The sequence below is a fragment of the Pezoporus wallicus genome, unplaced genomic scaffold (genome assembly GCF_028554395.1).
Source record: "Pezoporus wallicus isolate ANWC-B61680 ecotype Strahan unplaced genomic scaffold, APGP_CSIRO_Pwel_v1 contig_2012, whole genome shotgun sequence".
Lineage (NCBI taxonomy): Eukaryota > Metazoa > Chordata > Aves > Psittaciformes > Psittacidae > Pezoporus > Pezoporus wallicus.
This window is the reverse complement of record NW_026639840.1, coordinates 1,554,863-2,708,295: the sequence shown is the minus strand read 5'-3', so window position 1 is coordinate 2,708,295 and position 1,153,433 is coordinate 1,554,863. Positions and strand designations below refer to the sequence as shown.

Genomic DNA, 1,153,433 nt, shown 5'->3' with positions numbered 1-1,153,433 from the left:
ATTTTTCTAAGCCTCCCATTCACCAAGTGTTGCCAAATCCACGAGCATTGTTCTGGCTACTGGAACCTTAACCCTGTGCCTCCCAGCAGCTTCACTGGTAAGGGAAAAAGGATTAAAGTTGCACTTCTTGTAATCTGTGAACTATGCTTTTAAATCTATTCGTTTGCCATCACTGTCACACCAAAATATCACCAAAGGCAGATAAGAGAATTCAACAGGCTGAATGTTACCGTTTACCTCTCTCCCTAACTAACATCATAGGAAGTCTAACTTGCTTTTATCAGGAGAAAAGCTAGGCCAGTAACAAGTGTTGACTGTAACCCACTCCATGGAAGGGAGGAAGAGCAAAGAGAAACCTCTGGTTATCAGCTTATGTCACAGAAGAGAGTGGGAAGACAGGGAGGTGATCCAGACTTTCAACTGGCTAGCTTTTCCCACTGCAGGCCACAGGGTTGAAAAGCTGCCACAAATCGAACTGTCTTACAGGAAGGTTTGAGGGCTCTTTTTCCTCCTTCAGCCTTTAAGATCATTAAAGGTATAAGAAAACTGCCACATATTAACCTCTCAGACAGACACTTTAGCAGCCCTGCCTAGCTAAAGGGCAGATCTATTGAACGATGCTGTGTACACTTGAAAGCCTACAGTGTTCAGTCATCTTTTATAGTCAGTCTGACATGACTTTTGACCAAATAATACTTTGTTCCCCAAACTCTTGTGGTATACTGCAAAAATCTGAGTCCAGTTTATTAAACAAAGGTAAAAGTGTTTTATTGATTATGTATATTTTGTATACAATTTTCATGAGGTGCCTTCAAACCAAGAAGTCAGGATCAGTTCTTATTTTATCCTGTGCCATACCTCCAGGAGCAGTTTCCTCTAGCAGATGATGATGATGATGATGATCTGCCAATCTGCAGTCACAGTTGGATTTTAAGACAACTGGTAAGCCTTATAACTTAGATTCCCTTCAGTCCTACACATGTAAACCCCAAATGACAAATAAGTATGGTAAATCCCTGTTGTTTCTAAGGGTTATCTGTCATAGAATCATAGAATAGTTAAGACTGGAAAGGACCTTAAGATTATCTGGTTCCAACCCCCCTGCCATGGGCAGGGACATCTCACCTCAGATCATGTTGCCCAAGGCTCTGTCCAGTCTGGCCTTGAACAATGCCAGGGACAGAGTATTTACCACTTACCTGGGCAACCTGTTCCAGTGCCTCACTTTGGACATTGAGCTGGTAGTCACAACTCTGCATGCAGCCATCCAGCCAATTCTTTATCCACTGGTAAAGCTAGTCTCAGTTCAGTCCCCACAGATTATTTTCCCTTTGGCAAATTCGTTTTAGTTTGAAGAAGGAAAACTAGATTGTTGACTGTAATAGGTAAACATTGTGAAGTAACAGAAGATACTCGTCACTTCACAAACATACAGGCAGCCATGAGGTGGGAGATGGCAAAAGCACAGGGTGTTTCTGGGTTTTCTGTTTTGTTGCCCTTTTTCTCCAGTGGTATGCTGCAACGGCTGTAATTGCTGTAAAAAGATGTTTGATGTCAATGGAACTATCACAATGCCTACTCCTGATGTAACTTCTCTTCACACTTCTCTTTTCCTAGCACTTCTGATTCCTTACTGCACTAATGCAGCATAGAGTCTAAGGAAAGGTCATACTAAGCTTTCACCAAAGCTGCTGCAAATAAGCAAGTTTTTTCCCTCTAATACTCTCTCTGCAAAAAGAAGCAAGTAGTCTTAGTGTCCTTACTATTTGCTAAGCAGGAATTAAAAAGGAAAGAACAATAGATATGATTAATTTTAGTAATTTTCAATGCAGAAAACATTCAGAGTGAACGAATGTGAATGAAAAGACATTATCTGAGGTGCAACTGAAACAACTGTAATATTAAATTGACAAATGCTAGACCACTATCACCTCTTGGAGTTCAGGCATTTGCCATTCAATTTTTTTGTAGGCTCAAAAATCTCAAGTGGCAAGAGACTTTAAGAGCAATCCAGGCATACCTACAGTTACAAACTAAGAGGAGATTTATGTCGAGTCATTTTCTTCTAACCACACTGAAGGTCAAATCCCGCATAGTATTATAAGTCTAGAAGATTTCTAAGTACAAAAATATAATTCATAAGAGAATGAAAAATTCATAAGAGTAGTGAAAAAAAAAATTGATTGTCACAGATCAAGTAATTTTATGGGCATGACACCAAATGAAAATAGGTCTAACTTATCTTCATTAAACATACCACTACTGTATACAAACCCCCAAACACACTGGGACAATTGACATCAGCTTGTTTTAACTGACAGCAGCATAACATTACATTCATGACTGTATATTATCTTTAGCTAGCTGCATCCTAAAAGCAATGGCTGAACAGTCAAAGGCAGGCTGTGCAGTACAGAGATACATAATTATATTTTGCAGTTCTAATATGTTCAGTGTTTTACCTGGGACATTATCAGCAACAGTCCCACTGCCTTTAACAGGACCAGCTAAAATCTCCTGGCTGTCACATTGGAAAATTGAGCAAAAATTTTCTTAGGTAAGTATTTTAGAATTACCTACACAAAAAGAGCAGGGCTAGATCCTTTATCCATGCGGATGGTACCATCAAGTTATGTTTAAGTAGTTAGCTGCATCTTTTGGCAGAGACCCAAATTTATCTGCTTTTTTTCGCACAGCAAGCACCACTTAATAGACACGTATGAAACACTTGACCTTCACAGATGCACAGGTCACTTTTCAGTGGTGAGTAAACGGTATTCCTGATATAGCTACAGGAACAGCTTCCATGGAAAGGAAATATTTTTCTTATAGCTTTTGGAAATAACGAGGACAAGCAGCAAAATACAGAGTAGGAATCCACAGTAAGACAAGAGCCACTCAGCAAAAGCCACCAAAGAATTAGACCAGAAGTAGTGAATAGTGGTCACAGATGGCCTTATTTCAGTTCTCAGCTCTCAAAAATTCTACTAACCATAAAAAAGGCAGACAACAGCTCTCCTTATGACATGATCGCTTACCCTTAGAGCAGGCTCTGCCAGCACAGTGATGATGGAGGTTTTGGAGAAACAGAGATTTTCCACCCTGGGAAAATAGATCTCCAAGAACTGACCACAGGAGCCACAACTGCAGACTAAAGTTCTTGATTCTGCACCTTTCCCCAGTTCCATACAGGTTACTTCTTCATATTATGTTCTAAAGAAATTCCAATAGCTACACAAAACACAGAAAGATTCATTGCTATTGGAAGGAAACACAATGGGTAAACAGCTGCCAGTGTCAAAGGCTTCTTTAAAACAGTAATAGCTGATGTGATTTTATTTCTTGTATTTGAGGGATTTTAAAAGAACAAGAAAAGTCTAAGGATACAAGAGAACTATCCAACTACAGAATTGTAACACTTTTTTCTGTTAAAGTTCTTACATGCGATAAAAATTGAAGACAGATACAGACCATACAAGCTGCTAAGAATGCAGAGACACTGATCATTGTTGTGTTTTATCCCACTGATGCCTCGATTGCTTCCAGCCCAGCACCACTCACTGGGAGTGAGTGAACAAGCTGTCTGGCTAGGGTTTAAACCACAACAGAATATCATTCTACAAATTTAGGACAATGGGCATATGTTGGAAGAAGGCAACTAGCAGCACTCATACTCAAGGTACTGAAATGTTTCCAGTATGAAACATGAACATGTTTTCAGGTATGAAACATCAGGTATGTTCATAAATACAGCAAATATTGATTGTATTAGACACATTCATCGTGCAAAACAATATTTTACTAGATGATCTTTAAGGTCCTTTCCAACCCAAAGCATTCTATGATTTTAGAAAATAAGACTGCATTAAACTTCTCTGTGTGGTGCAGTATGGTCTGGCGCTTATGGCCTCAGAACCAGGTTCATTCCTTTTAGTGACTGCCTAGTGACTAGCGGAGTGCCACTTTTCTTGCTGTGCTTTCCTGTCTGTAACTATGAAAGGGTCATATTTATGGTTTGTTTCTTTGTATTGTACCAAAACTGTAAGGATTGAATTGTGTCACTGACACACAAAATCAACCACCAAATAATAAAAAATAATCTTTAAAGGTCTGGTGCAAACCTTCTAAAAGTCACAGGGTTTTCTCTATTAATTTCAATCTGCTTTGAAACAGATTATAAATTACCCTGGAAGTTAGTATAAATTGCAGACATAGAGCTGAGATGACACTTTAGAACATGTGCCAAAAGTATTTTCGGAAACACAGAAACTTCAGAGTTACTGGGTGCAGTAAGAATAATGTGTCATGAAAGGAATGCAGCTCTTAACTTGAAATATAATTTAGAACCTATTTGCATGTCACCAAAAAAATGGCATATTGTTTTACTCAGAGAAAAAAAAAAAACGCATTCGTGTTTGCCTTATGTTTCTTTCAAAATATTTGCATTACAAACTTCTCAGATTTTCACATTTCCCTTCAAATTGCAACCAAGGTTTGCTTTGGTGAAGGAAGATTGGTCAGGGCACAAAACAATTACTTAATTATTTCTATTTGCTTGGCATCTATTTCTTTCCTCCTACCTTCTTTTCTGACTTTCCATGAGATAAAGCATGATTATATATTCACACTACAGCAACACTGCTGAAGCTAAAAGGATTGTAAGCATGATAATGCAGATGATCAGAGACTACAAATGAAAGAACTTTCTCATGTGGTTAGAAAAAAATTATCAAAGAAGTATTTACCCATGTAATTTGTTCCTCCTCTTTTTCTTTTTTCCATTCAAGCCTGTAGGATTGATTGGCACAGGAATTCATTATTACTCCCTTTCTCATAATAGATCCTGGAAAATGGCATCATGCTAAGTGATATAGTAGGCTTGGTTTATAGCAGATACAGAATTGATCTTTGACATTTGCAGTGCTGTCCTTACTGTCATGTGTGGACAGTCTAAAGAAACCACATACTTATTTTAAGTAATTTTGTGCTTTTGCTTTTTCATGTAAACTATTTAAAAATCTCCCATGGAAACTTAAACACAGAAATAGACTCAATTTAGTAATTTAAAACAAATATTTCACTATAAAAGCATTAAGGGAAAACAATAGTTACATAACTACATAATGATAAAATTTCTCTAACAGGTGCAAATATTTTATTGTATAGATCTTCTTCTTGGTATAAATCAGCACAACAGTTTTGACTGCAATACACTTAAAATAAACTACCCAATTAAGAGGAACAGCATGGGCATACTTGAAGCCTGAGATCCATTAAGTCCACCACTCAGTAGTGAATGTCCATGCAAAGTCCCCAAACCAGAATTTGACCTCCTCTGATTATCTTACTGCTTTCCTTAAGGTCAGTAACTCAGGGAATCTGTAAACGAGGTAATCCATCCAGACTTCTGTATTTAAGAGCTATGAACCTTTCTCACAAATTCTTTAGATATCGACATCATCCCATGCATGGAATTGCACAATTCTTACACACTATGGGGAAAAAAGCCCAATTGATTTTGGTCACTTTAAGCCTGGGTGCCTTTAGTTCTCATATTAAGAGAAATAGTGTATAATAATTCCCTAATCATCTCTTCAAGGTCTGACTAAGCTCTCATGTTGTCTCCACTCTGTCATTTCTTTTTAAGCTAAAGAATCTTTGTTTCTTCTTATAAGAAAACTGTTCTATTTTTCCCTCACCCTTTTTAACCCTTCCCTGTAAAGGGTACTATTTCTTCCTCTGCTTTATTCATTGTTTCATGGGATGATCAAAACTAAACAGAAATTCAGAAAGTACACACCCTATAACAATATAAAGTGATTTTTATTACTTCCCATAGCAGTTAACAAAATAACCTTAACATAGTAATCATTCTATTGGGCCTTTAACAACTTGAGGACAACAAGCACTTCCCAGCTCCAATGTGTTGGTGAGAATCCTCACCACATCTTGGCTACGTACATAAATGAGAACCAGGTACACGCCTTCGCCTCTCAAAACAAACGTGCTTAAACAGGAAAGCAGAGAAACTGTGCTCCAGTAAGTTCTTTAGTCTGCACTCTTGAAGATCCAGAGCCTATGCTCTACAATACAGAGCATAGGTGTCCCACAATTGCTATGAAAACAGGTCTCTGCCATCGCTTCCCTAGTGTGAATAGCTGGTGTAGCGTCATTGCTTTATATTCATATATATACATACATACACACACAGAGAAGGTGTTCTGTTCACCTGAATGTTTATTTGCACTTAGTGAAATGAATTTCGTCGTTCATTTTATGGCTCAGAGTATTATGATCCTTCATGTGCCTTATGCACATTTTCATGCTAATATACAGTATTGTTTGAGGTGTGAATTCCATCATTCTGGACACAAATTATACTCCCCTCGGAACTGTGAAGGAAAACCAAGGCAATGGTCCAGCAAACAGATCTGCAGAATTTAAGTTAATGAACTCTCTATGGACACAAAAATATGCTAATGCTGATGTAATATTGGGATATGGTATTGAGAACTGTCTCTTTGATAACACATTATATTGGTTCTTTTATATTAGATATTATTCATTTGATACCTTTACCTATTTTCATCTAGATGAGAGAATTAATCCACATTTTCAGATAGTTTTACTTGAGACTATTGATATTAGGTGAAATTAAAATCACTGTCAATTAGGGAACCTGAATAAATCAGCCAACAGAAATATGAGTTAAAGACACTTTTGGCAAAAGGCTCACAAATTTTCATTTCTTGGAGTGCTTTAGTGTACACAGGCCATAGTTTCTAATCTAGTCAACTCTACATCAAGCTCTGTGCTAAGTGTATCTACTAGAAACACATCCAATGTTGATTGAAAGACTGCAAGTGACAGACAACCCACTACAGCTGTAGGTACACTACACTACTGATGAATTGCTCTCACTTTAGAAGCTTACGCCTATTCTCAGACTTATTTGTCTTGCTTCAGTTTCTAGCCATTAGTATGCCTTTTTGTATTGGATAAAATAACAGCTTAGGAAGAGAAGAAAACACTGAGATAGATTCTAAGAGAGCTGTAAGGAAAAGCAAATAACTAGGCAAACTGTTTACTTCCATTTGCAGCTCTTCCTTCCAGGCTTGTTTTCAAATTATCATCCATTGCAAAGAACACTACCCACACTCAGCTACCTCCACAAAGGTTTCCTGTCTCAGTCCCAAAACTGACTTACAGAACTTTTACATTTATTTTCCTGCTGTATTTCTGCTCATGTCCAATACACTGCTTCTCAGTTCTTAAAAGAGGAATCGCAAAGAGAAGCGTAGCTAAATTGTTTCAGTAAGGCCGATGAAGGGATCTAATACAGACCAACGCCTGGTCCTGTATGTTGGCTACTGTGTGCTGTTGTCTTTCTGGTTTCCCTGAGAAGTCATTACTTGAAGAACAGCAAGCAATGTTCCCATCCAGACCAAGTACACTTATGTGCCAAGCTATGTCTCCACTGTGCTCTGAAAACCACAGAATTACAGAATCATTAGAATTGAAAGGAACCTCTGGAGATCAGCTAGTCCAACATCCCTGCCAAAGCAGGATCACTTAGAACAGGTTACACAGGAATGCATCCAGGCAGGTTTTGAATGTCTCCAGAGGGGGAGGCTTCACAGGCTCTCCTTGGGCAGCCTGTTCCAGTGCTGTGGCACCCTCAACATAAAGAAATTCTTCTGCGTGTCGAGGTGAAACTTCTTGTGTTTTAGTTTATGGCCATTGTTCCTCATCCTGTCACTGGGCACCACTGAAAAGAGTCCGGTACCATCCTGCTGGCACCTACCTTTGAGATATTGATATGCATTAATGAGATCCCCTCTCAGTCTTCTCTTCTCTAGATTAAACAGGCCCAGCTCCTGCAATCTCTCCTCATAAGAGAGATGTTCCAGACCCCTGATCATGCTTTTGGCCCTCTGCTGGACCCTCTCCAGTAGCTCCCTTTCTTTCTCATACTGATGGGCTCAGAACTGGAAGCAGTACTCCAGATGTGGCCTCATGAGGGTCAAGTAAAGGGGGAGGATCACTGCCCTCGACCTGCTGTGCATGAGAAAATAAAAGCAAACCTACGCAGTCGAGTTTCCTGCATTTGGGGAAGTAGCAGGGTTCAGCACACCTGGAGTGCAGGGGATGAGCCTTGTCCGGGTAAAACCACCTGCCTGATTGTGGTGTCTTCCCTGTCAGGTAAGTATTTCCCACAACTTGCCATTACACACAACCCGAACAATAATGACAAGTTACAGTTAAAGAAATATCGAAATTCTGAGGAAGAAAACCACAAATCTGCTAGCTTGTCAAAATAAAGTGTTACAGTGATAGTATAACATAGCCTGTGGCCATCTACAAATATGTCTTTTGCTATCTTTGGTGCATCAGAGATTCATGAATTACTAGGATCTTGCTTGCATTACTGAGTTTGATTTGTTCGCTGCCTGACAGGTTAGGAATAGCAGTTCACTGGTATGAACCAAGCCCTTTAGATCTGCACTAGGAAGTGAAATGACAAAGCACTAGCTATAGTATGCAAGGAGGTGACTGAAGGAGACTATCCCAGTGACAAATCAAGGTAGCAATTGTGAAAGAAGCGTGGCGAAGGCTGCAGCAGGTAACAGTTCACTTGTCACTTCTGTACTAAATGACATGACCTTTACAACCCCACATATGTTCTCTTCAGAAAACAGAGAGAGGTGAAACAGCTGAGGGTCTCTGCCAGGCTCTGCAGGCAGATTTCTGCCAGTTTTGGGTGCCAGAAGAAATGGGCATCTAAAAGGGATCTGGTATATGATGCATAACTTAGATCTGTGCAACTCTATGCAATATTCCAAGCTGATGATAAAAGAGAGAATTCAGGTGTCAGGATGTGTATTTATGCATGCTGTGGCTCAGCCAAATTAACTACACTTAACAGTGATGGAGTACTGCCCCCCCCCCCAAAAAAGCCATACTACTACTCCAGAGCAAAGTTGGGTATCTTGACATTGCATTCTTTTATAGCATAGCAATATGTCTATAGAGCTCACAGTTAAAAAAAAAAAAAAAAGAAAAAAGAAAAAAGAAATACTGTAATACTAACATATCATAAGAAAATTCCTTTAATTCCTTGGTGTGTTATACCATGAAGCTGAGAGGTAATTCTGCATGCACTGAACAGCACTGGACTCAGAAATAGCGCCTCAGTACATTTTGTGACAAGAATGAATCACAATACAGCATTCAACTGCAGTAACCAAGTGCACATTGTTTTTAAAATTCATTAAGAAATGTCTGAGGTATTAACAGTCTCCATGGCAGCTTCTGAACAGGTTGCAAATTAGATGCTCAGACTACTCGGCTCCTTACCACTTTGGATTCTTCACTGACTAGTTGAACCCTTAAGAGTCAGAGTTACGTCCCATCTTCATTTTATAATTATTCTAATATCTTCATCTGATCCCTTACTCCTCTGACATGAATGGAATAGTACTGTTATACCTATCATTCTCCAAACAACTGTGGAACCCATTTAAGTGTATAAACACATGCACTCTATCTCTATATACTTATACACTTAATGAATACACATACGTCTTAGTAGCATGTTACCTGGATCTCCCAGCAGCATTCAAAAGTTGACAGCATAGATACTGAGAGACTGCAGATATTTATAACTGAGTGAAAATTCAGGACAGGGGGCAGGGAGTGGGAAGCAGATGCACAGTAAAAGGCACACCCTGCACTATGTTTTTGCCCAGAGGAAATATAAAAATTTTCAAACAAGATCCACTAAGTGATTAACCTAGGAAAAAACACACACTAATTCTCAGAAATACCTGTGCTGCTTTGGAACATTACAAAAGGAATCTGGACAAAGCAGAGTCCCAAAACAGAAAGTGTGAGTCTAAACAGTTAATATTTGGTAAACCTGTAAGCAGCTGAAGACAAAAGCCTATAATGGAAGTGTCAGGCATCTTATTAGGCAGTAATATAAGCACCACCTATAATAAATGAGGGAGTGAAAAAGAGAATCTAAGCAAATTAACCATAGCCTCAAAACCTTGAACAAGTGTCTCAGTTTGCTGAAAATAAGATTTTTCTTACTAACAAGTACAGGATTTTTACATGACATATTAAGAAGTATATTTCTTTGCGATGCTGGTCTATCTCAGAGGTATCATAAGTATACAACCATGTAAAGTGGCTGTTACTATGGAAACTACTCCTTTTCTAAGGAAAATCAGAAAGTACAAGTCAAGTAAAATCCAAAATAATTTCTTGTGACATAGGCTGGACATGTTGTTAAACTGCACCCTTAACTTATCGCATCCCATTTCTGTCAATTCTCTTCTAGCTCTACATGTTTCACATAAAAAGCAGCAATACTAATTTTTCCCCACATTAATTAAAGGAATAAATCCGGGTAGGCAGTACAAATTTCTTCGCCTCAGCAGTAAATACAAAACAGACTAAAACGGGCTCTAAGAATACCTCTGCTAAAAGACATACCTCCTTCACACAAGAGCTTGTCTTCTCAGCTATGAACTGGTGACATTTTACATTGGCTCCTGAGGGCATAACTTTCCACCTTCCACACTGAGCAAAGAAATTAAAAAGGCCAAAATCAAAAGTATGTCAACTATAAGGCAATTTGCTTGGTTTCCATAAATAAAAATAATTCTATACAGACAGACAACTCATTGTGAGCAGTGCAAGAACACTCAGGAAAACAGAAGAGAAAGATTTAGAAAATTAATTACTAAGATTTGCTATTACAAATTAATCTCTCCCAAATGTTAGCTACCTGCTAATAATGCCCTTGACTCTAACTTTGACCCTCTTGAAGAACTAAGTCTCCTCCAATGTCCACAAAGTCACACAAAAAAACCCAACTGTGAACAAAGCTATTATGTTTAACCTCTGTTTCAGCACTACTCCCTGAGCCTAGTCTAGAAACTACCAAATATTCTTCCCTTATTCAGCTTGCCAAACAATTTTATCAACTCCCCATTTCCAAAACCAATTTTTTTTCACTAAGGTTGGCGTCGCTGCAGAGTCCTGTGCAGATCTGCCCCTTACTGCATATGTTCAGTTGTACAGCAGACTAGGGAGCATATCGTCACCCTTCCTGCAGACTTCTGGTTTTACAAATTCTCATAATTTTTTTTTCTTATTATCACTTAAGCACATAAAATGAACACCACATACAATGAAAGTTCAGGGTCAGATGATACACTGCTTGACACAGCAGAGCAAAATCAATTTGGGGAAAATAAAACCAAAACATGCTCTTCATGTAGTACCAATATGAAAGTAATTAAAAGCAGTAGGTAGGGGTCTGTCTCTGCCCCCCCCCCCCCCCCCCGTCTGTAAGCATGCAATTACTTTGTATGAATCTGACAGGAGAAATATAAATCTGAAATCTACCCACAGCCAATATAACTTATATTAGTCTTTTACTTAATAAGAATGACACCCCATACAATGTCTCTGTGACCCACAAAGAAAAAAGATTAAGGAATTATAGGGAATTTCAAACCCATTCCTGCCTCTATGAAAACCAAAGCATTGACTCTTTTCCAAGTACTTTTCCTCAGTGAAAATGTCAGGTCATGTTCAGCCAAACTCTCCCACATGCCTCTGGGGACCAGTTACAGTGTCAAGAATCTCTTACTATTTAGTACCTCGAAAGCTTGCTTTCAGTAAATCAGCATATTAAAAAAAAAAAAACAAAACACACACACAAAAAAAAAAAAAATCCCAAAACTCACAAAACAGAACACAAAAAAGAATCCCAAAGAAAACAGTTGATTCAATTTGAATAATACATAAGTTGAAAGAAATTGTCATCTGCTAGAAACTTTCCACACAAGCACAAAAAGAGGCTTCACTAATTCACCAAAGAATCTATTCACCATGAATTATTCACTAAGTTTTACTACCAAGCCTTCCATGTTCTTCAAGTCACGCAAATCTGATAGGGAGACACAAACCTGGGAATCAGGGTTGTGAAGGTCTTGCCTGCACTTACATTTTCTAACAGAGGAAATGAAGTTAGAATAATTATATTTTTCTATTTTTATCTTGGCTATTAATCTCTTGGCTGGATTACTGAGGGATGCAGTACCTCTGCTTTGCCCTTTCAATGGCCCATTTCCTCTAAAAGTCACCAAGGGGATTTCTTCATTTCAGCTGTATTTTTTTCCCCTTTGTGAATAGAGTCTCTAACAATCAGAAGAGTCTAGGAGTGAGTTAAAGTGCATGTGGATCAGAAGACTTGTTTTCAGGATGTACTCACATTCATGAAAGCAAGCAGTCCAAAGAGAAACAGCTTCAAGAGTAGTTTGATGATAATATAATAAAGAAGAGAGAAAAGTGATAAGAAAATAAGTGACAGCCACCTAAGGAACAGAATTAAATAGCAATTAAGATGCAAGTAACTTAAATGTAAAAACCCCTCTTCTTGAGTTATTTAAAAAGGAAAGGGACAGACGTTCCAAGATACATCAAGATCATAGAGAAAAGTTCAAAACATGTTATTCTGATAAAAGACACTGCAATATCTTCCCAAGTCTGCAGACAGTCAAATACCAAATATCTCTGAGAATAAAAAGTTCTTTCTTTTGTCCCTGAAGGTCTCCTTCCTGCAGGAGGCTGAAGTAGACAACCTGTTTCCATGAATGGAACTACAGGCACATACCATCTTTCATAACTGACAACAGCCTAGTAACAAACAGCCTTTGCTCAGTTTAGTGAAGGATCATCTCCTTTTGCTGGAGCTCTAGAAAGCAAGCTCATTGAAACACACTGTGGGTGTCAAAACACCCTCATGGTTTGAAAACAAACCAACCAACCAACCCACCCCCTAATACCTAAATGGATTCTCTCAACTTTGTCCTATAGATGTGCACTGCAAAGAAACCTCCAAAGAGGCCCAAAACCCAAATGGAAATGAATTCTGACCTAAGCAGCTTAGCACAAGTGAAGCATGTTGGTACTCAGGGATATCGGTGATGTTATGTCCGAATTGATTTTTCCATACTGTATTTTATTTACTGTTTTATAATACTACATGTTTTAGTATAACTTTCAGCTAATAAATATGTATGCAGAATTTTTGTTACTTAATAGTTGTAAGGCTAATAGTCATAGGTAATGCCTATATTTAATACATCAACGAGGCTGTAAAATGCCAAGTTGAATAGCTTTAACACATATTAGTTGTAAGTGTGAATCTTCAAAAAGAACCCTGCTAGAAAAATATTCAAACCAAGATCAGTATTGATTTTGGTCCCTGGAAAATGCACCGGACTGTGGTAGTTCAAAATTATAAACGTCGACAGAATACTTGCCAATACTAATGGAAAGACAGATAAATCTGGAATCATGATACAGCAACTTTGGCCTAAGAGCAAATATAACACTATCAGTATCTGTGATTAATTTCTTGGACACCTAAGCACTAATAAGCAAATGTATTTAATAACTTACCAAGAAATGCTGAATTCTGTGTACTATGCTTACATTTAATAGAAGAAAGAATGCTCGAATTAATTGAGCATGCACTAGGAGGTGAAACTAGTATTTACTTACTTTTATTTGTTGTACCACCTGTTCTACTGACATTGCTTTTCAGCTTCATGGTTCGCAGTTTATGCCGCTTTCTTTGGATACACGCACTTTTTATTGATACCAAAACTTTAGATGTAATAGTGCAAGTACCACTGTATTATTTTCTCTGGAGGTATCTACTTAAACTGGAAACAGGGAGGTAGGAAGGAGAGAGTGTAGCAGAGTCAGCTTTAGGCCCACTGTGGAAGAGGATCAGGCTCAAGATAATCTTAGGAATCTGAATGTACACAACTGTGGGTCCTGAAGGAGCTGGCAAATGAAGTTGCTAAGCCACTGTCCATCATATTTGAAAAATCATGGCAGTCAGATGAAGTTCCTGACAACTGGGAGGAATACCCAGGGAACTACAGACCAGTCAGTTTCACCTCTATGCCTGGGAGGATCATGGAGCACATTCTTCTGGAAGGCATGCTAAGGCAGATGAAAAACAACAAGGTGGCTGGTGACAGCCAGCATGGCTTCACTAAAGGCAAATCATGCCTCACCAATTTGGTGGCTTTCCATGGTGGGGCTAAAGAAATGACAGATAGTTAACATCATTTACCTGGACTTGTGCAAAGTGTTCAACACTGTCCTGCATGACATCTCTGTCTCTAAACTGGAGAGAAATAAATTTGATGGATCAGCTGGTGGATAAAGAACTGGCTGGATGGCCACATGCAAAGCCTTATCAACAGCTCAATGTCCAACTGGAGACCAGGAACAAGTGGTGTCTCTCCAGTCAGTGTTGCAACCAATCCTGTTCAACATCCTTGTTAGGAACGTGGTCAGAGGGACTGAGTGTTCCCTCAGCAGGTTTGCTGGTGACACTGAGCTACGTGGTTCAGGTGATAGGCTGGAGGGAAGGGATGCCATCCAGAGGGACCTTGACACACTTGCGAGGTGGGCCAATACCAACCTCATGAAGTTTAACCATGCCAAGTGCAAGGTCCTACACCTGGGTCAGAGCAATCCCAGGCACAGCTGTAGCTGTGAGATTCAGAGCAGCCCTGCAGAGAAGGACTTGGGGGTGTTGGTTGATAAGAAACTGAACCTGAGCTGGCTTCAGTGTGCACTCGCAGCCCTGACAGCCAAACATATCCTGGGCTGCATCAAAAGGAGCGTTACCAGCAGGTCAAAGGAAGTGATCCTGCCCCTCTACTCTGCTCTTGTGAGACCTCACCTGGAGTACTGTGTGCAGTTCTGATGTCCTCAACATAAAAATGACATGGAACTGTTGGAACAAGTCCAGAGGAGGGCCATGAGGATGATCAGGGGTCTGCAGTACCTCCCGTATGAAGACAGGCTGAGGAAGTTGTGGCTGTTCAGCCTGGAGAAGAGAAGGCTGCGTGGAGACCTCATAGCAGCCTTCCAGTATCTGAAGGGGGCCTATAGGGATGCTGGGGAGGGACTCTTCATTAGGGACTGTAGTGACAGGACATGGGGTGATGGGTTAAAACTTAAACAGGGGAAGTTTAGATTGGATATAAGGAGGAAATTCTTTACTGTGAGGGTGGTGAGGCACTGGAATGGGTTGCCCAATGAAGTTGCTCCATCCCTGGCAGTGTTCAAGGCCAGGTTGGACAGAGCCTTGGGTGATACGGTTTAGTGTGAGGCGTCCCTGCCCATGGCAGGGGAGTTGGAACTTGATAATTTTAACTTTCCAACCATAATTTTTCTATGATTCTGTGATGGACTGATTTAACACCATCACAGAAGTGGCTCATGTTTGAAAAGACAGAACGGTAGGGAATTAATGTAAATAACAGACATGGAAATTTGTTTCCATTTGTACTTGAGTTATTTTTCTAAAACCTCTCTCTTGATGGGTAGTCTAACCCCTGAAACAGTTTTTTCCTGCACTGCCTTTCCACTACCTGTGGAATAACTCTTCTCTAACAGGAAGAATGTCCTGTGTGTTTCAGGAGACATATATGCGCACCTGCACACACATTGTGTGTAGGTATGTGTGCACACATGCACGTTAAGTCCTGATTAGAGAAAGGTAACACATTAGCAAGTTATACATCTTTATTTACAATTACTAGACTTTTTATTTTTCCATTTTTGTTGTGTTTAGAGAATGGCAAATAATGTCTACCTTGCTTACTACACAGACAAACTGATACAAGAAGCTATTAAAATATATAAGAACATTTAAAATTATTTGAAGAGGATTATGTAATATTTTTAAGGTTTAATCGAAGTACATATATTAGCTACAAAAATTTTTCTTTAATTTTAGAAATATTCATCAAGGTTAAAAATGAATGGGCTGTTTCAGAACACTGAAACTCTGATTTTCAGTAAAATTTTATATGGTCCAAGATGCACACTGATGCAAATGTTCAAAACTCCTATACTCTGGCTTTCAAATAAGGCCTGTTAATATTCACAACTGTTAACACTCTTCCTTACCTACATATTTTTTGAAATCTCTCTCATGTCCTTCCAGATTTTTAGTCTACTATTATTTCTCATTCTGTCTTGCCCTCATATCTGCCAGAATATGTCACAGTGCCAAGTGAACTGGTGAAAATACATAAAATGTTTTCTAATACCTGCTAGCCAAACTAAAAACAGAAATGCTTAAAACTAAAAATATTCCTAGAAAGCAGACACCACAGTATTTATATGTTATCAGAAAATAACATTACAGAAGACTAGAAATGATATTTTTATATCAGGCTTCAAAAGAAAATCTTGACATCACTTGACTGACAAAAGACTCTGACCAACACTGTCTAACAGGATATTTAGAACTGGCTCAGATGGCCTGATGTCATCCAAAATGAAGGTTATGAACTGCTACTGTAATAGGATTATTTCTAAGACCTGTTGTTGTTTGTGCCAGTGCCTGGCATATTTGCAGCGCTTGTTTCAATGGGGGTGCCTGAAGATAGGAGGTTTTGCTGATTTTGACAGTCACTAGTGAAAATTACTATTCTAGAGCAAAGCTTCTGCTTCAAAGCATCATTATTCAGAAGATTTTTTTCTAGAAGTCTTACATTACTTATAAGAGTTAGAATAAAAACATACCACAGAGAAAAACCTAAAATACTATTTGCATGCAGCAACAGGCTGACAGCTACTTGGTCTTGAGGGTGGTGGTGCATGAAGGAGTACAGTTTTGCTTTATATTATAAAAAGACTTGTAGTAATGTCCTTTTCCATTTTCCTGACAGCCATTGTAAATAAACCTCATTCCCTGCCACAGTCTACCAGTTGGGAAACACTATTCTGCTTTTAGAAACAATGGCTGGCCACCAGATGGTAAGAACACACTGTTTTTTCTGTATCCACCCTGTGGAGCTCAGGTCTGCTGCTCAGTCTTGCCATGAAGGATAATGCCCATGGCAGAGGTTACTGTCACTGCTGTGACAATCAGAAATTGGTACATGGTTGGCATCATCAATCAATAATATAGCAAAGTGGCAGGTTATCTATATGACATAGGTGTGAGGTCACTGTTACTATTAGCTTTTTCAAAAGGAAAATATATTTTTTATTTATATAAAGTTTATTTATCCACAGAATTAAAAAACAAAACAAAACAAACACAAATGCTATGGGGGAGTTAGCAAGCTGCCATTCCCTCAGTGCCCTGCCATGCAGCCACGTCTGGTGTGTGGGGTTTAGGGAGGTTTGGCAGTGAATGGGCTTATGGTCCATCTGCTCACAGCAATATCAACAATGCGCCAGGTTTCTAAATGGATTCTTTAGCAATGCTGCAGTGTTTATTGTTCAAGTAGATTGTTTTCCTACTACTTAATGCTGATTTGTAAGCTCTTTTTTTAGCACCGTTTTCATGAAAATGAAAGGAACACAATAACTAACAGCATAGCCTTTCCTTCTCTGCAGCACAGTCTGGGGGAGGGCAGGGTAAAGCCCATTATTGCTGTCTACAGCTAATTCACTGAGTAAGGGAAGGTTCTGCATCTAGATTTGAATATGTAAATAATCCAGTTAGGAAAAGAAACGCATATCTCCCCACTATGTATTTAATTTCCACTTGCTGTGCTCTCCCCCATGCTGCTTTGCATCTCTATGAGTCTTCAATTATTATTGTTGAATCAGTCACATAGTGTACACCCTGCCACATGGATCTGCATCCGTCACACAAATAATCTCATGCCTATAGACTGTTTCTTTGGTTATGAAAGATATATTACTGCTTTTCCTTAATAATGTACCTTGCTCTTGATCACTCTCTGTGGACCAGTCCCTACATTCAACTCTTCGCAATAGGGTCTGCTGATGTGAACATGAAGACCTAATGCAGTCTTCCTTTTTTTTTTTTTCCTGAGCTGAAGACCACTGCAGGCTTAAAGAAACTGTACTATATAAGTCAATGGCTGCAAATAGCTAACAGACACTGATTCAAAGAACAACAGAATAATATGAGCCCTAAAATACTCTGTGCACAGGATTTTGTGAGATATTCTTGTTCTGATAAGTATGGTTCTAAGTCACAGAATCACCATCTGAATCTTCCCATTGATTTTGTTGCATTTTACATCACACTGGGCCACAATCGTACACCTAGAAGAGCAGTAGATGCCTTCTCTCAGACACATTGCATTTTATGCAAGCTGTACGTGCTTAAGCAAAATTATATATCTGTTTGGAGTGATGAAAACAATTTCTTTCTGATGTCCCAGAGGTTTATGCTGCTCCAAATTAGCTAGCCTCATTGTCTCATTGCTGGACCTGGCATGACTCATACATGCTATATCAAGTAATCAGCCAAACCCTTACATAATAGCCAAGCTCTGACAATTTCTCCATATGGTCATCCCAGCACACATCAGCATCCAATTCATTCCGCATGTCATTCAACACAATTATTTTACACCAGGAGTCATCAGCATCTCTTCATCATGACACAGTACATTTTAGAAGAAAACTTTTCTTTAAGAGAAAGACCAAAAGCTCAAGCAAAGAGGCACTTCCACACTATTTCACTTGCCATAACTCTCACTCAACAGTGTGGCGCAGTCACCTTCCTTTCTGACACACCAATGCACCAGCAAAACAGAGGACCCTATTTCTGATCTTCATCAGTGTACTTCTACCTCCAGCTTCCAAAGTGTTTTGGGAACAGGTGTTTAGTACCAACTGTTCATTGTTACCAAGAGATACAGCTCATTACAGCATCCATTCCTGTATTGAAAAGAACAGGAGTGTAAGTGAAAAGCATCCCCTCCCCTTTACTGTGCAAAATGGGCACTGAGGAGATCCAAGACTGTACACACAGATCAAAAAAACAGATGGACCTGACCCTATGTCTGCTGAAGTCTACATAGGGCCCTGAGAATTTTGTCTGCCTGTTAAGGTATACACAGTAGGGGAAGTTATTATACACATGCAATCATGAAGTGAACAGAATAAACATGAATATCATTCATCTGTGAGCAGTGCAAAACCTGTATGAACAGAGACAATGTTACTGGGAACAGATTATTTTAAAACACAGAAGAGATAGACTGGGTGTAAAAATGGAGGAGGGAAAAAAACGAGGGGAGGAGGTATCATGCGAAATGTGGTGGACAAAAGACCCAAAGTACTACAAAATTGTCCTGTAGAACAAACAGGGCATTAAGACTATTGCAATGACAGCAAGAAGTACTGAATAAGAGCACCCTGTAAGTCACTAAAAGTAAAGCATAAAGGAGGTATGGCTTACCTGTTAAAATAATAATACATAGTATCTTAAATTTCCCCTTTGTCCCAAACATATCGGACAGGACAATATAGCAGGGAAGGTACAGGCTGATGCCCAGGGTCTGCTTACCAATGCACAAAATAGCAAAGGGCAGGAGAAGAGGGACCATCACATTCAATTGAAAGGGTAAGAAGAATTTAGAAAGATGGAATGCAATTACTTAAACTGGAGTCTTGCCAGAATACTAGAGATATCAACCTTGCTGTAAAGACCTTTACGACGTAAAACACCAGGTACAAATGACTGGAAAGATTATATATTGAAGTTCTGAGAGCACAAAAAGAAAATACACTGCAGAGGAAGAAAGCAAAGCTACACAAGAGGTTAAACTAAATAACAAGAAATTTTCAAGTGAATTAAGAACATGAGGTCAGTGAAGGAGACAGTACGACAGTCCTCTAAGAGGTAGGAACTATAATTTATTCACAAGAGGGGGAGAAAGGCAGTAATTCAAAGTGTGCTGGAGCCAAGAATCCAAGTGTAAAGTTCAAAAATGACACATTCTGTCAAAGGAGTTTGAAAGAAACATACTACAGCGGGTCAAAACATTACAATGTAGGAAATTACTTGGAAAAAAAAACCATTAGATCATCATTGTTTTTAACCAGAACCTTAGTTAGGCAGATGTGAAGCAAGTGATGACAGCGATGAAACTGTAAATAAAGTAGTAAATTCCTAACAGTTCAAAAAAGAGAAAAATCCAAAAAAACAATGCACAAATTAAGCATTGCAATGGAGAACAGGGGTCAACAGAAAACATTCTCACTGCTAAAAGATTAAATATACTAAAAGAAGATAAAGTGCCAAATCTCCAGTGTTAAGAATGAGGTAAAATTAAGCTTTCCACCAACTATGCTATGTTGTATTAATAGTGAAGAGACATATGCAATGACATAACATTTAAAATAATAACAACCACAGAAAGTCAGGAATTGGAAGTGGCCTGAAAATCCAGTCATGCCATTCTTCCTGGTATACACAAAAACAAATCTGGAAGGGACCAAAAATCCTGTATGGAAATTTCCTACATAGGAGGCTTCAGACAATCTGGAAAAACATTAAAAAAAGTTCAATTCTTGGTGAGGGAGACACAGAGGAGGAACCAACCAGGATCATACTGATGTAGGCAACTGTTCCATCTGCAAAAATCCCTCATCCACCTTTCCTACATTTTTGAGAAATAAGACACATAAAGAAAACATGTATTTGTGCCTATGTATAGGAAACAATTCTAGAAGGGGCTCTTTTAGACAAAACAAGTGGTATAATGATTCTATGATCGCTTCTTCACGAAATAACCATTTTGCGCATCTTCTAAGGAAAACCCAAGTGTCTTTCAAGCAACAGAAGTCAAAATAATAACAAATAAAAATAGTTCCTTTTTTCCAGCTACCTGTATATTTACAGCTCAAAAAGATACTGTTATTGTAGACCTTAGAGTGTACATCCACAGAGACCCACCCACAGAGACTCACCCATACAGGAACCTATTATCTTCCTGATTTCCAAGCCAACTGATTTTGTATAGGGTAAAATAAATAAGGGCTTAGATATACCGATGGTGAATCATTTAATTAGTTTAAGCTTTGCATTGTGGCAGCTAAGGCAAATTCTGATCAATATAGTGAACATTCAGCTTTCTAAACATACAGCACATTTCATACAAAGCTGAACATTTTTCTCCTTGTCACACAGAATTATCTTAATTATTGTTTCAAGGAACAGCTTTACATAGAATCATCTAGTAGTCAAAAATGCTGCTCAGAAACTCATCACTGGAATAATTTATGATTTTTTTTTCTTCCTAACATCTTGGGCTTGTTTGATATGCTTGCCATTTCTCGCTGACAGGGAGGTCGATTAAATCACATTTATATTGTAAACGTATGCATTGCTTTTTACCCTAGGCGGTGGATGAAGAGATACAGAGCCCCATGGGAAAAGCAAGCCAATCCACTTTCATATTGCAAATTTCTGCTGTTCGGAAGAAATGAATGGTTGCCAGGGAGAGCTGGGAATTACTCGAGGATGCAAAATGTTATTTCAGAATCCTTTTGAGAGAGGTTTTTCTCTCCCCCACCTCACCATTTTCACATCTTCTGCTAATGCATCTCACATCAGTTTCTATGAAAACACTGAAGGAATGCACTTCACCAGCATTCTTCAGAGGATCTGTATAAATCAGGCTTTTACTCTGCCTGCATAAAGCAGGCCATTTCTTTACTTTCAAAGGGAGAGGGGAAAAGGGATTTGTAACATTTTCCAAAGCATTGTGTCTCCCAAAGATCACTGGAGATGAGGAAGGTCACCACATGGTTTTGAACTAAAAGAAAGTGTTAAAAACGGGGAGGGTAAAGGTCATCGCTCAGGGCCACGGAAAAATGAGGCTGCAGTATCATTAACCTAACAGAACTAATTAGGAAACATTCAGCTTTTATAAATTATGCAAAGCATCAATTTATACTTTTTCAGATTTCTACCATAACAGAGATAATTAGGAAACATTTACAGCAACAGTTTAACCTAATAAAGCAATCCTTTACTATCAGGGTACCTTCAAACTAATACCTTCATACCCACAATAGTGACAAACAAGTATTATTACCTGAAAAAGCTTTACGGAAACTGTTTCATCTGTGACCTAAGACCAACAAGATCATTTTGGTCTTTCCCCTTCATTTAACACATTAGCAAAGAGTCAGTCAGTCAGCTGACTATGTAAATAACTGACTGCACAACTCTGATGGCTTCTCACTACTTTAATTATGGCAGAAAAATTGTTTATCTGATTTAACCTTAAGAATATATACCTTTCCACTCAGGGACTGTGTAAACATGGGGTCAAATCCTGCAGTGGAGTCTGTTCCTACTTAGTACCCCTGAAAAAATTGAGAGTTTAGACATGTTAGTTTTAATTGTATCTGCATAAATGGTTCTGAAGTATCAGCTTGGTTCTCTGCTTAATTTTTAAAAGGCTTTCATCTAGAAAGTGTAAAAAAAGGATGTTCTAACAAAAAAAAAAATCATAACTCAGGAACACTCAGCAAAGGATCACATCCTTACAGCATACAAAATACCCAAGTTACTTAGCTCTACACACTCCATATCTGTTTTTGAAACATAGCTCGTAAAGCTAACAAGATCCTTTTCCTCCTCTCCTGAGAGAGGAAGAGAGAGAGAAAGAACAATATATAAAACATGGTGAAAAAGAATGGGGTCTGAAATCAAAGTGGGGGAGGGAGGGAGAATTAGGTAAGAGGAAAGGGGGAGGTAAGGATAAAAGTCTCATGAAAAACAAAAGGTATCAAAATTCAACTACCTCTAGTATTTCAAGGGGTTATAGAGATAAGCAAATATATTCCTGCCTTCAGATCTTCTATTTGTAATGCTTTAAAGAAAGAGTTACAGTGACATTCAAAGCCCACTGAAGTCAATGAAAAGATTCCCTCCACTGATTTTAGATGTTCTGTAGTTAATACATCCTGATTTGTCTACAAGATTTTTGATGTCAATGCAAAGGACTTCACATATAATCATGAAGATTCAGCTTGTGAGCTGTGTGAGATAAAGACCACGAATTACTTCTAGTACACTACAGCTTGCAGAAAAAGTGCAGAACGTAACTCAGGAAAGAAATTTTTTGTCATCCATCATTTTTCCTCCCAAGAATTGCACAGTTAAAAATACATAACACATGCCTAACAACAACAACAAAAAGCTGATCTATGCAAGTTCCTGATTTTTTCCCCTTCACCAAAAATAAAGGGTTCACTAAAATATTTGCAAAACTCTGCTACTGACATAACTCCAATACTTATTCAACTCTTAAAAAAAGTCACTCTTGTAACCTTTCCATGTTATCACTCTATCAAGATTCTGCCATGAATCAGAATAAAATATACATGATTTTTCTCCATCACCAACATTTACCTAGACATAACAAAAGTGTAACATTCCCCTGTTACAGTCTCTAAGCATAGGATTAGCCCCTAATCAGGTACATTGCATTCCCTGATGCATGAGGTAATTTGCTAAAGTGGTGTGTATAAAAACCAGCCAGCACTAAATGATATACAAGAAGTTTGCAACCTGAATACTAGCTTTTTCTTTACTAGAAGTATTAACTTCCTAATATTTGTTTTGTTATTGTCTTATATCTATTTATAACAAATGCTCTTGTTCACATAATTTATGTTTTTACATGCTTTAGTGTTACTTTTAACATCAATGGCAAGAAAGCAATTGATGTAATAATTACAAATTATTACAGAGAAACCATAAACAAAATCTTCAATAGTATAATTCATTGTAGTCAGACACTTTTAATGAAAGCACAGATAGCAGGAAACACCAGGAAATCATGGGACACATTATATTTCTGGTTCTGCTAGTCACCTGCTACATAACCATGGGAAAATTGTGATGGCTAATTATGTTTCAGCTTTTCTTCATTTCTTCTTAGGTGCATTAGGCAATGATTATGAATTTTGCTGGCAGTTAGTAGAAATTACTATAATCCAGATAACAAAATATAACATAGGGCCTTCAAAAACAGGGTCTTGAAAAAATAAGTTTCGTGACATTCTTTCTATACTTTTGTTTACCTGATTACTAGAATGGCAGGTGTGACCATCAGTTATTGCCTGGAAAGACACGAAAACATCGTACATTATGACAGATATAGTGGACATTAGGATTTATAGCAATTGAGTTCTGATACAAGTCACCCAAGTTTACTGCAACTATGGTTTAAAAGACAGTCAAGATAGTGAGACAAAACAGAGAACTAAGACTCAAAAGAAACCATGAGAAATATTTCATTACTTCCATTCTCCATTCACATCAAAGAAAAGACTCCTTCCACAGCTGGTCCTGAGAGTTAGTGGATGACAGAAAGAGATGTTGCTCCATTTCACAAACAGCTGCCGAGTTGCTGAATGAACTTTCAGAGCTTCATTACATGGCAGCTATCAAAAAAGCTGAATACACAGGCTTATCCATCTTTCAGGTGTACTTTTCCATAAACTGCAAGGAGACAAAAAACAAAATAATGTTGCAGCTTTACAGATATAACACCTTGAAAGCTCAGTTCCAATAGCCCTATGTGTAGCTGCAGCCACTCAGCAGGGACCTACCTATGGTTTTGTCATCTGCTCTAACCATCTCATATTGCCCAAGGGCTCTGCTGTGGCCAATAGCAAAAAGGCTTCATGTGAATTAATCTAATCTCTCACTACACCTGAATCCCATAAATGTTTTAGTTCTCACAGGATGACCACTGTCACTTTTGCTTGTTCTACTCTTGCATTTCATATTCCTTTAAGAGCAACAGGTTGATGTAGTTCTCCTTAAATAGGTACTTTTTTAATTCTAATAATCTACTATTGCCCCAGGCTGGCAGACACATAATCCAACCCTGCCATACCATAGACTTTCAGTAATAGAGCAATTCCCTCACCAGCTGTCCTATTTCAGTTGCTATAATTTCCTCCTTAGTAGCTGTTACAGTGCTATGCTTTGGCTTTAGTATAAGAACAATGTTTGCAACACACCAATGTTTTAGTTGCTAAATAGTGCTTACCCTAAGTCAATGACTCTTCAGTTTCCCATGATCTGCCAGTGAGGAGGGGGACAAGAAGCAAGGAGGAAGCACAGCCAGGACAGCCAAAGGGATATTCCATACCACAGCCTGTCATGCCCAGTATATAAACTAGGGGGAGCTGGCCGGGAGCTGCTTGTGTCTGGCTGGGTATCAGTCAGCGTGTGGTGAGTAATTGTACTGTGCATCACTTACGTTTCTTGAAGTTTAATCCACTCTCTTTATTTCCTATTATTATTCTTATTATTATCATGCTTTATTTCCATTATTAAACTGTTCTTATCTCAGTCTACAGGTTACCTTTTCCCAGTTGTCTTCCCCATCCTGCCAAGGGGAGAGGGAGTCAGCAAACAGCTGTGTGGTACTTTCTGCAGCTGAGGTTAAACCACAACAAACAGCTTCATAATATCTAGAAGAATTCTGAAGTTGTACAGATACCTTTCCCAACTCTTCCACCAACATCAGTGGTCTAGAAATTATCTTCACTTAATTCTATGTGAGTTCTGTGGCCAGGACCTGGGTTTTCTGAACCTAAACCTAATTATAGACATCCTGAGCAATTCTGTGGAGAAAAACAAAAAAACCAATGCAAATTCACTAAGGTTTTTTCAACCTTAGAAATGTTAAGGCTCAAAATAGTCTTAGATTAACCCCTCTCATTTAGAAGTCCATGTGGCAATCCTTTTTTTCTTGAAGAATTCCCAGTATAAGCACAATTATATGAACAAGAAATATTTGCTCACGTAAATAAAAACTTCTTTGCCTCGTCCCTCATTAGTGCAAATTTACCTGTCCTTTGTTTTTAGTTCCTGGGTGAAAGGAACAGATATAAATTGCATTCATTACAGTCCTCATTACGACTCTTGCTTCAAGAGCAAGATACCCTAAATTGTAAGACAGATGAGAAAGACAGCAGCATCCTGTAGTATTGTGACCTTTCTGATATTTCATATTTTGACTTGCTGACCATTCCATCTGCTTGTTGCACACTGCAGGGAATACCAGAATAGTCATGCATGACTAGCTAGAAGGAAAGTGAACCCATTACTGTAAACCCATGTAATCTCATTAAAAGTCTTTGTTAGGTCCCGTCTCAACTCCTGTAAACTGCCAGGGTTTGTACTGCTTTTACGTTACTAGTGGTGGTAAGTATTTTTATGAAGATAGTGGTATCTCTGAGATCTCATTAACAGATCAAGCTCTTTTGTGAAAAAGTAATGATGGATTACTATTCTAGACAACACTTTGCAACAAGTGACAAATCATGTTTAATTCCTTGGATATTCATTATCATTACACTAATCTGTCTGGCATTAAGGAAGGAATAATATGCAAGACTGTCTTCTTTCCTTTGCAGTTTTGTACAAATCTTGAATAGCTTTTGAGATCTTTTTACCAGAGATCTCTAGATACTTTCCTATCACATACAATACTATAAGATTATAATGTCATTAATGTCTCAGCACCGTTACAACTTGACTTGAAAACTATGGCATAAAGTCCAGAAGATAAGACCTGGGCATTCTGTGTCTTCCTACAGAACTGGCACATGGTAGCAACATTACTTCTCATTGGCTCTAGAAAGTGAGCCAAAATTCCTTGGTGAGCATAACTGTTTGCAAAACTAGAGAAAAGAAAATAAAAGGCAGAAGTAATTGACATTTCACACCAAGAAGGATGTGAAAGACAGACTGATGTAGTACTTAAGACACAAGTTACGGCAAGTATAGTTATAACAGTGACCAGAGATATACATTTAAAAGGTATATTCCTTTAAATAAAACCACAATTTTTTTAGAATTACAAAGTATTAGGAGAAAAAGTACTTCAGATCAAAGATCTATACACACACATCTGCCTCCCCTAAAGACTGACCAAATCATGGAAGCAACCTGAGAAGTGTAAATCCCCCAAGCCAAGCATGGCCATGGGCCAAGAACAGGAAGGAGGTGGGTAAAGAAATAGTAGGAACAGTCTTAAAGGGACAGTGCAGACTAGAATACAGGGAGGGAAAGCAGAGTATGGAAGAAATTAGGAGTCAGATATTTGAGAATCTAAAAAGCAACAGAGCTGAATCTTATGGAAAAACAAGCAGGCAGTCACTGGAGCGCTCAAGGAGTGAGCAGGAGATGGTTACAGCAACATAGAAGTCACTCCAAGGAACAGAAAGAGAAGCAGAGCTGCAGAAAAGCAACTGAATTTGAGATATTGGTGGTCCAAAAGGAAATATTCAATGTATAGTTTAAACACAAAACTGCTAAATTGTGACTGATGTGTCAAGGTGTATATAAAAGCAGAGAATATCAAAGTTACAATACTACCTTTGCAAGAATACAGTGCACAAGAATACAGTAACAATGCATATATCCACATGGGAAAACAGATGGAAATGTGCCCATCAAACCAAATAAGCCTTTACAAAAAAAAAACACCAAACCACCAACGGGCAACAACCTGCTATCTTGGCTTCTTAAAGTTTGAGAAAGCTGTATCTTTTTAATTGCTCTTTGCCTAACTGCTATTCAGTACGTAAATAGCTTCAGTCACAGGGAATTAATAATTCATAAGCACTGAAGTTAAAATTAATTCTCCCATGTCTGATTTTCTTCTTTAAAAAAAATACATAGTACACAGTAGAAATGAAAATGGCCCAAGCTGTTTTACACTAGTTAAATGTATTCATGTTTTCTATAGTGCTCTCTCTCTTTGTATGAGAACTAATTCTTATTAATATTCTTATTTAATAAGATTAGTAAAAATTAAACTCTGCCATTAAAAAACCCAGAAACATGTTTTCTTTTGTTTACAGGTAATTAGGTAATTTTAAAACAGCACACAGAGAAAGAAATTAATTAAATGAGGAGGTGGGGAGTATAGAGAGGAACTGATTGGTACTGCATGAGTAACTATTAAAATGCACATTGTGTTTCTTCATATATTTCTGTTAAATAGTATGTCAAGTACAGAGAATTCTAAACAAAACTCTGCATTACAGAGTTTTGTAATGCATTAACTAGCTTTCCTTTGAAGCAAACAATTTAAATCCTGTTCTACAAATGAGGAAATGGACAGATTGTAAGATTTTCCCAGAGACATTTCAGGTAAGTTTATAAAACACAATGTATTGAGTCAGTGCTACAAGCAAGGCTGGAATGCAGAAACTCCTGGTACTGAAGCAAGATGCAGCATAGCATCTGCAATTATCTATGGGGCAAGTTCTCACATGGCACATTTTGTTTCTCTAAAAAGCCTTTGATATGTGACCAGACTTGGAGTATGTGACTTACTGATGCCTACCATGTAACAAATTAAGCATATATGTAACCATTGAGGGCTTAATACTGGTTTTACCTAAATCACTGAAGTAGGATTCAGCATAAGACTTTGCTCTTTCCCACAGATTACAAAGGGAGCATCCAAATTAAATAAATCAGCTACTCCAACGCATTCTCAGGAATAACCCCATTGAGGACAGCAGGCCAAATTGAGAACAGCAACTGCATGCATAAGATACTTATGCAGTAAGGATTTCACCAAATACATGAAGCACATGGACAAATCACTGAGCTGAAAAAGTGAGTGAATAAAGCCCACTTTTATGCCATTCTGAAATAAAGGACTAAAATTATTCATTAGTAACAGACCAGCTACTTACATACTCATGAGCAGGCAGGATCAATTAAGATTTCATGAAGACTAGATTCCTTCAACTCTTAAAACTCCAATTCAGAAAAGTACTTAACCATAAGTGCACATCTTTGCCAATTTTTTTTCATGAAAAGATTACGTGTACATTTAAAGGTGATATAGGTTTGAATACGTTGGTATTCAAACAGGGTGAGCAGTTTGGCCCTGTTTTCTCTATTGCAGGTTGTTTTAACGCTGCAGCTGAAAGGGCAAGAGCCTGCTCCTTGCTGGGGTGGCTGTACAGTTCGGTCCAGATCCTTCCCATTTCTCACCTTTTTTGAGTCTTGCTAAACTGTGCCTGAATGCTCCCTAGATTAACGTGCTCTGTAGGTCAAAGTACAAAAATATTTTCTCAGTTGTCAATCACTGAAGTCCTTTAAGGACTTTCATTCACTGCAAGCTTCCTTGGGCTCTGAGGTAGAAGGACACATGCTTCACCTATCAAGAACGTGGGGCATGTTTGACTTACACACTGAGCAACCATACCGACTCCAGGTGTAATACTAGCAACTCCCCATCAGTTAAAAGCAACTCCTGAAGCTTGAATCATTACTGGAGCCTTCAGGGATGCTGGACAGGGACTCTTCATCAGGGACTGTAGGGATAGGACAAGGGATAACGGGTTTAAACAGGGGAAGTTCAGCTTCCATATAAGGAAGAAGTTCTTTACTGTGAGGGTGGTGAGGCACTGGAACAGGTTGCCCAAAGAAGTGGTAAATGTTTCATCTGGCAGTGTTCAAGGAGAGGTTAGACAGAGCCTTGAGTGACATGGTCTAGGATGAGGAATTCCTGCTCATGGCAGCAGGGTTAGAACTGTATGATCATAAGGGGGGAATAATCGCAGGAAAATTGAAAAATATCCTAACGTTTAAACATGGCAGTCTCTCAATATGTAAATGCAAACAGGCATTTATTAAGTAGCTCTGTCAATTGAGTATCTGCAGCCAACCAACATTAAGAGCTGGTACCAACAGGTTTGAACACCACTAGATACCAATACCATACTGAAAAACTGTGTTTAAAATTGCAGCGTGAGAGAATTATATGTGAAAGTGTCATGTCAAAAAGCGTTCACGAACTCACACATTATTAATTTCACACCCCTACAGAACACCCAAATGTGGTCAAATCAGAGATAAAACTAATGACAGTAACTTATTAGGCTATCAGAGAAAGTCTATGATAGTGATGGATAAGAATACAAAGCTACATGAGAGCCTAAATGATATGAAAGACATCAGGGTCCAGGGTAAAAACCATGTAACTCAATAATATTAAAAATTATAATTGTTTCAGTCTCAGCTTAGCGAGCTACAAATAGATGAAGCAAAAAAAAAAATATCTGAAGAAATTAATGCACATCATATCTTCATATTGCTTGTCATACAGTGCCTTTTATCTAACATTTTGCTATTTACCATTAAGATGCCATTTGTGCTGGATCATCCTCAGTCAAGACAGTAAATGTCAGGTTTTGCCTGAAAGACCTTTATATTCCTGCCATGAAATACCCATCAATTGGTCACACTGACTTAAAGAAACACAGGAATAGACACATTGTCTTGAAAATTCATTTTTAGTTTTTCTACCTCTGTTATCCCAATTCAGCTTTATTAATTACAGCATTGTTTCAGTAATAACTTTGCTATTACAGATTTAGAAATGTAATTTTCAAAATCAGTCAAACAGGGCAAGATTACAAACCCACCTTCAGCTACTGAACTGCAGGTTTGCAGCATTTTTTTAAAAAAGGCTTTTGCTCCACCAGCACCATGAACTTCACTCTTCCTGTTAGGAAAAAAAAAAAAAAAAAAATCAAGTCAGAAGCATCTACAATGACAATTTTTAAGACAGTGCTTGCTAAACTCCCTAATCTGAAAGTCTGGTTTTGAAATTCGGATATTTTAGGTTACTCATGATCATCTCCTCTATGACAACCACAAGTGTGCTTTCTTTACTTAACACCTTCAGTGCTGATCGCCTATCTCCTAACAGGGTAGCTCCCAAGAGAGACCACTTTCAAACGTATCAGTAACTGAGGATTCTTACCATGGCTATATTTCTTACGTGTACCTGGCAGAAGTCTATCACCATTAGAGAAGTTAATTAGTCAACTGAGAGCTGGAATCTCACCAGGCTAATTTTTGCTGTCAGGGATAATGATAGATTTTTCAAGCCTTAAACCAACAATTGGTGCAAAAGATCAACTCACTAATGATTGTCAATTAGTCGTGTGACTGTTGACTTCACTTTTCTGCCTTTGAAAAACATGTCATACTCATTCAACAACAGCCCACGTCACCTGTATTTTGCAGCTGTGAAAATACAGATATTCCAAATAAATCCTCAGACACACTAGAGCTAAATGTTTGCTTGGTAAATAGTAAATGCCTCATCACTGTAATGTTATTAACTGTGTTTATTTGTCTTGAAAAACAAAAAGCAGCATTCATAACTTCAGAATAAATCAAAATACTTCTGCCAGTAGGTTAAATTGTTCATTGTAGTAGCTCATAGCTATGTTCATACAATAACTAAAACCAAGATTTCAGTTAGGAAACTGAAGGGTACCTGTCAGAGCAGATACATATTACAAGTCACCTCCAATAAACATGAGTATATCAAACTTCAAAGTTTGTATGTTCACATACATACACCTATAATTATAGCAGTAGCAGAGGTGATGGGGAGGCTCTATAAAGAAGGGTACTTTTCAGAAAGCAAGAAACTAAACTCAGCTAAAAGAAATTTACCTTTATCTCAATGCAATGCAGCCTTTATTTTAGCAAATGTTCTCTTTCACAGGGAACAGCACACTTCAGTGGAAGAGTTCAAAGCATCACCTGACTATAAAAACTCAGCAACCACAACACAGGAAGTGATAGAAACCTCTGAAAGTCTTTGTAATAAATAAGCATATGTTCATCTAAGGTAAATATAAGCTTCCATTCCCACAACAAATTCTCAAAATGGTATCAAGTTTGCCTCACACTAATTTGAGGTGGGCCTCAAACTGAGTTGTTTGGGGGAGTAAAAGAGAAGCTCTGCCCCCACTCTATCCTTGCCACTCTCACCCTACTAGCAAAGGCAATTGTAACAACAATACCTTTGGCAAAGTCTCTGTTACCAGGCATCAAATGAAAATCAAATTGGATTTTTAACCTTCTCTCATGTTTAGTAGTGTAGGTTATTATCAGTTTAGACATTAAATAATACTGCAGCATAAGACTGGAAATGCTGAGCTCCGAGAACTGCTCATTTTGTGTGCCCAAGCACAAGCTCAGATCCATGTTCACACAGGGAACAGTACAAATATTTATTCATTCCTAATCCTTTCAGCAATTTTATAATCCTACTAGGCCTCTCAAAGAAAAGCCTCAACTCAGAGTAGCTTAGCACACTTGAAAAAGTTTCTTAGCCTTGCATGAGAAGGGCAGTCATTTCACTTGAGAAGGAATATGTTCTCTTCTATCTCTTTTGGTGTGTCCTAAATGCTCCCTCCACTGGCTTCTATGGCTCCAACCATTCTGCTTTAGCCCTTGATTACTTGGGAAAATAACATAAACTCAAACATAAGGATCTGAAGACACAGCACAAACCTGATGGATTCATTTCTGAGGTCCTTCAGCTAGGAACAACAGCTTTACAAATGACTGCAAGACTGGCCAAACAAAGCCCTAGTTGAACACATGGATGCAGACACTCAGAGCACTCAGGAAGCTCTGAAGATTGTTATATTGCAACAAGCCTTTCAGAAAAATTTAGAAAGACTATTATCCAGGCTCTACAGAGTTTCTGAAAGGCAACTAGCAATATATGTCCAGGGCTGTTGTACCTTCCCAAACTACCTAGAGAAAATTGCTTTTCTAAAGTACTTCATTATTTTGGGCAGAAGATAATTTTAGATATTCTGTTAAAATAAGTTCTTTATGATATCATCCGGAGAATGAAAACTGACATAAATTGTTACCACATTGCAGATGGAAAAACGGAGCCTTAAGGAAGCTGAGCAACTCGTTTAAGTTCCACTCATGCATGACTGGTACTGTAAGGAATTCAGCTGCAACACTACTTCATTTATCATTAAAGCCCAAGTAATTGATGTACACAAAAGAGAGTTTTAGGGCTTAGCTTTAATAAGAAAAGAAATTTCATCATCATTCAAATGTTAAGAATTTATTTTAAAAACATCAAAAACAATTATCCTAGCCAATAATATTAATAAAATGCCTTTTAGATGTCAAAAGAAAAGGGTACTTTTGAGCTGATTTTAAAATCTTGAAAGTGCCAGATTTATCAATGAAACTTCCCCCAAGACACTTAAAGTCACTACCTAAGTAATAAAAAGCCTTGCTTGACAACCCCACCAGTCCACTTCTGTGCTTATTTTCCTGAAGGGTTCCTCTCACGGCCATCACTTCATGCTGTCCATCCTACATCTCATATCACCCTTCCTCAATGCTTCTCTTTTCCCCATTATGTTCACCAGCTTTTTCATCGATTGGTCTTCAACAACAGGTTCCTTGTATTTTAAGACTCTGTTCCAAAGAACGCAAGTGCTGGAGATTCAGTGAATCAGAGTTAAGGACTGTTCTGACATCATTCTGAGTGAAAGTTAAAATTTAGATTTAAAAAGAGGAAAAAAGGTAATTATCTCGGTACAGATAATCTGGCATGAGAAAACCCACGCTGAAAAACTGCAGTCTGTGGATATTAAATGCAACATGTAGCACCACCTAGGTAAAAGATGAGGCAACCTTAAATAAAAGAGTAACAGTTTGTTCTACCTTAACTGAAAGCAACAGGGATGCATTCACTATGGGAACCTGGATGTGAAAAAAAAAATAAAGATGTTTCCTTTTCAAATTATAAGCTTTAGAGCCTGGGTATTCAATCAGCAGTTTCTAAGCCTGCCCAAATCACAAGTTTCCCATCAGAAAGTGTTAGGCTTATTTACTTGTTTAGTAACAGTAGCTCAATGGATGGGGCAATTTCCTGATGCTGGCAGCTGGCACATACAGAAAACCACCAAAACCCGAGACAGCCGTAATAAAAATCTCAAGAACTGATACTGCCCCTCTTGCAAGAAGCCTGTGAGGGCCAACCCTCCAAAGGTCATGAAAAGGCGCTGCTCAGTCAGAACAGGAGTTGTCACTAATTTGCAATTCCAAAAGGAAAAATACAAAATCCACCCAACTCCCATCATTATATCATGGTCTAGCAATTAATATACTGCAATTCAGCATGATATTTCACAAGGAAAGATGAAGTTAAAGCTAATTTTTAGTTATTATTTTCCCAATTTCCTATCTAGAAAAACAATTTTGGGTGATCTTACCATTAGCAGTAGTAATGCCCAGGCTGGACTGTAGCAATTCCTTATTCAGGTCCTGACTTGAGACCAATGAATAACAGTGGGAATCTTCTAAATGATACTTAATTCTATTTGTCAGACATCCTGTGCTAATTTTTTTCATTGACCATTTTGCTTTTTTTTAAAAAATTTACAAAGTACACTCCTGGAAGTAGAAATTGCATTTTGGCTTAAGTCTACATGGAAAAATATAATTCCATCCCAACCAGGGACTTCCATCCTAATCAGGGACCCAAATTAAGTAATCTTTATCTTATTTTTGTTTTTTAAAACAGGCAAATATAGTAATCTGATCAATAAATGTAGCAGTGCTGGTGGCATCCTTCAATTCATAATTTCCAGAAAATCATGCGTACATTTCAGCAACAGAGCATGCTGTAACAGTGGGTGGTTTTTAGTTTTTAATTCACATTAAACCTGAAGCTAAACTAGACAGCACATCACATGAGAAGGGGGAAAAGAAAACTTCATGTCACTGGAATTCTCTCTCAGTGGGAGCCGAGAGCTTGGATGTTCTTTGGTTATTGCTGTGCTGCGTGCTAAGATGGCTGTTAAATATTTTATCAGCCAAGACTAAAACCAAGAAATGCGCTGAAAACAAGGGTTGAATGATCTCTGTTTTGAGTCTCACATTGTGTAGATACACAAGTAGATTTTCTTTTCCTTCCTCCCTTTCTCCCAACCCACCCCCCACCCCCCTTGTCCTATTTATGTTTCTCTCAAATTTATCTCCCCAAAGCAGCTACTCTGAGGGTTTTCTCCTTCACAGCAGCGGCTGTGGCACAGTGCACTTTATAAGGGCTGACAGCTAACCGAAGTAAACATAAGGACACAGCAGCACTAGGGATGTCAGTCTGCAAATAGAATTTCGTTGTAATTCACTGTGTGAGGTCTCGGAGCAGCCAATGGCTGAATTAAGAACAGTGCTTTTGCAGATTTTATGGGGCTGACGCATGTGACTCCCCTCCCTCCCTCTGTCACACTAGAGGCTTGGATGATGGAAAAGTATGTGATTATCTGTGCACGTATGTGTGCATGCACAGCAAAATGTATCTCTTCTCAGGTCCTTGCTTTGCCTTTCTCCTGTCAGCTCTTCTCGCTGACTCCCTAACACCAAACACGCTGATTTACTTGAGTGGAAGAGCACAGGAGCTAAGCAATGCTCCTTTCCAATCTCCCAGCTCCCTTCTCCTCTCCCTCTCGTGCACGCACAAAGCCCCTCTTAAAATCCTTTTTCTTCTGTAAACACTAACTTCCAGCCATGAATTTATCTGCGCTTTCCACCCTGTGCTGTCATCTGCTAATAGCAGAGTTTTTACCACCATCTGCAGCACTGAGCTCTTCCTGCGGTTTCTCTCTGCCATTTCTAAGAATTTGACAAATAAATCACATTTGATCAGTGGATCAAACATGAAATATTCGGGCACCACACTCCAGCTTAGCCTTTGTTTCAGGGAGTTTAAATGACAGATGAGTTTCTCCTCACACATACCTGCCCATGAGAAAACAGCAAGGGCTTCGGTTCAGCTTTGAAAGCATTACAGGGAGATGATCGAAAGCAGGGGCTATCCTGAAACCAGAAAGGCTTGACTCTGACAAGCCCTGCCTGACAGGAGAAACAGAGCAGAGCCTGGACTGTGCCTGGAAAGGGTCCATCTTTGTTTCCTGGGGTGGAGCCATTTCGTTAAAAGTTGAACGGTTTAGATAAGCAAGAGGGGATACAGTAAAGTGCTGTGCTTCACTGTGTGGTCTTTTCTTTTATCAGAAGTCCTGGGCTGGGAAAATGTCTGCAGCCGGGGCCATGTTACACTTCCTCTGAAATCAGAGGCATCGATTTTCTCCAGCGATATTCTCCCCCGCTTCCTGCATCTTGCACGGTGGCAGCTGCAGCCCAAGGAACTGTGGGAATGGCTTTCACATCTGAGCCCATTAGTCACCAGATGTCACCTTCTGCTGCCAGTGTCTCAAACAGCCCGGCAGACAATGTCCCACGCATGCTGAACATCTGAACGCCGACTCATTCAATAACGGGGACAGCTCAATGGGTTACAATGACATCCCCGGCACCTGACCCCAAAGCCATGTTCACAGTGACACCTACAGCCGGCAAACTCCTGCTGCGGCGGCAGGAATCCGGAGTGCCTCAGATTGGTGCGGGGTTTGTGGGGGGGTCTCTTTCTTTTTTCCTTCTCTCTCTCTCCTGTTTTCTTCTTTGTTCTAAAGAAACACCTCTTCTGAAGATGTAATTGATTTTATTCACCGGAGGAAATACCAGCTTCTCTATCGATTTCTACATTTGCTGAATTTATTTTGTTTTCTCCTCGGTGTGATACCATAAAATGTTATTAAAAAGGTAGTGTAGATCAAACAGAAAATTATTTGTTTTCCCCCAGACAGGCTCCTTTTTTTTTTTAACCAACCATATTTTACACATTTCAGCTCAATTGCCGGGAAAGAAATTATTTAGCATCCATAGCCATTATCTGGTGCTCGTTAGCAAGTTGTTTATGAGGCTGCAGAATGCAGGGTGGAAAGCTGCTGCACAGCCCACGAGCACCCTCTTCTTTTCATTAACAATTTCTTTTATAGCTTCACCAAGTTCCCCCATCATTTCACTACGAAGGGCTGAGCAGTTATTAGAGTAAGATTTTCAGTGGCATGCTAAACAGTAAAGAAAATCCTATAGAGAAACACATATGAAAACTAACTGCTATAAAAAAATAACTGTAATAAAGCACTGCTGAGTCAAATCGGGGAGTATTTTAGTGGGTTGTGCAAGAGTGTTATACTCTACAAAGAGAAACTGTGCAAAAATCTACTCACAGTGCAATAGACAGTTGCATCACTGTGCTCGAGTAATTGTTCAAGTATTGCTACAGTGAAACCAACAACAAAAAAAACCCCAAAAAACAGACTTCAAAAGAAATTTGAGGTGCTTCCAACTACACAGAGCGCAAACAGTGCTGTGTTATCAAGAGTTATACCTAAGACAAAATTTAGAGGAGGCTTAAGATAAAATTTCAGAGAGCTGTGAGAATGACAGTCAAAGCAAAACAAAAAACATAAGTTAGGCACATGTTCTATATATAACTGAAATAACAATGCATAAATCTGAGATATTTTCAAAAAATCAGAAAAACATTTTTAATTTCTTAGAATGTACTCCCTGACACTGAAACTGACAGAATTTTTTAATGAATTTTTGGTAAGCTCATTTCCTCTGCTCTCCTTTCTTTACATTTTGGGATTGTGGTAGTGTTTTAATTTGGTAAAACATGCTCAATTATGATCCTACAGAAAATAAAAATAAAGCATATTTTGCTGTTGTAGTCAGTGGGCTAGGACTCCACTCCTAATATTTTAATAAAATATAGGGATTTAAGCAGTTTATTCTGCAATTTTTAAAAAAGGGGTATTTAAATAAATAACAAACAAGAGCTGTTACAATTAATGCTCTACAATTAATGTTATTTTCGCAAGATGCTGATTCTGGAGAATGCCTTTCTTGTATTTTGATTATATGTGTGCACATACTTAAGGTCCTTTCCAACCCTAACCATTCTATGATTCTAGTCTATATATACACACATGTATAAATTAAAAAAAAAAACAACAAAACAACAAACAAACAAAAAAAACCACACACCCCCCCCCAAAAAAAAACAAAACCACAATAATTCTTTATTTGTGTAACTTTTACAATGAGGTTTAAATAACAGTTTTTACACTTGGCATTCTGTGAGATCCCTGCTGCTGCTGCATGTATTGCTGCAGGTATGATCAGACACCTTGTGGCACTGGGACACAAAAGATGGAAGTTCCCTATTCAGATGCTCTACTTTAAAAATGGGACTGTTTTCTTAAAACCTTATGCTTGATCCAGTTTCCTTGTAAAGGATAATTTCCTTTAACTCACATACTTCATAATCACAAATAGCAGGGAGCTTAATTACAGAGCTTTTTTTAATAAGGAAATTTTGCACCCACAACATCACAGAAATGGAATTCTGCATTTAAGTTTATACATTACATACTCTAACACAGATGGGAGAGTATTCAGTCTAGGCAGTTCAGGAGGTTATCTATGTTGGTTTCCTGTACATGTCATCCTATATTAGAACAACACTGGGGCATCCCCACAGAAGGAAGAGGGGCCCAAGAAAGCTGGCTAATATTCAAGGATCACCTGCTCTAATCTCCCCATCTGCTCCATGACAGGGTGGGTTGGAACAAAATGATCTTTAAGGTCCCTTCCAATTCAAAACATTCTATGACACCTTTTGTCTGCTCAGTATCAGGCTGTATTTTATAAAATGGGAACAGTAATAATAATACTTCATTACAATGTACACTTCATTTTATCATCCAGCTCAAAAGAAGGTGTACATATGCAGGGTGTCAGAAAAATCAGGTGCCTGTGCTTTGCCCACAAAAACAGCCCAGGTTTTTACAGACACAGTTCCTTAACCAGGATGTACCCACCTATGAGTGCAGAACATGCACAAAATCAACATTAATTCTATGTTTAACTCAAACATTATTAAATTCAAATCATGTTCAAAGCATTTACAAAATACTTTCAAACCACAGAGAACCACCATTTGTAAGACTTTGGAATCTGGAAGTGCTCCATGTAAAAAGCTGTTATGCTTCTATTATCAACACACCTCAGGACTTAATAAACCAGGCGTTTCAAAACACAACATGCCAAAATTTGGCATTTTCATTTTGTGCTTACATGTTATTGAACAGCAGGCAATGTAAGGAAGAAAAAGAGAAAACTCTAGCAGGAAGGTCATTTTCAAAATTAAGAATCTGTATTGTTGATATTGCTGGTCAAAAGGTGCCCTAAAGCATATAAAATTGATTTTGTTTTTAAGCACTAATGATCAAAGTCTAGGTCATTGACTCTGAATTAATGATTTGTTGGGCGGAGCCGATTCCATTAACCTCAGGTGCTCATTAATCCCTAGGACTACCTTCCATCAAGGTCATTAGTGCTATTAAAAGCTTAATATTTATCACACAACTGTACTGTTTTGTGCGTTATGAAAGACTTTCAGCAGAACTGCTTCTATTTCAGCTGTCTAGGTGCACTTGTCTAGGTCCCAGTCATACTGCCTACAACTTGAAAGAACTTGCATCCAAAGTATCACCAAGCTTTCTTACCTTGTTGCGATTCAAAATAATTTTAAGGATATAGTCCTGATATATCCAAATGTAGACAAAATGTGCACTTATGGTCTGTAGTACCGAATGTTTATACTAACACGCATAGGAAGCAGAGCTGGCAAAGACTCACTCAAAGCCATTCTCAGCTGAGAGGCAGCACTTAAATCTCCTTCTAGCTGAGACTGGAGTGCAGTGAACAAGTCTTCTTTCATTGACTTTTATTTCAAGTAGGTGGCAGGCAGTGGTTTCAGGTTGTCATGAGCACCTTTCACTCCCCCCCTCCCAAGAACAGAGGTGAGCACTCACGTAGCTGGAGCTGCAGTCTTATTTGAAAAGCAGTTAACTATGTGGTGGTAACAAGGAATTTTCTGAATTCCTCAGTTGCTGCATCACTGCTCACACTGCCTATCATGGCTTTTTGCTAATATCAGAAAGGTCTGATGGCAGAGACCAAGGGCCTCTGTAGCCTCATTGGGTCACACCAGGTCAAAGCTTGAGCTCACACTGGGCAAATCTAGCAGTGACCCCTGAAGACCAGTATAAATGTTTATTACTTTAAGAACCCATCCTCCCCTGAACACTTATGCAGCCTCCATCACCAGATTGAGTGGCATAGTCTTTATACAGATAAGGTAACAGAATCAATATTTAAAATAGAAGCATGAACCAATTTTAATTGATGGCATAATAAAAAAATAAAAAAAAAAATTCACCCAATGCTTCTTTTCTGCAGCTTTCTTGTTTGTTCTCATAAACCAAAGTAGAACTGAATTATCCACTTGGGATAGTATAGTATTGATTTAGATGTAAGAGGACACAGGATGGCAATGAGATCATTAAATACTACTCTTATCCCTAAGACCAGTTTGCTCTCTCTATGGCATGTCTCAAACCCACTATATCACCCCTTATAAAAGTAATGTTAGAAAAGACTGGAGTAAAAAGAATGGCAAAGTATCATGCCTACTTTTAATATATCCCCTGAAAGATTAAATAATCCAAATAAATCCCCTTTTGATCCATACAGTTTGGAGATGCTTTCTACTCATTTCTCTTATTTATGTTGTGGCCACATTAAAACATACTGGTTTCATCTTTTCAATTTTTCTTAAAAAAAAAAGAAAAGACAAAAAAAACAAACCCAAACAAACAAAAAAAACTGTTCTTTTCTACGGAATCTAGCTATACCATGATGCCAATAGCTTCAGATTGACATACATGATTGGTTTTCTCAAGATACCTTTTGCAGTGTAATAAAGTATCGTGAGATAGCTTTGAGTAATGCCATGATTTTCACTTGCCTTTGAAAAGGAAACCAGCTTATATTAGCAGAAAAGACCACAGAGTGTGTAGGAAGTGAGCCTGAAACAGATCTCCTTATTCATCAATTCCAGCCCCCTGCTATCAGCAGCACCATATCATATAATCTTCTCAGTAATTTCTTGCCCCTGCTACTCTAATTAAAAGGCTATTCCAAAGTCTGACTCCTTCAATGGCAACAAAATTTCTTCTGATTTCCAAAATAAAATGCATTCATTACCAGCTTACACTCATTTGTGGTATATCTTGTGCCTGTCCTTTATCTTAATTTACCTTTAGAATAAGTAGCTCAACTCTTTTCCCTCCGTTTTGCCTACCTCCATGTTCTTTGATCTATTAATAGACAGCACTCTGATCTCACTCAGCTTCATTTTCCTAAGTTAATCGAGCAATCCCTTTTCAGTCTCTTCTCATAAAACAGCCTTTTCAGTAACCTCACAGCAATTCTGGGTACCTGTTTCAGTTCGAGTTCATCTTTCTTGAACATGGGTGAACAAACTCGTACCCTATGAAGTCTGACCATTATGTTGCACTACTGAACTAACATTATTCAGTGTCAAGTGGATACACTTCATTTGTCAAACTCTGGGACTGTGTGCTTACTCCCCACACACAGCTGGCTGTATGATTTGAAGTTATTGACTAACATGCAAGTCTTCCTTCGTCTGCCATTTCCAGCTTGTGGCCTCAGCAATAGATAGTAAAAACAGAATAGAATAAAGAGAATCGAGAGAATAAAATCTCTACAAAATCTCTCTGCTATTAGCCCTTCACTGTGTTCTCCTAGAAAACAATTAACAGACAAAAAAACCCGACAAAACAACAAAACCAAAAACATTAAAACCAAACCCAAAAAAGTAAAACTTAAACGGAAATATAATGTTAATACTCAAACCCTTTGTGCATTCATTGCCTAATATTGCATTCGTTGCTTAAGATTCACCATTCCACACAGAGTAAATGAATCCATATGTTCATATTTCCAGTATCAGAATGCAAAGAGCCTAAGGCTTAGAAGGTTTTACTTTCTAACCAACTTGGGTGCTTCAGTGTCTAAGACAGAAAAAAAGCAAACCAAATCAACAACAAGAAACAAACAAAACCACAAAACACAACCACAAACAAACAAAAGCCAAACTGACCTCTTGAGTCTGTAGGACACAACATTTTATTTTGTATTAAACTATCAAGTAAGTAATCAAAAGTCTTGTTCATTTCACTGTCTATAATGACACAACAGAGTCCATAAATCAGAGAACCTAATTTTCTGAAAATTTATTTCTGGTGATATTAAAGCTCTGAAAGAGAAGTAGTAAGTTTTCTGTGTATCTATTTCCATAATTTCCACCTGCCTAAACACAGCCACTAGGTTAGTAGCACTGCCACAGACATTTTATCCAGCAAAACAGCCCACTGGTCTTAGTGTTCCTCCCAGAGCATGTTTGTTTCCCAAACACTTTGGGGTATATTTGTCATTTGTAGTCTTCAGCTTGGCTACATGATCTGCAATCAATTCAAGCTTACTTTCTTTACACAGACTACTTGTATCACTAACAATGGGCAAGGAAACCACTACTAAATTGTCATACTTCTCCCTCTGAAAGCATATGGGGCATGGGTGTTTTTTTTGGGGGGGGAAATAGCAATTTGCTGGGTCCTTTGCAAACTAAATCAAGCACCATAACTGACAGACAGAGAGAAGCAATTTTATCCTAGCAGAACTGATGCAGGTTTCTTTCATCTTAGAGGAACGAATGAAACAAGCAGCAAATTGTACCCACAACTAGAATCTGTCAGTCACCATTGATTTCCTGTACTCCTTTGGTATCACACTGTGGCCAGCGTGAGATTGCATGGTAACAACCTGACCCCTTTATGTCAAATAGATAATTTAGCTGGTGGGCTTTTCTGAAGTTTGCATCCAAAAAAACTTCTCAATGCCTCCCACCACTCATTCCATCCATTTCTGGCTTACCTAGACATGAGGGTATGCAGCGGTGATTTTGACAAGGTAAAGCAATTTTTTAAAATTATAATAAAGACTATTCAAGCTGTCTGGATGCAAAGGGTGTTTGTTAAAAATACAGCTCTGAGAAAAAAAAAGAATCTTTCCTTTTCAGCGATGATTCACAGATATCTCAACAATAAAACCTGTGTGCTATTTAGCAGTGATGTAATTGGGAAGTAATTGTTAATATTTCACAGATGCTGCAGAACATTCAGTCCTGCTTTTTCATAAACAAATTAAGGATGAGCAAACTGACTAGAAACAGAAGTACCAAGATTCATTCTCATCAGGAATAGTAAATAAGGTCTGATCATGGATGTGGTGTCTTTGCTGTAGGAACTCAGTTCTGTCTAGAGAAAAGCTAGCACAGAAAATTTCCTCTCAACTTTCCTTGACAACTATTCAAGAGTAGATGATTTTATATATATAATGGTGGTATCAGAGAAAATACAGAAGTCAGCTAATACTGAGGGCAAAGTTGTTAAAAATCCTTCTAATAACAATTGTGTGTCACTGAAATATCAAAATGATTCTGTCACTATTCCACAACTGAAGTCACAAAAATGAAGGGGAAAAAAATTAATAAGAACAAGTTATTTAAATCAAACACACTCATCAATGGTCACTTCTATAGCTATATCCATTGCAAGTAAAAAATAGAATATGACCTTCTGGAAAATCCCATCATAATCAGTGAAAATAACCCCATAACCTCACTGATTTTTGACTGCCTGAAAAAGTCTTCCTCCGCTCCCAGTACATTTTTGGCAAGAGATAGCATGAGCTGTTTAGCATATGAGGTGGAATATAAGCCAGGATGAAGAAACATGCACAAACTGGCTTATTGAAGTGTAGTTCTACTAACACAGTAGCCACACCACAGTTTTTCACTCAATCACATATTATGGAAGTGTCATTAATTATACATCAGTTAACAGGTATTACTGAGGTCTTAATGTTATCTCTTTCTTCTCTTACAACAGCATGTATAGGACACAATTAGTTTATAGGAACCCACATGCATATATAAGAAGGCTCATGTCTTTAATAACTTACAATTTAACTGAGCTAGACAAGCAGGGGTCCAGAAAGAAATCTCTTCAACACAGTAAGGGTACAGAGATTTCCTGATTATCTGTACCAGAGCAAGTGGAATTTGGAACAAAATGCCTATTTAGCCAATATGAACACAAACAATGCGAACAAGAGTATTTGACAACACAAGCACAAGAATACCTTACTCTTTTTGCCATGACAGCATCTCTTCTTTGTGGGCTTTCTATTTCAATTTCAGCAGCTGCCCTTCCAGGGATCAACAAAGTCTAGCAGCTTTTAGGTGGAGCTACAACATGGGGGGCAGTCAGGAAACAGATTTTTACTTTAAATACCCTGCTCCCTGAGGCGCTCCTGAGAAGACAACTATATTATGATATTGTAGCCCTCCTTGAGGTAGCCAGTTACATTCTATTCTCAGTGGAAATTTAATCACTGATTTTATGAAGTACAGGATCAGCCAGAGCATCTCATCTCTACATAATCTAAAAAGTAATGCTTCTCAAACAACGAGCTTGTATGTCCTTGTCTGTTAGAGCCTCATCATTTCAGTAACAGCTGCCTTCATGCATCCCTCCTACAGCAGAGACTCCAGGCAATAGTGTGGTAGGGGCAGTTTCATTCATGTTTAGAAAAGGCTTAATATAATCAAATCACAGAATGGTTGAGGTTTTGAGGGGAGCTTTGAATAGTGTCAAATCCAAGCATGCTGTAGCTTTCTGAAGACTGTAAAGTGGCTTTGCAATGAAATCGGCCAACTTCCTCAGCAATTGTGGCTATATTCCATCAAGTCCCAGGGATTTACATATGTCCAGTTTATTCCATAGCATGATCCTCCTCCATCAAGGGAAAGTCTTCCTTGCTCCAGACTCTCTTGCTGTTTTCAGAGACCTGGGATTCCTGAATATTGGTCTTACTAGTAACGACTGGAACAAAGAAGGTATTGAGAACAGTAGACTTTTGCACACTTTTTTTGTATAACGCCTATACTGTGATCCAAGCTCTTAAGAAATTTTCTTCACAAGGACAGCTCACTCTAGAAAAAGCAGTCAAGCCATTCAGTAAGGCCGGGAGAATTTCATGCAGTACAGTACAAGTTGTGTCTTTACGTTTAAATGAAAGTCACTCCGGAGCACTTAGCTAATGCATCACTGTCCATTACAACACCTTTCTATAGTAAGGTTTTGGGTCTTTTCAGTTGCTTTGTCCTGTCCTCTCAGTGGAATAGTCTGTTGCTCATATCCTTGACTCGGTCTCTTGCTGATCCTCCTTAGCTTGCAGCATATTGTCAGTGACTTATGACTTTAGCAGTGCAATAAGGAAACAACAGGGAGGGGTAACATGATGAAAACACCAATCAGTCCTCCATCAGACAAGAGAGCAGCATTTGAAATGGTACAGCTCCTCTAATCCTTCTCCTACCAAAAAGCTGCACCTCTTTAGCATTACAGGCCCTATAATTTCTGCTGCTCTGAATCTTCCCAGCCACTTTCCCCTCTCACATTTTATGTGTGGACCTTCTTTCTTTTGTGAATTCAGTGCTAATGATCTGTGCCTGAGACTACAATCCCTTCTGGTTTAGTTTGGTTTTTGCATACATATGGAAAAAATATACATATATGTATATATGCATAAGCACACATATATATACAGTAATCATCAGAACCACATTTCTTCCAACCCATCTCATTAGTATGCTTACTAGGAGCACTTGTGGTGGCATGGGGTACTTTAGATTTTCTCACTGAACTGAATATTGCAGTTGAAATTTGTCAAAAATAATAAAAGCCTAACTGAATCCTTCAAGTTTTATTAAAGGGGACATTGTCAACTATAAATGGAGCCTCCATTCATAAAACCAAATGTTGTGAAATGCCTCTGCTTCCACCTGTCTGCACCATTTATTCAAGAAATGAAGAAAAATCAAATGGAAAGACAAATGGGCTACTGACACTCCTTAAGCCAATTATACAGTTAGGTGAATAGCTGGCTTTCTGGTTTTGTGGTCAAATTTAAAACAAACAAACAACAATTGGTAAGGTGTAAGAGAGCTAGGTCAGTTCAAGCCTTCAAATATTTATTTTGGATTGATCATAAATGCTTTAGTAACCACAAGTAGATGTCTGGTTTTATCTGCAGTTCTATCCTTTTATTTAACCTTTTCTTATAAAATCATAGTTAGGGTTGGAAAGGACCTTAAGATCATCTTAGTTTCAACCCCCTGCATGGGCAGGGACACATCCCACTAAACCATGTCACCCAAGGCTCTGTCTAACTAGGCCTTGAAAAGGCAGAGACAGAGCTCTTCTTCTCATCTAAATTATTTTCAAGGAAAAAAGCTTAAAGCATAAAATGAGAAGTCACAGTCACACTGAGCAACAGTCCCAAATTACAGCTACATGAACATTCTACACTGTGGCACCCCCAGTTTAGGCAGGTCTCTGATGAAACTGCATCAAAGCTGTTTCTTCTGCTTCTCATGCCCATTCGCTGATCCACTAAATTTGCACGGATTGTTTTTTATTCACTAACGCTGGATTTAAATTTCTCAGATTTGTCCATAGAAGCAATGCTTCAGCTCTGCCAAAACACAGCTTCCAGAGGGATGCACTGCTCTCTATATCCTGACCTCTGCATTTCTGATTTGCAATGAACATACCAGTTTTGCCTAGCATAGCATGCTGTAAGTTTTCAGACTGTCTCTTATCCTTTTCTACTTGTCATAATCTATGGGCTGAATATGATCTTTAGGAAAGATTTATTTTTTATTTCTTTTTCACAATTTATCTATATAGAAACTTTCCTAAGTCCGTGTTCCTCAAGTTAGGATTCCTTACAACACCTTTCTAAGAAATAACAAAATGCTATGTTCTTCCCAAAACATGAAGTTATAGGGACAGAAAAAAATGGTGTCTTTCTTTGGTCCCACAGATGTTATTTTTCCCAAATCATGCTAGAATTCTCCATCTCTTCTTCATGTGAAGTCTTCTGATACACTGACATTTTTTTTTTATATTTTTCCCCCAAGATTTTTCTTGAATAAATTCAGGATATAGAAGACTATCCAATTTAGCCCTTTTTTTTTCCAGCATTAGTATTAAAAAGGTCTCTATGGTAAGTAAGTCTCCTTAGTTAGTGTCACAGATGCAGGGATGGAGAGATGCAGATCATAAGTTTCATAGAAACCATCAGCACTTCCAAGGGTGCATCTTTGCGTATATATTAATTTTATTTTCTTAAATAACAGTTTTAATCAGAGTTTTGAAGCTATGCCTTAGTTTCCATCCCAAGGAATGACCACTAGACCCATAAATCATTTTACATGATGCAATCCCTTTTCCTCCATTTTAAACCAATTCTACTTTTGATATTTCAACTCCTAAGAATTTTATTAGTTAAGAAAAGGTGGCACAGAGGAGCTTGCTTATTTTCTGTGCTCCCACAAATCAGTCCCAATAAATAATATCCCCTTCTGGCACAGAAACTAGCCTAAATTTAATCAATTTCAAGAATCAGACTGATGTGCTTAATTGATCTTTTTCACTTCTAATATTTTCCCTGTCATCAACCTATACTTCTGCCCTTTCCTGTCATCTCATCCTAAAACAAGCTAGAAATATATGTTCTTTACAAGAAAAAGTTCTATTATAGCTCTGCATTTAAAACGGTTTCTAAGAAAAGGAGAAAGCAAACCTTGAATAAAGTGCATATTGACAGTGAAGTGCAGCTAAGCCATGTATTTCATGCTGCTAGTTTTTTTATAAGGCATCAGACATTAAAGCTTTTGCCTGGATCCTGTCTTTTGAGCTAACCTATTTCTGCTAGGAAACATGTTGGCAGTGGCAGGTGAGGGTCTTTATGGTCTAACTGAAATAACAATATCCCCAGCAAGGCTTTAGAGAAAAGCCAACTATTGACCAGAAGAAAAAGGAGAGAAATAGCAGACTGTAAGAGCTGACAGGAAACCCAATTTCCCTTACCACTTAGTTCTGTATATGAAAAGGTCAGAACTACACTGCAAAATTGTTCCAAGCCCTTCATACTAAATAAACAAGCTGCTCTGGTTTCAACTCCCTGCAAGCATTTCAGATCATTGTTGTAGGTAGCTGAAAAATTTACTTGCATTTTTACTAGGAGACTCTTTCCATTATACCTAAATAGACTTTGACAGGGCCACCCATTATGGGATACCCTTCTACAGCTGACAGCAAAAGGGGACACATATGAAGTAACTGGACCAAATCCTAATGTAACTTCCTTCCAAACAGATCCTTTGTTCTGGCTCATTTAAGCATCACTCAAGCCTATAACATGACAAGAGGCCCTTACTTTTCTACAGTGGTTTGGAGTGCCTTACTTATTTTAACTGAATCTTCAGCTAGGTAATGTTTTTCTGTGGCTCCAAAAATACATGTTATTATTCATTCATAATCATTAATGAAATTCCACCTATTAACTAGGAATTATTGGCTGCAGAACAATTTTCCACTCTAAATTATCTGTTTCACACCAAGCTCGAGTATCATCAATTAAGACAAATCTACTCATATAAATGGGGCAGACAGTACTCAACAGTGTCCAGTCTCTGTACGCAAAGGAACTACACACTTGTCAATAAGAGTTACGGGAAAGAGTAAAGAATTACCCCAAATTGCCTTATAAAACTAATAACATTTTTTTTTTTATATATTCTTCAAGCTGGATCTCCGCTCATTTTGTCTTCGGTTTGTTTCAGAGGGGGGGAAGGGTTGTGTTTGAAATGCAGTCCATCATCTCCCTTCTGATTTTTTACATACCAAATTAGCTTTTGTTTAAATGTGTAAATGTCAAGCTACTAATAAACAAATTAGATATGTATACATAAATTAGTTACAGCAGACATGCATTACACATATTTGTCTTTTTGTGTGGCAAAATTGCAGCTATTCGATTTGATGCATAATTTCTTTGTTTCACAATCCAGAGGGAGTGAAACAGCAGCAATCATCAGCCAGATTCAGAACAGCACATTTCAGTGCAAGCCCATTAGCTATCATTCTCTGACTGGGGAGTGTGTTTATCAGAGCCTCTGTGGTCCTCAAAATATTTCTCCAGGCTTTTCATAACCATTATTTAAAAGATATCTACTAGAAAAGCCAGGCAGAGCTTGCTGAAATTACAAGTAGCACTAAACAGTCCCCTGACAGACCTGGTTATTAGTTCCACAAGTTACATATACCTGTGGAAAAAAAATAATCTTTCACAACTGGGCTGCCTATCTTTGAAGAAATAATCTAATTACAAAAGTGTAGAAAGAATTGTTGCCATGAGGAAGAAAATAAGTTTACTGCAACATACATACTGTTTTGTTAGCTGATTTCATTCTATGGCTTCCACACAAGTTCTCACAGACACCATTTCATTCTTTTAAAGGTAGGGTTGCATGTGAGTGACCGAGGAAAAAAAAAGTGCCCTACATTAATAGTGTTAAATAGACTGTCTTTAGTGGATAAAAAGAAATGTAACTTAAGATTGGGATGCTCTCCTTATTCATGGTCTTCTATGTTGTAAAGAATGAATGAAATAAAACCTAACAATCTTTGTGTCTCTCAAATGTCTCTAATTAAAAAAAAAAAACAAAAAAAAAAAAAACAAAAAACCTCACTCACTTCAGACATAGTCAAACCTTTTTTGTTAGGCTAAGAGGGATTTGTTTGCATCTTTTAATTAAATTCAAAGTATTTCAAGAAATAGGGCCTGAAATTGCATTATACTTAAGAGTACATTTAGATCTCTATCTATAAAGATACAGATATTACTTCAAGTTTTCAGCTACTTGAAATTCATAAAACTTCACTAATTTAATTCAAGTGCTAAAACTGGTGGAGTAGGATCTAAATTTCAAGATCAATTTCTACTTCTCATCTGTTAAATTTCACACATGAAGCAGGTTTTCCACTGTGGGCATTGGGAATATAATTCAAGTAATTTACATAATTCATATGTAACAAGGGATAGCCATATAAAAACACACACGCTGCAGGAATGAAGTTTAAGGTCAGAGAGATTAGATTTTTAAATTTGGATCTTTCAAACAGCTGTGGTTTATATTTTTCCTAGACACTTCAACAAAAAAATAAACAAAACCAGAAAGAAGTACACAGAGCACAATTACTACCCTACCCAGAGGTTCTCTCCTACTGCTACAGAGTACTGCTAAAAGAAAGCCAAACGCACAGCACAACAGGCAGAATGATTATTTAAATCAGCTTTCGTCCTTTCACATACCTTCTTTGCAAAAATTACTCCTGGACAATTTCTTATTATGGGAGCTTGTTTTCAGCTAATCAAACACATGCAGGTTAGGGTACACCTGAACACGAAGTGCCTGTTCCAGTAACATCTCTGTTTGTGGGAGTCAAAGTCACAGTTAAAGGACAAGACCCTCTTCCTATTATATGACAATGGATATCAGCACACAGAAAAGGAAGTGGTATTAAATTGCCATTTTTGTTTTCTTCAACCTGCCAGGAAAGCATTTCTCAACATAAATATGACATACCTTGCCGACTAATGAGTTTCCTTGAGAAATCATCTTCACCTACCAGCTTGCTTCAAAACCATCCCTTCAGTCACACACCCCAAGCATTGATAAAATTTTTGCTTCCTCCTTTATCCTTTTTTTTTGACATACTTAAAACCTAAATTAGCCAACTAGAGTTTTTCTTCTTTATTCATTTTGGTTTTATGTTGTACGTTGCCCAAAACTACTTAAACAAACATTAATTCATCTTTCCCTCGCTGATTTGGAGAGAATGAAAATTCCCTTGCTGATTTGGAGAGAATGAAAATTGAGAGATTCCAGCGGAATCTCTCAATTACAACCTATTTGGGAATCCTTCCTCTCTTCACCCAATTTTGCAGAAATGTGTATGCCATTATGAAGTTAGTTAATCATAAATATTTGACTGTTGAAAATACTGCCCATTTTGCAGGCTTCCTACATGCATTAACACAGAGTGTTTGAGACTGTATCCTAGGGCTGCATGAATTATGCATTGCAACAGCTGCCATAGATCCAGTAGTGCCAGCTCTTTAGGATAGAGCTTTGCTATCTGAATCGTCAATACAGGAGCGACATCTTGACAGCACTGTGCCTCCAGTTCAAGCTGAGTACAGCCATTACTTTTGATTCCAGCACTGCTGCAGAACACTCTTAAATCTGGATTTAGTCATGTTAGCACTTCCCCAATAACAAGAGCTTTTCATTGCGTTTCATCCTAAATCTCATCAGAAAATTGTAATGTTCCAACTTGTACATCTAAGAATTTTCAGGGATGTTACTCAAAGACATTATTACAGGTGATGAAATCCCTGCCTTTGGAGCAGGGTACCCCTGTCGTGTTAGTCCAAGAGGAAAGTAGCAATCATACAGAAAAGCTTCATAATTAAACCGATTGCAAACAAGGCAAATATGAAAGAAAGGACAAGGAAAAGAACAAGAACAAGAGCAGGGTTGGCAGACCAACAGAATTGCTTAATAGAACGTTATGTAGATAGAAGACATGACTGACTCTAACAAAAGGGATAAATTCAAATAAGTTGAAGGAAACAGGTGACAAATGTTATATATACATTGCCTTGCAGGCAAAGCAGCTACTTTTAACAAATTACGTTTAAAATGTTTGAGGCAAAATACACTTCAAAAACAGTCCACTGTACATGTCATACTTTAATTCTCCTGCAAGGGTGCTGTGATCAACAGTGACAACAATCTAGGTAGAGACCCTTGTGCATACCGACCAGAAGGTTTCAGAATATTGAACTCTAAAAATAAATTTCCAGAGTTCCCAAACACTTGCTTTTTAGAGTCCACATTAAATTCTTCTGACATGGGCATAAAAAGAGGATAGGATTAGGAGGAAAAAGAGAAAAATGTCAAGAATAACACCTGTAAGAACACAACAGAAATCTCGAGTTTCTCAACTATCTGTAATCAACATAATATTTTGCTGTTAGCTACTACATACCTTCTTCTGCACTCTCTTTAATCAGAGTGGGATACTCACCCCTACCTCTGATAGCATCACACACACTGTACTGCTTTCAAGAAGCAGAGGGAGGGAAGTAGAGGGAAGGTGTTAATTTTTTATTGTATATTGCTGGGTTTTAGTTTCTAGAATAGCTAATCCTGAACAAGTTTAAAGTGTTTTCTTTCAGGAAATGGAAGTACTTAAAAGAAAGGCTTGCTGACTCAACTGCAACAGAGAGAAAGAAAATAAAGAAAAAAATAAAGGGGCTTAAAAGAGTTACTCTACAATACCTTGCCTTTACATAAACCTTATGTTCACATAGGTGGCCGGTATTTTTCTGTGAAGCAATGCAGCCTGTTCTTCCACCAGCTCGTGCCTCATGGACCTAAGTTATACCCAGCCTCCCAGCTCCTCATGTATTTCCTGACCTAAGTCATACATGCTTAGGCAAGTGGAAAGACCCAGCTTCACAAATAGCTGGAAGTAGTGACCTCCTCATTATTCACATACTCAGGCTGCAACATCTATTTTTATGAGCGAGGATATCCAAGAGCCAGGAGCTGAACAGCATTTTCTTTGAAAAGAAAAAGTATTTAGGCCCTAATCCAAAAAAGCACTTAAGGATATATTTATAACTTCTATTATGTCGACTTCAGTGGGTTACATGTAACTTTTGCTGGATTTGGTTATCCATAGACTAAATTAATATATAGCCAGTCCTTTGGAATTGATCTAATTACTCTGAGTTAATTACTACGACGGACATTTGAGCATTTGAATATCCAGGCTGATACTTGCCAGTACAATAATTTTTGCTGAACTGTTCCAAGAGAGACAATAATCCTGTAACAGATTTTTTGATAACAGATGAGCAAAAATCAGCTGACAACTGGTTATCATGCATTTAAAGTCTAAATACATAGACTTCTCTACAGAGAGCTTCTCCTGAGATGCTTAAAAAAAATAATGGCACTGATTTTGAAGGAATCTGTGCTTCCCTGACAGAGCATTCATGTAGGCTCTCTCATTCATACAGGCTCCCTCACTAAATTTACATTTTAAAGTTATCTACTAGCTAACAATAAACATTTCTAAAAAACACAATTTAGAAACCAGAGGATGCACCTAGCAAAAAAGCATCTTTTAAAATATTTATATTTCTTGCTTCTTAGAAGAGGTTGGCTTTTTTGGTTTCTTTTTTGTTTTTTTTTTTTTTGTGAAGGAAAGCAGGCTAATTAAAACTATGAATCAATTCCCACAGACAAAGGGATGGAGAAGAGAACAATAAACAGTCTTGTTCTTTGTATTTATGAGATGTCCAGATATTTACAGCAGATATAATTTTACAGAGGACCACAGAACAAGCAGATACATCCCTAAGAACTTCAGCTAAGCCACCTGAAACCTGGAAAGCACTCTAGAGTGACTGTGTGGTGTTGTTTCTGCCTCCTGTTTCAGATGGTCTGTACCAACAGCTATTGAAAACTCCCAGACTTTTCTTGAAATGCAGCACAGCTCTAAGAATACTCTAAGAATTGCTTCCATTCATATTATTTGATTGTTTCTTATGCTTCACTCGCTATCCCTCTTAGACTTGCACTCAGAAATTACTTATATTCTGCTCATTAATTTAAAGTGTGAATGAAATCCCAGAAAAGGTGCTGGAATACTTTTTCCTTCTCTCTAGAATTAGATAAAGTAATTTCATCCAAGAAAAGCTGGGTGCACAGAAGTCTGGTTAAGTAACTACTGCAAGTTTTGCATCAGTAATACACTGAAGTGCTCAGCAACAACTAGACTATATTCTGGTTCAAGAAAGTACACAATACCAGACATGTTAAATATTAAAATAATTGAAGACATGCTAAGGACACTTTTTACTATTAAAACATTCACACAGAGAAATGTTAACTGGCTGTACAACAACTATCATGCCCCTTGCCTGTGTAAGAATGTTAAATTAGCTCTTTTACAACAGTTAAGCCAGCACTATACTTTCTGTCCACTATCATACGAGAATTCAGCAATCTGTTGCTATTGTGATTTTTAGTACAGCAATACAAAGTGCTAAGAATACTATTGCATCCCCATCCCTGGGACTGAGCCTGCGTGTCCCAGCTGCTATGCCTACTTCATCACATGCTGATCTCTCTTCCTGCCAGTTCTACAGAAAAGCAATAATTGCTGGCTAAATGAGTTTTGGATGCACAAAATTTCACAGTGTTTTTAGATTTGTGGCTGATTCGTTACTGTGCATATTATGACAATTGTTGTAATAACAGAAAACTTAGTACATGTCCACTTAAAATGCTTCCAACCATAACAATGGTTGGAAATACAGCAGGCACCCCTTTGACTGGAGGTAAGCACAGATATACTCACACTGACTTCATACAAGTTAGTCTGAGGACTAGCAGCTTTACAAAATTCTCAGTGTAATGACACCACTGTGGACATAGCAAGTGATTTAGATTTCCGAATCTACTTTCAGGAAGGGCATTTGCACTACAAAGCTGGTGTCCTGCAGGTACAAAGTTTCACTTTTGAAAGCTACTCAGGCACTACTACTCTGGGTTGTACCTCATTTAAACTTTTTAACCTTTGTTTTTAGAAAAATAGAACCTAGTAATAACAAACTCAATAACCTCATCTCAACCTAAAGCAAAACATGAGATACTCAGTTTCAGATATTACTGAAACATACCCCACAGATCACATTGTATTCAACATGGAAATCCAACTTGGTAAATTTTACAAACTTTCACACTAATGGAGACTTTTCCTTTCTGAAAGGTGCAAGCACTGCCATGCCCCTGTTGCCACACCTGGCTCATTTGAACCATGGTGATTTCTTGATGGCACCTTGGTAATTCCCTCAAACTCACCCTTTATTAAAAGTCCTATGACCCCCATTTAAACACAATTACCCAGTAACTGAACTTCCACTGTATCAGTCTCTTACATAAGGAATGAGGAAAGTTATACACATGGAGAAAGCAACACACCTTGCATTCCTGTCTGTTATACGGGGAGAGAGAGACTTGGGCTGAAAGCCTGGGCTAGAGATTTTGGGTGCAATTTCCTTGTGGATGAGACAATTACAAGGTCATGCTAACAAGTAGAATGTTACATTTGTTGATTTTACATTGCCAGGAGGGAGTGTTATCTCACTTTAATATTCTAGCTTTCCGTTTTTGTTTGGGTTTTTGTTTTTGTTTGGGTTTTGTTTTGGGGATTTTGGCTTGTCAGTGTTGGGGTTTTTTTTTTTGGGGGGGAATGGGGGACACATCAGGTTTTTTGCTTGGTTTTAGAGATGTCACAATGAATTAATACAGCACAAACAGTTGTGGTGAACAGTACTGCTGAAAACGGGTGTTAGCAGGAAGAGCTGGTCATATCATGAGAATTCTCTTCTCCTGAACAGTTATGTAATAGCTCCTGCAGGGAAACTACTTTTGGAATGAAGATGACCAAGAGCGTAGTTTTTCCTCTTACCCAGCCAAAGCTTCTACAGTTAGAGTAAGCCCTCTATACTACTACTAACATCTCCTTCCTTAGGAACATTGTCTATTGGCTACTACTAATGCAAGAATGTTGGAGCAAGGGTCAGTAGTCTGGTGTAACAATTGTTTAAATATCACTTGAAGCCATTGTTGATGTAACATTAAATTCACAAACCTACCATTCCACAAGTAGTTACAAGTAATGAAACAAATGGTGTTCCTAGAACCAGCATCCATTCAGCTTCCTCGTTTATCCACTGTGCCTTCTAGTGTGTATTTCACAATAGAAATAGTTGTGTATCATATTAAATCAGATTAAAAAAAAACAAAACAAAACAGGAAATGCTGTATATTTTATGAAAACCTGGGCCTGTTTTTTTTTAATCATGAGTCTATATAGAATCATAGAATAGTTAGGAAGAGACCTTAAGATCATCAAGTTCCAACCCTCCTGCCATGGGCAGAGATGCCTCACACTAAACCATATCACCCAAGGCCTTGTCCAACATGGTCTTGAACACTGCCAGGGATGGAGCATTCACAACCTCCCTGGGTAACCTATTCCAGTGCCTCACCACCCTAACAGGAAAGAATTTCTTCCTTATATCCAATCTAAACTTCCCCTGTTTAAGTTTTAACCCATTACCCCTTGTCCTATCACTACGGTCCCTAATGAAGAGTCCCTCCCCAGCATCCCTATAGGCCCCCTTCAGATACTGGAAGGCTGCTATGAGGTCTCCACACAGCCTTCTCTTCTCCAGGCTGAACAGCCCAACTTCCTCAGCCTATCTTCATACGGGAGGTACCGCAGACCCCTGATCATCCTCGTGGCCCTCCTCTGGATGTGTTCCAACAGTTCCATGTCCTTTTTATGTTGAGGACACCAGAATTGCACACAATACTCCAGATTAGGTCTCAGGAGAGCAGAGTAAAGGGGCAGGATCACCTCCTTTGACCTGCTGGTCACGCTCCTTTTGATGCAGCCCAGGATAGTATTTACTTTCAACTTGGTATTAACAAGGATTAATCGGTTGCTTACTTGCATTAACCTTCCATGGATTTTCACAGACAACTACTTCAACAGCTCTTTAAAAGAAGAGAGATCCACAGCTTTTGCTGACTGGCCTAAACTCTGTGTGTTTGATCTGAGGACTTCCTTCACATGGCACTCTTAACCTATGGGGCAAATATCACTTCATTAATTGATCCAGACAGTTTCACTCTGCCTCTGACTCTCCAGAAGCAGTGTGTAAGCACACCTACACACAATGCAGAACTATCACCTCAAGCTCAAACCCTGCAAAACATATAGTTAATCTGCTATTAGTATTCTCTGCTGATACACAGTGTTTGTTACAGGTCATATTAATGTATACAATCTGGCTTTACATTAATTAGGTCATGTAAAGCCAACGGTAGTGAAAACACTGTAAAAATGGAATATGAGATACCCAAAGTTCATGAAAATGGAAGGAAGCCAGTTAAATTGTGTCTGGAAGACATAATATTACAAACCCTTCTGCACACTAAACTGACACTGTTACCAACTCATCACAGTCAATTTCAATAGGGAAATAGAAGCAAAATATTTAATTTCTAATTATGAGCTTTCTAAGCCATCAGTGTCATACACACGTCTTTCTATAACGTATCTTGTAGAGATTAACCGGCACTATGATCAGAATGGTCTTGATCTCATTTAAATGCATCCTAAAGTACTTAAAATGTCCCGCTTCATCACTGATATTTTTACAAGGTTGTCAAAGAGAAATAAAATTTTTCATCCTGCTTTATTTCACTTTACTTCAAGATATAGTAATTAACAAGAGCCTTTAGATGCTGGCAAAACTATCTCTTTTGAAGTTTTTACATAGCCGTCACCCTGGAGATAAAGGCAGATTATTCAATCTTGACATTATAATGGTGAATACAAGATAAAAGACTGGATTAGCAACTTCATAACTTCATGTGTAGAAAAAAAAAAAATGAAGAAAAGATATCACCATGAGGTAATTTTACTTCAGGTTTAGAGAGTTCCTTAAGGATGGAGAGAAGGAGAGTATCAGGTCTTGAAAGGGTATGGAATGAGTTACACATCCTTTTGAGCATTCCAGTAAACAATTTAAATTATCTTGTTTTTATAAAATCATACAGGAATATTAAAGTAACCATGTGACAGGTAAATCATTCCTATCTAAGTGCTGGTTACTTTTACGCATTGCAGCTACATCTCTTCTCATGTAATTTCTTTTTCCTTTTTCTGTACAGAAATAACAGGAACCATGGAACACGTCAGAGGACTGGTTGTAGCAACCTTCCTCGTCTCAGACACTGCAAGCAGAAAACAAGAGACCAAAGGCAGCTGCAGCCTATGACAATTAGGTTATTTGTATGGTGGGATCCATAGTGTCTCATAGAAAGCACAGTTAAACGAAAATTTGTGGAAGAGAATCTGAGCAGGAGAAGTTAATTTCTAACAGTCTCCCAGACATTTTTCTAGTACTTTGGTGCACACTAATGAAACAGCACAGGGTGAAATTTCTTTGCCCTTAGAACACTGTTGATCCATTTTGTGGAAAACAGGAAAATACAGGACAGAATTTAGAGACAAAAATTGAATATATCAAGCAATGTTTCATGGACCTGCTAGTTAGAGGTCCCATAAAAGTTGCAACCTCACATTACAGCAGACTGACACGCTAAGTGTGATTCAAAATTCTAATGATGAAAAGTCTCACCAGCAGCAACCCTGAACGGCAAAATGAAACCAGCATAGCTAACCAGGATAAGGAATCCTCTTTGAAGTATTTGAACTCAGAAAGTTGAAGCTGTAATCAACTGAAAAAATCCACACTGGATTGAAAAAATTCATGAAACTAAACCAAAGGTATACCAAAAAACAAATTAAAGGAAAAGTTATCAGGAGAACTCAGAGCTTCTCATAGATCTTTCTTCAAACACATAAGGAACATAAATACTATTAGATAAACTGTAAGAACACAAATACTATCAGATGATCCGCTTGCCAGCTGACAATCAGAATGCAAGCAAAGCTCTCAAAGATGCAATGGAAAACCAAAATTTTTTGTGTCAGGGCTGATCATGGAAACTAGAGAGATTCCCATACTGTGGCCCTTATTTTTGGAGGAACCTGAAGGACCTCTCTGAAATTAAAGCACTTCCAAGGAGTATAAGGAAAAAATGGACAAATTATCAAATTTCCAGGGCTAAATTCTACTCAGTCAAGAATTCCAAAGGAACTCAGAATGGAACAGTTTGATAATTGGCAACAGCATCTACCATTTTTGCTTAAAACTGTTACAGTGTCCAAAGACTAGTCAGTAGCAGTAGACTCCTAGATAAAGAGAAGACTGCTCAAGGGAAAACTGCACTAATTCAGAAGGAAATAATCAACAAAATTTATTGATACAAAATGAACACACAAACAACAGCATCTGAACCAGCTGTGTGATCAGAAAGTATATGGGAAGTTTCACATCTACTTGTCTTTTACTTCCTTATGGCACCCACTTTTGGCCACTGTCAGGGATGAGTTAGAGTGGCTAAATACCCTGTGAGTCAAAACCAGTATGAGGTTCTAAAGTTGATCTAAGTAGAATGAAATCTTCCTATCCAGGAATTTTATAAAGTATGTGTAACAGAGACCAGACCATATACACCAATAGCTATGCTGATGTATAACTGACTAGATTCACTGAACAAAAACCAGAGTATTTAATAACCTGTGTATACATAGCTCTTGAACCTTTATGTGATATTTATGCTGAAGGAGTAAGACTGGGAGTAAAAGTGATCACCTCCATCCCTGTTTGTACAACACACTCATGCAGCTTCAGCGTCTCAAAGTCCCACAGACTTATCATCTGGTCAGAACAGGTGGCATTTCATTCTTAGCTTATTTCAGTAGATGCCTCAGAAATGAAAACCCCAGATAGTGAACGCAGAGAAACCATCTCCTGGGGGTCTTTAACCATTTGTGTCAGAGGAAACATTATATATCTCCTCCTCATGTTCGGCAATGCTGGGATACCGGAGTGTTTTTTTCCCAATGACATGAGGGGTAGTCCCAGCTTACTGCTACTACTTAGATTTAAAGAATTTAGACAGGACTAAAGACAAAGGTAGAAAGAGCAGGACCTGAGTGGCATCACGTAGTAAGTCTCATTTACATATCTCAAAGATATCTTAGTTTGTAACCTTATAAAATCAGTTCAGAGGCTTCATTGTAAAAAATATTTAATTTGATCAAAATCATTTAAGTGTTCCATAAACATTGCCTTGTTTAGAACAAAATTAGGAAAGTTCAACTTAAAAGTTGAAAAAAAAGTTTCTCACAAGAAACAAAAAGCTCGCTACCAAAATCACTGCTTTTGGAACAGATGAGACCACTCTAAGGGAAAAGTATTTACACCGTGACATCATCTGAGATAGGTAATTCCTCACATGTACAATCTTTACAATCTGCACCCATACTTGCATTTCAAATTCTACATATTCATGTGTCCAGAGTCATTCAGCAAGCAGTAGGCTGTTAACTCTTCTGCTGTTTCTTTTGCTTTTGAGGAGAGTAAAAACAATAAAAAAATTAAAACAATCACTTTCTTCAACCTCCCCCTCACCCATCTACTTAGCAAACATATATTTTATTAACAGAAGGATCTAATTAAAATATGTAATAACACATCAGAGAGTGGCAATCAAGCACGAGAAGTTCTGCCCACCTAATAAATAGCATCATACATGGAAAACTTAAAAAAAAGACAACATTCTTTTATTATTCAGCATTTTTAAGTCAAGACACAGAGTATTTATAAGGCACATATTTTTGTATTGTTCTAGAATGAAGGTCTGTAGTGTTTTAGTTGGGACAGGAAACAGAAGTGCTTTCTAGCACTAGACTATGTCACTGCTGAATGCACCAGGTTCTGCTTCATATTTGTCATTGCACAATTTGACTGTATCCTTCCTTAGCAATCTCACTGATGTATTACATTGCTTCTTAATGTAATTGCATATGAAAACACAAACAAGGTACTGGAAGAATTCTGGAAGACAAGATTTGGCTGTCATGACAAACATCTTCATTGCTGATGGTCTCTACTCAGTCACTTCAATAAAGATGGTTTTGTTTTATGGTGGTTTTGCTTTTTACCTTTCTCCAATGAGATATGTTAACATTCTAGCCTAGTGTGTATAATGATAATAAGGTAATGGTAAAATAGTTGTAAGACAAGCCACAGGCAGTAGACACAAGGAAGGCAGCTAAACCAAATATTTATCAGATTATACCAAATTTTTGCAAAAAAGTTTCCATTTTGTGGCTCTGACCATCAGTCCTTAAAGTGATAATGAATATGGTCCTTTCAGAGAACAGCACTACAAATCACCATGCTAATTAAATAGGTATGATGTACAGTACTTAGGTACAGCAACAACAGCAACCAAAAAAATCAGTCACTCATCACCTGCTGTTCATTGCCATCAATCATCAGCTCTACACGCTGAACATGGAGAACTAAGACATTTTAAATCCTTCATATCTGTATCACAATGTAACAACACATGAAGCACTGAAGCTGACAGCAGAACTCAGTTGATTCCAGAACAATGTGCATTAGATGTTTGATTACACAGGCTTATTCTGTTTAAGTAAATTTTATCTGCTAAACTTATTTCTCAAGTTCAATATAACATACCTGATAATTCTTAAACCTCAATGAACTCTTATGTAATGTGTAACATATACTACTGTACCATTACTTAGCGACAAGGAAACAGCCACATGATTTATGACTACTTTAGATCACAAAGATTGAAGACCTCTGTAGGCTGCTGGTCTGGGACTTTTGACTGAAGCGAGCATCAGCCACACTGCATACAAACACTGTCAAATCTGCCGTAAGATTGTGGTTTTGTGCTGTCAGCTTCAACAAGAAGCCATAAATCTGAACCAAGGGTGGAGGCTCAGCTACCTCCTTTTCCTCAGCAGGTCAGACAGAGGCTTATTTGCCAGGGTTATTTTCCAGGAACTCTGTAGTTCTGACACCTGGTTTCTCAATGCCATTACTTAGATACATTTCTGTGAATCTTACACATTGGTTTAGTACCAATTTCCCTTCTAAAATCCTGAAAAGGAAGTTCACACTTGTGGCAAGGAAGTCAGTAACATTATAACTTACAGTACCTTTAAAAGGAGAAGGAAGTAAAGAATACCAGAAACAATGTACTGTTATAAAGTGTGCCTTAATCTTTGACTTGAAATGTTAATGAAATTAATGGCAGGCAGTAGCGTACGTTACTATCACATGATAGCATGCAACAGAAATGAATGAGACTGCTTAACTCTGTTTTTAAATATTTTAAATATTTTCTTAAGAAGCAGGTGTTAAATTATAAAATCAATCAGAAAAATTGTGTTTTCCCTGAAGATTTATTAATATAAAAGCAAACACGAAAATGAAATATGGTATCTGGAGCTTTTTTAAAAAAATTAAGATATTGTAGAAACTAAAAGATGAGTGCTTCCAAATATGGAAGTACTTCGCATTTTAAAGTGCTATACAGCATGTGAAGAACCTCTCATCTCTAAGTGCATCATTCTTACCCACTAGGTTAACTCAAGCTGCTGCTATACTGGCAGAGATTACAAAGACCAGAGGAAGTACTACTTCTTCAGTTAAGAATCTATGCTTGGGCTGTTGTTGATAGTTCTGATTAAAGATGCTTTTTTTATTTGTTTGGTTTTGTATTTAATATCTGGGAAGTGTATTTGCAACCTCTAGATCTAAATATTTAAGTACTGAACAGATTGAGAAGACACTTTTGCTGTGAAAGTTCACCCGTGAAAGCAAAGTTTCCAATGAATACAGGGATGTCAAGAGCTCATTCTTAGTCTTAACCTTAGTCTTGAAATGCATTTAAAAAAAAAAACAGAAACAAAACCCACAAAAAATGTAATATTCTGGAAAGCACTGCAGTTTATCTGACTTCCCCTCTAAATAAGGTTAAAGATGTGGGAGCAAGAGATGAGTGAAAAGGACTCAGCAACATAACAATAGCATATATAAATATAGTTCCTTTCGACATTTAATTTCTACAACAAGCTGACAGCCAAAGAAACCAGTTCAGTCCTTATCTAATGCTCATGGAATTTAATGCCCAAGGAAACACCCTTACTAAAACACTCTCATCAAAACGACCAACATGCAGTTTGAAGCAAGTCTGAAGCTCCTGACAGATGAAGGCTCTCTACAAGATGCGTAAGATAATGGGTCAGGAGATGCAAGAGCAGGCAGTTATGAAGGTAAGGCCACCAGCCCCACTCCCAGCAAAGAAATTGCACGTCACTCTTGTACCTGGCTCAGGCAGCTGTTGTGTAGCTGGAAATGAGGGGCTGTGGTTTCATGTGGCAGGATGCATGCTCAGAAACACAAAAAAATGAGGACAGCCACCTACTTTCTCCTCACCATTCATAAATCCTATTATGCTGAGGTTTTTGCTCCACTGCCACAATTTGTTTCTGATTACAGAAGTTTTAAACAGCTTCTGCAGTTCCCCATAAAAACTGAAATAATTGTCAAAGCCCATTCCCTTTAGCCAGAAGGGGTTTTGGAGCACATTTAGAAGGGGGGAGGAAGGGGATTTTCCCCATAATATCATAATATTTTTCAGTTAGCAACAACCTTCTATTATCAGTTGCAGAATCTGCCTTCCAATGCTTCTTGAAACAGTAGTGCTCTTCACTCTCCATCTCCTTCCTTCTGCAGTTTATGGGATGACACGACTCATCCTCCTTGTTGTGGCCTCCAGCAGCCCCTCTTCCAGCCAAGAAACAGCAGCAAGCTGTCACTTCCTACAACACCCACATATGCCTACACACTACAGAGGCTTATCTAGAAAGAGATTACTCTAGAAGTTATATGGGGCAGATTCTGCCTGAGGAATTGCCATCAGTGGGGAATCAGGATGCTATTTCTGTGTTCTATCGCGCCAATGTATGTTTTAATGAACTATCCCAACACAGCACGAGGCTATCCTAAGCAAAGTACTAGAAATGCCTCTCAGGAACTCCAAGGAGTTATCTGTTAAAATTCTGGCACCACATAAAATGGATTTGCAGATTTGTTAATGACTGTTGGCAAGGTCCTGAGAAGGTATTGGGAATGGTTTCCCTACTTCTCATGCAGCTTGGACATCTTCATGATACTGCTAAGAAGCATCCCTTCTGAAGATCAGTTACTTCTGAGGCTCATAAAATTATATCCAAGAAATGGTTTTCAGGAGGTGGGGGGCTGCTCTGAAGAAAAACTGCTTCCAAATACATTGTGAGTAAAGATATTTCCTCCAAGGTGAAGGAGTCCTCCTCATCTGCCAACTGGTAATTACATAAATTCAAAACTATGCTGTACTGTTAATATACCAAATATATTTCTCAACAACAAAACACAAATAAATCACTCTGAGAATGTCCTGTGCATGAAGTGCCTGTAGGTTGCTACTGTTGTATTGAAAGAGCTAAAGGAACAGAAAATCCACTTTGGTTCACCATTGAAATAAATCATAGAATCATAGAATAGTTAGGGTTGGAAAGGACCTTAAGATTGGAAAAGACCGTTACGAACATCAAGTCCAACCTTTGATGACTAGATACTTCTATTTCACCCATCCTACCTGTAGGCATATTCTTTCAAATGTGTTTTTTTGAAGTTCAAGAGAGAAATCTCTGGTAGTTTGTTAATGTTAGTGGCATAAACACAAAATGATAATTCCTCAGTTTTCAAGTACTTTTTGTGCTACTGGGTGAGTTCAAACATTGGATCACCTCTGGGTTGTTTGATTGGGTTTCTTTTTGGTTAGTTGGTTTTGGGCAGTGTGTTTTTTGTGGGGTTTGGGAGGGTTGGTGGTTTTTTTGGTGTTTTGGGGTTGGTGTTTTTTGTGTAGACATGTCCATGTAGACTGGGTATGTGAATACTGCATCTACCTGGAAAGAATGTCAGTTTTCCTCCAGCAGATGCATCAAACTCCAGTATATTTTTATTCTATTGTTCTTAAATACTATAAAATATAAAGTATAGGAAACTTCTAATGTAACAGAACTATTTGGAGGAAGAACTCTACCAACTTAGTACCTGCATACCATCAGCAAAGAACTATGCAACAGTATACATTCATATATGTTTGAAGATTAAATCCAACATGGCCAGACAGATATGGAAGTGAATATGCAAAAACAGTTTGAGGACTGACCCAATAATTTTATCCAGTACATTAAAATAAGATGCCATTAGAAAGAGTAACCTTATAAGAGGCTAAAATTAATCTTTGAGTCAGCCCAACAGTGTGTGACTTGTCCTACACAGCTGCTCAAGGGAGAGAGGGAGCAGGAAGGCTTCCTCTTTCAACTCTCCCCAACAGAGAACTAATCAAAACTTCTCACAACTTCACAGGGTGACTTGCATCAGAGCTTGTACAAAGGAGCATGACAGAGACATGCACTAAAAAAACCCTCTTAGCTCCTGGTATTAATACTGGAATTTATTAGAATAACATGCTCAAGAAACAGACACAAAATGTACCACTACCCGTGGGAAGCAGGGGCTAAATTAACGAAGGTAAGAAAATGGTTCTGCTCCACAGAACAAAAATAATGAATTAGGGAAAGCAGGCGCTAACTTTCAAATGGATTACACCATGCATGCCCAGCCTGACATACCCTGAACAACTCATGAAGAAGCAATTCTCTTTCCCCATACTCTTATGAGACATCATATTGTCCACATACTGAGGCTTAATGAAAACTGCTGTCCAAAGACTGCTTGAGGCTAGAACTTGTAATGATGCAATTTCACCAAGCACAGAGCAGGCCACACCACTCTTCCTGCTGCAGGCACAGCTACAGCCCAAAAGGCTGCTCTAAATTACCCCTCATGGAGCACCTACTCAAGTACTGGGTGTCTCCTGAGCCTGCTATTCTGAGGATATTCAGCTCCAGCTCCAGTCTAGCCCACCACAGATATGCTAATGTTGCTAAACCTAAGTGCTCCCAAATGAAACTTTTCCACTCACAAGTGTATTCTGTACTTAAATGCCATGAAAAAATATAAATTGTTCTCCTCAAACCCCAGCAGGTTCCTTAATGACTAAGCTCCACTAATTAGTAACAGCTGTTAATGAAGTAAGCAGGTACAAATCTAACCTCTTCAATTAATGCATGAGATTCTTAGACTGAGCTAACATTCAAAGGGAAGCTGTTAAGTAAAAATAAAAAAACCCCTGACATTCAGAGGTCAATATTTTGTTGCCAAGATCATATTATTTCTTCCAATCCCAGAGATAGGCTCCATAAAATGTAGAACATATTTATACTAAAACCTTACAATTTTTATTCAGGCTATGCAAACTTAAAGCCCGCCATTACTTTCAGAAAACAAATGCATCCTTTCTTAACAAATGAACAAGGCAAGATGTCGAATATATACAATATTCCAAATATGAAACAACACTGTTAATGGTTGATTGACTGTATAATTACACATTTGGAAAAAATATAGTTTAACATAGGTTGTTTAGAAAGCTTGATTTCAAATAGAAAACCTCCTGCGCAACAGAAAACCATGGTAAAATCAGAGCATTGCCACCATTTCCATCGCATTCAACTCAGCTGCTTTGCTGTTAAATTGTACTTTGATTTGCTTCAACACTGTTGTAGCCTCAATTTGTAATTACAGAAACTTTCTACATCTTTCACATGTTGGCTGACAATTTAAGTCCACAGCCAAAACAGAAGGAAGGTCATAATCACTCCTTACAGGGACTGAAAAACTGAAGGGTTCTTTTTGCACTTAAATCTGATCTGACAGTATTCCAAATACTGCAGTCACCTCAACACACCTGTTATCATTTTCTATCACGGTCGTGAAAAACCTAAAGTTTCATGATTATTTACACTACAGAGAATTACTGCACAAGCAGATATATAGCTATCTTGAAATGCCCTTCCAAGGCTGAAATTTAGCAATTCTTTCCACTCTTCTACTAGTCAGGCAGTGTTACAAAGTCTTGGTTCTCAGATTCCCAGTGGTGAAAGAAAATTAAACCATAGACTACCACTAATGTAATCATAAGTAGTAGATTTTTCCATCCAAAGTGCTAAATTGCCAATCAAAAGAAAAATATTCAAATGAACACTCAATACAAACAGTTTCCCTTCTAACTATATTGTAACACATATTCTGATCCACAGAAATAGAGCACAAAATGCTCTTTAATACAAAATGTTATGGAAATCACCCTCTTACTACAGAAGACATAAAAGAAGGGGTAAAGAGAATGAGAGAAGGGGAATGTATTCACTATGTAACTTCTGAAACGTTTACATAACCCTAATTATAATCCTTCATACTGTAGGTAGAGCTGTGCAGATACCCAGTTAGAACTCTTAGAGAACTTTTTAGGCTTCTCAGTGATGGAGTGGCAGGTAAGGAGATACGTCTAGGGACTAAGAGTTATATATTTACATACTGGCCTTAAGGATCCCCATTTTGAAATTCTTTATCCCACAAAGTATTAGATTTAAGTTTATAATCACTTATTTTAGGTAATTAAAACTATAAAATAGTTTAGATAACTGTATAAGAACAAAAAAATCTAAGATTTCCCAGTAGAGGTATTTTTGCTTTTACATGGTATGCCCTAGAAATCTTGAAATATAGAAGAAATACAAAGGAACAGAATCATCTATATGTAACAATTTATAACACTGACACAACTTTGGTGAAAATGTGCAAGTCCAAAGAGCATTACACTCAAAAACAAACAAACAAAAACAAAAAACCCAAGCAGATGGCCTGCTTCATCTTCCTTTGGAAATAAGCTTTTTATGTTTGGTCTTTGCAATTTTTCTGCGTATGTACACCCACAGACTTGCACATTCTCAAGCCAAAACCTGCACAAGCCAACGGAAAAACCCTATTCAGATGAGTGACTTTTAGATCATTCCACTGAGATCCGAATTCATAACCGTAGTCTGGACATTGTTCCTGCACCAATATCACTACTTTAATTATTTCACTTCTTCAAGACATCATCCCCAGTGTAGCTGCAGTATGCCAGTAAAATCTTGCTTTATACCAGGATATCTTATACCTCTTTCATTACAGAATACATTCCTCCTCCCAAGTATTTTCTTTATCAAATAATCTGTAGGCAGAATCGGGGGTGTTTTGCTCTTTTAACTGATAAAAATTTCATGTGCAAATAAACCTCAGACTAACTATTGAGCATTGCAGACATAAGTCCCATACAGTCATGTAAGATTGCAAAGAACTACTCTGATTTCAGATGATGTGTTGTGAAGGAGCTAGGTACTGGCAGATAGTAGATTTGATGGGATTTCTGGTTGCCAGCCCTACAAACCAAGCAGTTGTGAAACTTATGCTGTATAGACCTTAAAGAAAGTGGGTGGAAGCAGGTCCTGCATCTACTGCAACAGCTAAACAAAGAGATCTAAAAATAAAAAATAAATAAAAAATAGAAGTTGCTTCAGAAAGTGGCAGCTCATTTCTACATTGTTTGGTATAAACGTGAACTCCTCTGTTTCAAATGAAAGATAGCAACAAGACTATTTTGAAATAAAAGTTGTCATAATTTTCTCTTCATTTTTAATCTTTCCTTATTCCACATAAATTTCCTTCTAATTGATCTCTTCAGTGTTCAAAGACAGTCCTGAAAGCACAAATTCCAAATATAAAAAGAACATTGAAATACATTAAAAAAATCACATTTAAAGAAAATTATTTTCCTTCAATATGTTGTTGGTCAGCAAGAAATTCTGACTAGAAAAGGATTTTATTTTTTCCAGAGCTCAACTTTCCCTGAAAATAACAAACAACTCCCTGAAAACAGCAGAAAACCACTTCCTGCAATTTGCCAAGAGCTGATTTCCTGCTCGACAGAAGTACTTCTGAACATTTCACTGACATGGTGTCTGTTGTAGTAAGACCTGTAATCCCATGTCTCTTATGGTGTTCAGGATAAATCATAGGAATTTGAGGCTCTGAAAGACATCTGCCAGCAAACCTACCTGAAATGGTTTCACACTACCACCCTGAAATATTTTCCCTATCCCCTTGCAAGAGGCTAGTGACCCCAGAGAGATTTCCCATGTAATACAACCATGAGCCAAGTTGGCCTCCTTCACTTTCAAAGACGGTATAATATGGTGGTTCTTTAGCTAAAAAACTGATAGAACATACTATTTTGAGGATGGGAAATTCAGTATAAAAAGATAATAAGTTTTTTTTTACTTTTACTCTAGTGTTTTTAACAGTGCAAAAATTCACACGGCTTCCCTATTTCTAAGTTACTCCACTCAGAGAACAGCAAAAACCACAGGCAGTATCAGTTATCAGAGATATCAGATAGACTGCCAGGATGAGTATCTGGACTTTGGTTTGCTTATTCAACCATAACATGATGTGCAACTGATCGGAAGCACTGCCATTGCTAATTAACACAGTTGGAGAGGAGTAATGCTTGAGATATCCTGATGCCTTTAGAGAAAGCAGGAGAAAAAGAAAAAATAAACCACATGGTACACCTGCAAGCCATGCCAGGGAAACAAAAACAAAAACAAAAAAACCCCACACCCATAAAGAAAAACAGAGTGAAATTTGTAAGTAAAAACTAAGTACTCGGGAATAACACAAAGGAAAAATTCGTATTCTTTTTCACAGTGTTGCATCAAAACAACCAAATCCAGCTTTCATTGTTAAGTAAAAAGTACATGAGTATATATTTAATTTGCGTGGAACTTGGGCATAAGGACACAAAGAAAGTCTAGGGAGTTATTGCTTCACTGCAGGAAACTGATGCTTCTTAATTTGTGCTGCACCTGGACTTTAAATCAGCCTTCACACATTACTAATTAATGCTGGGGCACAGTAGCACTTGGTAACAAAACTGACAGCTAGAACAAAGCATTTCCAATACAGACATCACACACTGACATTGAGGTTTGCTTAAGGGGACCTGCTCGTTACAAATTATTACCTTCAGGTTACAAGTACGTACAAATCGAACTCTAGATATTACACTAAAAGTCAAAAAACAATTAATGCAACAAAACAATAGCTCTGGAGACACCACTGAAATAGTCTTTCCACATAACACACATTTTTTCTTTCTGTGTGCATGGTAGACCTCAAGACAGCAAGCCCTTCTGGAAAACCCACTAAGTAAATGACATTTCTATCAGAAATAAGGTTGAGATATGTGATGGAAGAAAAAATTTATATCCACTTCTGGGCTCATTTTGCCAGCATACTAAACAGTAGCAAAAGGACAAAAAAAGTTCTTTGCTTATTCAATTACCTCAATTAGGTTTAATTATGATACATGTTGATAATTAACAAGTTTACAGCAGAGTTATACTCAGAAAAATATAATACTTTTTAATATAATTTGTCTTCTCTGTTTAATCATGTTCTTTGAAGAACAAGCTCTTGAATGATTCGATCAAGAAAGTTGAGTATGGAAATCAGTGGTAAAAAGTATGAAGCTCTCTAATATTAAATGAAGCCGTGTAATGTAATATATGACTATGTGTATATGCATGTATATTACATATTACACAACCACTCAAATAACTGGAACAACCTAGAGCACACCAAGGGATACATCATTATGCACTCCAAGCAGTTTTCTCCAAGAGGAAACTCAGACATATTGGCAAGGTAATTTTCTGCATGATCCCTGTATCTCCAATAGGGATGTAGAAGATCAGTGTGCCAAGTTTGTCTCCCCCTGAACAGGACAGTCAAACTAACATGGATACCATGTGTCACAGTACAAACAAAAACAGTCAAAAGATCAAGTTAAAAAGCATGAAATATGGGTTAAAGAAAAGGTGCATCTCTCTGTACAGAACAGTGAGTTTAATGAGCCCATTCACCATAGAAGAAAGAGGGAATTGCATAAGAAATTATGAGAAGAAAGTCTGAAGTGTGCAAAGGCATGGAGGCAATCATATATAGTGAGAAAAGGAAAAAATAAAGTCGAACTATGAAAAAGATACTAACCCAAGTAGTATTAGAACTATGAAAAAAAAAAAAAGTGTCTTCATATGCAAAACCAAGAATAGAAAAATATAGGTAAAAAAAAGGTTTAAATCCTTTTTCATGTTATGTTGATAGGAACTGTGAGGTCAATTTTTATTTCATTTAACTCATATAACTAAACTAGGCAATGTATTCAAGTGCTAACAAGAGATGATGGTGCACATGAATACACCTGCCTTTACCTATGGGCTTGCAAGTGCCAGTTGCACTTCCACAGCATAAGACAAAGTGGACAATCTTTCAGAGACTTCTGGAAAGTACAACATATGCTGGCCCACTGATTTATTGTGGAACTGTGCAAAAATAAGCCTGAAGTAATTGAAAGTTTCTACAGTTTTAAGATACTGCAGCATTAATTTAGAAAAGCCGGTCTGTATCTGGTGGGCCTATGAAGACAAAAGGGTTCATTTGCACTGTCTCTATTAAGCAAGCTGTTTACCTGAAAACATAAGCTAGTAAAAATTGTATTTGCAGAGTTTCTACATAGAGAGAGTGCCAAAGAAATCATAGAGAAGTATGATCCAGTAAAAACATTTCCATTTGTTTCCATGTTCTTTGGGTTCAGTTCAAAATTTTGAAGTGTAAGAATGGCACATGCTGAGAATGACATCTAAAAATGAGCATAGGTAGGATTTTTAAAATGCCCAGTTTTAAACTCCAACTACTACAGACAAACTTAGTTGTTTTTCACTCACGGCGTACACAAAAAATCTTCCAAAATCACTGTTAAATCAGTATCTTTTCCTCTCTATCACCAGATAAGCCAAATTTTATTTTAGGCTTTATGGTAAAAGTCAAAGATAGAAATAAAGAATGTATCTATTTTCAGGGAGCTTTAAAAAGTTAAAAGCAGTAAAACTATCAAGTGTGATAAAAACGAGGGTGAATTTTATCCAAGATATATTTAAAATATCTGCATAAATATGTTAACATAATCTATTTCATTTATTTATCTGAACTTTGAGGACATGCCAAATAGGAAGACAGCTTGCAGTGGCTTCAAGATTTTCTTCCATCCAGCGCAAAACACTTTACTCAAGAAGAAATACTCATGTGCTAGCTGATTTTAGGTATATCAGGGTTTTTCATTATGTAAAGCTAACTTAAAGATTAGAAGGACAACCTCCAAAAGCTTCATGAGCCTGGTTATGCTACACCTGTAGAAACTGGAGTTTCTCAACTTCACAAAATATTGTACTGTTATTTAAAATGAGGCTTACAATACACCTATCTATGCCATAATTTTTAGTCTGTCCATTCCCCACCTCTCCCTTTTTTTTAGTTAACCTGTACGTTAGCTCTGCTGCCAAGAGCTTTGGAGATGATGAACAAATTGGCTAAACTACTCATTTCACCATGCAAGCTACAGAGGAACGAATCTTAAACAGGTCCTCTAAAGTCACTGCAGCACTGCAAATGCTTCTGTTAAGAATATTTCTGTTTGATACCAATAGCTCAAGTGATCCAGTCCCAAGCGAGTCCAGTAGGTTGGACAGTTAGTAGAATTTAGCACCAAAATACATGAGCCTTAAGGAAGATAAAGATGGCAAAACCTCCTTAGGTTTCTTTTTGTCAGCCCGTGCTGCATACATACATAAACACAATCCATTCATATATATGCTTGTGTGTATGTATAATCCATAAAACATAGCACATATGCATCTGAAATCAAATATTGACACTGACTTGTTCACTTTGTAAATTTACTTCTGCGCTGAGATTGAAGATATAACAAGATTCAGTCACATTGAGAACTCCAGCATGAAAGAATCCCAAAAGATTAATTTACATATTTCTTGACTGAGAGCATTTAATGAGTCTTCTAGATGTTAAGAGGTTTTATATGCTTAAAATAAATAAATAAATAATAATTTCCCAAATGCAATGCCATGATATTGCCTCTGAGAGCTGAGAGATAAAGTGACACACATATGCTGAACACATGGATATGAAGGAAGTGGTTACCTTGGCAACAACCACCGTGTAAAGGCTTCCTTCTGCTAAATTAGAATAGTGAATATTGGAGAAAATATGTTTTTTTCCACAATCAGATTCTGAAAATAAGTTATTATATTTCATTTGTAGATTTTTGGAGGTTTACACTTTCTGCAGTTAAACTACACTTGTTTTATCTCTTGCACCTCCAAGTTCTAATACATAGCACTTTTGTAGTAGTTGGTTTCAACTGATTTTCAAATTCAGAAATTTTTTTCCTGACCCACATAAACCTGCACACATATTTGAATAGACTGAGTTTGCCACAATGGTCTGCAGAATATCTGTAGATAATGTATATACAAAAAAACGTAACTAAAACACACAATATTTTGAAATATTTTACCAAATAGCTCTCAAAAGTATATGTAAGAACCTGTTATTGGGAAAAATGTATTTGCAGCCATTATGAATAACATTTTCAAAGAGCACCTAATGAATCAAGGAACGCAGTTTCAACTGAAGGATTTCCATGCACGCAAATCACTTTGCCGTTTCTGAAAATCCTGCATTACAGATAACTAAAAAATGTATATTCTCTGGGAGCATTCCCCCAGGACATTCTTTGCCACAAGCAAAAATGCCATGTTCTGCTTAGAAGAGTATGAAGAAGACTGTTTTCACATGTGCTACAAGCCACAAAATACTTTCAAAAGCTGACAAGTTTATGATCTGTAGCAGAAGACCAAGTCACAGCTCAGTGTGACAGCAGGAGAGAAGAAAACCTCAAGGACATTGTTGATACTTGACCAGTCATCACTGAAGAATATAGCACTCATTTTTTGCACCACGCATATAGGCAAAGACAATAAATTCCTATTCATACAGTCATGCCTTCCTGGAACCATGGTTTCTTACTGCCTAGAGCAGGTTCGGAGTTTACAAATAATCTTTTCAATGCAAAGTGTACCTATCAATTTATACTAATGCTTCTGTCTTTTAACCATGTAAATTACTTATGATGATCTTGCTTCTATCCAGTATGGTCATCCACTATGATAATCTCACATTATTTAGTTATCACTCAGATACATTATACAGTATATTGGCACATACATTACGGCCAGCTTGACTACTTGGCAGACAAAGGGATACAAAGGTTATGCAGTTTAGTTTGTCTAATTTACATTTTTACCTTGTTTATTGTACTATAATTTGTGTTCATCACATTCTACAGCTCTACAGGTGCCTAAGAAATACTTTCTGAATACTATTCTAATATGCTAATTTTTACCAATTGTTACTCACTTCAGTTACAACTATAGTTATGAAATCATGAAAGAGACAAACCTCCAGTATGTGACTTTCCAGATATCCTATCATAATTAAATAATGAGAAGGTTATAATGTCCCATATTTACAGTTATGGATTCCCTCCAGAGTCACACCAGATAACGGAACCAGGGTAGCGAAGACAACTGGCAACTGCAAATAAAAATTTCTGCCTATTCCACCTTCACCTCCATACACAGCTGCAACACAGGAGCATCAACAGATAGGATTAGAAATCTTTCTTTAGTTTACAGAGATACTTGGCCATTGTTTGGACCAAAAAGTACAGCATCCATAACTGCAAGAAACATGCTTGAGTTGTGCTGCTCCCTTCCATGAGAGAAACCCACTGCAGATTTTACCAATGGACAGAAGTCACATATATCAGACTGATATGTACAGAGCCAGCACCATCTATTACCTACCTCACAATTTCAATAATAAGAGGTGCTGCAGACCTGGGTGAGGACTGTTTCCTCTGGAAAAAGCTATCATAGCAACAGTGCTAACAGTATGACATCAGTCTAATCAGTGTCAGTGTCACTCCTACTGATTTCTCATCAGTAAGATTAGAAACACTTAAACAACAACTAAGTGCCTAAATTCTTCTGATAATCTGAGCCTTAGTGCTTCACTAAAGCTCTCCTCCTTGTGATAAGACAAATCCATTTTAACACAGCGTACAAAAAAGTCCCATCTCCTGCAAATGCTTTCAGCATATGTATTTAGAGAAAACCCTGAATTCAGATTATGCCCATTCTGTCACTTCAGTAAGCTTGAAACTTGCCTCCCCTATGTCAAATCATTACTATTGCTCACTGATGAAGCCCTGCGAGCAGTGCATGACACAGTCAGATTGTTGCTAAGACAACATATATGCTAATTTATGACTTGCTTACTTCCATTTCCTGGTCATTTGAAAACTATTTCTAAATCTTGTTATGCTGATATAATTTATTTGAAGATACATGTCATTGTGACATCATTTAGCCCTAACACCTCTCCCACAGTGTTAACTGTTTGTGACCACACTAGTCAATTATTGTAATTCCTTTCCAGCAGAGATCTGCTGCTGCTTATAGCCTGCACAAAACACAGAAGCTTTTCTCATTAGGTACACAGGCCCAAGGAAAGATACACTAAAGAGGATACAAAGACCACATGCCAATGAATGAAAGACATACTAGGTATCCAAATCAGGAAGAGACAGCTCAAATTAAGATTTCAATTGCCTCAAAAGGTTAAAATAAAATTCTGCATAGTGTTACAGATGTTTCCTAAAATAATGCAACCAGACTAGAACAGAGTTTCACACCACAGTACCATAATTAGCTTCAGGCTCCTGGTACAATCATAAAAGCAACAGCTGCTAAACTACACTCTGAGACCTTCAAAGAAGGTCTTAAGTTCTAACTCTGATTAAAAATTGAATGTGTTCAGGCTTTTCAGCCTCCAATACACTGCAAAACTTTTTTGTAAACTATAAACATTCACGTCTCATCATACAGCATTCATGTGGCTGTTGGTTTGTATCTATCTTGCTCTGAGATAAGGAAATAGTTGCAAAAGACTGAAGCTAAGTAAAGAGAGGTTAGGTACTTAATACTCTGATCCAGAGTCAACTTAGAAAATATTGGACCACCCCATTTCATACTGTAAGTGCTCTTATAACTGGTAATTATTGGACTAAGAGCTATTCCCTTTCACATGACTTTAAAGCAAATGTTAGAGAAATGCACATCCAAGAGCTTTGTTCAAATTAAGGATTAAGAAAAAAGTGTAAGCTTTACCTCAAAGCTATATAGTTTAGAAATTACCATTTATTCCATGTAGTTGTGTGATCATTTCACTCTCCAGATGATGGTCTACTTCAATAGTATTTCATAGGACAAAATCTTTTATGCTGCTTTTCTCCAAATCAAGAAAGATATGTCATTCAACATGTAAACCTTTGATTAAGTCAATTTTCTGGTGTAAATCAGTTCCAATAAACTTTGGTGGAAGAGTTTTCTAATAGAAAATTCCATTCGTCTAAATTACAGTTTCACAATACTACACAAAATCTGATAACACTTTGATTCCTAACACTTCTAACTTTATAAGAACCAGTATTATATATTGTTGCATATGTTGGTTCAACAGTACATAAGGGATGTGCTGCTTTTTACATGTAATTATTATATAGGAGCCTATACTGAAGGATTTTACATTACTGAAACGGTACACCTATTGAAATAAAACATTTCTAATGTTGCTATAGATCTAAGACTGGTAGAAGAGCAGAGCATACATACTTGATAACACTACTACAGCTATTAATTTAAAAAGTTTTGATGGCATGTATTTCTGGGGCATGATCTTTGAGCAGAAAGGTCATGCTCACAAGTCAGCGGGTAGCAGGACTCACATCTTTTAACATGAGATTATGAGAGCTGCCATACTAGACTGAAATAAAGATCTACCTTATCCAGTACAACCAGAGTACCACTTTGTAGAAGAATAATACAGGAAACAGTGCAAATACATGATAATCTTTTGGATAGAGCTACCAACATTCCAACAAGCTAAAGTGAAGAAATTGAGAAAGGTAGACACTGAAAGTAGTTTCCCAACAAGCAGCCTCACCATGCTAATGATGTAGTTCAGAATATGACTGAAATATATGAGTTCAAAATTTCATCCTAGGAGATATTAATTCTTGTTTACAAATTAAAGAATTTTAAAAATATATATATTTAATATGTAGATTCAAATATAACTTACTGATTCCAAAAAAAATTTTTACTAGGAAACCTAATTTTCAATTATTACAGAAGTAGTTTACGCCCAACAAGAGCCTAGACCCATCAAGTGAACATAAGCAGAACTATTCTTCCCTTTTTATTCTAACCCCAGTCCAGAGAGTCTAAATTGACCAGCTAGGCAACAGTAGTAGAGAAAATAAAGGGTGCAGAGAGGTGAACTGATTTGCCTCCTGCCACTTCCCAGATGGTTGTCACAGGATGTGGACAGAACTAAGGCCCTCTGAAATCCAAATCAGACCCCTAGGCTGGGATTTATACCCCATGTTTTGCCTCCAAACACCTGTCTTGGTGAAACTATATAGGCCATTTAGAGATTGCTAGGCCTACTATAACTGCTAGGGTTATTATTTTTACATAAGGGACCTACAAGACAAAGCACTAAATAAAGCAACTTAGGTGCAGCAAACAACATGGAGGTTGCATTTTATACCAAATAAAATAGATGTTGAAATTAATATGCTGCAGGAAATGGAAAAAGAAGAGGTATGAAAGTCCTTTATATCACACTTAACTGCATGTAGCTCCTTGCTACCAGAGATCTGCTTTCCAAAAGCAAATAATAAAATTACACTTTTTGTGCTGTTAATTATATGCAAATTAAAATTGTGTGCACATTAATGCAAAGAGTTGAATATCCATTTAATCAGATCCTCCCTGCAGGGTCCAATGATAAAAATGACAGATGACTCGCATTGCTAATTCTGAACTTCTCCCATCTTGTACATACTTACCCTGTAAACGAACTGCTACTGTGACACCTGCCTGCTGGGCTGAAGGTTTATGTTGATTAGGTCTATAGGAGCTACTGGTAATCCTCCTGAAGGGAAAGTTCAGTTCCCTGAGCTAGGAAACCTAAAGAGCAAATCCCTGTAGTAAGTGGAATCATTTAGCTACTGAAATATTTAGCTGCTGTAATTAACAACAAGCCTCTAACATTCAAGATCATTTGATAAGGATTTAGGCTGTAGTCTATTCTAACATGCTCCATGGTGAGGCCACAGATCTATTGTTTAGATCTAGTTTCCCTCTCTTATATCAGCAGGGAAAAGACGTGTCTCTAAACTATCTGATTACATATATAATCTCCCTTGAGTTTCCTTTCCTGAAAAGGAGCTGCTGAATATTCTACCCTTTTCTCAGTCTCCAGTTTAATTCTTTTTCAGCTTTCATCTTCACTTCTAATTCTAGCACTGAAATTTCCCAAGGAATAGCAGGGCAAAAGCGTCCTTGATGTAGATTTTCTGTATTAATAACAGTGACAAGAGGGCCCTTAACCCTGTTTAATAGCTAAAAAGACAAGTGACAGGGGACAAAAACAGAAATTTATACGAATGAGACCACATTCTATTATGCTGCCTCACATGGTGACAGCATAGACTCATGAATTTTCATCTGACATGACAGTCAAGATCATTCCTAGGGTCTTACTGCAGAGAATGCAGATTTGCCTTTCTCCCTGCATCACAGGGCTTTTCAAATCAGCACCAGCTGGACCAGCTTCTCTTTAAGCTATTCTTGCAGGGAAGGAAGAGAACATTATTTTCCCCTAGTGCATTGCTAAAAAGGAATGTTTTTAGAAATGCACTCAATTGCTAAAAAGGTTAGGGAAAAAGGTAAAGTTCCCATTGGACCTGTAAATCCCACCAACCTGAAGAGAGATTCCTTGTTGAGCTGCACAGTGCTGCTCAAAAATCCCAAGCACTGCTGTTCAGTAGATAAGACTGAGTTAGAGAGAGGTCATTTGACAAGTGTATCAGGAGTGGTACTTTAAGGGATGGATGTGTGTCATGGAAACACTTCCTTTCAACCAACAAAAACTGCAGAGAAATGAGCTGATCATAAATTGAAAGAGGTAGACATTATTGATGATGGCAGTTAGCCCTGCTGCAAACCTGCCCTCCCAGAGTTAATCACTACAGAGAAAACATACAGCTCCTGTAAACTTAGTGTCATCTCAGACGAGGCCTTGCTAGGACCCTAGTGCATCTCCATGTCTAGAAAGCATTCAATTATAGCTGCTATCAAGCCAACCTCAATAAGAAATTATTTCTTCTGATGACATCTAGAAAGCTTAGAAGGAAGCATTTCACCACAGACTTCACAGCTCAGCCTACCTAATGCAGCACACATCTGCCCGTAACACACATTCTCTCATTATTTTTGTTTCAAAGGTATGAGCTAGATTAAAACAGTTTTAAAATCTAACTCATTTCCTTGGCTTTAGTCGTTGCTAAGATAACATTGACTATAAAATGAACGTAGGGTATTTTATTTTAAAAATTGCTACAGTATGTAACACATTTTGAAATTCCTTATTTCAGATGTGATAAATAATTAGAAACTTCAGGGTGTATTCTTTATTCATCAAACCATGACCACAATATTTTCTGCAAACCATTTTTAAAATTTTTAACCACACTGTTGATGACTTGATAGACACAACTGTGTCACTTGCAAATAGGCGCCTTTATTTCATAGGTCATTGGTTTAATATGTTGCAATGGCTCCCTAGAAGCTTTTTTAGTATGTCCATTTCACCATTGCTATAAGGAACAGAGCTGCAGATGAGCTGCTTCCTAGAAGGAAGCTTTGCATTTCTTTGCTTTGGCATTCTGAAAATCTTTTTCTTGGTGTCCCAGATTTTTCTCTTGTGGAAAGTTGACTGACTTGAACCTTCCTTATCAGTCATATGTAGGCCACATTTTTACTTAAACCAGTATTTATTCTTAACATTTGAATCTACTCAAAACAACATTAATATTTTCTTCACTGGGTTAAATTCATTATTGAGAAGTTCAACTATAAGTTGAAAATGGAGAAATGGTATTCTCTCCTGTGTATATAAAAGATGCAGAAGACCACAAAATCCACAAACTAAAATTCTCAAAGACATAGGGAAAGACATTCAAAGGTGTTTGGGCATCTCAAGATGGATTTTGGTGCTCAATTCCATTTCTAAAGTGAGTAGACAATGCTTAACTGAAATTGTGTCATTTAGGTGTCTAAACAGTTTTGAGTGTTAAATGTGTGCTGAGCTTGGGAAATTTACTACAGCTAATAATTCTTCTGTTCAGCGACTGTTGAAAATACAAGTCAAACTTTTTAAGAATGTACTTTTCAAGATTACGTATCAATCTCATTAAAAGGTTTTTTTCCCTAAGTAATTTAATAAATCATTTAATTTTCATTTCAGGAAGCAAGGTGTGCTCCTTGAAAAAATCCTGGGTAACAAAGTATCCCCAAAACAGACAATAAACATCATTCATCACTCTAATGTCATAAAATTCAAACATTAATATGAATAAATGTATGCTAAGTAATATAATTACTTATATATATGTTTTTAATATACGCTCTCTGTTAGCAAAAAAATATTACCGATTATTGCCATAAGATTATTTCTAGTTGCAGATCAGTGTGTATTAATTGTTTATACCCACCAACAGGACTGAAACTTTCTTTAGGAAAATAATTAAATACAGATTAAAATTAATTATTTAAATAGAGGTTTCCTGCCTGCTGACTTAAATCATGATTAAAATTGGTGATTAAATCAAGCCACCCTACTGTGACCTACCAAAAAAAGTTTTCTGAATTGTAATCAAATAATATGCAATATTCCATATTAATTGGAGTGTTTTATGGTTAGGCTTGGTTTCTGGAATGAGACATGCAAGTACTTCCATGTGACTGAATTCTTAATTTCTCATTTCTCCTTTCATTACATATGCCACTTACAGAGTTTTATTACTTAACATGTACAGACTTATTTGAAAGGAAGACTGCATGAGATTGTAGTGCATTTAATGCCACTGTAAGTAACAGCATTTCTAAAAGAACTGAGATATATCAAATGACTTATGGGCTGACAGAGATGCAGTCATGGTCTATCTGTATCATCAAAATATCTAAAACAGTGCCTATAAAAATTCTTTGGTCTAATTTGTTCAGATCATTAATCTATGACCTATTATTATACCTCATATTCCATTCATTTCCGATAGCTAAGAAAAATCTTCTGACAATATCTATGCATGTCTTTTACAAAAGACAAATGCAGTTCCTATAAATGTCTCTGTATTTATCATCAAAAATTAATACATTGTCTCCCATACACTGTAAATATCCAGTTTCTTGGAGCTCTAAATATATGTTGTCCCATATTGTCTTTATGTAACAGTAAGAAGTCTTTCTAAATTCCAATGCTGCCCACTAGCAACTCCGCTTTGGATATCAGAAAAGCAAATCTTTCTCACAGTCTGTGCATATTTAACTTTCAACCTCATAATTTTTACGTGAGCTTACACTTGGGTATTTATTCATTGGCATACAGAAATTTAAGACAGAAAAGGAAGCTATTAGAAAAAATAAGATGCAACCATAACATCTCAAAGAGCACACTGCGACAGTCTCCATCAAGAAAATGTCTTCTCACTCCCTAAAATTCCTCAACTATCTTTATCAAAATGTCGATAATTTCTTTTCACATTCCAGATATTTCTTCATTAGTAAATAGTTTGGTAATCTACTGCTAGGGTCAGATGATATATTTCGATCTCTCATTACAAAAAAGAAGGTAGGAAAAATAGTATATCAAGAAATGACATTAAGAAGATGAGGTTTATATAAATGATGACACAATTTATAGTTTTCATAAAAAGAGAAATGTTGCATTGACCTTTGAATCTTTAGTACTGTGCAGGAAACGGACATAAAGAGATGTTTGTTCAATGTCAGTCAAGTTTTAGCATAAGGAAAAAAAAAAAAGAAACAGAATTAAGCAAAGAAAACCAGACCACATCATTCTATATCTTATGCTATTTCAAACTCCCAAAGTCCTGGGGGAAAAGGATTTGGTTACAATTCTGCCACATCTCCACAATCTTCTGTTCAGCACAACAGTGAACAACAGACAAAAAATATTTTGACATCCCATATCTCTCTCCATTTAAAGGTATAACAGATACCCTAATCTAAGAAATTAACATATGCTTCATGTTCTTGAATGACATTTTTTAACCTTCATCTCTAATTACTTTGCCACTGCTCTAGATTAAAAAAAAAAAAAAAGAAAAAAAGAAAAGAAGATACCTACAGTAAAGCTATTCAATTTCATTCACAATCACAGTGTCTGCTGGAGGCCAACTGACAAGCTAATGTGTTAGTCAGTGGTGTCTCTTTGAAGTTAATCAAGCCAATACCTACACCCCAGAAATCGTGGGCTGGACTTCAAAAGACTGCAGAAAAAAAAAAACAGGAGGTCCTGAGGGGAAAAGTATGATGGATGACAACGAGTTGCCCATTTAGATAATTATGTAAATGGTCACAAAACTGTGTCTGTAAAACTCCAAGACACTAAGGGGAGAGGCATTCATAGGAATGAACTAACTTGATCTGAAATGAGAGAAATCATAAAATTTGCACAAAGATCGTATCTTTAGTAATTTAATCAAAAGCTTCCTTTCCCAACATAACAGTTTTTAAAACTTTGCTGGAACATCCAAGTTAGAGTCACCATTAGTTCTTACCATTTCACCTCTGCTTGCATAGTAGATGAATACAGTTAGTTTTAACATGAAAAAAATCTTGATGCTCGAGATATAACTGGGCATCTGCCATAAAGCTCACTAGATTAAAAAAAAAAATCTCCCTCAGTGAATAAGCAAATAAGAGTAACAAAAGAGGAAGAAAGCTGTCATGTGCTTAATCTTCTCCCTTGGTTTTCCAGAGTAGGAAAACCACATAATTCTCCAGAGATATGTTTTCAAGCCTGTACAGTTTACAACACAGCCCCATATTCATTCGCACTCACTGTTAGCCAAGATAGACTTGATGTTAAGAGATACACAATGCTCCTCTACATCCTCATCTCTACTTCCCATGAAAGATGGCAATAGAAAGAGACTACTATTGTTTCAGATTTCATTTTACAACTTCCAAGGTAACAAGGTGTTAATTTTATTCTTACTACTCACTACTCTTCAGGCAACAAGCATTCTCTAACTACTGCTATTACACTAGCCATTACCATGTGTTATCTCACATTTTTCTTCTAGCTCTTGCACTCACCTCTGGCCTCAATGTGTAATCAGATGCCAGAGTTAATCTTTTATTAAACATGTACACTACCTAGCACACAACAGGGCTAAAGTGCTTGAACAGAAGTTCTAAGTTGTTACAATGCAAATAAAAATTGTAGTTAATATTATCAGTGTTTTCAGGACTGAATGCTTCCAATGCACAGCTTGCTCCACAGCTAATGCCTCACAAAAAGCATGACAAAAACTGAAAAAAAGTATAGTAGAAAGTATAACTAGTAGAAAATAGGGGAGAAATATTTTCAGGAAGCAGAATGCAAGTAAGGCACTGGAGTCATCACTTCCAGAGACTGAAAGAGCAGAAGAGGAAAGGTGACCAATAATGAAAAGCAAGAGCAAAATACACAAATCCTGGAAGGCTGAAACTCCAGGTGATTCCAAAAACTATAGAAGAGCACTCTAGCAAGTTTAGGGCTTGAGAAAAAACAGCTACTGAATGAACAAATCACAGACATCATAACGGAAGCAGCTACTCATGACCATATGGTCTTCTACCATTTTTCTTTTCAACTCAAGCAAGACTAATACACAGGTTTTGGTAGCTGGGTAATCTGAATCTCATTCTGCAGCTTCGGAAGTAAACTGAAAGGGCAAACAGTTTTATTTCAAAAGAATTTATTTTCATCATTTTGTCTTGTCCTGCTGATAAACACAGATTATTACCCTTGCTGGGATGGTGAATGTATAATGCTTAACAGATTTGCTGTACTACTAAGGCTATCATAATAACACAACTCGCCCCCAGAATCAAAGACTTAATTCAGGCCACAAGCAATAGCACAACCTGCTTCCTTCGCACATTTGACAGAATCAGCGAAGAATAGGTTTTTAGCTGCTTTTAAGTTTCTACAGCATACAAAATGTGCTTGAAACTGTTCTGGTTCATGGAATATAAAACTAACTGTCACCACTGCCAGTGAAGTCAGAACGTAACATGAGACATCTCTAACCAGCTTCATAAGTCATCAGATGCTAAATGCCAGGCACAAAATATCCATTTGGAAAGCTATCAGGAAGCAAAGTGACAGCATGCAAATTTACCTTAGCAAGATTTGCAGAGATGAATTAAGGAAAAATTTAAAGGAAAAAGGTACCACCAATAGAAAAGACTTGGAAAGTCCTACTGGAGTGGAATGAGAATTGGGTATCAAAATTCCTTACGCTCCTTTTAAAATCTTCAGCCAAACTATATTTATAGAAACTCATTCAGATCTTCTGGCTTCATTTTATTAATTTGATAGGGTGATGAATTAAGAGTCAGTGTGGCAATAATATGATAATGAACTGAACTATCTCCTAGCATGATTGTTTTTTAGGAAAAAAAAAAAGTCTTGTCCAGTGTTTCTCTTGTCCCTAAGTACTTTCATTACAGCATTCTGAAAACCCTGTGGCATCTGTTCATAGTTATGTTGTCAAATATCCCAAACATTGTGGCTTTAATTGATTTAGATGAAAAATAGAACATGTTTACACGTAACTATAATTCTGACCCAACTTGAAAACTACTAAGCAGCTCACTGCTTTCAATTAACAGTGACTGTAGAGTCATTCAGACAATAAAATAGTGTCTTTGCAGTCTAAAAGTAGGATTTTTACTTTTGAAGTATTTCACTAGCTTTTGGAGGGAGGAAAGGGGAACTGAATTGCTTCACCATCCTGTATAATGCTGGACCACCTAGCTGTGTGTCAGAACAACTACACTTTTGGAGTATCTAGTCTGGCTAAGGTCAATTTTAAATGCTAGCTAAATTAAAGATGCCAGATGAATCAAGAACTTAGAAAGAGAGAGGCCCTCACTGGCCTCTGAAGTGTTAATAGAATAAAACATTCAGAAAAAGCCAGCATGGCCTTGAGCTTAGTCCCTCAAGCTACCACTTAAAAGTGTGTACACCCACAAAGACACAGAACTTAAATAAGTTAGGAAGGAAGAAAGGAAGGCTTCAGTTCAGTGAATATTTTATATCATCTCCCTGGTTGATTTTTTCAGCACACTTAATTCCTTTCTCAGATACTTTGCTTACGCTTGGCATGCAAAAGTGACACAGGGTTACTGCTAACAAAGCAGGAAGAGCTTCTCTGAAGATTTGAGTAAATGCTCTGACACAGAACTGTGCTGATTGCCAGGCGATGGCTTGACATCTGCTCCACCATGTAAAAATGAGACTTTACAAAGCCCAACTTGAATTCATTTTAAAGCCTCGTTTGAAGATCCTATTTTAAACCCTCTTGCTGCAGATTTCACTTTCCAACTGCTTAACATGCACATTGGAGCCTCCAACACTGAGCCATATAGATTTGTCTTTGTCTTTTGTGTTAATTATTAGCTGCTGCAGAGCTGTCTCTGTGGGTGAACGCACACAGAAACAAAGGCGGCAAGGTTGTAAAACCTTTTATCTCTATCAGGGCACATTATTTGATAAGGTGCTAAGCTAATAGCAACGCATGTCAAATTGTGTTTAGACAGATCAGTGTGCTGGGAATTGGAGGTTATATTTGTCTCTGGAAACAAGCACCTGGAGAAGCAAAGAGAAATTCATACCAATATTCACAACACTGTGTAAACTGTAAACCACCTCAAAGCAGTAACTTTACAAATGGCTCTAAAGATAATGAACCTTTCATTTCATTTGCCCTATGAATATCCTTTTGAATTTTAAATCATTGATTTTCTCATAAAAACAGTAAAAACTGGAAACAAAATTTAGGACAGGGAGCAATGAAATATTGTGTCAACTTTACACAGCCTCCACTTTTAAAAGCATCTCTGATCACCCAGTGGAAGACAATAACTTTGCAGTAAGACCTAAACATCTGTCCCTGAGAAACAGGTAAAGGCATGCATCAAGGCACCTGAAGCTGATAAAATACTTTTTTCTTTGGGGGGGAACAGGACACATACAATCAACACCACATTCTGCATAATAAAACAAGATGTATGGTGTGAAATTAAAAAAAAATGACAAAAAAAAAAAAACAACCAAAAAAACCCCAACCCACTAACTTAATTTATAACTTCCAAAGTATGGCTTTTGCTTTTGAGGATTTTCCCCCATCTTGCAGGTATTTCTCTTCTGGTTTGCAGCTGTCTAACTGCACTAATGCAAGACAGCACCTGGATAGGACTACTTAATGGGAAAACTACTTAATGGGAAAACAACAACAACTTCCCCATGAATGTGAGCAACTGATAACAGTACCTAGTCATCCTGGAAAACACACCATAGTCCATCCTTTCAGAGACCCTAACCTTTCAACTTGTAAGCTTGAAACCAGAGTCTTGCTAATCAGTGCTATGTGTGCTCATTGTCATAGTTTTTTCAGCACCTTAAATACTTTTCTATGATGATAGAGCTATCACAAGGTATTCTCTCAAATGCTAAGTGTCCAATTTGCATGAAGCTTACAACCTTATTTATCCCAGTCACTGGGACCAATGAACATATTTAGATAATCAGGATTTTGGGGACTCAAGGATGGTTTCAGCACAGTTAATAGATGGATGTTTTGTAAACAGTTTGAAATAATTACAGTTCAAGTAATCAGTTATTTTGTACTCAAAAAAACATAGTTCAGATTATTTTTACTTCCTTTTTAAGGACAAGAACTATTTATGAAACATCCTCATTGTGAGTAGCAGTTTCTGACAGTCCCAAAAAACAATCAGACTTCTTTCTTAGTCTTAGTTCCAAAGATGATACTTTCAGAACAAAAGCAATGGAATCACCCTGCTTAGCTTGTGGTGCAGCTGATGAACAACCAAACATGCACACAACAGAGCATGTTTTTATCTTAGCTGAGGAATCTGGTGCCTAGATTATATTCGATATGAACCAACGGATTACAGATACGTGGCATACCTTACATTTTCTACATGTCTTCTTATTCTAGTTTGAGCTCCATCACAGCTAAAAACCAAAATAACAACAGGCTTGCTTGGTGAATTGTGGTGTGAGTTTTGGTGCTTATTTTAATTGTTAAATAAATCTTTGGTAACCTACACTCACCATCAGGACAAAAAGACAGCCTGAGCAAACACTTCGACCAGATAAGCTTTTTTTGCATATATGCATGTATGTGTATGCATCTGTGTGGTTCAGGTTTTTTTAAAAAGCATTATGGTAAACCATCTATATTCCTGAACAAGGAAATCAAAGCTCAGCATCACCTTCCTGTTTGTGAACTCTCAAGGGAAAAAAAGAGAAATTGGCTTTTGGTAAAGTTCATAAAAGTCCCTTCACCTTGATAGCTGATATTAAGAGGACACCATATTTTGTTGTTAAGAAGATACCCTAAGTATTATACATTGATTCTCTTTGCAGTAAACAGACTGCCACTCTTCTCCTCTTCCCCCTAGAAAAATTGAAAAATGGACTCTTAAGAGCATTATGTTCTCTGCAATGATTGCATACAAGATATCTAACGGTGATGTGACAAGATTGAAACACTTAATAGCTTACTATTGTGGTCAATTATACTAAGGTTACTGAGCTCAACCATCTTTTGTTTTAGAACTGGTTGAAGGAAAAAAAAAACAAAAAAAAAAAACAAATAGAACTGAAGTAGTCATAGCGACTGTAAACTCCGATAAAGAAAGATAAGATTGACACTGTCTCACCTGAGCAAGGAATCAATTTTTTACCCATCAAGCTGGCAGGCAGGCAAGCTGACTGGGGTGTAGATCACTAACTTGGAGAAGGGCAAGGGGCTGCATTTGTCAGGAAGAAAGAAGTTCTCCCTTTTTAACCAAAAGACAATAGGAGCTATATATTCCCATATATATGAAAAATTTTCCTCTCAACTTCCTCCTCTATGTGACTGGGGAGGTCTCCGTACTCTCCAGTCTTCTGAATACTAGTAAAAATGTAGTCCTCAGAGAAACTACTTCCTTCTGCATTAAGCTACCCAATCACCAATTAATCAGCATCATCCAAGCTCTCAATTTTGAACACATTGAAAATTAAAAAAAAAAAAAACAAAACACCAAAACAAACAGGGTGTAGCATCCTTCAATTTGAATAAGCAGACCAGCAGACAGGCAGATGGCAGAAGCAAAACATGGGAGAATTAATAAGCCATTACACAATGCTTTTCATCCAAAGTGGTTAAACAAAGAGTTCATAATCACGATTCTCATTTTAAAGGTTAAGGCAAGCAAGAAATGTCAAAATTAAAACAGTCGTCCCAAGAGGCCAATGGCAGAACTGAGAATAGAGGCAGCAAGAAAATTCCAATCTCAAGTCCCCCCTTCCCTGTTCTGTTCAGAAATATGCCGTTCATCCTTAGAAATAAACATGAAGTCCTTGATTCTTTCCTGCTCCTACAAAATATGAAGTTATTTTAAGACAATGTTAAAAGCATCCTTCTCACTCTAAACCTGTTATTAGTCTAAGGCTGATAAATAGGAAGTACAAATATTGAGTCAAAACATCAGGAATTATTTCTTCCTAGAATTGATTATAACATCACTAGCTTATGTTATAGTGTTTAAATATATTTTCCAGTCATGTAGAGATATGCTTGGATAGGGTTTCTAAGCCACAAAACACATCTGTAATTCACAGTAGCATAGCACTCAGCAAGAGGGTGCAAATGAGACCAGAGCAACCTTGATAGAGAAACTTCATCCACCCACAAAGACAGGTTATGCATGTCACATTTTCCAGCCTATTTCTCTTAAACATGTTTTGCACTTTCTACTGCTAAAAATAACTATTAGGAAAAGAGCAGAGGGAGAAACCAGTGCTCACTGGCTAAATGCTTTCTTTATCACCACCACTTTTTTTTTCTTTTTTTCTCTTTAATCTTTTTAGAGGGAAAATTTATCTGTAACATTTCAGAGATGTTTAGGTTAACTACAGCTGTTAAGCTGCCATGCTAATTATGAGGTAACCCAAGAACAGTATTTATATTTTTCTTTTCTATGTCTAATCAGCTCAATTCTCATTCTACTGACACCTATGTTAGTTAAGTAGCTCAAAGAAATCTTCCCACTACAAAACTAGGGTAAGAGTAGACTGTGACTTAAGAAATTAATACATATGTGTGTGCACCCGGGCACATTTATTCATCAGTATGTTTAATGGAACACGCAGTATTGTGTAAGTTACTATGCAGGAAAAGCAATGCAACAAATCTTCTTTCCATCATAAACAGAGGTATCATCTAAGCAAAACCAGCTTTTGCTTTGCCTCTCATCACATGATGACAAAAGCAAAGAGGACATTAAAATAAAGGTGCATGTTACACAAGAAAGACTTGTAGAGACAAATAATTTTCAAGGATCTAGAGAACTTAAACACTTTCTCCTCCTAAATTCTTTACAGTAAACTATTATACTTAGTCCGAGCATCTTTCAAAAAATTATTAAGATAGGTCTCTTTCATATTAATGCCACAACACAGAACAGCCTTTGGCACATTTCATCTGCTTCAAAAAAGTACACTAGGGCTGTTACTATTCATTATGAGAAAGGACACATGCATGTACCTCTTCAGACTATGTACCTTATTTTGTGTTTCCATAAAAAGCCAATAAAAAAAATGATCACATAAACATATTCATGCATATTGAAATAAACACCGTTTTAAGGAAAAGTCACCAAATAGTGCCACCTGCTGTAAACTATCCAACATTGTCAGGCAGCCACCAGTCCCTGTTCTCCAGTACCTGAAATTCACAGAATAAAATATTAGACAGCCAAACCCCTCCATTCAAATGAGAGACTAAAGAGCTATAAAGAGAAGAAAGGAACAAAGAAACAAACATCTTTTAACAGAGCTCTGCTGGAATCAGAGGGATATAAATAGTCTACTGTTATAGTGCCTATCTGCTTTCGTAGTGCCGCCTGGATCACTGAATAGGCAGCAACCTGCGTCAGAAAATCCTCATGCAAACACTGATACATACGCTTACATGTAAATACCTTTAGGAGTGTAATTTATGAACAGCTCTTTAATAAGGGTGATATGTTATCACTGAGATTCTAACAAGAACCTTTTACAGGTTCCATATTAAAGGTTTTGCAGTTGAAGAAAGAACAAATTGCACAGCCACAACCCATGTTGTCACAGAAATCAACAGCAAAACTCCCAAGAAGCTTCTACAGGACTTAGAAACTACTAAGGTAAATCCCCACCATAAACTCTAAAACGTGGAGGGTGGTAGGGAGCCTTAATTTGCATGTTCGCATTTTCTGGTGGTGAGAATAAGCCAAATAATTAGCTGAATCATTTCAAAATATCTGCAGAACATACCTACTGCCCCAAAGATAATACAATCTATTTTTAAATAGCCATAGCTGAGACGAGAGATAGCAGGATATTTTCAAAGCAATTGCTTTGCAAGAGTCCTCCTCATTTTTTCATAGGAACCTCAGCAACAGACATAACAGTCCGTTCACCTAAACATGAACCAGTGTAGCTTGAATCGCACACTAAGTCAAAGACAAGGTAGGCTTCTCTGTGCTGATACAATCCATTTCATTCACCATGATATAACTGAAATGAGAAAATATATTAAAACTACATTTTCGTTCTGCATCTGGACAGAAGCAGCTTTCTACTCTTTCATAAATTACAGACTCTCTGAGTTGACCAAATAGATCAGACTGAGATCCCATCTAATCACAACAGAGGAAGCTTCTATTGTGATTAGAGCACTTCCTTTCACCATTTGAATCCTTTACCTGGGGCCAAATGTTTCATCTCCGTGAAGCTTTGCAATGTGCTGCATACCATTTGATCACCCCCTGTATCTCAGAGATGACTGAAGTTCTTCAGTACAAGCATGTCAGCTTGGTAGCTGACAAAACGTCTTGAGAATGAAACAAGTGAAAAATGAATAAAAAATGCTATATAAATGTAAAGTATTGTTTTAACAGAACTGTAGATATTTCTGTGCTACTTCCATTGCTAATTTTTCCCTCACATTTCTACATGACTTTTAATTTTGCAAAAATAGATTAAGCGCAGACTGATTTTTATTTTCTAAATCATGATGAAATTATAAAGTGCCATGTCACAGGTAAAACTGTTAAAAGCTACAGCAGCAATGACAGTAATGACAAATATCCATATTAATTACGCAAACATTTATCATGTAGCTCCCCCCCCTTCTTTTTTTTTTTTTGTAATAAAGACACTGCTTTTCTGCATTGTGAACTGACTTCACTCAAAAAGATAGATCAACTGAAAGCACTGGAGGGCCAGATTCTCATATATCCCCAAGGAACACTTCATGCTGCCTAGCTGTGCAAAGGAACTTTAAATCAGGTAGATACTGAACTGAAGGCTGTTACAATATCCCCTGCACAGTTATTCATATTCATATTCTGAACAACTAAGCTGTAAGCTCTTGCATCTTTTCACTAGATGAGATCTAAGCCTTCAGGCATTCCATGTATTTGAACTCTTTCAAGCCCTACTCCTGTGACCGAGCATAAAACTTCATGCTGTCACAACACAAAAGTTGGTGTTTGCACAGAAATTAGCCATTCCACTAACATTCAAAAATCCCAACGTGCTGTAATTCCAGGTAAACTATTTCCTTGGAAGCTAATGTGATGATAAGGCTGCGTTGCTCATACCTGGAGTTCAGTACTAGACAGTTGTAGAGTACTCATGCTTCCTTACACTTAGCACAGCTTTGATCCCTGCACTTAAGATCAGAAAAGTATTTTGCAGACATTAATGAATTAAAACTGTCAACATCCTTGTGAAATCACAATGTTTTAATATCTTATTACAGATGGATAAACTGAGGCACAGAGACTTTAATGGTGACACCCTTAACCTTGCTTGAATAACAAAGTGTATAAATCCAAATTTATGTATTTGGGGAAAGAGCTGCCCTTAAAGAGGGACTGATCACATGGCTTTGCAATTCAGGAACTGATTAAAGCTCCTAAATCCAGTGCTTTTAGGGAATCCCCAATTTAAAAAAATAACGTTTGAACATCCTGCATGAACTAATCAATGAAATGAAAGAAATCATAGAAACAGACAAACAAAACAGAGCTCCATGAGTAGCTTTCAGGTTATCCTGAAAATGTCAACATTAACTTCTGGGTTTATTTTGGACTGCACCAGTGACCTGTGAGTCACACACTGCTGTAGCCAGAGGCCTCACTTCACAATCATCACAGCATGTCACATTCTGAGGAGTGCTAAAGGGTAATAAGGCAGTTAAGAAAAAATTCCAAGATAGACCACTAGTTGTACATGATAAATTGTACCCATATACATGTGTGGGTACACAAACCCTGCAGAAAACCAACTCTGTACTCCTCCCACTCCAGGTGTGCACCAACAGGACTGAAATGGATATGGTTGCCTAAATGCTGCCTTAGCCCTACTTTATAGAACAAATACACAATTGTGCCTCTTGAAACTTTTGCTCAGTTTCTCACCCCGGGATAAAAATTTATCAGTACCTTCATTGTCACACTGCAGTCATCCATCTAAAAAACAACAGTAGCAAAAAACTGAAAGTGCTTACAAAAAAGGTTGCTTTCTACAATATGTATAAGGGAGATAAATTGTATGGGTGTGTAGAAAACAGTGCAACTTAGAAGGAAAAAGCGAAGTAGATAAAATCTGCAAGTTGTACTGAGGGTAAGTGAATTCTTACTATGCGAGGAAACTGAATTTTAGGAAAGCAGCTCCAGATTACAATGTTTTGCTACCTCCACTCAAAAAAAAAAAAAAAAAAAAATTAAAAAAAAAAACCAACCCAAAACTGTTGGCAAAAGTAAATCAGCAGGGGTCTCTCCTGACATGTCCCAAAGCTGAAAATAAAACTGACATATTGACCCATTTGTATAAAAGCCTGCCAGATACATCCAAGATGAAGAACAAGAAAAATCTCTGCTAAATTTTCTGAATTTTCACTAAATTACCATCCATAGCATAAACCATACTCTTAAGTCCTTCACTTGTACAGAGAACAGAGGCCTAAAAACTATACAGATGCGTGTATCCATATTTCCACAATCTCTGCACCACTTCCAAGAATATCCATTCATATTCAGCAATTAAATAAACAGTGTATTAGATGCTACCTAAGAAAGACTTTAAAAGTCAGTCCTACCTCATATATTTATTTTCAGCCCAGGAATAAAGTTGGCTCTGAGATATGCAGGTTGATACTCTGACTTCAGGATTTATCAAATTTTACAAACCTTTGGTAAGGTATCACTTAAAATACCATAGATGGTTGTCATCACTTGTATGCAAGAAAAATAATTTAAATGGGAACAAATTCAAAGCAGACCTATTAAAGGCATTAAAAAAAATGGAGTGTCACCAAAAGGAGTATTAAGAGGACAGCTTTATTTTGCTAGCAAAGTAAATGATGAAGAATATTTGACTTCAGAAGTATGTATAAAAATTAATATCAAGGAGGGATAAATAGAGCTGAAGACAGATTAAGGATCTGTCCTAGGTTCAGCTGTAGCACTCATTTTTCTCCTTCTTAGTAGCTGGTACAGTGCTGTGTTTCTGGCTTTAGTCTGAGAACAATGCTGATAACGCATTGATGTTTTCATATAAGTTATCCATGAATATTATTACAACTTAGTTCTGCAAGAGGATACTTCCAGAGTAGCTAGGACAAGAAACCTAACACTGCTTTTAAGTTGGATATTTATAAATTTATAAAAGAGACCAAATGATAGTGTAGGAAAATTTCATACACACAAACTTGACCTTGGCATTTGAATTCACATTACCTGATGTGGCATCTTCCAGAGACTGCCTAAATAGAAACTACATCACTTTTAAGTCTAAGTGCGCTTATGAATCCTGTACATTAGGACATTACTAGCTACCTACAGAAGCTAGCAGAGGATATGCTTTTCCCAGTCAATGCATAGTTTCAATTGAGCGTAAAAGAAGAAAAACAGTAAGAAAATATCTTCCTCTGAACAAATGTAAATTGTATGCAGCTAAAGAAAGAATGTGGGTACCAGTACTTTTAATGACAGCAACATGCTGCAGATCTATATTCTTCTTATGGCTACAATTAACTTATCACCAGGTTTCTAAAACAGTCTTCATGCAGATTAGATTCGCACAGACTGCTGCAGAGCTTGCTTTGTTTGTTGGGTTTTTGGTATTGGTGGGTTTTTTAGGTTGGCTGGTGGAGGTATTTTTGTTCTTACTTTCATAGTGCTATAATCCAGAGAATCATTTAAGTTAATTAGCACATCCATTGTCACTAAAGGGTCACTGATTAATCCCATTGGGGTTTTGTGTCTTATATAGACATATACATATTTAAAGCTTTTATAAAATGTTTAATAATGTTGTGCCATATGGAAATTGTATATTTTATGTACATATGTATATACACATGCAGAAGATGCTCTGTGGGTTTCTCTCTACTGTCTACCATAGAGGTGCTTGAAATCACTAGGCAGCTAGTTAGTAGAGCAATCAGAAAATCCTTCCCAATACTGTGTTGTTACTTACTCAATAGTCTTCTTATAAGAAAAAAACTTAAGGAGCAGGCTCCTTTTCTGAGCACTCACTGCTACAAGATGTCCATCATAATCTAGTATAGAAATCATTTTACAGCAAAGGCAACTAACAGGGTGAAATAATTTAAGCCTTCAATTAGTGAGCTGCTTCCAGACTTCTTCATGGCAGAAAATACAGTCTTTTCCCAAGATCTACCCTTTTGATTTGTTTATAGCTGAGCAGCAAACGTGCACCATCAGCTGCAGCAAATTAACCATTTAAGCCATAAATCACATTTATTATTTGTACTGTAATTGTTAAAAATGTTCATCTTAACAGTAAATAGTACTTAAAGAAATCAATATCATAATGACAAACTGTTTCCAGCTAGAAATAGAGTGCTAGAATAGTTGATTTTAATCACAAACTCATATTCAGTTGCCACAGATTAATACCTCAGAGTATGATCTTAAACCCACAAATTAACAGCTTATTTTAACTTTTCTGTTACAACAGCGACACTTACTGAACACTGATGAACGCTTTTATGTGTGTCAAAGGAGCTCATTTTAAATAACTGAATAACTAGTGAAATTCATGACTCTACAAAACAGCTTGAGAAGACTACTCAAACAGCTGCTTTTCTGAAAGGCAAGAGAAAAAAAAAAAAGAATGAAGCATAAAAACAGTTTTCTTAAAAAAAAAAAATAGAAATCTTTCACAACTGTGAGATTTATGTATACTTCGAACAGCTCTGTGCTTCTCCACTACAGTTGGAAAACAGCTAATGACTTAGAAGATTCTGAAATGGAAAAATAACTCTCCACCAAATGTGTGTTTTAAAGCCTGTTCTGCTTAGTATGTTTTAGGGCTATTAGTACGCAAGTTGTTTGAAGCTGCACATAGGAGATCAGTCACTGTATCAGAGAAAGAGAAGGCTCAGTGGTTTAAATACTGCACGCAAATTAACACCACTACACTGCTGCCCTGTCCTCTGTCCCGGGCTGTCAACAGTAGCACTGACCACAAAAATGATATTTTGGTCTTTGAGATGTTCACCCTCTACCATATGTTTCTTCCTCTAATCCTTTTTGCCTCTTTGGTACTCTTACCTCCATTTTCCCTGTTCTTCCTATTTCCATTTATATTCTCATCCTTCATCTTTCCTTATACCAAGCTTTCTCGCATAACACCTTTATCTCAAACGTTATTGCAGTTTTCGTCCTCCCAACCATAATTCCTTTTTCTTCATATTTTCTTCACGTTTTCCATGCAACAAGGTTTGTGTAACCTCAAAGTAGCGATATACATAGAGATCACACCTTTCCACTCAGTGGAATGTCCCAGGAAATACATAGGGATGTCATAAGGCTCAAATCCAGTACGTTAGCAAATGGGTAGAGCTCCTCACAATCACATTATCCATGGACACATACAAAAAACACTCTTTGAAAAACTGTTAGCACACCTTCAAGCCAAAAGTGAACAGATACACATATTAACAGTTACAACTGTAATACATCTACATCAGCTATGAATTACTATGTTGCTTGGTATTCTTCCTCTCTGATCAATAGTTAGCTACAAGGAAAATTATGTTAATCTTGTGCTCAATATAGAATAGGAAAATGTGAAAATGAGCATAGGATTTTCTATTTTGGATAGAGGTTTATTCAGACATATAATGAAATCTAGGACCTCGTTGTTTTAATAAAAACCCAAAAATACTTTACTACAAATAGCAGAAATTCAGCTATCAGCAGCTAGTATTAGAGACAGCCAGAGAGATGGTAAGCTGAAATTTTCCTGCTGGCATAAAGCTATATAGTGGCACAGTGGCAATTTTTAGTTTTACCACTGTACCCCAGAAAATACTAACAACTGAAGCTATTATCAGGAAAAACACCCCATATAAATATGCAGAAACCAGCAAAAGAAGGCAGAACATGTTGGGGGCTTTTTTGGCTGGCTGTTTTTTGAAGTGCAATGACATCTGAAGTCATGTCCAAGGACCTTTTAGAAGAAGACTCTTTCCAACACACTCCAGAGAGATGATTTTTTTTTTTTTCTTTAAAAGGGCATAATTCTTTCAGAAAGTATGGACATACCTGTGGATGCTATGCAAGTTTCCAGGCAGTCTGAAAGGATGCAGGCAGTGGATTTGGGGTATTAAAAATTTCGCTGCCATTTCCTGGCTTTACTCTGCCTGCCTGCCTATTTTGTGACTGGGCCAGCCAAGTGGATAATGCTAATGGCAAATAAAATACACAGAGAAATAAAAAGCTCCAGACTTCAGCTGTGTCTTAGAAGGAAATTCAGTACCTGTTAAAAAGAAAATTATATATTGTATAAATTATAGTTTAAAACATAACTGTTATGGGACTTGCACTAGATGTTGCAAGACTTGAAACATGGACATATCCACCCTTTTTCAGTCAGGCAGAGAAGGAATTCCAAGGTGCTTGATGAGAGCACTGCACCTGCCCAATCCCCTCTTATGCACTAAGGAAAATCTGGCAACAGTGGCAATGCACCACATAGGAGGAGAAGTCATCCACCAGCTAGGCTACTTTAGACGCATTTACAGTCTACGTTACTGTGCACATGAAATGAAATCCCATTAGACTAGAGTAACCAAATTCATAACCAAACTCCCCATAAGGTTTAACCCCTTGTTTACAAGGGAAAAACTTTCACAACATTGAGAATGTTTTGATTGTGAATTCTTTACTTCCCATTTCATGAGTCGAGTAGTTTCTAAAGAACATTCTCATTAGAACCTCTGCAGTTTTGGGGGTAATGAGATGTAAAAAATAAAAATAAAGAAAGGGACAAAAATCAAACCCAAGTAATAATAGCATACCAAGTAGTATAGCTTTATCTCCCAGAGCATCAATTCAGATTTCATATTTGTCAATTGTACTTTGCTTTAAAGAAATCAAAATATACAGTGTATATACAGTATTACAATTGCTATTACAGTATTTGGCTTTTTTATTTATGCAAAGCATAATGCACAGGTGAACAAGATGGTCTCACAGCTAAACTCCAACTCACTACTTGAGTGTTTTCAGTTTATACTTACACAAACACAAATTAGTAAGCACCAACAGAAAGGACTTTTCTTACCACACAGCTCTGGTACACCAGTTTGCAACTTGTTTACACTTAGCTCCTCCACAGCTACTCTGAAGTTCAAATTTAAAAGCCCAGGCACATGTAAATGATGTCAGCTTTTTAGGAAAAGCTGGTAACATCCTGTAACAACAATGGGAAGACCAGACCAGAATGTCTACATGTTAAAATCTCACTATAGGCCTGATGTAAAGCCCCTTTAAGCTGGAGAAAAATACTCTGGTTATAACTTTATTGGTTGGGGTGTTGCTTTGCTTTGGGATTTCGTTTTGGGGTTTTTGTTGTTGTTGTATTTTGGAGAGGAGGGGGCTGGTTTGGGTTTTTTTGGGGGGGAGGTGGCTTGTTCACAGGTTTGGGAGGTTGGGTTTTTTGGTGGGGTTTTAGGGGTTATACTTGTTTTGTTCTACTAACAAAATCAATGTTTTTTAGTCACATTGTTTCAAAAGATGAGAAAGACAACTGATTCTGGCTGTAGACATAATTTTGCCTTCCCTATGAGAGAACAGATCCATTTTTCTCTAGTTCTCTGGTTGGAACAGGAGAGTCAAAGTATTTATCTGAGTAATAGGAAAGGATTACACATGTAGATGGGCTTATGAAATGTCAATCCCAGCAGGCTTCTGAAATTAAAAGAGCCTAGTGCATGGGGAGTGATATACTTTACAATAAGGGAAATGTCAAGCTGTGGAAAAACTATTCCAGAATGTAGCTGCAAGTTAAGTAGAGAGTTCACTTCTCTTGTCACTTGATCCTCTCCTTAGAATTAAGGACTGAACTTACCATTTTGAAACATGTAGAGTAGCAGCTATAAAAATCCACCACAAGAACGTTCATATTAGGAGATTTTTCTGCTTTTACACAAGTTTAAGGGATCGTCAGAGGTCAGAGAGAATTGAACATCCCTGCTGAGTCACTTCTATGAGAGACCTGCTGTGGAATGGGGTAGGTGTACTAACTCTTCACTCTTCATGGCTATTGAGTATTGAGACAGGACCAAAAGGGAGTCAGGCAGGAAGAAAAAAAAAAAAAAAACGACTACACACACAAACCCAAAACAAAACAAAACAAAAAGTACAAAATACACCACACACTTGCTCAGTATTTACTCCTGTTAGGGTAAATAAATACCAATACCAATTTTAAAACAGATAACAGATAAACAAGGATTTGCTGCTTAAGAAACAAACACTATTCAAAGATCTTCCAATAATATTCACACAATGCATTACAATTCATTATGTCATTTAGGACAAGGCAGGCGTGGCAGATTGTTCACCATTAGCTTAACCTTGTTTTACAGAAGAGAGCAAGATTTTTTCTGATTTTGTGAAACCAAAAATAGACTCACTTGCAAATACCCTTTAATGAAAAACAGAACTACTTCTTGGCAGACACAGAATGACACATACCCCAACTTGCCCCTCCCTGGCTATCTATTATTGCCTCTCTATCTCCATAGGCTAGAGCTTCTTCCCCCGGAAGCAGCCAATACACTGTTATTTCCTGGCAGGGGGCAAACTAATGAATCAGAATAGGAGCACAGCTCCCATTTAAATGCAAGGTTGGACTGAATACCTTCCCAAGCTACTAGAAATCCAGTGTTTTTGTTTAGGAGACTACCAGAACTTATTCTATACCAGCTTTTAAAAAAAGAAATCTCTGTTAATACATGCAAAATTATCTTACATTTGGAATACATAAAGGGAAGACCTATCAGTACAACAAAAAACCCTACCCTCTTACCTCCCTGCAGTGCATTTGTGTAAGGGGTTGGTGATAGAAGTAAAGGAATTATTGAATTACATTCAGATACATTTCCCTACTGCCGTTTCCCACACTGAAGAGACAGCTGCCTTATTTAACAGAAAAGGTTTATATGCCACCATTAAAATTACATTCACTGTGACATACCACTCCCTTTGGATGTTTAGAAAGCAAGACTGCATGAGTAAATTAATCTCTGTTCAGAAAGCAGGTTAAGCACATACAAGCTAATTCTCCAAGTTACCTAATCCTCACAGCTCCTTATCACAATTGATGCAGTTCAGTTACATATTGCCAATGAATTTTCTGCTATGATTTTTACTTTCAGTACTTATCAGTCATAAAACTTTGGACTAAATATTCCACTTTAAAACAGAGTTCACAATGAACTATAAATACAGCTGCACATAAAATTTAGTGCACACAGTCTTTGGTACAGGACTGCAAGAAAAATCATATAATGTTTTTCTGTAGATATTTTTAGAACAAAAACAGCTTTTGTAAGTGTTAATTAAAAGCCTAATCAGAAGTAAATCAGGTAAATAATAAATACTTTCCCATGGTATTCTATTTGTGCTTACAACAAATTAACACAATGTTGCTTCACAACATTATCATGAAGAGAAAACTCATGGAAATTCAGCAGATTATTGCGTCTCCCTGATTTCATATGAGAGTCCAAGCAAAGTGGCTCATTGAGTATCAGGTCAAAGCATAGGCAGACCCTTGAAAAGTCCAAAATCCTGATGCCCTTAAACTGGAGGGTCTATCAAACAAACACTCAACTGAATTGCAAAGAAGAAGCAACAGAAGCAGATTCATAGCCTCATTAACATTATTGCTGGCACAGGGAAGGATGCAAGAAACCTGCCTCTGGAGTAAAGAGGGCAACTGCCCCTTTCAGCCCAGGCTAACCAAGTCTTTCCATACAGTTGTGAGGCCACTGCCCGTGTCACCCAACAACATGCATTTTTGCACATCCAATCATATTAGAGTATCTGAAGCAGCACTGTTGTCCTACGGTTGTGTCCTAACCCCTTCACCCCGAGTAGACCAGTTTAGGAACACTGCAAAACAAAAAAACAAAAAAACCCCAAAACCAAACAAAAAAAAAAAAAAGGGGGGGGGGGGTGTTTATGGGTCTGGTAGACAAAGATGATGCAGAAGGGTCTTCCCCAAAACCAAAGCAAAGTAGCAAAGATTTTAACATACCTGAATTAAAACAGTGTAAGGGTAAAGCAGAAATGGGATGAATGAGAGTTCTAGTAGTGAAAATTCAGCTTTATTAGCAATATCTAAGGTGCTAGTAGGCCCCAAGACTGACTGCTTTCAGACAGCAGAAATTATACTTGCCTTTAATAGCAAATTATGCGTATATTTGGGTTTGGTTTTGTTTTGGGGTCGGTTTTTTTGTGTTTTTTTGGGGGGGGGGGGAGCGGTTTGTTTGGTTTGGGTTTTTTTTTATGATATAGAATAATGATACGCTGCAAAGCCTGGGTGAATCCTTTAAGATAACTGATCTGTAGAAAACTATTCCTAATATAAACTAATAATCAACGTCCATGCCTTCAGGAGGAAATCAGCCTATGAGAGTATATTCCGACATTATGTTTCTTCTAAGTGACTGCTGGAGCATGCCATTTCTGTACTCTTAGTGCAGAGGTCTGGGACTAGAGTTCACTCTGAGGTTACAGGTTTTTTCAGCCTGGCTAGAGATAGGTAATTACATGGGCTGAAGCACATGCATGCTATGACAATGGGTCACAATTCTTTTTTCTACTACTGCTCTGCACAACCATTATATGGGCAGAATTTAGACTATACACTATCAAGATGCAAGTACACAGGACACTGCATCTAAAAATAAATTAGTTTGTTGGTTTTTAGGTTTTGGGGGGTGTTGTTTTTGTTTGGCTTTTTCTTTTTTTTTTATAACCAAGCTTATTATGAGGGAAAATGACAAACCACATTGCATTCTGCTCTGAATGTTCCCACAATAGCAACACAAGCTGCATGCAGGTTATTGGATGTTTAAAGTCAGAGCTATAATTAAATAACTGCTGCCTGGTGGAGCTGTAAGTTAAAAAAATATCCAGACCCAAGATCCACACTACAGCTTGAAGTGCTTCTAGTAATACTACCTTTGAGCAATCGTTTAAAATTAAAACTAAATGAATTTACAACATGTCATTATTCTTAGATCTTATGAAGTGTATACTGCCTACAGAGGCAGTTGCAAATCATACTCAACATTAAGCTGAATTACTGTCCCAAAGTGCCTGTTCCCCTCCTCCTTTTAGAAGGTCTCTGTTTAGACACAAGGTCAAAAATGGAGATGAGCTGCATGCTGCTTGCAAGTCCCTCATCTGCTTATTAAGGGGGGATCTTGAGTTTTATGGCTGCAAGGCTTATGTCAGCCAACCATTATTAATTTAATTTATTAGGGGGAACAGTGAATGACATGATAGAAATCATGTACAGCCAAGCTACTCTGACAATGCCCTATCTGCTTATTATAGGCAAAGCTGTTCTAGTCAGTACCTTGATACTGGGAGCCAATCTTTCCCTCTGGGATCACTTAAGATGTGGTTATCGTTTGTATTTCCTATCTTTCCTGTGATCAAAACTTGCCATTCTTTTCTCCTAGCAAATCTCCTTCTGCATTCTGTTCCAAGGTGTCTCCCCTCAACCCTTCTTTTTCTTTTCCTGTCTGCATCCTTGGGGAAATTCTGTACTCTTCTAGCCTTTAGAATTTCTGTTCACTTGCTTGCATGAGATCAAGGAGAAAGTTAAGAACTTTAAAAAGAGAAAGAATGTGACCCTATTGCAAGACTTCTAAGTAGACTTTGTGTCCTCCCAACACTGGGGACTATAGTATAATAACAACTGCTTTTCTATCTCAATCATAGAATCATAGAATAGTTAGGGTTGGAAAGGACCTCAAGATCATTTAGTTCCAACCCCCCTGCCATGGGCACGGACACCTCACACTAAACCATATCACCCAAGGCCTCGTCCAACATGGTCTTGAACACTGCCAGGGATGAAGCATTCACAGCCTCCCTGGGCAACCCATTCCAGTGCCTCACCACCCCCACAGGAAAGAATTTTCTCCTTATATCCAATCTAAACTTCCCCTGTTTAAGTTTTAACCCGTTACCCCTTGTCCTGTCACTACAGTCCTTAATGAAGAGTCCCTCCCCACCATCCCTATAGGCCCCCTTCAGATACTGAAAGGCTGCTATGAAGTCTTCACACAGCCTTCTCCAGGCTGAACAGCCCCAACTTTCTCAGCCTATCTTCATACGGGAGGTGCTCCAGTCCCCTGACCATCCTCATGGCCCTCCTCTGGACTTGTTCCAACAGTTCCATGTCATTTTTATGTTGAGGACACCAGAACTGCACACACTTATTGAACATACAGGAGTAGGAAAGAAGTCTTAAATTTAGGAATACACATGAACTACTATCACTATCACTTAAATACAGTGTATTTCATCACTTAGTTAAAACTTACCAGCTGCAGGCTGGTGTTTAATCATCATACTCAGCTAATTCAAACAGTTCAGGATTTTAGACACCCTCTTTAGAAGGCACCAGAATGAGAGATTGTTTAGTCATTACTTTCTGATCTAGATCCTGCTCTGACATCTGAAATCATTTATTACCACATTGCAACTATTCCCAAAAACAGAGATTTCATACAGAATGACAATCACTGCACATAGATACCATCTACATACTCACCGTTTTGACTATTTTCCAGAGCACAGGTGTCATCACCTCAAGAAGACAATTGCTGAATTAGACCTGTTAGTTATTTCAGACATAACCTCAACATGATTTTCTAATATGATGGACATTTAAAGAGGCTTAGTTTCACTCTGAATAAAAGCTCTCAATAATTTGAGGCAAACTTCCACCATTCTGCTGATAAACAGCTAGCAAACAGAAGTACATTTTCTGAAATATGAGTATTACATCCAGGCACCTAGAGCAAAGAATTAATCAAGAATTCTTCAGTTTGCACAAGCTTTCAAAAATCCTCAAATAAATGGTTTGAAAGTGCATGAACAACAAAGAAGATGTCTTAATCTTCTCTAGATGTTCTGTGTTAAGAAGCAGCTGAGATTCTTCTATACTAATTAGATTATTGTTAGCTGCATTAATAACAAATTCCCCTGTGGGCAGAACTTATAAAAAGCATCCTTTACTATAGCTCACATGAAACCACACATGCTCAATCTGACATTTTGTAGAAAAACTTCCTGAGGCTTTAGTGCTACAACTGCAGAGTTCATAAAGCAATATCTATTAGTTAAGATAATTCCAGAGCCATGATGACACTAGGAGATATATCTAAGAAACATAGAACATAGAAATATGTTTTTAAAAAAGAGTGCAGACAGCTTATAGGTTTGCTTCTGATGCTGATCCCAGCATCAGGAGAGCTATAGATGAGCTACTGCAACAGTGACAGACTGAATTAAAATTTTCAACATGATCCAGACGTCCAGACTACAAGGTAAGAATGTTACTAATACATACAGGGGCATAAAAGGAACCATATATTCAATCAGACATTAGCAAAGCAAGTTACTTCCCTTCTACTGTCCACTCATGTTTTGGTAGATGACACAGAATCTTCATCTCTTGTGTTAATCAAATCAGGAAATATTCACCAGACTATATGTAGCAATCTGGTATTGGAATAGTTTGTTAAATGTTTCTTAATCACTAGGTACTCCCTCTTCCCTCTGAGGATCATTTGACACCTTCATTTCTAAGACCTGGTTGTATATTTCTAAATTGTCAACACACAAATGCTTAGGGATAGAATTAATTCTATCTATAATTCTATCAGCTGAATTCCTAAAAAGAGCCCAGGAGCACAGATCTACAGTTAAACCCTGAATACGTATTTTTTAATTATGAGATGACCGTAATGCCATTTCTATCCATATGTCATTAAAGATTATTCTCATCTCTATCCAGTTTTTATTCTTGTAAATAAATTGTAGAACTAAAAAAAAAAAAAAAAACAAACAAAACAAAACCACTTTAATAATTTAATTTTTACACTACACTCTGCTTTTCAAACCTAGAGAGCATTATTGTAAATAAATGAGAGCTAAAAAAAACAACACCCTTTTCTTCACCCATTACTAGTTTGCTAAGACTGCCATCAAAAAGTTTGATTTAATCACCCCCAGAAAACGTGACATTTCACCCTCTTGTCAGTATCTCCCAAGGGCTGGGGAACTAGGATGTCAGTCATTGCCTACAAATGTGGTTAGATCAGCCAGACGTAACCCTGACTTAATCTCTTCTAGGTACCCTTTGCCTGCTGGGCCCCTGGCATTTATTTTTAAGCAGCAACAGCACTATTATCTGAATTTGAGAGAACGGGATTTTCATTTTTGAACACAGATGTGTTAAGTATGCTTTAATGTCAAGACTGACACACTAGCAAATTTCATAATTGTTCAATACAAACTGAATTGAGAAGATACAGGAAAATGAACAAACATGAAAAACAATACATAATATATAGCTAAGAAATTAGAAGATTGAGAATCAGCAGTAACACAGTAATGTTACTTTTGCAACTGTATTTCTACATTAGCAACACACTGAATCTTCTGACACCTAACTCTCCAAACTCAGCCTTCAACAAGCAAGAAACAGCTACATATCAAATCATGTGTGTCCCTGGGTATTTAACAGTGATTTGCAACTTGAAAATAGAACATCATAGTTCTACTGCTTAAAATAGTAGAGACTACAGTTTTCATTCATACACCCTTACTTTAAGTTTGCTTTGCTCTTTCCACCACTAAATCATGATAATTCCTCACAGTGTTCTAGTGTAGAGTCCCATCATTCACATGAAAAACCCACTGAAGAAGTGAGCAGCTGGGTCAGTAACATACAGAGTAGAAAAGCTTTTCCTAAGAGACCCTTCTTCCAATTAAGCATTTATTCCAAAAGTCTTGTGTTAACAGAAAGACTGTTGCTCGTGCAAGCAGATTTCCAAAGAACTAGTGCATCATAAGCAAAGCTTATTTACTCATCTCTGCTACAGTCCAAAGTTAAGAAAGCTCACAATCAACAAAATCCACCCAAACTGGTGAGAAAATATGAGGCACAGGTGTTGAGGACTGGCTTTGGTTACAGGACAATGGAGGCACAATGTCAGGGCTTGGCTGCTACACTTTATGCAGAAACTACTCTGTGGATGAACAGAGAATTTTATTTCGCCATTTCTCAGCTTCCGATGCCTTGAATTCAGTATCAAGAAACAGCATTACTATTTTAATGTTAAAGTCTTGCCTACACTGAAGACTTGCCCTGGTTTAAGTCATCTGAGCACTTAAAATAGACAGGCATTGGGGCATAGCACAAACTTCAAGCAGGGGCAAAACTCCACTGATACAAAGCATGAGAGGCAACAGATTTAACTGTTTGCACTTATAAACATCATACTAGCACAAATTCACAGGGAGACCAAAATGTCAGTGTAGACAACACCTAAAGGAATTCCTGTGGATTTCTTCCCCATTTGGATTTTAATCCAAATTACACTTCCATGTCTAGCAAATCCTTGAGTCCTTATATTTTATTTCATAATACATATCAGCAAATTATTTAAAGGCATAAAAGAAGCCTTTAAATGAGGCTGTGGCAAATCTATTAGGCTATAGCACACAAATTAAGAAAACTGAGGGAGGAAAGAATCAGCTTTGTTGGCAAATTGCCTTGGATATTTATTTTGAGAATTAACACACATCATTCAACCTAAACGCTGCACCATTATCAGTGGCACATCAAAACACATGTATTATGCACCACTCTCGGCTTTACCTCTTAGTACTCTTAGCCTAAAAAGCAAACACTGCTTTTAAAACCACTTTTTTGATGGTGTGCCATGACAGCTGATTAATAACTGCAGTTGCATGAGCTGAAAGCTTAGTAACCAGAGCTAGAAAATCCAATCTTATTCCTATACAGAGGGGGAAAACTGGGCAACAGCAACAGACGCATTAATAAAACCCATTGAAATAGCTCCCTTACCATAACAAGATTCCTTGCACATTCTAATTCTTCCATGGTCAATCTTTCCAAAAAGAATTTTCAAATATGAAGGCATTTTATAAGGTAGCTGTGAGTCTCCAGCTGATAGTGACAGAAGATGTTAATGCGCTCCTCATAAGTGAAAAATTAAAACAAACGTTAACTCCAAAGTAAACACATAGGGTGTTTTTCAAAGGTACTAGAAATTAATAAAATAAGGGTGACTTACATGTTTATTATGTTGCTGAAAATCTTAATTTTTTTTCATGAAAGCATATTTAGGAGAGAGCAATACTTCTCCATAAGCAAAGGAAATATCAAAAGAAGACAGTCAAAAGAACTAAAACCTGTGACCCAGATTTCATGAGAAAATAGCAGTTACTGCTAAGAAGAGTCACAGATAAATTTCCAATTCCAGAGTAAATGTTTCTCAATTTTATCCATCAATTTACCTTGCATTTATCTATGTCCCTTACCACTTTCTTGTACATTTTGTAGTGTATACCACTTGTTCCATTCCTCTGATGTAATCTTTTCATAGAGATCATTTTTGAGTAAATCAGTCCTTGTTAAAGCTGATGACTAATCACTTGTAAGTGGCCAGCAAATATGTTCATTAAAAAAAGCCCTCCAATCAGAATTCTTGTGACTGGCCTACACTGTATGTATGTATAAGAAAAACAAAATCAGTTTATATTCCTGGTCATAGGAAGTAACAAGACAATTCAATTGCTGAGGTGAGTAGCTCGAGAGAGGACGCCTTCAACACCGGCGCTGAGGGGGGAGATCAGCGTCCAGGAGCCTCAACTCAGAGCGGGAAGAGCCACCGAGGGAGCCTCAAGTCCTCGACAGGACCTGCCCGGGAGCCGGCAGCTCAGCTGACGAGAGCGAGCAGCTGACTCACACGGGGCGGAGCCTGAAGCAGCGGCACCAGCCATGAGTGGGTAAAAACCTGCCCCAGGGAGCGCGGGCGAGCAGGAGTGGGTCGGCGAGCACTCGTTGTATGAGCAGGGCCCGGCCCGGGAGCTCTGCTCTGGCTGCCCCGGCGGTGGCAGCGTAGGCACCCAGACAGAGCCGGTGAGAGGTAAGGCTGCAGTGCAGAGCTCGGGGTGTAGAGAGGAGAGTGCCTGCACTGGTCTGGTGAGGGGGGGTGCACAATGGGCAGGGCTGCACTCGGTGCTCCCTGGTGGAGGTACTCCTGCAGCAGGGGCTGAGCTGCGGGATACTGTTAATAGGCTGCGAGATGTCAGCGAAGCTGAGAGGAAGCAGGACTGCTTGCTCCTGGCCCAGACGGCGCAGGGGCCTCGAGCTTCCCCTCTAGCTCATGAAGGAAAGAAGGAGGCCGTTAACCCGGGAAACTGGGAATTAGTGACAAAAAAAAAAAAAAAAAAAAAAACAACAAAAAAGGAAAAGGACAACCAAACACAAGGGGCTTCCCCCTAAATCCCCTGTCCCCACGCAGAACCGCTTTGCTGTCCTGCAGGGGGCTAATGAGGAAACGCACTTGAGCCAGAAACAGCCGGCTGATGCGCTGGTAAAGAAGATCTCTACTGGTGCTGCCAGGAAGAAGCAGTGGGTCCTAGTAGTAGGGGACTCTACACTGAAAGGGACAGAAGCACTTGTCTGCCAGCCAGACCCCGTCTCAATGGAGGTGTGTTGCCTACCAGGGGCACAGATCAGGGATGTTGCAGAGAGGCTGCCTGCTCTAGTAAGTCCCACGGGCTATTACCCACTCCTGGTGATGCATGTGGGTGCTAGGGATATAGATAGTAGTAGCCTGGGGAACATAAAGAAGGACTACAGAGCCCTGGGGGAGGTGGTTAGGGGCTCTGAAGCTCAGATAGTCTTTTCATCAATTCTCCAGGGTACAGGGGAGGACCTAAAAAAAGCTAGGAGGATTGGCCAGGTTAATAACTGGTTAAAAGGGTGCTGTCATAGTCAGGGGTTTGAGTGTCTTGAACATGGGACCCAAGTTTGTAGGCCAGGCCTACTGGGGGCAGGTGGAGCTGAAGCGGTTTTGGTAGGAGGCTTGCCAGACTGGTCAAGGAGGCTTTAAACTAGATGTGTTGGGGGAGGGGGCCATCATTCCATCCCAACACACCCAGTTGCCAGCACCTATAATAAATGCTTGGAGCAATGCAGAGATATCCCAGCCGCTCCAGCCAATGAGCCAGTTTCATTTGGAGCTCAGCTCAGATGCCTTTATACAAATGCCCGTAGCATGGGGAACAAATAAGAGGAATTAGAGATGTGTGCACTTCTATGGGAGTATGATATAATAGGTATCACAGAAACATGGTGGGATGGCTCCTATGACTGGAGTGTTGGAATGGAAGGTTACAGGCTCTTCAGAAAAGACAGGCCCAGCAGGCGGAGAGGGGGAGTTGCCCTTTATGTTAGGGGTAGGCTGAAGAGTATAGAACTCTGTCTGGGGACAGGTGATCAGTTAACAGAGAGCTTGTAGGTCAGGGTTAAACGGAATATAGCTGTGGGAGACATTACTGTGGGGATCTGCTACAGACCGCCTGATCAAGAAGAACCTGTGGATGAAGCACTCCATAGAGAGATAGGAACAGCCTCACGCTCACAGGCCCTTGTTCTCATGGGGGACTTCAACCACCCTGACATCTGTTGGAAGGACAGTACGGCCCGGCACAAGCAATCCAGGAGGTTCCTCGATTATGTAGAAGACAACTTCCTTCTGCAAGTAATAGAGGAGCCGACAAGGAGAGGTGCTGTGCTTGACCTTGTGCTCACCAACAGGGAAGGACTTGTTGGAAATGTGACGCTCCAGGGCAGCCTTGGATGCAGTGATCATAAGATGCTCGAATTTGAGATCCTCAGGACAGTGAGAAGAGTGTGTAGCAAGCTTACTGCCCTGGACTTCAAAAGAGCAGACTTTGGCCTCTTCAGGAACCTCTTCAGGAACCTCAGGAAGGTTCCATGGGATACAGCCATAGAGGGCAGGGGGGGGGAAGACTCTTGTTTGATATTTAAGTATCACCTACTACATGCTCAGGAGTGTTGCATCACAACTAGAAGGAAGTGCAGCACGAGGGCCAGGAGACCTCCTTGGGTGGATAAGGAGCTGCTGAGGAAAATTCAAATGAAAAAAGAGGCTTATAAAAAGTGGAAGCAAGGACAGGCGGCCTGGGAAGAGTACAGGGATGTTGTCCAGGAAGCTAGGGACCAGGGTAGGAAAGCCAAGGCCCAGTTAGAATTAAACTTGGCTAGGGATGTTAAGGATAAGAGGAAGGGATTCTACAGGTATGTAGCAAATAAAAAACAGACTAGGGAGAATGTAGGCCCCCTCAGGAAGCTCTCGGGAGAACTGGCTACACATGATTTGGAGAAGGCTGAGGTTCTGAATGACTTCTTTGCTTCGGTCTTCACTGCCAAAGGCTCTGACCACACCACCCAAGTCTTGGAAGGCAGATGCAGGGACTGTGAGAATGAAGACCTTGGGCCCACTGTAGGAGAGGATCTAGTTCGAGACCATCTTAAACACCTGAACATACACAAGTCCATGGGACCTGATGAAATCCATCTGCAGGTCCTGAAGGAGCTGGCAAATGAAGTTGCTAAGCCACTGTCCATCATATTTGAAAAATCATGGCAGTCAGGTGAAGTTCCTGATGACTGGAAAAAGGGAAATATAACCCCCATTTTCAAAGGGGAAAATGGATGACACGGGGAATTACAGACCAGTCAGTCTCACCTCTGTGCCTGGCAAAATCTTGGAGCAGATTCTCCTGGAAGGCATGCTAAGGCACATGAAAAACAACAAGGTGCTTGGTGACAGCCAGCATGGCTTCACTAAGGGGAAATCCTGCCTGATCAATCTGGTAGCCTTCTATGATGGGGCTACAGAACTGATGGACAGGGGTAGAGCTGCTGATGTCATCTACCTGGACTTGTGTAAAGCATTCGACACTGTCCCACACGACATCCTTGTCTCTAAATTGGAGAGACATCAATTTGATGGATAGCCCACTCAATGCATAAAGAACTGGCTGGATGGCCAAACACAAAGAGTTGTGGTCAATGACTCAATGTCCAGCTGGAGACCAGTAACGAGTGGTGTCCCTCAGGGATCGGTGTTGGGACCAGTCTTGTTTAACATCCTCGTTGCTGACATGGACAGTGGGATTGAGTGCGCCCTCAGCAAGTTTGCTGATGACACCAAGCTGTGTGGTTCGGTTGATACCCTGGAGGGAAGGAATGCCATCCAGAGGAACCTCAACACACTTGTGAGGTGGGCTGATGCCAACCTCATGAAGTTTAACCATGCCAAGTGCAAGGTCCTACACCTGGGTCAGAGCAATCCCAGGCACAGCTACAGCTTGGGCAGAGAAGAGATTCAGAGCAGCCCTGCAGAGAAGGACTTGGGGGTGCTGGTTGATGAGAAAATGAACATGAGCAGGCAGTGTGCACTTGCAGCCCAGAAAGCCAACTGCATCCTGGGCTGCATCAAAAGGAGCATGACCAGCAGGTCAAAGGAGGTGATCCTGCCCCTCTGCTCTGGTCTTGTGAGACCTCACTTGGAGTATTGTGTGCAGTTTTGGTGTCCTCAACATAAAAATGACATGGAACTGTTGGAACAAGTCCAGAGAAGGGCCACAAAGGATGATCAGGGGACTGGAGCACCTCCCGTATGAAGATAGGCTGAGAAAGTTGGGGCTGTTCAGCCTGGAGAAGGCTGTGTGAAGACTTCATAGCAGCCTTTCAGTATCTGAAGGGGGCCTATAGGGATGGTGGGGAGGGACTCTTCATTAGGGACTGTAGTGACAGGACAAGGGGTAACGGGTTAAAACTTAAACAGGGGAAGTTTAGATTGGATATAAGGAGGAAATTCTTTCCTGTGAGGGTGGTGAGGCACTGGAATGGGTTGCCCAGGGAGGCTGTGAATGCTCCATCCCTGGCAGTGTTCAAGGCCAGGCTGGATGAAGCCTTGGGTGGCATGGTTTAGTGTGAGGTGTCCCTGCCCATGGCAGGGGGGTTGGAACTAAATGATCTTGAGGTCCTTTCCAACCCTAACGATTCTATGATTCTGTGAAAAAAACTTATTTACTGAAAATCTTTGAGGGTGTATCTGTCAGAGACACAGCAATTGCAATTAATAAGCAAGGCAGCAGATAATGACCAGATCTAGAATATATTAAGGTATTTAAATTTTATCTAGGTTAGATTTCAGTTTTGGGGTTTCTGGCAGTTCTGGGGTATTTTTGGTTTGGAGTATTTTTGGTTTGGGGTTCCTCCCCCCCAAAGAATTGCAACATAATACGCTTGTTCTGTTGAGTCTACACCTAAAAGTATTCTTTCTTAGTCAATACAAAAAAAAAACACAGGTGTGTGTACATACCTATATATAAAGTATTTATATATATATGTCCGCAAGTGTGAATAACACACAGAACAAATATATTAATTTCTGAATGTTAAGAATGCACAATATTTGCTCATATGAATACAACAGACCTTCACATTGCAACTGGGACTGCAGCTACCCAGCAATTTGCCAGTGATTCTGGTACTTCTATGTTACACTGACCAGTCTGTTAGTCTCATAATCCAGAGGAATGCATAAACCACCATAATGTTGCCCAGAAGCTGCTCAACACCTACAGTGATTTTCCAGGTGAAAGTTGATAAGAGGCACTTTGGAAAACAATCATACAGAGCAAAAAAGGAAGTGGACTTCTTTTACAGGCATATGACAGTGAGGGTCCCCCCATGTAACCCCAGATCTTTAGCAAAGTTTGCAACAGACCTCTGGCACAGCTGCAGCCACACATCAGTTGGCCATACCATGGAAGGGAATCCTGGGCACAATCTAAATATACAGATTTCATTTACTTAGAACATTTGCACCATTTGAAAGGCTATTATCCTGTTGGTGATAGTCTTGATTTTGTAAGTACTTGACTTGATTGGATTCAATTTAAATGGGACAAGAAACAGCAGTGTAAATAAATTCCTTCACATTTTTCTCCAAGTCAGAGCTCACAACTCAATCCAGCTTCAGTTTTGAAGAGGCTCTCCCACATTCAGTGCAATTTTATGCTGAGCACAAGCTTCTGGAAAAAATCTCCAGGTAAGGAATAGCCTGTGTCTGGTATAAACTAGTTTGTGTTAATGGGCAACAAATAAAGTAAGAAAAAGGAAAAAAAAAAACCAAGAAAAAGTGAAGTCTGTTCTGCTGGGGGCAGTCAGGACAGACAATCCACCAAAAAGCTGAGAAAGGAAGACAAAAGGTAAAACTCCCCAGGAACAGCAGTGCATATGAGTAAAAGTTTCTAACAGTTTATTTTCACGTCAATCAGCACAAGTCAAGAGTAATTTAACTATAATCAGTAGAAACATAGCCCAGGGAAATCTAGATCTAGTTGAAAGTATTTATGTCACAAAATCAGCATGCGTGCTGCAAAGTTGGTGCCAGAAACCAAAAGGAAACTTCAATTCAGCAGTAATTTTACACATGCGCTTGTCTGCCTACCTTCCTTTAAACAGGTACTTTCCTACACTGTCTGCCATCTAGAAAAAGCTTTTTTTAAAAAAAGTCTCTGCTATAGTGATTTACCGTTTATGTTCCAAATGTCATCTGGAAATGGATTGTCCCCTCTTTCCTTAGAAGTCTAACTTCTGCCTCCTTGCTGCCATTTAACTTTATATCAATATTATCTAGCCACGTAAAGCCTTTGAGATATTGTTTCCACAAAAGATGCTATAAAAATGAAGTGATAAGACACTATATCATACTTCATCACTGTCAGAGCTCTTATCTGAAGTTCACTCTATTCACAGTGAACTATTTGTTCTGAAGATAAACAATAAAACAACTCTGAAGTATTCTTTGTTTCCAGTTCAGCCTGGTGTGCACATGTCAGAAAAATCCCAGGTTATGGCCTCACTGTTTCATGTACACCATACAAGATGAATTTTGTGATCTTGTGGTGAAGGCTCTGGACTGACACCCAACAAAAGCAGTGTTTGCTCTCATCCTCTATATTCTATTGAGGATTATTTACTTCTGCTTCAAGGTATGTCTACCACCTAATGTAAGGTGCCCAGGTCTCAGACAAATTTTCTATCCATCATTAAGACATAAAAGATAACCTTTTCTCCTCAAAAAAGAACACAAATATCATCTCTATTGCACTGTTAGAAGGAAAGCCTGAATAAGACAATTGCTGGAGAGATGTGGTGGAACTTTCTTTGAATGTACCACACAGTTTAGGCAATACTTCTTAATACAAGCTCAAGCTATATTACCCCATATGACTTCCTTACTGCTTCTTAAGTTCTTCTCCCACTGTGTTGACTATTGTTTTTTATGCATTTACAATTCTGCATCTACCATACTACTTTAGCTTGTATCTCTTGGATACATTACATCTACCTTCATTAAAAAAGGAACTCAGTACAGCAGAGTAGAACTGGACAACAATTCATGACATTAAGGGTTTTTATCTATAGAATAATTAGAAAGCTTCAGGGTTTGGGGTTTTTTCCATTGTGTATGCACTTTATTTTGCACCATCAAGAAGCTGTAAGCATTATCTAGAGATACCTTTTCATACCCCTTGAAAGGGTCCAAGTGCATATTAGCTCACTGTCTAAAACCAACTCCAATGATCCAAGACTTTTCAAAACAGAGTACTACAATAATTTTTGTGCTAATTGGCCAGCTACTAAATGGAATTAGATCTAGATATCCCTTTGTAAGTTGAACAGAATGTATTGTTGATTGAGGATCTACTCACACCTCAAGAAATCTCAGTTACAGCATAAAGCACAGGGTTTGAGCCTGGTTCACAAGTGCCAGTAGGCCTTAATAGGTCACTCCTGTAAACAACAATTCAAGTTTTCCCTTAGCACAGTAAGGGAAGTGGATGCACAAAACTTTTTGAGTAGCAATCCGTATAATGAAATATCCTAGGTTAATATACTGGGATACTGATGGTAATATCTTTAATTCATAATTTGATCATTCTTATTGATAAAAAAAAGAAAAAAGTAAAATTTTATCTCTCAGTCTAAAGCCAGCTGCAGAAAGCTTTAGTATTTTTGTTCAGTGAAAATGACCTCAGCAGTCAGACTCCAATGTTCCAAGACAGCAACCTGCTGCTCTTTTCTAAGCAAAGCCATTTGTAAAAAGCAATCACTTACAAATAGATAAAGTACAAGATTGTCTAGCATCCAGTGTCACTGAAACAGAAGTATGAAATGGGAAACAGAAAAGGCAAATACAGAGTTCCTGTTAAGCATATGAGAATAGTTGAAAAACCTGCCTGTTCTTGCAACTTGGCTGAAGAACCTAACACTGGCTTCATTATAGTTCATTGTATGACACAAAGAGAAATTAAAATGCATGGTTCAAGGAAAGGCTAGCAGCTGCAGCCAAAGCATCCAAAACAACAATACAGAAAAAGAGAAATAGAATTTAGAAGATATTATTGTATGCTGGCTCTCTCTAGTTATGCTACACAAATAGCCATGTTATTCCTATTGAGAGCTAAGAAGAGAAATTTCAAGAATTTCAATTGCAATTGTGCCAAAATAAGAACGCTTAGTTATTTCAAAATGTTTATCTTGTAGTAATAAAGGAGTAGGCACTTAAAAAAATCTAAACCACAGATAGGTTTTTCAGTTGACCCAATAACATTTTTTTCTGCCCAAAAGAAATTAAAATATTTTAGATCTGGTACAGTGGAATTTAACAGACTTAGAATCATAGAATAGTTAGGGTTGGAACGGACCTTAAGATCATCTAGTTCCAACCCCCCTGGCATGGGCAGGGACACCTCACACTAAATCATATCACCCAAGGCTTCGTCCAACCTGGCCTCGAACACTGCCAGGGACGGAGAATTCACAACCTCTCTGGGCAACCCATTCCACTGCTTCATCGCCCTAGCAGGAAAGAACTTCCTCCTTATATCCAACCTAACCTTCCCCTGTTTAAGTCTGAGCCCATTACCCCTTGTCCTGTCACTACAGTCCCTAATGAAAAGTTCCTCCCCAGCATCCTTGTAGGCCCCCTTCAGATACTGGAAGGCTGCTATGAGGTCTCCATATAGCCTTGCCTTCTCCAGGCTGAACAGCCCCAACTTTCTCAGCCTATCTTCATACGGGAGGTGCTCCAGTCCCCTGATCATCCTAGTGGCGCTCCTCTGGACTTGTTCCAATTTGCTAGAGGCGAGTAATGTCTAAAAGCCCAAAGCAGGCATGAATGCTACACATGTACAGAAAGACAGAATGCTTTCTCCAAAATTATCTACTACAGAAATAAGGTCTGCAAAAAACACTGAATAGTCTAACTATAGTACACTATCCAAAACCAAGTGATATGAAGCAATTACTTAAACAGCCTTTTTTGCAGAAATTTGAACCTGTTTTTTCAAACAAAGCACACACATTTGCAAAACCAACTCTCACCCAAAGAAATTATAAAGTGCTGAACTGCTGAACTACCCTTGTTTACTGCCTTGTTAGGAGCGCCATGAAGGCACTGGAGAAATGTCTACAGATTAGCAAAACTGCAGCTGTTTAAAGAGTATTTGTGGTGTGGTGGCAGACAGAAATGTGCTGGAATTCCTGTAAGAAGCCAGCTCCACTGGCCTTCAGTTGCTTGTTTTATGGCAAATTTGCTTGGCTTGTATCAAAGAGAATCCCAAAATAATGCAGATTTTAGGACAAGTATTGAGGGAACTTCTTTACCCTTTGCTTTCCCAATACAAACAGACCACATAGTCTTAATTCTTTAAGCATACAAAATGATTATTCCTCTTCCTAATTCTAAAGTAAAGGGATTCATTTTTAACAGCACAAAAAGAAAAATACATCACTGTCTTCATTTGCTTTCCATTTCATCCTTGGTTGTATTCTTCGTACTTGCACTTCCTCACTTTGATTGGAAAAGATCTGGTTTGGTTTCACAAACATCTCATGTCAGCCAACATTAGGAATACAAAGATCTGTGTTTCACCTGTTTTTGCTTCCTCCTGTTCCTAGCAAACATAATGTAGTCATTGAACATGACTTTGCAACTGTAAATGTTTTAGTTACTGTGTGAATTCCATCTCTTTGCCTATTAGCCAGAGTAATGAGGTACAGGAACATATTTTTACCATGCTAGATAAATAGGAATTACCTAGTCATTAATTTCAGTAACTACTTGGAGGCTTTTAAACATTGGAAGGTAACATACAAATATATGCACAATTCAAAATTGTGCAAATAACAGTACCACATTGCAGCATTAGGAGCATCACTGCTCAAGATGTCTGTCCAATGCTGATCAAGCACAGCATAGTTTCCTTAAAGGTCAGAATTTTACTCTTACCAGCATTACACATGATTAGACCACTACACTCTCTTACGCTAACCTCCACTTCCCATGATTTCCTGAAGTCATTCCTGCCTCATGTATATTAAAAGGGATTGTCTCTTTTATAAAGGTATACTATTTTGATTTATATACCTACTCCAAGTAATATAAAGTTTACTATGACCACAAAAGTCTGCTCTAATAATTTATACCCTATGGTTAAAAATTTATGTCTAGTTCAAGGTTTGAACTTCATGGGCTTCCAGTGCCTTATTACAAACTAGTTATGTGTTTTACTGCAAGTTCAGCATCCCATCTTTTCTTGCTATGTAGACAGTTACAGAACGTCAGCAAGTTGTTAGTAAACCTTCCTCCTACTAAGCTGTTTAGAAGTCCTATAATTTCTTGCTTTTAGAGGAGTTTTCTGTACATCAAGTTATTTCTCCTACTCCCCCTCTAACACATCTCAGTATCTTCAGCACTCTGTTTCTAGACAAACAAGTATTTATATATTTGCATTATTACAAGACTAGAAGTACAAACACTGTCAGATGCTTTAATGTAATTTAGTATTCTTTACTGTTGAATTACAGTGACCAATTTTGTCTCTCTTAGCCCCTGATTACTGGTTTAATTTAGATCCAAGCTTGGGATCATCCCTTTCGGAAACTTCACTTGGCCTGGTTATATTTTCATCCAACTTGAAGACAGAATGTTTGGTTTTTTTTTAAGCACTGTCTTAGGAGCCTAGAGGGAAGCATTGAGTGACACCACAGACAGTGCATCAGGTAAAAACAGAAAGTAAAGAGAAAGAATTAGGAAGTTTTGAGTGTCTGAATGTCCAAGCCTACTTTTGAGACAGATATTCTGCTAAATTACCTTCCCCATCTTCAGAAACTAGATGATTTTTTACAGATACAACAATAACATAGAAATTAAAAAGTTCTTCCATCTGAATGTGATTTTCTCCTTCACATCCCTAATGCTTACACATTTCACCCTTCCCTTCCAGAATACAAATTAGCATTTTATTATGAAAGCTTCACTTTGTTTTATCCTGCCCTTTATTACTGTGGATGTGGCAGCAGAAGTCCTGGAGTTTCCAATGTGTCATCTAAGGGGGATACTGAAACAAAGATATAAATAATTCAGGAAAGAATCAGAAAGCAGCTAACAAAGGATAGTTCACAGAATGGATGATACTAGGAGCTCACTGCGGTACAGTATACTTTTATCAGCGGGAAAGGTACCATAGTTCTGCTTCTGTTCAAAAGAATATAACTTTATTTTCTCTAAACTATTCAAAATACAGCACAAATATAACTGTAAGAGCTCAAAAACAGCCATCATGATCTCGCAGAACCTGCACTCAAAACAGATTTAAAAATGAGATCAGACAAATTTAAGTAAGATTTTTTTCATGCTCAAGTCTTCAGCCTATGCAATTCAGCAAAAACATACTACAAGTCTCAGAGAAAAGCTTCTTCTCTAAAGCCTTTGGATAGGCTCACTTCTGCTTCAGCTCTTAAATAAAGTAAAAAATCTATTTGAGACAGGAAAAAAAAATACAGTGTTAAATACATAACTTCAAAGGGATCTGCAAACTTTGTATTGCAGATCAAACCACAATCAGATATTGTGACAGACTGCTTTGACCTGACAAACAATGCCAGAAACAACTCCACATCACTTTCTCGTTTTCCTGCTGTAATGCAAGCCAAACACTGCCATGTTCATCAAGTGGCAACTATTAAGCCTTCATAAACACTTTCATCGCTGTTTTTCACCTTAATACCTAGGCTATAACTGAATCTCTGTTATTACCACGTTATTTGCGGCACATTGTCTGTTGGACAACTGCCTACCTACTTCCAAAACAAACTATCCATGCTCTATGTTGAGTAGTCTCCTTATGAGCAATTGTATTTCTCCCTGTTATTTTCAGGCTAGCAAGTGAGACACTGCTCTTGGGCAGTCATCCAGACAGTACTTAAAAGCTTAATTTAAAAAAAGCCCAACAAGTATAAGAGGATAAAATTTTCTACCTTCTCTGTCATACTCAAAGAACAATCAATACAAACTGCCTTAGATAACATCGTTATAAAAGTTACATTTCAATAATTTGCAGAAGTCTAAGACAGTAAAATAAAATGTAAAAAAAGTTAATTTCCTTCTACCAGACAATTATTTCACACACTGAATATCTAATATGAAAAATACAAGGGTTATTTTGCAATGCAAAGTGAACAGCTTACAAAGCTTTCAAGTGGTTTGCAAATTCAAGTTTTTTGGGTTGTCTTCCCTCTGGTCAGGGAGCTATTTCTTGTTTAGGTGATTGAGAGGCTGGTTTAGAAGTCAGAAGTATCCTTGAATGGCTGGCTCTCCAGTACCAATAAAGTACAGCACTCTAATACAGTGAAAATCTCTGTTCTCATGAGTTTGAGTCATTCCTCTGTTGCTTTGCTGTACATACTTGAAAAAGCTTCTCATCATCTTCATATTCAGAGCAGAATAGTTTTTTCTGCCTCTTTTGCATGTTGTTAGTTTCTCTTTGTTACCAAGTTGCTTTCATTTCCAAAAAAAAAGTAGCAAGAAAAAGACCTTATGTCAGGCTTTTACCTCTACCAAGCCTTCACAGAAATAAATGTAAATAAATAGATAATTAAGGTGTTTTAGTGATCAGATTCAGTTTGTAAAGGCATATTTTGAATATCGCATTTTACAATCTGCAACCAGTACAGGTCAGGAATTCCTCCAGTGAAGACAGAAAGACCATGGAGATTTGGGATCGATAAACAGTAAAGACACTGTATTTGAACCATTTATCATAGCATATAAAGAGTCATAAGCATTGTCCTGGATTCAGCTGTAACAGTTATTTTTCTCCTTCTTAGTAGCTGTTTCGGCTTAGTAGTGTTTCGGCTTTAGTGTGAGAACAATGCTGATAACATACCAATGTTTTAGTTGCTGCTAAGTAGCGCTTACCCTGGCCAAGGACTTCTCAGTCTCTCATGCTCCACCAATGAAGAGGGGCACAAGAAGCTGGGAGGAAGCAGAGGCAGGAAACCTAACCCAAACTAGCCAAAGGGGTACTCCATACCACAGCACATCGTGCCCAGTATATAAATTGGGTGGAGTCACCAGCAGGGACCAGATTGCTGCTTGGGTCAGGCTGGGTATCATTTGGCAGGTGGTAAGCAACTGTATTGTGCATCAGTTGTGTTTGTTGGTTTTTTTTTTTCCCTTCCTTTTTAGTTGTACCTTCTCTTCCCTTATTATTTCCCTTATCATTAGTAGTAGTAGCAGGTTTGTATTATGCTTTAGTTATTGGACTGTTATTATCTCAACCTATGGGGTTTACATTCTTTCAGTTCTCCTCCCTATCCTGCCCAGAGTCAGGGGGAAGAAGGGGAGGAGTGAGTGAGCATGGTTCTGAATTACCAGCTGGGCTTAAAATGAGCATGGTCCCAAAATTTTATTAAGTGACACAATTACATTAACAGAAAATTAAAGAAAAAGTTTTGAAAAGGAAAATCATGATATACCATGTTGGAGTAAAACTCTTTGACTAGTTTAGTCTTGGAACCATAAAGATTGGTCTCAAATTCCAAATTTATTCTGTCACCAGAAAAAAATTGCAATTTCAAAACTGAAGCTCTGTACCTTCTTGGTTCTACACAGTCTAAACATGTTTGTCAAAGCATCTTCTGGCCAAGCTGGCAGTATGTCAAAAAGGACAAAACCACAGTGATGATCAGAATGTGCAAAACAATTTTATTGCGTCCTGAAAGAACTTTCCTGCAGGACTGAGTGGGCTTCTGTCCTCATCACAGATTACAATCACACAGTAGCAGCAGCACCACTCGTATTGATACGCTAGTCACATCCAACCTTCCATCCATCCAGAGACTGCAATCAGGTACCTGATAATAATGCAAGTCACATCAGCTGGACTGCTGCTGCAGTGAACTGATTCATGCTGGTGCCTCGATGCAAATAACAAGGACACCAGGGCCAGGAGACATAAGATCTTGTCTTTATAATACAGACACTGGTTTTGAGAGGGAACATTCCAGTCTCTCTTTTCTCTTGCAGGTATGCAGTGTACCTACATTCCGTCTCTTAGCCTCTGGCTGAGCAATGGCATTGTGCAACACATTAAGAAAAAAAAGAATGAGGTGAAGAGGGTACTGGGGAAACAAACACAATTTAAATGCTCAGCTGCTACGGTCTTTTCAGTGCTCTGGCACTATTTCTTACTGCAAGTGATGTGCTTTCCCATCATTTTAGCTACCGGGTAAAACTTGTCCAATAGCCTTGAAGCACTGAATATAGAGAACAGGTTAGTCAGATGCACTAAAACCAATTACTGAGCAAAGAAATAACTCTATTACATTAAGCAGGCATTTCTGTGGTTTTTCCCTCTTTAGTTGTCTCACTACAAATTCTATGGAGATTTTATAGGCAAGTATGCGTAACTTGAAAGTGAAACAACAAACAGTTAAACCATGACAATACTAATTCCTAAGTTTGCATATGATATTTTTTTATTTATTTTTTGTCCTGGCAGTCCAAGAAAGTGTTAGTGCCAGATCACCCCATAGAACAATCCTGATGTACACCTTCAGTACACTCAGTAGAATAAATAATAAACTGAAGCAACAGTAACCTAAGGTATTGTCAAGCTGCACCTAACTGCAAATACTGAGCAGGAGAATACAATGACTTAATTTCCTCCATTCCATCTTATTTTGCCCATATTTTGCACATGCAATTTGGGATTAAACATATTTACTGGTACTTTACCAAAAAAACAAGCAAGTTTTTTGTTTTTTTTTTTTGCCCCTGAAAAATAACTCCTTTCTGTATTTTATCTTCATTCCTTTACCTTAATTCAGTAAAAATGACGTTTGAAAGAAATACGAATAAGCTTTAAGAAGAAATTACTTAAGTAATCTCAAGTAATTAACATTTTAGTATTCATCTTAATCTACACTACATTCTTCACAGCTAGTGAGATGTAGCCACTATGCCTACACATAACCACATAGATTTGAAGGTATGAAGAGAACACACGTTTCCAAAGCAGCCGCAACAACATCGACACAAGCACTGACACTACTGCTGCTATCCAGTACATTAGATTCACAAATCTTCTAACAGGAACCACCCAGCACAGCAGCTGCATAGGATCAAAATATTTACATTTCATAAAGGTAAGGATGGACAGGAATAAACAACAACTGGGTTGTTTTTTTTCCTTACTTAAAGTTTCAAGTGGCAAGATGCTAATCACAAATAAAGACTTTAACTGAAATTATAAAATCTTCAACGAAAAAGCATATCAGAGTCATGGCAGAACACCCACCACAGACACTGGAAAACAAACACTAACACTGATGGATACATCACATCATTCCTCCTGGCCAAGTCACTAGCCCTCTGACTACTGTGCAATAAACAGGACTGGTGACTATAAGAGGGATGGTGTTCTTCTGACAACAAAAGCAGCCTCAGTGTAGCATATTAAAAGAGGACATATTAGATATTTATATACATAATTAGATTATTTATATACATATTTCATATGTATTTTCTCCCATGACCAGCCTTCTATAGAAAATACATATGAAATTATTTCTTTTCATAACTCTGTAGAAGCCTGTGGACAAAATGCTTCTTGTCAAAGGGAAAAGCTTTCTTTTCAGGAAAAGTATGGTTTTTTTTTCAAGCTGGCAACAGGGGCCACTGATTACAGCAGTCTTCTACCATTCTAGTAAACAGAGAAAGAAACTCGTGAAACATCTGAGATGCCACATAGACTGCAGAGCACCAAGATCAACAGGCACACACAATAGGCTCCGACAATGGCATAATGATCTTTCAAGTCCTAAAGTCAAAGTTTTATCCACACAAAACCAGAAAAAAGAAGTCAAACTCTTATTTTCAGACTTTAGCCTGTCTTAATACACAGTAGGACCAGATTTCTTTTTCCAGATCTACGTGTCTGAGGACTTTGACATAGTGACAGACTTCAGCCAAAAGCCACTATTCAGTTTCCCAGTTTGGCATCTGGGAGTCAGTTCTGTGGATGTGTGGGCTTGCATGGCAAGGTTTTGTTAGCTGGCGGGGGTGGGGGGAGGATGTTGGTAATTTGTTTACAATATGTCACATGGAAAAGACAAGGGGTAATGGGTACAAGTTACTCCCAGGAAGATTCTAGTTGGACACAAGAAAACTTTTCAGATGAGAACATTTAGCTGTTGGAATAATCTCCCAAGGGAAGTGGTGCATTTTCCATCACTGGACAATTAAGATTCAGCTGGACAGGGTGCTTTTATGAGAAAGGTTGGACTAGATGATCCTTGAGGTCCCTTCCAACCTGGTATTCTCTATACCTCTATGAAACAGAGAACACATCTCATGTACATCTTCCTGGTAACATCACATTACTAGTACTTGCAAAGCAGTTTACTTAATGAAGCCTCTGCTATCAGCAAGCAATTGAGAGCCTGCATTCAGCCATCACAGATTTACTTGATGTTCTCAAGGATCAGGTGGAAATAAAAGCAGTTGAGAAAAAACTGCATGAGCAAAAAAAAAAAAAAAAAAAAAAAAAAGTCACCAAAACTACATTTATATCTGTGATAGTAAATCCATTCTCAGTACACTAAAGCTTTCTCAGCCCTCATTCAAAAGCACGTGTACCAATGAAACATTCTTTTCTCTATACAAAGCGTGAAAAAAAAATCTGTAAGAGGTACACAACAAGGAGTCTATAACCACTTTAATATTATCCAAATTTATTTCCCAAATTTTGATAATATCAAACATACCTAACTCCATATATACTGCAGAGTGATTAGAGAGTAGAAGTGAAGTTACAGATTCCTTCCTGAAGGATTCAATGAGGTGAGGCCACTACGAATACAACTTTGAATGAGTTTAGAAACTTCAGATTACTTTGAGAAGCAGAAACTGCTGAACTAGTACAAAACAGTGAACAAACAGGTAACAATTTTTATTAACATTTCTCTCAAAGTTGAAATTTACTCCTGTTGACTTGTAACTCAATTAAGTTGTTAAATTACTGTTTAAAAACTACATACAAGACTCTAGCTCACATCACACTTTTGAAACGGATATCCAGCTCAGCTTGTCCAACTGTAAAATTAATTATATAGTTTTGGATTCCTATGCAACATTAATTTTTAAGGAATTTATTAAAGTAATAGTAGACTATGCAGCAATATTTTAAAGCACAGGTGGTGATGCGTTGGAAAGGTGAGGTGGTGGTGGTTTGCTTGTTTCATTTAATTTACTCACATTGACTGACCTGCATGTTATACACAGAACACTAAGGAATTACACTAAGGAATCACACACATATAATGCTAAGAACACTGCCAAATTAGAATAAAGCTCAGAAGTTGCCCTGATTAGATACACAGAAACATCTCGGAACCTGTAATGCAGAGAATGACTTCAGCTTCCTAGTTCTACCTCCTGGAGTCAGCTCCCACCTTTCTATGCTCAACAAAAGGACTTCTTGAGACAGATTAAAGACTGTGTTTCACACTTCCTTAAATCAAATAAGCTATCAAAATAGCTCTGTGATACCAGAACCTTTGTGTCTAGGTTCTTCAGCCATGAGCACACTGCCCACTCTGCTCCACCCTATCACCACTGTTATGCCAAAACACTTGATTTTCATGCCCTCAAGATTCCTAGAGCTTGTGCTTACAACAGGCGACCAGCTGGAGTCATCTTAAAACAGGAAAACCCACTGATCTGAGTTCTTTACAGCTGAACTGACAATGACTGCAACAGTAACTTCTGCCTCAGCCCTCCGAGTCTCCAGCTACAAGTACAGCCCCCTTTATTGCAATGCTGGCTTTAGCAGCCAGCAAGAACATATGAGGAGGTCCTGCTTTAGGGAACCCTGGGGGATTGCCGTAGCAGCAACAATTCTAAGCAAGAAAACCTGCTCTCCTGTTTACAAGGCCACTTCGTATACTGGCTCAAATATGACTCTCTGCCAGCCAACAGAACAATCCAATAATTTCAAAGTGGGTGGCTTGACTGTGCTGCAGCCAGGAATGTTGTTTAAAGATATAGGGCCCACAGACAAGATCAAATTCTGCCTGTTGAAATACACAAGGTATTCCCTCACTGACCAAAGGAAGCTTTGGAACATTTACTAGTTACCACATTAACATTTTGTTACGTGTTGTGTATAGGCAGAAGACTTAGTCCTTCTCATGACTTCAGCAGCAGCTTAAAGTTATCATGTATCAGTAGGTATTTGGATTAAAATATTTCTTCAGGGACAATAACTAAAGTTACATACACATGTCTTGAACCGCCTTGAATGTGAAAAGGCTGAATGCAAACTATGGATCAGACACAGAGGGAACAACGTGACAAAAAGTGGTGGTAAATGACATCACATCTAGTCAGCAGCCAGTCACTAGTGGTGTCCCTAGGGTTCAGTGTTAGGGCCACTGTTGTTTAACATCTTCGTTGATGATCTGGATGAGGGCATTGAGTGCACCCTCAGTAAATTTGCAGACAACACAAAGTTTTAGGCAGATAGATGAGTTACAGAAAAAGAAAGATCATGATATTAAGCTTTATGAAGATCATTATATTTAACTGCCAACAATTTAGATATACTACAGTCAAAGTACAGGGAAAAATAGATTTGAGTCTTCATCAAAATTAGCTCCTGAAAGAGCTTGCCTTCTTGTAATTTGTTACTGGTTTGATTCAATTTTCCCCATACAGTAAAACTGAAGTTCCTACACCACACATCAAATGAAAACACAAAATCATAAAGTATTTTCACAAACATTTCAAGCTCAAGGAAAAAATAATTACTATCAGATGCAAGTATTTGGTATCGTGGAAAGCATTCTTCAACTGGAACAACACAATAAGCTACAACTACTACTGAACAGGTGACTGAACAATTGAAAATGAGTCACCAGAATATTTTTAGACTGCATAGAACCTTTTAGCTCAAAGCATGATGAACAGACAATAACAGTGTGATTTGATTCACCAGTTTGGATATCATCTTCAAATAGAAGAAAAACCCATATGCTCTTTTGCTCACAGTGAAAAATCCTACAGAAGAAAGCTTCTAATGCTAAGTTAATATTTAATTTAGTAATGTAATCACCAAATTTTCTGTCTGGTCTGTGATCTTGAGTTTTCTCAGAAATCACCATCTGTAAATGCCTATGCAATTACTCTGGAGTTTTTCTGTATACGAAGAGCACCTGCAAGCAGGTACACACACAGACCATAAATCAGAGTCCTATTTTTCCAAGTCTAGACCACAAGTACATTTTGCCCAAACTTTAAGGTCCCAGAAACAATGTTTCCCCCACTCCAAAAGGAAAATCTGTATTGTGAAGTTATCCACCCTAGCAGGGGCTATGTTCAATATGTTCATCTGGCTCATATCGACAAAGTAGCATCAGAGACCAGCTAATCCAGCAGACCTGGGATTGCTGCACTGGTTCCTTCCAAGTAAACCTTGGTAAGATTATATACTTCCGCTCAGCAAAAATTAGTAGATCTGCAAATAAATCTTAAGGTCATGTTCAACACAGTTCTCATACAACAGCTCAATTCAGCCCTAGAATGCTTTAATTGCACAAAATCAAGATCCTAGGTAACAGAGAGAACCAAGATGAAATGATGCCTAAGGTCCCTCATTGTGCATTACTACACTCAAAACTTCATGCACAGCCTCTGACAGACTGTTTTTCATGACCCTTCAGTTGCATCTCATTCTAACCTGCAATACACTGAATGCTTAATATTCTGTATGATTTTTTTTTTTTTAACAAGAGGACATGCTACTGTGGCTTTCCCTCAGAACTTTTACAAAGCTTTTTCAAATACTTCATGTGAATTGCTGCTGCTAATGCATTATCACAAAACCAGTGTCCTGCCAAACTACTATACTATGCAAGTACTAGCTCTTCATGAATATCACTGAGGTGCAGTATCAGTAAGTGAAATTTATTATTTGCCTAAAGAGAACATTAAATGTGAATAATTTCACCTACCTTGATTTTATTTAGCATGAAGAAAACAGTTCCCTTGCTGTCACCTTACAATAATATAGGTTACAGAAAGCAGACACACTATGTTTGAAACAGTCATTCAGAAATTCAGAGCCAAGTTCTACAAAAGAGCCGTTTTAATTGAATAGTTTATAATTTTCAATTACAAATTTACTAACAAAATTAAATTCAAATAAAAAAACAGTATAGAGACTAAGTGCAATTAAAGCCAGAGCTGAAAACGAATTTCCAGATACGTATTTCAAAGCTCAAACGCGCGCATATTAATGTTATTTGGTCAGGCAGGAGGTACCAAGAACATTAACTACTGGTATCAGATTGTTTGGGGTTTTTTTGAAGAGACAGTTTTTTACTTCTTATGAACAAATGCCATTGTTGACCTTTCGAATAGGGACTATTCTTGGAGCAGCAATGGGAAAGCTTCTGAAAGAAGCACTGGCAAAGAATGAATCATGTATGTAAGCAGAAGTAGTTTACTCATGATATGCCTCCATAAGGTCAAAGTCAATAAAACCCTCTAAGGCCAGCATAGTGAAACATTTTACAAAACTCTACACAAATCTGAGGACTTGAGGAAGGAGTCTTTCATATTGAGCAAATGTTATCTGTCAGTTGCATGATGATAGGATCTAAGAAGCTCCCAGCACTCCAGCAAGACAGCATGAACAGAGTTCATCAGCACGTGAAGATTTCTGCTAGGACCAGTTCTCTTCATAAAAGGATACTTGGGCTGCCAGGTTCCCAGCTGCCATACAATTGTCTGCGTTGCTGTGGATTTCAGATTATTTTTCTCTTACAACAGGGAGAGGAAATCACAGAGGAAATGCAATTTATTCACCAGAACACAGAGAAAAGTCTGAGTGGCTGACAGACTCCTGGTTTATTTTATAAACATCCCTTGAGAATATTCTGCTCACAGATGTGTTTCAAAAGAACAGCAGTAGGTGGTAAACAAACACCATACACCTTTCTCTAAGGAGCTTCACTCCTCTCTTCCTGATCTTGAGCTATCAGATATGCAACAATCCACTGCTACAACATAGCTTCTTGAAATGCATTTTCAAGATAAAATAAGCATGTGTGCATGCACAGGAAACTTCCTATTGACAGTACCTTTCCATGAAATAGGAGTGTCTTTGCATTTATTAAAAAAAAAAAAATCAGTTTTTCTTTAGCAACAAAAAGCTAAGAACCAAGAAAAATGTTTTTATTCTGCAGATCAAACTCTGATGAAATGTAATTTTTCAGTGACAGAAAAATGTTCTGTTCTTTTTTCCCCTCAACTGATCAGACACATTAAAACCAAAGAATGTCATTACAGAGTAATATAATTTCCCGCTTGAGACAGCACTTAAAATTTTAACCAATTACCTATGTGTTTAAGACAGAAACTTGTTTGATCAAGTTATATTTTCTAGTCTTAACCTGCAGGAATTAAGGGAAACAGACTCAACAATTCTGTGGAAAATTTGATCCAACTAGGCTGGATGGATATAGCTTGGTGGGTAATACAACATGAGCCCCTACTGCAATGCTATTCTAACTGCTTTAGAATACTATTTTACTTGTCAGTGCTGACAGGCTGTTATATGCAACATATAGCCTTCTGTTCTGCTAATCAGAATTTAAATTCACCTAGCAAAAAACTTGTGTTTCACAATTAATTTGCATTTTCATGGGTTCAGCTTTCAGGCATCTGTGCTTATTATGTTTTTCCTCTTAGATAAAAAAGAGCATTTATTACTCTAGAATTTCCTTCAAGTGAAAGTACCATAACATAGCCACCGACATACTCCTTAATCCTCCTGACCACCCAAACATACCCGACTCCTAAAATCCATCACTGATGATCAGACTTCAAATATATCACTGCTCTTTTTCTGCACCTCCTCCCATGCTCCCACCCCCCACAGCATCCTATTGAAAATGTGGATCAAGCACAGAGTATTCCAGTACTGCCTGGAACACTGTACTAAGTGCACAAAGACAAAATAGTGCACAGAAATATAGCATAATCCCTAATTGCTGATCTCCTCTATTAGCCTGCTCAAGGTTCATGCTAAACATCTTGCCACTGCAGTACACTTAGAGCTCATATCAACTCACTAACCCATTACAGAGAATAGGATACAGCTCCCAGTTAACCATAGTCAACCATAGGATTATCTATGGATTAGTTAACCCTAGATGCCTGACCTTGCCAGCAGTGTTAAAACCACAGTTTTTGAACAGACATGGGTCAGCACATGATGCCAACTGCTCTCAAGTGCTGTCCTTTCTATTTTCACTGTTTATCATGCTGCTTGGCCCTCATGTAGATATGTACTTCAGCATGTGCTGGAGGATTATCCTAAACTACCAACCGCCCTAGAGTGAGGAAAACACATGAGCTTGCATTTGAGAAATATATTCCAGTTTAGTACTACAAACAAAGTTGCTCTCAGCAGGTCAGATGATACACTGTGCTGCTGTGCCCCAGTTGCTTCTAACTACCTGGGCTCTCTCATTCAAAGCTAGCAGGTTACCTCTGCTCTCCTCTACAGCCAGTGGCAATCGAATATAATGAGACTTGAAGTGCTTTCCTGCATGAGGGGCACTACTCCAATCTTTGTTTTAAGGAGTCCATCTGAGGATTATATTCAGGAATATAACCCTCCTCCCTAATCCCATCATCTTCCATCTACCTATGGGGAAATCCTGTTCACTTTTCCCTGCGTTTCTATACCTCTTACAGCCATTACATGTGTCGCCTCAACTCCCTTTTATTTATTACCATACACTTCCCCCTGAGTTCTGTAGCAATATGGGAACACATGAGAATGCCTGGTGTAAAAATCTCCCTTGTAAGGGGGGAAAAGAAATCTCTATCTTAAAGTACAAAACAAACCTGCATAATCAAGGAGCAACTCAGTGAGCCAGGGATCCACTTGAACAGATGGCTGAATGCAACTTCTGGGTTACTCAATTTTGTGTCCTCACTTACTTACTGAACAAGGTCAGAGAGACACCCTCAAAGTTGGGTGTATGGAGACAGCTGAAAATTCAGGAAAAGGTGAAAATATGCTGGAGATCATCTGGCACTGACATTGTTAACCCAAAGCAACTGAAGAAACTTGTATACTTGTACTTAAAGTGCTGCCATTAGCAGAACACAAGGCTGTGTCTTTCATGCCTGCCTGTATTGACAAATAAAACAGTAGCCCTACTAACCCAGTTAGAACAGAGTTGCAATAGGAGCTGATGTGGTATTAGCCACCAAGCTATACCCACCACCCTACAGGCTACTGTTACCTAGGGTACAAATTTATCTACTGCTACACCTCTTCTCCAAGTAGTGTGCAAGACCTCAACGTCTTTGTAAAGTTATTTCCAAATCTAGCCTAAAGAGGAAAAAAAAACAACCAAAACCCACAAGCCCCAAACCATCCAGCTCCTTTACAGCTTACCAACTCTATCACTTCCAGATCAACAGTATCATCATAATGGTAACTATGTCTACTCATCAGTCTGGAGCTCTCAAAGCACTTTGAAAACATTAGTCATAGCTTCACAATAGTTAAAGCACTGAAGCATCAAGACATGTCCATAACTTCAGTACCTTTTAGTAAATCTACAGAAACGGTGAAACTACCAAAACTGTGAGACATATATATCTCAGTATGATCAGTGAAGCAGTTCAAGGTGTTTGTGACAAGTCTCCTCCAGCCACTTTCCACATTCATGAGATTACTTTGCAAAACAGCAGTGCACCAGCACCATCTAAAGAAACAGGCTACACTCCTGTAAAAGTTCAGTGAACATGCTCAAAAAAGCCCTCTGTGAAGTACAAGATAGCACAAGAATAAACCCATGAATTGATGCACATAAAGGAGTCCATGGCAGAAGCAGAGGAAGAACTCAGGCATGACCTTTAACACAAACCCTGCTTTCTTCCTTGATACCAAAGGATCTCAGTAAGTTGCCTTGAACGGTAAGGAAAGAAAAAATAACCAATCCACAAAAACCACAGTGTACTTTCAGTAGATGCTCAGCATCTGTAAGAAGAACTTGATAGGACTTTCAGAGTTCCTGCACGAGAAAGCTTTACACTATGCTCCCACACACCGTGCTATTGCTCCTTTTCCAAAGTTGGAACGCAGTAAATTTAAACTGTCAACTGTGCCTCAAAAATATTAGTAGAATGGGGGGGGGGGGTCTGCATTCAGACATCTGGGTTCTCATGTTAATTGGCCCAAATTTACTTCAAAATTTGAAAATTATAGGAAGAGTGGAATTTTGAGCTCATGGCAATACATAATGTCAAGAAAAATTCCTGGAAATAGAGGATTACCCACAGCCTAAAAACCTTCCTCTTACAAGAACACGTTCTGAGTAACATGCATTAAGTAGTACTGCTGTGTGAGGTGTTGATTTGAAAAAAAAAAGAAAAAGTCTCACCTTTTCCCTTCTTGGCTCTAAACTAAACTAGTTCCTAGGATCTAGCATAGAGCCCACAGTAGATGGAGCACAGGGTGGATTTTATCTCCTATAAAACTCTTTCCTGCTCCCAAGAACACCTTCTTGCATTCCTACGACCAAGCTGTGACGACAGTACTAGACTTTATTGTGCCAGCTAATAAATCCCTTTCCAAGAGAAATGAAGTGTACAGTACGAGGGACTGAATTATTTAGTAATGCACTTGGCACTGGAGATGTGGAACTGCCGCTTTTCATTAGCGTCATCAACCTTGTCTGGTGACACAGTTTCTATATTCACACATTTCTTGCCATGCAGCACAGAGGTGCTAATCATACGGACCAGTGGGTCACATGTGCCATCCTTATTCCCTCGTATTGGCAACTCCCATCTTTTTAGGTCATCCCGGCAATCCGAACAACCCAAGATGAACTCTAGCCCAACAGCAGCTACCTATATTAAATCAAGTCCTAGCCTAGATAACTCTGCCCACCCCAACTCTATCACTGGACCAGAATGCCCCCACAAAAAAAAACCAAACAACAAAAAAATAAAAAATAAAAAAAAAAAAAAAAAAAAAAAAAAAAAACAAGACTTGAGACTAAACCAAGGACCTTATGGTTCTCAGCAATAACCAGAAAAGTTTTTAAGGCTTCTCATCCCTAGATCTGTGCCTGAGGAACCATTTGAAAGCCAAATTTAATCTAAATATTATTTTCCCTATAAGACTTCTTAAATGTCTATTTAAATGAAAAATGTCATTTGACACAAACTGGAAAAAAAGTCATGCATACCACAGACTTGCTAATTGGCCCTCTGCCGTTCAAGATTCACCCAATTTGCACAGTGCCTTGAACAGAGAAATGCAGAACCACCAGGCCATAGAGGGAACATATGCACACACACAAAATAAGGGAATAAACATACACACACGTTAGCAGTTAGCACTGCTTGTGTTTTGCAGAGAAAGCTGTGGCATCCTGCTCTTGGGTTTACCTACTAACCTTTTTTGTTCTCTTTTGGTAACACAAAGCTATAATTGATTTAGTCCCAATATGGCAGTCTGAGGCTAACTGAAAGAACAGTTTATGTACCAGGTGAGGTAGAAGAGAAACTGTGCAGCTTTATTGTCATCAATCTACTTGAAAACACACACTTGATTTTACAGACCAGAGCATTTTCAAGACTATATTTCTTGTAATCTAAACATAACTATACTAGACTTATTCTAGAAACCAGGCAAGCAGTGTATCTTTCTTGACATCAGATATTTCTCTTCACATTTCACATTGATAGAGCAGCTGAACTTATAACACTATCATGACCTAAATTCTCTTATGGCCTATAAGTAAAGCTCCTGCACCTACACAATACTTTGCAAAAATTGTTTTTACTTGGGTGGGAAAAAGAGTGAAAAAAGTTTTCATTTGATTCCAGAAGAAAAACAAACAAAACAAAACAAACCCAAAACAACCCACCAAGCAACTCTGGCAAGATGTTTGAGATGTTCTAAACTTTCCTTTCTTGAGGGAGATGATGGGTAGATCCTGAACAGTTAAGGATTTGGTAAATCTATTCTTTTTAGTGCCTTCCACTAACTGTAGTACTATCACAGCCTACTCAGCTGCACTGACCAAATTTATCTGGTTAACTCACCCTGACAGCCCAGCTGGAACAGAGGAACTTTGGAAGGGAAAATTGCACCATCTGTGGTACATCCCATTGAGGTGAGCAGTTGGCAGGGTAGGGCACAATCTTTCTCCAGACACTCAGCTACTGAGTGTGTACAGAACAAGCACAGGCAACACAATTACACAAAACCACAATGAAAGAGTGAGATTTGCAGTGCAGAGATGACAAAGCAACTAATCCACAGAACACTAGTGTTCAGAAGCAAGGAGAAAGAATTCCACAGTATCCATCACCAATGGCATACAAAAGAAATATATTTAAAAATTTCTCTTAGTCATAGAGCCGAAAAAGAAAAAGCAGCTTCAGCATATATTGGGCAGTCTTATTCACCAAAAACCCCACCACCACTCTCTTCCAGACCCTAATCTCTCCCACTCCTCCCCTGCTGTTTCATATCCCCAATTGCCAATGAACCTCATTAGCCTTCCTGCATGATGCACCTGCTAACCCACCCATCCTTGTTAGCACATTGAATAGCATCTGGTAGTCTAGAAAGAGGAAGTTAAAGCCTTTAACTCTATCCCTGCCAGATCCATTCACCACCATGCATTCAGGTTATAAACATTATCAGTTGAAGTGAACTTTTCAGAATATACCATCTCAAGTACCATCTCAAAATCATACATACAAATGAACACAATGTTTGGTGGTACCTGTACAGCAAGAAGAGCAGTCCATAACCAACACCTTAACAACTCTCCCCTAAGATCCTCAAGAGACAGAAATAATGGCACTATGGAGGTGGAAAATGCAAATGAAGAGTAACTGCTTTTCCTACACCCGAACATTTGGTTTTCCCAATTTGAGTTCTGTGAACAGACCAAGTTGTTCACGCTTCGTACAACCTAGTCATATACTCCTATGGTCTGCTAGCTGCAGCACTTGGAGAAAGTAGACAGAATTACACGTTTCAGTTTATCTAAAGAGCTCGACTAAACACAATCAACTCCTTGCAACAAGACACCACTGTGGCGAATACAAGTTTTGGTTTTTTTCTTTAAATTGTGGTATACAAAGCTGAGGGGGAAAAAAACAACATATGGGAAGAAAACCAACATATGTTTTTAAGAGGCTTTATAAAAACAGATGGGTGAATAAAGTGATTTCATTACACGATTTTAAGTTATTTTACATCATTTCATACAAGGTGCAGGTGGAATGAAAGATCCAGTGAATTATGGAAATAATGACTACCCAAGAAGCTGCAATCTCCAGCAGACAAAATGGGTAACAGAAGAAGTATAGTCATATTTTCATCACTAGAGAATTGAGAAGTTTATACTGAGCTACTCTCTCAAGGACATGCAAGTTTAATGGTGCAGTTGAGAAGTAAAAAAAGATGACAAGCCCCAGTCTGGAGATTTTATTACAAAGTTGAACCATGAACATAAAATGATTTGATAAAATCATTTTATCAAGACAGTTTGACAAGAATTTGATACTTTGTTGGCTCAGGCTTGATTTACTGCAAAAAACTTGTGCAAGTTATCTACAGCATTTTGTAGAGATTTTTAGAATTTACCGGTTGTCATGGATTTTCTAATTCAAATTTTCTACTGGCTTCTGCATAACCTTGTGACAGCACACTAGGCAACATACAGTTAGTTCAAAGCAATTTCAACCACTTGTTACAAAAAAGGAGGTATTTTATTCCTGTGGTAAATAGGTTTGCTCCTAGAGCATTCAGTAACTGACTGCAGTTACATCTTATTTTCAGTGCCTCTTATTACTGTTTGACCAGCCTTTCCCACAAGCAAGACCTTGCATCCTAGCGACTTCAATATCCACCCACTTGCTTGACTCTAGCTTTCCAGACAACAGCTTCTATGACCTGAGGATCTGAGGCAGTCTATGGGTGAGAAGACAGACTAGGGTATGTTTTCCTGTGAGCTGGTATTCCTTCATCAACCTGGCAAAGTGACCTTGGTACAGTGCAGTCTCATTCATCCAACCTGCAGCATTTCAATGCAAACATTCAAACATTCTTGAAAGACTGACTAGGTAGAGGTGTAGTCAGCTAATGGCAAAGCTGAGCACAACTAAATCCGCCTTCTACAGTTCATTCTAGATTGTTCCCACCTCTTCCCAGTACATACCTGTCTTGGTTGATACTGTGTGTAGAAGTTTCTCTTCTTATTTGAATTACGTTAAGGAACTCGGATCTGCTTAAGGACTGTTGTAAGTAAATATACATAGCCGCTATCTAAATTATTTGTATTATAATTATATTTGCATGTGCTTCCAAATATAACCTTCAACCTGGTCTTACCTTTTGCACCCTATAATAGATCAAGATGCAAAAGCTACCAACCCTAGGGAAAATCCCTGTTGCCTCTCACTTGTGTCACACAAGACTTGACAGCAGAGCTTTAACACAGCAAGATGAAAGCTCATCTTAAGATAATTTTATCTACAAATAATTTTTGTCCAGAAATTATTTCAGAGCCTTCAATATATCCAAAAAGTCCCCATACTGAACCAGCAATGGTTTTGTCAAACACAGACAAACTTTCCTGCCATATATACAACAGCTTTCCTTTACGTTACAACCATTAGAGTTCATTCTGCTGTATGGAAGTATTCCCTCTCTGCCTTTTGGAGGGCTTCTCATTCCTTTGAAACATCTGCCATTAACTAAAAAGTTCCAAGTTACTGATTCCAGCTGGACCAAACACATATGGCAGATAAAAAAAGAAGGGGCACCACCCAGATAAAGTCAGACCAAACCTGAAGAGTGGAGAAGCTCCCCTGCACAAAGCATACTATGTTGTAAAAAGACATGCTGAGTCATGAGCAAGTTTCAAATTTTTGAGGATGACTTCTACATAGGGCATGTAAGCAGAAAATAAAGTAAACCAATAATTGATGTAGACTCTTGGAGGATACCACATGAGTTCGGAAAGTTTGTAAATGGTCACATAAGAATGAAAACATTCTTGTTGAAATATCAAGCTTTTAAACAGTTCTTTCAAGACCTTTTCCAATGCTTTTATAGGCAAGCACTGCCAATTCTAGTGGTTTCAAATCAAAAATGTTTACTTCTGATATATACTTGACTTGTAACAATTACACGCAATAAAGTGTAACAGAGCCGAAATCTCCGCACAAATATATACAATACTTGGTAGCCCCTCCGTGATGCTCAAAAGCATCAGTCTGACTATTAGTCACATTTATAACATTTTTTAAATTTGGTTAAAGCTATGTGCAGAACCAGAAGCAGGGTTAAAAGAAGAATTACTGAGAAAATCCAGCACATATCAGCATTGCTAGGATAAGTTATAATTTAATAAATGGACAGACAAGGCTTTAACTATGTTATTTTGTATTCTCAACCAAGTTATCTGTTTTCAGAGTTCAAAAATCTTGACTGACATAGCAAAATGCATCTTACCACTTGATCATGCTTCTGTGTATCTAAAAATGAAGTCCAAAAGCTTTTGCTGATAGATCATATTGGCTTTCATCACAATGATCACGACAGAAAGCCAGACGCTTTCTCTTAGTAACATTCAAAGGTCTACTGAACTCAACATTATAGTAGTAATTTTCATTTACCAAACATCTATACATGGAGTACACATCTCATAGCTTTATAATAGAACTTGATTACACAGTTCATCTAGCAAAATTCACTTGAGAATCAGCCAGCCATATGAAAGATTCTAACCCAATTTACATACATTTTCAGACATACTTAAATAGCCACTGCACTAGCATGAAATTCACTCCTAAATTCAAGCAAGCTGACCACTACTCAGTTACCAATTCACATCTTATCTCCTTCTCTTCTGCCATGTAGGAAAACAAGTGGTGGCCTGTTGAGGGCAAACCAGCCATTCAAGAGAAGTAAACTACATCATATTAAAAGCTTCCAATAAGATGCAGGTATAGTGTTTTAGATTCAGTTACTCATACAGCTTTCTCAGAAAGATTTCCAGACCTAGATGATGGGTTTTAAAAGGAGACAGGTGATAGGAGTCAGGATCCACAGGCTCCTGACAGGATACAGAGCCTCACTGCTGTTCTTTGGTAAAAGAATCAAAGTTTTTACTGTAGAATTTTATTACAAACTTTTTCTCAGTATTCTTTTCAAATTAAAGCAACCAAGAAAAATCACTGCCTCAGCACACACAATCTCAGAATGAAATGTATACCATACAAGACTACCACATCCACATGTGTGTGGATACCAAACATGCATTGTCGGCATGGTGTGCGCAAGTTCACCAGTGTGATTCCTTTATTTCAGACAAAATCCCTCTGGGGCCTAACAACAGACTAGTCTAGATGTGTGGTTTACTCCTCATCATTGCTTCTACAACAGGATACACTGCAGTTTCTGCATACAGACACACGCCACATATACACTTTGAAATACATCTTTTTAAATCTATTTAGAAAGATTGTTTCTCAAGGTGGAGTAATAATACACTGTGGCACAGATCTTGTGGAACATTTCTCAAGCTAGAAGTTTTCACTAAAGTTGAGGTAGACGAGCTGATCTTTATAAGAAACCTCCTTTAGACTTCACAAAGATAGTAAATCAAGACCTCTCCTCGTGTTGTATTTACATACGTTTTATATATATATGCATATATGTTCTAAGTGCTTAATGACGTCTTCAGACTAACACTGTCACCAAGATTAAAACACAATTTTATAGATGCTGTTACAACTTGGTATTAAATGAAGATAAACTCTTGTAGCAGAGTGTAAATTTAGTGCAGCTGCACCCTATCTATACTTCTTGTTTCCATGGCCAAAGGAAAATTTCAAGTTAAAATCAAGACCAGCAATAAAAATTAAATGCCATATTGTTGTGTTGCATCTTCTCTGTAGTTGCCAGTGAAAACCAGGGAGGCCAGTCTTCAACTAGTTTTTTCTGCTTTCATAACCCATTGCATCCATGCACTTTTTTATCCAGGAGCGCCATCCCAGTTCTCTCATTTTATACTAGTAAGCCCAGGAAACACCTGCTCAGTGGCCACGAGACCCTATTTTATTGCCCTTCTCTTGATTTAAAAGTATGACGCCTTCCTAGCTATGTAATTCACCTACCAAAGGTTGTATGCAAATCTCAGGACTGCAGACTGCCTGTAACAGAGAAATAATGCATCCTTCACATATTTCAGCAATTCTATCACTTGGCACATCATTATGAAGGGAAAAATGTCTCCATGGAAACATTCTAACCAGAGGAAAAAGGTTCAATGAGCTAAAAAGCAAGAAGTTATGAACATCAAGTTTTCCATTCAAAAGACTGTCTCACATTCATTTCAGTTTTCATTAAAAAAAAAAACCAAAAAAAAAAACCTCAAAACCAAGACCCAAACACCCACCCACAACCCCACACAAGAAAACAACCAACTTATTCCATGTAAAATATCCTGAATATGGTAGGTTTGTGTGTTACTTAAATCTATCATCAACTGCACAACAAAAAAATTAAGTCCAAGCATTACAATTTTCACATCCCATATTTTCCTTACACGTTTCATGGTTTCATAGTCTGCTGGAGTCAGATATAGGCAGACCTAAAGAAAAAGTGAAGCCAAACCCATGGTGTCACCGAGTACTGTTCTTAACGATTATGAACTTCATCAGTAGTATGGAACAATCCACAAGTATCTCAAGTCCCACTGGACACAAAGCATCACTTGAGCATTTTTATAGCAAAAGTCTGTAGTATAACAGGAAAAGAACAAAAGCAGAGGAGACTGCAAAATGCTTTGTATCCCTAAAAGTGAAGGAAATAGTTTCAAACAGCTTAAAGTTTCAAACACACTCAGCACAATAAATAAATCCTCAATGGTGGTTTGTCTTCCAAATAAGTCCGTCCTGATACAATCTGGACAGATGGTTCATCTAAATACATAAACTAGGCAGAGCAGCCAGGTAACTCAGATAACTAAATGCTGCTAGAATTACCAGCTTACATCATGCCTCCGTAGTTGTGCTTCACGAACAGGAGCAAAACCACTGGAAGCCAAATTGCGCATCACAGAAGAAACAATACTTTTCCAAACTACAAAGGCAATATTCATAGAAAGCAAATATAATTAAGCAACAATCAACCCAAGTCTTCAAAACCTGCTTATAAAGCAAGACCCCAAGGGACAAAGGAATACAATGGCTTTACGGAGCCGTTGTCAATCTTCCAGGATCAACCTATGCTCTGCTCTCATGAGACCCCACTTGGAGTATTGTTTGCAGTTCTGGTGTCCTCAACATAAAAAGGACATGGAACTGTTGGAACAAGCCCTGAGGAGGGTCACAAGGACAATCAGGGGACTGGAGCTCCTCCCGTATGAAGACAGGCTGAGAAAGTTGGGGCTGTTCAGCCTGGAGAAGAGAAGGCTGCGTGGAGACCTCATAGCAGCCTTCCAGTATCTGAAGGGGACCTAGAGGGATGCTGGGGAGGGACTATTCATTAGGGAGTGTAGTAACAGGACAAGGGGTAACAGATTCAAACTTAAACAGGAGAAGTTTAGATTGGATACAAGGAGGAAGTTCTTTACTGTGAGGATGGTGAGGGACTGGAATGGATTGCCCAAGGAAGTTGTGAATGCTCCATCCCTGGTGGTGTTTAAGGTCAGATTGGACAGAGCCTTGGGTGACACGGTTTAGTGTGTGTTGTCCCTACCATTTCTTGGCCATACACAGTATTTGAAATATACCTGATTGAGGACTTTAATGCTAAGTTTTAGGTAAAAGAACTTATCTGTAAAGATAAAACCAATTCTTTTCAAGAAAAAGCAATATTTAAAGATATAAAAATATGTCAAAATGTAATTATTTTATTCTGCTCTATTTATTTTCAACTGAAACAGACATTTATTTTGCCTACACAGTATTTAGTTTGCTGGGGGGAAAAAAAAAAAAAAAAAAAAATCAGTATTTTTCCAAAATGAACCATGTTTACTTGCATTGGCAGCAGGAAGAGGTTTTTTCTGAGTCACATCCATGCCCTGCCACCTGTGGTAAGAATCTTGTTTTGCAACAAAACTGTGCTAAATTGTGGATGAGCCCTGGAAAATTTAATTAAAACTCACTTCAAAACCAACACATCCTGTAAGTATCTCAGAAAATCTATAGGCTCATCATTAAATTCATTAGCAAGTTTATAAAATCCAAAAACAAAAAATCTGCTCATATATGCATGAACACACACACAAAAAGCAACCATCCCCAGTAATGCAAATTCTCTTGGACCTCATGCATTGTGGCAAGGCCCCCGGAGTAAGGCAAGCACGAACAACCATCTGTTATTTTTGTCTGCAAAGCAGCGACTTCCCCCCTGATGAATCTCTGATAGCAGCCAAGCAATGGCAGCAACTGCTGTGGCAGAAACTGACAGCCAGCAGCCTCAGCCTCTATTTCTCTTTTCACTCATCCTGCATGTTAAATGGCTGCTTCAAACCCAGGAGTAGCTCTTTACTTATTAAAACCAAATATGCCTTTTCTGTGCTTTCATTTAAATTACAGCAAATGAAGGGAAGTGTCAGGGAGCAAGTGAAGGGAAAAAAGAAAGAGAAAGAGACGGAGAATGAAGAACCCCTCAGGGAGCATTCACAGTGCCAAAGAGATACTCATTTTCTAGCACCATCTGTCAAGAGCTACTTGGAGCTTTTCCTTTCTTTCTCTATCTTAATACCCTCCCCCATGTTTTACCATCTCACTTGCTATACTAAGAGAAAAAAACCTCTAGAGTTCATAGAAAAAAAAAAAACAAAACAGAACAACAAATCACTTGGCCTTTGATCATTTCAGTGGCAAAAATGTTATTTTGGGACAGACTGGCCTCTAGTGAAAGTCAACATTAGGCTTCAATTAGGTGTGGCTTAGATGCAGAAGACAATTTGTCTGCAATTGACTGGTAGCTTCTTTTAGCATTGCTATTGTAAAAGTTTCAAGTCAACAAAGAAATCTGAGATTTGCCCCAAAAGCATACATTTGAGCCCACAGCTCAACTATTGTCCATCCCATCCAACTGCTGGGCAGTAGCACTGAGCCAACCACTGTGGTAGCAAAATATAAGAAATCAAGTTAGCTTGTCTGCATTATTGCAACATTTGGACACCTTTTCTCTTTTTATTTAAATCTATACTTTATCTGACTTCTCACTCGCAGCAATTTAGCAGCTGAGACAGGAGGGTGTTTCATAACTTCAAGGCAAGCAATACTACCTTCACAGTAGAAGTTTGTGTAGACACTTTACAGTGTAATGCAAATATTCCGATTATTGACTTATATTTATATGCCATACCTAAATAATTTCTGAGAACTCTGTGGAGATTGAAATAACCCTAAGAAATAACATTTAATCAGCAGTGATGGGGACAGCAAGGCCCAGCATGGTTCTAACCCAGGAAATCCAATATTGCCAGAAGGGCTAGCTGTGAAAACAGAAAGTGTGTTTTGCCAAAAATTCTGGGCATTTCTTCAGTCTCCAGTAAACTCCAGGACATTCCGAAATGGTTACACAAGCAGAACAGAAAAAAAGACCTCCGTAACTATCTGTGAATACCAGAAGACAAGAAACTAAGGAGTTTTCCATCAAGATGGAGTACATACACCAATTGTGGAGTCAAATTCCCATTCTTCCTATATGCCAGGCAATATCTTAGCCACAGGACTACAGCCTGTAAGCTTTTCTTTGACAAAACTCATTGAACTTTTAACACAATTTGTGTAGACAAAAAAGATGCTTCCTCAGGCTGCCAAAAATTCGAGTGAAACAGAGCAGAGGTTGAACCTCCAACCCAGAGAAGTGCCCTAAATAGGTATGTAGATGGAGAGGGAGATGAGTTATTCTCAGTTACTTTCTCATTCGGATTCTACTGGGAAACATTGCCAACAGTGCATTAGAACTAGCACATTTCACTGAAAAATTTCTTATTTCATAAGGGAGCCACAGGTGCATAAAAAGTTTTCCTTGTCAGGCTAAACTGAAACATTCCCACAGTTCTAAGCCATAGAATCCAGATCAAAATAAAAATTCTCCAAGGCTGATTTTTAAAAATACTGTGACTCAATTTGTCACCTTACATTTCAGCTTTTAAGATGCACATTTTTTCTTTCACTTTTATTATGATATATTAAAATCAGAAAGCTTATATTTACCTGAAAACTTTGGCCTTTCAACTTAATCAAGTCTGAAGAAAACTATCCAAGCATAGATTTGGTCATAAAATAAAGCCAGAACATTAAGGGCTCACATATATTTCCAAAGCGCTGCTAGATTAATAAACTTTCTTACAGAGCCAATCAGTAAAAGTCGAGAGCATTATTGTTTGTAAAGTAAATGTTTCTAAGCAATTCTGAAAGTAAAAACATAGTAAACTCTTATAACTAGCAGCAGTCTACTTGCCTAGTCAGGAGCTTGATGCATCATGGGAAATAGTCAAACCATTTAAGACTAATGTCAAATTTAAGCAAAAACAACAATATGAAAAGCTATTTGGGGAATCAAAAACAGCACTCACCACTTGTATTTCCCTTCTTCACATCAATAAATAAATTTGTATTTTGAATAAAAAAAAAATAATTCAAAAGCTTTTATTTTATTATTATTTTCACAGACTCCACTGTCCTTCCTAGATAGGTTTTCTTACAGCAAGCTTTCCTCAATTTTTCTGCTTCACCAGTTTTCTTATCCTTTGATAGATACAATTGCCCTACACTTTCTATTTTCTTTCTCTTGGGCTGTCTTCTTGTTATTGTTGATTATGTTTATTCTCACCCCATCCCATTTCCTCATGTTAACAAGTTAGCTTTACCTCACTCTACATAAAACCTCACCCAACCTTAATCTTGGTTTGCTTTAGCTTGACAGCATATTCTTACCCTACAAGGCTTGTGACTGAAGCTTTAACATTGCCATCTCTGTTCTGCAGTCTCTCAACTGCTTCTTAAATTAAAAAAACAAACAAACAAACAAACAAAAACAACAAACCACACAACCAAACCTCAGTGTTACCCGACAGAAAGAAGCAACCCAGATCAGTGGGATTATTGTTAGAGTAGAAACAGATGAAGAACAAACACTAGGGATCTAAGTTCTTCTTCCACCCAAACACTGTTTTCACTAAACCGTATTTCATTTCAAAACCTTCAGAATTATTCCTGATATACTCTAGTTTAAAATTATACCATTTACTCAAATATATTCCCACCCACCAAAGGCATAGCCAAGAAATCTAAATTGCAGTTCGTGTTCTGGAAGAGAAAAAAAAACCAGCCTGGAGAAGCTATATAATACAGGAATTCATGAAAAGATTATTTAAATCATTATGAATCATTTCACCTCCAATATTTCCCAATCCTGACTCTGTCCTGGGTAAAACGTTAGCCAAACCTACTACTTATACAGCCTGTTTATAATTTAATTTTAAAAGTATTAAGTTTCACTAACAGCTCAAATGAATATAAATATATATTTGGAAATTGTGTGCCTATGTAAATTTGAATAATACACATCATAGATAAATCTTTCATACAGAACAGGCAGTTAGGCAAAAATACCATTCAATCACATATACTTAATATCTCTAAAGCACTTGGAATCACTAAATTACTATGAGATACAGTGACTACTCCCTTATATTACGTCTTTCCCAGATACACTACTAAGTTTCTCCTTGCTCCTTTTTAAAAACATAGGTAGGGTAAAAGATTTCATAGAATCATAGAATGGTTAAGGTTGGAAAGGACCTTAAGAGCATCAAGTTCCAACCCCCTGCCATGGGCAGGGATGCCTCACACCAGGCCATGTTGCCCAAGGCTCTGTCCAACCTGGCCTTGAACACTTCTAGGATTGGAGCATTCACCACATCTTTGGGCAACCTGTTCCACTGCCTTAACACCCTCGCAGTAAAGAACTTCTTCCTTATATCTAACCTAAACTTCCCCTGTTTAACTTTAAGCACAGTCCCCTTTGTCCTATCGCTACACTCCCTAATTAAGAGTCCCTCTCCAGCATCCCTGTAGCCCCCTTCAGATACTGGAAGGCTACTGTGAGCTTTCCATGCAGCCTCATCACCACCACCATCAGACACTGGAGCCCCAGTTTTGGGGGTTTAATAAAGACTGCACCCAATCTGTGCCTGGTTTTGGATCTGTACAAGAAAATCAATCTTGAAAGAGAATTTGGAATCTATTAGGTTAAGGACTAAGAAGCACATCAGAACCAGATTAATACTACCTCTAATCACTACAGCAGGTTTTATTTCCACATATTCATTCTTCCACTAAGCACAGAAAGCCCCAAATTTTAGGTGATATTAATTTGGTGCCATACTAAAATACATCTTACATAAGTTCTATTTACAGTGAGTTAAGGTTCAGCACCCTGGAGATTTCATCTCAATGCTGGGATCCGGAATTAGAGGCATGTCATGCTGTGAGTCTGCACCCACACTTAGTTATTCTATCTGCTTCTATCCATCTTGTCCCATCTTAGCAAATTCACTATTGTATTTGTATAGCCAGTAGCCCAGGTACAGTTGGTTGGAAACTCAAATACTACTTATTAGTTGAAAAACAATTACCAAAAGTTCAGCTGGTAGCAAATTTCTCAAGTATAATAATAATCAATAATAATAAAGAAGATAATAAAGTGATCATAAATAATCATAACACAATTACCTAACCTTAAAATTGGCTAAACCCTTGCAAGGAGTTCCAGAGTCATCCATATAATGCCCATACTGGTACAATCGCTTCATTTCATTCATCCAGCAAGTTACAGGATAAGAGGAAATGGCCTCAAGTTGCTGCAGGAGAGTTTTAGAAAGAATATTAGGAAAAAATTCTTGATCAAAAGGGTTATTAAACATTGGAACCAGCTGCCAAGGGCAGTGGTTGAGTCACCATCCCTGGACGTATTTAAAAGATATGCAGATGTGGCACTTAAGGATATGGTTTAGTGGTGGACTTGGTAGTGCTATAGTAAGAGTTGGACTCAATGATCTTAAAGGTCTTTTCCAACCTAATTGATTCCATGATTTACACATCATTTACAACAGCTCATAATTCAGAGGAATTATGGACACATTTTTATACATGTCTTATATAAGGTTTCACAAGCATTCAAAAAAAATTCAAAAGCATTCAAAAAAATCAAAAAGATCTCAAAGCAGTATGTATTACTTACCTCCATAGCTTACCATGTCAACCAGGAAACCTTGCCATTTGTGTAGTTTTGCAAACTGTAAATGTTCATACATCATGAAACTCCATAAATGAAAGCAGTTGTTAAAAACAGCAATACAGTTTGATGTGCTTTACCTCTTCACTCCTATTTAAATATTTTTTTCTCCAAAGGTATACATGCTGTAGCATAAGGAGCAAACTGTTGACAGATGGCATTAAAACACAATGGTCCCATAACTGAGGCTTACATTCAAACAGCCCTGCCAGTTTGGAACCTAATTGCCAATAAAACAATACTGTGATATTGCCACATCCAATACTATAATATTTTGCTGAAGTAACACTTGAATCCACTAGTAAATTATGTTCTCCCAGAGCAAAACATTTTCTTCATTCCAGTCGGACGCAGCACTATAAATCCACATAGAGTAGTTCAGTTTTGAATGAGAACTTGCCTCTTATCCCCAAGTGCTCTCACAGTTATTGACAGCGTGAAAATGCTCAAGATGCATGTATTACATTGCAGCACTTGTGTTTTAGCCATCCTTTATTAAAATGCAAAATGGTATAACTGACATAGTAAGCATGATGTTTATGAAAAGATCCAAGTGAACCAGGAGTAAAATATGCCAGCTTTGTTTTGCCAATTCTGACTTCAACAGTGAAGGCATCTACTTTTTATCAGACAATAATCATCATAAACTAAAGCGAAGGACATGAGATGCTAATTCTTATTCTATCTATGGCTGCTTTAACTGGAGATGCACATATATGAAATTTAAGACCAACCTTGTTTCAGAGATAATGGATACAATAGCCAACTGTTGCAGTTATTACTACAAGCTGCACTGACTTTGCCTTGTTCAACAGTCATCCCTTGAGGTCATTGAGCATTTCCTGGAAAAGCATGGACTGATGCCAGAAGCCTTGATACAAAAACTTGGGTTTTACTACCATAAGGGTTTGCTCACATTAACTTCACTGATAAACTGAAGTATATGTAAGCACTTCTGGGACTAGGTTTTAAGTGAGTGTGTCCAAGCATGCATATATTTATGTTTATTACCCAAACGTGTATGTAGACTGACATTATAGAATCATAGAATAGTTAGGGTTGGAAAGGACCTTAAGATCATCTAGTTCCAACCCCCCTGCCGTGGGCAGGGACACCTTACACTAAACCATCTCACCCAAGGCCTCATCAAACCTGGCCTTGAACACTGCCAGGGATGGAGCATTCACAACCTCCCTGGGCAACCTATTCCAGTGCCTCACCACCCTTGAGACATAGAAACTCACTGCAAATATTCAGTATGTTTACCTCCACAGATATGTGTACCTAAAATCATTTTTTACCTGCTGCTCAGACGTAGTCATCTCACAGCTGGGCTGCAGTAATTAAATTTTAAGGTAGAGAGACAATACCATGGCTTAAATCATTTGGGTCAGAGAACAGAGGAACAACAATGAACAATTGCCAGAGAAACCTTACAGGCTGCAACAGAAGTGCTAAAGTAATTGAGGATAGTTGTCCAACAAATTTACATACATTTTTGTTTGCCATTCTGTTCAAAGGTCTCCTAATAAAAACAATTTCCTGAATAGTTTAAGCCTGCATCAATAAGCTTGACCACCACAGCTTTTCTGGAATGGATCAATTATGATTCCCTGAACAATACTTTTATTTGGGGCTCTCAACTGAATGGTTTGAAAAGGAAAATGCTTTCTCTCTGGCTCTGTCATGGTGAAAGCAATAGATTTTAGCTGGTCACTTAAAGACTGGTATGAAATAGGTCTGAAAGGTATAAAGCATGAAGCCAGTTCCAATTTTATGCATTATTTTATAAGATAGAAAACAAGAACATGCGGACAAATACATAGAAATAGATTAAGCAACAGCCAAACTTCCATCACAAGATGAGTTCAAATCATACTGCTCAACTCATGGCACTACCTCACAGCCCATAAGCTAGACATTTCAAAAGGCAGACTCACTTGCCCTGGGCTTGCATTCTGATTTCTGCTGTAACAGAAGCTTCCCTCAAAAGCCCATGGGATAGGCCCTTACTTGATGTATTGGTGAGCTCTCAGATCCAGAGATGAGCAAAGCATGTCTGTGAGGAGCTACACAGGCTGATGCAACTGATAGGCAGAGCACACTAAGCTAACAGCCCTTCTGAGGCTAATGCAAACCAGGACAGCCAAAACCTGGTAACTAGTTATTCAGTGAAGTCCAATCCTGACAATGGTAATTAGAAAGCTCACAGAAGACAGAAACTAAAATCCAGGATGACCAAAGGCCTTATATTTGAATGATAATGAAGGTAGTGACAGACATGCCTTGAAAGCCTGACACATTCACTCAGGAGACATACTGTTGGATTCAGTTATTTCCCAAAGGGAAGGTCAGAGAGAAATTACAGGAAAGACTAATGACACTTTGAAGGAGGGATGAAGGGTCACGATGTCAGATGGAAGTAACAGAGCAGGCCATCAACAGCAGCATCAAAGACAACAGGGCTTAGTCAAGTCCAGAAAAATTGAAGAATAAAATCCCTGGGAATATCTGAATTTCTCCTGCTCCCTTTTCAATGCATGGCAAAAGGCTTATGTAGGAAGCATGCATAGAAGTGGATTAGGAAGATCACATTGCTAAAATAAGAAAAAAAAAAAGGGGGGGGGGGGGGGGGGGGGTTGGGGAGAGATATGGGAAGAACCAGGAAAGCTTTAATTTTTAAACCTAAAGATGGTACCATTCTGGCCAGTACAGGGTTTCCACATCCCATCCATACCAAAACCAAACATTTTAGGTATGCTTAAGATGTACCTCAATAGGATGCCACGTTCTCAGGTTCCACGTAACAGTGGACCATGACCTTGCAAGGTAAGCGCTGCTAATTCACCCTTGTGCCAGAGCTGCCAAGTTTTAACTTTATGAAGATAATAAAGCAAGTAAAAGTGTCTGACACGTCAGACAGAAGGAAGCTGGAGTATCTTGCCTAAGACTTGGGTGTTTTAATAATTCTAAACAATACAAAGGTTAATAACAGGGCAAGATATGTCTAAACAGTATCTAATACATGGGGGTTCAGTTTTGAGCACTTCACACAGATCAGTTTAGCTAAACAACCCTTCCCAGATTTTGAGATTAAAACTGCAGTTTGCCCTATTCATGAAAAAAGTAAGAAACCTCATTTATTTTCTCTGTCAAGATATTTTAGCAACAGAAACTGCTCAGATTTTAACAGCACACCACAAAATATGAATAGTGACAAGAGCATTTTATTTCACTTGGTTTCTGTAGGCAGTACTTTAACACAGCCAAGGGCAGAGGGAGATATTCCAAGTCGTACAACTGCCTTGGAAAACTTAGTTCTTACCATCTGTATAGGTACTGACCTATAATTAAACCCCAATCACCATAGAAAGGGCTTTGATCAACTGTTTCAATAAACCACTTGAATAAAGGGAGCTGTTAAGAGATTCTCCTTCCTCCTGTACAGCCTTTGACTGTGTTCACGCATAATTTGAAGGTAAATTCCATGTAACATCTTACTGTGAGCATATCTGCAACAATTCAACATATGTTATCTTGCTTCAACACAAGATACTTGCTTCAACACAAAAAGATACTTGTCTTTCCATTCCAAATTCCTTCTCAACCAGCAAGAGAAATATTATTTCAAAAGGTTATATCACTATTCTGTTAAATATAAGACAGTCTGGTGATTTTTGTGGTGATTTTAATGACAATGACAATGAAAATGTCTTGAAAGCCCTCAAAATTATTATAACACATCTTGATTATATCAAAAATTAAGTACTTGCCTTTTTTGTCTGAAATCTTTATATATCCCTTATTTATAGTTGCAAAAGTAATTTCTACTATGACATGCCCATAGATTAGACAGAGTGTTTGAGCAAAACTCTAACCTTACTGCATAACAACTGATCTCTCCATCCCCAGCAATCTGGGATCCTTTTTAAAAATGCACATCTTGACATAAACCAGCCTTAAGGAATCATTTCCGATTAAATTTGTGGCTTCTCTGTGAAGGGATGCTGCTTTCCCTGGCAGCATTCTCACTTGAATAGTCAAAACTAGTGAATCAAGTGAAGCATAATTTTGAGCAGGGCCATCATTGCACAGTCCTAATATCATGTGATTTCAATAAAATACATTTTCAAAGCAGGAAATCCCCATAAGCAATGCATGTGTAAAACAAAGTGTATACTAAGGTGAAGTCCTAAATGTTAGTATTTGTGTGACCAATGACCTCAAATATGAAAGGCCAATCAAGTCTGCGCTGCTTTTCTATTTACTAAAAGGAGGTTTTGATGTTCCCATCAATTCCTTTTCCATATGTTGTCTTCTATGAGACTTTTTCATTAGATACCTGGTAGTCAATAGCCTGAAAAAAACCAAACAGATTTCAGGTGACCAACATTCCATTATTTTTTTCTCCTTTTAAGGTTAGTGGCAAAATTTCAGTTGATGTCAGTGAAGAAGTAGTAGGTACCAGCTATTCTGAACTTACTTGCAATGGAGTTTACCACAATCCTGCCTTTTACTGCAAGAAGCATTAATAAGTCTGTATGTGATTTAGTGTGTAGTTAATGCTGCACTTCATTTCATAGTTCGGCTTTCATTGTCACCATGCACTTGAATATCACAACCAGAAGCATTTAGACATGGGTATAACCATTTCACCATAAATGGGAAGATTTAGAATGATTTCATTGTCAAGAAGGTTCAATCTTTGTTAACAAGTGTTTTCTTATTAAGCGAACGGCTGCAACAACAAACAGCCAGGTTACTATCAGTGGGTGTCACTGAAGACTGTGGCAGCAAGAAATTAAAGCAAATGAAGAGATGAGCAAAAATTAAGAGAATAAGGTAGTCTTGCAGCCACCACACGAGCTCCTACAGCTCTATCTTAGTATTAATTGTCATTCAATTCCCCATAGCATTCTAAAACCTAGATGATCAGATAATAAGAGGTTGAATGGTATGCATAACATCAAGCTGATTAAATTTGTTTACTGATAATTCTTTCAGGTTTCCATGAATACCATGTAATTTTCAAGGTTTATTTCAAACAGATTTTATGTAATGTATTATTGACAACATCCTCATGGACCATTTCTACAATGTCATTCAGGATAATTATTTCACAACAGATTTTCCAGAGTCCCTGATTCCTGTTGGGATTTGCTTTTGCATAAATTACAGAGCAGAATATTTAATCAGTGTCCCCATTAGAACCCTATGGCTTATTTTTAGGAATAAGGAATTAAAGAAAAGAGAGATTTCAGGAGAGGCAAGGGGAAAGAAAGCAATACTGGTATGATTGCAGCATTAATATTTTCCTCAGTAAGTTTTCTAAAGTACAGAAAAGCTAAATGCTGTCCTGCAGCATCTTTGCCTTTTTTAGAAATAAACACTAGCATTAATCTTTTGACTACATTAAATATTAATGTTAACAAATCATATAATGTGGAGTTAAAAAAAAAAGTACCATTTAAACAATATTATCCTTAAGGTTGCTCCAAAAATGAGTTAGCTCCTCTAAGAATTCCAAACCAACAGAAAACCCAAGAATTATAACTATAGGAATTTTACATATATTTAATATATATATCCACACAGAAATAAAGACTGGACAATCACTTATCTCCTCATTATGACAAACTTTTATGCTTCAAAAATATTTTTCTTTTCTTACGTAACATGCTCTAGCCTGAGCATCAGAACAGCATATTGTGCTTACTGTTTACAAAAGTCAATTAGGCAGACAAATACGGTCCTGTGATTTGGCAGCATCTCAAGAACAAAAAAAAAAATACAATCCATTTTTCTACTAGATTGCAAGTTGCACACTAATGCCTGCTCACAACAGAGAGTTTAAAAGAGTTAAATCAAAACCTAAACCTTTCTGACTGATGGGAATCTGGGTTTCCCTGAATAAAGACCAAATGAAGTATTTACCATCCAGAAGTGCACATGCAGTTACTTTGTTAGAGCAGCAAAGTGTTTCAGGACATCAGAACACACTGAGTATTGAGGGAAAGAAGCAGCATCTTCATTCTTATATATTAAGTCTCTGTCAGAGGAGAGAAGTGTGTTGCTGCCAGAGGTGAAGGGGCCCAAGTACAACATGAGCCTAAAATAAAAGAAACGTCCTGAGGAGCAGATTTGGTTGCAATTCTATCCACACAAGATATAATAAACCATTACTAGCACTGGGAGACACAAAAGGCAGCACAGGAAAGGTTGTATCTCACCTTTTAAACACCAACTCCACCCACCTTTCTCCAATAACTACAATGCACAGGGAACAGCAGTTTTGACAGGTGGGGCTTAAACTTGCAGTGCTTGTCAATCACAGCTGAATGGCCTGCTTTCAACTGATAGTTCAGATGCAAGGACTCCAAATGGTACAGTACTCCTATGTTGCATACGTGACTGCTTGAGGGTCCCATGTAGTAACCAATGAATGAGATTCAGTTTTATCCATTACCCAGACTTATTGCTATTAGTGGAGAGCATGTCAAGAGCGTAAGGCCCATAGTGGTATGAAACTCTACATCCTTCATACCTTTCCCCACAGTATGCATATCCATAATACCAGTACTGTTCAGAGAAGACCAAGACCTGATCATGATAGTTCATATATGTAAATAGTCATGCAAATATAAAAGCTGGCACGGCTAAGGCTTGCCATAGCATGCAACCTACAGCACAAAGAAAAATGATGTGCCAGCAGCCCACTGCAATTGAGAGTTAACAGCTGGTGGCAATCAGGGTTTGGTCAGCAGCAGCCTGGACAAGGATCTACCTCTGTGCCTGGTTTTCCATGGAAAAATATTTAATCACTTTTTCCATTACAAAAGTCAAAAGTAAATTCATTATTTCTCCCTCAGACATATACTCAATCAAATGCACTTATACATTGTTAGAATTAGAATCTTCTACCTCCTAGGGCAACAGAAGACATAGGAACAACAGAATCATGGTAAGAATTTACTGCAGCAGCTCCAGGCATGGGTATGTTCTGCCTCCATTACTTCAAACCAGCCTGGCAGGCATTAGCCAGCTGGGATGAGGCCTGGGGCAAGGTGAAGGGGCCCCACATTGCCTGTAGTATCTCCCTTGTAAAAAAAAAAAAAAAAAAAATATATATGAAATTTATAACTTATGCCCTTTCTTCTGTAACCCAGCCAGGGCTTTTCTGCCTGGGATAATGGCTTCCACAGACCAACAGCTATAGGCATGCTCCTGTGTCTCAGTGTTTTCCTTTCAGAGTAAGCACGTGGCTCATACTATTGGCACTAGCTGTGTCACCTCCCTCAGCACAGTCACACAAACACCCATAGGCTGACAACCACACAAAATGCCTCCTTATGTGAATTTAAGCACACAGTTAGTGCTGGTGCACAAACACCTTGAAAAACCCAAACAAACCAAAAAAAAAAAAAAAAAAAATCAAACAAAACCCCACAAAACCCCTACTACCTGACAAGTCAGCTCTCTGGCATGCAAGTGACAACACAAGGGACTGCTAACATGTGATGAAGCTCTTGAGGAACACAGGTCTAGAACAAAATAAATGGGAAGTAAACATCAGTAGACAAAAAGCAGTATCTATCTTCATCACTTCTTTCCTAAGAGGTGAGGCTTGGTAAATCAGGGTCTTCTAACAACTGAGGCTGGCTGGCCTGCATGTTTCATATGTATTATTAACAAAGATTAAAGCTCATTATTCCATGTGTTCCCCACCCTGGTGGCTAGGGCAATGCTTGCCAAGAACAATGCCAGCCAGCTCATCCTGCTCTTTAACCAGCAGAGAATAGCTTTTCCAGCTGTAACTTAGACAGAGAGAAAGATCAAATCAGAGACCTACGAAAGACAGACACTGCAGAAGTTCAGCAAGGTGCAGCTGGAGATCAATGAACTCTATACTTTCTCCATGAAACAGTAGGGCTGTGGGATGTAAAATGGTACAGTTGCAGAGACAGTCAAACATCAGTCACATTGGGGTAGACGAGAAAGAGTGCTGCTTCACAGTGGTCTCAAAGATAATTTATAAGAATGAGTAGTTCAACTATATTACAGGAAGTTAAATGAAACAGTTTTATATTAATGTGTACGGGTCACTTAAGAATTAAAAAAAAAACAACAAAAAACCAAAACCGTGCAATTTTGCGACCACATCTCAAAAAGGACCACAGCACAAGGTTAAGAAAAAAAACCCTAGTAATTCCACCATTCTAACTGATCTGCTTAAAAAGCCCCATCTGTCTGAAATCTTATCACTCATCTTGGTATAGATCCAGATCTGAAATAAATCAGAAAATGCTTTATCCTCCCAGTGCTTTGAACAAGTTTTAAATCTGTCCTCCCAGCTGAGTACATGCACCATTATAGCTATTCTTTGTATCAGACTGGAGCACAGCCAACATGTCACACATTTCACAGTCAATACTATTAGCTCCTTTGCTATAGCAGTTTGCACCACTAAGTATCTAGGCAAATAGGGTCAAGGCTTCAGTTTGTGTGTGCTTGAAAAAAAGAAAGCACAACTCTCTGAAGTGCTGATCCAAAGCCTAATAAAGCCAGTGGAGTTCTTGCCATTCAGTTAAGAGCTGCTTATTGTTTTATTCACCCTAATTACAACTACCAAACCACAGTCGCATTTTTACCAGGCTTACATTGTCGGGCACAGCACAGCTGGGCATGGCCCTGCACAGACAGGGCACGGCCTGTTGCACCAGACAGGGAATAGAGCAGCCCCAGGCATCTCCCTAGAGCAGGGACAGACTGCTGCCAGCAAGGTACAGGCTAGACAGCATGGCTACAGCTGTAACTGCACCTTTCAGCCCCTTTAAATGGCTTTAAGGCCAGTCAATGCTTTCAAAATGATACTCCCACTATCCAGAACTGTGAGAACAAGTGTCAAGCATTAGTGTTTATGATGGGGACCTTAATGGAAGATGACTCTTATCAGACTTCCAACCCCACCACGTCCTCCCCACCTCCTGAAACAAACAAAAAAAAGCCATGCAAGAAAACAATACTAATCAAGTCTGCCTCTTTAATGCCACTGTTTGAATAGAAGCAGGCATCTAAAATACTACAACCAAAAAAATCACTGGTTTCCCCCACATATCCATTAAAGGGTTTTTAAATGCATGGTATGAATGAATCTCTACCAACTTCTGTTATTCTCTGTAGTAATACATCAGAGAAGATAATTAGAAAACAGTGCACACAAAAATAGAACACATGCAAACTTAGATAATTGGAAAGAGAAGGTGGAAGAATTAGTGTAAACTATTTAGAAATTAACACTTAGTGTGAATTAGTATGAAAGAAGGTGGCACTCCCACGTGAATTAAAGTGTACCACAAGTTTTTGTTTCCTTCTGAATATATACCTGTGCATGTGTATTGGGTGCGCATAGCCATGTTTTGGTAGCAATGGGGCTACAGGGCTGTTTCTTGTAAGAAGCTGCTAGAAGCTTCTCCTATGTCTGATAGGGCCAATGCCAGCCAGCTGCAAGACAAAACAACATATTTGGGTGGGGGGAGAGTGGGCAAGTGGTCGACTGCAGCTGGCACAGCAGTGAGAATAAGTGAGAGCAACAGCTCTGCAGGCACCAAAGTGAGAGAAGAATGGGGAGGAGGGGGACCAAGTGAAGGAGCAGAGATTCCCCTGCAGCCCATGGCACAGATCACGGTGAGGCAGGCTGTGCCCCTGCAGCCCATGGAAGTTAACAGTGGAGCAGCTCTCCACCTGCAGCCCGTGGAGGACTTCACATCAGAGCAGGGGATGTGAGCAAAGGAGGCTGTGACCCCGTGGGAAGCCCATGCTGAAGCAGGCTCTTGGCAGAACCTGTGGCCCCATGGAGAGGAGGCCACACTGGAGCAGATTTGCTACAGGAACTGTTACTGGGAGACTCATGCTGGAGCAGTCTGTTCCTGAAGGACTGCACCCATAGAATGGACCCACACTGGAACGGGAAGACTGCGAGGAGTCTAGCCCTGAGGAGGAAGAAGTGGCAGAGACATGCGAACTGACTGCAGTCCCCATTCCCCCTCCCCTTTTGCTGCTGGGGCTGGAGAGAAGGAGGTAGAGAAAATCAGGAATAAAGTTAAGTCCAGAAAGAAGGGAAGCATAGGAGGAAGGTGTTTCAAGATTTGATTTTATTTTCTCATTACCCTGTTCTAATTGCCAATAAATTGAATTCATTTTCCCCCAAGTCAAGTCTGTTTTGCCCATGGCAGTAAATGGCGAGTGATCTCTCCTTGTCCTTATCTTACCTGAGCTTTTCACTGTATTTTCTCTCACCTATGCAGCTGAGAAGGGGGGTGATAGTGCAGCTTTGGTGGGCAACCCCAGCATGCCAGGGTCAACCCACCGCAGCATAAAGTATCATTTAAATCCAAGTAATACACATTTGAATTTAAGACAGAATTTACTTACTGTATCAGATGACACCTGAAGTGTAATTTCTGCTCCTAACAGACTCTTTAGTATACCTTTTCAAGGTTGTTTTTTTATTTTTCCATTTCCCAAAATAGCACCTATGTTATATATGACCCTATTCTCATAACCTTTTGAGATTTTTAAGAGTTGGACAGCCTTAATAAGGGTCTTCTAGCTTAATTGCATAACTGAGTGCACACTGGCATGATTTCCACTTAAAAACTTGAAATCCTACACCTTTATTTTGGGCTTTGTTCCAATGTTGGTCCTATGAAAAGGTCAAAAACAAGCCAGTTGCTCCCCACTTCTTTGAAATACAAAGCTACCAGGACTTCCACACACAGCCTAGCATAACAAGCAACTGGCAATCAGTGACTTGGCAAACCCAGTTGCCATACCATATTTCTACCCATTTCTCACTGCCACATGGCAGACTGCAAGGTTGTAACCTGCTTTGGAATTTGTCCAAAGTTGTCCAAGACACAGACCATTTCCCAAGGACCTGAAGTTTGGGTGCTGGGAAGGATGTGGAAGAACGTGGAAGAACACACAACTAAAGAGACAAAGCAGGGCTCACCAAAGAGAACTTGTGTTCTGCTCCCAAATGGCATGGAATTACTGGCAAAAAGCCATTTTCCCTTCTTTCTTCACCTGTATTTCTGCTCCACATCAATTGAAAAACACAAAAGTTAGAAAATAGTAGGTTGGACAGGGATAATTCACACGTCATCCAGATAAAGGCAATTCAGCAGGTTTTGGCCTTTCAGTATCATCCTTTGTCAGAGGAAATATGACAGATAAATCCAATAACATGAGATAACACAGATGTTGGCTTTTCAACCCACAGCAGTGAAAAAAAAAAATCAAGGCTGAATACCAGGCTTAGCCTCTTTCATGAGGGGAATTCTTACTGCAACTCTTGATCCCAAGACCTCAGTTTTCCCAAGAAAAAAGTTTCTACAGCATATTTATCTATTCATTTGCATGTCCTGACAGGGCTTTTTTTTTCCCAGAGAAAGCCCTGAATATAATTTATCTTTCCAGGCTGACACCTGGAGACCTCCAGTTTTTTGTTGATTTTTTTGAGCTTTATTTACTTTTTATATATATATATATATATATATTTTTAACACATGTGAATTCTAGTGGGTTTACCATAGCAAGCTCACAGTTAATAACTTCAGAAGAAGGTAGAAGTTGATGAAAGGAACCACATCTTGAAGCAGAGAGAACAGAACCTAAATTAAAACACTGGATCAGGCACCAGCTTTTCCTCTGGCCCTTCATGAGCCACAATCTCTTTCTGTCCCTGCTCCCTATCAGGAAGGTCATTAGCTGAATAAATGATAGCTAAAAACCCATTAACTAAAGTCAGATTTACTAGGCTTGATCAATTAGATTTTCAAGTGTAAAAAGATCCTAACTTACAAGTCTTAAGGAGGAAGCTCCTTCTGCCAAATGTATTAACTTCTGATCACTGCCTCCCTTTTCAAATCCCTTCTCAATTTTTTCTTCAAATTGAGAGGTTTGGGGGAGGTAGAGGGAATAGATTATACTTTCTGACATTCACTGCAAGACTTGTCCTTCTGTTTTCAATTTTAATTATTAATTTCACTTTTACTTTCCTGATCTCGAACCCTGAGCAGGGAAGGAAAAGCAAGATGGATCCTGCTAGATATAAACGACTGGATTTCATATTGCTGATTTGGTTCTTTTTCCCAGGGTTCATACCAAGGCTACAGTGATACTGCTGGCTGTAACCATTCAAGCTCAACAGCCCAGTGGGACCAATTACTGCATTTACAGTAAAACATGCAAGGAAATGTATCTCCCTATCTCCATATAGCCAAGTTTACTGAAGGATAACCTACTACATTACACAGATTAATACTCCAGTGACTAAATTAATCCTTAGAATTTCACTCACTACTTGAGGCTTATAAATTTTAATTGGTTCTAAACCACCACATGAATTTATGTGAATGTATATTGATGAAGAAGGGTTCAGAAATTATTAACACTCAGAGCTCAGAGATAACAGTATATGTTGGGACCAATTTATAAACATATATAAATGTTTGCAAAGCAGGATTCAAACTTGTTTTAGAGGTGCATTATCATAGTTTACATACAACTCCACTGAGGAGGAAAGCTGCAGCATTAGATGAGAATGAAAGGCAGCTTCAAAAAGTGAAATGATCCTATTTTGCTAATAGATAGATCCAAAGCTGAAGGGTAAGCAATGCTTGTGCTATTTTTGATTGTACCATTATTGATGACAGTCAATCAATACTAGCAGTACAGCAATCGGAACAGCTTTCTGATATACTGACACCTTGTTACACCATGCAAGTGGTTAGTTCTGTAACAATGAAATACACCACCAGGTTTCTAAAGGGATTAGAAGTGTTTAATGATACCAACTGACATCTTTGGGAAATCATACAGCTTCAGAAAGTTTTGTCATCGGGACAAAACTTTGCCTCTGGTATGCGGTTGTTCACCAAGATTTACTAGTTCACTGGTTGAACCTTTCAACAGTGAATCAAAGCAGAATTGGCTCCTTAAAATGCTATAAGAACAGTCTAAAGTGTTCTTCTTAAAAAAAAAAAAAAAAACAACCATTTACCATATTATGGTTTGTTAATCCTGAAACATAGAGATGATTATTTGAGTTACAGTAATACAAACTGTTCTACTACTGCCCATGACAGCAGGGGCATCCACTACATGTTATCCATCTTTGTGAAATACAGCAGCAGTTAACAACACAGAGAATCAGAGAACCAACCTACTCTAAAATAATTAATGTCAAGACTTCTTGAAACCAGTAATACGAAAGGTCAAGTCTATCTCCTTTCTCCTGCCCAAATGTAAATAGCTTACTGAAAGCCAGGAAGCAAAACTGCTACCCAAGGACAACTTCCCATCCTTGCATGACAGTTATGCCCATTTTCAGTTTACACATGTGACACACAAAAGTAATTCTGATACCACACTAATCAATTTCATATACTAGGAATGTAAATAATATATGAAATAGTACGAGGCTGCTTTTTTCATACTTCTTTCCACATCAACACAAGATTTCCACAAACATTTCCACAATGTATATGGAAAATCAAACATCTTAGAGCAGAATTTTTTGTCACAAGTTCCTTTAACTTCCAGTAGTTAATTATTTGGGATGTCTCATTCAGCATCATTAGGAGTGAAGCTGCTGTACAGAGGAAAAAGGCCCTAAGGCTAAAATGGCCCATGGAGTCTTTTCCATCTTCACAGAGCATCACTGCAAATATTTAAAGGGGAAAATATCTGGTGCATCCCATGCTCAGACTGCCTTTCAGACCACAATTTCAAGCTTGTGAACAGATTCCTGTATTAATTACAGCATCTAAGGCTAATAACTTTAGCCCCTAAGACAATGGTAATTATATCAATAATATTAAAGAAAGGATCCAATGTCCATCTTCAGAAGCCTTTGGCATCTGTTATCATTTGATTAAACTGTGACTAGAAAGCAGTATAGGCTACCATTAAGGCTAACTCCTTACAACCAGAAGTACAGATATCTTGCAGTAAACGCTGGGAATGTCTTGGAACACTGACAAATACTGCTGAAAAGGGGATGCAACCAGTAACTTTATAGTCACATAGGCACCAAGCTGTATAGCCCTATACGTCTTCATTTTATGCCCTATATCTGTGTATGGTGTTACCAAGCTAAAGCACAACTTAAAAAACCAAACCTATACAGCCTCCAACGTGTGGGAGATGCCATGCAGAATAAACAGAGATTGATTAAATGTGAAAAATTTTGCTTTCATAGTAAAATTTTAGTTTCTAGGCTAGCTTAAAATACTTCTTGAACTAGATAACATCTTTATATAAAGCCATTTCTTGGGTCAAAGACTAAGGAGTTAATAAGTGAAAATAATTACAGAAAAGCTTTATTTCGAGATATTTCTTTCTAATATATTTATTCACTTAATAGCATACTATTTTTAGCTTCCTATATTCTCTTTTGTTTGTATTTGACACAGTAAAGGACAACTTCAAGTTCAGAGGCAAATTAAGCTGCCTTTTTTTTTTTCCTAAGAAAAGTTATACTATTCCACTCATGCATTTAACTTTTTGCTCTTTTAAGCATTTCCAATTGCTGAATAAAAGCAGTGCAGCTGCAGCAGCCTTAAACAAAGATCCCAGAATTTTCTTACCTTTACCTGAGTTTAAGACTTCTTAAGACTGCTCTTCTTGAATTTCTAGCTAAGCTGGTAATCACCAAAGCATTCAGACACATCCCAACCAAGCAATTGGCTCTTCCAATCTTATATAGAGAAAATGAACCTGTGAACATTCAGACATCCACTCCTAATTTTTCTTTCTCTGGGCTTTCAGGCTCAAAGCAACCATCAAAGTAAAAAGTGTAGGCTCCACAACTGGCAGCAGAAAAAGCCCTCTGCCTCACCTGGCTCTGATAAAAAGCAGCTGTTTTACACCACTGACCTGCTTGCTATACAGAAAACAAGCATCAGCTGGGCCTATTACAGAATCAGTACCTACAGCTGGGTTGAGCTACAAATGTTCACATCAGGGTTAAGGCTGATCAACCTGTAAGGCTCTTACCACTTGCTAGAAGGAGTCTTTTGATAAACAACCTGTCTTTTTTCATAGAATAAATAGGGAGGAAAAAAAAGGTATAATTGAATTTGTTCTTCTATTTTTCAAGAAACAGCCTGAGCTACCTTAGTTATATATAACATTGTTCTAATTGTTTCTATTCTTAGTGTATCTGTGTGTTTTTATACAAGCTCTTCTGGTTGAGATCTCAGCACTTCAAGCAACTTAGTAATACAATTAACATCAGTTATGCATTTGTTTCCTTTGATAAGAGAAGACCATGTAATAGAGCATTTTATGATCCTTGGCATATATTCCACTGTGTTGCCTTCCATTTCTGTTGGTGCATGCTATGTGTCAGCTGAAAATCAAAAGATGGCCCTTTATTTTACTTTCTCTCTCAGGTACTATCCAATCCATCCAAAAAGAAGGCTTCAGAGTTCTCTGGTTAGGAGTTTAGTAGGGAAAGAGCATCACCTTTTCCAGGATTCTTTATTGCTTTGGCAATCATTGAAAAAGGATACAAAAATTAGCCCATTCTTTCTCTTCCAACAAGTGGTGAGCCAAAATATCAAAAAAATAGAGCACAAAGTTTTTCAGACCAGTCTTGGCTAGACACATTACACAGACCTAGTATATTACATCTAGGCCAATACACTAATTAGATAGTAAATATTAGAAGACCTGCTCATTCATTTGACTAAATGAGCTAATGCTGTCCAGACATTAAAATACAAGGAATGAAAGCTATATGCAAACAAAACAGCTGTAATGAATTTCTGATAAATACTTTCAGGCTGAATATGGCTAGAGGATATTACTCTAGGGTAGCAAAAAGATTTCCTTTGCACAGCAGCAATAATCTATATATCCACAGAGAATTTAAATACATGATTGAGATCTGCAGCATACTATTTTCACTGCAGATGTAGAGACAATGTTGCAGCTAAGCTTCTATTAGAAACCAGCATCCCTGAATTCACATCTGGTCTTCAGGAAGACATTCTGTAATAAATTTTTTGTAGAAATAGACAAAAAGTGCTTAAAGGGTTGGCAAGAATGAGAGAAAGAAGGAGCCATTTGAATTCAGTCTAATTCATCTGCTACTTTTCAACAAAATATAATACAAAGAGAGAAAATTGAGCTTCAAGATGTTATATACCTAGTAGATCAATGTAATCCTTTTTTTTTAAAGTTAAGTTTTTCTAAATTGTTTATTCAAGACCAAATATTTCTAATTTTGAATTCTTTTTTTCTGTGAAAAAATAAAGCACTAGAGCTTCATTCACCCTGTCACAAAGTCCCATTGCTGACAGCAAATCTTTACTGTAGCTGTGACCAGTTTTTGAGAACAGTCTTTTTCTCTAATTCTGATTCTGTTCTCTGGTTTGTAACAGTAGTTTAGCAGGTTGCAGAAAAGGATGGGAATGCCTACTTTATATCCCTTTTTTTCTGATGTATCAGTGGGAGCTTAGGAATTGTCTGACCTGTTTGCCACTCAAACAGCAGGAAAATAGGCATGCACTTGTATACGTCTCTACGTGTATGCATATGTTACCATACAATGAACACACAAATAATAGCAAGGTGTCGGAAGAATCAAGGTTTTTCCCACATCACCTCCTTTTTTGATAAAGCAATGTGGCAAATTACTATAGTTACCTTGACTCGGTACATGTACTTCTCAAAGACAGGCATGTGAGAAGTAAACACCATCCCACCTAGGCGCTTCAACAGATTCGTGCTAGTGACATGCCTTTTCTTCACTACTTCCTACATGGCATGAACTGGAGGGATAGCATGACAAAAGCCTTAGGAAAGAATGAAGTGAAACTGTTTCATTACCCCTATTTAGGTAATGAAAGGACTTTAGCTAATCAAAAGACTGTAGTTTCCAAGTTTACAGAGTCTTGCTGGTATCCTGGTCCTGTATTTGGAGAATGTGTGACTGCTGTGTTAATATTTTGCTCAGCTCCCCCAAATTAATATTAAGAATTCACATTCTACCTGCAATAACTCAAATGGAATCCCTATATTACTGTGTTTATTTCTTATTCATTTTATCTCTAGTTAGAGAAAACATTTGTATCAACATCTTCAGACATCTCAATGACCATTTCATTTTCAAGGAGCTGTTCCAAAAATGTGGATTTCTTATGGTGCTGGATGCTTGTACTCTTCCACATGCATCCAAGTGATAGAAATCACATCATTTACCTTTACCTATGAGATATCCCCTAATTTGATACAGAAGTATAAAAATGTTGTGAGAAATAGATCTCAGCAGAATTTACTGCAGATGCCCTACAAGCCTCTTCCAGTGGAATCATTTATCAAATACGTGAGAACATGTCAGAATGAGGATTTCTGAGCCTTGCCCTAAATTGCATTTTATATTTGGATTAATGAATGAAGTAATAAATCCAGAAAGACTGCTGTACTCCAATTACTCGCAGTTCCTCACATACAACTTCTTTTAATGTCTTATCTACAAGGTAATGGAAAGAAGCAAGGAAGAGAGACAGCACAGAAAAAGGTATGACTGGAGAGAATCAACTTTTCTTTTTGTAGTGATTATACAATCAGTAAAGAGTAAGCAGCACAAGGTATCTGCACCGTTACCTAAAAGGTGGGTGCAAAACAGAATTCTCCCCCCCCCACAGACACCCATGTAAGCTCTGGGAACGTGTTTTTCAGATATTGCATAATTACTGGACATTTTCTAGACAGAAAATATAGGTTTTAAGCCCTACTGGTTCTTTGTCTACAGCAAAGCATGGAAATACATCCCGCAAACCTAGGCATTATAATAGGTCTTATTCCCTCCAAGTAGTCAACTGCCTCTTTACTACTGTCACTAATTAGATATAGTGCTAAAGGTCTTAGCTACAACAGAAAACAGCATCGATTTAACTGTCTAATCAAGCTAAGATAACTTGGTACAAGATGAACTGAAACCAAGTGAGAACATCTACATGAAGGGGTTATGCCTCTTACACAATTTATCTTTTTTAAATTATGTGAATTTACCATACATACAAACCCAAAATGTCATGGAAATAAATTAATTTTCATAGTCTACACGCAGATAGCTCCTAGCAGGTAGTAGGTAAGTAGAATCCAAGTCTTTTCTAAAACTTTAATAAAGCAAATCTTCCTTCTATACCTTTATTTTTTTTTTCAGACATCATAATGTCTTTGGGAAGGAGTGTAAATGAGGTAGAGACATTTCTGGCTCCCAACAGTGGAGGACTATACAACTTGTAATCACAAGTGATCTGACAATGTTTGCTATTCTGTCGCTGGAAAACCCCCATGCCCATCCCAAAGCTTTTTTTTTTATTCCTATCCCTCATTTGCATTCTCTCTTTCATCCAAACAACAACACAAGTTCAGCATTTCGACAGGTTGTCATCAGTACCATTCCTATCCTGAGGGCTAGATCCATGATGTACAATTGTTCTTCACAGCCTCTTTCATCTCTCCTATGTAGCATAAAGGGGGATGCAAAAATATTTCAATGTTTCTATATCCACACTACTATAGAAACAGGGGATAACATATCTTAGCATTCAAAAGGGTGGATGCCAGATTAATAACAAACCTGGAAGAAACAGAATAGATAGCCAGGAAGAGATGACATACGGTGCAGGAGAATGGGTTGTGAATTGGTGCTGAAACAAGCCATGTTAGCACTGATGTCATGAAGTCATAGAGTGTTTGCATACCACAGCAAGTGTTTGTTTTCTCCTTAGGGACAGTTTGTGTTTGTTATAGCTGACAAGAAGTAAGGTGAGGAAGAAAGAGCTGGTGTGTTTTAAAGTATGAGGGGAAAAGAGAAAAAAAAGTGTCTTTTATATTGTTGCTTGGAAAATAGTTTACTCACTGCAGTTTAAACAGATTGTAACTGTTGAAGGGTGAAAGTCCTTCAAAAGGAAGGATGTAGGGAAACATAATAGGAATTGTGGGCTAAATTCTGAATGCTGAACTGGCCAGGATTCTTTCTGGCAGAAGGCTCTGGAAACTTGAAGTCAAACACATACTGGAGACTTGGGTAGCCATGTGCCAGTAATTTCAAGCCAACTCTACTTTAAGTCATTCTATCAACACAGCATAAAATTGCTCAGGCAGTGTTTATCCTATAGCTAAAAGGAGCAAATTATCTGCAAATTCAGCACACACATACTCACTTGCGGTGCAGTTTGAATCCAAAAATATTCCAACATTTTGGGTTTTTTGTTACCCCTGTGCACACAGAGGGTTTAGAAAACAGCAGGTGATGGCAAGCACTGAATAGTCCCAGGTCATTTCCCTTTGTCATCTGAGTTGCCTCCATAGAAATAATTAATGCTAAAATCAGAAAGAATTGTTCATTACACTGAGTAGATGTACTCACTGAATATAAACAGAGGATTGGATAAGAAATGAGTTTAACAGAGCTATGTGTTAAAAATAATTATCCTACCAACTCTCTCAACCATATCGTTTTTACAAGGAAAAAACATTTTACTAAGTATTGCAAGTGTTAGGAGCTCAGAATTATGATGTTAAAATCAATATTTCAGGGTAGGACTGTCTCTCACTGCATACTGCAGAGTAGCCACAACAGTGTAACTTCCTGTTGAAGTAGAAGAAGAAATTAAAGTGTGGTTCATGCCCGAAGTTCACATTGCAGACAACTGATGCTATTGTTAACCTGATTTTTTTTATCTATGTAGAGGTTTCTCTTCCTAATTGGAAATCCCTAACAAGTACTCTAAAAGAAACAGATAACGGTGAATTTGTATGTACACAGACATGCCCAGAACAGGTTAATACTCTTCAGGTGGTGCCTCTTGGGCAGGCAATTTCTTGTTCTGTTCCTGCACTAATGGATGCTTAACAACCCAGCACGGTAGAGACAGTGGAATTAGTTCAGCTGGGGAAGCTCTAGCAAACAACAGAATTTTAAAGGATTTGAGGGTTTGTACATTTGTTTTTCTCATGTAGTTGTTTTGGCCTTCATTCAGATTTACAGCATTAGGGAATGTTTTTAAGTATTTTATCCATGTATCAATTATTCTCTGAAGAGGGCTTCACTGTATATCTACAATATTGCACTTGTGCAGTAAAAACAAGCATCTGAAGAACCCTCATGAAAATACGTAAAAGCAAATTACTGTGATTTGTGTTTACATTCCAGCTGTCTTCTAAGGAGGTTTTTTCCCATGCCATTAAAAAAAAAAGAGAAGCTAGTGCTGTCAATTTCTGGACTCTGAGATAAGTTCGTGAAAACATTTAGGTACATATTTCAGGTTTTGTCTTGTCAAGAGATTTTCTTCATAAAAGATACACACGTTTAAATATATGCATGAGTGCCTTCATAAGTTAAAAGCTTAATAGATGCAAGTTAATGCACAATGAGACTGAATTCAACTACCTATTTGCAGCCATGGGTTCCTTTCCAACTCAGATAACCTCTCAGAGTACAGTTACTGACCTTGGATGAAGAATGCCCAATGTTTATCAGGTCTGAACAGTCTAGACCATTCAACAGGGAGGCCAATAGAACAGATCCAACCTCCAGAGGATTTCTTCCAGCCTACTAATATTTCTACTTGACTTTCACCTTCAGACAGATGATAAAACAACATAAAACCTTGTTACCAGCCGTATGCAAATCCCAGCTTTTATGGAACGCCTCTGGTCAACCTGCCCACACCCAGGTATGAAGATCTAGAAGCTGGCTATAGTCTCATGCAGATACAAATGTTTCTAGAAAGCAGTCTGCCGAAGCATCCCAGGACAGGCATCTGGCCCACACATACTGAAAAAGACAAATTAACTGCTAGAGGAAATGTGGGGTGAATATGCCACTATAATATACTCAAGCTGCAGCTGCTGCAATAGCACTGTGAACCTTCTTGTTTCTTAAAGGGTGTCATGCATATCAAACCTTTCTCAGTCTCAATTACAAAATAAAAAATAGTATGATCCTCTTACTGTATGTCTTTATTTACCCTCTCATCTGCTCTGGCATTTTAATATCCAGGTTTTGAGTTGGAAACAGATGCCTCAGCTTTAGCACCCTCTTGTAATGGCTTAATACTTTAGGTAATCTCAAAGACAGAGGAAAAAGATGCTACACTAAGCACAACTTTTGAGCAAATGGGCTTGAATATTCATTAAACAACATTTAATTTAAACACCCAAACTCTAAAAGCAGCAACATATGGGCCTGTTTTATTTTACATAAACTGAATAGGAGGTTGTGCCATTAGTTTCTGCAGACATAATGTTCATTACAAATGAAGTATGTTTTCCTTTAGGGAATGCATTGCCATTTCTGTAGTGTTGTCATTCCCCCAAAAGGTTCAGTATACTTGCCATATGAAGTACTCTTCTTGGCAATGTGCTTCCAAATGTAAACAAAATTCCCATAGATCTTCACTGACAAGGGGAACCTGGGGCAAATTAAATTCTTTAATGAGAAACAAAGAAAAGAGCCATCCCTTTTCAGTATTTTACCATGTTTAAGAGACTGTCTTACCTACATAGTTTGGTACATGGATTTCCCTTTACCCTCTGTGATTCAACAGTTTTGCATCAGTAACTCTGTGTTACATGGTTCTACAGTCCTCTGCTGGCTAAAAGATTGCTTTGCACAATCTCTCTGAGAATCTATGCTGGTTTTCTTGTATCTACCTTCACTGAAAAGCAAGATACTTGCTCTTGACATGTGTGGATTGAAAATGGCTAGAAAAAAAAATTACTATTCAGCAAGCTCCAAGTAAAGTATTTTACACATGCTCCTGCATTTCACATCCCAAGACTGCTATTTAAGAGGTAAACCCAAAAATATAAGTGGTGGAAAAAAAAAGGCTGGGAGTGATAAGTACTTAAGTACTTGGAGAACTAAGTTGAAAAGCAAAAGAGAAGCACCACCACATCTGAGGCTGGAGAATCTTTTCTCACTGCAGTGTTCCAATAACTTTTACTAAAGTTACTGAGAAGTAGCTATTGAGGAATGGACCTCAGAAGTACCTCGTATATAGTGTTAACTTGGTAGGTGTCTACCGTAGTATCCTTCTATTTCGATTTTGTAATTCTAATGTTTTGTTGGTTTTGGGGGGGGTGTTTGTTTCCTTTCTTTAATTGAAAAAAGATTATTTTGTATCTTTACTAAACAAAGAGTGTTAATGTAAGACTGAAGAAGTCTGGCATCTCTATATACCTTGGAAGCGTATTTTCTTTCATCCACAGAACAGCAATAATACAAAATGAAATATAATCTTTCCTCAAATCTGGAGACAGCAACCTGACATACCTCCATTTTTTTATTTATATTTTTTCTGGCACTTGCACCCACAAAGGTTACCAGTGGAGCACTGGTCAACCACTAGGAAGAGAAATTGCTTTATACAAGCTATGATTATTGTTCATTCCTTCACAGTCTATGGGAAAGTAAAGCTAGAAAAAGCATCCTCAAGCAGAACACACTAAGAAACAAAGAGACGCTATTGAGATGGAATGGGAGAGGCTGCAAAGTAGAAACACATGAAGACATATCACCAAGGATATATGCCTTGAGATACTGTCATGGTTTAAGCCCAGCCAGCAACCCAGAACCACGCAGCCGCTCGCTCGCTCACTCCCCTCCCTTTTCTCCCCCACTCCCTGAGGAATGAGGAGGAGAATTGAAAGCATGTAACTCCCATGACTAGAGATAAGAACAGTCCAGTAACTAAGGTATAACACAAAACCACTACTGCTACCACCAATAATAATAAGGGAAATAACAAGGGAAGAGAATACAACCCCTCACCACCCACCGACCGATAGCCAGCCTGAGCCGAGCAGTGATCTAGCACTTCCAGGTAACTGCCCCAGTTTATATACTGGGCATGACATGCTGTGGTATGGAATAGCTCTTTGGCTAGTTTGGGTCAGGTGTCCTGTCTCTGCTTCCTCCTGGCTTCCCCTCCTCCCTGGCAGAGCATGAGACTCAGAAAGTCCTTGGTCAGAGTAAACATTACTGAGCAGCAACTAAAAACATTGGTGTTATCAGCACTGTTCCCAGGCTGAAAGTCAAAAACACAGCACTGCACCAGCTACTAAGAGGGAGAAAAATGACTGCCACTGCTGAACCCAGGACAGATACATATCAATGAAAGTTTGTGGAAAGTGAAAGACTGTATCAGTGAAAGAAATGAAAAATTTGTGAAAATGACTAAACACAGGTTTCACAAAAAAAGCACAGTCCATATGCAACAGGCAGCTTGAACGAAGACAAGGTATCCTCTTGTTTACACAGAGATTTGTGGGTTAAACAAATCTCCAGGCTTCTTTGAGGGGACACCAAATGTTGCAAGATTGAACTACCTTCCCCAACTTTTAGGATGTTAAAATCAGCAGTGATTGCAGAATATTTCCTTTAAAGTACAAGTTGTTTTGGTTATGGAGTAATAAACTTTACTAATGAATGGAAGGACATACCATGTGAATGGCACAGCTGAGTTGTGATATTAAAATGGTACCAAATTATGTTAATCTGTCATCACTGACAAAAGTGAAAGTTAATCCTCATATGAGCCATTAGAAACGTATTTTTGAGACGCAGTTATCTGTTTTCAAGGCATCTCATGAACAGGATGTGTTCTTCTGTAGCAGAAATTACTAAAATACTGCCAACTAGCCTCATCACCTCTGAAGAGAGCTTTTAAAAGAAGAGAATTCATCTCATGGACTATTTGAACCCAGCAGAAAGAACTACCTGCTCCTATATAGGGGCATTGCATCAGCCAAATCTTACCAAACATGGACTGGTTGCTGCACTAAAGTTTAAGGGTTGCACAGCTATTAAGCCAAGGACTGACTGACAGAAACCCATTAAGGCACAGCAGAGTTGGTTGAGGCTTGGTTGCATTCAGTGCTTCGTGTGCCTTGAGCCCTCACTGAGGCAATTTCCACAGAAGGAAGTCCCTTTGCTGAAAAGAAAGCTGGTCCAGCAGTTAGCAGGAGTGTTAGCTTGATACTGAGGTTCAATTCCTCAGCTCAACATTTGCTTGTTTTCTGACCTGGGGAAAAGCTGCTATTGCAGGAGCTATTTTTATACTAATAGGAAGTTCAAAGCTGCATCAAGGGAGGTTTAGACTGGATGTTAGGAAGCATTTCTTTACCAAGGGGGTGGTCGAACACTGGACCAGGCTTTCTACTGGTGGCCAATGCCTAAGTCTGTCAGTATCTACAAGGCATTTGGACATGCCCTTAATAACATACTTTGTCAGCACTGAATTGCTCAGGCACTCGGACTAGATGATCATTCAAAATCCCTTCCAACTGAAATAAGTATTCTATTTATTTGTACAGAAGTACATTTGTACTTTTAAAACACTCAGGTACTTAAATATCTTTGTACTTTACCTTTCTGTGCTTCGTCTGTGAAGGGGGAATACAGTAGCATTCCAGCCTCACAGGGATTTGTAACACTGTCTGATAACATCCTGCTGGGACCATATGAGTGACTGCACTTGTGTTCAATACCAGCGCAGGTTTTTCCCAGGAGACCCTCCAAGATTTGGTCCGTCCAGCACTGCATTAGAGCTTCTGTAAGCTTCATGTAGAGCTTCCTACAGTGAGACTTTCACCGAAGTCACCAGATATGCCATGCTAACTAAGTATTGCTATGAACCAAGAGATTATTGTTAAACTAAAGAAAGTGTTTTAAAGCAATCATTTACTACACTGAAAGCTTGGGTTTTTTTAAAGCATAAGTCACAAGTAAGTACAAAATTAATAAGACAAAATTTTGATACATATTGTACTTACTCTCTGTTTAATGCCAGATGTCTGCTTTTCAGGTTTTTTTTTGAGTCTGGACAATCCAATTTTACCATGTGTTGTCTGGTTTATGAGTATGTACAGTGCTTCAGAGTATGTTTAAACAAACACTGTGGAGTTAAATGCTAGGCAAAACATACTGTAATTTTCATTAACTCCTCAAAAACATAAAAGTTTAATACTTGTGTGTGAATATGAAAAAAATTCAATCCTAGGTCTTTATATTAGTCTTTACTTTTGTACCGCCCTGAAGTAGGGTCTAGATCAATCTAACTTTCTTCAATAACCAGAACTGATCAATTAAAATAAATACTTAAAACATGAATTCTGACAGCGCTTACATTTTATAATGCACCTCTACTTGCTTTACAAAAAAACAAACAAAAAAGGGCCTAATTTAAATTCTGTTCTGTAGTACGATCTATCAAACTATAAAGAAAAAGTGAAACAAGCAATGCAAGAACTATTAGCCAACATTTTTAAATTCAGCTTTTCCTCCTTTTAATTTAAAAATATAAAGCCACTCCTATTGTGGTTTTTACGTTGTCTATTAAACCAGACAGAAAATACTGAAAAAGGAAAGTGACAGTCCCAATTTTCTACTTGCAGCCAACACTGTGCAGTAGATATGGATCTGGGGTCATCTGTCGCAGAAAAGTTTTATTATCAGTGATTGAAACCTGTTATCGAATCAACCCAAATGATGCCTGGCTTAACAAACAGGCTAGCAAAAATTGACAGAAAATGATAGCAGGGTAGCAGCTCCACTAGAATCAAATCAGATCATCATGAAAGGCAGTGAAGCATGTTTCTCCTAATGCGGGTCAGTTTGCAGTCTGGCCAGCTTCATTAGATAACAAGCTGTATTTTAACCCAATGAACACAAGTACAGACTTATCATCTGCCCCAGTGAAGCATCACAGTCACAGTTTTTGCTGGCTGTATAACATCTACTCTGTTAAGAGAAGACACAGATGCTCTGAATGTCCTTCTGCCTCAGCACTCTACTTGACCTTATTTAGGATCTCCATGGATGAACAGCAGTTAACTGGAAGAGAAGATGGAGCTTTATTAGTAGCACTGGCTGATGATGGCCAGCTCTTTGAAAAAAAAACACAATTATCTTCTAGCTCACAGGATGCCTTTTAGCCATTTCTGAAGCTGTTTTATTAGCCACAGCCTTTGCAGAGAGCAAAGATTAAAATTAGGAGGAAATTTATGAATTCCAGATGAGGATAAAAATCCACAGGGGATTTTATTTTTTAACACGTAACTATCATTCACAAATATTAGCAAACAAAAGACTAAATTTCCACTTAATCCCTTTAAAGCAAAGGAGTCCAAAGCATTAATGTTCCAGGAATGCACTTACTCCTGACATTGACTTGTCAAAGCTTACTTAAACCTTTCCATTTTATGTCTTAGAGGCATTGTTACAAATGTGTTCATAGAAGTAACTTAGTCTTTTTGCTGTTGTGTTAGGAACATGATTAACAAAAGAAGTATTTGCCACTGATACTGAAAAGTTCTGCTTATATGAAACTGCCAGCATTCAGAGCAAAAACATAAACTACTTTCATCTGGTCTCTTAGCACCACCAAAATATCCATCTAAAGAAAGGCTGTCTGTATCTATTTTCACTCAAATAGAAGCACATGAGCAGGAAGCATTCACAACTAGAATTTGAAACTTGCTATACAAATCTAGTATCAACAGCTGCTACAGGACAATGTTCTATTTCCTCTGTGTAGGAAACTAACAACATTAAAATCAGTTTTGTACAGGAACTGACCAGAATATTACAGTCAAGTTAATTTCTTTTGACTGCTGCAAATAGATTTGCTAGTGACCCACATACTTTATTCCTAACATGGCTCATTTTCTATGAGCAATGAGAAGCTACACCAATCTTTTATCCTTCTGCCTATGAGTGCAGCAGTCTTTTCATGGTATACTATGCCTCACTTATTTCAAGCCACTGACAGTATTAGCGTAATTTCTTTCCCTAAACAGTTGTTCTTAAGCCTGTTAGAAGCTGCTCCCTAGACAAAACCACCGCATTGCCCAGGTGATGCCAAATTTTAGCATCTTTCATCTGTATCACAGTTGTAATTTTCTATGACACCAAGACACTAATCTCTGCTCCTCCAATCAGACTCTGCTTCCCTGGTAAATCTTTCTTTTCTGTAGTTTATTTTGCCTTATAGACTACAACCACCTTCAGACAGAAGCCACCAATACCTGGCTGTGCCTTATATATTGACCTGAATACAGAGGTGGAACCTCAGGAAGGTGGACTGCTTGATCCAGGTAAGTCAAGCCTTAAGGCTTCTGCACAGCTTTTTAAGTATTTCAAGGGAAAACTATACTAGTCTAGCTACACAAGTTTCAGTCCTTCCTATAGGGGAAAAAAAAACCCAACCAACCCAACATCTTCCATAGTAATTATAACCTCCATAAAAATCCCATACCATTCAATTTCTAGCTATTAAAAGTAAATAGAAGTCTTTCCATATATATCAATTTGAGATTACTCACTGATTTAGTTTAGAAGTTCCTGCTCCAAAAAGCCTTCACAGTCTAATTTGGGCTCCAAACTTGTCATCAAATAGATAAAATACCTGGGATATTGAAATAAGAGGGCCAGGCCAAAGTCTAAAAGCAGACAACAGTAACAAAAACTATTACCTACAGATGATGGAATGTGCCAAGATCAGCAGGAAATAAAAGGATACCTTCAATACACAGTAGGGGAAAAAAAGTGAAGATTCCTGTTCATCAATGCTTTCCACTTGATTGGTTTAGCTCCCACAGTAAAGAGGATTAACCTAGAGTCTTCACAGTATGACATGTGCATTAAACTTGTGAATTACAGAACACCTGCTACACATTGCTTGTATCTGTAGTGTATGAAGGCAAAATGTTGACAGAACAGAAACTCACACACAGAGCTGTTTATGTCTTCAGACTGTTGAAGCACCAAGATTTCAGATGACAACTACTCAATTGCTTGGCATTTTCCAGGTGGAATTATAGGACAAAATAGACACATAAATATATAATACTGCAGAATAGTGGGGGAAAAAAATCAGTATTAGGTCATCCGATTTGATCAGTTAATTCTAGATCACTTAATGTCATTTTGCCCCCCTCCCTGTTTTTTGTATTTAATGCCTCATACTGCACGACAAGAGTATGGCTTATAGATACGTGGTTATAGCTGAACCCTGCATCAAGGAACAAGTCAATTGTTCTGTGGATTCACTAGGTATTTTTTGCTGTCAATCTTATCACCAAAACAGGGCATCAAATACCAGATCACAGCACCAAGCAGTAAGACAGCCTATTTCATTCCATCTGCTTCAAAAAGTTCCTGTACCTCAAATGGGCCTGTAATGAACAGCATGCAAGACATTACAGAATTGAAGAAAGCAACCTTTATTGCTGCAACTCCAGAACTAAATTCTGTTTGAAGAGGTACATGCTCCCTTATAACAGTAGCTTTTACTATGTAAAGTCGAAACATCAAGACTATGCAAGGCCTATACCTTTATGCAAGCACTTATTTATAAATCCCTTGCTGACTGCTTAAAACTAAGGTAAGGAGGCTTCTGAAAAGAGCAACTAGAATTTGTGCCAGCACTCTAAAGCTTTAAAGTAGCAAACATTTGGAAAACACTAACTGTACAGTCTTCACTGAAACAGATGGTTTCCATTAAATTCAAAAAAACCCCATAAAAATAAAAATATCATTTAAAGCCTCAGATCCTAAACACAACTATTTTTGATGCGTATTTTCAAAGGAGTTGACCTCTTTGGCAGAGGACAATTTGGCTTTCTTTCAGCCTATTTTATGAAAACATGTTATCCAAGTCCCACTTGTATTGCTGTGTTCACATCACCCTCTAGTGATTGTTCAATTACATTTAATAGCATGACTCCTCTCTTTTAATGTTGAACATTATGTACAGAAAGGATTTACTGAAGGTATTATCTTTAAAGCAGATCCAGTTTCTAACTCTATGCCTTACATGCATTACATTTGTTCCACATCCCTTACTATCTTCTCAGTTTCCAGAAATTTAGTCACCTACTCCGAACACATCTTTAGACTCAAGAGTTCAGTGCACATCCTGTACCTAAGCACACAAATCCCACTTTTAATACCCCTCTAGCAATTAATTCTTCAGAATTTAATATACTTAGAAGCTTTGGGAAGAAGATCCAAGAGGTACCTATCTTCGAAGGTCTGCCAAGTAAAAAAGCCTTTAACATCCACAGGACTTCAGAATCTGTTATTTCAGAAGAAATTACTGCTTTTCACCATCCTAGTCTAACACCACTAGTTCACATATGCTTAAGAAGAAACTGAAGCACCTACCCTTTCACAAGGGCTACTGCTTATTGATTCCAGTTACTAACTTCAGTGAAGGCAGAAACACCACAGCATAAGGTACTGAAAATTTACTGTACAGATAAAAGTGTGATGCTGCTGAATGCAGAATACAGCAACCTCACTAGTCCAAGACTCAGGCTGTAGTCCCCTTCCAAACACTTTAACTTCTCAGGGTTTCTTGGTTTTACCAAAAACACTAGAAATGCCCTGTGTTAAAATATGCTACCTTAGTACAAAGGCAAATACTGTACTTAGATAATAATCAAGTCAGAGCCTTCATCAGTTCAGCTGCTAGAGCCACACAGTCTGTTTCAAGTATAAAACTTCTATTTTGCTTGCTACTCAAAACACCTGCACCAGAATGCCCATACTTCTAGCATAGAGCATGCCTCACGCAGCCACTATTCCAATCTTAATGACTTCTTTAACACTACCAGATGAAAACTAAATGTATATTGCAGTTTGCAGACCAGAGGCAGACCCTAGAGCCTGTCCTCACAACACACGAACAAGGGACGTGACTGACTGACCCCCTCGTTAGCAAAAATCTTCACTGTGGAAGTATGCAGCTCTGAGTGTCTGTCTACATGTTTTGCCCTCCCTTCAGCTCCTTCTACAGGTCTACATAATACAGGTAATGAAACACGCAGAACTTAAAGGACCTTCCAAACCACAGTTTGAACACCAGGTGACTAAAGCATAACTATCTCCATGAACTTACACTGCCTACTTAGAATTAGGTTATACTACTACCTGCAGAAAGCTCTGATTCACTTAAAATTGATACTCAAAACAGGAGTCATTTAATTATGAAAAGATTTTAATATAGTGCCAGCAATGCACCAATCTTGAATTTCTCAACCTTTACAAAATGGTAGCTTCCAAATCAAAATTAAAGGGCAAACCAGCATTATATTGACAGTTTATTTGATGTTAATCCCAGATGAACATATTCTTTCCAGAGCAGTTCTTCATAGAATAATGTAGTCTGTAAAGAGAAAGATATATCAATGCCACATAATTAAAACAATTGTTACAGTCATACCTTTACAAAACCTGGCTCCCAAACAAGTGAACCACACTGTCTTTCTTGAAAGAACACGGGGTTCAAAATTTCACTGTTGTGAAAACAAGCGAGAGCCTGTATTACAGCATTTCTGCAGAAGAGCTCAACAAGCTCAAACTGCTTTGACAACTTCATGTTTGAGACATTATACTCAATCTATCAGCTCCGAGTTTAATTTTATTGAAACTGAGTCATTCAGACCATTTGTAGTAAACCCAGAGTTTTGTCTGTGACAATTACTGCCCTCAACATGTCCAACTCACTTATGATTCTGCAGAAAAGACATAAAAATATAGTCTAAGACTTGTCTACAAGTGTGATTTATTAAATAGGAAATTTACTTGAAGTATCTATGAGAAATTTGTGCTCAAAATAGAAATCATACTACTTCAAACTATTTGAGATAATAAAAACCAGGGTTCACTATCCTTTCCTTAGCATACCTACATCAGTGTTGGAAAAATGTAAGCCTTGTTTACAATAAAACTAAATAATCAACAGTTTTAGCAACAATATATCTAAACTGCCCAATTTATTATTTCAGTCTTTATACTAATCAGTTATTTCATGTAAGTGGAAGCCACATAAAGTATCAACTCTGTAGCAAGCACAGTGAGTACTTACTGTGCTTACTGTACTTATTGCAGTAAGTGATTTGTAAATACTTAAGTCTTCCTTAGTCTTAAACTCTTACACTGGTCTCTGTATCAGCACAAATACCATGGTCTTTGCAGACATGAATTAGACCTGTGTCATTGTAATGACTACAGACTACTCAATGTCTACCCTTACAAAGCATTTTAAAGTCATACCTGTTGTCCATTTTCCATTTGAAGGATGTTCATTTACTGAAAAAGAAATGACATTAATTAGAGAATAGTTTAATCTAAATCCTACTACTGCAGAAGATGGAGCTTTGAGGCCTTTTATGGACACTAACAATATGATTTTTTCAATTATTACAGTGAAATGTCACAGGAAAACCTCACAGTTTTGACACTGTAGAGAGGCTGAATACTTCGATTTCACACACTCCCTCAAACTCAAGATAGGACCTAGCAATAGTGTTTAGAGCTTAAATAATGCTCAGAATGCAACTGCATGTTCAGTTATACCTACAGGCTACAATGGCTTAAAATGCCTATCTATCCACACTTCTGTTTGATCAAGCTGGGTTTTTTTAAAAAACATTTCTGACTGGGAGGCTCCCATGTCAAAGACAGTCATAACTACAGTAGTGACATTAAAAGGTAGGGAAGGGTTTGGGTTTTTTGCATTTCAATATTCCAGAGTATATGGGTCACTGCTCTGAATACAAACGCTACATTCACATCTACTTGCTGCAAACTTGCGCGAGTGTTCTGCAAACCCTAGAGCTACGTAACATTTTAGGTAACACAAACTACTTTAAAATACTGTTCTTGAAACTACAGGAGGATGGGAATTCTGAAGTAGTAAGTGGAAGGAGACACCAAAGAAAAACTTTAACTTAAAACTTCAAGAAAAACTATTAAAATACAATTCACCATTTCAACAGTTTTCATGTCTATGTGGTAGTTAACTCTTACAAGAACATAGTCTTGCCTGAAGACATCTCATAAACAAGTGCCTACACATTTCCAAGATAAACAGTTTTCAGACTGTACAGATGGAGTCCAAAACACACTCCTGGACTCCTATTAAAAAATCCTCCACATGGCTATGATAAAGGAGGTCACACCATTTTGTTTAAACACGCATTTTTCAAAGACAAAGCTTTAACATGCAAGTGGATTGCACAAGCTTTTTTCTGGGATACAGCACACAACTTCTCACAATCACGCTTTCCAGAATGCACATAAATTATCTTTAATGTGAGGACAGAAAGACTTATCAAAAATTGCAAACAAGATCTAAGCCATGCATGATTATCAACTAAAAGATCATTTTCAAAGACATTAAAAAAGCCTCTAATCAAAGCACAACTCACTACTGAGACTGCATGCTAGTTTCAGAAGCACCTGATACAGAAGCCGTATCTGCTCTATAATTATTGCAATGCTGATCTTAAATTTCTGAAGTCTTTATATGGTTTAAGATAATTTCGATGAACTGGACTGGCTTCAGTAATTCAAGGACAGTCATTTGACCATTCTGCATTAACGCTCAAGAACAGCTACCTTCAAATGCAAAAGTTCAAAGTGCGGAAGTTCCTCCATACTACCAGTATCAGTGCAAGATTAAAGGACTCCCTTGACATTGACAAGAGGGTGTGTATTAGTGTTACTACTATACTAAGTGCTAATTTCTGCTGTTATACTGTAAGCACTTGCATAACTTTAAAACCATACTAAAGTAGAAAGGAAAAAGTCTCCAAATCTTATGTAGCATAGAAGTTCTCTCATCTAGCAGTTTGCACTGGTTTATTTCCATCCAGTGATGGCAAGAATTTCACTTAGACCTTAAGAATACAATTTCAGAGACTTCCAATTTCACTGTAATTTGTCTTAACTTGGAATACTGCAGGGCAATAGTTAAACAAATTTAATGCTGACAATTGTCTTGTTTCCAGTCATCATCTCAAATGCACTAAACTGTGATGTGAGTTAGTTCTCATAACGATGCACATCTACTTTCACACAAAAGGTCAAGTTACACATGCAACGGCACTGTACTACTTTGAATCAGAACCTGGGGCATTCTAAACCAATGCCTCAAATCAGTAACTTTGAGTTTCCTGGATTTCTCCTCACCGAGAATTCCTTATTTTAATGTTGTTTCACTACTTTCAGAAAGTCTTGTTCACTACAAGCCAAATCTTATTTCTAGGTTGCACAGGATAAAGCTCATATGTGGTTATGTGAACCCTTACAGGACAGAAGCAAGTTTAAAGCAAACATGCACGTATGCAAGGCAGTACAGTGCTTTGATCAAAAGGATGAACACACATTTCACTGATGTACAATTCAGTCACCACATCCATGCTCTTTTTCAGTACCTGCTAGATACTTCATTTCTGATGGAGAATTCCAAGAAAGTAGAGAAAAAGCAAAGGTGAGGATTATGAAAATTCAAGATATCAAGGCATTTAAGCAGCTACAGAAATAAGGATCAAAACACATCACTCTCTCTCCTCATTAAAACACTTTTAAAAACCTACTTAGCTGCACAGCTTACTCAGTATTTTTCAGACAACAAAAGGTGCTAAGAAAATTACTGTCTTTACATTCAGGCTACTTTGGGTGGGCTTTTTGTTTAATGATTGAGGAACTCTGCTTCCCTCCAAGCTACTTGTATCAAGTTCCAGCCACAGCACAGGAAGCTCTCACCAGAAGGTAACTCCACTTAAACCCAGGATAAAGGTGGCATTCTACCTTTTTTTAATCTATATACAGTCCTCACTGCCTACATCACCACATTATTCTTAACAAAATCTTCTCTATAAGTAACACCAGAAATAGCAGTGGTGGAATAAGCACGAGAGTAACTTGCAGTGGAGTAACTTGGTGGAATAAGCATTATATATCTAGGTAGTCTGAGTAACTAGTGTTAAGATTATCTAATGTGTATATTGTAAGACTAAGTTATGTGATTAGAGCAATACTGTTAGATTTATGAAAGTTTAACTTTAGCTCAAGTGACACATAAAAATCACATAAGAAGCACTGTTTTGTGTTATATCAACTAAGCTTGTAGCAGTGAGGAGCAAAACTAAGCTACTGAGCTGATTAACTATATGACACCACACAGATTACCTTCTGTTATCCAGTAGAACAGGTAAAAGAAATGGAAGAAAAATAATATTAATGTGTTGAAGAATTTCTGATCAACATTTCACAGGCAACACACCCACTCTAGCTTAAAGATATTCTCATCCTACCTTCTTGCCAGCACCAACATTTGCCTTGGCTGTTCCCCTCACTTTCTTCATTCTGTTCTTACGCTCCTTTCGCTGCTTCCTGGAAGTCTTCTTCTTTTCATACAAGCCATGCTATTAAAAAACAGTTAAAAGTTGCATTTAACATTGCTTCACTGATACCAACTGAATTTAAGTTCCACTTCTCGACTCTTCAAATACTTTTCCAATTTAAAATTTCAATTAAATAGTGAGACAAATTCACTACCTTAATGAGCTACTCGACACAGAATAGAAGCACTGAAGTAGCACATGGATCAGCCTCATCTCTCATCCTTCTTCAAGACCCTTAATAGGGGTCAGTTATTTATTACTACTAAACAACACTAGTAACATCAGGTTTGCCTTCCCAATTCCCCTATAGTACACAATAAAGAAAAATTAGCCTTTACTGCAAGCAGAAACTAACCTATGCTACTTTAAGAACTCCTATATAACTCCAAATGCACCAACAGTACTTTCACAAAGCTTCAGCTTTTACATCTGCACATCATGAATGACTAAAAACTTCAAATCCATCCTGACTGTTCTCAAGTTACTGGAAAAGAACCTACCCTGGCAAGCCTGTGCTTTGGTTCATTTTTCTTTGCATAGTCCAGGGAATCATAGATCATGCCAAAGCCGGTTGTCTTGCCACCACCAAAGTGAGTTCTGAAGCCAAAGACGAAAATTACATCAGGGGTTGTCTTGTACATTTTTGCCAGCTTTTCCCTGATTTCTGTTTTGGGGACTGTGGCCTTCCCAGGATGAAGAACATCAATCACCTAAGAAGAAATGTTTACAAGTTCCATAAAAGGTTACTCTCCAGTACAACAGCCACATGCTACAGCCCCACCACAAGCTTAACACTTAAACTACTTTACCTTAGGCGTATTATTAGTTTGATACAAAAACATTCTTAAGATTCCTGCTTCACAGGATAACTGGAAGAGGCCTTTAAGAACATCTAACCAATCACTGCCAAGTCCACCACTAAACCATGTCATTAAGTGCCATATCTACATGTATTTTAAATACCTCCATGGATGGTTGACACCACCATTTCCCTGGGTAGCCAGTTCCAATTCTTGACAACCCCATCAGTCAAGAAACTTTTCCTAATATCCAGTTTACACCTTCCCTGGCACAACTTCAAATGACAATACAGATCTCTAGATCATCAAGACTTACTCTCACTATATATCACCATATTTAAACCTATAAACTCTAACAAGAATTCTGGAGGTTTTAAGGGCCCCTTATTTACAATGGCTAAAAACCCACCTGCAGCCCAAAATCAACAGACATATAATGAAAGACAAATTTCTGTATTATTTTACCATCTGCTTGCGCTGAAGAAGCCTGTTTGTCATGAACTTCCTGGTTCTGATGGTCACTGTGTCATTCTGCAAAAAGACGATAAAGTAAAACAAAGCAACAGTTACACATGCAATCCAAGCTTAGTAAAGAGGTACAGCAACAGCCAGTAGCCTTACAGAATAGATACTGACAGTAAACTAACAACCAAAGATGGACTGATCCTGGGCTACCAAAAACACCTATACACTGAAAACCTGGCAAACTCACCTCCACTTTCCAGGCCATACAGCAACATACCTCTACCATGCTGAAAATCTGCAGCAGCTTTTAATGAAGCACAGAGATTACAAGCCCAAGCAACACAGCACTATACATAAGTTTCCTTAACCAACCTATGTGGTACTACTTCCTTAATGCAGGAATTTCCTAAAAAAAAACTTTGTAAGTTATTGTTTCAGTAATGCTTTCAAACAATAGGCATAAAATTAAGTCGAGTATGATAGGTACATAAAAATACACAAGTGCTTTTAACACTGAAAGAGAAGCACGTTACTCTCCTGTCAAAGCCTAGGACTGCTCTTACAAGTCAGGAGCATGAACACGCAGCAGACCAATCATGCGTCCCGCCCCACACCCCGCAGCTCGCCACTGTGGACGAGCCCCAGCACACCTCAGCCAGGCCGCAGGAGTCCTGGCTCAAAGCGGTGGATCAAGCCCCCACTGAGTTTTACGCATACCCCCCCAACCCGCTACGGGGAGAGCAGCGTGGCAGTGCCCAGCACCTGGGGAGCCCCTTGGGGACAGGATGGCAGCAGTACAGGGCGGATTCCCCCAGATCCCCGTCAGATACTCACCATCTTGACAGCAGCCGCTCCGCCAGCGAGCAAGAAAAAGGGCGGACTTAGTCACGGCCAATCATAACGCAGTGAGGGGTCCTTCGACTTGGGGCGGAGTTTTGTATGGGGGTGTCTGTCTCAAAGCCAGACCCAGAAGAAAATGGTGATGGTGGTGGGTGTAATTCTGACGGGTACTGAGGTATCAGGCGGTTGTCTCTAGGCTGGTTCCACACTGTGTAGCGAGGCGAGCTTCCCCGCTGCGTGCTGCTGAGGGCTTGGTTTTGCTGTCTTCTCCCGCCTGCTGTTAGCTGAAGCCAGGGACAGGACTGCGATAGAGGAACCCCACTGTAGAGCTCTGAAGTGAACCAAGCGGCAGCAGCAGCGCTGGGGGAGTGGTGGTGGCCGGACTGTATCAGTACCATGGTGCGCAGCGAAGTGCTCGCCGGCTCTGCTGTAGGTCAGTGTGTGAGCCAGCCTTGAGGGACGGCCTGGCGCAGGCGGCGCTGCTGGCAGCGGGGAGGCTCTGCCTGCCTCCCTCAGGGAAGGAACCGGGCGGACCCTAGTCTTGTCCCAGCAGGCGGCGCTGCAGGTAGAGACAGCTCTGGCCCCCTGACGCTCTGTGCTGGCGGGCGGGCGGGCCCCCTTTGCGCCGCCGCGTGTCGCCCCGCCGGAGGGTGAGAGTCCGTGTTCGCGGTCGCGCAGCTCCTGTGCATCGCCACCATGGTGAAGGAGCAGTTCCGGGAGACCGATGTGGCCAAGAAGATGTGAGTGGGGTTGTTCGTGGGGCATTCTGCGCGGTAGGAGCCTTGTGGGCGGCGGCCGCTCCGCTGCCGGCTGGCAACACAGGGGACTGTACAGCTCCAGGGGAGCGGGTGTTGTCGTGGGTTGACCCGGGCGGCTGTGATGCTGAACCCCAGCCGCTCCAGAAAGTCCTGGAAAGAAGTTTAGTGTGCCGGGGAGCGGAGCCTGAGTGGTGTTATGGCTTGTGGTGTTACAAGCACTGCTTGTTGGGCTTGGTTCGAGCTGCTGGCCAGGGTCGGAGGGAAGGGGTGAAGTGGGCAGAGGATGCACGGGCACAACCGTAGGGCTGCCGAAAATATCCCAGATAAGAACTGGCTGCAAACAGCACCATTTTTAAAGTAATTGCGGAAGAACCTGCTTCGGCAATATTGTGAATCAGCCACCTTTGCGTTGCTTTTAAATATATATGTGTATGTATGTCCGCAGTTAAAAGTGTATCTGCATATATATGTGCACTTGTGAAATTTCCCGTTCTAGAAGCCACATCTGTTTTGGCATGAAATCTCCAGAAGAGATGCGTCAGCAAGCTCACATACAAGTGGTTAGCAAAAACCTGTATAGTCAGGACAACCACCACTCTCCACTGCAGTATGGAGTACTTGACCATCGCATGGTGAGAAATGTTTTGAGTTTTCTTCATACTCTCTTTGTAGAATTATTTTAAATTATTATAAATAAATTGGGATGGCTGAAATTTACTGCTCATCCAGCATAGGTGTAAATGTGTTTTTGCTTCATTTGCACAGTGTTAGTTGCAGTGGCAGCTGCTTTCTTCATGCTTTTGGAGAGTTCAGGAAAGCATCCTTTTGATGCAGGTGATAAGTTCTTCCTGTCAGGTTATTGGGAGGGTCAGGGACATCCATCTACAAAATGCCATAGTATAGACTAGTGGGCTGTAGATCGGTTGCAAGAGCTGTACAACTTCTCTGACATCAGTAAGGGCTGTGTGTGGAAGACATCCTTGCATTGGAATGAGTGTAATGCTACTGTCAAGGGGTAATGGGTTCAAACTTAAACAGGGGAAGTTTAGATTAGATATAAGGAAGAAATTCTTTACTGTGAGGGTGGTGAGGCACTGAAATGCGTTGCCCGAAAAAGTGGTGAATGCTTCATCCCTGGCAGTGTTCAAGGCAAGGTTGAATGGAGCCTTGGGGTGACATGGTTTTAGTGTGGTGTCCCTGCCCATGGCAGGGGGGTTGGAACTACATGATCGTAAGGTCCTTTCTAGCCCTAACTATTCTATGATTCTGATGCTAGGGAAAAAGGAGTGAGTCTGCTGTGAGGACATTTGACTAGCTTAAAAACTCTTGTATTTTTTATGTGTTCAGTTGGTTACCGCTAATGTGTTTTGGTTTTGTTTTTCTGTGTGTGCATTCCTCTTCTCACAAAGGGAACCAGTGAAAAAGACCGTCCCTGTGAAACCTGTGGAAAAAATCTAGCTGATTGTTTAGGTCATTATGGATACATTGACTTGGAGCTGCCATGTTTTCATGTTGGATACTTCAAAGCTGTGATAGGGATCTTACAGGTAAGCGTGAATTATAATTTGTTGTCAGTTTCTAGCCTAGAAAAAGGAAATTATCAGGAAAGATGGTGCTTCAAAGGGAAATCGAGGAGACCAAATTAAAGTTGTATTATAAACTTTGTATTTACATACCTTGTATTTTATAAAATAGATGTTTTAAAATACCAGAGTTAGTGAAGTAACTACCTCCATTTTTTTAATGCAATCTCAGACTGGTTAATCTGTTCTTTTTCGTTAGGACTTTGAATTCAATGTATGCAGTATAACTTGCCTTTTAGGACATTCCAGTCAAGCAAAGCTGTTTTCTTTATATGGATTTTTAAGATCATGCAGAAGTTAAATAAGGATTTGTCTCATAGACTGTATTTTTCTTTTTCCCATGTACTTTTCTGTGTGTTAAAGTATATGAATTGGTCTTTCATCCATACAATATTATTTCACTTTAAAAAGCTGCACTCTTCTGAAGAACTTAAGTTACAGTAGAAGAGGTGAATGTGTCTGTTAAACAACTGTGTTTGTGTGTGTTTACATTTAAGATGATTTGCAAAACCTGTTGCCGTATCATGCTGTCAGTGGAAGAAAAGAAACAGTTTTTGGATTACCTCAAGCGACCCGGCCTTACATATCTTCAGAAGAGAGGACTAAAAAAGAAAGTGTCTGAAAAGTGCCGGAAGAAGAACACTTGTCCTTACTGTGGTGCCTTTAATGGTGAGTGCTGACATTAGCGGTTAGTGAAGTTGTCTACTGTGACAGTCTTTACCTTGGCAGCATCAAAATTATGTGCTTAATAGATGTGCTTGAATGTGCTTATTCATTCCACAGCTCATGGATATTTTCTCTGGCCTTCATTAAGAAACAGGTAAGGGCATTCTTAATGCCAGGTTATGTTTGTTTGCATCTAATTTATGTGGCTATAGACATTGTCCTATTTACTTGTTTTGTTTCATGGTAGTAGCCAGTATTTGAAATCTGAATAATGGCAAAAATACCCATTTTACATGTTTTTAAACATCTTGGGAGCTATTGTCAGTGATCAGTGCCTTAACATAGAAGTATTCATAGACTTTCTAATTTTGAGTGAACTTAATTTTTCATCATTGTATAAAGTTACCTTTCATAACATTAGCTGTGCTTGTCATCCTCTAGGAAGGTATGTTCTGCAGTTTGGCATTTTTTGATCTGTGATAATCTTGGATTATGCTGGAATTTGTTCTTCAGGGCAGAGTAACTTAATAAAAAAATCACCTTTGTTTTTCCAAATATTTTAATTTTGTTCACTCGTGTACACTGATCAAGTTATTCTGCTGTTAAAGGACTTACAGTGTTGCAGTTTCATAGTAGATAGTTAATTAATAATTTAAAACTTTAGGTTTAACTCATGAAAATTTGGTGTTGTTTGTGATGATCAACAGCCTGAATAGAGAACAAGCTGCTTCGTTCTAAGTGCAACTGCTACATGTAGGAGACACAAACAATAGGCATTTACAAAATTATGTGGTAGGTTAACATACTGCAGTAAAAATAGAGGTTGGAAAGCACTTGTACTAGTCTGTGATAGTTCTATGAATAAAGTCACCTGCATGACATGAAAGTATTTCTCAGATTTTTCTGACAATTCACTTTCAAAATTACTTCAGAAGGCAGTGGGATGATGTAAAATGGCACATCTTAGTCTTGGGTTTAGTGTGGGAACTCCTACTTTAAAAAAAACAACCTGCTGTAATTGAGATAAAGCTGAATTAGTGTAGGCAAAACTACCTGTATTCGGCTTCAGAAGCCACATTACAATCTAGGCACACCAAGCCAGTTATGCAAGGAAACATGACCTGATTGTCCTCTTCTTTTCTGAATTTCGGAAACTGGTTAATATAGCTGATGAAGTTTTATTTTGTTCTGTTTGTTGAAGGTTTAACTAGTTTTGGAACTGTAGCTTATTTGTTTTAAGTTCTGGGGGTTTCATTTTTGTTTGTTTTTTTTTGTTTTGCTTTGAGTTGTTAAAAAAATCTAAACAACCTACCAAGCAAACAACAAAACAACCCATTTTTATTTGCTTTCAGGAACTGTGAAGAAGTGTGGTTTGTTGAAAATAATACATGAAAAGTACAAGACCAATAAGAAAGTTGTAGATCCAGTCCTATCTACTTTTCTACAGTCCTTTGAAACTGCCATAGAACATAACAAAGAAGTAGAACCCTTATTGGGAAGAGCTCAGGTGAATTTTATTATGACCTAATTTATCTGATGGTTTTTGTGTGTGAAATAAAACTCCTCAGAGGTTTTCCATGTAGCATCTTAAGCTTGTGGTGCTCCAGGATTTTCATATACCGAAAGACACTTGAAGAATATTTGCATTTATTGCAGTAATGTTATATCTTGCTAAAATGAAAATTTCAGTTTTAGCATGAAACGATACATATCTTTATGGCATAAACAAAGGGGTGCTCATGTGTTATGCTTCAGAACTAGGTAAGCATGTACATATAGGTTTACTGTCACTTCAAGATGGTTATAATACATGTTACGTTTGTGTTTTTTTTCCTTCAGAAGTACTTGATGTTGAAAAGGAGAGGCAAGATTTAATTATCTAACCTTTTTGTCTCATTTAACTTTGCAATGTGTAGTTTATTTCCTTCTGCTCTTTTCAGGCTGGGAAAATCTCAGGATATGTATTTAACAGAAAAAGTAGTGAATATCTGTAATTTCTTATATAGCAGTAGCAGCTGTACTAATCGAGAAACTAAGTTTTGAAAAATAGTCTAGAAAGTACTGTAATGAGTGTGAGTTTGGACAAATAAAATTATTACAATATACTGTAAGTTTGTTGTAAGAAGTTTTGAGATGCTTTGTCAAATAAGTATGAAATACTCTCTTTAGAGATAGTAGCATGATGAGAAGTAAACACTGATGTATAAGCAAAAGAAGGAAGGAAACAGTAAAGCAAGCTGTTATCTGAGACACTAAAAGTACTGATTTGGAATAAATAGACCAAAACTGTGTTTTGTTTGCATGAATAGTTTTACTGATTTGTCTTTTTAAGATATTTTATTTCTGGGCAAACAGTAAATGAGAGGAGGAGGGAAGCACTGGAACTGTTACGTGATGGCTTGTTCTCCCCTTTCTCCAATTGATTTTACAGGAAAACTTGAACCCTTTAGTAGTGTTGAACCTCTTTAAAAGAATCCCAACAGAAGACATCCCTCTGCTTCTAATGAACCCAGAAGCTGGTAAACCTTCAGATTTGATCCTCACAAGACTCCTAGTGCCTCCACTGTGTATCAGACCCTCTGTTGTGAGTGACTTGAAGTCTGGCACCAATGAAGATGACTTGACAATGAAACTGACAGAGATAATTTTTCTCAATGATGTAATAAAAAAGGTGAGCCATTCTTCAAGCTCTCAGAGACTGTTGCCTTAGAATTGAATATAGCAAGAGGTTTTACTTCTCTTACTGCTTACAATCAAGCAAGTGGACTGTTGCCTTAGAATTGAATATAGCAAGAGGTTTTACTTCTCTTACTGCTTACAATCAAGCAAGTGGTCTGTACTCTACTATGTCATTTGGTATTTTGCTGAAGGGAGCTACCTTCAAATGGAGCTGGCTGACTGGCTAGAGATCTGTTGGTGGATTATGGGAAATGTTCTTTTGTATGAGTTCTGATCTGTAAACTTATCTCTTGGTTTGTTTCTTCTTTGGTTGGTTGGCTTGGGGGGGGATGGGGTTCCTTTGGTGGGTTTTGTTTGTTTATTTGTTTGTTTTCTTTTTTCTCTATTACTATCTCTTTTCTTTTTTCCCTTCCATGACAATGGCACTTAGGTCACTTATATGAAGACGTTATACCTATTTGCTTTTGTTTGGGGTTTTGTTTTTTTTTTTTCATGTAGACCTTCCTCCTCTTTTACTGATCTGTAAATTCTTTTTCTTTCTTTATTTCACCATCTGTTCCTAAGAAATCAGGTTTCCGTTAGCATGGTTATCAAATTGAGACTAGAAGTAAATTTGACAATTTATCACTTGTTCAGAAGAGCACTTCTGCCAGACTCTTTTTAGGCTTTTCAAAAACTGGTCTTTTGTCAGGCAAACAAAATCAAGAGAGTACCAAGTCTTCCATGACTGAAAAATCTGCTAGCGATTTTCCTGGCTGTGAAGTTATATTAGCTTAACTTCAGTGGTTTGGGAAAAATACAATTTAAACAAACATGCAGTTTTGTGAGCATTTGTCTCAAGTCCATGCTAGTCAAAAGAATTTTTTTTGTTGGGTTCTCTTGTGAATGGCCTTATGCTGTAGCATATGCATTGTGTTACCAAGTTCTTGCCTTGTTCATTCCAATGTATGAAGGTTTCTTTAATGTTATTTTCAAAATAAGAGTTGTATCAGAAAAATTCTTTACTAGTTTAATATGTGTTGTAATGTTTGCTTTCTAACTGTATGACTACTTTGTTTAGCATAGGATATCAGGAGCCAAAACACAGATGATTATGGAAGACTGGGATTTTCTTCAACTACAGTGTGCCCTGTACATTAATAGTGAGCTCTCAGGAATTCCTCTTAACATGGCACCTAAAAAATGGACCAGAGGTTTTGTTCAGAGACTTAAGGGAAAGCAAGGTGTGTCCAGAAAGTTGTTTTTAATGTAATAAAGCCACATATAGGCAAAGCGTCTCTCCACTACTACTGTATTGCGCTTAAGTGATGTACCTTGAAAGATATTTTAATGTGCTATCTTAACAGATAACATTTTGAAACCAATTTTTAACCAAGATTTTTCACTTGCTTATTTTGTTAGGTCGGTTTAGAGGCAATCTGTCTGGAAAGCGAGTGGATTTCTCTGGCAGAACAGTCATTTCACCTGATCCTAACTTAAGAATAGATGAAGTAGCCGTGCCTATTCATGTTGCTAAAATACTAACCTTTCCTGAAAAGGTAAGTAGTATAGAACCAAAACTTTTTCTATGCCCCCTTTTTTTAATTTTAGCCAGACTTCAGTGCTGGCCTGCTTTATAGCCTTGCTATGAAAAGGAATTAATGTAATGGGAATGAATGTTTTGCTTTATGTTCAGAATGTCACTCAGTGACACTTAGCCGGTTCAGCAGCTGCTGCTAAATGAATATATGTGGGTGCTGTGAAGGCATATAGTGTAATGTAAAGAAAAGAATTTTGCTTGTTGCTTTTTGAACTTACACATAGCTTCCCTGTTTGTTGATGTACCTGTCTGAGGAGTAGTTGGATATATTTATTTTGGAACTTACTTCCAAGATTTTTAATATAATTTCACACTGATGTTCAACTCTATGATTGGCTTAAATTTTCTTCCTGTATTCCCTCCTGCTTGTTCCCTTCAGCAGCTGGAGGCTGTGAGGGGAATTGTCAGTTGAGCCTAAAATTTGGAAATGCAAAAGCCACCAGCAAAAACAGGAGGTCCTGAGCCATGTTTCATTTGTTTCTGATTAAAATCTTTATGCAACAGGTGAACAAAGCAAATATTAATTTTATGAGGAAACTTGTCTGTAATGGTCCTGATGTTCATCCCGGAGCCAACTTTATACAGCAAAGGCACACACAGATGAAAAGGTATCATGTTTATCTGCAATGATTTGCTTTTTATTTCTCCTCATCAACTTGTTCTTACTGCTGTGTGAAAGTTATGTCTGCAAGGATTAAAATTTATGTTTAGAATCTTTGATAAAGAATAGGAACAAAAAAAATTACATCTGGTTTAGTATACTGTTTATTTTTAGGTAATATTTGGACTTAAGTGTACATAGTATTGATAATGAACTGCAATTAGATCGTTTGGTTTTTTTTTTTATGACGGAGGGTGTAGTATAGACATAAAAGAAAATGGGTAGTTAGGGGCACATTATACTATGTGTATTCATAGGGGAGCTAATCTGTAGTCAGTTAGTGTATGATTTAAATTTCCTATACTCCCTGATACAATTGAAGTAAGTTCTTTGGTTGTATAAATAGACTTTTTCCTTACTTGTACTTATAACTGTAGCTTTGTTAACTAATGTCATAAATACGTTCATTATTTAAAATAGCAGCAGGGCTGATGTTTAATGATGCAATCCACACCAGTTTTGTCTTCTAGTTATTGCAATATAAATACTCCAATATCTAATGAAAGCTCTTGCACTACAAGCATAGAATTTCTTTTCAGTTGTCTTTGTCTTTCTAACATTATTTCTTCCAACTCCATTATTATGTGTTACTACATAAGATTTTTGAAATATGGAAATCGAGGAAAGATGGCCCAGGAACTGAAGTTCGGTGATATTGTGGAGCGACATCTTATAGATGGTGACATAGTTCTGTTCAACCGGCAGCCTTCTCTTCATAAGCTGAGCATCATGGCTCACATTGTAAGTGCACACACATACAGGTAGTTCTTCCCTGAATGTGAGGTGGATTCCATTTGCTATTGTTTCTCTTAAATGCATGAAAGTAAACAGCATTTTCTGCAACATTTTGTGGCAATGAGCATGAGTATGGTGCTATTGTGCTTTTGCCTGAGAATTGATGCTTAACTGGGTGGTGTGTCTGGGCAGTTCTGTTTATAAGCTGTTTGTGTGTGTTCTTGCATAAACATTTCATTTTTATATAGTTGATGTGATGTCCAGAAAGCGTGTTTTGTTCTACGCTTTGTATAAATTCTTCATGTTCAAAGTTATTGGCTACATTTGTATAACGGAACCTGAGTACCATTTCTGTCAGTTCTTGGTTGAGTTAAAATCTATAATAGGAAATTTTGAGTCATGTCTGTAACAAAAAGAAAGGATAAAGCCTACAAGGAAGCACTTGGGTATGGCTTTTTGTCTTTTAGCACGCTTGGCTGCTTGTGCATCACATTTTTTGGTCTTTTTTTCAGGCTAGGGTAAAACCTCACAGGACATTCAGATTTAATGAATGCGTCTGTACACCATATAATGCAGACTTTGATGGAGATGAGATGAACCTTCATCTTCCTCAGACAGAAGAAGCAAAAGCAGAAGCACTTGTTTTAATGGGGGTAAGGTAGATAATGTTGGGGTTGAGATTTTGCTAGTGACAGATGGGCTGAGCCCTATATTTCTGAACTTGCATGTGAAATATGAAACATTATCAAGATAACTGGGTATGGCTTGTGTGGCTGTGAAGCTGCTTAAAAGCTTTGCAAAGGGGAATTTGTACTAAATTAGGACTGTTACATAAAGTCAGTCTAATAGACATAGCATCTGTGGAAAAAACAGCAGTTTTAAATAAGTAATGTCACTAGTATGTTTGTGCTTGTCTGTCCTTAGTGATTGCTACCACATGGCTTTGTTACCAAACAGATACATACTCTGCTTTCTGGTCTGACAGCCCAGCAATTGCAGGTGGTCAGACCAACTGGAAATGAGACAGCAATAGCGTGCTTGTACCAGAAAAAAACAGTTTGCCAGAGAAAGTAGGAATCGGTAGATTTTTAAAGCAGGGGAAAATGGGAGAAGGGAGGGTAAATAAAGAGGGATCTGTACTATGAAAGTAAGGCCGGTAGCATCAATATGAGGATTTTCCAGTACATTGCTCCTTTAGGGAGACTGAATGCCACTGCTACTTCATACATACCAGCACAGCTATTGGCAGCAGCATGTATTGGCTTGCTGACCTGATTTGCAAGCTTAAAAAGAATCCATCCCCACTCCACCCCCTACCCCCAACTGTGTGATTTGGGTTTGTGCAAGCCTGTGAACAGTTCAGGAAATCTGTGCTGCGTAGGTGAGGTTGATTAATTGGAGCAGTATGAGAAAAATGTAAGAAAATGGGGCTGGTAGAAGAAGCTAGCTTAATTATTTTGCATCAGTAGGGACCACACAACATGCAATATTTCAGTGGCTCCCATGAGTGAGTGTAACCTCTTTTGTTGCTTCTCAGGTTCTCAGAGCTAGCTTCTTTTCCTTTCACTGTCATGTTTGAGAGGTAACTTCCCAAACACGTGAAGTTGATTGCAACTTCTGCTTTGGAAGTAGAACATGTAATATCCAGTAACTATTCTGAAATTACTCCTTAACTGTCAATACATTTTTATGGACTGTAGTGAACTGAAACTTCTAGTTTACTTTTCCTGTCTTTTTGAAGACAGCTCTACTTTGATTTCAAATAAGCTAGGACCGTTCTTGCTAAAATATCTATCTTAAATGGTAAGCTTCCTGCTGAAATGGAATATCAGTGTCTTCAAATGTGTATTTTGTTTGTTTCCTGTATAACATAGACTAAAGCAAACTTGGTAACACCCAGAAATGGAGAACCTCTTATCGCTGCTATTCAAGATTTCCTCACAGGTGTGTATATAAGTTTATTTTAGAACTGTGTGATTTAAAAGTTGTTCCTTCAAAATTGCTTCCCTCTTTTCCAGAATTTTTCTACATTAATTAAAAAGCTTTATTCACAAGTCAAAATGACATTATGAAAGTAAGGCCGTTGTTAGTCTAAAATATGATGTCCTTAGAATCTCTCCTGATACTGTTTACCGTGGTAGCTGCAATTATTATTACCTTTGTGTATGTTTTACGATGTTTCTGTGGCAGAAAATGGATGCTTGGGAATACAAGGAAGAAAGTGTACAGAAATTAATGCCAAAGCCTTATTTTTAACTATGGGATAGAGTCTGAGAGAGACAATAGGTTGTAGAAATGCACTTGTTTCAGGTTTTAGAAATTTGTGTGGACCAATAAGAAAAAAAAGGCAACTCTGGTAAGGATTTGCAACTGAAGCTGTCTAAACTATTATCTTTTTGCATAGTAAGTAGGTAACTAGTGTTAGAATTAAATTGATCCTGAATATGCAATAGCTTTGAAATTTAGTCTTATTTTAGTCTGTCACATTAATAATTTTTTACATTCTAGGTGCCTATCTTCTTACATTAAAAGATACCTTTTTTGATCGAGCCAAAGCCTGCCAAATTATTGCTTCTATTCTGGTTGGCAAGGATGAAAAGATTAAAGTTCGTCTTCCACCTCCAGCAATTCTGAAGGTGTGTCAAACTATATTTTCTTATGTTAGTAAGACCTTCTCTCTTGTGTGCTCTTGACCCATGGTGATGTTCTGAGCAGAGACAGTTCTTGTGTTCTCTGACATTAGTTTTGTGTGAGATCTTTGTAAAGTGCAAGGATCAGAATTCAGGGTGAAATCTATGCGGAAGGCTTTTGATGGTTCATGTTGCTGAACAAAGCCAAACCTGCATGGGTGTAGTCCAGGTGCACAGTTCCTTCAGGGTTCAAACATAGCCTTGCCACTATCTAGGTGCAGTGACTTAGACCACTTAGCTTTTAGCAGTCAGAAGAAGATACATTGTTCTTAGTAACTTCACTGTTACTGGCTGCTCAAAATAATGGGGGTTTGTGCAGACTCATACTGGAGAAACTACCTTCTACCTTGGGTGCCTGTAATGTCCTGACATACTCAACAGTACCAGGCTTCAATGTCCCAGATTTTGGAGATATTAAACCTGTGAAATAATATGCTTTAGTTGTTAATCTGGCAATGTGTTAAAGAGGATGAGTGTTATGTGATGTGATTTTTTTTATTTTTTTTTTTTTTAATTTTTCTTTTCTGTTTGGTTTTGGGGTTTTTTTGTTTGCTTGTTTGTTACATCATGTAGACAAAATATGTATTTTGAATGGCAGAATATTTGTGTATTTGTCACAAACTTTGAAGAGAGCTGTAGTATCACTTAATCAATTAGGGTCTGTTAAACATTAATTCACATATATTTTAGGGTGTCTGGATTTGATTTATTTTGTATTTGAGGCAAACAGTATTGTTTGGAAAGAGTTTGGGACATTTTTAAATGTATTAAATACTTCATACTGGTATATGCATTTTTATATGTTTTATTTAATTTCAAAATAACAAGTATAATAGGGAAATTCAGAAAGTCAAATTGAAATACTAGGGAATAATATTAATTTAAAACAAGGTCAAAGCATTTATGGGCGGTATCTAATGTGAATTTTATAAGCTGATATGAAATTTTGCTAATAGCCAAGAGCAGTGATTCTTTGCTGCTGTCACTGCAAATGAATAATTCTAGCACAAGCTGTGACAGTTACTTACATTTAAATACAGTTGAGGGGAGTACATAATTATATGAATTTAATCTCCTCAAAAAATCAAACCAAAGGCACTCCTTTTTTTTTTTTTTTAATTTCTAATCAGGGAAGCATGGCAGTAAGAGGGAGCAATAGACCATGTTTCTCTAAGTATATGCACATACCCTTATGTAAAGGATAACCACACAGCAGTCAGTGGTTTTCTGTGTATAGAAGTGCATAATATTTTCCTATTCCAAGGAATGTTACTATGCACTTCTACAAGTATACTTCAGTACAGAAAGTTTCTGTTATAGAAAACAATTTTACAATTCTTGCTTGCTGTTTTACTGTAGTTGCAGTATAACCACTGTAATCCTAATTCTTGTCTTTTTGTTTTTCTAAGCCTGTAACACTCTGGACAGGAAAACAGGTGTTCAGCCTCATTCTCAAGCCCAGTGATGATTGTCCTGTAAAAGCCAACCTACGAACCAAGGGCAAACAGTATTGTGGCAGAGGGGAAGACCTGTGTTACAACGATTCTTGTGAGTGACATTTCTAAAGCTGTGTTTTGGAAGTCTTCAGAGAAATGTAGCTATTGTTTTGTTGAGTTTGTTCCCATTGAGCTCAATGTAGAAATTAAAGCACTGCTTCACATAAGTATTCTTGAAATGAGAAATTAAATTATGCAGGGTTTTTTTCTCAGAAGTTGAAGTCATGATGCACGCTAAAGACATGTCTTGGGTGTGTTCTTGTAATAAAATCTCTTTTGAGTGATGCTAGGCTTGTCATGATATGTAGTATTTCAAGGTGGGAGAGAGATCAAAGCTTATGAAGTGGCTGCGCAGAGGACAAATGAAAAAATTTAATAACTTAAAGGGGGTAGTATTACTGTTAGTTTCAAGTCAAACACTGAAAAGAGTTATAGGTTATACAGATTATATATGGAAGATGGTAATACCTAAAATATCAAACCACCTGTATCCTTCCAGTTAGGGAAGTCAGAGTGGCAGATGGAATGCAAAGCGTCAGGTTTGAAGAGGCTATAGGAGATGAGCAAGGCTTTGCTTGTTGTTGGTTTAACATCCATGTGGTAACAGCTCGAAAAGAACTTCAGCAGGCAGGGTCAGCTTGGTTCCTTGTTGCTCAGAGGTGAGAGTTAGGGAGGAGCCATTGATACATAGTAATTTTGTCATGCAATGTTGATGTCATAAAGAATTTAACAAATAGGACTCAAATCCACTGTGCCAGTGGAAACTGTGCCATTTCTTTAGATTATAGCACAGCTCTGTGATTGTGAATTTAGTTATAAACATGGGGGCACAAGTAATGTGGAGTGAAAGGCAGCAAAGCAATCCTGTTCACGCTTGTGTGAACATAGGCCATCTTCTTTAGTCTTTTCATCTTAGCAAGTATGGGAAGAATTTCTACATTTTGAGTTTGATGTGGAAAACTTCTGGATTTCATTGATGGCTCTGTTCTGTTCTGAAAAGCACCCGTAATTTCTGAAGCAACACTTACTCTCTTCAGAAAGTTCTCTATGAATTCTCCAAAGTTTTAAGAAGTCCTGGTGTTCCATTTTGATTGTATTTAATAAGTGGAAGAACAATGACTTCTGGTTCAAGATGATGATTACTTAAATTCACATTGAAAATACTGAGCATAGAGTACACTGTGCAGACATCTACAGCGTTCTGCATAAAATTACTTAAATTGGATCCATCTACATATGCCAGTTCTTCAAAAGGTGCATAATGAAGTTCAGGATGAGCATATATTGTACTACTCTCATAGGAAAAATATGTATGAAGTTCAAGTCTAGAAGACATTTTTTAATTAGTTAAAGGCTAAAGCTTATAAGGAAGATTCAGTGCCTGAAATGGAAGGCTACTGATGAATCAAAAGGGAGTCATCTAAAAGAGGCAGTGAGTACAGGCCCACAGGCAAGGTGGATGTCTTTATTATATGCCTGTTATTCAAGAAACATTTGAGTCCAGCATGTCTTCTAAATTCGCACTGTGCCTCCAGAGGTGATAGAGTTGAACTAAATGTCAGAATTTCTGAATAAGAGAACTGTAACTTCACTTCTGAAATTTTGTTGTGCTACTTCATTTATATATGAATAATCATAGAATCATAGAATCTTTAGGGTTGGAAGGGACCTTAAGATCATCTAGTTCCAACCCCCCTGCCATGGGCAGGGACACCTTACGCTAAATCGTATCACCCAAGGCCTCTGGTTTACTTATAAATAAGTAACATCGGTTTATTATGTATGGCTGAGGACACCATTTCTGGACAGATAAGACTGATTGAAGACTTTATTCTGATTAATGAAGCCAAGGTTTGTTTGTTTTTCTTTGTTTGGGGGGGGTGGGTTTTGTTTTTTGTTGTTTTTTATTTCTTTTTACAAGAAGGATTATTCACAATGTTTCTTACAAGTCTTAAATTGGATACAGTTGCTTTTCTAAGGAGGCAGGGAAAAAAATTTTGAGTTCATAAGGTCAGGTTGTAGGCTGTTCCCCTTACAAATTTACTCATGCGTTTCTACAGATACATTAAATGTGTGTTCTTCTAATGGAAAGAGCTTTTATTTAAAAACCTGCTTCATACGAAATTACTAGAGCTTAGGTAATGTTTCAGAAAAGCAATGAATTTTTGTTGCCTTTTATTTCTAGATGTCACAATTCAAAACAGTGAGTTAATGAGTGGTAGTATGGACAAAGGAACCTTGGGTTCAGGATCCAAGAACAACATCTTCTACATCTTGCTGAGAGACTGGGGGCAGGTAGAAGCTGCAGATGCCATGTCACGACTAGCCAGGCTTGCTCCCGTCTATCTTTGTAAGTACATTTCCTGGAAAAATAGTATCTTAAATCAGAAACGGAACAATTGAACAACAATTTAGCTTCGAATATGATGTACAGTGTTAAACAAAAACAAAAAAAAACACAAAAAAACAAAACAAAAACCCTCACACTAGTTGTGAAACTGATAGTGAAACATTCTATTGTGCTTATGATGGGAGGAAAAATAAAGTTCCCAATGATAGTATTTCCTGGGTTTAATCTGTTTTCTGTATATGAGATTAAGCTATTAATATAATCATTGATATAATTTTTTTTTTTTTTTTTAATAATAGCTAATCGTGGCTTTTCAATTGGAATTGGTGATGTAACCCCTGGGCAGGGCCTGCTAAAAGCTAAGTATGAGCTCCTGAATGCTGGTTATAAGAAATGTGATGAGTACATTGAAGCTCTGAACACTGGCAAGCTACAGCAGCAGCCTGGTTGTACTGCAGAAGAGACACTAGAGGTAAAATTTATATATTTAGACTAGAGACTTCATGAGTACATTCATGGAAACCGTGAAAGTCAAAGTTGTCTTTCAAAACCTAAACATACATGCAAATAGATATGCAGCTTTAGGCTAGTCTGTCTTTTCTTAACGTTTAGATGCTTGTATGCTTCTAAAAATGTTGGCTAAATACTTTACAACTGAGATCCTCCCTTTATCCTGGCTGGATGTATTGAGAGAATAAAGTCACATAGGTAGCTGGAATAGGATTAATTACATTTATCAATGGTCAAAGGTTAGGTGGAATTTGGTTATGCTGAGCTTTTTTAATTCTTTCTATAGAAATTTTGATGAAGAGCAGTTGCCATGCTTGCAGGACTTAATGAATTCAGCTGAAGAACACCTTTCATAGTCTTTAATGGTTTTATACATTGATCATCTTGGCTAGTTTGATATGTTGATCATCTGATGTCTAGTTCTTACTGTTAAAAAAAAAAAACAAGCAACCAAAACAAAACAAAACCCCCAAAACAAACAGAAAAAACACCACCACCAACAAATGACCAGAAGACCCCACCCTGTGACGAAGTACTGTCACAGCTGTTCAGTTTGAAATGGTACTCTGGTTGAAAGAAGTGTTTTAGACTTTTCCATTCTTCCTCTTTTTGGACATCTGTGTATATCCTAGAATGTTTTTTTGATACAGTTGTTAAGTTCTTAACAATTGGATGTAACAATTTTTGGAGGTAATCTCTTGTACAGCAAGACGTAGGGCTTACGTAAGTGTTTAGTTTAGCTTAAGTTGGTGCTGCTGATGAAAGAGATTGTGATGTTCCTGGCTACCCTTGTCTTGTTGCAGCAGATTGGAAAATTAAGCAAGTTAAAAGTTAAACTTGTTTTTCCCAAAGCAACATCTAGTTTTCTTCTTTTATTATATTTTGAATTCCCTTTGACTACTGAAGGTGTTGCTGGTAGTGGTAGCGTACTGTTTCTGTATGGTATTTTTAACAAAAGCTGAATCTCTGAAATCTTGGATTTCAGGCCTTAATCCTCAAAGAACTGTCTGTTATCAGAGATCATGCTGGCAGTGCCTGTCTCAGAGAACTGGACAAGAGCAACAGTCCCCTTATCATGGCACTGTGTGGTTCTAAAGGTAGGGGTAGCTAAACTTTGGAAGTGGGATTGCTTGCTTCATCACTGTTCTCACAATTACATACTCTGTCTTTATAGGTTGTTTCATACAGTCAGCATTAAATGCATGCATAGATTTCAAGTGACCCTTTTCAGTAACTACGTGTTGTGTACAGGTAGTTAAAAGTTAATTCAAATAAGTTAAAGAAACTGTGAAGCGAAATATAAATCCTTAATACAAGACAGGATAGCATAAGGACTGTAGTTAAATGGTGGTATGAATGTCTATGACCCAAAGAAATATTATTTAGAAGGAGTTATTAGCTATATCGTGACTTAGTTGTCAGTATCTGTGAAAATGCAGAAATGCACAGAACAAGTAACAGAAAAGCTTCTTTAACTGTTGCAATTCTAAGTGCATTTTTGACAAATTATGAAGCTAAATAACAGATCTTCGTAGAAGTGAAGACAGCTTACAAAAGGAGCAGCGATATTCCTCCATTGTGAGTGAGGTGTTTCTTGTTTTCAGGCTCTTTCATTAATATATCCCAGATGATCGCTTGTGTAGGTCAGCAGGCTATCAGTGGGTCCCGAGTTCCTGATGGATTTGAGAACAGATCCTTGCCTCACTTTGAGAAGCATTCCAAGGTAATTCTGTATGTTTACAACACACTGTAAAGAAAAGAGAAAGAAGTTGACTTAAACCATTTTAAGGAGGATGGACAATAGTATGTGTTGTTATAGAATAGTTAGGGTTGGAAAGGACCTTAAGGTCATCAAGTTCCAGCCCCCCCCGCCATGGGCAGGGACACCTCCCACTAAACCGTGTCACCCAAGGCTCTGTCCAGCCTGGCGTTGAACACTGCCAGGGATGGAGCATTCATAGCTTCCTTGGGCAAACCATTCCAGTGCTTCACCACCCTCACAGTAAAGAACTTCTTCCTTATATCCAAACTTCCCCTGTGTAAGTTTGAACCTCTGTTACCCCTTGTCCTATCACTACAGTCCCTAATGAAGAGTCCCTCCCCAGACATGGGGGACATGGTGAAGGAAAAGGATCACGTATGGTGATTTCGGAATTAACAGTAGTGTTATGAATTGGCATAGGATGTCTAGATAGCTTGAATTTTTACAGCTAAGCCTTCCTTAGACCTTTCTAATTTAATAAAAGTAACTCAGATGATACATTTTTTATTGTCTTGAGAGTTCTGAAGATAATTTGTTGGAGATTTTCTTTTGTTATGTTTCACTGCACTAAGACTTTTCAGGAAAATTTTTTGATGTGTGTTGGTATCTTTAGACAGGTGAAACATGCCAGGTAAACCATTGTCATGGGCTCAGCAGTAGCAGCCATCTTTCTCCTTCTTAGTAGCTGGTGCAGTGCTGTGTTTTTGACTTTCAGCTTGGGGACAACGCTGATAACACCGATGTTTTTAGTTGTTGCTAAGTAATGTTTACTCTGACCAAGGACTTTCTGAGTCTCATGCTCTGTCAGGGAGGAGGGGAAGCCGGGAGGAAGCAGAGACAGGACACTTGACCCAAACTAGCCAAAGGGGTATTCCATACCACAGTATGTCATGCCCAGTATATAAATTGGGGGAGTTATCTGGAAGGCCCAGGTCATTGCTCAGGTTGGGCTGGGTATCAGTCGGCAGGTGGTGAGTGGTTGTATTCTCTTCCCTTGTTATTTCCCTTATCATTATTATTATTGGTGGTAGCAGTAGTGGTTTTGTTATACCTTAGTTACTGGACTGTTCTTATCTCAACCTGTGGGGGTTACATTCTTTTGATTCTCCTCCCCATCCCTCCGGGAGTTGAGGGGGGAGAAGTGGGGGGAGAGAGTGAGTGGCTGCATGGTTCTGAGTTACTGGCTGGGCTTAAACCACAACAACCATTCTGGAGGCTGCTGCTTTTTCTTTCTTTTTCCACTAAGACTGGTATCATGGGCTACTTTGAACATTCATATTTGAGGTTTGTTATACATGAAGCAATAAGGAGTCTTATGCACTTGTTAACATAATTAGTGAGATTCCTTTTCCATCGATCTTGTGTTGGTCAGATAACTCAAGTGTTGGGTGATGTCCATGACACTTGGGTTTGTCACTAAACATCCAAATTTCAACTTCTGTAATGTGAAATATCTTCTTTTCTGAATAAATTAAAGAAGAAATAATACTTCATGGATTAAATGAGAAGGTAAAAGTTAAATTTAACTCTAGATTTTTTACTGATTTAGAAAGCACTCACAACAAAAAGTGATTTAAGATGAACCTCTGTAGCTTATATGTTGATTTATGTGATCATGGAGACAGGTTGGCGTTACTTGACTTGAAGGGAGGACTGCATAAAGTTCATTTGGCAAGAACTCTTCTCAGAGATGAGAATAAACCATAAAAAAAGAATTAGTTACTTATATATCTCTAGTCTGTAGTCTTCAGCACTGCAGATACCTTTGCTGTACTATTGCGAAGTGACCATTTTTATTGCCTTTCCGATTTTTGCGATTTTTAAGGGAGGCCAAAATGATGGAAGCTGGTGTAGTGTTTGCAAGGAATGGCTAGAAGCATGACAAGGCCTGTAGTGGAGGAAGAAAGTCTGTTACATTGGTTTGGAAGAAATAGGCAAGGGTTTTGAAGCCTTTATTTGGATCAGTATATAAAAGTTGAATTTCAAAACTAAATGCACCTGAGATGACTTCTCTTTGTTTGTGTATGCACTGAAGGAATTTAGATTATATACATGTTTTTCTGTAACATGAATATGCAAAATGTTCATTTCAACCTTTTTCTCCCCACTCTTCTCTGTAGCTTCCAGCAGCAAAAGGCTTTGTTGCTAATAGCTTCTATTCTGGGTTGACTCCCACTGAATTTTTTTTTCATACAATGGCTGGTCGAGAAGGTCTGGTTGACACAGCTGTAAAAACAGCCGAAACTGGATATATGCAGGTAACTGTCAGTGAAGTAGGGGATTTGTCAGCCTTGCAAAAGGAGGGTATTTCTTATGTGTATGTTGAGGTGAAGGGTGGGAGAGAAGTGCATACACTGGGTATGTGTGTGTGTTTAATGTAACAGCATAATTTATACTGTGATTTTGCTCTGTTCTCCAGTAGGCATGAGGTTTGTAAACCGGACCTCAGGCAGCGGTACAATAACATGCTTCTATTAAACTGATTCCTCTTGAATAAGGGTGATAAGCCCTTGTTCTATGGAGTTATTGAGGACTACTATGCTATTGTAGCATGTGTTCCTAAAACCCAGGTGAATGATGGAAGTTTGTCCATACATGTAACATAGATTTGAGTTGTGAGTGCTTTTCAGATACAGTATTTCAACAATGAGAAGCAGAAAACACAAATCCTTTTGTGTTTGGGTTATTTAAAAAAAGACTGGATGACATAAATACAGCTAAAGCTCCCTTTTAGTATCTGACTTGGCATATAGACTTAAAGTTCTGTAAGACGTTAGTGTCTTTGGCTGTTTCTTTTGTGGATATAAATGTCCCTCCAACAAAGCTTTTTGTATTATGAGCAGTCCTAAGACTTCAGTAAAGATATTTAAGTAGTATTTTAAGTATAGTCCTCTTCCCAGTGTAACAGGCAGTGGAAAAGCCAAGATAATTTGGGACTGGGCACACAGTCAGAGATAGACAAGTAAATCTGCAAAGACTGAAATAAATTCTTTTTGGGGTGGGTGACTAATTAGACCATTTGTTTCTCAAGCTAACAGAATAATGTTTGCATATGTGTAAGTATATAAAAGAATATATATAATAAGCAGTCTTCAAAACTTCTTTCCTTATCAACTTTCAACCTACATGAATAAATTGTAGCACTTGGACTTTGGAATTTCAAAACAAACAAAACAAAATGACATTTATTGTATTTTACCATTTTTCTCCTCAGTAAAAATAAGAATAAATTACCAATTTCTATTCTTTGCTGAGCTGTTTTACTGTTATGGAGCAATGAAGTACATGCTTAAAGTAAAACTGTTTTTACCACTATTGCTTCAAAGCATGCCTTCTTTTTTGGAGGCAGAGGAGGGAAGATCCTAATAAACAGATTTCCCAATACAAGGAATTAATGTAAGAGAAGTAGCTAACACTGGTAAGAAATAGTACCTACGGGCTTTGACAGAAGAGCTCTTTGCTTTCCTTCAGTGAAAATAACCGTTGACTTTTTTTGCTTCTATATGAAAAAGGTATTGTAACCCTTGAGAAGTAAACCTCATTGGAAGAATGCAGATATTCTGTCAAATTCTCCCCTGCCACCCCCCCACCCCCCCCCCCCCCCCCCCCCCCCCCCCCCCCCGCAAATTCTTTGGACTGTAGTAGGTTCTTGCAGTTTAGCGTTAGCTTTCCTATATGTTCTAATTTCTAAATGTGGAGAATTGTGTTGTTGCATGTGAATTTTGTTATAGTTAGCTTTCATGCTCTGGGGAATGTACAGTAAGTCCCTAAAGATAATGTATGACTTAAAGTAGGTTTTCATGCCTGCTTGCTTCCTGATCAGTGTATAAAATTTATTTCCTGAGTTCAGTTTCTATACTTTTGTAATCCAAATCAATAGCTATTTCTGAAAAGTTCCAGTATACTTTCCTTGTAATTTTTTTTTTCCTTCCTTTTTCCTTCAGAGGCGGCTGGTAAAATCCCTTGAAGATCTTTGCTCACAGTATGATTTGACAGTCAGAAGTTCTACTGGTGACATTATACAGTTTATTTATGGAGGAGATGGCTTGGATCCTGCAGCCATGGAAGGGAAGGATGAACCACTAGAATTCAAACGAGTTCTAGACAATATCAGGGTAAGGCTTACTGAAATCTGTTGGAAGTTTGAAAAGAGTATTAAGCATATAGATGAAGTAGTAAGTTATGGGGAGAATTGTTTCAAGTGAAGCATTTATTTTTAAATTGCCCGGTCAGTCATTCAAGCATGTATATAATAGGACTGAACTGTTTATAAGCTTTGAAAACAGAATTTTCTTCTGTGCTTAGACATAGTTCTATGACCTAATATCTAACTCACTAGATAACTTACTACTTAGTTGACTACTAGATTGGACTGATATTACACCAAGTAATTCCTTATTAAATGAAGACATTCATGTTCTTTGAGCTGTTTCTTAAGTTGGAGGCTTGATGTAAGTAATTCCAGATGTGATGTTTAAAGGACAGTATTTGGTTTTGTAGTTGGTTTTGTTGCTAAATACCTTTTGCTGAAAGAAGTATTCAGATTTCTGTACTATGAGTGTAATAAATTGATAGAATTAGAAATGTGTGTGTGTATATCTTCAGGTTTATGCATGTAAATAGAAGTTTATGTGGACCATCTCTTCCCATTAGTCTAGTATTATATAGAAAACCCAAAATAAACAGAAACCTCAAACTAAAACCCAAACAAAACTGACAAATGCTATTAATCCATGAAGTTTTTTGTGCGTATGGTTTATGTAAAGAATTAAATGTTTTTTCTTCTTAAGGCTGTATATCCATGCCATAGTGAACCAGCCCTTAGTAAAAATGCATTGGTGTTAACATCTGAGGCCATCATGAAGAAAAATGAATTTCTTTGCTGCCGAGACAGTTTTCTGCAGGTAATTACCTCATTTCCTCATCACACAGTGATTAACTTTTCCTTGTAAATTACAGAAATTAAGTGAAATGGTTTTATCAGTCTGTAGGAGCAATGTCTGAACTTCATGTGTTAGGAGTAGTAGTTTGTTCAGTAATATATTTGTGCAGCTTCAGGAGGTGGAGAGGTAGGGCTAGTTATTTTAATTCTTATTATGGTAGTTGTTCATGTTCACCGCAAGAACATAAGAAATGAGAGAAAAATGTAGTGATTTTCTGAGTAGAAGGTGCTGCTGCTCTGAAATATCTTGCTGGAATTTCTCCATAGCAAGATGGTACAGTAATTATGTGCTTCCCCCAGGATGTCAGAAACAAGGCGATTATGACTGTGTATAAAGGAACCACTAGCATTGGGTCTCATATTCTATTATTACCCATGTATTTTGATATTAACAACTTTCTGAGTGTCTGTTTTTACTCATTTGCTGGTTTTCCTGTAATAGAGCTATACACTTAGACCTATTTACCTTGCTTATGATACTAAACCAGCAAAACACTTGTATCGTATGAAAGAGCTTTGCTGGACAGGACTTATCATCAGAGGAGTACTTTTGAGCTTTTTAAGGATGAGTAAACAGTCACATGACTGCTTACCCTTTGAATTGTGGAAGTCAATTTGTGTGAAAGAACATTAAGCAATTTTAATATTTGAGAGCAGCCACACTTCAGACTGCTTTGGAAGACAGGAGTAAAAGCTGTAGAATTAACCTGCCTTTGGACATGTACAGTTGTTACTGTGATGAGCCTTCTGACTGCTGGCAGTGATGAGAATAATGTGAATTTAGTGACCTGCTTTTGAAGGGTTTCTTTTTGGTAGCTCAGAGTGCTTTGGAGCAGAAAGTGACAGAAATAATAACCCACTGTTTATAAACCTGATTTGCAATTCCATTGCCAGAGCAGAGTTGAAAAAGTAATTATATCCATACTTGAAATATGCTCTAACTTCTAACAGCATCTCTGAAAGGAAAAAAAAAAAGAAAAAAAAGGCAATATAATTATATCAAAGTTTGGAACTGAAAACTGAAGTTGTTCTTTGAGATTCACATATTTTTAAACATGTCGGGGAAATAATTGCTATTAATTTCAGAAACACAGATATGGCTACATCACCTTGGTGGTAATCAGTTTAACTTAAGATTTCTAAGTTTTAGATATTACTACATTTTCTTCTTTCCTTTTTTTTTTCTGTTCATCCTTGAAGACATTAACTGAGACAGGTTATGAAAAATATAATGAGGTAATGTAGCATGTGTGTGCACTGTGTGAGCATTAATGTTAGTGCTTTTTTAGCTAAAGATGTATGCATAGTGCTGAAGTAACTGATTAGCATATATATGTTACTGCCTGTTAAATTAGGATGTAGTCACTTATCACTAGAATTTACCCAATTCCTTTTTAATGGTGAAGACTGTGACACGTGAATAAATCTTCAGAATTCAATTTGAAGATTTTGAGGAACCTTTTAGTACACGATGTTCCTTTCTAAAACTCATTCTTTCAACCTTTAGGGATATTAGCACGTTTTTCTGATGTCTTTCTATCTCTTCCTCCACTTTCCCTTCCAGAACAGAAATATTTCTTGTTGCTGTTATTTTACCAGGAGGTTCCTATAATGGGTTTATGCACTCTTGTCCAGAAAACAGTATGTCTAAATAGCCTCTTCCAAACAGACTGACATTCATTCTGCCTGCACTCTGCCCTCACTGTAATGAACTCAGCTGATGAAAAAGCAGATTGTTGGTTGGCACAATTTCAGCTGTGTTAATATTTGAACATATATGAGTATACTAAGACATAAGTTAAGGGATTTTTTTTTTTTCTTCTTACTGAAGTTGGGAAAATGTTTAGAAATCCTCATAATTAAAAAAGAACTCACAAACCTATCGTTTTTCTGTGGAGTGTTTTTTGAGATGATAGAGTATGAGTGCTAGGCACTGTGGTGCAAACATGGAAAAGGGCTAGTGCTGGCATATGTGGAACTGACCTAATGGGTCTACCTGAACTTCAGGCAATTATTACTGAATCTTGTGGGATTGTCTACCACTCTGCTTAACTGTTAGGGTTCTTTTCAAGTGTATAAATGATCATGCTAGCTTAAGTGCTGGGAAATGTGATGCAAACATGCAACTGAGTAGGCTTTATACCCTGGACTGCTTGCTGCTTTGACTAATCACTGCTTCCACATTAGTTGACAAGGCCCACAGTGAGTCAGATCTTACTGAGTCAGTCTGATGCATTTTTGTGAAACAGGTCCAGAGTAAAAGACTCCATGGTTTAAACAATGTGAAACAAGCGATGGTTTCTTGAGCTTGCTCTGTAAATTATATTCCTGTGCTCACAAAGGACAGTGTTGCACTGAAGATCAGTCCATAGACTCAGACAGGGTCAGCAAAGAGTGAGCTACATTTTCATTCTGTTTGCAGCATAAATTAATCCATAGGTTAGATAAACTGCCAACACATAGTTGAAAGTTGAGAGGAATAGGTAATTTCCTCTTTTAGTTCTTGAGCATGAATAAAACTTTTGACAATGAAAAGTAAGGTCTTCAGAAATTTATTTCTCATCTTTTTTTTAGCTCTAGCATGTGGAAATGTCTCTTTATTTTTACATTTTAGAATGTTATATAAATTTATTATGTTGGAGACTTGTAGACTTTCTCATTTTTCTAATACCACGTTATTTCTTAACACATATTTTAGGAAATAAGTCACCAATTTTGTGCCAAGATTTCAGGGTCAAACCCTTTTAAAATAGCAAAATACTTCATTCATGAATTAATATGGCTTACTCTAGGGCACAGTGGGCAGAAATGTATGAATGTATCCTGTTGTCATCCAAGCAGGGAAACAACTTGAAGCATCCATTCCACCAGCATACTTCTGTTGTTGGTTCTTTCGTTTGAACTTTGTTCTAGTGGTCACAGAATATAACATACTGTCTGAAAACACATTGAATACCAGTAAGAATGTTGATATTAGGAGAATGAGGATTCTTTTGGGATGTAACAGAAGTGTTTTGATAATGATTTATGAATTCAGTTTGTTTTTTTTTTTTTTTTTTTAAAAAGGCAGTCACTTAAATATTTACTCAATTTTCTGAGTAATATTCAGCACTGGGCTACTGTGGTGGTTGGAAGGAGTCCACTACTGGCTGAAGAAGAGGTGATATATATGATCATCATCCTGGTTGTTATGCAGAACTAATGGGGTGGAAAGGGTTTAAAAGGACTCAAAAAATCAAGCTATTCACTTCTCCATGGAGGCTGTCTTAAGTCATTGTTCTAGTAGATGGGAAGGATTTCCTCTTCTTGTTTTCTTGTTTGTATTTTTTTTTTGATAACGTTGTGCTATGGTAATGAGTTGCACTGAGTCCACTTTTACGGAAGTTTAATCTTGGACCTTACATTTTGTGATATCTAATGTACCCATCTATATCCAAACAATAATGCCCAGATGATTTTTCATAGAAATGTTAGATATTTTTCTAACAATATTGTTTCAATTTATATTCCAATAAAGACTGCTAGAAGTAGTTCTAGGTAAATCTGTTAAGAGAGTGAAAGGCTCTATTACATTACATGTTATATGCAGTTATCTGCAAGACCTCTACACAGTATAGAGACGTTACTTGAACTATCTTAGGTAGAGACTGACAGGTATATAGAAATTTTGAGAGATTTTTCCTCCCAAATAAAGTACATCTTGAACCTCTGAAATCTATCCAGCAGGTGTCCTTTATATACTTTCTCTCTTGCCACAGTCTTTCCACGTGAACTTATTTTGAATACTGAGAAATGAGTGAGAGTGTGTTGCTATACTCAGAAAATACTATTTTATTTTTAATTATTTTTTCCCCTGATGGTAGAGTCAGGATCAACCAAGTCAAATACCTTAATTTTTCAGCGTGTGCTCAGAAAGGATGCTTTTATTCAGCATGGACAGTATTCCTCATGTACTGCTACTAATTTGTGATTATTCAAGAGTGACTCTGGTTTGCTGAATTCTAGTGTATGTGTGTGTCTAAGTTTTCCTGTTCCTCCCTTCATAATGTGTATTGTTAATTTATTATTGTAAGCATTCCATTTGGAGCTCTAAGTCAGTAACTTACTGCTGAAGACTTCAGTATGAAGGCAATGTCTTTACTTACTGTTTTAATGTAATTTCAGGAAATCAAAAAATTCATCAAAGGTGTTTCTGAGAAGATAAAAAAGACTAGGGACAAGTATGGCATTAATGACAATGGCACAACAGAGGTAAGTACCTTAAGGAGGTAATTATGTAGTTCTTTTCAGTCTTTGAAAGCTGTTGCTTTTTCAACTGTTCTCTTTTCAGCCAAGAGTTTTATATCAGTTGGATAGGATTACTCCAACACAAGTAGAGAAGTTTCTGGAGACTTGTAGAGACAAATACATGAGGTAAGTGTTTAGCCTGTTATTTTCTTAATTTATTCCCCCCCCCAATTTAGTGTTTGTTCACTTTGTTTGCAATCTAGGAGTACATTGTACTAATTTTACTATATGAAGGTTGATTCTGTTGTGAATGAAGTACAAATATAGAATAAGAAACAGCATTGCCTTGTACAGGTGGGCTTGTTAAGGCAGATTTGAGCCTCATATGGCAGTTCTATAGGTCTGACAGAGCTAAGGTTTTTACCTTTCTGTTTTGAATCATAATCAGATTCTTTCATTAGAAGACTCTTGGTAATTCTTTTGGTTCCCTTTTATATTTTAGAAAAAAAAATCCTTTATATTTCATTTTATATTTCCTGACAATGCAAAGCTATCTGCTTGGTTTTAGGCACCTCTTCTGAAATGGTAGTGAATGCAGTTTTCTTCTGTAGCTGTTTACTACTTAGAGCCACACATGGTTTTGACGGCAGAGTCTGGCAAAACCATAAGTGATAGGATTCACAGTGAGGTGAGAGAGGATATTGTTTAAACGCTTCTTTTTACACTCGCTGGCACACATGTTCCCTTCCTCCCCCTCTTGCAGGAGATTGTTCTAAACCTCTAAAGAGTCCATGCAAAATAGTGTCTCAATAGATCAGTTTTAAATCTATATGAATCGTTATAGTTACACTTGATCTACACAGTCAGTGAAGAGTTATGTCACATTTCATGCTAACATATTCTTGAATTTGCTATGCACTTGTAGGAGATTCGTGTTTGTAATTCTTGGCCTCTAACAAAGTAGTAATAGTATGGATACTTTCATCCCTTTATCCATTGAGAATTCTTTCATTTCTTTAGACTCACTGGATTTCATAATTGGCATGAAGCCATTCATGACGCCTGCTTTGTGGCCTCACGCTCACCTGCATTGACTGCTCACTAATATTTTTTCTTTTTCTAGAAAATTCATGTCTATTTTAACTTCTTAACAGAACTACTTTAAAACAATTACCAGGTGTTTTGCTTTCAGTTACTAGCATTATTTGCTTGTGTTTGTCTTAAGCGTTCTTAAACATTAGTTGCCTATTTTACTGTAGTGAGTTGCTTTAGCATACTATATTATGCTGATCTGATAGCTGAAAGATGATACCTTTGGAAAGGAACTAATTGCTGTGATGTTTTTGTTGTAACAGTGAGAGCAATAACCTCTACTTAAATATCTTTTTTACAGTCACCCAGAATTAATTCTTTAGACGTTACATGCTAAATCGCTGTCGGACAGCCATTTTACTTGGTAGGAGTTCATCATGGAAAATGCAAGAAGCTGCTATAAGTTACAGTCATTTAGGAAGTGGCATTGTGCCTTAAGTTCAGAGGTTACATTTGCTCTAGAAGAGCAGATCACATTGCACTCTGTGAAAGCTTTAGAATGCTTACTGTATGATCTGAACAAAGTCTATAGTCTAGGTATACCATCCCTCATGTTCTCATTGTGAAAGCACATATTATAGTGTAGTGGTCTTTGAGTTTTGTCCTGTAAGGACCACCAGTTCTTTGAGGATGTGAATTTTAGAAAAAAAAAACAAAATGTGGGAATGAGCACATTACATGCATAACTTGAAGGGAAAGTAGGTCATCAGTATAGGGCTTTTGAGTAAGATGAGAACAAGAAGGCATTAATATCTGGATTTTGCTCCGATTTAAAAGCAATCTGCGTAATAATTTTTGAAAGAAGACTTAATAAAGGTCTCTAGTGCTTAAACATGTGAAGGAGAGTTTTGGAAGTGTTAGCATATGAGATTTTCCTGAATGGAGAATCCTGAATCGAATGCTTGATACTTTGGAGGAAGAGGACAAGCAGTTTGTCTCTATTATGGATGTTATACTGGATCTGTGTAATACCTTTGTGACAGGGAATCTGCTTGCCTTGCATGAGATCAGTCTTGAGTATTGGCAACCTCTTAAATGTTCTTCTGTTTGCTTATTTAAAAATAAAATATTTTTTTTTAAATAACAGACTTCTCATCTACTTACCAGAATAGTTTCTGTCTTTGCTTACTTCAGATTTTATACCTTACTGAGCTCTATGTCTTTATTTTCTAATGGGAGAATTTCTTCATCAGGGCACAGATGGAGCCTGGTTCTGCAGTAGGAGCTCTTTGTGCACAGAGCATTGGTGAGCCTGGCACACAGATGACTCTGAAGACTTTCCATTTTGCTGGTGTTGCTTCAATGAACATTACTTTGGGTGTGCCAAGAATCAAAGAAATCATTAATGCTTCAAAAGCTATTAGGTACTAACATTTTTTCGGTTTGTTTTTTTTTTACCCCTTTGCCTATGTGAAACCTGGGGGAAAAAAAATATAGCATTTCCTAGTTCCCAGTAATGTATTAGACAACACTGAATGCATGGAATACCCAAACAAGAAAAATCTAATGTCTGTCTAACTAAGTGATAATTAAGGCCAGAGAACAGAGAAGTTTTATTTTTCTGAAACTCAAATGAGGTAGTTATTTATTAAGTTTAATATTCCATTAGGTGTTTCTTATATATTATGAAACTTTCTGGTGTTTAGCAGTATGCCCTAACCATTCTATGATTCTGTTCCGAAGTATCCATGAAGCTATACTTAAATAATACTAGAATAGTATATGTTATGAAAATAGTCACTAGTTGTTGTGTTATAATCTCATGTGTGTTTGCTTGGTTTTACCAGCCTGAAGCTGGTAAATGCATATTCAAAGCATTTTCTTAAATGTACCTGAGGAAGCTGAAGGTCTCTTTATCTTACGAAATACTGCTCTGGATAAGTTACATTCCATCAGGCAGGCTGTAGTTCAAATTGCTGTCTGTAATCTAGTTGAGCCATTTCCTAACTGGGCTTTTTTTGTGTATGTGTGTTTATTCTTTGTAGCACCCCTATTATAACAGCACAGTTGGACAAATCCGATGATCCTGATTTTGCCCGTCTAGTTAAAGGAAGAATTGAGAAAACTTTATTAGGAGAGGTAGGAAAAATTATAGTATTGTAATGTAATGTAAACGTTAGCCAATTGCTATGGGGCATTTTAATAATTTTCACATGCTTACTATTTCATCCTTATCTCTTAAAGATTTCAGAATATATTGAGGAAGTGTTTCTTCCAGATGATTGTTTCATCCTTGTGAAGCTGTCATTAGAGCGCATTAGGCTACTGAGATTAGAGGTGAGTTGTTCAGTTCTTATGCAGAATGTTACTTGGGTAAGATCCAAAGTGTCTCTTAATCCTGTCTCAGAAACACTAATCAGACCAGTGGAAGTTAAAAAAGAAGGTGAACAGAGGATGTTCTGTGGCTACATTATATCTGGATTTTACACCCCCCTCCTTTTTTTTCATTGTCAAGTGGATAATTTTTCTTTTATTTGGAAACAACATACATTCCTTTATTGCTGTCTTGCTAAATACAAGAATGCCACTTCCATCCATTAGTTAATGGTACCCTCACCAACTTATAAGAGTAACAATTTTTGCTTATTTTTCTACCTTTTGCATTTTTGTATTCTGTTGTAAGACTCTTGCATCTATGTGAGCAGATTTGTATATGTGAAGAGAGATACCCTGATGTTTACTGGCTTACTTTTTCCACAGGTGAATGCAGAGACTGTGCGCTACTCTATTTGCATATCTAAACTCAGAGTAAAGCCTGGGGATGTTGCTGTCCATGGAGAAGCAGTTGTATGTGTGACCCCTCGTGAAAATAGCAAGAGTTCAATGTATTATGTATTGCAGTCCCTGAAGGAAGAACTACCAAAGGTAAAAACAAAGGTTGTCTCATGCTTCTGTGGGAGGTAATCAGTAATAATTTGGGTTCTGTGGTGGAGGACTAAATTAATTCTTGTTAGTATTGACAGTGAAATAGGCTGAGTTTGTAACTCTTAGATTGCTATGCTACTACTTTACAGATGAAGCCCCTGTTACTAATCTTAATAAATCAAATTTAAGCTTCGATACTTTCCTTACAGTGTTTACTTAAGCATTCCAAATGCAGCAGTTACATGAAATAGTTATTTGTTCTTCCAGCTGCATCTAGAATTGTCAACCACATGACAGTATCTGCAATTTTTGCAGCTCTCTCCGAAAAGACTATCTACTTTGGGTTTTAAAAACAGTGATAAGAGAATCTGTTATTGGCAGGATGCCCTTTTCATTTGTGTGGATCTATCACCATTCAGAGACCCATGTCTGCGTGGGAGATGATCTGGCATTAAATATAAAATGCAGCTAGCGAGTAGGGTTTATAGTACAATGTGAATGTCACATCTGCACTAGCATATTTAAGAGCGGAAAATCTTATTTCATAAGTATTTTAATGAAGCATTTACTCCAAACTGGAGCTTCTAAATAGGCTTGAATGCTGATAAGGGTTACCCTTTTAATACTGCATTACTGTACACATCAAAGTTACTAGCATTTTTTTTGGTTTGTGAAGGTTGTAGTGCAAGGCATACCAGAGGTTTCCCGAGCTGTCATTCATATTGATGAACGAAGTGGAAAGGAAAAATACAAACTTTTGGTTGAAGGTGATAATCTGCGAGCTGTTATGGCTACACATGGAGTGAAAGGAACAAAAACGTCCTCTAACAACACTTATGAGGTAATGTTTAAATGGCTTCTGTGGGTTTTTTTTTCCCTGTAGCATCTTTATTACAAGTGCTTGTTTGTGCTCAGATGCAGTGGTTGATATCTAATTAAGCCTGATTTCATTAATAGTTGTCAGAATGCATTAACACAAGAGCATAGTTTGACTAGCAGCACTGTTCACTTGAAAAAAGCTTTTTCTATGAATATTTTTGAAACAGAAATGCAGAGGGATAGTAATGGAAATGAAGTATTAATCTGACATCAAATGGGATTTGTTCCAGGAATATATTTGCTCCAAGCATTCAATTCTTCATTAATCGAACATAATCTTTTGTGTAGGTAGAGAAGACACTAGGAATTGAAGCTGCTCGGACAACCATTATCAATGAGATTCAGTATACAATGGTGAACCATGGTATGAGCATTGACAGGAGACATGTTATGTTGCTGTCTGATCTAATGACTTACAAGGTTTGTTCTGTGGGGTTTTTTTATATGTTACATGTGCTGTTTATAGAGACGAATTGCACCATGTTTGAGAAGAGTGAGTGAGCTAGGGAGATGGAAATCAGTTTTAAGTTTAAAGAATTGTGAGTTATATTGATCAAATACTGCTGTTTGCATATCAAACAGAATGCTTAATTTAGTTCTTGGGGGTGCAGGGGAGAAGGCTGTTTTGACTGAAAAAGACTTGAAAACAAGTTGATATAATGAGCTAAGGACTCATAATCTTGATTTTGAACAATGAATGCTAAAAATTGTGGTATGAAGATCAACTGTTTGGGTAACCATGCATGCAATTCAAGGCTTGCTGTGCAGAAAACTACATGGGGTGTGGTTCATAGCAGCTGTGCTGTATGTAAGAGTCAAAAGATACAGAAATTAGAAATAGAATCAGATTACATGTACAGCATGAACAGTCTTCCAGAACTTGTTAGTAGAAAATCATATCCGTACTTTCCTTTTGTTTTTTTATATAAATACATTATTTACATTCATTATGGGTTTTAGATTTGATTGCACTTAGTGAAGTAATATTTTCCACTTTGCCTGCCAGAGTGCAAGGCTTTAATTTGGGTAAAATGAATGAGGGAGTTCTGACTTCGCCCCAGACTGTAGGGCTTTGTTGTACTGAGTTGCAGCAGTCCCCAGGGCTGGCTGTGTATAGCTGTGACACAATAGTGAAAAAGGGCATCAGTGTGCAGTGTTTTACACTTGTTGGGCTCCTTGCATGTTTTCTTTTGTCTGTACTTCTGACTTGTGCTTCTGTGCACAGTCTGTTATAATCAGGTTGTCTGTTAGAAACAGAGGCAGAAATAGTTTAAAAAGCTAATTTTGTTTGTTTGATTGATTTGTTTTTTTGGGGGGGTTGTTTTGTTTTTTTTTTGTTGGTTGGTTTGTTTTTTTGAGAGTGGAAAAAAAGATTTAACATCTTCTGTAATGTTCTGGCAGCTTAAGTCAGTCTTATCAGTAGACAATAGGCAGTGGCTTCAGCATAATGCTGTCAGACCCCACTGAAGATTTTTAACTCGGCAACTCGTTTTTTAACTCTGCAACTTGTACTTGATAGTCTTTCTTTGTTTTTTTGTTTCTTTTTTCATCAATCCAGGGTGAAGTGCTGGGTATTACTAGGTTTGGGCTGGCAAAAATGAAGGAAAGCGTGTTGATGCTGGCTTCATTTGAAAAGACTGCAGACCATCTGTTTGATGCTGCCTACTTTGGACAGAAGGATTCTGTTTGTGGTATGTATTGCAAATTCTTTTGCATTTTGTGATTCCTACCCAGCACTTACACAGATCTTCAGAGCACTGAAATGTTGTCCTTTTTAAGCATTCTGTTCAGTTTACAGGTCAAAAACTTCTTGATCTTAGAAGTTTGGTGATCTTTACGTATTTCTAATCTCAATCAGAGATCTTGCTATCAGTTGGACTTTGGTTGTATGTTTCTTAAGGCAGACTTTTAGTAATTGGTTTTACTTCTCATCACATAGCTCAGTGAAATACCAGGGAATTTATCTCGCTATCAGTAGTTCAGTTGTTTTTCAGCTGTAGAAGTTTGTGTATCTTCCAGCACCTAGAGCTGATTAAGGAATTTAGTACCCCATTCAGTATTCACGTTTCTTTTTCATTCCTACTAAGAAGTAAGAAGACTTATGTCTCAGCTATTATAGGTGGTGTACTGTGCACAGTGATTGCCTATGTGATTTGGCAGTTGTACCTAGAAATAAACAGGCAAAATTCTTGACTTTTTCAGTTGGTTCTAATCTAAATAGATCAAAATTATGTTTGGGTTTGTTTGTTTGTTAATTAGAAGCTGTGTTTCAGTACTGCATTCATTAACGTAACAGCGAAGATCCCTGTTAGGAGAATTTCCTTTTCAAAGGTATCTGTTCTTCAGTTTTAAAGTTAAGTTTTAACGTGCACTGAATCGTCTCACTGAGTTCATGTGAGAATCTGATAAGAGTTTAAAAGTACATGCGTATATGCACACAGTGCATGCATGCACATCTATGTGCAACCAAACTGAAAATTCAAATAACGGGTTTTGACATTGTTTGTCTCTTAATTTTGCATTTCTGACATGTACTCTAAAAAAAGAAAAATAATTTCAATTCCAAATATTAAACACCTTTGCTCCCATTCTTCCCAGATTTCATTCTCCTTTAAGCTACCTACATTTTGGAATGATTTTGTAAAAAGTCTCTATCTAGTAGGTTAAGCAGAGAAAAGGAGAAGTTGAGCAGGTTTCACCCTCATCTTCATTTGTTTATGTGAGACCTACCATCCTGGAGCTGTAACTGCTCATTGGAGTTTCTGGATGCTAATGAAGTAGAAAAATATGGATGTATTATGCTAAGGTTTACTAGTTTGTATGTATTTCTGGGTGATCTTAGAGAGTGTAGTCAATTTCAAAATGTGCCTTGTGGACCTTATATTTACTGAATTGGTGGAATCTGTTAGAAATGTTTGTATTATCAGCTTGTATTTTAAGAACTCTGCCACTTTCTGGCTGTCCAGCATTCCACATTAGTGGGATTTCCTTTATTTTAGTTTTATTTGTCCATGATTAAAGCAAAGATCCTATAGGAGACACTAAGGAAAAGAAAATGTTTTCTCAGAGTCCCCTCCGAGCTGGTAAAATCTGGTTTTGAATAATGTGGAAAGCAAAGATCTTTTCTTGTTGCCTTATAAATATTTTAGTTCAAATGAGGAAATGGAATGGACAAAACAGAAAATCATTGTCTGTCTTCCAAAACTGAAGAGATAATATTGGCTTGCTTATATGAAAAAGTGCTGTGCAGCTGCCTGACTTGGCCATTGCTAGTTATCTCTTTGAATTGCTATAAAAAGTCTTCTACACACTCATGGCTTTGCATCTCAAGAGCAGGAAAAAATTATGAACGTTGCCAAGAAAGATGAGTATGTACCCAAGATCAATTACTTTAGGTGCTGCACTGAATGGCATCTCAAATCAGTGCTTCTCCTGAATGTGTGGGTGTAGTTTTAGACCATGTAGCCTTTGAATCCCTTTTGTCTTGAAAGATGTGCTCCCCCATCAGGAGAGAATGGGGAACAGCTGTTTCCTGCTTTACCTACATAAAGGCAAGCATTTTCTGTTGAGAATTGCTGATGCCATCTTTCAGTGGGTGGAGTGGATTGAAACTAGAGGAGTACATCCAGTTTCAGCAGCATCCACTGGATTCTGGAAGCAGGATCTGCAGGAAGTGCTACTGTGTGCAAGCCAGTGCTTAGACATACAGTCAGTTTACTTGCCTGTCTCCTCTCCAAAAAGCAGCCAACAGCACTCTTATTCAAACTTATGAGTGGTAACTGAGAGCTACAGATCACTGCTGCGATGTTCATTTATGAGCAGGTGGTCTGGAAGGGAAGTGCCAAAAATTCTGCAGTAAGAGCAGTATGACTGGCTTCATGTCTACATAGCTTCTTCCAGCTGAAAGTGAGAGCAGCAGTTCCTAGCTGTCAACCAGATGCTTAAATCTGCAGTAGATTACAACTGGTAGCATTACAAGACTATGCACTGGAGGAGGCTTGGATGGTCATTAGAACGGAGTGTAGTGTTGTGGCGGTTCTTCTGCCATCAATCACATCGTTATCTTCACCCATCTGATATTATTGTCCTTGGTCTCTAGTATACATCAGTCTCAGCAGATATGTAATGTACACTTGGTTGTTAGTGGCATGTTCTGCCTGAATGTTTCCTGCTGTACATAACTGCTGTCAGATGCTGCAATCTACTACTTTGCCCATGAGGCAAAAGGGAGATGAGAGAAAGGCTTCTGGTTATACACATGGAAGTACTGTAAGAGAAGAAGGATCCCCAAAATTAAATGCAGTTTCCATGGTTCAGTGATTGGCTCAGGTTGAAAAGTTATTGTGCAAAATGAGCTAAGTTTTATTCTGCTAGGTGTTAGAAAGGTTATTTCTTTCATCAGTTGTAACCTGCGTGCTATAGGAGTTGTACAAAGTAGTAGCCTGAAATGTACGTTAACGCCTAAGAATTTTATTTTGTACAAGGTTTTATAGTGCACGGTGTTGGTAAATACATAGTAGACATGCAGCAATGGTCTAAGAGCAAAAATACAGAATCTTCATTCATAATATATTTAAATAACCAGTCAAATCTTGCCAGAATTTTAAGCAAATTTATTTTTAACCTTTGTGTGATCAAATGTACAGATATTTATGGTTACTTTCTTAAACACTTGTGTGAAAGACAGATGTTCTTGTACTCCTCAGGATGTGTCATAGTGTCATTTGGATTTTAACAGTATGCCAAGGGAAAAAATCCAGTGGTATCTGATAATTTTCTTTTAATGTGGAACGTTCTATAGAAAAGTTGTGTACATCAGTAGATCAGGAACATTAATGTGTCAGCATCTTGCTGTGAAAATGGTACAGCTGTCAGAAATAGCTGGGACAGACTAGATCTTTAAATTCAAAACAAGAACTTTTATAATCATGAACATGCAAAAAGCAGTATAGGTAAAGCAGGGGTATGCCTCTGTCACTGGGAAGGTGTAGGGCTTTCAAGGGCACTTGGCCAGATGTGACTGATTCTATGATTCTGTGGTTCTTAGCACTGGGTCACAGAGTGAGCATGAAGTAACTTTGCCTTACGTGCTCTGTTTGCACTGAGTGGAATGTGTCTTCTCCAAAAACAGATCTTCTGAAGCTCTCCCATTGCTAGATCAATTTTTCCTGTCTAGAATGTAAGTAACATACTGATCTGATGACCATAACATTTAACTTTATCTGGTAAGGAGCCCCTGGAGTTTACATGTGAGGTTCAAGGAGATTTAATAGGCAAGACATACAGAACAGACAAATGAAAATAGCTTTGTAAATCCATGATCTTTGGATGTTCAGCATGTTTGTTGTTTTTCCCTAGGTGTTTCTGAGTGCATCATCATGGGAATTCCAATGAATATTGGAACGGGACTTTTTAAGCTGTTGCACAAAGCGGACAAAGAATCAACCCCTCCCAGGAGGCCACTGATATTTGATAATAGTGATTTTCATATTCCCATTGTTACATAGCAGTTGGACATAATAGAAGATAGCAAAACAAGAAATAGTCAGAAAACATACATTAAGAAATGTGTATTATCAGTTCTGTGTGTCTCTAACTGTGAATTGGTAAATGAAACACTCTCAAAAGAACAGCACAGTTTACCGCCTGTTGTTAGTACAGACCCTGAAAGGTGAAGCTTCTTTGCACCGAGAGTGGAAATAAATTTCAAGTGGATTTCAACTGATGAAATTCTTTCAAGTGCTAAAATTGGATCTCTGCATTAATGGGTGGAAATTGGTTTTGACTCAGTATTAGACATGTGTATTCAGAGTTGGTTAAAAAAACAAACAACCCAAACAAACAAAAGCGAAATAGCAAGACTGTTAAGTGAGCTTGCACAGAGTGCAATGTGAAAATGGCCTGTAACAGGAGCTGCAGAGGTCAATCTGAGGCTGTTAGAAACTGCAGGAAGCTGAACTGTGTGTCTAGTTAATTCTTACTGAGTTAAACTTAAGGAGTGCTGTTGAAAGTGTTGGAAATATTTGTTCTCTGCTTGTTGTTTGGGTTGGTTTTGTTGTGGGGTTTTTTTTAATTGCTTTTTCTTTTATCCCACATCTTTATCCAGTAAGTGGTCTTCCTCCCCAGGAATTCTGCTTTGAGACATACCTGCAGGAAGCTGCAGATTGTAAAGCTGCTACTAAACTCTGAGAAGACTGTTACAATAGCATTTGAAATAGTAAATAGCTTCTCATATTATAGCAGCTGTTAAACTGCTGGAATCTGTCATTTACAGCACTCTTAGTTTTGGCAAAGTTTTACAATTGAGCAGGATCAGCTGAAGAACAAGGTTTTATTTTAATATATAAAGTAGAAATAGAGAAGCTGTCTTCATACAGTGCCATGAAATTATTTCAAATTATTTTAATCTTCAGCCTACTAGAGCAGTTTTCAGAATGAATACAGGTCTTAAATTATTGCAGTATAGTATATTTAAATTTACTGTGGTGCTGTCGAGGGGAAGTATCTTAGTGTTTTCTTCTCAGCACGGTTCCAACATTCAGTGTGCTCATAGCATAGGTCAAGGTTAGAGAGAAACAAAACACAGAGTGAAAAGATGAAGTTGTGCACTCACGTAGTAAAAAGCAGGCTGCTGAGTGCTTATGTGATTTTCATGTGAAAATGAATGAGTTTGTGCTGCCATTCGTCTTTATGTAGCAACCAAAAGAAAAGGGCAAGGCTGCATTCAGAGAATGTAATTTGTTGTTTTAAGTCTTAAGGTGCCACTGTGTTTATTTTCTACGTCTTCCTGCACAGAAAATCTAATGTGAAATTCAACATAACTATACTCAAATTATTTTGTATTTTCAATGAGATGCTAAGGTACACTTTTGCCTAGATTTTGGCAGGGTAATGACTGAGAATGTAATGCATTTAGCATCTGCTCTAAAAGCCATAAATATTTTGTTGTCTCCATTTTAACAATAGAAATGTCAGCATATATTATTTTGATCTCAGTGAGATTGCCACTTGCTGAATTGTCTGTTCAGAGGTTTGGCTTTTCTGAAATGTGTTGAGTCTGTATTGAAATGAGTAACCATCTCTTTTTTTTCCTTCTTTTTTTTTTAATAGAGTGAAGCTATTTAGATGGTGGGTTTACTCTCTTGTATGTGCTAAAAGTATTCAGTAAATTACATGTTACCATTGTCTTGAATATGAAATAAAAAGAGGCAAAGATAATAAATGTAAACCTTGTATTTGTTTATTGATGCATTCTATTTGTACATAATTAATAAACAGATGACCTAACCTCCATTTCCTCATTTGCTTGCTTATTAAGACAGTTCAGAATTCTTGAGAATTAAATCTCAGGTATTGACAACTTAAATCATAAGTAATATAAAAACTTCTTGCTTAAAGTAAATATAAACACCTGTTGGCCTCTAAGCGGGCTGTGTGCTTTGTAAGTATTTCAGCCAAACATAGATTGTTTACAAGAGCACTCCCAATTAGTAATTGTTGTTTGGGCTTTCTGTACAGTCGGTAAACGAATTAGCTGTTGGCTTCCGCTCATAAGCTGCTTGTTTCAAGGGTCAGTTTTAATGGTCAAAGAAGTGACACTTCAGGATATTTGATAAAATTTCGTTCATTTTCTTAGCCATACTGCAGGTTTCATTTTTAAGAAACAAATACTGTTTTGCACATTTTCCTCTATTATACTGAGGAAATTATACTCTATTAACTACTAAGTTACATGTCAATTTTCAAGCAATAATTTCATTTCTGAAAATCACTAGGGAGCAGAATATCCCAGACAGCCATCATGTCTTTGTGTGGAAAAGCATCACAGATTCATTTACGATGTCTCAAGTGTTTGTGGACTTACTACAGTAAAAACACTTATGAAGTTAACACTAAAATCTTTAGCCCTTAGGTTAGGGGAACAGTTAGGTACTATCATTGTAACTGATCACTAGATGCCCTTAAAATTGTACACCTCCAGTTCTTGTAGAGCATCGGCACTGAACTTGGAATAGTCGGCTTGCTGAAGAATCTCAAGTATGAACTAACATGAAGTAACCCCCCTAGGCTATGAATGGTGCAGCAGGCAGGCAACAACACCAGCTGCAAGTGGGTGCCTCAGATGGGAGCTCCGGTTCAGGTTGCTGTTGCTGGTGGCATGTGTTGAAGTAAGCAAGAACTGGCTACCAAAATTCATTGTTAGTTGTGAATATCTGTATCCTGCTTTCTCATTTTCTCCATATTTTTCATCCATTTTAAAACAAATGTAAACTTCTCCTTAATGGTCAGGCTTTGAAACTCCTCCATGGGTCATTATTTATAAATGATCCTGGATTTATTTTTTTCCTTCCTCCATGAGATCTACTGAAAATAACTACTTCACTGTGGGACTTGCACTAAAACAGTTTTCTGCCTCAATCTCAAGTAAATGGCAAAGCAGATACATTGTTCATTCCTATTCTTTCAAGATCAGTAGTTCTGGATTTTTATGTGGAGTGGGTTAAAAAAACCCTTCCATCCATACATTTCTGTGTATCAACAGGAATGGCTAAATAGTTACTACTAAAAACACTTTCGTAGATCCTTGGAGTTGGGGTAGCTTTTGTATGTCTCTCTTTGCCCTAAAAACAAACAAATGAAAACCCACCTTGGGTCCCTCAGATTGGAACACAGAAAACGACCTGCTAGTTGGGTGTCAACTTGGAAAAGCCCAGACACCTTGCAATAGGTAGAAGGCTGTAGTTATGGCTGAAGTTCACTGTTCGGAGCAAGGGAACTGAGACTGGCGGCAAGGGCAGTATCTTTCCAGCAGTGGAAGAAGAACAGAACATGAGAAGAAGTGTATGTGAAAGTGGGGAGGACGATGAAGGAATCAAATGGAGAAGCTACGTGAAGATGTGCTTCTTCAGGCTGTTGCAGGAGGGTGATGTATTGGCTGTAAAACAGACTTCTGGGGCAGCCCTATGGATGGCAAGATGCAGCTACGAACGTTCAGGAAAGACAAGCACACATCGAGGGGCCAACAACTTCCCCCGCCCCTGCAGAGCTGGCCAGGGCTGTCTGGGAAGGGTGTGCAGCATCAATTGCTACTGGATGAAGTTAAGCTGGAGTGCTTTTCCAAGCCTGTATAATATTACTCTGCTCTGTATGTAACCTACCTGATTTTGACAGAAGACTTGAAACAGACCTGACAGGGTTGTCATTTTTACAGAAGAGGTTTACATTAATTAGCAGTCTAATTAAGTGACTGCTTAACCTCGATCCTTTGACAAATTACTGTTCTCTCCCCATAGTATTTGGATTTGATGGGAAGAGTACTTCAAGTGGGAGAAGTATGCAGACAAAAACTGTAGTTAAAAATTAATTAGTAGAAAAATTAATTAGTAGACCTAGAAACCAATTTTTTCAAAGGTACTTAATTTAAAAAAGTAATAGAGTACTTTCTTAGTATGTTTATGAGGAAACTACCTTACACATGTCTCTTATCTGCAGAGAGCTAAGAAAACAGGAGCACATGCTAGATAGGTTTCCTGTTATGAACATGGGAAGCTGAGAATATATCTAGAATTGTGCCTCTTTGGTCTGTAACTTGAAGAAATTTAGTATGGAGGGCTATTTCGGTATTTTTGCTTTAACTGCACTTTAAAAAGTAGGAAAGCAAATGAAAGCTGCATTTTATGAAGTAACTACAGGCAGGATTAAATTTGGTCCTCCAGGACAAAGACTCCTTGATTGGAGTTTTTTAACAGTAATTTGATACTTGTCATTGTTTCTGTATAAGCTGAAGGAATGATTGCAACTGCATTCCTCAATTTTCTAGCACTATGTTGCAGACAGGAATGGCTTTAGAAACCCATAGCAACAGGGTAAAGATTTTCATAGTAATTTTTTCTGTGAATGTAACTGATCAATGTTGTGTCTTCAGAAAAGGCTAGTTGAAGCTATGTGTTCAGACCTAGGAAAGTCTGTCAGTAATTAAATATGTGGAAAAAAAGTAAGAAAATTAGAAAAAATAGCCCCTGTTTTTTCATATTGTCTAAGAACAGAAAAACTAAAAGGGATCAAATTAGAAAACATGTTTTCATTTTAATGTACAAATACCTGGCAAGTTATTTAGATGCGATTGTGTTAGTGATATAAACACATAGCAAATTTATCTTGAGGAATAAATACCAAAATGTCACAGTACTATCTGAAAGATTGAAACAGAACAAACCAGCCCCACTACTCTTATATGTCAGTGCTTGTGAAAATTAATTAAGGTTTCCTGTAACTGTTCAAATGAAAATGAAGATTTTTCAAACATTTTTTTCTAATGAGATTATATCATCATCTTCCACTAGAGAGCAGCGTTTTGTTTTGGGAAAAGAAGTGTTTGGGTAGCAATTCTTTGGGTTTTTATTAAAAATGGTTTTTGAAATATCAGGGCTGAAACCACTACGAGAAAGAAGGTTACCTGTTAAAATCACACACATGAGGAAGGAGGTTATAAGGGAATTCATTTTCCTAAAAAGGAGAAAACAAGAGACCAGATATTCTTTTTCATGAATCAGTAAGGACTTGCTCATCTTTTTCCCTATCTGGCTCACAACAACCAAAACTAACTAACCAAACTAGCACTGAAGTAGAAGGCTGTAGTAATTCCCACAGGAACATACTGAGTGACTCTTGACAAGTGGGGGAACAGCGTATCTGTACAGTGAAAGGAGACATCTTTTGTTGCAATGCTTCCACACAGATGTGATTGTTACAATCTGCATTCACTCTCTATAGTAAGTACTTAACCATAGTTCCAAGAGCATTATTGAAGCAAGAAGTTCTGGCAGCTTACTGAGTAGCATCTCATACTGTTCAGGTGCTGCAGAACCCAAAGCACAGCTGTATTGAAAACACTTGAAGGTGATGCTTTGAGATGCAAGAGACCAATGTTTAGGACTGAAAATAACATGAAACAGGTAGTCTCTGTGTACAGACTGCTGAAAACAGCATGATTGATGAAAGATTACTTCCACTTTAATGTCTGAAATACACAGAGATGCCTGCAGCTTTATTAGTTCCTATCATTTGTGCAACTCAGTTCACAGTAGTCTTTTAACTTGCTGTACTTAGAAATTCTGTTGGTCATGAGCTTCTTTGAATACTACATCATCTTCACCACCACAGTTTCTTCTAGTTATATATAAAGTGACTAAATGCATTACGTGGTCAAAGTTATTTCTTAATCCAAAGAGTCTGACATGTGAGTCCAAGCCTACAAGATCAGGACTTATTCCATGTTCCTTTTGGAAGCAGCAGTGGTAGGTGTAACTGACTGCACAGGAATATATTAGTTTCTGCAGGTGTTGAGGATAGAGGGAAGAAAGCTAAAAAGACAGGGAATGCAAAGGTAAACAAGGGGATATGGAAGCACAGTAGAGTTGATTTTGAACTTCGTATCTATTTGGAGGAGAAACAGAAAGGTGCCAGCTGGGTAAAAAGATGCATAGGCATTTGTAATCTCTGCACGAGTCCAGCTGAAATGATGGAAGTAGCTGGAAAAAGGATGCGTATTCCTGAGAACTAAGATTTTGTCATTTGTACTGGAGATTACTGTTACTGGCTGTGACAACTGATAGTTAAATCATCATTCATCCACAAGGTGACTATAAATAGTAATAACTGAATGCTTTCTTTCAGTTATTGTATCTGGTTATAATACTCTTTCAACCAACTGTACAAAATTACACATCCTTAACTATAGTGATATGCTATAGCTAAAACTGCTGTGAATGCTGGGTTCCGGTCCAGTCCATGTGGAAGATCGTATCTTTAATTGGGGGGCAAATAGGAATTTGTCTTTTAGTGTTGATACCGTCAGATCAGAACTGTTCCTGGAAAATCCTTCTCTGAGGCGTTTTTAACATGTGAGTCCTACTACTAGGCCAAGGTACAGAAATTACAGCAATTAAATTGCTGGTGTTTCGTGTTCCACTAGAAGACAGGCTGCAATGTCTGTGAAGATCAGATGGATAATTAACTAAAGTTTGAAAAGGAAAGCTGTTCTTTACAGATTTATTTGTTGTTGTCAAAGAAAGAAGACTATTTGGAATGAATGTCTACTGCCATAGTGCTATGATCTTGTTGATCTCAAAGCCAGATAGTGCAGAGGAGTTTCAGTCAATGGATAAAAAGAGCATATGCAGGTGCCTCTGTGACAGTGGCTGGGGTACTGCATGGGATTTCATTTCAAGTTTGTTTCTCCTCCATGATGGCTAGATTCTGTCAGTTGGAGACACTGTTGACTAGAAATGAAGCTGTTATGAAAGCAGTAGCTATCTGGATTATTAATCACAAGCATTTTAATCTCCTTTCTGTGAAACTGGGTGTTGGTTGGCTAATCTTTTAATATGTATGGCAATTTTACCTGCATGCACCCCTTTTAAATTGTATAAATTTTTAAAGGCAAAATAGAGAAAATCAAAAGCCAAGAAAGACAAAACCGGTAGTGAGACAGTGCTGGTAAACTTTAGGAGTCCCAGAAAAAGCCAGAATTAGGTGTGAGAGTAAAAAATATTTGACTTGTTTTATTATTCAGATTTTTGTTGGTTTCTGGGAAGAATTAGTTAGCAGTGGTGTGATTCATCCCTATTTGTAATCCTGTGACATTATTTTCTCTTCCATTACTTCATATAGGAGCTACTCCCTAAAGTCCCCTTTTCTACAGAATTAAGGCCTTTAGCCTGAGCAATACACAGTCACAAATAGAGGATCCTTTGACTCAGGCTGATTCACAGCATCTCTATTGTAAACTGCTGATTGTCTTTGGAGAGATGAGGAAGGCCTTAGCCACATCATGGTGCAGTCTTGAAGCACCAGCAGTGACATTGTGTGACTTACTGCTGAAGGGCACAGTGGGTAGGGATGGGGCATCTCTTTCATGCACACACTGGAAGGAAGGAAGCATGGACGGACACACCTTGCTCCTTACTCTACCCTGACCCTTGCACTTTTTTGATGCAGTGATGCTATAGTGCTTGCTGTATGTGTAGGTACCTTGACAAGCCAACAGAACAACTCATTCCCTTTCCCATATGGCATTCTACCAGATTTTCAGCTCATGCAGCTATTTTCCAGCTACATCAGAAGCTTATTTTAAACTTCCATTTCTAAGAAGATATTCAGTACTTCTGAGTTGTGCCACTGCTGTGCATTTTCTAGTTTACATTTATTTCTTTGCCCTTGTCCTTGTTTCTCACACAGATTCCTCCCTCCTGGGCCTGCAGTGACTGTCACTGCTGGTGACACCACTTCCCCGCAGCAGTTCTGTGTCAACCATACTGTGCCACTGGCTGGCTTCAACTAGGCCGTGCAAGGGTACTGTTATCCTTTGCCTAGAGGATAATTTAATCACTCAAGGAAAAAATATCTCCTCAGCACATCTGGATGTGGAAATTTACTGCCATCAAAATTACAATTATGGTCAAATAACTCTGGAAAAACAGACTTTATATAAGGGAATGTATTCAGACTCTGAAAGGCATCCCTGCTTCATGTGGCTCTTTGTCAGCACTGAAAACTCTGTTCAGCTGTTTAATTTTCCTCTTACTTTTCTCTTTAGCCTGCTTCTGGTCCTTTTCACCTACCTGACACCTGATGTTGTCTCCCTTGCTTATATTTCTACCCTGTTGAGAATAAAAATGAGAAGCGATGAACAGTGCAGCAGCTTGCTGGGGAGTTGGCACACAGGGAATTGTTAACTATTGCTGCCACACGCTTGTGTGACTTGTAGAAATCTTTAGGCTCTCTGTACTTTAGAATCAGTCTGTTAAAAACTAGGAAATTTAATAGTCTCTCCTTAGCAGCATGGTTGTGAGATGATAGAATCATCAAGGTGAGCAGAGAGACTGTGCCTGTGAAAATTTAAATGCTGTACAGAAGAGGTAGTAAAAGGAATGTACTTGTCTTCCTAGGATTTTATTGCCAGGATGTGTAGATTAATGTGATTAGCATCTGCCATGTATAGTTCTTTTTATTCTTTCATCTTCCAAAGAAAGCGGAAAAAGGCTACAGGTTTGCTGCTCGTGAAGTCAGCTGCAAAACAGACACTGACTTCAGCGGGAAAAGGGGAGGGCAAAGCACTGAAGCTCTTTGCTGCCATTAATATTCTTGGAGGGGGAGGGTATCAGCTCTGAAGATGAGTTAAGGGGAAAAAGTTCTAACAGTACAAATAGCCCATGGTAAGAGGATAATATTTAGCTTGCCTTACTGATGCAGTGTGTTTATCCCTAGCAGACTTGGAGACTTTTTATTTCAGTTATTCTTTTGCACAGTATTCTTATTACCAAACTGGGACTTAATCCAAGTCCCCTGGAAACCAATTAGAGAACTCTAACTCAGTGGAACTGAATGAGGTTTGATATATGCATTATATTACATATTTCTATCTATCTGTCAAATAGCCACCAGTTAATGCATCTTTGTAAGTTTCAAAGAGTTATACCACTTCTCTAAACATCACTGCTGCAGACTTGATCCAGAAAGAATCATTTTAACCTAAATCTTTTTAAAGGCTTTCATGCTGCTTGGGACTTTGTCTCAGATGTTTATGCTTATTCTGGGCCATGTTGTATATGTTATTTTCCATTTAGTATTGAGCTGGGGATTTTGTTTGTTTTGGGAGGGGTTTTGTTTGTTTGTTGTTCAATTCTGACAAATCTTGGCATTTATACCAATAGAAATTCTAAATTGTTTTTACGGCATTTTTCTTTTAAGAAACCTAATGAGCTTGAACTGTTGAATGTTTAATTTTTACATTTGTGTTATGAGGGAAAAAAAATACAGATGTGTTGAAGATTTGTAGCTCAGTTTAAACTGGATGACCAAACCTTGTGGAAGCTGGTAATGGACCTGCCACTGTGCCAAGCTGAGACATTATTTCATTCTGGAAGTCTTTGATGGCTTTCTGATCCCTGCCAAGGCATGTAGACTGGTGCAGAGACTGTATTCTTTTTGCCTTCTAAATTAGAGTGTAACTTAGGAGTTACTTTATTTCATGTTAATTACTTTTTTCAGAACTGATTTTAATTTTTAATGACTTCTTTGCCTCAGTCTTCACTGGCAAAGGCTCTGACTGCATCACCCAAGTCTTGGAAGGCAGACACAGGGACTGTGAGAATGAAGACCTTGGGCCCACTGTAGGAGAGGATCTGGTTCAAGACCATGTTAAGAGCCTGAAAGTGCACAAGTCCATGGGACCTGATGAGATCCATCCGCGGGTCCTGAAGGAGCTGGCGAATGAAGTTGCGAAGCCACTGTCCATCATATTTGAAAAATCATGGCAGTCAGGTGAAGTTCCTGATGACTGGAAAAAGGGAATATAACCCCCATTTTCAAGAAGGGGAAAATGGATGACCCAGGGAACTACAGACCAGTCAGTCTCACCTCTGTGCCTGGCAAAATCTTGGAGCAGATCCTCCTGGAAGGCATGCTAAGGCGCATGCAAATCAACAAGGTGCTTGGTGACAGCCAGCATGGCTTCACTAAAGGGAAATCCTGCCTGACCAATTTGGTGGCCTTCTATGATGGGGCTACAGAACTGATGGACAGGGGTAGAGCAGTTGATATCATCTACCTGGACTTGTGTAAAGCGTTCAACACTGTCCCACACGACATCCTTGTCTCTAAATTGGAGAGACATCAATTTGATGGATGGACCACTCGGTGGATAAAGAACTGGCTGGATGGCCAAACACAAAGAGTTGTGGTCAATGGCTCAATGTCCAGCTGGAGACCAGTAACGAGTGGTGTCCCTCAGGGATCAGTGTTGGGACTGGTCTTGATCAGCATCTTTGTTGCTGACATGGACAGTGGGATTGAGTGCGCCCTCAGCAAGTTTGCCGATGACACCAAGCTGTGTGGTTCGGTTGATACGCTGGAGGGAAGGAATGCCATCCAGAGGGACCTTGACACGCTTGTGAGGTGGGCTGATGCCAACCTCATGAAGTTTAACCATGGCAAGTGCAGGGTCCTACACCTGGGTCAGAGCAATCCCAGGCACAGCTGCAGGTTGGGCAGAGAGGAGATTCAGAGCAGCCCTGTGGAAAAGGACTTGGGGGTGTTGGTTGATGGGAAACTGAACATGAGCCATCTTCAGTGTGTGCTCGCAGCACAGAAACCAACTGTATCCTGCACTGCATCAAAAGGAGCATGACCAGCAGGTCGGAGGAGGTGATCCTGCCCCTCCACTCTGCTCTCGTGAGACCTCACCTGGAGTATTGTGTGCAGTTCTGGTGTCCTCAACATAAAAAGGACATGGAACTGTTGGAACAAGTCCAGAGGAGGGCCACGAGGATGATCAGGGGCTGGAGCACCTCCCGTATGAAGACAGGCTGAGGAAGGTGGGGCTGTTCAGGCTGGAGAAGAGAAGGCTGCGTGGAGACCTCATAGCAGCCTTCCGGTATCTGAAGGGGGGCTATAAGGATGCTGGAGAGGGATTCTTCATTAGGGACTGCAGTGACAGGACAAGGGGTAATGGGTTAAAACTTAAACGGGAAGTTTAAATTGGATATAAGGAAGAAATTCTTTCCTGTGAGGGTGGTGAGGCTCTGGAATGGGTTGCCCAGGGAGGTTGTGAATGCTCCATCCCTGGCAGTGTTCAAGGCCAGGTTGGATGAGGCCTTGGGTGGCATGGTGTAGTGTGAGGTGTCCCTGCCCATGGCAGGGGGGTTGGAACTTGATGATCTTAAGGTCCTTTCCAACCCTAACTATTCTATGATTCTAAGTAAGTTCAGTATTTTTGTCATGTTAAACACTTCCCAGTCTTTAGTTGTATCTTGCCCCATAGTCTGTTTTGCCTGAGCAAACTGACTACAGGAAGTTGCACAAGCATTTCTCTTTGATTTTGTTATCATTGTAATCCCTGTCTTCTGTTTGCCTTCTATTAAAAGAATTCCCCTCTCCCACTCAGGGAATATCGTGCAATGGTAAAAGTAAAAACATCTTCTCAAATTGGAAGGACATAGAATTCATGCAGTATTTATGTAATCAGAAATCAATGCAGTACTGTCAAATAGCAGTTAAAGTCTTAGCTAAGAGTATGATGCACAGGATCTCTTAAAGACCAGCTTGTTTTTCAATTTCCTGACCATCTATATTTGTCCAGTTTTCACAGACATTTAAAATTTTACACACCTAATGAAAGTACACTAGAAATTTTTCTCCTGTATCATGAAACAGATGAGCTCAGAATGCTAGAGCATTTCATTATGAAGCAGTAATAATCCCCTCCAGCTAGATGCTCCCCACAACCCTGCTCATCTGCTGCCGTACATGATAAGCTTCTCGAGTCCAAATCAACCTGAGCACTGGTCTATTCCAATATGCAGATCTGCTGGGTACTAGGTTTTTTCAGGATCTGGGCTGCCACCTCTGTTCCCCCCTTAGCTTAAGCATCGCAAAATGGATGAACTGTGGGACTAGCTTTTCAGGTGAGGGAAAAGACAGCACTGCACGATATCTAGAGAAACACAGGGGCCCACAGTCACATAAATATCTGTCTCAATTTCCTCAGGGAGCTCTTTGGGCTTGGACTGTCCTGGAACTTTCAAAGATTACTTACTCTATTTACCACCAGAACCCTTTTTCATCAAGTTTAGCTGTCCCACAATTAAAGCACTGCCCCATGCTCATCATCTGTAAAAGTGTGTGGTTCTGTGTGTCTCAGTGTTTCCTGTGGCTCTGCAAACATTCTGCCCCTAAGCCTTTCTAAAACTGTGCTTTGTCATTTCTGCCTGCTAGGCATGATGAGATAGTTTTTTGCTCTTTCTATATCCATCTATATCCCATCTGACAGGAATGATACTCTATCAAAACATCTTCCCTTTCTCTCTGGCTGCAGGTTTTCTTTTTTAACCTAATACATTTTCTAACGGTAGAATAAAATGTGTATATTTTGGTAGATAACGAACAAGACATCTGAACCAAAGCTGTTTAAAATCAGTAAAGGATACTATCATCTGCAGAGCCTTGGATTACTCCTTAGGTCCTTTCACTGACTTGGAGACCCTGAAAAACTTGGCTTGTAACTGACATGTATTCAACTCTTAAACCCATGCCTGTCAGTGACCAGGGGAGCTACTTGCTATTATAAGTACATAGGTAATTTTTAGCAGATCTGAGGCTTCAAATAGGAAATAGAGCATAAGAAAGTATCTGTTCTTCTTCAAGAGCCTTTAGATTCAAATCCACTTTGAAAACACTCATTGCTGATAGAAAAACAATGAAGATGGTGAAACTGTGTCAAGGCTTACTCTGGAGTCCTTACTGTTACATTTGTCAAGCTCAGTCAACTGCAGTTGTTTATAGAAGTTACCCGGGAATGCTTAGGGCACCCATTTGCTTTTATCTCCTCATTAGCGCTAAAAGAAATAAAAGCAAATGATTGGTATAAATAGTCTCTCTTGGCTTGACTTGAAAACTGACCTAGAAACTACATGAATAACAAACTGCAAGTAACAGCTTTTAAAGGGGCTCTTTAACATCTGCTTGCTTATAGAAACTAACCACATCAGAAACCAGCCCAGTCTCCCAAAGAAAATTAAGTTGCCCCCAGTTCTGTTCTAAACAGAGGGGTACTTGGGATGTGCTTGCCGGGTGCCTTCCCTGTGAAAGCTGATATTCTTACAGCCCTGTAGGATCACCACTAAGCTGCCTCTGTTGCATTGCTCATTTTCTTTTGCTGCCTGTTTTTGGAAGCAGTTAGTTGTCTGAGAAACAGAAGTGATTGCATATATTCACAGCCCCGGGAGGAGCCAATCTACCTTCCCTTTTATCTCTCCCCACCCCCCACCCCCAAAACAAACAAACACCCTTGCTGCCAAGTGTTCTACCCTACAGGAAGGCCTTTTCTTCCTCTTTTAGAAGGCAAATCTTTAGTTGCTGAAATAAACCAATACTTTTTAATTTGCTTTTTCAACAGCCCCGGGGAATTTAAAACCTTCCGCAGACAGGGTGTTTTCTTTCTGCTGAAGCTGACTGAAATAATTGTCTGATGGTCTTGATTTTAATTTACCCAGAGCGGGAATGGGCCAAAATAATTAATATGTGAAAACCGCCTACTGCAGTGCAGGTTGAAATGACTGATAGGGTTTAAGGCTACAGAAAAAAAAGCAATATAATTCTCTGGTCTGTTTTTCTTCATACTCTGTGTCACAGGAGCTCACTTAAGAAAGAGCTAAACCATTTCCTGGAGTTCACAGTTACAAGTTTTCAGGAAAATAAATGATCCTTGTGCTTCTGTGAGAGTCTGACAGTAGCTCCCTTGGACCACAGCTTCAGCAGGAGGGCTGAGGACCTTGGGATTTATAAGCATAGCCTGTTACTGAAGGTGATACTGCCAGCTGAACTATTTTGCTTTGGCAGTGCCAAGGCTACTCATGTTACGTTTGAAGATTTTTTTTCCTTTTTATGGGTAAATGAAATCCTTTCATCTGCTGGCCCATTAGACCAGCACCTTCCTATTCCAAAAATGCTAATTAATTGTCTGTCAGCTACATCAACCTGAAAAAATAATCTGCTGGTAGTGTTTCATATAACACCTATTACAAAATCTCTTTGGTGTTTACTTATATCTAGACAGCTCTAATCTTAACTTGACAATCACTTGTACTTTTTCCTATACCTGTTTTGGAGACTGTATAATCTTCCTTCCCCAGATCCATGCAGTAGTGTCAGCTTCCATTAGCTTACTGTAAATCTCAATATTTTTCTCTAAACCCTTAGTTGCTTGAATCATATGATTACATGAGAAGCTTAGCTTTCATTACAGAACCATTTCTAGCATACATGGATGCCAATGAAGCTTGAAGATCTGTATCCTAAGGGCTCCAAAACAAAAGGAAATAAAATTTCTCCCATGTATTTAGAAAAACTCCCAATCCTAAAGAAAATCCTCTGCTTTTGCCTATTAGAATTTCTGACTTATTCAGACTGATGATATTGAAGAGGGGATTTACCAGTAAAACTAGAGCAGCCGAGCTGCTGCTGTGACTTGGGCAACAGTAAGCATGTAGGTGCGGAGAAGGAGGAAGTATTTGAGAAGGAGTGACAGGTATTTTTTGCACAGAAGATTATTGTCCTATTAATAGTCCTATAAAAGTGAGCATAAGAAATCTCTTTAAAAGCCCAGATGTTCCTAAAGGGTGCCTTACCGGAAAATACCAAGCTGAAATAACACGACAGTGTCACTCAGTAGGTGGATGGCTGATGTAGAATATAAATCTCATCACCTAATGGCTTTTAGAAGCAAAGATTTTGCAAGACAAAGGCACAGTCACTAGGTGCAGTCCCTGCCATGGCAGGTGCAATGTTTTATACTACTTTATGGAAATCCATCTGGAAAGCAGGTAGGCTTTTCTTTTCTGTTTTTCTTCCGCTGCTTCCTTTTGCACTTCTTCCTCTTTCCTCTGCTCCCCTCCTTCCCTTTCCTTTTTCTGCTTGTCACACCTGTAATGATATTCAGTCTTCCCAGTTTCAAACAGAAGTTTTCTGATCTGTATAGAAGGCAGATTTCTATAGTGAGAACTTTGTGCTGGATTATGTGAATTTCAAGCTCTTTAGTTTTTAATGTGAACGTATGACAAAACATATTTCAGGACGTGTTGAGTTTGCATACACAAGCATGATGATTACTGCACAATAAAAGAGGTGTATTCGCAATCATGAGGAAAAAACCTTCACATAGTAAAGGTTGAATCCTGCATTTGCTGCTGTTGATTATGATCTCCCTGTTTTCAAAGGCTTGCATGTTTAATATTGTACAATTTGCTGGGATTTCATATACTGCACACTTACATGGACTTGTAACAGATTTCAGCTGCACAACTGTGGTTTGCTGAAACCTAATGCTTGTGCTGAGAATGATCCTGTCTCTCAAAACAAAATTCTGCAAGACAAGGACTTTGTGAGTACTTCGCTGATCCCATCTTAAATCTACAAAGGGAGGCTTTTCAGGGTTAGATATACCAAACAGACAGCAACTAGATTTTTCAAAGTCTGATTTCTGCTTTTGAAAATCATTCCCAAGGTCTGATACATTTTCAAGCCTTGAATATTTTATCTGTATTTGAAAGACTTCATTCCTGCAAGGCAATACTAGTGTTTCTCCTTTCCTTTCTGAAAAGAAGGTACAGAATTGAATAAAAATAACCCTCAGTTTCTGCCTGCATGTACCCACCTTCTTCCTCAAATCTTTCTTAGACTTCAAAGGCATAAGTATTGCAAGCTTAATATGCTCTCTTAGAAAGTCAGTGGCTTTTTTTTTCTAATGCCTTCAGCATACATTCTCAGTAGCCAAGTTTTCAAATCTTATAAAAAAAAAGTCCATCAACCGACACCCCCCCCCCCAAAAAAAAAAAAAAAATTGGAAAACTTTTCCAAAGCTTAGAATTCTGTAAATTAGTCAAGTTGTGGTTTGAATTCAATTTTCCAAAAGCACCCATGACATTCTGTGTCAGAGCTCTGCATTTACCTTTAAAAAAATCCTTCCTTTTGTTATAAACAAAAAAAACTGCCTCCCTTTTGGCACTGTGATAAATACCAGTTTGATTCTTGCACAATCTTTTGCACAGCTCATAAACTTTAATTCATTTGGGGGATCTGTCTTTGATTAATTTACATTTTCATTCTGAAAATGCACTCACAGATATATTCTTTTTCTGAAACTTGGCAAGAGAACCAAAGGGGGTTGCCTATTTATTTATTTGTTTTCTTCTGGGGGTATGGGGAATTTATTGAAAATTGGTTTTGCTTCTTATTTTGACAGTAGGGTTGTAGTTTCTAGGTACTGTGACGATCTGAAATTTGGTCACTTCATAAACTTTAGGCATAATAAATTTGTATATGTTTCATCGTTTGAATCTTCAAAGATAACATGTATGCTCAAGTCTTCTGAAGACTTCCCCTGCACTTGCTGAGGATGGTCTATACTGAGTCAAGCAGCTGAGGTAACAGAAAGGTCCCTCTCTCATGCAGGTAATTGCCTGCCAGATGAACCTGTGAAAAAGAAATTTATCTGTGCAATGAAAAATGTATCTAAGAGCAAAGAAGACTTGTCATTTTCAAGAGAAACAGAGTGTAAAAGATTCAGATGTGAGAAAAAGATAGAAACTGCATTTCTGGAAAGAAAGAAACCTGATGTGACATGGATTTACCTGCTACCTGATACTATTCTGAGCAATGACAATGGGAGACGTGGATTGGCAAGCAAAAGGCAAGGCAGGCACTGCAGGATAAGAAGACTGATGTTTTATTTGAAAGAGAAGGCAAAGTATTATGACACACCTTTGGGAAAGGCAAGAGGAAATCGAGTCCAGAGCAAACACTTGTCAAGGCACACCTCCCTCTAGACTTTGGAATGGGACTCAGGATACCCGAGTTATGCCCTGCCCAAACGATGCCATTCCTGTGTTACTGCAACCTCTGGTGAAGAGCACATATCAGGCAGAAGGTGAAAACCAATGCTCTTTATTATTTCAAGCAGCAGAGGACTGCTGGACAGATCTGAACTGCAGCTCTTATAACGCTCTGTAAAGAAATTTGGTTGTGTGTTTCCTTAAGAGGTAACTACCTAGGCACACACACAATAAAACAATATAGCTAAAGGACTACTGATATTAGAAAATCTTAAAAACTAGGATATGCTTTGTGCAATCTTTGTTCAGTCTTCTTTTGCATTGGCTTGCAAGTTTTCAATTGTGTGATTACTTGTCCTACGTTCTGTAGCAGGCACAGTCGCGGACAACTGCCTTGGTGGCAGCCTAGAGCAGTGCCTGCTTTGGCTGTGCACTAGGTGACAAGAGGCAGGTTTCACTTCTTACCGGTAGTTTTGCATTCTGTTCTGTTTCAACTCAGTTTTGCTGAGATGAAGACAACAATGAATGCATACTGGTGTTAAGCAGTACTGATGGAATGTACAATCACTTTACTGGCTAAACTTTGCCCAACTTACTAGAGAGAAATAGGCAGATTTTCTGACACATTTTAATAGTCTAGAAAAAAAAAAAAATCAGTTTGGAGGGATTTACACTATTAGTCATTAGCCAACAAAGCTAATCTCTCTGCATTTTTTTGTAGGAAAGAAAGTTGCTAAGAAAACCGTGGATGCAAAATTAGAAGAAATTAAGCTACAAAAGGATAGGTAACAATGGACCAAACATGAAAAAAACTTGTTTCAAAATCATGCCATACTTTCAGGAATTATTTTAAATAATGACCTTTATGACCTTTAAGGTTGAGAAAAACCCCTCAGTTCCTTTGTTTCTGCCTCCACTAATAGCAGCAGAACGCATGGCACGATTACGCAAGTAACCCAAGGCCACTTTCACATATGAGAGACATCATCATCATCTGTACAGCTACATAATGTGACTTGAAACTCACTTCAGCACCTAATTCTCCAAATGCGTGTGTTAACAGAAAATTTTAGGGAAGAATTGCTTCTCCTTACACCTCACTGAGCCCAGGTCTCTGGACACTAACAAAAGCATGCCAAGTGCCTGGACAAAAGGCTTTCAGACAATTTCAGTTGCTATGAGGTGTAACGGAGTAATCACAAAGACCAGCAATGCTCTTTCTGTGCCATGACAGCCACTGTGATTTGTGCAGGATATCAGAAACACACCTACAAGTCTTTCATACAAAAGGTGACTTAAAGATCATAATTCTGCAGTCTGTTCCCCTAGGTGTTTGCAAATAAAGGTACCATTGGGTGCAAGTGATATTGGTAGGCTGTTTACCTTCAGACAGGAAAGTTGATACTCTTTTTCTTTGCTTAATAATTATATCCTGCTGCTGCTGAGTACAGACACATCCATACTCCACTGGTAAATTACTTGGTCCCTGGTTATTCATGAAACACTGACGAAACTACGGGGGGGGGGGGGGGGGGGGGAAGGGGAAGATGAGCCAACAGATGCTACGAATGTTTTGATCTCTCGTTTGAAAACTCTTTTTCCCCAAAAACTTCTAATGGGCAAAGCCCCAAACGCTCTGTTATTATTACTTCAATGTTTTGCTTTTTCCGGCTTTGGATGAAATAAACTCTGGCCTTGGAAGCTGGCCGGTGCAGACCCCGGCCCCTGCAGCTACACCACCCGCTCCACGCGGGGCTCCCACTCTCCGGGAGAGCGCAATGGCACTGCCCAGCCGGCTATGGGCACACTCCTACCCGCCGCGGCCGCCCGACCCGCCCGGGGTAGGCAGGCAGCCCCCGTCCCCGCCGCCGGGGAGGAGCGCCGCCCCGCCCGCCGCGGCGGAGCCTTTGTCTCACGGCCGAGACACCCGGGGCTAGTTCCTTCTTCTTGCCGCGGCGCATCCCCGCTTCCCCGGGGGTAAGAACGGGACAAACCTCCCGCACGCCGCCCCACTAACGAAGGGCACACCGGGTTCTTTCCCACCAGCCTGCCCCAGCCGGGAGCCGGCGCTCCGCCTCTGCGCCCTACAGCCGCCGGTGGGGAGCCCTTGACTGACGGCCGGGAGGAGGGCGGCGGCCGCCACCGGGCCGGCCGTGGGGAAGGCTGCGGCTTGCCGGCGGGAGGAGAGAAGCGGAACGGGCGGGCAATGCATTGCTACAGCTCCGTCTCGGCGCAGGCGGCAGCCTTGTGCAACCAATATGGCTGCATGCGCCCGCGAATGAAAGGAGGTGCTTGGAGCTGAAGCCGTCTCCCCCCACCCCCTCCGCTGCCGTGTGGCCTGTAGCTAGCGGAGGAAAGAAGTTGTCTGGGCTGCCCCACGGGGGGTGAGGGGTGTCGGGGAGGTTGTGGTCCTGCCCTCGGCTTCTGCTCCGGGCTGTCCCCCTCCGGGGAATAGGGGAGAGAAGTTGTTTCACCGCCCGGGGGGGCGGAAAAGCGGCAAGAGGGGCGCCAACTGGAAGAAGAAGAGCAGCAGCAGCTCCTGACGCCGGCTTGCCCCCCGTCTGCCTGAGGGGGAACGCGGCGGCAGCGGCTCCCAGTTCGGAGAAGGAGGAAGAGGCAAAGCCGTCCTTGGCCCAGGTCCTACCCGAGCTCCGCGCCTCCTCACCGGGACGAAGTTTCGCCGGGGGCCACTGCGGGGGCGTCGGCTGCCGGAGGAGGGCGGCTGGTAGCGTTCCGCCTCGGCCCGCGCCTCCCCAGGGGCGGCGGTGGCGGAGCTGCGGGGTCGGGGGGCGGCGGCGGTGCGCAGCCCCGGCGGGCGAAGTTTGGCCGCCGGCGGCCTGCAGCGGCCATGGAGCCGAAGCACAAGGAGCTGCTCGCCCAGTGCCGCCAAAGCCTGGCGCAGGCCATGACCGAGGTGGACAAGGTGGTGGAGCTGCTGGAGGCCGCCGGCGCCCTCGGCCCCCGCGACCTGCGAGACCTGGAGGCTGCGGGCGGCGGGAAGGCCGAGCTGCTCATCGCTTTGCTGCTGGCCAAGGAGCGGGACCACTTCCAAGACCTGAGGGTGGCCCTGGAAAAGACACAGCCCCACCTGCTCTCCATCCTCTACCTGAACGGCGTGGCGGGCGCGCCGGCGGCAGCCGAGACAGCCGGTGAGTGGGGTCAGGGGCGCGGGGCCCGAAGAGGGTTGTGGTGGGGGGGAGGAGGAGGAGGGCAGCGGCTGCCCCCGCCCATCCCCACTGGGCCAGGGGTAGGGGAGCGGCAGGCAGCGCGGGCCCCTTGGGGGCCCCCCTCCTGGAGGTGGGCAGCGAGCGGGCGGTGGTCGGGGATTCTGCTCATTCGTAGTGGTGCGGAGGGGATATTCACCGGTGTTTGCAGTTGGGTTCTCGACTTGTGTTTTGTGCTCTCGACTTTTTCTTTCTCTTCTGGCGGGCGCGCTGGTCCTGATCCCTGATAGGTGTGTGGATGCTGCACGATGCCGTAAGGAGAAGCCACCCCAGCCCTGTTCTTGCTGCTGCTCCCACCCCCAGCAGCGGGGTGCTGGCTAGGGGCTAGGGAAAGCCGTGCCCGCAGGGGTCTTCCTTTCTTGAGCTCACCGGAGCTGCCGGCGGTGTTCAGTAGTCTCTTCTTGACTGGGCAAAACTGAAACCCCCTTGCAGCCAGCCTGCTGGAATAGGCTGGCTGGCGGGACCTCAGCAGATGTGCGTCTGAATAAATATTGTAACTGTTTTCCTCCGGACAGACATACGTTTGAGGTTGCGTTATTGTAACTCTTCGTGGTGGTTGGAACAGGAAAACCATTGATTACACTGCAAATCCAGACGAGAAGAATTTTATTCTAAATCGCCTTCTTAACTAAGTTGGGCTTTGACCCATAAGTCTTCCCCTATTCTTCTTTCAGAGCAAGCCACAGTCCACTTTTATGTGGACAATACCAGCTTTAAGATAATAACAATTCAGTGGTAATACGTGAGGCCTTGTAAGTGCAGCTGTGTTTCTGGATGAGTAATAATTCAATTGAAGGCAATGATAATTCTACATTATAGATTACAGATAAAGAATATGCAGCTGACCAAGTGATGTGTAGGTGTTCTATTCCAGTGTGTGTCCAAGACCCATTCAGAAATGTGGGGACACTTTTTGGTTTTACCAGATTTGGGGATTGCAGGTGACTACCTGTTTATGTGAGGAACTGCATTGGGAGGGCTTCCTGGCTGTTAAAAACTATACAATTTCTTTAAGAAAATAAAACCCTTTAAGAGCTGCTTCTGTTTGGAAAATAGTGCTTGCATGTGCAGTTGCACCATGTACTCTGCACTTTGAGTTATGCTGTTGGTGCTATGAGTTTGGTAAACAAACAAATACTTGAGGGTCTTATGTTTTGTTTCATATTACTGTATTATAGTGTATGGCCTTTCTTAATGAATATATGTCAGGACCTCCCAGGATGGGGAAAAATGGACTGAACAATAGACTTCAACACTTCTAACATTATGTGGTCTGACATCAATGGGAGATGAGGGCACTCACTGCCTTTCAGGATGGTACCCATGATGTTTTTGCATTAGGTTAGTGCTTGGTCTTATCTTTTTGAGAAGATGCATTAATGGTACTGGGCCACTCACATTCCCCAGCCTTAAAAACAAAAGTGTAAAACATGAATGGCAGGAAAAAATGAAGTAGGCGTTAGATATAGTTGTACTGTCTTTTTTTTAAAACACAAAATTGGAATTGCAGAATGTCTCACGACATTGAGCTCTCAAGGGAAAAATAGTTTGATTGGCAAAATGAGCTATATCCTCCTAGACAGAATGCATTCATGAGGTTAATCTGAGTTAAATTAACATCTGTCTGGGGAAGGATGTTCCCCTGACTAGATGGGTTTTAAAATTTTATTGCTTTCATTTATCAATAGTAGTAAAAAGCTAACTTTGAGAGTTATTTGGCTTTGTTTCCCTTGTGATAAACATGTTTACAAGTACACAGGAGATGAGATGGCTAACACTGAGTTTAAGAATAAACTGTTGTGCTGAGAAGAAGGTAAAGGACCTGAGCTTTCAAACACTGTTGTACATATTCCAACTTTCCTCCTCTGAGGAAGTCTCATGGTAACTAGTGGTGAGGCTGCTTGTGTGCCCCCTGAATACCCCTGAAAACTGGTGTATGTGCAAGTTTGTCCTGGATGTGTTGTGCAAAGAGTTAATGGGTGAGGGTAACTGCAGTAGAAAGTTTCTTGTATGAGCCTATGTTCACATGTAATTGGGTTTTACTCCCTCTAGGAAGTCTGACCACCCGCCTGCTCTCCTCGTGCCAATTAGGAGTTTTACTCCTTTTCACCGGGGATGTTGAAGGCAGATGAGTCAAATGGCTCTTTGTTCTTTGGGTGTTGTAGCAAACTGGAGGCACAGTAGCAAGGAGAACTCTTGGATTCTGTACTTAAAATACTAAGTGAAACAGTCCTCAGTGTATATTAGGTGAAATGCATCAGTTCTTGAAGACAAAAAAAAAAAATAATGCATCTTAAATACCCATTTAATTGAACCTGTCCAGCTGAATTAATTTTTAAAATTACCATTAGTATATGAAAAATGGCAATTTACAGTGATACACTTAATTTTGGTATTGTTTGTAAGAGGAGGCTGATATGAAGCACCTCCCTTGAGTGCTTGTTGGAGATGAAAATTATTTGTAACTGATAAGTTCTGGTAGTAATGTTTGTTAATTTATTTTTCCAGTGTACTGCTGTTGTGAGGGAAATGGGAATGTAATCAGAAACGTATTTTTGTTCACAGTTGCAGAATTCAGCATACAGTTACTATTTTAGTGAGCATATGCTCACTATAGTGGGAATAGCGAGTTTCCTTCCATTTTAATATATGCAATGTGTAGCCTTACTTTGTGTTTTCTTCCTTCATATTTTAAATATTACCTCCTATTGGACTTTAAAGGTAGTACTTAAACTGGAATGGAAACTCAGACTATTACTTGTCTGAACAGTTCTTGTGGGTGGCTGGACAGTGTAGAGCTGACACTTCTATAAGTATTTATCTACACAACACAGAGGGAAGTAAAAAGCTGGCCTGACTGTGGAAGGAAAAGAACTGGAACTTTCTTTGTAGAATGAACACCAGTTCAGTCCCCATTTAAATATATTTGTCTTGTTATAGTAGCTTCTCATTGCTTGTTTTAAATCTAAAACTGTAGAGTGGTTAGTTTCTCCAGTAAAATGTGTATTAAGCTAGTTTTGCTTCTAATTTGAGAGTAGTATGCCTAAGAGTGTTAGTAAACTGCAAAATCTATCGGGAAACTACCCTCTGTCAAAGCAAAAGCTAAACAAAGTGCAGTTAGCTCTGTTTCACTTAGTCATGTTCAGAGATTTTTCTTCTTCCTTGAGTGAGACCTTTGATTACTACATTGCACTTCTGTTTAAAATTCTCACTGAGAAATTAGCTCTATGTGAAGGTGACTGTTGGCTGATTTAAAATCTCCCAGTACTTTGCACATAGGCTAATTCTTAAGTAGTGTGCCAAGTGCTTTTTTTTATTTATTTTGGACTGAACTGATGGATGATTATTAACTACCTGATTTGGCAAATTCCTTCTATCATACATATGAGAAATCCTATATCCTGACAGAATAATGTATCCCTTCTAACGTGGAAATAAATGACTTTTGAGCATTCAGTTATCACTTAGATATCTTTCTAAGCAGATAATATTTCATTCTTATAGTTGATATAATGTGAATTTTGTGACATAAAATATGTCCAATACAAGAATATAATGGAAGTTACTTCACTGTGACAGGTACTATTAATGTGTACTTTAAGTGTAATTAAAGGGCTAGGGCAGAAATCTAATGAAACTATATAGTCTTTAGACTGCTTCAGATAATGTAGAGCTTTGTACTAAATTTTGGTGATACTAAAAAAGTGGGAGAAAGGCGGGTTTGCTTGTCAAGCTTGGAATTTTTTTATTTTAGATGAACTTGTGGGACTGCAAAAGTGCTTCTAGTGTTTTCTCCTCAAGCTGAGTGGACTGTTGAAGTTCAAAAACTTCACTGCTGGTTTCACAGCTATTAAACTTTTAGGTTCAGTGTTCTTTTATATTAGCAGTTGGTCTCCTTTTTTTTCTGTATCCATGCAGCAGCAATTAGTGAGTGCATCTGTAGGCTGAACCATAACATAATGCTGTCTTTAAGGATTTAGCACCATTTTGGAAGTGTTAGGCTTCAGAGGTGTTTTATTTAACAGCTTCAAGACGGAAGTTAAAGTTTTAAAACTTCAAAATCTGAAATTTCAAATTGATTGCATTTTTAAAGGTCTTTAAAGAGACAGGAAGGAAAGAAGGTAGATGATTGAAGATTGATTTTTAAAGTTTCCCTTCTATTATTTAATAAGGCTTATTTTTCTAATGGTGTCGGGTGTTTATTTCTAGTCCAAAAAGTAAATTTGGGCATATACAGGAAAAGGGAAAAACTAGAATTCAAACTTTTATAGCTTTTTAGAGGGATTATATCAACTTCCTTCCTCTGCTTTATAAGAAAAAGGTCTCAGGATTGCATTTGAAATTTTGACATTTGAAATTTGAATTCTGAAATTTGGAAGTTTACCTCTGAATATTGCAAAGTCTTTTGATGTATTTAAAAACAAATGCAAAAGGCAAGCTCTGTATTTATGAATTTAGGAGATGGAGAGCTGAGATCCACTTCTCTTGCTGGCAGCACTGAGGAGACCCATAAGAAATACCGTAATTCCAAGGCAATGGCTGCTCAGGGCTGATGCTGGGACTTCCACATTGTGCCCCCTCTTCTGTGTTTCCTAGAGTGTTGACTGGTTCCCAGAAACGGTTAATTGATGACTGGCTGGAGTGAGCACCTGAGCTAGTGAGGAGCTGAGAAGTGGTATGGAGGAAGGATGCGAGATGTGGTGTCCTGTAGGAGTAAGTGAGAAGAATGCCGGGCTCAGGAGGCTGTATGGTGAAGTAGGGGAAGAAAACAGTAAAAGTGCTGGGAGATGAGGAGAAATAATGCTGGAAGTATACATTCCCTGAGAAGCAGAGAGGGGAGAATGAGAAGTTGTAAAAGCGTAATTTACTGACTCAGGGACCGAACTGACAATTTTGCAATTAAGTACAATTTATACTCCCTTCCGTCACGGAAAATTGAAGAATGGGAGAAGTAGAGCAGTATGTCTGGGTTTTCCAGACCTGTTATTAGTTCCCAGGGTAGCTTCACAAGCCTTGTTACAGGATTTCTTAAACTGTGCAGATGAAAAAGCAGGCAACATTCAGAAGTCGCATTAGGAGAAGTACAGGTCTTCAGCAGCACTAAGCAGTAATTAAAGTTGATAATATACCAAGTGCTAGTTTTTCAGTACCTGTGTCTTCTCATGACCTCAGATTTGTGGTATCTTTTGGAACTGCCAGGGTAAAAACACACGGGAGGTTTTCAGCAAGTGTCTGGAGGGGTATTCCTAATGTCTAATAAGTGAATGAAATCAGGCTCTCAATCCCAAAGAAGGAAATGCATGTTTTAGTAGTTCACAGATCCCAAGGGTGGTAGTTCTCAATTACATTTTTGCTGTGCTTGGGAGGGGGGAGTTGGGCACAGTAAACTCATGGGGACATAATTTTTGTCAGTGTAAAAAGAATAATAATAATTTCTGTGGTATTGGTGCCTACAGCTGTCCAGTTGCTTTGGACACGCACAGGACTTGGGGTCTTACAAAATTACTGAAAAGAAACTGACACGTTTTTGAAGGGTTCTTTTAACTTGTTACTTTTGTGAATGAATATCCTGAAATGGAAGCATAAATTTCACTTTCAGTCATGATCAGTAAGGAAAGGCAATAACTTTCTGTTATTTGTTCCTTATTTATTTAAGCTAAAGGTTGTTTGTCTCTGAGATTTCAGATATTTAGCTTGATTTAATGACTGTTCTCAATGTCTTAACCTATGTTGGCAGCAGTGAGTATTTTGGACCTCTGGTCTAGGTAGTGAAGACCGTAGCTACCACATGGGTAGTGACTTCTTTTTTTTTTTTTTTTCTCTGCTGCTTGGTTTTACCACTTTCTCTTTTTAAACTTCTTTGTTTCTGTCAATTTGCTTCCTAACTTCCCTTGCTCTTGTTAACTATCTTTTTCCCTTTAGTCCTAATTGTTATTTCAATCGTTATTTTATAACATTACAATTCCTTATTTAGAACCCTTGCCATTAGAAAGATACCAGTAAGTCTTGACAAATTCATTCTACTTTTCACATTTTACCTGACAATTTCTTATGCTCTAAAATTACAAGAGCAGAGGTTTCCTTTTTCAGAGCTGTTGAGTCCCTAGCTCGTTTTGGATGTTAAAGTCTGAGGCAATTGCTTCCTGTTGTGTTTTGGTGGTGTGTGGTATTTGTTGTTGTTGTTGTTTTGTTTGTTTTTGTTTTTAATTAAAATTTATTAAAAAGCAAAAACATTTCCTTATGTAAAGTGTTTGTAGTATTGATAGAGAGGGAAAAACTTGTTAGTACATATGACATTGTTAGAAAAGAGCTGTAGTAATGAAGTTGAGACATAAGGCTTCTGTGTCATTCCAAGTTATATTGAGAAGTCAACACCGAAGCATTAGACCTTCAAGGTACAAGTCATTGGCTGCTTTTTTTTTTTTGTGAATAGTGATAATTTAAAGCTTAATCATTCTGATGTAGGAGCTGGAAATTTTGTACCATCCGAGGTTTGGCTTGGAGCTAGCCAATGCTTTTCTAATGAAAACATCATAAAAGGGTGCTGTCCCCTGAAGAGATGGGCACTGATAGTACATCTTGAATGTTGGAGCCTGGCTTTTCCAAAAGGGCCATATTTTGGAGTTCTCAGTGTTACTCTGGTATATTAATTCTTGTCAATGCAAGACAGAAGTACTAAAATGTTGAGGGACACCCATAGTACTTTAGCTTAGAAACCAGTTCAGAATACCTAGCACACAGTGTTTGCTGTATATTTGTATGTGTGCCATAGTTTGTGATGCATCATCAGGTATGTTGTTGGTGATGGGGTAGTACCAGCATCTCTTGTTGCTGTAGCTAACAAATAAGGTTAAAACTGGGATCTCCTGTTCTAAGCTGTTGTGCAAGAGGAGTCTCATCTCCACAGAGCACCCTTTGCAGGCTTAAAAAGCTGGTGACAGCAGTCAGGGTACCTAGAATTGATGTATCTTGAAGAAGCTGATGGAAAAACTTGGCCATTTGGGGTGAACATTTAAGGATATTTTTCATGACAATGTATGATTACTGGGCAATACAGAGTAACTTACTACAACTGGAAGGTACTTGTTACCCAAACTGGTGTCGGAGAAGTTGAGCAGGCTCAGTTCAGGAGCCCATCTCCTCCTTCCTCACAACTTCCAAAGCCTCTAATTTCATAATTCCTCAGTCTAGTGGCTTAGCAGTTTGCTTGTTCACAGCACTAATAAGTTCTGGAGAGCTGCTGTTTGGGTTTTAGAATTTTTTAGAATTTTTTTTTTTTTTTGAGTTGGCTGATAAAGGAATTGAATTTTGAATAGGCCTTATCACATATCACCCTGATTCAGAAGCTTTCTACAGCATGGTGGCCTGAAGCTGGAGAAAGAAAGAAAATGAGAATCTAAAGCTAATAAGTGTTTCAGCTGGAGAGTTGTGGGGGTTGGGGAGGAGCAGTATCAGGGTTGTCTCTTGGCAGACTTTTTACATAGTTGACAATTTATTGTGTACCTGGATGATAAACCAAAGAAAGTCTCCTTCTCCCTACCTCCCTCAAAGCTAACATTCTTTAAATTTACTTCTAAGTTAGTTTTCCTAAATAGCCAGTTGGGAACATCGACTTTTACACCCATTAATAGCTTGTGACAACTTTCTTGCCTCTTGTACCATGCCCCTTCTCCTTCCACCTTAGCTTTTTATTCTGCCTGCACATAATTGCTGATTCACGAACATGCTTATTACTCATGTATTTACCTTCCAGCATGTGAGTAATCCAGTTTATATGCATCAGGTTAGGTGTGCGCAAGTGTTGACAGGATCCAGGCCTTGCATACTAAGCACTTTGGATTAGACAATGTCTTAAGCACCACTTGTATGCTTGGGCCTCAGAAAGTGAGGCTGTTGGCTGTTTGCTTATTGTTAGTGTTCAAAACAGTTTGTGTGGGAAAACTTAGCTGTAGTGTAGGAAAAGGTATTTTCCTTGGGTAAAATGATATAAAATGTAGTTGGAACTGTGGATTAATTTGCTGCAGGTGAGCTGTGTCCTGTTGATGTTAGTGCACCAGAAGCCTTGCTTTTCAAGTATATTCTTTTTTTTCCTGTGGTAGCCAACCTGTCAGATGTGTGCATATGTGGCTTTCTTTAAAAACATCCCGCTTTTGGGGTGGAGAAATAAAGCTGGTTTAGTAAATAAAAAAATTACCAAATACAGCTGTTACGTTGCTGCATAGATCTTGAAGTGTTATTTTAATAAGCATATTTATCTCCTTTATTGCTTCTGTTTCTTGTTTCTATTTATTTTTCTTGTGGATAGCTTTCTCCTGATGCATGCTTTTGTGGAAAAATAACTCTAGGAAGAGATAGTTATTAGGCTTGGGTAACCATGTGATCTTGCTCTTTTGGAGCGCTTACATAATTTGAGGTCATCTTCCTCATTTATGATCCTGTGGAAAGAGGGGTTGATTGAGTTGTTGGGAGCTCTTCAACTAGAAGTCGACAGAAGATTGACAGATGTGGTTTTAGCAATTCTTTCTTTCAGGAAAGCTTCTTGTTATGCAGTTTTAATGTTCTCTTAAACACTTCATACAATATCTTCTGAACATCTGCAGTGATTTTTCAGATCTACTTTGCATTTACATCATGATGTTCTGTTTTTCAGGCGGTGTGCAAGTGAGTGTTTAATGGTGATGAAATAAGGTTATCTAAAACGGGTTATTTTTGAGGCTCTAGGCATCACCATAATGAAAATACTCAGGTATTAACTTCACTTCTTAATCTTTAAAATAGTCATCAATGTCTCTCTTTTCCCTTCTGAATGTTTTTATGAGAGAGTGATGTTATTTGAGAGCTCACATAACCTTTAATTGAAGATAGGGTGTGTTGTATTTTTAACAGATTTGCTCTTTTAGTTTGTTAAAGGCCCTTTGACTTAAGTAGGCGTGGTTAAAAATAAGATAAAAAGTTTAAGTCTTAAAACCAACACCACCCACACCTCCCCCTCTTTCCCCCAAGCAAGCCTTAAAGAACAGTAGGCTTTTCCTTGTAATTGGTCAACTGGCTTCTTGTCTTCTGCTGCTCCATCATTTAGTTCTTGGCTTGGGCTGGACTTGGAATGAGCTATGTAGGTACAACCTGAGTTTTACAAAGAATAAAATCACAAAAAGCAGTACTAAACCCCTTCCAAATCACAAAAGAGCTACTCTCAAGAGGGAATTTAGTTATATTGTTTTCATCTTATAGTGTTGGTGGTATTTTTTCCCTTTTACCAGAAGGGAGTATTAAAAATACAACTTTCTTGTTCAGCTCCTTCACCACTTTCTGTGGCCATGGTCCTTGGAATGCTCAGTCTGTCTCATTTGTTTTCTATTTGGATATGCAGCAACAGCTTTCCTTTGCTGCTCTGCCAGTGCACAGGCAGCCTTTGGTGGTGTTTTGTTTTTGTTTTTTTTTCCTGGAGAAATTTAAGTTTTTAAGGCTTCTAATTGCCGTTAGGGCATATTAGGAGACTTTCAGTAAGATGCATGGACTACTTCTTTAGGCTAAGGGTCCGATTAGTTTGCGTTAATGTGTTAACCATTGCCTACCCCATTGAGTAACATGAAGCTGACTTACGTATAGACTGCAGATGTGAACTTTGAGATATTTAATGAGTTATTTTTCTAAAAATCACTGGCCTTGAAAATGTGTAGGCCAGTGTTTTACACTACACTACACTAATACAAATATATTAATTTGTTATCCTGGTTCATGAACCTGTCTTGTTTTTCTGACATCTTTGGACTAATCAGGAGTATTTCGTAGGCAGCACTGCTGCAAGTGGCAGAGCAGTGTGTAAACTGAGCAGGAAAATGTTCCTTGGTAGTGCTGAGAAGGAGTTTCAGATACAGAGGTCAGATAATTTCTGCCTCAGTTTTTTAGGACATGGTATATCAGCGGTATTGGTATCAATTGAAAATTTGTGAATACATGAAGGAAATCTTTGGCAAGGCTGGTTGCAGTCCTGTTCTGTACAGCCTTGTTTGGCTGAAACCTGTGTGTAATGTGTGCTGGACTGGAAGAAAACACAATGTGTAAATGCTGAGCTGTGTCTCTGTCTCTGGCTGAGTTGATCTTCAGTGATATCCTGTGCATACATAACTTGCATAAAATTTTATTTGCCAGGGAGTGTCCCATTATATTGTCTAGAATGTCAAATCTCAATTTAATTTTAGAGTCAACTATGGCAAATTCATTAAGTGCTGCAAAAATCCAGGTGGTTACTATGGTTTTGGTACTGAATTTTTACTTTTTTTGGTCCCCTGATTTCTTCCTTTCCAGTGATAACCAGAAGGTAAAGGCAGACTGGTGGAACTGGAATGCTTGCAGCACTGCTGTTACCTGCCTAAGTTGAGGAGCAGTTTCCTTGTAAGGAATTTCAGTGTGCTACACTGTGTTGCTCAGCATCTCTGAAAACTCAAGTTCTTTATTCCTTTGTCTGCAAGTCTGCATTGCAACAATAGCGTCGAGTTTATTGGTTTTGCTCTGAATCTGTTTAGCTTTCTCACGGGCACATGAGCCAGATCGTATCTGAGGGTTTTAGTAGCTGTTCTAGGGGATCCGTATAAAACGTTCTGTGAATTCATCTTATCAGATGCATTTGTAGGTGTACATTTATGCATGGAAATTTTTAATACATACTGCATTTTTAATGATAAATGCCTTTTTTTTTCATAAAAAAAAACCTTAATATTGAAAATGGATGAGACTTTTAAAGACCAGTTCTCTCTTATCAAGATAATTTGGCTTATTCCTACAGTGCATTTAAGAAAACAATAAAAAAAAAGCGCCTAACCCAAAATAAAGGTTTTGCTGAAATATGATTGCATACATTATTATCATTGTTATGTAAGACACAAACCCACCATAATCACTAAAACCATTTGATAGTATGTTATGGTGAAATAATAGCTTGTGCAAGATAATAAATGTGCCATGGTTAGAGCTTTACAATTTTTGGGGAATACTTCGCTGGTTTTATGCCAGTGAGAGAAAGTGACTTTGGATCATTGATGCTTTAGGTTTTCTGACCTTGCAGATTAGATTGAGATCTTGGTTTTGGATCTAAGTCTCACTAGTATCAGATGTTGTGTAGTATCTGCATTTAGGTAGAATTTTTAGTATTAAAAATGTTTTCTTTTCTAGCTCTCTTTCAGAAGATCACTAAAGTGTGCATAATTTTCTTAATGATTTCAACACAACTTTTTAGCTTATGGAGGGAAGTCTCATTTGGCTGCCTAATCTCTGTTCTCGATTTTCTGCTGTCCTCAGGTGTTTTTCTGTTCAAATGCGGTGTGTTGTTAAGTTGCTTCTTGGCTTTCCCAGCTGAGCACTCGGTAGCCTTTCTTGATAGTGGTGTAAGGGGATCTGTTGTCTATGTTACTATTCATGCATTAGATTTGTACATCTTAACAGGCAATAAAATGAACATACCATTTTAAGTGATTTCTTTAATATTGTTTAATGCTACAGAATTTTTATCTGAATACATTTTTGTGTTGGTCTGCCCACCCCTCTTAGCAGTGTGGTCTTAAATAGGGTTTATATATTGTAAAATATCGTATGACACTGTAAACTAAAGAACATAGGAGCCACGTCTTTGATCCCCTCTTTTGCTTTGTGGAAGATAAATGCATAAGAAAGTGCTTAACAGGAAAAATAACTCTGCATTCCCTTAAGAGATATCCTTATGTTAAGGACAACTTTTTCAATAAGACTCAAAATAAAGATTACAGTTTTTTCAGAATTAAATAAATTCTGATCTGAAGAACTGACATAAACCCTAGATGTCCAGTGTTTGTTATGAACTCATGTTTGTTATGATCATTATTATGAACTTAAAAACAAAGCTGTTCTGAGCACTTAAAAATAAAGGTAATAAATAGGTGCGGCATGTTGAGAGGTTGTAATGAATCATTTTTTTCTGGCTGTTGGATTGCAAGGTATACCAGTGGTTAGGATTTTTGAAAGTTTTTCAAGAAATGAAGTTGTTCTTCAATTCTGTTATGCTGGACAAAAGTGATTTAGGCAAGTTAGTCTTTCTACACCACAGTTTCTTTTGTGGTTTGTGGGTGTTATAATAACTGCTTCTCAAATCTGTGTATCTGCCGCCTTCTGAACATAAAATTTGGGCTTGTCAAAGTGCTTATTCACATCACAGGTCTTGCTGAACTTATGATTTGCTTTTTCTCTTTAAAATATATTTCAAATCAAATGCTTTGTGGGTTTTCTATCTTAATTTTGCATCAGCCTAGAGAAATTTACAGAATTATTTCTAAACAGGAAGTACCCAAAGACTAATTTTCATTAAGCATGGATTATTTATCATGATGAAAATAATGAAAAATACATATAATTTTCCCTATAACTTTTATCAGATCAAGAATAGGGTTTAAATAAAGTCACTTTGAGTCCTTGGAAGTTTCATTCTGTTGTCTCTTGCACATAGTGTATCTGTATTTTTGGCTGGAAGTGACATCACAGGGAAAAGCTGCTATTCTGAGTCTTCTAGACAGATCTGTGCTCATTAAGAATTCTTTTGAATGAACCTACTAACGTTTAAGAATGCTCATTTCATGCTAGTATAAAAAGCAGTCTCTGCTTCAGGTAATGCTCTGAAAACACGACCTTTGAGAGAGATGTTTTCATTGCCAACTGCCTTCTGTATAATTTCGTTTCAGCCGTGTTGTGGATGTCAAAGCTGAATATGCAACATTACTGTCACGGTTTAAATGCCAAAACCAGGATAATTACTGATGTTAATTGCTCTGTCTCAGTTTCCTAGTGCAGAAATTGGGAGTAAACATTGTGGAGGTAAGTATGGGAATGCTTTTAGCGGAACGATCGTGTCTGAAGGGCTTAGGGACTTGTGCCATGGAGAAGAGGGAAAATGATGTATATTCAGAGCAGAATGTGAATAATGTATTGTTAAAAAGGTATGAGGCAACTCATCGAAAGGACTCCCTTTGTGATGAAAATCAGGTGGAGTTCTGTAAGGGGGGGGGGGGGGGGGAATAGATCATGGGCAATTATATGTGCTTGCTTAAGCCCTGAGCTTGTTTGCAGAAGTAGGTGACCTTCCACAGGCATGAGCTGGGGCTAGAATTTGGCACTTTTTTCAACCTGCCGTGCAATTCAAGTGTTCCGGGAGCTCTGGGTCTGAGGAGAGCATTCCAGCCAGTCTGGGCTTGGGGTCTCTCTCTGCTTTGTAGTGATCATGAGCTTTGCAGAGGTGTAGGGCGGAGGAGTGGAGTGGATGGCTGAGAGAAGTGAAATCAAACTATTTAACTTTTTCTGTAGTGGTGGTTGTGTCAGCATTCCCTGTTTGCTTTGGTACAAAGTCAATTGAATTAGCTAGGATGATCCTCACTACCAGTTAGACTTTGCATGAAGAATTCCCTGACACATATAAGAAATGGCTAAAAAAATTGTTGGTTTTGTTTTTGTTTTTTTTTTTTTACCAGTACTGTTTCAGTAATATTGCTGCTCTGGTAAAATGTATTTGGTTTTGCCATATCAGTTTGAACACAAAAAATAAAGGTCAAGATGCTTGTTGAACCAAAGTCATGGGCTTGGGCATGGCCAGATATACCGTGATCCATAACTGAAAATGTGTACTAATACCATAACTCTGGTGTGTTCTTAAATTTATCAGTTCATGACCCTAAAGTTAAGAATTTATCTCTGAACATTTTACCAGATTAGACTTCTGTCATGGTTTAAGACCAGCCAGTAACTCAGAACCACGCAGCTGCTCACTCACTCCTCTCTCTTCCTCCCCCTTGCCCCCCCCCCCCAAAGAGATGGGGAGGAGAATCAAAAGAGTGTAACTCCCACAGATTGGGATGAGAACAGTCCAGTAACTAAGGTATAACACAAATCACTGCTGCTACCACCAATAATAATAATGATAAGGGAAATAACAAGGGAAGAGAATACAATTGCTCACCACCTGCTGACTGATACCCAGGGGTGAGCAGTGATCTGACCCTTCTGGGTAACTGCCCTCAGTTTATATAGTGGACATGACATGCTGTGGTATGGAATACCTCTTTGGCTAGTTTGGGTCAGGTGTCCTGTCTCTGTTTCTTCCTGGCTTCCCCTCCTCCCTGACAGAGCATGAGACTCAGAAAGTCCTTGGTCAGAGTAAATATTACTGAGCAGCAACTAAAAACATCGATGTTATCAGTGCTGTTCCCAGGCTGAAAATCAAAAATGCAGCACTGCACCAGCTACTAAGAAGGAGAAAAATGGCTGCTACTGCTGAACCCAGGACAACTTCTATTACATAAGGCTAATTAGTGATTGCATTTTCAACTGCTGTGTAAAACTCATACAGGAAGACCTTTGCACTGCAATGGGAGATTTGTTTGATTTCCCCATCTTGGGTGGGACAACTGTGGTAAAATGGTTAGTGCAAATTTACTGGTAATCTTTACTACTACTCTGATATGCAAATGGTTCACATATGATGATGGAATGTGAATTGTCTGCATTATATGAAGACATACTTTTTTCTTTTTTTTTTTTTTTTTTTCTGTGATCAAATGCCACTTGCAGATCTGAAATGGTAATACTAACATTTAAAATGTGCATCCTTAATACTACTTTCAGACATAAAGCAGAAAGTATGTTCATGGGTTTGCAGTTAGTTGAAAAATCTCAAATTAGATGTCATATGTCTTGCTGCTGGATATTCCTCTTCAATGCTGATGCTGTAAAATAAATAGGAAATTATAGACTTATAGTTGAGTAGTTGTTGCTATGCCTTGTTTAGACCTGGGATTGTCAATTGTGTTGTCTGAGTATAAAGATGTCAGTTCACTTTAATGTGAAAAGTTGATTCTGAGGTGGGACGTGTTATTTTTGCTTCTCCTCAAAACTGGCAAAAATTGCAAATTTCCATCAATGCATGGATTATAGCAACTGTACTGAATTGAAGACTTTTGGAGAGGTTTTCTGTCATGCAGAGGAAATGAATATATGAATGTGAACTTTATGGCAGAGCAGATCATGCATTAAGAAAACATTATTAATGACTTTCCCCCTCTAATATAAATGATTGTCCCCTGCTGCTCTTGTGAGATCCCACCTGCAGTGCTGCGTTCAGCTCTGGAGCCCCCAGTATAAGAAGGACCAGGGGTGAGTCCTGAAGAGGGCCACAAAGGTGATCAGAGGGCTGGAGCACCTCTCCTATGAAGACAGACTGAGAGAGTTGGAGTTGTTCAGCCTGTACAAGAGAAGGCTCAGAGGAAACCTTAGAGCAGCTTCTGGTGCCCAAAGGGGGGCTACAAGAAATCTGGAGAGGGACTTTTTAGAAGGGCATATAGGGATAGGACAAGGGAGAATGGCTCTAAACTGAAAGAGGGTAGATTTAGATACAGGGAAGAAGTTCTTCACTGTGAGGGTGGTGAGACAGTGGAACAAATTGCCCAGAGAAGTTATGGATGCCCAGTCCCTGGCAGTGTTCAAGGCCAGGTTGGACAGGGCCTTGGACGATATGTTCTAGTGGAAGTTGTTCCTGCCAATGACAGCATGTTTGACCTAGATGATCTTAAGATCCCTTCCAACCCAAACCATTTTGATTCTATGACTTGCCAAATTACATCTTATTTTTTCTTGGAATTTATGTTCAAAATAATGGCTTTTTTTAATTTGGTAAAATGAAGTTTTTCAGTTGGAGAGGTATGAAGCAGAGAATGGAGGAGTTCCTCCCAAAAGACAGGAACGAAGCTGCGAATGCAGTACCTACTCCAGTTCTCTGTTGGACAATGCAGCCCTCAGAAATAGGAGTGCAATTGTCATTATTTTCAAAATTAGTGCCTTAAAATACATGATGCAAACTCAAGCCAATATTTAAGTGCTGTGATTGTATCCTGGTATATTTTGACAAAAATAGCCTACCACTCGGTACAAAGAAGAAATACAGGAAAGCCTGCAACCTCTCCCAGTGACTTACTGCTGATGGAGTTTGTAATTATATCTGTCTCACTCTATCTGTATCCTGCCTGGCTCGAGGTTGGATTTAAGATTAATTATATGATGGTAGATCCTGGCTTACAGCTGTATCTTAATTAGAATTTGCAATGTACTTTACATAAAAATACATGAAAACTCTTTCCTAAAAGAACACTGATTATAGGGCAAATGCAGACATTTTGATCTTTCTTTTTACATGATTTGGAAATAACTTAAATATATAAATATGTATTCCCATGCCATCTGGTTTATTTCTCTCTTCATCTTACCCTAGGCTTTGGTTGTCTCGCTTATTGCTCCTTGCCTTTTTAATTAGTAGGAAAAAGCAAGTAGATTTTACTTTTGTGTGACCATAGTAACATTTCCAAGATTATTGAATGCTATGAAAAACAGTGCTTTTTGATCTTTTGAGATTTACTGCTGTTGAACATAGCTCTGATTTGATACGATATACTAAATCCTTTTGAGTCGGTTATATAATATTGTCCTTATAGTTAATAGCTTTTTTCTCGAACATAAAATGTTTTTCAGAAGTAAGTATTTCAGTTCTTGAACTACAATGCTAAGATAGAGCTATGATAGTAAGGTTGTTGCATTTAACTCTTACATTTTCATCATATCCTGTCTGGAATGGATCTGCTTTTAAAAGCTCTGATTTGGAAATACTTAATTAAATGTGCAGGAGCTAACATTTACTGTATCCTGGGAACTCTCAGGATGCAGTCTTGTGAAGACTGGTAAGTTCTGTCTGCTCTAATGATTTGGGTAAGAAAAGAAAAAGAAGGAAAATACACACTTTTATTTGAGTTAGTTAAATCTCAAATGCCACAGTGTAACTTTTAGAAGGTTTCATTTGTTTGTTTTAAAACTCTGTTTTGGGCTGAAGAGATTTTCTTCGAATGAAGTGAGTTTCAGTAAGATAAACTCTTATGGGCTTTTTTTTGTGGTTTTTTTTTTTTTGGGGGGGGGGGGGTGGAGTGTTCCTTTTTAATAAAAGCGGAAAGTGGGAAGGGGAAGGGAGAAAGTCCTAAGGATCTTCCTAAGCAGCATTACTTAAAAGGTTCACTTCAGTTAAACAAGGTGCATGAGCATATATGCTCCTTTTAGGAAGGGAGCACTTCCTCTTCTGGGTTTTATAGTGGTATTGATGGTTGCGTGAGTTAAGATGATTAAGCATGGCCCTGATGTTGTTAAACTGGTGCCTGAGTTCCTGATATGCTAATTTGCAAGCAAAATCTGCTTTCTCATGTTGTCAGTTGTGTTTCAGTTTGTTTGGCAGCATTTGAAAGTTAAATGTTGTAGGTTGGTTGCTTCCTTCCTTCTACTGAAGGTAGGAGGAATGGTCTGAACTGAAGTAAAAGTATGAAAATAATTTGAGAACCTATGGGTTTCTGTATTTTTCATTGAAACTTTTTATTAAGCACCTGAATCATGAGATCATTTCTAAAATTCCCTTAAAAATTAGGAAAATGAAGTTGCTTTATACCCAAAGCACAATGTACATTTTTAAAATGAAAACATGTGGCTTTGTATACCAATTGTGTTAACAGCTTTGTTTTCTTATTTATTTATTAATGTCATTCATAACACCAGGTTCTTATGCTTTTTGCCATTTGGTAGCTATCTACACAAGGCATTTTGCCACAGAGGAAAAATAAAGCCAATTAACGTTGATGTTCTGTGTGTTTTACAGCTGGCCAGAGGTGATCACTGTGAGCTTCCCAGTACAGGATTGCGTTAAGTTCTGCCCTAAGACTGTGTGGGTTGATTCTGTGACTGTTCAGAGTAGGGGACCCAGGCTAATCTCTGATTAGTGAGTGATCTTTAGCCTTACTTGGAGCCATGCTAAATGTTGGTGAAGAAGTAAGAAATCTGATCTGATTTTTTACTTCTGCATCATCAAAGAACATTTTATCTTTAGTTAATGAAAAAACTGGTGTGGTATAGAGGTGTCTTGACATCTTGGCCCTGTTTTTGCATGCTTCAGGTCTGTCTTCAGTAGTTTTGCACATGCATTTAGAACTGGTGGTTAAAAGATTAAGTAGTGTTTTGTGGAGCAGCGTTACCAAGAGAGGAAATAAACCTTCTGGGACAGCACCATGGGATTTGGGCTGATGGGAAGGGCAGTGCTGTGTGGTGGGATGGATGGTATTGACACCAGTGATCTCTTTAACACAGAAGAAAGCACAACTGTGTTTGTTTGTAAGGAAGTACATCTTGAATTGTTCTTTGTAGCCTATGTACAAAACTGAGAAGCTTTATTTTGTGCTGTTTGTACTTTTTACAGGGAATGTGATACTTTACTGGGGCAACTTGAATGTCTTCAGCAACAGGGTGTGATTTTTGGCTTTGCTAATTACTCCACAGCAGCTTCCCCCACCTCTCATTAGTGTCTCGGTTAACATTGGTGCCTGGATATTTAAGGGAAAGAACAATGGTATCTGTCCTTCACAAACTAAAATTACATTATACCCATGTTAAAGCTACTTAGCTTGTCTTAGGAGTTGCACTTTAATTTTGCAGTAACCTTAACACAGGAAAAAAAGACACAACCAAAAGCAAACAAAACAGTGTTGCAGTTATTTCTATATTTTGGGGAAAACCTGGAAGCTAGTTTTGCAAAGAAGCCAATAATACTGCTTTATAGAGAGGTTGTACTGCAGTAAAAATTAATTTGTGAGTGACCTCTTAGAACTCTACACCAACACATCCTAATTGTCTGCTCAGGTCACAGCCAGCCTTTGATGTCCCACACATCATGGTAGGGTGGGTACTGGGCCAACTGGTTCGGCTGCCGCCCTGGTGCTGGGTTAGAACAACAGCCTTTTGTAGCATGCTGGGCTTGTTGTGCTGCTTCAGGACTGGGGAACCTGCCGGCCAGCCTCCTGGTGACTTGTGCTTCAGTAAAGCGTGCAGCTTGGGTTATGTTTCCACTAGTAGCACAAAGTCTAGGGGATATCTATGGCGTGTTTTGTTTGGTTTTCGCTGTGAAGGTGTCTGCTCTGTGCTATATGCACAGCTTGTAGTGCCTGAAGTGTGGCAGTATTTCCTGGGTACCTGGGTGGGTTAGCAGCCTTAGACTTTTCAGTCTGTCTTCTTGCAGGTATTCTGCTTATGTTTTAGCTTATACTAGTGATGTTTCTTGTAAAAGCTTACTAGGAGGGTTATTTTTTTTCTTTTTTTTTTTTTTTTACTGCTTCTCTTCAGCAACCCTTGGACAAAGAAGACTTCTACTCACTTATAGCTAAAACTAATTTTAGGATGCCTTCTCCAGACCTTTGTGGATAAATGTCCTGGTATCAAGACTAAAATGCTAAAAAAGATTTTGATAAATGCACATTCTCTTATGATTCCAAGGATTTGGAAAACCAGTAATTTGGGTTGTTACGGAGATGTTGCTTTATGAGAATATTGCCATGCCAAGAAGCATGTGGAGTATTTTGAAACTGTATCTAAACTGATTCACATGAAAGACGCAGAATCATGGAATCAACTACATTGGAAAAGACCTGTAAGATCCAGGCCAGCCATTACCACTAAACCATGTCACTAAGGGCATCATAGCAAGAATAAAGTTGAGGAAACAAAGTGACATATTGTAACAAACCCAGCATTCAAGAAAGTACAGCAAGTTTAACGTAATCTTTGCATGACGACTCCCAGTTCTCTTGAGATGGATTTGACCTCATTTTTATTTAAAAGTACAACAGAGATATTTATAAACAGCCCCTTGAAAAGGTATTTAGGTGCTATTTAACTATTTAGCATCTATAGTGATTCTGGCTTGGCAGGTCAACATAAATGCATGTTGCATTTGTTGACACTGGTCCTAGGATTAGTGCTGATTTTATATCTTCTTACCACTTTTAATATAAATACATTCTGCAGTTTGACTAATGCAGTACCAGTAATACTTGGTTGTTCAGTGTACGTAACTATAATTTCTTCAGCCTCCCTGCCACGCTGCAGCATTAACTTGTAATTTCAGATCACAAGGACTAAGCTCAGCAGTTTGATACAAAGAATACATGATGGTCCATGTGCCCTGTTAGAAAAAGAGGTAATGATTGCTTGTAACATTTCCCTATGTTTTTTGATAGTTTGTTATTCTCATTTTCTTTTTCTCCCCAAGCTTGCATTAACCCAAACTAAAGGCTCATTCCATTCTATGGGCATTTGCTTACTGGTCTCAGTCATTCCAAAAACTATGCTGGAGTGTAACAAATACATTATTGCTATAACATAGTGAAAGAAGAAAAAAAAAAGAGAATGAAATGTTAATCAGGCAGCATTTGAAACCAGGTGATAATGACTGTGATTATGAAGCACACTTGTCTGGCTTTAATCAGAGACCTGTTTGTGGACCACAGACTTGGTGAGGAAGACAATAGCAACGTGATAATGACAAAGCTTTGCTGGGTTGGGAGGGCTTGGGAGCAGCATATATGAGATACCATCTCTGTGATCAACCTATACTCTTTGGTGTTGAGACAGAAGATGAGTTTCTGGAAGAGAGCAGAAGCAGAAATGCGTTACTGTAGAGCTGCACTGAAAGGTATTGAAAAGTTGAGTGGTTGCGCCGGTGCTGAGTAGCCGTGTGGGCTCTTTGTTGGCTGTTCTTTCGGCTTTCTGCTTAGTTTTGGAAAAGAAACTGAAAAAGAAGCTAAGAAATTTGTAGTAATGTGTTTTGTTTTGCTTTGTTTTTCTTCTTTTATATTTCATTTATGCTACTCTCTGAGGGATTTGATTATAGTATTGATCTGAATCTTGAACCAGTGGACTGATGGATTTCAGCCATTCTTTACAGTAGTTTGGCTCTTATATAGAGACAGTTCCTGTTTACATGCTAAACCTAATTGAAATAAATTGCCAAAGTTCTGTCAAAGAGAAGAAGCATTTTTACTGGCAAATCAAGGAATCTGATGTCCAATCCAGCCATTACCTTGTATGGTTCCTAGTGAGAATTGTGCAGCGTGGAGAAGTGAAACATTCTGAGACCAAAATCGGGGTTTTCTTGTGGTTTGAATGTGGCAGTGGCTTAACCCACTTCCCTCTTTCAGTGTTCAGCAGCATGGGAAGCTCTTCAGCTGGTCCCAACCACCAGCCTTCCTGTGGGTATTTGAAGACTAATCAAAAGCCACAAGAATTCTTCTGTTTGTTTTTTCACGTCACACCCCCCCCCCATCCATCCGTCCGTGCCCCCCCCCCCCCCAGTATATGTTCTATAGAGTAATTTCTTCCTGAGCCATACTGGTTTTTTAGCTTTGTACAGAACCTGCAGCAGGCAATCCTGTTACATGTCTTTTCAGATCTTACGTTGGTTTCTACAGAGTCAGCTTTTCTAGAGACAAACTGTTAAATGGTTTCTGGTGGCAGATTGACAATAGTTAAAACTTCTTGTTGAAAAAAATTCAAGAACGTCATTGGTATGAATGTCTCTCATACCAAAATCATAGTTTGGTAGAAGGAAAAGATCCTCCTCAGTGTCATGGTAAAGTTCTGGATGTGCAAGTGTGATGTATCAATTTATACTTTTCTCCACTGATAGTCATGTATAGAGGGTATAGTCTTACTAGCAGCTGAGACTGGAAAAAACGACTTTTGATAAGTAGGGCTTTCTACAAGTGACTTCTGTGTAAAGGGAGGTCTTGCTAGTCACCATCCTCATGCGTGGTGTTTTCATTTCTGTATCTCCTCTTTCCCCACCCCCCCCTTTTTTTTTTCATTCTTTGTTTTAAAGGTCTTGTAACTTCTCCTGGAGAGGCGACTGGGAGGGTTTGTGTTGGTAGTTTTTCTTGTTTGTAATGAAATCTTGAGTTTGCTGCTGTGGAATCAGTGGAAATTGCTGTGTTTTGGACATGCTACAGCTTATATTTTGGATGGAGTGAGGGGCATTAATGCATAGTTTTTCCTGTAGAAGTTAATTTATTGTCACAATGTTGGTTCTGCACAGTGTGTGTCAAAGGCGGCGCAGCTGAAAGCAGCAATTCTGAAACTTGCCAGATCTAGAAGACCTGACTGAAGGTGTAAGTGTGGCTGTAATTTGGAGCTTTTGGTTTTTCTGAAACCCTTGTTTATACTTAAGCTTACTGTAAAAAATACTTTTAATGAGAAAAGTGAGATGTTCAGCTGATGTTGAAACATTTTCCGGAGCTTTTTTGTACCTGCTCACAGATGTAGGTTGTTAGGTACATCTGTAACGAATAGCACTGCAGGACCTTCATATGGAGATTCTGTTTAAGCATTATTTAGTGAAGATATGAAATCTAAATACCACCCATTCTAGGTCCTTTTACTTCTGCAATAGTTAGTGTAATATTTCAGTAGTGACAAAGGATTTCAGAATGAACAAATAGCAATAAATTAACATGGTTCTAAGTTTTGAAAAGACAAATTGTGTTTAACCCTGTATATCAGCTACCTATTCCACACACACACACACACACACACGCACAGAGTTACTGAGGATGAAAATAAGAGTTAGGTGGTGCACAGAAGGTTGTCTTCTGCTTCGGCTTTGCTGAGATGGCAGTATGCCTCCTGCAGGTCATAAGGATATCTTGTGACTGTTTTGAGGGAAGATAAGCAGAACGGGGACCACAGTCACCTCTGTGTGCAGACTAGGATTTGAACAGTCAGCAGCGTCTTTTTCAGTTCACAGGCAAATGTAGGGACAGAGTCCTAGGGCAGCATGAAGAATGCCTGGCTTTACTGTTTGCTTCACCAATATGGCACTTAAACTATGAGATGTGCATCTTACAGGGAAAATAAACTTAGCCTTTGCTATGGTTTGGTGTATCCTGTTAATGGATTTGGTAAAAGATGAAATGTTAAAAGATACATTTGTCTTTTAGTCTAGTAAGTTGCAGTTGCACCCCCTTGGGTGGCACCATTTGCTGAGCAGACAGGAATATCGAGACAAACAAACTTTGGCTTCAGCTGTAGCTCAGGTTTCTCCAGATTCTCAGTTTCATCCCTTTCTCCAGCAGTCTAAAAGCACTCTCAGTGCTCCTTATAAAATTTTTGTTACACCCATTCATCTGTAGTATTTTATTCAGACGGTAAGCTCAATTATCTAGGCCTGCTTTTTTAACAGCCAAAGTAGTGCCATACAGGAGCTTCTGTCTTGATAGAATAGCAGGCTTTAGCATTCCAGTTTTTTGTGTGTGTATACAAGCCATGATGACAGCCTTCCTGCCTTTCACAGCTAAACACAGAAGCAGCAGTACGTTTTAAAACAAAAGTTGTGGTTTGTTCTTTAGGATTTCTGAATCATGCGTCTTATTCCTCTTAAAACATGCTGTAACAGCTTCAATGTCACTTGACTACACCTGTGGAAAGTATAGGCATGCTAAATTGTAATTGTAGACTGTACCATCCAGGTAGTTTTTGCTTTGAGGTTGCTGACATTTTTTTTAGTGGGATGAAGATCATGTACCAACATTAATTTCTGGGTTTCAAGTTGGTGTTTTACTGTCTAGGTTTTAACTTTGTATGGGTTAACATAGTAACAAAATGCACAGAAAAAATGTCACCCATTTAGAGATTTATTGTCTCACATGTCCGTGATATATTTTCTGTATTTTTCTAGTACTGTACCTGCTTCTTGTTGTGGATATGTGAAACTGAGAACTCTTTCAGGCTGAGCTGTCATGATGAGATCAGCAGTTACAGTGGCAGGAGAGCTCTTGTACCGTAACACAGTTCAGAGTGCATGGTTGAGAAAACTTCCCCACTTATCCCTCCTACTCTTGTTCCTTGCACAAAGTTCACAACAGTTGAGGCTATCTGTGTTTATACCTTCTAGTCACAGCGACAAAAAAGGCTCCTTCAAATGCCCTGGAGGTTTGGCGTAAGGAGCACAACATTGAAGAATGTGTTGACATTCACATTGCCCCTCAACAGGTGAGAATTTCCTATCATGTCACAGGATTTTCTCATACTGGGGGAATAAGAAGGAGCATGGTTGCCTTTTTCCATTGTATTCCAGTATCCTAATGGACCAAGAATGACTTTACTGATGCCAGTTTGGATTTCCTTACCCTGTTTCTGCTAATGTCACTAATTGTTTTTCTTCCCTATGTGATGGGAGGGGAATGGTTTGTAAGGTCCGCTGTACTTTTAAGAACACAAAGGGGCAACTTCCAGCGCCTCTCTGATTGTGCTAGTAAAACATGATGGCCCAGTTGTTTCATCTATAGTCTTTCTATATGAATGTTTATCTACAGCATTTCTTTGAAATGTTGAGTCTTCTGTGCTCTTTATTTGCTCATTATCACTTCTACTTACTTGCTGCATGTTGCTTTTATTTATAGTTGCTGTTAGTTTGTGGAGACGATTAATGTGTGATTACTTGTGTGGGAGAAATCAGCCCAAGTCCAAATCTGTCAACATATTTCTGATGATTGCTGAACCTCATTACCTCATTGGCCACAGGGCACTTAGTTGCCCTGCAGGCACGTATCAGTGGATAGTAATTTCATCTGTGCAAATATTTTCCCTTTTTATGTTGCGCTGAGGAACAAAGGAGATACCATTTTGAAAGCATGTAAGTTGTGACTAGAATCCTCTCGTCTTGAAAACTAAATGATGCTTATCTAGTGTGTCCTAACATGATACAACTAATAGTAGTGGTTACTATTTTCACTTTTAGGAATGCTTATGGGGTTCAGCATAAAAGTAGCAGGAGGGAGCTAAGTGCTGTAACTAGACAGGACACCTTTTTTGTCTTGTTTAATAAAACATACTTCCCTAAAAAATGTTTCTGTACAGCAATGTTGCTCACATACCTGAAGGGCCACAGTAGTGCAGATACCCAAGATTTAGTTTTTTAGAACCTTCCTGATGGCTTCAATTTCCACATCATACCTGCTTCTGGATGTCCTCACCAAAAAGCACTCGAGGCTGTGCTTTTTGATAGGGAAACTTCTGATGTCTTTACAATGAAACAGGTTCCAGATCTTTTTGGATACAACTTGAGCTCCGTTTTGAATTGTAGAGCCTCTCCTGTATGCCTGGGAGGAGCTTGTGCTCACTTTATCTTGGATAGTTGCAAAGACTGAACAATCAGCTCCTGTGTGTAATATGTGTGGAGCTGGTGGCAAGTCACCAGCTTCATTTTTTGGTGAAGAGGTTAGATAGCTCAGGGGGTCTGCCTAGGCAGGGTGGAGAAATTAGCAACTCTCCCTTAATTTACGCTCTTCTTTCTCCTAATAGTCTACCTGAAGGTAGCAACTTTATCATTTATTGCATTGTAGGACTCTGATGCTTGTACTTGTTTTTAGGGCAGGGCACTGTGATAGGCAACTCGGGTGGGTGGGGAGGATTTGTGTGGGGTTTTGTTTGTTTTCCCAAGTGTTAATTTACATTTGTGGATTGAGTTCCTTCCCTCTGATAATTTGTTTAGGGAATGGACAAGAGCATACTTTATGAAACTTATAAATGAGTATGACCAGCCTCCAAACTCACACCTGTATCATTACTAGATACAGAGAATGTGCTAAAAAATGAGTGCTTTCTGGATTAAATTTTGCTGGTTTATCTCATTGTCCTTATACTGAGGATAGTAGCATGAAGATCTGAATTTGTCCTTGAGCAAAAAAGGCTGGACCTGTCTGTAAGAGCTGTAAATACTTAACTTGTTTCCAACCAGAGGAAATATTTTTCTTTTCTTTTTTTTTTTTCCAGAAACTCTACAGTAGCTTGGATTTCTTTTTTTCTTCCCAGTTAGCTCCTTTCTGCGCATTTAATTTTTAAGCACTGAATTTATTAAATATTTCTGGAAGTTTCTCTGCATTTTAAGGAAAACAGGATTAGCATAAGCATCACTAATTATAAAACAGATTCAGCCCTTCAAGTGAAAAGTTGCAGAATTAGTTTTCCCAGCAGGATAAAGTATAGCACAGTAAGGGAAAGCTGCGGTGAAAAGAGCTACATGCTATCAGCTTTCTTTTCAGTCAAAGAATTTAAATTTTTCTCTGAAGTTTTCCATTGATGTTATTTATGAAAGAAAAGAGATGGTTACATGTTTTCATACAAATTACAACCCTTTTGGGATTTGTTGCATTGTGGATTTTGAAATGTGAACCGCTTTCTAATAGATCAAAACTAGTCTTCACGCTTGTTTCTGACAGACCTTCTAATGTATTGAAAATACCAGTTTTTGGAAGATACTACCAAAGCAGAGAGAAGATACAGTACTTCACTTGAGGAACTTGTGGTTTATAGCATGATTAGAAGAGACAGAGCTGTTGCTTTGAGGTCCATTTCACTAGTTTCTTTCCCATATTTCAGTTTATACAGTTAAACTTCCTTTTTTTAAAAAAAAAACAAACAACCAAAAAACCACATGTATTCTTAACATTAAAATTCCACAGCAGCATAAGAACAGATGGATGTGGCAAAATTGTAATTGAATCTAACCTGGTTGTTTGTAATTTAAGTATCTTGAATTTTCTTGATTTATCTAGTGGAAATGCAAAATAAAAATACTTCTGTGACAAGAGATGATGCAGTGCTATATGATAATAAATTAAAAAAATGATGAAAATCTTTTATAGAAAAGAGTTGCAGTATCAAAAGATTGCTGTAATATGTGAGAGTAGATTTTAATCTTGAGCTTCTAAACAGTGATCCATCTCAACCTTTGTTTATACAGTCATTTTGTAAGCACTTTTCATATTAAAGCATAGTTGAATTTTGTCTTTATTGTAAAGTGCTGCAAACATTTGGTGGTTATGGGTACAGTAGCATGCTTATTCATCTCAATTTCAGTCTTCTGGTTTTATTTGAGGGGAAGCCTTTTCTGACTGTACAAGAATTGCATGGTTTTAATTTGATCAATGCTTGTCTTTCAGTATGAAACACTGACATACAGTTATGTGTATTCAAGGAAAACTATGGATGTGATGCATGTGTCTTCTCCACCCTCTGCCCCCCTTTTTTTGTTTTTGTTTTAAATCCATTGCTGTTCTGATGCTTTTTTTGTCCCCTGCACACCCTTGACCTCACTTTTGCTCATATGGCTACTCCTGAAATGGGAAACAAGATGAAACATTTGATCCTGATGGCAGCTGCTCTCGGTAACACCATCTCCTTTAGGAACATTTGCAGTATCTTCAGAACCTGCTCAAGGAGGAAGGCTGATTCACTGGAGCCTAGAAGCAGAGAAGAGGTGTCAAAGCCTGCCTACACAGGCTACATTAAGCCTACACAACAAAGCCAGTGTCAAGGCTACATACAGAGGCACAATTTTTACTGCCTCTTCTGTTGCTGATGTGGGAACAGTAAAATGTGGATGTTTACATGGTTAAATGAGGAGGTTGCAAAGTGTTATGCAGTCTGTCTGCTTCTCTGGAACACCTGGCATGCTTATTTAAGGCACGTCTCTGCTGGCACCAGTAGCTGAACCTGAATGTTAAAGTTGTCCTCACTCAACCTTCATGCCTGAGAAGTGGAGCTGATGGAGAGGCAGCATTCTCGTATGCTCTTCTATTCCCAGATGTAGATGAGAGAAAGTTAAGGGAAAATCACAGCTCTGACAAGCAGGCAACTTTCCAAGCAGGACAGGTCTCGACTTGTATTGGCTTAGTCATCCCTCTCAGGTGGGAGGCCACTCTCTTCCCTCAACAGCCCTAGCTTGTGGTGTTCAATATGCCATGTTCTACTTCTTGAGTGTTGTAGTCTTGATTCTTTTGTCTTCTCTCCTGTCACTGAGTGGACTAGATCATTGTATTTGCATTTGGAGTAGCATGCTAGACATCGAGTGCATTTGCTGAATTTTTAGTCTGTGTCTCTTCTAAGGCAGACTCAGGGATGTCTGCTGCACTCCATTAAGCTGAATATGTACTGTCATGTAATGCTAATGCTACTGCTTCCTGATAAGAGTGTGATTTGAGTCTTTTGTAGATATATTGTCAGTGCAGTGAGCTTTAAAGCCTTTTCCAGAATTGATGGAGCTGATACCATTTGGCTGCCTGTATTGCAGACATTTTTTTCCTCCTTATAATTGATTCTGTGGTGAATATTTGGCTTATAAAAATCCTCCCTTACTAAGATTTTCCTGTCACTAGTACCTCAAGTTCCCATTTATTCTTTGTATGCTTGCTCCAGTTGCTTGCTTGGCTTAGAAGGTCATAGAGAAGCCACCTTTTAAAGCCATTAGCCACTCTGTCACTTGCTAGAGTTGTAGTAGTTGCTTTCTCCCAAAATAATAACCTTCAGAAAGTCTAAGAAGTCCATATAGCATATTGATACTCTTTCTATGTAGGAAAAAAGTCTTTCTAGACTCTGAAATAGATTTAGTTTCCAAACAGGGTCTGTCATCAAGGAATTCAAGGTAAAAGATGAAGCCAGAAGAAGGAAGCCCTAGGAATATCTGTGCTAAGGGGGCAAATGCCTTCTGTGCTGCAAAGCACTATGCTGGACTGCCTCACCACTCTTGTCAAGCCGCAGTGGAATCTGATGCTGTCTTCTTGCCCTGTCCATGAAAGAAGGTAAAGTAGCAGCATTCATGCTCTGCAGAGAAGGGGCAAACAGGAGGGGGAGAGGAATGCATGCCATAATTGCTTCCAGATGATTTCCTTTTTTTTTTTTCCCCAGCATTCTCTGCTTTTAGCTCCCAGGTGGAGTGAACATTTGTATGCATGAGCATCCTGGTACATGGGGAAGATGTCTTTTTGTTGTATTTAGTTATTTATGTTGCCATTAGGAAGCATAAGCAACTTACTCCTTGTGTGTGCCAGGGAACAGTCTGCTCACACACACTCTGGCAATGCCTGTGCCAGGGGAGGTGGTTTTCAGACTGTTTCTGCCATCATCACAGCCGAAGGTTACTCTGGTGAGGGATGAAAAATTCCTGTGGGTGGTGCAGCTGTAACCAGAAGAGGCACGAAGGTTACCCCTGGGGATTTCTGCAACAAATTATTTTTGTAAATAGTTCATAGGGAATAGACTTCTGGAATAATCACTCAGTAAAGCAGAGCACTTAAGGACATACTTAATTGCGTTGTTTAAATGAGGGCGTAGGTGTGGTTTCTTCTTTATATCTCTGTTTGTCTTCTGAAAAAGTACAGTCTATGGTTCAAATATATTTTTAATTTATATTGTTACCTTCTCCACCCCCTCTTCTGAGGTCGTATCAGTGCTTGGAACTTTCAGAAGCTGTCTGGTTAAGTTACTACCTTTGTGAAAACTTGTATGTTTCTAGAAAGATCCTGGTTAGACACACCCAGAATATTAGCTTCAATTTGTCCAGATTTAGAGAGGGGTCTCATTCTCTTTGTTGTGGATTCAATGTTTCTTTTGTCCGTGGCACTTGCTGTGTGCTAGTAGCATTCACACAGTTTTGATGACCTTTCTGTATTTTCAGATGTCCTGAAGAGAACTCAGGCCTAAAGTCTGTACTTAACAGGGACTTACCTTTTATAAGGGATTTACCTGAATAAATATATATGTATTTAATATGGAATTACTGCTGGCAGCAGGGTTTCCTGCTCTACAGCACTTGGGGGTGGGGGGTGGGGGGGAAGCTATATGTTTTATTCTTCTTTACTTTTGCTTTCATGAATAGAGTGTTGGGGAAAAAAAGTAAACTTGCCAACGAGGCAGGAAATCTGATATTCGATGGTTTAGCTTAAATGCATCTTTCCTATTACCATTTCAAGTAATAATCATTAGTGTAAACAGAAAGAGGCTTGGATATGAGCTGTGTTCTATATGAAAGTGCGTGTAGTTTTTTCTATTGTGGCAAAACAACAAAGTTGAATTTGAAGCCCTTCTGTGACATACCTTGGTGAAACCATCTCAGGATGCTTTTTGGATTCCTCCCCCCCCCCCCCGTTTTTTTTCCTGAAGGGGGCTTGTTTAGAGGCTGAATATTGAAGCACCCTATGAAAAGCAGCATAAGGAGAATTCATCTTTTAGGGCTTAGCTGGGGAGTATGCATCTCCCTTCAAGTTTGAAAGGAGGTTACTTGAGCATTAATCCAGGTTTCATGCCAAGTGAATCACTTTATCTAGAGGTGCACGGTTTGAAAAAGTCAAATCTCGTAACACCACTTGAATTTCAAAGGTGTATTGAGTTATTGACTCCTCCATAGTTCAAGTTCGAATGATTGTGTTGATAGGTCTCTTGCAGTACTTATGAGCAGTAGATGTGATCTGGTTTTTAAGTTTTAGGAAAAGCGGCAATTCAGGCTAGAAACAACAGGCTGATAATTTTATTATTTATAACATTTAATATAGAGAACAGCATGTAAGGAGATACTATGTAACCTTAGCTTTTTCAATCAGTTGCTGGTTTAATTCTTGACTCATAACAGGGGCTGCTTTTTGAGAAGAGTATTATAACTACTTTGTTCTATTTCATGTTACAAAAAGAAGTTTGGTTCCTGTCAGTATTCTAGGGCAGTAGAAATTGGAAAGATATACAAAGAAGATAGCTTCACAAGATTAAGTTGTATGTGGGCAAGTTTAGATAAGGCAGATGGTATGTAGAGAGGGAAAAAAGCCTTTGGACTTTGAAACATTACTTGTCTGCTTGGAGTCACAAAGGACTGGCCTAAACATGTCTGGTTTGTTTTGTTTTGTTTTTTCCTGAGCTGTAAACAGCACAACCCCTTGGTGTGATTGTGCTTGTGTTGAGATGCGTTCTTGTGTACCTAGTTCTGCTGCTGTGCAAGGGTAAGGTAACAGTGTGTTAAGCCACTTTGTCCTTGTTTAAAAGTCTCTGCAGAGTAGGAAAGCTATGTGGCTTTAACTGTACCATTATCATTGAAGCCAGTCAGTTCCTATATTTAGACTATGTTTATGGATGGATATAGGTACATGTATGTTCTTGATGACTTGTCCTAAAAACCAGTTTGAAACGTAATGCTTCTTTGTTATGGGTGAAGTTTGAATTGCTAAGAAAAAGCTCAGCCTAGGCACCTGAGGGACGCTCTTGTCCGCCACGGTTCCAGGAGTGCCCCCAGATGCTCCTGCAGAGGAAATACCTGATTGCAAGATACAGGGAGTTAATGAAAGGACTGGGTGCGTTAAGAGGCTAATCTTGAGGAGCTGCTGCTTGCTTTCCTTGTTACCTGGTAGATTTCTAGCCTTTTGAATGTCTGCGGTTTTAAATATCTGTAGTTGCTTTTCCCTTTGTTCTTCCCTGTAGGTTTTTTTTTATGGCTTGGCCTCTCTACAGACATAATTCGGTGGTTACTTTGATATCATTCCAAAATTTAAATTAAATTTTAAATATAGTTGTAAAGTAAATGCTAGTTTTCACATTTTTATTTTGCCATTTATATTAACTGACTCTACAATTATTGGGTGAAATAATATGCTACAGAGTTATATGTATATCTGTGCAAACTAAATGATGTTCAAATTTCTTAATTGTCACTGTTGCAGATTTAGTAAGGCAGCTGTTGCTGATTGAGAATGCATTTGTTGGGATGTAGTATTTACCACTTTCATCCTACAACAGTTTCGTTCTTTTGATTGCATAGCTTGGTGGGGTTTTTTATGAATGTGATCTCCTTTCACTGAAATCTTCTAGGGTTAGTTGCAAATGGCAGACATTGTCATCCTCCAGAAATCTCAGTCAGATTACTTGCAAAGCTTCTGGAATATAGTTTGATGTAAAGAATTGTCCCCAGATACAGAAATTATGTTGCAAAGTAAGCTTTCCCTGGAAGGAGGACTGTGTAACAAAATGAACAATCAGCAAGTCTTTCTCTAGACTTTAAGAGCTAGAATGCTGGGAAAGATAGATGTGAATATATTATTATCTGGGGTTAAAAGAAGCTAGTAAGGAGATTTGAAGGTATTCAGAAATACTATTTCTGAAATATTTTGTACCCCAGCATTAAAAGGGGTTTGGGTAGGCTTTCCTGGACAAAGTATCATATTTCCCAATTCAGCTTTTACCTTCAGTTGTAGTGAGCAATACCACCCTTCAGTCATGGCCTAGGAGGAGTCCAGATTTTATCTCAGCTTCCTCAGTGGCAGTGCATCAAGCTGCCTGGCTAGCTCTTCACATACCATACATTTACAGCCTGGAAGAGCTCTAGTAGTCGGTATCAGGTTCAGTGGGTTTGAAGTGTGAGTTCCTGTGGACAGAGACCATTCATAGCAAGAGAAATGTACTTGGACAGTTCCTTAATGTACATGCCAAGATGTTTTGTTATACCCACTATAATGGGCAGTAAAACTCAGAAAATGGACCGGAAAGACTGAGTAGTGGCCTTGAAAACAACATTTTTAAAATGTCTGACAGATCAAAACCAATCTCTTCAGATAATAGGGCAGATGAGAACCCTTTTAGAATTCAAAAGGCCTCAGTTACCACGGTCTATTTGGACAGTGCTGATGAATAGGCAGGTGGGACCAAGCTAGGTGTGAGAGCAGGCAGAATTGGGACGGACTTTGAGCACTGATACAGAGAACAAGAAATGAAGTTTACACCTGCTCCTTGGGTGGGGTAAGATAGGTGATGTGCCAATGCCTCTCACTGCCATGTATGTACAGGAAGAACAATCTGTAGCTACTCACCGTTGGAGATGGCATCTCATTTATTACTGTAGGGACAAAGATTACATGGGTCCCTGAAGGCCTGCTGCTTGCTGGTGACTGCTCAGCTGGACAAGCCTTGGGCCTTTCAGCCATACCTGGAATATCCAGTGAATGGTCAGAATGCCATTTTCCTGAACACCATGCACATGGAGTACTCAAGGAGCATATGCCTGCCAAGTGGATTTAGGCCCTAGATTTCTCTTCCTAGAGGGAAAGGGATTGGCGAACATCCTCTAAGGCATTTTAGTCACCTGGGAGGTTTAATGAAAATTTACATCTCTCTACCTTAATAAACAAAAGTAATTATATCATTTTATGTGTAATTTAGTGAGTAATGTAGATTAAGAAGATAACTTTGAGAGAAAGAGTTTGAGATTGCAGGAAGCTTGTTAAAGTGCTGTTATGTTTTGGTTTTTTTTTTGTTTTTTTCCTCCTTTGGCTTATCACAGATAATGCAGCAAACGTAATGTTCCTGATGGCCAGAAGCAAGAAAAAATTAATGGATACACTGGGCATTTTACCAGTGAAACAATAGCTTTTCCTAGAATAGGTTAACTGGCATTATTAAAGGAGCTATATTAAAAATAATTCATAACATTTATTTCTGTATTTGTTTGAAAAGATAGTCAGTTGTAATATCAGTGTGTAGAACAGAAGATGACACTGCTGTATTGCTAATAATATGGGGACCAACTTTATAATCCATATGATCTGAAATATGCGACAATCTGTTTCACCTACCTGCATTTCAGTTTTGCTAAGGCTTGGCTTTGAATGCAGCTTCTTCCCATCTGCACTGAATGCTGAGGTTAAAGATTCTGAAGCAAATTATTCTTTTCTCTGCCTTTTGAGTGTCAGCCTACAAAAGTATGCCGTTTTCTTGTAAGAAAGTCAGCAGTGAAGGCAGTCTGTGCAGCTCTATAAACTGAAAGTTGTTCCTTTGCCAGAATCTGAGTAATAGAAGTTTGCATGCCGATATTTTCACAGTAGCTAGGTATGTTGCTGTTAGCCTTAAAATAACTGTTGAAAAATGATCGCCCATCTCATTGCACTACCTAATGGAAATTCAGGGCTGTAAGGGGAGGGCACGGTCATTTGCTTTTGCAGTTCTCCTCGGCTGAAATGGAGTGTTGGAGACAAATGACTTGTCAGGACAAAATGCACTCACTAAAGTAGAGTTAGCAGCCATGCCATTCAGAAAGCAGGAAGACAAAGGTAAAGCAGTTGTTTCTAGTTCAGAACCTGAATTGCTGCAGGACTTTCTGAATAAGTAAATAGCAGCAGCAATTATGATTGCATCTTTGGTCCTTCTGCTCCAGCAGATACATTTAATCACTTCTGATGTGGTTTCACAGAGTGCAAGAGTTAAAGTAGTCATTTTACAAATGACAAAGACAAGTGAAGGTTTGGAAGGTAGCAAAGGGTGTTATTTCTTGCTGACCTGATAGACTTGGGTGTAGGTTTGTTCAGTTTTTTTTAAGGAGTTGTAAGGTTTTGTACCTCTTCGCTGCCAATTCTAGTTGGTAATAGCTGCTATCCTGCTAATAGAACTTCATGATAATTTGGCTCTTAAAAATTGCTTCTATCTCTTTAAGGCATTAGAGCATCGTATCCATGGGCAAAATAGTTTGAACACTGTCAGCTGAAGCACTGTCATGTGTTTTGTGAATCAAATGCAAATTCAGATCTGAAAAGATTTTTAATCTTTTCTGAGCTGCTTTGTGAAAAGAGGATGATTTGACCCAATGCTCAAAATGCAGTAAACAAGAACAAATAATAAACAAGAACACATAATAAAGTATGTGGACAGCACCAAATGCATCCTAATGGTAACGTGATTAGATTATTGAGAAAAATGAACTACCTCATTTTCTTATCACTTGCCCTTTCCTCTTACCTTTCTCACTGCTGCTTTTCTGCTTTTTTTTATTGAAGGCACCACTGTTTTCTTCCTTGCATAATTCACATTGCAGTAAGATGCTCAACAGTACTCCAGTGACTTAGATTTCTCTTACAGATAGGTTGTAAATTCTTTTCAGTATAACTCACTGTATTGCTTTCTGCCTAAAAAAAAAATAAAAAAAAAAAAAATCTCTATAGCAATGAGTGTGGAAGTTGCTAGAGAGGGTACACTTAGGAATGCATATTTGGAAATACTAATCTGTGGGTTTATTCTACTCTGAAGTATTCTGAACAGATGTTGCTAAGAAAATAGGCTTTTTTACAGGTATTTGTCTAGCGTTTTTAATAGCTGAAGATCAAATGCTGTTAATTCAGTGTATGAATGACAACTAGGAACTTAAGCATCTGACCTCAGGGCTTCTTTACTGATGTCACTGGCCTCCAGCAGGTTACTTAACTTTTCTGAATCTAATCCTACACAGAAATTGTTATATTTATTCAAAATCAGTCTGATTGTAATTCTGTCATCAGTACTGTTTTTTACTAAATGTCATGGAGAAAGGTGCCAAAGTCCTTGTTCATGTGTGAAGCACTCTGTCCATAACAAGAATATCTTCCTACTTGCTTAGAATTTAGAGATGGCTTAAGCACTAAAGTACCTATATTTTCCAAACCCACACTTTTAATATTAATATCTTAATATTTTATAAATAGGTTGTTGTAAAACATTGCATTGCAAAAGGAAAATAAAATTTTTGACACTATCTCTGTGAGACTGTTATAGGCTGAGGTATTTTGGAAATAAAAATTCTAAATTTTTAGCTGCTTGATTATTTAAAAAGATGCTTAGTGTTAATTTGGTTTTCATAGTGTCCTAAAAGTGAAACGGGTTTATGCTGCAGGGCACAGTATTAACTGTAGGTGTGCAGAATAGCGATAAAGCCATGTTTAAAAGCAGTAGAGTAAGAGACAGCAAGCTTTTGCTGATATGACACTGTTTTACTGCTAAGTATGTACCTTTGTTCTTGGAGTTACTCATATATATGTATCCTTAAAGGTTAAATATCTGAAATAAATATGACATGGATGGAAGCAAATACCCAATTAAAGGTTTTGTATGAAGTCAGAATTTAGCACAACTTGCTAGAAATTACTTATGTCTTACAGTTTCTGACAAACCTGGCTGCACAGGCTGCCAAGAAAAGAATAGCTTCTGAGATAGAGCATGGCAAATCCATGTGATCTTAAGGTCCTTGGGAAGTTTTATTTGTTGTAAAGGCAATGGGAACATTGTAACCTGGGTCATTTCCAGTTTTAATCAAACTTTTTCACTCCCCCACAGCAAGTAGGAGTCATGTCAAAGTCAGTTTGCATGGAGATGTGGATAAACAAATGTTTGTCGTGCTGCCCTCTCATCCAGTGTGCTGGATCTCTATCAGAAAAACCATTCGCTGACAAGAAGTTGAAACAGCTAGCCGTCATTGCTCTGGGAAGGGAGGTGGGAGGAAGAGCAGCGTCTAAGCAGCAATGGAAATTCACAGCAGGAGAACATGGAGAGTTATTTAATGTCATCCTTAAAAGCACAGACATAGTGAAAAAAATTGTGCAGGCAGTTGCGCCTACTAGGCTCAGTCCCACAGTGATCTACATGGTCCTAGTTAGGAAATATGCTTAGTTTAGGAGTCAGCCATACTGCAGAGCTTAACGCAACCCTTGAAGATGGGTGACGTGCTGAGAACCGTGCAGCTAAGATCAGAGCACTCCCCTAGTGAGATGAAACTAGTGCTCCCTGGATTAAACCCTGGTACTTCACACACTGAAACAGGTTCGTTTTCAGTGTGTGAAGTGTCTACTGCTTTGGCCCTGTGCTGAAGGTGTATATCTGAGGGAGCAATATTGGAAAATGAAGTAGCTTTCTTTTGCTTGAATTATACAATTTATTATTTTATTTTTTCAATATTTGAGAGTAAGATATATATTCTGGGGAAAAACAAAATAAATTTGTGAATTGAAAGCATACGTGGCATGAATTTTGGAAAGATGAGTTCCTGTGTCTTATTTTGTCACTGAATACACTCCTTCGGAGCCATGAGCAGAGCCTGCATACATACATGTATTTGTATGGAAGAGGATGAGGTTATTATATGCAGCCATGGTGATCCTGACATTCAGCTTATCTCCACATTATGAAATTTGATCACAGTGGTTTTTTTCTCAGATGTTATTCAGTAATTTAGCATTTAGTCCTGGAAGATATTTTACTTGATCCTTTGTGCTGCTTTCTTACAGAAGGTACCAAGTACAAGCTTGTTTTGGAGACTTTACATTGAGATTAACTGGCTTGTCTCTTTTAGTCTCTCCTTGAAGTACAGGTGATACCCAGTGTTATGAGGTGTTTCACAACGCAAAGGTTAGAAAGACAGATGAGAGAAATGTTCTGTTTTAATTTTGTGCTAATAATTTAATTCCATCAATCTGGATTTGGTATTGCTGATGAGGAACTTGCTTGGTTAGACAGTTGACGTCTTCTTAGATGATATGTAACTCTTATTTCAACCACCCTCAATCCCTGTCATTGTCTGTCTTAAAAAGGAAAATAAATATCACTGTGTCTCTGTGGACATTGTGTGAAAGATGGAGCAAACTAGAATCCACTTCCTCTGCTGTCCCTGGAGGTGGCTTCCATGGTTAAGCAACTAGTACCTTTCCTTAACCTGTGAGGTTTTAAGTGGCATTCCTGTCATCTGACTAATAAATACGGTAATAACTTAAGGAAATTTGACTTGCTCTAATTGTTGAAAATAGAAGGAAATGGGATTCTTAAGAATCTGAAATACATACTGTAACAGGTTCTAAATCCCTCTGGTCTGCCAAAGCTGTTTAATACAGCCAGGAACTGATCCAAAGTTTAAATCTGGATGAGCCAAAAAATACTCCAAAAGCAAGTCTGCAATGCACAGATAGGATGCTTATGCTCTTTTTCCTCTGTGTAAAAATGTGTATCTATAAAAAAAAAAAAACAGGTCACTTCTTTTTAAATTAAGTATAAGTAGTATCTACTGTGTTTCTCAGAATTCATAGAATCATAGATTCTGTAATTCCAGGTTGTAATTTTGAATTTAAAGTATATGTCAGCAATTTTTACAAGTCAATGAATTGAAATCAAATGTAGCAGGTTTTTAAACTGGGGGTCTTTGGCATGCAAGGTGAGTACTAGAACAAAAAAATGAAAGGCAAATATTTGGAAAAGTATGTTGAAAGGCGTGAACCCCTAGGTGTTCATTAACCTGAAAAAGTAGTCATGGCTTCCCCTTGGGTTTTATGTTCTGGTTTTTATTGTTATCTTTTTTTTTTGTACAATTTGACAAGATGGCACAGTAATCTTGTCAGCAATTTTTAAAAATTTGAGATAAAGTGGAAGATTTCTTAGCAAGGGGGGTGGTGGTTTTGCAACAGATTTGTTAAAATAGGGTGGTTGTGTAGCTCATGAATGAACAGGGTGTTCTGCTGCCTTTGGTTATAGAAACTAGCTTGTGCCTTTTTTCTTTTCATTTATGTGAGGAGTCATCTTACGGAGTAGGGTAATGCTGTCTTGGAGCATTTTTAAGTATTGCTAGTTTGATTGAGCACAATATGTCAAGTACGATGCTGCTTTAGCCTGAATTGAATTCCATGTATGTATATCAGTTCAGTACCTACAAATGAATGTTAATACTGTGGGAGCTGTGTAGAGTCCTCTGATTATTGATTCTGACATTTATTGATGCTGCTTCTGATGACAAAGGTGGCATGTGTTACAGATAATGGAATCGCATCCTTTTAGTTTGAAAACAAACCAAACCCAAACATACCCACAAACAGCCTTGGAAGCCAGACAAATGCTACTAGATGATCTTATTCTTATTATGTTTTATTTGTAAAAGTAAGGAATTATGAGTGGGTCAGATGATTCCTCCTCTCTTCACAGTTGTATGTTTTCTTGTGATAACATGCTGTCATACCAGATCTTGTGTTTACAAATCTAAGCTAATGTTTAAGAACATTGCTGGGGAGTCATGTGTCTCCACTGATGAAGTTTGCTTCACAGCAGATCTTTTTTTCCTGAATCCAGTGTGTCAGTGACATGCTTGTTGTACGTATTATTAAAAATCAGAACAAAACAAAAAACTTACATCAGGTACAATAATTAGAATTATTTGTAACAAATATATTTTGAATAATTTTTCACAGGGAGTTTTCAGGTTGAACAGTATACTTCAAGATTCAGTTCCTTTTTGGTACTTATTTTCTGCTATGTCTGTCTGCTGATAAAACCAGAGGATTTGCTTGAAGGGAGTTTTCCTTATTTTCAAATACGTGTTGAAGTTCAGTTTTGCCTAGACATCACTCCTTTTATCAAATGTGGGACCCTTATTCTTTGCCAGGATAAATAAACACACCCCATTAAAGTTGGGGCAATGGCACTTTTACTAGTGGAAGATGGGGCCCTAAGTGTCTTTGCTTTTTTCGATTCACTTTGTTGTTACTGCCTGTGTTGTAAGTACATTTACTTTGCCACATGCTGTCTTTCCTTCATCTAACTCCATGGTAGTTGCAGATGTCATGTCTTTTCTGGTAAGCAGCAGAGGAGGTGAGCTCTAGGACATCTTTCTTATTTTCCAGCCTGTCCTTTAACTGATTTCAAAGGTAGATCAATTCATTTAATCTTATGCTGCTTTTCAGCTTTCATTTCTTAATTTCAAAGAGATTTAAGGAAACAAATATTGAAACATAAGAAGGAGAGCTGTAGGAAAAGTAGCTCCTGATACTATTGAAACTGTCTTTGAGCTTTTCTGAAGACAGGTTTCACATCCTTGCTAGTGCTGAAAACAGACCAGATTCCAAATCACTTTTGCACATAATCACTCCCTTTCTTTACGGTGGTGTTTTTCCTACTTGTGAGGGATGGTGCAGCTCTTTAGTTTTTCAATGTTTTGAAGTAGGACCTGTTTTTCTAGTTCTTCTGGTGAGTTAAATCTAGCATACTTCTAAAATCACTAAAATAAAAGGCGCCTCTGTCTATTGATTTATTAATATGTAAAAAAATCGCTATTTTTAGTAATGGCGGATAGCTTTGTAGGTCCTTTTTTAAGGTCGGATACTGAAAGTTGAAAATGGATGGAAGCAAATTTTTTTTTCAGTAATGAACTGAAATTTCTAAGTCTGAAGGAAGTTTGAGGATAAGAGTATGCATCAATTACAGAATGAATTAGGAGCTGGTACATGTAACGAGAAAAGCAAAAAATCAGATTCTGACTATTGTCACAGGTATTACTCATGATCTTCTTAGTGTATCTGAAGTAACAATTGTGTTCTGTATTTTCCTGAACTCATTTTTAGCATTTCATCCAAAATTATTTCCTACTTAGCACACAGTGCAATGTTAATTCACAAATTATACTTTTTTCTATTAGATTTTTGTGCATTAGTGACGTGTGTTCTCTCTAATTTAGTGTGTTTGGCATCTGTAATATCAGGAAAATAAATTGTTAGCTTGTTTTGGGGCGAGGAAAAAATATTAAAGTTTTTTTTTTTCTAATTTTAGGGTCTACTTACAGTGTGCTGTCCATAATGCCTTCTGATTCTGAAAGCAGCAGTTCTCTGAGTAGCATTGGTGAGTAAAGTATTAACCTTTGATTAATTAATGAGTGTGTCTTTTGGTAGCTGGGAGAACCAGATTTTAAGGTTGCCTTTGGAAAGGCTAAACGGATTCTGGTCATAAAATAAAAGAAGTTGAACTATAAGGTGCAACCATGCATCTTCATCTGGAAAGAGTATACCCATTTTGTGTGGTGCTAGTTAACCCATTTCATGGCTGTATGTAGTTGTTGCCAATAAAACCTGTTACAGATGTGAAAATAGTAGTCAGAGTCAAAAACATCATAGAAATTAAAAAATATTATTAGCTAAGGTCATAGCCTTTTAAACTTTAGGATGTTCCTGCAAGCTTCAACCCTTTTTTTTCACTGCATGCAGTGAATTGCTTTATCTTTTCTGTTTTTAAAGTCATCGTGAAAGGCAAAATACTATAACAAAAACTGAAAGTAAAAGAAATGTGGACAAAACACCTCTAAGAACAAGCTGTATTAGCTGTCAGCTTTTCTCTTCTTTACTTAAACATTTAATGTACTTAACCATTTAATTAACTTCTACTATGGAATCCATGTAAAAGTCATTTGCCTTGGATTGGGTATGTAGGTTCTTGCATATTTAAAGTTCCAATGTTGTGTCAGGCGTCTGTAGACTTCCCTGACAGCACCAGGCAAGTCAGTTATCTAAGGATGTGGGTAGACATATGTTGCAGTCGTTGAGTTGAACTTTTAACTTCAGCATGCAGGAACAAGATTTTAGGATTGACTGAACTATTTGCTGAAAATACGGGAAGCTGTGACATGTTAGCTTGATTTTTATCAAGATCATGCTTGTATGCTATTACCTGACGGAAGACTATGATTTAATTTGCTATGAACAGATTGGGGCTGGTAATAGGAAGAAAAAAGGTCCTAAATTTTTAGGACAGTCAGACTCAAAAAGTAACCTTCCAAAGAAGGCAGTTGTTCTAAGATAAAATCCAGTAAGTCTGTGGGATAATTGAATGAAGTGATAGCTGAGACAGGAGATAATCTAGGTGGTCCTTTCAAGTTCCATGTTCCTTATTTTAAAAAGGAAAGGTACGCTTAACACTCCACATCCTCCCCTCCCCCTTCCCAATGCTTGTAACTTTTTGAATGCACTGTGTCCGACCTTTTATAATTTTCTAAGTGGAGGTAGGTAGATGAACAGCTAGTATTTGACATCACAAAGAAGGATTCTGCTTTAACAGTGACCACTTGCAAGCTACAGGTACATGGCCTCTATTGTATTGATTTCTTGTAGCATAGTGCCTTATGCAAGTGCAGGATCCCTCTTTCTGAACACTTTTATTTAGAATTTGGTATGTTACTTCCGAGACATCCATTATTCCCATCATTACATATGAGTCAGAACTTAATTTTTGCTAAACAATGTTCTGTTCATGTTTTAAAATATCGAAGTGCATATTGAATTCTGATCTGTGTATTTTACCTGAAGGGCTGTCCTTGAAAGTGTTTTATGTCTTTAGTGTGTGCAGCGATCAAAGTTATTTATAACCTTAAAAATAAGTGATCAGCTATTAAACAAAACTTGTGATCTGGTATTCTCCATAGTTTTGTTTTATTTGATGATTAAAGTGAGTTAGGTATTTAATATTTAATACATTAACAGCCAGAGGAATTCTTCGTTTGAAGTTGGCATTTTTGTTTTATAGTCTGGTTATAAATTTGTTATTCATGAATATAATTTTTTTTTTCCCTGACAATTTTCTCTCCCTCACATCTTGTTTTGCAAGAGATAATATTTTTAATGTGATCTACTATCAACAGCAAAATTTCTTGGCCTAATAATGAACATATCCTAATAGACATGTTTGCAAGTCACTTCAAAGTTGCAGTCAGATTATTTTAATGCTGCCTAATTTTGTTGAATGACAAACCATCATAACTGAAACTGTTTGCATGCCAGCTCCCCGAAGGCTTCGTATGACTTCTTTGAATGGAATCCCAACAAATACTGAGTTGCTATAGCGTTTCAGGAATTTTGCATACATCTTGCCCCTGCTCCATCCCCATCTCATTGGAATGCATTTTCACAAGGGTAATTCTGTGCAGTGGAAATGGTAAATTTAGCCTGTGAAATGAATGTATCAGTGAAAAAAATAGCTCATGGTTTGGAGGCATTGTAAACTTTGGAATATGTTGAGCTTGACATTGATATTTATATGTACACATGTATATAAAGGAATATTTTCATTTCCTTACACAAACCTTCCGCATGGGCCAGATAAGGGATCTATTTTATTATTCCTGAGTTCTAAACACTGTTTTTCATTAATATTTAACACATTTTTTATTTCTGGTCTACCTTGCTTTTGTTTGTCAAGGAGCTCAGATTCGCATTAGGCACATTTGACCTTTCAGAAGAAATGAGAAAGGTATTGGGGCCACTAATTAAGCCCAGATAAAGAAGCAAAGAGTAAATCTTAGCATCTGTCTAATTAGGGAAAGATAATACAATTTTTCGTTTGCATGAACTATGGAGTCTTTGAACTCCATAGTTCATAAAAGTAACTAGAGATGGATATGTTCATGTGCTTCATCTTAACCTTAATCACCCTAGCCGTTGTTGGAGATGGCTTCTGCTACCTGCGTTGTTAATTAAATGAGCTTTTTTCTGAAATGCTTCCAAGTAAGCCAGGATGTTGTGAAATTGAGATGACTGTATGTATTCTAAGCTATCCTGGTTTCTGAGTTAATTTATGAAGCTGATGTATGTAACAATGTGCTTTTTGTCCAGACCCTGGTATAAGAACTAAGCTTGAATAGTACAAAGGCAACTGTTTTTTAAAATGTAATTCTAAGAAAATATGTGCTCAGTCTCAGTCAAATAAATAAAACATGGTGTTAGGATTTGGAAAGAAAGAGGGAAAGATGAGAGAACATAATTTTATCACTATCTAAACCTGTGGTGTGCCCCATTATTTGTACTTCTGATTCTCTCATTGAAAGAGAAGAGGGCAGCAAGCATGGAGAGCAGTGGCATGGATGAACAGTTATGGAGCAGCTTTTGTACAGGGACCAACTGGATATGCTGGAGTTAATCTCGGTCTTCAGTAATGTCATAGTCCTAATATAAGAAGAGAACAAGGAGTGATGTAACTTGCGTAACATGACTCATAGGAGAATTTAGGGCTAGTCTATCCTGGGTATTGTGTTGTCATTCAAGCTTTTTTTCTCTTTCCTTGCTTAGATGGACTCACAGGGCATAAGGGGGGCAACAAGAATGAACTTCCAGCCTCATCTGCAGGTGATAGAATAAGCAGTTGAGTTGGAAGCCAGTTTTCCTACCTATGTGGCAGCCTTGGAGAAGAAACTCCATACATTTATCTGTCTTGACCATAGGTGTATCTGCCTTTTTTCTTCCATGTCTGTATGTAAATAAAAATACAGTTATTGCTCTTTTTAGGTTTTTCTTGTGTATTTCCCTCACTATTCAAAATTGGTTTAGATGACAATATTTTTTTTCTTCCCCCAATACTTTCTTCCTTTTCATTTTCCATGTATTAATAAAAGTCATGCTACATATTTAAAATAGGTAGCTCTGGTGGTACTGAGGGCAAATAATCAGTTATTTCCAAAAGAGGTACAATATAAACTGCCGTAATCCCACCATTGTGCTTCAGCTCCACCTTCTTCTCTCCAAAGGAAAACAAACGCTCATTAAATTGTCACGCGCTCTCTGTATTTCCTTTCTCTTTGCTCTTGAGTAATGACAAAGATTTTTGTGTGTAAATAGAAGCATCCTACATCTGCCCACTCCCAGTGCCCAGCAGACTCTTTGAATGGAGCTACAATCCCACGTCTGTGACATCAGAATAATTATTTATGGAGATTCAGTGCCTGGTGTGCCAAGCATGGAACAACAGTGTCACTTAGGATAGAAACCAGTAACACAGCTGTATGTGACAGTCACTGGCTAGTCTCCCACTTGACTGGTCATGATAACAGAAAGGAAAAGAATGCAGAATAAAGATTCCCTTTGAAAGAAAAAGGGAAAAAAAAAAGTGCCAGTTTTTATAGTGCACTCACTCATCTGATGTTTATCATTTTAAAGATAAATGTTCACCAAGCAGTGCACTGAACTTACATGACATAGTCATGGGCAACTGGCTCTAGGTGATCCTTCCTGAACAGGAGGGTTGGACCAGATGTTCTTTCTGAATTCTAGCAGATAATTTGCTGGACTTGTAAGGAAAGATGGAAGGGCTGTGTTTTGAAAGATTATCTGCAGAAAATGATGTATCAATCAAGTATCACCTTACTTATGCAATACTTCAGCCTGAAATCAAATTTCTTTGCTATGGAGAGTAGTCACAGAGGATCCCTGTTAGTTTCTGTGCATTTCTTGGTTGTCTACTTCCAATTTCCATCTCTTACGTTTATACTTTCTCTTTTCTCCCCAAATAAGTCTTCTTCCATCCTTTTCACAGTAGCTGTGTAAATTATTTTTCTGGCCCATGTCACATAAAAAAAAACCCTTTGAGAATTGACTTAAAAGGATATGTTTCAGGACTTGCGATACCCAATCTTACTTTTACAGCCTTCAGTAAGGCATTACTGACCTAAGATGTATGGTGCCATGACAGGATTATAGAATTGAGCTATTTTTTACCTACCCTAGTACCATAATGAAACTTTGGTTTTCCTTCAGTGCTTTAAAAATGTAATTCTTCCTCCCCTCTTGAATACACTTTCTTTTTCTTTTCTTTTTTTTTTTCCTTTTTTTTTTCCTTGAGAGACAGAGATGTTGTTTAATAGAAACCAGCAACTTGCATGCAGGAGTGAGGGTATAGCTCTGGGGAATAGCCTCTGTTACTTTTTTTCATGATGAGTTTTTAACAGAAAGGCGTTGCATACTCTTATGTTCTTTGAAAATGTACTGAGATCCTAATGAGAGGTTTTGGAATGGAAGAGACCTTCTGTTTTTTCACATGTATAATTTCCTTCTTTCCATAGCCAGATCTCTTTGCATTGTTTTGATTACAGCTATCAGTCTTGTAACTTCTTCACTCCAGATTGCATATCACCACCTTTAAGAGTCTATTATTGTTCCAGCTGTTCAGTTCTTTGCAAATGGCATCACTTTTTCAGTCATAAGTGTTTTTAATTCTTCTTCACTGTTCATATCCCAGTACTGCCTTTTCCTATGGAATTTACATACCAGTCTATAACAAACATGATGATTGTCACTACAATTTTATGACACTGCAGTCTGAGGTGGTGAGGTATGTATCCCCACCAGGTTTGTCCAACTTTGACTTGAACTCACAGTATCTCCTTGCTTAATGCTTAGTTTATCAGTTTGACAGACTATTTACAAGTAGTTTTTCCACTAATTGCAATTCAGGTAACTCAATCTGAGAGCCTTGATTCTTAATCCAGAGCAAAACATTACCCTCTCATCAGATAATAATTGTTTCCCAGCAATATGCAGTCTTTCATTCCCCATTGTCATGTTGACTGTTTTTTGACAACTGTCCTTTTATGTTGTTGTGATTTCAGTTTATTGCTTCACACTTTCTACAGCTGTGTATAATAAAGTAATTGTTTCCACTGTTCATAGGAAGAGCACAGTTGCAGGTGTGGTTTATGACACCTTTTCAAAGATAAACACTCTTTCTTTGTCCAAAAGAGTGATTTAATTCTTTTCCTCCTGACAGCCTGTAGGAATCTCTTGTTGTATTTTTTGCCTTTTTTAACTAACATAAAATTTATACTTAGTAAAGATACCTCACCAGTTAACACACAGGACAAAGGAACAAGTAACAATATTACACCTGCTGAAAGGCCACAAATGAAAAAAGGTACTAGGAACACTACTGGTACACCACATCAGAGTTCTGTACTGCAATGATTGCCGTCAGTGTTCTGACTTCTTGCCAATCAGTGTCTCTATTCAGCAGTAATTTTCTTATAAAATTTGGCCTTGATGATTGAATTAAACCTTTCTAAAATACGTTTATTTCCTATGTAATTTTCTTGTCCTCTGACCTGAATAATACCTCTTTGATTTGCTGGAAGTAAGACTTTTAAGTTAGGAAATAAACACCTTCTTTCACAGACTTAAAGGAACTTCACTCTCTTTCTATGTTATTCTGATCATGAATCACATAGATGTCTCTATGATTGATCCTTAATTTCTGTATGTAATTTTTAGTGTGTTTATTAATCAGCCATCTTAAGTAATAAGCACTCTAAGTAACTTTAAAATGTTATCACTAATTTCTATGGTGTCCATTTCTAGGCAGTTGTGGGTTGACAGGTAGCCATGCAGTGTTCTCTCAACTCCTGTTAACTTAGGAAGTACCAAAGAATTATTCAGTGGCTGTGATGCCCTCATTTAAAAACAGCAGCAGTAAGAACAAAAAAGTTAACTTTGCTGATGTGTACTGATAAAGAAGGAGTTTTTTAACGTTTCCTGTAATGAATCAGTTTGACTTACTTCTTGGTCTCTGAAGGCTTCTGCATACAAAGGGCTTGAGAACCACTAATGGATAGCTGACCACTTCATGGTATTTTATTTGCTGTAATACCCTAGCATTTTGCAGCTCTCTGGAGCTTCAGCTGTGTTTTCCTTGGTCATGGTAACAGATTTTACTCTCCATTGTATTTTAGCTCAGCAAAGTTTTCGAACTGACATATCTGCCCCTTCCCCCCCCCCCCCTTGCTGTTTTTCAGTAATAGTTTGTAGATTTTTCTTCCATGTTAATCTTTCTGGAACCACTGTTCAGTTCCTTCTAAAATCTCAAACTTACTGAGCTTCAAAGTTTGTTTTACATGCTGTTAGGTTTGTTTATCTTGTTATATTCTGCATTAAAACAAATACTGAAGTGCTACCCATTCTTTTGTCCTTGCATGTTACATGATCCTCACTGCTTTCGTAACCTATTAGGTTTTCTGTCTCTCAGATGAAACTGTTTCAACAGTTCAGTATTTTACCTTTCTCAGTTTCTTTTCCTGAGTGTACTGCTGCTTGTTCTTACTAACGTTTTATTTCACCTGCATGCAGTTCCATTCTGTGCTCTCCACTATTTCAAGACCACTTCTAAAGGCATATCCAAATAAATGTATCTAAATGGTAACTTCTGATATGTAATCCTATTCTAGTCCTCATAAATTATTAAAAGAAAGTAAATATTTCAGTACACATTTTCCTACAGCAGCATAAGTCTTTACTTCCCATTGCTTCCTGAGCTTCATGAGAAATCCTGCTGGTCATACTTTGCAATACATTTTCCAAGTCTTTTTCAACTTTTTCTGTCATGATTTACGAGGCCATAAAGAAATAATACCCTGAGCATCCTTGTTAATTTTTTCTCAAAGAAAGCAGTGAAAAAGGCTTTACTGTACAACGAATAGCCTCCTGTTTGCATGCAAGAATTGGCACAAATTCATACAATAATTTAAAAAAAAATCACCATAAAATTGAGGCATTCTATTAGTTTGTAACATATTGCCTTTTGAATTAATTTGAATCTGTCATACAAGTGCATTTCACAAAAGGTAATGAGTTTATTATAATTCAAAATATATTAGTGGCATTTCTTAAAAGTTGCTGTTTATGCATTGTTACCCATTTTCCCACCTCAACATTTTATTAATTCAACATTATGATACACCTTGGTCTGCTTAACAACTTTCCCAGCTCTGTTTCTCTTTAAATGTTCTCTTTTTTTTTTTTTTTTAATTCCTTAAAAAAAGAATGAAGCTAACTGAACAGTGGTTTCTGTGTGGCTGTATTATCTCTTCTATCATTGATCATCAGAGTAATCAGTAAGAATCGTATTAGGTATGTACTACAATAGTAAATCTTTGTGGTTTCTGTGAAGTCCAGTATTTGGACTATAATTATGGAAGATATGATTTCTCCAGCTTCTGTTTTTAAGGCTTTTCTTTTATAGATGTATGATGTAAATTCTGCAAAATCTTGCTTTGGACTAATTCAGTGCTTGCTCAGGACTTAATGTTTGCAAAACAAAATGTGTTTTGCCCACATGACCAACCCTGCTGTCGGCTCTTTCAGGAGTTGGTGGTGTGCTGCTTCCCTGGAGGCTGGCCAGGGAAGTGACTTCCATATGGCTGCCTTCTTGGAGCCCAAATGCAGCTTATGTGAAAAATGAGTTCTGAGGCTCACTGAAGCAGATGAACGAGTTGCACCTGGCAGGACATGCGGTAAATACATTTTCACAAATCCAGGTTGCCTGAGAAAGGGGGTGTAATTAGGATAATGGAGATTTAGCCTTTCAGCTTGTACATTTTGAGACAGTCTCACTAGTTAAAGGGCAGAAAGGAAATACTGTTGTGTAAAATATTCAGTCAGATGGAGAAGACTGCGAAGCTTGGAAGCACAGGTCACTTTCCTTCTACTGCATCAGGATGCCAGATGCAATAAAAGGCTTTTTTAGCATTCAGCTGTAAAAGCCCCTTTAAAGGAAATGGAGAGTATTGGATTTTTCTGATGAAAGAGGAGTTTACTGAAGTTTTTTTTTTGTTTTTTTGTTTTTTTTTATGAATAGGCATCCACAAATCTGATTTAACATTTATGAGACCTTATGTACAGCTATTGAAAATGCAAAACTGTTAGTAAACCAAGCACTGATAAACTTTTTGGCAAGTATAAGAGGGGAATATCTGGATCATACCGATCTATGTTTTTACAGCACTTACAAGGCGTTCATCTTTTTGCTTTTATTATGCTTTGACAACAATTAGCATTGCACGTGAGATGAAAATACTTGTTGATGTAAAAAGTGTCAAAAATAAACTTTTCTGTTACTAAGAGAAATGGCTTCACATTAGTTGAGAAAGCTTCTTTCATAAGGCTAATTAGCCTGTCTATCTAAAGCAGTTTTGTCTTGCTTGGCACAGTTTAGAGACAGCGCACAAGCTTTCTCCTTGCCTGAAGAAGATTGACGTTGTCAAAGCTAGGGGGCGAGGAGAGGTGGAGGAGGAGAGGGGTATAATTCTTGCCTCCTTCTACTGTGTTTTAGATTTCCAGAGCAGCCATTGTGTGCTTTTGTAGGACTTACGCAGCAGACAGGAGCAGACATTGTCCATGGAACTGGTACTAGAGTTAACAATGATGTTAGTGATGGACTGTTATTAATCCAGCGCCTTTTCCTCAATGTAAAGCACACCAGCATTCTTGATTTATCTCCTTTATACCCTTCTTCCTCTTGTGCCCCTCACATCCTGTTTAACTGGGCTCACAAACAGCCCCAGGATGACATATGAGCTTTTGAATATCTCTGTAAGGATGAGAAGGGGACCTTTTCAGTGTTATCCATATTCTGATTTATCAGTTCAAGTGAGAAGATGTTCAGGTTACCACTGAATTTACCCAAGACCATGCAGCCTCTCAGTATCTCAGTTAGGTTTGTCTGCCTTTACCTTTTTTTTTTTTTTTTGTGTTTATGAAATTCCCCACTCACTGATCTAAGGCAAATTGTATCTTGGCTGCATCCAAAAAAAGTGTGGCCAGCAGGTTGAGGGAGGTGATTTTGCCCCTTGCTTTGCTCTGGTGAGACTTCACCTCCAGTACTGGCTTTAGTCCACCTGATACCTGAGGACTGGAGTCCTCAGTACAGGAAAGATAATGGACCTCTTGGACAGGGCCACAAAAATGAGCAGGGGGCTGGAGCCCCTCTCCTATGAGGAAAGGCTGAGGGAGTTGGGGTTGTTCAGCCTGGAGAAGAGAATACTCTGGGGAGATGTTATTGAGGCCTTTGAGTTCTTACAAGGGGCCTATAAGAAAGATGGGGAGAGACATTTTAGCAGGGCCTGTTGCAGTAGGGTGCGGGGTAATGGTTTTAAACTAAAACGGAAGATTCAGGCTGGATGTGAGGAAAAAGTTTTTTACCATGATAATGGTAAAATACTGGAACCAGGTTGCCCAGAAAGGTGCTTCATCCCTGTAGACATTAAAGGCTAGGTTCTGAGCAGCTTAACCTAGTTGAAGATGTCCCTGCTTACTGCAGGGGGGTTGAACTAGATGACCTTTGAGGGTCCCTTCCAACCCAAACTATTCTATGATTTTATGATTCTATGATTCTATTCCAAATGGATATATGTTCTGACTTCTTTTATCTGTCCATTTAGGGTTTTTTTCCTATTTATTCCCTCCTGTATAATGAGCCTAGGATAGCATATTTGCATTATTACTGGATTTTGTATAACCTTGCCTTAAAAATTATGTAGAATGGTTCTTATATTGGAAAAAGAAAAGGTAACTGCATTTTGAAAGTGTGAGATCTTTAGTTCTCATGGATGAATTGGCTCCTTCTGGATGGAGGAATAAAACAAAGTAGTAGGAGAAGGCCCAAATGCAGCCTTCATGGAGAATTATTTTGAAAGATGTGAACTTGTGTCTTTCTAGAGAATGCATTCTGTTCCTGCAATTTTTTATTTCTTCAGTTAGCTATTAGTGCATTAACATACATTATTATGCAATAGTTAGGTTAAAAGAACAGTCTGTGCTCATAAAGTCTCATTACAGAATTACAGTAACAACTGAAATGAATAAGAAGTGGGATCCTATTATTTTAGATGCTGTATGTATGACCTTGAAGTTATTTTGGTGTGGGAACTTTAAAGCACAGGTAGTTCTACTTAAAAGTTGGAGGAAGTTTTTGCATTTTGCAATACCTTCCTGAACTGGGTTTAAAGATAAAAAGCCAGTCCATGCAGCTCATTGTTATTTGATCAGGTGCAATAACTTTGTTAGAAATTCTTTCTCTGAGAAGACTGTGATCAGAGAACATTGTTTTACTGTTGTATCTTTTGTTTCTTCGTATAGAAAAAGGCGTAATACAGGTGCATCCAAACAAGTTAACACATATGTCAGCAACTTGTTTCAATTGTATAATTATGCAGACTATGTCAAGAATAAAATAGTAGTCTGCTGTATACATTTAGGCCTTTAACTTTCACATCTGTGACCTATATCTTCGAGTTTGCTCTCATGGTCTAGTGTGAAGCATCCCTACCAATGGCAGGGGGTTGGAACTAGATGATCTTAAGGTCCTTTCCAACCCTAACTATTCTATGATTCTATGTGTCTGGGATTAAAATAAGCAGAATTAAAATTACAGTTGGATTAATTGTCTACATGTTGTGAAACAACATACCAGACTTTCATCTCTCAGGTGGAATAAGACCTCTTTGTATTGGTATAGCTGTATGAGAAGACAGTAGGCATCATCATTCATCTCTGATACTAAGAAAGGTGCGAACAAAAAGATCCCACAATACTCTTTAATGTATGACTGCCTCTTAGAGGAAATTTGATATGTAGTCCAGTTGCAGTGGTGTGCTTGTTTTAGCAAGTGTGCAGTGTTGTTAAACATGAAGCCCATTTCTCATGATTTGTTGACAAGTCAAATCTTTAACTTCACATACTGGACAAATTGAATTGCAACATGTGAAAGCATAGAATTGCGTTAAAAATAAATGTTAGCAGTAGCACATAGCAGAATAGAGCCTCTGTGGTGTTGCAGTTTCTCAGCAGTTGCAGGGGTAGGTTGTTGTCTGTGAAATTCACTGGGGTTTGTTTTTTTTTTTTTAGAAATAAGACATGATTCTTTATTGGAAATAACTTTGTACCTGTGGCTTCTGTCACTATGATAGTTTCTGAGGTCTTTACAGTTGTGACTGCAAACTGGCCTTGCCTTGCCTTTAAGGCAATTTACAAGCTCTTGAGTAAGTAACCTACTCATGCAAGCCTAACTTGCAACACAGATGGGGCCTTTCTGCCAGCAAAGGGTCTGACTGGATTTATTTTTGTATCAACTCACTGATGACGTTTCGTTTTTGAACAGGTTTTTTTAAATTAACTTTTTTGGTGAAGTTGTATTCTTTTGAGGAGTTGCTGACTGCCATTTATTTGTCTCTTGGTCAGGTACGACTGGTAAAGCATCATCTCCACCGCCTGTAATAGACACAAGACAGATGAGTGAGAAGCTGGAGACTATATTGTATCAGCTCCGTCAGGTAACTCGAGAGAGGGATGAGCTGCGCAAGCGACTTGCACTTTCATCTCCTGGATCAACTTTTGATGACTGCAGGTAAAAATAAAGGAAATATAACAATTTAGTCCTCAGTAGATTTTCAAGTGTCCTGTCTCCTGCTTGCCTGTAAAGCAGCAAGGATATTGCAATTCATGTATGTTGCTTATTAACTAGCATCCTGGTGGTGTGTGTGTACGTAGGTGACCCCATCCAGGTTTAAGAGCTGCCTGTTGAATGCCTGTTCCCACTTTCTACACAATTTTACTGTGAGAATGAAGGGAGTCAGGCTTATCTCTGTGTTGACAGAAGCAAGCAGAAAGTTGTTTAGGCCTCCTAGGCTGTGTTGTGGGAAGAGAAAGACGGCAGTGGCTGAAGCATTTGCTGTTTTGAAAGCAAGGAGAAGAAAGAGAAATAGCTCTGAATACTTGGCTGGAGGACAGAAATTAGGAGAGGAAAAAAAACTTCAGCTATGTCTGTGCCTCTGCAAAGAGAGAGGTTTGGATTTCCGTTGAGGGGAATAACATGATTTCTAGGAGCTAAGCCTTCTATTATACATGTACTGGGGGACTGTGTAGCATTAACATTTTGAGAGTAAAGAAATACCCTCCACTGAGAAGTTATGGGTGATGCCAAATTAAAATGTGTTCAAAGTCAGTTAATGGCCAGCAGCCTTATGCAGCTCATTCTGATTTGAGGGTTAATAAGATATGAGGCAAATAGTATGCAGGGAGAGTATGGGTTAATTGTAGATAAGAGTTTTATTGGGTAGTAAGCAGAATTGGTTTATTTTAGAGGGTTAAAGATCTGCTGGTGTTTATAAATGTGACTTTAGGCACACTGAGCAGGTACTTTTTGCCTGCAGTAAGCACATGTAAAATGAAATTTTTTGAACCTTGGAAAAAATTGACACTGAATCTTAAATAAAAGCAAAGATGAATCTGAAATAAAAACCAAAGATTTTCTGGAAGGTGTTCCCATGATGCATAATTTCTCTGAACTTCAGTGTTTTGTTTTTGTTTGTATCTTACTTCATCAGCTCTATCTGTTGTGTGGTCAGGTGGTTAATTAGGCCTTTTGTCTCTATGAGATAAGGTCAAGATTTGAGCCATTGAACTGGAATTAAGAGAATCTGGGCATTTTACTTACTTCTGAGATGGTCATCTTAATGCCCCTTTCCTCTCCACCATGAGTTCTGAAGGCTGCTTTTAAGAGCATTGTGTTCTATCTGAGGGTCTCCAAGTGTTGGGACAGGAGAGGAAAAGGTTGCCAAATGTCAACATGTTTTGCATAGCTTCCAGTTACTTACTTATACAGAGGGATTTCTTACTTGAAGTCACTAGAGCTTAGATATTGAGGATTTTATAGTTTACAGTAATCTGCATAATCCAGGATGCTATTAATAAAAGTACTGATGAGCTGTCCTCTAGACTGCCCTAGTTTTTTCTCTTTAATGGTCAAATCGATCTGCTGCTGCCAGTGAAGGATTTGTATGTTGTGGAAAATGTGTTTACAGTTTAAAGAAAAACTCATCAAAATAAACACTGTATTTGGGCAGTGCGTGCACAGTATGTATTAGATGGAGGATGCTGTCCTCCAAGCAATTAAATATTTGAAGAGTGGGAAATGAAGAAAGATTATTAGTTGATGTTTTTTTCCTTCAGTGTAAAAGCAACTACTACTCCCATCCACATACGCATCTATGGTTTTTGAAAGCTTGTTGGTGTTTTTTTTTGTTTTGAGTTTGCTTTACATTCTTTCCTCGTGTAAAATCTTCAACCTTCCAGGAGTCAGAGCCCGGATATTACAAACTATTATGATGAGCTATTAGCGGAAAGATCACTACTATTTAGGTGGTGACATTTATTACCCAAAAAAATCACACATCATAATGGCATGCTTCAAAACATTTAGAGCTCACAACACATTCATTGTCTGGTCTCTGCTGGCTGTGAAGACTGGCAATTGCAAAACCAAGCATTGTTTTCCAAACGCAAGTGTTGACTAAGTCTAGAGCAGTGGAAGAGGAGCCACAGCAGTGGACTGTGATGTGCTGAATCAGATGAATATGTGTCATCCTGTGGGACAGGAGTAAGATTGTTCATGCTGTGCTCGTGTCACTTGACAATGACAATGTGTACATGTGTTGTGATTTAAGCAAAGATTTGCGCAAATCATTTAGTGTGCTCAAGGTGCGTTTTATAGACCTAAATATCCTTATTACTTATGTAGTAGTAGAAGAGACCTGCAATACAAATGAAATCCCTGAAAATTGCTTTTGAGAAGAGACTGTTTTAGGTGTAGTCTGTAATTGTTGCTGGTGGTGCAGTTGCAATAGTATGTGATAACATGTTTCAAGTTGTTGCATAGGCATTGCCCACAAAGTTGGATCTGCTGCTGCGATTAGTTTTTACGTTAGCATCAGGTACATGTAATGTCAGTCTCACTGTGGCCTTGATTTATGCTCAGGGTAATTGCACTGGAACGTAAAGAATTTTTAAAGTTAGTATATGAATATCAGAAACGCTCTTGGACCTTCAATATTACCATTTTAAATTTGTTAACATTTGAATCACTGCTTCCAAAATAGTAACTGACACCTCTCCTTCATTGAAATAACTCTGTATTTTGTGAGGTATTTTAGCATAAAACCAATGTTCTTACTTAAACAAGACTCAGCCACTGCATGCATTTGAATGGACTATTTTGTTGCAACAGTTTTGATTATTTATTTTTGATCAGTATTTCTCCTGTGTGTATACCTGTTTTTCTTATAAAGCCTCGGAACCAGTGCTGTGGAATATATGGCCTTGGCTATCCAGATGGTTTTTATTTCATGTAGAATAACTAGAATGCAGGGTTGTTTTTCCTTCCTCATTGAATAGGTAGCTTAATTTCTGTGGTTACCTACAGCGTATACATACGTTTATAGGATTTTTTTTTTAATAGTGCTAGTACTACTTCAGCACTATGTGATTGATGTTAGACTTGTATAACAAATTCTCACCATAGCTTTGAGACTGACCTGATAGTTATCCTTTAGTATAAATTCATACACTGAATATTTTGCATGAATATGAATTTATGATTACAGGCTCAATATGAACATGTGTTAATGGGTCTCGTAAATGTAACACTTCAACTGAGAGTTAAACTGCGCTTCAAGCTAATGTCATTTTAATGACTGGGGTGGACAGATGGTGTCTAATTTTAATAATTTCATCCTAAAGTCTAGTTAAACCAATACTTGGGGGTTTAGAGTTTCTGTCAAGGATGTGAACATTTCAAATTGAGTTTTACTTAAGCTAACTAAGGTTGTATTTTAAAAGAGTAACACTGGTGGTAATATGTCTGTAACACGGTATTAATAATGTACTACTTTCAGCACCCTAAAGCAGTGAATTAAAAAAACTTAAAAGACATCCTTGCAGGTGTGACTTGAATATTTGTTTACATCATAGGAATCTGGCTTTTGATTGTTGTAAAAGTCTCTTAGTCAAGGGAAGTTTTTTCTGGTTTTGTTTTCCCCAGGAGTACTTCTCTGGAGAAAGGAGAAAAATAGGAATTACAATTGAAGGCCTTACCACTCAGCAGCCCACATGTAATTGGATTGCTAAAAAACACCTTCATATCATACACACACTGCCTAGAAGTGTCTAAATCAGAAGTGACTGGCATTTCTTTTTTTCTAACAACCCTCACCACTGCGGTAGTGTGAAACCATTTTCATTTTGTTTCACTTTCCAGCTGCATTTCAGTTCCAGCATCTGTGTTGCTGTTTTTGAAGCAAGAATTCTGATTGATTTTCAAGCTGTGCTTACAGTGAAGCCATTTGGGAGAGGATGAGGTGGGAGAGAGAAGGGGTGATCTGTGCAGTACCTGAGCAAATCTGATATGAGAATAAACAGTTAAATGAAAAAGCAGTTGTTTTTCTTTGGGTTTGGTTGTGTTTTGTTGTGTTTTTTCTTTTCATTGCCTGTGAACTTACGAGACACCTAGGAGATGACGCAGGGACAGCTGTCAGAAGCTTCGTTTTGAAACTACAAGGTTCAATGGCACAAAGATTGTGTGACTGTGTAGGAGAGGAACAGTTTGATTTAGAGTCTTAAAAGCTTAGTGCTTCAAAATAAGAAGGCATAATCCTGCAAATTGTTTCCTGCATGATTTGTGTTTTTTTTTTTTTTCCTAATAAATACACGAAGGCATCATGTGCAAGGACCACGCATACTATATATAATCTCTGTTGGTCAATTGTTAGACAAGGTAGATTATTTTAGAAAATTTATCCTCTCCCAATCATCACGATATACTAAAAAAAAAAAAGTCAAAAAATTTCTTTTGAATGATTTTGTCTTTCACTTTGTTCATCCTGCTGAAAATTCCTTACTGGAGTTTATATTTGATTAATAATTATTTGAACAAAATTTGCGATTGACTTGTTCTTATATCAAGTGACAGTTCTGCTCTGTGGTAACCTTCCTGCTCAGAAGAGAGGTACATGCACACTCATTACTATTTTTTGCAGTTTTGGAGATAGACAGAATTGTCTCATTATTAGATGATACGTTTCAGTACAAAACCTGAAGCTAATGGTGTGAATATGCATGAAGCTAACATGTATTATGTTAGCTTTATACTGAAGCATAGCATCTAATAAGATAATTCTGGTAAAGCAATTTTCGTGGTTGCATCTTAATGTGGTTTCATCTTAATGTGAAACAGTATTTAAATTAAACATAATATAGCTTAAGTGTCAACAGTTTTGTGATACTATTTTTTATTGGCTATTAATTTCCTAGACTTTCCATTCTTTTTAGGAACTGATGTTTATGTTTGACTTTATATTCTTTTTCCATGCTAGGCCTAGTCCAAAACCAAATCATGATTATGAAAGGCTGAAGATACAATGCATGAAGGCCATGTCAGACCTACAGTCTCTGCAGAATCAACACACCAAGACACTTAAAAGGTGTGAAGAAGCAGCAAAAGAGGCAGATTTTTATCAGTAAGTATGAGTAAAGCTGTACAAAGTAAGAATTTACCAGTCTGTGCTAGGTCATAAAGTATTAGAGCATGGTAATCAAATATTTTTTTTAGGTTTTTCCACTTTAATTGCAAGATTAATGTTTGCCTGAATCAGATAAAATATTTCTGGGCTATTTGAAATGATAAAGTATGGATTGCTTGTTTTACTTTTAGGAATTTGAGATAAGAAATCCCTGATGTCTTGATGGGACCAACAAGGAAAGCTTAATTACTGTCTTGCAATTACAGTCCAATAGTTTTACTGTCAGGCTGGAGAGCAGAGTATAATGCAAGAGAATGTAATGACTTACTTTTTTAATATGTTGTAATAGCTCTCATGCTGATTTGTGTAAATTTTAACACAGCTTTAGACCAATACTAAGAATTTATGAAAATGCAATAAAATAGGGAGGAGATAGTGAATACTCCTAGAATGTATTTCTGTTTAAAAAACAGTTGTTGATGCAAGTAGAAACATGTTTTTCCTTAAAGGAAGACAGCTCTGAAATTGAAATGCAGATAAATTTTTAGTGTGAAGTCAGTTTCACTTAAATCTACACTATAAAGTATGACTAGTATTTAATGACAGCATATGTTTTCATGGGGGCGCTCCTAGCTCTTACATAGTGCTTATGCCCACAATTCTTCAAGCCTGCCAAGATAGGCACTGTTTCCTTACAGTCTTTTTCCAAAACCTGAAATTAGCATTAAAGGTTGTCGACAGGTGCAGATGTAGCAAATTCTGTAGCATCTTTACAAAGAGCCTTATTCCTAGTTTTATTTGAGGATTTTCAAGTGCTTCAATTTGCTAGTGAGTTCTGTGCAAAGCATTAATGTTCTGTACCTTGTAGATGGATTGTTTTGAGAGCTGAATTACCTATAAATGTCCAGTGCTGACATGAAGCACTTGTATTCTTAATACAAAAAAGAAAAAGTGTTTTGCTCGCCTTTTTTAGATGTTCTGTAGTCCCTGAAACCATACTGGTTTACACTCTGACTGTATCAGTACTTCCATGATAGTGTGAAAGGATTTACCATCTCATATCCGGAGAAAAGCTCTAGTTTTAAAAGATAGAGCAATTGATTGAAATACTCAAGTATACCAAGAATATAGGCATATTCCTCAGAGACCAACAATTTAGGCTTCTGCAAAATGATGCATAGATACAAGTTTTTGCATTTGTACTGTTGTACAGCCTAAGATTATCTGGTCAGAAGACAGTATAGCAAATTTTAACTGATTCAGAGGTAGTTATTTTTAGTCTAAGAACTTATTTACTTGGATTGGAATAATTCAGTTTCCTACTTTAAACTTCAGGGATGCTGAAACTCACTGTTGCAGTTTAAGTGCCTGAAACATGACAACACATATAGAAATCCATGCATGCAGTTACTGTTTCTCCTATGAATAATTTATGGGGTAAAGAAAGGAATTGAAAAGTATATGCTATTCAAATATTTTTTCTCCTGCAGTAATTTTTAAAACCCCAAGATTTATTTTATTTTTTAAAAGTTAGCATTCCAAAGAATTTTATAATTTCCAACAAAACCTGAATAACAGCAGATTAATAACTACATGTAAAAACTATGTCCTTTTACAAGTAAAAAACTTTTTTTTTTAATGCTTTCGGTAGCACTGTGTAGGAAATGGTATTTCAGTTCATAAGAAAGGAATAAAAAGTATCTTAAAATGTAAACTGGTTCTATTAATTTCTGTCTTGTTATGTGCTGGGTTTTTGGTTTTTTTTTGGGGGGAGGGGAGGTGGGGTTTTGTTTGTAGGGTTTTTTTGTTGATTTTTTTTTTTTCTGTTTTGATTTGGGTTTTTTGTTTGTTTTGTATGAACTTTAACTGTTTTACCAGCAGGTGTGAGAGTCCATTTTGAAGAATTCTGTTTCAATAACAAAAATATTTGTCAGTATCCAAATGATACTCTTTATTTGATCTGCAGTAGAAAATATATTCAGTTGATTTTTCCACTCTTTTTCAGCAGTGATCTGGTCTAATTTTGGACTGCTACCTTGATCTATAACCTGAATGATAGCTTCCTTATGTGGCTGTCAATTGTTTAATTTTTGATAGCTTTTTACCTGCCTGGATGTAGTTGAAACATACATCATGTATTTTTGTTGCATGTGGTTTTTTTTGTTAGTTTGTGTTTTGTTTTTTTCTTAAAAAAACGCAGTAGCATACAAGGAGATTTTTGAGTTTTCATCTGTAATTTGGCTAATTGCTGCTCAGCCAAGGGGCCCAAGAGAAAGTGGAGGTGATTAATGGAATAATTCCTATTATCTCCAAGATCATATTGCTCTTGCATTACACAATTTCTGTTTGTTCATCTGCTTGCTTTTGCAATGGCTATGAAATGGCATTGATGGGTAGCATAAATCCATCATCTCTTCTGACGCAGTGTAAGAGTATGGTGTAGTTTCGCGTATTTTCATGCTTAAGTTCCTGTTTGTTTCTGATATATATTTTCCCCTGCTGTTTGGTGTATTTAAATATGCAAAATTGAGTTAGTTTGACTTGCTTTCTAGGTATGAAACACATCCTTGAAATTACTTAGTCCAGGACTTTGTCTTTGCAAATTGGCCCCTAAGACCATTCTTTTGTATGCCGTGACAGCACATTGCACAGTCGGCTGCTGAGTGACCAGTCGCAGCTGAAGGAGGACATGGATACCTTGAAGAGGAAAAACACACAGTTGGTACGAGAACATAATCATCTCCAGCAGTCATGTGAGGAAATGAAGAGGCTTCATGATGAGGATCAGAAGGAGATAATGGACTTGCGCACCCAGCAGCAGCAGGTAAGCTACAGCTTGTAGTGTACATGATAGAAGAGATCATGAACTGTTCCCTTTGATAAATAACTCAGTAAAACCAAACGCACGGTGTCGCTGACTTTTATGTATTACTGATTCTGAAACATCTGCCTTAAATTTTACAGCACTAGGGGAGAAAATAAGATCTTGCATACTAATTGATTTTCTGTGTCTAGCTGAGAAAGAGGATAAGAGATATAGCATATTAGATGGTATTAAAAAATTTTGATGCAGAGATGAAAAAACTGCATGAGGGAGATTGTATATGCATGATGGCTTTTTAAGTGGGTGGAGAGGCATCAAAAACCTAGCTTGAAGTTGCAAAGTGATTAAAAAGGTAACTATTTCCGTAGAGTGTTTTGTGGGACAGGGCTATCTTTAAACTTGCACGCTATTGGTTTTGGTTTTTTGAAAAGAATCACAATTAAAAAAAGAGTGACAGAGACTTGTTTTTTTTTAAATCATTATTCTAGTGACATTGTAAAGGTTAGGGGAATGACTGAGCTAAGTTTGGTTATTTAGACTTTCAGACACTATTCAGTTAGAACAAAACTACAGGTTGATGAATGTTTTTGAACTTCAAACAAGAAAAGACAAACTTTTCAGGACTGGAACGGGTGGACATATCAGAACTATATAACAAGCTGTCTCCAGGCCAACTTTGTCACATGTTCTGAAGAAAGATGATCAATACTAAGGAGCAACTGGTCATATCATGGTTCACCTATCGAAAAGTCTGGTAATTTAGTTAGAATAGTCACAGTAACATGGAATGGTTAAACAGAATATCTTGGTTAACAGTGTAGGCTGATTTACAGGTCAAACTTGCAAGTCAAACATTAGGCTTCAGAAACAAAACAAAAATAATCATTTGCTAGGGTAGGAAGGGCAAAGGTCATAGCAAGCTGGATATGCTGAATGACACTTTGGGAGGTGCTTGAGGGCAGTGCAAAGAGGAGTGAAGATTTCTATTTCCTTTTGATCCCTTCATCTAATACTTACCTTGAGAATTCTGCTGTAAAATGATTTAGTGGCTTGGTTTAGAAGATGGCAGAAATGGTTTGCTGTGTAAACCTGGGCATTCATTCTTCTGTGCCTCAGTTTCTGGGTCTGTAAAGCAGGAATGTAAAACCTCTAAGAGAATTCTGTTATATTTTGAGGTTCCGGTCTGAAGTTTGAAACTATCTGGCAGCACGAAAGGAGGCTGAAGTATCACTGTCAGTATTTATTTAAAGAAATTCAGTCTAGTGTCAACATCATGATTAAACTTTTAAAGAAAACTTGTACATGCCACTTGGTGAGAAAGCTGTCTAACGCCAATTCTCAGCATGTCACAGTGAATCATAGTGTCTTGAAGGGGCGCCAAGAGTCTTTATCTTGTCTGTGTCATTTCTCATCTGTATTAGTCTAACTCTGTGTTGATCCCTCTGATGAGTTGTTTTGTTTTAAGGCTGTAGCAAAACACAACATCTTGGTGGCTTCAGAGAGCAAAAACTTTTCATCAGGTTATTCTTCGTGTTGGATTGTCATGGAGTTGCTAGGTAGCAGCTGACCAGCCATTAGGTTCTCTGCTTGTCTATGAAGTTTCCTGTTGCCATGGCTGTCTTCCTTGGTCCAGTTGGGACTATTTACTTTTTCTCAGACTGGGATTTTGAATGGGACACCTTCATTACTACACTGCTTCCTGTTTATGGTGTTTCTGTCTTCCTCCATCAAATCTCTGTTAGCAAGTTTATGCTGAATTCCATCCAGTTTCTTGTATATTCATCTTTTTTTTTCTTTAATTATTTTATGTGGTTTAAGCAAAAAAAAAAACATTCCACTGCTTGAGGCAGTGAGAAGTGGCTTGTTTGTGTTTGGATTCTCAAATCTTGGTTCTCAAACCTGTTCTCAAATTGCTTTGGGAAATAGTCTTCAGGAAAACTGCTCTCTTGACCTGGTTTAAAACAGCGTCTATTTACACTTTACGTATGCCTACAGTTATCACGTTTAGCCTATCTGAAATGGTTCAGTGAAGCATGCCAGCTAATCGTCGGTCCAACTCTGTGCAGATTATGCTGCTGAGTCCACTGAGGATAGGGATGTATACGGAAATTGCCATGCCCCATGAGACTCTAGCCAAAGTGCAGCCTTGTTCCAGGACAGTTTTATGAACTGTAACTCGCCCGTTTTACATGTCTTGGTTAGTTAAAGGAGACCACTGTTAGGTGGAAGAACTTTCTCTCTCTCACATTGCCTCTGTAGAGAAGTATTTTCCTTAAAGCAAGCAGGCAGTCTCTTTCAGTCTTCTTTCCTTCTGGTCTGCAGGCATCCATGTTCTTCCATGTTCAGGAACTGGCTCTTACTCTGAATATAAGACACAAGAGAAGATGAGGAGCCCATTTGTGCACACAGGGTAGTCGCTATGTGTTTGGTTTCAACATTTTATAAAGCTTATGGTTTCTGTCCTTTTCTTCCAAATTTTTTAATGCTGTTTATTTTCAGATAGTTGGAGACATAACTTTTTAGGCTGATGTTAAGATTATATAAATTCTTGTCACATCTTTACATAGAACATTCCTGTTTCTTCCCAGCACTCTATCAAGGCCAGATTTGAATTTAAAAAACAGAAGCAGGAAAAAATGAGCATAGCATTAAATATAAAGTGTGGGGGCAAGAAAAGGTAAAGCCTCATTTCAGGTACTTTTTTTACCTTTGAGAAGGAAGAAGGGAGAGATTTGTTGAAGCTCATTAGAGGCTTCTGTTCTTGTTGCTGGTCATTCATGATCAATGCTGCTATTTACAATAGGGTTCTTATGTCGGTGGAAATTAGTTTGAAACAGAGATTCAGGTCAAAATTTATTAATAATTAAATGGATTTTCCTCTTCCTGTTCATATTTTATGAATAGCTTTTGAGACACAAACCTCTGTGGGTAGTTCTCAGATGAAATATTGTATGAATATTAAAATATATGCGTGCGTGTGTAACATATTTAGCGTAGATTTTATTCTCCTGAAGTTTTAAATTATTTAATTCGTTCATGGAGGATGCAGGCAACCTGTCGTGAATGCCACCTCGTGGTCACGTCCTAAATTACCGCTATAGTTTTGGTCATCAAATAACGATCACCTTTTGCTGAAACTGCCAAGTACTTTGAGAACAACGTGGGTTTAATAGCTGCTGTTAGCAATTACCATTAGAGAGATATTTTAGTAAACTTGTGCACTCTAAGTTGTGATAGAGCAGATTTTTTTTTTTTTTAATCCAGGTAATGTTAAGCAGATGTAGTATGCTTAGAGTAACATAGTGCTTAGAAAAGGCTCAGTGTTTCTTTGGTCATTAAAAAGAATGATCATTAAAATGCGTTAATATATTTTTGCTCTGATATTGTTTCTTACATGTATTTTAAATCAAATTTATTGGACTGATTAAAACCAGAGTTTATTAATACATTTCTGGCAATTTTTTTAGGTTATGAAGCAAAATGGATCCTCAGAGATATTAAATAAACTTTATGATACAGCAATGGACAAGCTAGAGGGTGTGAAGAAGGATTATGATGCCCTAAGGAAACGGTACAATGAGAAGATTGCAAGTCACAATACGGATCTGAGCCGTCTAGAACAGGCTGAGGAGGAGAACAGACGTCTTCAGAAACAGATTGACATGTTAATGAAGCAAAGGGACACAGCAATACATTTTCAGCAGCAATATTCGTCCTCGCTTAGAAGGTATAATCAGTTTTTTTGAGGGATTTTGTGAAGGCAGTGTCAATTCTAATGTAGCATTTTACTTTCTCCATGGTAGAATTACAAATACTTTTCTAACCTTTTCTCTGGCGTGTTTTATCATGGTGCAATGAGTAAGTATGCGTTTCTATGTAAGATTTTTTTTTTGGAAGGACCTAGAATGTGTGATTGGAATGTTTATTTGGAAAAACAATACTTTTTTCTTGAGAAAAGGATCTTCCAATTAGGGTTTGGAATTGTACAAGGAATTTTAACCATTGTTTAGTTGATGTGAGAAAGGGATATTCTGCCTTTCAAGATATATTTATTCTTAGGTTTAGACACAGGGGTCAAATACAGCAAAAGTTTTGTTGAATGTCAGACTTAGTGTTCCAAACAAACACCTTAATAGGTGGTGACCGCAACAACATATATGTCTTTATTCAGGTATTAAAGACAAGTCAGTAAGAGGATATAATGTCTAAAAGGCATTTAGCAAATGAAAATGTTATCAAGCATAAGTTACCTTCTCATGATATTAGAATTGCAGACTGTGTGGGACTCCCAGACAGAGCTTTGGCCTGGCAGCAGAGTTCAGTGGATGCAGGTGTCTGGGAGTCTTGCTTCATTGAAAAGCATGGCTTCTGCAAGTAGCATAAGTGCCTAAACAAAAGGGCACAGAGGCTATGTCACACCACACTTAATCTCTCTCCTTGATACCAAGCCTACACATATGGAGTAGAAAGAATGCTAATGTACACAAGGACTCCAAAGAGCATCTGTGGGCATGCTGAGAATGGTTTTACTGATATAAGTTAAGGATAATACACAGCTCCCACAGACCGAAGCCAAAAAATGTTTTTTTTTAAATACATTCATAAACTTGTAGTAATTAAAAAAGATGAGATTGAACATAGATAGTAATGTACACACAAAAAGTATGTACCTAGTTGTGATACATCTGATCAAATTATGGGAGAATATGAGTAATAAGAGAATAAGTTATGTAAGTTAAACTGCCATGGATTTCCTGGAGTGAGGGAAAACCTAACATACACTACAAGAAACACTGCAACCTTCTAATACGTACAGAAGCTTAGCGTATTTGTATATTGGATTGTGATTTAGGTCTTCTTGAGAGGAAGGTGTGGTTTGATAATGAGTAGATGTTGGTTTCAAGAGTTTCATGGAAGATATTCATGTTCCTGTGAATCCATGATCCAACTAAAACATAACTGAATGTAAGGAATTTTTGTATTCTACTCCTTTGGCTTTGGGTCTGGACTGTTTTTAACTTGCTTGTATTTATAGAAACCTTTATTTGTCTCATGTTTTTACCCTTTCCTTATAACCAAAGCCATATTTCTCTGGGTGACTGATGAAGAATTTTTAAAATGCTTTTCAGATGTGTATACATTCCAGAATGTGAGTTAATAAACTTGCAGTTTGAGGATTAATGGGTCATAAATTGCCACACTAACTTTTTAATTAATGCCAAGTGTAAACAGTCAAAATAGGTTTTAAAGTGAACAGGAGTAATAAGACTCCAGTGATTGTCTGGGTCTCATTTTGAGTTAATCTTTGTCCCTAAAAAATATTGAAGAAGTGTTCAATCTATTTAATTTTCTTTGTAATGTTGTCACTGTAATGCACAGCATATGAATGCTGCGAGGACGATTTAGGTAGTGATTTGTTTGCAGATTACAAATTAGCTATATTGGTTATCCAATTCCTGTGTGCTAAACCTTATGCTACATGTGTGCTGCTGCATTTTGCATGTGGGCTGTGGTGCTCGCATAGATCTGCCAGTAGTTTGCAGTTGTGGTGGAGACAAAGCAGGTAGTCCTGGTAGGGTTCTTTTCAGAACTCCTTATTAAACTATGCTTGCTGCTACAGATCCATGCAACTTTGCTACTCATACTAACCTGTACTCTACACTTGTTATAAGTGGGCCTTCTCTACAGAAGGCATCTGCAAAAATGTGATCCATTTCCTTGTATTTCCTCCCTAGGAAGCAATGCAAGGTCAGGCAGGACCAAGGTATTTCAGCTGGATCACTGCTTTCATGTTTTCACAATTATCAGTACTTAATACATACTTCTATAGACAAACACTTTCCTTTCTCTCTCTGGTCACTTCCCCATGCAATATGCTTGTTGTGTTGGGTTTTTTTTATTTTCTTTTCCCATGTTCTTCCTTACTGATGATAATTTTTTTGCTTGGCAAACATTGCATTAAATCTTTGCTCCTCCTTTCTCCCGTGTATCTTCCTAGTGTTGTCTTTGATTTTGAACGCCAAATAGTTTGCCAATGTACTGTGGGTTATCACATGGCTATGAGGTTTTTTGGCACAGTGTTTTAGATTTCTGATAAATCCTTGTATACTTCTCCTGTAGTATAATCTTGTCTTCATGCTCACAGTTCTGAAAAGAAAAAAAAAAAAGAGATCCATATTGTAATATGTTAGATCTTCTGTACTGTCAGCCAGATGATCTCTTAAATTGAAGAATTCCCCAAAAGGAGCAAGGTGATAGTCTTGAAATTACTGGCAGATGCTTCAGTAAAGCTATGGCAATGCTTTGAATACACTGAGGCTTTCAAGGAAGTGTTTGAAATTGAGTTTACAACTCTCCCTTGGGAAAGGTCAGGCAACATGCTGGATTACAAGAAATTGTGATTTTAAACAGCATGAGGGGTATGTGCGAAATTTGAATTACCCTAAAAGTCCGTCAGCTTAGGTACAGTGTTTCTATCAATGGCATTTACCTGTGAGATTTTGGAAAAAGCATTCAGGAAAATTTTACCTTCCAGTCGTGGAAGCTAAACACTGCTCTCAGGAGTTCTTTTTCAAACATAATTGTGAATTTGTGTGTGGAATTATATTTCCACTTTTAAGAATGCTTTGTCAATACAAACACTAAAGTTACGACTTACAAATTAAATTAAACTTTTCAGATCCTTTTTTGATTATGCTGTACTTCAGTAGATTGTAGTTATAAAATACATGTGTTTTCATCTGTGTTAACTATCAAAAATAGTTTTTAAAAATGTGAAGATACTTTGCATTTCAGTTTTACTGGATTAAGCTACTGATGAAAACAAAGAGTAATGTCTGAATTACCTGGTTTTAGTTCCATTGTCAGCATTTTTACTGTAATCATGTTTTTTTTCTCTAACGTATCCATTACCAACCTTGTGGCATATTTGAGCATGCGGAAGTTGTTCTGTTTGTTTTCCAGTTTCTGCATTTTTTTCCCTTCTTCCACATGCCTGAGAATGTACGCTGGGAGAAGGAGTTAAATTCTAAGATGAGCAGAGCTTAACAGTGATTAAAGTCAAACGTTTTGTGTTTTTTTTAGAATCATTTTTTCAACATTTATGTTTTACAATGAAACTAATTCTAAATTATTTCTAACAGTTTTTCAGCTCATTAAAGAGGTTCTGTAATATTTGTGAAGGCTTACTAATATTCCTGAAGCAGTAACTAGTCCAACTTTTATTTTGCAGCACTGAAGATATGTTGTCTAAGAAGTCCTCTCCAGTTTATTTTACCAATGGATACATTTGGTTATCCAGCCAAATCCTTAATGTATAAAAAAGGAAAATAAGGAAAAAGTATCTTACTGGCATTTCTGCTTGGTTTTAGATTTGAATCAGTACAGCAGGAACTAAACAGTGCCACAGCACAAAACAAAGAGTTGCAAAGAGAGATGGAGCGATTACAGTCAGAGGTGACAAGGTTCAAAACAATGCAGCTGAAAGCAGCAAAGGATGCAGAAAAATACAAGGAAGAAAGGGATTCAGTTTTCAATGAATACCGCCTTATAATGAGTGAAAGAGATCAAGTAATCAAAGAGGTAGATAAGCTTCAAACAGAGCTGGAGCTTGCAGAGTCCAAACTGAAGAACACTTCTTCTGAGAAGCGAGTGGCTAGTGAAGAGATGGAAGCTTTAAGACAGGTACTAATCTATTTTTCAGTGGAGAAGGGAAATGAGTATACATTGTTGACAGTAGAATCAGAAATGTATGACTAGTGGTTAATGGCTAATAGAAATGCACTGCAAAGAGGAAATTGTGTGCTTATGTTTTCGTACAGCAGTCCTTTTTACTGTCAATCTGTTAAGCTTTCATGTTTGAATATTGTACCTGTCAATTGAAATTTGCTATTCCCTTGACTTAATCCTGTTCTGCTGATTATAAATCCTTCCTTTACTGTGTTAGTCTTCTATGCCTTCTCATGTAATGCTTTATGTAACAATACACCTCTAAATATTCATTTTTTTTAACTTCTAACCTCTACAGGAACCACTGGATACTATCTACTATGACTTAAGACGGTATATGATAAAGTAGTCTCAAGTATTTATGCAAAGCCTGTGCTGACATGCATGTTCCTACTCATTTGCACTCCTTCTGCCTTTGAGTTAGATGATATTTTGAAGATTTTTCACTAGAACTCAGGCATGCCTTAAAGTGTGTGAAACCAGAACTTTGTCTTTTTCAGCAGTACGTTCTTGAAATGCTTGTCTCGTAACCATGTTATAATGATGCTGTTAAGATTTCCAAAACACAATTTGCTGCTGGGTTTCATTTCAGCTGACATGCATTCATTTGACCCTTTGGTTTACAAATACTTATTTTAGCATGAAATAGATACAAGCAAATGTATCCCATTGCCTATAAATCTCATTTTACCTTTTTCACAGCATTACATCTGAACAAAGTGCCCTTTTAAGAAAAGTTAAGGTGTGAAGCTTTTTCTAAATAACCCCATGATTGATGGACATAATGTGGATTGTAACACATTAAAAATAACTAATTTCTGGATTTAAGCATTCATAGTTTTCAACCCTGCATATTTGTCAGCTAAGTAATTTAGGTCTTCAGCAAGTGAGATCTTAATGTGTGTTTCATACCTGTTCTGCTTTCATCAGAGCCGTTAATTCAATAGAAATGTCTGTTGATTTCAGTGGAAATAGGGTAGCTAATAAGGAATACTGATGGAACACAATTAGTTGTTCTTGCTCCAGTTTATTCTATCTGTCATTGTGGCACTATGAGTAATTTGCCAAAGTATTTTATGGGGCAGGAAATTAAAATGTTAAATACATGGGAAATTCTTCCTACGTATCTGATTTGAAGGGGTGTTTGAACAGGAACCAGTAAGAGGCTAGGACTCATGAGTGAGATGCTTGCAGGGCACAGATACGCATTTTTCTTCACCCAGAACTGGCACATCCGAAAGTAGAAATAATCTTTTCTGTTATGTACTAAAAGGTGTAAAACAGTGTAAATTTTGTTCCTGTTTTCTTTTCCTGTTACTATGACTCTTCTGCATGTGAGCAGGTATGTTCCTGTGTCTTGTCACTGGCTCTTAGCAGCTGCATTCAGTGTGTCAGAGATATCATAGCTCTGGCAAGGCAAACATTAGAAAGATTAAAAAAAATATTGATCAAGTGATACAATCATTTGAAATAGTACCCTGAAAGGTGCCCTTACTTAAGTGGGATTGATCCTGTCAGTGAAGAGTTGGTCTGGTGCTTGCTAAAATGTAACTTAATGGTTTTTGCTTTCCTTGTGATGTGTAGCAGCTTTAATTGCCCTTATAGTCCACTGACTGGTTGAAACAGCACTGAATCCATTCAGGTTGTTTAAAAATGTTAATTTATTCCCTGAAGCTTGTGTTTGCTAGCATACTTTTTATATCCCAAAGAAATGTAAAAGCAACTGAAATGGGTGAAATGGGGGAGTAGTTGATTCTTTAAGCGTTATGTTGTGAGCAGTTACTGATGAGGTCAGTCAATTTCCTATTTATTTAAGCTTTATTGGTCACACGTGCCTAAACATAATGGATTAATTTCCATCCAAAATATACTAAGTGCCTGGCATTTACAGATGGTAGAAGGAATCTCAGGATGTTGCACTATGGATAGTTCTGGATTAAGTTCTCAGGAGTTTGGCCACTCAAACCTGGAGATTTAAATTTACCCCTCTACTTTCCTCAGTGGTGTTTTTGTTTGGCGTAATCTTTCGCTCCAGCAATTACTTAGAATGTCATGTTTCATCTCAGTGGTAGTCAGCTTTCTCCTCTGTTTAATAAACCTGTTGTATTTTATCTTTATTGCAGTATACTCAGATGCAAGAACTTCTTTAAAACATAAGAATTCTTCACAAATTCAGAATTGTTCTTCAAACCAAAACACTCTGATGTTTCCAAACAGAAGCTGTTCTAGTCAGTGCCAAATGGCACATTGCCCTGTGTTGTCATGTTGTGATTTTGTGCAAATGTCACAGGAAAAAGACAGAGGTGAAATTTTACTACTGACCACTGGAGGCAATGGCTGCTCTTATTCAGACAGTTTTTATAGAGCATGCTGGAATAAACAGTGGCAATACATATTTTTTCAGTCGCCTTAAAGTAATGTAAATTCTTGTTTAATGAAGGGCTTGCTGAGAACTTTCCCTCTGCTTTGATACTTGATGACTTTCATCTCAGCTGCATGCGGGAAAAGAGTTTAATATATTTGTGTAAGTTTTATACACACATTTGAATGCATATTTAATACAGACTATAGTTAAGCCGTGCAAAATGTTGCTTCCAGTACTAAAACTTGCTTGCACCAAAAGATGGGTCAGGGATTTCTCTCTTCAGAGGTACTGAGCAATGGAAGCTCTTACTGATGTTGAAGAAATTTGATTGCTCTGGTAATTGACAATCAGTGATATGTTTAAAGTTCATCAAGTGAGTTATTAATCTAGTGCCTTTCTGTTATTCTACAGCAAAAATAACAGTATCACCGCAGAACTGTTTTAACAGCCTGACTGGCCTTAGTAAGATGCTGATTGCAAAACCAGTTATGTTAGTACAGCAAAATGCAATTGCCATCCATGTTTTAAATACTCTTTGCAAATTGTAGAGGAAAATAGAATGTAAAACAGTGTATGAAATTTTGACTTTCTATCTTAAAGTATTTGGACCTTTTCTTTCTTTTGCTTTTGAGATGTCAGCTGTGTCTGGTAATCTTTTTGAGATCAAAATATCAATAATTTCCAGCTAGGAGCACCTGTATGTTGAAGGACTTTTTTGTAGGCATTGGCTGAATGCTTCTAGAGAGTTGGACCATTTAAAAATCTAGTGGCATGAACTTCAGCTGTTTCAATACCTCATTTTTCCAATAGGAAGTCTAAACTATTTCAAAAGGATAGATTGTATTTTAGAACTACATTTTCCTCTTCTTTTTTTATCATGATGCAGTTAAATTCCACATTTAATAAGATGTACTGTCATTCTGTTTTATGGCAAACTGTACTGAACAGCATAATGAACATGCTGTAGTTTGCACATTAGTATTTACTAGCATATGACTTGAATGTCCCTTTGTCATGGTTTAACCCCAGCTGGCAACAAAGTGCCAAGCACCTGCTAGCTCACTCTTCTTCCCCCACACCACTGGTAGGATGGGGAGGAGAATCAGAAAAAAGTAAAAAAAGTAAAACCCAAAAGTTGAGGTAAAGACAGTTAAAAAATTTAAATAAAGTAAAATTAACAATGATAATATAACAATACTAATAGTAAAAAGAGAGAAAGAGGAATAAAATTCAGGAAACACAAGTGGTGGACAGCACAATTGCTCACCGTCTGCTGACTGATACCCAGCCTGACCTGAGGAGTGATTGGTCCCTTCCGGGTGACTCCCACCAGTTTATATATTGGGCATGACATGCTGTGGTATGGAATACCACTTTGGCTAGTTTGGGTTAGGTGTCCTGGTTATGCTCCCTCCCAGCTTCTTGTGCCACTCCTCATTGGCAGAGCATGGAAAATTGTGAAGTCCTTGGCTTAGCATAAGCACTACTTAGCAACAACTGAAACATCAGTATGTTGTGAATGTTGTTCTCAAACTACATCCAAAACACAGCACTATACGAGCTACTAAGAAGAAAATTAACTCTATCCCTGCTGAAACCAGGGTACCTTTTAAAACTTATGAGGGAGGTATAAGATACTTACATAGCTGGGCTGTCTACATGATTTCAGTCATTTAAAACTGAGGCAGTTGCTTAAAACTATTTGCAATATATTTTTATCTGTTGTCATACTTATGTCCTTTTGTTAAAACACCATGTCTGACTGGTTAATAACCTTCCCTTATTCAGTTTCCTCAAAACTGTGAGTGCTCCCAGATCCTTGCTTACTTTTGACTTAGCACTGTGCTAATGTGATGTTGTGATATCTTTAGTAACAGATTTAATGTTCTTTACGAGTAATTAACTTATATGTAATGTGAGCACAGTCTTGTACTGCTCCCGTTTTTCAGAACATTAGTGGTAAACGCTCTAGGGTTTTAAGGTGTCAGTGTATATCCAGTTGGAAAGAATGATCTATTTTCTTCTGTACTTAAACTCCTGCAACAATGGATCTTGTTTTAGGAGCTAAACTCAGCTCTAGTGGAAAGAGATCGAGCAATTTGTGAGAGGAATGAGTTGCTGGAAAAATACTGTCATGAAGTGAAGGACAAAGCTGAGGCCCAGAAGGAACTTGACCAAGCTTGCAAGGATATAGAGACAGTGAAGGAAGAAAGAGATGTTGCCAGGAAAGAGAGAACAGAAGCTATCATCCAGAGAGACCATCTACTAAGGGAGTATTATCAGGCTCGTCAGGTATTTCAAGTCTTCTTAAATGCCTTTTTCTTTACTAGCTTAAAAGGGTCAGTAATTTTCAAAAGATTCGTTAAAGATCTGGGTACATTGGGTGTCATCCTCCTTTTTCCTAAGTCACTGTACCTACATATAAATGCATGTATGTTCTTCAAGACATAGTGACAGAACTTGTTTGTAAGAAATACAGTCATGCTTCATATTACTTTTCTGATTATAAAAATAAATGGCAGATAAAATACTGTGTTCAAGCACGTGGCTAAGCGGTTTATTACTTGCTGGTAGGTCTGTTGCTATATATAACATGTTGTTCATGCCTGTGACCTGCTCAGGATGTTAGCTGTTTCTTCCTTTATGATACTTCATAAATAAAGTTAATTGAAGTGTGATTGTAAATTTTCTATTCTATACATGTTCTTAGTATACATATGCTGTTCTGACAATTTATGTGTCTGTATGAGTAGTAACATTCTTACAATTCTGCACACTTACTGATGCTTGTCTTGTGTGCAGTACTAAGCCTGAATCCACTTACAACTGTGAATGCTTACATATAATGTAGTATGAAAATGCAGAGTATCAGAACTCTCATGAACTCTTGCTCATGAGATAATACAAAATTATTTAATATTAATCTAGATAGTTAGGGTTGTTTTCATAAAACTTGTGTTCTCCTTTCATTGAATACCAACCCTTTACCAGTACAAAAAAGAGTTTTTTAGTCTTGCCTACCATACTGATTTTCAAATCCCAAATGAGTGTGTGTGGAAGCAATTCAACTATGCTTTCAGTTGTACTAGAAATTGAAACTAGAAACTGAAAGAGGGTAGATGTAGATTAGATATTAGGAAGAATTCTTTCACTGAGGTAGTGAGACACTGGAACAGGTTTCCCAGAGAAGCTGGGGCTGCCCCATCCCTTGAAGTGCTCAAGGCCAGACTGGATGGGCCTTTGAGCAACTTGGTCTAGTGGAAGGTGTCCCTGCTTATTCCAGAGGGGTGTAACTAGGTCTCTTCCAACCCAAACTGCTCTATGATTCTGTGAAATAGATCTTTCATTGGTTTTGGTTCTTCATGGCCAACCAGTGGGATTTTGGAAACTTGGTGTTTTCTCAAGGAAGCTGATTAAGTTTGGGTGAGCTTTGCTTTGACTTAGCAGTGGACCTGCTCAGATGCTCACCTTTGGCAGATTCCAAGTTAGAACTGACATTTCAAATATAAATGTCTGTTTGATCCTCTGTTTGAGTGGGTTTTTTGATTGTCTTTTTCCTGCCAGTGGACCAGAGGAAAAGAAAGTGATCCTTGGAAATAAGAGACAATCAATAGGCCAGACATGACTCTTACTAGCCTTGGTTTGGTCTTGTTTGTTGCAATTTTAATGTTTTCACATTGAGATGAGAATGTAACCTGAGGTTTAAGGTTCAGGGCTCTCTTATTTTTTAATACAACTAATTTAGATGGAAAAAAAAAAGAGCCCTTGAAGTGTATTAATGTGACTTTGTAGTCTCTGATATACATGCATTCAGGTCTTAAAAGCATTCCTCCAAAGTTTAATCAAATGACAAGTCTAATCAAATTAATAATTTTTTTTTTTTATAGTCTTAACATTAATCACACACAGTTGTTGCAAGCCCATGGCATTCAATACTTGTGATGGGCTGTACTGCTCTAGTTGCCTTCTATTTATTGTGCTGCAAGCTTGGAGTATTCTCTCTATATGTCTTACTATTGTAACTACCTCTCATGTTCAAAATAGAGAATATTAGAGGAACAAGGTAATTTAAGAAGAAACTAGTTCTTACCTAAACCAAGAAACATTGAAAAAAACTTTTTTGGAATTCCTTTGCTCTGTTTTGCAGTTAAGGGACCTTTGTGAATCACAAGTCTGTGTTGTGAACATATATGTTTGGTTGTCCCAAATGATGTAACTCATAGAATCATAGAATAGTTAGGGTTGAAAAGGACCTTAAGATCATCTAGTTCCAACCCCCCTGTCATGGGCAGGGACATCTCACACTAAACCATGTCACCCAAGGCTCTGTTCAACCTGGCCTTGAACACCACCAGGCATGGCGCATTCCCATTCCATTGCCTCACCACCCTCACAGTAAAGAACTTCTTCCTTATATCTAACCTAAACTTCCCCTGTTTAAGTTTTAACCCATTACCTCTTGTCCTATCACTACAGTCCCTGATGAAGAGTCCCTCCCCAGCATCCTTAAATAATGCAGACATTAATGCAGGAAATATGTGTTGTATCTGATACCTAAATATTCTTGAAGGTTTTTTTCTGTCTACTAAACAGAACAAGGTAAAAGAATGGAATGTCTTTTCTGAAATACAAAATGCTCACTGATGTTATTTCAAAGTGAGGATTCTTATTCATATAGATTATATTCAGAGGAATTTATGTGCCACCGGATGGAAAATATTGAAGCTGTTTTTATCCCTTTTTTTAATCCCTCAGAGTTGCTGCTAAGATAAATTAACATTTTCCATGAAAATATGAGAATTGAATATATCAGGCAACACGCATAGAGTAAAAGGTGTTTGTGCATACTTACCTAAAAGTCATGCCTAAAATACTTATCTATGTTCCTTAATTCCTAGATACAAGATTCTGCTACCCTTGACATAGAAAGAGCAAACAAAGAAATTGAAATGCTTCGGAAACAGTATGAGGCAATGTCACAAGAACTAAAGGAAGCTGTCCAGGAAGCAGAAGTAGCCAAGTGTAGGAGAGATTGGGCCTTTCAAGAGCGGGATAAGATTGTTGCAGAAAGGGAAAGTATACGGTAAAGGAATGCTAGATGGTACATGAGTGAACTTTTTAACACCTTGTGTGCAGTTGATGCAATTCTGGGACTTGGTGGGTTTTGCTGGCACTTGCTTCAAGTTCTGCATTAGCTTTCACAGGGTGATTTTAATTTTTTTTCTTTTTTTTTCCCCAAGTTGAGGGCACCTTGCAGGATACTTTTGCTTTGTCTGTGCTTTCATACCCGTAATATGTCTCTAGTAAATACTGTTGAGCCTAACAGCACTGCTATGTAGGAACAACGAATTGCATGTTCTTTTAGACATAATACAACTAATCCTGCTATAGCTATAGTCCTGTAGGGGACTTTTTGCAAAAGGTACCCAGTGTCTTTGCTACTAAACATATGTAAGAAACTAAATGAACATAATCAGATTTTTTTTTTCTTGATTGTTTAAAGAAGGTTAGTAGAAACAAAGTTTTGAAAGGGATGAAGAAAGTTTGTTATTATGACAAGCTTTTCCTTAAGACCTAGCTAGTGTAATTTTTTTCTTTCATATGCTTTTGGGTTTTATGGAGATGTTTTGAAACTGCTTTTTTGAATTTTGCATTAACTATACAGTGTGGAAAAAACTTTGCTAGGTTTTTAAGTAATTAACCTGAAACTTCTTTGCTTTTGAAGGACTTTGTGTGACAACTTAAGAAGGGAGAGAGACCGGGCTGTGAGTGACTTGGCTGAAGCTCTTCGCAATCTGGATGACATGCGAAAGCAGAAAAATGACGCTGTTCGTGAACTGAAGGAACTGAAGTATGTTAAGAGAAATGATAAAATTGTATGGAAGCTAGTGATAAAAGCTTTGCTTTGTTAGCTGTGTTCGCAAGTGAACCATATGTTGTTACAGCTGTGGACAGCAGGTATTCATGATAATGTATGTGGAAACATTACCTTTATTTTTAGTTACTGTAAAAATTATTTTGGTGGGCAGGATTCTAAGTCTTGCTATCTTAACCTTTTATTTTATTAATGAGATACATATTCTAAGCTTTGAACTGTGGAGATACACTTAAACAATATGGGATTCTTTTGCTGGAGCTGGATTAACCGCAATTTAGTTCCTCCCAGCTGTATCTCACTAGTGTATGAGTGCAAGGAGGATATGCATTAAACATCATCTCAGTGGGTTATAGAATAGGTTTTGCTGTCAGTATTTATCATGCCTCACTTGTCCTGAGCATAGTGATGCAGCTCATCTGAGGGTAAATTAAATGCATTTTGGGAAATGGTAGAGACCTAGTTGTGCACTTCAGTCATGTAAAAATAATGCAAAAATTGTAAGACTATGTTAGGACAATGTATAGAAAAGACAAGTCAATTTGATAACAGCCCAAGAACATCGGAGAGTTGGAAGCATGAGATGGATTTTTGTCACAGCTTAGTTTTTTTGATTTACAAACCAAAATACTAGGAATCTCACAACAATAACATTATGTCTCAAATTATTTCAAAGGGTTGTCTGTGTCTTTAAATAATTATTTTCTTTGCCTAGGGAGAAGATGGAGAATCAGTTGGAAAAGGAGGCCAGATTCCGTCAATTGATGGCCCATAGTTCTCATGACTCAGCCATAGACACAGATTCTCTGGAATGGGAAACAGAAGTGGTAGAATTTGAAAAAGACAGAGTAAGTCAAAGCCACAAACTGCATTGTTTTACATATCTGATAACTTTGAAGTAAATTATTTTGATACTAGGTATGATTAAAAATTAATCTGTTTTTTGGGTGGGTTTTTTTTTCTTTTTAGTTCAATTTTTTTTGTGAGGAGCCACACATATATGTAGCAAGTGTGGTAGCATCTAGATGAGAGTAGTTGGCAAAACTAAGCTGTTATACACAAGCTTTGTATTTTTTCTTGATATGAATTATAAATAAAAATAGTTCCTCCATCTGATCTTGCAGGGTACTCAGGTCCATGTGCTATAAAATAATGTTTTGAGTTAAACATTTAGTGTTTTTGAAGTTAATGATTCATTGCAGAAATGGCGGTGCTGAGGCAGTCAAAACTTTGGATGGATGGAAACACTGATGTCAGAGAGCTGAGTCCTCTACCCCCAACATTCAGCACCACATATGCGTGTAAAATAGTTAAGCTTTTACATGAAGTTATTTCTTCTACTTTTCTTCAGATTTGATGATGAGAAATTTAAAAGTATTTGAAGTATTTATTAATGATCAACATATGTTTCAGGGCAAGATTGCACTTCATCTTAAAAATCTGGGATGAAAGGAGATGCTAATCTTTCTTGCTTGTCTGTAGAGGAAGTTAAACCCCTTTTCCATTTTGGCTGATAAAATAAAGTCCTTAAATTTAGCTTTCAAGATAACCTTCACAACCTTTCATTATCCTAGTAGTACTTTTCTCCATTTAATTCTATTTTTCTTCATTATAGGCTAGAATTTTTATTTCAATTGCTTTGTGTGCAAGTCTTGTATGCTGTTCTATTTGAAGTTTTTGGATGACACATTTGCTCAAAATCTTTCTGACCACATACAACTCACACATAGCCTTCCAGATTGTGTTTTATTTATAACAGCTTCTGCATATACCAGAATTTCTTTGTCATTTCTGAATGACAAAGCTTGTGATTTCATGCTATCTAATTAAGTCCCTTTTATTTTACTGCAATATTTAGGGTGGTGTATTTTTATGCTCTTCCAATCTGACTGTGTTCTGACAGTGCATCCAAACAAAATCGCTAATACGTTCCTTTTCTGGCACTAAAAATATTATTTAGTAGTATTGTATGTTGAAATATATAGATTGAAAAGACTATATGAACTGAGTACCGATGCTGATCAATCAGACCACCATCTCTTTCTGGGATAACAATTTCCCTTTTGCCATGCTTTTTCACCATTTTTGACCAGGTCTTTCATCATTAGATTTTGTCCGTAGCCATCTTCTCCATTTTAACTGAGAACTAATAATTTTGCTTTTCCATTATCTGTAAAATCAGGTGGCCAATCTAGGTGTGGTAAACAACATTCCATCCTGATGAATTTTCCATTCGTGTACAGTTATTTAGTTATTCTGTACTTCGGAGATTGTTCTAAATGTTTGTATTACTGAGATCAAATGCATAAACTTTGTAACTTCAATATGTTTCTCTTTCCTGAACATGGGGATTATACTCGCTGCCATCAAATTATGGTAATAATATTGTGCTAACTTTGATTACATATGTGGGAAAATCCTTGTTGACCTACCAGCATCTGAAGTCCAGGATGGAGGTTCTAGAGTTGAATACATTTAAATCCTTTTATTTTTGTTTTAACTTCATCTGTCTCCTTAAGATCATATTCTACATAATTGCTCAGCTCAAAGCTTAGAGAAATAAAATTCACTTTTCAGCTGTGAGGCTGTGCAACGGGTCTGAGATCTCTACTTTGGTCTTTATTTTTATGGCAGCCCTGTGCTCTTCCCTATGAACCTTTTTCTCACATAGAACATTTGGAAGAATAAAGGGGTTTAGTATATTTCTGGCAGGTTTAGATCAGTTGAATTTCTGGTGTATATTCATATATTTGAATGTTTTATCTTCAGTTTTTATGAGGCATCTCTTGCACTCCCTGCAGATCTTATGCTCTGCTGATTTTAAGGGGATTAGTCATCAAACAATGTCTAGAACCATGCCTCACATGTCTTACTTAAGTTCAGTTTAATTTTTGTATGTTTTTAAATTACCATCTCCCTTCAGTATGCTGAGATGGTTGGTTCAGTTGATTTCAAGTAGAGTTCTCTAATTTTATAAGTGTATTATTTAACACTGAAAATAGCAATAATCAGTTCGTGATCAGTTGCTCAGTTTCTTTTTTTTTTTTTTTTTGCCATTTACCAAAGCAAATACTAAATTTCCTTAAATTTTGTGTTTCAATCACTGATTTGTTAAAGAAGTTTAGCACTTTTTACATTGAGGATGATCTGTTTGGGGCCAGGGTAGAATATTGTCTCTAATCTGTGTTCCCCTGTAATGTTAGAGCTTTCTGTTTACTTGTGGTCTCTAGCTATGTTAAAGTGGACAACTTTCCGAGTTCAGCACTAAGACACAATGCTATTGTCTTACATTTAGAATTCGTCTTTTTCCCCCAACTAATGCCCATACCTTGTTCTCTCATTTTACACATTCAGCATCATACCTTAAAAGAGGTTATATGAATCTGAACAGGCTTTCTCACATGCTCTTCTGCTTTCCAGTGCCTCTTTGGTGAAATTCCCCTTCTGCATTATTTCAGCCTTAATCTGAGAGAGAAGGATAATTTTAATGCTAGAGAACACCTAATAACTAATGGAATTGCTCTCTTATATATTGAAGGACAAAATATAAAAACATGGCTAGAACAGGTACCCTGTGAGTGTAAGTGCACAATACAAATATGCAGTAATGCTTCTTGCTAACAGAGTTAGCAGCAAACAGCAGCATAATGGTTGCCAGTGCAGTTAAGTCACTTATTAATAATATTTATTAGGAAGATATGGACTTGAAGGCACTTGGTTTTGATGTGGCAGAAGGTGTGAATGAACCGTACCTCCCTGGAGACTGTGGGATCTTCGTTACCAAAGTAGACAAAGGAAGCATCGCTGATGGTCGATTAAGGTAGAGTGTGACTTTTGAAGATACTTGTCTTTTGTTGATCATAATAAACTAAATATGAGCATTTCGTAAATTGTATTTTTTCCCTTTTTTAAAGTTCTTTTTTACCATTAGTCATGTGTATAATGCTGTTAATGTTGGTTGGGAAATCACACTGAGAAGACCGACGCCAAAAAGCATTGCAGAAACTAGACACTAATTGACATCCCTTAAAACTCACTATGGTTTGAAATGTTTTTGTTTCTCTGTGTCTTATCTGCTTGGTTTATTATCTTCTCAAACTTTCATCTATTTATTTAAATTTTGGTAAAGACATGATTGTGAGCTAAGGGGGAGGGTGAGCAGAAAGGAGAGTAGAGTGAGGGAGAATTTGTACAACTGTTCCTGTTCTTAGTGCCAATAGAAGATTTTTAATAACTTCCCTCTGTCCAAGGCAGTGCTTTTAAATCAGGTGCAGGCATTAGTGATTTGAAGATATACTTTGTTTAGGTAAGTGCACACTGTGAGTCCTGGTTTTCATTTAGCTGCTGCTTTTTCAGGAATGGAGAACTCCAGATAATTAAGAATTAGTGCATTGACATGAGCTCTGTTGCATCCCTTCTAGTGAATGTTATTTATGTTCTGCATCCAGCAAAGTGTGCTTATAACACTGACCTGCTTATTTCTGTTTACCTACAGGGTAAATGATTGGTTGCTGAAGATAAATGATGTGGATCTTACTAATAAGGATAAAAAGCAGGTTATAAAAGCTGTTCTAAATGGAGGAGGTGTTATTAACATGGTGGTTCGAAGAAGGAAGTCCTTAGGTGGGCGAGTGATAACACCTCTTCACATCAATATTTCCGGACATAAAGGTAATGGCTCTAAACGATGTATGTAAATAGTATATGTTTGTTCAGCCAAAAATGACTCGACATAAAGGTACATGTTCTGAGCCTCTGCTTAAATCCTACTTAAACTGTTACTTTCTTCTAGATAGGGATTTTCATTAATTGTTAACTAAGTATGCTAATATTAATGATAATTTTATTCTATAAGTACTGGCTTTTGCCTTTTTTTTTTTTTGGTCTTTTTTTTTGTTCTTCAGTGGGTTTTGTTGGTTTTTGTTTTGCTTTTGTTTCTAATTTTAATACTTGGTTCTAGTATTTTCCCTCACTTTGTTCTTATTTCTTCAAAAGGGCTTCAGAATTTGAAATTCAGTTGGTTTCGTAGTTATATTTCTTTCTTGTGCAGGGTCAAACATGCTGTTTGAACAAGGTATTTGATTTGCAGGAGTAAATTACATTTGTGTGTGTGTGTGTGTATTTCAGATAGTGGGGTCAATCTAGAAAATGGAGTATTTGTTGCTGCTGTTGTGCCCGGAAGCCCAGCTGCCAAAGAGGGTTCCCTTAGTGTGGGAGATAGAATAATTGCTGTAAGTGTTAAGAATGCATTTTCCTCTTTGTTTTTGGTGTTTTTTTTATATTTTATTATTCATTTTAAAGTACTACAATTGTTGCTACTCTTTAAGATGCCAAACTTTCCGATTTATTTTTTTAGTTTTACTGTATTATACCATTTTTGTATATTACTTTTTATTATAAATTAATGTGTTTGTAGATTGAGTGATAAGTATAATGTGCAGGATATTTGCTACACTTCTCTCATGTGAATTTTTGGCAGTCGCTTGCTTACTCTTCACACTTGGCTTATATATAATGATACTTGTGATTTTTATACTGAGTAGGAAAGGTCACTTCCAAAGAGACATCCCTTGGTTGGACGAAAGGTTTCTTGTCTTTTAAATTATAGTATCACAGATGTCATTCTCCTGGAGAGGAAGTTTTTCCCTGTGTGCATTTGCAGCCTTAAACTCCTGTGTGATTTAGGAACTCCTGTGAAACAGAAGGTGGTTACTGTTGATGTGCAAATGCATAGAGGCTAATGTAGTGAAACAAACATTGTTACACTGTATCTCTAGGAGGACTAGAAGAACTGCAGTCAGGTGGGTTGGTTTTTAGCGGGGAATGAAAAAAGGACAAAGTCAACCGGACTTCAGTCAGCTATACATATAAAACTAGTGTTTTCCCTGACTCTGAGATGCTCCCCACCTGCTACCTTTGATTTACAGATGTCTGTTGTGTTTTGGGTTTTTTTTGGTGTGTAGATCAATGGCATTGCACTAGATAATAAGTCACTTACTGAGTGTGAAGCTTTGCTACGGAACTGTAGGGATTCCCTTACCCTATCACTGATGAAGGTGAGTAGGAGAAGCTAAATTTTCAGAATTTTCTTTGTAGAAAACTTGTTTAGTTCTTCAGGGAAGAGTATGTGAAATAATAATTATATATCATCATGGGAAAGTAGCTGCTAACAATAAGACCATCTTGATGCATGGTGCGTTCACTCAACAGTTATTTCTAAAGTAAAGCTATTGTGGCAGCTGGTGGGAAATTAAACTCCTTTATTACTCTTAACTTCTTTTCCATTTGTTTGCTGGCTACATGAAATGATTCCTAGCACAATTGCTTCTTTCTTAGCTTCTGCTTCAGAGCTGCAGCAGTTTTGTACATGAAAGATGCCTTCAGAGCACAGAAAGGTTTGCTTTTAGTCAGGAGGGAGTTGTGCTGAAAACTGAAGTCTGGCTATCATGAGGATTAAATACAAGGCTTTCTTTTCAGGGTTATTGAGTTTAGAATCCCATTATGCTGGTCCTGTCACATGGGCTTTGTGAGTGATAATTCCAGCTCTAGAGAGCTTGAGGTTTTAAGAAAGTAAAAATATGAAATGTTTGAGGGGAAACGGGCAATAAAAGATGATCTGTTAGAGTCACTTAACAGGTAAAAGTAGAATGCATGTTCCATTACTGTTAGTTCAGTACTTCTGCCACACGTAGTTGCCCTTTTGGAATTGTTCTAAATATGTTTCAAAAAATATCTAGTTTTCCTTTATCTCATGTTCTGTGTCTTGGATATGGAAGATTTTATTAAACCTTTCCTTACTGTATCTATACATATCTTGGTGTATATTCAGGCATAGGTAAATCAAGAAGGCTGGAATATGCCTCATGCCAAAGAGAAATCAGCTGTAATAATGAGGTGATCACATGTTTTTTTTTTGTTTTAGGTTTTTCCTCAAAGTTCATCTTGGAGTGGTCAAAATATATTTGAAAATCTGAAGGATTCAGAAAAAATATCAAACTGTAGGGTTCACACATCAGACATACAAGCCCAAAATAAAAGAAATCTAAAACTCAACAGCTCAACCCAAACTGACATTTTCAATCCAGATGTCATGGATGGCAAGAAGGACCAGAGTGATCAGGGCAGCAGTTCATTTTGTGATCACAAACCTTTCCCTAATAACACATTGCGAGTAGACTCTCACAGGAACACAGTGCACAGTTGCCACAGTAATTCAGAACACAGTCTCAGCTCCTTCAGCCCAGAGACATATGGAGACCGAGGCTATGGAGATGTTGACTTGGACAACACGAGGCTGCCTTATGAACCTACAGGAGCTGACTGTATGATGGTAGAGGCAGCATTTGACAAAGGACATGGAACTAAGCATAGTGGTGGTACCTGGCCAAAAGTCATGGTTAATATCTCAGCAACAGAAACAGAAAAGTTCTCTGTGTACAGAAAGCCAAAACAAAGGAAATCTATCTTTGACCCTGATACTTTCAAAAGACCACCAACTCCTCCTAAACTGGAGTATCTTTCCCCTAATCAGGTAACAGGCCATTCACCTCAGCCATCAAAAGCTGAAATGGCTTCAACTCCTCCAACTCCTCCTAAGAGGAGTGACTCTATCAAATTTAAACATAAACAGCAGGCCAGCTCTGCATCAGAGTCGACGGTAACAACTGGATCACCACCCACAAGCCCAGCCACTGCCCAAGCTCCAGTTTCCTTGGCACTTAAACAGGACTCTGCTACTCTCAAGGGGCGTGGCAGAAACACTGGGCATTATTATCGGGAGGAAGGAGTTGACTGCACTCATCTTTCTTCAAGGAAATCCTGTGAAGATGACATTGGCTTTCAAAGAGTTGAAGAGCCAGAGATTAAAAGACCAAGGCCAAAATCAGCTCCTGCTCTGAGGCATAAAATGACCCCTATGCCCATTCCTAATCCTGCACTTCAGGTAGAAGCTTGATACATTGACGCACAAAACTATAAACCTTAAAGTGTATTTTCAGCGTGGTTTTGGGTGCCCAGTAACATACCATAACAGGAGAAGCATGGCCTATTTTCAAAATACAGATCCCCTGAGCAGCTGCCCCAGATTTATGTCACACTTTGCCGTATCACAAAATACAGAACCAATTCATGGGGTTTCAGTATTGAAACAGACTGATAAAGTTCTGCTTAGCAGCCACATCTTGGGTTATGAAGCTGCTCGCTGGAAAATCTGGGCTTGCTCTTGTAAGCTTTTGACAACCTGAAAAAAATTAAATAAAAATGCAAAGAGGCAGCTTTCCAAAAACTGAAAATAGGGGCTCCTAAGTTTTACCGAAGACATACTGGTTGCTCAGCTCATTGTACTAAGTAATGGGAAAAACATTCATGGCGGCTTTTTTTGTAAGCTTCTAAGGGTCTAAATAATTTTGTAAATCTAGTCTGGAATTCATAGGATGTTAGTCACATTACACTGTAAAGATGGTAAGTTTTTGAGAATATGATTTAGTGATACCATTAAAAATGAGAAAATAAGTTATTAGAATAAAAACCTTGCTGGGGAGATTGTAGGTCCTGGCTTAACAGAGTGGATGGAAGAAATATTTTATGTGATCTAGGAAGAACCAGCTGTTTAGATGACTGTTATATAAAGTCACATAATCAGTAATGTAGTTTCAGGTCTACTGCCCCAGATCTGTCCAGCTGGCAGGTAGATTTTTTTTTTTTTTTCCTATCTCTCCCCAACTAAAATCTGAAATTCCAAAAAGTGTTATTTTTGCTTGTATATAATGACTTAACATATCATAGTCTTTACCTGTACGTGTTTATACCTGGATAATCCCACACTCCTCGGGAATTTTTAGAAGCAACACAGACAGCAGAGCTGAATTGGAAGTAGTACAAGGTTTGGAGCTTTATTCTGCACAAGTACTGGTATAAGAGAACAACTGTCAATTTTGTTTGTCTTCTTCTGGCTGCTTCCATTGTATTTCTTCACATTCCGTTACATTTTTGGGGAAAAATAGTTATGGAGAGTGTTAAGCCTTTTTTTATAGCCATGTCCAGCAAATTCTGCATTATTGTTGTGTTTTAACTCCAGCTGGCAACTGAACACCACACAGCTGCTTGCTCACACCCCCTCTGTGATTCGGAAAGAGAAACAGAAGGGCAAAAGTGTGAAAATTCATGGATTGAGTTAAAAACAGTTTAATGGAAATAATAATGATAATAATTGAAATAGTGTTGATAATTGAAATAATAATAGTGAAAATAATTATGAAAAGGAAAATAATAAGAGAAATAAAATCCCAGAAAGACAAATGACACAAACAAAAAGAATTGGTCACTACCAACTGACTGATGCCCAGCCTTTCCCTTAATGCAACCCATGTGTTGGTTCAAGGTGAAGAAGAAAATCATATAATAGAATTACAAGATTGTAATTTTTGGTTGATGTTTTAATTTACATTTTTTTTTGGTTAAATTAGGACTAGGTTCTGTGATTCTTTTTTCTTGATCCCTTAATTTTGCCCCCATTCTTCAGGAAAATAGAGTTTGTAACTCTGAAGTTGTTGACTGGAGAGCAGAAGTGATATTGTGCCTCAAAATGTGTATACCATTGTGTCTGAAAATTTCTCTCTGGTGGAATATCTTTGTGCATTATACCTACATACAGTGACATTCAGTCTGCAATGCATTTGTTCCTGAAGTAGTGTTTATAATATCAAAAATGTGTAGAGAACATGAAGTGTAGTTGAACTTGTAGCCCTATTAGGTGTTACCAATTTCCTTAGTCGTGTATATAAACAGTTAAGCTTTTGTATTTTGAGTTGATCAACTTCAAAGAACTTTCATCCCTAAGAGGTTGGTGGTACAATTACTAATACACGTGTGGTAGTGATCAAATACTAGTTCTGACAAGGTATCTCTGCATTTTAGAGTCTTTGTGCTCTCAGTAGCTCTTCATGTAATTAAAATACTGCCATTATAGAAACTCTAAGTACCTTTTCAGTAATTATTTTTCACTAACTACTTACTTCAGTCTCATGTTTTGTGTTGTGCATTTCAGATGTGTAAATTCTGTGTGCTGAGCTCTCTAGCATCACTGTCAGTATCTGAGCTATTCTCCTGTTTCTTTATTGCACCAGTGCCTACTCATTATGTACAAAAGTTATGATGGTTCCAAAACCTGAATTGCTCTATTAAAGGGAATTTGCTCCACACATATCTGAAAATACAGGCTTAGAGGACAGCACTTTCTGGCTAGTTAGCTAGGTCTTCTTTAAAAAACACTTGCAGTAGTGGTTGAAATAACAGTTAAAATATGCTGTTAAAGTAGTATTTTAAATGAGAAACATAGCTAAATGCTGGGTGTTTTATTGTGAATGAAAGTATATCAGTTAAATGTCAAACATTGGCCTAAAAAGATTACAAAATAATAAAAAAATATAACGGAGCAGGGTGGAAGAAGAAAGGGCAGAAGTCAATAGCATCTTTGAAAGACAAAGGCACACCAAACATTATGATGGTGAGTGCATTCTGGAACCCATACTAGAAAGATTGAGGTAGCTTACTGCCTATGAAGTTTGGCTATTTTATTTTTCTCTTCTGAATCTTCCTGTAATCCAATTTCTGTATTTTTGTAGGTACAGAAGTATGCTCCAGCTAGTGAGGAGCATCTCTCTCCAGAGCTACAGGAATGGGCACCATATTCACCCAAACGGTCTGCTAGGCACAGTGATGGCTTTGTGCCTGCTGCATTGTATGCTGGCAGCATGTCAGCAGGTGAGTTACAGAAGTCATAGTTAGTTACTTTCTGGGAATGCCCTAGGGAATTTGTCCATCTTTGATAATATTGGGTATTAGCCATAAGAGTAGAACAAACATGATTCACAAAACTTATTTCCATGGTCTGTTGTAAATCTGAACATGGTGAAACCTTTGCAGTTTAAGAACCATTAAAGAAGCTGAGAAATTCCTGGCTGAAGGGTTTGTGTTTCCTCAGTTTCTGCACAGAGGAGTTTTGAATATGTTAGTGGTGAACAAGGCACAGTTTATCCATTAGGGAGACAAGTAAGATTTCCAGTGTTTTTGAAAGCAGACAATAAGTGGAGGCATCCTGAGCTTTAGCGGCTTGATTTCTGAATACTTCAAAGGAGAATGATAGCATGTTCAGGAAGTGCAACATAGTAAGTTCTGCCTATTGGAAATCAGATACTTGGAATATCTCAAATTGAGTGCCCAAACTGTTTGTGATCTTAATCTAAATTATAGATTAAATGCCAGTGTGTTTAACATGCTAAGATGCTGAAGAGAGGACTCACAAGCAGCTCAAACAGAAATCAGTATAATCAGGTAGAACAGGAAATGGCATGTTGTCTCAGTTGACCCAAATAGTTGTTAGTGTTGAAATTCATGTTAGCAGGTTTTAAATTGGCACTGACTAAATGAAGTGCTTCAGGAATTAATTAGGCTATTTTACACTAGTTGCTTTGAACTAGTTGAGAAGCATTTAGTAAACCTATTGCCAAGTGGATTGTCCAGTCTTTAGTGTAGCTACCTTCGGCAGTTGCATATGAAACTTGGCTGTCGGAAAAGATAATACTGTTTTTTGAGTTTACCCTCAATTCTTTGGAAAGCTTTCAACTCCTGTATATTTTAGAAATTATGGAAGACTTTTTCCTTACTGGAGACCACGAAGGAGGTAATGACTTATATCTGAAATAATGGACAGCTTCAAACCCTGTTGCCCCAGTCAATTTTTGGAATGTAAAGAGGTGCTCAAGAGTAGCTCAGATCAAAGAAGCTTTTGCTCTTCTTTGATTTCTTTTACTCTTTTCTCTCTCGCTCCTTTAATAATAGTAGAAAAAGTATTAAAAGGTATTACTTCTAACGAAAAGCTTTATCTTATGATACCTTTGCATAATAACCCAATGAAGTCAAACTTCCATTAGACAGTATGACTGTAGGTCTTGAAATGTGAACAAGTTTTTGCTCCTGTATTCTATACTACTGACTCATTTAAGAGAAGATGGTAGGACAGACTTTGGTTGAATACTGAAGGATGAGCGTACTTAAAAGAACAGCTTCCCTTTCCAACCCTAACGATTCTATGATTCTATATTAAGTTTCATAAATAAATATTGAAATACTGTAATTTAAAATTGTAGGACACACTAGAAGTGGGAATATTTTGAGGCAACAGAAGAAGAAAAAGAATCATTTTAGCTGCGGTCAGTTCAAGTACCAACTAAAAACTTGCATTCCTATTAGGTGACTGGAGAGAAATGTAAAATTTCTGTTGCTGTATAAAAAAAGTTTGATACTGGAAAACAGAGAAAATCTTTTACTTACCACTGCATATTAAAATGATGTACTAAGAATGAGTTTATTTTTGCTAATATAACCCACTTTTCCTGCCTTAGTACAAAATTATAAAGCAGATTTTAAATATGTTTGTACTACTTAAAAGGTGTCAAATGGTGCTTAACCTGTTTGTCATTTTGATGTTGTACATGAAAATGTTATAATACATATTTGTATTAATAAATATATTTAAAATATGTAGTTTATATTGTAATAATGTTGATAAGAATGTGTTTTTATCACCCTAAGCAGGTACGGTACCAAGAAGTTTAGCACCATGCCCTGCAGTAACTGCTGTCATGAGAAATCCAATCTATACTGCCTGGAGCCATAGAGTTCACACCAGCAATTGCCCGTCAGTCGCCAGCCAAATATGTCATCAGCATCTGCATCCCAGGTGTCTTGAAATTTATATCACCTTAAGTTTTTGTTTTCATTAGGATGAAATTGCTTCTGGTAGTTACTTTACACAGTGCAGAGTGAAACACACTGTTGTGTATTATTTTGACCCAGCATTCTCAAAACCATTATTGAGTAGAAGTGATGTGCCAGTTGCTTTCATGTCTTTCAGTAACTGATGGATTAGATTTCCTTCTGCTCCACTGGCTGATACTAACAAAGAAATTTAACTAATTTCTAATATTTTTTTCTCATCCTTGCCAAAGCAAATAAAGCCTTTCCCTTTTTTCTTATAACACTTCAGGCTATTTCTCCTCTGACTTCTCTTAACTTATAAAATGATGGAAAAACTGGGAAGTAGGGGCACATTCATTTTATTCAGTAACTCTGGAACAACCAAAATATTTTTGCTGGTCCAGTTTACAATTTGCTGAGGTGGTTTGCTGAGTTTTGCTCTCTTATCCTATTCTTTTTATGCAGTTCCCAGCATCAAGGTCGCCTGAGTTTGGACCTCAGTCATAAACACTCCAATGACTATCCTGAAAATTCACGTACAAGAGCATCTCATGGCTCAAATTCATTACCATCCAGTGCAAGACTTGGTAATTAGCTTTTCTGATTTATTTCCTGTGGGGCTCCTATACATTGCAGCAATACAATGTGTACAAAAGCAATCATGAAAGCTTGTGCATAAATTCAGAGGCTGTTTTAATGCCCATTGAAGAAGTAGAATCTAAATGTACTTTTTTGTTTGATGTGGTTGCTTTTACTTTTATCATTGTAATGTTTTCTTTTTGTAAAAATAGGTTCTTCAAGTAACTTGCAATACAGAACAGAACGAATTAAGATCCCTTTAACACCAAGATATCCAAGGTCCATGATGGGCTCTGACAGAGGTGAATTATTTCATAAGTAATCGTACTGTTTTCAGTATCACTAATCCAAAGCCTTTGCAGTTCTTAAATCAGGTTGTGCCAGATTCTAAATATGACTACAAAAGTCGACGGAGGCTTTTCATTAAGGCTACAAAATTTACATTTCACCACAAAAAGATAAAAAAAAAAAAAAAGAAACTTTCTAATGAAAGCTGATTTTTCTGTTAGTTGACTCTTGGATATGGCATGATAAAACACACAGCAATGTTACGCTTACGGTCTTGTACACTTTTACTTAAAGTTGTAGTTTTCTTCTACAATGACCTCTTAAAAGTTTTAACAGTGAGATGACTGGCTTTTTTTTTTTTATTCTTTAACTATGTTGTTTTGCATATTTTTTGTATTACTGGTTGAAAATTATATTTTGAAATGCAGTGAAATTATTTTAGTACTTCACTCAAAATTGCTTGGTGATGGAGGATATTTGAAGTCATGATACAAATACCAGTTAGGAGTGGCAGATAGCTGTGGAATTCAGAGTTTGATGACAGTAAACGGCAACTTTTTGCTACCATCATTGATCAAATGTTCTGTAGCCTTAATGGACCGCATCCAGTGGTTTTCCTATGTGGGCAAATATAGTTCTTACAAATGGCTTTCATTTGTAATTAGTAGTTTGAGAATTATTTTCTGTAGCTTTTTTCCAGAGGAAGCAAACTGAATGTTTCTGTCAGGCCACTTGTTCAGTAAATTACTCAGATAGGATACAACCACAGAAGAGCAGCAAACGGAGTCATGTCAAACTTGTTTGAAATTGCAGTGCTTTCCTGTTTATGTGTATGATTCATGCTGCTGGTTTATTGGTATTCTCAGGTGTTTCATAATATATCTCCTACCCAAAGGAAAGGGCTCTACATAAATAACTTTATTTGAAAATAAACCTACATATCAAATTTTTATTTTACTTCTCCTTTCCTGGTTTCCATTCTTTTTTTTAACTTTCCATTGTTAAATGTTTCCAGACATGCTTATAGCGTAGCTGGTTTGTAAGCTTCTCTGCTTGTTGAGAGTGGCAGTAGTTTTATGCACACTTAGAGAGGACAGATTTGGCATGTAGTTGTTAAGGACAGTACGTTTTCAGTGTCTGAAATCAGTTACCTCATTTCCCTAAGCTCCTTGCATGGTTAATGAAGTGCTGGTGAACAGTTGGTCCTCATTTTCGTCTCAGATGTGTATGGTGTCTCTCACTATGTCTGTGTAGGTCTCCAGACTATGACAGATGCAGGATACTAAAGCTCAGCTGTTGATTTTCCATAGGCTCCTTATCACAGTCTGAATGTAGCAGTCCCAGCTTGATAACTCCTCCACAGTCACCTCTCAACTTGGAAACGTCTTCCTTCGCCAGCAGCCAATCTCAGAACTCCCTTTCTACGTTACCTAGGATTTCCATTAGCCCAGTATCTATTGGAGAACGTAGAAAAGATAGGTAAGGTCTCCACATTATTTGTTTTTAATACAAATGTATTTGAAGTAATTTTCTACCTTTCTTTATTAGGCTGAAGGAATGTGAACTTTTAAATGACAAATATGTAGGCACAGAGGTGCATCTTGGATCCTGTTACTTAACGCTTTCATTTTCTTCACAAAATATGTAAGAGATCTTTGTGTGGATTTTTTCTTCAAGATTGAGAACTAAATTCTTGAATTCAGAAAATTAAGGAATTTCATAAGGGTTTTATTTCTTTCATATTAGATTAATGGCCACACAAAGTAAGAGTGGTCTATATTGGAATACAGTCCTTTAGCTGAAGTACCCCAGATGCTTGTTTGTGATAGGCTTGTTTTCTCCTCTGGAGAACTAATCAAGTGAAGACCTAGTAACATTTGATATAAATATCAAGTGCCTTAGTGTTACAGAATATGTGCTCTAACCACTGTTAGAGCCAGATAACATGGAAAATGGAGGGCATATCTGTGCAAGAATGCATTTATATGTACAGATGCAAATTTACTACTGTGACCAATCCCTTTGGCTGCACTTAGACCACTGCTAGCAGTAGCATTAAGTATATGTGTATCTGCTTAGCAGTAGCATTAAGTATATGTGTATCTGCTTGCAGAATTTGAACCTCATATGATAGCTTTCTTAAAACCATGAACTTTGTGTTTTAGCAACTTTCTATATCTCATAATGAATATTTTCAAGGTATGTTGCTTATGGTATGAGTTCTGGACATCTGATTTCATTTTATCCTGATCTGGCTAGACTGAATATATTAAAAAGTTTGAATGAATTCAAAGCATTGAACAGTAAGACAGAAATCTGAATCAGGCTTTTATTTACAGTAAAGCAGCTGAATGCCATTGTGGGAATGTAAAGGAGCTATGATGTGTTGGAATAGATTACACATATGTGGATTTCAAGACCTCTTTGTGTTGCTTGATTTATGTAAAAGGACTGACTCTAAAAAATGTGAACGATAAAGTAATGAGGATATTCTGTATTCCAAGTTTTCTGGCAGCAATAAAAAAATGTTGTCTCATTTAAAGAATCCATAACTAAGTTATTGTAGTAACTCTAGAATATATATTGTGTACAAAGGACAGTGTTACTTTGAAAGGGAATATAAAGAGGTATTTGTGAATTTTCATTCTTTCTTAATTCAGTGTGACTTTTGTACTACATGTACTCAATTTGTGTTCTTGTATAAATGTTCCTCTAATTGTCCCTTGCAAATTCAAAGTCTGAATTTCTTTTCTCTTTCACGTGACTAATGATGTGTAATGTTCAGCTGAAAAAGATAGGGTTTTGACACCTCTATAACATGGTATCTCTGAGCACAAAATATGTGTTCTGATCTCTGGGAAGTAAAAACTTCTCTTACTGTTTAGTGATCAGACAATGGAAGTACAGTCAGGTTCCAGCCCCTTAACTCTCTCTGTGCATGTGTATAAAGTGTAGTCTGGACTGACTTTCTCAAAAGAACATAATTTGAAGTTTTGTTCTGTTTGGCTTTTTAAAAACTAAAACAAAAACCTGACAAATACAAACAGTTCTTAATTTAGGAAAGTAGCTAATTTAAGTTTCATCTAAGAAAATGTTTCAAGATACCTGGATAGCATTTTCAGTGGTTATTTAGTCTTACAATTCTTTCTGTTCCCCTTAAAATACAAGTAAATAACTTGCTTGGCTTTCCCCCAGATAAAAGTAATAACAATACAGATTAAAAAAATATTAAAAATCAGTGTTTCTGTTTGTTCTGCTGATTTTAATTTAACTTAAAAGATCTGATCAAGTAAGACTTTTTTCTAATTAGTGTTTAGTGGTTCTGGCAGGCAGTCTGAATGTAATAGAAGAGTGCACTTGATTTTAATAACGGTGCTTATCAAGTAAGACACCTTTTACATGTTATCATTCTGTTCTACTTCTTTATTGACTCTCTACTACATGCATTGCTAATTATCTTTCATTTTGTGTTTGCTAGAATTCTAAGATATGATCCTGTGCGGTTTGTATGGGTTTGATTTTTATTCCAATCACAAACAAGCGAACGAACCAAATTTAAAAATCATGTGGTAGATGGAAAATCGGAAAGGGTACAGTAAAGAGAGTTCAGAAAGATGTAGTTTTAATTCATAAAATCAGTCCTCAGGAAGTTCAGTTACAAAATGAAATGCACAAATAAAGATGGGCTGGTAATAAACTTACCTTGTATTCATTACATACATAGACAACCTCTGAGGGTGTCATGCCTAACAGGGATGTTGATGTTACAAGATTACTGAGCTCCAGAGTTACATTCGTATCAGCAACCAGTTTTTATCATTAATGCATTTATAAGATGGTAAATTATTATGCTCCTGCTTCAGAAGGCTGCTAAGTAGCTGCCTTCAAAGACTGTGGCAAAAAGTATTTATGAATTTATGAAACCATGTCCTTTTCCCTCTGTCCCCAACCCTAAATCCTGCTTTTTCAAAAAATACTTCTCCTCAGCCTAGCTCACATTAGTAGCATTGAGAGAAGCCCAGTTAACTCATCTGGTCTCTGAACAGCACAATTAAATAGTTTCAGCATTTGGCACAATTTAGAGAATATCATATGGTATAATGAAGGGTTAGGAAAGAAAACATTCAGATTAGTGCATGAAAAATGTAGTATTTTATTAAAATAAAAAAATACAGCACACCTGGTACACAAGCTGCTTCATTCAGAACAAGCTCAACTGTTAGTATTTGGTGATGCCTTTTGCTATGTTGCCACTAAGTGCATAGTAATAGGAACCAGCACTTTTTAGTAGGCTACTATATGCTTACACACACCGGGGGTGGACCAGTCCTATTTGTACAAGTGGGTACATCCTAACTATGGGGGGAGGAAAATGGAATCTGTCAGGGTTTTCTTTTGTGTAAGCCATTCTCTTGTTATACTTACTTGTGTCTTACTACTGTGTGTCTTTTTCTAAGTGTTCTCAAATCTTCTACATCTTTCAGATATCTGTTCCGTAATAGGTCTTTTCTGAGAATCCCTGTGGCTCCTAGGCCTAGGTTCTCATCACTAAGGAGTTTGAGGTTGGCCTGATCTAAGGTTGTCCTTCTCAAGCATTATTGCCCACTTTGTGCTATTTTACATGTTTGGATAATTGCCCTGAGGAGAATTTGCATGGTAATTGTAATGCTACCATGCAAACTGCTGTCTTAATGGCTTGAGTTTGCAGCTGCTTAATTTTCATTACTAATTTATGTTTCCCCACTTACAAATATAAAATCTGATATTTGTGCATTGTTGTCCTTTGGTTTACCACCTTATTATTTATGATGTTTATTTTTACTGGCAATAAATACTCCCAGCATTTGTATTTGTAAAATACCTTTCTGGACTATGGTTTGTAAATGACATATGACATATTATATACAGTGGTTCAATTACTTTTATATAATATGCATCTGGAAGCTTCTTCCTGCCAACTTCACAACCATAATATTTATAATTCATATATACCATAATGTTTTAGAGCAGTCATGTACCTGGGATACATTTACTTCTGCCAATACATTGCATGATTTCAAAGGAATGCATTTAAGACAGTTAACAGTAAATTTTTTAAAAGTAACTGTGTAAACCTATTTTATTATTACATTTCAGACAGACAGAAAGTATTGCATGTAACTTTGACGTTGTAATGGTTCAAGTACAATTTTGTCCAAATCAGTTTTAACTATCTCCTCTAAAAGGCCCTACATGGAAGAGCCACGTCATGTTAAAGTGCAGAAGGGTTCTGAGCCACTAGGGATTTCCATTGTGAGCGGAGAAAATGGTGGAATATTTGTCTCTAAAGTAACAGGTGGGAGCATTGCCCATCAAGCTGGCCTTGAGTATGGTGATCAGTTACTAGAGGTAATTTTTGCTTACTACTATTCCTATGGCTTAATGAATCAGTTCAAATGAATCCAGCCGTAACTACGTTCCCTAAAAGAGTATCTTGTGAAAGCTTGTGTACTGTGAGATGTAGCAAAGGGTACTCTGTATTGTGATATTCCAGTAATTGTGATTGTTGTGATATTTTGTCAGGCTTTATCATAAAATAATGTCTTTTGGTGGTAGATCTGCATTGCATCTTTTATAGATACAATTAAATTTTAAGCCTGTAAACAATATAGTCCCAACATCATACTCTGCCTGATAATGTGAGTAAATATTCATGTGACTGGCTTGTACCCAGTTTCAGGCTGCTGTTGCTGTGCCATATCCTTACCTGAGATACCTGGTTTAAAAAATACTCACCTGGGCTTTAGATTAGCTATTGTCGTGTTTCTGCTTACATATTAAATGTGTGGAGAAGCATTTTTAAAAGTACAGAGCTGCTTTGTAAATGTTAGGTCTGTTCATGCTTATGTATGCTAAAACATCATCTGTTTCACAGTGTGTGGATGATATTACAATGGACCTGAATGGATTATGGATCTGAATTTGTCTTCAAATCCTGAATTTATTCAGATCAGTGATCTGAACCAACTTGTGTTTAATCAGTGATACCAGCTATAGCACAGTTCTGAATATTTATGTCTTTCAATAGTAAAAAGATTTTTAAACTCACGGTCAGGTTACCAATGTTTTGAAATTATAATGATTCCTTCCAATGAGTAAACCCTAGGAATCATTGTATAGCAGCATTTTCATCTTCCTATTTACCCCAGTGGAAATAAGTCAGCATATAGACAAGAAACTAATTAGGAGAGTGAAAGAACAATTTTGTTAGTTTGCATCTGAAAACTTGACATCCTGGTTTACGCATTTTTTTTCCTTAGTTTAATGGAATAAATTTGAGAAATGCTACAGAGCAACAGGCTCGACTAATCATTGGACAGCAGTGTGACACCATTACTATTCTGGCTCAGTATAACCCACACATGTATCAGCTTGGCAATCATTCACGATCAAGGTAAAGTTGGCTAGACTTTGAAAAAAACCTACTCTGGTCCATGCTGTTAGATAACTTCTTTATAGTGTGCTTGCAAACATCAGCACATTTGTAGTGTGATTGCTTAGAAAAGTAAGGTGTGAATACCTGCTTGTCAAAAAGAAAGTAAAAATGCTTGGTGCACCTGCTAGATTTTCTTTCTTATTTGGGCATAATCTTTAGATACACTAAACTAAAACCAAATATTATGGATTAGGATTAGGATTATGAGATTCTGATACTTCTGATTGGTTTTTGGGTTCGGTTGGGTTTTTTTTTTACTTGGAGTTTCTAAAAACTAACTGGAAAAGGCATATGACCATGTAATTCCATTTTGATGCGTGATCACACCTCAAAACTGAGCCTTATCTTTCTGTTAGACTTGGGGTGAAGATAGGTTATTTGGCATGTTGGTTTGAGTTTGTGGAATGGGTTTAGGGTTTTTTTTTTTTTTGCATGGGCTTTTGGGGGGGGGGGGGTGTTTGCTTTTTGTTTCATTTTGTGTCCTGTCCCACCCCTACCCCTCGCAATTTATGATCAAGTTAAATCTTTGACTGTGTGGAAAATATTTGGCATTGGTGAAATACTAACCCTCTAGTCTTTTATTCTTGTTTTCCCCTGCACCTCCTCCTTAGTTCTCGCCTAGAACCTGTGAGTAATCATTCCACCCCTCAAGGCAGTGGAGCTGCAACGCCTGACAATCATTCCGTAATCGATACTGTGAGTGAACAGGATGAAGGAACGATGACACCCCCGTCCAAACAAACCACACCAACTACAAGTCCCCGGAATTCTTTAAGGTCGAGAGTAAACTTTTTGCCTTAAGGAAAAAAAAAAAATACGGTCAGGGTGGGTGTGGGATGTGAAGGGTATTAAAAAACAAAGTCTTCTTCTGTGAATGCTTTGTCTGATTGAAATAAGTCAGCAGATAAGTAGAGGCCAGGATGCATGCTTTCAGACTGTTTTTGAGAGACAGGGTGTGCAAGGAGCAAAGAAAATTTTACTGCAAGATTGGTTTAGTTAAGAAGGTCAGCAAGGAACATGATGTTTGTCTTCAAGACTGTATTTGTAGGTGACCTATTTTGAAAAATGATGTAAATTCATATTCAGATGACTAGTTGATTGTATGCAGTGCAAGGTTTTAAATTGGAGTACATGTGCTATTTCTTCCTGTCTAAAGGGGCCCTGTGGACACAAACAAAAGGACCCCTGAACCTAGAACTGTTGTTGTTAAAAAATCCCAAGTTGATCTTGGGATACAGATATGTGGTGGAAACCTGTATGGAATATTTGTCTCGGATGTAGATGATGATAGCCCAGCCAAAGGACCTGATGGACTTGTCTTGGGTGATCTGATACTTGAGGTAAGCTATTATGAAAAATCTGAAGTGTACTAACAAAATGTCTAGGGTGGTATAAAGAGGGATTTGTACAAAAAAATCATGTTGTCTCACAATGGGAGATGTTCTATGAATCTTGAGTTCCTGTCACAAAACGTGGGTAAGAATAGTGAGAATGCTGTGACATATGAAGAGCTGGATGATGTGGACCTGGAGAGCTACCACTGTTGACAGCACAAGTTGCCCACAGGTTTGAAGGACTAATGTATATCCACTTAGAATTGTGAACACCTACTGTCTTCATCTAAATAGGAAGCCTTGAACCTATTGCTGTACATAGGATAAAGGCAAGGACATGAAAGATACCGCAAAACAGGAAAATTCTTACAAGAGTTTTGGGAAATATGTCTTTGCAATATGTCTTTGTCTCTGATTTCTGTATCTGAAATGGGAATATTTATCTACTTGGCAGGACTGTTAAGGTTATAAACACATTTATTTTTATGACATTTCCAGGTAAAACTGAGGATTGATTCTCTCTGAGCACTGAGACTCTCCCATTGTGCATTACTATCCCGATGGAGACTGTGCTTTGTAATTGTGCTTTCTAATTCTCAGACCACTTGCTTTCGAAAAAAATACTAAATTCTTTCCAGTGTGAATTTTATGATTCTCAGCTTACACCTTGAAAACTATTTAAAGAATTGCCGACTGTCATGGTGCATGTCTGCTGTGTTCACTGTAGTTTGTTTTCCACCCCCATGTCTCAGTCTCCTGCTAGACATCTTAAGGTGCAAACTGTGCTAGAGTTAAGTAACAAGATTGCTTGTATATAGAGCGTGCCAGTGGTAAAAACAAACTTATTTTGCATGTTTTTCAAATTCACCTGATTCTGTTGCCCATTAAGATACAATTTCACACTAAAGGGTTTCCGCATTTTGTGTTTTGTAGTATGGGGCCATTGATATGCGAAATAAAACAGCTGAGGAAGCTTATCTTGAAATGTTGAAGCCTGGAGAAAACATAAAAATAAAGACTCAGTACAGAATAGAAGAGTTTAATAAGATAAAAGATCTTCCTGGAGATGGATTCTATATCAGGTATTTGAGCAAGACTGGTAATGACAGCATAAGACTTAGGATAATATGCTGACCATTATGAGAGAGATATTACATCAGTTTTATCACATTTTTAAAATTAAAAATTTACTCATTTATCCCAGGTAGTCTTTGACAGTGGATACACAATCTGTAGCATAGCGAGTCTGCAATGTTTCACTGTAAGCTTGTGTGCTTTTGAAATGTAACGTGCTGCTAATCTGTTAGCTTTTTTCAGTATAAATATGCATGTTCTTCCCTGGAGTTGATGGAGATCAGTTGCAGAGCCTCTTTATGTCTTCCTTTCTAGAGCACTTTATGACCGTCTGGCAGAGGTGGAACAGGATTTAAGCTTTAAGAAGGATGACATTTTGTATGTTGATGATACTCTACCACAGGGAAACTTTGGTTGCTGGATGGCTTGGCAGCTAGATGAGAATGCTCAGAAGCTGGAAAGAGGGCAGATTCCAAGTAAATATATGTGAGTGACCTCACTTATCTTACAGTCTTTAAAAGTCTGACTTGTGAGATGTGGTATAAAAGACTTGTTTGCTTCTATTCTCTCTGGGCGATACTAATTCTTAGGCATGATATTTTAGGGATGTCATATTTTAATAGCATTGAATTAAAAATACTGCTCTATCGAGTTGGTTTTAATGTTACTAAATAGTAAACTAGAAATGGAAATTACACATAACTAGTGTTGTGATAGATAATTCAATAACAAAAGTGAGGGTAACCACAGAAAAAAATATCCTTTAATCCAAGGTTATCGCAATCATTCTTGGGAAGTATCATGATATTAAGTTACTTGTGGACAGCAACATTGTTATAAGACTATGTATTCTCCACAATCTCCTAAAGATGGTAGAGCGCTTAAGAGGAGTATGCAGGAACTAAAATTTTTCCGTTGTTACTGAAATTGCATTAGTTACTACTCAGTGATTTTTTAAATTTTTTTTTAAGATTATTTGTTTGCTGTTTTCCTTTTCTTCTGTTAGTCTTCTCTCTGTGTCATAACTGAAAATCCATCCTAACAGTGGGACAGTGGTACCATGTGGAATGCATGGAAGTACAGTATATACATACAGACCCATACATATCATTGATAGGCTTCTTAATGAAGGTGGACATTAAAACCACCTACACTTTACATGTGTTATGTGGCCAAAATGTTTGTGCTCATTTAGAAGAAAACTTAATGTAGTTACTGTTTTGGATTGCTAATAATTAATTTGTAAGGATTAGTAGTAACTTTATAGAAATAATTGGATCTTCTGAGCAAGGCTGACTTTACTGGCAAGTACCTACTGCTGGTTTTGCTTTGACTGTCAGAGTGGTCACACTTTGTGCCATGCTGCTACTTATACTGTAAGAATCCTGAGGTAATTATGTTAGTGTGATGTTTTCAGGTGCTTGTTATTTGCTTTATGTTAATGTTTCTTTCTGATTAACTTTCTGTGATGAAGATACTCAGACTAAGGCTTGAGATGGTAATTTCCAGTGTGTTCCAGAAGTAGCAGTGATACTGTTTGTCAAAAAAATTTTAAAAAGTTAAGTTTAAATACCAACTCTTTAGTCTGTTTCATTATAGGATGGATCAGGAATTCTACAGGAGACACAGCTTATCTGAGACTAAAGATGAAAACAGCTCATCTAAGACATTGTCAGCAGCAGCACGGAGGTCGTTCTTCAGAAGAAAGCATAAACACAAGCGAAGTGGTTCCAAAGATGGAAAGGATCTACTGGCTCTTGATACAATCAGTACAGATTCAATTCCTTTCCTGGATGGCAAGTACCTTTGTTATACTTTGCAGGGCGTTGCCTTTCCTTCCCTTTTATTTTTAAGCAGTTGCAGCATGTCACAACAAATAATGTTACTTTCTGGTTGGTCTGAATACAAATAGTGATCATATGTCCCATGTACATTACTTTTAATAACAATTATTATTTTTTTAATTTAAATAACAGTTCAGAGTGTTTCAAGTTTGGGTTGCTTTTTTGTTTTTTTGAAGTTTATTCCTAGATCTATTAACAGTAATGTTTCATTTGCAGAGGGATATTGCTTTTTGATGCATGGTTTTGGTTTTCCTTTCAGCTGTTTAATTTCTGTCCAGGTTGCTTAGACTAGATAGAAAGCCTGGGCACCACTCAAATCTTCAATTCTGTTTCATTGCTCCCCTGCAAAAACCATGTTGGTTGCAATGCTTACTTCCTTGGAAAAGCTCAACAAACCGTTGCACAAGGAAACAATAGGAAGGATTGGTTTAAAGTGTGTGTATATGTGGGAAGCACCAGGTTCAATTAGAAAAACATCTATTTTCAACTGTCGAGTGGAGAAAATTGCAATAATGGCTGGTGAATGTTTTTTGTTCTTGTCAAGACCCTTATCCCTTGCAAGAGATTTGTTTTCCTAATTACTGTAAGGGTGCTTCTCCTGATTTGAGGAATGTTGGGAAAATAATTTATATTTTTGTAAGTAAATCTTCTGTGTCTGTAGATTCTGCAAGTCTGGCATATCAGCGTGTACAGAAAGTGGACTGTACCTCTCCTAGGCCTGTCCTTATTCTGGGACCTTTACTTGATGCTGTGAAAGACATGTTGGTCAAAGAATCACCTGGAAAATTTTGCAGATGTCCTCTTGGTAAGTGTGCAAATATAACCAATTTATCCTTGCTTAGAATACATAGATAGTAACATCTATATACATAAACTAAACAGTAGCACAAACGTGGAAAAAAACCCCAAGAATCTGAATTTGCAAATGTTTCATTAGCCTTGCTCTGTGCCTAAGGAATAGTAATATCTCTATGTTTCTGTGAAATAGAGGTTATGAAAGCTTCCCAACAAGCCATTGAACGGGGTGTGAAGGATTGTCTGTTTATTGATTATAAACGGAGGAGTGGACATTTTGATGTGACAACTGTAGCTTCAATAAAAGAGATAACAGAAAAGGTGAGTGAATTTTATTGCTGTACTTACTTGTACAGTTTGCAATATGTGGTCATACTATGTTTGCGGGAGTGAAAATTATGTTAGTATTGTCCTTCTTTAAGACATTCAGAGAATCAGTCTCTAGGCCACTGAGTAAAATAAAATTTACCTCACTTTGGCATGTAACTGCTTAAAGATTTAAATATTATGTTATGCAACCTCACCTTTGTAGAAACCAGGAATGTGCATATGCTTTTACAGTACTATTAAATAAAGTTAGAAATAATTTTCTTATTAAATATATTTTTCATAGATTCTATCCACGACCTCCTAAATCAGGATTTAAGTTTTCTAACCATTCCATTTAATACAGAACATAAACATCATAATAATCCTGGAGACAGATGTTAATTAAAGTGTGTTCATTGCTTATAGTTTTCTCTCAAACCGCACAGAAAGTCTTATTACTTTGGCAGTTGTTTTTGATTACAGCTTCTGAAAGATGAAATTGATATAATATTTAAATTAAAAAAAAAAAGTATTGCATATATTTCAATCGGAATTTTCATTTCATTAGTTTTTGAAATACTTTTATTTCTATCAGTGAATGCTTTTGATACTATGAATGGAATTTCTTGCACGTTTTTCATCTTCCGTGTATTTGTTATAAATCCTTCAGTTACAAATTGCTCAGGTAGCAATTCATAACTGAAGTAGCCCCAAAATGCTAAAGATGTAGCAAAATTCTGTTGGGTTGTTGTGATTTAAGTAGGGGAAGAAATGGGGGAATTGCACGTGTGCTTGTGCTTTTTAACTGAATGAGTGTTTTGCATTTACATTTGATCTTAGGATTGTCATTGTCTGCTTGACATCGCTCCTCATGCCATCGAACGGCTCCACAGTGTTCATATCTACCCTATTGTAATTTTTATTCGCTACAAAAATGCTAAACAAATCAAGTAAGTCTGTGAGGGGTATAGTTCAGGGATGTTTATTTTAGCTTAAAATAAGCTTGTTACCTTATTATTTCTTTCATCCTAGTCATCTTAAATCTTTTAAAAATAATGTGGAAATTGACCATAGAAACTGCTGAGAGGTAAATAGTCTTAACTTCATTTTTGTTGCATGAGAATTAAGAGGATCTTTCAAAGAAATCAAAACAATGTACACTAACTGAATGTACTCCAGGCAGCACTCAGATCTTTCCTGCTCACCTTTGTATGAAGCCCTAATACAGTTAAGTGGTGATGATGCAAAGAGCCATTAATCCTCTCATGGGTCCAAGTGTGTGAATGCAGTGCTTATTGATTTGTAACCTCGGCTTTCCCACCTTCATTCTTTAGTGAAAACAGCAAAGGGAAAGTTCCTTTTGCCATGGAGTTCATATACTGTGGTCTTCTCAGGCTGTGCTGTTTCAGCAATTGGGAATTTCCTGCTTAAAGAAAGCCAGGAGCAGAACGTGAGAGTTCCAAACCACAGTCTTTACCCTAATGTTTAAGTAAGCCTTCACATGTTTTGATAGATTGATTTGGGAAGAAGTGACATAATCTCCCCACAGAAGTATTAAGAAAGTTTTGTTGAGAGCTCTTGTGCTATCTTCATTTTGCAAGTTGAAGACTTCTTATATTCTTATGTTACCTGTAGGTAAATTTGATTACTATCTATTTAATAAAGAAGATAGGTATCACCACTTTAAAGTAGAAGCAAGTCATAAAGCAGTGTAGTATATTTCATTACCACAGTAGGATCATGCACTTGAATGACAAATGGAACTGGCATGTCTTGCGTCCCTTTGGAAATGGAATGATGACATTACAGCTATTTGGTTTTTTTTGGAGAGCGACACAGAGTGAGTGAACTAGGCACACAAAGATTTCTAGCAGTCATCAGAATAAGATGCAGTGGCACATTGTCTCTGCCTGTTATGAGCACCAGAGGTTTTTCCAAACAGCCTTTATATCGCACAGGTCCTGTTGGCGTTCTCTGAAATACTACTCAGCAGTGATTGGTTAGTTCAGTGGTGATTTTTTTTTTTTTTTTTAATTTATAAAATCTGTGCTGCTTCTCTCACTGCTGTAATAAACTCTGTTTTTATTGTTTCAGTACCTATCTATATGGCCCTACTGGTTGATATAAATTCCAGTTCCTTTTAAACAGAATCCTTTTCTGGGAACCCCAAGTCAGAATTGGAGGAGACTGTTACAAGCCTTGATAGGAATTAAAATATTTATTGGTTTCTTTTTTTCTTTCCCATTTGTATTTTGCCTTTTTTAAATTTTATTTTATTTTAGTAATCGAAAAAGTAATCCAAAAAAAGTGCCATATATAAGACAACGTGGAAATATTCTATTTGCTTGATGCTCAATATTTCAAACCCATAAAAGAGCAGCACTTGAGCCCAGCTTTGTTTGGGAAGTACTGGAGTGTACATGAGATAACGATCTGATTCACATGAACTGGAAAAAGTACTCTTTCTCCCTTAACCCTCTCTCAATCTCCAAGACTTTAAATGAGAATACTGTCTTGATCTGAAAGCAGATAAACTTGTTAGCACTGCAGTGAATGTTTATTATGTTGATACTGCTGAAACACAGTAGATGGCACTCTATGCACAGTGTTACGCTTGCAAATTAGTTAGCCTTTCATATACACCCAATTGGAGGTAATAATTTCAAGTCCATTTAAAGAAAAAAAAAAACAAACAACTCTTACATGAGGTTTTTCTTTTTTTCTTTCTTTTTTGCAGAGAGCAAAAAGACCCAATCTTCCTGAGGGACAAAGTTACACAGAAACATTCCAAAGAACAGTTTGAGACAGCTCAAAAAATTGAACAAGAGTATAGCAAGTACTTCACAGGTTAGTATTTCAGTAGGAATACAACGGCAATTTGAGCCTGCATTGTTATTCAGAATAATTAAATTCAATTTCAGAGGCCTTTTTAATGTCATAAAATATATGAATCTCAGATGAATGTAAAATATATGTCATAAAATACATGAATCTTGGATTATTGAAGTTAATACTTTCTTTTTTTACTAGAGGAAGATAACTGTCTTTGAAGATTGTCTCTGCTTATTTCAGAATGTATTACCACATGGTTCCACATACATTCAGAAGAATGGGGACAAAATTCTAGCCACCTTGATGTTAGTGGCAGCAAAACTTAAAAGGAAAAAATGAAACAAAGCAAAAGATCCCCCTGAACAATGGGACTTTTGCAGAAATATTTTGAGGCATACCAGCCAAGTACAAGAGAGAAGAGGGGGGTGTATTTAGTATAGGGTTACCTCAGCACATACTTAGGGAAGCTGCACATTCTCAACAAAATCAGTTATGTGGTATCTAATAGCCATACAAATGCTCACTTAAATGTCACATACTAAACCTTCACAGGCAGTGTGCATGGCCATCACCACATGTTATCTTCTGCCCCTTGTTAAGTCATTTGTTGCATTTTAATGTCACCGTCATAATGAAAGTAGCGCTCAGTCCAAGAGAGTCCTATGTGTATCTTCCCACATGCTCTATGGCAAGGACCTCCCTCTGTTAGTGCCAGGTACAATGGACTCCAGCTTTCAGCAACATTTCCAGATGCTGGTAGTCAGAGAGGACTGGTGTTCAAACTGCACTGACATTTAAGCTTGTAGAAATTATAATGTTGTGAATAAAATAAGCATGTAGATAGGTATGTTGGACAGAATCATAGAAAGATTTGGGTTGGAAGTTCCAACACCCCTTCTGCAGGCATGGACACCTGCCATTAGATCAGGTTATTTAAAGCCCTCTCCAGCCTGGCCTTGAACACTTCGAGGGATGAGGCATCCACAACATCTCTGGGAAACCTATTTCAGCGCTTCACCACCCTCACAGTAAATAATTTCTTCCTAATATCTAATCTAGATCTACCCTCTTTCAATTTTCATTCCCTGTGTCTTATCCCTACATGTCCTTGTAAAAAATCCCTCTCCAGATTTCTTATAGGCCCCCCTTTAGGGTACTGGAAGGCTGCTCTGAGGTCTCCTTGGAGCCTTCTCTTCTCCAGGCTGAACAGCCCAACTCTTCTCTGTCTTCATAGGAGAGTTGCTCCAGCCCTCTGATCATCTTTGAGGCCCTCATCTGGACTCTCTACAGTAGGTCCATGTCCTTGTAGTAGGGGCCCCAGTGCTAAATGCAGTACTCCAGGTGGGGTCTCAGGTGAGAGGGAGTAGAGAGGGAGAGTCACCTTTCTCAACCTGCTAGTCATGCTCCTTCTTATGCAGCCCAGCTTATGGTTGGCTTTCTAGGCTGCGAGCGCACACTGCCAGCTCATGTTCAGTTTCTTGTCAATCAGCACGCCCAAGTCCTTTTCCTCAGGGCTGCTCTGAATCTCTTCTCCACCTAGCTTGTATTTATGCTTGGGATTGCCCCGACCCAGGTGCTGGACTTTGCATTTGGCCATGTTGAACTTCATGAGGATTGGACAGGCCCACCTCTCAAGCTTGTCAGGGTCCCTCTGGATGGCATCTGTACCCTCCAGCATGTTGACCACACCGCATAGCTTTGTTTCTGCAGCAAATTTGCTGAAGGTGCACTTAATCCTACTGTCCATGTTGCTGACAAAGATACTGCACAGCACTGGTCCCAGTACTGACCCCTGAGGAACAGCTCTCGTTACTGATTTCCACTTGGGCACTGAGCTGCTGACCACAACTGTTTGAGTGTGACCATCCAGCTAATTCCTTATCTACTGAGTGGTCCATCCATCAGATTCATGCCTCTCCAATTGAGAGACAAGATTGTTGTTCAAGGCATTTGGCAATGTCCTGCACAAGCCCAGGCAGATGATACCTATTGCTCTTACCTTATCCACCAGCATTGATAGAAGGCCACAGATTTGTCAGGCACAATTTGCCTTTAGTGAAACCATGTTGGTTGTCACCAGCCATGCCTTTATTGTCCATGTGCCATAGCATAGTTTCCAGGAGGATCTGCTCCATGATCTTGCCAGGCACTGAGGTGAGACTGAGCAGCCTGTAGTTCCCCAAGTCTTCCTTTTTTCCCTTTGTAAAAATGAGAGTTGTGTTTCCCCATTTCTGTTCATTGGGAACTTCACTGGACTACCACAACTTTTCAAATACCTTGGATAGTGGCTTAGCCACTTCATCTGCCAGTTCTCTCGGGACCTGCTGATGCATCTTGTCAGGTTCCATGGACTTGCGCATCCCTGGGTTTGTTAGATGATCTAAAACCAGATCTTCTCCTGCAAAGGGCAGTTCTTCATTCTCCCAGTTTCCTGCCTTTTCTTTCTGTGACTTGGGTGGTGTGGCTGGAGCTCTTGCCGAACACCGAAGCAAAAAAGGCATCGAGTACCTCAGCCTTCTTCATGTCCTTGGTAACCAGGTCTCCTGTTTCCTACTGAAGGTGGCCCACATTTTCCCTAGTCTTGCTTTTATACCCAGGGTACATACAGAAGCTTTTCTTGTTGCCCTTAATATCCCTGGCCAGATTTAGTTCTGTCAGGGTAATTAATTCTGACATGGCAGCTTTCTGATGAAGCTGTATGACACTCTTTCAGACCTGAGTTCTATGACTACTTCATTTTTTGACTCATGACCCTCTCGAGTTGGCTTTGTTTCCTGTACCAAGTTGTGAGCATGTTGTGTCATCTGAATCACTTCCCCACTGTCACTTGTCACCTTTCATAGGCCTTTTTGGTTACTGCGTTCTATATCCAAACTCATCTGACATGGTTAAGATCAAATTGCTTCTTTTCAGAAAAGTAAATAATACCTTAAGCCTTGTAAGTTTTTCTATATTTTTTCTGTTGTTAGTGGTAGCTGAGGCCAGAGGCTTCGCTGACATATTTCTCAAGTCGTGAAGTTCCTCCTTTTTAAGCCTTAAAGCTAAGTCTCCCCTCCTGTCTCAGTGTTGGCATTTTACTTTTTATGACTGTTACATTTAGCAAGGGTAGAATGCAAAGTGTTCCTTTATCTTCTGAACTGATTTTCAGGGAGTTGCTTCTTGTTGGCCTTTTGTTCCTTGAATGTAGTTGACAGTAAGAATCGGAGTAGGAACCACTGCTGCTTTATTTAGCTCAGCGATCTGTGAGCTGCCTCATAATTTACTTCTAATATTTGTAAATAGTTTCTAGTTGCTACAGCTATAGTCTCTATGTATATTACCACATAAATATGAAACTCCTAACACCACATGCTGAACAGAGAAGGTTTATTATAGCAGGTTCTGACCATCTTTAGACTTAAACTTTGCCACCTGATGCCTCTGAAAATAGTACATGAAGGCCTTTAACAAAACAGTTGCCTTAGTTGATTATAGCCATCAGTTCTGTGACTTCCCTGGCCTGTTTTAAGAACTAGCAGAAGAAGTTGTATATTGAATGCTTAACCTCTTTGTTATGTTTATTCTTTTCCTTATTTTAATAGAGTCATGCATCTGGCAAATATTGAATTGGGTAGATGAGTTCTGATTTGCTGATAAACATTTTGCAGAAAAATGCAAAAGACTGCTCATGTAATTAGAGTCACAACAGTTTGCTTCAGTCTCATTTGTGTGTGGGGGGGTCTTTTTCTCCAGGCATCGTCCAGGGAGGAGCCCTTTCAAGCATTTGCACTCAGATTATGACAACTGTTGATCAAGAACAAAACAAAGTCCTGTGGATCCCAGCTGGCCCACTGTAGATTTATTTTGCTGTGAAACTACTTTGCAGATATAAATAACCAACTGACTTTCTATCCAACGGACTCAGTCCATTTCTGTCTTTATAAAGATATCCGTAAGTGATTTCTGTTTCATGAAGGGGAATGATAACACTGAACACAAGGACCCAATGGAGGCATGTGAGAAGGGGTAGATCACTTCACCGAGCTTGTCTCTTACGTCATACGTGTACACATGACAGGTTGCCATGAGGGGTTGTGACCTGCGTGTACATGTCCATAAGTAAAGAATTTAACAATGCTGCAAAACCCTGTAGAATGGCAAGTTTACAAAAACCTTTTCGAAGTATTTGGTTGTTGCTGTTTACTTGAATGTCTTGTTTTGTTTGTTGGTTTTTTTTTAACTATGTCCTTTCATTTAATGAGGTAACTCTCCAACACAGAGTGAAATTTCTGAATATGAATGAATGGTTTATGCGCAACATGAATCTTAGCTACCATGTTGACCATTTCTAAGCACGTTGTTGACTTGACAAACAGTTAATAATAACATGGGATTGAATTGGTACGTCTTGGGAGTAAGCTCAGAAGGAAGTACACTCCTTTACAGGGCAGACCACTGTTTGTATCCTGTCAGCTCTCAGATATCGTTTCTTGTTTTATGCATGAATTTAATATTTAAACGTCATAATATCTCTGAACAATCCAAGCTTAATGTGTGTTGAAAAATAATAATTTTTGGTTGTTGGGCCTGGATTAAGTACTGGTGGGGAAGAGTCATAAGCTAGGCCTAGCATGCTGTGTTCTGTCACTTTTTAGATACTGTAAATATTGAAAGCTGATGTTGGTGCAATTTTGCAGGGTAATTCTTAAGCTTTGTACTTCAGTGTATAGCATTCACATAGATTGTTTTTATTTAAGAGCAGCCACAGTTTTAGGGCTTTGATTAAAAGCCTTTAGTAAGGTACTAAATTGTTAGTGTTCTCACTGTCAAAAAATAAGTGATCGTTTAGTTTTGGTTGCAATACCTACTTACATACTGTACAAACTCCATTGTATCAGTTCCTTTTTTGTTTTTTGCACTTCTGACTCTGTGTTCCTAACACAGGTTTTGTACCTGTCTCTTCTGTCTCTTGTGCCATGTTTCTTGGGTACTGTGTTTTAATTGTTTTTAAAATGTCATGTGAGTAGAACTGTTTCTTGGTCACTGTTCCTAACATTTCATTATGTAGGTTTCTAGTTTTACACTACAGGCTGTAGTTTTGCTTCTGTTCGCAGCTTTTTTAAATTGAAAAAAGGGATTCTTCTTGCACAATTCTTCAAAAGAAAGATCTGGTCTTAAATTTAAATTCTGTTTTACAGATGCTATTTTATTGTTCAAAATACTTCATATAGTGTCTATATAGTTATATCCTATATAGAGTATTTTGAACTATAATACATACTATATATATATAGTATTTTATATAGTAATGCCATACTATTATAATACTGTATATATATAAACTAAAAATAGAAAATTGTATGGATGAATTACTAGTCAAAGTACTTTTCATGGTGAGGGACAGAAGTTGTTTTTTTGTTTATCTCATTTTTTGTTTGTTTTTTAAAGTTTGAGGTCAGAGTAGACTCCAGTGGTACAACTGAAACAGACAGGTACTGTTCTGACATGGATTTTCTGTACTAAAATGAAAATGTCACTTTGTATCAAAAAAAAAAAAGTTAAACTGATAACTAAATAAAGGTCAATTTCTGTAACTTGACTTGTGTATAAGAGGTGCATATAGCTAACGTTCTCTTTGTTTAGTTGAGTCCTCATATAAGGTTCTGCTTTCTGACTAAAACTGTCACATAGATTCAATTCCTTGACAGGAACAAGTTTCAGTTTTATGGTTTTGCCCAGCCTTGCATACATAAATACCAAAAACGTTCAAAAATCACAAGAAACAAGAAATAAGATTGAGGTGTTGGGTTTGTGTTAACAGTTTTTTAAGATTCTGGCCCAGTGGTGTTAAGGATTTCGAGTGGAAATGAAATTGATTGGATGTAGGCTTTAACTGGAGAACTAGTCTATTGCTATTGGTTTTGAGTGAGTGTCACTGGAAAACAGGGAAAACAAAAATGTGAATTATTAGGCACATTGTAGAATTCTACATCTCATTACACTGCAGACAGAGCAGCCTCTTCCGTTCATAGAGTTACCTGAAAGTTTAGGGAAGCTAGTTATTTTGTATTAACTTAACTGCTTCATCACTTGCTGGATTCTCTCAGATGGCAAAGTCAGCTTCAGCAGGAACTGTGTTGATAGGTGGGCAGTTGTCATACCTAATAATAGCCTCCAGTCATAAGACAGGACTTGTACCAATCTGCTTTTCCATTGTTCCATCTTCTAATAGAGGATCAAGAAAATGAGAACAGGCAGGTTCTAGCAGGTTAGTAACAGCCATACCTTGCGTATCTTCTGATCTCAAGGAAGTAGAGTTGAAGTCTTGCTTAAATACTAGAAAGATACCTTAGTTCAGTTGAAGAGTTTCCTGATAAACCATTTTATTTTATAATACTACATGCTGGAGCTAGATTTGGACTTTGTTCCAAAAAGAGCAACTTTATCCAGATGTTTAAATAAAGAATGTAGTTATGTGGGTATTTAAAGATACCTTTTAATATAGCTAGCCAACAAAAGTTTGAAAGTGTCACTCTGATGCTTATAAGCCACCATAAATGCCTGCAGGTAAGGAGTTAGGTAGAAATCAGTATCTTTCAACTTTATTTTTCTGTAGATAAACTGACATAAAATTGCTTAAGATACTGAAGCCCATATGTATGATCTGTTGTTCATATGTTGACAAGCATCTACTTGCATTCAAATGTTTACATTCAGTCCACATTGATCTGAGTTGCAGGACAACTGTTTGCCGGATCCAGAATTATGCTCCAACAGCTGCCAAGCTTTCCACCTCAGACAAGGGTGCTTTTTCAGTGTCTGATAAATTTGGAGGCCATATCATAATCCCTCTTAATGAACCCAAACATTGCCTTAAGCAGTTGTGAACAGCTTTCCTAGTTGCATCTCGGATGTATTCATTGTTGAAGTACAGTCTTGTTATCTTCTCTACCCAACAAGGCTGACTTAGGTCTTCTGCAACAAGTAGTAAAGGTCCCAGATCTACAATAGAAACCGGAACTGTATAAAAAAAGGTTGCATGGCCTCTTCCAGTAAATTTTCTTATGGCTGCTGTGTCAGTATTAGAGTTTCTTATTAACTTGGTTGCTGTGGTGGGGAGGGGTTTTTGTTGGATTTTTTTTTTAATTTTTTTTTTTTTTTTAGCCTGAATTCTGTGTCATTTTGCTTAGGAAACATCTTGGTGTTCTTTACTGAAAAAGTAACTTTTCATTGAACATTTTGTAGCAAATTGTCTATTCAGTTTGACTTCTTTCTGTGTTAGTATTCAGAAATGTTTTTGCTAGCACAACCCAAATGATGTGAGCGTAAATCCAAAACCCAGGTGAATAGGGGATCCTATTACTTAAGGGTAAATATGCTAGCTTTACTTGGGATTGTTCAACTCCATTTTAACAAACAATTCTTTCCAGGCTTTTATAAAAATGATTTATTACAGTATAAATAATTTTAAATGAATGTCATAACTTTAAAGTTGTCTCACTGGATCCTTTTCTTCAAGTAATCTGTGCATTAAAAGCATACTGGACTAAAAAACCTGAAAACATTTTCCATACTAGAATTTATCTTGTAGACCTCCAGTATGGAAAATGTTTTTAACCTTTTTTGTTTTGTATTTATTTCATCTTGTACCTTAGTATAAAAAGAGGAGTTGTTAAAGGTATACTGATTTCAATATATCTTAATTTGTATTTAATTTCCCTCTACAAAATGCATCTAATCAAAGTGCAGTGTTTTTCTGCATGTGTAAAATATGAGATTCCAGATTATTTTTTTTTTAACTCACATTTTTAAAAGCCTTTAGAAGTTTTCAAAAGATGAGTCTTTTTTCTAAAAAAGTTGGAGGGAAAATGACAGAGGTTTAATCATTGTCTTAAGAAGCAAATCACCAAAATCTTTGTACAATGTAACTTAGTCACTTCATATTATGATGAATTATCTGTCATTGCTATGTTTTATTAATAGTATATTATATGCTGAATGTGTGTGTTCACTAGGTTAGTTTCTGTGTACATCATCTCAAACAAAATAATACCAATGGGTGAGAAAGCTTTCAGAGATGTGGTGTCTTGATCGGTGACCCTTTCCTTTGCTTGTTCACAGTACAGAGATCATGTCCAAGAGCTAGAATATTACTTCTAAACCAACCGACCTAAACCGAAAACAACACCCTGCCCCCTCAAACCCAATGCACAAAACAAAACAATTCCCTTTCCTCCCAAACCCTACTCCAGTTTGGACTTTCGTAGGATTTTAGGTTCTTCCCATCTTCCTAAACATCTATTAGAATTTCAGGCAGCAGTTTACTCTTAACTTAATTCACGTATATACTGCATATATAACATTACACTAATGTCTCAAAAATTGGAAACAAATCTGTCAAAACATTAAATACGTTCAAGAGCTTGGGGGGGGGGGGGGGGGGGAAAAAAACATCTGTTCCTTGATAAAATTTCATTTATATGGGCAATGGCTTTTTTCTTTTAAATTCTTCAATGCAAACGTGAATGACATTTCTTATGTAATCTTCCCTATGCTCTTCCTCGGAAGGCAGAGGATGATTTGCTTTCTGAAGGCAGTGACTTGATCTTCAGAGGAAGTGACCATTTTCCCACAACTTTTGAATCTGGTTTTGCTGCAGGTTCATCTTACCTTATCATAAACCTTATCTGTTAAAATCGTCATGATTCCTTCATTTACCAAATCTGCCTGGCCCACAAATGCTTAGCATTTAACCATAGCATTTAGATGTTCGAATCATCTAAATATTAGGACCGTATTTGTGGCCCACCTGTCACAAACTTTAAGTTTCGAGCCTGTCTGATGACTAGCTAGTATAAGCAATAAAAGGCTGAAAATGCATTCTAAGTACCTGCAAGGGGTCTAAATGCAATTGTAAGTCTTATAGTTCTGTGATGAACTGTTCGTTGTAGCATTTTGAGATGATAATTCTAGTGGAGTCAGCCAAAAGATCCTAAGGTAAGAGACAGAAACTTGTTCCCTTTTTTTGAGATTTGATTTGAGAGTGCTAGCAATTGCTCACATTATTACAGTAACAAGTAGGTTTGTGATGCAAAATTTGAGTAAGTGCAGTTATGGAAGAAACCGAACACACAGAGCTGAATTCCAGGACAGTGATACAAGCTGCTTGTCCTCAGCAACCCTTAAGGTTGGTCCCACAGTGGCATATTTATCAGTTATATCTGAGGTTTGATGAACTGTGTGGCCTTTTGGCTGCAAATGTGCTTCTAACGTTCAAATGAATACTCATAGTTTTATACCCTGTCTTGTACTGTAGTAAAAAATGTGTGGTTAATAGCTGCAATTATAGTGTGATCTGTTAAGACCTGCTTTGACTGATTTGTGGTTCAGTTATTTAGAATTCATTTTTCAGGGTGTTACCATGTATTTTGTGCCAGAATGACTATTTTACAACTGCAGAATAATTCAAATGGAGTTGTAAAAATCTATCACATATCCTCCTCATCCTCCTGGACTTACATGTCAAAGCTTCCCTCAGATTTGCATGGTTTGAACTCCAAGAGACACTTGAATTCTTATCTGATTCTGACACTGCTCTGTTGCTCTGCACAGGACATGAGCAGAGCTGTCTCGTGACAGTGTAGAGTAAAGACGTGTTGGGGCTGCACTGGCTTTCAGTCCACAGCTGTGCTTCTTCATGGTGTATTTCAGAGTGCTTCAGTCTTTGGATAAGCTAACCCTAGCAGGATGCTTCCAGTCCTGGCTCCGCATTTGTGGTTCTGTGCCTTCTGGAGCTGAAATGGGGTTTCTGATCTACAGTTGCTGCTGCATTTTTCTTTACAGTTGACATTTTTCTGCTGGGTAACCATGCACAGGTGTACAGTTTTGGCAAGTACTCCATGAAAGTACTGCACTGTTTCTGTGCAATAATTACTGATTTGATTCTAGACACTTGCTATATTCAGTGTTGATGATCTTGTGAACAGCAGTGGCTGATCCACTCCAGCATTCAGCAGCCTGCAGTTTAACATAATGCTTTAGCAAGGATTCCACGTCTGCAGTTTCTGAAAGTGATGCCTTGCTATGTTTCCAGCAGTGTCAGCGGTACATTTATAAAAGAACCTACTTGGTAAGCATAAGAAGATGACTTGAGAAAGTCCACACACCTGCTTTAGGATTTTATGACCTCTGCTGGGTTACAGAAGCTGCAATCTCTGAGTTAATTTGGATTTCCCTTTGTTCACTGTTCTGATTCTGTGGTAACACAGCACTGGTAAGGTATACAGAAGTGAACTGTAGCTGAACTGACTTGCTACAAATTATTGAAATCCACAAATGGTGCTTGACCTTCACTAGAGACAAACTGCCACTATTCAAATTATAAGCATTTTTGCTGTAACTTAGGATGTTAATGAGGTTATAAGAGGTGAGTTTATAAAAAGAGTTCTGAAATGCCGGAACTCAACAGAACTAGCCATATTTTTCTTCTTTCTTTCCCAACCTACTCCTGCACCAAATCCTAATTTTTAGTTTACACTCTCTACTGTCAGTCATTTGAAGATGTAGGCAGTCTGTAATGCATAATATGATGGAAAACCCAGGAACAGCAACAAACCAGTGTTGGATGTTGGAGGTCAGGGACCCTTAAAATGCTTTTCAGTTCTCTTAACTGCAGCAAGAGCTACTTAGAAACAGAAATCCTTTTGTGAAACAGTTAAGCCAAAGTTTGAAAGGAATTTTCTTTCTTGCTTTCAGTGCTCTGACTTTGAAAATCCAACTTCTTATTTTTAGAAATCATCTGATGCCCAGACCAAAGGCATCTGTGGCACCATAATACTTGTTCTTGTGAAAATAGTGTTTTAACTTCTTTGCTTCAGATGTACTACATGATGTAGAATATGTACTTTCAGCTTCTGTTTTACTAGGCTAAACAAACTTGCCTCTTAGACTCTTAAATGGTAGGTTCTCCATTTCTGATGCCTCTTCTCTGCAGCTTTTCTAGATTGAATGAAGCTGCTTTGAATAGCCAAGGTTTACTGCCACATGAACAAATGGAAATGTTGCTTTCTAGGCATTAAAAGTAATGTTGGTAAAGGAAAAGGGCTTCTTTCTCCTGGCATAGAACAATTAAATTTATTGGATCAAGGAAGAATCAATTTACAGAAAGTTTGTAGCTCTACCACAATATTATCTTGCCCTTTAAAACAGAAACGGTTTGTTATTTTTCCGTTGAATTTTTTAAGGAGGTCTTTAATCTGGAGACAGCTTTCAAGTATGCCAGATATAAGCCTGGTTTCTTTCAGTAATTTGCTTTTTGTGGCTTCTTGTTATCCCATGCTACTTATCAGATACGTTTTTTGTTTAAATAAGGGTTTGTTCCATCATAATCCACTGAGTCCTCCTACTTCATGGTGTGAATTAATGGTTCTGTAGTGACTCCAAACTGAAGTACCCTACTCCTCAAGGTGGGGGTGGGGGAAGGAAGTTAGGTGAGCTGACCTACCCAGTGTGGGATTTCCCCTTGAATATATATTCCTTTGCTTTCTGACTGTGGTGGTTTGTTTTCTTTGTTGTTCTTCTTCTGGTTTTTAACAATAATTCTAATTCTGCAAATAACACACACGCCAAGAACACTTCCTGAAAATTAGTGGCACTACAGATAAGTAAATGACCAATATATGTTAGTCAATGTGAAATATGGCAAATTGTTTAGAATGAAGCTGATAAAAATCCTAAAAAACTGATGTTCTATTTTGCAATTATTTAGCCGTCTGTTTGATTTTTTAACATACCTACCTTAAAAAGGTATTTTGAGCCTGAAAATTATATTTGGAAAATATAATAAATTGGAATGGAATATTTAATTTGATAAACATTAAAATGAGGCATTAAGTTTCTGCAAAAGGATGGCTGTTGGCATGTTTTATCAAATTTCTTGGTATTCCCTGTTTTCAGGAAAATGTTTAGTAGTTTCTGGAAAAGTACCTTTTACAAAGTATCACAAGCCAGCTACTCACAACAGGAATTACATTATGTAATTACTCATCGTTAAAAGTTTGCTAGGGATTATTATTGCGTGTAGTTATAGAATGTAATGACTGGAGGGGAAAAAATATTTCTCGTATGTGAGACAGACTAAATCTGTCTTTTCCCAGTATATTAATATGGCCAGTACAAAAACTACAATGGATGAAGACATTAAAAATTATTTCTTCAGCAGGAACAATACTACATAGAAGATGACTTGCATTTACCAGTTTGTTCTTTTAAAATTTGAGAAACTCTTCCTTGATGCAACGGACATGTCAAATATTATCTCTGGCACTCTGTTTATTTTTCTAGTTACAGTGTCTCATTTACAGTCATTTTTAAGCACTGATTGTTTTTTCTTGCAAGATTAAGAGCAGAGTTTTAAACTGTCATCCTCAAGGTCACAAGCCTGGCAGAAAATTCTTCTCTTGTTTTTTTGTAAAACATTAAGTACCTCAGTAACCAAAGAAACAAACCAGACTTAAACTTAGGTTTAAGAAAATAGAAGGACGTGGATTCTATGACAATTTCTTCCATAAGACAAAAGTATTAGCAAAATGAATGGTGAGAACTTGCAGCCTTAGTGATGATTGTAAATCAACGTCTGCTACCTGTGGCATGAAAAACCGAAGCGACTTGAGTCTTAAAATAATGTATGCTGCAGTCTATAATGCGCAGTTAATGGGAATTCAAATAATGGTAGTTTTGAAGGGATTGAAAAGTATTGCATATTTCTTATCTGTAAATCCAACATTTCTGGTGTGTTAAATCCCAACACCTATTACGGGCTATTTTGTAACAATGACTCTGAATTGATGGAGGCATACTAAGCCTTGTATGGCCACAGATCTTTAGTTGAGACCAGACAATAATAATCTAGTCTCTAAAGTATGCAAAAAGCATGAGAGAGCATCAGGCTGACTGGCTCAGTGTCAAGTCCTACTTATAAAAGGTATGACTTAAAATGGAAAGCCTTTGTGACAGTTTATGCTGACTGACTCAATGTGTATAGCCTGTGCAGGGAGTTATTTTCCACCTATTCATGAACACACATGCAAGAAAATTGGCTTTAAACAGTGGGATGCAGACAGTTCTTTTGTTTAGTCAAATAAATATTTTCCAATGGATATTTAACTAGTTCTAATTTATGGGCAACAGATGGTTTTAGTTCATTAGTAATTGCTTTTCCAGAAGATAACTCTATTGAAATTTGTGAGGATTCATGGGCTCTTTTGTTGTAGGTAAAGCTCTTTGTTGAAACCACTTTTTTCTATTTTTTTAAAATGAAAAACCAAAGTTTTCAAAGCCCATTATTATAGTTTTCTCTTAGAGGCACAGGCTGTTAGATGTGCTGTTGCACTCTTCCCTATTAAGAAAATCCTTTAGCGTTTGTAGGATGCAGCCATAATGGAAGTTCACTAAAACTCTCTCTGCTTTTAACTCTGATAAGATGCAGTGGCATCAGATCAAAATGTCAGGTGTAAGTCCTGAAAACTCATTTGAATCCACCTTGTGTTCAGAATTTACTGATAATGAAAAAGTTTTGTTCTTGTTTTGGGACTAGTAAACAATGATTTTTGTCTCTATCCTTTGCCCACTAAAATAGACACTTTTCCCTTTGCTGTAGGAACAGGAACTGAGTCGTCTCACATTCTAAACGCTTCTGCCAGAAACATAAAGTCCTGTTTGAAGCATATTAAGTGTTTTGAGTAATTGGAGCAATACCAGGAAGTTTCAACCTTAATAACTGATATTGCTGGTTTGACAAGCCTTTCACAGCAGAAGTCACTGTTGTACAAGCCTTCACAGATGGAACACTTTTCTCTATAGAAACACATGTACAGCCTTTTCCTTTTGTGACATATTCGGAGCTCTCTACAGTCCTTCAAGGTATATTCATATATGAATTTGTGGAGGAAGCCCTCTAAGAAACAGGTATTTGAAATAGCAGTGTCTTAGTTATGTTGACTTTGAGCTTTAAATTTTAGAGGTCCAGTATTCAGTGATAACAGTATTTTTTTTCCCACGGACAGATGCATATTTTTAGGTACCAGTTTCCAAAGTTAGACATACAGAACTTCTTCTTACTTGAAAGAAAATACAGATTTGCATATTTTTTTTTTGTTTAGGCACCAATGTAAGTAACACAGTCATTAACTTGTCAACAAACTCCTCTGCCATGTGTTGCTGTCTTGTATGCAAATTGTCCCAGTGCCCCACGAGAAGTTGCTACATGTCTTTCCTTTTGCGATCCATGCATTGGGCCATGACCTTTCTCTTCTAAATGTCTTTATTCAAGTTACAGGCACCTCTGTGTATAGGTTTTGAAGCGTTCTGTGCCGTGTTGACAGTGCTAACCTCTACCATCAAAGGCCACAAGAAACAGTCTCACTCTGGCGTGAGCAGGAGCATGGCTGCAGTCCAGCTCTGCTTGCTCTGTGCTTGCTCTGTACTTTCTGGCTTGCTGTTTTTTAAGGGCTGAGGTGCTGGCTTTGTTTCTTACATCTCTTCTCATCCCGCCGGAGGCCTCAGATCCCCTGTTTGCTAACCTTTGTATTTTAATTTCCTTTGAGACCGTGGTCGTATTGTAAAACTGTTGTAATTACCAGGGTTTTACAGGTGGGTTACCTGTATGTATTTGTACAAAATCTATCAGTGTAGAGAGAGAATGAAACAGGAAGTTCAGTGAATGGTTAACTATTACTTGAAACAGGAAGATAATTAAAACACAGTGATCTGTGAGAGGCTGAGCACCACATTACTAGGTGTGATTGCAGGGACAGTGGTTCTTGGAAGAGCCTGTTTTATCCCAGATTAGAAAGTTCTTTATATGCAGTTTAACATCTTTTTACAGATGTCTTACAGGTAGGAAACTATCCTCTTTTACACTTAAGAAGTTAAGAGGCAAATAGACCAATTTTCTTAAACATACTAATATAATACTCTTACTGATGCTGTAAAGAGGAGAGGCATGTTACTCTAAGTATGTAGCTTAACAGGAGAACTGAGCCACACAGTGCTGTGTGAAGTTTCAAACTTCATCAGTGCTGCTGATGTCAGTGCACTCGGTGAGGCAGATAATTACTCCAGGAAATAACATTTCGGTATCTCACAATCAGCATTTCTCAGAGTTCACTCTGCACATCATTCTGTATCAGTTTATTCTGGTCTTCCAGAATGGACTTGAGCTCTTGCTCTGGTGCCACTGGCAACAACAGTTTCTCCTGCAGTGGAGAGGCAAAACTTCTTGCTACCATTCATCATCGTTTATTAGCCTGATAATTCTCATCTTTGAGGAATGGAGGGGTAGGGGCACAAACATATTTTTTTTTTTATTTTTATTTTTTAATGAAGAGAGACTGATGAAAGATAAATTGGGTGCTCTTAGTTGAGGGGTTTTTGCTTTGCTTTTTCTTCTTTTGAGATAAAACTGAGTTTATACCTGGGCAGTCCCCATAATGCATGTTGCTATGGCCTCAGCCGGAGTTGGAGGAGTCATCAGTCAGATTTAATCTGATGAAGGGCAGAGCTGGACATAAATCCCCCTCTCAAACAAGATGTAAACGTTTTTCTTTCAGACTGCTTGTTTTTTTCTTTTGGTGAAACTTGTAAACAAAGGGAGCAGTTTGAAGGACAAAGGTCTGAACCACCCGAGTGCTTAGCGAATGCTTAGTTTGTCGATAGACTTCGTGCTGATTTACCACGCAAAAGATTAGTCTTTGTTACGCAGACACTATAGGGTCAGCTCTCCAGTGCTCTCCTCACTGTGTAAACGGGGCGTTCACCAAATTAAGCTTCTGTGGTGAGTCCTTTGTGCCTAGAAATGAGACGTGCTGGCTGCTCAGCTGCTGGTGTGCAGCAGCCTTAGACTGGGTGCGTGGCGCTTGTGACAATACGAAGGATATTAGGGTGCCTGCATTTACAGACATTCCGTACAAAGTCATTGCCCCCTCTAAGACAAGGATATTAATTACAGCTAGCGAGAAACGCTGTGACTCCAAGGTCAAGAGAGGAGAGCATGTAATCTGGAGTTTCCATCACAAGCTGATTATGCTTATATGCCTCAGCTATTAAAAGTTACAAGGTTGCATTTCTTATGTGGTTGCTTGCTTCTAATTACAGAAAATGCATGTGCTTTAACAACTCAAGAATAAATAGATTCCAATTTTTAACTTAATTTCTTAATACTCCTTTCATGTGAATGCTAGCTTATTCATTTTCTGTGCAAATGTGGTTTATGCATTTATTGGATGAATTTAAGACTGCATTTGTATTTGCCTGATACCTTTAGAGACAAGCCTTTCCTGCAGCACAGGATAAAATGAGCCACCTTATAGTGTTTTCTTATTGTTTTCTTCATCTTTGGTACATCTCTTTTACCTTTCCCATTTACTGCCTGTCTGAATGGAGGTGCTTCAGACAGTTAATCTAGTCAGGTGAATTCAGCGTTCATTGCTCAAACCAAAATGGACAGTATGGATAGACTCATTCAAGAGCAGAGGCAGTTTGAAGTGAGTTACACTGCAGAAAAAAAAGCTCCTTGAATTCTGATGAGAGCTGTGAATGTGAGATGTGCAAGTACTTCAATTAAAGATAAATTCAAATTATTTTTCCCAAGTGACTCTTTGCAACCTAAAGGACTTGGTTCTTTAAACTCCAGCATCTTGATAAAAGAATGAGTCTATGCACAAACTTCACCCCAGAACCAGTCTCTTTTGTTGCAGGAAGATATGCACAATTTCCCTTATAGAAAATACCCTCTGCTTTCACCAGTAACCTTGCTGCTTTATTTGTGCTTCAGCGATATCATTTGTATTCCCTGCCTGCCTTCCTTATTGCTCTTGTATTTATGTTTTCATTATTTACTGTGGTTTACATATACCGGTTGATGGAGTAGTATTTCTTGACGCAAGCCTTTTATGATGTTTATTGATGAGACATTTGTGAGAACTGTGTCATTGTACCCTTTTCAGTTACCATTTCTGTTTTGTGTTAATATGCTGCTCTTCAGAAGCCTTTCTATAAGTTGCACAAAATGAGACTCCCAGCTGAGTACAGTTCAGAGTATCTCCTTTTGGCATAGTAGCTGCCTTTATATTTTAACTGAGATTCAGTGTATGTACTGAGACTTAAATAAATAAGCTACACTAGTTTAGGATGAAGATTACGAGGAATGTCATGTGTATGCTTCCAAAGTAATGCTCACCTATAGCTGTACAGTGTGCATAGTGTGTATATCTTATTGATATAAGGGGAGATACTCTTATCAGCCATGTGATTTTGAAATAGTTAACTTTTCTTCCATCCTTTTTGAAGCTCTTGATGGGTATCATGACTAGGAGGAAGGATAGAAGGTTATAGCCTGGTGTTCCTCTGTGTATAACTGCTGATATACTTTTATTCAAAGCTAAGGTTGCATTCAACGCACTGTGGTGTTGGAAGATGCAGAAATAAGGAAGGAAGTGATGATACGCTGCTAGGTGAGGACTCGGAAAATTACCTCCAGTTTCTGGGAAATGTTGGCACTAATCCTAGGCAAGTCAGTTTGGCTTGTCATTAGGTATCCCATGACAATCTCGGGAGACTTGAAGGGGAAGGAGGAAAATATTACAGCCATAATATCCCTGAACTGGGGTAAATCTACCCCGACTTAGAGAAACCTTGCCCAAAGTTGTATATATCTTCTTTAACTGCATTTTCTTTCTGGGCTATCTAGAATATCTAGACCTATCCCAAAGGAGTGACACTCTCTGCGTCACTTGGGTGAAGAATAATACTACTTAACGTTTCCTTGCCAGTCTTGTTGACTTCAGGTTGTAGCTTTTGATTTATAATGTTGTGTGGCACCTTGAAGAAAGAGGCTGTGATCTCATTTGTGGCCCCTGTGCAGCTCAAATAGGAAAACTTGTAAAACTGCTAGCTGTACATGGAAGAAAACATTAATGCAACAGCTTTTAGATAGAATGTCTATCTGGTGAAAGGGGGTGGTCTGGAGCTGCTGAAACAATTGAGACAAAATAGAGAGTGTTATTTATTGGTCACAGAATTTTCAGTGCTTTGCAGTACCCAGCTGAGGCTCAGGGATGAAGTGACGAGAGAAGTAGGAGTTCCCCCTGCTTTCCTCCCTGCCCTACCTTGCTGGTATTGAGTTCTTTGGGAGCCCGTAAGAATGGTCAAATGCATTTTCATTTTATTACTTGTGAAAATGCCTTACTATCAGTCTGCACCCACCATCTGTTATGAAATTTCAGTGAATAAAAATACTGCATTTGGTAAACGGACTTTAAAAGCAGAGGAAGAACAAAGGATGCAAGTTCCACAATGCAATTTCTGATTTATAGGGAATGAAACTTTGCAGGTGTATATAACAATTTCAAAGAGCTAAGCTGCAGAAAATTGTCTAATGGAATATATATAAATGTATTTAGTGCAAATTTTCAAGCACTTAAGGTAATTAGCTGTATGTCAGTCTTCCCAAAGTTCTGCTTTGGAAGTTTATTGCTTGCAGAGCAAAGACATGCTTCTTCAGTCTTTCCTAGTAAAGAACATAACTTTATTTGACATGCGAGAAAGTGGGAGTTGATTTTTGAAGAGTACCTAAAGCAGTGAAGGCAGAGGTCAGGTCTGCAGTGGTTAAGCTTTCCTGCCAGCTGCTGTCAAGTGACAATATTGACAGCTGTAGCATCACTGGAATACACATCTTTTGGCTGTTTCTGCCAGCATCGTGAACTTCTCACAAAGATGTTTCATACCTGCAGAGTCTGTAGGCATGTGCTGGAAAGAGCCCAGGGCTTTCACCTGTTGACCTTGCTATTGTGCTAGCTGTCAAAGGGCTCTGGTGATCCAAAAGGGAAGAAATCCAAGTGGTAGAAAAGTGAGCATTGCTGCTTAAGTGAGGAAGAAAAAAATACAGTAAGTGAAGACCATCCATGGTACAAGAACTTTGTAAGACAAATTAAAACAATTAGACTGCACACCTCGGACATCTTGCATGTAATTTTGGATAGTAGGTATTTATTTCAGGGAATGCTTCCTCACCAGGAAACCCAGGACATGGCAGGAAAGAGCACCCAAAGTGCTGTACACCGGTCCTGAACTCATGCTCCAGGCTCCCTGTAGGTGCAGACATCTCTTTCTTCGGAAGGCTCCTATTGCTTATTTACTTGTATTACTAACAGCTGTTCTGTTCCGCAAGTATGATATCCTGGCCTGCTATTCACACCAAATTCTAACTATAATCCTTACAGCCTGCTTGACTTAAAATAGCCCATACATTAAAATATGTCATTTCTCTTCTAACTGATGGTGGTGTTTTTAAACAATTTCCATTTTTCACCCCGAATATGGCTCTTTCAGCTTTGAATGTTTCTCTATTTCTAGCTTGTTAAAGTACTTGGAAGGCATTATGCATTGCATGCATAAGACAAGCTATTATAAATATTTAGCTAGTTAAAGCATTTGTGATTTTTTTAACTTCAAAGTTAGAAGTAAATGGGATACTTGTAAAGACTCTTGCATTTTTAATGGAAAGTTAACTCAGTAAATCTTTCGCAGTAGTTTGGGATGTTTCATGGTGTGCCAAAATACATCCTACGTCAATACTACTGGGATTCAGAAACTAGACAAAGTGTCAGAGACACTAAAAGACTTGTGCCTGGAATATTCCTAAGTCTCATGACAGCATCAATGCTCTCTGAGTGCCATTCAGAATGCTGTTGCATGTCCACTACTTTCTGCAGACCCTTCTCAGCTATTATCCTGTAACCTTCCAGGGAATGGAAGATGCAGGTGTGACCCCCACCTCTCTCAGTGGATCCTTATAGGACCTAGGGTTCCCATTTTCAGGATGAGAGTCCTTAATTGCTGTGGCACAGGAAACATGAATTCCACTTCTACCTTAGCAGCCTTGATTTAATGGGAAAACAGCTCAGTTCTTTCAAAGGACAGTGAGAGTTTACTGTGGATTGTGCTGAAGCTGAGTGAGCAGGACCCAGCAAACCAGAAAGACTTAACTCCAATGGGGAGTTTAGTTCAAGGAGTCACCCAGACATTCAGCATTTTTTCTTTTTCACTGACTATCTTTAAACAGCTCCCTTTCTCACGTTTGAAACCCCCTTTTGAAGCATCTGCCTTTCCTAAAGCACCGTGTCCTATCCAGGTTTTGTTTTCCATTCTGGTCAGTTGTCACCCAGAGGTCCACAGCATCTGTGCCTGATTACATCTAACCATCAGAACTTCCAAAGTGCCAGGATGGTGTTCCTGGCTCCTATTAGTCCACTGAAGTATCTGTATATACTAAATGCAGAACACTACAGTCTGTGTTTAAGAGTTTTCACCCAACTTTTAAACACGGAGTATGCCACATCTCTTTTTTTCATTTGCTTCCATTTTGATGGTTTTGACCAAAGATACTGGTCTGTCTGGGTCCCTACTTAGTACTTGAATTGTATGTTTCCTGTTCGTCTGTGATTCTTGAAATACCACACCAGCCTCACAACTGGTAGTTTACCATTTGCACTCTGTTTATATGGCCATTTTTGACAAAAGAAGAAAAAAAGCAGCTGTTGAGTTGTGCTGCTTGGAGAGGATCAATCAGTTAAAGTAGTTTTCATCTTTCCTCAGGAAAGAAGAGAGATTCTGGTGGACTTCATGGGTGTGTTTTCCATTCTGTCAAAAGCTCTGGGCTACCCGTAGAAGGCTGTATAACCTGTCCAGACCTTGCTACAAAATTGGAGCATCAGTACATCCTTTCTCTGTAGAAACATTTTCTGGATAAGATTGTGAGGTACTTAGATGCAGCAGTACCAGAGTCTGCACAATAATGGAACAGATGCTTCTTGATTAATATCCTGTTAATACAGCTGGACAAATAACATTTTGTCTCTATTTTAAGAGAATGGAGAATTTTACCTATGTGCAGTATTCTCATCTTAACAGATATTTTAGCAAAGAGGTTTGAATAAATCTGTGCAAAGAATGTTTGTGAAACAGCTAATCTTAGACAAATAAAAGTAAAGTATTTAAAGAAGGCAAATGTTGAACTCTAAGGCATAACTATTTGCAAAAGGAGCCTGGTTTCACTCAAAGTAATGGAAACGGCTCACATGAGCTATTTATCAAGCTCTGCAAGGCTAAGGTTTCAAAAAAAAATCTAAATTGCGCAGTCTTTAGGCCAAAAACTTATTGCTAAAATTACTTAGAGAATATTAGTAAATGTGTAATGGCAATTCATAAACAAAATATTTTTCTAGTACCTTTATCTCCTAGATCATTATGCTATGTCTAAATGCTACTTTTTCCTTGTAGTCATGCACAAAGAGACAGGGAATAGATCTCTGGGAAAAAAAGTGTTCAAGATTATTTTACTTTCAGAATACGGCAAAGTTCCACAATAAAAGTCTTCCCCACTTTTCAGACCAGGTTTAGACCACAACCAACATACCCAGGATGGCATGAGCACTGCACATCCTCAAACCATCCTTATCTGCTCCTCCCTTTGTGCTAAAGGCACCACAAACCACTGAGAGAGCAGTTCACATTTTCATCATGTGTTTTTATTTTAATTGGACTGGATTTAAGCTATGTCTAGATGTGCTTTCAAGGAGCTGTGGCTTTCATATTTTTTCATTGAGGCTGACTAGAACTGATAATTTATGGCTCGTAGAGCTGATGACTTAGCACTTTCCAAGTTAGATCCAGAGCCAAGCACTGTGGTAATTATTTTGCAGTTGATTTCTAATGGACCTTTGAAAGCTCAGTTTGGGAATGGGTGAGGCTCGGAGGCAGTGCAGCAGACACACTGACAAAATGGCAAAGGAGGTCACTAGCAGTCTGTGCAAACATCAAATTTCACTTTTGCCCGTTTTCCAAGGGAAGCTTCCGGTCTGAGTGACTGATGTTCCTCTGTAGAGAACGGAGTAAAACTATAGCACGTATATACAGTTTGCTGAAAAGATGTGCTAAAATCATTGCAACTTAATCCATCATGTATTGCTGCTTGTTCCAATAACTGAAGATCCATAATCATGGTATTCAACAGCCTGAGGATCTCTGAATCTTTTTACTTTTAAGTGTCACTTCTTGATCATGCTATTAAGCTCAAAAGGCAAACTGAGATGAGATTTATTTCAGAAAAGAACAAAGGTGAAATGCACAAGGGAGTCAAGGCACTGCTAAAACTTGGAGCAGGAGTATATCAAACTGTGTGGTGTGATACTTATCTCTGATTTTTCCCTGGATCTCTGGCTGGGAGAAGACAAAAACAAAGGAGTTTCTAGCCATACTTGCATATAAGATGGAGTTGCCTGCCTTTCTGCCTCTGCTGTTTGCATTATATTCTAGGGTAGCTCAGCCAGTTTAATTTGCCCCATACTTCTCCTCAGTCATTTCATGGGAATGTTATTTCTTTTATAACCTGACAGCTTTTAAAGTAACAGTTACAAATTTTTCTCTAATTAGACATGAGCCACTGCCATCCCTCCTCTTTCTTTAAGTCACTTAAAAGTCAGCTCCCATACTGAGTTAATGCACCACTGACCTGTGTGTAGCTACACCAGAACTATACTATCATTTAGTATGAACAACAGTTTCAAAATACTGTGTATGTGCTGCTCAGCATGTCATGAGGACTGATGGAGTTTTTCAAGTGTTCTTAAAAATTGCAGTCCTCCAGAACTGTTCAAACTCCACTGAAGGTACCTACAATAGAGTCATGGTAAGAAACCACGTATTGACATGGAATCATGACTTGCACCAGCACCTATGAAAAAATCTGAGATGCACATGAATGTCATATATTATATTGAGAAAGCTTAGGGGACCAGCTTCACATATACTCTAAAACAGTATATGTATATGCATTATATATATTCAGTAAGACTGAAATGCTCTTTGGCTGAGCCTTGGCATAAGGATCTATCTACTGGGTCCTGGGCTGCATGAAATGCTTTGAGAAGCTGGGAGTGTGAGTATGAAAGTAAGGAACAGATCTTTCAAAATGTCAGGTGCTATTTCATGCCTTTTAGGGTAATGCAGGGGCTACAAATCAAACTGTGATTGAAAAAGTCTTGAACTGCCTCTTTCCATGGAAGTCTGTATTAAAGTATTACAAACCTAAAAATAAGGGGGGGGGGGGGAACCCCCTAAACCACAAAAAGCAACATCCACAAAAAAAAACAAAACCACAAAACCCCCCCAAAACAATAAAACAAACAAAAAATCCAGGAAAAATCTACAAAGTGTTGTAATTTCAAAGCCTTCTCATCTCAGGTCTATGTCCTGCTTCTGATGCACAGCCAGAATCAAAAAATGAAACTCGCCATCTCAGAACCCAGATCTTTTTGCCATATGTAGCAGAATACTCTTCACTTCCCTCTCCCCAATGCATTGCTTCCCCAGCTTCCAGTGTCTGTCTCTAAATCTTCTAGTGATATGTGTAGATTGACTTGTTTGGAGGTGTCTTGGTGTAAAACTTTTTCTGAAACAAGAGTTTATTCATAGTTTCTCTGTTGGTGTTAATGGTTACTCTTCGTTGCTGTGTTTTTTTTTCCACCAAAGTAAGAGTTTTAGTTTTTTTGGCTTTTGTTTGTTTTAAAGTCCATCCTTCTCACCTGGAGTGTTTGCTTCTGGTCTTTGTCAGTGTTCCAGAAAGCATACTGTCATTTGTCTGCTACAGTTGACCCTTATTTCCATCTTTCCATGATGAACACTGACTTTACGTATAATTTCTCTTTTCTTGAGCTTTCTGTACAGCCTTCATTGTCTTTATCCTGGAGAGATCTGCTAGTTTGTTAAACTTCGCTCCTATTCTTGTCTGAGCAGTCAAGTAAAGGGAGGGGTTGATCTTTTTTCCCTTTTCCTAAAGGGGCTTGGTAGATATTGCAGCAACCAAAGAAGGGGTAGAGAGTGTAGTTGCCCTTTAACCCTATTCAATCCAGAAGTATCATGTTTTGATTCTTCTTGTGGTAGATATTTCCCTGTACGAGGATATACTTTCAGAGAGGAAGACATGCCTGTGTGGCCACTTAGCTCCCCTAAGTGACTGCAAGCTAAAAGCTGATGATGTTCTCCCCAAATTTTCTTTTAATCTGGGTTTATTCAGTTGAAGCTGCTGCTTTCCCAGCCTCTACAGTGAAGCATCCTTATGTCTGCCAATCAATCTTATTTATGCCTGTCCCAATCTAGGTAGACAAAAAGGCATATATGGGGGAAAAAAAAACAACCCAGTCGTTTCCTAAGTCATGATGACACTATACTCCATCTCAGGTCTCTTTCTTACTAATTCTTGAATAGCTTCTTTCCAAAACCATCTCTGCTGTTGACAGACGCAGGACAGGAAGAACAACTCTCTTTCTTAGTTCAAGGCCCACTATATATACTTATTTTTTAACCTGACCCTCATGTTGCAGACTGTTTCCTTGCTTCCTTTCCTGGCAGTCTCTGTTCTTGTGCTGTAGGTCCCATAGTTTCTGTTGCCCAGTACCTCTGACATCTCCCCAGCTAAGAGATAGTATCTCATTATTATCCTTGTCTTCCATAGCTGAAAGCTGTGAATGTGAATGAAGGCCCCTTCCTCTTTAACTTCTTAGGCCACTGCTTCCCATGGACATCAATAGCACATCTTACCACTTCCTGGTTAGAAAGGCTATCATCAAGCTCTCTGCAGAGACAGAGTGCTGCTTTTTTCTCAGTGCACAGCAGGACTTTTATCTTCTGCACCTGTTCTCTGACAAACATGGAAGTGTGCTTAGGCTTATTAGTGACCTGACCATTATAGCTCTTTATGCCCTTTATTATGGCACTTCAGTGACTTCCATCTATCAAAATATAGCTGAGAATTCCTACTCTTCTACATACACTTAGGCTTGATGGGTGTATCATGCACGGACAATGAGCCTGCCTTGCTTAGTGAGCTGAATAATTAGTAATTTACAAATTCGGTAAACAGTAAATGTGCTCTTGACCTTCCACTTGCAGCAGCTGCCTGATGAGGCACCCAGCTGACTGGTCCAGCTGCCTAATGCCTCCTCCCAGTGTAAAGCCCCCACTGAAGCTCTTGCTTGCTCTGTGCTGGTGTTTCAGAAGGCAGAGTGGTACTGCCTACGCTGCATTGTGCCTTCTGATTCATACTAATCTCCTCATCTTCCTATGGAACATTAAACATAATCACGATATTGAAAATGAAGGCGTTGCAGATTTAAAAGTGGGATCTGCTTAACTAAAAATAGCATTAAAGCAAACCATGTCCTTCTGTGCTGAAGGACTGGCTGGTATTTACAGTGCTGTACAGTCATCAGACTCAAGCATAGGAATAGGAAAGAATGCCAGCCAAGAGGGACCAGGAATTATAGGCTTGTCCTGGTTTATTCCAAGATCTGTTTCTCCTTTGCTGTGTGACCTTGAGCTTGTCACATAGTATTCCCCAAACCACCATGTATTCTTCTATAATGCAAGTATATGGCTGGTTTTGCAAGTCCTGTGTGTACATGAAAGAATTCATATTTGCAGGGTTCTTGAGGATCCTTACAGCTGTAGTAGTGATCAGAAGGATACCACAGATATATTTGCTACTCATTTTTTCTAAATTTTAAAAGAAAAATATTTCTTGCGTTAGAAAAGCTCAAATCATTCTTTGGGATGAACACATCTTTGTCTTGGCATACAAAATCAAGACACAGCTACAGTTCAGTCTTCAGCCTCTAATGCCAACTATCATGATTTCTAGATTAATTTTGGACAACACTATGTAATTTGAAGCTAGCTTTTAAATACTGTGTACCAAGGCATCTACAGTGGAAGAAAAACACAGTATTTTCTTCTCTTACTCTCATTTAGCCTTCTGCTATCCACAGTCTTGATGGTTCCTGTTATAATTCTATGGGATTCAGTCAAAATAGTACTGACTTCAAAACAAGACCATGTTTACAATAAGAAAGTTCTAGCTTTCAATAGCTAAACAGTATAAATGAAATGTCTCCTGAAGTTTTTCTCCATTTCGAAAGGATTCGCTATTTTCATTAAACTGATGTGTAAATTCAGGGAGTCTGTTACAAATTCAGTGTTGAAATGACCTGGTCAAGAGCTAGAAACCTTAAAATATTAAATCAGTCTCTCTTCTTAGTTCCTCAATTCTAAAAGCTGAGGCTCTAAGGAAAACACCAACTGTCACAAGTCTTGCCGATCTGCTTATGCATCTCACTATATCAGTTTTCTTTCCCTTCACTCTCCCTATTCTCTGCAGTTGACTCAGGGTTTTTTTTCCAGGTCTTAAAGCCTATTTAAAGCTCTACAGCTTGCCTCCTACACTGTCCTCTCTATACTAACAAGCAGCTACAGTCTGCATTCAAATGTCCTCTGATGTGCTTAGGGCCAAGGTCTGCAAAGCAGTCTGGATATCGTATCTGTGTATACTATGGCAGTACAGTCTAAATGCCCCAACCTTTTTATTCAAATCCAGTGAGAGTGTACTGGGTAAGCTAATTAGTGCAGGTGTCATTGGCACCAGTGAGCCAATTAAAGCTCTATTCCATTAGTTCCTTTTCCTGTTCTCATTTTTTAAAGCAACTAAAAAAGCTTAAGGAGGAGTTGTTTTTTCCTTTTATCAGAGCTAACCAGTCTTTCATAGACATCAGTGATCTTTGGGCTTTCAGAGCCTTTCTGATACTAGCTCGTTTGCTCAGCTTAGGCAAGCCTCATGATCAATTAGAATAGAATCATAGAATAGTTAGGGTTGGAAAGGACCTTAACATCATCTAGTTCCAACCCCCCTGCCATGGGCACAGACACCTCACACTAAACCATGTCACCCAAGGCTCTGTCCAACCTGGTCTTGAACAGCGCCAGGGATGGAGCATTCACAACTTCCTTGGGCAACCCATTCCAGTGCCTCACCACCCTCACAGTAAAGAACTTCTTCCTTATATCCGATCTAAACTTCCCCAGTTTAAGTTTTAACCCGTTACCCCTTGTCCTATCACTACAGTCTCTAATGAAGAGTCCCTCCCCAGCATCCTTATAGGCCCCCTTCAGATACTGGAAGGCTGCTATGAGGTCTCCATGCAGCCTTCTCTTCTCCAGCCTGAACAGCCCCAACTTTCTCAACCTATCTTCATACGGGAGGTGCTCCAGTCCCCTGATCATCCTCATGGCCCTTCTCTGGACTTGTTCCAACAGTTCCATGTCCTTTTTATGTTGAGGACACCAGAACTGCACACAATACTCCAGGTGAGGTCTCACAAGAGCAGAGTAGAGGGGTCACCTCCTTTAACCTGCTGGTCACGCTCCTTTTGATGCAGCCCAGGATACGGTTGGCTGAAGATGGCTCATGTTCAATTTTCCATTAACCAACATCCCCAAGTCCTTCTCTGCAGGGCTGCTCTGAATCTCTTCTCTGCCCAACCTGTAGCTGTGCCTGGGATTGCTCTGACCCAGGTGTGGGACCTTGCACTTGGCATGGTTAAACTTCATAAGGTTGGCATCAGCCCACCTCACAAGTGTGTTGAGGTTCCTCTGGATGGCATTCCTTCCCTCCAGGGTATCAACCGAACCACACAGCTTGGTGTCATTGGCAAACTTGCTGAGGGCGCACTCAATCCCACTGTCCATGTCAGCGACGAAGATGTTAAACAAGACTGGTCCCAACACTGATCCCTGAGGGACACCACTTGTTACTGGTCTCCAGCTGGACATTGAGCCGTTGACCACAACTCTTTGTGTGCAGCGATCCAGCCAGTTCTTTATCCACCGAGTGGTCCATCCATCAAATTGATGTCGCTCCAATTTAGAGACAAGGATGTTGTGTAGGACAGTGTTGAATGCTTTGCACAAGTCCAGGTAGATGACATCCACTGCTCTACCCCTGTCCATCAGTTCTGTAGCCCCATCATAGAAGGCCACCAAATTGGTCAGGCAGGATTTCCCCTTAGTGAGGCCATGCTGGCTGTCACCAAGCACCTTGTTGATTTTCGTGTACTTTAGCATGCCTTCCAGGAGAATCTGCTCCAAGATTTTGCCGGGCACAGAGGTGAGACTGACTGGTCTGTAATTCCCCGGGTCATCCATTTTCCCCTTCTTGAAAATGGGGGTTATATTTCCCTTTTTCCAGTCATCAGGAACTTCACCTGACTGCCATGATTTTTCAAATATAATGGACAGTGGCTTCGCAACTTCATTTGCCAGCTCCTTCAGGACCCGCAGATGGATTTCATCAGGTCCCATGGACTTGTGTGTGTTCAAGTTCCTAAGATGGTCTCGAACAAGATCCTCTCCTACAGTGGGTGTAAGGTCTTCATTTTCACAGTCCCTGCATCTGCCTTCCAACACTTGGGTGGTGTGGTCAGAGCCTTTGCCAGTGAAGACCGAGGCAAAGAAGTCATTCAGAACCTCAGCCTTCTCCAAATCCAGGGCAGCCAGTTCTCCTGATAGTTTCTGGCGAGGGCCCATGTTGTTCCTAGTCTGTCTTTTATTTGCAATGTACCTGTAGAATCCCTTCCTGTTATCTTTCACATCCCCAGCCAAGTTTAATTCTAACTGGGCCTTAACTGTGTCATCTTAAGCCAACAGGGTCTCTCTTGAGCATTTGTCTCCCATCTTCCAACCAAGACTTTAAAAATGGAAAAGTTAAAATATTAGGATATTTCTGCTTTGAGAAATGCTCAGTGAATAGGATGTAACTTTGGGCAGTCAAAACAATGTAGAAAGTAAGAATTGTCTTGACTGTGTTGTCATGGACAAGCCTGCACTGTGAAGAAATAAAACTGCAATACTTTTACCTTATGTAGAGCCAAAAGGAGTTAAGGTCCCGGCCATGCTTTTTATTGTGACTTGCTGGTTATTATTTTTGGGATGCTGCCCAAACTTCAAGAGACAGTATTGGAAACAAGGCTGTGCTTTTCGCTTCTCATTCTTGCTGTCCGCATTTAGACATGGAATGACCTGTAGTGATCATATGGGTTTGGTTTCTTTTTGTGTATGAAGTTGCCATTTGCCATACGGTGCTATTGTGTTTTTGTTGGTGTAAAAATAAAATTTTTGAGAGGTCATGTTTCATTTTGTGTTCTCTGCTGAGATTTTTTCTGGCTTAGGTATTTTTTAGGCATCTATCACTGCTGTCATGACTACAAAAGAGAGAGAAGGATAAGCAGACTACAGGAGATGTTTTTGAACTCAACGGAATTAGTATTTTTCCTTCTATCAGGCAGGATCTGCTCTCTTGGTAACATACCCGTAGTAATAAATCCGATTCTATATATAGTCATAGATGGCAACAGCCGACTAAATTGCATATAGTCATCACTGGGGATAGAATCTAGGATCCTCTATTTAAAAATCTACAGCTCTCAACCACTGATGTTAAAGAACAGCTCATGTTAGTTTATTGACTAGTAGTCCCTCTTCTATTAAGGGGACACTGTCACAGCCACATGGAGATGCACATGTTTTAACGGATCTGATGCCATCTGGCAGATGTATATACATAAGCAGACATTTACATAACAGAAGGTGGTAGAACTCATGTAAAGTTTGTGCTTTATCTCCAGTACAGTCAAGCGCACTCTTGGGTGTTGCTAGCTGAAACTCATATTTTCTGCTTCTAATTAAAAGAGCATCTGTTTTCAATATCCTAGAAAAATGATTCCAGGCTAAAAGACATATCCAGAAAATAGCTGCTCCCCTAATTAGTATGCTGGGTGCTTATCTGGTTTTCTTCTACTTAGTGTTAAATGGTTTCAGTGTATTTGGTGTTCACTTGTATTGCAACCTATCCAATAAATCAGGTGGGATGTCAACCTGTACCGCATAATAAAATACAACATTTTATGTATTAGAAATGAAACAATGCAGTATTTCATGCTATATTATGACATTTTATATAAACAATGTGGTTAGCATAATGCAGCATATGCCATTCCATGCTATGCAGTGACTTGCCATTTTGTAGTGAGATGTACTAGTTCAAGATCTAATGGTAGCAGAGGTATTCTATAAGGAACTGCATTTCTTTCAGGGACAAATGTTGAAGCAAATCCACTGCAATAGAATTTTATTTTGCTTTAATGACCTTCAAAAGCCAACATGCTCGCACAGCAGTGGAAAGGAAGTAATTAAGAGCTTAAAAAAATATATTTCATATAGAAATTATTTCCAAGTAAGCAACCACAAATAAGCCAAACTTTTTGCTACTTAAAGATAAAACTGGAGCCTCCTGTTTAAGATCTGAAAACTAGGAAAACCTGGTTTTATCACATCAGAACCTAGGAAGATTTTGGAGCTAACTGTTGATTCATGTGTAAAAGGAGCAGTCAGGGAAGAGAAAAGCCACTGCTGAAAATATAAATGTATTGGTTTTGTCAGTATTCAGGGAGTAAGTGATCAAAGATGTCCGTCCAGCAGTACCTTTTATTTTTTTTCTTTAACCAGGCACTAATTGGAGAAATCTGAATATGAAGAAGCCGTAAAAGAGGTGCTTTTTACAGAAAATTGCCAGTCTTGGTAGTAAAAAGCGCTAGGATCTGTGATTATATACCTTCATGTTCAAAAAGGTGTTAAACTTGAAACTGCCTGTGTAGCACTGTGGTGTATTACCTGTTTCTCAAAATGTTGCCAGATGCACAGAAGCTGGGATGTCTACAACTTGGATACAGGATGACAGCAGGTTGAATTTTAAGTCTGACATACATACCATGCGTATCAATAGAAACTGTAATAGAACAATTAGTAGACACACAGGTAGTTATACCAGAGAAGAGGTGAGAATCTTTTTAAAAGGGATGTCAGTACCTCCAACCTTTGTTTGTTAACACTGTCACAGACCTCATGAGGAAAGGATGCTATATTATTAACGCATTTACAGAAAACATCTAAAAAGGTCCTTTGTGAGGTCTGTAAGGGCAGTTTAGTAACCCTGGGATGAGAGGAATAGTCGCCTTCCCAGCTAAAAGCCAAATAACAGAAAATAAGGTGGAGGACTAAGCACTTGGTTTTCCACCATAAGGATGTTGCCAGGAGCATACTCCTATGTTATCTATAAGAGAGAAAAAGTGGGGTAACCAAAGAGCTGATTGACTCAAAAACTCTGTGCACAGAGTTGTGGGATGGAAAATGCAAAGCAATATACAAAAGAGAAAGGAATATGTGTGTGTGTAGCTAGTGTGATTAATATCTAATAGCTTAACTCTGTGTGTGTGTAAACTCTTTATTATCTATCACTACCTTTCTGAATGCTTTTGAACATTCAGTGTAATGTTTATTTTAGTTAAAATAGTAAATAAGGAAATAAAATTGAAAACATTTACTGTACAAATCCACGGAACACAGTCTTCAGCACTGTGTGCCTTGTCAGATGTCCTCAGCTTTATGAAAGGATATGTAAGTTTTCTAGTTCTAACAAGGATGATCAGAGATGTGTAACCACTGAGACACAACAGACAACGGAAATCTGTAGGGGAATACTGAGTGCCCCAAATTCATGAATGATGTAGAGAATGTGAATAGAAATAAATTGTCCTATGTCTCAAAATAAGAGTTAAGAGCCATCCTAAGGTATTTTTGTGTTTCAAGAAAACACAAGGAAGTACTTCTTTTATATAGCAAAAAAGTTACACTTCATTGTTACAGAATTTATGGAAATGAGAAACGTGGTTGGTTTTGCAAGCAGATCTTTGGAGCAGGAGTTCCTCAGTGATTGTTGAATGTGAACTGCATGCACCTCCAAATCAAGAAGATCTTAAGCTACTAGTTCTTGGCAAAAAATGTATGGGGAAGGAAGCCCCTTTCTGGGCAGTGTTCTTTCATAAGCACCTACTTGCCTCTATGGGAGGGAGGATACTGTCTAGAGAGTCTGGTTACTGCTCTCGTCCAATATAGCCATTCTCAGGTTAATACTTCTGCAACAAATGTAATGAAATAACAAAGTCCTACAACATTAAAAATTAAATTCCTTGTGAAACAAGACATTAACCATTATTTCCTGGAGTAATTTAGTTCTTCAACTTTTTTTTCTGTCAGGACCTGGTCTGTGTTTAACTCATTAAGCACCTAGCAATGCGCCTGACAGGAGAATTACTTGTGTGATAAACTTTCATCCCACTGGTTCTCATCACAGGATTCTTCTACCAATTTCATACACGTACATGTCAGTATGTGCTAACTTTACTGCCATCCCTGTGGGCCTAGTAAACTCCACAAGTGGGTTTCCTGTATCATGTATCCCCAAGGCTTCTTGCTCTTATTTCAATGAGACAGCAGATAACTGAGCAGAGTTTCCTGTGTTCTGCAGAAACACCTGATGGAATGGGAAGAAAACAAAGCAGGTAAATATGAATTTGTGCACAGTATATTCCTTAGTAATAACAAAACACTATGAGACCAGCCCTTTGCAAACTGAATCCAACAAGTTTACATGCTGCTCTGCATAGTTAATAATACTTATGAGAATCACACATGGGCATCAAAAAGAAAAGAGCAGCTATCATGTTTAAATACTGTATGTGAGAAATATACCCATCCATGTACTAAAATAATTGCCTGCATATTTTATCTCAGCAGCCTTGTCAATTTGATAGCAGCTTTGACTCTATCTGGTTATGACATAAAAAAATCTTTGCACAAGGTTCATTGTCATTGCAGACATCATTGGTAGAGCTGTGACTATCTTTGTTAATGATAATAGATCCTTTCCAAGGTAGCTGAAGTTTGCTGATATTACTTGTTCTGGCTTGGCACACTAAACACGTACCTTATTAAAGGGACTGAATAACAAAAATGAATGTAACTTTATGGTTGTCCTTTGCAGGTTTGCTGTTTTCCCTGTCTTTGATTAATGGGACATTTGGCATCTCCAGCTGGCATCATTGTAAATGATGACCCACATCTGCAAATGGCATGGGCTGATGAAGAAGGACCATACGCTTTGTATCTTTGTTGTAATAATGAACTTACTGTGGTCTTCATCAACAGAGAAAGAGAAGAACCTGAAGTGCCAGCAAAAGGCAAAATTTTGGTTATTTCACTCAGGATAACAAATCCAAAGAGTACAGAAACTTTAGCACAGAAATGGAAAAAATAACTTGGGTGAGAATAGGAGGAATTAGCCTTAATCAGTGCCTTTCTGTGACAGGGATAACTACATGAGAAATACTCATCATCATGGCCAAGATGTAAAATAATTAGCTTTATAGGCATTTTTTTTTTCCTCACAGCTTCCCATGTATGTATATCGCTCCTTGCATCTTCCTTTAAAGCAGTTAACCAGAGTGCAACCTGAAACAGGATGTGTGTGTACATCTATATCAATCAGATGGCAGTTTGGATGAGATCCCAAATGGCAGATCCCCTGTAAACTTACGTAAATCCTATTGCATGTTTTTATTTAGAAGCTTAGGAGTTTTTCAATTTGGGAAGCACTTAAGGGGAGTGATTTAAAAAAAATCTTTTTACTTTTTAACTCCAGGTTCTATTACAATTTTTAAAAATTATACTGTTTTGTGTATACCTGTGTTTGGTTACAGGAACTATAATATTGTGGGTGATCTTCCCTGAGCATGTAAGCATGAAAATGGGAAAATTTGCACTTTTGGAAAGGAACTGATGCTGACAGATAGGAAGTTTTGGAGTTCAATCTCTACATATGAACCAACCCAAAATCCCATTCTTCATACTCATAGAAAGCAAAAATAATGAGCAATAATTTAAGCAGCTTTACTTAAAAAATATGATAAAATGGCAAACAACATGCTTTATTTATCTACATGTAGAAAAGAGTCACCTCCTGTCTCTCCATGCCCTTACATGACAACTACTCAAAACAGATTTGTATCATACAAACAGAAATCATGGTTTAAAACATTGTCTAGTTTAAACTGGTGAGTATATTTCTATTTTGTATTTGTAGATCAAGATTTTTGATCTTGATTTAGCTAAAATAGGTTTGTCACTGGTCTTTATGAAATTCATCTGCTACCCCCAAAATGAGCATATGCACAGAGATTTACATCTAAATATCCATGTTATGTGCATTTTTCATTTGAGCTGGTATAAATCTGCGCTGAAGTCAGTGTTCAGATGGGAGAGAAACAACAATTCAAACAGTGGAACGTGTGTATTTCAGATGTGACCTTGTGGAGTGAGCTGGCTGGGGACATCAGCAGAGACTCATGCACTTGAAAAAAGGCTGAGCACTTGCTAGCAGCTGTTGATGTGGCGATGGAAAATACTAAGGGTTCCAGAAATTACAGAGGTATAATTTGGCCTGCAGTGAAAGTAAGCAGAAATGCTCAGTGAAATGAGCTGCTGTTGTAATCAATGAGGTTTTGCCATTAGCTATAATGAGAAAAGCACTAATGCTAATGGAGTTTTGTGTATATTATTATTCCAACAGCATTTTAACAAGAGGTGTCTATGCATAGTAGCATATGTGTTTTTATCAAGACAGAATTATATCTGGTGAGCAAAATTTCCCATTATGAGCTTTAGATATGTCTTAATTGTATTTAGAACATATCAGCATATAGTATATATTAGAACATACAGGTAAATGTTACATAGTTTACAATATCTTTAGAATTTATTAGTTTGGAATGCTAGTGAGATTTTAATATATTATTTTTAATTTTGAGTTCACACTAAAGAGGACATTGTTTTAGAGAGCATTAACAAGCTCTGTAACTCATCATTTCATGCTATGTAAAGCATAGCATAATTAACACGAAAGCATTATTCCTAGTAGGTGTGATCCTGTGCTCTTTTGAAATAAAGAGATTTCAAAAATCTTGTTAGTAGATAATTAGATGCCACTCCTGAAGGATCCAGAACAATGATAGTTAAGGTTTTTCAACTTTTCATAATAATGCTCTCAACTATTGAGCTGTTTGTCAGGACTACGATCTGTATTGGCTCCATAAACTAGGTGGAACAACATTAATTCTAATACGTTTCAGGGGAAAGGGCAGGAGGAAGGGGTAGAGGGGTATCCTATCGTTAAATACAATTTCTGTGACAGTTTTTATGGATGTCTTTCTTTGCAACCAAAATGACTGATGGTAAAAAGTTAGATTTCTCCCACCGTGCTTAAATTAACCACATTGAGAAGCAGTATCTTTAACAGGCTTGAAGAATTAAGTTTGATGTGGCTTAAGCAGAACACTTCTTGAAATCCTCTCCTGCACAAATGTATAGTACAGCTGTAATAGCATAACTTATTTTGACAAAATATTTGACAGGCTGCATTGATGTGCCAGCTCAGCAAGGCTGTACAGGGAAACAAGGTTTCATGTTGAACTCAATATGGTCTACTCTTGTTTTGTTAATTCTACTCATTCTTCACTGGAGCCCACTCCTATTTTGGCCCTTTTCAGCAAAAGTTCAGTGTGACTTCCTTATGCCTAAGTTTGCTAATGGTATAGTTCTTAAGAACAGGCTGTAGCCAGACAGGGCAGGGGAATGTTGTCTCACCTCCATTCTGTGGAGTCTTAGTATTTGTGTTGAGAAAGGTCAGCCAACGGACCAGTCCAAAGTAAGCCTATAATAGAAATTACTTATTTCATGGTGACTTTCCCCAACAGATAAGCAATAATGAAAAAAATGTTTAGGTTATTTTTTTTTCTTACAAAATTTACTGCACCTTCACCATTACATCATTGTGATGGTGAAGTAGCAACATACCCACTTACCTCATGGTGTTTTCTATGGACTCATCCTATCCTTAAAATATCTCAACTATGTTTTAATATTAATTTGGCTTAGTACTGTCATTATGAAATAAAATGAATGCTTATAGTTCATAACTTATAGATGAAAACCCGAAGAAAGCGGTTATTTATACTAAAGCTATCCCCTGGTTTTGACAATCTGGTTTTATATATATAGAAATAAAGGTTTTTTTCATAGCACTTAATGTTATGTAGCATTTCATGGTTTGACATAGCAAACAAATAAAATCTGAACTTCAGACCACAACATGTCAAATGCTAGATGAAAATAGCCCCTGCTTTTAAAGCAGTCACTTGGAGAGAAGGTCAATCAGCATGTAAAGAATTAAATGTCTCTTAATATGCCTACACTTTGAATCTTAGACTCTTTAAGGCCTAAGGAAAGAGCTTAATAGAGAAAAATCAGAAAAGGAAAGAATGAAGAAATCACTTAAACACCTGTTTCCCCAGCTGGGCTATAGCATCATACAGTTTTAATTCCAATGGATTATAATAGTCATACCAGATTATCTGTATACTTTGTGAATGCCTTCAGGAATGTTTCCATTTGGTAAAAATACAAAACATTTAGGAAACACTAATCACAAAACTAATGTGTTTGCGCTAACCCCAAATAGTAACTAATACGTCTTTATTCTGCCTCTGATGATACGAATCAGCGTTATGGAAACAGCACTTCAGTGACATTTTCAAGCTGTGAGACATGAATTTTTATATCATGTATTATATAGTGTGATGTTTAAATGGGGCTTGGGGGGGAGGGCAAAAAGAGGTGTAATAATTGGAGAGAGACCCCAGCCAGCCAAAGAAGAGACCATTTTTAACCATCTTGTTACAACAGCTGGTTTCTTCTTCTACCTCCTCTTCTCAGATATTCTTATAGCTAGCCGATGCTTACTTCCCAAACTTAATATCAGTATAGGAGCTGGTCTCATATGCCTGCAGCTGTTCTGATGCTCCAGAATGCATATACATTCTGCACATCTTTTTAACATCTAGACTAAAGTTTGGAGTAAAGAAAGTTAAAGTTCTTTCAATAGTTGCGTTGTCTTCCCACAGAAAACCCTCCAACAAACTCACACTGGATTCCACTACTGAAGCAGAAGTATCTCTTGACAATCAGAAGAATAGTGAACACCAGCTCTTTTTTTTTTTCTTAAAACTACCATCTCTGAGTCTCCAGCCAGAGGTTCTGCATCAGAAATACAGTACTTTCAGCCACAGTGGCATCAGCAGCAAGCATCAAATGAAAAGAGATTGAAATAGAGAATGAGTACTTTTATTTCTCATTCTCTTCTGTGTTTGTCATCATGCTGCCACTTCAGATATTGAGATCACTCAACCTTGGAATGAACAAAACCTGTCTCTGTGGACAATATGGCAAGTGAAAGAGCAGCTTTTAGATAGGAATCTTTTGAACACACATTATTGCAGGTGATTGTGAAAATTCAGCATCTGTGTTCTCCAACTAAAAGTTAAACATAATTTTCCTTCTCACTTGTATCATATAGGTGTATGCTCTTCCACCTTTGAAATGAGAAACAAAACAAAGCCTTGCAGCTTGTTTGAGAATATCTGCATGATCCAGCCATAAGTAGCCAATCTGTTCTTTGCTGGGAGTCAAATAGGATCATCCCAGAGATGGACAGAATCACACTAGATAAGGTACTGAAGCTAGTCAAAACACAGTCCAATTTGATTCAATATAATAAAACTTTGCTGACACTTAGAACCATCTCCATTCAAATAAACAGGAAGGTTCTCGTATATCAGGAGGCTCTAAACATATCTTAGGCTTCATTTCTCCTGCTCTTTTACTATTGTTATCAAGAGTCACTCACAGATTGGGGCAGACGGGGGGGGGGGGGGGGGAGGCAGGAGGGGAAGAGAGAGAAAAAAAAGCTTTTTATGCACCAATGTTTCACATGGCAGATTGAAATTTGGAAGAATGAAGCTGTTTTCCTCACTCTGCCAGTTTTCCTGAGCTCCTAGGTACAGCGTTAGGTGTCTTTTCTATTACCTATCAATAGGCCAGTCATACCTTGACTGCATCCAAAGGAGCATGGCCAGCACTTCAAGAGAGGTGATTCTGCTATTCTCTGTTCTGGTGAGACCTCACCTGCAGTACTGTGTCCAGCTCTGTAGTCGTCAGTACAGCAAAGATATGGACCTATTGGAGGGGGTCCAGAGGAAGCCACGGAAATTATTAGAGGGCTCGAGCACCTCTCCTATGAAGAAAGGCTTAGAGAGTTGGGGTTGTTCAGCCTGGAGAAGATTCCATGAAAATCTTATTGCAGCCTTTCAGTTCTTAAAAGGGGCCTATAAGAAAGATGGGGAAAGACATTTTAGGAGGGCCTGTTGCAATAGGGTGTGGGGTAATGGTTTTAAGCTAAAAGAGGGGAGATTCAGGCTGGATGTGAGGGAAAAGTTCTTTACAATGATGGTGGTAAAATACTGGAACAGGTTGCCCAGAGAGGCGGTGGATGCCTCATCTCTGGAGACATTAAAAGCCAGGCCCTGGGCAACCTGATCTAGTTGACGATGTCGCTGCTCATTGCAAGGGGGTCGAACTAGATGACCTTTGAAAGTCCCTTCCAAACCAAAAATTCTATGATTAAAATGGGGAAAATTGTACTTGTGTTTGTTTGTCTGTTTGTTTCCCTGGGATATATCGATGATAAGTGCATTACAGATTTTAAGTTCCACAGTTACTTTAGTAATGGGCAGCACAGAAGAAAGACAACAGCTACCTCAAAAAAAGATGAAATTTAACAAGTTTAGCCAAGGCAAATTCTTAACCACAAGCAGACAAGAGTGAGGCTTAGATCAGTAGATGATTTTATAGTATATCAGCTTCCTGAAAAAATATTTTGAAGAAGGAGGGCCCTTTCTTGCTTTACAGAGCTTTAGTAAGTGCCCTTAATGTTGTTTGTGTCTTTATACTTTGACTTTGTTCTGCCAAGTGGGCTGTATTTGGGAGCAGTTTTCTCTTTACACAGCAATACTGTGTGATATGTAGCGCAAGTGAAAACTCAAAACATTTCCTGTAGCTGTTTTTACCATCACCCGCTACATCTGAAAGGAAGACAAGAGCAAGTTTCAAGATCACAAGGATCACTGGTGTGCATTGTATGTCTGCCTTGCTGCACAGAGGTGATTTATTACATGTGGTAAAGCAGAAAGAACAATAAAGAAAGGGCAGGGAGACAATGATTTTTTTTCTTCTTTTTTTTTTTTTATTACCTTTATAGAAACAAGAGTTTCTGGAGATCAGAAGGTTTTGAGCCTTTCTTTGAGATAGAACAGAAATGTCTTGCTGAGACATTGAGCGATTTCTATCCAGACATGCTGCTTCTGCGTTAAGTTTCATGTGTCCCTGGGAGTGTTTTGAGAACATTAACGATAATGAGATTAGTTTCTGAGATTAAGAAAGGACAAAAGTTCTAAAACAAAAAAGTGCTATTGAAATTTCTGAAATTCACACTGAGAGCAACTTCAGCCTTTGACTGCACTTTTTATTTCTTTTAAATTGCAATTGATCCTGTTGCATTTAAAAATAAGATCACAAAGACTTTTATCCTGTTCAGTCTGGTTGATTTCTGTGTGTCAAGTTAGTTTTAATTGATTATTTCCTCTGACATTTTAGTAGCAATTGCTGATTGAAGAAAGAAATATATTTGGCCTTGCTAGACTGGTGCCAGGCTAGACATGTAGTACTGCTACTGTCCAGAAAGATGAACAGAAAATCAGATATTTACATGGCTGGGGCCTTGGGAAAGTGCAGACAAAATTTACTTGAAATCTGGATCCAGGCTGAAATCAATGGTTAGTGAATTTGTCTTTCAGCTGGTTCAGTCTCCTGTCCTTTCTCTGTCTCCTGTTGAAATTAGGTTTACACGCTGTTTAGCTTTGAATTTCACAACATATTTTCTGTGTGGTATTGGACCAAACCATGGGGCAGCTCCTGAAAGCTAATCTATTTCTTCAGGGTCACACATCATCTCTGCTCTCCCTTTGCAATTGCCACTAGATAAGGCTTTTAGTTAAAATAGCAGAAGAAAGGCTGTTAGACTTTGATTTCCAGTTTGAAGATCATGATTCTCAATAAATGTTAATGTGAAGGCAATGAAGGCAGCAGCAACTTCTTTAGTACAGTCTGTGTGCCTGCTCAGGTGGAGCTGTGTCCAGGCTCATCTGTCATGTGTAGCATCTCTGTAAATACCCAGCTTTATGCTCAGCCAATGTATGAGAGGATGGGATTGCTGGTTTTTGTAGTAAAAGAAGTGTGATGGGATAGAATGTTTTACATTTTTTTTAACCTTTGAAGCAATTTCTTTCCAAGTATACCAGAACAAATCATCAAAATCTCTTGTCTGTGCTTAAAAGTTACTAAAAATATTGGGACTTTTTCTAGATAGCTTGTTACATTGTTTAAAGACATTTATTAATTAACAGCTTAAAATTTTGCTCTGCTTAAGCTGAATTTTTTAGTCTTTCATTGCATGTCTTCTCAATGTTGGGATCCTGATTGCCATGTGGAACTGTTCTTTTTTTAACTGTTACAACTGTCTTATAACTGTTCTTTTTATGACAACATTTAAGGTTTTGAAAAATGACAATCATGAGTTCCTTTCGGTCTTTCAGTTTTTACACTGAACTCTTTCTAAGTTTGTCAAGGGTCCTGTTCCTCTAATCTGTTTGATGTTTTAATGTGGACTCCATGCACCTTGCTCACATCTTTCTCAGTGCATTGCTCCTGGCTCCTGTTTAAGACTGTACTCCACTCAAAGCTTCATCAGCATGAAGCAAGGAGGAGTATTTTATCGTGTAATGAATCTGGCCATTTTAATTCATACAACAGAGACCAGATCATAAAGTTCTGCTCACCCAGTTGTCTTGTTTCTCCTCTATTTTATTTCAGAGTTTCAAAACAAAACCTTTTTAAGCTCTAATTTATATTTCCACTGGAGCTCACGTTGCCAAGACAACTATAATAGATGTTCCCTTCTGGAAAAACCTCTTGTAGACATAAGAAGCTTTCCCAGATATATTCTTTAAGATGAAACGGTTGTAAAATGAAATGCACAGCGAAGTCACTAGCATTTTTGCATACGCTATCAATTTAATTGGGGATTATTCCCCACTCCATGTTTGCAGTGTATGTTATTCTTCATCTTAACTTGAATAGGATAAAAGAAAGAAATCCAGTATGTTTTCTTTTTCTGCTGTTTGTTGAGTTAAAAAGGAGAAGGAAGTACTTCTGGTCAAATATTTTAGGTAATAGAAATGCATGTTCTCTTTATCACTCTGACATTAATTATCAGTATCTTCATGAGGAAAAAGCGGGGGAGGCTTTGTTTCTGGCAGAAGTATGTTAGCTGCTAAAGCAAATGAAGAAATTAACAAGATTGTTGGGTTTGGTATTGATTTCTGGATTTTTAAAATAATTTTATATTTCACTTTCTCAGCACTATGCAACATAATGTATCTAGGGGTGACAGTACTAATACTAGTTAAATTCTGCAAATTTGAAAGCCCTAGGATAGAGAGAAATTATCTGCTGTCGTAATTTTTACAATTACATCAATTAGACCTGTGCTTTAGTTTACTAAAAGTTATTAGTCATTGATCTTCAGTTTGTTTAAAGGTTTGTACTTGTCTATGAAATAACCAAAATTATATCATATGAATTAGGTTACATATTGCAGCATCCATATTGAGTAATTTTATCACACTACATCTCAATTGTCATAGGAACAATGAGAAAATTCAGGTTGCACTAATGAAAACCACAGGAAGTAACCCATGTAATATTTTGAATGAAAACAGCTCTATTTCCATCTTGAAATGAATTTGTGTGCCTTTTGTACAGCTGGTATTGGATAAATTAAATCTGTGGTTGCACACCATAGTCTTTTCTTAATAGGAGGTCTTGGCCATTGCATAACGACATAGTTCGGTGAGCAATCCTAGCTCGTGTAATCATAGAATCATAGAATACCAGGTAGGAAGGGACCTTAAGGAGAAATGAAATTGAAGAACACAAACTATAGGTAGTATGAAACACTAGAACAATGATTTAGAAAGACCTTCAAATGAATAATAAAAGGTATCCCATTTTCATATATATTTTTCAAACCAATCATAGGTCTTGAAAAAATTCTGTTTAACTGATTAGCTAAATTTTCCTGAACAGAATTGTTTGAATTGAAATAATTCAGCCATTCCTTTCTTTTCAATCAAGATAGAGACCTGAGGAAAAAAAAAAAGGCAAAAAACAATGGACAGAACTTGTGTTCACAGGAACTATTTGGTCGACTAGTTTCCAAAATATTCCAAAACTATTCCAAACTATTTTTGCAAATGGATTAAGATGCAACTGATAAATGCAAAAAGGGCTTCAGTTCTCCATTGCGGGTTTTTTTGGTGGTTTTTGTTTTGTTTTGTTTTAACAATGGCTAATTCAGAAAGGTACAGAAATTTCAGAAGTAGAATCAGGAACTAAAGGGAGCAACCAGGAATGTATGTAATCCCTTCCTCCCACCAGCCCTCTAGAGGATACAGAATACCAAGAAGCTCATTTTAAAAATCTATCGTTAGCCATGACTTTTCAAAAAGGCACAAGTCTTTACAATTATAGCTGTTCTTGTTCTAAACACGTTTCAGTCATCAGAATTTGAGAGATTAAGGGACATCTGAAAAGCTGTATAACATAATGGCTGATTAAAAATTCTGCATCCCCAAGAGCATGTGAACACTGCTAAGAGAGAATTTTCTTTCTTTTGTAAAAACACATACCAGTTCTGCGTTTATATAAAGTAACCATTTGAGATGGGTAAAAAGAGGTTCCTGGCAACAGCAAGGTCTTTGTGGAGGAATATGTTGCCTTCTGTAGAGTTCCATCAACATATTCAAATTTCCTTCCAAGAATCTTATTTTCAGAATTAGCATATTTTTTTATAACTCCTTCTCAGATACAGTATGTCACTTGCTCTGCAAAGTTCCCATTTATAACTGATATCACATGAGCTTCATTAAGGCTAGAGCACAGCCTGAGCTGTTATGACACAGGATTACATATATGGAAGCACAAACTCTTTGGTAAGTAGCTTCAAGATTTTTTTTTTTTTAATAATTATTAGTTGTAAGATCGCTATCTTTAAAAATCTATGCTAAATATAACTGCACTCAAGATTGAAATAAATGGGGTTCTGACAGTCATCAAGGTTTTGCTCCATCCTAGATCATCTTAGCAGATAGATATGGATGCAATTTCCCCCAAAATTGTCACTTTAAGTCCTAGGAACTAATAAGCTAGACACCAAACTGAAATATCTTCTATAGTAACCTGTATTCTCATTTTTAGGTAAGTCCCCATTCTTTATTTCAAGTAATTTTCTTCAATCAAGGTGGGGAGGGCCCAGGTCAGGCTGTTAAGTTTCACTGTAGGCTTCCACCTCCCTCTCTGCACAATCACTAGTTCAAGTCATTGACAAGTTTTATTTATTGTGCTGTAGGTGTGGTTTCCCTTAACCCCTCCTGTTCCCTTCATGAGGCACATTCTGATTGAGACTGTCTTTTACTATGGTACCTTTATGGTGCTGTTCCGTGACCTATACCATAGGCATGGAATAGATGTGTGACTCTTTCTGAACTAGACAGACATCTATTGCATGGCTGCTTGAAACTGGGAGTCCTGGTTTGTGTCATGCACATGCTGCCCTACAGTCTGTACTTCTACACGCCGTGTGTCCCCAAGAACATTATCAATACTGCCGTGACTGGATCTAACACACAGGCGAAGAAACTAGCTTTAAACTAGACAAATGAAATACTGCTATCAGCAGTGGCAGACTGGAGCTTAGTGTGGGCTTGCTGCCTGAATATTTATTTAGCTTCCTGGGCGAGTTTTCTAGCTGATTCGGGCTGCAGCAGTACATGGATAGCAGAAGCTGAACTTAGCAGGGTGAATGCTTGCATTAACCTACAGTACAAGCTTAATGCTTGCAAATGAGCTGCAGGAAATGTAGAACAGAGATGATTGGCATGAACACAAGTATTGGATGCTCTTGGATGATCCCTCCTGTAAGGTGTTCTCCAGTAAATTACTGCATATGCTAGCTTTATGAGTTAGAAGGAAAAGCTTTCAATGAAAGTAAGGGGACTAAAAGGAATATGATAGATTGATGGAATGAGGCAACTTTTGATTTACTCTGGTGATTGTGCAGCTCAGCAAATCTGTATTTCTGTCATGTACAGGGTAAGATTCACAGCTTATATCCCTAACAAAATGTTGGGAATGTGAATCATACTAAACCTTGCTACTTCAAGCAAAGAAACTAATTCCAAAAGCCAGCTGTATTCCAGGAAAAGGCAAGAAAGAATTATATAATTACCTACTACTATCACATAGAATCATAGAATAGTTAGGGTTGGAAAGGACCTTACGAACATCAAGTTCCAACCCCCCTGCCATGGGCAGGGACACCTCACACTAAACCATGCCACCCAAGGCTCTGTCCAACCTGGCTTTGAAATCACAATTGTTAAAATATATTATCTCTAATGAAAAGAAAAACCCAGTGCACCCTAATAAAAAGGAAAGGGATAAGCAAGTGAACATGAATGGGCAACTTGTAGATGGTGGTAGGCTCCATAAATCTTACAGCATAGTAGGAGCACAGTGCTGGGTAGTTATCAAAACCACCATGCAAGACCTGACCCATGCAGCCATTTGATTACTGATGCCAAGAGAAAGGGACAAAACAGCCTTTGGGGCAATTAGGATCTCAAATGGGCTGCAAATTCAGTAACAATCCCCCTCTTTCCTCAGTTGTGCTCTTATTTCTTCTCGTTTTCTTCAAACTCACGGAAGTAAAAAGTTCATGCAAGACAAGAAAGAACCCTTTCTGATGCCTTTTGCTCCTTAGATATTGCACAAAATGTATACCAGTGTTAGGGATTACAAGATTTTGTTGGCATGTGTCACTCTGGCACATTACTGTCTTTTTGGAAATTTTCCTTCCAGATATTCCAATAGCAAATGTTTACACAGTGTAAGATTAGAATGATAAATAAACATCATCCAGCTGGATCTGGAAAATCTCAGCTGCTTCACCAATGTGTGTATGTGTATATATGTACATATACACACATATATCAACAAAAAGAATGTCAAATGGAAACCAGAGACGTCAGTCCGAAACAAGCTGTATTGCTGGCTTTTTAGGTGGCTTCACAGAGTCAATTGCCTTCCTCTTTGAGTTTTAGTTTTTCTAGAATTTTTGTAATTCACTGTGGAATCCTTCTTGCTCAATTAAGATTTTGTAAGGTGCTTTTGCTTCATATAAATCTGTAGTTTCAATTTATCACCCTGTTTTCCCTGTAAGCAGTTTGTTTTGATGCTTTTGCTCACTGAATTCTCTAAGATTTAGGTAGAATGCCAAATACTACCTAGAAAAAGGTAAATCAGTGCTGTCTATACAGTGAGCAGTTTAGGGATTCCAAGGGGCTTCAGGGAGTGCTAGATTATATATTTGGACTGCAGGGCAAATGGAAAGTTTTGGAACAGCATGTATATCTTGATGGCTTTTTATTGACTCTATTCTGTAGGGGCCCAAGATCTTTGTCTGTTGCAATAAGGCCATAGAATAAAGTATTGTAGGTAGATTCTAGAATGAGAAGAACTGTAGTGTGGTTTTCCTTTGCTGGCATAGCAAGAGAATCTATCAGCAGGAGCATTTCTCACATAGATTTTGCCACAGTCTAAAAAATATAAACTTTCATTTTAGCCGGAATGACAGTACAGAACTGGAGCTGAAGAGTGAGTGTCTGGCAAAGAGCAATTCATCAGGCTAAAAAAAGGTAGAAAGAAAATATTTCTGTGGAAAAAATGCCATTTTATTCAATAATATGTTTTTTTCATTTTCTTTTTAATCTGTACAGAAATTTATGAAGCACTAAAACAGTTGCTACAAAAAAGTGCAAAGCACTATCCAGATTTTGTGGAGCACTGTTGGCTGCCTGCCTGCCTTAGCCTCAGTGTGAAAGGAAGAAAAGGGGAACCTGGTAACCAGGAACCAAGTCAAGATGGACATTTTGAGTCTACATACCCTTGGGTCCAAGTACAGCTCCCATGCCTTGCCACATTCAGAGCTGTGAAAGGGGAAGCACAGAGCTCCACCAATATGTTTCTTATACGTCATTGTGCGAGTCTTAGCTTGATCTCAGAATTAAACTCAGATGCAGTGGTAGTGTGAAAGGGTAAGTTTTGCTAGACTTATGCCAGGCAGCAGAGAGTCCTGAATGACAACATTCTTTCCTGTTTGGTGCCTTTGTGAGAACTTAAACTTCTCTCTGTTTGATCTCAATAAGCCATGTGCAGCACAATTTGTCAGCAGGTCTCCAGAGCTTTTCCCATCAGAATGTGGAAAGTGGAGCTCAGGCCAGATCCAGGCTAATAACCACCAGTACAGGAAGCTGTTTAGGTTGCTGCCTTACGGCTGCCTTTGGACTAACTTTTAACCTTGCAACATATATCTTGAACATATTGATGTTACTGTGAAGGAAGTGGCAGAAAGAAGCTTATTGAAAGCTTGTCTAATTTCTCATACATCAGAGACTTCTGGCAGCACTGAGGACTAATCATCCATCAGTCCCATATGAATTACATAGATTTTCACTACACAAGGTTAGAATGGCATCAGCAGACAGCTCATTTCACATACTAATAGCCTTTAATATCCTTCTGCCATATTTCAGAAACCAATTATTCATTTATTTAGCAAATCAAGCTGAAAGGCAGATGAAAACCAATATGGTATAGAGAACCTTAGCCACAGAAATAACCTATATTGTAAAACCTGCCCCTTTCTCTCTCTATGTTTGTGTTTTTTTCTGTTTTTTCTGTTTTTTGTTTTTTTTTTAAACAACTGGTGATACAACAGGTATAAAGTTTTGTAAGGAAGGGTCTTATCCGAGCGTGGCATCCTGCCTCGAATTCCTGTGGCCTGGCTGTTTTATTCAACCAGCCTCTTCCATAGCCTCTATTTTCAAACCCTCTCCTCTCTTTATTCCACGATGCTAGCAATATTCGTGCAGGCATTTAATCACTTTACTTGCTTAAGTCAGGTTTCATTAAAGTGACACATCAGAGACTGAGCTATGCTCAATGTAGTCATCCTATATATCCATTAGTTATGGGGCACTCTATCCTTTAGCTGTTCTTTTGCTAGATTTATGAGGTTCCAGGAGTGGGTTTCTTATTACCAAAGAGGTATTCTTCATTACCTTTAAGCTAATGCCTTCCTTTTAAAGTACGCTACAGCTTTTTTTTTTTATTCAGCTTCACCATTCTGATACCTAGGTTTGGACCTGTTTGATAACTGTTCTGGAATAAATCAGCATCTTTCCCTCTCTCTATGAGAAGGGCATAGAAGGGAGCAAAGTGCTAGACAGAAAAATACAATAGCAGGTAAAACTTGAAGAATACCTTGCAAATGAAAATATGAAGAATAAGAACAAGATGATCCTGTTATTTCCTTAAGATTCACCACCAAGCAGAAGGCCAGAGAAACATGTTTTGGTCTAATTCCAAAATAAATAAAAAATAAAAAAATCAAAATAAATAAATAAAACCCCAATTCCTTCTCCCTATTTTGTCATATTTCTATGTGGAAGAGGTAAAAGAAGTCTGAAATCTCTTTTAGATTTTTTGTTGTATAATGATGCATGTGAAAAAGAAGTAAAATGCAGAGAATAGAAAATAAAATATGAATGCAAGTTTTATTGAGTTGAAGGAGAAAAATCTTAGACCCTTTCTGATTACTGTTATTCCTATCTATTACTAAGTGGAACAAGAGAATGACCACTGCTTGAATTCTGCTTTTGAATTGTTCATCACTTTTACTTTCATGTAAAATAACTATTTTTAAAGTCTTTAAACCTTGGGGTTTGGTTTCTTTTTCCCACTAAATCATAGAAATCTAAGAAGGACTTTAAGATTTACAGAGACGTAACTCAGTTAAAAACCTTACCTAAATTGAAGAAAGTGAGAGAGACATCAAATAGAGCATAAATCCTGAAGTATGCCTGTAACTTCAGCATCACATTACTTTACAGTCTAAATGATCAGGAAGGTTACGGGGACAGAGAAAGAAGCATGAAAAGTGAAGATTATTATGATTATTGTAGGACAATGTCAAGGCCAGGAAGAGAACATTAGCTTGGGCCTATGACCCTTGTAGCTCATTCCCTTACATATGCGTGCTCCTTGCTTCTGGCTACTGAATAGTTGGTGTTAAACAAAGAAATTACCTTTCTTTTCCCATCTATTAATTTAGAGTTGCTGTCAGCAAGATGGAGTGTCAGAATAATGTGAATTTTTTTATAAAATGTCTATGCATGTATTTTGGAAAATGCTTCACTGACCTTCAAACATTTCCTTGTGCATTTTCATTTCAAAGCTCCAAATACAAGCAGTTATTGGTGTCTCACAGACTTCCAGTTTGCAGAAGATGTAGTCATCCACTGGTTTTATAGTCTGTTTTCCTAAAGGAACATTACTTACTATGCTGTTCATGTCCACTTCCTGCGATGGCTGTCTCTCTCAAATCAGTTTGAAAACAGTTGTCTGATTTCACCCTCATTTGACAGAAGTGGAAAAAATTTAATTCCTACAAGTAAAAATATAGGGCTAAAAACAGAAGGGAGACCCTGCAAGTGCTCTGACCGATGCACAGACACAGAATAAAGATTTACTAGTTCTGCTACCCATAGAACTACTCCCCTAGCCTCACCTGTTATTCCCATTAACTCCCCTCAGGTGGTTTACTAGTGAGAAAGGAAGCCCTATGATGTAGGTGCTTTTCACATGAGCAGTCAGTATATTTGTTAGAAAATGTTGCTGGATTCCATATAAGCAGACCTACAGAGGGGACAAATTTTTTCTCAAACCTTGATTTTGTATTATTATTATTATTACTGCTATTATTTCATGGAACTCTTTTCAGCTATTTAGAACTCAAACATATTTGGCACTTAAGGTTTTAAAGCTGCTTTCTTTTTCTCTACACTTCTTTTCTATAAGGGGAAAAATTAAACATATAAAAAAGGTGAAAAGAAACAGAAAATAACCCAAAGGTAATTTATTACTTTCTGCCATTTTTGTTGACATGTTCCCTCCCCCAAAATGTTCTAGTCATTTATAGAAGAGCCTTTAGTCATACCATAGTCTGACTCCTTGCATGGTTCAACCTATTTAATTTTGGAAGACCTGCTTGGCCAACCCAGCTTATTCATGAGAAATGACTATTATTAGGAAAGGTTAAAATTTTTACTTTTCCTCTGAGACATAAATTGGCAAACTCTCCAGTAATCTGTCTTGAGTATATTGATTTGTACTTCTAATTTGAGAACAGCTTTTGGTTAAAGTATTTGTTTTGTTTCAAATAGGATATATGGTAAAAGTCACTACATTTTGTTTTCTTCTCTGTTGCTAATGATGAAGTGTCCCTAATGCCTGAAATTTTTCTAGCAGAAATGAAATCTAAATCTGCCAGCTAATAACAACTCTCCCAGGGATTCGAAGCTTTTGAATCCCTTTACACAGTCTTTCCTCATATTATTTTGTTCTCTTCTCTTGGCAGGTGTTCTGAGGCTGAGATTTTACTTTTTAAGGTACTGTGAATAATGTTTGTGGAATCTAAATGACTTCATTTTGCTCAGGGGAAAGGGAAGCTATGGGCAGCAAGGCATCTTGTCATATTTTAGAGGGTCTGTGTTTACTATGAGAGTCATTTCTTTTTTTTCTAAGATGGATAAGATGTGACAGGGTATCCATTAGGGCTATCCCTTTTTAGCCTTCTTTATTGAATGAAAATGTGTAATGATCTTAACTGCTGTTTCTGACAGGAGCCTAGAAATCAAATAATACATCTCAGAGTATGCACACAACCCTTTTCAAGCATATCAAATGAATAATCAAATGTACCTCTGAAAATAGGGAACCATTAACTTTTATTTTTCTAGAAGAGGAATGCACTCCTATGTCATTGTAAAGATTAAAGGAGAAACCTTTTTTTCAATTAGGTCCATTACTTGAAGGAACAGATGCCTCAGAGTTTGAAATTGCATTGTGCAAAGAGCTCAGACATGCTGCACTGAATACTACCCGAATGTACAAAATGACCGAGTATGGTGTTTTCAGCTCTATTTTTTTATGACACAAGAAACCCTGAGAGAGAAAGTCTTTGTTTTGCCTTAGGGAGAGTATGCAGGCTTAGTGGAGGAGATTGCTAATCACACATAACACTGTAATGACTCTTGCCATAAAGTAGCTGGATCCACAAGATAATAGGATTAAAGCCTTCCCTTCTGGAAGAGCAGGCAGTGCACCAGAGCTGAACTGTCCTCTGCAAGTATGCAGTAAAAATTCAAGACTGTGTGGGTATGACAGGGGCACGTGGTTCCTGCTGCTGCAGTTGCACAGGCAGCTTTACTCTCTCATCACCTCTTACACAACCATGGAGTTTTCTGTAGCTTTTCCTGAGAAGTGCAGGGCTGGCTGCTGAAACCCTTCCTTTGGAGTGGGACAATAAGTGAAGCCTGTAAGTGAGTAAGCTTTTCTCCTACAGCAGATGGTTAGACCATAAGCCTGCATTGCTAACCTGAAGGGATTTGGTAATGGGATGTGGAAACTGTCACTCTCAATCATTGCTTCAGCTCTGGTCTAACGATTATTTCTGAAGATTTGACATCATTGACTCAGTAGTTTAAAGTCTGAGGTGCTCTGTGAGATGATGCTGTGGGTAAAGCTTTCCTAATAAAAGTAAAAAACAAAAAAAAGTCTTTGTTCCTTACCTCAAAAGAGGACCTTGAGTTAAATGGTCTCAAAGGACTGCATCTTTTGTAGGGAATACCACTCCAGGGCTTCCTTTGCTGCATCTTTTCAGTAGTTGGACAAAAGAGCTCATTTATTGTAGATATCAAATGTCATGTTTACATTTGTTGCAAGGCACTTGAGAAAGAAATGTGCTTGAAAACTGTATTTCAAAAGTTTTTCCAACACTGTAGTAATAGTTAAAATAATAAGGAAGGCAGAAATTAAAACATTCATACCAATAAAGCTAGTAACTTCCAAAGTCATCTTAAAAAAATCTGTGTGTGAAGACAACATTACCACTACTGAGATCAAGATGAGAAATTATTATATGTGAAATCACTTCAAGCCTGTAAGTTTGGGGTTTTGGTCAGTTAGTAGAAGGTAGCCATCAGAATCCATGCACGTTTTGCCTTTGTAACAACGGGTCCCTGAATAAAAAGCTTGTAATAGGATGGATTTAACACAGTCAGACAAAATGCTCCAGACCCTTCCTACAGCATGTGGGTTGTCTTTTCTGCTTAGCACTATACTTCATCATTTGTTGTTATATTTTCCACAGTGGTATGTCAGGTAATGGGAACCACATAGGTCAGATATCAATGCATTACTGAGATTTTTAAAGCGTTAAACTGTTGAAATGTCTTTTGAAGAACAGGAGCCTTTAAAAAGGAGTAACTTCCATCTGCTATCTGGTCATATTCTGTGTCTTCTAGACTCAGTAATATTTTACTTACATTACCAGCTGAGAACAACTTGTCTTGACTATCAGCTGAGCAAATTAATACAAGAAATATAATTTGTCTGCTTCTGATACTATTTCTAACATTGATTACAGACGTAATGGAGGGAAGGGAGGATTAATTCACAAACCTTGAAGAAATAGGGAAATGCTTTATATTTACAATAGGGAGACATTCTTGTCCTCAGGTAATGGCTGGACTTGAAGATCTTAAAGATCTTTTCCAACCTAGTTGATTCTATGAGTCTATGATTCTAGGCAGTGATTAAGATAAACACTCCAATTTTGTGATATAGGCTGTCAGGTAAAGTCCTCAGGAGCATATTTTGAGCAATTGTGCTAAATGGAACTCTTTGTCATTAACCTGAGACCTGGCTCGTATGGCTTACATTGTGGACAGAAGACTGAGCCTAAACTCAGTACATAAATTTTCTGACACTATCCTATTTTGAAGGTAATGCAGTCAACAGCTGGGAGAAAGCCACATGGCTGAAAGCAGTAATTGCCTGCCTGGCAAAGAAATATTTTCTCTTCTTTGGTTAGAGGCATGCAGGGAGGAGGAAACAGACTGCAGAGAGTCAGTGATAATGTAGCCAGGGGCAAGATCTTCACCTGAAAGCGTGGGGTGACTCTGGCCAGACAAAGCCAGGCTGAAGCTGCCTTTTCTTTATCCCTCACAGTGCTAGTGCTACAGCTACGTTTTTTTCTAAGTGTAGCAGCTGAGGCGAGAATAAATGATGAGAGGATGTGAGGACGCCTGCTGTTGCCATTCAGAGCCTTGGTCACAGGACAGTGATGCACAAGTAGAGAGTTAATGGATCAAAAGTTTGTTGGCCATCCCCATTCTCTGTTGTGAACAGACCTGTCACCACTGCTTACACCTGCGTCAACAGCTGGTCTATCACCTACTACTTAACACACAAGGACTAGCAGAGATATATAATCTCTAAACCTGCATGGACTAAATTTAAGTTATACACAAGGTATAATTAATCAAAAGCTTTTTTTTTGTCTTGACTGAGAAACAGCACAGGCTGAGTCAACAGTGAAAACCATCTTTTAGCAAAGAGCTGGAGTGTTACGCTGGCAAAACTTGAAAGCCAGAAGCTGCCAGGATGTGATTTCCATTCCCATTAAACAGTGAAACTAATCAATGTTTAAAGCAAATTAAATAAATGGATCAAAATCTGAAAACGTCTAAAATAAGCAAAAGCATTTTAATGTGTAGGCTAGTAAGACCACGGTGAGATTATTAAGGATGCCCTTTTGGACTGCATTTTATCTTTTTCTCTGGACATGGCAAACCTTTTTCAGCATTTCATTTGGCACAAGCTGATTCAAGTCAGATGGATGCTTCCACAAAGACAGTTACCTTTTAAATGCAAAATAAGGTTTTATTTTTTTTTTTTACATTTGTTTCAGTCTAAATCTGCTAAAATTTTCATTAGGGCAAGAGTTTACAGAGGTTCTCTAGTTCTTTTTAGTCTTGGTAAGTTTAGAGTTCATATCAAAACTGAATGTTTAAAAGAAAATAGATGTCTGTGTTTCACTTGTAAATGTGTATACTTATGATAATGAAAAATATTCCCTCTTCTCATTAAAAAGATAGGACAGTTTTGCAGGGCTTAAAGAAACAAGAGAGCTAAAGTATTTGTTAATTGTTAATTTATTTTCCTTCTTATGTTAGTAATACTGGTATATGCTTTGCTGCATTTGTAACTAAAACATGCTAGAATTAAACAACAGATGTTATGTTTTGTTACTAAAATGTCTGAAAAATTATCTATTTCTTAGAAGGTACTTGGTAGAGGTTAATATTCACCATGTACTATTTTAAATTTCTTTGAAAGGTGGTAAAAATGGTGTTGACATATTCAAGATATATGAATATTTATCATAATTTTATATTAAGCTTAATTTGAACTTCTACATCAAAATTTAAATATAAGCTGCAACAAAGAATTGATGACAAATTAAGCATTAGCACGAAGTCTTAAAAAAAATATCATGTCATAATTTAATAGTTTAAGTTATTTTCATGTGCTAGACTATATTATCTTTCCCTACAGGAGTTTATATTTTTCAAAGACAGGCTGTAATTTCATACTCTGACTTTCTTGGAATAATGTCATTTCAAAACCTTTTTTTTTCTTTTCAACTCAATGAGCTAAGGTATATCACTATCTTTATACTTATTATTACAAAATCTAATTCTGTATGGCTGGAACAGACAGAAGATCTTGCCTGTAGGGAATATGTTGGTGGCCCAGTGACTCAACAGGATATTCTTTCTAGTAGAAATGTGTTGACTTAACTCTGCCCCAAAATGAAAATGCATTAATCAGTAAAGATAAATGTCAAGAAATCTAGACACAACCAATCAACTGGGCTGCTTCTTATTTTGGGGAATTTAGTACAAGATCCCATGAACTGATTTCTGAGGAGTTTACTGGAGGAGCAGTTGTCTCTTAACAGTGTCTCAGATTTGGCATCCTGAAGTGAAGGCATCCAGTCACTCTGGGGAACGTTAAGGTAATCTTTAATGTTAAATCTGTAAACTTTAAAGTTAAATCTGTAAAGTCTTTACATTTCAGATGGTGCCTAAAGACATAATTTTGTTTATCTTCATAAACTGATATTTTTGATGACACGACTTACCTTCATTAAAAACATACATGGTCTGTAAGTTTTACATGCGAACAAGCACTTCCTCCCACCTATATCTGCTTGAATTAGTATACCCTGCGTGTACCAAATACAAACCTTGAAGACTTGTAAGGACTCCACCCCTACAGCCATGCTGTAATGTAAACCTCTTGACATTTCTAAAACAGCAGTTCCACATATCAAGTCCATGCTTGCGTCAATTTGTTTTCAGATTTTTTCATCTGCTGTAACAGCTGTCTCTTAAGTAACACAGAATAGGCTCTGCAGAAAAATCTCACCATGGGAATTCTCCTCCAAGGGAAATCTTGTGCTGTGGCAATTAGCTCACATGTTTTGAGTGATGCATACCAAGCATGTCATGCTGGTGAGATGTTCGATGAACCTTCACATGGAAAGTTGACTTGCCTCAGTAATAGGTGTAGAACAGAAGGGTGTACCTCTTCTACATAGTAAAATATGCTAATACAGCACATAGAAAAATGTTCAAATAGGTTATCTACAAATGGAATTGAGAATTAGTGTTCTTAACTGCTTCGCTCACACTCAATTCTGTCATTTTGTGTAAGCTAGCTAACTCTCATTATTTTCCAACTGTGAGCAAGAGAATACTTCTCATAGTTTTGTACAGATGTTTTGGGTCACAGTGAGGCTTGGATATAGACACAAGTGCTGTTAGAGCTTTACTGAAAGCTCTAATGCAGGGGCTCTGAATGAAAGCTTTGATGTAGGGGATCTAATTTCAGAATGACCTTAACTTCTGTGTCATACTTTCCTTCTGATAAGCAAGTGGGGTTTTTTATTTTTCACTCTGTTCAGAAGCCATTGTCATAGCAACTTTCCCTTGAGTTATCTTCAGGTGGTTACTTTTCATCTTCAGGGCTTTCTGTATTACTGCTCTGATTTTACCTGAAATATTAAATGAGGACTTCAAGACTTAGCCTCCAACTTTGCTTACTTAGCTTTAGTGAACAAAGGAACTCCATCTAAAAAAGCATATTTGCATTCCTATACCCTGCAAAAGATAGGACTAGCTGCTTCTACTATGATATGATAAATAACTGAATACAACAGTCTTATTTAGAAAGATGTTATACTTCATGTAATAGTACAGGGCTAATTATAATTTTAGAATTTAAAACAGTTCTAAGCCACCGGAGAGTTTAAACCAGCTTGTAACAATCAAGGGTCCTTCTCCTGTCTCCCCACCTACTGCTGCTGCAGTTGTTCCTGCAAAAAGTTTGTTCTGCAGAAGTTGGAAAAGGAGACTAAAATATATTTGCTGTTATTAGACTAGATGAATTTCACATCTGTCTGTAAAAGAACCGGTGAGGCCAACAGCAGTCAAGTCACACATAATCCTTGTTTTGAGAATTTAAGGGAAACATAAACCCTGTGCTGGTTCTCAGCTGAAGAATAAATGCAGGGCAAATTCTGTCCCTTCCCTTTAGCTACGGGGATGTCTTGCAATAAATAGGAGGTAATAAAAGGCAATGCAATACATAGCAATTTGCAGATCATTGAGGCTGACTCAGCAAGGGCTTTTTCTGTATTACATGAAGTTCAAGTTGCCATTGATAGATGCTGTATCCTTTCCTCACCCATACGCAAAAGCGGGTGTTCAGGTTACTGTTCCTGCTGCTGCACTAAGGAGGTGAAAAGATCAGGCAGCACTGCATGGCCATAGAGTTCCCCAGTCCCTGGCTCACATGCTTGAACTGGTCTTATAGGGAGGATTTTGGCATGTCAGTTCAGGCTAATTGGCTTGACAGCTAATTAGAGCTAATGAGCCTGAAGCACAAAATAAACATGACATCTATGCTCTGCCTTTTATAATTTTGGCATTTCTCTCATTTTTGTGGAGCCTATTCATGTCAGATAGATTGAAATAACTAGTAGATCTTGTTACCCATATGACAGCCCCAAGCATGTGGTAATGCCTTTCCTAATGCCAAGAAATGTATGATGAATAAAACAATTTAAGTCACTGTAGTGTTAACATGGATCATCCCAATGGGGTCTCTCCCATTCATTGAGAAATGTGGTTGAGGGACCAGACTAAACCAATGGTTATTACTAAGTGGAAGGAGACACATAAGGAAGAACTGTCTTCAAAGAAACTGTAACATAGTGAAGTTTTGAACTGGATACAATGGGTATTGAAAAAGAAATAACTGCTAAAAATAATGAATAAAATTATGATATTTTAATTCATATGGCATTATGAAAGTATGAATGGATGATTCATGAGTTGTGGAAAGAATAATCTTAATACAGCTGAGCTGATTCTCCTGCACATTATGAAAAGAAATGCCGAGTTTTACTCTATCCTGCTGAAAGATAATAATTGTCATCACTGTTTTTAGCATGTAAAATTACTCAAATTAAAAAAGAAATATTAAATTTGTCCATCAACTCACTCACAATTGAGCTGCTTTTTTTTCAGGTCTAAACAGAATGCTTGAAAATGAAAAGGCTGACCTGAGGTCTCCTCATGCTGTTTTGGTGCCAAAACAGAGAAGGTGTACTGCATCACTACAGGACGTATTTGTTAGGCGGAATTGACAACCAGAAAGTTTTGGAGCAAGCATACTCCTGCAAGTCTTCTCCTTCTTCAGCTGATCTCCAGACTAGAATCTGTTTGAACATAATTGCACAGGCACTGCAGTTGTACGTAGGCTCATCTGTTCTGTTTCTGGTTTTAATTTTGCCTTGTAAGGGAAGGGTGGCTTTGGACATGTAATATCATCTCTTTGGCTGGGTTCTCAGTCTGTACAATGAGGATGGTTATCTTTCCATATTCAATTAATTATTTAGAAGGCTAGATGAAGCAGAACCACCTTTTCAGCTGTCACTTTTATTGTAGTAGTAGTGAAAATAATGCTACCATATCAGGTTCATTTTAAACTGTACATTGTTGGTATATAAATGACTACAAAAACTGCAGACAAATTAGAGCCTGTGCCTTAACTGCTCGTGAAAGACTCGATACCACAATGACAAACATAATAGAAAATGTTACAGTTACCAGCTTCCATTTCTTTACTTCAGCAGGTCCATCAGGCTTTATTTTCAGTGTATACGCTTTATTAAGTAAACTCATAAAAAGAATAGGAAATGCAAAATAGAGATTTTTGGATGCTTACAAAGCATTACAGCTCCCAGTTTAATGTGACTGATCCTGATTAGGACACCCAAGTCCCATAATAATACAAATAGATAACATATCTAGATATATTATCTATATAGGTATGTTTAATGTATCTTTCCAATCAAGATTCTAGAAAGAAATCCTCACTTATATACTTGTGTATCAGGGATGTACACACTCAGACAGAGGCCATAAAGAAGTATTAAATGACTTTTAAAAAAACCCAAACCTCCTTATTTTAAATGAAAATACTACAATTAAGTATGAAACAGCACCTTCCAAGCCAGCAAGTCACACTTCATGAGTTCACTTGCCCAGAAAAGTGTCATGCTTGTTCTTAAAACTATAGCTAGAAGAATGCAATGGAAAGATTTCTCCTATATGTTGATAGGATAAAGAACTGCTAAGGTTAATAAGAGCTTTTGAGGGGAAGGGAAGGAGTTGTCATTTTCTTGGGTAATTGTTCCATTCACAGAGATAAGAAGCATGTGTAAGAACCTACTAGGGATGAAGGATAGGTTAATCATGACCCAGAAAGCATTGTAAGTCTTTTATAGTGGAAAAAAATTGAAAAATTGCCCCACCTTTCCTTGAATTTGTAATCAGGGTTCCCATGAGCCTGGTTCATTCTACCACTGTAAGCAGGGTAGGAGATATTTGAAAATCATTTCTTTCATACTGCATGGCTCTTCCTCTTGGCATTATTCAACAGGACTTACAGTTCACATTACTGCCACAGCATCATAGCAGAGGTTATTTGCCCCTCATTCTTTAATACAGGATTGCATTGTTTCTGATGACATATTCGCTTTGATGTGTTCAACCAGTTCCTAAGTAAATGAAGGATGTTTGGTTTGTCCTTGTTTTCATTTATTACAATATATTATTAATTTTACCTACTAAAATGAACCCACCATTTCCTTGGATTAAATATGTAAAGAATGTGCAGGCCTGAAATTTAATAAGTTTTCTAGTGAAGAACCCTTCCTAAAAGTAGTAGATGCATATTTCAATGTTTTATATGGCATGCTTAAATTATAATAGTTTTTTGACTACTTTTCACAGTCTGTATGATTTTCCCTTTGTATGTTCATGCTCATGGAGAATGGTAAAATACTTATGATACAGGCTTTTTTGAGCCTTCGATTAAGCCACTTTGTTTCTAGTTGCAGAATTAAAAACGATTTATATGATATGGATAGGAAGATTCCAGAGGTCTATTTCAGGGCCTGTCATCAACCTGCAAACAAATTGTATTATTGTTATTATTCAGTATTGCCCTCCAATGATTCTGCAGTGCTCAGTTCATAAGCAAAAAAGACAAGACTTCATGCCAGAGATATTAAAGGAACTAATCTGTACGCCTACCTCATTAGAAGGAATTGCTCAAGAACATGTTGTCCTTATACACAGATTGCCCCTCTAAGACTGCCAATGTCAGCAAGACCTTGGGTGCATCTGTCATGGTAGTGACTGCAGACTTGATACATTTTCTTGTGTGTGTTTGTGCACGAGTGCAAAAAATTTCTGAACAATTTTTCTCCTGCAAGTTTATTCTCTTTGTTTCTTGGATCATATAAGAACAAGCAATCTGAAAAAGCAACTTTTTAAAAAGAGGTTTGATGTTAAAGTCTTTTTTCTTCTACCTACAAGAACCTTTTCTCATAACTGAGTTATTATTGAAAGTAATCTTTTTTTGTCTGAGATTTCAGCTCTTACATGTATTAGATAAATCAAACAATAAATTCCTTATAACATATTAATCAAGCAAAAAAATAGAATTTGCAAATGCAAGAACGATAATTATGCAGATTGTCAGGACCTGTTCTTTTACTATTTCAGTATATAAATGTCTTTCAGCTACTTTGCTAGAAAGGCTTCTTCAGGACAGGAGTTCTCTGTGGTACTGGTGGTTGCTTGCATTGAATTATTCACTGGTTCTCAAGGTAGTCAGTGACAGTTTTCTTCTCGCGACTGCTCTGAGTATCACTGCAGCAGGCTCAAATGCTCAATTTTGCACAAGAGTGATTCCACATTAAGATTGTTGACTCTGTCCAACTGATCTTGTGATCCTTCCTTTAATGGCTGCTATTGTCTTTTGCCACCTTCTATTTGCTTTTAATCTGCTTAATGTATGACTTATCCTGCAGTGTTCCAAAGTTAATAGTTTATGAGACATTTTTTTTTGTAGTAGGGCTACCTGACTGGCATAAATCTACTAAAATTGTAGTCTATTGCTTATTGCCTTCAAAATCTAATAAGCATCCAACTTTTTTTCTTCAGCCAGCTGGCAGACCTTTGTGATATCATTCTGATTTTATGATGAAACACTAATGTAAATCAGTGATAACTAATGCTAACTAAACTGAGATAACGAAACTGAATCAAGGAACCAAAAGCCAAGCAAAGGGTTATAGAGAATGACCCTAGAACCATGGAGAAAAATGTATGTGATGGCACCCATGAGGATACCACTTTGGGATCCCAGTCAAATCTGCTGAATTTGTGTACATTTATGTTCATTCTGATCACATGCCAGAAAAGGCTTGAGCACTAGCATTGTTTAATGTCAGTGTTTAGGGTGGTATCTGGGGTTTGCATGAAACTGCTGCTGTGGACAACACATGGGAGTTGAAATTATTGAGCCCTGAATCCAATGTCTCTGTTGGAGCTCTAGAAGCAATCTTTCAAAATGTAACCCATTACTCCCAGAGAGGATCCTCTCAACCAAACCCAAGTATGTATGTTCTTCAAATCTTACATTGTTAAATGTGTAAAAGGGAGAAGTCTTGTTCTTGAAAGAGGACAGACTAGTTGACCTAACAGATATTTTCCCTTGTTACTTCTGGACTTAATGAGAAAATGATAAATAATCTTTCCTAGCAATCCTATTTTTCAAATTGACATGCTGCTGCAGGAAAGAAACAAAGAGTCCCTTCAAAAATAGAGAAGCTGAGAGCTTTGTGATCAATGATATCCAGCAAGTAATGCCTGGAATACTAAGTCTATGTTTTCCAAAAGGTAATGGAAGAAAGCATAATGATAAACGGAAGGAAATACCATGCCTCACAAATGTAAATTCCCCCCAAGCAGGGTGTTTCAAAAGTGAGCCCTCAGGATGGCAGGTGTGTGCGCATTTTAATCAGAGTCAAATGGTTAATCACAGAACTGGTTCTCAGACATTAAGAGAATCAACACTGCATTCATCAGATTTCCAGCCAACCTAGTTCACAACTCCAGACTACTACCAGCGAGGGCTCTGATAGGCTGAACCTTGCAGGTTTCACAGAGGCAGTTCTGAATGCTATTAGAATGTTGTAATTCATAATGACATTTCCCTGTGCTGGATCAGCAAAGGTAAAGAGGAAATGTACCGCAATTTTGAATTTAAGAGTTACCTCACAGTTTTCTAAATCATCAAACAATTCTTTTGGCGATAAATAATAGCCATCCTTTTACTACAAAAGGGAAATGGATATAAATAAATGTCAGCCACTGAGATTATGCTTTGCTGTGTAATGAGAAGGTGTTGCTGGATTTGGCATTTGGTGAATGCTGTCTAAGTTTATCAGATGGTTAACCAAATTGAATACCTCTACTGGCACCATCTTCTGGGACAGTGATACCATCAGCCTTCAGATTGAAAGCAGCATCAACCCAGCTTTGCCACAGTGTTTAACTTCGATCTGTAAACTAATGTGGTCTAGAGTAGGTAAAAAGGCATTGCCATGATACCAAGAAGAGAAGAGCTCTTAGTCAGTGATATTGATTAAGCTCTGCCCTGCCACAAGTTAACTTTAAAAAACTTCTGGCAGTCAGATGTATTCAAATCGAAGTTAACTTGTTTCAATGCATGTGGGGGAGGGAAGAAACTAGTGTCCCTAGTGGGAAGGAGTAAGCTATCTGAAAAACAAGTGGTGTAATTAATTTCTGTATCCCCCTCCAAGACGGAACTGTTATACACCTGCTGAATTTTGTGCATCCAGAGATAGGCAGAGTCAACTGACTCTCAGACTTAGTGCTTTTCCTTTCCTTTTTTTCCCCTCTCTCCATCTGTTCGTATAGCACCTGTATCTCTATGCCTCGCTGACTCTCCATCTGTTTCTATAATTTGCATCTATCTTTCTCCTCTGCTCAAGGCCTTTAAAATTTATAATAGAGGTAGGGCGACATTAGCAATGAGTGCCTCAACATGTTCATCTTACAAAGTCTTTACACTAATGCTTTCAGTTCCTGCCTGCTGTAGCATCTCTCAAGCCTATTCCTGCTCCTCCAGGGCAGCTTTAGACTATTTCTAATAGTCCGCCATCTGGTTCCAATAAGCAGTTAAATCTTATTTCACCCAGCTGTTGCTGCTGATGCAATTTGTACCTTTATCCATATATGTTCTCTGCTAGAGAATACTATCAAGCAGCAGGATCACTGTAGACCACTGTGACCTGGTTTCTAGCTGCCAGTGACTGACTTAGCTCGTGGTATACTGACAAAGAAGATTTCTTTCTCAGCTAGATGTTACTAGGCCTAGAGAAAAAACAATTCCCTTTCTACACCAATATTGGCCAGTTAAGAAGTTTATCACCCATTGCCCTTCTTTTAGGAAAAAAAAAAAAAAAAAAAAAGCAAAAAAAAAAGCTGCCATTCAGCGTGAAAAATAGTGCTGGAAATTGATCCTGTAATATATTAAGGCTGCAACACATTAAGTGAAGATTTGGTTGCATTCATATCCTTCACAAAAAAAAAATAAAATTAAATAGACACACATAGGTGTATTAGAAATTTATATAGAGTGCAAATTCTCATGCTTAATAGTCCAGTAATATCACATATGCTGTATCAGTTAGACAAATCATTCAAATAAAATGATACTTTATTAAAAACCTGATAGTTGCTTAATCTTGACTAGAGAAATCCTTGAGACTGTACTTTGCAAACCCTCTTTATGTAGGAAACCAGCCAAAAAATGAAGAAAAGTAACCTGCTGTACCAACATAAAAACTCAGTGAAGTTTCTGTCATTTCAGCCTATCTTTCTTTGGACTATATCATCTCATGTTTGTTTCTCTACTTCTAAAGCTGCCAGTAGCAGCTTTGTCTGCTCCTGGCATTTTCTAGAAAATAGTATTTTTTATTTCTCTCCTTGTTCCACCTATATAAATACAGCATGAAAGACTTGTCTCTGATGCATGTTTCTATAAATGCTATTAAAGTAACCCACACACTTAGGTTCCGCATTGCGATACTCCAGAAGACAAGACAAGCTGCATAAATGGGTGGTGTTAAGGTCTTGAGAACTTCAGAACTCCAAATATATTTTAACACACATGATCTTAAATAAAGTCATTTATTTATTTAACACCTTAAATAAAGTAACAGTTAATTATAGGGTGGCACTGTATGTATCCTGGCCAGATGAAAGGTAGCTCATGTTCCTATATCACGTACGACCTGGTACGATGAGTATTTGGTTACAGCTGTTGTTGTGCTACTACTGGGAAAGTTAAGGATTAGATAATTTTTTAAAGAATGATCCAGGATCCATGAAAACCAGCAGAGCTGCAGATCATAACACCATTTTCATAAGGGTGAAACTATGTTAGATCACAAGGCTGTTTTTTCTAAACTAAAAGTCATAGCCATTTTCTTATCATAACCCCCCGTCAATCAACTGATTATCAAAATGGAAAATCTTCAAGAGTTATTATTCCAAAGGACTGAGTCTCTCAGCCATTTTTAGTTTATCATAATGCAATTCAATCTGTCACTGAATGTCATATACACTTCACTTGTAATGTTTTAAGTGTAACAAAATATAGTCGCTCCCACTATTTCTTAATCTTCTGATGGTATTCAGGCCATTTTAAGAAGGTGACCTACTATCATTCTCTCAGGCATTCAGTTAATCTGGTGCAAAAGAACTTTAAATAAGTAGCTGCTACAGTCTGTTCTATTGGAGAAGACTCGCAGCTCTGTACAAACACAAGTCCCCACGCTGGATACTTGAGACATAAACTGGAAATATATGTGTATATATATTATTAATAAGTCATACTTTGAGCCTTCACAGTGCCTCTCATCTAAAGCACTAAAAGTGCTGTAGAAATATTAACCCCTATAATACCATTTGCACAGAAGTGAACACGAAACCCATGGAATACATGTGACTTGCTCAAGGTAACACAGCCAAGGCTCTATGCACATCCTGGCTTCAGGGCTTCTGCTCTTATAACTAAGCTACAATCCCAAACCCTCAGGAAATAAGCAAATAAGCAAATAATCATTTTCAGTGGTCTGGTAGGACTGGCTGGAAATGAGGTGTAGTTCAGAAGAATATAAAATAACCTCATGCATGTGTGTAGATTTGAAATTTACTTTAATTTCATATGGAATTATAACAGTAATGAAAAGAGATTGAACTCAAACGAATAATGAATTCTAAATTGAGAAATGGTGTGATAATGCTTTCCATGGTTCAATTAGTCAGCCATCTGTAGTACTGTCTAGTAATAGTTACATTGCCTGGTTTAGAAGAGATTTAAACGCCTCTGTCTAGTTTTCAAGAACACATAGGCATTATACAAGAGATACTGGGCATCATGAGGAAAATATAACAGAAAATGTGTGTGCATTGACCCACATCCAATGGGTCTAAGTTTAATAGGAAGTCAGTCTGAATATTCAAACCATTAACTGGAAAAAAGATACCTGGATAGAACTGAACATGCACCATCTATTTCCTTTGTAACCATCTACTTAAAAAAATTATCTCATCTCAGACTTGAATATCTTTTTGCCTTCAGTCTCTGTTTCCATTGTGGAGCACCTGTTTGGGTGTTGCCTAGTATATTCCTGCTCAGTAAGGGTCAAGTGTAGAATAGTCTTCTGTCACACTGTAGAAGCATTGAAAAGCACTGACTCCTAACATACAGCTTATCCTCAGTATGGGATATTTTATCCTCAGTATCTTGAGTTCATAAGGATCTCATCCATCATCTAGTAGGGTTTATCTAGCTACAGAACTGGAATATTTTTATTATGCTTAGATGTAGATGATAAGAAAAGGCATTTTTGCACTGCAGAAGTATCAGTCTAAGATGAAAACTAGGATGAATTAGAGAATCAGAACTCCTGATGTGTTACCACGGGAGTTTTGAAGAAGTTGGAGCAATCTGAAGAAAGTAAAGCAAATCTGATCTGATTGTCAAAAGAAGAAATAGCTCTACCTTTAGTATTTCTGAACCCTGATATTAGTCCAGAGAAGACTGGAGAGATGACACTCCATGTTTTGAAATGGCTAATTCTGAATTTATTAGCATCCGGAAAGCAGGAATTCTTTTGCAAAAGGAAAGGTAAACCAACAGAAGAAGTTGGCTGAATGTTTTAGTTGGTGTTAGAAAGTAGTTACTGTACCATCTGGGAAAAAAAGCTGTGGAAATCCTCTCTTTTAAAAAGAAAGTTTAATATAATCTAGATTATGTCTTTCACTTAGTGATAAAAAAATGGTTAAATCTATTACTTTGTTATTCTTGCAATGCACACAGAAGTATGCTGCATTGACACATCAGTCAGGATTTAAATACATTCTAATTAGTTGGCAGTGCCTGTCACTGAAAGGGCACTAATCTGATGCACAATGAGCAAAGTGTATTGTCTAAATATTGTATATTAAAACAGTATTTATTTATATTAACGTTAACGTGCCCTTGACAGACTTTCATGGTCCTATTGCTCTGTTGCAGTTAGTAGATGATCATGATTACCTGTCTCTAAATAACTGAATCTTTCCGTAAACAAAAAAGAAAGTGTTTTATGAAGTTTTTCTTTAGATAAGGCAGGTGAACTTCCTTCTAAGAAAGAAAGTTAGTAGTGACCCTGTTTTGTCTATGGGAGTGAGTATAAGCATCCTTGAAATTCTAATTTATTTTTTTCTTTTTTTTTTAAATTAAAATGAATACCACACTACTAGAGCTCCTCCAGTCCCACATTCAGAACACTGAAATACTCATGATTCTACATTATAGCATCTTAATATGGCTGCATGGTTCTCTAAGACTTAAAATGCTGCCTTTTTAATTTTGCCTGATAAAAACCTTACACATCTTTGCAATTCACCTGTCTTGATCCTAGGAGGCGTAGATGCTTACAGAGGTACATCAGCTTACAAGCCTTAAAAAATTATAGGTGACTAGGTGGACATTTTGTGACTACTATGTCTTACATTTAAATATAATTTAGTATTCTATTCCTTAAAACTGCATGTTAATTAGTAATTAAAATAATCTAAAGATATCCACCTGTGAACACTTATGAAAATAAATGGTTTATTATGCTTTGCCCCAAAGATATTGCTACACTGATTACAACTTAGCCTGTGTCTAGCTATTATTAGATATGCACATGTAATTATTATTAGATATCCACATGTACTTTTCATTGATGCCACTACAAAGTTGTATTTGAAGGCAAAACTGTACTTACTGCACAAGACACAAACAATCCAAGTAACTTAAATATAAGATGAATTGCATTTAGCTGATGTCAGGAAACAGAAATTAACATCTGCCTGCAGATCAGATTAAATTAAAGTCATGAATATGTGTAGATGCAGCATATGAAACTATTCAGTTAACGCAGCTTCATTCCACCATGGAGGCTGCAGCTGAAGGCCACAAAGAGAGTTTCATTTTGTTGGTTGCCATTAAATATCCCAACATTCCACTGAATTTAGCATAAATAAAAAAAAAATCTGTCTTGTAAAATATTGCCTTTTAAAAGCAGCCATTCATTATGGCCTTGACTTCAATCAGCTTGAACTCAGCCTGAGGGTATTTTGGTTTATAGCCTGCTGCTGATTTAGTACTGCACATAAGACTGTTGCATTAGCAAAGCCCCGACATTTGACACGTATCTGACTCCTGATATATATTTGATCCTTAGCAGCACCATTGACTTGTGAGAAGACATATTTGGATCTATCAGTGAGAAAATAGAATATTATGTGTTTAGAATGTTATTCCAGGGATTCATCTTTTATCAGGAATAAAAAAACTAATGTCAGCTAATTACTGATACTTCCAAAATTGTGACCAAGTTCGGTATTAGGTTTTCATTATTTTCTTAATTGAAGAACATATAGTTTCAAACAGGAAAGCTATTTTCCTTCTGGAATTAAAGGTCACCTTTATTTTGCACACTAGCAAATACAACCTCAGTAAGATATAAGCACCGATGAAGTCAGCAAGCAATTAAGGACATGACTCCTACACAACCTCTTCAGCTTACTAGTCACTTAATCATACAAGGTGCTGAGCTTTGTCACCCTGGACCTAAAACACATGCTTAATTTTAAACATGTGACTTGGTTACAGGATTCTGTGAGATTACTTGTGCATAACATTAGACACCTGTTTAAACACTTTGCTGGATCAAAGCAGGAATGACTAGTATTTTGCAGGATTGTATGTTAACTGGATTTTGCCTCTTCCTCCTATTGGAAAAACTCTTTGGTGGATATATACTTACGCAGTGGGATGAGGAAAAAGTGTCTTGTGATTAGGTTGACATTTGGCCTTTCAAACCTTACAGTGTAATGATGGAAGTGGTCCTGATTTATTTATGTTCTAATTTATTTTCAGTTGAAAATTTTCTGTTCTCAGCTATTCAGTTCTAGCCAAGCATGGTAGACGAAAGAGCAAAGCAGATCATTGAAAATACTGCTTTTCCTGAAATTATGTTGAGGTTATTGTCAAATATAAACATCAAGTTCCTAAATGTGAATATGTCCTGAGGAGAACAAAGTGTAAGTGTCACAACGAGGTGCAAATAATGGAGTGGCTGGTTGTAAACATATGGTCTCCCCTTAATAGTTTTATTATGCCTGATGTCTGATTTTTCAGCATTAAGCAGATTTACACCTGGTGGACATTAAATTTGTTAGTGTTCAGAGCTGTTTTTCTCAGTGGTTGGTTTCAGTCCAGATACATCTCATTTTTCTTTGTTTTTCACAATTAGCTGACTTTTATGAAAATTTCTGTTGGCCTAACTGAAGTAGAGCAGCAGGACAGTTCTGCTACTATGACTTTGCTTCCCAAGTAATTTTTCTATAATTGTACAGCACAGACTCTGGAGCCCTACAGTCCTGTTCAGGCTGGCAGCTGGCTTCAGGAATGACTGGCAGTGCTTCCATTGTAGGGGCTCTGATTCTGACAGCAACACTTCTCTGCAAGTGCTACATGGCAAAGCTGGCTGCTGGGCTTAAAAGAGAATTGCCCAATGCAAACAGGCATCTTTAGCCACATCATATTTTAAAATTAAACTTCTTTCCCCCTCCTTTCCCTTTTAGTCATGTCTTAGAAGGACCTAGAGTCAAGGTCAAATGGTTTCTAGAAGTAATTAAATAAAGCTACCTGGCCTACAAACTTCCAGTATGCAAGATATCAGGTAAAGTGAATGGGAAAATATCAAAAGATGAGACAATAACCATTTAGTCCTCCAAATTAATTACATTTCCAAGAAAAATTAGCATTGGTCCTTGCAATCACTACGGCAACATCTGAGCAATTCTGGAATGCTTTGTTTGTAGCTAGTAGCCATAGCCACAGTGGGAACACCACTGTTGGAAACTGCAGTAAGGTATGGGAGACACACTTACACTGCTTTGTGTTTTCATGATGGTGGTACATAAGGTCTTAAGTATTTTCTGTACTACTTAAATATTTGCTGTATTACACTCATTATCATTCATTACACGGTGAGGGGTTTGCTGCTTCTGTCTGTGGTTTAGATGGGTGTCAGGGCCTAACCAGAAAAACATGTATTAATAGTTTAAGAGAGACATTTTAAAGGTATTTTTCTATATTTGATTTGATCTGGGTGTTGTTTTGACGCATTATCTAACTGCTATTTCTCTATCTCTTTTGTTAGCTTACCTGTGTTTTAACTACTGTGATACTCTGTCTTCAGAATATCCCCTGATATTTTCCTAGTCTCTTCTGTGGCAAAATCCCTGACTGGAAGGAAAAATCATTAGTACAAATGGTAATAAAAGCCTCTGATTCGCAGGAGTCAATAATGCTTTTAAGTATGTGGACTGATATTTATTAAATGCACTTACAGACCTCAGAGCGTATAATATGGCTTAATTAATATTGCTCCTGAAGTCATCATTTCTGTTGTCAACTTTTTTCAGATGCTAGCCATGTCTTCTTAACATTCCAGTAATGCACAAATTGTTCTTATTTTCCAATCAGAAATGGTCCTACTGGCAAGAAATACCACAGCTAACCAAATACTGTGTGATTCAGGACATTTGGTAAGAGGAAAATGAGGACAAGGAAATATGGTTAGGTCTAACTGTTAAACAAAATACAAGGATATCCAAGAATTACCTTATTTAAAAATAAAGTCCAAAGAAAATACTCTGTGTTTGCAATATTAATTTGTATTAAATTTATATTCATACCATATGGATTAATATGAACAAGGGATTTCCTTTAATATTTCATTTGGCTCGATTGAGTGAACAGGTTCCAGTACTCCGGAGACGATCACTCTGAATGACTAGGTGACCCATTAAGGCATTCTGCTGAGGTATGTTTTTCTCCTGCCAGCTGGAGGATTTTGCCAGGGTTAAGTGCCAGAATAGATCTCAATATGAAAGTTTTAACTAATTCAAGGGAATCGTTATGTAACTTCGCTGCCAAGAATAGTGGTCACGTATATAGTTAGAGATGTGATGAAGTTGAATGTATTCATATTTGCAAAGTGCTTTGCACTTTGATAAGAAGGTGTCATAAAGTGCAATATATTATCATACTAAATATGTATTCTAGTCTTTGAACGGGTATTGGGTAGCTGCAAAATAAGTTTAACAGGATTTTCAGTTAATATGCACTGAAATAGTTTGATTAAATTCTATGAAAAGGACAAATGCTGAAGACAAATTGTTATATGCAAATACATAGTTATATGCAGCCATGCTACTCTTATATGCACACTAGTATAACTTCCTGCAAATATTTCCTCTTTAGAATCTTTAAGACAAGGACAGCAGATCAATGCTTCCGTGTGTTTTACATCAGCACGGGATCTTCCTCAGCATCTCAGAGAGCAACCATAATGCATTACAAGAAAAATCTCTCAGAATTTTACCATGATACGATTCTGTTTCCAGCATCTATCTAATCACTACTAATGCATTATTTTTCACCTTTCTCCCAGGTCAAAGTAGGAATAATAATAATATTAAACTGAGGCTTTGAGTTAATTATTCAAGGCATCTGTGATTACATGTGAAATGCGGTTTGTATTTTGATTCCATCATTTGAAGTCAAGACCAAATGCCCCACCGACCTCAGGAATACAGATCTAGCTCCTTGACTAGGAAACTATTTTGTTGTTATTTTATGGTACAGCTGTGTGTAAGTTCTTGCTCTGCCACAGCTACTGACACTGAGAGAACATTCTACAGGGACAACAAAGTGTAAAGAAAGAGGCTGCTGGTCACAAATAGTGGTTATTAATGCTGGTTACACTATCACACAACGTAATGTCCTGTTTTTGTCTGGGATAGAGTGGCTTAAACCATGAAAGGCAACAAAAGATTCCTATCAGGTGCTGGTTAACCTGAAGCCTGGTGTTTGCAGGGAGTAAAAATGTACCTAGGTGTTGGAACTTTGACTTTTTTACCTTGGAAAAGTATTTACCTTTAGAAAACTTTAAGCTGCTTGCTCAACATGTACTCTGTATCTTTAATCAAATAGGAAGGTTTTATATATAACCATTAAACAAATAAGTTGTGGCAAACAAGTTTATGGTCTATTGGTAATATAAAGGCTTTTAGCCTTTTTTAAATATAATTTTCCTCAAGATAATAACATGCATTTATTTTTGATCATTTCCCCAGGCTCAGCCCAAATGCCTTGTGGCAATACTGGGGAGCACATGTCTACTCTCTCACTTTTCATTTCTTAAAAAATATAAATCTTTGTATAATGTAGTCATAATTTAGAGACCACATAAATCCTACACTGTTACTCCAGTCATACTTTTTTTCTTTTTTTAACTGTAATGCCAAAATAATCCCTGGTACGACACTGTTCCATCAGAAAAGCTGTGCCACTTACTTGCTTGGGCTTTTTACTTTTAATTGAAAGATTTATAATCTGTCTTCAGTACTCAGTGCATGAACCCTTGAAAATCCTGACCTTTTTTGCTGTAATTGGCTATTTTCTTTATATAGTGTGTTTTCCTTCTTTTTTAATCATGGTTTTCTTCACTGGAATGTGCAGAAGGTTTTCTTATATCAGCAAAATAAAAATATACCGTTGTGATTTATACTTGATTTATGCAATTTAGCTTTGTTGTGTTTACTGCACTGTAATAATTTGTTATCAATAATGAGTAATTCTGCACGTAAATTATACCTGATTAAATGCAATAGCTCATTCTTCTTTACTTGCATATTTAATTGCTAAACCCAAGATTATCCTGTGTGTTGAGATTATTGCTGAATGGAGGTTTTCTTTTTTTAAATTGCAAATATCCAGGTTTGATGAATATTTTAAATACTTTGTCTGTGATACTGTACACTGAATATCCACAAGAGGGAACTGTTTTACGTAAAGAGGAGTCATTCTCTTGCTACTGAAATACTGCTTTCTGGAACCAAAGTCTCTGGATTTATGTTGAGCTGGCCTGACTGTGTCCCAGGATATGCTATATGGTAGCAACAGGAAAAACACAGGTAAACATAGTGTTGTTATGTTCTGTAAATAGTATTTATTTAAATAAGTAAATTTTGAGCTCTTGTGTTGAGATATTAAATAGAAAACTAATCTGAAAACTAATCCACATTAAGTTTTGTGTTTGGAGTAGATCTCTCAGAAAACAGCTGGAAAACCTCATTTCATCTCAAATGCAGTTGTTGCCTCAGTAAATGAAGCATGCAGCCCCAGATTGCTTTTTCAAACACCACTTTATAAAACCTGTACTAGAAAGCAGGCCTTTCCTTATTCATAAAGGAGTAAGCTCAAATGGTGCTTGAGTAACACTCATACAAGTATTATTTGTATCTCTATGAATGTCTACAAATTGATGAATACAAAGTTACCTACTTTATATATTCTTTGTCTTTAGCTGGTAATTCCTATAAGCAAAATTTCCACTGGTAATGTTTCACCAGTTGATAGCAATGAGTTTACCTTTGTATATGAGTTTCATCATAAATATTTGCAGAACTGAAACCTATTTGTATAAATAAGAGCTTTGTTTATACAGATAACAGGAAAGGCTTTTCCCTGGATATATAGTGTGGAATGTATAAACTAGAACCTCCTAATGTATGTGTTGGTTGGTTTATGAACAGGCTTTGAGCAGCAGAACTTAATATCAGTTTTTTACAAGTGATCACAAATAAACCTCCTACCACTGTCAAAATCTGCATGCAAATGTTGTGTAAAAACATTCAAATAAAATTATTTTAAAGTATAGACTATATCCTGTGGTGCACTTGGTTTGCTTTAATCTGAATTTTTCTTTAGGACCATCCTTTGTATTTGTGGGTACAGTATTATGGGCTTGCTACTTTAGAAGTACCTAATGATCCTGTTTACACCTGGAATGCTTGTGAAACCAATGTCTGCAGCATCCAGCAGTACCTGGGGTCAAATAAATACTTTTCAACTCATAATTTCTGAATGTATAATGTGAGAAAACAATTTCCAGACTGTGATGTCTCTGTCAAGTCTTCTGAGCTTTCTCAACAGGAAGAGAAGATATAAGCCATATCTGTGGCTTCAGAGACCTCGCCTTGTTACCTATTTGACCAGAATACAGAAGAAGCTTCACCATGCAAAAGCCTTCCCTGGGACATGCTCTGCTACTGCTGTTCATTGCCAGGTCTTTCAAGGTGCACAGGGCTTGTGGTTTCCTTTAGCTGTAAGAGCTGTAAGTACCTGACACTTCCGAAGATCAGACACCAAGTGGCTGTGTTGTGATGCTAATGCCCTTGTTCCACTCCTGGTGTTTGCTGGTGGATAAAAGGGTCCATAGGTGTGTGTGCAGCTGTGTAAAGGGTGCTCCTTGAACACAAACCCAGGAATGCAGCACCAATGACTATCAGGACCAGATTCAAAGCCCAGGTTCTGAGGTGTGTGATCCTGTCATGACAACACTTTGTGGCCCAGGTAGTTTTCTAGCTGTGGGGAGGATCTGTAATGGAAGACATGGGAGCGGGTAGCAGCCATGGCAGCACGGTCTGGGGTGTCATGTGGCAGCTGTGACATGCAATGTCTTTTCAACCTGACTTGGTTTCTGCACCTAGAAATCCTCCATGTATTTCCCTCTTACAGTGGCCTCCTGGGAATGGGCTGCTTCAGGTGCACTATGTAATCGACTATCTGCTTTCCTCTGAGATACAGTAATGGAGTATTTTCTCACTTGCATATACCTCCATATTATTGTCTAGTGCTTTCTCTATACAGAGGTGCCTATTAATCCTTTCTTGAAAAAGGAAGCACTCTTGAAGGAACAGACTGGAGTGAGACATTGTGATAAACCCATGGAGTTCGGCAAATGGTGGTGTTGCACAAGAAAGTAGAGGCAAGAGGGCTAGAGAGCCCCACAAGAATCTTTGAGAACTCATTACCATCACTTAAGTAAAAAACAAAAATAAACCCATAGCAGATGCAGAAACAGTGACTAGTACTAGTAAAGGTTAAGAGACTACTATTTCACAATGGTGGCTCTGTGCATGTGTAATGACTAGATCAGATGGGGAAATGTCATGCTCACAAAGGATGTTGTATTTTACCCTTGGAAAGATGTCAAGAGATCCACATAATACTTCATGCAGACAATTGAGTGAGCAGACCATGTGCCAAATGGAAATTTTGATTCATATAAATATATAAATTCCTATGCTTTTCAATGGGAATCTGGAAAAAAAAAAGGCAGGAGGCAGCTCTCTAGATTTTCCTGATGTCATTTTAACTTGCTATTATATTTCTAAGGGTTAATTTCAGGAATGTTCTTCGGATGTGCAGCAGTTCCCTGTGCGTTTGTAGAGCGTTTTCAGCATTTCCCCGTGTCAATTAAAGACAAACCAAGAATGCCTGGAGCGGAAAGACCCACGCCACGGTTCTCCCATATTTATTTCACCCTCCCTCACCGCATTTCCAAACCAGGCTCCCCTCTCCATCCCTCCTTCCCCCCCCCCCCCCCCCCCCCCGGCACCTGCTGCTGCAACTCAGCCGCCTCCTGAAAGCCCCGAGCGCACCCTCCCTTCCTCTCTCCCTCCTTTCCATCTGCCCCCCATGTGCGAGCCCCGGTCCAGCCCGGTCGCCCCCGAAGGTGTTCCTGCTGTCCCGGCGCCGCCCCCCCTCCCCCCCGGTGCGCATCCTCCCCATCCCGCGGTGTGGGTGCGGGATAGGGAAGATGCGCACCGAGGGGGGAGCGCCGGGGCGGCGGGGGCCGGGGCCGTGACAGCGCCGTGCGTTAGCCGCTGCGTCATGACATCCGCCAAACCAGCCGCGCGTACGGCCGTGCACGGGGGGGTGGGGGAGACCGCTGCATCCTGCTCCCGCCCCACCGCGGCTGCGGGAGAGCGCTGCGCGGCTGCGATGGACCCGCCTGGGCCGGCGGGACTTGTTGGACCGACAGCTCCCCGGCGCGGCCGGGCACCGCCTCGCCGCCACCTGTGAAGCGCCTCGGCATCCCCCCTCCCCTTCACGTAATCCCCCTTGCCGACCATCCGGAGCTGTCGCTCGGTGCCTCGGCGGCACAGCGAGCGGAGTCGGGCGGCCGCGGGGCAGGGAAGAGCGGCGGCGCCGCACGGGGCTGTCCATGCGGGGCCGGGAGCCCTCCTGAGCCGGCGCCCCCCCACCCACAGCGGCGGCAGCGGCGTCCCAAGCCGAGCCAGCACCCCATCTCCGCGGAGCTCTTCAGTACCCCTGGCAGGGCCGAGTCTGCGGGGCCGTGGCGTCCCCCGGTGGCAGATAGGGAGGGGCGGGAACCGGCGGCAGCGGCGCCTCTGCGCGTGTGGGAGCAACAGCCTGAGCGACAGACTGGGCCCTGGAGGGAGCTCCCGAAGGATGGGCGAGGAGGCGGCGGCAGCGGCAGCGCACGCACAGATGGGCCAGCGGAGGATGAATTAGGAGCCACAGGAGGCTGCTGCCGGCATCGAGGGGGGAAGAGGAGAGGAAGAGGCTGGACTTGGAAGAAGAGGAGGAGGAGGAGGAGGGTGCGCGGGGGGGGACTGAGTATCGCTAATAACAAGTTAAAGACTAATAACAATAATAAGAGATCACCTCCGGGAAGGTCCGCGGCGGAGGCTGAGAGATCCCAGCGGAGGCCAGCGGGGTTGAAGCGCTGGGTATCTTGGAGAGACGCTCCGAGGCATCAGTTTGTGGTGGTGGTGGATGATCTTTTTTAGGGGTGGGCGGGGTGGGGGCTGTGTATGCGGGAGAAGGAAGGGGTGGGAATCGTGAGGAGGAGACTACCTTTTTATAATTAATTTTTTTAAACATTATTTTCGCCGTGCAAGGAGGACGCTCGGAATTCACCGGCCTGGCTGCTCCCGAGGGGGACCCGGGGCTTGTGCGGGCGCTTTTCTTCTTTTTTTGTTTGTTTGTTTGTTTTGATTTGGGGCTTTTCATTTCTATTACAATTATTTTTTTTTTTCTCCGCTGAGCAGCGGCGGCAGCAGCAATATGGCTGGTGATGGGTTTTTTGGGGGGCGCTGGCGGCGGGAGGAGCTCTCGGAAGCCCCTGCGCGCCCGGCTCGCTGTTAGCTATGGCAAATGGCAGCGGCGGCGGCTCCTACCCGGGCGGCAGCGGCGGCGGCGGCATTAGAATGAGTAACAATATCAACGCCAACAATCTCAACACAGACTCGTCCTCCTCCCCCGTCAATGTGCCCAAGATGGATGCGCTCATCATCCCGGTGACCATGGAGGTGCCCTGTGATAGCCGCGGACAGCGCATGTGGTGGGCTTTCCTCGCCTCATCCATGGTCACTTTCTTTGGGGGACTGTTTATCATCCTGCTCTGGAGGACCCTCAAGTACCTGTGGACTGTCTGCTGCCACTGCGGGGTCAAAAACAAGGTAACTCCCCGTTCGCTTCCCCTCCTGCTGCCGGTGATGGTTTGGTGCGGTCATGGTGGTGGAGTAGTTGAAGCCCAGGCTGGTAAACCAGGACACCTGGGAGAGGTAGCACTAGAAGAGACACTGTGAGCTCCTGTTGGGTGGTGGTGTGCTGTCTGCTGTTGTGGTAGGATCGCCATGGACTGTTGGGAGCCGCAACTGGGGGAGCGTGGCTGGGGGAGTGAGGTGTTGGGTGCAGCCTTGAGACTGCCTCCCTGTCTCCCCCCGGGTCCCGTTCCCCCCCCCCCCGAGGGGACACACTCGTTTTCATCTGGTGGCGTGAAAGTTATACCTAGTGTCGGCTTGCCCCCACAAAGAGGCACATGCTGGCATGGTGGGACAGCGTGGATCAGAAGTTGATATACACCCCCAGGACTGTGTATGATGCAGAGTGGGAGTGGGTGTTTGCTGATCAAAACTCTCAATTCTCTTGTGGAATGACAAACTTTGGCAAAATTGAGAAGGTAAACTTCTCCAGTAAATCTTTTTAAAGCTAGTTCAACTCCCTGAGAATCTTTGACACTTCTGTTTGATAAATTAAATGTAGAGACCTAGAAATATTCAGTGCATTGGAAAATAACACACTAGAGAATTCCTTTAACCTAAGTGTGAAATCTTTGAGTCAACGTCTTTGCCCCTTTGATTTTTGTATGTTGCCAGCTGGAAGAAAGTGTAGTATGTGAAGTACGGTCGGCTCTTGGTTTGAAGGGTCACTTTTCAGACCAAAGGTAAGAACTTGCCCAGGTCCAGACTTCATTTTTGTTTGAGACAAATGGGATAGAAAGTGTTAAGATTCTGTATTTAGGAAAGTGGATTTTGACAGACCCCAAAATAGACAAGCAGCTGGAGTTTCTCCCCTTCCCTTTTCACATTTTTTGGATTACAAATGGAATAATATCAGCTTCAGTTATTCCTGGCACACAGACACCCACAAAAACACACACACCTTTTAATATATGGTTGCTAGGTTGCTGGCTTGCTTTGACGTACAGTGAGCTGTCTTCCCCTTTCTCCTGTCCCTTCCCCCCTAAACACACTTGATACAGCGCATAACCCAGCTGTATGAAGGATCTAACACTTTCGGGAAAACAGAAACAAAAGTTGGAGTGTGAAAAGTTATGGTACTTGTTTGTTTGTGTATTTGGGTTCCGTAAGGTAGGCGTCCAGTTTGGATTGCCTGAATGAACCTCCACGTTCCAGTTGGGAGTAGAACAGTTGCAGTGAACTTGGCCTATCTATGGAAGAAGTGATTGATAGAGATAAGGAATAAATAAAAGCTTTTAACTCAAACTTAAGCTTCAGAAAACCTACCAGGCAGCATCACTTCTCTACAGGCACTTTTTATTTTGTTCAAAACCAAGCCTGAACTTTTCTAGAGAGATGTTAGGTAGGTATGGTGACAAAGCTCAAATTAATTTGTGATAGTAAGCAAGCATGTCTTGTACCATTTCCTACAACAGTAAAAAGTGATTTTCAAGAATGGGTGGATAGTTAAGACGTACCTTCAGTTTCTTCTGTGTGTATTTAGCATTTTCTTCTCCACACAATGAGACAAATCTGCAAGGGATCTTGATGAAAAAAGAAAATCCCACAGGTTATCACCTCGTGTTTCTTTCCTTGAGAGAATGAAAAGTTAGAGACTTGCACACAGACTGCATATGCATGCTGTCTTGGTGGCTGTTGTTGGTTTGATAGTCCATTATTGGAACATAGTTAAAACAAATCATTCATTTCTTAACCAATGCAGAAAGGTACATCCAAATTGTCTTTAAAACCTCTTTGGCTATCAGTCAGCTAAATAGCAGGTATCACTGGGGGGTTACAACATTTCCAGTCTGAATGATTTGCCATACTGCAGCTATGTTGGATTGTAAGATATGAGTTTATTTCATGTTTGAGACCTGAAGTAGCTATGTCCATGAATATGATTCCCTGGGGCAGGAGGATAAAGGCCTCTGCAGGTAGGGGGAGGTATACATCTCTTTTTAGATTGTATTTGTTCCACTTGTAAGGCGTTTCAAGGCTCTGGTGAAGAACTTTCAAGGGCTGATACTGTGCTCCTTACATGCTAAAACAGGGAATTGGAGGGAATTCTGTGTGTGTAAGGAGTAACTAGTTACTGTAAAACACTTGTCTAGAATTTAGGGTGTAAAGGCTAATTGAAGTAACAACTGGAAATGCCTTAAACTTTGCTCTTACCAAACACATGCTTTGAGCTGCATGGTAACTTGGGAAAGGTAGCCGAGGCTGCAGGTGGAAAATGTGAATGCATATATATGTTATGTTGACTATATTGGACCTCATAGCAAAAGTGATTTTACAAGAAGTAGATCCTCCTACTGTGGGACTGATTAAGTTTTCTGCATGTTAGGATCTTTCCTTCTTTGTGCTGCCTCTTCTGCTGCTCCGCAGGTTGTAGCAGTTGTGTTATCCAATATTGTCTCACTATTTACGTTTCATCCCCCCCTTGTCATTGAACTTAAGGTTTGAATTGGAAAACATGATATAAACAGTCTAACACTTATAAAATGTCACTTTTTTTATTTTCTTTTTCTGTGGAGATGGGAAAGTCGAGATACTGTAAGTCAAGAATATGAAATCTTCTGGTAACAGAATGATAAACATTGCTCCTTAAAATTCCATATCCAATTTATGTCACTGTATATGAATAGAACATGAATTTGAATAATGTATCCAAAATGATTGCTGTAGTTTTAGGATTTTTATGCTCCATGCTTGCTTTGTGAAATGACATTTTAAAAAATCTGTCAAAAAGAAATATGTAAGTCCTGACCTGTGTTGTCAGTCTTTCATGTAATGTAGGAGTCATTACAATTGAAGCCCTTGTATTCCTTTATTTAATATGGTATGCAATTTTAGATGCAAATCTTCCAAAATTAGCTACAGTCATATTGCAGAGACTTAACAAATGCTGTTTTTCTCTTCAGTGTTTACATCTACATATTTAGGAATTGTTAAAGAACTTGTCTTCTCTTTGTTTTTCATTTGTCCCTTGACCGACTCATTTCTCTTGGTGTATGAAAAGTGGAATGTGAGACTGAAATTCAGTAGGCTGGACTCTGACACCATTAATTGTTCTTGTTTCTGGAAATAACAGGAAAAATAGAACAAATATGCATGGTGAAGTACACAGTACACATAGTGGCTAGATGTGTATTTTACACTCTGCAATGCTTTTGATTATATGGATTTGCTGTTGCATTTTCTATGCTCCTAAAGGTAATTTTCTACAGATATTATCTGCTATATGTTTTGGGTTTGAACAAACTCTTAAACATAGAATGGTTTAGATCATCTAGTTCTAATCCCCTGCCATGGGCAGCGACACCTTCCACTAGACCAGGTTGTTCAAAGCCCCATCCAACCTGGCCTTGAAGCAGCAAAATGAGAGCGTGCAAGTTTGGGGCACATCTGGCTGCTGAAGCTGGCTGGTGCCGAATGAAGTAAAATCAGTATGAAGAATGTGATACTGGACCATATATCACTTCTCCTTGGTTCCCAAACAGTAGTACCCCTGTGTACCTTATGCTTTCAGGGCTCTAGCAGGTAGAATGTATCTTTATCGTTGTGCTCCTGTTGGAATGATTCAAGTGTTTTGAACAGCTCCCCACAGCTCATATATGTATAAAATGAAATTACATTATGATTATAGATAGCCATTGACAGCATGAAATTACAAGCCATAATATTTGTCTTTCTTTGATGTTGGACTGCGTATTTGGGAAGTTTAATAAGTTATACACTGCTAGATTTGGTCCGTGGAAACCAAGCAACATTCCCATTTGTTTTTAATAGAATTTTTTTTTTTTTTTTACTGGAAGTACAGCATTTGCAGACGCCTTCTTTCAAAAGTTAAGAATTTTCACTCGGATCTCAAAGGCCTGAGAAAATTTGTAAGTGGAAAAATTTAAATTTTCCCTAAAAGAAGGGAAACTGGCTCTTACATAACTAGGTTTGTTGGTTTCCTAGCAATACCTGTGTAAGCATCCTCTCCAAATAAAACTAAAGAAACGAAAGGCACCACTTACTGAAAGAAATCCGTAAGAGTGCATTGGAAGGCATGCGTGGACACATAACACAGGAGACCCTTTCATTTAAATGTGTTATGTGGGAACCTCACCTTGACTCTCTAGAAGATGTCCCAAGCAGAAGCGTATGAACAACTGGAAGGCTCAAGGGATTAGCAGTGGACTGCAATGCATTTTGCTTGTTAGTCACATGTGCAGCCTGGCTCAAGGCACTGAATCGTTCCTGTCTCATGGCTATCAGGTGGTCTGTGTGTAATTACTCTGTGAGCTTCCCACTGGACAGGTTGCCAGTTGAGACATGGACATGGTGGAGAGGTCAAAGACTGAAAGAAAAAGTCCTCGTAGCTCTTTGTGGATGGTGCTTCTGCAAGCAGAAAAAGGCATGGTATGGAGAGGTGTGTGCTGCTGTTTCCCATGCTGTGAGAAGGAAGACACTTTCTGCTGTCTGGAGCTCATAATGGATTTCACATTTTATCAACACACAATAAAATTGGTTATGCATGCAGAAAAGAAAATATATAGACAAGGATTTAAGCTGTAAACCAAAATGTTATTTTGATACAGTATCATACACACTTTCAAGGCTTTGCAACACATACATTTAAGGAGAAAATCTGCACTCAGAAAGAATTTGCAGCTCTCACACGTTTGCAAATCTGTAAATGCTGGTTGGAAACCATTAGATTTCACAATATTTTCCAGTTTAACTCAATAGAAGAAATGTCTGTAATAGGGAACACAAAGCTTTTAAATAACAGTGATAGATGTGCTCAGTTTTGATATGGTGGGATTTCTGAATGCAGTTTACAGCCCCAGAGATTTGAAACACTGAAAATTTAGAGCATGCTAGTCCTAAATATCATCTCTGCAGGGACAGGATCTCATGATTCTAATTAAAAAAGCAATGATGGTCCATTTCTATTCAACGATGGTCTTGTACTATTGCCAGAAAGTAGATTGCGAATCTTAGTCACTGAGCATCCTTCCTGGGACAGATCCTAAAATGAAGCAGTAATGTCTTGTTAGCAGGCAAGTTACAGAGAAATGGTCAGTGTTTGTTCAGTGTTGACACTACTATTCTGTGGATTCCAACTCAGAATTACAAAAGTTTATGTGAATTTCAGGGATAGCTGGTAATAATTGCTTGAAAAGATGAGGCTGTAGTTCAGCAGCTGTAAGGCATTCTGTAGTGTGAAGTTGTAGGGCACCAGTTCCACAGAAGCTGGTGAGATGTAAACATAACTCCAGGTGAAATTAGGAGATGGGGTATCCTTTTGGTTCTATTAAACATACCTAGTCACACTGCATAAAATTATGTATTTTGCATATATGAAAATTTGTGAATTATCAGAAGTCTGAGGAGGACACAGTGAATACACCTTATGGAGGTTTTCTAAGGGCAAGATTGCTGAAACATTATGTGTGGGTGTTAATGATTAAGAAATATTTTTTTTCCCCACATATCATTTCAGTGACAAAAGGTAGGGGACTACATTTTAAAAAGCTGTCATAAAATACGTGTTTCTTGTAATGAGTTCAAAAGCTAATGGTTGAAGGCTTAGAAGCATGGAATCATAGATTATCTCAAGTTGGGAGGGACCCATGAGAATCAAGGAGTTCATCTACCTGCTCCTAGCAGGAACCTGACTCTTCCCCTCAGCCTATGAACTGAATGCAAAACTCCGTTGGATCACAAGGCTAGGCTGGAGTTTATGGCAACTTTACACAGGGCTAAATACACGAATTCCACATTAGACCTCGTCATTTGTAAGTGTGAGCACTTTCTCTAAGGTAATTAGGTCACCTTTGATGGCAGTGGAAGGTGGAAATGCAGCAGAAGTTTGTTAGCGCTTCTACCAGTAATACAGCTGGATGAATAAATGAGAAAGAAAGATCTTCCATGCCTCTCAAAGATGCATTAGTCAGAAAGGGCCCATTTTGAATCCTGATGGTATTTATAGCCCGAGAATACATCGGGTTTGCATCTTTCAGAGGAACACTTTATTCCCATATATAGTATGCATGGTTCTGTTTAAATGAATGTGCTGCCACTGAAATGTGTTGGGTTCAGTTTGCTTTGAGATGATATATTGCATGTATTTGTCTGTTTGAGAGTTACAGAAACGGAGAGTGTTATCCAGAGCCTGTTGAAATAGAGGGAGGCAGGTTTTGGACTCAGGCCTAGATATTCAGAGTGTTCTAGATGAATCAGATATTTTTTAAAAAATGATTCTTATGTTAACATTTTGAGCTTTTAAAAGCTTTTTTTTTTTTTTATTGTATTGACTTGGCTTGTGGCCATTATGTCTGGGATTTCAACATTATAAGCATAATATTTAAAAACCACACAAGGTGTGTTTCCATTCCAGTCAAGACTTACACCTTCTGCCAGGCCCCCGTTGGAAATCAAAATCTTAGTGCTTGAAATGCTGATAATAAATACCCTATCATGGCATCTCTCCTGCAAGCTGATGTGTAGTGGTAAATATTGGCTCTTTTTTTAGAACTGCAGTAAGTGCACATTTAGTGGAACTGGCAAAGGTCCCTTGCTACATGGATCACCTGCAGGACAGAGGCGCGTGTTCAGCCCTAAGTCCTGGAAATCCTTTTGCATGTCCTTAGCTTCACTACCTAATTTAAATATCAGAACTGCTAACATCTAATGGAGAAAAAAAACCTAAATCTCATCACCAGACTGGAAGAGTGTTGGGAAGTACTGTAACATCATCAACAATTGTAGCGTAACACAACAGGGCCAGAATTTGAGTGGCTTGTCACTCTAACTGTTAGACACCAGTAATACTGTGTTGCATTTTTTTTGCGCCTTATATACCTACAGTTATAATAGAGTTTTGTTTCCTTTTGTCCAAGCAAATGTTGAGTAAATATTTGGCATTTTCTTTCTTGTTACATTTAATACATTTTTCATTATATCTTTTACATTTTTATGTGATGGTTTAGCTCTTATTTGTTAGACTAAAAAGGTGACTCACTTTAAATTTGCTGTTATTAATGAGATTAGCACTACTGGTGTTGGATTAATTTTCTATTTTAAGTATAGGGGAAACATTTTATTTTTTCTGTTATTCCAGATAATGGCTTTTTAAAAAAATTGTTTGCAAATGGTGACTTTAATATTGCAAAAATAAAGTGAAATATATTGGAGTGTTTCTTTGTTTAAGGATCTTACAGTTTTTTTCTAGTATGAACTCTGTTAAACTCACTTTAGTTGTGATTATGCATGGGTATTCTCCTGGGCAGAAATAATTTGAAAGAGGTTATTAGCTTCTTCAACCTATAATGGTCATAGCTGGTGTGTAGCACTTCACATGCTTTCAGGTATAGTGAATCCTCTTGCTACAAGTGATTTGACATTTCTTTTTTGAAAGTGAGTTTGCTGATCAAGAGGCACATGTCGTGTGATGTTTTTACAGTTCTAGGTTATCGCACTGTAAATATTGTTTCATAAGATAGCTGATAAACCCTGCTTGGGTCTTAAGAACTGAAGGAAAACCCCCTCCTTTTTCCTTTTCCTTTTAGTCACAAGAACAGCCTAGTTAGGACAAAATATCTCAGGGTCTGTCCCCTGAGGGGTTTTTTAAAATACTTTGATTATATATATACACTTCTTATAAATTGATTTTGTTATGTGGGAAGTTTTTCCAACTTTTTATGTTAGTTTCCTTCATTCCTGATACATTTATATCCAAAGGCTGCTAATTGCTTTAGCATCAGAAACAGTGGACTGCTGGTTTTATGTTTGCATCATTTTCATATCACTTAAGGCTCTCAGCTATAATGCATACTCATTTCCTTGCATCCTTTACGGTAATGTTATTTTTCCGCTGTCTGCAGGATAAGTTTATAATCACCATTTGTTAATGTTGTGCTTTTTCTACAGAGACATGGATTACATGCTTAAGGAATGAGGTCTTCTTTTGAGAGAGGGTCTGGTTTTCGGTTTAAAGCCATACAAAATTTTAGCTCACTAAATGCTGGTTTTCCTCTTCTGGCCCTGTCTGATATGTGCAAGTTACAGTGTTGGCTTTTCATGAATCAGAAGAGGAGACTGTTGTTCCTAAAAGAAAATGATACTAAAAGCTTCACAGATTTGATACTTGCAAAAATAATTTTAGTTGCTTTGCTGGAATTTGTCCCACGTTTATAATAAAGTTTTAATTTACTAAAAGTGGAAAATGCTGTCCAAAGTGTGGAGCTTTGACTCTGCCTGTAAGATTTAAGTGATAAAATGTTAATGTCAACTTAAATGTTATGTACTGTAGGAAAACCTTGGTATTCAGTTGCCAACTGAATGATAAGATGTGATTCCAGAAATCGAACAAAAAACGTTATTAGATTTTTTTTTAATTTTTATTTCCAATTGATGGCATTATGTTTTTATGAAGTTATGCATAATATTTAAAGAAAACTCACATAGTTTAGGTTAATGAACAGTGAACAGCTAAAATCCAGGAACCTATTACTCTTTTTTAATGTTGACCTTACACATCATATTCTGGACTTGAGTAGGGTTTACCTAATCCCCTGGCTTCTCTTCTCTGTGTATATAAACATAGGAGAAGGTACTTCAGTGTCTGGAAAATTACATACCATTTTAAAGGTCTTTAAAGCAGCAGTGTCTCTTGCAGCTAATACTCTAATTTTCCTTTACCTAAAAGGTTGACCACCCCCCCCCCCCAATCAAAGTATTTCAAGCTGATTGCTCTTAGAAATAACTTTAATTAAAAAAAAATTCTTCATGCTCCCGTATTGAAATTGTGAGGTAATCAGAATACGCTACAATTTCTATGGCTACAGTTGCTTTAATAAAGCTGTATATAAACTTTTGTTTTCATTGACTATCCATGCGATTATTTGTCTTTATGTTCTTTAAAGTGAGAAATGCTAATGGCTTACAGTTAATAAATCTTAATCTTGCTTCTATACCAGCTGTGTACAAAAGTAAACTGTATTCTTACAATTGATTACAGAGACTATATTTAGAAACTTTCCTGTCTTACTGAAGAGTGGTTGAATGGGAGAACGGATATTCATAATCTGTAGAGGGGGGAAAATAGGTTGGCCTCTAGGGTAAAATGTTAACTTACTTTTTTAACTATTTTATAGGCTTGTCTGATTGCTTTTTGTACAGGAAAAAATAGAATATTCAGTTTTGAAACAGCCAGCATTTCTGCCTGCAATGGGTCAAGGCTACTGCAGGAAAGACTTGACAGACTTGCGTTGGACGCAGTAAGAGAGTAAACCTGCTGTGTTACTACTTGTTAAAATCCTTCACTAATGATCATCCAGGGTATGGCTGAGTCTCTTAAGGAGGTGTGTCACATCACACATGAGTTGACTTACAGGGTGTGGGTGGGTGTGTTGGAGGGGGATGGGGTATAGAGCACAAAGCTCCAGGCTCCCATTCAGTACTTACCTAGCTGCACCTGTGTGCAGGGGAACACCAGTTTGGTTTAGAACATACCTGACTGCATGATTATGTCTGTGACGGTCTGAGCCACATTATGTAGTGTTTGTGTCTACTTTATGACTTGGTATGAGGTGAAGGTGATGTAAACCATGCCAGATTTGACCAAATGCCTGTTGAAGCTAGTTTACATCACTTAACCACTTTTTAAAAATCAAGTTTTATCTGTCAGAGTGAGTTAAGTGTTTTGAGGCAGCAGTAATTTTCTTTAGTCTTCAAAGGCTGGACATCACCCTGAGGTGATGGTTTGACAGTACTAATAAATCCAGACTTTGAAGTCTGAGAGGTGACTTCCTTTAAGGTTATCTGAGCTGTGTTGAGACAGCCTGTGACTGACAGGTGCTAGTCTCTTCAGACCTTAAACCATTAGAATTGTTTTTAAGCATTTTTACTGAGCAGAAAAGATTTCAGAGGTAAAGGTTGAATACTGAAAAGTTTTTAAAATGAGTGTGTTTTGTTATGTCATTTGGTGAATATGGCTTTGTTTACTTCATCATTTTAGCTGGATGATGAATACACTGTTTAAGGTAAGCTCTAGCTTTTCCAGTGTGTTTAAGTGGATTCCCTTCAGGTGTAACTATGTAGGAAGAGGAGCTCCAGAAGCACACCTGATCTACTCCACCAGTTAATGGACATACAGTCACCACAGCTGGGCTAGATTAGTCTTGAGGGTATAAATGCAGAAGTACAGGACACTTGGAGCCCTTATGCTGTTATAGTGTATCTCACTCCTTGTAAATGTGAAGTTAGCCGTGTTTTTAGAGAAGAATCTTGGATGAGTTTTTTGGTAAGCTTCTGGCTTTTTTGTTTGCTTTTAAAACCATTGTACAATGTATGTACAGCTTCCTGTAACTGCCCTTCTAGAGAGCTCTTTCTTTTATTATGCTATAACTCTGACTTCAGTGTTAAGCTTGTGCTTGTAGGCTTTCTGTCTGTGCCCTTGGCAGGCTGCCTTGGGTGGGCTGGCTGGCTTGGCCTGGCTGGCTGGCTGCTGAGGATGGACGGTGACCCAGCAGGCTGGCAAGGATGATGGTAGGGTTGTAATTGTGAATTACATCTTATTGCCTTAAAATGTCACAGGTGTGGGGCTGTGATAGAAGTATTGATTAATTTCAGTGTAACCAATGCAAAATGATTCTTTTTTTTTATTGATTTTCTGAGAATCTTGGCAAGTGTCTGAATGTTTATATGGATAAAGGTATTATTACTTGTCTCAGCTGAAAGGGAGGAAAATGGGTTTAGGATAGGTTGTTTAAAGAAGTTGTTTCCTATATGATTTGGCCTGACGCAACAGGTGCCCAGGTTGTTTTCAGGGTGCCTTTCCTATCACAGAGAACTTGAGCTCTGGAGCTTTTTATTTTCAAAGCATTTATTAGAAGTGAGGAGAAAAGTAATGATAACTTTAATTAAAGGTAAAAGTTTTAGAAAAACTTCTGGCAATAAAATAAAATTCTATGGACTTTGTGGTGGGTTTCTATATTCTCTTAGCTCGATAAAAAATGTTTATGATCAGGAAGCAGAGGAACCATTTTAAGTGGGAGCTTTTTTCATAACTGTGTTTCTCAGATTGAATTGTCTTTCTGTTGGGAAAAAGTTTTCATTGTGGAAGTGGGTTGTTTTTAACAGTGTATGTAGGATTGTAACTTCTGCTGGTTTGTAAAATACTCTTCGGATTCTAAGTGGTATGTAAATGTAGGCTATTGTGTAACTCCAGTAGCAAAAACGTAAAACCTTTGAATTAAAATTGAAGCTTCTAACAGTTATAGGCAAATGAGCATGTGCTATGAGAGCTGAAGGAAATGATGGTTCACTTAATCTCAGAACAAATTATGTGTCGTAATACCATAGCAGTGTTTTGCCTGTTAATATCAGTGAAAGTAGAGTGTTCTTCTGTAGTTAAACTGATGCTGGTTCCTGGATTTTTTTTTTTTAACACAGTCAACTTAATTTGACTTAATTGGGCATGTTTCTAAGAATTTAAAGGAAGAATCTGCAAAACTGAAGTATTAGATCATACTTTTCTTAAAGAAAAAAGATTTTAAATTAAAATACTGGTTTAAATCAGTGCAGAACTTGTAGAAGATGCTGCATTGATGTAAAGTACTTTTAAAAAAATAATTAGATTCTTCAGAACTGAATTATAGATTGCTTCTATTTGTCTTCTGGCCTCAGGTTTCTGATTGGGATACGCAGTCTTGAGCTGACACTCGTTAACCGTTTCACCAGGCTTCTAAAGGCGAAAACCTGGGATTCTCGTGTACTTGAGTGACACCTGGAGCTAAAACTTTGAGAATGTTTTAGCATCAAGAGAAATGCTGTGTACCTGATATGGAAACAGACTTTAGACAGGTGGCAGCACTCATTGTTAACCTATTTTGTGTTTCATATTGATATGTTTAAAGTAAAATTCATTCCTATACTGTGTCAATGCTTCTGCACCATTTAAGTTCCATTTTGAGGGATTAAAGGCTTGTAGGTTTTGTAGTGTTTTCTGCAAGTAGGAGAATTCATTACTATGAATATGTGTGATACTGTTTTAAAAGTGTTCTGCTCTATGCAGGGAGCATTGTGTATTCAAAATTGGACTTAGGAACTTAAAAGGTCTATCTGCACTATTTTTATTATCGTTATATTCAGAGGCCGGATGGTTTTGCAGGCTTAGTTATGCCAGATCCTATTACCAGCTTTGACAAAGGAGTGATTCTCTGCCTCATGTGTCTTATGATCTGAAAGCAGATAATAAGGAAGAAGCCAGGAGAGGGGAAGTGTTGTGAAAGAGCTGGTTTGCCCCAGTCCATATAAAGGAACCTAGTGATCAAGCTAAGCAGATGATTTCATTAATGTACATCCGCTCACCCCATTTGTTAAATTTATGAAGAGAACATGGTTTGCGAGTCCATTAGAGCAGTTACTATTTTTAAAGAACTACAGGTGGTTAAAACTTGTTGTGCCATACTAAGTTCCCTCCTTAAAGATTTATTTTTTACACAAGCAGAAAATAAAAGGAACAACAACTAAAATTTTGATTTTGGATGAAATGAAATACTAGTTGTAGTGTGTTGAGGAATTTGTAAGAATAGAAAAATAGAGTGGTAGAAGGAATGAAGACTGATGACAAGGTCATCTGTCTAGTTCAGTAGGCAGTGTACGGGATTCACTTCAAATGCTTGCTCCACTGCCATTTAAAAAAAAACCATCAGTTTGAATACACATATCCAAACTGGATTTAAAGAATAATGTTACTTTTATAATCTAGGAAAGTTACCAGTTACATATATGCTTGTTGATTGTACTATTTTTAGCTTCTTTGAACAACACGTGTTTGCCCTAGATACTTATTTGTGAATGTTGTATTCTGTTCTTAAAAGGAAAATCTGTCTGTGTCTAGATTCTTTTTCTGTATCCAAGAAAGGAAAGAATTGGGGTTCTTGTCAGGGCTTTACTACTTTGAAATTCTAGGAGATGAGGGTATTTAACTAAATCTAAAATGGACCCATCTGGTAGTGCTAACAGTGCCAGAGGAGAACAGGTGAAAGAACCTGAGCCAGAATAAACATATAGTGCGTTATATGGCATGTGGTGTACTTTGTAACACCTCAGAGGACTAATCCTGGAGTTAGGCTATTTAATATTTGTATAATGTTGTTTTTTAAGTCAGAGGGTTAATGTGGTAGTTTGAAATGCTTTTTTCTGGTGCACTGCTAAAAAGCTAAATATTTTTTTTTTCAATGTTAACACATTAAATTTGTTTAATCCATCCTTTAAACAACATAAAATTTCCTGTATGGGTTTATTTGAGAGTAAATGGGTCAACACTGGTGAAACAAAATGAAAACAAGTCACTATTTCAGAAAAATAGTACACCTGTTTAAAATTTGGAAAGCTACTATCCAAACTGAAACTTGTGAAAGGTATGCTGCCAAGCCTATTTTTGCCCCCAAATTATGTTTGTGTAAGAATATAAGATCTCTATGCAGATTTTTTTTGTTGTTGTTGCCAGAATTGCCTCCTTCTTTAAGTTTTCTGCAATACTTGCAATGTAGTCATCGCATCACTGGGAATAGGAATGTAAAAATTGACTGTAAAAATTGAATTATATTACCTGATTTGGGAGGCATACAGAAGGTAAACAATATAAATGCTGGGAAGAAGTGAATTAAATTAGAAAAGAAATGGCAATGAGGAGATTAAAAGATGGTGTCTGTGTGCAGTGCAGGGTTTATAGTTTGGCAGGGCCCCTCAGCACACATTCCCTTTTTATTATGGTACCAGTTAGACATGATTTCTGTGTCATTGACTATGTTACAGAGCATTTGTCTGATAGAAGACTTCTAAAGTACGATTACTGGGGAAATATAGTTCATGAGGGCAGGGCAGATGCCTGGACCTTTTGGCATGACTTTAAAATACGTGGAGAAAGTAGGCCATAGGGCTTTTTCTGAACTTAGGAGCTTAGTAGTTAGATCTTTATCCAGCTTAAGAAAAATAAATAAATCAATCTCATTATTTGCCTTGAAGTCAAATTCCATTGTCATCTATCAGTTTTTTCATCATCCTCTGTGCTTTTACTTGTAGTTTAAAAAAAAGGCCAACAAACCAAACAAACCACAACAAGAACACCTTATATAAAGGTTGGAAGGAGCTAGTCTCATGTCTCACTTGAATCTCCACCTCTCAAGTGAAAGATTCTCAGTGATTTTGTGAGATTGCGTAAATGTTGTTTGAGGACTGAATTTTGTTTTTAATAAATAATTTTCAGGAAAATGTAGTTCTGCCAAAGTTGGAATGCTAACAAAACTGTCAGTGTAACTGGGTTTTATTTACTGGGGGTAGGGATAACATGATTCTGAAACTTCCTTTATTTTTCTTTTTTGACAGGAAATCAAATGCTTGAATTTAGTCTCATATTTTATTTCATATTGTAAAGTGAAAGCCAAAGTGGGTTAATAATTTGACTCATATTCTTTCAGGAATATTATTTTAACAAGTCTTTATAGTTTTAGGGAGTTCTCCATATTAGAACTTAATTTGTTGATCTTAAATTTCTGTGCGATGCATCAGTTCTTAGCTCTGCCCAGCTGTATTCTCTGAATGTTTCTGCTCCTAGGGTATGGCTATATAAATATGTATATGTAAAATACATGTATTTATACATACAAATGTGACCAAATCTTTTATGAACAATTGCATGAAAGTTAGAAGTTTTTAAAATGCACTGTTCTTTTAGACTATGTGTGTTATGCTCCTTTTAATGCCATAATAGGTGGTGGAAAGTGTGCAAGAATTGGCAATTAAATATGTTTCTATTTGGTAGGGATAGGATAAATTCTACAAACCACCTCAAATCAATGTATTAGATGACAATAAGGAAGGATTTAGCACCTCAGAGACTATAAATGCCATGGTCAGCCATTTAATTGGCTTTTAATAATTCTTCTGTTTTCAAATAATTGTAGATTTGTTAAGAATTTTATGTGGCTTACTTGTTGAAATAGCTATTATAGCAGGGATGTGGAAGTACATTCTAACAGGCATACTTATTGAATGGTGAGCCTCTGGGAAATTTAGCAGAGGATTTTGAGACTGTACTGAAAGAAAGTGTCAAGATGAGAGCAATATACATCACAGAAGTAGCTGGTCTGTAAGAAGACAGCGAAAATAAAATGTTGAATATTACATAGGGTGGGCTTTTTTTCTTTTTTTTTTTTTTCCCCTTCAACCCCCCCCCCCCCTTTTTGTTTTTTCTTTCCTTCCCAGCTGCTTGGTGCATTCATGCTTTCCTAGGCCACTCCTACGCTTGCCTTCAGTGCATAGTTTTTGGACTTAGATGAAAGAAAACAGCATTAAACAAACAGAAGTTCTATTCTGTCAATGCAGAATGAGGAATGCATGGCAGTAAATTACATGAGACTATCCTTGCATGTTTGGAAATTACTATTTTTTAATTTTTTCTTTTTTTCCCCAAAGGTGAACGTTAGAATGTGGAAGCTGTTGCTATATCGAGTGTAATTTGTAGTTCCTGGTTAGTGGCAGAATCTTGTCAAGACTGAGTGCCAGAAGTCAGAGAAGGTTTGATGCTGTTTCTGTGTGCTTACATGAGAGATAAATTGACGATATCCCAGGCTATTCTACTTTGCAAAGAGAGCTCTTAAGTAGTTATTTGCAGTACCTATGGCAGGGTAAATGGGTAACGTTACTCAAAAATTTGCTACTCCATGGTGTTGGTCAGTTGATTTGGAAATGCATGATACATTAAATTGTACTATAATGTAGCAGTCTTACTTTAACAATAGGTGCCTTCAGGTTTTGTGCCCACAAAAAAAGGGAAATACCTCACTTTCTTCCTTTGTTGCTTCCTTTATAAGCCTCATGAGTACTTCACAGAGGTAAGTCTGAGCTAGACCAGAAATGGATTTAGGCCAAGAAGGAGGCTTCCAGGTTGGATCTGGTCAATCAGTGTAGCAGAAATTGACAGTGCCTTGTGGTTTAAAGGAACTTGGAAGTCTTTGACTTTCTAAGAGTGCTGAGATGCCTGCAGTCTGGAGCTGTGAGTGCTTGCTTTTAGTGAGAAATTACACCTTACCTGTTTTTTTGTTTATCCAGATAGCTTTCTGATTACCTTTGTGCTGTACAATGTGTTCTTTTTATCCTGTTTGAAAGAAACTCTGTTAGTGTAGAACTTAAGAAGTAAACATTCATTGTATAGGTACTTAAAATACAGCTCAGGGACCAGATAATGGTTAAAACCAGAAGTTTTCTATATTAACCTTTTCTGGTAAAAAATCGAGGCTAACCAAGTTCCTATAATAAATTTTACACACTGATAGTAACAACAGAGGTTAAAAAAAGCTAATGCTTTCTCTCTCAGTGCAGTTACTGGTAGAAATTGATTTTAAAAGTTATCAACTAATAGATTTTGGTAATTTCAAATAAAATGGTAATATCATTTCTTAACTTTTCCATATGGTCGCATGGAAGAAAAAGTAGTGTGCTGTTTTATCACAACCCACTAATGATACTACTTAAAGAACTGTGTAAGCACTTCTTGGAAGTGGCTGTTTCTATTAATCCAGAGTGAAATTTAACAAAATACCCATGTAGTCATGTGCTGGTGAAAAATGCAACTTTTGATAGCATTACCTGGAATGACTTTTATTCTTGGGCACTTACTGAGATTTTAGTCCTCAGCGCCTAGTACTGTCTTAGTTGGGATCTTTGTGTGTGGCATTTGTACAAACATAACTGGCAAATTTACAGCCAAAACCATTCAGAGGGTTTTATTAGTGCAGATCTAGTATTTACTTTTAGTTTGCTTTTATCCTTCCTCTAAATTACAGTACTGTGGTATACTACAGTAAGAGAGACATGGTATAAAAAGCTGTGCTGTACTGATTGTGTTTGCCACTTCCTAGTATTTTTATTTTTCTGTTGCGGAGGCTACACACTTCTTTCTTTGTCTGAGTAATTTTCCAATGACATATTTATTTCATCATAGACTTAAAATCCCCACTGTTTGTGCAGCCAAATATCAGTTTGGTTACCCACCCTTTTCCTCTCTTCACCCTCTACTATCTTCCTTTTGCAAATAAGAGCCATTCTGTGGCTTTGTACAAATACCTTCTTCTAGCATGTTGTTTTTGGATTATACTGAATGATCATCACACAAAGCTGTGCATTCTTGAAGTAACATACTCTCCCTGGGGACATTCAGGGCCAAGTTGGATGTGGTTCTGAGCAACCTGGTCAAGTGGAAGGAACCCCCCTTCCTGTGGCAGTGGAGTTGGACTAGATGACCTTTGAGGGTCCCTTCTAAACCAAACTATTCTGTGATTCTGTAATATGCTGCTTAGTGCCAGCACATGCTTGTGTACAAGTCCGTCTGGTATTCTCCTAATGGTGTTGGAACCCTATGGGTAAATGATAAGTTCCAGGTAATGCATGCAGTGTGAAGGGATATCTGCCTGCAGGACATAAGGGTTTGGCTATGGAGATCTATTTAGCCTTGGGTGCATCCTCCTTGGCAGCCTGTGTATTACTTTGTCTAGAGAGTTGTAGGGTTTCTAATTCTTTGAATTTCTTCAATCATTACTTACTAATCTGACAGTTTGGTATGAAGTCTTATTATAATGGTGACTTAAGTCTCATTACTATAATAATAACTTCCCCAACAGTTCTAAGGTGGAAGTTCATCTTTGTGCAGGCTTCAGTAGAGGAGTCTTGCAGAGACCCTCTATGTTGTGCTGACTGTCTGAAGGTCTTTCTTGGGAACTGGAGGTGGTAAATAGAGGTATTTTCCTTATTCCTGAAGAGAAATAACTTTCTCTAGGTTCGGAAGTGCTATTTTTTTTTTTTTTTTTTTTTTACTGCATCGAGCAAGTATTCTTAGTCAAATCAGATTGAACTTGTATTGATTAGGACTGAAACACTTGTTCTGTGACGTTCTTGTAACTTTCAGTTCATATTGAAGACACTGTCAGTTGAGGTTCTTAAATCAGTATGAAATTCTTAACTACGTAATTTATTACTGTTAGGGATACAAATAGGTCAGTGCCAAAGCCTGAAATCCAAATACAGGGTTTTAGAATCCAGTCCAAGTATTCAAAGTAAATTCAGCAAATCCTTGGCCAGAAATGGAAGCTTTCCAGCACTCGGATCCAAAGCCATTCATTGTCATTGGTGACATTCCAGCATTTGAAAATGTTAGATGTTTAGATTTAAGTATTGAAAGTCCTCTGATAACAGGTGTAAGGAGGTTAAAGACCTTAAAGCCCCAAGAATGGCAGGGATTTTGTGATCTTCTGAGTAGACTGTTTCCAGAGATGAAATCTTCATTTTAAATAGAATCTTCAGCAAATATAAATTTTCCACGGAGTTGAATAATGAAAGAAGGAAAAAAAAAAAAAACCCCGAAAACAAACCCCAAAACACAACCTCCAAACAAAATAGAAACCAAACCACAAACAGTAGTCTTAAATATGCCTTACAGGAACTGGCATTCTAGTAGTACCAGAAATACTGTAACTCAGTATTTTATTTTTAGCTACGTACAGATCCTGGAGGGTAACAAAGATGTATATGATGCTGGAATAGTTGTTTGGTTGGGGTGTGTGTGTTGTTTATTGATTTATTTTGTGGTGTTGTTGAGTTTGGATTTTTTTTTTATCTCTGATAACTTTTTTTTAACCCATTTTCCTTTAACGGTCTTAGTGAAACAACAAAATGGGTCCCATAAGCTTAGGAGAGATGTCTCAAATTTTGAGTAGCTGTATTTTTATTCTTTTTTTTTTTCCAGTTTGAGGGAGTCCCTGCTAAATAATTTCAAACAGAACATGTTTAATTAGTTCTAGGATCACTATAAAATACAGATCTAAACCACCCACATGTAATGCAACAGCAGTTGCCAAAATTTCAGTGTGTTACATAGGAAGTTAGAGCTGGGCAACAATAGACTTGCTGTCAATTTTGTGTGAGAGGGTGAAATGTGTAAGAGGGTGAAAAACATCAGTCATCAGTTAAGTGGAGCATAGCAGCTGTCTAATAACACATGAAGCCCTACAGGAAAGAAAGAACAGTAAGGAATATTATAGTTAACACAAATTTGGCTTCAGGTATTCAAGGGTGTTTACCCAAAATGAAATTTGTCAAGAAGCTCAAAATTCAAATAATCTCATACATACATGCACACACATAATTATTTAGAGTTGTAAATAAAACCTAGAAAGTAAGCCATTTTGGTATTTTGATGAGAAGTTGAGTTTTGGATAGTAAACTGGAGAGAAATGTCAGATCATGTAAGAGCCTACAAAACACTCTTTGCTTCTCCACCCTGTATCTATTTCTCACCCTATTTGTATCCCATAAACTCTGCCCCTTCAGCTTCTCTGGAGGCTTCCTTTATCTATATTACACAAGATCACATTTCTTTACTCTTCCTGTGTTTGCTCTTCTGAATGTGTGTATTGTGCAATGCACAAGAGGAGCAAGAATAACGAGAACATGCTTACAGAAAACTGAGATCCAGGGGTTATGCTTTAGCAGCAGGGTATGAAAGTCATCCAGGCATATGTGCTCCTATCCAACATCCCAGAAAATGGAGGAATACAGCAGTTGTATAGGGGGGCGGAGAATGCTGTAGCTTTGAAAGGGGAAAGCAGAATACTGTATGGAACAAGGAATGGCCTGAAAATAATCTTCAGGATTCAGTAAATGTAAAAATATCAGAAATATTAGTCACAGGTCTGATTGATAGAAAGATAAACTGCAATATACAGAGAAATTCAGCAACTTTTTTTCTTCCTGCGAGAATGACATCAAAACTTCAGTAGAAAAGTAGTGAAGAGCAGCTATAAACCTTCATGGGGTGGAGTGTTTTCATTAAAGGAGGTTGCCCTAAAGGAAGAGGAGTGAAGAGGGGAAAAAACCTAGCGGGTACCACATCATTCAGGATGATTAATTGCGTTAAAGAGGGTGGGAGTCTTGGCTAGACTGAAGGAAGCTTGTTGGTAGAAAAAAAGAACTTTTTTTAAATTTGCTTGGTCAGTGTCCAGTGCCCTGTTTTTATCCAGTGTAAATAGGAAAAGATTGTGGTATGTCACTATTGGTCTTGGTTTATCATCCAAACACTTCTTTCACTGACTTGAGTGGTAATTTTGTGTTCTATCCAAAGTCCAAATACTTCTCTCTGGTGTTAGAAAAACAGTTCCTTAAATAGATTGCCATTTATGTTTCTTTAGAGTATTTGAAGGCTAGCGGGCTGCTGTGAAAGTTCCTCTTTTTAAGGCAGGCCTGGAATACTAAAGGAATACTAAAGGAAACAAGTATTATATATAGTAAAATGAGGGTAATTCAAGACCACCAGAGGAACCAGAAGTTTACTTCATAAAAATGGAAGCTGAAATAATGTAATCATTGTATGTCCCTTGAAAACACAGCTTTTTAAATGACACTTTTATAGCCTTTGAAAGGCCAGCAGTACAAGGAGGATATTTTTTCAGTTTATTTTCCAGGCGTTTTAAATACAAATGACCTATGTAAATTCCAGGATAAAAGCATGAAGAAAATTGCTTATTTTTCTTCAAGCTTTAGGAAAGAATGTAAGAATATAGTATATCATGGAAAAAAGAGAAGCTTGTAGAATGCCAGAGTACATCGATGCTTCTACTTGCAGCTATCTCAGCTTTAGTAGTTGATTTGAGTCCTGTTAAAAGAAGCTTGGCACAGCTGTGATCCCCTGCTGAAATATAAGTATCACAGTATCTTTTTTTCTTTATTAATCATAAATGTCAGTGCCTTACTTGCTTTTACTTTGAAGTAAGGTAATTAGGAAGTCTGGTGTGCCTTTTTGATTCAAATATCACATTTTCTGGCATTGGTGTGTTGGAGAGCTGCATAAAAGACTTTTCCATCTGAGATTTCCATCTTTTTCTGTGAGTTTACCACCAGTATCATTTAGACAAAATAAACACAGAGTGAATGAAAATCAAGCCTTCACTCCTATGTAGGCAGAGGCCTTAAGTCTTTAAAGCTTTGTGGTCTAAGAGATGAAGGGTAGATGATACAGTAAAACAAAGCAAACAAAACAACCCCAAACAAACAAAAACACACACAAAGAAATCCTTATTCACCAACAAACCTCACTCTGATGCCATGGGGAAATCTTAAGTAAAAGAGAGTGACAATTAAAAATCCTGCCTTACTATATGGAAATTCTTGGGTCACAATGCTGAGGCAGATGCTGCAGCTGTAGAAGGATGTAAGGTATACAGATGAGATTTACACTGTAATAGTCTAGAGCACTTTTTCCTGAGTGAATCACAGATGGTAGAAGCACTCCCAGCTCCATTTAAGGCCTCGAGCATGGAAACTGAAGTTTTAACTGTAGATCTGCAAGTGACCTTAGCATTTAGGAACTGGGCTATTCAGTATACCTATGCAACCAAAATAGCTGATTTCCACACCCCCCCCCCCCCCCATTTCTCATAGGAATACTTCTAATGTGGTGGCATCTGCTGTTTTGTGGAGACCAAAAGATAAAATACTGGTGGTTCTGTCATCTGTAGCCCCCTGTAACAAAGTTTTTGTGTGTACAAAACATGAAAATGTGTGCTCCCATGAAGATCTTTCACAGCACATGTCTTCATGGATGAACAGTTACAGCTCTTAGCACTAGTTTTAGTGGGACAGTAAAATGGCATTATTGTTTCATTTATTGAGATATTACCAGCTTTTAAGTTTATAGTTATTTCTAATAGTTCATTTATTGAGTCATGCAAAGCCCACACCCAAGTCTGAGGCGGAGTTGTAGCACTTGTATAATTCAAACTATATTGAAAAATTTTAGATAGGTTTTTCTGCATTCAGTCAGGCTGAGATGATAGTGCAGTGGAAAACTAAATTTGCTTAAGTGGGGGAAAAGTGCAGTCTTAATTAAAGAAGGTGTAGGGTATTAAGTAGCTGAATATGATCAAATTGAGAAGTTGTCTTGAGTTGTCTTTGCCCATTCCCCTGCACCCATCTCCTGACTTGAGTGGACAAGGAGTTAATTTAAATGAGTGAAGCTCACACTCGCTTATATTGAGAAAAGAAGAGATCTGAGGTTTGAGTACCTGTACTGGTCTTTAATTTGTTCAAAATTCAGTTACCTCAAATATGAGTTTGGCTCAGTATGGTAAGCACTGATTGACCACAGTCTGCTACTGAGCAACATTCATCATTGCAGGAAATTTCCACTCTGCAAGAATATCTTAATAATAAAAAGCCTAAAGGTAGGGGTAGGGTGTTGTTGTTTTTCACTCCCTCTGTAAATGCATTACGTTGGGCAGCAGGTTCTGCCATATCTGTGACCAGCTCAGGGAGCTGTCCTGTAATGCTGCCTGAGTGACAGCTGGCGCTGCCTGTGTGACAGCTGGCATTGCCCAAATGAAATTTGGTGACTACTGTAATGAACCCACATGGGTCAGCGTGGATGAAAGCAAAACAGCTTGGACCCATAGCTGGGAAAGTGTAGTCTTGGTGTTCAAGGTTTTCAGGATGTAGATGCAGCTATAATGCAGAAATTCTTGCATTAGCTGGTTTATTTTGCACAAGGATGCTTGGTAATCTAAGTCATTACTAAAATTTAAGTCTACTTGGGACTGTATTTGGTGTTCTAAGATAAGCATGGATCTTATGGTTTGCTGGTCATATTTTGAATTCTTTCTGGTTTTGAAATAGAATCCAAACAATTCTGATGTTAAAATTGCCATTGTGTTTATTTTGTCTTCTCTTAATTTTTTTTTTTAAGTAATTTTCTAACCTCCTCAGAGTTTCTATTTCCTGAGGAAGATGTCTTTAAAATTTCTACAAAATTTCACAAAATAGGTTAAATATTGCCATTTTATTTTGGTAAACTTGGCTATAAAGGAGAGCTTCTTTCTGGCTTTCAAAAGACATAGAAGAGACATACAAGTGTAACCTTTCACAAACAAGATTAAAAAAACAAGTTTTGTAGAGTCTTACCTCTTATTGGCATTGTTAACTATTCCTCGCTTTATTTTTAATAGCGGCTTAATTGGGCTTTTTGCCAGCTTTATGTAGGAATATAACAATTAATGACAGATAATGTCAGTAAATGAACTGTGGTGCTGGTGCTGTTTCTTAGCTTTTATAGTACCAGAAACCCAAGCTGATAACTTCCCTGCAGGAACTTAGAAGGATGTTCTTTGGCTCTGAACCACGTGCACATTCTCTACTCACTGTAACTAACAGGGATGAAGTGCAATTGGTGAATGTCAAGAGGGGATGTGAAAAGCTGGCTTGTTTGTGATTTGCCATTTTGATATAATGACTTGCATTGTGTTTTTAAGTTCATACCAATTCCAGTGTGAAACGCTTACAGCCTGCAGGCTCATGACTCTCTCTGCTTCCAGGTCTTCTAGATGTTTATATGCTCTATACATGCTTGTCTAATAAGTTTTACTTAGAGGGAAGTGAAAACTCAGCTTTACAGATTTTGTTGGCTAAATTTTCCAAGTCTTAAAGCTGCCTCGCTAGCCTTTAGCGAATGAGTTATATTTTTTGGAAGTTCTATCCCGCACTGGGACATAGCTCACAAAGTGTATGTTTACCAAGTTTTCTTGAAAAGACTTATTTAAATGAGTAAAATACCCCCTTTCCATTTATTTTAATCTTATATACTTGTATAGTGTCACTGTGAAGAAATGGCTTTGCTACTTCAAAGAGAAACTGCTGTTGTACATGTTGACTACATAATTGACTGTGGTGTGTGAACATCCTTCTTGAGTCTTTTTTTTCCATTTAAGGTTTTATCCTTTCACCCAGATGTTCTGTATATTGTTCAGTATTACTTAAGTAAACTGAAAATGACTCTTACGGAGATGTTTCAGAGAAATTAAAATTGACCAAGTACAACAGATGGGCAAGTTTAAGGATTACTGTAATTCTCACTGTCTCTTATGTTCAAGAAAGATGCTTATGACCATAGAGGCTCAATCTTTAGGGCAGGTGCAGTAAATATTTATACTGCCTAGTAGGGCTGAAATTAATTAATCAGTGCAATATAAAGGTAAATACTAAACTAAGTTTGCTCCAACGTACAATACATCTTGAGGTTCCAACATCTTTTTACTTTTTTTTTTTTGGTAAGTTATTTTAGAGGAAAAAATTGTGTAATATGACAAAAAAGTAACTCAAAGAATAAAAAAGGTAAGTCTAATGGCATGGAAAGAAGAGAATCCGTATATTTTTCTTGCGGAGTGTGCAGTTCTTGCAGGCTAACACATTAAGTGTTCGTGTTTGTTTTGGAAGAGAATCCTTTGTTCTTGCACTTATGACAGTGTTGGATATACATGCATCCATGTAAAGATCTCAATTTCCTAGTCAGCAAAGTGTATTGGACCACCTTTGAAAAAATCTTAGGATAAAGTCTTGGTTTTACTGGAATCAGATTTTCATAGCAGCAGGGAAAGGAAATAATGATTTTCACCTTTGGTTTGATTCCTTGCTGCCCTGTTCCTCAGGCAGCTGTTGAAACTGTGGAAGAGCACTGAGTCAGAGGTTTGCACTGACTAGTCTGCTGCCGATAAAATTTCACATTAACTTTGCAGAAGTGTCAGCTAACAGAGAGTGGCATTTCCTGTTGGAGTGATCAGAACAAGGGCAGGAGGCAGGATTTCAGCAGCTGCCTAATGAATATTCTAAAACATTTTAAGTTATTTTAAACTGTGCCTCTGAAATTCCCCATTTAGCTTATGCACTTGAGGAGGTAAATATAACAGCCTGCAGCGCAGGTTAAACAATACTGAAAGTTGTGTCTCTCAGTTGAATTAGCATGTTACCCTCTGAGCCTCTGCCTAAAGGGAGTGGGTAATTGCTATTCACATGAAGGTTCCTGTCCTTACCGTGTCCCTTTTTTTAGTTACACATTGTTTTCTACTCTAAAACTCTTCCCATTTTATCTTCCACCTTTTGAAAAAATTTAATTTCTTCTTTTGCTAAATCCCGAACTCAGAAAAGATACTACCACTGGTTCCACTCTGTCATGAGAGGGTATATGTGATGCTGTTGCCAGTTCTTTTAATAACTCTTCATGACTTAAACTACCCAACACATAAGGGCAATTGCAGGTGGAGCAACCTGTGTGAAGGCAATGTATGGGTATATAATAAGGGGAGTGTGATCAACCCCAGACTTCTGCCAGTGCAGGAGAAGACAGTTTTTAGTGACACAGGTTAGATTTGATGATGAAAGGCAGCTGTGAGAAGTTTGGTAGCTGAAGCAAGAAGGATATTAAGGATGCAGACTAGCACTGGGAATACTGAAGAGGAAAGTGGTGGACTGATGTGAGCCTGGTTCTGAGGGAAGGGAGGAAAACATAAATAATAGTGCCACATATGGATCTTCAAAGTTTGCCAGTGTAGCAGGATGTGTGTGAATGGATGTACGCAAAAGGCAAACAGGACTGTAATGCTAAGCAGGGAGAAGAGGGCTGAGTAATGGGGTGAGTTTGCAGCTGTCATAACAACAGATATGCTGGGCAAAGCTATGAAAACATAGTAATGGGTGATACAGGGCTGCCTGTATAGCCTTTTTCTACATGTACTAAGTGGTAAAGTCTCATGCTTCATGGAGGTTCTTGTGTAATTTAGGCTAAGGAATTCTGGCCTAAAATATTTCCCTAGGTGCAAAATATGAAATAATTAGGTTGAATAAAAGTAATTTAGAAATATTTACTGTTTTATTCAGGGGAAGGGACATTTACAAAGCATGTAAGTGCTCAAGCTTTTGTGATTATGTAGTTAGGCAAAAGTCAAAATTGTCTAGAACCTTAATTTATATACACTAAATCATGAGTCATAGTATTTGGCTACATTTGATTTTTAATGCATGAAAATAGCATTAGTTAATATTTCCTTGAATATGTTATTTGTATCTCATTTTTGCTTTCAGAATGTAATGTTAGAAAAGTTACAGAAGCAAAGGGTTTCATGCATGATGTATGACTGGAAGTTGAGTAATTGAGTAGAAGGTTTAAAAAGGAAAAGCATGCTGTATAACCTTGGACTTGTTGATTTGTAGGATGTGTGTACCACAGTATATGGTTATGTCTGTCTTATTTTTTTTCTGTAAGTATACAGGTATTACAGGCAGATTTTTTTTTGTCTTTTTCTGTAGGTATTTGGCACTATAATGTATGCTGATGAAGCACAGCTTTCTTAGTCCCACCTAGGAAGAAATTCATGGTGTTTTAAGGGTGCTCTTGTTTTTCTGTTATGCTTTTGCATTTGATTATATGCTGTGTTACACATATTTTACTTACAGAGCCCTAGATCTTTTGATGATCAGACAGTGGTTGCATGCTGAAAACTGTAACCTACAGCATCTAAAATGCCACTAGCAGCCAGAGTTCAGGTGTGCTGTTGGTGTTACCACTGAGTTGTGAGTACTCACCCTTGTTTTAGAAGGGTCCACTCACTTTTGCTTGCTGTGGATTAAGGGTGCCTGCTAGTTGCAGAAGGGTGGGAGTTCTTTCAGGAGGCTTGAAGGCAAAGCCATGCTGCTTCTAACTCTGGGTTACGTTGTCACAAATGTTTTCTGTATTAACGCAGCCTCTTGAGTCTTACTCCTTGAATCCAAATGGAAAAAGAAAAAAATGTATTTGTATAGGGCAGACTAAAAGCATTGTGGGCTTTATTCATCTATGCAACGGGAAAACCACATCCACTCTGGCATGAGTTTGGAGAGGCTGTGGGCTCACATCCTGGTGAGATTTGAGTAACTGATCAAGAATTCATAGCCTGCTTCCTTATTACGCTTGAGGTGGGTACTGCTTTTATTCATGCTTTTCCATTAGATACCAGTTTGAGTCAGAGGGTGTGCACAGAGTGCTGGCTATGATGATACTTTTTTTTAAATTGAGACACTGGGCTACACAAATTCTTGATTGATTTCCTATGGACTATTTATTTTAGCATATTTTTGCAGTTGTAACCTGTGCAGCTTCCTATGTAGTTTTGTAGTTAGAGGGGTGTGTGAGGTGTTTCCCCCCACTCCTGTAGCTACACTGCTGACAACTCTTTTACTGTCTGCATTCACTGATACGTTTACCCTCCAAGGTGTAGTGGCTGGTTCTAGTGATTTGGAAGAGCAACTTGTTTACAGGGATGCTAGTCTCTAGATATAAGGCTTTATACATATTAGAAACCAGTATGATCACAACACACAAAATATGCAAAACCACACACACAGAAGCCCTCTCTTCCTATATGCCTATGCATTTCCCTGTTTCAAAGTGATGTTAATTTGCAGAATACAGCATAATCATTTGTGTTGCTATGGTTCTTTTTTTGCCTCCCTGATAGATTAGCAATTTTGAATATATGGGTGCAAACAATGAGAAAATAAATTACCAGTAATAGGAAAAGTGCAAACTACTTCTAAATAAATTACCTTTCCTGAAGTCAATAAAGTAACAGATACTGGACTTTCTTCAGGCAGCATGCATTTGTATCTGCTGTTGTAGGCTGGTCTACATTTTGGAAACAAACTAGAAGTTTTTGAGAGCTGTAGCATTTCAGAGCTGTAGAGGAAATCTCTTTATACATGTATGTGTAGAAGTAATTGATAATCTAAGCCATGAGCAATTGGAAGATGATGGAAAAGACATAAGTATTAAGTTACTTAAATAGCATCAATTTCTCACTAAAGGACATAAGGAGGACCACAGCCAAGGTGATATGATGTAACTGTTATTTTTGATTTTTATCAATGAGCATAAATGAGCAAGGAGAGCACTGATGACTGATGAGGTTGAAACCTCAAGTATGGCAGAATTAGAATAGGGTGTTAAAGGTTTGATCTGTAGTCTCACTTTTGCAACTGAGATTAAAAAAACAGTATATCATAGATAATCATAAACAAAAACATTTTTTAAAGGACTTGCATAACTAATAGCTATATGTTTAACTTATTTATTGTATGTGAAGGCCCTTTTTCATATTGTATATGCAACACAAGGCAAGGGGTAAGTTTGTGACAGGATACTGGAGGAAAGTGATCTCTGCTAATAATTTGGAGTCCAGAAAATCTTTCCTGTACATATAAAGAAATGGTTACAGGCCTATTTTTCCTTTCCTTTCTGGAGTATTCAGCACCCTTTATATTTTCAGTTGACTGGCTAAAATAAGAAAAATTACAAATCTTGGATCTTGGGCTACAAAGTTGGGGTAGTAAGGAACATCTGTAACAGCAGCAATATTGGCTACAAGCAGCATAATTCTTGTTATATGTATGGTGTAGTTTATGGGCAGCACTTTCTGGATTTTAATGTTTTCAAGTGTTCTGTAGTTGTGTCCTTTGCTTCTGCCTCTTGAGTTACTTCTGGTTTTCTTCCAGGATGTTTTTTTGCATAACTTCCTAGGAGTTTTTTTGTCTGTGGGGTTTGTGTGGGTTGTTTTTGTGTGTGTGTGTGTGTGTCTGTGTTGGGTTATGGTTGTGTTTGTTATTTTGTTTGTTTGTTTTGGTGTTGTGTTTGTTTTGTTGTTTGGGTGTGGGTTTTTTGTTTTTTGTTTTTGTTTTACTTTTTAAAAATTTTTTTTGGTTGTTTCTTTCAAAATTGTGGCCCATAAGTCAAGTTTCTTTCCTATTGTTTAACAGTAATTATTCCTGAATAGACAACTACAAATAATCTGTGCTAGGAATAAGTCTCTCGTCACAGAGTCCAAACTGTGTGCTGCTGAACTTCTGGTTAGCATCATTAACTTTGTAATGTTATAGCTAAAATAATCTGTTCTGGCTCTGGGATTCAACCTAATGGACTGTCTGAAAGTGGCTTCACAGTGCTCTTAAGTTTTCTGAAGTGTTCATTTTGTTAATAGCCTGTATTTACCTGATGATATGGAAAGTGAGGAATTAAAAGGTGTTTCCTTGGCCCCCAGAAAACAGTAGGACAAGGCAAAACTAGGAAGAAATCAACTCATGGCAATAGTAATGAAACAGCTTTGTCTTCAGAGCTTTATATACTAGAGATACAAACTTGTATGGAAGAACACTTCCATTCAGCAAGCAGAAGTATATATAGTCATCTGGCAAACTGCTTAAGATGGGCATTAATGAATCACCAACACTCCACCAAGGGACAATGATGATGGGGAAGAAAGTGCGTTGGAGGTGAGTCACAAGAGCCCCACCAACAAGCGTTTCTGAGTGGAAAGTGTGTATGTGGTGGTGAATCATCAAGAACTCCACCAGAAGTCTGTATGTGCCTGTCTTAATGTCTGTGGAATGGCAAGTATTGGTTATGAAAACCTCAGCTAGTAAAAATAAACACCTCTATAGAAACTGTAAGGTTCTGGGCCAGTGTTTGGTACTTGAATAGCTTGTTCTATCTGGCTGCAAGAAAATGTACTTGTAGGAGGCAAAGTGGTTTGCTCTTTAATTCTTAAACTCTATTTTTTTTTTTTTTTTTTATGAGGTGTAGTAACTATCTGGCCAGGTTCCTGCCTGTAGAAGGCTTTTCTGCAGGATGGATGATACTTGAGGTTTGTAAAGAATTTGAGATTTCTGGTGTGCAAGGTGCTGTGGAAATGTAAGAGGTTTAGTTAACTCTCTTTTTGAAGAGGAGGAAAAAAAAAGAAGTGCGAAGTTCTATGTTCTGTTTATTCAGTGGAGTAAATCAAAATGATATCTAGATTTTTGGTCTGAGATTGTGAAAAATATATAAATGCTGATAAATATAAAGGGTGATGTAACACACTTATGAATCTATATCAAATTCAAAACCAGACTTGGGTACAAGAATTTCCTAAGCAAAGAGAGAATTGGTCAGATAAATACATGCCCCCAGCTTCCTCATTTGTCCTTTCTACTTCATAGGGCAGCTCTGTTGCTTCTCTAATAATGCTGTTTCTCCATTGAGTGGGAATCTTTATTCTTAAGGGCTGGATCTGTAGGAGGATTTCTTTCTGGCTCTGTACAATCTGGATACATGTTATTTTCCAAATTCTGAATTTGTAGACATATCTAAAAGCTATAGTGTCATTCACATGATACACTTCTAGAAGAGCTGTCTGAAGAGTATGTTGGACTTGCCTCTTAATGAGTGGCAATATTGATGTTTTTTTCAGTTGTCCAGTGAGCTTTCCTATAGCTTGTTAAATGGGATGCTGGTGGAAGTTAGCCCCTTTGGGTCAAAGAAACAGAGTTTTGTTTTGTGTTTTTTTTTTTTTCCTTATGGTGAGATAGAAGGTCTTGGATGTGTGAAATATCAACTATGTCTATTAATTATTGCTAAAATTCAGTAGGCCTTATTAAATTAAATTATATGATTAGGAATTATTACAAAAATTGTGCATGCTATACAATATTTCTTTCATGAGGAGGTACTGTCCTTAATATAAAGATTTTTTTTTGACTCACAGACCTTTTCCAGCAAAACATGAATTCAAATAAAGCTATGCTTTATGTCTACTGTTTTTTAATTAAAAACAAAACCAGCCAAAGAAGAAAAGGAATAGCTGCAACATGACCTCAATGAATCTCCTTTCAAGAGCAATGTGCTCATTATGAAAGATAATTTTTTTTGATCTTGGAAATTTTGGGGTTGTTCTTGGAGCACAGTGGGGGCTGCAAGGACTTTATTAATATCTAGAAAACCAAGAAGGAAGGATTATGAAGTAGAAGACTCACCAACGTGCATTTTAAGACATGTGACTCTCCTAGTGAGGACTTTGTTTTTACACAGAAGGGTTTCTGATAATCTTAGAGGTTTTGTAGTGTGACGTTTAGACAATTAGAGCTATGTCGTGCGCTGTTCAAAGGGAAGTTCAGTGTGACGATCTTTGTGCTTTTCTGTGAAGGCTGTCGTGAGTGCTGGCTGTTGAATTTTTAGGTGTGGGGAACTGAGAAGATGCACTCACCAAGTGTGCTACATTTTAGCTAGACGTGTAGCCTATGTTCTAATGAAAGTGATCTCAAAATCTAGGGGACAGTGGTGGTGATTCTCTTGTGTGTGTGTGCAATGTGCCAAATACTGCTTTGCATCACTTGCATGGAAGCCTCTTTCATCTTAACAGTCACCTGTTTCAGAGGCAGATGGATAATGCTTCCAGCTCTTTCAGCACCTCTGAGCTTGTGTAAACTGATTCTGGTTTGAACATTTCGCCAAACTAATTAGTAGACAGTGTCTGTCTCTTCTCATGTTTGGCAAGTGAATTATACTTTAGAACAAGTGGACCTGCTCTCCTGTCACAACAATCATTTGTAGCAAAATGAGGGAATGGAGATGAACAAAATTCCTTTACAGGACACCTCCTTAAGGTGATTCTGCAAATGTGGAACATTTGTTTCAGCTTCTATTTAATATTTGAGTAATGATCTTTAGGTGTGTTTATGAGCATGGGGATATGAGCATAGCTGCACACCCACCCCCCCCCCCTCACTTTATATTCATGTATACATGCTGACTTTATATATATATATGTATAAAATGTGTATGTGCAAGTTATATATATATATACACTGTACTTATATAATGTGTGGGGTATTCATTTCTATAAAGACAAGAGCTAATCCTACTAGCTAGCTTAGTTTCTTCTGAAGTGAGGCTTTGTGACACCATGCTTAGAAGTCTTTTGAAAGTTTTTGGGAAGAGGAAGCTGAAGAAAAAGATGGTTTCTATTTTCTTTTTTAAAGCATAGTTGTACAGGATAAAGACAATTTCTTTTTTCTTTAAAAAGAGAAGCCAAACCAAACCCAACAAGCAAAAGAGCAAAGTCACACAAGACTTGTGTTTGATCTTGTTTTACAATGATCACAGCTCGACTTTTTTTGAATTAAAAAAAAAAAAGTTTAAAAGACTGCTGTCTTTTTGAATGACTGGCATTGTATATTCCTAGCTTTATGTACCATAATGATTTATTTTCTGGAAATAGAAGAAAAAAAGTATGAGTATGTGAGAGATCACCATCTTTTTCTGTCACCTATACATATATATTGTTGAGGGAGTATTATTTGTAATAAAACTTTATTTGAAAACAGACAAGATAGAGTCAAATAATGGAGGTGATTTCTTTACACTTTCAATTGACACACAGAGCACTGAATTTTTAATGATTTCCCTCCTCTCTCCTTTGCAGTAAATTGTGATTAAATCAGCAATCTTTTAGTTTTTTTTTCTGTGCCCAGGTAAGATAATAGGGAAGCTTTTTTGAAAGCTAATGCAGGCTGAAACTCATCATGACCAACTGGTGAGTTCATATTTACATTCTTATTGCATAAACTAGTTAAAAACCACAAACTATGACATGCATTTTTATATCTATGCACATGCATATAAACCTTTCTTGGGCTTCAACACAGGTACTAGACCAGAGTACTGGAAGACAAAAGGTATCACCATTTCTGATGCATTTGCTTTGTGGGTACATTTTCCTTTAAGACCACAGTAAAACGACTGGTGTCTGTCACAGGCTACAAAGTGGCAGATACCAGATAATAATTTTCACTTGCTGTTGCTAGATTTAAACTGATAGCTTAAAGTGATCACATTTAGAAAGTGCCAAATTACATTTTTATAGAGCATGAATGCTTTTTCATTAGTGCTGCAGATCTGAAAAAAGTGAGTGATACAAGAGGTGGGAAGGATTTTATGAATTTAGAAGAGTAAGTTTACCTAGCCCTTTCAGGTAAAATGTAGAGTCTACTGTTGATTTGAAATTAATCTCAATCAGCAATTTTTATTTTTATCCTTTTAACTCAATAGTTTACTTTTATTCAAAATGCAACTTAACTGATTATATTCCCTGTATCCTAATTGAAGATGCTAAAAACGTTTGCCACCAGTGCAAATACCATCTCTGTCTTTCTCACTCCATTAACTTAGTTCTTGAGGGTACAGTGTAAATTGGGACACAGGAGCTTCTCTGTAGTCACTGGTATTTATCGTTTCCTGCCAGTGAAAGATGGAATCGGTGATTCTAAAGTTATCCTCAAGTCTTAGTGAAAGCTCTTTGCAAAAAAAATGCCCGTTTAGAAATAGGAACTTAAATAGTTCAGCATGCCCTGTCTGGGAGAGGTGAATAAACAGATGAGTTGCTCTAATTTCACTGTGTTTTTTTAGGTTGCTCTGAGCCCGTAGGTCAGACTGGTTGCCCTCTGGGTACTGCTTTGGTGTTAGAGAAGTTTGTGTAATGGGGCCCTTACTTTTTCACTTGTGATGCTGTTTCTCTTGGTACATCTTGGCACTGGACTGCAAGTCAAGAATCTAAATTCATTTACCAATGCTTCTGTGATATCTCTTCATCCTTAGCTGTAATGTACTTATTTCAGCTACCTCAAGAATGCTTTTGGAGATATTTGTGCAAGTCACTGGTGTTAGTCCAGCTAGCATTTCAGTATGAAGTCTAATGAAAACAGTGAAAAAAGAATGAAATAATGATTCAGAATGAGTAAACCCCTCACTAATCCAACAAAATAACCCTACAAAATAAAGTTGATAGCCACACTGGCATGTGGCTCTGTTTAAGAGGGAGGAAGTTACACAGTGTAACTGTCATGCATATAATATGTCCTTTAAAGATTTAAAGAATTAATAGATCTAAGAAGTTGTCTGGGTTGAATGCACTTAAAACAATATAAACAGCACAATACAACAGGCTGTATCCCTGTTGTCAAGAGCATTGTTGTAGTAGGCTTGTAATATTGTGAAGTACAAAATACACAACAATTATACTTACGGGATGCTTATGAAAAACCAGGTGTGAATGTGAGAAAAAGGAATGAAGGCTTGTAAACCAGCCTTGATCAGGGTTTCACCACCTCAAAAAAAAAAAAAAAAATCTAAATTTTAATCAGAAATAAGCAGGTTGCACCTTCAGAGAAAATGAAGTGCTGGTCGTTTAATGGTTGTGCTGGCAAAGAACTGGTCATGGATGAGGGTAGTGCTGAATGCTTGTAGCCCTGCTCACTGTCAGCCTTTGAAAAGAGGACTCTAAAATTTACTGGTTAATTTATTTAAACCTTTGGGTTGGGTTTTGTTGATATTACTTGACTGACTTGTGGCAGGTTACCTTGGGAAGAAGCATAGTTTGGAAATGCTGACATGTTTTAGGTTTTTTGGTTAATATTTCATGTGTTAAAGCCTTTTAGGCTTTTTCCCTGAAGGCATAAGTATTGATTGATTTATTTAAACTAGAGATTCATGCAATCATGACTTTTTAAGGAAGTTGATGAAAATTTACCCAGATATCACCAATGCAGAAAGGTGACATGGCCAGACTGGATGCTCTAGATCATTAAGCCTCTCTAGATTGTAACACGTAAGTATAAAAAACAAAGTGCTGCCTCACAAATTCTTTCTCCAGTTACTGCAAAGGAATATTAAGTCCAGTATCACTAATGGAGGGGCTGTGGAAGTGAAGTTACTCTCTAGCATAGTGGCTATAGAAGAATCTTTGTGCTGTTCTGGTTGCCTTCAATTTGTTCTTAAGAATATAGCTTTTCTTTTATGATTACTCTCAAAGTGGATCAGCAAAAGGCTAACTAATTTCTGAAAGACTATGCCTTAGCAACAAACATGAGAGGCATGCTGTGATCTTCTGAATTGTTATTGTGGGTCATTTGTAAAGCATTTTATTTTATTGAGAGTAGGACAGGTGATCTGTCTGAAGCTTCTCTTCTGTATTACTGCTGATAGCAGGCATATTTTGACAATGGATTTTGCCCAGCTCTTGCATTGATGAGAAGATCAGGATTGATTAAAGAGCAGTAATTGATGCTTGCTCTGTGCTCAGTTCCCTCATATAGCTGTCTGCCAGCTGAAAGCTGCTTTGGCAGCTCTTGCTCTTTCCTGATCAGGCACCATTAAGCAATTAACCTAGTGTTATCAATCCTGCATATAATGTATGACAGGACAGAAACACACAGGTAGCCTGAAATGATACTGTTACAGAAATGTATCTCATCAATAAAAAAGTGTTAGAGCACTACTCTGGGCTTGATTTTGGCTGATACATTGTAGTGGGAGTGTTTGAAATAACAAAGACTTGTCAAAAAAGTGGAGCCAGCTTTAGCATAAGCTTGTTATAGCAGCAGTGCCAGCCTTTGCTGACAACCACCAGCAACCTCTAGCACAAGAACGCTTAAACAAATGCTAATGCCTGAATATCAGGACACTATTAATGAAGTTAGAAATAATAGTCTTCAAGATTATGTCCATTGGCCTGTTCCTAGTGCATTTTAGGAAGCATCAACACTTTATCTCAAAGGTTAGATCATCTTTATGGGAAAATGGGAAAAGTTGGTTTGTGAATAAAGTAAAGAGCATAATTTAGAAAACCAAAATTGCTGCTATTCAGAAAATAGGCTTATACACATTTCTACTTATATTGTCTCATTCCACTTAAGGTAAAATAAATATGCATATATGTATATGAATACTTATATAAAATCTAGTAGCGGCAGCATTTTTGTGGGAATTATGAAGTGATAATCTAATCAGTGCATAAATCCTTCATGTTACATGTCAGTCTGTCTCAAGTGGTTTGTAGACCAATTGGAACAGGCAAGTGCAACATAAAGGGAAAGATCAGCAGAACGGAGAATGGTATTGCAGGCAAGTAGTGTGTTACTGCCACTTTGAGTTTTGGGGCAAACTTGTTTAGAAGAGTAAAAGCTAAAGGGGAAGAAGAAAGAAAGGATAAAAATAAAAGGTCTGAGACACCAGGCTGAGAAAGAGAGGCAATACCTGAATGCTGTCACTCTGATGCTGTGATTGAGCTATCCCAGGGATGAAAGGCCAGAGATGGGCCAGGGCTTGGTGGTTTGAGCTGGGGACTAGGAGAGGGAAGAGGTGGAAAAGGTGGGTGAGAGTGTGGGCTAGCACTGCTGTTGCTGGCAAAAGAGCAGGGTTAAGCAGTGGCTCCTGTTTCTTGGCTCTTCTCAGCAATATCTGCTGTTCTCTGTACTTGAACCTCTGTCACAGTAACAGATGGCAGTAGCAACCTGGTTTTACAGGGTCAAGCAGTCAGTCATGACTGTTTCCCTTCTCCTGTGTGTGTGCTGTTCAGTGCAGTTTGTCTGCATTGTTGCTGTCTAGAATTGACTCTCTCTTGGAGGAGGTTGATGCCCAGACTAACTTAGAGACTACCAGAGGCTCACTGATAATATAAGATTGAGATCTGTTTGAAAGAGTAGTGACCCTCTGTTTTTAGAAGCCATAAACCAATAAAACTTGGAAACCTTTTGCTTGCAAAAAATGATGGCAGTGTTCAGTGTGGCTGATGTGTAGTTGCTGCTGCTGGAATTTGAGCGTAGAGTGCTGGTGACAGTGTGACTAAAAGGACATGAATATTTAAAAAGTATTAAGAAAGATTAAGAATGTGATTTGTAAGTGCAGATGTCTTGAAGTCAATGTCGAAGGTATTGTAAAAGGCAGAAATGGGATTGCTTGGATATCAAACTCTCTGATAGTATGCCTTCAGACTTTCATGACAAGCTAGAAAATTCTCTTGAGGCAATGCTAGAACATCCAGGCTTGGCGAGTGAAAAGCAGTAAGTTATTTCCTGCCATCTTAAGACCTGCTTTGTGATACTGAGTATGACATAGTGAACTTGAGCTGAGAATGTGGTGACTGTACCTTATTTTACTTTAATTTGTATGAGATTCTGGATAAGATGTTGTATTGCATTTTCTGCTCCCAGTTTCTCAGCTGCGTCACATGTACCTGTTGAGGAAGAAGTGCCCTTGACTAAAAAGGTAAGAATGCACGTTATACTGCAAGCTTGCTGCAGTGATTACTTGATAATTTCTTGTGCACATCCATCTCTAAGGATTTAGTACCTTTATGTAGATCACCTGAAAAAAGAATATTGCTGGCAGGAGACCAGCTTAGCCAATGAAATATCTCACTGGATACTCACATAATGCTGCTAGTGTAATAGCTAAGGGTTTCTTCTTGTTATCTGACCTAGCTTCTTGCATGGCATATAGATTAGCTTTATCTGCACTGTGTGAAATTAAAAGTAACAAAACCTGAAATAAAAAGTAGCTTATCAGCTGCTGTTCTGCAGAGGCAGAAATAAAAAACTGTGTAAATATTGGCTATGTTTCAACATCCTGTATTACAAGCCATGTATTACAAGTATGTACAGGGAAAATGAATAGGGGCTTATACGTTAAAACACAAAAAGACTAAGGGAAGAGGCACGTATCTGCAAGAGTACCAGCTGGGAGGTGCAGCCATCCCCACTAGTGCAACATGGTGCCCAATCTTCAGCCTGTACCATTTGTGCTGTACAGTTTTTATGTAGGTTCCAAAGTTTCTAATGATCGGTGGGTTCAGCACTGTATTTTCAGCAATAATTCTCCCCTCACTTTCTAAAAGTATTATCGTCCTCCTGTAGAGAGTGTGATTATTTGCCATAAAGAAGCTTGTAAGGAGGACTTGGGCTTACGCATAGCTGTTGGATCAGAGAGAAAAGTACTGATCAGTGAACTGGGAAGTTAATGTTTCAGCAGTGTCCTTGCCTCTTATTTGGTTCTTCTAATAGGTTTTGCGGTGTTGGGGATACCGTTTCTGAACAGTGCTAGTTGCTATCTGGGTGTCTGCAGTTCAGGTGTTGCAGTGGTAGAGAAAGTGGTGCCTTTGAACATGATCAAATCAATTCTGTTTGTACCACTGCATACTTGTTTGTGATTGCTAGTAATCTTTATCCTGAAGATTCAGTATAAATTTAGCATAATTCAGAATGAGGAAAGTCCTTTAATATCATTAACACCTACAGAAAAGGCAGCCCTGGGATAGTTTTCCACTGTAGAAGGTAGGCAGCTAGCTTCTTTTGACCCTTAGAAATGAACTGCCTCACTCTGCTTTTGAAAAATAAAATCTCTCATGATTTCTAATTATTTAAGTTTGTCATTCTTATCTCCTCCATAATTTCGAAGTAAGTTTGAGTATAGATCTCTGTCCTTCAGTTTGACGATCATTCTTCTGCTTGCAAGTTGAAGTTAGCCAATTTACTCCCTGGGATCTCATCATGCCACACCACTTCTATTTATACATGCACACCATCTTTAGAAGTTCAGTAGGGTGTTTTTAAGGAAATGACTGCTGCTTTGGCAGCTGGGTGGGGCGGAAAGGAGGAACTGAGCTGTGTGTTTCTGTAGATCTTGTGAAAATTACCCTTGGTGGGAGACCTGTGTGTTTTGTGTAGTTAGATTGCGTGTCACCGCAGCAGCCATAGGTGGGACTGGAGCTAGTGGGGACAGTGTTGCTAACTTTAAACCAGATAGTTTGAGTAATAACAGTGTAGCTATGGCAACACACAGCTCTGCTTGGATTAGCCACTTATTTTAGGCAGTTTTTGGAGCCCATGTTGAACTCCAGGCTGTCACAGTTATGTTCCCATCAGTAGTTGGCAGAGATGATTTTAAGCTAACTAGTTGCATATCCACCTGAGGGGTAGCTAAAACCTGAGGCAGTGAGCGGGGGATGATCTTCATACATTTGGGAGCAATTAGGTTTGTTCAGAGAGAGGATCTACTATCATTAAACCACTCCCCAGGCTGGAGGAGGGAAGAGGGGGTGGGGAACACTGTAAATGGTTACTTCTGGATATATTTCTTAGCTATTTCTTTAAAAATGAGTGTTTAATTTTTATTTTTTTTCAGGCCAAAATTTTTGGCTTTAGTTATTAAACTTTATTTTTTATAAAAATGCAAAAGTCAAAGGAAGAAAAATGTTCTCATTGGGAATGGGGAGTAGATTCTCAATCACTCTTAATACATGAAGAATTAAAATAAGTTGGAACTAAACAGGTTGTTCTAAGTTGAATTAGGAAATTTGTCTGTAGAAAGGTCTGTATCTTTGGTAATAGATGGTAGAAATACTGGTTATATCTATTTACAGTTTACTACTTATATTTTATGAATTGTTGGAAAGGGTATGGCTGGAAAGAAGGCAGGCAGCTGTTTTGTGCAGTCCAGCCTATGGTAATTTGGGTAGCTTGGATAGCTTAGCCCTTTGAGGCAAGGGAAGACTGTTTTTCCCTGGGAGCAGTGAGCTTGTTCAGGTAGGAAAAGCTTCAGAAGTACAAGGGGGAAGCAGAAAGCCTGGAAGGACGGCTGCAGAGGTAGGAATTATAGATGCTGACTGCAGGAAAGCAAATTGGTAAAAGCTGTAGTAAAGAGGGACCTTGTCTTCCCATAAGCAGCAGACTTAGAACCAATTATAACACACTGTAGTTGGAATCCAGAGGCTTGGTTCAACTCCAGAAATGACCAGGAATAGATCAGTTGGAAAACAAGGTTAGCAAATAGTTTGTGTCCTTTTTTTCCTACCTGGTGAAGCACATGTCAAGTTATCATCTTAAAGGGGGTAACTTTTTCCAATTTGTTTCAGTTACATCAAACAGTGCTTTAGTAGTTTTAAGCATCTTCCACAAATTCACTTTTGTAAATATAGTCATGAAGCAGTATCCATGGAAGCAGCCAATCTCAGTTGGGTTATATTTGCCTCTCCTGTGAAGTACTGTTAAAACCAAGGAAGAGACTGCATATGATCAATGTTGAAAAAGCTATTTGTAATTTCTTGAGAGCTTTGGATCAGTGATAGGAAGCCTAGGTACCTTTGGTGCTGGTGAGGAAGATATATGCCATTTGGTCCATCTTACACTTTGTTTTGCTTTCAAGAAAAGGGGCCATTCTGTCTCAAAGGTTGGACTAATTTCAGATCTAATCCTACTGATCTTCACTTAAATATTTTCTTGTAATAGTAATGTCATCTGCAAGGTTACTCTAGTATTACACAAGAAATGCAAAGGAGCAGCAGTTTTTGAAATACTAATTTCCACTGTATACAGCAAAATGGGAAATCCCTAGCTTATACATATTTTTATTGTATTGTCTCAAGGGGCATATGCATATTTTGTTTTACTTTTCCTAGCCAACTGGGAAAAGAAACTCTCATTACTTATTCAATTAAATTAGTTTCTATAAATTAATCAGGAATAATTGTGTTTTTGTGGGCCAAAACTTCCTCAAGAGGACATTAAATGGCAGGTGACTTAAAAGATATTTATTTAGAAATCAATGGTAGTGATTTGAAGCTACTCATTGAGATAAATGTGGATGGCAGTAGTGCAGCACTGTCAGATTTATTACAGAAGTTGCAATAAATCAAATGTTATTAATCTAGTTTAATAAACAACTAGCAAATCACAAGTGTGGTAGGTCTAATAAACTACAATATTGACTCTTGCTGAAACTAATGAAATACAGATATGATATTTTCATTAAAACACATATGAGTGGCTTTTTTGCCTTCTGGGACACAGAGCATGCAGTCTGAATTCAGATCACAGTTGGTATCACAGGAATCCCAATCCCATACTTATATCTGGTTTCTGTGTCAGTTTCTAGCAGTGTAGTTGTCCTGTTAGGTGGGTGTTTGTATGAAGGACCTAAAGCACACTTAAGGAAGTCAATTTTGTCATATAACAACAGTATGATAAATACAGCTTAATGTCCTAGATTCAGGGAATTGAGTTGTATCTGGTACCTTCTATTTTGCCTCTCCCTTTTGCTGGACAAGTTGCTCTTGTTCCATCTGATCCTCATGTGTTTCTCTATTATCCCTGCTATTTTTGCTGTCTGTCAATCACTCACACTGTTCTGCCTCGGTCTGTCATTTTGACTGGTGGGCCTCTCCTTTTAATAAATTGATGGTTCTACACAGTAAGTAACACTAAACTCAACTGAAGCCAAGTGAATTGGGTTATATTACTTACCTTATTCTTATGTACAATCAATACACATTTTAAATTATATCCAGCATAGAACAGAAAATATGAAATAAAAAGCAAGAAACTACATTCTATTTTATTTTTATCCCAAATTTATCTAGTCCTCTGACTTTACCAGAGGTGCTGTGTATTGGGAATTTGTTTGTGTTCTATTTCTTTTGATTATTGCCAGTTCATTAGGCTTAAAACATGAATTAGAGCCAACTTGAGCTTTTGGATTCATTCACGTGGCTCACACTGAAGTCTGTGAGAGGCACATGCATATTCACAAATCCGGAATTTGGCTCTTTGCCTGAGATTTTAGTACACCAGTGTTCAGTGAAGGCTCTGAGGTAGTAGATCATTTGTTATTTACAGCAGATAATGAAACATTACTCTGATTTTATTTGAAGCTTTGTTACAAACAGTCTATAAGTTGGTAGACGAAAAAATACTCTCCCAAAAAATTAAAAAATAAGTAAAAAAAGCTTTGTCTACTTTGTAAAGAAATTAAGATATATTTATTTAGTTATTTATTAATTTAAGAGATGTATTAACTCTAAAAACAGGATGAAAAAAAATGCTTGGAGTTGCATTGGACTCTGGCTGTATCTGTGTCTCAGGTTTAGTTGCGTTCCTTGCAGCAGCTGGCTGCTCCAGAAATGCCACTTGGAACTGGAAACTTTGAAAATACTTCACAGCTTTCTTCTGGCCAGAAGTGCATCTCTTACCACATGAACTTTTCAGATCACTGGGCTGAAGGATCTTACAGGAGTTTTCCTGTAAGGTGAAGCTGCCCTTGCTGATACTAGAAGCAGCACCTAGCTTCTTGCATGGAGAGTGGTTTTGAACCCTGCTGCTGTTACCTGTCCCCTGCATACCTTTAACTGTCCTTCACCCAGGCAGGGGGCTGTACACACCCCCATGGGAGAACCAAAAAGTCCCTGTATGCATAAGGGGATGTGTGGTGAGAGGCCAAACATTTCTTTTTCAATAAAACTCATTTTAAGTGTTTGAATTTTTCCAATTGCACTGCATTTCAGCAACTTTTTGGAAGTACAGATGATTGCAGAGAGAGCAATAAGTGTTGAGCTGGGGAGGGAGAAAAGAGTGCACATTTTGCTGTCCCAATATGGAGCCCCTTAATGATTACTTTAGAAATAATTTGTTGATCAGTGAATGAAATCTGAGTAATTGTTCTCCATGGGTCAGCTCCAGTTTAAAGGAGAATTGATCTCCCTTCTGCCAGGAATGTTTGTGCCAAGTATGTTTTGAGTAATCTTGAAGAGGTAGTGCAGTATTTCATCACTTAGTACTGTGGCCATGTTATCTAAATAGGTGCCGAATCATGCATAATTACAGTTCAGCTTTCAATACACGCCATGCAACTGCAGCAGTAAAATTACATCATGCTCCTGTGTCAAATATAGCCAGTTATTTTCATGTGATGGGGATGTTTGTAAAAGCAGATGATTACTTCCAGCTCTTATGCAGGCAATTGAGTTATTTTTCAACAAAATGTATCATCTCCTTGCTACAACCAGAAATCATTTTAATGCTAAATGGCTTTAGTCTTCACTAGGTTTTCATTTAAGGAATTTCTCCCTCCTTGCCTGCACACTAGATAGAGCAATGCCCTAGAAATTAAAAATAGTAGTGTCCTGAAGGCAGTGTCTGTCTGCCAACAGTATGTATGGCTTGTTTGGTGGCAAGTGTTTTAGAATTGTGAGCATGAACTCAATTGGAAAAATGTAAAACTGATCTCCTAGCTTCAACACTGTCCTTCCTTTATTTTCATTCTTGCATTCTGCTCTATGAATTTTAATGGCTTTAATTCACATCCTGTGATAAGTGCATTTCTGGAGCTTCCTACCCAAAGTCAGGTTTTCTGCAGCAGATGTTGACAGACTTAGTGTTTTGCCCCGTGGAGATGTGCATCCTGCTATGCATTTATATTATGATCCAAAACATCCTTTTAGGATACTATTCTCAGTGCAGCTTTAAATACCAGTTGGTTGTCTTGAGATCTGTGAAAATGGGGAGATCCCTAGTTCCCCTGGCCCCACCAGTACTGCCTCTGAAAATGGAAACATTGACACAGGTAAAGCTTGTGACAGATGGAAGGTGACTTGGAATGTGTGGCTTTTTTTTAGGATGTTTCTCTTGGGGAGGACGGGTGGTGGGAGGTGGGTGGGAGGGGGAAGAGGGAAGAAAAAGTTTATTTTTGTGTATACTGTGTCTTGTATGAAATTTACTTTAACCGAAAATGATTTTTTTTATTTTCATTATTTTTTATTTCATTATTTTTTTTAAAGAAGACCAATAAAAAAACCTCACAAAAACAAATAACCAAAAAAACAAACAAACAAAACACAAACCAACCCACAAACAAAAAAACCAAAAAGAACACAAATATAATGCCATTTTGGGGGTCATCTGACTTGATATGGGTGGAAAGTCAATAATGCTGCCCTTGAAGTGTATGACAACCTCTGCATCCCTCATTAGACTAATAGCTGAGTCCAAACGTTAGTAGAAAGTTGACAGTTACTGAGAAACAGTGCAGGGTGATGGAAATGCTGGATGTCTTCTGTCTTTCTTCAGAGTTCCATGTTTCAGGTCATGGCTGGAGGGGGTAGGGGGGGGGACCCAAACCAAACCAAACCAAACAACAACCCATGGCAGCAGTTTTACAGAAACAGGCATGGTAATCTCCACTTACTAAATGACAATTTCCAAAGTTACAATTTGAGTAATGACAGATAAGCTAAAATTGTTTAAGAGGCAGTAATGCTAGACCAGGAGGCAGATTAATGCAAAAGGTAAGTTTCTTAAATGCAGTTGGTACCTCATACCAAAAAGCACAAGAACACCTATACTCTCCCCTTTCATGCCCTTTTTGTATTTTCTTTTAAAATTTAATTTGATTTGAGTGTTAAAAATTTTAAATTATACCATGTTGTTATTTAACTGAAAGCAAGAATCCCCCGAAAACCCAGCTTTTTAGTGAAAATGCTATTCACTGAAATGCTCAGAGGGAATTTATAACCTTGAAATGAATCTTTTCTTTTTCAGATGCAGTATTTGCATAGCACAAGAGCTGACAAATAATTTAAATTGAAAGGTAGCTTTAGTGTTGTTACTGGAGCTGAAATAATGCTCAGATTAAAAGTTTAAAACTAATACTTGTAAGACTGCTCCCTGCCTGACCTTTCCTTTTCTTATCTTAAATCGATAAGATCAATTATCAATTACAATTCAGGCTATCAGTAGCTAATGCATTGTGTGTATGCTCACACTTCCATCTTCCAAAGAAATGTTCGTTTTCCCATCAACCGACACCTCCAAGTCCTGCAGGGGTGCTCTGAGTCTCTTCTCTGCCCAACCTGTAGCTGTGCCTGGGATTGCTCCGACCCAGGTGTAGGACCTTGCACTTGGCATGGTTAAACTTCATGAGGTTGGCATCAGCCCACCTCACAAGCGTGTCTGGGTCCCTCTGGATGGCATTCCTTCCCTCCAGCATATCAACCGAACCACACAGCTTGGTGTCATCGGGAAACTTGCTGAGGGTGCACTCAATCCCACTGTCCATGTCAGCAACGAAGATGTTAAACAAGACCAGTCCCAACACCGATCTCTGAGGGACACCACTCATTACTGGTCTCCAGCCAGACATTGAGCCATTGACCACAACTCTTTGTGTTTGGCCATCCAGCCAGTTCTTTATCCACCAAGTGGTCCATCCATCAAATTGATGTCTCTCCAATTTAGAGACAAGGATGTCGTGTGGGACAGTGTCGAATGCTTTACACAAGTCCAGGTAGATGACATCCACTGCTCTATCCCTGTCCATCAGTTCTGTAGCCCCATCATAGAAGGCCACCCAATTGGTCAGGCAGGATTTGCCCTTAGTGAAGCCATGCTGGCTGTCACCAAGCACCTTGTTGATTTTCATGTGCCTTAGCATGCCTTCCAGGAGAATCTGCTCCAAGATTTTGCCAGGCACAGAGGTGAGACTGACTGGTCTGTAATTCCCCGTGTCATCCATTTTCCCCTTCTTGAAAATGGGGGTTATATTTCCCTTTTTCCAGTCATCAGGAACTTCATCTGACTGCCATGATTTCTCAAATATGATGGCCAAGCACAAGAAAGAATTATTTACATGAAACAAAATACTATATGCTTGATATTGGATAACCTGCTGTACCAATTGCTTGCACTCTTCTGTTCTTGATTATAGGCCTCATTATGATACCATTCCTTTTGTGTTTTTTAGGGACTTTATTGAAAAATACTGCTTCTGCATATCTGTTTTTAAAATTTGAGGTCACTGGAAAGGCTTCACTAGCCCGAGTTATAGTTGGTTCAGGGTTACCAGGGTTTCAAAGTTAAGCATGATGAAGTGATGCTTTAAGAATAAACTTTCAAAATTTACTTGTACAGTGATAAATTAAATAAAAAGAAATTTTGATCTGGAGTTGGAGGCCCAGAAACTTGTATACAACACTGTGTATACATTGTATACCTAACAAATACATGTAAAGTTGAAAGCGGCAAATACGTGAATCTCCATATATATATATCTATAAAAAGTAGTTTTGAAACTAAAGCCTAGAACTTCATACAAGCTATTATGTGTATTACTGCATTTTCACAGTGAACCTGTTAGTTTCTAGTGGAAGACTGGAAAATATCCATCTTGATACAGGTTTTTCCCAGGCATCATTAAAATCTGGGTTCGCTACGTGTGAAAAATAGTGGTCTGCAAGGGAATAACTGACAAACTAGAGTGCTAAAATGTATGGGGCTTTGTTTTATTTGCCTGAAATGTTTCCTTTCGTCAGATCTGAACCATGAAAAAAAGGGAAGGCTTAGAGAAGATGAGATCTTGGCTACAGTTGACTGGCAAACAGCCTGCACGTTCAACCCCAGTTTATGGATTATTGATTGGAGAGAAGATGAAGTGCAGTTCCTATTCTCAAGCCAGGCAGACTGCCTTACAGAGACTGCAGCTTAACTTTCTTAATTAGGTGGAATACGTAATGTGTGTGGAAAACAGGAGGGCTTAAGATCTTATTAACAGGTCAGAAGAAGTTAGGTTAGCTTCTGTATTGCCTGTCCAAATGAAGGTAAAGTCGGTGAAATGAACCTAGTTTTTTTTTTTTTGCTTAGGGAAATGTATGTCATGAACTGCACATGTATATATACTGTGTATATGGATATATTTTTAGTGTAGTACCTCAGGTTTAAAAAATGAGGGGTTTATTGCAGAAGTCTAAATTCTCTTCAACAGAGAAATTCAAAGCACTGAAATACTCTAAACAGAGTGGGTTCTGCAGAGAACAGACATTAATACCTGGTTAAAATAACACGAACACACGCAAAAAACCCCAAATAAAGCACAACTCCCTTACACCCCTTCTACCCCCAAAGAAACATAACAGAAAGCAACCAAACGAGGTCTAAAAGTGATAAATTTGAATTTTATGAAAAGTAAATGATGAAGGGTTCATCTTGGGCAACATTTTGAAGTCATAACCGTTAAGGCAGTTTATTAACTAAATAGTTTTCACAAAGGGGACTAATGAGATGTCCCCATAACCCTTAAACCTAGTCTTGCTACTGTCAAGCAAGTGCATGTCTGTGGTTGCAACTTGAATATGTTACACTCTACATACTTTTTTTTTTTCCCCCTATAATAGCCTATGGGATTTGAAATTACTTAAATCAAATTTTCATATATAGTTGGCAAAGAATTTGTGCAGAAATGAAATTAGAGGGCTCTGCTGGCTTCTGCCTGTCTGCTGTAGAGCAAGGGCAGGTAAATGCAAGATTGGTGATATGAAGATGATATGAAGTGGTGGGTTTCCCCTGCTCTGGTAATGCCAAAATCATGGGGTCACTCTTCTGGACAACTGCTGATTTTTTATTTTTTTTTTTTTTCCCTGTCATCCTGTGGAAGTCTTATGATTTTTGATATTTGTTAGCATGTTAAAAAGGCCTGTTTGTTTACTATCATTAAGATTTCAGAACCCAGTAGTTATCAGCTCTTGCACCTTATAGAAAAAGCTTAATTCTTGTATTGCAGTAAGGAAATTTTTTGAGCATGAGAAATAACGTAAATCACTGGCTAAAGTGCCAGCTGGCAAAGGAAGGAGATAGAACACAACACCTTATGTTTCAGGTTATAAACATGTGAGGGTTTACTTAGCAAGGGTGTATTTAAAAAAAAAACAAAAAAACCAAACTTATTTTCTTTTCTCATAAAGCTGCAACAAGAGGGGAAGGATGAGTTTCAACAATAGGACATGAAGTGTAATCAGGAAGGGAAATATTAAAGTATATAAAATATACTTTATAATAAAATATATTTAAATTTATTTAAAATATCTATTATTGTTTGTTACAGAATAAAATCTTGGCTGGCAAAGGAGAAAAAAGCCATTGGTCTGAAAAGTAAGAAAAGGTCAGGGAGTCATCTTCAATTTATGGAAATCATTAGAAAAGATATTCGCTTTATTTTGCGGCATCATGTTTTTAAATTGGTTAGTAATAACTTAAAATGATTTGACATCTGCAGGCCACTGCTGTAGGAAAATTGGTGGAAAAACTGTCAGGGAGGTTTATTTGGTGTCTGGCAGATTTGACAAGGGCAGATACTAGGTTCTGCTTTAAGCCTTATTTTAGCGTAAAGTCAGGGATAATTTGCTGAAGCTGACTGATCTAGAGGAATGTAGAAGCATGGTAAATGATACCTTACTTGCATTTTTACTAGTCCCCTCCCTCAAAAAAATCCCAACAAACCCACAACAAAAAGAAATATATTCTTTTTGTCATTGGAGATCCTATGGGAGGCTGTGTGACTCATTGAGGTTCAGCAACAGAAGTGGTTGTTAGCTTCCCAGCAACTTAAGCAGTAGTTATTTGTGTGAAGCGTAGCAAATGTAATGCATGGAAGGCCATAGGGACCTTTGCATAGCGCTTTTGAGTGAGCCAGTGAAGCACCTGGTCACTTCAGGACGGGGTGATGGTGACTCCAATAGGAATAATCATGGTCTTCATCTAATAAGCAGTGTTTCTGTCAACTGAATGGCATGCACAGATTTTTCTGACTGGCTTGTACTGATTGCTAAAAGTAAACTCACATGACCGGTATTTCTGGACCTGAATAAACAAGGTGCTAGCCCTACCCTTTGCAATTAATATGGTGGTTGGTTCTTTTTAAGCTACTTCAGATAGATCTTAACTTGAACAAAGCTCATCAGGAATGCTCCAATGAAATGTTTTGACACAAAGCACCATTTTGTAAGAACTAAAATGTCTTGTCTTGGCCAGTGTCCCCTGAAAGACAGGATGACTTTAGAAAACCCATACCTTCTTTCTTGTCAGATTGTCAGGGCTCTGAAGATTTTGAATTTTCTAGCACCTGCAGCTCTGGGCTGAGAGCTGCAGCATTGGGAACCCCATAATATGTCCGGCTCTGAGGTATGCTTCAAGGTATACTTTCTAGCTTTGCATTAGCTTCTAGCCCACACTTGATATAAACCACAATGTTATTAAAAACCAAAACAAACCCAAAACAAAACTGTATGTAGAACCTTCCACAGAATCAAGTCTGAGTTTCAGATCGCTGCACATAATAAGTTTTTTGTTGATGCAGAATATATAGTGTTTGAGGGAATTTCAATACACCAAGAGGCTGTATGTTTTGAAGAGTGTGTTTATGCCTGCTTTGAAGAGTTGATATTTTAGTTTGAATATTTTGCATTTAGGAACAATTTAAACAAATGGTCACCTAATGTGACTTAGTTGCTACAAAGGCATGTAGGCATGGGAAGGAAAGCAAATTAAAAAGCATCAGGACAGTTAGACAGTTGTTCCCTCTGGTGCAGGGCAGAGACCTTTTATTAGGATGTTGTGTGGAAGAATATTTACTCTGTAGCCATCTTTTTTGTACTTGATCTGTAGATTAATAGAGGCTATATTTTCTAAAGCAAGCTTTTGATGTTCCTGTATTGCACTGGTTATATAGGCATTACTTTATACATATAGGCATTACTTTATACAAGCATCAAGAAAACACAGATTTTTCTGTGAACATCTTGAAGCATAATGGTGTTGAAATGACACCGTACAGCAATGGGAAAAGATTTCCTTTTTCCCACGCAGTGTGTGATTGTTGTTGTTGTTTATGTTTAGTACATTTGTGCACTAAAAAAAAGCACACAAGAAAATGGCTAAGATAATTTAGGACAGCAGCTCATAAGAAGAAATCATTAATTCAGATAATACTGTTTAAGTATGGAGAAGAGTTCTTTTAATGATAGAGCTAAATAATATATAGGTATTGAACTATTAATTAGTCTAATAACCTTTATAGAAAATGTGAGGCCTGGAAGGATGCATTTCTAGCTTATGGGATAAGTTTTGCCTATACACTGTGTGAGCCACAGTCTTACTTTGGTTTTACCACCTTTTTTCAGTCTATAATAACAATCAGTATGTCTAGAGCTGTACTGTCTCTGCTTGATTAATGCTGTGATAGTCAGCAGAATACATTGTTTTGAAATCTCTTTTGTATGGTTAAACTGTATCACTGACAAGGATTGACAGCTGCTGAGAATACAATAATGAGGATTTTGCTCCCACTGTCTGTGCAAATTTGTCACTGAAGTTTGTTTTCCTCATTTACCTGTGGAAGCATTTACCTCTGCTGATCCCCTTGTGGTGTACAGCTCTGTTACTTCCTTTATCCAAATAAAATCAGTTTGCATAGTTTATATTCATATAAAAATGTACAGCTTGAGCAAGATATCATGGTTATAAGGTAGAAAGGTACGGGAGGCAATCCTTAAAAATAGTTAGGATCGTGTTGCCTGTTCTGCAGTATTTTCCATAGGTTGATGAGACCTATGGAATGTGGTTTTAAAAAACCTGCCGAGCTTTGTGTGCCACTTGTTATTCATCGTGTCAGCAGCAGACTCTTTTTTTTTTTTTTTGTTTTCCCCTCTCACTGATACACATGTTGCAGGGGGACATCAGTAGCTGGGGTCGATAAACAGAAGGATTGTTCAATTCTAAATCATTTAGCTGATGTATGTACAGACCAACTTGTAGCACTTTGCTAGAAAGTATTCCAGATGCGTCTACACTTCCAACAGTATGAGTATGAATTTACTCGGTTTCAAGTGGCTTATAATTATAAGCTTTATGGAGCCTTTCAGAGGCTCACAGTGCTACAAAGGCACAAGCATTCCAAAGGTCATGCTGGTTTTCTTGGGAGGCTGTCATCCATACGTTTTCTCATTTCCAGGTTGTTACTGCCGCTGCTCCCTTGACTACACAGTAATGTGCAAAGCAAGGCTTCCTTTTGTCTTCATGTGGTTTGGGCTGTTAATTTTAATAAAGAAGGTGCAGTGTACAACAGAGAACATAGCTATTATTTTGCTGGAGTCACCTATCTTAACATAAAGCTTTGGATAGTCTACTTCTTTAGCACCTACTATGAGAAGACTTTTGTCTCTGCCTAGAATCCTACTAATGCTGTATATGGCATTACCTAAAAAAATCACATAGTGCTAGAAACATGTGTGACTTATAATTGTGGGAAGTAGAGCAGAAACCATAACAATATATGCAGAATTCTAGAAAGGAGGAGATGAACACACAGAGTAGCAAAGCCTTATTTAGCCCATAGACTAATCCAGGTAAATGAGTCATAAGGAGGAAAGAAAAACAGGAATCATAGTCAAAGGAAATTAGTCGTGGAAAGGGACCTGGAGTCATCCTAACTCTTGCTGAGCTGGACTTGCTGATTGGGCTTTTGTTTGTTTTTTTTTTTAACGTTGGCAACTTCTTAGTTTTGTTTTACGTTGTCATTATGTCATGAGGAAAATATTATTTTTATTTCCAGTTTTGATCCTCAAACACAAAGGAAAAATCCAGGGAACTTACCCTTCCTCACAAATAATTAAATGTTAAATCTTGTTAATGAAAGTCTATATAGGAAAAGTCGATATAAATCATGTATAAAGGAAGTATAGCTATATGGTACAGTTTTTCTGAATCTTATAGCTAAGTTCAAAAGCGTAGAAAGATTTCTTTTTATCATAAACTAGTAAGCATGCTGTTAACATGTACTTTTTTCTGTTCTTTAGTCTGGCTGACCTACTAATAGAGAACTCTTTCATATTTTTTATCACTTTTCCCTGTTTGTTTTCTTGTAGTGTGAAAACTTAGCTTTTGCTTATATCAATTATGTCAGTTTAAGCTAGTTTAGGTTAACATATTTGCTATAAAGTATTTCAAGGCCTACTCAAAATCCTTTAACCCCACCAAAAATTAGATGGCCTGATCTGGAACATCTTTCATAAACCAGCATGACTCATTATTGCTATGACTGCTTCACTCTGAAGAGCAGTAAGTGGAGAGATTCTGTTTTTTCTGTTTGATTAAACGATGTGCTTTAGCAATAGATTTGTAATGATACTTAGTTCTTTAAAAGTCTTTAGTTTTAGACTCAATTGGTATTTGAAAGGTAGATTGGTGGGAGTAACGGTTCTGCGAGGAAAATTAATGCTGACTTTTCAGAAGATATTTTGTCTTATAGAATACTGAAACTTAAATTTGATCTTGAATATTGCCTGAATAATATTGTTTTCAGATGCTCCATGAAGTTAATATTTATGAAAGCAAGAACATTTAATCACCTTTGTCTTAAACACTGAGATATTCCACTTCTATAAACAATCAACTTGCAGTTTCTTCCTGGGACCAAAAGAATGGTGTCTTTAAACATGGTAAGTAATAAAAATGGTGTCTGTAAAAAAGCTGGGATGGGGGAGCCCCAACAAAAAACCAAACCAAAAAAAAACCCCAACAAATGAATAAAGTAAAATTGCAACTAAACTTCCAGAATTTCATTTGGGATTGTGTCATGGTTTAAGCCCAGTTGTAACTCAAAACCACGCAACCACTCTCTCACTCCCCCCTTCCTTCCCCCTGCTCCCGGAGGGATGGGAAGGAGAATGGAAAGAATGTAACTCCCACAGGTTGAGATAAGAACAGCCCAGTAACTAAGGTATAACACAAAACCACTACTGCTACCACCAATAATAATAATGATAAGGGAAATAACAAGGGAAGAGAATACAACTGCTCACCACCAGCCGACCAATACCCAGCCTGACTGAGCAGTGGTCAAACCCTTCTGGGTAACTGCCCCCAGTTTATATAGTGGACATGACATGCTGTGGTATGGAATACCTCTTTGGCTAGTTTGGGTCAGGTGTCCTGTCTCTGCTTCCTCCCAGCTTCCCCTCCTCCCTGGCAGAGCATGAGACTCAGAAAGTCCTTGGTCAGGGTAAACGTTATTGAGCAGCAACTAAAAACATTGGTGTTATCAGCGCTGTTCCCAGGCTGAAAGTGAAAAACACAGCACTGCACCAGCTACTAAGAAGGAGAAAAAAATGACTGCTACTGCTGAACCCAGGACAGATTGTAAGATGTACTTCAAGGTTTTGAGTAAACAGTTTTGCACTTTGTGCCTTTTTTCACTTTGTGTATATATTGTATACAAATGTATAATGTTGTCCAGGTGGATGCAGAACCTGCTTTCTCTGTGAATCTCTGGTTGGCTTCCATGGCATGTGTGATTAACTCCACCTTACTTCAGCTTTTCTTACCTGTTTGCAGAATACCAAATAACTTGTCTGTAGTGAATAAAAGGAATATGATATCAAGTGGTGGAAACTCCTTTGCATCTTCCACTTCACACTTATGGTCATCACTTCTTTCCTCTTGAAGTTGCACCTCTACCTAGTAAGCTATCTTACTGGAGTACTTTCTTTCCTCGAGAAGCATAAAGATACTTTCATGTGACTTGTAGCAGATTTAGAAATGCCACACAAAAATAGCATTAAAAAAATCAGAAATTTCATTTCATATTCTTAGTTTCACTGAATGATACTTTAATGCTTGTTAAGCTCTCATTAAGTCAAATTATGTTAAATGAAACTGTTCAGGGATGAAATATTACTTAGCATGGCTAAAGGTGGTACAATCTAGCCCAAATTCCAGTTTCCAGTTTGTATCAGCTGAAGAATAAAAATGAAATAGCTTAATTGGTACTTTTGGGATTCAATGAAAATATGCTACAGAGGGGTGGATTGAACTGTATTCAAAATAGTAAGACAAATATCTGTGCTGACATATTTAAATTTGTTATGGTTGGAGCTGAGGGACTGCTTTTCCCCTTCTTTTTCCCTCCTCCTCTTGGCTTCTCCCTCTGAAACTGTATTTGGGTTCTAGTGGGAAGTATGTACTTTATGATGGTAAATACTGTTTAGTGTGACTTGACATTTTTTCAGGGAGATAATGTACCCAGGAGTGTCTCTTCCTGGCCCAATGACTCAGAAAGCTCTGAAAATATACCACAGTGTGGGAAACTTCAGGAGCATTGCAGGAGGAATTGCTGGTGACTAATTCAGTGACAAAACAGTGGACATAAGATGCATTTTGTGCATGTTCATCCACACTTATTACATACTAACAGTGTATTTCTGATGGACATCAGTGTGATTTGGAATACCTGCTACCCCTCTATTTATAACATCAAAGTATATACCTGATATTTACCAATATTCATAATCTTTCTTTCATAATCTCTGTAATATCCTGTCTGTTGTATGTTTTCAAGAATCATACTGAAACTAACTTTTGCCTAATGTAAAATTTTTTTTTGTTTTTTTTTTGTTTTCCCCTGAGATTAGCATTCTTTAAGTTAAATGGGAGTAAAGAATCTGCTGTTTAAAGTTCAAGATCTTAGTTGAAAAGAGAAGCACTGCCTCCTTTAGCAGCATGATCCAGTTCCATTTCCATGGAAGACTATAATTCATGAATGCAAACTGAGGTGTAGGTTTGTATGAAGGCATGTAAAGACCCTCATTTAATCATTTTGTATAATTTACAAACCTGAGAACTGGATAAATTGATACAGTGGTAAGATGAGATCATCTTGTGAATTATGGCCCTGCTCTTTTGAAATATAAAAGCTCCATCTATCTGGCCAAATTAACCATATTATAAACAAGTTGATAAAGATGATAGTTCCATCCTGGGCCTTTTGTTGTTTTTTTTTTTTTGTGCTTGATGAAAACATTTTCCTTTCTGTTACACAGTTGGAAGCTGACATTAGGGTTCATTTTATGTTTACTTAAGTGTTTCTAAGAAACTTAATATTAGTTGAATTTTCTTTGGTTCCAACTCTTGAACAGACTATTGGAAAGAAGGATCTTTTGGACAATTGAAAGTCAGTGTCACACGCATGTAAAGAAGAAAGGAATAAATATAATAATAGTAGTAACTTGATTGAAATAATATCAGGAATTCAGTTCTAGCAATCACCAGTGAAATAATTTTAAGATGGACTTTGCAAAAATGTTTATGCTAGGAAAAAGGGTAGAAACCAAGAACTAGGTCTTCATCTTGGAGTGAGAAATTTTACATGGGATCTAAACCTGTCTTTGTCTTTCAGGAAACCAAAATTATAGCCTTAAGCAATACCTTTTACCCTCTGAATGTGTTAACCAAAAGGCTACTAGAAATGCTTGAGTCATGGCAGAATGAAAGAAGTTAAAATGGAAATTCTGAAAATATATCCAAGTAGGTGGTTAGCTATCATCTACAATAATAAACCATTACTTCAGGTGCATAAAAGCACAATGGTTTTGTAATTAACTTCACTCTTCCTGTGCTGTTTTAAGCATCTTGAGAAAAGCAGTCTCTGTTAATAAGTGGACAATGAGACATACATTTCATAAGAAGAAAACATTTGTCTTGGAGAAATAAAGTTGCACAAATGCATGTCTGGGTCAAGAAGCAAATCTTTGACTGCAGAGCTTATTTATGTTCAGATTTTAAATCTGCTGGAGCAGTCTCCTGAACTTGGATAACGCTTTCTCTATTAGCAGTTGTTATTGATTTCTGGAAGAGGCCTGCAAAGCTGGAGGAATTTAGCCTTTTATTTTGTCTGAACAAGTTGGTCGAAAAAAATAAAAATAAAAAAAGAGAAATTCCTGTGTTAATCTAGTAGCAGATCCTTTTTAAAAGACAGAATTCCCTTAACAATTGTAAATGTCACTGTGAGGAGCAACACTTGGACCTGTACAGTGAGTTAGCTCAGGGTTAGTGCTCCTGTTTGACTCTTTAATTGAAAAGTATTGCGGAAACATAGTTGAAATGAGGTTGAAAAACAAGGGCTGTCTTTACTACCAGTGGTGGTGCCAGACAGGCAAACATTTATGTACCTAATTAAAAATGAGTAAATGTCATCAAGGAAAACTTACAAGAGGCAAATAATGTCAACTGAAGAAAACAAAATCTCATTCTATTATAAAATAACGTGTTAGAACTGAAAACATGCACATTTGGAATAAAGAGCAGACTATACATCAGGTCATACCTCAGAGGTGTGTTGATGTTGATAAAATGTAGTTCTCACTGCTGTTGCGGTTAGAGACCAGACCCTTCAGTACATGTTCTGGGCCAGACTCTGGGAGCATTCCTAAAGGCTGTAGGGAGTTCAGCCTCAGTTCATAGTGGCTTTAGTGTAACCCACTGCAAAATGATGAGGGTATATAGCGTATTGTTTTGTTTTTACTTCTGAGGTGCTTGGAAAATACTAGTATGGAATCGAAAAAGCAAATATAAGGGAGGAGCCTGTAAAGTTCACAGTGCGTTGTCAGTTCAAAACCGAATGGTTTGGTAGCTGTATCTCAATACTGTTGATGGGAAGGGTATGACCCGTGTTATTATTTGATCAGTGTTAAGAATGTGTGTTACAACTGCCAGATAACTTGCTCTGTCATCACTAGAATTGCACTAATCTACTAAAAAGAGGAAGTAGCAGTAATATGTCAGGAGTATAGAGAAAAAAATTAAAATACGGAAATTGTAAAAGGTAAAAAGTGAAGATGTTTACTAGAACAAATGTCCATGTTGACCCTTCAGATTCTACAGAATTGACCTTCCTTGGTTTTTCCTGAATCAAAGGTAAAAGGTAACAGAACTGGGACGAAGCTGAATCCTTTGAGAGTCCCACTTCTACAAAGATTTCATTTCAAGCATTTTATAATTGATATCCTTATTCATCTTTGTTCCCAATCCTGATTTTTACAGTCCCTGTTTAGCAGAGGTCACTGTCTTTGTGTGGCTGGGATCCCAAATGTGCCAATCTTAAAGGCAAAGGAAGAAGAAATCTGATTGACAATGAAATAATTTGTCCCTCTTAAAGTCCTCCCTTTTGTTCCCCTGATACAGGGGAGTTTGGAGGTTAGCTGTAGAGGGCGGAAGCTTCCATAGTGTTTCTGGTAGATGAAGTCCTGAAGTGGCAGTAAACACAGCTTTTACTGTAGCTCTTTGGTACATGATAATGTTTCATAGGTTTTAGAATGTGTTTTGTTTTTTTTTATTGAAAAGCTCTAAAACACTATCAAGGTTTCTCTAGTGTAATCACAGAACAGCTATGTACAAATTTCAGTGCACATGTCACAAAACTGTTAACCCTTCAAAGATGACTTTTTCCTCAGAGGCAACATTATTTTGTTGCGTGTAATACAATGCTGGCAATAAATATGTACTGTTTCATTAGTGCATGGTGATCATTAAATTACATTTATGCCCATGAAGTTTGAGGTGTTTGTGGGGTGGTTTATGGTAAGTAAGTGAGAAGGCAGTTGTTTCTTTGAGAGATGATGATTTCCTTATTTACTTCATCATAAGCGCTATATACATTTGTTGTCCTCAACACATGTGACTGGTGGTTTAAATGGCATTTATTGGCTTGAGGAAAGGGTCCCAGGATGAATGGAAATACCCCATCAAACTCCAAAACAAACAAACAAACCAACCCTCCCAGCCCCCGCCCCCCCCCAACCATCACCACCAGAAAAAAACCCACAAGCCACCAGTGAAAAAAACCACACAACAGTAGGGAGGAGAAATGTGTCTAAAGTTCGTGCTGACAACAGCTATTATTCAGACCTGATAACTGTCAAACTTGAGTTTTGGTTAGTTTTAACTGTATTTTTGTGCATGCACATATATGTAAAGAAGCAGTAGCTTGTCTGTATAATTGAACCGAATTGTCTTTGAGGCTTGCACCTCTAAACAGTATACTTTCAAGGTTGGCTTTTCTGTCTAGATACCATTATTTTGTTAAGCAGAATGATTGAAATCCAAAAAATCCCAACAACAAAACCCACTATTTCCCCAATAAAGAAACTTCCCTCCAGAAATGCTTTGAAATTACATAAGAAATTTCCATTTGAAAACAAATCCATCCTGGATTCAGCTGAACCCAGGACAAAATCTAATGCATCTTCTGATTAGTGTTATAAACTTATGAAAATGGGAAGCATTTATTATACAAATGGAAGACTAGTTTGAGTTCCATAAAAACAGAAGTGTAACATAAAATAGTGATTGTTTGGGGTAGGTTGGTAAAATATACTGAATGTCTGCAAAAAGGAAAAGAAGTTACTTTTAAAAATGATTATTTATATGGGTATATATGGAAAGAGAGGATCCAAAAGAGTTAAAATTCCTCTCTAGGCTCCTCTATTTGAGCAGCACATCCTACAACTCCTGGGAAGAGCAACATTTTTCTAGTGGAACCTATTAATGTTAAACTTTTCATCTGAAGTTTTGAAGCAGATACAGGGAAAATGTTAGAAGCGATTTAAGAAACATGAGTTATGCCTCCTTATTTCATTCCAGAGTATTTCTGTGAGAACTGCTGTGAAACCTGTGTTTCATTGTATCTCCTACATTGGAGATATTCAAGGCCCGCCTGGACAAGTTTCTGTGTGATGTACTCTAGGTTACCCTGCTCTTTCAGGGGGGTTGGACTAAATGATCTTTTGAGGTCCCTTCCAACCCTTGGGATTCTGTGATTCTCCTGGCAAAATGGAGATAAGGTTGACCTATTTCACGGAGTCACCTCCAGGTACAGAAGCCTAATTCTTAAAAAGTGGGAGTTAAAAAAAAAAACACAAAACCACCCAAAACCAAAAAAACCCCAACAAATCCAAATGAACAAAAAAAGAAAAAACTTGGAGGAAAAAAATTCCAGTGTAATGCAGCACAATATTTGTTGCACATTGTGTGGATTACAAGAGAACTACAAATAAAAACATCAGTAATTCAGAATTCTTCTGTTGCAACCATATCAGCAGTGACATGTTTTTAAGATCTTGACAGATGTTGTGGTGGCAACAGAAGCCTGCATACTATGTAACTAACATTAGAAACCACAAAATAGCTTTTGTTTAAAATATCTGGGAAGGAATCCTACTATAATTAAATGGCATTATTCGTCAGTGTTGTCAAAGACCCAGTTAAACTCGAGATTCTTCTGTAAATGTTGATCTGACTTTGAAGCTTCAATTAAAATAGTAGCAATGATTGGTCATAAAATGAAATTCGTAATTGCAGTGGAATGTCATGATTGTGTCAAGAACTATGCTATTAACCAATGAGAGACACAAATAACATGCTATTTGGCAGACACAAAATATTAATTATGTGGTTTTGCAATTATGTAATTTTTTTTGTGAGAAGATACAAATTTAAAAGTTACAGCCACTTGGATTGCTATTACATCATATTAATGTATCAGTTTAATAAAAAAATACTTATTTTTAGCAAAACGTTGTTAAAAGCTTTCTTAAAAAACCCAAGACAATACTATTTTTCTCTAGCGTAAAACCAGATCTTTCAGAGATTTTTGATTTCTGCATTAAAAATGACAAGAAAAAGTTGTTGATAAATTTATTTTTAGGCTTGTACTTCCCTTTCACTTGCTACTATTCAGAGCCTTCTTGGGAAACCTGTTTTTCATTTGAATTTTTAGTGCTATAGAAAAAAGCTTGTTTAGTAAATGCCAGCATGCATATATGTTAATGTTGACTCATGAGGACGTTATTTTGCTTCTCTTCCTTTCTATCCAGTTTCTTACTGGGTATGCGCAGTTTTGGACAGTGTATTTTCAGTAAGCTCCCAATTAATAAGCAAGAAATTATTTTGAACCCCCTGTTGCTTTTGCTACAGGAAAAATAGTGCTTAAATTTATCCCCATTAATTAACAATTTTCTCTCAAAAGAAAGAAGGCCCTCCCACTGTATAAAGAGGTGCTGAGTAATAGCTGGTAATGTTTCTCCATAGGATTTTATGAGCTACTTTATCTTTCATGTACTACTCCATTTTCGTGCTGCAAGTTATATTAAATGCTGATAGACTGAGTTTATTTTGTCCCTTTTAAAGTCAATTTATTACTTTGCTAATGGACCAGTTTTGGCAGTCTTGGAGACCTGACTCTCCAGGTCTATTAAGTTGTAATCTTTCTTCATGTTCATACATGTCTTTATGCTCTTCAAAGTTTGTGTTTTAACATTCTGAACAACTTATGTGCTTATTCAAACCTGGGGTTCTCTGAAGATGGCATTAATAGGAGTTTCCACTTGTGATTGCAGTTTCAGCAGTATTTTACTTAATAATTTTGGGAAAAAACTGATTTTGAACTGCTTTTGTTACCTGGTCTGGATATGTACTGCCCAGTTTCAGGGAACTGATTCTGAATTGTTTCTAAATCTTTGCGATAGCTTCACTCCTTAGTAGTCAGCATACCAGTGGTTTTTGTTGTATGTTTTGTGTTCTGCATTTCAGTTGTTATGCTATGGCACATCAGTTTTCATCTTTGATTTAGTTTTTATCTGTGTTTTTTCAGTCATTACTAAAACTTCTTAGCTAACTAGAAAATTATTAAGAAAAGTTTTGTAGGCTGAGCAATTTTAGATATAAGGCCAGTGGAGAAAGCATAGCTGTCCAGTAATGCCATTTGGGGAATAAGAATGGGTTTGTCCTTTCAAACCTCCTGGACACTTAGCATGCTCCTTTAGTAAATTACAGGTTTGCCATGGAGAAATAAACTTTATGCCAGTTTGGCTCTCCTGCCAGATGTCTTTGTGTAGTAATGGACTACATTAGAATAAGTTGAGAGGTACAGAAAAGATTAGTAAAGAGTAAGTAAATAGGGATTGTTGGAATCTTGGTAAACAGCACTCAAAGTGTCTGGTGGGGTAGGTGCCACAAAGAATCATGAATCTCTCCTGCTGTAGCTATTTAATGTCAATTAAAAAAAAAAATCTAAAGACTGTCAGATTGGGCTGAGCTACACTCTTTCTGACTTGTTGGTTGATGTATACAGGTGTATAGAGGATGGCCTATTTTTAAATGCTAGATGAGCACTATCATCAAACCCTAAAAGAATATTTTTTTCATATTGTAGGTCATTCTCATGTTTTCCATGCAACTTGTGTGTCTGTGTAGTGAAGTTGTGAGATCTCCTGTCAAATGGTTGAATTTACATGAATTTTCTTTTAAATACAGCATCTAATTTATTTTTGGGTGTATAGGTTACTAGACAAATTCTTGCAGAATCAATTTTTGTTTTGCTAAGTCTTACGCAACTGGTTTTATTGTTATCTGTTGTGTACTTTAAGATGTATTGCGGATATCTGCATGAAATAATATTTTATGTTCCTCCCCCTCCTTTTTCTTTGGTCATATAGCTCATAGACCAGGTTTAAGTGATAATTTAAGCAGTTCTAGAGGTGTGGGCTCTATGTTAGAGGCATAAGTACACCTTAGCCCTCAATTACAGTAAAAATCATAGTTGTGTTTCAGTAAAACATGCCATACATTAAATTATAATACTAAAATGCAGTTTTGCTGAGCCGGAAGGTGAGAAGGAGGAAGGGAAGAGACTGAAAAATACAACTGCTGTGTTGATCCTCCAAAATGTAAATTACTGAAAGGGAAAGGGGAGGATGTAGAAAGAAAGAAGAAATAGGATGGGGTAAAGAAAGGGATGAAAGAAATTGTAGGCAGGCCAGAACAGGGTGAAGTAAGGGGAATTTAAATAGAAAGGTCCTTTTTACTTGATGGAAACCCCCCAGCAAATGTAGAGTTCTTTGTTTGGTTTTCTATATGTAGATAAAAGCCTGCATTAAAAACGGGGGAGGACTATTTCAGTGCGATAAAGTAACTTGAGCCCTGGTTACTTCAGAAGTCTTCTCCTCACCTTGGGCTGTATGACCATTTGGAGAATTTTCTGCTCTTTTGAGTTGTGAAGAGCACAATGAAGAGAAATCTATTAATAGTAAAGCTTAAAAAAAAGTCTTTGTATTTACAGAACCTTCAATTTGTTGGCTAAGAGAGGAACTTTGTATGTTAATGTATGACTGACCTTCTTTGTATCCAACAGTAAAAACTAACATTGTGAGATTTCTTCCTTTGTACTGTGTGTATCTGTATAAACTCAGATTAATTCACAACTATTAGGATTTCCAGAGTTTTTTGTCAAGTTCTTTATTAAACTAATACTGAAAATAAAGCTTCTAAGAACAAGGACGAAAAATCCTCTTTAGCTTTCATATTTGAAGGATATTTGTTTCTCAGCTTCTGACCATGATGAACATTTTAATACGTATAATTACCACACCATATAGTTTCCTACACACTGTCTGGTCTATCGACAGCAGCTCCATCAGCTATTAAGTATTTCTTTTTCTGAGGAAGCCTTTTGCTTAACATTTCCAAGAATTCTGTACCTTGCTTGTCAATGTCTTGATGGAAGAAAAAGTTTCTTAATATAGTAAGTATGTATTATTTAATCACTTTTAATTGGTAAGAAGGAAAATCTAACTTGGATTTGTACTGTGTCTGCACAGCTTTAGCTGGTGTCTGTTATTTTCCTCCCTCTCCTATTCCTCTGGAAACAAGAGATGTCTACAGAAGGTACTGCTGATAAGATGTAATGCATGTTTAATGTGTAACAAAAGTACTCTGCAAAACTAAAGGATTTAGAAAATGTTTAAAGGTACACAGATTGTGTGAGGGACAGCACTCAAGATGTTGGTAACTACAAGTGCAGCATGATTTAGTATAACCAGGTGTCGTGGTTTAAACCCAGTCAGGCAAGAGATTAGCTCAAAATAAAAAGGGGGAAAGCCATAATTTTTCCTTTCAAATTAGGCTGAGTGTTCAGAGAAAGGTAGAGAAAGGGTGGTTACAGATTTTAGAGTTGGGAATCAAACCAGCATGGTCTAACAAAACTGACAGTGCTTCTTGTGCAGAGGTGCACCAGGTTTGTGGCTTGTGCCTTGCGTGAACACTTCAGCAGGGGGGATTGAATGAGAATTAGTGTCTGAGCTTAGTGCTCAGTGTCCTCTTTTCACTCTCTCCAAGCTCCTTCAATGAAACAAACCTTGAGAGGGAAGAGTGGAGTTAACCTCATAGTCAAATACAATTATGGTGTTACTAAGAGGAGTCTTTAGTCTTGCTTATAGCTGTATCTTAATGTATCAAACTGCTCTTAGAGTATTCCTAAGTTTCACAGCAGGTTTCACAGAAATGCATGATAGCTTAAAGGGTAGTTTCCTGCCAGCAATATATTTTACCTTAAATACATCAAGGTGGCTTATACAGATTTCAGAGTTTTGTATATACCCAAGGCCAGGAGTTGTCTTTTTGCTTGCTCTTGTGTATAGTAAGTATAGTAATTTGCTGAAATGTTCAGTTCCTTGCTAGTGCTTATTCTTTTGTTATTGTTATCAACAAAAAACATTTGTCAAAACCTTAGTCATTGACTAAGCCTTCATTCCTCACTTGGGTAATTCTGCTGAATTTAACTGGAACAGGAAACTCATCAAAATGTTGTATTTTACAGCAAAGTCTAATTAAGAAATGCTGAGCCATGGATTATTCACGTAAGAGAGAGAACAGGCTATGGGCTACACAAAAAGGCTTTCTCAGGTTCATATTAATTTTAGACTGTATTTTGTTCCATAAAGTATAGGTGTCAACATTTTTATTTCTGTTTTATTCTGTAGCATGCTCTGAAACCCCTTTAAGAAAAGATGAAGTATCGTCTCCCTTTGGGCAATTAAGGATGTCAGTTATATCAGCTCTTACTGTTGGCCTTTCATTTTCTCCTGTAAATGGTAATCTCTTTTTGTTTGCTATGTAGTTAGTTCCTAGCAGTTAGGAGGAATCTTTCTCTGTCCCCTTGTATTAATATTTCTCTTAAAGATTATAAATAGGGTTTTCAGACTAGTTTCTTCTGGCTTTGAGACAAAGCGTATCAGGCAACTATTTTTCTTTTGCTCTTTCTTGAGAATGCTGCTTATTTCCAGTTGGAATAGCTGTAATAGGATTTCTCACAAGTTGGTTTATCATGCACTGTTTAATCCTTTACTTTGAAAGAACTCCTTAAGATTCAAACCTCTCCACAGGGTATTTCACATGTCCAAATGAATGATGTGGACTGCTGGGCTGCATAACTTTCATGCTGCTCAGAGATGTAAATTCTACTCTGATTTTTGCCTTATATGTTTCATCTCAGTTATTCTTCAGAGTAGCTTGAAGACTGAAGCTTGTATGAACTACTGGTTTTTTTTTTTTGTTTGTTTGTTTGTTTGTTTTTTTCACTTAACACTCTGTCAATTACAAATAGAGTGGAGTGCGGTTGATAGGGTTTTTTGCATGGCATTTTCTGTTTTTTCCTATACTGTGTTTACATGCCTTTTTGTGATGCAATAAAACTCTAAAACACTGATTAAGATTATGAAAGGTCTAGGATAAGAGCCTAATTTTGATTTAAGAAGTGTGAGAAATTCTCTTTCTATTCTGTTGAAGGAGGGATTTTTTTCCTGGCTTGCCCTTTGATCAGATAGAAGTGTATGAGATACTTCATGTTTCATCCTTTCCCTTATTTTGCATTCCCCCAGTGCAAAATATTTAGGATTATGACATCAATAATAAATGCAAAATTCCCTTCAAATCCATTTGGCATTGTTTTTTCACCAAGCATTCTGGCTGCTCAGTGTGTTGTACACACCAGCTCCTGCAGATGGTGGCGTATTTCTGCCTCCAGCAGTGGTTTTGCTGGCTTTAGAGAGAGCAGCACAAAAAAATGTTTCTCAATCTAGGTCACAAAACAGGACAGAGTAAAGGAATAACCTGTGTATCTAGTATCTTGAATAGGCATAGGACTTGCCTGAGGATTTATTGAAATATTTAGTCAAGGGAAGGAAATAAACAGGGAGAAAAAAATTATAAACTATTTTGTTATCCCAAGTTTTATAGGAAAATCTTTAATAGGGAAAGCTTTTTAGTTGTTGACTTTTTGTTTTAACTATCTCAAAATAACTTGGTGTTTGCTCTGTGGCTGAGAATAGATGCCAATTATAAGCTGTCTGTGAGCTCTGCAAACAGTAGTCATGGACAGTCATGAGCCTCCTTCAGCAATGTATTTCACTGTCTTGTTTTTATGACACCATAGTGCATATCTCTTGATGTTGAGTTACTGTCTCCTTATGCTATTATTTCTCTGACCTTTCTTTTTCTGTCTGTGTACTGTAGAACAAGCTGCTTGGGGGATGCAGTGGGTGCAATAATGTACACTGATGACTTCACCTCATTCAGTGTAGGTTGTGATTAAAGAGACTGGAAAGAAAAACAAGAGGTCACTTTTAGCTCATTCTTAAATTTTAGGCTTGATGATCTGCATGAGCAGTTTTATGCAATATGCACACTAGTTGGAAAAAAGAGGAGTTGCTCTAATTTTGATCCGACAATTGTATTTGTATGTAAATTGTCTGACAGTTTCTCTGTGGGGCAAGGGAAGCCAGACAAAAATATTTACTTTATTATAACTTTGTTTCAAAGTTTCTTTTATTTATGGTTGCTGCCTTTCAAGGAAGAAAACCAACAAACTGGGTCCATACAGAATTTACAAGTGAATTACAATTTATAGCTTGGCTTTAGGGAAGGCAGTCACGGACAAGATGCCTTCTGGTATGATACTGCATGTTGCACAGCAAGACCTTTGTACATGAAATTTCAGCTTGGAACTCCTGGTTGCAATAAGTAGGAGTTTTTCTTGCTACTTAGAGTTAGTGATTTAATTTGTTTACAAATGCAAACTACAGAGTCGTTACAATATAAACATGTAAAACTCTGTTTTACAGGTGATAAATGTGGGCACCCCTGATCAAAATATCCTTTTAAAGAGCTTTTTGTGAAGATTCCTTTCTGAATGTAGCTCTATAATTTTCTATTGCTGTTTTGTTTTCTTTGGTGACAAAATAGTGCTCAGTAAGAATGGCCAGTATTTTAGATTATTCAGAAATAAAAAGGTACTGAAATTGAAAGTGAGTAATGAGGAAAAAACAGGATCTAAGCATCAAACTTTTCAGAAAAGTATCAACAGAAGAGAGTTCTGCATTTTTTTTTTCTGCTGATCTGAGTATTTGCTTGTCTTTAATGTAAGCAATACATTTTTAGTTGTTTGGGGTTGTTTTTCAGATCATAAATGTTAAAACCAATGTCTGTTAGAATTATTGAAAAGATGAAAAATGGTTGGAAGCAGTAATGATGGCTGGTAGACAGACTTTCAAAAGATAGCAAGTTGGTGTCATATAGTTGGGGTTTTTCCACTTCGGCTGTTGACAAGATAATAAGAATTCTTCCTTTTTTATATTTCTGTATATAGAGATGGTTCTTGAAATGTTTAATTCTTATAAATACAGAAGTGTAAGTGCATTTCTTGGTAATGAAGACTTACAGTGTTCAAGATGTTAGAACTATAGCATTTCTAATCTGCCATGACGTTTCTCTCTGAAGCTTAAAATACTTCATAATGAGGTGGAAAGAAGGTAAAGGTGAAGTAAGCATGGCAGTTCATGGTATCTGCAGTTTCTAACATAGATAACACATTCCAGATAACCTTGGATTACTGTTTCCAGTCGTTAAGCAACTGTTCAGAGCAATTGAGTGAGTTTTCGTTACCATATTTGTGTGTGTGCATATGCATGCTGTATTATGTATGTATGCATATATCGCTGTTCTGTGTATGAAGTGAAATTCAAAATTCAGACTCCCAACTTGGACAAAAATCACGGAGAGTTCAGATACACAATTCAGCAAACCATTCCCTGTCACTGCTGAACATCATAGCCATGTGACCGCATTGGCAGTTAAGGGATGGAGATGGGTAATAGTGGAGGGTGATTTTTCCCAGTTTCAAGGAAGGCAAGCAGAATTTGTGAGCAAACCCATTCTTTTCTCCAAACCCACTGTTTTTTCCTTGGAAAAACAAGTGTTATTTTTGTAGTGTTAAGTGGTAAATGTAGGAGAACTGCTTTTGCATTTGTACTAAATTTAGTTTGTTCTGTGTGGATATGTACCAGCCCCTTGAAAACATTTAACATGGGTAAACAGTGGTTTTGCACAAGCAAATAGAGAAGACACATAGCCATAGCTTAGCTGATCCTGAATTTTTTGAGAACACTAGGAAACCTGGTAGTGCACTTATTAATGTATATCAGTATTTTGACACGATCCGCAAGAAGTGATTTCTGTACATTACATCACATCTATAACAGAAATGCTGTAGCCTTATAGGATGTTGGTATTTTGCTTTGCTGGCAAAGCAATCACAAAGCTGGTACGGTTGTACTGCACAGTACTGTACTGTGTTCTGTGCTGACCACCAGCTATGATGCCAAAGCTGCTTTACTGCTGTGCTTCAGCAGCAGAGGCTTCCCTGATGCATTATGGTAGGGACTCTGCTTTTTCACATTACTCATTAATGTTGATTTCAGCTGTCAGAGGTGTGTAATATAGATCTTGCTGTTGTCTCAGCAATGCGTCCCAGGCCTCTTTTACACTGAGCTAGTTAAGTACTTTGGTGTTTCTGACCTGTGTAGCCACTGCATTAACCCAGTGCTTTCCTCTACTTGGTGCAATGGGAGTATTTTTCCTGGTTACTGTTAAAGATACCTAGTGGGCTAGGCTAATGCTTCTGACTTTCTTTAGAAATGTAGGGAGTTAATAATGAAAAGAAAGGAAGGACAACATGTTTATTAAAATGGTGCCAGCCAGGACACCAATATATTCTGTTTCTCCAGCATAATATGACTTCAAACTTTTGGGGGATACTAAAGTTTGTAAGTAGAAATGGAACCATATGCTAATGGTATCAAGTGTGGTTAGTAGTTTCTGTTTCCATATTGTCAGATGGCTACTTTAAAAATGTAGAAAGTTAGGCTGAAATATTTCATACTACCACTTCCAGAAAATTAAACTTCCAGTTCAGATTTGTATATAGTATTTTCTGTTTTCCACAAAGATACATCCTACAGAAATAGTTACATGGTAGAAAACTTGAAGTTTTACCAGGTTTGGAGCAGTATTAGAGTCATCCTTTGTCCTTGATATCTGCAGAGAGCTTGTCTATGACTGGCTTGAAGACCGAGGCAGGGGATAAGTGGGTTAATATGCAAGTTTTAAGAAGTGCTGCAGTGTCAGCAACACATGAAGGATTTTGTTTGTAGTGAATGCATCTTCTGACTAGAGACAGACACGGGTAGGTAAGCTGACTGTCTGTGGCAAAAGAGATCTAGAGTAGAGCTGCTGATGAAGCTGCAGGAGGTGGGTACACTGCAGCCAGTGCATTTCCCTGCCTGCAGAATGACTAAAGATGAGAATGGATAGATCTCTGGTGGCACCATCTGGGATTCACAGCCATTTCACGGCATGCTCATTGCAATGTGGGAGTATGCACAAGCTGGCAATTTTGTATGTAAAAGGGACTGCAATATGAGGGCTAATACAGAGCTTTGAGTTGATTCAAGTGCGTAGCAACAAATGGTAGATATAATTACTAGTTCTAGTAGAAGAGAGTGGCTTTTGCCTTGTTCTTTGACATCTTCAATTTTTTAAATTGTCTAAACCAGAATATATTAATTGCAATATTTTGTTAGTTAAGAATATTGGTAAGGGATTTTTATTTGAAAGTATCCCTGTGGATTTAGCCCAATTTCCTTCTGTATACTTTTTCTTCCAGTTTGTGAACATTTAGTGCTCTTGGCATTATGACAATCTCCAGGTAGAAGCTCTTCAAAGTCTTATAGAGCACTGTGGTGGTGGCCAGCCTGCATCAGTGGTGTCATTTACTATCTTAAGTTTCCATTGGTCCACAAAATACCTGATTAGCAGATAGGTGATTCACTGTTAGTAAGCCCTCTCAGCCTTATATGTAAATTTATTTCTTCATGGGATTGCTAAAGATATAGCTTCATGTTACAAAAATGGACCATCATAATTCAGAAAAAGAACATTCTTATTTTCTCCATTTTGTATGGACATGTAATAGAGCATAGAATGTAATATAGATGGAGAATTCCCAGTGACATTCTGCAGTGTTTTTTAATTCTATTTACATATTTATTTTGAGGGATGCTCATTCACCTTATTTATTCAGTATTGACCTCTCTCACAACAGTTGTCCCAGTTTGACTGTGGGATGATCTGGGCGATGTTTGGAACTACGAACCTTCTGCACTGCTGAGCCCTTGTCAGGGGCTCTGTCTTCCCAGAAACCAGGACCTAGTGACACAAAGCCTATAATTTGCTCTTGCAGCTTGGCATGAGGCATATGCCTCCTGAATTCTTAAAACCCAATTTGAATTGTTGGTGCCCCAAGGTATTGCCCAACACCACACTTCAAATGGTTTCGTTATCACTTGGAAACATTAGTAGTGTGCTTTATATGCTGGCTTCACTTAAGCCACTCTCAGACTTAGACACGCTTAAAGGTAAAAATGCAATTCTGCTTTAGTAAAGCAAAAGATTTAATTTGCAAAGTTGCATGCAGGGTGTATGAACTAGAAAGCGGGATTACAGTAAAATGCAACCTCATGCTGTAGCTTGTCTCTGACTGTTTTTGTAACTGTCTGTTAGGAATCTTGGAAACTGGTAGAGTGACATGACAGCAAAATGCTACTTCTGAGAAGTAAATATTTTAAACTGGATCAGAAAGAAATATATTTAAATTCCTTTTTCTTTATAAGCCATTTAAATTTGTTTTTAGGTAATTGAAGTAGTTTTGTATCTTAGATGTAGCTGTAAATTGTTGTCCTGGGTTCAGCTGTAAGTTGTTTTTCTTCTTGCCAGTAGCTGGTACACAGTTGTGTTTTGGCTTCAGTCTGGCAACAATGCTGATAGTGCACCAATGTTCTAGTTGTTGCAAAGTAATGCCTACCCTGGTCAATGACTTCAGTCTCTTATGCTCTGTCGGTGAGGAGGGGCACAAGGAGCTCGGAGGAAGCAGAGACAGGATGCTGACCCAAACTAGCCGAAGAGGTATTCCATACCACAGCACAGTATACAAACTGTGGGAAGTCACATGGAAAGCCCCCATTGCTGCTTGGGTCAGGCTGGGTGTGATCAGCAGGTGGTGAGCAATGGTATTGTGCATCACTTGTATTTATTTTTGTTCTTTTATTCCTTTCCTTTTTAGTTTTATAATCCTTTACCTTGCTATTTCCCTTATTAGTGGTAGCAGTAGTAATTTCATGTTATAGTTACTGGACTGTTCTTACCTCAACCCATGGGGTTTACATTCTTTAGATTCTCCTCCCCATCCTACAGGGAGCAGAGGGGAAGAAGGGAGAAAGTGAGAGGGCGACTGCATGGTTCTGAGTTACTGGCTGGGCTTAAACAGTTGTACTTTCTTCTTATTCAGCATACAGTTGCTTTATCTTGAGTTATTCACAGAGACTGTACACAGCTCATTAATACCCCTAAGTTTATACTTAGAGCACTTCATTGAAACTACTCCCCGCTTATTGATATACAGCTTCATAGAATCACATCTGGACAAATTACCGTCCTGTTCAGCTAGCCAGCAAACAGATAATACTGCCTTCAATGGAAAATCTGTGAAGGACTTCTGAGTTCTTGAGGTGTGCAAAATGTACAAGTGGTCTTTGAATATATGGAAGAGAATGGTTTATAACTTCTCTTGATACTTAAGTGCCTGATAACAGGTATCAAAACCTACTAAATCACAGTTTCAGAACTAGTCTTGACAATTTCATAGATTTTTTATGGTATATGCTTAAAATGAATATGAAAGGATTGAACTGATAAGCTATGAAACATTTTGATCATTTTCTGCTGACTATTTAAGAATAATTTCCTTTTTATTCAATATGAGATATGCTAGTACAAAAAAAGTGATGAAGCTATACAACCCACACCGAAGCTGGATGATTTTGAATAAAGTAGCTGGCAGAGATAATGGCCTTGACTTTAGTGGGGGGCTGCTTCCCCTAGATAGTAATTCAGACAGTTATTTCTGTCACCGCTAGCTGAATGGCAATATAATTTTCAGTGAAACTATTGTAATTCAAACAAGCTGTGTGTATTGAAGAATTCAAAATGAAAAATCTGTATCTTTTTTTTTGACATAAGGTCAAATAAAAGATGGCAGAAACATGAGAAGGGAATACTTCAGAAGACGTTAGGTTATAGAAAATGTCATGAGCTGAGATGGTTTTAATTTTTCAGCTTTGTGTAAGCACTAACTGCTGTGTTAAAGGAGGTAGGTAGTTTTACCTAAAAACTATTGACAGATGATTTGAAGTAAAGTTGTCCATCTCTCTTAAGAATGTGTAGCTCTGTTTCTTTGAATTGAAAGTTCTATTCAAAAAGTACTTCAAAAGTATTTTTCAATATCTTTCCCTATGCCTCAATTTTACTAACAAGCAGCTAATATCCCTCTTTCATACATTCCAGTCAATGGAAACTCTCTGCCTGTGTTAAAGGGTTAGCCCAATTTCTTGAAATGGATTTAATTGAGGCATTGCTTGTCTTTTTGCTATACTTCCCATTACATTTACATCTTTCCATTCCTTAAAGAGCATCTGTAGCATTTGTCTGATTTATTACCTTGCTTGGGGAAAGTGAACTCCTGTAAAATTAATTTTTGTTCCTTTCCTCATGTGTCTGGTCTGTATATTTCACAAAGAGTCAGGTTAGGATTTATTTTTATCCAACTTTCTGAACTAGTTCGCTTGTTTCTTGATTTATCCTTAAATTGTCAGTGTTCTTTTCCCAGCTACCTAAATAGATTTGTGAATACTTTATTGCCTTTGACCCTAATGTATAGCAGCCCTTTGAGAAATATGTAAGCATACTATATGAAGCTAAGCATGTTCTATAACCTACAGTAAAATGAAGAAAAGGGAAAAAAAAAAAAAGTTTCTCTCAAATCCCATATAACTCCAGTAAGTGAGACTTAAATACAATAAGCAGCCAAGCTCTGGCCAGGATAAATACCAGGAAACAAAGTGTGTGCATACAATAATTCACCAAACCTGTAGGCATGTAAATGTGGCCTGACTTTTGAGAGGATCACCTTCCTTGAAGTATGAGTGTCCATTATAGTGATGAACTCATCATGATGGTAGAGGAGTTAAACCTGTAAGTATTTCTCTTATTACCTATAAAGGCCTTATTGGGCAGAAAAGGGTGAGAGAAGAAAAAGAGAAGACTATGCTTACTGGGAGATCAGGAATTTTTTTTTTCTGGAGCCCTACATTCAGTGGTAGGGATGCAAGAAGTTGGCCTGACTTAAAAATGTTGATATCATTCTCATGATTACCGTTGCTATTACACATGTAATTAGCAGGCCACTGACATCAAGCTTCCTCTTATTTTTGAGGCATCTTTTTAGAAGCCAGTTGGGATATATGATTTTTAATGCTGCAGTGGTTGGTACGTATATTAGACTGGCAAAATTTTCCATGTGGTTGAGTCACATAGAAGACTCTTAATGGTGTCCTTCTTTCTCTACCTTTATTTCTCTGGTGATGGTAATATAGGCACATTATGTGCATAGTGAATTTTAAGCAGTGCCTGAATGTGAAAGATTTGGAAATGAAACATTTGGGGACAGGAGCACACATTACTGTTCCCTTGCAAGTGTTCTTGGAATAGCTGTCAAGGACAAAGCACAGCTCCTTCTGGTGTCTGGCTTCTGTGGGGAAAATTCAATTTCAAGCATTCAAGAGCATGCTGCTTTAGTGAACAGTTTGGATTTTTACTGATGGCATTATCATTTGGTATGCATAAGTGGGATGTTTTAAGTGGGATCACTGTTAAGTTTCCTTGCTGGCTCATGACCGGTTGTTGCTAAGAGATGTTCACACGTATTTGCTGTGTGAGGGAGTTCATCTCTGTTATGTAGATTTTGATAGCACGATCCAGAAAATATGAATATGCTAATGATTGAGCAGTACAGAGTGGGGAAAAAAACATGCGGCTAAAAGCTCTGTGTTTTTTTAATAGATAATTTTATATTGTAATTGCAGCCATTTTCTCGAATGTTTCTTTGGTCTTCTGAAAGAGACCTTTCCAGACAACAGGTGAGGTGGCACCAACAAATTGGAAATTATTTCTGTATGAGATGATGGCGTCCAGAATGGCTGGTGCTGTGAGCCTTCAGCACTGGTGTGAACTGTGCCTTCACAACAAATAATAGTTCCGGAAACTATTAAGGTAGAATGGAAGAAATTGTTGAGTAGTTGCAGTGATGGTAAGGTATCTCTTATCTAGGGCGCAGTGTTTATCAGTGGTAAAATCCATGTGAAACCCCCACAACTTCAGTGAGTGTTGCTTACTGGATTCCATGTTACTGCATTACTTACCAGTGGGTAGCATTGGAAGGTTGTAGTATCTAACGAGGAAAATTAAGAATTGCTGGAAAAAGCATAAACCTTAAATAGTGGCAGTTTAGTGTTATTTGAAATGGAAAGTGGATAAATGAGAGGGTGCATTTTTTTCCTATACTTTTCACCTTTAAATATTGAAAAAAAGTAAAGCTGTGATGGTTTTTCGAAAGGGTAAAATGTGTTTACTTTTCTAACTTGGGACCTATCCAGTGAATGTCATGCCACTGTCAAGAATTTCAACAGGGCTTTCTGTATTCCTATAAACAGATCATGTTTTTCCATGTTCCTCAGCTCAAAGATGAGTTGAAATGGTTTATTTGAATTGGAACTAGCCTTCCTCAAACAAATGTTAATTGTGGCAATAATGGCAGTTCTTCATAGTAATTTTATCATAATGGATAATAATTTTAGTTCTGATTGTTGAGGCATGTAAATATTGCTGTTCAGGGGGTTACAGAGAAGGTTGTCCAGCATTGACCTTGTCTAATTTATGCATACCCTTTCTTCTAGCATCTTTTTCTGAGTCATCAAAATACCTTTTCACTTCTGCTTTTCACTTAGAAATGCTTTCATGCTGGTTTTATCAATATAAATTCATTCAATTCCAGCAGTCAAGCAAAGCACTGTATTTTGTCTGTTAGTTTCAGGTAGGGAGAACAACTTTCTCATTGGAGGAGCAGTTTTTTGTTTCAAGGTTGCAAGAAGCCATCACAAACTGTACAGATATTGTTCTAATTAGGAAAAATTACTTCAGCTGTGTCCTTAATTATTCTCAGAATGTCAGATAGGTAATGAACAATGCAATACAGGCATAAAAATAACTTTTTACATTTCACTGGTTTGACTTTGAAATAATCCTGAAGTGCTTTGATTCTGGAAATCTTTTAAGTAAGAAAGGTCACTGCGGAGCTAGCCAATGAATAATGTAGGGTAACTTCAGAAGTAACAGGGAAAAGATGATAATTTACTTAGCTAGGAAAGCATTCCAGTATAATTTAAGAGTTGGGTAGGGTATTTTTGGTTTTCCTTTTTTTTTTGGGGGGGGGGGGGGGGGGGGTGTGTGTGTTAAAATTAGCTCTTTCTGTGCTGGTTCTGCTGAAATTCCAAAAAAGATTTAATGAAATTGTCATATTTTCTTGTGAAATTCTGTTAGACTAGAATAGATTATGGCTGCTAAGTGGACAATAGACTCATCAGTTCTGTATCACTTAGATGTTGCTTACTCATGGGGATTATCCAGTAGGACTTTGACTTTAGTTTTAATAAAACTAACTGTAACACTGATACAGAAAAACATCTGAAGTGCTATTTTTGTTTCCATTGAACTGAGGGATTTAAACATCAGTTTGAGTTTTGTTCTGAAAGATGGCTGTCTTACACAGCTGAGGTATGTGTTGGGCAATATACAGTTGCTATGGTTTTAAATCTAGGGTGATTATAGGGCATTTGGTTTTTACATAGTCAGCTAATAAGTACACAAATCCTTGTGAGCAGAGTTGGAGCAGGGGAAGTGTGAATTTCAATCCTGCAATCCTGTGGAAATAACCATGACATACTCACTTAAAGTGATTGTAATGTAATAGTGCACAGAGAAAGAGGGAGCATTTGATCTACTTCAGTCAATCATATTGATCCTAATCTTGTGGACGATCTTCTAAACATCTGCTGTAGTTCTGGCATAATTTTAGTTTCAAGCCATTTAAGATCACAGTTTAGCCTGAACAGTTGCCTTGGTTCCCCTGATAGCTCAAGCTTCTGTTTTGTCCCCTGTGATTGGTAATTTGTGTTTGTAAGTGTCTACGCAAACTAATGTCCACCATTTATTCAGTTGCATGCATCAGAAATAGTGGTGCTTCAAACCCCATTCCTGAGATACGATGTGGTTTATTTGATAAATCGGTAGGCAGTACAGAGAACTGGGTACTTCGGCTCCAGAATCTTGTCAGTGAGGCAAGATATTGTGTGAGTAGTGAACAGATATTTGAGAGCAGTTAAAGGCCCGAATTCAGAAGCTGTCAAAAGTTCTTCAATCTAGATTGCTAGTAGAAAATTTCCAGCGTTCATCTTGGTGCACGTAGTAAGTTTTGAATGATGATCAGCATGGAATATCATATTAGACTGGATCAGAAGGTAGCATTCTTGTTCAGTAATGGAGGTCTGCTCAGGTCTACCAGCACAACAGAATGTTCCTAAGAAATACATATGATTAAAGATGATATTAAAAAAAAGTTGCCTTATTTTATTTTATTCTCCCTCCAAAGGTCTAAAGAAAAACCTGTTCTGTAAAACCTTAAGAATATTTGTTCAATGTTTTAATCTTCCAGTGTTACCCTAAGAAGGGAGAAACTATCGATGCAGTTCTGTTCTAACGTTCAAAGTGTGCAATACTAGCTCCTCCGGTAGATTCCTAAGGCTGGAGTCTCCTTATTGTTTAGAAAATGATAAGCGCAAGATGCCTTTATTCCTAATCTTAAATAAACTCTTACAGGTATTACTGTTGTTTGATTTTTGCCAAGATTAACCACATATATCTAGATATTAGAAAAATAACAGTACAACTGAGAATGTTATTTAAGGCAGTTCAACATAAATGTGATAACTCAAGCAAATGCCTTTCCAAGGGCAACTTCGTCTATGCTTAATACTACATTTGGAGGCTCAGTAACATTATGGTAAAAAAAATCAATTTATGTCAATATGGAAAGATCTTACATTGAAAGGTCCATGGGCCAGCATTGTTTTTGTATTTGTGCTTTGAGGTGCCTTGCTGTACAGCCTTGCGTTTGAAGCCACTCTATTACTGTATTTGGTTGCCTTGTATAATTGCCCCCCACCTCTCACTTTTTAGCTACACTATAACAAACAACTGTCCAAACCTAGTCCAGGGCTGTAACAATCCATCACCAAGAGGAAATTACACACTTGAGAAGATCAACTCCAAATCACCAGTGTGTGTATCTTCCTTAAAGCTAATCTTGAGTTTTCATATCTTTGCCACTGAATGTTACAAATGGCCCCTTCAAAAACTTATATCAAATATGCCTCCTGATTTACTGTGTCACCAAGACTTCTTGTTTTCCTTCATTATATTTTTTTTCTTGTGTGTGTTTTCCTTACCTTCTCTCCTGTAAACAGATTGGAGGCATTAAAAGCAGCTTATGGCATTATATGCGTTTAAGCAGCTTTAACGCCTTAGGTAATTTTACATTTGTCTTACCTTCCTTGTCCTGTAAAATAAAACCCTGCCCTGACCCCAAAACCAAGAGCACAGTTCGAAAGTGAAACAGAAGCATGAATGCTAATGGATACAGATACTGAGAATGAGGTCCTTTCAGGGCTTTTTCAGAGTATTATTCTTTTCATGAAGAGCACTCGCCTTGGTATTCTATTTAATTGTCCTGTGTTTATTGGCATCTTAAGATATCATGGAAAAATATAAGTTCATTCATATTAGCAAATGAATACTTTAATTGTTTTTTTTAAGGAAAAGCTTAAAGCATCATAAGGCAGCTTTCTCTTGCACAACGTTGGTGTTAAAAATGAAATCATTTAATGGTATTATGTGAGGGGAATCAACAAGTATGCACATAGGAAAAGTAATTTGTACTTGCTTGATATATTATTGAATGTAATCTGTCTTGTTTTGGAAGGAACTTGAAGGAAACTTCAGCTTCAGGACTTGGGGAGCAATCTTGGACTCTGTTGAGTTTTTGCCAATAGTGGAAAGCTTCTGTGTGGATATACCTATCTAACAGAGTCAAATTAAATTGTAAGTGCAGAAATGAAGAAGAAAGGCCCAAGGAGCTACTGAAGTCAGAGAAAGGGGTGTTGGGGCGAGAAGAAACTCGGCTAGAAAAGAAAACTTAAAATTTCAGACTCTCCTAAGCTTTGCTGTATGAACAGCCATTGCTGTGGGACTTTGGAAACAGTGAGAAGTGACTGCAGGCACAGCTCCACAAACCTTTTGAGAGTTCTCCATAGTCTCACATGACAGTTAAGAAATAGCAAGAACTATTTATAGTATTCCGAGGTCTAGAAATAATATTTAGGTTCTGCTGAACTAAAGATGCAAATCCTACTAGATCAAAATTGTGTCAGCAATTAACTTCATACTCTTTCGCCAGGAGGAAGAAAGAATAGGTATGTGAGGGAACAAACTAGAAATAGCTAATAGCTTAATTTTCTTGCCATATCCTTGAGGATGTCCCAAAATAAAAAAGGTGGAATGTAAGGCATTATGGATTGTGACTCTTATGCAGTTTTACATCATTTGAACATCCTTACAAAGAAAGCTATTTCTCAGTCATGTTAAAGCTATACTCTGAGGACATGTTACCATTTCTTTCTTCAAAGCGTCATGTAAATGGAGAATTCGTGCTTGCTCACCAGTGATTCATGATCTTTTAGTTCAACAGGGCCAATCTTTGTTAAAAAAAAACCAAGAAAACAAGCAAACAACAACAGCAATAAAAACAAACAAAAAAACCAACAAAAAAAAAAAACAAAACACCAAACCCCCAAAAGTGTTTTGTCTATTAAAATATAGAAGTTTACTGAAGGACATCATGTCAGACTGGAATGAAATTGAGAAATTCTTCATGTGTGGTTGCATATTCATTTCTCTCTTCCATGTAGAATGATCCATTGATGTCAAAAAGCAGTATTTGTATTTTATTGTCCATGAATAAGAGGGTTTTCAGACCTCCTTACAGCATTGTTCTTAGCCAAAGTGTCATTAGGATTTAGGTCATGTTTATTATTTTAGCGTACACGTAAGGTTGTTTATGTGGTATGTTGATGAAATATGTAGAGACTACCGCTTTCAAGTTTTCATATTAATACAGACAAAAACATTTGTGTAGGATACTGTATACAGCGACTGAATCTTCTTAATCTTTGATCAAGACTTCTAGTTCCAGTTTTATATTTGCCAATTTTTATAACCCATTAACTAAATCAAAGTGGTTTTCTATTGAATAACAGCAAAGTCATTACTGTCATTTTGTGATACTAGGAATGCTTCTGTTAACATGTTCTTGTTTTTACTGTTTTCTGGAAGTTGAAGGCATTATAAAATACAGCCATATTCTTGTTGCAATGTAAGCTGATATGCTGCAGTTGAGCAACTCTTGTTGGGACATTTATTATGAATGAATGAGTAAAAGACAGTGCACTAAAGATAATTGCTTCAAAAAATCTGTTAAGGAAGATTACTGTGTAAAGCCCACAAGAATCAGGGCCAATAAGTGAGTGGTGAAATCAGTCGCTAAACTCTCAGTAAGTGGCCTAAATTTCTAATAATTGCTATTCAGTTGAGCAGACCAATGGCAACTCTTAACTTGAAGACTCAGTAAACTGTTCCTACATTATCCTCAATATGTTCAGCAGGAGTGTTTCCAGTCTTTTATGGTTCAGATATATAAATATTCTGATTTTGAAATCCACATTATGTCACAGTCAGATAACTGAAAGTGATCCACAGGAAACTAACACTGAATTGGTTTTATCTGATCAGAATTGTAAGCAGTAGCAGTTTCTAAGGAAGCATTTGCACAGTCATGTTTATGTCTCCGATCTCTTTAACATATATGGATCCAAGTGAAATTTGGAACTTTGTCTGTCTACTCCAACTTCGTGTACTAGATCCACAAGCAAAACCACTGTAATAATACCTAGCTTGTATCTTTTAAATGTTGGTATAATAATGAATACCAGGCAACTAAGTACTGATATTATGAAACTTTGGCTCTCATTTGTAACTGTGACAAGAACAGAACTGCTGCCATAAATTACTAGATTTCTTGGCTGGTGGTTTACTTTGTCTTCTGTGGTCATTTTTGACCTGAGAGTGTCTGCAGCATTTTCCAGTTCTGTGTGTTTTGGCACTGCCAGGGAGTACAGATGGATTTCTCTGGCACCTGTTACACATTCTGCCTCAGCAACGTCCAAAAGGACTGATGTAACCTACTTGAAAAACAGTAATGGGCTGTGTTTTTCATCACATCTAAGCTACCCTTTCATTGCGACCCAAATGTGACTAAAGCTGGGGTACCAGTGTAACAGTGCCAGTGCAGGGAAGAACCTTTCAGATAAGGATGAACTTCCTCATGGTTGGGCAAACATACTCCTTAGTATGTAATGGAAGATTTCAAGCTGTAGTTAGTACTAGGCCCAAATATTGACTCAGAAAGGGATCTTCCATCTCAACCCCACATGCTATTTTATACTTCTGTTTTAAGCATTTCAGTAACGAACCCACTATATAATCATGATTGGCCTGAAGTTTTCATATTTTCCCTGGATCAAAGAGACAGGAGCTGCATTGTTGCTGTCTGATCACACCATTTCAGTGCTAAATTTTTCTGATATCTTCAGAAACATATAGGACTTTGCAGGCCCTGTTTGATACTGTATTATGGAAGAGGTTTTAATTCTTACAATGATCTAGACTATAATAAATAACTCATTTACTACTCTTTTAAGGATATTTTCTACTATAGAGACTTTTAATCTACTTTTCTGTCTTCTTCCTTTTCCTCACTTTTTCCATGGCAATTACTTTGTATCTGCCAGCTTGCTCAGCACATTGCTGACTTGAGAGCCTGTATAGTGGTCCCTCTTGCCATTTTAATGATATTAACACTGAAAACAATTACAGGCTTCTGTCTGTAGGACACCCTTTAACTCCAATTTCCTCATTCCCTGTCTCAGTTTCAAGTAAGATCCCACTTCTAGTGCATTTCCAGCCTAGCTATCCAGGATTCATTCTCTAAGATGTAGACGTCCTGCATATACAGGCTTGTTTTAGTAAGAGAAGCACCAGTGGTCTTTTTAAAATACCTATTTGTATGAAAGTCATCAGTGTGACTTCTGAGTTTATTAGAGGATATTTGTGGTCAATCCTCACACTCGCCCTGGACATAAAACCCATCCTGAATGAGTTTGCTGTCCTTCAGCTGCCTTTTATTTCAGAGACATTTCTGTCACATGCAGGACAGTAAAAATAACATAGTGGTTAATAGCCATCTCAAAATAACAGCCAGCAAAGTGTTTAGAAAAAAGGAAATGAGAACTAAAATTATATTTCTGCAAAGTGTCACTTAATTACTGATTCATTTTAACTTCTGGAATGATTTCTGCTTGGCTGCTTAAATTTGCTGTGTGTTAACCTACCTCTCTTTTAGCCCAAGGCAGTACATCTAAGACTGAGCATACATTTGTCAGAGTTATATCTAGCTGACATCAGAGAACCATAGCCCTGCAAAATGTTGATCATGTTCTAGTGTGCCATTAGGCACAATTTTTCAGTATATAATATGTTTTTAGATTCCATTTAGAATATTTCTTCTATACTGCTGTCATCTTTTTTTATATATTTTTTTATTTTTATTTTATTATTATATGTCTGCAAATCATGGTAAAATTGAGGATTTAGTATGAGCCAACGTTGTTCTGTGTGGTAAAAGGATGGTAAAACAACAACCCAGTTAAAAATCGAGTCTCCAGAGTTTGAATGGTGTTTAGTTATAGCACGCTTTTCTTTGAAATGCATTGTGGCTTGAAAGTACCAACTGAAAAAACAGAATTTATAAATAGTAAAGACAGGCAATTTACCTGCAGCTGAACAAGCTTCCATGAGAAAACAAGCTTTCCCTTCATTCGTAATTCTAACTATACTCTGACTCGTTAGGTTTTTGATGAGGTATCTTGCACAGGGCTCATGTTCTTTCATTTACTAACTGTCTTATAGTTTTTGGAGCTTCATCTGCTTTTCCGCTTTGGAAAAAGTGGAAAAGTTTGGGCAAAGGAGAGAGTATTCTTAACTTGTTAAAACTCGAGCTATTTTCAAGAAGTTAGTAGTAGGAAGACTGGTGGAATACATGTGTCTTCAAAATGTGTATTTAATTTAATTGTATTTCATGGTTTTTAATGCACTGTATTTCAGCAAGCCCTAAAGTTTTAAGACCTAAGGATTAATGTTGAGGTTACGGAGTTTTGTCGTATGGTAAAATTTCTTCTTTTTGGATTTATTTTATCTCGAGTAAAAATAGCTCTAGCATGTAAAGGTTTAAGAATGGTATTGATACATATGGAGTCATTAGGATTATTCGATAGCCCTAATGCTGCTTTGATGTTTCTGTCAGTGGATCAAAGACAGGTAAGTTAAGGAAAATTCTTATAGTTGTACTGTGTGTTCTGAGCCATATGTTTCATTTTTAGTGTCCGTTTAATGAACCTTAAAGGAGTTTAATCTGTTTCTGGTTTTGACTTTTAAACTGGTCAGTCTTCACAGGGGAAAAAACAGCTAACTCTGCCTTGAAAATAAATCTCTGCAAAAGCACAAAATGATAGACATGGTAACAGTGCCCATTAATACATGCTCTGATTTAAATAATTCTAATCCTAAACAGGGTTGCAGTGGATTAAAATCGATACTGATATTTTCTCTGCAAGTAACACAGTAAAATACTCAGAAAAACATTTCAGCCATCTGTGTGATTTCTCAGTCTTATAATTCTAAGCCCTTTTGCTGTAGTTCAGTTGATTTTAAATGCTGTGCAAAACACTAGCTTTTATACTATGAAGTATTGATAAGGGTTTTTAAAAAATAAGAATTTACATTTCTCAGTGGTATCTCTGCTAAGTCTTTCAAGGACTCATTACTGTCAGTGGTCATCTGTCTTGCTGCATAGACTTTAATTTAAAAGTCACTCCTTGTACACATCACTTTTTCAGATTTGGTCATTTAATTAAAGAGAGTACATAATTGATATTAAGTGAATCATGTTAAAATAGTGGAAGCTATCATCATTTAGATTAATATTTCTAACTTAACTAGAAGAATGATAATCATGTACTGTTTTATTGAGTTTTTACTTCAGTGTATATCTAAGAAAATTTTGAGATCTGTGATGTTTAGACCTGGCTTGACTTTGCAAGAAACCCACCAAAATATGAGATCAAAACAAATGAATTATTGAATTTGGTAAACCTGGATGGCTTTCAAATTTGGTAAATAGACCTGTCACTTTACAAGAAGAAGAAGAAAGGTGGTGTGGTTGCTTGAGTTACTGCCTACTTCCTAGTAATGGAAAACATTTTAATGGAAATTTGCTTGTAACCTGATTGAAAATAGTTGCCTCTTTTTTTTTTTTTTTAGAGAAATGTTTTTGTACAACAAGCTTAGGAGGTCTGCACACACCTGGTGTGAAGGCAGATTATTACTTTTTTACTCAGTTTTCTTTTGGAGAGCATCTGAATATTGTGATCCAAAATCACGTTAAGAATCAGCTAGGATACTGATCTCCAAAATTCTTAGATTATGCACCCCTATCAGTAGAAATTTTCTAATCATGCATCCCAAATACATACATACTAAGTTTATAAATTATATGCATGTACTACTGAAGTGATAATATTTTTCTTCCTACGCTCCAGTGGATTGTCTTAAGACACTCCACTTTGGAGACCACTGAGCCTACAGCATTTACTGTTGGATGTCCACCCTTCCTTCATACAAGTTGCAAAAGAGGTTCATCACACTTTGAGTGAATGATCAGAGAAATGCTTTGTTTTGAGTTGGAGTTTCAGAAGATTTTTTTTTTACTTGTTTTCCAGTAATTACTAATATTATGAAAAAAATCAGTTTCATGTTTAGGAGTTGGGTTTATGCGTGGGCATATCTGAAAGTAAATTGGTATCTCTGTATCGCTATAGATCATAACCTGGGAAAGAGTCAGAGAAGCATGAAATTCTTTAAGCCCAATGCTCTTGGAGAAACTGAATCAAAGATGTATCTCAAAACTAGACATAGATTGTATGTGCTAAGATGTTGGTATGACACATCACTCATTACACAGTTCTTTTCCAGTAATCCATCTGTTACTTATTTGTTGTTCAAAATATACTGGCACTGCTCAGGGCTTTCAGAAATGGGATAGCGTAGTATGGCCCAGATTTGCCCAGCTTAAATGCCACGTAATTCTACCTAAGTCCTTTTGTCTAGTGTTTCCTACTGGCTACATGCCTTTGGAAGCCCAGAGCCAACCAATAAGAACCAACAGGCATGGCGCCTATTGTGGAATTATAGGGGATTAAAACTATGTAAATCTGAGCCATTGCTATGATCTTCTGTTTTTTTTTTTTATTCTGGATGTACCAGTCAGTATCAGCCTTATCTGGCACTGATATGTAAACCGCAGACTGTATCACTCCAGTGAAAATTCTACCAAGTCTTACTGGGTAACTTCAACCACAATTTCAAGGTTTAACTGCTCCGTCAGCACCCGAGGTTGCTTTTTTAGTCCCACTTTGAGAGTATGGGGACAGATTTGCTAGGATACTTTCAACGGACGCAGGCAGCCTTAAGAAGGATGTTGTTTATATGTACACCTAGCTGTTGAAATATTATATGCAAAAATACTGTGTATAGCAAATAGTAAGATTCCTTTACAGGATATCTTAAAAAAAAAAAAGCCACAACACTGAACAAAACCAAAACAAAGAAAAACCACCACCACCAAAAAAAAACTGTTACAAGACAAGTCTTCCTTCCTACTTTGTTGGACGGTGCAAGAATTTGCAGAAATAGCTGACCTGTGGCTGGTTTTGATTTACAGCTAATGGAAATTAATTCTGCTATGTGTAAATATTGCGTTTTTGAAAGTTTGCACAAAAATGCATGAAATGCGTACTTGTGTAATACAAGATGGGCTGAATCTTTTCTGAGAATGCTAGTTTCATGTGTAGTATTTTGCTGGTGATACTGAGGAACTAGCAGTGCAGAAGTAACTCTTTAGTTGTCTATAGTAAAGGTTTAATTTTATGTCTGTTGAGTGTAGTCTGTCTATATTCAGATACAAATAATGCTCCAGTATGGCAGGCCTTATGCATTGGGAACCAGCATGGTATCTCTCTATGGTACTGGGAAACCTGATGCAGTCCCTAATTGTTCAGATTTAGACATATAAAATTCTTTGGTTCTTTAGCTTTATTATGGACTAAAAAGAGTAGAAAAACTAACTGCTAGTTTAGTGAGGAGACTATGAGGAGGCTACATTTTGAATTCTGTTAACATCACAAGCCAATGAAATTCTGTTTTTCTTATGAAATACTAAAATTAATCCAGAGGTGTATGAACTGGAGATGTAAGTGTATACTCTCATTAGCTTTGTGATAAATTGAAACAGTAAAAAATGGTTGCATTCAGTTGTCTACTTCATAAAGCAGTCAACACCTACTGCATAGTCTGCTGCATATTCTGATGAGTTTCTGGAGAAACAGAGAAGGAGCAGGGATTCAGTATTTTCCTTGTTTAGAGTGGGAATTAGGAGGAGGTGACCTTCTGAAATGCCTGCCAGACTGCATGATTTTGTGAAAGATTTTGGAAGAGCTGGGACTTCAAAGATGCTTTTCGTGCATCATTAACACAGTGTTTAGTTTAAAACAACATAAAATGCAAATCTCTGCTATGTGAAAAAAAAACAAAAATGAACAAACAAAAAACCAAAGTGAACAAAAAAAACCAACAAAACAAACCCAACCCCAACAAACAAGCAAAACCCAAAAAAAAAACCCAACCCCCCCAAAAAAACCAACCCCAAATCTGAAACCAAACCAAACAAAAAAAACCAAAACCAAACAACCACAAACAACAAAAAACCCAACAACTTTTTTTATCATTTGGGCAAATTAATTAGGTAAATGCTGAATGGAGACTAGTGAAACTGGAAGCTTGTCAGAAAAATCAGACACATTTACCTCTGCTTCCTCTTTCTGACACCAAATAAGTCTATTTTGGGAGTAGCTGCAGTAAATACCATATAGAAGAAAAGAAATTTGACTGAGCTGAGAGACTGCTTTTTATTTCTTTTTAATTTTTATCTGTATACAGTCCATCAGTAAAATTGCATTTTTGCATACCATATTAACTAACTTGTAATAAGTTAAAGCGGATTTGACTTTGTAGATGGTAATTTGGTTGATAGGGCTACTGTGAGTCACAAACCTTGTAGCAGGTCCTTGTAGTAGGACATCTTAGTTCTAATGCAGTTTGTGTGACCAAGGGTGTCTTAGGAAGAGACTCCACAACTTTTTCAGGAGGTAAACAGGTGAAACAGTGAAATGCGAAGGTTAGATGCTTGTGTTGTGTCAAGTTCAGTAAATCTAAAATAGTTTTTGTAAATGTTTAATCTTGACGGACCAAACATTTAATGCAAAAATGTCTGACCAAAAATGTCAATCAAAAGGTGTTCTTGTGATCTTCTGGGACTGTTTCTGGTAGGATTCTAGGTAAGAGATTATTTTTTTTGCATCAGGAATATATCAGATATTTCAACCCTCAAAATTAAATCTGGATATACTGTTAAGAAGGTTTGATTCCTGGATTCCATTTTTTGGTTCTGATAAGAATACAGAATATGCCAGCAGACTACTTTGTAAATACTCATGCTCAACCTGAAGTTTTGCGAATGTCCTGATATTCAGTATTATAAAGTAGCTGGTGTTTCTTTTTTGCCACTGTTTAGGCCCTTCAGTCTGGCTCACGGCATGGAAATGGGGAAGGCATAGGGCAAGCAAGTGAAAGAGCCATTATACTGCAGATCATTATGTTATGAAAAATTTAACTATAGCTTATCAAAAATTTAATTCAGTCTGATGAATGAACTGTGCAAATATAAAATGAATTCTTTGCTTAGATTAAATAAAGTGGAGGGACTTAAGAATTCATTCCAGTACTGTGGAATAAAGTGCTTTTGGACTTTCATAATAACCTCAGAGCTCTCAGTCTTTCTGTTGTAAGTGTATCGAGGACATGCATGTTCTTCCTCTCATTCTTAGATCAGATCCATCTGAAGTAGAGCTGAAATATTCTTGTTTTCAGTCCTGTATTCAAAGACAAAATGAAAAATGTTTAAATTACATTACTTGGGAAAATTGATTATAATTTAAGAGTATTTTAGTTTTGGAATGCATCCTATTAAATTATTCAATACTTTGAAATTCAAGGTCCCATGATGCAGTTGTTTCTTACACTGCTGTGTGTGTATTTGCTATTTCATTAGCAAGCCACTGATTTAAGGGGAGGTCATTTCAAGACAGTAGTGCACTAATAGCTGGATCAAGTGCATAGTGAAGCCTTTAAAACTTAAAAGTGCCGTGGAAAGATAAATCTGATTATATGTACACTTTAAAAGGATAATTGCTTTATAATGAATTTAAACAGCTAAAACCAAGTATTTTGAAAGTGTTGTGTTAAATGATTTCATCATTAATTTCAATCTAGCAGATATACCTTCAAAGAATATGTAACCTATCATGTTTTTGGTATGACTGGTATGGAATGATTTGGTGCTGTCCAGTTGAGTTCATAGTGTATGAAGTTCCACATTACAGCCAACAGAAGTACAGCTATCCTATTCTATGTTCTCCCCAAAAGGTCACTAAAATGGGATGAAGTAGAAATTATTTTCTCTCTCTCCTTCTGTGTGTATTTTTCATATGCTAAGGTGCATTGGAAAATTGCTGACCTAGGTTACCCATAGGCTTATTAGATAACTGTTCTGGAGATAATACAGAGAAAATAGACTAAAAGTTAGTGCTGGCTTTTTGGTATCAACATAAATTGGAACAATATTATTACCATGTTGTCTGGCATGGTTCATCACTGAAATTTCCTGCATCATAGAAGGGATAAGAAGCAAAGGCCTAAGAGATCAAGGTAACATATGCAATTGCTTTAAAAAGAGATAGCAGATGGTATTGAGTTAGTAATGTTTTAAGAACAGGTGACACAGACCATTGAAAGAACATGAAATGGTGCTCTTTGAAGCAGCCTGCTGTACCTTTTCCTACTGCCTGAATTTGTCATATATGTCTAGTTGTCAATTCCATCCACTTAATAGTTAAGTGAAATTATGATTGTTCCTGGGTTTTGGTTGGTGGTTTTCTATTTTGTTTTTTTTTTTTGTTGTTGTTGTTGTTGTTTGTTGGGGTTTTATTTTTGTTTGTTTTGGTTTGTTTGTTTGTTTAGCCTTTTTTGATAAAGATCACAAAGAAACATACAAGTCCCCGGGTGTATTACCATCTCTGTCCATTCTGTTTTTCCTTTTCTAAATCTGAGAATTTCTCAATGCTTATTGCTTCTATTGAAAGAAAAAGGAAGGAAAACATTCTTGTAGGACTATGTTGCCTTTCCATGCTGAACTGCAAAGCAGACTCTTAGAAGGGTGATATCTATTAATTGCCAATTTACTATGTTTCACTCCAATTGAAACCAACAAGTTCAGTATTCTAGATTATCCCATTTTGTCCTGCTATTAGCAGAACCTTTTTTTCTTGTGTTTTTTTTTTGTGTTTTTTTCCTTTTTTTTTCTCTTTGTTTTTTGTCAGTGGTAGCAAATAAGTTTCCCCACATTGCTGATGCCACCCCTGACGTTCTAAAGTAATCTCTGGATTAGTAATATGCTACTGTGTTCAGGGGACAAAATTAATTTTGTCAATAAATCATAGTAGATAACAGTAATGCTGGACCAAAAATGTATATCAGCGCTTGCAATGGAATGACGATCAGTGCTTACAGAGGAAAAGCTTACTCCTGTGAAATAGCAGTGTCTGGGGAATGAAATGGAATCAACAAAATGTGAATCAGATGACCTTCAACAGTCTGGAGGCAAGGGTTTAGGATTATGGAGCAGACAAGCATTAGAAATCTAATGAGAAGAAGCGTTTGCTGGATGGGAAATGCTGATGCCAACAGCTGAGTTTTAAAAATAGTAGTTAAGTTACTTTTCCTTGCATTCATAATATAAATTATTTTTTCTGTGTATCGCTGTACCTTTTGACATGTGATTAAATTTGTGATTAAAAAAAGTTTTGATGTCAACTTCTGTGGATTGCAGTAATTACAGTGTACATGTCTAGTCTACAAAGTCTGAGTGACATAAAACGGCTTTTCTGCAGAATATTGCTGGCAATAAGCTCTTGGTGTACCTTCAGTACCTTTGATGTACTTCCAAGAGACCTTTCTGTAGAATGCAAAGTGTATTTATCCTTTAAGACTAACCTGTTGAGGAACCTGCATGGCAGAAGAAGGATTTTGAACTAAAAATATCTGTGTTTAGAAAGACCAAGTCCAAGGTACTTTGGAAGCCCATTGTTTGATCTGGACCTGCCATTCTAAACAACAGTTCTGCTGTTGGTGATGCACATTAAGAACTTGGAAACAATTAAGGTAATTTTCTTGGGGTTTATTTTTTTTTCTTTTGTTCCTGCCTGTATTCCTTTCTCACTTCTAAAACTCAATGCATTTTACATAGACCAGTGTGAAAGTTTCAGTATGCTTGTTCTGGATACTTTGACAGCCCATAGAATCTGCATACATTTCTCAGAGGTGGGAGACTCCAGATGTCTAGCAATATTTAAACATAGCAAAAATGCAACCATGAGAACCTTGTAGGATTTAGTGTATACTGGATAGATATTTATTAAAAAATGAATAAATAAAAAATATAAGATTTTTCAAAGATTGTATAAAAAAACTTACGACATACTACCAAGTGCTATTTGACAACTACTTTAGTAGTTTGTTTGAATGTATCATGCTTTGCAATTTGCATGTGTTCACATACACAGAAGTTATTTGAATTCTGATTTTAGTAGAATAATTCCAGTTGTGTCCCTTGCCAGAGACAAATTACTCCAACATGAGATGAGTTATTGTGCTTGCCAGCAGCTCACTTTACCCCATACCTAAAGACATAATTTGAGACTTCTGATCTAAATTGAATTCTTAATAGCTTGTCACAGTTGCTATAAATATATCTCCTTAAAGGCCAGTGAATATAATTATTTTAATTAGGAAATAGTTTTAGTGTGATTGCACTCCCTTGTTCTATTAATTGCTTATCACTGGCAGAACTGACTCCATTTTTCTGTAGTCCCTAATACTGTTATTTTCATGCTTTTCTCTTTCCCCTCCATCTACATCAGCAACCTTCTCAGATGTTGCAGGCAAATGGAAATGATGCTTATTGCCATGTTGCCTGCATAGGTGAAACAAACTTTCTCCTGTTGCCCCAGACCTGTGTGTTACTTTGCTACAGATAGTCCTGTCTTTTTCCTTTGTAATTCTTGGTCATCCCAGGAGATCTGTAGGATGTGCTGCTATTCACTTTCTGGTTCAACAGCTATGCCTAAAATGTAACAACTTCTTTTCACAGCATCTTTTGTTCACTGTATACTACCGCCTTGTGTACTGTCAAACTATGCCCAAACAAAATATATCATCTAAATGTGTGGCATGCTGCCTGGAACGTTTGTCGGTGTTTTAGAAGTGGCAACCGTGTAGTTATTACAGGTTGAGGAGGCAATGCTAGTTATTAGGCTGTGTCTTTCTGGGCTGAACAGCTACACTGCTGGTGTTCACCCTTGTTACAATATATGCACTTCAAGACAAGGACCATTTCAAAATCTACATCTACACAGGTAATTTATGCTGTTTTGTATACATGAAATGTCACATTTCTGATGGAGATTGGGGTGCAGAATGGACCAAAAGGAAATTCCCTCCCATGGAAGTTAATGACAGTTGATACTGGAGATTATTTTTGTCAAAGTTTATCAATAAAGCAGTTGGCAAGAAAGTAGTGAGTATAGATAACAGTCAGCATTGTGTTTTCCGTCCTGGAAGTCCATATGGGTTTCTGTTTGGTATTTAAGAAGAAAAGGTTTTTTCATTTTCTCCTCTGCTAGGTTCTGATCCCCTGGATGTTTCGAGAAGCTGTCCTTGTATTCCTGGAATACTTTTCCTCTTGCTCTGCTTATTTGAATTTTAAATTAAGGCAGTTAATTCTACTAAATGATGTATTTGGTGGGATGGGGAGGATGGGGGAGAGGAAAGTAGGGTGGGAAGTGAAGGTGACCCAGTTCTGGGTAGGGAGAATCTGCAAATAACCTTAAGGCTTTCAGAAGGAAAAGTTTAATCAGTTTTTATAATGAATGAATGTTCATACTGCTGCAATATTTCCCATGGGGTACTAACAGTTCAGATTTTGGAGCTCTGTTTGCATCTTGAATGAGGGTGGTATGCTAGCTGTGTATTTTGTTTAATGACTATGAAAAAGAAACTTCAACACATTAAAAGATGTAGACATCTTTGGTGTGTACTTGTATATAAATATATGTTTGTATCCAAATATATGCAGAAGGGTGAAGGATAGAACGCAGTTGGGTTCTGGATTGTATTTGGAAGAAGTTATTATCATCAAACCCCTTGTGCTGTGTAGTTTCCGCAGAGAAGTGCTAATAGAGCTCATTCATGGAACTCTGTGTTCTAGGGTTTCTCCTTGTAAGTGAATCGAGTAAAATTAATAAAAATACAGGAGGATGAAAGCTTAATTTATTGTTGTATTATTAGAAAAAAAACACTGAAGACCTGCACGTAGGGATCTTAAAGGGTGAGGATGAGAGGTTTACCTGCAGGAAACTGAATTTTCAGAACAGCTTACTGCTGGTTGAACTCAAAATGATGTCAGCAATAAAGCAGACATTAAATTCTATATTTACTGAGTTAAAATAATTTCAAGTAGTTCTAGAAGACTTATCCTGAATTACTTAAAAACCTTTGAGGCCATTGAGCAAAGAGATAAAGATGAATGGAACACCAAAATGAGGAAATTGGGTTACACTGAGCAGGATTTTCCCTGGAAAAATGCCGGTGTCTGTATGCAACCTGCATATGGTTTGCCTGAAACATGACTACAGTATTTTCTGCTTGTTTGATTTTTTTTTTTTCCTACTTGCTAGAGCTTGCAGAGTGAGCACACTTTAGTAGTCTATGCAGTTTGAGAGGGAATTATGTTCGAAATAGTCCCTGTTGTTTAATATCTCTGGATTAAGAAAGTATTCTTTTTACATAATCATCATATATCTCCATTGCTTACACAATTTAAGTATTTATTCCTCATTTAGTATTTTTTAATTTTGTTCTTGTTGAAAGCAAAATATGAAAGATGAGGGAAGCCTCATACTTACAGTATAGTGTTGGACATGGGAGCCCTCAGTTAGAATCTCTGTTATGTCACAGGCTTCTCGTTGATGCTGGGGAAATCTGTATGGGTCAGTGACTCATTTGCAATTGAGTGATACTATGATCTTCTTGCTGTTTTGTCAAAAAACATTTGTGAAGAACTGTAGAGTCATACCATAATGGAGGCCTTCCAAATGCCTGAAGTGAATGGAATTTGTATCAGATATTTGGCCAAGTAATTGATAATGGAAACATTGCTTCCAATTTGCTCCTGCAAATAGTTATCTGATAACAGCTCTTTAGAACAAGTTAATTTGCATATACTGTAGAATGCATGAATGGCATGTGTGCAGGAGAATTTTTATATCTTAGATGTGAAATGTAAACTTGAATAAAACTCTTTATCTACTTGTAACAGTAGACTGTCCTCTGGAAATCTGTATGGAATGATTTTGGTAAGGTTACAAGATGTTAATTATCACCAAAAGGCCCCTTGAAGTAGACTTATCTCCCTGTGTGGTTTGTTTAGGTGGTTAGGTGGGTTTTTTTTCCTAGGTTCTTCTTGTGTGTGTGTGTACCCACACATGTAAAAGTTAAGTCACTGATAAGCTTTATCTAGGTTTCTCAAAGCCATGCTTTATCCCTATTCTTTCCTTGACAGGCAGTTAAAGATAAGATTGATGGGAAAGATACCGATTGACTGGCAGTAAGTATGTTATGATTGCTTTGGTTTTCAGAAGACAGAACTGAGGAAGGAACACAATTCACTCAGTGATTCACTGTGACCAAACCTGGACAGAGCTAAATAGACTTAAAAAAAAAGTAAATAAAAAATAGGGTGTATTTTGTTCCTAATGAGCCTGAAAATAATGAAAACATTGTAAATAATATGTAGATTAAAGTTAGTTTATTTTCCTTGCATTTTTTAATTCCTTTGCTGTAATCCAAACCAAGTATGATGAGTGTTTCTGAAATCCTCAAATGCAGAGAAGTTTCTGAAAACTTAGAGCCGTGCTAGTAGGGATAAATATTGATCAGTCAGTATATGTTATTTTGTGGTTACTTTAACTTCATAGACAACAGAAAGGAAAAAAAAAAAATCTTAGGTTTGACTTAAGAATGGAACCCCAAATTCTCATTTTATTCCTGGTAAATATGTCTGTCTTTACGAAAATGCACAGACAATGCTAGGGTTTTTTTCTATTATATAATCTGATTTTTTTTTTTTTTTGTTATCATACAGTTTTAATTAAGTGCTCCACAAGAGAACAAGTCCCTTACAGGAGAACTTGTCCCTCTTGTCGACAAGTGGACAAATCCCACTTTATCCTTACTTATTTTGGGATGAAGTGGCCCAATACCCAAAAGCTATCCCCAGATGTCCCTCTGGACATCTTTTACATGAAAAAAATGGTGTTTAATAGAACATGGGCCAGTAGGAAATATAAGCTGAACTTGGCAATTTAAGGTTGCCACTGTAAGGGATTCTTGGTGCTTATCCTTCAACACTTTGATGCGACTAAACTTTTTGAACAAGATTACTTCCTTATGCTTTTCTGTTTGGTAATGGAAGTGATTTCTGAACTCTAAAAGTAACCTTGGTTCCATTTACTTTGTATGATTTTCTTCCTGCAATTCAAAATTGCCATTTAAGTTTATTTGGAGTTATTAAGCATCACTAGTCTTTAAGTGCTATTGTCTGAAATTATTGATTGTGGCTGGAGAACACTTTACCTTTCTTCTGGCCATAAATGGCTCAACAGGAAAGATCTGAACATATACGTAATTAGAGGGGTTTGGATCTCTCTTGGAAGTTGTTTTAGAAACATGAGCTATTATGAAGTTGTGTAACATTTCAATTCCTGCTTGGAGATGCCATAAAATAACTCTCATTTTAGGTGCAAAGTGATAGTGCTGTGGCAATGTAAATGACAATTATGAATGTAACAGTACTTATTTACAGTAGAATTAATTTGAAATATTGTTCCACTTAGAGAGTCTCAGCATGGAGCTTGTCCTGTTCTTGTAGATACTTTATTTTGTTATTCTAGTTTATAACTTTCATTGCTTTCTTCAGTGCTCATAAAATGTACACTTATATGCTACCTCTGTGCTCACTGATGTAAAAAATATTTTTTCAAAATTAATGCATAATTATTACTTTTCTAATTAGGTACAGCTGATCTGCATAAGTAAATGTGCAGATCATGCTAGCACTAATAGGATGTGACATGAGAACCTGTTAAGCCTCCTATTACTGTGAGTTTAATGCTTTCATTTGCCCCTTTCTCTAGTAATAAATTATTCTTACTACTAATTTAGTCAGATTTAGCAAGTATTTCTCAGTTCCATCTGAATTTTATCAAGTTGAAGAAATCAAAACACCTATTTTCTTGTATGTAATGAATACAATCATTCTAATGTAAAAGCCTCCAAAAATATAACAGACAAAAGACATGGTTTTTTATGATTCCACAGGCAGCCATAGCACAGGCAAGTAGTTCTGAAAAATCCATAGGGTTATTCCCCTCATCACAAAGTAGTGCTTCCCAGTGTTCTGTATTTATCTACCTGTGCTAGCAACACAAGAAAAGCCGGGGAAAAAAGTCAAGTATGCATGGTCCTAACCACCTTTCTAAGGCACAGAAAAGTTTGGGCCTCATGGAAACCTGAAGGTGCACAAGGGTCCATAGGACCTGGTGAGATGCACCTGAGAGTGCTGAGGGAAGTGATGGATATAGTTGCTAAGCCATTATCTATCATACTTGAGAAGTTTTGGCAGTCTGATGAAGTTCCTGCTGACTGGAAAAAGAGAAACATAACCCTCATTTTTAAAAATGGAAACAAGGAAGACCTGGGAAGCTACAGGCCAGTCGCTCATCTCAGTGACCAGCATAATCATGGGGCACATCCTCTTGGAAGCTGTGCTAAGGGATGTGATCAGTACAGGGGTGGTTAGTCAGCATGAACACTAAGGGCAAATCGTGCCGGGTAAACTTGGCGGATGCCTACAACAGCGCCTTCTGGGTAAGGGAAGAGCAACTGACATCATCTGCCTGGATTTGTGCAAGGCATTTGACACTGGCCTACATAGTATCCTTGTCTCTAAGTTGGAGAGGCATGGATTTGATGGATGGACCACTTGGTGGATAAGGCGTTGGATGGATGGTCACACTTGGAGAGTTGCAGTCAGTGGCTCGATGTCCAACGGGAAACCAGTGATAAGTATTTTTCTGGGGTAGGTACCAGGACCAGTGCTGTTCAGTATCTTTGTTGGTGACATGGACAATGGATTGAGTGCACTCGCAGTCTGATGATGACACCAGCTGTGATTAGCAAGTGAAACTACTTGTTAAGCAGCCAAATAATATGCCACAGAAGCAGTTCATATTTGGCTAAGAATTACCTACAAATAGAACACCTGAGTTGCTAACGAACTAAGGAACACAGAAAATGGATATAGTCCATGGATACGTCTACATGGTATGCTCTGTGGAAAGCCAATATTCCACATCCTTTCTTGTTTCTGTGCAAGAAAGACAGGAGTCTTGCAAAAATATTTTTTCATTTAATTCCTAGATGAGGTGTTTAGGCTGAGGGGGCAGGGAAGGAGACAACACTCAGATTTTGAGGATTTTCCATTGGAGTTATTCAACATCTGAGTCTCTAAAAATTCACGTTTCTGTCCTGTGCCCTAATTTGTCGCTGCTGGATGTTTGCCACTTTGGGTTTGATTCTTTAGAGCTTGCCAGTCCTATCACCAGGTGTCTCTAATTGAATTAGGTGATTCCACTCCTAGCCTTTTTCAGAGGAAGAGTTATTCTGGCTGTCATTTCAGAATATGATTTTGAACTATTTTTATATTAGGATGAAAGCTATTAGATACCTGCAAAATGGAAGGGGCTTTAATCCTGTCTCCATTGAAATATTTATGTGAAAGAAAAAATGTTTTTTAGAGCCTCTGAATCGCAGAAGCCAAGATCTCAGTGGGATGCCAATTAAATCTATCCTGACTGGCTTTCCTGTTTGCCATTTGCCCTTGTTTATATGGACAATACAGATACACATGCTGCTTGGTGAATAAGTGCTGTTATTTTATTTATTGGGGAACATATATAATTCATTCTGTAGTTAAAAGTATCAGAGTATGGAGACCAAAATGCAGTTTTCATGCAATTTGTGATTACATATATATTCTTACTGCTGCTAATAATTTCTTCTGTGACTTTTAATATATGAAATTAACCTACAATTCTGGGATAATGCCCATGCTTAGAAATTCAGCTGTACATTTTGTTTATCATGGTATAGGCTTGATAATATTTTAGAAAGCTCAATTACATTTCTAGCTATTTAACAGGTATGATTCACATTTATTCTGCAGAAGCCTTATAGCATTTTCTTCTTTGTGACATAGCCAAGAATAAGGTTTTTTCCATCTTTATCATCCTGCAAAAAAGTACAAAGTTTCTTTCTGTATTTTTATTTTTTTTTTTAAACAATCTTTTGGACTAATTTTAAAAGACTAATTTCCACTCTATCACTAAGTGTATCACAGTGTCAGAAAGTCTGCCACAATAGCTAGATGGCTATGCTGTCATTATTACTTTTGCCTTGTTACTTCTGTTCAGATAAGCAGCAGTCTTTAGATACTTGAGACACCTACCTTGATCCATCTTTAGTAATCAACTACTAATACAAATAGGCAGTTTTTTAATCTTGCTTCTTAAGTAATTTTTAAGTAATTTTTTCCACCAATTGATGGCTTTGAATTTTTTTTTTCTGAAGGTCCTTTCTCTTTTGTCCCAGTTTAGGAAACACTTGAGAGGCAAAACATCAGGAACCTAAAAAGAAAAAGACGGAAAAGGCAGGCTTAAAAATAATTAACAGTTTTAAGATGCTTCATTCCTCTCTACCTCCCCCTGAAAGGTATATGCTTAGCTATTTCCATTTCTGAAAACCAAGGCCATTTAAAACATTACAGATTAAAACCTCAACTTTAGTGTACCGCTAATGGTTAGTACTTTGAAAATCTTAGCTAATAGTGGGGTTTGGGTTTTTGTGTTTTTGTGTTTTTGTTTTTGTTTTTTCCCCGTTGTAGGAGCAGAACTCTATAACTGTCCATCATCTTTGAAATAAGCCAAAGTTAATTCTGCTATCCTCAAGTTTTAGCTGATAATAAAGTAATCTTAGTGAGCTAAAGAAAATGAAGTTTTACTTTCTTTTGAAAGTGACAAAGCACTAATGACACTGACTGTAATACACTTGACTGTATTTCATCCAGTGTTAGTACTGAGGTTCTTGTAAGTTACATTAATGATTTACACAGTGTCAGTTTTACTTGGCAATAGAATAATTACACCTTTGACGATCACTCTTCAGTGCTATTCTGGAGAAAGTGGCTGTGAAATAGCCTACACCAGCTCCTTTTGTTGCAGCAATGTTAAGCATTGATTAGAAACTGGAAGACTCCTTAGACATAGTTTTGTTGTGAAAAAGATGTATTCTTGGCTTGTGTAAGCTGATGTGTTAATACATGTAGAGTTAAATTCTAATGAAGATAGTGCAGTTGATAGAATTTAATTGTGTTACAAGTTTAAGGCAAAGATTATGTTTAATCTTTTCTTGGTAATTAATTTTAAAACTACAGAAGACATTGTTTGAGGAGGTTCTATTGATTATTAGAAATCTTGAAGAAAGAATTTCTTTTTCTTTCAGTGGAGAAAATGCCTATGTTAGAAAAAATCAGAAGGGGGGGAGGAACCCCAAACCAAACCCAAAAGACTAATAAATAATGATCTCATGAAAGAATTGTTATAATACTCCACGTCTGTAACATTCTACACTTTGCACTGGACTTCTGATCCAAAATGGAAAGTCTTCTATTAATTGTTTCTTGAAGTATTAAGAAAAATGCATGTCATGTTGGTCGTTTTGAGGAGGACAATTGTTAAAATCAAAGGTGTTCTAAATAAAATACTAATCTGAGAGAACACGTAGTGGTAGCTGGGCATGAGTGGTTTGTTTGTTAGGTTGATGGTTTTTTTTGGTCAGTCTAGCATCAACATTCAAACACCTTTCAGAGGATTTTGTTTATAAATCATTTCAGACAGCATCTTTTAAGCTGCCAAATTTGAAAAGCTACGAAATCTTCAATGCAGCTTTTATTTTTGCTGTGGAGGGCCCATATAACATTGTGTGGTTTGTCTCTAGTTGTACTCTTTATTTGAAGATGCAATAACTATTAATTAGTTAAGCCTTGTGAAATAAGAGATTTGCATGCTACATTTCTGAATTGAGTGGTATTTAAATCTGTTTGAACTATGATTAAAAAGGTTTAGGTTCTGCTGTGTTCTGTAAAATAAGCTACAGTTACAGTGCTATGGACATAATAGTTTGCATTTATTTTAGGATCTTTATTTGGTCAGTAGACAGAAATAATGGAAATAGAAGAACATGGGCAAAATTAACTGTAGAAGATGATGCTGTGTTGTAATTCACCATTATAGTAAAGTTTAGTAAATAAACAATAAGCACCAGTGTCTTTACAGGTCAAGTAGGTAAAATAAGTTCCAACAAGTGTATAAATCTTCTGGCCTCAGTAATCTTAATTAAAAAAGTTAATCTCATAGTATCAATGATAAGGAGTAACTGCATCAACTGTTTGGGGTTTGTTGTGTTTACTGGTTTCTATTTGTTTGCTTGTTTGTTTCCTTGCTCTTTGCTTGTTTTATTCCTATTTTCCGATTTAGAATGCTGTCTATTCCAGTCTAGCTAGGCGATAAAATGATAATTCTTTACTGTAATGTCAAAGAGTGTAAAGTCCCTGACATTAGTGTTGACCAATAGATATAGTCGTATGTATGTCATTCTTAAATCTGGCTATAAAAAGAACACAGATGTTCTTCAGTGAACTGACTATTTGATAAATCATGTCTTAAAAGTTAAAGCTTCAACATATAATAAACTGAGCAACATTATTTGAGTATTTAGTTTGATATCTTTAATATAAAAAGAAAACAACAAAAAACAAACAAGAACATCTACACTCTACTGTAGTTTTTAAAAAAGCTGATACCTCAGTCATTCAAGCCTGTACAGTCCATGAAAACTAGGTCAGGCCATGTATTTTCATTCATGTAATTCTGTTTTTCTCTTTCCATTCGATTTTTATTCTTTTGTGGCATCAACCCAAGGAAACTTCAAGGAAGAAATCGGAATGATGCAGTCTGATATTTTTTTTAAGTCTCTATGATTGGCTTAAGTACAAGCCAGCTTAAGCTCAGCAGACACAAGTTGTAGTAAATAGGGGATTCTGAATAAGAAAATAAAATACAAGGTTCTACTTAGCATTCTCCCCATGGGAAAAAAAAAGGAAGGATTCTAAGAAAGACTAGAGTACATGTCTCACCACTGTGCAGCTAACATTACAACAGCAACAGCAGGGGCAAATTGCCACATCTTCATAATCAAAACTTTCCATCAGGAGAACTTATAAAAGAATAAGATCTATTGATAAGAGTTTAAGGATTTGCTCACTAATACTTCTTCAGTTTAGGGAAGAAAATCAAATACTGCCTGCTGTCTAGCATAGGGAATCTGTCTTGCATTTTATTAGCTGAAATTCTAATTTTAATTTTAATTTATTTGTCTGTGTTTGTTTTGGCTCCTTGTCCTAGTCTCTCAATTGTATTTCTATGGTTTTTTTTAAATGGGTGATATGTTCTCTTAATACACTTTACTTATTTTAGAGAATGCTGTGTTAATATTTAGGAAAAGTACTGCCAGCACTGACCCACCATATTTGAGGACAAAAATAAACTTTAAAAGAATCAAATGACAATCTCATTATTTGCTTCTATGTAGGTTCATTGATTTTTCTAAGGCATTTTATTTCATTTCCCAGAGTATGACTGAACATGGTTCTTAGTTCTTCAGTGGTGTTTTCTATCAAACAGCATTTTCCTTTAAGTGCCACAGAAGGAACTAAATTTCAGAAAGGAACAGCTGATAAAACCTATCTAGCCTTAATCTATTTCTGAGCTAAGCAAGTTTACAGACTTTTATAGTTTTTAAAATAGAAAAGTTCTGGAGTTGGTCAGTTTTTATGTCATGCATACTTTGTATATGTCATAGTTAAGAAACAATTGCATCTGCCTTCTGATTTATCTACGAATATATGGAAATTACTTTCCAACAAAAAGGAAAGTAATTTTCCTTTTCCCTTTTATTTTTTCCAAAAAGTTGTGAAATTAGTATTAGCCAACTTCTGATTTGATTTTGTGCAGTCTTCTAACCACCCACATTTTTGAAATGTAGCATATCTTAAAGCTGTTAGATAGCTTCCAGTCCTGGAATCCAAAAACTAAAACTCAGTTACCTGAGATTGTGTCATTGGGAAGTGTCTGAGCATTCTTGTGTTCCAGTTTCTTTGTTACTAAAACAGGAATAATGCTCACCTGAGAGGAACCTCTGAGTTTTTATTGTGTTAGGCTTCCTATTCTTACCTGAAAACGGCATAGAAGATGGTTGTACACTGTAACCAAAGCATAATTTTTGGTTGGGGAAGTGGTAAACTTGCCAGGAGAATGCTTTGCTGTAAGTTTCTGTATATTTCTTGCCTCTATGTACTGTTTATGGAAAATCATTGGTAAAGACTGTATTTTGGTTCATCTATCAGGGCTTTCAGTCTTGTGCATTTTCAGTTTATATAATGTCAACAGCTCTTACTATTTTTCATCATGAGAATTGCCATAGAGACATCTTTTAACTTCTGGTGCTATGTGGATGCATCAGGATTTCATCTTTCACTTAAAACGTTATGTTCCTAGTCATTTCGATTCTGATTATTATTTTTTTTTAAATAAACCACAGAAACTGTTAAATCACTTCTGAGTTGATATGTGCAAGGAGATGTGGAAGATTATCTTCAAGATACCACAAGCAGTTTGAAAATGAAGGACTAAGTTTTTAAATATATATCTCTCCTATCTTCCTTATATATTTGCAGGGATGTTATTCTCATGTATCTAGTCTTTTCTTGTTGACAGAAACAAGCTTTGGATTTGATAAAGCAATATATATGTTTTTGGGGTTTGAACTCCAATCTGCTCCTCCATCATGGTTGTGTTATAATTCTTGTTAAGGGAATTTCAGTTTCAGTTAACTGTGCAAAATCTCAGTATACTAGTATTCATTAATTTCCCCTAGTGAGTTTTGTAATTAAAATGCAATACAAAAGTTTATAATATGCAGTAAAAGGTCTTTCATGTTCAAGACTGTACTGTTATGACTTAGCCCTTAAAATAAAAAAACAGTTATGCTACACACCATAACTCAGCTTTAGCTGCAGATACCTTTTGTTATTGCATCAGAACCTACAGAAGGTTCTTAAAATAGGGAACATAAATTGCAGTAAACCATACCCATACATGGAATGAGAGGAGTGTTTGCTGAATAGTGTCCTTTTCTGTCACTTAGAATTTTCCTCAAAATTGCAGTTTATATGCTGAAATTTCCCTAACTTGGCTATGTGAAGGAATGATTTTTGGTTTTGAAAAGTTCAAATGTCAGGAGTATGGGAGGGACAAATGGGAAGAGATGAGGTTTAAGTGATCTCCCCCACTCCCAAATCTCAGTAAAGACAGCTGAAATGTTGAATTATTATGGTTTGACATAAAAATAGCTCTGGTTGCTAGGCAATGATGATTTGTTCTATAGGAAACCAGATTTGTGTTGCCCAATATCTAAAATTGTCTGCCTTTTGTGTGTGTTTACTTTTATGTATGTAAATGCATATGTGTATTTATAAATTTGATAAATCCACGAATAAGGGTAAACTTGAAAGTCTGCATAAGCTAGGGCATTTTTTGCATTTCTTGGGTTTGATATGTGAGTATACCAAAGACTGACTTATTCCACGTCCTGTCATTCTTGACGTGTCTGGAGTACCTCAGTTCTAATTTTGTTCCTCATTTTCCATCTCTACTTCTTGTTTAACAAAATAGAAATTAAAGGGGAGGGGGGTGCAGAGCAGAGTCATTGCACTTAAATTGAGGAATGCAACAGTTATGGGTTCTTTCACAGCTAAAATATTACAGGTTATTTCTGGTATATCTGTGGTGTGAGAACATATAACCTTGCTGTAGTGTCTCAGTTGAAATAAATATGTATTTAAGTTGGACCAGCAATCTCCTCAGATTTTCTTTTTTGTTTTTTTCCCATTTATTTTTGATTTCACGACCATTCCTTTTTATCGTCATTCTCGTATGATCCCCTATTGTGTAATTATCTTGGATTAGATAGATTTCAGTACTCTTCGTCTCCTTTTGCTTTTTTTAAAGGTGAGATTAGAAATGTTGCTCTCACTTCATGGTGTTCAGATAATTCTTGGACCAGCCAAGCTTTATTTTTTTCAGCCATCCTTTAGGCAGTCCTACAATACTATATCTTCATCTCAGTCCTTAGAGCCAGGTACGTCTGAATTAACTACAGTAGCAATACTTGCTGTTCCTAGAAGGAATCTGAACCTCTGTTTACTCGTGCACATGAAAAAGTATGGTTTCTTCAGTGTTTATTTGTCCATCTGCAGAGAAATGTGCTGCTGTTATTCCCTTGATTTTTTTTTTTTTAAATGTACAGCAGCGTGTACCCCCACCTCAAACCTAAATCCTCTACAGACACAGCTAATAAGAGGATTTCTATAAACAAGAAAATTAGAATTCCCTTTTGCTTACTGAATAAGCCAGGATGATATATAAATTTGGTTCAACAATGGCAAGAATAAGAGCTAAAATAGAGGACTCATTTAGACTTCATAATAGGAAAGCATAACAATAGGTGAGGAGTGTGTCAAACATTGCAAAGGGATGGAATACATATTTATCAGCCTATTTGAATGGGGTACTAGAGCTTCAATTTCATCTGCTGTTATAAAGAAGCAGTATCCAAGCATGAAATTAGCAGTCAAGAAATACATATGCTATAGCCAAAAGCAAAACAATTAGCTGCATGGAGCCACAGAGTTTATCTACTGATTCTATTGCATTTTCAGCTCCAGACTTGATGTTTTTTCACACACTGAGCAGTAAAGGCAGTAAAAAAAATTCATGTGCTGAAAAATAAGCACTATTCTAGCCTGCAGCAGCAACTCAGCCTTGTAAATTTAGTGGGCAATATGATGCATATAGCATCTGTAGTGAATGGTAAATATGTGGTGTTTGTATGTTACAGACTAAAATACATTAACTCCTGTTAAAATCGATTGGAACTTGTACTCCAACATGGATCTTCATTTGTGACTGTGATCGAGAAAACCATTCAGAAATTTGGGTCTGTGTTTGAAACTAAAGCTCATGAGCACTGTCTTGTGGTCTTCAGTTCCTTGGTGTGAACTGCATATAGGTAGGATTGGAATTTGCTATTTTTTAGATGTAGTGAAAGTATAGCGTATGATCATTTACACTGTGAACTATAAATATACTCTTAAGCACTGTAGGATTTTATAAAGTATCAAAATATGTTAAAAGACCAGGTTTGATTCCACTCTCCTTCCTATGCCTCCTGCTAAAATTAAAGCAGTATAAAATTGCAGTGATGGGTAAAGAAAATGCTTACTTTTGATTGCAGAAACACTGTTATAGAGCAGTACTTGTGAAAAATAAATATATGATGGCCAGTGGCATAAAAAGTGCCTAAGAAATCATTCTATTGCTGCAATCTTTTATATTAAGTAAGAAAATCCTAAGGCTTTTGGCGTCTTTCCAGTCATAGTCATTTTGCTAGACTGTAATAAGGTGCACAGCATGCGCTGTATCTCAGTTAACAACCATTTATGAAGATGTTCCCTGTAGCCATGTTTTTGTTATGTGTGTTTGCTCTTCTGGGCAGTTATACATTAGCATCCACCTTTGCGTGAGAACAGGCACATACGGAACACAAGTCTTAAGCTCGGGCTTTCAAATCCTTATGAATGGGGTTTTAATTCTGGGAATTTAACCTATAATCAGGGGTAGCAATATATTCCAAAGGAAAAGATCTTCATTTGGTATATGATTATCACAGTAACAGCCAGCTGTCCCTCAATTACAGGATGACACTTTCTGTTTCAGCCTTTCTAAAACAAAGTTAATTAGCATATTTCCCCTAGTGGTTGTCTAAGGACAATTTTAAAAGGGAGCCTACGAAGAATGGCAAATAAACCAAGAGCACCAGATTCAATGCAAATGTTTCGTGTGTTTCTTTTTTAAAGTAATCAGGCATAGACATTTCCATTCTGTAACTTTTATCCCAGGATGAACAACAAAGCAAATGTTAAGATAATGAAAACACAAATGTGTACATGCTAGATTTTGTTCATAGGCTTTAAGCCACTGGATTTCTTCAGCATTTTGTCTGTTGTCTTTTCTTTAGCTCTTTTGCTTCTACGTGTAAGCTAGATAATGAAATGAGCATACTCTTTGGCACAGCCATGTGTATAACTCGCAATTTTTGACACAATCCTTGTATGTGTGTTTTGTGGTGGTGACTGTAATCCTTTTAGCTTTGCTGATTCTTAGCATTTAACTTCTTTATGAGGGTTTGTTCACCTTCCTTTCTTCGTTTCTAATTTAGCTAAACCAAACCAAAACATTTTTAGTTATCTAAGTAACTCCCTTTTATTGATTAAGAACTTAACAAAAAGGTTTGTATCAAAGATTCACATAGCCAAATATTCTTTTTCAACTATTAACCAAAACTGGATGTCTACACAAGAAATCTACACAAGACTGGTATATGTAATCATTCCTTCTATTCCTCTCCAAGACTTCAGTTGTTTGCAACTTTAGTGATTTTTCTGAGTCTAATCAAGTTGCTGTATATTAAACAAGTCATGGCTGATATCTCTTCTATAAGTTTATTCAGTTTCTTATTGAATCCAAATCAATTCATAGCAACTACAGCATCAAGCTTCATTTTTATTTATTTTTATTTTTTAATTGAATGGATTGCTGTGACCAAAAATACCTTCTATTTGTAACTGATCTACTATGTAGGTGTAGAGTTTGATTAAAAAAAAAAAAAAAAATCAGGGCAAAGATAACAGGTACTAACATTCTTGAACACGAAGTTTAAACATTGAGAATTTAAGGTGGTTTAAAAAAAGTACATGGAATTTGTAGGTGATTCATAGACACATGGGTTTCCATGTGTGAGAGGAGAAAGTTTTGATTTTCTCTTTTTCAGGGTGCGGAGATGCGTAAGATTTATCAGTGGTATGCAACTGTTTAAGACTTTAAGTTCAATATCTTCTTTACTACACAAACCAAATCCCCAAGGGTGCAATCAGACTAAGTAGGAAATTACTTTCTTCCTGCCCTTTTCTACACATGTATGTAGTTATTGCAGAACATCTGTTATCTATGCAAATTAAAACTGGATGGGATGGTATTGCTTGATCAATAAAATCCAACTGCTCTAGTTTTGGGGGTTTTGCTCATCCTATATGAAGAACTGTTTCAATATTTTCTTTATGTGAACCCAAATAAAATGAAATATGTTTCTTCCAGTATGTGTTAATGGATTTATCATGTCACTGTAGTATACTTTTCACTTAAAATTTCTGTTTGTCAAGTGAAGCTTCTCATGACCATTAGCTTACTTCCTTTTGATATGAATGCTAAGCCTGCTTTGTTAATAAAAATTAGAATTGTTCTGGTAAATTTTTAAGCACTTAGGTAAGTGATAGCTTGCCAACTGTAACTACACTGTATTATATAGTAATCTGTCACAGTTGTTGGGAAAATTTAAAACTGTTAACAGAAAATTTATATGTTTTCCCTAAAAATGTTCCTTGATGTGGAAATATATTCACAAAGAAGGCAAGGTACAGCTAATTATAGAAGAGGGAACTTTCAAGAATAGATGCACTTGGGTGGGGTTTCTTTTGTTTGTTTGATAAACAGGTTCCTGAGTTGCTCATCAGAGAGAAAATGAACTAGAATCACTGTCAGTGTTCTCTCTACTTCATAGATTCCAAATAGGATTTTATTTTATTTTATTTTATTTTATTTTATTTTATTTTATTTTATTTTATTTTATTTTATTTTATTTTATAATAAAAAAGAAGGCTAAAGGGTTAATGTTCTATGATTTTTATGATCTAAGCCACCCATTGTTGCCTGTATGGCCAATGAATACAGATATGAGTAGAAGTGTGTTTTGAAAATGCTAAAAGAACGTAACTCTAGGAGAGTTCTCTGTACTTCGGAAGCATGAAATTCAAACGTGTTTTGATTTATATTAAAAAATGCATTGAAATGGTTCCTCAGTATTTTTCCCTATTAAGACATTCTTTATTGACTTCTCACAGACCCTAGTTTGTTTGTTTGTTTAATATTTACAAAGTAGCCATCATTAAGTGGAGTATCAGTGCTAGCTGCTGGGAAGGGGGTGGGGGTGGGGTGGAAACAAGCAACAAAACCAACAATAAACTCACCCCAAATAAAATCCTTTTGTTCATTAACTTTCTACATGTTGAGTGCTTGAGTTCAGTGAAGCAAATCTCAGCATGTGATTCAATCTGATGTAGATGCACTGTATTCCTGTATGCAGGAGTTTCTTAAGCATGAACTGAAGTAGCAGTTCTGGTTTTTTGACATAATACTTCTAGATACACTTATCCCCAGAATGTTACGTATGTGAAAATAGATCTTCTCATAGCGGGGACAACTTTTTCTTGGGCTTACTAGTCTAGGATTAGTGTGTGTCATGGTTTTGAGCAGTTTTTGCTGTATATGGGAGTTGTCCATCTGCTCTAATTTTATTATAGTCAAAGATTGAAATGCTGGTAGCAGTCACAAGAAATTAATCAAAGAATTATGTTGGTCGTCTGTTTTCTAAATGGCAAGTTTGCTGCAGGGATTCCTATGATGAGACAATGTCTTACAAAAACACTGCCAAAACTTGGCTAGAAGTACCTTGAATTTTATGATGACCTCTTCCCTTTAAGAAGAGGGGAGAAAAGAGGACATGGGCTAAATTTACAGCCCAGGGAAGTACTATGTTTTCTAGCCCAGGGGAAACTAATTAGAGCAGGAAATTGTCAAAGGACCCAGGCTATGAGAAACGCATTTTATGAATATATGAAGTAACATGAGGTTATTTAAAAAAGGTAGCCTCAAGGACACAAAAGATTTGTAAAAAAAGTAAGTTCAAGTGGATATATGGTTTATTTAGCAAAGAAAAGGATTCTGTTTACACATACCATGTGAAAGAGAAAGGTTAGTCCATTCATTAGTGCTCTAGCTTAAAACATAACACCTGATTTCAGATCTGTATTTTCTTACAGGCTTCTTGCATGTCTTTCAGTTTCTCTGTACCTGCTTTCTTAAATTGGAAAGCTGGGTCAAATAGCACTTCCCTGCTTTTTTTTAAATAATCTGAAGGCAAATATTTCAAGGCTGTCAGTGTTCTGAGTAAATCCTGAAGTCTGTGAAGTCTACTAGTGTTAGTTTCAATGTGGTGTGGTTAGTAACATTAAGGTACTTCTTTACTAAAAGTAGTATGATGACATGCATAGTAGCAAAACATGTTTTTAAAAAATCTAAGACTATTTTTTCTTATATAATGCTATATTTTTGCTTTGTATGTACAAGGAAATTGTCAGTTTTATTTTTATTTATCTGGTAGTTTCAGTACTGTTTTCTGCTTTACAACATGATGTTATAATTTGGGTTTTTGTGTGTGTCAAGGCAATAATTATAATAAATTTTTTATTCCTATGTAAGGGTGAGCTTGAATATGTACGTATTTATTTACTGAGAAAATAAAACCAGGCTCCAAAGTATTTTTCATGTTATCTTTTCTTGGTTTTCCTTTATAGGAAAAAAATATTTAAATTGTAATGATGCTTATTTTGTAGAGGTATGTGACCTGAGATGGATTAACAAACCTCAGCAGTTTGATTTGATCTCCTGACAGAGACTGAATTCAACTTCCCACATGCAAAATCCAAATATTTAGTTGAAATGCAAGAGTATGTCTTTAAGCTTATTTTGTCTCCAGATATGCTTTGTCTTCTATTTTTAGAAAAGTGAAATTAATTGAGTGCATACAAAGCTAGGCAGCTCAAAACAGAATAAACTGTCTTAAGAGGTCGAGGAAAGTAATCTGCACATTAGTTAATATGTATTTTTTCTGGATCCCAAGGCTACTATTCCCATTCCTGTTACCAAAATTACAGAATCCTCAGACTCCTGTGTTTTCTCATCCATTCTGCACAACAGATCATATTGCTTAGGCTGATTTGAGTTTGTTGTAACTGTTTCAAAAGTGTCAGTTCCTTGACAGCTTTTTACCCTGGACATAAAATCCTTCCCCTAATATTGATCATACGTTAGCTTATGACACCAACTGCGGTTGAGTGAATGGTACCGTAACAGTGTATAGTATTGATCTTCTGTTAGCATTTTCAAGTGTCCGTTGATGCTACCAGGAGAAAGCTGTGTTCTGAAAGAATGAGCTCTTTCCCATATTCCAAAATCTAACAAAAGATCAGGTCATCACAAAGAAGTGTCCAATTCTTCTGGTTACCTGTTCCTGGCAAGTGAAGTGAGTTATACATAATACAGAGTGAACTGAAAGACTGCTAAAAACTGGAAAGGTTTCCCTTATTCTTAAATAGGTTTTAGCATCTGACCTTTCTTTAAAACCAGAAATACAAGGTATTATGTAGTAAAACTTTTATTTATTATGAAAGAAAAGAATTCCCCATTGCATCTATCATGCTAAAGACGTCTGTGTTTTGATGCAGTTTTTTAAAGCTCATCCTTTGCATCTTGAACAAAACAAACTCAAATCCCACTCAATCAACCACAAGGAATTCATGTTAGAGTTTCTGTGGATGTTTTAGGTCACAGGTAGCTATCGCTGACTTTTTTTTTTTTTTTTTTTCCCTCAAGCATGACCAGTTCCTGATCTGTGTTTGAGTATTTTTGTGCATGTTGATTGGCTAGGTATTTTTTGATAATTTTGTGCTTATGATATTCTATGTGTACTGGTATGGTATATGCTAGCAATCTTAAGAGAATAGTCAGAAAATATATCATGAATAATGCTTTTGGATGAACTTCTGGTAGCTAGTTAACTTTATTAACTCCCTTTAACTCAGACATTTAAGTGAAAATGTGATAATTCTTTTTTTTACATATCTGTATACTGATAGCAGGAGAGGTTTTGCGGCTGTTCAAGCCCAGAGATGCTTGATTCAGTATTTTAAAATCATTTTTATAAGTAAACTTTGTAACGGGCTCCAAGTAACTTGGAGCTATTGCTGGCTGATTTGTTTGCTCTGCTTGAATGAAACTTAAGTCTTACATTGTTATTTGTTTTGATTGCACCATCATTTCTCTCCTGAAATAATTTGTTCATCATTTGTTTAAATACAAACCAGCTGTACTTCCGTGCCAGAAACAAATATAAATAGGCAACTCTATTGGTATTTTCTCAGTGTTCTAAAAAAAAAAAAGTAAAACTAGTTATCCTATTTACAGCCCTGCTATTGTCCTACTGTCAGTAGTAACTTGTTGATAAAACAAGTAAATCTTGTTAATAATAGACCATTACTAAATAAAAGACTATGGGACCATTTGGGATATGGTGTTTTTGCATGTTAAAAATGTCTGTAAGGTTCTGGAGTGTGAATTAGCAATACTTTTGATATAATAAATGAACCATAGCTTGTAGTTTTAGATTACTGGCAACTGAAGAAGAAGTTACAGCACAATAATCAAGATACAAGATGAGTTGTAGGGACTGGAGCTGAGAGGTGAAGAGATTTACCCAGGCTAAGGAAGTTTCCTTTTACTCTGCTATAGAGATAAGAGGAGAGGTACCCATTCTTAAAGGGTCTCTCCTCCCCATCCCTCCGGGAGCAGGGGGAGGGCAAGAAGGGGGGGTGGGGGTGTGAGAGACTGGGTGGCTGACTGGGGTTAAACCATGACATTAGGCAACAAGAGTGTTTATACAAAGTAGTGTGTCATAAAGGCTACACTTTCCAAGTAGCTTGCATTCTGTGAAACTGGAAATACCTTTGTGCATTGCATATATTTAAACATTTTCAGGGTTTTGGGTTTGTTTGTTTTTTTTTTTTTAAAGTTTTGTTTCACTAGGTACAGGTGGTAACTAGTGTTGGATTTGCTATAGCTTTATTTGTGATCTGTGTAAAGGCCGTTATTTATATAAATTAAAATCCCTCCTAAGACCATCCTAAGAAAGCGCAACAATTCTTCCCTCCAGGTGTTAACTCAGTTATCTGTTCTTGTTTGCACTAATAGCAATCTATCAGCTCTTGAATTGAGAAACAATGAAGCTGCCAAGTTATGCTTAATGAAAATTGGTCATGAGACTTGTGAATGTCTTCCAAACAGTTGTAGTAAAATTATCTAAGTATTTTAAATAGGTGCTGTGTGTAATAAGTAGCTGATTTTCCTTTGGAACTGAAATCTCTGTATTTAGTCACAGAACTTTTAAAATCATGTATACAAAACCAAAGACACTTCATTTACTTTAGTCCTACGGAAGTAACGTAGGCTAGTAGTCATTACATAGCATTAGTTAACAGAACTACAGGGATTACTGTTGTAATTAGTATATACATTTCTGTTCCCAGACTGAATCCATGGAACTAAGTGAGCTTAATGATTGATCTGTTTCTATAAACTGGTGGGCACTTACTAATTTGAATTATTTTAGTTCTGAAAACACCAGAGAAAGAATATGGCAATTCTTTTGTGAAGTATTAAAACTAAAAAATTGAAACAATGTGAACTTTCTATATGATTTTATGACAGTGGCTTTTGTCCCATAAAAAGAGCGAAGCGGTCAGCAGAATAGATAGTTCTGAGTTGCAGTGGAAGAAGTCAAAATGCAACCATGTATATAATGTTTTCTGTGCAAAAAAGCAAGTAAATAGAATGCTTGTGATTTTCCTGTGGTAGAGATTGGGTGTATATTTTGCCCTTAGTATGTCTGTGTTGGCTCAAATACAATGTAGATAAAGAAAATACAGTTTATAAAGTTTTATGGTAGTTGCATGGAGTCATTTATTGAGCCCTACTCTTTGTCCTGTCTGGGGGGAATGTGCCTTTATACATCCTGGCCAAGATGTTCTATTATCTAATCTGTACGTAAATCTATGCTAGAATCTCTTTTCATCCTTGAGAGTATCATGGTATTTTTATGGGGCTGTTTTTCGTAATAAGCACTTTTTGCAAGACTTGATTCAATAGGAATACCTTCTCAAAATCAGTCACTTCACTTTTGTTTAGTCATCAGTTACCAAATACAGAACTGGTGTTTTACTAACTTCAGGCTTAATAGAAGTCAGAAGTCAATTTTTGAAGTAATGTTTTAGTTTAGTAATGTTCTATTATGGTCCGTACAATTGGCAATAGCACCACTAGATTCTCTTTTGTCAGTTTTGTGCTCTGTATCTGTGGTTAGCAGCAAAGGTGATTGCATTTCAGTGAATGAGAGTGTTATCAAAAGTAGTTCATGTATCAGGATTTTTAAAAATCCCTGGAGAGTGCATGTATGTGAGAGTGAGTTAATTGTAAGAAAACTGACACAACCACAAACCCACACTGAAAGGATGAGGGAGAGAATGGTTGAAGTGACTTGGGACTTGCATGCAAGTTGTACATAGTTCTAGCCTTACGTTTTCTTGTGAAGTAGTCAGTTTATGTTTTTTCCACTGTTCAGCATCTCATGAACAGCTTACCTAATAACAGTTTGAGTCTGGCTTTCAACAAGGCTCTCACTGTCATAATTAATATGGCTATATTGATGAAAAATTTGCCCCACTTGATTCCAGCAGAACTTGGTGATTACAAGGAGTGCAGAGCACATTAGAAAATCATGCATTTTTAAAAATATGGTTTTTTTTTGGTGACTGATGATGATTTTACTAGATATCACTGTTGCTAGGTTTCTGAGAAATGAAGGCATTCTTTTGAGCTTCAGAGCCTAGAGCACAGCAAGCCAGTCATGCCACCCTCACTGGGATGCTGGGTGTCCAAGACATCAGGAAGCAGACTCAAAGCTGTAGTCTAATAACCTAGAATTAACTGTTACAAGGTCTGTAAACTTTTTGCAAGAAATTGGCCCTTAATTTAGGTAAGTTAATTGTTAGTATGGGCTGTGGCGTAAGTTGGTAACCAGGAAGAAAATTGTATTCGCACCTCTGATACTCTTCCTACAAAGTGAATTAATTGTGTAATGTAGATAGGAATCTCTCTTGTGTTGGGAAGCTAATGCTACTTCTAAGATAAGTTTGTGGGGACTGATTATTCTATTGCCCTTAATTCTTCTAGCCATTTTTTGGCCTGTCTTAAAGCTTTTTTTTTAAGAATCTTTGAAAATGAAGGTCAAACTGAACTGAATAGACTGTTTGGAAAGCACCATATGAAAATGAAGTCTGTATGTAACTTAAAAAAAAAACACTCAAAACAGAACAAACATAGATACGCTACAGTTTGGTTTTAGAATAATACTGATTATCTGTTAGAAACTTGCTAGCATAGGAGTCTTTGTGGCTTGAAAAAATGTCACAGTGTATGAATCTTTCCTCAGTTTATCCCTTAGAATCACTAAGAAAATGTTTAATTTATTTTCAATAACATTGAAAATAGGGGCTATATTGAGTGTATGTAAAAGATTACAGTTTAATTTCTTCCAGAAATTGTCATTATTTCAAAATATATTTAAAAATTCAAGCTCAGTGCTGCATTAAATATATCTTAAGAAAAACGTCCCTTCACCATATGAACTAAAACCACGTGCCTTGTAAACTGTGAGGATCCCTTTAGTGTTCAAGTTTCCTATTATGACAGAATTTGAATGCTGGACTTGCTAACTGAGAAGAAATCTTGCCTGTCAAAATGAGGCCTGAGTTTACTATGAAATTCTTATATTTTAAGTCTAAATTTACTAAGCAAAATTTTTTTTTTTCAGAAGTAGAAATTAAGCAGGCTTCAAATCTTACAAATTTGAATTTATTCAAATTTGATTTTACATAATTTTTAGAAGTTCAATTTTCTTCCTAATTCCTATTAGCTCTACATCAGCACACTGTGTCTGAGTATTTGTTTCAGGAATTCCCATACGTTTGCCTTTCCAGTTAAACAGCCAAAACAGTGTACCATTCATCATCATTCAGGAGTCTGGTTACTGTATCTGGTAGCTTTTACTATTCCAGTGTCCCAGTTGCCAAACACACCACTGGGTTTTAGACTCTTTCTAGTCATATTTCTTTATATTACAATTATTTTTTTTCTTTTTCCTACCAAAAAAAAAAAAGAAAAAGTAAAGAAACCTTTTCATCAAGCTGAAAGGCTGTGTAACCTTTTTGGTAATTTGATGTGTATCCTCCCATGATAGCCTTATTTAGGTAAGTGGTGACTTTAGTGTCCATTGGACCATAATATTATTCCTGCTGTCATTCTTGCTTTCAGCTTTTGTCTCCTTCCCTGTGTATTAGTTCCTACAAGGTAGGAGAAATAACAAAAACACCTTCTGTCACCCCTAGAGGCTGGTGAGATTTCATCCAGGAGTATGTGTGCTACTGTTGATCATATTTTCAGTACCCAGTACCACCACAATCAATGGCAATAATAGAAGATGCTCAAAAAGCAAGTGGAGGCTCTGAGCCAAACACGAAATGACAAACTGTTATGTATGTATTGAAGGTGGACTGGGGAGACAGAAAACCTCACAAAAAAGCCCCACACCCAAATAAGCAAATAGAAAGTACAGGATTAAGGATGATACCTTCCCATCTCCTGAATAAATGGCTTAGATGAAAAATGTGTCTCAGCATATTTTTCTTTGTTACAAGACACCTTCTACTGAACTAATGGGAAACTCAGAGGCTTCTTTCTCAGTCACTGCTGTGTTAAGATAAACATCTTAACAGGGTGAGAGGTCCTGGGTGTATAAGGAGAGCAGGATTAGAAAGGTGTATGAAATGTTTGGTTTAGAAAAAGGCTGGTTTAGATTGAAGATTAGATTAGTAATTGAATCATAGGCTCCTAGAAAATCTCAAGTTAGAAGGGACCCATAAGGATCACTGAGTCCAACTTCCTGCTTCTCACAGGAATCAACTGCTCCTTGAGAGCTTTCACCCTTTTGGTCACCTTCCTCTGAACGCACTCTGATAGTTGATGTCCTTGTGCTGAGGCACCCAAAAACTGCACACCGTATTTGAGTTGGAGCTGTGCTAGTGCAGTGTAGAGTGGGACAATCGCTTCGCTTGGCCAGCTAGCGATGCTGTGCTTGATGCATTGCAGCATGTTGGTTGGCCCTTTGGCTGATTCATATTCAACTTGACATTAGTCCAAACCCTGTGCTTCCATAGTTCATGAAAATGTGGTACCACTGTGAATTTCATTTCACTTGGAGCTTTACCACACTTACAGTCTCTTTTTTGAGGCTATAAACCTTTGAGATGGTAGTGTCCAGAGAGGGGGCTAGTAGTGAAATTCATGCTCTTTTTTTTTTTTTTTCCCCACTTCTGGTTGGTGCTGTGCTTAAAAAAGACATTACAGACTTCACAGGGTTTGCTTTCATATGCTGTCAGGCGCTATAGCTGATTATTATAGGAAACAGACCCAAGACCTTTCTGGTGAGAGTAGAGCTGTGGGAGGTGGGAGTGTGAGGGTCCAGTTATTCTCTCTCCCCTTTCTCTTTGAATAGGATCTGTTTTCAGAAAGTTGTTTAGTGGCAAGAGGGAAACTGCATTTAGTGCCATTACTGCACAGATGGTGGTGGAGATCATAGAGCAGGAGACTTAATGAGGTGTTGTGTACTTAAATAGCCACTCACAAAAATCACTTTCTGACCTCGAGAGGCACTATGGATTTGTAGGTCTGTTGGTGCATGTGATGGACAAAGCTAATAGCTTTAGGAAAAAATCTGATAAAAAGGAAGATATCTCAATTACAGATTTGCTGCATGTTTTTCTTTTGTATTAACACTAGTTTCTGGTTTGGGTAGTTGCTTGGAACTTCATGTAAAACATTTTTGCTTTAAAAAAATGGAGGTGGAGTTTGGAAAGCTTGTTTTTGTATAGCTTTGTTTCCTATGGTATGAGCAGAAATCAGTACAGGAAAAGATTTATGTGTAACTGAGTGATTCAAATTTAAATTCATATAGCAATAGTGGTAGGCTTTTAGAGAAAATAGAGTCGTTTTACCGTTTTTGAATCCTGTGAAAAAAAACCCACCCTGAATTAAAGCAACATATTTTTTCATTTGAATTTTTATAGCTCTTTCTGTTGATCCAATCTGTAATAAGGAGACTTTTTTTTCTACAGAGTACCCTTTAAAATAGATTTGAAGTCAAATTTTATTAAAACAGCACAGTACAAAAATATGATATATGACTTGGTTTTAGGTAAAAGCTTCCTTCTTCAAGGGAAGTTAATTTTATTGAAGGGAAGTCTTTTGCAACCTGTGGTGAGGACCACTAGATGCTTTTAGCTAGTAAAAGAAGGCAGTAATGGGTGTCAGTATGGGCATCAATAGTAATCAAAAGCAAGACTACTTAAGTATTACACATCACTTTTAGTATATTGAACATTTTACAGGTGTTAATAAAATCAAGCACTTGGATTGTTCACATTTCATTCCATTATGACGGGATTTAGAAAGTGACCAGGAAGAAAAATATCCCTGAATACTCTTCTTAGAGCTGTGTATCTGCAGAAAAACTGGGAATCATGTTACATATGACTTCTGCCTTTTTAACTTGTAGATCCCATTTTCCTTGATAGACTAGTCTGTGAAGATAAAACCCATACTTTTAACTGAAAAGAAAAATAAAGCTGATCTTACAGTTTGTGCTTTTTTTTGTTTTTTTTTTCTTCTGATTTCCGTAAGCTGAATCTGAAATACAGAGATATATTTATTTCTCAAAGTGCATTTCTCAAATGCATCCTCTTAGTATATTTATTACTTCAATGTCTTGTTACTGAATAAACTAGAGTTAGATATTTGGAAGATATCAATTAGTGATATATGAATCATTCCTTGTTTTTTCTTTACTAGGGCTTAATCAAGCCCTCTTCTAAGAAACAGTAAAGGTAAAATTTTTAGCTTCATGTAATACTTGGATGTGTTTGTCAATGAATCTCATTCACATTTAAATTATGGGAGACACCTGCATCTTTGGAAGCTGCATGAGATAATTGCTTGCACTGAAATGAAGAAAGACTAAAGCTTCAAGCTTATGAGTAGGTTCTGTAAAACACAGCTTGTGTATAGTGTAAAGTGTGACAACCTGCTTTGATGAGCTGTTTGATCTTTATGCTGCTTCAAACTCTTAATGGAATAATTTATGTAAAATTTAGAAGAAAAAACCCTGGAGTTCTAGGCCCTCAAATAAAGTTACCAGATTATTATAAAGTTGCAAGATATAAGCAAAAGGCATGGTTGGTTTCCACCTCTTTTTGAGATTGAAATTTCCATATTAGCATTAATTAATTAATTAATTTATTACTGATCATTGCCAACTTCTGGTCCCTTGAAGATTAGGCAAAATAAAACTCAATACACTGTGATGATTTTAACAATTGTTATCCTTTAATTTGTTTCTTACTATTACTTAATTTTAGAAAAAGAGCTAAGAAGTTTAATTGACCTATCCTTTCACTTCTATTCTTTATCTGTCCTGATCAGTGGGCAGTAACTGCTTGCTATATCATGCATAAATTATAGAGAGAGTGACTATTCATAGGTAGCATATTTGTGCGACATATGCAGTATTTGCTGGTTGGATAAATCTTGAATCCCGAAACAGCAAATTCCTGAGATGGAACAAGCACTTCACCTGTGCAACTAGTGCAACTCTGCAAGGCCTTCTAATAATTCACGCCTCTGAGGAAACGAGCTGCTGTTCTCGTTTAGGAAATGACCTGTCAGAGTAGGAGATCCATCTGTAAGTTTTGGTACAGGCAGACTCAATCCTGCCAGGAGCATAAAGACTTAGATATAATTCTTTGTGTTATGAGAGCCAAGAATGGACACAATGTATCTTTATTTCCTAGCAGTCCAACTTCTGATTGCCCATAAAGGCTATGTTCAATGTCATAGTCATGCATCAGTTCCTAGCAGTGCATCACTGGTACTCACAGAAAAGGAGGTGGTGATCTCTGTGACAATTATTCCTGTTGCATAAAATGATGAGGTTAAGTCAAAGAGAATTCACTGGGCCTGTTCTCATTCTCTATGGCCTAAAAAAGCAAACCATTAATGAAACTTTAGTATGAAAGTCAAACAAAAATTTAGCTTTCCTCTCTTCTCTGCCTTAGATTTCAGTCTGTATGAAATTGCAGGAACTGGTATGTTTGTTTGCATCAAAAATGTATCAGCTGCTGTATTGGTAGTCTACAAGTACTAGCTTTGGATTATTTGGATGCCAATATTTAGTGTCTGAGAAGTGACACAAAACTATGTTATCTAAAATTATCTACAAGGAATTTTTCTTCTTTTAGGTCAAAAACTTTTCTGTATTAATCAATTATGCAAGGAAGTAATGAGATTCAGATTACACACAGTTTTTCCATAGCAGTAAGTGATGAATGAGGTTTTAGCAGCTTGATTAAATACTAGCACTTACACATTTCTTACAGTGTGACATGACTGGTCCTTTAGGGGAAAATGTTTAGTTTAATAGAATTATTACAAAGTATTCACTAAAACTGTTGTTTTGCAGTTAAATCTGCTGTATATATTTCCTCCAGATTCCTGCACATTTGTGTGCTTTCTGAATCATTCCCCTGAAAAGTTCTTCCAGCCTGAAAGCTGCATTACACTCTGTAATCTCTGTGGTGAGAAGTGTTGTATGTTATTAAGTATTTTTAATTACTTATTGGCTGACCTGCTGTTCCTCAAATATTTATCTGCTGCAGACTAGAATTTAATTTCCTACGTCAGTAAAGGCTTAGATGTGACTTTACATCATACAGAGAGCTGCCTTTAATTCGCTGTGATTTCTTTTATAATTTTAATACTATAACAGTAAACAATACTACCCTTAAATCAAAAAAGGCCTTAGAGATGACTGGTTTGTCCAATTTGGCAGTTAACAGAATGATTCTCTAGCATTCTTCAAATTGTCATTGATCCATGTGTTTTGTGATATTACAAATAGTTATATTTGTGAATAGCTCAGTTATTTTTGTTCTGCTGTCTCCCACCTTCATCTTTTATCCTGTTAACTATAAAACCGTCTAAAAAATGATTAATCTCTTTATAAAGTTATAATTGCAAATAAATTCTATTTGGCAGGCTCAGTGTTGAGGAAGGTTAACAATTCCTACACAATATTAATAATATGTTATTTAGCGTAAAATAGAAACCACGACTGCTTAAGACTGTTCCTCCCATGTGAAAATATTTGATTCTAACCAAATCTGAAATTCCTGTCACCAAGTTTTCTAAGGAGTTCTGCACTTCAAGGAGGGGAGTAGTTAATTCCTTTATGCAAGGACCTAGATTCCAGTTTTGGAGTAGTTAGAATACCTTGTGCTTAGAGTCTCTGTCCCTTAAGCTGTACAATGCCTTTCCTAGTCCATGGAGACTTTTGTGATCTTGGGGCATCGGAGAGGTGATTTTGAGCAGCAGTTTTAGTCACTGATGCTAGCTGAATTCCTATCCTGTAATAAACAGAAGAGGGGAAGAATTTCCTTTCAACAATCCAGTCTGCATTTTTTTCAGATGCCTCTGATACTAACAAGTAAGAACATATCATGGAGGTAGTATAATGAAAGAAAGTGTACTGTTCGCTATGAGAGGAAAGCCTTCTCTTTTGTAATTGAGCAGGATGGAGAGAAGTATGCCACTGAAAAGATTTTTCAAAATTTAATTTTATTGACAAAGCAGTTTGATATTTTTTTAAAATATATTCTATTTGTATATATCTTATAGTGAAATAAACCTACTTTGGAACCTTTGAATGATGTTGAATATTCCTGGCAAAGAATAGTTTTTGCTGTAGTTTTCTTATTTGAGATTTTACCATGTAATTATTTTGCAAAGCTACTCACATAGTTTAAATCATATAGATCATAAAATATTTGCTGATGATTCTTCTTTTAAAACTGGGTACAATCAAGTGCATTATTTTTCAATGTATTTTTCATTTTTTCAGAGTAGTAAAATTAGTCCCTAGAGGTGATGATTGAAAACCTTGAAATGGAGTTGGGTTTTACTTCATGTTAACAACAACAAAATTATAAGCAATCAGCTAAAGTACTTCCTGTAATCAAAATAAATAACTTAGGTAATTTCCCCACTGTTGACTTTTTTTTTTTCTTTTCCCCCTTAATTTTTAAGACCTTTTACTCACATTCGTGATGCACTTTGAGCCTTTTGGATTGTAATGAATCATATATCATCACAAAAATGAGTGAAGTATGAAGACAGTAGGTGAAATATTGTCTTTATTTCTTTTTCAGGTTTTTTACTGAATATATATATTTAAAATGCTTTGTCATCTTTGGCAGCAATTTCTCCTGGATTAATCAGTCAATAGGTTGTAGGTAATATGGAAGTGTTCATTTCATGATAATGTCAATTTTATTTTCAATTATATGCTTTCTTTTATTTATCTTCTATTCAGTGGGAAGAAACAAAATGCATGCACCTTTCTACTCTACTTTGTCCTTTTCCATTAAGGATCTCTTCCCTTTCTATAGTTTGGATAACTCATATGCTTTGGTTGTTTGTTTTTTTTTTGAGGTTTAGTTTCTATTATATTGAAGATTAGTGACCTCATATGGCTACCCTAAACTTCTTTTAAAAATATATATTGAAAGAATTCACTACAATATTTGAACTACAGAGAAGACAGGTAAAGAATAATATTCTGTCTTACATACTAATTGTCTAATCGTAAAATCATAGAATAGTTAGGGTTGGAAAGGACCTTAAGATCATCTAGCTCCACCCACTCACCCTCCCTGCCATGGGCAGGGACACCTCACACTAAACCATGTCACCCAAGGCTCTGTCCAACCTAGCCTTGAACACTGCCAAGAATGGAGCATTCACAACTTCCTTGGGCAACCCATTTCAATGCCTCACCACCCCCACAGTAATGAGCTTCTTCATTATATCTAACCTAAACTTTCCCTGTTTAAGCCCGTTGCCCCTTGTCCTATCACTGCAGTCCCTAATGAAGAGTCACTCTCCAGCATCCTTGCAGGCCTCTTTCAGATACTGGATCTGCCTGGCATACCTATTTTGACATTATGTAGGGACCACTGAATAATGACATGTCTGCTTTCCTTTAAACTTAGTGTCCCCATTAATAAAATGAAGTCATATAATCATAGAATAGTTAGGTATGGAAAGGACCTTAAGATCATCTAGTTCCAGCACCCCTGCCATGGGCAGGGACACTTCACACTAGACCACGTCACTCAAAGCTCTGTCCACCCTGGCCTTGAACACTGCCAGGGGATGGAGCTTTCACAGCTTCCTTCAGCAGCCTATGCCAATGCTTCACCACCTTGTTTACCATATTATCTGCTACCTTATAATTGAACAAGGTATTCAGGGACTATTTAAATGTGCTAATTTGGTCTTTGTATAGGAAATTAATAAATAATGCTCTGACTGTAAAAAAGGAAACTAAATTTATGGATAGATGTTAGTTGGACAATTTGTGAAATATTTTCAGTGAATACTGTACATCAGTGGCTTGCCCTGTTTTAGTTTTTTATGTATTGCAGTGAGTTAACTTGCTATATAGTTTTATGACAAGTTCACTGCTTATTTCTATAAATGTGGTCTGATATAAAATGGGAAGTAACAAAGGAAAACTGAAGTTATTTATTTCTATGAATAAATGTAAATGAAATTATTCATAAAAACTTCTGAACATTTAGTCAAATCTTATGTAACTATTTCTGTGAACTGTTGTTAACTTTAATGAGGAATCATAAGTTACTGAAAAAACACCTCATTTATCCTCTTGAATGCATGCATGTTTGTAATGACTTTTTATCATCTGTTTTTACTTATCTGGTATCATTATTAAGACTAAGCTTTTTCATTCCCCTGTAATGCTTGGACTTCCTCATTGCTTCCCTTTTACACTTCCATCTTGTAAATTTAGTTATTTTGTATAACTAGTCTAACAATCTTTACCAGTATGTTTTTTGTGTCTTGCTTTATGATTCCTTACACTATACCTGCATCATCTGCCATTTGTGTAATACCAAAACACTTAAAATCCTAAATGTATTTGTCTTTATAAGGTCCCTATGCAACAGAATCAACTGTTTTTCTGTAGCTGTGGGGTGAAAACATGTAGAGAGTCTGAGGACTTTAAAAATTTGGTGGCAGAATAGGGGCTTCAACATGTCTCCCAGTTCTAGCATGGAAATCAGTCAGCCAGCTTTCCAGTTATTCAGAAATTGCTTTAGATCAATGAAGGTGTTAAATTGTAACACCTCAATTAGCATGTCTACATTTTTGAACTTTGAACTGAGTCATCTTATTTAGATTTTGGATAACGTGGGTATCTCTGTTCTGTATTCTTAAGTGAGAGCCATACCCAGGAACACTTCCTTAATTTCACGTATTTTATGTTGTTTGTGGGATCATGGCTGGAATACGTTATTTTACTAATCTAGTTTCCCTTGGCTCTTAGGTCAAGGTTTTAGAATTAATTCCTCTATTGCAGGAGTTTTTGTCAGTCAAACAATGACATGAAAAAGAGATTTTATACATGTGACCCATACCAGAAATGTGAAGGGCACAGGAAAAAAAGTATCTGTCAGGATTACTGGAGTTATGCATAAATGCCATAGAGAAGCTGGTCACTGGTAAAAAAAGGGAATGTAAAAGGGAATCTAAAAAGGAAAGTCTCGGAACCTAGACTCTTCACAGTGAAGTATTTGTTTTTTTTTCCGATCAGCACAAAAAGTAAGGTTCTGCTTGTAAGGACTGGCAAGGAGCTTCTCAGAATTTCTGCAGGAATGCAGAAAACAAGAAGTTTCATAAGAGTTTACCATCTCAGTCTTAAGCTAATAAGAAAACTTTTGTAATCTATTTTGGGCTTAATTTGCCTTAACCTGCCAAATTTGCAAACACTAAATTACATAGGTTGTGAATATTTTATGAAAGCAAAATGCTTGGCTATTTCGTCAGCCATGTTTTCCACAGATCATTCTGTTTCCTTTTATTTAGTGAGAGGAATAATGTTTTTCTGGGTATCAATAATTAATGCTTTGAACTAGCCAAACCGTAGCTGCAGTGTAATAGTTGATGTCAATGTAACCTAATATTGACTAAGACCTAATATTCAAAGAAATGTTGTGGATAGGCCTGTTTAGAGGGAGTAGTTCTTAGTTCACATTTAGTTCTCTTAGCCTTTGCTTTCCCTTTCCTGTAAGACTGACTGTTTTCAAAGAGGTTTGTAAATCTTCATACAACTGTTTATTTCTCACATTCTCATCTGTTTTGTTTACTGTTATTCTAGTCAAATCCTGTGTTTTCTACAGTGTGGTAGAACAGGTGAACTGCTTCAGGTTTCTTTGTTTTGCTTGTTTTTAACACTGGATGAACTGGTACTTACTATTTATTAAGAGGAGAGCTACAGATGTTAACTTTACCTGATGGAGAACATCTGCTCTGGCAATGTATTCAGTTACCTGCTGTCTTGACATACACTGTACATTGCCAAGCTACTAAGAATGCAGCATAGTATTATGGTTTTATACAAATTTAAGACTGCTGTTCAGAGTTATCAGAATGGTGATAGAATGTATCAAGAGCATGTCATTGAATTACTGGTAGAAGTCTAGTAATTTTAAACTCGATGTTTTAGAGGTCTTAACAGAAACATATGCAAAACTATTCCTCTTCACATCATCTGTTGGTGGCTTTGGGGAAGCAGATGGATGAAAAGGAATGGAACATAACCAGAGATTTCCAGTGTGTAAGACTGGACAGTATGAAAGTGTTAGTGATCTGATACAAAAAAAATTCTTAAAGCGCAGAGTCTAGGAATGCAATGCTATTAATTGAGGGGCAGTTAACAGAGATAAAATTTCAAGTTGCTGGCATCATCATCTAAAGTAATTCTTCCCTAACTTCCCCAAGCTATGTTTTATTACTGTATTATTACTGCTTCAAAACAGGTGCAACTGCTGTTCTGGCAGGCCCTTTCTCATCTCATCTCATGTTCTCTAGGCTGGTACTGGGCTTGCTCTGTTGGTATTACTGTTTTTAAACATATGCTTAAATCGAGCACACTGCTTCCTCTTGTATGATGTGGGTGTGACTGATGCCCTGTTATTATAGTTAATACTTCATGATTTTTAGCTATTCTTAACTACCTAAAGGTTAGCTCAGCAAGAATATCAGAAGTCATTTTCTTTGTTTCATCAGATGTTAACTTGGTTCTTTTCCCCCACATTAACTACTTGCTTCTTATGTTTTCTAACATGTCTTAGCCAGAGACCAATTGTTTTTTAGTACCATGTTTAGAGAGTGCTTACCAGGTTGTCTTCATTCTGTCCTTTTTTTTTATTTTTATTTTTTCTTAGGGCTTATAAAAAGGCAAATTATTCTCAGATGTTTTAAGTTTTCATAATAGTTACCTGATTTTATTTTGTTCTGCACTGTGTTGAACAGAGTATCTGTGCATTAGTTCTGTGTTTGCACAGATATTCTAGAAAGACATAAAGTGAAGCAGGCAGGACTACATTTTCAAAAATGAACTTCTTTTGGTCTGTCTTTTCCCTTTTTGAAATCTGCTTTCCTAAGGTAACTCTGTTTAAGCATCCCAGCACTTGTGTAATCTAAATTGATAATTATTGTTGAAAATATAAGGCGCAACACTGAAGTTTCTGGTCCAGGTCCATATCAAGCCATTCATAGAACAGTGAGCTCCTGATTCCTATACACTTCTTCTTATTATGCCTTTTCCTCCATTTTGTCATTAAGTTCAGGAAATATATATTTCACAAAATACACTGCTTCTCACTTCATATACATGAATGTTCTTGTCATCAAGTAATTAAAATAAGAAACTTTGTGAAGCAACAGGTAGGCAGAGTGGATAGAAGAGGTAGTATTGCCTTACTTGTAGCAGCTAAGCCTGTAAATGATTAAACAATTACTGTCACTGCCAGGTTATTTTTTCAAGGTTGTGGTGTTGGTTACTCAGTGCTTTGAGGTGAACAAATAGGAATGGAATGGGACTACAGAGTTAATAACAGGACTGATTTGTACACAATGTGAATGAAAACAGCCTTTTTGAATCTCCTTTAGTGATATCTGCACAATTGTATCATGACTTGGGAATAAACTTTTCTTAATATTTAACTGCCTGTTTAGTAAGCTCAGAAGCTAGCAGTGTAGATGAAAAATAGAAAGTATCCCAACTGAATACAAATATTATATAACAGCAACTAATCTGCATATTAATTAGAGGTGCAGAAATGGCAAGAGTTAGGCTTGAAATGTAGTCAGTGATGTGAGTCTGCTCCAAATGATACTTGGCAGGGGATGATTGTTCTAGTTATATTTTAATTAAGAAATAATACGGATGGGAGATTTTAGTGGATTTAACTAAGTGATATAAATGCAGAAATACAACTGTACAATTGTATTACAGACTTTAATACCTTCAGAGAATCAAATATTGAATAGATCTGTTACATCTTACTGCTCTATTCTATTGACAACCAAAAGTCAATATAGCAAAAAGAACTCTGTGGTATTTGTGTTTTGAAAATACAAAAGCTAGTTTTCAACCAAGTGAATTGTGTACTAGGAAATTTTATTTGTATAATTGTGAATAATCATGTATTTAAAATTCAGTTTGTTATCTTGACAAGAAGGTTGGGGGTTATGTAAGGAGTATGTAAACAGTAGCAGAATTTTCCAACTTTGATACTTAAAAATTCACTACCATAAAACAAACTTTTCCATTCAGCTCTTTGTTTAATGATCACTAGTTCTGTGACTTCCTATACCAAAATCCAGGTCTATGAATCTTTTTAGCAAGGTATGCATCCCTGAAATTTTAAATAGGGGTTCTGGGTACAAAAATCAAGGGCTGTGGTTTCATCCTTGCTCTGGCAATGACTTCTCTGATGACTGAGTCACTTAATCACCATCTCAGTGTCTTATCTGAGGGAAAGAAGTGATTGCATCTCCTTTACTATGAAAACCACATCGATAGTATCTTGGAATGGTTTGGGTTGGAAGGGACCTTAAAGTTCATCTAGTTCCAAGCTCCCTGCACGAGCAGACACATGTCCCACTAGACCAAGGTGCTCAAGGCCCATTCAGCCTGGTTTTGAACACTTCCACGGATGGGGCAACCACAGGTCCTCTGGGCAACCTGTTCCAGTGTCTCACAACTCTCACAGTGAAGAATTTCTTCCTTGTATCTAACCTGAACTTCCTCTGTTTAAACCCATTACCCCTTGTCCTATCGCTACAGTCCTTGATGAAGAGTCCCTCTCTGGCATCCTTATAGTCCCCTTTCAGATACTGGAAGGCTGCTATGAGGTCTTCATGCAGGATTCTCTTCTCCAGGCCTTGTATAAAAGCCCAGTGTTATGCTGAGGACCTTTCAATAGAATCTGGCACGTACAATATGAAAGACAAGCTCTAACAGTTACAAAAAGCAGACAGAATGATTGCAGCATTGTGGCGCTTAGGGGCTCTCTGCAGGCTGGGGATGGCGAGGCTGGCTATGAGCCTTGTCGCACTGCCCCAGCTAAGGAGTGGGGCAGCTTGGGCCTCAGGAAACTCCTTAGGGCTAGGCTGGGCCCAGCCTGGGACGTGAGCCTGTGAGTAAGGACAAGAATCAGGCCCAATCAGGGGAACCAGCCACGTGTTGGCTGAGCTGGTGGGTCCAGCTCAGCAGGGCCTGTGGCTGGTAGGACAGGGCTGTGGGGAGCTGGTGGCCCTGGGCTTGGCTTAAATGGCATCCTGGGCAACAGGCAGGGTGTGAGGAGACTCTGGTGAGAGCGGTGAGCGTCAGTGAGGCCTGTGGATGCCCTCAGGGCCTTGGAGATGTGTCTAGGAAAAATCCAGGTTAGGTTTCTCCTTCCTTGTTTATATTTGAAACACTGATGATGGTAATTTCTTTGGGGCTGATCTGAATAGCCCCATGAAATGAGTCACAAATTATCCCTATTTAAGCATTACCCTTCTGGAAACATCACTGTCCTAAGCATTGAGCTTGTTTCTTTAAGTGTGCCATGCAGTACTCATCTTTTGATGCTGAGTGCAAAACATCTGATTCACTGTAGCTAAATTTGCCAGGAAATGATGTCCAGTTATGCAAATACAAAGTAGCTTTTATCTTCTGTCTGGTTATTTGCTTAGGAAGTACTGAATTACTGTTGCAACTCTGAATAATTTGTTGCTGTTGATATAGCCACATTATGCACTGTGCTATAATTGCTAGTAAGAAGATAGAGCCCACATAGAGTCTAACAGAGAATAATCTGATAAGCTAATTGAGTAGCAATACTGAGATTCTCCAAAAACAACTGTTGGTCTCCGTGTTACATTTTTAGTGTTACTCTGCTATCCCTTGCTGACAGATTCAGTGTGACTACTTTGTTAGTTCAGTACTGCTCTCGGGAAATGCCCTTACGTTTATGTCCATCTGTGTCCTTTAGACAGTCTCACAGCTATGTGTTTTGACCTTGATATTAGTAACAATCACTGAACCTGTGTCAAACATCCATTGCTTGTATAATGGATATCTAAAAGGGAATTAATGGCAATTAATTTCCTGCTTAGTGACTTGTAGGCAAATAATCTATAAATAAGATGTTTCAAGCTGTTGGTCCATACAGAGTGCTTGAAGAACTAATGTAAATCTATGGGTACAGTTCAAGTGCTTAATATTTGCCTCAGCACCGAATTTTGCTGCCTCCCCTGTGCTTGTTTAGCATAACTCATCAAGTATTCAGGAAGTCATTACTATTATGCTGTTACTGAAGACATGGGTTATGGCACAGTCTGATACTTTTCTTATAATATGTTTTAAACACTGTACAATCTAGGCTGGCTTTTCCTATCGGTTCCAGTGACTTTTTCTGTGCAGCATCCATGACTGTAGGACATGGCAGGCAGTTAGAGAGCACAACATCCTTACTGCAGCATCCATGCAAGACTGATGTGAATTCCAGTGCATGTGACTCATCAGTTAGCTTAGTGCAGCTGAGGCTTCTTTTTAATTTCTACTTCTCCATTCTACAAGAGTCACTTACTGACAGAAGAATTCCTGTGATATATTAAACACTTTCATTGAAACATTGGCTCACGGATAGTGTGGAAGCTCCCTGCAGATTCTCTATGGTGTATTTTGTTCCCTTCACACTCGATAATTATTGTCTTGTGACATTGTACTTCTCAGTGAAGGTTTGCTCAGGTAATTAATTCTAGTGATAGTAAATTAAAGTTGTACATAGATTATGTTGATACCTAGTATGAACTGGTTTGAACTAATACATCAAAAGGTTCTTTAGTGTATGTGTGAAAAACTCATTTATATGTAGCTCTAAAATTGCATACATAGCTCTTACATACATAGGGACTGTATACATGGGCTGCATACATAGGGACTGTAGTGATAAGACAAGGGATAACAGGTTCAAATTTAAACAGGGAAAGTTTAGGTTAGGTATAATGAAGAAGTTCTTTACTGTGAGGGTGGTGAGGCACTGGAATGGGTTGCCCAAGGAAGCTGTGCATGCTCCATCCCTGGCAGTGTTCAAGGCCAGGTTGGACAGAGCCTTGGGTGAGATGGTTTTGTGTGAGGTGTCCCTGCCCACGGCAGGGGTGTTGGAACTGGATGATCTTAAGGTCCTTTCCAACCCTAACTGTTCTATGATTCTGTGATTCTTTTGGCAAATATGCTTCTTATATGGAAGAGAAGTACAGCCTATTGGATGCAAATATATGGTTTTAAGATGTAATGTTAAGAGGAGTATTATTATCTAGTAGACAGTATGGAACCTGATAGAACATTTCTGTTTCTGTTATTTCTAAAGAAATGTGGCCAAGTAGGTGCTTAATTTCATCTAGCAGTAATCCAGGAAGGCTTATTTGCTTTTTTCAGGGTATTTGATAACCACAGCTGTACACTCACTTTCACTGTCAAATTGCTTAAAATTGACTAACCCAAATACTTTGCAGGAGGCCCAGAAGATCAATGGTGGTGGAGATACACAGGCAGATGGGGCCTGCAAACCAACAGATGAAAAAGAGGAGAATGTGGCAGCAGAAGTGGGATGGATGACCTCCGTGAAGGATTGGGCAGGAGTCATGATATCTGCCCAGACATTAACTGGCAGAGTACTTGTAAGTTTTCTATGATTTTTTCTACATTCTTATTTTAAAGAACCTCTTTTTAACAAACATTATATCCCAGCAGATATGGATTGGTTTGATTTTTGATTGGTTTGTTGCCTCAGTGCTAAGTCAATCCCAATTTTCTCTTGTAGAAGTAAAATAGCAGACTAATTCCCACTGCAGGAGAAAAGCAGAGACATCAAGTAAGAGAGAAGCAGAGACAGCAAGTAAGAAAAACTGACTTCCAGCCCAACCCCCAGACTATTTCAGTATTCTGGCACCATGATTATGAGCTGTGCTACAAACACCGAGTTTAGTAATTTCGTATCATGTCACAAAAGTATAGGCCTATTTTGTCCAGAAGCAAAATTGTGCTAGCAAAAATGGAAGCCAACTTGGAAAATAGGCAGTGTTTGGAATGTAGGTAGTTGTCAGAAGTGCAAAACAAAGACAAGCTAGAATTGGCTATGCAGTGGGATTTGTGGTACTTTCAATAGATTAGTAATGATTTTATGTTCTCTTTATTTTTTCTTAACTTAGGAAGTCCTTCAAACATGTGAACAATTATGTAGTAAATAGTCAGAAATTGCATATTGATAATATGTGGTTTAAATTTCCACTGAAAAAACTTTATAGTTTTCACTTAATTTGAATATGATTATTTTATAGCATTGTCAAATCATACTCAAATTGTCAAGTGTTTTCTCTGGAGTTCACTGCATTAAATGGTGTCTCCTGTGTGGTTTTGATTAGTTTCCTTGTTAGAATGCATGTACTTACAAACTAACAGCTCAAGTGATTTAAATCTGATTTGAAAGTCCTAAGAATCCCAGTGGGACTTTGAAACTAGTTTGGGTTAAACTGAAAGCAGAATTTTTGTCCTTGATTGTTTGCTTTGGGGAGGAGATACATTAGTGTTAGTCATTTCTGTTCTATACAGTAATTATTTGGGCAGAGGGAGGCAAAGGAGGGAAACCAAAAGAAGACGCACCTCCCAGTCTAGTCTTTTACACTGAAAATTTGAGGTGGCTCAATTGCTACTGTCTAGTTTAATTCTGCGAGAATATTATTTTGATTTTTTTTTTCTAAAAATACCTTTTGCCCATTTCCTAATGTTAAATGTTGTTTTATCAATATCTTGAAAGCATGCTCCATTGTTACAACTGTGTGACTTCTAAGTGAAACTGACATATTTATCATCTTACGAAAAGCAACATATCGATCTTTTGCATGTTTTCCTGACATCTTCAGCACTAAAATGACAAATCTTAAAGCCACACTTCTTATTCCAATTTAAGGTTTGAAGGCTACAAATCACCCAAACCCATAGTCCTATGCTACCAGCTTTACAATCAGAAATTGGCCTGTGTTGTTTTTACTGAGTTGTATGTGAGCACACATGCAAACAATCAAGGTCAAATCCTAAAATATTGAAGACATTTTACTGTGTATGATACTGGGAGAACTTGCACAATTCCATCTGATGATCTGGTTATTACTTTTGGGTGTGTGTTGTTTAGGTTTGTTGGTTGTTTGTTTTTTTTTTTGTTTTTCTTTTTTTTGTTTGTTTTTTTTTTTTTTTTTTCTTACGATTTACTCTTGCATCTTATAAGGGACTATTTTTTTTCCAGAGTTTTTGTAGAGAGCTGGCCAACATCATCAGTCAGATTATTTCTGAGAGAATATTTATATTCTTTTCAAGGTATAATAGCAGGTACTGTACACATCTGGGCTCATTAGTATGGGTAACCATCTGAGAAATAAGTAGTGTATGCAGTCATTTAATTTTACTCAGTTTAGAAAAGGAGGTGCATTTATTTTAATATAGCACTCATCAGTTTCAGGGTTTGAATTGACAGGATGTAATTTTAGGAGGACCATTTCCACTATGAACCTTGACTGTTCATTTTAATTTTACTTTATGGTTATATTTGCTAAAGGATAACTGCTTCAATGAACATTTGGCTACAGAGAATATTCACATAATTTGGAGATATAAAATGTAGCTAAGTAATATTTTTGTCAAAATATGTTTTTTGAAAATACTATGACTTATGAATTCTTACTAACGTAACACAGCGTGTTCCTGCCAGCTATTAGATTTCTGAATCAATGTTGAGATTTTTCATTTCTTTCTTTTTTTTTTTTTTTTCTTTCCATGAAGAAGAGTGAACTGGTGGCTTTACAGGAGTATGAAATAAAAATTTCAGTGTGAGATACCTGCAGCTAAAGAAATGATAGTTATTTACACTCTGAGAATTTAAAATAAGATCAATCTTATACATCCAGGGTTTACAAAAGAAGTTTTAAAAGCGGTCTTCTGAAAATGGTGAACTCTTGGGAAATGAGTTGTAATTGACCTTCATTTCAGCATAGTTACCTGAAGGCTTTTGTGTAACTGCTTCCTGGGTTTATTTGACAAGTGCAAGAGACAAATTACCTAAGTGTTGAGCAGATATCAGTGTAAAGTAGAATTTTATTTGTGTTTTCTGCTCATGGAAAAACCTCTCATTATTTCTACCTGGACAGTAATTTGCTCCAAAGAGAATATTAGTGGAATGTCAATTGTTTGTGGAACTGAAATGGAATATTTTTTTAGACCCCTCTCTACTGAAGTCTGTCACCATATCTTTGACATGTCTGGTAAAGCTTTTATTTCTTCCCCAGTAACCTTACAAACCAAGTTCCTAATTTATCAGATCAGTTTGTCCAGATGCTTTGTGAGTGTTGGAACAAATATTTTGTATAGTTGCTGCTCCTCTGGTTACCTCTTTAGTATTTAAACTTCATGGCTACCCACAGGTAAAGAAATTAAAAGCCATCAGTATGGAAAATACAGGACAGAATTTATTTTTAGGGGTCACAGCTTCACATCTGTGTAGTTGTAGAACAAAATTGGACTTTTCCAATACCATAAGACCATTTGCCTGATTCTGTTGTAAAATCAAACATTTTTTCTTTAGACAATAGGTGCAAATCAGTAGGCAGCCTTTAAAATGCAGACTGGAAGACGATCTTCAACACTGTAGCTGTAGAACTAATCCAAAATGTAAAAGTTTTTTTTTTTTTGTTTTTTTTTTGTACTTTGAAACTAATTTTGGAAAAGATATTTTTCAAATCATGTGTTTCATTTCATCTGCTGGAAAGAAAGGGATGTTGCTTGTTATTGAAGATCTGATCATTCAGCTCACTACGGATAGTTAGTGAAATTATTAAACCCATTCCCAAGAACAATAGAGGCTCTGAAATCTTCGAAACAGATGATTTCCCTCCACACTAGTTTTCTTAAAACAATTTAATTCATTGGTGGTTGTAGGAGAGGGAAGAGTTCTGTAACTGACGTAATCATCTCAGTCTCCTCTCCCATTCCATTGATAAAAGAGAAAGAATTAAGTTTAAAGTCTAAACAAAGAGAGGAGAAATTAAAACTTTCTCAAACCTTGAAATATGTTGCTTTTGACTTCAATTAAATGTTCTGTTTCAAATAAAAATTAATCAACCAATTTAAGTGTCTGAAGCTTTCTGTAAAACTTGTGAATGATGTCTGAGCATGCCAGCAGTATTTGCTGTGGAAAAGAACTGCAGGCTTGTCATTTAAATTTTGGCAGTAATTTTTACATACACATGTTAGAGCTAGCTAGGTGAAGCTAGTGGTAAGGGTATTGTGCAAATTAATCTCTGTATATAGAAAAAAGTCTCACACATTCTCTGTGGAAGTGATATTGAACACTGGAAGAATCACCTGTCTCTCTGGCACAGAAGCTTGTCATACTGGTGCTCTTCTGTAAAACACAGTACTTGTTTGCACCTACTCTTTCTATTTTTTTTTGAGCACAGAAAAGTTAGTGCTGCCAGTTTCAGCTCCTTAGAGTATCTCTGTATTAGTTCTATCAGAGAACTGTTAGGAAGCAGATTTCCATTTTTTTTTTTTTTTTCAGTCTCTGGGAGTAATTTTAATTTGTTTCTGGGGAAGGAGCCTCATGAGAAACAAGAATGGGAAATTTACTTGCTAAATAATTAAACTATTTTGAAACCAATTTTGGAAATTTTTTCAAACCATTTGACCATCAGTTATTTTATCATGATGCCAGCTACGTGTCTCATAGCATGTAATTCTTGTCTGTTAATGGCAGCACGATGAGATCGAATAGATATTAAAGTGTCATGCACATGAAATTGTGCTAATATTACGTTCTTACTGCTTTAGGAGCTAAATTCTACACTTGACATTTCAGAATTGGTTTATGCACAAAGGAATAGTCATACTACTCAGCTCTGTCTGAAGGGCAGGCTTTGGAGGAAGATGTTTGCAGTGTGATCCAGAATGTCATTCAGTTAGAAACCCTTTTGGTTTACTGAAGTAAGGCAGAAAACTGAGCTGGCTAGGCATGGTGCATACAGTTGTGTAGTCAGAATATCCTTTTTCTCCACGTTCTTTAAGTTTTAAAAGCACGACTGGAACTTAATGCTGTTGGTGGCACAGCATTTGAAAATATGACATTTGCTTTTAAGGAACGCAGATTAAGATTTTACATACTTTTAAAAAATGTGTCCATATTAAATTGCATAAGCGTATGATTTAAGAACATGCTAATTGAACTTATGCAGTTCTGTTTGCAGCTGATGTTGAGTGGCATAAATGTAATAACAATAAAAGGAAACAATGCACTTCAAAGTAAATCTGTATTTCCCTGAACAGATTTTAAGTGTTATATAATGCTGTAGATGGTGGAAATATCAGATAAAAATTTGTAAGCTGAGTTTCTTAAAGAACTGACGCATTCACAATAAATCTGAGGAATCAGGAAATTAAAGATGTTTATGAACTGATTTTGCTTCTTGAAATAACTTTTTTTTTAAGCATTTGAGTAAGAAGAGACTTCCTTAATTGGGTGAAGTGTTTACTAGATGAGGAAGTCATATATATATATATACACACACACATTGTTGAAGTTACCACAGTTCAATCTATGGATAGTCCTTTAGACTGACAAAGAAAAATCATAATTTCAATTGCAAATCCAGGAGATAAAATGGTAGAGCAAATTGTTCCATTTTTAACACGAACTGTATGATGAAAATGTTTTTAGGTTGGGAGAATCAAAAGAAAGGAAGAAAAGCCGTTTTTGGGGGTTGGGGCAATTAGAAGAAAAGAGGGGAGGGAAATTAGTGGCTGTAGTACATTAATTTATTACTATGTTATTTAATTAGAAGATCATTTAGATTCCTTTCTTAATGTTCTTAACACTACCTACATTGAAAAAATCTGAAGATGGGGAAGTGGTATATGAAGGTGCTTTCTTAAACTAACAAGTTACTGTAAGTTTCCCAGTATACATCAAAAATGAAGTAGAAATTTTCTGTAAGATCATTTGGTTGGAATGTATAATTGTTGCTACATTATCTTCATTTATAAAAGAAATAGAGCAATTATTTTTTTTTTCCCACAGTTCTGACTGTCCACATGTTCAGAGGCTGAAAAATGCAAGTCTTACAAATGTTTTGGCAAGATAGAACAGGGTTTTGAAGCTCATGATAGAACCTGGAGCTAGCTTGGGACTTGTGACCCTGCTTGACGATTGATCTTATTTTCCAGGGTCTACATGTTACAGGTTCTGAGAAATTGGTGTCAGAACATTAGAACCATCCAGTGAACAGAGTGCATTAAAGGTTTACTGTTGAAAGAGTTAGAGCCTTGACTTCTGAACAGCTTGAAAATGCTGGAAGGCCCCACTGCTCAGTCAGGGAAAGATAAGAGTGACATCTTTCTGTGACTCTATGAAAATATAAGCCTTCAGGTTTTCTAATCTGCCTAAAATGATCACAGTTCTATTTAAGTCCATTTGGTACTGAAAAACAACTAATTTGCAGAACTCTTGTTCAAACATTCTTAAGTGCAAGTCAGTTATTTTTACTTAGATGAGACAGGACTCGTCCATAAGTATGTCATAAAAACCGTATCAATTAAGAGTACCCTACAGGGAAAATAAATATGCATGATGCAATGGTATTAAAAGTACTGGTTGTTGGATATTTTTTTGCATGTTTTTGTTCATTTGTTTGTTTGTTTGTTTTTTAAATTTACATTCAAGTGAATTGCTTGAGAGCTGATGGAGTGTTTTGAAAAAATACAAATAAGGAAAACAATTGGAGTTTTAAATATATAAGTAATTATAGGAGATTTTCCTGTGAAAAAAGCAAGTGTGCTATATATACTGTGTGGTGGGTTTTTTTTTTTGGGGGGGGTGTTGTTTTTTTCTTTTTTTTCATGAAGGAGAGGATTCACATTCTTGTAACACTGAAAGGAGAAAAAAAAAGCCTCCGCCACCTCTTGCAATAAGTTACAGTTGCCTAGCAGCCAAAGTGAAATTTAGCAGCAGGAATTATGTGGGGTTTCTGCCTGCTTCCAAAGGCAGTTCTCTTATGACTTTAATGAGAATAGGTGCTCAAAGGATAATTTGGTACACTTGACAGATAGGAATTTGGAGAGGACAGGTACATTTGTTATACATACAGATTTTTTCAGCAGTGTTCTTGACAATATTAGCTATTTTACTAGATTTGCAAATTGTGAGCAACCTTGAGTATGCAACATCTGTGAATTTGAATATGGAGTTTAACAAGCTTTCTCAAAGATAAACAGAGCTCATAAATTTTCTTTTTCTTTCCCTTGTGGGACCCTGTCATCCTGGTGATGTCTTGCAACCAGTCCTCTTGTGGAATCAACCTACCTATTTCTGTTCTTAGGATGCAGTTAATCTGAATAAGACTTTATTTAGACTAAAATGTATTAATTGACTTGACAATAGAAATTGAATGTTTTCTTCAGTGATTTAGTCTTTCATACTCAAAATATCCCAAGTCTTTTACAAATTAAACCTGATATTGGTTTTTCAGCAATAAAGCATGTGCGCTATTGGAGAAGAGGATTTGTTTTGTAGAGTGCTGGTTATGACATTTTTTCTTGTATATTTAAGGAAAGTTTAGTGTGGCCTATAAACCTCTCTAGTGAGGCAAAAATAACTACTGCTATATTTTCCCTTGCATTGTTCTCTAGGTTTTTGAACTAGAGAAGGGAGGCTTTCTCAGCCTCCAGGTCTGACTGCACAGGCAGGAACCACAGGGATGTTCCACATCCTCAGTGATTTGGGTTATGTGTTTGACAATTTTACTACTTAAATCTGTATATACCCACATCTTAAGTACTGTGTGAAGTCCTTATTTTTATAACTTGAGTGAAATAATAAAGGGCAAAGAAAGGCAACAAAAGCAATAAGGACACAAACCAGGTGCCTTAAGTGAAAAATTGCCAGAGTTCTCATTTTGTAAAAAAGACTGGTGTGGGATATAGTCAGCATTCACACAATAAGTGGGTGGATAATCTGTGCTGAATTTATTAGCCAGATACAGAAAATAAGGGTGACTTACAAAAGTTGTCGGAGATCAACTTATGGGAGGTTTTGTCTTTTTTTTTTTTTTTTAAGTGGATTTTTTTGTTTGTTTGTTTACATGAGGATCAGTCAATGTCTGGATGTTTTAATTGATTTAATTTAGTTTTTATACAGGGAGACTGTGTAGACTCCGTCAACAGATTAAACTGCATTGGTCAAATGTGCAACAGATACCAAACAGCTATTATGGAGTATAGAAAGGGGTAGTCTCCCAAAATACCTATTCCAAAGACTGTATGAGTAGAATGGGCTGCAGAAAGTTACCATTCTTTCCTGTTATTCCTAAAAAGCATCTCTTATTAAACATGGTCAGAGTTTTGCCTCTGTTCTAGACAGGCAGTTAAACTGATTCTGAAGGTCATTTCTTTTTTTTTCTTTTCTTTTTTTTTTTTTTTTTCCCAAGTATTCTGAGATGGAAAGAGCTGCATATGCATTTTAGATTATAAATTATTACATCTGTATAAAAGTTTGCCTTTCCTCACCCTGGTTAACAAAGAAGAGAAATGTAAAGACTAAGTGGCATAGTCTTCTCAAGTTAGGACATGTATATAAGACATAAAGCTGTTGAGAATTTGCCTTTCAGTGTGTTAGTCTAACTGTTCAGCCCCATTAATTGCAATTTTTCAAAGATTATAAACTGTTTGTTAAATTTTTTTATTTACATACTGTTCATGGGGAATAGTTTGGATTTCTCTCTGTTGAGAAATGGACTCTTTAAAGTTAATTTTAATCTTTCATAGGCCTTGGTGGCACATAAATGAATCCAAGAGATGTGTTCTAGATTGCTTTAATCTCTTGTGACAGTGATGTGGGCTATTTCCAGGGTTTCCATAGGAATGGGAACAATGCTTCTCCCTTTGAGTTCATGAGATAATGATAATGGAATAGAGTAGGAAGTGTTGGGTAAATCTTGCTGGTTTCTATGGTAACTGCAGTTAGTTTAAGTTCCATTTATGCATTTTCTTTTTCAGAATATTTATTCAGAATATCTGTTATTGACAATAGCAAGGATTGTTTTGCAGAGTGGGCTTCTGCCTAAAGTCCTGTGAAAAGTTCTTTTAGTGTACATGTTTCTTTAGCACTGATCTATTCAGTTCTGTAGTGTAGCTGTAGCCTTTCTGGTTGTCACTACACCTTTAAGATAGCCACCTTGTGTTTGGTGAAACTGCTGTAATTTCAGTAAATCCTAAAGAAAAAAAAAGCATAGTGGTTAAAATAATAATAATAAAAAAAGAACATGCTAATTTGTCAGTATAAGGCAACATCTAAGACCAAGATATTACTTTATTATCAGCTATGAGATTGAACTATGTCAAGAAAGGTGGCATCAACTTGCATTTAGTGTTAATATATACTAATCTTAAACCTTCTTTTCTGTTTGGTCTCTCATGAAGTATATGTTTAGTCAAACATTAACAGTATTTTTTCTCTTGAATTTTACCAGTTTTAAATGCTGCTAAGTGGGAATGTGTTGAGTGAGCATAAGATAGATATACATGCTAAAATAAAGCCAGGAAAAGGATAAAAAGTATGTTTCATAAAAGAATGATATGAGCTATACTGAGAACTGGACTTAATTTGACTTAATTAGCTCAGGAAGTGGTGAGACAAAAAATTAAATGTATTCATCACGCATACAAGTAATGCATATTTAACCTTAGTTAAATTGCTATTTTTTAAAAGCCTTCTTGTAAATCAGATCTCAGTGTATTCTAATGTATGCAGTTTATGTCGTGTTTCACTAATTTTATAGCTGCTATTGTAGGAATTGCCTACTGTAAAGATATCTCAGAAACTGTGCTGCAGTGACTTCTGTGAGCTCCAGGTAGATTGCCATGTATGTAGAGTACATTCTGATATTATAATAAAGAATGCAACTTTTTCTACAGTGGGAATAAGCATATACTGCTAACATCTTTAACATCTACCACTTTCTTTTTTCTTTTTTTTTTTTTTCTTCTTTTAAATTAAGGTATCTTCATTAAAATGAAGAATAGCAAACACATTTAAAATTCGTGTTGTGTCAAGCTTTGAATGGTATGATTATTTGGAGGAAGTCAAGAGCATGGTTAGTATTCAGACAGTTACAGCAAAACTTGCTTGGGGAAACTGCTGTTGTAGGGGTTGACTTTCACTATGCAAGTCTTTTTTGTTGAAAAATATTTGTAAGACTGTATTGCTATATTAATGTAAAACAAGTTAGGAAAAGTCCTTACTACTTCTTTATTAGATACAGCTGGAAGGAAAATACATAAACACAGGAGCATTCTTTCTGATAATGCTGTGTTGCATCCTCATGATGAGAGTATGGTGCAGAGGAAGTTTGCCTTCCACCTAGGCTGCTGCCAATATTCAGATATCAAACAAAAAATGTGGACACAACTGTTGCAAAGAGAGCGTATTTCCAAAACTCACCAGAGACAAATGGTTTCCCCTTAAGGCATTTAGTTTGTTCCCATGTAAAGAAAGGGCTGCTCTGATGATGCAGTTGATAATACTGTTTGTTTAATGTTTTTTTTTCTCATTGCATTTAGAGTATTTGTGCTCATAGTCAAATCACTGATATGATAATGAATATTTTTGAAGGTAAGTCTGAACTGCTCTTTGTGCTCCTTTGCAATTAATGATTTGTCTGTGCCTTCTCATGAGCTGTAGAACTACTGACTATGGACACGGAGAGAGGGGCTCACAAAACTTAATTGAGGCAGTGTAGGTATAGAATGGAAGAGGAAACATAATCTTTCTCTATTTCTAGGCCAAACTTCAAGAAAATCTCATTTCAAACAGTGTATTTTTTACTGCTTAGAATGGGAATGCCGCATTAGGATCTAAGGTGAAAAGTGGAACCTTATCCTGCCTTGCATAGGGAGATACTCTTCACTGCATGGAAACTAAGCCTTCCAGTTCTGTTAGATGCCCACAGTCCTCTCATTGAAAAACATGCAACTCCTACGTACTGTTAAAAAAACAATTTATGCCTGTCAGGGTAAAATCTAGCAAAAATTACTTCTGTAGAGATGAGTAGATTTAGTAAGGCATCTGATTGTTCTGATACACAAAATGTTATACTGTCATAAGCCTGCTGCAGAGGGTAGCATAATGCTAGTCTTTTGCATGAAGATGCATTGTTTTCTTTGTTATTGTCAGCCATTATATTTCATCCCATAACATGCATTCTGAAGGCACTGAGAAAGTATAGCCCAGTATCTTGGTAACAAGCGAGAATATATTGTCTGCATTCCTGTGTAAATGCAAAGTGCTTGCATAATCTTTTTGAGCTTTCAAATTTTATAATTTGTCCTTTTAAGTCTGTTCTTCAAGGAAAGGGATGAATTATGACCTTGTGGCTTTGGTTTCCTCGGTTTTGATTTTTAAAATCTATCCTACCCACATAATGTAAGGTTAAAGCTTGCATAGAGAATTTTGAACTGAAAGAATCAACAGACCACAGCAGGTGATCTGTATGTGTTTTGGATGTCATTAGACTGGACAGTGTTGCAAGCTGCCATTTTTACTCCATGCTACAGTTTAGCAACCACGTATATGTAAACAGAGTGAGTAGTTGGATCATTTTGAGTTTGCTGTTGTAGAAGGCTGTGAAAAGCAACTAAGAAAATCAACCCAGCAGTTTGTAGGTTTACAGTGCATATTTGGTGTTTGTAACTACAACAGAAATTTTTTACGGGTCTCCAGACTGGAAAAGATTGTCAGCCACTGACTTAATCCATTGGAGGAGTCAGTTGGGCAGAAAACTCTCTTCTTTATGAAAACGTCAGCTACAGGATGTACAATAGATGGTACAGTCCACAGTAGTAGCTCTTAAATTTCTAAGCATTTTCTGTCACCATGGAAAAATAATGTGAGAAATGTGATTCAGTAAATTGAGCACAGGACTAGAAGTTTGACATGGTTTCTGTTCTCAGGTATAACAGCAACTTAGGTGATTTTGAATGTGTAACTAAACTTGCTGTTCTCACTTTGTTTCTCTGCAAGCTGTGATTGAAAATAATTACCTATGCTTGTAAGTATTATTGAAATCATCTTTTAGAAAGTACTGAAATCAAGAATTTATTTAGCTAAATTTTCTTCTAACTCTTTCAATGCACTTTTTCTGGTCCAGAGTGCATTTCTGTCCTACACAGATAAATCCATCTAGTATTATGAAAAATATATTATGTCCTATTTATATAAATATGTATATCCATACACACATATTTGTATGTATATATATATATGTGAATTATTTTTACTTCTATATTTTGCAATCGAAGGTAGCATATCTATCAAAATACTTTTTTACTATACAGGCTGTTTTCCTTAGTGGTTTTATCATGCACTTCTGCTTTTTTCTGTCTTGGGCCTGAGAGGTGCAGACAGATAATCAATGTGAATTTTTCCTTGCCATTCAGTTCATTAGAATCATTATGTATTCTCTTGAAAAAAGCCTTGGGCATCAACACTAGTTGCTCGTGGTCTCTTTATAGCTGATGGCTATTGATAGGAAAGACCTATTTTTTGATGCACTTCTATTCCATATCCAAACTCACTGTTTTAGTTCTACAAAGGAAAAGCCTGCCTATGTGAGATCTTTTCTTATTTCTTTTAAGAGAATGTATCTTGTGGTTAAAAAGAAAAAAAAAAATCTTGAATCTGGTTTATAAAGCTTAAGTTGTATTACTAGTTAAGAATTAATCACAAGAGTTAACTCACTGATACGGATTTATCCCAATTACTGGGATAAACAGAAGCTGAAGTCTAAAAGCTTTTGGTTTGCCACAAAGTAAGCATTGGATTGAGACAGACTTCAGCTTGGTTAGTTAAGAATATTGACATTAGATGCTTGCACATATAAGGGAATTCTCTGTTGTCTTTTTGATTATTTGGAGAATGAGAATTTGTGACAATTTTCAAATATAAATACTCATTTTTGTCACACTTTTGAATTTGTATGCTAATTGTAACCAGCTTTATTACTTGCTGTTAGACTCATTTACAGGTACAGTGATTGGTGTATAGGAATCCTTCCCGTTTTAAATAAAAGATTTAAATAAAGATTTCAATGATATTTGAAATTTTAAAGATTTTTTTAAATAAAGTTTACAGCAACATCTGACTCAGCATGAATATTGGCATTTCAGTGTTATTTAGGTATTTATAAATTTACCTTTATAGAAGGTAAAAATATAATATACTACAATTAGCATAAAGTGTGTTCACTGCAAATTAGGCATCACAATTTGATGTGGTTTACAAGGTTAGGATATCAAGAATGGCAGGTGTTTTTTTTTAAACAATTATGGTATTATGGTCAGGAAGTTCCACTGGTTTAATCAGTAACAGAGAAAGCATAGAAAAAACAGTTTAAGACATTGATGAAATACATACTTGTTTGACTAATAGAATTTTGAAACCATTGAGAGCTAAACTGATCAGTTTTCAACACTTTCCATAGTGTTATGTACTACAGTGGAAGGCTCCTTAACACTTCCTTCCTCTCCCAGAAGAAAAATAGAGGGGAAGTATTTTAAAAACATATACTGTAGTCAGTTCCAAGTGGTGTGGGTTTTGTTTGTTATTGTTTGGGGTTTTGTTTGTTTGATTGATTTTTTTGTTTGGTTGGTGTTTTAGTGGTTTTTTTTGTTGTTGTTTTGTTTGGGGTTTTTTTGTTTTGTTTGTGGGAATGGGGGGAAGTGTGGGTTGTGGTGGTGGTGTTAGTAATCTCTTTAAACTGGGCATCACCGTTTGATATTGTTGAATTCAGACTCCAAAATTCCCAAGCTTTCTTCAGCAAAAAATGGTAGCTAGAGGATTTAATATGTAATTGCCACCAGAATAACCTACAAGAGAATTTTGTTAGCCATACAGAAAGCCCTGTGTTTACTGTATGGGAGGTTGGTATTGACACTATATTTCTCTAGACTTGTACATTACTCTTAATGAGTATTTCAACCAGCTTGCTTGTGTCAGGTTAACTACTTCACTTTTATTGTAAAACTGGTCTTTTAACTTACTAGTTTTTCTTATCTTAAATTTGTAATGATGAGTAAATTAGCAGCAGGGATTGTTGATTTAAACACTACTCCACAAAAGCATGATTCCTATAAATGTTGGGCTATCTCTGCTTTAGGAGAGCTGGTTGAGAGACGAGAAAGGGAGCTGCTTGTCAAGGAAACTTTTTTGTAGGGGATTCTAATCCACTAAAGTAGATAATCAAAGTTGTTTCTAGCTCAAAGGCAATAGCTGGATAGTGACTATTTTACTGTTTCCAAGCCTTCAGTTGTGGTGGTGTTGGAGGCTGGGAAAGAAGTAAACCTATTGTCTTGCATATTGTCTTAAACACTGGCAGACCCTAGGTAAGGACAACAAAAGGTACTACTAGCCTTGAAGATGCAGTTAATTTATGAGATTTATTAAGAAACCATCTATAAAAACTTGGAGAAACTGTGACTTGCTTTCATCTCTTGGGTTAGAAAGAAAGTGGTGCACCTTTGCTTGTCTTGCGCCTTCAGAAAAATATGTGCATGCTTGTTATTTCCTAACATAGTGAATTTTCTACAGATTTATTCTTGTGGATGATAAAAAGTCCTTCAATTTCTCTAAGCAAGTAGAAAGTCCAAGAGTTCTGTTTTAGACATTAAAAGATGTGATAACAAAGGAAGACAGTTCTAAGTGCCTTCTGATCTTCTTTTATTGGTCTTGGATGCTGGATTAGTTTCAGCCTGAGAGGTGTGAAAAGGTGGTTTAACACTGCATAAATGTGAATAACTGACTAGAAAGAATCCAGCTAAAACATCAGTTTGACTTGGGAAACCTTCATTAAACATGAAGGTGTATACTTAGTAGTTCTGCTTTATCTTTCATGACAGACACATTATTTGAATTACCTTTCCATACCAGCGCTTACTGGTTTGGGTTAAAAAATGCATAGAGTGCTTCATTAAGGAAATATCAAAAACTAGGTCAGAAGGAAAAAGAAAATAATTTAAGGACCTGTAAGACTGAAAGCATTATAAAACACAAAGTTAAATTTATTTCTAGCTTCTGGGTCAAAATTTGGTGTCATCCATATCAGTGTAATTTAATTGAACTTAATGCAGTCAGTGCACATTTACAGTGGTTTAATTGAGGACAGATGTAACCTGCTATTTTCAAGGATGGAGGTAACATATTTGGAAGACCCTGTCCTGTCAGGATGCCAAATGAAACTTTATTAGAACTAGAGACACCTGCCTTATTACAAGAAATTTAAAGACTAATTTATGTGCAGGCATGTTTTTCATGTAAAACTAATTGTGGGATCTTTCTTAAAGGAAGATGAATAGGCTTTAGAATTAAAACAAAGCAAGAAAGCTTGCTTTCCACAATCCTCTGGAGAATTTTCTGGGCTCAAGGTCAGATGGTATTGAATAGAAATGAAATACTGTCAAGACTTCCCCTTGGGAAGACCAGATGTACACAGACAATTTATATGTAACAGTAGCAACAGTTATAGGTTGTGCAAAAATTTGGCTGAAGCAACTTACATGTTTGGAGACATGTTTTTTATATGGTTCTCTATTGCACTTCCAGTTCTCCGGACATCTTTTCAGTTTTTGAATGCCATGCTTTTTATTTGCAGACTGAATCTGTATGAGTTTCATGATGGGAAAGTGATGCTGGAAACTTCAGTAAAAATTTTCAGACTTATCAGTGAGTTCTTTTCTCATGTGTGTCACTACAGAATTAGTTTCATTCCCAAGCTTTAATTGTATCTCATTCTGGAAGTCCTGCCATTTTTCTTCCCCCCCCCCCCCCCCGGTAAATGTCATGAAATAAACAGTGAAATGTACAAATCTGCTTATATGGTAGTTATTCCCAAGGACACAAGTATATATACATGTAGTACTTCAGTAAGTATATTATCAAAATATAGCAAAGGAAACACAAACTCCTGTATATCTTCTATGATGCTATGATTCTTTTGATTTCCATGGGAGCAGGGTTTAGACATAATATTATCTGAACTGTGTGTATACATTTTAAAGTATAAGGATTCAGTTTGGTTAGTGTTCTGAAATGGTACTTGCTCATTTACGTTGAGACAAAAATACCTGCTTTTAATGCAGAATCTGATAATCTGTTTTTTGGCTTGTTACACATTCTAGATTTCTTCATTTTCCAATTATATATGTATAATGCAGAGATGATACATATAACTTCTGTGTTTCTGTAATGCACTTACTAGTTTGATAATAGAATACTCAACAGCAAATTTACTTGGATGAATAAAAGTTACTTTGAAGTTGCTCCATTTTAGAAAACTTTGTAGCTAATAATTGAATTTTAAAGTTTTTGAATATCTCTATTTTTGAATAATAGGTTGAAGGCAGGGTGTTGCTTTTCATTTACAGCTGTTAAAGGCATTGACATGAAATCACAGGAAGGAAGTGCTTTTGGAATAGCTTTAGTGCTTTACATCTTGCACAGAATTTTTATGTTGCATATCCTGTAAGAGTTGATATAGGACAGCAAGTATTTTTTTCTTTATTGCCATACCAGTTACTGTTAAACTGGCATGGATAAATGAATATTAGATAATAAATGAACAAAGATGTGTTTTTGTTTTGCAGTTTAAATGACAAAAACTTATTAGGTCTAATATCCCATGAGAACTTTCATTTAAAAAAAAATGCAATTTTTATATGAAATATTGCCTACTTTTCTACTAGTGCACAGCATATTATCTATTGGTCTATAGATAAGATTTTTCCAGAAAACTTTTTGACACAGCCATTTAGAGAATTCAGTGCTGCTGTCTAATAGATCAATGTCAAAGGAAGTTGTAATGCAAAGGTTAATGCTTGTTTTTTGTCTTTTTCTCAAAATACTTTCTTTTTTTACTTATACAAAACCTTGCTTTTAATGTGACTGCTGCAGCAATGAAGTCTCAAAGTACTTCACTGGATAAAGGCATCCGTTAGAAGTAAAAAGACTTTCTTGTGTGGGAGGCATGTTTTGGCTTTATTAATGGTAGTTGGAAAAGAAAAATTAAATGATGTTTTGTTTCTCATCCTTCTGTGCTATGTGAGTCCCCCAGACTTAACCAGGTTGTTAAACCAATCTCCTGGAAAAGGTAATACAGTTTATAAGGAAAGCATTATGTTAGTATTAACGTTTTCAAATCAATAGAACTGGTAATGTATTAATTAACTTAGTAAATTGCAAAACATTTCTTTTGAGAAGTATTTTGAAATAGTAGTATAAAAAGACTATCAATTCACTGTTAATATTATGAAATATCTTGACAACATAATGATTTCAATTAACTGTGATTGGAAATTTAACTTGCACTGATGTAAAATGCTACAGAAGAAAAGTGGCATAACTTAATATTTTGACAGTTATGCAACACTCCTTTGAGTCTGTGTATGTAAGACACAACCTGGGAAATTGTTTCTAGATGGAGACAGCAACATTTGTCTTTTCAAAGCCACATTTTGTTGTATTCCAGCATTTATGGAACGTAGTAATCCACTGCATCTAGTTCAGCTGCTTGATGACAGCACACTGAGCCATCACTTTGGAATCACTGACTTTGTTATTTGTTTCCTTCTGCATCCCCAAATACAGGAATCAAGAGTATGATGGCTAAAATGTCTGTACTTACAGATGTCCTACTAGATGTGCATTAACTTTGACAAAAGTTGTCTTCCCAGGAGAGTCTATTTCTAATAACAAAACCTAGTACAAATGTGTTATTTTTTTTAACCAGTAAGGTATGCTAATGTAAGACTTGTTCATTATGGTAAGGATGGTTTGTTACTTACCTTCTAGATATTAACAATGATAAAGTTTTCTTGCATTCTTCATTTTGACACATGCTCATGTTGGATTTTAATTTGGAGGAGTGTAGAATGTTCAACAAAAGCAAAAATAAAATCCTTTTTCTTTTTCCTGAACACAAGGCTAATATCAGAATCATCATATGCAGGCTGAAAGTTCATATAAGAAGCAGAAATATTTACCAGCAGAAGAAAGAAAGAAAAAAAAACCCAACAGCTAATGGTTCGCAATAAAATAATTTCTTTCCCCATAGATCTTCCTTTTAAGTATGTGCTCAGAATGTAAAGGCTTCATTTCTTATTTATATTTTTTCTGCATATTTTTTTATTTATATATTATATAGCTACTCATTTATCATATCAGTCTTACTTAACAAACATTGAACTGTTGCTGTTCTAATGCAACAGAAATTTTTAAGCTCTTAATGGTTCACTAATGACCCATGAGCAAAAAAGGCCAGGAAAAGAAACTTTATCTAAGCTTAGGAAACAAATATATAAAAAATTTATAAGGTCTTCATGGTGTCTCATAAATCAGAGCTATGCTTTGTTAAGCACTGCAAAGACACATGCACATAAACAGATGCTTTCCTAGAGAGGTTTTAGTTCGATTAAGATGGAAAGAGGATGTGAGACCCAAACTCAAAGTCTATGCTGCAAGCTTACCCATTAAGTTAGTACCAACATTCAGAAGTGAATATTTATTAACACTCTACCTGACAGTTTAAAAAAGTTAAATTTCCCCTTTTAATGATCTTTTACTGCCCCAGTTTTAGGAGCTCATGACTATGTATTTAGTCATCTAGCCCCTACTAAGGGACAGAATCAGCTGGTAAAACTACTTAGCCAAATTGTGCTAATCAGAAGAAAAATCACATTTTGGTTGTTTTGTAATACTAAGGAAAAAGGAGTTATAAGTTCCTTTAATTTTGAAGGAGACCTTGCAGGGAAAAATAAAATCTGTGATACCCCCTTTCCAGCTTTGTGTGGCAGCAGTAGAACTTGAGAATAATTACTATTCTCTCAGTTCAGATCTCAGGTGGCTACTTTATGATTGACTTGGTGCGAAAATGACTTGGAAAGGGGGAAATAGGATCTCAGGATATAGATCTCAGGATCTATAGCTGAGGCATAACATCATAAAGGGTTTTTTTTCCTAGCCCTTTCAGAAAAGGTAACCTGCTTTCGAACAGTATTATGTCTAAATAGCATGCCTGGCAAGGTCCGCCAGATTGTATCAAGAACTCTTGTTTGACCTTTGTTTGGAAAAGTGATATTATTGCATAAGAGTAGACATGGTTCCTTTCTTGTGTGTGTGAAAAAAAACCTAATAAGTTTAGAACAAACAAAAAATATTGTTATTCCAACTGCTTAAATAATTTCTTAGGCTTTAAAATATAAAAATGAATTCTGCCCTAAAATGTTGTCAAATAAAAAAAACCCAACCAAAACCAAAAGAAAAAACCCACAAACCAGCAACCACCAAAATTCCCAGTACCAAACCCAAAACTTAAAAAAAACTTTGGAATATGAGCCATTTAAGCGAATCTATAAGTGTACTTTCATAGCTGACCTTTCTGCTTTAAGAATTTTATTCTCTTTCTATGCCTGCATTCTTGAGATGTTGTAATGAATTTAGCTCTGCTTGTAAATAATGTAGCTCTTTGGTAAAGGGTTTTAAGCAGTAGTTGTTATGACCATGAAGTAGAAATTCCAAGATTGTCTGTCAGGTTTTCATACCAGCTGCACAACTGATTTTGTGCTGTGTTGTGGAAAAGGAATGATATGATGGGGAGTGTACAATTAGTTTGAGTGGGTTGATGGGAGAATGGGAACTTTGTAATGTTTGCTTTGCAATACTCTTCAACTTGGTTTTGTTCCCCTAGTTTTTGTAATGGTAGCAGTCCCTTATTTATCTTACTGGATGCTTCTTTTTAGCAGATTGTGTTTTAATGCTGAATTAAACACAGTGGAAGTGGAGAGAAATAACTGTCACCTTCTGTGTTGTGTCTGTGTTAATGGGGAGGCTGTGGTCCTGACCCTGCTCTTGCCTAGAATTCCGGAACAGGAAACTTCAGGTCTTCAGGTTCTGGATTTCATGTTCCAATCTAGTTTTAATGTGAGATTTTCTTTTGATAGATTAGCACTCTTCAATAGCTACAAATTATTTTACTCAATTAAAATGCCCCTTTACTAGCAAGCTTGCAAGGCATATTTTGAAAAGAGTGAAAACAATGTTATTTGACTTCTGCTCTCTCTACTTATAGGAAAAATGAATCAAAGAAGATCTAGGGATGTTTCTTCTCTTGACCTGGTAAAGAGAATTTAAGACTTTCTGCCTGGTGTTTCTGTTCTTATTTAGCTGACATACTGTGATTGAAGACATGAAATACTGTGATTGAAGGTAATGACAGAAATATTAGTGGACTTTTCTGTCTGTTGGAACCACTTGCTAACTTCAATAAGGACTTGTCTGAAAATATTTTTTTTTCCTGTGAACTCTACATCTGAACATGGAGTTACTAAGTAGCTTTTCATATCTTTTCATATATAAAGTTGCTTTGTTTAGGCATCTCTAAATACTTAGGGCAACAGGTAATTCCTGAAAAGTGTGGATATAACTTTCATTTCCTTGTGAGAAATCCTGGCCTTCTTGGAAAAGTTTCATGATAATTTGTGAAGTAGATTTCTTCAGTTAGTCTCTTCTTTCTGCAGAAAAATCTTTTTACTGATCTCATCATTAAACAAAGTGATCTATTTTCTGTGGTCTAGTGGTTAGCATTGTAACAGAACTCTGTTGGTCAGATGTTTAATTATTCATTTGTCCCTTGGTAGGGTTTTGACTTCATTCAGGTATCCAGTTTCTTGACATTTATTGCAGGAGGATTGTATGGTTGTTTTTTTTTGTTGTTTGTTTGTTTGGTTGTTTTTTTTTTTGTTTGTTTGTTTGTTTGTTTTTTTCCTTCACATGTGAAAGTTTAAGTTGAAGAACTGTTAAGTGACATCATAAAAAGGCACTTTTAATGTCTTTTTTTTACCTTTTACATCCTGTTTTGGAATGGTACACAGATTATACCAGATTTAATACTGGACACAGTTCAAATAGCGCAGCATGTAAAATGAAACACAAGACAAAGATTGTTTAGGGCACTTAACTCATTTATTTGCTTCTTTCATATAGATATACAGTATGACACTCTATGGTGTCATATGCTCTATACTGATTAGACACTGGCTTGTCGAGTCCAGTTCAAATTACACAGTTCATGTCCATATTTCTTTAGGGATGTGATTCTGTAATTTAATAGTCTCCAGCAGAAGGATGGCCTTGTAATCCTCAGAATCTAAATTTTATCTGCTAGCTAAGAAATGTATGTTACCTGTAACTTTTTAATTAAAAGACTTAGTGGGTGTCCTGGGTTCAGCAGTAGCAGTCATGTTTCTCCTCCTTGGTAGCTGGTGCAGTGCAGTGTTTTGACTTTCAGCTCGGGAACAGAGCTGATAGTGATGTTTTGGTTTGGCCAAGGACTTTGTGAGCCTCATGCTCTGCCAGGGAGGAGGGGAAGCCGGGAGGAAGCAGAGACAGGACACCTGACCCAAACTGACCAAAAGAGGTATTCCATACCACAGCACGTCATGCCCAGGATGTAACTGGGAGTTAGCCGGAAGGGCTGAGAGACTGCAGGGTTGGAGGAGGTATCGGTTGCTGCTTGGTCGGGCTGGGGGGGGGCGAGTTATCGGTCGGCTGGTGGTGAGGTGTTGTATTCCCTTGTTATTTCCTTTATCATTATTATCATTGGTGGTAGCAGCAGTGATTTGTGTTATACCTTAGTTACTAAACTGTTCTTATCTCAACCCGTGGGAGTTGCATTCTTTTCAATTCTCCTCTCCGTCTCTCCGGGAGCAGGGGGAGGGCAAGAAAGGGGGGGGAAGTGAGCGAACGAATTACCTTACTGGGTTTAAACCACGACAGTGGGTTTGTATCTTTTCATCTTTGCATTTCTTCTATCATGTTTAACAGTGACAAGAGCTGAAGCATTGACTGCATCACAAATTATATGTGAGCAAAAATATCCTAAAAGTTTTTACATTGTTGTAACTTCTAATAACACTTTATGAAATAAAAGTAACTTTGAATCTTTGAAAAATCTGGGGACACTGACAGTTTGAACTGAGTTTTTCTGTGCAGAACATCTGCTGTGTTTACTACCCATCTTTAAAGTTTTAGTAACAGATGAAGCATGAATGCAGTCTTTAGAACAACTTTCATTACATAGTCACTGTGAAGTAACAGCATACTATTTATCGCCTGAACTCAAAGAGAATTCAGAAAAGTGAATATCTAATTTTCTAATCAAGTAAAATATTTTAATGCATAAGTGCAAAAAAGACAAAGGTGTAAATTCAATAATATAATAGGAAAAGTTATGGACCACTAGATTTACGTGTTGGTTTGATTTTTTTTTTTTTACTGTGTTTAGTGTTCAACTGATGTTCAACAATAGCTCCATTGTCATTCTGTGTGGCAGGATGATAATTTGTTCAATTTGCAGAAATCTTTGAAAAGGTGTCTATTCTAAATAAGTAACAGAAATTTCCAAAAATCTTGGCAACTTGTCACTTTAATTTTTCAGCAGTCTAATATTATCTGTGAAGGATATCCCATCTGTGTAGTCTGAAACATTGACAAAACAACTAGGAGGAATCTCCTAGTTTTATAAGGAGGGGTCAAGTCAAGGTATTTTTTAATATCAGCAGCTTCATTTTGCAGAGGTTATCAGAGGTGCTTCTGGGTAGCTCTCTGCCTAGAGTGGTGAGGCAAAGTGACTAGTGCTCAGAAAATGAATACAGGTGCCTAATGTACTCTCATACATTGAGAACAAAAAAACTTCCTACCACATTTCAGTGGCTAAAAATTACAATGAAATATATTTCAAGCTTGTAATTTACATGCAAATACTAAACGTTGCATAGTCTTCAACAACAAGAAAATTGAAAGAATCAATTTTAACTATAGCATTTGCATTCCAGTTAAGTAATTAAATAATTTTGGCAGTATGTTTAGGACAACCTCTAATTAGAAAAAAAACTGTCTGCCTTACACTAAGGTTTATTTGATTTGAGTTCTGTTATTTTCAATTGTACAGAATTAATTTTGGTCAACAGGGCATAAAGCACATAATTTTAAAATTATTTTTATAATAAAGTTAGATATTTAATAACCCCTTATGTCCTTACATCTTTTTTTCAACATTTGATTTAGTTGGTAGTTCTCTGAGATAGCTGAAATGAGAAGAATCCCTCTATTGTTAAGTCCTGTACATTAAGGACATTAATGGTGGCACCTGGTATTGATAATACTATTTGCTTATTTCTTTAACCATATATTCAAATACTTCATTGTATACAGAGAGTTATGCTAGAATGTCTACAAGCAAAATGATCTAAACTTTGACAGAAATTATGGAAGTATAGGTGAGTTGTGCTCAAAACAAGTTCTTGAGTCATCAAGTCTTACTGTCTTCCATTAGCACTGTCATTCCCTCTTTACTAATCTAAGTACCCATCAAATATGTAATGACAGTAATCCTTGGACATACTTTACAAGTTTTCCGGCATCTCCTTTACTTTGCTGCAATAATTCTAACATTTAATTCTTTTGTTTCTGACCATTATAATTTCCATTACATTTTACTGTAAGGTGAGTCCTTATCTTTGTTATATTTTATCTTCTTTGGTGTTATGTTTAAGCTACATAACACAGTTTTTATGTTGTTTCTCTTTTATGAGTGATATATTTTTATAGTTTTTCCCTTAAAAAATTCTCTTTTTTTAATTTCTTGTAGAAGCTTCTGGATTAAAATGTGCTAAAAAGCGATAGCTCTGAAGCTGGATGATTTTAAAAATTCTTGCCCAATGTTTAGACTGAAAAAGAAGGCTTAATGAAGCTTGAATACTTTTAAACATTTGAGGTCCTGTTCTTTGTCTTGAGTGGGTATGGATGTGGGGAAAATGTCATGAAGAAAGGTGGTGGTTTGGACTTGCCAAAGTGGCAATACATCATGATTTAGTAAAGAATAATAAGTAATGGTTCTAGGAGGAAAAGCCTAACCTTATTTCTCTGGTCTTGATCATGTGCCTATTCACTGTGCTCTGCTGACAGAGCCACCAGCCACATCACTGAGCTGCACTGACCCTGAGAGACCTTTGCAAAGCTTGTGGCCAGTTACACAATAAAACTTGTCATGTTTGTCCCCTATTGCTTTTTGAAACCATCCACTTCTCAAAGGTAAGGAAAAGGGGATGGATTCTCCCAACTGAAAATAATTAATTAAAAAATACAAATGTAATCTCTTTTCTAATTCCATTATGATTTCTTTGGACTACATGCAGGTGATACCAAAAGCATGTAATACATACATGTATTTCTTCCTTTTTGGAGCAAATTAGGGAAGCTTGTGCAATTTCTAGAATACACTGCTTTATTTCCTTTCTAGTATGATTTCACATCTTCAGTGGAACTAATTTTGGTTCGCAAACAGCTGGAGCATTTTATCAGTTCCAGCTTCTGTATTTCATCTTTCTTCTAGCTTGAAAAAAAATTAAACATTTTCAGCCCGTAATATTAGAGAAGGAAGGCAGAATTAGAATTTAGTCCTTAATAAGATTCTTAAAATTAAAACTTTATGCTGTCACATTGTGTTTTCAATTCCTGATTAGCATTAAAAATTATTATGTCTCTGAGTTGGCAGAAAGTTTTCCCATTATGCTCTCTGGATCTTGCTGCTTGCTCTGGTGAAACTAAATTGGGCTTGATTCTTTTGATTATCAAAGCTGACGTAACTGCATGAAGGTGGAAATGCAAGTAATAGGTGCTGCTCAGAAATTCTTGAGTAGGAAATGACAACATCAAGACAGGATGTGTTAGAGGCTCACTGAGGGCATCTGAATGCATGTGTTTATCACACAGTATCACAGTATCACAGTATGTTAGAGATTGGAAGGGACCTCGAAAGATCATCTAGTCCAATCCCCCTGCCGGAGCAGGAACACCTAGATAATGTTACACAGGAATGCATCCAGGCGGGTTTTGAATGTCTCCAGGGAAGGAGACTCCACAACCTCCCTGGGCAGCCTGTTCCAGTGCTCTGTCACCCTCACTGAGAAGAAGTTTCTTCTCAAGTTTAAGTGGAACCTCTTGTGTTCCAGTTTGTACCCATTACCCCTTGTCCTATCATTGTTTGCCACTGAGTAGAGCCTGGCTCCGTCCTCGTGACACTCCCCCTTTATATATTTATAGACACTGATAAGGTCACCCCTCAGTCTCCTCTTCTCCAAACTATAGAGACCCAGCTCCCTCAGTCTTTCCTCATAAGGGAGATGCTGCACTCCCTTAATCATCTTCGTTGCCCTGCGCTGGACTCTCTCCAGCAGCTCCCTGTCCTTCTTGAACTGAGGGGCCCAGAACTGGACACAATACTCCAGATGCAGTCTCACCAGGGCAGAGTAGAGGGGAAGGAGGACCTCTCTCGACCTACTAACCACCGCCCTTCTAATCCACCCCAGGATGCCATTGGCCTTCTTAGCCACAAGGGCACAGTGTTGGCTCATGGTCATCCTGTCGTCCACTAGTACCCCCAGGTCCCTCTCCCCTACACTGCTCTCTAACAGGTCGTTCCCCAACCTATACTGGAACCTGGGGTTGTTCCTGCCCAGATGCAGGACTCTACACTTTCCCTTGTTATATTTCATCAAGTTACTCCCTGCCCAACTCTCCAGCCTATCCAGGTCTCGCTGGATGGCAGCACAGCCTTCTGGCGTATCAGCCACTCCTCCCAGCTTAGTGTCATCAGCAAACTTGCTGATAGTACACTCAATTCCCTCATCTAAATCATTGATGAATATATTAAATAATACCGGTCCCAGTACTGACCCTTGAGGCACTCCACTAGTTACAGGCCTCCAACTAGACTCAGCCCCATAGACTACAACTCTCTGGCTTCTCTCCTTCAGCCAGTTCGCAGTCCACCTCACTACCTGATCATCCAGTCCACACTTCCTCATTTTAGCCGCGAGGATGCTGTGGGAGACTGTGTCAAATGCTTTGCTGAGGTCAAGGTAGACCACATCCACCGCTCTGCCATCATCCATCCACTGTGTTATTTCCTCATAAAAGGCTAAGAGATTGGTCAAACATGATTTCCCCCTGGTGAAGCCATGTTGACTGCCCCTCATAACCTTCTTATCCTTGATATGCCTTAAGATGGTACCAAGGATAAGGTGTTCCATCACTTTCCCAGGGATGGAGGTGAGGCTGACCGGTCTGTAGTTACCCGGGTCCTCCTTCTTGCCCTTTTTGAAGACTGGAGTTTATGTATATAAACTGGAGTTTATGTATATAAACATATTAGAATATCTGTGTATATGTATATATTACATATACAGAGAAATTATCTGGCCTAAGGCTACAAACTGGGGTTGACTCTGCCACTGGTGTGCTATGTAACGTCAAAGTCTGATCTTGCTTGGCCTTAGTTTCCCATTTGTAAGTAGAAATTATTGCTGATTTCCACCTTCATCTTTGTTTTCTTGCTTCTCTACACTGTAAAATATTTAGGAGGAAAGGTTGATATAATGTGGGATATATATCTCCCATATAAAAGATGATATTTAGTGTCTGAAAGTCTGTTTTACTGTTTGCATGTGGTGTCACATAGGAACTGAACATTTTTGCATTTCCTCTTAAATAAGTTCAACCTAGAATAATTTATTATTGTCATCATGTGCCTAAAAATATGTCTAAAATCTTTGAAGATTATGTGCCTTGAAGTACAGACAGTCATGGCAAAGCCCATTTGCACCTGTAGTCATGTCTGAACATACCTAAATGTTCAGAAGATTCTCAGCTTTTCAAAATTATGTAAATAATTTGAGATTTTTTTCTATAAATCAGAAGGAACACCACCTAATTTCACTCCAAACAAAATGTAAAATGTGATGATGTGAAGAGAATAGACTTTGGTTTGTGATGTAACTGCTTATATCCCTTATCTTTAGACTTCAATACATAATGTTCATGTTAAGTATCATTTATCATGTTGGAGTGACTCCAACTAAACTGTAGTTTAACTCAATTTATTTAACCATTTCAGACTTAGCTGGCAAATGAAGAAAGAGGAAGAAACCCAAGAAGTTTTCCTGTTCAATGAAAATCCTATTTTTGTCCATTTTATGAAAAAATGTTACAAGGAAGACGCTGTTCTTTGTCATCCTTGTCAGATGAAACAAAGATGCATGGGCAAGTATAGCCAGCCATGCAACTTGTACTGTGATTTCTACAGGAGCCCTATTAAATTAATTTTGACTTTAGTCTGATTAGTCTTGTTTATATTTCTAATGCTACATTCACTGCTTTCCTTTCCACAAAACATTATGAATGATGTGAAAAAGAAATAAATTTTAATTGTTTATATCCCTGGATCAAGTAAGTTCATTTAACTTCCTTGATATTTAATTTAATTTGGGGAAGTCTGTCATGGTAATGATCAGAGAGTGTACATAGTTGCCTCATTATCTTGCTGTGATAGTATGTGGCTGTTGTATTATTTCTGTTCACTCATTTTCTTGATTCTGTTTACTCCTGGCCCTCAGGGAAAATGGTATTAAATAATTCTGCAATGATTTTTCCAGAAGAAAGAAATATCTTAATGTTTTCTTGTCAATGCTGACAAAACCCAGTGAAATTAAGCTACTTTATGGTATGACTTCAGCATAGCTGGGATATATTGTTTTGTATTTGAGTTGGAAGTCCCACCTTAAATTCTTCTGAAATATGGATTTCTAGAAATAACATCCTGGAATTCTCCATTTTCATGTAATGTATAAAACAGAATTTGAACTTTTTTTGTAAGTCATTAAAACCTGATGCTTTAAAGTTCCATGGGGAAGCTACAGCACTGTGCAGCAGCCATGTGTGGGTGGCATGATGTGGGAAGAGAAAGCTGTAGCTAATGAAAAAGCTAATGCTGCATTAGTCCCCATGTGAGAAATCTGTGCTTGTGTATCTCTATAAGTTGCTGGTAGCCTAGTGTAACTGCTGCATTCCTATAATTTCTGTTGGTGTGTGACACAGAACAAAACCATTCAATATTTGGAAGATGTTGCCTGGTGTTTCAGGGTGACTCATAAACTGATTAAACAGAGACAGAGAGAGGTGTTCTACTGATACAATAATTTGGGTTTCCAGTTATTGCCGCTAAAATTTACAAAAGTCTTTCATGAGGTAAATGACAAGAGTTATTAAAAAATCCACTGGTTTTCAAGCGAGAGTAATACCACATCATTATAGAACAATTAAAGGCATTCAAACCTCAGTATTTGCTATAGACATGCATCACACAGACTTTTTTTACTGTATTAAGATGGATATTTTTAATTTCATGATCCTTTCAAGAGCTGAGGGTATGCTTTTCCTCACATCTTGTGGTACTATAAATCTGACTTAATTTAATTGATTTCAGTGGAGTTCCATTTATTTAAAACCAGGTCAATATTAGAATATGACTGTGATAACAAAATAAGACCCATATGTATAGAGAAATGCAATATATGCAGCATATGTGAATGAAGAGTTTGTAGCTTGAATTCACATGTGGAATTCAGAAAACTGAGGATGTTTAGCAGTTTGGTTTGGAGCAACTGAAGCTGCTTACTTTGCTGACCAGAATGGCACCTCATTTGCTTTAGCCCTTAGACATCTCATATGAGGTTTAGAGTCAGACCAAGAAATTTGGCAGATAACAGCATTTATTTTCATTTTGGAAGCTAAGACTGAAAGCTTGCACAAAATTGATAGTGTTGTGTTTCTATTGAATATTTTTTATAATAATTAAGAAATATAATGGTGTAGCTAGAGACCAGTTTCGAATTTCAGTGCTGACGATTGAACATCTGTCGCAGGTAGTCATGTATAGGTATCATAGTGTCAGTAATTGCTTTTGTAGTCCTAAGATAACATAAGATACATAACCCTAAGATACATAACCCTAATTTCAATTGGCCAGTATGTAGGGGGGTAGGTGGTAGAAAACAAACAAACAAACAAAAAAGAAACCATTGCAAATAGGTGAGACCAAACTTTATAGCAAATCAGGATGTGATTGTGGACTGTGGCAGAAAATTAATATTGTCTTCCAGACACTTTTGTTGGGTTTTGGGGGTTTTAGAGAGGTTTGCTTGTCTTTTGGTAACAATGCATTTCTTCTGCTGTGGTTTACTGTAATATTTGTAGGAAAACAGAACAAGTTTTTTCATATACATTTCCCAAATATGATTTTCCATTTAATATGACTCTCCTTCCTATACTCCCTCCCCCCAAAAAGAAAACCAGCTAAACCAGCAAATAACCCTAAACCAAACAAACACACCAAAATGCAAACAATTTCTCATTTTACATTTATATTGGGCATTAAACTATGGAATGTTTGAAAAGACAGGAAATCCTAGATCTTGCCTGATTTCTTTCATGATGACCTAAAATGGACTACATTCCAGAAGAATGCATGTGAGCATGATTGTCACAGAATGCAGTTTTGTGGCCTTTTTGTGGTCTTTAAAGGCACTGCATCCTGTCTGTTTCTTCCAGCTGGGAGTTCAGGAAATTAAAGGGTTTCATAGTTCTCTTGTTTTCAACAGCAATAAGTCGATATTCAATGAGAAGATCCTGTAACTACAATTTTTTGCAGCTCCTAGTTTCATCCCTAGTGTGGAAAAAAACAAAAGTTTGAAAGTTCTGCATATCCTGAATATGCTAGCTTTTTTTTTTTTTGTCATTGTAAGCTCTCAATTATCTTAAGAACAACAGCTGATACTGCAAAGGGTAACTAGATAGGACATGTACAGTAACTACACTTTATTCTTACTAGCTCTTTTCAGTCTTGTATTAGTACCATGAGGAAAATGCATCGCCTGCCCATCATCTAAGACTACAAAAATGTATGTATCTATCTTCCAAAAATCTGAAATCTTAAACTATTTTCACTTTCTAGAAATCAGACTAGAAATCAGTCTAGTTTGCATAGCTGTCTTTTTTATATATCTTCTAATATTAAGTGCTAGGATTTCAGTTCTTTTAAGAGCAATAATTACATCTCTGTATTACCTGTGTAATTTTTGTAAGACTATAATACAAGTTTGAGGACACTGAAAGGGGAGAAAGCCTGTCTAACCAATCTCGACAAAGAAAATTAATTCCATTCTCTACAACAGTATAGTTTTGCTACTAAAAGGAATATTGTTTCTAGTGTGTCATTCTCACAGACAGAATTTGATCATATCGTGGCTAGAGTAGTACCCAGAGATAATCACTCATGTCTACAGAATAGTCTTATTTTTTTTATTCTTAATTGCCAATCATCTGATTCTACTCACCATGTGTAAGTGTATAAACTTAGAAAAGGAAAAATTAGAAGCAAATAAAATGTCTTGAAAAGGGAGTGAATTTTCAATGAAAGAAAAAAAAAAGAAATATGTAAATTAGCACCATTTTGCAAAGCCTCAGTTTACATCATCATTCAGTTCAGGAATCTTTCTTCCCAACTCCCCCAACCCCACCTCTTCTTCTTTGGCCTTTTATGTCTTCCTTAAGAACTGTGGGTTTTTTCTAATACCTGTCATGTCAATAACAGAAATTATAGAAACATTTATTTTATCTTTTCCTTACTTCAGCGTTAGCATTATGATTCTCTACTTTTATTAAGGTATTGCAAAGGTGGGGACTTCTGCCTCAGTTAGGACATACACAGCATATTTTAGCCCTGTGTTTCTAGGAAGGAAAAACTCTCTGATGTTTTCTAACAGATTTGAGTATAGGAATATCGGCTGCGACTTCTCTAAGTCAGTACTTACATTGATGATAAATTCAGTGTGGGATCACATGTATGCAAAGTCGTACACTATCAGGAGAGAGCTTGGTTTATGTGTACACACGTAAGGGTTCTTGTAAGGGATGAGTAACAATATTCCTTATTATGCTTGTGCCCCTAAATTTTGAATGCATTAACGTAAGTTGAGTCATGTACAAAACTTAGATGAAGGGACTGTAACAGATAATTTTTATCTATCCCACATTCCTATTTGAAAAATGAAAACGGACTGAAATACTAAGGGGCACATAATGGTTCATTGGCCGCACCCTTGGCCACCTCTTAATGAAAAATTAAATAATTCAGAGCGAATAGTGCTCTTTTTTACTTGGGTGTGTTCTGATAGACCTTTCTATTCATAGTGTAACTTTTGCCTTGGCATGCCCATGACCAGAAGAACATACGATAGCCTCCAACTGAGAGGGATATTTTGACAGATGTCTCATCTAAAATTGTGTTTTTAAATGAAAACCAGGAAAAAGCCCACCAGTTAAAGTTTTAAAGCCACCAGTGGTCAGCACTGTAAATCACTACTGTTATAGGGCTTCATGTTTTTTTTGGGGTGAAAGATTAGTTGTTTGTAAAACCTGTTCAGAGTGATTCAAACCAGTTTTTGGGGACTGGCCAATAGTGTTGCTAAGTCTGTGTATTTTTTGTATTTTAAACCAGGAAGCATCTAGCTGTAATAGCTAGTTGAAAATGTCTAACTCCTAAGATTCAATGCTAGAAATTGCTGTTTTGCAACTTGTGCAAGCTTTCCTAAGAGCACAAAATCTGCTCTGTTTTCATTTTCATATTGATTACAAAATAAGCAATTTCTTATGATTTAAAGATTTTTTGGCTTATATGATGAAGTACTGTTGATTGTTTGTTTTGTTTTGATAATTTAAAGCACCAACACTTTGAAGATCTCTCAAAATAACTCTATTGCTTCTATATGATCTGAAAATGTCCCCCATTGCTTGTTAAAATGTGAGGATATCTTTTAATATCATCCCACCAGGAGCATATTAGAGAGCATATACTAGTCCATAGGGTAATATGACACATATGGCAGTAAAATCTCACAGCATAAGTGGTAATTTGAAGCAGTATTCACCCTTCATTAGCTCTATGTCAGTATGTTAGGACAAGATCAGTTGTTATTGAATGAGTGCCACAATTTAGTTCCTGCCTCCTTAGTCCTTGGTTACTGTCACTGGTAATTGTATTTAATCCAGCATTGTAGCTATATTATTTCGAAGGGAAGAGTGTTCCACTCTTGACACACTGCTATATATTGCATGCATATATATGTGTGCAAATCATCAGACATAACAGTTAACTTGGGGAAGGCTGAGCAGTGCTAATACTGCTATTCTTTCTGAAGATCTTCAGCAGGGGAAGAAAATTTTAATTGCTGAAAAGTCTTGTTAGGAGAGAATGCTTTGGAACTCTGCTGGACAACATTGAATGTACTGGTAGGACAAGATTTATCAAAACCTCAGTGATACTAAAGCAGGCATCCTCAAATATTCGGTTTTCTATCTTCTTCATTGATTTAAAGAAGAGTGGCATTCCTTGCAGAGAGACGTATAAGCCAAGTACCTTCATTATGCTGCATGCTAACAAGCCTCTTGGTATTATGTAACATGGTAATGAATTATTACCTAGCTGCAGGGCAGCCTTTCCTTACCCGTGATATTAATATTGGAGTCTGTTGAGGCAATGTCCTGTTAATCAGAGCTGGGAATTTTAGATAAAACCCCTTATGAAACATAAATGTCAAAAAAATAAAATGAGTAGTGACACATACAGCTTAGAACCACCTTTGATAAGAAGGCTTTTGTGTATGAAAGTTCTCAGAAACTGGGTTGGGTTTCGAACTCCTATCTCTAATCGCATGAAGATTAGAGCCCATGGAGTGAGTTTTGTTTTGAATATGTAACTTCTTCTGCACTGTTTTCAATGTAGATGGCATTAAGCAGTTTAAAATACAGCAATTGCATCAAGAAGCCTTCGAAAATCTTTCCTGTGTATAACGTAAGTGAGAGCTTCTTCCAAAGCTTAGTTAAATTTACCAGACTGGAACCTATATATATCAGTGGTGTGCCCTTAGTATACTATGAATAGTTCTGATTGTGCTACCTGGAAAAGAGATTTAGCAGAAATCTAAAGCATGTAGAAACAAAAAACATACATAGAAACAAGTGCCAGCAGCTTGAGGAAAAAAAATAAATAAATTTATGGGTTAGTTATTCCTATGTTTTTTGTAGAATTTCTCCTGAAGGCTTTGATGTTGTCAGGCATAAAATAACAACCAGGTGAGATATGAAACTGACCACTAACCTAATCTGATTAATGACATGGTCCTTTCCTTATGTAAAATATCTGATTCTACGTGCTAGTTAAACCAATGTAATAGTAAATATGGATTGTGTGAAGCAAATGTAAAGTTACTATAGTTTAATAATAATAAAAGCATCGGCAAAGAGGCAACTGTGGCAGTGCACGGCTATAAATTCAAATGAACAAAAGTTTTTACTGAATAGGAAGACAGTCATTTTGACTAGAAGGTCATTGTCTATTAATAGGGAACTAATAGGTTTTCCAAATGAATGATTCTTATTTTCAATTTGAGGAGAGGTGAGAGTATGAGGTGATCGAACTGAGGTTGAATTAAGAGTTTAATCTATGTATCCAGAACCTTTGTCACTGAAAAGATAGGGAATAGGTGAATTCATTTACAAACTGTAATGAATTCTTACTGAGAATTAATTATCTTGGACTTAGTTCTTAAACTGAACACATATTTGACCTTTGAAATCAATCTCTTTTTTCCCCTCATAACACCATAAACTAGATTAATCTTCATAAGTTCAAAGTAATGAAACTTAGGGGTTGTTTTTCTTTGTTTTGTTTTGTTTTTTTTTTTTAGCATATTGTAATTCAATTGTGGATGTCCTTCTTACTTTTTAGTTTTAGTACACATATCTGAATTCTGATTGACGTTCTTCCTGAATATCCAGAGTGGACATTCCTGACTTAATTAAGTGAATGTATATGATGTTTTATACTTACTGAGAAGTGGAAACCTCTGTTGAACCCTAATGTGGTTGAACACCTAAAGATGTAAAAGTAAAGAACTTGGATGATCTCAGAAGTTAAGCTGGAGAACAACACTGAAAGGATAAAAGCCTCAGATATTGGCAGGAAGAGGAGGAAAATCGTGTGAGAACCAGTGTCAGTCATGGAGAGAGATTCAGAATAACAGATTAATTGGCCAGGGAGACTATCACTTTTGTGCATTTAGTTTCAAAAACATATGAATACAAGATAACTTTGTTGAGCATCACATACATTACATAAAGAGAGAAGCTCTTTTAGTGTCCATTTTACCTCTATCTTTTAATTTCTAATTCTGCATTTAAGATACATTACGGAATAAATCTGACCTTCTCTAGAAGTTTTTGAAAGGTGGAGTTACTGCTTTCTGAAAGATGTTACTTACATGGAAGAAGAAATATTGGTTATGACACTTTTGACAAGTTCCATTTTTTTGTAGGCCATCTCAGAAATCCTGTTGTTTTAGATTGTACTTTATTATAATTTCTTTTTATATTACTGGTTACTGAGCAACTGCAATGCAGCACACAACAGGGTGCAAAACTGGAAAAAAACTTCAGGAAAGAAAGTACCTCTAGATGACCTGTCAGCATGTTCATCATAGGAAGAGTAAATTGTAAATTTCAGTATCCTTGTAGGAGGAAGTTGCTGAAATGATTATAACTATTTAATTATAAACTTACTGCTTGAGCCACACTTCTCAGAATAAATTCTGAAAACATGAGATTTTTAGTCAGCCTACAAAAACTAATGAACTTCTCACTAGCGTTTTTTCCTGAATGGCTAAATGTATACTATTTTAAACTAGCTCATTGGATCATGTAAATAGTGAGTGAACAAAAAAAAAAAAGGACTTTTTAAACAGGTGACATCTGAGCTAGTCATGCTAATACTGTTTATCTTGTTTCCCTTTACTTCAGATACACTGTGGTAGCTTCTAACAGAGAAGCAGTTAAAGATGCTTTGCTGAGGAATAATATTTCTGCTAGAAGATGCCTATAAGCATAATTGGATAAAAATTAATGAGGTTCTCTTACCAGATAAAAGTGATTTTTAACTGTAGACAGAAGGAAAAGTAAGGGCTTTTATTTCTTTTGGAGTTGTCAGTTTGATGGAGAGATCTTTTCCATAGACAAAACTAAACAGAATTAAGTAATAGCGTGCAATCTCAGGGGGTGGTTACTCTTGAAAATTGGGAATCTCTGGGCTTACAAAGCAACAGTGAGAAAACAGTTACATATGTATGCATTTTTATTTAGGAGTGGAGAAACCATCAACATGAGAGGTTTGAAATCTGCTGAAGAATTGGAAGGCTCTGCAGAGGGATCTGGACAGGCTGGATCAATGGGCAGTGGCCAATGGTATGAGGTCCAGTAAGGCAAAGTGCTGGGTCATGCACTTGGGTCACAATAACCCCATGCAGCACTACAGGCTTGAGGGGTGGCTGTAAAGCAGCTCGGCTGAAAAAGACCTGGGGTTGCTGACTGATGGCCACTGAACATGAGCTTGTGCCCAGGCAGCCAAGACAGCCAACGGCATCCTGGCCCTTATCAGAAATAGTGTGGCCAGCAGGGCTAGGGCAATGATCGTCCCCCTGTACTCGGCACTGGTGAGGTTGCACCTTGAATCCTGTGCTCAGTTCTGGGCCCCTCACTACAAGAAAGACATTGAGGTGCTGGAGTGGGTCCAGAGAAGGGCAACAAAGCTGGTGAAGGGTCTGGAGATTAAGTCTTACAGGGAACAGCTGAGGGAACTGGGGTTGTTAGTCTGGAGAAGAGAAGCATCAGAGGGGACCTTATTGCTCTCTCCAGATACCTGAAAGGAGGTTGTAGTGAGGTGGGGGTCGGCCTCTTTCTCCCAAGTAACAAGTGATAGGGCAAAAAATAATGGTCTCAAGTTGTGCCAGAGGAGGTTTAGATTGGATACTAGGAAAAATTTCTTCACTTAGAGGGTAATCAAGCATTGGAACAGGCTGTCTGGGGAAGGGGTGGAATCACCATCCCTGGAAGTGTTCAGAAACTATGTGGATGAGGCCCTGAGTGACATGGTTTGGTTGTGGTCTTGGCAGTCCCGGGGTAATGGTTAGATTTGATGATCTTAAAGGTCTTTTCCAACATAGCTTATTGTATGATTCTAAATATTTTTAATATTTTGTGAAATCTAGAAAGAGAGGGTGACAGAAAAAAAAAGAAAACAAACAAAAAAACCCACCAAAAAAACCCCAACAAAACCAAAACCAGATATGATTTTAGGTATTTAGCTTGTCACTTTGAAAGAGCTTAAAAATTTACAGAGAAGGGATTAGCAAATCAAAGGATACTGCTGAGATTTTGCAATTTTGAGAGCCAATGTAATAATACACTTTTGATGGTGGAGAATCAAATCAATGTTTTTAGATTTTTATTGCACCCCCCCAATTCAGTTCTGGGTTGACAAGACAGCACTGAATATTCAAATAGATGTGTGAAATAGAGGATTTTGTTATGTGAATTCTGAGGCAAACTGGGCTGTTGCATCAAATTATTATTAGAAACTAGGTAGTATTTATAAGGGAGAAATTTTGGGTTTTGAGAGTTAATTTATTTCCTACCTGCCAGTTCACATCCTTGCTTCCTCTTTTCTCTCTTGTGGTACTACTGTACTGAAGGGAAATTATAGCTGCAATTGCTGTGAATTCTATATAATCTCTTAAATGCTTTAATATTGGTTAAGCTTAAAAAATGTCAGCCCTCCAACATTTAGTTTTTTTCTTATTATTATTATTAAAATAGGATTCTAAATGTATCTTATGTGTAGATTTTTTAATAGTTCAATTTTCACTGAAAGTTGTGGGTTATGCTCGCAGAAATTCAATTTAAATGTCAGGTGAGACTGATTTTCAGTATTGATTGCAAGCATTCTTCCTAAGTAACTGTGAGATATAATACACTTCAGTTCTTCATTTTTTTCCCCAAGAGTCTATAGAAAGTTGAGCAAAATTTGGATATTTGTGCAAACTTGGCTGTTTATGTTTTTATTGGGTTTTAAAGATGCAGTATTGAAGAAACTATTAATTTTAGCTTGTATGTAAGCATCTAATTTTCAGAGCTCTTTCAGAGCGTTCTTTGAATAGATAGCTTAGACTTCACAACCAGTAAGAATGTCACCTTATCCTGTCTTTGCCAAATTCATGAAATGCATTTCCAAAATATGTAGTAGATTTAGGAACTACAAGTGCTCAGTTTTTAAAATGGGTTCAATTGCATGATTGTCTAGTCAGACCTCATAACCTGGGAAACTTGCAGTGGCAGTTCTTCACATCCTGCTTTTCACTTTTTTCCTGAGTCACCAATTTGATGTATGTCCTCTGTCCTGATCGTTCTTAATTTCATATAGAACAAATTTAGTAGTTTTGATCCTGTTTTCAAATATGAAGGCAAACTACCATTAAAAATTGCAGAAATAATCAGTCTCATTACAGTGGGTAGTGTTTGAAAACATGAAAGCCTTGACTATTGTTTAATTCCTCTTAGCAATATCCAGGTTAAGAAAATCTTTCAGAGTTTGCGTATTCTGTTACTGAAATGTTTGTTCAAATAGGAACAACTTTAATCTAATTGTGAAAGAACAGGAAGTTATGTGGTTGCCTGTCCAAGTTTTGTGACAAGTGGTGCTGGTGATAATCTGCCCTGTTTTCCCAAGTTAAAAATATGTGCAAACACTACAGTTGCCTAAAAAAAAAAAAAAAAAGGGCATTCTGGTTTCTTTTTCTTTTGTGGATGAAATTAAAGTCTGAAGTAATTGTCAGTTTATCAAATAGGTTTTTGCCATGTGTCTATTATGCTGAATAGCCTTCTAAAAGTGGAGAAAGACCTGTTTAAATTTTGGATTCTCCAGTTAGAATGCAAGTCAGTCTGTCTACAAAAAAACATTTTACCTCTGAGGTAATTGATATGCTCGCATAAAACTGGGTAAGAAGGTGTATTTTCTATATAAACCCTGTGCAGGTTTATACCAAAAATTAAATTATTTTCTGACTAACAAGCTGAACTGCTAGAAAGGTCAGTATTTTACCAGTGTGTGTCAGTGACCATGACTAAACTGAAAATTGTGGTATTTTTAAAATATTTTTTAGTGTGGTGTTTGTTTGTTTTTAAAGTAGTTTCTGAATACCCATAGAACTAAATGTGAAAAACAGGTTATGGGATAATTAGCAAGGAAAAAAATGTTGAATATATTTCGATTTTCACATGGTTGAGATTCCAGTAATTTGAAACAAAAAACCCAGCCAAATACCTCAACCAAACCAAAACACACAAAACCAAAAAAAAGTGGGACTAAAGAAAATACAGATGTTGGTTCATACAAATGATAAATCACTTGGAGAACTCTTCAAGAAACAGACCCTTCCTAATGAAAGGACCAAACTTCTCTAACATTTTTATGAGGTTTCTTTAAGGGTAGAAATTAGAGGCATAAAAAAGTGACATACTATTGATATGTGAGATAGAGCTGATCAGAACATTTTGTATGATGCATAAGTACTTGTGAACACATACTTGCTTTGGGAAAAGTTTTGTCTGGCAAGATAGAGACCGTTTGTATTTTTCTTACAGTGTGGTGATTGGAGCATTGGTTTAGGATGTGGAAGACAGTGCTTAATTGGAATTATACACTGTCATTGATTTTGTAGAAGGGAATACAGTTCATGCAGATGCTGAAATTTGCTGTTTGGAAAACTCCCATTTAGGTTAGGATTTTTCAAACTCCCTAGAATGGCTCACTTTTGAATAGGTTATCCATCTAATCTCTTACAAACGACTGTGGAACTTCTCCTTCCATTAACCATCCATGATATGTCCAACAAGTATTAAAAGGAAAGATTGTATTTTAGTATTAGTCTGTTTTACAATGCAGCTTAGCAGTTGGAATCGAGGAATGACCTGTGACTGCGGAACCCTATGCAGAATGTTGTAAGAAGTTACTCCATAGCTACTAGAACTCAAATGAAGTAGAGTATAGAAATGTCTGATCTTGCAGGCATTTCCTTTAGTGAGGTTTAGGTAACAAAACTACTTAACTGAACACAGATCACTTATTTCAGTGCTCATGTACTGAAATCTGTCCAACAGAATGAGCAAAACAATGGTGTCTTTCTTTCATCTTTACACATTGGTTCAAATGAAAGAATGTGTTAGTGTTTTTTTTAATTATATGAGTCCATTTTCAACTATTAAAAGCAATCTCAGCAGGAAGTGGAGAATATTCAAAGTGTAATGCAACAAACTAAGTATTTGCTGGGTTGTGCTAGGAGGCAGCAGCGTGATCAGGAGTTGAATCTGTAAATTGTCTCATGATCTAACAGTAATTAGTCTGCACTTTTTATAAAGGTAATATTTTATGTAATTTTAAAATTCCATTAAAACCTTTTCAGAGGATCAGAGCAGAGGTTGTTGTTCCAGGAACAGGTACTGGGTTTTCCTTGTGCACGGTCTATGTAACCTTACTGTGTCCTTAGGTCTCTTGCAGCTGTGAAACATGCTTTCCACCCCTCCTGCTAGTTATACAACTGACGATCAAAACTGGTGGTTGAAGAAAAGAATTAAGATGTTCTCCCATCCACTGTGTCACTGGAATTATTAATTAATTTCAGTTAATGTGAATATATTTATTAGCAGTATTCCAAAATAGGTTTGCTAATCCTTGGTAATTGACATGATAGCTGAACAACTTCCCCAAAGTAGATATTGAAAGAAATATATTCTAGCTGCCTTGGGGATCCTGCCTGTTATGATGTCCATGCCTCATACTACTCTATCCTTTAAACTACTTTCTCAGTGGTCTGTTAAAACTTGTTGCACTGTGTTTTGAAATTTGCTTTTGCCAACCTGATAGAAAGTTTCAATTGAGAGGAGCAAAAGCTGAATTCAAAGAGGATGAGCATTGGGGCAGTAAATCCTTTGCAGTTTAATAAGCGTCTCTAGCACAGATCACTTTATTATAGCAACATCTGTTTGAAGCTGTCTTTAGATTAGGGATGACAAACATTTGCAGCCAAATGAATGCTTAAAGATAAAAGATATGTAAGTTTGAAAAGGATTAATGCTTTATTTGCTTGATAATTTTTTTAAGATTTACAGTAGCACTTTCTGTGGGTATTTGATATGAATGCTCCTTATGTTTCTTGAAGTGTGTGATCTGCATCATCAATTTTTTCAACTTACCTTTTAAGTTTGATTAGTCTTTTGTCTGCTCTCTGTCAAAAGAAATCATGCGGGTCAGGGATACGATGGCAATATTTTTTCCATCAGGGAAGCACTTAAAAAAAAAATCAACTGGGTGACGAGGGGTTGTGTTTGTTCAGATACTTCTACCGGATCTACTGTCATTGGAACATCTATATCCAAACACAGCATGTTTTTATTCAAGATACCTGTGCTATTCCTATTTGCGCCCATGATCCTTCCTTTAATAAATTTAATTACAGATGGTTTGGTTATTTCTCAATTTATTTCAATTTGCTTCTCATTCACACCATTTCAACCTGGTAGGACATAGCAGTTGACTCCAGTGGCAACATCTGCCTACTGAACAGAGCAAGCATTATTTTGTTTCTATCTGCTCCAGCATCTACTCCTTTAGCTGTTTTTATTCCTTTTGCCTAGTCAAAGGAGGTCCATGTCTCAAAGCGTCACTCATATGCATAGATTTTGTAAGCGTTGGGGGTAACTTTTACCTGAGGAAAAAAGAAAAAAATTCTGATCAGTGCATATCAATAAATACCATGTATCAAATACAAACAGAAACCTAATGGTTTGTATTCCTGTTCATATTGGATTGATTCAGTGTGTTGGTTCATTTGGTGATAAATAGGTATTTTTAAGGCATATCACTGGCACATTTAAATACTGATGTGTTACAATTAACTCCTGCATCGACTCTATGGTCCTGCTCAAAAGCCACACTAGAGACTGGTGCCAGGTAGAAGCTTCAGAAAAATATAAGGAACTGTCTCTGCTCTGAAATGCCTTATATCTAAATATACAAAGCAGTTGAATGTTTGAAAGAAATAGAAATCCAGAAAGCTGTAATGCTGTGCTGGTAAGAGTGTCTTGCAGCAAATTCAGACAGAACAGTAATTCAGGTATTTCTGATATTTTTCCCAAACCATTGAAAGATGTCTGTGTTGACCTGGTATGAGATGTTTCCTCTTTTCACTGTTACTTCATTTTAAGTCCTGAGGCAGAAATCTTCCCTGTGTGAGCCAAGCTACATTATTGGTTGATGGGAAACTTAACATGAGCCAGCTTCAGTGTCCACTTGCATCCCAGAAAGCCAACCATATCCTGGGTCGCATCAAAAGGAACGTGACCAGCAGGTCGAAGGAGGTGATCCTGCCCCTCTACTCTGCTCTTGTGAGACCCCACTTGGAGTACTGTCTACAATTCTGGTGTCCTCAACATAAAAAGGACATGGATCTGTTAGAACAAGTCCAGAGGAGGGCCACTAGGATGATCAGGGGACTGGAGCACCTCCCGTATGAAGACAGGCTGAGAAAGTTGGGGCTGTTCAGGCTGGAGAAGAGAAGGCTGCGTGGAGACCTCATAGCAGCCTTCCAGTATCTGAAGGGGGCCTATAGGGATGCTGGGGAGGGACTCTTCACTAGGGATTGTAGCGATACGACAAGGGGTAATGGGTTAAAGCTTAAACAGGGGAAGTTTAGGTTGGATATAAGAAGGAAATTCTTTCCTGTTAGGGTGGTGAGGCGCTGGAATAGGTTGCCCAGGGAGGTTGTGAATGCTCCATCCCTGGCAGTGTTCAAGGTCAGGTTGTAGGGAATCTTGGGTGAGATGGTTTAGTGTGAGATGCCTCTGCCCATGGCAGGGGGGTTGGAACTTGATGATCTTAAGGTCCTTTCCAACCCTAATTATTCCATGATTCTATGATTGCTCAAAAAAATCTGCCAAATAGCTTTCCCCCCACTTTTTTTTTTTTTTTTTTTAACTGCTGAATGTGGTGTTAGTGTGGGGCTTTGGATATATTTTGTCTTATTAGTTTCTTCCATACACTTGCATGTTAAATGTCTGAACTTCAACCGTCATCTCAGTGTTCTGTTTGGGGAATGTGTTCCATTTGGAGAGTATGTTCCATCTGGAGAATTGTCAAGGAAGACATGATATAAATATTTTGCTATATAATCTCCAATCAACCATTGATACTCGATGCTTTTCTTGACTGATAGCATCTTGATAGCCTGTATACAACGAAATCTGTCCTTAAATTTCTTCTGAGCAGTGTCTGTATGTAGACCTTCCACCTTAAACTGGTACTGTTTAGTCTAGTATAATAATGTTATACACACTTAATAAAACAGTGTGAAATTTGTAAGGCACATTTATTTTTATCCTTTTCATTGAACTTTGTAAGTGAGCTTGGGCAAGACACTTAACCACTCTGTGTCTTTTCCCTCCTCCCAAATGTGTGTTATGGCATTTCCTTACCTTGTGGAACCTGCTGTTTCACGTAACTGGTGCTTAGATACTATGGTAACAGGGGCTATATAAAGTAAGTAGGATACTTAAATTTAATATGGGATTGCTGGTGCTAAAGCAAAGCTGTAGGACTGAAAGGAAGATGTGTCAGAAGAGGCTATAGATGATTCCTGGGGTGCTCTTTCCCTCCCTTACCTAACAATTTTTTTTTTCCCGTGACAAACTCCTCCTTGATTACGTGAAATTTTCCCAGAGGTTTTATTATTTCCCTAGTAATCCAAGTCTGGAATGCAACTTAATATCTGCCCTGAAATATTTCATGCTATTTTGCTCAGGTTTGTGCTCTATTTTTAGTTTGTCCTTCCAGGTGCTTCAAATGCTTTCTGTAAAGTGATAATCTTAACTGTGGAAGAAACCTAAAAACTAAATATACTTGTTCACTCAAAGATATACTTAACTAGACATACATGCCCCAACCCCACCTCCCTAACATCACTGTGATAGAGTGTTAGAAAAAATGATGGATTTCTCAGTTTTAGGTTTATAACAACAGGATCATGCCTCTAATATAGTTAATATCCATACTACCCCAAAATTAAGGCCTTTTTCTTAACTCCTTTTGTCCATCTGAGACACAAGAGGAGTGATGTCTTCATAAGATTTTTATATAGTCACCTGAATGCATTTTGCTTAATTGCTCATGCAGAGTAGAAATGCTGCAGAGACTGAGTCGTCTTAATAACAGATGAGACTCCAGAGTGTTTGAAGCTGAGGAACATAAATATTGTAGCTTTTTGGATTAGTTTTACTTAAGTGTTTAAGGCATTCATTGTAGATGTATCTAGATCCTATACAGGATTATTCCTGTAGTGCATATCACTCGTCTAACTCAACTACAAGTTATGGAGCTCTATTCTCGTCTAACTCAACTACAAGTTATGGAGCTCTATTCAGGAATGTGTGATGGATGAGGCTTGCATGGGTTATACTGATACTTTTGGATTTAGAGCATACATACTTGACTAAACATTTTTGAATTAGACATCGGAACTGTCTTAACACTTTTGCACACATGGTTCTACTGGAAAGCATAGGTAAGAGTAGACAGTGATATTAATGAGAGGACTGTATTTATGTTTGGAAAGAGATATTTTCTTGTGGTGGTAAAGAGCTAGCCGTTGGTTCCAGTCCTAGGAAGTGTATGTATTAATGCCTCAATTCCAAAGAGAATTTGGCATAATACCTCTATGTGACAGCAGAAGAACAAAAATAGTTGCATCTTCTCATTTCAGAGTGAAGGAGTTGAGTTAAACAAAATCTATAGAATTTTAATCTACTATTGTATCAATTTATTTTGGGGAAAAACCCCTTCCAGCCCAGTTATGCTATACTAACGTATTAATTGATATCCTTTGATATGATAGTAAGTGGTGATAACGTGAAATTCTTACTTCAGCCATTATGTCAATCAAGGAATTAGTACCAAGAAACTGCTAATCATTTCTCAGTTAAATCTTAAAAAGAAAATTCTTAAGTTGACCTACAGATTTTTATACTTTTCGCACAATATAATCGTGTTAATAAAGCCATCCTAATCTGATGAGTGTACGTAAAAGTCTCAAAATAAATTTACATATATTTCATAGTAATATTTTGTATTTATAAAATGCTACAGACTTCCTGGCATTCTTCGTTTATTGAGAACAGCAGCTTCTCTAGGGAAAAGTGTTATGCATCACATTTATGTAAGGCACAGGATTTGACTGTGAAAAGCTGATTAATCATGTATAGTTTTATGAGCAATATAAATGAATGTTAATTCTGTCACGTCATAGAAACACTTGTCTTACCTGGAGGGAAGGAACATTCTTGCTGGATTTCTGCTTTTGCCCTTGGGAAATTTAGATGCAAGACTAAGCTTACCTTACTTTGTATAGCGTACTGTTCTTTATAGACGTCAAATGGTAATGCAGTCAAGAAGAATGATAGACTTCTGGTTTTTAGAATTTTGCTTCATCAGGTATTTCAGTGGTTGTCATTACTGAAAACCCTTAGGCAAATACATACTCTTGAAGAAATATCATGTGAACTATTCCACTGTTTAGAAGATTTCAGTCCATGTAGTCTTCTATGTTACTGTAGTAGCTTGTCATCAAAATGTGAAGCTATTCCTATAACATAAGCAACCATAAATATTATTAAATCATTGCATAATTTTCATTCTCTAAAACCAGTTTTAGTTCAAACATAGTAACTTTTATCCCGTGGCCAACATAAGCATGAACTATGAAATCTACAAAGAAGTGTTTTGAATGCAGGTTGTTCTAGTGATCAGTGGTAACAGGGAAAATTAATGAATTCATTGTTACAGTCTGTTGTTGGCAAAGTTATAAGCATTAAACTATATTATGATTCATTTTCGTCTACATTAAAGGTTCTTTAGTTTATAAATTCTATTGTGCTTCAAAGAGGAGTAAGTCAAAGGTCTGAGATGGCTTAAAAAAATTGAAACAACATAAGGATATAAGGGTTGCATTGGATGTACTCTTGTAGTTTTAATACTGCTATCCTACAGGCTATTAAGCTGCGACCCTGTAATCCAGTGAAAGCCCAAGATAACAGCTTTATGTCCTCAGAACAAACTCTTGGTTGCCTAGTAATGTATTGAAGTCTTAGTATGGGCACTAGAAGCTTCTACAAGATCCTTTTCCTGAACCAGCTACTTCCTTGAAGTACACTGTTTTGAAAATTGCAGGTGAAATCAGACATTAACTAACGTCATTGATGTAATGAACATTTTGTAGTTAAAAATCTATAATTTTACAAAAAATGCATATTACTAGCTCCCTTTTTTGTAATCTGTAATTTCTAGGTTATGAAAATCTGCTTTTTTCAGAATTTTCTAATTGACAAGTTTATATCTTGAATTTTTTTCTGGATCCTGTACTACAGTTTCTGCTACTTTTGTAAAATAGTAAAATCTTTTTTTTTTTTTTTTTTCTGATTAATGTTTTAGCTGTGCTGCAGCAGAACAAGATTGTATATGAGGTCACATCATTATATGTGCCTAGAATTCAAAGAAAGTATAAGCATCCACCCATTGTGAATTACTTTGATCTTCATCTCCGAGATGGCTTCTCTTAGCAGTTTTTGGTTGTTTTGTATTGCCTGGAGAGCTTGATTGAGTTGTGCAATTACCTCAGCACACTATTAAGAACTGGAAAGAGGGCAAGCAGCAATCTATGAATGTGTGTGTTTGCAGCTGGTGCTAGGAAGCACAATGATTCCAGGGTGCTGGCCTCGAGTTAATTATGAAAAAATCATATAATGAACTTGAAATTTAAGTATAAACCATCAAGTGAATTTAAAGGTTCTGACAAGGACTTTCTGAAACTGTATAGTCTCAGTTCTGACTGACTGACTACCATATTCTGACAGGAAAAAAAAAGTTGGAGGAAGAGCACCTTGTTCATCCAGAGCAAGAACTGGGAAGCTAAAAGCAGTGGTGTTGAAGCCTGATATAGAGGGGAGTTTGGCAGCTGGACTGAGTGTTTTAGCCTTGCTCTCAACCACAGATCCTTTTTGAAAATGTAAATACAGAAGCTGAGTTGCAGTGTAGGTTGGAGTTGTATGAGGAATTGTACAATTGAATGGTTAAGGAAATAATAATAACTGGGCCATTTTGCAGCTGATTTCTTTCTCTGTGATAGTTTAGATGCATCTCCTCAGTATCTCATGCTTGTTAATAGCCAAATAGTGGGCTGAATAGTGAGTTGATCTAAATTATACTGAAGGGAAGCCCCAGAAGAGAATTTGGCTTAACACCTTCCAAAACTGACAAGGGAGCAGTATGGAATATATAGCTTATGTAACAGTAAATCTTTTAATTATACACTTGTTTCAGCAGATGGATGTTCTATTTTGAGACTGAATAACAACTGAACATTCACTCTAGTAACTTGGTTCATGGAAGAAAAGCATTTTCAGTGGTGGCAATCTGGACAAATGTGCTGCAGCTTCAAGAAGCTAATGCAGCTGGTGGAGGCAGAGCTGCCTGCAGGCTTGCAGCCTGCTGTGTTCCAAGCCCACACCTTTTTGTGTGACTCACTTTTTGTGTGCTCAAAGCCCAGGGCAAATCACTGATCTGATCATGTAGTAGGAGTGGACAGAGCAGGTGCTTTCTGTTTTATCTGCACATCTAAAATACCAGACAAATGATCAAATACAAGAACATCCACCCATGTGTAATTGTTGGGTGGAAAACTTACAGACACTTAGGAATACTTGCTTGTATGATAAACTTGGCTGGAATGACTGTACGGTTTCACTGAAATCTGTCCTTGGTCTTACTCAATTTTACTGGTGAAAACCAGCAATACCCTTTTGAAATTGTTTGTAAATTACAATGACATTTGCAGTCTAAAATATCCAGCTAATTTTTATCTAATCTGCATGCTGATATCTTACTATTCTAGGTTTTTAATAAAGTGAAATCTAAATATCTTTGAATATGCTTAATTGTGTTATCAAATTTTGCTTTGGGAAAGGAAGGTATCTAGTTCAATCAAGTTTTGTATTATGAACTCATCATTTACCTTTCTTTTCAAACCATGGGCTTCACTTACATTTTCTTACATATTTTCAGTAGCATGTGTTAGTTACGTTCAAGTCAATTTTGCAAGCAGCACTAAATAAAATCAAGGTAATAAAAAATTGCCTCTGTAAAGCAGTTAAGTGAATTCACTAGACTGGAAGGTATTAAGTCACTTCCTACATGTATGTTTTTGTTTAAGTCTAACCTGAAAAGTCATATAATGGTGGTCCTATTGCTTATTTGATTCTTCAGTTGATTTGGAATTCTACATGACTGAGTGACTTCTAAACAATAATTAACCTAGCAGGTTTGAATGACAGTCTCAAAAAATTGACAGCCATATTTGTAGAATGTAGTTTTTCCTCCGTTGGGGTGGAGGGGAGTTCTTCCAAAAATAGATCTTAACAGGAAGTTAACTAGGAAGCTGTTGCAGAGATGTAATTTGTAGTGTTTTAATTTATCTGTGATCATTAATAATCACTTTATAATTTTTCATTATATGTCTTGGTGTCTCAGTTTCATGAATATTACAATATTTGCATGTACAGAATCCCCTTAATGTTCAGATTGTCAGTGATTTGCAGCTACTAAGTCCACAAGGCAATACTAAGTGTCTGTCAAAGATGGGAAGAGAGAGAATACAGTTAGTCACACTGAAAATTTTTCAGGACATCCGTGTCAACACCCTGATTTGCATGAAAATGGCAATAGCTTTTTCATGACAACAAGCAGTCAGGGTTGTGTTCAATTCAAAACAAAAAGCTCTTCAGTAGAGATTTCAGTATAATAATGCTACCCACACTGGGTAGAACTGGTCGAGTTTAGATTTGCAAGTGTGTGCCCTCCATCACAAGCACAAACAGGTTCACTGTTGGGTTCATTTCTTGTGCGTAATATTGTGATTTAGTGTTCCGGTTACCAGACAGTTTTTGAATAATTTTCTAATAAACCAAAATATTTAATACAGTATTTTGCAGAAAGAAAGGACCTACCTTCAAAGTTTAGCAGAATGAAGGATTTTTCTTTTGAATGGGGAAGGGCTACTTGTACTTTAGTGGCAAATCCAATGAACAATTCTGGAAACAATTTAAAAATTTCCCATAATAGAAATAAATCTGCCTCTCTAGAAAGCACAGGGGAAAAAGAAAATAATAATATTTTTGAAAAGGTAGTTTTGCATTGAATTATTAAAAGCTTTTTTTAAACCCACTTACTAATCATGATGGAGTGGCTGCATACAATAAATCTGCTGGATTGGGCAGCTTTTAAAAATACATTCACTTTTTATAGAATTATTTAATTAACTGTGCATTCTATGTTATTTTACTATCTTCTGGTGTATCATATATTTTGTGGGTATAATGTAATAATTTTGAGAAAGAAACTGTTTTCCCTAAAAGTAGGAATGTGGATAATCTGCAATCTCAAGATACCCAAGTCAGGGAGAAACTCTACTTGACAACATTTTCTTTCTGTCAACTACATGTCAATGTGATATATGTTATTGAGGTATTAAATGACTTTTCCAGTTAATTTGGTGGTTATCTGTACCAACATATATGAATTTTAGTAGAGTTTGATTTTCAAATTCTGGGTGTAGAAAGAATCCAGAACATGTCCTAATGGGCTATCAATGCCATCTTGATATGGAAAAAAATGATTTTTTTGTCACTTCTCCCTTCATAAAGTTTTGGACAACAGGACCGTTTTCCACAAAGTGCATCAGAAATTCATAAATTCAGTTCCCTGATTATTCTTATGAATTTTATGTCTACAACTGGAAGGGATGCAGTCTTGTAAGCACTAAGAGCAGTTCATCACCCTACATCTTTTAGTACTTCTCTGTAAGAGATTGGGAATTGCCATGATTTCTGCAGCCTTACTGGAACTTGGTATTAGGAAATAATTTCAGATAGCTAATTAGCTAAAGTTTAATTTTCCTCATTTTTTTACTGTTTTCTCTCATTGTGTAGACCCTGTAAGATATGGGTAGTTCCTTTGCTGTTCTTATATTCTGTAATCGTGAAAAAATACTATCTGTTCATATAAGTAAAAAAGTTTAGAATTTTATGCTGGATTTGATAGGTGACACAATTAAATAAAAACTCTTTTTAAATTTAGGCTTCTCTTTCATTTTTTGGTTTTCAGTAGTGGCATTTAAGTATGTTTGAAAGGCACTCCTTAAAGATTTTTATTGTTTGCTTAAAGTCTTCATTTTAAATCAGAGATATATTTCAGAATTGTTAAATTACTCAGGGTTTCTCTTTTCCATCTCTGTTTCAAAACTTTTTCGTGATAGCATGTATAGCTTTTAGAAATTAACATCTATTTATCATCACTTGTTTTGCAAGTGTTACACAGTCATGCTTTTGAAATGTAACAGTGTCTTTTATGCAGTTACTTTCACTCTTCTTTGCCGGGTTTTGATCTGTAATGATTCACACACAAATGAGTTGTCTATTTTACTCTTGGTTTGCTTGCATTGAAAAGTAGAGTTAATTTGCTAAGAAACAAAAGGAGAGCGTAAAAAGAAAGTGCATTTCACCTTTCTATTTATTGAATACTATATGAGAAGTACTTTAAATGTTTAATGCATCAAATTATTTTGACAGTATCTTCTTCTTGGATCTCCTTGCAGATGGATTTTGCTAATGTGTTTAACTTGCTCTGTAATTAGAGCAGTGGTCTCAAGTTTGTTCCCTACTCAGAGGTGATATTTATTTGGGTGGGGAAGCCAAAACTGTCATAACTTGTGGTTCATGATTTGCTTTCCATATACTTAGAAAGAACTCTAAGAGTGCCTTCATAGGCTCTATCTTGTTACTCTGTTTGGAGAATAATATCATAGCTTGAAATGTGGAAGAAGTGTGTGTGGAGGTGATTTTATTTATTAAATTTGACATTGATTTTCAAAGTGTATTTTTTTTGGATTTTAGTAAATCTTTTGGTACTGTCCCTCACAGTATTCTTCAGGACAAAATGTTCAGCATGCAGCTAGATAAGTCCATGATACATTGGGTGAAGAATTAGCTGATGGGTCATGCTCAAAGCATTTATAGTAAATGTGGTTACATCAGGCTGCAGGCAGTCACCAGTGGCCTGGTTCCCCTGGGCTCAGTTTTAGGGCCAGTGCTCTTTAATGTTTTTGTACATTAGCTGGACACAGGAACTGAATGTACATTATGTAAGTTTGCCAATAATACAAAACTGGGAGGAGCTGTGAACTCCCTCTAGGGTGGAGAGGCCTTACAGAGAGATATATGGGAAGACTGGAGACCGGGGTGATCACCAACCATATGAAATTTCACAAAAGCAAGTGCTGGATTCTTCACCTGGGACAGGGTAATCCTGGTTATACATACAAACTGGGGAATGAGGGGCTGGAGAGCAGCCCCCACAAAAGAGATCTGAGGGTTTGGGTTGGTGGCAAGTTGAATGTTAATCAACAGTGTGCACCTGCAGCCATGTCCTGCAGTGCATCAGGCACAGCATTGCTAGCTGGTCTGGGGAGGTGGTTGTCCTGGTCTATACTCCAGTGGTGTGCCATCACCTTGAGTACAATGTGCAATTCTGAGCACCTTAATACAGGGACATCGACTACTAGAGTGTGTTCAGAGGAAGGCAACCAAAAGGGTGAAAGCTCTCAAGGGCAGGACTTAGCAGGAGTGGTTGAGGTCACCTGGTTTGTTCAGCTTGGAGAAAAGAAGGCTGAAGGGTGAGCTCATGGCAGTCTACAACTTCCTTGAGGGGAGCAACAGAAGAGGAGGGCTGTTCTCCTCTCCATCATGACCAGCGACAGGGCACGAGGAATTGGAATGAAGCTGTGTCAGAGAAAGTTCAGATTAGACATTATGAAAAGGTTCTTCACTGAGAAGGTGGTTGGTCACAGAAACAGGGTCTCCAGGGGGAAGTGTTCACAGCACCAAGCCTGTCAGAGCACAAGAAGTATCTGGACAACATCTCTTAAATCATGTTGTGTAGTCCTGTGAGCAGCAGGGAGTTGGACTAGATGATCCTTATGAGTCCCTTCCAGATTGATTCTGTGATGTCCTGGTAATTCCGTGTTTAATATATTCCCAAATTAAATGCACTAAAGATTTTTCCAAATAGCCTATTCTGACAATTTGCATTTACAAAACCTCACTGTCAAAATCAAGTCACATTCTTTGTCATTAGTATGTGGTTTTGGCTTGAGAATAATATTCTCACAGCCTTTCCAAACAAATATAGCCTCTTTCTTTTCTGCAATATGCATTCAGGTTTTTTTTTCAGATTTTTCCAGTGTTTAGAATTACTTAGGACTTTAAATACGTTTATGGTCACTTTTCTTTCCCCAAGCCTTTTTTGCTTTTCTTTAATGAAGCTTCTATTCTGCTGGGAGCTAGTGTCACTCTACGCTTATTCTTAATCACCAGATGTATGATTGTACTGGAAATATACTTGAGTGCATAAACAAGCTCTGTCTACAGTTATTGATTAATGTGAAGTGTAATTTTTGGACTAATGTTGCTTAATAAATTAAACATAACTAAACTATCTGTAATAGGTATTTCTAGAATTTCCAAATGAGTAAGTGAATAAGAACTCGTCCACAGGACAAGTATGTCTGTCTTTGTTTTTCAGCTTGAATATTTGGCATCAACACTTGTTACAATAAATCTAAGTTATTTTCATCTTGTCACAACACTGAAAGGGAAGGCAACATTACAGCATCACCTATCCATTTGACAGACAAATTTGTTTTCTTAGAAGTCAGATACACAGAGATGTCATGATTTTCCTCTATATGTTGAAAGCTAGCTAGCTATGCATTTTATATTGCTTATATTAGGTACTTTTCAAATGCACCATTTTTAATAGAGCTTTCTTAAATGCCTAATTATTTTCACTTAAATAGTGTATGAGAAATGGAAAATTATGGTATTTTAATGATTTTTAAAAGGGAAATGAACTCCTAGCTTTTTTGGTAAGTAAGAGTAGTCAGATACATTGAAAATGGTTTACAAGCATTAAGTGTGCTGAAGACAAGCTGACAGGACTGTTCCTGTCAAAAACTTTCCCCCAAGACTTTAACTTTTACTGCTTGAGAGGAACTTTCAGTACCTAACTGGAGACTCTCAAAAATGTGAATTAAATGAAGTACAATTAGTTATAGTATATTTTGTGGTGTATAAATCCCGTCAAAGACTAAAAGCATCTGATAACATCAGTTTTCCTTTACTCAGCTTGATCTCAGATGCTTAATTTTCTAAGGATCCAGAACTCCCAAACAACACTGACCCTCTTGTTCTGATTACAGTTGTGATATAAGTTACAATTTTTCTTTTTTTAGATGTTAGTAAAGCCGAGCGCCAACAGTAGCCCATTGACAAATCTGTTTTCTCCATACAGAAATACATAATTTAAATGTTAGAGTGACCTCTAAATCTCCTTATGAGTATTCAGATTGTGTTATGTTTACAAGAGAAAATACCCATCAATTTCTGTGTTTATACTGCAGTACAACCAATATCTAAGAATAATAAAACCAGAAATAGAGTTCTGACTTTTAGAGACCAATGGCAGGGAATATTTTTACAGAATAGTAATTGTCCGTCCTAATGGATCTAGTGCTGAAATTCTTATTTAGAAATATACCCTTAATATGATTTCATTAGTTTCTTGGTCTGTAAAAACTGATAAGGACTGGGATTGCAATGCATACAATAAAATAACCCCCAAAATGTGTATGACTGTAAAATATCTGTTTATCCAAAAATCTCAAAACACTTCCTAGGATAGCAAATACTAAAAAATGTTATGACAGTCTTTATCATATGTGAATAACCTTATGTTCAGAGGCTAAGGATTCAGTTGAAGATACAAGTCTTTATTTGTGCCATTTTTTTGAATTTGATTCTTGTGATTCTGGAGGGCAGTCTACCTTTCCTTCTATTTCTGCTGGATTCAGGTCAGCCAGGTTAATGAATGCTTGTAAAATCAGACATCTGAATACCAGCCTCAGAGAAATTTTGATTTCCATGTACTTGAGCCAAACTAAGATGGCAAGTGGATTTTGTGAAGTCTAGAGATATGCCACAAGCAGCATTATTTTTTCTGATTCAGAATAGGTTTGTTTGCAGTACTGAATATATAGTTTTTCTTGTATGATGTATATTAATTTGATTTGCATGAGATCAGCAAGCTTTTGATAAGCAGATTTATATACTAAGAACAAATGTGCAGCTACATTTAAGGTGGATTGGTCAGCAGTTTCACTGATGTTGAGGAGGCAGAGACTACTCCTTGTTTGGTTTTAGTAAACAGCAATTGGTGTGATGGTGCCAATTCTAACCAGAAACAGTAACACTTAGGTGATTCCATTACTATGTGGCTTCACTTTGCTTTGATGAAAAGGAATGGTAAGGGGAACTTGTTTGAAATGACTGATGAAGATGTGGATCTGGAGTAAGCTCATGGAGTCTCCATGTATGAACAGCACAGTGGAGAAAAAGCTACTGTGAAAGATGCAAAAGAAGTTGATGGGGCTTCCTCCACAGGGCAAACTTCATTTCCTGGTTTGACAGCAATGTCCCTAGGCTCCCACTGAGACAGCAAAGCCTCCCAATATAGTAAGCCCTGTCAATTTAAATACAGCATCAGGATGTTTTGCATCCTTTTACAGCATCCAGACACAGCAGCTGACATTGTGCATTTCATTATATAGGTCTGATGTTCTTTGTATGATGTGAAAAGAGGCACTTGGCATTCAAAACACATGAATAAGTCTGGGCTTCTTGTTCTGTTCTGCACATGAACAGTATGGAGTTTTTATTTCAGTGTGTGACAAAGGAAATCTTCACAGATGTCTACTTTGACTAACAGTGTGGCATTGACAAAGATCTTTAGTGATGTGTATAATTAAGTACGTATTTGATGTGAGGAAGCTAGATGCAGACATCAAACTATTTTGCATCATTTTTCTTTGTTCTTAAGTGAATGTTCTTGTAGAGCATGAGATGCACAACTGAGAAGAGTGAAGGCCTCATATCAGAATACAAATGCAATAAGGACATTGGCAGTGTATGCAGCTCAGTAACTGCTCCCAGCCATCTCTGGCTAATTTTCATGATTTGCGAGGATGCTAGTGAAAAGGTAGAGCACTAATACTTAATCAAAGATTGCATTCAGACAGGCAGTGTGTTTTACCAGAAAAGCTTAATTTGTCATCTTTTGTTTCCTTCATTCTTAAGAACTGAGTGAATACTGGGTGGGAAGTTTCCCAAATTTTTCTTTTATAATATCTGATTAATAAAGTTATACATTTTAATTTGTTCTATATGCCTCAGCTTTGTATCTGGATATTTTGAATGATCAGTGACTTTAAACACTGGATCAGTTAACTTTTTACATTGATTCTGTTTCTCCCTCTCTGTCTTAATTTTGTTTCTTGGATTTTATTACACTTGAGGATTGAATATCTCTGTAATGTTATAGCTTTTTTTTTTTTTTTTAATCCAAGTTGTTAATGCTTGAAAACCATCTTAATATAATGGGAAACCTAAAATATTTGATGATATGCCACAGTGGTAAGGAGTTGAATGTAACGAGACACAAAATTAATTCTACTGCCTGGTATGAAGTGGCAAAAACTTGGTGTAAATAAACTTTGTAGTTGGATATGTGGACTAATATCAGATTAGAATTTTAAGATGATGTTTAAGGGATTAAGCATCCATTGAACGCAAGTAATTTGAATTATCCATGGACAGCTCTTAAAATCCCCACTAAGTCATTATTTGCATGTCAGAGCTTGTGGTTCCTGGAATCATGAGATGCTTGAGCCAGCACCATAAAGTAAATTCTTCGTGTTATAATGAAAGTGAAGAAACATTTCTCTTTGTAATTCCTCCCTCCTTCATTCCATTATGCTGGATACTGGCAATAGGTTTCTTGGATTTTTGAATCCAGATTATAGAATAAAGATAAGTCCAATGTAATACTAATATTTCTACAGTATGCTCCAAAGGGTAAAGCACTGCCTCAAGTGAAGGCAGGAATATGAATTTAGTCAATGAGATTTAATGTAATTTGCTTTTTCTCCATATACAGTGGATATTTACAGTTTAATTGCAATTTAGATTGCTTTCATGTACGAATAATGACTAGTGAAGAAGGTAAGGTTTATACTAGATTTTCAGTGACCATATATGGGCAGAGCAGGTGGTTGCTAGAGGCAATGAAATGTTTATTGGACTTTTTATTGTGTGAATGATTTTTAGGCTGTGCTAGACAGACATATTTCAGGTTGCCTTGAGCTTTAAAAATCCTTGAGCTGGGAGCAGTGGTGTTATCACCTTTGGCAAGGCCAGCCTTCTTATAAGTATTAGAAAAAACATCTAAGGAATTTTAAAACATTTAGACCTGAAAATACTAATTAGGGAGTCTTTATTCTAACTTGCAGAAATACTGAAATTCTTTCTTAAACAAGTATGTATATGATTAGAATTTGCAGCTCTCTCCCTCCCTTTCTCTTCAGGTTCTGCTAATGCTGTTTTAAAAAAGAGAATCTTCAAGGACTTTCTGTAGAACTTAGTACTTTGGGACTCAGCCTTGTTCTTTGGTTTTCCTGTGAATTTTTTTTTTACCGCGAGGCTCAATACATGTTGGGGATAATGTAATTATAAATGTCATTCTCTACTTTATGTAGTTTTTGGCACTTTTATTTTGGGAAAATAGATTGTCATTAAATACATGCCCTGCAGAGGAGGACCTGGGAGTGTTGGTCAATGAGAAACTTAACATGAGCCAGCAGTGTGCACTCACAGCCCAGAAAGCCAACTGTATCCTGGGCTGCATCTCAAAAGAAGCGTGACCAGCAGGTCAAAGGAAGTGATCCTGACCCTCTACTCTGCTCTCATGAGACCTCACTTGGAGTATTGTGTGCAATTCTGGTGTCCTCAACCTAAAAAAGACATGGAACTGTTGGAACAAGTCCAGAGGAGGGCCACGAGGATGATCAGGGGCTGGAGCACCTCCCGTATGAAGACAGGCTGAGAAAGTTGGGGCTGTTCAGCCCAGAGAAGAGAAGGCTGCGTGGCGACCTCATAGCAGCCTTCCAGTATCTGAAGGGAGCCTGCAAGGATGCTGGAGAGGGACTCTTCATCAGAGACTGTAGTGATAGGACAAGGGGTAATGGGTTAAAACTTAAACTGGGGAAGTTCAGGTTAGATACAAGGAAAAAGTTCTTTACTGTGAGGGTGGTGAGGCACTGGAACAGGTTGCCCAAGGAAGCTGTGAATGCTCCATTCTTGGCAGTGTTCAAGGCCAGGTTGGACAGAGCCTTGGGTGACATGGTTTAGTGTGAGGTGTCCATGCCCATGGCAGGGGGCTTGGAACTAGATGATCTTAAGGCCCTTTCCAACCCTAACTATTCTAAGATTCTATATATTTTCCTGCATTGCTCATTATATCAGCCTATATTAGTCCTACTCCATGGAGCCTGCAGGACACAACTGACTGGAAGGAGGATCCACCTTGGGCTTGTGCTAGATGTTAAAATGGAATCTAGCCACAATTATTTACTTTTTTTTTTTTTAAGTTTAGAGAGCTCATTGGTCTGTAATCAATATTCTTAATAAAGTAAACATATATGTCCTTTCTGAAGACACACATTATTCAGTATAATAGCTTCCCCAAAATAAAACTTTTTATTACTGTACTTACAGTATAAGCATCAGGCATATGGGTTGATCTTTTCATTGTTTTGTGATTGAATTGTTTGTTGAGTGATTTACTTTGCAGTGATGCCTCACAAATCTTCCTAAAAGAGTTAAATATTTTTTTCTTTTTGCTTTAAAGTAGCTTCACTACTTTCATAGCAAATTGGATATTTAGTCACACAGTCACTCAAAAGAAGTATCGGGAGGTTATTGCTGTGTCTCTAGTACATGGGAAAACTAACAGCTGCTGTTGTGTTAGAGTCCAATTGCATACTTAATCCTTCGAAATCTTGAAAGTATTCTAATAATCATAGAATCATGGAGCAGTTTGGGTTTGGAAGGGACCTTAAATATCATCTGGCTCCAGCCCCTCTGCCATGGGCAGGGACACCTTCAGCTAGACGAGGTTGCTCAAAGTCCCATGCAGCCTGGCTTGAACACTTCCAGGGGTGGGGCATCCATAAATTCTCTGGGCCACATGTTCCAGTGTCTCACTACCCTCAATAATAACTATATTCTTATCACTCTAAGACATATAGAAATAGAAACACTATCTGAAAAGACCTGAATTATAGTATACTTTTAAAAGAATCAGGAGCTTCCTTCCCCCATTCTTATTATTTTTTTTAGCTGGTAATATTTGCCACTCAGCATTAGCTTAGCAAGCCAGACATAATGAACTTCCTAACACATTTCACGGTATATAGTGAACCGAACAGATGCATTAAAGGAAGAAATGGTAAGTTAGTAGAATAGCATCTGCAGGAGGCCAGATATTTTAGTTCTTTAAAGCCTGAAGCTCTTCTGAGCATTTCTTTTCCACAAAGCAGTGTTTTTTTTTCCACTGTGCAGTTATGTTTCACTCTAACCTATGTGGCAGGATTTATTTCCGGACCATGTAAAGAGTCTTGGAAGGACCAATGCTGATCATACAGGGGTTTGAAATAGAAACAGATCTACAGTCTGCCTCACACCCCGTTTTAATTGCTTGCGATTTATTCAAACCTCCAGTATCACCAAGTTCCTATTTTATGGAATAGATTTTAGAAACTTTTTAGACTTTATCACTGCTGTTAAAGGCATTATATAATTTCTGTTCCCAGTTAAAACATACTTTCAAGTTACCTTTTTTTTTTGAGGGTCAGTTGGAGTGCAGTTCCCAAGTTCTCTGAAGTACTTTGTTGCTGTTGCTTTGTTCTTGAGCACCCAGATAAACGGGGTGTGATAGGCAAAAACAAAACCACCACATAAAGATAAGAGCAAAAGCATAAAGGAAGGAAATTCTTTAGAGGAAATGAAATAAAATTCAAGAATTCACCCTTTTCTATTTCAGGATTTCCATATAAATAGACCTATGCATTATAAAACTTGACGTTTATGACTAGGATTTAAGAGATGTTTGGAATGGGTAAGGGATATTGCAAACTGTCTATTCTAGACTTGAAATTATGAATGGAATTCAAAACTTTTAATCCCCAAACACTAAATTGCAACTGAAGATCCAGTTATCTCACTGCTGCTAACTGACTAAACCAAGATGTAGCACTAACTGGAATGTACTGAAAAATTAATATCTATACACTTGAATATTTCTGTTGGCTATCAGGGTTTGTTAATGTAACTATTTGAGAAGTCAGTCTGTTTTCTGTGTCAGGTAGTATGGCATCATAGTGGAGTTGAAGTGATTGGCAGAGAAAAAAGCAAGGAATGAGAACAAGTATTGACCTCTGTTTTTTTAGGATCTGATCCATGGCCAAATGACATCAGTGGAAAGACTTCTGTTGAGGTCATTGGGCAATTAAGTCTTTAATTTTTAAATGTAAACAGTGTGTTAGCCAATTCAGGTATTGCATGGTGCAAGGAGAATCTTATGGGAAGAGTGTACTTTATACTGTATTTTCAGGCTTTTAAAAGTTTTTGCTATCTTTTGAACACGTTGTCTGACTGTACCTCAGAACTTCCAAGGTAGATCAGTAAGATATGTAAGACGGGTGGTACATATGCTGCATCAATGAAAGAATTTTGAGAGGAAGTAGGAATTTGATGGCGCTAAGGTTGTTTCAAAAAAAAAAAAAAAGGCATGATAAGACAGATGAGCTCTGATAACCACATCACTTTCAATAGTTCAAATTCTGGTTGTATAGCAAAGAAATATGAACAGAGAAGGATTGTATGTTAGCAAGGATTTTACCTTGCTGTTTCCTTTTGCAGGTGCATATACATGTTTTAGTTGTAAAAATGGTTGCTAATTGCTTCTAGACCACTATCAGAGAACAAAATCAAAAGACTTCTATGTATTTAAAATACTATCTTAAAATAAACAGTATGTTTATCATTAAGGGACCTCTATTAATACTATTTTGTATAGAAACATGGAATAGAATCATACAATAGTTAGGGTTGGAAAGGACCTTAAGATCATCTAGTTCCAACCCCCCTGCCGTGGGCAGGGACACCTTACACTAAACCATATCACCCAATGCCTCATCCAACCTGGCCTTGAACACTGCCAGGGATGGAGCATTCACAACTTCCCAGGGCAACCCATTCCAGAGCCTCACCACCCTAACAGGAAAGAGTTTCCTCCTTATATACAATCTAAACTTCCCCTGTTTAAGTTTTAACCCATTACCCCTTGTCCTATCACTACAGTCCCTAATGAAGAGTCCCTCCCCAGCATCCCTATAGGCCCCCTTCAGATACTGGAAGGCTGCTATGAGGTCTCCACACAGCCTTCTCTTCTCCAGCCGGAACAGCCCCAAATTTCTCAGCCTGTCTTCATATGGGAGGTGTTCCAGTCCGCTGATCATCCTTGTGGCCCTTCTCTGTTCCATGTCCTTTTTATGTTGAGGACACCAGAACTGCACACAATACTCCAGGTGAGGTCTCACGAGAGCAGAGTAGAGGGGCAGGATCACCTCCTTTGACCTGCTGGTCACGCTCCTTTTGATGCAGCCCAGGATACAGTTGGCTTTCTGGGCTGCAAGTGCACACTGCCTGCTCGTATTAATTTTCTCATCAACCAACACCCCCAAGTCCCTCTCCGCAGGGCTGCTCTGAATCTCCTCTCTGCCCAACCTGTAGCTGTGCCTGGGATTGCTCCGACCCAGGTGTAGGACCATGCACTTGTCATGGTTAAACTTCATGAGGTTGCATCAGCCCACCTCACAAGCATGTCAAGGTCCCTCTGGATGGCATTCCTTCCCTCCAGCGTATCAACTGAACCACACGGCTTGGTGTCATTAGGAAACTTGCTGAGGGCACACTCAGTCCCTATACTATACTGTTAGTTCTGTGTAATTCTGTATCAGTGGTGTATAAATGGAGTTACTTGGTAATGAAGAGCAGCTAAATGACTGAAATAACAACCCAACAGTGTTGCATTTTTATTAAAACCAGTCATATGCACCTGTTTACTTGAGCTTATATATAATATATGGATATTCAGTTTATTGCCAGTTACAGGCTTTTGAATTTTCTGCTTCTGTTTCATTTATGAGAGTTACCTTAGGAGGGAACTGTTTTAAACTCTTCCATTATGTTTTGCTCTCCTTCTTAAATTTGAGTTTTCTTCAGTTGATTTTTCTCAAATGTGAAAATATATCCATGTATGCATAGAGAAAGCATATCTCCATATGTATGGAACACTAATGTTCCAGTGTAACATGTTTTGATTTAGTTTACTTAAGATAGGAGGCTGGAATTTGAAAGCAGCAATGGCTAGTAATTCCAAAAGTACAAAAAAAAAACAGCTAAAGATGCTCTCGAAGCCAATTTATAATAGCAGGTATGATTCAAAAGATGTCAAAGTCCCAGTAGGGCAACCTGTTCTTGTGTGCTGTGAGGAATCTGTGAAATGTGATGTTAGGCACAGTATCAAGACATATTTCTGCAACTGTCCCAATTTGTTTTTTTAAATAGGATGATAAGGAAAAATGTCTACATCTGTGCTATTAAATAATACTAAAGCTAAAAAAAGAAAATAAAAATAAATAGTTAACTGATGGCATACTCAGAGTGGAGATTTCCATCCTGGATTATTAAAAGCACAGGCATAACTTCCAGGTTACCAGTGCCTCTCAAGATCACCTGTTTGTTTTCTGTGACACTGACATGTTGAATCCACCTAATTTTACGTTTGCTTTCTCAGTCCTGAAGGAGATGTAATTTGAAACCCCTTTCATATATCTCTGTATACTTATAGTTTGGGAATAGCAAAACTAAAGTTTTCTTCCCCTTTGGTTCCTCCACAAAAATTTTGTCATTAGCACTGACTTTGCTCTAGAAAGAACTCCCAACTTCTTTCATCCATCTAATTAACCAGCACACCTGTGAGACCTCAGTGTGTGACTGAATGATGAGCTTCTTGGAGTTTTTATGTGTGCAGTGTGTGAGGGTTCCCGTTATTCATTCAAAGTGCTATTTCATTATTATTCATTGTGCAGGTAATGGATATAGTGAAACATGTTTGCTATGGTGCATCTGTAATACCCTTCTCACTGCAATATCCTCTGGACCTCCCTGCTCCCCTTTTGACCCCAAACTCACACTCAATTTTTAGCATATCAGTGAAACTATCCCAGAAGTAATCTCTTCTGTTCCATATAACAGTCTCAGTGCTATCCCATTCTTCTTTCCCCCATGTCCCAAAATCTTTCTCAAATTTGTTTCATTCAGTTGTGTGGCCTATAGATGACATATATTGTGATGGTCTGGAATTAGATGTATGCTAATGGCCTAATTAGTTACTGCCTATTGCCCTATGAATAAAAGCAGCTAAAAGGTCAGCTTTCTGCTGTTTCCTCAGAAAGAGCACTTACAGGATTTCTACTGTCTCTCTAGATGTTGAGTATCAAGAATACAAGACATTAATAATTTTGAGATCTTAACTGTTTTGTCAAATTTGGTTGAACCTTGAAACACAAGAAGTTTTCGAAGCATGTAGGCTGGCGCTACTATAGTCAGCATAATGTCTTATTTAACTGATAATGGGATTAAAAATAAGATTGGGAAGGAATGTAAGCTTGGGTTATGCTTATTATCCAGAATTTCCAAAACAAAGAATAAGACTATAGTCCTAATGAATAGTTAATATATCTGCATGGAATTTTTAAAGAGGATAGGTAAAACAGTGCCTAGTTTATATAATCCTAAAAAAAACCTTCAGGGAGACAGGTAAACTGTTCCTTTTAATACCATGACATTTGGAAGGGTGTAAGGAGAAAAGGAGAAAGCAAGAGTGAGTTTCTCACTCCAGTGGTCATTTAAGAGTCAGAGCCTGGTTTATATGTCCTGATTTGTCCCAGGACACCTTAAAAATGTAAACCTTAAATGAAAGCATTTGAAAAAACATAAATATATTGCTAACTTTAGCAAAAAAGGTTCCTAAGTTCAAAGTTTTGAAACTTTTAGTTCAACATGAAAGCAGCGTAAAAATGCTTACCTTTTGGCCACAATCAAATGGGATATAACACCTTAGTAAAGACAGAAATGTGTATCTTTGGTCTATATATGATTTTTTAATGCTTTTTTTCTTAGTTCGGAACATTGAAATAAGCCAGTAACTTGAACATTGAACTTAGCCAGTAAGTCATGTGATAAAAAAAACAAACCAAAACAGTTTTAAGTAAAAATAATGTATGTTGCAGATCATTACATTTTTCCTTCAAAATAGTGAGCTAGGCATATGCTATGCCTCTCAGGAACAACATAGCCCATAATGATGAAGCAATCTGAAGGTCAGAATCTGTTGCAAGTCCAGTTATTCCTGTTTAATTATCAGTGACCTCTGCTGAGCATTAAAGTACAGTTAGTAAGTTTTGCTATTGAGCTACTTACCTTTTTATTGTACTTTTCCTATACTTTTGCATTCTGCCTTCTGTGACTACGTATGCAGTGTGCAAACTTCCCAAAATAGTCTTCAATTTTCAGTGACTTTTTTTCACTCCAGTAGATGCAGTAAAATGTAGGTTGACTTTTCTTGTTTATCTACTGGGATATACAAGGTAGTTGCTGGTGGTGTGACAGAAGTGGGAAACAACCTGAGACAGAAGCAGTGAATTTGTTTTTACTCCCGAGTGTCTCATTTCATGCCAGCATTTTGAGTATGCATTGTGTTTCATCATCTCTTAAAATTAGACAACATGTATCCTAAGTTTCCTCTCAGTAAAAAATGGCCAGTTAGCTGCTTAATGATTTTTCTGGTCACGACCTCATTCTCCTGGGAAGAAAAAAAACAAATGTACAGTGAAACCCCAAGCATCTGTGTAAGCTCTGAGCAGACAGTTGTGAATGTTTGGCACTATTTTAGCACTATTCAAAGTACATACTTATGTTTATTTTGTTTATTGTTTATTATGTTTTTTGTTTTTTGAATTGTGTAACTTCAGCATGCTTTAGATATATTTCACTGTTATTGATGTAGACAGGTTGACAGATCTCGACAAGTACTGTCATACTTCACACAGTTCTAATATGAAGTAGTCTGTTCCACAAGAGTCTTTATTTTTGATTCTTTCTTGCTGCTACATTAGCCACTAGAAATTCTCATTACACTTCATTCTCCTCATTAATCAGGCTGGTGTCTGGGACCTTGTGTCTATTTCTTTTGTATAGTCATGTCACAGTGTTGACAAATCACCTTATGAATGTTATAGCAGAAGTACTGAATGCGTTGTAATGAGCCTAGATTCACTGGGGGAAAGGAAGCATCAGCAATGGAAAAAAGTAAGGTAGTATTTCATGACAAATAGGCAGTGAAGTGGAAGATACCTTGCCAGAAGCCCAAACACTTTGTAAGGCAGGAATGTTATGGGGAGAAAATTTACACATCACTGCAAGTCTTTGACTGTCACTATTCTTTATTATGTAAAATACAGTAATAGTTTATGCTTCGCACATTTTGCATAAGACAATTTACAAGCATACCATAAAAAATTGGACCTTTATCTGCAGAGCTTGTGATTTCTTATTGCAACTGTCTAAAAAGATTAGATGAGTGAATAGATACCATCACAAGAATCCTTTCTTTCAGTCTAGATATTAAGATTTCAAACAGTCCTATAGATACTTGTGAAATAACTGAATAGCTTCCAAGTAATTAGAATGATCTACTGAAAAAAAAGAAATGAAATCTCTTTCTGTCTATATTCCATAGTAATTTATTTCTCTACACTCAAAACTATGTTTCCCTTTAAATATTTTCTCTGCGTTAGGAGCATGACACTTGGGCTAGCTGGTTGCATTTTGTTTTGATATGATGTTTTTTACAAACCACGGGTAGAGTAAAAGGTGATAAGTTACACAATCAAACTGAGATGATGAATTTGTAAATTCTGTTTCAAAATAAAATAGTATTATAAAATATACCCTTTAAAATGGAGGACACATGCATTGGGATTTGCTGAGATGGAGTTAATTTTCCCCATAGCAGCCCTCATATTGCTGTGCTTTGTATTGGTAATCAGAGAAGTGTCAATAAAACAGCAGTTTGGGCTACTGCTGATCAGTGCTCTCACAGCATCAAGACTCTCTCTCCAGCACTCCCCCTTCACCATTAGGCTGGGGGTGCGCAAGACCTTAGGAAGAATACAGCCAGGACAGAAGACCCAAACTGACCAAAGGAATATTCCACACCATATGACTTCTTATCAATAAAAGTTAAGAGAAAGAAGGAGCAAGGAAGAGGGGCATTTATTATTTCGTTTTTTGGAGCAACCGCTATTTGTACTGAAGCCATACTTCCTGGGAAGTGGCTGGACGTTGGCTGCTGGTGGGGAATAGAAGATAAACCTTTCTTTTTCCTTTGCCTCCATATGCAGCCTTTGCATTTGCTTTATTAAACTGCCTTTACCTTGACACACAAGGGTGTTTTCCATCGTATTTATTCCTTGCCTGTCTTGCTGAGGAGGGGAGTTTGGAGTGGCTTGATTGAGCTGCTGGCGTCCAGGCCAGGTCAACCCACTGCAAAACATCACGTATTTTTTCAATAGTTTACTGCTGAAAAAAGTTAGAGAAATAATGTGTTAAGGGTTTTGTTGACCGCTGGCAGCAAAAATACAGATTATTCAGTTTTTGTTATTAACTAACATTAAAATTCCTCTGCTATTTGTCTCATCTGTTGTCTCCAAAAATTGAATGTGTCAGTTCATCCATCTTTACTGGCCTCCAATGATCTGCCTGTATTTTAGAGCTTTACATGTCATCCTTAAGTCATCTTTGATCAGTCAATAATTGTATTCACCTTTCAAAACCTGAGTTTTAAGGATATATAAATGATGGATTGTTTTAATCTCAGAATGCGCCTTGGGTGATATGGTTTGGTGTGAGGTGTCCCTGCACATGGCAGGGGGGTTGGAACTAGGTGATCTTAAGGTCCTTTCCAACCCTAACTATTCTATGATTCTATGCTTCACTAAAGAAGGCTTTACTTAAATACATATTTGTGGAAAAGCCATCCACAACTGTTTTACAAAATGACAATTTTATCATGTGTCTATGAATATTTTTTTTTTTCTTCTCAAGACATTAAAGGGAATTTAAGGTATATTAAAGAATCTCAGGGTCAAGCCTAGAAACATGATCTTTAGGTAATTCACCAGAAGATGACTACAAGGAACAGTGAATTAGATTTTAAAACAAGATCTTTTAGTTATAGATTAATTGATTTTAATTATAGACTTGAGAGGCTAGTACATTTGGGAAAGGTACTCTTAAAATGCTCAATATTGTTTGCCATACACAACATTTGTAAAATGAGTAAGATTTTAATGCTGACCATGTCACGTGATCATGTAATAAACTTATAGGGTGGCTTGTGACATTTTAAAAGTTGAAATACATATTTAATAACTCACAGGTAAGAGAAAATATAAAAGGAACAAAGGATATCTGTGCCCAAAGGGCTGTGTTCTGAAGAAGAATAATTTTGTGCTGTGTAAAATACAGGTATTTTTTGTTAAAAGTTTTAAGGTATATTTGTTTATCTTGAGTACTTACTATGATTAGACTTGCTTAAAAAATTTTCAGCATATGTCTGCAAAGTAACTGTTGTTGTTTCTATATTCACTCACATAAAAGAGAGCAAAAAGGACTGAGGAGGCAAACTAGAGTTTTCACTGTGCTCTGTGCAAATGGCATGAATGCTTACATGTACAACAACATTCAGTAAGACATCACGGATAGAAATGCTTCCTTTTTTTTAAAAAATAGAATAATTTGAAGGCCCATGCGTCATGACTCTTTTTGCAGGTTAGAATCGTAACTATTGATTAAGGAAAAGTTTTCAATGATATGCCTTTACAGAGAGGAAGGAACAAATACCTTCATACACGCAGTTTGCCTGATCACTGAAGTTGGGAACCATAGATATGACTTCCTAGAGTGCTGTAAGACTCATGTTCATGGGAAAAGACCACAGTAGGATATGTGCATTTGATATGAAAAGAATTATGGAAAATGCAGTACACTCTTAATTATTTGCTCTCCTAAACCTGATAGGCTAATAATACTGTCTTTAACAGCCTAGGAGTCTAACCTGTGAGTAGAGTTTCTGGAGGCCACATTAAAAATTAGCCTGATTTTTTGAGAAAAAAGTATAGTTCACTCTATTAGAAAACAGTGGTGGTGCTCCTGGTTTTAGTTTGTTTGTTTTTTTCCTGTCTTCTTGTTGTGGTGGTGGTGGTGTAGGTTTTTTTGTTTTGTTTTGTTTTGTGTGTGTGTGTTTGTTTTTTTAATGGCCAAGTAATCCAACTCCCCTAGATTGATTTTGTCATTTTAATAGAATTAGGCATTACTTTGCATTTATCTTTTTCCTCAAGCCAATTATAATAATTGGTGCTTTTTACTTAATGAATATGTTCCAAAACAACCATTGTTCTGAGATTAATGGTATGAGTTTTCTGTTTTGCTCAAGACTAAGATTCTCTGAGTCTTCAAAAAAAAAAAAAAAATTGAGATGAAGGAGATATGTGTAATACTCAGCTGTCCATGCAATGGTGCCATGTTGCTTTAAATTCTATTCCTGAAGCAGGACTGAGAATTATCTGCTATTCATAACCACTGATTGAGAAAGATCTCACACCAAGCTGGTTTTCTAAACTTTTGCGAGTCTATATGTGATATTTTAGACTAAGTAAAATAATAGCTTCAAATCATACATATACTATTAAAATATATATATTATAACAAAAATATATGTTAATACAAGGAAAAGATTTTTCGCAATATTCTAAATTCAGGCAATTTGTAGAATTTTTGGCAGGAAGACCACCTGAAAAGCAAGAAATAAATAGTCTGATGGTGCTGATGTATATGTGATACATGGAGTACATTCGTTCTCAGAATACCTTTACTGTAGTCTTCTTGGAGTTCTGAGGAGAAGATAAATGGTTAGGTGTAGCATTTCTTGCTATTCAAATATTAGACTCTGCTGGTCGTCTATCAAAATGTTGTAAGAGCTTTTCATTACAGCTGATCCCTAAAGGTGAAAGTAGGCACGGTGTAACTGGTGTTAATGGAGGTGCTTCTGCTTATGCAGCTCTCGGTTTTGCATGTATTCCCCTTTAGTTAGGTTATTTTCCATGATCACGGGACACTGGTAAAATCTTTAACAAGCCCAGAGTGTATTATAAGTGTATAGAGGTGTTTGAAGTTGGACAGAACTTGAGTCAGAAAAGGCTATTGAATAATTACACATTTTTCTTTTCAACTTTATGAAAATGTTGAGATCTCAAATATTCTCTATGATCTTATAATATACAAATTGCAACTGTGATTATTTAAGAAGGTGAATTAGCTAGTTGCCCCTAATTTATCTGTTTATTTTAGTTATTTTTTACTGTGATACAGTCTTTCTCTGTAATGCATGTTATAATAAAAATGTATATAGGAAAATAGTTCTGGAGGATCTCAGGTCTGCTCATCATCCTGCCATTCCTCAGTTCTTGCAGTGCTGTCCTTGATCTCCACAAAGGGAGAAGGGAAGGGAGTTTATAGTAATGTTCTATTACTTCACTTTCTGTCTCTTTTTTCTTAAGTGACCAAATTATTTCCTAAGCAACTAAATTTGTTATTCTAGATAAATTATTCTTCTGGCTCTCATGTCCGTTACTGTGTCTTGTTGACAACCTCCTGCTGACCTCTAAGAGCTAATGCCTGAAGTATGAACTGGTGTGTGATTATCAACAAGTTAGAGTAGGATGAAATAGAAGAAACAGAAAAAAAATTAATAAATTGGTGGACTTGGCTTCATCATAATCTGAGTTACTGAATTCTAATAAAACAAAAAAATATACATAGTCCCATATTTACAGAATAAAAGTGTTTACAAGCTCATAAATAGTTTTGGCAGCTTGTGTTTCCCCAAGCTATTGCTTCATGTTGTTCACAGTGACAGATAATCCTGTACTAATACACCTTTCTGGAGTAAATGGCAATGATAGTTAAACAAATCAAAGCTCAGATTTTTGGATCCTGGTTCAGCAACAAATGGTGATGCTAGGAAGCCATGAAATGCTCAGGCCTTAGTTAGAGTTGATAAATTTGCAAGTATTTTCAATGCTGTGTCCTCATTAATATAAAGTAGAATGGCCTACAAGTAAACAAATAGGTTTAACAGTATGTATTTAAATAGCCAAGTCCTCAACAGCCTTATTTTGAAAAACAATTTCATTTTCAAAGTGATTTCATAGTAGTAGTAGCTTTACTTTCTGTAACGCAGCTGGAGCTTCTGTAGCCTAGCTAAAACTTAGTAATTTCTCATCATGTTATTTTCTCCTCTTCCTCCATATTTTACCAGTGTTTTGCATCATATGTTGTTTACCCCTGTGCCCTATTTCACTTGCTATCCATGAAAGGATTTCTTTGTTTTCAGCACATATTCATGACAAATCAACATGGTTTGAAGCAAGGTGATTATGTTGCTTCTCTTCTGTGTCTGTGTCCAGCAGATTGATGCTCTAAAATGATGCAGTTAATCCATGGAAAAATAATGCAGCATTTTACTGACTCTGTTTACCATGATACAGTAGGCAACAAAGGGGGGGGGGGGAGGGGGGATTAATAAATTTAAATAAATATTATTAAATTTAAATAAATATTATTAAATTTAATTCTGTTTTCTGATTTCTTTAGATTAAATTAGTTTGACATTCTCCAAACTCTAAATAAAAAGTGGTGCTTGGAAGATGAACAAAAATCTAATAATATGGAGATAAGGCAATTATTTTCTTTTCTGTGGGCTTTAGTTGGTGCTGCACACTAAAGCACAAGTACTATTGCAATCATTAAGTTGAATAAGAAGTGTTGAATAGGACTAATGAGTGTAATTAGGCTTCATTAACAGTGACAGAAGTTACATATGCATTAAGGGGAATACAGTCCTGTATAATTGTCTAGCTTTCCTCTTCAGTGGAATGGAGCATAGCAAAGTTTCATAATACATGTCTTTATTAGGTATGGCACTTACTGAATGAAATCAAATATGCTGAGCCACGTGGTTTCAACCAGAGGAAGCTGGTTGGGAGGAGTGCTATTTTCCTTGTATGTATACCTTTCCTAAGTGAACATGACATTTGTGTTAGATGAAGGTCATAGCTTGGTATAAAATGTGACTACTTGTCTACTCTAATCCTCTGTAGGGAATGCTTTTAACTGTACCTCTTTAAAGGCTCACCTAATCTCAGGTTATATAGGTCAAGGTCTATTTATAAAAACTGTAACAAAGACATTAGGGCCACCAGCTGAAAAGACTATTTAAAATTAAAATAATTTAAGGTTGTGATTACTCGCAACTACCAAAAACCTGGATTTTACAGGAATATTAATATGCAAAGCTATGTAATACAATTTGAAAATATGAAACCACCCACATTACTGTCATTACCTTGAAAGGGATATAAAAAAACAAAAAAACCTCACCCCTAACTAAATCTTAATTTTTGGCCATTATCTTTTTGTTTCATTTTGTAGTCCATCTGTAGGGTAGTAAATTGGAGGTGCTCTGTTTTACTTTACAGTCATTTCAGTTTCTACTTATATTTTGCTGATACCAAATTCTCTTGGTCTCAGGTTTCAAGTTTATATTGTAAAATGTGTGCTGGTTTTGAACTGACTATGAAATTTGGCTTATCATGTTTGTTTTTGTTGTTTTGTTTTTTTCTTTTTTTTTTTTCATTTTGCTAAAACACAGTAACGTCATAGTTCTGATATAAATGAGATGCAGACTGCAACTGTGTAATAAAATGAGCTTCAATTCTCTCTCCAGGTTAACTTTGATCATTGTGAGCTGTTTATAACCCTTCACTTAGCGGCACATTATTTTAATGTTTAAATTAGAGTTTTGAAAATTTTTGCATGAGTGAATCCTTGCAGTGGTGAACTACCAAAGAGATTAAGTCAGCTGTGGCTTATTTAACTGAGTCTTGAAAGCCTTCAAGTACAGAGATTCCATAATATTTCTGGGAAAACTGATCCAGTGCTGCGCTGACTTCTTATGAAAATTTTTTTCTTAATGACCCGCAGTGGCCATGTTAGAATGGTATTCAGCTTCCTGAATCAGCTTCCTTTCCATTTCAAACAGTATTTCAGTGTTTGAAAAGTAAGCAAAGTGCAGTAAGTGCCTAATTACTCTTGAATCATTCTTTTGTATGTATTCTAATCCTCTAAATGTAAATGTCTAAAAAACTGACAAAAGTCACAATTAGAAGGGAATTCCTATTCTGATTAATGCATGTTTATTTCTTCAGTATGTATATGTACCAACTGACATTATCAAACTCTAGAAAGCTAAGGTGTTCTATTGTTTTGAAGTAGTCTTATTTTTTCCCCCCTTAATGTATTTTCCTGTAATATGGATGAATGGTTGTTGAATTCAGTTAAATGTTGTGAGTATGGAAATCTGACTCAGCAATTAACGGCTTAAAATTCTCTTGTTAGAAGTTGGAATTGCAGTGTGGGTTGGAGGCGGAGGAAAAAAACACAGTGAAAAACATAGTAGGGTGAATGGAAAAAAGCCACCTGAGATTTTGAAGAAAGAACACAGAAGGAAAGAGATGCCAATTAAAGTGCGCACAGAATCAATATCATATTGTCTATAGGGGCATACTTTTTAAACTACTTCTGTTCCTCTAAAAAGGAATAAAACCACAAGCTTCACCTCAATTAAGAAAGCACAATTTTAATTGTCTGAAACTCAACAAAAAATAAACCAATAAAGGTGAGAAGCAAAGGCTTAGAAATTCCAATTGCTTTCACCAATCTATAGCAGTCTGCAAGAGTATATTTTCTTAAAATACATGCAGAAATAAATTTTACTGTTTTGTTTTGAATATCTGTATGTTTAAATACTTGTAAGTATATTGGGAGTTTGGTTTTGCAATTGTTCTAAGGCCCGTAATTTGAAATAGATTGAAGCACCTGGAAACTGAGGAGCTAACTTAGGATGTGTTATTTTTCTGCTTCTCTGGATATATGGGAGAAATGCTTTTCAGGAGAGACATTTCTGTCTCCATCCTCATATTTAACTTCACAGAGGAGAAGGTAATATTTACCTGTAAATAGATGAGGCATGTGTTTTCATTAAGAAATATGTTATACTTTGTTGAACAACTCTTGTGCAATAACTTTGTTTCTCATCAAACTTTTGTCTTCTAAGTGAAAGGCTGAAAATCACACTGTTAATTCTATTAGCTAGTTGATTTCTTAGTTTTAATCTCCATGTGATCTGATTCTGAGCATGTCCTTCTTCATGCTATAGAAAACTGTACAATAAATTTAAAAAGAATTGATTTTTTTAAAATTTCTTAAACTCAGTATAAATATTGTATGATGAACCATGACTCAAAGCTGTATGTCATCAATTGTATTATCATCTCTGGAATCAAAATTGTTTTCTTTCTGCTCTGGAAGTCATTAGACCACATTGAATCAGAATATCCACAGCTCACCCTAAAAGCTGTAAAATGAGTTACTAAAGCGGATATAAATTGAAATCAAAGTAGTGACACTCAAGAAGCCTGGAGATACGTTAGTGAGTTTATGTTTTGGCAGACATTTTTTCCATTAGTAAATGAAAATGTTCCTTTCTTCAATAGAAGAATTCAGTAGAACAGAAATGATGGAGGCATGTGTGTGGTTAGAACTGAGGTTTTGGAAGAAACACTCATTGTACAGTACTTAGGTACAGATATGTATTGGGGCATGCTAATACAAATTTGTAAATACCGTGGCATCATCATTTTTCTAAAACAATCTTATTTCTCACTATCACATTTGTATTATTTTTAATGTGTTTTGAGTGATAGAAGCATAAAACTTTGCAGTGAATGTTCATGTAGGTTGAGTAGCTTTATGTGTGAACTTCAGACGTGCTGAAAAAATCCACATACACACCTATCCCCATCTAAGTCTTATGCAGCATCTTTCAAATAATTCTTTCTGTTTCAGTGAGAAATTTGGTATGTGAAGCAGTGGTAATAAGTAGGGTGACAGTCATCAGCAGTTGTTTGAGTAAAGATCTTTGTTGCTTTTAATTTATTCTGTATGCCGACTGAGACACACTACCATTATTCAGTTTGAGTAACACAAATAGAGCTGTACATCTATGTTACGTGCCCATTAGCACAGCTCAGATGTTATTTTCAAGTCAGAATGAATCAGATCTGTTCTTTAAAATTGGTAGTTTTAAAGTATCAAAGCTAATTTTATGAAAACCAGATGAGGTACTTAAGGAGAAAAACGACTGCTACTGCTGAACCCAGGACATGGCAGTAGAGAAAGAGCACACGGAGCTTAAAATACGTTAGGTGTCTGACTATTTAGCTTCTTGGGAAGTTTTTGTGTTGTGTATCATGCTGTTACGGACCTGCTGTCATCTAAAGCAATTTAGCTATACGAAATTGGCTTGGATATAGGCTTAGATAGGGTCTAGATTATTTACATATCCTGAAAACTGACATGTCCTACTTAGGTGTTGCTAATTAGGATCTTATTTTATAAAGGTTGATATTAGAGCACATCTGAAATGAAATCCTAATTAGTCTACTGCTAATCAACACTAACCATAAAAAGGTATACTAATATTATAGTTTTCTTTACCAGTAATTTCAGACTAGTCAGGGAAACACTCACCTGATTTCGCAACGCACTTGGAGATGTTTTGACACAAAGATGATGGTAAGGTTCTTGTCTCTTCCAGTTTTCAGGCTGAAATATCAGGGTGCTTGGGAGGCTTAGACATGCTCCAAGGAGATTATACTGATGCCCTCACTTACATAAACATTCTTTTAAGGCAATTGGATCTCTGTGTACCAAAACTGAAAACCAGGTTTCATTTAATGGAGTACTTGTGCAGTGTCCACTGTAAAAGAAGCTGAAGTGCCTCCTTAGTGTTTCATAAACAATTAAACCAGGTCTTCAGATAAAATTTTCCTTAATGAAAATAAGAATTGCAAAATAAGTATTTGTCTATCAAAGTCCACAGCCTGTTTTACCTTTTTAAAACTTCATGGAAACCTCCTCTCTGCTTCTTTCATTTAAAGTTGCCTTTGTATCTTGAGTATGTTCAATAAAATAATCCTTATCCTCCAGTATTCTGTGTAATAGTAGAATGCCAATTTCTATATATTCAGCTTGCACAGAGACTGAAACTGAGTAGTGAGTGCTTAGCTTGTTGGCATTGGATGAAGTAGAAGAGACTGTGCTGAGATTGTTGTAAAGACCTTTCCTTTAAGAAGGCTGCCAGCTATTGACTTTTTTAAAAGGTGAAGTTCTGTTACTGTTCTGAGGTCAGGATATATCCATGGTAACCCATATGTTTTAGGGGTGAATAACTACATTCAGGCCTCAAAATCTAGTGTGATATATACTATTCCAAATGCTAGATACTTATTACTCCACTTTCCCAATGCGTTTATTAGTTATTCCATTCTCTTTTAGCTTGTTTTCTTCTTTAGGCTATATTTTATTTTTTCAGTAATTTTGCAGACTCTCATGAAGTTCTATTGGGAAGCATTTTAACATGATAAGATGTTCTTTACTGTGAGGGTGATGAGGCATTGGAACAGGCTGTCTGAAGAAGTGGTAAACGCTCCATCCCCTGCAGTGTTCAAGACCAAGCCTTGGGTGACATGGTCTAGTGTGAGGTTTCCCTGCCCATGGCAGAGGAGTTGGACCTAAATGATCTTTAAGGTCCTTTCCAACCCTAACCATTCCATGATTCTATGAAATGAAGCAGTTCATATGAGGTCATTTTAGCATAGCAAATGATGTCTGAAGAGCAGGAGACTTGACAGCTTGATTTAATGAATTTCAGAATAGTTTCAAATAAGGATTAGCAAATGTCATCTGCAGGGAAAATCTCATTCTCTTACCCACACTTCTTCAACAAACTACAAGCGGACCCTGTTTTCTTCCTTATCTTACTGCACACCTCCACATCCTCAAGTTAGGACCCTAGGCTATTCACCCAAAGCACACCTGGATTTCCTTCCTTATTTTCCCTATGTTACTATGTCTATGCATTCAGGTCCTTGCTTTCCTAACTGTTTACCTAGCCCTCTGGACCACAGAAAGGCAGGCTTGGGAGTAGCCATGCATGTGCTGCAGAAATATACCACTTCTCAGTTCAGGGCTAGTATCTATCTGTGTGCAGTCACTGATCCATGGCTCAGATAGGTATATGTACCCAAATAAATACTGTGGATAGGAGGTGTGTACTCCTGTCTCTTTTGTGAAAGGCAGAACAAGCACATTTGCCACAAGCAGTTATGGCCAGTAAACAGTAAACCAGGTTAGAATGTCCACACTGGGAGAGTCAAATGCTGTCCCTAGTCAGGCTGAGCAGCCCAGGCATACCTGTTTAGAGTGATCTGTATACATGGAGAACAAAACTTTCTTACCTAAACCTCTGAAAAACATCCTTCGTGAAGAAGAAAATGTCTGTGGAAAAACTTTGGAGAATGTAAAGGCAATAAAAGAAAGGAGAACAGAATCTGATAGAAAAAATACCAATGGGGGAGACAATAGAGAGTAGGCTGTCCCTTCCATCTAGCTCATGGAATGTAATTTAAGATGACAAGAAAGTTGCTAAATTATGTTGGTATGGGGTAAAATTCTGTAAATATTCTTTCTGTTTAAAGTTTTATAATTTTTTAGAAGGTATTTATTAGTGTATGCTTAAGTTAGACACTGCTTAAGAGGGTCATTACATTAGAAGAAAGACACAGTTGGCTATTCAGTCTAAATTCAAGTTGGATCTCTCAGGGGAACCAACACTTTAATGTCACTCCAAACATAAAAAAATCAAACAGTTATTTTCTCTTTGCCCCTGTATCAGCTATGCAGAGTTAATAAAAAGCTATGCAGAGACAGAATGCAGATACAGTTTTATTCACATAATGGAATGTGATCCTTTTGCTACTAATGCATTATACATTAATTGTCTTGTTATGCTGTGACACCATATTGGAACTAAGAACAATGAGCCAAACATGATAATGTGTTTTTTGTTTTGTTACTTATTCAAAAGATTCTTTGGAAGGTTTATTTTCCTTCCCCCAACAGTACTTTCCAGTGTTTACTTTGGGAACAAAGGAGTAAGCCTTCAAAAACATGAATTTTAATGAGTGTCTTTGCAAAGTGGAAACTCTGTGAGGAGGTTAGTTATTGCTAGTTAGTAAATCAGCAAGGCCCTTGAGAGGAAGATTTAATTTCAGATGGACAATAACAGCAATAGGCAGCTGCACTTTGAAACAAAGCAGAGGCTATAAAAAAATAATTAGACTGATGGAAGTAGATAACAGGCCAGGTTATTTTTGTGACAGGTTGGTGCAATTAAAATTACATTTGATACTATTTTAGATTTTGCAAAAAGTAATAATTTTCTTATAAATTAAGATTTATCTTTGAACACAATAATTTCTGAAATAAAAATAAACCACAAATATATATATTTTTTTAAATGGTTGAAATAATACTTTGCCTTTTTTACTCCAAATAATAAGAAAAATACATAGAATCATAGAATAGTTAGGGTTGGAATACAGGTTTTCATGACTTTGGTTGCAGTAAATGCGTATTCTTTAAAGAAAAACAATAGTGGATGAACAGTTTATCCAGTTACTGAATGGAGAAGGACAGTACTTTATGCTGTGAGATTTACTTTAAACTATGGTTAAAATAAGCATTCTGAACTGATGTCTGTCTTATTTTTATTCCTAAGTGGACAAATAGCATATAAGTATTAATATTTTTGCATTAATTTTTCAAGGGTTTAAAGTGTTGTTGTGTTGAAAGTTCTGCTCTGTATCTGCTTCTGTTTTTTAGATATTTGGGAGCTTAATCTGTTAATTTATCTGAGCAAGTGTCTCATTTGTGCTGAACATGCACAGTTTCCATCATCTTCAGCACTAAAACTTAAACCACTTTGTTTTGTGTTTATTATTGTCATATCACTCAACTTTGCAAGCCTCTCCAAATTATAACTCCAAGAAGTCATTCAAAATTATAAATGAAAGCATGCAATATAATTTAACCAAAAAGAAGGGATATGATTAAGAAGTTCAGTTTTGATTGTCTGTTAATGAGTGACAAGTTGTTTCCATATAGTGTAGAAAATACACATGGATACATTATCAAGTCCATGAAATTGCAGCTAAGGGAGCTCTTGAACTCATGGCTAATGCAATTTTATTGTAGTGACATTAGAAAGCTGACTAATGCATGCTGCTACGCTGTTGGTCATTAAAGATCTTGAAGTTGTGAGGCCACTGAAAAATAGGATAATGAAGCTGGATGAGTGTGAGTTGTTGGTTCAAACTGGAGTTTGGTTTCATACAGGGAAAAAGATAATTCGGATTCTCTTAAGTTCATTTTTTGAAGTGGAAATTTAAAATTGTGGTGAATTTTAGACGAAAACACGATGGGCAGAAGAAATTAAAAATAAACATAAAGCTAATATTTTTTTTTAAATATTTGTAAGTTTTGAAAACAAGCTCAGTTTTCACACAATCAGCATTACTTGTGGTCTTCCAAGAGGAAACAGATTCAAAAAATACATCTTACTGTACCAGGACCAGCAGAAAACAACCTGGCCCTTTCAACAAAGTGCCAGAAAAAAAATTTGAAGTATACAAGTCATGCAGCACTTGTATGGCCTACTTTTCAACTGTGTCAGCCCACATGGTGTGAAAGAAATAGAGGGAAGAAAATGTGCATGCTATAAACAGAAAACTTTGAGGTGTGTGAGATGTTCGTGTATACACTGGGCATCTTGTTTAGCTCTGTCTGTGCTTTTCTTCCTGCCTTTCCCCAGACACAGCCTTCTCCTTTCTGCACCACAGAACTATTTCGTACTTTCCCCTAACTACGCAGTTAGAAATTCAGCCTCAAAACTCTGGAGTCACTTGTGATACTGAAGCTCTAGTACCTGTAATGTTTAAATAGAACTGTAATTTGTGGAGAACTGAATAATACATTAGAGAGAATGTTCTGCCTTGTGCTAGAGAAAAGACATCCGGAATAAAATCAGAAGAAAGCATCTTGGAGAATTCTGAGATCTTGATACTGGAAGGTCATCATCTCGCAGAAATGGATGTAAACACAAGGGAATGCAGTAACTTCATTTTTGCTGTGAGTTGATCTTAGCTGGGTGCTAGCTGCTTACCAAACTTCTTTATCACTCTCCCTCCTCAACTGGACAGGAGAGAGAAAGTATAATGAAAGGCTTGTGGGTCATAATAGGACAGGGAGAGATCACTCAACAGTTACAGTCTGGGCAAATTAATTTATTGACAATCTAATCAGAGTAGGATAATGAGAAATAAAATGTAAATCTTGAAACATTTTCCTCCTACCCTCCTTTCTTCCTGGGCTCAACTGCACTCCTGATTTTCTCTGCTCTTCCCTTCCTTGAATGGCATAGGAACATGGGGAATGGGGGTCGTGGTCTCTGCTACTCCTTCCATCTCCATCTCTAACACACGTTGTTTCTGCTACTCCTTCCATCTCGGGGGAGGACTCCTCACACTCTTCCTGCTCCAGCATGGGTCCCTTCCACGGGGTGCAGCCCTTCAGGAACAGACTGCTCCAGTACAGGTTTCCTATGGGGTCACAGCTTCCTTCAGGTATCCCCCTGCTCTGGCGTGGGGTCCTCCATGGGCTGCAGCTGGAGATCTGCTCCACCGTGGACCTCCATGGGCTGCAGAGGCACAGCCTGCTTCACCATGGCTTGTGCCACATGCTGATGGAGAATCTCTGCCCCAGTGCTTGGAGCACCTCCTTCCCTCCTTCTTCACTGACCTTGGTGTCTGCAGAGCTGTTTCTCTCACATATAATTACTCTTCTCTCCTGGCTACTCTTGTGCAGCAGTTTTTCTCCCTTCTTAAACGTGTTACCACAGAGGTGCTACCACCGTCACTAATTGGCTCAGCCTTGGCCAGTGGCTCTGTTGAACACAGGGGAAGCTTCTAACAGCTTCTTACAGAAGCCATCTTTGTAGCTCCCACCACTACCAAAACCTTGCCATGCAAACCCAATACAGTTCTATAGTGATGTAGGTTCTGAATTACCACATACAGTCTGAGCTTAAAAACCTACAAAAAGTAGTCCTTTGAATGCTGCCTCAGTCAGACAGCTTCAGTTGCTTAAGTTGAAGGCAAGAGCTTTTGTCCATGAAAATATTCTCTATTGGAGTAAAAAAGATGAAAGCTTAGGCTTTTCATCAGTCTGCTAGAGTGTCGTGATTTAAGCCCAGCCGGCAACCCAGAATCACACAGCCGCTTGCTCACTCACAGTATCACAGTATGCTAGAGATTGGAAGGGACCTCGAAAGATCATCTAGTCCAATCCCCCTGCCGGAGCAGGAACACCTAGATAATGTTACACAGGAATGTGTCCAGGCGGGTTTTGAATGTCTCCAGGGAAGGAGACTCCACAACCTCCCTGGGCAGCCTGTTCCAGTGTTCTGTCACCCTCACTGAGAAGAAGTTTCTTCTCAAGTTTAAGTGGAACCTCTTGTGTTCCAGTTTGTACCCATTACCCCTTGTCCTATCATTGTTTGCCACTGAGTAGAGCCTGGCTCCATCCTCGTGACACTCCCCCTTTATATATTTATAGACACTAATAAGGTCACCCCTCAGTCTCCTCTTCTCCAAACCAGAGACCCAGCTCCCTCAGTCTTTCCTCATAAGGGAGATGCTCCACTCCCTTAATCATCTTCGTTGCCCTGCGCTGGACTCTCTCCAGCAGCTCCCTGTCCTTCTTGAACTGAGGGGCCCAGAACTGGACACAATATTCCAGATGGGGTCTCACCAGGGTCCCCCCCTTTCCTCCCCCTGCTCCCGGAGGGATGGGAAGGAGAATGGAAAGAATGTAACTCCCACAGGTTGAGATAAAAACAGCCCAGTAACTAAGGTATAACACAAAACACTACTGCTACCACCAATAATAATAATGATAAGGGAAATAACAAGGGAAGAGAATACAACTGCTCACCACCCACCAAACGATACCCAGTCTGACCGAGCAGTGGTATATCCCTTCCAGGTAACTGACCCCAGTTTATAAACTGGGCATGACGCGCTGTGGTATGGAATACCTCTTTGGTTAGTTTGGGTCAGGTGTCTTGTCTCTGCTTCATCCCAGCTTCCCCTCCTTCCTGACAGAGCATGAGACTCAGAAAGTCCTTGGTCAGAGTAAACATTACTTAGCAACAGCTAAAAACATTGGTGTTACCAGTGCTGTTCCCAGGCTGAAAATCAAAAACACAGTGCTGCAGCAGCTACTAAGAAGGAGAAAAAATGATTGCTACTGCTGAACCCAGGACACAGAGACAGTATGTTGAGGCCATGAACAAATACAGAATAAACAAAACTAGGATTATGAAATCCTTATACTTTCAATCTATGTCAACATGAGAAAATGCTATTAATCTACTGAAAACACTTTAGTGTCACAGAGTAATAACAATTTCTCTTTTTTTTTCTTTTTTTCTCTCTATCAAACAGCAGTGCACTTGTGTAATGTCTTATGCTAGTTTGTGCATGCATTAGGAGACTACAGACTGAGCATCAAATATAAGGACATTGATCTGGACACAGAGTTTAAAAGCTTCTGGACAAAATGAGAAAATCCTGTAACTGAATCATTGCTGTTAAAGACTGTATTTTAATAAGTGCTCAGATACTAACTTTGCCAAGCATTTTTTAGTGTCAGGATTATTAAATGGGAGCTGATTCATATGAAAATCTTACTCCCTTTTTTAAAAAAGGGAATAAGACTTTTAAAAAGGTGGACTTTGTTGCTAACATTAAACATCTGGCCTTATGGCACCAGAGAGAGAGGGAGAGGTTGTTCTAGTCTACCTTTCTGTTACTGCAGGACTGATAGTTATAGCATATTATTTTCAGGTGCTTTGTTGAGCCAGCTTTAATTGTATATATTTTAAAATACAGCTTATACTTTGTTAAATATGCTTCCTAGATAAAAATATCCAGAATATTTTAATTAATTATATTAAAACCAAGGCCAAATATAATAAAGAGCATAAGTTCCATGCAAAATCCAGTACTGGAGGACACATGAATTAATGAGCAGTAGCTTGGTGAATCTTTAATTTGTTTGGCAATTGAAGGAAAAACCTGTTAGCCAGGTCTCAGTTGTGCTTTTGCTAATCATGTTCCTACTCCCACACATGCATGTTCTTTGACTGATATAACTTCTCTAAAGTATTTAGAATCATAAAATCGCAGAATAGTTAGGGTTGGAAAGGACCTTAAGGTCATCAAGTTCCAATCCCCCTGCCGTGGGCAGGGACACCTCACACTAAACCATGTCACCCAAGGCTCTGTCCAGCCTGGCCTTAAACACCGCCAGGGATGGAGCATTCACAGCTTCCTTGGGCAAACCATTCCGGTGTTTCACTACCCTCGCAGTAAGGAACTTCTCCCTTATATCTAATCTAAACTTCCCCTGTTTAAGTTTTAACCTGTTACCCCTTGTCCTACCCTTTAGACTACAAACATTTCATTTACATATGCAAAAGTTAGTTTATTTCAAACTGCAGTTATTTGTGATGGTAGTATCATTGCTTCCTTTTAGATTCTATGTGAAGATTAACAGAACACATTATTTAGCTCACAGCGTCTCTTTTCCTTTGCTTATTTTTATACCATATTATTTACTTCATTTATATATAATGTAAGTATTAGTTATTAATGTGATTTATTGTGTTCTGGAAAATCTGTTGCTGTCAGTAATGCAGTATTGCGAAACTGGAAAGTCTAGATTACACTGAAGCTTGACAGAAAGCCAGGGTGTTCAGCAGTTGGCTGGATACAGATAAAAATGAGAGAGGAGTAAATTCTGTGATGTGCCTCTGCTTCTCCATAGAAAGGCATAGTCGCTGTCCTTGAAGAGAGTAATTAAAAAAACCAACCAAAACCAACAAAAAAAATCCCTTCTCAAAAATAACCCACCCACAACAAGCAACCAAAACCCCAAACCCAACACGCCAATGAAAAATAAAGAAATTTAGAATCACAGAATGGTTTGTGTTGGAAGGAAACTTTAAAAATATATTTCCAACCTCCGTGCTGTGTGGTAGGTACATCTTTCATTAGATCAGGTTGATCAGAGCCTCATCCAACCTAACTTTGAATACTTCTAGGGATGGGGCAACCTGTTCCATTGCTGCACCATTATAATAGTAAAGAATTTCTTCCTAATGTATAATGTAGTCTACCCTATTTCAGTTAAGAACCATTACTCCTTGTCCTATCACTACAGGTTCCCTTTTAGCATTTTTTTATTTTTTTTATCTCCTTGTAGAAACTCTTTTGGGCTGTCAGAAAAACAGGCTATTTAGCAGTGAAGGTACTATGCTATTTTCTGTATTATAAAATTTAATATTACTTTTTAAATGATAAACTGAGAATTTTTTCTGGAGCAGTTTGATTTTTTTGATTGAAAAGATACAGCATAAAATAAATGTGACAGTGTAAAAGAAACACAAAAATTAAAATGCTGTAACTACCCAAATAATGCAGTTTGCACAAATCTGCTTAAAATAGACAACTATGTATCAAAGCTTTATGCTGAAGGCATTAGACTTTTCAATTTGTTCCATAGTAAATGGAGTTGGGCTTAAGCTTCCTGTCTTTTGATGTGTAATGGATGACTTGGTTTTTGGCAGTTTTGTTGCAATTTGCTTTGATGAAACCAAGTTCTACATAATTTGCTAGCTTCAGCACAATGTCAGTGCTTAATTTTTGCCAGAGAAAATACAGTATAGTCCATTGCCAAAACCAGATAAATGAACAGAACTGTCAACTATAAAAAAAGAAATAAACTGTTTCTTCCTGTCACCTTTTAGGTAGTGCCCACAATTTATGCTTTGCTAATTATTACCTAATTTGAAACAACAGTTTGCATAAAGATCTACGTTTATAAAAGAACAAAATATGTACACATTCACATATATTTAAAAATTTAAGCAAAGTAGTAATGTTTGTTTGGAGATCTCAGAGAAGCAACATCTTTCCTTTTGTGGGGGTGTTTGAAAATGTGGGATTTGGCCTGAAAGTCAGAACACTTACTGCTCAGCATTAGCTTCCCTGATACAGAATTGTCGTAGAATCCAGCGTGAGTCCTTGAAGTAGGGATACTCATATATCTTCAGACATTTTTGGTGAAAGTTATAAATGACTAGATACACGTCATATCTTGTAAAAGACTGCAACACATAAAATTCACAGGAGTCCCTACTTATGTTTGCGCCTGAATTATGCAAATCCCCCTGTCAAACCATAGAGGGTCTAATTGTAATGAGTTACCTTTGCACTGTCCCTAGGGATACACCTTTCCATAGGTCAATTTCATAGTAACTAAATAGTAGTAAAGTAAAAAATGTCCCAGTCTAAATGTTGACTATGCAGTCTTAAGCAAAAAATTAACCCAAAACCTGACAGGTTAGAAGCTAGAATCTCAGTAGTGAAGAGTTGAGCACTCGTGCAAAATTTCAATATGCTTTAGGCTAAATGATATGACTTGAGAGTAATAATTCAAAATTAGAAGAAGGGAGAAAGGAGAGGGGAGAAAGGAGACTGTAAGAACTCTCAGGAGCAGACTAATTATAGCACATAACTTGGTTGTGGGAGATGTAGCATGTTCCTCTCTCTGAAGGATATTTTATTATTTACACAAAATAGAACATCTTACATGAGAGGAATTGAGGGAGGTGCAGTGGAGGTTCATGTCTTCAAAAACAGATGTTAACACCCTCGTCTGATTTAATAAAAATAAAAATAAAAATAAAAAAAATCTCATGTGTCTTACGTAAAAACTCTTCCTACTGACCATTGCTCTGAAATGGACTTTCCATCTCTGATAAAATTCTTATCCCTCTACATGTATGCTTCCACTGAAGTGTTTAATTAATAGATTTTTTTTTCTTTAAAATATAATACTACCACACATAAACAAAACTATTTTGTCTGGAAATTTCTAGGAGGACAAGTGGATTCAGTCATCATATATAATCATATATATTAAAGCATTCTTAATTTCTTGGTGTTTCTGTGAAGAAATGTACAAATTTATCATTGCAATCTGAAATATCTTTGTGCTATTCTCCTCCATTTTTTGGGTCATATGCATCTTTAGAAAGGTATGGATTATGTGAAGCAATATATATTGACAGTTGTTCTTCTGCTGAAGAGTTTGATTCTAAGTACCATTGTACCTTACTATTATAGTATATGTTGTTGTTCTTTATTTAAGCATGGAAAAAAACTACAGCCAGTAATTTACTGTGGTAAAAAAAGTGGTGGGAGGATTATTGCTATAAATTTAGCATACAGTACACCTGGTGGTAGATTTTGAATGTAGTAACTTCTTAGAGGTTTTTATAGTTTTATTTCTTTTTTTGTGTTTAAATTACTGTATAGACTGCACTATAAAAACTAAACGATCCTGTGAAAGTAGGCAATGATGTTCAAGACCACCAGCTTTGTAACATGTAATAACCGATTTTGGCAATAACACAGATTCAAAAACGTTTACCAGGCCTAAGTCTATATTCAAATTTAACATTTTAACACATTTTAACACCAGTGAGATTTCTTCATGCTAAACTCATGTTTAAACCATTAAAATGATTTATTTGGTCAGATTTTATTGCTTTCTAATTTATAGCTGGATGGGGTGAAAAAAATTATGGCGGTGATTTTATTTTTTTTTAATGAAATCAAAATGTTCATATTATCATGTCTCTGGAAACAGGGACATAAGCTGAAATGACAGACCAAGCTGCTACAACTTGTCAGGACTCATGATAAGCTACCCTGAAGGGTGAACTACAAATAATACAGAAGATATTAGTTTGATTTGTTTGGTTCTCTTTAATAATAATACTTGTTTCACTGAACATAGTTATGATGCAGTTGTACAGCTATAGCATTTCTAGCAGTTTACAGATGAGGGCAAAGTTTCTACAAGTCCATCAAGAGGCTCAGTAAGAGCTTAGCTCAAATACTTCTCGTCTGCATTTAATCTTTTTTTGAAAAGGCCGTAGTTCCCAGATACCTCTGTTTATAAACAATTTATGGTGCTCTCAAAAATAGTAACTCTGCCACACTCGGGTGCTTTTACAAGTGCTAGAATAGCTGCTTCAGGAGTCTTGGGGCCTCAATATAAAAAGAGTAATTTTCTCAAGCTAGTGGACTGAGAAATTTATAATTTAGAATGGTATTTGACCTTTTTATTACTTGGTACTTCTTGGATTGCAGTAACAAGCAAAAAAATCAGGATTATATATATAGGTTGTTCCCCCCCCCCCCCCATTAAATAAGAGAGGAAGAAAAGCCCTTTTAAAAGCATGTAATTTTTTTTCTTTTTTAATTTTTTTTTTATTTTTCATTCTTCCCCCCCCCCCCCCCCCCGGGTTTCAGAATGCATTCCTTAAACTCTAATACTAACACAATAAGTTCTAGTCTTAAGTTTTGGGAGAAACCTTTAAAAACATGAACTCTGCATAAGTGAATGTACTGTCCCCTGTTGCTTGCAGGGAAGCAGAAAATGTTTAACGGAAAGTTAAAATTGTTACATTCTTAAATGAAGGGTAAGACATAAATTCAGAATTCCGAAGCAGTCAAGAGGAAATGTTGATAGGATTTCTGTTACATTTATATATAAGAAAGTTTTTGCTTAGAAAGTGTAAGATATCTCTAAAATGTTAAATTCTTGAAGGGCATTGGAGGACTTGATTTTTTTCCGCCTTCATTCTTTTTCATAGAATCATAAAATGGTTAGAATTGGAAAGGACCTGAAGATCATCTAGCTCCAGCCTCCCTGCCATGAGCAGGGTTGCCTTACACTAGACCATGTCACCCAAGGCTCTGAACATCCCCTGTTTAAGTTTAAACTCATTATTCCTTGTCCTATAGCTAGAGTCCCTGATGAGGAGTCCCTCTCCGGCATCCTTGTAGGCTCCCTCAGATACTGGACGGCTGCTATGAGGTCTCCACGCAGCCTTCTCTTCTCCAGCCTGAACAGCTCCAACTTTCTCAGCCTGTCTTCATACGGGAGGTGCTCCAGTCCCCTGATCATCCTCGTGGCCCTCCTCTGGACTTGTTCCAACATTTCCATGTCCTTTTTACGTTGAGAACACCAGAACTGTAGACAGTACTCCAAGTAGTGTCTCATGCTGGCAGAGGGGCCTGGGATTGCCCTGGTCCAGAAGCCTGTAGCAAACACCCACAGTAATGTCCCTAATTGCAGATCTCCCTGGCTGCACAGACTTGCTTTTTTTCAGATTGGCAGGTTTGAGAAGGTTAATTACTGACTACTGTTTTTTTGCAAATAAAGGGGCTGTGCTTAAATTCTGTTGAATCACACAAAGAGCTCTGTTCTGGGAAAATACGTAAAACAGAGTTAACATGGTCCAGACAAGTGCTCTACATGTTCAGCACAGTAGTCATTTGCTTCTAATCCACCAAGAAACTGGAAGAAAAATAAAACAGCTTGCTCTGTTAATGTACAGTTTGCGGCTCCACTGCCAGTGTCAAAGCACCTGTCTCAGGGTTGCCTTGTCTCTGCCACCTACTCTAACAAAGGCTTTGCTCATTCAAAAAAGCCTGTCCTTCTGGTCATGGAATAGCCCTGCAGCATGTACTTGTTATTAGTGACATCCTACAGTGGCTCTAGAAGTTAGGAAAAAGCTGCAGCTTTCAAGTCAGGTATGTAAGCAGATAAGGATGTGTGTTTCATCTTCCTGGTATTTAGTATACCTGGAACCATGGTAAGAAACCAAACTATGAATTGAGAAATTGCTTAAACAAGAGATCTCCAAGAATACATCGGTGCCGCTGGCAGTCATGTTAATGAATCAGTAGGTGGACTTCCTTTCTGAGTCAGTAGTGTTCAGTTGCTTTGGCACACTTTTACATAGGTCTTTGTCATAAGATTGTTTTGATCAGAGAGGCACTCTGAATTTTTAGGTAGTCAGCAAAAGGAATTTTAACTTAATTTAATGTTTGAAATTATGAATGCTGAAACCTCTTTCTCCCAGCTCTGTCTGGGAATCAGATAGGAAGCATGTTAACGAAGCTGTTGAGAAAACAATTTGTTAGTACTTGATACTTTTTTTTTCTTGTGCAGTGTCATCACTAGAATATAAATACTCTTCATCTGCAGATTTGGTATAAGCATTTGTCAAGTAATACTGGATTACATTTGATTTTCTTCTTGTGTTTTTCCACTTTTTGGTCTGGTGCAGCGGGTGCATGTATGTACAGTGAGCTGGTTCAGTGGAGGGGGGAGCCCATTGGCAGAGCCCGGGGTTGATGGGATCTTGGTTTGGTGCAAAACCAGATAGCCCACCGGCTGCTGGTACTCCTCTTTCATCTAGCACATTTTCCTTCACTCACTGAAATAGAACAACAGCAGTGTCTTTAGGGGAGGCTGAGCATCAAGGAAGTGGGTCTGGTGTTGCAGCTGGGCCTACAGCTGGGAGAGTGACACTTTTCATCCCAGACTTATACTGCTGTTACATCTAAAAAGCATGTGTTTAAAAGATAATTTCCCTGTGTCTTGCTTTCAATTTTTCTGCTCTAGAATCGATTCTATAAAGGTGACCTATTTTAAAATAAAACATTTTTTGAATAAAGCAACATAGGATGGAATCTGTGTAGAAGATCAATAGTAAGTAGAGTTAGAGGACAGAGGGTAGGAAAGCACACGGTAAAAAAGGGAAGAGGATTTATACTTCAGTGGGGTAATTTACTTGGCCAGAATATCAGTCAGATTCTGCACTACTTGCTCAGAGAAAACGTTTTTATTTCACAAAATCCGCTGCTAGATTTTTCCCTAGTTCATCCAAGGTATACTTTTCTTTTTTTTTCTTCCAACACCTAAAAAATAATTCCATAAATCCAGTATGTACTTGTACCTTCTGCTTATTCATTCTATAATATTTTAAAATGTGAACTAAAACTTCATACTAACATAAAGACTTGGAGTTGCAGCATTACCTCTTATAAATTTCTATGGCCAGGGTATGTGGTTACCTGGTGGTTTGTCCGATTTTGGTTTTTGGTGTTTGCTGAATAAATGTCCTTGTAGTTCCTCAGAAAGAGAATATAGCCAGGCTGACTCAAGCATGCAGAAAAGGGGAAAAAATATGTACCACCTGACAGTTAATGAGGCAGAACATAAGCTGAAGTTATATGTTCCTCATTCTCCGCCCTCTGTTTTTTATGACTGTGAATAAGACCATTCCAGAATGAAACTCAGTAGCCTTTACAGTCTTACACCTTCACAAGGGACCATGTAAAGCATGCAGGAAGACAGGCAGTTTGCTAGGTCTCCATCCTCAAAAATGTGTCGTTAAGAAGCATGAGAATGCTGATGGGAGATACCACAGACTAGCAAAGCCAGGTAAAGAAGCAAAGACTCTGGACCCAGAGGAAGGGATGACTTTCAAAAGTCTTGGAAGGAGTCTGTAAAAATAAGAAGGACCTGACATAGCAAAAAAAAAGGTCAGGTGAGGTAACAGCTGGTTTCAAGGATAGATTTAGTGGTCACTGCTGGATCTTTTTTAAAAGCAAGGGCAGTAAACAAGACTATTAGGGAATGTAACACTGGAAGTTGGTTCTGCAAGCCTTTAATCATATGATTATATGATTTTTATCTTCAAACCATATTAAAAAAGCTTATAAAAATGCTTTCAGTGTCAGAATTATAGCCACATACCAACACAGAAAAAAATCCGTGTTTGCCGAATAAATCAGTCTTTGAATCCTTACAGAGAAACTGCTCTTTCCATCATACCCCTCAAAAAAAAAAAAAGAAAAAAAAACCCCACAAGTAAAGGTTTGTTGTGTAAAAATAACTGTGTACCTTTGCTTGCTACATCATTGTCTACGTCACTGCTTGCTACAGAATTTGTTTTCTGTGTTGGTCTTTAGTGATAGTTGCAAATCATTGATCCCATTTCATACCTCACATGAATTTCTCATCATTTGGCACATTACGTTGAATCATAATTCCAGATTAACAATACTCATACCATCCACATTTTCTTTATGATTACAGTATGGAGATCACCAGTGCCTGTAATTAATGGTATCAAAGGCTTCCATGCCTTTCTCTGAAATAATAGTGTGAAGAAACCTTCATGTAACAGTACAGCCTTGTAGCGAATTGTGAATCAAGATTTAACCTGTAGTAAATATAGCATTTAACTGTTTACACAGATTTTATATAATATAAAAGGAAAACTTATGCTCTCATTTTTAAAGGAGCAGAAACAACTATATGAACGTTTGTTCAGCTTGCTTCCAAAGCCTGTCACTCTTAACATAAGTGAATACTTCCCAATGAACCAAGACTGCCACAACCCTGAACACTTGTCTGCTTCAGTTTTATCTGCTCCAGTGAAATTGCTAAATTTTATCACCTAATTATGTAGAGATCTTGTATCTCATGATTAATGACTGTGTCAAAGAATTAATTGGCAGTCTTTTCAGTTCAAATTAGTCTAAAATCCAAATAGCTCACATCGTCTATATTGCTGTGAGAAACTGAGAGTTCTGATTGGAATTACATTTTCAAGTAGCCACTGGAAAAGTATTATGATGGTCTTATTTTCTGTTTTCAGGTAAGCTGAGGTATATGCTCTTGTATAGAATTATCAGACAAGTCTGTACAATGACTAAAATTTAGTCAGTACTACAATTTACAGTCACTTCTTAGACTTGCTCTTTCTATAGTTTTCTTTGGTACACTAATTAAAGGCAGCTTTTTTGTATTCACAAATTCTCATATAAAGCTGGGTGATTACATAGGTTTAGATTTATTTCTAATGATCAAAAAAAGTCGATTTTTTTAGTCTCCAAAGCAGATTTCTATGAGAGATGTTTTCCTCTGGCTATCAGTCAAAACTATCAATTTTGTCAAAATGACTGAAGGACAAAACAATACCAGAGAAAAGGGAGAAAAAAACAAGTTTACAAAGGTGACTTTCAAAACTACTATGTTGTTTAACTTCAGCAACAATAGTTATTCCCCTTCCTATTTAGCATGGGTTCCTCACATTGATTTTGTTCATTGATGTCCAGGGTTTGAAATTTTGTTCAGTTGCCACAAAAAAGCCTCAGATGTAGTTAAGAGTAAGCTGTGCCTAATCACTGAGTAGACAGTGTGACTTGAGGTACAGTGAGCTTCTGCAAATTGTTGTGCAAATCTCTGAAGGTATAGTGGTCCCTATTAAACAGAGTCATGTTGTTGAAGGTTACCTCTCTTTAGAACAATCTGGAACAGTTACAGATTTTCCTAGACGTACAGTAGAATTAGACCGATGAATAGAAGGCTTCATTCACTGCCATGTCTCAGCAGTTGATATACTCTGTTCTGGAAAAGAAAGTAGAAATACTACAATTCTGGAAATGATCTTTACATTAAAAAAAAATTAAGGTAATGTTAAATGGAAGATGAGGGCTGTAGTGTTGAGTACTGCAGCAGAAAACCATTTTTGCAATTAGATGCATTTAGCAGTGATTCTTTTCCTTTCTGAAGACTGTGTGTTGTTTTCATACTGTTTCAAAGTACGTTTCTTGACAAGCATTCTAATGCTTGATTTTTTATGCTAAATGATTTGACCATCTCTTCTTCATTCAGTCTTTTTCTTAAATGAAATTTTATGAGGCTTTACTGACGCCAGGAGCTTTTGTTTTTGTTTCAGAGAATAATTCCACAGCTGCATCCTCCTTTGCTCTAGTGTGAGTTCTTGTGACTAAGAACCTAAACAATTGAAAGGGAGGTAATTTTTCTGAGTTTGTGGAGTTCTGCTATTTGAAAATTTAGAAATAGTAACAGCAAATCTGAGTAAACAAACTTACCAAACACATTCAATCAGAAAACCATAAGAAGAGGAAGTGTAGCACCTTTTTATTAGTACTTCTCTAATTCCTCTTCCAAACTCTATTGACATAACTGTCTGTCATGTAGGTTCATGTTAGACTCTAATGTCAAATGACAGGAATGTGGTGATTCCTTTCGTCTGACATATGATCTAGCATCAATTTGAATGTTTAAGGTAAATAATTTCATTAAATATAATTATTGAAGTGATCCATTCACAAAGAAATGTAGTTCCATTTAGTTATTTCTCATGACATGGCGATAAAGCTTGAAAGTTCTTTTTAGCAGTGTTAATATATATATAAAATAGTGTAACAAAAACTATGGATTGCAGGATAAGGCCTAAATTCTCCAAAAGTCCACATTTGCAACTTTATTCTTTCCTGACACCACTTGCTAGTCTCGTTTTACTCCAGAATGTCCAGAAATACGTTTCTGGTTTCGATGTTTAAAAAGCACATCATCTTCTTTACGCTATTATATTACTATTTTCTGGCATTTTTCCCACCGTTCTTTGGTTTCTGTCTTGTTTTTTCCTTTGATGTTCTTATATGTTGTTGTTCGTTTAACAAATTGCTCATGAGAGTACAGTATATTGAGGTAAAGAGAAGAGCAGCAGTGACATTAGTTTGCTTGGGATTGGGATTTTTTTTTGTCTTAAACAAATACCAATTAAGAGATAGAAAATAGCTAATTTAAAAAGACTGCATAGAATCATCATAGAGTCACAGAATGGTTTTGAAGATACCTTTAATGGTCTAGTTCCAACTCCCCTGTCATGGGCAGGGACACCTTCTACTAGACCAGGGTGCTCAAAGCCCCATCCAACCTGGCCTTGAACACTTCCAGGGATGGGGCAGCCACAGCTTCTCTGGGGGTTCCTGGAACAGGTGTGTTCCAGGGTCTCATCACCCTCATAGTAAAGAATTTTTTTTCCTAATGTCTAATCTAAATCTCCCCTCTTTCAGTTCAAAGCCATTCCCCTTTGTCCTGTCACTACAAGCCCTTGTAAAAGGTCCCTCTCCAATTTTTTTGTAGTCCTCTTTTAGGTATTGGAAGACTGTTGTAAGGTCTTCCCAGAGCCTTTTCTTCTCCAGACTGACCAAGCCCAACTCCCTCAGGCTGTCTTCATAGAAGAGGTGCTTCAGCATTTGCCCGTATATATATTTTTGTTACATTAAATTTCAGTTCTGCATTATGGCATTCCATATACAGAGGTGGATTAACTGTTGGCAAATGATTACTTTTTACGATAGAGACCTTATTTGATTTTTTTTTTTTGCAGGTGATTAATTTCCGTGATGTTGAGCTTTTGTAATTAGATTATCTTCTAATTTAATTATGCATATTTTGTTTATTATTTTGGGGGAATATCTTGTCACTTTTATTTTTTCCATAAATTAGTGCACTTTTGTGCTTTTTGGTGTTTTCTGCAGAGGTTGATATTTTTTTGTGTAGGCACTATGCAAGAAAATGCTAAAGTCTTTGCTTGCTTCTTTATCTCACTTACCTCTATCACGTTCTTTATCCAGAGGTGGGAAGAGGTATTACTATAACAAATTGTTCCACCTGAAGTTATTTATTTACAATTACTCATCTGGAGATAAAAAGCCTTCTGTCACAACTGAAACATGGGAACAGAGAAACAAAAAAATTAATTATCATATACTGCATTTCAGGGCATGAAACAATAAGCAGAGTCTTTCCCCAGGCCTAGCACTGGGGGTGGGATTGTGATTAATCAACCAGCATTATGAGTGCGGCTCTCCTGCTGTGTTGTATGTGACAAGAAGACCATGCTCTAGAGCTGTGAAAGAGAGCACATTGTGATAGAAAGTACTGCAGGTTGGGTGTTTTTTTTGTTTTTTTTTTTGTTGTTGGTATTTAATAATGAAATTAAATACTGAATTGGAAAAGTTGCAAACACTTCAGTTGATCATATTTCCAGGCACTCTCCCAGCAAACCTAATTAACTTCAAGCTACAGAGTGCCATTAACAGATGGTACTTTTTGTCTTGTATTTTTTCACTAATTAGAAAATCTCAGTCTTTTTATTGATTGAAAAGAAATTTTCATTTTATTGTCAATATGTCAGTGGAAAGTCGAGGGGAAAAATACCACTTTGTATAAAGAAAAAATAGAGCTGAAATAGTACATATATTACAAACATGTGCAGAAACAAACATAGCAAAGATACTTCATTTTTAAAAATTCCTTTTTAAAATTCTTTTTAAAAAATTTTTCCTCAAATGAGATTGGAAATGTGTGGATAACAAAAGTGCATTAAGATACTAATTTTCTTTAGTTTATTTTCTGCTTTGATTTTTCATATTCCTGAGTTTGATGTCTACTCTGATGGTTCCTGAATTTTGATCCCACCATACCCCTTTAATAAGAAAGACTCTTCTTAATTTCAAGCAGTCTGCCCAAATCAGAGGTAGTCCTTTAATGCATGCGTAAGGGAGTTGAATCTCTTATTGGAGAGAGAATAAAATGCAGGCGGTGGCAGAGAGGCTGAATTTGCTAATTTAGCTCACTGTGATTTTATTCAGAGATGCCACATATGCTACTAACAGTGACCTGTTATGTTAATTACTTACTGAGGTTATATAGTTAGGTACGCTCACAATGATTCAGGCCTTTACCATGCATCTTACCAGTACATTCCAGGTTAACACTCAAATTATTCCTCTGATGCCTAAATTCAATATATGGGAACTGAACATGTGGCTTAATACTATTATTGAGGCAACAGTAGAGGTTTCAGCTGTGCTAGATCCATTGCAAACACCTGTAATGAAAGATAGCTGTTGCCCTAATGAGTTGACATGCAGTATCCTTGACAAATGAAAGCAAGAGGAAGAACTGGAAGCCTGGAGAGGTCAAGTAACACCCTTTAGGTCACACACCATGTGAGTGGCAGAACTAGGGACAATAACCAAGCCTTCTGATTACTCATGATCATCATCTGGAGCTCATGCTGACCTATTTTAGTGCTACCTTTTGTTTTTAAAATGACCTCTGTGCTATGAATCTTCCTAGAGAAGTTCACTGGGACTTTACTGTGTATTGGTTTATCAAATAGTCACTTGTCACTTCCCTGCACCTCCTTTTTGGATAAACTTTAGCTTTTCTTGGTAAATTGTAAGTCTATATGAACTTTGCCAAAGCGAAAAATTTATATAGCAGAGTCTCTTAAAGCTTCCAAAGTTTTCCGTACTCTTTTTAACACATGTGGGTACCTAATTTAGTTACTATAGAATTTAATAGCCAGTTAAGTTTTCAGTTAACTCCTTATAGTGTAACAAACATAAAGAAATTCAAAAAGTAGAAAATGTAATTGAAAGGATATATCTTGCATGCAAACATTTTCAAGTCTGCGTTTCTGAGAATTTTTTCAATGTGGCTATCAAAGTTGCGAAGTTTGGATTTAGTAATTTAATTGCTTCAGGGTCAAAACTAAGTTAGTAAAGGGTTTTCAGAGTTGTGCGCACTTGATTTCCCTGAAAGATGGGGTTGCTCACTATCTAGCTTGGAGGTGCTTAGTTCCTTCTAGAACTGGATCTTAAATCCTAGCTGACATTCAAAGTGTGGCAAAAATAGTAGAAATGTGGTTTTGAGGGAGGTTTTAAGTTTGTTTTTTTTTTGTGTGGCTTTTTTTTTGTGTTTTTTTTTTTTAAGTCACCCTGGCACCACCTGCCTTTCTGTGTGCAAAATGGCAGGATCAACAAGTCATTGAGACAGTTTTTTTATGACCCATCAGGCAGAACCCTTAGGATTCATACCTGTTAGCATGTATCCTGTTGTTAACAGGTACTAACTGTAGAATTTGTTGTTTGCCTATACTTGCATAAGAACCAATACGTACATCACTGCTGCTTCCTCATAGTATGTTCCATCAAGCATGCCTCTTATATAGGGAATATATTAACTGCAAAATCTATTTCCCTGTATTTGTGAATAAAAGGTAAACAAACATAAAAAAATCACAGGTTTGTAGAATCCCTGTTTGAAATTTTCATTTATTATTTATTTCTAGTAGCAACAAGACAGAATCTTTTTTTATCTTTTTATTATTTTATCACTTTACCTTCTCCTGTTCACCCACTTCAGCCCTCATTTGATTGCATTTCCTGTTTTGCTCTTGAAAGGCCACTCATGACTAGTGGTGCATGGCTAGATAGGTTTCTTCAGAGAGAAGCTGGCATTGTATACAGTTATTCTGAAAGGTGCTAAGAGGGGATTTAATCAATAAGAAATGATTCAAAGCCAGTCTGGATGGAATCTTGGATGATGTGGTCTAGTGTGAGGTGTCCCTGCCCATGGCATGGAGCTTGGAACTATGTGATCCTAAGGTACTTTCCAACCTTAACTATTCTCTGATTCTATGATCTTGCAAACCTGAATGAGTGACCTTCTAAGAGTGACCTTCTAAGAGCACCTGGGAATCCATGACCTCATAGAGTAGGTGGTGGATCTTTTGTACTTTTGCCTTTATCGGTTTATTCATTGGCCTGGGAGGGACCAGGTAAAGAAGCGGAGGCAGAAGGACTGGAGACAAGACAATGTATTTAAGCCCAGAGAAAAGTGTGTGTACAGCTCCATCCAGAGTATAGTTCTAGCTCCTGCTGGAGGATTTTAGCCATCCTCACTCCTGCTTTACTCCTTGGTACCAGCAGGGTACAGTGGGAAAGAAATCTCCAAGCGGAAACTTACTATTGATTGCTATGAAAGTATTTATAACATTATATTTGTCTTAACAAATCACAATGTTCTGAAGACCATTTTGTTGGATCAGCTAATGAACTGTATAGTTTCATGTCTTGCAGCTCCTTTAGGTCACTGCAATATGTCCAAAGATAATGGTAATGAAAATATCTGAATGAAGTGCTACCAAAAACCCCGGTGTAGACCTCTAGGTTTAGAGCAAGAATCTATATTGCATTATAGTAAATATTTGTATTTATAGTAACCTAAGAGATATTAATTGCTTAGCTGTTTATATCAGCTGTAGTGCATAATTTCTTACCACTTATGTCTTTGCCTATATGGAATGCTGGAATTTTGTTGTTTGCATATAGGGTATCAGCTAGTGAGGCATCAATGTAAGTAAGCCATTTTGGCTCTTCTATGGTCTAGACTTGAGCAAGTCTTACTTTTGTTAAGTCTAAGTAAGTGCACAGATGCTGGTGCATATCCTAGAGTCTGCAAATTAACAGAGATTGCCCAGCAAGGATTAAGAAATTCCCACTTCTGAAATGTAATTTGCAGCTCTTGTGTTCTCAGAAACGCAGGTTTTCATTCCTAAGATGTCCAGAAAACTAAATTCTGTCTGTCTATAAAAGAAATGCAATTGGTATATATTTTTAGGGTTTAAGGAAGGTTGTGTTTTTTCAGTTTTATTTTTGTTTGGGTTTTTTTGTTTGTTTAAATATTTAAACTATATAAATTTTCATTCAGATTCTATCGAAACCTCAGGCTTTTGACATCTTACTAATGCAAACTAGTGCAAACTTTAGTGAAAATTTTAATGTTCTTTATGCAAATGCAGACTTTAGTGTTGTGAAGTAAGTGGATCCTGGAGGATGCAGCTTTATGTCATAAAAAATAATTTGTATTCGTTTTAAGTAATCTGAAATATAAAAGTTAATAGAGCTTTATTTTAAAGCATCACATGAAAAACCTGAGTAGGTCATTAACAAAATTTGCTGCATGGATGTAGAAATTAAAATTAAATTCTGCAAATGTTAATAATGAACAACTTAATACAGTCTAAGTACAGTAGCCCTAGGGCTGAAAAATTTAAACTGAGAATAATTAGAGTTTCAGTCACACATTTCTGAAGAGTGGTACATAACAACAGATTGTCATCAGATAACAGAGTAAGGATTCCCTGGTGCTGTGAAGTGTTAGGGGTTATGGAATTCCTGGAAGGTTTTTCTTTTCATTGTGTACTTTTTATTTTAATAATTAATGTTGAGAGAAAAATAACAATAGACACTTATTAATTTTTTATTTCTGGCTTTACCTCTTGAGATCTGTGCTACTTTGTATTAATGATGTTTAGATAGTTCAGTTTTTCAAGAATTTGCCTTTGAAACTAAAGCGAGTTCTCCTTCGTTCAGACGTTACAGAATAACCAGAGACTAAAGTTCCTGCTCTAGAGTCCTCGCATTACTCGTTAAGGGCGTATTAACTGTAGCTCACCTCTGTGACGGGAGCGGCCTTATCCCGCACCGGGCATTCTAAGCCCCGGCCGGACAGCACCTCCGTGCTGTGCTAGGGGAAATAGCGCCACCTCTTGGTCTGTCACGGGCAGCGTTTGACTGCATAGGCTCGATCCCGGGAGGTGGTCTCATCCGCTTTCGGTTAGGGTGGCTTATTTTTGAGAGTATTTTCTCAATGCCTGTACTTTCCCTGTATTTTTTAATTTTTTTGATTCTTCCTTTCCCCCTCCTTTTTTTCTGTCCTTAATATGGATGCATAAAGTTTGACTGCAGTTTGACTGCAACAGAGCAGTCAAAGCTCATCTGGAGCATCCTGCCAACAGTGGAGAGCAAAACTTTTTTACAGTTTTCTTTAAGTAGATTTTATATGCAATTTCTCTGACTCCTACCTCAAAAAAGCATTGTACACTTTTGTTGAAATATGTGGCTGGGTATGTTTTTTTTTGTTTTTGTTTGTTTGTTTGTTTTGTGGGGGTTTTGGTATTTTTGGAAAGATTTAAGAATATGCAGCAACTATTCTATGCTTTCCCCCCTCTGCCCTTTAATTAGATTGGTGTTTATTTTAAACTTGATACTAAGTGCTTAGTCAGTGTAGCTGTTAGCACATGACTTCATATTTCTCAATCTTAAACAAACAGTAAGTTATTATGAATTAAAAGATTCTTTCCTTCCAGAAGAAGAGAAATGATAATAGATGTGTAGCAATTGCAATGTTGTGCCAAATGCGTTGGAATTATAAACAGAGCAAGCAAGCTTCTCTCCATGGCCTGATTAACAAAAAAGGCAACAATTCACAACCATACATTTTTTTTTCAACTCTTAGATTCTAGTTGCTGTGACTTTGTCCATATCTCTTCAAGCACAGTCAATTCCACAAAATAGATGTTAACTCCCATGACAATTTAGCAAGGACTTTAATCTCAATCTAGAATAATTGATTGTTCCCTTGGATCTGAATAACCAGGATGTATTCAGCTTTTTTAGATGGTAATACAGCAAATAACTTCAATCTGAGACTCTATCAAATGTGTTTATATCGCATGGAAGGGTGTTAGTTTTCATTTTTAAAATTTTACTCTAACCTGATTGGTTCAGGCCTTGCTTTTTCCACACTCTTGATGTATTGAGGTTCAGCTTAATACTTCAGTCTCTTAGAAAAGGAAAAATAGGTTTCTCTGCAAGCAGGATAAAAATTGAGTTTAGGATTCTATTCTCTTCTGGTACCCTTTCTGTGATTTTTGGAGATGTTATGACTTGTGATGTTAGATGTGTGTTTTGGGGCAATAGAAGAGGAAATAAAGCCTTGATTTAAAATCAGATATTTATTATAGTGTATATTATATGGTATAGTTTTGCATACTTGTCTCACTCTTTGGTGTAGCATGGGAATCTGGAGCTTCTTGCAAAATTTAGATATTTGCATTTTAGTGATAGTTATATGAATTGTCATAGAACATCATAATTCCTTAAGTGTCTTGGAAGATCTTATCCAAAGTCTATGGAACATTATTTAGGCAGCACAAGCACAGTGATGATTAAGGGATTGGATATAATTAAAATGCAAAGCTGATTTACAGTCATGCTGGTTTTGTTCTAGGAGACTCCTAGGTGCTGTAACATTAGCCTTGTCATGTGAAATAGAAAATAAAGTCTAGATTTACTTGTGTACTTCACAAAATTTGAAAGAGTGAGAGTGTCATAGAGTCCCGAACAGATTACAAGTTTAGTTTCTCCAATTTCATTTTCAGCATTAAATGGTCATTTCAGCATTCTTCAGTTCAGTATATAAATGATTCCACAAAATGTAGGGTAAAAAAAGGACCATTAATATTTGACTTTAAACTGTGGAAGATTGAATAGCCATATTTAAAATTGGTTTGGGTCAAATCAGAATTTTCACCAAAAATATAAGCTCTGTATTCCCAGAGCCCACAACACCTTGTCTAACTTTTTATTTTATTTTAGTTTTTTTAATATATATGAAGACTACAACTGAAATGTATTGATAATACATTTAGAGCTAGGCAGCGGAATGGGTTTGATTCAGTTTCAAACTGTGGTTGTTTGTGGCTTGGAATACTGCAGTGAATGGGACGGGCTGTGCACAATCAATTTAATTTCCAGTAACTTAATTCAGAGAAAAACAGGCCTTGGGATGACTGCTGATCACAATTTGAGTATAATACCAGATGATAATTCACAAGTTCTAGTTCACCACATGAGTTTGTTATGAGATGGTGAGTCTCCTAATGGTTGATATGGATTTAATAGCTTTCACCTTGCACCACCTGTACACATCTGATCAATACTGTAGTTTAGTGAAATAAGATTCAAACTCTAGATGTTAACATTATTTTAGACTTTTGGTAATAAAACTGTTATTTGAAGAATTTCATGCTTCAGTCCTGACAGTCTGACTGTCATTATTTGAATGATAGTAGATCAGATAAGACAATGGATGCTTGTACTCAGGCAAAATACTCTTTCTCAGACATTTCACAAAGCAAAAACTTATGGTCAGCAGGATTTAAAAGGAATGAAAAATTAATTAAAACTTTCAGTCAAATACGATTTTTTTAACAAGTTCTAGTGATTACATTAAAAATAATGTTAAAAAATAAATTAGTTTCTTTTATTGAAAAACCTGTGCATGTTTGATTTTGGCCGTGCAGAGCTCCAGAATTTGGTTATATAATTATACTTTGCTTCAGATACTGCCATTACAGCATTGAGTGATAGCTGAGAGTAGAGAAACTTCTATATTATTGTTTCAGGAAGTCTACTTAAAATTAACACATTGAACATTCCCTTGCAAATTAATACATTGAACATTCCCTTGCACTATAACTGTCAGGCTCCTTCATAATACAGCAGCTTCAGAAAAACCTCTAAAGCCTGTATTGAATGGAGAGTAATATTTTTTTTTTTTTTTTTTTTTTTTTGTTGCTTATCTGTTGCTTGAACAGTTGAGAGTGTCAAGAAAAGTAGCAATAGTGGTGGTAGTATGCATTAGTTATGGTGTTCATACAGATTAATAAATCTACTCATTTCAGAACTGGATTGGCACCACAACTTTATTTCACACATGCCGTTGTTTCGATAACATCTAATTTTATGTTTTAACTGGCAGTTTGAGGAGCTGCATGTCCCCTTAGTACTCTGGTTAACCCAATCTTAAGTGATCAGTTCTCTGGGTTTATTTTAAGGGTCATTACTTATAAGCAGCTACTTGAGATGTGCCTTCCAAAAGACTAAGGGACATTTTGTTTTGATTCTGTGGACCAGCAGATCAGATGAGTTGCAGGAGACAGTTTTCCATCTGTTACCCATCCTCAATGCAGCAGACGGGGATCTCTTCTGATTTCTTCCAGCACAATTGCATTCTAAGACACAAAAATAGCTTATTGGGTTCATGTTTTCGGATTACTAATTACCCAGTGGATGGCAGTATTCAAGAGAGAGAAATCTCGAGTAAGGATATCAGAAATCTAAGTTACAATGGATACAGAAACTGTTGTGTACTTCATGATTCCTCAAGCCAAAAACTGATTGCAGAAATTTCAGTTATGCTGTCCTGTGTAGATGTAGACCTCCTTTGGATAGGTTGTGAAACTAAATCTTCCCACTGTGTTGGAAAATCTTTGGGAGCAAGTAGAAGAGATGATTGTTTTGGCTTTATGTTCAGAAAAAAGAAATTAGAGACAGACGGAGATGTCATTAGTCCAGCTTCTGCTGCACTAGCCAGAAAAGCAAGTTCTGTCTTGCTAATGAGGGTTGGATGCCAGCCCTAACAAAATTATTTGGTTTGAAAACTGGATTCGGTGGGTGGAAATGCTGGGACTACAAGGTGCCCAAGGCATGTATTCATTGTATCAGGACATGCTGCATCAAGCCATTGTTTTAACCTGTTTGAAAGTTAACTATAGTCTCAGTAGACAGGATTGCAGAGTAAATATGTGATTTTTATAGAGCCTTACACTTCTGGATTTCACAGTCATGTATGTAAATGGTAATCCAGTCTAATCTATCATCTCTTGGTTTATGTACCAATGAGGAGGAATTTACTGCAGTCCTGAAGGATAGGTCTGATAAAGCTGTGGTTTGATTTGAATGCCATGTAGTAAGACTGCTTGCTGTTTGAAATGAAATAATATAGTTTAGAAGAGGTCAGGATCTAGGACCTAATTGTATACTGTGTTTCCCTGGTTTAAGATTAAACTAGTTTGTGTCTCTTTTTCAATGCAAGACAGCATTTTATGATAACATATAGCATTTGAAATTCAAGTAGGAGTAGCTTTCTAAGGAAAATGACAGCTGAAATAAAAAAAAAAGTCTATTATATATTTTCTCTTTTTTTTATAGTGTAAAAGAACGAATGTTTCACTTTAACACTGTTAAATAATGACTCTCTTTTTTCTTTTGTAGGTTGTCTTAGTCTTCGCTCTTAGTATTGGTGCTCTTGTAATATACTTCATAGATTCATCAAAGTGAGTATTCTAGTACATTTTCCTTTCCCTCCTTTCCTGCAGCAATTATACATCTTTAAATTGCTCCATTCATCTACATCAAATCAGTGCTTGGTGTTATCACCTGAGTGCAAAGAATTTTATAACAGTGCATGGTCTACCAAATAACTCGAGAATGGGAAAAATCTATAAAATGTATTGAACATAGTCATTGGATCTGTAGAATGAATAGAGAGAAACACTACTTTTGTTTGTTGAAAATATAGCTACTGTTACAAAATGATTGGGTTTATGTTCATTGTGCCTATGTGGAATCTTTAAAATTCAAGACTAGGATAAGTAATACAGAGGAAGAATATTTGCCAGAGGAAAAAGTGTCCTAGGACACTGACAAGAACACTTCTGAAAAGCTCTGAATATAATCAGACACTATGAGCATTGTATCACATATCTGTTCAGATTTCCAACTTCTGGGTTTGATAGATTTCTCCCAAGATAAGGTAAGTCAGTAAACATCTGCAAAGCAATCTCACTAATATTTTTACTTTTTATTTTTTTAGATTTGCACCAACTTTATCATACAGTATAATAGTTTTGGCCAGGCAATAGAAACTTTCTTCCTCACCTTTTGAGATATGTGATGGTTTGATACAAACTGGTGTAACTATGGGTATCTTCTCTTTGTTATCGTTCATACTTCACACTTGTTTTCATATCAAGCTGGAGAGTGTAAAGGCAAATGGGTAGCCTAACACAGAAGACTCTAAGAAAAGGGATTCAATAGAATATTGTTCTGTTGAATCCAGTTATTTTGGGAGGATTGGAAACAAATACTCTGAGGAATTTGCTGTGTGACAGCACAAGGGGAGAAAGTGTCATTAGCAAGTTCTCTTGGAATATTTGGCTTTACTGCTTGTTTGATACTGCTGCTGCTTTATCTTGTGAAAGGTATTTGATTTAGTGCAGCAAAATGATCTATAGAAATACTACAAGACTGATGAGGATTATTTATTTGAATCTTATTGCAGATCCAGACTGTCACTGCCCAAGAGAGTTCACATATTTCTCATACGTTTAGGCTATGTTAGCCCTTTTACAGATGTGTCTGAGATAGGATGTTTAACTGAGTACTTCAGTAAGTCTGTGTAAACACCAAAAATCAAGTATTTTTAGATACCAGTGTCATATTTTCATTACAAATCATCCAGCTTTTCCACATCACCTGAACTAATCTGCAGAACATTTTGACGAGTCTTTCTGTTTCACAGCCTTTAAGGGAAAAAGCAATTGAAATTTCAGTTGTAAATCAAACAATTCAATGCTGCTACATCTGAATTTTGATTGAATCCTATTAGCCTGATGTATAAAAAAATGAAAATCTGTCTAAGATGATCAGAAATACAGTTCTTAGAGATAGTTCAGTGGTTTGATCCTCCTCTCTACCCCCCTCCCCCAATATTTTAGCAAATTTTATTGTAAGCTTCAGTTTGTAGGTTTTTTTTTTGGTGTAGGGTTTGGTGTTTGGGGTTTTTTTGTTGTTTTTTTTTTTTTTTAAGTATTGTGAATCTATTTTTATTTTATATGTTGTGCAGTTTTAAACCAATTGGAGTTTCTGCTCCAGTAAACAGTTTTAGAGCTATACTGTATCATTTTGCAATTCAGGCTCCTATGCTCTAAGTATTGCATTTACCAGTATTTTAAGTGTGTACAGATTGTAAGTAGCATTTCAGTCTTCATATTTGAGGAGTTAAATAAGTAGGACTTAAATAGCACTAAGCTTTCTGTCAACCCTTCCTACTTACAGTGAAATTTACTCATGCAAAAGTATTATGTTTATAAAACTCTTCTTTGTATTACTACACTCATTGCCCCACACTAAGCAGCCACAGGAGCATTCCTTCATACTTTAAGTACACATTTGAGTTAATGTATATACTTCTTTTTATGATGCATGAATAGAGATGAAGAAGCTGACTTTAAATTCTGGGATCTGGTTCAAGGATATGTTGTTAGATGATATTTACCATTGCTGAAATTACAATAGTCTCTATCTTGGCAAGTAGATTAAAAAAGTATCATTCCCTCCATAATGAGAATTCTAAGGAAATAATACAGGCAGTCTCACACAGAGTATTCAAATCCACCATGGCACTCTGCAGAACCAGACTGCTTGTCAGTTTTGATTTTATTTTTAATTTTTGTTCATTTTAATTTTCTGTCCATTTGTGTGAGCTGATAAACCTTGTCCCAGGCTGAAGTAAATCTAGTTGGATTTGTTCTCTCCACCTCTCCTAAATAAAAAGAGGGAAAAATAGAGTTAATTCCAAAAAACAAATCTTGGTTTTAACTGCTCAGTAGTCAAACAGAGTGATAGGTGCCATTCTCCAGTATAAAGAAAATTCAGGTTAAATATGTGAACAAATGTCTTGAGTAGTTTTTTCAAATCACTTGGGGTTTACTATTATAACAGAAATATAACCTAAGTTGTTCCTGCTCCTGATTCTCAGCAAATGACAAAATGTGTGGTTTATAAGACTCTGTCACCACCCTTTAAACTGATAGAGCGTTAAATAAGGTTTTCAGTCATAAGTAAGGGTTAAATTTATCTTCACTGTGTTTGTAATAGATAACCGAGTGCACACAATTGTTGGTTTAATTGAAGAGCAATTTGCAGAAGGATGTCTGTTTTGTGGCAATGAACTTTAATTTTCTTCATTGCTCTGCAAAGTTTCATAGGAAAATGTCCATAGCTAAGATTCATTGCTTTCATAGCATGCTGCAGTTGAAGCCAGGTGGGTATGCAGTATAATGTATGGCCTCTACGGGCAATTGAATAGCAGTAAGGTAGAGGGCCTTTGTTAGGTATAGATGGAGTTAATTATCACTGAAATCCAGCAACAACAGGATTGTGAAAGAAACAAGCTGCAAGGGAGTGGGTGAGGGAATTAGATTATTATCCTCCATGTATTAGTATGCACTTAGCTGTCTAGGACAAAAAGATTAGGTATAATTGCATGTTTTCTATGTGTTTTGGTAGACATCTGTCCCTTAAGATACAGCAAGCTATCTTTTAAGTGTTACCTATCTTGAATTATTAAAAAAGTTGGATATAGTGGGGCATACTTGTATAAATTATATGCATGTTTTATGTGCTATCCATCTCTTAACGCAGTGATTCCATTTTTGATCTGACATGCTCAGAGCTCAAGTTCGCAAATTATACGTGGATAAAATTTGTAAAACACTACCTGAATAACTCTTCCAATTTTCTAAGTCATTGAGGAAGATTGTAAAACTCCTTAATAAAACTTTCTAGTATTCTTCAGCTAGATTATAATCATAAATAAAGAAAATTCTCCTGTATTTATGATATTGATGAAACAACATTGGATTATAATTGTTTTCATTAGTTGTACATAATCACTAAGTAGGCGATATAAAAATACACTATTTTCTTCAGACAAAACAATGCAGTGAAGTTTCTATTAATCAATGCCAGGAAATTGTGTTTGCTTAATGGTCAAAATTAATTGTTGCAAATTAATTGCATGAGAAATACTATGAATGAGTTTCAGATAAAATAGCAAAAAAAAAAAAAAAGTTTTCTTCTATAATAACTGGCAACTCAATCTCTGGGGAAATTTTTGCCTACTGTTTTTGACTTCTTGGTATTATGCAGAAATTCTTATCAAGCATGATACATAACCTTAATGAAGTGAGAAATTGTAATGGGATGAATTTTCTTAAGTGTTAGACCGTGTAAAAGATTTCAGTAAGGTCAAAATTTCTGGGAAACATCTCAAAGATGAAAAATTAATGAATTAATTTGTGGCATAAATCACATCTGGTTTCTACATGCAGTTCTGGAAACAAGCCATTATCTTCTGTTTGTGTTTTTTCTCAGTATTGTACTACTCAGCTTACATTTCAACATGTAACTTTATTTCAGCAGTCTTGGTGCAGAATCTCTGAATTACTGAGATTGGAAGGGACCTCAAGAGATATTTTTTAGTCCAGTCCTCCTGCTGCTAGCAGGGTTACCTAGACAAGGTTGCCAGGATTCTGTTCAGTAGGGTTTTGAATATCATGAAGAACAGTCCACAGTCTTTCTGGGCAACCTGTTCTTGTGTTTGATCATCCTCCCAGTAAAATGTGTGTGTGGGGGTTAATTATGTTTAGTTGGAATTCCATGTGTTTCAGCTGATGTAATTTCTTCTTGTCCTGTCATTGGTTATCACTGAGAGGAGTCTGGCTGCTTTCTTTACTCTTAAAGGAGGCTTCAGGAGGCTTCATCAGGTATGTATACATCTTGATAAGATCCTGAGCCTTCTGTTTTCCAGGCAAAACATTCCCATCTTTCTCAGCCTCCCCCATATGACAGTGTTCCAGTACCTTGGATCATCCTTGTGGCCCTTCACTGCTCTCAATCCTGTGTGACTATGACTTCATGCTGGAGACACATTTCCTTATGCAGCCTGGGATGCTGCTGACCTTCATTACTACAAAGGCTTATAGTGAACTTGTATATCAAGCCCCTCAGGTCCTTTTCTGCAAAGCTGCTTTCCAGATGCAGCCACTTTCATGCTAAGGAATGACTGAAGTTCAAGCTTGTGTAATTTTGCTTTTCCAATAATAAGTCAGTAATTTTAAATAACAAAACTTTTTACACACGGTGATATTTAGTGACTTTATTTTTATTAAAATATTGCCAGATAGGCCTTTATGTAAATATCTGTCACTTGAATTAATAGTGTTTATACTGAACATAGCAGGCTTAAGAGTTTGATCTTCAAGAAGCTGAGTCCTCATTTTTCATGAGGCAGTTCTTGCATGGTTTAATTTTTCAGTATCTATTAGAATATTAGATGGACAAATAACAGTACTGTTTTTCAAGAATCTGAGATTTAGTTATTATTTTTTTTAGGGGCTAGATGGCTAAATTTCCTGTCGTTTTTTTTTCCATTAGTTTTCCCTTCCCCATGTCTACTGAATAGTCAGAAATTTGCTTCTGATATGGACACAAACATGAATTACTGACATGTAACATACTGCTCTCTAGTTTCTCTGTTTAAAGGATATATGGAGGAAATTCAGCTGTGAATAGTGTTTTCTAATTTGAATAGCCCGTTAGCTATATTTATATAACAAGGTTTTTCAAAGGAGCCAGATTTTTCGCTAAAACCTGGCTTCATATTTTTTGTGGAAAGGAAAATAAAAGTTTCACAGGGGTGAAATTTCTCAGCTAACAGCAGTAGAATAATATAAGCCTTGGTAAGGCCTCAAAGCACACTGCTTTTTCTACATTGTTTTGTCAGAAATATGTAGACAAAGTAATGAGAGGGTCTGGAGAAAAACAGGAATGATGAAAACTTCCTTGTAACAGATAAAGTAATGAAGAGTGGTTGTTAGAAAAGGATTTGTTTAGCACCTTGTTATGTAGGGAGGGGAGACGTAGGGGAGACATAGCACCATTATTTATGATGATAAACTCAGAGATTCTTGAAAGACCGAAGTGGATCCAAGCACAAGAAAGATCTGTGACCCTTTCTGGCCCAAGGGAGACTCATTTTAGAAAATGCTGCTCTGCAGTTCAAGGTCACAATCAATTACTCAGATTAGACTTTGGTCTTTCAGTGTAGCTGATCAGTGAGGGTTTTTTGTGTTTTTTTTTTGTTTGTTTGTTTGTTAGTTTGTGTTTTGGTTGGTTGAGGTTTTTTAATATTTTATTTTTTTTTAACTAATCAAGAGGCCACAGGTAGGCACACAGGAGTGCTTCTGAGGATTTGATGTTAGATGTTAGCATTTTTAGAATTCTGAAAATGAATAACAAATCTAACAAATATGAGCAAAATGAACACAATTCATTTTTCCCTTACTGTGTCCTAAGTCAGTTCTGTCATCTCATGACAAGTGGTATTCATGGCAAGAAAGTTTATATCGGTGGTTCTGGGGCTGTTTGTAAGAAATGGGTTTAAAAGCATAGCTTTGCATGTCTGTTATAACCTGATTTTGAATCAAATTCTTTTGTCTCTGCTGGTTTGGTTTTGGATGCTGTTATGCTTTATGTGGGATACCTGACCCCTCAAGTGGTGGTGTAAGACAGTTGCTTGACAGAGACTGTAGCAGATTGTTGCCTCACCTGGCAGTTTTTCTCAAAACAAGTGCCTGTTGATTGAGTGCATTTGGGTACCACTAGCTGACATACAACACTCCTATGTGCCAAACTGCATTTTTTTTTCCCAGTGAATTATTTCTGCTTTTGTGTACAGAAAAATCAAAAGCCATGGGTTCAAAAAGGATTGCAAGTTGACAGCTGCCTTGTAGTTGGTACCTGGCAGTCTTTATTGCTTTCTTGCTCTGTTTTGGGAAGATTGTCCCTGTCTGCTCTAAATTCCATTAGTTTTTGTTAGGGCAGGATCTCAAAGTTTGATTTGTACAAGAGTAAAAGTCTTTCACCTGAAGGTACAGAGCAGATGTCAGGCATAATTAGGCATATATAGAAAATATATGCTTCTAAAATATGTTTTAAATTCTGTAGTTTATCCTCTGCTGCCCTGCTTGCATAAATCTTGCATTAGTTTTTATACCATGCTCAATTTATGTTTCTGCGTGAATTCATAAGTCTGTGAAGCCAGATAAATCAGAGTGGTGAAAGGATCTCTATTATCTCAAAACCCCAGAATCAATGTCCTTTTTAATTTCTATCCATGTCTATTCATTTCTTTTCTGATTGAAGGCAGGGACTGAGGCTACTGCTAGTTTTTTCCTTCCATAAATAGTAATATAAGATGTTCCTCCCTTGGTCACTTGAAAGTAGACTTAAAAATGCACTTCATGGAACAATTTTATGGTGTCTCCAGGAGATGAAAAAATTATTACAATAGATCTTCTCAGTTTCACATTCCTGTAGTTTGCTAGTCTTATAAAATTATTTTGGAAATGTATTCGATACTTGTGTACTACTTGTCACGCTGCATCTGAAGAGTAAATTGTTACATGGTGGTTTACGTTACAATCTACTAATTATTACTGTCTATACATCAAGAATAAAATTTTGACACCATTATATAATAATATAGAAAATACATATTTATACATATGTATACCTAAAATAAATTTTCATTGACACTATTATACTTACATACACATTCTTTTGATAGTGACTTGGATCTCAATTTAAGGAATATGGATTAAAAAATTTGTACTAGCATTTAATTGTGGCTTAAATTCCAGTAGCTCTCACTGGAAACAAGTGAGATTTCTCAAGAGAGATTTCTCAGGAAATCTGTCCTGTGTTTATTTTCACCACCTACTGTATGCATTAATTTGGCGGTCAGTTTGTGTAATGAAATTGTGTAATGAAACTGTATAGGTCACATTTATGGCTTGCTCAGTTCACTTCACTGTTTTTACAAACTTATACTGTGTTGGTTGATGTGTTTCCAGCGTTGCTGTGAGATTGTATTCTTCAATTGCTTCTAAATTCTTTTAAAAACCACGCCAGTATATAATTGATATACAGGTTAGAACCTTTCTTTAGTTTTCACCGTTTTCCTCTTTTCAAATTAATTTCTGCAGTTTTTGTTCTATCACAAAGCATCTGACAATGGATCTGCAAATATTTTCTTTCCATTTAGACAGATCATTTGTGCACACTGAATTAACAGAATTCTTGCTTACCACTGGACAAATTGACAATCTATCTAGTAAAAGAGGCGATAGCTCCGAGGAGATTTTTAAGATACCAAATACTATATAGCCATTATCAAAACATTGTTTGCATAGAAGATGGCCTTTCAGAGTGGAGTTTAAGGTACAATCAGCGTCTTACCCTCTGCCTCTTATGCTGTAGTTACAAATAAAGATGTGAGGTCTTTTCCTTTTTTTTCCTCCCTTTTCTCCTGACAGCTTGACAAATTGTAGCTTTTGGGACACCCCAGTAGTTGATGAGTCATTTCTGCTTAAATTAGAATTCCTTGCAGCAAGGACACTCTTTCCCCTTTTGACGCATATGTTGTTTCTGACAGAGTTGCAGGGCCAACTATGCCATGTTAATAAAGCAACTAGATTAAAAAAAAAAAAAAAGAAAAAGCTCTCTCTTCAGTAAATACGAGAGCTGGAATCCAACAACACTAGAAAAAAAAAGAAAAAGGAAATCCCATTTAAGTGAACATGAATACCTGCGTGCTCCCCATCCTTCCCCTGCTTTGTTGGCATTTTGAGTTTTTTTTTAGATAGGTGGTACAATTTAATGAACATCATTATCCCACCTTTCTTACCACCCTTCCCCCTTCCACCCCCCCGCCTTTTTTAAACCACTCAGACCTGACAGAACACCAGCTTCACAAAGGGAGTTGTAAGACCTGATTAGTGTGTACAGAAAGAAAGCTGTAATGGATCATTACAAAATTGTTATCCTTTTATTTGTGAGGCACTTGAAATACAGACAGGAAGAGTGCTTCAAGAGAACAGTGATGAAACGATTGCTTGTATTCAGCATAAGGTGCATGTGATAGGATACCCTATACAAACCTCAATAAGATACAGATGATAAAGTACAAATGTCTAATATTAAAAATGGCAATTTGTGTCATCGTAGTAGACCTTGCTCACTTTAGCGCTCATAAAGTTTTTATTACTTGTATCAGACCTAGAGCAATTAGAGGGTGTGGGGCAGTCTCTGTTCTTTAGCAAAACTGGTAGCTCATGGCATGTTTATTCATCTGGTACTAACGGGAATTATTTGGCCTCAAAAATGAGGGCCTGCCACTGCTGTGGAACTATCTGATGGCACATAAATCCGTATCAACTGCAGACTTGATTTTTTCACGGGATCTGTACTAGAATAAGTATTACAAATAGTGGATTCTATGCAAGCTGATTTCTTTACAACATCCATAAAATAATTCTTAGAATTTAGAAAATTGCAGAAGTTTGCTAGAGACAATGTGATATCTGTAAGATTCATTAGGCAATTAGACAGTCTGATGCTAATAGTCCTAAAACATACTGCATTAGCCATATCTATTGTTTTCCTTAACATTTTGAATTTAATGTTTTCTCAAACCAAAGAATTTTTCTATCCATGTATAATTATTTAAATATCCATTAATTATATTTCATGTCTCCTGAAAAAAACTAAGATTTTTCAACAAAGATGGCTCAGGTTTTATGGATTGCCCTGATAAAATGGAATTATAAGAATAAAATTATATTGAGTATATGAAGTATGTTTTGATGTTTTTATATTATTAAACAGTATTGATTCTGACTAAAAGTCTACATAATGGAACTGAACTCAGATAAGTAGTTCTGCTATTCATAATCATATTAGTCGAAACACTCTTAGGTGACTTAGAGTTTGAAAAATAGAAGGCAGTATGGTAGTTGGTATACTATTATTTAAAGAAAATCCATTCTTTGCTGCCTATAATCTTTCTGAACCACACTAGTGCTTAAAAAACATTCTTTTAAAGCTCTTTTGATACCTCACTTTTTCTCACCTTTTATTTGAGATTTTTCAGTGGCATGCATTATGTTGTTATCATAAAGTTCAAGTGAAAAATAATTAAGATCCATAAACTTGCATCAGAGTTAAAAAAAAATTCTATTCTGAGTATCAGATTATCAGTTACTAAACCCCTATAAAAATTTTACACTATTACATTTTTACTATAGATTTGAAATGTTGCAAACCTTTTGTGTAAAATTAAGAAAAAGACCAGAAAAAAGGAGGGGGAGGGCGAAAATAACTTCAGAGTTATCTTGGCTTGCTTTATTAAAATTATTTTGCAATCAGGGAAATTCATTGAACTGTGAATCCTAACTGGTGGAAACATCAGTTGAAATGGATTTTATTTTCATCCTGGTTTGATCTGGGATAGAGCTTTTTTTCTTTCAGACTATTAAATTTTACAAAGAAGAAATAAAACTAAGTTCCTCCTGACCACTACTGGTGATTGCTCATCTATTAGAAATGGGATTTTTAACATTTTTCATTTCATGCTTAAAATGCATTGTGATATTTTAGGTTAAGGATTTCTTAAATTGTTTGTTTTTTTGGTTTTCATAGAAACATAGAGTCAGCTAGGTTGGAAAAGACCTTTGAGATCATCAAGTCCACACATTACCTCAGGTCTGCCAAGACCACCACTAAACCATGTCACTAAGGGCCTCATCCACACCGTTTCTGAACACTTCCAGGGACAATGATTCCACCACTTTCCTGGCAGCCTGTTCCAATACCTGATTGCCCTCTCTGTGAAGAATTTTTTCCTAATATCCAACCTCTCCTGGCACAGCTTGAGGCCATTTCCTGTTGCCCTGTCGCTTGTTACTTAGGAGAACAGACTGACCCACACCTCACTATAACCTCCTTTCAGGCAGTTGTACAGAGCTAAGATCCCCTCTGAGCCTTCTCTTCTCCAAACTAAACAACCCCAGTTCTCTCAGCCTTTCCTCATCAGACTTATTCTCACTTATTCTCCAGACCCTTCACCAGCTTTGTTTCTGTTTTCTGGACCCACTCCAGCACCTAAAAAAGTGGAATTCTTCCAACCAGCATCCCAAAGAGGCCAGAGTCAGCCCTCCGGAATTCTTAAGAGTCAAAGGTGGAGGTTTTGCTGACCTTCTTCCTGACTTCTCCTAGGACTGAAAATTCAATCATTTCATGAGCACTTTGACTGATTTTTTTTAATTGCTGTGGTTGTAGACCAGTAAAAAGGGTAAATGAGATTGAGATTGTGATTGTAAAATACCACTGGTTTGGGAATTTAAGCCAAAGGGCCTATTGTGATCATTTAATCACATTTCTTAATGCAGCAGTTCCTACAGCATTTTCTTTAAACAAGTATCTTCTTAACAGAAAGATATTCAAACTTCATTTAAAAAATGTGATATGGTAGAAAGTCTTCCAGTTACCTAGAGAACTAATTGCAGTAGATAACTGGCGTTGCTGTTAAAAAAATGTATGATGCATTTCAAGGCAAACATTTGGCTTCATTTTCTTCTTAACCCTGTTTTTCCTGTTAGCAGTCTTTCTGCTGTAATATTCTGTAGAGCTATCTCAACATGTTTAATTGCATTTTAATCCCCCTTTTTTATATTAACTGACTTTACTAACCTCATTTTAAGTTTCTTAAAATAGTACTAGATTTTAGACCAATTCATTCTCACAGCTTTTTTTCTGAACTCTTTCACATTTCCATTTTATTTCTAACATTTCAGTTCATGCATTTTACACTCCCAATTGGATACTGTTGGACATCAATATTTCAGTGATTTTTGAGTACTTAATTTTAATGAAAACCTTGTATTTTCTTATTCTCTGGTTATTTATGAAAAGCATAATAAGCATTTATGAAAGATGAAGTTAATATAGCGTTCTCCATTTTTACTACTGCCTACTTAGCCAAAACAAAACCAATATCATGCTATTAGTCCTGAAGAAAAAAAATCCTTTAGTTTGCATTGTATTAATTGTGTATTATTTGAACTGAAGCACAATTTTCAGTTGCTTTCAAACTGGTAAAACCTTTCTTCAGGGATAGCTATAGTCATGCTCATGTATTATATGTATAGGTTATCACATATTACATAATACTTTATTTTTGTGTGTATGTGTGGAAATCCCATTTCTGAAAATATGCTCTTAAAACTTGAATTGATCTGAGTACTCTGCGTGCATAGATCAACACAGTACTTTGCTGAAGCTGCTTACATATTCTCTTTGTTCTCCCTGTTTGTGTCTCAACTCCTGTGATGTACAGAATATGAAGACAAAAGTACAAACCTTTTAATGAATAAAAAGACATTGTGTTTCTATTTTCTCTGAGCATTTTCACTGCAGTAGTTTGTGGCTGCTTGTAAAAGCCTATAAAAAGAAAGGAGCAAAATAGTAATGCACACTACAGTCAGAGAATGTACACATTGTCTTTGAAAAAAAAACCCAAACCAACAAATTTGGGGGTTGAAGTCCATTACAGAAATGCATATAACATCAATTTTTTCTAAATAATTTCACTTTCTAATCTCTTCTGAGAAATATTTATTCTATCTGCATTCATTAGTGTGTTTCAGTGCTACCATACCTGCCTAATAACAGCATCACTACATTAAGAAAACCTTTCAACTTTGTTTCATAGCCAGCTAATCCTACACATCTTTGTTTAAAATATTAGGGTGACAGAAAACAGAAACAAGTGCCTCCCTCCTGCTTAAGGAATTCAGTAGTTTAAGTGGAATATAGACTCATTTCCATTTATGTCCTGGAAAATATATCCTGTCAGTGTTCACAACCCTGTGACTTAGCAACAGTGTTTGGAGAACAAAAAATAAAAAACACCAAAACCCAAAAAACCCCTAGAGACAAAAAAAAAAAAAGCAACCCCCACAGCACACAGATTCTAAGCTGCAGTACTTTTCTTTATGTTCACTGGTCTACATCCCATATTATATTCGGTAATGACTGGTATAAAAGAAGAAAACCTGGTTCCTGTGTCTTAGTTTCTATAATACCATGACAGCTTAAAGTGAGAATTACTCATTTGTACAGTTTGATGCTGTGAATGAAAGACATAACATGGAAAAAGGTGTGCAGCATTTAGGAAATTGTAATTAGGAAATAAATCTATCAATACAGAAATAATTGTTTGGTTTTTTTTTTAATAATGTTTAGATTAAAAATGAGAACAAAATAAAAAAAAAATATCGCTGGAACATTTTAATGTTGAGTGAGTGTTCTTTCTAAAAGCCTAAGTTCCCTTTCCTCTAGTTGCTCAGCCACTAGTAATGTTGGGACTTCCCAAAGAACTGAAGGGCATCTGTTTTGTGCTGCGCATTGTGACTCTGCGTGTGTATCTGTTGTAGCTTCCTTTTCCTTTTTTGTAGTGAAATAAAACTTCCCATTTTTTCAGTCTCTAAGATAATTAATAATAGAAGAGTATAAAAGTATTTAAGCTCTTGCTGCAAGCACTGTGCAGTAATGTAGCACCAGCTAGCAGTGAGTTATAACTAGTGCTATGTTGTCACCTGAAATATTACATAACAAAGAGTTATGTACAGTAGGAAGGGGGACAGAAATAAAGGATCCCTACTCTCTTGAAGACTGATTTGTGAAAAATGTCTGTGACAAGCATGTACATGTCTTCAAAACTTAGTTGTTTATTGGCCTCTGCCAGATGTTCTGCTGAATCTCCTTTTTCCCCTTTATTCAAACATATAGGTGAATCTTGTATTTCCTTGTCAAAAATGGGTGTTCAAACATAATTTTTATAGGATTTTTTTTCCTACTGATATTTCCTTTTTTCTTTATCACCCTCTATTATCTGCCTCATGAGATACTTTAGAATTCATCACATAAGTATGTGACCTTGATAATCCAACGGTTCTATTTTTTTTTCAGAAAAAGAATAGTGGATCCTTTTTCTTTTTTCTATAAAGTAGCAAGGGACTTAAACTTTCCATGGTCCAGCAATGTCAGATAGATGTCACATGCAAAAGTCATTTAGGTAAAATCAAAATTCAAGTAAATAATCTACAACAGATTGATTTTCTATACAGCTATGACTAACTTACATAAGAGACAGTAATGAGAAGAGTGAATAAGAATCTCATCAAAACTTTATCCCAAATACAGCTATCATTTATGTATTTGTATGTAGTTTTATCTTATTTACAGACATATGTAGTATCAATGACAAATACTTGATAAATATTCTCAGCATCAATGAAGACATGAAAATTAAGTATTTACAGGTTTAGACATCTTACATTCATATAGTCACAGAGTGGTTATGGTTGGAAGAAACCTTAAAGATCATCTAGTTCCAACCCCCCTGCCATGCCTGTGTCCCATCTAGCCTCGCCTTGAACACTTCCAGGGATGGGGCATCCACAACTTCATGAACTCTTTATCGGAAATGAAGCAGTTAACCACATCTGCTAGATCAGCTTAGTAAGAGGAGACTTTACCACACTGAGTGCTTCATGCCTGATTTTGCAGAAATGTGAAACTTCTCTGTGTAGTTCAAAACCTAGAAAACTATTCATCTATAAAGAATGCGTAATTTTTAACATGATGCCAGTATGTCACATAAAACAAACTACAGCATGCTTTATATAATATCTTTATTCAGTTGTTTTTCTTCCGTGTGCTTAATTCTAAGTGTAATGTATAATCTCTCATTAAATTGTGCATGTTGAAAAGAATGGGAAAAATAGCAAATTTATTATGTTTAGTTAAGGCAAAATATTTTTACCAAAACATTGCATTTGCACTGAGATACGTGATCATACAAATACTTAAATAAAAATTGGTTTGATTTACTCTTTACATCCCTATGGTGCTAGCCACAGATTCATGGCACCAAGAGAGTCTGCAGGAGCTTGGGTTTACTCCAAAGGTGAGACAGATGTTTCTTGTGAAAAGTCAGATTTAAGTTTTAGTAGGTATGGCATAGCAACTCTGGTGGTGCTATTCTAGAGGTATACACTAACCCATTAGCAACTTAGCTAGCCCCTGCCTCTGCTCATAATGGTGCTCCTTCCTGTCTCCAAGAGTTCAGGATCCTGTTTTCCTACCATATCAGGCATCATGTGAGCTTTACCTGACCATGGACTTGTTTTTATGTAACTCAAGATTAAAATGCAATATATTGCTGTGCTTTGACCAAAAACTGGTGATTTTGAGAAAAGTGCTGGGATGTTCTGTTCTCTAGTTGTGTGTTTCTCAGGATTCCTATCCTGATATTGGGTTCAGGGAAACTGTTGCTTGTCACAGCAGAATCTAGCCACCTTAGGCTGCTGTTTTATAGGAAACTATTTTTAAATACACTATTCAGAACGTTCATAGCACATTATTTTATTGGCTTGATGTGATGTTTTCCTGCTTCTTTTTCTCTGCAATGCAAATTCTTGTTTGAACTGGCAACAAGGTACCATCAAGATGGCATGTGATGGCACTAAGACTCATCTGAGTTGTCTCATATTGTGATCTGTGATGGTGATTATGGTCACGTTAAAGCTGGTGCAAGGGCTGGATTATTAGATATAATTGTTGATCTAAACTCCATGCTCCTGAAGTGATAGAACTCATCTTTTATTTTCTTACAACTTTACAAAACTCAAAACTTTTGTAATAAAATTTCTGCGGTTGTCACTGACTGACACATTGGTCTGTGGAAAAAAGGAATGAAGATGCCATTTACTGAAGATGAGCTTCTTAGGTTAGTTGGCGAATTGGCTAGGCCAAGTAGGCCTCATTTAGGTAGCTACTCCAACAGTATATAGTTAGGTCCTTATTGCATGAAATGTTTTTCCACTCAATTCTAAACTGTGGTCAACTGGCACTACACAGAGCAAAATAGTCTGAAGATGTCAAATCTGAGGCTGCTCCATTTCTTTCTGAAGCATTGTAAATGTAACCAGATTTGCAGTATGATAAACTTTAGGGCAAGTTGTGTGTTTTATTTAAAAAATGAGAGTAAACAACCTAATGCTCTTCCTTTCTCACTGCTTTATCAAACTTCAGGTAGTCTACTTTATAAGGAATATCCTGGAAGGTACAGTTTGTTTTTATGGAGATTGCTTCTTTTTCACCTGTTCTCAGTACAGTTCATATTAATGTCTCTCATGACCTATATTTTTTAATAAATAAATAAATTGGCAGATCCCAGTACAGTTTTAGGACAAGAATTCAAATGCTTTAGAAGGCTTAGCAATCATTTGGTGGACAAAAAGATGTACCTCATGTTTTATTATGAGATTCTAGTACATTCACATAAAAAATGTTGACAGAGTTAATGTTGCTGAAGCATAAGAGGCATTTGTGGTGTTGGGATGATTTCTGTTGTTGAGGATATCTTATACAGAAGATATAGGTTGATTAATTATTTTTTTTTTCCCAGTGATAATTATTTGCTCCTAAAGAAAAAAAGGTATAATCATTTCTAAAATGAGAAACTCAATTGACTAAAAAATAAAATGAAAATGAACACACTAGGAGATGTACAGAAGGTCAGGGACTGATTCTTCCCACTGTACAATATTCATATTTAATTACTAGGTGCATTACCACATTAACTTCCTCCTCTTTTGGCAAAAGAAAAAGTTACCTTGCCCACTCTAAAATGCCTGATGAGATTTCAGGGCTTGCAGATGACTCAAATAAACCCCCAAAGCCCCAGAAATCTCCAGCAAACCACCAAACTGTAGCAAAAGTCAGTTTAGAACACTACAGTAAGTGGGAGAGTAAGTCTTAAAGCTGTGGGGTGTATATAGTTGATTGGGCTAGTTGATTGGGATGGGGTTTGGTTTTGTGTCACTGTTTCTTAGGTTTATTGTACTTCAGTGGTAATAAATCTGTTAGAATAGTTTCTGAGCCCTATAATTATTATCTTAACGGTATTATCTTAATGGCGAATTTGTTTATGCCCTCTTAATAGTAATAATAGTTTGCCTATGGAAAAGAAAGGTATGCTTAGAGACAATAAGGAGTAATAAATTTGAGCTAAAAATGAGTCAGGATATATATTGAAGGCCTGGAATTTTCTCTGTAAGCGCATGATTTCTTGATCAGAAATTAGCAGCCAAAATATCTAGTGTTAGTTTTATACTGGACAGAATTTTAAAGTATTAAAAGTTTAATATGTATGTCTAGTAATCTGTTTTCATGTACAGCTACTGTTTATACAAGTACGTAACTAAGTTTAAAAATGAAATTGATGTCATTAATTTTCAATGCATGATTGGTAAAATCTTACTGAAAAAAACCTCAAAGATTTTGTGTTTAATTTTCTTAAGTAAATATAAATTTGTTTGTAAATAAAGCTTAAGATAAAATGAGCTAATTCCTGAAGTTCTAAAACATTTGATGTGTGGTGTTGGGTGCAGGTACCTACTGTTTATTTCCTTACTTTGAATTTTTTTGAACCTTTGCTGAGCATGTTAAATTTGTTTTTAAGTGCAGTTTGATTTTTAAGTCATATTTAAAGTTGACTGGCAAATATGTATATGGGAGTTACGCTTCTAAGGATTATATTGGGTTTTATTTAGCACATACAATTTCATCAGTTAAGTGCTTTTTTTTTTTTCTCTTAAAAATGCTGTTAGCATTCAGCTCTGTTTTCATTTAGACTTCTATATAGTTCTTAGAATGACTGCAAACAATTTGATAAAAGCAGTGTTTCATTTTTCAAATTCACGTCAGACCATTTACAATTTCTTGTTTGTCTCCTTTGAAACTTAATACAGAGCCATGGGAAACATGGTGGGCTTTTTTTGGGGTGTGGATTGTTTTTTTCTATTTTATAGGTATATAGATGATAAATAGCTATTCTGTTCTATATAGGTATATTCTATATAGGCATTATATTCTATATAGTATAATCTATAGATAGATACATATACATATAGGATAATATATAGGTATAATATATAGCTGATGTGCCCATTATTTTCAGTTTCTTGATATTACTCTGGCTAGCTCTTTGTACAATGTATTATTCATTTTTCCTCACTTGCTATTTAAAATTATACAGCACAGGTGGAAAATACCTCTGGATATTAACCTCTGAGTGTTTTTCTGTTTAGAAATAACTATGTTAATATATTATTCCTACTCAAAACCAGTAAATACTTTACTGGAGTATTTGTGTAAAACGAATGACCCCCAGTGGTCATGTTGTAGATTACCTGCTGCCTTTTACCACTTTTCCTTCTAGCAGTGGTAGAAATTGTATTATTTCAGATGGGGCACCTTTGATAAATTATTTTTGTACTAAGAAATTACTTTCAATATGAAATTGCAACAAGGCTGTCCTGAAACACGTATTTTAACAGCTAAGGAGACTGCTACATAAAGAAGATAACGAGAGGACAATAAATATGGCTGGAAATTGTTCAGATAAGATTCATGTGTACAAAACCAAGATGTGTACTCAGTTACATTTAGGCATTTCACAAATATATTTATTTCTTCATGCTTTAAAATAAAAAATAAATGAAATGGCACCACGAGGACCCTATAGTAATAGGCAAATAATTTTGATGTCTGCACACCATAATGCTGTGTTAATGTTTTGAATTATAAAGTATTATTCCCTTAATTAGTTATCTATATTAATCATAGACACAGAACCAAGCATTTTCTCTGCAAACACTCCCTCATTTATATGAAAAGAATATTTTATGGTTCTGATTTTATTCAGATCAATAGGAATAGAAGATTATTGGGACCTTAGAGGCTCAGATGCTCTATACTTCATAAACAGATCTTCGCTTTGTAGGAATTTTCCCCCTACAACAAGTTCATTTAATGGGTCCTTAATATTCGTATATATGTTATGATACCTAAAGTATTGCTTTATAGAAATACAAAATATATATCAATACTTCTTTGAAAAAAAAACACAACAAACAGCTAAGCTTTTCAGCATGTAATACATAGAGTTTTCTCTTTTCTCTACTTCTCTAGTGTGTTTTCTGTAGTATGTGTGTTTACGCATACTTGTGTATATGTTTTAAGATCTTATGTATTCTGTAGGTAACCACTGAACACAAGTAAAGTAAAGAAGATTCACAGTCACTCAGCTCTAAATCAGATTCAGGCCTTAATCAAAAAGGAGAGGAACAATAAAACTCTTTAGGATGATAACTTTCCCTCCTTTTCCAGATATTAATGAGCCCCATTTGTACTAAATGTCAATTAACATCAGTGATGGAAGTAGCAGTAAGAAAGCATTGCAGGTTATAAATATAATTTTAAGCAGCACATCAGATGCTTTAGCAAACCCAGGCTCAGTTTCTGATAAAAATGGAAGTGTCATTCATTGCTGCATTTTGCACACTGTCCTTAGGCTGCTTACTCCCACTCATGCCAGCTGCCAGATCTTTTTCAACCCCCACTCAGCATCTAATGTAGGCTTTTTATATCAAATCCTGATAGAATGGAATATACTCTATGTGGACCTTAATCTGATTCAAAGGGAGATCGCCTCAAATTGTGGAACCTGAAATAGATTCCATACAACATGAGGAAAGAATCATGATGTAACTCACAAGGGATTGTCTGACATAAACACAGAGTCAGTTCAAAGGAACTAATGTAGAAGCACATTAAAGGGAGAAATAAATTCTTTAAATCCATATGTCTGAAAAGGCATTACAAGGAGAGGTGAAGGTTTGACAGAGAGATTTTATAGATGCAACAGAAACAAGATAAGCCCTAACACATTCTGTATGAGACATACAAAGCTATGAGAGGCCAACAGAAACAGGCAGAGGAAAAGGAGAAATTCAGGCCATACATTCATATAGATACATATACTGACAATTTAACCAGAAAGAGAAGAAAAGATGCTTCAGAAGGGGATGTATATATATGATATTAATTCCATGGTTTAAGAAGAGTAAGTGGTTACTTAGTGTTGATTGTATATTGGCTGTTAATTTATGTATTGCCAGTAGTGTGAAATGGGGAGCCTTTTACCTCTTTGCAGTAACCCAGAGAAGAATAACAACCCCTCCTCACCAGCTCCCAGTCTTTCCACTAGGCATGTGAATTTTATATATAAACAAAGAGGGCAACCTACAACTTGTAGATCATTATGATGACTGGGGAGGAAGTCAGTGGTATTTGGCACACTAATATATAAATGTGAATTCATTAGAATATAAAAGTAAATTCATTAGGTACATTTCTGTAAGCTTTTTCCTGAAGAATATTTTCTGTGGTACAATTACAGTATTCATTACAGTTATTGAAGTTCTCTAGAGAATCCTTTGAATTATTTCTAGGAGACACTGTTGATGTTACAGTCATGCTGTACCTGTTCTACACATTAAAGCGTTAGAGGACTTGGCTCAATCTAACAACCAAATATTTTTCATAAACTCTATGAACAGAGAAAAGAGCTTTTCAAGGAATTATAGCTATGATTTACCTCAGCAGGGGTTTAGAAATACTTTTACAATATTTTCTTAAAGTTCTAGAGATATAAAGTATTTTCTTAAGTTATATAGATATATGTTATAAATATTTAACTTTATAAAAACTTATAAAGGATTTTAAGGGGCATTTTTAGTTTTTCCCTAGTCAGTTGACCTCAGTATAAAGCCAACATGCGTGCTGCTTGTTTTCCTAACACAAGTGACTTTAAAGAGAGCTAAAAATAATCATTTAAAGACGTAAACATTTTTGTATTACTCTCTTCAGTGTTATCCTCATCTTTAGTAATCTGAATGCTGAATGTACAGTATAGGAAAGCCGCACAAAACTCATGTACGTTAGTAGCAGCATCAGAAGGCAAGAAAAAATAATCTAGCTAGACCTACAGTGTTTATATAAGCCTTGATAAGTGAGCTATGGGAATTTTCTTTTACTACCTGGAGTTGTTATCATTCCCCTTGGGGCTATGTAGTCAATCACAGTGTGCTGCTGCTATAAAATGCTAAACAAATATTCATAAAAGTGTAATAATAATTCACTTGTCATCTTCATGGGTCTCAATACATTTGCTTAATGGATTTTGAGTATCCAGATGCTGAAGTGTGGTTATGGCGCATCTTTAGTGATTGGAGTGCTCTAATAAAACTGATGGAACCTGACATCAGGCACAATAGGGTGAATGGCAACACAAAGCAAAGAGTTTGTTCTAGGAAGAAGCATCAAACATCAAAAGGAGGGGAGAAAGTCTGATCTGCAGTCTTTGTAGAGCTATGAGTATTCAGACCCTAAGGGTCTGTAGGTATTTTAGGGGAACCTTCCATGTTTACAAAGGATTGTGATTTTTTGTTTTTTTACCAGGTGATACATAATGTGATTCAAAACCTCCTAAATGCAGATTTCTTTCCTTATTGGGAAATCTAACCTGTATAATATAGACTAGACTTTGTAAAGTTGGTTATAATAACTAGGTTTGCTGAATTAATTAATTGATTCCTTTGTTTTTTTCACAATATCTTTGTGCAAAATTTGTGAAAGTGCTTGATAAATAGCTTCCCTACTTGGTAGTCTGCATTAATTATAAGGTTAGACCTTTTAAAACATCATATAAGAAAAGAATTAACTTAGAGTTTGTGAAGGGAATGTAGACTTATTAAAAAAGTTCATTTTGTTCTGGTCTTACATGAGATTTAATAGTTCTTAACATTTTATTTCCTTTGAGGCTTTACATCAAAAAACAAAGTTTGTGTATTTTTTTCTTAAGCTGTTAGACTGTTACAAGACTTTGAAGGTTTTTGCCAATTGAGATTATTAAGTTGTACTTTCACATTTCAATAAACTTGACCTGTTTCTTACTTAAAGAAGATCCTCTTTTTCCTTCTGTTTCTCTTTCTAATGTGGTAGTCCTTGTCACCCTAAAAAAACCCCAACATACGAAGTAATGCATAATACTCACTTTCCTCATTAGAATTATGAAGGGTACATTATCAGGATGTGAGTGAGGAAAAAGGACTTTCACTAGTATTTATTCTATATCTTTCACCTTTCAGTTTTATCCTGTTTTCAAAGGCTACATATTTCCTAACAGAAAAAAAGGAAAGAAAAATGAAAAAGAGAGTGGACGAATCAGAGTGTGTTATAAGAGAACCAGGCTGCAGTGGCCAAGGTTGGATATCAAATGGCCCAAAATGTCCAGCAACTACCAGTGTTTCCCAGTACAGAGTTCCTATTCCCAAATTGCTTCTCCCAGACCACTTCCCTGATCTTATGCTCTGATATTTCTTTTGGTATTCCCAGCATTTCCTACCATTCCCAACCACTTTGTGCCTGAAGGGAAGTTACCCATTTCTCCCAATTTTAGTTTAAAGCTGTCTGAGGCTTTACAAAGAAATTGATAAATTTTGGAAGTTAATTAATTGGTGACTAGAATATATACATGCATTAGTAATCAAATCAGTTCTGTTAAGTTCATTTTAATATTGAAGAATATTTACCATTTGAGAGTATCAAAACCTGCTTATAGATAAAAGCTTTGATGTAGTAATTTCCAGAAAGAATAAGAACCTTCAGTGGACTCTGGTACATGTGTGAGATTTTGTTTTTATGATTCCTGCTTTAAAACAATTCAGTAAAAACTTGTAATCTCTTTGCCAGTTACAATTTAAGTGAAAGCGTGTTTAGTGAGAATAGAAGCTAAATTCTTCAGAGCTGTAAGACCTTAAAGTTCATGGCAGTACTTTTTAACTCTCTCTTCCTAATATAAGCAGCATAGCAATAGAGTTGAGTCAAATCTAATGTAATTAGGTACTTTTCACAGCAATTTTTATAGCTGTCAGCGTAGGGAATTATATATCTCTATAATAAGAGATTCATACTGAGAACATGATACTACAGATCTGTTTGCTGGCAAAAGTATTATGTGAATTCTTTTTAATTTTCAATGTTGTTTTATAGGCTGTGTATTTTCAAGTGTTCTACTTACAATACTTTTCTTGTTCTTTTTAAGATGGTAGCTGACAGACTGAGCTTAATGTCCCTTTTTCAAAAGTATTTGAATAGTATTAATTTTTTTATGGATGCAGGAAATAAGAATTCACATACACATGTGCAAGTAACTTCAATTTTTATAGGACTGTGTCTAATTTTTTTAATTTTCTCTATTTAATGTTTGAAAGAGAGGTTGACTTATGTCTATGTATTTATCCAGTTGTCGTGTAATAATTTTAGTCATTGAAAATACTTGTATTTCTCTGCCATTTCTGAAAAGTGCCAGAATGACTATAACAGAAGTACTTTATGCATTCCAGCTTATAGAGACAGATTTACTAGCCAGATCTCTAGTGTAAGATAGAAGCACCATAATGACCTAGCCAGTCATTTATTTTATTTACAACACTGTCAAAGGACTGCTGAGGTTCATGGGTATCTTTTCTTTAGAAACACTGGTATTTCTTGATTAGCTTCAGAGAGATCACCAAATGGCCTCCAAATGTTAACAGTATTTGGCCAAATGCTGATAGCCTATTTGTTCAGTAAAGTGCATTTTCTTTTCATTATTTTTAATTCACAGTGGTCCTCCATGTGTGTATTATGTCTTTATATATATATATATATATGATGTTAATTTGTAATAATTCTTTTCAGCAAAGAATACATTTTATCTCTTGAAGTACCTTACAGGTTAATTTAACTGTAGAGTTCTGCAATCTCATCCAGTATGTAAAAAAAAAGAAAACCCAAATCTGTATTTTCATGGACTTTGTTCTTGCTTCCCTGCTTCAAGCAACACTGGTGGAAACATGAGTCCTTTAAACTGCACATTAATAAGTCATTGTTAGCATGGTAATCATTTCTTTAAGTCCTCTTATTTGAGTGTAGCTCAGTGTTGTTCTTTGTGTAAACTGTGTATCATTTAAAATAAAATCAACATCTGTTGTTAAATAATTCATAATATTGATCAGTCATTTCAAGACTGAAAATTTACCTAAGTATTTGTCAAAAGGTTACCATTGTAAACTAAGCATCATTCTTCAGTTTTTCAAAACTGTTAGCCTTTGACAAATTATTTCACATAATTAATTGTGTATCACACTGTAGAGCTTATTCATTATTCGGCTGACAGCCTCTAAAAATTGAATCTTTTCATTGTATGGAGAATGGAATATTTTTTAACTAGGGCAGTAGTGAATAATTCTCTTCTGGTGGGAATATTTTTCTTTTATGTGAATAGAATGTTTTCAGACAACTGCTACTTTCTGAAAAGAAAAAAATAGGAGAGCTATTAAGTTACTTGAATGCAGCTGACCAAATAGCTGTGTACATTTCAAAACAATACCAGCTAAGGCCTCTTAAATTTTTAAATGTGTTAAATGAATTAGCTTAATAACTGGAGTGTCTTAGACTGTGATCACTTATGTTATGGTATTGTTGATCACTTGAGGTCTGGCATATATGCAAATTTACTACCAAGTATATTCAGAAAATTATTAAATAGATTGGAAGTTATTGGTTCCATTTATAAAAGGATTAGATGAACACATTTGTTTAAATGAAACAGAATTTCCATGCATTTGATAGATATATGGGTAGTGCACACAGATGTTTCTGATCTGCAAACACCCAATATTTCTTGAAGTTCAATGTCTGTGGTCTGGAAATCACACTAGAACATTTTCTTATGTATGCATGTGCTATGTTGTAGCACATGGTGGATTTCAGTTTACTGTGAGCTTTGATGGTTTCACATTAGCGCTATAGTTAAACTACTAGAGTCTAGCTAGGGAAGTAATAGGTCACCATATCCAGCTGCCCATTGTGATATATTCATGGGCAGGTAGGAAGGAACAGTCAGTGATCTGTTTTAGTGGGTTGTTTGGGGTTTTTTGTTTGGCTTGTTTGTTTTGTTTTGCATTTTTTGTTTGTTCATTTGATTGGTTTTGGTTTTGTTTTTTTTCCAATCAAACCCCTTTCCTAAAGGCAAGTTGAATCAGTTCACTTTAAAAGTGAACTCTGAAGGAAACTTCCAAAGCAGCTAGTGCACTTAGACTGTCAGAATGGCTGTAAGGGACCTGCCTGCGTAAATACATGCTATATATCTTTGGAGGGAAATCTGTCAACTGTAGAACACATGTGTTGGCTCTTCTTGATGCATTACGTAAGATGATATCTGTTGACACTGAAAGTATTGTTAACAGCAGAAACCAGAAAGACATGGCATGTGAAGGCAGTTGTGGCTGCCAGCAGTTCAGATTGTATTACATGGCAGCCTTGGAAATCTCTATTAGACTCTGTAGGGTGTCAAAATGTAGGTAACTTGACAAGACTGGCTGAGAAGTTTGTGGGTAGAGAGCTGAAGAGTTTTTGACTGCTGAATTAATGGCAGTTATTTTACAGTGAGAACTTCAAAGCTATGGACTTACAGCAAAGCTGTTTACTATTAATGGTGATATGTGTCTTTCATTCTTGGGGAACCTTTCAGGCTTCCATTATTTCACTGACTAGGACCAAGAACACTGTTATCAAGAGAACCGAGTTATTCCACTTCAGTAAGCTGTCACTGTGATGGTTTATCACCCTCTAAGCATCCGGGCAATCCTAATATATAAAACACTGACAGAGAAGGAAAGATGCCCCAACCATTGGCTAATTTCTTTGTAACTGATTTTTGTTAGCACATGTTGATAATGATGTGTTTGATCTTAAAAGGAGTATGATACTGAAAATTGGAAGTTGAAGGCCAGACTACTTGGAGAGCTAAAAATTTTAGGTATTTCAAGAAACACAGCCAAGGAGTTAGTTTCTGTAGGTTTAATTTCAAACACAGCCAAGGAGTTGGTTTCTGTAGGTTTAATTTCAATGCTTGCCATTTAGAGGTTAAACTTAGATAAGATTCTATAAAGATTCACAAATCAAGATGTTAGGAAGAAAAAAAACCCTAGACATCTATATGTCTTTATGCACCTATGTTAACATTGCATCTATGATAATATTGCTATTAGATTTTAATTTTCTTAAGTTTAACTCTAGTATTTACATCCATAGAGACAGCATTGCTATAAAATACTGGTCTTTTCTATGCAGCAAACAGTGGACCTATGATCTTTTGTCAGTTATTTCCAAAGAAAACCGTGACATAATTTCTGCAGCCTAGTTGTCAGTCCAGGACTTTTGTAAACTAAATTCAGAATATTTTCTTCCCACATGTATTCATGTAGCTTTTCTGTGTTATCAAAGCAGTTTTCCTTGACTTTCCTCTCTTTCATAGTATTGTTGTCTTTTAATATTAGAATAACATTTGATGTTTGTACAAATGTGTTCTGCAAAAATGCACTCATATCTAAATCACAGAAGAATTACTTTGCTATAATCTTGGACTTCCTCTGAAACACATCAAGTTTGCTTTATATTTCAAGGTGGATCAGAAAAAAGCAGCCCCTCTTTTCTATTAATTTTGATGTGCAAACTACAACTCTTATGTTTGCCTTCAGAATGCATAAAATACATTATAGGAAAGGCATTTTCTTCATTATACACATTTTTATAATTACTTTTTTTCTTTCATGGAAAAACAACATTAGGTAATGACTACAAAATAAAATAATACAGATAGATACTCATTTTAACTTTGTTCCATCTCATTTATGTCCGTAGCATAACAGTCATAAGACTATTTTTCTTGGCCTCCTTTTTCACTGCTTAAATCCCTGTAAATTAATTTTTAGTGCAGAGGGCAATTTTGAGATTGCTTACTGGAGAGGGCAGATTAAGAAATCAATTTCACAAATAATACTTGGCAGCTTTTACTTAAAAGTAAAACCAGCAATTTATAATCTTGCAGCTTCTGGCCAACTTCCTATATATAAGCCTGATATAATATTTCCATCAAAAAATTCCTCTGTATCTTAGCCATTAAAATTTTCCATAAGGTTAAATATTCACTTGCTAGGTTTTGGCCTAGCAGAAATTTTATTCTGGCATCAACAGTCTTTAATGGTCTTGACAGGCTGCCCAGGGACTTCCCCTGCACGTAGCTCAGAGGCCGCTTAAACTCAACGCTGACCAGGCTGTAGAGGTGCTGCCCAGCCTGGTTCCCAACTTTAGCTGGGATTTCCTGGGTCCACCCAGACCTCCTCCCTGCCTTGCCCATCTCCTGAGGATCAGGACTGTTAGTGGGACCCATTTCCAGCAGCACCTTGCTACACTGGAATGGACCAGTGGCACTGCAGAAGGCCTCTGATGTGGGTGATGGTCCTCCCAGGGAGCAGCCACCTTCACTCATCCCCAGTGCTCAGTGCAGAATGGGGCTCCTGGGATGCCCAGGCAAGGTGCCCCACAAAGCTGGTCTAGGCTGTGAAGGCTTACTGGTGCCCTTCGACCAGTATGAAGGCAAGCCATTCATCTACTTTTGTGAGACATGCTGGTGACACAAACATGTTTTGAATGTTCAGGCACTTTTCAATAATAATTAAAATTAAATAAAATAAAAGTTAAATTCCCAGCCAATCCCAGGAAATAACCAAAGAGCTTGGCAGTGGTTCCAGTCATCTTAGCTGAGAAAGGAAACAGAAAAAAAACCAAACCCACCCTTCTGTTTCAAAATCTGGTGATCAGTTTAAAGCTGAACATGTGCAGAGGTAACAGAGTGCTTTCCCTGAAATTTGCTAGAGGGTCTGTGGAGACTTGATTGCTTAAATCAGATAAAATGAATTTTAGGAATATCCACAAGTCAAGGAGATCTCAAATTTAAAAATTAATTACTTCCTTTGAAAGGGAATGGTTTAAAGCCATTCCCCCATGTCTTATCACTACATGCCATAGTAAAAAATCCCTCTCCAGCTTTCTTGTGGGCCACCTTTAGATATTGGAAGACTGTTATAAGTCTCCAGTAAGCCTTCCTTTCTCCAGGCTGAACAAGCCCAATTCTCTCAGCCTGTCTTCACAGGAGAGGTGCTTCAGTCCTTTGATCATATTCATGGCCCTCCTCTGGACTCACACCAACAGGTCCATGTCCCTCTTATGTTTGGGGCCCCAGAGCTGAATGTAGTACTGCAGGAAAGGTCTCACCAGAGCAGAGGAGAATCACCTCCTCCAGCCTGCTGGTCTAATGCAGTCTAGATAGAGTTGGCATTCTGGGCTGCAAGCATACGTTGCTGGGTAACATCGCGCTTTTCATCAACCAGGCGCCCCAAATCTTTCTCCTCAGGGATGCTCTTAATCTATTCTCTGCCCAGATAATCCCACAAATACTTGTGCTTGGGATTGCCCCAACCCAGGTGCAGGACCTTGCACTTGGCCTTGTTGAACTTCATGGTGTTTGTGCTGCCCTCCTCTCAAGCCTGTCAAGTTCCATTTGGATTGCATCGCTTCCTTCCAGTGTGTCAACCACACCACGGAGCTTGCTGTTGTTGGCAAAGTTGCTGAGGGTGCACTCAGTACACTCTCCGTGTCACTGACAAAGATGTTCAAAATACAGTAATTCAGACTTTCAGCAACGTGTAGTGCAGTAGTATTAATTGTACAGATAAGCTTTGGTCAGCTACAGTTTGCTTCAGCACTATGACGGCATTTATATTGGAAAAGCTGAGATTGTGAATTCAGGAAATTCTGGGCTTGTATACCAAAACACACCCAGAGTTTTCTAGGTCATCCAGGGGGAAACGGATAGTTTTCCTGCTGTTCTGTATTTATGTTGCTGTAGGCACTATGTCCACAAGATCAAGGTTCTAACACATTGGTTGTTAAGTAAATGCAAGGTAAAGTACAGAATATGATATGAGCATAGGGTAAGATGAATAGCAAATGAACAAAACCCCAAAACAACAAACTAGACCAAAACCCAAACCTATAAACACAATTTTATAGCTGGAGGGAAGAGGCACAGACAGAATGATTTGAGGAGAAGCAACTATATTAATTTGCTTTTTAATCATATGTCTTACATGCAGAATCAATGTTTTGTCTTAAGTTTTCATAGCCTCAGTTAGCATTTTTTTATTTAGTACTAGGCATGTTCAATGTGCTATGCCTGGTGATTTAACCTGTCCCATAGCAAAACTACAGTTTTGGTTGAATATTGTAGCTCAGATAATTCTTCATGGTTCAAGCTTTGATTATGTGTGTGTAAGAATTGGTTTTGAATGATAAACATAGGAAATGTAATCTTTTGTATGAAGATACCGATACAGCAGCAGTACTGCAAGCTATTTTTTCCTAGTGGTGTTTGGAAAAACAATCTCTGGTAGAAAAGACAGTAAATTTTCAGTGTCCTTGCAGCATGTTGATCATTCCAGTGGCAGTTGGTGTGATTACAAAATTTATTTAATGGATTTTGAGATTGTCATTGTTATTGTTAGTGGGAAGCCTGAGGCCTGTGCGTCTTAATCTTTAGAACCTCTCTAAAGATTCTCTGTACTTGCGCTACATAAAAAAAAAAAAAAAAAAAAGAGGAAGTAATCTCTTCTCTTCCAAACCCAGAAGTAGTGTCAAAACATATATGGGTGTACAGGGCAGACCAACAAGCACAAAGGGGAAAGAAAATAATTGAAAGAAATGTAATATGCCTCTTTACCACTTCCCCAAATGATGTGATCATGTAACCCATGGAAAATAAATTAAGATCATTAAGCTTATTCATTTTGGGCAATATGCCACACCTTTTTGGATTGAGAGCTCTGGCTTAACATGTAATGATTATTGTCTTACTTGCCAGACTCTCAAAATATTTGGTACTCCCATGACTTTCTGTCACTTTTTGGCAGCAGCTCACAATCTCTTGAACAGCTGCTGTTAGCCCAGGAATTTCTGGCTGATTTTCTTGTGAGATCACAGTTGAAGCTCCAGCTGGCAATTTTGGGTTGCACACCTCACCTGTCACCAACATAAGTGTCTGTTCTCATATTTTATATTTCCTGATAGCACCTCACTAACTCACTCCGTTTCCTCTTAATTTTATTTTTCTTTTTTTCTTCCTCGAAAGGGAAAGACAAATTGGAGTTCTCCAAGAGAGCTATTAGGGCTATCATAGCAAAGGCAGAAGGGACCATAGGGACCATCAAACAGTGGAGTGACATCACTAGTGTTCTTCCCCCAAAATTGAGCTAGTATCTGCTAGAAGACTTAGTTTATTTTTCTCTTTGGTCTTTTCACCTACTTTTGCCAAAATAGAGTTGGGAAGGACAGATAAACAGGTTAGAAGAAGATAGCATGCATGATTTATAATGACAAAAGTGGGGGTGTCAGTGTTGGAATCAGAATTTTGAAAACAGACTAAGGAAGAGAACAGCCTTTGAATTTTTTAAAGGTATCCTTTGGTGATGCTTTTGCTCTGCTCTTGCTTTTCCTTGAATTAGCAAAATTGATGTTCGTACTCAACTGAAAATCATCATTAAGTTAATAGTGATATATTAATTACTTCAGGTGATAATTGAAACTAATTTCTTGGCATTCACAGTAATATTTTGGATTTTGGGGGAAAAAAAAAACAACAACCCAACAAACACCAAAACAAACCAACAAATGCGATTTTCATTGGTCTGTATGAGCTTAAGAATTTTGCTCAGAAGGTAACTCCATTAAAGACATCAGGCTATGATCTTCAAATCCTGACCAAAGGTCAAACTAGTGTCTCTTGCTAAGCCAGTGGGACCTCAGAATCTTCTAACCCAGGCTGTAGCCTTTAGCTTCCTGAATATTTATTTTTCATCTTTCGTACTGGCTTAAGCAGTTAGTTTACAAGTAGAGGTCATAGGCAATTTGACTATGAAGAAATTGTGCCAGTTGGGCACATCTGTGGCAATAGGAGTGATAATTTCAAAAAGAACACCTTTTGGCAACAACAAGTGAAAAATAAGCATACTGTTCTGTAAGCTGGCAGAAGAACGATGATTTTCTCTGCCAACGAAACACTGCCATGGCTGTTTAGTACCAGTTAAAACAATAATCTTCCAATATTTTGGGAAGGAGGCATCATGTTGTAGGATGGAAAGATGACCAAATTTGGCAGCAGACTGGTCAACATGTTCTTTCACCACATAGACGTTCCCTCACAAAACTTGTAGTTGGTGCTAAAAATACATTTAACCACGTTTGTAGTAAATTTAAAGAAAATGGTAGTGTTTAACTTCACTGAGCCTCTCCTAATTCTTAAATGTTAGACCTACCCTGTAACTATAATGGAGCCTGTTAGGGGTGAAAGAAGATTGTTTTAACTATAAAAATATTGTTTGTGGTGCTTATATTGAATGTCATACTTCTGTATCCTAGTCACACAGAGCATTGGGCGTGCTTATTCCCTCCTTCTTCCAGTTTATGAAGATGAGTTTCAAAAGAACTTTTTAAGAATCATTAAATCTGTATATCTGTAGAGTTAAGAGTGTGGCAGCTGGACTTAATATATTAAAAAGGGTGATTTCAGTGTGTCTTCCTTTATTGTACTTTCTCTTGAAAAATTCTCTCAAATGTGAGGAAGGCTGAGAAATAATTAAAACCATTCTCTTTTTCCTTTGAGACTTTAAATATTTAATTGACTGTTTTTCTACACTGATACAAAGAGTTGTATAGGTTTATTTTTTTCTACTTCCAGTCACAAGAGTTTCTTCATATATCTTTCTTGTTCAGAAGGTGGCACCCACCTCCTCTCTCATCTTCCCCCACCCAAACCCCCATGGCCTTACCTGCACAATTTAGCAAACTGTGTTAGTGTTAGTTGGATTGAATTGATGGGGTGGATTCTTGCTGCTGTCATGGAAGTAGGCAAAATTCCCTTTTGAGTATTAAGTATTTTATAAAGTTTGCTGAAGACCAGTAATGTCTGCCCTTCTAAATATTGTCGTTATCAAGTATATGTTGAAAAATCAGGCGAAAATTCACAAAACACAGCTAAGTCTGGACCAATTGCTTGGAATTTTTCTCATTGACAGGGGCAAGCTGCATTAAAAGAATTGTTGAGCTGATTGTCTTATTTTTTTATCCTTAGTCATAATTAATACAGCTGTCAAGCGCAAAAAGTTTTTGCACTGTAGGCAAAGTTTGTGCTTGTCAACTACACAATCTTATTAGTAAATGGAAAACAAGGTATTGGGATGAGATGATGACCCCTGGTGGTACAAGAATGAACATGATAATGGCAGCCTTCTGGAATTTTTGCACCAAAGCTCAATAATGAGTGGATGACTTTGATTAATCCTCCACAAATAAGTTTTCTGACTGCTTGTAACATAGATAAAACTTGGGTTTATGGACAGACAGAGTTTTGTACGTAAGTGACTAACAGTGAAAAGTAAATCAGAATTATTTGTATTGACTGGGATTGTCACTAACAGGTTTGGAGAGATGAAAATGAACCTACCTGTGTAGATTAATCAGTGGAATAACCTCTCAGGCAGGAGATAAATGAAAATAAATGACTTGCCTGCAGAAGAATAAAATCTGTTGAGACTAGCCTAATATCAGAAGTGTCTCACTCAAAGGCTACTAAGTGATGAATATCTGGATCTTTCGTTTTTTTTTTTTTTCTGTGTGCAAACAAAAAACCAAACTAACCTCCAAGGCTGAATGCCTCCAGAAGACAAAGAGGACAGGAAGGAAAGAACAGAATATTAAGTCTAAAATTTTAGTGAACAAGCAGACAGCTATGGGTTAGTGGTAAAGAAATGCCACAAAAAAAAGAAAGGGGGGGGGGGGGGGGGAAATAGTATACTTGGCAGGTGGACAACATTTATTTAAAGACAGATTTTTCATTTGTTGAGTTTTAGATCTAAAAATTGGCAGACATTACACTGAAGATTGCTTTTTCTCACATTTTTCAAAAGCAGTCTTTGGATTTATATTCTTCTTGGCATCCAGAGAGGGCAGCAAGAAGGCAATACAGTATGAAGAAAAGTCTGTGAAGTACATATAAATGCATGTATAGTACTTAAAAAAGCCTTTCCCAAAGGAACAGTTACTTGCATAGAAACAAAATTACGCAAGGAAACATTTCCATGCAACAAAATGTGGTAACCCACAATGAAAATAGACGGTAGCATGGCAGTAGCCCTGCTAAGCAAATTAATATTCTGAGCATTAACTTCACAGCAGGTGCCTAGTAAAAGTCCATGCAGGTGCATAACTATTTATATAAATCTTCATCTTGATCATAAAGAATTCTTGAAAAGATATTTTAGTAGAGGAGGAGAGGAGTTCAATGGTGGTTTGGTAAAATAAATAAAATAAGCTTTAATTTTTTTCAAACTACTGATTTTGGTGAAGAACTGAAGCTCATAATGAAATGAAAAACAGCAGATGGGAACCTGGAGTTGGGAAGTACTAATTGCTGGCACCACCATCATGATACATTGATCAGGAGATCACAAGATGAGTTTTGAAAACTTGGAGTCTTACTAGCTTAAGCAGAACTATTAATAGACTGCCCCTTTCTGCACCTCCCTGTTTTCTAAAGGGTTGTTGCACTGCTGAAGGGGACGAGGGAAGTATTAGCCTTGCAGTATCATGCTGTCACTGTGGAGAGCATGGCACTGACTCTCTGAGTAGGATCTTGTCTGAGAAAATGAGAAAGGAATTGAGCTCTCTTGCTCAAAAGTATTATATCCACATCTTCACACATACTTCAGTACAGAGAATAGTAGCTGATCTGAATTTTAGGTAACAAAAAAAGAAAATATAAGGGCTGTTTTTTGTTCTTTTTTTTTCACAGAACAAATGATGATATTTGCAGTTAGTTGTGACATTACTGACATAAAAGGGGAAAATGCAGCGAATAGTTTCAGTCTAGTTTCTGCCAGGGAATTGAAGTAGGTAAGCAGTTTAATTATAGAAGAGATTTATTGCATGCAACATTCTTTCAAATGTTGAAGCTATCATGACCTTAAGTATATTTATACTAGATAACTGAATGTCTGCATGGTTTTGTTTTTGTGGTTTTTTTGTTGGTTTTTTTTTGTGGTTTTTTTTTGTTGTTTTGGGGTTTTTTTTCCTTGTTTTTTGTTGTTGTTGTTTTAAGGCTGTCTTCCTTTTTCAGGAAAAGGAAAGCTTCAAGGTGTGAAATCTGCAATGTTTCAAGTTACATAGGTATCTGGAAGATTCTTTAGAATCTTCCATGTGCTTGGTAGCACATGATTTGAAATGTATGTCTAAGGGACTGCAACAGTATTTTCTAATAATAATAGCTTCCTGAAGCATATGAGAAGATGAGGTGCACACTGTAAAAAACATGCTTTTGATACCAGGTTTGACAGCAGTCTTCCACTGAAAAAGTAACTTCCATCAAACAGCATTTGTAGTATAGAGCTTTATAGCTCTAAATACCCAAAGCTCTGTGAGACTCAGCTTATCATCTCAGTTCTTTGGAAACTTATACTGAAGATTGCAGATACTCTGTAGTGAGTATTCAAACAAAAAATGAATGGTGGCAGACAAAGAAAACTTGGTGGCTGGGAAAAAAAGTCCTTACAGTAGCAGATTTAAAGAGCTTAATCACTTTGGTTTGTCTAGAATAGGATTGATGTGTGATTTGATTATACTGTAGTAAGTATCTTTGTGGAGGAAAGTAAAAGGCTGTTTAATGTAATAAAGGCTTGACAAGGGTCAAGCTGATTCTGGACAAGCTGAAATCGAAAATAAGGTGTAAAATGTTAGTGTGAGTGACTGCCCACTGAAATATTCTATCAAGAGAAAATGAGGACTTCTAATCTCTGGGTTTTTCATGTTGGGAATGATTGTTGTGGTTTTTTTTTTCCTGAAAGATGTACTTTATCAAAACATAAATTATACTTCAGTTAAAATGCCAATACTTCCTTTAGAAGTAAGCTGATGAATTTCAGTGGCTTGTGGTGCACAAGACATCCAGCTAAATTCATTAAGAATTTCCAGTTGAATGCTTACCTTTGGATCCTACTGTCTTTTCTTAATACTTCTGTGTAAACAGTAATGACAATCTGTATGTCATGGAAACATCTATCTGGAACTCAGGTATCCAAGATCCCCTCCCTTTTCAGGATAGAATATCTAGAGGCAGGAACTGTAGAGAAGTGGAGCTTGTGCCTTCTAAAAAAAATTTATTTCCTTTTTTTATTCTACTCATAAAAATCAGAGGGGAAAAGCCTTATCTGCTCTGCTTGTTTGCATATCTAGGGTAACTTGTAAATGTAGAGCTAAGATAATAATAATGTTTTGTTCCTGTTCTGTTTTAGCTTCTAAAATGCTTTTCCTCTAGTCTCTCAAATGTCTGTTGTATGGCAAGTACATATCATGCAAGGATAGTGCATATAGGCAGGACTAAACTGGTCGGTGTTCCAATGTAGCTCAAATTTATTTGAATATGTATTTTAGATAAAGAAATTACTATTTTCAGTCATATGTAGAATTTTTATTTTACAAGTCTCCAGATGCATTAACTGTTCATACATTTGTTTTCACAAGTACTAGTATCTGTGTTTATGATCTTAACATGTGAAATTTCTATATACAAGTCAATCTACTCATCAATAAAATTATAACAGATTATCACATCACCTTCTATGGACTTCCATCTGCCTTCTCATAAAGTAAAAAAAAATAAAGAAAATTGAGTAACTTCAGCTCAACAGATTTTAACTTTGTCAAATTGATTGACGAAAATAAGTGAAATCCCTCACAGAAAATACTGACCATGAAAATTGCTACTCATCTGGATCAGTAACCAATAATGTTATATTAACATAATAGCAAAAAAGTCAGTCCATTAGTACATCATAAACCTTTTGTATAGTTTTTTTTACAGTAAACTGGAAGGTAATGCAGAACTTAGAGCATAGGTGATATATATTTCTATCATGTAATTTATAGTAACGTAATTAAAATTGTTAGTAAAATGTAGTTAATATAAAAAAGTTGAAACATATTTTAAGTAATTTTAAATACCTCGTAGGCTCTTTTATTCTTCAGCTAAATATATTTGCTTTAACTCTTTCATTTGTTTATCTTAAAACAAAATTTATATCTGTCCCTGTACATTCATAATACGTAGTGTAAAATGTCTAGACAGATAAGTTTTTTAAATATGCGTGATCCTGAAGACAGAGACACCTTTACAGTGAAAGAGACACCTTTACAGTGAAAAAATACACTTTTTTGAATGGAGTGTTTATCTGTTCATCCAAACATCTGTATGAAAATCCAAAATATTTTGATTCCTAATTATTGTACAATGTACTCTTTAACATAAAATTATCCTTCTGCTCATTATAACTGCTTGTTACTAGTAGGAGAGAAAGGCATAAACAATTATGGCAAATGGCCTCTATATGCGAGTTCAAAATCATTATGACACTCTAGTAACTGAAAAATTCTTCATACTTTTCAAGTGCACGGATTATTTTAGCTGTGCATGTCTTTTAAATATCTATCCCTCTTCAGTTATGCATTTCCATAGTATTAAATTCTTAGACATTTTTTAACTGGAGTGTTCCTTGGTGCATGTACAGCATAGTAATGCTGGCATGAAAACTTTTCTCAGTTTTTCTCAAATTGATCAGAGGAGGGGATTTAAGATATTTTATTTTTTTTTTTATTTTTTACTTTTGTCCAGAGCTGCATTAGTAATACTAATGCATTTTGGGAAACGGAATAAATATGTGCAAAACAAAAATATTTCTTGAATAGAGCTAGTATAGCTTTTTAAAGTACATGAAACTGCAAACCTTGATACTTACAGAAGCACAAAGGTTGTTCCATATCTGTTTATTTACTGGTATGGATCTGAAGTAATGTCACAATCAGCTGGAGAGCGTGTATCATAGAATGGTTTGGGTTAAAGGGACCTAGTTCCAAACCTCCTGCCACAGACAGAGACACCTTCCGCTAGATCAGATTGCTCAAAGACCTGTCCAACCTGGCCTCAAACATTTCTGGGCTTGGGGCATCTAGAACTTCTCTGGACAACCTGTTCCAGTGTCTCACCACCCTCATAGTAAAGAATGTCTAATCTAAATCTACCCTCTTTCAGTTTAAAACTATTCCCCTTGTCTTATCACTACATGCCATTGTAAAAAGTCCTTTCTAGCTTTTTTTGTAGGCCTCCTTTAGGTATTGGAAGACTGTTACAACATCTCCAGTAAGTCTTTTCTCCAGGCTGAATATGCCCAACGATCTCAGCCTGTCTTCATAGGAGAGGTACTTCAGCCCTCTGATCATCTTCATGTTCCTCGTCTGGACTCACTCAGCAGGTCCATGTCCCTCTTACATTGGGGGCCTCAGAGCTGAATGCAGTACTGCACGTGGGGGCTCAAGAGAGGGGGAGTAGAGGAGGAGAATCACCTCCCACAGCCTGCTGGTCATGTTCTGTCTGATGCAGCCCAGCCTATGGTTGGCTTTCTGACCTGCAAGCTCACACTGCTGGCTCACGTTGAGCTTCTCACCACTTAACACCCCCAAGTCCTTTTCCTCAGGTCTGCAACAGTAACTTCACCAGGCTGGCACGACTTCTCAAACATGGTAGATAACGGCTTGGCAGCTACATTGGATGCATCTCACCAGGTCACAGTCTTGTGCACCTTCAGATTCCTTAAATGACCTTGAACGTGATCTTCTCCTACAGTGGGCAGTTCTTCATTTTCCCAGTTCATGCCATTGTCTTCTGCAACTTGGCAGAAGTGGAATACATCTATTTGTGTTTCAACTTGTGTTTCCTGCGGCCATAATTCACTGTCAGATAGGGTGAATATAAAGGCATGCCTGTCGTTTATAACCTCCAATATGTTACTGCCATTGTGTATAATAAATACAACCCATTTTAAGGCCTCAGGGATACATGCAAGCTGCTAGGAGAGGCTGAATGAATTACAGAACTTTAGTTCCAGGTAGACTGTGTTCCATTTCAAAAAAGTAGCTATAAGAGAAGGAAGCCCCTGTGGATTTATAAAGCCAATATAATTCTATTCAGCTAGTGCCAAGATTTACGGCACTGATAGGTTGATGATTCTGAGTAATGGAGTTTGGAGATGATTTTCTCTAGTATTCAAAATACTAATTCTTCTGGCTATCCAGAGTGTCTTCTTTTTAAAGTGCATTAATATTTTATTAATAACTTTAGCTTTCCATTAAGCAGTTAAAATAATTTGATAGGTTCTAATTGAGTTTTCTGTATTATAGAATATAGAGATAACTGATAGTGAACTCCTGTGCTGGCTACCTATTTTTCAAAGCAAAAAATCCTGTGACAACAGTTTTACAGTAATTTTATTTCTAGTATACCACATGATATAATGTAAATGTAATAATAGCGGTTGATACATGTTTTTAATGTTAGAATGGTTGCAAGTCTTCATTGTAATTGTCAGGCTTAAGTGCTTCCACCATAGGGAAAATAGATTATCCATAGTCTGTTTTTTTTTTGTAATATCACTTTATGAGTAAGCTAGTTTTTAGTAAATAACAATGAAATTATCCCTTGACATTTTCTGGCAATTTATACTTTTCATTAGAAGTATAGGTGTGTTTTATTGAACTCCTTCTTGAAGCAGTATGTGCTACCATGCATAGTAAATATTTATCAGTCTCCTTGATATAAATCTTTAATTTTAAATGCAGTGAGCTTTAATGTTTTGACTGTTCTTTCTAGGTTTAGGAAAACGAGGGTGAATTTTTAATTATATCTTTGTACCTTTGTTGAATTGCAGTTTCACTTTAACAGCATATCTGACTAAGAACAAGGAACTGAATTTCTGATATGTCAGTACCATGTGCATAGAAAAATGCAATGTATACATTTCATAGAATATGGACTATGCAATGAATTCTTTTTTTCAAAAGCAGTCAGGAATTTCAACCATCAGATGTCTTAAAAAGCTCAACTTTTAGTTTTAGCAAACAAGCAAAAATCAAACAAACAAAAAAGACAGCAGCTCTCTAATGCAGTGTTCTCTGGATTCTGGAAGCTTAGATGTACTGAATTTAAGTGCAGGCCAGGACATCAACATGTTAGAAACCTTCCTCTCCAGTCAGAGACAAAAATTCTTGTTGCCATAAACATTTTCTTCAATACAAATGAGCAATAAAAATAATAAAGACTAAAGGTTAATTATCAACACTAATGGTGTTTAGGCTTTTCTGTATTTGTAAGAGCTATGAAGCATTTAAACAAGTGATCTAGAGATGTGAAATCATTGTTCATGCAAGTTTTCAGAGCAGGTTAGACAAAAGAGTTCTGAATACAAGTGAGCTTTCTATAGTAAGTTAGATCATTGAATTTTATTATATTCCTATCAGTTGTAAGTTTTTATGGCATTTTTTGGTCACTATTTATGCAAGGCTCCATCCTATATCCTTAATTCTGTATGTGAATATCTAGCTGAAATCCATGGAGTATATGAGCAGAAATGTTTACAATGTTGAGACTGTAGTTTTACCCATCTCATTTCTTTGCTGTGCATCTTAGTATGCTTAAGAGAAACAGAAAGCTAGAATCAGATGCCCTATTTTGCCAGACAAAACTTTGCCAGTAGTTGGTTTATTAAATGGAATTTCATATTCAGGGACTGGGAAGAACTAAACTCCAGGGCAAAATATCCCAGCAATTTAGTTAAATTTGATAGCTCTGGTCATTTAGTTTCAACAGTACAGTATGCTTTACAGTGATTATAATTTGCAACAGACTTGTACAAACTACATAAAGTTTGTTATGGCTTTTTTCTAAACCAGAAGGGGGAAACTTTGACCGTTTTTGTTTTTTTTGAAATTAATGAGTTTGATAGCTTCTCTCAAGCTGAAGCAGAGAAACTTTTCTAATGTGAGGTTGGTTTGTAGCAACAATCTGAAAACAGAAGACTGAATCTGTTCTTGCACCTGTAACATCCTACCCTCCTTGTTAAATAGCATGTAGTGGCCAAAAGTGGTACGAGTCACGGCTATAAGTTCTGCCCTTGTGAAAAGGATGGAAGTGTTTGGCTGGAAAAAGGACATGTATTTTACTGTTTTAGTACAGCTGGGGGTTCTATAACTGGAATATATAATTTTTGTTTACGTGTCAAATTCAAAAAGTTCTGACAGGTTTTTCTACAAATCCTTTGTGATATTTCAAGAGGTTAGAAAATAATTTTTACTGTCAATTTAGCTGATTTTATTTTGATGTAAATTTCTGTGGCAATGTGCAAAATATTAATATTTCAAAAAGCTATCAGCATATAAACCCAAAAATACTGAAAGCAATAGTTCTGCAACTGGAATAAAAATAGATTCTATTAAACTTTATGCAGTAACTGAAATTTTAGTTTTCTTGATAAAACTGTTTTGGGTGTTCCATGAATTGCCATCCTGCATAATTAGTTTATATATTTGGGAGCAGTGATAAAAATAACATGACCACTTACAATTAAATGTAATTAGGAAAAATTGCAAAAACCCAGCACAGCTGTTGAAAAACATGAGGCAAACATTTTTGTAATGGAACACATATAATAATGTGTTATAGTTACAGAATCATACTTTTTTCATTGTCCTTCTTCCAGGTCATGTAAAAGAGAGGGCTTACAATCAGACTGTAATTTGGGATGTGCATTCTCCAAAACCCCACAATACCTAAGAAAGCTTGTGTTTCTTTCTTATTAGTTGGTGGAGATGTTGTTATCTTGTTGATGTCTTATGTGAGTGTTGCATTAAAATAAATTACCTGGTCAACTATTTCTTTCTGAGCTTACTGGAATCAGGGTATGAAGTACTGGGCCTAATGTGCATGACCTACAGCAGGCTAGGTGGTCACTGTATTATTCATGGCAGTTTTGCATTCAGAACAACTATGAAGGTGAGTAAGGTAAAGGCAGTTCAGAATTACCACAATTTCTGAAAAAAAAAACCCTGCTTTATTCCGTAGAAAGATGTCTTTTACTAGAAAAGCAGCAGAAGATGGCTGAATAAATCACTGATATAAATTAATCCCTTATATTGCCTGTGTTCATTCAGTCCAATGCACTATGCATTCAAATCAGTGAAAGCTGTGTGGTTTAGATCCTGTGCACTGCATTGAAAAAATCACCTCAACATCTGTGTGTTTATTGTCTTCAGTTGCTCATCAGTTACTGAGCACTATGGACATTTTGAAATGACCCTGTATCTCATTATTTCATCCATTGTTGTGGGTATTTTTTTGCAAAATACATTGAAATTCAGGTTTGCTTTAAAAGCTCAAATGAGATTATTTTGAATGAAGTAACAAAATGCTTATTGAAAAAGGACCGATTGGATTTCAGACTTGTTACTGTAATCTATAATTCCTCTTCCCTTTCTCTTTCTGATCCTTTTGTCCTCCTCTACAAGCATATCTCCTCCTTCTAGTCCCCCGTTGTTCCCCTTCTCCCATCCCTCCCATGTAATACTGGTGCTGTGTACAGTATTTTGTTTGCAGTAGTATAAACATTTTCAGCCTGTGACCTCATTGCTGAAATAACTCACCTCTTTCATATCAACTCTTACCTAGGAGCCGTACAGCAGACTCATTGATGTAGGTTTTTTTCTGCATGGCAGCCCAGGCCAAGCTGTGGTTTCATTGCATGATGCAACTTCACCTTTTTTGGTTGTCAATGGGATTAATGATAATCTATTCTTGTATTGCCTGTGCATGCCAATGTGCTTACCATAATGGTGTATACACTGAATGCAGTCTAGAGCATTAAGTGCATGAAATGGAATTTTAAAAAGCCATAAAATTAGAAAGTTTGAGCAAATGTAAAGTATGCTTAGCATTTTATAGAATGAATAGGGCATATGTATCAGGCCTATATATTTAAAATTTACGGAGTATTACAGTAGTTTATTGACCAGATAGACAATTGCAGTGTGGTCAAGATGTGGGAAAGAGTGTACTAATTATTCTGTTGTGACAATGGCTGAACGATGCCAGTAGTGTTCCTAAAGATAAGCCTTTCCCTTCTGCCAACTTTGGCAGCTGGTGGTAGTGAAAAGATTACACATGACCATTTAATAAAAGTCAAAATTTGTGAAGAATTTTGAAATGCTTTTTTATGATATTAAATTAAACAGTCTGCAAAATAATTTAAAATGAATTGATTTGCAAAACAAAATGAAATTTCATATGAAGAATTCTTACGCTGCTCTAGATTTCTTTTATAAATGACACTGTGACCATCCTAAGCAACCTGTTATTTACATGTTCTTAAATGTATTGAAATAAATCTTTCATTGCCACATTAGAAGATATGATTAAATGCTAATCCTATAGTTATCCTGATGAAATGGCACTTTGGAAAGTGAGTTGAAACACTGTATCTGATCCGAACACAATTTTGTAGTGCTGTTGATGAGTGCGAATGTTGAGTGTATGTGTTCAGATGTTTCATTTCATGCTTTTGGGGGGTTAAAAATTTATTTACAGATTGCAAATTAATACATACATATATATATATATATAAAGCCAAGAGATGCTCTTACTGTATATTATTAAGCAGGTAACTGAAAATGTGCGCTATATTCAAAAGTATAAAGCAAGTAATTTCTGTAACTGTTGTCATGCCACTCACATGCTAATACTGTGCTGCCTTGAGAATGTTGGTTTTTTTTTTTTCATGTTATTCCTATATTCCACATAATGACAGTTAATTTTTTTTTTTTCTTATAAAGTAAAAATCTTTTAGGGACTGTAAAACTGATCAGAGGTCTACCTATATGACAACATGAAGTCATTCCTTCTGAAATCAGTGCAAAATGGATTACTTCAGCAGTCCTTTTGACTGTCCAGTTGCTCAGTGTGTAAGATAACTTACACACCCCTTTTTATATGCACAGCGTCCAGTATAAAAATGTGTTTGATGATACAATGCAACCCATGTTGAGATAGTGTTGGAAAAAAAGGCCACGATACATTAATTTTTAACATCATTATAATCCTTTCCTTACGTTGATGTAAAGTAGTTTGATATCAGGCTTGGATAATTTGAGCAACTGTTGCAGGTGTTGGCAATACCTTATTCCATTTGTTAATGGAGATGAAGTGACTGCTCAAAAAGAAAGGCATAGTGTCAGTAATCTGCTGAAAGGGCTTTGTCTTTCCCATTTAGAAAAGCCACTGTGATTGAGACTGTCACTAAGGCTCCAGGCTAGTTTTCTTGTCTGAAAAGTGGAACTAGGAAAGAGTCGAAGTATTTCTTTAATTTCTTCTTTGTCCGTTTAAACTGTTTCTGTTCTTCTGCAAAGTAAATGTGGTTATACAGTGAGTCTTTCATAGTGTCAGCATTTTGCCTTGAGAATATGGTAATTTGTCATTAAGACAGTCCTGGTAAATAATCAGGCCCCACAGCTGGAGCAGCTGTCACATGAAAATTTCTAAGTGGGGAAATTACTAGATTGGAGTTATGTGCATGTGGAAAGTAAGCTGAACCAGAGGAGTATATGGGTAGAGAAATGTGTACGTTTGCTTTTTTACTTTAAAAAGGTAGGTGCTATAAGGACTTTCCAGGAGTCCCAAGAAAGAAAAAGGGAAACTGATAGAAAAGACTGCCGTGTTTATAGATACTGGGAGTGAGTGTTACCTGGATCATGCTTGTAGTTGGTTTAACATCGAGGAATTCAAACACATATACTGTGATGCTCAGCATATAGTCAAACATCTCAGATGGTTAGTCTTGGTAGTTGCAAGAGGTTTTTTACTTCAACTCGCTTTTCCTATTATTCCTACTAAAGTGGAACAAGTTTAAAAATAAGGCTTGTGATAATTTACAGGGAGCTAGATGCGTAATAGTTTGGATTGGGCGTAGTTGAGTTGCATGACCTATGCACCCTAAATGTATCTTGCATATTTAACGACTCAAGTGCTTGAAAGGGCCCTTAAGCTGATGGGATACATGGTGCTATAATGTCCTCATGAGGAATAAGAGAGAATCTGATAAAAGTTTGCTCAGGACTAATATATTTCCTGTTTTTATGCAGATTGTTTGAAGGAGTGAAGGTACATGGTTCATGTTTACAGTTATGCTTTCATTGGAAATATGAAACAATATATATTAGGATTGCTTTAGAATTACCATCAACACAATATGGATAGCTTTTTATGGTTAACAACAGATTTGGATGCATGCACTAAAAAAGCCTGATGAAAAAAGCTGATCCAGTAATGTAATGTCAAGTTTCTACCCCTTTGCAGTACTTCTGGCTTTTATTGCTCAGTTATCTACTGACATTAAAGTCAAATAATAAACTAGTTTATTACTACTCAGTAAAAACTAGGTAGTAGCCAGATATTTTCATTAAAGTATTGCAGGAGGGAATTCCAGAAAAAACAGTCAGCTGAATGAAATGGAAATATTTTAACACTCCAATTTATCTTGTGTTTATGAAATTTTCAGTTAGGGTAGTTGAATTTAGACTAGATTTCACAGGACAAGATTAGGTTTTTAATTACAGCATGTAAGAAAGCAAGATACATATGGAAAAAATACTCAAATTCACCTGGAGGAATTTGTTATGCATATCAAGCAGAATATTAGACCTCAACTTTAGGATGATATGCAAAAGAAAAATTATTAATAATCTTAATTCAGAGTCAAATAGGACTCATTTTTTAAGACCGTATGTGTTTTTTTCAGAGTGCAGTCATATGAGGGAAATTTTTAAAAGTATCAAGAGAAGGATAATAAAATGCTGAGATGAAGGACTAGTTGGAGTTGGCAACTGACTATAATGGTGGGCTGTTGAAAACTGAGGAAAGAGGATAGCAAATGTGAAAAAAACACCTTAGGTGTTTTTAACAGAGAGTAGCTGCAAAATAGAATCACATAAAATCAAGCAAGAAGGAATCTCAGGAAGCCACTCTTCATTCTTCTGCAAGGTAAGAGTGGCCATACATAAATTTGTTCAGACACTTACCTTGCATCAATGGTTTGTAGGTCCTTTCCTACAGAAGGAGGAGTGCCATGTGTGTCAATTGTTCTGCTGACATACACAAATGCAAAGACTATAAGTGGTCCATATCTCTTATACTTAAAAGCATTTACCGCTGCTTTAAAAATCTGAGGTTTGGCATTCTCCGTAAAGAACCTATTCCAGTGTTTAACTATATTGTAATTTAGGAAGTTTTATTTTTCTGGTATACTCCTCACTAACTTGATCCATTTCATTTTCTCAATTCAGTGTCAACATGGGAAAGGTATTAAGTATTCTTTTTCAGAATCATATGACATGTTTGCATTTTCATGTCACCAATTATTGTGTTATCTAGAGTAAACAGAACAATTTATTACTCCTTGATACAATTTGATAAAGAATATTCAAGAGCAATTATATTAAATAATGACTAAATAAATAAGAAAATAAAAAACTAAGTAAGAACTAATAAAAGGTGTTATTATGAAGTGATACATGCAAGAGTGTCAACCTTAGTAAACAGGGTATGCAGTTTAACAGAATCTTTCTGTAATGCAGTCAGCATACTAGATACAACTGAGGTGGCTTATTAAATATTGTTAAAAACGTAATATATTGGTTGAAACTGTATACTGGTGTTTCTTTCTTTAATATGATAATAGTTGCACACAAAACCCTTTGATTAAAAATATGATCTCTGGCTTTGTTGCTCTATCATTCTCTTAGAATTGACTTGTCATCATGGTGATTGTTTTTTTCAAGGTAATGGGGTACTCTTTACAGTTGCCAGTGTTCTCAGTTTATGGTAAGCAATTAGCAAATCTTATGCAAAATAAAATAAAATTTTCTTCCTACTTACCTATGTGGTTCTCATTAAACCTTTTCAAATGCAATTATCAAAGTAGGATGATAATCTTAATGGTGTATTTTGAAAAAAAGTGCATGCTCTGTCTTCTGTACAGTACTGAAAGAACTTAGACTTATGGAGATGGACTCTGGGCCATTAACTTATGCCTGTTGTAACATTAAGTTCCTGGTCGTTTAGCAGTTCTGCAGGAATCCTCCTTTAGCTTTTGTTTGTGATATCAGTAATTAGAGAAGACATGCTGCAAGCAATAGTGAACATATACACCCTGATGAAATTAAGAAATATGCTATTTTCAGTATAAGCAATTTTTATGTGTGTATTTTCTGCATATTCCAGCAATTCAATATAAAAATGTAAGTAAAAGTTTATTTTTATCATACTTGTGTACCATTTTATGTTTGGGCTGAACTATGATGTACTTAAAATTCATGAAAAACTTGAAAATGAAAAGAAACCTGACAACATTATACTGATTTTTACCAAGTTGTATTAGATAAAATTAGTTATTTAGATAAAATAAGTACTAATGATATTACCTGACTGTCACTTGGTATGTTGTCAGTTGAAAATAGCTCTGTAAAAGTCTGTAGAGTTATGCCAGGCAAAATATTTTGCTTCTGAGATGGGCATCAGTAAAGTATGCCTTTCTTCTGCAGTTGTACCAACTTAATTTGGCTCTTAATTTCATACATGGATATCACAGAAACTAAAATTAAGAGTCTCTCTTTCTCACTGGAAGACATTCTCTATCTCACTTTCTAAACTGAATTAATTTTGCACTAAAAACTGTCAAGTCACATCACTTAAATGTATCTTTAAATTTAAAATAAGTTAACATTCAAAGAAAACAAAAAACCCACCAGAAAACAACAACTAAAACCATCAAATTTTTGTATGCCTGTTCTTTTGCACATGATCTAGAAATGTGAATTAATCATAAGGAAAACCAGTATCTCTACTATATGATACTGTTGCAATGTTGTAATGATCAATCTGGTTTTGTTGTTGTTTAGTTCTTCTGACAGTGGTTTCTTTTTATTGAAGGAGTCTGAGAAACCTGTTAATTTTACCCCAAATTAGTCTAAAGTTGTAGAAAGCATCTGTAGAACAGATGAGTCATGGTGCATTTTTTTAGTTAGGTTAGAAATAGAAGGGTAATAATCTAATACCTGCTTATGATCTGTCAGAGTCTGAAGAATAGCAGATGATTTTGTGATAGAAATTAGGAAAGGGAAATAAGGACAGGCACTTGCATTGTTCCTGCTTTTTTTCTGAAAAGCAGTACCTATGAGGTGCTTGCAATTTATAAGATCTAGATTAAGCAATAGTCTAGGAAATCTTGGAAGATAGCTTAATTTCATGTTATTTGGCAGTTCTGTCTTTTATTTTGATCAGTTTTATATTTTCTTTATTTACTTTAAAATTGAACAAAGAGAATACTGATAATGTATTTCAAAGATAGGTTCATGTGTATGAGCCTAAGACCAGCAAAGCATTTTCAAAAGCAATGTGAATAAGAAAGTTGCATGTTGAAATGAAGAAGGGAGGCCATTCCATATGTACACAAGGCAGGCATGGAGATGGAAACAAAAGACAGTAAGATAGAGTAATCCGAAACAAATTCATCGCATACTGAAGTTGGGAAGTTTTTGTGACTGGAAAGGCAGATACAGTTTAATTCATTAAGCAAAAGAGAGTCAGAATAGAGAATTAAAAAAGGGTACTTATCAAAATCCTAAGGAATTATGCAGGAATATATATCTGATGCCTTTCTTCAGGAAAAGGAGGATAAACTAATAGGCAATATGGATTCCATAGAGGAGGAAGGTACAATAAAAAAAGGTGAGAGACAGACAAGAAGGCATGGGCAGCATCTTATCTATTAGTATAAAAGAACTTGTGTTGGGAGCAGAAAATTCTTTGTGTGTGTATGTGTTGGTGTGTAGGAGAAAGTGTTAGTTAAGGATTTAGACATAGGAGGTTGAGTGGTCAAAAAGGATTTAAGTCTATCTTTATCTGTGACAAGATAAAAAGATTCAGGAAATACTCACAACATCCTCTTTGGCTATTGGCTCATAACTATCTGCAAAACTGAGTGAGAAAAGGATTGTTCCTCCTTCACTCACTAGCTCCAAGTGCACAAAATCTCAGAAAATATCTAACTCCCATGCAGTTGTGTGGATCCAGAAATTTAGGACTGTGATGGCAGATTGCAGTGTACTTCTACTATTGTCAAAGTGGGTCTTCCTCTTGACTTCAGTAAAGCACTGTTCTGATCCAGCTAGCTGCACTTCCTGTTTTTTGAAGGAAACCAACTTTTCCTGCATGTCCTTCAGTGCTGGCTGAAAATGCTAGTTACAAAACTTCCCTTGTGGTGAACCATTTAACGTTAGGGGAGGGTGAAGTAATTTAGAAGGCATTTGACATCAAAAAATTAATGAGCTTATTAATGTTATGACATGGAGGCCTTCTAAATTGAGTTAATTGCCAAGGCCTCTTCCATTTTGAAGATCACTACACATACTGCAAGAAAATACTTTTTGTTTTCATATTGTGGGGCTAGCTTGGTTAGTAAATGAAAGGCGTGAAATAGGAAAAATAATGTTATGCCTTGTCATTCTCTGAGTTGTTTGACACCTTTGATTCTTACTTAGTCTTGCTGATTTTTTTTTTGATAACAGTGTTTGTTTCATGATGTTGACACTTGATAGGCCTCCATGTTTATAATTTTGCTGTATGTTCATGCCTGTTTCAGTAAAGAAGATTTTAATTGCTTATGCCCTTCTAAACTGTACATCTAAACTATAGTTAAAGAAACAGAAAGTATTCTGCATTGAATAAACATTGCTTTTACTAAATGATACATCTGGCTTTTCCCTTAGTTTTACTTTAGTACTGTATCACTTAGACACAATTAAAAAGCCTAACAATAACCCCCCTTTTTTTTTTGTTGTATGTGTATTAAAGGAGTATTGATGGACAGTGTCGTATCAAATTTGTGTCAAACTTGTTTTTTGCTCTAAACTTTTTAAAATTGGGTTTGATCTATAAATAAACTTGAGGGAATTCAGTATTACAGAAAAGCTCGTATTAAACAAAATAGTTTGGAAAAAAATAAAAAGACCACACAGTTTTATGAACAAAGAATATTGATACATATCAACTGCATTCAAACATAGTTCAAAATTGAGAAGTGAATAGAGTGTTTTCTGATTATGAGGTACTAAAGAGCTTCTAAATATTGAGTGGATTCATTTATTCATTGGTGTTTATATTTTAGAAGCTTCTACTCATATTTCTATGCATAATTACAATTTCATTTTAAAATTCATTCTTATCAATGGACATTCCATCTGATAGAAAATGCACATTTTAGTGGTTTTCATATAATGCACTATTGTGCAATCTAAAAACTATTATGAGCAAAAGAAATGAAAAACTTGTGATCAGTTTGTCTCAGACACATTAATTTTGAAACAATTTTAAATTTGAGTTAATATTAAGAATTCAAATGTATTTTATCTAATTTCAATAGTAGATTTAGCTTTTACTCCACCATTCAGAAGACAAATATGCTTCTTTCCAAAAATTAGAGTTATAAATTAGGAAAATACTCTGAATTTCTGAAAGTTTCAATAATTTCTTAAAGAGCCCAAAATGTAGCAGCAGTGGTACGATATTTACATCAGTACTTTCCTGAAGTTACACTAGAGGTGATTTTCTTTTGTGGCAGTTCATGAATACTTTACACAGAACTTATCTTCAAAACGCTTGGCAAGAAGTAACTAAAATAATATGTCTTAAAATTAGCCTTTTACATTTTGGTATATAATTATGCATAGGTAAAAATTGGCACCATCTTAGCCCTTGCAGGCCCTGCCATTAAAAAGAAAAAAGAAAAAGGGCAGAAACATTAAGAGCAGATTGTCATGACATGTGCCAGAAGTACAGGACTCCACTTCCTTACACAGAAAGAAGAACTGTAAATTGCATATTCAAGTTATTTCAAGAATGAAATGGGTGTGCACAGCCTTTCCCGTTATTGTGGGGAGCATTTTATGTAAAATCATCCAGATAGACATCACTATGATTGCAAAGCTGGCCTAAAGTCTGAAGAAATGTAGAATTTTGTCTCCTTACTTCTGCTTGGTCATAATGACAGTGATTTCACTGTGGCACAGATTGATATGTGATGCCAAGGCTTTAATCTGAAAGTGGAAATGGACTTTACAGCTCCTATCAAGAGGTGAAATGATAAAGGCAAAAACATTCAAGATGTTTTCAACTCTGTTGCAATTTCAGAATCCTGGAAATATTCAATGAAGGCTTCGTCTTTGGAAAGTTTCATATTAATATACTCATAGAAATAAGTAATTTCAGAAAACATTAAAATGCATACTATTTTTTGCCCATTCATTTTATGACTATTCGAAGAATAATCCTAGTAAAACCATTTCAAAGGCATTAAAAGCATTTCAAATGAACCAGATATAAGTAAGAATAATAAATACACAAAATAAACTTGCGACAAAAATTGTTATTTAAGCAGCAGGAAATTCTTTTGAATTAAGCAACAAGGGGTTTGTTCTTTTGTAAAGCTGTAGTGAAAGTGTCATATAAAGAGTTGTCTTCAGTGTTGATTTCAAAAAAGATTTAAGTATCCTGGGAACACCTTGTCAAAATTTTTCCCCATCTGTGTAAAGTTAAACTGGAGTAATTTTGTTATTTCTCTTGTAGTTGCTCTTGCTTGCTGATCTAGTTTATGCCTATGATACCTGTGTAACTGGGCTTTATAGCTACTAGCATTGCTATATAAATGTTGTAATAATAAACAGAATGAATAAATAGAAGTAATGGGAAACTGAAATGAATAGTAGTTTTTAAAGAACAGGAGAGTGAAGAAGAGAATTAAGAGAGTGCAGTCCATGCCTGAAAAATCAGATATGGTTCTGTCTTTACTACAGAGTAGGCTATGTCCGCTGTTACTTCTCCAGATGTTACTTTTATATTAAACTGTAGTACAGTTTAATAAAAATGCAGCAAATGATTAACTTTGTAAATTGTAAGCTTAAACCACAACACCTGATATAAATGTTGACCTGAAGAAAACTGTCAGTCTCCCATACCTTGCATGTGTAGCCCTGCCACTGTTCGTAGCATTTTATGTAATTTTATTACATAACATAGATGGCAGGGCAAAGGGGAGTTATAGTCCTTGATAGATTATCAGCACAATATCTCTACATTAAGTTAAATAAATTTGGTGCTATGAGTTTTACTTTTCAAAACTCAAGAAGTCATGACTACAGTGGCTGGTTTTAATTTTTGTGTAGCAAATTAAAGATGCTCTTTCAAAGTACAGATAAACATTATAGAATTGTAGAATCATTTAGGTTGGAAAAGACCTTTAAAATGGTCAAGGCCAACCATTCCCTGGGACGCCTGTTCCAATGCTTGACCACTCTCTAACTGAAGAAATTTTTCATAATATCCAGTCTAAACTTCTCCTGGCAAGTTCTTGGGGCTATTTCTTCTTGTCCTATCACCTGTTACTCAGGAGACCAACCTACCTTGCTACAACCTCATTTCAGGTAGTGCAGAGAGTGATAAGGTCTCCCCTGAGCCTCTTTTTCTGCAGACCAAAGTCCAGTTCCCTCAGCTGCTCCTTGTGAGACTTTTTCTCCAGACACTTGCTTCGTTGCCCTTCTTTGGACTTGCTCAGTGTCTCTCTTGTAGTGAGGGGCCCAAAACCGAACATAGCATTCGAGCTGATGTCTCACCAGTGCTGAGTACATGTGGACAATCACTTCCCTAGTCCTCTGTGCCACAGTCTTTCTATTGAAAACTAGGATGCTGTTTGCCTTCTTGACCACCTAGGCACACTGCTGGCTCATATTTAGACATTGTCATCCAATACTCCCAGCTCCTTTTCAGCCACGCAGCTTTCCAGCCACTCTTCCCCAATCTTGGAACATTGCATGGGGTTGTGGCTAAAGTGCGGGACCTGGCACTTTGCCTTGTTGAACCTCATGCAATTAGCCTGAACCATGAATCCAGCCTGTCCAGATCCCTCTGCAGAGTTTTCCTACCCTCCAACGGATCAGCACTCCCACCCAGCTTGGTGTTGTCTGCAAACTTACTCGATTCCCTCATCCAGATCATTGTTAAAGGTATTAAACAGAACCAGCCACACTGCTGTGCCCAGGGGAACACCACTTTGAGCTGTTGGCCATCCAGCCAGGTTTTTTGACACAGTAAGAGCACACTTGTCTAGGCCATGATCAGCCAGTTTCTCCAGGACAATGCTGTGGCAGTGTCAAAGCCTTCACTAAAGTCTAGGTAGACAACGGCCACAGCTTTTCCCTCATCCGCTAAGTGGATCACCTTATCATAGAAGGAGATAGATTAGTCAAATAGAACCTGCCTTTCATAATCTCATGCTGACTGGGCCTGATAACCTGGTTGATCTGTATGTGCCATGTGATTGCACTCAAGATTATCTGCTCCATAACCTTCCCAGCACTGAGGTCAGACTAACAGATCCATAGTTCCCTGGATTCTTCTTCTGGCCCTTTTTGTAGATGGGAGTCGCATTTGCTAACTTCTAGTCAACTGGAACCTCCCTGTTTCGCCAGGACTGCAGATAAATGATTGAAAGTGGCTCAGTGAGCACTTCCACCAGCTCTATCAGTACCTAGGTGGATTGTATTTGGTCCTATAGGCTTGTATGTGTCTTGCTCTGCAAAGAAGGACCTGGGGGTGTTGGTTGATGAGAAACATGATCCGGCTTCAGTGTGGTGCGCTCACAGCCCAGAAAGCCAACCGTATCCTGGGCTGCATCAAAAGGAGTGTGACCAGCAGGTCGAAGGAAGTGATCCTGCCCTTCTACTCTGCTCCTGTGAGACCTCACCTGGAGTATTGTGTGCAGTTCTGGTGTCCCCAATGTAAAAAAGACATGGAGCTTTTGGAGCAAGTCCAGGGGAGGCCACAAGGATGATCAGCAGGCTGGAGCACCTCCTGTGTGAAGACAGGCTGAGAAAGTTAGGGCTGTTCAGCCTGGAGAAGAGAAGGCTGAGTGGAGACCTCATAGCAGCCTTCCAGTATCTGAAGGGGGCCTATAGGGATGCTGGGGAGGGACTTTTCATTAGGGACTGTAGTGACAGGACAAGGGGTAACAGGTTCAGACTTAAACAGGGGAAGTTCAGGTTAGATATAAGGAAGACGTTCTTTACTGTGAGGGTGGTGAGGTACTGGAATGGGTTGCGCAAGGAAATTATGGATGCTTTGTCTTTGGCGGTGTTCAAGGTCAGGCTGGATGGAGTCTTGGGTGAGATGGTTTAGTGTGAGGTGTCCCTGCCGATGTCAGGGGGGTTGGAACTAGTTGATCTTAAGGTCCTTTTCAACCCTAAGTATTCTATGATTCTATGATTCTAAGAGGTGTAGCAGGTCACTGACCATTTGCCCTTGGATTATGGGAGCTTCATTCTGCTCCCTGTCCCTGTCTTTCAGTTGAGGGGGCAGGGGACCCTGAGAACAACTGGTCTTACTATTAAAGACTGAGTCTTAAACTATTAAATACCTTAGCCTTTTCCTCAGTCTTCATAGATGTTTCCTTCTGCCTCCAAAAAAAAATTCTCCTTTAGCCCTCCTTTTGTTGCTAATTTATTTATAGCAACCTTTTTTATTGTCTTTTACAGCAGTAGCCAGATTAAGTTCTAGTTGGGTTTTGGTGCTTCTAGTTGCCTGACCCTTCTTCCAAAGGTCATAAACTCCTTATTTCTCCTGAGTTCCAGCCAAACCTCTCATTTCAGCCAGTCTAGTCTTCCTCCCAGCTGGCTCACCTTTTGGCACAAGTCTCCTGTGACTTCTTGTTCCTTCTTTAAAAATGTCCCGCCTTCCTGAATTTCTTTGTCCTTCAGGACTGCCTCCTGAGAAAGGGGCTCTGTCAACCAGTCTCCTAAACAGGCTAAACTCTGCTCTCTGGAAGTCCTTCTCTTGTTGACAAACAACAGGTCTAGCTGGGAAACTTCCCAAGTTGCCTTCCTCACCAGCTGTCAGGAAGTTTTCTTCCACACATTTCAGGAACCTCCTAGATTGTTTCTTCTCTGCTCTATTGTATTTCCAGGGGATATCTGCTAAGTCCCCCATGAGAACAAGGGCTAGCTTTGCTCAGCTGCTTACAGAATATTTTGTTTGCCTCTTTGTCCTAATGTGATCATTAAGCACAACTAGAGCTCTGCAATGAATGACTATAAACTCTTCAGAAGGGATAGGCAATGAAGAAAAGGTGGTGGGGTAGCCCAGTATGCTAGGGAGTGTTTTAATTGTCTAGAGCTTAATGATGGTGATGATAGAGTTGAATGTTTATGGGTAAGAATCAGGGGATAGGCAGATGTCACAGTGGGAGTCTTCACCACAGGGACTACCCAACCAGGACAAAGAGGCAACAAACAGGAGCTAGAAGCCATTGGGCAGTAGGAAAACTATGACATAGCTGTCATTTCAGAAACATGGTGGGATGAATAAATAATAATTTCTTTAGCCTCAGTGACATGCTTTTCTGCCAAAATAATCATTTAAAATAATAAGGAAAGGACATAGTGTTTGCCTTTGAAATTGATAACTAAGAAATGGAGAGATATCTGAAATGAAGGATGCTTTAGGGGTATGATCAGCAGAAGTTCTGGTATTAAGTAAACAAAAGTCTAAATCAGGATTGTGGTCTACTGTGCTAAGTGTATTGCAAACAAGATGAAGATTTATTATGTATTAACTAATTTGCCATATTTTTAGGCTTTGTAAAGGACAATGGTACAAAAGTACAGTTGTTAGCTACAACTTTTGCTAACCTTATCTAACAATCATGACAAACACCACGGAAAGGAAGGTAATGAAGCGCTCTCTAGCCTAGTTAGAAATCTGTGCAGTTTCATTAGCTGCAGTGAATTTCTTCTCCTTTTACAGAAACCTAACCTGGAATTAAGTGTCCAAGTCTCTGTACTGGTGCAGGGTTGTTCCTTCTGCTTCTGCTTTACTTCTTGTGATTTCTGTCGGTAGGGTGCATAGTGACTCAGTGTGTAGCCTACCTTATTTTGACAAAATTCTTTTCTCTCAATAATGCCATACAGAAAATGGTCCTGTTGTGGTTTTAGACTACATCCACTGTTTTTATAGCTAAAGCTGTATTTGTAAAGTATGAGGTGCTGTCTGCCGTCCTCATGTGCTAACATATGCTTCTCTTCCCTTCTGCCTGTTTTTGTGAAATTTTATTTGAACTATAGCAGAAATGTTTCATAACTTCAATGTCTTTGCAAATAGTTTTTTAAAAATCATTTAAATATAATTTCCTATAGCACTGAAGCTTCTTAAAAGATAAAGCTATTGTACATCAAGGAGAATTTTGCTGTATACATTCATGCATCTAAAGGCAGGAAAGGGCATGCTGTACTTACCTTGTTTGACCTGTAATGTATACAAGGAATGGAAAATTTGGCTGCATGTGTAATGACCTGGTAGCCAGGTAATTTCCCTTATGCCTTAAATTAGGTAACCAACATTCATAATGCATAGAATCTTGCTTGTTGAGCAGTCTAGCATTATATTTTTCAGAGCTACCACTATACTAACTGGTATGATGCTCACATTGAGTGATTTATTTGACCTGAGAAGCCAAAAAATTTCTTTCCTCAAAGGATGTTTTCTGGGGCTCCAAATGATCTAGGTTCTAGTTTTTCACTTTATTACAGTCATGATTAATACATGATCATTTGCAATATATGTATCTGTATATATGTATATATGGTGGGACATTATGTATATATAGTATATGCATCAGCATATATTGGAACATGGTTTTCACTTTGGTCTGTGATTTCAACATTGTTCTGTGGCTTCATCAACCTACTTTAGAGACCTCACAAATAAATCACTAATCATACTCATGAAAGTTATCTCTTTTCTTAGATAAAAGTATATTTATAAAGTACCAGTTTGTATAGAGTATGCTTTGGACATGTCCCACTGTTAAATAAAGCATAATATAATAAGCTAGAATTTGCAATGGCTGCCTGACACACACAAAGGTATTTTAATTAATCTGCATGCAGAAATTAACCCTTAGAGTACTGCTTCAAATACCTCAATTTATTTTGTTATTTAATTTTACCAGTGGGCTATGCTGCTTTTCTACTCAGTTCATAGTATTGTGAATAAAGTACAATAAATAGCCATACACAAAAAAGAAGTGAGAAAAAGGAGAAAAAAAAACCACCCAAAACCAACTTCTTATAAACAAGGGATCCTACAAGACTAAATACCACAGGTTGCTAATGGGTAATGTATTCCTCAGCAACTACTTTTTTTAAGGTGTTGTATTATGACATGAATTAAAACCATGTAATGTTTAGCTGAGGCTTGTTAGGTTTCCTCCTAAAGTATCATAGGTATGTCTCCTGTAGAAAGAAGTCAGTTCTTTAAGGGTTAATGAGAGGTTAAGGAATCCTGAGGTATTATCCCGCTTGTCCTTTCTTAAAGGTACCTGCATGTTAATCCTCCGATATTACCCAAACAGGTGAATAAAAAAACTGTATGAATGACTAACAGAATGAATGAAATAATTCATTTGAAATGCTTGCTTGTATCTTGTAAAAGACTGGAAAACAGAAATGTGATTTCTGAATCAAGGTCTTTAATGAAATGCAGAAAAATCTCACGAGAGTAGGAGCTTGTATATTGACAATTTACTCTGGTTTCTTTTTCTTTCAAATAGTCCAATAGAATCCTGCCAGAATTTCTACAAAGATTTCACATTACAGATCGACATGGCTTTCAATGTGTTCTTCCTACTCTACTTCGGCTTGCGTGTAAGTAGTATGTCTTTGATGTCATGAGTCAGGGAGTGAATATAGCTGTTAGATGGGAGTATTTCAAAACAGCCTAGATTTACAATGGCTGGACAAAATTAAGCTGATTTCTAAAATGCATGAGCGAAGAATTTGCTTGAGGGAATTTAGGTAATAGTAATGAGCATCTAAGGTCACTAAGGAGACCAACAGTTTATAAGCTGTCTGTTCCAGAATATTCTTGTGTGGCAGAAAGGGAAAACTATTATAATTCAGTGATGAAGCTAGTTTCAGTGTTCTCGATAGAGTGGTAACTACCTCAGCAAGCCTAGTGAATACTTGATCTATTCCTCTACTGCTAGATATGTCTTTGACAGTTGAAGGTTGAGATAACAGCTGGTAGAGCTGCTGTATTCAGTTTTATGCACATCTGCTTTCCCAGACTGGTAATGAATGTTTTGAGGAACTTGAAATACTAGCCAATATACTAAAGTGTTTATCATTGGAATTAACACTTTCTGAAAATTAAGTAATGATGGTTTAGGATCTAAAAGTTGGGACATCTGAAAAAGGTAGGCACTGTTAAAAGTTTGGGCCAGTAACGCTTGGAGTTCAAGCTGTTGGGTTTGGGGAATTTTATTTGTTTGTGGTTGTTTTGTTGTTGTTTTATTAAAAAAAAATAAAAAAAAAATGAAAACTAAAAAAAACCTGAAACATAACAGGACTAGCAGGAAAACCTCATTTGAGCAGAAAGTCTGCCACAGTGGTCTTTAAATTTGGTACAAGTACTGCCTCCTGAACTTTGTCCATTTTGTTCCTGAATCATAGGAGCTTCTATGTCACAATGATAGTTGAGTTCCTCCTATTTCACTTCCAACCAACTTAACCATCCTTTTATGATGATCCAATGAGGAATTTTGTTGCAAATCTAGGTTATTTCATTACCTAGTCTAGGTGCAGTCTTTGGCTAAATAGATAAATTCCCTCAGTATTTGCGCTACTACGTACGCATTCTAAGCTGTATTTTAGAAGCATACAGTGTAATAGACCCTTATGCTTAAGGATCTGTGGGGCTTTTGTAGTGTCCACTAGGCCTGCAATATAGGTTAACTTTTTGACATCACAGGTTCAATGCATAGTACTTGTGAACTTCCAAGTACCCTTATTTTAGAAGTATCCAAATGCTCTGGAAATTTTGTGCTAGTGATAAGGTTGTATGTTCTTACCAAGAGAGTTAAAATTACATGCTGGCCACACTTACTCAAGGCAGTAACTTAGGCTACATTATCAAGAAGCAAAGCACAATAAGAGAATATACAGGGAGTGGATGCTAATACTGTGATGTCCACTCTGCATGTTTTTTGGAAGGGGGAGAGACTTATGTAAAGTCCACTTGGGTCCTGTGGACTGAACTCACTTTACCAGTTACAGTAGGTGAGATGCACTGCCAGAACCCCTTTTTCAGTTTTAGGTTCAACCAAAACAAATCTTTGTGTTACCCAAAACCACTTTGTGATGCAAACTGAAGTGCGGTAAGTGGAGATGATAAGGATTCATTTCAGATTAGTACTCCTTATCTAAGTTAAAGTGCTAATATACATGTAACTTTAGTTCTCCAAGAGTTCTGCTGAAACAAACAGGATTTCATAAGGAAAAGTTGGTACTTTTGGAGTAAGTAAATATACCAAAAAAATTGGTACTTTTTTTGAATAACTGGATCAATAATGAATTTGCTAGATATATAATAAGCATCCATAGCTTTAGCTATTTTACATTTTAACTTTTTTTTTCCTCCTATAAATATCTCCTGTGTGGACTCACTTGCAAAGTAAAGATTTTAAGAAGTATTTTGAAATCTCATCTTTCTCCGCCTGCTCTCCCTGAAATGATGTTGCAACTAAAATCATATAAATATTACCTTATTTTCCGTTCTGAAAGATGTCTGTGTTCAAACGTACATATATCCATTTTAAAATTTTTATTGACTAGTATCCAACTATATGAGAACTCAGAAGTCAAGTCTGCAAGCTGCTGATGAAGAATAAGTCCAAATTGCAGGATTTAGCACATAATCAAGCAATAGTGTCTGGCAGAGATACGGCAAATGTAGAAGTAATCCTTATTTGGAAGTGACAGAATTGTACTAGTGCTTCTGGAAGTGCTTCTTCAGGCATTGTAGGATTTATTCTGTAATGAAATGGGCTTTTATTAATTGCTAATTACCTAAATGAGTAACTGTTCAAATACTTCCACAGAAAAGTGTGAGTGGCCTTTACACTCAACGTATTTTCATTGTTGAATAACACACTTTAACCTTTTTGAAAGCCTAAAGGTTGTGCCCTATAGAAAGATAAAATGCTGACTAGCACACATATTGCAGGTTATGAATGTATTGATCTGACCTCTTGGAAAGCTTTTAGTTCCAAATATACTAAATTCAACAGAATGGAAACAAAAGCTTCTGGGTGTTTTTCTTCAGTTTTCATGCTGTTAAGTTGGTGCAAAGTAATACAGACTAACAAAAAGTCAGTTAAGTTTTAGCTTTGGGTCTTCACTGAGGCAGATGCTGCTCATGTTGCCTATCTTTTATTTAAGTATGATTTCAACACTCTTGACATCAGTAGATTCCCCCTTCCAATACTATAGTTGGGATTCCAGAAAACTTGGTATGAACATTATCTGTTAAAGTTTTAAACTCATTCTAAGGCTAGGAGATTAAGAGAATATCAGTGTTTGCTTTGGAAGAAAGACAATGGATATTGTCTGTAGTTCAAAAAATAAAAACACTGTTTTGAAATATGTTTTAGTTTTGAAATAGTCCAGGGTTTAAAACTTACATGAGTAAAACTGCTCCATTAAATGTCCTCATGATGCACTAGGTTTTTATATTTATTTCTATGTTTAAATTTCATAATTATAGAAAGCATATGTTTTACTTATTACTTGCATGTGAATAGTAATTTGACCTTGTTTAAGCACATAGATGAATAGACAAGTTCAAACTATGGTAATCCTTGGCATCTAAATTTCCCAGATTTCATAGGCTGATTTTGTAGTCAGGAGAGAGAAATGACCTTACCCATGGCAAAATTCAAAGGACTACAGTCCTGCTGCAGCCCTGAATTATGCCATATAGGAGTTATCGTGGTGATTACCTCTTGATAGGATGATAATGGGACTGTTTGCAAACTATGATGTATTTAGAAACCAGTGAACAGCAAATATGTGATGAGAGTGTTACCAACATGTTTTGTGTGCCAGAGCAAAGGTGATAGACTTTGAAATATTTTATACTTACCTACCTTTGTAGTATTACTGATACATTGTTATTAAATGTGGAGAAATTTTTTTAAGCATGGCTATTACAACTCATCATATAAATGATCTTCTTACTTAAGTTTTCTGTCTTTGATTTTAATCATAATGTGGTTATAAGCAATGCACAGTACAACATCAGTTACTGCACCACTAACCGTTGGCATTTGATATTTTAGAATAAAAAATATTCCCCATACTTGCAGGTACCATGAGCATAATCTGATTCTTTCATCCCTCCCCCTCTTTCTTTTTTTCAGTTCATAGCAGCCAATGACAAGCTATGGTTTTGGCTAGAAGTTAACTCAGTAGTAGATTTCTTCACAGTCCCTCCAGTGTTTGTGTCAGTATATTTGAACAGAAGTTGGCTTGGTAAGTAAAATAGCTTTTCCTTTTAATAGATGTTACAAAAATACTTAAACTTTGCACATTTTGATGGAGAATTTCATCTTGTGGCATTGTGTAAGCAGAAGAATGTTGCCAAGCTGTTTTTGCAGTGAATTTCCCATTTCAGCAGATGGCTGGGTTATGTCAGAAAAAGCACTTATTAAGTCAGTTTTCTTGTTAGTCATTAATATAATCTCCTACACTAAGTGGTGGTGAACTCCAGCTTGGAAATACTGTGTAACATGAGGCTGTTTTTATAAAATGGGGCATTTGATGCAAGTGTCTCAGCTTACAACCTGAACAGGTGATCCAGATTGTTTATTTATTCACTGAACTGGATTGCCATGAATCATTGTCAACAGTGAAATCAACAAATGTTCTTCACATTTGTTAAATTTTAAATCCACTGAAACAAGAAGTTTGGACGATTTGCTCAGACACTTACTGAGCTTAACATTTGTGTATGACTGCTAGGAATGCATTAGAAAAGAATATGCCACATATAAAAGGGAGTACAAAATTAAGCAGAGAAGACAAAATAAATCAATTAAGCAACATGCATAATGTGGCATAGGAAGTATCTTGTACAAATTGTATATTCTTTCCAGTTACTTAAAGTGAAGGTCAAAATTTGGAAGTTTTTATTCAGGGAAAACTTCCTAAAATTAGATAACATATGAAAGCTCACAATTTAACAATTCATTTCTTCAGAAATACAGGCACTCATTGTTCCTGAAAACTGAAGAGAGTGGTCATGCTAAATATTTGATATGGAAAGAAAAATAGAAGGTCTTTTATAGTATTACAGTGTTTTCAATTTTGTACATAAGTGCAAAGATGCTAAAATTATTAATGAATCGCTCTTGTACAAAAAGAGATTAATAAATGTGTAACTATGTTTGAGTTCATACTATATGCATCAGCAGTTAGTAATATGCCAAAGAAGAAAGCAGTAAAACAGCCAAAAAAGATCCCTACATATCCTCATACAATTGCTGTCTTTATCGCATACTTCTGTTGTGTATTTAAAACTAAGTAATGCTTTCTGAAGTAGAAAATGTTATATAGTTCCATATTATGATAGAAAATCAAATAAAAAAAAAGAAGGTATGTAAATAAATAACAAGCTTATGTTTAAAAGACAGTTGATTTTACTATCTATAACTCAATCCCAGATTCTTTGTATTGTATGAATTAAAGGGATGTATTTTCACACTTGAATGCATATCAGAGTTTCCTAGAACTTTGAGATCGAAATCATTGGAGATGAAGGATATCTAAGAGCAAGTACTAGAATCACGGGATCCATAGAAAAGCATTGTGAGATGAGAAAATAGCAAAACCACAAAATTTGGGAAATGAGGCAAAGAGATATTTGAGATGAAAAGTGACTGCATAACTGACTGACTCATGGTGATACAGCAGTCTAACAGTACCAACAGGAGTAATGAGTTTGCCCATTTAGCAGTTTCTGCTGGATAGTTTTACAAGACTTATGTCATTTTGCAGGCGGAGTTAAGCATACTTATATTTATTCATAAGGTTGAAAGGATTTCCATCTCTCTTAATTACACCAATGTCACTTTTTCTTGATTTCTTGTTTATAGTCCCTCTTTATCTGTTTTCTAACTGAGTCATCCTGAGACATTTATCACTGGCTGAGGTGCAGATTTTTTTTATGTAGTCAGCTTATTTACAATGTTTGAGTTTTGCACCTGATTCCACTGTGTTTATTCCAAAGGGGTTTTCACCTTAGGGAAAATCATCCTTAGTGAAATAATGAAGTAATTAAAAAATGTGAATTACTGGGGTCTCTAACATAGCTAAAATTCAGATCAGCAAGTTATTATTTTCATATACTGTAATGAAAGATTTTTTAAGCAAATACACTGAATTGTATTAATGAAGATTGTCTTTTCCTTTACACCATTTAAAGAGATGGCAAAAATTACTCTGCCTGTGGAGCTCATATATTTTGGACATAATATAGATAATACAGTGGCAGAACTGGGTGAGTGGAGGTGAAAAGAGGGTATTCGGACCACATTTACAGCTTCAGGCTTGATGTCTACTTTTCCTTTGTTGTGGTTTAAGCCCAGAGTGGTTTGGTGCCCAACATGGAGAATGAACGGTTGAGATAATGACAGATCTGAGCAGAGTGTGTCTAATTGTATTTGTGATAAGCATTCATTTCGGATTAATAGTCACTCATCACAATCCTGGTTTATTGGCTCTCAAAGTTGTTGCTCTTGATCTCAGTTTCAGCATGTCATACCTTGCTTACAGCAGGTATTTGCTGTGTTAGTGTTTATTGGCTGGGGGCCTTTGTCTAAGGTTCTTGTTTCATTGTACTTTATAGTAGTGACTCGTAGTACAATAGAATTATTAATCATGAAACTGATCCGGCTTGCATTCCCAGTGTGGTCACCACCTCTATACTTTGGGAGGTATATAATAGAAGTGTCTAGCAATTACACATCTTTTTTCCCCTCCTCGGGTGGTCAACCCATGAAGGAGATATTCCCTTATGTCCTCAGCCCCCCACCAGACCATTTACAGCATCATTTCAGAGTTCTGAAAGTTTTGAATGGCCTTTAGGTACCCTTGAGACTTGCCTGCTGATTGTGATGGGGATCACCATGTTGGCACACATACAGAGTGTGTTTTATCCACGACCATTTCATCTGATCTCGAAAGTTAAGCAGAGTCGGGTTTGGTCCTTGTCTAGGGTTAGATGACGATATAGGAGGATCAAGACATTTTCCCTGAGGCTGGACAGTCATGAGTGGCAGGGTGTATAAGATAGTATGGGCAAGTATCTAGGCCAGTGGGCCCCTCCAGTGCTTTGGAACTTCATGACTAAACAAGTGCAAAATCCAGAAAAATTAGTAAAGCACTTAAATGAGGTGTGTTGGTATTCTGGCCGTACTAGAGAGGGACAAATCATGGCAACATGCCTGGGCTTGGCCTATGCTTATAGGGCCTTGTTCAACACTATCCAGCACCTTCAAAAGGAAAAAATTGTCCCTGGATCTGAGGGCAAAGCAAGTCAGCACAGCTACTCCAGCTCCAAGCATAGCAGCTACACCACCCCCAGTGACAAGTACAGCAGCTACCCAAACCCCAACAACAGATACTGCAGACAGTCCAACCACAGTGATAATCACTGCAGCTAAACCAAAGGACCAATTCATGCCAATATCAGTTGTCCATGTACGCAAGGGGAAAAGCAAAGACAAGAAAGATGAAGAAACAAGATGAAGAAGCAATGGCAGTGCACTTACTACCCAGGACAGCATCTGATCGGGGTCATCATCACATGAATAAGAGGAAGAAGAAGAGGTGACTTCTCGACCTCAGACTTCAGCCGAGCTATGGAGTATGCGAAAAGATTTTACCCGTCAACCAGGGGAGCACATCATCACCGGGTTGCTTCGATGCTGGGACAATGGGGCCGATGGTCACAAACTTGAAGGTAGAGGAGCCAAGCAGCTGGGATCACTTGCTAGAGAAGGTAGGGAATTGACAAAGCAATTGCAAGAGAGAAAAAGTCCCTCAGCCTTTGGAGGCAGCTCTTGGCAGCTGTGAAAGAAAGGTTTCCATACAAGGACGATGTTATGAGTCATTTGGCCAAGTGGACTACTATCGAGAAAGGCATCCAGTCTCTGAGGGAATCGGCCATCGTAGAGATGATTGATCACATCAAGCCGAATGCCAGAGATGCACCCATAGATCCAGATGAAGTTGAATGCACACGACCCATGTGGCAGAAATTTACACGGAATGCACCATCATCATATCACAGTATCACAGTATGTTAGAGATTGGAAGGGACCTCGAAAGATCATCTAGTCCAATCCCCCTGCCGGAGCAGGAACACCTAGATAATGTTACACAGGAATGCATCCAGGCGGGTTTTGAATGTCTCCAGGGAAGGAGACTCCACAACCTCCCTGGGCAGCCTGTTCCAGTGTTCCGTCACCCTCACTGAGAAGAAGTTTCTTCTCAAGTTTAAGTGGAACCTCTTGTGTTCCAGTTTGTACCCATTACCCCTTGTCCTATCATTGTTTGCCACTGAGTAGAGCCTGGCTCCATCCTCGTGACACTCCCCCTTTATATATTTGTAGACACTTATAAGGTCACCCCTCAGTCTCCTCTTCTCCAAACTATAGAGACCCAGCTCCCTCAGTCTTTCCTCATAAGGGAGATGTTCCACTCCCTTAATCATCTTCGTTGCCCTGCGCTGGACTCTCTCCAGCAGCTCCCTGTCCTTCTTGAACTGAGGGGCCCAGAACTGGACACAATATTCCAGATGGGGTCTCACCAGGGCAGAGTAGAGGGGAAGGAGGACCTCTCTCGACCTACTAACCACCGCCCTTCTAATACACCCCAGGATGCCATTGGCCTTCTTAGCCACAAGGGCACAGTGTTGGCTCATGGTGATCCTGTTGTCCACTAGGACCCCCAGGTCCCTCTCCCCTACACTGCTCTCTAACAGGTCGTTCCCCAACCTATACTGGAACCTGGGGTTGTTCCTGCCCAGATGCAGGACTCTACACTTTCCCTTGTTATATTTCATCAAGTTACTCCCTGCCCAACTCTCCAGCCTATCCAGGTCTCGCTGGATGGCAGCACAGCCTTCTGGTTTATCAGCCACTCCTCCCAGCTTAGTGTCATCAGCAAACTTGCTGATAGTACACTCAATTCCCTCATCTAAATCATTGATGAATATATTAAATAATACTGGTCCCAGTACTGACCCTTGAGGCACTCCACTAGTTACAGGCCTCCAACTAGACTCAGCCCCATAGACTACAAATATGCCCATTCATTGGCAACAGTAACCTGGAATGACATAGTACCACTAACAGTGGATGAAATGGTTCATAAACTCCGAGAGTTCGAAGACAATCTCACCCCTTCCATCATCTCAGCTGTGGAAAAACTGTCCCAGGACCTCAAACAATTGAGGGGCGATCTATCTGATCTATCCAACTCCTCAATTTTTCTCCATTCCTTTGGCAGCAGGTTGCAGGTCACAGTTCGCTTTTACTTGGAGGGGCGTCCAGTAGACTTGGAACCGACTGCCCCAGGGCTGGAAACACAGCCCTACCATCTGCCATGAACTGATCCAGACTGCACCGGAACAGGGGCAAGCTCCAGAACACCTGCAGTGCATTGATAACATTATTGTGTGGGGTGATACAGTGGAAGAAGTCTTTGAGAAAGGGAGGAAAATAATCCAAATCCTGCTGAAAGCCGGTTTTGCCATAAAACAGAGTAAGGTCAAGGGACCTGCACAGGAGATTCAATTTTTGGGAATTAAATGGCAAGATGGACGTCACCAGATCCCCACAGATGTGACCAACAAGATAACAGTATTGTCTCCCCCAGCTAATAAGAAAGAAATGCAATCTTTCTTGGGTATTGTGGGGTTTTGGAGAATGCACACCCCAAATTACAGTTTGATTGTAAGCCCTCTCTATCATGTGACCCGGAAGAAAAATGATTTTAAATGGAGTCCTGAGCAGCAGCAAGCCTTTGAGCAAATTAAACGAGATAGTTCACGCAGTAGCCCTTGGACCAGTCCAGACCTGGCCAGATGTAAAAAATGTACTCTAGCAACCAAAGAGAATGGTCCTACCTGGAGCCTCTGGTAGAAGGCTCCAGGGGAGACTTGAGGTCGACCCCTCGGCTTTTGGATTTGGGGATACAGAGGATCTGAGGCTAGCTATACCCCAACTGAAAAAGAGATCACTGCTCGGGTCGGGCTGGGTATCAGTCGACGGGTGGTGAGTGGTTGTATTCTCTTCCCTTGTTATTTCCCTTATATTATTATTATTGGTGGCAGAAGCAGTGGTTTGTGTTATACCTTAGTTACTGGACTGTTCTTATCTCAACCTGTGAGAGTTATATTCTTTCGATCTCCTCCCCATCCCTCTGGCAGCCGGGGGGGGGGGGAAGAAGGGGGTAAAAGGGGGAGTGGGAGAGAAGCTGGGCTTAAACCACAACACCTTTTTTATATATATATTTATTTTTTATAAATATATTTATATAGATATTTATTTTATTTTTGGTAATTAATGGCATATCCTTGTGCAGAGGTTGATTCAGAATATGTGATTTCTGGTTCCTGCACCGAGTGTTGCTGTGGAAATAGGATTCATAAGGAGCTTAGCCTTTTAACAAGCCAAATAAATAGGGACTGCTTAATGTTAGGCAATGCAAAAACCATTTAGCAGGTTTGGAATTCAGTGTATCACAATAATTTTTTAATGCTTTAAGAATTTATTACTGTTTAAGGACCATACATTTCAAAATTATCTAGGAGCCAAAATACAATACATTGTCTGGAATGTATTGCGCATCAAGATCTTTCCAATTTATTTCACTATTGATTCATGTTAGTTCAGCTGTAATAAGTTCATCTAAATACTAAACAGAAGGAATGTCACCAGAATGTGGCTCTCTGAATTCATGAGTTCATAAGAACTGTCCTGGTTTACCTAACTGACAATAAAGTACAAACACACAGTTTAAACAGTATTTAAAAAAACCCAAGCTATCCTAACTCAAAAATAAACTTTGCCTTCAGAGCACTAAATGCTTGTAGAAACATATGAGGTATAGCAGAGCACATGTGGTCTGAACATACCATCTTTTAATGTACTACGGTGGAAAGCCAGTGGGTTTTTTTTTTCTTTTCTTGTGCTGGTGGAAAAATGCCACCATTCATCTCTTATGCATTCTAAGTATGCAAAGCCTTCGACTTTCCCTGCTACCCGTTTGTGTCCATAAAATGTATTTTTGTATCTTAAAATGCTGTATATGAATAAAATTTTCTATCAGTATTCATAAATCTAATCTTCCACCTAGATTTCAATATACAATCAAAATTCAATGTGCAAAATGGGCCAGATTATGCTTTTCCATTGAAAGGTTTCTAGGAATGCTCAGATGTTCACTGTCTAATGTACAATTAAAGAAGCAATAGTACCTTAAACCTGTAAAATATAAAATTTTGAGATCTGATAAATCCTTCAGAAAAGATTTCTAGGGTATAATTTTTACTAGCATAGGGTAGCATGAGAAAGGGAAGTACATGAGTAGAATACTGCTGGCACATGGAATGATCTATATATTATTGAAAGATTGGGGGGCAGTAAGGAAAGGGAAGAAAATTTTAATGAATCTGTAATTCAGTGATATACATTACTTCATTGCTTTGCAGTCAAATAAAAATTTCTTACTCTCTGACTTAAAATTGTACAGTTATAAACATTGCTGTGTTTTCTGATGTTCATTTTCATTTAAATCCCCTCGACATTTTTCCAGCACTGTTTTGCGAACAGTAACATTTTTGTAGATGCTTACACATAAACTAAAGCTATGCTTTATAAAATCATAAATATTTCTTGCACAACACTATGCAACAAAATTTCTGATAGTGATAGGAGAAAGGTTCTCCTTATTGTCCTATTTCAAGTGCAGGCTTTTGTGGAATGGAGATAATCTTCCAAAGGGAAGAATGATAACAGAAAGGATGGAATTTCTGGCTCTTGAGATTTTACAGGTAATTTTGACAGTTAATTTCTACTGAATTACTTCAATGCATTGCTGAGTCTGGGTACTGTCCTTATAGTGTAAGTGAAGGTAAGCTAAAAAGGTTGTCGGATGAAAATAAAAAAACTGCAATGGGAGGTGTAATGCTATGGCAAAACACATTTTTTTTTTTAACAAAAAGTCATTATGATCTTAGAATCATAGCTAAGTTTCAGATTCAGATCTTTGTTCCTTTGAATAGCTTGCAGTCTGCCAAGCTGGAGAGTCGTGCAAGAAATGAGCATCTTCCAGCTATATTCAGTAATGATATACAAACGTTCTACGCACCACTTAAAACTGTTATGCTATCTTCTGTGATAACTAAAGCAATTCAAATGCTTTTTATCATGTGCTTTTATGCTTATTAAAAAGGAAATACTGGTTTTATGAGCAGGCTATATTGGAATAAATTGCCTTGGCAGGATGGTATTGTTAGAGGAAGATTAAACATGTAAAATACGATCTTGGCTTCACATTTACAAGGACATGCAAACATGGAACAATTAGCCTTGGAACTACAGGGATTAAATAAAGCCTAATATATGGGTTTGATAGTGTCTCATATTAGTGAATCAGAGAAGTTAAAGATTGAAAAGATTCATTTCCTGTTTCTGATCATGTGATTCATCAATTCTACTGTGCAAAACATCGAGTGAGAGAAACTGTTTGATTCCTAATACATTCCATTGTCATGAAGAATTTTTCATCATCCTTCCCTGACATCCCCTTTAATCTAGGTTGCCTCTGAAGCTGTGCCTTTTTTTTTTTTTTTCTCTCCAGAAAATAGTTCAAGATTTGCAGTGGGGAAAGAACACAGACAACAGATGCAAATGTAGACACATGCACAGCGCAGAGAACAAATCTCTCTGTGTGTGGTGGTTAGCACACTTATGGAAAAGAGGAAATAGTTTTTTCCAGGTCTTGCTCAAATTCTGTCCAGGTCCCATTACAGACATCTTGATTAATTTTGGATGAAGCTTGTGGTCTCAGTATCAATTCCTGGTCTCAGAAGACTGTTTACAACATCTCTGGTCGTCATTCAGCTATATTTGCAAGTTGGAGAGTGAAATTGCTTTGCCTCTGTGAAAAGAGATAGATAGCTTTAGAGAAAAAACAGTTGTGTTTTAAGATAGTTAAGCTGATGGTGTGATTCCTTCCTGGCCATTCAACAAGTGTGCTTCAAAATGAAGCTTTAGCTAAAAATCTCTGATGTGAAAACATTTGTTTCAATACCCTGTAGACTTTTTTTGATACAAAAAAAAACATAGAACAGCTCAGCTTGAAACCACATTTGAATCAGCAAAACACTTTTCCTTTTGGAAAAAATACATTTTAATGGTATACCTAAGTTATACTAACATAGAGCAGTGGTCTGGTGATTAAATTGTAAGAATAGCAATGTGAGAGAGGAAATATGAACTCCAGGACTTTATAATAATTTACTGGCTTTTGATGCATCCACAGGTCTCAAAACTGCACCTTAAATTTGCAATCATTTGCAATTATTTTGTTGGTGAAATATTGTGTATTTCTGCCATCTATTGGCAAAAAATTTGCATACACATTCAAATTCTACAATATTTTCTTACAAAGTTTATTTTCTATGGCTTTCATGCATTTTGTGTCATTTTACGTACATTATAAGTTATTTTATAGGTAGTGGATGCTAAATTCTGTAAGATTTCATAGGAGAATTGTATTTTATATATATGTGATGCAGTACTTCTGTGTGCATTAGCATTTCTTTGTTCATTTCAAATACCTTCAAATAAGTGAATGAAATTAATGAAAATAGTTCTGAATACTCAATCTGAGTGGTGATTTGTCAGTAATATGCTATTGAATGGACTGTATCACATTTTTATTATATTGAAGAGAAGAAGTTCTTGCTTTCTTCTCAATACCCTTATCAGTTCAGTTTTCACAGAATGTTTTGTCAGGGTACCAGTTAAAGTGGTACTTCACAACAGGCTTTTGAGTTGTTACAGTATTAATAGCAAAAGGTAACCTTGTGATAAATATGTATTTGTCGTAACATCTGCAGTGAATTCTTGGGAATAATGTTGCATGCAGTTGTGGTAATATGCTGCTTCTCATTTCTCCACTAATAAGTCAAACAAGTTATCCAAAGGACATTGGAGTATGGGAGCACAAGGACAGTACTACTCTCAATGTCATATGAGTTCCTGACATCTAGCTGACATTTGTAGAAACTGTGTGCTTGCTTCCCTACAACTCTGAATTCAGAGTAAACTGGAAAACATAAATCATCCTCTGTTCCCAGTCCATCACTGTGTGTGAGTGATACTGAACGCTGAATAGAAAACTGACTCTAAATTTATTCTGTTTTCTATTCTACTCTGATTGGGAGTGACCATAGGTAGGGGTGTACCTTGATTTCTCCTTTGTGAATGAGTGGCAGGTTTAGCCCAAAAGTAGCCATACTGTGTAAATGTTGAGGAGCTATTGCAAGTTAATATCATAGCTGCTACCAGTTACATTGCTTTAAATTAAAGCGCTTCTTAATTTATCTGGATGGATAACTGACCTCTTGCATCTTTTCTCCTCTTATCTCCTTCAGAGAAGAAAAACTTGGTTGAGCAGATATACATCTTTAGTGGGGGGGGGGGGGGGGGGGGGTCTTATGTTTATAGTTACCTATAAATAAATGTGTTCCATCCTGCTTTATACGTGATCTCACACCCTGCTTGTCACTAGCTTGTTCTCTTCATTATCAAGCATTACATCCTCTAGTATCACTGGTTAGCTTTATTAATGTGGATTTTACTTTTCTTCCAGACTACTAATAAAAGTATTAAATAATTTAAGATCAAGAACATATCCCTGACAAGATTCTCAGGGAACATAGCATCATAGAATCATAGAATGGTTTGGGTTGGAAGGAGCCTTAAAGATCATTTGGTTCCAGTCCCTGTGCAGGGACACCTTCCACTAGACCAGGTGGCTCAAAGCTTTAATCCATCCTGGCCTTGGACACTGCCAGGGATCCTCAAATGAAGACTACCCAAACTCTACAGTTTTATCTTTAATAGAATGTAGAATAATGTTCTAAAAGAAAAAAAGAAACATTCTCTCAAACTGCTTCAGGAAACCATAATTAACTTATGCTGTCTTTTGGCATTTGTATTCCTTTGCAGAAGGGATATTTAAAAATACTACTTGTAGTGTCCAAAAAGATCATTGTGTTAGCATTAGTCCATGTTTTCTTGAGCTACCTACAGTGCATGACTAACCTGCATACTTTCCTTAATGGTAATATGAGAGATAAGATGAATTTTTTTATTTAACTATTTGCTCCTTATCTTCAAAAGTCAGCTGAAAGACCAGTTGAATATACAATTTTGTGGCTTGGCTTCAAGATAGTGTGTTAACTTATACTTTGCAGGCATTCAATCTATTCATTATACATTATCCAGTGACTTTTCCTCCTGATATCTTCTTTCACTGAATTCTTAGTAACTGTTTTTTTTTAAATACATTTAGTCTGAATAATGTTGTTGCATTCTGATCTTCTCAACTTTGCATTTTCAGTGCTTGTTGCATACACTATTTTATACTTTGTAAGCAATCTAGTTAATATCTGCATAAGCCTCAAATAAGTCCTTAAACATGAGAGTTTATATACTGGTAATTTTTACATAAATTATATGATTTCTGGTGTCTGGTTTTGGACATTAGTTCATTTTGTATTTCTAAGCATCTGACTTCTGCAACATGGCTTAAAGCATCTCTTATCATCTGGCCTAATTATACTCAAATGTCCATGTAGCTCTCATTAATTCAGCATCAGTTTTTCTCATTTGTTCTGTGGTGCATGAGACTTGGTTTATGTGGAATTAAGAAACGCAGTTAAAGTAATTAGAAAAACACCCAACCTAGCCATGGACCTCCTGACCGTTCTGTAAAACTGAATTAGTCAAATATATCCTGTTGAAACTGAAACTGATACAAACTAATGCAAAGATAATTGGAATTTCACTAGAAATATTAGAAGTTAGGAATTCCATATGAGACTTTAGAAAGTTCATATAATGGCTGTTTTTATCAAATATCAGAGAGCTGTGGATGAGCTTAAGTACTGAACTGACACTGGAAGTTCATGTAAACAAGACCGTTCATATCCTTTCAATAATATTTTGTCAATTCCTTCACTCAACTTTATATATAAAGTCAAGAGATGATTTGAGTAAGATTTTCACTCTTATAATTCTGAACTCAAATGGGAAGATTTCATTAACAAATTCACTCAGATGCACTGCTTGACCATCACCTGACAGGCTCAAACCCCATTGTGATTAGGCAAGATTTCTTCCTGTGCTTCTGTGCTTCTGGTATAAATATGAGCAAAATTCTGACCTTTTGGAAGTGGATGGGTAATATTATAACAATGTATAACAATAACAATTATAACAATGCTACATCACTCCTCAGTCTGTTGCTTGATCCAGTTAAATTTTTGCAATTCCAGTAATTTGCCATGCAAAATCAGGTGACATGTAGAGAAGGAAAATTTGGGATATAGAGAGAACTGTTCTTTCAGCTAAAGTATTTAAGAATATTTCTGAGGATTTGGACCACAGAATATTTATACCATCTGGCAGAGCTTCATACAATATTGACTTAAGTCAAGAAAGCAGTATCTTTCATGGTTTTCTACTTTTTGCCACTTGTTTCACATTAATTTTTGAATGCCTAAGGTTCTCTACTACTTCTGTATTTATAGTGTCCATGCTTATGTTATGCAGGGCTTATTCTTGATTCCCTTCTTACCCTAGACATGTAGCATTCATTAATCTTGTTATTGCCTTCAGCAGTATTTAATTTCGTACTGTCTCAAATTCTAAATAATAAAATAAAAATAGAACCATGGCAGAGAAAATCTAGTCCATAAATGTAAGGACATTTCTCTGTACCACAGAAGCGTCTCTGAAGTTACTGACTCCTGTATAACTACTTGCAATGCAGTGGTGTACCTGATGGACTGCCAGAAAGTCTTTGCCAGTAAAGCTAATGATGCTCAGAGGTCACTATTTGCTTGTTCTTTGTCAGTACAGGCTTTTGGATCTTTCTGCGGCTTTCCCATTTCTTCTGTTCAGAGAACTTTTTAATCTGAAGCAGTGTTAAATAAGCTGCTACTAAACTTTGGAATATGCTTTCTTCTGGTCAGGCATTTAGTTTTTAATTCTTTTTATTTTTTTATTTTTAATTTTTTTAAATGATACAGATTTTATGTAGTCTTATGTTAGTTGTAAAACATTTCATTTTAAGTCTATCTACCGATCTTCTTTGATTTGTTAGCCTAAGAATTTGAATTTTCTTGTTATTTAGGTTCCAACTATCGGACCTTATCTTTTGCTGAAATATTGGAAAAGCAGCCTATTTGACTTTATAATCTCTTTTATAGTAAAAATATAGCAGATGGCAGATAAAGATCAAAACGCAATAATAGATCTTTTAATTTAAAAGTAGCATTTAAGAGTAGAAAAATGTGGGTTGTGGTTTTCTACATAACCAAAGCTTCTAATATATAAACCTTTTTCTTTTTATTTTTTATCTTAAAGCTATTTTATTATTTCAGTTGCAGGGAAATTATTTTGCCTTCTTTTTAAATCAGCTTCTAGAAGTAAGGCAGATGGAAGCATGCTGTACAGGGGCAGGTCTAGTACACAGCATTTTGTTCAGCATTATCCTGCAAGAAGTTCTATTTTTATTAAAAATAATAGTATTGTAGCATCACTGTGGATGCTTAGCGGAAAAGAATTGGCCCTGTAGTATCTTAAGGGTCAAGTTCAATTTAAAGAGGTATGCATTCACATCAGGGTATTTGGAGATGATAATCTGCATAATCAAAAGGAAACTTGTAGTCTTTCATAAACAAAGATGACTGAAGTCAAAAGGGTTTAGTCTATTGTAGTATGAGATTTACAAGGTGCTCAAAACTTTCCAGTAGTTGTTTCTCGTTTATCACCTAGTTAATCTGCTGCTCGGTATAAATTAGCTATTAGCTTTATTGTCTTCCTAATTGCTGGTTATGTCTTTCTTTGAACAACTCCTTACTGTGTGGAATATTTTCATTTGGAACTGTAGGAGGTTTTGTGTTCGGGTGTGCTCATGTGTGTATATGCACTACAGAGATACACTGGTTACTTTTCAGCCACTGTGCATCCTGCCAGTAATGCCAATCTCATTCATTTGTACCAGCCCCTTGGTCATTCAAAGTGTCATGTACTTGAAGATGTTGAATTTTTCGGTTGTACTGGACACAGGGGATGTGGATGCATACCTCCATAGCGTAGCAGAAAGGTCTTTTACTGCTGTGAAATAGCTGTAAAGTTAGTGGCCCAGTATGTCATCGATACTGTGTGCTAATGTCAGAGTGAATATTATTTTCATATTATATCAGTTTGCTCACTTTTACTGAATTCTGACCTGGGAGGTTTATCTCTGAGGTACCTCAAGTGAGTCAATGAAATTCAAGAATATAGGAACTCTTCAGCGTTATGACGGATGAAGAAATAATCCCAGTGGGATAAATGTAAAATTCTAATAATTTGAATGCCTTTCACAACCTTCATATTTATTGTTTTTTTCAAAATTCAACCTTTGCAACCCTTTTGTATTCAATATCCAAACTCCATAGTTATTAAAATTCTAAATCCTATGAGGATTCTTACCAATGTTCTGTTATGTAAAGGCTGATTATTTAGAAGTACACTTTTTAATTATGTACAGAAGGGATTAATTATGTATGTAATGAAAATATTTGTTATTATTAAGTATAAAAAATTCTGTTGTAGATATAAATTGTATATACCTTTATATAATCTAATTGTATAAAATGTGAAAACTTCTTAAATCATAGTTAATGAAGTGCTTAACAAGGGCCAGATATGCAGTTAGGACAATGCTAAATTAAAAATCCATCATTTTTATAGTAGTGAGTTTGCAGGCAATATATATCATGAGGGTATATCATGAGGGTATGGCAGTCAGTGAGCATCTGAATCTCTACATGTAAAATATTGCAAGTATATATTCAAATGAGATGGGATAATTTGTAAAGAAAATAGTGTGACCTCAGCTTTTATTTTCTATTAAGTTCTATGGTAACACAGAGTTTGGTTACTTTTGCATTGGTTCGCTTTCCTTCCTATTGTGGGGAAAGTGTAGATAACAGCACTGTAGAAGAAGAGACATCTACAAAATAAAAACAAACCAAGATAGATCCTCTTTTTCTCTTGAAGTTCATCTAAAGAAAATAATATACAATTGTATTCATGGCAGATTGTATGAGAAATACAGTGAAAAATAACAAATGATACGTAGATTTAGAGAAATGTCATCTAGGAAAATGTCAGACACCTCCTTTTCTAGGCACTGGTTCTAATCTGTTCTGATAGTGTTTAGAAAATGTCCTTCTCCATTCTTAGTCATTTGGTAACATTGACCTATTTAATACAAGCATTTGTGTGCACTTGAAACTCCATGAGAATTTGCTTTACAGTAGGTGCATCACAGACAAATTCTCTGTCTGACATGAAGGAGGTGATCCTGCCCCTTTACTCTGCTGTTGTGAGACCTCACCTGGAGTATTGTGTGCAGTTCTGGTGTCCTCAACATAAAAAGGACATGGAACTGTTGGAACAAGTCCAGAGAAGGGCCACGAGGATGATCAGGGGACTGGAGCACCTCCCGTATGAAGATAGGCTGAGAAAGTTGGGGCTGTTCAGCCTGGAGAAGAGAAGGCTGCGTGGAGACCTCATAGCAGCCTTCCAGTATCTGAAGGGTACCTATAGGGATGCTGGGGAGGGACTCTTCATTAGGGACTGTAGTGATAGGACAAGAGGTAATGGGTTAAAACTTAAACAGGGGAACTTAGATTGGATATAAGGAGGAAATTCTTTCCTGTGAGGGTGGTGAGGCACTGGAATGGATTGCCCAGGGAAGTTGTGAATGCTCCATCCCTAGCAGTGTTCAAGGCAAGGTTGGACGAGGCATTGGGCGATATGGTTTAGTGGGAGGTGTCTCTGCCCATGGCAGGGGGGTTGGAACTAGATGATCTTAAGGTCCTTTCCAACCCTAACGATTCTATGATTCTACGATTCTATAATATGAAGAGAGAAGTTTCAAGTTCTACAATGTTGCTCCCTTTACTGGATCTGTTCTTGATTACACGTTAGTCCTGAACTGACACTTCAGTTCTCGGACTTTGTATTTAAACATGATACAAAACTGAATAGGTGAAGGTTATTTATTAGTACTAGCATAGGGTGAAATAAGGGATATTGACATGACAGCTGTATTTCTGAAAAGCAGTTAAAACATCATGATCTTTGAATTCTGTGAAATTTTGTGCCTTAATCTGACAGTTGGTATGAAATATTCTGTTTTTTGTTATTACATTATAAATTTACACCATGTGCAAAGAATCATTCTCTACACTGACTGGAGAATGATCCCTTCTTTTGAACAGGCATACATATTTTGTGAAGTTTGGCACCCATCTGGTCAGAAAACAGATTTTTTTTTTTTTTTCACTAGTATTGTTTTGTGGTGTGTCATTTTCATAATAATTTTTTTCCATAATTAATGCATCTATATATATATCTGCTCATATCCTTTAAATATTTTCTTAGTGCAATACAAGGGCTAAGGAAGATTCAATGGCTAGGATGTATTATATCACACCAGTTGATCAAACTGAAATATTTGACTCCTTTTCAAGCCTTATTTCATAGTATGCTCATTGTTTCTTCAGCAGTTATGGCCTGTGTCTTGTGACTCAGAGTAGCAAAGACAGGCAGAATTGCAAGTCTTTTTTTAAACCAGCATCCTGCAGCATGAGTCAGGCTTTAGATCTGACTTTTGTCCTTCCTTTGCCTTTGTTTTTATCATTTGTCCTGTTTTATTGTTACTGCCTCTCAGAATTGCATATTCCTGATTTTAGTGCAGTTTGTTTCTGATGAATGCCAGGGAAAATGATACAAGATACTAACCTGTCATTCTTCAGGAGGCAAAACTATTTTTTATTGAGTTGTAATGGGCACTTTAGAAAACAAGCCCCAAGTTTCCAACCTTCAGTTGCAACTCTCTGCAAGGTTAGCTGGCTGAGGCATAACCACTTATTTCAGCAATCACTTATTTCATCTTAGTTTTAGTATCATCAGCAGTAAAGTGTCTAAATACTCTATTCTTCAAAACTCAATTTAAAAAAGACGTATTTTGCACACTTTTTAAGTATAGGGTTTTGTATCTAGAATGGATTATGCAACTGTAAGAATAAAAACATAGAAGAACAATAGACAAATACATTCCTTTTCTCTCTAGCTCTTTTTTTCCATGAAGTATGTATGAATATTGTTTATCTTTCCATTCATGCTTTCAGCCTTTTGTTACAAAAAGGCACCACCATCAGTTTGGTGCGATAATACTTACTTTGAAAAATATGATGTTTGCAGTATAATACAGTCTGATTTTATGTAAAGATCTGCTATTCATTCACTACTGGATATATTTCTGCTTGTCTCATGGAATACAGCAAAGTCATTGCCTGAAGTGGTATAAAGTGGCAAAGTTAATGTTTGCATACCTAGTGACTGGTTTTGTTATTGCTAGTGCCAAGTTTTGGGTTTTTTTTTAAATGATTAATATTTTTACCCTTTCTGAAACAGAACCAATGAAAATCTTACTGGTTATAGGGAAGTACCTAGCTCCTGCGTAGCCAAAGGTGAAGTGGAGCTCAGCTGCAAAAAAGCCTTGCTTTCTTCTCCTGCATATTTGAGATTGCTAGTTTCATATTTGGATGAATTTTAAAAGGAAGCTGTCATTTAATTGTGGCAATACATCCATAAGTATATCAGTCCATTTTGTATGGCACATTCAGGGAGGGTCATGGAGGGATATGCTTCAAGGATACAATCCTCTTGAGAATATTGAAAACTTCACTTGTAACATACTTTAAATAGCTTGGGTTCATTGAAGGTACAATAGGGTTTACAACTTTGTGTGGCTCTGTGATGCTGAATAGTGCTTCTCAGGAAAATATGTCATCATCCTGCTGCTGCTGAAGATTCATATTCTTTAGCTTGTGGAACAGGTTTATTTTAGATTTATTTCCCATTATATCATTTAATTCATGTTTTCAGATTTATTTCCCATTATATCATTTAATTCATGTTTTCAGATTTTGATGGATGCAACGGATTTAGCAGTGCACTGACAGAAAAAAAAAAAAAGGGGAAAATTGGTAAAAATGTGGCTGTGCCAGGGAGCTGAGATAGTTAAAGGAATACTGTCAAATTACTAAACCCTAATGTAGGTTATGTAAGCTGAACAGCTCGGCTCTTGCTCATGGACACTGTTTTTCTTTAGATGTTGCAGGCTTGCAAGGTAAATGGACTTTACACCCTAACATTTGCTCTATTAAGTACAAAGGACACTAATGGTAGGTTTAAAATTGGATATTAACAAGATTATAATACTATTCAAGATAAAATACAAAAAGAAAGAAAAGTATGCTTTATATGGTAGAAAAGAAGTAGAGCATTCTCTCAGTTTGAGCTGTGCAAGATGTGGTTAGTAACACAGAGAAGTACTACCTTGTTCAGACCTTTCCAATTTGAGAGGAATTATTCAAATGCTCACAGATATATTAGATACGTGTCTCCATGCATACGTAAAGGATCCAAAACTATTCCTACTAGACTTGGTGGAATTATACTGTTGTGACTTTTAGGAACGCAATCAGGTTGTTTGTAAGAACCTAGTGTAAAGGTTACAATGTAAAGCAGTCACGGAAGTGGTTTGCCTCTGAATCACTCACTGCATATTACTTGAAATTTGTGTGTACTGTTCTCCACATTTCTGTATTTGGCATTATCACACTTTAATAACATTTCCAAAATACTTTGTGATTCTGCGCATTTCCTATAAGCACATGGTGCAGTCTATTTTTGTTTCTGTTTTGCACTATAGTCCAGATGGCATTCATATATATTTGGCATATATGTCTTTGTGGCTCCTCTGGAGACAACAAATAAGAATGATGAGCATATTCCTCGAAATGAAGACAGCTATTCAAGATAAAGTTTGTATGTTAAAGCAGGAAAGTTCACTAAGAAAGCATATCATATATCATGGAAGGTAATAGCTCACATTTCCATTTTATTTTAAAGAGCTTTTTCTGATTGAATGAGATGGTAATTCACTGAACAAAAATCCAGTTTTGTGAATATTCACAGAGCATGTCTGTTTGAGGGAACTAATGCACACTATTCTTTGTGCTCTTGCTTGATGGCTAAATGTTTTTGGGTGTTTTTTTTTTGTTTGTTTGTTTTTTTTTTTTCTTCCTTCAGTAATATAGCTGTCATTAACTGGGATTAGGTGAAGGGTTGTTGTGTGTGTGTAAGGTTTTTTTCTATTTATTTCATCTGGGATAAGTCCTGGAAGAGTTGGCAGATTATGTGACCTCTGCCTTCTGCATACTAGCTTTAGCTGAAAGACAGATATGTAAAGCTGCCAAAGAAATTAATACACAGTAAACATGTACATGAAGTGCAAGAACTATATTCTTTATGGAGTACCTGTTCATTCTAAGTGAACAGCATCATGTTTGTGGGTTTTGGATCAATGGGTGTGGTTCTTTGGTGTATCTGAAAGAAGCTTATGTGGTAATATCCGGATAGAAGGTGGCTTTTAAGCTCTAATACATCACAGATCAGAGGAGCATCTGCACTGCCCGCCTGCTTCTGTAATTTGTTTTGCCCATCCAGTTTATAATACTCAGTCTGTTTTGTGAGGCTGAGTTTTGTGTTTGAATTAATTCTGTTTGCTTCATGCTAACAGAAGTGGACTAGATTATATTGAATTATCATTTGATAACAACATGTAAAGGTGAACTTTGCATTGTCCTGTGTTCAGTTAAATAAATCTGCTTCCAAAGAGAAGTTCTCTTAAAGAAAGAGCTCTGAGCTGTCTCTCCATATTGATACTGAATTAGTGAAAAGAAGGGTAAATGTATGACTGTCTTCGTTATTAGTGGATGCTGTGACTGAAGAGTGGACCGCAATACTTATGTGCAGTGTTTCTGAAGCTGAAGATAGTCATGATTTCCAGCAAGATTTTAGTCTACCACAACCCTTCTGGGGGCACTCGTACTGAAACTTATAAAAGTACTAGGAGGCGTAAAAAATCTCTTGGAGAATTATTCCAAAATGGATATCGTGTCAAAGCTGGGCATAATATCCCTGAAAAGGAAGAGCAACATACTTTTCGAAACTCCTTGGTGTCTTGCTATAGGGTCGGCTCGTACTGGGGTAAGGTCCAACTCTAAACTTTTCTTCAAAATTGTAGTTTGTGAATTCTGCCTCTGGTGCTTGTGTTATTCTCTTCTAAAATATGTATTTAATTTTTCAACTTCAAGATAATGCTACATCATTATTTAGAAAAAATCTTCTGTAATGTGCTTATTTCTCCCTCATCAAGGGGATTCCCCAAGAATCAAGTAATTCAGTCTTTATTGATGGAATTATTAAGATTTTTTTTTAAGAACTGATGTAATTATTCACAGATGTAAAAGTAAGCTAAAGAAATGTGCAGTGGAGAGATTTATTAGCAAGTCTTTGGTACAGCATTTTTTGAAAGTAACTAGAAAACAATCTATGTAGATTTGGAACTTCATGCAATTTTACTGTCCTGGTTTGTAGGATATTGATGTTTTCATGCTGTGGGCTGGTTTCCCTGCTTGTACATTGGCATAACAGAATATTCATAATCAGAATATTCTGGCAGCATTGCTTCCAAGGCATGGCAGATTTCTTTTCCTCCTATGCTGTTTCTTCTTATTTTGTTCTTTGAGCTTTCATTTTCAAATCTATAAGGAATGGAATCTCAGGTTGCTCTGCTGCACTGTGTGAAGACATTCAGGATAGGATTATTTTGCATCCTAAAAATGTCTCCTCCATTGTATGTGTCTCAGAAGAGGTTCTGATTTCCTAAATATGGATTCTGGCTTGTTCAGTCTTCAGTAAACCATACAGTCTTAATGAAATAGAGGGTAGAAGTAGCCGTTGGTAGGTTTGATGAAGATACCATTCTGATGAGTGGGTGAATGGTTTGTCAGTAATAGAAATTGAATACAGAATCTCTGTGTATTGAATCCTTCTACAATATTTTGGATCTACTGTTGTCAATAAGCAAGAAGCAGAATCGTGGCAATAATAAAGGGTTTATGTTTATCATTGTTGAGAAACAATGTAAGGATCGGAGCTATTCTGGTAGATTGACCTCATGTCGAATGAAGAATTATCACAATTCCTGTTTGCGTTTTTGAAATCTCGTTAAAGACAAATAAGTTTAGTTGTTATGATTTCTCCATTTAATTTTTTTTACTTTTTGTGAGGGGGATGGGTGTTAACCTATGGGTAATTCGGATTCCTGCTGTATATTAATCCAGTAGAAAGCATCAGTTTAGCAGAGAGACTGAAAAACTGACACAGGAAGATACCATGTTTCAGCACATTTAAGACTGTAAAGTCAAGGAAAGCTTGAAATAATGTTTGGGGGGTTTTCTGTAAACTCTGTAGAGAAAATAATTCTCTACTGTAGTTGCATTGTTACTGGCACGTAGTTTATCAGTCATGTTTATATCACTGTTCTTGTCTAGAGTATCCCTTTTACTGAGTCCGTAGTAAAGAGTCAGGAAACGATAGCTGGAGAATATTTGCACCTCACAGAACTGAACAAGTGCATAGTGAAATTAATAAAAATGCTTCTGTTGTATTCTAGGTCAGTATTTCAACATAGTATATGTTTCCTATTGCAGATATAATTTCTGCAATGTTTAAGGCTGATTTCATGGTTTTGAGCAGTATTTGCCCTCTGTTAGTGACCCTTCAAAACTGGCCTGCAAGAAGTGGATATGTCAAATTTTCATATTCATTCATAAGTGTTTAGACTTTCAAGACGTAGGCATTTGATCTCCACCTAAAATCAGGTGCATTTCTTGGAGGGAGGGAGAGTTGGTGTTTGTTTGGGTTTTGTTTTCAGTTTGTTTGTTTTTTTTAATTCCAGGTTGGACACTCAGAATCTGAAATAATATTACACCCCACATGTTATCCAGGACATTACATAGTAAAATTAATGGAATGTATTACACACATATATAATATATATTACACATATATATAAAAATACAATATTTATATGTATATGTGAATATGTATAATAAATAAAAATACTATATATATGTAAAATAATATATATTACACACATATCTTACATTCTTTTCAGTGTACTTTGAAAATAGTCTGTTAACCCTACAGCAATGCAGATAGCTAAACAAATATTTTCACAGTAAAAAAGTAATCCTGTGCTATACTTGGAGATTCATTTAAATCATCATACCTACAACTCAAATTATACTATTAGAAGCAGAAACTATTAACTAAAATTCCTTGTCTCATATTGTTAAAGGAATTTGCTTTGATGATCGTAGGTTTTTTTCTGGTATAGAAATCTATGAATCTCATATCTTTTTCCTGGACATGGTAGCTGAAATAAACTCCAGCTCAAAAGCATTCTTTAGTCATCCATTTAGAAACAAAAGACTGACAAACTGAAGAGGCCCTTTGTTATATCTCTGTATTTTTCCTATGATTAGAGAGATTTCCTAGGTAAATTGAAACTTTTGATACTTTTTTAAAATAAATTGTAATAGATTATATCGTATTCCAGTCAGATTCCATAGGAACATTCCAATATAAAAGTTCTTGCCAAGAAAAAAATGAGTGACATGATGGAGACAAAGCAACAAGCACTTCTTGAGCTTTCCATTCAACAGTGTCCAAATAACTTAAGCAGGCTGGATTCTATGAAATGTGCAAAATTAGAACAAACTTTCCTGTAATGCATGAGAAACCCTATCTAAACTATCAATTATAGAATTTAAATGAAAACCAGTTTTATGGTTATTTCATATTAAAAGAAATTATTTCCCCCACATATATAAAATACATTACCAAATATTGCTATGGAAAGAAATGTGCATATTTGTATATGTAGCTGAGACAGCTTTAGGAAAATGAGAATTTTTGTTAGTAGTCCTATTACAGAATTTTGCTTGCTATTCTTGATGCACAAACAATCATCAAAAATTTCTGGTCTTGGTGAGTTGTTGGGCCTGAAAGAGATAATATCTTCCTACTTGTGAGTTATGCTAGTTATGTTTGATTTGAAAACTATGAGAGAGCATAGCACAGGGCATTGTGTTACTGATTATTTTTGATCAATTTTCTGACAGGCTATTTTTTACAGACGCTGTGTCAATAATTACTCTTGATTTATACCCATCAAAATATTTTCTATTTAACTTGGTTTAATTTTGATCTTATGTGGATTCATAGTAAGCTATCTGAATAATTTAGGCCATTTTTAGTTTGACAACAGTCTCATTGCAACAAGGTTATTGCTGTGAGGATTACTGTGTCATCAGTTTACAGATCCGTGTATGTTTGCAAGCCCACTTCTGCGTGTCATTAATTCTAGTACTAGATTGAAGTGCTCTGTGGACTTTTCCTCTGGGAATTATTCAGTTGATTCATCATCCCCTTGGTAAGTTTAAGGTGATACAAAAAAATGATGCATTTAGGAGCAAACTCATGTCATCTGAGTTTTATGCTTACACTTTATTCTCAGCAGCGGCTTTTTGTAGTCTATTTGAAGAATAAGGCTGAAAGCTCTAAATTAGATGCAGTCTTCCAAAATGCACATAATTTTCTAGATGGTCAAGCAGCCGATGCTTTAAATGTTTTAGAGTGACAAACAGATTCATTCAAAGACAAAACCCCTTAACTGCTTCACAGTCAAGTTTTAGAAATAAGCGTTCAAGAATGGGAATTTCCCTTTCTCACTTGTTTGGGTTCAGCTAGAATTAGTGGATGTTGACAGTAGAGTGCACAAAGTTCTGTCAGGAAGGTGTGCACAATGCTGCATTGCAAACTATATTTTGTCCCTACTATGCAGAGTTGTTTTGGCTGACTGACTCTTCATGTTAATAGTGTTACAGGGAGTAAACACTGCAGGCATAGTGAGTTTCACTTGAAAACACTGAAGTAACTGACGCTTGTATGTTCAGCCCCTGAGACCAAGATACTCTTAAGTGCCTGGAAATAAAGTTACTTAAACCTACCAGCTGCAGCCCTGACATTGTCCAGTACTTTTATGTGTTTTGTTCAGATCACTTTTCACTTTTTCTCTTTTTTACACTAATTTGCAATACTGCGGGGGCTTGCCTAGATGACCTTTAAAGATCCCTTCCACCCCAAACTATTCTATGATCTTATGTAAACCATGTAAAATGACATGATAGGAATCTAATAACAGATCTCTTTGGGTCTTGAAAAGTGTTGAATACTTAATTTTTTATTCATTTGCCATCATGACAAGGAAAACTGATTTTAATTTCATTTTTGTTCTTCATATTCGAGCCCACACAAAGCAGGTAATACAACAAGGTTTCTGAAGATCAAAATTTTTATCCTTTCTGTGTAATAATTTCTTTAGATATAAAACACAGCCCCACAAGTCATGTCCTAGACAAGGTGATTGTAAGTTTTTACAATTGCAAACCACTTCTATTTGTAGTTCAAGTAAACTGTTCAGGCAGACTCTACAGTTTGGTTTCTTTCTTTATTTTTTTATTATTTTTCTCTTTTTTTTTTTTTTTCTAATTCTGTTCTCTGAAAGGGTTTCTTTAAAATAGTGTAGATTGTAGCAAATACAGAAATTAATCCAAATGATTTTCTTCTTTCACAAAAAATACATTGAAGCTATAGTCTTTCTGCCGTATCATTTGATGTCTCAGCAACTAAAATATATCTTAAGCATTTTAAGAGTTTGGAGATAGGGGTTTTATTGCTAACTTTTATGTTTCTCAGGCTTCTTTTTGAAACATTGCAGTGGGTAACTTGACAATCTTATTAACTTTGGATGCGATGCAAAGTGTTAGAAAGGAAGTAATTTTTCAGAAAGTTCCTAGGGAGTGGAGTAAGGAAGGTAGCTGGATGGTAAGTTTAGGGTTGCTAGTAAAGGTACTCTCCATGCCTGTCCGCCATATGTCTTTGGGCAGGAATAGCAACTGTGAAAACTACTGCAAGTGGAGCAGAGGATCATGTCTCATGGTTTCAGCACTATGATCCAAAATGATCATCCTCTAATTGCAAATGGCTCTGAAGCTTATAATTATTAAGCATAATTTTACTGCTTTTTTTCTAGATCCCCAAATCCACTTTTTAACTTGCAATTAATCTTTAGAGTTCCCTACAGTTGGTAATTAAAAAGAAACTTTATATCCATGTAATAGAAAGGAGTGAATTTCTACTTTGTTAAAGCTACTTAATAAGGCTACTTACGAGTCTTAGCATGACTAAAGATTTTATTTAACAACTCTCCAAGTATACTGTGGAAATAAAGCCATGATTTAAACACATCTTGCCACGTGCATCTTTGCACTTGAGGGGAACCTCTCAGATTCAGAGATGATGAAAGTTTTGACCATGTTTATATATTTGCCATGATCAGTCTTTCCTAAAGATTCTAGAAATAAAAAGTAGTTCATAGCACTGGAAGTGTGTAAAATAAATGTTGATAAAGAGGATGTATGAGAAGCTGCCCTGGACCTGACTGCAAGAGTTGCAATACCATGTTACACAACCTTATATAACTCTTGGCTGCACTGTCTAGTAAAAATTATCCTCAAAGCAGTATTTTAATTTTATAAGCTCTGCATGTGTATAATACACAATGTCCTTTTATTCATATGCCAAAGATCTGCAGCCAAATTTTTTAGTATCAGCATAAGTCTCTTTTAATAATTTAAGCCCTTAATCTTCTACAGTATTTTCTTTTGCGCACGCTCACTGTACGTTTTGGTGGCTTTCTGGTTGTCTGGGAATTGTTATTCATGCAACCTGATATCAGCACAAAAATGCTGTTTATTTGTAAAAATAGTTTTTTCTTTAATAGCCAAAGCGTCATCCACTCCTATAGTTATGGTCTAATAGAAAGAATTATAGTAGTTTTGTAATTTTTAAGAGTGAATGTGTAGTTTCTCTCTTCTCCTGCTTGAGTTTTTTTGAATTAGGATGTACATAGGGACTATTATTGCAATAAAAGACTTAATGTCATCAAGATTTACCAATTTAATCAGGCATATACACAGTCTACTTTATCCAGGTTATCAGATCTCTTGCCAATAATCTCTTATTTTTCACTAAGCAGTGTGAGAGCTTGGAGGACTGAGAAGTTTCAGATCTGTATGTGTCTTTGGCAGCTTGGAAAAGAAGGACACTAGAAAATACCAATAGGACCTCAGTGAGGGTTTTTTGCCCTTAGCTTTTAGTCTGCATGTCTTCTCCCATGGCACCCTAGATAAACTAAGGCTTTCTGGTAGGATACTTCAGCTATTAAGGAAGTAAGTTTAAAAAAAACTTGAAAAAGACCTGGAAAGGATTTTGGCATCATTAAATATGGAAGAGCATTTCAAAGGTATTTAGCATTTTGTATGCTACCTATGTTGATTTAAATGATTGCTGTCATTGTAAATGAAATGCTATAATTTGAATTATTCTTTACTAGATTTTTTTTTTCCTTTACTACAGGTTTAAGATTTTTAAGAGCCCTTAGACTGATACAGTTTTCAGAAATTTTGCAGTTTCTGAATATCCTTAAAACAAGGTAAGACCTTTTCTTACATATTGAGTTAGTTGCATTGGTGACAGAACATAAATGGCTTAGATTTGTTGTTCTAGTAATATATGATTTTCTTTTCTGGAGTAAAACTCTTGTTACCTGTCCTTTAAACCTTTTTCTGCTGATGAATGATTTATCAGTGTCATAATCTTTTGCAGTGTGATCAGTAGATTTTACTTGGTGTGTTGTTATATTTAAAAGATCTGAACAAGACTGTGCTGATAAATGAAAAGCAGAATGAAATACAGAACTCTTCAGTGATTAAATGTTGCTTCTTTCCACATAATCAGTCCATGTTCTGCTACCTTGGAAAAACAGAAATCAAAATTCATTCAACAGAATACAGTTTAAAAGTATTTTGAGAAATCATCATTGTTGCTCTTTTTCATTTTTTTTTTTTAACCTATCCTTTTTTCACAACAAAAACATATTAATGAATTTTACACTGAGATATCTTTATGTTGTGTTCATTGGCATTATCATTTCTTTCAAAGAATAATTAAAATACTCCAAGTAACTTTCTGGCTTCCACCGATTTTTGGGGCTATCAGTACATGAAAGTTGTGCAGAAGCAGCACAACTTTGACCAAAAGTTTACTTTAAAGTAAATAAAAAGGAACTTTCCCCATGCCTCACAGTTGGATGACATATTCCAAAATCCTATGCTTTCTCTACCAGTTTAATCATGCATGTGTGAGGGCTTTATATGCAAGTGGCTCAGTTTAGTTGCTACTTATAGTAGTGATTGAGAAATATATCCTTAAAATTTGTACATAGCAATGTCTTCAACCCATAATCTTGAAACTATTCTTTTTTGCTGTAAAACTCTTGCATTGTCTTAAGATGTGTAACTGTAAGGAATCCAGTTCCTGTCAAATAAAGAAATCAAAGAATGTGCAGCAAAGCTGTAGTCCACTAGCTGAGAGTATGATAAAGGAGAGTCATTTTTGCAGGAGCTCAGGATACCCAATGGCTTTACATTGAAAACACAGACAATCCCACCAAAAGAAATGGTAGTCAATAGAGAAGCCCCATAAACTCAAAAGATGTTGGATAAAGGCTAGAAGTCCCTTCAGGAGTGGTGGATTTGCAAGCTTCCAGATTCATAAATAAAGGAGTGCTGCATTAATCACGTTCAGTGTATTCAGAGCTAGCTTGTTCAAGATTGGCCTATTCATTTAAATAGTGTTTCTCTAGTGCAAAATTTGCTCTTAGATTAGATATCATTAACTCTATGGTTATTAATATGAATGTCCAAATATCTGTAAATCCAAAATGTTGATTATTAGAAAGTCTGTAAAGCAAAGCTTCCTTATATGACTGTTTCAGTTTCCTCAGATGATTAATTCCCAGCAGTTCATCACTAACACCATTTCACTTAAAATCTGTCAGTGCCTCAAACCAATTCTTTATTTCTCTCCCTGTTCCTTATTCTTCAATAGAAAGACATGCCTGTTCTCTTTTGTATCGTTGCCCATAAAACATCTTTTTGTAAAATAGATGAGTCAAATTAAATTAGCAGAATGCCATTTATTTTAGAAAAGTTTTAGTTACACCTGACAGTGTGTTTTATTTATTCTCTTGCATGAATTTAGCTGCAAACTTCAGTGAAAAATTTGTATATTTGTGTATCCTTGAGTACCTTCACAAACAAGAACTCTTGCTTCTTGTGGTTGGTACGGTTTTCTGTTACAGTAATTACATACTTTTTAATTGAGAGTTTCTATTTCTGCATTATCAATCTTTCTTAAACAAACAAACAAACAAAAAGCAACCCAAAAAAGCTCCCCCACAAAAAAAAAAAAATAAAACAAGCAATAAACAGACAAAAAAACAAAAAGCAAAAAAAAAAAAGAAAGAGCAGTGTGCTGAGCACTGTTGGTTAATGGACAACCTTTGGTAATTTTGCAAGAGTTAGAGCAGCTAAACTGGTAGTCTCAATAAATTTCTATTTAATTAAATAGGTGGCCATTCCAAACACTGGAATCCAAAGATCCAAAGGAAGAAGCTAAACAATGCAAAAACAGAGGCAGTGAGAAGACTTGCAAAGTCATGTGGGTGTGTTAGACAGTTATTAGAGTATATGAAAAATTATTAATTATATTTTAAATGAACCCATAGGGCGAAGAAAAGTTTTTACATATTAAAAGACCGTACTCTGCCAAGGACCTCTTTGTTTCCTAATTTGAAATTAAATTAATTTTATTCAGTGTTTTTTGTTCCTGTGTTTTATGAAATAGAATGAATTGTGTGGTGTTCAGATGAAAATTTCTCTCCTTCACTGTTTTCTAATATTTTTCAACAAAACTGCAGAGGCTTGGGCAGAGCTCACAGTAAGGGATTTTGCACAGATGTTGGAAAGAGCTTAAAGAGGAGGAAAATGTTTGTGACTAATCCTTCATCTATATTTAGATTCTGGCAGAAACCCAGGGTGTATTTCATAGAGGAGAGCTAAGGTAAAATGTTTAATAAGTCTGCAAAAATAAAATGTACCAAACAAGTCATGTAAGAGTTGTTCTTAAGTGCTGTCATTTGACTATATAGAGCAATATATGGAGACCAACTGGCCCATTTTTGTATCAGGAGCCTGTTCTAAGTTCAGGTGAAGGATGATATTTAGCTTTTCATAACAAGAGTTTTGCATCAGCATGATTTCTATGATTTTGTGTAACCTAGAAACCAATTGGTTAGGGTCCCATTCTATGACTGAATATTATCATCAACAGAATATGAACCCTAAATCAACCGTACATAACGGAAGACAGGAATGGGGAATATGTGTTAATGTAGGTCAGCACTAAGTAATTGCAGAATGCTGGTACGTTATCTTGTTTTTGAGTACAGCATTGAATACAGTATCCATCGTCTTACCCAATTGTATTTCTTCCCTTGTACCCATAGATGCCGTCTTGACTAACTGTAACTCTTAAAAATATTTCAGTGGAGCTGGTTCATGTCTCAATTTTGTTTAAAAAATAATGCATTTGTATTGTGCTTGTATTAGTTAGAAATATTAATTCTACTTCAAAACTACTATTGCTAAGACTGATAGTGAATTTTTCCTGATATTTATGTTTTCAGGATGTATTGCTTTAGGAATAATAGTGATTTTTCTGAGCCATTATTCATTCTCAGAAATGTTTTAAAAAACATAAGACAGCTATTTCCAATACAGTTCCATGAATGGATAAGATTATTTGGAGATAGCAATACATGGACTTGAGTTCCTTGTATAGATACTGAATATCCTTCTTAGGTTTTTGAATCATAACGAATTTTGTAATTAAAAAGGGAGCAGGCTTTACTTATATTTCTTATACAGGCTTTTAAGAATGGCATTTTCCTGCTGAACTGAGTGAGATCCTTGCTTCAAAATCACTTCTGGCTACAATAGGGAACATAACTACTCAGTGGGGCTGAAAAGAGTTTGTTGTGCTTGACTGTTAAGTTTCAATCTTTTGGTTGGTTTTTTTTTTTTTTGTTGGTTGTGGTTTGGTGGGATTTTCTGTTTGTTTATTTTTGTGGGTTTGTTTGGTTTAGTTTGTTTTTTTTTTTGCCACAAAGTGATCAATTGGAGTTATGCAAGTAGAATAATATGAAAATTACTTGGGAGTTTACACATGGACTGTAAAATACCTAAGTTTTTTTAATTTGTGAATCCATGATGACAATTGAAGCATCATGACATTTACAGATTGGCTGCAGTAGTTCAAAATTTGTTTACTATAACTGTAGGAAAATAGTCTTTCCCTGTGGTCATGTATATAAGTGTTAACATGTGGTGAGTATGCAACAAAAAACATTCTCTTGTTGTTAACTTTTAGAGCCTTCACAGGCCTGGGGTCAAAAGCATAATGAATATATAATAACAATATGAAAAATTAAATATATATTTTTTTAAATCAGTCAATTGTTTATATAAATGCAGTGTTCAGCAGCTAATGCTAATTGGCTTTGCTCAGATTAATTTATTGGCCCTGCATAGATGTATTCCAGGGTACCAGAATATTTGCATGCAAATAAATCTGAGGTGTGTAGCAATGAAAAATGGTAAGCTGAGTGTTTTGAAAGGCAACTAATTTTCTTTTGTGAAAAAGTGTTATTTATTTCTATTTGTTTGGTTATGAGTACAGCTGTAGCTAGCGTTTCTCAAATGCATGGGAATTTTTCTTTCAAGCTATCTAAATTATGCAAACGTGACTTTACAAAGGCAAAAAAATAGCTATTTTGCATAGACTTTTAATTAAGTTTTTTAGGGGCCTGCTTCTCTTCAGAAATCATCATCAGACACTTTCATTCTAAAGTATGCAGTTGTATACAAGTACATCTTGAAAATGTGTGATAAATTCCAGTCTAAGTTCCCATTTGTTGTTGGGTTTTGTTTATTTTCAGTAATTCCATCAAGCTAGTGAATCTGTGCTCTATATTTATCAGCACGTGGCTGACAGCAGCTGGGTTCATACATTTGGTAAGTATATTTGAAAATACTTGTTTGACTTTTTCTCATGGATCTTCTGCTCTCTGAGCTACCTTATTACCTGAAATTGCCTTACTCTGACTGATCCCTTAATGCATCTTATAGCATAAGATAAACAGAGGCATCAAAGTTTCCCAGTTGTAGGCTTCTACTCAAAACTAATTCTGAACAGTAAGTAACACATCATTAGCCTCAGAAATACGAGACTTGGACTGCAGCAACTTCTTGAATGATTACAATTTACCAGTAGGTGGCAGCGTTTCCTAAAGAACTACCCAGGTGCTTCCTGGAAGGGGTTGGCAGAACTACAATGATACTGAGGTCCTGGGAAATCAATGGTTGTGCCAGGAGAAAACAATTCTGTATTTCCACGGGAAGTAGTGGGATTGCTAACATTCCAAATGGCTTTTTATTTCAATTTTTTTTGTGTAAATTTCAGTTACTGATAATAGAGTTTTGTAATAGATTTATTTTTTTTTAAATTCTGCACTTAATGATACCTGAAAAATTAAAGATAGATAGTACAGAAGTACATATGAGTTCATAAATGTTAATATGCATATATAGGATAGGTATATGTCAGTTGTGTCTTTTAAACATTTTAAAGTAATAGCTTTTACTGATTTGTTTCGTAAAATAATTAGATATGGTTAAGTGTTCTTTAAGTGCGCTTTGATTTTCTTCAGAACCATGAGTATTTCAAGGTGCTAGAAATAATAAGTTAGTCAGGAATTGTTTTGGACTAATACTAAAATTTCTTAATATCAGTGTTAGTCCAGAGCAATTTGATTGACTTCACTTGAACTACCTTGAGCTGCATCCAACTATATAAGATTAAATTCAGAATGTTCAGCTTCTTGGTTTACCAAATAGTAATTTAATTTTCACTCTTATGAAGATGCACCAGAATTTTTAATGTTTTAGTTTATGATATACTTCTTAATCACTTATGACCATATTTTTACACTCCTCTTAGCAAACATAGCATTTTTTTAGAAACATTAGCTTTTTATATTTCTGAAGAAAAAAAAGAAAAAGGCATTTTAAAATTACAGTGGCAGAAAAGGATGCTATTTTATAGGACCTGGATTTTGTTTTGGGATTTATTTTGCTGTTCAGTTTAAGTTCCTCTGTTGTAGGAATTCTCAGTGGTCAAACTCTACGGTGGAATGAACTTTAGAGGGCACACTCCTTTCCAGATGATAAATTTATAACTTTGTGAGATACAGGAGCTGGCTTCTTGGAATAGCAATAGTGTGTCACTAAACATGTCACTAATGCCTTTAATAGGGGTTAGTACTAGATCTTAAGGTCCTTTTCAACCCTAACCATTCTATGATTCTACAGTAATGCTTTAAAACAAAAAACACTCAGAAGTATAATTGCATTACATGTAAGATTTGCTCTGAAAATGTTCTAACAAATTGCTATAAAATGAACTTACCTAACTGCATTAATATTATTTAGTGCTGAACAAAAAAATGCTTTCCATAAATAGTATGAGTGGCAAGGCTATGTGTATTGGCAAAAGAACCGTAATGCTGTAACTGGACAAGTTAGGTTTTATATTTGTTCAAAATAAATCACAGGAATGGATCCAGAATTTATACTATATGCCAAATTTCATTATATATATAAGCGTATGCACACACATATATCAGTAGAGTTAATTTGTGGTATAACTCTATTAATTCATTGCATGTTTTCTTGTACATTTTAGGTGGAGAACTCAGGGGATCCATGGGAAAATTTCCAAAATAATCAGCCGCTAACATATTGGGAATGTGTTTACTTACTGATGGTTACAATGTCCACTGTTGGCTATGGAGATGTTTATGCAAAAACAACTCTTGGTCGCCTTTTTATGGTCTTCTTCATCCTTGGGGGATTGGTAAAAACTCTTTTTTGTAATTATTATTATTCCAGTTACCTTAATACTCAATCCTGTGTATCTCAATGTTGTAATTAATGAAATAATATCTGAATTAGTGACTTTAATTAGAAAACATTTAAATATGTTTAAAATACCCCTCCCCCCCCCCCCCCCTTTTTTTTTCTATAGATAAATATTTTGGAAAAGCATGTCAAATTAATCCAGTTCAGTAGACTCAGAATTTCTGTAATCTATCTGAATGAGTAATACATGTGAATACATGAAGTGCCTTAATATTTAAACTTATAATGTTATTTGTAGTCCTTTAGTGATTGACCAGTAAATTTTTTTGATGCTGCTATTAATAATAGTTAAAGGCATTTTGCGGTTTCAGAAGTCCTACCCATCCACCCTTCTGTGTTCCTTCCCAGAATTCCAACAAACACTGTGGCTTTGGACTGCCTTAGAGAGCAGCTTGCCTGATCCAGATGATGGCAAACCACATTCTCTTTAATTTCAAACATCCTTTCATGTCATGTAGCACAATTTTAACTTGCAATTTATCACATAGCTATAAACATTATCCTTTTCAGCAAGTTCTCGTGTTCTTTGTCCTGCATGTGCATAGCACCAAAGTTACTAATTGTCTGATGTCAACTTTTCTATTTAACAGTCTCAGTAATATAGGACTATTGCAATGTTATTTTCTAAACCAGCAAAGTTTATTTTCATATTTACACTGTGTAAGGTAAGTGCATTATGGATATTTTAAAATATATATTGTGCACATACATGCATATGTATATTGTTACCTTACTCTCATATATTGATTTCACATATACATACATCTTAGAGGTGATATGTATATATCTAATGTTATGAATGCCATATATGAGAGACACAAAGATACATATATATGGGCATAAATATATGCATTCCCATCTATGTTTATTGCCATATGAAGACAAAGACCATGTCAACCGGCAGTAGCTCTTCGAAGTATCCAGCCACAAGGAAGATGTTTGTTGGACTAAACATGGCAGAATAATTTTTATTTTCTCCTCAAAACCTTTTTTTCTCTCACGTTATTCCAAACCTTTTAAAAACATGAACTTTTGGAAAAGTTGTTTTTTGTTTTTTTTTTTCAGGCGGGGGTTGACTTTTTTTTTTCTTAACAAGGGGAATAACCCCTGATTTAATTTTGTTTTCTTCTCTTGAATCCCAATAATGGGGGAAATAAGCCTGTCTTTAAAATAGAAATGTAATGGTAATGATAATATCTGGTTTTGTTTTTCTGCAGTAGAGCTTGGATAGTTTTTTCCCTTCCCCTCCTCAGAAAGACTTCGATATAACTGGTTTTTATGATTAGATACCAGTTTGGATTATTTTTGGTTTTGTTTTGTTTTGTGTACCTATTTTTTGTCTTTTGACCATTTTCTTAATTTATAAGGTGTGCACCTTCTCCAAGACAAACTTTTACATTGAGTCCTCTTGTTTTGCTTGATGAGAACTTTTACGTTTTTTAAATTTTCTTTTTAAACAACTGCATAGATCTAATTCTTTTGCATTTTCAGATCTTAATATATATCTTCTGAAAATATTCATCATCCCCCTTTCTTTGGCCTCTCTTTTTAGTCTTTTCTTCTGTCTCCTATCTTCTTCTTAGGCCATGTTTGCCAGCTACGTCCCTGAAATCATAGAGTTAATAGGAAACCGCAAGAAATATGGTGGTTCCTATAGTGCGGTTAGTGGAAGAAAGTAAGTATCCCAAGAGGCTCTGCTGCCTCTGCTGCAGTAGAACACTCTCTGCATGCCATTTTCTTTTTTTTTTTTTGTTTTTGTTTTTGTTTCATGCATGTAGGCAATGTTTGCTCGCTACGTGCCAGAAATTGCTGCTCTCATCCTTAATCGGAAGAAATACGGCGGGACTTTTAACTCAACCCGAGGCAGAAAGTAAGTCAAAAAAGACCAGGTGTGGTTGTGTGACTTTAGAGCCCCTGAAGGTGGTAATAGCTGACTTACAGCTTATAAGGCTGTACTCCTTGACTTCAGGTGTTACCACTGGAGAGTTGTCACACTATAATTAGAGATCTGGGCTATGCTATGGTGCAAGTCACAAGGTTTTGTCCCTACTTCAAGAGAACCTGGATACCACTAAGACTACACTTACGTGTCTTGTGAAAAATGCTGCTATTGCATACGCACGTAGCTTCTGGAAAAAGGTTGACTTGTCACTTCACACTTTGGGGATCAGATTATCATATCTCATTAATTTTAATCTCTTAACTAAGTGACAGTGGTAATTCACGATTTTCAAACAGCATAGTTCTCTAGAAAACTAGGGTTTACTGGGGTGCAAAATCTGAGATTTATGTTGATTGAGTTATTCCATTAGACTGACTATGTCAGAAAACTGATAGTGCTGTTTCTTGTTCAAACAGCAGATTAGTTCTCATGCAGCTCTTTTTGACTTTTAATATTGCAAACAGTTGTGATTTTAGGATCTATGACCAGGATTTTTAATGTGATTCTCTTCCACACTTCATATAAAACCTATCCTAAGAAGAGCAAGTAATAGCTTAGTATCAATATAGTTTGGAAAAGAAACCAAACCCACAAAAAAATACTATTTTTACCTGGTAGCAAAAGTTAAATTTTATTGGACCACATTAGCTCATTACATTTTTATTGAAACCCTCCTTGTTTCCTTGACCAAGTTAAAACCAGCTCTTTCTGGCATTTCCAGCACCTAGACATGCCAGGATAAAGCCGTTAAGAGACTCAGTATGCTTGGCAATGTAGTAGTTTCTCTTCTATGTCACCTTTACTGTTGCCATCTTTTGTTTAATTGCATATTATTGTGACTTTCACTGGTAAAGATATATTTACCCTAAAAGACTAGTTGTATACAATCCTTTAAAAATAGCTTAAAGAGGGGACTACAAGGAGACATGTAGTTGATTGTTCTTCTCCTTACTTAAAGATATATTTTTCACTTTATTCTTTTCAAATTACCCATGCATAATTTTATGAATGTGGATTACGGTTTTATCAAGTTGTTTCTCCTCTCTGTGGAGCACAAAGAGTATAAATGTCCCACAGAACTAATTCTAGAGTACTACTTTACGTCACTGGCTAGATACATCAAAGTTTTTTTCGTTAGTTATATCTTATACTATTGCGTGTCCAATAATAATCAAGCAATTAGATGATACAATTGCAAATATTTTGGTACTTATATTTTTTTTGAGATATCCTCAAATGTCTGAAGCTTTTTTACTGTAAACACTGATGTTGGAAACTTTTATCATAATTGACTTATGCAAATTAACAAAATGTCATAATTTATTTCTGAGATAGGGTACTTATCTTTAATTTCCAAAAATGTTTATTTGTGACAGAGGCCTACTCAGTTTCATATTTGTATTCATACCTGGTTTCTTGAAGAGTGAAGTTTTTCAAACACAGAACTTCCTGTGTCTGACAACTTTAAACTTCTGTTTCTGAGGCTCCAGAGGAGTTATAGCAGAGAAGAATGTGCTTAAAAACTATTTTACATAGAGTTTTAGTCTCTCCCCTTCTACATTGTCACTAGTACCCAGCATTGCTCAGATGTCTCAAAATTTGGACGTGATCTTCAGTCAGAACCCCACATCCTGAAAAGCTCAACTCCAGATTACAGGCTTCTGCTAGCTTTGGGGCGTGCTTTATTTTATTTTGTCACCTTTTATTTTTGTCTTTATTTATATGCACTATCTGTTTTTAGCTCACTCTGTTGTCAGTGCTTTCTCTGCTGTTCTTTACTGCCCATTAACTTTTTTGAAACTCAGCTCTGTCATCAGAATGCAAACTGTTCAATTTACTTTATGCATTGTTTTCTGGTTCAGTTATTAATTATGAAGTACTTTAAAGATGTCCTTTGCTCACATGGGTCTTTCATCAGAGAATCTAAGCTTGGGAACTGCACAGAAAAAAGCCATTATCACCCCTTGTTTGATGTTGCTGTTGCAGTCAGTAGAACAAGATTGATGAAATGTTATGTTTGGCCAAAATTTAAGTTTTCATTTGGAATTCAGTGTTGAAAGAATGGATTGTCAGAACCAATAAGTTTTCCTTTGCTTGGGATATGTGCATGTGGTAGTAATTAGCAATATAAGGTCTTTAGTTGAGCAACCAAGCATAGATTCTGGCAGCAAATATAATGAGAAACTACAGTTGTTCTATTCCTAACATCAGAAAGTTTCCAGATAAAATTAAATACATGTACAAAATGAAAGCAGCTAATGTTTTTGTGTTGTTTTTTTTAAGACGTAGTTTCAGCTCTTAAAATAGCAAATGTATGTACTCTTTATCTTTCTCCAAAATAGATAAATACATGCTTTGTAGCATTTATATATATGTTTATACATGTTGCCCCATGAACCATGTGGAATAATGTGCTTCTATATGATTATTAAACATTTAGGTGGGAAGTTAAAATTAATATATGATTATGTGTGTTTTGAAGATTACACTGCATTGCTTTAGTAATAAAGAGAGCCTTGCTGTGGAACTGTAGCTGTCAAGGCAGCTGGAATGTATGCATAAAAATTATTTCTACTAATTCCACTTACTAAAGAAGAGAAACAACCAACATGCCAGCAAGTTTGATCTCACATTTTATTTTGATTTTCAGCCAATCCTCAAAAGACTCACACTATGTAAGAATCATTTTTGTACAATAAAATAGCTGACTTCTGTCTTAGTTAGGACACACACACACAAGAGTTTGGAAGTGAAGTAGTTTGTAGGCAGCGTGCAATTATCTCTAATTACCTTCACTAGATACTAGCTACTTACAAAAGTCCAAATTATAAATTAAATTTATAATCTCCCCTTGGTAATATATTCCTGAAATGAGACTTCTAAAGTCTCATAGAACATAAAGCAGGAATTTTATTATAGTCTGTGATTGAAGTTTCCTCTGTTAAATAAACAACAGTACTCACTGTTGCTTATATACCAAAATGCATATGAATATATCTATCAAATGTGACCTAGTCGAAATTTGCACATCTAATGACAACTAGGTTAATGAGTTTGGCACAATTACAACCTAGTGCAAAAAAAAATCAAGATTTTACTAAAAACAATCCTTGCCTTGAATTTCAGATTCGTAAACAATAAGATCTCTATAGGTACAGAGATTACTGCTAAACAGCTGTTTTGCTGCTGTTTACAGATCAGCTCATCAGAAGACTCTCTAATGTTTTTGCTATGTGTCCTGACAGACCAGAATCAGGTGGTCAGTAGACGAAATAAAACCTTGGCTGCCTTTTTTAATTATTCTCAGAACAAAGTAACAATTGCTTTTACCTATAGTCATCACTAAATACAAATGATACATAGAAAACCAGATGAGTTACAAACAGGAAAGAGTTTATAGTAAATATATAACTATGTTGTAACTGTGAAAAAAAATTCATGTGTGAGAAGCAATTAGAACTGTAAAAAATATTCTTTTTCTAATATGCTGAGAGGTCTCTAAACAGTGATGTGGCTTCCAGTATTTTTCACATTGAGTCCTATGTGTTTTTTCTGTTCTTTCACATGAGCAACTCAGTCACTACTGTTTGTCCTTCCTGTGCATTTCCCTGAATGAATTCTATAGTACATGATTTTATGTTTTGGGAAATACTTTTCGCAAAGCAGTTATTGCACATCATATTCTTACATACTAGACAATGTTCTGATGATTTCTGTACAATTAAGTAACAATGTAATTTACTTTTTCTGTAGAATATTTGGCATATTCTCATTATTAATAGACTAGTAACTACCTTACGGAGTTTTTGTGAGATTTAATGAAGTCAAGGTTATGCTTTCTGAAGATGAGAAATATTTATGAAATGCAAAGTAAACATTTATAATGAAGGTTAACTCTTATTAGCTGCTTCATCACCAAGCACTGTGTCATCACACTGAAAAGCATCTGCAGTATTATGTCTTTAGTAAGATATCTTACATATCTTACTAAAACATTGTGAAGCTTACTAGATCACTATGAAATAACCAATGAAAGCATATACTTAAAAGAAGTTATATTCAGGTAATTTCATAAAGTAACGACAAGCAAGTGCCATTATGAACAGATAAATACTGGATACAAATACTGGAGATAAAAGCTAGATGTAGCATAGTTGGGTGAAGGGAAAATCTGACTTTTTATTACATTATTATAAAAAGTCTATAGTCTTTAGAAAAGAACGTAGAATTTTATATATATATGGCAGGAAAAGTGCTACGCTTTTTTGCTTGACATTTTTTCATCAGTTACAAAATAAAATGATATATAGCTGAGCGTTACATAATTACTTCCTCTTATCCATTCTAATTTTTCTTAATAATTTTGAGACAAGCAGCTGGTTTTGTACACCCTATCTACATTTAACTCTTTTCTTCTTAAAGCTTTTAATTTAACTTAATCTGATTAGGCTCTTTCCGTGACTTATCTGTAGAACCTATGAGTTAGTATTCTAGGGGTCTTTTTAGAGTGATATTTTTAAAGTATCTGCCACTGTATCCCCATATCTGGTAGACTATAATTTTTAGAATGTAGCAGTTAGTCTACAGGTTATTTCATGCATCCATAACTCTGGAAGGTTTGAAGATTCAGTGACTAATTTAGCTTTGGAAGATTTTATGAAGTGTTCCCACTAACCTCCTAACTATAAAGTTAATGCTTTAAATCCTAGGGGGTTTCTTCAAGAAATTCTTGGGTTTGGATAAGTAGAATTCTGCTGTTGCAGTCTTTTTGTGATATTTGGAACTTACACATTCAATCCTAGCCAAATCAGGACTTAGAAGATCATCTGTGTTATTCCTTTTAAGAAAAAAAAAAAAATTAAAAAAATAAAAATCAAGGTTCATTATTTATAACATTCGTATTACTCAGGTCTGGTTTGAGATTTGGTTAAAGGTACAGATTTATTTTACCTCTACTAATTTATAATTAGCTTTTTATTCTGCATTTACTAATTTACTTGAGAATCAAGATTATTCTTATTCAATTATTTCATTTCTATGTTCATGTATTAATATGGTCAAACTGGGTTTTAATTTTATGAAATATTTTCCACTTGAAGACATTAGCTTATTGTAAATCATCCTGCACAAAGCTCTAGAAGGCATATGGAAAGAACATTTGTAAACTGATGAACTGAAAGAGAGATTGGATAACTTAACTCAATGTTAGGGTTTTTTCAGACTTTACATTGAATTATTGACTTAATTCCACAGACTAAATTCTTTTTCCTTTTTTTTTTTTTTTTCATAAGAAACTGCTGTCATATCCAATGGAAGCTCTTTATGAGAGCAGCTAGCAGAACACAGCTTCACATGAATAGATAGTGGTAGAGAGAGGGATGATTATTATGTTATATACATCTATGTCTGCATATAAACTGCTTACCTGTTCCCAATAGTAAATAGTTATGATAAACTTTGTTAGATTTTCAAAAGTTAAAAAAAAAAAAGAAAAAAGGTCCACAGGCATTACTTAATATGTTAAGATCAAAAATTGTCTTTTAATGAAATAACAGTTCTTTACTGTATAAGCTATTAAACTTTCTTGTTTCTCATGTCTCGTGATCTGCTCTGCTTCACAGAGATTTCTTCAGATTTCTTAAATTTAGAAGCCATAAATTAGCAAATCATCAACATATCAACAGGAATAATCATCTGCTAGAGATTCCTTCCAGAAGGAAACATGGGATTCAATAACTAAACTTCACAGAGAAAAATAAAAACTGTAGACAGATAGATATGGTAAACAGAAAGACAAACAGATAATTTAAGTTGACAGGCCATCTTGGACTGATTAGACATTTGAATTTGATAAAAAATTAGAAAAAGAAAATTTAAGGCTTATTCAGATACTTTGGCAAAGGTCCATTTGCTGCAGTAATGAGAGGCATAGCTCCAAAGAAAGTGACATTAGATTATTATATTAAATAATTTGATGCAATATGTAAGATATTATTTTCCAGTGGGATGAGAATGTAATAAGAGAATGTGACATGGATTGCATTATGATCCCCAGAGGTGTCTCTGTTTCCCATCTGCTAGCCATTCTTCTAATCCCACTGTTTCAAATGAAGTCTCACTTAGTAATAAAGAAAATCTGATGAGTGTTAAATAGACTGACAGAACTAAAAGGACAAAACTTTTTTTTTTTTTCAATATTGCATGCCTATTAAACTATATCCATTCTTATGAAAGCAAGAAAGGAAATGTGGGAAGTAATAACTAACAAGATTATGACTTAAAAATATAAATAAATAATTGTATTCCAGGTCTCAAATCATATTCCTACAATAACAGCACTAATTTTAAATTTCTAGTTAAAATTGCAAAATTTTCAACTTTTCCTTATCTCTGGCTAAACTTTAAACAAGCTTTTGGGTTTGGCATTGAAATAGCAGTTGTTGCTTTCCATTTTTTTACCCAAGAAAGTCTAAATCTAGTTTATAAATATGCAAAATGCACAGGCCATGACTTTATGTATAGACATTCCGGGAAGTGCAATGTGAGTTGGCAGAAGGGGTGAATTGATCAGCAAGTTTTAGTGAATTAAGACTTTTAGTTTATACTCAGGTTCTGTTGCAGAAAATTAGTCATGACATTTTAGAGTGATTTCTATGGAAAGAAATGCCCTGGCTCAGGTCATGAATAAAATGCTCAAAAATCTTAAAGCCTTTGCTAAATCCTGCATTGCTGAATTTTTATTTTTTTTTTTTTTTGACTCATTGAGCATTTAAAAAATGCATAAGACAATTTGAAAATGAGTAATAGTGGGAATATAGAGAGCAATTTATTTAAGGAAAAATATTTTCAATTTATTTCTAAAGTAATAACAGAATGTCTTGTGTGTGATATCTGCTGCACAAAATATTACAGGAAGGAAGCCCAAGGTTTGGAGGGGTCAGAACAGTAGATTAAGGTCTGTTTGCAAGTGAGATCCTAATGCTGGAGCTGTGGTTTACTGCTGCATTTTACTGTAAGCTTTCTAGTATGGAATGCATGTGCATGTCATAGCATTTAATAGGTTTTACTCTTTACTTACACTAAATGATTCACTTATTTCAAATGGTGATATAGCTGTGTTATGTGTAAATGTTCTGGTATTTTTGTGAAAGTAGAACTACTCTAGATAGTATCACTGAATTCAAGGCTGAATGAAAGAATGAATATTAATCCTTTAAGCTATGGTAGAAGCCTCTTAAATAATACAGACCCTGGCAGAAACAAATCACTGTGCTTTCTTGTTATTATTGCAGTTTCAGAGGTATGCATTAAGCAAAGAATGCTTTTATTTCTTAACTTGCTTCATAGACAAGTATTGCCCAATTCCTTAGATTATAAAAATTTAAGATAAAATCATTCAGCTGTAAATGAGCAAGGAAGTTGAAATAAACAGAACAGCTCACAGTGAATCACTTATAGCATGCTATTGCAAACAGATGAAAGCTTTAATATGCAGTTGAAACAAAGGAGTGTGCTATTTATTCAGAATTCAAGTATGTGAAATGCACTCTGTCAGCTTGTTCTGTAGTAGAAACCTCCCACAGATGGGCATAAACTGTTTGAGGACCTGTGCAGGTGAGTTCCTCTGTACTGCTTCTATTCACTTCAGAAACAATTTCTAACATTTAAAGGTTGCCAGTGACATGCCACCAGTATTCACCGAGAAAGACTAAAACCTGGATTTATATAGGTGCGCTTGATAGTTTCATACCTGCAATTATTCACTAATTAGGGTCTTGTATGTGACTGTATGTTTTTTATATGTCAATTTAATGTTTAAGAGAATTTTAAATGATTCCTCCTTTATTCTTTTTTTACATAATTCTGTTGGCCACAAATTAATATCTGCATTGAGATGACTTTAAAATGCCTAGTATTAATGATTTCCCATTTACTGAATCATAGAATCAACTAGGTTGGAAAAGACCTTTAAGATCATCAGGTCCAACTATTCCCCCAGGACTGCCAAGTCCACCACTAAGCCATGTCACTAAGGGCCTCATCTACCTGGATTTTGTAGCTCTTTTGAGTGTTTTCTGGTATTAACTAATTCCTTTTCTTTACTCACAATATAAGAGAGATTCTAAAGAGTGTGGAAACTTAGAAAGAACAGATAGTGCTGTCAGGTCCAATTTACAGAAATTAAAAGTACCTCAGACATGTTCTCATATACTGCAATCACATCTCCAGTCACAGTGTAGTCATATTCTTTTATATGTTTAATATTAATACATATTTAAAAATCAGCGCTTTTGACTTCTCCATAACTTCAAAACTTGAAATCCTTAATCGTTCAGGAGTAAAGTGAATAATGAAAAAACTCAAAGAGAAAAATGTTAAAATAAAATTACTGGGACATTACACACTTGACAGACAATTTACAATTCGCTTGAATTTATTTGACTTGTCTCCCTTAAGTTATCTTTCTAGAGCCTGATTTGAAAATCAGAGTGAGAAAATAGCTTACAGTTGATTTCTTAAAAAATATCATGCCTTGATTTAGATTATTTTATGCTCTGTCTTCACAGATATGAATGACTAATGCAAAAAGGTAACTTTGGGAGTAATACTTTTTAATTTAATACTTTCTAGAGTTATTTCTTGAAAACCAACTGGGTGTGTCTTGTCTTTTTTTTTTGTCCAGAAGTGACCATTCTAGATGAGATGTTCTTGGTCTTTGATTTTGTTGTATATGCAATACATAGGCAAGTTTTTTGAATGATTAAAATATTAGAACTTACTGTTCTGGATCACTATACACATTGGCTAAATAAATGGTCTTTAGAGGACAATCATTTGGTTCAGGTCTTCTGTGAAAAAAGAGAAAAATGTGAAATCATGACTGTATAGCACCAATTACTCTATCTGCATTAATCTTAGAGAAGAGTTTATATTGAAATAAGGCGTCTGTTTAAGCGATTGAGAGACAGAAGCACATGCATAACGTTTTCACTTAAATGAACTGAATTAATTGAGCATTAAGTAATGTTAGGTAAGTCGTGAAAAGCATGAACAACTAGAAACTGTAAACTGGTATATTTAAAAAATGCATACCACTAACAGATAAACAAGAAGACCATATGCACAGTCTTTGTTGATGTTTATTGACTTTTCTTCATAAGAAAAAGTGACTGAGATCCTTTCTTTGTTGAGGAAAACCAGATAAACTTTACAAGAACCTGTTTACTTCAACCACAGCAGCCTGCTACTGGTATGCAAAGAAAGAATTTATATGGTTGATAGATGAAGGCACGATCAGAACACTAAGCAGGAAGACCATAAAGAGATCTGAGCATATGTATTTGATATAAATATTATAGTTTTATGGAGACATCTAGATCAATATGCACGACACATCATTTAGTTACTTGACAAGTGAACACCATGTATTCAACTGAATGCTGAAGAGAATTTGTATTTATTATCTTTGATTTATTATGACAGACTAGTTAGAATGAGTTTTTTCAAGTTCTTTATACTTGTTCCACTAAAATGGGTGTAACTTCTTTCAAAATAAACAGGCGAAAGATTTGCCTTTCGTATTGTGTCCTCTGAAGGAAGAACCATGCAAAGATCGTTTTTTGAAAAATCCTATTCACAGTGGATCTGTTTTCATTTACAGTGCTATTTGCATGGATTAAGTGTATGTTCTCAATTACTTCATGTCGGAATTCTAGATGTTTAAGGTTTTGCTTATTTCATTTTTTTCTTCCTGAAGTTGCTTGTATCTGTGGTAGCTTTAGACCTTTTATCACCATTTTTGTTTATAAGAAGCTAGTGTGTTTTTAGCAAATGTATCATTATGTCAGTACGTAAGTGAAAAAAATGTACTGTTGAAAAATTCAACTGCATAGAATCACAATTGAAATTAACTTTGTAGAGCTGTAATAATTTTTCATACTTGGTCACTGTAATTAATTTTGAGAATGATAAGTATGCATGGGAGAGAATGGATTAGTCTGGCTTTATTGATTGAAAGCATATGGCTCCTGATAAGCTTTTTATTCTCTGTAAAGATTCTTTTTGCAGTATCACAGACACATAAGATGGATTCTCATTAGTATATTGAACCAGTTTCACTGCTTATACATGTTACCAATGACAAGTATTACTTAACAGAAAACTTAGTCCTCCTGAATACCTATCAACAATAATATCAAAATTCCTGGATTGTGATTTTCAGTATTGTAAGGGAACTTCTTAATTTTTTTTTTTTAAAGAAAAAAAAAAGTAAATAATAATAATTTAGCTGAATATTGTGCTGCTTTCGAGGTTTTTCATAAACAAAAGCTTAATGCAGGGGTTAAACATTACTGTTGACCCAAAATTATTAATAGAATATTTTCTTACAAACCAACTCTAGAAAATATCTAGCAAAAGATATCCAGTATGTTGGCTTTATTTAAAGTTTTGGTGCATGGAAAAAAGATGAGTGGTACACGGTGGAGGGATGGTTATTGGAACAAACAGAGGAAGTAATAAATCTTCAAATCATATACAGGACAGATTGGAACAGTATAAGCTCTCCAAGTTTTCTTAAATAATGTAACTAATAACTCTCTCTGGGCAAGTAGGAAATCTGTTTTCAATTTCTTCTACTTCTAAGCAAAAGTATAATTTATATTAAATGGAGAATATTTCCTTTTTTGGTGGGAGTTTTCAACCCAAAATTAATGTAAGTATCTGATCAGAAAATGTTCTTTGAAAACCAAGAGGTTTTGTTGCATTCACTGCTCAGGACGCTTTTGTACTTTATAAGAACAGCAAAGAGAAGAATAGAACATGTACAGCCCCAAATCAGAGCACTAAAATGAAACCATGGTGCAGACGCCTTCTGACACTTCTAAAAGAATAAGTTCTGGTGATGAAATGCCAAAGAGTATTTAGAATCATAGAATCATAGAAAAGATAGGGTTGGAAAGGACCTTAAGATCATCTAGTTCCAACCCTCCTGCCATGGGCACGGACACCTCACACTAAACCATCTCACCCAAGGCTTCATCCAATTTGGCCTTGAACACTGCCAGGGATGGAGCATTCACAATTTCCTTGGGCACCCCATTCCAGTACCTCACCACCCTCACGGTAAAGAACTTCTTCCTTATATCTAACCTGAACTTCCCCTGTTTAAGTTTTAATCCATTACCCCTTGTCCTGTCACTACAGTCCCTAATGAAGAGTCCCTCCCCAGCATCCCTATAGGCCCCCTTCAGATACTGGAAGGCTGCTATGAGGTCTCCATGCAGCCTTCTCTTCTCCAGGCTGAACAGCCCCAACTTTCTCAGCCTGTCTTCATACGGGAGGTGCTCCAGTCCCCTGATCATCCTCGTGGCCCTCCTCTGGACTTGCTCCAACAGTTCCATGTCCTTTTTATGTTGATATAGAATTTAAGAATGTGTATGTAGGTATATATTGTGCTTCTACCTTGTAGGGTCAGATACACCTAGTAGTAGAAAAGCGAATCAGTAGAAACCTTTGTGACATCTCAGCCTCTCAAAACTTTGATTTTCTAAGCAATTTGTTGCAGTGATGCAATAAATATTTTTTTCTTATAGTGAAGTACTTTCCTTGTAGACCCTTCTCTGGACCTTCTCCCTCGTGGCCCTTCTCTGGACTTGTTCCAACAGTTCCATGTCCTTTTTATGTTGAGGACACCAGAACTGCACACAATACTCCAGGTGAGGTCTCACAAGAGCATAGTAGAGGGGCAGGATCACCTCCTTTGACCTGCTGGTCACGATCCTTTTGATGCAGCCCAGGATACAGTTGGCTTTCTGGGCTGCAAGTGCACGCTGCCAGCTCATGTTCATTTTCTCATCAACCAACACCCCCAAGTCCTTCTCCTCAGGGCTGCTCTGAATCTCTTCTTTGCCCAACCTGTAGCTGTGCCTGGGATTGCTCCGACCCAGGTGTAGGACCTTGCACTTGGCATGGTCAAACTTCATGTGGCTGGCATCAGCCCACCTCACAAGCATGTCAAGGTCCCTCTGGATGGCATTCCTTCCTTCCAGTGTATCAACCAAACCACACAGCTTGGTGTCATCAGCAAACCTGCTGAGGGCGCGCTCAATCCCACTGTCCATGTCAGTGACAAAGATGTTAAAGAAAACCGGTCCCAACACCGGTCCCTGAGGGACACCACTCGTTACTGGTCTCCAGCCGGACATTGAGCCATTGACCACAACTCTTTGTGTGCGGCCATCCAGCCAGTTCTTTATCCACCGAGTGGTCCATCCATCAAATTGATGTCTCTCCAATTTAGAGACAGGGATGTCATGCGGGACAGTGTCGAACGCTTTGCACAAGTATTTGACAGCCAAGTGTTTTATTTTCACTAGAGCAGATTGCTGTGAAACACTACTGAATAAGAATCATAACAGGATTGAATAGTTGTACCAAATGCAGCTTATTTTAGTGGGGGCTTTTGGAATAAATAGCTTCTGGAGGTTTTTTCCAACAAGAATTATCTTATGATCCTGTGAAAATTTCTTCTGCAATAGAGTAATTTGGGTTGCACACCTGTCTGGCTTGTAGTTTTTCTCTTCAGCTTACCCATATTTTTAAAATGTGAACTCTAATTCATAACAGAAAAGAACCCATGTGAAATGAAGTATCCCTGGAAAGTACATTTTCTGCACAAAGTATGAAGTGTAGTACAAGAGCATTCAGGAAGAAACCCCACTAAAGCTGACAGCACAGGTTCTGTACAAAGGAATTGCCTACAAGAGCAAATTATTTCTGTTATTAAAAATAATGCATCAACTACACAAATGGAAAGTTTGATTTCTTAGATGGAAACATTTTAAAATAATACCCATAGTTTAAAATCAGTCATTTTAGAAAACATGTTTGCAGTCCAGGGATTCAATCCTCTGTACACTTTACCAAAAACGTTGGTTAAAATTGAGAAAAATCTTACTGAAGCCAAAGCAGACTCACTGGCTAGCCAGTTTAGCAATAAAAGTTCATAGTATTAAGTCCCATGTTAAATAAAAACCAGCATGATCAGTCTCATATAACCATATATTCCTTGCCTGTTAAAAAGAATGAAACCATTAAAGTTTTTGACTGCTGCTGTATCTGAAATTTCATTTAAGTCCTGATGATGTGGCTGAGAACTCATGCAAAAGGAGTGTTTGAGTTTATCATATTAGTAAATAAAGTTTTAAAACCCTGGGTTACAGTACTTATAGAAGTGATAATAATAGACTAATTTCATAACATGTGCTGGACTGGTATAATAGTTTATTGTGTTTTGCTTTTCTAGTCATCATCTGAACCACTGCAAAAGTAACAGTTTGCGATGGTGATGTTTTACACTGCATGATGCATATCACTGATTTATTCTTTATTCTGCATAATTATCCCTTCTCCAATGAATTCTATGCACTGTTCACACACATTTCATCAAGGATCAAATTATCAAGCAAGAACAGTCCCCTATTATAGCCCATTACATAAGTAATTATTGCTGCACTATTGTTTTCACCCAATGCGTTTTCTGTGTTACCAAGTGTTCTACAGAAAAATTACAAAGTGAGACATGAATGCTCTGCTTTTGCCCTTGGAATTACTTTCTTTTGCACTTGGCTGTTCAAGTTTGAAATAATTTTGTGAAATTCTGAAATTGTGTGTTTGTAGCATTTTTGTACTTTAAATGACTGTATATGAAGTAATTTGTATGACTAATGAAGTTGACTTTTTATTAGTTCTTAGGAATTGTATCTATACCACTTTGTCCCTTTTCCCAACTTCTGTGAGCAGTGTGGTTATTGGAATTGTTAGCAACAGGCATGTCAAAATCACCATCCTCCTTAAACACATGAAATTAATGGAAGCTGGGGTTGAGTTTATTCTGTGAAGGAAATTGTGACGCAGTGTAAGATACTCTAACTGCAGGTTTTTGGACTTTGCTTTACAATAATAAAGGTGCAAGAATCCCTTAAGAAGAGTGCAATTTTTTAAGCCTTATCTTCAGCCTCTCCAAATTTAAGATCACAGAATCATAAAATAGTTAGGGTTGGAAAGGACCTTAAGATCATCTAGTTCCAACCCCCCCTGCCGTGGGCACAGACACCTCACACTAAACCATCTCACCCAAGGCTCTGTTCAACCTGGCCTTGAACACCACCAGGGATGGAGAATTCACAATTTCCTTGGGCACCCCATTCCAGTACCTCACCACCCTCACGGTAAAGAACTTCTTCCTTATATCCAATCTAAACTTCACCTATTTAAGTTTTAACCCGTTACCCCTTGTCCTGTCACTACAGTCCCTAATGAAGAGTCCCTCCCCAGCATCCCTATAGGCCCCCTTCAGATACTGGAAGGCTGCTATGAGGTCTCCACGCAGCCTTCTTTTCTCCAGGCTGAACGGCCCCAAATTTCTCAGTCTGTCTTCATACGGGAGGTGCTCCAGTCCCCTGATCATCCTTGTGACCCTCCTCTGGACTTGTTCCAAAAGTTCCATGTCCTTTTTATGTTGATATAGAATTTAAGAATGTGTATGTAGGTATATATTGTGCTTCTACCTTGTAGGGTCAGATACACCTAGTAGTAGAAAAGCGAATCAGTAGAAACCTTTGTGACATCTCAGCCTCTCAAAACTTTGATTTTCTAAGCAATTTGTTGCAGTGATGCAATAAATATTTTTTTCTTATAGTGAAGTACTCACCTTGTAGAAGTTATGGTAAGAAAAATATTTCTTTTTTGTTGCTTATGGCCTATAATAGCAAGCCTTGTACTGCCTTCCTTGGCATAAATGTCTGCTTTCAACCATGGCAAAATATCAAATCATTTTAGGGAGATTTGCTCTCTCATTATGTCATAAACCAAAAATTTAAACAGCAAAACTCATGAGGGCAGGTGAAGATGTGGAGAAAGATGTGTAAAATAGAAGACTATGATTTTGAAAGAGACCGGTTAATACAATGTATAAACATATATATAAATGATGCCACTTACTGTTAAATGTATAATACAGCTGGGCAAATGGTTTAATAGTAGTCTTTGCAGATGAGAGTGTATGTGTATTTGCAATGCCAAAATGATTTTTCTGGAACTGATGTTCCCCTCCTCTGACTTCTGGAATAGGATCTAGAGAAATGTCAAGAAGAGACTAATACTCTGGTTTGGCACATAAATTATAATTGCCTTCTCTGCTTTCTTGCTTGTTTTACCTTCTTTGCAAGATTAACTCTGATTTTTCTGCAACAGGCACATAGTTGTCTGTGGTCACATAACACTTGAAAGCGTGTCCAACTTCCTGAAGGACTTCCTGCACAAGGATAGGGATGATGTCAATGTAGAAATCGTCTTTCTGCATAAGTGAGTAAACTTTCGAGATTACTCTTATCATCTGTTTCTAAATCTCAGTAAATTAAAGCAGATCTTTTTTTTTTTTTTTTTTTTTTGAGAGAGAGGATCTTTCAAGCTCCAACTTACCATAAAAATGTTTGCAGTTATTTTTGTTATTAGTGTATTTTGACAAAGTGTTGTTTTCTGCCTTTTTTTTTTTTCAATAACCCATTGCTAAATATAGGTGTTTCAAGCAGGCTTCAGACTCAGTCATGTCAATTGTGAGGTAGATATCTAAACATGTACTTGAAGTGGGAATGATATTATGAAATAAAAAATAGGGAAATACTAATAAATATATGTGGGAATTTCTTTAGTGGGAAATATTTCTAGTGAAACTACCAAAATTGTTAAAATCTATAAGATTAGTAAAAAATACTGTATGTCCTGTGAACTTTTGCTATCTGAAAACATGTTCTCACCTTTGATTTCCCTAGGAAAAAAATGCTTAATTCATATAGCAGAATGAAAAATGTAGGTGCATGTTTAGTTTTAATGTAAGTAACATTACAGATACAGCGATGGTAGTAATTGTTTTCATGCTGATAATTGGTATTGCTCTTTTACCCCTATATGCATAGCTACACACACATGGTCTTTTGCATTTTTCTGATGTGGGATTTGGAAAGGTTTTGTAAGGTGATTGCTGTTTTTTTGTATGCTCTGCATTACATGAAATACAATATCAAATAGGTGTGCCTATGGGAGAAGCTTCTAGAAATAGCCATGTGTTAGACAGTATGAAAGGTCTTTTCTACTCTGGAATAGCATCTGGTTGGAAGTGTTGAAAGCTATAAATGAGTAATATTTTTGCATTAGGCAGCAAGTTCTCCACTTCTTGTCAAAGAAAATTATTAGAAAGTTCAAGAATCATTTTTGGGTGATTCAACAAAGGAAGCTGAAAAACTTAAGAATCAGCAGCACTTGCACAATTTTTTTACCTAGTTCTTTCAAGTTGAACTAGAGATATCCTCAAGTAACAACGTTGTTTGCTTCTTTCCCCTCTCAAAGTAATAACAAGAACTGACTGAGAGGAAAGCAGAGATCCAGATTTACGCAGTGAAAATGCATGGCAGTAGGAATCAGGAAACTGCGTATTAACATGAAGACTAGCACCTGGCAGCTTGTTAGTGCCCGCTTTCTTCTGTGCCTTCACAGACAAATATTTGCTTTATTTATTTGTTTTATTTTCTTACTAAATTTAGCATCTGGCATGATAAAGATCTCATGCACTTACTATGTATGTAACAAATTCCTTCTGATTTAATGTGTGGCATAAGAAGAGGTATTTACGTGAATGGTGCCGCACTGGGTAATACATCATGATCTATTAAAATCTTTTTGATCATGGCAAAATGCAATGAGACAGAAAGTCATAGCATAATTATGTTTGTTTTGATTGTAGCTCATGTAGCTCACAGGATCCCTATACTGTTCATTTTCCAACTTTCAGTGATTTTCCACTGAGCTCTCTTGATGTAATTAGCTGTTTTGAGAATGGTGGGGACATACAGAGGATGAGTGTCTTATTAGAGAATTTCTGTGGAGAGTGAGTGTTGCGTGGGGATGTTTTCCAGTGTTTGAACCAGTTCTTCTGAATCCATGTCTGTGAGAAACTGACACACGATGAACATGCAGAGTAGCACAATGAAGTGGGCCAGAAGCGCTGTAGACAGAAATAAGGAAGTAAAAGCAGTTATTGTGTGTCTTTTGGGTACTGCACGCTGTTTCAAACCACAGGAGAAGCATCAGCAGAAGTCTCAATACCTAAAATAAATTAAGAGGTTGATTTATAAATTAAGGAAATTTATATATAAGGAAATATGGAAACTGACTTCTCACTTGCTCTTTTGTTTTTTCATCTTCCCAATGCAGTATCTCCCCTAACCTTGAGCTGGAAGCTCTTTTTAAACGACACTTCACTCAGGTGGAATTTTATCAGGGTTCAGTCCTTAATCCCCATGACCTGGCAAGAGTGAAGGTAACAGCTCTGTTGTTCTGTTCTCCTGCTAATTGACTTTTCAAGAAGTACTCATTGCATTATTTGGAAAAAAAAACTCCAGTAAACTTCTTCTTAATGTAACACCACAAGACTCTTTCCATTTCTATTAGCTTACTTAATAAAATATAACGTGTATCCTTATGAATTTTGTTTTCCCTATATCCTAAGATCTTTAAAGCTACAGTATCACTGTACATTGTCTGCCATTTCATTGAATTCTTACGAATTTTTAATTGGGTTTAGTTCAAGAATCTATTACATTAATATTTGATATAATAGAGATTAAATTTTTTTGTCTTCATCAGAATGATTAGAAAATAAATAGAAAACCCCTTTTTCTATTGTCTAGAATCCTGGGAGGAAAAAAAAAAAACAAAACAAAACCAACAAAAAAAACCACCAAAACCCAACCAAAGCAAAGCAAAAAAAATTCCCAAACCCCCAACAAAAACAATTTAAAATTTTTGGTAGCTAAATGAGATAGTTTTATTCTCTGTAATTCTCTATGGTAAATTATTTTGTACTCTTAAAGAAAAGCATGAAACTTAAAAAAAAAAAAGATAGTAAACTCTCAGATACAGCATTTACTTTTAAGGTTTACTCCCCTTCGCCTCCCCCCCCCCCCCAACCCTAGTCCCCCCAGAATGTAAACTGGTTACTTAAGCCAGGCATATTTTAGTCCAATGTTAACACTTTCTGAAGTACAAATCATGTCTTTTGTCTGTTTTGGCTGCACAAATTGCTTAACCTTTTGTAATCCAACACACACTGTTTCATTTCATCAGAACAAAATGTTTGAATTATAACCATAAATGTCATAGTTAGTGTTTTACCATAATTACCAACGTGTGTGTTGGTATTTTGTGTTCTGTATTCCACCCTTTTTTGTGTTGGTATTTAGTTGTATACACTGAAAAATAGTTTTGTCATCTGCTTTGTGTTAAATAGAGCTAAGGTTTGTGAGGACATAGAGGTCCTGTGAACAGATTTGTTCTCTTCCTCACGCTTTCTAAAACTGGTGCTCAGATTCTAAATCGTCAGTTCAGTCACCTCTTCCTGTCTTTAATGGGAAGATACTGAAATTCCCAGAGCTGCAGGACTTGTGGGAGCACTGTACTGATGTAACAGGAACTTCCTATGGATTTAGGGGTCTAAATTTCAGTATCTGGTTACAAAAGATATGTCCGTTAACAACTGAACTATTGACCTGCTCTGAACATCATAAACGAGTTTCAAGAAATTATGATGTGTATATGAGAGCTGTTATAATCACTCACATTAACTCACATTGTAACATTTTTAATCAGCAGTATTAAGAACTAACATTCACAATTATGATGGCAGTGTTGAATTCCATAGTTCTTTATGGTGAAGGAAGAGCTAGAAAGAGATGTTGCTATTTATATGTGTCTTTTCTTTGGTGCCTCAGATAGAGTCAGCAGATGCGTGCCTAATCCTTGCCAATAAATACTGCGCTGACCCAGATGCTGAAGATGCCTCCAATATTATGAGGTAAACTCATTAGTTTTTAATAGGTTTTTGGTTCTTAACTGATTAGCTGACTTGGTACTGTTAGTCATTTTGCAAGATCTAGGGTTTGAGTATTCACAGCTGAATGCACTCCCTGTAGAAATGAGGAGAACAGGAATGTGTTCATGTTCTTGCACAAATATGCCATGTGCTGCCTGGGCTGCTGTTAATAATGGGACAGAATGACCCTTAATCAATTCATATGTCATTGTGATATATCTGCTCTTACAAGCAATAGTGCAGCTTGGGGAACAGGTGTACGCTTCATGGTGGCAAATATACAGTGGTAATCTAGCTTCAGCCTCCTTTTTTAGGCTGATGATCAAGTATTCTTATTTTGATTGACAAGGCACTTACACATTTGGAGCCACCAGATCCTGTCCTGCTTTCCTCCTTATGTTCTTTGAAGGAAGGAAATTAAAGAGTCTGTCAATAGACAGCAGTTAGAGTTACAGCATACGTAAGCCATTCCGTTTCTTGTGTTAAACCCTTAGCTTTAATGGTACCAGTTTCTCCTTTTTAGAATTAAAATGTCAATTAACTGTTAAAAAATCTCTAACATAGAAGTGGCCAGTATTATAAACCAATTTTATTGGCCTGTTAGATGTTTGCATGCTGTGAATTGAAAGAAAGGGAGAAATAAGAAAAACAAAAATAAAATTGCTCCTCTAGAAAAAGTTCACAGTGCACAGGAGATGTGGCTGTCTGTGGAAGATATAGGCCTTAAATATGCCTAATTTAATTTTCCAAATATGACATTGAATTGCAATGCAAGAAACTTTATTTTGACATTAATTGTATAAATGCATTAAAGATACTCTGGTTGCAGATTAGTGCATTCTTAATAGATATAATTTATTTAATATCATAAAATGCAAAAGTGTAATTTTGAGAGTGGAATTCTCTTGTGTTTTCTCACATTTAAATTAATTAAACAAAATTGAATGTTTAATTAACTAATTCAGCAAGAAATGAATAATTAGAAGGAAGACTCTTTTCTCTTCCAAAAGATAATATCAATTAAAAGCATGCATACAACTTTTCTCATCTGTTTTATGCTCTAGCTTTTATATACATTGAAGCATGAACCAGACGAGCAGTTTGCAAGATAATTCCTACAAAACACTAGTGTAAACAGTCATGGCATTCCACGTCTTATGAGACTGATGATTCCGTAATAATTAAGATTATTTTTTGTTTTGATTGGTTTTATCTTCTTTGTATAACTTTAGTTTCTGTATACAGAACTGATTTTTACCCATTTCAGTCTTTAATTTTTGTTATTTTTTTAATTTTAAAAATGCATATTCCTTTCTTCATAACACATTATCAATTCACTAGTTTCTTATTTTTCTTTACAGCTGCTTTTAATAGGTACACAGTTGAGTACATCTTAGTTTCATTAAATAATGACGAATGCAAGCAGGCAAGCTGCACATTATGAAAGTAGCCCCATATTCTATAAATTCAGTGTTCAAATATCAGTTTCAATATTGAACTTTGGAATAGCCCGTAAAAAAATCATATAATTTGCATGTGAATTTATGACAAACAAAATTATTATTTAAGTTCTTTGATGATGATGAATGTCTAACTATAAATAAACGAATTGCTAAAACAAGTCTTGTCTTCTGCAAATTTCATAAGAGCAAACATTCAACTGAATAAATCCTGAAGTTTGATGTTCTAGCATTAGCCAATGGTTATTAATTGAATTTGTCTAGGAGTAAATATTGCATAAGTCTGACGTCAATCAGTATGCTTAACAGCCAGATGAATAAGAGGGTACAGTTTTAATTGTTGGACTTGAAAATCCAGTAAAGTAGATGTACTGGCATACATTATCCAAATATCTTACTAAACAAAGTTATTTTAATTGTGTCGTCTTTTATTTTTAGAGTAATTTCAATAAAGAATTATCATCCGAAGATAAGAATTATCACTCAGATGTTGCAGTATCACAATAAGGTAAGCTGATGACCAAGTGTCTCTCCCCAGAGTTTTTTGCTACATTGCATTCATTCATACACAGTATTTCAAAAAAATCCCATCATAATAAGCCTTGTTATGTAATCCACTTACAAGTTAATTCACTTTTATTTATAAATGTAAAAACCTTTTAAAAATCTGGACATTAATTAATTGTCGAGGCTGTAATTCTCAAAGCTACACTGTCCATAGCTGCTGTTGATTCCAGATGAATCTCAGCTTCTATAAGTTTTGCTCAGCTTATTATACTAGAGCTACCCAAGATGAATTGGTGGCCTCTAAAGAAGTAATCTGAAGTAATTTTTTGTGGATACTTAAAAAAACACAATAAAACTCCTTTAAGATAATGACCGATGGCAATTTTTTTTTTCGTTTCTTGCAGCATGACAATGTAGACCTGAAATTGCCAAGTAGCAGCTACAAAATAAATACAATTACTTGTTTTTTCATATAAAACATAATTAAGTTGTGGAATTTGTTGCTAAAAATGTTATTGAGATCAGAATTATAAATCTAAATCAAAAAGGAATTTGGCAAAATTTTTTATGATAAATCTGTTGTCTTTAAACACAGTGAAGTCAATTCATGCACTCCTGAGGTGAGAAAGTCCATAAACTGCTGGTTAACAAGGCTAGGAGGAATAACTCAGAGGGCAGACTACTCATATGTGACCTGCTTCTTTAGTTATTTCTAAAAGCATCAACCATTGCCCAGTGTTGCAGAAAAAGCTTGACTGGGTAGCCCTTCATTCAGTGAAAAACACAATGATCCTGGTTTGACTTAGAAGGTTTGAATGCTAAGAATTCCTTATATCAGTAAACTTTGTCTAGAACAAGAGAAATCGGTGTTGCTTACACTGTCCTCTTTCTGTACATGAATAGAAGGAGCCTGTCTTTTTATAGAATAAAAGCAAGGTGTTTCTCTCCTTTAAACAGGTTCAGAAGGGAAGATCTTTCACTGCATTTTTTCATTTGTATTTCCAGTGAAATCATCTTCAAGAATAGCTGTTATCAAAGTGCTAAACTGTGATCTTCATTTATGAAGGGAAGCAAGTATGAAGGCCTCTGTGTTTCCTTATGTCTATAAAAATGTACAAGGTAGATGGAAAAGAGAATCTGATAGAGTTATGCCAGTAACTGAACAATATTAATAGCTATCTAACTGACCAGTGTCAATACTGGAGGTGTATCTTGATCAGCTGTTTTCTTTTTCTATCCTTGTAAACAGCAGTCTCAGCAAAAGGTCTGGATATTTATAAAGTCAAGCGCTGTCCTTCAGTGTGGCAGGAATGCAATAGAAAAGACAGAGGATGATGTGTACCTTACTAAACAGCAATGTCCTATAACGGTTTTGCAGCTTCACATGAGTTGTAATCTAAGTTATATTAGATTCGTGAGTACTGTGTATGTGCCTTATCAGTCAGAGTAGCTCCAAGTACTGTAAAAGGAACATAGAAAAGCTAAAAAAACTTCATAGCGTTGTGTGGTTCATTCAGGTGTGAGGATGGGCCTGGTAGAGTGTCACAGCCAGAATAGGGCTTGAAAAATACAACATTTTGTCTGTAGTAGGTAAGATTGGAACATGTTTTTGCATAGAATTCTGCCTCATTAGAAAAAGTCAAGACAGTAACAAAGAAAATAATTCACTGCATATGTCCTTCAACACTGTGCTGTATTTGAGGAAGTATTTCTGGTTCTTCACCTATGAGGTATTTTGTTTGCTTGTTTTTCAGGCCCATCTGCTAAATATCCCAAGCTGGAACTGGAAAGAAGGGGATGATGCAATCTGTCTTGCTGAGCTTAAGCTTGGTTTCATAGCCCAGAGCTGCCTGGCACCAGGCCTTTCAACTATGCTAGCCAACCTCTTCTCTATGAGGTCATTCATAAAGGTAATGTCTTCTTTCATTAGAATGTATTTGTCTGCAATTCAGTTTGTCAGAGAGTCAAGTAAAGAATGTGAATCAAATACGGAACAGATAGGAACACATTAAGAGAATTTGTAAGACAAAAAAAATGCAGTGCATGCTTCCATACAAAAGTTCTTTCCAGCACATTGGGCACTATTCCAGATTCTGTCAAGTTAATGTTTTCATTTTTATTCAGCAAGTGTTTGGCCTTTATATGACTTTTCAAAGCATCATCCATTTCTAGGTAGATATATCTGGTGTTTTGTGTTTTGCTTCGTTTTAGACAAACCACATGTTTATCTATGAGAAAAGCCCTGCTGCTAAAACAAAAATATGATTTATATATGTCCCATATAGCAACAAAGTATGCAGAAAAATGGACTGATCATTTTGGTCTTTCATGTCAGGTAGCTAGTGGACCTCTGACTGTGAGAGTAAGTAAGGAACATGTGTTGGAAGTGAAGCCTGAACTTCCTACAACATCATTCCTGTATATGTTTCTCTTTTTTGTGTATTTGGACTTATATGGCAAAATTTTAGTCCAGTTAAATCTAGACCTCTATGGCAGCTGTACTAGTTCAATGGCCCAAGGCTTTCACTGCAGCAGTCAGTAATTCCTTCTTCCTCAGGCCTTTCTGGGGCACTGATTCCAAACATAAAGATGGTCAGTTTCCAATCCTGTGAGTGTTAGTGGGATGGGAAACACTGGAGTATAAGGTAGGCCATGGTCCACTTTAAGTCCATCATCCAAAGGGAAATGGACTTTTCTTGCATTAAGCAAGAAAAAAAAAAACAAGCCTAATGTCATCCAATGAGAAAGCCAAAACTGTTCTCATAGAAGTGCACGTCATTGCAGGACACCGAGTCTTTATTTACTTCCTAGGAAGTTCTGGAATTCTTATTAAGGTATCCTTTGGAGACTGCAGACTCCTGTGTGTCAAAAATATTTCAGCCTATTATAGTAAAAAAAAAAGTCAGTTTTCAATATGGAAACAAGCCTGAACTCTGCACTTCCATTATTTCATTGTAACTATCTGCAATCACGATGCCTACATCTTCATGTTCTAGAAAAAAAAAAAAACAAACAACACCCAAACCTAAGAAAAAAAACAAACCCCAAAACAACTGTTTTGCTCATTAAAGCCAAACTTGGGAGCTGTCAGTGACTCATTATCATACAATCACTTTGACATTAATCCTTTCTGCTTATACCCCAAAAGAAGTCTATATGTCTTACGAACTTCATTCTTGCTCTTCAGTTTGGTCTCCCTCACTCTTGCTTAGTATAGTAACCCAAGACTGTCAGGAGTCTCAAACGTTTATAACAGTCACACTTAGGTATCTGAGTTACTGAAGCAATCTATTCTGTGAACTTGCTCGTGACATCAGAAGTAGGCATGAAACTTTTGTTCAATTTCCATCTTTCCAAAATCAGAAGGGATCAGTTTTCTCTCAAGGACATCCAAATATATGGGTATCTTCATAAGCCCCAGTCATAATTCAAGTTCTTTAAACTTGCAGTGAGAAAATGAAGAGATTCAGAAAGTGATAAAGTGTACAAATGTCTGTCTATAGAGGGACTGTAGTAGAGCTGCACACATTTATGGCTAGATCTGCAGGTACAATGTTTACACAGGTCAGAAACTGCAAATGTAAAGGTAGAATCTTTCTAGAAAATACATCTAACCACTTATATCATCATCTTGCCCACCTTCTCTCCTGTATTTTCTTATTGTATAAGATATTCTTATAATAATTTCAGGACAGTGACAGATTGTACTATTTCAGCAATGAACAGTTTTAAGATGAAAGCTCAGCTTTGCAAGGAACTACTCAGATTACATCTGAGTCTTTCTATACGCACAGAGTAAGCATAAAAATAGCAATGAATTTGATTTCAAGGAAGCTATCAATATCAGTTTTGCTCTTGTACCTGTGATTATATATAAACAGAACAGTGTGCAGAAATACCTTGACTTGTGTTACTTCAGATGTCATCTTCAGATGGCAGTGGGAGATGAAATACTATAAAATAGTGCATTGAAAGACTGCAAGACTCTATTACTACAGGTTAAAAAGATGTCTTCCACTTAACTAAGAATGAATTGTTCAGGCAAGTAAAATGTGTATCATAATTTCCAAAGATCTCTGTGTATATTTAAACTTAAAGCAAAATAAATGTATGAGAACTAAGATATATTTATTCATGAGACACCAACTCAGTTGGCAACAACAGAAGACTTGTTTCATTATTTAGCTGGAAGGATATTCTTCCTCCAAGCTGTCTCACTCTAAAAATCTGTATTTGAAAGAAAAGTATTACTGAGCAGTTGGTATGTATCAGCAGTGTATTTCAGGAGGGCAACTACATTGATTGGAATTGTTAAAGAGGGTGCTATTGAAAAGAAAGTTATCCATTCCCTAAAAGTACTTCCACCCCTTATCATTTATAGTACTGAATTTAAGTGCTGTCAGGCCTTTATAAGCACCTTGGGCAAACATTATTAGTGGAGTCTCCCATAAGTTAGGGGGTTGCCAGGAAAATGTACTGAAACTTCTTTATTTTTTAAAGAAAGCTTGAAATGTGTGTTTCTTAATCCTCCTTCATAATGTAATTAGAAAGTGATTTAAAATGCCATAAATATTTGGTCAGTCAAACACAAATGAACATGATTGATGGCGACATTGCACACATTTAACTCATTATGTGTTACTTTATGGCAAAAAATTATTTGTGTAAATGGTCTGCCTGGTATTAGGGGTAAAACAAACTAAGAAACCTCAAAATATTATATTTGTTCCTAATATTTTCCTTTTGGTTTTAGTGATGTAGTCTCATATGGAATCTTTTATGTCCTCTTTGGCACCAAACTGAACAAAAAGGAAATCAGCTCAAAAAGGTTGAGGTTCTGTAAATACTTAAAGGAAGAAAGGTAGATTGCACAACAAACTATATGTTAAGGGAAAAAAAGCTTTACACTTGTAAACTGTATTTCAATAGTCCAGTCTTTTTATAGCACAGTTATTTTATTAATAAAAGAATTGGAACTCATTATTTACATAGTCTTAGAAAAAGACAGAAATACAATACTGTGCTGCAATTTCTGTATTGTTTGGATTAGCAGATGTATACCAGAAGTCTATCCATATGAAAAACATTGCAAAAAGTAAGTAAATGGAATAAAAGGCAGAGGTGGTCAAATTGTCCCTGTATACAAACATGCAAGCCAATGTAAGTTAGCATTGTTGTGTAAATTAATAAAATGTGGAATGTGATCCTCAAGTGTAACACAAGTCCACAAACAAATTAGTTTTCTCTTTGCTCTGTTGGTAAGACAGTACCCCTCATTCTAGATCTGAAAAATAATCTAGCGCAGTCTCCATTCTCCTCTAAGCTAATTTGAGAGCTGGAATGTTCTGTGGGTTTTTTTGGCAGCTGTTGCTCACACCCATACATATGCAATGCCCACTTTTCCCACTACATTGCTTTCCAGTCCAGGCTAAAAGAGAGACATAATAAAGCCATACAGATTTACATTAGTTAACTGCTTTCCTACTTATAAAACATGTTCTTTTCACACCGATTTTAAAAAACATTCTTGCAGAAAGAACTGTGGGAATAGTTTGCAGAGCAAAAAATTTTATATAATGCTTTGATTTAAGCAGATGATGGAACTGAGTGAAGAGGTAGTTGATAATTTGTAATACTTAAGAAAATTAAATTAAGAATGTAAATCTAAGAAGCTTCACTCTGCTAGGAATGTATGAACTGCTTTCAGCCAATTACTTATCTGTCAGATTTGGTATCCATATCTAAATGCATAATAAAACCAGACATTCACACAAGAAATTTGGATGGACTGACAGGACATTATAGGTGAATATGAGGAAATGTTTAAAATATATTGCTTTCAATGTACAACTTCTGTTCAAATACCAGTGAAGAATGTTCTGTCTGTACTTTTTATTCGCATCTGTGTTTGTAGAAATATATGCACAATTCTGTAGAGTATTGTAAGATTAAATGTCAGGAACCCCTGGAACCATTCTTAGCCTAGGGGGAGGCAGGAGTCTCTGCATTAGACGGAAGTAGATGAAAACAGATTGGCAAGGGCTCAAGAAAATTTCTCCAGTGAAGATGTTATTTTCTAGGTATTTTTCGTAAATCGTTTCTCTACAAGGCCTTATGGGCATCTTTAAAGAGTAAGTTTTATCTGTATTTTAGAAAGGAACTATGTAACAACTTGCATGTTGCTTACACAACACTTTATTTAATTTTTTGGTACAAACCTTATAATTTTGGGAAAACTGTTCAGACTTTCCAAATTGCATGCACTTAGACAAAATACTGCATAATGGGATGCACATGGTGAGCAAAAGAAAAACATAGGACATTAGAATAAAGCAGGATCACTTTAACAACAGAACTAAAATATTTAAGTACTATTCTAGAGGGATAATCAATAGAATTAACTCATTAATTTACTGTAGGTTGGGTTTTTTTTTGGGGGGGGTATTATTCAGTTTGGATTGTTTATGAAAGTAAGTATGTGTCTAAAAAATCAAATGGATGATGTTCCAAGCATCTGAAACTATTCTCAAAGAATTTCTACTGTTCTTTTTTCTTTGCTTTGTGATGATGAACTGAGCTTGTTCAATGCTAGGCAGCAGACTTTATATCTGCTTTCATTGTGCTTTAAAAGAATTTTCATTCTGCCACTTCCTCAATATTTATAAAGACATCCCACCATCCTTTCCCTGTTTTACCTTGCAAAATACAGTAAAAGCTCCTAGGTCACACTACAACTCTAGCATTAGTTCTCTGTCTTGATAGTGAGACTTAGATCTTGACAAAAAAGATTATATAGCACTATCAGGCTCAGATATACTCAATCTCTTTCATGTTACTCCTGATAATTATACTGCCAGGGGATAGGGGTGGGTATATTAAGGGTTTAGGTATTTTCTGCCAATACTAATGGTTGTGCATGAAAGAGGTACATAATTTTTTCATATCTCTCTCACCACGTCTCACTAGGAAATTATTATATTATGTAAATATATCTCCCAATAATAACTTTCCGTCTATATACAGGTAGCGGAGAGTAGAGCAGCATTGCAACTTTAAAAAAAAAATACAGATGAAAATTATATTTCTTCTCTTGGGACACACTATGTCATTTTCCATCTATTCTTCACATAGGCTATTGAATCAGTGGGTAATTTGTTTTATGACTATCCAAGAGACACAATTGCAGTGTAACGTAGAATCTTAGAATGGTTTGGGTTATAAGGGACTATAAAGATCATCTAGTTCTATCCCCCGTGCCATGGTCAGGAACACCTTCTACTAGACCAGGTTGCTCAAACCCTATCCAGCCTGGTCTTGAATGTTTCCAGGGATGGGTCATCCACAGCTTTTACTAGAAACCTGTTCCAGTGTTTCACCACCTTCACACTTAAGAACTTCTTCCTAAAATCTAATGTAAATCTACCTTTTCTAATTTAAAGGCATTACTGCTTGCCCTATCCCTACATGCCCTTGTAAAAAAAAAAATCCCTCTCCTGATTTCTTGTAGGCCCCCTTTAGGTACTGGAAGGCTGCTATAATGTCTGGAGCTTCCTTCAGGCTGAACAGCCCCAGCGCTCTCAGCCTGTTTGACCATCTTCATGGCTGTCAATCCATTCTCCTCCTCCCAGACTGTATTTGTGCCTGGGTTGCTGTGATCCAGGTGCAGAACCTTGTACATGGCCTTGTTGAACTTCGTGAGGTTTCCATAGGCCCCCCTCTCAAGTCTGTCAAGGTCCCTCTGGATGGCATCCCTTCCCCTCCAGCATGTTGACCACACCACACAACTTGGTGTCACTGCAGACTTGATGAGGGTTCACTCAGTCCACTGTCCATGTTGCCAACAAAGATGATCAACAGTGCCGGTCCCAATACCGGATCCTGAGGAACACCAGTTGTCACTGGTCTCCACTTGGACATCGAGCTGTTGACCATAGCTGTTTGGGTGTGACCATCCAGGCAATTCCTTATCCACCAAGTGGTCCATCCATCAAACCCATGTCTCTCGAGTTTAGCAACAAGGGTGTTGTGCAGGACAGTGTTAAATACTTTGCACAAGTCCAGGTAGATGATGTGAGTTGCTCTTCTGTTATCCACGAATGCTGTAACCCCATTGTAGAAGGCCACAAAGTTCGTCAGGTACAATTTTCCCTTAGTGAAGCCATGTTGGCTGTCACTAATCACCTCGTTATTTTCCCTGTGCCCTAGCATAATTTCCAGGAGGATCTGCTCTATGATCTTGTTGGGCTTGAGGTGAGACTCACTGACCTCTAGTTCCCCAGGTTTTCCATTCTTCCCTTTTTAAAAATGAGCTTTATGTTTCCCCTTTTTAAGTCAGTAGGGACTTCACTGAACTGCCACAACTTCTCAAATATGATAGATAATGTCTTGGCAACTTCATCCTCCAGTTCCTTCACGACCTGCGGATGCTTCTTCTCAGGTTCCATGGACTTGTGTATCTTCAGGTTTCTTAGATGGTCCTGAACCTGATCTTTTACTACAGTGGGTGGTTCTTTATTCTCAGTCCCTGCCTTTGTCTTCTGTGACTTGGACAGTGTGGCTGGAGCGCTTGATGGTGGAGACCAAGTCAAAAAAAGTTGAGTACCTCAGTTTTCTCCTTGTCTGGGGTAGTCAGATCTCATTTTCCTCGCATAGAAGGCCTACATTTTCCTTTGTTTTCCTTTTATCACAACAGAGTCAGGAAAAGATAATAATGGGCTTACAGTACTGGAGAGGAACTTGGAAGATATAGATTCAAGTCACAGTGGTGGTATGGCACATTCTGTGTGAGGTCCAGCAGTTACCTAAACTCTCTTTACCTTTTTCCTAGCTGTGATTTGTATAACTTAAATTTTTGTTGCTCTTTGTCTTTATAAACATAAAATTGAAACTACTATGGTATATCAGCAGTTCTTTAGATTCATTAATCAGTATTTCATGGTATCCTAATAGATCTTAAACATTTCAAAAACTTAATTAGGTTTAATTTAACATTAACCATTATCTATGAAGCTTGATCACTGCTTACTGAATGACTGGTTTTTTTTTTTCCAGTTCTGTCTTGGTCCTTGACTAAGGGTGGGTACTTAACTATAGGTCTGATCTGCAGTTCTTTCCTCCAAATAAACTCCATCTGCCTAAAGAAAAGAAAACAACAGAAGAAAGTAGAAAGGAGAAAGACATAATGTATTTGTATATTTCAGGTGGTGTCAATCTAAGAAAAATCCAGAAAACAGACCATCAGTTACAGACATATCCTTGCTATCATTACTCTTATTTGTTACCAAGCCTGCACTTTGTCTGTTTTATGTATATAAAGAGTTGCTGATCAACAACATTTGCAAGGTTCACATGAATCAGAGGCTTATAAAAATGTGATATGACTTCTCTGTGTGTGGTGGAGAATAGCACAATGCAAATCCCTTTTAGCATCCCACATGATCTCTGAATGGTGAAACAATTTCTATGGAAGAAATTTCTCTTGATTGTTTGCAGCCCACTTGTCAGGGAGTGTATGATTTGGAACATCTCCATATCGCAGTTTATTCTTGCAGTTGTTTACTTCTTCAGTGCTAAAGTAACTGTTTACTTGGCACCCTATCAACAGGAGAAGGAAATGTAAAAGAAATAAATTCATTATAATTTATATTTCACCGGTTTCTTAAAAAGTTTCCAATTCTTGCGTTCTTTAGAACATTCTTTTGAAAGGGTGCCTTTTGGCTAGTTTAATCTGGGGAAAAGATTGCTGAATCACAAATTAATACTCAGGCGGTAGTATAACAGTTCAGACTTACATAAAATACTATGCAAGTCCTGTCAAGATAGCTGTGTAATTCAAATTTTTTAATACTAGATTCCTTTTTCCCCAGAAAGATTTGTGTCACACCAAATACCAATGAAAGTTATGTTATGCTATAACATAGCGTCTAAAAGAAATATTATTATTCAATAATGTAATATAGCAATATTAATTTTATTTTAATATAACATTATCACATTAATGATATAATCTGAAATTTATTTTTTATTTTTTCTAACTGAACTCATTATTTCAAAATACACTGTTGTTTCTTTCTGCTCTGTGCTGTCCAGACAATGATCTAAACATGTCAGAATTGGTAGAGGTGGTTTGAGTGATTTAAACAAGCTGCGGACCGGCCTATTACAGGGAAGAGATAGTTTTGATTTTTTAAAGAATTCAAAAAGCTCAGCATTATTATGATTATGGTGTTTCAATACAAGCCATGTATGGACATGGTATGAAAATGCTTCTTTCAGTTAGGCAATCAGCAGAGCTGTAGCTTTTGTATATGCTGGTAGGACAATGTGCTTCTGCCACTGTAAAGGCTAAGCTCTAATTCCCTTTTTGAAGCCTTTTAATGTGGCTGTTGCTTTATTTCTTGGTAATGGATAATATAATTCTGGTTTTGCTCAGTGGGCTTGGTAGGTACTGCATCCCTCACTTTTTTGGTACTGGCTATCCATAAAATGCTACTTCGACATGGAACTGGTCTTGATGTCTATTAAAGCTTTTAAAGGTGAATTTTCTTCTAACATGATTTAGACTTTGTTTTTGGTTTTGTTTGTTTTTTGTGGTTTTTTTTCAGCTTATCCTGATTAGCAGGAGACAAGGGGTCTGTACAGTTTCAGTATAGAGTAAATTACAGGGTTGAAGCAGGCAAAGAAGATAACCACATTATGAGCCTGAAAGAGAAGGTGGAAACACTGCTGATGGGGAAGTAAGAAAAAGAACTCTATCCGAGAAGGCACTGTCAGTTGGTGGCTCTACATCCTCTGGTACATGTCAGTAAGGCAGGCTAGTATTTCCATTTGGGTAAAAGAGTTAAGAAGGAAATAGCAAGATATACAGGACATTAGCCTAGAGAAACAGTTCTGCTGGTATTGTGGGTGATGTTAGGTGATGATATGGTAAAGAAGAGAAATAAAGAGGCAGAGTCAAGGGCAGAGACTTATGGAACTGCAGGCAGGGGAAGTGGGAATGAAGGCAGCTCTCCAAGAGGAAAAGGATTAGAAGAGCAACATCACTTATAGACGTATAGAATCCTTATTTTGTGACATTTTCTGGGCTTCATGATTTGCTACTGGAGTAGGAATATGGAATACAGAACTATAACTTAATTTTTTTAGAAAATATAAAGTGTTTAATAAAAATGTCTAAGAAGGAACAAGAAAAATATATTCTAGACCCTTGGGGAATTAATTGGACTCTATAACTGTTCCAGCTTTTGTTTTTAAAATTTAGTTTACAGCTTGTACTCATACAACATTATTTCATAAATCATATAAGATTTTAAAAGCTCCTAAAGATTTAATTTAAAATTAAAAACTATCAATTATTTAGCGTGAAAGTTTTGTTGAACATTTAACGTTTTCATCTGATTATGCCTTGTTTAGAAGCATAATTTAGAGTAGAATAAGTACAAATACTGAAACAACAATATAAACAAAACAGTTAAAGGAAAAATAGAATTAATATCCATAAGAAAGTCATGAGTGATATCTATGTAGGCTTGGGTTCTTTTTTAAATATATGAGGCAGAAGCCAGTTGCTGGATACATTATAAATGCATAGAGTATATTGTTGGTCACAGACCTGACTGTCTGGTGATTAGCATTTTCCCATCTTAAATTTTTACTGTTTTTTGAATTTACATAGTGAGATTTCCTTGTTATGCAAGAACTTGCTGCTTTAATACTGTTTTAAACCAGCTGTTGCTTTAATACTGTTTTAAACTACAGCTGGTTTAATACTGTTTTAAACCAGCTGTAGTTTGACACAACAGGCAAAGATAAATTGTTGGTTAGAAATGCTTTTCTCAATTTATTGCTGAATATCTGAAAAATTATTTTGGACACTTACCCAGGTCACTTACATCACATGTATTAATTTATTTTCTTGAATACTGACACAGACGTAACGTTACACTGCTTTTTGGAATATACATTCACAACAAACCCCACACCCCTCCTAACATGCCATAATGCTTTTACCAGAAAGAATATACAGGCCTAAGTTTTGTTACTGTAAGGCATTTCATACCATTAAAATCACTGACTGAATATTATCAAAGGCATTTGACATAGGGGATTTTCCTCGGTTCAGGTGTAGCAGTTATTTTATTTTCCTTCCTAGTAGCTGGTGCAGTGCTCTATTTTCGACTTTAGTCTGAGAACAGTGCTGATAACACACTGATGTTTTTAGTTGTTGCCACGTAATGCTTACTCCGAACAAGGACTTTTCAGTCTCGTGCTCTGCCACTGAGGAGGAGGATGGGTAGCCGGGAGGAAGCATGCTTATTACTTTAAAGTAATTTTTTTTTTTTTATTTTAAAATAAATTTTAAAGTAATAAGCTGTTTGTCTTACTGGACTGAATTGTTTGATAAGAATTTCTAAAATGCTGAGTTTTCTGTGCAATGGAAAAAAAATAACGTGGCTCATACTTAACTGGTTGCCGTTACACTGGCTCTAGGACTTTATACAAGAAAGATCAGCAGTGTAGATTAAAGCACTTGAGCCTCACCTACAGTAATTAATGAGGATGGATGTTCCTGAAGCATCCTTTTTCCCACTTCACTGGGCCTAGCTACAGCTGTTTCCTCCAGGATTAGTATCGTCATCTCTTTAGACAATGTGAGCTGAGCTTTGGGAAAAGCTGGGGATACCAGAAAAAGAGAAGTTGTGAAATGTTTAAGGTATATATATTTATCTAAGTCCTTCTGAAATCAGTTGGTATTTGGTACTTCAGCCCTTCAGGTAGCTTGCAAAACTCTACCAATAGTTTTAAAAATATACTTTTTTCATTCTATCTAAACTCAATGATGTCTCTTTTTCTGCTCTGTATGATGAAGACCATAATGGGGCTACCTAAACAGTGGAACGAATAGTTTGTTGTCTTGTTGGTTTTGGGGGTATTTTTGGTTTGGTTTTTTTTTTTGTTGTTTTGTTTGTTTTTTTTTTTTCCAAAGAAGTAAATGTAGCTATTAGAAATGGTTAAATTACAAGATAAATGTTTTCATGATCTTTCCTAAAGCACTAATGACCATTGAAGAAATTCTTTCAATATTTTTTCTCATATTTCCTTGATAGCTATAGCTGCAGAGAAGAAAAAAAAATACAGTTTTAAATGTAAATAACTTCATAATGCAACAATTGCACCAGAGAATTTTCAGAAAGAGAAAATTGAGAAACTTTTTTCCTCAAGCTGTCTACAACCTTATTTCACCTCATGCTGAATATGCTTGACAAGAATGGAGTGTATTATTTTTAAATAGGATACTTAGTTTATTGACTACATAGACTGTTTTTTTTTTCCCAGCATTCCAGGAAATCCTGTAAAAAAAAAATATTAATTGCCATAACAGTCTACTGACTTAATTATTAAAATCTGATGATTCATGTTTAAGCAGTTGTTTGTAAATTTTAAAGAAGGCTTTTGGTTTTACTCAGAAGTCTGCATCTGTGTTGTTTTGTTTTTTTTGTTTTAGATTGAGGAGGATACATGGCAGAAATACTACCTGGAAGGAGTCGCAAATGAAATGTATACAGAATATCTGTCTAGTGCCTTTGTAGGTTTGTCCTTCCCTGCAGTGTGTGAGTAAGTACAAATGCGTATTAATATACATAAGTATTTGCCTTCTCTCAAGTGAAATGTAAGGTTTCTGCAGGATACTTTTTCACTTTGCTACAGTCCTAATGTTGCTACATCAGATGGGATCCAATAAAATAGACATTAAAGCAGTCACTGCTTGGAAGTATTCCAAACATTGTAATGCCTGTTTTCAAAAGAGATTTAAAATTAAGTGATTGAAATGAAAGCATAAATGTTTTCAGTGAAAAAATTGAACAAATTCATCAGCAATCCATTTAAATTGAGTTATTTACTCATAAGTTCTGTCCTATCATTTCTTCTAATGATTCCCATTTTTGAATAGTGGTTGTCAGTGTCACCATCCTGGCTTTTGTCCCATTTTAAGGAAATTATTCATTAATTGAAACAGATGTAGTAGATTCATATAAGTAGTCTGGCATCCAGAGCTCTGTGGGACTGCTTGCAAACCACTTCTAACAAGTGAAATATGTCAGAAAGAATAAATCTATTCTGTAATGAGAAAGGAGTTTTTGAAGGATATAGCATATAGGCATATGTAAGCATGGCATAAGCTGTGCTACAGCTTTATTTCTAGAGACTGAATATCCTTATATTTGTCCTAGAATGATTCTGTGAATAAGAGATATGTACACACAAGATTTCTGTGATAATTTCCATGGGGCCACAAACGTGGTCCAAGATAGTTTAGCACAGTCATATTTCACAGAATCATAGAATTAGCTAGGTTTGAAAAGACTTTTCAGATCAAGTCCAACCATTACCTCAGGGCTACCAACTCCACCACTAAACTGTGTCACTGAAGGCCTCATCTTCATGGTTTTTGAACACTTCCAGAGACAGTGATTCTGCCACTTCCCTGGGCAGCCTGTTCCAATTCCTGATCACCCTCCTGGTGAAGAAATTTTTCCTGATATCCAGTTTAAATCTCCCCTGGTGCAGCTTGAGGCCATTGCCACTTGTCATATCACTTGTTACTTGGGAAGAGAAACCAGCCACATCCTCCCTCCATCCTCCTTTCAGGTAGTTGTAGAGAGTAATAAGATCACCCCGGAGCCTTCTCTTCTCCAGGCTAAACAACCCCAGTTCTTTCAGCTGTTCCTCATAAATCTTGTGCTCTAGATCCTTCACCAGGTTTGCTTGCCTTCTCTGGACCTGCTCCACTTTCTCAATATCTCTCTTGTAGTGAGGGTCCCAGAACTGAACACAGTATTTGAGTTGTGGCCTCACCAGTGCTAAGTACAGGGGGATTATTATTTCTTGTGGTCCTGCTGGCAGCACTATTTCTGATAAGGGCCAGGATGCCGTTGACCTACTTGGCTGCCTGGGCACAAGCTGGCTCATGTTCAGTGGCAGTCAGCACCCCCAGGTCCTTTTCAGTCAAGCAGCTTTCTGGCCACTCTTCCCTAAGCCTTGAGCATTGCATGGTGTTGCTGTGGCCCAAGGGCAGGACCTGACACTTGGCCTTGTTAAACCTCATACTGCTGGCCACAGCCTATTGATCCAGCCTATCCAGATCCCTCTGCAGAGCCTTTCTGGCTTTCAGCAGATCAACACTCCCAGCCAACTTGGTGTTGTCTGCAAATTTACTGAGAGTGCACTTGACCCCCTCATCCAGATTGTCAGTAAATGTATTAAGACTGGCCCCTGAGGAACACCACTAGTGACCAGTTCCCAACTAGATGTGACATCGTTTACCACGTCTTTGGGCTTGGCCATCCAGCCATGTTTTTTACCCATTTAAGAATGCACACATCAAGGCCATGAGCAGCCAGTTTCTCCAGGAGAATGATGTGGGGGACAGTATTAAATGCTTTTCTAAGATCTAAATAGACAATGCGTACAGGCTTTACAGCTGTATCAAAAGGTCACAAGAAGGATTGTTGAACAGCTTTTGCTTAGGGACTGTTCAAATGCTTGAAAAGAAACAGACCCACTCTGAAGTGTTTGGTGCCTAACTAACTAATAGAAACACTTATACAGACTTTATTCTTAGAGGAGGAAATAGAGGAAGTAAGATATCTCTTATGTAAAGGAGAATGATTTTGCTTTAACTCCTTGCACTTCTCTCACCTTTTCTGATATGTACAGTAGCAGAAACATATGAGGCATAAGAATGAGGGAGAGACAACTGTTAGACAAATATTACCCATTTAAAAATCTTTTTCTGGGATGTAGCTATGACAGAGCCCAGTCTTAATTTGCTAGTAAAACAAGCATGCTCACAATCCATCCCTCCACTATGTTAATAAGACTGTGAGTAGGTTATTGAGGGAAAATGTTCATTACTATAAGTACAAAACTTTGTCTGAATAGCTTGAAATAGAATCTCATAATGTATTCTATACATTTGTTTTATATTCAGAAAAATGGTAATTTGTGCTGCTTACACTAACTACAATCATGAAAACTAAATTTTCATGCAAAACCATTATCAAACATAGCTGAGTTTCTATAAAAGTTCTTGGAAACATGCAACTGAGACTGCGTTTGACATATAGCTGACATATATTTAACTGTGCTGGTAGAGCTGAGATAATTGATAAAGAGAGGGTTTTTATTGACATCTATAGAAGCATGTCTAAACTTCGGAACTCTCCTCAAGCATTTGATTATTTGGAGGCTTAACTGTGTTTCCTAGTTTAAATTAAAGAAGATGATCTCAAATTTCCCAACATTTAATTAACACTATTAAATTCAGATTAATTAAAGCACATTAGAAATTGTAATGTGATGTTATGTATTAATGAGTTTGGTGCATAGGTATTGTCATTACTGTAAAAACTGGCTATTCAATTTCCAGAAGAACTGAAGAGCAGCAAAAATCTTTTGCACTGGCTTCTGAAGGGGAAATTGGTGGACAGACTTAGTGTGATCAACTACACACGTGTGGATATTCACAAGAAAATTATTGCCGAAAACTTTGTTAGATCTATAGAGTGAGTGTTTAAAAGACCCATGCCACATTCTTAGCTTCTGCACATGACAGGGCTGCCAGCTTCCATCCCCTGCCTCCATCATCTGTTACCGCGTTGGAGACAGGAAGCTAGTATATTGTAACTTTCAGCCGGAAGATCATTAAAGCCTGGGGACAGGAACTTTTTTCCCATGATGAGCCTTCAAAGAATAAATAGGCTCATATCGTGATGTAGCAAAACAAAAGAAAAGAGATCAAAACTTGTATATTGCATTCAGATACATCAGGGGGAATGTTTACTGAAGTACTAAAGAGCACTGAAACTGTTGCCATGCAGGTGCTTTAGGCACTGTTTATATGTAGTACTTTTCATCAGTTTCAAATATCTCCCCAATATATTTGTTGGTTCCTGACTGACTAAAGAAATTAAAAAGTGCATTCTTCAGTGTTTTGGCAGTAAGCATGTACAATATTTTTCATGCACTGAGCCTTGCAATGAGTATTAATTTGTATCCAGTGATTCATAACATGCGAAACACAAAATTTAATTGTATTTCATTTTACTGGCCAGATGGGAATAGACTGGAAAACATACCTTGAATATGTACTAATCTCTGTGTGTCTTCACAGCTGAGATTATGGTTAAAATTGTAAACTGACATGGAACTGCCTGCTTAATTAAATCCTATCTAGTAAACTAAACTTCTCTTTGGTATTGTTCACGTTCCATTAAGTTAATGATTCCATGATTTTAGTGGAGTTACTTCTGCTCTGCATCAATGTAAGATTCACAGTAATCACATATCTAGAAACATCTGCATGATTACACACACATGGCATAGCTGCATTATTTTTTCCTTCATTCTTCTGTATTTCTGAGCTGGCCTGTTAGGGTATCTTATCCTTTCAAAGAATGCTGAAAGTTTTTACTGTCTTTCTGAGGTGTAAATAATAAGTCAATAGTCATCCAATATAAACAATATTATAAGTGGAAATAACTGTAATGGCAGTTAAGTACTCATTTTGAGCAAATTTTCCAGTACTTTTAGCAATACCGTCAGTGCCTTCTGTAGTATGTATGCGATAGATTTTGGCTGCTGGCTTTCCATTGCTTAGCATCTCTAATTTCTCATCCCCTTGATTTGTGTTGTCATCTGCTCTTCCATAGCATACTTAAGATCCAGCAATTCTAATGCAATTGTGGAAGTGCTTGTAACGATATAGTAAGACGCTTGTAAAGTACATCTCACGTATTTTAACAAGACTCCCCAGAATCTTGCTGACAAACTTGTAATTTTATACTTGATCAGATAACCACTAACATCACGGCTTTTTTTTGCCTTTTTTTTTTAATTAATTCTATGGAATTCTACTATTGGAGTATTTACTATTTTTTGTGCCTGAGCAGTACATGAGTGCTCAGATTCTGGAAGAACCCAGCTGTAGGTTGAAAACAGAAGGTCCCCATACAATTTGCCAGCTGAGCCTGGGATTTGTAGGATGTGATGGGCTAATTGAGAATTCAGTAACTATCAGGATTTTTTCTGCCCATTTCTGATATTGGCTGCAGTTCCGGAGGTACTCTCATGGTCCTCCTCTAGACTTGTTCCAACCGTTCCGTGTTGTTCTTAGGTTCAGGACACCAGAACTGCACACAGTACTCCAGGTGAGGTCTCACAAGAGCATAGTAGAGGGGCAGGATCACCTCCTTCGACCTGCTGGTCACGCTCCTTTTGATGCAGCCCAGGATACGGTTGGCTTTCTGGGCTGCAAGTGCACACTGCCTGCTCATGTTCATTTTCTCATCAACCAACACCCCCAACTCCTTCTCCGCAGGGCTGCTCTGAATCTCTTCTTTGCCAACCTGTAGCTGTGCCTGGGATTGCTCCGACCCAGGTGTAGGACCATGCCCTTGTCATGGTTAAACTTCATGAGGTTGGCATCAGCCCACCTCACAAGCGTGTCAAGGTCCCTCTGATGGCATCTCTTCCCTCCAGTGCTTCAACTGAGCCACACAGCTTGGTGTCACTGCAAACTTGCTGAGTGTGCACTCAATCCCACTGTCCATGTTGCCAACAAAAGTGTTGAATGGGATCAGTCCCAACACCAACCCCTGAGGGACACCACTCGTTACCCGTCTCCATTTGGACGTTGGGCTGTTGAGCACAACTCAGTGTGCAGCCATCCAGCCAGTTCTTTATCCACTGGGTACTCCATCCATCAAATTTATGTCTCTCCAGTTTAGAGGCAAAGATGTTGTGCAGGATGGTGTCAAATGCTTTGCAGAAGTCCCAAAGAAATATTCTGAAGAAATAGCAGAAATTATCTGATCACAGTGATTTCTGAAATCTGATATAGAAATTGAATAGTTCAGTTCAGCAGCCATTTCCTTGTTTTCTGCAAAGCATGTTTTTGATGCAAAGTATGCAGGGTGTTGCTAAATTTGCATTAAAAATATAAATATTGTTGAAATCTATGCAAAAATATTAATAACACTGAAGAAAGGAATTTTGTAGCGAAGCACTGAACACTGGAAAAGTTAGTGTATGATATAAAGATGCCATCTATAGAAGGATGAGCTCTAGAGTAATTTGTGACAAATGTGTGGAACAGGAAGCATTGAATTTGCATACGATTCAATGACAAAATTGGAAAATGGTTTCTAGTTGTTTAAAAAAAAGATGGTTAGTTTCTTGTTTATTCTCACATTTTCTGTTAGCTTGAAGCAAATAGTGGTGTGCTACATCACAGTTCTGCAAGTCTGTATCACCCTTGAGTTCTTTTAATAGTCACTTGTACAAACTTCTACAACTGCAAAGTGTTTATTACAGTATCAGAATATATTTCCCGTATATTGGTCAGAGATTGCTTCCAGTCATGCTCTACATCTGTGACAGTAGTGGGCATTATTGACTTACTAATATAGTACTCTCATTTTACTTCAGTACATATCTGTTTTCTAAGGAGTGCACACTACAATCTACATATGGCTGAATTCCAGCAAAGATTTGAAAATATTCCTCAACATGTCCAAAGCTATAGCCAACTGCAACTTTATGTTGTGTATTATGACCTTTGTTATTATTGGCTGGACTTAGTAACATAGTGTGTTGGTTCTTATGTCTGACACTAAAACACTCATCGGTTTATATTTTTAGGAAAATAATGTGTTCAATATCTTCCAAGTAGAAAGACCTTAATATATGTTCTGTGTATACCTAACTGAAAAAAATGGAAAATATTGTAGTGTAAGTTCTCAGAGAAAATATGTATCCTAAAGCGATCCCTACATATGTAATATTTGTTGTGAAAAAGGACTGACTTTTGGCTGCTTCTTTTCCTGCAGGCTGGTGTTTGCGAAACTAAAGCTGTTAATGATAGCCATAGAATACAAGTCGGAAAAACGAGAAAGCAGGTATGTCAAATGCCTACAGATTTTTCTGGAATGCACTGTCAAGAATTGTGCCTGCTTTTTTTTTCAAAATGTACATGGCTATACTTATACCTTTGAAACATTTTAGAGTATAATTAGCATGCCATCATGTTATACCATTTCACATAGCACTGAAAAGCTTTTATTTCTTCCCTATTGCTCTTCTCTAAGTTTAATTCAAGTCAGAACATTCAGTAGAAAGTGGGCGAACAGTGATAGTCCCATCTCCAGAAGTGCAATTCATTTTTACTTAAACAAAATCTTCAATGTTTTTGTTCATAGTGTATCAGTTTTAATTGGAGGTCCAATTACTTATTTTGCTGAAAATCAAAAAGTGGTAAATAGATGTGAGATCAAAACTTGTTATGGCTATGTGTATTCTCAATAATTCCATTGAAATGAGTTTGGAAGAATCAATTTAACTAGGATACAACATAAAAAGGCATATCAGATAAACAGTATTTATATGGTCTGTTTTGACAAAAATGTGCATGTTTTAATCACATCATGAAAACAGAAAAGATTAAATTAGCTTGAAATTAGCAACTGGCTGACCCCTTTCCTCAACCAAGTAGAAAAAAAATCATTATTATTAGTACTGATTCACAGACAAAAAAAAAAACAAAAAAAAACCTAGAAGTATTTCTTGCAGTTTTTTTATATAAAGATGTATAAAAATCCAGGTGAACATTGGAGTCAGTCTTCTATCAGCTTGTGCAATGGTGCTTTACACAACATTGATTTTTGTATTAAAAAAAAAAAAAAGTTATAAATTTGGTCTGCAAAATATAGAGGGACATGTAATAAAAATGTGATAATGCTGTCTCTTAACTGAATTTTATTTTGTTTCTGTCAAAATTATATTCTGTACTACTCTAGTAAGTCTGGAACTATACATACTAGTTCATCTTATTTTTGGCCAGAAATTACCTAAAACTTGTTTCTCACAATTGTTTCTCATCATAGGAGAACCAATTCTGTCATTTGAGCTCATGCCAAAATTTCTGAGGTTTTGAAAGTTCATTTTAATGTTTATTATTTAATGTTATATTTTTTCTTTATTAAAAATATCTATAAAACCAATGCGGGATGTGCATTGCAATGCAATACCATGTTACAACTACTTACAAGAGTATTTCTACACCTTATCATTGATTTTGCTTGATTCTTTCCTATGTTAAAGTGATATGTGAAGTGGTGTATGTGCTATTGCATATTATTTTTGTCCACAGTATGCTGATAAGAAATCTTTTTTGTTGTGTTTTTTTTTTTTTAAATAAATCAGGATTTTTTTTTTTTTTTTTATGTTTCCAGCTCTCAGGCGCTCTTAGAACACTTTTCCATTTAATGATCTCACTCCACATTAGCCAATGTGAAGCAAATTATTTATTCTTTTGTCTTTGAACAGTTTAATATCTTCCTAGAAAATTAAAATAGAATAGTGACAACAATGGAACTATTTGTCAGATTTTGTATTTCCAATATTAGAAAATACTTGGTTTCTATTTTTTTTTCCTAAGAAGTATTGCCCAACTTTAGGTTGTCATTACTTCAATTGTCATTTTCTTGCATAAGCGCTAATATTACAGTCTTTTTCAGTAAGAACAGATAATTCATGGCTTCCATATCATTCTTTGCACTAACTTCAGTGGAAGTTGGATTGAGTTCTTAATCACAAGGTGATGCAGAGGATCCCACAAAAAGTAACACAATGTGATACAATCTTATATTACTTCTTACTTAAAGCTATGCAGGTAACAGTTCACAACTAATTAATTGGTAGAAAAAAAAGAGCCTAAGAATTGCAGAAAACAATACTAAAAAAGGGATGATAACAGCTGGATTTGTAAACACAATGTAACAAGAGGAGAACATGTAAGCTAGATATTCGCATTTTTTATAAGCCTGATCCACAGTAATATCTTCTGGCTTTCTAACCAGTGGTAATTTTACAGTCACTGGTGTATCACTGAGCTATTTGTAGCATACCTTTGCTGTTCTACCTGTTCCTGTGCTCTTCAACCCAAATATCTTAATTACATACTTGTGGTTTTCTGAGGTGGAGCCTTTCAGTCTAAATAGAGAGGTAATGGAACAAAACTTCAGTTTCTCACTTCTTAGGTATGCTCACATTTCCATGCACTTTATTAAATTAGAAGGTGGGGAACTATGTTATACAGGTGCAATCTGTCTTCGAAAAAGATAAATATGTCATTTTCCAATTATGTATATTGTTGTTGACTTTGGAAATATTTTACTCTACTCCATATTTTAAGTTCTTCATTGGTAATTCTTCATAAAGCTGAGGGGAAAACTGATTATAGTACCCTTTTAGCTTTCATGCTGTAAGTGTGACCAACAGTAGATATCTGCTAATTATTTTATTATAGTTTAGATCCATATTTTGTAAAACTTTTTGGAGGTTTTACATTGTTTACAATTTAGAGCAACAATGATATATATAAATACAAATTATCTAGGTGGGACCCTTTTATTAAAAGATAGTATTTCCTGCAATAGCTGAGGACAGGTCTAGGGCCAGTATTTTCAGGGGCAGAGGAAATTTTCAAAGCATTGTTTTCGCCTAGGGATAAGAAGATCTTACTCCCACCAGTTTAATTTTTGCTGCTAGTCAGAATATCTGTGTAAGTAAATTATGTATCTGAATTTTTTCACTTGCACAAGGAGTTGCCTTTTAAGTTTAGCTTCATCTTCCTTCACCACTTTGCACTCAGACCTAAAGCAGCACAAAGTGAATTCAGGAGTGTGTGCGGCTCTCAAAAGTAGTAATGTGTGGGCATTGTAGGTTTCCTAATGCCTTCTTCAAATTTTCATCTTGGTGTTAAGGATAAATACTAATACCATTTTGAGTCAATGGCAGACTTTTAATTGACTTTGTTAATGTCTTCATTACATGTAGAATAGCATAAATACTCATTTACCTATGCATCTTTTTTCTTCTTTTTTCTTTTTCTTTTTTTTTTTTTACCCAGGCAGTCTCCCACATGCCAGTTTTCTGAAGCTTTCTGATTTTCAGCCAATTGCTGTTAAAAATACCATAGGGAATTTGAGCTTAATAGTAGTTATATATCATCAGAATGCTACCCAAGCTAATATTAATGTATAAGTTAGCAGTAGCTAAGTTTCCTGCTTGCAGCTGGGTTTTCTTCTTTTTTTCCTGACTCCTAATAAAACTACACAAAATAGTAAGCACACCTTGATAACAACTTTACACAGTATTAGATCAGTAATTATAAGCAATTAATGATTTTACAAGATTGCTTAAAAGCAGAATTTAAATGTTTTCAAGCCTAAATGTAGGTAATGTAGATATGATAAATACAAACTCATTTTCAAATAATCGGTGAAATACCTGCAGTATGCTTATCTTTTTAGGCAACTCTTTCTCATCAGGTTATCTTAAAGATAGCCATGATTAGCTTTTCTACTACCCTCATATTTGTATATTTAATAATGGTTAAATTACTGCTCACTTATCAAAGAAACCTTTGAGTTTAGAAAATATTACTGAATTTAATGGGTTTCTGACGAGCTATAGAGGTCTGCACTTCAGTAGTTCCAGATCACAATGTGAGTTAGCCATTCCTTGATATCTAAATAGTATCTGGGAATATTATAAGCAGTTATTAAGAGCAGAAAGCACTTCTTAAATACATTTTTGTTTCTCTGAGATTACTTTAGCTTATAAAAATGGTCTTTCTTGGTTCATTTGTAGAGTGGTTTTTGTTTCTTATGTAGAAAAAAATGCTAAAGGAACATGGAGAACATCAACCTGAAAATGTCCCAACAAAGCTTACTAAACAGATAGCAAAAAATGTCAGTTCAAAATGCAGTTATTCAAACTCTTTATCTGAAATTCCTTTTAGAAATGGTTTTGCCTTCCTTTCCCCCCCCCTTTTTTTTCCTCGACATCAGTAAACAAAAAGGAAAGCTTAACCAGGGTTCTTCCCTCCTGCACCCCATGTTTACTCCTCTTGTTAAATTTGCTCCTTGTCTATCCATATATTTGTTCTCATTCTCAGCAGAAAAACCTTTGAGCCTTGAAGACTTGTAAATAAAGGGGTTTTTTTGCTTTTGCTTTGGTGTCAGTTGATTTCTTATCGAAGTGTTTGATTTGCAATTTTTTTCTTGTCGTTTGCAGAAGCCGAAAGCGGTATGCCCTCTTCGTTACCTTTCCTTCCAACCTCAATCCTACCTCCACTCCTTCTAACTTCAGGACTAATTCCTTGCCAAGAACACAGGAAGATAACATCTTTGTCTATCTTTCTCTGTATATACACACACATATATGCATATAGATATATTTTCATCTGTCTATGTGTGTGTGTATATATATATATATATATATCTGTGTGTATATTTATATATGAGCCCCCAATCTCAAAGAGGAGAGAAAATAGCATTTTGTCTCTCCATTGGTTCTTGTGACTCACGCACTAACTTCTTTGCAGGAAGTACAAAATAAAACAGTAGTTTTGTAGGCTTTTTTTTTTTATCTTCTCCTTTTGTGGAGTCATTGGTATATCAGTTTGTTGCATTTTAAAAGCAGACTTCACTGTTAACAACTCCTCGTCTCTTTTCTCATTTGTGCTGTTATCGTGACAATGTGTATTTTGTCTTTACCAGCAGTTGTGCTGCCATATTGTCTCCATATTCATTGATGTTCTTTCCCCAGAGTCTTCCTTCAAAACATGTCTTAAAATACAGTAGTTAATGTTTTCTTGTCTCACCTTCCATTAGCAACAAATACCTGATTCTTTGCATCACTGGTCCTGTTTTGAGCCCAGTTACTCATAACACAGTACTCATTAAAGCTATTGTACTGTTCCAGAGAAAGTGCCATGGATAGTCTCTAATGTGTCACGTACATTTTGATGACATTTATTAAGCTCATTTATGAAGATGTTACTGAGTGTATTTGTTTCTCAGTTTTGGTTTTAATTTGGGAGGGCATGTTTTGTATTTTGTTTTAGTATACCATGCTGTGAGTCACTCCTTAGTCTACATTCTATCTTGCTGCCATTGGTTTTGATGAAGTAAATAAGGCATGCTCTTCCATATCCTCTTCTCTCCTCAATTCTCTTATCACTACCAGCTTTGTTTTTATACCTGCTTATAGAAGTCTGTCTGACTGTCAGTGACTGTCCGACTTATAGAAGACTGTCTGACTGTTTTCATTGTCCAGACATTTCAATTTCCTTCTTCATTATACTCCCCAAACTTTCATTTCCATGTCTATTCTGTTGAGTGTGTTGTGTGTGATATATTTATTTTTTAGTCTTACTGTCCTGTGGTTTCTGAGTAGATGTGTGAAAAGAGAGGTGGCTTCCTGTCAGTTTGGCATTATTGAGATGATCCAACTGCAGAGAAGTTACTGCAACACTTAGCATCTTCAAGGATATGCAGTTGTTGCACCTCTACTTTGCTTCTTGCTTTAAGTATATATTATCTTGTGGTGAAGGCATGTTACTGCTGGCATGATGAGCAACCTGAAGAAGTGTTGTACCAAGTGAAGTTGCTTGCTCCCAGAATAAAGTATATTGTGCTCCTTCATTGTACTGATAATCACTTCTGGAACCAGAACGAATAATTTGTATTGAATTTATCAGCATCGTTGCACTAGTTTGGACTATTCCCCAATAAAATACCTCATGCATATCCTGTAGACTATGACTTAGTAGTTTCTATTGTAAAGAACTCCTGGGAGCAACCTTTTATATGCTTGTAGTAATTAAGCTTTAAAATACTGTAGCATGTAATGTGCACTGTGTCTTTTGCCTTGTATTCTTTTTAGTGTCTTACTGGATTTTTCTGTGTAGAGCAATATGGATCTGAATTAATGTCAATGATTGAGCCCAGAAGAAAGAAGCAATACTTATGACTTATATTCAGTGTGAAGCTGGTACGCACGCAATTCCCACTGTGGGATTGTGCACCTACCATCACACTCCACTTCAAAACGTACCCTGAAACAAAAAATACTGTCTCAAACTATTTTTGTAGTTCTAATTCTATAGTTGTGTAAATGACATGATACATTTTAAAAGGCTGTTATGCTAATAGTGGTGGATTTCATCTGGGCATGGCATGAAACAATCAATAATAGCTGGGTTTATTTAAAAATGTGGTAGCTATGTTAGTAATACCACACAGTCTTATTTAGATAATGTATTAATAGTACTTAAACAATATTATGTCTTCCTGATTACTAGATGATATTGCTACTGTTTCAGTCACATGGGGAATGGTACAGTACATCTACCACAAGGTTTAAAATGGAGTTATGGCTTTTGTAATTTCTTTAGTCAAAATTTTTCTGGTTTTATTCATTTAATTCAACAATTGATCTTTTCTTTTGTTTAGACAAGGATGATGGCAGTTATAAGGGTAGCCATAAATATGAAAGGAAATATAAATAAAAGAAAAAGGGAGTGTTACTGAATCAGACAAGTTTCCTTGATGCAGGGATGAACTGTTCAATTGCTCACTGACAATGGGATTCATATTACCTAACTTTATCCATCTACATTTTAGATGTCTAGTCTCTTTTCAGTATCCAGACTTAGTGCATGATTGCAAGGGAAGAGAGAGACAGTTTTTGAAAGCAGCTTCCATTCTAAGTCAGATGAGATGAATCCCACCTTTACTGCTGTCTAAAATGTAACCTTGAAAGTACGAACAAATGAGAATAGTACATAACTGAGGCTCTGACAAGGAAAATTCTTAAATGAATTCTCTGTATCTTCCAGTTTTTAGTCTTCACATAGTGCTATTAAAATGTTATCATTGCCTATTGTCTGTGCTGTAGTCGCTAAGCATTTCCACATGCCTTTGTCAGCACAGTTTTAAGACCTTTAAGCAACCTTCCATATTAATAACATCCCTAATTTTTTCCAGAGAATACAGACAGTTACACAACTCTGAGAGTCACCTACTGTATAAATGCTGTGTCTAGATTAAGGGTTCAAAGTTATGTCCATTTACAACTTAAGCAGTAATGGAAACCTGCTCAGTTTCAAGCTGTGCAAGGAAAATTGTGTAGCCATGTTACTTAGCAAATGGGCTAGCAGTAAATACATACAGTGTCATGGTAGTTCAGACTAACTCTGATAGGTTGTTTCTCCATGTAGTTCAGATAGAAGATAGTTGAATATTGTTGAAAGCTAGAGGAATTTCTTTTCATCTCCTACTGAAATTTTTGGACTCTGAAATTTTATTAGAAACAATGTTTTATATATTCTAATAACATAAAAATATAGCAGCCGTCAAACATTCTAATGCTCTTTCAACCCATGAAATACAATTGGAGTCCCACATGTATTATTCTTTGAAGCGGGAGGCAAATAAAAATTACCCAACAGCAGAAATGAGTACAAAAAAATTAGTTGGAGGGAATAGTCCTGCCCCAAAGTGTCAATCCACAGATTGTCCTGCAGTTCAAACCTGCAACTACCAGGTTCTCCATCAACTATCTTGAAGTGCAGCAAAACCTGGAAGACCTGCAACTAGTAATCAAAACTTTAGCTCACTTAATGCTTTAGGGGAAGATATAATATGGTATTCTTTATCTAGGTCACAATATTGTTGTATTGTGCAGCCAACCATCCATGCACTACCAAAAGGGTATTGAGCAATATTGAACAGATAGTTACATATATCTGTACTTTACTGAAGGTAGCATATATACTTAAAACATCAGAAAGATATAATCGAACAAGTAAGCAAATTGATCAAAATTAACACACTGTCAGAGATATCTGTAGTCCACTGAGATATGAAAAAGTCATTATGTCCTATCTTAACTTTTAGTTGAATAATCTATTTAAAGAGATCCATAAGCATTTGTCTACAATTTTTCTAACCACATTTGGATTTTTCATTTTCTTAAAAATTCTCAAATGTGTGCTAATTCCCATTTGTGCTTCTTCTGCTTATATTTCAGTCAGTCTGGAAACTCATTTTCAACTGTATAGATGCTATTCTTTCTAATTCTTTCCAGAGCTTTAATGTTCAGTGTCAGGTTGGAAGGGGCTTTGAGCAATCCATTCTATTGAAAAATATGCTTGATCATGATAGGGCGGTTGAAACTAGACAATCTTTAAAGGCCCCTTCCAACCCAAAGCATTCTGCAATTCATTCTGTGATTCCCGAGAGTACAATTGAAATCAAGGGTGATTTTCACATTTCTGATGTGTGACATTTTCATTGCTCTTACATGTGTGATCTTCTTGAACAAATGAACTAACTTTTGCTAGGTAACTGTAAAGCCGAGGTTTCCATACTGCTTTCTGTTCCACAGCTGGCTTAGAAGTTGTATTATCATAGACTACTGGAACTGACTTCTAAGTTTATGCTGATAAAGTACATTAAATTCCTATTAAACACATTAAATCATATTTAATTTACACATATTCAAATTAGATGGCTTTAATTGCTATGTGTTCTAGCTGTTCATGCTTGAAGGAGCGAGCAAGCAATCAAGATAATCTTGAAATGTGACACTTGTCATGAAAAGCTTTGTCCTGAGGAGCATATTTCTGGAGCTGGAATTTTTAAGGAAATTATAACTAAAAGGTTTTTTGGCTTACTATTACCTGATTAGTTTCTGAAGTAACCTTAAACTAGAAATGTTATAAAATTTGCTCAAAAACTTAGAAACTTTTGAAATTTTTGGCATTCCTTGCTTAATTTCATGAGCTAAATTAGGAGATTAAAAAGAAAAAAAAAAATAAGATTTATTATAAAAAAATACTTTAAAAAATCGGGTGTGATTTTCAACAGCATTTTCCCATTTTGTGGCACAAAATTTGTATGGATTAGCTATATAGATTAATATTAAATATAAAGCATTTCTGTCTTTTTTTTCCCCTTTTCCTACATCTTCCTTTATCTGCAAAACTCCCTAGTTTTGGAGATACATAAAAATGAGACATTAGCTGAAACTTTCTCACTCAGAACTGCAGTTTACTTTGCCATGTACTTATCATCTCAACTGTGGGGATATATATGAATATTTTCATGAGCTGCTTAAACAGATGCATGCGTTCTCAATATCTGATGGATGCATTATTCTTGGAATGCTCATAAGACTGCTAAATTTTTCTCTGTCCTCTTTGTTCTCTGTATTCTATTCTTTTAATTCAAAACATTTCCCTTGCTGTACATATTTGAGTGAGTGCTTACCAAAGCATAACTTTAGCTAATGACACTACATGTCTCATAAGAAATAATTCAATTGCTGCTTTAATAAGCAGCATATGTAATAAATCCATATAGACCAGTAGAAATTGCTCGTGATTTTTCTCTGGTTAAATATCAGTGTGTAAACCTAAAGCTTTATGAGTTTTTGCTGTAGTTCTTTGCCAGTAGCAGTGATGGTGCAAATTCATTTTTATTCCCAAAAGAAGACTTCTGCTAGGGTCGTACTGCATTAGCTTCCATGACATCTATATTTTGTGGCTATCACTACATTGTATTTGTGAAAATAAATATATGTGAATGAAGTATTAGATATGACAAAAATAAAGTCTATTCACTGACCCATCTGAATTGATTTAACGTGTCTCAGAAAACCCTGAGACACAAAATAGTTGTCACAATACAGTACATCCTAAATGGAGTCAGTTACTCCTGATTTAGGATTGTGTTCACTGTCTCTTAAAAGAACTGCTTAATTTGCTCATTATTCTGTCAAATTTTAAATTTGAGGAGGTGGTGAATGTTTGCATATCTAGTGATTACCTCAGCTTGTGAAGTTTGGGTTGTTGAGCTTTAGGTAGCATTTTGTTACTGTTTTGGTATGGTTTATCTATCTCCAAGAATGGGATGAGGGGGAAAAAAGAGGTGAGTCAGTGTAAAGAAATCTGTTCATCTGTTTATACTGAAAAGTTGTAATACTTCTGTGATTAAGGGCAAAGAACAAAATAAGGGCAAAGGAAGTATTTTTCTGACAGCATACCCATTTGTACCTAAGAAAAACAGCCAACCCTAATCATATTACAAGTCTTTGAATATTTTAGAAGGAACGGCATAGTAGAAATGAGACTAGCATCTGTAGAAGTTTAACAGCTAAATTCTCAGCATAATGGCAGACTAAGGGCTAGCAGACAGTGAGAGGGAAAAGTGAGACTGAAACATGGATGAAGTTACAGACATGATAGAAAGTTTTGGCAGAAAGACTTTGGAGAGTTAGTGACAGGATTCTGTCCTCGTTCTTGAGAAGTGACTTATCTAGGCTTACATAGGCTGGCAGACGTAAGATGGGCCATTCTCGACTTTTTTCTCTGAGTATACTGGTAGAGTGTATGTCTCATCTCCCTTAGTGACGTTAAGGTATCTGCAACAGCTAGTAAGTGCTGTGTTGGCTCAAGTGACAAAAGTTTGTGCAGGGAATCTGAATTTTCCAACCTGCTTGTGACTTGAATGATTAGTTTCATACGAAGAAATTCTTGTGGTTTGTTTTTTTTTTCTTTTGGTTGGTTGTTTTTTTTTTCCTGTTTTGTTCCATTTTAAAACCTGTGAAAATGCATTTTAAAAGTGCATTAGGTAAATGCTTTGGTTGCAAGTGCAATTATTAAGCCCAATAGACTAAGAAAAGAAATGCCAGATGTGAAAAGTTTAGTTGTGCAACTTTCATTCATCCCATTTATCTGCGTGCATAATGTAGGTGTTATTTACACCATCACATTTCATTTTTGCAATACTACTTAAGTGAGCTGTTTAGATGAACCTGCTTTCTGTGGTGATGACTTCTGTTTTCTGTAGTTCTCCTCTCCTTTTTTGTTGCAAAGCTTGAAACTGTGAATGAAGGAAAAAGGAAGGATGTCTGGGTAAATGCTTTCTTTTTGTTCCAGCCTCTGCCACAGAATACCTCTGTGAGAATGAGCTAGTAATTTAATCCAAACCTTTTACAGATGACCTCTGATTAAGTGTTTATTATTTTGGGAACCAGAGGCTGGGCTTTTGGAAAGGCTGAGCATTCTTAACACAAAAGTCCCTAGAAGATGTATGTGGAGAGGTGCAATGCTAAATACTTGCAAAAAGTCGCCTGTAGGCGTCCCAAAGTAATAGCTACTATATCTCATAGTGACTTAATCTCTCATCTGTAAAATGGGCTAATACTATATCTTCAGTCTTTTTGTAAAATAATGTTTTTGTAAATCTTTCGCATGCTATAGTGATGAACACTGCAGAAAAATACATAAGAAAAATATGATGCTGATTTTAAAGAAAGACAAGCTACATGAAGCCATGCCTGGAGTAATGGCATTAAAAGACCACTGAATGAAGTTCCAGACTGTGAGAAAAAGTACTTTGTGGCTATTAGATTAAGAATCGTATTATAAAGTCTATATAATGAATTATGTCTGCAATGACCAACCTTTAAACTCTTAACTCAAGAGCACTTTATTTTGCAGCCTGCATATTCTTTTCATAGGGCCCTGTGAACATATATAATCACACAAAACAATTTGCTTATTATAAAGGTGTCAGGTATATTTTTTTTGTCACACTAATTTATTATGTATGGATAATAAATAACATCTTGAATAAGAAATCTGCTGAGACCCATTTTCCCTCCTAACAGTAACATTATAGGATATTTTTCCTTCACATTTTAATAACGTGTATCTCTTCAGAAATGTGCTTTATTTATTTTTATTTATTTTCATATATATGTGCTTCCCCAAAATCAATCTTTGCTAAATCCGCAAGGGTTTAAATTGCTGTTAGGCTTTATTTACTGTAAATTGCATGTTTGTCATTTTGACTTACAAAGGCTGAGCCTTAATAAAAGACAAATGAGAGAAATTTTGGCAAGCTTTAAGTTTTAGCAAGTCAAAAACTTACTTGTCTAAATTGTTGTGATGATTATTAATAGTTGTAAATGAAAGTTATCAGAGAATATATTTACATCCGTACCTGTATATTCATATTTAGCTTGGTACTTTTCAAAGTACCTTACCTAAAATCTAGCGTTAAACTATTATGAAAGTAAAAAAGATATTCGTAGAGAGGCATGCAGTACCTCATTTCTTGGAAGCAATTTATAATTTCAATCATTGAATATAGCTGAGGCTGTTCTGTCAGTGTGGTTGGGTTATTTTTGTTCCTCCATGGCTGATTTAAAAATTTTCTACTCATTTTATGTTTTTTCAGCTGTCATGACTGGTTGTCTTGTACCATTCCCCTTGAGTGTATGTGTGTATTTATTATTTTAAACAGTAACATTTTATGTCCATATAGGGGTCCCATTAACATTCTTCTTCACTAGAAATTGGCAAAAGTTTACATCAAAGGGTTTACCTTCATAAATGATATCTTGTATTGTTATTGAGTGGTGGTTGCTGGTTCTTCTCTTTTCACCATAATGGGAATTTCTCACCACTTTGCATGACAGAGCAAGAAAGCTGAAATGCTCAGCTTCACACATCATGTTTCTGAGAGGCTTTGTTATTTTGTATAGTCTATATTTAAAGCAAAAACATAAGAAAACATATGTACACAGTTAAATGATGTGATAATAGGTGAAGACATGTGACTGTCTCAAGCTTAAGTTTTTGTAAAAAGCATGTACAACTGTTATTTGATTGGAAATTTCAAGGAAGAATGGCTTAAAATTTCCTTGCAGCCTTTCCTATCTAGTGGGTCCCCTATAAATAAAGGTATTTTGGAACATTCAGTTAAAAGTAATTTAAATTTATGGTTTTGTTGTTTTTGTTTTTGTTTCACTGAGCAGTATATTAATCAATCCTGGAAACCACGTCAAGATTCAAGAAGGTACTTTAGGATTCTTCATTGCAAGTGATGCCAAAGAAGTAAAAAGGTAATTAATATATTTTAATTTTTAAATTTAAACATCTAGGATTTAATTTCTGGTTTTGTTTCTTTGCATGTAAGCACCTAATTTTCATTAGTATCTGTTTAAAGATTCTCAGGGGGAACTGAGTTGCTACTGTAGTGAAGCAGCCATGCGTGCCACCCATTTTCTTAACTACAGCTCTAAATATCAAGGAAATTAAATAATTTTGCAGCAGATATGAAAAGAAATGAAGAAGGTTTTTTCTTTTCTGAGTCTTTCTAGAAAATATTTTGGTCTGATTTCTCTATAATTAATTAGTCTCAGTCAAATTACTTTGAGAGAGGACAGGGATTACAGTTTTGTCCAAGTTTCAGGTTTAGAGTACTTTTTATTTACATAGACTTAAGCAAATATTTGATGTGAGCAAACTACTCATTCCATAGCTTCATTACTAGAATAATATTTATTCTTTTGTAATTTTTCTTTACTGGAACTGCATATTCTATAACAATAAACCATAATAATAAATCAAACTACAACCATGCAGTATATCTCAACCACTGCCGACAATTTCAGAGGTTCATTGTGCTTGGCTGGGTTAGGTTTGGGTTGAATGAAAGGGGGGTTTATGCTATTCTATTTAGGACCAAATGTGTTTACTCTTGTTTATTAGAATTATGATAGGAATAAAAGAACAATGTGAGAAAATAACTTTTTAAATAAATAATTATTCAATGTCTGTAAGATTAAGGGAATACTTGCAGCTGAGTGATTCCTCATAATTTCTAATTTTGTTGCACATTATATCAAGAATCTGATTTTTACTTGTTCTGCTTGAGCTTGATATTTTAACTAAATCCTTTACTTAGCATGATAAAGTATTCAGATGATGACCTATACAAAGTCCTAAGGTTTTTATAATTAAATTGCAGTGAAAATAATATTTAAGCAATGCATGTTTTCCATGAATATTTGAAGAAATTCAAAACATCAAAACAGTGAAATTGCTGAGATCTTGAATTCTATTTTTATTGTAAGAGCTAAGATAGTTTTGGGGTAGGTGAAACATACAGGAAAGCACAGGAGTGCTTCCGTCCTCTCATATTTCTAGCACCATCTTTGGAGTATTTGCAACCAGCATTGCCTCAGGTATGATGTCTTTCAGCACATAGCCCTTTTCCTCTCTGGTGCTTTTCTCCAGTTGAATATAGAGAGCTGTCTTCAAAGTCCTTTACTGAGGTGCTATCATTTTTTTTATTTTATCTTTTTTTTCCATTTCTAAGGCATTTTACACTTTCTATGAAATTATTTTAGACTGTAAGTAAAAATTACCCAGCATAGCATTTTTAACAGGGAGAAGTTCATGGAATCAAGAATTCAATAGAATGGTATGTGTTGGAAGGGAACGTAAAGATCATTCGGTCCCATCCCCCCTGCCGTAGGCAGGGACACCTTTCTCTAGACCAGGTTGCTCAAAGCCAGTTAATATGTTTGGAGAAATTTTATACATCACTGATCTGGCATGTTTTATCTAGTATCAAGCTGAAACAAAATTCCCAGTTCTCCTCTGCTTTTTGCCGAAAGCTTCATTTAGAAACTTGCTGCCTCCCTTAACACATTTCTTAGATGTTCTGTACAAAACAAATGATTATCAGATGTGCTTCAGCTAACAAAACCGGTATGAAAAATCTTGATTTCACCCTCTTGAGCTACGAATCAGAGTCAAAAAAATATTCTGAAGTTGAGGTCTTTTGGATGGGGAGGGGTGTTTGTGGAAATAAAGCCAATTAAACATATTATATACCAGAAATTTAAATTATTTTTTTCTGTTTTTTTTGTTATATACTAATAGAGAAATTTCAACTCCTTTAAGCTTAAACTATTTATCAAATACATATTTCACAATGAAATATAACATGCAACGTTCAATTACTCTTTCTGCTAGAATTACTTTTGCATTTTTAGAACAGTAATTTCATATTAGAAACAATTATACCTAGAAACAATTATAACAAAGTTACATCTGTGGCAAACGCTGCCTTATTAATCTAAAAAGAATTAGTGGTTCTCCTAACTGAACTGCCAAATGCTGTGTTTATTCAGAGGATGTGTATTAATATTGTTTGTTTTTCTTTTTATATTTTGGACTGTAGATTGTTCTGTTCCAGTGACCTCCCTACTGCTGTAGCCATCTAATAATCCAGTAGTGTCAGCAAAATTCATGGGTGGTTGCAGTGGTTGGTTCTTACTGACAATTTTTATTGAGAAGCCGTTCCTGCCAGTCAGAAGGGGTTGGGAAGGTAGTCATGGAGCTGACATAACCTGAATGTGAATAAGTGGAGGGAAATTTTCAGCAGTTAAAAAGTATGTTTAATTTGTTATGCCAGTAATCCTGGTAAACTGTAACTGTCCAGCTGGAGGCCAGCTGTGTGATCCTCATGAAGTGTGTCACAGCAGCCTTACATGACATTTTGACTTTGCAGGCATGATTAAACTCTCCTGTGGGCAGTCCGATGCATATTTACTATTTTGGAATTTTGTTTTAATCTTATATACAGTCAAATGTTTAACCTTTCTCACTTCCTTATTTCTCCTTGTGCTTCATCTAGTGGTGAGGCATTTGATACAAGGTTAGAAGTTCATAAGCAAAAATAATAAATGGAAACCTAGGTGGTTTATTATGTTGTTGTATATTTTTGTTTGTAATTTTGGCTTTTGTCTGTTCAGAATTTAAATGGTTCTGCTGTATTCAGATATGAAGGGTGGAAAAATAGCTTGAATCAAGATTATTCCAGTTTCATTTAGATGTTGCTTTATGAACTTGTTTTGAGTAGATTGTCTGTTTATGGTTTTGTTTGGCCTTTTCTTTTTTTTCTTTTTTTGAAATGGCATATCTGACGTTACTGTCACATTGATACGGTTGCGATCTCTTCTTGTATCCAGAATGAAGTTCTACTTGTAGCCAGGCTGAACAATTGGCCCAGGGTGCTAGACAGTCTTTAAAAAAAGAAAAAAAAAATCTGGTATACCTATTTTGGTATATTCATTCAGTATATATATATGTGTACGTTAGTGACAAAATTCATTGGTTGCTCTTTTTTCTAAGATGAAAGACAAATGAACTGATACACTGTGTCATAATTATCATCTCCCAGTTACTTTTCAAATAGAAGTATATTAAAAGAAACACTAATTTGGAGTCTTATGCTTGAAATTAATGGTCTTGTAGCAAATATTTCCTTCTTTACATGTTTAAACCTTTTCAAAGATTAAGGAAATTAGTGCTGGCATGTTTCATTAATTTGGCACTGCAGCAAGAGGAAACGTGGGACTAATTTCATTTATATGGATTAAGAAATGTGTCAGTATTTCCATTCTGTCTCTCTAGGGCATTTTTTTATTGCAAGGCCTGTCATGATGACATCACAGATCCCAAAAGGATAAAAAAATGTGGCTGCAAACGGCGTAAGTAATATTTCTATTACTCTCTTCCTCTCTTTTTCATGAACTGGTCAGCTTTGAAGAATCTATCTTTACATGTTTAAACCATGATACAGAAAAGCTAAGAAATACATGCACAGCAACGTAGTAAATCCCATTTGCATTTCTGAAGTCCATAAACTTTTATTATATTTTGCAACACTCACCTGTTTCTTCATTTAAAAGTCCATTAGGGTCCAAAGCTAACAAAACCTGAAGAGATAAATCGAGCTAGATTGTGGAGGTTTCTGAGTTAAAAATGATGTAACAGTGAAGTTCTGTTCTCATTCATACCAGTGCTCCTTCTACCAGTGGCAGAGATCCATTAATTTCTGTAGTTTTCTATTTAGTGCAAAATTTTTGTCTTGCTGAATATGATTCTGTAAAAGAAGCTGTAGAATAATATTCAATCATGTAACTATTGAAACAATTATTATTGACATAAATGATCGATTTTACTGGAGGAGGGGATTGTCTGGAAAAAAAACTCAATATGAAGCTATTACATGTATCCTTTCAGAAGATTCCATAGTTGTAATGCTAATATTTTGTTTGGTTAAGTTCTTAGGGCAGCTTTTTAAATTGTTTGGAGAGGTTTGCATGAAGAAATAATTGAGTTTTGGAATTGAGATCAGACATCCCATCTGTATATTTATAAATGTATAGAAATTAACATTTTATCTATCTACACTTGAAAGGACTTTTTGCAGGAACTGTCTCAACCATGTTTTGGCCAAGGATGTGTTTGACTTATGAGTATTTGTAATACTGATATCAAAAGGATGTAGGGATCCATTTCTCAATAATTATGAATATTTGTGTGCATTCCATGGTATTCTGCTGTGAAAAAGGTCATTCAGTTCAAAAGTGCTGATTAGGTAAATTGAAAGATCTCAGAAGAGTTTGATCATGTGTATTTTACCATTACTTTTAGAAGAGAAATCTCTTATTTATAGATCCAGTCATAGTGTTATCACTGTACTGCCTTAGAGAATGAAAGCAAGCCTGAACCAGACATTCCTGCCTTTAAGGGATCCCTGAAATTGATGAATTCTTGAAAATTATTTTAAATAAGAAAAAAATATGTCACTGGAGGTTTTAAACAAATTCCTCTCACCCAGAAAAACAGGAGTACAGTTGAGAGAAAGCAGCTAAATCAGTGACATAAAATGGTATTTATTCTTCCGGTAGCCACAAGGAGAGCAAAGCACATGGAAAAGCATGCTGGATGTGGAAGGAATGTATGCATTGCCTAATATATTGGAAAAAATTGTTGAAGAACAGTCTATCAATGTGAGAATGTGATCTTTGAACTGCTGCAAAGCCAATAAGGCTGCTGAGTGAGTTCTGGTAAAGCCAGTTACAGGTGCCTTAGGGTGCCTGAAATTCTCAAACCCAATTATTTTTCCAAATTACCCAACAATTAAAAAGCAATAAATTTATACAGGTAACATATCAGATTCTAGGGAAAAAAAAAAATAAAAAATTTTTACTTGTATTTTCTCCTCCTTCACATACATATGCTTTTCACAAGTGCGCCTAAAAAAAAAAAAAAAAAAAATATTCCCAAAGATCTGTGGTTTTAATGCAAGATCAACACTTTTAACTGAAATCTGTTATAAGATAGGATTCAGAAATTCACAGTATAAAGGGCAAGAGCCCTTTATTGTACATTAAGGAAAATCAATGAAACCTCCTCAGTACTAGGAAATCAGGGAGAAAATAGTATCCTGTGACTCAGTGAACACAATGGATATATTACCAGCAGTAAGGCCATGGAGAGGTAAGAGTGACAATTTTTGGGTTTGGAAGTGTTCCAAACAGCATGGTCACATGTATCAGTCAAAAAAACGAAACGGTGTTGGAAAGATAAGAAACAAAATGATGGAATTAGTGAGGCAGAAGGAGGCGGCTCTCAAAGCTGCTGCAGTGAGCACTGAGCACTAAGAAGGGAATCCTCTGAGTCAGGTGAAAAACAGAAAAAAGTGGTAAGAGTAAAATCTTAAATTTCCCTTTCATTGTCTCCCCTGTCCCTCTCCCCCACCTGCATTCTCCCCTTTCTTTTCCTACATACACACATGGTCACAGATGCCATGATAGCTGGCAGCAATCACTGCGGCCGAGAAAGTCTTCCACTTAGAAGCATGCTCACAACTAATAAGAATAATTGTATTAGCAATAATACAATTGCTTTGCTTTTAAAGTTCTGTCAAAAAAAAAAAAAAAGAAAAATTTCAACAGTAATTAGTGATTTTTGTCTGTCAAATTTTGATGACAGTCTTGAAATCCCTTTCATTGGACTGATTTTTTTTTTTTGTTTTGTTGTTAAGGTAAGTCTTTGTGCAGTCTGTTATTCACATAGAATGTCTTTAGCTTTCAAATCGCTAATCACTTTTGAAAAATCTTAACTATGTTATCCTTCTGAAAGTTACACGAATCATTGGTCTTAAAAATGCAGTCTAACCAAAATAAAGCATAAATTGAGAAACTCTTTTGCTATTGAATTAGGAAACTGTCAACTGATACGTCAGCAGCTAATATGCGAGTTTGATTTTCGAAGACACTGCAAATAGTCATACGTGTGTATATGTAGTCCTATATGATAAATATATATTTTAATTAGTGAGTAACATAGCAATTAGAGGCAGCTGAATGTGGAAAATGTGTGAGATGAAATGAAAGTTTGTATGTAAAAATATTGACACAGGTGAAGTAAATGTGAAAGAAAACTTAATTATGTGGCATTAATTAATGCAGCTTCCTGTGACACTTGAAAAACACATTCTTTAATAATGCATCTGAGCTTGCACATCAATTTAGATACTGTTTGAACATTAGCTTGTGGTATTGTTGGGGTCTAAATCTGAGTCTGACCTACATAGCCATTTGTCCAAACCTGTTAGGCCTAATATTAATAATTCAGTGTAGATCAGTACATTTTTACAAGGCCAGGGAAAATTAAAGTAACCTTGTTTCCTTTTGCAGTTTTTCTGCCATCCATTTCTCCTTACCCTTACCACTCCCTGAATAACATATGAATGTTGATGTCACATTATCCAGAGAAGTGCTTGTGAGGAAATTTTATTCACAGATTGTTAATATTTTTTGTAATGTTTTCAATCTCTTTCCTATTCCATTTAACTGTAGTTTTTGCAGCAAGGGGCCTAATACATGTATATATTTATATAAAATGCAGCGACTTGGGGATGAAACCTCTAAACTGGATGACCTACTCTTCCTGTTTCTTTCATTTTGTGCAACAGTTATGGTCTAATTCTCTATATATTTTTTCCAGTGACAGTGCTTGCTGTGATCGGTGGGTGTTGAACCCCGCAGGGAACATATATCAAGTGTACGTTGATGTGTTTGAAGGAATTTCTTGTAATCTGTGATCATTGACAAACTTTTGATTTATTTTTCCTCTTGCTGCCTTGGAACACGGCCCCTACTATATTTTAACTTCACACTGATAGTGATCTATTGTGAGTAAAAATGGGTTCCCTGTAGCCCAGAGTGCGGTCCAACCTGTCTTTCTAGCAGAGAGTATTTTTGTTCAGTATTTTGGTTCTTTTCTTTATTTATGTTGCATGTAGCAGTGACGTCATACCCACAAGTTTCTCATCGTTTACACCAATGGAGATTAGGGTGACGTTGAAGAAAATACAGCAGTTTTCCCCTCTTCCACCTTTTTGCCCCTTTTTTCCACAGCCTTATTTTTTTATCACTATTTGAAAATGAGATCTTGGCAATAGTATTTCCTTGAAATTACTCCAGCAATATCTCATGAATTTTTAGAGATACCAGTTAGGCTGGAGTAATTAACACTACAGCACTGTTTGCTGGGTTAAGTGCAACCCATTGTCAGACCTGCGTTCAATTCTTTTTGTACTTTGTCTTTTCCACTGCATAGCTAACACAAAAAGCAACACAGCAGTCTTTTACTTTCCTTATCTAACCTCTTTCTCCCTATTGGCAAAAAAAAAAAAGAAAAAGAAATGAGATGGGGGGAAAGCCAGGCAATGATTTAAATGTGTGGCAAGCTTTTAACGTAGAGACCTTATAGCTATCTTCAACAGGAAACAAGCTACAAGGATTGTTTTCCCCAGCATGCTTGTTTTGAAATTAATTGCATGAGTAGAGCCACACTGATTTTTCAGGACTTAAGATGTAAAGTTTTACATTATTGCATATAAAATGTAAACTTTATAGACCACTTCATATCAACCTAAGTGATACCACTTTAAAGTGTACGGAATCTGTGAAGGCTCTCATCAGCCACTTCTAGTGCATACAATCACAATAATTTAAATAAACACAACATTTGGGACATGGAAAGAATTTGCTACTTAGAAATGTAAGCACTGCAAAGATGTACTGGTTATAGGGTAATGTTGGGATTTCATGAGCTTGTTCTTTCAAACAGTAAGAGAGATCAAATATTTCATACCTGCAGTGAAGCATTACTGTACCACATTGAGGCTGCTAACCGTAGTGTATAACTGCAGCTGTTCTAAATAAGTGAGGTTATGAAGTTTGTTGAACTTTTCAGCAGATATTCTAAACTTACTGTATGATAACACTTCAGGTCTTAATCAGGGTAGAGATATTTTTCCCTCTCAGCTGTACACACCATAGGATCTTGCAAAGAATCAAGGAAATCTTGACACTCCTGGAGATGCATGATAAAGTGCTAGCCATCTTGGAATTGAAATGGCCTTCATTATTACTATTTACTATTTATCTTATTGTGGTGCCTACAAACTGCACTACAGGGTTGAGACCCTCTTGTGGTAGAAGGCATTGAGAAATTTCTCAAAAGATCTGTTTTCAGCCAATAGAATGAAAAAGCAGAAATATGGGTCAGCACAGAAAAGCAGATTGTGAAACAGGTCAGCATGATAAGAATCAATAATAAACCAGAAAGAAACTAATATGTATGGATGAAATGATGACTCCTATTGACTTTGAGGCAAAATACTGGAAGTAATTTGGATTTATTTGGAGCAATATATTTATTTAAAACATGTTTCTGTGTTGAGGCCTTTCTGGACCAGAGACATTAGTTAAAATAGTATTAAATGAAGAAACAGAAGAGCACTTAATGCTAAGAGAGCATTAAAAAAGAAAAGGTCATGTAACTTTGACTTTTTTTTTTGCATTTCTCCAATAGCTTCAGTTTGTTCAGCAATGCAGTTACCTTTGAGAGTACACTGACTGAGAGTCTTCTGTAAGATAATGAAGGAAATGTCATGATCAGATTTTAAAATTAAAATGAACTGGTCTATAAACGTGCCATTACTTCAAAATGTGTGAGTAATTCTTATAGTTACTAAAATAGGGCAAAATTTCCACTCAAGTCACCTGCTGTTTCTACAGTTCTGACAAAGAACAGCACTTATATTAATTATAGACAGCAAGTAACAAATTGCCTTTGATTGCAAAAATTGCAAGATATTGAACAAGGTGACTTGGTGGTCTTGAAGTTGTCCATAAAAATTAAATTATGGAGAAATACCTTTGCCTGTTGTGCTAACAGAAAGTAACTTCTCACAAACAGGGTAAAGTATGCTGCTGTGCTTTTCAAGAAACTGTGTTGGGGAAAGGCCTTTCAGTATTTTAGTATTTCAGTCTCATGATGCTAATCAGCATTGCTAAGAGATGATCAAAATGGTCTGGTCGTCCTTTAATGCTGCTGATATTTTACACATAGCGTGTATCATGAGAACTCAATGCATTGAAATGACACTGTACATTTCAATTCTTAAGTGTAGTGGGGCCTTTTTTACCATCTGCTGGTCAAGAAGCTTCCAGTTCTTGTTAACCGGCTGTTACCTCATAGAGAGCCACTAGATGTCCTCGGAGTTCTACTTTTTGTTCCCGTCGAGGTCACAAGGAAAACTGCTATAGTGATGGGTGGAATATGAGAATTGGGTAGACTATGGCTAGGAAAAAACGACAACAACAACAAAAAAACAAAGACAGAAACAAACAAACAAAAAATAAACAAAAAAAACACACACAAAAAAACAAGCAACCACAACCAAAACAATAAAACAAACAAACAAAGAAAGCCCACCAACCGCAACCAAACAGCAAAGATTAAGGGATACTTCTTTCTGCTTGCTGTAAAAACAAAAGGAGCTGTTCCTTGACATTTTAGGTACACAATAATCTGCAGTTTCCTTTGCTTATTTTTGCAGCTGGAAATATTTCCCGTTTCTGTTTGTGATCTCTAACTAGCACCTCTGATCCAGACAATTAGAAATTTTGACTGGACTTTTTGACATTTTTGAGAGCAGAAAGCAAGGTACTGCCAGAAGCTTAGGCATGTAAAGCACATTCCTTCCCTATTAGAATAGAAGGCTATTGCCTTCTAAGAAAAAAAGTTGTTAAAAGTATTTATTTGAAATTAATGGAAATTTTACTTTCCTTTTGCTCCTAGCAATCAGACTAGTTCATATAAGCCTTGTTTTGTCAGCAACTCATCTAAGTAGTCTGACTTCTGTATCACTGATAACTTCCCCTGATATTTTTACTAATTCATTTTACAAATGTTGTCGGATTGTCACCATACTAAGTAGAAGGATCTAATCTTCCTTTTTTTTTTTTTTTTTTTTCCATTTATCATTCCTTTAAAAATAGGGAAGTAATTTTCTTTATGTCCCAACTTACATTTTCAGTAGTTGCAAGTAACAGTTCTATTTAACATCCACAACATGTCTAGGAATAGAAATGAGTTGATTCTTACGCAGGTGCTACAGGTGTCAAATGAGTCTAACACCCATCCTGAGGCTGTTCTTAAGGTCCCCCTGTCTGTCTGATGATTCCCATTTTTTTGTTAGTGTTTATAGAACTTTTGTAGGAAACGGTATGTGTGTGGCTGAACCATTTAAAATCATTTCTGTCTTGTCTTTGATCTTGTCAATAGTCATCCCTACTAATCCATGTTTTGTTTTATTTAAAAGTAAATAAGTATTGTATCTGGTATGAATGTTAAAATGACTGTATAAAAGGAATGAATAGTAACAGCATGTTTTTGGTTTTGGATTTTTTTATTTTTTTTTTTCAAAAATGTATTGCTCTGATATGCAGTTGCTTATATACTGGTTGAAACCCTTATAGCAAGTCCTTTCTGCTAATTATATTTCCAGGTCCAAGCCTGTTTTATGCATGTTAATGATTTGAAATATTAAAATGATGCATGATTTCCAGAACAACTGATAATAATAATTATTAAACAGTCCCTGAAAGGGCATTGCTTTTGAGAAGTGCTATGGAGTCCTTCCCCTGTTGAACAGAAAGGGCTTAAATTTCCCACTTCATTGGTTTAAGTCTGATGAAAATGGTACTAAAAGTTTTCTTCCCAACCCTCTTTTCCTTTAAGGATAATTTCTTCTAATTTTTGTAAATGCATCCTATCCTATTATTGACTGTTGACAAGATATGGCTACAAGTAATGAAAAACAGGGACTGTTACTAACCAACGATATAGTTGAGAATTTCTGAGCAGTGTGTTTTGCTACAGCATTTGATTGGAAAAAGTCCTTCAAAACAGCTATAATTAAAACAAAATGGGCCTGCATTTTACCTCACCTACTGTTACCGGGTCTCACAAATGCCTGTTATTTTTTCTTCATTTCCTTAAAGTGAAACTAATGAAATAGTCATAGTGGAAAGACTTACACTTTTTGGTAACATATTTCACTTTTCTTTTTCTACCCAACTTTTCAATTTTAAAGAATGTGTTGGGAAGAGTTAGACGGAGGGAAAACATGGGAAAACAAATGCTGTTTTGAATTTTCTGTGTAGTTTGAATGTGTATGCATCAAAAGCTGCAGTGGAAACCTTCTTTCTAAAGCCAAGCTCTGAGGAATGATGTACCATGCAATGAACAAGCCTGATGCTGCATGATGACTTTCTGAACAGCTGTAAGATAACTCTACTAGGATGCTAAAAGAACATGGCATTAGTCATGTGAGCAAAGTTTTAGACGAATGGAGTCGCTGCTGAAGAGATCACTCATTCATCTCCCTCAATGCCTGTTTTTCACAATCATAATGTTACCCTTGCTTGACAAATATACTGTATGGCAAGTCATCAAGGCCTTAGAACAACAGGACTTGACCCATTTCAGAGATTTCAATCCTTCTTCCCTGGTGACTGTGGCATTAAGAAACTGGGAAAAAAAAAAAAAGAAGGAATAAAAAAAAAATATTTTTAATTTTATGTTATTACCATAATGCAAAAAGACAACCTAAACTGAAGGTACAGGCCAGAGAAACATTACCTTTGTTCTACATTTGCTTTTAAGGTTTTGTTTTTGCCTGTCAGTGTTCTGTTTTGTTTTTAGTACAACTGAGTCAGTTCAATCTAAACCATTACCAAAAGTGTTGGTTCAGTGCAACATGTGAAACAATCTAAGTGGCCTTTGCACTTCTTCAGACTAAACAAACCTGTGATTCAGGTAACACAAAATTGCACAGTGGTAGTTAAACATGCATTTATAAAGTAGGATGCTGTACATTTCTAAAAATATGTAACAAGGACATTCAGATGACTGAAGGATAAAAATATTCTATTCTAAACTGGCACTCCCTTTGGATTTAGCCCCTAATGCTGTATTCAGTTATTTGGTTTGTAATATACCTATGCATCCAGAGCAGAAAACATGCCAATGATTGGTTCAACGTGTTTCAGTGGACCAATGCTCTGTGTGCTTTTGGTGATGCCTTATTTGTGAACTGATTTTAATGTCAAGCATATTTATCATTATTAGTTGTGTCTCTTATATGGGCAAATTTTAGTATGCTGTCATCAGTTAATTTGAATTCCTGAAGATACAATGTATTTTTCAGAAAAATTTATGAACATTTTGTAACTCTTTAGTAATGTGTAATTTACTGCAATAAAGGAGTTCCCTGGCACAGTTTAATACAGAAAAATGATTAGCATATGTTTAAGAATAGATATATTTATATATATGTATCTATGTGTGTAATGTATATGTGCGTGTGAGTGTGTGTATGTAAGAATATATGTGTATGTGTGCTTTTGTATGTGTATACATACATATATATATATATATATACAGTTTAATTTTTACAGGAAGCAGGATAGGTCAAAAATATCTAATGGATAAGCAACTTCAGAATTTTGCTTTCATTTTTAGCCCAGTAGTATTAATTGTGCCAAGGGAAAAATATATCCTTAGGATTCTGGATTCTCTGCTCTTACTATGTTCTTTTTTGATCCAAACACTTGACTGTAAACAGTTACTCTTCCCCATGTCTGCGGTCACCTTATAACACTGAACAGAAATAAAGAACAATTTATCTTTTGCCCTACTTTTAATGTACAGCCAAAGTGTTATCAATAATCTCATTGCATTTTTTTTTCCTGGGTCAAGACTGTTAACAAAAACTAAGGCCTGTATTAAATCCCTTAAATTACCTTCCAGCTGCCTTGTTATATCTATAACCTTGCCATTAACCTGCTGCTCTTCCTCTCCTCCCATCCAACACATGGTTATAGCCAAGATGTCCATCTACAAGAGAATGAAACTGGCATGTTGTTTTGATTGCGGACGCTCTGAGCGTGACTGCTCTTGCATGTCAGGCAGTGTACATAGTAACATGGACACCCTTGAGAGAGCCTTCCCACTTTCTTCTGTCTCTGTTAATGATTGCTCCACCAGTTTACGTGCCTGTAAGTTCAACACCAACACATGCTGTTCCATGTCTGTGGTGTCTGTGATATCATCCCCGTCTTGTGTCGTGCATCATAGTTCTGTGAGTTTTACTGGGCTGATGCTTGTTAAAAGAGTCAAACCCAAATTTTAATATAACTCCGTATTCATATTTCTGTTTTATTTTTAATACAAAACTGTAATTCGTTACTTTGCTTTGTGTGCTCTTTATGAAGCATGCTGTTGGAATAGCATGCAGGACCGTAGTAGTGCAATCTGGTGACATCTTTTTTATTTAATTCATACAAAATAAATTGTCATTAATTATGTAATAAGTGCTGCTGTGGTGGAACAGGCCTGTATTTAAATCTGTGATGAGTGCTAAGTGAACAGCTATAATAGTGCTGGCACTAGAATGGCATAAAATAGGCAGTGAATAAACATACAGGATACAACTTAGCTGAACTGTAGTATCTGGAGTTCTATTCTAGACTGCTGCCATTATCTTCAGTTTTGTTTGTAACCCTTCATTCTCAATAAGACAAGAGCTTCCATCTGACACTGAAAACACAGAAATCATTGCATAAATGGTTGTACTTTTTATAGTATCTTTTTTAGAAGGGCTAGTCTGATGCAAACTTCCTGATGCAAACTTTTTGAAATTAACTGTAGAATCTGTCCCATAGGACAGTACCATTCTGGAATATGCCCTAAAAGCTATTCTGAAAGATCAGAGTTGAGAGGAAGAAGAGAACTTGGAAAAACTCTGTGTAACTATTAGTTCTTTGGGCAAATGTTAGGGATTCCAAAGTTTAATTTATCAGTGTAATGTCAACAATTGAGGAACACTGTTAATTAAAATGGTTAATTTTTTATTATTATTTTATTTTATTGTCATCTTTAGATATTCAGAATAGGCAAAACTAGGCCTTGGGACAGGAGCTATTTTCCTTTCCCTACCCAAATGACAAAAAAACCCTGTAACATTATTCAGATACATATATAAAGAGTATTAGGCGATTTTATCAGGAAGCATTTTTACAAGTCAGCGCAGATAAAAAAGCCTTTCACTACTAAGAGTATAATGAAGTTAGTAGATTATGCATCTGGTTGCCTTTTGATACCATATGTGTACTGCAGCATATAGTTCAAGTGGTGAAGGACTTTGCTTTAACTATTTTGAAATTTGAACTATTTTTCCCGACACAAATTTGGAGTATGTAACAATACTATGATTCTTGTTAGCATTTTTCATCTGAAGACTGTGTCCATTAAGCTGCTTGTAATAGGATTTCTTAGAAATTTTACCAGAAATCGTCTAAGTGTATAAGCCTTCTGAATGTCCTTTCTATCTACTTGGTGGCAGCTCATGTATCACCTCAGGGGAAATTGTTCACAGTTTAAGTCTTATTTTGAGTTACAGGAGTTTTTATCCTTTAGAAGCACCTTTATCAGAGTAAAATATAGCAAAACAAATTTTGTTAAGAAAAGTGTATAAGAAACCTTCCTGGATTAAGAATTACTGCAGGCAGTGTTACTTACACAGCCTAACAGCCTCAGTAACACAGTGCCTGGTATAGTTTGCATTAATACAGACTAGTACAGAGAGTATGTTCTTGGATCCCAGCACTGGTGTTAACAGCAACCAGAGCAGGCTAAATGAATATGTCCCCTACAAATGGGTAAAATTTCTGCCATTAGCACTGTTTGGCAAGGAAAGAAAACCGTAATTTGTAGGTTTACCATAGCTTTCAAGTTCACTTAAGACTCTTCAGAGGCAGATAAAATAAACATTTTTGATTGTGTTGCCTGCTGAGCCAGAAACCACCACAATAATGTAGTAATTTCCACCAAAGAACAATGCTTTAGGGAAACACGTTAGATCTATGTTATATTTTGAAGGATAAGTGATATTGACAGCCTTGAGGATTTTTAGCATGTATCTTTCAAGGGCCTTTTCCCTCCTTCATCACTTCATCAAATCAAAACAGATCTCACTCTTCCCCTTGTGAGACTAGTCACCTTTGACTGTTAATAATAAGCACAAAAATCAATACCAATTCACAGTCTTTGCAAAGCAGCATAAGCCTTTCTTTTCCAATTAAAAAAGATATATATACACACATGCAACGTTTCACTGGCAAGGCTTCAATAGAAATCAGTGTGTTTTCTTTGCATTGTACAGGGGTCTTATGATGCCCATCTTGACAGAGCTAGTTAACTCAAAAGAATGGTGGTGAGAGTCAGCTTTTCATTAAATATGAGCAGATGTGAAATGTAGAGTGTTTGACAATTAGAAATGGCAGCAGCAGGGCCCCAGAATCAAAGTGAGGTCAGATTGGTGGATCAGATTACCTCTCTTACATTCTTTAGTTGTTCTGAAAATCATTTTGAATTAGTGTCAGTGGAGCCATGATGGGTTTTGCCCTTTGTCTTTTATTCTAGGACTGTATTGTTTCCCCAGACACTCATTAAAGGTCATTATACTATTACAGGGCTTGGTTTGGTCGTGGTGCCCCAGTTGGGCTGGCTTGCTTCTACAATTGCTTAATGCATTTCTTTCTTTTCTCCTTTTTTTTTTCTTTTTTTTTCTTTTTTTAACTTTTGGTTATAAAAGCAGGCTTTTTTTTTTCCAAGGTAAATTAAATCACAGACCATTGTAGGAAACTTCTAGAAACAATGAGTAACTTTTGTAAGAATTAATGCTGTTTATAAGAATCTGATGTCAAGTAGAAAATATCAATTTATATATTCAATGTTGTACACAGAATTTAGTGTACTAATTGTATAATATGTAGAGAAAGTAACACTTTCAGTATGTTTTCCACCATGGGTACGTTTCTCTGTATTTTATTGTTGTCTGCACTTCCAGGAAATGAAAATCGTATTTTGAATAAATATAATCACATTAAATAGCTTTTGAGTTTATAGGCAGTTAGTTCTCTGGAGAAAAAAAAAAAAAAGGATCGTTATAAATGTAAGAAAATAATTTTTTTTTTTGTGTATCTAGAATTTTTAGTATTTAGGTGCTTTTGGTAGATTGATACATGAACAGCAGTCAAATGATCCAAACATTTTTTGCACCAGAGTCTTGAGTGAATTACAGTGATGAGAGGCACTTAGCCACTGAAAATCCTGGGGTGGTTTATACAATGAAATTATGTTACTAATAAGTGTGATGTTTCTGCTTAGGTCTGTGCCAAGTCTTGGGGAGTGCTATTCAAATGATTAATCGATACAGACAGAATCTTAACCTGAACCATTTAATTTCTGTGTTTCTGTATCACCATATGGCTGTGCTTCTCACGAACATCAAAAGTTCACATTTCAGAAGGAAACCTTTTCTAAACTTGTTGCTGTGCCCACTGCCATGGGAATCTAAACTTCCAAGGACATACTTGATACTAGGTCCAGGGATATATAATTCAGGTTGTGAAAAAACATGCCTTGGCATGCACTGATATTTCGAAGAACCTTTATGTGAAGATCTTGATGATGGTGAAGTAATCAAAGCATGTACCTACCTGTGTGCCAGGCCCAGTTTAGAACCATATGTTCCGTCTGGTCTTCTAGTGCCATCACATGGTTTATGCTGAGCAAGCAAGTTAGCTGCTGAGTCTTTCTCAAAGGATGTAAATCTTTTCCTGCAGGATTAAATGAACATTTTGGGTAGCTTGAATAAGAATGGCTGTTGAACTAAAGTTCACTGTGCTGAAGCTATATCTGGTGATGTGGTTTAACAAGTTAGGTCAAGGCAATGTAGATTCTGCCTGTATGTGTTTATAACTTAAAACTACAAATTCTATAATGAGAGTTGAAATGACATGACACTTACTGATATAGCCAGAAAGAAGAATGCATAACACAACACACAGATGCTCATCAGTTGTATAATTATGCTTGGGCTTTTCTAGATAAGTTGACTTTTAAGTCCTGATTGACTGAAAAGACAGGCTACATTCTCTTTCTTCTAGAATGCAAGAGCCATATCCTCAATTTCCTACAGAACAAAACTAACCTACTAGTTCTCTAGTTCTGCTGAAGTAGCCGAGACAACAAGAAATACTAGCTTTTATGTATCCTAAGATACAGGAAGGGCCTGCATGTGCCCTGTCAAGGCACAGCTTTCAGTGCTAGAATTTTTTTTACTCATTAGCAACAGAGGTTTCCCTTTTACAGGATTCTGTGGTGGCTAGAGACTATGAGATTATCAAACTAGCTATAAATATGATCCCATTTACATTATATTTATAATACTGTGAAGAAGGAAAGGTGGGGTACTAAGTCTCTTCCGCTACACAGTTTTTATGAGCTGTGAGAATTCTGTTGTGGCCACAAGTGGGATAAAGGCTCATTTGCTCTGAAATTCTTTCTTTTACATATGCTGCATAAGCACCTTTCTCTTTAATATAACTCACTGATCCGTCTGTGGTCATATTGTCTTGTCTTTGTCCTGCGCAAAAAGCCAGGAGCACACCTTTAATGTTTTGAGGAAGAAGAAGTTGAAGGAGTAAATTATGTGATCAGGTCTTCTTGGAAAGGAAAGACAGATGTTACCTCTTAGGGATAGCATCATAAGGTCATAAACAAGTGATTATAATCAGATTGTTATGTTTTTTGCAGTTTACGTCTATGGAATGACTATAGAAGTATACCTCTGTATACTGGAAAACAGTACAGCATTATGCTGTGTAAGCTGGTTTGTTTGTTGGTTTGCTGTTTTTTTTTTAATTTGTTTTGTTTGGTTGGGGTTTTTTTGGGGGTGGGGTGGTTTTGATTTTGTTTTGGTTGGGTTTTTTAAATGAGATTAATGAAAACGGGACATTAGAATGAGGCATAGTACCAAATAAGTTCCTTTTAATCGAAAGCCACAGAGAATATAAAAAGCCTGTGAAACACTCTGTGGGTGATGATTTATGTAAAGCTAGTCCCAAATATTGTTCATTTTTTTCAGGTGACAGGTTTTTAATTCATTTACATCAGTTCCCATTTATTCGGGGTTGTGTTCCTGAGAATTGATATGGCTGTGATGTTTATTCTAAATAACTCTACAAGACTGCATGTGTTCCCTTTCAAACTACTGAAAATAGTGTAAAAATGGACACCTGTGTATATTTTAATGTTCAGTTCTGCAGGAAAAATACTATTTAAGATAACTCAGTTAAGATACAAGTAAATACAGCTGGAAATGCATCTTAATGTAGTTTGTGGTGGTGTGGGTAATGAAGAAAACCAACTTGTCTTCCTTAGCCATCTTCTCAGAATACCCTAGTGTTAAGAAAGCTGCTGCTACCAAACCTGACCAGTGGGGTTTTGAAGCATATAAAATCAGGCAATGGAACAATTGGAAAGTAAAATCCCAATGTGGGAGGTGACTGTGCTGTTCTATAGAGATTCCATAGCATGTGGCAAATCAGAAGCCAGATACCATGAGATCTGCTTTTCTGAGAATGAAAATATCCTAATTAACTCTTCCACTTTCAAGCTTAGTTTCTATTTGCAATTCTGCCTTACCTACTTTCTTCACCTCGTCTTCTCCTTGTGGCAATTGTACAAAGATGTATGCAGGTGTTTCCACTAAATAGGATGAATTGATTCAATATATGTGATCACATTCTTAACTAGCGGTCAAGAACTGCTTGGTGGAACAGTGGTTTCACTGAACCAGCCCTTTTATTTGTCTGCCTTTCTTGCACTCTTGATGTGCAGACCTTCAGGTGATCCTCTTGTTGGTGCAGCTGTATTTTTTTTCCACATTGCTAGCATAGAGATAGAAGCAGTGATCAAATTGTGTTGGTATATTCCCTCGTAAGAGTCCAAGTATTTATTCCATCATTTTTTTCATGCGTATAAGTGCACTGGGACATTTTTTTTGCTTTTCAGACATTGAACAAATATTAATTAGAGGGGCACTGGGAACGTAATGTGAAACAATAGGTATTTTACAATAGGTGACTTCTAGTATGCAGTTTGACTCTTAACTCTCAAAAAATGAATCCCTTTTATTGTTCTATATCTTAATAAAACCTGAGTGCTGCTAAATTATTTAACTTTCTTTTGGGTATAATATAAACATATAGATGTATATAGGTGTAGAAAAGCAAGAATAAAAAAAAAAACAAAACAGCCCCCCCAAACCAAGCTTCTCCTTTTCAGATGGTAGAAAGGTAAAAGTGAGATAATCTGACTCATTACTCATGACCAGAAAATATAAATAATGAAGCACACGTCTTTTCAGGTGAGTTTTGTGATATAGAATATTCCACTAGACTGCTGAGAGGGAGCTCTGCTCAATTTGTGATGTCTGTAACAAGATGAACACTCACATCACCATGGGATGGAGGTACTGCTAAGTTTAGCAGCAAATCTTTTAAAGAATTGGAAAGGTGGAAGAGGGAGAGATCAAGAAGTCTGCATTTAATTCCTTTAGGCTTTTATGTTGAGTAGAGATTCTTACCAGGGTCACAGGGAAGAGACTGGTGAGTGGCTTGCTTTGATGTGGACAAGCTAGAAAAGATGCTGTCTGCATCCTGTGGAGTGAATTTAGCAGAGGGTCTTATGCAAGGTGACATGGAAATTATGTTTGCATTTTTAGTTCCTGAGTGTGGCTGGTTGTCATGAAACTCGCTATGACAGTTTCTTACCACCAGGCAGCAGATTCTTCCTGTTACCTCCTTGGTGTGGGATAGATGCTAGCCGGTTAGGTCTCCTTCTCTACTGTTTTCAAGCTATTTCAAGCGACAGATGCCAGAGCTGGCTCAGTTTCAGGTTGAGCATTTCTGTCATAGCCCTGCCTTGAGCCCAAATTCTGACCTTTACTGTATGAAATAAAGTATTTATGAACAAGCAGTGGCTTGATCCAGAGCAGGCTTAGAGCAAATGTCAAATGTCAAGTCAGTCTTCTGCCTCCTTATACCACCTGCATTAGGAACCTGGATTAGATCCTAGACTACAGCACTGACTGCCTTAGGCTTTATGGGTCTGGAGAGACATAACTTATTAACAAAGAGTTATTAAATTTTTATCATTTTTATAACACAATGTAAATGCCTTCTATGAATCTACATTGTATTCATTATCATTTAAAATGTTAATTAAGTCAAATTTGCATTTAACTCAGTTCTAAATGTGCCTTTGGGAGGAAGCTTTTAAAAACAGCTGCACGATTGAGAAGCATATTGATGCTGGGAAGTTGTTAGTACCACTTTTCAGGATAGGTCCCCCAGTTCGATTGCCATTTGAGTCTTAGCTAGTTTGCGATGATGTTACTGGGCAATGTCTCAACCTAATATTGAACCAGTAGCAGCAAAAAGCTATCACCTCATGCTAATCACAGATACACTTTGATGTGTAATTCATGTTTCTTTCAAATTTATTCCGAATTGAAACGAACAGTTGATTCATGAAGCCTGTACTTCTCATACTCATACTATGTATTTTTTTTTTTCTGTTGGTATACTTATTGGTTGGATCCTTTCATAACTCAGGGAAAAATGTGTTCACTGACTTGGAATGTTGTCTTTCAAATTCATGGAAAAATAAGTCCTCTGGCCTACATCCTCTACATTTTATGTGAACGGAAGTTATTGTAATGTATAGAAGGAGGTGCTTAGTGAAATATCAACAGACCGCAATATAGTATGAACATATAAAGTGGAATACAATATATTATAAAAAACTACAATAAAAGCCCTTCAAACCAAGTTAAAATGTGCTTGGCTTTTAGTGACATGGTTTAGTGGCAGACTTGGCATTTCTGGGGGAACGGTTGGACTTGATGATCTTAAAGGTCTTTTCCAACCCAGTTGATTCTATGATTCTGTGTGTGGGAGAGTTATTGATTTTGGTGTCTTTCAATGTTAGAACAGGAGAAAGAAGGAAAAAAGTCAATCACATTGTTTCCAACATCTGATTATTCCATTGAGACCTGTAGCATATTTAATATATTCATACCTTTAATCAGGCAAATAGTCACCTTAGCTAGTGTCACCAGTAATGTGCATATTACATGATTCATGTACTTCTGGAACTGGAGCCAGAAGCAACCAGCTTAGCTGACCTAACCTAGGAGAGTCTGTTGTATTAGAACCAGACGTCTTCAGCTTTTGTCAAGTTCATTGTAGGTCCAGCAGAGTGGTCCAGCCCTCAGCTTCGTAGCCAGAAGCAACCTGCAAGGCATATTTCTGGGTCATCATATTTTCTACTGAGTACCTAAAACCTTTGCATTACCATTTGTATATGCCAGGATACATAACCTTATGATTTTTTTTATGTGCTACATGAAAAGAGGAAACTGTTGTCACGTAACTCCATATATGGTACTTGAAGTGGCACAAAACAAGCACCTATTCTGTCTACTTCCTTTGATTGATGTTAAAGTAGACAGGAGGGACTCAGATGAGGGAAAGTTTTAGTTTATTTTTAAGAAGTCATGCACATATTTATTTTAGTATGTAAGTTCTCAAATATGTTGATAATATGCTTTAAAATAGGTTAAAGTTCAGCTTTACTTTTACTGTTTGAGACTATTCTCCACCTTCTGTTAGCATTCCTTTTTATAATACAATGATATATTTCCTTGTGATATTTTACATATTACTGTATGCTATAATGCTGTGATTCACTTATTATCAATAATTTTAGGAAACCTATCATCTGCTATCTCACGCACACATACTTCATTGATACTGATCAGATCTTGTTAGCATAGTACAATTATTCTGAAAAGGAAGGGTGGAAAAGGTGTTATTGCTGTCTAAGATTTGGCCAGCACCATCTGGTTAAAAATTCATCTGGATGTTTTATTTTGAGTAGAAATTCTGTGTAGGCAAACATGAAACAAAAATGGCACAAGGCAAAGATCCCAATCTTGGCTGTGCCACTGATTTACTGCATGACTATAGTTCTTTTTCCACCCAGAGACTCAATTATATACTCAATTATACTACATTTTGTGCTAAGAAATGCTTTGAGTTCCTTACATTTTGAAGTACCGAATATAATCCTGGGTGTCCTTTTGACATATTGATTCCCTGCAGAGGCAAATTTTCATGTTTTCTGATCTTTGCTGAGTGAGGTCATAGATACGTGGCAAGGAGGAAAGTGAAATGGGGTATATGATCGAAAGGAGGAATGGAGAAATTACCAAAACTGCTTTGCTGCTGTCTAATTCAGGGAAGTTTTGAAAGAGGATACTATCTAGGAGAGTATGAATAGCTTCTGTTCATCTGCACCAGCAGGGAAGAATCCCTTTTTAGATTTATGGAAAAAAATATTTTTTAGATCATCTGCAGTTTTTAGCTGGTTATGAACTTTAATTGGAATGTAGACCTGATTTCCTGCTGAAGGAAATCCAAAAAATCATTATAGCATCTTTGATCTTTGTCATGAAATTTCCTTTGTTCGTTCTTGCATAAAAGATTTTGCTTGCACTAAGCATGTTGCTTTCTCCATTCCCATGTCCCTGACATTATCTTCACTCTCTGACTCAGTGGTGTTATGTGTTGTCTGACACGGCATGTCTGACAATATGGAGAGAGATTTTACATTACCATAGCTGTGCTATGGAGGAAGAATGGCAACAAGAAATAGAGGTTCTGTTCTTGAGCAGACTCCTTCCAGAATGGACTACCGTGTGTGCCATCACGCAATGTAGATGGTTTATTCTACAACTAGCCCCTCTTCTATAGTACTTAACGTGATCCTATATGGCACATACTGATTGGACTTTCATTAAAAACAGAAGTTGTGACATATGGACAGTAGTTTAGAAGTCAAACATTTGCCTAGCTGAAAAGTTTCATCAGCTAATAGAACTAAGATTTTTCAAGCAAAGAATAAAAACAAGTTTTGAGCCTAATGTAGTGATAATGCTTATTTCTGCAACATGAGGTAAAATCCACACTTGCAATCTGATACCATGTTTAATTAACAGGCATTTGTCCAGTGATTTTTATTTGTGCTTTATCTCTATTAGAATTATTCCTGATCTACCAAAACATGCAAGAACTGTAAAGTTCTCTGTGATCAGTCAAATCACAAGATGGGTGGCAGTGATGTGATACAGTATTTATTTAGAATTGCAGGGTGTGAAAATGATTATCATTCACATGATGAGGCAGCAGAAGGGTGAAAAGAAGTGAGATGCACTGCTGAGCAGAACAGGATGTACTTTTCTGGCCTCCGCTACATAGTGTCTTTTGCAACATATGGGAAACATTTCCCAAATTTTCAGATGACATGCTAATATTTCTCACTAATACTGGAATTGGACTCCTAGCCATCTTGCATCGTGTCTTGCTTTTGGCATGAAATACTGGGTTTTTTACTTGGTTCTGAACAAAGCCAATAAGCTTTCCGATGTCAGAGAAAGCAAGAAAATAGCAAAATACATTTTAGTAACTCTTGGAAGCTAAGATCTGCTTTTGGTATTCCACAGAAAAATATTTATCTTATTGTGTGAGGTTGCACATTTTCAGAGTGCCATTCAAATTAAATTTTGAATGACGTTATTATGTGTAAATTGAGACGTGGAAATGTAGTTTTTGATTCATCTTATGTACAAACAATCTGCTGAAAATTAAGTCCATTTTCATTTGGTAAAATACTAAGTATTTCCATAGTTCTTAAAAGCTGAACGTTTTGCACCTCACACAGCTTAGAATTGTCTAAGGAAAACTGAATATAGATATATAAAAAGCATTTCAATGTGTATATTTTGATTTTTTTCTAGTCAAGAGTCTCACAGCCCTGGGTAACAAGGTACATTTATTGATTTCTTCATTCAGACATAGCAGAAAAGACAAGAGAGCAGTAGACTTGGGACAGATGTCTGTCTCAGCACAGATAATTGTAATGCAAGAATCTTCAGAGGCTGGAATCAGTAATCCTAGCTGTTTGACAAGATCCTTCCGTATAAGGAGTCCAACTTACAGGCATCGTACACTTTTGAGAGTTATATGACTCAGCAAAAGCCTTTTGTTATGTTTGGAAGAAAGAGAAGTAAATGAACACACAATTGCAGTGACAGAGAAGACTCAAGCCAAGATCTGTGATGGTGTAATTTAGATTTCTCTGATATTACATCAGTCTGAAATTCTGGAAGAGCAGGAACTGGCCTTCTTTTAACCCATTGGCACCAGAGGCTTTTGAGTATTGATTTATTTACTATGAATTTTGCACCATATCTGTGCACTTCAGTATGCCATTATTGTATAATTCTGCTCTTCTTAGAACTCCCTACACCTAACTTTGTCTCTTTTCAAACATGGGAGTATTTTAATTTTTGTTTCAGATCTCCCCTCTGCTCACCAACACGTTATTTTTTATTATAGCATGGTCTATGGAACTTTTTTTCCCCTTCCTTTATTTGCTAGTAATTCCTGAAAAGACTATCTCCTACATGAATGAAAATGCATACTGGTTTTGAAATCAGGATTTCTAGGGTTATCATGTCTACTGTCTGACCAAGCTTTTTTAATGGTCTTTTTTGATTGGCTGATTGAATCTTTCAGTGCTGCAGCTCATTCATACACAGTTTTACTGGTATTTCTCATGCTAAATAGATATCTAAGCTCATTTTACATCTAAAATTGTAGCTTGAGGGAATGTAAGAACTGTATCTCTAGGCTCATATATTCAGCCTCAATACTCAAGCCCCAAATATTCCTCAGGAAATATTCTGAAGTTGTCCCTTGGGTCCCACAGATTTCCTCAGCAGTATCTTTGAGTTCTGGCCATGAGGGATATAAAATACACCAAAATATGCATTTGTTTTTAATCTGCCTTTAGCATATGAGTCTTTTGTCTGCCCTCTTCTTTCTCCTCAAGCAGGACAAAATAAAATCCTCAGAGGTAAAGCTCCAAGCAGTTCACTTTTGGAAGATGACTTTCTTGACAGCTGTCAGTGTCCCCTGAGCACTAGATTTCTGGATGCTTTCAATATCTGACTCTCAAAACATCTGGCAGCAACACTATTTCTAAATATACTGACATCCTGTGGCATTTGTGGTTGATACAGTTACTTAAAGGATAGTAACTGACCTGTAGATGTTATGAAATCTTATATATCAATTTTCTCTTTGCTGGAGAGAGTTCCTTCTCTTCCAGGTGATTGTGGACTTTACTGTGAAATTGATGTGATCATTGTAACAGAAATGCTGACAGTTCAGGGTTGGTTTTTTTTTCAGAATTATTTTTTTTAATCAGTCTTCTTCCTCCTTATCATGCAACCTGCTTTGAAAATGAGCATCATCTGTATTTAATTTTATACTCACAAACTATATGTAATTTCCTTGGTATAACACTGAGCACACCAAGCATTCTGCAGGACATTGCTAAGCAACCTGAGAGGCTAATTCAGCACTTTGAAGATCCTCTCTCAAAAATGCTCCATTACCTTGTTTCCTCTCCTCTTGTTTCAGTGCCTTGTGTACTAAGAGTGAAGGTGCTGCTGTCATTCTACTTTTGCTTCCTCTGGTAACGTCCGTATTCTCGTCGGGGTTTGGTTAATGAAACAGAAGCACAATACATTTACCTTTGATGATGTTTTCTTTCAAAAGCTGTACCTCATCATGAGTTGTGATCTCTTTATGAGATCTGCCTGGTCCTTGTCATGAATTAAGCAAGCTTGACATCTCTGTGTAGCTTTAGTAACAAAGTGAAAAACAAAAGGACAAAAGATACTTAATTATTTACCTTTTTTTAAAGCTGGCTGTCCATTTAGTTTGGTAGATCAAGTAGTATTTGCTCTCTTTCTCAGTTGTTAGTCTGCATACTCTTATACTGTTGTAGTCTTACATAAAATGAATGTGAGATGGCATGTGTTTGCATCTTACAATAATTATGAATAGTTCAACCTAATTTTTGCATGCATTTCAGTGTTATTAGTGCAGTATTTTTGAGTATTGGAGAAATAATCAGAGGGAATTTATAACAGTCATTTTTTAATTTTGTATGGAGGTTTTGATCCTTTTAGGTTTTATTTGACAAATATGATCTTTACTAAAGACATCCATCCTTTTAAGTATTCCTTCTGGTAGAGATCAAAACACTGTTGTAAGTAACATTGTTATTAGTTATCACCACTTTATTTTCCACCTTTATTATATTGCCATACCTTGCTTCCCATAGAAATCAATTTCAGCCGAAGAGCTGTATGCTTTGGCAGCAATATGAGTATTAATACTTTTGCGGGTTCTTTTTCAGATAGAGGTAGACATCACATTTCCATTTCTTTATTATTATTATTATTATTGTTTTGGTTTACTTCCTGTTTTGCCATTGTTTACTTAGAAGTTATGTGCTATAATTCCCTAAATTTTCATAGCAATGAATTAGGTTCTATCTCCATTTGTTGCTATCGCTATTTTTGCTATTATTTTATAGGTTTAATCTTAGTTATTTATGTCTCAGTTGTTTTTATATTAACATATGTTATCAGGTGATATTTTTTTGGATACATTTGTTCAGAGAAGAACAGGGCTTTACAAGAATGAAGTACATTGTAGAACTCACTAAAGTCAGGAGCACTTAGAAAAATAAAAATACTGATTTCGTAGTGTTGTGAAGTATATTTAAGTGATAAAACCAATATATATAACAATTGGGTTTTTAATACAACAGGTTCGATCTATTTGATTAATTTGGATGTCTAGCCTCTAACTTACTGTACTTTGCCTAAGAGAATTAGTTTGTCAGCAATTGACATTCCCCACTTTTATGAAAGCCATACTTTAGGTAACAGAATATTGTTAAACTGCAACCAATGTACTAAAAGTCTGTCTTCTAGCAAGAACATATTTACGTTTAAGAGCAGCAGGGAAATAGTGTTCTGTATATACTTCTGTATAGATTTGAAGACAAACACAGCACTGGGGCTTGAAACTCCGTGTAACCAGCAGGTGGTGGTGCTGGCTTGGAAATAAGTGACTGAAAAGCCTCCTAGAACTTTTTGTATGGATACTGCAAGGAAACAATTTTATTTAAAAAAATATTTATAATATTTCAGGTGACTCATTTTAATTGCATAAAAGTGTTTCCAAATAGGTGTATACAGTGTAAACACTTGTATATAGACCAGTGTGTATGCAAACATGCACAGCATTTCATTTTACATATGAAAATGGTATTATGACCTCACAGGTAACAGTCATGTGAAGACCTCCATTCCAGAGAAATATTACAGCTGAACCTGAAAGAATATTGGGGATCACTGAACCTGATCCTATTCACATTTAATAAGTGGAAGTTTTTCCACTGATGTGGATGAAGGCTGGATAAGACTGACAATAAGAAAGCCAGAGTTAAATGTCAAGATTTCAGTTCTTGTTCAGAGACACAGACACTTCTACACCCTTTTTTATAAGGGTAAACAGGAGCCAAAAGGGGAAAGAAATTCGATGGTAGTGAAGTTTTAAAGTAAACAAACAAACAAACACCCCCCCCCCCCCATCCAATTTATTGGTGGCATATTAACCACCTAGTAAAAAACCCCACACTGAGTGATGTCTTCTAAATTGCATGTTTCAGAAATATGACAACTCCGTGCAAAGCAGAGGAAGAATTAAAAAATTAAAGTCTTAGAAGTTAAGAATAGAGTCCCCTAGATTTATAGGAAGTTTATGAAAATCTTGTGTTTACTCAGCAAGGCTGTACTGACATGGAAATGGGTACGGGGACGTAGTATGTCCTTTTTTGGGAAAAAAAATACTTCTATCACAAATTTATTTTCAAACTTGTCATAAGCAAGGTAGAGTAAAGGTTATTTCAGTTTAAAGTTTCAGGATATGCAGGTTGGAATTACACTGGAAATGTGTACTTCGAAGATGTTGAGATAAATTGGCACTTTGAACCAGAAAGCAAAGTAATAATTGTAATTAGATTTCTGCAGGATGAAAACTACACTTCCCAATGTTCACAAGAAGGAAACAGCTGCAGCAAGACCTAACTGAAATTTGTGGAGTCCTGTTCCAAAGAAGTCGGCATATATCTATGCCTTTCCCTATGCACTGAAATACTCTTTATCTGAGGAACAGAGTCTGTGCAGTAAATACAAGGTTTCTAATCACCAAGGGCTCCTCTGCTTACTTTTTCCCTTAGTAACTTCTAGGCATTATATATTTTCCCCACTGAATTTAATGGAGATAAGTGAATGTTAACAGCAAAGTGTTCATGGTGAGTGGCCTTTCAAATTATTGTAATTTATGTTTTTAATAATAACTTATTTTTAAGCCACATAGAGAACTTCACTGGTTTTAGTGTGACTGATCAGATTGTGAGTGTATTCAGTCAGGGGAAACTTCCTGTATTTTGTAAGAACAGGACAGATTTCCCCTACTGTTTGGTAGAACAACATAACTACAGTCTACCATCACTAGCACTGCAACCTCTTCATTTGTGTGCCTTTCAGTTGGTGTCAAAATCCTCTCTGAGGCAATAGGATAAAGGACAATACCTTTTGGATTGCTGTGTATTGAGGCAAGGATGGTCTAGGACAATGCACTGAATTTAGAGCAATGAGTATGGAAATACTACAATTTGCTGTGTGTTGCTCTTGCTCTTAAAGAATCCCCCAAAGATGTGCCTTTTGGCTTTACATGTCATGCCTTTGGGAACTGTCAAAGGACAACACATAAGGAAATCAGTGTTCTTAAACTGGCACCTATTTTTTTTAAGGAAAGAAAAAAACATAGAAATAAAAAGGATGTTTCCATTAAAGAGCTACATTTTCATGTCTAATTAAAAACCAATGAACCAAACAAAACCAAAAAAACAGTATAACAATTTACTCTTATCATATATGCATGTAGTATGTTCTAATGGAATGTGTTCCAAATGTACTTACTTTACAAACAGTAATAGCAACCACACGATCTTATACCTGGTAGATCTGAGAAAATTAGTGATTAACATCCACATTTTCAGCTAATTTGGTTGCTTGAGTCTTAGTAAGAGCTGTAAGTGAGGAACTCTGTTAGAAGAGAATTGACTGCAAGTGAGCAAGCCAAGGCTGTATAACAGATCAGTGGTAAAACTAAATCCCAGTCAAGAGATTCCCAGCCCTCTGTAGCCATGGGATCATCAGGTATTCTATTAAAAAGCATGTGCTTTAAGCAATCCTTTTGTATTTTGCTTCTGCTAGATGCAGCAGCTGGAGCTCTAAAATGAGTTCACAGCTGCCTGTGACACAGTAGGATACACAGGACCTGAACAGCTCTTTTCTGACATGCAGGGGTAGTGTTTTGCTGTTCCTCCTCCTCAGTGTTCAGACAGCAGAACAGCTTGTCATAATAAAGTAACAGAATTTAAAATTTAACTCAGAGAATATTTACATTCACCATACCCAATGAGAGACTTTGACTTTCCTTATTCTCTAAAGTGCACTCTCAAAAGACAGTCAATTCCATTCACTTTGATGTTTGTCTGGAGAACAGACCCCCATGAACACAAACTGTGTTCTGTTTTCAATTCTACAATTTAGACACATCTCCCTTTCTTCACTCTTTCCCAAAATAAACTTTGCTTTACCCAAATAGTATTTTGTATGGGTAAAACATGTGGCGAAGTCAATTGGACAGTTAAGTGGACAGAGGGGAAAAAAGTCCACTGATGGTTTTTCTTAACTTTTCATTTGACAGTTTTCTGATAACAATATAATGACTTGAATAAACAATTACAGACTGAATCATAAACTTGAAAAGGTAATAAAGAATGGAGACTAAGAATCAAGAAAAATGTATGAGGGAATACTAAAATCTGAATCAGAAAATAGGTTCAAGGTTCATTGGACCTATGACTTAGTCTATAAATTTGAATTTGATTTGGAATTGAATAAAGTAGCTTTTTTATTTACTGTGCTCATTTGTCAGAGGAAAGGGAAGGTGGTTGTTACATACCAATCATGTCACATTGTATATATACTTCTGTATAAGAACAAGAAACGAGGCCCATAAAATCTGAAGCCTTTCTTCTCTAAATTGCCCAAGTGAATGTAAAGTGCTGTAGACGTGGGAAAGACTCCATTTTATCAGCTCTGCACACTGAAGCATGAGATATGAACAGTTCCTCATCTGAAGTCCACTGAAGTCAATGTGTTTTCTCTGACTTCAGTGGAATTTGAATCAACTACATCTTGCTAAAGTCAGTATAATAGAAAAGTAATGCCAACTACTATCTCTGTAAAGAATTTGTAATAATTATGCTCTTGAATTAAACTGAAGGAGCAATGGGAAAAAAAAAAAAATCCAAGTTCTACTGTAATTTTAGGCTGTTTCTCTACCCCTAAAAATAAATGGACTTTTTTTTTCACCAAAGAGTCAAATTAACAATTTACTGGGTTTCCAAACGTCTTTCTAGTCTGTTTTTCATTCTATATACACGTTACCCTAAAAGCTCAGGAACTTAAAGTTTATCATGGTTTCACAAATTATCAGAGCAGCTCTATTAACTGTCCTTTTACAGCATTCAGGGAAAAGCAAGGGCGAGGAATATATCTGTATCCCTTATGCACGAAGAGAATTCAGACTGAAAGACCATGTATTATCAATGAAAAATTAAGCGTAGTATAGAATGCCAATAGAAAGAAAGAAAATAGGGCAATTCATTTGTCATTCAGTTTCACATGCCTTTAGCCACAATGTGCAAGCCTGAGACAAAAAGAGAAAAAAAAGAAAAAAAAAGATGTTTCTTGGGTGGCACTGTTTCAAAGACCATGTCTCGTGTAAGCACCATTCATTGTTTGCAAAATATTCTGAGATGGTGTTTTCTTGACTTTCTCAGATTTTGCCATTTTCTTATCTGCTTCAGATGGCACACATGGCAACTAAAAGCCAGTGAGCCTCACCTGCTTTTCTAATGGTGCTAGTAGTAGAAATACGCTTCATCTCTGATGCAGAAACAGGTATCTGTTACTCTTTGTATAAAGAAAAAACAATGAAATGCATTTCTCTCAGTTTGTAATGCACATAGAAACAAAACCAGCAATCTTGTTTCATTTGAATTGCCAGACACCAAGCAAACACTGCTCTGCAGTTTCTAAGATTAACATTCTTGTGTCTCATCAAGCACCATTGTATTCTAGTTTCTAGTCAACGATTTCATTACATCTGATACCACCAAAAAATCAAGTAAATTTGTAAAATAAATAGTTCATTAGCATAAAGTGATTTTTAAAGGGGAGGAATAATATTATTGTCCTAATAACAAATGTTCCAATTAAACTATATTTCAAGATTATGCTAATTTTCAACCCAAACTGATTGGCCACATTTTCTTTCCTGAAACTACCTTTGATAAGAAATGCATTACAAACTCATCAGTTTAGCTTCCTGTTAACAAAGAGACAGCAGCCGTCTGGATTATTCTAGATCCGCAGTGAAACTGCCACACTATGTATGCTCAAAGTAAAGCTGTGCAAGTTTGACAAGGGGCAGATGAATCCAGGAGTTATTGTGCAGGGGTTTAAGTCTATGCGGCAGCTGACGGTTGAAATAATCATCTATATATTGCTCTGAGCTAGCTGGGGAAAGGTTGAAGCTGTATATTTTCAACATATCTAGCCTAATGGTTAATCTGTTGTCTTGTACAGGGAGTGCTGGGTGGAATCACAGCAATAGCTGACAGTTTGGAGGAATTGCTGTGGGTATTTTCAGTTGCCTGATTCACGAAGTGGTAGGTAGCAAAGCCTAAACAGGCTTGTCGTTGAAAGAGGGAAGTCATGCTCACTGTCACTCCCATCAGAAGAACTCTGGTAGCCAAAAGCTCAATCAGCATATTGATTATTTGCATTTAGTAATACAAAGCTGCAGCTTGTCTTCACTGACCATGTGAAAGCTGAACTTCATTGAAGACATGCCAGACTGCAGAACCGTGATTGCTCCTTTGGAGGTCAGCTGGGAAGATGCTGAGGAGAAAGAGAACAGTTAAGCTGGGGGGAGAAATAAAATATTTTTACACACCAGGATAGCTTAACTGTTAAAAACACTCTCTATACTCCTAGTGCTGGATCTGGCATATCTGTACAGCAACATGGCATTACTCACTGCAGAGATTAAGGGAGTGCAGTATGAATTAGACTGAAACAAAAATGAAGTATCTGCAACTGACAGCTCTGGCTGATGGCTGACTATGAAGGAAAACACTGTGCTAGTGTCTGGCGAAAAATGGTGCTGAAAGCCTAGCAGCTGATAGAGATGGGGGTGGAAGGGAGCAGTGGGTATCAGTGGTGGTTGTTTAGAATGTCTGGTTTTGGTCAGGATATTTTTTTCTCCTTTAAAACACATTTTCATCTTCCCTTCCAGGCAAATCATGCTGAAGCCAGTTTCAGCCATTTTGTTGAAAGCACTGTACTGGTATTCTGCCTTGTTACATTTAAATTAAAGCTCAGCCCAGTTTTAAGTTATGGCAAGTGTATGCTCACAAAGAATAAATAGAGATTGCCATAGGCATTAGATTAACTACATTGGTTGTTTTAAAAATGTTCAGGGACTTGCAGATTGTATTTAAAATTATCTTCATTATAATAAATAAAATGTAGAGAAATAGAAATAGGCACGATTCCATAATACAGACTGTAGGCAAGTGTATATTCATTGAGCTTGAAAGGGAGGTCTTGAGGGTGGGGAAATGAAATAAGAATGCATGCAGCTTCAAAATATGTTTGCATAAATTGCATTAATATCTCACATTTTATAGATATGATTTTTTTATCTGTCTAATGTTGACAGATTTCCTGGGCAAGTTCTGTACAGCATTTACCAAAAGTAGGTAGTGTCCACCCCAGTGGCACCCACCACAGTGCCATTAGGAAATACTACAGAAAACATGAATTCCTTATTCTTACTCTACTCTTATCCACTTCCTCATTGTTTGCCATGCTCAAAGAGCTATTCAAATTTGCTCTCAAAATGACCAGTAACTGTTTCTGTTCTCAGATAACAATGGTAAAGCCTTATGGATACATGACAAGTGTCCTGAATAGTTCTAATGAACTTTGGCAGAATAAGTAATGCAGGCAGCATGCTTGTCCTGTGACCATTTGCATTAAAAATAAAGGTTTATGTCATATTAGATAAAGAGAAACTGATCTGTGACTAGATGCTGGTGCTAAACTCATCACATACTTGGAAGAGAATGCTTGTGGATTTGGAGGTTGTGGTTTAACATTGCACAGTGGTACAAAAAATTAGCCCAATCCAGACAGTTTTGTTGCCAAACCAAGTGAGGCAGTGACAGCATGTAAGGATGTATTTAGTTCCATATAATTAACAGCAATCTTTGTTTCCCAGATATGTTTTCTGTGGAAGTCAGCCCACATAGTGAGGCAAGCACCCTATCAGATTTTTAATTATTAATAAAAAGAAACTGCTGAACAACAGGGTGCTATAAAAACCATTTTAGGTTCTGCATATTATAATATGTATCTGTAGAAGTGATGGTGTATTTCTCACTGAGTTGCATAATACTGCTTAATCTGAAAGCATAGTAACCTCTTGTGTTCAAAATTGCACATCTGTGCTGGTATGTGTAGTTCCATGTGTATTGTAACGTGCTTGTGTTTGTGGCACAGTGTGCATGTACAAATTGACAGACTATTTAGAACAGCCAGTTTTACTCTTCCCAGATAAAAAATATGTAATTTTATGAAAGGAATGGAGAAAGAGATAATTATGTCTATCAAAGATAGGTTATTCAGATATTATACTGTACTCTTTTCTTTTCAAGATTGAGTAAAAAGACATAAGCCATAAACTGTTGGAGTCAGAAAGAAACTTGTCCTATGAACAGGGTACTCCATACTCCTGTACTATGGGGCTTCTTCCATTTTCTTCTGAAGCAGTTGAGCTCTTTTCTGAGGCAGGAGGTTATTTCACCCTCTATGGGGTGAAACGGGTCATTAGAACTTTTAAAATCTGGAATAATTTGACAAAAATGGCAATTCTGTTATCCACAGTGTTTAATGTGTTGCTTTTCAGTGGTAGTACCTGAGTACACTGTTGGAAATAAAAGCAAGTAGGATGTATTTTAAGCAGCTCTGTCTGCCTTCATGCTGAACACGATCATGTGATGCTATTAAATATGATGCCAAGCTCAAGCTGTAAGACAAGGTATTTTAGTTCTGGCTCATGCTGTGACACTGCAAGCACAAATTCTTGGGAAAGCTTGCTTATATCTGCATGAAATATGCCATAAGACATACATTATTATGGAAGTTTAGTGCTTAATAGTCAGGTCTGGTATCTGAAACCATCACTTCTTGTACTCCAGAAAAGACTGTGAAAAGATTATGATGTTTCTTAAACAACTTAATTGGAGGGTGGATAAGCATTATTAATAGGTTTTGGTCTTCTTCCATTGTATGTGAAGGTACTTTGATGTAGGCGTGTAGATTTATAAAGATTATTTCAAATATTATTATATTAAAGATTATTCAAATGTTATTAAAGATAGAACTGAATTGATGTACTTCAAACTGTTCAAATACATGCTTGACCAGTGACTTATGTAGGGAGGTAAGTTTCTGCAGTGATATCTTATCATCTGAAAATTGTTTCACTAGAGGAATATCAAAGATAGAAGTTCAAGATTTGACAAAACCCCAGTAACCCCAAGGTAAGATTGATAATTTTCAAGTATTGTATCCAATATAATACACAGCATTTTGGTGGAAATTTTGCTAATCAGATATATGCTGTTCTCCAGTGATTTAAAATTTATGTGAAATGTCATGAGTAGGTATTATTATCATTCTACTTTAAACATTACTACTGTTAGCAAAGAACAGAAAAACACTGTGGGTTAGACACTAGTTCTGTTCTCACTGATTTTTGTATTCACTCAGAGCAGTAGCAAGCCATCAATTCAGAGATCGTTGAATGGGAATGGATACTTTGTCACCAAAAAATTGAACCTTGTCGAAAAGGACATCCAAATTACTCTTTTATGAGTGAGAGAGATTTTGTGCCTGAACATAAATAGAAAGCATGTGGATGCTATGTATGTGTCTTTCCCATTACCAGACAGTATTTCTAGCTGATGGTAAATTAGATAAAGATGCCCAAAACCGTGCCAACCTCCTCAAATAATTTGGAGCTACTGTCTATTCGAAGTTCTCCATGAAAACTTGAAGGCAATTGAAACACATGGAAGTAATACTGCAAGGTTATCAGTCCACAAACTACTCCCTACCTAACCTCCTCACCTCATTATATATAACAGAATATAAGGTCTTAGTGAATCAGTAATATACTTTCTTCTCTATAATATACTTATTCAGAATGAAACGAGCATTAGAAGATCATCACTACATATTTTTACCAGAAAAGCATTTTGTAATTGTCTTTTATGGAGTTTGTAATTTGTTAGTGGTATAAAAACGTGGGATTTCTTTGTTTAATTAGCTTTGTTCTATTAGTAATGGAAGACTAAGAATCACAGTTTTAAGATAAATCCATATTTAGAAATTAAATTTATTAGCTTTCTTTTCAGAGGTGCTATGTATGACTCCTGAAATTCACAATATTCAGCACTTCTGAATACCCAGCAACTTTTATGTAGGCTTCTAAGCGTCAGTTTAATTCCATAAGTATGCTTGCACAATTTTGAAGTCTTGGCCTTACTTTTTTCCACAACTCTTTATTTATTTTAGTAGCAGCAGAGTGCTCTACCTCCCCTGTCATTTTCAATGGATTCAAAGGAATAAACATCTTCCACAGCTAGTATATCTCAAAGCCTTCATCAACACGTGGGAAATAAGTGTTTCCTCAGACACAGTTACCCTAGGATGGGATTATTGCTTAAAGATGATAATATTGTGGAATAATCCTTTTATAAGTATTCTTCTATAAAAAGGCATTTTTAGAAAAACACTTGAGTTAGCTGAATAAGCCTTTATTTCAAGAGCAGAAACTGATACTTTAAGGTTTAAAGTTTGTATTTCCACATAATATCAAAACTGATTCATGTTTGTAGTTTGAAATAACTTTTAATACAAAGACATTAATTTAAACTTTTTCTTATTGTTTAGAAGTAAAGAATGCAGCTAGATCAAGTTACCCAAAATGTTCATATCAATTCAAGAATGCAACTGCTAATGCATTGGTTGGTGCCAAGTCCACTGAAGGAGTCATGGAACCTGTTCCACTTGTTAATAACCGTAAAGGGAGCCTCATCCTACCCAACAACTTATTGAGTTCTGTTGAACAAGGAAAATCTACATACTGTAGATTGCAAAGGGCACTCAGCTTGCCTGTAAAATACCGCTACCACTCCCAAAAGCCTGGGTTGAACCAAGATCTCCGTAGGTAGCCCTGTAGCTGGATGCATAAAGCAATACATATTGGTTTGTGCATGGTCTTGCCGTCTGTTTTCAATGTGACTATGACATTACTAATGCTCTATTAAGTGCTTCCAGATGTGGATTTCTCCAGGTGTGGTGATTAATAAGTTAATCAATTCAGCTAGTCAACTAATGTTTCTGGGTGGTTTGTGCTTTACCTTTCATAAGGTTTATTTGCTCTGAAGCATTTACATGCTAGAGAGAATGAGTTTACCAGGTATTCCAGTCCATGAGATGTTCAGTAACATAGATGTTATTTCAAATCCTATCTCTTTCGGGTATGTAAAAGTGTCTGTAAACTGTTCTGCTAGTGACCTGGGAGAGGCAGTGAAGGAGACAGATTTATTTAGAAAATAGTAACAAAATGACAAAGAAAAAAGCTATGAACTTGTCGACTGTTTCTGAAAGACATTCCCTTTATTTTGCTTTAAAAACGGAATGAAGATAAAAGTCAAGTAGTATGTTGTTACAGATGTTCAGTTCCACATTAAGGCTGTAAAAATTACCAGCACATCTTAAATCAATTCATAGAGCATTGTCTGGATGTTATGACTTTGAAATTATGAATCCTCTTTACACAAGAATAAGTAAACATGTTGAAAAATCAGTGTAACTTTTAAATTAAACTCCAGTATAAACTGAAGCATCTGAAACCTCATTAGGCTTGCCTGACATTTTTCTAGCAGTGAGTCTTCCTGAACTGTAAACCTGTTAGATTCTTTGCCTATTAGACAAGTGAGCACTGGATTATTACAACAGTACGTAATGTGTTATTATACTTAGGGATGCACAAACAAGCTCTTGAATTTTATTAGAACTCAGAAGCTGGAGTTCTGATTCTATAAAATTCTGTGTCCAGCTCTTGAACTTATTTGAAATTTTGATGAAAGCTGGTGAAAAAAAAAAGTCTGCATACTGTAACTGTATTTTAATGGTAATCATGCCTAAAGATGTCAAAATACTAAAAACAAGGACTTATTAACAAAAACACTAGGTCAAGCATACAACATCAGAGTTGAGTTGTCATATATCATTTTTGAAATATGTTTGTCTTTCATATGAACAAGCAAATTTAGGACTCCATTTTTAATGAATGCAGACACAGGAACCATGAAAATAAAATGACCTTTTATGGCTTTACTAAAAATTTTGTTAGATCTGTTTCCTTAAATATGCAGGAAATTGCTAAGAGTATCTGAAGGATAATAATTAAATATGTTTTATATCTCACTTAATACTAAGAAGTGACTTGTGAGTTATCATTGCAACACTTTTGGGAACCAAGCCATAAGTAATGGTGTCCATTATATACCATTCACATATTTCAGCTGCATGGATTTCCTTCCCCCATTATTATGGAGCTGCATTTCTAATATGCAGCTGCCCTGTAAAGTCTATGCACAGTTTTCACATCCAAACAAAATATTGTTTGGATGTGATATGATTAAGATAGATCACCTTTCATTGCTGCAGTGAGAATAAATGGCTTCGTTGCTTAATCAAGGCATTGCTTTAGCAACAATTGAGATCTCTCAGAAGGCTTTTCTAACAGATACTAACTAATGAGACACATTAACCTTGGACTTTCCAGGCAGTTGGTGACAATAGCATAGTTTGGATATGAGAAGCATGTATCAAAAGAGGGAGCTTATTTGTTGTAGATGCAGTAACAAAAATAAATGCAGACTGCTAGAAATCTAATTGTAGAAATGGTTATTCTGTTTGTTGATACTAGTAAGACTTTGGTATTTAATTGGACAGAAGGGACAGGACAATTGGCCACACTGGAGAACACGAATGTTCGACCATGTAGTACAAAAGATACTTATTGTACAAACTTGCAGTATCTGTAAGAATCAGACAGGAGTTTTATTAGCTAGCTGAAAACTTGGAAAATTATTCTTTTTTAACAGTGTTTTCTGTTGTTCATGGAAATATTTCTGTCTGTAATACCATCTACAGTTGACTTGTGTTAAGATTTTACACACAATCCTGATGGCTATATATTTTCCTTAAACTGTTAAAATGGTGTAAAAATAGACTTTGCTTATGGTGCAGTACTAAATCTGTCAACAAACATTCTGTAATCCCATGGAAGTAGATTAAATTAAGTGAAATTTAGAACTTTTTACTACCAAGAGAGCAAAATGTATCAGTTGTAGCTGGCTTCTGGAAGGAACATTTTGCATGTTTCTTGTTTCTTTGGTCTTTTAAGTGGTGGATTCATCAGATTGGAGCTGAATATTTATATCCTATAAAGAACAAGAGAGAACAGTGTATATCTTGAAAGCAACATATTGTCTGTGTGGAGTAGCACAAAAATAACTTTTTGATAGACAAGTTTAAAACAAGACTAGGCCATTTCCAAATGAGTGATTTGCAGAGGGTATTCTGGTACTTTGTTATAATCATAATAGAAATATAAATATAGTAGAAATGGAAATAGAAAAATAGTACTAAGAAAATAATTCTGTGCATATTCACTTCATATTACAAATAGCTAACTGCTGAAGTGATTTAGCTTAATCCAAACAGTTACAGAAAGAAAATTTCAATTTGTATATTTTTGAGAATTTTCTATGGACTTATTTATCTCTCTGACAAACAAAAAATGGTTCTTGACTAATCAGCAGTAAGCATTTCCACTATAGAACCCTGACTTTGGAAAAAACAAAAGTCAGATATGAAGAAAATGGCTTTGTCTTTGGGGATGGTGTCCAAAGAAGAAAAGAAAGTTGAGTTAGTGAAAAAAAAAAATTATTATTAGAGACTCATTGCACCATTCTTGGGGGCATTTTGGGGGAGGTAGGTGGCATTTTTTTTTTTTGTTTAGTTTTTCTTCTGTGATATTTTCTGTTATTTTGATTCCCTTGATGTGTTAGATGATGTCAGATCAGTTAAAAAGTCAGCACATCTGCTTTTTCAGAGCCCAGTCCTTTGGTCTTGACAAAGTAAAATGAAGTGCCATAGCCAACTTAGGCAAACACATGATGGCTAGAATTCAGCCTGTAATAAAATAGTGTCAAAAGAGGGTTATAGCAGAAGGATAGTGTTAATTTCTTCCCATATAGGCCCAGGGTAGATGACATATATCAGGTTTTGTTGTTCTTCCAGCATAGCTTGTTGCAGGTAGAATTTTTTTTTTTTTCCAGCCTCTGCTTGTGCACTGCTAATGTGTCTTAAGCTCTTGTAATATAGCTGCTGTGCTACTACTACTAATAATAATCTCTTTCCTTTTAGCTTTAAAGTAACAGCTTCCTAGGCATCAGTTATATTATATACTAGTACATTTTTCAGTTAACAATAGAATGAAAAAAAGGTGTATTTTTCTTTCTTTTTATTTGAATAATTTAATGTTAGTATGAATTTGAGAAAGCAGGCATAAGATAATTCTGTTTGATAGCACATGCAAACCTCATGTGCAGATTATCAAGTGCAGTAAGAATCTTGAAGCAGGAAAAATGATGGTTAATTGTTACTGATGAGTAATTCAAAACTGCACTTCTTTAAGCAGTGTGTATTGTGACATAGGTTATCCAAGAGTAGTTTATGATTGGCAAAACTGTATCTGATTTTACATCTGGATCTGTCATTGAAAATGCACCTCATCTTCATTAAAAGATTGCATAACACATGCATCCTCTGTTATACAGGTATTGTGTCCCCACTTCCATTCAACCTCATTCTGTTCACTCCTGTTAAAACTCCCTTTTGTGAGAAGGGTAGAATGATGAGGTCTGACTTGTGCTGGAGATTTCTGCACAATGGCAGGCTGCATTCACATTCTCAACTAACTGAATCATTGAACATCAAGGCATTGAATATTTTACATCTCTTCGTGAAGACTCTATTGTTTGGCATGTGAGCAGCAAGAACCAACTGGTGTCTAGTTCATTAGCAAAAGCAGGCTGGCAGCTTTGTCTTTCTCTTTTAGTACTTTGTCTTTCTGGGACTATAGCAGAGCACTAATTCTACTTTTCTGTAGTGCAGATTAACTGAAAATAACTCTTAAGAATAACTCAAATGTTGTCCCCCCTCCTTTGTTTTTGAAGTATGAAACCAATTTGAAAGCCTGTGTTCAAAATCGTGATATTTTCCCTGCTTCTCCTTCAAACCAATCTCTTTCACTAACATGTATTTGATTTTTATTACTGTTGGGCCTATGTTAGCAATGAAGTATCAGTGCGTGAATGGAGATAGAGTGTGTGTTCTTTGCTACTTCACTTGTATTTCACATTGCACTTCGAGCAGTACTTAATCTCATGAGTTCCTTATATTTCCAGTTGAAGATGAGCAGCCGTCAACACTATCACCCAAAAAAAAGCAGCGAAATGGAGGCATGCGAAATTCACCCAACTCCTCACCCAAACTGATGAGGTAAGACTGTAAGAAACTTGTATCTTCATCTCCTTTCTTTCTTCCTTGCTCTTCTCCTCCCCCCACATCAAAAATAAGGGGAGGGGGATGGAAAAAAAAGATTGTTAGATCGCGTCTGAAAGGCTGAAGTATTTATTCTGTCAGCTTGTCAGCAGTTAATGATAGAGCTGAAAAAAAATTCTGTCATAAAAAACAGTTTGAAAAGCTGTTTGAAAAATACATAGGCTTTAAAGTCTTAGCTGTCACCCTGTCCTGTCCGTGTGTAGTTCTTAAACAGCAGTGGCACTAATGATAGCACTAACCAATCAGGGGAACTCATGTGGTTACTTTGCCTCAGGCAATTCTCTTTTTGTTGGATTCTCTCTGAGTACTGTTTTCTGTACTTAAGGCCATATGTGAGATGTATCATCACAATCAAAAATGAACCTGAATATTACCTTCCTTTTATCCTGTCGATTGAAATCAAATTTCTCTTAATTGATTTAGACTGATAAAAAAGTCAAATAATCTATGTACTTGCCAAAGCAAAGTTCAAAACTAATGCAATTTTAGTCAGGCTAAAAGCACATTAATTATGAAATACAGGCATTTTTAAGAGGGTAGTACATGCTCTGAAAGTGGGTGATGAAAACATCATCTTGTTAGTGATATTTTCCCACTGTTGCTATGTATATATCATTTTATACCAGTAGGCCTTTCTATGATTATGTAGTTTTCTTCCATAGGACAAACTACCTCTAAGAGGTAGAGGTAGAGGTAGTTTGTCCTATGGAAGAAAACTACATAATCATAGAAAGGCCTACTGGTATAAAATGATATATACCCCAGGTTCCAGTATAGGTTGGCAAACAATGATAGGACAAGGGGTAATGGGTACAAACTGGAACACAAGAGGTTCCACTTAAACTTGAGAAGAAACTTCTTCTCAGTGAGGGTGACGGAACACTGGAACAGGCTGCCCAGGGAGGTTGTGGAGTCTCCTTCCCTGGAGACATTCAAAACCCGCCTGGACACATTCCTGTGTAACATTATCTAGGTGTTCCTGCTCCAGCAGGGGGATTGGACTAGATGATCTTTCGAGGTCCCTTCCAATCTCTAGCATACTGTGATACTGTGATACTGTGAAGAGATTTGTTAAAACTACAAAAGCAGCAAGGAATTGGAATCTATTAAAGTAGTATAGCATTTGCAAAAGGTACTTCACCTTTTGCCTGCTCAAGTCAGTCAGAGCAGGATCAGAAAGCAGACATGGAGTTTCTACAAGGAGGGCGTTCCTGCTCTGGTTTTGCATATCTAAATAGCTAGGCTGGAACCTCAGTCCATAGTTGTATCCAGAACTAAATACCATAGCAGATATTTTCCACTGCACAGATATATATCTATATATCTATATATCTATATATACACACACAGAAAAATGTAAACTTATTTATGTACATAAACAGACACATTCAGTTTGGGTTTTGGGTGTATGTATACATGTAACTGCTCTGTAGTCACAGAGGTTAAGTGAAAAAAAATTGTGAATATATAGTTCTTTCCGTATATAAAATCACTGATGAAATTTATTTTGTCCCTTTAACGATTCTGGCTACAGCTAATATCCTTATTTGTATTTCAGTCAGTGGACTAGAATTTTCTTTGGCCAGTTACGGAAGCATCCATTTTACAGTTTGTTGTTACTGCAATATAAGGTATATTCAAGGACGTGACTTCTAGAAATCATCTTCATCTCTGTTTAGAGTACAGAACCGAACATGAGATTGATTCACAGAGGAAAATGCACCCTGCTTTAGTTTCTTTTTCCTATTGACCATCTACTCCTGTTTAATGTATCATTAAAAGTTTTCTGCCTTCCTGTTAGCTTAGCCTTGCCCATATGACACTGATTTACATGCTTGTTTACAGTTTATGAGGAAGAATAAAATGAACATACTGGCAAGCTTCTCATTTTTATGGTGCCAGTTGTCATGCTAGCCTCATTTTCAATTTACTTACCTTTGGACAGACTTCTTAGCTGGTGCTAATAGTTTTAACCACTTAAAAGTTTTAAACATGTGGGAGATTCATACACACACACCCACCAAATCCAAATTTTGTGGAAGAAGAAATAAAAAGAAAGGGAAAGAAAGAGAGAGAGCTGAACACACTGTCCCTGTTTGCTATGTAAAGTATGCCTCATTTCTTTGATCTTGAGTAATAATAATTCTGGGGAGTTATACTGTTTTCATATGCTTCAAAGCTGTGTCAAAGTTTTGCTGCTTAAGGGTACTTCTTTATTCTATTGGCTCTTGGGTACTGAGATGACAGGTCCTCTGTACTAGGTGCAGGCTTTTTCAAGTCATAGCCTTCAGCAAAACATCAAATTACGAAATACAGGGTAACATACTTCTACACAAATGCCTTTCCTGTAGATATATTATACCATATATATTAAATACTTTAGTGTTACGCGGTACATTTTATGTGCAATAGAAAGTGATGGTTTGAGGTAGCCTTAGGGGTACTTTTTTCCACAAGCAGAAAAAGCTAGTGTATACCGTATCAAGTATGGTTTTTACAGGACTTTCTGCCCGAAGGCCTTTGTAAATAAGTAATGATCAACAGATTGGCTGTGGGTTTTTGAAAAGCATGCCTGTGTCAGTTTGCATGATGGGGGAAGATTTTCAAAGTGGAGCCTGCTTTCATTGCCTGCTGAAGAGGGACTGAGGGAGAGTAGTCGTCCTGAGCCTGAGCTGTCTGCTCAGTAGCACATCAGAATTGCTAAACACAAGCCGAGCAGCAAGTGGAGAACTTGCCAGGCTTCCAAATCCAGACATTGTTTTCTTCTTCTTCTCCCTTGCTGCTAAATTTATTCACCAGCCCTGTGTTGGCACCCTCAGCCTCTCCCCAGACCCAACCTCTTGTCTCTTCATCTTACCCTTTATCTACACTGACTTAACTTTGGTTAAGGTGCTAAATAAGACAAAATGGATTGAATCAGAAGAGAACTCTGTTAAGCTTTGTGTGTAATTTTCTCCATTCTGATAAACAAAGGTGGGATATATTATCTGCTATTTTGTATCCTTGTGAATTACCTAAAGTGACAGGTACTTGCTTTCCTGCCCAAATTTTTTAGTGTATGTCAGCTAAAGAGGTACACAAGAGGTAAATCAGCTAAAGCACTGTCATGTCTGTAGATGATATTTATCTTTACAATATTTTTCCTAAATTTACTTTAAAAACTCCTTTTCAAAGCCAGCTTCACCCCCGTTCCTCCCACAGAAACAGCTGGCTACTTACTTTCCTGAGTTATGGGCCTGGACCTAGAGGGGGCCTGGAGGACAAGAAGTCTGGGGCATATAAAAAAATGAAATATGTGAAATAATTCATTTATAATAATATGTGTAAAGTTCATTTATAAATGATAATGTGAGTTGTGACTTTAGAATCCCTTTCTGAGCAGCCCTACAGTTAAGATAATGTTGAAAATGCTCATATTTCCACAGTGGGGGTGCAAATCAGGAAAGAGGGTATTATGCCATAGGATAAAACTTTATGACTTCTGCCATCACCAGAGTAGAACAGAGGACAGAAGCTATATCATAAACATTCCCTGGGACGTGCCGACAGGAGGTCTGACAGGTGCTTATTTAGACTTGGTCAGAAAGAGGGAATTTTGGGGTTTTACTCATATGTAAGTAGAAAGCTGTACTTTCTACTTTCAGATAGATAGATGGAAGACATCTTTTCAGTATAATCTTTTTGATGTTATTGTCTCTATATGCCAGTATATTACTAACTGAAATACATAGATGGTAGGCATACAAATGTTTGTTGTATACATCACAGATGCTCTCGATTCACATTTAGAAAGTCACTGTTCTAACTGAATCCTGCATCACATCAAATAACATGAGCAGAATCATGCTGATGCAATAGTGGAAGAATCTAAGCAATCAGAAATAAAACCGTCAAATTCCAACTATAGCTACAAATGCAAATTAACTAGAAAAATGCTCTGCATTGTCATTATTATTCTATCTGGTTTACATCAACAGAAGTCTGTCCCATTAAACCCACAAGAACATGGGTATTATTTAAAAATAGTTTAAACTCCAATAGGAAAAAACTGGTACACCTGTGGCGATGTGAACACAAGGACATCCTATTATAATGCAAAGTAAAATTTAAATAGGAAGTAGAAGGAAAATGAAGGAAAACTCTGAGTAGCAGAGTAATCACAAATCAGGTCTCCTTCCCAAGACAGAGAAGAAAGTTAGAACCATTTGATGCCTCTGGTGTCGTGCAGTGATATCAAGTCACCTGTTCATCATGTCACAGTCACAGAGTTTGGTGCATGTTATTGATGAACAGCCATGTTAACTATGAGGAGGCTATGTTGCCTGAATATAAAATAGCAAAGCTAGTTTTTGTTTTGGTTTAGGTTTTTTTTAATGTGTCATTTTGGATTCCAGAATGACCAGTAAACATGTGAAAAGGCCTGGATACGAATCAAAAAAGCCACTTAAAAGGACTGTTGCTGGGGCTCAAGTCTGCACTTAATGCTTTGGTAGCTGCTACTGCATGAGTGGAATACACTGACTTGAAGGAAACGTCAGCCCAGCTGAGTCAAACTACCTCTTAATGCAAGAACAAATAGCATATGACAGGGCCCAAGGGGCCTGAAGAGCAAACATAGTTTGTCCCTGTCCACTCTGAATGTAGTGGTGTAGTTGACACAGCATACTCAGCAAAGGGTCATTATCATTAGTGTCCCTTTTCACATAAGAATCAGAGGCATCAGAGGACGCTGGGTTTTCAGTGTGTTGCCAAGGAGAATTTCATAAGCCTGAGGATTTTTCTTGATCCAGGATCTAAAATAATTCTCAACCAAACTATAAAACTTGCTCAGAGGCTGTCAAGACCCAGCTAAGTGACATGAAAAAAAGTGACCTTTTTGGCATATGATTCCAGAAACCTGGTGATATTTATCTGAAGTTGAGGGGAAGCCTCCTGTCCTTTTTCTTCAAGTTGGATATAATAGTTTAAGTATATGAACAATGGCTGCAGACATTATCTCCTCTGCCCACCCAGCTACTTGCATTTAAATGTATATACACATTTCTGCTAGTGCCACTCAGGGTGAATTTGTATTTCCCCTGCCACTGTAGTGCAGCCCTTCCATGAGCTGAAGCGGAGATTTCTCATGGAAACCAAAAGACAGAAGATCTAGAGGGGGACATTTCTCAAGCAAAATCTCGTAAAATAAGTTCAATCTGATGATTTTCTATGACTCTCCAAACCAGGCATGAAAGTAAGATTTGAAGAGGTGAAAGCTAACTGATTAACCGTAATAATGGTTTATAATTATGTCCCTCAGCCTTGGAGATTTCTGATGTACTCTGCAATTTGCATCCTTTGTTGAGGATTTACAAGACTAACTTTATGCAGTGCTAATATGCAATGATAACTAAGCTGCAGCACAGCAGGTATTCAGTAGCACTTTTAACTTCCCGATTCTATTTTACAAGTTCATTGAAGCCAACATGAGCAACAGGAGTAACTCAGTAGTTGCTATGTTATCTTAGACCTGTTTTTAACAAGGTTATAGAATGAAATGGTTTGAATGATAGGGGATAGTATAGCCCTCTGACTGTTGCTACGATTGGAGGTTGTGTTTTAACCCATGGGAATGAGGACAGTATTAGTTTTTCTTAGAGTACTGTGAAATCTTGCAGAAGTGTTTGTGAGATGAGAGAACAGCATCAGAAAAGAAAAGAATTTTCCAGCAGTAGAAATCAACAGGCATTTTTATAAAGTTCAGGGCAACAGAAGATCCACTTAGAAAGAAAGAACACTTTAGTTTTAAACCACATTTAAACTTGACTTGCAGAAGTGGTAGCTTTTATCATAAGGTATAAAAGCTACACACTTCATCTAGAGGCACTTCATCAAGAGGCAAAAAAGCCTCCTATATTTTATGATGCCACTTAACTGTGGTTTTATTTTTTACAAATGAAAAAATATTTTTTCAGGTACATTCTCTTGCCCCTCAAAGACTGATAGTTCTGCAGCTTGAGTAGATATCAACGGGAAATATTAAAACCAGAAGACACTCTGGCTGTGTGCCTTGTCTCCCTCTCATTAAATTGCTCATATAAAAGTCTCAAAGTTAATTATTTTGTTGTTTTTCTATGTGAGAGTAGTCTTACTTCAGAACCATATTCTGAGCATGTCCTGAAGTATCAAGATACTTTCACAAGCAAGATTCTTACAGTAAACATCTCTAGATCAATGTCCTTAGTAGTCTGGAGAAATTAATGTGAACCCTTCACTAAGGCTTCTGAGGATAGAAAAAACCACCAGCGACATCTGTGCAGACAAAGAGGGAAGGAAGGATAGCTGTTATTATTCTTAGCAGCGTGATTCAGCCCATAACCTAGCACAGGGCACTAGGTACCAAACACTGTGTTAGGTGTATTCTTTGTAGATTTAGAGAAAAAGTCAGACAGTGTGAGATTATAGATAATATTAGGATAGCCTCTGAATATGACATGAAAGCATATAACAGTAAACTGCAGGTTTTCTTTCTCTTGTCATACTGCATTTTCTTCTCTAAAGCTCGGTGCATCTGGGCACTGAATCCTTATACATTTCACTGCTGATTAACCTGTGAAAGGAAAGATCAGTAAGAGTGTCATTAGTGTAACACACATAGGCAACAAATTCTCATTACAACTTAATGCCATCCAGACAGACTGCAGAGGGTCACAGGGAATGGCTAATGGTAGCCGACAAATGTTGGGTGTATTAGTCACAAAACATTTGCTGAATTCCATCAGAATGTCGTGACAACCTTCACAGCTAGTCCCCTGCTGGAGTCAGTGGAGTTTGCCTGTGACAAGCCGTCACTCTATCTCGGTTGAGCTTTATAGCACCAGTCAAAGCAGTCAGAGAAGATTGAAGTGACAGAGGCCCACTGAGTAAATAGTGAAACATGCAGCACATCATGAAATATTCAGCCAGGGTGTAAAAGCTCTAAATGCTTTTTCAATTATTAGCACCTGCACTGGCTGCATACATCTAACTCTAACAGCATGTTAATTGCCACAATTTGTTAGGGTAGTTGTAGGAGAAACTTCAAAGGCATAAGACATTCTCTAGTGTGTCTTCAATTCGTAACTTACCTTCAGCAAACCCACGCCTTACTCCTAAAATCAAGTGTGTGCATACACTTGCAAACACACATCCACACCCAAAGTCAGGTAGGAAAACTCAAAATTCCTGTACTGTACACAACATGAGTTTAAAGACATTGAATCTTGAGCAGGAGACTCCTAAACATGTTTTTCTGGGGCCAAATCCAGATATATTATACTTATCTGAGAAAGGCATAAGGGCAGACTTTAATGACCACAGCTTAAAGAAGAGTTGTGTTGTTCCCAGGAGTGTTTTGCCATTGATTTTATATAAGGAGAATTTTATTGAAGGGCAGACTAAAATGTAGCTAAGATATTGCTTTACTGATGTGCAAAGACTAACAGATTACAGTTCATTTTCAAAGAACACCAGGGTCCCTACTGGTCATGTAGTGTTTTTATTCCCGGTGCTCAGCATATGGAATAATTCCACTGCACATGAGTGAGGGTATAATGAAGACACACTCAATTGCATATGAATGATAAAGAAGATGAAGACAAGGGGACAGCATACAAGGGTATGCTAAACAATAGTAATTTATGAGGCAGGCATTTGGCCTGAATGGTCTTTTCAGTTCTGTCCATCTCCAATCACTACTTGGAAGTTCCAGACTCAGAAAGTCCAAGTAAGTTTGCAGTAGTTATAAATGTGTGCTAGGAAAGCAGTGCTCTTTAAAATGTAATGTTGACATACTAGCAATAGATTTGCTGGAAGTGAGATTTCTGGTTTTGCTTTAGGCTGTTGTCTTCCAGGCAGGCTTTTTGGGGTTGTAGCTGTAGCATGGCATTTAGCATCATTTTCAAGTTTAATTGCTCATAAGTGGCATTATATGCTCTTCAAAACCTAGAAAAGATCGTATTTTGCTCTTCATTTCAAGTCATGCGTATGTAATATGTGCCATAAGAACCAGAGAAGCTATTTTTAAACTGGGGTTATGGATAAGGGAAATTTAACTTTTACTCCTTTTCTCCCATGCATGCTATACATGCATGTCTTTCCCTAACTGGAATAACCAAATGCTTTGGTGATTGCAAGCCATAAAAGCCAATATCTCAATTTAAAAAAACAAACAAACAAACAAAAACCTAAACACCCACTATGCATTTTAATTGATAGCAGGTGATTTTCTTCCTATAATTTGAATTTTTCAAACATATGACTTTACAGCCCTGGAGAATATAATAGCTGCAGCTCTAATACAAGCATTTCCACAGTAAACTGCCAATGTGACTCAAGCATGGCTTGACAGGGCCATCTTGAAGGGGGAGGGGGCAGAGAGGCTCTAGAAAGAATCAGTCAGCGATTTGGCTCTAAGGGCAACAACTGTAATGCTTTGTGCAATATAAATTTTAATGGGAAGAGGGTGTCCAAACCCCTTAGGCAGATTTGACAGCCTTGGCCTCTGTGTGTCTGTCTTAATTAATTGTTAGTATTTGCAAAACAGGTTAGATCATCAGATTAATGAGAGTATATGCGTCCAAACTGGTCATGCTGTTTTATTACTGTATTACTTCATAAAATAACCATGTTTAAAAAGAAACCCTAAAAACTCCAAAGATGAATCCAGTTAAGTATGTAAGCCAGTATTTCTTCTAACGTTTGAGGGCAAAGTTGGACCTTAGTGGTAAAGAGTTTTCAATCTCCATAGACATCTTCAGGGATTGCTTTACTGAGAATGAAAAATCACAGATTAAAAAGAGGCTAAAATAGTAGCTTATCCCAGAAGATTTAAATTTAAAAACACCTATGTAAACAAAAACAGATGCTATGTAAACACATATGTAAACAAAAACATATGTAAAAAAAAACCCAGACTGAAACAGAAAGCATGGCTAATCTCATCACGGTTTCTTTCTCTGGCAATAATCCATTCTCCTAGAATAAAAGTGCTGCAGTATTGTCTATTAGCTTGCTTACTTGCTATGTGACCCATCCTGTTTGCTTCTTTTAAGGCTGAGACTTCCTGTATTCCAAGAGTGAAGCAGAGGATCCAGGTTATTATATTGCAAATCAGTGCATGCATTGATTAAAAAAAAAAAAAAATTAATTTTTTACATAAAATTTCAATAGGGAGTTATATCTGATGATTCACATTCTTCATTCCTTCTATAGCACACTTCCATTTAAACCTAAAATAACTGGAAAATATAACATTGAGGTAAATTTCTAATAAACCTTTGGCACAAGCTGTTTTGAATATTCCCTTTTAGGATGCAAGGCCCTTAACCAAAAGAGATCTACACTAGACTTCAAGCACTCACACACTAAAAGTTGCCTGAGATCTCAAGGCACTTGACCAGAATTTGATAACAGATATCTGTTATCACCTTTGTTATAAGACTCCATTCAAATTGTATCAATTCTGTGACTGGGATTAGACTATTGGTAAATACTCATTTATGTGAAAGCTTCAGATGATCTATGTAGTTTTAAATCTCACAGAAGAAAAGAAAGGTGATCTGATCACTGAACTTTGCTTTTTTTTTTCAGTGCTCTGCTAAAAACACTTGTGGAGAAATGTCTTGTGAAAGCTTTAGGAAAAAAAACACAAAACTACAAAAACACCAGAAAGAAAAACATTTTTCGGTGGAAGCTCCTGAAGTTTCCTGACCTTTTGGCAAACTTTCTGATTTTGAAACTCATGGCCAACATATTGCATCAGGAAAAATAGCTAGGACAGAGCACCACTAAATGTTGTCTGAATGTTATTAGTACAACCTTCAAATGGAATTGTATCCATGGTTGCAGATCTTACTGTATCGCATGCAACTATAAGCATCAAGAAATGCCCTATGAACATCACAGTTATCTCTCAGCCAAAAGTACCATGGCTGCAGCTTACCGATGAATAGAATAAGAGAATGCAGAATCTAGATATTTTTCTGGAAAGTAAAAATGCATGGACTTTCATTATTAAACCTGGGATTGTCCCCTTGAGGCTTTTCTGTGGCCAATGGGTTGATAGTGAAATGCACTGAACTGTATCTTACTGAACATGCATTTGCCATGTAGTGTAGTGCTTTTTCCTAAAGCATAAAAAGATTTTGGTTTAAATGGAACATTGTATTAGTAGTAGTTTCTCAACTTCTTTTAAGCCACTTTCTGTGGAGTTGACACTGAGTGAAATGAATGAGAATTTTCAACTGATTTCAATGGATATACAGTCAGTGGCTATAAAATTACACAGATTAATCACCTTGATGGAATTAGAGATTATGCCTTTCTTTGGCTTTAAAAGGCAAACTGCTTTAAAATTTGGATACCTGTTTCAGAGTACTTAGTATATTCCTACACTGCAAATATTTTCGTCTTTGAAATGAAAGCTCTTTTCCCATCTTGAATTTTAAGATTTTAGTGTCAGTTTATCCTGTGCTTTTTAAATACTGTCCTTCTTCTAGTGGTATTGTACAATGCAGTCACTGATGGGTCCTCAGTAACACCCGAGAGTGTTGGCGTCACTTAGGACTTAGCTTGATGCTACATTTTAGCATATAAATTAAAGAACTGTATATATGTGTCTGTGCTTAGATGTAATTATATAGCTGGAGAGCAAGTTTATAAAAAAGTCTTTTATTTGCTTCTCCATTGAGAAGCTTTGTCCTGTAAAATCTTGCTGCAAAAAACACTTCGAAGGTTATCACAGGTAGAGTTGTCAGAGAAAACAGACATTGTTGTTTAGTATTAAAATCATGTATTCCAGATGTGGGCATTTGTTAGTCAGTCTGCTCTAAAATGACATACTGTTGAATCTTTAAAGGGCTTCAGTTTGGGAAAGCAAAATATGATTGGGCAAATTGCTAAAATATTTAAAGTGCAGCCTGTTAAAGCTTTTACTGCGAAGAGCATCATGTCAGAAGTTGTATGTGGTAAAAGCAAGTAATTGGCTTTCCATACTTATGCCAGTCAGTCAGCATGGGGCTCTGTTCCTATCCCTTCTACTTCATTGCAGATGCCTATGGCAACTCTGATACATATTTCGGAGGGGTGGGAGTGGTAAGAAAAAAAGTCTTTCGTGGCTGTGATGGTGTCAGAAAGTCCTGCTTAAAATTAAATGTTTTTTGCTATAGGAAGAGTATAGAAAATCCTCTAAACTGCACCCAAAATGTAAAAATTAACTTCTATTTTATTTTCATCTTTTGTTTAAAAGTACCCTCTTTGAAAGCATATTCAAGTGTAAATACATTTCATTTTTTTTACTTTTACCCCTTTTTGTACACAGCTCTTGGGATATCTTTCCATCTATAATTCATAATATTTTCCACTTATGTTGTCCTCAACTTGTTTTTCCCCAGGCATGACCCCTTGTTAATTCCTGGCAATGAGCAGATTGACAACATGGATGCCAATGTGAAAAAATATGACTCTACAGGGATGTTTCATTGGTGTCCAGCCAAGGACATTGAAAAGGTCATTTTGGTAGGTACTGATGATAAGCTGTGTTTGAAAAGAGGTTGTTTGAACCACGGAACTGTTGTCTAATGGATTAATAAATTAATCTCTACTATCATTAAATCCAGCATATTGAAATCAGAAGCAAAGCATGGTAAAACCAAAGCTAGCATTTTGGTTAAAGAATTATCATTATATAAATCTGTATGCCAAAAGCAACAATAAAAATTGGTCCAAAATAGAGAATTTCTTTCTCATAAACTGAAATTTGTATATTTAAATCTTTAGAAGATTAAGATTGGAAATACTGAAATGTTTGCATACCCCATGTATCTCCTTACACAAAGCAATAATGACTCTAATATAGGCAAGTGTTGCTTTGCATTGTCTCTTATATGTTGATATGAACTTCACTCTCTTAGAAACTCAATTTCCAGCATTTCAAGGTGCCCAAATAGGCTAGAGTAAGTAGTGCTACTGCTCTGCCTTTCTAGCATGGCACGGCAAGCCTGGTCTATGTTTGTTTCATTTGTTTAACTAGGGAAACCATCAAACTGACTCAAGTCATTACAAATAGTTAGAAGGCCTATCACAGTCTATTTTACTTGCTTAAAGTTTGTGCCACTTGTGTTCATGTACTCATACCTAAGAGTAGCAACTAACTAACTCCAGATCTCATACAGAAAACTGATGATATTTGAAATGAACTCCCTGGTGGGTCTTCACTTTGTCACAGTTCATAAAGCCTGCTGTCTTAGATTTTCCTGCACTGTGGCATGGTGTAGCCGCCGATGGTGACAGCCCCAGTTTATTCTAGCAATCACAGGTTAAAAGCTTGTCTCCACTTCTCCTCAGGAGTTTCTGTAATAACCGTGACATTGCCTGCAATTGCAGTATTGTTGTTTAAACAGTCAAGCAAGTAAATTTGAAATTCTAGAGACTGAGCTGTGACACATAGTTTGACTGAACAGCTTTAAATAGTATGCATTTATATGTATTTGTGAATGCTTCATCCCTGGCAGTGTTCAAGGCCAGGTTGAGCAGGGCCTTGAGCAACCTGGTCTAGTGAGAGGGCAGGGGGGTTGGAACTAGATGATCTTAAGGTAATTTCCAACCCAAACCGTTCTATGATTCTGTGTAATCAAGAGGCAAGGAGAGGCAGCCCTGTTACACAGTACTTTGCAATAGACAGAGATTGATATCTGCCTTCATGCTCTAAGCACATTTTAGTCAACAAACTTTATGTGTTGTCCCACTTTGAAAAGTGTTTCTCAAAAAATGGTGTTGTGGAGTGCCTCATGTATCACCTCTCGGTGATGCTATGTCAGTTTTTTCCCTAGCCCATGAATCTATAAGTCTGGCCAAGTTCTTTCTGCTTCATGCATCATTACCAATAAAGACACTCCCAAGCAAAATGCTTCTATACACCTTTTCAAATTCACAGTTCACAATTTATGTCTACATTCATATCCATGCAAATTTAATGCTGTCCTTACAGACCACACAATTTATTACATAATTTGAAGACTATGGTATTTCCCAGCTTGTCTTCTAATTGATAATCGATAATGCTTCAATCTGAAAATAATTCCTTTTTCTGCTGAAGGTCTATTTTGGCCCTTTGTGATTCCAGCAGTGTCAGGTAGTAAGTTGTTTTGACACACCATCAACTCTATGTGGCTACATAAAGATCAATGACTACAGAGTGACATTTTTTTTACATAATTTCTTTCAAGACTTGGTGTCTGTCTTGTAAAGTGTGAGTATACCAGACCAGTAGGCAGAGGCATGGGACAACTTACATGCTTCACTTGAGCATTCACTCAGGTCTTCTGCTCTTTAAAGGGCCAAGACCACTTTCTTGGTAGACTTGGAATAAATCAGTGCAATTGCCCCAGGGAAATAGAAAGCTGATGTATTTTTTAACTGATGAGAAAACTTCTAATCAGTTCCCATTCTTCTTACATAGTGAACACCTCTGCTGAATATTCCAATCTTTATTGCACGTCGTCATGCTTCCATAATTTAGAAAAAGGACAAGTGAGGGAAAAATTTTGCAGTTCACCATTGGTTTAGTTCTTTTTCATTGGCAAGGCTTCTGTGTAATGGTACTGAGTGTACAACTTCTTGGCAATTTATTGTCAGTGGATCTGCAGCTACTTGGTGGAGTGCAAAAATGATAAGACTGACTCCAGAAATGAAGGTAATTTTTTCCGAATAACTTTATTTCAACATCCTGGTGTTTGAGTTTGCCTGCTCAACTGACATTACCACTGATGAAATTAGTGCAAAAATTTATTCTTGTCACTGAGACAAGAAGATAATTCTGAACATCATTCAAATATTCTCCATGAGATTTTTTTTTCCTTCTGTCTATTCAGTAACTCAGGAAGTCCAGTAGACCTGAAAAGTTAGTATTAATCACAATCTTTCACACTAGCTTTTTCTTACTGAGAGAAGTTCAGTATGGAGGACTTCCATGGTAAAGCAGAGCACTGTTGAGCATTCTTTGACTGCTTCTCAGGGTAGTCACAGCTTGTTCTAAAATAAGAACTTTGACTAAGAGAATATGGTCCTCCATTCACAAGATATGTGTAATACCACAAATCCCTACAAAGATCTTTAGGCACTCACATTTTGCTTGTCAACTTGGTCCTGAAAGAAAAACCCCCAGGGATTCATCAGCTAAGGCATGGTTTTGCATCTCTTTTCTGTAATCCTTCTAGTGGCTAAATGCATAGTAGGTCAAATTCTGTTCCTGGCTAAATCCAGAGTACTTCAATTGCAATGAGAGTCTTAATCCACATATGTAGAAACATATATAGGACCAGAATTTGGTGCAGTACAACATCTTCTTGAACAATGAAGGATTTGCAAACAAGAACAAAATTTTCTTCTGCTGAGAACATTTAATGAAGGATAAATAAGGACAAAATGAACAGCTATTATTAAACCACTTCTTTGTGCATGAATGATATTGACAGCTGTGGGTTTTTTCTGTTTTAAAACTCAATATATGATTTAAGCTTCCCTTTGTTTCATTTTTTCCCTTGTCTTTTTGTTTTTGTTTTTGTTTTTTTAGACTCGAAGTGAAGCAGCGATGACAGTTTTAAGTGGGCATGTAGTCGTTTGCATATTTGGGGATGTTAAGTCCGCTTTGATTGGATTAAGAAATTTAGTGATGCCATTACGAGCCAGCAACTTTCACTACCATGAACTCAAGCATATTGTGTTTGTGGGTTCACTTGAATACCTGAGAAGGGAATGGGAAACACTGCATAACTTCCCCAAGGTTTCAATCTTGCCTGTAAGTCCAAAGCCATATTATTGATATTTTCTTATTTAGGACACCAACTGGACAGATTCGTGTTGACTTTGATCTTAGGCTTTTTTACTTTTGTCTACTTATAGGCCTGAGGACTTAGATTTTCCCTTTACTGTGTCTGTGAAAACAGAGCCCTGTGAGACCTTATTAAAAGATATTTGCCACAGTGTTTGGTTACTTGTCATCCTCATCGGATGAATTTCAGCTGCTATCAAATGTATTAGCTGTGTTATATATTGAACATTCACTGTAGTTCACTGCATGTAGCCAGTTCTGATGTTGTGACAGTAGTTGTTTATGACATTATTTATGTATTTATACCCACAAAACCTTTGGAAAAAAATATTGTTACTCTATCTAAATAATATTTATCTATGTTTGTAAAAACTTTCTTTAGGCCGGCATGTTTTATAGGGAATATTGCCATAGCATTCCAGTTCAGAGTACTGCCATACTCGAGTATGGAAGTATGACAAAACGCTGAGCCTTTTAAAATCAGTGAAAAGATCCTATTGATTTTAGTAGGGACAGCCACTAAAACCACAATTCAGAGGACCTTTTTCTTCTATATATCATTATCATTCAGTCATGTGCCCAAAATGTAGATGGGCTCCAGGACAAATAAATGAAGCCCTCCAAGCCAGTGATCTTAGGTGGTTGCAGCTGTAAATGATCTACAGAAATGTAGGCAAGAGGGAAATGAGCACACAGTATAAGTACAAAAGAGGATGCTCTGTACATTACAGAGTGAAGTTAGATAGTTTTTATCAGAAAGAAAAATACAAATTTACCAGTTCTTAATAATTACATTTCAGCAGTTAGAAATAAATAAATCAATGATGGATGTAACCTAAATTGACTAAGTGGGAAAATAGCTATAGAATGGAAAGACTGCCTTCACTTTTTGATTAATTCAGGCTGTAGGTCTTTGTTACTGTAAACGCAGTTTTAGTGTTAGCCCTTGGCTTTTTTCTGTAAACTGATCCAACAGATGGTGTCACAATATTCTCTGCTGTCACAAAAATGGTGTCAATATCAGATTTGGTCAGTTAATATCCTCCTCTTCCTGCCAATCCCTTTTAATTCCAGTCAATTTGAAGGATAAAGACTAAGAAATCAGAATTAAATTAATAATGCTGTTGAAATGTGGAGCAGAATAGAATCCAAGCTGCCAAGTACATAATGTGTATTTGTATAGTTTTGATTCTGAATTCTGAAGATGCATTAAGGAAATGTACACCACCTTTACATTCCCCAATGAGTTTGCATGCAAATTCAGAATAGTTTTGAACTAATTTCAACTTAAACAGCTTAAATAGTTGATGCACCTTTAAACATACAGAATAATTAAAGGAATTGTATCTTACACAGTAACCAAGGCCTGAAGACCACAGACTTGCTTTTGCTTTTTTTTTTTTTTTCCCCCAGCTTATCTGGTTCAGAATGGTGCTATAGGGTTAAAAATATCAGCATTATTCTGATCTAATTATGCTAATTTAAAAGTCTACTAAAGTTTCATACTGGTAGTAATCATGTGTTAAAGGGAGGCCACACACTGATTTCCTACTTTTCTGTGCTTTGGTTCACAAGGTAAAACTTGCTGCTGCTATCTGATGGGGATGTGGTTACAGCTGAATATAAAAACATCTGTTCTGAAGAAAGGTGGAAATTTTATTTAAAGTCTATTAAAAGTGCCATTTAAGCTGCTGACTAAATTCTTAAAAAGTAGGCAAATGCCAGTTTTAAGTATCCTCAGGCAGCCTTAATTGTGTCCTTTTGCATAAAATCATTAGGAGTAAGTCTTTAATTAATTACATGGTTGCATATTATTTTTCCCCACAGGAATCTTTCTTCACATGCTGACAGTACATAGACAAAGGGCAGAATTAAGGTGGCAGTAATAATCATATCCTAAGTTGAGTTTGAATGCTTTACAACTCAGTCATATCTGTTTGATATATACTGTTTTCCACAATGTTTCATGCCTCAAAATTATTGAAAGTAACCTGGAATAGTCAGGCTGGTATTTGGAATGAGGTGGCAATCACTGAAAAAGAACTGAGCTCTGCCTTCACTTTGTGCATTTTAAATTAATTTTTGCATTGAACACTCTCAGTGGAGTTCAGGAGACGTTCACCATGAGTGATCAGGAGATGGAAGAGTAGGGTCTTGACTTGGTTTTATGAAAGTTGCTGTGTGACAAGGGGACAGCTTAGTTTCTTCTTCATCATTAGGATCTTTGGATACCAAACCATGTAGGGCAGCAAAGCAGAATCTAGCTTCCGTAAAAAAAAAAAGAGTATTCTTTTTTCCCTTGATCCTGCATCCCCTCTGACATAAACTTAATATTCTCTAAATAGAGATGTGGAATGTTAAATGTGAAAGGCAAGGGTTATCTTTAAACAAAACATAATGGGTTAAGTGTCATGTGTCATGTTTCGGTTGTGTTAACGATGAACTATGAAACAGACTACCACAACATTGTAATTATTGCAGTCACTGATTGAGAACTGTGGAAACAGGGACTGTTGCATGAGTTGTGCCTATTAAAATAAAGTCTTGGTTTTGTTTCAAAGGGTTTAAACACACAACTTCGAAGATCAGTGTGTTTTCCTTCTAGAAGAACCAAAAACATGCAGTAAAAAGGATTAACCTTTTCTCTGTATTGCTTCAGGTTGAAAAAAAATAGCTTTATCCTGATTGCATTTCAAATGTGTAGGACACATAATGCTTTCTTGTTTAAATTGCTATTCTGCCCAAGACCATTGTGGCTTTGTAGTAGATAAATAGACATTTAAAACACCCCCCTTGTTATATTCAGAGAGCCAGAGGTTGCAACTTAAATCAAGACAATTTCAAGTCACCGATGAGAGGGAGAATGCTGGCATTATTCCTGTTTCTTGTTTGTTAGTAATAGCTTGACTGAGTATTGAGACTGAACCTAAAATGCTGCCATCAGCACCAACTACCCTTTAGATTAGCACACATCTCCTATTCCCTGGCACATAGTTAGACCAGCTTAATGTCAGAGCATAAAAAAGATACTTGTTAAATAATTTCCCAAAGCTCCTTCTCAATCTTTAATTTGTTTTTCTTTTTTTTCCTTTCCTGCCCCCCCCCCCCCCTTTTTTTTTCTCTGTGCCGAAGGGTACGCCATTAAGTCGGGCTGATTTAAGGGCTGTCAACATCAACCTCTGCGACATGTGCGTTATCCTGTCAGCCAATCAGAATAATATTGATGATGCTTCGCTGCAGGACAAGGAATGCATCTTGGCGTCACTCAACATCAAATCTATGCAGTTTGATGACAGCATTGGGGTCTTGCAGGCTAATTCCCAAGGTAAGGACTGCCCTATAATACTTCTCTGCAGTGCCTACAGGGGACAGGACCTGGCAGGAAGAATATCCCTCACTCAGTAATTCAAAGAGCCCTACATCAGCTTGCTTGACAGTTAAACCTGCTGATTGGTATGATGGCTTTTAAAGGGACAGTCACGTAGTTTCTCTGCTACATCACAAAGCACATCTTGTAGAGGAAAAATGAATGAATGTGAAACTGGAATTTTTTGTCATTTAAAAATTTCCCTAAGATAGATAGATAGATAGATATATAAAAAAAAAAAAAAAAATCATTGCTTTCTCACCCTGCCCTGCTCTGTGGCTTTCTTACCAGGGCAGTTACTGTCATATAGCCAAAGCTAACTCATACTCACTTCAGAATACCTGAAGCTTCTGTCTTTATGTACATTGCAACCACAGAGGAAAAAAGCTCAGTGGTACAAGCCAAAAAGTAAAATAAAAAGAATAAGAATTTTAAGTTTTGTTTACAGTTCCTATGTTGTCTTGCTCAAAAAGCCAATTAAAATTAACTCAAAGCTGATTTCTACCTATGGTTTGACATGTACTCATCCCATGTGAGGACATTAAACAAAATCCTTCAGTCTTTGCTGAGAGTAGGGGACTGATTCATAGGTAGCCAAAGGCCATTTTACACCAACTGTGCCTCTGCAAAACAGCTGCAAAGCAGTTATAAGCACCCTGGCAAAGACCATCAGTGTAAAAACAATCTTCTTCTCATCCCTGAAGGGTCTTTCATCTTATGCAGCTAAAGTCCTACCTTTGATAAACCTATTAGGTGCTGCAGTAAATATTCCCCCTGGATCAAGCCCTGCTATAAAGGTAGGTGTAGAAAGGATAGTGCTTTGTTCTGCAGTTTCCCTGTGAGCCTGATCTAGAGATAGTTTCCCCGCAAGGACTGTAAGAAGTAAAATTAAATTCAGTTTTTCCTCTTTAGACTCTAATCAGGAAACAGGAATTATGATCCAAAAATCAGAGGCAGCAATGTTAACTTCTTGAGTATGGAAACTTCTTGAAGATGGAATTTTTTTTTTCTTAGAATTAGCAATAAAATTGTGGAATTTAATACTAGAATTAAATTGTACCAGGAAACTAAAAGTTTCAAATTTTCAAAGTCAGGTTGGATAGTTTCTTGGATAACAAGTAGATTTAGAGAAGAAGAAGAAGGAACTGTTTTTTCAATCTCATGAGTGTTTGAAGTTCCAATTCTGTGGCCTGGAAGTAATACAAATTTTAGAGTTCTTCCCTTAAAAATGTGTGAGACTGGTTTGCTCACCCTATAATAACTTATAGTCATGATTAGGAAATTCATTGCACAAGTAGAAGACAAGCATGGAGGTTCTTGTTTTGATGATTTAGACCTGGATTTGAAATTTTGTATCTCAAAACCAAATGTGTACTTTCATTACCAGGCTATTGGTGGATAACTCTCAGTCTCCTATCACGTATGTAATTGAAACCAAGACATAGAATCTGTTTGTCTCACCCCTTCTTCCCTTCCTTCCTGTTCTTGAGGAACAGTCTGAAAGAACTTCCTTGTTCTCCCTTTGCGCAGAGGTTAGTGATATTTCCAACACTTAACTGGTGTATTTTATTTCTGGGAGCAATGTAAGAATCTTGTACACCACTTGAACACTTGTCATTTTTTCATTCTTGATCCTTGGAGGTATTCAAGACCTGACTGCATAAAGCACTGAAGAACCTGCTCTGACCTCATAGCTGACCCTGCTTTGAGCAGGAAGTCAGACTAGAGACCCTCTGATGTCCCTTCCAGCCTGAATTATTCTGTGATTCTATAATATCCAGGTTGCTGCTGCAGCATAGCTCCTGTAGGTCATGAAGTGCAGACTGTGGCCATGGTCTAAATATCTTCAGCGATATTCCATGTAGCTGATGCAGAGAAGCAGAGGCACAATAGATTAGCACATACTTAGAAATTTTGGAAATTTCTTCAGTTAAATATCAGTGTGCATGTAAAAAAAAAGGTGACTCTTTAGCTTTTCTGAGGGAAAAGGGTGTAACATGAGGCAGGAAACCAGCCGCAAATTTTAGTTGCGAGCACTGAATATGGACAGTGCTTTTTCTTCTAAAACCAGTTGCTTCAGAAAATAATTATCTTCCTAATAAATTCTCTGCTTACAGTATGCACAGCTCCTGTATTAGTTGCATTGCTTTCAGTACAGTAAATTTTCTTGAAAGACCTTGAATACAATGGTTAGGCTGTCAGAAGCAATTAGATCAGTAGATAGCACAAACTTCACTGGAAATTATATCCACTGTGACATTTTTGTCTATGAAATGCAGCTTTAGCATATGGTGGACACAGCTATCATGACTGTTATATAAATCAGGTGATTCAAATTTTGCTGGTCAAGAAGCAGCATACTAGAATCACCTCACAGCTCTTTACTGGCAATTAAGTACCTTTATTTACAGAGCAAGCTGTCATTTTACTTTTGCTTAAACATTTCTGCCTTATTTGACATAACAGTATTCTTAACACATCAGCTGGTACAAACCTTAAGTATTGCCAGTCTGAATTTTTCTAGATGTGAATGTATGATTTTGAATTCAGACATTCCTCACTACCACCATCCTTTGAAAGACTGTTCTGTGCTGTTCTTTTATGTGACTTCTATTACTGATCACAGGAAACAATGACATTAGAAAATCTGGGTGTGTGTAAGAGTGTCAATTGACCTTTGACAGGGTGTTGAAATGAGAAGAAACAAAACAAAATATGTGAACGGCCTGAGAAACATATGGACTAAGCTGTGAGTTTTTTGGTAAGGTGAATTAACAGTGTAATCTTACCTTTGCTATTCTAAGTAAATAGCTAGCATAATTCTATTGTCATTAAGCAGTGGAATCATATAAAAATGTGATACATCATTTAGGTTTATGCCTCTGAAAAAAAAGGAAAAAAATACAGTCATTTAATTCACAGGTTATTGAATGCACAAGTATATTTCCAGATTTTACCTGTAATTATTTCACTCCAGCATCAGACAAAATATGACATTAGTACAAGAAGTGCACCATAGAAAGCAGGATGCAAATTTATTAACCATCAGATAAGCCACAGTTATTGGCCAGTGCTGAAGTACAGGACCATATCTATAACACTTTTGTTCTAAGTTGGTAGCAGAAAAAGAACCCAAAGATTTTGGGATTTCATTCCCTTTTCACTACAGCCTCACCCTTGTCACCTGCTTTAACACTGAAGTCGTCTTCTTTCACTGAACCTTCTGTATCCATCCAAACATGCCTTTTCCAATCAAGGACATAGCATTGCACCAGCAACTGAACCCGGAACTGAGAAAAAAGGCCTTGTAAAAGAAGCAAGAGGGTGGACATATGACAGCAAGGCTCCTTGATAAAAAAAACAGTATGTCCACCAATTCCCAATGGATTAAGTTAACTGCTGAAAGTCTACTGAATTAATCTAGTTTATATCAACAAAGGATTTTCTCATTACTAGTTCAAGATGAACTCAATACACACACAGCTGTTTTCATGCAGGAGCAGAATCTTTCTAACGTCTCACAGTGTTAAAATATCCCCAGACTTTTGGACCAGTAGCATTAATTATCTGGATCTTCTGTAAGAGTATGTACTCTGGTCTGCTCTCCTTGAACCCTAACTGATGCTGCCAGAATTGCATCCTGATCTCCCAAAGAAATAAAAAAACCCTCAAGAGTTCCAAGGCAAAGAAAAAAAGTAAAAAATTCTGGACCAGAGCCATAAATGAACCTGGAGTATATAGGGCAGATGCTAGTAAACTGTCTATGTTGTCAAATCTATGTCTAGCAACACATGACAACAGCATAACTATACAAATCTGTGAATGAAAACAAGGTGCCTTCCTTAGAAGGAAAAGCTTACTAACTGTTCTGGAAGCATTTCCTGGTCTCCTTTCCATAAAATGTGTAATTCTGCTCAAAAAGAACATGAAACTTTCAAAACAGATCTGTGTTCTTGAAAGCTTTCATGTTGAAAGGATTCTCATGGCTGTCTTCATTGAATATTTCAAAGCTGACTGGGCAACTCCTTAGACTTGCTAGACGTTGGTGTGCAGACTCTGATGTCCTGAAAATGAGGTTTTGGAACTCATCGATGCATTTTGTTGCCTTTATGATACCTAGATTCCAAGGACAGAAAGGCCAAAGTGCATTCCACTGAAGCTGCAGCAAACTATTACTTGCATTAAGACATCTTAGCTTCTGAGGTACAAAATGCTTTAAAGTTGGAGCTTGGCCTGCCTCTTCAAAAAATAACCCATTGACTCAGTCAGAGGTCCTATTTGTACAAAGGAATTCCTGGTTTTATCTTGGAGTGCTGCTTATAGCTGTTGAATGATTGTCTTCATAGAAAAGTTTGTAAAGAGGTATGTTTGTGGTGGAAAAAAAAGGTCACTCTTAGGTAATGGAGATTTGGTTTATTATCCCTTGATCCTTTGATCCTTCCTGATTCTTATTCTGTCCCCTCAAATACAAGGTGAGATTATTTTATCATCAATTATTTCAAAGAAAAGACCAGTTATGGCAGTTATACCTGAAGAGCTCCAGTAATTCTCCTTTCCTTCATTCTGTTGATGTTTCCATCCTTTCTTCTTCAAGTAGCATTTAGTGACTGTTCCTGTTTCATTTTTCATGAATCTTGTATTTTCTTTCAGTCTTACACTGTGAGAATTTTGCTCGTTGTTTTACCCACCAGATGAACAGGGCCCAACACAAAAAAAAATTTCAGTTCTAACTAAAAATCGTATTTTGCGTTCTTCCCCAAAAGCAGAAAGATAATTATACTTAACTGTTTAGAGATTTATAAATACTCTACCAGAGTAGCCTCTGGGTAGTAACTTCAGATGTCTAACTCAATACTTTTATTGGATAGTGATTTAGGTCTTACTTTGAGTCCTATATAATAAAAGCAGTACCTTTCATTAAAAAATGCTTACAAAACAATAAAGAAAAGCAATTTTACAGCTCCAAGAAGGTTTAAAATATGGAAATGGGAGGCTTTATAGTTAACATTTTCTCCATGGACATTACAAGACAGATCACAGTAGATCAGGGTAGATGTATTTCAGCATAGTAACAATTGTAGCTGTTTTCTGAATGACTTCAACTTACGAGAATTTTCCCTTGGAACTCTATTTCAACACAAGAGATGTGTTTAGGGCCTTCATTTACAGTACTTATAATAGATCCTCGAACAAGAAAAAATAAAGTGAAAAAAATAAAGAGGGGATGAACTCCTTGGTGATACATCTCCTACACAGTGGCAGGATTCTTCTGGGGAATAACCTATAAAACCAGTTAAACATACTCAGAATTTTACACACTGACTTTAAAGTGTAACAGATTACAGAAGCTAAAATAACCTTGTACAAGTTTAGTTTAATTTGATCCAGTTCCTTTAAAAATCACTTGTGACTTCACCATTATTTTTTGTTTGAGCTGGCTTAAACTTCAACTGAAAGGGAAAGGCCAGAACAGTTAGCCACTCAGTTTTACTCGCTTTACTTCACAATCTGTTAATTAATTCTTTGTTTATTACAATTTTTGATGGACTTAATCTCACAGTCTGCTGCAAGATATTTCTGAAATGAATTTGAGATGTACATTACTTTTTTTTTTTTTTGCAGGTAATATATTCTTTTTCACCTCTAATCAATAATTTTCGATCAATTTATTTCTGAAATGTTAGCAAAAGAGAAGTAAAAGCAATAGTAGTATCAGGATTGGAAATGAGAGAAAATTCTTAAACAAAGGGAAAGGATACTGTCTAAGGTTAGCAAAGGTTTTATGTCATTTTCAGAGATCTGTGTGTTGTAGGAGATGTTTGTTATAAGTTCAAAACAATAGTTTTATTCCCAAAGAAGGGTTTATTGGTGAATGTTGAATCTTACTGCTCTTACTTTATGGTCATAAGGTGAAGTTTTAAAATTAAGATTTCAGAATATAGGGTTTGGTAATCATAAATGCAGTTACTTTTTAGACTGTTATGGAATTCAATATTCTATGACACTTCCAGTGCTGTTTCCTGTGTTTAATTTGTTATGTTACCTGAAAATGTAGAAATAAAGAGCCTCACTTTCACATACAGAAAATCAAACTCTGTTTAAGCCACCTAAATAATTTCAGAGTTTAAGGAGTTACTTAATCTCCATAGGGAAAGCATGTAAGTAAATGTAGAATATTAAATGTAGATGTAATATTAAAAATAAATAAATGAATGGTGCTGGCCAAAAGTCAAATACTTGGGATATTTTTAAGTGCTAAAGTGAGTTATGACACTAACTTTAATCTTTTCAACACTGAGATTCCTGTGTGCCTTAGCAAAACAGTGTAATTTAGGCTGTAGAATGCTTGTTATGCTTAAAGATAGCTCAGAATTTCTTAAATCATATAGATATTTAGAATTTTTTTCTCCTAGACAACATAAATTCTACCAATCCCATTTGCAAAAATGACAACTATTTTGCATTGACATTGGTTTGTCATTATTGATAGTTTAGTGTAGGGGTTACATCTGATTAAGGACAGTTTATTCTGTGTGGTTTTGAATGCTCCTTGTATTTTTGATAGCATCAGCCATTTTAAGTGACCAAAACTAATAATCTAATTAAAAAATATTTGGTTGATTGACTATTAACTAAATGAATTCTGAAATGTTTGTTGTAGTTATTTCATTCTTATTTTCTTAAAACAAAGGCTGACCATCCTGATTAATGAATTTAATAACTGGAAAATGAGATAAGGGTACCCTACATTTCCAGCAAGTGTCACACATCACCATTTGCTCACAAAAAATCAAATTTTTGAAGATTAGGTCATTGTGATAAATGACCCAGTATTAGCTTTTTGCAACTTGCACATAATTTCTTATTCTGCTGAACTAGATGGATCAGCTGATAGCTGTTATTTATTTTATGGTAGCACACTGTAGCTCTAGATGGGATTAAGAGCTTTTTGTCATAGTCCTGATATAAGGTCCTTTCCAACCCTAACGATTCTATGATTCTATGATATATACAAGAATAAAATACGGCCTTTGCCCTGGCAAGTTTCCAATCGGATGCCTTGCTTGTTCCAAAACTTATGTGCTCAGTGTTACACAGGTTAATAAATCTCTCTGATTTCACTAAAACCATTCACCTGTGTAAAGTCAGATTATGTGCAAGTCTTTCTTTGTAAGATTTGGGCTTAAACTAAAGAGGCTTGATGGGAGAGAGGCTGTTCACTTAACTTAGCTTCCTGTGATATAGAAGCCATCTACATTAGGGCCTTACTAGCCTTCCAGTCTTCACAAGAAACCCTTGACAGAAAAGTTCCCATGCAGCACCATTTCCATTTCTTGTATTTTTCTTGCAGCTGGTCAATAACATTAGCTGCCATAATTTACACACACAGAGAATAGTTTCCTGTCTCTCTTAAAGCTTTCCTAGGAGGAGAGAGAAACTATTAAAGAGGTTTTCAATTCTGTGGCTTATAAACTAAAAGTGTGTTGGGGCATGGCTAGAGAGATGTATTTCTTTAACAGAATTTCCCTGTATTTGAGAAATGCTGTAAGGTCCTAGTCCAAATACCTTCAAGCTTTCACAATTGTCTCTTTCTCCTCTTCTTTCATAATACCTTCTGCTACAGCCATGGAAAGATAAAACCAGGCCAAGGAGGTAGACAGTACAGTACATCAAGCACGTGATTTCACACTTAAACTATAAATATATTTAACCATCCCAAGACTGATAGAATTTCATGGTGCCTCTATTTTATTATTATTTGCTGTGCAACATCTTGAAAGCAAACCCCCTATTATGATGGTGTACTATTTTGTGCATTTCTGATGCTGAGGAATAAAAAAACCCCACTCTTTTTATGAGCATTAATTATACACCAGGCAAGGAAGCAATTGCCTCTATGTTATGAAATATTAAATCAAAATGCTTCCTGTTCCCAGATGTCCCAGAGATAAATACAGCAGTATTTTGAAGCCCCACTTGGAGCTGTTTTGCCTGCAAATTTATAGTTTTGTCTCCATTTTCAGAAAACCCTGTTTTATGTGAAGTATAGCACTCTTGGTAGTTTTTAAGGAGCAAACTCCTCTGGAGTTGCCTGTGTAGGCAACAACTCTTATGTAGATTGCACACAAGGGATCTGAAGTTGAAAGGCTCCTTTAAGATGACAAATGGGTTGAAAGTGTTATTGTCTTTGATTGCATGCCTTACATCATCTGTATGTAGGAACAAGAGAGCTATACTTTATCTTCAGCCATTTTATAAATATTTAAGTCCTTATAGTTGCCTAAAGATATTAAAGCATATTTTACAGTAGTTGGAATATAAATATTATATATAGCACAAGATACCAAAGTAGTTTAATGAATTCATAATTTTCTGTTCACTTTTATTGGAATGTGTTTTATGTTCCAAAACTTCCATTTAAAGAATAAAGGACCATTCTGCTCCCTGACAAGATGTGAGCCAACAGTGAATATTTTCAAGGTTGCTTTAAATGATGATATGGGACTTCAGTTAGCAAGAAGGAAGGGAACATGGGTGTTGGAATGTACTACACCAGTCTCTGTGGTTTAACTTTAAAAAAAGGATTTCTGAAGAAACCATTTGGTTTTTAAGTCTTTAAGAAACTGTAAGGTGTTTTAGTTTTCTGCCTCTATATTTTTTAAAAGTTCTTCATTACAGAAGGAGATACATCTACAAATCTAATTATACAAGTTTTTTTTTTTTAAATTTGAAGTTTAGTTTCTAAAATAACCAATCATAAAATCTTGTGACATTAAATATATAAAAGGTCTGTATTTCATGGTCCCTTGAATACAAAGGTATGTTGAGGTTATAGTCGTGAATCTTTCAAATTCCCATCAAATAAAAAAAAATCTTTTTAATATTTCACAGTTTCACTATTTCCCAGTAGGAGTCCATGCTGGGTAATGCTTGCTAATTACCCACAACAAAAGTAGACACATAATGCTGGTAAATTACCTGACCCTTTGCATTTTAATGAGACAACAAGGATTTCATGAAGCGATGTTGTTTCAGTGGTTAATGGTGTCAGCAATGTTGTAATTGTAGGCTGAGGCACATTAGCTGCACAACCACATGTAGGAAGGGTTTCTCTCAACAGGCCCTTTGGAGAATAGAATAGGGTATTATCATTAAGCCTATGTCATTTGCATGCTGCTAATCACTTACTTTATTATCTTGTGTATCCATTGTCTTTCTATAATTGCTCTTTAAATGAAAAGTAAAAATAGTTCCAATGCCCACGATACTTGTGATAGCATCTTGATTATGAAGATACTTTCAAGAAAATGGAACATATAGATAATATATTAGAGGATTACAAGATAGTTTGAAAGTTAAATACCATAGCAGGCAGCCTCATGAGCGTAATTCTGGTATCTTTCTTTGCTTCAGTACGTATTGTTTGTTTAATAAATGGTTATTTATACGCATAAAGGTGGTTGGGTTTTTTTAAAAGACATACATGAATTCAGAGATCAATGTCACTGTTTCTGTGTTAGTGTAGAAGAGATACAAAACATCAATATCCAGCAGATTCCACCAGTCTAATAAAGTTACAAGAGAAAACTAGGTTTTTTAGTTCTTTATTCTTTCCAACTAAATCCTAGTCTGTGATACCCATTGTAAAAGAGTAGAATCTAATATCTACTAGTGAGTTGCAGAACTACAACAGCTTTAGGTAAAAACTAGCAAAATACTTGGCACTCTTTTATCAAGACAGACCTGTTGATTTTAAAGTTTGACATGGTTATATTTGAGGCAGTCCAGGCTTTCCATACTAGGCAGTCTCTAAAAACTTGGTAACTTCTGGTTATCAAGAACCTTCCAAACTTCAGTATCTACTGAGCTGTACATGCAAACTGAGAGTCAGTACTGCTGTGATCTTATAATGTGTTTTTGCAGAGGACCATCTCTCCTGACCTGCTGGTCACACTTTTTTTGATGCAGCCAAGGATTCAGTTGGCTTTATGGGCTGCAAGTGGACACTGCCAGCTCATGTTGAGATTCTCATCAACCAAAAGCCCTAAGTCCTTGTCCTCAAGGCTGCTCTCAATCTACTCTCCTCCCAGCCTGTATTTGTGCTTGGGATTGTCCTGATCCAGGTGCAGGACCTTGCACTTGGCCTTGTTGACCTTCATGAGGTTTCCACAGGCCCACCTCTCAAGTCTGTCAAGGTCCCTCTGGATGGCATCCCTACCCTCCAGCATGTTGACTACACCACACAGCTTTGTGTTGTTGGCAAACTTGCTGAGGGTGCACTCAATCCACTGTCCATGCTGCCAACAAAGATTATAAAAAGTGCCAGTTTCAGTACTTATCCCTGAGGAACACCACTCATCACTGGACACTACTTCGACATCAAGCTGTGGACCACAGCTGTTTAAGTGCAACCATCCAGGCAGTTCCTTATCCACTGAGTGGTCCATCCATCAAATCCATGCCTCTCTAGTTTAGTGACAAGTATGTTGTGTAGGATAGTGTCAATAACTTTGCAGAAGTCTAGGTCGATGATGCCAGTTGCTCTTCTGTTATCCACAAAGCTGCAACCCCATTGTAGAAGGCCACAAAATTTGTCAAGCATAATTTTCCCTTAGGGAAGCCATGTTGGCTACCACCAATCACCTCCTTATTTTCCATGTGCCTTAGCATAATTTCCAGGTGGATCTTCTCCATGATCTTGCTGGGCCTTGAGGTGATACTGACTGGTCTGTAGTTCCCTGGGTTTTCCTCTTTTAAAAATGAGGTTTATAGTTCCCCTTTTCCAGTTATATCCTAGTTGATTTCATTGTCTGCCCCTTGCTACCAAATCTTCTCTAAGGTTCATAAAAAACAAATTTTACCACAAAATCTTGGAAAAGATTCTTGAAGTAGGAGTTTTTCATAGAGTTTTTAAACACAGATTTGAAGACTTATTTACAACATTTTCTTAGACATGTGGCATGTAATGTTTCCATTCTCAACTCCTCTTTAGTGTTTAGCTCCTACAGTAATTTTACTAAAAAGTAAAGAAAATTGTAGGCTTTTTGTTTATAAATTTCATTATTAGGTGTCGATGAGCCTATTATGATATCTAAAATTCATGAAAGGGAAGAAACGTTCTCATCTTTTTTCTTGTCAAACCATAGAGACCAAGTTGATAGCTAGCAATGTGGAAAGGACCTAGTGTTTTCTTCAGGTCTTCATGAGAGAATGGACTGGGGATTGACAATCTCTCTGCTCTCCCTTGCTGATCAGTGAAGGGAGACAGGGGACAGCAGTGCCTTCTTGAGCTTTTCCTCATAGGTAATTCTCTTGACTTGTTTCTCCATAGAACTATCCTCAAGTGAGTCAAACCAGGAGCTACTCTTTGATAAGCAATGGGAAGTCTGTCAGGAGAAAAAGGCTGGGGAGTGTTTATGCAACATAGATTGTAATGCACATTTCAAAATACTCTCCCTGCAAGAGAGGGAAGTGACTCCACTTACTTGCTTGAAAAGTGCAACATTACTGTTTGTCTCCCAGGTTTCTCAAATCTAAGAATTTAATTTTTATTAACTCATCAGTTAAATCTTCAGTTCATTTTTTGAGTGGCAATGTAAGCTCGTTTGTCTGGCTATATCTTCCATTTGGAGTGTGACAGCTGTATGCTGGATTAGGCAAAGAGGGTGCTTCTTAAAATTTTGAATATATTTTGAATTTTTATATTTTTTTTAATTTATTTTATGGCAATATGCTTTCCTGGGTCAAATATAAATAAGTCTTAAAATTTGTCTGCAGATTTATGTTTCAAATTGGCCCTGCCCAAAACTACATCTGGAATATTTATTCTTAGCATCCTATCAAATAACACAAAATGAACTAAGGACACTCAGAAGTATTCCGAAACCCTAGTTGAAAGGACAGCTATTTCCACTAATATTGGTATTAATGCAATTCAAACAAGGATGTAAACATTTTATTTTTTATCAACCAATTTAAATCTCCAATAATAATGGATAGAAAAGTTAATGTGTTAGTACATAGAGATTATGCCATTTAAAAATATTTAGATGCATGAATGACAGTAAGTAGTCAACATAATGCTGAAAAATTAAAAAAACCCCAAAACAAACCAACCCTGCTTGCTGGACATTTTCATTTTCAGTATGACTTTATTATGCACTGGATACCACAGTATTTATTTTATGTTGCCACTTAATTTTCACTACTTAAGGAACACCACGTTACATTTTACTGTTGTCATTGTCTTTACCAGCTTGGCTGCTAGTGTAATGAGTTTTGGATCCCATATAAGTAAAATAAATAAGGAGCTGGTGTAGAGACATTTCTGCTGGTGCTTCTTTAAATATAAAAAGACATTTGAACTATGACAGGCAGGCAAAAACCAAAACCCTTTTCAGCCAAGTCCAATAAAATAATGAGTCATTCTATCATGACAGTGAGTTACTTTTCTCTTTCTAAGACTGATATTCACTAAGAAGGAAAAACAGTGAGCCAAAACAGTGCAAGCTGAGCAATGGAAAGTTCATCTTTTTTTAAGAACAGGCAGTATCTCACTGGTTTTGTGTATACTTTTTTTCTTGATACTTTCGAACAAACTATTTATTTACACTTCTGACTATGCTTTGGATATGCTTCCCCCTGGAATAGCTATCACGTTGCTTTCTGTCTTCTTGATTCTGGATTTTGTACTGATTGCAAAAGAAGTTTCCAAAATTTACAAATTGGGTGCTCCCAGTAGTGTCACTACTGTTCTTCATACAATTGTGTCTACACAAGCTTATTCAGAGGGTGGACATCTCTTTTAATGGAAGTACTTTCTGGAGGTACTTGCCTTCCTACTACTTCATCCTGCATAACAGGGACGGTTTTCATACTGGCCAGCAATAACAGTAATTCTGAAATGCAAATAATTATACTGATGGGATGATGTATATGTTTTGAAAATATACTGCAAACCCTAGAATGGCATTTCCTTATTCCTGTTACAAATTGAGCACCATATGTTATTTGCAAGGTTCAGATTAAACTGCAGCAGGGATGTAGTAAGGTATCTTACTGGATCAGGAGGATTTTGTTTGAAGAAGTATACAGATGCTCCTTAGGCAATTATCATTCCTCACAGTGGTAATTACACCTGGTTGCAAGTGATTTATTGTGCTTTCTGTGGAAAAGTTGATTGGGATAGTGCTATGCAGACTGGCATAGCTCAAAACAACTCGATACTCATTTTCACACATGATACCTACTAAGATGTTTTTAAAAACACGCTACTCTGAAGTTGTGTATATTACAGAAGGCAGTATTTGAGAGACAGAGCATGACTGATTTTTTTCACCCCTATTTATGGTTTTCAGTTTGGAGTTCTGGTAAAAAATGTTGGCTTGCAGAGAACCTTTGAGGTGTTGAAATCATTAATGCCAGAAGGAAATTCTTTATTAAAACTCTCTTTAAAAAATATATTCACATATGAACACAAAATCTGCATTCCTTTCCTCTGAGAATTTAATCAAACCTGAAGCTTTTAAATGACAAATTTAATCTTTGGGAATAACCTACATTCTGTCACTTGTACTTTTATGACAACTTGTCCATTAAAAAGTTGTGGCAAGATTTGGTTAAAATCTGGCAGGATTGGACATGAACAGAATATGCCCTCTAGTCGGCAGGCTTTGCCAAGAGTTGCTATTCTACAATATGGAGTAAGATGGAAGAGGAGCTTTTTGATACTTGCAAATAGATTGCAAGAAATGTGCAGGAGCCTATGGAGCATACCTGCCAGATAAATTAGAGGTGGTCTTGATCTGAATCCAGCCTGCCTCAGAGCTCAGCTCTGGGAAACCAGTTCATATTTCTTTGATAAAATGAAGCCTTAACCTTCACAGTTAAATCTTTGATCCCCAAGACAGCCTTGAATGTGGGATTTTAGTTTTGACCCAGCCTATAGAGAACTTAATGACATTTTACCATAGGTTTCCAGCTCAGTTCCAGCTTGAGTAATTTACAAGTCTTATGGCATTGTTTAGCCCACACAGACCATGAAGTCGACCGTAAGTAAGTCCAAGTTGATGGAAAAACAATATTGCTAGAACAGAGTGACAGATGCTGATTATCACAAAATGTCTGTTTAAGCACTTTGAATGTATCAATTTCCTCACTGCACACACCTGAAATTTTTGTAGAAGTTATAAAGTAATTGTACTTAAAGATGTGGAATCATCTGCTAAAGAAATTGCTGGAATACACGTTGCAAATAATGACTGCTGTGGTTATTACTGTTGCAGCTCAGGGGAGCTATTCAGATGCCTCATTTATTTGAGCTTAATAGATTAAAAGTCCAAATTGAGTCTCATGATATAAACCTAATCAAATTCTAATCTGCATAATTTTTCCATAAGCAGCAATGGGAAATTTGTTTAATTTATGTTCCAGTAGTTGCCAATCATGTGTTGGACAGCATTGTTATTTTTATTTATCAAAATATTTTATTGATTGCTTACTGTGGCACCTGGCTTTCCTTTTCCTTTTTCACTAAGGAAGAATTTACTTTATTTACTGTAATGTGGGATATAATGACATAATGTAGAGTCTTGCCTAACATGCCAATATATCATTTTTAACGGTGAGCTTTCCATTTTATTTGTCGTTATTGAATACCTGTCTCTCTGAACTAGGTAATATAGCTTAATTTATTGAGAAGCTTTATTCAGCATATTTATTTATTTTAGCTTGAGGTCTAAATATGCAAGGTTGACTAATGATTAAACTGAAAAGAATTTGTTATCATTTTATACTAAATTCTCTTAGCTGCAAACCTGTGCTACACTTAGATGCTATCAACTTTGTGCCCTGGAAGTACCTAGTGTAGAAAGCTATTAAGTGGTAAATTAAGAGTAGGGACAGTTAAAAAATGAAGTTTGTAATGAAAGTGGCTCAAATCCACAAGGATTATGATTTCTGATGTTGTTATGAATTTAAGTGTTCTGTAATAATTGCTGAATAAACACGTTACTATTTCTTCTCTCTCTTTCCAAGTATTTTTATCATTCTAGTGGTTCTTTCTGAACAAAATAAGAAAGAGAAAAACAGAAAAATAAATGTTAGAAGTAGCCAAACTACTCTCTAGCACTTGGACAGTAGTATTAGGAGTAGGTGCTATACCCAGTGGTGCAATCCACCAGCAAAAATGGATAGTCACCAAGAGATGAATTTCCACTAGAACAAGAATTAAGTTCTTTCCCAACAGGAGCAGAAAATGAGGTTCATGACATCAGAAAAAGTGGAGGGGGAGGGGGTAGAGAAAGAGGGGGAAGTAGAGCTTTGGAAAAACCAAAGATAACATTACAGTTACAAAACAAGACAAATCTAACAAATCCAAAGCAAGTGGTATATTGGAAGGAGTTAAAATATTGTCTTACCAGTTTGTAAAACTTAGCATAAAATTGTGAACATGTCCCAGTCAATAGGGTAAGTGTGAAGTAGTTTGGAAACCAATGTACTCTGCATTCTAGAAGTCCTTTGTATTTTACTGTGTGTTGTTCTAGGTGTTTTCAATTAGAGAATTACCCAATAATACCTTTGGGTTTGGAGATGGCTCAGAAATAGATGCTTAAAGAGAGCTACAGGGTGGTGCTAACTGCCAAGCAATAAAGTCCTGATGGCCTGTCCTTGTTGCACAGTGGAGAACCTGCAGAGAGTCTCAGTTTAATATTTAATTTCCCTTCTTGATAGCCTAGAAGCTTCAGGCAATTATCCTGGTTTGCTTGGCTGTAACCATTATGCCTGTCTGCATAGGTTTCTGTGATTTACTTTCCTCTGTGCCATATGGTGCTTTAAAAAATAAGAAATTATTTTCTGAAGTAGTTTTACACTTTCAGAATTGTTTGCTTATGTACTGAATCAGAAGTCACTGATGTACTCCTAGAATACATTTTACATTCCCAAGGCAGATGTGTATAGAACAAGATGGCTGCATTGCATAACAGGAGTTCTAGTTCAACCTTGGCTTTATTGGCTGAAAAGAAAGAAACAAACAAATAGGATATATGAGGCCAAAGAAATCAACAACCTAGGCAAAAAGTTGCTTAGAGTTTTACAATATTGCCGTAGCACTAAAAAAATATGGATGAAAACTCAAAAAAATAAAATTTCATTCTGTTTTCCCTTTATGAAATATAAAAATAAATTCAGCATAACTGTGCTTGATTCCACTGAGAGCTGGAAGTTCTTGTCAGACTAATACTGACTAGGAATATTTACTGTATAGAGAAATAAATTTTCTATTCCAGCAGACATGTGGCTAGTAACTGCATATTGTCTCACTTTAGGTGAGTAAAACAGTAAGAAGAAGACACCAAGCTATGCTCTGCAAAGCCTTAGTAAAGAAAGCCCTTTGTTTTGGTAGGTTTGGATTGTGTAATCTTGTGGTGAACTTTGGCAGAGCTGTCATTTGGGTAATTACCCCATGAGATTTGGTGGGAACAAAAAAAAAACAAAGCACAACACAAAAAATAAAACAAACCCAAACCAAACAAACAAAAAACAAAAACAAAAACAAACAAACAAACAAAAAAAACACCCAAAAAAAAACAAAAACAAAAAAACAAAACACCAAATCCCCCAAAATCACAGGCAGCTTTCTTGGGAGGAAGATGGCAGCTTGTTCTCTGTAACAGTGTCTGTCAACAATAAGTGCTCCAGGGGTTGCTCAAGGGTTCATTCCAGTCCCAAAGCACTGAAGGTTTTTTAATGATTGAGAAAGCTATCCTTCTTCATCCTCCACTCTCTGCAGATTTATCTTGGCCTGTGTTTGAGCGCCAAGCATCTTTGAAGATGCTGTGGCCTCTTGAGAGAGGTAGGTGCTTACCCAGTCACATCTGCTGTCCATATTCCTCTCCTTTTCCAGAGATTTAGAGATAATCTCTAAGAGAATTTTAGATCTTCAGTCACAAATTACAGCAAAAGTCAGAACTGAAACCAGAATTTAGGTTTTCCAGGTCCTGAAGCCAAGCTACAACTCTCTGTTTCAGACCACATGGGACATCGAAGCTAGAATTGTTTCTAAATTGAATGGTTGTAACAGATTCCCATGAATGTCAGCAGCTCTTTAGCTGCATGACTGCTGCTGAACTTTCCAGGTATACCCAAGTGGCTGTACTTTGGAGAATAACAGTATAGTCTATCATTCAATTGAATTCACTGTAATATTAATGGACATTGTCAGCAAACAGTAGCAAAGGGATATAGCTGTGAGGTCCTTTTGTAAGAAAGAGAATTATTTCATTTTGGTTGGCTCTGCTTAATGAAAATCCTTGTTCCATATTCCTGCATGATAACTTGGGGGAATGTTAGGCAGTTTACCACCTGTGTATTGTTCATATACACTCAAAATATGATTGTTGTTTCATGCTTCTAAGATGAGCCAGAGCTAGTTAGTAGTATGTATGCTTTTAAAGTTATATTTTTGAGGACTTCAGTGCGTACATTACCCTGAGAATCCCATGGCACCTTTCTATAGAACAGTACTATTTAAAGGGCACTATCAATTTACATGGCACTTTAATGACAAGGCCACAACCTTTAGGTCTGCCAAGTGGATTTTCAGTTTGGGAAAACGCGTTCTGCCTGCATAGTTTTGGTTTAGTAAAACATGCAGTTTTGAAAGGGAAGGGAGGTGAAAAGGAAAGGGGCAGAGGGGAAGGTGAAGAGGATCAAAAGGATCCATTATGATCTTTTAGATCAGAAGACACTTTGTAAATGTAACATAAAGATCTGGTTTGAGAATATGCCCCTTCTCTTAGTGAAGTTAGTGGAACAGAAACAGTACATATCAAAGAGCCAAATTTGTTTCTGCGTTAAAACCCCAGGAAACCTTTATTGCCCCATATTGCTATGTAGAGCAAACCTTCCTGTGTCTCATGAGATGTCACTCAGTCATGTGAACAAGCACAACCAGCAAATCACTTGGCCATCAGGCCAGTCACTCCAACCAACAGGTGAGCAGGGCAAACTGTAACTACAGCCAGTGCTTTCAGTGGACAGAGGGCATGTTAAGCCATGCCAGCATTCCTTGATTTTGAACTTCATCTCAGGGCCAATGGGTCTCTCAGAATACACGCACGTTAATGCTGAACCATAGTTAGTGTCCTCCTGAGTTCCTGAGAGGAACACAGATCAACCTGGCACAGGAGGCACATCTCTCACAAAAGCCCAGTACTGCTCATTGCTTTGTAGGCGGTATTTTGTAAGAGACAAGGAGGGCTCACAGCCAGCTGGGCCTGCTGAGCTGTGAGATGGGCAGCATCTGGATCCCCAGAACTCTTCCAAAAGAACTTGCCTTCTTGTGGGGAGGAAGTTTCCACAATTTTCTCCTTCCACAAAGATGAGACATCTTAAAGAGGTAGAATCTTTCCGCTAATGCAGTTGTTTGGTTGTTTCACCTACTTGTGTGGGCAGTAGTATCCCAGAGGGAGCCAGGAAATACTTCCTTGCACAGAATCAAGACACTGAACCTGCTGCTTTCTGCAGAGAACTGCAGAAGGCTCAAATTCCTTCAGAGCAGGTAGCAGAGTTAGGGCACTGAAGTCCCTGCCTCTCAAAGAGGGAGGCTGCTGCTGGGAGGGAAGCAGTAACTCCCAGTTGCCAGTCCTCGCTGATTTTGAGCATATCAGAAGCCTAAAGCTTGTATTCCTCTCAGAGGCATGATATATTTAATCCACTGTTAGGCAGCATCTTGTTTCAGAGAGGGACAGGTACTTGTTACCTCCTGTTAAGTCTGAGCCGTTCTGTCATTTGATAAGGGAGGCCTTATCACTCTACAGCTACCTGAAAGGTGGTTGTAGTGAGGTACCCCTCTCTTCTCCCAAGTAACAAATGGTAGAAATAAGAGAAAATAACCCCAAGTAGCACCAGGTCTAGATTATCAGCGATAATCTCTTCACTGAAGGGTTTGCCAAGTGTTGGAACAGGCTGCCCAGGGCAGTGCTTGAGTCACCATCCCTGGAGGTGTTTAAAAGATGTGTAGATGTGGCATTTAGGGACATTCCTGTTAGGGTGGTGAGGCACTGGAATGGGTTGCCCAGGGAGGTTGTGAATGCTCCATCCCTGGCAGTGTTCAAGACCAGGTTGGACGAGGCCTTGGGTGATACAGTTTAGTGTGAGGTGTCCCTGGCCATGGCAGGGGGGTTGGAACTAGATGATCTTAAGGTCCTTTCCAACCCTAACTGTTTTATGATTCTATGATTCTATGGTTTAGTGGTGGACTTGGTAGTGCTACATTAACAGTTGGGTTTGATGATCTTAAAGGTCTTTTCCAACCTAAACAATTCTATGATTCTGTGTTGTGGTGGTTATCACTATAGCCAATGGTTGTGGATTGATCCTGGCTGGCAAGTATGCTCCTATGCAGTCACTTCCTAACTTCCCCGCAGTGGGATGGGGTAGAGAAGCGAGGGAAAAAGTGAGAAAAAACTCACAGGCTAAGGATTTTTTTAAGAGTTTAATAAGCGATGAGGCAAAAAAAACCAACAAGCCACAAAAAAACCCCAAGTGATGCAAAGACCATCACTTGCCCACTATAGCAATTTAGTATTGGATGTAGTGGCTGCAGGAGCTGATAGGATTTTGCTGCCCCTTACCTCCTACTTGTTGGCAAAGAGAACTCCCTTCATCAGAAGGCCCTCACTGTCACTGTATTTCCATATGCAAGAACTGTGGTTAAGCTTGCAGAGGCCATTTGAATTTTACTGTTGAGGTTGATCCTGTTAAGCAATTGAAGCCACAGCTCCCTCAGTTGTTTGTTGATCAAGGAGACACTGTGGTTATAAGATCACAACTATCAGCCCTGTTTTACGATTTTTATGAGTGCTAATGGAACAAGGTTTGGGGACTGAAGGAGAAAATGGAATATGAAAAGGAAAATGAAAAGAGGCTGTGAGGAAAGCATGTCATTTCTAAATGAATGCTCTGTGCAGAGGAATTGAATCTTTTCACAGCTGAAAATGGATCTTAAATCTGATGCCTTAGCTTGTTTCAGCTTCTGTAATGAAATAGAGTTTTCCTAATACCCTGTGACCTGAATTTCTCCCTGCTTTATGGGTGCTATTCCTTGACGTACAAACCCATGTTTTCTCAAGTCAGCATTTGATGATGGATGTCAAAATACAGGTCATGTATTATGCATATAGCATTACCGATTTAAGGTGTTTACTTGTCAAGTTGAAGAAATTCAGAAATGTCACATTCACTGAATCTGCACAGCTGTCACTTGTAGTTTTTCATGCCTTTAAACCAAAGTTCTGATAAAGCAGGTTAGTTTTCCTGCACTTTTTTTCCTTCTCTCTCTCTCCTGGAGGAAAAAAAGGGTCCCTATGTATAGAATTTATGTTGTGACTTGGGAGCAGGAATGTGGCCTGAAGGTGTACGATGCTTTGTGACTTTAAATGTGGGCACACTAAATCCCCAAGTACTCCTATTTTCCTTTATCTGAAAATATTCCAAGATTTTTATATTTTTAAAAGTGGATTTGTAGGGGTGTCTGAATTAAGTTCAGGCAAGGAAATTAAATTAAAATAGCAAATATTTCTCACTTCTTCCAAGACCATAGGATAAAAAATATCAAGGCATGAGTCTATTTTTCATTCAAGGAGAAAACAAAATCCCTTTAACATGCTTCTTGCATTTCAGACTGAATGCACTATGTGTGCAGTGTGCAATTACAGAGCTCCTGACAGTCTGTCTAACAGAAATGCCACATTTACTTCCATCTTCTAACACCATCCTAGAAAGAAATATATTTGAAGGCTAGGAGAGGTGGCTACAAATAGCCTTCGATGGAGAGTATGCATGTGTGTGCATCTCTCTGTGTGCACATTTCAGTAGCAGGAAGGCAAGAAAGATTTACACATATAGATGCAGTTATGCCAACTTTCTTCAATTTGCTTTCACCTAGTAGGAAAATACTGATGTGTTCTTAACATCTGAAGAGCCTGATTCACTAAAAGATATTTTAGGGACTGCATCCTGCAATGGGAAGAGAAAAGCCTTCAGGAAAAAGAGGGAAGCAGGGCCTCTAAGGGTGCTCTCAGCAGTACAACCCCTAGGGCACATGGGAAAAAGATTAGTTTGCTCTTGGATAAGTGAACATAAAAAGTCTTACTGTTGCTGTTTTGACTTGTAATTTTGCAGAGGACCCAACTGGGCCTGCCACTTTAACTGCCCAAGACATGACATGTGGTGCCTGAAGGAACTCCATTAGACTCTGTGTCTGAGAAATCCTAGGCTCTGCCGTGCAGAAGTAAGCATTCAAAGAGCCAATACAGCTGTCAGTCACAGTGCCCAGCACAAGGAAACATCTGCAAACCTAGACCATTTGGGAATGCATCTCACTATCACCATGCCAGTCTAATTCAATTATTTTCAGCACAAGGGGTAGTATTAAATGATGGACATCAAATTGCCAACATTTCCAGTTGTCTCTAAAAAATCTGCTTTCTAAAGATTTTATATGCACTGGTAATATTAAATAGAATTGCTTTGCTGTCTTAGGTTTACTTATGGTGGTGTCTTTGTCTTGCAAGCTGTTGAAGATACCACATCGACTTCTTTTCTCTTAAGAAATTTCTTCACAGACTTTTCACTCCGTTTTTACTTATCCTGTTCTTACAGTCCTCATGTTGTATCTAGCTTTCACATGACAGTCAGAAGGAAATTCATAATGCTACCTTCTGGAGGGTCTCTCAGTGGTTCTTTCTAATTTTATTACTTATATATTTTATAGTTTTCTTGATGAGGGGCAGTTTAAAAGTGATGGTAATTCAACAGGAAATGAACCATAAACCTCTCAGACATTATGAAACTAGTACCACATGTCAACAACTACAGTTTAGTTTAGAGATTTCCTGGTTTGTAAATTAGTCCTTAAACTGAAGAAAGGTAAAATAGATAGATAATACCATATCATCTTCTTCTGAATTCAGTAGCAAATGAATGCATCAATTAATTTAACACAATGAAACAGTTTCCATACTGCAAGAAGATAATGAAGTTATATCAGAAGTTAATTTGGCTGTGATTAATTTGAATTGGTATATGGAGAATGCAAAACTATTTCAGACCAGTAATGACAGAGGATCAAAAGTCTGTCCCTGGATGATGTCGGGTGTGAAATCAAATAACTCAGTAATAATGTGGCAAAAAAGAATACTTTCTCAGAAATGTGTGTTTTACAGTGAGCTTGGCTCAATCCTATTCCAAGCAGACAAATATTTGCTTAAAAATACTGCCTTGACATTGATCCGTGTGAAACTCTAAAGTCAAACTCTATCTTTACCATCACTTCTGCAATAATGACATTAAATAAACATGCTTTCTGCAGCTTTAATGGACAAGGGAGATGGAATGCATTAGTCTCAACTGTGAATTTCCAGTCCAACTGTTGCATGGGCTTTTGTGTAACTGTCTATTTTTCAGTACTTACAATCAAACTCCAAAGGGCTTTGCCTGCATATTTTTTACTTAAAAAAAAAAAAAAAGTGTCAAAAACACCATTTCAAACTGTGTAGAAAATCAGGATGAAAACAGTCTTTTTTAGAGATGAACCTTGCTGCTCTCCAGATCTCTTTTTTCCCTTTGAGTGCCTGCCAATATATTTCCTCTGCCACCTCTGTTTTCTTTACATCCCCAAAGGTATAAAACTCTTTCTAGTTTCTTTGCAAGCATTCCTCTTACATACATTTTGAAAACCTGTCTTTTTCTTTCTATCTAATCCTTTTTTTTTGGTTTTTTTTTTTGTTAAAATGGGCCCTTCCATCCCAGTATTCCTATAATTGTAATCCTTATAAAAATGAGTGTTATGGTACACCTGAAAAGAAAAAAAAAAACAACTATGTATGGGTTCTATTGCTCCTGGAAAACAGTTAGAAAATTTTAAATCCTGCATGTTGATTAAACCTAAAACCTGCCAATAAAAGCAAACTGTTCCTTGTGGTCATACTACTGTTTATAAGCAATACTCTTTCTTTAAAATGTTAATCAAGGTTTAAGAAAAGGTGCTTGTTTCAGGATTATTTAAACTACAAATAGGACAAAATTAAACCACTCTAATAGTGAAGTCTTTATTTTTTGCTTATATTTAAGTAATCATTACTCTTTCCACTTTGCATGTTTTGATACAAAAGGCTACCTAGGATAATAAAATAAATTTCAGTTTCTCCATTAGCTACCAAATATCTTACAGTAGAAATGACCTGCATAATTGTGAAGTATTATGCTTTGAAGAAATAATTGTTGAAAATTAAGTAAAGTTCGGTTTAAAATAAATTTTTTTTTGCTACACTTTTCTGGGGGAAAAAAACATAGAAAATTCCCTGTTGGTGGGGATTTTTTTAATATAATTTGTGCTATGTAAATATTTTCCTTTTCTTTTTTTTCATTTAGGCTTTACACCCCCTGGGATGGATAGGTCATCTCCAGACAACAGTCCAGTCCATGGCCTTTTACGTCAACCCTCCATTACAACAGGAGCCAACATCCCTATTATAACAGAGCTAGGTAAGGAAAGCTAGTGTTTACCCTTTCATGTGTATTCTGATATCTATTCCCACTTTTCTTGTTATGCAGTCTCAGGAAAGTTACCTATACTGTATCTTGTGCTACTGTTTTCTCTTCTGATAACTATTTTGAATTACCCTCTCTAACAAAAGATTAGTAACAGTTGTTTCACTTTTTGTTTGAATTAATGAAATATAGTTCTCTCATTCCTTTGGGTTTTCTCCATTTTCCTAAATAAACACTCTATCAGAGATGCTTTTTACGTAGTGGAACAAATAAGCAGAGGTATTTGGGCTAAGGTTAGAAAAGAAAAAAAACACAATAAGTATGAACAGACATTTCCTGTGCATTTAATCAATAGTAAGAGGCCATTTGTTTATTTCTTCATGGTCCAGAACTGTTTAATCATGTGTAACCAAACTCTGTATAATAGCATGAGACATTTTACTCCTGAGAATACGATGATGGTAGGTAACCAGGCTCTGATTTCCACTCTAGCTGTGGGTATTTATGTTGTCAAGTGGTGTGATGTGAAGTGCAGAAGCTGTTCTGTTTTTTTCATGGCAAATACAAACTTGATTTGTGGTCCTTTGTCCTTTTATTTTCTTTTTCAGTTTTATTTTTTAGAGCCTTACCTGTCTTTTTCCCTTACTTTATTCTCTTTCTGTACTTTCTTTTCCCCCTAAATACTTTACTTATTAGCTAAGCCTGGCAAACTTCTGCCTTTGGTTTCAATCAGTCAGGAAAAAAACAGTGGAACCCACATTCTAATGATAACTGAACTGGGTAAGAGTGCCTTTTTCCTTCACATCACTGTCTTATTTTCTGTTGTTCTTACTGTCATCAGCTTTTCCTTTATTTATCTGGCTGTATCAGAGGGGCTACCCTCATGGCACTGCTTTGAATGTGTTTTATTTGTGGTTCTGGTTGAAATTGACTGTCGTGTTCTGGCCTTTCTTAATGATTTTTTTTTCACGCAGCATCAGTAAACCTTTGATCACACTCGTCTGACCTGCCGGCTGTTTCCATAGCACCTTCTCACCAATTCATTTTCTTTGGCCTGGGTCCCCACCTCCTGGGCCTTCCCTCCCCCTCCACCAATTTTTCTCTCCTTTTCTCTCTCTCTTTCTTTTTCTCTTTTTGTTACCTCAGCCTGTTGTCAGTTTGGTGGACATACCTTAGCAATTCCACAGGAAGTCCAAGAAGAAATAAAAGATATCAGAACACACACCCCCAGCATCATATTTTCCCTTAAGCTATTTGTTTGTTTATTGTGGGAAGTAGGCCTTTTCTCAGAAGCTCAAGTTTTGAAGCTGTAGAAAAGCAGACAAGCTTCTGTGTTGCTCCCTCTCTATAAAGAGAGCTTTCACCAGCTTTTGTGAGCAGTGTTTGATGAGCATTTCCTGTGACGCAGCACCATATGTTTCAGCCTACCTCACCTAGCCCAGAGATTTTAAGTAGAAATCCTAGAGCGCTAACTTGCATCAGAAAGATAAAGATATTGAGGATAAGATCACACATGCAGAATTCACATTAGGTTTGTAGCAGCCTGGAAACTGACACCACGCATGGCTAGCAAGCTAGCATCAAAGTCAGGTATTGCTATGCCAGATATAAGTGGAAACAAATGCTACAATAGTGCCTACTGTCAACTAGCACATTAAACTAAGGCACAAGCTCTTCAAAAAGTACATTTTGAAATGATACATCAGACTCTTGAATACTATTTTGCTCAAGAATTTGGAGAATAAATTGATAGCCATTGTACAAAGAAAGGAATATCATGGATATTGGTGTTTGCTACAATGAAATTGTTCTGACTCCTGGGGCAGAACAATTCTCCATTTACAATGCTGAAGTGTTATGTTTTTATGTTTACATCAGGGAGTGGGGAGGCAGGAATTTTAAATCCTACTTCAACTCAGGTCCTGACTAAATGATCATGTACAAGTACTATCTCAATAGTGCTCTAGATGGAAACTTAACAATTCTCATCTCTATTAGGCAGCTATTTGTGAGACTTTATCTATAGTTACTCATGTTTTGTAAGCTAAGCACTGTAAGCACAGTAATATATACAGGTTGGAAAAGGAGTGGATAGAAAATTAAACTATATAGGAAGGAAGATATGAATAGAAGGCAAAAGGATTTCTAACCTAAGAAGTCCAGAGCTGAAACCAGATCAAATTAAAGGCAGCTCTCATGTGGTTTTCAAAGCTCACTGGCTGGTTCAGGAGATGTGTTCACATGGGAATCAGAACACAGTCAACGTGTGCAGCTTCAAATGCTGAAAAAGTTTTTAATTTGCTTTCTTTGCATGGGAACTGAAATTAATTTGTCATTTAATAAGTTAAAGGGTATTTCAATGGCATAACTAAGCAGTCTGTGCTTTCATGTCTGAGGAGGACTAATATGGGAATGAAGTATTAAATGAAATATGATACACTTGATACACTGATATCAAGGAAACAACTGTTTTCAATGGAATGAGATGTAAGCAGAGAGCTTAACTGTGACAATGAAATCCCAGAGCAAGTCTAAATGACAAATATTACTTTATTTGGACTTTTTCTTTAAAACAGTAGATTCACACTGGCTAATGCAGAATTTGTGGCTCGGGAACTGAAGTTATAGAGACAAATATTTGAACAAAAGGCAGTGCTGCAAGAAAATAGCTGGAGTATTGCTCATTCTTTCAGATAGATGCATGTTAACAGGACAGTTTATCCTCTTTTGAGCTGTAAGTGCGTTAACACCACCCCAGTAAGAATCAGAGCAGCATATTTAACAGGTGCCTGTGGGCTATAGCAGAGTTTTACAGCCTTTATTTTACAATGGGGTTCTTACTTGCTATCTTGTAATAACATTTCACTGTACATGTATACAGCCTTAGCCACTGTATTCAGCCAATACCAAGATTGTCTCAATATATAAAAGCGCATCATGTACCTCATTTTAAGTGCAGGCAGTTGGTGCTGTGAAGCTACTTTTACTGCAAAGAGGTAGTCACTTCCTAAGAACAAGAGAGTCATTTCTTACGAGCAAGATAATAATCAACAGATTTTTAAATGCACATTTTCACATCCATCTTGATTTCATTTTCAGTGACGTCAAAGACACAAGTCTGTGTTTCCAGACATATGCTGTTTCTTTTTCTTTCTGACTGTGTAATGTGTAAGGTCACATGCTTGTGACCCAGAAGCACCTTATGATTTGATTTTTATTATTATTTTCAGTAAATGATTCAAATGTTCAGTTCTTGGACCAAGATGATGATGATGATCCAGACACAGAACTGTATCTCACGCAGCCATTTGCATGTGGAACCGCATTTGCTGTCAGTGTGTTGGACTCTCTCATGAGCGCAGTAAGCAGACAAAACCTTTTTCATTCCCTTACATCAGACTTATTGTGAAAAAGTATGAAAGTGTAGTCCATATTCCACTGGATGTTGGGAAAAGACACTTTTCTCTTAGACGTCAAGAGAATTTCAGAGCCTAAACTTGGCTATTTTTTGGTTGGACACGGAGACCTTATAACAACTGAGGTATATAAGACAAACATGAGTCCACAATTTTAAAATCAAAAAGTCTCATGCCAGGCTTTAGAGTATAATATTTTCCAAAAATGTTGTCTCTTCCTCCTGAGAACCAGACCCAAATTCAGTGTGTTAGTCCCTATTCTTACCATTTATGTCAGACAGCGTCAACCATGTTTTAAGCTTTTAATTTCCTCTAGCCATGAGCAATGCTGTGAGTATGGGCACTGGGTGACAGTGATAGAGCTTTATGAAAGCCTTTGTACACATCACATGAACTCTACTTGTGTGAAGAGAGGTTATCTATCTTTCTGACACGAGTTGTCCTGTGAATCAAAACGTAAGTGCATGGCAGAAGCTGCAGATGGTGGCCTTTGGTTACATTTACATTAGGCTTTTTGGTTTGCATTCACAGTACAGTTTCAAAGCAAACGCCACAGTCATACTCCTTTTCATCCTCCCTTGCTTCACACTGGTGGAGTTTTCAAACCAGTCTTGTGCCATGCTAGATGTAGGAAGAACATAGTCTTCTAAAAATCTGAGCATAGGCTCTCCAAGGAATAATATTCTATAGTGCTGGGAATCATCTGCTATAAACCCCATACAGTATTAAGAAATGAGCAAACAGATTTCCTTGAAAGAGCAAAGTCTGACCTTCACCTAAATTCAGAATGAAGCTTTTTGCTTTTAAGAAAAAATGATAGTGATCTTTATTTAATATTAATATTTCATATTTATGTATCTGTATTTTATACATCTATTCCCTGCTTATTACTTATATGTTCTGTCTACAGATGAATAGTATCTGTCTACACTGGTGAATTATTATTCTAATGCAGTCTAGAATTTGCAATGAACTTAAAAAATACTTTTTTTATAATGTTATTTGCCATATTTTGCATAGATGGGAAATTCAGGAAGCCTAAGCAAGAACACTTAAACTCTGTACCTTCTCTAATTAAAATCTCTCTGTATAAAATATTTAGCATTTTCACATTATAAATGGGAATAGTTTAATATGTTCCAAATTGTTAAAATGAAAGTTGTCTGTCTACTCACACTACTAACTAAATTATTGTCCCTGAATGAATAGTTCAGTAGGGCACTTCCAGAATCTTGGAAAAAGTAAGGTTAATTCTTCTGATTGCCACTGGCATCACCACAAAAAGAGAGCAAAATGTTGTGGACATCATTGCTTTCTTGTGCAAAGGTGTATCATGTAAATAGTAGTGAGGCAATAAGAAATATGTAGAAAATGTCTTCAAAAATTTTTACTTGGAGCTCATCACATGATAGTCACGATATTTTTAGATTTTGCTTGCTTTTGTTAACTTTTCGTTTTTGACACCATGCCCCTCCACATCTGCAGTTCCTTTCTTCAACAGAGTCTTTTTTTCAAACATTTTCACATCTAAGTGGTCATATTATATGTCAGGGGCAGTGCAGCCTGAAGCCAGAGAACTAAATGTGATAACAAGAGTAGAAATTCTAACTCAGAAAAAGTACTAATCAAGAAGACAAGCCAAGGGTACAGTCAGTTAGTATTGTTCACCATTTTGTCTTTTCTTTCACTGCTTCGCTGATCGGTGGCAGTGTTATTTTCCCTTTCATTCCTCAAAGGCCTAGTAAAGAGTTGGAAAAGTACAATTCTTCCTGACCCTTCAGAAAGTGTAAGATGTGTGAAATGTTTTCCCTTTACTGTTCCTACTCTCATGGGAATGGTGTATTCTCCTTTCACTTCTTCTCCAAGGAAAAGTGTGTTTTTCACACAAACTAATCTACTTGCACTATATTACCTCTCTTTTTAATTATTCTTTTTTAAAAAATATTCTTTTTTTTTTTTTTTTCCTAGAATAATCTTGGTTTTAGGGACCAGCTTCTATTTATCCTACCTGATTTAGAGCCAGTACTGGCAAACTGAAGCCCAAATCCTAACCAAATTATGAGATTTGCAGTCATGCTTTCGTTCTATTAATTGTGTAGACATGCAATGCATGAACTGTACCATTAAGGACGAATCTCTTCTTACAGTGGTGTAGTTTTATAGTAGAACTGCTGTAAGAAAAATAAGAAAAATAGAACAATACCCACATACACAGTGTGTGTCTTTCAGACTTGCAGGTAATTTGAAACATACATATAGATGTAAAAAACAAAAAGTATAAATTAAATTATAAATATTTTTTTGAAGTGTTCAGTTATTGAATAACAGTAATTCAATAGTATTGATCAGTGTTGAATTATTTTTTTCTTTCATATAGTTTTATTAATATAGAAGTAGTGGACTGTACCCTACTTATAAATCACAGATTAGCAAATGCTTGGTCACTTTCTGATTCAAAACTGAATGCTGAAGATCATTATATTCTTCCAGTTTTGCATTATTTCCTATAAGATGACAGTAATAGATATTATAAATATGAAATTGTCTCTTGTTTTCTTATTTCAAATATTAAAAGCTATGAGGTTTACTTTACAAAATGCTGTCTACCTGCTATCAACATACAGTTTGTCCTCTGTGGGAAAAGCAATATATTCCACAAGCATATGATTCACAGTATAGCAGTTCAAAGATCATTGCTCTGAAGAGAATAATGAACTCAAAAACTACATTTTTTGATGAGTTGGTAGCAGTGGCCTCTCCAGGCTTTGGTTAAAGTGTATTATTGTACTCTCTGTGAAGACTGTAAGCATGGTTCATGTTTTAAGTGTGGCAGTGACTATTGTTAAATAGCACCAGCTAATCATTATTATATCTTTGAAGAGATGTCTACTCGCATCAGAGACATGAATGATATATTAATATTTGTTTTCTCATAGCATACGCAAACCTAGGGAAAGTGTATATGTAGTCTTTCAGTCTCCCGGTGGTGTCACTACTGAAAAGCAAAGCACATTCTCATTACCAAATTGAATGGGACTAAAAAACATGGGATTGGAAGCATTTTTTAGATAATGTGGGTGTTTTGTAAAAGGTTTATCTTCAGCTATAAGAAAGCTACATTACATAGGATAGCTTAAGAGAAGCAAATGTTTGAGAAGTACTTTTTCCTTTTCTGGGTCTTGTTGAGATAGTTATTCAAGAAAATCCTGTGCATGCAAGGAAACCAGTTTTATCAACACACAGTACCTTCAAAGGTTTGAACAGTTGGCCAGAGAGCCAAAGATTTTCTGTTATTCCTTTTGGCACTGAGGCTATGAGAACCACAGAAGTTCTGGCAGGTTGGCATCCCTCCCATGCATACTGCTGATAATAAACTTGACATACTGTTGGAGTGGTGCTGTTAGAGGCAAGGATCTCCAGAAATGGATTATACCATTTAGCATCCCATATCCTAGAATTTATTTCCTTGTGCTAGATCTTTAGGACTTAATTTTTGTTCTATAATACTAAATGCTATTTTTAATTCATATAAATGGAAGCACAGAATAGAAGACAAAGTTAAACCAGTTAGTTAAAAATAACTTTTCAGTATACCCATTACTCAAGAGTTCTCCCTCAGGGATCCTTACAGTCTTATTTGTACATAAAAGAAACTGTTCTAGTCTCCGATATGGACATTTTGAAACAAGACTACTTTTTATGCAAGCTGGTTAAGGGGAATAATAAGCAGCATCCTGTAACCTAAAGTGTCCCAAATTTCTTTAAAGCTTGAACAGTATCTTGATAATCAATGGATTTTCAAACCCTGAAATGCTGTTATCTATTTTCTGCTGTTGATTCTGTCTCAAATGCTGTTTTGTTATTGGTATAAGGTAGCAGTGTTAGTTCAGTTGCCCATCAAGTTTGGATATAAATCATTCGTTCAACAGAATTCCTCCAACTGTAAAAGAAAACCCAGTTGCAGTATTTGTTTGAAAGCAATGTTAAAAACCAAATCTACTGGAGGAGGTGTCTTCTTAAAAGAAAACCATGAAAAAAATCCACTAGAAACACAAGAAAAAATGGCAGATATGACTTGGAAAATGGTAATTTTAAAGTAATTCTAAATGAAGGGCAAAGTGCTATTAAAGTTAAAGCAATGTTATTAAAAGATGTGATAATTTTCAGTTAAATTTTCTGCAAAAGACCAATTAGTTTAAAAGACTTGACAGCGTTAACTGCAAAACATAAGCACTCTGATAATTATACTTTAAAAAATGATTGAACAAGTGGGAAAGCATGCCTGAAACATTTGAAAGAGCTGTGCTACAATTCTGGTGCATGGGCTAGGTGGCACTGCTAGCTCAAATATCTATGTCAGAATTTCCTTGCTATTTACCCAGTTCCAATGTCTATGATGCATTTCCTTTTTTCTGTGTTTAGACAATGCTTATTTCACATTCTTATTCAGGATGCCAATCATAGCGATGTCATACAGACGTCCAGTGTTGGGCTCAGTTAATGGCAGCATCAAACAAGTATTTCTTCAGTTATGATTTTACAGTCAACGAAAGGGATTTACTACCATCACTGGAAAGTGTCTTGTTACTTTAAGTACAGCAGCACCTTTCCAAAGACATTCTGTAGATCAGCTTCTTACAAGTACTGGCATATCCAGGCCATGTACCATCCCAGAGAGCAAGTAGAAGATCACTCTCAAATTAATTTCAGTGTATTATTATTCTAAAGGAAATGGATATCAACTAATTCTGCTTTTCAGTGTTCCCCAGTTCCAAACTGGCAAGAGGTAATGAGAGGAGTCTGATTTTTGTGACAATCGAAATTATGGGTAGCTGGGTTTTTCCTGAGGAGTGTACTAGTACAGGAGGAAGCAACCCTATTCAGCAGGTGACAAGTTACAGCTTTCTAATTCACCCATCCTTTCTTGCTTATGGTTGGATGTTTTCTGATCTGTTGCAATGCCAGAGCAGTCTGTCCTGAAAGTTGGAATCTTTTCACTCATAGATGGCAAAACCCCAAAAACCATAATTTGGCTGCACTCACTCATCAATGGTGACATCCACATCAGTCATGGTGTGAAACTCAAATGAAACCACTGTTCCAAGATAAATGTTGCATCCTTTGCTAATAATTGTCTCAGCTTTTCCTTAACATTTCTCTAGCAGTGGGAAGCCTTTCTTCAGTGACAGCATTCTGTTCCATCAACAATAGACCTGATTCTTTTCTCATTTGCATCGGTTTTATACTAGTGTATGGCTCCCAGAGTTACTCCCGGTTGGCACATGACATAAGTCAGAATTGGGCCCATTATGTCTTAATTACACTGGGATTTGAGGAAGGGGTATTTTATTATATTTGTATTAATGAATTTGTGACAGGTGCCTGACTTGATACATTATTTTACTGCTGATTTCATTTCTTGGTTTAATATGAGATCTGTAGTAAAATGAGCAATATGGCCACAGCATAATTTTTTAGTAGATCATGCTCTATGGAGCTGCAACTGAATTTATAAGGGTTGTGAACTTGCATAGCACAAAATTCAGATGAGCTGTATGTGTTTATATCTTGGATTCTGGCTATATTTGACATAATTTGAATTACAGGATAAAGAGAAAGATAAAGAGTTGGAAAACTGAATGCTGGCCCAATGATACCTCCTAGCGAGTAATAAAATTTTTAGTACTATTTTAGACTTTTGCCTGTTTTACTAAACAGTCAGCAGTTTATAAAAAAAGGCTATTTTGCATGAAACAGCATCCATCAGTCTTAGAGCAGGTGAACATTTCATGCCATAGTCATTGCAAACCAGTCTTGAAAAATCTACCAGTGAAGATATGCTTTACTTTTTTTCATGTTCTTCTATCTTAAAGATGTAAAACTGAGAAAAGTTTTTTTGAATAATAGTAAATATATCACTATTCAGAGAAGAAAAAGAATCAAAAATACTGAATAAAAGAGTGGGAAAGGCATGATAAAAGAGACTATTGTATAAAATGGTATGCTTTTGTGAAGGTGTGTGCTTTAAGTAAGCGCCATATAGAATATGTTGAAGCCCATTTTGACTGAAAGGGCTCTTCCAGCTTCTAGAGTTGCAATGCCTCCAACATCTAGATCTGGCAGAATTTGGCCTTATATCCATGAAACTGATGTGAAGCAACATTACTGCCTAAGTGCAGGAGCAAAGGAATTGTGCTAATTATTTTAGTTCTGAGTGGTATATAGCATATGCTGACAAAGATTAAGAAAAGAGACTAAGTTTAATGCCAGTATTGTTTTTAATTCTGAGTACTTCCATGTTGGAAAAGCATAGTGCAGTGACAGTGCCTTGTCAAAGAAGGCAACTGATTCTCACCTCAGGGACGCCAAGGAAGAAGTAATTGAAGAATAAACAATCATTACTGAATGTCCTCTCTCTCACTGTGGCCATTCCTGTTAAACGTCATGTAATCACTCCAGACTTACATTCCTGCAAGGGGTCACATTGATTTTTCTATATGTTAAGAAAGGTTTGAGTATTGCACTTGAATTGTTACACAGTGCATTCAGAAGTGGAAGAGCTGATCTGAGATTAGCTGTTGTTTTAGACTAACTGAATCTTCCCAAACACCTGCTGATGTCAGACAACTCTTTACACTACACTTTGTATTTAAAATATGAAGTGCTTTACCGAGGCTAATCTAAAATAAATGGCATTGATGAGATGCAAATATTTGCTTTAGGGCATGTATAAAAATACCAGTAGGTTCCTCCAATTTTAAGTTAGTCAACAGGTGAATGGCATATATGTAAATAAGCAGAAAAGCTTGAAGTTATGAAACTTAAATGTAACAGTGAAAAACATTGCTACCCTTTTTATCTGTCATCTCAAGTAAACAATAGAACTGGTTTCATTATACAAAGAAAGAATATCAAAGTAACAGGGATAGGAAGCCAGTTCTGCTTTTTGATCTCAGGATAAAATATTTCAACCTGTACCTTAGTTTACCCATGTATTAAATACAATTACTTTACATGGATAGAAGAATGAATTTAATGAAAAGTATTATTTGAAAAGTATTATTTAAAAAGTATTATCTTTGGAAAACAAGTGCTGTTTGAGAAATCAGTATTCATTTTTACTTGATTGGATTACAGACATTTGTTCCAAGTCCTAAATTCAACAAAAGTCACAAATCTAATAATGGAATCCACAACTCCAGTAATGCCAATCCTGTGTACTTTACAGTGAGCCCATTTTCTTCTCACATGTCTCTCATGCTTGCAAGCTTCTGAAAACAGACATTAGTGACATTGTAAGTGATGGTGCCTCCTTTTTTTGTTCATTTTTGAATGAACAACAACCAAAAAAAAAGGCATTTTTTTGCCCAGTACATTACACTGCAGATATTTAACTGAGTATCTCTTAACTATACCAGTATACTTTTAAGTGAACTTGAAAGTCATTCATGTGGCATTAAATTAATATTTAAAATACCCATTGTTTGCATGACAGACCAGCAATGCTACAGATGCTGGCAAAATGTCACTGTGGAGTAAATCTTCCCTAATAAACCACACTTACCCTATACCCTAGAGTTTTTTAAAAGGACCACCAGGATCCCAGACTCATCGTACATGTATCTGGGATGAACTCAAGATGTTTAATTGATACATGCTTATGTCTGAACACTGTCAAGTCTCGTAATAAGATGTTTAGTACAATACATTGTTAGACTGCTAGAGTCCAGCCACAGTAATAAGTAATGACATTTGCAGCACAAAGGCAGCTCCCCAACGAATTGGTGACAAGAGTAAAAAGGCAGTCTAGTCTGTGTAAGCTTTAAATGTGGTCTGAATTTTACAATTACATGTCCTAAAGCCCATTATTAGACATGAAGGCAATGAGAAGGAAAGCAGTCATTGCATCACTACTAACACCAATTATAAGAAACATAAATCATTCAAATTTTTGTACTTTAATAAAAATCAGCCTGAATTGGTGTTTAAAAGGAAGGACCTAGTATAGGAGCCTAATGGGATAGAAGAAAATAGAGTAATTGGAGTCTGCTGTCTTTTCACTTTCTGTATAAAATTATTTGAAGAGACAGCCAAGAACTTTAAACAGCAGAAACACAGAAAAGTTGTAATTTGGATGTCTTCAGTTGTGACTTTAATGGTGTTTGCTTAAAGAGCTTTCTTTTATCTCTGCAGACATACTTCAATGACAATATCCTCACACTGATACGGACATTGGTAACAGGAGGAGCCACACCAGAGCTGGAAGCACTGATTGCTGAGGAAAATGCATTGAGAGGAGGTTACAGCACGCCCCAGACACTTGCAAACAGGGACAGGTGTCGAGTTGCTCAGTTGGCTTTGTATGATGGGCCGTTTGCAGACCTAGGGGTAAGATCACAAGGGAAATGTAGGACCAAGGCTGGTCTGCAATCTATTTGTTTTCTCTCAGACTGAATTAAGAATCTATCTTAATTAGTGTATAATTTCTATTATTTAATTTAATGGAGCCCAGCTTTGCTCTTATGCTTTTTGAGAAGCTATATGACTTCCCAGACTGCTTGCCTGGCTATTTCCTGCAGAAAATCCTGTGGCTCTTAGTTGTCAGCTAGAAATAGATGAGCTGACTTGGAACAGAATCATATAGAATCTTATGACTTAGATGATGTAACCATTCTACAGTAATCTATTGTAAACATGAACAATATCGATACCTTTGTTGAGTTTTGTTGAGTTTCTGGATGAAGTAGCATTCTTGCAAAATCCTGTATTTTTTGTATATTTCCTCCATTATCCTAAAAATGAAATAAAAGAAAAAAACAAACCCAAACGCAAAACAAACCAATAAACAAACCATCTTTAAAAAAGAGAACAGTGGCATAAAGAGGTATGTAGAAATGTTTTCTGGATAAAATCTTGTAATCTTGAGTCAAATCCCAAAGCACTAACTTCACTTTGATGGTGATGCAGGATTTGATATTTCTTAAATTAAACTTGTGTTCACCGTTTCTGTTAAAAATGAACAGAGTGACCTTCTTCATAGAAATGACAGGAAATCGCAGTTTAAGGATTAGGGGTGAAGAGTATACACAGAACTAAATAGCCTTTTAGTTCATGTAGAAGTCCATTCATAGCTGAGATTAACAGCTCATCAGAACACTTGGGCAGCAGTGTTATGCTTTCACAAATAAAGCAAGCAATACCAGTCCTTCAAGTCCTGTTTTGCCAGAGCCTCAACTGCACTACATTGGTGAAGGCAGAATGCAGTAACACTTATTACTACTTAAGAATCAATATTTTAAATATACAAACTATGAAATCTATTTTTTTTTCTAATAAAATTATTTTAGTCTGTGAAATATGACATACATTTCATCATTATTTCACAGTGGGAGATACATTTCCCTTTTAACCCCTCAGAACTCTAATTTCTGTTGTGCTCCCCATCAAATTTATTTCTCTAGATCACAGTATGGCTACTATGAAAAAAAGGGTCAAAAATACTAAAAAATCTTAATACCACATTTAATGTAATTTGTAGAATATGCATTGCTTGGTACCAAAGTTTGTATTTCTGCCTAAAGCAAACCACTCACTCTTCCCAATTTACGATCATTTCATGGACCAAGGATCTCCAAAATAATGATCACTTTACATCATTGCTTATTTGAAATAAAACATTTTAGATTACTCATTTTTTTTGAGTAAAAGATCCTTATTTGTGACATAATGACAAACCGCAGACTGTCTATACATTGTCCTTTTTGTACAGGCTTATACTGAAAATCTTGCTCCCTGGCATTGTGTTAACGAAGAAAAATGAAAAAAAAAAAACCAGTGGTGTTCTCTTTTTTTTCCTCTCCTTGTTTTCTCCTAGGATGGAGGTTGTTATGGAGATCTATTTTGTAAAGCATTGAAAACATACAATATGCTTTGCTTTGGAATTTATCGATTAAGGGATGCACATCTAAGCACTCCCAGCCAATGCACTAAACGGTAAGTCTAGTCTTTCAGAACATCTCCGCTTCACTGTTCTTCAGTCTTCGAGTGAGGAAGATCCTAGTGCCTGGAATAAATCTAAAAACGAGCTTTCTCTATTTTTTACATAACTTTGCCACAAAAGCTAACTCTTTGAGGACTTAATGATGACTCCTCAGCTGAGCTTAAGAGCTCAGTTTAAGCTTAACCCAGCTTTAGGCTGGCTGTCATACCATGTGTTTTCAGCTAATTTTAATAAAAAAAATTTAAAGCAAATTTTCAGAACATCTATCTCTCTGTCTTGTTTGATTTATGATGCTATGCACTGCTTGCGTAGAAAGAAAGGACTTCAGTTTGCTTATCTAATCAGCTGTAAGTTACTGGGTAATAGTTTAGATTCTAGTAGCTAGACTTTCTTTTTTTTGTATGCTCAAACAATACTCCCATGTGTTTCCCCTTGGTACTATCTGTATCTGATCATCATTTCTTCCAGTAAATGGAAACCTTTCTCTTGCTAGGCTGTATTTTCACTTCGGTAGCACCAAGGCTGACCTCAGTGCTTTTAATAGAGCAGACACATTTGCATCTTTCAGACTGGAGGCTGTTTAGCAGCTTACTTGAAATGTGTCTTAATTAAGTTCCCCCTAGAAATACACAGCAGACCCATACCAGAACTATTGCAAATCTACCATCTGTTGCTGTTTCATTCTCTACAAAAAGCATAATTATGGGGTGAACATGGCAATAAACAACCCTGCAGCCTACCAGTTCAGTTTCTTCTGTAAGGATTTGGACAAATTGGGTAGAAAAAATTATTTTCAGGTTAGATTTACACTCTACTTGCTATAGTTGGGATTATTTGTTGGATTAATAAGTGACTTCTGTCCCTGAGGCAGCTAAGCAGATTTCTTACCAGCACTGAATTAATTTGAAGAGAAGTTGTGAGCTTTGTGATCAATTTTTACTCATTTCTTGCTGGGACAGAAAATGCCCACTGGCTTACTCAAATATGTTTTTCACATGCATGAAAAAATTTAGCAGCAGGGTCCATAAGCCCTTCTTACCCTCAAAGGGAGTTAGTTGGAGGTGGGGAGTCTTGAAATAGATGTTTTTTATTTGAGGCTTGGCAATACTTAACAATGCTAGATTCTTGGATGTGTAGATTTCTCTTAATAAGTGCTTTTGAGGTCATGAATGTACATGTTGAATGAATGAACAAAATTAAGCTTACCGCAAATTTTCTGATATATTTTACTTAATTTGTTTTATGTACAGTCACAATCCAAACAAATAATTATATCCTTTGCTCTAATGGCAGTATTTATTTTTTAAATAACTAGTAAATATGTATTTAAATATAACTGCGTCCCTGGCTTTCAGCTGTTCTTTTAAATACCGTTGCTGGTGGATATGTTACTGGTTTGTCTATATGTAAATCTGTTTGCTACAGTCATTGGATTATGGTGCAACTAGTGAAAGGAACATGATTTGTATGGTGTCTTCTCTGACAAATCATGACATGATTCACCTGAAGAAAGAATATCTTAGGCAGTATGTCTGTGCAACAGAAAGCATACAAAAAGAGATATTTGGCATAAGAAGGTTCTAAATAATAATGAGTATTGTGTGAACTGAAATTAGGTACTCACTGAAGGAAACAAATGCAAAAATCTGGGTAAATGTTCATGAGATAACTTTAGAAGAATTTTTTTTTTAGTACAAATCTAAATGAGTTTTATCTCTTTTTTTTTTCTTTCTTTTTCTCTTTCTTCCTTTCTTTACAGTTACGTTATCACAAACCCGCCATATGAATTTGAGCTTGTGCCGACAGACTTGATCTTCTGTTTGATGCAATTTGACCACAATGCTGGCCAGTCTCGGGCCAGTCTTTCTCATTCCTCCCATTCCTCCTATTCTTCCAGCAAGAAGAGCTCATCAGTTCACTCCATCCCATCAACAGCAAACCGACAGAATCGCACCAAGACCAGGGACTCACGGGAAAAACAGAAGTATGTGCAGGAAGATAGACTTTGATACGTGTACCTGCTCCCACTGTGTGTGAAACTTGCATTCACCACCCATTCTCCCCAGTTAATGTTTCCAGCAGTAATGTTCCCCATTTTCCCATGGAGTTCTCCCCTTTTTGTACACATACTTTGCATACGTATGACAGTGTGCATGTGATTGTCATTTTTATTTCACCACCATAAAACCCTTAAGCACAACAGCAACAAAGCAGACGGACCAAAAGTTATTTATGATGCTAGGGGAGAAAAAAATTCTAAACCCATAGGCACACTGAAAACATAAATAACTCACTGCAGTTACTCTACATATGAGAAAATAGAGTGTATTTAACATGAACACTTGCTCTTGATGTCCGAGTCACACAAAGAAAGTAATTTAGTGCAGAAGTGTTGATGTATGTTTCAGTAGGTTTTTTTATATTCATATTTACAGGAGTTGCTAGATTTATTTGAAGCTTATAAAACTAACCCATTGGGGAAAGAAAAATCCCTACTGATTTTTCACTCTTAAAGCTTATATTGTATAGGGCTTACACTTGTATAGATAATTGCTACACACCTGCTTTATACCAAAGCAACATCAGGGACTTTCCTGCTTATTTAAGGACTTTCTCTAAAATAGTAGCCTTTTGGAGATAGAGTCTTTTCCCTTTAACACTGAAATTGTCTGGGCATGGACTTATAAAACTCCGGTGGTTTAATTTAAGTTTAGAAAGAATCTAATTGCATATTAAATTATTATTCTGTCTATTTATACTGCCACATGAATAGCTATATTTTCTTTCACTTTTGACATTTGGGATAAAAAGCCATATGTATCATAAATATTGGATGTAAGTCATTAAAAACTGCCTTCCTGGGACTTTTACGTCTTTAAAAGGTGAATTAGTCACCTTATGTACAGAATAAATAATGTTCAGAAAAGAGCAAGCATTTTTCTATGCTTAAGTATCAGATCTCAAGTGACTTAGTTCCTTTCCCCAGATGGTAGTTTAACTTTTCCAAGAGAATAGTAGTATAAATCTTCCAACAAGAGTCCTAATATGTGAAGAAACTCTAGAAATCCTGCTCCGTATTCTAGCTAGGTCTTTTCAACAGGTGCATGCCAGTACGGAGGAAGACAGGGGAAGACAACTGAGTGCCTTTAAGGTATTTCCCATTTACGAAAAAAATCGCTGTGCCCTAGCAAAGCAAGCGGGCTGGGGTGGAAATATTCACTGTGCTGAGGCATCATGTTCTAGACACTTGCTAGAATTTGGTTCTTGCAGATTCTCAGCAATGAAACACCTAGACAAACAAAAACTGGCAGGGAATTAAATACAGTAGTGAACAGGAACCTGTTCTAGATAATCATAGAAATGATACTTCAAGCTTGGTTTTTGAATTTCAAATGCCAACCTTCTGAAATATAGAACTACATCTAGCTGGTATGAAGAGTTTCCCAGCGTAGGGAGGCAACAAATGCGTGCCACCTTCCCTGGCTACCCAGCAAGAAAGCATGCAGACAGGGAATAAATACTTGGATGTGGGAATGATTAGCATTTTAACTGCAACCCAGACAAGGTGCTTTTATGGTTAGTGTTGTTTTCTACCCTTCCCTTCCCAAGCATGATAATTCTGAAGATTTGCTTGCTGTGTGAATTGACAATGAAGCCAAGCACTTTTACTGACAAAACCTGGAACCATATTAAGTGGGCTGCAGAGAGTATCACTGTGCAGTGTTAAGCATAATGATTGGAATACAGTACATATGTGTATGTGCATTCAAATGCAGCTGTATGTCCTATCAATAAACTACATTGCAAATTATGGATGCTCCCCCACAAATGAGTCACTACAGTTGCTCTTCACACTAAAGACAAATTCATGTATTTCTTTTCTCAAAGAAAGTTATCATGTTTTGCCCTAAGAATATTTATTACTACAAGGATGTGCCAGTTAAAGTGCTCAACAGGAAATATGACAGTTTAAAAGCATTGTAAAACTTACATAGCTTACTTCTTTTTCTAAAGTGCAACAAGGATGAATAGAATGGGCCAAGGTATGACAATTAATGGTTCTGCATGACCTAGCAACTGCTGTGGGTTTCCTTCTATAACTTTGTCCTTGTGAAAACTTGTGAAATTAAAAAAAAAAAAAAATTACAAACTTTATTCAGTTATTGGTTTGTTTGTTTGTTTGTTTGTTTTGTTGGTTTTCTTTTGCTCTTTTTTTCCCTCCAAAACAGAAGTGAAACTGGCTGCTGCTGCTGCTGCTGTTGCTCAACCCTGTTTTATTTTTTTATCCTCTCATCTGCTTGCCTTTCTAATTGCACGTGTCCTTTTGTGAACACCCAGGTTCCTGCTCAATGAAGATGCCTACCCTCATACAGACATTACTTTTATTTCCCATTCCTCATTCCAATTCCTTTCCTCCCTTCCCTCTTTACTCCCCTGTCCCCCGTGTACGTTCATGAGCATCTTTTTATGTTGGCAATATTGACTGAAGATAGTCAAGAGCAGTTATGCATTTTGGAAGAATGTTAATGGCTTTGACACCAAAATGCTTTTCCATTAATGTTTTATCTGTTTTCCATTTAGCAGAAGGAGGAAGGGTGTTAATATGAAGCCACTTGTCACACACTATGTAATGATTTTATCCAAATAAATAGTATTTCTATAACTGTGCAGCTCAAACAGAAAAAATATTAACAGTGCACATTACAGAAGCAACTTGTCTACTTTGAAAGCAACAGAAGGGGGATATGTAATATGGATGCAAATCTTGATTCTTAAAATCATGTTAAATTCTGATTCTCCTGTCTTCTGCCCTAAAGTCAGAATTCTTAGTTATACAATGTGCAACTGTATAACTTTTTAGTTATACAATGTGCAATTTCACTTTTAGTTATACGATGTGCAATTTCACTGCTAACTACATTAAATTGATCAAATAGTTAATTACTGTGATGAAGATTTCCTGATATGGGTATACTAATGAAATTGGGAGGTTGGATATTACAAGTAGAAGAATCATATATGTTATGAAGAATCAATCAGCTATGTTATAATTTTTTTTTAAATATTAAAAAGTCACAGGAAATCTCCAATTTGTTCAGAAACCTATCTCAAGTCAAACATTCCTAGTAACTACCCTTGTTAGTTTTTGAAAGTGTAAAAGCAGCATCAAGAGGTAATATTTTAAGGCTTTGAAAGGAGGCACTGCTACTTACGGTAGTCCTGGCATGGTTTTCACAATAGAAACTAGGTTCTTAGTAACTTTTTGATCTGAGTGTTGACACAAAACTCTATCTAGAAAGACTTAAGGTTCTTGGCATGGGTTGCCACTGGCCTAAAGTGGCAGAATCAGGCATTTTCCAGTGAAATTTCCATTATTAAAAATAAGAATTTTGCTAGTCTAAAAAAATAATAAAAAAAAGAATCACCAAGAGCAAGTCAAAAATAGCATGTTTGTCCCCAAAATTTAGTTGCCTTGGAGCAAAATAAAGACCTTCACAGAAAGTTAGGATAGTTTCTTCTCTCTTTCCCTGCAAATTCCTTACTGCCTGCTACACATAAAATACACATCTAGCAACAAAGAATTGCTGAGCGGGTGGTGGAGAAACTCTCATTACTTTTTTCTCATACAGGAAGAAATTGCATAGGAGAATTTTCAGCTTAGCCTAAACAAGCTACCTATGTGGAGAGGGGGAGGCACACAAACACATATAGACTCATTTGCAAGTGCAAGTGTCACAAAAGAAAAAAATGCATGCTTAAAACAATTGTAAGGTAAACCGGGATTATGGTGAGAATACAGATTTAGTAAAATCCTTGTGGCATGTTTAGCTAGTACTTTCTTCACCTCTGCTCAAAGAGAGGGTGTTTCACAGTGACATGTATTAAAATGTGATTACTTGGTCCAGAATTGTGATAGAAATTTTAAAGCAGCAAAACAGCAGATCTGTTGGAAAGAATTGCTAGAGTCTTATGCAACTTAAAGAAGGCTGTATTTTGATCATTTTAATTTATTTATATCTTTTTATGCTGCAGGGAACAGTCTTACACAAGATGCTAATTGTGTAAGTGTAATAAAAGCTTGAAGCCTTTAGCGCTTTCATGGCCATACTGGGATGCTGATAGCTTATTGCAAACAGAGGTGTTTGAGAGGAAAGTAAATGTTTTCTGCTTTGTGATACATTGTTACTTAGCTGTTCCAACATCTTTCTGATGATGCTGTCAAAACCACACCCACCAGATACTATGCCTATTCTCACTATAATGTAGAAACTTATCTGGTAAGGATCCATATGCATGTATGCTAAAAGGGAGAGAAACAGACTGAACATGACAGAGAAAAAAAAAAAAAAAGTTGGTGAATATAACAATATTTACAGAATTAAAAAGAGTTTTCTGAACTGATTTAAAGGAAAGAGTAGGGAGTTTGTTTAAGATATACAGAAGTCCATCCAAAGACTTTGGAAGACATGTCAAAGTCAGACTGTGAACATAAGAAAAAAGACCGAGAAGTCTGTAAGGGATTCATGAAGGACATTTAGTAAATGGCAGGAGAATATCTTAGTGACCAAGAGTAAAGATGAGGAGTGTCAGACTCACATTTCAAAGGTAAGTGTAGAGGTCAGCTGGGTCCAAGCATTTGATGCTGGAGATGCTAATGCCTGGATCAAGGTTTCAGCACTGTTAAAAAAAAACCAAAAAACCCAAACCAAAACAACAACAAAACAAAAAAAAAAACAAAAAAAACCCAAAACTCAACCACCAAAAGAAATTTGAATCTACCAGTTTCTGCATTTATTATTTGTCTGTATTACTTCCCAGGTAAAGGCATAGAGACCTAATGGTGTCTTTTTAAAGATCAGCTCCCTGGATATGAGTTTCATTGTAAAGATTAACATATGCATAATTGCCTTGTTTTGAAAATTGCAGGGAAAACAGGGAAGATGGAAGTGCTTTTACACTGGCTGCTGAGAAACAGGGGGCAGTTCTGATCCTTAACACTCACACAGTTCTCCCTTTCTTGTTATAAGATTGAATTAACTTGCACCAAGTTCTGTTTGTAAGGAAAGTTTGTGCACCATATGTTAAAAGAAAAAAGGTAGAGATAAAAGTTCACAGTGCTTAACTTGCCTCAAAACCATTTTAAACACAAAACATTAGAAAACTGTTAGTTTGAAATTGTTTATATGATCTTGCAGGGCTTTAAAAACATGATAACCATCACACTTTACACCTCTCTGAAAGGTTAGTTTAATCGTAGATCACATAAAATTGGTTTCCTCAAATGCATAATGGCTCATGTGTCACACTTGAACTAAATGATTTTTTAAAAGGAGCTGAAATTATTTTGATGTGTACACATTCACGGATTATTTTTTTTCCCTACAACCTTTCTTAAACCAGCCCCTATCAGGAACCATTCCCTTAAAGTCTCATTAATAATTCAGATGTTCTGATTACTTTAAAAGATCTATGGAATTGAGGCGCTGCTTTTTTTTTGCTTTTTTTTTTTTTTTTTAGCTGCTTGACAAAAAGATAAATGAATGTAGAAAGAAGCAGTAGGAGTCTGGCAAGCTGTAGATCATCGCTGAACAGATTGTAACTTTATCATTCTGTCAGGAAGAATAATTTAAAGCACTTAATCAGTTAGCTTCAGTGTGCAGGATGTAACATTATGAATTCCTATCGTCCAATCTGTTCAAATCAAAGGGAACTTAATTATAATAGGTAAAGGAGACTGAGAGAGAGAGAGGGAGATAGGAGGCTGAATATTGTTCAGACTCAGGTAACTTTAATATTTAGCCTGATTGTAAATGAGTGGGATGTAAAATACATTTTAGAAAATCACAAGAAAAATAATACAGTAGTTTTATTTCAGTAATAAGCCACTAAAAATTAATACAATTTTTTTTTTCAATTCAAAATTTTTAAAAAGTTCTTAAATTTTTTAAAAAAGATTTATAAGCACAGGTAACAAATATATATTGAAAAATATAAAAGATGTATTAAACACCCACAAGTTTGGGATTTGTTGTTGGGAAGTGAGGGTGTTATATGTAGATGCTTAAAATCCATATCAGGTATAAGTTAAATTTCATATGCACAAAAATTACTGAGAAGTTAAGGAATTCTGGAAATCAATACACTTGTTTAGAGGCCCTAACTTTAAAGCTAGTTGCTTCTTTTTGTGCATTTATGCCAGGATATTTGTCCTTTATTCTTCCTAGTCTTCCAGTTTCTATTCTTGGCTTCACCTCCTGAGCTTTTGTGCTTGATCCTTGGGTTTCCAAGGTAGATTTTACTCTGCTTAGTTTTACTCATTTATTTATTTTAAAAGAGCACTGCTTCTACTCCTGCCCAGATTCTAGCCGAGATACAGCTGCATTTCAGGGGTCAGCAAAAGCAGCAGGTTTTATTATGTATGTGAGACACTGAAGCTTATGAAACATTCTGGATCCCCCATTGGGTAGTGCACTAGTAGTAGTGCATACATGTAAGTGGTGCATACATGAGTAGTAGTGCATACATGTAAGAGCAGCAGCTCTGATGTGATAAGCCTTGCATGTGATAATGAAAACGCACCGGCTGTAGAATCCCACCTGCAGAACCATTGCTGCCCACTTGCCTCTGGAATATGGGGAAGGAGAGTGAGAATGGAGACCCCTGTTCACAAATGCTTGTCAAAGCACGAGTACCTAATGGCCATAAGCTGCCCTGAGACCTAGACTCTCTAATTCTGAATAGTGCTATCTTGTAAAGTTTCCCAACTGTAATTAAGAAATGACAGCACCAATTGTTCTTTAAAGGGTTTAAGAAAATTATTTTAATTTTTTTTCATTTGTAAATTTTATGAAGTTTTTTGTCCAGATCTGCATATGAACACAATATAGTGGTCACAATGATAAGCAGCTAGGAAATGGCTGCAGTGCCACAGCCTCTCAGCATCCTCACTCATTCCCACTTTGTTCACAGCCCATCTTCAATCAGTCCCATAAAATTCTTCCTATGTTCATGGAAAAAGACACTGCCCAAAGCTATAAAAGGAACAGCTTCCTCTCCAATCTTCCTTTAAGATCTTACTTCCTCTGCCTTGCTGTCATGTATTGTAACCAACCCATTCAGGATTACTCTTGAGCCCCTCATCTATAGCATCAGGTGTGCTCCATACCACTTCACAAACAGGAGATTTCAGCAGTGCCCAAGCAGCCAGGTTGCTAAGTCGCAATGTAATGATCATCCCATGCAGGAAGGCTGCCATTGGGCAGCATGAATGCAAGCCCTATTTATTCTGGGACCAACTTTCACAGGAGATTCTTTACATTCTCCTGAACGATTTCTGAGCCAGGGTAGTGGCCACCCCAAGGCTGAAATGGTTCAGAGTAGCCTCTGACTCTTCAGGTGTTCCTCTGTATATGGACCCACATGCTTTTTTCTGCATTCCCCTTAGTTGGCTGGCTTCTTAGTTTAGCCCTTTATTTGTATCATTTTTTCAATAAATGAATCAGAGGATGTTCACCTGAGCATAAAAAATGAAAGCTCTCTTACATTCAACAAACAAACTATCATATTGAAGTTTTCTTTAGCTTCTACTATTAAATCTGCAAACATGTCATTATTTCATAAAAAGCATTTTCAGAGGTATTAATCTAATGCACTGCAATTAGTCACAGTCACCTTCTAATGATCACCTTTTCTCTGTAAACTTTACTGACTGCTCCCCCTCCTTTTTTTGTTTTTCAAATGTTTATGTGTTTATGTGTGTCACTAACTAAAACTCTCATTTTCCCTCCTTATTCTGTCTCTACCCGTTTTGCTCCTTAGCAGAAAAGAAATGGTTTACAGATGAGCCGGATAATGCCTATCCCAGAAACATTCAAATCAAGCCCATGAGCACTCACATGGCCAATCAGATCAATCAATATAAATCGACAAGCAGCTTGATACCACCAATCAGAGAAGTTGAAGATGAATGTTGACTCCTTCGAGGACAGAACTATTTTTTTAAAGCCTGACAAACTTCATGAATGGTGATGTGACATTTATTCCTCTTACATGCTGAATAACTGATGGAGAAGAAGGGCAAGCTTAACGGGAAAATAAAAAGTAGACAGATGATTGTTTGTCTGCCTTTAATATTGCTTCCACGTATTTTGGAAACTATTTCATTTATAAATGAACATAATCAAAACTAGTCATGTATAGCCTCTAGCATTTTAAATTATTTTTATTTATTAGAAAAAATATATTTTTCTTTTTTTTCATCGTCAAGTATATTCCCTTATAAAAACCTGCATATGTGGCCAGACTCCTAAGAATTCAAAAAAAAACAAACCTCAATCTTTGGCTTAAAGGAGAATGATGGCCACAGTTATAAGGACATGTAATTAAGGGAGACAAATGATATATTTACAAGAAGAAAAAAAAAAGGTCCAACTTGTATTTTAGTAAATCAAAAAAAAAAAAAAAAAAGAAAAAAAAAGAAAAACCAGTTCACCAAAATGTTTCTTTACTGGAGGATGTGTATTTTGTTCAGCATTGACACCAGCTCTTAATAAACTGAACTTATTTATTTTCAAAGTTGAAAGTCATATTTTTGTACATGTAACATTCTGAAATATTCTTTGTTTCATTATCATGTACAGCTCTTAATTGCCAGTTATGTTAAGGTTCAATAACCCCACACAGACACACTGTGCCCCGCTCCCACACTTCATGTCCACATACACAGACAGAAACCCAGCATCCTCAGTAACTTCCTGCAACACAAGCTTAGTAAAAATCACTACTCTAAACTGAGTGCCATATAGATCATGTGTTCATAGGCAGCACTTTCTATAAATGGCAAATCTGGCAATTCCACTCCACTTCCCATTAGCCAGCAGCAGCTGCTAATTTCCAGAAGTCAGGCTTGGCATTTCCTCTTCTTTTGCCATGCATTACAGTGCTTTAAACCAGAGTGTATAAATAGCACATGAAATCATAAGTTATAAACCTTCACATCTACTATCTTTTGCTGCTTGCTTACTTCAGAAGTGCAGCTGGCCTTGCATAGATTATGATTATTTAATTGGTTCAGATTCTTCCTGATATGTATAAATGTTTATCTACAGATCTTTGCACTTTGGTGATAGCTCATACCTTGGTAAAAGGCACACTGAATCTCCTTTTGGTGAGTTCAGCTGAAGATTAAAAATTGGTTTAGCCTCAGCTCTCTAATGTCACAACATGCTGTTCCCAGTTAATTCCTGAACCAAGTAACTTCTTATTTTAGAATTTGTGTTTGTTTTTTTTATTTTTTTTTTTTCCTTTGCTGGGACACCACACATAAAGTAAAGTACAGTAATAACCAAATCAAAATAAAGTTAATGAATGTATTTATTATGATAACCTACAAAAGGCCTTTGATGGGTGCCTTTTGTGTCAGCAGTTTCACAAAGTTGTCAACAAGCTTTATAGCCATCAGACAAAAATATGATGTTTCATATCTGTGCTGCAGTATCTATCCACCCAAGCATTTGCTGTTTTAAATGATTTAGTAACTCTCTCTGTCTCAAATTAGCAACATCTAACACAGTTGTGTGACCAAAAAACACCCCAAGCCAACACAAAAAAATAAAAAAAAGGCTGTGATAATAAGGATTAAACCAAAACCACAGTCATCAGGAAAGAGATTTTCATTGTGCAAGGTAACTTTAGGCTTTGTAATTTTGCAGAATTGTTAAACACCACAATAAAACATATTATCATTAGAGAAATATCAGTGAATCAAACAAATGCAGAGCAGATCAATTTATTGTGAAAACAATGATGTCCACTATATAATCCAACATTTAGGCTAAACTATCTCAGCTTTAATGTTTGTCCACTGGCTGCAGTACAAATATAACCATACTAACAAACACCTAATAGACTTTTTATTCTGGAGTGACTTCTTGGACTGTGACTACTTTGTTGTTATATTTTGTAGAATAGCTATTTAAAGACAATACAAGAATTGTTAATACACTAGCTGTAAAATTGGATTGTTTAAAATATTTCACTCTCCTTCAAAGTAACAAAATAATTTAAGCAGGTTTTGATTATTAGTTAGACCACGTTTAACCCATTTCACAGTCCTCAAAATAGAAGATTATTCTGGTCAGTTCTTCCGATCTATGCTGCTTCAGCTACTGACACATTATAATCTACATCCAGATTCTGTGTTGGGTCATGTTAAGCCTTTATTTTGAAGTCAGTGCTCCTTTTTCATTTATGAACTGCATTCATCTTATAACCGGAGTGAGAAAAGCTGGTTCTGAGTACAGGAGAATGTTTGAACTTCTTTGTGTTCAACTTCACCAAGCACATGTGACTTTTTTTTAATGTTTTTTTTCTTAGAAGACTAGTCTTTTGCTGTAGGGACATACATAAAACATTATATCTTATAGTTTCTCATATACGGTGCCATTTCTGAGTGTCCTTCTTTCAAAAGGGAGCATTCACTGGATAAAACATACTAATGAAGCAAATACAACACCCCTAACTTAGCTAAGGTTTGTGCGTGTCTCTGTCCAGTTTAACTGTCACACTCAAAAATATCACGCTGCCAACTGTACTTAAATATACTCATGTTTTTTTAAAATACACTTATGCTTTCTCCCAGCACAGATGGTTCTGTATGTAATGACAGAAAGACAGAACACCACCTGTAGAGAGCATGCAAGGCAGAGAGAAACTGGTACAGTTTGCATTTCCCATTTCTAGAAAAGCTAAGAGCAATCAATAATCTTTTCTCACTCCTCTTTCTGATGATCAAAGACAGAGGACTGACTTCTGGCAATTAGGTGGAGGATCATGGAGAAAACCTGTTGGAGATCTTTGATGTTTAGCCATTAAAGACTAAAATAGGGCCAGCACCAGTATCTGGGTTTTGGGTATATGGAGTTACACCAGGGCAAGTAGCTGGGAAAGTGGCCTAAGCAACAGCTGGCAGACCATGTGACAACTGATGTAGAATAACTTTTTGATATTTATTGATAATTCTTATTCCTTTCTCAAAAAACAATGGGGGTGGGAATTTCAGCTTTTTTGTTAATTGTATACACAATTATTACAGGCTAAACAGTTATTTTTATTAGCAACTCATGCACTGGATAAAATGTTTGCCTGTATTTGCATATAGGCATGTCTACACATACACACATAGACGTATGTGTGGATATAAACATGCTTATATAAGTGTTTGTGGGGTTTATGTATTTGATAGAGACATCATGAGAAGGTGGTCATTATTTTTATTGGGGTGGGGGGTGGGTGAAGAAAGACACAAAGAAAAAGAAAATGTATGACTGACTTACAGGAGAGCACAGGGAGGAATTGCACCTACTGTTTCCTCCTGGCTTGACCAAAAAGCAGCCATTCCTGTTAGCTACATTAGTGTTGCATTGAGAATACTCTACAGAACCTTTTCTTACTGCTGAAGTAGGTGTGTGTTCCTGGCCCCCACCTCACACCCATGAACCTGCTCCCACACTGCCAGAAAGCCCGCTGCCTCTCTGTCTCATGGCTATTATTTTAATTTGTTTCCTGAAGCCCATGAGCACTAAGATGAAAGGACAAAACTGTCCTCCAATGGGATGTTGTTTGCTTGGCAAGTGTCCAATACAGCAAAAGTTAAGGTGGAAAGAAAATAAGATATTCAGAGTCTAAATGCAATTTTTGAGGCCTCAATGTGACTGTCTTACTATGGATTCTAAGATGTTACATATATAATACATTTATTTAATGGGGAAAAAAAAAAAGAGATATGCAAACATTTCCTTGTGCTTTGCAAACACTTTCTAAAACTGTCACCTCCATTTTAACAGCTCCCCTTCTTTTAAATCAGCAGGAAGCATATGTGGTGGGAAGTAAAAATCCCTTCATCTAGCGTACAATCAATTATACAGTGTTATAGGTTCATGGACAACATTGCTATTCTACCTGTAACTCAAAGGAACCTTGTAAGCTCTACTTGCCCAAAAGCCAGGAACATACATAGGGATAGAGAAAGCAGGGAGGGTGAGAGTGACATGACACAGCCAAATCCCCATGCAAATGTAAGCACGTAGCTGTTTCCAGTTCATCTTTGGTGGGAAAGGCAGTGCTGCTTCACCAGGGTGAAGGCCATGAGGTTCAGGATAATTAGGATCCCAGGTGGCCTTATTAAGCCGCATAGGTGTCTTGAAAGAGACGATAAGTCTTCAGCATCTTACAGGCTGTACAGGAAGTCAGGTTTAGCCATACTAAAGATATTTTGTTCTCCTACTTTTGAATTCTATAGAAAATGACCACTCAATGACTCAGGCAGCATGGGTTTGAAAAGACTTAACTGGACTCAGCCAAATGTGGAATGGGGGAAAAATAGTTTGCATACAATGTCCAGGAAACACTACAAAAATTTTGTCTATAGCCTTTTATTATAGATTGTTTGGTGGTGGCGGGCAAAGTTGTTAATTTGTTGGAAGTTTTGGCCAGTGTAAGGAAGATATGCATTTCTTGACCTCTTAGAGTAGAAGGAGAATGTGTACTAGTGTATTCTCATTCACAGAGGACTGGATTTGTTGGGATTTCTGTGTGCGTAAAGTACATCTAACACCTACTGCAATAACTGGATGCATAAACTAATGCATGACAATAAAAGCAATAATTTACAAATGGGCAATTATGCATCTTTCCACTGCTTGGTCACTCACTGGTGAATTCATAAACATGTTAGCAACTGCCTTCTTCTAGCTGATTCACATGGGCTCAAAGTTAAGCACAGAGTAGGAGCTTAAATGGTTTTATCAAGAAGCAGATTTGTAAAGACTTCTAGATCACAATGCATTTGAAATGAACACATATTGAGGTCAGGGTGTTTGTGAGTGTTAGGTATTTTGTTTGCGAATTTCTTTGGCACCGAAAGAAGTGTGTGTCTCACCTTTCGTTTCTAGTTTTAACTGAGCTTAAACAAAATACACAAGTGTGTGAAAGGTGATGAACAAGGCAAAGTAAAAACAGAAATCCTTTCTCTGTTACAGTGGATTGGCCTGGGAATATATGTCAAAAAGTCAATGGCAGATGCACAGAAAAATTCAGGATAAAGTTCTTTGAATTCCTTCTTTTGTTTTCCTCTCCCTGCCATCTGAACCACCAATATCCCCAAAATATGAAGAAGCACCTTTTGAATTCTAACTTCTTTTTCTTTTTTTTTTTTTTTTTAATTCTAAGGGTGTTTGAAAACTCCTAGTCTTAGGAGATATAGTTTTTGTGGTTTGTTTTGGTTTGAGGATTTTTTGTTTGGTTTTTTTTTTTTCAATTTGTTATATATACACAGCAGTTTTCCTAATATTCAGTTAGCAAGCACAATATTCATAGTACTTTTGTATTAAGCAATACTAGTAGGTGTGGGTATGGCCCCCTTCTGAAATAATCGAATGGAGCAGCTGTTCAGCTGTGGCCACTACCATGGATGGTACGTAGGCTTACAGTACTGACAATTCTGCCCCAGCATTTATCAAAGCTATATTTATATAAGTAATATATCTATTCTGCACAGATATTCACTGAGATAGAACATGCAGCCACTTTGAAACTGTATAGTCTATAATGTGCAGTAGTCTCTATAACCAAGTAAATTCCACTGAAGTTAATAGATAGGACTGCTGGTCTAATGTATCTGATTTATATAATGGTGTACAACTGTTAACTGTCAAAATGAGAAGGGGTAAGGGGAAAGAAGAAAATATAAAATAAATTTTTAGTACTTTGGGTCCAATTTAGAATGATATCTAACTTAAGGCGCTAAACATGGTAATGCTGCATCTAATTAGAACCTTAGTGAGGTTGAGAGAAAGCTTTTTACTGCTTCAGTCAATGCACTTTAGAGGCAATCTTTGTAACTTAAGAAAAAATATTAAACACAACATATACGCATTTTAATACATGTAATACAAAACAGATATTTCAGAAACCAAAAATCTGGCATATGAGCACTTTGTTGACTGGACAATAACTAACAGGAACCACATGAAAATGTCATCAGGACTTATCTTAAATTTTCCTTAAGTAGCAGTTAAAAAATGCTGCTTCTGCCATGGTACAGCTTGGGAGACACATGCTTAGCCAGTGTAAATAATCTAACCTCTGTCCAAAAAAAGAAAGTTGAAACAACTTTAACTTTTGAATTTCTGTAGAGTTCAAGCCTGATAGTTTTTTTTTTCCTGCCTTCAGGGAAAAAACTACACACACACAAACAGGTATATACAACATATTTTGATGCCTACATGTGTCTATTTAGTTATAATTTTGGAGTGTCAAAAGGGTGGGTACACTGAGAACCAGCTATCCATCTTAACTTATAAGTTCATCAAGAAAAAGGAGTATGACTTCATCATTTTACTTTTACTATTATGGGTTGGTGAGAGAGAACAACTGCTGGTGCTCAGAAATGATCTACCTGACTTTGTCATATGTAATATCCAGTGATAAATATATTGTCCTGTAAAAAGGGTTTGTACATAACTTGTACATGGTTTCATTTTGTATTTTTCTCAGATTAAAATTTATGTATTTGTGTTCTAAAAGAAGGAGAGATTGCCGTGTTTTCTTTTTTTTCTTTGTGACAGACAGGGTCCCATACAGTTATGCAACAGGTATCATCAAGTCATGAATAATACTTTACATGAAACCAATGCTATTAATACTTTGAATTAAGATTAATACAGCTGCCTTTTTATCTTATCACTCTCCAGAATCAACTACTTCCTAATAATAATACCAGCTGCTCTGGAGGATGCTGTGAGGGCTGTAAGTGAACAATTCTGGAGTAACAACAGACGTCACTTAAACACCAGTTATGTAGTCAAATACAATTACAATCTGGTATAATTTAGATGTTTTACACAGTTCAGCAGAGCATCTCATGGCACTTTTAGCTTTGATAGGTCACGTTATAATGGACTGATAATTTTGCTAAGCAGTCCAAAGTTTTTCTAATCTCTCATGAGGAGTACATTTGAATGTTATTTGCAAGATTTGGGCCATGCTGCTTCTGTTGCAATGCATGAACCAGGTACAATCCTACATGTAAAGGTATATTTTTAAGTTTAAATAAAACTTAGTCTCCTTTTGGAGTCTGTAAGATTGCATGCATGTGGCTGGCATTCTGCTATCTGAAATAACCTTGTCATTAAAGTTGACATCATTAATCTTCTGTGCAGCAACAACACCACAGTGAATTGTAAACAACCACAGTATGATAAACTTCATTTGATTCTGATCCATGGAGTGTACAGAACAGCAGAGCACTGCAAGAGACTCAGTTAAGCACCAAAAAACCCCAAAAGGTACATATAGTTAATTGATCCAAACTCAGAGGTAACAGATGCAAACAACCTGGTATAAAATGGCAACACTGGTGTTTTCTAAGCAAATAAGAGTGTTTCAGAGCGGGTGAGGGTGGGTGTTGAGTGTCAGGGGGACACAAGTCAATGTACAACAGTATTTGTGCAAGACTATGGAGAACTGTGTAATAAACTGCCTTAGCACCAACGTCAGTGAAGAAAATTAGTCCAGCCCTTATGGAGTAAACCTGTCAAAGCTATCCTTAGATACTTTCACTGGGGAAGGGAATTTATGTGCCATAAGAACCATGACGTCTGCCTAGAATAATTCAATGAAAGGACTACTCTATGTTAGTGAATCCGCATGGAGATGAAGACAAGGTCTATTTTAGATGTCACTACTTGACCTCATCCCTTTGTGATATCAAGCACTAACTAGTACGCTTGACAAGGTCTATTTTAGATGTCACTACTTGACCTCATCCCTTTGTGATATCAAGCACTAACTAGTAGGCTTGACTTCTAATTACTGAAGAAGAATGTTAACAAGCAAATGACAGCTATGTAAGTCACCATGACCAGGTATCCATTTTAAGATGAGAAGATGATTCTTCATCACAGGTTTAATCAGGTGCCTGATCCCTGCACAAAGATCCATATCACAAAAGAGATAATAATCTTCCACTAATATACGTGTGTGCATTTGGACATGTATATTTTTATCTACGCATTTATGACACTACACGCTTTGTTTAGGGTCTTGACTCCTAGATGGCACAGCTTGCTGTCAAAAACACTTTGATCAAACCTGGCTATAGAACAGCTAAGATAAGATGCTATTTTATTGTGTATCTACAGCCCTGTTACTCATAGTACAAAGGCTAGATTGAGCAGCACCCCATGCAGTTCCACCAAAATGATAACAGTAGTCAGCAAGCAGTTGCAGTGAATGAACAGGTTGTTCATATATTTTCTTAGACTATAAGGCAGTCCTGCTATTCTTTCACAATACTTTAATAAAGATGCAATTGCCTTTTGCTGTATATGATGATAAACATAAATTTTGTTGCTTATTTTAGTTGCAAATATATGATAGGAAGAGATTTTATAAGCATAGCTTTGTGCATTGAAGGAGTGCCACTGAGGGGCAGGGGAGCTGTGAAACAAACCTTTGCCTCACAGCCCAAAGGCAAGGTCAAACATTTGCCACATTTCTATAGCAATACAACACCCCTTTCTCTCCACAAAATGAGCCTCTTTCTGGTCGTCCCCCACTTACCACAAACCCACCTGGTTTCCCCACCTGGGAAAAAAAAGAAGCTATTTTAAGAAAGACTGTACATCTCTCATGTCAAAGGGCAGAGAATGTTCAGGCCTATTTCTAAGGAGTAAGGGAAAGGCAACCAAAGATCTTATTACATGGGTCCTTAAACAATTGTTATTATGCATTATGGCCATCCCAGCTTTCATCTTTGCAAGCTTACAAGTTTCACCAGCAGCATTGAATACTACTCAGTTAATGACACAAGTAGGGATGAAAATTTTGTGACATAATGAACTGCTTTCAAAAAGTTACCTGTATTTTTTTCTTTTTTTTTTTTTCCTAGACCGTGGAAGAACTCTGCTTCCTTCCTAGATCTTACAGTTTAAAGGCAAAACATGGCAATTTAACAGGTGTGGGCAGTGTTATGTGCCAAAATTAGTTGATGGCACTAAACCAGAGACCATCACAGGTGGCCTATATATTACACATTAAGGGAACAACATAAATTGGAAAGCTAAGATTTATGTAGAATCAATTCACTTTCCCAGTACTCTGAATACCAGCAGAATGGACTGAGACACAGTATTTTAAATAAATGAATAAAAAAAAGACAGAACAAAAAGGCATCTTGAGATGAAAAATACGTGTATATAGAGTCCAGCAGCTAAAATTGAGCTGCTTTGTAGGGTTATAGATTTATTTTGTTTTGTTTAGTGGTGGGATGTTGAGCAAAAGCTGATAGTGGGCTGTATCATTGATATGTGCGACTCTGATAGAGGAATAGGTATGTGTCAGATAGGTTGGCAGTGCAGATATAAAACCCCTGCTTCTAATCAATATTGACTTGCATAGCCTAGCTACAGCTATGTACTTCATAACTTCTTTGAAAAATTCATAAATCAATTTAATCCTGCAGCCTTTAGCTCTTAAGTATAAAGAACATCATTAAAAAAGTCTTTAAATACAAAGAATATAACAATAACAATACAAAGGATATTAGTGGGCATTATAGCAGGTGACAGCACACTACCTGTGCTATAGGTCCTAGAGTTACCTAGAGCTAACGTGGCTCTTCTTAGTCATGTAGTTAATCCTTGTCATAAGGATACTTTTGACCACTCTTCCTCTGTAATACATTATGGGGCTCACAGCACTGATTTTTTTTTTTTTTTGTAGCAAAAGCTTTTGGTAGAGGACATTGGAACCTCTGCTTCTTTGTAAACATATCTAAAGGGCATTTTGTCATTTAGTCATTCTGGATTTTTTTTTTTTTTTTTTTACAGACACATGTATCTATCTGTACGTACAAAAAAAGAACTACATATACCTTTCAGCTAAATGTCTGTTTACCACACCTGTAACTTGACTAAACAATTTTTCCCCTTTGGAAAGGTAGCCAGCATAGGGGAAGGACTCAGTAAGAGAGCCTCACTTTAACAGCATAGCTTTCTTGGCTGGGTAACTGGGAGGACCTTAGAGATGACATGCACTATGGCAGGCAGCTATCCTGTAATGCAGAACCTGGCTAGCAGGGTAACTGAGGAGTGTGAGGGACTCAAATATTTTGTGACTGCCACAGTATTTGTCTTCAAGGACTACGGAGACACTTTATGACCTGAACAGGTTTTAAAACAAGGGATGAGGAGAAAGATAAACGTAAAGAAACTTGCTACGGAAATAAAGGCCTTTTCATCAGGTCCTGCCACATTACTCTTTTGAGGATATACATAAGAGCTGTAATATAACTTGCAGTGAAGTAGCTGAATAGCCTCAGAAAGCTTGACATGTTGCTGCCTCAAAAGCTATGCTGCAGGCAGACAAAGAACATGAGTAAATCCTGCTACTCATATTCAGTGAGACCTCTCTTGTCCTTCAGTCCAAGAGAGAAGTTACTCCTAGACAGGAGTCTGTCCTAGAATTGTCCTAAGCAAGCTGAGATGTGAGGCTTTTCCTGTGCATCTTGCTCAGGGCATAGGGTGGGTAGAAGGAGAAAGTCTTTGGGCCCAACTCAACAGCATTTCTCATCCACAGCCCTTTGTGAGGCCTGCTTGTTACCTGTCTTGCTGTTAGCTGGGTCCTGCATCTTCTTAGCCTGGATTTGCTACCAGAAAGAATATATTATGTAATTGTATCCCAAGGAGATAGATAAATCACAAATGTAAGTGAAATCAAGTGAGAAAATCTGACAGTGTAGAGGAAGAAAGGGAGTTGTGCCTTCATGGTGAGCACTTGCTAAAGCTATGCAGGTTTTGATCCTGGCTCTTCCCTCCCTCCACATCCTCTTCAAGAACTGTGACTGACAGGCATTTGAAACCTGTTACTATCCCCATCAAGGGACCAAAAGAAGAAAATACAGAAAGTGATAGCTTCATGTCTATCCTCTGTTACGCATCCGTCTCATAGCTTTCTTCTAAGGAGAAACCCCATTTCTGAAGCCAGAGCTTATTCTTAAAAAGAAACTGCGCTGCCATATACTGGCCTTTATGAACTTAATTGTTCTGAATTAATATTCAGACTTTCTTTGTTTTCTGTAATGGTTCAATGTGATCTTTAGTCTTTAATACAGCAAGTGAGTTCACTGTGCCTGGCTGTTTCATAAGCTAGTACAAAGACCTAAGGCGTCAAAATAGACATTAAACTTTAGCTGTGAGAGAAAATGGGGAAAGAAGGGAAGAGGCAAATAGATATACAATATCCAAACATAATAAAATGGGAAATAACACAGGCAGATTTCATCGGCAAAGATTTTGTGCAGTCTTGGTTAAGAGAAAACTTCAATTAGGTATCCATGGGGACTTGAAGTATGTACTGTTTCTGCAGCTAAGCTAGGTCCTAAGCATGATTTCTAGCTATATGTACTTGACTGGCCTCTTTAAAAAATATTCCCATTCCCCTTCTCCTGGGCCCCAGGCCTGAAAACACACATATGTTATTATAACATATTTTCAGAACATCCATTATGCAAAAATTTTTCATCTGCCTCTGGGTGTATTTTGCCTGGTTTCGCTTTCCCATTTATTTCCAGCAACTAGACACTAGTGTCCAGTAACCAGACACTTTCAGTCTCTGTCAAAAAGATCTTACAGTCAGTGGGAGAGTGAGTTCAAAGTGTCCCAGTGGAAGTTCTGGAGAGAGATGAACACTCTAGAGCACTTTTTATTATTATTTTCTGAAGTTTCCACTTTCTTTTCCTGCTTGGAAGAAGAAACTCTTATTTCCAACATCTTTGTCTTCTTAGACTCTCCACAGAGGTTTACAAATCAAGCCACAATAAAGACTTGTAAAATAATATTTTGTATATGAAACTTCTGAGTCTTGAGAAACTGTAAACAGTTCACTCATTCAAGTGTTACCCAGCAAATTCTTCTAGTTAGACATCAGATACAACACAACATACATATTTTAAAATGCATTTTTCTCAAGGGACAGTAACTTAGTTGCATGTGCTACTTTTAATACTTGTATTACTATTTCCTACCACTAGGATACCCCTGAAGAATACAGAGAAGCTGTCTACAAAACAGGATCTTTTCTGCCTTAGATGGCACAGGATATGAGCCCTAGAATAAACGAATGTAAGCTTTATACCTATTTTCCCTTTCAAACACTGTGGTGTGCTCCACAGTAACCACCAGAGAGTTTATACGTGGCCCCCTCCAAAACAAACAGCAGAAGTGTTTTCAGTCATGATAATAGCTGTATCTGCAGTATGACTTACATAGTTATTAGCTGGATTTTTTTTTCTAGAGAGTCTCATGCCATCAAGTCAGTGCTGCTGGAGGCTGCAGGATCAGATCATCCTCCAGCAGTCCTCTCATTAAATACACCTCTGACCTAGAGGCATATTCCTAGTGGGACTGAGATTCTCCAGCCAATTAAATCACCTGTCCTTTATAACCTGTATAACTTATAACCTGTGGTTATAAGTGCTGGGAAGACATAATTATAAGGATTAGACTGAGGCTATTAATTTAGATCAAAAATAATACTGTCTGTAAAACTTCAAAGATTCACATCATCCGGACTAAGTGACACAATCCTGGTAAAGCTTATGTTGCTGGAGAGAGGCCTACTGCACTGTTCAAAAGCTGTGGTTGCTCTCCATTAACTCTACCACTGTCTCATTTCATAGTACCTTTAGCATGTTTAATAAGTATGTGGACTGTGCTCATTTCAGCAAACAGCCATTATTTAACATAAATTGCCTTTTGAGGATAATTATCAACCTTGATTGCCTGTGAAGGGAGCCTAATGTAACTGGCTATCTGAGACACTTGAGTTTAGGTGGCACGAATCGATGCCACATACTCTGTGACCCCTTCATGGAAGACAGTTCCAATGTATCATGATGCAACACCTTTTCCTGAAGTGGATGGCTTGCGGCCACATTCTTTTACAGCTCACCTATTCAGGAAAATACAATAACTGAAGCACAGAACATCAGCTTCTGTCCTAAAAAGTTGTTCTTCAGTTTAGAAATAAAAAAAAAAGCTCTAAACCCTATAAGACCTCTATACTTTCCATGCCTCTGTTCTTCTAAACTTGTGCTTTGGAGCCACTTTCCCAGAATCCTTTAATGTGACAAGGAAGTTCTTTCTAGTGTACTTATGGTTTATCCTCTAACAATGTAATTCTTCTCTTGCTATACAACCACTGGATTTTTTTTTTTTGCTAGTCATATAAAAACATCTGACAATAAATTATGGCCCTCTATCTCACCCTTTTACCCTACACACTTAAAAATGTAGTTTCATTTACCTTTCTCTTGATCACATAGTTTATCTAAACGATTCCTGTTTGCATGCTCCTGTTCCCTTTTCTCCATCACAGACATATCATCATCTGAGGAATCAATATAAATAAATTCCTGTAGGAATTTTGGCAGTAGCTATATATGCTTCCCCTTATTTAAAGTCTTTACTTAAGGTGGAGCCCCACAATATGAATCCACTTATGAACTCAGGCCCTGGGACACAGCTGAAGGAACAAGTCTGTATTCCACATTTTACTTAAAACTAAAGTTGAAATTTAATTACCTAGAATCTGATGTTACTTGAAGAAGTTAGATTTCATATGCTTTGCAGATTAAAAAAAAAAAAAGTTGTAAAAGCCCCACTTTATGAGACCAACAAAGAAATAAACATTGCTCAAGACTTTTAACAAAGGGGTGAGAGAAAGTGGAAACATATGAAAAACATCATTTGGAAGGGATGTGTTGGGGAAAGTGGATGGAGAAGAGAGAGCAAATGGATTAACATCAAAACAGAAAACCAAAAGTGCTATCTTGGAAAAGGAAACCAACTGAAAACACAAGGAGCCAGGGAAACAATGCAGAAGAGTTCAAGATTAGTGCAAAATGATCAGGCCAAAATTAATGAGCTTTTTGTCAGTCTCTAAAATCGACAGATCTACCATGTGCTTCAGCGAACTGTGGTTTCTTTCCATAGCAAGGCGGATGACTTTTTATCAAATGTGTCACTTGGTGAAATAATTGCCAGCAATAATGGTGCAATAGCAGCATACTCAGAGCACAATTTATCCATGTCTATTCTATCTTTCAACTTCAAAGCTTCTACTGCCTCACAGATCACTTCAAAATGACACCCCTGTCGTTAATGACAGTGGTCTAACGCAATACAGAGAAGTCAAATCACTTCTCCAGATAGGCAGAATGCTCTCATACAGAAAGTAGGCATGTGCACGGGTTCTGACTTTCATATTCAGCTTTGTATTTGTGGGGAAGAGGGTGGGTTTGCATACAGATTTATTTATATTTGAAATAGCTTGATTTTATAAAGCACAAAATTCACGAGAATTAGAAAAGAGGAGGGACAAGAGTAGCATGCAGGGATTTAACTACTGTTAAATTAACACCTGGATGTAGAAAGTTTCCATTTGCATGTCTCTACAGCATGGGTTAGCCAGTGTCAGAGGATGTAAGTTTTCTTTACAGAAACAACAACAACAAAAAAAAAAAGTCAAATAAAAGTAAACATAGCTTAAAATGCAAACATTGTCCTCAGAGGCAAATCCACATATTTTCTGCATCTAGTAACAAATCAAGCTACTGTGAAGCCCCTCCTGGTGTCATTAGTCATGCAAAGAAGAAAGCCAGTAAACCGCAGTTCTTAAAAAGAAAGAATTGTCTGTTTACATTGTAGTGCTGTTTGGAAATTACCATAGAACAATAAATCTGTAAGTATGAAAAGTATTTCTTCTGCTTTCATAGTATAAATAAACACACATGCAACCAACATAGTGGCAGGAACACCATTTGTTTAGGTTTCATTAAGATGTGTAGTTAAAAGCCTTATTAAAAGGGTCCATTTCTCACTTCAGTGATTATATTTATTGCATGAGGGTTAAGTAAAGCTTCAGAGGAAAAATGAGGCTTAAGAATATTGTCGTATTTTACCAACTTTTCCAATGAAAACGTTTCCTGCAAAGACTGCTTGGGTGGAGGGTTGAGATTTCACCATAGTGGATATTTTTGCAGTATTTTATATTAAAAAAAATAGACAAACAAAAATAAACCAGCTCTCACAACCTCAAAACACACACACACATACAAGCTTCTTAAGGAAAAAGGCAAATGATATTTAACAGGTTTGGCTTTTTTTCAGTTATTATTGCTTTCACAAACCTCATAAGGAGGACTTAGTTTTAAAGGTAAAGAAAGAAAAGAAATTAAAAAGTTTTCAAACTCCTTTGTTCAGTTTAAGTGTTTGCATGGTGAAAAGGAAATGTTCTTCCGCATACTTGTACTTTCAAGCCAACTGATTTATGCAATAATTTAGGAAGTCTTAATCTTTCATACTGCTTGTGCTTAATTTCACTTTCAGTGTTAACTTATGTCCATGACCACAGACCCTTTCCTCCCTTCCCAGAAATCCAATTTCACTCATGTGAAATAAAATTTGGAACAAGCTCTTTTTCTGTGCCTAGACTCCCCTCTGTCAGAAATAGCTCCTATTTGTGCACTGAAAGGTTGGTAAGGCAGGTTCCTCCAAAGATGCCATGACCATTACTTTGCTGTCAGTCAGCAGTATTTTTGGGAGGGTAATTTTTTTTCTTAAACTGACCTACAATTATAATTTAAAGAGACTGTATTGGCTTCCCTTTTGGTTGGTTACTATTTTCTTCATTTGTTGCCTGAGTTGGCTTGCCTTCTATCCTATTTTTTTCATACCTGTTTCGTTAGGAATACCTGCCAAAGCAGGCAGTTGGAGTTGCAACACAGCTCTTTTCTGGACACTCTCAGAAACCACACGGCAATAAGATTTTTTCTTCTGAGCCAGAATGTAGTCCTATCATATAAGTCCTTCTTTCTTTCCAGTATCTGTCATCATATTGCTGAAAACTAATTAAAAGATACACATACAAACCTGCAAGGAAACACGATACCTGAACAATGCTGTTTTCAGAGAAGCACAAAATTCTTTGCAATGCTCTATAAAGACCTGCCCTTCTGTGCCTCTTAGCTAATTATCACTGAGCAGATTGAGACTGAAACAAGAGGCCACACATTAATGTGACATTAAGCATTAAGTAAAGATCTTAAATTGTTTTATCTTGGTTTAATTTATTTAGAGAGGCCTGATAACCTAAAACCTCTGTTTTCTCACAGCTCAGGAATGGCACATAAGGAATTAAGTTTCTCCCACCTGCCCTGCCAACATAGTTCATGTCTTACCCATAGCGAACATTGTCCAAGGCCAAAGCACTAATTTCCCTTTGTTTGGTGTTTGTACTCAGAGTTTCTCGTTTAATGTTCATACGCGCCCCACACTGACACAGTGTTACTATAACATTCATTTAGATCCAACTAGATTGGGCTGGCCAATCTAGTTGGAACTGGCCACCACATTTCAGTACCAGCTCTCACATCTTCTGTGAAACAGTGGTGGAGTTCCATCCATTCTTAGCATCCTGTGTAAATGCTGAGTAGTAAACCTAGCGAAAAAACCTCTGGTTTTCCACATTCATGTTTTTTACCTATCATAAAACAATTTTCCTGTTTGTTTATATATATATAAATAATATATATGCTTTTTTTTTCTTTTTTAAGTACAGAAAAGCTTTTACTAATATACACAATGTAAAAAATCCAATTGCAGGGTTTCTGTAAATTTTCAGCATGAAGTTCTCTGGATAATGATTAGCTTAAAATGCCCTCCAGTTTTAATGCACAAAAATTGCTTTCCAAAGAAGAAAAATAATCAACAGGACTGCCATTTTTTCCTCATTAAAATTCATAACATTCTGGCTAAACCTGTATAATGCAAAATTTCTTGTCTTGAGAGATGTAACAACATGCAAAAGCATTCTGAGTTTTGTACACAAAAATCTGCACTCCATACTCAGGTACTCTCTCAATTACCCTCAAATACAGAAACTGAAGAGGAAGGCCCTGATCTGAAACCTTGGGAAGGTCAGAGAACATCTGTTTGCCCCTTAGGGCAGAATTCAGACCACTGCTGTACTTTTTATGCAGAATTTGAGGATCCTTTTGTACCACAATTTGAATGGACTTCAGCAGCTTCTGTGCTATTTTGTTAATTTTTTTTATATCTATACATGCGAAGACCCACTCTTGTAGAATAAAATGGAGATTTAATGACACATCATGTTTCTGACTGTGAGTTCAGTTTCCCTTTAGTCAGGAAATTCTCTACAAACTGCACATCAGAGCTGGCTTGCATGAATCTGTGTATTCACCCTTATTTACGCTAATTGCCTTTTTACTGTTTCTTCAAACATTAAATGTTGAGTTCTGTTCAAAGGAGTGATCATCAGTAGCTGCTGAAACAAGTATATTTTTATCTGTTTCAGGTTCTGGATTATATTTATAACAAAAGATCATTGTGTGAACAACCCATTAGATGTTAAGTTTTTCATTTTGCAGTACTGAGCATAGAAATGTTTTTCTCCTCCTGATGACTTTGTAAGAAGAAATACATCTAAAACCTCTGGCCCGTAATCATCCTAGGACCCTAACTAAAAAGTGCTTTTAGGAAGTGCAAAGATATAATAGTCCCAAAATGAATCTGCCCTACAGTTCCATTTTCTGCCATACAATCGTTTGGGAGCTTATCATTGAAGCCACATTAGTCTTGATTTAAGGTCTTTTGACACATTATTACAGCACACTGCCATCACTTCACACCTGCCATTCTGTCACTCAGAAGAGAGGGAGGGGAAACAATTTTCATGTCAATCAACAAATCCTTTGGGAGGTGTAACCTGTTAAGACATATTACCCTTTACCCATTGAGATTTACAGGCTTTGAATGTAAAGGACATATGCCAGAAATAATTAAAGACTTATTGTAACTGCTTATGAATGAAGGCATTAAGCACCATCAGCACTTTTACATTGTCCAGAAGAAGAAAGAAAGAGGACCTGACTGTAGTACTACTACTCTTTCTGTTTCTATTAATCAATTTTTCTGCCTGGATATTAAAATCCTCTGATCTTACAGAGCAAACATTTAGAATAGTAGCCATTAACACTTGTATTAATGTCGTAGCAAAGTATAGATGATTCTAGCATGATGTAACATTGCTTATGCAACATTGTTTATGAATCAAGACATCATTTTAAAAATAGAAACAATGAAATTACTGAAAAAAATTCTAGCAAAATAGAAAAAAAAAATTTATTCTGTCCCATACATTCTAATGGCCACAAAAAATCCCAGTTTCAACCTGGAGAATTACAACTTATATAAACACAGAACTGGAACACCTTGCAACTATTTTGTTGTAATTTACTGAGAGGCATCAAAGGAACAATGTCAACCTCAAAATCTGAGGACCTAAATTCTGAGCTGAAGGAGACTTTTTTGTTTTTATTTTCCCCCATGCTAGGTTTTCAGAATGACACAGAAGAAAAGAAGCATTTACACAGTCTACTTGTTCATGTTCACAACTCATCTCTGGAAGGAACATCTTGTCCTTTGACTGACCTTAGAGCTACAAGAAAAGGAAATAGCTACAAAACAAGAATAGCTATGGAGTAAATAAAACAGGCAGGGACTATATAGCCCAGACAGAGCTAGAATAAGAAAAAAATTATATTGTAAATCTTTTTACACTATTGCACCATATTACCATACATACAGTTTGTTTGGACTAGAAATGGGATAGAACTGTGGAAGCTCTTACTTGCAGTTATCATGGCATATTGCCAAATCACTACTGGGGGGAACTTTGGGAGCTAATCTGAAAAAAACTTCAGGCACATTGTCCAACAGGCAAATCCTATATCATTAACTCATCATCACTGAATTAGAACAAGCGATACTCCTTTCCTCTAAGGAAACATGGTCAAAAGGAACATACTCTTTTCTACATCTTCCTGCCTTACCCTCCTCATTGCATACACATGCACTGGCAGAGAGAAGGTGGAGTTAGGGAGAAAAAAGCAATTGCTCTCAACTGTGCTGCAGATCTTTAGGGACCAATACATCACCCTCCTAGAGAAACAAATGCTACATGGCATGCTCTAGTGATAGTGTGGGTATCAATATCACACAACTGATTTGTATTCACAAATAGTTTTCCCCAGGAAGGTAGAGATTCACACGTGGATGAAAGTATTATGTACACATCTGTTTATTAATTGATCTGAAGGAACAAAAGGGCTAAATTATTCTTAGTTGGTGATAGTGACAAAGACGTGTACTGGTAACTGTCAATATTCTATTTCCCAAAACACAGGAATCATATATGAAAGACTATACCTTCGCAGCTCTCGTAATTTAAAGTATTCTGAGGATGGTGAGAAGTTGAAAAACAAGGAAGTAGAAATGAGAGGTAGATTTTGATATACCATTTTACACAGAGGAAGGAAGAAAACAAGTGCTTCTTCAGCATCTGTCTCCCCTCACTTTTAAATATGCCATCTGTCTGACTGGATACTATTTGCCTCTTTTTGCATTTTCATGGTACCTAAGCACCTCTACTATTACATTTTTCACCATCTGCACCATCTGCACTGTGTTTTGCCCTCTCTGGAGGTGGCTCAGGCATCACCACATTAGCCAGTCCTTTTGCCTCAGATTCAGCTGGCTGCTGCATTACCACACATCAGCAAACTGTCCCTTGACTGTAAGCTATAGTGGAAGTGAAAAAAATGGTACACCAGTTCTTACACAAGAAGCTAAGATTTTATAGGACAGGCCAGAACTACTGATTTCAGGAAACATCAGCACTCATAGCCATGCATAAACCAGAAGCCAAATAACTATATCTAACACAAAAGCGACATACTATAAGCAGTGTCTTGTATTATGTAGAAATTATAACATGAAGAAGCTGTATGTTTCCCACTGGAAGCTGATGGCTGGTTCTCCTTTTACCTTTATAGGTGTAAAGCAACACTGGCAATGGAGTAAATCTGGTAGGAAATGTGGTTTAAGCTGGTAGAAAATGTTATTTGAATCAGTCTCCTAGTTTGAAGCTGGTCAGAATAGAGCCTTGTCAGCCCAGAAGACTGTCGAATATGCTGTGACATTTAATCAACTGACTACAGGCTTACCTCTAGTGTCTGTGGTGAAGTGAACATGATTCCCCTCACCTTGCTTCACATCACACATCACTATTCAGTGCACTGCTGTAGAGAGCTGGGTTATAGCCTTTTTTTTTTCCCCTAAGAGGAACACAGTAACAGAGGTCAGCTACAGTCATGAATTTTATGAAAGGTTTGCTGGGAAACCACATTAAATAGCAACATCAGTCCATACATCAGCTCTGCAGTGCTCTTATTCCAAGACTCTGCAGCTGAGTGATTTGCAATGTACCTGCATTTCACGGCCATCATTTTTAAGCAATGTCATTTACCTTGGTATCAGACACTTCAGCTGCACTGGAATCCACCCAGCTATTAATGATAAATTTCCTCCAAGAAAAAGATCTTCACCTGAAACACACTCCCAGGATCCCCAAACTCCAATCCTGAGAAACCTTGGATATAAAACCAGACACTTCAATAGAAGCTGGAGAGGAAAATCTGAGAACAAAATTACTATCCCAGGATTCAGAAATGTAACAAATTCGGATTAAAAAATGAAATAGGACCATTTCCTTGTATTTACTGTTTGGACTAACCTACTCTTAGTTTATAGCAGCCTACCAAAAACATGCAAAATAAACACTTGTACTTCTGATCAACTCAAAAATCTCTAACACTGTCACAACCCAGAGAAGCATATATTTTGGGCAAACAAGCAAATCTAGCATTATTATTTCCAGCGTATAAACCTCCAGATCAGAAGCCTACTACATTAGCATCCATGTGCACATAAAACAGAAGGCTAGATCTAGCAGAGCTGACGCTATGTTTGTCTGTTGCTGTGATCCTAATCTTGCCATTTACAATACTGAGACATTCAGTTAATATGGATGAGGATGACAGAATGCTGTTAAAGCATAAGATGAGGTCTATATCATAAATATGGCAAATACGCTTTGTTTGTGAGGTTTTCTAAGGAAAATCAATGCTAGTGATATTTTTCCTAGAGAATATTTTTTTCCAACGATATTGCCTCTATTCTCATCATGATGCCACATACTTTCTTTTGTGTTGAATTATTTTATTGATATTAGTTCCCAGTAGAAGTTTTAGTATTGTAAAATATTTAGTTACTGAAGTAATCTTATGCCAATAACATCATAGATCCACTAAAACTGTCAGTATCCAAATGCGCTAAAAAACAGTCCTCTTAGTTCTCTCTGAGAAAAGGGTTACTCAAAAAGTAACAATAAACACATAAAAATTGTTGTGGTAGCATTTCTACAACATGGAAAGAGCCTCTACCACCATAAATAAGCTTAATGAAAGTATAATAAAAGTAGTACACCTACTGGAATGTTTCAAAGTACTAGACACTAGGTTGTGATCTTTATGGAGATCTTTGCATCTTGGAAACTGTCTTTACTGGCATATTCTAGAGGATTCTGCATGAAATCTGCCATGCAACTTACAGACTAACTCATTGTAACTGCAGACCATGACATGTGTAATGGCCATGTTCATTTTACACCTGTTTGTTCCTCAAGCTCTAATGCAACAGGCACCAAAATATTTTTAATTTGTTCAGAAAGCCATTATTCACCTAAATCTCATGTTTATTCTATTTTGTACCGACTAAGATGCATCTGTCTCCCCAGGACATGCAACAGTCCCAAACATCAGCTGAAACTGTGGTTGGGAAAAATTCATTTTTAGAAGCCAAAAAGATGATCTTACTGCCAGAAGAATTCTGTGTATTGAAGCACCAACATTCAAGGAGATGTGTTAGCTGGGCATTGTCATCCTGAATCAGTGGAAAGCACACAGACAGACTGACCAGGGAGGGCAGTCAAAGCATAGAGAAATACTAAAGGGAGTAGTAATGCAAATCAAAAGTCTCAAGAAGGTAGCAGTTAATTATTCTTGCAACTCAGGAAGGCTGTTCCCAAAGTGGCTTTATATACTAAAGTCTTAAATGTCAGATGTCTTGCAACAACAGCAATACTTATACCTGGATGCACAGCCCTACTAATTTCCCTTACAGATCCTGATGCCAGGAGTCTGTGTCTGCAACTCAAAGGAAACAGAGCAGTGTTGCAGGTGTGACAGCAGTACAGCATCTGGTCCAGTATTTAGGAAAAAGCTGAACTTTGTTTCCTTATTCAAGAAAGAAAAAGATGAAAGGCATCCAATAGCTATGGACCTGTAATGGCCTGGAGAAGCAGCTGTAAGGGTTTCCTCAGTTTTCCCACTCTCTGCTTCCACATACATAATTTCTATTGCGAATTTTCCAGTAATCACTGTAAGTGCCTATAACATTACATATCCACTACTCTGAATCAAAGATGCTCTACCAGAAGGACTTAAGTGGTCTATTGTCTCCACCTATTTAGGCAGGCCCTCTGTATCCATGACAAGGAGAAACTGCGCTGCTTGAACTACTGTTAACAGTATTACGGTTGTGAAATCCTACTTCTAGTTGACTCTTTTGCAGACAAGGTTTACTGACTCACCTTGCTTTTGTTCTTAAGACTCCACTTTATCTCAGTGGCATGGCACTCAGTCTACAGAATGCCTTCTTTTGCCCCAAATCATCTATTTATTCTAAGCAAAATAGCCCTGCTCCCAGGAGTAGGAGACCATGGACACTGAGGCAGTTGAATGAAGGGGTTGGTAAGATGGGATCAAAAATCACAGTAGGTTTTATTTCCATTTATACCTTAAGGAACTTTGTATAAATAGTAATTGATTGACTTAAATCTTATCTGTGTCCTAGTTGTGAATCAAGAAATATCAAGAAAGGATTGGCTGACCTCTTGGCAATTCTGGTAAAGATTAGGAGCAAGTGTTTACATAAGAAGATTGAACCTGTGTTATTTGAGCCAAAACCAAAGGAACTTGTACAGGAAATTTCAGTGCATTATAGCATTTCCCAGATGTTTAACTGTAAGTCCAAATCCCTTCCAGATCATACTAAAACCCAGAGGTTGTCTGCTGATGCCTGACAGGCACCCAAAAAATGAGTTCTTAGTGTCAGTTCAATGCTTAAGAAAACTCCTCAGAAAAGGGCCACCAGAGTGAATACTATGTGTGGTACTTGTTAATTAATTAGTACTACACAGCAAGGAAATCTCCCAAAAAAACAGGCCTGGGAAGAAAGGCAGAGTTCTCTTTTCACGTCTTCTTGGTTCTTTACTTGACAAAGAGGACAAACTTCTGGGGCATCTACAGGAAAAAAAAAAAAAAATGTCCACCAAACACCTGCCTTGCCTCCCTTTACATTATAGCTCTTCTACAGAGTCAGAGAAACGCAGTCTCCAGCACTGCCATTGTGATGTTCTTTGTGAAAGAAAAAGTAAATACGCACATCCATAATTTCCAGCTATATTAAAAGCTTAAGAGTGCTGTCACCTTCTTCAATGTCTATATAGCTTGGTAAATAAGGAAGAGAGTATGCTTCTGGCAAAACCATTGGGCATTCTGTGCTCAGCCTTCCCTCCTGAAATAAAATGCAGCACTAAGTTTTTCACATCGGTTGTTTGATGTATGGCTCTGTTCTATCTCATCATTCTAGTATGAGTCAACAAACATTAGAGAGAAATTCTTCTGTTTAAATCCTTTACTTCAACAGAAGTAAATATCTTACTTTTAGAAAGCACATTTCTTAAAGATAAAATACAATTCTACAATACTCTTTCAGATAGATTTGCCATAAGTCAGATACCCTTGTTCAAATAATGGACTTTGAACCTAATTTATCTCATGCCTTCAAGAAGTACAGAAGTTGCTGTTATTAAGGTGCTCCATTATGAGAGTCTGTGACTGATACAATGAGTTGTTTTTCAGCTGTGCTGTGGTTGGCATTGTAAGTCTTCTGGTTGAATGAAAAGGCAATTAAGGAGGAAAGTATTTAACAAGAGACCAAACCAAAATGATACCAGTTTTAAAGACAGATCATTATTACAACAACATTTAAACTGTCATTCAGCTAAAATAAAATAATATAGAGCTGCAGGAGACGCTGACAAGGGTTATGGGAACAAACCTATTAAGTTGGGAGGAAAAAAATACTTACTGCTGTAATAATACCTTTGAATCAAGTACATTTGTTTTTCACTTCCCTTTCACTCCTTCCTAAATTACAAGTGCAAATGGGAGCAAACATAAGTTCCTTAATCAGATGACCTTATCAAACCTATAGCTGGATGACTCGTATACCTATATGTAATTTTCTATTATTTTGGGGTTTTCTTCCAAATACAAGCTTTGCTCCAAAGTTTTAAATGTATCTTTCAAATTTTGGGGAAACTACTTCAGTGTGTAATAAATCCAGAAAAAAAAAAAACAGCTGAGTTCTCCTATTGTTTAGAGGTTATAACACAGTCATATGTGAGAAAACACTCCTTGTACTACATACAAATATAATATGCATATGCCAGTACTGGTAAGTACACTATAGTGTAAAATAGGTAAGTGGAAGAAAATAAAAGCAAAGCTTTGAAAGGCACTAATAATAGCTGTTTTTTCAGTTAAAGTTGGACTACACATTGTACAGTGTAGGTCTCCTGAGGTGTAGTTATCTGAGATTTTTAGTTTTCCACAAAATGTCATTAAATTATATCTAATTGTTGCTCTTCAACACAGTGTTCCAGCAAGGTACTTACAAGAACTGATGAACTTGATATTACCTGTAGTAGGGAGATGCCAATTTCGGGTCAGTCTGCTTGTTAACTATTATTTGACATATAAATAGTGCTTGCTCATTTAATTTGATGTTAGTGCCAGAAACTGGACCGAACCAGATCTCATCAGGTCACAAACTTTAATTATCTAAAAATTATGTCCTGGTGCAACTTGCATTCATCTCTGGATTAGATTGTGTTGCCCTTAATGACACTGTTTAGTATTCAGAGCCTCACAGGAGGGTTTTTCGGAAGAGACAGCAAAATCACAGCTTCTGATTTTTGCTTCTAATTGTGCTGAAGGCATTAAATATCAATTCAGTTGAGTTGTGTCTGAAACTTTCCTTCCTTCCTTCCTTTTGCACCAGTATTTCTATGAAAGCCAGCTACAGTGCACTTAACTCTTCCAAAACAACAAAAGAAATGGCAATTCATGAACAAATCTCACCAACTGCCCATCTTTCCTAAACAATTTATCAAGGCTTTAATGTAAAGTCTAGAAAAGTTTCTTCTTGCCCTTCCCATCCTTGCCCACCCTAAAATTCCACTCAAGTTGTGAAACTGGTCTGCTGCTCACACTGAGTAGGGGTTATGTGCACAGCTCTTAATGATTAACAGGCTTTCAGGTTTATCAAACTGTGTACGGTTGTTTTAAAAAACATCTTGCAAACAGCTTAACTCACAACACCATTGGCAAGAGTTTCACTCCATAGATTCTTAACCTGAATTGCTACAGAGCAAGCAAAGGGGAAATTAATCATGATCGCAAAAAGCACCATGGGACCAATTCACATCTGACATGAATCAACTTCCACTGCAAGCATAAGAGTATCTCTGTGAACACTGGGTATGGTATTTCATAGGGAGTAGAAAGACCTTTTAAAATTATTTTCCCACATGAGATAAATAATTTAAAAGTTGGGGGATTAGTATAAAAAAGGAACCTCATGGCTTCAGTCAGAAAAGATGCCTTATTTTTTGTTAAAGAAACTGCAGATCAAAGTGGTGAGGGACAAGCCAAAATTCTATTTACCCTTATTAACAAAAAAATATACATTTAAAATGAGTTTTCTAATTATGTAGGGATATAACACATAGATGTAGTGGTTGTTAAATCTCACAATTTAAAAGGCAAAACCTGAACTGCAACCCAGAGTTTTTAGAGCAGTCTCAGAGCTTGGAGAATTCATAAACCAAGTAAACCTTCTGACATAACTATAAAATGTGGTATAAACCCTAGGAAAAAATAGCCATCTTGAAAGGGTAACAGCACTTTTATGAGAATTTCAACTGCACCATGGCAACATCAACCCGTCAAAGCAAATGAAGGGCAGTAAAAGTAAAATTAAAAATGATGAAGGGGACACCAGCTTGCTAACAGCTTTCCAAGCTGTAAAGCTTTCAAATGTTATCTCTTCATTGGTTTGTTCAATCACACATGCTGGTTACCAAGCTTTATCATATTTTGTATCTTTGCCATCACTGCAGGCTGACAGGTTCTGTTGGATTGATGCATAAAAAAAAAAAAAAATAAATAAAAAATTTCCATCTTGGTGTACACCCATCCTTCTTTCCCCTTATTGGTTCTTCTATACTGGTGCCAGCGGTGACACTTCCTGGTATTAACTAAAGCTACAAAAATTATGAGAGTTTGTTCATAGAGTCATAGAATACCAGGTTGGAAGGGACCTGAAGGATCACCTGGTTCAAATTTTTTCTAGGCAAAGTATGACCTAGAATACACATCCCAGCATCTTAAGCGTGTGCGGTGTTGGGGAATACATCACTTCCCTGGGGAAAGATCAAAGGACTCTTAGATACTTCGGCTTTCCGTTTCTCTCCTCCTTGCTACACCCACATGCCCCAGAGTCTGTGCTCATGGCTTTTAAACCCCAAACTACGAGTGGCTGCTCTCACAGGTGTGCCATGTATCACAGCACCTACTGCTTAGATATCCTCTCTTTAATTGTTCTATCAACTATATATGCAAATGGCAATTTATTAACTTGAAATGCATTCATTTCATTGTGTAGTCAGTTTGCTGAACTGTATTCAACTCCTTGAAACATTTTGAGATACGGTTTTTATGTAAGACTCAAATGCAAATACAGAGTCCCATGTATTGTATGCACCTAGTCAGAATCTCATTCCTCCCATATAGGCCTTGGTAAAGAATTACAACATTAGTCCCTGTGATTAATTTAATAGCATAATAGCATCATACAATAAATATTTCTACATTAAAGAGCCACAGCTTTCTGACTGGGTCTTTGCTCCTGTGATTCTTTTCAGGAATTTTTTTTTTATTACAGGCAACATGATTAATGTTTCAGTAACTTTCTCATATAAAAATGGCATTAAATCAGATCATAAACATTGCATATATGTTTCGCTGTCATTAAAATATGCTGCAAAAGGAGGTGTGTTAAAAGAAGACATTAATAAAGTTTTAAGTAGAAGTCTTTAATTAAAATCAGTTATCAAAGGATCTCTACCTTTCAAAGTAGAGGATTATTAAAATGTAGATTTCTCAAAATATATGTAAGACAGCTCTCTCTTTTGGGCCAGAAAGTCCTTGGACTCTTTCATATTTAAGCTATCATTAATGGAAAGGACTTGTGATTAAGCTGTTGCATGCACACATGCTCTATTTCAAGCCCAAACCAAAAAGGTCTTTGACAATGTCATCACTAAACATGAACAATATTAGATCTATTAATTTTAGGTTTGTTTCTCAAGGGAGGGAAAATTTGTGATGTTTTCTCCAGCCAAACAGATTAGTATGACTACCACAGCAGGATGTGAATAACTGTAAAAAGCAACTCCACATGTTTACACAACTCCGTCAAACCCAACGGGGCAAAAATGGTCTTTTTTTCTGATGGTCCTATAAGGTGATAACTTGTGAGCCACAAGAAGGTATATTAACTGTAAACACATAAGAAAATAATGTAAAGTATGACTGAAAATTTAGTCAGGCTTCTGCCTCAGGCTGAACTTCGTTGAACTGAATTTTATTATACAAGACCTCCTCAGTGAAGTGTTGTGTTTTTTTTTTCCCAGTGCAAATTCAAAAAAAGACCCAAACAAACAAATGAACAAATCATCATCTCTAAAACAGCTGATATCTCATGCCTATGCAGGCTGATTGTTGCTTGTCAGTATTTTGGCTCCACGATTGCTAAGCCAAATAAGACATACACGTAAATCAGCACCTGCTCCTTCATGATCATTCTGCCTCAGTAAAAACATGAGAGCACCCCTTCTTATTATACCTGCCATGGTTCTGACCATGCCCTAAACAAACCTCCATGGAACTTTTGCAACAATGCAGAGCTAGAGAATAGCCCCTTCAGAGATTTGAAACACAACACAGTTCCTTTAACAGGTTACTGAAGTTAATAGAAGTTAATAGAAGTTTGTTCATGTTAATTGTATTTTGATCAGAAGAGGATCTAGAGGTAAAATTTCCAACTATTGGTACACACAGTCAGCACAGTACTTCTTGAGGGTGACTAGTATTCCAGCAAGGGTACTTAATGAATGCTTACTGAATATTTGAAACTCATGGAAAATACATTTAGGAATCTGTTCCTTTCTGATTTTCCATTGAGCTCAAGCTAGATAAAATTCAACTGCTTTTTTTTTTAGAGAAGCTTATTACAAACTTGCTGAAAGCCACAGGCATTAGCATTTTACAGCATGCTCTGAGTAAAAGGAAAAGTTTTTGGAAAAATTAATTGCTTAGAGATTAAACTGTCTTCATAAGGGGAAAAAAAAAGCATGCTTATTTACTACCTTTAGTAAAACACATCTGCTCTTTTGCAAGTACCGCTAATATCTATAGAAGTAAAAGGTATTTTCAAATTTGGGGAAGTCAAACCTATTTATAAGCTTTTCTGTATGAATGTTTGCTTTATATTGCTGAACAAAAGAATGTACTTCTTGTGCAGATCACCACTTTCTTTTTCTAGACTGCCATCTGGCATAAGCACTGTTTGCCTGGATAATCGTCTCCTGTTTCTAGTGAACAGTTTCTAGGACTGAACTGTGCTGCTCAGAATTCACACAACAGAGTTAATGCAGTCTGGACTGATCAGTTTGATGAAACTAATCAGTGGTGATGACTTCACAGACATCTTTGTTCACCTGGCATCTTTTCCACACAGTGCCTGGGTTCATACAAATAAAGATGACTGAAGGTAACAGATTGTTCAAGCAAACATGGGAGAATTGTCAATGAGTGCTGAACCTGAGGAAAAGGATACTGATGGAAAGCTCTATTGAGCTTATCACTTATTCATTGCACCTGATATTTGACACAGACATCCCACTGAGCATGGGAATGAGAGCTGGTTTGGGGTTTTTTTGTTTGTTTGTTTTTCTCAAGAACTGGCAGAGACTCCTACAGCTTCTTTGTCAATCAGTTCAGGGTTGAGACAGCCATCTCAACAATCTGAAAGGTTGGTTTTCATAGATTGCCAATCCGTGCTACATCTGAGGGACAGGCACATGGGAAGCTTGTAGCAGTTGGTTAGAACACAGGCATTTCCAGCTGCACTGGTATCACAACTGAGATACAAAGCCAAATCTGCTGAACTTCAGCCTCAGGGAGCACTTGATTCAGTTTTGGTTTGGCTGATTTTGTGTGATCATGATGCATAAAATCTCGTACAAAATCTGTAGCAGTGCCTGGACTCAGTGTCCTGCCAATTTTGTGTGTCTCTTTGTGTTTCATGGTACTGAAGATCATGAAGCACAGGCTTTGAGCCAACAAAGCTTTGATTTCTGCCTTAGCAGTTGCTACCTGTCAAGGAAACATGCTCTTGGTTGTCTGAAGGGAAGATGAAGGTTCTTTGGGGTCATTGCCAAGGGACTCCATATACTTTTCTCGTAAAATTTAGAAACTTGAACTCAGCTGTCAGTGTCTACTTTCTCACTGGTCTCAATTTGCTATTGCAGGAAGCTCTATAACTGTTCCTATTGCCATTCTGGAGGTACTACTCATCAGAGCTTCATTCTAGCTCTTTTCCTTACAGCATACGTATTTCAGAGTTCTGAGCCATGGACAGAGGATATGGTTGGAGCTCCCATTGCATCAGCTGCTGGTGAGACAGTGTCCATGCTGTCTAAAAGCATAAATGGGACAGGCTTAGATGTCCAGGAACAGTATTTGCTTTCTGTCTGAATAGAATTGCTCTTTCCAGACATCAGTTGCAGTAAAATAAATATTAACTTACGCTCAGAAGTATCAGTTATTGTTTCTGACACACTTTTCAGGACCTTACAGATCAAGTATTTCCTTACCAATGGAACCAGTAAAATCAGTGCAAAGAATGACACATTTAGAAATAGGGAGGTGGAGGGAGAAAAAGCAAACAACAATTATATTCTCTATTCAGGAAAGCACATTATTCATTACTTCAAAATCCAAATAATAAAATAATTACAATTAACTCCATTCAGGGTTCTCACAACAGATGTTGGTGTACACTTTCTAGCACGTACAGTAGGGGCTAAAGACTCAGAAATTATCTGAGCTAAATTCTTGCACCATTCCTGAAATTTAAGGCATTATTTCTGTAATAATGAATAACCATAGTCTCCAAATCAGTTTCAATGTACTGTTTCAGGCATCCCATTCTGTGCCATGCCAGAACAAATACAGAATCAGCAAGAAAAGAAATTGTCTTCAGGATATTAGTACTAGACATCTGAAGTAGATTTCTAGCTTTTATGCTAGACCTCAAGAGATGAAGGGGCTTTATTTTTTTTTCATTATGCTTTTAGGAATAAGGATCAATGATTTCCCTTCAATCAAGCCCACAGCTCTGTTTTATTTCATTTTCTTGTTTTTTTATTGTGTGGTGCCTTGAGATGTTTGTTTGATAAAGGGCCCCATAAATGAGGATTTTTATTGTTATTGTCATTGCCCTTCCTAGGTCCCAAACTATACATTGTTGCCATACCAGTGTTTAGACTGTCTGATTTTTTCATTGCTGAGGAGGATTGATCAGTCTTGCTGCTCTTGCTAGTGAGACCAATATATTTTGTAATTAATAGAGTAGTCTTTTGTAGACTGCTATGTTGGCCTGGATGTCTAAGCAGAGTTATTCCTTTTCACACACAGCTCTGCATTTGGTCCAATAATAACATTATATCAGTAAATAACAGAAATACAAAGCTTTGCAAGATCAGTTCTATTTCTTTGCTCTTTAATTCAGTGAGCAGTCAATCTCTTAAAAAAAAAAAACCCTTCCGGCTGAGACCTGAGAAAAAAACAAACTTTCCTCAAATAAGGAAATCAAAGTTCTTCAGTGAAGGTCTCCATCATAGATGTTTATTACATTCAGATTTCTAATGTAAGCAAAGGATACAATAGAAGAGCTTCTAAAGACAGCATTTGGTGCCCTTTTAAAATGAAACAGATTTCACAGTCCTTTTGTCTTATTCCCTGTTCTATCATCTTTATCATATCTTTAATTCCTCAGTCTTAAGTCCAAGTTCTCTTAAACCACACAACACTGTTAAAGAGTACAGTGCAAAAGGGATGTTGAAGTGGTCCATGTGAAGTCAAATTTGTTAAAATACAGCCTGTAATAAATAGTTACATATGCTAGACAGTAGTGTGGTTCAAAATGTGTCAGGATGTGAACAGCTCTGATAAGTTTATCAAGTGTTGATCAAAAAAGACACTATAGAATCACAGAATGGTTAGAGTCATGTCCTGCTTTCAGCTGTAAGCTGTCTTTCTCCTTCCTAGTAGCTGGTGCATTGCTGCGTTTAGACTTTAGTCTGAGAACAATACTGATAACATACCAAAGTTTTAGTGTTTGTTGTTAAGTAGCACTTACCTGATCAAGGACTTCTCAGTCTCTCATGCTCTGCCAATGAAGAGGGGGACAAGAAGCTGGGAGGAAGCAGAGACAAGAAACCTAACCAAAACCAGCCAAAGGGGTATTCTGTACCACAGCATGTCATGTCCAGTATATAAACTGGGGGGTTACCCACAGAAGCAGATTACTGCTCAGGTCAGGCTGGGTATCAGTCAGTGGGTGGTGAGCAACTGCATTGTGCATCACTTGTGTTTTCTGAGCTTTCATTTTTTTCTCTTGTTGTTTCCTATTATTATTGGTATTCTATTATCACTATATTTTTATTTTAGTTATTAAATTGTTCTTATCTCAACCTGTAGAGTTTATATTCTTTCAATTCTCTTCCCCATCCTGCCTGGAGGGGGGAAAAGGAACAACTGAGCAAGCGACTGAATGGTTCTGAGCTACCAGCCGGGTCTAAACCATGACAGCTTGGAAAGGACCTTAAAATCATTTAATTCCAATCCCCTGCCACTGACAGGGACACTTCCTACTTGGCCATGTTGCTCAAGGCCCTGTCCAACCTGGCCTTGAATACTACTTGATCATTATAAATGATCAAGTAGTATAATTTAGATCATCATTCATGTCAATGCTGAGTTTTACTTCACAGACTTCAATGCAATCACAGTTATACTGACTAAATCCACAGAAATTCAGCTTAAATCAATATATAATCATAGAATAGTTAGGGTTGGAAAGAACCTTAAGATCACCTAGTTCCAACCCCCCTGCCATGGGAAGGGACCTCCAACTAAACCATGTCGCCCAAGACACTGTCCAACCTGGCCTTGAACACTGCCAGGGATGATGCATTCACAACTTCCTTAGGCAACCTCGCCAGTGTGTCACCCTCACAGTAAAAAACTTCCTTGTATCTGACCTAAACTTCCCCTGTTTACGTTTGAACCCATTACCTCTTGTCCTGTTGCTACAGTCTCTCATCAAAAGTCTCTCCCCAGCATCCTTGTAGGCCCCCTTCTGATACTGGAAGGCTGCTATGAGGTCTCCATGCAGCCTTCTCTTCTCCAGGCTGAACAGCCCCAACTTTCTCAGCATGTCTTCATACGGGAGGTGCTCCAGTCCCCGATCATCCTCGTGACCCTCCTCTGGACTTGCTCCAACAGCTCCATGTCGTTATGTTGAGGACACCAGAACTGCACACAAGACTCCAAGTGAGGTCTTACGAGAGCAGAGTAGAGGGGCAGGATCACCTCCTTCGACCTGTTGGTCACGCGCCTTTTGATGCAGCCCAGGATACAGTTGGCTTTCTGGGCTGCGAGCGCACACTGAAGCTGGCTCATGTTCATTTTTTCATCAACCAAAACCCCCAAGTCCTCCTCCACAGGGCTGCTCTGAATTTCTTCTCTGCCCAACCTGTAGCTCCAACTCAGGTGTAGGACCTTGCACTTGGCATGGTTAAACTTCATAAGGTTGGCATCAGCCCACCTTACAAGCGTGTCAAGGTCCCTCTGGATGGCATCCCTTCCCTCCAGTGTATCAAACGACCCACACAGCTTTGTGTCAACAGCCAACTTGCTGAGGGAGCACTCAATCCCACTGTCCATGTCGCTGACAAAGATGTTGAACAGGAATGGCCCCAACACCAATCCCTGAGGGATACCACTTGTTACCAGTCTCCAATTGGACACTGAGCCGCTGACCATAACTCTTTGTGTACGGCCATCCAACCACGTCTTTATCCACTTGGTGGTCCATCCATCAAGTTTATGTCTCTTCAGTTTAGAGACAATAATGCTGTGCAGGACAGTGTCAAATGCTTTGCCCAAGTCCAGGTAGACGACGCCAACTGCTTTGTCGCATCCATCAGTTCTGTAGCCCCATCACAGAAGGCCACCAAATCGGTCAGGCAGGATTTCCCCTTAGTGAAGCCATGCTGCCTGTCACCTAGCACCTTGTTGTTTTTCATGTGCCTCAGCATGCCTTCCAGGAGAATCTGCTCCAAGATTCTGCCAGGCACAGAGGTGAGACTGACTGGTCTGTAGTTCCCAGGTCTTCCATTTTCCCCTTTTTGACAATGGGGGTTATAGTTCCCTTTTTCCAGGGAACTTCACCTGACTGCCATGATTTTTCAAATATGATGACAGTGGCTTAGCAACTTCCTCCACCAGCTCCTTCAGGACCCATGGATGGATTTCACTAGGTTCCACAGATTTGTGCACTTTAAGATTTTTGAGATGATCTTGACCCTGATTCTCTCCTAAAGTGGGCCTAGGGTCTTCATTCTCACAATCCCTGCATCTACCTTCCAAGACTTGGGTGGTGCAGTCAGAGGATTTGCCAGTAAGGAATGAGACAAAGAAGTCATTCAGAACGTCAGCCTTCTCTGTAATCCAGGGTAGCCAGTTCTTTTGTTAGTTTCTGGAGAGGGCACACATTATCCCTAGTCAGTCTTTTGTTTGCTACATCCTTATAGAAGCTCTTCCCATTATCTACAGAATCCCTTGCCAGATTTAAATCTAACTGGTCTCTAGCTTACTAGACAATGGTCCTGTATTCTTCCCAGGTCACCTGTCCTTGCTTCCACCTTTCATAAGCTTTTCTTCCCCCTGCCTCTAAGTTTTCTCAGCAGCTCCTTACCCACCCATGGAGGCCTCCTGGCACTCCTGCCATATTTACTTCCAGTCAGGACAAAACATTCCTGAGCTTGGATCAGGTGATCCTTGAATATAAACCAGCAGTCTTGAGACCCCCTGCCCTCCAGGGCTTTACCCCATGGAACCTTACTAAGCAGGTTCCTGAAAAAGCCAAAGTCTGCTCTCTTGAAGTCCAGGGCAGTGAACTTGCTGCGTGCCCTTCTCCCTGTCCTGCAGATCCCGAACTCACCCATCTCATAACTGCTACAGCCAAGGCTGCCCTGTAGCCAACCAGCGTCTTCTGTTGGTGAGCATGATTTCAAGCATGGAACCTCTCTTATCGGCTACTCTATTACTTACAAGAGGAAGTTGTCTTCTACACAATCGAGGAACCTCCTGGATTGCTTGTGCTGGGCTGTACCGTCCCTCCAACAGATGTGAGGGTGGTTGAAGTCACCCATGAGAGCACGGGCCTGTGAGCATGAGGCTGCTCCTATCTGTCTGTAGAGTGCTTCATCCACAGAGTCCTCTTGATCAGGTGGTCTGTAACAGATCCCCACAATAATGTCTCCCATTGCTGCTCTTCCTTTGACCCTGACCCACAAGCTCTTTGTTCACTGATCACCTGTCCCCAGAGATCCATACTCTCCAGCCTATGACTGATGTAATAGCTACTCCCCCTCCCCATCAGTCTGGCCTGTCTTTCCTAAGGAGCCTATTACCTTCCAGTCACAGGAGCCATCCCACCATGTTTCTGTGATGCCAATAATATGATATCCTTGTAGACATGCACACACCTCTAATTCCTCTTGTTTATTCCCCATACTACGGTCATTTGTATATAGGCATCTGAGCCAAGCCCCAAATGAAGCTGACTCATTAGCTGGAGCAGCTGAAATAGCTCTGCTTTATTTATTACAGGTGCTGGCAACTGATTGGGAGTGTTGGAACGGATTGATGCCCCCCTCCCCAGTACATCTAGTTTAAAACTTTCCTGACCAGCCTGGCAAGTCTCCTGCCAAAACCGCTCTCCCATTTGTCCAGCTCCATCAACCTCCAGTAGACCTGGCCTCCCAGATTGAGTCCCACATTCTAAATAACCGAACCCCTGCACTGCCGTTCTAACCATTTATTAACCTGCCAAATCCACATGGCCTTTTCAAGGTCCTCCCCTTTGACCTGGAGCATTGATGAAAAAAATGAGCCCCAGAGTCCCCATCCACCTCTCCCAGGGCTCTGTAGTACTTAATGATTCCCAGGCTACTGCTATGTCACTAGAAGTGACACACACATGGATGATCAGAAATGCATAACTGTCAGCGGGACTTACTACGCCAGACAGCCTCTCAGCCACATCCCTGATTCAACCCCCTGGTAGGCAACGCACCTCCCTTGAGACTGGGTCAGGGCAACAGATGGGTGCCTCTGTGCCTTTCAAATTAGTCACCTACAATAACTCGCTGCTTTTTCCTGGAGGCACTGGTAGTGATACCCTTTCCTGGTGCATCAACTGGTTGTTTATTTGGTTCAGTGGGTGCTTCCTCATTAGCCCCCTCCAGAACTCCAAAGCAGTTCTGGGTGGGGATGTTGGATTTTGGAGGAAGGCCCTTGCTTTTAATTGTCCTCTTCCTCCTTTGCTGTTTTTTTGTTGTTTGTTAGTAACTCCAAGCTTTCTGGAGCTTCCTCCTCCTTTTCTGTATGCCCTGTGGTAGACACTTGCACAGTTTGGTGGCCCCTGCACAGTCTGGGCCTGGAGCAAGCAGTCCAGATCCCTCTCAGCTTCCCTGACATCTTTCAGTCTATTGACAGTGCCCTGCAGCTCAGCCTCAGCACTCGTCAAGCGCAGCCCTGCCCATTGCGCACCCTCCCCTCACGAGACCAGTGCAAGGCACTCTACACCCCGAGCTCCGCGCTGCTGCCTCCCCTCCCACCGGCTCTCTCTGGTGCCGACGCTGCCACCGCCGGGGCAGCCAGAGCAGAGCTTCCCGAGCAGGCCCAGACCCCGAGGCGAGCACACCCCTCGCTGCCGGCTGGCGCTTCCGCACCACGCCTTATTCGCCACCCTCGCTGGGACGGGTTTTCACCGCTCAGGGCGCGGGCGCCCTTTGTGGCTCCGCCCCCTGTGAGTCCCTGCTCGCCTCAGGGGAGCTACCGCCTGCTGGGCAAGGGCTGGCGAGGGCCAGAGGCTCCCTCGGGGGTCTCCCCGTTCAGAGCTGAGACTCCTGCGCATTCGGGGTTCCCCTCGCTCCAGGGCTGAAGGCTCCTGTCTGGAGCCACTCACCTCTGCAAATGACCATTAGTGGCCGACGATGATAGGTTTAAATCTGCCGCCGTCCCTCCTGGAACCACCCCTTATAATTATGTCAGCTGTTCATATGAATATAATAATAGAGGACTTCAATCAAAGTAACAGAACTGGATTTGGTTATCTCTTCTTGCGCATGTATCCTGAATTATATCTGTTCACTTGACTGATACACATGTATTTTAGCACTTATTATTGTAGCTCAACTGGCTCCGAAACACTATAGTGGCTAGTGCGCAATAGTTCTTAGTGCACACATAATCCATACTACTTTGAAATATCTTCTCTATTTAGACTTTGGGCCAGAGAATTGCTTGCACTGAGCTATGGAAATTTCTGCCAATTCTCAACGTTTATTGCCTGGGTCAAAATACAGTTCCAAAAAGAAACTGTTATTCCCAGTTCCCAAGTTGAATTTGCAGAATTGGCGTTTAAAGTAAATATAGTTTATTTTGCTTGCAAACTGAGCACAATTGATGCTGCAATGTAATAAATATAAAGTCCCAAATGGCACATAATGGAGACACTTTCAATGCTGTACTACATATGCAGTTAGAGTGTGGATGAGGTACAACAGACAGTGTTGGATCATCGATGGACTAGGAAAAAATATGGATAAATATGGATTAAAAGTACGGCAGTTTTGCACTGTTTCACTAAAGTGTCTGGGGACATTCAGGGAAATTATTTCAGTCCAGAGACTGGAAATCTGAGCAAGCCAACCAAAGGAACATACACCTTGCATGCTAAACGCAGTAAGAAGTTCATGACTTTTCTACTTTGGTTCCTTTTGGCATGAACAGATGACCCTGATTTTGTTTTTCAGTCCTTTGATCCTTTGTGCACAAGCTATCATCATGCTAATAACTTTTCACTGTGCCTGCAATGCAACTCCATTATTTTGGTTAATGCAGCTCTTCCAGGGTTTGGCACCTGTTGGAATGGCAGATGTACCCAGAGCTTCGCTTTATGTTAGACAAGTCAACATCTCACGCCAGAGAACTCTGATGTCTCAAGAGATCTGCACTCTATAGACAGACAGGAAAAGCCTCACGCTCGCAGGCCCTTGTTCTCATGGGTAACTGCAACCACCCTGACATCTGTTGGAAGGACGGTACAGCCCGGCACAAGCAATCCAGGAGGTTCATCGATTGTGTAGAAGACAACTTCCTTCTGCAAGTAAGAGAGGAGCTGACAAGAAGAGGTGCCATGCTTGACCTCGTGCTCACCAACAGGGAAGGACTTGTTGGAAATGTGACTCTCCAGGGCAGTCTTGGATGCAGTGATCATGAGATGGTCGAATTTGAGATCCTCAGGACAGAGAGAAGAGCGTGCAGCAAGCTCACTGCCCTGGACTTCAAAAGAGCAGACTTTGGCCTCTTCAGGAACCTGCTTAGGAAGATTCCATGGGATACAGCCCTAGAGGGTAGAGGGGGCCAAGACTGTTGGTTGATATTCAAGGATCACCTGCTGCAAGCTCAGGAGTGTTGCATCCCACCCAGAAGGAAGTGCAGCAGGAGGGCCAGGAGACCTCCTCGGATGGATAAGGAGCTGCTGAGGAAAATTCAAATGGAAAAAGAGGCTTATTTAAGTGGAAGCAAGGACAGGTGGCATGGGAAGAGTACAGGGATGTTGTCCAAGAAGCTAGGGACCAGGTTAGGAAAGCTAAGGCTCAGTTAGAATTAAACTTAGCTAGAGGTATTAAAGATAGCAGGAAGGGATTCTACAAGTACATAGCAAATAAAAAACAGACTAGGGAGAATGTAGGCCCCCTCAGGAAGCTCTCGGCAGAACTGGCTACAAAGGATTTGGAGAAGGCTGAGGTTCTGAATGACTTCTTTGCCTCGGTCTTCACTGGCAAAGGCTCTGACCAAACCACCCAAGTCTTGAAAGGCAGATGCAGGGACTGTGAGAATGAAGACCTTGCACCCACTGTAGGAGAGGAACTGGTTCGAGACCATCTCAAAAATCTGAACGTGCACAGGTCCATGGGTCCTGATGAGATCCATCCGCGGGTCCTAAAGGAGCTGGCAAATGAAGTTGCGAAGCCGCTGGCCATCATATTTGAGAAATCATGGCAGTCAGGAGAAGTTCCCGATGACTGGAAAAAGGGAAATATAACCTCCATTTTCAAGAAGGGGAAAATGGATACCTGGGGAATTACAGACCAGTCAGTCTCACCTCTGTGCCTGGCAAAATCTTGGAGCAGATTCTCCTGGAAGGCATGCTAAGGCACATGAAAATCAACAAGGTGCTTGGTGACAGCCAGCATGGCTTCACTAAGGGGAAATCCTGCCTGACCGATTTGGTGGCCTTCTATGATGGGGCTACGGAACTGATGGACAGGGGTAGAGCAGTTGACGTCATCTACCTGGACTTGTGTAAAGCATTCGACACTGTCCCACACGACATCCTTGTCTCTAAATTGGAGAGACATCAATTTGATGGATGGACCACTCGGTGGATAAAGAACTGGCTGGATCGCTGCACACAAAGAGTTGTGGTCAACGGCTCAATGTCCGTCTGGAGATCAGTAACGAGTGGTGTCCCTCAGAGATCGGTGTTGGGACTGGTCTTGTTTAACATCTTCGTCGCTGACATGGACAGTGGGATTGAGTGCGCCCTCAGCAGGTTTGCTGATGACACAAAGCTGTGTGGTTCGGTTGATACGCTGGAGGGAAGGAATGCCATCCAGAGGAGCCTCGACACACTTCTGAGGTGGGCTGATGCCTACCTCATGAGGTTTAACCATGCCAAGTGCAAGGTCCTACACCTGGGTTGGAGCAATCCCAGGCACAGCTACAGGTTGGGCAGAGAAGAGATTCAGAGCAGCCCTGTGCAGAAGGACTTGGGGGTGTTGGTTGATGAGAAAATGAACATGAGCTGGCAGTGTGCGCTTGCAGCCCAGAAAGCCAACCGTATCCTGGGCTGCATCAAAAGGCGTGTGACCAGCAGGTCGAAGGAGGTGATCCTGCCCCTCTACTCTGCTCTCGTAAGACCTCACTTGGAGTCTTGTGTGCAGTTCTAGTGTCCTCAACATAAAAAGGACATGGAACTGTTGGAACAAGTCCAGAGAAGGACCACAAGGATGATGAGGGGACTGGAGCACCTCCCGTATGAAGACATGCTGAGGAAGTTGGGGCTGTTGAGACTGGAGACCTCATAGCAGCCCTCCAGTATCTGAAGGGGGCCTATAGGGATACTGGAGAGGGACTCTTCATTAGAGACTGTAGTGACAGGACAAGTGGTAATGGGTTAAAACTTAAACAGGGGAAGTTTAGATTGGATATAAGGAGGATGTTCTTTTCTGTGAGGGTGGTGAAGCACTGGAATAGGTTGCCCAGGGAGGTTGTGAATGCTCCATCCCTGGCAGTGTTCAAGACCAGGTTGGACGAGGCCTTGGGTGATATGATTTAGAGTAACGTGTCCCTGCCCATGGCAGGGGGGTTGGAACTAGATGATCTTAAGGTCCTTTCCAACCCTAACGATTCTCTGATTCTATAATTTTTTAGGTATTTGAAGTTATTACGGCATATGTAGAATTTAGCTTACATTTTCTGTAAGTGTATTTGCTTCACCAGATAATACAAACTACTTTCTGCTTTCAGACTCAGCCAACAGCTGGACCTGCTCTACCTGAAAATAGCATAAATCTGCTTAGGAGCAGGTGTCTCATTTAAAAGAAGCTAGCCCCGAAAGATAGATTAAATTCCTTTAAAGACAGGTGAGAAAGCTGTAACAACAAAAAAGTTGCATGGGAACTTGCTATACAGGAAAGAGAATCCTCCTGTACCTTGTCCTCCATCAGCCCGGAAGCAGCTCACTTACTTACCTACCTACCAAAGCAGTTTCTCTTGTTTGCTGACTTGGATTAGAAATCGATGAGCCCTGGCACAGCTTCCAAATTTAAGTCATATCAGTCCTGACACAGTTTCAGAGCATCTCAAGTGCATTACCTCAGGACATGATTACTGTGGCCTAAAAGCCAAAGGGAGACAAGACTTGGGAAAGGCAGGTGCACAGCTTTTACTCATCTCCTAACAGATTTCTGAAGGGAATTCCTGCAATGGAGAAGGTAAGGCACTTCCCAAGAGAAGCCCATAAGACCAGTGGGCAAGGAAAGGCAGGATTTCTCCTCAGGAAGAGAAAGTGATCATTGCCATTTTTGGCAACTTTAATCTAGAGGCACAACCTGTCCCTTCAGTGACATCCAGTTGACACACAAATGAGTGTTAAAGTACATGTAAGACACATGTTACACAAATTCTTGATGCTCCACTTCTCATTAATAATATGTTACATTTTGGGTGACATCCATATAGTAAATGAGTCAAAATATAATACGGATTACCAGCTGATATTGCCTTGTTCATATCACTTCTTAAAATGTGTAAATCTGGTTAGAGAGACTAACGCAGAAGTCACGCATGTGGACTGAAAGACGAGGAAACATACACACATATTAAATATATGAAAACCCCTCACATTCAAACCCTGCAAGAGAGAGAAGCTGAAGCTCCAACTTGCTGTAAATACCCTACACTATTTGATAAGAGATATCTCACCAATGTCTTTCCTACCATAAATGAGAGAGTAAGTAAGAGGAGTTCAGCTGAGGTTAGTCAAAGATAGATCAGGCCCAGCATAATCTCAGTACAAAATTAGTTTCCATACAATCACATGAGGTCTCCCTGAACTTTTATTGTGACTGTATTTCCAAAATCAGGACACGTATTTAATATGCAAGTCTCTGAGAGGCTTTGAATCAAAACTGGTAACTAAGCAATTTACCTTGTAATCAGACACGGTGTTGACAATGCAATCATGTGGCAACATGTAATTACTCAGAATAATGTTGCACACAGTATTTTACACTATACCTTGCAAACTAAGTGCTGCCATATTTTTTCTCAAGCTGAATAAGACTCCGGAGATTCTAAACAACGCACTCAACCTGAAAACATGATCCTCACAGCTTTTTTGTTGACATAAGTGAAATGCCCAGACAGGCCAATAAAAAAATAAATAAATAAAATAAAAGTAGAATATACCTTCTCCACTCTCTTTTATTTAGGATAGTATGAAGTGTCTTAAAGAAAGAGTTTGGAGACCAAGCCATATATCTGTATCTCCCCCCTGGGGCAGCTTCTCCAACCATTGCCAACTGAAAGACCCACTCTCTGCACAGGCAAAATTTACCAATTCATCATGTCAAAGAATAAGGAGAACTTCTCTGACTCTGGGGATCAATCTTAACACCCAAGGGGCACAAAGGCAGGATATAAAGTCTCTGAGTTACTGTTAATGTTGCCTTCTAGTAATAAAGGCCATCCATTCCATCCATTGTTGTTAAAATTCCCAACCTATTGTTTTTTCCTACAAGAAAGCACCCACACTTTGGGAATGTCTGAAAAGGGACCTGATACACATCAATTAAAAAAAAAAATAAAAAAATAAAAAAAAAGTAAAAAAAAATCACCACTAGCACCAAATAATTATGGGTTGTGGTTTAAAAAAAAATTACAACTTCTCCATAATTTTAGAATAAATGTTTGTTGCACTTCTAATTTCTAGAGTGCTCCAGACAGACAGCTTAAATTGATGGCTTGTTAGTGAGAACTGGCCCCTTTGTGAGATGTTTTCAGAATGATTGATTTACAATAAAGTGGCTCCTGGTGGGTGCATGCAGGTGGAACTGATTCAGATCGATTCCACAGAAGCTGACTAATCAGCTGTTTAAACTGGCAGAATGCTCAACGACAGAAACAGTGCAGCTATCATTTTCTATCTAAGATTACAAATTAACTTGTTCTGTTTATCCTGTATGCCATCAATATAGAGAGAAGCAGCTGAGAGGGAAGTGGAATTCTGGACTGTTGTTATAAAGCCTTCCCTGCTTTCAAACATTGACAGTAAAGGCACAAGGGGAAATTTCATTACATGTTAATGACACCAGTGGAGAGCATCACCGAATGAGGAGGACTCCTTTAATTAATTAACTGTAGTGGGAAGTCAACAATATTTTTAAAGTGTGACCACAAAAGGATAAGTCAATGTCAAAATGGCCAAGAGTAAATATGTATTTTTTTCTTCCTCCCTGTCCCACATCCTCTCACACACCCTATCAGCCTGACCCTCTCAATGTGTATTACACAAACACCAGAGGACTAGCATCTTTAGAGACTGATATTTCCAGAAATGATTAATGCTAGGTAATCAACATTTCAGCCTCTACAGTCATATCCCTGAAAGTGTCGTTTTTACAAGATGAGAAACTCCATGGGGACAACAATATATGTGGATAAGTGAAAGGCGTCAGAGAGAATGTGGGAAAGTGGAAGAAGAATAGATATTCCCTACCTCAGAGCTGATAATAAGAAAACCGGGGGGGGGGGGGGGGGGGGTGTAGAAGGACACGTTTAACAAAATAATTCTAACCATCTCTCGTCCATAATGTTGCCTTTGTAAAACAACTCTGGCACTTGAAAAATCTGTGATTTTTTTTTTAATCCTTCCTCCCCCATCCCATATAGACATATCCCACATGTGAATTACATTTAAAGCTGCAGAAAAACACCTAGTATATCCCCCTGCAAAAGGGCAGTTCTTTTCTTCACAGCAGGAGGCAGAGATGGTGCTAGCAAATGAGTTTCAGCTAACCTATCAAACTTCACCAGCACTTGTCAGGCTTACCTGGAAAAAAGGAGAGAGACAGAAAAAAGTTTAGCCTCTTTGGAGTTATTCGGTCCTTAATATCTCTGCAGAACTTGAGTAAGAGGATGATAATTGTTAGCATTTTTGAGAACCTTTTTATGTGTCTGTTTATGGTTTGAGAGCAACTCATGGCACCTGGGTTTAAAAAACAAACAAACCCAATTCACGTGACAACTGTCAATACATACCTACCTACCTGATTCTCCTGGGTTCAGTTATTTTTCTCCTTCCCAGTAGCTGGTGCAGTGCTGTGTTTCAGCTTTAGTCTGCGAACAATGCTGATAACACTGATGTTTTAGCTGTTGCTGAGTAATGCTTACTCTCATCAGGGACTTCTCACTCTCTCATGCTCTGCCAATGAAGAGGGGCACAAGAAGCTGGGAGGAAGCAGAGAGAGGACACCTGACCCAAACTAGCCACAGGGGTATTCCATACCACAGCAGATCATGCCCAGTATATAAACTGGGGCAAGTCACCCAGAAAGCCCAGATCACTGCTTGGGTTAGGCTGGGTATTGTGGGTGGTGAGCAATGGTATTGTGCAGCACTTGTGTTTCTTGCCTTTTTTTTTTTTTTTTTCCCTTTTTAGTTTTATATTCTCTCCCCTTGTTATTTCCCTTACCATTATAATTATTAGTAGTAAGTTTGTATTATACTTTAGCTACTGGACTGTTCTTATTTCAACCCGGGGGGGTTTACATTCTTTCTATTCTCCTCCCCATCCTGCCTAGACTGGGGAGAAAAAATGGGAGACGTTGAGTGAGCAGCTGCATGGTTCTGAGTTACTGGCTGGGAATAAACCACAACACTGATTCAAATTAAAAGTGGTCATTGAAAATTGCTGCACTAATACCAGTGTTTACCTTAAAGAAACATAGCATTTGGATACATCAGTCCTATAAGCATTGTGATGATTGTCAATCTGACTTACTAGTTGCAAACATTTAAGGAGAGACCCCAAGATGTGTCCCAAATAGAAACTTATTTTATTGTAACTTTTGAGATGCATAATGTACTGTCATACTGTCATCTGGTTTCCTCTGGTATTGGTAACATAGAAATTAAAATACTAAGCAGATACTGACATTAAATTTGGTAGCCTAGGAGGTAAATATTTTGACAGATGTACTGCTAAAGCTACTTTTTATTGCTACAGAAAGAAAAGTAAAGCTTGTCAGTAATGAAAGAAAATGATATATTACCTATTTTGCTACACACATGATAAATGTCAAAAAAAAAATAGCATGTCTTTAGCATGAAATAAGTTTGTGAAGGGCAATATATTTGTGTTTTAAATGGAAAATTAAAACTCTTGAGCTGATCAACCACATCTCTGGATTCTCAGAGAATAAATGTTACTATTTGCCACAAAAGGAGAGGACTCTAATTTAAGAGAAAGCAATTATTGGATAAGATAATCGGGGGCCACACGCAACATCTGGATGTGTCACATTAGTTTCAATGATCATCGTTTTTTGAGAAGATTAGCCTCCTGACCTTCACTGTTTTAGCCTTGAATGCCCAGCATACTGAAGTAAAATTCAGCTGCCTCATTGCTGGCTTCCTTTTGAGTCCTCAGCCCTGACCTGAAGGGATGTTTTCTGACTCTCCGTCTCCAGAGAGAAGAAATAATTCAGTGCTCCTGCAAATGTAGGCCTAGCTCTCTCCTGAGCAAACTGCCAAAGCCAGCTGAATTATGTGTGCTGGTATTGTGATGTGGGCTGCCCACAGCAAATTGATCTGATAGCGCCAAAGTCATTTCACTTCAGACCTCAGGTTGATGTGCAGTCTCAGAGGTAAGATAGATAAGCTACCTGGTTCTGAATTGAACAAGACATGTTTCTTCAAGATAAGACTGGCAATTCAAAACCAGCTGCTGTTTGGACAACCAAGCACAAGCATTGAGCATGATCTATCACACAGAGTTTGGGTCACATGTATGTAGTACAGAAACAGAGGCACACTTTTGCTGCCTGAGTATCTGAGACAATATATGGATGAATTGTACACAACAAAATTTAGTGGAAAACTCAAGAAACAATTTACCAACCATCCAAGTAATGTGGGATGATAAGGTCATGAGAAGTGAAGAAGAATCCCAGAGCACAACTAGTTTCCTTCTGGCTTTAGATGAGAGGAGTAGTAATTCCAAACTGAGCAATTCTGAAACACAGTGCATATTGCCAGTTTCAGTTTTCTTACACCTTTATACCCTTCTGGACATTGGTGATGTCATGTATTCCCACACTGACTGCAGACCCTTCCCTGAGACTTCCCTAAACTAATTTTTGACTGAACTCAGACGTTTGTGAAAGTATTTTAATTTTTCAGTATGAAAAATGTATTGCAGTCTGAGTGACTACTATTAAATAAATAAATAAATAAACAGAATTCTCTTTTGCTGTAAAGCATATTTTCTAATCTTTTAGTCATTTGTCTAGCATTAACTTTTACGTTCTCAAGTTTTTCTGTTTTCTTCTTAATTGGCATCAAGTTCAAACATATATTCCAGAAGCAGCTGCATTAGTCTTAGCTAGCTCATTTTAAACAATTTGGCACAGACAGAAATTTTCCACATCTTTTATGATCTATACATCGTACATATATAGAAATTTATTGTAAATAAACTTATTGCCATAAACAAGGAACAGTTAACACTGATTTTATGCCACAATAATGTGTCTTCTCCACCATTTTGCCAATTAATATTTGCATTGCACCTGTTTAAGAAATTACTAGTATGCTGTGATATACCAGCACCAATGCAATTGCATTGCCCTTTACCATGTGTAATATGTATCAACAGAAGAAATGGGGACAGCATACAGTATCTCCACAGGTACTTTTCCCTCACAAATTAAAATGGATTTCATTACTTTCCTCAGAATATGATCCTATTTTTTGATTAAAATACATCTTTGGTCACCTCCCCCACAGTTATCACATTCTCTCACAACAACTCTTGATGCTCCAGGAGTAAAGAATTACAGGTATCTTCATTTCCACCCAAAAGTAAAGAGATGATTGAAGGCATGAATATGTAAAAATAAGCCACATTTATTTGTTAGTAACAGTTGTATGCTTTGAAACATGAATTGCAAATATAGTTGGTGTTTCAAAGTCTTTAATGCAAAAGCTTCAAATGCTGCAATTTTCCCTTCATGCATCTAGTGAATATCTTTCAAAGTGAAAAAGTAGTCAACTGAAATCACCAGTCAACATCTTCCTTACCAGATCTGTTACTGGGGGCATGATTATGAAGCCTGTTCTGAGCTGGCTACTAAGCCTCACTGTCAAACCAGTACCATGACTATGAAAAGCTTGTTTAAGCTACTAAAATATTCTTTTAAATGATTCAGAATTGCACAAGAACAAGGCATTACTAGTGTTGCTAGTGTGCTGTGGCTTGGAGTTCCTTTAATGTATTTTGAAATTGAATCATCATCAAAACAGTTGGAAACACACCATCACTTTCATATTTCACAGTTTACCTTACAATTTCTTACACTCTTTACAGCTTACTGTTTGAATATAGTCTATTGTGATTTGAGCATTCAAACGATAGTCCTGAGCATGTGAAGAATGCTGCAAATGCAAGCATGTGGAGCCCTGGGCTTTGCACTGTGTGTAGGTGAGGCTGAGGCTCCTCTGTTTGAGAGAGAGAGAGCAGAGTCCCCCAGACTCTTAATTCAATGCAAACGTATTCAAACAAGGATGAATTGTCTAGTCCTTATATCATTTACCCACTCCAGTAGTGTTTGAGCTGTATCAAGCTGCCATCAGAAGAATCTTATTTCAATGAACTTCAAATACATGCAAGGATACTCATGGAAAACCACTTAAGTGAAAGCCATGTCTTTTTGTTATTTGTTTAATATTTTGTCTGTTAAGTGTATAAGTACTGGTAAAATACACAAGAATCTGTTTGCTGTAGGTTACTAGCAATGATTTCCCTTGTTCAAAAATGCAACTGCTATGAATCCCAGAGGAAGATTAATTATTCTGTATTTATTGGCTATTTGCTAAGTTAAAAACCCAGACAAACTAACTAAATAAGGTCAGGAGAGTGTACAAAACTGCATAATCACTGTAATGAATGACCTAACCAGTTTATAACACTTGGCCACTTTAAACCTAGCAGAATCTTATTAGGCAAACCAGTTCTTGTGTTAACTAGCCTCTGAACCTGTGACTCTCTGTAAATGATAGTTTTAGAAAAGCAAAAATGTCAAGAAAACACATTCCAGTAAAACTGTATTTAAAAAACTGATTTTTTTCTTCATAGCTTTTTGCTGCAATCAAGAGTCACTTTGTCCTGCATTTTGCTTTCATAAACTCATGAAATTCGTGAGAGATGTGATGACATTTCACCAGTCTTTATAAAATTTCTCCAGATCCTGTGTACAAAGGGGAAATAACAAATTACACTAGAAAGTTTTCATACTGACTACAAGCCAGTGAGAAAGAATATTAAATAATGTGCATTTCCTGGCTGTTAATTTAGAAGTAACTTCTGGATTTGAGAAGATGTCAGCATTAATTCTTGTCTGCTGGTGGTGTTAACATTATAATCAAGAAAATAAACTGTTAAAAATGGGCAAAGAGGTAGATATATAACCAACCTAAACCTTTAGACTAAAATCCCGTTTTTGCAGACCTGGCATTGAACTGTTATTTTCAATGCATCTCTTTGCTTTGCTACGTATACCTCTTTCAAGGTCCCAGACTGGCCAAGGTTCATGACCATGCACTGAGATTCATCTGCGTGAGCAAAACTGAAGGAGAGAAGAAGTGTTAGCCATAAAGATTTCAGTGAATTTGGAAGTGTGCTTTAAACTGAAAAGACCATCACATCAGTCAGGTGTGAGGAACAGGGCAGAAAGAGGGACTCCTTAAGCAAAATTCACAAGGGAAAGTAAAAAATAGAGATAACAAGTAACAGTGAAAATGGTGGAACTGGTGCAAACTCTGTTACTTTAATATTTGGGGAAAGTTCTGGGGAAGTCAGCAATGATTAAAATGATGTTGGTTCTCAACACATTAAAGGAAATGTCCTTATGATAAATGAAGTTTTCACTGACAGGAGTGTTGATCCTCAAACAATAACTGATAATTTATTTAAAATAATTTCTCAATAAATAAGAGTTTCTAGGAAGTTGGGGGATGAGTTTTCCTTAAGCTAGGAAGAGAAGGACATAAGTTAATTTTTGAAATAAAGAAAACAAAACTGCATGTCAGATATTACTTTAGATGTGTATAAACTGTTGAGCAGTCAATCATGACTGGGTTTTCAGTGCTGCTTTTAATCTTGAAATTGCATATGTACAGCTTAATTGCCCATGGGCAAGAAGTGAGGGAGCTGTGGGGTTTTTTATTTAACAGATGTCCAGATAATCTTCTGTATTCAAAGACTGTTGGTCAAATCAAACCTTTCATATAATATTTCTCACTGTGCTGTATGTACAAAAGACGGAAGAAAAAAGAGAGTAAGTATGGAATTTCTATCAAAGATTTGCACCCCAGGGAACCAGCTTCAGATCTAAATCTAGGCAAGAATGCAATAGAAGTTTCTTCCCAGGTGGGGAAGAGGATAATTAACATAATTCAGGGAAGGAAATTAATTGTGATAGATTAGAATATTTTACATCAAATGCAAATTTCTCATTGATTTTTGTACTTGAATTCTAACAGCTATAATATATTGAAGATAGGGAAGTATAATAATAATGGTGTCATTAATAGCACTCTAGTGTAAAGAATTATTAAGACATAAATGTGGTACTTTTCAATAATGGTAGAGGAACTGAATTTGAGGCATATTCAAGTAAAGCTTCAAGCATTGATTTAATTTAGTTTTATACCCAGTAAATTGGACTAATGTCATGTCTCTGTCCTTATGCTTAAAAAGTAAGAAAATTGAAGAATGTTTCTTTTTTTTTTTTCTTTTCCCACATAGCCCTTATAATTAAATTGTTTCTGGGCAATAATTTATATTTGGTACTACCTTTACTACAAACAGAATCATAACAAAGACATTAAGATATATTGCTTTGGTACCAGGAAGGGAAATATGCCTGTCTTCTCAGAACTGCCCAGGATGTAATATGAACTGGGACTTTAAGCGGGGACTCTGGACAGAGTTAACCACATGACACTCTCATGTGCTAGAGCTACAAAAAAGGCATTTGTCTGTTTGTGTTAATCAAATGGGCTAGCCTGATCGGGAAGGCCCTACTGTATTTTGGCAATAAGCATTAAGAAAGTTAACCTTACCATGGTCTTATAAGGCTCTAGGTATGTTACAGTTATTATACAAGAAAATATTTATCATATAAAGAGATAAGAATAGTAGAATAACAGAATTTACAGTTTTTTCATCCCCCTTGAACATTTTTTTCACATTTCTGCATAATTTAGAGACGGAGAATTTCTTCCTGGGATGAGAAGCAAAAGGAGGACAATTTTAGAAACAGAGCATAAGTGGACCATCAAGCCCTGAAAAAGGAAAATGAACATGAATGCCACTTTGAAAGCAGCAACAAGAAACACCACCTACAAGTCACTATTTTGATAGCATTTGAGTTATACCATATGAGCTTCATGAGAAACAAGTAAACACACACAGATCTTAAGACTAGTGCAAAAGTCTGTCTTTCCTGACATGGGTCAACAAGAGCATACAACAAAGTATGTCCCCCCCCTGGTGCTACGAGGCATTAAAACAAGGTGTCCCAGATATGCTGCCTTGTTTTATCCCAGAGAATAGATTTAGATTACATGGAAGAAAAGCTATGCTAGCATTAGATTTTCATCCATAGCATCAGCAACGAAAAAATGGAACAAAGTTTGCTACTCCACAGATATTATCCCAGGAGCGTGACCAGAAGGTCAAAGGAGGTGATCCTGCCCCTCTCTTCTCGTAAGACCTCACTTGGAGTCTTGTGTGCAGTTCCGGTGTTCTCAACATAAAAAGGACATGGAACTGTTGGAGCCAGTCCAGAGGAGGACCACAAGAATGATCAGGGGACTGGAGCACCTCCCGTATGAAGACAGGCTGAGAAAGTTGGGACTTTTCAGCCCAGAGAAGAGAAGGCTGCGTGGAGACCTCATAGCAGTATCTGAAGAAGGTCTATAGGAATGCTGAGGAGGGACTCTTCATTAGAGACTGTAGTGATAGGACAAGGGGTAACGGGTTAAAACTTAAACAGGGGAAGTTTAGATTGGATATAAGGAAGAGGTTCTTTACTGTAAGGGTGGTGAGGCACTGGAATGGGTTGCCCAGGGAAGCTGTGAATGCTCCATCCCTGGCGGTGTTCAAGGCCAGGCTGGACAAGCCTTGGGTGGCATGGTTTAGTATGAGATGTCCCTGTGGGGGACAGTGTCAAACACTTTGCAAAAGTCCAGGTAGATGACGTCAACTGCTCTACCCCTGTCCATCAGTTCTGTAGCCCCATCACAGAAGGCCACCAAACTGGTCAGGCAGGATTTCCCCTTAGTGCAGCCATGCTGGCTGTCACCAAGCACCTTGTTGATTTTCATGTGCCTTAGCACATGCTCCAAGATTTTTCCAGGCACAGAGGTGAGACTGACTGGTCTGTAATTCCCCGGGTCATCCATTTTCCCCTTCTTGAAAATGGGGGTTATATTTCCCTTTTTCCAGTCATCAGGAACTTCTCCTGACTGCCACGATTTTTCAAATTATGACAGACAGTGGCTTAGCAACTTCATTTGCCAGCTCTTTCAGGAACTGCGGATGGATTTCATCAGGTCCCATGGACTTGTGTATGTTCAGGTTCTTAAGATGGTCTTGAACCAGATCCTCTTCTACAAGTGGGTCTAGGGTCTTAATTCTCACAGTCCCTGCATCGGCCTTCCAGGACTTGGGTGTTGTGGTCAGAGCATCTGCCAGTGAAGACTGAGGCAAAGAAGTCATTCAGAACCTCAGCCTCCTCCAAATCCAGGGTAGCCAGTTCTCCCGATAGCTTCCTGAGGGGGCCTATGTTGTCCCTAATCTCTCTTTTATTCGCTGCGTGCCTATAGAAACCCTTCCTGTTATCCTTAACATCCCTAGCGAAGTTTAATTCCAACTGGGCCTTAGCTTTCCTAACCTGGTCCCTAGCTGCCTGGACAACATCCCTGTATTCTTCCCAGGCTGCCTCTCCTTGCTTCCACCTTTTATAAGCCTCTTTTTTTCCTTCGAATTTTCCTCAGCAGCTCCTTATCCATCCAAGGAGGTCTCCTGGCCCTCCTACCGCATTTCCTCCTAGCTGGGATGCAACACTCCTGAGCTTGTACCAGGTGATCCTTGAATATCGATCAGCAGTCCTGGGTCCCCCTGTCCTCTAGGCCTATATCCCATGGAACCTTCCTAAGCAGGTTCCTGAAGAGGCCAAAGTCTACTCTCTTGAAGTCCAGGGCAGTGAGCTTGCTGCATGCTCTTTTCACTGTCCTGAGGATCTCAAATTCGACCATCTCAATATCACAGCAACCAAGGCTGCCCTGGAGCCTCACATTTCTCACCAGCCCCTTCCTGTTCGTGAGTATGAGGTCAAGCATGGCATCTCTCCTAGTTGGCTCCTCTATTACTTACAGAAGGAAGTTGTCTTCCACACAATCGAGAATCATCCTGGATTGCTTGTGCCGGGCTGTACTGTGCCTCCAACAAATATCAGGGTGGTTGAAGTCCCCCATGAGAACAAGGGCCTGCAAACATGAGGCTTTTCCTATCTGTCTATGGAGCTTCATCCGCAGGTTCTCCTTGATCAGGCGGTCTCTAACAGATCCCCACAATAATGTCCCGCATAGCTGTTCTCCCTTTGACCCTGACCCACAAGCTCTTTGTTCACTGATCACCTGTCCCCAGACAGAGGTCCATACTCTCCAGCCTATGACTGATGTAATAGCTACTCCCCATCCCCATCAGTATGGCCTGTCTTTCCTAAAGAGCCTATTACCTTCCATTCCAATGCTCCGGTCACAGGAGCCATCCCACCGTGTTTCTATGATTCCTATTATATCATACCCCCATAGATGTGCACACATCTCTAATTCCTCTTGTTTGTTCCCCATGCTACGGGCATTTGTATAGAGGCATCTGAGCTGAGCTCCAAATGAAGCCGGCTCATTGGCTGGAGCGTCTGGAATATCTTTACATTGCTCCAAGCATTTATTATAGGTGTTGGCAACTGACTGTTGGGATGGAATGATGCCCTCTTCCCCCAACACATCTAGTTTAAAGCCTCCTTGACCAGTCTGGCAAGCCTCCTACTAAAACCGCTCTTCCCCTTCTTTATCAGACCAGCTCCACCAGCCCCCACTAGACCTGGGCTACTAACTCAGGTCCCGTGTTCAAGACACCCAAACCCCTGACTATGACACCACCCTTTTAACCATTTATTAACCTGGCCAGTCCTCCTAGCCTTTTTGGGGTCCTCCCCTGTACCCTGGAGAATTGATGAAAAGACTATCTGAGCTCCAGAGGGCCTAACCACCTCTCCCAAGACTCTGTAGTCCTTTTTTATGTTCTCCAGGCTACTGCTGTCAGTATCACTAGCACCCACATGGATCACTAGAAGTGCGTAATAACCCGTGGGACTTACTAGAGCAGGCAGCCTCTCTGCAACATCCCTGATCCGAGCCCCTGGTAGGCAACATACCTCCCTTGAGACTGGGTCAGGCCGACAGACGAGTGCTTCTGTCCCTTTCAAAGTAGAGCCCCTACTACTACAACCCGCTGCTTTTTTCCTGGCAGCACCAGTAGAGATCTTCTTTACCAGTGCACCAGATGGTTGTTTCTGGTGCAAATGTGTTTCCTCATCAGCCCTGATGATTCTGTTGGATTTTTGGTTGGTTGGTTGGTTTTGGTTTGGGGTTGTTTTTTTGTTGTTGTTGCAGTTTCCCATCTTCCTGGGTTAGTGGCCTCCTTCTTTCCTTCATGAACTACAGTGGACATTTGAGGCCTCTCCACAGTTTGGGCCTGGAGCAAGTGGTCCAGATCCCTCTCAGCTTCGCTGACATCTCTCAGTCTATTAACAGCATCCCGCAGCTCAGCCACCTGCTGCAGGAGCACCTCCACCAGGGAGCACCGAGTGCAGCCCTGCCCATTGTGCACCCTCCCCTCACAAGACCAGTGCAAGCACTCCCTACACTCCGAGCTCTGAGCTGCAGCCTCCCCTCTCATCGGCTCTGTCTGGGTGCCTACACTGGCCAGTGCCGGGCAGCCAGAGCAGAGCTCCCAGACTGGGCCCTGCTCATAACAGCTCCTGCCGGCCTGCCCGCACGAACCACCTCGACCCACCCTGGTCCTCGTGCTCCCTGCGGCAGGTTTTTAACCAGTCAGGGCTAGTGGGGCTTCTCCTGGCTCCGCCCTGTGTGAGTCAGCTGGTCTAGTCAGCTGAGCTGCCGGCTCCTTGGCTGGTCTTGTCGAGTACTTGAGGCTTCCTCGGCGGCTCTTCCCGCTCTGAGTTGAGGCTCCTGGACCCTGAGCTTCCCTCGCTCAGGTGTTGAAGGCGGCCTTTCTCGAGCTACTCACCTCAGCAATTGTTTGATATCAAGGACAACCCTGGCTCTAGGCTATTGGGACTTTTCAAGCTGGGAATAAAATCCCTTGGCAAGATTTCCCAGTCCAAGTGAGAATTTACCTGTCTTTGTGTTGGCCAGGAGATGGCTGCGGCTCAGGGCTCAGTATCCCAGCAGACCAACTTTAAATAACAGGTTCAGATGCTGAGGTAGGACTAGTGTATTCTAACTTAAAAGCTGCATAGGAATCTGAGATTCTGAAAATGTATTTAGAAATCAGTCTTACCTAGTACTGTGATTAACAGCTTCCTGGAAAAGTACTCACCGGCATTTGAAACTTGTGATTTAACAAAGTGTAAGGAGTTGCAGGAGAAATTGCTCAACTATTTCTTAAAAATAAGCTATATGGTACAAATAGTGTATAATTACTATACAGTTTTTAAATAGAAAGCTTGCAATTTTTCCTCTTACTAGGTGTAAAAAAAGAAGGCTTGTACATTTTTCACAGTATAAGCATGTGGTGATATGGCATCTGTATGTGAAAAGCATCTCTTTGAAATATTGTAACACTTACTAATCAATGCTTATATAGAATATTCCCTTATGGCTCTGATCCAAAAAGACTACCTTGCTAAACATGTGAAAAAATTAATAATATAATTAATGGGTGTATTGATTCACAGCAGTTGGTCAGAGAAGTAAGGGGAGTAGTTTTTCAAGCTAGTGTTTGAGCTATTGTATCAACATGAATTAAATAAAAATCCAAGCTGTTAACTTAAATTACTTCCAACTGGGTCAGTTGCTGAGGTGAGTAGCTCGAGAGAGGGCGCCTTCAACACCGGCGCTGAGGAGGAAGATCAGCATCCAGGAGCCTCAACTCAGAGCGGGAAGAGCCACTCGACAGGACCTGCCCAGGAGCCGGCAGCTCAGCTGACGAGAGCGAGCAGCTGACTCACACGGGGCGGAGCCTGAAGCAGCAGCAGCAGCCCTGACTGGGTGAAAACCTGCCCCAGGGAGCGAGAGCGAGCGAGCCGGCGAGCTGAGGCAGCTGGCGCGGGCCGGCGGGCGGAAGGGTGAGCAGGGCCCGGTCTGGGAGCTCTGCTCTGGCTTCCCCGGCGGTGGCAGCGTAGGCACCCAGACAGAGCCGACGAGAGGGGAGGGTGCAGTGCAGGGCTCGGGGTGTAGAGAGTGCCTGCCCTGGTCTGGTGAGGGGGGGGTGCACAATGGGCAGGGCTGCACTCGGTGCTCTCTGGTGGAGGTCCTCCTGCAGCACGGGCTGAGCTGCGGGATGCTGTTAATAGACTGCGAGATGTCAGCGAACCTGAGAGGAAGCAGGAATGCTTGCTCCCGGCCCAAACTGTGCAGGGGCCTCGAGCTTCCCCTCTAGCTCATGAAGGAAAGAAGGAGGCCGTTAACCCGGGAAGCTGGGAATTAGTGACAAAAAAAAAAAAAAATACAACAAAAAAGAAGGAAAAGGACAACAAAAAGCAAGGGGCTTCCCCCTAAATCCCCTGTCCTCACGCAGAACCGCTTTGCTGTCCTGCAGGGGGCTAATGAGGAAACGCACTCGAGCCAGAAACAGCCGGCTGATGCGCTGGTAAAGAAGATCTCTACTGGTGCTGCCAGGAAAAAGCGGTGGGTCGTAGTAGTAGGGGACTCTACACTGAAAGGGACAGAAGCACTTGTCTGCCAGCCAGAACCCGTCTCAAGGGAGGTGTGTTGCCTACCGGGGGCACGGATCAGGGATGTTGCAGAGAGGCTGCCTGCTCTAGTAAGTCCCACGGGCTATTACCCACTCCTGGTGATACATGTGGGTGCTAGGGATATAGATAGTAGTAGCCTGGGGAACATGAAGAAGGACTACAGAGCCCTGGGGGAGAGGGTACAGGGTACAGGGGAGGCCCTAAAAAAAGCTAGGAGGATTGGCCAGGTTAATAACTGGTTAAAAGGGTGGTGTCATAGTCAGGGGTTTGGGTGTCTTGAACACAGGACCCAAGCTTGTAGACCAGGTCTAGTGGGGGCTGGTGGAGCTGGTCTGATAAAGAAGGGGAAGAGCGGTTTTGGTAGGAGGCTTGCCAGGCTGGTCAAGGAGGCTTTAAACTAGATGTGTTGGGGGAGGGGGGCATCATTCCATCCCAACACACCCAGTCAGTTGCCAACACCTATAATAAATGCTTGGAGCAATGTAGAGATATCCCAGACACTCCAGCCAATAAGCTGGCTTAAGTTGGAGCTCGGCTCAGATGCCTCTATACAAATGCCCGTAGCATGGGGAACAAACAAGAGGAATTAGAGATGTGTGCACATCTATGGGGGTATGATATAATAGGAATCATAGAAACACGGTGGGATGGCTCCTATGACTGGAGTGTTGGAATGGAAGGTAGTAGGCTCTTTAGGAAAGACAGGCCGTACTGATGGGGATGGGGAGTAGCTATTACATCAGTCATAGGCTGGAGAGTATGGACCTTCGTCTGGGGACAGGTGATAAGTGAACAAAGAGCTTGTGGGTCAGGGTCAAAGGGAGAACAGCTATGCGGGACATTATTGTGGGGATCTGTTAGAGACCGCCTGATCAAGAGAACCTGCGGATGAAGCACTCCATAGACAGATAGGAAAAGCCTCATGTTTGCAGGCCCTTGTTCTCATGGGGGACTTCAACCACCCTGACATCTGCTGGAGACAGTACAGCCCGGCACAAGCAATCCAGGAGGTTCCTTCATTGTGTAGAAGACAACTTCCTTCTGTAAGTAATAGAGGAGCTGACAAGAAGAGGTGCTATGCTTGACCTCGTGCTCACCAACAGGGAAGGCCTCGTTGGAATTGTGACACTTCAGGGCAGCCTTGGATGCAGCGATCATGAGATGCTCAAATTTGAGATCCTCAGGACAGAGAGAAGAGCGTGCAGCAAGCTCACTGCCCTGGACTTCAAAAGAGCAGACTTTGGCCTCTTCAGGAACCTGCTTAGGAAGATTCCATGGGATACAGCCCTTGAGGGCAGAGGGTCCCAAGACTGTTGGTCGATATTCAGGGATCACCTGGTACAAGCTCAGGAGTGTTGCATCCCACCCAGAAGAAAGTGCAGCAGGAGGGCCAGGAGACCTCCTCGGATGGATAAGGAGCTGCTGAGGAAAATGCAATTGAAAAAAGAGGCTTATAAGAAGTGGAAGCAAGGACAGGTGGCATGGGAAGAGTACAGGGATGTTGTCCGAGAAGCTAGGGACCAGGTTAGGAAAGCTACGGCCCAGTTAGAATTAACTTAGCTAGAGGTATTAAAGATAGCAGGAAGGGATTCTACAAGTACATAGCAAATAAAAAACAGACTAGGGAGAATGTAGGCCCCCTCAGGAAGCTCTCGGGAGAACTGGCTACAGGGGATTTGGAGAAGGCTGAGGTTCTGAATGACTTCTTTGCCTCAGTCTACACTGGCAAAGGCTCTGACCAAACCACCCAAGTCTTGAAAGGCAGATGCAGGGACTGTGAGAATTAAGACCTTGCGCCCACTGTAGGAGAGGAACTGGTTCAAGACCATCTCAAAAATCTGAACGTGCACAAGTCCATGGGACCTGATGAGATCCATCCGCGGCTCCTGAAGGAGCTGGCAAATGAAGCTGCGAAGCTGCTGGCCATCATATTTGAGAAATCATGGCAGTCACGTGAAGTTCCCGATGACTGGAAAAAGGGAAATATAACCCCCATTTTCAAGAAGGGGAAAATGGATGACACGGGGAATTACAGACCAGTCAGTCTCACCTCTGTGCCTGGCAAAATCTTGGAGCAGATTCTCCTGGAAGGCATGCTAAGGCACATGAAAATCAACAAGGTGCTTGGTGACAGCCAGCATGGCTGCACTAGGGGAAATCCTGCCTGAACAATTTGGTGGCCTTCTGTGATGGGGCTACAGAACTGATGGACAGGGGTAGAGCAGTTGATGTCACCTACCTGGACTTGTGCAAAGCATTCGACACTGTCCCACACGACATCCTTGTCTCTAAATTGGAGAGACATCAATTTGATGGATGGACCACTCGGTGGATAAAGAACTGGCTGGATGGCCGCACACAAAGAGTTGTGGTCAACGGCTCAATGTCCGTCTGGAGAGCAGTAACGAGTGGTGTCCCTCAGGGATCAGTGTTGGAACCGCTCTTGTTTAAAATCTTCGTCGCTGACATGGACAGTGGGATTGAGCGTGCCCTCAGCAAGTTTGCTGAAGACACCAAGCTCTGTGGTTTGGTTGATACGCTGGAGGGAAGGAATGCCATCCAGAGGAGCCTCGACACACTTCTGAGGTGGGCTGATGCCAACCTCATGAAGTTTAACCATGCCAAGTGCAAGGCCCTACACCTGGGTTGGAGCAATCGCAGGCACAGCTACAGGTTGGGCAGAGAAGAGATTCAGAGCAGCCCTGCGCAGAAGGACTTGGGGGTGTTGGTTGATGAAAAAATGAACATGGGCTGGCAGTGTGCCCTCGCAGCCCAGAAAGCCAACCGTATCCTGGGCTGCATCAAAAGGAGAGTGACCAGCAGATCAAAGGAGGTGATCCTGCCCCTCTGCTCTGCTCTTGTGAGACCTTACCTGGAGTCTTGTGTGCAGTTTTGGTGTCCTCAACATAAAAAGGACATGGAACTGTTGGAACAAGTCCAGAGAAGGACCACAAGGATGATGAGGGGACTGGAGCACCTCCCGTATGAAGACATGCTGAGAAAGTTGGGGCTGTTCAGCCTGGAGAAGAGAAGGCTGCGTGGAGACCTCATAGCAGCCTTCCAGTATCTGAAGGGGGCCTATAGGGATGCTGGAGAGGGACTCTTCATTAGAGACTGTAGTAACAGGACAAGGGGTAATGGCTTAAATCTTAAACAGGGGAAGTTTAGGTTGGATATAAGAAGGAAATTCGTTCCTGTTAGGGTGTTGAGGCACTGGAATGGGTTGCCCAGGGAGGTTGTGAATGCTCCATCCCTGGCAGTTTTCAAAGCCAGGTTGGATGAGGCCTTGGGTGATATGATTTAGCGTAAGGTGTCCCTGCCCATGGCAGGGGGGTTGGAACTAGATGATCTTAATGTCCTTTCCAACCCTAACGATTCTATGATTCTGACTCTATAATATACTGAATATGCAAGCAATATAGGTGAAAATTCATCTCACCTAATATAAGCAATTTAAAATTACTCATCAACTTTAAGGTAGTTGTCAAGTCTCCCTCCAAAACTGAGACATAAAGAGAGCTACCAAGGGCAATTAGTTCTCCCTACAACTTAAAAACCTCTTTTAGAATGAAGAAAATTGACTTTTGGAAACTCTCTCTTCTTATAGGTGAAACCTGAAATCAGCTAAAAGCACCTCACCTGTACAATAAATGGCACAAGAGTGGCATGTAGTTATTTCGTAACACCAAAACGTATCATTAAAATTTCATTTTAAATTCCCATGATGTCAAAATTTTTTACTTCTTACCATATGCTTGCAGCTCTTCCTGAGATAAAAGATATAATTCATAAGGCATGAAAATAAGCATCACATTTATTCTGCATTGATATAAATAATTTTTTAAATCATTTTACTCTAATTTGATACTTTAACATTCTGTGGCATGCTTTCCTTATGAAACAGGATTGAGCTAATTCTTAGGAGAACTACTCAAGTTACCTCCAAATACCTCTTTAAAACCTATTTTAGCTCATTTGTTTTACTGATATGGACTTCTATCTGTTAGTTTTGTATGTTGCAGTATGGTTTAATTTTATATAAGAATGTTATACTGTTAGTAGAACTGACTGGGGTATTTTCTGCCAGATTTATTTTTAATAAACAACAAAAAAGCTTTTACTGGAATGCAATTTTCCATTGAAACATGACCTTTTTAGCCAAAAGCCCTGCAAGTGTTTATGATCCAAATTAAAACCAAACCACCCAAAAAAAAAAACCAAACAAAAAGGCTTCAACCAAATAACCAAGCAAAAACCCCCCAAACAAACAAAAAAATAACAAACCAAACCCTTGCAATGTAGAATAGAATCATTAGATTTGGTTCAAATGGATCTAAACTGAAGCATTGCAGCTCATGGAACTGAGCCAAAATTCTTAGTCTTGGGTCAGTGCAAATATAAATCTTTTTCCACCTCTGTTCCCACGAAACCTCATGGAAGTTTGGAAAGTCTGGGTAAGGCACAAGACATCCAGATTCTATCTTGTAAGAGACATCACCAACATTCAGGAGAATTTTTTTATTTTATCAGTGTTTGACTAGCCTTTTTTTTTTTTCTTTTTTTTTTTTTTCCCAGTTGTTACACTCAAAAATCTTGTTATTTGCAAAGAAGCAATTTGTTTTGCAAATAAAGCCAGGAATTAATAGTGTAACTAAAATAATAACAGTCTAATTAAAGAATTAACTCAAGTATAACTATTACAGAAAAAGTTAGGAAAAAAAAAGGAAGAAAAATAGTAGTATTACAAAATAAATTTTAATAATAGCAATAATAATATAGTTGAAATTACACACACTCCCATATCTACCCCTTTCTCTGCTATCATACTTACTCTTCCATGTGCTGAAGTTGAGGATTTGTGTCAGCAAGATGTATTACGGCAAGATTTTGATGGTGCCAGCTTCTTCAAGGGAAGTAAGATGTTGATAGTGTTCTTTTCCTCTTTACTGTGAGGGGCATGATACTGATACTGACATTTTTGTCTTCTTCATTCTATGACTGACTTGGAGGTGGGTTTTTTCCCTAAAATATTTTCACACCTTTCTTTGCTAGAAATTTCATGTTACATCTGAATTTAATACATACAGAAAAAGCCTCAATAATTTAGTTTTTTGTTCCCTTTATTAGCCCTAGAAGTGGTTGCATTCTCCCAAAGGTTCATTCATTTAACAATTAGCAGGTAAGTTACTTGTAGCCCTAACACCATTCCAGGACAGTACCTTTGCTGTGCTGCTATGCTCAGTCTACTGGTGATGATGCACCTTCTAAGTGAGGACTCTTCCATGCTCCATTTTGGTCTAGGGTCATAGATGGTTCATTCTGCCTAGAATAATTACTTGCTATTTCTGTCTATCAGTTACAAGTTGATTGTAACAAGAAAGACCAACATGGTATTTACTGGGTTACAATTTTCAACTTCTAAAACAAATAAAAAAGGAAAACAAAACAAACGAAATAAATTTGGAGACGCTTGAGTACAGTTGACGAAAAAAGTCTACTAAAAAATTCAACAACTGTCAAGACTTTTGCTTGTGCAGTAGCCTTGCCAGCTAACACACTTTGCTCAAACTGTAAAATCAATGAAATAAAAATGTGGGACATCGTATAGTACATACTGCCTACTCTCACTCAGAAATACTCCCTCTCCTTGAAATAACAAATAGAATGTGCTGATATTTGTAATCTGTTCCAGTAGGAAACACTGGACTTCCACATCCACATTTCTTTAAAGGATACATAGCCTGAACCAATCACTACCAGCTTAAACTGACTAGATTCTTTCCTACTATGATTTTTTTTTTGCGTTTATGCTTTAGGAAGACTACATGCTCCCAAGATTTTTGAAGATTTCCTGATTAAAAAACCAACACCTCCCCCCCCCGCCCAGAACACCCCAAAACCAACAGACTAGCTATCATTGTGCTTCACCTAAAGCAAGGAAAAAAATGCACATTAACTCAAAAATCTGACATGGATCTGAAACAGGGACTGCACTTTGTATAAGACATTCATCATCATGAATGTCTCAATCTTCCGTTAACTATGCTTGGGCACTGTTATGAAAACCACCAGTGTTCTTCATGAACTTTGTAAAACTTAATTAGCAATTGTTAATATACAATAATGAAGTTTTAACTTAGATACTCTCAGTCTCAGAGTCAGATTTGTACCCCAATTTAAGAAGTCCTTCAGAAAGTCAAGATTTTGTGCTGAATATTTGGTAGATAGAATATGATTAGGATATCTGAGGAAGATATTCTCTTTCTAATTATAAAACTTTATGGATTTGAAATACCTTGCTAATAATAGTCTCTATTAGGTCAAATAATCATTCATAACACAAAGCGTAATGAATTTTGAACATACAGGAAACAGGAAGAATATTATTCTTTTGGAATCTGAAAGTTTAGCAAATGTATCAAATTAACAGCACCTTTAAATAGTAGATTCATTGCTAAATTTTCATAAAAAATCGTTGAAAACGAGCAAATGAGATAACTTCATCAATATTAATAGAACATAGTCCTTAATAAGTAGGGTGCCTGAACAGCATGTTAGTGGGATGATCCAGCTTTAGCTGTGGAATTGCAAAAATACTTCCATTACTCATAACCTTTTCTAAGGCACATTTTTCAAGTGTAGAATATGTTTTCTCACATGTAACTTTGTCTCACAGGGTTTTTTACATATCTGACTCTCAGAGGTTAAAAGAAATCTGCAGATTTATATCTCATTTCCAAGAAGGTAAACTCATTCTTACTGTGGCTCCAGTTACCTAAATTTGCTACACGATTGTCAAAATTATTCAGGACTGCATTTAATGTGTATTTCAGAATCCCTCTGACAAACACTAATTTTAAACATCTCATGTAATTCCGTAAAACAACATGATCTAAAATTCCTAACAAACTTATTAATGAAAATTTAAATATTCATGTGTTATGTGGTTTTCAGTTAATTATACAGCAATATTGTCTCATACACACCTTAATTAAATTAATTATTGATTACTTCACTTTCAACTGATATTTCATTAACACACAATAACTGTCTCTTTATATCTGGATAAAGTTTTAATTAATTAAAGTGCGGCTTGAAGTGCAAAGATGAGGAAACAAATTCCGCAGCACAATCATTTAAATGCAAGTAACTGAATAAGAGTTAGCATGTTAATTACATTATAAATTAAGAATTAGCCATGAACCTACTTCAGCAGTTTAAAGTAATTGATTTAATAAAACCATATGAACAGTAGTAAAAGTAAATTTCTCTATGTGGCAAAGTATGAGGATTCTTGAAATATTATTGTTATACTTGTTAGATTATGTCCCTGTTTTATTTCAGACAGACTCTTTCATATTTTAAGCAGCATCATAGCTTTCTGAATATGTCATTATGACTGTTTATTTTCACACTGATCAGCTATGAGCTATTTCAATAGCTTGACGCTGTAATTCTCACATGATCTGGCAAATGATTCACAGTACTTTCATGTTGTCATTAACTGTCACATTTCTTGAGTTAAATATGAGCCCTGTCACTTGAAAGTCAGAAAGCTGCTTCTAAATTTCTCAATTTCATTAGCAATTGACTCAAATCACTTCCATAAAAGAGACTAGATTGACATAAGAATTGCAGTTGTTCCACAGTTTAGCGATTAATTAAGCAGGCTATCAGGCTCACATTCAGCTATTTAATAATCTTTAAAGTCTTGCTTGTTATGCAAGGCTTTCTAATTATTACATTTAATTACTGTATTTATCTTTTCTGAGTTTTGAAAAAAGTTAATTGGTGGAAAAAATAACCGTTTCTGATCGGCAAAGCTGTAACATCAATAACAATAATCTATAGGCAGACCTGAACTCTGACAAAATAGACTGTGAAAGGAACCGTCAACATAAAAGTACATATTTGTGTAAAAAATGGAAAGTAATGTCAGCATGTGATTTTCAAGGTATATATGGTGCAGTGGTAGAGATTATACACTAAAACATGTGCTTTCTGCTTGGTTGTATATCCTTCATTATATGATGCATAATTTGAACGTAAATAAGGAAACATAAACAGCTTTTTGCTGTCCTTTCCAGTAAAGAAAACTCGGGGGAAAATGGGTTTATGGTCAACCACACAAAAGGCATGAACAGAAGATAATATACAACAGAGTAGCTTGATTATTTGACAATAACTCATTGACTGGAAAATAAAGTTAAATTCTTATTCCTTGAAATAATATAGTCTTTGTGCTTTATGAAGAAGGAATCAACGGATATAGTTCTGCACCTGAGTTCTCTCAACTTCCCTTTTCTTAAAAGGATGACAGTGGGTGTGTGGGTATGTGGGTCATGGCTAAATTGAGCAGTTTCCTATGACAACCTTCTATTAGGAAGGTATACAGTTTGACAGTTTGATTTTGGTTTTTGTTTTTGGTTCTGGTTTGAGTTTGGGTTTTGTTTGTTTTGGGGTGATTCTTTGTTTTCTTTTGTTTGTTTGTTTACTCCCCCTTCTCCGTTTTTTAGCCAATATTTGAGTTATGTGCAGTTAATTATCCTACAAAGTTCTCAATTAATGTTCTGAAAGAGGTGACAACCTCTAGTCCCTGATTAATTCTTCTCAAATTGACGTTACAAGCATATTATGTCACGTGTGTTGATCACATACTGACTGCTGAAACTGCTGTGCAGTGACAGAAACAATGCCCCAAAGAATTTACTTGTTAGTTTGAACAACACTGCTGGAAAGCTAAGACCCATGTTCAGCTACTCAAATTATTGCAGATACTAGGTAGGAATAGTGGCTATGGCACTAGAAGCTGTGAGAACATGTCAGAGGGAGAAAACTCTTCAACTGAAGGCTTCGACATGAATGCTCATGCAAAGACCAGGGAATGTGGATGAAGGAAAAATGCAAACAAGTCTATTAACATATCTCTAGTTCAAGGTTAAGTGTATTCTCAGAGCAGCACAAGAAAATGGCGGTTTTGGTTTTGTGGGTTTTTTGCGATGTGACCACTTAGCCTTGAATGACCAGTTTTCATATAGGCCAACACAGAACTGTCAGGTGATTATTAGGTTCTGTCAGTAATCTCAGAGCCAAATTCAAGGTAGTGGCCTTGAGGTTAAGTACTTCATATGCCATTATGTGTACATTATTGAATTAATGCTCAAGTAAGATATATTCCTCTGTGTGACTATGAATCCATAGACCACTAGCATAGTAATGGGACACAAAGCATATAAGGATAAAAAAAAAATTGTTAGCTGCAATTAAAATGATTCCATCAAATAAAATCAATGTCTTCATGTTCACAGAGCAATCAAAGCATCTTAATCTCATGAAGAATGACAATGTTGTTGTTTGAATTGCAGTTTTATTCAGATGCTACAATCAAAATGCAGGTCCATGCTGCACCCATCATAAACCTATTCTATGACATAGCCTTCACTTTTTGAAACTGTGCAATCCAAAGCTGGTCTCTTCAAAAGAAACACCCAGGGATGTATGGGTATTCCATCACATGTTGTAACTCCAGAAGTCATTGAAAATTCCTGCCTATATAGGCCAATATAGGATGAGAGCTGCAGAGAGAGCTGAAACAGCAGGCCCACAACAGCAGGTCATAGCTGAATCAGCAGAACTTAAGTCCCAGTAACAGTCCAGAGTTCTATCTGGTGAAATTGGATTTTTTTAATCAAGCGCCAGAGGTGTATAAGAGCTTAAATCCCACAGACTTTTAGTGTCGGTTATGTTCCTAAATGCCTTAATCACTTTTTGAACATTACACCTTAGACTATTCTGTCTATTGGCTGTTCTAAAAAGCTCCGTATGTGGTTTAATAACTATGAGCAAACTGAATTTCAGCTCATCATCTCAAGATGTCTTCTTGAGAGAACAAATTGATTTTAAGCTTATGAAGACATAGGTTCTTAGAAGCGTGGGGATATGAACAGTTAAGTAAGGCTATGCTGAGCAAACTTACCTGCTCAGGACTGAAAGTCCCATGGCAGCAGTGATTTCTTTCTGCACCCTTTTTGGAGCAGAGTAGGCAAGGCTGAAGTGAACAGGATGTCTCAGCACTTGTGCTTGTTTTACTGTAGCAGTTATATGGCTGCTGTAGCTTTACACATCTGTACCATTTTACAACCAGTGATGGACTCACTCAGAGGAATAGGTTTCACCATGATTTCATCATCTTCAGTAAAACTTTTAAGAGCCTATTGTTTTCAAGACATTGTTTTTATTCAAATGGAGATATCAAGTCAACATGTCTTTTCAGTCGGAAACTTGAGTTGGACTTTTACTTCTCCTAAGTGAATCCAAAATGAGTCAGGCCCACTATTTTGCATTGAAATTTGAAAGTTTTAAGTTATTTTACAGCCTCAGAGAATGCAAAGAAATAAATTCAGGCACTCATCATTTAAAATTACAATAATCACATTTGCTTGAAGACAAAAGGTATAAATTCATAGGATTCAAAACATTACAAGTAGCTACGTGTGGTTAGCTTCAGGTGTCAAAACACAGTGCCATGGCCTACAAGATTGCCATTTCCACCAGATATGTCCCCGGAGAACTAATGCAGTAGTTTCATTTAATTGGTCTATATACATTATTCATGAGGCATAGCTTTGTGGTAATTCTGGCATTCATTAGAGGGGGTGGGGCAGCGGGTTTTCTTACTATCAAACATACAATATTGAACCTAAGTTACAGTGTCTTCCTAAATGTGAGCAATTACAGCAGTTGTAATAAAGAAGGAACTGGCAAATCTTTTAGGGAAGAATGGTAAAGAATGGATTCATTACTTAACGGCAGAAACAAATTGCTGAAAGTCATGAAAGTGCAGTATCAAGCTTTAGTACAGCCTAGGATCCTCAAAGACTCGCATTTATTAGATGTTTGTGCTCCAAAAGGAATACTCAGTTAAGCATGAGCATGATGATTCCATCAGTGCAGTCTCTTTCTTCCTGCATCGTTTTTGACTACAGACAGCTTCAAAGATGTTGGTAGGGCATCATAACATCTATTGGCAACTGGAAACACTTCCAACCACTATAAGATATATGCAGTTTCCCAACCTCTTTAGTTTTCTACAATGCTGCAAAGGTATCAGAAAAAGGGATGAGAAAATGTCCTGTACATTTTACTAACTCTGCCTGACTTTTTTAAAATGAATAAACATGGTGCATGGCAGACACCCAGAAATAGAAATTACAGTGCTATAAAATTCATCTAGTAGATAGACCACTTGTTGGTCCTTATATATCAAAAAAACCTCCAAGAATTCTGTTTGACAGAATACTTGTTTGACAGTGGGTCTCCACAGCTTTGAGAGATCACATTCATGAGCTGTAACTCCAACTACTGCAAAGTAAAAGCTTCTTCCCCTCTTGATTAAAATACAATATTTCATGGCCCTTTACAAAACTTGCCATGATTATTTTAGTGTACAATTTTACATCTATCATGGACATGTGATCTACCTAGAAAAATGCAAGGTTAATGTACAGCTGTATGCCTTAATGAAAGACATTTTAAATGAGTCTGCAACTTGCGCACAATGATCAAACACAACCAAGAACTGGAGCACACTCTGGTTGTCATGAAGTGAACTGATTGTCATCTAAATAAGAGTTGGATTTATAAGAAAGCATTAATAATGAAATACTTTCTGCATTCCAATATAAACATATATTTAGATCACAGGTGGTAATCGTTTCAACTGTTACAATCGAGTGAATAATGCAATCTATAACAGGTTTCACAGATGAAATAGAATCTGTAGTTGTTAATTTTTACTAAGAAGTCAAAGAAGACTTGCATGTTGAAAAACTGCAATAAAAATGACTTCTTATTGCCTCTCTGTATTAATTCATGCTCATATAATGAAATAGAAAAACGTATTTAGTTTAAATGGGGGAAGGGGATAGGGAGAAGTGATTTGGAGTCAAGAGTGTGCATCAAGAGTTAAGAGATATGCATTCTCAACAGCAGTGTAAAACAGACTTAGCTCTATTTACTGCCACTGTCAGCACAATCAATGAATAACATTTTCTGTGATACAATGTGATGAACTACAAGCAGCAGTATCAGCAAAGGCACTTTTCCTTGCTGACAGGTATACCACTCTTCGCTCTGTAGTAGTACACAAAAATTCTAAAGGCTGCTACTCCCAACAGAAAATGTGAAAGGCCTATCACAAAATGATAAGACAATGTCTGTTCTCTAGATTGTGCAGTATAAAGATGTATCTAAAGAAAAGTCACCAAAATTATTCTCTCACCACAAAAAAATTTCAAAATGCTGCCAAAATGTGTTTGTATACCACATTAATCTAAGCCAGTTTGCTCTTCAGAAATTTAGAATATTAGAAGCTGTTGAAAATATTCTCAAAGGAGACTTTGAAAGAGAGAGCTGCTAATTTATGAAGACAAGGCAACTCAATAGGAAACACAGCAACAAACAAAATGGAAAAATAGCAAAGGAAACAGATCAATGTAGTAACGAGACATTTACATTAATAAATCAAATAGTATTATTCACCCATATAGCTAAAGGAAAAAAACCCCAACACAATCCTTACCATATGTAAAATATGATTGAGTGACCTTAGAAGGAATCTTGCAAAAGGAGGAAATAAGAAAATGACAGAAATTTTGCAGATTCTCAAAAAGCATGCAAGCAAAGGCAGTAACATAAATATGGATTGAAACAATCCAAACTTCATCTTGATGAACCTATTAGTTGTTCACACTGCCATGAGGGGGGAAAGTCAAGCCAGGAATGCTGCCACAAGAATGATACTAACTCTTGGTTTAAAAAAGAGTTACAGCAGACCCTTGGCAACCTGAAAGATTATTCTAGCAAAAATACTTTAAGGTCTCCTGCTTGAAGAAGCAAAGGTAGCATATATAAAAAAGTTACCTTAACATGAGATAGCACATGTGCTTCTCTTCTCTGTAGCTACAACCACAGCTGTGGACATTCTGCTAAAGACCAAATACATTCTCACCTGCCTCTATCACCCAGAGACCTAAGCTATGTCCCACTTGCCAAGTATGCTGTCAACTAGCACAGTGCAACTGCTGTTTCAGGAATGCAGTCCTGTTTACTTTCTGGACACCTGTTGGTATGGTCAAAGCTTAGGTTTAAATAACCAAATGCAAGAAGACTTAAGATGGTGTGTTGTGTCCTGCTGAAAGAAAACTAGCACTGTATTCACCCTAATGATATATGAAAATTAACCTGAGAAGCTGTGTCATAAAGGTACAAGCTGAACTACAGTCCAGATTCTAGATGCACACTTGTACATAAACTTTTGCAGTTAAATTGCTTGTGCTGTCCCTTTACATAAGAGAAAAATGCAACTAATGAAAAGTGCCAAGTGTATTGAAGGAATCAAAAAACTTGAACAAAAAGACCATCATTTTGAAAAAAGAGACAAAAATAAAGCTCTATAGAGTATCACTATTTTAGTGCTATGCATTGCTATGTAATTGTACTATATGCTGGCAAAAGACACAGGGAGACCTAGGTCTATTCCTGTGGCCACGTAAAATGATTCCTCACTGCAATGTTAATTATGGCAGGTCTGGTAGAACCACAAACAATTATTTATTTATATTTTCTCCTTAAAAAAAAAACAACCAACCAAACAAAAACCCCAACTCTCTGTCCAGCTCCCCTTGTCTAAACAAATGCTTTAAGTGTGACAGAAAAGTTACATTTTCAATGAACTATTCAGAGGAGTAATTGCTTGTATTTTTACTCTCCAAGAGCCCCACTTGACTGCTAACATATTTGTACTTTCCCAATTGCCTTCAACAGAAATGTCTTTGGGAAATTCTTTTTTTCTATGACTACTAAATTAAGTGCAATTAATATAAAATAATAGGTAAACCTAAAGAAATTATTTGGAAGATCTGAGGCTTGTTTGTACTTCACAATAGGATGCCCCTGTACTGTTTAGTTTTGCCACATCAGAAGTACAACAGAATGGAATTGAAAGATTCACAAACCAGAAATAGAGCTTATAAGCAGCATGATGGAACTTGCATCCATTGAAAACTGGTAAAATTCACAGTTATTCAGCTTGGAAAAGTTGGATAGTTACAGGATACTAGATAGCAAATAGCAAAATGAAAATTGATAAGATTTTAATGAGACTATTTGGTACCCTGCTATGAGAAACAAGAGGAAACATCGTAAAAGAAAATTCAGAACCAATTAAATTAGATATTTATGTGCAGCTCTGCTTGAATTATCGTTATATTTCATGTATTGTGAAATACTGCTAAAAATTTTAATCTTTGTATAAGGAATTTCTTAATGCTACCAGACCGTCAGCTGGAACTTCTGACTGAAAATATGGGGAAACCAGTTTCAGCAAGAAACTAGAAAAAAATACCTGTTGAAATCTCACCTGAAAAAAACTGTTACAGTGGTTGGCTAGCAACAAGCAGTTATTCAAACTGGGACTAGTCATTGCAGTTAGCACAAATTCTGGAATACCCCAAGAGAGATTTATTTTGGAAAACCTCTGTTGTCTTGTCTGTGGTTTTGTGTTGAATAGTCTGGCCCTTTGAAATTATATATTACAGAGAAAAATAGTGATATCAAATGGCTAGTGAAATTACAGTAAGTAGCCCACTGCCCATGCCAATAAAAACTGATTAATCATTCTACATTTTTAAGTTCTTTGTCCCATCTGATTCTAATTACATAAACAGTCCGAGTGAAGATATGGTCTAATATATCTCATCACAAACAGAAATGACTTAGTATCCAGCAGCCTATTTTTAATTCTTACCATCTTTACAGTGGCACAAAAACTGGCACGTTATGGCTGATCATATTTAAAAGGGCATCAGGGGAAATGGAATAGCCCTGTGAATACATGCATAATAACAGTCTTTTAAGACTGTTCTAAGCTAGAGCACACCTTTACAACAGCTGAGACATGCCGGGTGAAACATAACCAATACAAGACCTGACTCATGGCTCAAAAAAATTTGGCGTTTTTTTGTTGTTTTTTTTAAAAAAACACACAAACTCTTTTTGTACATTTGGGAAAAAAAAGAAAAAAAAAGATTTGCAATTCACATTCAGTCAAGACAAGTTCACATCTTTATTGTAGGAATAATCATCTTCTCATCTTCCACACTCATTCACATTCAAAGCAGCGGCTGGTCTGCTTGCAGTTTCTCTTACTTTGCATGTAGTGTCAAGTTATCTCTTTGTAAGCCAAGCCTTAAAGTTCACACTTTGTACCTAAGAATACCAAACTCTTCACCAGTGCTTTTTTTTTTTTCATATAACTTTAAACTGTGGTAACAGCAAGATTGTATGAAGGGCAGAAATACCATGATGAATAAGAAAGCATATTGAACAGCTTTGTCTTGCTGTTTTCCCAGACCTTGCCTCTCCTTAACAGATCCATCCTAAAGTTTCAGTTTTTAACTTTTAGAGATAGTTTATGAAATATGGAGTTCTAAAAGATTAGTGCTTAGTGGTCACAGAATAGTCTTTCCACACAACACTGGTCGTAGAAGTACTGGCCTTAAAATGGCAGCAGAAATCTGATGGTTCCAAATCAATGTATTCTAGTCAAGCACAGGCACCAACTCCCCAAGAAGGGACTTGATTTGTAAAGAAATTCATTATGCATTAGTTTATTAAACTGGGTTTAAATTACAAAAAAGCCTTCTAATATACTAGAGCCATGCTGCCCCAATGTAGTTCCAGGCCAGACTGTTATACAACGCTACTGGCTGTTTTAATTGGAAAGATACTCACTTTTCTTTCTCCTCTCAATACCAAGCATCACCATCTAAGCCTACAAGGAAAAGGTTGAGGCAGACTTTAAAGATGTAGCATACAATCTTACTGATCTTGAGAGCTGGGTTTTAAAATTAATCTCTAAATGAAACTATTTTACATAACTCACCTGTGCATATTGCTCATAGGAAGAAAAACCTCAAAACAAATATGTAGAATAAAGAGGTATCCTTGAAAAGGGTCAATTTTTTTCTAAAAAGGACAGAAGACCAACATTCTAGGGAAAAAATTGTCACACAAAGATTTTCTCTTTTGGCATCTAAAACCTAAGAATTTGATTTGACTAGGGAGGAGTTTTATTGTATCGGATGCTTAGCACTTTAATAGCAATTCTGAAAGGACTGCATCAAAAAAGATTGATAATGTCTGTTAGATCTTGCATTTTTATTAAAGTGAAACACAAACACACTGAGTGTTTAAACAGCAACTTAGTGTTAGGGGCACACTGATTTATCTTAACAGAATAGGCTTCAAAAATGCCTTTACTTTTGAAGTCTCACAAAATTAGCATGCAGGAAAAGCTGCTCCCAAATCTAAAAACATCTACTTCCTGAGCAAGACCAAGGAAAGTTTTAGTAGATAGGCAAGAAAAAAAATATTAAGTCTAAATATTTTATTTTAGCCTAAAGCATCTCATTCAAGAGTATGTCTTGGAAAACAAACAAAAAAGCTGATAACACTGCTAACTTCAATGTCGTTAAGTGCTATTTTGGCTGCATGCAGTATCCCTATTTGCTAAATCAACATTCTGATGCCATATAGGTATTCTTCAATTATGCTGAAATATGTTTCAATTCAAAGTGATACAACAACTCAGCATCCGCTCAGTCTTCAATTAGAATTACAGGTAATGCAAGATGGATACAGCAGACAACATACTGTCTGCTAGCAGTTCTACATTGAATCTTTTCTGGAGTCTGTAACCTTAATATTTAATTGAACTCCACATAATTTACTTCAACATAGTACATATTATTGTCTTTTCCTGACTTCACTGTACAGAAACACATTTTAATTAGTACATGAAATACATATATATCTTACACATAAATACATTTCTAAATGCATGAGATTAGCCCATAAAGAATTTTAAAATATGGAATACTACCAATTGCATTTATTTAATGCCTGGTTATTCAATGCTGACAACATAAGGCTGTATTTTACTAAGCATCTAAGTGTGTGTGGCATAAGAAAACTGCCATTTTGCTTGGATCAGGGAAGGTAGAATTCCTGGATTCAGTTTTCAGTTTTATGTAACAAGCAACTGCCTGTAGATTGGTCTGAATGCAGGAGATACAGGAACCTTTTCTTGTCCCAATCAGATAATTCTATGTAATGGAACCAAGTACTCTTCTGCACCTTTAAACATCAAACAATATGGCAGTGCTTCCTTACAGTCTCAGACACTGACTAGTACCAAGGCTTACTCACTGCCTTTGCTAAGTAATGTTTAAACTACTGTTATCAAGATTTTTCATTATAGTGAAGGAGGATTGGGAAGTTCCAAGCAAACAAAAGCTCAGAATCTGAATCTGACAAATATTTTCTAAGGCAGAACTCACCTTATAAACTTAACCTAGCTCAAGTAAACCAAAGAATTTTCTTGACATAAAAAAAACATTTGCCACATTAAGAATAACCCCAGAGACCACCAAGAAATAACTATAAATGTGAATAGAGGTACACATATTCTGCCTCTCAAGAATAGCTCTTCTGAAAAGACTTTGGGGCATCCTATACTTGCGAATGATTATTCCTCTCCATAGAAAAGGAAATGTAATCATAACCGCCTTTGACTTTATAACAGCATTTCAAATAGTTAATCAATAGGAAAAAAAATTTGACAGAATAGGCTTGTTTGTGTATTTGATTCCAGATGATGTTACTGGAAAACCTTCCTAGTTTGTGTTCTGAAAAAAAAATCTTTCAAAAACTGTGATTTTTGCACATCTTTCTTAAAGGAGAATGCCACAAAGAGCATTCAGTGCACTGTACCACGCAATGAAGTGCCAAGAAAGTGAGACAATACCTTGCCAAGAAAATGTAGACTCAAGGCAGAAATATTAATGACTGTGTGATCAGATGAAAACTGATTGCATGGTGCGGGAAATATTACTCAGTTCTTTCTTAAATATTGTGAAAGGCATTTCATTATTCATTGGGTTAAACAAGGAAGTCAATAAGACACATCTGTCAATAAGCCAAACTATTAGCTGATGGCTGGATGATTGTGTATTGGACTGGAGAGAAATGGTAGGTATTAGTGCAGTTAGGTACTGATTTCAACCTCTCATTCAGACAGATATCTTAAGATGTAACAGGTCCTTAGCCGGGGAAGCCTTGCAACATGTAAGATGAAGAGTGAAGAATAAAACTGAAATAATTCTTAATTTTCAAATAAAACCCCTTTTCGTAAAGTGCTACTTCTATAGCATCATTCATTCATTTGCAGCTCACAGCCACTAGCTAAGAGCTCGTCTTCTATCGACATGTTTTCAAACAGTATTTCCCAATTTCTAAGCCGTGTATGAAAGATGATTCTTCACATAAACACTTTGGAGATTTTCTTTTCTTCTCATCAAAAAAAAATCAATGTACAGGAAATTGTTCAAATTTGTCAGAACAACCACTTCTGTTGCAGCTCAATAATTAGATCCAGACTGCAAGAGAGGCTGCTATACTACCTTTTCCAAGAAATCAGATATCATGTCTTACAGACCAACCTGTTAGAACTATTTGCTTCATATCAGTGGCTCTTCTTCACTCTTTTTTACCTAAATCATGGGTGAGGCCATGCTTGTTTCAGCCTGTTTGCAAATGTGATGTACTAAGAAACTAATTTCTATTACACATTCATATAGCAAATACAAGAAGGAAATGGCTAAGAAAAAACTGCTTGCACTGAACAAGGGAAAATTTAGAGTTGTAAGGTGTGAGATATGGCTTCCACTTGCCATTATTTTAAAGCTACATGGAAATAGGAAAAAAAATATTAGCTATAGACTGCTACACTCTCAGTATGATCCAGAAAATGTTCAATACATCACCTAACCCTCTCCTCCTCAAAATGCTGTTTTCCTTGATGGATATATATATATATATATATATATGTCTCAATTATAAAGTTTATTTTCTTCTCATCTTGATTTTGTTATTGCTTTCTACAATCAGAAGTACACTAAATTACTGGCAAATTACATAAGTCAGTGAGCAAAAATTAGAGAAGAAAACAAACAAACATTCTGCCTTGAAAGTAAAGAATCTACCTAGGCCTCATACAATACCCAGACAAGGCAAGAAGAGGCCTTAAGCAGCCATGGTCTTTTAATTCCTGTTGGCCAAGCTATCCAGAACTAGCTGCAAATTTTGTAATGAATGTTCAGTGATTAGTATTATTGAAGTGGAATGTACTTCATTGAAATTTTCAGTGTCTCATATCCGTGTCACACACCACAGCATTAATGGGATCAAGATGCAACAATAATAGTTTCCATGACAATCCAGCACATGCGCTCAGCACCACCTCCCTGGGTAAACAGTAATCCTTCAGAAAAACAAGAAGGTCATTACAGCAACTTGTCAAATCAATGCAGAGAGTGTCTGAGCCGATTAAGGCATCTTCTCTCAGCTCTGACACAGTGTCAATAGTACTGGGCCACTAGTGCTCAGTCAGATGACTGAAGTGAAATGCCCATCAGTCAGGGAGCTGAGGTGCACTAATGATTCCCTGTGCTGCCTATTAGAACTACATGACAACTCAATCCTGTTTACTTAAAAAAAAAAAAAAAAGTGACCTTGTTGCTTTGTTTGAGGCTGAATTAAATTGACAACAGCAGCTAATCTTTACCTAGGGCGATTAACAGAATTAAAGCACAACAACAAAGGCACACAAGGTTTTATGGTTTATATTCTTAGTTTAAGAATGCTTGCAGTTTACCAGGTTCTGTACAATCAACTGCAATGTAAATACGTATTCTAAGCCATGCTATGTTTGAAGGGTCTGAATTAATCTATTTGTAAGAGGACACTATTTTAAGTGAGTGAATGTGCAGAGACAAAGTATGGTCTGAATACAGTAATAATCAGGCATTGCTTTATATATATATATATATGTACGTATGTACGTATGTATGTATGAAGTGAAGGAAATGTTCAAAGGAGAAGACTATTTGACACGTGCCAGCCTGCACATGTGGGTTCTACTCCAGGTAAGGAAAAGATATATTCAGTATGAACATTACTTTAAAGATAAGCTGTAGCTTTTAGTGTCACATTATGTCTCTCAAAATACTGGGGTATGTACCTTATTATGAAAATGTTTAACGAATAGTCAAGAAAAAGCAAACATATATAAACATGTACATATGTTTTCACCTGAGGCCATTCTAAACTGATGAGCTTGATGAAAGTTTTCATGTCCACACCATGTTTCTCAGCAGTTTATCAGTTTACATTACTGACCTATTCAATCAAGAGGAAGACAGAAGTTATGAGGAAAGAAGAATCCTGGGCAGAATATTTTATCTATGTCTATTGGAGCTGCTAGTAAAATGGAGAGATTATCTTTCTTTATTCCACTCATGCCCATATTGCTTTAAAGATGTACACAATATTAGCAAGAGGGTTGACTTTAACAAGTTAGATTTCTGAGAAATACGCACTGCAACACTGAGTTTGAGGTGTGGATTGCACATGAACAAAACTGCAGCTGCCCAAATTCTTTTTACTGAAGGCTCAAAAACCAGCAAAGCCAGAGTTAATTGATGTTGGTGGACTTTGAAAGAAATCCTCGTTCCAAGAGCACTGGCTTTGGTTGGTTGGTTGGTTGTTTTTGTGTTTTTTTTTTTCAAATTATATGAATGAGAATGGAACAGGGTTCAAATCTACAGAAAATCTACTATAAAGATATGATACAAAGCCACTACAAAACCTGCTGCAGAGTAACAAGCATGATGAGGACAAAGGGGATTTATATTTACCAAGACATAAGTCATTGGAAAGACTAAATAGCTCAAGGGACTGGTACCGAGTCTGAAAGCTTTTCACCTCTTAGTATCAAACTGAAACCTAGCCCCAAGCTGTAGCTATTGAAGGTCATTATCATCCAGTGGCTGTTCAATATTGTGAAAACAGCCCAATTCTCACTGGACAGGGAGTTGCATTTCAAAGACAGCAACATTTCTGAGGTTCATTAGAACCCATAATTTTGGTTTGAGCATAGAGCACTTTATCAGCTGCTGAGCGTCCTGCCCTCCAGAGGTTGACAGGTCAAAGTTTACAGTGGCAGCCGTGCTGCATGTGCAAAGGACTTCTATTGCTATATCTCAAATCTAGCAGGCTTTAAACTGTAACTGCACAAGTTTGAAAATATAGAACACATTTAAGTATTTCAGTGATTGATTCTAGTTTTATTCAACAGGAAGTGAAAAATTTAAAGTTGTACATGCATACAACCTCAAATAGGAGATACCAACTTTTTAAAAGTGAATTCCTAGTAGGATTTTCAATGAAAACAAATCTTAAAATGGAAATATACAGAATGTTAGAATTCCCCCTGAAGTTCTCAGTCTGTGCTCTAAACGATTTATTAGTGGTGTATCATATGCAGTCATATGTGCAGTGCTTACTCTAATTCTTTCAACATTACGTTTTATGATTTTTGTGGGTTTTTTGGTTTTGTGTTTCTCTACAGCAGCTGACAGTTGTGCTCTTATGATGACTATGGTGCACAAAAAGGTGCACATAAGTGCTCATTATTTTACATAATTGGGTAAAGCACATACACATCAGTAACCCTGTGCAGATTGATTTCATGCAAAGTAAAAATTTGTTGTTCGAGTAAAAATTTACCATTGCAGCATAAAATTTCCATTTAAATATATAATCATATATTATTATTATTTATATATATTTTACAATAATATTTTGCACTAAAGATTCTCTGGAGAGATTTTACAGATATATTGTCCATGGTGTTCCAGCATGCTTTGCTGGAGTTTGACGAAGGACAGCTAATGCTATTCACTGTGTCCCTGGTGGCAACGTGTGCTACAGGTACTAGATCTATACAACCGACTAGCAAGAACTGAAAAGTATTAGGGTCTTTCACTGGGGAATGATTTAATTGTTGGTTGTTAATCAATCTGACCATGTTTCACTAATCTTGAATTACTTTCTAATCTGACAGTACATGCATTCATGAGAAAAAACACTGGGGAAAGACAGGATTTTATAGATTAATTCTGAAATGTGACTAAGAGCTTTCTCATTTCATATGATGATTGAAACTCTACTTCAAGTTAGCCAAAAAATAATGAGGTAAAATAATCTATTTCTACATGCAAATTAAAGCCGACATGATGACAGAGCATTCTAAAAAGTGAGGGGTAGAAGGCAAACAAACTAAAATTCCAGTAACTGAAAAAATAAAGCTGATATTCTTCAAATTAAGTTGCATTTTCCTACTAAACACAGTAAGCATTAGTTCCAACAAGACAGAAACTTGAATTTGTGATACCACATGAATCTTGGAAGACAACAGTGAAGAGTCATTTCTTTCAGGTTTCTAACAAGTGTAGATAACATCAAAATTGAGTCATTTCCTGATTGTTAGGCAGGAACTCTTCTGAGTAGTTCATAATCAGTGATGACAATTACTGTCTCTAACAGGAGACAATATTTTAATTTTAATTCCAATAGTGCCTTCACCAACTAGAAGAGTTAGTGAGAAAAGAAATATACCTTTCCTGATATTTGTGTATAAATAAAGGTTGCAATTATTATTAAACTATCCCCTCATAGATCTAACAAAAACTAAAAACCAAGGGAAGCTGTAAAGAATGCCTATTGGAGAAAAATATTGCGAACAATGTGTCTCTTGGCATGATACTTTATATATGCTTATCTAAAGTTCTTATTCAAGCAGTGTTGCTATCCAGAAAATAATTGTAAAAAAATCAGTAGTACATAATTCCTACAAAATGACACCCTTTAAGGGTGATATCCTGTCTTCCTTAAAAGCTTGAACTGACTTTAGAGGTTTAAATATTCTTAACAAAAATAATTTTGAGTATATTTTTGCTTCAGGAACCACAAATCTCGAGTTCTATTTCAAAAGCGTGTCAGTTTTTACTTTGAAGTCACCAAAAAAAGTTCTCTAAACAATAATTTTCTCTATACACACATGTATAAATGTGTATGTGTGTGTAAATATTTGATAATCAAGAACCATATTTTTTTTAAGTAAGTAACTTTTTTTTTTTAATTTTATAATTGTAGAACATTTAGGAGGCTTGCAAAAAAGAGCAAACTAAAAAGACAAAGAAGTAGACTAAAATTATTAGCATAATAATCTGTGTACATCCAGCAAAAGCTAAAACCAAACATCGTCTACCTGCAGCAAAGTCACACTGATCCTGAAGCACTGCCACAGACTGAAAAGCCTTCAGGAATGGAAATTAAATTATGTTCAGGAGATAGAGAGATGGCAAGTCAGAAAAAATAGGAAGAAAGGCTGTAGCTTATTGGGGTTTCTATGGAGTAAAGAAAAAAGCTCTGCTTCTCTTATATAGCCATTTCAGACTGTTATGAGATGATATAATCATTAAGCACATCCCATATAAAAGGTTTCTCCAGTGAGCAAGATCTCAGCCTGAGGGAGTAACATTGGAATGGTTTTGTCTCATAACCTGAAGTTTTACAAGCCTCACAAATGTTCTTGAAAATTCTGTGAAAATTGTGACTCAAAATGAATAAAAGTTCTGACTGGGAAAAAGGATGTTTTTAAAACCAACAGCATTCTTCAGAACTATACATTTGCTTAAGTCTCTTAGTTTCCATAGGAAGGTGTCAAAAGCCTTTACTATTCTTTACTTTTTCAGAGTTCTGTCTCAATTCAGAGCTCTTTGCTACTGAAGCCCTCAAAGCCTCACAGTGGAGGCAGAAGAACTATAAATATGTAGCATCTTGAAGAACCAGTTTATGGTAAGTGACCTTGTTTTTTTATCAAGTATGTGCCCATGTGGCAAACAAAATTTCCTCAAGGTGGTAGTGATAGTACCAGGGAAACAGAAACTGAATGTTCTCTTCATCTTGATGTTCAACCTAAGCGACATACTAACAACACAGTGCCTAATAAAATATAGTAAGATGCTACATGTAGCCCCTTCAAACACTTCAAAAATTGGTCTTTCAGAATCATGAGGGCTAAAGCAGAGATTTCCTTTGTCATGGGAGAGTATACCTTAAGGTTCAAAAGGAAGGATTTGTTGCTTCACAGAAAGACAGTGGAAAAATCATAGCTGATCTATTCTGACATTCTTAGTACAACATAATTTAGCTTGTCAGCATCCTGGTATATCCACATAAAGTTAATATAAATTAATAAAAAATAAAGGGATAACACACAGAAATTTATGATGATAATGAAGGTATATCTTCATCTTTCACAGCTCCCAGCTTTGCTTAGAGGAGAAACTCCATCAACTGGAGTGCTTCAACTGTGAGAGAGAGAACTGTGGTACTCACAGATTAGTTTGGACTGTATTTTCATGACCACCACTGCTGCTTATTGACTGTCCATGATATCTCTCAAGAATTAGCTGTTATTTTTAAAGTGTTATGAGCTGTGTGGTCTGACCTCCAAAGTGGGGCTCAGTCAGCATTAGAACAATTATGCTGAAATTCCACATGGTGCTTTCTGGTACTTTCTTCTTTATTTCTAAAAGTATGGGTAATGCTCCTGAGAAATTTCATCACAATCAAGCATTGAAGGAAAGGAAAAAAAGAGAGAGAGAAATGTGTACAGGAGCAACTATTTCATTAATTTTACTTCACAGAAAAAATGATAGTTCCTGTGAATTTTATAAATCCCAAAGTACTCCAAAGCGAGAGGAAACTTTCCCAAAAATCTGTTTTCATTACTTCTTTGGAGCACTAAATCATATTCTAGGGAATAATGTCTTCTGTGGAAACAGAATATAAGCTACATTGTATGTGGACACTCAATGAAAAATTGCTGGAAATGAAGATTAACCTATGAGCTTACAAAAACTAATGATGAAAAACTAATGATGAGGAACACTTCTCATGAATGGTCTTCAGACCATTGAAGAAAGAAGAGCTTTTAAAATGGAGAGTCAAATTTCTGTGAATCATCAAGCGTTCTGTTAAAAAAAGTGAAGAAATTACAGACATTTGGTCCTGACAAATATATCTGGTATGTGAATGTATGAGGAGTGTAACTTTTATATTAAAAAGAACTAAAAATGAAGTCATAAGAACTTTCTGAACATGTCAGCCTAAGATGCAGTCATACAAATTTTACTCTTCATAATAAATCCTGATATGGTCCCATAGGATGTGATGTAACAGACAACAGTGCTCATGTCCATGAAATAGTGCAACCCAATGGGAATCACAACAGAGAACTTGTTAAGCATTGGCAACATTTTGAATGACTGTAATTAAGTAACCTACTTCTCCCCTTGTGTTCCACCATGACAGCTGAGGTCAGCTGCAACACTTGAGTCCCTAAACATAAATGTCAGGGGATGTTGACAGGAAATTCTCAGCAAAAGCCCTTCACCTCTGGAATTTATTTCTCTTATTATCGTTTTGACAGAGACCAGGTCAGTTGACAGTCAAGATGTACAGCAAGGACTCTTTCATAATATTTCCCAACAAAGACATAAAGGCGTCTTTTAATATGCGAATGTGCCTAACTACTTACTTAAGCAAGCTAAATTAAATAACAAACCATATTCTAATTTCCCTTAACATGCATAGCTAGAAACGTGGTTGGTTTTATTTTTTTATTTCCATCAAAAATCACTGAGAGAAGCTGTATATTAAAGAGTTGAATGGAAGGGTGACTGAAAACATAACAGACATGCAGTGTTTACATCTGTAATGAGAAAAGCAAATAAAATGTACAGTAATGAGGGGTAATTTAGAGAATAATCAAAGTACTATTGTAATGACTACAACCAGCATATCATGCCTGAAGGAAAATATCCTGAAGGGGTATCTTGCCTAAAGGGGTATGGTCTATACCACAAAAGCTTGGAGCCATTGAACCTCTAGAGAAAGACGATAATGGCTGTACATAAAGTATAATTTATTTACAATTTGAGAAGGGCTTCCATCAAGTCCCTAATGACAGACTTACTAGTTACATTAAAGCTGTGCTGATTCTCATAAAGGCACAAAGTCAGTAAAGTAAGCAAAAGGGATCTGCAAAACAAGGAGAAAATGGATGCTTCTTACTAGGCAAGAACAGAAATAATAATCTGTGTGAGAATACAGACTTTAAAATGTCTATATTAAAAGAACTCTCAATACATGATCTCATGGCAATAGACAGACTGTACTGACTCCTCATAAGGAGGCACGATCTAATGTAGAACTAACAGCTCCATTATCTTGGAAATATTGAGAGAACATTAATTTGTCTATGCATTTTTCAGTATTTTTTTCTTACTCATTCTTTGCTTGTGGTTTTAATTGTTTGCAGGAAAAGGAAACTGAAGGCTTTTTAGGAATAGAAGACTTCTAGATATTTTTCCAATATCTCTGAAGAAATGAAAAAAAAAATATCAATAAATACATGTGTAAGGATAATAGAAGAGAAATTTTTAAATTACGGAAAAAATTATACCACATGGAATAAACAGCAATATGAGGTAAGTGAAAAATAGCACATGAATTTTATTTTGTATAAGAAACAAGTTTTCTGTCTTTCAGTAATATAAATCAGGAGATACTCCATTGAAACCAGCCTTGTTGTTCTGATGTAAGCCAGCGAACGAAAAGGATAACACCACCACCAAATCCAGACTTGAAAAGGTTGTTACAATACAAAAAGTGAAAAATTACTACCTACTTGATGGAAATTGGTAGAGTTCATATTAACTTGTGCTTATTTCCTATCACCATACTGCAACACATCAGACCTGCAGATCCCACCAGTCTTTCTTGTCTTGAGATCAGTTCTTCATGGTACTCAAAACTCATTCTAAATTAGCATTGACATTTTAAAACCATGCCCTGCTCTCACAGTGATCCTACTTCTGTGTCATGTTTTTTGATCCTTATTTAAACATCTATCATGAGATGCTAACAAAGACCATTAAAAAATAATAATAATTGAAAAACTTCCAAAACAAACCAAAACAAAACAGGACAAAGTTTCAAATATATAAGTACATTGTTTTCAATATACTATGATTTTATAAATGCGTACAGAGTAATTACAAACTACCACCATTGCAGCTGCAGACAATTCATCTGAACCCATGGAATATTTAAGATGCAAAATCTGTTAGTTGTATTGCTCTGTAGACCACACCTACAAAGGGGATTTCCTTGAGGGAAACAAATGTATTTTTACAGTCATAGGTTGCATCACAATTTCTTTGTTTTATTTAATTAAATAGTTCAAAAAATTATTAGAAGAGAACCATCAAGGCTTCCATCCATGGTTTTGTTTTAGTTTTTCACTACTGAATACTTTTTGTAACAATAAGCAAAAAAAACCTTCACCTGCCCACTACACAGGGTAGTCCCGGTAGAGAGAGGCTGGAACTGAAACCTCACAACTTCTGCTATGTGCGACCATTAAGCTTTCGGGACTGAAGGATTGTATTCACTGAGTGCACCAGCAAATCTGTGATTATACAAAACAGGTGCTGTATACTTCGGGCCAGGAGGGTGCCTACAGGCTAGGAAATCCTATGCAGGACTAAGGACTGGGAGATTCTGGTAAACTCTGTGGAGGTGGGAAAAGGGGGTTTGAAACTATTATCACCAACATTTGGGATACATATAGTTTTAAAGGTATGTTCTTCCTCTATAACCCAAAGGATTTAGGACATCTCCACATGCGTTCCTTCTGGAGATGCATATCTCCATGTAAGTCAGGAACTCTTCTTTTCTGAACGTTTGTGTTCTCATTCAGTGGGGTATGCGCTATAGGTGCCACAATGAGACTTCTGATATTTCCCATGCATTCAATACAGAATTTATAGATCTTACTTAAGGCTCTCCATACCAGTGTAGGCAGGAAACACCTAAGGATTAATTAATAACTATAGCATACAGCATATTCCCATCTATGATTTTAGTCTCGTCCATCAAAAACATATGCAGGACCTGAAAACTAAACCTAAATTATTCAGATGTCTACATCTTGACAATATTTTTCATTGAGCAGTCAGTAAATTCTAGGTAGAGAAATTTCAAAGGCATAGCACAGGCTGAAGGACAAAAAACTGTGGGTGCATAGCAGTGGAGCTGTAGCAATTGGTCTCTATGAGGAATGTATCATAGAGATATGTTACTTTTTCCAAGAATGTTAGTCGTGAAACAAGAGCAGAAGCATCAACTGCAAACGATAAGTAGTAGTGAAACTTTAAATGGAAAAACCAGCAAGATAAGAAAAAGGAGTTTATTCAAAGGTATGTAAGCAAGCTGGAAAAAACCCACCCTGATTCTAAAATTCAGAAAATGAGAGCATGAAGGAGACATGGTTTTCAGAGGAAAGAGATGTAAATGAAATATTGACTTCTCATGATATCAGAAAAAGATATAACATATGTAGTCTAGCAAATTTGTGAGCATTCATAAGGGCTTCTTTAACTCATGGGAATGTACTGTTTGGAAGCAGTAAGGCAGCAGGAAGCAAGGGAGACATTTATTTGAAACTGTAAAAATTGAGAATAAAAAATATTGTAATCTTGAGCATCCATCAGAGCATAATTGTTGTTTTCCATTTAGTGGCAAAGTATGACTTTCCAAGGGCTGCTAGAAGGATCACCGTTTCTCAAGGACAGCTCTGATGATGAGCAATGGTCCTGGTGTCCTAGTAAGAAGCTTTAATATCTTTTTTCTCCTCTTGCTTTCTTCACTTGTTATGCCATGCTGCCAGTTATAAAAGCTCGGTGTAATCCCCAGAGTTTATAGAAAAAGTACATTAGACGTAAGGAGAGCAAGGCAGACATCGGTTTCGGCAGTTTGTGTGAACTGATGAATAGCAGCAGCAAACTTGTTGATGGACCAAGAGAAATGCATTCCCCTTTTGAATCACTATTCAGAAAGTACCAGACTAACTAATCTGAGTTACAAATTCACCATGTTTGTATGTAAAACTATAAATTCACATATACAATGGCAATGTAGACTTCCACTAGAAAATATTTTCACTTTTTTCTTGGTCTGCATTAATTCTATACATATGCCTGCAAACTTCCCCAAAGTCATTTAGAATTTAAAAACCTGAGTCTAATCAAAAGAAAATTGAGTTTTCTTTTTATAGTTATATGCTGAAACAGTACACAAAGTGAGAGGCAGTAAACTTAAGCATTTGGGATTCTGACTTTGATACACTTTTGGAAATGAAATCTCTCAGGAAAGGAGCACACAATTAAAACAGCTTCTTTTGCATTGGTTCATTCACATTAAGTATGGCGAGTTATACAGCAGAAAAATTTCAGCCTAGAGTAGCAATACCATATTTTCATAATGCACGAAGAAAGGAAAGGGCACACAATTAAAACAGTGCAAGCAAACACAATCAGTTAGATATGAAAAAAAAGCCTAGTTTTAAAAGTAAAATAATGCTGCAAACCCACACAAATAAACATTTGTTTTAAAATTTCTCGTTCTTCTAATAACACAGCTTCCTCCTATAGCATTGTTATGAAATCCTTTTCTGTTCTCTTGAACAGATGCCGTGATGTATCTAAAAACTTATAAGATCTACAACTGAGTTTTTGCTAGATTCATTACAGTTTGATGTCAAGTGGTGAAATCCACATAATTATTTTCCACCAATATCTGTGTGCATTTTCTCTGCCATGCTACACTGTACACCACAGCTAGTGAATGTGTGGTATATTCAAAGGTATATTCATGCCTCAGTAAGTTATGATATAAATACTAGAAATAAAACTGCCTAGTAGCAAAGTGAAATTAAAAAAAAAATAAAGACCATTTGTTTTTAATCCTTCTGACTAAGAGAATTTTGAGCCAACAGAAATTACCCCACCCTGATAATATTAATGAACTAGTACTGACAATGATGCTATTTCACTCCAAAGTAGGATCTTCACTGAACTCTGAAAGCAGCCTAGCAACCCGTAATTTAAAAAAACAACTCAACAACAACAAAAGCAATATATGGATTATTCCTTAATAATTCCCATTTACATCCAGCAAATTTCTTGAATATGATCCTCAGTAGCTTTATTGTCATGCTGTAAAGATATATTTTTTTCCTCTCGAATCCTTAGTCACAGCATTACAGAGGTTGCTTTGCAAAGATTCTGTATAGGTGCAAATGCAGGATTCTTTCATTTGCAAAATAACAGTGCTAGGAGACACTAATCATGGACAACACAAGCATAAACAGGAGTGCCTACTCTAACTGCATGACTTTAAAGCAAGCTCAAACAGGTAGATAGCCACTTACTTCATTAGTACCGCTTGGCTACAAGTGTGGAGACCCATTAGCTAAATAAATCCCTAGTAAAGACAAGAATGCTTAGTGTGTAAACTGTGGCTTGTTAATGTGCTTGGATGGTTCAAAACCCTATAGGATTGTCTGCCTCTGATGATAAGACAGTCTTAAATCAATTCTACTCTGACAGTATTCATCTCTTCCCACAGTGACCCAGAGAGTGATTTCAGATCTCTGGAGGGTATCCAGACATTCAATGGTAGCTCTATGTTTTTTTCTGGTGGGAATCTCAACATAAAAAATTCCAATACGTTTAACATGTTTGCACTTCCACAAGTGCACAGACGCTTATAATTCGAAAGTTTTAAGACCTCACTACTGTACCCACCAAGACAGTATCAGTTATTCTTTAACAAGATATATTTGGTATATGCTTGAAAACAGGAGAAAAAAAAAAAAAAAAAAAGACACCCCCCCCCAAAAAAAAACTCCATTACCTTTTAAACTTTTTCCTGCATGCCTCCTTACACATTGTTCTTGTTGCCAAATGCATACTTCTGCAAAGAAAAACCAGAAGGCTACAATGCACACACACTTCACAAGAAGTCTATAACTCAGAGTTAACTGCAGTAATGACTGATTTTGTAATTCTTTACACATTCTCACATAGTTTCCTCCATCATACAACAGACTTAAACCTCTGCAGCAGTAACCTGCCACAGTGTGCAACTGCTAAGGCAGAACAGCAGCAAAAGGTTTTAGCGAGGCTTCTAATATTTTTGTGTTGATGAACACTATAGCTTCCATGATAAGAAGTCGCCATGCTTCTTTGCAAAGCAGACTGGTGCAAATAAGTAGGTTAGGTCAGCTGTAGCTGACCAGCTCTAGGTAATTGCTAAAAGCCTTCAAGCAGGTTCTCCAAGCTCTGCCAGTCATCTGTTCCAGCGCTATGCTACCTGCCTTGTAAGGACGTTTTCCCTAATGACAAAGCAACCTGAAAAGCTATCTGACATGATAATGTGAAGCTTTTTATTTAACAAACCCCAGCTGATTGCATTCTGCATAGCTACAGTTTTACTATGGCCTGTAGTGGTGGGTCAGCTAATGAGTGATTGTAATGACTGAAACTAAAGAACAGATGCAGTTTTGAATATAATTGCATTGTGTTGCCCCATTTAGATTAGACTTAATAAGAACTTAAGATGCCCACACTTACCTCTGCCTATGTTTACGACTGTGTTATAACCATTGATCTGTGGGACTAAACAGCTATTGATTACCTTAAGAAGTAAGGGAGCTACAGACAAGAGCTGTGAAGCAAGATGTATTCTTCCCTTCACTGGTAGAAGTGGTATATGAGGCAGTGAAAAGTAACATGCCAAAGGAAGTTTTTGGTTGTACTTTTACAGTTTCATAGCATCTAATGCAGAATTCCCTGTTTTCTTACTCCCTGATTAACTAGAGGAAAAAAAACCCAAACCAATAATATTATAAGCAGTGTGAATGCATGTTTGTCTCTAAAGTATGTGATAATAGCTTTCCATACAGGAAAGCAGTAGGAGTCTTTTTGCATGTTTATTAATACAAAATCATAAAGTCTGCACCACATAACAGACATTGACTGACACATTGTAAATATGTTTTAGACTAAAGAGAGCATTTAACATAGGACGCACAAAGGGGACAAGCAAGGCCATGGGAACTACAGCCTTCATCACTAGTACCACCATGTGGAACACGACAGGGCATATAATGCTCTTGAAGTTATTCTCCCTGTGTCCCAGTATGCAGGATGCCATACCACACTAAACTAAGGTATGGATATGATCTCCCACTTGAGTGATTATTCACCAATCAAAGATCTTCTATAGCTGGAAATCAAATATGTTCAAAAATTATTTAGCTACTATAGATATTTATGTAAAAAATACAGCATTTCATGGGTTAAACACAGAAATCTTTCTGAATCTGATGGCAAAGCTAAGTAGTGCACCACTTGCCTTGTTTCCACCACCACACTTCTGAGTGTTCCTTCCCTTTAGAGGTTCCAGAAGATTAATGGAGGACCCTTATCATTACCTCATTTACCTCAACTTTATATATATTTAAAAAAAATGCAAATAGCAATGTTATCTGTAGTCCTCTGATGCAGCACAGCACTTTCTACACAAATTTTCCTATTCTTCTCAAAGAAATAGCTACAGAATCTTAGGATGGTCATCCTGGCAAAGGAAAAATACCCAAGAATTTTGATTATCCCATGAAACTAAATGATAGCTCTTCTAAATTCCATAGGTAAAGTTAATTCTCCTTGCAATCCCCCAGGCATTAACCTGGAAAATTAACTTAAATAAGTTTTAAACCTACTAGCTGACATTTCAGATTTGCAAATTATTTTAATTGAATATCAAACCCACGAAGCTCAAAAAGTCAAATTAAAAAAGACAAAACAGAGGAAAAAAGCAATGTGTAAACAATGATTTCACAAAGTATATATGCAATTAGGAATTAAAAAAAGAAAAAAAAAAACCAAACCAACTGTAACATTTAGGAAGCATAAAGAAAGACAACATTTGGCATGGATGAGTTACACAATCTTGAATGGGAAACTGAGGAGCACACATGTGTAATAGAGGCTAAGAAGGATCTTGAGTGATGGGAGTGGTAAAGTTCTCTCTGAAGAAATAATTATAATTTGATTTATCTTTATGTAAGTCACAGATATCTGTACACAGATAAAAAAGCTGCAGCAGATGTGAAAGTATTTAAATGCATTGTGATCTACCATGTGGTATGGAAGTAAGTGCTTGTGTTTACAGCAGAGAGTTGAAAAAAATTATGAAGCCTGAAGATGTGAATATTATTTACAAGAATTGTATGATCATATTCACCTCAGGAACCAAATGGTTGGTGTCAGCCTGTGAGATTCATCTTGAGATGGCTATAAGTGCTAATAATGAATATAATCTACACAGCCAACAGCTTTACTAGTAAGGTAAATCACATTTAGCATTCTCCATGTTTGAAGTATGTGCCCTAAATATTAATTTACAACCTTCCATTTCTCTTATAGGCCAATATTATTCATGAACTAAGGTTTGGCCTTTATATTATCATATTATTTTTCTGGATATTTTAGCAACACTGAGCCAAATGAAGCTTTTTAGATGTTACCAGACATTACCTGTGCAATGACTTCAGGATATGCAGTAAATTAGACTCAGGCCTGACAACAAAATAATTCCCAAACTTAACTAGTTGAACTAAAAGATGTAGCTATCTTCTAAAAGGGAGACAAGACAAAATAAAAGGACTACATTACAGAAAATCTTTCACAGAATCTGAACCTATTCTTTTACATGTCAGAGGAAAAAAGAACTGAACTCATAATCAAGTAACTCACATTTACTACCATTTTCTCAAAATAATGCACAGCACATAAATATCTTTCCATCATATTCTTTCAACCTCCAAGAAATCCCCAGGCTAGAATTGTCATTGTTGGACTTCATAGAATTTGAAGAACTTTTCTTTCGTGTTCTCAGGTAGCTTTTAAAAGCCACATGTAGTTCAAGGAGTTACAATGGTCTGTGGCAAAGAAGTTCCACTGGTTAAGTTTCCTTTGCGAATAGAAATAATTTTTATTTATACCCATTACTTTCACTTGATGGAACTTTAGTCTCATATTGGAAGGGAGAGTGAATAATTACTAATCTTTCTATGTCTGAAACAATTTGACAAGATTTTTTCATATTCTTCTCTCTGCACAACTTTTATTTTTTCTCATTCCAGGCTGAAAATCCCCACTCAGTTTAGTTTTATCTCACATGAAAATTGTTCCATCCCTTACATCATTCATTGTGACTGTAGTTCGCTTTTTTACGCTGAAGTTTCTTTAATTTTACTTCATCTTTTTTAAAGTGGAAAAATCAGCACTGCAGACGGTACTAAAAAAGCAGGCAGACCTTGGATTGGTACAGCAGCATTATAACTTCTCAGTTTCCTTTCTAATTTTTCCCTAGCAAATCCTAATATCTTATTGGTTTTGAGCACTACTTTTTTATTTAACTATCATAAACCCAAAGATTTGATTCTGAATATTGTGATATCTTGTAATCTATATAATTCATGTTCTTCCTTAAGAAATATTCTTAAAGAATGAACAAGCTGTTAGCTTCTAAATGTAACCAAAACTCCCAACCAAATCCCCTGTTTCCTTTATAAGAAATGTATTTCACTCTGATTCTTAATATAACGTTTTTTTCAATGACTTTGTTTCATTGCTTGGGAATTTTGCTGTATTTACATAGAAATTCATATGTATAACACAGACATCTGGATCTACTGAAGATGGCAACTAAGAATTTGCATGACTTTTTTTTTTAAATAACATTCAATGCAAATTCATTATGGTTTTTTTTTCACTCTTCTCTTAGAAACATAACTAGCAGATATGTCACTATTTAAAGGTGCAATGTTAGACCTGATGAGTACCTCAGTTTGTCAACTACTTATCTAGTGCTAATCAGTCACCTTTTAAAAATAAACAAAAAAACTGATCAAAGATAATATCTTGACCTATCTTTACCCTCTTATGCTCCCTTCATGTATTTATTGCTGTTGTTATGAACTGTATTATCTTTATTGGCATTTAAATGAATACCCCTTACAAGAAGGATGCTACTCTTCTTCACTTGCTTATTTTGCATAGTCTCTGGAATTTAATTCAAAACTTGAAAAGAAATATTTCTTAATCCCTTTATCTTTTTCAGAACCCTTCTTACCATTTTGACAAGACTAGCATGCCTAATTTCCCTAAAAAAACCATTGCAACAATTCTTTTCACCACATTCTACCTCCTGAAAGATCACATAATCACTGAGTATTAATTTCACTTAGGCCGCTGGAGTTTAAAGAAGCAGCAACTCTTTTGATCACAGTATATCTAGACAATATCTGAAAGTTTAAACTATGTTTCATCACCAGGTCTTCTGAAGGTTTGGTTCAAACCTGAGGCAGAGATCAAAATTTGGAATGTGCTTCTTTGACTCCACACTGCGTTCTCAATGGCTACATAGCAGCAACTATTATAAAGTGAATGCAAAACTCAGGACTTACCCAGTTACTACAAGTACATATACCATATATAGAGGGATTACAACAGGACATTACTGATGATTAAATGAATTCTTACTGCGATGACTATACATCAGTGTCATAGCAAAAAACCACGTGTATATCTATATAAGGAGACAAAATAAGATAGTTCCTTACTCTTAAATCTAATAACAGTATGATTCAATGTAAGATAATGTATCAAATAGTGTATCCTACTCTTTTTAGATTTTAATCTTGGCAGAAAAATCTTTAGCTTTGTATGGATTAGTCAATGCAAATTCATTAATTACTTGTCATGCTTCTAGTACAATCTACCCTGACCCTAAAGACTTGACAGGGTAGTGTTAATCAAATCTACACAAGATGCCATACAGACAAAATGATCTGTTTCAGGTTAGACAGATATTTTTTCCCCTCAAAAAAAGAAAAAAAAAAGTAAAAAAAAAAAAAAAAGGAGTAAAGCATGTGAGAAGAATATTGAGAAGTAGGTGTCTGGTTTATATTTTAAAAATCTTTAATTTTAATAAAATTATCCATAGCTTTCTACAATATAAGGAAAAAATAAAAATCAGGGACAATTTTAGTTTGGTTATTTTTAATTTAGATCAAGAAAGCTGCTATTTCTTCAAAGTAGTAAATCAGAATTCTACCTTACAAATAATAAGACAGAAACATATTTTAATTTTAATTGACATGGCTTTTTCCCTTCCTCCCCAGGAAAATATTTTGGGGAAATATTGTGAAATTTATATAATTTCATGCTACCCAGCAATTTCCGTATTACTTTGATATTATTTTTAAAAAATATTGGTTACTGAACGCGAAGGTACATGAAGGAATGGTATAGCAAGAGTGCATAATATCTGTCTGCCTTGAGCTCCTAAGCCCAAAAGATCTGATACCCATTTACAACTAACAGCACCTTTTAGCTCAAGTCTGGCTCTCAGACTTGCAATCCAAAGTGGAACATACTATCCATCTCTTCAACTTCTGTATCTCATAATAAAAAAGTGTAGTGTTACCAGTCTTTAATAAATGCAGCTTACAGGCATATATTATAGACTAATGTCTATGTTTAGTTTTGACCTGAACCTTTTTTAAATCTTTTAACAATCATCAACAATATTTGTCCATTCAGTTTTCTCAGATGTGCCCAAAAGTAAACAATATTACCAAAAAATTCCACTTAATACAAAAAATATATTTTTCTGTATTTTGGTTTGCAGCAAACTTCAATCAGAATACTCATATGCAATGGCTTTTCTTTCAGACTTTCATGTCTAGCTGCTGATGCCAGGCATTTTGTTTTACCTATCTGACCATGATTTGATATACAAAAGCTTTCTAGCTTAACTGACCCCTACCTTTCTTACTCTTACTGAAGTGATACATTTTAGAAGCTGAATACTTTCAGACTTGTTAACAACAGCTGTATGTACTGTTTCCTGAAAGGCCTCTACTCCAGATGTAGGTAATTAACAAGGAAATATGCAGTCAGTTACACCACACAAAGTTTATTGCTCCTTATTCCATTGTAGCTGTTAACAGTTTAGACAAACCTAGAAAAACTTAGAAAAAGTATAATTCTGAACCTCCTTCAATGTACAGCTAAAAGAAATCTGTGTAATACACATAAATAATATAAAAAATAAATTTTCATCATGTAATTATTCCTATAAACTTCTCTGTAACAAAGTAAATAATACTTCTGTTGTTGATTCTTGGAATTAAAGGAATATGAGAAACTTTATAATCCAGAGTTATTTTTATCATCTTTGGTATCTTTAAAGGCACATATCAGGTATGTTACTTTTTTCAGCTGTATCAGATGTGAAATCAAGCAATCAAAAGTCAAAATGTGAGTATCTTAGTTTTCATGAAGAGCATTCTGCAGTCAGTAATGGTATCAATAATGGTAGTTCTGTATTACCAGTAAGAACAACATTCAGTACTGACTCACGATATTTTGGCCTCAGAAATTATGTGGCTTGGATTGTCTGATAATTTCTTTTGTCAACTATTAAATGAAGCAATAAATAGCAAGATAAACAAATAAATTCTTCCTAAATTACGCATAAATCCTAGCAGATAACAATAAAATGAAAACCTGAAAATATTACTGGATATTTTAACTGCAGATGATTATATACGTCTGAAAATCTAGTGCAAGAGCATATGAGAGAAACCTGTTAGCAGAAAGAAACATCATTTAAAAAAGTATGAATAATAGAAACTTAAATAGTCCTAATTCTTCATTTTAGCTATAATCCTTGACTGTGATGATACTGAAATGCCACTTTGTCCATCTGCTTGAACCTGGAGATCAAGACCAATACGTTAAGGCTCCAATTTCCAATACGTATTGGGGAAACTATTTTATGCCATAAATCATGCAAGGGAAAAGTCTTTAAAGAAAAAGTAACACGCTATGGGCACTCAGCCTGTAGTGTCAAAGCTGTGATGAGATTTGTTTGCTTGGAAATACTATATCTTAGTACAAAGCATGACATTTCAGGATGGTGTGTGGAGATTCATTACCAGAAGTTTCATATGATTTTCTTTATGACACGTGTGATCCAGTACACTCTTCTTGTCCAAGTGCTAAGCTTTTTCCATGGAGTCAGATAACTTGACAATATCAAAAATGTGTCACAAAAATCTGACACAAGAGCTTAAGTAAAACAGGGTTCACTAGAAAATCAAAACTCTGCTTAAAAACAATTGCATGTTAAAAGACCGAAGAAGCTGCTTGCAGACAACATGAATGAAAAAAAAAATATTGGCTTTGTACCTACCAAATTAGTTTTAATTTTAACAATTAATTTGCCCTTTGATGCATTTGTCCACAGATGGAATTCACCTTCTTCTTTGCATTTTCATCTTTTCATTCACTTTCCCTAGTTTCATTTCCTTTTACAAAAATCTTCAATTAGCTCCTTTTTGCCGATAGGCTGTTTATGGATTTTTTTTCCTTAACTGAAGACTGTATTTCTAAAGTAATTTCATTCATTTCTGACTTGTTTAGGTTTGGGGATTTTACCTTTTATGCTACCTCCTTACTATCTCTGCCCCCCCCCCCTTTTTTTTTTTTAAATATTCTGCTAGTTATATCAGCTATCTTAAGACCGTATTCCTCTGACTGTAATACATCCAGAGCTTTTCCTGGAAGGGATTAAATGTATAAATCTCAACCTTGTTATCATCTAATTTCATGGTTTGTTTTACCTTCAAAAAGGAGTGTCTTTAAGACCAGGAAGGTAATTTCTTGCATAGTCTTGCATTAGATATGCAGTTAATGATATGCATGGTTTTAATGCTTCTCTAACAGTTTTTCCTCACTGCCAAGAGATATCTCCGACACTGAAGCCCTAGTTAACATGTAGACATACGAGGATTCCTTTTCTGAGCATTTAAAAGATCCATGTAAAAAACACACAGGTGATGCGACTGCTGAGGGATGTTGAAGGTGCATACCATGCTTCATATTTAGATCAGCTAGTTGTTGAGGGATGAAAGGCCAGCACCAGGTAGAACTATTTGCCATTTATAACAACAATTAGCAACTTACTACTGGCAAATGGTGCTTCATAAGTATAAAAAATACTTAAAAGTAATAAATAATACTTTTTTTTAAAGTATTTAGGTTATCCAGGAGTCCTTTATGCTCAATCACTTATGCGCTTTTGAAAAACTTCACCTGGATAACTTCTGAAAAGGCTTTAATAATCACAAGTAAATAAAGTACAATATAACAATTTTGCTTGCTTAATTAAACTGAAGCAAGCAGACAATATTGTCCCAATTCTTTATACAAACACTTTTAATTTGTTTCTGGGTTGTCAACTGCTAACAATTCCCTTACTCATTTACCCAGACACCCACTCTGAACTCACACAGAAAATATTAAGGGCAAAGGAACTGATATCCACTGTCACCCCTTTGCTATACAAATTACTGCCACACACTCATTCTCACTCAAAGTCCAGAGATTCAGCCTCGGATATTGAGAAAAAGTTTTGGTCTCTATGTATAGAATCTCAGCAAATTGATACTAATAAAACAACACCTCTAACCTGAAGTGTGCTTTTTTTTTGACAAATTAATTTGCTCTTCTAGAATACTATTTTATATACCTGGTGTTTCCTTTTCCTTTTTTTTCTTATTTTTGTTAACAAAGATATGTCTGAGAGTTATCTTTTCATTTGTTGTTCCTGCTGTAATATTAGTGACTGAAATAAGATATTCTTTATTACACCAAGTACTATGATATGAAAGAGGATGATATCAGGTCCACGCCATGAGTTAGATACTGATGTAAACCCTAATCAAAGAATGAAATTCCTGCTTTGCAAAGCCAATTGCTGTCATAAGGCCATCTAAAAGCTTATTATATGTGAATTTATTCAAGTGGTGAAGCCTTAAGAAAATACTATGCTCTGAACATCCATTATGACATACATATCATGCTCCTACTCTGCTTTCTGAAAGAAACAAGAATGTTGTAGTCATAATTGGAGTTTTAGATTTTACAATAGTTGCATTTGATATCAAAATGGCTACAATCACTGTGGATACATTTCTGTTTTCAGTTTTGTGGAGGAAAAGAAAATGCATCTTAGTCTCTCTCTAATGTATATACATTTGCTTCTATTTTTTATATTTTTAATATATACACAAATATGTGTATAAATAGATTAAATTGATAGCAACTATAATAATTTTTTTCTACAAAAACTTAGTAGTGGGAATATGAAAATATTCAGAAAAATTTAAAACAATAAATTTTCAAGCAACTGTGTTTAACATACAATATGTTTGAGTTTATTCTCTACTGCATTCTGTCTTCTCGTATCAGCCACCAGCTCAGAAAGTAAGCAGCTTAGTCATTGTCTTCTGAGTTTAGGAAATCATGTTTAGCCCATTTAAAGCATATTCTTTTGGTAAAAAAAAAACAACACCAAAACCAACCAAGCAAACCCCTTTAATATAAACTCTAATGTTTCATAACCACAATGACTCTTCAATGTTAGTGTTAAGAGGTCAACTTCTTTTGGAGGGGTACTGCAGCATGTTGAGCAAGGTGATTTTCTCTCTCTCTACTCTGCCCTCATGAGTCCCCACCTGTAGTACTGCGTTCAGCTCTAGGGTCCCCAGCACAAGAGGGATATAGACTTACTCAAGTGAGTCCACAAAGGGCAACAGAGATGGTCAGATGACTGGAACAACTCTCCTGTGAAGACAGGCTGAGAGAGTTGGAGTTGATCAACCCAGAGAAGAGAAGGCTCTGTGGAGACCTTAGAGCAACCTTCCAGTACCTAAAGGGGGACTACAAAAAACCTGAAGAGGGATTTTTTTACAAGGGTATGTGGGGATAGGACAAGGGGGAATAGCTTAAAACTGATAGGGGATATAATTAGACTAGTCTTTAGGAAGAAATTCTTTACTGTGAAGGTGATAACATGCAGGAATAGGTCACTCAGAGAAGTTGTGGATGCCCCATACCTGGAAGGGTTTAACACCAGATTGGATGGGGTTTGAGCAACTTGGTCTAGTGGAGGGTATCCTAGCCTATGACAGGGAGCTGGAGCTAGATGATATTTAAGGTCCCTTTCAACTCCTGATTCTTTGATATTGAATCAATTCAACTGAAGAAATCACCACAGTGTGTCTCAAAGCAGGATTGGGGCCCCAGTAGTATAACTATGAAATTTGTTAAATTAGCCCAGACATAGCTGAGGTTTGGAACAGATATGCCAATGATGGAGTTATTTAATGGTTAATGAGGGATGCCTAGTTAAAAATTAACAGAGAAAATACTTTATACAATTATTAGCTGAAGAATAGGTAATGATTTTAAGGTAGAAAATAATTAATCTAGTGAATAATTATCAAGGAAATTAACTAGTAATTAACTCAGAAAATAATTAATTTGCATATGTTATCTTAAAAGTAGTTAAAGTGTGAGTCTAGTTATGGGTGGCTAATATAGAATGAATTAACAAAGTGATCAATGAATGAAAAAAAAAATGATTGATGGGAGAACACCAGTTAATCCAGGTTGCTAATTAATGAGTCATTAACTAGTGAAATTAGTTAGCTTGGTGAAGAACTGCAGCTTCTTAACTGAACAAGTTTCAGGGGGGCGTTATCATAGCTTGAAGTACTCTCAGATTTATATTAGTTCTGCCAATTTTAAGTAAACATTTTAAGTTTTGGAGTGCCGAGATACATAAAGACTTTATTTATTTATACACATCACAGCTCACTGTTCACTCCTGGGAAGGTGCATTTGATAAACGAAAAAAAATATTTTGAAATACATGTTGTTATTTTCCCCAACCAAATTAGAAACATCCTGCCCTTATGTTCAGCAAACACAGTGGGATGTTCATGTTTAAAGATTCCTTCTTGCATATGTACAATTTTTACGGAGTTTATTAATATTTACATATTAATGGACCTGACAGCTGTCATAATTGCATATTAATGATTTTTGTTTTAATCAGATAATTGATTCATTATACTGCAGTCTGCAGTTCAAGACAAACATTCCTGGGGGAGGATGCAAGTGTAGACACAAACACGGTATTCTCCCTACAGCACTCTACTGATGATCTGAAAAAGTTTTTTGCTGTTGTTTATTTCATAGAAAGAGTTACATTTTAGAATTTGGTCCAGTGCTTGTTAAGAGTCAACTGAAAGACTTCCACTGACTTCAGTGAACTTCAGCTCAGGCCTTTAGTCAACATAAGAAACCATTTCTGAAACAGCAGTATGACAAAAATCAATGGCCTTTTTTATTTTGAATCAATGGAGAATTACAGTTTCAGTATATAAATTATACAGGAAGAGGTGATTAGGTTACAGAAGTGGGAGAGTTAGCAGACATTGCATCTGAGAGATGTACTAATTCTGCATAAAGATGGTAAACTGAACAAAAATAGCATCTAGATTCTTAATTCATACACTTAGTGAATTCTTTTAAAATGAACTTCAGTAAACTGTACGTACTCTCTCTGAGGAGACAAACATATTTTGTGCAGTGTCAGAAAAACGGATCAAGCAAATATACCACTACAGTGTAGCAACAGGCTGTAGAAAATATAGCAAGGAAAACTCTTAGCATGAGAAAGAAAATGCTAGAACCTCCTTAAACCAACCCATCTCAGAAAAAAATGAGAGCACTGGTTCTTCTTGTGCACCATTGCAAGCAGTCAGGTGCGGGAAGGCTATGAGAGCACTGTGACATGATGACCCCTTGTCAGAAGTATAAACATTTTTAAAAGAAAGTCCTTCCCCCAAAATCTGACTACTTTCTACATGGATAATTCCAAATAGAAAAGCCTGAATTGTTAGCACCTGCCCACCCATGAAAGAGTGGGAAGAAATAAGTGGGGATTCCTGGCACAGCAAAACCCACCTACTAGCCACATAAGAAGCCTGAGCATGATGTTCACATGACATAAGGCAGACTGGGGTGCCCATTTCAAGCAGGATATCCCCTTTGTGCTGGCAGGGCAAGCAGAAGAAGAAAACACCATATGTGATCCTAAGCCACAGCCATGAGTAAGCTAGGCCAGAGGAGGATGGAGAACGAAAGCAAATTACTTCAGTTAGGGCCAGTTGCAGGTTCAAAGCAATGAGCATCCATCAGTTTGCCAGATCTGGTGTGTCAGGTGCCTAACCCCTTCCCTCCTCCTCCCCTCCTCATTTTTCCCCTCAAAGTTTCATTTTATGCAACATCACCCTTATAAAAATAAAGCGGACTGAAGACTGCACCATTTAAAATCCAGATACACAGCTGCTTATCTGCATCTCCACAGCCATATTAAAGGCAGAAATGAGAAAAGCCTCAGATGATTTTCTGTCATTACCACATGGCAATAAGACTACTATATATTTCACTTTACGTTTCATTGATATAGTCACTTCCAGTAAGTTATACTACATCTTTGAACTAGCCTAGTCTAACATGGATTTGGATTGGTACCAATATCACTTCAAACCCTGCCAGGTCCCTTCGCCATACCATTTGTAACTTTCACATCATTTCTCATTCACAGTTTAGACCTTGAACAGAAAAGGAACTGCATGGCAGCCTGCCAAAAGGAGTGTTTATTGTTTATGAATTATGAACGACGTGAGTATTTCTGCAATTGGCAGTTTCTGTCTTAAAGAAAGCAAGCTTTATTAAAAAAAATGAGAACATCTTGTTTTGTTCTGTGTTATGGCAGATTGTCTTAGATGATAAAAAACACATTATGTATGAGCACATTAAAAACTAAGGCTTAGTTTGTTCAGACCCAATGGGTATGTTCTAGTTCTTATATAATTAAAAGTTATTATCACTAATTAGGATACAGAACTCAAGCAAACAGCTTCAGGAAAAAGCTTCATAATATTTTATAAATATCTAGTGTGAACCTTGTTACTTTTCATGGCATCTGCAGTTTTCCTAAATATTCCTTGGTGCTTGCAATATCACCTGACTTTAGTGCAACTCCACAAATGGAACATGACAAATCAGATACTAAATCTGAATGCTGAAAATATTACTGAAAACATAGTTTTTTAAAAAATTCAGTTTTCTGCTGTATTTCATGGAAAACCATCACATTTATTTTGTCTAAGAGTAACACGAGAAATCTGTGGACACAAAATAAGTTCATTAATTTCCCGATATTTTTAAAAAAATCTTTTCTATTGTTCTGTTTCTTATGAAGAGATTGTAAAGGATCAGAACAGAGATCTGTTCTGAAAATAGCTGCAGTAGTGATAGAAATATTGAGTAGCTCTGAAGTGTTCATTTCCAAATAAAAGCTTGAAACAGTGATTTCGGTCCCTGAGAGCAGAGTCTAGTAATATTTGAAAGTAACGAGAAACAATGACTTGCTACATTGATAAATATCTTGGGAACATTGCCACAAAGTATTGTGGCTTTTTAAGAACTGGTACAATATGTATTTTTTTTTTAAAAAAGCTGACTCATATCTAAAGTGTATCTTGGCCACATAATTCAAGTTTAAAGCAATCACCTATACAAAGAAAGAGCTGGAGCAGAAGTGGGAAACAAATGAGATAGAAGGAAAGGGGAGAATAAAATGGAGAATGACAGAGAGAGAGAACAAAAGGGTATCTAAACCACTCTTGCCCTGTCTTCCTTCAAGTCTTAGAAGACAGATGATCAGGAGAGAAACGGAAGAAAGAAGGACTGGTTTGGAAGTTTATATTACCCAATGTGAAACAGCCAAGAATAGGAGTCCTCAAAGAGTTCTGTTAGGAGACTGCTGAGACAAGTGTTTGCCTTCACACTGTCAGGAGGCATGGGCACACACTGATGTGCACCTCAATGGCATGCTTTCCCCCCCTCACTGCATTACCACTGTTTGAAGCTGCTTGCATAGACAAAAGCAGTGCTAGCCCCTAAATATTTTTTTTTGGTCCATTATTAAGGAGACTGAGGGGAATGGTGAGTATGGGAATCACCTCTATGATGATAGAGGGGAATCCGTGATTACAAAGGAAATTTCACCCACAGTTTCAGAGCTGAAAGTTACCCAGCCCAGGAGGTGAACGTGTTGCTAGCCCAGCCAAAGCAAGGTTTAGGAGCAAGGAGGGCAGCACCACACCATGCACAGACCCTCCCATGAAGGGTGCTCTTACCTATGGGCCTTGCATGCTCCCTTGGATCATAGAGACAGGCCCACCCAGGCTCTGCTCAGGGTGTGAAGTGGGGCACAGGGAATGACTGGGCACAAAGCACAGGTGGCACTGGCTGCAAAGCAAGTGAAAAAATAAAATGGAGGAAAGCAAAAAAAACCCACCCAAATTAAGAAGGGAGTTAGAGAATGAGGGAGAAGATGGGAAAGCAAGGTCTGTGGAGATGTAAACACCATGCCACAGCCCTTTTTGTACCTGTATTATATTTTGTTCTCATTTAGAAAAGTATTTCACAGCCTGTCCCTTGTATTAAATAAATCCAGATATATCTTTCCTCTATTCTCTACAACCCTGACAGCTTCATTTCAATATTATTTTCACCTCCATCTGGAAAGCAAACTCAGAAAGTAGGTGCTCTGGCATCTTCTTCCAGAGATTATTTTGGGAATCTTCTAACACTACCAGGACTAGAAAAAAAGGATCTGACCTCTCTGAAGTCAGACAACCCCAGTAGAAAGAAAGCAAATAACTCATTAGTCCTAGTTAAACAAAAAGAACAAGGACAACAAGCAATTTTGTATGATATAACACACAAAAACAAACATACATGTAAAAAAGATAGATACATACATGTAAAAAGATAAAAAAGGTAGATACATACATGTAAAAAGATAAAAAAGGTAGATACATACATGTAAAAAAACATGGTGTGATTTATATAAAACATTGCTTTCAGAAAGACACCATCATAACAGTCTGACTTTGCAGAAGGCTTTCCAGCCATACACACACATACAGAATTTTCTCCTCCTAGCCTCTGACAAAGAAAATTTTAAGCAACTTAAAGACCAGAATTTTTAACATGTTTTAATTTCAATGTTTAACAGCTGTGCACACCTAACTTGGTGTCCTGGTTTTGGCTGGGGTTAAACCATACCACTTCTGAGTGCACATGGAGCTCGAGAGTAAACAGCACTGAGGCAGTGACAAGTTCTGCCTGTTATTCTGACATGGCATGACTAAAATAAGTATGCAATTAAATGTTTGTTTGGCTTTTTTTTTTTTTTTTAAATACTATGGCATAGACTTCCTAGATACCTCAGAATGTTTTAGTATCTCTGTTAGAGGTTTCTAAATGGCAGCTATTTTAATTCAGACAGCATATTTGTAGCCTTTATATCTCCATTTTTCTGCGTGTCACATTCTCCACCAAAGGTAGCTTCTGAACATATGTAGACTTTGGTCCTATTTTGGCCCTGTTTGATTCATTTGATCTCCCAGTAGCCAGTAATTATAGCTGTATGTATAACCTTTAGCTTTCCAGTGATATGTGTAGTTACACCTCTCCTCTCTTCTGTAAAATCCTTTAGCTGAGTGTTCAGAATTCATTCCTCTTTCGGGGATAATGCATGTCTCAGTGTTTCTGCAAGGGTACAGATCAGGGGCTATGGTGCTAATTTAGCATCAGCATCACTACCAGAGAAACAGTTATACTCTGTATTGACTAATTTTTCTCCTGTGACTGTATTGAACCTACTTCTCAACCTTTTCTTCACAGAATGCCATCACCGTCTAAGTAATACATCATCAGTGCAGTTCACTCTGATGATGTATTATACTAACATATCATTAGTGCAACAGCAGAGCAAGGCGCTTTGATGATGTATTAATGTAATACATCATCAGAATGAGTCACTTCGATGATGTATAACTCAAAAGATGGTACTATCCAGGGAAACATGGACATTCAATAAATCAGGAACAACATTAAAGAATAAAATCTAGGACATATAAGGAAAAACAAAGCTTCAGAAAGCTTTGAATGAGTATAGCATGAGGTTTTCCTTAAAAATAATAAAAAAAATAAAGAAGAAAAAGTTAGAATGCAAATTGTAATTTTATCAGGAGTGTAGATTTCTATTGAGTGCAATTAACATGATACTCAGATTTGAATTCTCTTCTACAATGACACCAGATATATGCATGGCATTTTAAGATAGTGTAAGATGGTATGATACAGTTGGTAACACAACCGCTTGATGCTTATCTTATCCTATCCGGAAGCAGAGAAAAAGCAAAACAAATGAACAAAACCCCAAGTCCCTTCCTCACAAAAACAAGGTTGAAATTTTTTTCAAACTGCTGACCAATTAAAATTTAGTGTTAAGATTTACTACGCACTTTACATTAACAAATCATTATATTGACATTAGTGCAAGCAGAAATGGCAAACTTTAAATAAGTAAAGCACTGAGGATTAAAAGGCACTTAGCCATAAATATTGATATAAATACGCTACTTCTGGTAGAGACACTTCATAGAGGAAAAGGAAAAAAAAAAGTGCATATCTATCGATTTACATGACTGATTTTAACCTACCAAAGCTCAAATCCTAAATACAGTAACTGCATAAGAAAGCTACTAAATGCAATTATGAGTTACTCATAAAATCTTATAGGAAATTCAAATCGCAAAATTAAAAAAAAAAATCTAAATTTTAACATCCTGAACATACCTAATATAAAACAAGAGGGCCTTCACTGTCAAAGAAATTACATATTTAAAGAAAAGGAGAAAAGAAAAAGGACTGATGTTCTTTTTCACCTGTCCTTCAGGTTTTATGGCAGGGACAGAAAATAGCCACCATAAGAAGTATCAGATGGCACTCTGATTAAGCAATAAAAAACTCTTATGATGTTACATGTTTATTTCTGGGTTTCTTATTCAAACAAATGCCCTTAGTTTCACATGCTTGCACACATAGACATCCTACTCACCGCACACCTTAACGTGCTTATAAAAGGGTAACCTCCAAGCACGTCTTTTATACCATTAGACCTATTGTTCAGAGAAGAGCCCTGCAAATCCCCATTTCCCCCTGCAATGAGAACAGAGAGGTTTTATTTTTTTCTGTTGTTGCTTTGTCTTAAATTGGCCTCAGCTGCATTTGATTGCTCCAAGCTTGTGGAGATTCTCCAGCTGAGGCCCTGCAATCCCCATTAGGATTTAACTCCTCAGTCTCACTTTCTTCAGATCCCCAAATCCCAGCTCTGCTGATACAAATAATGAATGTGCTCATGTATGTGTGTAGGAGACGGAGAAAGAAAATCTCACTGCTTAAGTTGTAACCCTGAGCACTTGCTTTCAGAGTGAAGTCTGACGCTCCCTGCACATGGTGATCGAGTCCTCAACATGGCGCAGGCATGGCCCCCGCAGATGTTGCTGTTGTTGCTCACAGAGAACCTCTGATATTTCAAGGTATCCCAGTCACTTTACGAAAGAAACCACTTTTCTTGAATCATTTCCATTAACTGCAGTCTGTAGAAGGAAAATACATTTAACGTATATTTTAGACACCCCTGAAGATGGAATGGAGGCTTGTAAATACTGATGAGAGAGAAAGTAAAGCTGCTTTGCAGAGGCTTGTTTACATCAGCTTACTTCAGCCTACAATCGCTGCTTAAGGATCATAGACCCCAACACACCACCCCTACGTGCACAAAATCAAAGCTGTAGGTGCTCTGTGACTGGAGAATATCGCCAAGCACCCCTGGTCAGCTGGCATCCATTACAGAGGAAACATCTGCCTCAGGGGGCACAGTGCCTCCCTCCCCACCATCAAAAGAAAGAGCAGTTTCTCCCTCCTATGACCCTTTCTGGCTGGTGATAATCATGTGAGTAAATGTCATAGGCTGCAGCAAGCTGCAGCACTGCTGTTTGTGTTTAAAGTCAGGCATGCTGATTCAGAGCTCCAGGCCAGGCTGACGTTAGCCACAGCACAGTGTACGCTGGGGTTAGAGAGGAGTCCACTCCATCAATAAAACAGAGTCACCCTGAGGGGTATAAAAAATATACAGGGTTCTTAACTGCCTCAGCAGTAGTTAAGAAAAAAACCAGTTTTTATTGTTCTTAACTAAAGAACCTTCCTATGCTTAGACTGAATCAAACGTATATCCTGCCAGTATTCTTAGGGACTTTCAGTTCCTTATAAGCATCTAAAAGCTTTCCTAAAACTCACCAGTTTTCTAAGTGCTGTTGCTGTTTAGTTTTCCCTTTCCTTTCACATCCTTGTGCTTTCATGCCACCATATAAACTAAAACCACAAATTTTTTGTGCAAAAATCAAACAAACATGGAAGAAACCAGTTAATGTCACTGTGGTTTAGTGAATAGCGCCAGGCTATAACTTACCATGGAGCAAAGCATGCTGAGGCAGCTCTATCAAATGAGAAAAAAAATGCATAGAAATAGCTCCCTGTACACTTTACACTAATACCTAGCCCCTTTTCTATGTATGGAAGTCAAAAATACAGAAAAAAGCAAAGTCTGATCTAAAAAGACAGTACCAACTCTGAAGTAATATCAAGGAATAAGCCTCCTCAACTCATTTTTTCTTAATTTATGTTTTTTTCTTGCAATTAAAACTATTGTAATTTGATGTTAGAAAATTGCTATTTTAGTGAGACTTTCTTTTTAATACCCTTCTGAGATAAGGTAAGAAACATACAGAGCACAAAGTGTAACTCTCCATCCTATTCAGCATTATTGTACTTCCAACTAAGCACACTATATAATTGTGTACACTGTAGGTGGTGAAAATTGGCTTCAAGGAAGGGACTCCTGTATATATATTTAATTTCAAACAATTCTGCAGGTAAACTCTCTCTGAAAAATTTTTATTTAGACTTTCAAGCTGGCGCAGTAATTTCTAAGTCGTTCAAAGCATTTAGTTCAGCATAACTATTGGCAGTATGATGCTTTGTGTCAACAAGAAACAGTCTCATGATGTCAAATCTCCTCTCTGGGCGCTTGTACTTAGAGGCTTAAAGAATTATTATTTTTTTTTTACATCTGAGCAGAAAATATTAGGGACCCTACCCAAAGCTGACTTTAATTCCCAGAGACTTATAGCTGCTATGGTATTTATACTTCTTATGAAATGATGCTATGTTACACAATATTTTACTACTATCTTTCATGTTTATCAAGACCTCTCCTGTGATACTCAAACAGAAATGACTCCCCACTGCACTGGCACCTACATTGGACTGTAAAAAGTTTTTTCTCTGGAAACTGTACTTTTAAAAACAGGAAGTGGCATTGGGTCCAATAAAAATGTAAAAACTCAAAGGTAAAAAGAGCAGAAAGGATCTCCTAATTCCACTAACTGTGAATTTCATTACAAGAGAAATCTCTCTTTAGTGAGTTAATATAAGAAATTGTGTGAATTGATAAGCATATACCTGATTCAGTTATGGTAATACCAACCATAAAATACACGAAGTGGTTTTATGGGAAAGTCAACTTGTTCAAGAATTTTCCCACTTCTGTAGCAATAGTTAGACTGTAAGTTTTTGAGGCTGTATATTTGTAAGTAAGCTATCAGGCAACAGCAATATGCACATCTAACCCTGTTAAATTTTTCTAATGCCATCTTAAATTCAGCTGTAATAAATAAAAACCCCTCTATATTATTTTTTCCCAGCAGTTCTACAAGATGGAAGTGCAAGTATTAATAAAATGTATGGTTTCATTAACTAAACTTATGCTGTACTGTACCGTAGAAGTGGATGATTTACACAGTGTTATCCTCTTCAGGACAGAATAATGCAAACAGCATAATTAAAAGTTGATGAGAAGTGTATTTATTGAGCACACAGGAAGAATAGACACTTAGATTTATGGTACACAAAGTGTACCTTTCATTTGCAGTATTAACATTTTAAAGTCCAAAGCATCAGCGTAATGCACCCAAACTGTTCTGTGCAGCATCCATATAATTTAGTCCTGTTAATCCTCACACCGCTGACAGTAAATTATGTGACCCGAACATATCCTAGTATAACATGATAGATTGTGATATCATGATTATGTTCATTGAGATGTCTGTGGAAGCCATATATCACATTTGCCTGTCTGTAAGGACATGTGAAATAGTTGAAGAACCAATCATTTATTTGTGACACGAACTTCAGGGCTATCTATCAGAGACCCATCAGTGCTAAAGAAGAAGCCACTGTTTAATAATGAAAGTACTTTTAGAAAATTGCAGCTAGCATTCATGTGGATCAGGGCTTATTGAGGTCTGGGTACTTGCGTTTTATTTTGAGAGTTCAGAGAGTACGTAGATGTTCTAGAAGATAAAATGTATATCTGGGAATTTTCAAACTAGGTAGACACAACATCAAGGACACTTATTTTCTCTTCTGTCCTAATATTAAACCCAGTCCATGATTCTCATATTTGGAAAAATCAATTTTGGGGTCTTCATGTACTATGTACAACAATTATTATGCAAACATCAACACTAATGGATTCTTTAAAGAGAGCTATGCTGGGTAACGTACAAAATAACGGTTTTTGTCAACATCTAAGTCATGAAGTAGATGTACTCCCAACCACCTGTAATGTCTCAGTTATGAAGCAAATATTTGTCTTCTTTTGTGTTATATTTTGAACAATTCAATGCACAAAGAATCTCTCAGTGGGGGCTTGAAAATCCACATTAAAAAAAAACAATAGAAACTTGTCGTGGTTTAACCCCAGCTGGCAATGAAGTACTATGCAGCCACTTGCTGACTCCTCCCATCCTGCCCCGCTGGGATGGGGACGAGAGTCACAAAAGGTAAAATCCATGGGTTGAGATAAGAAAAGTTTAATAATTGAAATAAAATAGAATAATAATAACAACAATGATGAAAAGAGAGATAACAAAAAGAGATTAATAAAACCCAAGAAAGACAAGTGACGCAAAACACAATTGCTCACCACCCAGTGACTGCTGCCCAGCCACTCCCTCAGCAGTGACTGGCAGCTCCGAGCCAGCTCCACCCAGTTTATATATTGGGCATGATGTTCTATGGTATGGAATAACCCTTTGGCTATTTTAGGTCAGCTCTCCTGGCTTTGCTCCCTCACAGCTTCTTGTGCACATTTGTCACTGGCAGAGCATGGGAAACTGAAAAGTCCTTGACTTAGAGCAAGCACTACTTAGCAACAACTAAAATGTCAGTGTGTTATCAACATTATTCTCACACTAAATCAAAAAAACCCACATCTGTCCAGGCATCTATGAGGTTGTTTCAGAAATGAGTCCTGTTGTCTGACTTCTTTCTGTCACCATAAGATTTGCTTTTTAAGGGCCAGGATAGGGTTCTGGGCAGTGGCATGGGACACAGCATATATTTCTAATCATCAGGTGGTTGCTTCCACTACTGTAAGCACATAGTGCTTGCTTCCACCACTGTAAGTACATGATGCTTGCCTTAGCAGATTTGTGGGGGTGCGACATAGTCAGTCTGCCAGGCCTCCCCTACTTATATTTTAGCCACTGTCCTCCATACCAAAGAGGCTTTAACTGCCTGGTTTGCTTAATTGCAGCACATGTTTTACATTCATGAATAACCTGCATGATAGTGTCCACGGTCAAGTCCACTCCTCGATCACCCCTCAAACACCAGACTGTCATTTTTAAATTGATAGAGTCCGATTATAAATTAGTGAGTAAATTATAATTACGATGGATTGTTTTGCCCTTCTCTCACTCCAGCTGGTTAGTGGGCAATTTCCTTAAAGTTTAAAAGACATGTCAGAGTGCTCATTTGTGCATGATAACTTCATCTTGAATTCATGTGGGTTTGTTGGTTTGTTGGTTTTTATGCATTTGGGGGGTGCATGTGTAAATGCATAGAACTGCAAAATCTGGGTCAGAAAGAAAAAAAGTACCACAGATGTCAGGCCAAGTACTTCCCACCTAAGCAAACTGGGATTCCCCTTTTACAACATTTTAATTTCTTCATTATAGTTTGCAGCTAATAGTTTATGGTTCTGGTATGGATTTCCTGTGAAACCTTGAGTAAACCACTTTAAATTCTTTACTATTAAGACAAATATAAAACTATTTATTGTTGATGGCATATTAATTGTAATATTATTTTCAGCCATAATTCATATCAGGCACAAAATTAAATTTAAAAATCCCCAAAGTAGTGAACAACCTCAGGAAAGAAAAATGAGACAGCTAAATTAAGTACAGAGAAAATAATATAAACTTATTTACAACCTGGTTTATTAACCTTTTTCTGAGTTTATTTAGTCTTTGTTACATGATTTCTATTCTGTTCAGAAAAGTATAAGAATAGTGATGGTAAGGTTTACATTACTAATCAAGTTAGGACTTGAAAACTAATTTGTCAGTCTTTTATTGGGAATGGTCAACATCAGACACCTAACATATACAAGCTTACATTTGCCTTCTCAAAGGTGTCATGGTTTAAGCCCAGCCGTAGCTCAGAACCACACAGCCACTTGCTCACTTCCCCCTTTTCCTACCCCCCCCGCCCCGGGCTCCCAGAGGAATGGGGAGGAGAATCGAAAGAATGTAACTCCCATGGGTTGAGATAAGAACAGTTTAGTAACTAAGGTATAACACAAATCTCTGCTGCTACCACCAATAATAATAATGATAAGGGAAATAACAAGGGAAGAGAATACAACCGCTCACCACCTGCCGACCGATACCCAGCCCGACCCGAGCAGTGATCTCACCCTTCCGGGTAACTGCCCCCAGTTTATATAGTGGGCATGATGCGCTGTGGTGTGGAATACCCCTTTGGCTAGTTTGGGTCAGGTATCCTGTCTCTGCTTCCTCCCGGCTTCCCCTCCTCCCTGGCAGAGCATGAGGCTCAGAAAGTCCTTGGTCAGAATAAATATTACTGAGCAACAACTAAAAACATCGGTGTTATCAGCGTTGTTCCCAGGCCGAAAGTCAAAAACACTGCACTGCACCAGCTACTAAGAAGGAGAAAAATGATTGCTACTGCTGAACCCACGACAAAGGGCAAGTCATGATGTAGCAAAGGACAGAATGAATTATGTTTAGTGATGTTCCCTTTGAGATAAGGCTAATTTTTTCCTAAAGAGATCTGCAAAATGTATGTATATTAATGCAACAACTAACTCTATGAAATTTCTCAGGTTACTAAGTTCTCTATTGAAAGTAGTCTCCACACATCCATTTTAGTGGAATACTCTGATGCTGTCTTTTTCTGAGGTTGTGACATTTTTCATGAAACAGACCTTTAATAAAACAAAGACTTCAGCCAAAGTTTAGAAATTGACTGTTATTCATTCTGCAGATTTGGAGTTTGGCATGAGGAGGCTGATTTATAGCATTCTTTTTCACTTAATTTTCTTACAGAATAGCAGAATATTTTGGGTTGGAAGAGACCTTCAAAAATCATCTAGTCCAATGCTCACTGCAATGAGCAGAGACATCTTCAACTAGATCAGGTTGCCCAGAACCACATTCAGCTTGGCCTTGAATGGCACCAGGGATGGCACATTCACCGCCTCTCTGGGTAACCTGTTCCAGTATTTTACTACCCTCATTGTAAAAAATTTCTTCCTCACGTCTAACCAGAATCTTCCCTTTTTTAGTTTAAACCACTACCCCTTGTCCTGTCACAGCAGGGCCTTTTATAAAGTCTCTCTCATTTTTCTGATAGACCTCTTTTACGTACTGAAAGGCTGCAGTAAGGTCCCCCTGGAGCCTTCTCCAGGCTGAACAACCCCAAATTGGTTTTAAACATCCAGTATTTGGCAGTGACAGAAATACTGGGCTTTCCATGCTTTCTCTTGTATTCCACAGCTTATGAGTCATGAGATTCAATTAAAGGTTTAGGTATGCCAGTGGAGATAAACTCACCTATTATGTTACAAATAGCCAGTATTGCCCATATGACACCTGCTTCAAAACCAACTTAACTTCAGGTATACAAAGGCTGTTTTTGAGTTTCATCTTTTCACAGGTGGCATGCTTAGGACCTGGTGCAGCTTGCTTTCCCTGTGTGTGTAGCTGAAGCTGTATAATATTTGTTCTTCTCTATGAAGTATTTTACCTTTTCCGTTGTGCCAGGAGTCATCTTCCAGTCAGCTACTACTGATGTCCATCCTTATCGGTGAATATATCATTATTTAGTGTGTGACTGCTTTCCTTTGCTGCAACCTTTCCTGGCTTCCATCCATAACCTGATGTGATAGTGGTGCCTTTTACCATATCTCAGTGCTACAATGCAAAATTTACAGACATGCAGAACTGATCTACAAAAAATAGGTGGCCTATAATAGATTGTGATAGCAAAATAGTTAGAAGCAAAAGCAAACAAATTTGTCTATGACTGAATGACTTTTTCATTCATATGTGAAATTAGGCTATATTATTATCTCATCTGTGTAGGTTAATAGAGTTTCAGTAACAGACAGATGATTCAAAAAATATTGTAAATAGCAACTTTTGACATTCACTTGGCAACATCTGAGTTACAAAACAGAAGCAGTAGAGATAAAACTTTTAAAATGTTGATAGCAAGAGTTATTTCTGGCAACTGATTAGCAGTATTTGACAGGAAAGGAAGTTTCCAGAAAGAGATAGTAAATAGAGCTACGTCATACATTTTCACTAAGGCAGATTTACTCATATCATGGTGCATATATCATTTTAGACTTTAGTCTGAAAAGTAATATGCTGTTATGAAAGCATCATAGGAGGCATGAACAAGAAAGTACAGGCAAAGATATAAGGAAAAATATTTGGAGGTTGGGAAAGACAGTGATGGAAATAGATATCTACTGCCAGTGGAAATCAAGGGGCAGCCATTCTGAAATAAAAGCTGGTGTGCAGAAGCAAGGAAGGCAGTCCATGTTATCCTTGAACAGGACAATAAAATGGTTCACTAATTATCCAGATTAGGTTCATGTGGTTTTGCATGTCCTTTGATACAGATGTAGTGTTTAGCAAATCATGTATGTATTTTAGGGGCCTGATGTTGCAGTTCACCACTAAAAATGAAGATCTTACTGCATTATTGGGAAAAGGGTAAATACAGAATTGCCACATACCTAAACCAGAACAGGAAAGACAAATGAAAAGTTCTACTGACTCAGCTAAAAAGGCTTCTGTTTGTGATCATCTGGCATGTAAAAATGTAGGATTCCCCCGGTAGTCTACTATACCAAGACTATCATTCAGTCTTTCTAATTACACCAGTAAAGTATCTTGCAACTTCTATAGATTGTGACTTTGATTAAATTTAGTCCTTGATATTGGTAAAGCAGTTCACTCTTCCTTCTTTTCTTCATTTGTTAAAAATTTCCATACAGAAAGTCAATAGTTCACACATTTCATTAAGCATCAGACCTCAAATGAGAATTGGCGGATAACTAAAGAGAGAAGAGACTTCAAAGTGCAAATAATTCAACCTAATTCTCTCTGCTTTTCAAGAGTCACACAAAAGATTTGTATTTGTATGTACTTTCAGTTTACCCAGAGAGCACTGAATCAAGAAGTACATTTTAGTTTAAGAATGCAAAAAGTACCACAGAAGTTAATTTGGACTTACTGCATCAGGATTACAACAAGCATTATTCATTGATTATTAATTTTTTGAGTAGGGAGCCTTCTGGAGGTCAGATGCAGCAACAAGATTCATACAATTAAAATTCTGTAGAAGAAAACAAACCCAAATTAGTAGAAGCTGCTTCCAAGATAGAATTTTACATATACATACAAAATACTTCTAGAACAGTGTAGACACACTCAGTTTTTGTTTATAATGTCAATGGTGACAGCATTGTAAGTGGTGTTATCATGTTACTGTAATCCAGTTGGGAGTATCATTTAAAAACAACTGTGGAAATAACACAAGTCCAGCTGGTGAGCAATACTTTTATTTTTATTTTGGTCAAGAGAGAAATGGTCCAAAAGAACACTAGATTCAAGTACCTGAGATTTTTCTGACAAAGACTGCTCACAAGTCTGAAATCAGATATGAATCTGAATGTCATGGATGGCTCTTGCCTGCTTTTCAGACTGAAGTCCTGAAGGCAAAGAATGCCTTTACTCTTTGAAAAGTTCAAACTCTACATTAATTTCTGACAAAAAGGGAAGTAGAGATATGAACTCAAGCCCCTAGTTCTGTTTATCCTCTCAGGAGATAGATAGACTTTACTCTTCCTCACATATGTGCTCTAGATTTGGTTGATTTGGGCTTTTTGAGATTCCACAACAGACTAAAGCATAGTCACAAAGTGTGCTTAGCCCACAACTATTTGTTACATTCTTCCTGCGAACCCATAATAAGTGCTAAGTTTACCTTCTGCTGTGATCTTGCAGAAAGCAAACATCAGTCTATGCTTCTGCTCCCCATATTTATTCCCATCTCCTCTTGTAGCTGGGGCACAAAGTGTGCTCAGGGTCTCCAACGTGACAATCCATTATAAATGCATTCCCAGATGGAAAGGATTTAAATACACATATATATATATTCTGAGCAAATCTGTGATTTAAATAACATGGGTAGGAAAAACCCTCCTTGTAAAAAACTATAATAAATTAATGATCAGATTTGTATTGTCTAAAGCTAGACTGACTAAAAAGCCAAACGATATGAGAAACAGAGCACTTCTGAATGAAGCTGAACCATTTAAAAATATCATGGGGTAGAAGACAGAGTTTCATTTTTTTTTTCTACTTTATGGCCTTAAAGGCCACTGTGTGGCTATGGTGACCCTAACCAACAGCAAAATAACTGAAAGGAAAAGCAGAAGAAAAGGAAATAAAGGAGTACTGGGCTAAAAAAACAAGCAGCTCCTCAGACTTGCTAAATTACTGTAGGTCTGTTATCTACCACCAGACAGACTCTGACAGTCAGATAGTGGGAGAGGAGGAGAAGAAAAGAGCTCATCCATTTCAAGGCTTGCCAAACAATCCTACCACCTTGTGTAACTATGCACTTCTTACACTGACTCCCTACAGTTTGTGTACATTCAGCTTTTCACTTTCAAGTGTTTCTTTTACCAGTCTCTGCATAGCCCCCTCCCTCTCACCCCAACTTTCAAGCCCAGGGAACTGCTGTGAGAGGGAGAGAGTACATTTCCCTTTGTTGTGGGTTTCTCCCTACAGGCTCGTCCAGCTTAGCAGATGGTAGTATACCAGATCTTTTCCTTTTTTCTTTCTTTTTTTTCTTTTTATTTTTTTTTCCCCTCTGATGCTAAGCTTGATTTACAGGCCTGAGTTATTATTCATCATTATTCATTTTCTGTCACTAGTGCATTGAAGGTTAATAGAAATGCCAGCATGCTCACTGATTTACTTAGTAAAATATTTGTTCCAAGGTTTAGGTCAGATGATTGGTGTCTGAGAGAGCTTCGGGTTTATGCATTATGAAAAGCAAGCTGACTTGACCTTGAGCCACTAGCACTAGCACTATATATTACTTTAGTGGAGTGACCTTCAGAGACCCAAGACACACTAGATGTATTCAACACATGTTTTCCTCTCCCATACTGCTGACATTGTATACATTCCAGCTGAACTTATGTAATGTAAGATGATACTCACTTTTCATCTAATGAATGTGAGTAGGATGACACGTTCAACTAAAACACCCACCTCAGAGGTAACAAACTGTCTTTGAATCCCAGACGGACTGGGGCTTGGCAAGAACTTCAGGCTAATTGACTCACTTTGTCACACAGAATATCCGGTTCACAGACCCAAGCAGGGCCTAATTCTGACATCCACCACCCTGGTACAAGCCAGGAGTAACTCCAGTGACATCCAGTGAATTAAATGAGAGAAATACAAAGCCTTTGAAATAGCAAAGGTGGTAATTCAGAAACTGGCAGGATTTATGCCTAGATTGTGATGCTACTTAGTACTCGAGTTAAAGTGGCATAATCCAGCCCTTCATGCCTCCTCTTTCTTTCCTGTCTAAATGGACCCTTAAGTGTGATGTGGTGTTGCCAAACAAGAATACACATATGCAAACAATGGTTACAGAAACTATTTTCTTACCCTTCATTTTCACATTGGCCCAGTCTTCTTTCTATTCTCATTTATGCAGCAGTATATAAGTATCTTCAGATGATTTCCTTTTGTTCTATTTGTTCAAACAAACAATAGCCACTATAACCAGAATGAAAATTCCTAACAATGCTGAAATTTAACCATTATTAATTTGGATGGTTCTCAGTTTGCTGGCAGCCACACAGGGACAAAGCCAGACTAATTCCAGAGTCTTTAGTGGATCTACTCCAGATTTACATCAGCAAAAATAAGACCAGAATTTGGCACAACATATATATGTATTTTTTCCAGCTCTACTTTAATTCTTCCCAGGTATCAACCAGAGAAATAGTATCCCCAAGAATTAAAAGCAGAACCTTTTGTCTCCATACCCTATTAGGACAGAAACACCTTCTTAATTTTTCACTTCTCCCAGACATGACATTTTGAGATAGCTGAGATTTATACAGTCAGATTTGGCAGCCTTTTCATATTTACTTACACTCACAGATAAATCAAATCCAGGGCACTCTCTCCAAGAATAAGTTATTTATTATCAGACTAAGTATGTGTTAGTGGATCAGAAATAGAAAAGGTATTTCTATTATAACTGTGTTTTTGGCTATGATTTAATGTGGTAGATAATATTATTTTTCATTCTTGATTATACAATGTATTCTCTTATTGTCTTATGTATTTCAACACAGTTAGTTACTGGGGAGGGTAAGGAGAGAAGGAGGTGAACTGGTGTTTGACACATTAACTGAAGGAAAGAAACTGAACCCCATCAGCACAAGGTAAGAAATCTTAATTCTGCTAATGTTGAATCAGGAGCAATTAACCTCACCTGGAGTCTGCCAAGAAAAAAAAGGTACCTTAGGAGAAAACACGGGTGAAATTCAAATTTATGACTGTATATCTGCACTAACGAAAGGAAAATGTTTAAATACTCTGGGTAGTAACCTAACACCCTTCTACCTTCTACTCTGAAGAGGAACTGGATAAGATAACATCAGTATGTTTTCAGGGCGCCCTAATTCTTGTAGTGACTTTACTACTCTTCCATTTAGAATAGCATTGCCTCTCTTGAGAGAAAGATAGCTAGCACTATGTTATCAACAGATTCTACTTTTAATAAGAAAAGATAGTCTCAGCATCACTCTCGCACTTTGTATACCTTTTGACTGTGCTGTCTTGGGTTTTTTTTTCAGTTCTGGAAGGTATGAGCTCTCCAGGTTCCAGTGTGGCTTCACTCGTGCGTCTTACCTCAGAGCAACAGATTGCTCTGCCATAAGCAGACTTAAGATTTTTACAAGATGCTATCCTTTTCATCTTTCATCCAAGCTGACATTGCTTCTCATCCAGATAAATGCAGGACTGCTGATTCCCAGGACTGCTGCTTCTGTTGTGGCGAGTTACTCCTCTTCAAAAAACAAACAATAAAAATTTAAAAGTTGTCTAGCAGCATTAGATGGGATCTTGTGGACAGGCATGGATTTGGTTAATTTTTAAGTTCTCCTTCAACAACCAAGAAAGTCAAAGCAATTACAAACCTAAAATTAAGAGCAGAGTTTTGGTGAGGATGTGTAATCTCATAGCAAGAGTAAATTAAATGTCCATCATCTTTACTCAAGAATTGTGTAAAAGAAAACAAATTGCAGCATTTAATAGTATGATTCCCTCAGCTCTCTGAAGAGCCTACACTATCAGCATCAACGGAAATACTAACATCATGCCCCATAAGTTAGCTGAAACAAAGTCTGGTATTTGGCAGACAACAGTCTTTGTATGTTGCAGTACACAGCACTATACATACTTGTCTCAATTTCCCTTTTCTTTTTCTTCAGCAAGACTTATTTTCCACTTGTTTTAGCCACAGATAGGTTCACCAACCTGCTGATATTATGGTACATACTAGGCTTTCCTACTGTGAGTAACTAGCACGCTCTAAATTAACCTGTTCTGTGTTCCTCTTTTTCTTTGATCTGTTTCCCACAATTCCAGTAACTGATCTAGAAAGATTCAGAAAAGTAAAGAAAATATATACCAAGAGTGAAAACATTTTTAAGCAGGCCTATCTACCAAAGCCATGAAGTATGATAGATGCTTTAAAACTAAATGTATGTTAGCCTGGCTTCTGGAGACAACATAGAAGATAAAACACTCCTCTCAATAACAAAAGTGCTAGGGAGAAACTCATATCCTGTGTACTCATGCTGTATTATTTACTGTTTTTATTAAAGTTATTCAGAAATATCCCTTCAGAAACAGTGCTGTACAAGCTCACGTGAAGTCACTGCCCCTCAAGCTAGTGCTCCAACAGTATTACTTCCTCACTTCCAACTTAAGTCTCTAGGGAAGGCAAAGTTTTCAAACCACCAGAATTAACATCTATGATATGTACAACCAGATTTCAAAGATCTAGATATGCTGAAAAGTAAGACTTTTTCTCATCTATCATCCCCCATCCCCCTTCCCTTCCATCCTCTGCCCACCATCAGCCTGGCTTCTTAATTAGCTGCATGATAGAGAACTGAGCTTCAGAAAAATCTGTCATTGTTTGGACATGCTGGGCCCTTCTGACAAGCAAGATCTAAGAAATGCAAACAGTGCTGCAGCAAAAGAGGGTCTGAGGTAAAAGGCAGGGGAAACCCAACTCTGATGTGAATGGCAGCTCATTAGACCTAAAGGAAAGAGGAGGAGTATGTTTAAAAATTTACATGATTATGTAAATCAGCCAGCCACTAAAAAAAAGTCACTGAAAATCACATCAATTATATTGATGTCTGTGAGCCTCTTTCATCTACCTACTGAAGTTGACTTCTTGGCCCTTCCCCACTTTTCTGTTTCTCTGTGTTGTGTTATTCCACTAAGACCACTGCCGCTGCATTTGTGTTTAAGACACAGGGCACTATTTTTTTTTAAATACCCCAAGGTTAATCCAAAAAGATGTCTGCGCTAGTTCACAATGAAAACCCAGTCATTACTGTATAATCAGTGTGAATTCAGTAAGTCATCATAAGTACTATGATTTCAATGGTGGCAGTAGTAAGTAGCCATAAGAGCTTGGAATTTTAATGTGTAACTTCAAGCAACAGATAAAAACATATAAGACCCTGACGCACACAAAATAAAACTAGATAATATCTCCCATCTGGAGATAAACCAGGGTTCTAGGGTCATTGGATTTTGCATTTCACCTCTATAATGTGCTATTTTCAGGCATTTAGAGGATAAAGAAGCAGCAAAATATAAGTACGTAGTGCATTAGGTTACCCTGTATTTGCCTTCAGGACTATGAAATATCTCAGGATTTTAACTTCTTTCTTTAAGAATCATTAAAATATACTTAATAAAAGATATTATTTAAAACTATTTAAGAACAAAATAAAAACTCCTGTATTTTTATTAGAAGCAATGATACTAGAAATCTTAGGTAATATTAATTGCTCTTGATGACTTCTGAATTGGAAATCTGTTACATGTTTCAAACACAGTAGTTGTTCACTTAGCCAAAACTTTCTTACAACATCATCAATGATGTTGGAAGTTAGAAAAGCAGAATTATTGGAGTAGCATTGCAGTTGATGGTAGGTAAATTGAGCTCATTGAATTTGCCATTTCATGCTAAGTCACTTGGCTTATTTATAAAGTCCACTTCAACATAGAACTGAATTTCCCCTGCACGGAGGTCAAGAGGAGCTCTGCAGAGAAAACAGAGAGATTACCTGCTACACCACTCTTTCCAGACTAGATCAAGCTGATTTTACTTTTATGCTTCTAATCATTCTTAAGAATACAAGGAAAGTATTGAAACCTCCTTTCTATTGAAAAGAAAGTATGCACTGAATGATGTGAGGATTAGGATAGTCAAGTACTTTCCCTAGAAATGCAGGAGCATGACAAAGAAAATGATGACAGTAAGACCACTGAAGGGCTACAGAGCTAACCTGCAAAGATTCTACCAAAATCTTACCACTACCTTTTTGTAACAACCCCTGTGAGCTCTGAAAGATGTGTCATTTGGGCCAAAACTATGTTTAGTTTCTATATACTGTAGTTTAACTAAGGTAGTATTGTTTAAACACAGCTTGTTTTCAGGCTTTGCTGGGCTGCACAGTGGAAAGAAGATATAGTTCTTAATGAGATGTGAAACAGACAGTCTATTCCCTCAGTAATACTGAATTTCCATCACCCTTTCCTACAGATAATCTCCAAGTGCTTAGAAAGACCTTGAAGGTGTTAATATGCACGCCACCTTTGTGAGGTGAGCATTCTCTGTCCCTCTGGCATGAGGAAACTGCGATGACAGACGTGCTGATTTCCCAGCAGTCACTCAGCAGCATCCCTGCTGAGTTTGGAAAGGAACCCAGCTCTCCCAGCTTTACACTGCTGCACGGCTGGGCTTTGCACAACACAGATTGCTTGCACTCTCCCATTCTTTCTGCTAAAACAGTGAGCTGTATATCCAAAATGTAAAAGCCTTTGCTCCTTAAAATCTTGATTAAACTAGTTAGGGCTCTATTGTCATGGTCTGAAACAATGTACAGACACAGCAGACATGTTTCTGGTTTTAAGTATGGTAAATGTCAGTGTTTCTGTTTTTCTTAGCTGGCCTAATTATTGTGTGTCCTCTAAAAGCCTCTGTTGTAATTACCACTCACCATACTGACACCTACTGCTAGGCAGAGACCTGATCGGCTGCAGGATTTCTTTACTCCTGGACCCAGCCAGCGAACTGCATGTGACACCAACAGATGTTTCTAGTTTTAAAACAGTGGGAACTTCATGAACTGTTTTCTCCAACCTCCCAGGAGTAAATGCCACCATAGTTGAAAAGTTGGAAACATTTGTCAGGCTCTGAACAAAGCTGTGAATGAATGCTACAGTAATTTACTACTTCTACAGTCCTTTTTTTTTTTTTTTTTTTTTTTGTCTTAAACACTGGATGAGACTACAGAAAAGAACATTAGCAAAAGCAGTACGGTGGGGGTTTTGCCAGTACAGCCTTTGTGTTATCTACATCTGTGTTACAGCACATGGAGAAACAGCTAAGGAGAATATTACTCTGGAGAGTGTTTGTAACTTGGTGTCTTTTGTAGGAGAATGCCCATTAACTCACAGGGCTGTTCTGAATTGTGTTTGCAGTATAAAGGGAATAGCTTGGCTCAGATTCTGTAGCTGTAACTGGACAAGGAAGGAAAAAAAAAGAAAAATCAATAAGTTCAGTGTAAGCAAGTCAGAGCAACCTTTAAAATAATAAGACAAATCAATTTATTTTACAAATGTCTTTATTTCCAAATGCTGTTGTTTGGTGCTTTCTGCTGTCATTGTCCATGACATTTGAGAAAACTTGGCTCTTAATCATTTAAGGTACAGCAGAAATTATCATGTAACAACCATGTGAAAAGATTATACATTCACCTCGGTGAAGATCTGCTGTAATAACGTTGTCCTATGGGGTAAAGAGTGTTGAGGAGGCGGGGGGAAGTCAAGAAAGACAAGTTTTAAATATGGACAGAAAAGCCCTACTTTATTGCTATATACAATGAAAAGTAATTACAGAGAAAAATGAAAGCTGCTTCTTGCTGTTAGCAGGAAGAATAAGGGAATTCTGTTCCTTTTTAAAGCTTGGAGTCCATTTTGATATAATTGGTTCCAGAATTATTTATGACATTAATTGCTGCATTATCGACTGCCTGTCAGCTCTTCTGGCAGTTAGTCCATCTTTCTTACCACAGAAAGCCAGCTCAGCCCAAAGTAGACTGACAAGCTAATTATACCCATCTTCCCCTTCAATGACAAATGCTGCTCATCGGAAACCTTTCTAGAAATGAGCTTTCATTCTTTCCCCTTTTTCCTGAGCCAGACATAACCGATATCTCAAGGTACAGATCACAGCTGAAACTCTGCTCACAGGGCTATTAGCTCTGAACATCTCACTTGAGCCAAAAAACCTAAGCATCTTATGTTATCAAACTGTATGTCAGTCCCTGATGCTAGTTTTCAGTGAATGTGCACTGGGCCATAGCTGTCACTCAAAGCTGTGGCAGATGGAGCAAACTCGATTGTGCTAGCTGGGTCCTTCTTAATAGCTGAGGCAAGCCTCTGACAGCCATTCCAAGACTCATAAGAAAGGCTTTGTATTTTCCCTCATGTAAACTTCCAAAATTAGTATTTTACAAATTTTCTTTCCCTTTATTCCACAAATGGAAGGTGACATTGCCCAGGAAAATTTTTAACTCTGGAATAAGGAAATCAGGAGAACTGCTGTGAAGGGGAGACATTGTGGAAATGAGGGGAAATGTCATAGGAAAGGAAATACTGGTCAATATAGCACTCTCACCTCTACTGGAGCTCAGGATCATGTTAAAGCAGCGTGGTGTCCTGGATGCTCACCTGTTCAGGACCCGAGTCCCCTTGCCATAATATGAGCTGGTGTAAGCCTTTCTGCACCACCTAACCCAAACACAGTTGCTCTTTTCTATTTTTCAATATTTTATATATATACAGAGTATATATATTAAATATATATATATCAAATGTTTTATGGTAACTGTAAAGGTTTTATTTACCTCTTTTTATGTGTGTATGTGTTTTTAAACAGCTTTTTCTGGAACACCTGTACTGCAACAGTATCTGACAATTCTTAACAGACCTGGGTCCCATTCATATAGAGACCAGAGTTGGCCTCTCACCACTCCTCCATACCTATTAATTTGCCCTCCAGTTCAGTTTCTTGTCTGTCAAATAATTTGAAACTGATGTGGTTGCTGCTAAACAGGGCAAGGGTTAAATGTCTCTTTTGGATGGAAACAACCATACGTATACTGTATATATACTATGTAAAGCTGATATAAAGTGAATTTCAGTCCAGTTTTTACAGAACAGGGCTAAGCATTACAGCTGGTACTAGCAGGCACCCTCTTACAGGTAGTCTTGAAATAAAAGAAAAAAATACCTTGGCTAGATGAAGCTCTTTCAGGTCAGAAACAAGGAATGTAATACATAGTAATATAGCTAATCTTACCACTACCTAAACCTGCTAACCAATGCCTTCAATCTGACAGCTGTCAGCAGCACTAAATTTACTGAAATTGTACTGTAAATTAAATTGAGGTCAATATTCCAGCAGGTCTATAACCAGAACTGGCCATGGATGTTACAGTTGCTGTTGTAACGTCTCATTTTATTCAATAAGTTTCATGGACTTGCATAAACAGTAAGAATGCCAATTAAAATGACCACAGGTCTGCCTTGATTTACATCCTGTCCACTTATGTCCTTATTTCAGGAACCAACTGCAGTTCCTTGCTTGGAATGAACAGGGGACGTAGTTGAGTTGAAGTCTTGTGCACTTACACTTTTCTAGGTAAAGTCCACAAGAAAAATAGCACATAAATTGAACTTGAAGCTTTACAAATTGGCTACTTAAACCACTCCACACCTGTGAATTCTGCAGTGCTGTAGGCCATCATTCTTTAGACACTATCTTTCATGACAACAAGTCCTAGAGGAGAGAATTAAGAACCCGATAAACAGATTAATTGTTTGCTAAAATGGTATGGAGAAAGTAAGCAGAAACGTAGTCATGTAAACCATCTGCTCAGTGGATGATGCAGCAAAGTTTTTCAGCGCTCTTTGTTTTTCTGTAACACTTTACACACTATTGTAAGCAGAAAGCTACTGCATTTTGGGGATTTTCAAGTTTTTTAAAAGATATGAAATCTGTCCCTAGTATTTTGAAAAAAAAAAAGAAGACCCAGGGAACTGCAGACCAGTGAGTCTCACCTCAGTGCCCAGCAAGACCATGGAGCAGATCCTCCTGGAAATTCTGCTAGGGAATATGGAAAATAAGGAACTGATTGGTGACAGCCAACATAGCTTCACTAAGGGAAAGTCATGCCTGAGAAATTTGGTGGCCCCCTACAGTGGGGTTACAGCATTGGTGGACAGCAGAAGAGCAACTAACATCATCTACCTGTATTTGTGTATAGCTTTTCACACTGTCTCACACAATATCCTTATCTCTAAATTTGAGAGGTATGGATTTGATGAACGAACCACTCAGTGGATGAGGAATTGGCTGGATGGTCCCACTCAAAGAGTTGTTGTCAAGGGCTCAATGTGGTGTCCCTCAGGGGTCAGTACTGGGACTGGTCTGTTTAACATCTTTTTCAGTGATCTGGACAGTGGATTTAGTGCACTCTCAGCAAGTTTGCTGACAACAGCAAGCATGCTGACATGCTGGAGGGAAGGGATGCCATCCAGAATGACATGGACAAGCTTGCGAGGTGGGCCTGTGCAAACCTCATGAAGTTCAACAAAGCCAGGCTGTACATAAAGGAGATATTACAAGAAATCTGGAAAGGAACTTTTCACAAGGGCATGTAGTGACAGGACAAGGGGAATGGCATTAAACTGATGGAGGGTAAATTTCCATTAGACATAAGGGAGAAATTTTTCACTGTGAGGGTGATGAGGCACTGGAAAAGGTTGCCTAGAAAAGTTGTGGATGCCCTATCCCTGAAAGTGTTTAAGGCCAGGCTGGATGGGGTTTGAGCAACCTGGTGCAGTGGAAGGTGTCCCTGCCTGTGGCAAGGGGTTGGAACTAGATGATCTTTCAGGGTCCTTCCAACCCAAACCATTCATGACTTGCATACAGTATTTGGAATCAGACAAAAACGTATCTCTTATAAAGTTATGAAATGCAAACCTGGCAATTTCATTTTGATTCATAAAGCATCTGCAATACATTGTATTTCTGTATCCTTTGTAAAGAAATTTTAGTTCTAGATCATGCTCATATTAAACACAAATAAAACTACAGTAAAAACAAATGACTACTCGTGCTTGAAGTAAACTCTGAGAGATGTAAATTGTTTAAAGATGCAGCAAGATTCCTTTTTTTTTTTCCCTTAGTTTTTGGCACTCTCAGAGCATGTAAACCACCAGAAAGTAATTATTAACATGATATATTATAACACTACAGGTTTTGTTATTGCTGACTAACCCTAGATTTTTTTTTTTACCTTTATGATATCATTTTTTTTCTTTCATCTTCCTGATCATAATTCAGCATAGCTTACAGAAAAATGTCTACCTTATTTGTTTCCCTATTGCTGTGGTCTTTATAAAGCTTGTTCACATAAAGCACTAAACACCTTTGCAGAACACTAAATATTCCAAAACAGAAAATTATGTTTTCCTGTAAAACCATCAGTAAATATATTAATACTCAGATAGCATGTAAGCATTTCTGCACACTAGCATAACGAGGTGATAAGTTACTTCAAGAGCACTAAGAATAATAGCCTACCGGATTTTCATTTGTTGAGGTTAAATTAATAACCTTATGTTTTAAAAGACTACTGTCCACCACCAAAATCAGTGTATGCTTTAAGGACTCATTGACAGCTAAAATAAAGTCACTAGAGCTTGTATACTGCTGACCTTGCTAACTTTTTAGTTTAAAACATTTTAAAGGTACATGTAAAACAACAACACTGGCAAGGGAGGAAAAAAGAAAGCAAATGCCAGGAGATCTAACAGCAGCAAGATGCATTTGTTTTTGACTTCTAATTAATCAAGATAACATCTCTTTCAGCCATTAAACAGTAAAATCAATAACCTGGGCAGTCTGACTGCCAGTTAGACTTATACACCAACACCTATTATTGGCAAAACTGTGATGTATTTAACCATTTCATCCTTTATTATATTAAAAAAGGTAACCAACCTCTTTGAGGGAGCACAGGAAAAAGTCCAGAATCATAGTAAGCTGCTTACCCATTTGTTGGCATATTTCCCACTAGTGCCCATCCAGATGCTTCTCATTGAAATCTTTTTGTAATGTCTACTTTCACTTACTGGAGTGACTGTTATAGAAACAAACCAAAACAAAGAACACCAAACCTCAGCTGCATCACTACCAGATCTCAAGGGAAAGTGGACATTTGATACTTCTGAGAATCAGTGATATTCTGATCTAAGCAGAAAATAATACACGTAATGCTGCTTAACAGTGCTGAAGAAAAAAAGAAATGGCACCTGACCAGAACAAGAGGTAGATCTCAGAAATCATCACAGCAGTTTCATTCTAGAGACAAGTTAAATGGTTTCTTTTACCTAAAATGCCTACGGTGAGGTCCCTCAACCTCTCCCCTGGTCAATAATCCCATTAAGTCCATGACATTCCTACAAAAGTGCCAAATCCTGAAATCTTTTCTCATTAATTAGCTCATTTCCCAAACAATCTCATTGAATTTAGACTCTTTAATCAATGCAGACAAAAATGCTTAATTCCCCAAAGAGGAAAAGATCCAATCTATTTTATCTAGTATAAAGAAGTCTTTTAAGCTTTGGTCCATCTTAAATTTATGAAGCTTAATGGGGAAAGTTTTTTCTAAGACTGACATTTTGAAGGCCACAAAAACTTTGGAACTCTATTACTTTTCACTAGCCAAACAACCAGTGCGGGTATCAAAGGTCCTCAACAGACCAGTAAAACTAGGAACTCCACTCTGGGCTGCAGTAAAGGCTGCTCCATTAACCTATAGAATCTGTTTGACAATGTTGTGACTTATTGCTGCATAGCACGGCATTATTTTCCTTCCTGTTCTCCAGCAAAGACTGTCTTCCAACTCAATTTCTGATGAAACAGATTTACCACTGGAATTCCCACATCTAAAGACTAAAAATATAAATTGATTAAAAAGAAAAATACCAGAAAGTAGAAGTCTAGGAAATGGTGGACATTATTAAGTGGTTCCAAATAACTACATGATCGCTTGTTTTCATTCCTTGCCACAGGTTGACGTTAAAAAAGGTCTTGAGCCAAAAATATTCCTAGAAAAGTTTGGGTCTTGGCAACCAGCATAGGGTAGGCAAAGTGCAAGATAGCTGAACACATTAAATGAAATTATTTAGCATATATATTTATCAAGGCCAATACAAATGGACAAGTAATTATGATATTAAAGTGTTTTTGTGCTGTATTTGTCTTCTATTCTTCACAGTGATCAAATGTACAGTTAATTACACTTAGTAATGATAATTATGGCTTTATTCTACAATGCAGGAAATTAACTCAATCAGGCATTTCATAATGTATAAGATGCTATGAAAGTTATTATAGCAGAAAAGAAATATTTTAAATCAGCATTGCTTTCTAGGTTTTTTTTGACTTATCTTCCTTTGCTCTTCCACCTGTCTATTGTACAGTGCAGGGTAACTCCCATTAAGGCAAATGGTAAATCCCTAGCTTACATAAATCCTCTGGAACTACCTGGCAGAAAACAAAGCTGAATTTCTGTCAAAGAGGAATAATGAAATTATATTGCCATTGAGTATGAAAACGTGTTCTGTAATGACATAAAAATGAGTGGATGGAATTCAGCATGATAAATTGAATGAACAATGCTGAGTGGCGAATGAAGTTGCTAAGCCAGTGTCCATCATGTTTGAAAAATCATGGCAGTCATTTGAAGTTCCTGATGACTGGAAAAAGGAAAATGCAAAAACCTTTTGTTGGAGGAAGAGGTAGATGCACAGCCACATTTCCACAATCTGAGCAGCTCAAAATCAGGATTTTTAGGAGTCACCAAAAAGAGCAAAGAATCGACCATCTCACCTTACACAACTCTTCCACACTAAGTCTTTTGTGCATCAACTGTCACAACACAGAAATGGTCCACAGCCTCTGCAAACCAATTTCTAATGTCATTATCTCTCAGCAATGGAACCTTGTGCCACTGTAAATGAGGACAAGGGGATGTTGTTTGCCTCTTATGATGCAATTTGACTTGTCACAGTACAGTACAAATTCACATTTTTGCTGTTAGTCAGAAACATGACCAAGGCTTATGTCCTCTGTGAGGTACCATTAAGTTAGATACATTGCCTGGGTTTTACTCTGCTATCTCTGCAGGCCTCGGCTACAGATCTTCCAGGATAAGAATTTTGGAGGTGAGCCCAGTGTTCCATGGAAGTTCCAATTTACCTGATGCATGCAGAAAGGACAGACCTTCAACTAATTTTCCCTTCATTGGTACTGTGGGGGGACTATCTGCTCTACACAAAGCCTCTGTGGGCAAGTCAGCAGCTACCTGCTCTGTGCCTCGGCAATACTGGTGCTTGCTGCAACCTCCTTACTGAATTATCAGCCTCATCATTCTCCGATTTAGACATAGGAAGAGGTTCACCAGGCGAATACCTCATGAATACCCTCCAAGGCATAAGAAATCACTTGAAATGGAGACATCCAATTCTGAGCATCCTTCTCTATCAGAGGGCAACAAAGTCAACCAAATTTGAATGTCAGTGTAGTTAGTGTTTAGGTTGCCAAAGGGAGAACCTCAAAACATTCAGAGTTCATATCTAAGTTAGTACACTCACTTGTCTTCTCCAGAAGCTGTTTTACAAGAGAGAAAAAAAAAAGGGGGACTTTTGTGATATATTTTTTTTCCTATTTCTGACCCAGGATAGAAATATACCAATATATGTTTTTCACAACGCTTTCAAGCTTTTGTCTCTGCTGTTGCATGCCAAGATAAAGAGAAAAAAGATTGCTTAAAAAGTATTTTTGAACTTCAGACAACAAAATGATACAACATTCTTTCCCAAGTATGTGATGGATAGGTAGGTGGTAACAAATATATTTGTCAAACCTCTAATAAACCTGTACAAAAAAGTGCGTATATTAAACATTCCTTCATTGAACCTTCCCTTCCACCACCATAACATCCATAATGTTGTGGAAGACTTACAAGTCTGTTTTAACATACAGAAGGAAGTACTGTTAAACCCATACTTGATTTATCACTATGCCTAGGTAGCCAAAAGATTTAAGTAGAAACCAGTCCAGTAGCCTGTAAGTACCACTGCCTTTTTTAATACAAAATATATATATATTTTTTTTTTTAACTTGCCAGGGGATTCACATTATCAGAGCCTGATTGTATTTCAAAAATGCTAAAATTTAATCCTCTGTATTTACCTCTCAGGCTGCTAAATGGAAAAGTATATCCCCTATGTTAAACTCAAGTTAGATGAGGAGCAGGCACACATCCCCTGCAATCAATGACAAGCTAATGGGCTGCTGACTGTAAATTCTCTGGAAAACTAGATGTGAAGCTCCTGATTCCAGTGCTGTGCTGCAGTCCTGGAGACACTGTAGACAATCAGTTTTATGCACACAAACATTTTGGGCCAGCATTAAAAGACACCCTACTTGAAAGAAGATGACAACATGATAACTCAAAAAGAATGTTATTTTCTGGTGCCTGCACCTCAGCTTCACAAGGATGTAATCAGAAGCGAAGGTTATAAAATATCCAGAGGTAGTACAAGCAATAAATTATCAACTCTTTGGTACAATAATCATCATTATTGCTGGATCCTAAGCTAGTGTAAATAACATGGCCCATATGCATGACAAGTTGCTTCATCAGAGGTTGAAGTTTTTTGCTTTATATGTTTTGATTATTAAGGAGTATCTTTAGCAAGACAGTGCTTTTTCTGAGTAAACAGTTCGTGTATTTGGGTCACCCTTAGAGAAAGCTTGAAAGACTTATCCTTCTGACTAGGGGAAAATTGCAGAAAAAAAGGGTGCTGACCTCCTGTCTGTCTACTTGGTGGCTGGTAAATGTTAGCACAGCCTGATAATATCAATTAGACTGGGAAGCTTTATTTTAAGTTTTTTGAACTATCACTACTGCCTGTGTCCATTTGTCTATTTTATCCTCTAGATGTGCCATGACAAGGATTAAATGCGACACACACCAAACTTTGAATGTCCCGCAGCCAGTTCCAATGGCTTGGATGCTGTCATTTCGAGCTACATCAGGAACAGTGGCTCAATGGCTGCATCTGTGACACATGTCAGAAACTTTTAAATGTCTGCTCTTTTTTTCATCAGGATGCTTCTGTATCCTAGCTAGGGAAGAAATGACATTTTGTATTTGGGTGGAACTTGTTGTGGCTCCCTCTTCCTACCTCCTCTAACTGTCAGCCTGAGTTCCCCCTAAACATATCAAAATACAGACAAATAAACCTTGTCATTTAGAAATATATTCAGTAGTAACCATGCTTGAAAACAATGTTTTAGGAGGAACTTGGGCACATTTTCTCCTAGAATTATGAGCTACACAAAACACAGCGCTAGGCTATTTCTGACCTTTGTTATGCGCCGCCTTAGAAGACTGATGTGCACAACTCAGATACACATGAATTCCTTAACATTTCTGTTCTTTTTCCATTAAAGTGGAATAATTTGGCATATAAAGTACACAGTGTATCAGTATGTTATTTTCAAGGCTTGGAAGAATTAACATTTTGATAAGAATATGTAGTTTAAGGGTAGAAAATGGATCTGCTAACGGACACTAAGGGGTATCAGGGCAGGACTCCAGGAGCTGAAAACACAATTCAGAAGAAGAGAGCAGTCTTGTATCATTACCATTCACTTAAAATAAATACACGTCATTTTTAAGATCAGATTAGGATTCCTTTGACTTTCAAAATTAAAAAAAAAAAAAAAAAAAAAAAGCCTAAAACTCTGAGCTCCTTGATGATGACATTTTTTCCTTTGGGTTTAATTGATATAATAAATAGTCATTTTTCTTCCTTTTCCCTGGGGAGCCTGAGTTTTTCACATTCTCCTAGAGTTATCTGTGACTGTGTATGGACAGCCAGACATGTTTCACACAGTTACACACTGTGTAATTTTACTCTAGGGCTCTCTTTGCCCATTTCAACTGGACATGTTTCAGCTGGATTTGACTAGCAGTCAAGAAAAAAAAAGAAAATAATTATCTAGGCTCCTTGTTAAACTTATTTTTAAGACCGTAGAGATATGCAATGATGGCACATGAGCTTGCACATATGTGCAAACATGCAGTTTCATTTCATTTTTTTTCAAAATATGTTATATATGCCTATTTCCTTACTAGCCCCAGAGGAATCCTAGAGGGATTGATTGCTTTTTAGGGGAAGGATTCTGCCTATCTGCATCTGACTGTGGAGAAAGCTGAGCTCAGATGGAAGATGCTCAGTTAGCAGAGGGTAACCTGAGATACTGCAGAGGACACTGCCAAAACTTCAAGTAAAATGCAGTTATTCTCCCTTTAGATGGATGAACATTACAATCCTCAGTGAGTGCTAAGCCTTTGCTAGGTACCCAACACACTGTGCATTTAATCGTGACACTCAGGGCCACCAGGATTTTTTTGTTTTGTTTTTCCTTTGAAGCATGTTTCACCATTTATTTAATTGGTAGATGAAAGGCCATAATTCCAAACATAAAAATTCACTAACTTCTATTCTAAATTCAGGACTATTAAACTCCAGGTAAGTTACTTTAAAAGCGAATGCTTCTGCAGTCACCTTTTTCTTTGCTCCACTGAAGGCTAAATGAAAAAGTTAATACAAAACAAATCATAGAATCATATAACCAGAACTATTACTGCACAGTGTCAAGAATTTACTTAGCATTCCATAAAATTAGGAAATCAGTGACTCAGTAGCAGAGAGAAAGGTGGAAAGGGACAGAATATATTTATTATCCTCAATTACACAGCTACGGTTAGTTGAGGACAAACAAGTTTCCCAAACCTTTCATGATGCTACCTTTTTTTTTCTGTCGGGATGAGGAGAGGAAGCCTACCAGCAGGAGATGAGACTTCTCATAAAAGGTAGCATTCTGTATTCTAGCCAAGAACTACTACAATTCATGCAAGCGTGACACAGCTACGATTAAACAAGAAACCATAGCCACAGCTTTCTGTTGCACTTACAGATACACCTTCAAAAACACAAGCAGGACAGTTACATGAAAATAGCTTTCAGAAAATATGGCACACTGTGGCCTCCAATTCAAACTGCTCTAAAAAGATACAACTGTAAACATTGCTGTTTATGTTGAAATGCCCTTAAGGATGAATTTTAACAATGGTATTAACAGTGACATTCATTTAGGATTTAGTTTTACTAAAAACAGAAAAAAGGTCATTTCAAATATAGCATTTTGTAAAAAATAAAACCAGAGTGAGAACACAATTCATTTTCCTATGTTATAGCAACAGAACTGGGAATATTTTAGTTAACTAAGGCTCAACATCCTCTCAGGTAAATTTATATTAGCTATTTTATTCCAATAGGGAAACGAGGACCTATATTTTTATTTTAGTAACTTTAAAAAGTAAACTACTGAAATAGGCAAAGACTGAAATTGCCTATCCTGTCTTATGCTACCTTCCTGTAAAATATCCATTAGCACAATCTGTAAGTCTGTTTGGTCTGATTTCAAATATTTCAGTAAAGCTAAGACTTACAGCTAGGTAAAACCCGAACCTACTAAGCCTTAAAACCAAAATGGCAAATGCAGCAGAATGCCTTATAGACTAAATGCTTCATGTTTTGATTTGAGAAAAAACAAAACCAAACCCATCAGACCTCACTAAATGCTTAAATATAATTAATTTTGGAATAGATTAAAATTTTGTAAAATAATATAAATTTCCATTTTGATAGGTAACAGAATTTTTCCTTTGCATAAAGCTCCAGAACTTTACCAGGCAGCAGTTGCTTCAAAATTAATGACTCTGGGTTGCTTCTTTAGCATGGCTGATAAACACTCATTCTTTACACCATATATTTTGATTCCTTATGTCAAAGGTTCTACTTTGGTTTTGGATGCCCCATAAGACAATGCAAGCCTGAAACTTGTGAAGCAAGTTGAAGCTTGTGCTGGCTTTTATAGTGCCACTAGGTATTTCTTGGTGCAAAAGTAAACGTGGAAATAGAGCAAAACATTCAAAGGTACATCATCCTATTCCTGGCTTTGTCAGTTTAAGGCAGACTTTTTAACTTTTGAACTGGGTGTGCATTTCTATATTTTGCAATATTTCCTCCTACTGCCATTGATGTTGAAAGCTTTGCAACTGGTATCAATGAAAAGAGGGTAAGACTCAGAATGTGCTCATGATACCAACTTGTGATTAACAGCTGGTGGGGTTTGTTTGTTGTTATTTTTTTTTTTTAACTCTTAAGCCTCATAAATACAGCTGAAAGCGAAAAATGATGGTTTAGCTAGAGCTGTGCAATTCTTTCATAATGAAACCCAGAACTAGCCTGATTTGGGAGAGCTGCTAGAGGTTTGACATTCAGACTGGGTTTGCTAAGACCTCAGTGAACGCAGTGGATTTACAAGTTTCATACAAAAAGCACATACAGCTCAGTAGTGGTTTTTGCCGAATGACACTTTCAGCTTTTGCTCAAAGTTGAAACTTATTGTTTAATAACCAAAATAACCAAATAGTGTGGCATAAGAAACACATGGACAGAAGTCACCCAAGACTCAGAAACCCAAGTGCAACAAGCAGTAGCTAGGGGGTAAGATATGTTGAGCATTACAGATGTTGAGATACTGCAGGTTCACCAGCATCTGAAGTAATAGTCAAAGAGGTGTGCAATCACTGGAGCTCAAGCTAACCATATCAGGCATCAGTTGATAACTGCAGTTTATCCAAATAATTCCCAGTGCACTGACATTTTCATTGGTTTTTACAATATATGCTTTGTATAGTAAGTGGTGATTTGGTGGTTTGGGAAGTAGCCAAGGAAGGAGACTCAAAGTATAGTGAACTTTCTTCCAAAATTGATGTTGAAATTTGGCTACCTGAAACACATTACAAGTCATGGTTAAATCAGTAGGGTATTAAAAAGGAAATGACTCTTGAGCAGAGAAGTTTTGCTTTTCCCCTCTCTTGCATTGTAATCCTCTGACCAGCCCTAAATCGACTACTAAGCTAAAGGAAATTAAAGAAAAGATGAATAAAAAAAATCTCAAGCTGGGCCAAATTCATCCCCAGTGTAGCTTAGCTCAAGTAGAGTTAAATCAATGGAGTTTCACCAGGGATGAATTTGGCTTATTGTCAAAAGGAAATGAAGCAACTGTGCCCTCATTTACAGCTATCAACTTAAACAGAAATTTCATTATATGGGAATTTCTGAAAACAATTCCTAGGTAAAAGAAAATTGCAAAGGTTGAACAGCATGTGTGTTTGAAAATTCCCTGAAGTCCACAACTGTCTGCTTACTTGATAGATACACTGAATGCTAGATAATTGAGTGCACAAAGGTCTTATAAAATCAGAGAAGCCTATAAAATGAATGAGCAGATTTTTGTCAGAAATATTTCGTTGTTTTCCCTGTACTGAATCTTACATACTCAATTGCAAAAATAGCGTTAATTTAATAATAGGAGGCCAATCACAGATAAAAATTATGGCAAAAATATCAATTTCAGTTATCTTTGTATTCTTTATTTGATTTTCCCCATTCAAATATAAAAGTAATGCAGAATTTGTTAAGCTACACTCTTCTGCCACTGATTTTCTTTGGAGTATGATCTGAAGAGATATTGTGAAGCTCCTCTTCACACATATATATCATATATATTATCATATATATCCTCTTCACATATACATATCCAAATATAATCCTGAATTAAAAATTACATTTAATACCCACATTTCCAAACAGATTCATTTCTATATATTTTACAGATGCATTTCTATATATTTTACTATAAAACTTTAATATCATAAGGCTGTAGTTCTGATTTATGAAGATCTACAGATGAGAGGTGAGATGATCTGTTAAACTTCTGGATTGTGATAAAACTAGACTTTACAGTTTTGTTTGTGAATTGGCAGCAGAACTTTCAATCAGAATGCAAAATATTTGCAAGAAATTTTAAGCTCATGCTGGGAGAATGTTTTGAACACATTAAGGAACTTGCACTCATAGGACAAACATTGCATGTAATGTGATACTGTAGAATATACGTTACATTAAAACCTATAAACATGACAAACCTAGAACTAAATATATTTTTCAAGATGCTGTTTTCTTAAAATGCTGAGATGATGATGATATTTTGTGAATGTACTATAACCACGACTTAGCTTGTCCTTAAAAATATCTGCTCCTTGAAGGCTTGTGAAAATCCTGGTCTGAAACCTTAATCTAACTGTCAGCAACTCTAAGAAAGGGTCAGCTTTGGGTTGACAACCCCACCAGAGGCAAGTCCATCAGAGTCACCTAACCTAAAAGGTAACTTTTAGAAAGATTCAGCTGCTTTAGTACTGCACACAGAAAATATATTAATTCAACCAGCTTTGATGAAGTAGTAGTGCTGAATATATCTTGAACATTCTCACATAACAATCGCCAAAGAAAACACTCTAAAGACTTAAGAACGGGCTACAAATGACTGGAAGAAGCCATTTTTCTTGGGCCTAACTCTCATATAATCCAAGGTCTTGATAGGTTATTTGGATAATATTAGAATTAAAATGAACATTAATTCATTTAGGTAAGACAACATTCTCTAATGACCTAATACTGCAAGAGCGACAAAAGGAAATCAAAGGCTATACATTGGTTGTTCACAACCACAGCCTAACTCCAAGAAAGCTCCAAAGCAAAAGAAATTTCAGTCCTTCAAGCCATTTAGCAGTGTTTGTGTATAAAAATGCTCACCTGTCCCACAGAGTTGTTTACATAGGCATGGTCCCACAGTAACAACTTTAGATGGTCATTTTCTCACAATGATATCTTGTTTTAGTTTATTCCCATTACTAAGAGTAGAAAGGAATGCAGAAAACCAATTTTAATGGAACAGCAGAAAAAGGCTAGTTAGAGGTAACAGTTACTAGGTGTACATACAAAAACTCTGAAAAAGCAAACTATGCGTTTCAATTGTTATACTACAAGCAGCAGTGAAGCAGAAATTTCACTTTAAAAACAAAATGGGAGCACTTACCTATTTCATGCCATCACTTGCCTGCAGAGCAATGACATAGCAATTGAAGCAGACAAGGACACAGCTAGAAAGGAAAGGTCTGTTCTTTAGGAACAGAAGACAACAGCTAGCAAGTCATGCAAAACCCATCCTGCAAATGGATACTTAGAAATCTAAGTGCCAAACATGCAGCCTCAACCTCAGCTATATGGTTGCACCTCTGGAAAGCTGAATTTCACCTCTTTCTTCCACATATGCCAACCATTTAAAAAAGCAGAAAGACAGTTGTACAGAGAGTAAAAGGAATAAACTTTCCCAAAATGGGCAAGCAGAGACTCATGTGCCAACTATCACACCACATAAAGAAGAATTATGTGGCAAGACTCAGTGTGAGTCAGTATAAAATGGGCTGATTCAGAACTTCACCACAATGGCTGATCTAGCAAAGTTCTACTGGGGGTAAACATTTCCCAACATGCTTATATTGTTGGCAGGAATGAAAATATATTAATATGTCCACTGGCAGCAAGTGAACCCTGTAATGAAAAAGAAAGAATTTTCAAAAGCACAGACAGGTTTGTTTCTTTCTTCTGACTTAAATGGGAGCAACATTAGACCAACATACAGTGATTTTTCACCTGTAAAGATGTGAGAATTGAACATTCAGCAATCATGCAATGTCCTGCTCAGGGAACCAAATATATTAAAAAGGGACCTGCGTACCAGCTTTCCAATACCATTACCCCTACCTCTAACGGATAAAAACATTGATTTCAAAGGGATTCATAGTTTGAGTAAAGCAAACACTAGAAAAAGTATTGGAGACTCAGCCGTAACAAAGGAGAAAAAAGTGGTTTCAGTGGTAACATACTTTCAGCAATCCCATAAATCATTTATACATGCAATACATTCAATTAGAGCCAGTTTGCTATAAAGTTGGGTCTGTGTATCCATAACAGTAGGATTTTCACTGAAGGTCATTAATCTTAGAATTTCACTTCAATATCGTAATTGGGATTTTTTTCCTTATTTTTAATTAAAAGGTTAGGAATTAACATTTTCATTGCATAAAGTTAGGAGTGCAGGAAGCACAGCTACTACAAGCAGCTCCAAATAAAACCATTTGCCTCCTAATCTTCACTTAAGAAGACATGATATCTACCAAAACCTAAAGTACTGGTCATGAGTAAAATGAACATAAGACTGAAGTCTGGGTTTATTTAAAAAGGTTTCAGTATTTGAAGATGACCTATTCAAGCACACCTTCAATCTCAAACCTTGTTCACAGCCACAAAACATGGCTGGCCAAAATTTTTTCTTGCAACAACACAACAAAATAAGAATGCAGTGGCTCCTTGGAAAGATACATATTTTAAAATCATAGAATTTTAAAAATTTTAAAATCATAGAATAAATCCTTATAGATTTGCACCAAATCTTTTATTTTTAACAGCCTAGTTAATCTTGAGAGGAAATGATGCACCCATGCATGGAGAAGGGGGAGTAAAGGAGAGAGAGTGGAATCTCAGGTAATTTCACCGCAACTTTCATCCTAAACAATGCTCAGTTCACTTAAGACATTCAGCTGCAGTTTCCAGTGAGGAAAGAGCCAAGTGCAGATAGCAACCCCAGGTTTGAAGAGTTTCCATCTCTTAAAACTGAACTTCAGCAGAAGACACCTGAAAATTAAGTTACGCGCTTATTAAAAAAAAAAAAAATGTTAACATAAAAAATATAATCATCTATGCTTGTTTCTAAATAATACCTTAATACATGTTAGCAATATAATTATTCATAGACTACTCTTTTGATCTTCCAGAATCAGAGGCATTTAATGTGAATTCCATTTGAGCAAATTTTAATCATGCCTTTACCATATTAACTATAGGTATATAATCACCAAAATGAAAACAAAAATAAAATTGAAGTGACTTTAATCACGTCTCATTCCAAAAATATTTTTGCCTCCAAAGCTTTTCTGGGAAGAAAACACTCCAAAAAATGATACAAACGGTTTTGACATTAGGAAAAGTAAACAAGCAAAATAAAGATGGAAAAGTCATACGGTCAGTTTGCAAGTGCTGTTTATTGTTTGAGGCAGGGTTAAAGCCTTCTATAAAGACAAGAACACATATGTAATCAGACTGAAAGTGACATCAGATTATTTTGAACACCCCTATTCATAAGCCTGCTGCCTGTACTATGCCATGGCCAACGTGTGTGGAGGCTTCAAAACACACAGTATGATAGGAACAAACTAGGATTGCTGTTACTTTGGTGACCAAGTGACAAGTGCCCTAAATATTTCTAATAATATTTTTGATTAAAGAGATGCATGTAGTTTCCCTTTATCTAATATCTCCTAGGACTTCTAATGTGAATTGGCATTTCATTTCTAGCCATTTATGACAATAACAGAGGTGTTAAAAGTGGACAAAATGTGCTTCCCAGGCACCAATTTGTATGGCAAACAGCTCAGAGCTCAATTTGAACCACAGGTGGTGTGAACTGGATCCTTCTACATTCATCGCTGATTTTAAGTATCTGTTAAAGATTTATTATAGACTTTCAGTGTGAGTGAAGGCTTACGTTTACTGAGTAAGGCCTGGAATGTTCAGCAGCATCAAGCTTTCCTTTGTCACTCAGCCAGTGTTTCATTCTTTTTCAACAGTCAAACCTGATTTAATGATTGGCTTCAATATCCAATTCACTTCCACCTGCAACACTAGCTCAATAGCCCCCCAAAGTAGGCGACTTCTAAAACCTGACATTTTTTTCAACCAGGTACGTGAATAAAGACCACCAAATAACTTCAAAGAAGACAAGAACAGCAGACATTGATGGCTCTCAGTTGAGAGCCAATATGCACAGGTTTGGAACAGTTCAAAGGTCAGAATTTTTGCATATTTGTTGGCTAATCCCATTGTATCTAGTGGTACTTAACACAAGATATACATCACTCACTGGGATATTTTTTTATACACTATCAAGTTCAGCATTCTAAATATGTCCAACCCGTTCATCAAAAAGCAGGAAATATGCCATGCATTTTTATTTTTTCCACCAAAAATTTTACAATAGCCTTTCTTACAAAGATATCAAAATGGGTTAATAATTTGTCCCTGTAACATATTAATAAATCTGTTAATCATGTTAATTCCACCAGTTACTTTTACTGACTTTTTCTCCTCTGAATAATCATACCTATTTGGTGGCAATTTTATTTTATATCATTCCTTTTAAGCACTTTTTTCTTTCCAAATTTAAATATTTAATTCTAAATGCTGTCGCTGTACAAATTAAAATTATCTTGTGCAATAAACCAGAAATAATACACACTGTCGATACCACAACTGAGGGCTTCTTCCAAGCATGTACAGTTAAGCTGTGCCACTAATCTGCAGCACTGAAAAAGATGATTGCTTTTCTGAAGGTCAGACTGGGTGAATGTTGAGATGCAATTAAAGAATTAGCAAATTTTATTTGTGAAATGGCTTAAATCTGTTTTCTTTGCAAAAAAAAACAATTATAGAAATTGATAGTACTTTGCATGGCCAAAGTATTTTCAGGATTTTTTTTTTTTTCGTGTTGGAAATAAAAATAATCTGTCTAGGCTCATTTAGGGGCGGGAGGGTTAAGGAACACCAAACCAAAAAAACACAGTGAGAGGATTTGTCTAAGCACATACATGATGATAGAAACACAAGCACTTAATTCACAGGGAAAAAAATGAAACAACCGATAAGGGCTTTTTCATCTGAAATTATAGCTTCTCTTTTATAAACACTTTGATATCACCAGCCACTTTCACTCAACAGGCAAGCTGGAGATAAAATACGCTGCTTTTGCTAAGGCACCAACCAATGGAGCATGCTCACTGAAGCACCAGGTGTGACCCCTGCTCTTCTGCGAGCAGCAATTGGACCAGGCAATCCATCATGGTACTCCTCCTGTCAGGCTGGGTGCTCCGCTGCAGCTGTCTGTCACACTGGTGGATGGGACCTGCTTAAAGGCAATCATGTCAATCTCTATGTGACTACTCAGACTAAGATAGGAGGATGATCTTGACAGGCTTGGCAAAGTCAGCAGAAGGCACTAGAGGACTTTAGTTACATGCTTGAAATTTAGATGCAATTTGTGCTTCTTATGTGGAGGGACTAGAGAGGCACAAAATAATGCTGTGTTTTATAGCTGGTCATCTCGGATGAATCTGTTGCCCTCAGAATGCTTTCCATAGTAAATGTAGCGACATTTTCCCAAAACACCTGCAACAAAAAGAAATAAATTACAATTAGGACAGCAACGGCATAATATGCAAATAAAACACATAACTAGGGAAATTTGAAGGAGGGAAAAAAACAATTTTCGCTTGTCCTGCAAAAGAGAGTTTGTGTATTTGTATTCAGTATTACTAATTCAGTCGGCAGTTTTGAATCCCCTGGGAAAACATGTGTTTAAATACATGCATGACCCATCCTGTTAAACATACATCCACAAGTGTCTTCAAAAATGGAATGACATAACAATGAAACATCATACACTGTATTTTAAATCAAAACACCTCTCTCTTGCTTTTGAAAACCAGAAAGTCTGGGTTAAAGTTGCATTTTGTATTCTCAGCAATCTCCCTGCTACATGTCTACAGGGTTTTCCTGATAATTAAAGCAAAACAAAAAAGTAGCAAATAGTTACAGTTTCATGTGGACTCAGGAAAAAACCATTCGAACTTTCACAACGTCATCCTGCAAGCACTTAAAGCCATCCCTGCTTTAGAGAAATGATCGGCTGAAATCCTTGTGGGAAGTCATTGGCTTCTTAGAACATAGAACTTGAGAATTCCTAACAGTTAGCCCTCCAGACTCCAGTGTTTTCCCAGACATACAAATGAAAATTTCATAAAAAACATTTCTGAAATAGCTCTTCAAACAATATGGAATGATTTGGGTTTGAAATGGACCTTAAGGACCATCCAGTTCCAACACACACCCCCCCCCCCGCCCCGGTCACAGGCAGGGACACTTTCCACTACTCCAGGTTGCTCAAAGCCTCACATGCCATACACAAATGACAATTATAAATTATGCTAAATATTAGTACATAGAGAATGCTTTCAAAATTTAATCAGAATACTGCTTTTGAGAGACTAGGCACATTATTCTTAGTGTGTACAGGTAGCAAGATGCCTGAGGAAGGTTTAACTGCTGTGAGTGAAACACATACCTGCAGATCTCACTACCTTATTCAAAGCATCCCCTCTGGTGATACTAAGCAGTATATAAAAGTGTCAATTTAGTCACATCCCACCTGTGAACATCCTCAAAGATGCTAAATCTTACTAGCTGAACTGTTCTTAGTGCCCTGATGCACGTATAGTCAAATTAAAGTCATCTCCCACGCACGGAAGGGATGTGAAAGGGTCTCCTCTACTTGGGAGTGTCTCTTAACGCAGCAGACACTGAAGTACCTAGCTCATCCCCATAAGAGCAAACATAACCTAGCCCAAAGGAGACAAACAGTCTTACATAAAGGATAAAGATGGGGGAGGAGCAGATCCTCAATTCATTGCTGTTTTAGCTTTCCAGGACTCAAATACCAAATACTGTGCCATCTTGCACTATGAATTCAGTATAAAAGCTTTTATTTTCTGTGTCTATTTTTCCAGTATAACATGCATCAGATAAGCAACTACAGTCTTGGAAGGAATGGGCTGTGCAAGATTAATGTTAACCCATGCTCTTCTTTCCTTCTAAGACATCAGGATAGAAACATTCGGGGGGAGGGGTGGAGTGGGCTGGAAGCAGAGGAACAGATAGGCCTGTTATTCGTTGTGAATAACACATCCCTCTTAAGTATTACACAAATGGGGACTATATGGTGCAGTGCCCAATCCCTTTTCCCTCTTCCATGGAACTTTCTTGAATAATTTCACTAGTGGAACAGTTTCCACGTTCAAGGGGTGATATTACCATTCCTAACCAAGCATCTAATGAAAAGCAAGGTTTTCCCTCCCCTCTGCCCCCCAAACAGATGATATTCCAAGTCTAACTGCAGCAGGCATTAGATCGGTAACAAGACCATTTAGAGCTCTAAATGTACAGGATACGAACAGTTTATTAATGGCATTCTTCAGACTCCTTTTTCACTGGCATTGATAAAAGTCTCGTTTGAGGTCTGCCACAGTTCTTAAGGACTGGAAGCAAGACTGTTTATAGAGATGCTGGTGAGAGAGTGCTGTTTGATGAATGCTGGAGACTGTGGCTAGGTGTCAGTGCTTAGAAAATGAGGCAAGGACATGAGGTATTAATATTGTCAATGATCTCTTGACAGGAAAACAGATACTGCATTCACCGTCAGATTTAAATAGACATCAAGTGCATTAATGACAAAAGGGCAGACTTCAAACAAAGGGGGCTGTATGGTGCTGCACTGAGCCAGTCTCTGAGTTGGCAATAACCTGATCTGAAAAGACACTGTCAGGGATACAGACAGGCCCGGGATTGTGTGCAGTGACAGAAAACAGAGATGCTGACAGAGATACCGGTGCCATATTATGCCAAGTATATTCTAACACTGTCTCCAGCCCTAACTAAATCTGACATCATTTCCTATCGCTTATAGTATCCTCCACTGCTCCAGCAGAATATTTCTCCCCAGACATCATTACAAACTCCACTGTAGTTTTAAAGTTACTGGCAGGCCTGTGCTGTCATGGAGGCTGGGTCTAGAGGCCTAAGGATAACCTCAGTCAATCTAAATTTGGAGTTTGCTGGAGAAGTGCTCTCATTTTCACTGATATCTCAGCTACTTGAGGTGATCTGAACGCTAAAGTGTGAGGAGCTGTCACCTTGAATAAAATCCTTAAAGTAAAGACGCTCAGTTCCCGGGATGTTCAGCAAAGATGTCGGACAGTCTGGCAGCAGGAAATGAAATCCAGCTGCTGCTGCTCGCCTGGGGATAAAGGTGCTTGGGCTAGTGACAGTTAAAGTCAGCTGAAATTTTTGAACTCCTGCAGCCTACAATTGTTTAAATTAAGGAAGTGTTGTCTCCGCAGAGATTCCCTACCCAGGCACGCAGCTGTGATTCAATTGCTCGGCATATTATACACACCGCTCAGAGAGTCTTGATAAAAGCACGGTTGAAAATGTTGCCATGAGATATTACTTATCATGAAGGTTATTTGTAAAACAATAATCTTGCTCATAAATTACATGTGGTGACTGGTTGTTTTTTTTTTGTTTTGTTTTTCCTCTCCGTTTCCCATCGCCCTTTGGCAACCACAGAAAACTCAGAAAACTACAACAGGCTTGTGTGCTGTAATGAGAATTTTTTTATGCTAAGATATGTCACATATGAATTTAGGAAACCTACTGCTTCTCTCCTGCCTATCTGCTATGACATTAATTCCTTCCAGTGGAGGGGCAGGAGTGTACTTGTATTTTTGCACACAGACAAGGGGAGGAATAAGGGGGAAACAATACATCTGTGGCTGTTGTGGTGTTTTTTAATTAAAATATCCAGCATTTGCCATAATTAGCTAACTATACCCCCTATACATCAAAACAACACACAGCATCCTGAATGAGGTTTCTGCTCGTGGTTCTTTAGAAATAACAACACAAGGTCTCTTGAGGGATCATCTTTCCCGAATGAGGCTTCTAATTTTTCTTTAGTAGCTGCTTTTACCATCACCACAAGCTGTTAAAACTATAATTATGGAAAAAAAAATACATTGGGAAGAATAATTTTTAAATTTACTCTTTATCTTTTAAATGTTTTCCCCCTTTGTAATGGATGTTCTAATTATGCTGGGTAAGTAATGACCTTGCCGTTGCTTGCATGTGTTGTGGTATCAGTCTTTCTTCACAAACACATTGTAATGTCAGCAACACCAGCTTTTCCTTAGCTGAGGGAAAACCCAATTATCAAAATAAATAAATAAAGACATACATGCATACTAAAGCTCATGAAAAATTATTCAAGTCATGTTTGCTCCTTTTAAATCTGGCGTGCGTTGCAGAGAGCTATGGTGCAGTTGGACCTCCATATACTTTCCTAGAGCAAGAGAAGTTTACAGATCTTTATTTGGAAAATGGTACAAAGAAGTTGGTCTAGATGTGCTAGACCTACAGATCATGCAGCTTCAGCCACAAGCCATAATTTAGCTCAGGCCAACAGGGACTTAAGGGAATGCTGTCTGGAAGCATCTTATTGCCTTTCTTTTCCTTAGCAAATAAATGCTCTCCATCTATTAAAAAAAAACCCAAACCAGCCACCTCTCAGCCCTCATACCTGGGGAACCTCTTAGCAGCACAGCCTTCTCCAGTAGCATGTAGTTTTTTTGAAAAGTAATTACTAAAACTATGTAATTGAGCCAACACTTTTGCCACCCCCATCAAAACCTATTGCCACATCTGCCCAAGATTCCCCTCAGGCATCCATTTTAACATCAAATGTTTTTAATAAACCCCTCTACAAGTGCAAACAGCAAAGTATTCACAATTAAATTTGTTTGTCAAACACACTGGTCTACAGTATACATCAAGGATTGCATTTCAGCACACAGTCTTTTGCCTGTCTTCCACACAGGGAGCTGTGGTCTGACAAAGTGTAGCACTTCATAAACAGACTCAATATTCTAGCAGAATTCCACTTCACCTAACTTTAATTTGAGTACAGTACCTAAATCCTCCACTGCCAATTTGTAGTTGATCCATATTCATCTCTTTTTCCACAACCTGCTGTTATATAGTTTTGCTATGGGCTATTAAACAGCTGCCATGTTCCACCAAGAAACTGGGTGCATTTCAGTGTGGTTATACTACCAATCTGGAAATTGTTTTGAGACCCTTCAGAATGAAATATCAATACCATTATCATTTTTTTCATAGGCACTTGGCCATATTCTACAATTAACGAACAGAAGTTCAAAGATTCCCTTAAATATTAATATAATATTCCTTTAAAGGAAAATAATTCCCTACCTACAACATTTAGAGGAAAATAAATGCCTATCAACAAACAGTTTCAAGTCTGCAATGCTACTGGTTTAGGTAAAAGACCTCCTTCAGTCAAATTAATTTAGAACTCTTAATTTAGGGAATATTAAAGTTGGTTTGAAGCAAAAATTCCTTTTGTATAGGAGCTTACTAATTTTACATTTTATATTTATCTTCATGGAAATTCTAACAATTTTATCTAGTTGTCTAGGTGACAACTTACTGTCAATTCTACCTTCATTTTCTATGAGAACTGAAGTACTAGAGATTTGCAAGAAATTAGGAGCCTAATCCTCTCACCTTCAATAGCACATAGGTTATTCTTTTCTACTGAATCAGAACTAAATCATACATACTATCACAGTCATTTTAGTTTAAAAAGAAAATCATTCCATCTAATTGTACCTGAGCTATCTATTTTAATATTCAGCATTAAGAATACTGAATCAACTGAATGCTGTAAAAAAAAAAAAATTTCCAAGTGTGCTCCTTCTAAACATTTGCTCTGTAATCCTCAATTAATCATTAAAAACAAAAAACAAGGAAAAAAAACACAACAAATCCACAACCAAACTAAAAACAAACAAAAAACCCTGCAACAACAAAAAAAAACACCAAAACAAACCCCACCCCTGCTTCCCTCCCCCCCCCCCCCCAAAAAAAAGGGGAGGGGGGCGCGGAGGAACCAAGCAAAACAAACAACAACAAAAAGCTCCCCCCCAAAAAAACAAACCCATAAAAGCATCAGCCTAACATCCAGACAAATCAGCTTGAAATTCAGATCCATGCAAAGCCTTGAAGCAGGCAAGGGTGGGAACCTGTAACAAGGTGGGAGGAGACAGGAGAGTCTAAGTATTGAACAGTGATAAGAAAAAAAGAAAAAACAGCAAGTTTACTTGGACCCAAGTAGTGCACTTTTAGTTTTACTGAGTCTCGCGGCTCTAACATCAAGCAAACACAAATGCAGAAGAAAAAAGGATATTTTTTCTTCTCTCCTTCTGTTCCCTGCCCCCCACAAATACTGAGTGTTGTCCAAGTCAGTTTTCTAAGATTCATTCATCTCCTTTGAGTTGCAGACATTTATAGGTGGGCCTTCACAGTTTATGTAGAAATAAATTTTTATAAACAAGAACAATATTTTGACCAATTAGAATCAAGAAATCCTTTAATGTTGGATACCTGTTAGAGCCAAAAATGGTTGAGAGTGGTTGTTATGTTGTTGGTCCATGTTCTGTAAATTAGATCAAATTTAATAGAAAATTTAAAACTATAAATTTATAGGACAATAAGGGAGGGAATTATAGGCAGATTTTTGTACTTCATGTTGACTTTTGGTGGAACAGAATCATTCTTTCTATTGAATATGATCCAGTTTATGAACTTTCCGACACAGGAATCTGAGAAGATCACATGGAAGATAAGAAAAGGTGTAAAGGATTATGTGGGTCATTAAGTCCTCCCAAAAGCAGCCAAGTATGTAATTTAGAGAGGTCCACTCCTCTGCCACAGGAAACAGACTATTGTCAGTATGGGGGAGCTTGAGCTCAAAACCTGCAATGTGGTGCAGGAAAAGAACAGGATCTGTTTGTTGCAACCAAATTTTCCAGAATGCTCCAGGTTGGAGTCAAGACACAGGATCTAGACTCCTTAAATCAGAACAGAGGGACCAATAGAAAGAGAAGCATACAACAGCTAAGGGAGTTGTCCTTCTTTGGCCGGGACACAGTTGAATGCTGTAGAAAGGTTATCTTATAAAGACCTGAATTACATAGCAATAAACCAAAACCAAACACACACACCCCCCCCCAAAATAGTACCATAAAAATCACAAAAGCTAAATAGCAAAACACACAAATACTAACTTCCTTTATAATAAATGAATTAATTATTTTTAAGAGGATAGAAACATTAAACGTAAGCAAAAATAATGCATAATTCCTATGGAACTATATATCCATAAAGGGATCGGGTTGTGCTTGAGAAGGCTGAGGATAGAGCTCACTTCAGCAAAAGCAGAATTCTTACACCATGACCACAACACTCACAGAGTGGCCCCCAGATACTCCTACAGGGGTCTGCATGGATTAGGGACTGCAGATTTCCTAGAGAAGGAGGACATTCCTTAAGTAGCAAACTGCTGATCCTGATTCTCCCCTCCCTCTGTGAGTAACAACAATAAAAGAAGGTAACCTTCACATCCAGGGGAGATGAATTACCTCTTTGCTCTGTTCCCTGCACAGGGATGCCAAAAAGTGATAACACTTTCCTCTGGACACCCTACAGCACGCGGTACAAAGTGGTCTTTCACACTGAAAGGAAATACAGATTTGATTTTGTGCCTTTCAGTATCTGTCTACAGCAATGCTGTTGGAATTATATAACTAAGCTAGAGCCGAGTGGAATCAGAGCAGGCAAACTAAGACACTGAATTATTGCAAGTATCCTGCACAGACAAGTACTGTGACATGTCAAGTCTCACCGGCATGCTTGTAGGAAGGGGGGGGGGGTAGGGAAGAGGGAGTATGTGGGGAACTGAGAGTAGGGGAGGGGAAGAAAAGCAGTCAACAGGGAGAGGATGTTGGAAAAAATTGCAGTGAAGGTGATAGGAATACAAAGATGTGAAGTTTGTATCCCAGGCCAAGGGAGCTGCATAAATGTCCAGTGTAAACTAGCAGTCAAGCTGATGTGTGATAAAGTGCAGCCTGCTGTAAATACACTTCAGGGCTCCCAGTGCAGCTGGGGATGAAACTTGTAATTTGGAAGAGGGGGAAAAAAAAAAAAAGTACAAGAAAAAGAAAAGTGGGGGTGAGGGGAGAGAAAAAAAAATGCACTGCAAGCTTTTTCTCACATAATCTGTTACTGGAAAATGGAGAAGCTTGTCCAAATCCGTGGGAATAAGCTGATGAGCTGATACTTAATAATAAACCATATTGTGTCATGGTGCGGAGTCATCTAGATCCATTCAGGCCACAAACTATATTACTTTATACAGCCCTGGCTGACATACATTTAAAGCCCTCTACACATTAAGGAGCCATTAGGCTGACAGATTAAAAGTTATCTTGGAGCTAATGTTTCCATTATGCGTATCCTGGCAGTGGAACAATCAACACACTGTTCCTCAGATGTCATACTTTGTTTTAAAAAAATGGGTAGGGGGGAGAGAAGGGGGAAACGAGGGTATCTCTCCCTCCTTGAATGACATTGACATGATCAGCTTTGATCTGGGCATGTGCTGTCTACAGATTCTCTACTGTTGGCTAAAATAGGAGCATTTGGGGCATAATACTTTAAATCATTAACCAGTTCCATACTCCTCCGGGTATCATTGTTACAATTTAAGGTCCTACACTTGGGATTGCTTTGGAATCTTTCCATGCTTATTGTAACCATCATCAGAGAAATATGGGGGGGGGGGGGGGGGGGGGGGGGGAGGGAGGATGTCTCTCTAGTGAAAATGAAGCAAAAAGCACCAAACAAAAAACCCAAATGCTTTTGTCTCTTCACTGCTTCTTTACCATTTTTGCACTCTCAAATAATGTTATGGATGGAATTAATGCTGACTTTACAACACAGTATTTCTTGTTGAATAAGGTAAAAAATTCAAACAGTTTTTTTTTTAATTACTCAGACACATAAATTGGATAGTCAGCTAGACATTGCAGTCAAAGAAATCCAAGTGTACAGAAAGCATCAGCATGCCAATTATTATGGGTGAACTGATGCTTACATTTGAATGCATACAATACCCTTGAAAGAGATGGAGGGAAGGAAGTATGGGTTCTTTTAATCTATTAAAATACTTCTTCATATACCTCATTCTCTCATATATAGTCTAAATATAAGTAGTAAAGGCAGAACAAATGTCTATAAATATCAGTGCAAGTCAGGTTATATGTGTTAAATACCCTTCATCTCTAAACCAATGTCACGAGGGCTTAATTACTTTCTATTAATGACCAAATACCCTAAACTGGACTAGTAATTTTGTAACCAGGCAAAAGACCACTCCCCACCAAAACAGACCCTCACCCTGGCTTCCCTCTCGCCAGTCAGCTTCAAGCAGAGAGCATCAGCACTAGAGGGCAGCATGCATTTGTCTAAAAATCGGACCACACCAGCAAACTAAATATTCCAGAATGACAATTAAAAGCAACACTGTTTGTTAGTTTTGCAGCCAATTTCTTGTTCTGTCATGATCAAAGCCCATATTTATACAACCCCTTCTTTCAGCCTTTGTCCAGGAGCTTGACTTCTGGTGGACTAATCTCAGTGAGCATCAGTTTGTGTATACAGATGGCTACAAAAGGATGTCACTGGGTAGTGGTCTGAACAAAAGGCTCAAAATGTTGTACAGGGGGAGGTGACCAGTCGTCTACACCACTGGCTTCCACTGCAACTGGGGTGGCACTTGCTATTCTCTCACATTGACAACATAAATTCTAATACTGTTTTGAAACATCTTTCTATTACATTTGATAATGCAACAGTGTTGCAGTGGTAAGAGACACTTTTAATGTATTTAGAATGGTGGAGGAAAAGGAGGTTGTAAACTCCCATTCCTACCATATATTAAAGTTCAGCTCTTCAGTGTACACTCACCACATTAACTTACAAGATTTTCAGTTAATTTGGCTAGCATATGCAAAAATGACATTTCTTCAGGCTGCTCTATACTTTGGGCTACATTCTACTAATAATACTTACATTAATAAGCAGTGGAGTTAAATCATGAAGAATGACAGGGTCATTAAGAAAACAGAAAGTGAGTATAATTATATTGTACTTCACAAACTTTAAACATACACAGATTGCATTAGCAGTAAAATGTAAGGGGGGGGGGGGGGAAGGAAGTTTGGGCTTTTAGTAACTGTGATAAAATTAAACAAATGTACCATGATTTATGGGTCAGAAAGCAAACTTTTGGAATAATGGTTCGGAAAGTCTGCAAGCATTCCAATAAAATTATAAATTCTTATGTGAAAAAAATCTGAGCAGCAGGGCCTTCTGGAGAGTTTGGACATAAATTTGGCTCATCTCATGAGTAAAACTTGTTTTTGGATCTCAAATGTGTTCCTGCTGTAGGAGTTCACATTAGGAAAAAAAAAAAAAAACAAACCATGCAAAATTCAGTCTGGCTCAACTGGTTTGAAATTTCTCAAGAGAGTCATCTGAAATAAAGACAAGTTGCTTTTTATTTTTAAAGCTGGGAAAGAAAGTCTCTCAAATAAAATTAAAGAGCATAATGAAATAGTGTTGCTGTCACATTACAATACAGTTAAGGGAACCTTCTTTGCATTCCATTACTTGCTCCTTTCCATAAGCTTTTCCTCAGAAACAAAGAAGACGTTTAACTAATCGCTAATGATAGGATTGCTGAGATTCTTCCTAATATAAAACCAAACATTTTTAAGAAGGTGATACTATAAGGCCCTGGATTCCCTTGATTTCCAGTGGAAGCTGAAGGCATTTGGCACTTTGTAAGACACATCCAGACCCCACATAGATCATGAGCTCTTTTCTCTCTTCTATAGCTATTGCTATATAGCACCAAATGAAATCAGAAATGCATCCGGATCCAAACACCCAAAGTGTTCAGCAAATACCTAGTTATGCGGACTAAGTCTGTGGCTTGCCTCCTGGCAGAATTTTGTTCTATCGTATAGCATATAACACCAGCTGCTTTTGCTAAATACTTACTGGCCATAGTCTATCTCCTAAACACTGACTGCCTCTAGTGCTGAATGCCAAAACATTGTCGTTGTTTCCTATCCTCAAATCTTTCCCCCCTTCCTCAGGCTCCTTTTAAAAACATGCTAATGAGAGGGAGGCTGAAGGTTAAATCACAGTGGACAGGAGAACATAGTTTACAAGCGCACTTTTAGCCTCTATGGAAGCTTTTGCTAAAGATAAAAGATAGGAGGCTAAGAAACAGCAAGAGTACGGCACATTAAAACCCCTCCATTAGAGTCAGAGTCATTAAAGCTTAGTCAAAGCACCAAAGACTTTCTAACAAGTATTATGCTTAGTAAACATTTTCCACTGGAGCATGGATATTGGTGAGAGCTTTTGGAGTGTGTCAGTTAATCAGTATTCACCCGCTTTGACAGCCTGAAATATTACTCACTTATTTGTCTGGTTCAAATTTGTCAAACTTGACTATGTTGTAAGTTAACATGTCCTCATATTAAAAAGAAGCCAACTGGCAAACGTGCACATTGGACCTAATAAACCACATCTGGCCAAACAATCAGGCAATACTGATCACTGTATCACTCACAAGCACAAATTAACAGTGACTGTCTTTGAGACTATCAAGCTATACAGGAAGCAATAACCTGCTATCTACTACTTTGCCAAATATCCTTTAAATGGTTAACTGAAGGATAAAAACTTCACCACATTCTGCTTCTGAGATATTCAATGCAGCTTGGTTAAAGCTGAATAAATATTTTGGATGTCTTGGGCCATTTGCAGATACAAATACAAGAAATGCTTAAGACAGAAGCTGTCCCTCAATCCCGAGAATGTTTTTCTGTCAAGGAAGCTCCCTCTGCCACCAGAAGGTCATTTAGACAATGACTCTTACAGGTACTTCTCTTCACCTTCACTCTCAGAGTGGGTGGTATTAAAATGGAAAGTGCTCTGAAAGTAGCAGGTAGTTCAGGATTAGACCATTGCATGAATTCACAGTGGGAAAGCTAGTTACATACAGTCACTGTTTGGTTAAATATAGTCAACAGCAGGACACAACTGCTGCTGTTAAACCTGGGGCAGCACTGAACAGCCTCTGTCCTGAATGAGCAAATACCGGGCACTCTAACTTCCACAGCATCCTTTGTGCTCTCCAACAGAAGCAATGCACAGCACAACTGCCCTGCTGAAGACCTCAAAGATCTCAAAAGCAGTAACTAAAAAATATACAAGAAAGATCTTTTCAGGGATAAGGAAAGCTTAACCACTTACGTGTGTGCAGTGAACTCTCTGGTCCTTTCAGAGAGGCTCCCAGGAAGCAGCTATAATGCTACTTAAGTATTTCAGTCTTTGGCCAAAACAAGCTTGACATCCCTGTTGGCATCTCTGCTGAGAACAGACACTAGCCTTATTCAAAAAACATCAAATGTGACTTTCTGCTATCTGTGGCTGTGGCAAAGCGGAATACTGAAGGCAGGAGGGAGAGAGGTCATGAAGGAAGCGGTAGTTAACGGGCTAAAGTGAGTGTTATAATCCCCAAATAGCAGCTGGACTGAATGTTTTCAGACAATTTGCCTGTCTAAACCAAGGCAATATCATTTTTCTTTCTTCTAGGAGAGGGTTAAGAATAATCTGAAGCTTGGAAAATGGCTGCTGTTGATATTAGTGAGGCCTTCTCTTTAACTAGATCCTTCAGGAAAAAACAAATTAATCAACAGCCAGCTGAAGTGGGTTTAATGATTGCATTCTGCATACAATCAGCTTTTCCCTTTTCAAGGGCCATCAATATGTCAAGGGAAGACATATCTGAAGGATATAGCTCTTAACATCAAGGTTATCTATTCTCCACAAGGCTCCCACTCCTTACTGGGCTGATACTTTACGCTGCCTGTGTCTAACATTTTCATCAACTCTGCAATCAATCAAGGTAATAATGTTGTGCAAAAAATCAATTAACAACGCAATTAAACTTTCCTTATTATCTCAAAGGGCTGAAATAATACCTAAAGGGAAGATAGACTCACTGAATGCAGACATCCATAACCCAATGTGAAAGTGAATTATGAGGTTAGACAGATGCAGGCATGTACTCGCGCTGTTATTTTCAAAGGGATATATCTCATCCAGGCAGTGTATCAGTCACCACCAATCCCATACCCTAAAATTCCAAATTACTTTTAAGAAATATACGATGCGCAATATCCATTTCATATTCTCTTTTAGAGATAAACACCCCAAAATCCGAACAGGGGTATTATTCAAAGACAAAATGATCTTTCAGAAAGAACATAAAATATAAAAGCTATAATAACATTTACATCTGTATACCACCCCTGTCTGTAAATGCAGGTCATCAATTATACATAATCTGTAGTGAATAAGGAACAGAAGAAACAGCACAACATTTAAAGCCCAAAGGCTGAAATTTGCAAATACCTTGCATCGTGTACACTGAAGGAAGAGCCCCAATATGAACACATGCAGCAAAACCAGCAAGTATTACTCACTGAAAATAAGACAAAGTACCCATATTATTTTGCAATTACATTCAGCCCTCATGGAACCATCATTCCCGAGAGCTTAGAGTTTTAAACCACACTGAAAGCAGACGATTAACCCCTTGCTGTTGGGAAGATTTGGGTTTTAGCATAAAGACATAAAGGATCAGGTTCACCCAGCACACCACTATAACGGAGTCCATACAGTTAGTTAGGCACCCAGGTGCTACAGTTTTGTGTCAGAGATGCGTGGATGAAGATCTGGGGGAGGGAGAAGAAAAGAGAAGACTAGGAAAGAATACATCTAAAATTAACTCTCATATGAGTGATCTTACTAGTCCTCAGGGACAAATGAAAAAAAAAGTGTTGTTATACAAAGAAAATGACCATGACCAAGCTAGGTCTTTACTGTTTTGTTGTTTTTTTTTTTTGACACCTATCATTTTCTATCACACAACTTGAGCATTCTCCCTCAGTCCCCTCTTGTTCATTTCCCAACACACATACACAGCCTTCAGCCTCTGTTGTTTGCATTTAACATAGACAAAAAGATAATGAAAATACAAAATATTTAAGGGAAACCTATGTCATAGTGACAAGCTAGGATCACATCCTGTAATAAGCACAGGAAAATTTGGAAGCGGAAAAGGTTTCCTTAAACACTGCACTTTGAATTCCTCTATTAAAGGGCACTCTGTGCGTCTGTGTTAGCAGAGGTGTTCTACAAAGCAGTTCTCCCAGCAGGGTTTGCTTAAGCACATAAAAGCTGCAATTCAGAAACAGTCTATTCTTATACTTAGCTCATGTAGTGCAAGTAGCTTGTTTGGACCAAGAACATCTTTTGTTTGTTGATAATTCTCCCAGGTTTTATCTTTGCCTTGCACTTCATGCTCTTCCCCTGCCACTCCCCATGCTGTGGAGTCAGTCATGGGTGAGATACAAATAAGTGTGATTAAATTTTCCACAATTTCTAAAACGTTACACACTTTTCCTGCACAGATTTGAGGCATTAATATTATTCCAGGATTAGAGAACTTAGCCATTTCTATCTTAACCTTTAGGAAGGTAATTAATATGTTTTCGTTTTCAATGACTTCATTGTGTGTCTATCAACTGGAACCATTCCTGCTGTGTGTGTGATTCCACTGACGATGGGGTGTGTTGGATTTTAAATGATGTGCTAGCACTTCTGTTCCCTATATACGCTAGTTTATGTGTTATTCATGACTTGCATTTGGAGACATGGATACACAGATGTAAATGTTATTAAAGCTTTTGTGTTTTAGATTCATTGTGAAAGACTTCTTTGTTTTCAGATAATTCTTTTAACCATCACAAATAACCAGCAATACATGACATTGTCTTGAGACTTTTTTTCTTTCCTGTTAAGGTTTTTGATTAAGCGGTTTATTTTTTTTTTTATCCCTAATGTTCTCTCTTCATCAAAATAAAATACAGGATAAACTGACAGACAGCAGAGTTACACCTGCAGGATAACGTAGAAATAAACCCCTTTTTATCATATGCTCATTATACAAAATCAGAACAAAAAGTTACTTCATTTTTTAATAGCTGTCAGGTCTGTGGGTCCCAGTTCAAGAAGGCTGCAACTGGCATAATTCTCAAACTGCTTTCAACCTTTAACATCACATTTGTATCCCTGAGGAATTCAAAATTAACATGGCAAAGAAAAAGATACTTTCCTAAATCATGCTCTCGTATATTTTATTTTTTTTTTTAGGTTAAAATTAGTTTAATAGCTTTGTATCACTATTTAAATATTTTGACTTTTTGATATACATACGATGAATCTTTGTTGCACTGGTACAATATAGGAAAAAGTGTAACACAAGTATGTACTTAAATGCATGCTATGTATCAGCCTTGCAAAACATTACCCAACCACTAGTAAGAGGCAAGATTTCTGACGGACAAATAAAACACCACAAAATATTTTAATCATCGCATATTAAGTCAAAGGGTGAGTAGGCAGATTTGTGTGTCTGGGCTGTTAAACCTTCAAGACAGAGAGGCTGCTCTATTTAGTTACATATATATACCCATGTAACTTTGAACTGAAACAAAAGTACTCTCAAAAGGCCATGTTTAATCACTTATAATTTTGTGATTTGCCAATATTTAGATACTTTCATTTGAAGTTGAATCTCTCTTCAAATATGGAGTCTTGGAGGTCTCACATTTTCTGCCTTTGTTTTAAAGGAAATCTTTTACAGCAAATATTTTCTTTCCGCCTATATTTTATCCATGAAGTCTATAATACATAGCAGCAGCCTCTCTACAAAGTTTAAGTATTGAGAAACCATATTATAAAGGACGTCTATGACTGAAATTTAAGCTTGTAAAAATCTAACTTGGCATAATTTAGTCAGATGGTATAATGGGTTGACCAAGAAAATAACTTTATTATGTTTTCAGCTGTGGGAGTAGTGTGCTAGATAGCAGCAGCCTGCACTCCCCAACGTACCATTTTACAAAGGACTTCATATTCTGTTGTGAATAGTTACTGAAAAGAGAGTTTTCCATCTGACAGAGAGAATCAATCTAATGTCACACACTCTTTACCTCCAATTTTCTACTAGAACCACCTCTGTCTGGTGCAATCTTGTTAATGTTTTGCTGTAGATAGCTGCTGGTTTACTTCACATGCCACTAAAGCTTACTGCTTTTGAGCAGTTTTGGAAAACTGCTTCTGAGCTTTATGAAATGGAAGACAATTTTTGAAACTGAACCAAACTGTAACTTAATTCAGCAGGACACTGCAACCCTGCTTCTAAGTCTTTGATGCTTAATTATGACAATAACAAGGCTTCAACCCTCCCCTTCACCAGTCACATTGAAGTCAGCTCAGAACTACTCCGCAGACCATTTCTAATGACCATAAAACAGTATGTCATTGCTCAGTTGCCTTACACTGCATTCCAGGTAAATCCTAGACAATGTGCAGTATGGCCATACAATGGAAGGAGCAACCGACTCTCTACTGCAGGAGGTAAGATCAGAAGAAAGCAGCATGTCTGGAAGCTTCATAGGATTAGGCCATATTAGCTCTTTGAGGGTAGGAAGCCACTTTTTCTGGGACAAGTGCTGGGACAGCAGAAGAGGTGGAGAAAACGCCATTTTTGCATTATTTCAATGTTGCATTGCACTATGGGCTCTTGAGCCTTCACAGACTGTCTGGCCAATGTACCCATTTTATTATTTTACTTTTCATGGTGTAAACACGTATTTATTTGTGGGCTTGCTCAAAAATGAAAATAGTTCTTCATCCAGGGAGTACACAAGAGTAACATTTTCAAATGCTTCTTCAACAATTATTTTGTTATCAAGAAGCAGTGTATAATCTCTTATAAACAAGACACTATCAATCTGCATTATTTAGCCAAATCTGGCTTTATTTACAATATTAGTAGCTGTCTTATCTGAAGTAGAACTTGATGCCACATAACAAGGAGATGTTGAGAGAAAATAAAATTATTAAAATGATTGAAAATAACATTGCCTGCCTGCCAAACAGAAGTTAGATATTTAGGTGCCTCTCTAGTAAGAAATTTTTGCCACTCCTGCAATGCACCCTCTGCCTTAAAGTCTTTGGTAAAGCCAAAAAAAATATGCTTGGAGATCATGAAACAGGAGGTCGGTCATCAAAACTCTGCCAGATGACTCACTACGCTGTTATTAAGAGCAATTATTTAACTAAATGAAATATTTTAGAGAGATGATGAAGTCAAGAGAAAATCAGTTCAACCAATCACCAAACAAGCAAACAGGGACCCATAGGCTTGAGACCACCTTCCCTTTCTGAAGTAGTTCCACAGTATAACTTACCAAAAGGTTCATGAGACCACACTAGACCATCGAGGGTCTATTCAGGAAAGATCAGCCAACACACAGGTATTAAAACTGATAACAGAAAGATGGTAAAACATGATCTTTTCCCGTTTGTTAGAGTTCTTTTTCTAACATGGAAGAAGCTTGTCTTTTTATAAGACCCAGTGATATGTCAACAACATTTTTCTTTAGGTAAAGAAAATAAATTCATGTAGTCTGTCACACAGCCAAGAAACTCTGCAGGCCTGGTGAATCTGGCAATCTTGTAAAGCCTCTTTCCCCATTTATAGCAATGATGGGTAAGTTCTGGACACACATGGCTCCAAAATTTATTGACTTCAAGTGCAATTAATATCCAAGCCTCTGGGAAGCTTATATAAAGCTATTACTCTGTTCAAAGTTGGGGAAAAGGACCATCAAATGGTTATTCTTAAAGTTATTTTTTCTGTTTTTCTTTGTCAAGAGAAGGAAAGGGGGAATGGGGGGGGGGGGGGGAGGAATGACTGCTCCATGATTATAAATCTTCTGAAACTGTAACTCAGGAAAAGACTTTTCAAATAAAATGTTTCCCAGAAAAGCATATTTGGCAGCGGTTGGCTCTTGTTTTCTCTAATAACCATTAAAAGTCTGCCCTAGTAAACCATTTTACTGCAACGTTTGAAATGGTAGAGTTTACATTTTATTTAATGAATAGTTGCAGAGCATTAAAGCAACATCTTGTCGGCAAAACAGCTCCTTATCCTCGCTTTGTCTCAATTGGTTTTTTTACATTTCATTTTCAATGACATGTCAGCCGTCTCTCACCAACCTCAAAGGAAAGTTGAATGCGGGGCTTACAAAGTTAAGCTGACATTTGCTCTCTTCCAATAAAAAATATTTAGTCCATTAAACATAAATACCTGTCATTATGATACATGGACTGGGTACAAGCCTCCCGTTTCCCTCTGATGTTTATTACATCCAAACAACTGCAGTGCCTGCATGTTTTCAACTTTAGTGTATTGATTAAACTTTTAAATGGCTGCCATATAACCCAGGGACATCAGGAAGATTAATTTGCGTCAATGTTCATCTGTAATTCATTAGCCATTTATTCTTTACAACCACATGGGCTATCAAGAAAATGCAGGCCATTTTTCACTCTGCACAGGCTTGGGAACAGATCCTGAAATTTGTGCTGCATACAAATAAGCTCCCCAGGCCTGGCCACTTAAACTGCTTGGCTTTTCAAAAGTTAAAGTTGGGAATAACAGCAGAAAAAAAGGAACATAAAAAAACAGAAATGGACAAAATATACATCCTCAGGGTACTAGGGATTTAACTGAGTTTGTCCATTGTCTTTTCATCCATGGATTATGGTTTCTTATTTCAGTCAGATTAAAATAACTGAAACTTGTTTCTGTGCAAAGGCCATAAATAAAATGAGTTGCACCCCCCTCTAATATCTTCTAAGATGCAGTTACTTGGAGAAAGCTAGAAAGCACCAGTGAAGTGTAAAAAGCTCATGCCTCAAGGAGGTTGTAGCTGTGAATCTAAGAAAAGGATGCAGTTTTAAACAACTCTCACATTTATTGTGGATTCCAGTTCTGCCTTTATTTGGTAAAATGCCCAGCTAAATATTGGTATGTTTCCTTAGGGCAGAGGTAAGCCATCTGGCTCCTTCATTTGCCCTACTGACCCCTTGGCACAGTATGAAGTGCATATTAAATAAGGAAAAGGAAAGAGAACAGCCATAAAGCAAACAAAAATGCACATGAATTTTACATTTACAACATGGAAAGATCAATGAAACTCATCCTGGTTTCTTTACTTTTCGCTACTTATAAACAAAGTAGCGTCACTGCCTCGGTAAACACACAGTGGTAGGGCATTAGACTCATTGAGCCTAATGGCAGTAATCTAAATTCCAAAAATGAAGATCTCTAATCAGACAAATCTGACAGGTTCCCTGTTGCAGACAGGAACATAAGCATAATAGCACCCTGTAACAGAGAAATCTCCACATAGGCCTAATACATCATTTAGGATGTAACGATCTTTACCCAACAGCAACAGTCATTGTGCTGCCATTTTAAAATGTGGAATTATGCATACATTTGAAAACAAGGAAGAATGAAACAGTTTTCTTCTAATATCAGTGATCACCTTACTGTTAAATATAAACCGAGCTGAAGAGAACTCTGGAGAGAGCACCCCAACCCATCATAAACCCAGCCACAGCATGGGTACAAAAGAACCAATGTAGTAAGCTCCACACAGATGTCACTTCAGAAAGTCTGTGAGACTGAAGAAGATAATCAAAAGCATGGCCATGAAAGTCTAGGAAACGATTTGCCAACTTTGCCAAATAAATATTTCTACAAAGATTTAGAAAAGGCAAACAATATATGTGTGAATTACAAAACATATGTTGTGAATGTGATGTTCTGTTTATTGTAATCCTCACGGCGCAAAGCTGATGCCATGCTCAACCTGCCTACACAGTCCAGCCTGGCCTCTTTACATCTATAGCAAATTGTGATCCCACTGCAGGATGTTCTGTGCTAAGGCACAGAGGGGAGTAGCAGGCTCTAATCAGGTCCAAGGAACACAGAGGAGGTGATGACATGTCTGAACAACTTGATCTGTGGAGCAGCAAGAGATTTTGGCTTATATCTTCCAGTGCTGTAACTCCAAAGAAATAAATACTGCCCTGCTATTACCTTATCAGCCAAAAATCTGCCATTTGGTGCATGCCTCTGCGATTTGTATACCAGTATGTATATAGGTAATCTACAGGTGGGACTCCTAAATGGCATTTCTCCGCCAGTCAAACTGGCTCATAAATGCCCCAAAACAAGTCACCTAAAAATAAATTACCAGATACAGAAGAATACACTCAAAGTGACTTTTGGATATGCTTTTGTGTTTTATTACATACTTGAAATTTAGACTGAGTTCATTTAAAGATTCATTATGGTTCATCAATGTTGCAAGCAAACCCAAGCTGATTTGTGGTTTCATTTTGCACAAATACCTACTTCTAATAGGCTGGAGAAAATGAAATGAGTTTTGGTCAGATATTTGGATTTCTTTGAATCTGGAAGTGGAGTCAAAAGGAATGTTGGGAAACAAGCCAGTTACAAAGCCATATGTACAAAGAAAAAAATCCATTTATCCAAATCTGGATAGTTTTATGCTGTACATATAACCCGAGTCTCTCTGGTGTGTATTTTGCCTCACTGCGCAAGGAAAAGATGAAAACTTAGCTTCAATTTTTTATTTTGTTTTAGTGTCGGCTTTTCTTAGACCCTCAATAAAAGTTAAAGATAATTTGGCTTTAGTGAATTAATTTTCTACTGACAGGAGATATATGAGGAACAGCAATGAAAATACCCAGGTAACAAGGGAGCTGTAAAATTTACCTAGCCTAAGTAGAAAAAAGATGCAGTGCTAAAACTGTAACTTCAGTTAAGAAAAGCAAACTGTAGCACAATGATGGTTTCTATCACAAATGGAAAAAAAAAAAATTCTTAGTATACAAAGCAATTGCAGGTGTCATAGAATGGAGCCATTATAAATTCAGTGGAAAGTTTTCCAACTTTATTTTGACATCAAAAACTACCTCATGGTGCTCACTGAAGAGAGTGTTTCCTTAGAAACTTTCACCTTTATATTTGCCTGCATTAACATACAGTAGAACTCAGTTAAAATGCAGAAAAAGCTTGGGGGATCAGCTCTTTAATGTGCCCAGGATAACATATCTGCAACACCGGTGATACAGTAAAGGTGTAGAAATTCCAACAGGACCCACTGATCCCAGGATCTAATTAAATGTTGACAATTTTGGTACAGCAATCAAGGGGATCATTTGCCTTTGTGCCCACACTGTAAAAGTTCTTTACTGGGAATGTCCCTTACAGGCTGTGCACCACAGAGGCAGGTTATTGTGGCTCACCATCACACCCTGACTCTCATGCTGCAGGAATCTCCAAATGGGAAGTCTAGATGGCTTTGAACTCATGCTTACAACAAGGGGGCCTAAAGCAGCAAGCTCAGGACTCAGCCATTTGTTTTCATTTTCATATAATGATGTGTCTAGCTCTCATGGTTGCACAGAAAACTGTATCAACTCGAACCATATGTTAACTGAGGCAGCAATATGTTCTTAAATTGGCAGATAGCTTAAAATGACAGTTCAGCAAGATGTGAACTATTTTCAATCATCTCAATAGGGTGTTAACTCTGAAACCTAAACATTGCCTGTATATATATTTTGTTAACCATTTCACTTCTAAATACTTTAAGCAAGCTAGTTTATCTGCTCCTCCACACTTCTCTAAGACAAAAATATCCAAACTTCTCATTTGAAAGCATCTTTATGCATAAATTGGCCTAGCTGCATACTTGGCTCAATCATTTTGAACATCTCACAATCAATGTATTCATTCTTACACAATCATGAGGCAGTGAAGTGCTGTCATCTCCTTCTTACAGATGGAGAAAAAAAAGGAAACAGAACACAGATCAGCTGAGCTTAAGCCTTTTGTCTGAACCAGTAGATTAGCCTTTCCTTTTACGTGGAAGTTTTGTGCAGACAGCAAAAAACTACTGAATAAAAGTAAGTAACATAGGCTGAATATTTAAGAAGTATTATCGATATACGTAGCAGATTTAATTTTTTAAAGGTTGTGTGCACCTCAGTTTAAATTAATTCAGTTCCTTCACTGAACACCATAGAATTTCCAAGGATTTTCTTGAATTTAAGGCCAACTTACCACAAAGCATAGAATTTTGTGCCTTTACCTCTAGCTGGTCAACATTATTAATAGAGTGTCTTAGCTTTAGGCCATAGCACACAATAAAATAAATATGAGACGAATGTGTAAAAAACAACAGAAGTTGGTCAAATAAACTCAGGATCTTGATCAGTAACACTTTTTAAAATCATACCCACTTAAAACAATGCATATAAAGAAAAAAAATAAGACTTGGAAATACATTTGTTTAGGTCTCAAGTTCCTTTCTTCTTCTTAGTTTTGTGGCCAATCAGGCAAACAGGGTGGCAGCTAGTATAACTGAAGCTGTTTTCCTATGCAGCAAGTACTTCAGGTTTTGAGTCACAGCAGTAAATGTATCTGAGCCAGGAAGAAAAGCTGGCTATTTATTACTTACTTGACAATATAGGTTACAAGAAAGTAGATAGCATGATAAAGCAACAGCCTGGCCAGGATATATAGGCAAAGATGGCTGTGTGTCCTGGTACAGGCATAAGTCCTTTTCAAACAACTGACTGCAAAAACTCTACCTAGTTTGTGAAGTATTTTGTGATGAAAGGCACTCTACACATGTAAAATATTATTACTACATTTGCAAAATGAAATTTCTAAGAGAAAAAGCACAGAACACGCCAACAACAATAAAACAATCAATTGCAATAGGATGCAATAACTTGCAATAAATTGCTTTGTAGACAAGGATTAAATTGTTTCAGCACCAGCCACCCAATCCAACTTAACTAACAAAGAGAAAAAAGAAATGAGAAACATTTGCTTAAAAAGCTCATAACTGTCAGTGTGTTCAGAACACCAGCATGTCCTGCTACACCTAATACCTTTGTCAAGGTGGCCTATCTGGAACTACTCTTTCGCATTCCCTGCAGACTTCAGTTGCAGAGTTTCCCCACAGACTCTTGCTGTACTTGCCAGCACTGGATCTCTGCTTGGGGTCTGAGTTTGAGACAATCCAGACCCAAACACACAGGCCCCCCTTCAGTATCACTCATCACAGCTTAAACTTGTCTGGTTTGCACTGCCAGTGACCTGGATGTTGCACATGCTACAATGCAATAAGAGAACAATACCGGCAATAAGCCCGCTCATGCGATGTTGGTTTTTCATAAAGATGTGCTTAACCTTCTTCCAACAACATTATTGTTATAATATTTTTTCTGTGCACTGATTCTACAAATCAGCATCACATTATACTGAAAAAGCGTATTTAGTCCTAAACCCTCGTATTAAGCATTCTGTTTGAACAAAGGCTTTAAGAGCTTTGGCTTGCTATTCCACAAAATCTTTTAATAAATCAGCATCTCAATTCCTAGTACTTTATTCTATTAACATGTAAGATTGTAACTTTCTCTTCACACAGTTGCATGCTATTTTAAGTGATATAAAAACTGAGCCTCAACATTAGTTAGAAATTCAAAAGAAGGTTGATTGTCCATTTGTGCCATGGCCTTTGCCTTGCAGCACATGTTCTATGTCAGACTGGAAAATAACTACGAATAACATTTGGTAGCAGACTGGAGAGTTACAATTCATCTTCATTTCCATAGGACAGGTCAGTTAAAGCTTTGGCTGTTGTATACGAAACATCCAAAAATGCTTGTTGATGCTTGTTAAGTAACAACATGTCACTGTGATGCAAAGTGATGACTGAACCACCTTTTGGGGATGCAGTCCTAGGAAGGCTCTACACTACCAAGCAGGATTGCATACATTTTAATGGTTACTCTTCTGTGATATGACTTACTAAAGCAACTGCATATTATATCCCACGAGTGTCAAAGAAAAACTTATTAATGTTCATATGGTGATATTTTCAAATTAAATTAAAGTATTTTGTGATTAAATTTAAAAAAGTCCTTAAATCCCATTTTTAACAAATTTAGGTACTTGAGGGTTAAAAAAAAACCAAAAACATATACAGGCCTAAAGTCACAAAGGAAGCAAACTGGCAACAAAAGAAACATTACACCTTTTTAAGTTAACAGCTAGCGCTTAAGATCCTTGTAACACAACTGTAGAGAAAAGTAAATATCCAGAGGCTAAACCCACGTTCTGCAATATACTGCAATCCTGATCCCCCATACACATCCCTATTGGGAAGAAACAAGTCTCTGCTCCACTTCTCTGACCATCTGGGCAAGAAGCTGCTGCACAGCCTCCAGCCTCTGGAGTAACAAGAGGAAACACATGGGGGAAACACATTCTCCCAGCTGGGGTGTGATCCGGGTATGCTTGTTGAAGTCAGGACAACTGGGTGCACCACCAAGCATCATGATCTGCAGCATAAGGAAGAACTAACAGAGGATTCTCAACAGAATGTGAGAGATGAAGATGAAAATAAATGGTCAGATTGCCCTGGAGAGGTAGAGCAAAATCCTCTTTCTCTCCTGGACATTCAAAATGCACTCTAAGCGTGTGACTAGTGTGCCATTACCCTTCTGCCTGGTGTTTTGGAATGAATACATCTGACTGCCATGACCTGCAATGAATTGTATGCTGCCCACTCAGACACGCACTATTACTTTCAAGGGATTTGGAACTTGCAAACCTCAAGAGGCCAAGGAAGGACTCAGCCATCAAAGCCTCTGCACAATCAAAATGGCAGCCTCTGCTGACATGTGCAACAGCAGAGCATGAAATACTTAGGCAACTTCACTAATGAAAACACAGACAGCTACTTTCAGTCAGTTATGCACCTGATCAGCATATTATGTGTTGCTCTCTTGCTCTTAAGAGCTTAAACCACATTGCTCTTGCCCTTAGAGCCTCGCTCTTAGCCACTTTAAAAAACACCTGCCCCAAGAGTTTAGATGTATATCTCCAGAAATTAACCCTGCATACTTAGCTGCTTCTGCTGCCCTCATAGAGGGTAGATGCTACCACTGGAAAATAAATCCACTTCATTAGTTGACTAGAGTTGGGATTTACAGTTGGAGTTTTCAAAAGAATTTAGCACTAAGACTGTGGCTGGATATTCAGGAGAGCTTAACTCCTATGAGGCAATGAAAAGAAGCAGCCAGCATCTCATAATACTCTCTGTCCAGCAGCTTACACTTCTCTTCATTGACTAAAGAAATCAGAAAACTGGCTCCAATAAAATTGCCAAATTTATCTTAATTAGTATGCTTCCTTTATGTTCTGTTACTCAAATTCAAAATCATTTGAAGTTTATTGCCTGATCATGGCACCCTGAAGAGGAGTTTCGTTTGCTGAGCATTCAGCAGCATACAGTGTTCTCAGTTAGAGCTTCTATAATAATTTAATTTGAAAATACAATCAGACAAAATTAGTTTTAGGCTCACATTTTGAAGGACTTAACCTCCAGACACTTAACAGACTGAGGGAATACTTTACTACAATAGAACGGATTATGTCTTAAAGCACAGTTAGCCTCTCCTGCACCTCTTCTGCATACAATGGATGGGACAAACTGACAGCCTGGGGTTCACAAAAGACACATTCTTAGATAGTATTTTGCACACTTCAAGAACATCCTTAAAATGACAGCACTGCAGCACAGATTCAAAAATTACGAAGACATTTTATGACATATCGTGTCCCTGAAAGTAGATTTACAACTGCAAAACTTGTATTGTACAGAGTTTTGCTTTAAAAGTCCTTTTGATAAGTGTCTGAATAATTTGAACCTTTTCTTTTCCAACTTGAACACCTTATTTTACTTTTTGTAAGAAAAGAAGCCTAATCTCTATTGTAACACAGCATCTTTAAATATTTAATTTCAAACAAGATCACAACTGAAAACAAACCCCATCCCAGAAAACAAACAAATATTTATTTCCTGTATTCCTACAGAATGAAGATGTCAGTATCAAACAAAATGGAAGTTGGTAGAAAAATTCCTCTTTTCAATCAAAATTTTAACTTCAACGAAGCTTTTGAAACAGGAGAAATATTTTTTTCCTAAACAACTGTGCATAAGAAGGAAAAAATTAACAATACAGAAATAGTTGGGAATTGGAGCCAGCACTTTTCATCACTGAATTCGATTGCTTAAACACAGCATGTTTAGTAATGTAAAAATAACTACACTGAAACTTAATGGCAATCCAACAGCTTCTAAATACGATTTTGCAACATTGATATGGTTTCTAGGAGAAATTGAGCCAGTTTTGCAGACTCATCAACCACCACTGATAGTAACTCTCATTACTGGGCTGAAATTACTGGACATGGACCCCTGCCCACAGAGGCTGTCCTTGACATCAACAATTAGAGCTGTCTATACTGTTACTAATTTTGTTATACCTGTTCAGGTTTAAAACTCATTTCAAGGCAGTTGTATCTCACTTTCTATATTAATATAGCAGTGTCACAAAAAAAAACCTGATGGGACAGTAGCTGGAACTTAATGAAGACCTCCACAGCCAGATTGTGCAATAAGCAGTTAATAGTCATTTCGCCACAAAATTTAAATGATGAAAAGGTATCAGAAAGGTTTTTAACACCTCTCTAGTACTATATAGAATAAAGTTCTAGGGACAATGCTTTTTCTTCTAAGGAGTCCTGCACATTGTACACTGTGGGCAATGATTGCTAGTTGTGTCCACACATTACATCTTTCACACAGAATATTTTATCTACATTGCAGACTACATATTTGAATCTAAGGCTCAGAACACAAAAGCCCATATGGACTTTTAGTCCAAGTCCATTTTGCTGATAGGTCAACTTGGTAAAAATTCTTAAATCAGGTTGTCACAAAATAAGGTGGCCACTGTAACATTACTTTGGGAACCAAGGGTTTGTTTAAGGCTCAAAAACTATTAATTTTTTCTTGCCCTTTTTTTTTTTCCTTTTTTTTTTCTCCATTTAAGCTACAAAAAGCACTCTCAACTTAGGCTGAGTGCTGAACCGTAAATTCTAGGAGTCTGATAAACCTCAACTGAGAAATAAAAAAATATAGGATTCTGCTTCTATGAAACTTATTTTTCAATTTTAAACAATATACATAGAGGAAGACAGAATTCTACTTTTCTATACTTCCTCGCAAATGTCAGCTAAGATTTAGCAGTTTTCTAATCTTTAACAAAGACATATAACTGAAGTCTTGTAGGATAAACAAGAATTTTCTTTCGATACATGCTAAAATTATCCTTATTCATATGAATTCACTTTGCAAATATCATCCAATATTTATGTATTTCTTCGAAGAAACAAATTATTTGGATAACTTTCCCACAAAACATTTTTTTTAGTTTCATCTGAATTTCAAGGTTCAGAATCAACTTTGCGATAAACAGCAACTAGAAGAGGAAATACCAGAATTCTTGCATAAAAGTGTATTCCATTCCAGATTTAAGAAAAACTGCAGGAAGGATATGTAGTTTGGCTGTGGTCTCAAGTATCTATACCTAAAGATTCTGGCAGAGCCTAGCGAGTATTTCCAAAACTCAATATTAAACAGCCAAATATCACCAGCTGATAACCTTTCAATGGTGCAAAGAAGCAAGGTAAAGAAAAGTGTCACAGGACATGTCATGGCAGAAAGAAGGTAGATGCAGCATTGAGGATTTAAAGCATCAAAAATGCACTTAAAAACTGAGTGTTTCTGTGGTATCAGTGATATGCTGGTGCTTAAAAAGTGAGGAGAGAAAATACTAGTGAGCCAAGACTGGTCTTTGAATCCACTTTCCTAAATAATTTGTTTTGAATTCTGCCACAGTCTTATATGTGAGAAATGACATTAAGGGCAAAGGGTGATGGTGCAGAGATAAAGCAACAAGAAGGTATTTAAAATATTTGCCAAGAAAAAAAGCACTCATCTGATAAAAATTTAGACAGGAAGGATGCCAAAAACCAGGAGAGACACAACAGAGATTTAATGAGGTGATTGCTGCTGCAGTTGTCAGGCCTGTCAGTAGAAAGGGGATGCCAGATTTTAAGTCAAAAATAGTGTCAACTTAGAAGTTGCCTCTTTTTTCACCACATGTTTCTAATTAAGATGACATTAGGAACTTACTTCTGGCAACTATAAATGAAACTGATTGAGATTTAGTGTAATAGATAAGGTAGAAGTGTTCTTCAGTATCTTAAAATAAAGAAAAAGAAACCTGTTATGAAGAACAAATCCCCAACAACTTGTACAACTTCGGCAAGCCAACATTAATTGCAAGATGCTTTTGAATTTGCATAAAAGAGCATTAAAAAAAAATAAAAAGTAAAAACAAACCAACCAAAAAACCAAACCCACAAGACACTTGTTAAGTGAAATTTGACAATGTTAGCAAAGCCATTTTTCTGGTTTAGCTTAAACAAATTTATGAGATGTCTTCAGATTAACAGAGTACTTTAGAAAACTATGAAAATGAAGCTACTCATGCCACTCTCAATAACGGGACAGACTGAAACCTAATCTCACTTAACATTTACAATTTCTCACTTAACGTTTACAATTTTTGCAATTGCAGTCTTCAACACTTTTGCATATTATCCTACCTCTAATTCCTCCTTTGAAGAAATTTATTGCATTACATCTTGTATGCGTCTGCCAAAGTCTTCAATATATTGAGAGACTACTGATTTAACAGAAAGAAGTAACAGAAAACAAGTTACTAAAATGCACTTTTATCTTCGTATAAGGACGTTTCGAACACCAGGGCCAAACTTTGGGATGGGAAGACACAACTGGGAAGGATAGGCTTTTAATTTACAGCCTGGATCTTCAACTGGGGTTAGACACAAGACTTGGCTGATTTACACAAGGCAAAGATCTGAGCCATCTTTTCACTCTGAGGTCATAATTTAAAAAATAAAATAATAATAATAACAATAATGATAATAATAATAATAAAGAGACATTTCCAGGCTAACAAGAATGAAGACCCTGGAGACTAATGAAGTCAACGAGGTTCATAAATCACAGATTTATAATATATGCATAGAATCATAGAATCATAGAATAATTAGGGTTGGAAAGGACCTTAAGATCATTTAGTTCCACCGCCCCCTGCCATGGGCAGGGACACCTTATGCTAAATCATATCACCCAAGGCCTTGCCCAACCTGGTCTTGAACACTGCCAGGGATGGAGCATTCACAATCTTCCCTGGGCAACCCATTCCAGTGCCTCACCACCCTCACAGGAAAGAATTTCCTCCTTATACCCAATCTAAACTTCCCCTGTTTAAGTTTTAACCCGTTACCCCTTGTCCTATCACTACAGTCTCTAATGAAGAGTCCCTCCTCAGCATCCCTATAGGCCCCCTTCAGATACTGGAAGGCTGCTATGAGGTCTCCACGCAGCCTTCTCTTCTCCAGGCTGAACAGCCCCAACTTCCTCAGCCTGTCTTCATACGGGACGTGCTCCAGTCCCCTGATCATCCTCGTGGCCCTTCTCTGGACTTGTTCCAACAGTTCCATGTCCTTTTTATGTTGAGGACACCAGAACTGCACACAATACTCCAGGTGAGGTCTCACAAGAGCAGAGTAGAGGGGCAGGATCACCTCCTTCGACCTGCTGGTCACGCTCCTTTTGATGCAGCCCAGGATACGGTTGGCTTTCTGGGCTGCAAGCGCACACTGCCGGCCCATGTTCAATTTCTTATCAGCCAACACCCCCAAGTCCTCCTCCAGAGGGCTGCTCTGAATCTCTTCTCTGCCCAACCTGTAGCTGTGCCTGGGATTGCTCTGACCCAGGTGTAGGACCTTGCACTTGGCATGGTTAAACTTCATGAGGTTGGCATCAGCCCACCTCACAAGCGTGTCAAGGTCTCTCTGGATGGCATTCCTTCTCTCCAGGGTATCAACGAAACCACACAGCTTGGTGTCATTGGCAAACTGCATAGTAAATCTCTTCTGTGTAAGAACTGAAAAGTCATTGTCATATCATGTAAACCTCTTCAAATTCAGCAGCCAGCCAGTATTGGGTTTAATTGCTGTGAAGCTATATACCACCAAGCCTGTTAAACTTCTATTCAAAAATTCTGTAAGCCAAATGAAAACTTTCAGCACTGCAAGAAAGAGATGTCTTTTGTCATAGCGCTTCTCATTTTTCATGCAGTGAATATCCACACCTTCACTAAGCATAAGTGATCTGGCTCTGGACAGAATTACAGGTGGACTGAAACCACAGTGGAAATGGCTAAGGACTGGAGAACCATTAAAATGTGGTAAGGGGCCTTACAAAAATTAAGTGCATAATTCTACTCCTCTGATTTCTCTTGGGATGATTTAACAGCAGTAGAAACTATTTTATTAGCATATGCAAGGAATGGCTGGTGCCCAGAGGTTTCACTTTGTTGCATGCTACAGTGAGGACATATGATGTCCTGCCTTTCAGGTTAGCAGATAACTTTGCTGCTGGAAATAGCAAGCAGATAAGGAAGCAAAGATTTGTCCATAGCCTACTCACCTACGTTTAAAGGAAGAAAAGGAATGTACCAGGAAATTCAGGTTTCCTTCATTATGTCTGGAAATGAGGTATGTGGAGACAATTCCAGAGACTGAGGAATCACCTGCAATCACCAAGCTCCAGGATAATCCTGAATGTTGTCAATGGCAGAAGCAAATGTATTCTGATCAATGGCATAAAGGCAGACTCAAAAAATGTGACTCTTTTCATATTTCCTTTTTTCTGGAGAAGCCATAAGCACCATATAAAAGGAAACAATAGTAGACATAATTCTCAATAGAGTAAGTGAAGGGAAAGCCTAGCTACACCTTGCAACAGACTATACGGAAGATCCAGGTTATCATGCTATTACAGAAACAGCACCAGTTTTGACATGCATCTACACTAGCTAGTCTGTCAGTGAAGAAAAGCTTTTACCTTTGGTGATGTTCCATTTGAATGCAGCTAAAAAGCTTTCAGAAGTTGGGCGGATTTTGACATACTTAGAAGAGCACCATGTATAAAGGATTGGCATATCAAGATTTGAGCTAGCTGTTAGTCATTTTGGAAAGTGGCTTAACTGAGAAACCCCCTACAAGCCCTTATCCTCTGACATATGCCTATTGCTAAAAACAAATTCTCACAGCTATCCCTGCACACATGGCACAGAAAAATCAACACACAGAAACAGACCATTTGATGATATTCCACATTCAGGACAATATTGAATTTTATAATGCAGTGTTGTTGCTGAATCTATCAATCCTACAGGCCATGACAAACGGCCACTAGAGAAAAGCCTGTGCCTATTTAGGATGCTAATCCCCATTTCGGTTTCTAACTGCTTTTGACATCCTTTTCTGAGGGTCACTACCATTACATCTGAGCTAGTAGAACAGCATGTGCAAGACATGTCAACTGCTCCACTACAAAGTCAGCTGACTGAATTTGCAAAATCTTCAACAGTGAGCTAAGCTAACCTCTTCCAGTTTAGCTGTAACCCAGTTTAACCTTCTGACTTTGCCCATAATTTGTAACATTGCAAACCAGTGCAGGCGTTTCTGTGGTGACCATCACACAACAGATTTAGCTTATATTGTTCAAGGAGATGCTGTGCCTAGATTAGCAAAATCCCATCTGTTGTCATAGGCTGTCACTTACCTAGAGAGATACATGCATATTTGCATAGCCATATCACTATACTAGTAAACGCAGGAAAGGCTTCCGTTACAGCCTTGCCATGAAAAGGTCAAGAACTCAAATAGAACATAACTCTCAATGTGATATAAAGTAACTCCCACCTGAAAGTAAGAAGGCATCTCAACACAGTATAATGCTGCATTAGCTGGAAGGGGTAGGAGTAAAAAAATAGCAAACTTGCAGTAAGTAGTTATTGCTATTTGCTACAACACGTGTATTACACAATATGCAATCTAACATTCACTCTTGAGGACTTGGGTTTGGCCCCGTTTTCTTAGTTTCACCACACACTTTATTTCCTTATTACTACACAATTAATTTCCCTTTTTTCACACCCCCAAACTGAATAACTCCTGTGTTTGTTGCATATATTCATATAGCAAATCAAAGAGAAACATACTTATATGATCATACTTGCATGAACTTTACATGTTCTTCTGTGAAAAGCCCAGATTTCCATAGGCAAGAAGGCAATGTCCAATTTTTCAGCATTCGTAACAACCTTCTCAATCTTCAGATATTCTTAGCTCTAAATATTTAATAGTCCTTGTGCCATCACACTACAAATCAGTGTTCACCCCTTATCTCCTGCAAACCCTCACAGCAATCTTTAAAGATGCTAATGATGAAAAATTAGAGGCCTTACAGAATGAGAAAGAGAGCTGACCTTTGCCAGTGTGAACTGCCCATGCTTGAATGGAGTTCTGTGCACATTCAGCAAAACTTTTCAAGCCTGTACAGCTTTGGTAGATGGCCAGTATTATCCTAGCATTGCTTTTGAGAATAAAATTTACAATCTTTAATCCTAATTTAAGTTCATTGCCCAGCACAGACACTTAGGATTGTGCCATTGTGCAGTAAATTGTACTCCAGGTATGTGAAAAGATGAGAGAAAGAAATACTTACGTTTGGATTTTAAGGCCAAAACTGAACAACCTCTTTTCTTTACAATCTAGCATGTATAAGGATGAACAGAAAAACAACTCAAAGGAAAGGCTAAAAAGGAGCAAAGGATAGATGACTAATGTAGTAAAGATTACTTATGGTCACTGTAAAAGGTATTCTTAGAAACGATGACACATAACTCAATCCAGAACATTTCCTGGGTTAAAAATATGCACCTAACTCTTATAAAAATGATCTTTAACTGAACATGACTATAACTAAATCTAGTTGCAATTAGAATTTGGAGGAAAACATTTAGCATTTCCCAAATTAGAATGATTATTTACAACCATGAGAGCACAGTAAACACTTTCTAATAAATAAGAATGCTTTATTAAGCTATTAAGCTAGAAATCTATTTTGGGAAATTGCTCTTTTGAGTATGTTTTAGAACATGTAAGAAACATTATTAGTTATCACAAGCTGTTTGCAAAACTTTGCTATACCTTGGCTCTCAGGCGTAAATTGAAGTCATAACTTCAACCTGCAGTTTCATTCCCAACCTTTACTTTTGTAGCCTTTTTAGATTCTCACTCCAACACAGCCTTCTAACATCTTTACCATTAATGGTAAAGACTTCAGTTTTTCCAAATTTATATTGCCTCCTTCCGTCTCTATTGAGCAGAAACACCACATTCCCCCCCCCCCCCCCCAAAAAAAAAAAAAAACAAACAAACAAAACCAAACACAAAGAAATATTTGGTTTCTCCCATTTACCAAGGGAGAAACCTCTTTCTATTTTCGGAATCTGTGTCTGTTGGTGTTAGTTGCATTTCTGTTTTTATATAAAGGCAAGGAAAAAGGCAAGGAAAAAGGCCTTTTATAAAAAGGCAAGGAAAGCAGGATTTGAGAATAAGTAGCAATTGACTAATGAAGAGCCCTCCTTTCTACCGCATGCAGTATCAGTGGCTGTAGAGGCTGATTCAGTTCAACTATTTATTCTGGAGGTGGTACTCTAGAACCACAGCCCTCTTTATGTAAATAAAGCTTGGTATTAAACAAAAAAAGCCAAACAAAAGATGAAAGAAATTATTTTTTTTCCCAAATCATACATATAGGGTTATGTCATATAAAAATTATTGAAGGACCACATATGCTAAGTTTGCCAGAAACCCAGGTATACACATGTTCAGTATCAATATGTGGAAATCTTTCCGTATTAGGTTTAGGTTTAAAATTACTGAAGGTCTACAGAAGTGAAGATGATTTAAAAAAAAAGAGTTAAGAGAGATTAAGTTTTAACTGCCTTTTTCAGTTAAAGAGCTGGAGCTCATAATGAGAAAGCACTTGGAAACAGATTCAAAACAAAAGAAAGATATGGGTCTTTATATAACAAGAAGTAGACTTAGGAAATTCATTGCCAAAGTCATAGAAGCTTATATGAATTCCAACTGAGACAGGAGATCTGTTACAGGTTGATAAACAAACAGCTGAAAAGTGTCCAATGCTGGAAGAGTACTAAGGGGAAGTACCATATACTTGCTCAGTTCCTGTCCAGGCATTTGCTTCTGGCCCTGCTTAAAGACAGGATTGGGCCAATTGGGTAGCCGGTCTGAACCAGGGAGAGCATCCTACTTGTTCTTATGTTCTGCTTTGGGAAGAATATGGTTCAACAAGGTCCTCTACTCTTTATCAGCTTATTTCTTCTTAATTTGTGCAGTTCCCCATCACATGTGTGATTGGTTACCAGTATGAACACGCCATTTAGAGTCCCTATAATGCTTTCTCAAAAGCATTGAAATTGTCTAACATTTGGTTTTGTACTTTTAACAAGAAGTTATAGTTAATTCTATTTCTGTTTTCACTTATTTTGGTTACTCGGTATCATACAACTTCTATGAACGAATTAAAAGTCCAGTTCATCAGAATATCCTTCTGTTTGCAATGCAACCTACCATTTAACCAACCTGACTGGTATGCCTTCTTTTTTTTAGAAATGGCAAGGTAGTAACAGTAGCCATATTTCTGCAGAGGTTCTTCTCTTCAGCCATCTTGCAGACAAATATGATACAGATACAGTGCTGTGATACAGATAAATATCAATACTTCAAATAAAAGTGGAGATGACAGCTCTGCTATACACAAAAGCAATACTGTCCTATACAGAGATCCCCCCCGTGCTCAGAAGAGTGATAGATACTTCTAACTTTCCACCCACTGCAATAATCCAGCAGTGACTTTTTAGTCCTACGCAATTCTGTAGGATGCCACAAAGAAATGCCTGATTACAACTGCTACAGCTGTTCAAAGCTGATAGAGCATTTAATAGATTATTAATGTGTATGCTCTGTTTAATTTTCTGCCCTGCTGGCACTAGTATTTAACCAGATTTTGGATATATTCTTCTCTACTAATTAAGTTTACAAAACGTTGATAATCATGTGCATCTGACAGAAGAAATTATTACTTTCTTTCTTCTTTTTTTTTTCTCCTTTCCTCTAGTCATCCTTATTCTTTACTCAATAGATTCTTAGACAGGAACATGTTTCCAAAAGGAACTCATAGCCTTTTCATAGTTTTCACTATTTGACCCGCTATACTCCCTCTAGATTTCAATATTTTCAAATTGATTTTGTGAGCATTAAAAATCCTCTCCACCCCCCTGCACCCTCATTTGCTTTATATATCAATAGCTGTGATAACTTCAGATACAGCCTGTCACTTCAGCTTTATCTTCTGAATCCTCCCCTTTTCAATTGCCTCTTCCTTTCAATTCCTTTTCTTTAACAGAACTATTACACTGTAACTTTATAGAAAGTTTTTGATTGAGCTCATCTGAACCAATAGAATGGTAAATATACTAGAAAGCAAATAGCTGCATTTTTTAATTATTTTAAAATTCACATTTCACGGAAAATATTTAAGGATGCCAGCAACTCAGACAGAAATTGCTGTCACTGCACTGACAATGCCAACTCTCAATCCCTACTTTTCACGGCAGTATTTCTTCCAGATATGTTATTTGTTACATTAAGTATATTTTCCTTCACTTTTATGTGTCCTTAATATGATTAAAAACTAAGAAATGCAACTAAACTAAAAAATCTAATTACAACATTCCCTTGGATCATCCATCAAATGGAAAATCTTGTATTCACATGATTAAGTGCTACCTTTCCTTACAAGGAGGATTTAGCCCCCTTTATCTTTTAGTGCCTTGAATATAGCCAGGATGAACTAAGCAGAGCCAGTTTAATTTTAAGTATACACTGACTTAAAAAAACCCTCAGTCCTGCAGGGGTCAGCAATTATTAATGAAGGGTAAATTTCAAAATTAACCACAGAATGATTTAAAAGGCATTTGTTCCTGAATGTTCTTCCTCCTCTTTCTCAAATAAAATAGATTAAGAAGGAAATTAAATTCTTCAAGAAATAAATTTTGACTGAAGTGAGAAATCACACTAAGAAGCTAATTTAAGAAAGATGAAATTAATTTTGGTGACATTTATTCTATTTAGCCAAAATGGCCACAAAACATATAGCAGCTCTGTTACCATGAGATAAGAGGTTAGTAATTTAAGGCTGGGCATAGCTACAGTCTACAACGATTTAATCCTTCTGGTACAACATCCCTTGTGACCCATCATTAAAGGTTTAGAGTAAAACTGACAATTATTATTAGCTGGTAATTGGATTTTGGAGATTCAGTATAAAGTTAGGGTAATTTAAATGACTGTTGACATTGGAAAGATTATGTAAATGCTCTGAATCAGCTGTATTTATCAATTTATTTGGTGGGATAAAAAAGCCCTATCTTACACTATTGTCTGAAACAGAATGCAAAAATGTGCAAAATTACTTCAGCATTCTTTTCCAAATTAATAAATGAAAGCAAAAAAAAAAACAAACAGTAAGAAACTCTCCCTTAAAGGAAACACAGATCACATTAGCATCTATGAAAACTTTTAACCACTAACCTCAATCACAGGAGGTAAAAAGCAAGTTTTCATAGACATGCTATTCTTAAGACAGAAATTAACAATTGTGTGCCAAAAGAGAGTATGTTGCATCATTAAATTGCACGGATTTTTAAGTATATATCCTAAGTTCTAGAAACTAATAAAAGAATTGAAAAAACAGCAATCTACAAATTTTTAAGTCATTAAAAATGGATTTCCTTATGGCTTTAACATTCTAGTTTCTATAACAGCAACATATATGTGCATGTACCACTCCTGCCTCTAAGTCTGCATGCTGGAAAAATCAAGCTTCTTTTCAGGGCGAACTACATTTTCTGTGCTTGGTTCATAAACATGGTACCATCTAAGATTTTCTTTCATGCATCAATACACAGTCTCACCCAAAAGCATGATTATCCATCATTCTTTAACAACACTTTCTTTAAAAAACCCTTTAGCATCATTTTGAAAATGTATTTGTTAATATCAGACACCAAAATAATAAACCCCAGCCTCAGAACTTGAAATTTTATTCCTTTTTTACTGATATTTCATTACCCAGTACTTTTCCCCCTCCTGCTGCTATTGCTTTCTACATGAATGTTAGAATAGACCAGAATCTCTGGGTGCCATAAATCATATCTGTCCTCCGAGGGGCAAGTACACCATTGAAGAAACACACTCTGAATAAAACTTTCAAGACCTCAGGATCCAAGGCCTGTTTTAGAACACCATACACAAGTCAAATACATGAATTCACTCTGCAAAACCCAGAACTACTCCTTTAACAGGTATAAAAGAGCCAGTATGTGGGTTATACAGTTGATTTTTATTTTTTTTTTAAATAGTGCTGGTGGAGTAGATTACAGTGATCTCCATTAAAATGCCAACATTCACAAAAAGGTATCACATAAAGGTGTATAATACACTAAATCACTACCTACCCCAACTGCCACAAAAAATGATGCTTTTACAGATACTGCTTAGACCAAAGTGCTCTCAAACACTAAAACCAGTCACCATATCCATTTTGCTGAAGAGTTCAGCTTTCTTTTATTCCTGATATACTCAAAACTGGTTTGTTTTTTGAACAACTATTCATTTACAAATATTTTATTTATTTTTTTTTCAGGCAACACTGCAAAGCTGAGTGCTTAAAACTAAGCTTTTAAATCCTTGGTTCGGTGACCAGCAACTTTCAATAACTTAGCCAAACTGACTAGGCACTGCTGAGTATCTCATGTCTGAAAAATCAGCCTGCTTGTTTAGGTGTCCAAAAGAGAAAAAAAAAACGTGTGTGTGTGGGGGAAGCATAATTTAGGAGCTGTTAACAACTGACGTAAACTGTTGCTGGAGAAGGCATTTGGAGTACAGAAATCATTTTATTCACCCTACAAACCCCAGAAATATATTCCCTGTTTCTAAACACTAGTTACTGGCACTTTCTCTATTAACAAATTACTATGGCTGTATGGGACAAAGCCCTTTGGTTCGGAAAGGATTTAAATATCCTAAGATCTGTGTTCATTACACCTGAAAACATAATCTATAATACTGGTGTCTTCCATGAGAAAAAAAGAGTCCAAAGTTAATCCTTTTGCATTAAAAAAGAAGTAAAGTTAGTTTCCAAAGTATGCCAAAATGGGAGATTTCAATGACTTGCTGTGTGAATAAATCTAAATTAAATAGGCACAATTACCAAAGTACTATAACTTCAGAAGAATTTAATTCTCGTGTAAAATCACTTATTTCTTTAACTAATATGCACCACTTTTTTAAATGAACATAAGTGGTAATCATCTAGTTACGGCCTGATTCAGTGAAGATCTAAGGCAAAGTATGGACTTGTCTTTAATAAGGCAAAGACATATATCTGGTTATATAGCTTGAAGACAATTGTGTCTGTATATGTATGATCCAATTTAATTAATTTATCAGATTTCATTATGCAGCATTGAAAAGTGCTCAGATGAATGTGGCTGTGTTACTCACAGTAACAAGTGTGGGAGGAAGACATTTCCACCTGAGTGATCTTTACATAGACTGATAAGCATGAAGAATAAGGTAGTGAAAACCCTTCCTGGAGAGGAAAAAAAAAGAACTGTAGCCAAAATTGAGAGCAGAATACCAGCATGTTTTTTTCTCTATCACCTAAGAAGTCACTAGTAGAAGAGTTTTCAGACAGACTAAGGATGGATACAATGGTGACTAAACATCCAAACTGCATTTGTTTTTTTTGAGGAACTGAAGGAAGGAGATCACACAGATATAGGGCAAGACATGCTACTAACAGCTGTCAGAGGAGAGAATATAAAAAGAAAATATGCAATTGATTTAAACTATCCTTTGGTTTGGACAAGAAAATGATTAGGAGGAGCAGAAGAGGCCTATTTCTGGAAAAGGAAGCCATATGAGGTGTATACTAAACTGATATATGCAGCTATGTTATGGATATCCCTGATGACCTCACACTTGTAATATGTATATTGAAGAAGGTTGGCAGGAGGGAAAAAAAAACCACCAAAACAAAACCAAAAGAAAGTGCTGGAGAGTCATGCATTTCCATACTAAAATAACAAAAACATTCAAACAATCAAACAAGCAAGGCCAAAGAATTTCAACATTAAAAAGCAAGAACTGTAAATCAACAGACAAATTGTAGATACAATCTGTACCATTATGAGCTTAAAGCAGGAACATTCACACTAATATAAAATGCCTATAATGCCTTCAGCCAAAAATATACTGAGAGTAAAAAAAAAATTTGGGTGAGAATATCTAAATTTTTGGTAACTTAAAAACATGGAAAAGTGAGTATTCAGATATTGACGGCCAGTAAAGATACAGATTTTGAGGAAAAAAGTAGAACTGGTAAAAGGAGCCAGTTGTTCAGGTCCCAACGCTCCACCCCCTTTATTTACAGAAAAGCAGATCATTGGAAAAGTGGCACACTGGAGGATATGGCAAATGGTCTGAAAAGGGTAGGGGACATACTGAATATTCCTAGCTTAAAGGGCTGTCTATTATGAGATGGCTAATAAGCATATGCAGCATTGGATTCCTACAGTATCTTTTGCTTTTAGATACCCAGCAAGCTTTTTCTGCCTTTATCTTTGTTTGGCAAAAAGACAATGTCCTCAGACCTTACCATTGTTATTGCAACCTTTGTAACTTCAGGGTTGTATATCTCACCATGCTCCCCTCAGAAACTACTCAAGAAGATCTCATCAGAAACTACAGACTGTGTGGAAGTAGGATGCCTGTGTAATTACAGATTCTGTCAATAATTTCACAAACTAATCATTTGCACTTTGCAGAGTCCAGTGTGTACATGCATGTGCATCCTGATCCAAGCAAAGGTGCTGCCTTCATCTGCACAGTTCGTGGTAAATGACTGTCCTACAGGCCCTCATTCTATTTGTGATCTATAAAGACAGGTGATGAGAACTTCTGCACAAAATACAAAGGAATTTTAAAGTCACTTTCACTGCACAGAATCTGGCACCAACCTGTCTTTTTTTTTCTTTATGATCTGTTTCTGCTTGCCTAATTCAATACCAACAACAAAAATTATCTTCCAATGGGCCTTTATTGCATACCGCATATCTTAAGAACTAGTGATGACTTTGTCTGTGTAGCCATATGAACCTCTGACTTGTCAAACATCAAATGATTCATGATTATTTTTCTTAAGCAGGTGACATGCAGGTTCAGAGGTAAGAATACTACTCACTTTATTATGGCCTTTACTCATTTAATAAATTCCAGTTGGCAAGTATAAAATCACTGTTTCAGTTACTGTCAGGAGGAAAGAGAGACTAAATGAAAACATTCAATTAACCCAGATCAGTCTTTCAGTGACCTCCCACAAAGTACCTAGTAACTATAATTTAGCCATTTACAATTATGCAGATAGTTAGCAGTGTTTTCTGAATTCAGTAACAGAAAGGACTTGCTCCAGATTGGGAAAGGGAGTCAGGTAGACCTGTATTTCTCTTCCAGCTAGTGCTGTTATCAGTCATGGGCAAAACTTCTCAGTTGTGAGATCAGAAATATCCTTTGCCAACTTATCTTTATGAATCTGCTTTAAAATTTGGAATTTGAAGTCTCTATACCTATAACATGCACAGACATCTGCACCTTGAGATTAGAAGACTATGAATTTAAAACTGTCACCACACCTTTTACTGCTATGCCCCCATGTGCTTGCTGTCACATCCTAACAGTCAGTAGGCTGGCGCTCAGTGGAGATTTCAAAGAAACGTGGATGTAAAATTTAGTCAGAAAAGCTATCCATGCAGCTTATGAATCCCACCTTTTCATTTATCTTGGTTTTCCTGCTTTTTCAATGTATTCCACTCCCATCGGAATCTTATTTCACTTATGCAGAATTTCCCTCCAACTTTCTACAGATTCTTCATAGTTCTAAAACGTTAACAATGTCATCTCTTTTCCCTCTTCTTTCCTTCCCTCTGTATAGAAAAGTTCACATGACCCCAAGAAATGTCGATATTTGGCACCAATTTCAATATTTGTCTTCCTTCTTGATATGAGCTTATAACATTCAAATGTCTTAACAACACTCTTTTTAGTGCAGTATAAAGGCTGCTATCATGAACAACATTAAGCAATATGGATTTTTTACTTTGTCCTTAAGAAAGATTATGTGACCTGTGATCGCCTTTAAAATCTCTGTTGGCTTAAGGATATCAGGAGTTATGTTTAAATCCTAAATCATCGTCAGACTTAAATCCCATTTTGTCCCATCCAAAGCATGCTAAACATAACTGCAGAAACTAAGAAATGCGTTGGGACACAAATCAATCTTAAAAGACCTTTTAAGACACCTTGAATTACTGTCTCTTATATTTTAGATACTGCTGTTCTGTTTGCAGCCTCCATCAGGAAAAAGAAATTAGACATTTTTAGGGTTATTAAACATAGCATTTTCACAACAGATCAGCATGAAGTTATTTGGTTGGGGCACAGGTGTTTCTCTAATTATATAACATTTGGAAAATTCACTGCACTCTGTGACCTTCAGATCACACTCCTACTTGTGTGGTTTTCTAGGCTCACACAAAGTAACAACATAAGGACACAGGTTGTTTCTGGACTTGATTAAGTGCTTTCTTATGTTTCTCTTTATTATAGTTTTCAGTGTTTCTGGGAGCCGCTAGCTCTTTCAGTATTCCTGAAACATCATACATTTAAAAAGCTGGTGACTCCTAGGCAGGAAATTGTGCTAACTATGAACAAAGACTTACAAAATTGAGTCCTATTTTATGCTGATGAGATGAACAAGATGAAGAATAATCCTACCTGAACAAATATATATATTACACCAACAGCTGAGAGCATAATGATGGAACAGTTCTTACAGCATTTTGATCTTTAAGTTCTATGGTATAGCTTTAGCTGCTTCCAACCATTGAGGTGGCAAGCACGCATTCTCAAAATACTCTAAGCAGAGGTTCTGCTATAATAGTTAGGGTTGTGTATCACTAAATCCTGATCAAACGTCTACAGTGGACTAGGGGAAACCCAAAGATTTAAAATTAGTTAACTGTTCTATCACTAATGATCTTTACGTCAATGCACACTAGCATGAAGCTAGATAAAATACAGGTTATGAAGATTAAATTTAGTACAAATTGAAAATTCTTAGAAATGTTTTACGAAACATGTTAGGCGAGTAATGTATAGCATTCCGTATAAGCCTCCTCATATTAACCTCAACCAGATAGCTTAAACAGATCCGATGAAACTGAGCTAAAGCCAACGAGAAACCCACAAAACCAAAAAAATTAAACTGAGACCTTGCCAACAGGTAGGCAATAGCTTAGCTAAACACAATGAGATATTCCTTAATGTGCTGCTTAATTTTAAAGGTTTATGTACAACAAGGCAAGATTTAGCAGAATTCAAGAAGCCCTTCCACCCTTCCCTAAGGTGGCATTTTTCTCCCTTTGAACTTCAGCATATGTAGTCTAGAAGGTCTGCGCTTCAGACACTTTAGGCCAGACAAGGCCAGCTAAGGGATGAAATCAGAAACAAAATGTCACCATTAGGGCTGTGTAAACCTGACAGTAATGGTGGCCCTTGGGAAGAAATCTCACATTTTAACGAGAACTCACAAGAATGAAAAGGTTCGGGCTACAGATGTCACAAAGTAAACTCTTCCTTCTCAGTTACTAGTTAAAGATCAGCACCAAAAAAGAATTACTGAACCTCAATGCCTGACAACCTGATATATTCTCTAGTGCTAAAAGGTTCCCCCCCAGTTTGAAATCACTAGCAAAGATGTTCATTAAGAGTCCATTTCAATACCATTATGCAATAACACCAAAACAAATAGAGCATAACAATGAGTGGAAAGATTTGACGAAGAAAAGTTACTGAGTCTTCCTGAGGCAGATACAACATGAAACTGCACCTTAATTGTGAAACAGGCAGCAGAAACATTCACTATGAATGTTCCCTCTAATGTTTTGCCATAGACAAAAACACATAATGCCTTTATTAAACAGCATGAAATCTATTTAACGCTTCTTTGGACGCACTAATTAGGATTCGTATTGTGGGACAGAGTGATACAGTACTACGGGCAAAACGCTTCACTTAGTTTAAGTTCAGTGCTGTTCCTGCTCACACAGCACAATATAAGAGAAATCAGTACATTCTGAGAGACAGTAATCAGCTTTTCACGACTATTTTCATCCAATATTTAAACACACATACTCTTTTTAATATTAGGAACAAAATATTGACTTGCAGGAACTTAACAGTCAGTGGAACATCTCCCCTCCAGTGTGTACCTTTAAAAGACAATCACTACTTCAGCACACAGGTTAGCCTTAGTTCTGAAAACTGCAAAAGTACATGCTTAATTTTACGTCTCCTTGAACTCACTGCATTCCGTGAGTGCAGATGATTTAACTCATGCACCTGAGGTTAAACTTTCAAAACTTGACACTTGCAGCTTCACTGTCTCCTCCATGAAGTTCTGATATAGCAACAAAAAGAAATTCCGGTTGCATTTAAATGCTTTTATTATTTTGTCTCCAAGTAAATACAAAAAGGCAAGTTCAGAAATGTTGACTTTAACATGTTATTTAAATAAATAAATAATCCTAAGACACTAACAAGCAAAGGGTCATTGCTGTACTGATTTAGGTAATAAGCCCATTGCGTTCTTTATTTAATATACTAAAGATTAAATTCAGAAGGGAAAGTTTTCTAAGGAAATCTTCAATTCAAGTCAGGAGGCTGCCACTTTCACATACTCCATGACACTGAGGCAGCTGCCCTGAAGTGGGGGAACGTATACTGCAAGGTGGCACAAGCTGTTACAGAAAGGGGGTGGCAGAACTTGCCCAAAAACCCACAGACATTAAGTTTTGCACAGACAGGTAAGCTTGCCTACACACAAATAAAACAACCCAAACTCAGATCAGTCTCCTTTAACCATTCAGTCCCAAAGGAGATTAGATGTTCCTTCAAATATACATTAAATTTCAAAGTCACTTGTGCAGCCTATGGTAATCTTACAGTGACACACATTCCTGGCATTTCTTTGCAGGAATGCACCTAGCAAAGACTGTGGCTCCATATTCAAATTGGAACACATTTGTTTATGACTATATGTGTTTCTATTGTCTCTAAGTACATATTTCTGCACACAGTTCTGCCGCCTGGGAAAAGAACACCTTAAGTTTCCTCGGGTTTTGGATGGTTTAGTGGTTTTTTTTTTGTTGTTGCTTGGGTTAGTTTTTTTTGGGTTTTTTTTTGCAAAAAAACAAAGAAACCCGAAAAAACAGAAAAAACACAAACTAAACCAAAACCAAAAAACAACAACAGCAAAACAAAAACCAAAAAACCCCAAACAAACCACAACAAATAAATGGAGCTATTAGCAAATGAATATTTTATGAAAACTGAGAAAGGTATTAATAAATCATTCTGTGTATAGAAAATCAATAAGCTCCTTAATGTTCATCTAAATGTTTATGTGTAAGTAAAAAACACAATGGAGAAGTGTAGTATTGGAAATACAAACAGTACCGAATATTACATAATGTGGTTTTGACTTAAGATTTATTTTAGCACTCCAAACCTTAACTTAGATCTCAATAAAACCCATATTATTTTCTTATAACCCTTTCCTGGCATTCAGGTTTCAAACGTGTACTGAACGTGGTCTGCATGTTGGTCACAAACAATAATTCTTTCTAGAAGTAACACAATAAGTTAAAAAAGGGGGTAGAAGAGTTGCCCCTGTATCCCCCATTCTGATATTTTTGTTATGGGGCAAGCCCATTTTTCCCGTTTTGCAAGGGATCGCAAAGGCCTTCATGATTTTAACTATATTGCACTAACTTGCTGTCGTGGTTTAAACCCAGTCAGGTAATTTGTTCACTCACTTCCCCCCCTTTCGTGCCCTCCCCCTGCTCCCGGAGGGACGGAGAGGAGAATCGAAAAGAATGCAACTCCCACGGGTTGAGATAAGAACAGTTTAGTAACTAAGGTATAACACAAATCACTACTGCTACCACCGATAATAATAATGATAAAGGAAATAACAAGGGAAGAGAATACAACACCTCAGCACCAGCCAACCGATAACTCGCCCCCCTCAGCCCGACCAAGCACCGACCGATACCTCCTCCAACCCTGCAGTCTCTCAGCCCTTCCGGGTAACTCCCAGTTACATCCTGGGCATGACGTGCTGTGGTATGGAATACCTCTTTGGTCAGTTTGGGTCAGGTGTCCTGTCTCTGCTTCCTCCTGGCTTCCCCTCCCCCCTGGCAGAGCATGAGGCTCACAAAGTCCTTGGCCAAGCCAAAACATCTCTATCAGCTCTGTTCCCAGGCCGAAAGTCAAAACACAGCACTGCACCAACTACCAAGAAGGGAAAAAATGACTGCTACTGCTGAACCCAGGACACTTGCCTGCAGAAAAGGGAGAAAAGGCTGAACCCACCTTTTACTTCCTAAAATCAGCCAAAGCCTGGCTAACATACATGTAAGTGTCCATAATGAGACAAGAACATTGGTTTAAGAATAAGATATTTAAGTTGGCTTAGAAAGCAAATGAAATTGTGGTGAAGACAGCACACAAGGCTCATCCCGGCACCACTGGCAGTCCAGGTAAAAAGCTGGAGCAATGACTGCTTCTGGTTCGAGTCCTGCATTTCTCACTATCCAGGTACATCCCCGCTATGAAAACTTCATCTAGCTTGCCCCCATGACTTTCCTATAATAAATCCCCAAACTAGGACACTGATCTGCCTGCTACAGCATGCAGCTCCCAGCACCTCCTTGGCCTCCTGTGCTCTTCCATGAGCTGAAAGCAGGGATCCTGGCACCCTCTAGAGCTCCTATTTCAGGTGGTCTGGGGAACAGCAACACAGACTGGAGAGGTGGAAGCAATGACTGGTCTCTGTACCCTCTCCGAGGTAAAAGCCCTCATCAGCGCCTCTCATTGTGCAGATGAGTGCTACCACAGGTGATACTACCAGCCAAACCGTAACAATCTCTGTATGAACTTAAGCACTTACACACTTGCAAGTCTATGATTAATAGATGTGATTTCTGCCCAGTGCTCTGAATGTCAAAGTGAAGAAATTCAATGAAGCGCGGGTAAACAGCAGGAGTAACTATGACTCTCTTAAAGTAGCCAAATGCCTCATCATCTGATTAGTGATGCACATGAATGGATGAACAAGATTCCTACTGTCCCTACCTACTATCCAGCGAAACCGCAGCCAAGGAAACATGCTTGGCGGAATCAGCAGGGAAAGAAGACCCTGTTGAGCTTGACTCTAGTCTGGCGCTGTGAAGAGACATGAGAGGTGTAGAATAAGTGGGAGGCTGGGCACGCACTCGGGGGTGTGGAGCAACCAGCCTGCCGGTGTCCCGGCTGTTGGTGAAGTACCACTACTCTGATCATTTTTTCACTTACCCAGTGAGGTGGGGGGGGGGGGGGGGGCGCTTTTTTCTGGTGCCAAGCACCCAGTGCACACCAGGCACACCATGCTTCGGGGACAGCGGCAGGTGGGGAATTTGTCTGGGGCGGTACACCTGTCAAAGCATAATGCAGGTGTCCTAAGGCAAGCTCAGGGAGGATGGAAACCTGCCACGGAGCAGAAGGGCAAAAGCTCGCTTGATCTTGATTTTCAGTATGAATACAAACCATGCAAGCGGGGCCTCGCAATCCTTCTGGCTTTTTGGGTTTTAAGCAGGAGGTGTCAGAAAAGTTACCACAGGGATAACTGGCTTGTGGCAGCCAAGCTTTCACAGCGATGTCGCTTTTTGATCCTTCAATGTTGGCTCTTCCTATCATTGTGAAGCAGAATTCACCAAGAGTTGGATTGTTCACCCACTAACAGGGGACGTGAGCTGGGTTTAGACCGTTGTGAGACAGGTTAGTTTTACCCTACTGATGTTGTATTGTTGCAATAGTAATTCTGCTCAGTACAAGAGGAACCGCAGGTTCAGACCCCTGGTGCGTGCGCTTGGCTGAGGAGCCACTGGCGCGAGACTACCATCTGCGGGCTTATGACTGAACGCCTCTAAGTCAGAATCCTGCCTAGACGTAGCGATAACACAGCATCGCCAGCGCCTCGGTGGGCGTGCAACAGCCGGCTGCCTGCCTCCCTGGGGCAGGCCTGGTGATCCTGCCCCTCTACACTGCTCTCATGAGACCTCACTTGGAGTATTGTGTACAGATCTGGTGTGCTCAACATAAAAAGGACACAGAACTGTTGGAACAAGTCCAGAGGAGGGCCACGAGGATGATCAGGGGATTGGAGCACCTCCCATAGGAAGGCAGGCTGAGAAAGTTGGGGCTGTTCAGCCTGGAGAAGAGAAGGCTGCGTGGAGACCTCATAGCAGCCTTCCAGTATCTGAAGGGGGCCTACAAGGACGCTGGAGCGGGACTCTTTGCTAGGGACTCTAGCAATAGGATAAGGGGTAATGGGTTAAAACTTAGACAGGGGAAGTTTAGATTGGATATAAGGAGGAAGTTCTTTACTGTAAGAGTGGTGAGGCACTAGAATGGGTTGCCCAGGGTAGTTGTAAATGCTCCATCCCTGGCGGTGTTAAAGCCAGGTTGGAGAGAGCCTTGGGTGGCATGGTTTAGTGTGAGGTGTCACTGCCCATGGCAGTGGGGTTGGAACTAGATGATCTTAAGGTCCTTTCCAACCCTAACTATTCTATGATTCTATGATTCTAATATGGTGCTGAGTGACTTTATGGATAAGGGCTTCTACACTTGCAATTAAGTCATGACAGACATAATTGTGACCCATCAGACTCTCTGCCCAACATGTGAATAAACACTTTTAAGCTTTCACAACCACAGTGTGGAGACTTTCTGCCTGGACTGCTCTGCTCCAGCACATTTGCCAGAGACTCCTGGAAGGAAGAATTAGAATAAGAAATTAGGCCAAGCAGCACTGTAATAACACACAGCTCTTTGTCATCACTCCATTCCCTCTCTCTGTGCATACCAGGTAGGAGAGTTATTCCTACACAAGAGGGAAAAGTGAACTGGTCTCATCACAAAACTACTATAGAAATGGCAAGAGCAAAGATAGACTCTGAAAAGAGAAAAAAAAAATAAAAATAGACCTCCTAAAGTATCAAAATTCCACCATCCCACATGGCACTAAGCAAACATCTTCAGCTGAACGTGTCAACTACAGCAACAGATTCCAAGGGTTGAGAAAAATGTCACCGATCAAAACAACAAAAGAAGCTTTTGAAAATACATACCATAATTACTGACAAGAACTACTATAGGAACAGGAAAAAGTAGCTCATCTGTGTGTATGTTTCTTTTACTCAATCTGAAATCATATCTTACCATGAATTTGCATTGGTAACATAAACCTCATTGAAAGGTCACTCAATTAATAAAATGCCTTTTTTAATCAGGGTTATTTTAATTTTATCTATTATAAATATTTATCAAAACATTAATATATAGTTATATATTATATTTTATATTTATAACTTTAAAAGTATAGATGACTAAAACACAAACATTGACTACTATTTCAACAATTTTTTTTATTAAACTGCTATTGGTATTTTCCTTATTTTTATCAATTCATCCAAATTGGCCTGGGTGAGAGGAGATTCTTTTTCTCATCATGTTAATACTGCTTTTTAATTTCTTTAGCAGTTACACTTCAAAAGGTTAACGCATCACCTCTGCTACTTCAAAGAATCATAAGTAAAAAACTTGGTCTGCTGACTGAAAGCTTTGATTTTCACAACATAACTTTTCCAAGAGCAGATTTATACATTGGGAAGTTTTCTGTCCCAGGACTTGATTTTTGGCCTAAATTAAGGTACTGGAAATGTAATTACCCCACACAAGTACTTTTTTTTCCTAGGGATTGGGAGTTGGGGGTGAAGAAGTAATTGGAATACCACTGAAAAAAACCTGGCAGAGAAGAGAGATGTGACCTTTCTAGCAGCCACAGCCAATAATCTTTCCTCTCTGCTGTAACAAAGTCTCTGCACTTCATCCTATCAAAGTTCCTTTGGGAAGGAAGCAGTTTTGATATTGTCAATTCCTGCTCAGTTTATTGCTCCTCATTAAACCTCAACTTTTTGAGTCATGTGGTAACAAGGAATTATTTGCTTTCACTAGAAAGGATTTAGGACTGAACTTTTTAGGACTGTGAACCCAGAAGTTCAAGACTCAGTAACCAAATAAAAGAAACTCCAAGTGCACTTGTTTTAACTCCCAGGAATTTAAAGACAGAATTTTCAAGAGTCTGGCTAAAGCGTTTTGACGATCAGTGTTGGCGAACTCCTTTGTCAACTCCAATATAATCTACTCCCCCATAGTCTGTAGTTATCTTAGCTAAAAAGCAACTTTTTTGTCAAAATGGTAAGTACAGAGCAGTAATAAAAATTTTAAAATAAACTTTTAAATATCCAGCTAAACTAAGTGGTGCACACAAGGAAGCAAAAAAGTCTGGTAGGTTTTCTTAGATCACCTTATCTGCGTCTATCCCTATTCCCGAACAACAAATACATAGGAATGTTTCACATTTCAAAAAACATAGTTTAAATCACATATATTTGATAACTTTTGAAAGACTTACACTTTACAGTAATTACTGTGTATTAGCTAAAATGATATAATTTAAGCATGTTTATACCTAAACAGCAGCTTTTAAGGAAGAATCTCAAAATAACTGGCTCAATCCTCTAAGCAATTGAGCTGGGCTGCTTGCACAGGAAAGATGCAGCACAGAAAGCTTTTATTCTGCTCCTGCAGAAGCTGTCAGAACATAAGTATCTTCTACGTTGTTTAGCTTGCACACGTTCCTCTAGGAACCTTAAATCAATTGAGAACTGACAGAGCACAGTAAAATTCTACCATATCCCCCCCTTCCTCCTGCTATTAGAAAGCCATGCCCTGAACATTGACCCCAGCCACTTTACATCAACATGTGTTCACATAAAAGGAATTCTCTACTGGCCCTTTACAGCAAGGATCCAGCTTCTTTTAACAGCTGGACTCATTGGTGAAGGCCTTCTGTTTTAGCTGATTAAAAAGCTAACAGGGAACATTATAGTAAGTTATCCAGAGTCTCCCCCTACCAATTTCCCATTCAAAACCCCTTTTCCCATCTCTTGTATGTGCACATTCGTTTTCCTTTTTAACTTTAGCCTACCTAGAACAGACTACAAGAGAGCAGCGTACTTTCACATCACTGGAAGACAGAATAAAGAAATCTGCATCCAGCTTCGTGTGTTAGAGAAATACTGCATTAGGTTTTGCCCAGTCTGTTTCGAAGGAGGAATGACTGAGGAGACAAGCTATAAGAAACGGGGGAAAAAAAGACCCAAAGCCAGAACCATAATAAGAAAGATACCCAAAGTACTCCAAACCAAGCAAAAAGATGATTCAGCCTGCCTGAGAAAATTACTCCTGCTGGTTGGAGAAACTCAATTAACTAATACATAATATAGCCACACTTGCCTACTTGAAATATGTGTTCCATCTCCAATTCTAGCCAAGTAGCTAAAGAGATAAATCAGTAGCTAAGATTAAGGGTGTGAATACATGGTTAGGAGGTTTCACTCAATCCCAGACTCATTCCAGCATTGACACTAACACACCAGATTTGTGCTAATATTTGACATCTTAATATGCACCATGTCATCCACACAAAGTCACATGCAACACATCAAAGGAGAGACAGTAACTAATGGCTGAGAGGCAGCAGCAGTTGCCTTACATCACCTTGCAGCAGCTGGGGAAGCTAACAGTTAAGCATTGAACTTGATATCCACATATCACAAAGCCAGTGGTTAGTATTAGGTGTAGAGTCCAGATTTACTTTCTCCATTGAAATCCTTCATGCATGGTGGACTTTAGCCTACATATGCACCAAAAAGTTTACATATTCTTACAAGATATTTTAAGGCTTCACTGGGTTGCCTTTGTCAAGGTATTCTGAAAGCACTGAGCCCAGCAGTGCTGGCTCCAAGGAATATCAGAAGTGGTAGGGTAACAACAATACCAAAGCACCCATATGACATCGTCAGTCTAAAAATCAGTGCATAAACTGTCCTGTAGAATGCATCTTCTTATGTTGCAGAACCAGCAGACTCTGTTAGTTTGACAGATGTGGCCAAAAGCATACTCCACTCTTTAAACATGTTAGTACAGATACTGTGGGAAAAGTGGACAAAACTCAAACACACAAACTACTACAGCCTGTTCAAACTTAAGCATCTCCCCATTGTTTTGAACACAAAAATGTTTGTATATCCACCGTTCTGTGGATATATGAAATATTTTTGAATCTATACAGAGAATGACAGTAAGTATTGCAACTAGGTACGTGACTTTGCAACATGTGTCTTGAGGCTACACATGAAAAAATAACTCTATCCACATGTACATTAGACCTCAATCCAGTAATATGAGAGCACACTATTTCTCAAATAATAAAATATGGTATTATTTTCTGAATCATGGTAATTTTTTTCCTTTGTTTTTAAGTCTCAAGCTATATTCTTATACTTACTAATATCGGGCACGCTTGGGTTAAAAGAATGTCTGGTGCCCATGAGCTTAAATACTGGCTTAGAAATGCAACAGGCGGCTTCTTTATTTAAAACATAATTTTTTGACTGTCTACAGGAAAAATCACAAATGCATAAATTTATGTTTTAAACCAAGTATAAAACATACTGTGGTGGTTACCAGCGCTATTCACCCTGCATGATTTATTCATAAACAGTGTAAGACCAGATAATCCATAACACTGCAAACAAATGTGGTCTGGTTTCATTCACATCTTCCATGCAAACGGATGCTTATCATATTTTTCTCAAAATAAAACAGATGTTCCACTGTTGAAATCATGGGGATATGGGTTAAAAAAGAAAAAAAAAAAAATTTACAGTAAGTAATAGTTTGAGTATTCAATAGCATTATTTGAAATATTTTTGTATCAAAGATAAAACTAGAAAATTAATCATTGTGATCACCCATCAGTAACATTTTATTCTTTGCTTACATCTTCATCAGCATAATCATTATTTTAGTAACAGCTCTGAAGTGCTGTGAAAATACTAAAAAAATATCAAAAATAGACTTAAGATTTATGAGTAACTGTTTAACATGGAACCTTTAGAGTAACAACCCAAAGCAGTAATGAAAAACTTAGTTTTGCAGTTTTTATAAAGGTGGCCAAATCATTAAACAAACAATTAGTGCTTGCAGATCTTTTAAACTCTCTCAGGGACATGAACTTGAACATGGTCCAGAAGAAGTGACTGAAAATCATTCCTCACTTTTACGGTAGCCTTTGCAAACCCCATTTAATAAAATCACATCATTCCAGTTTTGTTCTGAGCAAGTACTTTGTACTGATTTACCAGTCTGAGCCAGATAAAGGCCCTGAAATAAAGAGAAAAGAAGTAATTGTCCTTTGAGACAGCAAAGGCTTTCTAACATGACCACACTAGACGAAGGTGACCTGGCAGAGAAAGGGGAAAAAGCAGTTCCTTGATACAGCATCCCATAACTCTAATGACAAGAGAGGGGGAAAAAAAGGCAAGTGCTATTGTATCATTAACACCCTGGGTAACTATTAAGGACCAGATATTAAGGACTAGTAGTATCTAACTAGGGCAACTATTCTTTTTTCCTCATGTACATTATAGATAAATCAAATTATACAGATGTTTTTCTGTTGTTTCTAACATAGACCTAAAGCAGACAGGATATTGCACTCTTCGAATCAGGGAGACGTATGTATTTACCAATACGGACAGAAATGGTAATTACTGAAGTGCCAGGTTTTTTTTGATTTCTCACAGGAAAGAAGTCTCAAGCTGAAATGCAGATGGGTACAAAGAGAACACAGTCACATAAATTTGCCTATGGGACCTTTATATTAAAACACCTCCCCACCCAAAACTGCCTCTGCTCTCTCATGCCCCCAGGTCCAATTGTAGTAGTTGTTCAGGATACTAACTACTATAGTGTAACTGATGCTGAGGTGGCAACGCATGGGCTAGATCTTATTCCTACAGTACTAAAACCACTTCTGTCAGCCAGAAATGTGCTAGCTAACTGAAAGAATAAAAAAAAAAAAATACAGCAGCATAAGAGGTAGTATTAGCAATAAGGTATGGACCCTGCAGTAAGTCTATGTGGCAGATTAATTATCAGGGGTCCATATCAGCCTTCAGCTGCAGGAATACAGCTTTTAGTTATTAGGGAACACATTACAATGAATCTTATCAGTTCTTGCCTCTATGCTTCACTAGAAGTATATGAATTGTGCAGTATTATTCATACAGTTATAATTGACTTTATAACTTTATAAAGCCCCTAACCTTATAAGTTACTGTTAGTTTTTAAGATCCAAGCCTGCATATACGCTGTAAACATTGTATAAAACCACCAGCCACCAACTCAGTTAAACAAGAAGATGCAAAGAACTTACTGGAATAAGTAGAAATAATACCACTTTTGATTCAGTTCTATAATGAACTGATGAGCAGAGAACTGATATTAAAGATGATGTATCGTGTTCAGCTTTTCTGAATAGCTGAGACAGCAAGATCCTGAAGGCAACAGCCCTAGCTGAAAGCATCTTCAGTGGATACTACAAAACAGAGCATTAAAATCACCAGTTTTGGAAGTAATCAAAGCAAGCATTTAAAACTGTGTATAGTGAGTCCTGTGCAAAATTACATCACAACTGTGGAAACTTTATATAAGTAATGAGGAGAAATCTCATCATTTAGAACAAAACAAGAAGCATTTCTAAAATAAGGAGGCAGATTGATTGAAAGAGGCTAAACAAAACTAGCTGTGATAAGAAAGAAAGTTTACTATGGAAATGAAACAAGCAGAATCCTGATCGTGAAGCTATAAGAAAAACATGTATAAACAGCCAAAAAAGCTAATTTGATCCAATTTCTTTTATGCCCCACCTATTATTCATATGGGAAAACAAGCATAAAGCTTGAGAAAGTGGTACACATATTTCATATAAACACTAGTAAATTATGCAGTATAGACCAGAAACTTGACCACGGTTAGAACTTTTAGACAACTAAAATTACTTTCAGATATAAAAACTTTAAGATGCTTAAATTAGCTTAGCCCATCGAGGCCTGTGTCCCTTATTTTATTAATAGCGACTTAATCCAAGTTGCAGATTTGTAACTAGCAATTGCATAACTTAAGTCTTAAAAATATCAGGACACTCTATAGAGTCCGCTACAAAACCTATCCTTTGTTGAAAGTCATGAGAATTGAGTTGTTGCTGCCTGTTTGCACAGCTGACTATTGAGTTTGGGAATCCAAAAGGAAGTTTTCACACAAAGGCAATTTTAATATAATAACAATAATTCTAATCTTCTCCCAAATACAGTTTTAAATGCGAGTTAATTTTTAGAAATTTGCATAGCCCTAAAGATTAACCTGTATCCAGTCATTTTACTGAATCCAAGATCAGGCTTATGCATGTGGTTCCATATGATTTAAGGCATCCTGAGACCCAACAAGATAAGGTTCAAATTTAAGCTAATTTCTCTTACCAGAATTCCTCTCCTTGGAGAGCCAGCTGACTTACCCAATACCCAAAGAGGGGTAAAGACTGATATACACTAGATGGCTGAACACAAATTTCTAGCAACCTCATGATACAGCATAGGCATGTAAACTCAGGTTAAGTCCTCTGTGACACAAGATTTCACACGCGTGCTTTATGAAGCCCAGCACAAGGATCTGCGAAATGAATGATAATTTTCAGCCTGTAGTAAATCAGATCCAAACCAACTTCAGAACTTCCAAAGGTGATCCCCTTAAGAAAAAGGATTTTCATTCTGTACCCTGAATTCCTTCTCTTTTTATATATCAAATTCTTTATATCTCCATGTCAATAAACTTTTAAAAAACATTTACCTAACAAAATGCTTACCTTTGGAGAAAATGTAATTTAAAAACAATCACCCAGGCTTGTAGATATTTTAGTTCTGACTAACTGAAAAGAACCACATATAATGGAATTTGAAGTTGCTGTCACCACTTTGCACTATGCAAATATGAAAATAAGTTTTTACAGATTCAACTACATACTGCCACAACAGTCTAAGCATGGAGGCATAACTGTAAAACACGGTATTTTAATAACAACAACAATAATTATATAGGTATTTTCTGTATTTAATATCTAAAAGATGACTAAATTTTATAAGAACAGGCACTTTTCACATTTCAAAATATTGTAAGGATTGAACAGGTCTGGTATGTTTCTTACCGCTAGAAACTTGTAAATAATATACACCTGTCTGCTGATATTTAATTTTTTACATATCCTCCTACTAAAACAGGCACTGAATGGCATACCTATAGTTTAGGGATAGTCAGCATTTTTAAATTGAAGTAGCAATAGCACTACTTAATAGAACTAAAAAGTTTCTTCTGCTAATTACCCTGCTATGAGTAATTATTTAATCAAACCATTTCTTCTGGCATGTTTGAAAAAAATCAAACACAATAAATCACCTTCAAGCTATAACACAAATCAATAAGTTTAGAATTTTTTCCAAGCTACAGATGTCAAAAATTAGTCCAGTCTTCCCAGTAATGTTGTACCAGGACACAATCACTTACTACATAACTTAACAGACTACAAGAGATAGTGCAAAATAAAAGACTAAAAAGAAAAATAAAAAGATACAGACCAAATTACCTACAATACTGCAGAACTATATTGGGGAGGTTGAGGGAAGAAACTTAATTACAAGAAGATCCTTCTCTCCAGGGTGATAAAGAGAAACTTTGACTGAAAGGCAGAGCAAGGAAAAGAGATTCTAAACTGCTCCTGATTGGTCACCCAGGATCCTCCCCCCCACTTGACTTCAACTACACACCAGAAGACTTATCTTTCTGAAAGTATAAAGTGGCCACTCCTCAAAACATTTTTCTTGGGAATTATTTAAAATTGAATACATATTTATGTATACATAAATAATAATGTAATTACTTTTTGTCTCTATTTCAGCAACTTTCTGGTGTTTTTTAAGAGTGTTGTATAGTAAAGGATGTCTTTTATCCGTTCTGACTTTCCATACATACTGGAGAAGTCCCAACGCTTCTCCAACATTTTTGCCAGCTGAAATCTGATGAAATACATAATGAGCTTTTTCATTCCCTTTGGCTTCTCCAACTCATCTTAAACTGCATTCAATGTAAATTCCAAAGTTAATTTTAAGAATAGTAGAAGCACTCTCCTTTTATAGGATCAGATATACATTAAAATTTCAAAGGAAGACTCGAAGCTATGACATCAGTATCTGAAAAATAAACTTTCTAAAGTTCAGAAGGGGGCATAATATATATGCAGTTCAACATAAACACCAGGAGATTTGTAAATAAAAAAAAACAAAAAACAAAAAACAAAACAAAGAAACAAAAAATAATCAAACAGTTCTCCATTTTGAATGATTCCAACTGTTGGAAAAATGAAGTTTGAGTCAATCTTAACTTTGAAAATACTTTTTGCCACTTCAATTCATAGGCAGCAGCACTATCTATCTAGGTTCTTCACAATATTAGGATCCATGGAGATATACCACGAGAATGCTAAAGAAAATACAAAACACATTAGGTACTATGTACTGATATTATATACTACTTACAGAGTACTTTACAAGGAGGGTAACCAGCTCCATTTTAATGCACAGTTCTTATATATATAATGAAGAACAGAAATAACTTCGTTTAAATAATTTAATTCAGCGTGTTTCTATATACCGCCAAATTAAAATGACTACTTTCTAATTTTTCTATTTTTCAATTTATTTTACTCATGAGCTGCTAACACTGAGATGGATAAACCTTTGCCTGCTAGATTCCTTGTATGACTTTTTTTTTTAAAGAACAGAACAGGCGAAAGAATCTTAAGCAATCTGGTTTCATCCTAACGTTTATTCCTAGTTTAAGATTTGTGTAATAGCCTGAGGAATTGCTTTCTTAACTCTTCAGTAATAATGAATCAAGAAACAGATTTTTTTTCCTATTTCTTTCCATTACATTTTATGTCCGCATTTAGATGTATCTGGCAAAATCTGAAAACTGACACGAATGTGAGAGTACCCAGGGATTCACAAATATAATTTCCATGCCACTCTGAAAACCGAGAAAAAAAGGAAAATGTGAGCTGTTATAAATTTGAGCTAATCTCCTCCTGCCATAACCTAAAATGATCGTCAGCAGCCAGGTAATCTTCTGGTATTCGGCAGCATAAGAAAAGCTTTTCTATCTGAGCCTCAGTGGCTTCTAAGAACATCGGTATCTCCTAAAATACCTGCACAAGTAAATTTCTTTGCAATATTTCAATTCTGCAGCTGTTTGCTTACATAGAAAGAAAAAAAAAAAAAAAAGCAGCTGCAGAGTAAAACTCCTGATGTCGGCAAGCAGCTCCAATGTCATAACAAAGGTCAGTGACGAGACCAATAATCACATCCCACCTCCAGTAAGCTTGCTTTACTCTTCTATTTATGTATCCTAAATATAATTGATTATATATGCAGAAATTAAATCAAATCTCATCCAATAGCCAGCAAGGCATGGGAAAAGATATGTTTAAAACTATCAAGCCATTTTTTGATTGGTCCCATTTTCCAATATGCTGTACATCTTTAGTCTTACTGGAAGTTAATGGGATTTTGTTTTCCTGTAAAAATAAGGTGCTTAAGAAATTTCAGCTAAGGATAGAAAGCAAAGATGATCATTTCAAACTATGTTAAATACAAAACTAATTACTGTGATACCACTATTTTTAACTCTGAATTTCAGAATTCCAGCTGTATAGCTATGATATCCAAAAGCTTCATCTTATTTATATGCAGTAATTTAAGCTCACATTCTTAAAAAAAAAAAAAAAAAAACACACAAAAAACCAACACCACCACTTCCTCATCTGCACAAATTTGGCATGCAGGGTTTATTTTTTTAACCTAATATTTGAACGAGAAAATTATATAAAAACGTGTCAATGAACACACACATTAATGATTCTAAGCCAGTAATATGGATGTGTATCTGTAACACTAGCACTGTAAATCCTATTTTTTTCCAAGTTTGTGTTTGTCTTTAACCTCCAGCTACTGGAATTAAGACACCATTTTTATGACATATCTGCGTGAGCTGCGAGCCTTCAAAAATTTATCTGAATTACATTACAATTTCAGAAACAAATTTAAAGGGAAGAATCCTACATACGAAGTTTTTGTGGTTTGTGGGAAAGAGCGTAATTTTGTTCTTAAAATCAAGGCTAATTTCAGGATCTCAGGGTTAAAGATTTCTCCATTGATTTTAAAATAGTATCAAAATCAGATTTCAGTTAATTACTCTATTTTGCCAACCCGTATTATGTTGCCATCTATGTTAATTTTGACATGACCTTTCATTTCCTGTAATTTTGTTAATGCTGTTATAGAACTTGCATGTCCTTAGTAGATATAAGACTGATGTCGTGTACAAACTAATTCATGAGTCTTTGTAATGCTACAGTAGTATGCTCAAGCAGCAGTATTGCAACACAAGCAGCAGTAACCTACTCCTAAATGTAAACAACGAAATAAAATAAACCAGCCTAAAGTGACAGCAGTACCATGGTGAAAGAAGATCAGGTTTATCATAGGCTGTACAGTGACATTTTTTAAAACCACTTTTGCTCAACATAATGCACCTAGCAATTTAGCAATTCCATCAGAATTTTAGAAAACTTTTAATTTCTATACATGGATGTTATATGCCATTTACACACATTTGTCTCTTTGATAGGAATTCAGGTATTGGTTTTTTGTTTTGGTTTGGATTATTTTTTTTTAACAAATAACTGGGCTCACAGTGCTGGTACTGTTTTGTCATCACCGTTTTGCTCATCTTTAAGGCCAGATGGCCACCAGTCACAAAAGATTAAAGACAATATTGGGTATCACCATGAACAATGTTTCAGAAGAGAGAAATAAATTTTAAAAGGCAGTATGATCATTAGACTAAAGTAACTTCAAGACAGAATGAGAAGAAAAGAGTTGAAAAAGGCAACAACAGCACAATAATTGAAAAGATTCATGTAACCAAGGAGAAATATCACTAATTTATGATGACCATCTTATTCTTCCAATATGAAGGCCAGTACTACTAAACTGCAATTTCCCAGAAAACACATACAAGACTACAATCACTGAATCAATATTTTTCTTAAGTAAAGAAACATTGAAAGCTAGGGATATTGTGGGTCAGGCAAATCTCTCCCCAGGTTGCCAAATTAATCAATGCTCCGAAATAGATAAAGTGAGAGCATTAACTCATGACTCCATTATTATAAAAAGCATTTTGTTGAGGACTGTCTTCTTTGCCTAAGTATATATTTCTAATGAGCCAAGGTCGATTAGGAATACTGAACAATAAAATAGACACCCAAATGTCCAAATTTTTATTCGATAGTAGGACCTTATTGAGGTAAAAAATAATAAAAGTTGAAGTTAACATGCATTTTTAGTCAAATTTTTTTATAAACCTGAATTAAATAATAGAAATCTCTAACTATCTTTTAACTTTTCACAACACCTGAAACTATGGCTTGCTTTACAGCTCCAGCAACAGCAATAAAATAACCTCTCATTTTCCAGAACCACCTCTCAGGTATGTCATACATGTTTACTAAGCAAATGTCCATTTCAGGTCTCCCATATTAAGCTTTTAACTTTGCTTGAGAGTAAACAAAGGCTCAGAGAGATTGTCATATGTCTAAATAGTAAAAGAAGTCATTAGAAAAGACTAGAACTCATTAAAAGTAATTTAGTGTAAAGCACAGATGATGCTTCTTGCACTCCCAAAACAGTTTCTAACATGAGAAAGTGTAACACACAAGATTGGACTTTTTATTTCTTTTAATACATTTTATTCTTCTCTAGTGCCATCCTGGTTTTACAAGTTTGGTATCACAGCATCATTATTAAAGAAAAAAAGAGCTACTTCTTGCTAGCATTGCCCTGTCTGAAACAGAGCCCTATCACTAGCTATTGCAACAACGGTCTTCAAGTTGTCACCAAGATCATGTAGCCTTTTCTTTCCAGTAAACAATCTTGTTGAAAAATTGAGCTTCCTAGCCCTAGGCTGCTGAAAATAGGTCCCCCAAAAACCTGTGCTCCATCATTACTGAAACAAACTGTCAAAAAAAAGGTAGTGTCATTTAAAATCCTGAACGACAGCAGTCTACCTAAATATTCCTCTGAATGCAGAATGACTTGGTTGAAACACAAGAATAGAAACAGTCCATGAGGCATCAGACCCATTGGCTACCTAATCTAATGAAAGTTTTTCATGCTCTGACTGGTTCTGTGAAAAGTGTTGTCTGTATCTTGGGCAGGTGGAGTACAGAATACTGTGTTGCACTGAGGCTGGATTTCTTGACATCACTTCCCTTTGAGAGGTGCGTCAGGTCATTTTAGGCTTCTCTTTTCTTTTCTGAATTCTGGATGACAACTGTGTCTTCTAATACCCCCTTTCCTACAGGTCCTTTCAGCGTGCTGTCTCAGATTGAGTTTCCTAGTTCAAGACATTTATTAATACAATTCTTTGTCAAGGTAGTAACCTGTCCAGTAGCTAGAGAACACTAAGCAATAAGGTTTCTATCTATCTTATAGAAAATCCTTTGCTTCTTAGGTTTTATTATTTCTTTGCATAAGAGATTAATAATAATAATGCAACACCATTTTCAATTTATGACAGCTAGAAAGGGTCATCTTAGCCAGGAAAGATATTTTATGAAGAAGTGAAAACATCTTAGCAGTGGATTGTTTTGTTAAGATAGAATGTTGGGTCTTTTTTATGCTTTCTGCTTATCTCTTAATATATTTTGATATTTATATTTGTACTGTAAGTCAATACATGGAATTCACTGTAACATTTTTTTTTCAAAATTTAGATTTTCAAATATGGTTTCAGAATTATAATTTTCTACAGATTTCCAATAGCAAGAAACAGCATCAAAACCCACTAAGTTATCTCTGAGGTGAATTACAAGACCCAACATATGAGTTGCCATTATGTTCTCCTTCTCTTTATACAATATCAGATACAGACTGAGCCCTCATATTTACCAGAAAGCTTAATGTGCTTACTCTACAGTAAGGAGGATCAACTGCAATATACCTAATCAATATTATGGGACTGAACACTCTCTGAGAAAACTGTTTGCCACACCTCTCACGGATGGGAATCATTCCCAGTAATGACTTTTCAAATGAAATATGATTGACAGGAGAAAATGGGCAAGGAGGTAGAATAAAGGACCACAAAATGTTACAATTTTTGACATCCCAAATACTCAAAAAACCAAAACATTCACACTCTTTAAATAAGGTTACAGGAGCCCAGCTAGTTAGAAAAAGTGAAATTATGGAAGGATGCTTCCACTCCATTTCCACTTACAAATTAATACCTTTAAATTTCCTCATCAGAGTTTATTAATACCTTCTCTGAAACCTGTTTCTCATAACCCTTTTAAGCAATTAATTAAATATTATACATTTTAAACATACTCTTTTTAAGTTTTCAGTCACAATGAGAAATTCAGCTACCTTCAGGTAGCACTACACCTGGCAAGGCTACATAGCTTTTACTCTACTGTAAACACACCAAATTTTATTTCAGGGCTTGCTTTTTTGGTCTGTCTTGTTTGTTTTTCTTTACACATACAAATAACTGTATTTGTACTAGTGTCTTATTGAATAATTTGGTAGTTTAATTGGTGTAAGGAACAAAAAGTATCTTAAACCCAATGAGGAAATAGTGATTCTGACACATACTTCTATCCTTACACTTTAATGTTCTTGTAGGAAAGAACCCTGTATTGCAAGATATTACACATAAAGATTTCTTTCTTCTGATTATTCCCACTTGCAATTTATCTGCCTAAAACTTGCAACTTAATGTCATATTCATCCTCTTGTTATGCTTATTTGCACTATCCACTGGTACTGATAAATGAAACAAACCCATAAACTAAGATAACCCGTTAGTAGTTCTGCTGTATTTGATTAGCAGCAATTTTGTTCAAATCTCTAGATCTGAGGAGGAAACAAACTGGAACTAAGCTGCTATTTTTGCAAGCAACATCAGCTTTATGAAGAAACACTCTCCCCCCACTCTTCAATCCTGCTACTTCTGCTCTGGCTATCAGAATATTACCCGTCTTTGACTGAACAGAGAAGCTACACGCACTCAGGTGTCAAAACATCACTGTACTTGTGCTTTTTTCTGCTGTGCTGGAGGTTGGGTAAGAATGCCTAAGACTTCTAGCTGGAGCAAGCTTTTTAATCTTCATGGGCGGAAGTCCAGAATCACTCTTGTCTTTGGGGCAGTTGCTGCTAGACACAAAATATTTCAGATCGAGTGGTTTAGAAGGTCCACAGTGAGGATAATGGGGCCCATGCTGATGAAAAAACAATTGGAAGTTTCAGCTCAAGTTCTGAAGCTTAGGAATTGTGTTTTCACAAGTCACTTCTGCAGACATTCTTCCTGGTAGTCATAGTTACAACAGAACTACACTGAAAAGAGATTAATAGCTATATGGCATAAAGTGTGAAGATTTTCTACTTCTCTGCATACATATTATAGTACTATGATGACATGCCAGCTGGTTCTATTCCAATCCATTGGAAAAAAAAAAAAAAAAGAAAAAAGGATACATTATTTCTGCAACCTAACTTGCTGCAAAAGGTTCATGGTACAGGTCTCCAGCTACAATTCTTAGTTTGCATGACACAGAGCTGACATACTATACACTTTATAACAAAATTACCAGAAACAACACCAGTCAACATCAAATCTAGAAGTATTATTTCTAGACTGCAAAGTATTTTGAGAACCCTAAATAAAAAGAGCCTTATAAAGAAAAAGTATTATTTGCCCATGTAAGGGCCCTAACACAGGCCCTTGAAAACACTGAACAAAGTTGTGACTATTCTGTTCTACATGTTAAAACTGTGTAATAATAAGAGGCCAATGGGATTTGTCAGATACATACCCAAGAAAAATGCTGCATTAAAAGAGTCCCATATTACATATAAATATTTGCTGATTAATTATTTGTAAAGTTCAGCAGAACAGATTCATCTCACTGATCAGGACAAACACACACTGAACAACATATATTTCCATTGTAATATGAGCTTCTCCAGGCCACTTTGAAGAGCAGAAGCTCTTAAAGGCTGGAGATACATTTCTCTCACTATGCTACAGATAGACAGAATGTCTTATATAAGTCTTCAGAGGACATCCTCCCCAGCATCTCTTCCCAAGACAGTATGCAAAGAGAAGAAAATTGGAGCATATATTCTGGGGCCAGTCGCAGGCTTGGTACATTTCACATTTTAAAATAATCATCAGTCTAAGGTCTGGCTTTAGCTGGCTACCACTTCAAGCAGTTTTGGTGCCTCTTCATATCTTAGAGTGAAGGAACTCCGTTATCAAAGAACTGACAAATAATGCAAACACATGAACAAGATCTGGATGATGTTACAGCTGGCAGGCCACAGAGGCTTATAGTTGTAACGTGTTTTCATTAAATCAGATATTCACACAATACATTTTCTGATGAGTAACTACTCCAGCAGGTATCAAAGACTATCTGTGAAAAAACTGGTTAAAACCTAAGATTTTAAATGGAAACAATAGAGTAGGAACATTTGTGGTTTATTTCTTTCTAAACCACAGAAGTACTTGGGAAGTAAGGAGCCAAGAACACATGGAGAAATACAAAGCACCAATAAAAACAACTTCTTAAAGAAACGAAATTGTATCTCCACTGTTAACTTTTAAAAAACATTATCTATGTTTTAACAGTTAAATGCTTCAAAAACATGACTTTGGCTAATAATGAAAATTGTACTGAATTCCAGTCAACAACTGTTAACTGTTGTTACACAGGGATACCTTTATTGACAAAGTATGTCAGAGCCACCAAAATTTGCTCCTGTTAAGGGCTGAATTCCAGTGCTAAGTCACGCAAAAAGATTGTGCCTGGCCCTATGTGAAACTGATTCAGCTGAAAAAATTTGCAAGTTTTCTTTGATAACATCTAAAATTTTCCTGCAGATACTTTTAGGTGGTCAGCCCAACATCACCTTTCCAGCAGCTGTTTTTTGCAAATATTGAGTATTGGCCAGTAGAGGATATTTAATTGAAAGACATACTTGAAAACCCAGATATACACTTGGCATCCAACATATTCTTGTTGAAGAAATGTCCTTTAGATATCATTCTGCAGCTCAGACAGCTTAACTACAAGATGTTTAGGACAATGTCATCACTTTCAATGTTTTCTGGAAATTCTTCTGGTAACATCCATGAAAATTAAAAAAAAAAAGTTATAAAAAGATTTTAAACTACAAATGATACTATAATTAGCAAAATTTAGAGAAAGAAATAAATATGGAAATGTAAATAAATTCCCAGCTAGCCTTTTTTGCATTCAAGATCATCATCATGTAGAAGTCATTCAGTTTTACAAGGTACCCACTGTCTTCTAGCAGGGACACTTAAAAGATATCTCTAGGTGGAACACTTCTGGACCATACAGATATCACCTCTTTAATATCAAGTAACTGTAAAGCAGACTTCCTGTCACCATCTTGAAAACTGCTGGTATCTCTGCATGCAATTATAACTCCTGACATGTGAAAGGCAGTTGTGATGAAGATCAAGATTACAAAGCAAAGTAATTTATAAGTAAATTGATTTGTCTCAAAAAAGAAAAAAAAAAATCTAACAGGAAAGTTAAAACATTTTATCCCTAGACTTGTCTGCGTATAGGCCAAGAGTATTTGATTAATTTTTATACATTTTCTTTTTCAAAATGCAAATTAAAAGTGACCTCTGAGTTGTGCTAGATTTAATGAAAGAGTACATTCTTTCCCCAGCACTAAATGGCAGAAAAGAAAACAGATGGGTGTGAAGAAAACATTGGTAAGCCATCATTCACTTTTATTTCTGTTACAAACTAATTACATTAAAGACTAAACCCAAGGCAGGCTGCAAGTTCAAGGTAAAAGAAGCATAAAGGATTGGAAGAAAGAGCTGTTTCATTAAGGAAAACCACATAAATATATTCATAATTTAAGAAAACACGTTACAGTATATACTTACATGGAAAGATACATGCTGCTAGAGACAAAGCAAAACAGATTCTCATTATACATTTCCTCAAAATGAAGAGGAGGCAGGAATTAAAAATAGCTTCAAGGGTGATCTCACCCCAAGTACAACCTATCTAGCCCCCTGGCACAAACTCTGGGCACTTCTGAAAGGTGAGTAAATGAGCACTATGGTTGCATTATGCCCACATCTCCCATTTTCCTAATTTACCTGGGCACAGTATACCTCCCAGGTTTCAGTGGTGCTGGAAGCACCTGGTAGAGACCGATTACAAACAAAAGGTATCCTTGTCCAAATCACTAGCAATGGATGGTTTCGATTTTGATGAAAAAGCAAAAAGGAAATACAAATTCACTTTGTATAACTATAATAACCAATAGTAAATCAGTATCATGCATTAGCAATAAAAGTTAAATACATTAGAAACTGGCTGAAATGCCAGTCATCAATGTGTCATCATCATCTAAGGGTATTTATCAGGGAGTGAGAAGGGACTGGCCATATCCATAAAACGTGAGACTGAATAACACAAATAAGTGCCTCTGAAAATAATTTAGAGAACATCGTGGGCAAGCAATTCAATATAGTCCAAACATGATGTTAATGCAAGATTGGCTAAAGAGATAGGGAGAGGAAATTAATGGAGGAACAGAGTAAGCACAGAAAATTATTTTACTTCAGTTCACTCATGAGACTGGATTTGTACAAATGGCTCTGATGGCTGTATTTTTTAAGGCACATTAAAAAAATTAGAAAAGGTGATTAAAAAGCCACAATCCATACTTAAGAATTGGAGAAAAAAAAAAAAGAATAAAAATCTAACAGTGAAGTTTTTCAGTCATACAGTGCTTTTAGTTTATATTAAAAAAAAAAAAAAATACTGGAAGGCTATTTCATTGCACCGCTTAATTTCTCTACACAAGGACAAAATACTAAATATTAAAGGGCTAATATTCAGTATTAATATTACAAAAGTTGCTCTCAAGGCTGAAAGTGGAAGCCAGACCAAATTAGACACAAGTTTTACCATACCATGATTAACAATTTGAACAGACCATCAGGTAAGTCGGTGGAATCTACGTATTTTAATCAAGCCAGTGCTCTTTTGGAAGATAGGCATTAGCAAACACAACTTATTGAGTGCAGTTAAGGAAAAAATGTGTGAAACGCAAGGCTTGTGAGGTACAGAACATCAAACCAGTGTGCACGAATCTATAAAGATGTGAAATATAATGGGATTGTCTGATTAAACATTAGAAAAGAAAAAAATACTGAAAGAACCTTCTCCTCTGGACAGAAATAAGGCACTAAATTATCTCTTATAGCTAAAAATGTCATAATTATAAGCAAATGGAAACACTTATGTCACATCAATCATTGCTGTTGCTGTAAATAGAATTATTGTCATGCAAGCATGTATATATGCACATCAACACATATAAAATTAGGCTATAGCTGGAATATTATTCAAACTCTTCAACCATGTCAAGCTTTTTGAGTTAGACAAAATGGAAAAAGTATCTAAAGTTCCATCTAAAAGCTTACAAAAATCAGAAAGCAAATTTGTAATCTACTCTCCAAACAGGGACACGCAGAAAGCACCAGTAATTGATCCGAAAGCTTGAGTGCCATTTAAATGCCTAAACAGTCAAAAAAAAGAGCACCCATTATGCATGCATGTAGATTACATATGCACAGATCTAGACAGGGATCATAAAGTAATAAACCTAGTAAAAGTAACAGGGGAGGAAAATATAGATCTATTCCCTTCAAAGAGAATACAGAAAGCTGAGCTAGCAAGACATACATAGAAATCTAAAAGGCAGTACTTTCTCTCTCTCTCTCTCTAAATATATGTATATATAACGCTGTTCTTAATACCAGGTTTGATTACAAAATTACCATTGACTATTCTGTTTTCTCAAATAAGTATCTTGATTTGTACAAAGTGACAGACATCAGCACTGATCTTCTCAAAGTGACTGTAACTGGACCCTGAGACAAGACAGTCTACACCAGCTTGTCCACAGGATGCACCTCTGGTGGTTCTCCCCAGAATCCACTAACAACACTTATTAGCTGCCTTCTTCCCTGCGAAGTGGGTTTATGCTGCCTTCTGGTTCTTATTATTATATTCACTTCAACGTGGTTCCTGAAGTCCGATACTCTGTACTTGAAGTCCTGCATGTGCTACTGAAAAATGATTCAACATGACATTGTGACAGAAAACAGGGAGAAACGATATAAATAAAAGAACAAGGGATCAAAACAACTGCATTTGGCTCTCTGTGTGGTGTGTGCCTATCAACACCAATAACTTAACAGTAAGTCAGATGTCATATCGATGGAGGAGTCAGATCACTCACATCAGTCTTCCATTTGACTGGAAGGTATCAGTCTTCCTCTCTTATCTACAAGGACATATACAAAGATAATTGGCTGATAACTCTTCTTTTTGCATTGCTGTATAAGTTAGCTTTGATAAGTTCTTCATTCCCCTCCAGTTTCATAGTGAATCTTGTGCATTTATGATCATTTCAAGACTTCCAATGCTTTAAAGACTTTGCTATACAGCCACATCAGTGAAAGCAACTAACACTCTTGTTAATGCTGTGGCTGACTTAACAGTATATTGATTTGACTAGAGAAAACCTATGTCAAGAGACACCAGCTTTAAGTATGAAGTATGAATTTTGTTTGGTTTACTAACAGTAGTATTCTTAATGCTACATATATATGCAGAAAGAAGAGGAGAAGCAGTGGTCAGTTTATCTAACAGAGAACTCAAGAACTCAAAAGACAGACTTGTGCTCTTGACTGCCACTTACCAATAACATGGTAAGGCATATTAAATATTTGTAATTTTCTGGGATTTTAATTTTCTTACTCAAATATCCATTTTATCTTGGAACAGAGAGTATCACTTTTAACACAGTGCACAGAACAACAGGGCCTACATCACATCAAACATTGCTGTTCAAAAAATCGTTTTTGAACAAAAACAGTGAAGATGAGTTTGCAAACAAACTTGACTTTGCATCTTTACAATTATGTGCTACATTAAAAATGTGTCCCGAAGGAATTTTTTCCTTCTTTTTTTTCCACTTTTCCTACAAAGATTTCATTCTCTTTTTCTGATGTTTGTGTTTATAAAATTGTCTATATGGGAGTCAATCCTGAGAAGATGCAGTGGCTAATTTTTAGTTAATAAATTATTGCTTTACTATGTATAGCCAAAAATCACCTGATAAGCTCTTTCTCTGTCAGAGCTTCTATAACTCAGTCAGTTTCCTAACTGAAGATTTAAAGACTTCTGAAACTAGTTCTTCTGAAGAGATGTGCTTCTGTTAGAATTCTCCACTCACTAAAAGCAGTGTCAAGTTGTTTTGCTCATCAGCCTTCCAGAACCTACATCCACATTTCATTAGATAGCATTTGCCAGTAAACAGTATTCTAGGCTAGTTCTGGGGTTTTTTATGCATACAAGAAAGGTCTGCCACATATATAAATCATTAGGCATTATAATTAAGTTATTCCATGAATAATCTGTCTTAAAATATATTTCAGATACTTCCAAGATAATGTGCAACAAAATGAGAAAAAATCTCAGAGAAATATACCATGTTTCAATCATAATTTCTGAGCTATTTAAATATAAAACAAAACCTGTCAAGCTACAAGTTTCCAGCTGTTATGATGTCATAAGATAAATTTACAGATACAAAACAGCTTGGTGAGGAAAAAAAAAAAAAATTTGCTGTTATGAAGGATGGAGATATAAATGTTTCAAGCACTGCAACTGTCCAAACAAATTAGTACAAGCAAAAATAGTTGAATTCAGTATGGTTTGATTTTGTACCAGCTTCATAGCACTTGTTATAATTACTTAAAGCTGTACACAAAATGTGATTTAAAGCTTAGCATGATACATTTAATGTTAATTTAAAACAATATGATAAAAATATGCAGGTAGTCTCAGTGTCTAGCATTTTTTTTGCATTTTATTAACTGAAATAATAATTTATTTCCCTAATCAAGCAATAATGAAGCTGGATAACTGGGCTCTGAAAGCCTGCTACGTGCTCCTATTTAAATTCCCAACCAGAGCTAAAATGAAAAAGGAGTTTCTTTCCTCCATGACTTTGAAAAGAATAGAGTGGTGATTAACAGCAATATTTTTTTTAATGAAACACAACCTTTCATCCCTGTCATCCTCTGACCATCCTCGCTTGTATGCAGCTCTCTGACAAGTAGAATAATAACGGTCATACATCACTGCCCTGAAAGTCCAATCATCTAAATCTTCACTCACTGCAGCCTCTGAGACTCAATTACTTTATTGACATGCAATCTTCATAAGGAGAGAAATATTGTGTATGTAAGGTCACTTGGTTATGAAGACATATTATCATATTATCTGCATGAGGGTTGCAGGGCTAAGACCTGACAGAGCTAATTATAATGGTACATGATAGAGAGCTCAGTACACATGATTTGCTTGGCTGAAACTAAAGGTGAGGTAAGACCATGACATCATGGTTTCAAAAGAAAATAATTCCCTTTCCCTAAGAGGCTATTACTTTTATTGCTTAGTGTTTTATACATATTATAGTCATACGCTCCTCATAAGCAAGCAAGCAGTGAGAATTTTTGAATGCAAGTCTGCTTCTATTTGGAAGGATTTAACTCTTGAAGAAATCAAATAATAATCCATAATAACACAGTTCCTTTTATTGCAAGACTTAAATCACATCTTCCCTGTCCTTCCATCACTCCTTACATCACTATATGCATAGATACACTTTTGTGTATCTATACATATACATACACACAGAGCAAACTGAAAGTCCAAAATTTGAACACAGCTAATGCATACTGCCGTAGTATTTTCTACCTAATCTAACACCATGCAAGCCTCCAGTGAAATGCTGAGCAAAGTATATTAGAAAGACATCCCAAGAAGACAAAAGAACTTAATTTTCATCTTCCTTTTCTCTGTATCCACTTTTTTCCCCCAATATAACTCCCTACTTCATGTAATGACTACTAATCCTCGGTCACCTGGCACTTAAGACACAGTCCATTTCTGTCTCAGGGTGACTGGCACAAATGCAACTTCTAATCTATTCCTGGTCATTCCCTTACATAAAAAGAGGGCAGCCAAAAATAATGCATCTACTGTGTCTTTAGATAAGCAACATAAATTACTAAATTTCTACAATGAACTAGTAACAGGCTTCTTACAAGTGCAAGGTCCTACACCTGGGTCAGAGCAATCCCAGGCACAGCTACAGGTTGGGCAGAGAAGAGATTCAGAGCAGCCCTGCGCAGAAGGACTTGGGGGTGTTGGTCAATGAGAAAATGAACATGAGCTGGCTTCAGTGTGCACTCGCAGCCCCGACAGCCAACCATATCCTGGGCTGCATCAAAAGGAGCGTGACCAGCAGGATGGAGGAAGTGATCCTGCCCCTCTACTCTGCTCTCATGAGACCTCACCTGGAGTATTGTGTGCAGTTCTGGTGTCCTCAACATAAAAAGGACATGGAACTGTTGGAACAAGTCCAGAGGAGGGCCATGAGGATGATCAGGGGCTGGAGCCCCTCCCGTATGAAGACAGACTGAGGAAGTTGGGGCTGTTCAGGCTAGAGAAGAGAAGGCTGCGTGGAGACCTCATAGCAGCCTTCCAGTATCTGAAGGGGGCCTATAGGGATGCTGGGGAGGGACTCTTCATTAGAGACTGTAGTGACAGGACAAGCAGTAATGGGTTAAAACTTAAACAGGGGAAGTTTAGATTGGACATAAGGAGGAAATTCTTTCCTGTGAGGGTGGTGAGGCACTGGAATGGGTTGCCCAGGGAGGTTGTGAATGCTCCATCCCTGGCAGTGTTCAAAGCCAGGTTGGATGAAGCCTTGGGTGAGATGGTTTAGTGTGAGGTGTCCCTGCCCATGGCAGGGGGGTTGGAACTAGATGATCTTAAAGTCCTTTCCAACCCTAACTATTCTATGATTCTATGATTCTTGGAGTTTTTGTTGTTCTTGGGGGGTTTTGTGTTGTTTTTCTCCCTGCCTCCCTCCCCCCCCTTTTAAGTTATAAATGGATATTTTCATTTCTTCTTAACTTTTTCTTAAGTTTTATGCACATCTACCTTTCAAGTGAGAAAGGCAAACTTCTCTCTTACTATAGTTCCAGAACTGTAATATATAATGCTAGTGCCATAGAGTAAATTATATTGTATACTTCTGTTGGGGGGCATCTCATATTTTATAAAAGCACTAGTCAGTATGACTTAGTGATTCTATGTTAAATCATGCTGCCATTTTTCTTGTTTGAAGGCAGGGTATAGAAACCATCCCAGATAATGGATCCCAACTCCAAGTAACATTTTTACTCTCAGCAAGTCTTTGCGCTGTTGTCTGACCACAGTGAGATTCAACATGGGCATAGCCATTAACTTCAGTGATATTGCCAGACTGACACCTCACATCTAGGTAGTTTCAGTTGTCTAATTACTGAAATTGATTTCATGTAAAAAGAAAAACAAAAACCAAACCCCAAACCAAAACCAAACCCCAAACTGTTACTTATAACAGTGCATTTACAGGCTATTCTTTGTGGAAGGGGGAGGCGGAAGAAAGAAAAGAAAAAAAAAGTGCAATGCAGTGCTAAGTGCACTCCTACAAATGTATTTTCTTTTTTCCAATTGTATTAAATTTTACAAACTCTTATGTAAACAGATATTATGCCACTCTTTCACCCTTTTAACTATAGCTTAGTATGCCATCTTTTTCATAAGTTTACATCCTGGTAACTTTGTCTACCCTGTTTTGCTTCATAAAGGATCCCATCTGAAGTTTGGTAGCATGTCAAAACTTTAAACAATTTTGTATTTAAGACCTCCCACAGTGGGGTATTTCAAAGGAATTTGATCCAAATGTTCATCTTCAGACCAGCAAAAGTGTATAAAAAAGTTCTTGGAGAATGACTGCAGATGCAAATAGAAATATATTAGGCCTTGCCTCTCTCCAGGAGTAACATTCATGGTTAAAAGCATCTTTTGTGAGGTTAGATTCCAGCAGCACAAAGGAGACAGTGAAGTAATCAAGACCCAGAGGAGTGTGGGCGTGAGGGTGGAAAAACCCAAAACAAAACACCCCATCCTATAATAGTGTAACAACAACTGGCAGACCAGCAGTTACTCAGCTGGTGAGAAACCAGTCAAGTAGTGAGCCATTAAACTAGAAATGATAAGAAAATATTTTGTGTGACAGCTGTAAAATTCTACCTCTGAAAGTGAGTTGTTAATTTAAAACTTCCCACTCTCCTGCAAGCTTCTGGTAACTGAGATATGATTGACATGGAGAGACCCTAAGATGTATGCAGGGAAAACAGGGTCACCAAAACTCAGCCAAAGCATTGAGAGTAAAATGGAGATTGTGAACAGGCGAGCTACATGCACAATTTCTTAAACAGCTACGTGAATACTCAATTTATGGAAATATGAAGGAAAAGGTTACCCTGTTGGGCATCAAAGACTTTTTTATCAAGGTAATGGAACAGGAACTAAGGGAAAACAAATGTTAATGTCTTGCCCAAAACCACAAAACATTTTTATTGCCAAAGTTGCTTTGAAACTAACAGGGCTAGGCACATGGTATCAGCTCAATATATTTCAGACCTGTGGTTTGCAATTCAAGTAACAAAATGTGAGGTACACATGGCCAGGTGTTTTCCACCTAGCAGTAATTAATGTGGACAACATGACATCAATATTATTAACCATAGAAGAGATGGAACTGGGACACTGTCCAGAAAACACAACAACAAAAAAAAAAGAATGACAATTAAGAGTAGTAGCCAAAAGGGGAAATGAGATCCCCATACTGTGTATGGCAAAGAACCACTAATAAGGGGATGACCTGAAAGACAAGGAATAATTACAATTGATTAGAATCGCTTTCCATGGATTTTTAGCACTGCCATTTGATACTACTAAAAATACTATTCGTGAATGAAATTTTCAATATTGAATACTGAGTGAAACATGCAAAGGAGGCTCTTCATCATGTACTGGTAACAAAAACTTTAGAAGGAAGCTTTGAAGTTGGCAAGAACATGTCAATGAGAAACAAACTGGGCATATTATTTAGGTACAGAATTGATTAATCTATCCCACATAAAAAAAAAAATGGGACTTTAGCCTACAGTGGGAGAGAAGTAAATAAATAATCAAATAAATAAATAAAATTGTTTAGCTGAATATGCAGAGATACTGTATAAAATACAAAAGTGTTTTCAAAGTACAGCTGGAGAATATTGCATACTCTCTAATCTTATCCTTAAGGAGAAGACTGGGGGAATAAAAATAAGTATTTCAGCTTTTAACTTTAAAGAAATTATCAGCTACTGCTACGTAGGATGTAAAATTTGGTGACAGCAAATGTAGCACTTGAGACTTTTCTGAAACATTGGCTACCAAGTGATGGTCAATACACCATAAGTAGTGAACAAACAATATACTGGTACTGTAGAAAAGACAAAAGAAGAAAAAAAAAAAAAAGAACTACAAAAAGCCCACCAAAAAAAAAATTTGGCCTTTTGCTCTCCTTTCCAACAATAAAAGCAAGCTCAGAGATAAGTAAGACACAGCTTATTTTTCCATTTCCTTACCTTACTTTTCTATAAATTTAATTATTGTGTCACCAGTGCTCAACGCTGAGCAAAACTTTTGACAAAACTCATCTGGCAACAAAATAGAGACTAAGTGACACTAACATGTTTTGTGAATGCACAATTTTGATTTAAATTTGGTACAAAGAGGAAGACACACTGAAACAAATAGTGATACAAAACATTGGGGTGGTTTTCAGTATCTTTTAACCATTTTTCAATACTGGTTTAAAGCAGTTTTCAAATTTCTGAGGTAGTTCAATTAATTTTAATTGCCAATGAATTGAAAAGGTACTATTTTACTTTACTGAGACATTAGTGACTTGCAAAGGAGAGAAATATGTCTATAAAATAGATTTCTAGTCCAGCTGGGACTCATAGACCATCAAAGAGAAGGAGGACATGATGGATCCAAATTACAATTTCCATGGGGCACTATTCCAACATACCTTAATGTATTTCTTGGTCTACCCCACTTTCCTTATCCACGCCATCTCACATACAGAGATATTAAAACCATCATTGTGGGAAACACAGTTTCCAAGAAGAGTTATTATTTGTTTGGCAGAAAACTATTTTTAACATTACCTAAAATTTGCCTGGCAGCTGGACATATCTCTGGAAATGCATACTTCCAAAAAGAAAAATTACTAACATGGCATGGGAGGGAGGTGGAAACCAAGGGTATTTGGCATATCACTATTGAAGGCCTGACAATGGCAAAAAGCTGTCTGGATTACACCTTAAATCTAAATTCTATTACTAAAAAAATTGGGATGTTAATCAGGAATGTCCATTGTAGCTTATCAAGAAAGTGTTGTAAATAAATCAAACTGAAAAATTGTATTAATTTTGGTAATACTAAAAATAGTAACAGATGCATTTCTGCTTTCCCAACTCTGTAGGTACACTGACCAATTGATTAATCAATAAGGTCAATAGCAAAACTCCTTATTGACTTCAGACAGCAGATTCCAGCTCAGAGGCACTTTGGAGTGAAAGTCTAAGATTTGAGCTACGATGATTACTTCAAATAGTTTCACCAATTTGTATTTTTGGAACCCTTCTGGCAATAACTCCTCCCTTTAGACCATTTCCCAAGTCACAGCTTGTTAGACAGAATGTTAAATGAGGACATAATGTTTTGGGAAAGGCGTAGGGAAACCAAAAGCCATAAGGAATAAATAACAAATAAAAACGTTGTTTTAGTGACCTATGGTCTATTAAGAATTTGTCCAGCATATATTGTCAACCTTTTAGGATTTGTACTCTATGATCCCTTTTGTCATGGCTTCGGGGTCCCATGTGCCTATTTCATGAGTTTGCCTTACACAAACCAGTACAAACTGTAATAACACCAAAATAAAGATATGGTAGAAAGTGATCTTAAAAACAAATAACTGAACAGCATAATATATTGGAAATAAAACTGATAACATCCCCTGTTGCCAATCTCTGCATATGTACATTGCTTCCGTATTGTTCCTCAGATTGCTGTAAAATACACCCACTTACCCTGTAACTGACCACAACAGATCCAAAGTCAAATCTAAACAGCAGTAGAGACCAACAGAAGCATTTATCGTACTGTTCCACACCCAGGTAAAACAACTTTTCTATAGAAATTTAAAGCTTGAGTGGACAAGTACCACACAAAAGTTTGTTTCACACATGCAAGCCCAAAGACTGACACACAGAATTACTGCAGCAGTTTAAAGGAAGTGTGCTAGGAATCAAGCTGCTTCCTCCCCCTACCTATCCAGACTCCAGTTATAAAAATATAATAGTTTCTCCTTTTGAATATGTTGGATTAATAGATACTGTAATGCATCTCCCCCTTTTTGGAACCACCTACCAATATACGCTTTGGCTGCAGATCCAGGAGTTTTCCACTCCAATCTAATTCTTACATAACTAACACAAGACTCTAAACCACATCCACCAGCACGATTTTTTTGTTTGTTTTGTAATGTATCGAGTCCAGCATTAATCAGATGGGAGTTTTATAAGGATGAAAAAAGGAAAATCTGAGGTTCTTGGCTGTTCTGATCACCTTCCCAAATTACTGGCTTGCAAAGACAGCAAAAATCCCTATGTGTTAAGGTTAACCACATAATCACATACCATTTCTTTCTCTTTTTTTTTTTTTTTCCTGTTTCAAATAAATCCATTACTAGGCAAAGTTACAGTATTTTGGAGTCAGCTGTTAGGTCTGACCTCTGGAATTCATTCATCTGAATCTTCTTGAAGTGACACTACTTGTCAAAGCTCATCAGCCAATCAAAATCTTAAACTGAAGTGAGTTGTCCTCTCAAATTAAAAGGATACTTTACCCCAATTTTCCATACAAAAGTTGCATTGTGCTTTTCTGTCAGGACCAACTTCATTTTCAGGAACTTTATCACAACCCAAGTATTTATCCCTTAATCTCCCACAGGGCAAGGGGAAGGGAGCATGTGGTCAAAATTTCCTTTGATGAATTGACACAATTTGAGTGAATGACAAAGCATCAGAATAAGAATATTTCTATTGTGATCTAAGATGTCTTCGTTTTAAGCCAGATGGGAAACAGAGAAACACATACCAGTTTCTAAAGCCTCGGGAATTACTCTCCCTGAAGCTTCCCCTTTCTTCCCTTGTTCCCAGTCATGGCCACATATTCAACTTCATGGCAATAAATTCTGTCCTTTTGAAGGAAAAGTGCTACAAAACTCTCTCTTTGATAGAGATTTTACTGTAAGAATGATAGACCTGCATGCTGGTCCCATTCCAACAACGTTTCTTCCATATCGTTAATTGAGCCCAAAGAAAACTTTTCTGAGAAGTGAGATCCCAACCCTCTATCCAGGCTGCCAGAAAACACTTATGAATCTTATTTTGAGCTAAGGTAGAGGAGGGCCCAATTCACCAGGAGCAGCAGCTGATTTTTCAAAAGAAGGAGTGTAGTAATATCTGTCTTTCAGTTTGTTTCTCCACCTCTTCACTTAGTGGTGACCAGGATGTTATAAGTCTAAGACTATTAAGACTGATTGCATTTCTAAACAACAATCCTAGACTACATATTTCTGCATAATTGCAAAGGCAGAGAAAAGACTGAAAAGGCATACAAGGAATGTTTTGTCAAAACACAGTCTAGTCCATCTTTGTGCCATGGGACTGGAGGAAAGGGGAGTTTAGCATAACCTTCTACAGCTGAAGAGAAATCCTACTGCAAGTATTAGAGACCTGGCTGAGAAATGTGGATATGGGCTTCCCAGGCTTTCACTTTGCCCTACCAAGAGCCATATAGCCCAGTAGGTAGAAAAGGTGCACTTAAAAAGGTGAAGGTAAAAGAGCATCTTGAATACAGGGTAAAAGTTCCTTGTCTAAATTACACATACAGGTCTGCTAGAGAATCCTGAAATACTTAAAGCTGCAAAAAGGACACCAAACAGTAAAGCCAAGTACCAAGATGGATCATCAGTAAATAAGTGTCAACAAGACTGGATTATGAAATTAAACAAGTATATATATATTAATGTCTGCTAAATGTTTATTTCAGGAAACATTAGGCACTAATAAAAAAGAGTGCCTTCAGGCATCTGCAGCACTGGATATATCAAAGGGGGGTTTTACTAACAATTTGGGGAGTTTATGCCTCTGGGTGCTACTGCTGTGATTTCAAAATAGACTTATCTGATGCTATGTGATTTCTTGAATCATTAGTTTTCCATCTCTTCTAAGTTATTTTCCATCTTTCTTTTATTTATACACACACATACTGATACAAGCTGCCACAGTGGAGCAATGAAGAGACTCCTGGAAATAAAATAATATATTTTAAGAAAGTATCACATAATAAGTATATATACACACCTGACACAATTATCTAATGTGATATTCCTGATTACTGTTTGCGTGCCAAATTAATCTCTAAAACATATTGAAGGAAGCATTGCTACCTCCATGCTCCACTACACTACTGTCGCAAGACAAAGTTGTGCATAATACATTCCTGTCCAGCTTCTAAATACTCTAACAGGAATACCTATATCACTTACTGAAATCAGCAATCATCACCAGTTTTAAAAACTGCATAGACAGCTTTGTGACGCTGTACAGAACGGGGCTTTAAATTACTAAAATTAGGATTAAGATTTTCATTCTTTTCTAAATAGAAGACTTTTCCAGAAAAAACAACTCCTCCTGTTAAACAAGTTCTGTAAGAAAGGAAATGAAAAGTTAGAACTTAAAGAAAAACCACCAAGCAACTACACCACAAATTTATCAACACATTTCTTATTTTCTTTGAAGAAGAAACTTTTGCTAATAAACAGCACACAACTTGATTTTCCATTCAGTTCCTAAAACAGATTTAGCTATATAACACTGGTCTATACAGAAGAAAAATACCTGCCTTTTAGGGGAAAATATAAAAGAAATCAAATCCTGCTACTTCCTCTGAGTAAAAAAAAAAATAAAAAATAAAAAATTGGAAGGAAGCTTTGACTTAAATATAGATGATCAACCTATAGGGATGTGTTATCATATCTTCCATATATCTTCCAAAATAAGAAATATATATTTTTCTGAATAGTCAATCTCGTGTTGGTTCTGATCCAACAACAGATTTCACGTACAGTCTAACTCTGCTCTCCAAGACCACAGAATTTATAAGAAGGCCTAAGAAGTTTGGAGAGCTACGGAGTAATTTTGATTAAGAACAGATTTAATTTCAGTCAACTGTGGAACATACAGACTCTATCTTTGTGAAAGTTTGCAATCTCATAGACCAGAGAGACTCAGTTCATATGACAAATTTCTTGTGAAATCGGAAGATTACTTTCACTACCTGTCTGATGCCATTTGTCAAGATTCTGTAAACTGTTTGATATAAAAAAAAAGAAAGAACAATACCCTTAAGGCTGCATTTTAGACATCAGCTGGGACTTCATATGTCCTTTCTTTTATTTCTAGTCTGGGATCATGCTATATAAAGAGTCTTTCTAGGCAACAGTCCCATTTCCACAGTGAGGTGTGTCCGAAAGATGCAAGGCTGTAAAGTTGTAGTATACATCAGAGTATGGAGAACACTAGGATTAGAATAGAAAATTAGGGAACAATGAATAATGTAAAATTAAAGGGCAGAAGAAGGAGCAGGGAGAAACAATCAGATTTGAACTTTTACTTAAATGTCACCATTGCCTGTTGTAACAGTAGCGTGGTTGCAGATGTGACTGCAAGGATCTAGGCAAGATATCATTTGTATCAGTAGATAATACCTTTTATTAGAACAACTAATGTAGAAAAAGAGAGCCTACAGGCTTTTGGGGACAAATGCCCTTCTTCAGGCTTTCAGGCTTGCTCTTCCTCCAGACCTTGTCTATTTTATTCATTTTTGTCAGTCGATCAAACAGATAAATTCTGTGGCCTGACAAGAGACCTGAATAAGGGCATGTGTATCCAAAAAATTCAAACATTTTTTTTCTTCTACATCAGTTGCTCTAATGAAAGGTATCACCTGTCATTGTAAACCTTGCCTCAGTTCCTTTTCACACCCTGTACACTGAAAATTCCCCCAAGTAATTCAGACGCAAGGGAAGAAATACCTGCTTCTCCTTTGATCTCTGCATTGCTTAGATCTCATGCAAAGATCAGAACCTAAAGTACCAAAATGCTACAGGAAAGGATACTATCATAATACTTCTGCTTTGCCAAGTACCAAGAAGTACTAGAAATCTCATAGGAAATAGTCTTCTCTTGAGATTTCCAAACTGATCTACATCTCTGAGTCAAATAAGTATTCTCATCTTTGTTAGCAACAAGTACCAAAACGCACAAACAACTGAAGATTCTTCTAACTTCAGCAGGAAAATAGACAAGAGTCTAGTGTTTGGTCTCCTCAGTGTCTTACAATAGCTTGCCTCTATCATAATCAATGACTTAAAATCTGAATATAGTTTGAATTAAAGCGTTTAAAAGCTCACAGGGCTCTGTTCCCAATAAGTCTTGTCTTTATGCAATGAAATGCATTCCTTCTGGCCTAATGCTACAGACTTGGCAAAAGAAATGCTTTGGTATGAGCAAAAATTCCAAACTTGAGTCTTGCAATTGCCCCTTCTGAAGGGTCATTTATCGTGCATGTTGTTTATCAGCATGTGTCTGAAATGAATGCTGCTTCAATGCAAGGCAACAGGAGGTCACATTATAATTGCAATGTAATCAGTAGAATTGCTTATAACTTGGTTTCCTTTCTAAAATGACAATCTCTGCCACATCTGCTATTATATTAATGTTTTCTGCATTACTAAGAAGGAGAAAGAAAAGCCTTTCCAGTGAGCAGCTGATGTAGGGTTTTTTAACTAAAATATCACATGAGCTAACCAAGACTCAAACCTTTAAAAAACCATCTGGCTGTCTCTCCCATGATAAATCTTCGTGATAAATGTCTCCATTTTGATGTTACAAAGGAACCACAGACCTGCTCAGTTTTGGCACAGCTGAAAACACACTGGCAACAGTAGTATAGAACTCAGATGTCCAAATTATAGAAGTAAACAATTTTGACCTAGAGGGCTCAGTATATTTAGAGAAAACCTGACTGCAACAACAGCAACAACAACAACAACAAAAAAACAACTTCAAAACAACCAATCTACCAGGGAAAAAAAACAAATAAAGAAACACCACAAAATTAAAACCCACCATACACACACAAAAATACAAACAACAGAACAGAGATGTTTGGACCTATCAGAATTTCTCTCTAGAGAGAAACTTAAATATAATTTTTTTTTACTACAATTTACCAGATGTACAGCTTCAGATCAGTTTGCTGATGTGCAACTAGAGGTCCCAAGTTTTCCAAAGAAGCTTTGCAGCATGTTTATTTGTTGTTTGAGTTTAAGGATTTTTTTTATTGCTGGTTTGTTTTTATCTCTACAATTCTTCTTCACCAGACATCCTTTAATAATTCGTATTTTGTTGGTTTGTGATGATTATTAAAGACAGACTCCATTAGACTGGATAATCTGTGGGGTTATGGCAAATACAATTTTAAAATCGGCTCTAGTTTTATGAATCTATTGTACTCCTGTGGACTGCAAAGGGTATTCCTGTTCCTTTTCATTGTTTAACCGAACAAAATAGGAACCGTAAATAAATTTTCAAAACTTCTCTCTGATATCTCAGGCGTTTAAGCAGTCTTAAATGAATTCCTTTTCCCCTACACACTGACCTTTGCTGCCCAATGTCCATTTCAATGTGAAGGTTCTATAAAGCTTTCTAGAAGGAAGACTCTTTTTTTCTGGCCAGCCGCTCTTTTCACTCTTACATATATCAGTGGGTCTCATGACGCATACTTTCTACATTTGTCTCTGTGAATCTATTTAAACCATTCACTTTCTCCTAAAATTTTAGTTTGCACTCTTTTCAAGAGTAATTCTATTTTTAGCCTATTTAGTTCCGCTGTGTCCTTCTCAGATAATTTTCCCCATCATCAACAAAAAAATCCTAAGAGGCTCCTAGTGTTATTCAAAAGGATTAGGATGCTAAGGGATAAAAGAAATGGAATTACTACAGGATCTGGCAGAGAAGCAGAATTACAGGAAGGAACTAAGCAAACACCATCAAGATATGAAGTTGTGAGGCAAAGCAATAGGGCTAATAACTAAAAAAGGGCAGTCTGCGCTACTCTGACATACAGCAATACTGAAATAGGCATATGGGAAAGGACAACTGAAGATATCAGCATGTGGGATTTCACAGGTTGACTCATTCATATTTCCATTATTTATTTCTACTTTTCCATTGGATCCAAGTGAAGAAGTCAACGTGCAATTCGCACTCAATTCATGCTCATCAGAATGATATCCAGGCATTCCAGCAGGAAGCACATAACTTCAGTCAAACTGTGATATTATCTTACCTCTATATGTACTGTCGCTCTGGGAATTGCGTCCAGCAGAAGGTAGTAGAGAATTGAATCACATCTCTTTCATTGTTCAATTTGAATTTCAAGGTGCATGCCATGTGGGTAAATACCAAACATCTCTCAGAAAACTACAATAGGATAACTCCTTAGGGAGGTTAAGTCATTAAACTGCTCCACTGATTACAGCATGCCTGTGAAAGCTATAATCCAAATGGGAAGACACTTTTTCCTCAGCAATTACTAGAATATAAAGAGACAGGAGATCAATGTTTGTATTGATGCTCTTTTATAAAATTTACATTTTTATCTTATTGTAAAGACCTGTGCTTTTTCATACGCTTCAGAAGCCAATCGAACTTTTAGTATACAAACTATGTTATACTTTATAGGCAGACTTTGGAATACCTTATGAAATGCTCAATACACTGCATCTTTTATAGGCATTATTATTTGAAAGTAGGGAAAATTATTAGTGAAACATAGAACTCTTTTCCCTACTTCCAGTTAATAAGTTCCATTTACTGAAATGTAAGACTGTAAGACTTCCACTAATATTTGATCACTTGATGTACAATCAATCCCTCTCACACTTCTCAAAAAATACAGAGAAATGAATGACAGAATGAACTGCACCACAAAACTATGATAACAGTTTAGACCACCAAAAAATTAGACTAAATAAATCCCTGCGGGTGGGGAAGGAGGGAAAAGAAAAAAAAATGAAACAACAAAAACCAAATAAACAACAAAACCCAAACAGTTCAAAATTTAGAGCTGAAGGTTATTTTTTACTTTTCATTTCACCAAGACCTAAAAGTTCTTAACCAAAATCTTTGCTGGACTAGAAAGGATCACAGCAGCTGCAGCAGCTATGCAAGGCGAAACTTCATTACTTCTCTACTTGAGCACAAAAGTTCATCAGTAGTACTAATTTCTTGAGTGTTCTAAACCTAAACTTACTGATGTTTACTATCTATTATAAAATCCAGTATGAATATAATTTCCTTTCATAGTATACCAAATGTTGTAAAAGACGGACAGCCAAATACTACCGGAACAACATACCTGAAATTGTCCTTAGCTTAATACCCTTGCCCTTAAGGAGGTAAAAGCCAAAGCAGATAAACTTTGGTACTATAACTCAGAAATAACCGTAAGATTGCCCTTACACCAAAACCAAAGCAAAATGAATCCCCAAATGCTGGTTAAAAAGTTGTTGGAGTTTTTGTTTGTTTGGGGTTTTTTTGTTGCTGTTTTGGGTTTTTTTTTCTTTTTTTTTTTTTTACTCAGATAATGTGAAAGTACATGAAAAAAGCAATGAACATTTCTCTTGATATAAACGATACCTGGGTACGATAAAGTTATTACATACCTAGGGTATTTTTAAGACTAAGATGCCTCAAAATTTGGATAATCTTGTAATTTTTGCAAGAAAACATCAGCAAGCTAACAGCTCACAAAGTTCTGTATCAATTTTTAAATGCTTTATTCCAAATTTCATTTTTATCATTTATTAATTTCACAATGTAAAATCTTCATTACTTACATTTTTAATGTTACTGAACTTGAATTTATTGTATTTAATGTTTTAAGAACTTAATATAATTAAATCTTAAATGTTTTTCAAATTTCAAAGACTTCATCAGAATTTTCCTTTTTAAGATGGAAAATGAGGACAATACACAAATACATTCCTAGAAATCACTCCCTAAACCAGGAGTACTCATCCTGCTTTTCTGTGGCAGCAGTTAGCCCTAGATCGATCAACTTCTCTGCAGAGTGACCAGACCAACAGCATATATATTGTATGCTAAGTTGATCTGTACACTAGCAGCAGGTCCAGACTTTCAGTGTTAACTTTATGACACATTTACAGGTGAACTCTTTGCCCATTCTTGAAGCACTCATGGGAAAAAGCCTAGCCAGGAATGGGCTGTCACTACCAGAACAATTCATGAGAGCTACAGAATAGTCCATGCCAGCATTGGAGGAGTTCCTACAAAAGGGAGGAACCAGAAACAGAGGATGGAAAAATTGGTCTAGCTGTCCACATATGGCTGGAGGCATCATTTGGGTACCACTTCTGGAAATCATAAAACTCTGTAAGCTTCATGCAATAAGCACTATTGCATTCACACAGTAACGTATCACACTATCTTTACAGTTGATGTTGCTATCAATTTGAGATCAAGCACAGAAAGGTATATAATTTCTTTGATATACAGATCAAGAACATAAACAACCAGAAAATAAACATCATCCTTAATTACACTGCTTTTCAATTTATTTCTTTAAGTATGAATGCTGGAAAGAGCACAACCCACCCCTGGAGGTACCTATATTCTGCTGCCTGCAGGTCACAGGAAGTTCCTCCTCACTTTCTCATGGTGATGGCTGCAGTAGGATTTGAAACTAGAAATGCCTCATTTGTCCATTATCTCTTTGAAAAGTTATAGTCATAGCTCCTGCTAGGTTAGATGGTAGAAGGTGATAATAATTTCATGAATGTCACACTGAATATCTACTTTGGGTGTGATAATAATAAACTCCAAGGAGATTAGCACTGTAGAATACAATAAAAGGAAATTTCACTATGGTTTCCCACTGCCATAGAGGGAAACCCCAGTATAAAACTAATACAACTGTGAAGGAATATTTTGTAAAATTATCATTTTTTTTCCAATGCATGTGTCCTATCAGCAAGCTTCTAATTAGCTTTCACACAAATGAAAAGGAAATTTATACCAAATAAAGCAGCGTTTTCTGAAAATCTGCTATTTGCAGTAATACGGAAGAAAGTCAAAATATTAGCTGCTGATTAAGAATTTGCAGTCTAAGAGAACTATAATAAAACTATTGATTTCATGTCCTCAAAGCAGTCAATATGCTATCGATATTCTTCATATTGATGCATTGATAGCAAACTAATCTTGAGAACAAAATTAAGTTCTTCAGAAGTTAGTTCAGATGAGTTAGCTCAGGCAAAATATTCAGAGACTAAGAGCCTGGAAACCTAAGTCTCAGAGGTATGGCCTAATGGATACAATTCCACAGGGACAGCTTCTGACCACTGTCAGATCACACTGCATATCACAGTTCTGCAATTTCCAAATCCTCCTAGGTTAAAAAAAAAAGACATTTGAAACAGACTGGGAAAAGCCAGTATACAGTGTCAGAACCCAAAGGGATGAGACACAAGCATTAAGTTTTGGTCTAACAGAGACGGGAAAAAAAAAAAAAAAGATAGAAAAAGATCAACAAAATAGATCTGGTGGAATACACTAATACACTTGACTAAGTGGAGCAATGTGAGGAAACTTTCATTCTATTTCATAGATTTCAAGAAGGAATATGAAACCACAGATAAAATTAATCCTCTCAAACGTTTATTGAAGGTGAGTATATTCATCTCTTACAGTTTAAGAGCTACATTTTTAATGTCCATATTAGTAAGGCAGCAGCATCTTCATGCAGCTAGGTATCTTAACCAATTCCATGTTATAGAAACAATAACAGCATACAAGACTACAGATGGGATAACATGGGTTGTCTGAGTATGAGCATTTCAGAATGGACATAGAACATGGGAACAGCTGTTCATATGACTCTTCAGACCAATATCATGGAAATTGTATGAGAAAGAACATATGAAATTCCCATGAAATAACAAGGTGAAATTAAAAACATTTTTGAGTAAATTTCAAAATAAAAATTCATGGCATTTTGAAATCATACCTAAACCATTACTCAGGCTAAAGCCTCATTTTGTTCATTTAAAAACAAATACAAGCCACAGAAGAGAGCTCATCACATCCAAGTCTTAGCAGCCAATATAGAAAACCCTACTGGCAAGCCACAAGGAAACAAGCATATCTGCCAAGGGCAGTGAGCATCATGAGATTGTAAATGTCCACTAACTCTTCTAACTGATTTATATTTCTGCTTCTCAGGGTATGGTTGAAAATGTTGATCATAGAATCATAGAATGGTTAGGGTTGGAAAGGACCTTAAGATCATCTAGTTCCAGCCCCCCTGCCACGGGCAGGGATACCTTACGCTAAATAATATCACCCAAGGCCTCGCCCAACCTGGTCTTGAACGCTGCCAGGGATGGAACATTCACAACCTCCCTGGGCAACCTATTCCAGTGCTCACCACCCTCACAGGAAAGAATTTCCTCCTTATATCCAATCTAGACTTCCCCTGTTTAAGTTTTAACTTAAGACTACAGTCTCTAATGAAGAGTCCCTCCCCAGCATCCCTATAGGCCCCCTTCAGATACTGGAAGGCTGCTATGAGGTCTCCACACAGCCTTCTCTTCTCCAGGCTGAACAGCCCCAACTTTCTCAGCCTGTCTTCATACAGGAGGTGCTCCAGTCCCCTGATCATCCTCGTGGCCCTTCTCTGGACTTGTTCCAACAGTTCCATGTCCTTTTTATGTTGAGGACACCAGAACTGCACACAATACTCCAAGTGAGGTCTCACAAGGGCAGAGTAGAGGGGCAGGATCACCTCCTTTGACCTGCTGGTCATGCTCCTTTTGATGCAGCCCAGGATACGGTTGGCTTTCTGGGCTGTGAGCACACACTGAAGCCAGCTCATGTTCATTTTCTCATCAACCAAAACCCCCAAGTCCTTCTCCTCAGGGCTGCTCTGAATCTCTTCTTTGCCCAACCTGTAGCTGTGGCTGGGATTGCTCCAACCCAGGTGTAGGACCTTGCACAATTCCTTGTGCCACAGACTACTTAATTATGGTAGCACAGAGGCAAGAAGGAAGACTGATAATACAGTATGCACATACGTCATGATACTTATTATTAGTTGCAATAGTAAATATGTATTAGATCATTATGCATAGGCTTCCAGGCAGGAATGCAGAGAAATGGGAAACTGAATTAGAAAAGTACGGAAAAAGACTTATCAAAACTTACTGACATTTTGTCACTAATTAGTAATGTGAAAACATTGCTGGAGTCCACAATAACAATACAGAAATCCTCTTTTCTTTTTTTTTTCTTAATGACTTCTAAATACTCTGGATTAAAATTTAATGCCTAAAAGAAAAGTTCTTCCTGCACAGAAATCATATCTCTCTGAATTTTAGCTTCTTCCTTGCAGATTAATAACTCGGTTTAGTATATCCTGCACTTATTGATGGAAACTCATTTTAGAAATATTGGCCAGCATAAAGCCAAGATTTCCTATAATGCCCCAAATTAGTTGGCTACCATAGGTTTATGGATTATTAATGCATCTCCTGTTGGCATTCAGCCTTATATTATTTTTCATTGAAATACTGAAGAAAATTCAATCTTTTCTAGATTTTTAGTAACATAAAGCTTGCAAACAGCATTAACCCCTGTTCCAATAAAAAGTCTGTCACTCAGTAAGTCTTTTATACATAAATTTAAAACCATCCATATTCCGCAAAAGACAAAAGCACATAATGGAATTTAAGTGACAGTTCATATGTTTTTCTGGATTAAGATAAATAATGTAACATTCTATTAAATATGTTAAAATCTTAACAATAAGGAGGAACAGCTTTTAGATAATTGTGTTTACATCAGTAAAATTAATACTGATTTTTATTGGAATAAATACTTTGAATAATTAAGCATAAACATTTATAACTGGCATATTTTTGGAACAAGAAATTAAGACTTGTCTTGTAATTCAGACAATGCTGTATAATTGAATAGTAGGTGGGAACTTTTCCTAATTCAATTCACTGTTTAAAAAAAAAAAAATCTTTAATTTACAGTGAAAATTCTATTTTTGTCTGAAGTATTACTAAGGCTTCTAGATCATTAAAAAGGACAATTATATTCAACAGAAGTAGGCATCTATGTTTTGTTTAACCAGAGTGCCTGATGAGGTTAAATAACACAGTGTTAGCACATTAAATAGATAGACAGAATTAACATCTATTTCCTCATGAAAGGCTCAGCGAATTCCTAATATAGTTACTGAAATCTTTAATGTTAACAGTAACAAGTCTTTCCTAATATTTTTATGCTCCCATTGTTATTTTTATACAATAATTATTATTATATTTTACCATTAGAAACTGCAATATGAATGTATTTTATAAATTACGGCATTTTTAACCTGTCATTGTCAAAAAAATTGAAGATACTAGCACACAGTTTAGAGAGGTTAAATCACTATCTTAACAATCCCTTCCTACTGAAATAAAAAAGCAGCAACATTCCTTCCAGATGTGCAATAAGATGAGAGTCACTCTGTTCCCAGAGGATGCAAGAACTCTTAGAATTTCAAAGGCTGATGCCAAGAAGCCCTGCCAGATACACTTCACAAAAAAATGTCTGATGAATTACTATGGTGAGCATCAACTTTTCAGATAAATGACTGAAAATAAACTAGTTTACACCTCAGTGGAGAGAATAAATTTCCTTTTTGCTTTGGGAACTTGAAGTATGGAGAAGGCTGCTGACCATTCCACCTCTCACTGAACTAACAACATTTTACTAAAAATGAGTGGCTTTCCAAATTTCCTTTCATTGTGGCTCAATAAATTTTGTCAGGGGGAAAGATGATGTCCATGAAAATTCTTACACAAACGTATGACAGCCAAGTGATTTGTAAACTGCCTGAATCTGTAGAGATCTGTAATTTTACACACATAACTAACTTACAAATTCTATGAAACTTTAAGATAAAAACTTTGAGAATGAAAGGAAGCTGCAAAATGTCAGTAAAGTGGTGTGGTTCCAGCACACACAGACTCTACTAACTTATATCTGATTACAACACGGCCTGTGACACAGATGAATGTTATTTAAAAATCAGCAGTGTGGCTATTTTTATCAGTCAAACTCTTCTATGATAAAGCAGAAACAAAGAGTAGGGCCACTCTTTGGGCAGAAGCTTTTAATTGCTTAACTATGAAATCTCATCTTAAAATATCTCCTATACTTGTGAGTACAGGAAAAGCTAAACTTCACTCTGTAGCCCAAAGTACTTACACTCAGTAACATGCCTCTTAAAAAAGACAGACACAAAGTCTTTCTCTTTTTGACTGGTGAGAACAAACTGAGAGAGAACTTTCAAGATTGTAATAAGAATTGGCGAGCAAACGCACAGATTCATTTTGCATGTCTACAGTAATCAAAGATGATTTCTTATTGAACAGAAGTGAAATAATTACAACTGCTGAGAACAGACTTCAGAATGGCATTAGCAGCTATGAAAGAGTCAGAAGCAATATAAAACAAATATGATCAAGGACAATCAGAACTTAAAGTACTTCTTCAAAATAGTGAAGGCTTCTTATGACTTATGCCTTCATCTTCCTTTTGCCTTGGTCTTCATCTTGTCCCCTTCATAGTCCTAAATATTTCCTGGACTATTTAAATGACATAAAACAAATAAAATTTGTGTTACAGAAACTCTTTTGGTTAAAAAAAATAAAAGAAAATAAAAATGAGGGCTTATGACCACATTTCTTTACTGGCACAGAATCTGAGAAAAGCCTCAAGGTGCAAATGATCTGCAGTCTATTTAACATCATGGTTATTTATTTTTATGGGTACTCATTACTATTCCTTACCCTAAATTATAGGTACATTCCTGGCTCCATTTCCCACTGCTCTGTAATCTTTAATAATATGATTTTTCAGATTTCCAAAACCTCCTCAATACCTCATCAATCAAAAATGTGTGTAACATCCACTAGTTGTTATACTGGGCAGAAACAGTAAACTATGGAACCATAGCTTGGACACCAGATAAAGACCTTACTCATATCCCAGGACTGGGATATATGCCATAGCTTGGGTAGCATTTACTAAGAAAACCTGCTTTTCAATGTCTTAAACAGAGTCTTTGCATACAAAGCAATATGCACTGAATTAGTGTTTAAATACCACAATTCCTATTTTATTATGGATTATGTGCTGAACTAGTTCTGTTAAGTTTAGAACAGTATGCCATAACTTTGAGTAAAGCTAAGCACATGCATCTTTTTCCATGGAAACAGTATTATAAGTATGCCCATTTCTTCTGTCACAGAAAATTTTCATGAATATTTTGATAAACAGCTGTTATACTATAGCAGTTTATAGCCATAATAGCCTCAGCTTCAGCAAAGAAATGACAGCATTAGAAGTGATCACATAACAATTATTTTTTGTGAACAACTCAGAATATAGTGTGGATCATTTCAATTTTTGGGTTTACTGGACAGGAAAAAAACTTGTGTTTTGATGAAAAAGCCCTTTGCTTGCTCATCATCCACCTCTTAAAGCTGAGCTGGGCTGCTGTCACTCTCTTCACAATACCTTTAGAGAAGAGTGGGTTTTAACAGACTAAATGATATAGTATTGCTACTTTCCTAAAACTGTGCTTTGTAATTACTGAAAAGAAAGGCTATTGCAAAAAGAGGGATGGATCATAGAATGGTTTAAGTTGGAAAAGACCATTGGTATCATCAAGTCCAACTACTCGCCTAGCACTGCCAAATCCATCAATAAACCATGTCTTTCAGCATTTTAGTAAAATAAAAAGTCATTTTAATGGCACTATATCACATATGCAAATGATAATTTTACATCACCAAAATACTCCAACTCACTGCAGATTAATTTCTCCTACAAAGATCTATATGATTTAGAAGAAACTAACCTCTACAGGCAACTTTGAAAATTGTAGCCTATCTGCATTGAAAGCTCCTTGCTGTCTTCAGGAGGATAATGATGTCAGATGCCCAACATAGTTTATTTTTAGCTGCCTGTCTACATCCCCTATCACCTGTTTCTTTTAATTATTTTATACTTCATGAGATTTATTCATCATGATTGACAACTCAGTGTTGAAACATCACAGGTGGTAATGACTATGCAGTGCTTCCGATTATGCTTAATATGCTCATTTTAACATGCGGGAAGTTTTAAAAGACATACAAATATAGTGCCAGATTGCAAAACCAGAAGATAAGGGAAAGTCAGAATGATCCAGGCAGGAGAACTAACTCTTGTCACCATGAAAACAAGCATGATAAAGATCATATTATTAAAATTATTTAAGAAATGTTCATGCCTTTGATGAAAACATTTGTATCGGGGTATTCTAGTTACTAAGTCCATGGACCAAGAATTAGGATACTTAAGTCCATACAATGTCCCAGACATTTTGGATTCATCACTCTACATGGTGCTTTTTGCCTCACATTCTCAAATACAAAAGTAAGGAAAGCAGTACTTTCTTTCTTTTATTAATAAAAAGAGGCCATTTATTTATGGCCTATCTTGTCCATTTAACTAAGTAAATGCACTGGACCATGGATAATTTCTTGCTACACACACACCTGACAATGGCCCCATACAAGATTTCACGATACTCAAATAAGGTGACAATATAGGTGTAAGAGAAAACTGTTCTTGTTTATACATTCAAAACGAGAAAGCATAACATCCTCAAGAAAAGTAAAGGAAACATAGTAGCATTCAAACTCCTCAATTTTTCTCCAAACAAGCATATACGTCATAGAATTCTCCCTGTGTTTCAGAAAGCAATAGTAGTGGCCAGCATTGACTTTTTAGTAGGCATGCCATTTATATCAGATCAGATAAAGTGAAACTTGGTAGTTGCACAATAATCCTGCTGCAAAAAGCAGCATAAATTCCTTTGTCCATTTTCTCTTAGAACCACCTTGCTGATGTTAAAAAGAGGTAACAAAAAGTGGGGGGGACAGCAACAAAAAAGAAGGCAATTCTCTCATGAGCCTTTAACTTAACTTACTTAACTACTTAAGTAAGTAACCCTCTCCTACTGCTCTTACCTAAGTCGAGGATGCATATGATGTTATATCACCACACAAATATTTAGGGCGATTCTCAGCTATGGTGGACTGAAATCAAGAAAAGGAACCAAGCCCCATGAGTAAATTTACTAAACCTTTCTCTAAACAAATACAAAGGCTGGAGACAGCAGGTGGCAGACCCTTTGTTAACTGTGCCCTAAGGCTCCAAAGCTCCCTGCCTTACGACATTAGATCAAGCTCCCTTCTTTCTCTGCTTTCAAAATTCCCATTCTTTCAAGCTTTTCCTCTTACTTAGCCAGCCCCCACAGATTATTGCATTGTAAGTGCCCAGAGACACTATATAAAAGATACTCTGTGAATGCAGATTACTTTGTTAATCAGAATCTCTTCACTCTGGCTTGTTAGCCAAAGCAGATCTTCAAGCCTTTCTCAGTGCTGCTAGTTTTTCTCCTACCCACACCCCTTCCCTCTTCTCTCCCCTTGATTAAGCATCAAGGCAACAGCATATGGGGGGTGGGGGGAAGGAAAGAACCTAAAAAACTTCAGTTAGGCAATGAGCATAAGAAAATGTAGGAGGAGGCATTAAATTGGTTAGAGAAGTTATTGTAATTGCTCAAAAGCAAACCCAAACTCATTAAATGTAACCCTATTATTTCCTGGGTCATACAGGCATCTGTGGGATTGTCCTTAAAGTTCCTCTGGATTTACATACTCACATGGAAATTCTTTTATATTTGAGAAAACACTCGATTCTGCTTGTCTAGGCTTCTCACAGGGTATTGAAGTTACATGAGGGAAAAGATAAAAAGCATGAGCTGACTAATGAAATCTGCGAGAGAACACTTTTTTTGTCTAAATATTGGAGTGATTGTCAAGGAGACAGAAGCTCTGACCATATTTCATCTTCAAATTATGACTGTCATTGTTTCTAGACTAAAAGAAATCTGACAGGCATCCTAAGATTTAAGATTCATAAGTATCTTTTCAATGACATTTGATTACTGAAATGACAAAATTATCTTTTTCATACTGCCCCCCCCCTTCTAATTTATACATGTTATCTATCACGCTCTCATTAGAGAGGTTAAATCTTATAAAGCTGTTCCTTAGGCATCTCCAAATCTCTTTCCAAATCAAGAATCACAAACTATTAGTAGTGATGATGATCAACTGAAAAATTTAAGCTACTTAAAAAGAGGAGCAAAAAGTTTGCATATACCTTGGACAGAATTCACTCACAAGCTTCCATTTCTTTTGTTGCCATGTAGAGTTTGGCAAACAAGATCAAAACACCCAAGATCAACATTTGGATGAAGACTTCCTAGTATATACCTAGGCATTACAGGAAATGCTCACGTTTATGAAGTAATTCTCCTTCCAAGTTGCTCTCATAATACACTGTCAACAAAATTTCAGTCTACTTGGGGTTACACTTTAGGATTCAATAGAAAACTGACATATTGTCTAGCTGTGATGCTCAAAAATCTGTAGCCAGGTGACTATGTTTTACTTACAGAGAAAGGAATATTTAGATACTTCCACACTGACCAAAATTTGTGCCAAAGATGCCTTTGCTTAGTAGTAAGGATATAGTTACTGCTTAGCAAGTAAGAAGCAAAGGTCTGTAGAGATGAGATGCTCTTCTCAGAAGTTCAGCAGGCAATGGCTGAATGAAGACCTTAGGCCCACTGTGGGAGAGAATCAGGTTCGAGATCATCTTGGGAAACTGCATGTGCACAAATCCATAATGAACCTGATGAAATCCATCTGCGGGTCCTGAGGGAGCTGATGAATGAAATTCCTAGGCCACTGTGCATCATATTTGAAAAGTCATGGCAGTCAGGTGAAGTTCTCAATGACTGGAAAAATGGAAATATAATCCCAGTTTTCAAGAAGGGGAAAATGGAAGACCTGGGGAACTACAGACCAGTCAGTCTGACCTCTGTGGCTGTCAGCATCATGGAGAGGATTCTCCTGGAAAACATGCTAAGGCACAAGAAAAACAACAAGGTGGTTGGTGACAGTCAGCATGGCTTCACTAAGAGCAAATCACGACCAACCAATTTGGGGGGCTTCTGTGATGGAGCTACAGAACTAATGGATAGGGGCAAAGCAGTTGCTGTCATTTACCTGGACTTATGGAAAGTGTTTGACACTGTCCTGCACAACATCCTTGTCTCTAAACTGGAGAGACATTTGATGGATGGACCACCAAGTGCATAAAGAATTGGCTGGATGGCCACAAGCAGAGAGTTAAGGTCAATGGCTCAATTTCCAAATTGAGATTGCAAAGAGTGGTGTTCCTCAGGGGTAGGTGCTGGGACCAATCCTGTTCAACATCTTTGTTGGCAACATGGACAGTGGGATTGAGCGTGCCCTCAGCAAGTTTGCCAATTACACCAAGCTGTGTGGTTCGGTTGATACCCTGGAGGGAAGGAATGCCATGCAGAGGGACCTGGACACATTTGAAAGGCGGGCCAATGCCAACCTCATGAAGTTCAACAAAGCCAAGTGCAAGGTCCTACATCTGGATCAGGGTATTCCCAGGCACAGCTACAGGTTGGGCAGAGAAGAGATTCAGAGCAGCCCTGAGGAGAAAGACTTGGGGGTGTTGGTTGATGAGAAAATGAACATGAGCTGGCTTCAGTGTGCACTCGCAGCCCAGAAAGCCAACTGTATCCTGGGCTGCATCAAAAGGAGCGTGACCAGCAGGACAAAAGAGGTGATCCTGCCCCTCTACTCTGCTCTCGCGAGACCTAACCTGGAGTACTGTGTGCAGTTCTGGTGTCCTCAACATAAAAAGGACATGGAACTGTTGGAACAAGTCCAGAGGAGGGCCATGAGGATGATCAGGGGACTGGAGCACCTCCCGTATGAAGATGGGCTGAGAAAGTTGGGGCTGTTCAGCCTGGAGAAGAGAAGGCTGCATGGAGACCTCATAGCAGCCTTCCAGTATCTGAAGGGGGCCTGCAAGGATGCCAGAGAGTGACTCTTCATCAGGAACTGCAGCAATAGGAAGAGGTGACATGGGTTTAAACAGGGGAAGTTCAGGTCAGATAAAAGAAGCTCTTTACTGTGAGCATGGTGAGGCACTGTAACAGGTTGCCCAAAGAAGTGGTAAATGCTATATCCCTGGTGGTATTCTAGGCCAGGTTGGACAGAGCCTTGGGTGACATGGTCTACAGTGAGGTGTCCCTGCCCATGGCAGGGGGGTTGGAACTAGACGATCTTAAGGTCCTTTCCAACCCTAACCACTTTATGATTCTGTGAATACAGAGAGCATATTACATGCATGCATACGTAGCACCTCTCAACCTCAAAGATTTTAAATTACTAGTATAATCAGCAATTGATTTGGAACAAATTTCGGGGACGTATCAACGCAACAGTAACTCCATATAACATCTTAACCTCTACATGTACATGTATCCTATTTCCCCGCTCCCTCAACATTTAATTACTGAACAAGTGAAGACTTGGCTGAAAATCTGAAAAGCCTCATCATATGTCCAGCCATATCTGCATGGCCAAAACACCTTCATGTAGTTATTTTAAAGCACAGAGATGCCTAGCATATGTATGGATTCTCTACCCATAATTTCTGCAGGTGCAACTACAGCCAGAGGGAGAAACTGCTTAGAGATTCCCCTCTTGTACTAATATATTTGCTTCCAACATAGTACTTCTAACCTGTGGAAAACATTCCCTGGGTTGATGCAAAATGAAAAGCAAGTTTGAACTTCACAAATCAAAATTATTAGAAATTGCTATTGCACCTTTATTTATTTAAAAGTACTTTCTGAGGAAGGAACCAGTTAAAATTCAGTGTTATCACAATAATTCTATCTAGATTTCAAATCCTGTAACACCAACCAAAATAGTTATATGGATTTCAAAACTAAGTTCTTTAATGTCAAGACCGTTTTATGAATCAGACGCTGTTTGCCTAATGGGATTGAACACTAAGCTAACTTAGAAACTGGTACCTTCTAAAATTTCTGCAGACTAGCTCTAGGTTCTGTCTCTGACATACACAAGAAAAAAATCCTGAACAACCTCTAGAACTTCACAGAAGTAGTATTCATGATTCACCTTTCTGTTTGTTATAGGGAAAAAATGAACGACAGAGTAAGATTTAACTCCCTGGTGAAACAATGTAGCTTCTTTAGGAGGTAGGTTGACAAAGAACGATTTTAAATGTTAGTCTGTCAGGAAAATACTGTGTCTACGCAGGATGGACAATTATAATTACATGGTTACAAGTATATTCCTCCTTGCGGCATTTGTTTTTCCCACTCAATGCATTTCTAGCTACTGTATCAGCCACAGAAATTAAACAAGTGACCACTAGAACTCTTTCAAGTTTTCTTTGTGCTCAGGAGAACATATCCGCACTTTACATTTTTATTTTACCAAACTGCATTTCGTATTTTAGCTTCTCATAGGAACTTTTTCTGCCTGAATTTTGTTTCCTGTATCTCTGAAATAAATGGTATTTAAAAGTCTTGAAAACTATTTTAATTAGTTCACCCAGATCTGAACAGCTATCTTCCTTAAACATGCAGGCTGCAGGAAAAAAAGCACATAGGGGTTGGCAGACATTAACAGTATTCCAATCCCTTTCTCCTTTGTATCATCACTTGATGTTCCAATTCCACTCATTTGTGGGACCACTGAATCAAGCTATTATACTTCTTTATTGCAAACAAACAGATTTTTCAACACACACACAAAAAAAATAATTTAGCTCACAGCTTCTCTTTCACTTTTTTATCAAGCTCAACTTGGAAAAGAGATTACTTTTTATAATGACAGACTGTAACAAAAGTGAAAGAAAAGAAAACAGAGTGATGATTAACACTTAGGACAGGGACTCCTTCAGATATCTTCCACATTTCTACTGTCATTGTTATCTAGCATCAGATTACAGGGCAGATGCAAACTTTACATCCATAATTAGTAGTTGAGTGGATGTCTACATATCTTCTTTTTACCTTACTGTAATTTCACCTGGTATTTCTTTTTCTTGACATATCATGTACTTTATATTAGTAATGGTTGGCATTAGACAGCACCAAATTGCTTCTGAATGATATAATAGCTTATATTTAATCTATTTATTACAAAGTTGCTCTCTTTTCCCCCCCCCTCATGAAATTTATCATTCACTGCATTTAAGAAGAAGGAGACAATCTGTCAACTGGGTGGGCTTGGGAGGGTCTGCGGGGTGCATCTGGTTGATTTGGGGGGCAGGATTGCCAATCTTTTTGCTTTAAGATAGATTCTGGCTCTTCCACCATGGCCCAAGGGATTATTTCCATTGAGCCTGTTCCTTTTATTTAATGGAATAAAATGACTGTCAAGACAGGCTACTCCCACTCACAGTTCAGCAAAAATACCATCAGGGAGTTGCCTCCCTCCTTTGAGGAAGAGGTAGAGATAGGATAGATGCAGTTTTTCTAAGCCTATTTCTGACTAAATACAGTGATAAAGCTACTAGAGGTGCCACTAATGCAGAACCTGGTGGTGAGGCTGCAGAGCTATTGTGGGGAAATTAAGCACCTTGGCATTTTGGTTTGGTTGTGATTTTGATACGCATATATCCTAACTTCACTCAGACAAGACACGAACCTTAATTTAGATCTCTATTAATTGTGGGAAGCTGTGTCTACTACTACAAATGGTTTTGAAAGAGTCAACTCAGGCCATGTGCTCTTTCCACCTCTCTGTATGCGACCCGACACTGAGAAGAAGTATAACAAAAGAAATTCAGGGATTGAAGTCTGTCTTGGTCTTTAAGTAGACATCACAAGTGTAGCTTGCATCCCCCTCTGTATAGCTTTCCTGTGAAAGGATTCTTATTCACTAGCCTTACATTTTTTCAGCCTACTGTGCTAAATATCATCATTACATTTGGTAGGCATTCTAACAGAACAGCAATACAAATCTGTTTCACTTGAGAAGCAAAGCCTGAGGTTCTTTAGGTTTTATAACACAGTGCTTAGTACAAATTCACAGAATTTTTCCAGTGCTTCACTGTGTGATTTTAGGAGTCTATTTTCCCCAGTGGCACACAAGTACTAAAATTGCACTGCATTGCATTTTGCTCTCAGTAGGTGGGAAAGTGCGTAGTCAATGGGTTATTTTCCGTTCTTTATTTCAGTTTTATGCAGCCACAGGTGGGGGGTCTTTCAGGTGGTTGCCTACGTTTACTAGGCACTTTAGAGTCATAGACAAGCTTTCTTAAAAGGATCTTGCAAAACATACCAATGTTGTCAATCATGCAGTAAAAGAATTTCATCCTGTGTAAATAGGAATAACTTTCAAAATCTCTCGAACTGTAAAAGGCATCACAATGAATGTCAGCAGAAAAGGGATCAGCCATCCTCTGTTTGGTAAGGGACATAAAACAATTTCACTTGTTTATTGTTTACTTGTCTCCTCCCCTTCTCCCCAGATGTGATCTCTCTGCTTAAAGGCATACAAAGCTAATGGAGGATGTCATGGTACTTCCTATCATTTCCTTTTCTAGCACTGAGGCTACTGACAGACCACAAAAATATCCTAAAACAGGAAAAAAGGGGAAGTTGTCAACCTATTTAATATTTGTTTTCAGGCCTCTGAAAGGAACTTTGATCAGCAAACATCATTAGATCATGAATACAGATGTTCATATCCTATAAGACGTTGACAGCTTTCTCTTCATGCATAAGAAAATGGAACGAAATTGTACAAAGATACCCCTTTCTTTCCCAAAGGCAAAACTAAAGAGAGGAACCTTCACCCACTCCTAATACAGCACACACACTGAACAAAGCAATGCAAAATACATCACATTTTTTTGACCATTCACAGTTTGCAAGAAATGTACACGTTATAGCAAGATGTGAACACTATAAAAAACCAACACATAAGGATATAAAATAGCTTAATCGCTGTTACGCAGACGGCTTCCCTTCTGACTGTGCAAGAAATATCTCCCCCTCCCCAGCTTTAAAGTAGGCTTTTACATATATTCACTGTGTGGGAACTGGTGCTTTTGTTTCTTATGACACACGTCCTCTTCTCTTAGCTCGGTAACACTAACCACAGGACAGCAGCCAAGGTCATGTAAGCATGCTATCCTGCTAAGTAGTCTAAATCCTCAGAGAAATGCACTCTAAATGGGATGTCCAAATTATTTTAACCATAAGCAATAGGAAGAATTGTGAACATTTGGATGCAGTAATACTGTCTGCGTTATATGATTTTCTTTTTCTCAAAAGAGGGCTCAGCTGTTTAGAGACTGAGATGTACAAACTAAAAATAAGATTCTATGTCCCATATATTCAAAGGCCTATATTTGTTCACCCAAAATGGTAGCAGTTCATTAGGCCAAGTAGTTTTCATAAATAATAAACCTGGTCTGTACAATGTATTGATACACTAATATTTCAGAGGATGGCAAGCAGTTTCACCTGCAAAAGCATCAAGAATCTCCTGAATTTTTCCTAAAAAAATGCATTAAATGAAACAATGAATATTTACTTTTTCATTATATACTCTAATTTTAATGACAAAACACTGCCTTTCACCTTTCCAACATTTGAAATAGACTCAGCATGGGGCAGGTATTTACTCCCTCTGGAATGAAAACATGTTTTCATGTGACAGAATATTCTAATAGAACAGGTACCATAATGATTTATTTTTTTTTTAACCAACAGTATAAAGCTTTATCCAGTCCGTGTACTATAGAACAATATAGGCTGTATGGAATATAGCAACACGTCTATAAGTTATTAAAACCAGAAAATTCCCATTTAAACAAGGGTTACAATCTGTGCACTAAACACTCATTAATGGTTATGAATCAGAATAAAGGGGGAGGCCTTGTAGCAGGTGTGCATATCTATGAATTTCAATATATTGTAAAACTGTCTGTAGCCAACAGCTTCATCACTTGGCCTTTCTGAGCTTGGAGACAGGCAATTTTTCATGATTTTACTATTCTGGCCAAACAAAAACTTTTTAATTAAATATACTACATGATTCCAGATGTTTGTTTATTTGTTCCAATGCGGCTATAAAAAATGCCTGAATGATAAAATTGGAGGACTCCTGCAAAAACAGGCTAGGCTGGAGTGCTAACTAAACATGAGAATCTCTCAGGAGACTGCATTTGCACAGTACTGTGTATGCTTTGAACCCAGTTTCTCTGGAACTGCTGTAATATGTCCATGACTGGACTTCTTTCTTGTTAAAGATTATAAGGCCAAATAGCAAATTTAATAGACTTTTTTTTTTATTTTATTGCCAGTTGCAGACTCATTGCATCATTAGTTCTCCTACATATCTAAAGAAGATTTTAGATGGGTTTATGGTTTTGGATCCCAAGTTTCCACTTATAGAAGCCAACGTTTTTCTATGTTTTTCTGCCACTTTATAGTTCTGCTGCTTGGAGCTTGAGCATTCTCATGGTTTCTTATTGCCAGCATGACAAAATGAGCTATGTTGTGAAACATCAGACACTTTCTAGTCTACTCAAAAATATGAAGTTACAGTTTTTTCCTCATTAATCATATTCCCGCTGATGTGACACTCGTATGGGTGACTGGGGGCCAAGCTGTTAGGTTAGTTTTGGCAAATATGGGGAAAAGTTTCAATGAAAACCTCAGAAATTATGGGTATAGCAACAAAATATGGAGAACAGTCAGGTCTTCATCAGCCAGACTGGGGGATGTGCACTGTGGAAAAATGAAAGTCTCGATAATATTCAGAAAAAAAAAAAAAGTTGACAATTTTTAACGGCTGCCTGTGCCTTGAATTCCTAATTCCCGTTAGATGCAGAAATGGGAATTGTTTGCCCAGCTCCTTAGATATTTAATAAAAAATTAATCTAAATTAGATTAACCAATTAATTACTCTCTTTTTGTCTTTTAAGGTCTTGCTGCAGAGAAACATACTTTATTCCCACAGAGACTTAGCACTCCAGGAAGTGATTCCCTATAGCTTACTTCTGGTCAGCTTGGTCACATCCCTTGGGTTCACTTTCAAACCACAGAATGCAGCAAAGGCTCATAAACTAAAATATGCTGCCATTTAAAACCAAATCTTACCTTTTCTGACCATTAAGAAAGACTTTGCACAAAACTGCAAGCCATTGTCTATATCATCCCTTACTCATTCACCCCACCCCAGTTTCACATGATGATTTGCTCTCATCATTGCGATACACTAGCTAACAGTACATTTTTTATGTTGAAGTTTTGATAATCTACAGTATCCCAATACAAATCCAACATTCCTTGTATACACAGACAAGATATTCTTGACCCTGTAACTGACAAGAACATGAATCCAATGACCTAGAAAATGTATCTCTTGAACCACATTAGTCAAGGTCACACTCAAATCAAACCAGAATTTATTCCACATATGGGAAGTCTTTGTGCTTTATGGAGAAACATACAGGAGCTGACAGAGGCTATGACTACTGAGCAATTGAGGTAAACTGGTCCAGAGAAGACCACAGCTCTTGGTGATGGTTCTATTCCAGGAAACAACCAGATTAGGGTTTAGGAGAGAGATGCTACCCAATAACCTTCTTAATCTTTTATTACTGCTCAGTAACGAAACCATTCCATGTCTGAGAGCTGACTGAGTCATGCAAATGTGTACTAGACATCTTGAGTCCTTCAAAATGCAAAATTTCTGACTGTGTTTCAATTCACTGAAGCAGGATAGATGTCTAACGCATTTTCAGATTCAAGGCAAATACCACTACAGGTGGCCTTCTGTTATCATATGGAAGCATTTCATGGCAGTAAGCCTTTCTCAGAAAACACACTTTCTAGCATTTCTCCCCACATATGCTGTTCAGCCATCTCTCCACTCTCCCCAAAAAGGAACCATATCGGCAAAACTGAGGAGGCCATAAACTAGAGTGCTGCTTGAAGGGAAAACTCACAGTTAAAGGTATGAAATCAGCTGCACCACTGAAGAGATATGGGACAGTACTGCTCATTTGATCTCCAAGTGTGAGTCTGGCAGGTCTACAGGCACAACCAGGGGCTATGAGAAAAGCTTGCTTTTCTCTTAGATGCACCAGAAACAGGTCATAACAGAGTTCTTTAAACATCCAACATGATGTTCTCACACCTCCAGTATGCAAGGACTCTAATCCACCACTGACAGAGTTTCTCTTTGCAATTCCTTTAACTAAGGGAAACTTAGACAAAATCTTTTCTTAACCAAGTTTGCTCTCATGCTGGCACTCATCTTTACCATCACTTCCCTTTCTATGTTTCTCCTATGTCTCTTGTGCTTCCATTAACATCCATTTCCCAAAGTGAAAAACTCAGCAAGGCACTAGATCTCAATTTTTCATTTCATACAAGCAAGCCAAATGAGATTTTTTTCCTTTTTTTTTTTTTTTCCCCTTCATAACAGACTACTTATTTTAGTCTTCTCACAAAGTGCCAAAAGAAGAGGATTTCCACCCACTCCCCTCAAGGCTAAGTGATGAGCATAGCACAACTCAATGTTGGGACATATTTTCTGGCATTAATAGAAAATGTCACAGCTTATTTTTGAGTGTTCCTGCCCCTGGAAAATATGATCTTGACTGTTCCATGCTACTGAGAACATTATTTGCTCATTTTTTTTAGGTTATTCATCTCATGGTCAGAAGATCCTGGCCTAAGAGGTATGCAATCCATTATTCAACATAACATTATGCAGCTTAAAATCTATTTTCAAAGGACACCTTATGTAAACTAACAAAGAAAATTTCTCACTATTCACAGCATCTCTGCCTGACACAAAACTTCCATATACTGTCTGAAGTTCTTTTATTCATTCTATTCTGAGTTACTAGACAAGTTAAAGCAAATACTTCTTATATACATATATAGACACATTTTATTAAAAAAATATTTTAAGATGCCTAAGATTAAATGAATGATAAAGTACTACCCACAGGTTTTTTACTATTATTTTCTTTTTGGACAGCATACAATGAGCTGCTTTATGCAGATATACAGAAAAATCAATTGATAAGCATAAAGTGCAGCTCACATTAAAAAAAAAACAACCTGGTTATGATAAGTTGCTACATAAATTGCTTTGCAGCTTTCCCAGCAGCTAATTTCAAACTCTAAAGAAGCCTCTGGCTCACAAACACAATGCGTACCTAACAACTGTTAAAATAAAACAATAAAATAAAATAAAATAAAATGTTGAAATAAACCAATAAAAACAGAGAAGACTGCAATGATAATATAAACATGGTACTTACTATTCTGGAAGTAAGGTTTTATGCAAACCTCTTTTTATGTCGCTGATTTAAGGACAATACGACTTTTCAGAATGCATATGGAATAAGTTGAAAGCCTTCAAAAATAAGAACTTTGTGTATTAAGATTTCTTATTAAGAAGTGCATGTCAACTTTATAATTTTACTTCAGGAAGTAAAAAACTCTAGACCAAATTCTTGAAAAAACAATAGACATTAATAGTTCCAGATGAACCTGAGAATATTTATTTCTAAAGTATGAGCAGACTGAGCAAACTGGCACAGAACAGGTAAATCCCCAGAGTATACTTTGGCACTTTCACACATCATATCAATCATATTACTCCCTCTGGCTCTCCAAACTTCTACCTTTCTCCTACAACACCAAATCTTGCAAATAGTAGGTCATCTTCTACATCTATTGGATTGTCAATTCCAGCACAACTAGATGGCTAAACACCTGTCATGCAGCATAAATTACACTTCTGTCTTGCCCTAGTGCATATCTCAACTCCTACAATGCTAGTAGCTAGTTATGTACGGTACACCCTGAAAATGAAACAGAATGCATTCTTTATACTCATACCAGCCATTACTGAAAATTTAATATGCCGAACACTTGGAGTACAACAGTACAGTATAATGATCACAGGGAAAAAATGAGAGAGATAAAATTTAGGTGTCTCTCTAAGAGATTATATGCCTGCATGCTTTTGCTTGCTTAGCAATGCAAAAGTTTGGAAAGATCTTAATTCCAAATCATATCTTCAACACAGTCCTGTTAAACAGAAACAGAGCAGAAGGAACCTCTCATTTCCTTTGATCAAAAATGCTTTATAAAATTACCTTCAGAGGGTTAATAGGAAGCTTAAAAATATTCTGTTCTTGGATTTCTAGGCATTACTTCTGAATGCAGTTTTGACTTTCAAACTCAGATTAGACCGTTATAAAGAATAAGAAAATGTGCCTGTCAGTTGACTGAAACATAATACTAGAATAAATAACTTTTCATTTAGGCACTCATCATTCAAATATGAAATGAGAAAATGTAACCTCTATACATACCAGAACACTTAGATAATTAACCGAATAGGCACCAAAACTGGACAGTGTATTTGTTCAGGAAGTTCTTACAAGCCAGAATAGATTGGAACTATTAAACCTTGGCATAAATCCAAGCTAAGGCTCTAAAAACTACTTACATAAATACAGGCTTAGTTTTTAATGGAAACTACTTCTTCTTCCTTTTACCAGTAAGCCATGGGGCAGACTTACCATTGGTTGTTCCAGGAAACAAGAGCACAAGAAAAGGAATCATTTGTAAAATGTTACTGGAAACCAAATGACTTTGGCAAATGACTAGATTTTCAAGCAAATCAGGTAATCGGCAATGTTACAAAATATCTGTTTATAGAAAAGGCATCCAGAACTTTTTTTTATATGGGAAAAACAGATTTTCATGATAGTCATGAGAAGTAATATTACTAAATAGAGATAGAGTGATAAATTACTATTTTCGACACCAAATGGAAAGCGCTGTTCTTTTCAGAAGGCAATTTGAGTTTGAATGCTTAGACATAGAAAGGAACTTCCTTACCAAAGATGCCATTATAAAAAAAGGAACATACACCCTGAGGGGGAAGGAGGGTGGAAGCCTTTTTCCACACATGAACCAAATTTTCCTTATAATTACATTATTACTATTTAAAAATTTCTTTTCCTATCAATTTCAACTATGTTAAGAATTGAAAGCTCTATTTAAAGATTTCATATGTACTCAGTTAATAAATTGTCTATAAGGAACAGGAGGGTACCTGTGCCATACACAAAAACCACTTAAAAATACACTACATTTCATCACTTTTGTGTATTGGGAGCATGGACATTTCCATTTTAAATCAACAATAAGTAATTGATATTTTATTTCTTAAAGATAAATGCCAGCAGAAAGAATGGTGGGGCCATTTTATTTTGTTTCTCCAGAAAATTTAAAAACTAGAACAATACAAGCAATGGAATTCAAAAATAAATGTAGCACCTTGTATGACAAAAAGATTTGTCTTTTAACAAAATTGTTTTATCTGGGTAAGAGAATTGTATAGGTTTCACACAAGTAAATCACTGGTGCCTAAAACCATATGAAATTAAATACCAAATGCTAGTTTAACAAAGACCAAGAAGAGACCCTTAGGAATTTGAGATCATTGTTTTGGAATCAAAACAGAAGTAAAGCTAGCTACAAAATTACCACTTTGGAAGGCTTGCCTAATGGGACAGCAATTAGATATCAAAGAATCACATCATATTACTGTCAGGTTCCCCAAATGTGCAAAGAAAGCCAATACGTTTTCTGCTAAAAAAACATGAACAGTGGGACTGCGTAAAGGTTCAGCTTAGAAAAGTGGGTCTAAGCAAAGTAATTTAATGGGGAAAAAAAAACAAAAACCAACCCAACAAACAAACAAAAAAAAAAACAAAAACACAAGCAAAAATACAAACCAAAAAACCAACCTAAAACCAGTTTCCCCAAATTTCTAGAAATTTTCTAAAGTTTAAAAACCTTCATCCAATATTTATTTCTTTCTTCATGTATTTATTGCTTTTCTGCACATGTCTCAAGCATTATAACACTTGATATAATATTTGCACTTATTCCATACATTCCACACTGTTGCCACACCGCCATATGCTGTTTCTATTGGTTCTGTAAGTGCAAGAGATATTTTTGCAATTCCTGAATACTGTCTGTGCAAAAAATACAGAATCAACCCCAAAAGACTAGATCCTGTCTGGAAATAATACACTGTATTCTTGAACATGAAAGCTCTAAGATGCATAGTGCAATGCATACAGAATCACATGGTTTTGCTCTCCCTGCAAAATTCATAGTTAAACAGTGTGAGAAATTGTCCAAGTAAAACTACCATTCAAACACATATAGCTTGCTCAACCTCTCCCGCATAATCTCTCCCAAATCAATTTATAGTTGCACCAAACCACTTGCCAGACTTTCAGATTCTGGTAAACAAGTTTCTCCAGGGACAAATAAGAGCACTCATAAACTTACAGCATTCTTTCCAGTTTGCATTGAAAACTGCCAATATTTACATATGCAACAGCTGATTCAATCATATTTTACAACACTGAAAGCATTCAGTGAAGAAAAAAGATAGAAAATATTCAGAACTTCAATAAAATAGCATGTTTAAGTATTTCATTCTTTTCTTGGAGATTTGTCTATTGACTCCAATTAATCTTTTATGGGCTTGTGAACACAGAGATTTTGCTTTGTATAAAAGAAGTTGACTGAGGTAATGGGCCCTGCCAGCAGGTCAGTCCAAACTTTTCTTACAAGGCCTGGAATTCTGGAAAACTGTCTTAATTATCTTGTGCATATATTCTACAAATACAGATAAAAACTTAGTGGATCCAATAACAATGTATCTTTTAGGACCAGTTTTACCCTTTTTTTTGGATGACACTTCCTCATTTACTTTATTTATAACTGTGCTTAATCATCTAGGAAATTTTCAGCATGTTTAGCATGCACAGCAGAATATTTCTGGTAAAAGACAGAAGTAATAGAGAATTATGTGAACAGCTAAGGGTAGAAAGTCTGGGGAATATAATTTTCCCTTTTCATAGTAAGCTAGCAGGCATTCCCAAACCCTAGTGAAAACCATGATACTTAGAAACTGGTAAGCTCCCACTCTAAATGGACACCCATATGGACATGTCTGCAATGCCCACTAAAGACACATAATTGCTTTAGTCCAAGAGAAGTCAATCGACAATGGGCACGCACCTTTTGATGCTTAATGTTACTGGCATTTCTTTCACAAAGTTAGATCCCAAAATCAGCCCCACTTTTAATTCACCATCATCTAAATAAACAAATTGGGGGATACCTGGCTTTTAATGTATTTTTTTAGAATTTAGGCACTGACAACATTCTTTCATTCTACTTATTATGTATAAGCTTATCTGAAAATCAAAGCCACAACACACATCTTGGAAATTAGGGGGCAGTGGGGCGCAATTATTTTAAAATCCAGGATTTCGGATTAGTCCTTTATCTTCAAAAAGTTCCAGTTACTACACAAGCTCAGTGTCAGAACACAAAGCACTATAGCACTTTCAGGATATCCTATTTCCAGTACACCATATCAATTTACACCAAGACCAGGATATAGCTTCACACCCATCTTTAGCCCTAGCACAATGACAGTGAAATAGGCTACAACAAATTAAAGTCTAATCAGTTGCTTTCCTCATCCTTCCCACTTGAATCACAGGTCTTTGCTTGGCTGCATTGCCTGCCAGATTCTTTCAGAAGGTTTCAAGTAATAAGGCATTCTACTAATACCGCCTCAATCTTCTTCAGTGCTCTAAAATTTCAGCACACACTAAAACTAAGCTACCATCAATTCCTAAATGTAAGGCTGACTTTGATTACAGTGTCCTATACAAAATGTGCCACTACACAAACGGTTTCCATGATGGAATCATGGAATCAATGTGCAATGTGAGAAATAAATATCAACATTGCTTTCACTGTAAACTGAAAAATGCTGCCAGCTTTATGAATTTCTCCTTTTTAGAATACAGATGAAAGAGCTTGGAATGCTCCCTTCCTGATTCAGTTTTTCACCCATTCCCTGAACCTTTTGCCCCGTAGGTATGCAGAAAGAATTTGAGAATTTGCCCAAGGTGCTTTTTAAGTTCAAGGATTGGTTAAAAATTAAATACTGATCTGCCTTTAATGTTGAAAACCAAAAAAAATATCCTTTTTTACTGTAACAAAAATGTGTTAACACTTCAAAATTATAGACCTACATTGTTGAACTACCAAAAACCTCTCTCTTTACAAATATTAGAAAGTTTACAAATTCTCTCAGAATTACTATTGCTGCATGTAATCATCTACTTAGCAACATTTAAGTACTCTAAGCTCTTTACATTTTTTTCTCACACACACAAAAATATCATTGAATGTTATTATCCATAGGTTTATTTGCTTTCCCAGTAGACTACCTTTAAATCGTATTTAACATGAGTTAAAATCTGTAATCTTGACAGGTACAGTTTTCTCATCTAGCGCTTGAAAGGCACAGTGTTTACTGCAAGGTGTCAAATGCAGCACTCACTAATACAGAGAACACCTTACAGCAAAGCTTACTACATTGCAGCAGTTCTCTCCAATACAAAGTTTAGCTCATACCTCTGTGATTGGTGAGATCTCTAGATCCTGAAGGCAGAGGTGTATAGTGCATCTCTGGAGAGGTAGAAGCAACATCATTGGAGGCCTGTGTGATAAAACAAACATTATCAGTCTCTGAGAGAAAGTCAGTGATTATGCAAAGAGGATGCACCTGTGCTATTATGTGGTTACAGGTGCTCAGAGTTACCAGCCACTGAGGATTAATTGGGTTTTGTTAAGGCTGCCCAGTCCTTCAAGATAGCTGCACTCACAAGAGTTTACATAATGATATTAGGTATCATTACCAAATGAGTACACACAACTCACAGCTTCAGAAAATTACCATTTTTATCAGAAAATCTTTGGGCAATGTTAAAAATGTTCTTCTTGGTGAAACAATTTAATATTTTGCTGAAGGAAGTTATGAGTGAGTCCACATATAAGGAGACAGAAAATAGAATGCTGGGATAAGGTACCATACTTTTTAAGCAAAAAAAAAAACAACCCACAAAACAAAACCAGATTCTGCCATTCAACTGTTCTGTGAGCTAAATGAAGGTATGTCTTAAAAAATTAAAATGCCTATAATGCAAAAAAGCAGACAAGTATATAGAATTTTAATAATAAACACTTAAAACCCACACCAGAAGTCTAATACGTTTAAAGAGGTGAGTACCAAAAAGACTTGCGCAGAATACTTGACAGCAAAATATTAGGAGAGGAGAGCGGAAATCACAATCTTTCTCTATAATAAAAGTTTCAAGATCCTATGGTCCTGATTTAAAGATGAGACTCTGGAGCTATAGTTTGCAAGAAACTGATCATCAAGATGGATGTTTCATCTGAAGGGAAGAGCAATATAAAGTCAAGATAAGCCACATTTACCATCTTACTTTTTAGTTATAGAGCAGCAGCCTTGCATTCTTAAAAGGAGATATGAAAAAAGGGATCATGTAGGTGAATATGAATCATCATCACAGTTTTTAAAAGTCAGTTTAACTTAGGTGGATGGATACCATGATAGTGATATGTTCCGTTTCAGGTACAGAGTTTGCTTAAGTGTTTACAATCTACCCATTGCAACATGCATAAAAGATTATGCATGTTTAAGATACAAAAGATTTAATAAAAGACACAAAGGACAGCGTTCCCTAAAAGTTACATGATAATTCTAATAGAAAAGATAACGCAAATAAAGAGAAGACCTACAAAAGCTAAACTATTTCTTGAATTTCATGTTAATTTTCTGAAAGGAGTCTTCAGAAAATAATTGTTATCTACAATGCAGGTTACTCCCTACTCATACCTTGGCTTATAAACTGCAAAAGTCAATCAAAGGAATACACCTCAAACTTACTTCTTATTTTGGAATTAATCATATCCCCAAAATGTATATATTTTTTAATTGAAATTATTTTAAAACCAGGTTTACAACAGCCAGTCAAGATAAAAGTGTAAAATATAGCTGTAATGTTTTGGAGAAGAAAAAGCCTAAATAGCAATTCAAATCTTGATTGCCAAACTAAACCTGAGACCAACAATCAGAAATCCACAATAATGAAAATAAGTAACGGTAATAGAATAGAATAGACTAGAATAGAATAGAACAAATAGAATTGTTATGGACGGAAAGGCGTTTAAGATCATCTAGTTCCACCCCCCCTGCCATGGGCAGGGACACCTCACACTAAACCATCTCACCCAAGGCTCTGTCCAACCTGGCCTTGAACACCACCAGGGATGAAGCATTTGCTTCAGGATACAGTTGGCTTTCTGGGCTGTGAGCACACACTGAAGCCAGCTCACGTTCATTTTTTCATCGACCAAAACCCCCAAGTCCTTCTGCGCAGGGCTGCTCTGAATCTCTTCTCTGCCCAACCTGTAGCTGAGCCTGGGATTGCTCCGACCCAGGTGTAGGACCTTGCACTTGGCATGGTTAAACTTCATGAGGTTGGCATCAGCCCACCTCACAAGCGTGTCAAGGTCCCTCTGGATGGCATTCCTTCCCTCCAGGGTATCAACCGAACCACACAGCTTGGTGTCATCGGGAAACTTGTTGAGGGAACACTCAATCCCACTGTCCGTGACACTAACAAAGATGTTGAATAAGACCGGTCCCAACACTGATCCCTGAGTGACACCTCTCATTACTGGTCTCCAGCTAGACACTGATCCATTGACCACAACTCTTTGTGTGCGGCCATGCAGCCAGTTCTTTATCCACCGAGTGGTCCACCTATCAAAGTGATGTCTCTCCAATTTAGAGACAAGGATGTCATGTGGGACAGTGTCAAACACTTTGCACAAGTCCAGGTATATCACATCAACTGTTGTAATAGTCTGTTAAAGGCTGTAATTTAAAAATCTTCTTTGTCATAGCTGTACAACTCCAGATCACAGAATCATAAAATGGTTTGGCTTGGAAGAGATCTTAAAGATTGTCTAGTTCAAACCTCCCTGCCACAGGCAGAGACACCTTTCACTAGACCAGGTTGCTCGAAGTCCCATCGTACCTGGCATTGAACACTTCCAGGGATGTGGCATCCATTACTTCTCTCGGAAACCTGTTCCAGTGTATATTAAAATGTTAATAGGTGACTGAATAGTTTACTAAGCTTTTGCTTGTATGTCAGACCATGGTTATAGATCCATTTTTGTCCCTAGCAAAAATCAGATCATAACATGAAGACGCATCATGCATCAAAACAAATATCTTAACAGAGATAAGTTTGCCCAACTAGCAAGGATGCTACTTATTAGATATGAGTAAAAATCTAGAAAATCTACGTTCCCTGACTCATCAGTGATAACATGACTTTTCAGGGTACCTTCTTTCCAGAGAGATTATGCTATGGACACAACTCTCACCTTCAGGTGCAGTGAATAATAGTTTGATTTCAGTGAACTGTAAACATGTGGCTCAATCTGCTATGGTCTATGACATACTGGAAATCTTCTGTCTGATGACCAATATGAGCTGATGGAACATAACATCTCAGAGGATGAGATAGGTGCTCCTAACACCCAGTAATGTGACATCTGAAATGAATTCCATGGACAGGCAACTGTTCACAACTACCTTTTTTTCTTTGGGACAAGTTGTTCGGGCAAGACAAGAAGAAAAATGTCACTAACTATTTAACATAAGACTTCATCTCTGTAAATCACTCCAAAAGCTGGAGGAATAAGTGGTCTCATACCGTACACTCTAGATGTTATCTGCTTATTCAAGTGTACTTATTTGGGACTCTGATAACAGTGAAGGTTTCTCTTTGGTACTTTTAATCTCCATTTAGACTGTTGACAGCTTGATGATAGCTTTTCCTAAAATTACTGGAAGAGACTTTGCCTTTTCAGCAATATATCACTGAGCGAGCAAAATTCAAGAGCTTCTAAAAAGGATATTGGAGTGAAGGGGCAATTTAGCTTTATTTCCAATTTTAGGAAAAGCAAGAAGAGGAGGGTTTGTTTATTGGTGTTTTGCTGTTATTTTATGTACAGTATATAATTCCCTGTCAAATATAGAACAGCTTTCATTACCTTGAGCTAAGCATTCAGTTAGAGGAACTTTAATTCTATGGAATATCACCCATGGTTAGGAGTGTTTTGCACAAGCACTGGCTAAAGTTCTGAATCGCATTTCTGAATAAGCCTGTGCACCAGCAGAACAACTATTTGTTTTCCCTACCACGTACTGATACTTGGCCCTAAATTATTTTCCAGAAGGATTTGTATAGACTGCATTACATTTAATGTTCACAGGAATATTTTGACAGTGATGGCATTGACATGTGACAGTTATGTCTTCAAGTATTGGTGACATATGCATCAGAAGTTCTTGTTGCAGTGGAAAGTAATTACAAATACACGTATCTTCAAGGAAATCTGGTTAAATGAGTGGTAGCTTCAATTTTACAGGAACACCAAATAGCTCAATAAAGAAATTCTAGCAGTATTATTACAAGAAAAGCTTGTATTCTTGCAAGCATTATAGTCATTCAAGTATATATCATAGTACCGGGTATAAAATTTACAAGGCCAGTAAAGTAATAAGGTTAGGCTACCCACAGCCTAAGTTATGCACATAACCTAACATTTGCTGAATTGAAGTATCTCTGTCTTCATATTAACCTGTAAGATTTATCTGAGCTAAGAATTGTAGTACTTAACACTAAATAGATTGTAAGAGTACCAGAGTTTCAATTATCATCAAAGTTACAGATACTTTAGAAGCTGCATTAAAAAAACAAACAACAACCAAGCAAAAAAAACAAAAAAACGAACCAAACCAAAAATACCCCAAACAAACAAACCCCTTATTTCTAAGGCATAACACAAATTTTTTACACACCTATACACATTAGTAACTGTAGTAGCCATTAATGCATTATACCTGGAAAATTTTACAATACAGGAAGAACAGCAGCATATTGGCATGCTCTTACAAAGGTTCAATAGATATGCAATGTACTTATGGAAAGATGGAGTTAAGTAAAATTGTTTAAACAGACACATACATTACAAAGGAAGATTTCCTTAGCTAAATACATTTAATTCCAAAATATTTTCAGAGGATATCACAGAGAGCAATTTAAGTTTGAACAAAACATCATCCGAAAGAAAGATGGCAGATTTCCAAATGAGATGTGGTAGCAAAATCAAAAATAATGAAGAAATTATTTACTACAGAGCTCAAGACATAGACTAAGGATTCTCTTACACATGTTACATCAGAAAGATTTTAAGTGTTTGGGATTTTTCCTTTGCAACATGCTTGTAATCTAGTCTGGGAATATCTCAAATCTCCAAGATCTCACAGTTTGACTCATTCATTTTTTTTTTAAGGAACTGATGAAGAGGCAAATTTCTTGGGGACAGCATGATACTCATTCTCTAAGTCTGACCCACAATTATCAAGAATGCTTGTGTTCTGTTATACTGTTGTTTATTTTAATTCATCACAGTTCTAACACTTGTCAAAGTCATCTAGTAAGGTCACAGAGAAATAACCTTAGCACTTTAAGAGCTTGCTGCTTCTCATTTAGTGATTTATATTCAAATAAAACCAAAACCAATATTGTGACATTGCAGTGATCAGCCCAGTGGTATATATCACATTATCAGATGCAAAACTTGAATTTATTAAGAAAGTATGATTTATTTTAAAAGATTTTTTATGTATCCACAGGCAAACTGCTATTAAGAATGAAGGAAAAGATTGCATTATCCATTTTTTAAACTGACAAAAGCATTTCTCTAGAAAGGTACATGATTAACGGGACAATCTGTGGTATAGTTCCAACTTAAAGGATTTGCTTTTCAAAACCTTTTCCTTTTATGTAGAGAAACAGTAATATTTTTCCAATAAGCTTGTTCTGTCTCAAATGTACTCGGTACTCTAAAACTAATCATAATTTAACAGATACATAGCTTATTACAGTTTTAATAAAAGTCTGCACAAACATCTGCTTAAGCTAAGGAGTTATTTTGGATCTCTTGGGCATGCATATCTTCACCAGAGATACATTGGCAAGAGCCTTCAATAATTCATATATATTTTGAAACCTTCCATGAGCCAGCAATATGTGCCAGCAGTATGTATTCACAGTCCAGAAAGCCAACTGTATACTGGGCTGCATCAAAAGAAGCATAACTAGCAGATCAAAGGAGGTGATTCTGCCCCTCTGCTCTGCTCTCATGAGACCCCACTTGGAGTACTGCATTCAGGTCTGGTGTCTTCAATATAAGAAGAACATGGAGCTCTTGGAGCAAGTTCACAGGATGGCCATGAGGATAAGGCGACTAGAGGACCTTCCATACAATGACAGGCTGAGAAAATTGGAGCCGTTCAGCCTGGAGAAGACAGGACTGGGTGGAGACCCTATAATAGCCTTCCAATACCTAAAGTGGACCTACAGGGATGTTGGAGAGTGACTTTTCATTAGAACCTGTAGCGACAGGACAAGGGAAAATGGGTTTAAAATTAAACCGGAGGTACTTCAGTTAAGATATAAAGAAGGAGTTTTTTACTGTGAGGATGGTGAAGCACTGGAACATGTTGATCCAAAGTGGTAAATGCCCCATCCCTGGCAGTGTTCAAGGCCAGGTTAGATGGGGCTTTGGGCAATATGGTCTAGTGTGAGGTGACCCTACCCATTGGTAGGGGTGCTGGAACTAGATGATCTTAAGTTCATTCCAATCCTAACCATTCTATGATACTATGATTCTATTTGTGCACCAATACATCAGCAATGAGTTGATTCAACCCCTTGAAACACTGACAGCAACAACTCAGATTTATTAACCCATGAGTATATCAGACCATCATGATTTGTTCGCATTTGCTATAAACTGTACAGAAAGTTGCCATGGAACTTCTCCTCAATATTTTTTTCCCCCCAAAATTAAGAAATAGCTAACAAGAAATTAATTGTTTACTGACTAATTAATAAAAAAACATGTTTAAATGTTTGATGTGGAACACAGTCTGCCTAATAACAAAGAAAAAGAAAGATTTAAATGCATTAATTTGGGGTTGAATTTATGACATGCTTGCAGAGAATATCAAAATACTACTTTAGAGGCACTGCCTCTTCCCATAAATTTTCAGAGCATCAACCACAATGGGGCTTTGATTTCACTGTGAGATCTTTGAGAGCTCTGTGATAGCAGAAAACTTTACAGGAAGCAACAATACACCAAGACTTTAACCATTCCCTTCTAGAGGATGGTTAGGGAAGAACACCTTTATTTACAATGTATTTGCTTTTCTACAAACTCAGGACCTGTGAACCCAGTGAAAGAAAGGGATAAAGTGTGAGAGAAAGGATAATACAGAGACTAGAAAATATGCAGAAGCAGGACCTGACAGTACCACTATATATGGCAGGCTACAAAAGGCCTTGATCTCCCTAGCTGTGTACTAAGCTAGAGCAGTCAAATAAGCCCGCCTGAGTTTGCAGCTGATCTCAATACACTGTTATGTTCTGGAAAACCAACAGGTGGCATGGCATGCTTACATGGAAAGACGGCTTTCCTTGATGAAATGGGATTTCCCAATTCCCCTGCTCCACATCCAAGCATCATTAACTACAAGTTAGCAGTTGCCTTTAGTAAACCTCCAGCATAAATTGAGTCACATTAATTAAGGGGAAGAGGCAGAAACAAATACATGATGTCTATCACAACTTGTCCGATCTTTATAGGCTTATTGAAATGACCTCCTAACCTGGCATAGAAATAGTGCTTATTTTAAAATGTGGTTTTAGATGTTTGACCATGGCACTGAAAAATATAAGAACAAAGCAGATGAATATTGAATGAACGGGGGGGGGGGAAGGAAAAGGAAACTGTGTTTCTCATATTTTGATGAATGCCACAAAGATCTGAATGACTGTCAGCAACAGCCAGTTTTAAGAAAATTAAAAATAGTAATTTAACCAGTCCTAATAAAGAAGACAAACACAATCTGATTATTCTGAACCAATATGACATTTTTATTTATTTTTATAAAAGTATCTCATTAGAAAGAATTTTCTAGGGAAATAGAGGGTCTTTTTCTCCAGTTTATTTTTCTTATTAATAATAAAGAGAATTCATGAGACACGAAAGGAACTTGAGGGCAGGTATTGGTAAGATAAGGGAATTTTTTGGCTTTATGTTTCTTTTGCCTACTAATCTAATACTCATAATAAGAGTTTCTCATAAAATCATCAGGAGTCTGACCTTCTAAGTCTGTGACGCATAGCATTTAGTATGATGTGGAAGTGAAAAATGTTTTTCTAGTATGCAAACACAAAGAAAAGCATGAAGCACTAAAACCAAAACAAAACCCTTTGTAACATTTAGAAGAAAATGGAGTCAGCCACAATCTGGCAACTCGTTCTCAAATGTCTGGGAATGCAATTATACTAAATAAAAGCTTCATTTGTTTAATCCCCAAATTCCACTTTTCAGGGAATAAAAACCCTAATATTTGGATGGTACAAGTAAGGGAACATCCTGTGTAGTATCAGGATATACTGTACATCTGCTGCATTAAAACAAATTTGTAGAGACCAGTGGTTTGAAAATACAAATGATCTGCTATTTTTGGCAATCACATACATTCCTTCAAATATTTTCAGCTGCTGAAGGAAGTAAATGAGGGACTGTAATTCAGATAAGCCAATCCTCTTTGAATCATGGTTTGAGAGACAGTCAAATTTAAACAACTCTCCTTTCCAAATTAAATCTCTGTATTGGATATTTCCTTTTTATGTTTCTAAACACATGAATAAATGAAAATTATCTAATATTTATACCTATGTTAGCAAAAAATGCTGCACCCTGTTTCTGACATTTTTCAATTTAGTAAATAACACAAGTGTTTCAGCTATAACCAAGAGTGTGACTTTGAACTTAGCAAATATTCATTCTGGACATTTTAGTAGCCTATTTTCATATGTGATGCTATTAATAGAGTAGGCCAAATTATTATAGTACTAGGACATGAAGAAGAACAGTGATCTTCTATTTCGGTTGGCCTTCCAGTTCCAATAACCTTTAACAAGAAAAGGCAAGAGAAT

The 1,153,433-nt window shown here is 37.2% G+C and overlaps 5 protein-coding genes across 55 annotated transcripts in view; 3 read left to right on the top strand and 2 right to left on the bottom strand.

Moving 5' to 3' along the window:
• Nucleotides 1-174,650: 174,650 nt before the first annotated feature.
• RPS24 (ribosomal protein S24) lies at nt 174,651-180,286 on the bottom strand. 3 transcript variants are annotated; one of them, XM_057416354.1, is made up of 6 exons: nt 180,129-180,286; nt 179,364-179,573; nt 178,774-178,884; nt 177,892-177,909; nt 175,727-175,762; nt 174,651-174,836 (listed from the first exon to the last, which is right to left on the bottom strand). In XM_057416354.1, exons 1-4 carry the CDS (start codon nt 180,159-180,161, stop codon nt 177,904-177,906), a joined length of 360 nt encoding a protein of 119 aa, XP_057272337.1. In that variant the 5' UTR covers nt 180,162-180,286; the 3' UTR covers nt 174,651-174,836; nt 175,727-175,762; nt 177,892-177,903. The 3 variants fall into 3 exon arrangements, with proteins under 3 accessions (XP_057272337.1, XP_057272338.1, XP_057272336.1); XM_057416355.1 differs by lacking the exon at nt 177,892-177,909; XM_057416353.1 differs by lacking the exons at nt 174,651-174,836; nt 175,727-175,762 and having other exon boundaries at nt 177,423-177,909.
• A 1,310-nt stretch (nt 180,287-181,596) lies between these two features.
• POLR3A (RNA polymerase III subunit A) lies at nt 181,597-218,679 on the top strand. 2 transcript variants are annotated; one of them, XM_057416350.1, is made up of 32 exons: nt 181,597-181,708; nt 182,223-182,358; nt 183,136-183,273; nt 183,807-183,978; nt 185,328-185,482; nt 186,407-186,646; nt 187,715-187,877; nt 188,056-188,192; nt 188,738-188,841; nt 189,494-189,635; nt 190,142-190,282; nt 191,504-191,573; nt 192,138-192,265; nt 193,729-193,867; nt 196,001-196,165; nt 196,465-196,637; nt 197,661-197,772; nt 198,280-198,398; nt 200,558-200,695; nt 202,382-202,552; nt 203,228-203,341; nt 204,580-204,615; nt 207,544-207,630; nt 207,710-207,792; nt 209,892-210,062; nt 210,684-210,777; nt 210,883-210,975; nt 211,399-211,563; nt 212,240-212,404; nt 212,731-212,862; nt 214,001-214,133; nt 217,801-218,679. In XM_057416350.1, the coding sequence occupies exons 1-32, from the start codon at nt 181,665-181,667 to the stop codon at nt 217,947-217,949; spliced, it is 4,209 nt and encodes a 1,402-aa protein (XP_057272333.1). In that variant the 5' UTR covers nt 181,597-181,664; the 3' UTR covers nt 217,950-218,679. The 2 variants fall into 2 exon arrangements, with proteins under 2 accessions (XP_057272333.1, XP_057272334.1); XM_057416351.1 differs by lacking the exon at nt 204,580-204,615.
• Nucleotides 218,680-237,446: 18,767 nt separating this feature from the next.
• On the top strand, nt 237,447-347,859 carry DLG5 (discs large MAGUK scaffold protein 5). Of its 6 annotated transcripts, none has more exons than XM_057416339.1 (34): nt 237,447-237,979; nt 278,105-278,173; nt 290,092-290,257; nt 295,059-295,202; nt 297,846-298,029; nt 301,497-301,756; nt 305,400-305,712; nt 310,184-310,414; nt 313,021-313,205; nt 313,848-313,973; nt 314,713-314,845; nt 317,690-317,817; nt 318,493-318,668; nt 319,125-319,228; nt 319,961-320,053; nt 320,920-321,939; nt 324,620-324,758; nt 326,592-326,736; nt 327,219-327,340; nt 327,545-327,634; nt 328,931-329,099; nt 332,105-332,182; nt 332,846-333,008; nt 333,920-334,053; nt 334,707-334,871; nt 335,252-335,435; nt 336,363-336,511; nt 336,819-336,989; nt 338,103-338,299; nt 339,009-339,152; nt 339,336-339,463; nt 340,292-340,401; nt 342,189-342,298; nt 346,016-347,859. In XM_057416339.1, the coding sequence occupies exons 1-34, from the start codon at nt 237,679-237,681 to the stop codon at nt 346,117-346,119; spliced, it is 6,135 nt and encodes a 2,044-aa protein (XP_057272322.1). In that variant the 5' UTR covers nt 237,447-237,678; the 3' UTR covers nt 346,120-347,859. The 6 variants fall into 6 exon arrangements, with proteins under 6 accessions (XP_057272322.1, XP_057272321.1, XP_057272326.1 ...); XM_057416338.1 differs by having other exon boundaries at nt 326,589-326,736; XM_057416343.1 differs by lacking the exon at nt 320,920-321,939 and having other exon boundaries at nt 326,589-326,736.
• Nucleotides 347,860-416,656: 68,797 nt separating this feature from the next.
• KCNMA1 (potassium calcium-activated channel subfamily M alpha 1) lies at nt 416,657-900,137 on the top strand. Of its 43 annotated transcripts, none has more exons than XM_057416305.1 (34): nt 416,657-416,799; nt 417,317-417,531; nt 544,269-544,433; nt 644,557-644,618; nt 685,484-685,507; nt 700,518-700,611; nt 704,166-704,277; nt 730,572-730,647; nt 735,055-735,130; nt 736,860-737,030; nt 738,679-738,770; nt 754,293-754,403; nt 756,309-756,414; nt 757,865-757,947; nt 759,864-759,933; nt 761,687-761,842; nt 773,437-773,546; nt 779,822-779,890; nt 784,071-784,082; nt 792,669-792,755; nt 796,120-796,196; nt 828,920-829,192; nt 833,515-833,608; nt 845,083-845,206; nt 848,262-848,486; nt 851,652-851,844; nt 875,323-875,436; nt 876,139-876,222; nt 878,673-878,803; nt 887,052-887,246; nt 888,733-888,851; nt 890,618-890,842; nt 892,873-892,901; nt 898,678-900,137. In XM_057416305.1, exons 2-34 carry the CDS (start codon nt 417,349-417,351, stop codon nt 898,830-898,832), a joined length of 3,897 nt encoding a protein of 1,298 aa, XP_057272288.1. In that variant the 5' UTR covers nt 416,657-416,799; nt 417,317-417,348; the 3' UTR covers nt 898,833-900,137. The 43 variants fall into 43 exon arrangements, with proteins under 43 accessions (XP_057272288.1, XP_057272285.1, XP_057272286.1 ...); XM_057416302.1 differs by having other exon boundaries at nt 416,688-416,835; XM_057416303.1 differs by having other exon boundaries at nt 416,692-416,838.
• Nucleotides 900,138-1,036,653: 136,516 nt separating this feature from the next.
• LRMDA (leucine rich melanocyte differentiation associated) overlaps nt 1,036,654-1,153,433 on the bottom strand; it is a 706,026-nt gene continuing 589,246 nt past the window's right edge. Inside the window, exons 7-8 of the mRNA XM_057416378.1 lie at nt 1,144,888-1,144,972; nt 1,036,654-1,037,359 (exon numbers count right to left, since the gene is read on the bottom strand). Of these exons, the coding sequence (XP_057272361.1) occupies nt 1,037,280-1,037,359; nt 1,144,888-1,144,972 (165 nt within the window). The 3' untranslated portion in view covers nt 1,036,654-1,037,279. The remainder of the gene's footprint in view (nt 1,037,360-1,144,887; nt 1,144,973-1,153,433) is intronic.

Bases quoted from the DNA above. Each gene is read 5' to 3' on its own strand.
- POLR3A (XM_057416350.1), top strand. From the start codon at position 181,665: ATGGTGAAGGAGCAGTTCCGGGAGACCGATGTGGCCAAGAAGAT. The intron at 186,647-187,714 runs GTGAGCCATTCT...TACTTTGTTTAG, and splicing joins TCAATGATGTAATAAAAAAG to CATAGGATATCAGGAGCCAA. The intron at 188,842-189,493 runs GTATCATGTTTA...TTACTACATAAG, and splicing joins AGGCACACACAGATGAAAAG to ATTTTTGAAATATGGAAATC.
- RPS24 (XM_057416354.1), bottom strand. From the start codon at position 180,161: ATGACAAACAGGCTTCTTCAGCGCAAGCAGATG. The intron at 179,574-180,128 runs GTAAAATAATAC...ATTTCTTCTTAG, and splicing joins TTCTTCAGCGCAAGCAGATG to GTGATTGATGTTCTTCATCC. The intron at 178,885-179,363 runs GTAGGTTCTTTT...GTTTTTTAATAG, and splicing joins CAAAGCACAGGCTTGCCAGG to CATGGCTTGTATGAAAAGAA.
- KCNMA1 (XM_057416293.1), top strand. From the start codon at position 417,220: ATGGCAAATGGCAGCGGCGGCGGCTCCTACCCGGGCGGCAGCGGCGGC. The intron at 735,131-736,859 runs GTAAGTATATTT...TGTACATTTTAG, and splicing joins CAGCTGGGTTCATACATTTG to GTGGAGAACTCAGGGGATCC. The intron at 738,771-754,292 runs GTAAGTATCCCA...TTTCTGCAACAG, and splicing joins AGTGCGGTTAGTGGAAGAAA to GCACATAGTTGTCTGTGGTC.
- DLG5 (XM_057416338.1), top strand. From the start codon at position 237,679: ATGGAGCCGAAGCACAAGGAGCTGCTCGCCCAGTGCCGCCAAAGCCTG. The intron at 278,174-290,091 runs GTGAGTAAAGTA...TCTCTTGGTCAG, and splicing joins CAGTTCTCTGAGTAGCATTG to GTACGACTGGTAAAGCATCA. The intron at 313,974-314,712 runs GTATGTTAAGAG...TTCTTTGCCTAG, and splicing joins CGTGAACTGAAGGAACTGAA to GGAGAAGATGGAGAATCAGT.